Below are 1139606 nucleotides of genomic sequence, written 5' to 3' on the forward strand. Positions count from 1 at the left end.
TGAAAATATGAGATATCAAAATTTGGGGACTGTAGCTAAAGCAGTGATTAGAGGAAAATTTATAACTTCATAGGTTTATATTAGAAAAAAGGCTTAAACTCATTTATCCAAGTATCAAGTATCCACTTAAAGAAGTTAGAAAAGGTGGGGGCTCCTGGTTGGCTCAGTTGGTTAAGCATCTGCCTTTGGGTCAGGTCATGATCTCAGGGTTCTGGGATAGAGCCCCGAGTCAGGCTCCCTGCTCAAGGGGGAGCCTATTTCTCCCTCTCCCTCTGTCCTCTGCTATGCTTTCTCTCCCAAATAAATAAATAAAATCTTAAAAAAAAAAAAAAAAAAGAAGTTAGAAAAGGTGAGCAAGATAATCCAAATAAACAAAGAGAAAGAAATAAAAATCAGAGCAGAAATCCATGAAATTGAAAATAAACAAAGAATAGAAAAATTTACAAAACCAAAAATTGATTATTTGAAAATATTGATCAAATTGATAAACTCTAACAAGATTAATTAAAAGATAATTTTTTATATCAGAAATGAAAGTTATCAAAGGGTATATTATGAACAGTTTTATGTCAATAAATTTGACAACTTAGATGAAATTAACAGATTCCTTGAAAAAAATAATTTGTGAAAACTGATACAGGATGAAATAGAAAACATGAATAGTCCTATGTCTATGAAAGAAATTGAATTCACACTCAAAAACTTCCCGTATGGTTTCTCTCGGGAATTCTATTAAACATTTAAGAAATAACACTTATTTTATGCAAACTCTCAGAAAATAGAAGAAGAAAGCACACTTCCCAATGTATTTTAGGCAGCCAACATAATCCTGATAGAAAAACCTGTCAGAGAACTTACCAAAGAAATTATAGACCAAGATACCTTAAGATGCTTAACAAAATATTAGCAAATCAAATCCAACAATATATAAAAAAGATAATATATCATGACCAAGTGGGGTTTATTCCAGGATTGAAAGGTCAGTTTAACATTCAGAAATCAAACAATGGGGATACCGGGGTGGCTCAGTCAATTAAGCATCTGTCTTCAGCTTGGCTCATGATTTTGGGGTCCTGGGATAGAGCCCCAAATAGGGCTCCCGGCTCAGTGGAAAGTCTGCTTCCCCCTCTGCCTCTTTCCCTCCCCCTTGCATGCTCTCTCTCTCTCTCAAATGAATAGATAAAATCTTAAAAAAAAAAAAATCAAACAACGAAATCAATCATATTAACAGAATAAAGGATAAAAAGGCTAATGTATGATCATTTCATAGATATAAAAAAGGCATTCAACAAAAATCAATACCCATTCATAAATTTTTTTAAAAATGCTCAGTAGGGCGCCTGGGTGGCTCAGTTGGTTAAGCGACTGCCTTCGGCTCAGGTCATGATCCTGGAGTCCCAGGATCGAGTCCCGCATCGGGCTCCCTGCTCGGCAGGGAGTCTGCTTCTCCCTCTGACCTTCCTCCTTCTCATGCTCTCTGTCTCTCATTCTCTCTCTCTCTCAAATAAATAAATAAAATCTTTAAAAAAAAAAAAAAAAAAAAAAAAAAAAATAAAAATGCTCAGTAAACTAGAAATAGAAGATTACATTCTCAAACAGATGCAGAGATATAAAACCTCTTTTCTATAGAAAACCTACAGCCTACACCATACTTAATGATGAAATACTGAACACTTTCCCCATAAGGTCATGAAAAAAGTAAAGATGTCCACTCTTACCACTTCTATTAAACATTGTACTAGAGTTCTGTGGTGGTCATAAGAATATACTTTGTAGACCTTTCACTAAAGAAACTGTAATTGACTGAGGACCCCAGTCACTGAGCTCTAAAATCTATCACAGTCACAGGACTCTGACGGCTGACTTGGGATAAACTTAACGAAATATGTGCAAAGACCTCTACCCTGAAAACTATAAAACATTACTGAGAGAAATGTTAACTGTGGCTGTTGAGTCTACAGTCCCCTGTCTTTCTACCCTGAGTTCTGTGCCATGTAACAAAGAGAGAGGCTTAAAGAACCCCTACTTGATTGAATCTAAAAAAAATGACTCTCCCATTCCATTAACACATGGCTACCCTGATGCTTCCCATGAAACATCATTAAATATCCCCTATCCTGCCCTCCAAGGTCAGAAGCAGCTCAGGGGATTATGCCATCACTTTCTGCCCAAGATTGTATAGTATATAATATATATACTATATTACTATAGTATACATAATATACATATAATGTATATCCACATTAGTCACTAACAGCATCTTCGGGAATCCTGAAAATAGGGAAATATTTTATATTTAATTTCTTTTTTTTTTTTAAAGATTTTATTTATTTATTTGAGAGAGAGAGAATGAGAGACAGAGAGCATGAGAGGGAGGAGGGTCAGAGGGAGAAGCAGACTCCCCGCCGAGCAGGGAGCCCGATGCGGGACTCAATCCCGGGACTCCAGGATCATGACCTGAGCCAAAGGCAGTCGCTTAACCAACTGAGCCACCCAGGCACCCCTTATATTTAATTTCTAAAAGGTTCAATTTCATTAATAGAATACTAATTATCATTTCTATAAAATTTTTATAAATTATTATTTCCTTATATATTCTTAAGAAGTCACAAATTCTATAGCATAACTGAATGACCACTGGTTTTATGAGATTTTGATATCACCTACAAATCCTAGCACAGTGCCAGACATAAGCAGTGGCCAATGAGGCCTCATCAATTGGAACCAAGCCTTGTTTGCAACATTATAAAGCTAGGAAACAAAACAGATAAACCAACTCTAATAACCACAGCTAATATTTATTGAATGCTTATGTGACAGACATATGCTCAACACTTTGTGGATTATCTTAGTCTTCACAGTAAACTTGTAAATACTGTTGTTACTCATACTATACAGTTGAAAAAATTATTGCCTACTAAGTTTAAGTAATTTGTCCAAAGTCCTCTTGTTAATAATAGAAGATACTAGAGATAACACAGAAGCTCTTAACTTGGGGGCCGAGGGACTCTGGGATGTTGTCCACAATATTCCAAAGGTCTTGGAAAACTTTTAAGTATGTGTATTAATTTTTCCAAGGGAAAACATCTAGAGGTCCTCTTAGAGGTGTATAATCCTTAGAAGATTAAAAGCCATTGCCTGGTTAGTGATCAATGAATCATTGCCTGGCTAAGGCATCAACAGTGAACTGGGGCTTGTCTGGACTGGCTTATCTGGAAAGATTGCCATGTCTTGTTTTTCTCAATAAAAGGCCTTCTACTTGAAGTGCAGTTCTAGAAATAGCTAATTCCTTTTACAACCCAGGAAAATCAGAATTCTAGAATGATATTCTATGAACAATTTTCTCAGAGTTTCTAGGTTGGCATATATTAGATCAAAACCACCAGAGACCAGTTTGATATGAAATCATCACCCTATAATGAAGGCTTAAATAATTCTCTATTAAATTTTGCTAAACAAATTTATAGGAGGGTTTATAACATACTGGAAAAGCCCATTTTTCTATAAATCAAATTATATTTTAAATATTTTAAGTGGGATGGCATGATATAGTAACTGAAGACTATAGGATTAAAATTTAAAACTTGGGCTCAAATCCTAGCTTGGCCATTTAATAGCTGTGAAACTGAGGGCAAGTTACTTAATTCTCTAGGTCTCAGTTTTCTCATCTTCAAAATGGGGATAAGAACCCTTCTAGGGTGATTATAAAGAATTTAAAAAACTCATTTTGTAAAGGGCCTAATGCCATTCCTGATACAGAAGATGTCACCAAAATTGTTGTTTCCCTTAGCATTTAGGCAATTCTATTGTCAACTATTTTCTAAAGTGAAAAATCACCCCTGGTTTATCTTTTATATAAGTTCATGTTTTTCCAAATCAGGTGTAGAGGTGGTATAATCATAGAACAGGGATCAGAAATCTTTTTCCATAAAGGGGCAAATAATAAATATTTTAGACTTTGGGGTCAACTGGTCTCTGTTGAAACTACTCAACTCTGCCCTTACAGGGTGAAAGCAGCCATAGACAATCCATAAACAAATGAGCATGGCTGTGTTCCAATAAAACTTTATTGACAAAAAGAGGGATCATCAGGCTGGATTTTCCCACCGGCCCTAGTTAGTTTGCCAACCTCTGTTGTAGAAGATAAGACTGCACACGTTTGGGAATCATACTGCCTGGGTTCAAGTTCTGACTCTGCCATTTACTTGTGTGACCTTGAGCAAGTGACTTAGCATCCCTGTTTTTCCCTCATCCGTAAAATGAGGATGGATAATAACAGTACTTTTTCATAGGGTTGTTGTATTAAATGAGTTAATAAGCCTAAAACTGTTAAAACATTGCCTAGAACAGAGTAAGTGCTCAAACGATGGTATCGTTTCAGCTTAAAGCAGTTTACAACTCCTACATCAGTTAAGATTAAGTCTGAGTAACAAGAAACTCAGGATAACAAAGGCTTGAATGAGAGATTTTATTTGACCCTCTGCTCAGTTATATGGTAGGGTTACTAGGGCAGCCCACAAATGGCAGGAACACAGGCACCTTCCAGCTTGTTGCTCCACCAACCTCGACGACCTGTGGCTCCCATGACCCTCGACGATGTGTGGGACTTCCCTGCAGCGGGCTGGGAAATAGAGTCACTATTCCGGGTTTCCCTTGGGAATTCTGTTACTAAGGAGGAAAAACAGATATGGGAGGAAATCAGCAGCGTCTCACACAGCTTGGCTTTCCAAAACATGCTATGTGAAAATAAAAGCTGTTAATTGAGGAAAGTCTATTGACAGCAAGTGTGAAGAAGAGTGGCTGATAGAGAAGGGGAATTTGAAACAGGAAGAGCACGAAGGGAAAAGAGGGAGAGAGGCCACTCAAGAGGTTTCTTGGATCTTGTTCATTCATGGTCAGCTTGGGAGGTTGACAAGGAAGGTCAGGGCACAGGAATCATGCCCAATGGCCCTTCTTCTCTGTCACCATTTACAAAGGACTGCAGGCATATTCCCCTCCCGGTTCTCTCCTCTCAAGCTGAGCAGGACAGCGATAGATCAGCAGGAGTAGGTGTGGCCCCTTGGAGAATTAAGGCCTAGCACTGCTTCTCAGCTCAGTTTAGACTGTGCAATTGGGGCTTGTCTCTGGAACCACACCCTGCCTCCAGCCAATTGTGCCCTCTACCCCTGAGAACCTCGCCCTCCACCTCCTCTGTTCTCAGCAAGTGGGGGTGAGGAATGGGGAGGAAGCTGCCTTTCTGGACCTCTTGGGTCTAGCTCCTAACCCTTTGGATAATCATGGGTGGATCATTTTGGGAAACCATAGAATGAGAACAAATTTTATCTGAGTCACTTTCATGCATTTTAGGTCTGTGTTGTGGGGTTTTTTTAGTAAGGCTGTTTTTACTGTTTCCTTTTGTTTGTTTTGTCTATAAACAGACTGTGTTAAGAGGATTCTTAAATGGGCATCTATCAGACTCCTGCAGTTCTAGCTTACGCTGCTGAATTGCTTTGACGTCATCGATAATTCTTCACCTTCCCAAACTGCAGATGCAGGTTAAATGAATTCAGTGAGTCTAAATTACTGATGATAATCTTCTATTACTATTGTCTGTTGCATTCGGAAGCGATTTTTGTGGCCTTAATACATACAATGGAAATTACCTTTCCTAATAGCAAAGCCAAGAATGAATTTAGTCTGTTTTTGAATGTCAACCAGTCCCTTCTGGGACAATACAGTTGGTCTCCTGACTGAGAACTTGATGTAACCATACACCGTAGCACCCAGGCCTGGTCCCTGGTAGGTTTTTAATAACTATTTCTTGAATAAATACATGAGAATCATGATTTAAGCTAAGTGACGTTTTTGAAAATCCAGGCTCATCTTCCTCAACAAACACACCTTCAGCGCTTGGCAAGGTGACACCTTTCTTCCTGGCACCAACCACGGGGGTTACACCAGCAATGTGACAAGCACGGGTCAGTCCACTTCAAGAAACGCTTGGTACATCTAATAGGACAAGCTCCTGGCTTGCGTGGGCGTTAACAGTGGCTTTTCTCTGACCAGTTTTGTAGCTGGAAGTCAGCACCAAGTAACATCAATGAGTGGCTAACTACTAAAATTTCTGGTCAACATTAAGAGATACCTACTGGTATGATTATGAAGAAATCATTTAACATGTTGGGGAAAACTAACCCAGCAGAAATCAAATCCCATTGAAAACACCTGCACCCAGGGGCGCCTGGGTGCCTCAGTTGGTTAAGCGTCTGCCTTCGGCTCAGGTTAGGATCCCAGGGTCCTGGGATCGAGCCCCGCATCGGGCTCCCTGCTCTGCGGAGAGCCTGCTTCTCCTTCTCTCTCTGCTGCTCCCCCTGCTTGTGCTTTCTCTGTGTCTGTCTTTCTCTGTCAAATAAATAAATAAATAATATTAAAAAAGAAAGAAAAAGAAAACGCCTGTACCCTAAAATACTCAACTGCGGTTAACTGGGATTAAAAATAGTGAAATTCCCTCACAGTGTTATAAACCCTTAAATGTCCTTACATTTATTTATTGGTTATTTAAATTAGTGAGGGTATAGTATGTTTTCTTTGGCTTCAACCTTGCTGAAAGGATGCTCTGAATTTTTTAACTTTTAAACCGATAATGATTGTTCATATCTCCCCCCTTGCCACTAATGCTAGTGATTACACTAAAATCACTTTTTTTTTAAAGATTTTATTTATTTATTTATTTGATAGAGAGAATGAGATAGAGCATTAGAGAGGGGAGGGTCAGAGGGAGAAGCAGACTCCCTGCTGAGCAGGGAGCCCGATGCGGGACTCGATCCTGGGACTCCAGGATCATGACCTGAGCCGAAGGCAGTTGCTTAACCAACTGAGCCACACAGGCGCCCCTAAAATCACTTTTTTAAGATTTTTTTTTAAAGATGTTTTATTTATTTGAGAGAGACAGAGATAGCAAGAGAGAGCACGCAAGTGGGGAGGAGAGAGAAGCAGGCTCCCCGCCGAGCAGGGAGCCCGATGCCACGCGGGGCTCGATCCCAGGACCCTGGGATCATGACGTGAGCTGAAGGCAGACACTTAACCAACTTTATCAGCCTCAAAATATAAAGTTATATAAGGATCTTGGCTTTGGAGATATTAATGCAATGCAGAAAATATTCCCCGTCCCTCAAAGATTTTATTCATTCCCTTTGGTTGTGTCCTGCATGTACCCATCTCCCCACTCCAATCAGATTGCCAATTCTTTAGCAGGTAGGGACTTGGTCTTATTCATCTCTGCGCCCACCTCTGCCTTGGTGACCTCAGCACCTAGCACAGCTCATCTCAGTAGCAAACCTGCAATGAATGCTTATTAAATCAAACCAGGAGATGTGGCCATCAAGTAATAGTACTTATTTTCTTGTGTGGCCTGTAACCTGAGTCTGGATGTATTTACTAAAATGTTTTGAGGGGTAGCAGCCTCAGGGAAATTAGTTCCCAGTACCAAAGGGCCTGCTTTGAAGAACAGCCCTCATATGGAAGCCTAAGACCTTGGTATATTTGCTGGGGAGACAAAAAGGATTTCATTGGTCTTTTTAGGTCACATATCATTATGAAATTTTAGAATGTTGCAGGTATATCTTTATCAATTAGACCAACCTTTCTCATGAAAAAAAAAAAAAAAAAAAAAAAAACAAGGCTCAGACAAGGTACAGGCCTTACTCTAATCATTAGTTTAACATAAAGGCAGAACTAAACCCAGGTATCTAACTCCCTAAAGCTCTAGCTAGTATTTTTTCCTACTACTGTATCATATTGTCTTTAGAGACTGCTAAAAACAAATAAACATGTTTTTATCCTTCTTTTGACTAGAAAACTTCTTTAAGGAATGAGTAAGATAAGTCTTAATTCTAAGAGAAGGCCATCACACTTAAAGATTTGTAAAAAAAGAGAGCTTCTTTTTCTGACCCAGATAAACTTTGCAAACTCAAACATGAAACTTAAGTCATATCATCCAAAGAAGTTTTTCTCTTACTCTCCAGCACCTTACTAGCTAGATATTTTTAATGATTTACTTTTTAAAAGCACTTGGCCAATATGTATTTTATATTTAGGAGATGCTTCTTAAAAATACTAGATTTCCCCAGATACAAGGTGAGAGTCTTGCTCAGACTTACCTTGCAAAAAAAAAAAAAAAGAAAGAAAGAAAACATTTGGAAAAGTAGAAATTTTTAAAAATGGGGGGGTAGTAAAAGGGAACACATCGAGGTGAATTTTAAAATAAGTTGATTAACAGAGAGTAGAAACTGAACAATGAACTGTAATATGTGACCTTGTTTAGATCCCAAATCAAACTAAGTATAAAAATAAAAGAAAACTGCATTTTTGAGATCATTTAAATATGGACTGGGTTTCAAATGTTCTGAGAAATATATTGTTAATTCTGTTAGGCGTGATGACGGTACTATGATTACGTAAGAAAAGATCCTTATTTTGGGGGTATGTGCAGTGAAGCATTTAAGGGTGAAATGTTGGGGGGACAAAAGTTTTCCTTGTTTTTCCATCTGAGATTTAAAACACTTCAGCAAAGGGAAAAAAATAAATAAGGGATGTATGACAAAATGTTAATTTACAAAATTGAAATGATATTTTTATGAGAATTCATTATATTATTCTCTCTATACATAAAATTGTTATAAGTTCTCATGAGAATAACCTTGAAAAGCACATTAGGTGAAGGAATAATCTTCCTAATTTCGTCTTAAATACTACTTCTTTGTTGAAGTGATGGTTGTACAAGTGTAACAGTAAAATTATCTTTGATGAGGAAGTACTAAGCTAGCCAGACGCTGGACGAAATTGTACTTCTCACCTTCCTATAGCAAAAAAGTGTCAGAACCTCAAAAAAAACAACTCTATGAACAAAATCGGTATTTTCTTTCTTTAAAGAGAAAGTGTGACAAAAAGTTGGCTTTCTAGGGATCAGGGAAGTTAGAACCTGAAGTCATTCTCGGGAATGATTTACGTGAGATGACAAGGCAGGTAGCTCTGTCGGTCCTCCTTCTATTCCAGGAGTTTGGGCATTTTTTTTCTTTTCTTTTATTAATGTTCCTGCACTCTGCAACATTTCCTTTTTACATGAATATCCTGCAATGCTGTTTCTATTATAGATCTCACAACCGACATTTGCTCACCTTACAATTCAATTGTGTTTGGACTTTGCATAGTGAATGTAACTTTTTTCTGTTTAAATCATATCTCTGAGACTAGAGAAGAAGGATGGGAGTCAGGATAGGCGAGGTTATGCTGCAGAAACAAGATAACCTCAAAATCTCTTTGAGGATTCATGTCTCACAAAAGTAAAATCAGGGTGTGCGAAGCAGTGGGTGGGATGGGGGAGATAGATTGGGTAGGGCACCAGGCTGCCAGAGGCTTCCCCCCTTGTAGCTGCACCATCTGGGACTTGCCCCTGCGGGACAAGAGGGACTAGGGCATACTACAGGGGCTTCTCACCAGTCACCGCTGCTCTACATTTCTTTGACAAGAACTGATCCTGAAATCCCATCTAACTGCAAGGGAGCAGAGAAGTGAAGGAAAAGTAACCATGTTTTGGTGAGCACTCTTTCTACCTCATTACCATCACTTGCTTTGTAGATGCCTAGATCATTCACTCATCCATGTGCAAAACTACTGCTGGAGTACCCACTATGTGCAAGCACTATCCTGGGCAGTGACGACACGCAGAGACTTAATTCAATGGCTGCGTTTCATAGAGGAGCTCTGTCATCCTGAGGAGATAGTGAGTCCTGCCTTTGTACTGCTCACCAGAACGTAAAATATAAACTCAAAAACAGAGGTGAAAATGTGTTTGCTGATGTATAGATGACATATATCTAGAAGGTGTTCCATATTGGAAATACTTAAATTTTTAAAAATTAATATCGAGGGTGATCTTTGGACAAAAACGCAATGGGTTCCTGTCTTAGCGGTGTCACCTACCATGGAAACTAAGGCTCAGATGTCTCCCTTGTAAGATGAATTAAAGAATAATATCATGTACCTCAGTGGACGATTAAATGCGATGATGCGTGTAAAGCGCACACAGTATCCAGACAGCAGGTGCTCTGTAGTGTGAAACACATAATTTCTAATTAAAGTCAAATAATTTAAAATAACACAAAAATGGAATCCAACTGGTTAGGAAGTTCCTGCCTCCCTACCTCCCTGCCACCCTTCCTTCCTGAATGGTTTGGTTCGAGAGCCACTAAGTGAGGGAGCAAGCAAGGCCACCGTCCACGTCTGGGGGCCTGGGAAAGGGTGTCATAACCCAGGCAGGGTGCGGAAGGCGTCTGGGAGAGGGGCGCAGTAGGCTGGTTACTTACAGAGGACACCGAAGCAATAAGGAAACATATTAAGAACAATGGGAGCCAGTTTTCTCACTGTCAGAGAAGGAAGTTACAAATATAGGAGACAAATAAACTAGAATGAACTTTGCGGCATTAGATTTGGAATTGGAAGTCTTGGTATGAATTCATGGCTTATAGTGTACAGAGATAAAGAAATAAACGTAAATGATCCATACATGATGTGTGTGGTGTGTATGGAGACATAGATTGGTAGATAGGTGGATGGATGGATGATAGATAGATAGATAGATAGATAGATGATAGAGTGAGCCCTAAGTTTATCTGAAATCAGTGATATGCTATTAACCATATGCACTCTTAGAGTCTTGATCTTGGTTTCTAATTATTCTCTACTAAAAAATAATTAGGGATTTTTGTAGAAATGGGTGATCCTGGGACTGGGACAGGGAAAGTACAAGATGGGCTTAGAACATCTTGTGCCAGAATGTTGGGAGATCTCGGTGCATGATAGGGATATGTTCAAAGGACACTGAAGCCAGTTCAAGGGGCCCACACACTGGACAAATCCAGGGCAAAATAAATAATGTGGTATCAAAACAAATAATTATAGTAAGAGATGATAGCCCACTGAACAAAATAGCAATCTATGAGTCTATACTGACACAGTGAAATGGCATAATACCTAATGGGGAGAAAAGAAAGCTTTCCTTCCAGTGAAATGCCGACTCATAAATGTACAAGGAAGGCTGGAATTAGAAAATCACTCTTTGACAACATAGTCATTATTGGCGTAGCCAGCAAACATTAATAGATGCTAAAACTAGCTAGCGGGTGAAATTTGATAAGGAATAGAGTATTTACATGGTCTCAGAGTCTTATTGATCACAAAAGAAAAAGAACAACCTGACAGTGGAGACACCCGGAAGATAGCACTTAATCAAATGATCAAAGTTAATACCACCTATAACGAACCAAATTTATACCACTTGAGTGGGTACAGCGAGAAAAATTCACCATGACTGCCAAAAAGCATAACCTGAAGTAATTGGAGGAAACACCCAGCAGATCCAAACTGAGAGACATTCTAGAAAATAATCTGCTTGTAGTCTTTGAAAGTGCAGAGAGGGTGAAAGTCAAGAACAAACTGAGGAACTGATCGACAAAGACCAAAGACAGATGGGAAAGTAAGTAGCCATCTAACCTGGCCCATGATGCCCTCGGCCTGGCCTGTCCTTTCCCGGCCCCAGCTAAACATGGCACCTCATCCTAGCCTGGGTCTTTTCCAGAAGGGACAGTGTGGAGACCACTGGCGAGCCTTAAATGGGGTCTGAGGGCCAGACGGTGGTACTTTATCAGCATTGATTTCCTGATTTTGATGGCTGTGTTGGGGTTATTTAAGGGAATGTCCTTGTTCTTAGAATTTCACGATAAAGCATTCAGGATTGAAATAATATGACAACAGCAAGCTTCTCTTTCACGAGCTTGTGGGAAAAATTTCTTTGTACTATCTTTACAACCTTTCTCTAAATGTGAATAAATGTCAAATATACAAAAGCTAGGGATGATGGTGCGGATGGTTGCACAACAATGAGTGTACTGAATACCACTGCATAGTACGCTTAAAAATGGTAAATTTATGGGAGTACCTGGGTGGCTCAGTTGGTTAAGCGTGGGACTCTTGGTTTCGGCTCAGGTCATGATCTTGGGGTCGTGAGATCGAGCCCCATGTCAAGGTCCACACTCAGGGGAGAGTCTGCTTGAGATTCTCTCTCCCTCTCCCCCTGCCCCTCCCCCTGCTCATGTGTGCTCTCTCTCTAAAATCAATAAATCTAAAAAAATGGTAAATGTATGTGTTTTTACCACAATTTTTTTAAAAACTAGGAAGATGGTAAATACAAATTAGAGAAGGAAACGGTTGCCTAGCAGACACATTTGAAACTGGTTTGTCCTCTAAACCAAAATTGCGAATGTGTGTGTGGAACGATCTGTGCGCCCCATGCTTGCCTGTGTCCTCGAGAAGAGACTCACATGGACTTCTCTACACAAGGGGTCTTCCAGGCAGCAGCCCCCTGAGGGCTATTGGGCACCTGGTGCGGACATTTTTCTATTGTGGCTGTGACGGGGGAGGGGTCTTGCTGGAACCTAGAGGGTGAGGGTGGGAGATGCCAGGCCTCCTGCAGTGGGTGGGCAGGACCGGGAGATAAAGAACTGCCCTCCAGCCATTTGTAAGGTGAAAAAGCTTTTTACAAATATCTCTGCCTAGAATGCCACTTTCCGTCTATAAATGCAAAATATTTCTTCTTACACTTTTCACATTCACTGAATTTTCCGGGAACACAACTACCATGTAAGTGGAGAGAAGATTCCTGTGTTGTGTTTGAAAGTCTACCAAGAAGCTGCTCACTATTGGGGAAAAATGAGGTCACCCCTCACAGGGCTCCCTGCCTGTGGTATTCAAGGGGCTGGTAGACACACCTTGCTAGCTCTGCTTTTGCAATTTTCACACACAACTAGGCAACAGGGCTGTCTGGAGTCTCCTTGTAACTGCCTTCCAACCAGAAACTTATTAAATTGGCAGAGACGTGAATACAGAGATCGAGTTTAATTTCACTAAAAGGATTCTTTTAAAATACTTCCTATGATTGTTATCATATGTATATTGATTCTGTCGCTCAAGGATGAGACATGCATTGTGAAGTTGCATATTGGAATTCTTTTGTGCCCATTTTATTTTCTAGTCTTTTCCTGACGCTGGGCCAGGGGTCTGCCCCAGGCCCTTTCGCCCCTGTTCCACTGTTTCTCTTTCTACTCTATCCTCTCTGCCCCGTGGCCCATCGAAGCCCACAGCCTCCAAAGTTTCATTGACTGCAGAGTGACTTTAAGGAAAACAGTGTAGCAGATAGGCTTTTGGCAACCCACTGTCCCATGTCAAAAGTCAGGAAATTATTTGACAGTATGCTTATAAGTGAATTCTTACAAGGTCACCTGTGAGAAAATCATACTTCCTCATTTTCAGAAGTCTATAATTTGTTTTTGACACATATCATGACTTTAAAGAAGGTTTTTTTCCTCTTTCTTTCATCATATATAAATAATTTTGGCCTGTTATTTCTCCTAATGCTTACTCATAACTTTACTCTTTCTTTTTCTATACTTTTTCTACAAAGAGCCACCTGATCTTCTTACTTGTTGTGACTACAGATATTTATTATAAGAAAGTGCAAATAACCACTTCCTGTGCCTTCCAGTGTAGCTCTGCATCAGCATTTACATATTAGTTTCTCATAAGTTACTTTCCCTTATTCTTCCTTAATTTCATAATTAGAACCTTATGTTTGTTTTTAAGTTATGTGTGTAGGATAGCTACACCTGAGTATGACACAGATGAGCGGTGTCAACGCTGGAGATCTAAATCCTGTGTTTGCAACCTCCAAATGGGGTGGCAACTTAATTCCTATGTCTCGGCTTCCTCATCTGCACAGTGGAGATGCTAACGGATACCTTTCTGCAAGAGTCCTTGTGGCAAAGGACTAAGTACTAAGTGGACATCAGCAATCTCTGTCTATCTCTATGAGTCAACTGCAGAGAGAAACAAATAAGAAGTGGAGGTCCTAAGAACTTTCCACTTCCCTATTAAGACCCAATTACATTGTTTGCTCTTGGGTTCCATGAAGCTTTCCTGCATTCTTCTAAGATAGTTCCTTTTTTGCTTACACTAAGGTTAGTTTCAGCGAACATGAAACCACAGAAGCTTGACTAACAGAGATGAAAGAGGGCTGACTCTAAAGTGACTACTGCCAATGAAGCTAAGGACCTAAGAGGAGCTGACAAACACAGTGCCGGTATTTGGAGGTAATACCGGTAGATGGTAGATCTCAGGCCTTACTTCGTAGATCTTCTCCGAACCGTCCACTGGAATACCTGTGAAGGTATACAGAAATATGGGAACTTGTGACGTCACTGGATATTAGAGAGGGGAGAGCACATGGGCCAGAATGGGGGGGGGCGGGATTTCCACTGACTTCAGAATGGATGAGGTTGGATTGAAAATTACCCTTTTGGGGGCGCTGGGTGGCTCAGTTGGTTAAGCGACTGCCTTCGGCTCAGGTCATGATCCTGGAGTCCTGGGATCGAGTCCCACATCGGGCTCCCAGCTTGGTGGGAAGCCTGCTTCTCCCTTTCCCACTCCCCCTGCTTGTGTTCCCTCTCTCGCTGTCTCTCTCTCTGTCAAATAAATAAATAAAATCTTTAAAAAAAAAAAAGAAAATTACCCTTTTGAACCATCCCTCCCTGTCGATGTAATGGATGGCCAGTAAGACGGTAAGGAGGTCTGACTCACCTCTATTAAAAGTTTCTATTAATAGCTTGAGAACACTTCTCTGAGCAAGCCAACTTGTCATTCATGTGTGAAAGTAACAAAGATGATCTCAAATAGACAAGGGCTCAAAAAAATGCACCATTCTAATATCTTCCCGAAAGCACCATTTCCAAGAATAGGAATGCCATACAATAAGTATTAAAACCAATTGAACGTATACATAATTTGGGGGATATGGTTTCAAAATCGACAAAGCAAAAAACGATTCTTAAGAAAATATTTATATGAGCAAATATTTAACATATGTTAGGATATTACATGAAAACCAGGGAGAGGATATGGGGAAAGGAGATCTGTACATCTGTGCATCTGTTCTTAACTTTAGTAACTAGAGAAATTGATTTTAACCACGTGGCTCTTAAAGGTAACCCCAAACAAATTTAAATGGCGTGTCTACTTCCAAAAATTTTGGAGCTAAATGCAAATAAAATACAGCATAAGTCCCAGATGGCAGGAAACAGACAAAGAAATTAAGAAGCCTAACAAACAGAAAGCATACATCAAGAAGACTGAAACAGGACCAAGAGTATCAGTAAGATGATCAGTAGTTAAGGGCACATCTAAATGCTTTAGTGATAATAGAATGCTCAGTGAATCAGCAGGATAAAATACCATACACATACGGACGCAACTGTGTAAAGCATGTATAGAAGAATCTGGAAGGAAACTGGGAAAATGTTTAAATTCATTGTATCAGGGTATATGTGAATTTTTTAGTCTTAGTTTAGTTTAGTTTTGTTTTCACCTTTTCTGGTGTTTGTGATTCGTCAACAATGAGCATGTATTATTGTATTAGGCAAGGCTCATTATTGCGAGCAGCAGAAACTGACTCTGGCTATCTTCCCTCTGCAGGGCAAGCAGACAAGCTGGAGGCTCAGGGGAGAACTGATATTGCAACTTGCAGAATTCCCTCTGCTTCCAGGGGAACATCAGTCTTCCCCTGCCCCCCCTTAAGGCCTTCAACTGATTGGGTGAGGCCCACCCACATTGTGGAGGGTGATCTGCTTTACTCAATGACTACTGACTTCAATGTTAATCTCATCTAAAAATTCCTTCACAGCAACATCTAGACTAGCGTTCAACCAAATATCTGGGTACTGTGGCCTAGGCAAGTTGGAAATGGACAATTAACTATCACAGCATCCAATTGCTGAACCCGGGAGCTTGCTGGAATCCTGGCAGCCAGAATGTGGGGGGAGGGAGAAGCCCACCTTCACTCCTACACTGAGAAGTGGGGCTCTGTGCCTCACCAGTCCTCCCTAATGAGGGGTGCCCAGACATCAGAGGGGAAGCTAAAGCCTGCACAGCGTCAAAAATGACAAACATTTGGCGCAGTTATAAACAAAAAAATATCTTTTTCTCCTCACTAAGGGCTTTCAGGTCTAGCAGCAAGCTTTTAGTGAGATTCAAGGACCATGACTCACATTAGCAGGATTTTGTGACTTCACCCTCTAACCCAGCAGCTCCCGCACCCACAGTGATTCCCTCTTCCAGACTCTTCCATGTTGGGCAACCACATCACAAGCCCCTGGGCACCCACACCAGAAATCTGGACTTTATCTTCAATCCTTCCTCTGCCTCAGTGCCCACATTCCATCAGCCCCCAATCCTGTCATCTCAAATATCCCTCCTTTCTGTCCCTGTGGCCACCAGCCTGGCCCAGGTTTTCATCATGTCTCACCTGGACTAGAACCTGAATCTCCCAGTTGATCTTGCCTCCCATACTCCCTTCTCTGCCACCTCTAACCATCCTTCTAGGCCCTCAGAGCTGACTTCTGAGAAACGACACACACCCCACTGTTCTGAGCCTTGCCCGTCTGCCTGTGGATCCCATCCCTAGAGTGTGGGTCCCCTCCCCAGAGTGTGGGTCCCATCCCCGGAGTGTGGGTCCCATCCCCGGAGTGTGGGTCCCATCCCTAGAGTGTGGGTCCCATCCCCATAGTGTGGGTCCCATCCTCGGAGTGTGGGTCCCATCCCCAGAGTGTGGGTCCCATCCCCGGAGTGTGGGTCCCATGCTCAGAATATGGAGACAGGCAGCACCTGTTCCAATTTGCCAGATGTAGGGGACTCTTGACAGAATTTTCTGATGTTTTGAGACAGATAGAGGTGCTAGGCTGCATTGTGTCCCACCACAAATGAGAACAGAACACCTTGATGCCAATAAAAAGGTGGAAAGTACACAATTTTTTTAAATTTTACTTTTCCCACCTGAGGAGGTAAAATGAAGCTTAGAGTCACTCCACTTAGATGCACTTTCTGGATAAAATGTTCACTCAGTTAATAGCCCCTATTATATATAACCTATTATCTAAATATATATTTATGGAACCCTATCTTGTGTTCATTTACACACATACTCAGTCACTCAGCGAAGCTTCATTGAGTGTCTCCCGTCCGTCTGGTACCATGTCAGGCACTGAATGTTCCCAGATGTGTCAGAAAAGGCCCGTCTGTTACGGTTTAGCACATACATCAGTTCTTCCTGGCCATGGGCCTGGTAGCCGGGTAGGACTATTAAGTGCCTGCCACGGTAATAGGCACCCTTCCTGCTGGGAGCCTGTGAGTCAAAAATTGTTATTTGAACATTTTATTGGAACTCCACACACACACACAAAAATTAATAAAAATGTGTTTATCTCGCTCACCAGTCTATTAAGAAAGATAAATGGCCAAAACAATGCTGGTCTAGAAGTAAGCCTCTCTGTAACTACTCATCATTTTAAAAAGAACAAAAAATAAAAAGTGTCTCTTTCTCTTGGCTTCTTTTTCTGCTCAGTATGGTAAATCCATCACCTAAGGTTTTTTCTGTCTCCTTATTTCCATTCTGATTTCTGCATAAGCCAGAGGTTACTGAGTGACTTATCTTTAACAGATGGAACCGTTACTCAAACTCTCCAAAATATTTGATAATTGTGGAAAGGAGCACATTTGTGAGACATTACTCCATGCATATAATTTTGGCTATGCCACTTTGAGTGGGAAAAATAAAACATCCTAAAGTTTCTCTCGAAACACCCACCCATCTCATTTTTAAAAAACACAAAGCAAATCAAACACCCATCTGTGTCCTGCTCTCTACTAAATAATCTTAAAATCAAGTGGAAAATGGCAGCAGGTAGCAACCAAACCAATACTTTGTTTTGATATAGTTGGAAGTGGATGATTTAAATCAATTGCCAAACATTTATTTTCTTAGATTCTCATGGCAACAGAACGTGTAGATGATCTGAAAATTGGGACAACTACATTTTGGGATCCAACTTCCTTCATATGTCAATCCAACCAAAATACCCTTTGTGGCTTCTGCACTGGCAAAACCCAGGACTGTGTTTCCAAAAATATTAGTAATCACCCACAAGGAGAATATCTATGGGGGATTAAACAGCTTCCCAATCAGGTTTCAGTGGTCATTCCAACTACATCCCATGGTCCCCCGTTTGGCCCTCCACTCTGGTCATGCTGTCCTACTCCCCAGTCCTTTACTATAAGCCATGTGCATTCCTACCATTTCCTTTCTTGGCCTCATCCTGGGCCTGTCCACCCTAAAAGAAGGCTCTTTACTCTTCTCACCATCCAAATAATTCCTCTCCCTTTTTCAAAGATGAAAACAGGGGTCACCTCCTCCTTGAATCGTCCCTCGACCATGCAAGTTCACAGTCTTCCCTTCTTAAAGGACAAGGATTCTCCTTGAGTGAGGTGGGGGAAGGGAGACCCTTCACTATCTCATCATCTTTAAATCTGGGCTGTTGCAATAGTGTTCTAAAGGATCCTCCAGTCATGAATCACTTTCTTCTAAAATTCACTCTTAGATCTACCAGAGTGATCACTGTAAAACAAATTTGATCGTGTCCCTCTCCTCTTTAAAATCTTCAGCTGTAAATTCTAGAATGATGAAAGATCTAAAATTCCGGTTCCAGAAATATGGCATACTGAGTTAATGCAAACCTTACTGCCAACCTTATAACATTTTCACAATCACAGAGAAATATTAGGTAAAAGATAGCAGGAATTATTTTGAATGCATAAACGAGCTCAAAAGCTCCAGGTGTCAGAGTGAGTCACAAACTTACAACCTGATGTCTCAGATGTGGGGTGAGGGCAGGAATTAGATCTGGATGTGGGCCCCAAAGGCTAGGAATGGGATTTTAACACTCAAGCAAGGGCAGGAAATGTGTTCTTGGACCCACAGGAAGCAAGGAGCTGGAACCAAGATCCTTAAACAAACTGAAACCCTGAACGAGCTGTCCTTTCATTAAAAAGGGGCTAAAAAACTCTCCCTACTTTCCCAAGAAAGAAGCAATAAAGTGAACTCTGCCCAGGGTCCTGGAAAAACACCTCCTATGAAATATTGAGGTTCCAAACCTGCACCATGTAGGGGTGTGGAGTTGAAATTTACAGTACCCTCGTTATGGGGGAGTTTCCAAGCTAGATTTTAGCATGAAAATTAGTCTCAGGCTGGTGAAACTCCTAGTTGCCTAGAAGAAGAAAATATAAACTATTCTCCAGGGATATTTTCTTAGTTGAAAATACAAGTGACTTTCTCAGGGAAAAAAAAAAAATCCTAAAGAAATAAGCTCACAAACAAAAATTATAAACCACAAGAAAAAACTCACCAGAAATACATGAAACAGAAAGATTAGCAAGAACCTGAGATAATAGAAGAATTGGAAAGATATGATAAAATAAGGGTGTTTTAATGACTGAGCCACCCAGGCAGCCCAATAAAGAGCATTTGTGAAAAAACTCTGGCTAACATCATACTTATGGTGAAAGAATGAAAGCTTCCTATCTAGGATTGTGAGCAAGGCACGTATATCTACACTCATCATTTCTAGTCATCATTGTTCTGAAGGGCCTACACAGTATGATAATGTAAGAGAAAAAACAAAAGACATATAGATTAGAAAGGAATAAATAAAACTGCCTTTTTCTCATGGACATCATTGTCTAATATAGAAAATGTTGAGGAATCTTTTAAAATATTCTAGAACTAACATGTGAATTTAGCAAGGCTGTAAGATATAAAGCCAGTCAACAAAAATCATTTGTATTTCTATATGAATGAATAATTGAAAGATAAAATCTAAAACGCTTATTTGCAATAGCATCACAAAACGTTGGAATGAACTTAAAAGACAACGTGTAAGACCTAAGCACTGAACGTTATAAAACACTTCTTTTTTTTTTTTCCACTATAAAACACTTCTGAGAGAAATTAAAGAGAACCTGAATACATGGAAAGATTAATCATTCTTGTGTTGGCAGATTTAAGGTGGAGATGGCAATTCTATCTTATTGGATTGGTCCATGGATATGAACAATCACAATCACAATCCCAGAATTGTTTTTCGTAGAACTCAACTACAAATGATTCTCAAATTTATCTGAAAATGAGACCTTAGAATAAACAAGACAGTTTTTAAAAAGAAGAAAGTTAAAGGGCTTACATTACCTGATTTCAAAACTTTACATTCACTGACAATATACAAGACGATGTGCAGCACACAATAGAAAGCCCGGGAATTGCCCCACAATTCTTTGCTCAATTGATTTGCAACAAAGTTGCCAAGGCGATTGCCTGGAGGAGAGAAAGCCCCTTCTGCCAATGGGGCCTGAATCACTGGTTGTCCCGACAAGAAATTTGAACCTCAACCTTTGTCTCATTCCATACATAAAAGTTAGCTCAAAATGGATCATGGATCTACATATAAGAGCTAAAGTCAGAAAACAAATGAGAGAATCTTTGTGCTCTTGTGGTAGGCAAAGACTTTTTTTAGATGGGACACAAACTATAAAAGAAAAATATAAGTTGGACTTTGAAACTAAAGTGTTTTGGTCTCTGAAAAATAACATTAAAAATGAAAATGAAGGGCGCCTGGGTGGCTCAATTGGTTAAGTGTCCAATTCTTGATTTCGGCTCAAGTAATGATCTCAGAGTCCTGGTATCTAGCCCTGCATCAGGCTCAACGGGGAGTCTGCTTGAGGATTTCTCTCTCCCTCTTCCTTTGCCCCTCCCCCCACTCACACACATATTCTCTCTCTCAAATAATGAATAAATCTTAAAAAAAAAAGAAGAAAAAGAAAAAGGCGAAAAAAGTATGAAAAAGCAAAACACAGACTGGGAGAAAATATTTATAAAACATATATCTGATTAAAGAACTTGTTTCCAAAATAGATTAAGAATCTTGCCACTAAATGATGAGACAAATGACCAAATTTTAAAATGGACAAAAGATTTTAACAGACACTTCACACGAAAGAGTTATAGGATACTCAACATCACTAGTTATCAGGAACATGCAAGTTAGAATAATGAAATACAACTACCTCCCCTCTAGAATGATGAAAACAAAAAGGATTGACAACACTGTGTTGGTGAGGATGTGGAGCAACTGAAAGTCTCATGTATCTGTGTTGGGAATGGAAAATGATACAGTCATTATGGAAAAAGGTATGTCTGTTTCTTGTAAAATTAAGCATACACTAATCAGGGGCCCCTGGGTGGTGCAGTGAGTTGGGCGTCTGACTCTTGGTTTTGGCTCAAGTCATAATCTCGGGGTTGTGGGAATGAGCCCCGTGTTGGGCTCTGAGCTCAGTGAGGAGTCTGCTAGGGTTTCTCTCTCCTCCCTCTGCCCCACCCCACACTCGTGCACTCTCTCTATCTCTAAAATAAATAAATCTTTTTAAAAAAAATACACTGGTCACATGATTACTCAGTTCCATTTCTAGGTATCTATCCAAGAGAAATAAAAATGTATGTCTGGAAAAAAAAAAAAATAGGCTGCCATGTCCATCACAACACTACTCATTAGAGCCCCCAACTGGAAACAGCCCAAACATTTATCAACTAGAGAACAGATAAATAGTACCACGTCCGTGTAATGGAATACTACTTGGAAATAAAAAAGAATGACAGCTAACACGAATGAATTTCAAAAACTAGCATGCTAAGCTAGAAAAGCCAGCCACAAAAGACTATGACTATAGTATGGTTTCATTTATATGTCATTTTATAAATGGCAAAAATATGGTTACAAGGAGTGGGTTGCCTGGGACCGGGATTAGAGAGAGGAAATGTCACTGTAGCCAATCTGATACTGCTCCTTAATCCTTTACTTACTGTGTTACAATCATTTGCTTAGGGGTGCTTTCCCTCCACTGATTTATAAATTCTTCAACAGCACACAACCATGGCATTGTTCATCTTTTTTTTAAAGACTTTATTTATTTATTTATTTATTTATTTATTTATTTATTTATTTATTTATTTATTTATTTAAGAGAGAGCTCGAGCACAAGTTGGGGGGACAGGCAGAGGGAGAGGAAGAAGCAGACTCCCAGCTGAGCAGGGAGCTCCATGTGGGGCTGAATCCCAGGACCCTGAGATCATGACCTGAACTGAAGGCAGATGCTTAACCGACTGAGCCACCCAGGTGCCTCATGTTATTCATCTTTTTTTAATTCCTCAGCCCAACACACAGAAGGAATTCCATAAACGCTCACTGAATAGTGATTGATGTGAATCTGGCAATGCTCATTTAAAACTATAGCTTGATGCGGGGCACCTGGGTGGCTCAGTCAGTTAAGAGGCTGCGTTTGGCTCAGGTCATGATCCCAGGGTTGTGGGATCGAGCCCCCCGTCAGGGTCCCTGCTCAGCTGGGAGTCTGCTTCTTCCTCTGCCCCTCCACCCCCTCGTGCACTCTCTCTCTCTCTTTCTCTCTGAAATAAGTAAATAAAATCTTTAAAAAACAAAAACAAAAACTATAGCTTGATACCACACTTAAGGAACGGCCCTTTACCGGTTCTTATCTTTCCTTGCTCCTTATTTATGAAATAAAAGAATCCTTTTCTTAAAGTGTTAAAGACGCAACTAACCTGAATGATAGCAATTTGCATCTGCATAATCTCGAGAGGGTCCTCCTGCATTCCCCAGATCTGCAGACTTGGAGTCACTATGCAGTCTATGCTAGAGCTACAATTGGGGGGGCCTCCCCACTCTGCCATCCAGAAGTTTAGAGTACTATAGTCCTGTATAAATTATATTTATATAACTCAATTAATTATAATAAATAAATGTAATAAGTAAAAGGCGTAACTGGAGTAATTAGAGATTAACTGCTACTAACGCAGGGTCAGACAATGAGGGAGGTAGAGGAAAGCACACCAGGAGAAGACAGGGAAGGATGGTAGGCTACGTCCCAAAGTGGACGCTAAAAATGTGGGGTCAATCTGGACAACTGACGTTGGGACTCCCTGGGGCACCCATTTTTTAAAGTAAGAATTAGATTTCATACTTGGGAGGAGAGTATGGACGGTGACTCATTAATCAAGGTGTGCCTTATTAATTACTTTGTTCCCAGTTACTAGTACAAATTTGTGTTCGTGACCTAATGCTACATAACAAATTACCCCACTATTTAATAGCTAAAAACAGCCAACATTCGTCTAGGGCACAACTTAGCTGGGGGTCTCCAGCTGGGGGTCGCCTGAGATTGAGTTCAGGCTGTCAGCCAGGGCAGAAGTCATCTCCAAGCTCACTCACGTGACTGTTGGCAGACCTCAGAAGAGCTCAGGAAAATCCCAGCTTATCCATGTTTTTGCAGGCAGATCCCAGCTCCTTGCCATGAGGAATTCTCTAGTGGCTGCCCGGATATCCTCATGACATGGCAACTGGGATGAGAGAGAGAGAGAGAAAGAGCGAGTGCCAGAGCATCCGAGGTGGAAACCACAGTCTTTTTAGAACCACCTCAGTGGTGACATCCACGTCTTTGGCCCTATTCTATTCATTAAAAGCTCCAGTAAGTTCAGCCCATGCTCAAAGTGAGGGGATTATACAAGGAAATAAATACTAGGAGCAGGGGATCACTGGAGACTATCTAGAGGCTGCCTACCATAAAAGTCCAGTGGACTCGCCACGAAAATGTGTTCAGTGAATGAAAGAGACGGGAGCAGACTGCCTTCAGGCTTGATCTGACGTTCTTCCCTGAGTCTCCCCCCTGCTGGCCTACTCCATCGGATTTTGGCCTCACCAAGTCTCCACATTCCCTGGGTCAGTTCCTTAAAATAAATCTCTCTCTCTCTCTCTCTCTCTCTCTCTTTCTCTCCCTCTCTCTTTCTCTCTCCACACACACACCCTGTTGGTCCTGTTTCTCTGGAGAAACCTAACTAACATAGTAGGGGACAGGAGGCCTGGAACAGATTCTCCTGAGAGCCCTTAGAAGGAAGAAACCAACCCTGATGTCAGACTTCAAGCCTCCAGTACCCGAAGACAGTACACGTCTACCATGTAAGCCTCCCGGCCTGAGCTCACCAGACGCCGTCCTAACGCAGTAGGAGCTTCTTCCTCCCACAACAAAGGCCAGGATCTTTGAGTGGTATCGACTTTGTGATTCCTCACACTCCATTTTCTGTAGCATGAGAAAAAATTAGTCTCTTTTATGGAAATACTCATGATACTGTCAAGAAATATGATACCATGTGAACGGTAGAGAAGCTTATAACCAACCCTGTAAAAACAGTTTTCAGAAGTCAGCAGAATCTTCCGGAGATGACCAAGGAAGGCCCCCGGAGCTGTGGCAATGCATCCAAGGACCTGACTGGGCGGATGACTGCTGGAAAGGGCTGGGTCGTTTGTTTCTCTTTTACTCATCCCAGAGGCTGAAATTTTTTTTTTTCTCGTGTGTCACTTAACATTTTGCTGAACATAAAAGGAAAAAAAAAAAAATTAAAACTCTTTGTTTATGCTAACTTTTCTCAAGTTTCATGTGATTTTAAGGAGTTGGTAATGACAAAAAAAAAGCTAAAATAATGTTCAAGTGATCTGAACATTTTTTTTTAAAAGGTTTTATTTATTCATTTGAAAGCGAGAGAGTGAGCGAGAGAGAGCACAGCAGGGGGAGAGGCAGATGGAGAGAGAGAAGCAGACCCCCTGCTGAGCAGGGAGCCGGATGCAGGGCTCAATCCCAGGACCCTGGGATCATGACCTGAGCTGAAGGCAACGCTCAACTGACTGAGCCACCCAGGTGCCCCAGTCGAAACATTTTTTTAAGTAATCTCTACACCCAGCGTGGGGCTGGAACTCACGACCCTGAGATCAAGAGTCGAGGGCTCTACCAACTGAGCCAGCCGGGGGTCCTGATCTGAACATTTCAATCAACACGTTATTAAATTATACTTCTAGGTTTAGTATCTGAAATACAATCATTTTGTGTTCAAATTGCAAGTCGATTCTGTTGCTGTCTAAGGGACTTTAGAGCTGGAAAAGACCCTTACAAATACAAATTTTTTTATTTCAATTAAAAATTTATAATTCAAAAAATTGGTTCTCATAGCATTAAAGTACACAAAGCTCCGCATCTTTAATGAAAGAGCTTGTTCCTGCACCACAGGACATATGGAAAAGCTGTGTTTCTCTCTCCACATCTTTCCTGACCTGCTAGGAATTCCTGTGTTCCTGGTCACACTACACAGAGCTTGGTCTTCGGCCCTGCTACAATGCTTCCACAGGAAATCCCTCCAACATCTCAGATCTTTGCTCTGTCATCTCAAAATCTTCATTTTCAGGCCTAATTTCTCTGTAGAACCCCATTCCCCTTTCCAAACATCTCCTGAGTGTTTCCATCTTGATAACAGCTCTTAAGACGGAGTCAGGCTCAGCCCAGCCATCCAGGGGGATCTGGAGCCGAGAATTTGACCCCTCCTCCGGGTGAAGGAGACCTGGGATAGAACTGCAGGGGCTGCCCACCCCAGGAGGAAGCCCGCTAACGCTCCGAGGCTAAAGGGAAAGCCACAGACAATAGCAGGCCAAGCAAATATCTAGCATCAGAGTAGAAAGGTCTTGTAGAAGGGTTTGCATATGGCCTCTGATAATCATTAAAATTGCACTCACTGCCATCACTGACCCTCATTTGCCATCACTGACCCTCACCCCCTTGCCACCCCCACCTCTGAGACTCTCCCTAAGTGTTGTTGGGCCATGGCCCGTAAAATTTTTCTTTTCAAAGATCATGTTAGTCTCAGATGTGCAGAAACCCAGCTGCAGGGAAAGGGAGTCAGACACTGGGCTCCTCCCCAGCACCTCATTTTTATTCACGGCTTCACCCTTCTCTAGCAAAGTTAGTATGTGACGCGCCAAGGACTGTCTCTGGCACCCCGTGTGTGCTAAGAAAATGTTAGCAATTACTATTATTCAGCAGTAGAACCATGGCTACCTTAATTTTTCCCTTTCCACTGTAGGAGAGCAAAATTCACCACCCCAAAATGTGTCTCTGTGGCATGTGGATTATTTAGACTGATTGTTTTTAAGAAACAGAAAGCTCAGGAAGAATCTTCAACTTTCCTCCTAACTGCCTAATAGAATTTCGATAAACGAGCTGCTCCAGGAAGGATCTAGATAACTAGAGTATAACATGAGCTAGGTATGTAGGCAGGGAGGAAATTAGCAGTGTGCTTGTTAAAATTCCACTCTCTGTCCCACTGTTTATGAATGGCCCAACAAACATTTCCTTTTTTTCATTTTCCTATGAATTATCTTCCCTCTTTTGGAAGTCCCAGACCCTACCCCCTTCTCCTTACCTCGGGATGGCATGTAAGCCTCAATTGCCTGACTGCATGGTGGCCTTGAATTCTTATGGAGCCCCCATACATATGCAATGAAATGTGATTTTTCTCCTGTTAATCTGTCTCAGGTTGATTAAATTCTTAGACCAGCCAAAAGAATCTTGAGGGTAGAATAAAATTTTTCCTCCCAACACTGCATACATATGATTGGCCACTAAGTCCTGCATGCTCTTCCCAATAAAATGATATGATGTCTAGGGTTTACTAAATATAATAGGGGAGGCAAACAGCAGGTGCGTGTAGGATTGGATTGGCCATGGGTTGATGATATCTGGGTCTGGATAAGAGGTACATGGAAGTTCATTTTACCATTCTATCTACTTTTGAATGTTTGAAATTCTCCATAATAGAAATTTTAAAAAACAACAAAATTATCTCTCATGATGATTCTTTTCTTCCCATGCCATTGTTCAGACATTGAAGGAAGCAAGAAGATACTTGACGAGTAGCAATGCTGAGGAGCGTATTCCCTGGGAAATGTTGGCCTGTCACACCAGAGGGCCATAGTGGCATGTTTCCTCAGTGCATCTGCCTTGGGTGCTTTGTGGCCACCCACCTCTCAGGCTCAGAAAGTGATTTGTCACCACCTTAGTCGTGGCTCTACATCAGAGGGGCAGATCTCATGAACGAGGCTCAGGAGAGTGACAGCTACTTTGGAATGCCAATATACTCGCCTATAATGGAGTCTAACTGACGAAGGTGTGGGGTACTTGAGTCCTTTTGCTACCAGCTTCTCTCCCTCTAGGCAAGCTATACAGTGTTTTATGGGCTTGGAATCGGAGTCCGGAAAGTTAATCATGCTTTGCATATGTTTACTGGCATCGGGCCAAGGTAGTCTTCCCCACAAGGCCGAGACAAGGAAGGCACCAGAAGCCTGGATAGGTGCTTGTATACCTGCCACATTGAATTCTGGGCTCTCCCTTCCTTTGTTACCAAATCAAGTCAAACGCCCCCTACTGACAAGCGCTTCCTTTCTTCAAATAATGTTAATACCTTTAATCTAATTATTGTTGAATATTGCATGCCAAGGAACAATTTTATCTCTTTAAGGGGTCTTTGGATATTTCTGCTCTTATCAGCCTTGTCTTGACCTTTAAGAATCTAACAGGTATATCATTTCTCTTAGTCCCAAGTTCCTAGGTAAGAGAGTAGGACATTGCAGAATAGTGTGGCCATAACTACTATATGAATGAATACCTTTAACTACTAGGGTTTTCTCATCTGTCTCCTTCCCTATCAGGTCCACCTGCTCCAATGCTTCCTACATATCACTGCCAGATTCATTTTCCAGAAACATTACTTTCAGACACTTCCTAATGGTTTCTCATGGCCTCCCAAGTCATAATCTACCCTTTCCCTATCTTTCAGGCTCTATTTCCCACATGACAACCTCTGCCCCAGTAAACTTGGTCTAATTGACATCAAGAGAATACAGCCTGAACTCTTTCGTTGTTGTATTCTTGCTTACACCATTCTTTCTACATTAAAAAATTGAATATTCACCTGTTTTTCAAGATGTAGCTCAGATTCTACCTTCTTTTGAAGTTTTCTGATTATACCAACCATAGGTGACAACTATCTCTTGTGGAAAAACTTAATAATTGTCAAGGCAGGCATCATTGGGGTCCAGCTTGTACAGTTGCACAGGAACCCCATGCTTAAAAGGGCCCCACACTTGGTTTAATGCTCTGCTCTTGCTGTCTTGAAATTCTTTTTTTTTAATAAAGGAATGTCCAAAATATTTGTCAAAAATTCACACAGCCATTAAAAAGAAATTAATATTTTGTAAATTTACATTTCATGTAATTGATGTAAATTTGAGATTATTTCAACCATCTTACTCTTACCCCAAGCCTTGATCTAACTGGTTAAAGTTTCCTTAATCTCTTTACCTAAATAAGTATTTACCCTTGCTTTGAATTAAGTATATTATTATTCCATTGACCCCTCTATAAACTTGTTAGTTTTAATCATACACAAATCTTTGTGTAGTTATACGAATGACTAAATCATGAATACTTAATGGAGTCTAATAAACTATACCCTCAAATTCTAACACCTTCAAACACTTTTAATTCTATTGTTACCCTTACTGACTTTTGTATTACCCTTGTCATTCATTTTAATTCTACATATATTTTAATTTCCATGAGACATTTCTAGTATCACTTCATAAAACAGTATTCGTTTAGGGGCGCCTGGGTGGCTCAGTCGTTAAGCGTCTGCCTTCGGCTCAGGTCATGGTCCCAGGGTCCTGGGATCGAGCCCCGCATCGGGCTCCCTGCTCCACGGGAAGCCTGCTTCTCCCTCTCCCACTCCGCCTGCTTGTGTTCCCTCTCTAGCTCTCTCTCTCTCTGTCAAATAAATAAATAAAATCTTAAAAAAAAAAAAAAGTATTCGTTTATATTTATCTATGAATTATCTTTTTTGCTATTCTTCATTCCTTTCTGCATTTCCAGTTCAACCTGGGATTATTTTCCTTTGGACTGAAGAACTCACTCTAGTGTTTTTCCTAAATCAATGCTGTTAATAACAAAATATTTCAGCTTAAGTTTGTCTTAAGAAATTTTTATTTGGGGATGCCTGGGTGGCTCAGTAGGTTAAGCATCTGCCGTCAGCTCAGGTCATGATTCCAGAGTCCTGGGATCGAGTCCCGCATCGGGGGGTCCTTGCTCAGCAGGGAGCTTGCTTCTCCCTCTGCCTGCCGCTCCCCTGTTTGTGCTCTCTCTCTCTCTGGCAAATAAATAAATAAAAATCTTAAAAAAAAAAAAAAGAAAAGAAATCTTTATTTGGGGGCAGTATTGCCACTGGGCATAGAATTCTGTTTTACCAAGAGATTTCTTTACCACTTTAAAAATGGTGCTTCACTGATGTCTCATTTTGTTTATATTGAGATCTCAGCTATCAGCTTTTTTCTTGTGTATTTGGCTTCTGTATTCTCTAAAATCTTTCTCATTATCTTTGTTCTTTAGATGATAGTGTAGCTTGTTGTTTCCTGTGTACTTACTCTGCTTAGGGGATGTGGAGTAATTGAAAATGGAATCTGTGGATTGATGTCTTTCATCAGTTTGGAACGGGCTTCTGTATTTTCTCTTCTGATATCAATTCCTCTCTACGCTCTCTACTCCCCTTTTAATCGCATCCCACTTATCCTTTAACTCTGTCCTGAATTCTCCAACATTGTTCACCCAGTGTTTTTGTTGGGATCTTTGCCTTTTTTTTTTTTTTTCAGCTTTATTTTAAATTTTCTTCATTTGTTCCAGCTTTTTTAACTTATAATTGAGAAATTATTTGTATTTAGGGTGTACAAAATGATGATTTAATATATGTATACATTGTGAAATGATTACCACAATCAAGTTCACTAACATATCTATCCTCGCATAGTTATTTTTGTATGTGTGATGAGAACACTTAAGATCTACTCTCTTACCAAATTTCAAGTATACAACACAGTATGATTAACTATAGTCGCCATGCTGTACATGACATCACCAGAACTTACTCATCTTGTAACTAAAAATGTTTACCCTTTGACCAACATCTCCCCATTTTCCTCACCCTCCAGCCCCTAAAACCATCATTTATTTGCTGGTACTATGAACTTGACTTTTTTTTTTTTTTTAAAGATTCCATGTGTAAGTGAAATCATGTAGTATTTGTCACTTTGTATCTGGCTTATCTCACTTAGCATAATGTCCTCCAAGTTCATCTAGGTCATAAACATCAGGATGTCCTTTTTTATGGCTGAATAATATTCCATTGTGTCATATTTTCTTTATCCACTCATCTGTCAAAGGACTTTTAGGTTGTTTCTATAACTTAGCTATTTCAAATAATGCTGCAATGAACATGGGAGTGCAGATATCTGTTCAAGATAGTGATTTCATTTCCTCTAAATATATGCCCAAAGGTGGGATTGCTGGATCATATCGTGGTTCTATTTCTAATTTCTTGAGAAACCTCCATACTGGTTTCTATATGGCTGCACCAGTTTACATTCCTACCAATAGTGCCCAAGGGTTCCCTTTTCTTCAGACCCTCATCAATATTTGTTATGTCTTGTCTTTGATAATAGCCCTTCTAACAGGTGTGAAATGGTATCTTATTGTGATTTCTATTTGAATTTCCCTGATGATTAGCAATGTTGAATACCTTTTCATATACCCATTGGCTATTTGTATATTTTCTTTGGAAAAATGTCTATTCAGATCCTCTGCCCATTTTCTAATCAGGTTATTTTGGATTTTTGCTATTGAGTTATATGACTTCCTTATACATTTTAGATATTAACCCCTTAGATATGTGGTTTACAAATATTTCTCCCATTTCATAGGTTGCCTTTTCATTTTGTCGTTTACTTTGTTGTGCAGAGCTCTTTAGTTTGGTGTAGTCCCACTGACTTATTTTTGCTTTTTTGCTGTATTTTTGGTGTCAGATACAAAAAACCTTTGCCAGGACCAATGTCAAGGAGATTTTCCCCTACATTTTTTTCTAGAAGTTATTTATAGTTTCTGATCTTACATTTAATCTATTTCAAGTTGACCTTTGTGTATGGTGTGAGATAAGATTGATTTCATTCTTTTGAAATTCTTAATCATTTTTGAACAAGGGTTCACACATGTTCGTCTTGCTCTGGGACCCACAAATTATGTAGCTGGACCTGATAACTGCCCACTGAGGAAAGAAATTGGATCCCTGTTTTAAGTGACCGAGGCCTGCTCAGAACATAGGTATCTAATGTAACTGTGTTACAAAATTATTCACTTCCTTTTCATTTCAATCAACTCAATCTACTGAATATTTATCAGGCTGGCTTTAAGCAAGGAACCAAGAGCCCCTTAATCCTCCCAAAAAACAATTACATTTTCAAAAGAACATGCTAAATTCATCTCTAATTGTTACATTTTAGTGGGAGACATTTCAGGCAGAGGATGATTGTGAGGCATGCTAGCTCTGGCGTGAGCATATGGGGTTTGAAGTCAGGGTAGTATGGTTTGACAGACTCCCCAGAATTGTTCTGCTTTTCACAGCTTGTCCCTTCTTTTTACTTCAGAAACCACAGGTTCTCTAAAATACAGGTGTTTCTCCCAGTGGTTCTCATGGAAATAGTATGAGACTTTTGTTTCCAGGAAGAACACAGGATGTTGTTTAGTAAGAGTAAATAGCCACGACCACCTTGAGGCCTCTGAGTGTGGTACCAGGATGGATGTCTTATTTCCCTTATATTTCAAATTCTAGAGGAACACAAAATACTTTGTTTTCCACAACTTTGAGCTTATCTACCATAGTTCTTTGCACATTGTAGGCTCACAATAAGTATGTTGTGAATGAAATAAAAAGCAGCTAATAGACCAAACTAGTCCTAATAAGAGCCACTGTTTCTTGAATGCCTAGTGAGTGCCAGACCTCTGCATGTATCACTCCAGTCAATGAACAACTGTCACCTGAAAACCATACCTTTACTTTGCAAATATTAATATGGACAGGTATCAGGTAGATAGTGACTGTTTATAAGAATCATATGTGTTTCTGAACAGCTCTTTATTTAATACTTTTAAAATTTGAGCTTAGGGGCGCCTGGGTGGCTCAGATGGTTAAGCGTCTGCCTTCGGCTCAGGTCATGATCCCAGGGTTCTGGGATCGAGTCCCGCATCAGGCTCCCTGCTGGGCGGGGAGCCTGCTTCTCCCTCTGCCTCTGCCTCTCTCTCTCTCTCTGACTTTCATGAATAAATAAATAAAACATTTAAAAAAAAATTTTGAGCTTAAAATTTCTGTTTCTATAACATTAAACTTATCACCTATTTTGAAACTAATGTGGAGCTTGTGTTTATACGAACTATGAATTTCTATGTCCTTTTTCACTTAAAAGAATATTTTGCATTTTGACATTTTTTGACTTAATCAGAGGTTTAATTGACAGAAGAATTGCTGAGGCACCTGTGAAAATGAGGAGAAGCTCGAGATGCTAGACACCCCAGGGAAGAGATTAAGTATATCCTGGGGCTGAACAGAATAGCAGCGAGGATGAAGAAAAGAAAGAAACACCACGGCAGTGAGCAAATACGGGTCCTGGATGTGGATGATGGAAAAGCTGTAACTATTATGGAACAAAGTGTCCAGATATTCATTATAGATCTGAGAACTGTGATTAGAAATCAGCACCAGGGCGGCTCAGTCCGTTAAGCATCTGACTCTTGATTTTAGCTCAGGTCATGATCTCAGGGTTGTGAGATGGAGCCCCACATCGGGCTCCATGGTCAGCAGGGCGTCTGCTTGAGAGTCTCTCTCTCTCTCTCCCCCTCTGCCCCTCCCCCCCACTCATGTTCTCCCTCACTTGCTCTGCTCTCTATCTCTCAAATAAATAAATAATCTTAAAAAAAAAAAAAAAAGATCATTTAGGACAGCATACTGCTGGGTTCAAGGCAAATGCGGGGCCCCCTGCTCACCATTCAGCACTCAGCTGCCGGTGGCCTTTATGATCATCTGATCAAAGGCCTGGGAAGGAACAGGACTTTAGGGACAGAGGCTGTCATTTGCATTTACCAGCTCTAAATCGTGGGGGTAGCAGCAACTATCCTGCATTCGTGTTAGTGAGCACTGTCATTAGAAGTGCCTCCCATGAAGGAATAGTGTGTGTGTGCATGCAGGTGTGTAAGTGCGTGTGCGTGCCCTAGCGTGTTAGATGGGACTTTTAGCTTTAAATGTAACTCCGTAGTCTGTGACTTGAGCAATGACACCTGAGCTAGCAAAAGTGCTTTGCAGCCCAGCTATTCCTCCTCTTGCTATCACTCACTTCTTTGTGCCCAATCCCCTGTCTATAAATATGTTCTCAGGACTCACACCAGAGTCTGTCCATAGCAGGCCAGAGAATCAAAGCAATGTCCTAGGGTGAAGTTTTAGGGTAACACAGGGATACTGGAGCCTGAGACATTGTTTGGGAAGCCAGCTGGTTAGCCAATGTTACCATTACTGCCCCCATCTCAACCTCCTATGCCAGCCTTCCTTCTGGGAGTCAGGTGCACCCACACGGAGCCAACAGGAGAGCACAGAACCGAGAGGGAACAGTCCTTGTCGAAGCCTTACTCTGCCCGGCCGGGCCACCCCTGCCATCTGTGTGGTCTGAGTGACCTCCAGCCTCTTCCTGCCCTGACCCGCCGTCCCTACCTGCCCACTCAGATCTTAGCAGTGGGATTTTTTTTTTTTAAACATTTCACTGTGAAAAAATTAGTTTGGGGCTGGAGAGTTTGTGAGTTACAACAATGAAGTCGCTAATTTCTTTAGTTAAAACCACAGTGCTTTAGCTTCGTGAGTGTACAGTCACCCCAGCTAAACATCACTGAACAAACCCAGACCATCCATGGTGTTCTTCTCCTCTTGCCACCAGCTGTGTCCCTAGCACAAACTTCCTCGGGAACCCCTATCCCTCCACCTCCCTGGCATGACAAGAGTGCAAAACCTAAGCAGAGCAGCTCTGTTGGTTGGCCCACAGGTCCTTCTTCCTTTTGAAAGGGCAATCTCATAACCTCAATCTGTCTGCAAATGCCAAGCAAATTCCTTTGCTAATCAATTGTGCCCTCACCAATGTGAGCACCGGAAACTCTGGTTATCGAGGGAATGTGTGCCAGGCTCAGTGCTGGGGCTCGGGGTTCTGCGGGCAGCCCGTGTAGGGTGCCACCTCCAAGGCAGGCTGTCAAGGGAAGGAGGCGGACGGGAGGCAAGAAAGGAGCATGAATGGGTTTTTCAAATGGCAGCGGGAAACAAAAGCCGTCTACTTCGCGACTTCGCCCAGAGCCTTCCATGATTTTCCCGAGTGAAGTCAACTTTTTCGTCTGGGAGAAGCTGCTGCCCCACTGGGCACCTGGACCTCGGCAGGTAAGAGAAAACGAGGTCACATTTCTTCTGTTCTTCTAGTGTGGGTGGGGGCCTCCTCCAGGACAGGAGTCCTTGTCCTGTTTTTAACAGTGACTGTCCCTACCTTCACAAAACCCCATTCAATCCTCTCACCTAAAACATTTGTCATTTGAAAATGACATGTTTTGGAGACCTGTCATAAGAGAAGTGGGTTCCTGTCCCTGCTGTGGCTTAATTCACGGCCATGAGTGAGTCCCTCAACGACCCTGGTCTCGTTTCTGCACCTGCAAGTGAGTGGACTGGCATTTTAAAATCCCATGGACTTGGTACTTATATCCAAGACAAACAGATGCCGACCAATAATTGGAAAGTACGTAAGAGATGTGTACCTCAATGACAAGTCACACTAGAGAGATCTTGAACATAATTAAAATCTTTATCGCATTTTTAACATCTCCACTAAACACTGTTCAGCTTAGCAGCTTTATTTTCATACACACCGGCCAAAAGCAACGTTATAGCATAAAATTACTTCATAAAACTTGGTAGAGGAATAACACTTCTGAAGAGTACTCTTTTTTTAGAAAAACAGGATGTTATTGAGTAATAAAATTTGTGGAAGCTCGTATTGCGCAACGGTTCACATTAGTATGTGTAATGATAGACAGTGGTTTTCAGTGTGTTCCACAGAATCCCAAGAGTTGCTCGAAAGTAGACTCAAGCAAATGCTGTATTGCTTAATTTGTGATCCATAACTCCTGCCATTCATTTATTTACTTACTCATTTCACACAGTTCTTTTAGTGGGGGCTTCCCGTGAGCTAGGTGAGCAGGGGCAGGTGTGAGACAAGAGCAGAGAACCTCCTCCCCTTAACATACTTAGAGTCTGACGGGGGAGGCAGGCAAATGGTCACTCCAATGAATTACTAACTGAGATAAGCTCCCAAAGGCAAGGAAACCAGTACTATGAGAACTTACACTGACAGAATTTGACTTAGACTGGGGGCCAGGGAGATTTCCCTGAGAATTGTAACCACCGTGACAGTTCACGGGAGCTCTGAAAGATGACTGGGAAGTTAGCTGGGATGGGGGTATGGTGGGGAGGGTGGATGGTGGGTGGCTGGGGAGTATTTCAGACAAAGGAACAACATAAGCAACATAATTTTGGAGTCCCAGCACATAATGAAATTGTGAGGCCCCTTGTTCAAACCAATTAAGAATTTAAAGATGGTGGGCGCCTGGGTGGCTCAGTCGTTAAGCGTCTACCTTTGGCTCAGGTCATGGTCCCAGAGTCCTGGGATCGAGTCCCACATCGGGCTCCTTTCTCCACGGGAAGCCTGCTTCTCCCTCTCCCACTCCCCCTGCTTCTGTTCCTGCTCTCACTCTCTCTCTGTCAAATAAATAAATAAAATCTTTAAAAAAAAAAAAAAGAATTTAAAGATGGTGAGAACAGAGCATTAAAGCAAGGACAGGGTCCATCTGGGCACGGTCCCTTTTGCACAGGTCACATGGCCACCCAAGAAGCTGGTCCTGGTCCTTACCCTGGAAGGGAATGTGCCGCTCAGGAGTCAGGAGGAAGGGAGAGGCCCCGGGTGGCTGAAGCGCAGTCTGGGAGGGTGGTATGAAAGAGAGGCGGAGATCAGGCTCACGTGAGGATTACATCAGTGACTACACTTCCAGGATCTATAAACAATGCCTCAAAAATATACGTGGTGATTCACTTTTATTTAACTATTCATATTGATTTGCATTGGTTATTCTGCATTTGGTGTCTCCGTGGTTACTTCCAAAATGAATCCAAGGCTATAGAAATTGTTCAAGTAGGAAAAGACCAAGAAAAGCTGGTCTTCTGGCTTTCTTGGTGCCATGTACCCAAAATGGTCAGTTGCCCAGAACTTCTCAACTGAGCGTGTAGAACGCACAGGTCATAGGAGCGACCTTGACTTCCTAGCAAAACATACATTACTGAACGGCTGCAGGCACCTGAGTCCGGCTCTCAAATTTAAAAGAATATGGAAGCCTCAGAACCTATATTATTACTTGAGTTCAAATCCTGGCTTTTCCACAGACTAGTGTGTGCTTTTAGTCGTTTGTTAAAATGTAAACTCATTCTTAAGTTAAAGCAATACATCTTTATGCAAAATTTCTGACAATAGCATCTGGTGAATCTTTTTAGGAATTTCCTAGGCATAGATAATGTATTTTCATATTTTTTACACAAACGGATTGTACTATAATGTTCTATAATGTTCTTTTTACCTTTATTAATACCTCTTAAAATAGTAACACTTTCGTATGGACTCCCTTGTATTTCATTTTTGTGGCTATACCATATTTATTGAGATGATCTTGTTTTTTTTTTTAAACCGGGATTGATTGATTGATTGATTGATTTTATTTTATTTTATTTGTCAGAGAGAGAGAGCACAAGCAGGGGGAGCAGCAGGCAGAGGGAGAAGCAGGCTCCCTGCTGAGCAAGAAGCCCGAGGTGGGGCTCGATCCCAGGACCCCGGGATCATGACCTGAGCCGAAGGCAGATGCTTACCCAACTGAGCCACCCAGGCATTCCTAGACAGTCCTGTTAACAAATATATAGTTTGCTTTCTGTTTGGGTTCTCACAAAGCAATGGTTTACTGAGCGTCTTTCTCACTTACACAAGTCGGACAGCAGGATAAATTCCTAGAAGTAAAGCTGCTAGGTCAACAGTAACGGTCATTTCCAATGTTGATAAATATTACCAAATCGGCCAAGTTATTTAAGTGAGCCTTGATTTCTTCATGTCTGTAAATAGTGGACAATAATGGCTTTCTCAAAGGTTTCTTATAAGGACTAAATGAGAGTAAGGCATGTGAGAGCCTATTATAGGGCGAGTAGGCTGTCAACAAATGTTGGTCTCCAACTTCCCTTTTACTTAGGAAAGACTCTTAGTGAATTTTGTGAAGACTATTGCTTCGGCCGTGACCTCAGCAAACATTCACAGTGCTCTGTAGCGCCATATCCTTTTTAAACTCCATTGTTGAATGTAACTGATGAAATCTCTGGAGGTCAGATAGAATATTTTTTGAGAGGACACAAATTTCACATTACCCCTAAATACCTCTTTCCCAGACTAAGGTTGATCTGATTTGTAGCTGCCTCTTTTAACATATATTCCTAATTAATAAAAACAAAATGTACTAGACTAATATATCAATTAAGATCTATCTCCGGGTCAGGTCTTTTGTACTTGAGTGAAGATCTTGCCGCTCAATTTGAGTCATTCATCATTAATAAAACCCATATATCTACTCTGAAGAGAAACATTTTGACCAAAAAAAAGGAGATTTTTAGACCTCTCATTTCCTCTTCAGGAAGCCTGTTGTGTCTCCCTCAAACCTCCGGGGCCCTGAGGCGTTTTTAAATTTATCGAGAGTCCAGAAGGAGGTAATTTGGACATCTCAGAATGAAATCCCCACACGTTCCGGCCCAGAAGCTCCAGCTGGGATCACAGGCTGTGGTAACCTCCAGGCTGGAGACAGAACCTCCTTGGAGGGTGTCACAAGCATTCCGTGAGGCCGTGTGCGCGACTTGTGTCTTTCCACAGGGTCAGCTTTATTCGATCATGAAACAAGGTTAACATGATTGTAAAGCAGGTTCAGGATTCCAAACCCAATGACATTTCACTACGTGTTTAACAGGGCTTCATACACGTCACACAAGACAAGATATAATACAAAGTCCCACAACAAACAAGATACCTTAAAGGTAAGAAGTTAATGAACCAAAGCGAAGTCAGTCCCTGGGCACCATTGAGAGGACTCGGTCTGGTCCGGGTCAGGCCTCCATGCTCACTGCTTATTATGTTCAGGCCGTGGAGGAGCTCTTTCTGTTCAGAGAGCAAGCAGGCAGAGCCCTCAGGGGCAGCTGCCTTTCCAACGGGGTCCGGCGGGGGAGGTCAGCGTCTCGAGGGTCTGACAGTTCGCTGCACAGGTCCTCCCTTCTTAAAGGAGTTAAATCAGTCCTGGGCCTTTGCAGGCCTCTTCTGGTTCCAGTGATTATCAGCCCCTGGTTCTTCCAGGTTCTGTGGCCTCACTGATTATCAGTCCTTGGTGTGGCCAGTCTGTGCTGGTTGGGGTGATAGCTGGTCTCAGCTGCGGGGCCCTCGGCCTCCTTCCTGATTAGCTCACTACTTGACATGAGTGACTCCATCTTGCTCTCTCCAGCCCACCCCGTGATTACTCATGACTAAACCATAAAGGGTCATGCAGGAATGAAATATGTTTTTAACCACATCAGCAGTATGGTTTTACTCTGCTATGGATAAAGGCAAATCTAAGTCATGTAATGATGGTTCCAGTGAAAATCAAACAAAATCAGATCAATCTCAAATCATATGAAATGTCAATTGACAACATAAAATGAAAGTCACAACAAATCAAAATGAGTTAGATAGTTAAAATTGAGTCATATAAAGGTAAATCAATTTAGAGTACAGCAAAATCAACTAAGGATTAAATCAAATATAAATTAAGTCAGGTTATAAAGTCAAATCAGAATCAAAACTCAAATTTTAAGTCCTATTTAATAAGAATTAAGTCAGAAACCAAACTAAATCTGAATTCAGTTAAGGTAAGTTAACAAATCAACAAAATCAAATGAAAATCATGTTATCAAATAGGGTAGACAGAAGTCCAAAAATATGAATGAAATCTTCGACATAGGCTCACGGCGCATACAGAAAAGAACAGGGAGGGTATGATTAATCATAGTCTTTTTGTAATCTTCCCTTCTTAAGCCTGAGGGTGCATAACATTCTAATAGCTTTTTTAATAAGATAGCCAAAATAATAGCTAAAAGCAATAGAAGGATTTCCTTAATGGATTCTCAAATATGAGTAGAGAAGTAATTGCCTCCCATCTTTAAGTATTTTAAGGGGTTATAGTCAGACCAGGAGCCAGAACAATGACATGTTTAAAAGGTTTTGTTAGCAATTCTAGAAAGAACATACATTCTGTAAATTTTGTATATCTCTGCTCAGTGCGGCCAGGTTGGTGTTGGGGAGTGCCAAGGCCACACAAATGGCCTGTGCAGCATGTTCAAAGTGGGTTAGCTTGCTGGTCAAGGTTTTGTGGGCCACCCTGAATCCTTCTAAGTTTTTACCTAGAGTTTATCAATCTTGTCAGTTTTCACCCAAGGTATCTCTGTTACTCTGGTGTGATGGGATGTTGGAAAATCCTTACATGAATATTCTGAGATAAAGTTACCCATTTTGATAACATTATTAAATGTTACATTAAGAGCATACAATATTTTTTTTTTTAAGATTTTTTATTTATTTATTTGACAGAGAGAGACATAGCGAGAGCAGGAACACAAGCAGGGGGAGTGGGAGAGGGAGAAGCAGGCTTCCTGCTGAGCAGGGAGCCCGATGTGGGACTCGATCCCAGGACCCCAGGATCATGACCTGAGCCGAAGGCAGACGCTTAACGACTGAGCCACCCAGGCACCCGAGCATACAATATTTTAATGCATCCTTTGCCGATGGTGATGAAAGTACCATGCCTCCAAGTGCGATTAAAGAAGGTGACCTCTGAGGAGTTCTTAGCATAAGTTATGCAGTTGAAAAGTGTCCCCTGTGGAAGAATAAATTTTCCATGGCTATTGTTGCTAGAGGATGAAGATTAACATTGATTTCCAGTTCATGCCAGGTATAATACAGGTAATTACATCACTGAAATATCCTCTTTTTGGGTAGTAAATATCCATCACTCCGTATGGATGTGTGGGTTGTCAAAAGTGCTATTTACATGTACTTGGAGTACGGTTGGTGTATGTGTCATATGCTAATAGGCTTTTACCCCCAGTAGTCTTTGTTTTAAAGATTTTATTTATTTATTTGAGAGAGAGAGCACAAGTGTGAGGGGCAGAGGGAGAGGGAGAAGCAGGTTCCCCGCTGAGCAGGGAGCCCAATGTGTGGCTCAATCCTAGAACTCTGGGGCCATGACCTGAGCCGAAGGCAGATACTTAACCGACTGAGCCACCCAGGCACCCCAACTCCTTAATAGTCTTAACAATGAAAGATTACATTGTCCTGTATTGTCATAATCAGATGACCTGGATGTGTCTAACTGTAGGAGAGACTCTGTCCAGTCAGAAGAAGACGTCTTCCCTGTTACAGTAATGTTTCTGATGTCATTCCATGCTCTCTCCAGTAGGTTACTGATTCTGTAGCAACTATTTTTTAAATTGCTCTCTTAGGTAGAAATGTCTAATATTGAGTGAATATTGTTGGAGGACTTGGACTTTACGGGAAATGTTATAGTTAGGTTTCAGTCGGTAGGCATGGTAATCACACATAGCTGAGACAATGGAATCTAGTTCTCTGAATGCTGAGGAGTTTTTGGAACCTAAATCACCTATTGCATTAAATAGGGGGTGAACATGTGTTTTTTAAATGCAAATAGCTCCTGCTTAAGAGTCTGGATTTCTGCTTCTTTATCCCAGAGACAATTAAGTTAGAGATGATACCTAGTCCTACCAGGAACTGCAGGAGGTTCCTAAGCCTAATTTTATCAATAGGTGGTAAATTGGGCAATTCAATGGGGTGGTCGCTCCTATTTCTGTTGCATAAATTTTACATTCAGGTTGTATATAGAACAAATTGAATTGTTCCTTTTGTTATTTCAACTCTCTGTGACATAGGTTTACATACAATTCTCACAGGACTAAGTAATACAGGTTCAAACACATTTGGCTTGAGGATTTTTGGTGTTGGTTTGGTAATGCAATGTGTCCATTGTGGTTTCCAATGGAAAGTTCTCATACAATGTGTAGTAGTCCAACATCTCTCAATAATACATGGGCCTGGGCTGTTGGGTGATACACCATATTTGTCAAAGAAAGTCCTTTAACTATGTAAATTGGTATAGATGAATCAGTTCTGATTATATTCTCATAGATAGGGTGCTGTGCCCACCATGTGTGTTCTACTCACTGTGCATCTGATGGTTGGATCAATGAGAAGAAATACTGTTGCGTACCTGGATCAATCTGTGTTACTAAGTCTGCATTAAAATCAATTCCCAGTGTTTTCCACCATGCTGGTGATCTGCCTTGTATAATTGAGGTTTTCCTAACCAGAAGGTATAAAACTGTATTGAATCTAGTTGTTCTAATGGACATACCAGTAGGATCCCTTCCTTTGTTATGTTATATAGACTGACTGCAGAGTTTGATATTAAGGTAGCATGATATGTGCCACTTATTTTAAGCCATTTACAAAAAGATGTGTCGTAGGTAGGATTAGCGTTGGAGCATTTGAGTTGTTGAGTTGTTTCTTATACCATGTAGGTGTGAAAGGACCTAAAGTAGCTGGATTCATAGCTGCAAGGCTATTACAATTATCTAGAATATGATCACAAGTAAAGCTCATATTGCCCTGTTTACCTCTTAAGTGCTGAAACTCATTTAGATATGATTGTATAGGTGTTATAGACTGTTCTGGGAACCATTTTGTTTTAACTTCGGGGTACCCAGATGTCCAACAATTAGTCATATTAACTGGCAGTTTGCAAGTTGTGATGTTAGCCTGCAGTAGGGGACTATCTCTGGAAATATTCTACCATGTAATATTGCATCTAAATTTGGGTAAGCCTGGATGATGTCCAAAAGTGTTACCACTGGAGGAGATGTCACTTCCATGAGGACGTAGTGCCATGATGATATTTTCCGTGGGGATATCTTCAATGATGGAGGTGTTATGTGGCATCCATGTGTAACTTTACTTACGCCACCATTCCATTGCATACTATATCCTGTGTTAGGCGAAGTGTAACTTAAATTCAGCTGTACCATTAAGGGGGAGCTACCTGATCATGGTGTTGTTCAAGCTTTGTGATTCCATTCCGTTATGAATTAGTCTGCAAAAAGTGTCGACAGCTGAATTTGACTCATAAGTCCTGCTCCAGAGCAATTTACTAGTCCATCAGGGTAATGCCCACACCCTGTAAACCAATGTTTTAAAGTCTGAATTGTTCCAAATTGGTAGTTTAGGTTCCCTGAATATTCTGTGTAAAAATAACCCCTTGTGTGTGCCACTGTAAGGTTCGGTGGAAAGCACACGACAATTGGTTTTAAAAGCATTCGTCTTGTAGCATTGTCCCCACGTAGGTGTGTGGTAAATTACTTTTAAAGCCTCTCGGGCATGCCCATGCCCAATTATGGCATAATTGTTCCATATAATAATGTGGGTTTGGGGGCACATGTAAATCAGGTCTAGCTTGATGTGTGAAGTGGTGATCCGGTTGTGTAAGCAAGGTTGGTCCTATTTTTAATTTCCAATCTAATTCTGTGGATGCAAATGTTCCATTTCCTCTTGTATAAAATCCTCCAAGTGTTAGGTAGGTTGATGAAGCCTTGGCATACCAAGTGCTATGTGTATTATTACATTGTGAATCTTTGTGTCTCATGCAAAAATTGCCAAAAAAATGGAAAGTTTGGAAAATCTATTAAATAATACTCATACTAGGTAATGTTGTTTGTGGATATGATGCTGTAATCCTTCGAGTACCCAGTTGGCACCGGAACTTTGTCTAGGGGTGGGCTAAAGTGTGGAAAATGATGTAATGAGGGTTAGTAGTGGTGGTGTTAGGAGTACTATGAGGAGTAGTAGTAGTTTCCAGATACTCCTATTTGTCATATGCATCCTCTTGTTCCATACCCAGTTGGCACCAAAATTTATACCACATGTTGACAAAGGATTTGTATGAGTGTATAACAAGGTTCATGCATGTGCTGTCTGGATATCCCGCAGGGTATGCTCTATGTTGGGTACATACGTTTCTGCGGTGAGATTATGTAGGATGGTACTAATGTTTTTAAATTCAATGCATGGGGTTAATTCCATGTCTTCACTTAAAATTTTCTTGTTTGTAACATGAGTGGCATATTGGTGTGAGATATTACTAAAGTCTTCATGGAATGAGCATAATTCTGGTCTTTCCCACTTTATCATGTTGTGTCTGCAATCATCTAGTGTGTGATCTATTTTATGTATAGCTCCGTAAAGGTATGCAGTTTGTAAGCTAAGAGTAAAAATTTTGTTGGCAAAGCTTAATATCATTACTATAAGTGCAAAAGGGTCTTAAAGTTGCTTTTCGAGCTCTAGTGCAATTAAGCACGTATGTAATTAGCTCTGGAAAAAGGGAGATGTGAGTGTATAAAATATAGCCTGGCATGTGTTCAGGCAGTCCTGCTGTGGTTGGGGCATGATTTGAAAAATTGAGTTTTGGTGTGGGCTGGCTTTGTGGTGTCGTATTCAGGAGCTAAAATATTATTGGTATCTCTTGTGCTCATAGGGATAGTGGCCATATTTATGATTAAGATACATAAAACCAGCCACCAAATCTTGGCAATCATGTGGTACATGTGGGTATGTTTCCAGCCTAAAATAATGTCCCCTATTATCTCTCTGATTAATCAGCCCTTGTATATGTTGACAATAGTGTGTGAAAAGCCAATAAATATCAATTAAGTGACCTATGTCTGTGACCTCCACTAGTCCTTGTGAAGTTCCTAATGGTACTGCTAGTTCAGTCAAGAAGCAATCATTAAAATTCACATGCCTCATAGGAGTCAGCACATCTTGGCACTCAAACCAATCAGCACGTACCTGCTGTGGCTAAGTGTCGTCATCTAACGGGTCTTCCCAGAGGTCTGAGAGATCTTCCCAGGATGCTTCCAACGCGGGGTAATTTCTGGATTGTCTTCCCAAGTTATTTGTGCCGAGTCTAGATCACCGTCAGGAGATTCTGGGGAGTCTGGTATGGTAGAGTCTGGTATTTGGTGCATCTCTGTATTGTGGAGCGTTATTCTTGTAACACTTTGTTAATTAGGCAGACTGTGTAGTTAACTAGGTTTCTGCACAATAGTTGGGTCCTGTTACCACTGTGGCAATGTCTGTGGCGGTGACAGATGAAGTATCCAGTTAGTTCAGTAAGACCAAAAATCAGGACACTATTGGTAATTATTAAAAATATTTTCCCTAGCAGCCTCGTTGCCAGGAAACTAGATCAACACTGCATATTTGTATCCTAAATGATGCTGCAGTTGGTGTGCATGTGTATCTCTTGTCTTATAATGCCAAGGGCACAAGTGCTGTACCAGTGAGCAGGAACACATGGACTGGATGCAGTATACGGCAGTTTTCTAATCTATAATAAGAGGAATGTTGTATTTTACACGTGCCTGGCATGTTTATATAATATAATGTCCATATGAGCATGCTAGTTATTAGCCAAAGTATAATGTCATAGGCGTAGTATGATCCTAGTTCGTATGCAGTTTTCCTCCAATTATTCTTTTTTTCTTTTTTTTTTTTCCGAGAGAGCCTGAGTCGGGGGAGGGGCAGAGGGAGAGAGAGAATCTTAAGCAAGCTCGATACCCAGCGTGGAACCTGAGGAAGGGCTCCATCTCAGGACCCTGAGATCATGACCTGAGTCAAAATCAAGAGTTGGACCCTAAACTGACGGAGCCACCCAGGCGCCCCACTGCCTCCTCAAATTATTCTTAATGTATGCCCATGGGGGAAAAGTTCGGGATTTTCTTAAGTTGTAGCTACCCTTTGGCCCCTGAAGTCCAATAAGTGTTCCCATGTCTGTGAGCAGCAATATCCTGTAAGGAGACAGAATTGTCCCTCACTTTTGTTGCTACCTTATATGGAAGTTTGGGCGCGTCTACTGGTACCTCCCTCTTTCCTATATCTGGGGCAGAAGTGTTTAAGATCTTATGAGGATTATCTTTTTGTAATCTGTAAAGCAAGCCACATCCAGGGCCTTGTCTTTCTACCAATTGTCATTCTCTTTTTAATAATCCATTAAATCTTTCTATACATCCAGCAGCTGTAGGGTTATAGGCTTGATGATAATTTCATTCTAAGTTCCATAGATCACAGGGCTTTTTTTTTTTTTTAAAGATTTTATTTATTTATTTGAGAGAGAGAGCACATGAGAGTGGGGAGGGTCAGAGGGAGAAGCAGACTCCCTGCCGAGCAGGGAGCCCGATGCGGGACTCGATCCAGGGACTCCAGGATCATGACCTGAGCCGAAGGCAGTCGCTTAACCAACTGAGCCACCCAGGTGCCCGATCACAGGGCTTTTTAACGGAGGTGGCTGTAAAGTGAGTTCTCTGGTCACTTTCTACTGTTATTGGTGCTCCAAAGTGAGCTGCCCATGATTCCAGAGCTCTTATGATTGCATGGGCTGAGGACCTCAATGCAGCCACGGCTACCCTTAATGCTATGTATATGTATCCCCTGGCGGTGGCATGCTTCTGTTGATAACTGTGATTTTAGCAGTCCTATGAAATCTATTTGTATTATAAAATTAAATGTAGTGGGTTTGTATGTGTCTATTGGTGCAGTGTACCCATATCTGTCTATCATTTGTTTACACATGATGCATCCCTGCAATGTTTTTATTTCGTGCCCAGTAAACCTGGGACTTCTTTCCGTGAACCGTTTGAATAATGCATTTATACCTATGTGTCCTTTCTATGTACTGCCATAATTGAATGGTTTGATGAGGGGTTTTTGGCTAAAGAAGATACCCGATGTATCTCCGTACCCAGTAGTGCTATTGTGTTTGCTCCACTATCCCATACATGGAGTAAACAGTCTACATCAGATATGTCCTTGACAGAAATTCGTCCTGATCTTCTGAAGTTCAGCATGAGTATATTCACTAAGTGCCACTACTTCTTTGGGTTGTCCTTGCCTATGATTATGATCTATCACTCTTTTCCTTCCAATAATAGGTCCGCTTTGATAATCATCCCCCCATGGTGGAGTTATCATAGTCTTCTGGGTCCTCAGGATGGGGGTCCTGTGGTCCCAAGAGCGGTTTGTCCTTTAAATTATTCATCGATTTGGCCTTCCTTATTATTCTGTTAGCTAGCTCCTTGCCTTTTTTATTCGTCCTGGTCTAGCTGCAATGTGGTTTTCATCGGTAAGATGGGAACCTCTGCAGGGGAAGCTGGGGACACTAACAGTTTTATATTTTTAGGATCCTTCAGATCCATGATTACATCTCCTGGGGTCCTAGTTCTGAGCCTCCTTCTGACTTCTAGTTCTGTGGGGTACCACAGGTCTTCTAAGCAACGTATGATGTCTGACTTCTGGACCTTCCCACCCTCATTTTTAGGTGTTTGCCTAGTGCCCACATTTTTCTTCCTTTCTTATATTCTAGCAGCTGTTATAGTTTCTTGACTATATAGAATTCCATTTCCCACTTATACCTTTCCTATGATACGTATATAGGTTGTCACACAATTTTTGTTTATATCTTTCCTTTAGGTTATGGATTATTTTGGCCCCTAGTGACATGCATTTATGCAGTGTTCCTGAATGGTTTAATTTTTCGTAAGCTTTCCTGTACCTTTCTGAGGTGGTCTCCCTTGGTTTCAGCTTTAGCTAGTTCTACCTCGTGCCGGGCTTGCAAAGGGGTAAGCCAGACCACGGGCTTCTACTGCCAACTACTCCCTGCATAGAGCTGGTCTCCTTTTGGCCGGCCTGTGCCAACAGCTTAGGATCTCACCCCAAGCAAGACACGTGGAAAGTCTATAGTCACACAAATTTATCCCCCAACTTATTGTTTTTAATTCTTCTGTAGTCAATTCCAGCAAGACTCAAGGAGGGTTTTGTGTTTCCCCCCGCCCCAATTCTTCCAAATTTTCTGAAAGCAAGTAGTGAGTCAGTGACATAGAATCCTGCGGACTACGCCAGCTTTTGCGAGCACGCTATAAAGACCCGTACACGAGTTGTGTCTTTCCACAAGTTGTGTCTAAACACGGTTGTGTTTATTCGATCATAAAACCAGGTTAACATGATTGTAAAGCAGGTTCAGGATTCCAAACCCAATGACATTTCACTACGCGTTTAACGGGGCTTCATACACGTCACACAAGACAAGATATAATATAAAGTCTCACGGCAAACAAGATACCATAAAGGTAAGTTAACAAACCATAAGCAAAGTCAGTCCCTGGGCACCATTGAGAGGACAGGGTCGGGGTCAGGCCTCCATGCTCACTGCTTATTATGTTCAGGCGTGGAGGAGCTCTTTCTGTTCAGAGAGCAAGCAGGCAGAGCCCTCAGGGGCAGCTGCCTTTCCAGCGGGGTCGGCGGGGGAGGTCAGCGTCTGGAGGGTCTGACAGTTCGCTGCACAGGTCCTCCCTTCTTAAAGGAGTTAAATCAGTCCTGGGCCTTTGCAGGCCTCTTCTGGTTCCAGTGATTATCAGCCCCTGGTTCTTCCAGGTTCTGTGGCCTCACTGATTATCAGTCCTTGGTGTGGCCAGTCTGTGCTGGTTGGGGTGATAGCTGGTCTCAGGGGCGGGGCCCTCGGCCCCCTTCCTGATTAGCTCACTACTTGACATGAGTGACTCCATCTTGCTCTCTCCCCAGGGCCAGTGGGATCGGGAAGCCATTGCTCCCCTCCGGGCTGTTTATTTAGCCCCTATTTTACTCAGCCGAGAGCACAACCGGCCCAACAGCAATCCCCAGCCGAGCAGAGATCCCCGCGGGAGGCTCAGGCCCTGCCAGCGGGGCGCAGAGTTATTACCGAACCCGGTGTACCGGGCACAAGAAACTTCAGCCGCCGCCTACGGCGCGGGCTGCGGGAGACGGTCGGGCCGGTCCTTCAGGCGCGGGGGGGACCCGAGAGAATCCTCACACCCCCTGAAGTTTTCCCGCGGGCAGCCACGCGGGGCGCCGACCCCGGCCCGGCCGCCTCCCGGGACGCGGCCGGCGCTGGAACAAAGGGCGCCGGGCGGCGGCGGCGGCGGCGACGGCGGCGGCGGCGCGGGCCGGGGCGGCGGCTCGGGGCGGGGGCGGAAAGTGGGAGAGGAGGCCGGGCCGGCCGAGGGCACCGGGCGCGCTTCCGCCGGCCGCGCCGCGCACGCCGCGGTAAATGGGAGGCTCGGCCGGCAGGGGCGGGAGCCGCGCAGCCGGGGAGTTTCAGGAACTGCAGGAGCGGGCGGCGGCTGGAGTCGCCGAGCGCCCAGCGGCGGGGCCTGAGCGCCGAGACTCGGGGCCGCCGCCGCCGCCGCCGCCGCCGCGCCGGGGCCCAGCCGTAGCCGCCGCCGCCGCCCGCCCGCCCGCTCGCCTCGGGCCGACAGCCGCGGCGCCGGAGAGGAGCCGGCCGTCCCGGGCCGGGGGAGCCGCCCGCCATGGCCACCAAGGTGAGGGGCGTGCGGCGCAGGCCCGGTCGGCCGCTCGGGCCCGCGGCGGCGCCCGGAGGGTCGGGGCCGGGGCCGGGGGCGCGGGCGGCGGCGGCGGCGGCGCGGCCCAGCCGGAGCCCTCCGGGCCGGTCACGCGGGGCTCGGGGGCTCGGGGGCTCGGCTCGCGGCGCGGGAGGGTCTCGGGGCGGGACCCCGGACGCCAGCGGCGCCGTCTGCAAAGTTTGCGTCTGAGCCTGGGCTGCGGCCGGGCCGGAGCGGGGGAAAGTTCCCGCAGCCCCGGAGCTCGCTCGGGGGCAGCCGCCGGCCCCCGGCATACCCGGCTCCGGCCCCGAGTGGCGGCCACTGCCCGCCGCCGCCGCCGCCGCGGGGAGCGCCCCTCCCTCCGCCGGAGCGGGGGAGCCCGGCCGCGCCGGCCGGTTTTGGGGGCCCGAGCCCCGCCGGAGAGCACTGGGCATTTCCAGTGACGGCCCGCGAGCCAGGGCTCCCGCTTGAGGGAAAACGCATATTGAACGCCCCGCGCCTCCACTTCCTTCATTTTTTTCTTGTGTTTTTTGGTGTTGGTTTTTTTTTTTTTTTTACCTTTTGTTTTGCTACCTTTTCGGTTTGAATGGTATTTCCAGCGTGAATAAAATACAGAGGGAAATGACTGTGCTTTCAGTAACGAGTTTGCTTGAAAAAAAGGCCCAGGCCCGAATTACGTGGTGGAACTTTGACTGGAGCATGGTAATTGGCCCGGAGTGGTGGTTTGCTTATTTTAGGGTATTGTTCGTGGCATTAGCGGTCACCCTTTGCCACCTGAGCGTGCAGGAGCCACCCTCCCCCGCCGCCTTTCCTGGGGCGTTTTCTTTAGTTCGTCATGCAAAGTAGTAACTGGGAAAGTCGCAATCACTGAGGACTCCCGGTGGGAGACCCTTCCCAGAGCTGGTGATGTGCTTTGAGGAATGGCTTGACTTTTGCAAATAGTTTTTGTGATGGCACCTTAATACAGCATCGGCACCCTCTTCCATATTTATGTTTGAAATCTCTGAGCTTTTGGGTTGGCGAAAACCTTATTTTTTTGTTGGGTTTTTGTTTTTGGATCAAGGATCATTTAGGAAAGGATATACAGTTTGAAATCCCTTTGAAAGATCAGATTGTCTGATGTCATTTCAGACTGTTATAATTTGTGCTCTGAATCTGCTTAGGTGCAGTGTCTATTTTTTAAAAATGGAGATTTTCCTCCAGGGAACCTGTCGTCTGCTGTTACTGAAATAATTACCTGCTTGTTAATACATTAATGGCTATGCTCTTCCTTGGTTTTATTAGGTGTGGTAGAACTTGGTACCTTTTTAACATACATAATTTTGTGTTGATCTTTTTAAAAACAAAACTCAAGCCAAGGATTTCTAAGGAAATCTGATTTTGAGGTTTGTTGCCAAACATCCCAGAAATGGCCAATTACAGGTCCTATTTTGCACTCATCTTGCAACCTTAAAAGCTGTTTGTGGTAGACACGTGTTCAGTGGAGGTCAGTGTTGTGGTGTTTTGCCCTCTGATCTGCTGATGCATGTTACCTGAACCCTCTTTTCAATCAGGTTAGCAACTAGTGCAGGTATACATAATGAAAACTTTATTGGATAGCTAAAACTGAACTTAGTTTTTCTGTAAAGTTGAAAAGGGCAGTGATCCTTTTTGCATGTGTCCTCACTAAACCAAGCCTTAAAGCGCGTGTAAGCACTTCCTACCTTATTACCTACACCACTCTGGAGGCAAATTCCCGTGATTCCAAGTCTGTCTGTCTGTCTCCTTTTTAATCACTCTTCCACAAGGTATTCATCTCCATGTTCACATGATGACGAGCCACTTCCAATTTAAAAAAAGAAAGGAAGAGCAAAGAAGCACTTGTTAAAAGAGGACCCTAACTCCGTTTTCTGATCTACTTCCTGGTGATCCTTGTGTCAAACCAGTCTCATTTTTTTAATTATTACCAGGGAGGAAAGTTGTCCTTCTTTTCCAATCCCCTGCAACCACACCCCTGCCTTTGCTGACATCTGAGTAGTTTGGAGTTTTTCCTTTTCTCCCTTTAATGGGGTAGGTGGTGAGGACACACTCAGTAATAACTTCTAACTTTTTATGAAATTTCAGACTTCCATGGCATTCAGGCTCTTGCTGCAAGCCTCAAGAGATGAAAAATAAACAACAGTACTGGCTGGGTTAGGTGGTGTTGAGTTTTCCTTTGAATTTACCAGAGAATGGCCTCAGTTCTTTTCAGAACTAATTTTCTTATGTATTGCTCTGATGTATTTTTTCGAAAACGCAGTTATCTTTGAACTGTCGTGATTAAAAAAAAAAAATCTGCTATGTTCACAAGGGAAAGAAATTATCTTTTAGAAGAAAAACTTTAATTGGGCAATTCTTCCCTGCCAAAGAAAGTTCATCAGTACCTGCACATTTAAAGGGATTATCTTCTTTGTTTCTAATCGCTGCTCAGGAGGATGCTGAATTCAGTTGTAAGTAGGTACATTATTCTGACTCCAATCTTATCTCCCTTAACAAATACAGTGAAGGGCTAATATGCCTGTAAAGTCTTGGCTTCTACTAGAAACCTCAGAAGGTTGAATTTTATCACAATCCTATGGTGGATTTAGGAATAAATTAAGTTTTATTTATTAAGTCTTAGGAAAGAAATTTTTTTTTTTTTGCCCACATATATCAAAAGGAGCATGAAAATAGTTAATGGAAGTTTATCCATAGCTATATAATTTAGCTGTAATTTCCTTGTCAGAGTTAACCTTTGGTAACTAAGTTGGTTCCTTTTGTGCTTACATAGTCAGTTTTGGGAGTTATTTTAACAAGATTCTGGGAGTCCCAGATGCACTTTTTTTTTTCTTTTCTGTCTCCAGTGTCTAAAGTAAAATATTTGTGGTAGTGCTTGGTTAAATTGAGTGGGTGTGGAGTATTGAAAATACTGGTAGGAAATGAGTGAATTGCTCAGGACTGTTCCATGATATACATTAGTGAGAACAGTAGAAAGCATATTTTGTAGTCTATCCTAGCAAAAACCTCTTTATTTGAGTGAAAGAAATATCTTCCTATTCTTTCTATTCAAATCCAACGTTAAGCCTTAAGGATTAACGTTGGATTTGATCATTTTTTTAAAACAGTATAGAAAATGCTAACTATTCAATTTTGTGTAAAAGTAAGTTTTAATGTCTAATAAATAGAATATCTGGACAGTATTTGTATAGCCCCCCTCCCCCCAAATACTGATAGTAGAAAGGTCAACCACGTTCTTACTGAGAAAGGAATAGTTGAGAAAGCAGAAATTTTTTGCAGTTTTCTACTGCCCCCTGTTTTTGTATTGACCATCTGAAAATTATAATTTTACTTTGATTGCCCACCTAAACCTTTTCAACTTCGCCTATACTGTTCTGTTCTTTTCTGGAATGCTTTTCTCTCGCCTCTTCCCTCCAGATGCGCCCCCCCCCCTTTTTTTAAACACATTATGTTTCAGCTCAAAGCATCCCTTCCTCCGGAAAGCTTTTCCTGATCCCCGCCCACCTCTGTTACAGGGTCACATTGTATGTCCGGCTGCCATTTTATATGTTTTGGGGTGTAGTGGCTGTGTCCTATAGGATGCCCTCAGCCCCAGGAGGCTGGGACTGTGTGTGCCTGCTCACCTTTGAATCCTATGTGAGTGGCACAGGCGAGGCTCTTGATAAACTTACTACATGAATGAATGTTGAATTTTCTTGCCTGGGTTCCTTGCTGTCCAGTTTGAAAGTGCGAAAGATATTCCAGGGAGAGTAGTGACTGCTAACTGACATTCTTTGAATTGTGCACCTTTATTTAAAAGATTTTTGTTTATTTATTTGACAGAGAGAGAGAGAGAGAGCACAAGTAGGCAGAGCGGCAGGCATGGGGAGGGGGGGGGGGGAGGCTCCCCACTGAGCAGGGAGCCTGATATGGGGCTCAATCCCAGGACCTTGAGATCATGACCTAAGCCGAAGGCAGACGCTTAACTGACTGAGCCACCCAGGCACCCCTAATTGTGTGTTTTAGTAAACTTTTCCTTTTTAAGTATACATGCACAATGGAAAATACACATCTACAGTTTAGGTACTAGAAATCTTTTTTATATCTAGCAATTCAGTTTTACTAGTGAGAAGTTGGTTCTTATGTTTTCAGGTACTTGGAACAAACCTCATACTTCTGACACTTTAACCCATGGTTGTTAGAAGTGTGTTTGATTTCCAAAAGTATAGGGTGTTCCTGTTTATCTTTTTGTTAATGATTTCTAACTTAATTGCATTGTGAACAGGGAATCTGATAGTCATACTATACCTGAAAATTTGTTGAGGTTAACTTTGTACCTCTCCTATAGTCCACTTCATAAATGTGCCACCTGTTTGTAAAAAACAATATGTATATCCCCTAATCGATGTGTGTGTTCTGTGTATGACCATTAGATTGAATTTAGTAATTATGTTGTTCGCATCTGTATCATTACAAACTCTACTTGATCCATTGTATATAGCTGATCTTTTGTCTACTTGATGGAGATGTTAATTAAAATGGTGTTTTAAAAAAACTTCTCTAAAATTAGGGTGCTAGGGTGACTGGATGGCTCAGTCAATTAAGCGTCTGCCTTGGGCTCAGGTCATGATGGTCCTGGGATGGAGTCCTGCACCAGACTCCCTGCTCAGCGGGGAGCCTGCTTCTCCGTCTCCCTCTCCCACTGCGGGCCCCCCCACCCCCTTCATGCTCTCTCTCTCAAATAAATAAAATCTTTTAAAAAAAAATTTAAGTTTAGAATTAGTATCATCTTCAAGGTGAATTGAACTTTTTACCAGTATGAAGGGACGCTCTTTATCTAGTGTGTTTTTTCCTAAGGACAATTTTGTCTAAAGTTAATGTGGTTTCTCTAGCTTTCTTTTGGTAAATATTTGCCGGGTATATAAAAGCCTATAGCTGAATTTTACCTTTTTATCTAGTCTGGTGATCTTCGTGACTAGAGAGTTTTGTCTGCTTTTATTTGTGTTTACTGATGTGTTTGGATTTCTGGCTACCATCTTATGGACTGACTGGGGATTTTTTTCCCTCTTCCTCTTATTTTACCTGCTCCCTCCCCAACTGTTTGGAAGGTTTGTCCTATATGTCAAATTTTTTTTCCAGTGGTTACCATAAGCATGTATGTTACCATATCTAAATTAAAGTCCGAAGTTACTCACTATCATTACCCTCCTACTGAATTACAAAAAGGCCTTAAGATATTTAACTCCAATCATGTGCCGCAATATGGTCAGTTACTGCCCAGTATTGTAATTCTGTCTTTTCCACCAAAAATTAGATGTTCTTTTTATTTTTTATACAGCTAATGTTTATTTAGATTTAATCAAATTTTACCATATCTTTGCTTACTATTCCTGTTTACATTCCAGTCCTCCTTTCTGGGATGATTTTCCTTCTGCTTAAAATGAATTCTTTGGAATTTCCATTGGGGAAATTTGTTGTTGGTAAATATTTTGTTTGTGAAAATGTATTTTGCTTGAAAGGTAGGTTTCTAGGTTGACCGTGTTTTCTCTCAGCATATTTGTAGGTGGTGTTCCCCTGTCTTCTGTGGGCTCTCAGAGTTACTCCTAAGAAGTTAGTGGTCTGATGTTGTTCCTGTAAGATGGCCTGACTCCTCTCTGCCTGTTTTTAAGACCTTCTGGGTAGCCTTCCTACCGTGTAGTGTTACCTCAGTCCATCCATGTGTGGATGGTATTGGCATTGCGTGAACTTTATTGGGTATGTTGGGTCTGACGATGGGAATTTCAGTCGTTCTAAAATAGTGCAGTTAGTGGAACTTTCTGTGGCCATGGAAATGTTCTACATCTGTGCAGTCCCATATGGCAGCTGCCTGCCACGTGTGGCTAATGAGAATTTGAAATGTGGTTAGTTGAGGAACTGTGTTTCGATTTTTAACTTAAATAGCCACTCCTGGTTAATGGCTGCCATGGTGGGGAGTGCAGTTGTAGAGAATTCCCAGAAGTGATTATTTCGTGAACAGGCCTCTTCCCCATTCTCTCTCTCTGGAACTCGAATTAGCGTGACAGGGTCCAGAGGACCTCTAACTTCTTACTTTCAGCCCGCCATGTTCTTTCTCTTTGTGCTGCATTCTGGATCATTTCTTTGGCTCTTACCTTCGGTTCACTACTCTTTCTTTGGGCCTCATCTGCTCTTTTATCCATTACTTTTATTTCAATTATATTCTGTTTTTAGAAATTATATTTGGTTCTCTTTCAAATCTGCTTGGTCATTCTTTATAGTCCCACTCTTTGCTCATATGTTTAAGCTTCTGTTAAGCATATTAAACATTTATAGTTTGTGTCTGTTCTGGTATCTGAAGTCTAACTCAGCCATCTGTTTCTGCTCACTCTTACTCATGGTGCCTTGTTTTCTTGTGTGTTTTGTATGTTTGTGTGTGTGTGTTTTTCCTGTGAGTTGCTCATTTTCCTTGGAACTTCATCTGAGGGAATTTTGATAACTAGATTGAAGTTAGTCTTCCAGAGGGAATTTGTCTTTGCTTATGCCGGTCTCCTGGGGACACTACATTCTTGTGGCCACTTTAATTCCTGGCTCAGTGTTCTTCCATCCGTTCTGGTAGCAGAAATACTTCAGATGTCAGGGGAAATTTCCCTTATTTCTCTACTTGGGTCGATGATAAAACAAGTTTCCTTGCTGCCCACTTTGGAATGACAGATTTTCTCTTTTCCCCTTATACTGAAGTCCTTTTGGGCTGCCAGTGTCTAGCTTAACACAGGAATCTCTCTCTCCTACCTCCCCCAGGACTGCCTGTGGCATACAGACTCGAACTCAGGGTCTCTGGGGTCTCAAACTCAGGGTCTGCAGGAGACTCCTGGAGTGGAATCCTGTCTCAACACATATTTTTCTCCCAGGGTTTCTGCTCTCGATGCCTCTGTGACCTCTCTAGAGACTTTCCTTTTGTGCTGACTCAGCAATGTGTTTTAAAAGGTGTTTATGTGTGTGTCTTTTGCTTTTAGTATTCGGCACTTTAGTGTTTAGTCTGGTGGTGGGTGGTTCAGGGTATTGGCCTGCCATGTGTGCTGGAACAAAATCCACGTCAGAGCTTTTTTTTAAAGATTTATTTATTTTAGAGAGACAGAGAGCACATGCATGTGCATTAAGTGGGGGAAGTGGAGTGAGAGGGAGTCCTCAAGCAGGCTCCCAATTAGTGTGGAGCCCATCGTGGGGCTCGATCTCACGACCCTGAGATCATGACCTGAGCTGAAATCAAGAGTCAGGCGCTTAACAGACTGAGCCATCCAGGCGCCCTCCCAAGTCATAGCATTCTTTTTTTTTTTTTTTAAGATTTTATTTATTTATTTGATATGAGAGAGAGAGAGAGGACAAGCAGGGGGAGTGGCAGAGGGAGAGGGAGAAGCAGGTTCCCCGCTGAGCAGGGAGCCCGATGTGGGGCTTGATCCCAGGACCCTGGGATCATGATCTGAGCCGAAGGCAGACACTTAACCATCTGAACCACCCAGGCGCCCCAAGTCATAGCATTCTTTATAACAGACTGTAAAGTGAGGGAAGGGAATATGTGCACACATAGAGTCAGTCTCTTCTTTGGAGGGGAAAAAGGTAAAAAACAAAGTAGTTACACATTTTAGTGGAAACCAAACCTTAAGTCAAGTGATCAAAATAACAGACTGTGGTGGGCATATTTCACTTTCCAATTGGGGTTTCTTTTCTTCCCCACCCCTCTTGTTGACTATTAAAAGCACATGATGGATTTAGCCCTACTTATTCATTTTTAGATATTGTAAATACAGTGCTTGAGGATGTTACTCAGTATGACTCAATTCTTCTAAGCTATTTTTAGTCTCTGAAAATGGAGTCATACAGTATCATTACCTGCAGAGGCAGGAGGCAAAATCACCTGTTGGTGGTGGTTCTTGACGTCAAAGAGACTTCCAAACTTTAGGGGTAAGTTAAGGAAGGTGAAAAATGCACCATTTATCTGGGAGCTGTTACCCGTCATCATTCCCGACCTCCTTCCTTTGAACTCCGAATGAGCTCAGTGCCAGGCCCTCTGCTGCACTTGGGATGTCGGCATAAAAGGCCTCATCCTAGCCTCAGAGAGCACTTCCCAAAGTTGTAGCTCCTGGAGTGTTGGCTCTCTGCTGGGCACAGTGGGGGCTCCTGGTGCTGCTTCTCAAGCCCACAGGGCTTTCTAAGGAGCTGAGTCTTGAAACGTCTGGTTTTTTCTTAAATTCACGGAGTGAAGTTTTGCCCTTATTCTATCACATCAGTCACTTTGAAGATACGTCTATAACACATCTTGGCAGTCTGCAAGACCAGACTGTCTTGTAGGAACCAGGCTACCCAGTTGAGCAGATACTTCAGCTTCTCTGTGCCTGTCTTGTGCTGGAAGGATGATAAGATCTGGATCCTTGCCTAAGGGAGTTGACAGTCAAAAATTAAGGAGCTGTTTGAAATGTACCAGTTAAACGTCAGTTTAAATGTATTTTCTAACGCAAATTCACAGAAGAGGGCTTGAAAATGTAGATCTATGTGTTAATATGATTGGTCTGTCTCATGGTGGCTGCACCCAGGAGCTTCTGTTTCATCTTTTAGCCTGTTTTGAATTCTCAAGATTTTGAGTAATGAATATTTGTTGCTTTTGTAATGTGGAAGAAAACAAGTTCTTTCCCATGTTTCCTTATTGTCATTAACCGGGCCCTGAACGCAGGTTCCCAAACTTACCCACCTTCTGTTAATTTGCTTTGAATTTATACTAAGATGAAAAAAGTGTTTTTAATTAATGCTTTTAAATAGTAAGTGGCACTTCAATAGAAAAATGCTAATGCATGCAGGATTACAAATGGAAACTTAAAATTCTATTTTACTTCCCTAAGCACCGTGTTTTCTTCTTCCAAAGGAGAGAAAGTATGTTTTTTAATTTTTAAAAATAACTGAAAACCAGCACCGAACCTGAAGTTACTAAAAATTGGTGCTTTATAAATACTTTTGTAATTTTAACCTGCCTGACTGTGCCCTTTCCCTCAGGAGCTTGAGGGAAGCAGGGCTTCTAGCCCTCAATGGGCAGGACTGGGTTTTCATCACTTCCTTATGTTCCCTGCCTTCATAAGATTTTGGAGTCGAGAATTGAATTTAAGATTTTACAGCCTTTTTGTTGATGTGTCAGACTTTGTCTTGTGATTGCCCTGCCCAGTTAGTAAAGCACATTCAATGTCCTCAAACCACCTCCCCAACCTAGAAAACCCAGTAGCTTCTAGATTACTGAGATTTGTAGTTACCTTATATTGATTTATCTTAATCATTTAAAGCCAAAATGATACCAAAGAATATGGAGATTGTGTATAGAATTCTGATACTTAAACTACTTCTAGTATTGACTGCTCTATCTGTAATATTTTGAAAACCATTCCCCTTTCTGATAATTCAAAACATCTCATTCTGTTTCTATAGTTTGTGTTATGAAAGTAACAGATCTCTAAAATGCAAGTGGTAGTTTTCCTTAGACTCCCCTCTTTGACTCATTAGCAATCTCTGCTGTAAAGAAAGATTATGGCAGTGGTAATAAGCTTCCTTCTGAGGGAGAAATTGGACTCTTACTCAAGTGCGTGGATATTTTATGAGCTGTGATCGTGTTTCCGAGACTTGAGGCACTGATGGTAGAGCTGTGGTACCCCAGCTGCGCCGCAGCCCCCCATCCAGAGAGCTTGTTAAATCACAAATTGCTGGGCTCCAACCCCAGAGTTTCGGATTCAGGAGGTGGGGCTCAGAACGTGCATTTCTCCCAGTTCCCAGGTGATGCTGATGTTGCTGGTTTGGGACCACACTTTGAGAACCACTCTGTGGAAGATGAAAAAAGAATCAGAACCCAAGTTCTATTCTTGGTTCATCCTGAAAATCTGTGGGCTCTAGAATGGGGGCGGGGGGGGCACAGTAGCATGCCTGTGAGCAGTGAGTATGGTTTCTTGTGTTTCAGTGACTTTTCTAACTGGATTCATGTGATGCTGAAAATCAAAAGATTGGTATTCTCAAGGAAAGGCTGGTTTCTTGTCAACTTGTGGGTCATTTGTATTGTATGCAAATGGGTCTCTGATGATTATGGTGGCGAGGTGGCTGTGGCTAATTATTAACTCTTCCTGTTGCTTTTAAGATTTTATTTATTTATTTGACAGAGAGTGCGAGAGAGGGAACACAAGCAGAGGGAGTGGGAGAGGAAGAAGCAGGCTCCCCTCTGAGCAGGGAGCCTGATGTGGGGATCGATCCTAGGACCCTGGCATCATGACCCAAGCCGAAGGCAGACGCTTAATGACTGAGCCACCCAGGTGCCCCTCCTCTTGCTTTTAGTTAGACAGAAAACAGGCCATACAATTGTGTATATCATTAGAGTTTACAGTAATCAGCCTTCATTTATTTGCTTTGTGGAGTATGTGTATAATGATAACAATTTCTAATTCACTGGGGGGATTACTAGGTAAAGGAATCCTGTTTTTTAATTATTTTATAATTCATATAATCTGATATTTGCATAAATCTAAGTTTTTAAAAAATCTTATTTGTAGTGTGTGCCTATTTTGGTGAATTTGAATTGCATCAGATTCAGTTTTCCTATTTTCTATTGAGAAACTATCCAGGTTTCCCCCTGAGGCCCCCTTAAAAGCCTTAAAGAAGTAAAATTTTGTTAAAGTATTTATTAAAGCGAGAGAAAAGGTGAGTGTAATCCCTGAACTAGAAAAGTCTACCTTTGAATAATTGATTGGTTTGGACCCATGCATGAAGGCAAAGGTGTGCTTTGGAAGATAGCTTTGTGATTGAGAGCCTGTCTGTGATCCCGTAACTTGCCTGTAGTATCTCTGAGAATTAACACGTGTCTAAATAAGAATGGTGCAGACAGATACTTTAAAATCTTTGTTGGCATTTACGCCATTCAAAGTCTATTTGTTGGATCCATAAACAGTATATACTATTAGTTATGGAAGGAATACATTTAATTTTCACTGTCTAATGTTAACATTAGACTATTATTATACATAAATACCAAGGGATATGTATGGGAAATGTTAAGTATGCCACCAAAAGTCAAATGCATGGGTTTGTTTGTTTGTTTTTTCATTCATCGGCCTTTACCCAGAACTTAGAAATCCTGTAAGTGCAGAATGCATGTATATTTTTCTACTCTTGAAGATTTATAGTCTAATGGGGAAAACACTTCAGTGTCTTTAAATGTTACAGTTGCTGCTATAGAAGTACATGCCATGTACTGTTACGGCACAGTAGCTGGAGTCAGAAATGAGACCCTCCATTTTCCTGCATTCACTTTCATTGGAAACTTGAGTAGAAATGAATTTATGGCAATAAAGAGACTGCAGTTTGACAAGTTCACGTAAAAATAAAAGTGTTAAGTACTCAGACATACATTAGTCATAATGCAGAGGAGGATCGTTTGTCTACTTGAGGACATTAGCGAGCAGTGTCAGATAAATGAGGACACATACTCAGATCGAAGTCTCTTTTAAAGAGTTCTTTATTAGTGACTGCCCTTCCAGGACAGAAAGTACATTTCACAGAAGGCAGATGTTTCCAGTCTCCTGGTTGTGATCTAAAATTTTATCTGAGACTGATCACACTAAGCCACTTTTAGGAATCCGTAAACAACACGTGCCATGCAGAGAGTCAGGCATGGCTCTTTCTGAAACCCCATGGTCATGGACATAGTCTCGCAATGGTTAAAACAGATCTTTTGATTTCCAGCTTACCAATTTAATTAAAATGCTTGGAATGTTTTATATGCCTGGTTTGCAATACCTCCAGTTTATTCCAGATTAGGGATTCCCAGCTGGTAAGCTTTCAGGGGATGAAACATGGTCATAGACTGTGTGTCTTTTTCACATTTGCAGTACTGTTTTAAAAATATATGTCAGGGGCGCCTGGGTGGCTCAGTCGTTAAGCGTCTGCCTTCGGCTCAGGTCGTGATCCCAGGACCCTGGGATCGAGCCCCACATCGGGCTCCCTGCTCCACGGGGAAGCCTGCTTCTCCCTCTCCTACTCCCCCTGCTTGTGTTCCGTCTCTCTCTATGTCTCTCTCTGTCAAATAAATAAATAAAATCTTTAAAAAAAATAAAAATAAAAATAAAAATAAAAATATATGTCAGTTGTGTTATTAATAAAATATGAATACATTTACAAATGTGAATGACTTCAGGTGCTTTTTTGGCATTATGTACTTATCAATGAATTGTCCTTTTGTATAATTACTGTTGTTTGTGGGGTGATGTATGTGTGTATGAATTAATTTTGAGGGGCGCCAGGGTGGCTCAGTTGGTTAAGCGTCCGCCTTCAGCTCCGGTCATGATCCCAGCATCCTGGGATCGAGCCCCACGTGGGGCTCCCTGATTAGCGGAGAGTCTTCTTCTCCCTCTCCCCCTGCCCCTCCCCTCCACGTGCACATGTGCTCTTTTTCTCTCTCTCTCTGTCTCTCAAATAAATAAATAAATCTTTAGAAAATTAATTTTGAGGTTGTTGAGATCCCTCTATGATTCAAGGTAGTTATTGCATAAAAGCCCATTTCCCTTATTAGTATTTGCTTTACCTTAAGTTTTATATTTAGGAGAGAGATTTTACTGGGTTTTCTATTAGAGATTCAATGAACAAATATGATTTTATATAATCATGAAGTTTGTTTCAGTGCAATGGTGGTGGTAGAGCACAGAGATTGGGAGTGTGGGCTCCAATCCAGATCAAATCCAGCTGCGTTACTTAGGAAAGTTACCTAATGCTTCAGGTTCCTCATCTGTAAAATGCAAGTAATAATATGAACTCAAGTGTGAATGCCACAGTCCAGGTAGGGAAAACATAGAACTTTATTTTCCATTAATAATTTACAGCAAAGTATGTCCCCATCCTCCTGGGGAAGTAGAACTGTCATCTGTGAGTTCACAGACCTCCTCCTCTTGCCTAGGCTTAGGTATGATTTGAGGATGGGGATCCCTTTATGACGTCATGGCCCGGGGGGGACTCCACCCTGCCCTCCACCACCTCTCTGCGCAGCGTGGAGGTACTGCTTGTTCTTCTGGTCTGCGCCCTCAATGGGGTGGTTCTCTCCACATGCCCTTGCTGTGCCCGAAGGGGTGGGAACCATGCTGCTGTTGTCATGCTCTCGGGGACACAAATCTCTGCAAAGCTCAGACACTGTCTGTCCTAAAGCATTAATAGCTGTTCCCCTCCGGTCGATTTGCTGTTTCACTGGGGCTCTGCCCCGGGCTCACCATTGCCTCTAGACTCGGTTCTGTACTTCTCCGTCTCTACCCCAGGCTTTGGGAGTGGAGGTGGAGATGTGCAGTATTTCTCACAAGTGTGTTTTCTGTGTAGACCTAGCGTTCCCTCTTCTTAGGGCCTTTGGAACCCACAACCAGGAAGGCTGTTATGTTCTGCCATGTCCTGTCCCTCTCCCGAGGCAGTGGGCACTGATGATTTGGGTTTGGGGAGGTGGGAGTAAAGACAAGGAAAACAAAAACCCTAGGGATGAAAGAATGACATTTCAAAAATACTGTCTCTACCAAATCATCTCAAGAATTAAGTAAAAATTCATGCAAAGGGCTTACCAAGTGTCTGGCTTATAGCAAAGGAGAGTTGTTATGGTTCAGTGGTGTTATTTGTATTGTTATAACAGTAAACTGTAAACTAAGATCTGTTAGACCCCAAGATCAAGGGTCCACCTTAACTGTATTCAGGGAGCTGAAACAAATTTTTCTAATTTCATGTTACACTTGTGGAGGCGATCAGCCTTTCTGTCTGCTTCATATTTATCCAAAACTTCGGATAAGTTTCCGAATTGGGGTGTCTGACAATTTGAGTTTGAGTCTTTTGCCATGGCCTTGGTGTGCCTTGTTAATTCTGGTAAATTACCTTTCATACATCAAAACAAGATAGAAACGAGGCCAAACGTTAGAGGCGTGGAGGACAGAAGTGTGAATAAGTCCATAGAGTGCGCTGGCTTTGCTGGAAGAGCTGTGCTGTTGAGCAGACCCGCTCCCTGAGCTCAGATGGCACATGTCGCCGCATCCTCGCCGTGGTGGGTCACCGTGTCACCCTGTTCCTTCAGTACATTGTTGAATACCTGCAATGGGCCAGAAACTGTTGGAGCATTAGGAATACAACACTGAAGGAAAGAACTAAAAGGCCCTGCTCTCGTGAACCTTGCCTTCTGCTGGTGGAGGGGATGGCAGGGAACCAGCGCGGTAAGTCGGCAGCTACAGCTGGGAAGAAAAGTTGTCCGTGAGCGCGCGTGCACACCCAGCGCTAGCCGGGCGGCCAGAGGAGCCTCGCTGGGAAGGTGGTCCGCCAGGAAAGGCCTGAAGGAAGGTGCGAGCACTGTTCCCCACCCCAGCAGCATCTGGGGAAGAGCAGCGGGGCCCTGGCTGGGCCTGGGGTCCTGTGGGGGTGACGAGGCCTGTGACATTCATTCCGAGTGAGATGTGAAACCGCTGGCTTTTTTCTTTTTTCTTTTTTTTTTTTTTAAGGACTTGGGCTTGCCTTTATTGGCCAAAGCTAACCGTGGGGAGTTAATACTCTGTTCACTTTCGTATTATTGGACTTAAGTCTTATTTTATCTCTTCTTGAAACTTGATTGTATTTAATTAAAGTCGCACTAGGAAAATTCCGTGCAACGTTTAAGCCAGTCAATGAAAGAGCTATAAAAGGATTGATAGAGTATCCTTTTTTAAAAAAAATTGTATTTTAAGAGCACACGTCTCGTGATGAGCACCGAGTAATGTATGGAATTGTTGAATCACTGTATTGTAAATGAAACTAATATAACTGTACGTTAACTACAGCAGAATTAAAAATAGATAAATTATTTTATATACGAAGACTACCTCAGTCAGGTCAGTTGAAAATAGCTTTTAAACGAAATTTAAAAAATCTTGAGCACAGTGAATTTTAGATTCTATCTGGTAGAACTTCTCAGATGTCTCCTGGTTATACTGAGAGCAAATACATACACCTATCAGCCCACTTGCTTATTTGGAGTATAGGATAGTTGGTTTGGCAATCATCATCCTATCAGCTTAACTGGTGTTCACCCAGACAATAAGTAAAATATTTCCAGACTGAAAGATTTTAAACAGATACAAAAATATTTATAACCGGTTACAGCCAACGTCATTCGTCCTCTAACTGGAATCACCGCTTGCTAACGCAGTAACCTTTCTGAAGCTTCAGCAATTTTGAGAACAGTAGTGTGAGAAACCAACGAGAACACCGAGAATTGGGTCAGAATGTTCTCACAAGCTTAGAAGAAGTGGCACCATCCTGGCTTAGGCTTTTGAGATTCAATGAATCTTTATTCTTTTCCTGGTTCCATGAGCGATTTTTCTTCTGGGGGGGATAGGAAATATATTAGGGAAATTTCATATTGTGCTTTAAAACTTCATGTCTGTGATTTTTAAGATATGTCTAAGCAGTTTGGCATGATGCAGTATTTTTATTTTATAACTTTTCGATTTATAAAAATTTCAAACACAGACAAAAGAAGAATAGTACAGTGAACCCCCTCAGTATGTACCCATCACCAGCCTCAATAGCTATCAACTCCTGACGGTTTTCTTTCCTCAAACCTTCCTCACCTATTTTCCCCTTCTTTCATTATTTTGAAGCAGATTCCAGATGTATTATTTCATGATAAATATTCAGTATAGGGGCACCTGGGTGGCTCAGTCAGTTAAACGTCCAGCTCTTGATTTCTGCTCAGGTTATAATCTCAGGGTCGTGGGATTGAGCACCGCGTCAGGCTCCTCGCTCAGTGTGGAGTCCGCTTGTCCCTCTCCCTCTTCTCCCTCTGCTCATGTTCTCTCTCTTTCTAAAATAAAATCTTGGGGCGGCTGGGTGGCTCAGTCATTGGGTGTCTGCCTTCGGCTCAGGTCATGATCCCAGGGTCCTGGGATCGAGCCCTGCATCAGGCTCCCTGCTCCGTGGGAAGCCTGCTTCTCCCTTTCCCACTCCCCCTGCTTGTGTTCCCTCTCTTGCTGTCTTTCTCTCTGTCAAATAAATAAATAAATAAATCTTTAAAAATAAAATAAAATAAATAAAATCTTTAAAAAAAATATTGCAACATATACCTCCCCAAATAAGACTTTTTAAAAACATAACAATTATTCCTATCATACGTAAAAATTGAGAATAAATCCTTAATATCTTGAAATATGCAGTCTAATGGTAGGCAGGGTTGTAAACATACTCGTAAGTTAATAATTCACTGTATTTAAATGTCTTGATAATGCATTAAGATAAGGACTGCCATCTAGTTAACTAGATGCTTAGGTGAAGGTTAAAATGATTATCGATTGGCATTTGTATGAATCTGCCAGTGTTAATTTAAAGCAAATTTGGCCATAGGTAGTGTGTCTACAGCTCACATACCACAGGTTTTAGTATATATGTATTGCTTTCCTCTTGTCGACTCACTGCCCTTAACAGAATCCTCAGCAGACAAGGCCCTTCTAAAGCCTTTCTGTGCAGTTCAGGTGGTGCCAGCAATGGGCTGATGCTTAGGATTAGGGGAAAATGGGATTATATAGTCATTTATTACATCAGATGTGACCTCCAAGTGATACCTGTAGTTGGTTAAACTCCAATCAGACCTTGGCTTTCTATCACAGGATTGGTAAATGTATATTTATGTATTCTTAAAATAAGATGGTATTTTCATTCTTCACTTTCAGCATGTTTTGCACAGAGCACAGAGCGCATGGGCGAATCTGGGAAGGTAATCCTAGGGGGTACAGGCTGCATGACCCTCTCATTGTTGATTGCTTAGCTTGGACTGTGGTTCTCCTGGACCTGTGGGCTTTGAGGAGAATTGATGGGACATGCTGAATTCAGTGTTTGTTCCTTACTCTCGTACCTTGACCAGCTGCCTTGAGTAAATCCCTGTCTCAGTAGGGCCAGATCATGATTTAGACAATGATCAGAAGTGCTTTTGTGACATTTTCAATGAAAATGGGTTTTAGGCAATTACCTGAAAAGCAATAGAATGTAGTTTACTAAAGTAATGCAGTACCATTTTTTGTTCCTGTTTTACAAACAAGAATGGTATAGCTCTTTAAATTTAGAGATCTTACAAGTATGGGGAACTTGATAGTTACAGTTTCTGCGGTAGTCTTTCCTTCTACCCTAGAAGTAAGGGTGGACTTAATCCTATGGGGAAAAAAAATGTTCTCCTGGTGGTGATGGCACATAATCTTTCTCGGCATTTCAGTTTAGCCTATGTTCTTTGCTTACTAGAATTTGCAACTTTAAGCAACTAGGCTTACCTTAGAGGGTATAAAAAAAAAGTAAAGTCAGTCTCTGTCTTGAGGACCTCATGGTTTTAGTGTTGTAAAAAAACAAACAGCTGTACAGGACCATACTCAATATGAAAATGAAACATACAGACCACCTCACTGAAGTTCAGAACACCCTCTCCCCTGCTTCCTCTGCTTTGGGCCCTCCCGGCTAGCACCGCCCTCCCTGCCCACTGTGCCGCCTCTGTTTTACTAGTCTGTTCTCTTGATCACACCGTATCTCCCATTAGCCTTGGAGGACAATGGCTCTTCCTTTCTCCTTTTCATATTCTTTTGGAGTGATTAGTAGTAGATACTCAGATGATTTTCTGAGTAGGAGCCAGGAGCCCCTGGGGGTGCTAGAGAGGCCAGGCGTTGCATCTCACAGTCCTGGGTGGAGATCCTGGCTTCACCGCTTTCTTGCTCTTTGACCACAGGCCCATTAATCACTCTGGGCTAGGGTTCCTCATCTGTAATTATGCAGGCATGTTAAACTTCTGATGTGCAGGAAGGTCTCAAAGAGTATGAAGAATCGTCCTCCCCTTGCCCAAATACGAATTGTATCATCACTGGGAAACCCTGGCCTAGGCTAGATCACTCCCTAGGGTAGACATGGGGTACCTCACCTGACTCACAAGAGGGAGGGATGAAAACCTTAACAAAATGGGGAGGGGGGTGGTCCAGTAAAGAGGGAAGAAGAGGGCATGAATGTCGTTGATCCTGATGGTGTCTTACTGGGTGAGAAAGAGTAATGGGGGCCGGAGGGGGGGGTGGTATTATGGAATGGGAGATAGGCCAGATTTTTAGATTATGGAGGACCTTGAATGTCAGGGAATGAATTTGAACTTGATCTTAGGTGATGGGGTATGATAAGTTTTTGATATGTGACTGATGCGTGTTTTATCAAGGGAGCTTTGCCGCAGCCTGCGGAGATGGCTGTGTGAGAGGGAGGGTCGCGGCAGGAAGATCAGTCCGGGGCTCCGATATCACGGAGGGTGCAGGGCAGAGACCCGGGTTAGATGCCACTTCTTCCACTTACCGGTCATTTGACCTGAGGGCCAGGTACTTAGTGTGTGTAACTGGTGTGAGTTGCTGTTTTTCCTGCAAAGCTGAGTCAGCTGCTACCATAGGGCTCTTTTGAAAATGAAGTAAGGACATGTGTCGAGTGCCTCAGTCCCAGGGATGCTAGTCCAACTGCACTTTTCCTCATCCACTTGGTTTTCCCTCTTGGTCATGTTATTGATTTGCAGGAAGGACCAGCTGGAAGGGGAAGAAGAAGAAGCTGGCAGAAATCTGGTCAGAGGTATATTTCGTGTCTCGTAGAAGGTGCCTTGTTGGGACCTGGCCATGGAGCTTTCCTGTCTTCTCGATCTTCAGATGTTATGAGTCCCTTATTTCTAAACTTTTTCTGTCTCTTGCTTGCTTTGTAGCCTAAATTTCTTCATTTGATCATGTATGATTCATTCTTCTGTTTTTGGCATGAGAGACTTTAAGTTAGCTCTTTGCATTGTGCTTTATTTTGCTAGCGTTGGCAGTCTTATTTTACTACCTTAGACTTGTAATTCAGTAAAAACCAGCTCTAGTTTTGTGGTTTGCTGTTAGCTGTAGAAATCTAGAAGAGAAATTGTCCAAAAGAGGAACCACTGTTGAAAAGAAGTCATGATTGGGGCACCTGGGTGGCTCAGTTGGTTAAGAACTGCCTTCGGCTCAGGTCATGATCCCGTCGAGTCCCGTGTTGGGCTCCTGGCTCAGCAGGGAGTCTGCTTCTCCCTCTGACCCTCTCGCCTCTTATGCTCTCTCTCTCTCAAATAAATAAAATCTTTAAAAAAAAAAATAAGTCATGGTTTAGAGTACTGCTCTTCATCCAAGTAGCAGTTTAGAGCAGGCATTCCTCATGTAACCCAGTGTGTGTGTATGGATGTTGAAGGAAAGGCATCATTTTGAGTAGTTTAATTTTAAAGATCTGTGTATTTCACTTAAGTATAGTAGTGTTCTTGAAATACTTTAATATAAAGATTTTTTTTTTCCATTTAAGACAGGGGATACTCCATTCAGACCCTTCAGAGAAATGGACAGCCTGGGTCTGTAATAAAGTTGTGTTTTAAAGCATAGGTCAGTAATTGTATATGAGAATATATGCACTGCTACGTACAAATTAACTTCAGAGCACAGATCAGAAGTTAGTATTCCTCTCCTTCTTCACCGTCCCCTTCAACAGAATCCACACCAACCTCCTCATAATCATCCTGGTCAGCCATGTCCTCACGGGCCGCAGGAAACTCTCCTTCCTCGATGCCTTCGCCCACATACCAGTGAACAGAGGCACACATGGCGTATAACAAACTTGTGGTCCAGGTGAGCCCGGGCGTCAGCGATGACCATGCTCAGCACGCTCATAGCTCGCTGTACTTTTTTTTTTTTTTTTTTTTAAGTCAGAAAACCAATGTTTTATTCCTAGAGCTCTGCCATATTTCTAGCGGGTGCTGATGGTCACCTGCCACACACACACCAGGTTGTCTGTGTAGTTGGCAAACAGAGTCTGACCATCAGCAGACCAGGCCAGAGAGGTATACTGGGGTGGCTCTGCCTTGCTGCTGGTACTGATAACTTCTTGCTTTAGTTCATCTATAATGATCTTGCCTTCCAAGTCCCAGATCTTGATGCTGGGGCCCGTGGCAGCACGGAGCCAGTATCGGTTAGGACTGAAACACAGGGCATTGATGATGTCCCCACCATCAAGTGTATGAAGGTGCTTGCCTTTGTTGAGATCCCACAGCATGGCTTGGCCATCCTTCCCTCCAGAAGCACAGAGGGATCCATCTGGAGAGACAGTTACAGTGTTCAGGTAGCCTCTGTGGCCTATGTGATTGGTCTCCACAACAGGTACCCCAGTGGGAGGCTGGTAATTCTGCCAACTTTCAACCTGTTCAGGTTAGCGTAGGTTCGGCGTTCAGTATGGCCTCGTTGTCCACCATGAGGCACAAGCAGAGCGCTCCAGGATGGTGTGGGTCGTGAGGATGGAGTAGGGCTCACCTACAGCTATGTAAACCCGGGGGAGGGTAAATGGAGAACTCCAGCGTGGACTTCTCGCCATAATCGACAGAGAGACGTTCCATCAGCAGGGAGGTGAGACCAGACCCAGTTCCCCTCCAGAGCTGTGGAAAACCAAGAAGCCCCGAAAACCTGTGCACTGGTCGGCCAGTTTCCAAATCTGGCCCAAGACAAGGTCAGTGATCTCCTTGCTGATGGTGTGGTGCCCTCGGGCAGTTCCTGGCAGCATCTTCCTTGCCTGGGAGGAGCTGGTGGTGGGCACCAGTGCCACTTCATCGATGACCGTGGGTTCCAGGTCTACAAACACTGCCCCCGGCACATGCCTGCCAGCCCCCATCTCCCTGAAGACGGCGTTGAAGGCATCCGCTCCTCCCCCAGTGGTTTTGTCGCTTGGCGTCTGACCGTCGCGCTGGACGCCATGTTCCAGGGAACAATCTGGGCCCCAGACTGGCCAGCGTGGACGGAGATGCGCTCACGCGTGGTGGCTGCTTTGTGGCTGCCCAGCAGATGGCCGAGAGCGGCAGGGGAAGGGCTTGCTTCTTACGCGGTGACTCCTGGGTGGTCGATGTACAAGAACCTGCCGATGTAAAATATTTAACTTAAATTCTTGAAATAGGCCCGAAGGGAGTCGCAGGTCATCTAGTCTAAGCCTGTCATTTTTCATGTTTGGAAGCTGAGGCCTAGAAACTCAATATTCAGTGTCTTTTACTTTATGAAATAATCATGGTTATGATGAGGACCCAGCGTCATTGAGGAGAGACTTTTTTTTAATGAGTACACTTTCAGGGTAATCTTTTTGAAACCAGGAAGATACGTAATACTTACCAAAGAAGGACCGTGAAAAAGAAATTTTTTAAAAATTTCATCCATTTTGATGATTGAGCTTTCAGGACAGAGAGGGCAAGTGGGAACTGCCAGGAGGGCATTGCTGAGAAGGACAGAGGCCACGTACAAACTCTGCTGGGAGATTAATAATTTCTACCCTGGGCCCAGGAAGGAGCAGGAGAGCTGATGTGATGTATCCTACATCTTCTGTTCTGGTTTTAGTGGTGCTTGATTCCTGTAATCTGCTCTTCGTTTACTCATAGGTTATATATACAATATCCCCTTTTTCCTCCTGAATGCTAGTAGGTTTTTTGGGGTTTTTTTGTTTTTGTTTTGTTTTGTGTTTTTTTTTTTTGCATGGAAACGTCAGGGAAGTCATGCTAAAAGTAAGGTGTTGATTTTAAAAACTCTTTTGTAAATGTACCTTTGTATTATTTGACCTCTGGCTTATTTACACTTAGCAGGACTAGCACTTCACTGAGGCCTTTGCACTTGGCTGTTCCTTCCTGCCATACCTAGCCTTACGTCCTCCTCCATCCTTGTTCCTCACAAGCTAGCTCCCTCATTCTTCCGTTCTCAAAGTCACCTTCCCCAAACACCTTAAGGTAGCCCTCCACCAGCCCGTTACTCGATCACATCACCCAGTTTCTTTCCTTGTACTCACCACAGCTGGAATTGCCCTGTGTGTTGAGTGACTGTCTCTTCCTACTAACAGGCTCTGAGGGACGGTGGACGCGATGTATCTACCTGAACGGGGCCTGGCAGTGGTAACTGCCTATGACATGTGATGACCACATGAATGCATATCCACCATCTAGCTTCAGTCTGGTTGCCCGCCGTCAGCTTCAGCGATTCCACTGCATCCCAGGAGAATTGCCTCTGATGGCGTTAAGCTGGAAAAACGAGGATATTGGGAGAAAATTCTTTACCAAAACTGTGGTAGAGTTTTAGGAGAGTAATTAAATGATTGGGATAAGCATTGACATTGTGCAAGGTAATGTTTAGTTTATAAACTTGGGAGATTTATGATTACTTGTTAAAGTACTGGTTTTTGGTTCTTTTAGCTGAGACAGTAAACCTGGACTAATGAAGTTTTTCATCTCAAGAAAAGTGCACTTTCTGTAATTTCATAACGGAAATAGGGCGATTGGATTTATTTGGAAATGGCAGAGGATTCATGAGCTCGAACATCTAAACACCTGTTAGGAGGTAGCTACTGTGCTGTGGTGATGAATGGATTAATAATTCATCCATCTAACATCTATTTGAGTGCTGTCAGGTGCTGTGCTGAACAAGATAGAGAAGGAACTGACAGTGTAGTAGATAAGTTAACAAGCAAAAATAGTGTGGTGTAAATACAGTGATGGAGAGGTACCGCGTAGGCCCAGCGGCAGTCCGCAGGAGGGGCACATAACAGATCTCAGAGGTCTTAGGGTGCTTCCCATAAGTGGAGCCTAAGCTGGGACCTGAGAGATGAATGGGGCTTAGGTAGAGAAAGAGGGAAGGTCTGTACAGATTTGGAGTTCATCAGTGTATGGATGGCAGACCCTTTACGGGTGGCCTGTCTCCAGAGGGAGCCTGAGAGAGGACAGACAGCAGAAAGGGAGGAAGTAGTGGGCACGTGCTCGAAGCTAGAGGGAGGAAAAGGTTTCAGGAAGGAGGGGGTAAACAGCAGAGTCAAGTGCGGCCAGGAGGCCAGCAGAGAGGAGGGCGCAGGGGGTTAGCTGTGGGAAGGTTGCTGGTGTCCTCGGCCAGAGCCATGCCAGGGGCACCAGCTGACAAAGCTTGAAGAGTGAGGAGCAGGTGAAGCAGACGCTGTGCACACAGAACACGAACCGCTGTTCTTAAAATTGTAATTTCTTAGATTAAGAGAAACATGCACCCCAGTGTTTATAGCAGCAATGTCCACAATAGCCAAACTATGGAAAGAGCCAAGATGCCCATCAACAGATGAATGGATAAAGAAGATGTGGTCCATATATACAATGGAATATTATGCAGCCATCAAAAAATGAAACCTTGCCATTTGCAATGATGTGGATGGAACTAGAGGGTATTATGCTAAGCGAAATAAGTCAGTCAGAGAAAGAGAAGTATCATATGATCTCCCTGATATGAGGAATTTGAGAAACAAGACAGAGGATCATAGGGGAAGGGAGGGAAAAGTGAAACAAGACAAAACCAGAGAGGGAGACAAACCATAAGAGACTCTTAATCTCAGGAAACAAACAGGGTTGCTGGAGTGGAGGGGGTTGGGAGGGATGGGGTGGCTGGGTGATGGACTTTGGGGAGGGTACATGCTATGGTGAGCACTGTGAATTGTGTAAGACTGATGAATCACAGACCTGCACCCGTGAAACAAATAATACATTATATGTTAATTAAAAAAAAAGGAAACATTGGTCAAAGGAACACTTGGAGAGTGAGGATGATGGAAGGAGATGGGAGAGGTTGAAAATCCTGGAGTGGCTAGAAAGTGGAACTTGGGGAATGTTGTCCCAGTGGGCCTGGGGGTCAGGTGCAGATGATCACTGTAGTCCCCGAGAGAGTTTCTTTTTTCTTTTCTTTCCTCTTCTCTTCCTTTTCCTTTTCTCTTTTTTTTTTTTTTTTTAAGATTTTTATTTATTTATTTGACAGGGAGAGATACAGCAAGAGAAGGAACACAAGCAGGGGGAGTGAGAGAGGGAAAAGCAGGCTTCCCACCGAGCAGGGAGCCCGATGTGGGGCTTGATCCCAGGACCCCAAGCCAAAGGCAGACACTTAACGACTGAGCCACCTAGGCGCCCCAACTTTTTTTTTTTTTTAAGATTTTATTTTATTGGGGGCCTCAGTTGCTCAGTCAGTTAAGTGTCTGCCTTCCGCTGAGGTCCTGGGATTGAGTCCCGCCTCGGGCTTCCTGCTCAGTGGAAAGTCTGCTTCCCCCTGTCCCTCTGCTGCTCTCTCTCTGTCAAACAAATAAATCTTAAAAAAGAAAAAAGAAAAGATTTTATTTATTGGGGGGGCAGAGAGAGAGAGAGAATCCTAAGCAGGCTCCCCACTGAGCACAGAGCCCAACACAGGGCTTGATCCCAGGACCCTGAGATTAGGACCTGAGCCGAAATCAAGAGTCAGACTCTCAACCGACTGAGCCACCCAGGCGCCCCCCAACGGAGTTTTCTCCTGGCCTCTCCTAAATTCTTCCTTCCTTTCTTTGTCTTTTGTTTTTTGAAGTTGGAGCCCAGGTGGTACCGTAGTTCGTGTAAGTCCCACAAATGCCCTAAAGCAAACATTGACCCTGAAGCTTATCACATCTGCTTTACAGTGTTTGGTGACGGTACTGAAAGTATCTTACTCTGCTTTAAGGCTTCTGTTGACCTCTGAGAGCCTGTCTTTGTTTCTCTGACTTGTTTCTCTGGCCACTGGCCGCTGTGAATATTTGAGCACCAGCCATCAGCTACAGAAGGCTAATCCGTAGAAGGAAGAAAAGTGCAGTTAGGGGGCCATTCATTTTCTTCCACAATTGTACATCTTTATTTGTACAGTCTTCAAAATTGTGGTAAAATATACATAAAATTTACCATTTTAACCATTTTAAGTGTATGATTTAGTGGCCTCAGTACATTCACGATGTTGGATAACCATCACCAATTTCCAAGTGGGAACTCTGCATTGTAACTAGACAGTAACTCAGCATCTCCCCTCCCAGCCCGTGGTAGCCCGTTCTCTTCTCTGTCCCTACGAATTTGCCTCTTCAAGGTGCCTGGTGGAAGTAGAGTCCTGCGATATCTGTCCTTTGGTATCTGGTTTCCTTCACTTGGCATGGTATTTTCTAAATTCATCCATGCCTGCATCTATCATTCCTTTTTGTGGCTGAATAATACTTCAGGGTGGTTGGTTATATACTGTTGATGGACTCTCGAGTTGCTTCCACCTTTTGGCTATTGTGAATAATTGCTGTATCAATGTTTAAATAATTTAAAATTAATGTTTAGTTTTTAATGTTTATCAGTTACAATAACTGATTTAATGTTTAATGTTAACCTAGTCACAGATAATGGAATTAGTTGACATTTCTGGGTTAGTTTCCATTGATTTCCTCTCCTTATTGGGGTCTAGTTTCCTGCCTGGTAATTTTTGATTGGATGCCAGACTTAGTGAATTTTACCTTTGTGGGTGCTAGATAATTGTATATTTTTCAAAACTTTCTTGAGCTGTTTTCTGGAATGCAGTGAAGGTACTTGGAAACAGTTTGATCCTTTTGATGCTTTAAGTTTTGCAGGATGAGATGAGAAGAGCCTTTTGGGTGGTTTTCTCCCCACCACTGAGGGGATACCTGTCTGAGTAATTATCCAGTGTCCTGTATCACAATCCTTTTCCGCTATGGCCACTGGGAACCCTAGCTATTTCCAGCCCTGGGCGAACTTTGGAGATGGTTCTACCTGCTGCTTCTGTGGTTCTTCTTCCCTGGTTGGGCGGTTTTCTTGCCAACACGTGCTGCCCAGGACTCAGCTGGAGACACAGTCTCTGTGCAGTTGCTTCTGCTCCCTCTTTGCCACCCCCCCTCCCCCAGTCCTGTCTTCTGAGTCCTCGGTTCTGAGAGATGACAGGCTTTGCCTGGGCTTCCTTCCCGCCCCGTGGCCGCAGTCCCGGTGGCCGGCAGTACCCGTGGCAGATCTTGGGCTTACCTTGTCTCCCCTCCCAGGGAGCACTGTCCTGGGCCGCCTGTTGTCCACGGCCTGAAAACTGTTTCACGTGTGTTGTTCAGTGTCTGAGTTGTGGGAGGTGGGAGGGTAGATCCAGGACCTAATATTCCAGCTTCTGTGAAGCTGAAGTTTGTCCCCTATTTATTATGACATTCTGAAGTAGGTTTTGTCCAATTGGCCTTTTCCCAGGACCGATTATCTTAAGAGAAGAGGGGCCCTGGTGTCCCGCTTCCCTCCTCCCTGCTCACCTTTCCCGTGTCCCGCGTAGCCGTTCTGCAGTGACCCCTGGCTGCTGGCTGCCTTCACGCATACCCGCGTCCGGTCGGCCAGCCATGCGGGGATCCCGAGCCTTGGTGGCCTCAGGCACGGATCTGATGCAGTCTCCCAACCGGCTGGCTGGCAGAGGGGGTCCGTCCTATGGGCCAGCTGCAGCCACTTCCTTCTGCTCCCCTCGCCTGCACCCCGATGTGAGTGAGGGCCGCACAGCAGCATGGGCCTCTGCAGCTTCATCCTCTTACTCCTCGGTCTTCTGTTCCATTTACTTCAAGTGCAGTTCAGGCTGTAGACCGCGCGCGTACAGTCGGGGTCTTGCTTTGTTACCAAGTCGACAGTGTCTCGTCATCGAGGTGTTTGGACTATTTATATTTAATGTGATGATGGACTTGCTTTGGTTAAGGTGTACCATCTTGCTGTTTCTTCATTTGCTGCATCTGTCTTTTGTTTCAGTTTGTTCTTTTCCTTTTATTTATAGATTATTTAATAGTATTCCTTTTTATCATTGGCTTATTAGCTATTTATACATACATGTTTCTCTCTCTCTCTTTCTTTCTTCCTCCGATTGCTTTCAGGCTCGCAGTATGACACCCTGACTCCACACATACGGGAATTCAGTCACAGTGTACTCCCATATCTCCCTCCTGTCCTCTGTTTGGCTGGTACATTTTATTTCTCAATATTATAAACCCCCCAATACACTGTTGTTGGTCTTGGTTTAAGAGTCAGCCATCTTTGGGGCGCCTGGGTGGCTCGGTCGGTTAAGCATCCAACTCTTGGTTTCGGCCCAGGTCGTGATCTCGTGGGTCTTGGGATTAAGCTGCGGTGGAATCCGTGCTCAGTGGGGAGTCTGTGTGGGGATTCTCTCCTTCTGCCTCTGCCCGCCCCCTTACTCTGTCTCTCTAAAGTAAATAAATAAAAGTCATCTTTTAAAAGTTACTTATCTTTTAGGGAAAGTAAACAATGAGTTTTTTTTTTATATGACCCACATATTTACCATTTCTGATGGTCGGTGTGTAGTGGGGTGTGCGTGTGGGTGTGAGTGGGTCTGTGTGTGCACCTGCATTCAAGTTTCCATCTAGAAACCTTCAGTGAAAAGAGCTTCCCTTAACATCTTGCGGTGTCAATTTGTGGTGATAAATTCTCTCAGCTTTTGTCTGTCTGAAAATGGCTTTATTTCATCCATAATTTCTGAAGGATGTTTTTGCTGTATAGAATTCTAGGTTGATAGTCTTTGTTATTTTTCAGCACTTGAAAGATGGATGTTGACTTGTGTTGTTTCTGCTGGGAAGTCTTTGGTTGCTCTCTTTCCCTTTGTACATCATGTATCTCTTTTTTTCCTTTGATTGCTTTTAGGATTTTTCTCTTTATTGCTGATGTTCCATGATTTGTTTATAATGTCTCTTTGTGTGGTGTTGTGTGTGTGAGTGTGGGGGGGGGCGGATTTACTCAGATTCTTGAATCTGCAGGTTATCGTTGTCATCAAATTGGAAAGATTTTGCCATTACTCCTTCAGAAATTTCCATACTGCCTCCCTGCCCCTCTGGGGCACATGTGTATTAGACTGAGTGGGTCTGTCTCACAGGTCACGAAGGCTCTGCCCATGTTCAGAGCCTCTTTTCTTTCTGTTGCTGTTTCTTCAAGTTCACTGATCTTTTCTTCTGGCATTATCCGTTGAGCCCATCCAGTAAATTTTTTAATTTCAGAAATTGTATTTTACACCTGTAGTCGTTCCATTTGGATCTTTTTTATAACATCCATTTTTCTCATTATAATCATATGTTCCTTTAAGTCCTTGAACATATTTATAGTAGCTGTTCTAAAGTGTCTGCCAATTTTATTATGTCTGTCATTTCCTGGTGTGTTTCTAGGGACTGATATTTTTGTCCTGGGTCACATTTTTCTCTTTCTTGGCTTGTCTGTTAATTTTTTATTGGATAGTGGACATTGTGTTGGCATGTTGCTGAGTGTCTGGATTTTGTGTTCTCCCTTTAAAGGGTATTCAGGTGTGTTTGGTAGGCACTTACATTACTTGTGAATCAGTCCAGTTCTTTCAAGACTTACTCTAAGTTTTGTTGGGGTGGGGAGTCCAGAGTAATCTTACCTTAAGGTGCCTTTAGCCCTGCCCTAGCCCTGCTGGGGTCTCTACCATGAATGCTTTGGATGTGTTCAGTGAAGCTTCTCCACTCTGGTTCATCGTAGCTCCCAGCTCTGCCCTGACCTCTGAGTATTTTCTCAGCCCACAGCTCTCCTGTAGTTGTTGTTTGCTTGGTTTTAAAGAGTTTTACCCTATTGTGTGCAGCTTAGTATTCATCAGCAGGTTCACAGAGACCTCTGTGCAGGTTTCTGGAGCTTTTTCTCTGAGTAGCTGCTTTGAGAGTCTGTCCTCAGTTGCTGAGCCTCCTGGAGTTCTGGTCTCAGTGTCTCTTCACCTTGGCAGGGCCTGTGCTTTCTGCCTGGGGTTCTCCGCTTGGATTCTTAGTGTTTGGGTCAGACGGTGCCTCCAGGCAGAAAGCTGGAGGCTTCCTAGGGTTCACCTCATCTGCTTCCCTTCTCTCAGAGTTCACTGTCCTCTGCTCCCTGTTGCTCAATATCTGGAAACTGTTGTTTCATGTGTTTTGTCCAGTTTTCTAGCTGTATACAGTAAGAGGGAAAGTCTAGTACTGGTTGCTCCTGTGGCCTCCTATGATTTTGATTAATTTTGTTATTTTAACTACTGAAATTTGATGTATGACTTATTCATTTAATGTACTAGTCTTTCTCTTCTCTATTTTATTTGGTCTGTACTATAACCTCTTTCATTCCGCTTTTAATAGTTTAATCCTTCTAAGGCCCTCAGTGGATTCAGGTTATACCAGGGAAATGATACTGAAGTTCCAGGGCACACAATTATTTTTGGCACCTTGCATAGAGTCAGTATCTCGCAGTTTATCCGCGAGGTCTCCGGATAACAGTGAAGACTGCGTGTTAGCTCAGATCCCCTTTCCTGTGCCTTTCCCTGGTGTGCAAGTGAGCCCTCTGAGAGTCTTTGTGTTGTTTGAGAAATACTGATTTTAGGGGAAATTTCGGTTCACATGAGGAACTTAAGGCACTGAATATAATACAATATTTTGACAGATTCCTTTGTGATGACTGTTTCTCTTAACTTTCATGAGATAATGTGTTTTTTTTTCCCAAGTGGGATGGTTGGAGTACTTAGCACAAAGTAATCCGTGTAGTAAAGGGCCAAGTAGAATTTGGCCACCATGATCATTAGCACCGGATGAAAGGGGCTGATAGCTAAACAAGAATTTATTTTACAGGACAGTTTAATCTGAACTAAGTTTTCACTCTCATGGGGAAAATAAATATTTCAAGGGACTTTGTGCCATTTTGGAAACTATGCTGAGTTTATATTAAATATGATGAAATGTTGAGAGATTTTAACATGGTTCTTGCTTTTTGTTTGTGGCTTTAAAGTGCTAAAAATAAGCTGTTGTCATTCTGCATGTCTGAAGTCATAGTGTGTTTCAGGTGCCTTTTTAAAGTGATCACAGTATGTTTGGGATGAATTTATTTGTAATTCTCCCAAAATATCCCCTTGGGATTTTGGATGAAACTGCAGTAGATTTATAGACTGACATGTTTATGGTGTTATCCCTTTGTTCTCAGGAGCGTGATGTGATTTATTGATATGACTTTCTTCACTAAGGTTCTTCATGCCTGTGGTTATCTCTCGTGCTTTATAGTTTGGTTTTTGTGGCTATTAGGAATATCTTCCCAATTGTATTTTTTTAATCAAGTTATTATTTACAGAGAAACTGTTGACTTTTGCCAGTTTATCTTAGAATTGGTTTTATTAAATTTTCATTGTCCTGTTATTTTTGCAAATGATTGGGGTTGAGGGACTCCCTGCAGACCAACCTCAGCATTGCTGTACTATCCCTACCTGCATTCTGTATTGCATATACACGGGGGGAGGGGGTGTCTGGAGGGGGTAGTTGACCCTACTGGGAGGTGGGGCTCGTCCTTACAAGATCTGATGAAGTGACAGATTACAGAAATACCTTTAGTGGGAATAAGTAACCCAGTCCTCACTCAGCTCTTTGTCATGAACCCCAAGGCTAGTTCAGACCACTTGGTGGGCTGGAAAGAGGACACAGTTGTGCAACAACTTTTAGCCCAATACAGAATGTGTACATAATGTTCAAAAAACCCAAAGGTCACGATAACTGACATTTACAGGGCCCTCTGTGCCAGTCACTTTTCTAAGCACTTTGCATTTATGACTTCATTTATCATTTGTGTCACGAGGCACATGCGGTTATCCTTATCTTATTCTGGAGGAATTTGAGACAGACTTGAAGGAATTTGGCCAAGTTTAGAAAGCTGTTGAAATGGTAGTGTAGGGAGTTGACCCTGCGTGGTCTGGCTCCAGAGTCCACTCATCATCGCCATGTTACCAGTGATTACATTTCCTCTCCCTTTGTTGGGGGAATGAAAACCATTGTCAACACATAGTGCTGAGGCCCTGGGGGACCGGGTGGGGGGGTGGGGGGCAGACCCTGTTACTGGGAGTGTGTGAGTTTTCAACCAGTGGTCTTTGGGATTTGGGGAACTGTTTTCTTTTACACTTTTGTGTCCCCTTTTTTGCTACAAGTCACGTGTCCTTTAACAATCAGATGGGGGGTAAAGTTATCTTCCTAACCACAGCTAAGTAAGTTTTTATGCGCTTTGCCCTGGAGGTTGCAGAGTGGGTTAGTAACCTTGCTGCTGTGATAGAGAACAAGGTAGATGTGCCGATATGAACAGTCCTAAGATTAAATACAACATGGAGTGTAGAGGAACATAGGTACTGTGGTTTTAATTGGTTCTCACGCATGCGAACACGTGTGCCCAAATGCATGACTTTTTTTTTTTTAAGATTTTTATTTATTTATTTGACAGAGAGAGACACAGTGAGAGAGGGAACACAAGCAGGGGGAGTGGGAGAGGGAGAAGCAGGAGAGAGAGAAGCAGGCTTCCCACAGAGCAGGGAGCCCGACGCGGGGCTCAATCCCAGGACCCTGGGATCATGACCTGAGCCGAAGGCAGACGCTTGACGACTGAGCTACCCAGGCGCCCCCCAAATGCATGACTTTTTGAAGGCTACTTTCAAATCTGTTAGCACTTTGTGCCCTTTGCAGGAGGAGGAGAACATTTTTGAACTTTTTACTTTTTTAGACTTCATTGTATTGCTTTTGTTGTTGTTGTAAAATGTATTATGAATATTATTTTTGTGCAGTGAAAATAACAGTACTCAGAATGAGAGCTCCAGGAAGATGTAGCCTTTTGTACAGATTCTGTCTGCCTCCCAGTCCTAGTCCTCTTGTAAAGTTACGCTTTGGAGGAAGCATTGGGTATTTTCAACAGGATTCTGAGCTTCCTAGGTGGAGGTACAAAACAGTGCTTTCAATTTTTAATTTTGTTGACCAGGCAATAGGTTTATGTTAATTAAAAAACAAAACAAAACAAAAAAAACAAAAAAGCACCAAGATTGTGCAAAGGGGATGAGGCTGGAAATTCCTCTCCTATCTGTCCCCTCCCCCAGCCAGCTGGCTTCTCTCCTTGGGGGCTGTTACCAGTTTCTTTTCTATCCTTACAGAGATAGTCCATGCACATACAAGCAGAGGCATTTCCCCCCCTTTTCACACAAATGGTATACCTTGCTTTATTTTCACACATTCATTAGAGATGATTGCACCTCTGAAAAAGAAGCAAACCCCTAGTTCTTTTCTGCTGCGGAGCTTGGTGCTCCGTTTGGCTGTGCTGGGACACTTGCTATTGTAAACAGCGAGGCAGTGAATACCCTTTTGTGCATGTCACTTTGCAAACATGTGAGTATTTCTAGAGGATAAATTCCTAGAAGAGGAATTTCTGAGTAAGAGAGTATGTGTGTTTGTAATTTTGATAGACATTACCAGAACTGCCTCTCACTTCCATTCACACTATAGGACTAACCTATTTCCCCGAACCTACGCCTTCATCAACATGATGTTGTTAGGAGTTTCATTTTTGTTTCTCTGCCATGCTGATAGGTGAAAAATAGTATTTGTTTAGTTTTATAAGTGAGGTTTTACATTTTTTAGAGTCATCCTTTTTTTACTGATTTGTAGGTACCCTGTGTAGAGTAGGGGAACTACCCTTTAGTCTGTGATATGAATTGCAAATATTTTTTCCCTGTTTGTCATTTACTTTTTATCTTATTATATTGGCTTTTGCCAGGCAAGGCAGATATGTTTTATTGGGGCAAAGAGAAATTTCTCTCTCCCTACCTTTTAAGGATTTAAATTCTGTTTCACATTTGAAGTCCTCCTCTACTGCAAGATTATTTTTCAAATTCTCCTAAAATTTCCTTTAGTACTTTTTATAGTTCCCTTAAAAACCTCTTTTATTATGGAGAATGTCGAACATAGTAAAAAACAGAATAGTATAATGAAGCCTAAGCACTCATTACCAAGCTTCAGCGACTGTTGACTTACCTTGTTTGGTCCAAGACCCCATCCATTTCCTTGCTCTTACATAATTTCTGAAGAAATGTCAGATCTTTTATAACTTCATCTGTAAATATTTTAGTGTATATTTCTAAAGATGGGTAGTCCTTTAAAAGTATAACCACAGGGGCGCCTGGGTGGCGCAGTCGGTCAGGCGTCAGACTCGGTTTGGACTATGGTTGTGATCTCAGGGTTGTGAGAGAGAGCCCAGCGTCTGGCTCCTTGCGCAGCACAGAGTCAGCTCAAGTTTCTTTCTCCCTCTCCCTCTGCCTGTCCCCTCTGTGCTCATGCACCCCACGCTCCCTTCCCCCTCTCTCCAATAAATCTTTTAATTAATTTATTTATTTGACGAGAGAGACACAGTGAGAGAGGGAACACAAGCAGGGGAAGTGGGAGAGGGAGAAGCAGGCTTCCCACGGAGCAGGGAGCCCGCAGGGCTCAATCCCAGGACCCTGAGATCATGACCTGAGCCTAAGGCAGACGCTTAACGACTGAGCCACCCAGGTGCCCCTAAATAAATATTTTAAAAAATGATTTATTAAAAACTAAATAAAAATAAAAATATAACCACAATACCATTTTGATACCTAAAAATTGAATACTTTTAAATATCACATAGCTCTTAAGTATGCAGACGTTCAATTGTCATATCATAACCTTTTTTGCATTTTGTTGGACTCAGAATCTAAATAAAGTCTATGTATATTGCAATCGGGATCAATCTCCCAAATCTCTTAAGTTATGGGTTCCCCTATTCCACCCCCTCCCCCGACAGGCTTGTTTTTGTCTTTGAGATTTGTTAGAGAAAATGGATTCTGTAACTTCCTACATCTGTATTTTCTTACCGCATCCTCATTGCATAGTTGAATATATTCCTATATATTTCCTATAAATTGGTATGAGGATCTAGAATGGCAATAAGATGCAAATTCCTTTTTTAAGTATATTTCATAACTGGCATTGTATCCCATCAGAAGGCAAATAATTTCTGGCTGTCTTTTGGAGGCACTATGCTTAGATGCATTAAATTATTAGGGATTGAAAATGATGTTCTAGTTCTATTATTCCTTTTTCATTTATTTATTAGCTGTCCTCAAGGTTCATCCACATTTATGCATGTTGCAGAATTCCTTCTTTTTAAAAGCTGAATAATACTCCATCGTATATGTATGTATATCACATTTTCCTTACGCATTCATCTGTCAAAGGACATTTGGGTTGTTTCCATACTGTGGCTATTACGAATAATGCTGCAGGGAATACGGGAGTGCTGATATCTCTTTGAGATCCAGATTTCAATTCTTTTGGATGAAGACCCAGAAGTAGCATTATTGGCTCATATGGTAGTTCTAGTTTTAATATTGTGAGACATCTCCCCTCCCCGCCTCCCGAAAAAAGAGATCTCCATATTGATTTCCATAGTGGCTGTACGATTTTGCATTAGCTGGAATGTTTTATAGAGAGACACTTCTTCTCTGGTACTTGATTAAATAGTGCTACGGTTTATAAAGGAGAGGCAGGATAAATGCCTGTTTTTTTTCACCTGTATTTACCAGTTTTCAAAATTCCCTATATCCTATAATGGTGATCAGTTATTTTTATCATTTTGAACTCACAGATTTAAATATATTTGATGTGTTAGTCTACTGCAATTCTTGTATTGTTGCTTATATTGTCCCATATTTGGACAGCAAGCTCCTCTGCAGGTTGGAGCCTGTGTCCTTTTGATTCGGTCATAGCAGGTTTTGCTAGTGTCTTTCGTATCTGGTAGGAAAAGACGTTCCAGGCCCATCTTTGTATATTGTGTGTGGGTTTTTTCTTGTTTGTTTTTTTTCCTTTGAAACCTGAAATCAGCCATTTCTTTAAGTAAATCTAATTCCTTTTAATGAAAAATGCTATTTGAAGATTGTAATCTGGGCACTCGCTCTGTGATTCCTCCCTTCCTTCCTTTAGTGTAAATATTTGGACCATCTTGGAATTTATATTGGTATAAGGCATGAGGTAGGAATTCACTTTGGTCTTTTTCCAGAGATCTACCCATTATTATGAAACAGTATAATGTCGTCATAGTTCTTTGTTGTACTCTTGCATACTATTATTATACATGTCTTTGGGACTAGTTGTAGACTTTCTACTTTTTCTAGTCTCTGCTTGGTTTTTGGTGAAAAAAAATTTTTTTTTATATTCTTTTTGTTTTTATATGGCCAAATTTTAGGATCAGTTCTATTTCAGGGGAAAAAAATCTGTTCATATTTTTATTAAAATCGGTGAACAGTTGCTATCTGGATGATCTAAAAACATGGAAAGGTTCTTTGTATGAATTAAGTTTTTGTTGCATAAGAAAGTATCCCCAAACTCATAACTTAAAACAACAGAGACAAAATTTTTCTTTAGTTCTGTGGGTAAGCTGTGGGTGGTTCCAATGATTTGGAAAGCCCAGCTGAGGCTGGATGAGCTTTGAGTGGCCTCCCCGCAGTGCTGGACTCTCACCTGGTGCAGCTGGGCTGGCTCGGGTGGGATGGCCTCATCTGCAGAGGCCAACCCGGGCTGGTTCAGCGGTCACTGAGGCGAGCCTGGTGACAAGACAGGCAAGGCTCCATGTGCAAGTGCTTTTCATGCCTTTGCTTCTGTCACATTTGCTGTTATTCTGCTGGCCAAGGCAAGCACATGAACAAGATCAGAGTCAAGAGATGGAAAAATAGCCTTCGCTTCCTCATGCATTGGAGGAGTGGCAAAGTCATATATTGCAAAGATGGTATTCTTATGGGGAGAGGAGGATTTCTTGTGGCCCCTCTTGCAAATAATCTGCCATATTCCCCAGTTTTTCCAACTTTCAGGAACATTGTAAAGCTTTTTCCAGATCACTTTCTGCTTTCTGCTACTGTATATGGTGTCTCCCTCCTCCCATTTTAATTTAGAATTCTTGGGCAGGTGGTACATGTACACAATTAAAATGGAAATGATGTGAGGGGTGCCTGGGTGGCTCAGACGGTTAAGTGTCTGCCTGTGGCTCGGGTCATGATCCCAGGGTCCTGGGATCGAGTCCCGCATCGGGCTCCCTGCTCCGCGGAGAGCCTGCTTCTCCCTCTGCCTGCTGCTCCCGCCGCTTGTGCTCTCTCTCCCTCTCTCTCTCTCTGACAAATAAATAGATAAAATCTTAAAAAAAAAAAAAATGGAAATGACGTGAAAGGAAATCCACTGAGAAATGCACTCCTTCCCTCTCCCACCTCTATAGGTAACCAGTTTTAAAATAATTTGTTTCTCTCGTGCTTTTTGGTGGAAATACTGGCAAATATAAATATCCTTCTACCTAGGAAAAGCAGTAGTCTTCTGTATGCCCTGTTCCGCAGCTTGCTTTCTTCTCTCCGTGGTGCTCTCATTCCACACCAGTGCAGAGAGACTGTTCACATTCTTCCATTGCTGCCTAATACTCCCTTGTGGTGACAGACTGTGGTTCACTTGACCAGTTCCCTGTGACTAGACGCTAGGGGTTGTGTACCGCACCGTTTGCCATAAATACCTGGTACACAGAGATGCATCTAGAGAGTGGAGTCCCAAAATGAGATTTCTGAGTCAAAGGGTCAATTTATCTTTAAGACTATAGTGAGGTAGCATTTCTCCCTCCCCAGATTGGCAGAATATCCAAAAGTTGGGTAATTTATTCTGTCTGTGAAGCTACAGAGAACCATTACTCTGACATATATATATTTTGCTGGTAATAGTTTAAATGGTACAGTCCGTAATGGAAATCTGGCAGCATCTTGCAAATTAATTTGTCTTTCTTTATGTGTGAAATTGAGCATTTTCTTTTAAATATGTTTAAGTGCCATTTATATTTTTCTATAAACTGTTTCTCTGCCCATTTTTCTGGGTTGCTGGTCTTTTTCTTAAGTTCAAGAAGCTCTCTATATTAGGAAGAGTAACCCTTTGTGATATGAATTACATCTTTTTCCTTTATAAGTTGTGCGATATATGTTAATGATTTTTTTTTTAAGATTTTATTTATTTATTTGACAGAGAGAGACCTCAAGAGAGGGAACACAAGCAGGGGGAGTGGGAGAGGGAGAAGCAGGCTTCCCGCCAAGCAGGGAGCCCGATGCGGGGCTCGATCCCAGGACCCTGGGATCATGATCTGAGCTGAAGGCAGACGCCTAACGACTGAGCCACTCAGGGGTCCCTATGTTAATGATTTTTTATAATAACTTTGTTCCCAGCCATGTTACAGGGGTCAGCAAATTGTGGCCCATGAGCAAGATCTGGCCTGCAATGTGTTTTTTGTAAATAAAGTTTAATTGGAATGCAGCCACGCTCATTTGCATAACGTGTCTGGTAACTTTTGTCCTAGAGCAGCAGAAACAGACCGTATGGCTTGCGGAACTTAAAATGTTTAGTATTGTGCCCTTTGCAGAAAAAGGAAAACCGACCCCAATTTGAAGCAACTACATCAAAGTGTTTCGTATGATGCAGCCATTTTGATCTGGCCTTAAAAATAAAAAACCCAGTTAATTTCTTGTGTGTACGTGCAGTTATGAAGCCGTGGGCAGAACAGGCAGTCACATGTGGGCGTCAGAAGTGTCTCTTTTGGCACATTACTTGGTCAAAGTGACGTTATGTATGATATGGCCCGTTTGCCGCCACCTAATCAAATAACTATTAGAGCACTTTTGTCCAGTTGTTCTTATACACAGTACATAAAGAAGCTTTGATCTGGGTGAGTTTGGGTAGGAAGTCTCTTAAAATCATCTCTGTCTCTAGCAGTTCGGTTTGGTTCCGAGGATTTCCTTGGTCCCAGTCCTTTCCAGAGCTATTCTCCATGTATGGAGTACAGGGAGGGGCAGTAATGTGGACATGGATGGTGCAGTGTGATTTATTTATGATGGCTATTCAGAACTTTTCTCTTCCTCTTGTGATTGTATAATTGCCCTTTGTTACACTCAGATTTAAGATTAGTCTAAATATGTCTTGGAAATTTATATTCCTATACTCAGTGAATTGCTATTTACATTTCTATATGTCTTGGAAATTTCCAAAATTGCTCATCTAATTGATCACTAGTTAAAAAATTCCTCTAAGTGCATCATATTTCAAGAAAATAGCTACAAGCCCATTTTAGGAAAAAACATTTAAAGAACATACCAGTTTCACTGGTGGTTTATTCCCGAAATTTTTGCATAAGAAAAGTTTTTAGCCATTCTTTATGGCTGCTACAATTCTTTGTAGAAATTTCTTCTTTTGGGAGAAGATCTTTTACTAGAGCAACTATTAAAATAAAACTTAATGGAACTTTATCATCCTGACTGTATTCTTGAATAGGTCATAAACACGTTGCTTGTGAACATTTAAGGAAACGTTATTTTTTTTTTTAAGATTTATTTGACAGAGGGAGCATGTGTGTGCTGTCTCTCTTGCGGTCTCTCTCTGTCAAATAAATAAAATCTTAAAAAAAGATCATTAACATATATCGCACAACTTATAAAGGAAAAAGAAGGTTGAAGATCTGGTTAGAGTTCATTACAATGCAGTTGACAGGGAAATTTGGTTATTTTTGTGACATATGCTTCAGGATAATAACATACCAGCGCATCATATTTCTAGGAGTTTCATGTAATTTTTAGAACACTTAATTTTATTTTATTTTATTATTATTTTTTAAAGATTTTATTTATTTATTTGACAGAGAGAGAGTGAGAGCAGGAACACAAGCAGGGGGAGCGGGAGAGGGAGAAGCAGGCTTCCCGCTGAGCAGGGAGCCCGATGCGGGGCTCGATCCCAGGACCCTGGGATCATGACCTGAGCCGAAGGCAGACGCTTAACGATTGAGCCACCCAGGTGCCCTAGAACACTTAATTTTAATAACATATCAACGTAAGTATAATGCAGGAGGGTTGAATATCACTTATTTGACAATGCTTCCATGTAATTTAACATACCAAATAAGCCTAATTACTTTAATTTCTCAAAAAAAATCTTTGAAACATTCTATGGGCCCTCAGATTATGTGGTCAAAAGATTTTATTTTAGAAATTGATTTGGGGGAGTAGGTCAGAAATATCAAAAGGTTTGGGCATTTGATTAAATAGAATCAAGTCATTATGAAACAATTACCCGTTTAATCACAATGACAGTACAAGATTTCAAAGGCAAATACAGGTTACAGAGTTGTGAGCAAAATTTAGCTCTTTTCCTGTTAAGACTCAGTTTTCTTAAGTAATCAAAGAGCTGATAAACATAGGAAATTATTTTGGCAAATAATAATTGTTATGCAGATAATGTAAAAGGTAAAGAAAAACTTTTGTTTATAATTTCTTAGGGAGAGCAGACCAATAGTTCAAGAGAACTTTGTACTTTTAACAAACAAACAAAAAAAGGTTGCACCAGGGTACTTTTGATATTAAAACTCATTTACTTATTTAAATTTATCCTCATCTCAGCCAGTACTGACCACACATAAAGTTCTTTCTGAAGACTGTTTCTCCATAAAACTTCTACAAGTTTTTTTTTACATTCAGATTTTGCCCTAAATTTTCCCTCTTTGAATAACCAGTCCCACTTGAGGACAACGTTATTTTCTTTTTCTCCAGCAAATATGCATTTTCATTCCTCATATTTTTTCTTATGAAAAGCACATCCCACTTTCCTCACATACCAAGTTGTTTCCCTTGTTGTTTCCAGTGATCTTAATTATATTTGTTAGAATTCTTAATGCTTAGAAACCTTAATTTCTAGTGGAAACAGGGTAGTAAGCAATTGTGAACTGTCATGCCAGAATTCATTAGATTGGCAGATATATATTTTATATGAATGTGGTGTTTTTCCATAGTACAGTCTTTCAGTAAAGCATAAAGTATGATTATTAACAGACCCAAATTTATCCTTAGTTTCTGCATTGGTAAGACAGTAGATAAGCCATGTTCATTACTTAATGTTTCCTTATTTTATCTTATTGGAAATGATCTAGACAATCAATGAATTTAACTCATCATTTAACTTAGCAAGACTTTAAAATCTAGGTTACCAGAGATTTCGGAAGCTATTTAAAAGTTTACCTACAAACCTTTTTATTTTATTTATATCTATTTAATTTACTTGTTCTTAACAGTTATACCCATAAAATTTGATGAGGCATCAGACAAAGTCAGCTGTTATTCTAAGTTTCTTTTTCTTCTGGAAGATTTTGCAATAGAGATACCATGAACTTATTTGACTTTTAGTAAACAAGCAGAATAAACATTTTATATTTAATGCTGATAACTCTAAATACATGTCTGCAACCTTAAGTTAGTTTTAATACCAATATTGCCCCAGATCACTTGAACTTGAAAAACGTTTGGGTTAGTTTCTATCTTTCTGAGCTTTAGGATGGCCAGTCCTTACAAGTGCATGCCTTCAAATCAACTAGCTCTTTTATAAATTAATTTTAGCAATACCATCCAGAGGTAGAGAAAATATCTCACATTTACAATATACATGGACACACAAAAAAATGGACAAGATACAAACAAAATCTTAATTTTCTTTCTACTAATATTTGTGGAGAGGACATTACAGGCCCAGTTTTTAAATACTTCTTTTTTTCTTTAGTTTCAGGAGATTGTGTTTACATTTCAAAGATAAGATTTATAATTTTAAGGGACAGAGAAAGAATGTAAAAAAATTTTTTTCTAGACTTTCAAGGTAATTGCTATTAATTGCTATTTAAAATTTACTTTTTTTAAAGGTATAGAACAGTTGTGTTCCAATATCTTGATCTCTTATAATATGTACAAACATTTTGAGAGGAATAGGTGAGGCTTGGAGATTGGTAAAGTTGGTGAGCTTTAACTTGTTTCTAGAGTTATAGTTCTGGTTTTGTAGAGGTTTGTAAAAGACAGTTGTTCCTAATTCCCCAAAGACCTGGATTACAGCCTGAATATCAAGGGATTGGCCCTTATTTATTTTTTTTAAGATTTTATTTATTTATTTATTTATTTATTTATTTATTTATTTATTTATTTGAGAGAGAGAGAGAGCATGGGGGGGGAGGGTCAGAGGGAGAAGCAGACTCCCTGCTGAGCAGGGAGCCCGACGTGGGACTCGATCCCAGGACCCCGGGATCATGACCTGAGCTGAAGGCAGTCGCTTAACCAACTGAGCCACCCAGGCACCCGATTGGCCCATATTTTTAACTAAATTTGCTTCTCTATATCAGGAAGAATTTTAACTAAAATGGGAACCAAGAGATTTATGACTTTGTAAGGTATGTATAGAGCATTTTAACAAAAGCCTTTTTTTCTGGGTACAAAATTTACCCTTGGCTTTGATTACTCCCTGAACATTGGCCTTTTGCAGATCATTTGTATAAGGCCTAGGAGAAATTTTGGTCATCTATTTCCTCAGTGAAGGCAAAGTTGTGAAATATAGTCAAGTAATCTAATTGCTCCCTAAATTAGGTAGGGTCTTTTGAAAGTAGAAGTAAAAAGATTTTAGAATTTTAAAGATCTGCAGCTGTCCAGGGGATGTGAATTCTTTCACAGCGGGGTAGTCTGGGATACATCTGCAAAGGACACTGTACAGGAATGCCCAAGGCAGGCAGAACGTGATCCCAGGGCCCGGGAGCGTAGGAGCGAGGCCAGCCGTATTGCCAGTCTCAGGTGCTTTTTATTTTCTGGCTTTCAGCTCTTACATGAGCATCCTAGATACCTAGAGCCTAGGGATTAGGCCGGAATGATCTCTGTAATTCAGAGGGAAGTTAAAACAGGCAGGTGAGCCTGGATTTTAAGAAGGGGAATTTACTTTGGGTGTGGACATTTATTTTTAAGTCTTAGGGCTAATTTCTGTTCTTTTGTCTTGTCAGGGGAGTCTCTGAGGCTAGCCATTACACTAATAACACAACTGAGCTCGCTCTCTCTCTCTTTTTAATATAGCCAGTTTAAGGGGTCCATTGTCTGGCCATTGGTGAGTAGGATCTATTAGTAGCAACTCAAATCAATAAGCCTTTTAGTGGCTTAACCAAAGATGCAAGAGGCTTCCAGAGAAGGACATAGATGATGCAGACCCCATGATCCAAAAGTTTACTCCCGAAACTAGTATAAGAACGTTTAAAGGCACGGGCAGTAAGGATGGTGTCTCCCGCATCCCACGAGAATGTGAGATGCCTCCAGTCCCAGGCCTACTAATCTGTAACACCAGGCAGGTGCTTCTGGAATGGGACTCAAGCAGTGAAAGTTGAGATGACAGAAGTTCCTCTGGGCTGGGACCTCTCGTGACAGACACCCCTGAGAGCTGGCACAGCTGGACAGAGAGAGGCTCGGATCCCCAGTCTATTCGACTGGCCACCAAGGTGCACCCTCTGGATGGTGGAGACCAAAGAGAATATTCCCATTGGTCATAAAGCCAAGCTCTTGGGACATGGAACAAGATGAAAGGAAAAGTCCAAAAGCTTTATATAAAGTAAGCCTTGGATCTGCTGGAGCCACACTAATACCTGGGAGGGATGTGCTGTGGGGTTGAGGACTGTGTGTTGTCTTAGAGTATACACCTCATTGTACAGAAGTTTTCTTGAGGTTGGCAGGTGACCTAGTGTCAGTCTACCCTGTTGTGGGGCCAACTTCTCCTATCACGGGAGTCCTCTTGAGGTGGCCAGTGCCCTAGCAGCTTTTAAGTGCTCGACCCCTGCCCACCAGTTTTGTGGCTTTGGCTTCCAAGATGTCCCTTAGCAACAGATGACAAACAATAGAAGAGACACAAAGGAGAACAGAGACCATCTCTGGGAGGAAATGGATCAGTAACCAAATGTAACCAGAGTCACTAAGCCCAAGGAACTAGTTCCACAAACATTTTCTCCTGCTAATCTGAGTTTAGAAAGTAAGAAGAGGACTCTCACCGTCTTCTCCATTGACTCTGCAGGTAGAGATTCCGGGAGGCTGACATGGTAAGAAATCTCACCTTCTGTGGCTGCTGGTCAGATGTCCCAGGGTCTCCCAGCTGCACTTGAGTCCGGGGTGAGCAGGGGCTGGCAAGTTAAAGTATCCTGCCCAACCACGCCAACTGTCCAGGAGCATGAATTCCTGTCCCTTTCTAGGGACATTCCTGTCCTTCTAGCTGGACTAAGAATCAAATTGACATGAGACAGATTAACAGGAGAAAATGAAATTTAATAGCATACATACAGGGAATCCACACAGGCAAAATGAGGTATATGTAGCTGAGGTACAGGGGTGCAAGACCTGGCTACGGGGGTCCCAGACAGACTGGTTTTGGCCATTCGCCACTGACAAAATCCACAGGCAGAGAAAGGAGCCGTGGTAAAAACAAGAAAGGAATTGATTTCATTGAGACCACCCACCAGGAAAACAGCACCCTAGCATCTCAAAGACTGTCTCCAGAGTGCTGAAAGTACTTCCAGGTCTGTATAAGGAAAATGTGGGGCAAAGGTGGGTGGGTACGTGCAGGTGGGTACGTCAGATGTTGGGGTCAGGCATGTGGGGTCTTGCTGGCTCAAGGCAGACCTTATTGCTTAAGGGGGTAGTTTTGGTTCTCATCATGCTTTGTCCATGGGGACTTTTTTTTTTTTTTGCCTGAGTTAAAAGATAAGCTGGACAGAAGAACTTAATCAGAAAGTTTGAGGTCAGAATGCAGGTGGTTGAAGTCCTCCTTCAAATAGGAGGTTCTGAACTAAGATGGGGGCAGGGGTCTGGGGCTTCAGAGGAAAGGAGTGCATTTCCCAGGGCAGTGAGAAGAGCAGGTATCTGCTAATTAGATGGTTGCCCTGCCCTGCAGCTGGGTCATCAGATACAGTTTATCTCAGCAAATAACCCTTATTCTGGGGAAGACCCTCAACGTGGATTCTTCTATGTGGTTAAGGGAAAGGCAGATGTTTCTCTTGAGCTGCAGGGTCTCATTGCCTTCAGCTGAGAATAATCTTCCTACTAACGTGGTCCATCTTGGGGCTGGCCTGCCCTTGGCCCCAACACCTTCTTTGGAAATTTTAAGAGCAACATACCCAAAATGTGATAATCGATCCATGTCCTCTGGGAAAGAGTTTCTTAATGTGTGTGGCCATCTGGGACCTCAACCCGGCCCTAAATTCACAGTTTTAGTAACGACACAGGGGAAGCTGAGGAAAGCATGCGTAGCAGGCTTTCTGAGGACTCTAGGGCAGGAAAGGATAAACAGTAGTTGGGTAGAGTTGGATGATGGCTTCAGAATTCAGAAAACTTAGTAGGTTGGGGCAATGGCTAAATCTAACAAGATGAAATTTTACAGGGATAATTTAAGATTCTCTGTTGGATGCAAAGTAACAGCTGAACAAGCGCAGGCCAGGATTGAACTGAAATCACAGATTGTTATAAACCGAAAAGCATTTAAGTCTTAATCATTTAGAATAAGGACAAATACATCTGCATATATTAAAGGTATAATAATGCTCTTAGAGTCTATTAAAGGAAGTTCTTTTTCTTATGATCTTGATGGTTATGTAAAAATGAGATAGAGGAAAGCATTAACGGTATACGATTTCACAAGAAGTCAAATGAGCGTGCTGAAGTAAAACACGCTTGGCATTTGAGGGCCGCCTGGTGGCTCAGTCGGTTAAGCGTCTGCCTTCGGCTCAGGTCATGATCCTGGGGTCCTGGGATCGAGCCCGCATCGGGCTCCCTGCTCAGCCGGGGGTCTGCTCCTCCCTCTCCCTCTGACCCTCCCCCGCCAAAGCTTGCGCGCATGTGCTCTCTCTCAAATGAATAAATAAAAAATCTTAAAAAAACAAAAAGCAAGCTTGGCATGAACTAGTTATATAGAAATATCACTTACATGTAAAATTTCAGTTCTCAGGGGTCACATTAATAAAGGATCTGTCCATCTCTTAAAATTTTTTAGTTTTAGTTTTTGAGTGTCTCTGTTTTTAAAGTGAGAGAGCTACATTACTGAAGATTTACTGCTTTTCCCTAGATTTAATTATGATTTATATAAAACCAGAGAAGCAGGTGCTTAAGGATGGGGACTTGTCCTCTGCATTTTGACCCCCACATGAACTTTCTGCAGCCGGTTTTGTTTTTTTGTCATTTTGAACTTTTTAATTCTCTTGTTCATTTTAGGTTCTAGTGTTTTGTTTTGCAAAATAGGAAACGCAGTAATGTTACTACATCCAGTGTTTCTCTTTTATTTAAAATGTCGTCTTAATAAATTCTTTGGTTTGGGGTTATTGGTTTGTATCAACTTGGGCTCTCTTGGTTGTGTGACAGAATCTGAACTCCCATTAGCTTAGGCACGAAAGGAGACCCGATGGCTCTTGTGTCTGAGAGCAGGAGAGCAGCCTCAGGCTTGTCCCTCAAGTGATCCCCTCAGGACGTTCTTTCTCTTTGTCATTCCACTTTGTACCTCAGCTAGTTAGCCACTGGCAGCATTTTCAGAGAAAAAGACCCTTGCTCCCCAGCATCTGTATCGATTTCTAGGAAAGAGTTCTGATTATCCCTGTTTGGGTTATGTGCTTACCAATGGCTTGGAGTCAAGCAGGAAGTTTCCAGAAGGAAGGGATGTGGAGCAGACAACATAACAGATGTTTGCGACGTGGTCAAGAAGATTGAATACTTTGATACCCCTCTGTTCTCTCTCAAAAGGAAATGCGTGTTAAGGATGATGGGTTCCGCACATACCCGCGGCGTGGCACCACAGGTCTAGTCCAGTGCCTGGACCATCGAGAGCTTTGGATCTGTAATGTTTATTTTACTGTCGCTAGATGATGGAACTTATGTTCAAGATTGCGGTCTACTATCCCTTCACCTTCTTCTATAAGACTTTTTGGTATTGCTGTTGAAGAGATTGTTGTTGACGGTATGTTTTCAACATGCAGTATCCCATCCCCTGCTGTCCAGGAACTGTGTAGAGACTTAGCTCCTGAAAATACTTGAGTCATTTCTTAAACTGTAGCCAACGCTGGAGAAAGCAGCATCAAAAAATGGACCTTTTCTCAAAGGCCGTACAAAGCATAGGGGGACTGATGGGCATTTGGGGCGGAGGCCAGCATCTCTGTATGCTGTCAGTGGTGGAGCGAGGGAGAAGCCAGATCCAGATACCAGAAAAGCAGGTAAAGAGAGACAGCGCCCCGAGGGTTTCCGTTCTAGGGGCTCCCGGGCTACCTAAGCTTGGTAAGAGTGGTTGCTCAAATTTGTTTTCTGTTGACACGTTATGCTCATTTGGGGATGTGCTTTTTAACATTTTTTTGTTCTCTAAAATTGCTCTCAATTCTAATTTCTAAGAAGCGTCTCTAGGATTTTTTTTTCAGGCGGCTTAAATCCGTGTTTCCATAAACCTACAATGTTTATATATATTTTTCCATGGCTAAAGTTCAGTAATATTTAAATGTGGGAGTTTCGAGTTTTCGTTTTTGACTTGTTCCATCAAGTTGTACATTTGGTACACAAGAGGCTTTGGTATGCTGTAGTGGGGATTAGATTTAGCTGCATTAGAAAAAACTTGTTAACCGGGATCCCTAAGGAACAATAACCAAGTAGCAGGTGGTTCATCCGGCTCCTGGGTGCACACCAGGCCCTTCCCAGGAAGCTCGCAGTCCTGGGGGCCACGCCTGGCCCAGGGACCCTCTTCACCCTCTTCACCCTCCTCACGCATTCATCTGTATCTGCCCTCGATGCGTGAGGAATTGAGGTTGGGGTGACGTGGTTTTTAAAAAATACCCCACCACGTGACCAGCAGAATTCTGTCAACTCTTGCAGCAGTATGAGAAAGAGTCATCAGGCGTCCCGTGTCCTGACCCCAGGAAAACTGTCGTGCTCACAGAGTTCTGCTCCGGCCTGCTCCGGCCACCCCCTTCCCAGCCTCTCAGGACGGAAGGCCAGGAGCTGATGCCGTTCTGTGACTGACAGACCGGACCGTTTGTTTCTTTCTAACATTTTGTTATGAAAAAACCTCAAACATGTAGAAAACTTGAAATCATTTTCCATTGAACACTATCAGCCCATCTAAATTCTGTAAACAACATTTACTCTACCGGCTTTGTTGTATATTCATCCCTCAGTCTTATCATCCTTTTTTTTTTTTTTAACGTATATCAAAATAAATTAGTATTTGGAGGGTGGTTGTTTTTTGTTTTTTTGTTTTAACCTTTTACCAGTAGCTGTGAATCCTTAATCCTTGTTCTGAGATTTCAGGCATCATTAAGCAAGTGTGGGGAGACTGCACTAGCAAGCAGGAGGGCCTAGCGCAGTTCCAACCATATGGTGGGTGTTCAGTAAATATTTGTTAAATGAGTGCAGTTCCATTAGTCCTGTTTGACTAGCTCTGTACATATACTTGAACTTGCCACTTAGGACAGTTACTTTCCAAATAAATCGTCGGTTTCCTAGGTACATGAAGATGGACCTTCTTTTATGAGATAGTCCATGAAAGACAATTGTTTAGAATATGAAACGGATTAAAAATATCTATTAAGTACTATAAAATATATCTATATGATACCTACTTTTTACCACAGGGATCATCTTGGAATGTGCACATAGTGGTGTTCCCGGGAATCCACGTTTCTGGGTTGACGCACACCTCAAGGAGCCTCTTGAGGAAGAGGCTGAAGGAGCAGCCCCACCTCCCATCAACCAGAACAGCTTCCCTTTAGTCTGTTTTCCATGGAATTAAGATTTTATTGCAGGAAAAGTTGGAAAATCACAGCTATTAGGTCAGCTAACCAGTATACACCACCCCGTGGAGGCTCTGGTATAGTGGGTAGTATTCCAGGAGAAGAATGTAAGTATATCTTGCTCCCTGGATCTTAAATTCCGAGTTTAGTTGGCTAGGGGTACTGCATCATTAAAATTCATCCCAGTGGCTCTAGATAAAGAATAGTGAGCATTTTCACTGCCAGGGAATAATCTAAACATATGAATCTTACATGAGTGTACACATGTGTGCATCTGTATGTTCCTTTAGTCCCTGAGAGTGAGTGTGCCCAGAATGAACGATGTCTCTATTTTCACTTCTTACCTCTGTAAAGAAAGGGTGTTGGGGCACTTAGGTGGCGCAGTTGGTTGGGTGTCCGACTCTTGGTTTGGGCTCAGGTCATGATCTCCGGGTCTTGAGATCCAGCCCTGTGTCGGGCTCTGCACTCAGTTCAGATCTGCTTGTGATTTTCTCTCCCTCTGCCCCCGCCAAATAAATAAATCTTTTAAAAAAAGAAAGAAAGAAAGGGCATGCTTTTCTCTCCCCTCCCCCGCCGATGAAATAGGTGTGTTTTGAGAACATTTTGGGATCTGATCTCTGAATGCAGTATGGGCAGCTACCAGAAACCTTCCCTGTTTCCAAAACAGAGTAGGGGCCCTCACCGTTGGTGTCCTCTTTCCTCACAGTAGGGCTGATGAATCATTTTGGTAATATATCTTCCTTTATTTCAAAACAACCATAGCCATGGTCATGAGTGTTCATGCCAGCATGTTTACAAATTGTATGATAAAGATTGTTTGATTTTTTACTGTGAAGTTTACATTTGTAACTTCCTCTGTTTGTCTCTATTCCCAATAGGCTCGGGTTATGTATGATTTTGCTGCTGAGCCTGGCAATAATGAACTGACGGTTAATGAAGGAGAAATCATCACAATTACAAATCCGGTAAGAGGTTTTAAAATCTGATGGTCTCTTAAGGACAGTAATTATTTTTAAGATTTTATTTTGTTTAATAAGTTGATAATTCAAATCCACACACATTTTTACCCTGTTGTTTATGAAGTATTGATGGTGAAGTAAGACTCTATATTTTATAAACAGTGAATAAAAGTTAAGTCCCCTAAAGATAGCTGGATGGGGTTCCATCAGACAGAAATGGAAAGAGATGTCCCAGACAGATCCCAGCCAGATCACAGGTGTAGAGATTAGAAAACATTCAGTGTTTCTTGGAAGTCACAGCTGAGGCTGATTGACAGCCTGTGAGCCAAGTGTTTGGCTGAATACTACACATGTATTCTTGACATGTTTTCTCCATGAACTCTGTGAGCTAGGGACTTTTAATCTGTGTTTTACAAATGAGGGTAATGAGACGTAGAGGGTAAGCAAACTTGCCCAAGATCACTTTGTTTATAAGTGGCAGAGTAAGGGTGCAAAACCACATCTGCTTGGCCTCTGAGCCTCTGCTTTTTCTCTCTGCTGGGAACACAACACGTAAACAAGGGTCCCAGGGGTCCGGGGCACATATGTGCCAGTAGCAGACAGGCTAAGAAAACTGGCTCTTCAAGCCAAATCAGACAGGATCTGTGGGCCAGGATGTAGACTTTGGACTTCATTTGTAAGTAGTGGATTCATTTAAGGGTTTTCTTCTTGATGTTGTTGTTAGGCAGGTGATGTCGTGAGACTTGCATTTCCAGGAAATTAATCTAGCACAGGTGTATTGAGTGAACTGGCGTGGCGGGAGCCTGGGGATGCGACTTCAGGTCGTAGCAACAAGAATTGAAGAAAGCTGAACACAGGAGGCCTTGCAGAGTCAGACCCAGAGGACTTGGTGCCAGATTAGATACTGTTGGAGAGAAAAGAGGCAGGGATCCCCAAGAGTTTTGGCCTTTGACCTGAGAGAATGGTGGATTTATTAAGTACGTGAGTCAGAGAGAAAAGCTTCTTTGGGAAGATTAAATGAGTTTATTGTTAGATATGTGGCGCTTGAATAGTAAATAATTAACCCTTCCCTACAGCTTTGCCTCAGTTTAAAAATGGAAATGGCCGAGCTGGAGGTGAGAGCTGAGGATAGGACAGCTCTCCGGGACACCTTTGAGAGTAGCATGTGAAGAAGGTGGCCGGGACAGCTGGAGACGTCCTGGGAAGGGAAGGAGGAGATGCAGGTGTTCCTCCAGGTGGGGGGGACAGGGGCCTGGGACAGCTCAGAGACCGGGGAAGGAGAACGGGAATGACCAAGAGAGGATGGTGGCTTCTTAATACTGATAGTATTTTCAAAACCTGTCTTAATATGTTTTAGATACAAAAAATAATTACTGGGTAGGAAAAGTATATATAGTTTTAGATACTATACTAAGTGTATATAAGTAAATAGTTTATTTTTAATCATTAGAGAGATTAAAGATTCTTTATCTGATTTTTTTAAATGAAGAAATAGTCTTCATTTCCTGGTAAAATAGTATTTAAGTTGTTGTCATGCTCAAAAATGGACAAAGTAGTCGCTTAATGTGATTTTTATTTTTATTATTTTATTTAAAAAAACAGTTAAGCACCTGACTTAGTAATAAGAGTAATAAATCTAAATAAATAGTGATAAATAAATCTGTTTTTAATAAATAAAAATAAGCCATTTATTTATTTAAATAAATTTAATAAGCCATTTATTTAAATAAAATAAAATAGTAATAAATAATAGTAAATAAATAAATAATAAAAATAAAAGGAGAATGGGGAATGACCAAGAGAGGGGAGAGGCAGAGGGAGAGAACAGCCCCGACTCGGGGCTCGATCCCAGGACTTAGAGATCACAACCTGAGCCGAAGGCAGACGCCCAACCATCTGAGCCACCCAGGTGCCCCTTCAAATGATTTTTTAAAAATGTATTATTAGGGCACCTGGGTGGCTCAGTCGGTTAAGCACCCGACTCTTAGTTTAGACTGAGGTCTGATCACAGGGTCATGGGATCAAGCCCCACGTCGGGCTCCAAGCTGAGTCTGCTTAAGATTCTCTCTTCCTCTCCCTCTCCCTCTGCCCCTCCTCCCGCATGCATGCTCGCTCTCTAAATAAATAAATAATAAATAAAATCTTCAAAAAAAATGTGTTATCTAAATTCAGATAGGTATTAACTAATTGAGACATGATTTATGAACTTAAGACAACTCTTAAGGTGAAAAAGTAGGACTTTGTTGAGATAATAGATTGAAAAGTGGGAATTCTAGTATATTTTATAATTTAGTTTAGCATTGTTTATCCAGAAGACTGAAGGAACCATGGATCAGTTAGTTTTTCCTAGATAATAGGCAATCCCAAAGCTTAGTGGCTTAAACAACAACCATTTATTGTCTTGCTCAGGAACCTCCAGGTTGGCTGGATGGTTCCACTGACCTGAGCTCCCTCACACGTCTGCAGGCACCTGGTGGGCAGCTGGGGGCTCAGTGCTTTAACACGTGGTCCTTCAGGTGTCTGGCGATTCCCCTGCTGAGGGTTGGCTGGCTTGGGGTGGGGAGTCCAGGAGACTGAGCCTTTTCTCTGTCATCTAGCAACCGAAGTTACTCACACAGCTCTTTTGGAAAAAGTGTGCAAAGCCTCTTGAGGCTAGACTCTGAACTCACTCTATGTTATTTCCACCTCACCTCATTCTGTTGGCCACAGAGGTCACAAAGGACAACACAGATTCCAGAAATGAGGGTGTCATTCTACTTCTTGACAGTCGGGGCTGCATTTTTGTCATCTGCCCCCACCCAGTGAATAGAGAGGAATTACACATGGATGACACTTTAGCCTATTGAATGGGCTACTTTTCAGTCTTTGATCACTTGTTTGATTTTTCTTGTTTTTAGATGATATCATTTTCCAGAGTAAAGAGAAGCCTTAAGAATTTATAACTTTGAGGGCGCCTGGGTGGCTTAGTAGTCCGTTAAGCATCCGGCTCTTGGTTTTGGCTCAGGTCATGATCTCAGTGTTGTGTGCTTACCCTCACTCGCTTGCACTCCCTCTCTCTCATATAAACCTTTTAAAAACATTTATAACTTTGAACAGTGTTAGCTCTGTGGGAATAAAGAGCTTAACATTAATTATTTTTTCATATATAACAAAGCAAAATTTCTGTAGGAAATTCCAACTATAATGTCATATTTTTTTCTTTTCTCTCTTTTTTAAACTTTATTAGGATGTTGGTGGAGGATGGCTGGAAGGAAGAAACAGCAAAGGAGAACGGGGGCTTGTTCCCACAGACTATGTTGAAGTAAGAACTTATTGTCCTATAGTAATTAAACCTGGTCTTTGTCAGACATCTTTTTATGACTTATGGAAAGTAGCAACTTTATTTTTAATAAAAAAAAATTCCATTGTAAAAGTAATACCTGCTAATTATATAAAACATGAAAAATACATTGAAGTAGACCTAAGAAAAAATGTTACCTATAGACCCAAGCTCCAAAGAGTGACTCCAGATATTTAAATTAAGTTCCTTCTTGGGAGAGCAACTTCTAATTATTCTGGATGAATGTCCCTATTTTTCCTTTGTTTATATTGTGTAATCGCTGTTGCCTGTAGTACTGTTTATATTACGAGTTCATTCACAAAGTTTAAAAAGATTTTTTTTTAAGTAGCTCTCTTTGCTCTGTGCTGGTTTAGGACCTATCCCTCAGCCCGCACTCCCATTCCCATAAACAGAGGGTCTTGGATGAGCTCCTGGGAGCTACTAACCTGGTTTAAGCTCTGTGCCCATAGATGGCAAGGGTAGTGTTCCAGCCCCTGGAAGGAGCCTCCCACCTAGGACACACTCAGCTGACAAACCCCCCTCTGAGCCAACCTCCTGGCGCCCCCTGCTGGTTGTCTGTAGGTTACTCAAACGAGTTCTGGATACTTGGGTCAGCTTGCCTCTCCCCCCTCCGGTGACCAACTGAAACCAAGGTTGCCTGGTGCCCTGTGAGTAAAACGGAAGTGAGATCAAGAACAAGGGCCCTCTGGTTCCCTCAAGCAGAGAGGAATGGTGCCCTGGGGGGATGTTTACCTCGGTGCTGTCTCTCTCCCTGTTGTTCTTGATGGAGAGTTGGGGTGGGGAGTTTTGAACCCTCTGGAGAATCCGATGAATCTGTGGCTCTTCTTCTCAGAAATCTGTGCATGTGCATGCACCCCGGGCTCGCCTGTGCAGTTCCAGAGGGCTCACAGGCCCCTGGACTCAGCCCACCTGTCTTAATGTTTGTGTCATGCTTTACCTCTGTGCACTGTGCAGGCAGGATCCTAAAAATGGACAAGAAGGAGAACAATCTGAGGATTTAAGTTGGTGCTGGCATTGATTGCATTTTCTAGAACTCTGCATACTTCTAGAAAGGAATAGTTAATATAGATGTTCAAAGGCTACCCTACCTTTTAAGAATATAAACCTCTTTTCCATAATAGATGACAATTTTTGCTTGCCTTTAGAGACTCTGTGAACTACCCCTAATCTATGAAAAACCTGTGGTTCTTTCTAATATTCAGATTTTGCCCAATGATGGAAAAGACCCATTTTCTTGTGGAAATTCAGTGGCTGACCAGGCCTTCCTCGATTCCCTCTCAGCAAGTACAGCTCAGGCCAATTCGTCAGCTGCCAACAGTAACAACCAGGTGAGTCTTCCGTCATCTGGCTGGACTGAGAGAGCAACGCATCTCTGACGGCTCACGATGCATTCTAGCAGTTGCCGTTCCCTGAAAGCACAAAGTAGCTGTTAGATGTCTGTGTGGCATTTCTGTTGGGCATTAACAAAAACTTGCCTGTTAGACCGGCTGAAGACTGTTTTTAAAGTTGATTATAAGAGAGAATGCAGGGTGTCCATTGAGCGTTGCTTCTAGAAGTCTGGCATGATACAAACACAGACCCTTTAAGGTGCAAATATTCTCCCAAGTCGGGGAGGAAAGGCAGGGTCCCACACTGAGGCTATGAGTGTCAGAGCTCCAGCTGGAACAGGAAATGATTTCTCTGACCTTGGCGTGTTTCTTACACTCATCTTGCAGATGCAGTGCAGGTGAAAAGTGGCCGCAAATCCAGCGCTCAGCACTCACTACTGCTGTTGTATTGCCTCTAGGAAACTTAAAGCCGTGGGACGAGTTGAGAAAAATACACGGAAATTCGACATTAATTTTAATGAAAGTTTGACCAGTTTAGGTGACTCTGCCTAGTTCAGTTACCGTTAAATGATTACCTTGGGTGAGCGGCAACAAGAAAAGTCAGAAGATGGAGATCAAAATGTTACCGCTTCCTGCATCCTTAGAAACAAATGGGCTTTAGGGCGTGTTATTTCTTGATATTCTTTAACTACATAGAAGGTTTTCAATTATGTGAAGCGTCATAGTCCTATCACTTAGTAATTATTTGCTTACAGAATGTTTATATCTTAACCTTCCAAGATAATTTATCCAAGTGCTGTTACCATATGTTAACTGCAGATTCTGTACGTTTTGATTTATTTATTTTTTAAAGATTTTATTTATTTGAGAGAGAGAGAGTGAACAGGGGAGGAGCGGAAGGAGAGGGAGAAGCAGACTCCCCGCTGAGCAGGGAGTCCCGACTCGGGGGCCCAATCCCAGTATCCCCAAATCATGAACTGAGCTGAAGTCAGACGCCTAACCAGCTGAGCCACCCAGGTACCCCGATTTTATACATTTTTAAATAGCTTTTGGTGGACATCCTGAATTACAAATTAGTCTGGCCCAATTTTAAAATTCAGAGGCAAAGAGGTCACCGTAGTTGAGCATTTTCCTGCATTTTGTTACTCTAGAATACCTGAGAACATTGGTCAGTTAAAGATTACTCAGGATAAAACATGAAGAAACAGTAGTCAAGCCTCACTTGAAGTTTACCAGGGATTCTCAGCATGAGTGCTGTGGATACTGGGGCCTGAGCTCTGCGTTGTGCAGTGTAGCAACACCCCTGGCCTCTGCTCTCTGCGTGCCAGTAACATCTAGTTGCCCTCAGGTGTGACCATCAAAATTATCTGCAGATGGTGCCAGATGTCCCCTGGGGGCAAAGCCAACTCAGCTGAGTTTACCGAGTTAAACAAAAACATCCATGAAATGGGTTTGCATCGAGTAAAAGACAACATTTTAGTAAAAGGGAATGATGCTGAGATGATTTAGAATAAGCAAAGGAAACAAAAGATGAAAAAATATTCATCCTATTTTAATTCAGGGACCTACTTCAGCCGCTGTCTCAGGATGGACTAAAGCACTCTGACCGCAAATTCACCATCAGGCTCAAGTCTTACTCTGTTACGAAGTAGCTTCCTCGGTATCTAAATGTAGCAGTAGGAACTGAGTAGCATAAGTCGAAATAAAACCAACTTTTTGAAGGTGGATTTTACTAATCCATTCTAACATTAAATCTAACCAGATCCTTTGAAAGCAAAGAAAAAGTGAACTGAAACTAGAAGTAACAAAATATAGAAAGCATGACCATAATTAATTAACTGAGCATTTGGATTTAATTTAAATAAAAAAAAATTTTTTTTTTTTTGAGAGAGGGAGTAGGTAGGGAGGGACCGAGGGGGAGGGAGAGAGAGAATCCTGAGCAGGCTCCACGCCGAGCCTGGAGCCCGACGCGGGGCTCTGTCCCACAGCCCTGAGATCATGACATGAGCCAAAATCAAGAGTCAGACGCTCAACCAACTGAGCCACCCAGGCGCCCCCTTCTCAAGTAAAAACATCTGTGCTTTCAGTTATCTGGAATAGAAGAAGAATTTAAATAGACCAAAATGGTGGTGCGTTTATAAATACCATGAAAAATGTCATGAATAGGAAACCAGGCAGCCATTTTTAATTGGTAGCTTTTAAAACTTTTGCTGTCAGGTTTACTCATTCTTTCATTCTCTTGAATGTCAATAGGAAAAAACTATTTTTGTTCCAGGGTTATGCCCGTTGGGATTTTCACATTACTCTGGCAGTGTGTGCTCTCCCAGGGGACAGTTTTATTTGGAGGAGCCAGCCCTGCCCTCTCCCCGGTCAGGCAATGCAGGGCGCACCTCCCCTTTCCACCCTGCACACTGCTCCAGATCAGTCTGTGTTTGCTCTCCTCAGCGCCAGTTATTTTAAATCTGGCTTTCTTCCCACACAGGCAAGGTGCAAATAGCCAATAAACATAGGAAAATACTCATTTTTAGAGTCTGCTCTTAAAGGGTCAGAGAATTAAAATGTTTTAATACCGAGTGTGAGGAAAGGCATATTCAGACAGGCATGTTCTGATGCAAAGCTGGAGGAAGGATAAATTGATGAAGCATCTGGAAGGCAGTTTGATAACATGCATTACTATTTAAAATGCATGCCCTCTCTGATGCAGCAGTTTACTTGCAGAGCTGCCCTTGGAACACAGCCATGTGGGCAGAAGCTTCGCCACACATGGTTCCAGCAGCAGGAGGCTGGGACACATGCGTCGGGCAGGAGGGGCCTGGCCAGGCGGGACCCCAGGGCAGCCCCGCAGGGGGAAGCATGCTTCCCGTGGGAGCAGGAATGTAGATTTAGACACACTGACGTGGACGTGTGATTGTTTTCAAAGGCATATCAGTACGGTAATGGTACCTTTCCCAGGCTCAAATACACACACACCGCAGATGCAAATTGTGTAGAATATTTATCAAAGGATAACCCAGAAATGAATCGAATTCTCATTGTTTTCTTACTCAAATACAGATTTTTAAGTTGCATGAGGACCGCTATTGCAGTACCTTTAGAAAAGAAGAATCATTTTTTAGTGGTTCACCTCAGTTTCACTATCAGTTCTCTGTCTGGGATTTTACAGCTTCAAGGGCGATTCATTTGGGTGGCAGTGCCACCAGCCTCATGCAGAGACCTGTGGACAGTTGCCCTCATCTTGATTTGCACCCAGTTATCAGGGTTTAAATTATACCATTGCCCCGAGTCTGAAAAACTGTTCACAGTAGATCTTTACAAACCTCCTATATGGCTGCCTCTGTGGACTGCACATTACTTAAAGGTTCTATGAACGTAGATGTTTCATCTGAAGGTTTTAGAGATTTCTTTTTCTATCTTCGTTAAATACTGGCAAGAACCACCTACCTGGGATAAACTGCTTCTCTGTTTCTCGCGCCGCATCCCAGTTCCCTGGGAGTCTCTGGTTTCCTCCTTCCCGCTTCCTCACCCCCTGCCACCTGCTCTGGCTGCCCCACCCCCGGGGGCGGTTCGGGGGCGTGGGCCGCACCTGAGCCTGGCGGTCAGACCCGGTGTGACAGACCGGCTCCACTGTATGAGCTTCCGGAGTTGGAGGACAAGAGCCCTTAGAGGAAGTTACACACGGAGACATTTCCTAAATACTCTTCCTTCTCGTCTCCCTTCTCCCCTTCTCCGAGGGATGTTCTCGATGCCTTACCCTGGTTCATTCCAGCCTCTCTCCCTCTCCTCCAGCCACAGACATGTCTCTCCAATCTTGAGTTTTCTCTTCGGTTTACTCCATTTCCAGCTTCTTGTTGACCGTCTCTATCTGCCTCTCCGTTCTGTCCCTCAAGATGCATAATGAGCAGATCACTCAGCATTTCCCCACAAAACTGGTTTCTCTTTCTCACTTTCCCGTATCTTTCTCGGGAATGTTCTTACTGCCCTCTTTTCATTCCTCTGTGAGACCCTCGCCTGATGGGCATGGCCTGCGCCCTCAGATGTGAAAGGGCAGGAAAACCCTTGCTTCTCATCCCAGGACTCTCGCTTCTGTGCCTCCACTTCCTCATCTGGAAACTCCCATAGAATGGCAGGAACGCGCAAATGGAGAGACGGGCTCAAGTGTTCAGAGCAGTGCTTGGTACTCAGCAGGGACTTCGTGATTGTTCGTTTTAGTAGCTCGGATACCACTGCCTCTAAAATAAGATGGTAAGTATGTCAGTTCTTTGCTCGAGCAACTCTCGGGGCTCCCCCATTGCCTCCTGAAGCGCGAGACCAACTCTACATGTCAAGAGAGCCGTGTGTGGAGCAGGGGGTCACCGTCCTGTCAGTAATCATGCAGACCTGGGACAGCGCACAGTAGGGAAAGTGTGTGAGAAACTCAGCTGCACTTGAGGTGCGACTAGATACTTTTCCGGCCTCAGTTGTATTTCTCTGATTCCCTAGCATGGCCCCGTCCTTACTTTATTCTTCCTTGTGTATTAGGCTTCGGGCCAGACGGGCTCTTCTCCAGATACGCCCCGTGCCAGTCCCCCTTCTCTTTGTCTCTTTTGCGCTCTCCTCCAAGAATGATAGAATAACTCCTGTCTTTCAAGTCTGCCCAGCCCCCAAGGTTCAGCTCAAATACCGCACCCTTTATGAAGCCTTGTTTGGTCTTTCCTTCTCTCGATTCCCTTAGTGCTATTTGTGACTCTTATCACAAATTTATTTGTAAACTTGCAAGCTTGGTGAGAAGCAGAGATTTTGTCTTATTTTTTTTCTATTCCCATAACCTATAAGAGGCCTCGCACCATACTAGAATGTTCTGCACATGTTGGAATGATTTTTTTGTTGTTGTTCTTCCATAAATACAGCAAAAGGTATTTTATAGTGGAAAATGTTACGAGGTTTACTGATTTCAACCTGAATTCTGTCAAGGGAGGTTGTGTTGTTTCAACATTGGCTGTAGGACTAGGAGCCATCATAACACCTCATTCTACCATCTGCTGATTCAGAAATAGTTCATTCCCTTATAGGAAATCCACTGGGATTGTTAATTACTTTTTAACCATTTAGATATTAAACAAATGCTCAAAGTTAAGTGGGTATTTAGGGAAATAACATCTTTTTATTCAGAGCTTTTCAGTGTAATGGTATTATGAAGGATTTTTAATTGGTTAAGGGATAAAGAAGGCAATAGTAATTTTATGTTGGAACTACATTTGACTTTATCATTTCTCAAAAAAAAGTCCATTTTTAGGCCATCCTAAGGCCATTTTGTAATTCATTTAAAAATAAATCAGAAGAATGCTTCACACAGGTATTAGGTTTGCTTATTATTTCATTATCTCAAGTAAGATCTGTAATGCCATAGACTTCTCACCGTTGTTTATTGAGATTTCCTCTTTACAAAACCCTATTGGAAAGGTTCTCTCCGTCTCCCCACCCCCATATGAATCCCTTTTAATGGACTGCAGGGCTTTGTAAAGAAGGTTGTAGACATCTGTTTAAAGGATTTGCTGACATTTTCTCCAGAACTGCATCAGGCTAGCAATACTAACTTTCCATGCTTTTTTGATCACAGATCCTTGCTTTGTATAAGACAGCTTTATGCATCTAGGGAACCTTTCCAAAAGTACATGCCATGAAGTTCATTGTTGAGGGTGGTTTGTCATTGTTGTTTGTTTTCGTCTAACAGGAAACAAATGACAAAAGGGAAGGATTTGTTTTGTTTTTTACCTGAACACTGCTTTGATGAAGGGCCAGTGAGCATTGTTATAACACAGCCCATCATCAGAAGTGTCTGTAAGCCCATCTCTCGTGGACTTTTATTAGATCCATCTGGAAACTACTTGTAGCATCATCCTGTTTGGGACATGCAGTGACCTATTTTAAGACTTTGCGCTAACAAAATAAGTCAACTCTCTAAACTAATACAAATATTTCCTGCTTCTTAAGATAAGTTAATAAAATAAGTTTTCATTTTCTGTACTTAAAAAAATACATAACTGGAGTTGACATCTGTGTGCTTAGAATGTGAATTAACAAAGGGTTTGTTAAACCAGTTAAACTTTTTGGGTCATTTCCAATCAGTACAAACAGCTTTAATTGGTTCTTGTGATCTAGCCTCATTTTTTTAAAGAATGTAGAAGTTTTATATTCTGACCAGTGGTTTTGTGATGTTAGTAGAGGTTCATCTGAATTAAATTAATTACAAATAGATAATGTCCTTTGAGCAAAAGATCTATAAGGAACAAAACAGGAAATTTTACAAATTCTTCTACATTCTGAGTAGAAATGGCTGGGCTCTCTACATAAGAAAATTTTATACCCTCTGTAGGCTCTTCTGAGAAAAAGAGTTAAGTCTTTGTCAGAAACTGTTGGGCATCACAGTATTCGCTTTCTTTTTTTTTTTTTTTTTAAGATTTTATTTATTTATTTGAGAGAGAGAAAGAGAGAGAGCATGAGAGGGGGGAGGGTCAGAGGGAGAAGCAGACTCCCTGCTGAGCAGGGAGCCCGATGCGGGACTCGATCCCGGGACTCCAGGATCATGACCCGAGCCGAAGGCAGTCGCCCAACCAACTGAGCCACCCAGGCACCCACAGTATTCGCTTTCTGCCCCTACTTCCTAACACAGCTGGCATGTGGTCATCATATGTCTGATGGAGAGATGTCACATAAAGACTTTGGTGCCTCAGTCCTACAGATGAGTTGTCAAAACAAAAGAAAAAGAAAAACATAAATAGCCTCAGACTTCACAGAGCAAGCAGTTTTCTTTTCATTCCTGTTGCAAATACCTGGACAAAGTCTTGCCCTGGAAGGAAGGAATTTTGTAACTAGAAATTTCCATCTGTGCTTCCAAGCAGGGGACCATTCATGAGGGTGTAGTGGAATGAGAGGCCATGGCAGGTAAGCCAACTGACAACAGACAGAACGTGTGAGCGTGGGATGGAGGCACAGCAAGAACTCTGCTGTGCGGTGACAAGGGGAACCTTCGATTGCTTCCACGGCCTCTCCCCCAAGGTAACAGTGTAAAGGGTAGTGAGCCCGTGATTCGGGACTCCTCTTACCTGGCAGACTTATCAGGCCGAGTGGTCCGCATTTACCTGTATTGATTGGAGCGTCTCCTCTAAGGAACCAGGTGGGCAGCCAGGGCCATGACCACCCATCCGTTTTCTTTTGAGCCGTCGTATGTCCTTTGTACTCACATTTGCTGGTTTGGTAGAAAGCCAGATAGAAAGCAATCTTAATGAAATATATGTTACCTTTTTCATTAATTCTCAGACCTCAGTAACCCTCAACGTCCAGCCTAGTGTAGGAGGACGCACAGAGAAACAGTGGCATCATTACCGTTCTCTGCATCTTGTCCCGGTAGCTCCTGTGTGGCTATTCTTGTGATGTGTGCAGTGAAAGTTGTCCTTCTCAGACCATGTCTTGTGTGCTTACCGGGAGGCCAGTGAATGAGTCAGATCTCACCACTGTTATCCAAAGTAGGAGTGTGCTTCTTACTGGTCCGGGTTCCCTGAAGATGTCCTATAAGAAGCAAAATACAGCAAAATATAACAAAACCAGAACCTATCATTTTTGTGGACTAGTGTTTTTATTTTCTTTAAAAACAATTTTTAAGAAGAACCCTTTAGTATTATTGAAGCAGTACATATACACTGTAGAACATTAGAAAATTCAGGCTAGCCAACAGAAAAGCATCACATCCCCACCATGCACTACTGTTTACACCTTGGCATATTCCTTATTTTCCCTGATGAACATGGTTATCCACATGTATACCCATATGAGACACGTACAGTACATACTCTTTGTAACCTTTTAAAAGTTGACATTTTCAGTAAATTTTCATCTTATGTAATATCCAGACCAACTTTAATTTTCCCAGCAGACCCCAGAATGTCTTTTACAGCTTGTTTAAGAACTGGCGTTCAGTGTAGGGCCCAGGCGTTAGGTCTGGTTATGTCCACTGTGTCCTTCACATGTTTCCTTTCTTTCCAGCACAGCCCCTACTTTTTTATTCTTAGTTGGTTTTCCTGTACAATTCCCGTCTTTTGGATTTGTCAGATGGTTCCTTTGGTATTGTCCAAGTTGTTCCTCTATCCTCTGTACTTCTTATAAATTGGAAGCTGTACCTAAGGTCTCAAAGGATTCAAAGTGAACATTCTGGGCAAGAATATACCATAGGGATATTGTATATTCATGCTACAGCACATCAGAATCAGTCCACCGTTACTGATCAGAATGACCTTGGGTCAGGTTAATGGCAGTCTTCTGTTTCCACCGTCTGGTTATGTTTTCTCCTTGTGACCAGAAGGTAATCTGGTGTTAATTCAGTGCTATTAACCATTCACCTAATAGTTTGCCACCAGTTGATATCTTTGCCTGAATCAATAAAGCGATTTCTTCCACATTTACTGAGGTGGCTTTCTTCTGTAAAATAGCACTTTTCCTTTATCAGTTGGAGCTGGTTAGCTACCTTGGAAAACAGTTTCTACTGGAATTCGGTGTAGATGTCCAGTTCTTTCCCTTTCACTGCCAGATTGCCAGGTAAGAAGTTGCTTTAATAGCTTCTCAAGTAGTGACAAATGAGTTTTCCTATTTTTTTGGTATTGTTGTGGACCCAAGGGTTTACACTGATCCCGTGTGTTCCCACTGGTATGGGTTTTTCTTTTTTATGCTTAAAATTATCACCCACTGGAAGCCCATCAAAATGTTTCCTCTGTCTCATCAATATCTGGAAGCTTTCTTGCTCTTAAATATTCTTGCTAATTCTGTTGTCTGTGTCATTACTGGGTCAGCTTTGATTGATTGGTTTTTCCTTGTTATGGCTCATATTTTTTGCTACTTTTCATGCCTGGTGATTTTTTATTGGAAGCCAGACCTTGTGATTTTTACCTTGTTATATGTTGGGTATTTTTGTTTTCCCATAAATATTTTGGGGTCTTGTTCTGGCATGAAGTTAGGTTACTTAGAAACAGTGTAACCCTTTCACATTATTTTTAAGCTTTTTCAAGTGGGACCAGAGCAATGTTTCGTCTCAGGGTATTTTTGCTTCTCTGCTGAGGCAAAACCCTTTTTGGCAGTGTACCTGATGCCCTGTGCTCAGGAGGTTTTTTCTTCTGGCTGGTGGGGGTACTTAATCCTTTCATGTGGTACACTCACTAGTACTAGCCCAAGACCTGGGGTACCCCTGTGCGGCTCTGTAGAGGGCTGTCTGTGCAGCTCTCTGCCCTGGGCTCCCCCTTCTATCTCCTCAATTCACAGGAACCACTGGTCTTTTTGTGGGTTCCTCATCCTGATCCGTGGCCTGGAAAGTCTCTCTAGGCAGGATCAGGTCCTTTATTGCCTGGTGTCCAATGATTGGGAAACGGTTTCATGTATTTTGTCGGTTCTTTTTTTAAAATAGTTTTAGTTTTAAGTGGAAAACTGGATCATGTTGATAGCCTACTTTGTATATTAATTGATTTCCAAAGTCAAGTTTATCTACATCTAGAAAATGGCGATAATACCACCAACTTAACAAGAGAGTTGTACCTGAAAAGTGCATCCTCGTGACACCATGTGAGCGTTCTAGTAATGACTTCCCTACTGGAGAGCTGTGGAGCCGGGACTCAAAGCCTGGGAACGGGGCTCCACAGCTCTCCTCCTGACAGCAGTTCCAGTTTGGCCTTGAGTAGCTTCATGGGAGTGTATCCGTTACCTGTTGTCGCGAGGACGCTGCGTACCGAGCCAGGGAGAGCCTCCAGAGCACGCACCAGAGGCCTTTGCTTGTGCGGGCACGGCCTGACTGGCTCCTGCCCTCACCTGGGCCCGCTGGGTGTCACTGTGACACCGTGCCTCCTCCTCGTCAGCCAGGTGGCTTTGCTCGTCTTACGTGCCCGGTGGCTTTGAAAACACTGGTTCAACATCTTAACATTCTGAAAAGCTTGGCTTTGTGTTTCCTCTGGAGTTTCTTTCCTTGGCTGTGTGACTTGCATGATATTTGTTCCATTCCCTCTGTGCTGCTTAGGATTATTTTTGGCGCTTCAGTGACACCGTGATGTGACTGACAGCAGCGGTCTCCAGAATGCGCACTGACCATAACCCACTCCTCCGCAGTCGGGGCTTTGCTTTGCATGTAAAATGTTTGTGAACGGACAGCATGCTAGAATTTTCTGGTGCACTTAGCCCTGCCACGAATTTGCTGTCTCTAGTTAAAAGCTTTGGTATGCTCTTTTTTTCTTCACTTACTGAGCACCCTTTTTGTTTTAAGGTGGATATTTTGGCTCAGATTGGTTGTATTGAAAGTCTCAGCCAGTCACCACCTTCTTCATCTTCTCCTTCTCCTTCTCCTACCATAAATAAGGTAAAGCTCAAACTTGAATGCAAGAGGAAATTAACATTTAAAGCCCCTCAAAGTAGCCCTTTTCCACAAGTGAGGTGATTATTTCAGGTGAAGTATCTTCCAGAAGGCCTTCTTGGGGTGTGGAGACACGGGGTGGAATTGGTAGGAATTGGCAGGGCAGCTGGGATTTGCACCTGGGGGAGTATGTCACCGAGACTTGTTTGGGGATCTGTTCCATGGGCAGTGAGAGCTAATGAAGGGTTCTCAGTCACGTGGTTGACAGAGTCAGGAGCTGTTTGGTACCATAAAGGGCAGGCAAGGAAGAAGTTGAAGACCTTACAGAAGGAGAGAGGAAGCAAAGCCAGAAGAAAGGGAGAGAAGAGGCTGCTCTGGGTTTGAAGCCTTGGCTCGGGAGCAGAATGGGTTGTTTGGCCAAATGCCTGCGGTTGGGGGCACAAGGGTTATTGGGATTGAGGGCAAAGGGGTCAGAGGCCATAGGGTGATTAAACCAGGTCATCCTAGGAGGTTGTTACAGGAGGGGTTGGGCTTTGAAGGATCTGGCATCTAGCACCCAGAAAATGTTTGTGCCAAGCGCCCCAAGAAGGGATATTGGGGGTTGAAAACAGAGAGGTCAGAGGCCAATGCATGGCAAGGTGGGTTCAGAGAAAAAAGGAGACAGACTGTGTGAGCTGGCTCCTAGTTGTTGGTATTAGAGGAGGGGCCCTGGAAGTCAGTAAAGGCCATCTGAGAGCGAGAGAGAGTGGTCAGTGATCGAAGCTGGAGAGGTGTCCAGTGGGCCAAGCTGTGAAAGATTTATCAGCAAGAGTCACCTTGAAACAGGATAGAGGGAATGTCCCAGGAAAAACAACAGAGAAGGAAGCAAATAATTACTAGATTTGCCTACAAGGATTTCATAACCTTAGGAGGAGCTGAGATCATATAGGTAACCAAATATATAGCAATTACTATAAGCAATTTATAAACAAAGTAGTTTTATTTATTTTTAGCCTAATTAATTTTTTTTGTAAAGTCCATTCATATATTTTTAAATTTAAGTATGCTTAGCATAAAGTGTTATTTTAGTTTCAGGTACAATGATTCAGTAATTCTGTATATTTCTTACTGTTCATCTTGATAAGTATACTCTGAATCCCCTTCATGTAGCTCACCAGTCCCCCCACCTCCCCTCTGGCAACCACCAGTTTGTTCTTTGTATTTAAGAGTCTTTTTTTGTTTGTCTCTTTTTCCCCTTTGTTCATTGTTTGTTTGTTTGTTTTTCTTAAATTCTGTATATGTGTGAAATCGTATGGTATTTATCTTTCTCTGACTTATTTCACTTAGTATTATGCTGAGGTCCATCCATGTTGTTCAGATGGCAAAATCATTCTTTTTTATGGCTGAGTAATAGTCCCTTCTGTGTGTGTGTGTGTGTGTGTGTGTGTGTGTGTGTGGTCTTTATCCATTCATCTATGGATGGCCACGTGGGCTATTGTAAATAATGCCGCAGTAAACATAGGGGTGCATGTATCTTTTCAAATTAGTGTTTTCGCTTAAATGCAGTAGTTTTCAAAAGAACTTTTTTTTTTTTTTAAGGATACTTGCTCTGAATAGTTCACATCTGATTGTTTCCTCGATGTCGATGAAAATCTTTCTTTGCTAACATTATAGTCTTAATGTCACAGCAGTGTTGACCTTCAGTCTTCCTATCCTACTTTATAACCCTCTGTTCCTTTTCAGTTTCCTTCATGTAACTTGCACCAGCTTTTCTGAATCTGAGGCAGACTGCCTCGTTTTGAATTCTAAGCCTGAAATTCCCGGCCAGAATTTCAGCCTGGCTGCCTGACCAGAACCCATGCCCTTGACTGAGCTGCCCTCAGCCTATTATTTCACGGGGCCGGGGGGCTCAGTCAGGACTTGATGGAAACACTAGACAAATGAATGTCTGTACTAACTGTCCTCTTACTATCCAAAATTTCTGTACTTCTTGAAGTTCTCATTCTGAAAATAAAAACCTCATAGAGTTTGGAGGGCACAGAGTATATATTGCAGAGTATAACTCCCCTCCTCAAAGAAAACCAGGGAGGAAGGGCTTCTCTTAAGTCAAGTGTGCTTGTCAGGCCCTCAGCATGACTGCCTTCATTTCCAGTATCCGCTAGAATGCCTTGCAGGTATCACCGTGTAAGCTTATATTCGAGAAGTTCACAGGCATCTGGATGAAATGTCCTTCTGCTGTTAATATTTGACTTAAATGAAATAGGATTCCAGCTCAAGAACATACCAGTTTTACTTCTAATTCAAACAGAAGAAATCATCCCACAGAAAGCAATGATCCTTCAAAATCACTAGTAACTTCATTCTTTTTCTTGAAGGTGTAAGAGATGTTTGAATGGAATCATACTTCACATGTAAAAAATACACTCTGGTTCTGGTGTGTGACAGGCAGTTATCCCCACATCTGTCAAAAAAGGCCAACCTTGATAGTATTCTAGAGCATTAAGTATTTTAGACAGTTTGGGTAACTTTCTTGCAAATTCCCCCTTTCTTTGTTCCTTTTTTTTTTTTTTTTAACACAAGTATTTTTTTTTTTTTAATGTGAGAAAGAAGACTCAAAGGGGAAAATTTGCTATTCCATGTTCTTAGATAAACAGATTCAATATTGAAATTGTTTTTTTTTTTTAAAGACACTGTTTGGTTTCCCTGAATTTATCTGTAAGTTTAAGGTGATACAAGTAAAAATCAACACATTTTTCAAAATTTGACATTCTGATGCAAAAGTTTAGATTTACTTTTTTTTTTTAATTTTTAAATTTTTTAAAAAGATTTTATTTGACAGAGCATACGCAGGGGGAGAGGCAGGGAGAGGGAGAAGCAGGATCCCGCCCAGCAGAGAGCCCAACATGGGACTCGATCCCAGGACCCTCATGACCTGAGCCAAAGGCAGACATTTAACCAGCTGAGCCACCCAGGCGCCCCTAGATTGTTTTACTTTTAAAATATTAAGCTGATGCTAAAGTTGATGTGTAAAAATAAACCAATAAAAGATTTATGCTAAAGTATTAATACTGTTCTATCTAGTGGGCTAACAAGTCACTTGGTACTTATACAAATGGATTCCTAGGAAAAACAGTCCAGAAATAGGCCCAAGTCCAGCATACGAGTAAGGTGACATTTCAATTCAGTAGGGGAAAGATGGATTTTTCAGTAAATGGTATTAGGCCAACAGACTGACTATAAGAAAAATTAAGTCAGATTCCCTAATTATTTCCCCCACCAAAGTAAATTCCAGGCAAATCAAAGATTTAAAATTTTAAAATCAAGGAAATAAAACCCCCCAAAACTGTGGTTGCCTCAAGTGGACGGGGCAGGGTGAGAAGTGGGCTGCAGGTTCTCTCACTGTAATAGTCCTTGAAACCGGATGCCATGTATTGTTTTCTCCAAAGTTTTATTTACGCTATTAATAATTGAACTGTAAAATTACTTAAAGGAATAATGGGAAAAAATATTTTAAAAATTAATTTTGGAGCATGGCAGAACCCATTGGCAAGTCGGTGGGAGCGTAGGAATGGAACTGTCAAATGGAACTGTACAATCTCTTTGGAAAGCAGTTTGACAGAATCTGTCAGCTGAGAAAGCCCATTCTCCTTAGCCCACCAGTTTCTCTTCTGGGGATTGCACATGGTTGTATTGGACACGTGGGGAAGGATGTACAAGGAGGTGCACTGCAGCATTATTTTTGGTAGCAAAACACTGACAGCACGATACGTGAGCATCGGCATATACTGGTGAAGCTGTGGGAGTTAAATATGGTGGAACAAGCCACGGGGAAGAGCCACGTCACCCGTATGTGCTGATGGACCACAGAGAACGCGTCAGGCCACGAAGTGAAAAAAACAAACACAAGTGCAGAGCACAAAGGTTTAGAAACAAAAGGGACCTCTGGGCGTGGGATGTTCGATGAAGTATATGGAAGGAATTCATTGGTGGTAGTTGTCTGAAGAGAATGACTGGCAACCTGGTAGCATATCCTTTTATTCTGTTTGTGTTTTTTTGTGTTTTTTTTTTTACTGGGAAGGTATGACTTTTCCATATAAAAATTAAAACCTCGTCAAAAATATAGTGGATTTGCTTTAAAACAGTTAAAGCAAATAAAACAGATCCTTGTCAGCATGGATAATCCCAAAAACATGATTTAAGTGAAAACAAGACAGCTTGCAGAGAGACACATCCCATGTAATGTTGTGTCGGTCAGTTTTAAGAACCTAAAGCTGTTACTTAGGACCGTGTATGTATGCAGTGGAGGTATGGAAACATCCTCAGGAATGGATACAGTTCAGGGAAGTACTTGCTGGGGGGTGTGGAGAAGAAAGAGCAAGTACGACAGCGACAGCCACGTGTCATAGTCCCTTTGTTACTGGTTGTCAAGTTCCAAGGAAGCAGGGCAAAAGATTAACATAAAAAGAAAATGTATGAGGTTGATGCTGCTCTTTGTGCTTTCCTTATCTATTTATTTAAATGCAAAATTATTATTTAAATTTAAAATTGTTTTAAACTTATGTCCGTTTTTTGCAGCACCCCTAGTATATTCTGTTAAGTGATTCCTACTGAATTGAGTAGTGCTTTTGAGAAGTCACAAATGGTCTTTCTCCCTTTTTTTTTTTTTTTTTACCTCTGACAGCAGGTCAGCAGTGGCAATGACCCCTGGTCAGCCTGGAGTGCTTCCAAATCTGGAAACTGGGACAGCACGGATGGCTGGGGGGCCAAGCCAGAGGGGACCACGGCCCAGAGAAACACCTCCAATAACTGGGACACTGCCTTTGGTCACCCCCAGGCCTACCAAGGACCAGGTGAGGAGGGGGCTCTGCCAGTGCCCGGGCCCACCCTGAAAGTGACTGGGGAGGGCATTCGAGTTAAAAATAGAATTTAATCAGGGGCGCCTGGGTGGCTCCGTTGGTTAAGTGTCTGCCTTCGGCTCAGGTCGTGATCCTGGGGTCCTGGGATCGAGCCCCACATCGGGCTCCCTGCTCAGCAGTGCCTGCTTCTCCCTCTCGCTCTGTCTCTCCCCTCCGCTTGTTCTCTCTCAAATAATAAAGAAATAAAGTCTTTAAAAAAAAAAAAAAAGGTATTTTAAAAATAGAATTTAATCAAAGGAGCACTGTGAGGTGCTCTTGTCACTAGCAGCAAACCTAGATTTCTGGACCCAAATGTGGGTAGTCGTTAATTATAATCTCTAGTCCCAGCTCCACGATCCATATCGGAGTTGCTTGCAGGGGCCAGGCTCACAAGGCAGGAGAGCAGAGCGGCCCCGTGGCTGGGAAGAGGACACAGTCCTCCTGTCGCCAACGGATTGATAGCATTGCAGGAGACCCAGCTCACAGTCCTGGTCCTCCATGGTGCCGGGGACTGGCCAGCTCCATTTTTATATCCTCTTCCCACTCTAAAATCTTAGCAGCTGACACACATTTGTTTTAAAACCTTGGGCCCAAAAAGTGTGTATACAGATCAAGTATGATTTATCACCTGCTGGTTTATGACGTCTGACCTAATGGTTTTTCCTCTTCCTTAACTACCTGTTTTAATGGAAGTACAGAGGCAAAAGAGGAATTTGTAGACTGGGAAACAATTCAGGAATTAAGAAAAAGGGTATTTATGTCTGTTCTGAGATTAAATAAAAAGACAGAGATCCGCCCCTCATTTTTTTATGACCCGTGGATGAGCACATCCCGTGGAGAATCGAATGTGCTAGTGGCCGGGGACTTGTGCGCAGGAGACATGAAGGGCACAGGCTCCCGCTCGTAGCAGGAGTCACGGGCCAGTGGAAGGGCTGCGACCCCACAGCTGACCCCAGTTCTGTACCAGCTCGGCCCAGATCCTTCCAGTACCTTCTGTTCTTTTTCGTTTTCATTTTGGCCTTTGTCTCTCGGCTTCTCTTGGTGGCACCCTAGGGCCAAGATCCCAGGGCATTTTTCTGTCTAATGGTAAAAGGACACGTGAGGCCATCAGGGTGGGAGACAGAGGCCCAGACGGCGGGAGGAGGACGTGGGGGTGGGGGGAAGCCGGCAGCAGCGTCTGTACCCGACAGAGACCACTGTTCAAATGGGAGGCTGCGGGCGCTGTAACGCCCCCTTGTCTCATTTCTTCTCTTCCCCTCCTTCCTCCCCTCCCCTTGTCCTTCCCTCACCTGTATTATCCTTGGTGTTAAAGAATTCCTTTTCAAAGATCTATTATCTGCCTTCCATCCTTCCTGCCCAATATTCGTGACTGAAAGGGTATTTGATCTGCTTATTTCCAAGTGTATAAAGTGAGAGTTACCTGTGTGCCGGCTTGGCTTGTGTACCCTCCACGGAGCTGCTCCTAGTCTGCACTTCCCTGAAGTTCCTCACACTGACAGCCTCATTATTTCTAACTTGTCTTTTGCACTAAAAGGCAGAATCCAGGGTTGGAGCCCTTGCACGGACTAGAGCACCCTCACTCCGCATCTGCCTTACATTCCTGTGCTACAGCTTCTCTCGTTTTTTTTTTAATTGGCTAACGCAGTCAGTAGTCACTATCAGAAAATGAGGTTGTTCCATTTTTATTTTGTTTTTCTTCACCGGTGCTCTTCTGTGCCCACCCCTAGCCACCGGTGATGATGATGAGTGGGACGAAGACTGGGACGACCCCAAGTCCGCTGCTCCCTACTTCAAGGATTCAGAGTCAACAGAAGCAGGGGGTGCTCAGCGGGGCAACAGCCGAGCTGGCTCCTCATCCATGAAGCTGCCACTCAACAAGTAGGTTTAAAGGGCATCGGGGAACGTGAACTCCACGCAGAAACAGAGGGGAGATCCAAGGAGGCTTTCCTCTTTTCAGTGATCTGGGAAGTTTGGGGTGTCATTTGATCATTTCTATTTGGATCTTAGCTTTAGAAGCTTACTGGAAGAATTTTTTTTTTCTTTTTAAAGTGAAATATTTGTTCTGTTTAATGATCTGCCAAATACTGTTTTTACCTTTGTCAACTCCATGGCACATTGATGTCACAAGAAAGCTAAAAATAATAATATTAATAATAATAACTCCTTTAACTGTTTTCCTATTTGTTGATCACTTACTGTGGGCCAGGCATTGCGCAGAGTGGCTTCCATGAGCTGTCATGTGACCCTCATATCCCTTTGTAGTACATAGACTCTGTTTCACTATGGGAAGAACTGAAGCCCAGAGAGGTTAAGTAAGTGTCCAGGCTTGCACAGCTGGTAAGTTAGGATCCCAGGCATTCCTTCAGTCTCTCAACTACTATGCCTAGTATGTTGTAAGACTTTGTTTCATTTAGATTTCTCTGAGATGTAAAACGAGAAGAGTTTGGAACAGTATTTGTAGACTCAGTGCCTGACAGGGAAGCGTGTGGGAAGGGGTGAGTGTGGACAGAGCACCGTGGGATTCCCCGCAGGACAGACCTGCATGAGTCTGTAGTTCACACAGTTAGGTCAAAGGAGACACAATTTATGACTTCCCTAGGAATCCTCAAATTCTCTTCTTACAGCAGTGTGCTTAATAGAGTTTTTCTAAAACTACCACCACTGTTTCTCTGTGTTCCAAGTCCGTGATTCAGAGCAGGAAGGAATGTTAATCTGTGTCTGGAAACAGTTGTAAAGAGAATGTTTGCTGTGTACCTGGATGTCAAGGTCTGGGTCTAGATCCACACATGGAAGTTTGAGTCCTCCTGGTTCCGCTCTGCATGTTTACATAGCATCAAGTGATTGGATGAGCTGGCTTTTAGCTACAAGTTCTTCCTACTTGTCTATCCACTTCCTTCCATTATGTCTTTTCATGTTCAGTTGCATGCGTTATAAAATTAGTCATTCACATTGACTCTATCCTTTTCTTAGAGTGGAAGGTGAAGTTCTCAGTGTGGTCTGCAGTGATGTAAATTAGCATAAATTACAAGTGCATTGGAACCCATTTTACTGTAAAGTATCTCTCAGCCCCATTTTGACAACGAGGAAGCGCAGACTCCATCATGTGTGTGGCCTAGCGTTCCTGGCTACTGGTTAGGGAGGCTCTGCCTCATGCCCAGGCTCCTGACCCTGCTTTCCCTGCCTTCCTGTGCCCCACGCTCACCTGCTCTCCTCTGCTGTATGATCTTGGGAAGTGGGGTGACCCGTTTGAGCCTCAGTTTCCATATCTCTGAAGTGAAGGGGCTGGCTTTAATTTAAAATTCTCGAAAATTTCAGTTCAGGCTGAAACCAAATCAGAGGAATCCTAAATTGACCCAGAACCTCTGAGGCATCCCTCTCTCCCTCTCTCTCTGGTGCTGAGAGCTGTTTAAAATCCTGTGGCTCTTTTTTTATTATTACTATTTAACTAGACTAGTATATAAATGACTCACAACGGTCATTAAAATTTTTTAAAGTATTAACATTTTTCAGCAGTTAATCCATTTTATATGACAGCCGTGTTCCTGTCATGGAGCATAAAGCTTACACTAGAAGAGATTAGAAATTGAAGTATACTCAAGCATTATAAGAATCCATCTTGATAATACTGAAAGAATTAATAAATTGCACTGCTGTTCAATAAGTATTAAATGAATCGGCCCTAGAGGTTTGCTGTGATCCCTAAGAATACCGAAGGAAATGTGAAATGGGACCTCTGCACTCAGAGGCTTACAGTCTAGTTAGGGAATTGTCACTCTGTGTAATCCCCCAATTTTTTCCATCAATATTTTCTAGCAAAAGTACAGGTTATTTAATAAAACTGTTCCAGATTAGTCCATTATGCATTTCGTGTATTCCTATAACTCCTCTGGGTCTTGGAAATACAAATACTTTCTCTAAGGTATTTCTAGTCTGCTGTAATGTGTAAATGGATTATGGTGATTAAGCATGATAAATTATATAGCAGAAGTATGGTCAGAATGTTGAAGAAGCCCAGAGAGAGCTGTACCTGAGGCTGTAGGGAATACTTTCAAAGAGATGATGACATAATTAGAGATAAGTTTAATTTATGAATATATATACTAGGCTCTTTATATAACTCTCTCATTTAATTCCCTCATTCATTTAATTCCCTTATCTTAAAAGGCAGGTCATATTGGTCCCATTCCTCCCAAAAGGAGACTGGAGCTCTAAAGGTCACATAGCTATTAATTGTTGGAGTTGGAATTCAAACCCAAAGGTCAGCTCCTAGACCCCTCTTTGTTCTCTCGTGTATGAGCTGTGCTTAAAGACTGCCTAGGGGGGCACCTGGGTGGCTCAGTCGTTAAGCGTCTGCCTTCGGTTCGGGTCATGATCCCAGGGTCCTGGGATCAAGTCCCACATCAGGCTCCCTGCTCCACGGGAAGCCTGCTTCTCCCTCTCCCACTCCCCCTGCTTGTGTTCCCTCTCTCACTGCGTCTCTCTCTGTCAAATAAATAAATAAAATCTTTTAAATAAATAAAATAAATAAAGACTGCCTAGGGAAAAGAGGTAAGTCATGTGAGGATGAAGGAAAAGACAGGCCCCTGAGACCATCACATTAGCTTTTAATTTGGTATATGAATGAAATAGAAGTAGTGTAGCTGGTTTTTTGTAGGAATAATATTTCTTTTTCTATTGTAGGTATTTTGCTTTCTGAGGGTCTTTTTTTTTTTTCCTGTTTATTAAAAGAAATTCTAAAACCCAAATTAATCTTGTCCTCTTTAGAAGTAGTGCTTTGGATGGCTGTATGTTTATTCCAGCTTTTCTCTGATTTTAGAACGTTTGGGGTCTCTACTAAGGAGGAGACTGGTTTTCTTTTGTGTCTTGTAAACCAGTTCTGAAGACAAGTCTAAAAGAAGATGGCTTATGAACAAGTGCTTATGAACAGTGACGGTTTCTCTGGGATAATTGTGGCCTCCTGCAGGGACTATGTTGAAAGACAGCTTCAGTTTGGATACAAATGCTGGCGTGTGGCCACGGCCCCATGTGTTCAACTCCAGGGGCTGTGCTCGGTACTTTCTCCTCCCGTGCCCCGGGGGACAGTTTTCTAGGCTGCCCTTCACTCTCTGTGGTGGTAGAGTGTTTCCGATCCAGTTAAGCAAGTAGAGCACCCATAAATATCACACCTTCTGGAGTCAGACTGTTCTCTTACCAGATAAAGCTTAATTAAATGACTAATTGGCCATTGAACAATCTGATTACATTAGGTTTCATTTACCAGTTTTCCTAGTCCTGCTACATCTGAAAGGCAGAACAAGGTTAAAACTCTTGTATTAAGAATATGTGGACCAGAGTTGTAGAATTCTATAAGGAAAGACATAAGACTCACGCACGGGCATTTATCTTCATGACTAGATTTCCTGGATTTGCAAAACCTGGAATGGAACAGTATTTGTTGGCCAAGCAACTAGCAAAACCCAAAGAGAAAATTCCTATCATTGTAAGTTTGTTCACTTTTGTTTGCTTCCTTTGTTTCTAATTAAGCTCTTTTTATGATATCTTAAAGCTAAGAGGGTTATTAGTCTTCTGGAGGGTATTTTTAACACATTTAATGCTCCAAATAACTGACGGGATGTATTAGTATTGCAAGAGTAGTAAAGATAATTGGCATCAAGTGATGCCTGTTGTTATATTTAGATATTTTTTAATTTTTACCTCTATGACTATTAGTAATTGAACCAACCACGTCTATAGTATATATTCTTTTAATAATTTTTCTTCTCTAAAGTGTCTTGAAGACATGCGGTCTTCCTGCCAACTCTGTATATTTAGCTAATAAGCCCAATTCAAATATTTAGGTTTCTGCCCTGGCAAAGTGCATGCATATTATCCAAATAAGATGCCCTTTCCAGGGCGCCTGGGTGGCTCAGACGGTTAAGCGTCTGCCTTCGGCTCAGGTCATGATCCTGGGGTCCTGGGATCAAGCCCCACATCCGACTCCCTGCTCAGCGGGGAGCCTGCTTCTCCCTCTCCCTGCCACTCTGCCTACTTGTGCTCTCTCTCTCTCTGTCAAATAAATAAATAAAATCTTAAAAAAAAAAAAAAGATGCCCTTTCCACTGCGCTGGTAATAATTAGTCTTTCCTCCAATAAAGCAGCTGTCAGGTCATAGTAAGGACTAAGCAAATACAAGCTAGGAGTTAGTGACACCATTAAGAATCTCTCCCTCAGAATAACTTGATTATTACATAACATGACATATAGGCTCTCTGTTTTCACCCAAATGTTGATTGCTGATAGATTTTCTTTCTAAGCATTATCTAGTGCTATATTTCCAGATGAATTCTGGAAAAGAGAACTCTGGCTATCTTTTGACCCTATTGACTTAACCCTGTAACTGTAGGATGGGGACGGGGTTGGGGGAGAGTCTTGAGTGTAATTATCATAGGCCCAAACAAGGAGGAGGAAACATCTGGTCTTATTCTAATAATCTCTAGGTCCTGGGAAACTTGATAAAGTGCAAAAATGATACTGGATTTTTATTATTATTATTATTATTATTATTAGTTCCTACATCTTTGAAAAGCTTGAAATCCTAGAAACTCCAGAAAAAAGGGCTGTGGCCAAGAGCCCCTTCCTCCTTTTTCCCTCAAAGCAAATTTGGGGTAATTATCTTCTGAGTGGTTAGATTAAAGATTATTTTAACTTTTAAATTTTTTCTTCAGACTTTTTAGTAAATACTGAACATGTATTGTTGTTGTTTGCACTAAATTTAAAACTCCACAGGACTAAAAGCCCTCAAAGGGGACTTTATCACAAGCACGATAGTGTTGTAGCTAAAGTACCCCAGCGTCGGAGTTGTCCCATAAGTGTCACGTAGACCTGGGCCCCCTATACCCTGTAAGCAAGCCACCTGTGCAGGCTCCTTGCATGGAAAGGGAAGCTGAGGGATAATGCCTTCGAGTCTTCAGAAAACCAAGAGAAAGCAGATACGTGGTTCTTTGCTCTTAAGGCACAGTAACCCTGCCCACTAATAAAATGTGAGCCCCTGGATATTGGGCCCTAGTTGATCAGAGTGGCCTCTTTTGGTCCCACTCACTGAGGGCGGTTTCTAGAGATTCCTGCCCTATAGCTTTCAGGGTTTTCTGGATCTGGGCTCCTCCCTGAGGAGTCATAGTAGCTTATTGTCAAGATCTTCTCTTTAGTCCCTTATTAGTAAGATTGTTTGAGCCCTGGTCACCTCCCTGACCTCATAACCTCTGAACTTTCTTACCCCAGCCTACTTTTTCTTTCTTCCACCTTTAAAAAGAATTAGGACTGAGTATACAGAAAGTGAAAGTAAGCATTGAGAAAGTTTGAGGGCAGTTTGACATTGTCAAGACATCCAGGTGTGTAATTTCATATTTCACAAAACTACCAGTCTGTGATAGATTGGAAATCTTTTAAAACCAGCCCTTCGTCACAAATGACTAAGACAACTGGACTAGAGAGAGGAAATTGTGTTCCATCCTACACTCCCCTAGAGGAGAGGGAGACAGACATCTCTTCTCCATGGCCTGAGATGCCCACATGGAGAGCAGAAGGGTTTGTCCTAGCAAGTGTGTCTTTAAATATATAACCTTATCAGGAACAGAGAGCATTCATAGAACTTCACAAAGAGCAAGAATGACCCTCTACAGGACTTGTAGTCCTAAAAAGAATCATTTGATGATTTATCAAATATATTGACTATTTTTCCATATTACAAAATTAACTCTCCCTGAAACGTTGTGTAGGTTGGAGATTATGGCCCAATGTGGGTTTATCCTACCTCTACGTTTGACTGTGTGGTAGCAGATCCCAGGAAAGGCTCCAAAATGTACGGTCTGAAAAGCTACATTGAATATCAGTTAACACCTACTGTAAGTATCGACGTTATCAAAAACAGAATCATGCATGCATTCCTAGCTAAAATTTGCTTTTTTCTTCATTTTCCATAGTTGGCATTGGTAATGTTTTCTTCTCTTTCCCTTGTATTTTAGAACACTAATCGATCTGTAAACCACAGGTATAAGCACTTTGACTGGTTATATGAACGTCTCCTGGTTAAGTTTGGGTCAGCCATTCCAATTCCTTCTCTCCCAGATAAGCAAGTCACAGGTGAGTGCGTGTGACACTCAAATGACAAGTAATGAGACAGCAGAGCATCTGTCCTAAAGTATATCAGTAATGACATTTTCCATCTTCTGGAAGAACAAGATGTAGGAGTTTGGAAAATACTGTACGTGTATATACACTGTATATAATATGTACACCTAATGAGAATGTTTCATGAAATTTCCTATCAGAGTTCTTATACACGTATCTTAAGTTCTAGCGAAGGCATTGTGTCCTTCTTGTTACATGATTTCCTGTAAAAGTAATATGTGAATTCTTTAAATACGAAAAATGACACCTGAGAAAATAGAAATGATCCAAATAGCCTGAAATGGAAATAAAAATGTACGATCCAAATGATGTCGTGCAGTCCAGCCGTGTTGCTTTCATTAGAGGTATGGAAGCATCAGATATAGAAGCCACAGAGCATCCAGGTATTAATGTAAGAAGTTGTCAGGTTTTCCACTCAATTATTTTGGTGACTATTAATATTTAAATGTTTTTGTTTATCATTGATAATGACTCTGTCCTGTTTCTTATTTATTTAACATGTGCTATTTGCCCTGCTCCCCCTGCCTCAAATGATCCTCTGGTAGATAATTCACAGTGCTACCAAAGCCCCTTGTAAATATGCAGTCAGAGAGTATTTGTTTCTCTCTGCTTTGAGAACTGTCACTGATTTTTTTTTCTTTTTTTTAAAATCTCCAGCCTCGTATAGAACCTGGAGTATCAGTACTCAGAACTCAGTATGTTTGTCTTGGAATAAATATGTAAAGAAGCTGAGCTTTACTGAAGATTAGAAAGAGTTTAGTATGTGGCTAGAAAATTTGCAGCTAAATGAAACTAGTAAGTATAGAAAGGAGAGGATCAAAGATGAGAGTAAGGCCTAAAAGGTCAGCACTGGAGAGGCCTCGAAGGAAGAGCAACCTCGAAGGGCTGACCTGAGCCTGGTGGGAGGATGCGTGGAATCTGTGAAGGAAAGCTTCTTTCCTGGGGGTCAGGGAAGATGGAGAGGGCTGAGTCCTCATTCAGCAGGAGCTGAGGTGGGTAGTTGGAGAGGGACGGGGAGTCTGGCAGCCAGATGGCGGAACCGGCTCTACACACTTCCAGTGTTGTGGAGACAGGTGTCCCTGCCTGCTGGGTGTCCCCTGCACGCTGCTCGTGCACGTGCTCAAGTCAGAGCCGTTCGGCAGGCTCTGGTCCACACTGCTGAAACAGGGCTTTGAATCTGATTCCAGAGCTTCCTCTGTGAACGTACACGATGTAACTCAGCTAGTCCTGAGCTAGAACAAGTTACTTTAGGATAAGAAAGTCACTCTCCTTAAAACTTTACTTTGTGCTTTACTTTGCTGTATGTTTAGGTTTCTGTAAAAATTTTTTTTTTAAAGATTTTATTTATTTATTTGAGAGAGAGAATGAGATAGAGCATGAGAGGGGGGAGGGTCAGAGGGAGAAGCAGACCCCCCGCTGAGCAGGGAGCCCGATGCGGGACTCGATCCCGGGACTCCAGGATCATGACCTGAGCCGAAGGCAGTCACTTAACCAACTGAGCCACTCAGGCGCCCTCTGTAAAATTTTTTGAGATGGAAAGTTTTGTTTTTACAGAAGTTGTTTTGATTGTGACCTTTTTTTTTTTTTTCTGGAAAACTTTTCAAAAATTTCCAACTGTGCATAGCTGAGAGTGGGGCTGCATTGCCCAATGGCTGAGACAGCCTGGCTGTCACCTGGGGTGCTCCTGCACGTCCCTCGTGGAGCCAGGGTGGCTGAGTGGAGGCCGCGGCCAGGAGGCCAGGTTGGTGTAGACTGATTGCGGCTTCCTTCCACCCCGAGGGGTCACCGTGCTGATACTCACTGTCCCTCCTTATTGTTTGACATCACAGCTTTCCTTTTACAAATAAATTTAAATTGATTTCCATGAAAACTTCAGTTCTGCCTTTCTCCTCGTTTTCAAATTTCAGTCTGTTTCTTGAGTTTTATGTTCTCCTCTGTCAGCTTGGTTAGCACATTATGTGCTTCATGGTGTCCGAATAAACAGACTAATGAGCTACTTGAGGGTTGTAGGGATTTCTCCTATCTTTTAGGCTTTAATACATTGTTTATCCTAGACCAAGATAATTCAGTGCTATTTTAAAGCATTGTAGAGTCACAGTTCTCCCCCCATACGAAGGTTTGGTTTTTTTAAAGTGCAGGCCCGAAGCCAAGGGGGTGTCATAGAAAAGCAAGAAAGCAACAGCCGCTCAGTCTGAAGAAAGTTGAGCTTTGATTCACTGACTGGGATATGTGCCGAGGAAACCGAAAAGCACAGAAGCCACTTTTATTTCTCCCTTCTCTCGTTTGCCTCCTGCCTGTGGTCCCCACAAGATCATTATTATATAAACTCGCCTCTCACTTACATCCTGGAGAAAAGAGAAAGGAATGCCAAGTAGATGATGTCATGATATTTCTGTGGACTTGATAATCATTCCATGAGAAACTTACAGCTAACATTTTTTATTTGTTGATAGATTTTGGTTTTTTGAGAAATAATATTGAATGAATCTGGTTTTATTCCTGGGTGCAAACTGGTATACTCACATACTTGGTAAAAACCTAAGGTTTGTTGAAAATGGGGAATTAGAAATCCCCCTCCCCCGACCTTCTTTCTAGTTCTCTGGAATCTGGTAGGAAAATCCTAACGAGCACAAAATAACAATCTGAAGTCAGAGTTTGGAAATAAACCAGCAAAAAATTTTTCAGGAGGGATAAGAATCATTAATGAATTAATTAATTTCAGTCAATGAGTACATTATAAACTCTCCACTCTCTCCTAATGGAGAATTGAGTATAACCCAGGTTCATGTTGACTTACTGGGTCTTTTCTGCCCAGGAGGTGGGTCATCTTCTTTCCAAGGGGTGAGACTTTGTTTCTTCGTAGTTTAAGGTTCTGTAGCACTTAATCTCTACTCCTAGGAAGTGCAAAAACTGAATTGTTTTGAGCTACAGGAAGTGTCTAGACCCAGCATGCTGTTCAAGGGACACCTTTTAGGTAATGAGTTTTTGCTGTGTGGCTCTGTAGTGCTCTTCTTTTTAAAAGAAATTTGTGCTTATTTTACTTACAATTTCTAAAGGAAAGGCCAGGCTGCATTTTTTAAAATTTATTTGTGAACTTCTATACAGTGAACGCACTCCTTTTGGTGTAGTTTTAAGAGTTTTGACAACTATCACTTCAGTCTTACACCCACCCCGCTGTATTCAACCATCACTCCCCCAGATTCCCTTGAGCTGCCCCTTTATACTCAGCCCCTCCCCTAGTTCTAACCCATGACAGCCCTGATGGGTTCTTTGTCTCTACAGTTTTGCCTTTTCCAGAATATCATTATAAATGGAAGCATATAGACCGACCTCAAGAAGCAAGAAAAATCTCAAACAACCTAACCTTACACCTGAAGAGCTAGAAAAAGAAGAACAAACAAAGCCCAAAACCAGTAGAAAAAAGGAAATAATACAGAGCAGAGATAAATGAAATAGAAACTAAAAAAAGCAACAGAACAGATCGATGAAACCAGAAGCTGGTTGCAGAAAAAAAATGGAAGCGTACAGAGTGTGTCTTCTGATTGTGGCTTTGTTCACTTGGCATTGTGCATTTGAGATTCACGCATCTTGTGTGTATCAGTTTGTTTATCGGTTCACTCGTTGGCAGACATTTGGGTTTCCAGTTCGGGGCATTTATAAATAAAGCTGCTAGAAACATTTACATACAAGTTTTTGTATGAATGGAAGTTATCATTTCTCTTGGGCGAATACCTAAAGGTAGAATGACAGGGTCATTTGGCAAGTATAAGTGTCACGTTTAAGAAATTGCCTGTTTTCCAGAGTGGCTATTCCATCTTGGAATCCCCACCAGCAGTGGATGAGAGTTTTGGGGGCTCCACATCCTTACTTGCACTTTTCAATACTGTCAGTTTTTCTCTGTTCTAACAAATCTATTAGAGATGTAGTAGTACCTCATCATGGATTTAATTTGCCTTTCCCTTGTAACTAGTGGTATTGAACATCTTTTCATATGCTCATTTCCCTTCCATATATTTTCTTTGGTGAAGTGTCTGTTTAAATCTTTTGCCCATTTCTCATTAGGTTGTTTTCTCATTATAGAATTTTGGTATCTTTATATTCTGGAAACAAGTCTTCTGTCAAATAATGTGATTTGCAAATAATTTGTCCCAGGCATGGCTTGTCTTTCTCTCAACAGTGTCCTTTGCATAACAAAAGCTTTTAATTTTAATGAAGTTCAAAGTACCAATTGTTTCTTTTATGGATTATGCTTCAGATATGATGACAAAAACCTCTTTGCCCTAGCCCAAGTTCCCGGTAATATTTTCTCCAGAAAGTTTTGTAGTTTTAGGTGCATTTTGAGTTAGTGTTTGTGTAAGATGTGAGGTATGATAAGGCAGAGGTTTATGTTACGCATCTGGGTATCTAGTAGTTCTCACACTATCTGTTGAAAAGAGTATTCTTTCTCTGTTGAATTTCCTTTGCATTTTGTCAAAAATCAATTGAACATATTTGTGTGGTTTTATTTCTGGACTGTATTCTGTTGATTTATGTGTCCATCCTTATGCTAATACCACACTGTCTTAATTAGTAAATCTTTAAATCGGGTAGTATAAATCCTCCAACTTGGTTCTTTTTCAAAATAGTTCTGGACTATTTTTCATTTGCCTTTCCATATTCATTTGAGTTAGTTTGTGGATATCTATAAATAATCATGTTGGGACTTTGATTGGTATACATACAGTTTGTAATTGTTATATCTTCCTGATGTAGTGACTCTTTTGTAATTATGAAATGTGTCCTCTTGTCTCTAGTGAAATTTCCTGTGTTAAAATCTATTTTGTCTGATATTAATATAGTTACTCCAGTTCTCTTATGGTTACTGTGTGCAAGGCTTATCTTTTCCCATCTTTTACTTTCAGGCTGTTAGTGTCTTTGAATCTGTATCTCTTGTTGACAACATTGTTGGAGCTTGCTTTTTTATCAGGTCGGGAAACCTCTACATTTTGATTAGAGTTTTTGGACCATTCATATTTACTAATTATTGACCCAGTTAGGTTTACATTTGCCATTTTGATATTTTCTATGTGTCTTGTTTGTTCCATTCCTCCTTTACTGCCTTTCTTTTGTGTTAAATATTTTCTGATGTGCTGTTTTAATTCCTCTCATTTTTCCACTAAATTTTAAAAATTATTTTCTTAGTTGTTGCCTCAGTGGATACAATATGCATCTTTCTATAATGTTACAGTGCACTTCATATTAATACTCAATTACGGTAAAATTCATAGAAACTTTTCTCCAGTATAGCTCTGTTTCCCTCTCTCTTTTTATGCTCCTGTCATCATATATTTTATATCTATATCTGTTATAAATTGAACAATACAGTATGATAATTATTGCTTTCTACAATCTTGTCTTTAAAGGAAATTAAGAGAAGAAATTAGGAAAAAATGCATCTTTTATGTTAATCCATGTATTTCTGCTGCTGTTCATTTCTCTCTGTAAATTTGGGTAATTTCCTTTTAGCCGGAGGCAGTATTTTTTTAGCCTGAAGGACTTCCTCTAATATTTCTTTAATACAGGTCTGCTATTGGTTAATTCTCTCATCTTTGTTTATCTGGGAATGTCTTTGTTTTGCCTTTATTTCTGAAGGATAGGGGTACTGGTTGTAGAATTCATGGCTGACAGTTTTCCTTTCAGCATGATGAATTTGTCTTTCCATTGCTTCTGATCTCCATTGTGTCAGATTCACACACACCCACACACCCACCCACCCACCCAAAAATCGTGAGGCATTTTTCACTTGCTGCTGCCAAGATTTTGTTTCTGTCTTTCAGCAGTTTGATTCTGCTGTATCGTGGTGTGGTTATCTTCATATTTATCCTAGCCAGGTTTGTTTAAAGTTTTCCATCAAATTTGGGAAACTTTCCCCTGTTACTACTGCAGATAAATTTTCTTCTCTCTTCTCCTTTGGGGATTCCCATTACCGGTATCTTGGTGTGCTGTATGTTTTCTGAGGCCCTGTTCATTGTGCTTCCATTTTTTTTTCTCTCTATGCTTCAGATTAGATAACTTCTATTAATCTGCAGATTCCCAGATTCTTTCTTCTGCCATCTTGAATCTGCATTTGAGCCCCTATAGTGAATTCTTAATTTCAGTTATTGTATTTTCAACTCCAAACTTTTCATTTTAATTTTTTATAAGTTCTTTTTCTTGAGAATCTTTGTTTTGATTCCATGTCATGTTTCTCTTTACATTTTTAAACATGACTTCCTTTAGTTCTTTGAATGTATTTCTAGAAGCTGCTTTGTGTGCAAAATTCAGCATCCAGAAACATTAAGGGACAGTTCCTATTGACTCCTTTTTTGTTGATATGGGTCATACCTTGTTATATCTTTGCACTCTCTTAATTAATTTTTTGTTGAAAACTGAACAGTTTAAGAATATATTTTAGCAATTCTCGATTCTAATTTTTCCTCTCTGAAGGTTGTTGTTTCTCCTGTATTTGTTTGGTAAGTAACTTGCTTAGGCTCTGAAATCTCTCTCCCCTGAAGTTCAGTTATTTTTGTGTTTTTTTTAAGTTTGGCTTCCTGGGGTTCACCGTTGTGTCTGTGTAGATTTGTGGTAAGCCTGCCTCAAGCCACTAAGGCTTCTGTCCTCTGCTGATGGATGTCTGTGTGGGTAGGAGGCTGCATTCAAAGCTCAGATAATTTTCAAGTTGGCTGTCCTGGCTTTTACTTTTTTGTAAGCCTTTTTGTGTCTCCTTTACAAGTGTGTGCAGCCACAGAGTTGGCCAGGGGTATGTGGCTGGCTTGGATCCCATCTGGACTCCACTGTTTCTGCACACAGCCTCAGCCTGGAATATGCTTGGCCCAACCAGGCAATCTTGGCTAGTGGAGCCGTTGGCCCTTTCTGTTCCCCAGCCTCTGGATTGTCCCTGCCGCCACCACCGAGCACGGGCATGTCCCCCTGCTCCAGGTCAGGCCAGCCTCTTACCTCACTAGGGGACCTGCAGTGGCCGGTCTTCACAGCCTGTCCTATATGGGCAGACCTTCCATGTCCACCAAGGAGAGGGTGGGGAGGCCGAGGGGCAGTGGGGGAGACAGGAGCAGCCCCATGCCAGACATTTCCATGCTGCAGATTTCCACGCTTCTTGCATAAAGTTCAGCCGTTTTGCAAATATAAACACTTCTCAGATGGCTCTTTGCCTTTGGTTGATTTCCAAAACACTTATTTTTGGTGGCTTCTGTCCAGCTTTATAATTGTTTTGGGGGGATGGGAATAGCTGATTGCCTCACTCGACTGTACCTGGAACTTTCATCTCCAGAAGCCTTTTAACTAATAGTGGTTTTGTTTGGGAGGCTTATAAAAATGTCCAGTGTTCACTTGATGACTGGTATGTCAGGCTTGTTAAGCTGATTTTCTGCTCTTAAAACAGAAATATCACTCATTAAGCTATCTTTTAGAATGGTCATAAGCTCTGAGATGGTAGCTTTTACTACCGCATTAATGGAAAATGGCTTTTTCTATTTTTGGCTTAAGTAATTTAAAAAACCAAACGGAATAAAGAACTCAGTCATTCTGAGTTACTTTTCATAAATACTAAGTTTAAGTTTGTGTATCTGAGATTATATTGCATTAGGACACATTTTTATAAATATAGAAATTTTATGCCCTTTGTAAGAATTATTTATTAAATTCCATTTTCTTGCCCCCTTTCTTGCCCCATAAGGCTTCATATGGTCACACAGAATGGGCATAGTCTTAGTTTATCAAAATTTTTCATACCAAGATAAGATTTGCTTTTGAATTCGTTGAATACTTAGGGATCCTTGAAGAAAATCGCACTTTGTGGCTGTGCTTTTTCTTGTCACAATTAAAAAGCTTGTTAATTTGTTAAATCAGAATCTCATTCTTATAAAGTGTCTGTTGTATCTTTCCTGTGTCTCTCTGAGCATTTGCTGTGTTACAGCTGGTTTTTAGGTTAGTGAGAAATTACCATGGTCTTTACCTTTTACTAAATAATGTTCTACCAAGTACCCGTAGATACAAACGGCTTTTCCTTTGTGATGACGGTAACTCGCTTTACACTGCAGTCTGCATCACTCTTGCTGTGCCCCTTGCAGGTCGCTTCGAAGAAGAGTTTATCAAAATGCGCATGGAGAGGCTCCAGGCGTGGATGACCAGGATGTGTCGTCACCCAGTAATCTCAGAAAGTGAGCTTTTCCAGCAATTTCTAAATTTCCGAGATGAAAAGGTAGGACCTGTTATTATGATAGTCTTAGGTCATATTGAGAATTGTCACATTCACATCAATTTTATGTCTGAAAGTTAAAATTATGTCAGTTAGCTATTTCTCATTTCCTCCAAAGACAAAGAGGGGACAGAAACCTAGGTCTTCACCGTAGGAAATAAGTCACGCTATGTGGAAGAATGCTTGCCAGAATGGTTTTCCATAAATTGGGAATGGATTGGCCCAGAGTTGGTAGGAAGTGAATGATGTGATAGTGTGAGGAATTTTTTTCCCTAGATGCTTTTAAAAATACCCAAACTGGATCCAGGATATTATCCATATGAAGTGAGGGAAATAGAGTGAATGATTTCTTGAGATCCTTTTTTTTTTTTTTTCTTAAAGATTTTATTTATTTGGCAGAGAGAGACAAAGCGAGAGAAGGAACACAAGCAGGGGGAGTGGGAGAGAGAGAAGCAGGCTTCCCGCTGAGCAGGGAGCCTGATGCGGGGCTCGATCCCAGGACCCTGGGACCATGACCTGAGCCGAAGGCAGATGCTTAATAACTGAGCCACCCAGGTGGTGATTAACGTAACAACAACAACAAAAAATCCTCTTTTGACCTTGCGGTGTGGTAACATCATGAAAAGAAAAGTAGATTCAGAAGTGGACCATCCTTCTCAAAACTGAGTCATTTTTTCCAGAACTATAGTTGCATGTCCAGAGTAAATGCTGGTCTGTCTTTGTCCCCGTGGATAGTCATTCTGCCAATGGCCACGTGTTCTTTGTTGAGAATCAAGAAAACATTGGCTGTTTGACATCTCATTATTGTCTGCTTTGGAAATAGTTTTCTCTCTCTCTCAGTAAGCTTTTACTCTATAGTGTATCTTTTTATCCTGTAAAGATGGTTTCTCCATACTTCTCTCATAACAAATATTACATATCTTAGAAAACAGTGCAAAGAATAAAAGCGTAAGTTAGCTCAGATGCCAACAGCAGATACAAAATAAGTTAGAATCCTAGAAAAAAAGTCATGAGATTATTTTCATGTCTAATCAAATACTAGCATATTAAATACTTTGTTGGAACTTTCAGACAGATTTACTTGCTAAACTGCTTTGTAGTACTTTTCCCTTGTTAATGTGAACACATTTATAATAAGTATAAATAATCTGGCTCTGTGTATGCTTACAGACATAGGTGTACACGTAATGTAGTATAAAATATTTGGGCCTTATTCTCAGTTGCTGCTTATTTCTAGAATTGGCAGGCTCATTTGAGTGGGTTGCATGTAACCAGGCCAGGAGCTAGGAAACAGGGAGGTGCTTCAGCATTTTTTGTCTAGATCGTAGCTCTGGCCTTGCAAGGTGCCCTGGAAAACTGATTTCTCTGGTGAGATGTAATGTTCAGCCATAGTATGCCCTGTAACCATATAGTGGTGAAACTAGGTACTTTGAGTGAGTTACTTTGTAAACTACATGGAATCCCCTCCCAAGTTTGTTGCCTTTAACAAAAGTCCTGATTTTCCAAAGATTTGATTTAGAAAGCACTTCTAAAGATTGTGTCTTACACAGAATATTATTATTAAAAATACTAATACATCTAGACACTGGGGTTTGGGTGGATTTGATACAATAGGAAAAAGAAAGAACTTGGAGTCAGGGCTCTGCTTCTAGCTCCTACTGTGATCTTGGCCACGGCATTGAATCTCTGGGTCATAGTTTCCTCACCTGCTAAATGACTGTGTAAAACTAGATAATCACTAAAAACTGGGATTCTTTGGCCAGAAGTAGCTTGTGTAGATGGATGGACATAGTAAGTTTTCTGTTACTAGAAATAAGTGGTTAGTACGATAGCTGGATATAAGACATTACATATTTACATACCAGCAATAAATGAAAACAAAATGAAAGTCTAAAAAAAACTATCAGAATAGCATAAAAATATATCTAGGAATAGTATAAGAAAATGTACAGAAAAACTCTACATAAAAAACTATGAAACATGTTTGAGAGAAATAAAACCTGGCTAAGTGTTCCAATGCTGTTTCATGGATTCACAAGCAGAAGAGATGCTATACATGTGGAAAATCAAAGCACTAAGAATAGCCAAAGTACTCTTGAAAAAGAATGACGTGGGAGGGGGGCTTTATTGGATATTAAGACTCATTACAAAGCTAAAATAATTTTAAAAGCATGGTATTGGCATAAGGATAGACCATGGAACAGAATAGAGTTGGATGCTTGATTCATGGCAAAGATGGTGCCAAGAACAGTGGAGATAGGACAGTCTTTCCAGTCAATGGTGCCGGATCAACTGGATGGGGTCATTGAGGAAAAATGAGATTTGGTCACCACCTCACGACAGTCTACTGTTGATTTTGTTAGGGATGACACCGGAATCGTGGCCCTGTCTATTAAAGGTATTTATAGGTGAAATGATACTATGTCTGGGACTTCCAATAAAATCAGCAAGAAGAAAATAAAAGGTAGAATGGAAGAGAATAGAAAAACCAAGACTGGCAAAATGTTGATACATGTTGCAGCTGAGTCTGGGTGGGGGTTAGACTTTTCTCTGTACTTTTATACGTGGTTGAACGTTTCTGTTGTATAAAGTTTTTTTTTTTTTAAAAATCAGTTCCAGGTGGTTTGAAGGTCTAATGTGAAAGGCAGCATAATAAAGCTTCAAGAAGGTTACATAGGGGAATATCTTCATACCCCTAAGGTAGGGAAGGATTTCTGAAATATGACACGAAAATGACTAGTCACACAGGAAGAGGGTGATAAATTAGACTACATTAAAACTAAGAACTGCTGTGTATCAAAGAAAGCCTTTAAAAGTGAAAAGCAAGCTAAAGATCTGAACATACAATAACCAACAAAGGGCTGCATTTTGGAATATATGAAAACCCATACAAATCCATAAGAAAGATAACCCAGTAGAAAAGGAGATTTGGTGTAAGGTACCTCACGAAACAAAGTGTCTCAGTCATCAACAGATATGTAGCAAACTACTTAACCTCATTACCTCATTAGTCATCAAGCAAATGCAAATTAAAACTACAGTGAATGCCACTGTGCACCTGCCGGAATGGCTGACATTAGAAAGACTGACCAAACCAAGCTCTTGGTGGGCTGAGGAGCTTTCAGGCACTGCTGGTGGGTGTGAAATGGGTAAGACCAGTTTGGAAAACCACCTGGCATTACCTGCTACAGCTGAACGTTTTCCACCCAAGCACACACCTGGCAAAAGGGTGCACGCGTGCACCAGGAGTCGCGTACATAGCAGCTGTACTCGTCACCTGGCGGGGCCTGGAGGGATCCCAGTAGCAGGATGAATGAATAAACGGGGGGGAATGCACACAGTGGAACGTTGTGCCACGGTGGAATCCACGGACGGCAGCCTGACGGCACTGTGGCCATAGCTCCTGAGCACAGCCTGAGCCCAAGAAGCCAGACACAAGAGAGTACGCGGAGAGTGGCCTTTGTTCAGAAAAACTAGCAGACCCAGATGAGGGACATGTGCTTAGACGATGAGACTTGAAAGGAATGTGAGGAACTGGGCAACATTAAAGAGCGGATCCTGGTCACCTCGGTGCGGGAGGGAAGGGGAGGTGATTGGGAAGGGGCAGGAGGGGGCTTCTGGAGTGCTTGCTTTTTTCCCTCGGCCTTGGGGTAGTTCCCCATATATCAAGTTGTGAGAACTGGTTGCTGTGCACTGTTGTTGGGGCACTTTTCTGTGGATGGATGGATCTATATAGGTAGATCTTGCAAAAATACGTTTTGTTTTTTTTTCAGTAGCGCATATCACTGGCTCCTGTCTTGTGTTTTAGGAAAGCTTTCGTCTTTTTAAGAAAACCATTTAACCTAAACTTTGAGGCACTTGGTCGGGACTCCCAGGGGTGCTGAGCTCGCTGTGTTAACGTCGCCGTGCGCTGGGAGAGCAACGGGATGGAATTACCTCCCCCCAAAGGGACTCGGGCTCCCAGGGACCACTCTGCACGTCGGCACTGTCCGTGTACTGACATTACACTGGGACGTGCAGACACCCCACGGTGCAGAGGGTGATGGCGTGGGAGCTGCTGCCAAAAATCAGAGCTAGTCAGTCAGTGAGCCGATTGCACTAGGGAGTTTGAAAGACCAGTTTGACTCCGCTCTCCACTGTGACATTATAATGTTCTTATTTGCAGGAATGGAAAAGTGGAAAGAGGAAGGCTGAGAAAGATGAGCTGGTGGGAGTTATGATATTTTCCACCATGGAACCAGAGGCGCCTGACTTGGACTTACTAGAAATGTGAGAGCTCTTGTCACACCTGCCTTCTTCCCAGCCCGTGTCCCCCTCCCGTGCGTGCAGGCCGCAGCCACAGTGCAGGGTGCGACCGTGATCGCGTGGGGGCCACGGTCAGGTGACCAGGAAGACTTCGCTTGCACGGGAAAGCATGGTCTTTCTAGCCATAGCATCAAAGTCTGCTTCCTTTTTACCTTGAAGTCCGTGGTTTCTTAGCTGACATGGAAATTTCTAGTCGTATCTAATACAGCACGGTAAGACAAAGTAGCCCAGGGCCAGCGCACACCCACGTAACAGTCAACAAGGCAGAAGTCTCTGAACATCGCCTTGAAGGAAGCAAATCTCTAACCTGCTTTTTTGTGCTGTTTTTCAATTTGTTGTTTTTAATTATGTAATTTTTTGAAATGTAGGTTGGTTGAAAATCAAGTAGTTCCTTTTCTATGTAAAGGCTATCAAGAAATCTTGGGGGTTTTGTTTGTTTTTTTTTAAGAAGTTTTTTTTTATAAAATTATCACTTACGTGTTACCAAACGTAAGAAGAGAAGAAAAAAGAAAAACACAATCTTGCAACTACCCAGAGAGAAAAATCAATGTTAATGCGTTGGCCTAGGTCTGTAGTCTTCTGAAACGTCCTCTGCACATATGTATCTCAGGGAAAAATTGTTTAAAAAGGAAAGACCTCACACTGTGCATTCTGTCTTCTAATCTGTTTTTGTTTTTGTTTTTGTTTATTTAACATGATACTGGGATGAGTTTTTCAGGTTGGTACTTTTTACATCCTCTAAGAACTGAGATGTTCAGTATCACTTACCTGGTTGTGTCCAGGTTACCTTCGGTTCGCTAAAGTACTTGCTGGAATGCATGAAGACCCACTCAGTACCTCCACTGATAGAATTCCACTCAATCATATGTTCAAGAAATCATGATTTTATATACTTTAGAATAATTTTAGTTAAAAGTCACAGGGAATTGAGAGGGGAAGGGAAGGAGTTAAAATTTAAATGGCAGATTTTTAAGTCATTCTTTAAAAATCTGTTGTTTTTTTTAAAGATTTTATTTATGTGAGAGAGAGAGTGAACATGAGCGGCAGGGAGAGGGAGAGGGAGAAGCAGGCTCCCCGCTGAGCAGGGAGCCCGAAGGGGGGCTTGATCCCAGGACCCCAGAATCATGACCTGAGCTGAAGGCAGCTGCTTTACCGACTGAGCCACCCAGGCGCCCCTTCTCTAAAAATCCGAATCAAGCCTGGTTAAAGAGCAGTTGTTACAATGCAAGAAAACAAGTACCCGCGGTTACGTTCGGCGGGAGTCTTCCCCGACCGTGTTGATTTTTCTCCTCCTCCTCGTCACACTGACCATTTGGTAGAAGAGTCAAGGACATGCCTTCTTGTGTTTTGCCCCACAGAGAACAGAAGTGCGACGCCGTCGGTAAATTCACCAGAGCCATGGACGACGGCGTGAAGGAGCTGCTGACAGTAGGACAGGAGCACTGGAAACGGTGCACGGGACGTAAGTGCCGTTCTCACGCCAGCTCTGGGCCCTGGTCGTGGCGGTGCACGCTCGGTCTGTGGCCTTCACCGCACTGAGGAGCCGTGCGCTCAGACGCAGGTGCCTTAGTGAACTGAAGGAATGTCATACCCACAGCCCGGTGGCAACCTCACTTGTCAGCCCTACTCAGACAGCAGAGAATCGACTCCAGCAAAGCCAGTTCAAGAACTTGCATAAAACACCGTGTTCCCTTAAGTGTTTCTAGTTATTTGGGGTTTGTAATCTACGGACCATTAATCTTTTCTGCATGTGTAGAGAGTACTTGTTATTTTTAATCTCATGATTGTACTTTTTAGGCTTTATCCATTTGGTAAGTAAGATGTTGTATACAGAATCTTCCTCAACTTACGATGGGGTTGCATCCCGATAAGCCCATCCTAAGTGGAAAATAGCCTAAGTCGAAAATGCGTTCAATACACCTAACCTCCCAAACACCACAGCTTAGCCTGGCCAGCCTGCCCTTGGGCAAAATCATCTCACACAGGGCCTGTTTTATAGTAAAGTGTTGAACATCTTGTGCCGTACTGAAAGGGAAGATCAACAGAATGGCTGTCCGGGTGCAGAGTGGTTGTCAGTGTGCTGGTCGCTGACCCCCGTGGTCGCCGGCGGGTGAGGCTGCCGCTGCCCAGCATCACGGACAGGGTCCTCCCACAGATCATAAGCTCGGGACAGGAACCAAATTCAAAATTCCAAGTACGGTTCCTAGTGAATGCATATTGCTCTGGCACCATCATGAAGTCAGATTGTTAAGTCAGGGACCATCTGTATTTGCTACAGCCCTAATTTTTTTTTTTTAAGATTTTATTTATTTATTGGACAGAGATCACAAGCAGGGAGAGAGGCAGGCAGAGGGAGATGCAGCTGAGCAGGGAGCCCAATGCGGGGCTCGATCCTGGTACCTTGGGATCATGACCTGAGCCAAAGGCAGACACTTAACCGACTGAGCCACCCAGGTGCCCATTACAGCCCTAACTTTTAGGAAAGGCCAGGATAGTTGGCTGTGGAAAGCATGAGCTGGGTCAGACTAGGGGCAACGTGAGCCTGGGGGGCCCTGCCAGCCATGGCTTCTACCTGCTCTTTCCATGTCCTCGAGGACTTCTTATCCCCACCCCCACCCCAATCCCCCCTTCCCTTTGTGTCTAGACTGTCATTCTGCTGACCTATGTTGTCCTGTATTCCCTGGCCCCTCACGTCACGTAGTCCAGGCAAGGAAACTGTCACTGCCAGCCATGGGGGTCACACCAGCCAACTGCCCTCCCACCTCAGAGGTGGGCCTCGGAGGACAGGTCACCACTGCGGTTCTGTTCACATGGTCTTCGAGGGCCAGAGACGCTCAGGAGTTTTCTCCCCTGTCCACCCGTCCCGTCCTTATCACCAGCTCAGCCGCCTGAGTCCCAGAGAGAAAACTGAGCTCTAGTTACCCAGAAAGTGGTGCTGTGAGTCCCTGACTCAGTAACCTAACCTCATATGAAGGCTAGTAGGCTAGCCATAAGGCTGGTATCTAAGAATTTTCCGGCCTTCAACTCGTACACCCTACAAGAATACTGGTTGTATTCAGTTTTATTTTGTTTTTCTCTTAAAAGTGGCTTCTACTTTGAATAATAAAGCTAATACATACCCACTTTTAAACTGTGATACTCAGCATAGGAAGGAATTTAATTATCTGTTTTGTAAAGATTTATTAACAAATGATATTTTTCTTCTAAAGAAGGGAAAAAATAAAATTTGAAGTCAAAAAATAATTTTAATGAGTAAGAAACAATGTGGGGGCGCCTGGGTGGCTCAGTCAGTTGGGCGTCTGCCTTCGGCTCAGGTCATGATCCCAAGGTCCTGGGATCGAGCCCCGCATCGGGCTCCCTGCTCGGTGGGAAGCTTGCTTCTCCCTCTCCCACTCCCCCTACTTGTGTTCCCTCTCACTGTATCTCTCTCTGTCAAATAAATAAATAAAATCTTAAAAAAAAAGAAAAAAAGATAGAGCACAGTTAATAGCAATATTAAGATCCATTAAATCCAGACCTGAAACTAAGCCTTATCAGGAGTTGGCAGACTGTGGCCTGGAGGCCAGATCTGGCCTGCTGTCTGTTTTTATAAAGTGGAACACAGCCAGGCCCACTTCTGTACGGATTACCTGTGGCTGCTTTGCTGTTACAGTGGCAGAGTCAAGTACTTTCAATTTTAAAGAAACCTGTGGTCCCACAAAGCCTGAAATATTTACTGTCTGGCCCTTTGCGGAAAAAAAAGGTCCTGCTTCTCACTGAATGATCCTCTACCATTCACATAATACTCGACATCAACAAAACCACTCGCGGCGGCGGGCCATCCGTTCGTGCTCGAGAACAGTTGCTCCATTCTCATGGCACGGAAATACGATGCCATATCCTAAATATAGCACTAATTAGGCCTGAAATGGGAAAGTACACAAATGCAGCATTAGAAAACAAAACGCACCGCCCTCCTTTGGTCACAGGGAGTCAACTCATGAATAAAAAGGGGAGTGACGCTTCTGTTAGTGATTTCATTGTAAAATAATTAATTTTAATTGATAATTAAGAGCTTAATAATTAAGCTCTTATGAGACCATAATAATAGTAAAGCATTGAAATCTGTATGTTCTTTGAAAGCTAGAAGGGCCCGCAGAGATCATTTCGTTAATCATGTTATACAGTTGAGAAAGCTCAGATCCCTCCTCCCTGGTCCTGTTGAGTCCTTCTGCCATATTTTTCTCCACACCTTGTTGCCTTCAGTTTTGCAAATAATCATTGATGCGTACCTAACAGTGGGGAAAGCAAGGCGTTTGGAATCACAAGTGCCACATCCACCATTTATTAGCCATGCGACCCTGGGCAAGTCAGTTTACTTAGCTGAGCCTTATTTTCCTAACCCACGGAATGGAGATGGTGTGTCTGCACGCGGTAGAGGGGTTGTCCTGGTGATCACCTAGGACTCGGTGCAAGTGCTTGGTCAACTAGAAACCCTCTTCCAGATGAGCTCCCAGGCGCTTCAACTTAACGCTGTGAGTGAGGATGTGGGGCCAGGGTGGTAGTTCGGAATGAGAGCATCCGGCCACGAACTGAACAATCAGTTAATAAATTTCTTTGAAAAAAATCATGAATTTAAAAAAGCCAGTGATTTTATTAAAGAATATAGACTCTTTTGAGTCACTTCCAATTTCTTTTATGACAAAAGTAATCACTTTCAGGAAATAGTCCAATCCCATTCCTGTTTGCTCAGAGGACTAGTTAACAATGTCTTCTTCTTTCTCTTTCAGCGTTACCCAAGGAATATCAGAAGATAGGAAAGGCCTTGCAGAGTTTAGCGACAGTGTTTAGTTCCAGTGGTTATCAAGGTACGGCTGTATTTATTTATCCTTCGGGCCCTTAGTGTCTTGTGCGGACCAGCCACCCCCCAGGCTCTTGGAAGCACACAGAAACTCTGCAGCTAGGGACCTTTGTCACCGACACTTCAGCCGGCTAGGCTGCCCCACTCAGTACTTCTGTACCCTCACCTTAACTACTTTTGAGAAAAGTGGAGCGTGGTTGTGCTCTGTGTTTCTTGCTAGCTTCTTAGCCTTTCTTTGCGCTCAGAGACCGCTCTTGTGTTGCCCTGGAACAGGCAGCTATGATAAGTCACCCTCTGCCCTTGCTTTCATGTCTCTTCCAACCTCAGAAGTCAGGTCCTCCTGTTACAAAGGCCGGAATTTGTCAAGGCCGTTTGGAGGGAACATTTTGACTAAGTAACAAATTCTCGTTGCCTTAGGTCTCTGCGTGACCTAGAATTATTCTCAGCTGTGTATGGGGCGTCTTACGTACCATACTGTGCATCTTACCTGTGGTGTCTCGGATTCATTGTACTTTTACATTGACAGCACTTGTGAGAACAAGCTAGCTGTTCTCCTTTCTATTTTGGTTTACTTTTGCTTAGTTTGCTCAGTGGAGCAGGTAGCAAGTAAAAGTATTTGTCAGGTGAGTGGCACTTACTAAATTTACATGTGTCCAATCACTTACAGAAATGGCAGAATTGGTACTTTGGCCATGGTGTTTATTCTGATAGGGAAGACAGTCTGTGGAGGTCAGTGTCTGAGCATTTTTAGGAACAAGAAATGAGTCTCCCACCAGAATGGAAGATTTGGGGCTCCCACATAAGAATATTTCTTTTTGTCCTGGCTGAATTGTGTCTTATAATCCCAACTTTTAGATTGGATGGGAGCCCTGAGGATTAGTTCATCTGGCCCCCTCATGTTCGAGATGAGGAACGTAGACCTGGAACGATCAGCCTCCTGGCCAGGGTGCCACAGGGGGTTGACGGAGGAGCCAAGTGTAGGGCCACCCCCATTGCTTAGGTGCCGGCAGGACTCCAAGAGCACTCTCATCTTTGTGCTTCTCTAGTATCTTGACGGGTGGAGAGCTTGTGTTCTGAAGATGCTGGACCCCGATCAGTGTCCCATGTCAGAACTCACCTGAATCTCGCCTTCCTTAAGCCTCCCCCCAAGAGCTCTCTGTCCTCCAGCCCTGCCCCCGCTTCCCGCCATCACCCCTTAGTGCACAAAACCCCTGTGGGAGAACTGGCTCTGCATTTGGGGCTCCCCCAGGTTCTGGTCCCTCATACCAGCCCCCATGCATCTGGTAAAAGCAGAGCAGAGCCTCCCGTCCCAGCCAAGTCCCTCTGCTGTGGAAGGCGCCCTTTTCCTCCGCTCTCCCCCGGCCTCCAGACCCGACAGCTTGCCTAGGGTGCAAGGCTCAGCCCTTTCTGAATTGAGTTCCTTTGGGTTTCTTCATTCCCACAGTGCTTCCGTGACTTTACAGAGAAATATGATGGTTTAGTTTATTTGGTATTATTACATTGAGAGCAAGGGTCTTGGCAGTTGTCCCCATGCTAACTGGAAATGGAACCGCTCCAAGGTGAGATTGTAAGCCTAACAATGATCCTTCCAGTAGCATGGACCCAGACTTGACTTCCATTTCTTGAAGTCAGAAAACTTAAAAACCATTCAGAGCTAGAACACAGAATTTGTAAACAGCAATTCCCTTGTTCTCCGGGTCAATGCCAGGAGAGACAAACCACTCACCCTTCACTAAATGTGATATTAATAGAGGGCACAGATAATTGAACCAAAAGTCTTGAAAAGGGGGGAGGAGAAAACAGTTGGTAATCTGGGAAATGGGTCCTAAAGACGTCCTTTGTAGCTTTATACTGTACATAAGTCTTTCCATATATTTCTCGTTCTGTAAATTTCAGTAGAATCTGCGTACCTTCCAAATGATCAGCTTCTCTCCGGAGTTTTCTATCTGTATAACTTCAGCCCGGAGCAACCTGGCAAAAAGGCAGGATAGAGAGAGGGCTGTGGGGGGGGTTGTGGGGGAGGCCCCGGCAGGATGAGGACATCCTGGAGGGGAGGTGGAGTAGGAGAGGACCCTGAAGATGCTGTGCCTTCTCCACAGCGCCCACCCATGTGATCCCTCCCAGCCATGCCTCACTTGGCGTGGCTTCCTTACTGTTTTCCCTGCTCAGAGCTATCAGTCCGTGTGTTATCAAGTATTCACATTGCAGACGGCACTTTGTCAAGTATTAAAAGTACTCAGTGTAATGTGCTTTACGGGGAATATCATTCAACTTCCTAGAGATCTTGTTTTCAAAGAACTTCTCAAGTGCCCACAGACTAGCTTTTCACGTTTCAAGGCAAATGAGGGTCAGCAGAGTTGAGTGCTGTGTCTTATCACGTCTTCCTTTGCTCAGACGTGCTGGTGACGTGGGGCAGTGCTGCACTCTTTGATCTTGCAGTAATTCAGAGGATTCCGGTTCCTAAGAATATTTCGGATCATGTTAAATAAAACCTTCCATGCTCCCTCTCTGAGTACAGAAACTGATACTGGAACAACACAGAGACTATTCGCATGGCCTTTGTGCAGATCCATGAAGCACTTCTTATGGATTATCATGGAAAAATAATGGATAAAAATATTTAGATGGTTATCTGGAGCGGAGAAGAGGAACGGGTGTAGAAGCTAGACCTCCGGTTTTATCTAGTTTTACAGATTTTACTTTGGAACCATGGGGATGTTTTACATTTATATTTATTCTACATTTATTATTAGAAAACAAATTTAAAATGTAAAAGAAAAAAAAATCCCTAAAAAGCAAAATAAATCACTTGATACATCAGGATGAAGGCATAACCACGTAGAGAAGGATTACTTCACATCACCGTAAAACATTATATCAATGATTCTACATCCCTAGTAGCAGATTCCTTAAAGTCAAAAAGACTTCAAAAATCCTTTGTTTTCAGTAATTATATAGTTAGCAATAAAATATTGGTATTGTTATTCTAAAACTTCTAAAACTATTTTACATATTGTAGGGTAAAGCAAATACGTAATTATGTTACTGTTTTTAGGAACTAAGTTTTTTAAATGAAAGAGCTAAACAAAAATCAAAAGTTTTAAAATACATTATGAAAAATCCTGAAGTCCTAAATTTGAATTGGAAATCTCCATATGAGCTCATTATGGTTTTCCTCTTTTAAAAAAAATATATTTTTCCTTGCTGTGTTCATTGAAAAGGCCTAGAAATACCCAATCCAGTCACGAGAAGCACCTCTGGCGCCCCCCACAGGGAAATTTCTCAACACTGTTCCTCCCAGATGAACCAGAGCTCCTAGCAGAACCCAGATGCTGAATTGAAAAGCCTTCCACTGGCCAGTAAATACAAAGAGCATTAGTGAAAATAATACTTTCTCTGCAATGAAGCTTATCAAGTATGTGTAAATCCAGACTTGCAATGATACTTTTTTAAAAAGTTAATCTGTTACCTTTGGGGAATGGTTAGAGGATCAACTCATTCTGAAAATGGTAAAGAGAAAGAAGCATTTAATGTGCTTTTTCTCTTCCAATACCTCAAGGTAACCAAGTAGTCAATAAAGGAGAGTTCCTCTTTATAGAAGTGCTTCAGATCAAAGGAGTGATAGGAGTAGAAGAGCAACGCTTTGCAAACCGTTCCTAAAAGGAAAGATCTAGATGGTACAGGGAACAGAGGACTGTGTTATCACCACAGACACAGTCAGCAAAACCCAGGCTGCAGGTACCAAGGCAAATACCTGGTTTCTTCAACGGCCCAAAAAGAAATTTGCGAGAAAAAAGGGAGGGAGGAGAAAGAACCTAATGATTGAAGAAACACTTCAGCTCTCTGCCATGTGGGCTTTCTCTGAGTCCTGAAAGCAGCCAGCTCGATTCCAGATCCAGGGAGCTGCCCACTGACTAGATAATTCAACAGGAGCAATTCTCATTTCTCCAGTGTGATGTTGGTATTGTCCTTGCCTTTTAAAGAGTGCTTATCTCTGACATAGAATTTATGGGTGCATTGTAATGTGGCCAGCAAAAGGGGGAGGTAGGGGATGGATGGTGCAGGTGCAGAAAGACTGGCCATGAGCTATTCATTGGGAAGCCAGGTGATGGGTAGATGGGGACTCATTACACTGTCCTCTAGTTTTGAAAAGCGTAGTGTTTGCCATAATAAAATTTTTAAGTAAAATAAACGAAGAGAAAATACTCACAAGCCCTGATGTAGCTGTACTGATTTCCAGGCGAAACCGATCTCAATGCTGCAATAACGGAAGCAGGAAAGACTTACGAAGAAATTGCCGGTCTCGTAGCAGAACAGGTACCCCCATGGCCACCGGTCCCAGTCCTGGTGCAGATTGTACGCTGTTGGACCCACGTGTTTCTTTAACCAATTTTAAAACAAACTTTGCAAATAGATCTCCTCTTCTTTTCTGTCTTTGTTCACTGTGTATGGTAATAGTGTTTCTTCGGGTAAGCCAAAGTGATGGATACATTTATCACCGAGAAATCTAAATGAGTACCTTCCAGTGTCGGTGGCTCAGATCCATCCTCCGTCATCAGGGGGTTGGAATGTTAGGGCAAGAGCACCGTTCACGCCACCATTTGGACTCTTGCCCTGCCTGAGGCCTGCTTGACTCGGCTGGTAAATGGCAGGCTCTCAGGATTCAGCAGCCACTATGGAGAAGGCACCCACACGGGCCCAGGCAAGGGGCAGGTCTCTGTTCCAGCCACGTGGCTTTTATTGGGGCCTTCAGTGGTCTGATTCCAGTTCTTTTTACAGAAAACAGATAATAAATTCCCTTAAGGGGAGTAGGCATCAATGTTGTTTCAAATCCCTACATTAAAGAAAAGTTTCTCAGATGACTTCTTGAAATACGTGCACACATGCGCACACACCTTCATGTTGGTCACTGACTACCACTACTTATAGAAAAAGATTAATTTTTAGAACTGTGCATAACATAGCTATTAAAAATTATAATTCAGGGGTGCCTGGGTGGCTCAGTCGTTAAGTGGCTGCCTTCAGCTCAGGTCGTGATCCCAGGGTCCTGGGGTCGAGCCCCACATCGGGCTCCCTGCTCTGCGGGGGGCCTGCTTCTCCCTCTCCCAACTCCCCCTGCTTGCGTTCCCTCTCTCGCTGTGTCTCTCTCTGTCAAATAAATAAATAAAATCTTTAAAAAAAAAATTGTAATTCAGAAAAATTGAAAAATATTAAGTTGCCAGTTAAGAGGACTACCAGGTTTGTTTGTTTTTTTTTTTACATTGGGTGAGGACTACCAGATTTTTAATAATAATTTATATTCTCTGCTAAAACTTACACATTAAATGATTACATCTTATTTGCTTGTATATAAATAGTATTAACTAGTTTTTTCCCCTACAGTATCATATTTTGAGCCACCTCAAAATAACTAATTTTACCAACCAGCCTAAAAATGATCTAATGTTTTATCATTTTCTCTCCAATCTACGATTGAGAATGTAATAGTCTTGGGGGTTCTTTTCTTTCAGGAAAACTAGGCTGAATGTTTAGCCCTTGATATACAGTAACTCGTACCTGAGGCTTGGCTCATACAGTCCTCCAGTACGACCCTTTTCTGGATTTCTCTGCCAGTAATAACCAACCTGTGTCTCGTTGTAGCCAAAGAAAGATCTCCATTTCCTCATGGAATGTAATCATGAATATAAAGGTTTCCTTGGCTGCTTCCCTGATATTATCGGCGCCCACAAGGTAACTTGATCCCAGAAGTGCAGACAAGATGACATGGGTGAGCCAGGGCCATGACGCATGGCCACTGAGCGGGCCCAGTCGCTCAGTACGGCCCTGAGTTGGGGAGCTTTCTGAAACCGGCCGGAGCTGCTTGGGCTGTTTAAATAGTGAGGTCCCATAACACGTTTAGACTATGGGTAGTTTCTAGTTTCTTCGAGTCTATAAAAAGATTACTTTGAGGGAACAAAAATGTGAAAAAAATATTCCTTTATGCCTATACTTGGGTCAGGTATCAAACAACATAATCATGCTGTTTGAAATTCAAGACAAGATTAGGAATCCTGCTTGCCCTTACTCGTGGGACCCCTGTCAGCTGCTTGGGCAAGTCCTCAAAGACCCTTCCCCGTCGAGATGAAGTAAGATATTCTGTCCCCCTGGGCCTGACGAAGGGTTTCCTAATGAAAATTTAAATGGTCAACATCGATTTTATATTTTTGTACTAATAAGGAAACTATATAATTCCCACCATAACGGTACTTTTAAACTGAATTTTGAAATGTTTTGGGGTGTCCTCACATTTCAATTCTGGTTCCTTTTTCTCTGTTTCAAACTCTACATACTATTTCAGAATAGGGGCATTTTATCAACTGTCGTATTCTGGGATACTGTGATGCACCTGGATTTACTAGGAGAATCTCTACAGAGGCTGAGTCCGTGACCCTCACAGCCCTGGCATGTGGCCGTTTTAGCATTCAGCTTAATAATCCAGGTGTCAGGAAGGGAAACCTTGTGCAACTTCAGATAATTTAATGTCAGGATCAGAACATCGATGGACACTTAGGTGTTTCCACATCGTGGCTGTTGTGGGTAATGCTGCGGTGATCCTGGGAGTGCAGTGGTCTCTCTGAGATAGTGATTGCTGGGGGAGTAGGTCTTAAAAATTCTCATCACAAAGGAAGAAAACAAACCAACTTGTAACTGCGTGAGGTGATGGCTGCCAGCAACAGTTACAGTGGTCGTCGTTCTGCAGTATATACAGACATCAGATGATTATGTTGTGCACCTTAAACTCATGCAGTGCTGTATGTCAATTACATCTCCACAGAACTGAGGGGGAATAACAAAAATATAACAAAAATTAAAATCTCAGTTAAAAAAGCCAACTCAGAAGAGTTAGCTTGTCGTAGGGATCTATGTCAGCAGCAGAGTTTGGGGCATGGAGCCTGATGTATGCACGAGTGTAAAGTTTTTCTTTGCAGACTGCTCTGATGAGCACTGTGATGATACTGGAGGGGGCAACGTTTGGCAGCTGTATCCCTACTTCTGCCTGAGTATCGATTTGAAATTGCTGCAGCGCTCCTCCCGGAAACCAAAGTAAAGCTGCCGGTCAGCGCGCTCCAGCACCCGCGGCCAGCATGCCCCCGAACAGAGACAGAGAGCCGGGCGCAGGCACGAGGCTGTCCCTCATCAACCTTCTAAACCCCCGATGCCTGCGTCCGTCCCCTGCGCTCCTCTCGTCCCGGCACGGGCTCAGACATTACGGAAATAGAGTGCTGTTTGCTTTTCATCCTGTTGTAGCATAAAACTGTCCATTTTTAGCTTAGTTCTGTTTTTCAAGAATAGCAACCCTTTTGCTTCCAAGTGACTTGCAGGAAGTTATATTTAGGCGCTTTCCTACTTTCTTTGTGGGAACATTTTTTTGTTCAGTAGCTGGTCAGTTGTAGAAGATGTGGGCATTGTTATATGACAAACGAATGACTAATCCTCTGAGCGTTGTTTTGTTAACACTGTTGCATGTGTATTTCACAGGGAGCAATAGAGAAAGTGAAAGAAAGTGATAAACTGGTCGCAACTAGTAAAATCACCCCTCAGGACAAACAGAACATGGTGAAGCGAGTTGGCACCATGTCTTACGCATTGCAAGGTAAGACCGAGCAAGGTTCGTGCGCTGCCAGCGAAGATGGTCCCTCTCCCCAGCGGAGGTGCTGTTTTCCTGGCTGGAGAGAAACTAAGCAAATAAGAGCTGATTTCAGGTCCCCTCCCAAGCCTGTCATTTGCAGGATCCCAGTGTTAATGGAAATGAACCCCTTTCCCTGATCGAGCCATGAATGACAGCCTGATTAAACCCGTGCGTCTTTATTATTTCTCAGAGGCAGTGAAGATCCTTTTATAACCCTTAATATTAGCTCCGATCATGATGCTGTGTTAGGTCCCAAAGTTCAGCTTCCAGCAGTTTGTAACCTCTATCCCCGGGACTGTAGAATGTAAAGGGAGCTTGGACATATTTTTGGGCAGAATTTGAGTGTTAGTAGAAAGAAGATAGTAAATGGTTTTTATATATTTGAGTGCTTTCTACCACACAGGAGCAGTGAACGGATTTTTCCTGTTTCAGTGGACAGACGGAACAGGCATGGGCAAAGGAGAAAGGGGAATGATGTTCTAGTTTGAACAAAACCACACAAAATATGGGACAGGATTTCTCATTGGCTTTCAGGAATAAGATCGACTTACAGGCTGTTGGGGAATGAGTGTTGGTGATGGTGGGGGTCCTTGAGAGCCGGCCAGAAGAGCCTAGACTTGCTGTGGGCATTAAGAAGCCAGTAAAAGGTTTGATGGTGGGGGTCAGGGGGGTACACCACTCAGGGAGAGGGTGGGAGAGGTTGGGGGGCAGACGTCAGAAGGCCCACGCAGAAGACCACTGCCTCTGTGGTCTGAGAGTTCTGGGCCTGAAGAAGACGTGGTGCTCGGGGAAGAGAAGGAAGCATGTTTGCAGACTTTTCCAAGGAACAGCCCTCAGGACTAGGGAATGAGTGGGACAAAGGGACCAAGTTTTCCAGAACTAAGACAAGTAGGGGCAGAAATGGGAAAACCTGAGTGAAGATCTTTCTGAAGGGTTTGACATGGGGGATTTGGCTTTGAAGTTTTCCAAACAGATAAATGAGAAGCTTCATACAACTTGAGATAATAGAAAACTCAGAACAGTGCCCTTTTCATAGGAATATATGCCAGCAGCTGGCTTTCCAGGTGCTCAGAACGAGGGAAGAGGCAGGTGGCGATGTGATGGGGCCTCTCTTGAGTTGGTGATAGGGGGGTTAGGGGCGAGTCCCGAGAGACAAATTCAGTAAGGGAGTCCTCTGTGAATAGATATATTCAGCAGAGTTGAAGAACAGGTGTCCAGATCCTCTCACCTGGTAAGAGGTTGGGTTCTGGGAGCCCTGATGCTCAGCAGCGAAGCTCCATACAGAAGAGGGTCCCCCTGCGTCACACTCACCCGTACAGCCTTTCAAGGGCACCCAAAGAAACCCAACCCAAGAGGGAACAGACCAGGGCCCACCGGGTGCCTCGCTGGGTCCTGCATCACAGATGACGTCCGCAGAGAGTGACCACCACGTCGGCCTCCTGCTCCATCTGTTCTGGGAGAACAAAGTCCACATGTGGGGGATTGTGTTGGGTTCACAGTATCTCCTCTGCAAGTCAACAAAAGTCATCCCTCTGCTGGAGAGTATTGTTTGCGCTCAGATTATTTTCAGATGAGTTTTCTAGCTTCTTTATAAAGTGATTTGTCAGGAACTGGCCCTGCCCTGAAGCCAACCAGATGATACCGAGCAGAGCAAGCTGGCGCTGTCTGTGGAAGTTTGGGGGCTGATTGATATTTTGGTTTTGGTTGTAGCCGAGATGAATCACTTCCATAGTAACCGGATCTATGACTACAACAGCGTCATCCGCCTGTACCTGGAGCAACAGGTGCAATTCTACGAAACAGTAAGTCAGCCTCCCCAGGCCCTTTGCATGCAAGCACATGCGTGCGTGCGCACCCACTCACACACACACAGGAGGATTCCTGGTAACATAACTCTGACCGTGTAAAGTTAATCTGCTTGTGTTTTTTAATCCTATGTAATAAACCAGAAGAGGTTAATTATTGAGCAGGGGTTTTTTAAATCCCTTTTAATTATATCTGCCTTTTCCTTTTTGAATCATACTGGGTTAAAAAAGGTTTCTCTTATGCAAGAAGGGGTCTTGACGCTGGTTGTGAGGCCCCTAGAAGTCCTTACTGGGAGGTTCCCTACCCCTACAGCTTCTCTGTGCCCGGGACAGTGAAGGACAGGAGGCCCCTGGCCCTGCAAGCTCTCAGCTGGGGATGGAGCCTGGCACCGCGGGCAGGCTTCATGAATGAGCTTTCATTGTGCACCAAAGGAACTGCAGAAAGAAAACGAGAGAGAGAGAGAGAGAGAAACCTTAAATATTTAGGTTTGTGACATTTAGGAAACAGTCACAAAAACGTAAACTTTTGTAGTCTGCGTAGTAATTTGGTTGTTTACCAGAGTGTCCAGAAAACAGGGATCTAGCGTGTAAGTGGAAACTTCGACATCTGAAGGCAGGTTCCGTAACTGTATCATTGACCATGTGCTGGCCACCATGTTTTTACTCAGGGTTCCACTGTTGCCATGGTATTCTCGCGTGTGTGTTCAGAATGATGGTAGGCCAGCCCCACACTCCTATGTGTGCACGTGTCCTCTTTCAGCAAAACAGTGTGGAAAATGTCAGTCTCCAACAGCAAATTCTTGAAAGGGAGTTGTGATCAGTGTGCTTGCTGCATAGTGTGAATTGTGCGTTGGAAGCAGTTGATTTTGGCCTGAGTTTCCAGAAGGAATTCCCTGAAGCATTTTTATCGCTCACAGCGTGCGGTGCCTGGGCTCTCTGTGTAGTAACCGCTGGTGCTGTGCGGTTGCGTCTCATGCATTAGAATCGAGATTGCATTTATTCGACGTGAGAAGAGCGTTGAAGGGCAACTTCTGAAACTCCGATCATGTTGATTTGATAGATAATCTCAAGCCTAAGTGAGGTTTAATTATCAATGACATTGTGACTCAAAATAGAAAGCCGTGCATTTTAATCACTGTCCTCGTTAGAAGTAACAGTTCTATGAGAAAGTAACCCTTAAATACTAAAATTCCCATACTTGTTCATGCAGCAAACATGAATTGAGTACCTATTATATCCTAAGGACTTACTCCAGTTACTTGGCTCCAAGAATGGCTGTGACATCTGTGTCCTCAGGGCAGGCCTGGGCACATAGCCCCAGCTGCGGTCCCGCACTGGCTTTATCACGGAGGCGCGGACGGTCTACACACGGCGGACCCGCAGCGGGTGGGATCCGGGCGGTGTGCTCGGCCGCGGGGGCTCGGGAGTGCACGGGTGTCCGAGAACACAGGGGAGCCTTGGCAAGCACGACCCCCACCCCACCTGACTCCTGCTCTGGAAATGCTGCTGCTGAGACAGGCACCGGCCGTGCCAGAAAGAAAGGGGGCTTCCTGCAAGCTGGGGGCACCGCCTCTGGCAGCACCATCTGGGGTTTGGGGAGGGCCCCCCGGCTGGTTGGTGCTGGAGGAGACTAGAAGCTTAGCGCGGTTCAAGTCTGAAATGCTTGCAGTGTCTGACTCGTAAGAGATGGCAGGAGTAGGATGCCGTGGGTCCTAGTGGGACTGGTAGCTCAAGATTGTCTTGTTTCTTCACCAGATTGCAGAAAAGCTGAGGCAGGCCCTCGGCCGCTTCCCGGTTATGTAGAACACACCGGAACACGAAGAGAACTCCGAAGTGCTTCCTCCTGACTTTGGGCAATGCAATCTTATTTTTTTTCCCCCTTCATCAAAAACAAAAAGGAACGAAAGAACGGAAACCAAAAAGAAATAGAGTTGCAAAAAACTGCGTCTGTTTTATTAACCAACCTAAATGGATCAGTTACGTAGGGATAGTCGTCTTTGGTTCGTTTCCACCTCCATTATTTAAAACAATGGAAATTGTCTCTATTTTTGGAAAGTACTTAAAGTTATCAGAATTTTGAATGGAAAATTAGGGGTTTCCCCCACTGTTATTTTACATAAAATTGTAATTTTTACGTCGTCCATGATCTCCTGGGTCTTACCCAATGTCGGATAATTACTAATTGCTTTCTTAAAAATATGAAATATACCAGAATAAAAAATATATATGTTTGTATATTTTTATAACTCTTTCCAGTCCGGTGGGATTCCTATCTATTTAGGAAAATCTACATGCCTTTCAGTGACATATTTACGACTCCAGTGCTTCTGTTTCCAGGAGGGAGGAAGCAAAGAGGGGCTCCTGGGAATTCTGGCGCCGTCACGGTGGCTCGGGGCGGAGGGGTGCTCACGTGACGTGTGCCATGAGAGCACGCGGCTTGGCAAAAACTGAGGATCCCATTCACTGCCCCCGCTTCCCTCAGGAACGTTGCTGAGTGTCCCCTTCCACGAGGAGGGCTTCCTTCCCAAGCCTGGTTAAGGCATGGTTCTTGCCAGACGGAGTATGTTGAAAACATTGGGGGTATTTGTACAATGTTCCGACTCTGCTCCCAGGGATGGCGCCACTGCGCTGAGTCCTGTGCTCAGGAAGGAGTGCTCCCCCAGAGCTTCACCCCGAATTGGAGTCTTCAGCTGTTCAGTCAGAGGTAGTGAGACATGTTTGTGAGGGCCGTCATTTGCCGCTTGATTTGGATAGTAGACAAGCGGGCCGGGGGTGTTATCTGAAAACATGAAAAGCACAGCTTAGTAGACCTCTCCATCCCCCCAGATGGAGAAGTTTAGGGACTGATAAGGGTGACAACCTGGATAATGCCCAGTAATCCCGGGAGCTTCTGTGTGTAAGAAGTTCAGAGTGATGTTCTTCCTGACCACATCCGAAACTTCAGATGGGATTTTTGTGATCACTAGGACTCCAGTTAACGGCATAAAGCAAAACCTAATCTTCGCAGACTGTCAGCTTTAAATCTGAACACTCACAGACACAATCTTCCTCCTGCAGATGAGCGTGTCCGTCCTCCACAGTTGCCTTACGACATTATCCCCACTGCTTTCATTTTCCTGACCTAGTGATTATAGTATAGAAAATGGAAAGTTTGGGCCAGCACAAATAAAATGAAACCAAAAAATAAGTAGAAGAGGAAAGAAATCAGATGAACGTGAATATGAGAATTTCTTGTTCTTTAATATCACGGGTTTTGTTAATGTTTTATAAGTAATTTTCCCTACCTGATTTTTCTTTTATAAAATCTCATAGAGCAATGTTTATGATACAGCCATTTAATATATGTACAAATTGTAAAGAATATGTATAAATGTTTAAACAAATGTAAGAGCATGTAGAAGCCAACATATAAATAAATTGTTAAAAAACCTGTACAGTAAATTCTGAAAGCACTTTTTCAAAACACTTTTTAGTGTTTGTGTGATTTATTTTCTTTCTTCCTTTCTTCCTTTTCTTTCTTCCTTTCTTCCTTTCTTCCTTTCTTTCCTTCCTTTCTTTCTTCCTTCCTTTCTTTCTCTCTTCCTTCCTTCCTTCCTTCCTTCCTTCCTTCCTTCCTTCCTTCCTTCCTTCCTTCCTGCCTGCCTGCCTGCCTTCCTTCCTGCCTGCCTTCCTTCCTGCCTTCCTTCCTGCCTTCCTTCCTGCCTTCCTTCCTGCCTTCCTTCCTGCCTTCCTTCCTGCCTTCCTTCCTGCCTTCCTTCCTGCCTTCCTTCCTGCCTTCCTGCCTTCCTGCCTTCCTGCCTTCCTGCCTTCCTGCCTTCCTGCCTTCCTGCCTTCCTTCCTTCCTTCCTTCCTTCCTGCCTCCAGCTCCTGAAAATAGTCCAGGTGATGGATTTTTCCCCCAAGCCTAATTCTCCTGATAATGAATTAATAATTTAATTCCTTAAGTCAGAGTCACTGATCCTGGAAGCATGTCATAATCACCAGAGAGCTGTAAGAAGCAGATACTGGTGCTGATGGCAAGTATATTAGGGATCCACAGAGAAACAACCAGTGTGTATGCGTGTGCACGCACACCTTGTGTGATGTTTGCTCTTCTCCATATCCTGTAACTTAATTCTATGGTGTAAAAATCTCATGTTACAAGGTAAGAGAATAAGAGGGGAAAGAAGTCAGTTATTTGCTTTTACACACACGCACACAGGTATTTAAACAAAATGAGAAAACATGACAGTTAAAATCCTTTTATTGGGCCCTCAGCAGTGGCCGGGGCCGGGTCAGCCTTGGTGAGCGAAGTGCCTGCTGCTGAGCCCACGCATAAGCTCCATCTCTGCTGCCGTGGCACTTTGTTCATGAGCCCACTGGGACATGACAGGGGCGGCTGGGGAAAGAGGCTGACTGGTGTCCACAGAACAGGCCATCCTATCCACTTGATTATTAAAATCCTCTTCCGCGGAGGTCACCTTTGGTGGGCATTTTTGGGACACCGAGATCTTCACTTTTTTGAGGACAGGTCTGTCCACATTCCTCTCCCCCAAATTTCTTTCTCACCAGTTGTCCAGTCCTGTTCCTTTCAGGTATCTGACCATCCATCCGCCAAAGCATGGCCACAGCCCAAGAATGGATAGATATCCGCCCAGGAGGCCATTTCTCCTTCCGAGCAACATGAGCAGCCGGGCGCACTGGGCAGGATGTCCCTCGACCGTGTCCTTCAGGCATGTCCCGGGGAGGGGCTGTGGTGCTGCAGCCGTCTGCTTTCGGGTGGCATCTACATCCCGTGCAGAACCACCTGGAACCCAGGCCTGAGTCTTCTCTTCCTCTGTCAGCTGATCTTCGACAGCTCCCCAAGCAGCCATAGGTCAGGCTGGGAGAGAGAAGACGGTGTAGCAGGAGTGGGGACCGTGGGCGTTTGGGCCACTTGTCCCTATGGGGCCTGCTCGGGCCTGATCACGTATGTACCACTTCCGTTTGATGATGGAGTGCTGCCGTGCGTCCCCGACTTCATGGCCCGATGGGTCAGATGGCACCCAGTTCACGAGGGGCAGCTCAGGTCTCGCCGTAACTTGGGGGCCCATGGGTAAGCGTTTAGTCTCTCCTGAGGCCCAGTAGCGAACAAGAGCTGTTTCTCACAAGCGGAGTCGTTATCTGGGTGGGGATAGCAAGGCTTGGCTCCCAAATCCTAAGGGCTCACTTCATCGCTCAGCCCTGCCGAAGGCTCCAGACGGCATCCCTGTCTGCTTGGACATTCCAGGTGCCTTTGGCTGCACTGGATCTGACGGCCCCAGCGTGAGAGCAAAGCAGCCTGCATGGCAGCCTGGACCTGCTGAGAAGCCTTCTCTTGTTCTGGGCCCCACACCAAGTATCTGCACACTCTGTGGCCTCGTCAAGTTGATGATACCTCCCATGTGTTCTGATTTAATTGATCTGAGGAAGGGGCCAGGAAAATGAAGAAGGAACCTAAGGGAAAAAAATGGCAGGAGGTACTCAGAAAAATGGTAGCTGACTGCGAGCCGGGAAAAGTAACAGGAATTTGAAAGTGAAAAATTACCCGTTGCATGTTGATACTTGGAAAATTCTCCTTCAAGTGGCAACATTTTAATGACCTACTGTATATTTCGTTCCCTATGGGTTCAAACACATCATGTGGTTCTTAGAGGATATGTTGATTTCTTATTTTATTTGTACCAACCTTTATCACAGAAGAGCTCTAATTACAGAATAATTTATAATATTGACAAATCTCGACCCTGTAAAAATCAGTATTTGGAGAGGAGAGGTAGAGGCACGGTGGAAGAATGGGGTCAGTCTCCTTGCCGAGACGGTCCACACAGGCCTTCCCTGCAGCGGGCAAAGGGCCCCAGTCCTCCCCCCGGGAGCAGACGGAGCAGCGGGACCGACCAGGTGCCCTGTGACACACACAATTAGCAGAAGAAACACGCATCAAGCCCGGAGCAACGTAAGATATCCCCAAATAAAGAAATAGGCCCCTACGTGTGTGTCTTAATTTTTTCAACCTGTTTGATTTAAAATTCTTTTCTCCAAGAAAGTAGAATTTGAGTTCCTTTGGCAAGGGGGGCACTTTCCCACGGGTCTCTTGCACTCTGCCTGGCTTGGCCCGCTGTGCCAAGAAGGAAGAGCCTGGACTGCTTTAGACCCGGGCCATTTCTCAGGGCTGTTTCCAGCAAGCATCCTTGATGGATGACCTAACGTCTTCTTCCCGGAAGAAAAGCAGCCTTGCTTACTGCTTGCTGTGAAAGCTTCAGGCTCCTCTCCTGTAAGACAACCCACTCACTCCATGTGCACGCATCCCTCGGGGGTCTTCCGACCCCCACTGTCCCCCAGAGGCTTGCAGGTCAGGGAGAAGACAAAGCTCGTGCTGTTTGGGGCACCACGGGTAATAAAATCTGTGGTCTGCCTCACCGAAGCCTCCTGCCAGTGTCCGTGACACAGTAACATTTATTTGCTCATAAATAGAACAAAATCAAATCCCAGACCCAGCTGTTAACTTTTGTAAGATAACATTTCTAAAAAAGAATAAGAAAATGAATAAAACCACCAAAAATACAGACCGTGAAAGGATGAGGAATAATCTGTCACACTCCACCAGCAAACAGTATAAAGGAACAGGAGAACAAATCGAAGTTTAAGCAAAGCAGAAAGGAGATTTTTTTCCCCCCAGCTTTATTGAGCTATAACTGACATGTCATATTGTATGAATTTAAGTAGATGGTGTGATGGTTTGATACATGACTCTTACTTGCAAATGACCACAATAAGGTTTGTGAACATACCCATCCCCTCACGTAGTTATAATTTCGTGTGTGTGTGGCGAGAAGCTTTAAGATCTACTCTGTTAGCAACTTTCAAATATATTGTCAACAGTAGCCGCCGTGCTGTACGAGAATATCTGAATGCCGTTGGCAATTCACAGGACCATGGTGAGCCAGTTGGAAGGCCGTGAAACCTCTGGGGAGAAGACCGTTGGGCTTTTCAGTCAACAGTAAGTTCAGAGGTCTGCAGATGGAGGTACATGTCCACATCTTAGGCCAAAACAAAAAGTTCAATGAAGCAATCGGTCTGCAGGATTTGCAGAGCTCTGTGGGCGGAGAGAGAGAGAGACGGGTAAGGTGTGTAACTTGGGCTGGGCAAGACCAGCTGCTTGAAGATGTGAAGTAGTGTTGTGATAAAGGCTGAAGACTTCCCACCCAACCCATGGCTCATGGCTGGGAGCTGCCCTGCAGAGAGAGCGCCTGGAGCAGAGTCGGGGAAGCCCGGGAAGTGGGGTTGGTGGTGAGTCATTCATCCTGGAGAAAAGCCACTGACTTCCTGAAAGTAATGTTGGTTTACCGGCAAGCTGGAGTCATGCGCTTCTCCCCGGGGTATAAAGTGACGTCACAGCATGTGGTGAATGTGAACACAGCCCCCTCGGCTGTTCTGCAGTGGTTCTCAGCCAGAGGTAATGGAGCCTCCAGAACACATTTCCTGAGGCTGGTCTTGTCGTCTGGTGGGTAGAAGTCAGAGATGCTTTGAACATCCTCCAATGTAGAGAACAGCCCTCGAAATAAAAAATTATCCTCCCAAAATGTCCAGAGTACCCAAATTGAGAAACCCTAATTTAAAACAAACAGACAAGGGGCACCTGGGTGGCTCAGCCGCTTAAGCGTCTTGAGTCTTGGTTTCAGCTCAGGTCACGATCTCATGGGTCGTGGGATCAAGCTCTGAGCTGGGCTCTGCACTCAGCAGGGAATCTGCTTGAGGACTCTCTTCCCCGTCCCTCTCCCCAACTCGCATTCAAGCGCTCTCTCTCGCTCTCTCTCAAATAAAATAAATCTTTAAAAAAAAACATAAAGTGAACAGACAATTGTTCTTTGCCTGGGGACCAATAGATGGTTTCAGGTACATACCGAAGGTGCTCAGTAAATGCATGTGGACGAGAATCAAGGCTATTATCGGTAAAATCTAAAAGAGCCCAGGGTAGTTGGGGAATAGAGGCAACAGGGGCCGCACTAAGGCTAAAACCACAACACTTGAACCAGGGAACAGAGCAAAGCTAACAGTGAGTTTTGCTAGTGGTTCTTTGGGGGGATGTTCATGAGTGATCTTTATCATAAAATTATATTTTTCCGAGCTTTTTTAAATTGAGCTTGTATTGTAATTCAAAAAAGTGTTTAAGCTCTCGGAACAATTTCGTTTTGCATGTTAGTACCAACTCTGTTCCCTGCCTACTCGTTAGTACCCAGACAGACAGGGAGTCTGTCCAGCGCACGGACCTCAGTGCATGCTGTTCGCTTCAGCCCTGGCACGGATGATCAGCCCGCTAAGGTGTGAAGACCGTCCTTCCCCTGGAGAAACCCTTGTAGCATGAAGAGACTTGAATTGTGAGTTGGAGCCCAGGACTCTGGTCCCAAGTGTGACGCCAGCATCTGTCACCTTGAACAAGTCTTGCACGCTCTCTGCCCTGTCCCCTCCTGCACGAAGTGCCAAGACGAGAGCAGATTTGTCCCAAAGCCCTTCCCAGCACTGGGAATGTCCGTGAGTCACTTAGGGAAGAGCAGGGCGGGGGCCCCAGGCCCATGGCCTCCTGGCTTCAGCTGGGGGGCAGCGCCTCTCTGGGACAGCCACCCCAAGTGACCCCTCTGGGGACAGTGCCAGTGGGCTTCAGGGCAAGGCCGGGGTGTGTCCAGGAACCTTCTGCTTCCATCACCTGGTGGCCCCGCCAATTCAAAAGCCGCACGTGGCCGCCAGTTGCACCAGCTGCTCCAGGCACATCTCACCGGGCAGGAGACAAAGGGGAGCCTCCCAGCAGATGCGATCCCGGGTGAACGTCGAGACACCCCCTTTCTGCTCCAAACCTTCTTGACCTCAGAGCGGTCAGCAAGCACGAACTCACTCTGCCGCAGTCACGAGGTGGGGCATGGCTGCCCACGCTCTCTTCCAGAATAGTCACTGGCCTGTTGTCATGCACGGGGACGGCAAAGTCCAGGAGTGGCACCCCTCTGCTCCAGCCCCTTCCACGTCTGGAGAGCATTCCCGATTCCCTTTGCCTTGGCGAACCCTGGTCCTTCACAAATGATGGCGGAGCTCCAGAATCTTCCCACTTCCCAGAGTTGGTGTTGGCTAAGTTACAGGCAGGGAGACCGGTTCTCCCCAGAGGGAGGCCATTCCATCCTGGAGATGGAGGAAGACCGCTTCTCACTGCTTCTCACCCCCGGTTTGCCTGCTCCGGGTTACTTTTCTTAATTGATTCCGTTCTCTGATTGGCACCCGTCTATTTTTGGCAGTCAGACATTAATAATGGTTTTCTATTCTGTTCCTTAGCCATCAGAACATAAATAATTTTCCAGTGAAGATGGGAAAGAAAGGGTGGTTAATACTAGAAAAGTTAGGGGTGCAGGGCTACCTAGAATCACACGTAGATAGCAGCCCTGTGCTGGTGACCCCGCTTGCCGGTTCCCTCCCACGTGGGTAAGGAAACAGCCTCAGGCTAAGTTCAATTCCCTACTTCATTTAATACATGTTGGCTGGTAGGGTTATGGATTCACCTGGACCTCAGCCGGATCCTGCCGAGAGCAAGATGGGGTCACTCCTGCCAGGCGGGGTCCTCTGTCCAGCAATGACGCAGGCAGCAAAGGACTGCAGCTCCCAGATTGCACAGGGACCAGCACCAGCTGACGACGCCCCGGACTGACAAGCCGCAGAAGCAGGGGAGGTCTGCGGGCCCCAGACCGATTCAATCCCTTTAAAAGGGGACGGTTTTTGCAGCCGTCGGACTCTTCAGACCCTGGCCACTTTAAAAAGGCAGCTCTGCCCGATTGATCTCGAAACAGAACTGAGATCCTCTCTTCATGGCTTGAACATAATAAACAGTAAGTGCCGAGAGCTGACCTGGACTGGACCGGGGCCTCATCTCAACTAGGCGCCCACGGATTGCGAGTTTGGTTCGTTAACTCGTGTTACTTGTGTTAACTAGTAGTTCGTTAACTACATGTTTGGTTCGTTAACTCGTGTTACTTGGGTTAACTAGTAGTTCGTTAACTACGTGTTACTTCCTACCCTCTGTGTTACCTTTTTCTTTTTCTTTTCTTTATTTATTTGAGAGAGAGCGTGCACATGAATGAGGGAGCAGCAGGGGCCAGAGGGAGAAGCAGGCTCCCCTCCGAGCAGGGAGCTCAATCCCAGGACCCTGAGATCACCACCTGAGCCACAGGCAGACGCCCAACCGACTGAGCCACCCGGCGCCCCTGGGCTCAGTTTTAAACTCTAACGTTTTTTCTTGCTCTCTTCTGCAAACCTCCCCTCCTTCCTTCTTAGCCTTTTGTTTCAGGAACCTGGGACCCCCACCCCTCCCCGAAAAACATGCGAGGCTGGCAGCAAGTACATGACTCCTGGTGAAACCGGCTAGATCCTGTATTTCCATATAAAACCCCCCAGCCCCTTTGCGGGGTAGGGGTTGCAGTTCTGAGGGCCTTAACCTGTTGCGGCTCCTTTGCCGGGCAAAGCCATACAGTCAGTGTTCCTCTTTATTCCCAAACTCTTTGTGTTATAGTTCAGTTGCGAAGCCGGAGGTGGATTTTGGACACCTGCAGGAGGCGGTACATAGTTTACTACGTCGTGGCTCTCGCCTTCCTCTGGGCCCACTGGTGCACCACGCTTCCCCATCTCCATAAAATCAGGTGTCACCGTGTGCCTTGCTCCAGCCAAAGCGCAATGTGTGCACTTGCAGGGGGACGCACGGGATTGTGGGTGCGCATCTCTCTGGCTCTTCGCGGCCCAGGCTGACAAGGGGAGGAGGTGCTGAAGGGTTCAAGCAGCTTAGAACACTGAGCCAACACACAGAGGGGAGGTGGCCTGGGGCGCTGCTCCCCCTACCCTGCCCAGAATTTTCATGAGAAGAAATAACCCCTGCCACTCTGAGCCACTGAATTGGAGTTGTGTCTTAGGTTAACACAAGCTACACCGCATCCCCCCGACCCATGTAGCCGCTCATTACTGAGCCGGAGTGTGAATTCATCCGTAGCCCTAAACAGGTGTCTGGAAATACGCTGGCTTAATGAAGCAGATGTAGTTGAAAATGGGCCATTTGGAAAACTCTCAACCCACCTCAGAATGAAGAGCAGGAAGAAGCAAAACAAAACAAAAATTTATAAAAGCAAATAAACCACTTTTGTGAGATTGAGTTCTTTTGTTGATGTGTTGAAATCACTTCAGACAGATCGATCGATCCATTGTAATTCAGAAGGGTTTGTTCTTCCCACACCAACATCTAAACAGAATGGAAAATGAGTTCCCATAAACTGTAGGCATATACCTACAATGGCAGAAGTATTGGCCCCCTTCACCCTCCCTGGGGAATTAAGGTTTTTCTTGAGGAGCCCTCTGTTCTTTTTTTCTTTTTCTTTTTAAAGATTTATTTATTTATTTATTTGAGAGAGAGAATGAGATAGAGCATGAGAGGGGGGAGGGTCAGAGGGAGAAGCAGACTCCCTGCCGAGCAGGGAGCCCAATGCGGGACTCGATCCAGGGACTCCAGGATCATGACCTGAGCCGAAGGCAGTCCACTTAACCGGCTGAGCCACCCAGGCGCCTGAGGAGCCCTCTGTTCTTGATCCTCTTCTTTGGGATAATAGTAACTGCATCTTTCTAGCGCCTTGGATGTGTCTTTGTAGTTAAGATTTACTTCGCACCATCTTTGGAGGTACTTCTGTGAGCAGCTTTTTCTAATTTGCTTCTGAAATAGGAATTCTTGGCCTTGTGGTCCACGTAATACCAGGTGTGTGTATCAGTGAATTGTAGCCGGGGCGCAGGGGTGCGGGAGCGTCTGGCTCCGGGGGTCCCAGACAGACCAGGGCTGGCCACTCGCCACAGACAAAACCCAAAGGCAGAGGAACAAGTGGGTGGCGGCACAGGAAAGGGATTTATTCTAGCGAGGCCAACGCCGGGCAGACAGCGGACTAGCGTCTCAAAGACGGTCTCCAAAGTGCGCCAAGTACTTCCAGGTTTATATAAGGAGAGATGTGGGGCAAAGGCGGGGGGGCCGTGAAGGTCAAGTCCATCGTTGTCGCGGAGTCAATCACGGCCAGGGTCTTGCTGGCTCAGGGCAGGCCGTGGTGCTTGAAGGGTGGTTTCGGTTCCCATCAGGGGAGGCTTCCCCCACAGGGTCTCCCGTCTGAGCCGAGAGACCAGCCAGAAAGGAGAACCCAACGGGAAAGTTTGAGGTCAAAAGGGAGGCAGCCGAAATCCTCTTTCAGAACCACATCCGATTGTAGGGATATTATTCATGTGCGTATTTTGCATTTTTCGCAGTTGGGGAGCCACCGCTGATTTCTAACATTTCTGCGGAAAGGGATTTATACTTTTCATTATCTTTTGAAAGGTATGGGTGACTCAGTTAAGGATCCAGAGCTACTGCTTTCAAGACAGAGTCAATTTCCTCATCTAACCAGACTTGCTCACATTTCATCCGCCACATCCTGGTCTCGTTTTTCTTTTCCTTATAACACACGGACTGAAGGAATGTCATGAAGAGGGAGGGGTGGCTAATCTCAAGTGGACGGGGGGTAGTTCCCACGAGGTCCTCAAAGCTTCCAGCGGGTTCCCCCGGTCAGCAGTCCGAGCGAGACCCAGTATTTCAGTCCATGCGCCGAGCAAGACCCAGTATTTCAGTCCATGCGGTCACCGTGGAAAGCACCAGGGTCTCTGGACGCCCAGAGCCTCTGTGGTTAAGTGGTAACGGATGGCAGAGTGAAGAGCTGCTCTCCCCCTTCGGCCAAAGGAGGGGAGAAGGGGAAAGGAGCTGAGCCTGGAGGAGGAAGGAGAGAATCCTTCTGCTATGGAGGTGTGTTTCTTTTCAGAGCTGGCGGCCCTGTGTGCGGAGTGTGAGATTTTTGTAGGAAGGGTTTTGGAAAGAAGAGGGAAAGTTGTGGCAGACAGAAGGGAAAGAGAGGGCAGTAAAGAGAGTGAGAAAACCCCTGGCTCTCTCATCCCTATTATTGTTTAAATAAATCCGTGCAGGCCCGGGGAGTGTCCTGGGTGGAAGGCAGGAAGCAGGTGGAGCTTGGAAACCCTTCTCTGACTGCAGATACATTGCTGCCCGGGAGGCTACAGGGGAGCCGGATGGGGGGGTCACCAGTGATTGCTAACATAAATATGCTTAGGAGCACAAACTCTGGGGTATTTTTATAGGTCAAAAGCCATGTCTTGGGGCGCCTGGGAGGCACAGTCGGCTGAGCATCCGACTCTTGGTTTTGGCTCAGGTCATGCTCTCAGGGTCCTGGGATCGAGCCCTGCGTCGGGCTCCGCACTCAGCAGGGAGTCTGCTTGAGGGTTCTCTGTCTCTCCCTCTGCTCCTCCCACTAGTGTGCACGCTCGCACTAATAAATAAATAAATAAATCTTTAAAAAATATATATAAATCTTTAAAAAAAAAGAAAAAGAAAAAGCCTTGTCTTTATTGAGAAGCAAACAGAATACTTCCTTTAACAAGGGATCCTTTGGGAAACTCCAGAAATAAGGACCTAAGAGGGGATAGGAGCCAGCTGACCCTGGGTCACAGCTCCCTTTTACTTTCTGTCTTGCTCACGAAGCTGCGACAGATCCTTTCTTAGTTCTCATTGATTCATGTTCGGTTTTGTGGCTGAAACAGTCACGTAGGTTGATCTGAGAAAGGCTGTCGTACTTATTGAGTTGCGAGCTTTGTCTTCCATGCTCCCTGTAGAGACATGTCTGCAAGTACAGTGACAAGGTGACCTCCTGTTTCTAGAGCGATGCTGGAAAGACCCATGATCGGGGCCTTACTCAGCAAACTAGGCCTGCTCAATTCGTCAGCAGCGCAGTGGAAAAACAGGTTCTCTCCAAGAGAGAAAATATGAAATCAGAGGCAGTGTAGCCAACAGAAAAAAACACAGGGTGAGAAGTCCGGAGAGCTGGTGTCTAATAGCAAGCTATCAGGGCTTCAGTGTCTTGTAGCAAATCAGAAGTCATTCCTGTCCTTTCTACTTTGTGATTGCCTTGGGAGGAAAGAAATGACATATGGAAAAAATTAAAATAACATAACTGTTTCTAAGGCAGCACTAAGTCTTATACCAAAATAATAACAAGACTGATTATCAGATGCTCGCTGTTATAGACATGAGAGACACTGCTGGTCAGCCAACCCCAAACCCATTCATTCCCATTCCCTTTTCTCTCTTGTCCATCTCAACCAAAGAGATGGGAAAAGTCCCCATTGTAGCTAATGCCAGCCGTGTGACACAGTTCTGGCCAGAGATTTAAGTGGAAATTTGTTGGGGGCTTCTGGAGAAAGCCTTTTGCCTTTTTCTTATAAAAGAGACAGAGAGGCCTTGGATTCCTCTCTTCTTTCTACCTTGAATATCAGTGTGATGGCTGGAGCTGAAGCAGCCATTTCATGGTCATGAGGACAGCGGGCCAGTATGCTAATGATGCAGTAGGTTGGGTCTGAGGACCCAGAAGGGACCCAGCAGGACCAGCGAAGAGGGTCCTTGACTTTGTGCAGGATAGAAATCAAATGTGAGCTGAGAAAGTGAAAGCAGAGTTTATTGAATAGCATAAGTGACAGAAAATAGCAGATGGAGTGTCTGGGAGACTTGGAAGGGATAAGAAAACAAGTCTCTGCATCGTTTGGGGCTAGGGGCTTATATTGTAAAAGGAGTCTAGGATAAATGTTCCTTCAGGAATTCAGGATAGGGTCTGACCAAAGGTGACTGACTGAGTAATAGGTGTTATTTTATAAATCACGGAAGGTAGGGGGTGTTGATGCCAGTGTGGGCTGGGGTTTGTTCAAAGCTAATGTCCTGGAACATGTTTGGGATCGAGCTCTTCTTAGATATGATCAGGTTTTGGGAGCCTAGCACAAAAACTCAAAGAATGATTAATTCTCTTTCTTTCCCATTGGAGTGGGAACATAGCTTCTTTGGTTTTCAGTCAGAAATATAGGGGGCCCCTGGGTGGCTCAGTGAGTTCAACTTCTGCCTTTAGCTCAGGTCATGATCTCGGGGTCCTGGGATCGAGCCCCGCATCTGGCTCCCTCCTCCATGGGGAGCCTGCTTCTCCCTTTCCCTCTGCCACTCCTCTTGCTTGTACGCTCTCTCTCTCTCTCAAATAAATAAATAAAATCTTTAAAATATATATCTAGAACATGAATAAATAGGGCCTCAAGGGAAAACAGCAGAGATGGAGCCTTCCTAACATGGAGTCCTTTCAGCTTCCCTACCCCCCTAAGAATTATGGTACAGAAAGAAAGAGCCGAGAGCAGCTATCCTGCCTCTAGATAACCTACCTTGAGAGTCCTGGTTCATCTAAGACTTTTAGAGTTGAGTTTTCTGTTGCTTCCAGCCAAAGCCTTCCAAAGTACCCCTGACACACTGGCTACAATATATTATTACTGGAAGATAGAACTAATTTTATTCAAAAGGGAATGACCATGTAATGATCCGAAATTTCACTGTACTTTGAAAAACGAATTGTATGACAAAGCAAAATTTAAGAGCAAATGTTTTAAGAATTTCTATTTCAGGACGCCTGGGTGGCTCAGTCGGTTAAGTGACGTGACTTTTGGTTTCAGCTCAGGTCATGATCTCGGGGTCCTGGGACTGAGCCCCATGTCGGGTTCCCCACTCATCAGGGGGTCTGCTTATCTTCCTCTCTCCCTTTGCCCTTGCCCCTGCTCGCACTCTCTCTCTCTCAAATAAATAAATAAATCTAAAAAAAAAAGAATTTCTATTTCAATAATTTTTAAACGTACAGAAAAATAGCATAGTTGTAGATGCATATTTCATTTATATAATTTAAATTTTTTAATTTTTAATTTTATTTCATTTTATCTCCATTACAAATTAATATTTTGGAAGTTTTCAAACATGCAGAAAAATACACCCATCAAGGAAGTGTTTCCTTTCTCACACACCCACAGGAGGGGTCATTACCCAGCCTCCCACGTGCATTCCTCCAGAAATGGGGAACTTACTTGTACACAGGCAGCCTTTTTCCTTTTTGACCCCGAATTGCTCGAAAAATCTTCTGAACGTTGAACTAAAACTTACCCCCCGTAACTTTTTCCCCTGCTCCCTGGAGTGACGATGATACAGGCATTTTCTCTATCTATGGATCCTGGAACCCACTCAGAAAGGAGGTATTTCAGAGGAGGGTCAAGGATGGAACGGAAACAGGCCTGCCCATCCGCCGAGGTGGGAGCACATTCCAGAGGCCTGAGCCTCCTCCTGAGTGGGAATGTGGCCCTCCCCACTTCCTCCCCCTTCCCCCAGCCAGCTGTTTGCCTGGCTCTAGTGGGAGGCATAGGAGGGGTACAGGAGAAAGACCTTGGCTGTCAGAACCATGGAGCTGACAGTGACTGAGCAGCCAGAATCCAGTCCAGATCATCGTCCTGCCGCGGGGAGGTGCTCCCTGAGTATGGAATGGAACCGACAGACGCTAGCTGTTTGTGGCATCTGAAAGGCCCCACACCCCGACCTGGGACAGGTGTGCTTTGGGTGGGTGGTTTTTCCAGCTGTGATGCTGGATGCAGGCCCGACTGGCAGCTGGTATACCTGTGTGCGGAGCTTGGCCGTGGCCACAGAAGGGAAGAAAGCTCCCCGGGTCCCCAGAGCCCCCAGGTGCCCACGCAAGCAGTCTCTGTTTCAACCCATGGAAGCAGCCCGTGTTGTTGACCTTCTATAGGAGAAGGAAGGGAGGGAAGGAAGCCGCCCCGGACCTGGGGGCAGAGAGGGCAGGTGCCGCACAAACACGTGGGAGAGCGTCAGAATCACTGGGGCATCTGGATTTGCAGAGCTGTCCGTGCGGGAGCCGGCGGCCGGGCTCGCTCTGCTGGGGGAGGTTGAACTGTGTCTGGGCCGGCTCTGGGGCTCCGAGAGGCCACGCTGCTTGAGGTGAGCTATGAGAAAAAGCAAACAAGCCTGTACCCAGCTCCCTGGACCTCAGGGCTAAGTGCAGCCCTGTGTGTGCAGGTGAGTGTAGATAGATAGATACAGTGGCGTATATTCCTTCTTCGCAACGATAATAATGAGCCTCCAACCACCCTCCTCTGAAGGCTGCCTGACACCCAGCCCACTGCTTTGGAGCCAGGCCAGCGCTCCAGGGAGCTGAGCCACAGGCCAGGAGAGCCCGGGGGGTGGGGGCGGCGGCCCGGACGCACAGCTGTTTCTGCCCCGAAGCCGGCAGAGAGCGAGACAGGAGCTCACTTCATTTCCTCGCAGCCGGTAAATGTCAGCTCAAGCAGATGGCAGCCCAGTTTTCCTGGGCTGTGGGCTGCCTACGACAGTGAATACAGAACCACCCTCCTACTGCCCCGATCCCTGTAACCGCTCAATGTTTCTCCCGTGTTATCAGTACCTTGTGCATCGGTATTTCGATTCTGGACTCCGGGAATGAAAGACAAAGGCATGTATCATCTGAGCTGCCACAGCAGCCCCCGTGTCTCCTTAAGAGGCTCAGTTTCCCAGCCAGCTCCAAGCAGCTGTTCCTACGCCCTCATTCTCCACTCAGCAAGGACTCCTTGAACACCAGGTGCCGGGTGTCCAATAGTAACTGTACAGACACACCCTAGCTTTGCGGAGCCAGTGGGATAGTGGGGGACGCGCGGACTGATGGCTAGCACCTCCCTAGTGCCCGCTCCGGCCCAGCACTGTCCCAAACCTTCCGTGCATCTTCCTTCTCGTAAGTCCTTACAAAAGATGAGGCATCTGAGGCACCAGGAAGGGAAGTAAATTGCTCAAGATTGCCCAGCAGAGAGAAAGGGTAGATCCAGGCTTCATACCCAGGCCGTTGGGCTGCATTGTTCTTGCCTTGGACTCCTACGTGATTTTGTCTGTGAAGGCAGCCAAGTCAAGCCCAGATGCGTGAAGGATTCAGAGAGTGAACTGCTAGCAAGGGAAAGGGCAGGGAGACGTGGCGGGGAAATTGTGGGGTCAGAGCTCTGGGAAGGGTGAAGGCTCAAGAAAGAAAGCTGGCCTAGGAGGGAACTTTCTGAGCATCACTAAGGATAAAACCACAATGGACGGGAATGACAAACTTGGGAAGACAAACTCATTGGTCACCATTGGAGGATGTTAATGGACCAATTCGCGGTCATTATTTGAACGCTAGTAAATAAAGGAAAAGAATCCTATTCTGCCTGTTTTGTTTGTGTGCCCACTGGGTGACATAGAGTCGATGGGAATTTTCTGTTTCTAGAAGAATTTTGGCTACAAATGAAGAAGGAGTGAGAGAATAGAACGTAACTGTTGGCAAGGATTACAGCATGGAGGGCCAGGGGTCGCTACGTCACCAAGAGGAGTCACCAAGAGGAGCAACCAGACGGATGCTTCCTGATGGGAAGCACACACCACACCCATGAGACAGAATCTGCTCAAGCTTCTATATCTTCCACCTCTCCACCCCCCGGGCTACAGATAATACAGAGGGCAAAGCAACCTGCGGATGACGCCACAGGGACCACACTCAGCAGAGTCCCGTCATCCCCTTAATTATGCTCCATGCCAACCAGAGCCTCGCCAGAGAAGTGTGTCTGGAGTGTTCACCAGGCTTTCAGCAGTGGGGAACCTGGAAGCCAGCCCAAGAAAGCAATGAGTGTGACGAGAGTGATGGAGACCAGGAGGTATGGGGAGCAGTCACAGGAGCCTGGAGGGTTTCGCCGGGGAAGCTAAGGGGGTTCAGAGTCACTGCCTCCCCAAGTTTCCTGTGTGCTTTTAGTCCTCTGAAGTCGATAACTCGATCCTCAGGCACACAGAGGGTAAAGCAGGAAGAATCGAGATGTAAAGAAGAACCACTGGATCCCCACCCATCTTCTGCAAGTGCTTCCATCGGGGCGGCAGTGACCTGCACCTGGCTGGACCCCAAGGACCAGTCTTCGTCCTGCCGAACCCGTTGCAGCCTCTGCCATCTGCTCTTTGAGACGCTTCCTTCCCTTGGACTCCAGGACCCTATCACGGCCGGCTGTCCTCCCACCTCACGGGCGTCCCCCCACTCAGTGGCACAGGCCAGCTCCCAGCCTCTGGCGGACTCATCCAGGCCCCAGGCTTTAAATGCCATCGGGATGCCCATAGCCTCCATATTTACATCCCCGCCCAGCCCGCGCCCACGGACAACAGGCTTGCGTGACCTAGCGCCCACGCGACACCTCCGCCTGCACTTGCAATAGGCCATCCCAAAGTCACATGGCCCAGCCACCTCCCTCCGCTGCCCCCATCTGACGGCAGTGCCATCTTGCTCTGGCCAAAAGCGTGGGGTTGTCCAAACTCCTGTCTTTTCACGCATATTTTTATCTGCTCTAACACCAAAACCCATTGGCTCACCCTTCAAAAGCCTACGCAGGATAGGACCGTTTCTCTCCACCCTGCTCCCACCCTCCTCGGGGCACCACCAGCAGTGGCCTCCCTCTCTGCTCCCTGCTCTCCCTCCCTCTGCCCTGCACTCAGGTTTCAACATTCCAGACCCTGGGATGGTCTGATGAAAACCGTACCTGAGCATGTCACTGCTCTGCTCCCACCTCTCAGGGTCACCGGGGCCCACGTCCCCTCCCCCTCCCCCGTCCAGGCACTCCCTCCTCAGGGGTTTGCACTGGCTGTTCCTGGCACCAGAAACGCCCTTCCTGAGACACCCGCGGGGCTCATTCCCTGGATGACGTCAGTCCCTAACTCTGACGTCACTTCTCAACGAGGGCCCCACTGACCCCCGTTTAAAACTGCCCCCCCCAGCACACTCCTGTCCTCTGCAGCACTATCACCACCTAGCATGTTATGCATTTTGTTTGTCTGATGTCCCCTCTGTGACAGGGACTTTGCTTTGTGTGCTGTGGCGGTTTCCCCAGTGTCTAGAACAATCCTTGGCGCACAGTAGGTGCTCAGAAAATATTTGTTCACTAAATTCATCAGCCGGGGTAAGAATCACTGCAATGGACGACCACCGAGCTGCGAATCCCCCGCCCTCACAGGACGACAGGGTACTAAGGATTCATTTCTTCACTGGACTGGCTTCTCTGGCTCCCACGAGGAATCAGGCACCGTTCTCGGACCGGGGACATGCCTGGAACAAATCGGACGAAAGCATCCCTGCTCGGCGAGCTTATGACACAGTGGGAGGAGGGTGACAGACACAAGTAAGTAAATAAACAAACGGTTTCTTAGAGAGGGACGCGTGCTAAGGAGAAAATTTGAGCAGGGAAGAAGACTTATCTCATGAGAGTGTATTCGTTGGCTCGGCCACTCGAACAAAGTTCCACAGACGGTGCGCTTAAACAACAGAAGTTTATTTCTCAAGGTTCCTGAGGCCGAAAGTCGGAGATCAGTGTTGGCAAGTCTGCGTCTTCTCCCTGTGGCTTCGCTCGGTCTTCCCTCTGTGCGGGTCGTGTCCTAATCTCCTCTTTTTATAGGGACACAGATTGGATTAGGGCCCACCCATGTGACCTCATTTTAGCTGAATCGCCTCTTTAAAGGGCCCGTCTCCAAACACAGTCACATGCTGAATGTGAATTTGGAGTGACACAATTCAGCGCATGACGGCGGGTTAGGTGGGTGGGGGACATTTAGGTAGGGACGCTCAGAAAGGCCTCATGAAGAGGACAGTTTTTAACAGATCTGAGAGAGTGAGAGAACCAGCCACGGGGATGTGTAGGGGTGCAGCATTCTAAGGGCAAAGGCCTGAGCAGGGGCCCCTGGCGCATTTGAGGAAGAGCAGAGAGAGGTAGGTTATGTGTTGGCTGAACAAAACAGAAGCTGATGGCCCCGGAGGGCAGGGTCCTGGATCACAGTGGACATGGGCTTCTGGGAGTGTGACTGCTAATTGGGGGCCAGGCTCGTGATCTTGGGCCAGGAGGGGCAGGGGTGATGTGGTAGAGGGAGGCACTTATTCTCCGAGTGCTGGAATGCTGCTCCTGGCCCAAGGGAGCCCCCGGGCGCAAGGTTATACCCATCTTGAAGGCAAACACTGGTCGATGCATTCAGGACACCTCCAGGGGCCACCCCTCTCTGGAGGTCCTGAGGGGTCGGTGAGGTCTGCATGGCAGCTCAACTTCATTCTCCCTTCCCTTGGCATAGGGCCTGAGAGCCCTCCCCAGTACACCAGGTCCTGCTCGCAAACCCCACCAGCGCAGAGTCTGTGTCACAGGCAACCAAACCTGAGTTCATGGGAGGCTAACAGTGGTCAGACCCTGGATATATTTTTAAGACATTGCTGACAGAATTGAGACATTCTCCTCCTTTGGCAAAGAACCGAGAGAGGATCAGCTGAGGTTGTCCCTAGCTCTAGGATCCCATTATCTCCTCAAGCCCAGGGGACTTGGGACACACCTTTTAGAGACAACTATGCCACAGCAAATGTTCTGGGCTTTTCCCGCCCTTGGGAAAAGGGTTCCCATTCCCACCCCCTTCCTGGCTTTTTGGGGGTTCAGCCGGGGCCAGGCCTTTGGAAGGATGATGCTTCCTACCCTCCTTCTTGACCCTGCCTCCCACCGTCCTATCCCTCCCTCTGAAGAGCCTGGCCTTCCTTCTCATCTCTAGAGGAGATTCCTTCCTCACCTCCTCCCCTTCCAATCATGGGCCCTCCAGGAGCCTACAGCTCAGGAGCAGAATATGCCCAGACTTTCCCCACTCAGATGAGTTCCCTTGCCTCCCCAGGTTCCACTTGCCCGTTAGGCATCAGAGCTGAGCTTTTTCTTGAATGTCTCAAGCTCTGCTACTTTCTCCATCTGCTAACTGTGCCCGTGTCCGGCGGGGGGAGCGGGGGGCCCTTGGCCCATCAAGGCAGTGTGCACGTAAGGCTGCTGCTTCGTCAGCCACCCATGTGGACGGTTCACTCCAAACCAGAGGGCAGCGACCTGAAAACCCAGCAGGCTCCTGGCCCATTCAGCCACTTGTCAGAGATAAGGGGGCAACCACTACAGTTCACTGAGTCTAAGATGCACACCGTACCATTGCTGAAATCAGGTCATAGCCAACAATTCAGTTACATAGGTGAGCGGGCAGCACTGTTTCTCAGCGGCACCTGAAATCGTGCTTCGTCTTCCAGTTGATTGTGTCTTAGATTCTATAAACGGTAAAGCTCAAGTGCTGGTCTTCACCGTAGGAAAGTTTCTACAGTACGTACAGCATGCCACGATGCAGAGCTTCAAATTATGTGATGCTAGAGAAGGCACAAAAGAGGGGGAGAGTTAAAACTTTAAAGGACTAGGTCCTCCCTGAGATCTTATCCCTAATTTGTGAAACAGAGCTAAGAGAAAAGAATATCAAAACATGTCTCAAGCAACGCATGAGCAAATGAGAGCTGAACTGTACATCTGTGAATCTGAGTACATATAAACGCTATTTCCTGGGACCTCATCATTCTAGGAGGGCTTCCTGGAAGAAGTGAGCTTCAAGTTTAAAAGAGGGCCAGAGGCTACTTTGTATCATTTCATGGGTAAAGCTCCATTTCACAGAGGAAGAAACTGTGGACAGCTTATGAGCGTCATACTTGGGATATCCACACTTCATAACTAAATTTGTGATCAACAGGACAGAAGGCTGAGGAATGATTTGAATCTCTGCCAGTTGTTTATTTCCCAATTCATCACCTGGGAGGCTGTCCACAGAGGACTGAATATCTGGTCATTTCCTGTCATTCCTGAACGTCTGCAAGGGCACCACAGTGTCCTGCTTGGCACTGGGGACTCTGCTCCTTCTGGAACGTGCTTCGGAGACAAAGAGCCCGACCCACAGTCTTCAATGTGAGCAGGTTGTGGTGAGAGATGCCCTGGTGGTTTGGGAGCCTGGTGGAGGTCTCTGGGGCTGTGCATACACGCCCATGACAGGAGAAGGGAACAAAACCTCCAGACCCACCCAAGGAGCCATTCTGGGTAAGCCGTCTCCCTTCTCCCCTCCCCTGCAGATGAGTCCTGGCATCTGGCTAGAACCCAGTGCCGTGAGGGGCCCTGCCTCCCTTCACTTAGCTGCGAGGGCACCCGCGGAGGGGCAGCATAAGCCAATGAATGATGCACGGATTTGTGCTGAAGTCCACACGCCCTGAGTACAAGCTGGCTGATGGCAGTGTCTGCCCCGAAGTCAAGGATGATACCCCAGAGTGGGAGGAGGGGCTGCAGGGAGAGGGAGGAGACCCCTCGCTCTGCACCCACCAGCCCTTCACAGCTGCCCTGCTTGTTACCTCCCGAGCTTTCAAGCCCTGACCTCTGACTCAGCGCCCATCCGGCAAGCAGGTCAGGAAAGCTGGCTCAGAGAAGTCAAGGTCACATAAGGGGCCCGCCTGGAAGTCACAGTCTCCGTTTTCTCTGAGACAACACGCCTTTGATCCCCTCAAATTCTCCCTGGTGTGGAAGCGGAGCACAGTATCCTCACCTATAGAAAGCTGGTGAAGGCAACATTTATTGAACCCTTGCCACTCGCCAGGCACTCACTAAGCCCCTTCTGGGAGTTAACTGGAATCCTCAGCACAACCTTAAATCCGCTTCACCCGCAGGGCAACTGAGGCACAGAGCGTTGAAGTGACTGGCCCAGGGTCGTGCACCGCCCGGGCTGGGACCGGGGAGGGCAGGCCGCGGACCCCCGCCTCGCAGCGCCGCGGGCCCGGGCCGCGCCGCCCTTATAAGGCCGGGCGATCCTGCAGCGTTTCCAGGCTCAGTGGGGCACCCGCGGCCGCGTCCTCCTGCGCGCCCAGGAATGTGTGGAATCTTCCCCCTCGGCGGCCGCCCGCCGCAGGGAGGACTTCCCCTCCGGCCGGGGGCCCGGGATCAGCCCCCCGAGCACAGCCCCGGGGGCGCGGGGCGCCGACGCCAGGCCCGCCCGGCCGCAGCGGCCTCGCCGCCGGGGGGAGCGCGGCGCCTTCGCGCGCGGGACGCGGGGGCGGGGGGCGGGGGGCGGGGAGGCGGCCGCGCGCCCTCACCTGCCCCGGGGCGGCGCGGCGGGGGCGGGGGCGGGGGCGGGGGAAGGCGCGGAGGAGGCCGGGGAGGAGCCTGCGCGCGGCGCGGAGCCCCGGCCCAAAGCGAAACTCCTGGCGCTTGGCGGGCGCGCGGGGAGCGGAGACGGGCTGCGCGCCCTCGGGCCCGACGCGCCCCGGCGCCCATGGCGCTGAGCAAAGGGCTGCGGCTGCTCGGGCGGCTGGACGCCTCGGGGGAGTGGAGCGTCCTGCTGGAGGCGCGCGGCCGCGGGGACTGCCTGCTCTTCGAGGCCGGCACGGTGGCCACGCTCGGTGAGTGCGACCGCGCCGCGGACCCGGGGCTGGGAGCGCGCTCCCCCGGTCTCCCGCCCCGGGGGAGAGACGACGCCCGGCCGTGCCCAGACTTCGAGGAAGGGGCACCTCCCTTCCCCGAGGTGACCAGTCCCGGGCGGCGCCGAGACAGCCGGGGCGTGGGGGTCGCGCGCGGGGTGCGGGCGGCCGGTTTGAATGAGGGGACCCCGGGGACGCCAGAGTGCCCCGCAGGCCGGGCCCAGGGCGCGGCGGCCCGCGGCACCTCCTGGGGGTCTGCCCTCGCCGCGCCCGCCCGGTGGTTGCGCTCTTGGAGAGCCGGTGTGGCCTTCTGTGCCCCCGCGCCCCGCCGGGACACGTGACAGGTCCACCGCGATCCCAGGGGATTGACCTAGGAGCCGCCCCGACCCCGGGCCTGACGCTCGTTTTCTTTTGCACCTGTTGATGAAACCAGTGATTGCCCGTTGGTTTGTGTTGGCTAGCTTCTGTTCCCGAGGGGATAGGGGACACAAACACGGGAACACAGACCCCGGAGAAACCTCTGATGGAACCTGTATTGACCCCACGTAGATACTTGGCCGAGAAGCATCAGTTTTGCAAAGTGCAGAACTTGTAAGCAAACGTACCACCTGGTGACTCTACCTTTATGCTGGATGTATTTGTAGATGCCACGCCAGTGCATTTCACGTCCGTGCTTCAGGAAGTGTTGAGACTGGCCTTGTGCCAAGGACGTTAGTGGTGATCTCATTTAACTTTCACAGTTCTGCAAAGGAGCTACTGTTAACGCCATATATTATAGATGAATAAACTGGGGCCTGAAGAGGCTATGAAACTTGCCTGACCCAAGGGGACACACCTCTACCTGAGTCCTACCTGAATCCTAAAAGCTGCTGCTTTTAAAGATTTATTTGAGAGTTGGGGAGGGGCAGAGGGAGAGAGAGAGAATCTCAAGGCGACTCCTTGCTGATCTCACACCCTGAGATCATGACCTGAGCTGAAACCAAGAGCCAGGTGCTTAACCCATTGAGTGTGCAGCTGTTTTTTTTGTTTTGTTTCTTTTAAAGATTTTATTTATTTATTTGAGAGAGAGAATGAGATAGAGCATGAGAGGGGGGAGGGTCAGAGGGAGAAGCAGACTCCCTGCTGAGCAGGGAGCCCGATGCGGGACTCGATCCCGGGACTCGATCCCGGGACTCCAGGATCATGACCTGAGCCGAAGGCAGTCGCTTAACCAACTGAGCCACCCAGGCGCCCAGTGCGGCTGTTTTTATAATGTCATACAACACGTGGCGTCCTGGTATCACCAGCCAATCACCCTGTCCCTTGTTCTGTGGCTCACTTCATGGGGAAGGCCAAAGTGAGCAAAACCAAGTAGGACTGTTAGAACTTTAAACTTGAACGCTGGAGAGTAGGCTTCCAGCTGGTGTCCTGCTATACCATCTTACCTTGTTTGTTTGTCCTAAACAAAGCACAGAGGAAGGTCACTGTCCTTTAGGTTCTGGATGACCAGGGCACTCACTTCCACAACACTTTATAAACGTCTCTAGTCTTTTTGCCCCCCCCCCCCATATTTGTATGCATGGATTCTTCAGTTAGGATATGCCTCTTGGAAGAATCATCTCTTCTATTTCGGTTTCCCTAATCGTTTCATTAGCATATAGTTGTCGGGCTTGTTTTCAGTCGCTTGGTTACTGAAACAGTGTCTCCAGCATTGTTAGTACCATAGTGTGCCTGCAGTCGTTGATTAAATTATTATCAGATTATTCCAGTTTGTGCTCTGTCCCGAAAAATCCAAGTTTGGTCATTTGCTAAGGTCTTGAAAGAAAACCACAGAAATTTCCATTCCTTTTAGAGGTCTACTTCATACCACATTTATCAGAGCCAAGAGATTCATTTCACGGTACAAAAATACTCCTTCATCAAAGAGATTAAAACGTCCGTCACTTGGATTACGGCAACGTTAGGCAAGGTTCATGCACATTTAAGAGTTCCTTCACTTTTTAAAGTGAAGACTTTAAAATGATTAATGAAAATAATATAATGCGTATTTTCCATTTGGAAATTCAGTTTGGGCTGTGATGCATGTATATTACTTTGGTGACTACAGTCCACTGGATTCTAGTACAGAGGGTGTAATGGAAGGAATTGGCTTGTCTTCAACTCATGTGCAGCCCACATTTGTCACTTAACCGAGCATTCATTTTTAAGTAGAACTTAGGCCGAATACTTAATTTTTAAAGTCTGTTTTTCTTAAGTGAAACTATTTTTTAAAAGCAGCTGTAGCGCTTGGTGCTATTGCTGGTCCAGAGGAGGATTATCAAAGCCTTCTGTTACTAGAAAGTTGTTGTTTCGGGCTTTTCAAGTATCCGAAACGCGCCACAATTTGATAGAATGGTTCTGAATTTGAAATTCCCGTCTGTGTTTCAAAGGGCTGGCTTCTTTGCTTTCCTTTCCTTGACAAGGAGAAGCGTACTTTCATTTTTTTCCCCGGAAGGTTTCAATGCCTGCTTTTGCCTGGGACCAGACATCTGTGGAAGCCGGCATAGCCGCGGTTGGAATCCTGACCACTCACCCTTTCCAAGAGGTTCAAGCCTGGGGGCAGCTTCCTCTCGCTTAAGCTGTGGTTTCCTGTGCTGGGTCTCCCCCGGGAGGAACGGGGAGGAACCAGAGGCCAGGGAGACTTAAGTGGATGGTTTATTGCCATGTGGGTGGTGGTTTCTCCCCAGCCAGTGAGCGTTCCTCTGCTTGTCCGGAGGCAGATGCATGCCTCTGCTTTTAGGGAGAACAGCGGGAGAGCTCGTGTGCCCCACAGCAGGCTGCAAGCACAGCTCTTCAAAGGCCCAGATTACCCCACAAGGATCCACACTTGAAAGCCTCTCACCACCCGCAGGGGCTCACAAAAATTGCTTCTTGTTTCCAGGCAGTGCTCAGAGACAGTCAGGGCCTTGAGCTGGGCTGTGCATTTAGGAAAAGCTGATGATCCTTTGCTGGTCTGGCTGGGCCCAGTCCTGCTGTTCGTTCCGCAGTGACTCTGCACCCCGGTCTCCACACCTGGCCGTCGAGCCTGCCAGCAGGAAGGTTGCCGAGGGACTACTTCTAAATTCCTGCTTCTACAAGAATTAGGTTGAGAGTCTGTCTTCAGAGTAGATCCGTGGGAACAGGGATTCGGAAGCAGGAAAGCCAAACGTGTTGGCCTACGTTTTCTCGGTGCCTGATTGGAAGGTAGGAGGTTTCTCAAGTACAGGTGGAAAGCCATAGCATGGAACAGTTCCCCGTGGTCCGCCAGCCAGTTAGCACGCAGAGCTTCTCTTACTGGCACATCTGGACGAAAAGTCCTTGCTGCCTTTCCTTTTGTCTCTTTTAGACCTAGTGTGGACCAAGGGAAGGGAAGTGCGCCTGTTGTTTGTGGATTTCATTTTCAGAACACACACGGATACTCCAAAGTTCAGCCTTCTCCAAACAGCCCCCAGGAAGGGTGGCCTGCGAGCGCCTGTGTGTTTGCCCGGGTGTTTGTGAGCGAGTGCGACCCTGCCTCTTGCCCCCAGCCACGCTTGCTGTTGAACAGGGAGCTGCGGCCGCGGGGGTGGGGGTGGGAAGGAGGCCTGGGAGACTTAATTAACTTAATTAGTGAGTGTCCCTAAATGACGCTGAGCTTCTGGGGGGAAAGTTTCTGTGTAAACACCGGGCCTGGGCTTTCCCAGCTGCTGTGTTTATATGGAGGTCACAGTATCCTGCTTTGAATTGCTGAAATGGCCACAGAGCCAAGCAAGGCTTCTGCTAAACTGTTGCCTTGCTCACTCTTCCTGGCTTTACGGCCCAGAATTAGTCAGTGCCTTACAGTTTGACCTGCTTGAGGGCACTTGAGAGGATCTGTTGAGTGGCCAGGGGATCAGCTGTCCTGGGTGGAGACTGCAAGACAGGGAGGGCCGGGGGAGGGGGGGGCTCCAGGCTGCTGACTTGGGGACACTGGGGCAGCCCCCACGTGTGGGCCTCCACGGCTTGTGGCTGGGTCCTTCTTCCTACTTGGTGGTATGCTCAGCATGATAGTCACGGAAACGCAAACTGGGTTAGTATGTACTTCTACCTGTCGTTTGTGTACCTCGCCAGTAGGAGTCTGATGTCATATTTTGCCAGGCTCCTTTTTGGGGCTCTGTGGCTCAAAAACCTTTCCCATAACCCTTAAGTGTGAACATTTCAAATGTACAAAAGTAGAAGGAAAAACAAATCCCCTGTACCTGTCACTCAGCATTGGTATCTGTCAATATATTTCAATTCTGTGTTACCTGTTCCTGTGTTTTTTAAAGATTTTTTTATATTTTATTTGAGAGAGAAAGAGAGCAAATGAGAGAGAACATTTCCAGGCGGGCCGAGTGGTGTGGTCGCCAGCGGCCTCAGTCTGAAAATCGGATGCCTTTTGCGGGGGTGTCTGCAGCGGACCAAGCTGAAGGCCTGAAAGCCAAGCCCCCAGGGCTGCCCAAGCATCTCGTGGCCGCATTTGCAATGGATGGTGCTTCTGACGAGATGGGCGCAGTCAGGGCGGTGTGGCCATAGACAGGACGGCGCTTCTGTCTTCCACACACTGCTGGATGTTCTGCGGACACTGGTGGATTCGTCTGGGCGCTGGTAGATGAGGGGCTCTCAGTGGGCAGGCCGGGGTCCACCTTCAAGGCCAATGTAAAACAGCCCAGTTATGGGCACTTTCTAATTGTGTTCAAGGAATGCTGGAAGGAGGTTTGGGGTACTGTTATGTACCTGTAAGTCATTCTTGAGGATGATTTAATGAAAACCTGGAGAAATACACATGTCCTTCCGGCACCTGGTGGCTCAGTCGGTTAAGTGTCAGACTCTTGGTTTCAGCTCAGGTCATGATTTCTTGGTTTCAGCTCAGGTCATGATCTCATGGGTCCTAAGATCGAGCCCCTTCCGGCTCTGTGCTCAGTGGGGAGTCTGCTTGAGATTCTTTCCCTTTGCCCCTCCTCCCCCACACGCTCACGTGCACATGCGTGCACATGCTCGCTCTCAAATAAATAAATAAATCTTAAAAAAAAGAAATATGCATGTCCTTGATCCAGTATTAAATGGATAGAAATTTACTTCAGGATATATTCATATAGCATGAGCTCATTTTGCTTTGAGGATGTTCATTGAATTTTTAGCTAACTAAATAAACCTTGGTCCAACTTGATAATAATAGCTAACATTTATGGAAAAATAATGGCTAACATTTATGGAGCACTTACCATGTGCCAGGCACTGTCCTAAGTGGTTTACATGTATTGATTTATTTAACCCACACACCAAGGCAGGTATTAATTATGATTCCATTTTACACTTGGAGAAAGCAAGGCACAGAGAAGCATAAGCATTTACGTGAGGTTCTACCTCTAATTAGTGGTGGAGTCATGATTTGAACAAGGCCCAGAGACTCTAGAGAACAGTACGTTTAATAAAATCTCATCCCTAGAAAAAAGGAATGTTCAGGGGCGCCCGGGTGGCTCAGGCAGTTAAGCGTCTGCCTTTGGCTCAGGTCATGATTCCAGGGTCCTGGGATCGAGCCCCACATCTGGCTCCCTGCTCAGTCGGGAGCTCGCTTCTCTGTCTCTGCTTCTCCCCCTGCTCGTGCTCTCTCTCTCAAATAAATAAATAAAATCTTTAAAAAAAAAAAAGAAAGTTCAATGTGTGTATGAAAAAGACTAGGTGTGTCCTGTTGTCTCTGTGCTTATTTTGGGTTTCAAAACACGTGTGTCATCAGTCAGTGAAGATCAGGGGTCCTAGTGAGAGTTAAGTATGTCGAACATTCCTGTGGGGACTGGATTTTCATCGGATGCTTGTGTCCAGAGGAGCGTTCAGGCTTGGGAAAGCATTTGCCCACTTTCTGAGCAGTGTGTGTGACAACACGAAGGGGACATCTTCAAGAGCAACGTGTGGGCTTTGGTCCTGCGTTCCAGCAGAGCTGAGGCTTGCCCTGGGTAGTATCCTTCCAAGTGGATGTCCGCAGCACCTAGAACAGAGCCTGATTAGGACTCAAAGCTCTGAAGAAAGTGCTAGGTTTCTTAGCGTAGAGACAGCAATGAGCCACCAGGCTCCCCAAGGACATGCTTCTGAGTGTGAGGTGTGTCACACAGATAACATTTGGACTGGGGTCTGCCCGAAGATCTCAGTCGTGGGTGGGGAGAGATGCCTGAGTGAGTGCATGCATCTTCCTGTCCTAAGTTTGCTTGTTCTTGTTGGGGGTGGGGGCAGTGCTCAGCCAGCTGGGTGGACAGAACTGTGTTTTGCACCCAAGGTGGGCACTGCGCATCTGTCTGGGCCTGGTGCTTAGCAGAGGGCCTGTGCAGGAAAGCTGGATGCATCTGGCCGGGTCCTGGGGGAGTGGCAGTCCGCACTCAGGGCTTATGAAGCTGGAGGGTTGCCATTTGCTTGCAGTGCTTCCTGGTTCAGAAAATGACTGCAGCGGGAGGATTCACTTGGAGCATATTAGCTAAGGAGCGCAGGCAGGGCAGTTCCTCCTGGTGACCCAATTCTTGGGAGCAGTTCCAAAGGACGAATCTGAAAGTCTGAACTTAATTTTATGGCAGTGTTTTGAGAATCAGGGACTCTCCGGGAGAGCCTTCTGTAATATCGTGGAAGCTAGTAGTTAATTCTGTTCCTGCATCTCTGTGCATTCCTGCCCCACCTCCTCCCTTCTTGGAGACCGGGCCTGATGGATGCCCCCTCCCTGACCTCTCGGAGCCCCTGTCCAGCCTGACCACAAGCTGCTGTGCTCTGCACCCACTACCCAAGAACAGGCCTTATCTTCTGCCGCTTCTGCTCTTTGACAAGGTCTGCGGCGATGCTCAGGGCAAAGCAGGTGATCAAGAAATGAAGGGGGGGGGGGCACCCGGGTGGCTCAGTCGTTAAGCATCTGCCTTCGGCTCAGGTCATGATCTCAGGGTCCTGGGATCGAGCCCCTCATTGGGCTCCCTGCTCAGTGACAAGTCTGCTTCTCCCTCTGCCTCTGTGATGGCTTCGCCCTCTCTCAAATAAATAAATAAAATCTTAAAAAAAAAAAAAAAGAAATGAAATGAAGAGGAACCTTTGTCCTTTAGAGCATTGTGAGGTCTCACAAAGCGGAACTTAGGCCACCAGAGCATTCCTAGTTTTGAAATTGATGTGGGATTTGAGGAGGTGGGGGAGAGGGCAGGGTGGTCACAGTGATGCTCAGACCCAGCATAGAACTGGGATGGTCTGGACACGCATCAAGATCTAGGAAAATGGCCAGATTTAAGGAGGGTATGATGTACAGTTGCTTATCTCTGCTGACCAGCCGCCTTTTTGTATTCAACTTGTATTCACGATATTACTGATTGATGGTGGTAATCTCTACTCAGAAAAAGCAAATTACATCCCTTGCCTCAGGTCTCACCCTAGAATGTTCCAGTGAGACCTCCACTAAACCCTTCACCTGTTTCCTCTGCAGCCTGCTGGTAGGAGAGAGAAGACCTGAATTCCCACCCTGGCTCCTTATGCTAGTCCTTATCTGTCCTTATCTGAGGGAACTAACCTCTCCGGCCTCAGAGTCCACATCTGAAAACCAATGAATGACAAGCTGCATTGCCTTTCCTTCTCTGGAATTCCATGTGTCTTAAAAAAAAAAAAAAAAAAAAATTAAACACTAAGCATAAGCAAATAAGCAATACCCTTACTTTACACACCTAGTTAAAATAATAAGCTACCCAGAAATTTGAATCTTAGGAAAGTGATCTGGCAAGGTAAAATCTAAGATGGTTCAGATCTAAGTCTGAGCTGAGAATCTAATGCTATACATTTTTTTTATTAGAGACTTATGAATTAATTAAGGCATGAGATTCTCTCTCCTTGGTTCTGCCCCTTTCCTATAACTGGCAGAGAAAAATTTTAAAAGGCAATAACAATTTAGCTGCAATTAGGGACACAAAGTAAGGTGTTTATTAAAATATCATAAAATGTGCTAAAGTAGTAGCTCCTTTAGTTGGTTCTTATTAGCATCTATTAACATTCTGAAAATCCTACCTTTCGTCATAAACATAACTTTGCTTTTTAACAGCCTGCTCTGGAGTGGGGAGTTTGTGTGTCTGGGAATGTGTGGTCTTGTTTCAGCAGCTTTACTGACTCTGTTGTGTGAACCTAACATCGCCTCAAATCTTATCCGTGGCTGATAAATCCTGTATGTTGGAAAAAACTCCGTAAGCTGAGGAGACAGCTTTCTGCAGCTTCTGCTTCCCTCCAGGTGGAGCCAAGCCCGATCCTGCTGGCAGAAGGAGTGATAGAAGGCGGTCCGATGTGGCAGTCCAAGTGCTCTGACCCAACGGAACTGTGACACTCGCGTCATGGCCTGCTTCAATAATGGGCTTGTTTTTATGTAAATGGTGTAGATAAAAAAAGAATATTGGAAAACTTGGGCTAGAAATAACTTGCCACCAGCCCAGGCCTGAACCAAGCCCTTGCGATAAGGTCCATCATAGTGGTATCCGCTTCTCTTTTACCCAGACCACCAGGAGGGGTGAGGGGAGGGGCCGCGGGCCAGAGGGGAGGGGCCGCGGGCCAGAGGGGAGGGGCCTGTGCCTCGGGAGGGGAGGGGCCGCGGACCAGCCGGATAGAGAGGGCGGGTACTAAGCCCCGTTTCCTCCACCACTTTCCCTGCTTTCCAAGCTTACCTGTCCAGAGGGGGCACTTTTTTGTAATTCACAGAAAGGCACCCTGTGGGGTCTAGGCTGCCTTGGAGAAAGAGACCAGAAAGGCCTTCTTCTAACTTGTATGGCGGTGATAAAATTTTAATCCAACTCTGGAACTGGTGCTTGCAGCTTACGCGCGTCCCCCCCCCCCCCCCCGCAACATAGGGGTGCATTACAATAAGAGCACACACATGAAGGGAGGAATTGTAATGAAATGCCATGGCCTGCGGATGAATGTCTCCAGACCTGGGGGGCTTTCGTGTGTGTGTCTGACTTCGGCACTCTCCGCCTGACTTCGGCACTCTCCGCCTGACTTCGGCGCTCTCCGCGTTAGGGTTCTGGTTCAGTTCGCTGTTAGGAAATTTAGGTTGCTGAGAGCTTACTAGAATTTTGTCTTAAAAGAGAAAATAGACCCAGATCCAAGACCGGGGGAGTGATCCTGTAAGAAAAGTTGTGAGTTTAGAGGCTGAACTTTGTGACTTTAGTTTGCTCACCAGCTTTCTGCTGGGCCTTGTAGGAGGGGCCTCAGTTTTGTGGCCTCTGTGTGCTCGCCTCCTGCGCACCCTCAAGTCTTTTGGATGCAGAGGACAAGATTGTGCACTTGGAAGATTCAGGAGACAGATCCTGAAGTACCTGTCAGTGAAATGATATCGTATCTGGGATCTGTTTGGCAATACTTCGGGAGGCAGATGGATGGACACGTGCGCGCACACACGGGAGGGGAGGGAATAGGTAAAATGAGACTGGGAAAATGTTGGTAACTCGGAGTTGGGTGATAGGTATGTGGAGGTTCGTGAGACTTAGTGAATTAATAAGCTGGCTGCTTTTCAGGCTCAGCAGATAAAAATTGATGGCTTTCCAATATACTATCTTGAGTCAATTAGGAATTAGAGTCTCACATAGGAAAGCAAAGATTCCTCTCCCAATAACAACAATTTCCGAGAATAAACATAATAAAATATGCACGGCCTAAAAGAAGAAAGCTATAAAACTTTACTAAAGCACCAAATAATTGGAAAGGTATACTGTGTTCTTTGATAGGAACATTGACATTGTAAAGATGTTCTTCTCCAAGTAATCTATAAATGCAAGTATCTATGAGTAAAATCCAATTAAATTCTAATAGGAGTTTGAGAGAAAACATAAGGGGCTGACTAAAGTATATGTGGGACTCCCCGCACGCTTAAATGGCAGCCCCATATGGGTGGGGCAGAGGCTCAGGACAAAAATGTCTGAGTCATCCTGGTCCTACTGTTTTCCTCCACTCCACCCAATCCCCCAGCAAGTCCAGACCTCTCTACCTCCACAAGGATCTGGATGCCACCAGCTCTGCCTCCCCTCCCCCCTCTCACCCCCACTGCTGCATAAGTATGGTGCTCCTCCAACCAGGCCCTCCTGCACTTGGACTGGCGGCTGTCACCTAACTCATGTCCCCGCCACCACTCCCAGGGTTTCCCCAGCCCCCATGCAGGGACCTGCTCAAGCCTGCACCACCTGTGACCTCTGCCCTGGCTCCTTCTCCTCTCTCACCATTTCCTGAGCTCACTCCATTTGAGCAGTCCTGACTGGCTCCTGCCTCAGCAGCTTTGTACTTACTGCCTTCTGTCCCCAGTGCTCTCCCCCCAGACCTCGGCCTCGCTGTGTCCTCCTCATTCGGGGTATCTGGATGATTTGGGCGAAACTTTCCTGGCCACGCCAGCTGAACTGGCCCATGGCATCCACACTCCCCACACCCCCGTTGTCTCTGTTCCGTCACCTGCTTTCTTGTCTTCATAGCACTGATGACCAAAAGCACCTTCGTTGTTTGCTTGCCTGTGTACCGTGTAACGTTGTTGACCTCGGGAGTGCAGGCTCTGTGGGAGCAGGATGTTGCGGGTTGCATCCCCCAAAAAGATCTGTCTGAGTCCTAACCACCATAACTGAATGTGACTTTATATGGAAATCAGGTCTTTGCAGCCGTAATTAAGTTGTAAACTAAGGTGAAGTCATATGGGAGTAGGGTGGGTCCTTAATCCAGTAGGACTTAGTGTCCTTATAAAAAGAGAAGACACAGAAACAGACACGCACAGAGGGAAGATGGCTATACGAAGACAGAGGCTTGTGTGGCCACCAGCCAAGGACCCCCGGGGCCCCCAGAAGCTGGAAGAGCCAAGGAAGGATCCTTCTCTAGAGCCTTCAGAGGGAGCATGGCCCTGCTGACACCTGAGTCTGGAATTCTAGCCTCCAGAACTGTGAGAGCATAAATTGTGGTTATTTTAAGTGCCCCAGTTTGTGATACTTGGTCCCGGCAGCCCCAGGAAACTACGACAAGGGGCATTTCTGTCTTGTTCAGTACTGTCTTCTCAGCCCTGCCTGTTGTGAGGAGCAGCTCCAGAAACACTGCGGAATGATGAAGGAATGGCAAAAATAGCCAGGAGGATTTTGAAAAACATCAGTGAAGATGAACTTGATCTACCAGATAGTAAAGCATACTATAAAGCCGTAAGGATGGTATAATAGAGGGGCGCCTGGGATGTTCAGTCGGTTAAGCGTCTGCCTTCGGCTCAGGTTAAGATTCCAGGGTCTTGGGATTGGGATTGAGCCCCACATCGGGCTCCCTGCTCCACGGGGAGTCTGCTTCTCCTTCTCTCTCTGCCTGCCTCCCCCGCATTGTGTTCTGTCAAAAAAATAAATAAAATCTTAAAAAAAAAATCGTATAATAGACAAAAATCAGTAGATTAGAAGAGAGGGCTCAGAACAGACTTATGTAAGTGGATTAATTTAGTTTATTATAATGGTGATGATTTAATCAGGGAAAAGGTGGATATTCAGCAAATGGCGTTGGTACAATTGACCAATGCTGTGCCGGGTGGGGCTCTTCCTTTACTCAGCCAGAGGTTCAGACCGGGTTCCCCTTGGATTGTCTAGTCTGAAAGGAGGAGGGCAGAAACCTCAGCTTGCCCCCAGGACGGTGCTGGCTGTCCATGTCCAGGGGAGTGAGTGGTCTTTGCAGGAGTTTTTGCAGGTGACTGTTTGCACAGCCATCTGGCTGGTAACTAGCTTCTCCCCCCAGCTTAAAGCCTTGTGCCCTGTTAGAAATCATGTTTCTCTTTTTTTAAAAAAAGATTGTATTTATTTGAGGGGAGAGAGAGAGAGCGAGCACAAGAGCAGGGGGAGGGAGAAGCAGACTCCCTGCTGAGCAGGGAACCCAACACGGGGCTCCATCCCAGACCCTGGGATCATGACCTGAGCTGAAGGCAGACGCTTAACCGACTGAGCCCCCCAGGCACCCTGGAACCAGTATCTCTTATATAACCCCCAGAAGTACAGATTCCAGGCTTCACCCAAGCCCCAAGCCTGGTGTCCTCATCAGCAGGTATAATTCATGTCTGTCTCTTTCCTGTCCAGAGGCAATTGGCCAATTAAGGTCATTTTTACCATAAGCAATGTTATCTCGTAACATAGTTGATGGTTTACCTTTATGGGGTTCTTGGTTTTGTTAAGCCCATGGGGATGCTAATTAAGTTAGAGCCCTACATTATATCATATATTAAAGCAAATCACAGAGGCCTTTAAGGTGAACTATAAAGAGCCCCAACTTTTAAAATACTAGAAGAACATATAGGAGAAGCTTTCACAGTTTTATGGTGTAGAAAGCCTTTCTAGACAAAGCATAAAACTCAGAAGTCAGAAAGATAAAGACATCTGACAGATTTAAGAAATATTTCTTTATTAAAGTGTAACATAGTATAGAACAATGAACAAATCCTAAATGTACAGCTCCGTGAGTTTTCCCAAAGTGAACACACCCACATGACCAGTGTGGGATCTGGAAACAGAGCCTTGGTGGCACCTTGGACCCCCTGCTCAGCCTCCACTCAGTGTCAGACTGATAGATTGGACTACATAAATATGTAAAACTCCAGGATATCAAAAGACACCATAAAGGTAGTTTAAAAACGAGCAACAGCCTGGAAAGAAACTGCGTATAACCGTTTGCAACATATAAAAGGGTCAAAGACTGACAATCGTTGGATATAAAAGAGCGCCTATAGATCACAAAAAAGGACAAATAGTTCACCAGAAAAGATAGCAAAGGATATCTAAGTCGTTCTCAAGAGGAAAACTACAAACGACCCGAGCCACAGGGCCAGCACCTCCCACTCTGCTTCGGGCAGTAAGCTGTGCTGGTTCTGTTCTCCATTTTTCTTTCCATCTCCTTCCTGGGACTCAGGTGTGGAGGCCCCAGGACAGACAACAGACACTGCATTCCACCCAGTATGACCCCTCGCTCTTGCCCCCCCCCCCCCACCCCGTGCCGTCCCACCTGTCTCTCCCCTTAGGCCTTGACCCCTTTCCCAGGAGACATTTGGTTCTTTCATGCCCTGGCCCCCAGGGCAGCCCCACAGGCCTCCAGATAAGCCCAGATTGGACTTGTCCTGTAGGGGACACACCTGCTCAGGTCCAAGCCAGGCTCAGTGCTGGGAACCTCAGGGCAGGGCTCAGGTGCTTGAGGCATGAGCAACACTGTGGCAGGACCAGGAATGGTAGAGAGTAGGAGGGGGCCACCACTGCCGGAATGTGGGGCAGGTGGTAAGTATGGCATCCCATTCAAAAAGGCCAGAGTTGGGGAGGACAAAATAGGCCCCCAGGAAGGAGTGTGGAGCCGGCATCAGAAGCAGCAAAGTGTTCATTCTGTAAAGGAGCACTTCCCCAGAGAGAGGCTGCTGAACAAAAGGATTTCACAGGTAAATGACTGGGGGAGTCTGGACCTGGCACCCCGCCCCCCTCCTTGGAGATGTGCCGCTCAGGCTGTGTGGTAAATACGGCTGGTCAACTAGCCCAGGGATCCCAAGTATGTTTGACCTTCTGTTCACAGCACATCAACACACACATCACATCTTAGGGTACACCAGGGTCTCTTGGGGTGCATTTGGGGAATCGCCGCTGTGAGGTGATTCAGATTCTAAGGCCACGTTCTGACCCAGCCACAGACTTTTCTGTTTCCAAGGCTGGAGCTAATTCCAGGTACAGAAAGCCTCTGGCTGGTTGGTAAATCAGAGGAGGCAGTTCCCAAATCAATGATCTGAGAAGGTTTCTTCTGCCCTTTTGTAAAAATGCTGTGAATATCTTCCCCTGAGATTGTGTGGGGCCTCTGCGAGTAAGCAGGCCTGTTTAATTAATAGACACATATGGAGGAAGAGGCCAAACTAGTCACAAAAGATACCCCCAAATAGTACTTGTGAATAACAAGGCACACTCATGTGTCTGCTCAGAGTTGAACTTCCTTCATCTTCCTGGGCCTGTGTGCCCTGTGGGCCCGAGCTCACATCCAGCCGGGTTGCAGCTCTGCATCTTTGTGGTGCATCTAACACGAGTGAGTGGCACACGGGCGTTCTAATCACATCTTAATGCTAGTTTTCCCACTAAATAGCAGCAACGACAGTTTTTTAAAAATCAAAGAAGCCTGAGAAGTGAATTATAGCCTGTTTTCTGGATTCTGGATTAAAATATAGAGTAGGAATTGGCTTTTGGTAGATGGATGAAGTCTTACCTCAGCTTCCTGGAACTGTGTCCTGACCTCAACAAGTCCCTCACTCAGCAGGCTCTCTGAACCCCGCCTTCACCTGCGCGCACTCCCCCAAACGGAGCATTGCTGGGGGTGAGGCAGGCATCCCGCTGCTCACAGCCACCTGGGGCAGGGTTCCTCCTCCTCCCCGAGAAGGACCACTCCTCGGGACGCACACTTCTCCTTACTGAGATCTCCCTTCCTCCCGGCCATGCTCTCCGTTCATAGAGGAGCTGGGCTCCTGGCTCCCTGGGTTCTCTTCCACCACAACTCCTGTCCCCATCCTAGCTGAGCTCCTGGCCATCAGCATGACCCACCTGCTCCGCTGGCCTTGCTCTGCCCTCACGGTCTCATTGCCAAGCCCTGCTTTCCCCTCACTTCACCCCGCTAGACCTTCTCGTCACCAGTTATTACGCCACCCTGCAAGGTCAGCTTCGGGCACCCTTCACTACCTGCTCCCTCCCTCACGCCCGACCCAGACAGCTCTGCAGCCCTGCAACCTCCCGGCCACCGTCACTGCCCGCACACCCTGTCCCCCATCCTTCTCTGGCTTACAGTGCGCCCCCAGCCTGCACACACTCTCTGCTTGGTGCGTGCCAGGCAGCCCCCCAGCCCCAGATGAGGCCACGGCCCCTCCGCCCCACGTGTTGCCACGTGTGGCTGGAGGGAAACAGCACCACGCTGACTTCTGGCAACTTCACGAAGGGTTTTGGGGTTTTGGTGCTGGTCCATAGTCTCTAGGCTCGCAGCATTTTCCTCCTCTGGTTGCTCCTCCGCTCTCCAGGATGGCCCTTTCACACCTTCTCAAGCCTTCAACACCTTGACCCTCTCAGCTAATGTTTTGCTTCCTATTGCCCTGAGAAAAGAGAAGGAATTAAAAGGAGAACTTTCACGAGCCCCACCACCTGACCTGTTTGCCCTGTGCTGGCGCTCTCGCCACCTTCCCTCTGTTACAGCAATGACCCCCATGCTCCTCTGCATCCACCTTTTCCACCCATGTCCCCCCCACCCCCATCTTTAAAGACTGTGCTCCCACTCTTTCCCCCTTTCCTTCCTAGCTGGGTGATTCCCACCATGAAACCAACAGACAGTTGGATCTCCTGTTAAGAAACCTCCCGGCCCCAGCCCCTCACCTCCTTTCTCCATTCACGTGCATGACAGGCTGGTGCACGCGTGCTGTCTCCGCTCTCCTCCCATCCTCCCGTGACACGCTTCGGCCAGGCTTAGGCACTTGCCGCTCCTCTGAAGCCCTTTGTCAAGGTCCCCATGACTTCCACCTTGCTGGACCCCGCAGAGGTCTGTCCTCCCTCCAGCACCACCGAGCGGATCACACCTCCTTCCTGAAGCGATACTCCTTCTTCTGGGCGTGTTCCTGCCTCGCTGCCGTTCTCCTGGGGGCTCAGAGCAAGCCCTGGCACAGAGGTGCACATCTGGAATCCTTGTTGAGGGATGGAGTTGAAGCAGGACAGGGTGTGACTTTCCCTTTCCTTTCAGCACCCACTGGGCATCTCACGTAGCACAAGAAGATATATGTGGATCACGCTACATGGCTTCTAAGGGGGTGTGTGTGTGCGTGCACACGTGCACACACACGCATGCAAATAGGGCTTCTCTGCAAGGGGGAGGCTCTGAGGAGGGGTTGTAGCAGGGCTGGGAGGGGCTGTTCAGTTGGACGGATAACTGAGGAAGGAAGAAGAGAGAGGGATGTCCCGAGGAGCTGGTTTGGCTGGTCAGTTAGAGAGGAAAGTGGGAAAGGAGCTGTAAGTAGAACCTCCAGCGCCAGGCCAGGCCCGTGGACCTAATTTGTTAGTCATAAGAAGCAAACTGAAGGGCTTGCTGTATGAGGAAGTGACGCTTCGGGACTCGCTCCAGGAGGAGAGCCTGGAGGGGCGCGGGAGAGACTGGAGGCCCAGGAATGAGATCTGTGGTCAGGCCGGGAACACTGCCCCCAGGGAGCGGGTCTGCAGGATCCGCCCCCACGTGTACAGTGAACATGCACATATTTGTAGAGGAACAGGTACGGTTGCGTTTCACGCTGGCTCTCCTCCCGGTGTGGCGCCCTGCTGCCCCTGTCCCCCGGCTCCGTCAGAAGCATGCTCAGCGTGAGCCAAAAGACTCCGCGGTAGAGGCTCAGTGTCCAGCCCTGCACTGCAGCCCTCTTGTCCCAGGAGCCGGCCTCCTCCTCCTCCGGTCACAGCCACAGCGGACCTCGGTGCAGGGAGGGGAGTGGGGAGGGCCAGGGAGGGCCCACCCCACTGCACAGATGTTTTTTCAGCTGTGGCTGCAGGAGATGATACATTTCCCCTTTATTCTCTCTGGTCGGTTTGCACAAGCTCGCACAGCCTTGATGGGACGCAGCGCATTTGCTTAGGTACTGTGTTTCTGAGTGCCCGCCCCTGCCCCACTCCCCCCGCTCGCTCTTTTGTGTGGCCTGGACTTTTTTTGGTGAGAGAGAGAAGCAGTGGGGAGTATAGGAAAGTTTCTTCTTGGGGCTGCCTTGCGTCTGCCCAGTTGGCTTTCATCATGGCTCACAAGCTTCAGTTAGACTGATGTTTTGATTTGCATTTTGCTTAGCAACCCTCCCGTGCCTCCACCCGCCCTGCCTGGAGAAAAACCATTGTCTTTCGGAAGAGCGGCTTTAGCTCTAAACTGATAACTCTGGAAGGAACAGCCATAAACCAGTCTGACCTGAGCTCATGAAGGAGATGCTGACCTTGATCTGGCTGATGCTATCCTCTTGAGAACCTGAAATACAAGGAGATGGTTTAAAATCATGCACAAGAACACAGCCACAAATGGTACCTCAGTCTTGGGCGGTCTGCATTGTGAAATTGACCTACTTATTTTTGTGACATGTGGGCTGGGCTTCACTGGGATTTCCTTATGGTGTGTTACTGGGGAATATATTATGAAAGAAAGAAACGTGTGGTTGGTTTGATTATTGATCTGGACTGGCTGTGTGCGGACCAGGAGATGGCCTGCGTGGCCTGGGTTTTAAAAGAAGCAGAGCATGCTCTGGCTACAGGGCTGACTCCTACTCCTTACAACACCGGCCCCAGCCTCGGGACGGCGGGCCGAGTTTGCCTGGCTTTGGGGCACGCCACCCTCTCCCTGGCAGGCCTAAGTGGCGGCTGTTTCCCTTCCATTCCCTTGGCCCACTGGCCCGGGGGAAGGGGGGATGTGTGTCCCCTAGGCCCCTCTTTGCCACCTCCAGACATTCCTTCCCTCCTCCGTAAAAGCACTTGAATCTCAATGTATGGTGCCTAACAGAGATCTTCCACGGCTCATCCGAACTTCCAGACTGTTACGTTCCCACTGGGGGTTTAGGACGGGGGCCACAGCTTGCTGGCAGGGCAGTGTGGGGCGGTCTCCCGAACGTTCACCCAGCCCTCAGGAGACCCCAGGCCCATTCCACTCACCTGGTGTGCATGCCATGTCCTCGAACCAGGACAGGGTTCACCCACAGGATCCAGTGTTGGGTGGCTGAGCTTCCAGGGTCCCCTCAAAGGACAGGCTCGTACATTCCAAGAGTATCCCCACGGCCCCGTCATAGTTATTATAGGTCACCTGTGGTTCCTCGTAGCCCAGATGCCTTCTACCAGTCAGGACTATTTTTAATCATAAGCCAGGCTGTCTAGTAACATAGATAACTTATATCAGGTTACCAGGGAAACAGGACTGGAATGTTAACCTGAGGTCAGTTCTCTTGCAGGCTCTGTTAACCCTTTGCCCACACACATCGGGGACCCCATCACCCATTGCCCTGTGTTGGAATTACCTGGTGATTTTACCTCGTTTTCTGCCAGTGTCGCCGATGCTGAGGCTTGCCCTCATTCTTGGTACCTTCAGTCGTCATGGTGACCTTTCTGAAGCCCTTGCTGACCTCCCCCACAAGAAGTGTGTCCTCCACCCTGGCTCAGCCACTCTCTCCCGCGGCCATGCCCTGGTCCCCCCACTATCTGTGTCAAACACCCACTCTGCACCTACTAACCCCACCTTTTCAGCTCAGCCCTTAGTTCTCCAGTTCAGTGATCTATGACCCTGCTAGGATTGTGGTCCCTGACGCTTCCATGGTCCCGCGCTGGCCCCTGTGCCTCCCCTTCAGATCCACAGGTCATAGCCACCAGCTCCGCCTTGCGCCTTTCCCCGTGGGTCCTTCTCCCTCTCGTGCTTGGTCCTGCTCGATTGGTGATACCACCGGTGAGAGCCTCTCCTCCTCGCCTGAACCCTCCTCTGCATAGCTGGAAGTTTCCAGAGACCCACTACCATGCTGATAGGTGTCATTGCTACTTCATGATCCCTAAGTCCAGGTGGGTCCTTCGGTGACTGTCCCAACGGGCTATTCACAAGCTCTGCAGCTTCTCCTCCTCCTCCTCCTCACTCTGAGCTGATGGACTTGCTTCTCGCTACACTGAAGCCCTGAAGCATTTGGGAGGGAACGTCTGCACACTGGCCGCGGCGGCCCCCCCCCCCCCCACATCTGGCCGCTGTGTGCTCCTTTGTCTCCTATTAACCGTGATGGACTGTTTTTGAGGGTGGCCCCCACTTAGACATCGGATTCCACTGACCTTCTCCGGGGCCTCGCTCCAGCATCTCCCTCTCTCTACTACATCGGTTTTTACTGTCCCAGAGCATTTCCACCAGCACATGCGTGTGGGTGCAGATGCACACACATGTACACACACATGCACAGGCATATACATATGCATGTACAGACATACATATGTACACACTTGCACAGACATACGCATGCTCGTACACACATATACACACATGCATATACACACACACCTGCACACACATACAGACATACACACATGCACGTACACTCATGCACACACATACACAAACATTCATGCATGCATGCACATACACAGACATATACGCACATGCACACACACATACATACATGCACATACACAGACATATACATGCATGTGCACACATACCTATATACACACATGCACGCACATACACACACAGACATACACATACACGCACATGCACAGACACACGCACACACACATGCATGCATGCACATACACAGACATATACATGCACGTGCACACATACTTATATACACACATGTACGCACATATACATGCACGCGCAGATACACACACATGCACAGACACACGCGCACACACATATATGCACATGCACACACATATATACATGCACATACACATATACATGCACGCACAGACATACACAGACATACACACATGCACACACATATATATGCACATGCACACATACATACATGCACATGCGCAGACATACATGCACGTGCACACATACCTATACACACATGCGTGCACATATACACGCACGTGCAGACTTACATATACACGCACGTGCACACACATATGCACATGCACACACATACATACGTGCACATACACAGACATACATGCACGTGCACACATACCTATACACACACAGACATACACATATACACGCACATGCACAGACACATGCACACATGCACATGCACACATATACGCACATGCGCACACATATACCCCCCCACACATACACACAGACATGCACACGCACAGAATTCCTCAAGGAATTGTCTCTACCCACTGTCTCTGTTTCTCCCTCTCCATTCAGCTTCTTGCCCCTCAACTGCACGGACACTGCTCCTTTCTGGGCACCAGCGCCTAACTGGAAGGACAGATACTTTGTCCTCATCTTACGGAACGTAGAGCAGCATCTGAACTCGCTGACCCCTCCTGCTCCTTCAAACACTGTCTTCTCCCACCTCCAGGACACCACACGTTTCTGGTTTTCCTTACATCCTTTTGGACATTTCTTTTCATTCTCCCTGATTTTTGAATGCACTGTTTCCAACACTCACTGCCCAGGTGATCCCCTCCAATCTCCAGATTTTAAATACCTTGTGTTTGCCGGGGACCCCATTTGTATCTCTGGCTGGACTTCTGGCCGGCACAGCTCTGCCCTCGCCGTCTGCGCTGGGGCGCCCGTGGGCACAGCCGGCTCGTCCGTCTGCCCTGAGCTCCTGATGCTCCATCCCGGCCTGGCTCCAGCCTTCCCGTTGTCCAGGAGGAAGACTTGGCCTCATCCTTGGACCCTGTCTTTCTCTCATATCCCACATCAGGTCTGTCCACAAATCCTTTTGGTTTGACCTTCAAAATATATGCAGATAACTGGTGATATTAAGGAATTACGGTTAAGTTTTTTTAGATGTGATAATGGTATTGTAGTTACATTTTTATTTTATTTTAAATATTTTTTTAAAGATTTTTATATTTATTTATTTATTTAACAGAGCAAGACAGAGAGACACACAAGCAGGCTCCCCGCTGAGCAGGGAGCCTGACGTGGGACTCTATCCCAGGACTGACCTGAGCTGAAGGCAGGCGCTTAACGGACTGAGCCACCCAGGCGCCCTGTGGTTACATTTTTTAAAAGGAGCCTTTATCTTTCAGAGATTCTTTTTTTTTTTTTTAAAGATTTTATTTATTTGAGAGAGAGAGAATGAGAGACAGAGAGCATGAGAGGGAGGAGGGTCAGAGGGAGAAGCAGACTCCCTGCTGAGCAGGGAGCCCGATGCGGGACTCGATCCCGGGACTCCAGGATCATGACCTGAGCCGAAGGCAGTCGCTTAACCAACTGAGCCACCCACGCTCCCCACTTTCAGAGATTCTTTCTAAAGTGTTTATAGATGAAATGCTAAGAAGGTTGGGATTGACTCACAATAATCTAGGGCAATGATTTTCACCTGGAGGACTCATTAAAACAGATTTCTGTGCCTCAAGGCCAGAGTTTCTGACTCAGTAGGGCCGCAATGGACCCGATCATTTGTATTTCTATTGCTGGTTATGCCTATTGTCTGAGGCCTACATTATGAGACCCACTGAGGGAAGGTAGAGGAGAGTGGTGGGAGGGGTATGAGTGAACAGGGTTGGGCAAGAGCTGATAGCAGGGGAGTTGGTGGGGACGTGGTAGTGTGGGCCCATAGGGTTGTTCCAGTACTTTATTTTTCTTTAGAAGTGTCCAAAGTAAAAAAGCGTGTGTGTGTGTGTGTGTGTGTCCAGAATTTGACTATTTCTCACCACCTCACTGCTACCACCCTGGTCCAAGCTAGCATCATCTCTTGCCTGGATCATTGTAGGGGTCTCCTTGCTTTTCCGCTTGCCCCTCTAGGATCTGTTCTCAACATACCAGCCAGAGCGATCCTCAAAACCCTGCGATGACTCCATCTCACTCAGAGTGAAACCCCAGGTCTTTCTATGACCTACAAAGCTCTCCACAATCTGTCCTCCACTCTGTTTCCTCTGTCAGACATGGAGCTCCTTGCTGGTCCTCGGATATGTCAGGAATGCTTCTGCCTCAGGACCTTTACACATGATCTCCTGGACTTACAGTGCCACCCCCCAGTCACTCAGCCATCCCTGTCATTTCCTTCAAGCCTGCGTTCGAAAGTCACCCTTGCAGTGATGCATTCTTAGACGACAGTAGGTAAAGTTTCACACACACTCACACCGCACACCACACACTTTACACCCCCTTCCCCGCTCGCTTTTTCTCCCCAGGTCCTATCACTGTCTGTATTGTGCTTATTGAGCTTGTCTGTCCCCCTTGACAGGAAGCTTGCACGGTCGGTACCTGGCGCCGAGTGGGCCCTGCCACTCCGCCTTTGTGCATGCGCCTTGCCCATGCCACTCTTCCCGGCTCCCACCCCCTCCCTGGTTGGCCTCCACTGTCATCTCGCATCCGTTCATGACACACGTTCCTTCTTTGCCGCTGCCAAATGCCTGCCTTGGCCAGCTCTGCGGCAATAGGCTTTTGTCCGTTTGGGTCCAGGACAGTGCCAGCCATGGCAGGCTCTCAGCACGCCGTTCGCTGGGCGCATGGCTGCGTCCCAGGGGCGCGAGGTGGATGAGGAAGAGGGTGGGAAGCAAATGAGGGGACTTTCCTTAAAGGATGGAAATTCGTGGCCAATGGGGGCGGAAGCAAAGGCATTCTAACGTGGAAAAATCTACAGGAAATGCAACAAAAGTGTGAAAGACAGGAATAGGCTATTTTCGAAACATTAAGTAAGGGAGGACAGAAGTTGCAAATGGGCAGGCCAAATGCAGTCTGCAGAGGTGTGTGTTCAGCCCACACGATGCTTAAAATAAATTTGGATTGGTTGCCAACACTGAAAAATCAGGCGTGTCCTATTTCTCTCGAAAAACTGGAGAAGACTTGCTGACACTGGGCTGGCATGGGACTGGCCATCTGCCCCTGTCAGAGGGGGTATGTGTCCTCTGGTCACTCGTGGCCGCCCCCTGCAGCAGCTTCATTCATTCGTCACCTGCCTGGTGCTTGGAGACATTCGATCTGTGAACTCCCTTTTGTTTTTTTAAAGAATTTATTTATTTTTTTAAAGAGAGAGACACAGCGAGAGAGGGAACACAAGCAGGGGGAGTGGGAGAGGGAGAAGCAGGCTTCCAGCTGAGCAGGGAGCCCGATGAGGGGCTCGATCCCAGGACCCTGGGATCATGACCTGAGCTGAAGGCAGACGCCTAACGACTGAGCCACCCAGGCGCCCCTGTGAGCTCCCTTTTGAAGAGCAAAATGGATTTCTTCTTCCTTCAAACCTAACTGAGGAAATATAGTTGTTTGGGGCAAGCAGGGGTGTCGGGTGATTTGGGAACAGGCTGCCTGAGAGGCCAGGCCTCTGGGAGTGTGGGGTCGGGGGGTGGGGGGGGCTGCATTATGGGAGAGGAACGTCTCCTCTTATACAGTGAGGGTTAGAAGGAGCGTTAGAGAGGAAGGCATTGAAAAGAGAAAATAAGCTTATAGGACCGATAGCTTGCCGACAAGTCTAGGCTTTAAAAGGACTTACTCAGCACATGAAAAAGTGACCAAGTGTTATGGGTTCCCACGTGTCCCCAAAAAAAGGTATGTTGAAGTCCTAATTCGCAATACGTCAGAATTTGCAGATGTCGTTAGGCGAGATGAGATGAGGTGAGATCATGCTGGAGTCGGGTGGGCCCCAAATCCAATACTACTGGTGTCCTTTTAAGAAGAGGACAAGCCACAGAGACGAACACTCGGAAGATGGAGACGGAGATGGGAGGGATGTGGGGGGGGGGGGCACCGAGAACTGACAGCCCCCACCAGAAGCCAGGAGGAGGCAGGGAAGAATCGTCCCCTGAGCCTTCAGAGGGGGCAGGGCCCTGCTGACACCTGCTGCAGACTTCTGGCCCTCAGGCCCCGTGAGATGGTCCCGTGTTGTGGTTTGAGGCCAGTAAGGTAGCGACTTGCTGTGGCTGTGGGCTCCCACGTGGCAGGCAGAAAGGGGTTTCCACTGGGAAGGCAGTAGCTTATAAGATTCGAATGGGACCTGGTGGCCCTGGGGTGTTGTGCTCGTTTGTTTGCTGAACAAGAGGATGAAGAGCCTTTTGTTACTTGTATTGGCTTCGTGTTCCTGGTGACAGGCTGTGATGTGTGCACTTGTCACCTGTCACCCAGCCGGGCAAGCAGCCAGTTGCGTTTCCAGGGCTTCTCCTCGGGGGCACGTTCCCACCTCTGAAGTGTGGGTCTGACCACCTGACTCCGGCCAGCAGTCGGAGCTCGCAAATGCGAGCAAAACTCGCATTTGCAGAGGTAAATGACCGCACAAGGCCCTCCTTGTTGCTGGAATGGGGTGACCCTCAGGCTTAAGGATTCTGTGTGAGGGCTTTTGTAAAGCTCCAAGGGTTGAAATATATATTCTGGGCTCAGAATTGTTCTTGTGCTTTATCAGCACGTATCCTGAGAGGAGGGCCGGGGTCCTGGTTCTGCCTGCAGCACCTGCGTGCGGGAGACACCGAGCTGGCCATGCCCGTGGCCTGCGGGCGTAGGCTTTCACGGGGTGGACCTGTCCTAGGTCAGGGCGCAGGCCTGTTTCCAGGAGGACTCTGTAGGCACAGGACACCATGCCTGGCCCTCCGCAGTGGGCTTGCCATCACCTCTGGGCAGGGGATGTTCATCTTGGCCAGGAGCAGATGTGGGGAATGGAGAGGCTACCTCGCCCTCCCTCACCGGGAGCGGGAGGCCTGTGGCCTCCGAGAAATGGGTTATAGCCATCTGTGGGCCCCTAAGATGTCAGCATCCTAGTCCTTAGTCCCTGTGGCTGTTACTTTGCGTGGCAAAAGGGACTTTGCAGATTTGATTAAGTTAAGGGGCCTGAGATGGGGAGATTGTCCTGGGTTACCTGGGTGGGCCCAGTGTACTCACAAGGGCCCTTAAAAGAGGGAAGAGGGGGGCGCCTGGGTGGCTCAGTCAGTTAAGTGTCTGCCTTCTGCTCACGTCATGATCTCAGGGTCCTGGGATCCAGCCCCACATCGGGTTCCCTGCTCAGTGGGGAGTCTGCTTGCTTCTCTCTCTCTTCTTCTGCCCCTACCCCCGCTCATTCTTTCTCTCAAATAAATAAATACAATTAAAGAAAAAAAAAAAAACAGGGAGGAGGGAAGCAGGAGAGGGGGAGAGAATGAGAAGTAAAGGTGGGAGCAGAGACCAGAGTGAGGCCATTGCTGGCTATGAAGGGGGCGGGCAGGGGTCAGGAGCCCAGGAATGCAGCTGGGCTCGAGATGCTGGGAAATGCCAGGAAACAGGTTCTTTCCTAGAGCTTCCAGAGGAATGCAATCCTGCCGACACGGATTTTAACCCAGAAAAACCCATTTCGGAGACTTCTGACCTGCACAGTTGTCAGCTCACGGATGCGTGTTGTTTTGAGCCAGTGGTCTGGTCCTTTATTACCATAGCTGCAGCAGGGGGATGAGTGAATGACGCGCGACTGCCCCTTCTCTGAACTGGCGGAGGGAGTGGGTGGGACGGCCCCCCCCCAGTCCTTCTCATAGTTAGCTTTAGGTTACTATGCCCCCTTGCCCCCCCCAGCACCCTAATCAATCAGAACAATTCCTGTGAGGACCGGGGGGAAATGTGACTTAGTAAACTGGTTCTTAACCTCTTCAGGGTACCAACTCCTTTGCCATTCTGACAAAAACAGTGGCTCCCAGCTTCATAAAAAAATACAGCCAAAAATTTGCACACAGTTGTAGGTTGTACGGATCCCCCCAGACGCTCCCCCGGGAAGCTGCAGTGTCTGCTGGGCCTTCCTCTGTCGCCGCAGATTAAGAGCCCATCTGTCACAGTAAATCAGAGGCAGGGTGACTGCTCTCCTAGTGAATCTCCCTAATGCTGTCTGCCAGGCCCTCCTTTGAGGGTTCATCCGGGTTCCTATTTCGTTCTCTGCACATAGAAACATTCTTCAGAGGAAGGGTCCAAGGGCCTGCCACCGTCCGTGCCAGATGGTCTCTGGTGTCCTTGAAGGGCAAGGGCTCCCAGCTCCAAAGGGTCCTTCCCTCTGTCAGGTCAGCTTTCTTCTCTTGCTTTCTGCCAAGGCTGTGTCTCGTCCGGGGCCCTGGTGGTAACTGCTGAAGACCCTGGGGGCTCTGCTCCTGTAGCTTGCTGGCGGTGGCGGGGGATGCCTCGGGCCCAGGCCCGGGGTACCCGGGACACGGGGGCCTTCTGCACAGCCTCCCCTCTACGATAGTTAGCAGGTCCCTGCGGGCAGGTGGGCACTTGCAGGATGAGCCTCCGGTGAACAATATTTAGGAAGGAAGGTCCTCCCCACTGGGTAACGATGACTCACTCCTGCTTCTGAGCCTGCAGCCAGGGCTGGGCCTGAGGCACCTGCTCCAGGCTCGAACCTCAGCACCTCCTCTCCCTCACCCTCCCCAGCCCCCAGGGAGCTGTGGGCGCTTCCAGAGAGCAAGCTTTTTGTGGGAAGGTCTAAATCTCTGCAGCTCGGTGATTCGCTAGTCTTAAAGCCTCCACACACATTACTTGAGGCTGAGCTATTGTCTCTGCGTTTTCTTTTTTGAGTGGGTAGGGAGCCAGATGGGAAGGTGCAGTGAATGAACTCCAACAGGAGACCCAGGCTGATGTTGTCTGTGATGTGTTTCTCTCCCAGCTCCGGAAGAGAAGGAGGTCATTAAAGGCCAGTATGGAAAGCTCACGGACGCTTATGGCTGCTTGGGGGAGCTCAGGGTAAGATCTGGTAAGTACCCGTTCAGACAGATCAACTGTCAGAACGTCTGCTGCTAGACTTCTGGGGCCAGAGCCTCTCCTGCATTCGTTTGGAAAGACTGCCGGATTTAGGCATTTTATTTTAGCTGTTAGGATCTTCTAAAATGTCTCTTTATTTTGCTGAGCCCGCTCCTCTGTGCTGGGGAGGAGGTCAAGGTGAACGCAGCCTGATTCTCACCTGTCCGTGCTGGCGGCAGAAGGAAGCTCACCTTCCTTGTTTGCCCTCCAGGACCTGAGTTCTTCCAAAGTCGGGTGTGTGTGTGTGTGTGTGTGCACGCGTGTGCGGGGGGGTCCCCCCAGGGGGCTGTTTATCGTTTACAAGGGATCTGTACTGTAGAAGGGGTGGATGCGGGAGGTCAGAAGCCCCCGGACTCACAGGGGTGGCTTGGAGAATAGCCGGGACTGGGCGTGCATGTTGGCAAGGAGAGCCCCCAGGCACCTGCCATCGATCATCGGGGGGTGGGGGGGCATTTGAAAAATGGGCCATGTGGTCTGACTTTGAAAAGGCTGAGAACTCACAGGAACAAGCAGGCATCCTTGCTCCTATGAGACCTTCGGGGCTGAGCTGTCAGCTGGGCTGCTCTTGGGGGTCGCAGCCTTTCCAGTGGGGACCCTGTGTTGCCACCTCTGTGCCCCTGGACCTCCCTTCAGGGTCTGGCCACCCTTTCCTTCCTCCTCTTTCAGCCACCACATTTATGTTGGCTGGACCCAGTGTCTTCAGGGACGTTTAGGGCCCGGGCCAGAGCACAGGTGACATCCCTCCTTCTCAGTCCTGCTCCCCAGAATGAGAATGGCTGGGACTGGACCAGATTCGGGCGCACGGCTTTTCCCCGAGCCGAGCATGCTAGGGCCGCACGTGTCCCACAGCAGCTGTGTCCCCAGACCGAGGATTTTTTTAGCCGACAGAGTGGCACTGTTGTTTGTGACTACTTTTCTGGGTCTTTTCTTTCAGGGGATGGGGTCTCCTGAACTCTGATGCCACTGATTATTTTCTAACAGTGTGTGGGAAAAGCACTCAGTAGCCACATGACAACGTGCATGCATTCAATGTCTGTTTTGTGCCCGGGGCTAGATATGCAGTAACTTATTTAATCCTAAAAATAACCCAATATGATACTGTGTCTTTCCCACTGCTCCTAGTAACGGGAAGAGGCTCAGAGGGGTAAAGTTACTGCCTCCGGGAAGAAGAGTATCTAGGATTCAAACCCAGACTGAGCAGCCTCCGTGCACTTGCTTTTTCCCTGAAAATGTGCTGCCCACATGGTTTTCTGCGGGACTTTTCCCCACAGTGATTTTAACGAGGTTACAGAACTTTCCTGTGGCCCTTGCCTCCACGACGGTGATGTGAGGAAGCCAGCTAACCTTCCACAGTGCGTACTCTGTGCCAGGCACTGTTTTAACAGGGTAACTCGGTTCTCCCACCACGAGAGGTGGGTGCCTGTTCCTGTCCTGCTTTCCCCACACAGGCAGAGAAGCTCAGAAAACTTAAGTGCTGTATTTTGTCTGTTCTGTGACGTTTTTTTTACAGTGTAGTGTCTTGGCTCTTAGGATGTGTTACCGTTGTTGACATCTTACAGTTATAACCGGCAATGGTTTTCTGCTACATGAATCAGTGATCTGTTTTGCACCTGACTGAGATCTGGATTTAGCGCAGGGCCGCAGCTTGGCCAAGTTCAGGCAGTTCTCAAGGGGGTGACCTGGGGTTGTTGTCAACCACTGGGCTGTTCTGTCTTGAAAGGGGACAGAAAAGGTTGAGCTTCCAAGGACAGGAAGAGCAGTACCTTTCCATCATCCCAGAGGAAAGTGTCTTTTTCCTGGACTGTGATCTGAGATTGGCTACAGGGAGTTGCTCTTAACAGCTCCCCAGCCTGAATCCTAGCTACACTTCTGACTTTAACCCTGAGAAATATTGTCAGAGTGGGCCCAGGTGGCTGTGGGGCATCTGGCCCAAGGTCAGGGCAAGCTTCCATGGAATCACCCGGGGCAGGATGTGGAGAGGTGACCACCTGCTGGGGAGCTGTCCCCCTCCCCCCACCCCGGGGGCAAGGCCGGGCTCCCTTCCTGCAGCCAGTGCCACCCACCCACCCCTCCCCCAGGAGTGAGCTCGCACAGCCTCTGGGGGCTGCAAGCAAGCAGGCATGGCCCTGGCATGGAGGGCTGTCAGGTCCCCAGCCCCTATTTCTCCCTTCCTCTGAGTACCCCCAGCCCCGCCTGCCAGAGTCGCCCTCCGGGGGGGGCTGCCATAACTCTCTCTGACGGGGTGAGGATGACTTCTGGGTTTTGGAATGTCAGGATTCTTTGGTCTGTTTTCAACACATTCCTGAAAGAGTCCTAGGGTATATGAAGGATGGATGGAAGGGTTGGGCCTTATCATCCAGTTTTTTAAATCCCCTTTGGTTACATGAAGGAGTACGTGGCTTTAACTTGATTTTCTTTTCCTGCTGCAAGTTCCCGGCCCAGAGCTATCGTGTTTTCTCCTCAGCTGTTGAGGGTGTTTGGGCAGTGCAGAGTGAAAAACCAGTTGGGGATGGGCCTCCCTCTTGACTTTGTTAGGCTGAGGGTCTCTGTACAAAGAAAGAGACTTCCCCTCAGGCTTGTAACATGGGGCAAGTTGTTGAATTTCAATCTACCTAAGTGAAGATAGCTTTTTCATGTTAGAAATTAAGAAACGTGCCCAAAAATTGCATAAAAGCTTTATCTCATGTTCCTAGGTTTTCATAAACACCGTAAGTCCCTCCTTCCTCCCTGAAATGCCAGCAGGAAGGGGGTGGAGCCCCCACAATTAGCCGGGCAGTCGGGCTTCCGGATGCACACATGATACAAAGCATAGAAAGTGAGAGTATAGCAGTCGAAAGAATTTATCCCAACAATAACAGGGATTTAACTCCCTTTTAACCTAAGCTCTCACGGCCTTCCTATTTCATAGCCTCAAGGGTTGGATACAGTGAGGTCTGTAATGAATCGTGTCTGCTGGAGTTGTGTAGTGCACAGCCTGTGAAGCTGTACCGGACGGCCCTCCTTCTGGAGTTGTGTAGTGCACAGCCTGTGAAGCTGTACCGGACGGCCCTCCTTCTGGAGTTGTGTAGTGCACAGCCTGTGAAGCTGTACAGGACGGCCCTCCTTCTGGAGTTGTGTAGTGCACAGCCTTTGAAGCTGTACAGGACAGCCCTCCTAGATTCTAGTTCTAGCCTCACAACAGACTCACTTTCTGTATTTATTAATCTCTCTAGGGCTGTATTCCCACCTGCAAAACCAGGAGAACTGTCTCATCTCTATATTACATAATTCCTAAGAGATTTATAGGGGAGAAAAAACCCGGTCTGAACGTGGGTACCGAGGGGGAGGGGGCTGGCCTACAGAGGGGTCCCTCTGGGTGAAGGAGGTGTGGGGTAGGGGTCAGGGCACTGAGTCCTGGTGGGTGGTTAATCTGCAGAGGCTAGCGGAGGGCTCACTGCTGGGCAGTCACTACAAAATGAAAAGTCTCTGGAGAGAGAAATGTGATCGTCTTTAGTCTTGAGATTCGGGGTATGCAGTGTTCTCTAGAAAGTCTTGAAATGACGTGGCCTTCATCAGTCTTAGGGTCATTTACGACCTACCTCCAGTGCTGTGCTGGTAAATATTGGACATCCAGCTCTCTGGGGGCAACAAAGCCCTGATAGGAAGCATCTGCCGGTTTCCATGGTGTAGCTAACCCACCCCTGGCGGATTTCAGGCTACGGCTCGGAGTTGGGGACAGATGGGCACAGCTGGCTCCCATGAGCCTGTGTAAGCCGCCGCTTTCACGTTCTAGAAAGGGAAGGCGAAAGAGATCCTTGAAACTGCGCCATGTGGGTGCAGGGTATTTAGAACCCTGAGCTGGCTGGTATGGGGGGAGCCTTGGGGCGCCTCCACTCCAGGGGTGGGCTAGCCTAGAGCTCCTGAGTCCTGTGTCTACAGCTTTAAAGTATGAGTGTCCTGTAAGGCAGGATCGATAAGGGGGTCTATAGGCAGCCCAGCGTTGAGATTGGCACGAACCTGGCCAGGGGGCGAACTCTAAGGCTGAGCCAACAGAGAAGTGCCAACGCAGGGGAAGCAGGAGGCCCGGCAGCCAGAACACGCCCAGCATTGTCCCCGCACAAACGTTGTGTCTGCGCATGACTCAAGGTGCTCCTAGCGCCAGCCCTTTCCAGCCAGATGACAAGCGGCCACAGCGCGACAAGACACGGACCCCGTTGCTGCAGGGCTCAGGGGCTTGGGGGCAGCTGGGCCTCGGAGTTGGGTTTTGAAGGCAATCCTCTCGAGGGAGAGAATTTCTAAATCGACATTGAGGTCTCCGAGTTTGTGTGTGTGTGTGTGTGTGTGTGTGTGTGTGTGTGTAGAACCTAAAAACTTACCCCTGTAACCAATTTAAAGTGGACAGTTTCGTAGCATTAAGGACATTTACGTTGTTGTACAACCATCCCCACCGTCTGTCTCTAGAACTCTTTTTATCTTCCCAGACTGAAACCCCGGCCCCACTAAACAATACATATTGGGGTGGTCGCCTCCCATTTCCCCACCCTGCCTGCTCAGGCTGCGGGACTGGTCCGCACTCTGGATGTGTGTGTGTGTGATCCCTTCCTGCTCTGGTGTGTCTTTGGGCCTGTGACCTGTTGCTTGTCCTCCCTGTCACCTCCCCTAATGCGGCCAGCAACCTCTGACCCAGGCGTGCTCTTGCTTTGGCCAGAGCCCTGGAACCAGAGTTCCTCCGAGCTGGAAGGGACCCAGAGGCTGTCTGGAGCATTGTTCTCTGAGGCCCAGAAAGGATAGGAGACTGGCCAGAGGCCCCACAGCCGATAGAGACGTGCAGAGGCCAGAGTCTCAGCTGCTGAGGCCAAAGCAAGTTTGAGTTTTGTCTTTCCCGTGCTAGAAGATCCTTCCTGGTTTTAAGCCCCTGGACTCAGCCTTGACTAATGACTTCTGAGACCCCACCCCCCCCATTCCCCCCACCCCAGGCCTGGTATTCTTGTCTGGGAGGAAACTGATCCTGCCTTACTAAAAACAAAGCCTAGGTCTTGTGTGCAAGGTGAGCACCCGAAGGGACATCCTTCACACCTGGGGCAGGTGAGTCCCCTCAGCCCCACTATTAGCCCCTAGAGACACCTTCTGACAGGTAGGCCAGGGGGCAGTGACCTCCCACCCCCACCCCACAGTCTGGTGCTGGGCTTGAATCAGGACGCTTTCCTTAAAACCTGTAGTACATGGAGTGCATCCAAGGTTGCTAGACAAGATTGAGGAGGGGGAATCATGCCAGGACTGGAGTGACAGGAAGCCACGCGCCAGGCTGCGGAGGGCCGGGTCCTCCTCCCAGAGAGGCCGTGGCCTGACACAGTTCCTCTGAGGTCACAGAGACTGTCCACGGTACACGGACTTGGTCAGTTCTGAGGAGAACTGTTCCTAGGTCCTCACCTCCTTTGTTTGCCTAAGAATGTCCCTGTGATGAGGGGGCCGGTTTCTCATTCTCCTCCATCCCCTTCCACCTGACCTTCTTCTGCCTCCAGAATGGGTCACTCCTTGACCCCACTCATGGTGTGTGGCTCTGGGTGGCAGATACCTACAGATGCCAAACAGAGGGCCGGTTCCGCCTATTGTTGTTGGCTCTGGTGAGGCTGCATGTCACCTCAGTGCCTGGGTGACATTCAGTTTAACAAGTCAGGGGACAGCCAGCGGTTGGCTTTTGACAAAACTGGAGGAGAACGTCAGTGGGCCATCAGCTGACGGCATTAATAGTAATTTGATGGATAGATTTTGTGATTTTTTTTTTTTTAACAGGTAACTCAGAAGGACGTTGAAGAGTGATTGGGCAGCGTTTCTATAATGAAGCCCATCGATCTATGAATGTGAACAAGGTTTCTTAGTGTTCACATCTGTAAAAATGAAAAACAGAACTAGACTTGGTACAGGATCTAGTTTCATTCCGTTAATAAATAATATTTATCTGTGGATATAGGAACCAGAGGTCCCATCCACCTTCCCAATAAATCTTTATATTTTTTATGTTAAATCATGTTTAGCAAAGCATTGTGTTTATAGTGTTTGACCAATTTTGTACTAAAAATCATTGCAATGATAACTCAGGTCTTTTAAACACTTCGAGCGTTAGGATCAAACTGCTGCACAGTAGGATCAAGAGACACAGAAGCACAAAATATGTGACATTAGGATGAAATTCTGGGGGGACGTGGAATGGAAATACGAGGAAAATCCCATCTGTTCAAGAAGAACTTATTCATGCATTCCTTGATCAAACCAGAGTCTAGATTCTACTGGATCCTGGTAAAGAGGCCCACAACAGTTTTATTTTTACACATCAATATTTAGCATATGCTGGAAAATATATTATTCATAACCGTTTGAACTAATGATGAAAATGTGTGGTGTCAGATGAGCAAATGGTACGTTAGTCAGCCACACGCCTAGTGAGACAGTAAGCCGGTGGGACTGGAGACCGCCAGACCTGGGGGCCCGAGGGAGCCGGGGACGTGAGACCCACCACCTTTGCACTGTGGGTCCAACACAGACTAGCCGTGCACTTGGGCAGATGATTCAGCTCCCCCAGGGGACAGTCCCTCGCGTGTGAAATGGCAGCCTCGTCAGGCATGTGGGCCATCCTTCAGCGAGGATCCAGGTAGAGTGCCGGCTCTGGAAGCAGACTTGGTCTGAGTAACTTCCCAGGCGGTAGAGCCCGAAAGTGGGTTCAAATCCCAGCTCCCCCGCTGGGTCACCTTGGGCAGGCTTCTTAACCGCTCTGTGCCTCCATCTGCCTCTCTGTGAAATGGGGCTAAGAGTGGTACCTCCTCCCCGCCCATGGGCTTGTTGAGAGGAAGGTCACGGAATGGTGTCTGGTGCCCGGGAAACACCAGGACCTGAGAGTCCGTTGTCATCAAAGTGCTTGTTTCCAGTGCGCTCCTATGGTGGATTTTTAAAAATTTACCTGTGCCTTCCCCTGAGCCCCTCATCCCAGGACTCAGGAGCTCCAATTCTCATTTATTTTAAGAGCGTTTTCATGCCTGCTGCAGCTGCCCCTCCCGAGCCTCCCCCTGGCCACTGCCCTGCACAGGAAATGCCTGCTGTCTTCAGAGCCACCCGGGACTCTTGCCAGGGACTCGGTTCCCCCACGCAGGGGCTGTTGAGGAAGTGCTGCTCGAAATCCACTCCACAACTTGGGTGGAGAGACTTAGTTTTCCACGCTTCACCTTGACCCCACTCTCTACAGAATCCCCTCTGGGGCTCGCAGCCTAGCCCGCAGGGGCTGTCCCCTGGCCATGCCTCTGGTTGTTCTTGAACTCCGCTTTCCCTGCTCTGAGCACATCAACAGAGGCAGAGGGGATGCCTGGGCATTGGTTCGAGCACAGGCTATGGGAATGTTTGTGTTTGTGAAGCTATAATTCAGGGACATCAAGCCCACACAAACCCCACCTGTCTTCCAGAAATGACACTTATCCTGCTTAAGAAACTCAGCCCCCCGACAGCGATCACTGTCCACAGCATAACTGCCTTATTCTTTAAAGTAGTTGCTTTAAAGTAGTTTCCTGATAATCTGCCTGGGGAGGTGGGATATGAGCCAATATGGTCGCCTCGTTGGTTCCACACCCCCCCCTAACAGGATTGGTAGGATTAGTGACCTAGTTATTGGATGAAGCCATCTTTAAGAAAAACCCAGATGTGTCCTGGCCCCGAGCAGCACCCTTCTTCTTATCAAGTGTGAGGAGGGAGTGGGGGGGACACAATGAGCACTGGGACTTAAGGGTCTTTTATCAGAGTGTCTAAAATGTTGGCCACCATGACTCCAGATAATGACCTCTGACCATTGGGAATGGATCTTGCTGGGAGCAGGTCCTTTAAAGCTCAGCAGGGTGGGAAGAATATCCTCTGGACCAGAACCACGCCAGCCCCTGAAGGCCAGTTGGTCCCCCCAGTGATCTCTCGGGCCGTCTCCTGAAACAGAGCAGGGGCACTGTCCCTGCTGTCCCCAGAGCAGAGCCTTGCCATGCACCCCTGACTCCCACAGCATGTGCTTGTCAGTACCTGTGCAGTGGGGGGTGCGGAAGAGAAGGCAGCCACGGACGGTGTGGTGGGGTCCCCGGAGGGGTTGCCTCGTTCTGGCAACCAGGTGGGCAGTGGTAGGGGTAATCATTTCGTGGGGAGTGGGGGGCTCAGGTAGGAAGTATTCCTCCAACATCTGCCATGTGCAGTGCTGGGATGGAACAATGAAGCAAAGTCCTGCCCCTAAGAAACCCCCAGTCTACTGGGGGACCCAGATGGGAACGAGGTTGTTAGCTCTGCGTGTATGAGGGCTAACAGGGATGCCGTTGGCCTGTAGGAGGGGCACATAGCAATGTCTTGGGAGAGCAGGGCAGGCTCCCCGAGAGGAGTTCTCCTGGAAAGGAGGGACTGAGCTAGGGTGGCCCTGATGAACACTGGGAAGGCTCGTGGCTCTTCTAGAGGGTGGAGGCAGGGAAGGTGAGTGGGGAAGGCCTTGCTGGACAGATGGTGGTGGGGCGTCCTGGGCAGAGACAACATCTTGGGCAAAAGCCCAGGGGTGTGAGGGCATATGGCGTATTTGAGGAGCCACAGAGGACAGCCCTTGAGAGCTGCTGGACCATGGGTGTCCGTAGGTGGGGAGGGATGGGGGTGGTCGGCCTGGGAGGAGTTCCCCTTCCAGTCCTGGGGGAGGTGGGAGCTGTGGAAGGATTTAAGCAGAGAGGGAGGTCTTCCAGCAGGCCACTTCAAGAGGCTACTCCGGTGGCTGAGCTTGGAGGACTGACCCCACTGGGGGGCCCTGAGCCAGGTGGTGCCTGAGGCTTCGTGGAGAGGGCGGATTTGCAAGGCTTTGGGTGGCAGAGAGCGGAAGAGGCTGTAGGGCCAGGAAGGCTCCAGGCCAGTGACCCTCAGGCTGGTGGGCAGCAGGATGGCCTGGCTGCTTGTTACAGCTCAGGTGGCTGGCCCCTGGCCCCGCGGTCTGGATGGGACCAAGAATTCGCAGTTCCAGTGGGCTCCCAGGTGGTGATGCCGCTGCTGATCAGAGGCCACCCTCGGAGAACCAGGCACTGGGCTTCCGGCTCCGGTGACAGATCCCTGGGGCTGCAAGGGAGCAAACACAGCTGCGTGGTTGCAGTGGCATTGTGGGAGCTTGTCCCCTGCTCGGCTCTGGGCTGCACCGGCTCAGTGTGGTGCTAAGCCCCCTTGTCTGTTTCCCTTCCAGGTGGCGCTTCCCTGAGCTTCCTGGTTTTGGTGACAGGCTGCACATCCGTGGGCAGAATTCCAGAGGCTGAAATCTACAAAATCACCGCCACCGACTTTTACCCTCTACAGGAGGAGGCCAAGGAGGAGGACCGCCTCACAGCCTTGAGGAAGATCCTCAACTCGGGGGTCTTCTACTTCTCGTGGCCCAGTGATGGGTCCAGCTTCGACCTCACCGTCCGGGCGCAGAAGCAGGGCCATGACAGCTACGAGTGGGGGAGCTCCTTCTTTTGGTGAGGGCCCTGGGTCATCTCCTACCACCCTGCCGCCCCCCCATCCCCGTCCCCCTTGGGTCACATGGAGGGCGGGCTCTGATTGGCACCTGTGTCCTTGTTCTCTGCTTTACATCATCCTGGGGTACCTCTGAGAGCCCAGTTGCTCTCAACACAGTGAGAAGAAAGCTAACCCCCCATCCCCTCTCTGGGCTCAGAGAAGGTGTTCAGAGTGGTCTAATGTAGATTTAGAAAAGAAACTCTCCATAAGTAAAGAGCATAAGAGCCAACATCTACCGGGTCTTCCTAAGTGCTGGGCTGTGCTCAATGCTCCTGTGGTCCTCTCAGCGATCCTGGTTACCCTCTGGTGCACGCACATTTACTACTGCTTATATACGGTGCTCATGTTCTAATAAGTTCCCTGCTGGTAATAACTCAGAATCCTCATAGTAACCTATGAGGTAGGGTCTGTTTGTTATGCCCATTTTACAGATAAGGAGACTGAGGCTTGAACAAGTGAGGGAATTCGAACCCAGGCATTCTGGCTCCAGATCCTGTACTGTTAATCACCAAGCCAAACCAGCTCCTCCGACAATGGGGAAACTGAGTCAGCCTGCCAAGATGACGTGTAATCATGTGATAAGACATATCCTGAAGCCCAGACCAAGGTGCCTGGATTTCTGTATGTTGAGGGTTATTTGGGTGCTCCTTCATGGACACAGCTAGGTGTGGATGACTGTATAAATATGTAAATTATCCACAGCTCTTTCTGGACGCTGGGGGTCATGACCCTGGCAAATCCTGTTGGGGAGGGGTGGTGCAGTGACTTACATTGACGGGTGCCAGGCCTGGGTTGTCAACTGCTGTGGCCTTCAGATTTGCCAGGAGACGTGTAAGAAGTGAATCAAGCCGACATGATGAAAATCGTGCCATAGAAATTGCTCCAATTTGCCTCATATACTGAATGTTCTTAGAATTCCAGTGCTGGCCCTTTGGAACCGTTTTCCAGCCCTAAGACAGAGTTGGTGAGGCTTATTTAGATCCTTTATTTATGCCTGCCTCCCTCCCTCCATGTGCCCAAACCCAGAAACTCGTAGGTCTCCTTCACTGCAAAAATGTTTTTTTCCTTGGTGCTTCGGGCCCCCACCCCTGGCCCGACTTCTGTTTGGAGAAAGAGCCTTCACCATATCCTGCCATGCGCCTCGGCATTCCCTACCCCCAGGCCCTCTTGGACCCTCTGGTTTTGTTGAGTTCTTGGGGCAGTAATGTGCTCAAACTTGAAAATACCTGTGACTCTCCTGCTGATCTTGTTCAAATGCCGATTCTGACTCAGCCAGTTTGGGCGGGGGGTGGGGGGGGCGGACACTCAGCATTTCCAGCCAGGTGACCACGGTGCCTCCTGTCCTGGGGTTTGAGGACCCCTCTCTGAGAAACAGGTCCAGGGGATGGTGTTTCTGTGAATCACTAAGTCCATTGTGCAGGGACGAGCTGGTGCCCCTGAAGTCTGCTGAAGTTAGGGAGGCAAGGGCTGTGGATTCTGAGCGCTATCTGTGCTAAGGCCACGGAGCCACTTCCAACAGGGACCGGTGGGCAAGGAGAGGTCTCAGAGGCCATGACATTCTTTGGCAACATCTTAGGACGGTAGGGGATGCCTGGGGAACCGGGTGGCCTTTGTGACTGCTTTTGTCAGGCTTTCTTCTGCGAGCTGTGGGGCTGGAGACCTGGGGCCCCCAGAGAACAGCAGGAAGGGTGCAGATCACGAGGTGGAGGCTGAGGGGGGCTGGGGAAGGGGCAAGCCCCAGGTGGACGCCAGACTGTATCTTGAGCTGAGAGGAAGCGGCAGTCTGGAGGGTGCCAGGCCACTGGGTGTGGTGTTTGGGCGGCGCCCACGGAACTGACCACAACTGAGTCAGCCCCGACTGAGCAGTCACGGGCTTGGTTGCTAAAGCCACCATTCGGGGGTGCCGTGTTCCAGGTCTGGACCCACATCTGGAGTCAGATGGGGCCAATACGGAACGTGGGTGGTGAATGGGGGGCGGGGTGTAGGGCGGTGTGAGGTTGTTTTTCCGGGCTGCTGATGGACCCCACCGAGAAGTGCTTCCCAGTGGAATGCGAGCCTGGGAGGAAACTCACAGTAGTTTTCCTTTATAGATCTGGGTCCCTTCCTCTGAGGAGAAGAGCTGTCCTCATATAGCGCGCCAGATCAGTGTGGCTACAAACGGATTCAGAGTCGACTGTTTGGCAACAGGCTCCTTTGCCTGACCCCTGGTGACTGATGGCAGCCATAGCTGTGTGGCTGGGAGACTGGAATATTCCGGAGGCTTTGCCTTGATGCCATATGCAGATTTAATTTGTTACTAAAGCTGGTTCATCATCTGAATTTTGGAGAGTGATTCAGAAGAGGAAAACGCGTTTTTGTAAAGGAGTGCCCTGTGATCATCATTTTTCAGGCGGACAGGCACAGTGGCTAGGAAGGCTCAGAAGGGGGCCCCACGTGGCCGCTCCCTGAGGGGTGGGGTTCCTCAGCGTCAGTCGGGGAGGCTGGTCTGAGACCTTGGGAGCCTTGCTGCTTGGAGAAGCCACCTGAGACATCAGGGCTCACAGGGTACTTCTGAAGAAATGAGAGAAGGCTGCTATCTCTGAGGAAGGCTCTAGGGCAGGAACAGTGCTGCCTTTTTTAAACAAATAGGGCATTGTGATCTAGATTTGCTTAATACCCTGTGGGAGAGAGCCTTCTGGGAAGGTTCCTGCCTCCCTGGGAGTGTCCGAGAGGCCCCGGAAGGTGCTGTGCGGGTCCCCTGAGCACCCCGAATGGAGCTCGGCCTGCAGTGTCAGGGGTCCGGGCACCCCTCCGACGCCTCCTTCTCAGAGTGGCGGCTGGGGCCGAGTAAGGTCTGGTGGGTGTTGGGGAAGCAGAGCGAGCAAGGGGAGGTGGTGGCGAGCGCAGGTGCGGCTGGTACTTGTGGGGCCTTCAGTGAGAGAGGAGGTAGGCCTGGGGCTGGCGGGGCCAGTAAAGAGCGCAGGCTCCCAGCTCCTCGCTGCCGCTTACTGGCTCCCAGACCTTGGGCAAGTCCTTCACTTCCCTGTGCCTCGGTTTCTTTATCTGTAAGATGGGCTGAATGATAATACCTTTCACGTAGGACCTTTGGAGGATGAAGTGAGTTAATCCATCCCAAAGCACTTAAGAGTGGTGCTCGGTGCATTTGATAAATGTGCTTTTATCCCTATCCTTATCATCATGGACACCAGGGGTCCCCAGAGCCCCAGAACAATCCACCAGATATGGGGACGAAATACTGGAACTTTCACTGCTCTTATTTTAGTCTCATCCTTTTTATAAAAAATATTTTATTTATTTGAGAGAGAGTACAAGCAGGGGGGAAGGGAGGCAGAGGGAGAAGCAGACTCCCCACTGAGCAGGGAGCCCAGCGCAGGCTCAATCCCAGGACCCTGGGATCCGACCTGAGCCAAAGGCAGACACTTAACTGACTGAACCACCCAGGTGCCCCTTGTCTCATCTTTTTTTCTTTATTTTGGATTGCTTCCTAGTGCTCTCATGGGATATGTATGTCATTTAAATAAGCACGCATATATTTAATGATTATTTTTATCATTTATTATTTAATTACAAAACCTATGATTAAATTTTTTACTGATGGGATTTCTGATTTAAAAATGTGGAGGCGGGGGGTTTAAAGGGAGGCTCCTCCCATGTTTGCTGGAAGGTGGTGGTTGGCTCACACTCCCCGCCGGGCTTTTCATTCGCTGATACTGATGCCCGCAGTGGTTTTGGGAAGGTTGCCTCGGTTGATACTGCGCAGCCTCCACTGCCCTGCTGCTTGGAGCGCAGGGCTGGGGTGTGGGGGGCATCACAGAAGCATGTGAACCTCCCGGCCCCGGATCCCCAGCACCGAGGCCACTGCGGGTGCCTCCCCCGCCGTGCACCTGCCCCTCCCCACTCGCTTGGGCACAGTGGTACCTGGAGGATGCGCTGTGACCCGAGCCGCTGTGGGGCTCTGTTTTGCAGGAACCAGCTGCTGCACGTGCCCCTGAGGCAGCACCAGGTGAGCTGCTGCGACTGGCTGCTGAAGGTCATCTGCGGTGTGGTGTCCATCCGCACGGTGTACGCCTCGCACAAGCAGGCCAAGGCCTGCCTCATCTCCCGCATCAGCTGCGAGCGCGCCGGCGCTCGCTTCCACACCCGCGGCGTGAACGACGATGGCCACGTATCCAACTTCGTGGAGACTGAGCAGGTCAGTTCCAGGGCCGGTCGGTGGCGCCCGGTGGTTCGGAGGGGACCCGGCCGTGCACGTGCGTTTCCATTTGGGGCAGAAGAGGTCCAGGCATATTGGAGGTCGTTTCTGGTGATCGTGGCTTCTCCCTCTGATGAGAGAACAGAGTCATTGGGGCTCTGCCTGCAGATGTGGCTTCCAGTTGGCCTGGGCTGTCTTTCCTGATACACTTTTGCTGGGGTAATACTGCTTCCCCGAGGTACTTTCAGCTAAAAGGAAGCAGGAATTTTTGCTATGGTCATAAAGGGTGATAGTTATTTCAGAGGGCAGGCGATGGATGAACCAGCAGGGTTGGCAAATCTTAAGACAAAAAGTAGATCAGTAAAGCAAGGATGAGAGGAGAAACCATTTTTTATTCTAAATCAACCGGAGCGTGTCTTAGCACCTGGGAGTTGCGAAATCTGCGTGTTCAGCGGCACTTGCTTTCAGCTTCCATGAATATAACCATCTGCTTAATCTCTCATTGATTTTTTCCCCCCTGACTCATTCCCAGAGATGCTGTCTTACATTGGTTTTTTTTCTCTGTAGGTTGCAAATCTGTAGGCTAAGGCCACCTTGTAGACTGACAGGTGGAATAAATTGTAAGAAAGGCAAGCCCCGTGAAAGGCACAGGGGCCGCGCAGCTGTGGGTGGCATAAACAGCAAACAGCCTGTTTATTAGCCTTGATGTGGCTTTGCATCCCCTCCTTCTTGCAGCCGTGAGAGGTGTTTTCTACCAGCACGTGAGCCAGTTTAACTCAGCGCAGATCTGAGCACCTGCTTTCTGTGTGCGAGCTGCCCCCTGCTTGGGCTTAAGGTGAGGAGGTCCTCTTGGAGTCAGATGCTGAGGAGGACGACTTTGGAACGGGAGCTTTCCGATGAGCCGCATCTTGCCTATGACGGCTGTTCATTCTGTCTGCTCTCCTGGATATAAATAATATCTGGCTAAAAATGTCAGAGAAAATGTGGCCCCAAGATGGAGGACATTTTCTCTTTTCTTGCTCATGTCCGTGTGATGGAAAGTACTTCCTTTCGTTTGCATGGCCCCGCCTGCATTACCACATCCCACCCTGATGCTTATCCTTCTGTGATGAGCCTTTGAATCAGTGCATCCAACAGATCGTTATTGTTTATCGCCTGCCAGGGGCTGAGCGCTGTGCCAGGAACTGGGGGCCAGAGGTGCTAAGCGTATTTGTACAAATCAAAAATGCCCATGCCCCCTGAACCTGGTAACTGAAGCAGATGGAAGAGGTTTTCATCCGCGGCACTGGAGCGTGGCCCCTGCCTTGCTCTCCATCCAGCTTTTGGGTAGATAGTCCCTTATTTACTCTTCTTCTTTGGTGCTTCCCAGAGTTGTGAGTTTCAACCATATTTTTTAAAAATTGGGGTCTCCTCTATTGTATCCTTATCAAGTAAGTCATTGGAAAAGCACCTGCCCTCCCTATCACTGTTGTTCCTGAGAGATGGGCATTTTAACACTGCAAATCTGAACAAAGTGCCGCAGACAGGGCTTAAAACAACTATTATTTATTGTCTCACGTTCTGGAGGCCAAAGGTCCGAACTCTGGGTGTTGGCAGGACCATGCTCCCTCTGAAGCACCTAGAGGAGGATCCTTCCTGCCTCTTCCAGCTCTGGGGGCCCCCCTGTGGCAGCCCTCTCATTCATCTCTGCCTCACCTCCATGTGGTGCCCTCTCCCCTTTAACGAGGAGACCCACCCTGTCCAGTGTGTCCCATCTTAACCGCATCTCCAAATAAGGTCATATTCCGAGGTGCTGGGGATTAGGATTTCAACATATCTTTTTGGGGGACACAGTTGAACCCATAGAGACATAATTCAGTGTTAAGGGACAGTGCTTTAAATGCAGTACATTTAGCTTTTTGAAAAATCTTGATACTGTGCTTGCTTTTCTCCTTTTTCTACAGACTAGGGCTGGGGACTTTGCTCTGGTTATTTCATCTATGTGGGCCTGGTGACTGGCATTTGTCCCATGTGCCCAACTGCTCGGGCTCAGAGACAGGGACCTTGTTTCCTTGTGGCCGGCCCAGCAAGGCCTCAGAGACACCACCCGCCTGCCCTCTGGCTCCTGGAGCCTGCAGCCCCATGCTATTTAAATGGCCTCCACCTGCCTCCCTTCTCAGGATCGGGGAGGGATTTCCTGGTTCACGCAGCCTTTGCGGTCTTCCTAGTTCATGCTTTCTCTCCCTTTTCCTCTTCTGGACTCGGGATCAGACAGAGGTCTTGATGAAACCCTCAGCCCAACCTTGCTCTAGAAGCATCAGACAAGCGGACAGGCAGCCAGACACCCCCATCTGCTGTTCCCCCAGAGATGGGCGGTGAATGTGGCCCTCATCCAGGACCAGCATGGCTCCTTGGGCCCGTGGTGATTTTGTTTTTACCAGACGTGTAACGGGGCAAGGGGGTCATGGTGGCCTTGCCCCCAAAGCAGTTCTCTGTGGGGCTACTCCCAACAGACCACATGCTCTCCCAGGATGATTCATGCCTTCCGAGAGCCCTCAGACAGTGTGACCACCGTGGTGTGGAGCCGGGGGTGGGAGTGGCGGAGAAGGCCACCCCCAGGTGCAGGGAGTTAGTTCCAGAGCCGACTCCAGGTGTGTCCTCGTTGGCAACAGGGGGGCGGACTCTGAGCCCCCCAGCTGAGTGTGGTTGTGAGCCTGCCCAGGCAGGGAGGCAGCAGGAACAGGACAGGCACCTTCACCGTCCTGGGAGTGCCCCCCCCCGCCCCCCGTCGGTGCTCAGGGACACACACAGCACCACGTGGGGCCGCCGTGGGGGGGGCAGGAGTGAAGGCGTGCGCTTCCGAGGAAAGCATGCGGCCGAGGGACACCCTGACCGTGCCCTGGGAGCCAGCGCAGCCCGGACGGGGGGTCAGCCACTTCCCGAAGAGGTGGCGTCTGCCATAGGCGCGTCATCCCCTTTCCTGAAATGTTTTCAGAGGCAGGAGGAGCGGCCAGGGCTGAAGGAAAGAAGCTGCTCCCCGAGAGACGAGAATCTCGTGTTGCTCCCACTTGTCCAAGACAGCCCTCTTCTCTGTCTCTGTAGTCGTGGAATGGTTTTGTTGACAGCACTTGGTAGCAATAGAAGGGCTTAGGTTGATCTGAGTTGTTTGTTTTTAACAAAAACCTTTTCCTAAGTGGAGTATACATGTAAGCAGTGTCCCTGCCAAGCACATCTCTCCTTCCTCCCTCCGCCACCTGCTGGTGAGGGGGCTGCTGGGTACGAGCGCCCGGGGAGGATGCGCAGCCTGCGGGCATCTGTGCGCTCGGGGGAAGCTTGGGAGGGGGAGCCACCCAGTAACCGTCCGGGAAACCTGCTGAAACCCTGTTGAAGTTGGCCCATCGGGGGCTGCGGGGATGTGATGGGGGCCTAGAGGAGTCACCCCCGGGAGCCCGCATGGCCCGCTCCCTGGCGTTTGTGGAACCGAGACTGTCCGGCCTGGGAAAGGATGGTGCTATGGGGTAGCGTGCACCTGCCTGCAGTCTTGGTGGCTTTGCTCAGGGTGACGGCAGAGTGTGCATTGCTTCCTGAGGCCCTCGAATCAAAGTGATGCCGTGGGCAGAGTGGGGTTGGTTCGTTCTGGTAGCATGGTGTTGCCTGCTTTGTGACCTGACCTTGGAAGAAGGGCAGGCTTTGGAACGTGGGCTCCTCACCAGAGAGTGGCAGGCAGCATCTTGGAGGAAAGTGGGTGCTGGGCTGCAGCAGGAAGGGGTCTCAGCTGGGTCTGCTTGGCTCCTCTGGGCAGTTGCCCATGGATCTCAGGCCCCTGCTACAGAAGTGAGGTTCTTCAGACCCCAGCCTGTGGCCATGTGGGAGTGGGAGTCCTTCACTAAATGCTTGAAGGTGGCTGACGAATTGTTGTGCTGTGCTCCTTTGCAAATGGTGGGACTAGACAGAGAGCAGGTGGGTCCCCTGAGGCGGGGTCCTTCCTAAATTAAATGTTCAGGGAGCCAGAAGAGGGAGATGTTTTCAGCACCACCCACTCTGCCTTGCTTTAACATTTTTCCGAAGGGGAATGAACAAGCTTTCTCCTCCAAGGCAGGCCGTGTGTGTGTGCGCGTGTTTGTGCACATGCCTGTGTAGTGTGTAAGTGTGCATGTTCGGGGGGAGGGTTCGTGTGTGTGTGCACACAGGTGTGTGCTGTGTGAGTGCGTGTTCGTGGGGGGTGTTCTGTGTGTGTGTGTGGTGCACGCATGTGTGCAGGTATGGACCTCATCTCCGTCTTCCTGGGAAGAAGCCTGGAGTCCTTTCGGCTCTGCTGTGAGTCATACCTGGTAGGACTGCTCTGCAGCCGTGACTCACCATGCAGAAAAACAAACCCCAGAAAGTCCCTTTGGTCTACCAAAAGAAAAAAAAAGAAGAGGAAAAGTATTTGGCTATTGAAGATAAGGCCACTGATCAATCCGGGAAGGCGAGGATGTCTGCGTGTCTTCCCAGGAATGCAGCAGACTTGAAGAACACTGGTTTGCAAACACCTCACCTGGAAATGGAAGTTGAGCAAAAGCCTTTCAGATAAAAGAGTATCTGCTGGCTTGCGAGTCTCCCTGCATTATCTCTTTCTTTTTAGGGTCCTTGGGTTTCTGCTCCCACCACTCCGTGAAAGGGGCCACTAGGTTGCCAAGGCCAGGGTGTCCCAGGCCCAGCTTGGGCTCACCACCGCTCAGCCATGGTGGTCTCCCTCCCACCCCTTGTGTGTCCCTACAGTCCCTCTCCCCACAGCCTAAGCCCTGCCCCCCTAGAGCTCTGACCCCTGCCCACTCTGTCAGTCCTTTGCAGGGGCCTCATCCACACTCCTGGGCAGTGCTCTCCTGCTCTCAAGAGCAGTGAACCACTGCCCTGCACTGGGATCACCTTCCCTCATTACTCACTTACTCCTCCCTGTGACCAGGTAACAGTAACTTCACCAAGAGAGGGAAACTGAGGCCCAAAGTGGTTAAAGAACGTGCCCAGGGTCACCCTGCAGGGCACATGGGAGCTGGCAGGTAGAAGGTGCTGTCCCAGAGCCCATGAGCTGACCCGCTTCCCTGCTCCACCCTCCTCTCCCCTCCCCCCCCCAGGATCCCGATGCCCTCTGTGAAAACCACTTCTGGAAGGCGAGGCATCGAGTCTGCCAGAAGTATTAAAACCTCTGTTCTTTAGCTCAGGAAGGAAAGCACCACAAATCCACTGCTGGCTTTGTCTTATCACCTTGGCAACAAAGAAGGTGGTCCTGATGATGAATGGGACGCAGAACTGGAATATCTTCATGTGGGAGGGAGGAGTGGAGAAATCAGAGGCATCTTTTCTTCCTGTCCCAGGGGTGGGGTCTGGAGTGTCGGGCCTCCTGGGGGGTATTTTCTGAAGCCCGTTCTGCCTGTGCAAGTTCCGTCTCAAGAGGAGTGTGGTCTGATGCTAGAAGTAGTTCATTTAGCACGTGTTAAAGTGAAGGGTAATAGTTCCATAGCTTAAATGAGGTCCTGGCACTGTTAAGGGCTATCCTTATAGAGAAATGTTGGCTAAATTGGTTTCTTTCTCACTAATCTGGACCTGTAAGCTGTTCATCTCCCTGTAGTCAATGTGCCTACATTAGTTTAAGCGATCTGCTACTTTCTTCTGGTTTTGGTCGTTTGTTTTAAGATTTTATTTATGAGAGAGAGAGAGAATGAGCACGAGCTGGGTGGAGGGGCAGAGGCAGAGGGGGAAGCACACTACCCGCTGAGCAGGGAGCCCAGTGTGGGTCTTGATCCCAGGACCCAGGGATAATGACCCGAGCTGAAGGCTTAATGGACTGAGCCATCCAGGTGCTCCTGGTTTTGGCTTTTGGTTTTTATGTTGCTTTGTTTTGTTTTGTTTTTAGTAGAATAATAGGACATAGCAAATTTGCTGGTAGTGCATATCTGGAAACAGACAAGTTCTTAACCCAGTGCTTTTCCCTTTGGAAAAAGGAGTTCAACTCAACTCTGTAGCTGCCAGGCTCCCATAATTCCTGTTGTCCCAGGGAGCTGCGCGTCTGATGCTCAGGTCCTCTGCCGCTGCAGAATTACTAATGCATGTGTGATCTGAGCGTGATCTGGCCACACAGAAAGCTACCCTGTAAGGGAGCAGGCTGGTAAGAAATGGAAAGGATCAGCAGCATAGCCCAGGCTGGCCCTGCCAGGCCAGGGTAGAATTACTCAGATAAAGGGCAGTGCATCTGATAGTCGCCGCAGCCTCCCCTCGTGATGCTCAGGACCGCACTTCTCGTCCCTGTAACACTCCCTTGCATACAGTGTCGGCGGGGGCTGCAGGTAGATGAGCTGGTACACCCCGAAGCAACGGTGTGTGTGGTGGGGGAGGAGGTCTGTTCTTTAGCGAGTGAGTATCCTCTGCTTCTAGGCAGGCGCTCCCCACTGGAAGCCTGTGGAGGCTGTGCGATGTATGTTGACTTAGTGATGGGTTTAAGAACACAGTGGCATAGGGCCAGAAGCAACTGCAAGTTCAAGTCAAGTCTTGACCTGTGTTGTCAAGTGCAGTGTCAGTAACTCGTGTGATCCACCCGGGTCTTTTGGCCAAAGCTTGTTTGTTTCATCCATCCCTTTGCAATTGCTCTCTGCTACTTAGCTAGTTGACAAGCTGAAAATAGAGGGCTCTAAGGAAAGTCTTAGTTAAATTCCAGAGCACATTTGCTTTTGTTCCTACTGTGGGGAACGGGGAGGCATTGCTGGGCTTTCCAGGGAGCTGGGTCAGGCTGTGTTTAGTCCCGGGCAGCTGCGGCTCTCCCCAGGAGGCCCTGTGCCCACTCCAGACTCCTTGGAGGCTAGTCAGCCATCAGCATGCCCGTGAGCACACGGGGCTGGCCTTGGATCAGGGAACAGCGAGGCCAGGCTGGCCAGGGGAGCCGAGGGCACAGAAGTCCGCTGTCTGCCCTTCATTCGGGCTGGTGTCGGGTCTCAGGAGGCCGGATCCCATTACCCGGCCCCAGGACATTCAGTTGCATTGAGGAATACTTTCCCTTTATGTTTCCTTGTGGTGCAGACGATTTACATGGATGATGGAGTGTCGTCTTTTGTCCAGATCAGAGGCTCCGTTCCACTGTTTTGGGAGCAGCCCGGGCTTCAGGTAGGTAATGAAAAAAGTAAGTCACCTGCCTCTCTCTTCTGAACAACTGTGGTTTGTTTCTTTTAACCGTATTTCCTTCAGTTTCTAGGCTCGTTCCTCAGGTCCGTTGGATTGAGCTGAGCTGCCGAAGTCTGCACACCTGTGTGTGTGTGTGTGTGTGTGTGTATGCACATGTGGGTGTTTGCGCGCGCGCGCGTGGGTGTGTGGTGTTTATATACAGAAGTGTATACATCGTATGTAATTTTCTGACCCTGAGCTTGCTGTTAATGCGGGTGACGTGGGAAGGGAGGTCTTTGCTGATAAGCAAGCCACATAACGTAATTGAGTGGAATTACTTTGTTAGCCCCCAAGTTCAGTGTATGGAGAACACAGCCAAAGATGTTTTTTGAGAGCTGAGACCATCCTTTGAAAGGTTTTCAGGCCCTAGTGGCCGTGCAGCAGGTCCGATGGCCGGAGGGAGGTACCTGCTGTGGGGACACGTGAGAATGGCACGGAACTTTCCCGTGATTTCTAAAAATACACCTTGCAGTCTGAAACAGGGCTCTGGTCCGTGCCAGAGGTATTTGGCGTTCTGTCTCCTGGGAAGAGTTCAGGGCGTGGCACCACGTTCCAAGGACACGTTTGTCATCCGCGGAACTGTGCACTGCTTCGTTCGCGAGTTCCTTCTCCAGAGGGTCATGGGCCGAGTGGGTCTGAGGTTCCTCAGCGTCGACCCCAGATCTTGCCCTCTGGCCCAAGCGATCGCCTGTGTGCCCAGAAGACCTCCCTGCCCAGGCCTCTGTGGTTCCGGCTCCTCTTACCAAGGACGCTGTGTGTTGGTGGTTGGGTTGTCAGAATGCCTTAAGAGGCTCAGGGCCATCTGCCAGGTTCTTGGGGGCTGTTTGCCACCACTGGGTCTCTCCCCAGCCCTTGACTTGACCCCGTGGCAGCAGAAGGCATTTTGTCCATGTGGCTGTCGTGCCGTTGACAGCCTTGATAAGGAACCATGTCCGTTCTTGGAGGGAGGTGGAGGCGTGAGGGTCTCCTGTGGGATCTGACTTCTGGTGGAGGGAGAAGCCTTTTTAGCCTTCAGTCTTCCCATCAGAAAGGAACAGCTAAGATGTGTGAGGCTGGCTGGTGGCATTGCGTGGCGGCATAGACAGACACTCCTGAGGATGATTAGGACAGAGATGATTCTGGAGCTCATCCCAAAATAGTTTTTTTTAATGGCTGTATTGTGATCTAATTTATATACCATAAACGCCACCCATTTAAAGCATACAGTTCAGTGGTTTTTAGTGCTTTAGTGGTTTATAGTGTCATGGAGCCAATCACCGTGGTCTAATTTTAGAGGACTCATCACCGCTAAGAACCCTGTCCCTGCTGGCCGTCACCCCTTGCCATGCCCTCCCAGCTCTCGCTGAGGCCGAAGCAACAGTCAGTCTACTTTCTCTCTATAGATCCCCCCTTCAGGACATTCCAAAAAGGGTTTTTGAAACTTGATTTTCTTTCGATTTGGAGCTTCTGGAGCTCTGTATTTAGAAGAATAAAAAGCAAACATCAAGTGAGTAGGAGATAAAAAGGAAGCAGGAGACAGTGTTAGGTTGCACGTGGAGACTTTAAGAAATCCAGAAATTGGGGATGGTCGTGATAGTCTTGGAATTCGGGAAGGAGCCTGTGAAATTCATCCCCTTCGCCCCTGTGTCCAGTTCTGGGTCCTTCTGACCTCCGACGCCGACCCTGAGATCAGGATTTGGGATGGCCGATGTTATCAGCGGGCTCCTCCCTGCCTTACAGGCTGTCCATCTGCAGGGCGTTTCGGGGGATGCATCCGAGTGAGTCTGATTCCCCAGACTTTCAAGAAGCTTCTCCCTCTCTCCATTGTGTCTTGTCCGAGCTTTCCAGCTCTTGGCATCTTCCATCCCATTTCTAGGACTCTTCATGTTCTGGTCTCCCTCTTCCCAAAACAAAGCAAAACTGGTCTGTCATTCCCTTCTTTAATTTTGGTCCCCAGTTTGACCCACTTGACGCAGCCTGACCCTGACATGGAACAGCTGTCCCTCAACCCGACATGGGCAGCCTCAGTGGAGCTCAGGGGGCGGGGGGGCGGGGCGGGGGCTCGCTTTTGGCAGCTGTGGTGCCTTTTAGATTCATAACACTTGTGCTGCCCCAGAGCCTCCGTGGTTTCTTCAAAATAAGTTTCCAAAGGCTCTAGTGTTCATTAATCTTGCAAAGGATTTGCTAACCTTTGGGTCTGATACCCGTGTTTATCCTCAAACCATCCACCATCGAAGAGAGATTAGGTCATCTTCAGGGCGACCAGGTTCAGTGATGGTCTGCAGTCACCCTCCTCTCTGAATTATCAGTGGCAAGCCCAAGGATGGATTCTGGTTGTTTTTCTCCCCTCCTTCTTAGGTTAGATGAAAAATGCAAAGATTTTTGGGCAGACAACTTGCATTTTAAGTTGCAGGGTTGCACCCTCTGGGGGCTCTCCCTGGAGACCGATGCACTCTCCCAGGGATAGGGCACAGGGGTGGGGACGGGCAGAGGGGACTCAGGATGATGATTTGTCAGCACGTTTTCACCCCAGTGGTGCCTTCCTTACAAACTCCTGGATCCTGACACCATTTCGAGCCACCGTGTACCTTTCACAATTTCCTCTTTACCATGTAAACAGCTTTGCAGTTTATAAATAGCCACACTTAAAGCTAATTGCTGTCCTGGCATGGTTAGTGAGAGAGTATATTTTTTCTATACTCTTAGTCCGTTGAAGATTTTGCTCCCCTGTCACTTTAGAATCTTCCTCCCCTGTAACATGCATATACAGACGGGGCTTGCCAAGGTGAGTTAGGTCTCTGTTTGGAAGCTTCCTAGGACGTCAGCAGTTGGAGGAGGATGCAGATTAGTCCCCTCTGCTGTTCCCACCTTGCCCACACTCGCCTCCTCCCTGTCACGCCCTGTTCACTAGGCTCTTGGGTACATGGCACTGTATGTGCTCCTTTGTGTGGTTGTACTTTTTTTGGTCCCCAAAAGGATGTGGGATGCCTTGTAGTGCAACAGTTTCAAAAATAAGACGTTGGGGTGAGGGAAAGATCCTTCTAATGTAAACGAACCGAATCCGGGAGAGAGTCGCACACGCGCTGCGGGCCCCGGGTCTTGTGTGTTGGCCCGAGCGAGCTCCTGTGTTTCCCGGCAGCCGTCGCCCAGAGAACCACGATTGAGGCAGCTTCTGCTGTGATTCAGAGCATAAACTTTGCCGTGATAGGCCCTGGTTCCAGTTCAAGTTCTGGTTCCCTGGCTTAGGGACGCTATTCTTTCGACAAGTTTTTATCTCAGAGCAAGGTTCTTATCAAAAACAAAAAACCAAAAAACCTGAGAAGTTCCTATCTTTGCCCAGCCTTAGTTTACTCTTCTGTAAGTGGGGTTGACAATCGACCTCACGGGGTTATGGAGAGGTTGTGTCACGGCGGATAGTAGAATTCAGTGCAGTTTCCAGAACCCGGAGGGCACACAAGTGGTAGCTGTTAATATTTTTAACGTAAGTTATACCATCTAGGAGACAAGAACACAGGTTGCATTGGGAGAGCATGGCTCTTTGCACCCAGAGAGTGGAATGAGAGCCTCGCCCGTGAGGTGGGGACAGTGTCCACGTGTCTCTCTATCAAGATGAGGCCCAAGGACGAGGCTCCTGGTGTCCCATCGCCCCGCCCTCAGAGCAAGCCATTCGTTCATCCCAGAGACACTCACTGAGCATCTGTGGGTACGTGGGGGCACTTTACGTCATAGCCCTGGCCTTCGGGAGGAGGTCATGACAGGCTGGTGTGAGTAGAGCCCATGAAAGAGGAGGCCAAGATCCCTGAGGCAGCTGTGGAGAGGGTCAGCTCGGCCAGCTGAGGGGGTGAGTGTCTGAACCGACTCGGTAGGGATGGGGCCGCATCGCCCAGGCAAGGAAGGCAGCCTGCAGAGGCGACCACACGTGCGGGTGTGGCGGCCCAGTGGTCCTCAGCGTGTCCAGGGGGTTGCAAGGCTTGCTGCTCACGGCCCAAGGCGTGGGGGCCATGGCCAGACATCAGACCAGAAGGGCAGGCAGGGGCCGGATGGAGACACTAAGGAGTTTATGTTTTACTCCAGGAGCTGCTAAAGGGGGGGCACCCCGACTTGGCTGCACTGGGTATAGAAGAAGAAACTTTGGGTTGTGATTCGAGGAGAGGCAGACATGTCCAGTAACGGAACTTGTCACTAAACACCAGGCTTCTGAGCCCTGGACCATTGTTTTTCTACTCTCCCCTTACTGCCTTCCCCTGGGAAGGATTCTGAAAACAGCCGCAGCTTACCCAGGGGAGATTTCTCGTCCTGATGGACAGGCTGACCGTGCAGCAAGCAGCCCCTTCTCTTGGGCTTCAGCCCTCTGGGATCTCGAGGATGGTGGCTCAGAGGAACGTGGGCCTGCTTTCTGCCGGTGCCTGCCTTGTGAGTTCCGAAGACAGGAGCTGACTGGCCTCGGAGTGCCGGAGAGAGCAGTCTTCTCAGAACTCGGGCTGTGCAGGTTTTGGGAATGAAGTCTCGCATTCCCTCAGCCAAGTATTAATGCCTTTGGGGAAAGGAGCGCAGAATAAACACAACAGCAAAGTGGAAGTGATTGGTGGAGCCTCTCCTAAGGACTCCCAAGATTTCTTAGGATCAAAAGGGACTTGGGACTTTATTTATAGAATCATTTAGACGGACACACCTAATCCCAGTGATTTCTAAATCTGTTGCTGAGAAGCCCGTTGTCTAGAGTGGCTCTTTCCTCAGGTATGAAGAGGGACAGATGTGTGACCTATGGCAGGAAAACTTGGAAATAACGCTCGGTCCACACTCAACAGGGGCCCCCGATGGTGCGGACAAGCCTAATGACACCACATTTGTAATGCTCCATAACCAGCAAAGCCGAACAATACACTTCAAGAAACGTTCTATCTTAAAATAATTCCAGACCTACAGAAAAGTTGCAGGAACAGTAGGGAGAACTCCCATGCATCCTGTCCCCAGATTCACTTGATGTGAACCCCTTGCTGCCCACACACGTGTGATCCGCTATTTTCTGAATCCCTGGAGAGCGGGTTGCTTACATCACGTCTCCTTACTTAATACGTCAGGACGTTTTTCCTGAAGGTAGATGTGTTCTCTTGATCAGCACAGGATGGGTACACCGTCAGCAGGTATGACATGATGCTCTAAACTGACCTGCAGTCCACATTCAGGATTTATCAGTTGTCCCCATACTGTCCGTCATGGCACCTTTCCCCCTTTGGTCAGGGATTGGGACATGATCCTGCCCTGCGTGTCACTGTCACGTCCCTAGTCTCCTTTGATCTGGATCAGTTCCTCTGCCTTCTGTCTCTTGGACACTGACATTTTTGGAGAATGCAGGTCTTTTTCTTTAAATCGAAGGTGCCTCGTGGGGGTTTCCAGGCGTTTTATTATGATTGGGTTCATGGTGTGGATCTCTGACACCACCACATCCTTGTCAGAGTGTCCCATCCGTGTCCCACGGTGTCCATGTGCCCCCTCATGAGTGATGTGAATTTCCATCACTCAGGCACGGTGCTACTCAGTTTCTTTCCTATATATATAAGTTACTGTGTCTTCCTTTTCAACTAATAAGCATCTACGAGAGACTCAGACCATGCTAGTATCCTATTCCCATCAGACTCTCCCTGAACATTTATGATCAACAGGTGATTTTTGCTGAACCATTCTTTTCTTTTCTTTTTTTTTTTTTAAAGATTTATTTATTTGAGAGAGAGAGAATGAGAGAGAGCACATGAGACAGGGGAGGGTCAGAGGGAGAAACAGACTCCCTGCCGAGCAGGGAGCCTGACGCGGGACTCGATCCCGGGACTCCAGGATCATGACCTGAGCCGAAGGCAGTCGCTCAACCAACTGAGCCACCCAGGCGCCCTGAACCATTCTTTTCTATAATGGTTGTAAAATGGTGATTTTTCCACCACTGTATCCACATTTATCGATTGGTGTTCTACTATAAGGAAGAGCCCTCCCTTCCCCCCATCCACCTGCCCACCTCCCTGTCCGTTCATCTGTCCACTCATCCACCCAGTCAGCCAGCTCTCATCTGTAGAGATTTATGAATTCCTATTTCAGTCGTCAGATTATAATCCATTACTGTCCTTTGTAGTTCAGTGCTCACACTGTCCCAGATTTGTCCAGGGAGAGCTTTTTCAAGCTGGCCCCAATAACAATACATAATTTTAAGTTTGTTTTTTAAACTTTTGATGTTAAATAGGTAATTCTAAATCATAAGGCATCTTAGTTTACAGGTAGTTATAACTCAGATTTTAGGGTGGCCAAGGTCCCCAGACTTGCAGAGGAGGCTGAGAAGTGGTTTCTCTCTCCCTGGTTGGCTTAGGTTCACCTCTGCAGTGTGGAAAAGTTTGCAGATCTGACATGGGTCTCATCGGCTGACCCTGAAGTTTCTCTTCTGCCTTTGGAAGAATTCCAGCCAGCATGGGGTCCATGCGGCAGTTGGGATGGGCTGCAGCAGAGCCAGACTCGGGCTTCAGGACCTGAGTTCAAGGCCGGCCTTCCAGACCTGTGCATGGGCCACAGAAGGGGCCAGAGGCTGCCACGTGTAGCCTGGCTGGCAGCGAGGGGGATGGGGAAGACCATCACTTCCTGGGTTCACGGAGCAGGAAGAATCACTAGTGTTACTTCTCTTTGCTTTAGGTTGGCTCTCATCATCTGAGACTCAACAGAGGCCTAGAAGCCAACGCTCCTGCTTTCGACAGGTAGGATTGTTTGGCACCATCCTAAGCCTGTCATCCTTTTGAGAATCTCCCCCCCCCCCCCCGCCCCCACCAGACAGAAGCGCAGGGGACAGCAGGAGGGGAGAGCCCCAAACCCTGGACCTGCATCTGCCTTTTACTTTGGTTCTTTGGGCAAGAGGGGAGTGTACAAAACGGGATTTTTAGTGGCTCTCAGGTTTTCCTGAAAGTTCATTAATACTGAGGTAACCCTTGGCAATGATTTTATCTTACCAGTTCGTTCTTTAATGAAGCTTTATCCCTTCGTCCGAGTTAACAAGGGATAACCTAAATTATAGGATATTTGTGGCTGCTTGTTTTTCCTTTAAAAGCGATATATTCCCAGACTTAAAAAGTCATAGTATAGAAAGGTATAAAGTGAGAAATAAAAGTACTGTCAACTTCTAATTGCCACTACTAAAGATTTCACTATTCGTTTTTGATTTATCGTTCTAGAAAACCATTTGGCAGATACACAGTTCATTTTCTGAACCACAGACTAGACCATTACACGTTTCCTGTTATGGAATTTTCTTAAGAATAGCTATCGCTCAACTAAACAGTAACTTACATTTGACATAGTTAATGGCTTCTTAAAATATTTGCTTTTTTTTTTTTTTTTTTAGATTTTATCTATTTATTTGACATAGAGAGACACAGCGAGAGAGGGAACACGAGCAGGGGGAGTGGGAGAGGGAGAAGCAGGCTTCTGGCAGAGCAGGGAGCCCGATGCGGGGCTCGATCCCAGGACCCTGGGATCATGACCTGAGCCGAAGGCAGACGCCTAACGACTGAGCCACCCAGGCGCCCCAAAATATTTGCATTTTTAATCTAAATACTAATCTTAAAAATTAGTGAATGTCGTAAAAATTCCAAGAGTGATTTTTTTTTCAAGGGTATTAATCATTCTGCCTGAAGCTTGATTTGGATGTTAAATCTGTGCGCATCCTCTTGTTTACCGCAGACTGGCATATCAGGCCGACGGTGGCCGTGAATTAGCACATGGTGTATGTGTACATGAAGATGCTCTTGCCTGTTTTCAGAATGCTGTTAACATGTTCTGTGCATTTCTCAATGGCTGTTGGAGACACTGATCTGCATTAAATGTCCTTAGGAAGTTGAAAATGAGATTCCTCCCTAGCTGACCACAGTAGAAGGGAAGGGACATGCATGCTGGGCTTGTTTCAAAGCCTTGTGTTGATGAGCTTTTAAAATATATATATATATTAAGAATGTTTACACCGGGGCGCCTGGGTGGCTCAGTTGGTTAAGCGACTGCCTTTGGCCCAGGTCATGATCCTGGAGTCCCGGGATCGAGTCCCGCATCGGGCTCCCTGCTCGGCAGGGAGTCTGCTTCTCCCTCTGACCCTCCCCCCCTCCTGCTCTCTCTCTCATTCTCTCTCTCAAATAAAAAAAAAAAATGTTTACACCAACTTAAATATTTTTAAATCCTGTTAGTGCGTGGTGTGTGCCCCCGAGGATAGGCCCTCTCTTCTCGCAGAAGCCCTTTCGAGACCGTAAGCCCTTTGACGGGCCTGGACATGTGGCTCACAGCACGCTCACTTCCTAAAGCGATCTAGCCGGGATGCAGCTGAGAGGAGCTGCCCAGCCTCACGCTGGGTGCTGCCCCGATATGCTCATTTCAGTGCTGTGTAGGAGCTCGGGCACATGATTCTCCAGCAGACCCACTGCAGGGGGCACTGGGGGTCCCGAGGGGCAGGGCTGCAGACCCCTGGAGGAGTGCCCCATCTCTGGCACATCAGGGGGCTCTCAGGAGTTTCCCCCTTCTTTGATACGTTTGGTCCAGAGTAAGTCCCTTACCCTCACAACTGCCCCCACGAAACCCCTTTCCCTGGGTAGTTTGGGTACACACGGAACACCTGTGTCCAGTGCTGTACTGTTCCCGAGGTCGTTCAGTTACTGTGGCCTAGGTGTGGCCACAGTGGGCTTCCCTGCGTTTCACCCCCAAATCACGGGTGCTCGCTCAGTGACCAACAGCTGGGCAACTCAGACTTGCCACCAGAGCAGAGCCTGCCCTTTGGCTCCACGTGTCTGACCTCTGGCCGGGACACACCTTCCCCAGGCAGGCAGACCCAGAAGTGCCCAGAGGGGCTGAGCCATGCACACTCCATCTCTTCTCAGACCCTCACCCCGAGCACAGGCTTTGCAGAAGCCCCCGATTGCACCAGTCTGATTGAGCCCTACCTCTTCCCCGGGGCGGGGACTCCACAGGGAGGGCGGGGCTGCCAGGTGCATCCTTGAGCTCACCCTTACCGAGTCAGCAGAGGACCTGAATTCAAAATACCCGCTTCAGAATCCATATTCTACTATACAGTGCTACCCCTCAAAGTTGGTAAGAGAGTATCTTTTTCTTTATTGGGCTAAAATTGGTTCTTTTGTACTAATTAGCTTAAAAAAATGTCATCCTAGAAATTTGGGAAATACAAAAATCTATAAAGAAGAAAAAGATGTTAAGTCACATAAAATTCCACCACTTTTACTATTGTGATGTGCTATCTTCTAGTCTTTTTTCTATCTTTAGGCATGAAGATTACATGATAAAAATATGGTTTACATCTGCTCTTTGTATTGTCTTTTCCTTATATTTTTTTATATTACATTTAAGCATTCCTACCATTATTAAGACTGTAAAGTTAACTTTTCAAAAGCTAGTGATAAAGGATAAATATTAGTCTTTCCCTAATATTTCAACGTGTGTATTTTTTTTTTAAAGATTTCATTTATTTTTTTATTTGAGAGAGAGAGAGCATGGGCAGGGGGAGGAGCCGAGGTAGGGGGAAAGAATCTCAAGCAGACCCCACGCTGAGCATGGAGCCAGACTCAGGGCTCCATCTTATGACCCTGAGATTGTGACCTGAGCCAAAACCAAGAGTCAGATACTCAACCAACTGAGCCACCCAGGCACCCCACAACATACGTATTTTTAAAAGTCTCTGATCTATGAATATTTTCCTAAAGCCTGAAATTTTACTGTGCCTTCTTGGGTTACACATAATTACACATAATGAAATAGGCACTTAGATAACAGACACTGAGGTTAACAACCCTCCTACCAGCTTTTCTAGTTTAGAGAAGGAAGGTACCAAGTGAAATTAGAGATTAATTTCAGAAATGTACATGTCACACTTCTTGGGCTCTGTTAATAAAAAGCCAAGTTAGCTGTTCTAGATTTAATAGTGGTCCTTTACAGAAAGTCCAGCATATCCTTCATCTGATGTTACGCTTATGTAGAAGTCTGATAGGCTGTGAATTATTCTTGGCCTGAGCCTTGCGTGCAGACTGTTGACACGCTTATCCCTGACTGTGGGGTTGGTGGCTGGGAGAGACTGGTTTTCTCCCCCTGGCCACCACCCCAACCAATTTTGGGTCCTGGGGAACAGCTCCTCCCGGACCTCTGGTGCCAAGCAGGTCCCTCCTGCACCCTGTGCCCTCGAGGGTGGGGCCGCCAGTCTGTGTTGGCGTCATGGGGTCACAGGCTGCGCTGTTCCGTTGCAGGCATATGGTGCTTCTGAAGGAGCAGTATGGGAAGCAAGTGGTCGTAAACCTGCTAGGGAGCAGAGGCGGAGAGGAGGTGCTCAACAGAGCCTTCAAGGTAAAGGCCGTGCTGCTTCTCGGCCCCGGGAGGCGGTGGGGGAGGGACACGAGGGCCCCGTGCGGAGGCACGCTTCCATGCAGGACTGGGAACAGCGCTGCTCTTACCACACTTGGGGAGTTCTTTCCCACCGGCTCTGTCGTGTTAGGTGATTTGGGCTTCTGATATATGAAATTTAATTTTTATGAACTGATGGTTAGAGAGTTTGCTCAAACAAAGCATCTCCCACCTCCAGCTGCATTTCCTCTGGGGCTCCCCCTGGGGCGTGGAGGGCTGGGGAGAGCCAGGCCTTTCTCCCTGGTTCTCTTGGACACACACACGCACACGCACACACACGTGGGCTGCGCCCCGCATTCCCTGACTGCTCAGGGAGCCCGAGCTCCACTTCCTTCCTTGGTCTGGCTCTGCTGCTGGCCAGAGCCTCCTGGCACTCACCCGAACACCTGCAGGGCACTGGGCCTGGAGCAGTTGTTCAGAACTCCTGCTCAGTTTAAAGCAAGGAGTCTTAATTTCCTCCCGCTAACTTCAGCCTTCAAATCTTCCATCCCTGTCTGGGCTCTCCCTGAAAGCAGCTTCCTTTGCCCGGCTCCCCATGGGCTCCCTGAGGCCCCTCTGGGCAGCTTCAGGGGTGGGGGGTGTAGGGGGATGGGGGCCTGAGCAGGGAAGGAACCAATTGAAGGAATAGCTCCACCTACCTCGCCGAGGCCTCTTCCTGTTCCCAGAGCTCCCGAGTGTATTCGGTCTGCAAGGTGAAAAGCTCTAGAATGAGCTGTGGGCGACGTCCACGTTCCTTTCCCAGTGGCCCGTGTCCCCCACTTAACAGAGAAAAGTCCTCTGGCTGTTCCAAGATCCAGGAAGCCCCTTCTGGGGGGAGTGAAATCGGACCTCAGCTCATGGGAAGCAGCGTTTGCTGCCTCTCTGACTCCTGACCTCTGGCCAGTCGGAGCTGAGCCCAGTGGGTGCTCCTTCCACTCAGCTCAGAAAGGCCATGTGCTCAGAGCAGACTTTCTGGTGGCCAGTTTCATTTGGCCAGACCTGCTCGTCCTGTCTGGTTTGTTGCTGTTGGCAATAAGCTTGCTGAGTATCTCCCCTCCCAATCATCTTGGCAGCAATGCTGATGGCTTATTTTAAGGAAAAAGAAGGAAAGAAACAGAATCTCTTTTCCCTTTATGTCTTGAGTTATGGAGAGGGGATGTCCTCAGCACCCCATCCGTCAGCGGAGGTGCCCCCTGCTGACGGGCTCTTTGTCATGAGTGGGAGGCAGCAGTGATCCCGTGGCCCAGGTGGAGGAGGGCAGGCTGCTGGGCAGGGAGGAGGGAGGAGGTAGATGCCGCCTGGAGGAGACCTCCTGGTGTCACACCGAGCGGTGGCTCCCTCAGCCCTGAGGTCCGTGCGCCAGCCGCCGACCTGAGGTCCTCAGGCCACAACCCGGCAAGGGGCTCACTCCAAAATGTGACGTCGTGAAGGAGTACACTACTCAGTTCCGTGGACTTCTTTTTCCTAGCAAGACTCTCCAGATGGTCACAACCATGCGCTGACTGGCATTCTGGCTCACAGCGGATGGGCACTTTGAGTTGCAGGGACCAGAAGGCCCAAAGCCCTTCTAGTCTTTCAAGGTCATTAGAGACTCTGGACAAGTCTAACCTGAAGCTACGCAGGAGGGTGCAGGGTGGGACAGGCCTGAGGCCGGATGCCTTGAGGAGGCCGCCGGTTCATCTTCTACCACAGGGCTCTTGAGAGAGCTCAGGAGTTGCCCGGAAGGTTCCTCGTGTGGGACGGAGGCCTCTGTGAGGAACACCACGCTGCCTGAGGCCCACCTGCTGTGCGTTCCCGGCTCTGGCCTCGCCTGCCCTCCAGGTCCTGCGCCAGCCTGGGCCACGGGCCCCGAGCACGCGTTACCCCATCCCGCAGTCTCACTGGGCTGGACCCAGAGGACGCTGATGGGAGAATTGGGCACCAGCGAGCACACCCGCCTGAGGCTTACACTTGTCAGGATGGGGCTGGTTACCACAGCAACAGGGAGCTGGATTATGAGCTCCACAGCCTGCTGGGCTGCCCTGTCCCTGGCGGGCCGGTGGCACCTGGGTGCCGGCAGAACAGAGTGGTCCTTGCCTCCTCGGTGCCCTCCCAGGAGCCCCGCGGGAGGGTGATGTCGGTTCAGGGCTGTGAGCCAGGGAACCAGAGCTGCTCTGGCTGTCTTTCGCCCGGGCTGCACCTGCCCCACTGCAGGCAAGATGCTCTTTGCAGTATTGCCCTCCGAGTCTTTGTTCTTCCGTTTCAGGGTCAGCACGGACAGACAGCTCGGCCCCCCATATTCCTTCAGGCTAAAGCGTGTGCCCTAGCGAGCGCCCCGGTTAGCCTCCCCACCCCCAGCCGTGAGAGGTTTGCGGCCACTGTGTCCCTTCCGTTGCTCTCCTGCCATTCTCTCCCTTTCCACCGGCAGAAGCTGCTCTGGGCCTCCTGCCACGCCGGTGACACGCCTATGATCAACTTCGACTTCCATCAGTTTGCCAAAGGCGGGAAGCTAGAGAAACTGGAGAACCTGTTGAGGCCCCAGTTGAAGCTGCACTGGGATGACCTGGACGTGTTCGCCAAGGGCGAGAATGTAAGTCCACGGTGAGTCTCCGCCTGCGTCCTCCTCCTCCTCGTGCCGGGTGACCAGCCACGCTTGCAGTCTCCGGGACCACAGGCTCAGGGATGTGGGGGGTCCCGGGTTCCAGCGCCGCCTTCCCCTTCCCGCCTTCAGAACGTGCTTTTGCATGTTGTGAATAGATGGCAAAGCGTGGTTTTCTGGCAAAATAAAGAATAAATAACGGGACTAGGTGAAAGCGTGGAGCTGTGGCGACCGTAGAACTTACTGTCCGAACCGAGGAAAGCCCATGAGAGTGAAGACGGATAGCTGGCGTCAGCCCCGTTGCCCGAGGAGCCCGGGGTCTGGATTTTCCTGCCCAGAGCCGAGCAGAAAAAGGAAGCCCCCTTTCCTCAAATCACAATGCAGCCGATCCTCATTCTTCACAGATTCTGTATTTGCAGATGGGTCCATTGCGAACATTTATTTGTAACCCCCAAATCAATACTTCTGGCCCCTTCAGGGTCATTCACAGACATGCTCAGAACTGTGAAAAATTTGAGTCCCTGAGTACATCGTGTTCCCGGCTGAGGGGGAACCAGGTGACGCTCTGCCTCTTGGTTTCAGCTCTCCGACGGCAAAGTGGCCTTTCTGTGGTCTGCGTGGTGCCACGTGGTCACATTTTTGTGCATTTTATTGGTGATTTCACTGTTTAAAATGGCGCCCAATGTAGTGCTAAGAACTGGAAGATGTTTCCAAGCCCGAGGCGGTTGTGATGTGTCTGACGGGGAAGGTACGTGTGACAGAGAAGCTTGGTGCAGCTGTGTTAGGGGGCAGGTGGCTAGGAGGTCAGTGTTGGTCAATCAGTGATAATAGTAAAGTGCCTTTGAACAGGCACAGCCTTAAACAAGGTTACGTGTTGCGTAGTTGGTGAAAATGTGAGGGCAGAGGCCCACAGGAACCCAACCCTAGATCCCCCTGGGAGCCCTAGTTCAGCATTTGCAATCTGCTGATGGGTCAGTTTGCTAATTGTTTTTTTCTTTTTAAGATTATTTATTTGAGCAGGGGGAGGGGCAGAGGGAGGGACTCTCACGTAGAATCCCCACTGAGCGGGGAGCCCAGTGCCGGGCTCAGTCTCACTACCCTGCATGACCTGAGCCGAAATCCGAGAGTCGGACGCTTAACTGACTGAGCCACCCAGGCGCCCCTCAATTTGCTAATTGTTCCTGGGAAGTTTCTAGAACATGAGTACAGCAAATAATGAGAATTGGCGTATTTTATAACGACCCAGGTGTGCGTGCCACTCCATGCTGGGGTCCCTCAGGGTGTGCCCTGGGGGTTCTGGCGGGCTGCTAGAGTAGGCGAGGGTCAGCACCAGTTTTCTCGGAGGCCTGCCGTCAAACATAGGCTGTTGTGCTACGGCCATTGCTCCTTCAGCAACCTGTAACCTTTTGCATTTCTTGTTTTCCTAAGTTTTCAGAAAGGTACTTTGCGGATGAACTGCCTTGATTGCCTGGACCGAACCAACACAGTGCAGAGCTTCATCGCACTTGAGGTCTGTCCCTGCTGTGCGAGGCCCCTTGGGCCACCTGGGTCATGTCCCGTGCCTCCATCGGCAAGATGAGGGGGACATCACTGGGCTAACTTTCTAACGGTGGGAACGTGGGGCAGAGATGTGCCAGGCATCTTAGAGCCAGGTTTGCCTGGATGGCTGGCTTGCCCGTAGCCTGTGTGCCTTCGCCCCATTTGTAGGCACAGTTTGTGGAATGCATCCCAGACATGGTCACCCAAAGGTGCCAGGGGCCACCTGGAGAAACAGTGGCTCTCTGTGATGATTACTGTGAATGTTGGATTGGGCAAGGGATGTGTGAGGCTGGCTGAGATGAGGCTGGATTTGAAGTCTGGGAGGGAGACCTGAGTCTGTCTGGTGGCCTGCTGGCCCAGTGCCTGGTTGACCTCTCCTGGCTCATTGCTGGGGGGAAGGGGTGGGGTCACTGCTGTCTGCCAGGCTATCCCTGATTGTTCTCCATCCCTCTGGTGGTCAGGGCTGGGGCATGGAGGAGTAGGTCAGGAGTAAGGGGCCCAGAGGAGGGGTGGTGGCATGACGAAGACCAGGTTGGATGAAGTTGGGTGAGTTGTGTTAAGAAGCCCCATTCTTTGCTGCAAGGATTCCCCGTTCTCTGGAGGGGCACAGAGTGATCCACAGTCTGCCAAATCGGGAGCTCACTGGGATGATGCCTGGTGACATTCACCCGAAGCAGCTGTGGGTGGTAGGAGCTTCCAGGTGAGAAGACAATGACATCTGTCCCTTACTTCTCATCCAGGTCCTTCATCTGCAGCTCGAGAGCCTAGGGCTGAATTCAAAGCCCATCGCTGACCGCTTTGTGGAGTCCTTCAAAGCCATGTGGTCTCTGAATGGGCACAGCCTGAGTAAGATGTTCACGGGCAGCCGGGCCCTGGAAGGGAAGGCCAAGGTAGGGGCAGGCCACAGGGAGAGAGAGGGAGGGTCTGCATGGATCCCTCTCACGGCCTCTGGTCTGGCTCCTGGCAGGTGGGGAAGCTGAAGGACGGGGCCCGGTCCGTGTCTCGCACTATCCAGTCCAACTTCTTTGATGGGGTGAAGCAGGAGGCCATCAAGCTGCTGCTAGTTGGGGATGTCTACACCGAGGAGTCTGCAGACAAAGGAAGGATGCTCCTGGACAACACGGCCCTGCTGGGTAAGGGGGCTCCTGCTCTGCTTGCATGGAGATGTCTAGCTGCCCTGGCAGCCGGAGGGAGTGTGTGTGTTTTGGGGGCGGGGGTTGTGCTAACCAGTCCTTCCCTCTCCTCCTCATGTAATCCCAAAAGGCAGGGAGCAGACACTCTCCTGAGCTGTTCCGTGCTTTGCCCTTCTGGCCTCTGACTTCAGCTTGACCACGGGACTTAAGCAGCCTGGAGCTGCGGTTTGTATTCTTTTTTGAGATGGTCAGTCATGTACACTCACAAAAGGAGGCTCAGGAAAGAACAAAGTTTATTCTTCAGATGTAAGGATGTACAGGGGCGCCTGGGTGGCTCAGTCAGTTAAGTGTCTGTCTCTTGACTTTGGCTCAGGTCATGATTTCAGGGTCATGAGATCGAGCCCCGCATTGGGCATCAGGCTCTATCCTCAGTGTGGAGCCTGCTTAAGATTCTCTCTCTCCCTCTCCCCCTCCCACTCTCACTTGTGCTCTCTCTCTCTCTCAAAAAAAAAAAAAAAAAAGACATGCAGACAAAAAGTGAAAGGATGGAAAAAGATGTTTTATGCAAATGAAAACAAAAAGAAAGCTGGTGTAGCTATACTCCTAGCAGACAAAACAAGACTTTAAAACAAAGACTAAAAATAGACAAGGGGCATTACGTAATGATAAAGGGGTCCATTAAATAAGACGACATAACATGTATAAATATATATGCACCCAACATATGAGCACTAAGATATTTAAATATTAACAGGCCTAAAAGAAGAAATTTCAGCAATACAACAATAGTCGGGGATTTTAATATCCTACTTACATCAATGGATAAATCATCCAGACAGAAAATGAATAAGGAGACATTGGCCTTAAACAACACATTAGACCAGATGGATTTAACAGACATAAGCAGAACATTCCACCCCAAAGCCAACAGAATACACATTCTTCTTAAGTACACATGGAACATTCTTCAGTATGGGTCATATGTTAGGCCACAAAGCAAGTCTTAATAAATTCAAGAAGATTGAAATCATATCAAGCATCTTCTCTGACCACAATGGTATGAAACTAGTAATCAATTGTAAGAAAACTGGAAAAAAACACAAAAATGTAGAGATTAGACAATGTGCTACTGAACAAGCAATGATGGGTCATCAAAGAAGCAAGGGAGAAATAAAAAAAAAAAATACCTAGAGACAAAAACAGAAATACAGCACACCAAAATCCTTAGGACACAGAAAAGCACTTCTGTGAGGGAAGAGCATAGCAATCCAGGCCTACCTCAAGAAACAAGAGAAATCTCAAACAATCTAACTTTACAACCAAAGGAACTAGAAAAAGAAGAACAAATGAAGCCCAGAGTCAGTAGAAGGAAGGAAGTAATAAAGATCAGAGTGGAAAATAAATGAAATAAAGAATTAAAAACAGCAGGAAAGATCTATGAATTGGTTCTTTGAAAAGATAAAACAAAATTGATAAAACTTTAGCTAGACCAACCAAGAAAAAGGAGAGGTTGCTAATCAGAAATGAAAGAGAAGAGATTACAGCTGATACCACAGAAATACAAAGGATCACAGGAGACTACTACACATAATCCTATGCCAACAAATCAGACAGCCTAGAAGAGATGGATAAATACCATTCTTCCAAGATTGAATCATGAAGAAATACAAAATCTGGATAGACCGATTATTAGTAAGGAGATTGAATCAAAAATCAAAAATCTCCCGGGCGCCTGGGTGGCTCAGTTGGTTAAGCGACTGCCTTCGGCTCAGGTCATGATCCTGGAGTCCCGGGATCGAGTCCCGCATCGGGCTCCCTGCTCGGCAGGGAGTCTGCTTCTCCCTCTCCCACTCCCCATTTGTGTTCCCTCTCTCGCTGTGTCTTTCTCTGTCAAATAAATAAATAAAATCTTTAAAAAAAAAAAAAAATCAAAAACCTCCCAACCGGGGCACCTGGCTATTTCAGTTGGTAGAACACACAACTCTTGATCTTGGGGTTGTGAGTTCGAGCCCCTTGTTGGGCACAGAGATTTTAAAAAATAAAATGGAGTGGCTGAAAATTAAAACCAAAACCAAAAAACCCCCTCCCGATCCATGTAAGTCCCATGACCTGAAAGCATCACTGGTGAATTCTATCAAACATTCAAAGATTAAATATCTGTCCTTCACAACTCTTCCAAAGAAATTGAAAAGGAGGGAATACTTCCAAACTCATTTTATGAGGCCATCATTACCCTGATATCAAAACTAGACAAGGATGCCACGCACCCACACACCAAATTGCAGGCCGGTGTCACAGACGAACAGACATAAAAATCTACATTAAAATATTGGCAAACCAAATTCAACAACACATCAAAAGGATCGTTTACAATGATCAGGAGGGATTTATTCCAGTGATGCAAGGATGGTTCAACATCTGCAAATCAATCAACTGATACACCACATTAACAAAATGAAGGATAAAAATCCTGTTGATCAGGGCGCCTGGGTGGCTCAGTCAGTTAAGTGTCTGCCTTTGGCTCAGATCATGATCTCAGGGTCCTGGGGTCGAGCTCTGTGTCAGGTCCCCTGCTCAGCAGGGAGTCTGCTGCTTCCTCTCCCTCTGCCCCTCCCCGCATTCATGTGTGCTCTCTCTCTCTCATCTTTTTTAAAAAAATCCTGTTGATCATCTCAATAGATACAGGAAAAGCATTTGACAAAATTCAACATCCATTCCTGATAAAAACTCTCAACAAAGTGGGTAGAGGGAATTTACCTAAACATAATGAAGGTTATATATGACAAGCCCACAGCTAACATTACACTCAATGGTGAAAAGCTGAAAGCTTTTCATCTGAGATCAGGAACAAGACAAGGATGCCTAGTCTTGCCACTTTTTTTCAACATATATTAGAAGTCCAACCCACAGCAATTAGGCAAGAAAAAGAAAAGGCACCCAAATTAGAAAGAATAAAACTGTCGCTATTTGCAAATGATGTACTATATATAGAAAACCCAAAAGACCACCCAAAAACTGTTAGAACTACTAAATGAATTCAGTGAAGTAGCAGGATACAAAATCAACATACAGAAATCTGTCGTGTTTCTATACATTAATAACAAATTATCAGACTGAAAAATGAAGAAAACAATTCTATTTACAATTGCATCAAAAAGAATAACATACCTAGGAATAAATTTAGCCAAGGAGGTGGAAGCTCTGTACTCTGAAAACTGTAAGACACTGATGAACAAAACTGAAAAAGAGGCAGGTAAATGGAAAGATCTTCTGTGTTAATGGTTGGAAGAATTAATATTGTTAAAATATGCATACTACCCCAAATAATGTACAGATTCAGTGTAATCCCTATCAAAATTCCAGTGGCATTTCTCACAGAACTAGAACAAATAACGTTAAAATTTGTATGGAATCACAAAAGACCCCAAATAGCCAAGGCAATCTTTAGAAAAAAGAACAAAGCTGGAGGTATCCAGCTCCCTGATTGCAAACTAAACTATAAAGTTACAGTAAAACAATATAGTATTGGTGTAAAAACACACAGAACAATGGAACAAAATTGAGAGCCCAGATTTAAACCCATGCATATATGGACAGGAAATTTATGACAAAGGAGCCAAGAATATACAATAGAGAGAAGACCATCCCTTCGATAAATGGTGTTGGGAAAACTAGACAGCCACATGCGAAAAAATGAAGCTAGACCACTATCTTACACCATACACAAAAGTCAACTCAGCATGGATTAAAGACTTAAATATAAGACCTGAAATCATAAAATTCCTAGAAGAAAACACAGGTGGTAAGCTCCCCAACATTGCTCTAAGCAATGTTTTTTTGGATCTGACTTCAAAGGCAAGGGAAACAAAAGCACACATAAACAGATGGGGTTACATCAAACGGAAAAGTTTCTGCACGGCAAAAGAAATCACCAGAACAAAAAGGCCAGGGGCGCTTGGGTGGCTCAGTCAGTTAAGCGTCCGACTCTTGGTTTCAGCTCAGGTCAAGATCTCAGGGTTGTGAGATCAAGCCCCGCATCGGGCTCCATGCCCAGCATGGAGCCCGCTTAAGATTCTCTTAAGATTCTCTCTCTGCCTCACCCTCTTCACCACACTCAAAAAAAAAAAAAAAATGCAAGGCAGCCTACTGAATGGGAGAATATTTTTGCCAATCCTAATTGGATAAGGGGTTATATCCAAAATATGTAAAGAACTCCTACAACTCACCAGCAACAACAAAAAATTCAAGCAACCTGATTTTTAAAAAATGGGCAGAGGATCAGAATAGACTTACTTACAAAGAAGACATATGGATGGTCAACTGGCACATGAGAAGATGTTCAACATCATTAATTACTGGGAATGCAAATCAAAATGAAAATAAGATCTAACCTCACACTGGTCAGAAAGACAACAAGCATTGGAGAGGGTTGAGAAGATAAGGGAGTTGTCATGCACTGTTTGTGGGAATGTAAATTGGCACAGTCAGTATGGAAAGCAGTATGGAGATTCTTCAGAAAATTAAGAATAGAACTACCATATGATCCAGCCTTCCACTTCTGTGGATTTATCTGAAGAATATAAAAATATTGATTCAAAAAGATATACATACACTTATGTTTGTTGCAGCATTATTTACAATAACCAAGAAATGGAACAAGCCAAGTGCCCATCACTAGATGGATAAAGAGGATGTAATGTACACACACACACAGGAATACTACTTGGCCACAAAAAGGAATGAAATCCTGCCTTTTGCAATGACCTGGATGGACCTTGAAGGTATTATACTAAGTGAAATAAGTTAGGTGGAGAAAGACAGACACCACGTGCTTTCACTCATGTGGAATCTAAAACAAAACAAAAGCAAACTTATAGATACAAACAGATTGGTGGTTACCGGGGTGGGGGGGGATGGGCAAATGGGAGAAGGGGGTCAAATGTATGGTGATAGACGGTAACTAGACTTTTGGTGGTGATCATTTTGTAGGGCATACAGATGTGGAGTTGTAGTGTTTTACACCTGAGGCTTATATAATGTTATATACCAATTTTACCTCAGTTTAAAGAAATTTCTACTATACTTGCAGGTCCTAGACATGGAGGGCATGCCACACAGGGGTTTATTGGGGTTTCCGCAGGAAAGGCAGGACAGGGTAAACAGCTTAGGATTGGCTGGTTTGAGTAATTCCGGTAGGCTTTGGGTGATAGGCATGGACTTTAATTGAATGGTACCTGGTCCTGGCATGACTGAGGCAGAGGAAGATACAAAATATATATATATAGTAGCAGCTATCATTGTATTTCCTGGGGGCCCGTGCTTTCTGGCCTTGAGTGCAAGCCCACTCTTATACTTTCTTTATATTTCCAAGCCAAGAGGAGGGGGAACATCAAGAAGATGGTGCAGGAGACCCTGTATTATTCTACATGTCAATTTCTCGGAGTGCTAACTCTTACCGGAAACCCTTTCTCAGCCCCAGTGGCTTCTTGATCCCCATCACCAGATATCATTTGTCCCAGGGAGTCTCCCGTGAGAGTGGCCTCCTTTTGTTAGGGTCCCAGGACACTATAGAACTAGAAGAGGGAGAAGAAATGGTTGTCTCCGGGGATCAGGACACCTCCTGCTCTCAGGGACCAAGACTGTCATGCTTCTGTCAATAGCTAGAGGTTTCTTCTTGTTAGTTGAATACAGTTGACATAGGACATTATGTTACTTTCATGTGCACAACATAATTATTTGGTATTTGTATACATTGTGAAATGATCTAGTAAGTCTAGTTAATATCCATCCACACACATAGTTACAAAAAAGTTTTTTTTTATGAAGAGACCCTTTAAGATGACTCTCTTAGCAACTTTGAAATATACAACACAGTATTATAAACTACGGTGGCCCCCCAGGACTTACTGATTTTATAACTGTACTTTGGACTCCCTTCACCTTTCTCAACCTCAGCCCCCAGTCTGTTCTCTGTTATCTATGAGTTCATGGTTTTTAGGGTGGTTTTGGTTTTTTAGCTTCCACCTGTGAATGAGCTAGAGGTTTCTTTGAGGGAATTTTAATGGCATCTTACCACCTAGATCCTATAAATGCTATAGAGCTCTCAGTGGAGAAGAAGGGGAGAACCCAACATTTTTCCTTGTAAGAATGTGTAAGCTTTGTTTAAGAAATTTTTGAAAAATTAATTTGCCTGCGCTTAACATGGTTTCACAGCCCCTTTGCTGCTTCCATTCTTCCATGGGAGACTCTCACTTGGCTTCCAATAGCCAAGGTGGTTATTTGTGTCGACCTGGAAATAAGGGTCTGCGTCGCACAGCATCTTACTAAGTAGGTAGGTAGGCATGACTTCGATGTGAGGAAAGTCACTACTTTAAAAAATGGAATATATTTTAGGTATCTAGAAGATGGACTTGGTTCAGAGTAAGGATTTTTTAAAAGCTTGAGTCCAACGTAAAGCAAACGAAACCTCTCCTGAGGGATGGAGGGTGAAAAAGGCAGAGATGGGGTAAGACATTACAAGTTTTAGATATAGGCGTTCAAAGTGTGGTAGGTTGCAGTGTCCCCTTGCTTATGTCCCCACTGGATTGTGGAGGAAGTGCTGAGGCAGAGATTCCCTGTGGAGTCTGGTTGGTTAAAGCATATGGAGGAGGACATTTTGTGACAAAAATGCCCCAGGCAAGTGTACTGGTTATGGTGGCTTTAGCCTCTTTTCGTTTGTTTTTAAGATTTTTTTTTTTTTTTTTTATTCATTTGAGAGCGAGAGAGACAGAGCACAAGCAGGGGGAGAGGCAGAGGGAGAGGGAGACGCAGACTCCCCGCCCAACAGGGAGCCCGATGTAGGGCTCGATCCCAGGACCCTGGGATCATGACCTGGGTCATGGATCATGACCCAAAGGCATTCGCCCAACCTACTGAGCCACCCAGGTGTCCCTGGCTTTAGCCTCTTCCCACCTTCTCGAGGAGCACACCTGGCCCCAGTGTGTGGGATCCGCAGCCCCCTCTCCAACAGGGAGCCCCCTGCATGTTTTGGGAGGAGGCCCGTGCTTGGGCAGCGCAGACACACGCGCCCTCTCCTGCCTCCTCCCAGTGACGCCCAGGATCCTGAGAGCCATGGCAGAGCGCCAGTCGGAATTCACGCATTTCAAGCGGATCCGCATCGCCACGGGGACCTGGAACGTGAACGGAGGCAAGCAGTTCAGGAGCAACCTCCTTGGCACGGCCGAGCTGGCCGACTGGCTGCTCGACTCCCCCAAGCTCGCCGGCCTCGCAGGACCCCAGGGTGAGCGCCGCTGCCTTGACCACCACATGCAGATTCCGCGGAGCCCTGGGTTTCGCCTCTTGCGCAGCCCGTGACTCCTGCGATTTGGTATTTGGTGTTCTCACGCCTCAGCAGGTTTAGAAAGGGCTGTGGTGTGGGTGTCCAGAGCACATCTGGACAATTACTTGACATATGTGTGGCAGGGTCGTCGGAGTCGGGGGGTCTCTCTCTTCCCGGACGGAGGTTTCACAGTTTGCGGGTTTGCTCACCAGAGCCGTCTTTGTCGTTAGGAGGAGGATGTGGCCCCTCGAGCCACGTTACTGTAGGAAGCCGGGCTGCAGCCAGGCACACATTTCATGTTGCTACTGACCCGGAGCATCTGCCCCCGCCTTCTCCCTAAACGCCTCTGTCTGCACGGTCACGTTAAGTCATCACAAAAGAATTGCGTGCCTTTTAAGAACAAAATAATTCTTAAGTTTGGCACTTCACCTTTTGTCTTACATCATGCAAGGAAATGCAGAAAGGGCCTCACGGTGCAGGATTTGAAGCATAAATGATTTTCCGCAGGACACTGGGTCAGCGTTACCGTGGGGCCGGCTTTTCCCAGCTCCCTTGGATTCTGCAAGAGAGCCGGCCTCGGTTCTCTGCCGAGGGATGGGCAGGAGCCACACCCAGGGCCCGTCCCTCACTGTCACGGGCAGTCTGCACTCCCACCCCTGCTGCCGTGAGGCCCAGGCTGGCTTGAGTCCACAGGCCAGGGTTCCTGGGATTCTTGAGTTGGTGGTGACCGTTCACAGTGCCCCCCCTCCCCCCGGGGCAGGCCCTGTACATGCCAAGAACATGAGAGCAGCCCAGCTGAGGGAGCTTCCCTCCCCCTTCTCAGGAAAATGGCTCTTCATGTGCCTGCAGGGATGGGTGCGTGGTGACAGCAAGCTGGCTCTTTCTCTGCAGGGGATTTTATTGGGATGGCGGGCTCAGCAGTGCCCCCACTAGAAACTCACCAAGTTCGGGAGGGGGGAGGGGTTGTGGGGACTCTTGCCAGCAGAGCAGACAAATGGGTATTTTTTCCCTTAAACAAAGAAGAAAAACTTCAAGCCAGTTAAGCTTGCGGTTCCAGGTTGCCCTGTGAGGCCAACAGGAAAGGAAGTGGACGGCCTGGCCTCTCCCAGTGGAGTCAGGGAGGGCGGGGTCTCCCTTTCTGCAGCGCTGGGAACCACAGCCTGGCTCGGGCTCGGGGGCTGAGTGGCAGAAGGGGGGGCGGTGCCCTGGAGAGATGCGGCCAGTGGCTGCAGGGGTCATATTAACCCCTCTGCTTCCTTAAAGGGGACACAGGATGGATGAGCAACACCTCACCTTGCTGTGTTCCCCATAAAACACATTTCTATAGGAGACCTCTGCGGTCCCCAAGCTGGGCAGGGTTTTCCCTCCTCCAGTCACCAGGATGGCAGTCCCCTGGGACAGGACCACATCAGTCTGTCATTAACCGGGCAAGGCTGGGCCCACACTGTGCGAAGGATGGAGTTGGCAAGCGTGAGACGTGCCTTTGGGTCTGATGCATATGTTGGTGATGCTTATGATGTGCTGGGGAGGAAGAGGAACCCACAGGGCAGTGCCCTTACTACCTGCCAAGTGGGGCGGGTATGGATGCTTCACGACGTCCTTGTGAGATGGCGGTTACCGTCCCTTCCGCAGACAAAGGAACAGAGGTGTGGAGAGGTCACTAACGTGTCCCAGGAGGGAGACCGGGAAAGGCCATGGGCTCTGGGGGAGGTGAGGGAAGGGGGGGGATCAGCATGGAGCTTCACTGAGTCATCTGGACGAGTGCACCGAGCAGTGGTACACCTGGGCTCAAATGGGCACACGTGGCACCCCGTGCGTCCACGAATGCAGACTTTGTGCTGTCTGATTTCCCTCAACTCCCGCCTTTCCCCCTAGATGAGGACAGCCCAGCTGACATATTTGCCGTGGGGTTTGAAGAGATGGTGGAGCTGAGCGCAGGGAATATCGTCAATGCCAGGTGAGCATCCGGGCACAAGGGGTGCAGGATTGCACCCTGAAACTCACCCGAGGTTTTCCTGAGCCAGGCGCCTGGCTAGGAGTGGGACACTGGGTCCATCCTGCTTCTGCATCCACTGCCCTGTGACCCTCGGGGTGTAGGAACTCCTCTGATTGCACTCCTACCCTCCCCTCCCCCACACACAGATGTGCACCTCCAGTTCCTCTTTCTTTGCAAATTAAGGAAATCGCAGGAAGGGCGGGTTACTACTATATATTCTCGGCCATGTGTGGAGGCTGAGTCATGCTGTGAGCTGGCGTGTGCACACCTGGAGGGTCGGGGCGGAGGGCCGGCCTGGGAGCGTGCTGATTCACCTTTACCGGGGAAGGTGAGAAGCATAAGTTCGGGGAGAAGGTGCTTCTCCTCTCTGTACAGATACAAAGAAAACCACTGTATTAACGTTTTGTTTAGGGTCAACTGGACCTTTTCTTTCCTAGTTTAATTTCAAGGAACTTCCTGAACAAATAATAAAACCTGATCTCTGCAGCTCTTATGAGCAAGGTGCTGTGTTGGGTTTTAGGTGGCAGGGGTGGGGTGAGGTATGTGCGATGATGTGTATGACACAACCAGAAATACACGGGTAGTCCACTGCAGGCATGAAGGCATGGCACTAACATGGGAGTGGGGACAGTGACACTAGTTCTATAGAAAGAATAAGGGCGGGAGGAGTTTGTCGGTGGGAGAGCCCATGTCCAGCAGACTGTGAAGTGTCATTTGTTTCTCGTCTTTTCCAGTACCACCAACAGGAAGATGTGGGGTGAGCAGCTCCAGAAAGCCATCTCCCGCTCTCATAGGTACATTCTCTTGACTTCGGCACAGCTGGTGGGCGTCTGTCTGTATATCTTTGTACGTCCATACCATGTCCCGTTCATCAGGTAAGAACATTTAGTTTATGAACATCTGGGGGGCGTGGGGGCGTTCGTCTTGGTGTTTTGTTCAGACTTCCTCTTCCTCCTCCCCTCCTGCAACAGGAATCAGGACTTGCCATTATTCTAGATAAATGTAGCAAACCCCCAAGGACAAAGCAGGCTGAATAGAATATTGTCTGGCGATTAAAAAGCCACAGTGGGAACCTTGCGGGCCAGGAAGCTGAACTCTTTCAGAAGGAGTGATTGTTGTCCTCCCAAGCTCTGTTTTGTGCAAGGAAAGGGATTCCTTATTGAAGTTTTAGACAGGAAGCCTCTGACCAAGAGCTAAGTAACTCATCAGGAAATGCCAATTCTTTTGTCTCTTTTTAAAAGAGTTCTAAATAAGATGGGTGGGCAGAAAGTCTCTACTGCTGTCACCCCATCGTAATGCCCCTAAAGTGACCACTTTGTGTATGTCAGATAGGGAACACTCAGCAAACGGGTGTCCTCATAGGAAAGAGTGTGCGTGTGCGTGTGTCTGCATGCATGTGTGTTTTAAGGTTTGGGAAGAACTCACCTTTTCCTTCAATGACTCATAACTTCCCACTGCTACCTGGTCTCACTCATATCAATAGAATTTCCTCCCATGCCAGGCTGAAGTTGCTGCCCATGCCAGGCTGAACTTTTCCCCCTCCTGGTTGAACACCTCTGAATATTTAGAGGACCAGAGGCATGCTGGGGGCAGTGCTGGGAGAGTATGGCTATGCTCCGTGCTCATCATCCTCTTCTTTGACTTTGGGAAAATCTTTAAGTCCCTGTCCCCCCCGAGTGTGTGTTCGGGCAGTTGGGTGGTGTCCAAAGTGCGGGGGTGAGAGTCAGGAAAGGTAAGGTCAGGATAAAGGTCAGAGATGAACCATGACAGAGAGGGCGATGCTGGGGAGCTCCAGATTGCCCAGAGGCCGCCCAGGCTCCCCGGCCTCTCCTCCAGCCTTAGCTGGCTTAGCTCTTGTGCCTCTTGGCCAGTTATCCCCTCACCTTGTCTGCCCGCTGACAGTCCCAGGGAGCAGGTGTCTGCGTGGAAAACACCTGCGCAGCCCGGCACAGATAACGGGGCGGCTACCTGATGGCACCTCCTGCATGTTGCAGGAAAGTGAGGGGTGGGGCAGGGGACAGTGAAGTCCAAGCTGTGAGCTGTGTCACGGGCGACAAGGAGGACGAGGACTTGGGAGCGGAAAGCCGGGATGGAGGTGAAAGCTTCCCGGGTGCCTTTGTGAGCACAGGGCACTTGAGAGTTGGGGCCGTGGAGACGGTTCTCCGGGCCCGCCACAGGGAGAGGAGAGAGGGCAGGAGTGACGCCGGGGCAGTCACTGGGTGGCCTGGCTGCCCAAGAGGCGACTGAACAGCCCAGGTCTTGGCCGCCGCAAAGCTTGTTCGCGTTTTTCTGTCCTAGCCGCTAAGGAGCTGCCGCGTGTGCCCCTTCTGTGTTGCAGGGACGTGGCCATGGACACGGTGAAGACAGGCATGGGGGGAAAGGCGGGGAACAAAGGGGCCGTGGGCATCCGCTTTCAGTTCCACAGCACCAGCTTCTGCTTCGTGTGCAGCCACCTGACGGCCGGGCAGTCCCAGGTGAAGGAGAGGAACGAAGACTACAGGGAGATCACCCAGAAGCTGAGTTTCCCGATGGTGAGAGCACCGTGGCATGGGTGGACGGTGGCCTGGAATGTGACCGGGCGCGCGTTCTAGCTCCCTGCTCAGTGCGCCCTGTAGGTGGTTTTCTGAGCTGCTGATAGAGGCCAGGCATCAGGGGTGCGGCTACGGGAGGGTCCCTGCCCTCCGGGGGCTGAGCCCTGGGGGAGGGGAAGTGACTTGGGCTGGGACAGTAGAGCTCAGTCCAGGGGATGTCCCTGGAGTGTTCTGTGCCCTGTCTCTATTACACATTTCCCGAATGTCCTTATGCACCCTACATTTTCTTTGCATTTGTGTGCACGCTTTGTCCAAGTTGGTGAAGAACATCCGAATCCAAACAGTACGAGACTTAGTTTTCTTAAGATTCATGGTCTTCAGACCTACATTCTGTTGCAGCTCAGATAAGAAGGCCCATTTTTTTGAAATCTGTGTATTCATGTTGGAGGAGCCCTGGATCCTCCCACCTGGTCTCCCAGTTGCCGATAGCGTGCACCATGCTGCCCTCTAGTGACGTCAGGGGTTTCCACCCCAAAGCCCACGGATGGCCTTTCCAGACTCAGATTCAGATGTTCCCCTTCCTGTGCAGAGATGATGCCCGCACACCTTCAGCCTGGTGCAGACCCCCCGTCTCCCTGCAGTGAGGGGAGGCCAGCTCTTTCCGTCACACCTTCTGCCCATATCTGTGACACAGCTGGCTGGGTTGTGGAGCTCCTCCGTGTGAGCCCAGATAGATCCCATAAACCTGACATCCTGTGTACTGGGCTACACAAGTACTCAAGGCGAAAACTCTTTCATTTTCACCAATAAGTGCTGTAATCTCTGCTGTAGTTTCTATTTCTTGGATTAAAGAAGAAACAGACAGGGTTGGGAAATTTACAATGTGCAGTCTTCTGGGACTACAGAGGACATGGTGCATGTTTTCTTTGTGTGTCCATTTAGTTAAAAAAAAAAAAGTCCAGCCCTTCTCACTTAGAGTGCTATTTTGAAATAGTAAACTTTGGACACATTCAAAATATTCAAAGGGCTTATAATGGAGCTTTTTTTTTTTTCAACAACAGAAATATCGAGGATACCTATAAGTTAATACTCTATACCTGTGCTGCCCAGTAGACAAGCCACAAGCAGGTATTTAAATTTAAATTCATTAAAATTAAGTGAAATAAAAAGTTCCTTGGTTACACTGGCCATGTTTCTTGGCGGCCACGCGGCGGCTGCTTGTGGCTGGTGGCTCCTGTTTTGGACAGTGTGGGTGGAGAATGTTTCCATCACTGGAGAACGTTCTGTTGGGCAGCAGGGCTCTACACACTCATTGATTTGGTTGTGATCATGTTAATCTTCTGTCCAGATTACTGTCGTGGGTTGCAGGGAGTGGAAATGCCACATGAGGATAATAGAAACAGGCTTTGGAGTTAGGCAGATCTGAGTCCAAAGTTGCCTTTGTTACACATTAGTGGTGTAATAACTTTAGCAAGCTCTTTTGAACTTTTTATCTGAAGGATAAAAAGGAGATAATGAAGGAGAGCCGACAGTACGTGCTTCCCAGGGCTGCTGTGAGGGCAGGGTGCCCCCAGGACAGAGCCCAGCACAGGTAGATGGGGCGGGGGCTATGTTGTGGCCACTGTCATTGGCATGTGATTCATGGCTGGGAAGGAGGGGCGAGGATCCCGCGCTCTCCAGGGCTGCGCCGGGGGACCATGGGCTCAGGGTGGGCTAGACAGGGCAGGGGAGAAAAGAATGGGACGGAGGGTCACAGGATGGAAATGGATAAAATCCACGACATTTTACAAAGTTGCCCATTCCGAGCATTTTTATGTTCTTTTTTTTTTTTTTTTATTAGAGAGAGTGAGAGAGAGAGCACAAGAGGGGGGAGCGGGAGAGGGAGAAGCAGACTCCCCGCCGAGCAGGGAGCCCAATGCGGGACTGGATCCCGGGACCCCGGATCATGACCTGAGCCGAAGGCAGTCGCTTAACCAACTGAGCCACCCAGGCGCCCTATTTTTATGTTCTTAAGCCTGATACTCATAACACTGAATGTTTGGGCAACTCATCTTTGGATATAGATGTAATGAAAGCAGGAGCACAGCCCAATCTCAGAGCTGGGGCGGGCGCAGTGAAGATGGGCAGCCATGCTTCCCAGTTAGAGATGAGCTTTCTCCAAACCACTCAAAAACACTGTCATTTAAAATGAAGGAAGGGGCGCTTGGGTGGCTCAGTCGTTAAGCGTCTGCCTTCGGCTCAGGTCATGATCCCCGGGTCCTGGGATCGAGCCCCGCATCGGGCTCCCTCCTCAGCGGGAAGCCTGCTTCTCCCTCTCCCACTCCCCCTCCTTGTGTTCCCTCTCTCGCTGTGTCTCTCTCTGTCAAATAAATAAATAAAATCTTTAAAAAAAAAAATTAAATAAAATGAAGGAAGCCACGTAAAAGCTCCTCAGTAGGTGTATGTGATTAAGGAAAGATGAGATGGTCCATGGGAAGTCTTTTGTTATGTAATACTTTAAGAAAAAACACATCTGTATCATCTGCCTGGTGAGTTTCCCTCCCCCTCCCCCACCTCCTTTGCAAAGGGGCCGAAATGACTGTGATTTTCTTTAACAGGGAAGGAACATTTTTTCTCACGATTACGTGTTTTGGTGTGGCGATTTCAACTACCGCATCGATCTCACTTATGAGGAAGTCTTCTATTTTGTCAAACGCCAAGACTGGAAGAAACTTCTGGAATTTGATCAGCTGCAGCTACAGAAATCAAGTGGGAAAGTAAGTTGGGCTCTTAAGTCACCAGCACACTCCGCTGGAGTCAGAGCTGCTTGGAAGGGCCGCGTGTCCGCATCAAGCGCAGCCCTGTGGGAGGCTGCTGAATGCTGACCACCCCGCCTGTACTCACAGGCCAGCCGTGTAGGGCCTGCCGCACTTATATGTACTCAGCCACCGAGTGACACTCCAAGTACTCTGTTTTCGGGAGATCTCGGTTTCTCAATGGTGAGCACACACACATTAGAACAATATTTGATATACTTTATATATCAACTGCTGTGGATAATCCTCCAGACCATCCTACAAATTAGGTATTATACCCATTTTATAGACAAGAAAACAGAGGCCCAGGTCAAATGAGTCCAAGGTCACACAGTCAGTACACAGAGCCATGATGCAGTCCACAACTGTCAAACTACAGAGTTCATGTTTATCCCCTACATGACCCATGTGCAGTTTTTTTTTTTTTTTAAAGATTTATTGATTTATTTTAGAGAGACAGAGCATGAGTGGGAGGAGGGGCAGAGGGAGAGGGAGAAAATCTCAAGCAGACCTCCCACTGAGCGTGGAGCCTGAAACAGGGCTCCATCCCATGACCCCGAGATCATGACCTGAGCCAAAATCAAGAGTCAGATGCTCAACTGACTGAGCCACCCAGGCGCCCCCCCATATGCAGTTTTTTAGTGACTCCTTAAGCTATGATGTGATAGGAAAGATTCAAGTATGGGATCTGTCCTCAGTTCTTCAGGGGCACCCTGGCCAGCTTCCAGATGACCCAAAGTGTATCTTCTCCAACTAATACCGTCTGCTCATTTTGGTGCCTGTTAGCTTTGTAGCAGGTGGGGCTCAGATGACAGAAGCACAGCCCCGCTCCATTTACCTTTTGAAAATAATACAGCTGGTCCAGTGTGCAGAGCTGGGGGAGGTAAGGTCTTTCCTACAGCGAGATTCAGACATTCCTCGAGGTTTTCTGTTCACTCCCCGCTCAGCCCTGCCCCGGATTGCCAAAGGGTGTCCAGATGGAAAAGTAACCACACCATACCTCTCTAGAACAGGTTTTTCTTCCTTCCTCCTACCAGTATTGTCCACACCCTTCCACAGATGCACAGAGAGAAGTAGTGAGGTCTGTTCCAGGGTCTTCTCATGGCCCTGGGGCTGGATCCAGAGCTAAACAGAAACAGAATTTAGTTTCAGTTCTGTGCTTCTATTTACCCAACTCATTTAGTTAGCAGATATCAACGAAGGCCTTGTTAGGTACGGCCGGGCATTGCGCCAGGTCTGGCACTGAGCGGATGGGCACCTGGGATCCTCACCGCGAGGTGATACATTGGATACCCGAGGTGGGTGGGAGATCCTGGGGTGGTGTGTAAGTCAGTGGAATGAATAATCATCACTCTCTTGCTAACAAAATAGCACACACATGTTCAGTTTTATTTTTTAATTTTTTTTTTAAGATTTTATTTATTTATTCATAAGAGACAGAGAGGCAGAGGGAGGAGCAGGCTCCCCACTGAGCAGGGAGCCCGATGCAAGACTTGATCCCAGGACCCGGGGATCATGACCTGAGCCGAAGGCAGACGCTTAACCATCTGAGCCACCCAGGCACCCCACGTGTTCAGTTTTAAACATACTTACAACTATAATGTAGATTCTGTGTCTTTTTAGGAAGAGAGCACTCTGGAATGGGCTTTTCTGTTTTTTGTTTTTGCGTACGCTGTACAGAATCTAGGAGAGCTAAGGTGGTCTTGGTCTTTTCTCCCAATAGATTTTTAAAGACTTTCATGAAGGCGCCATTAATTTTGGACCTACCTACAAATATGACGTTGGCTCGGCCGCCTACGACACAAGTGACAAATGCCGCACCCCTGCCTGGACAGACAGGGTCCTGTGGTGGAGGAAGAGGCACTCTTTTGACAGGACAGGTGCGTGAGATGTGTGCGCGCTCAGAGCTGGTGGAGGGTGAACGATCAATAGCATAGAAGGCAAGTCAGTCACGTTTATTCAGCACAGCGCCCTTTGCTACATAAATAGCATCTCTCTTGATAACCCCAAACTACAGGAAAGCCATTCCAGTTGGTAGCCCCTAAGCTTTGGAAGTTGTGCTTTGGGGAGCCCCCCGGCTCTCCCTGCCCCCGCATCACGGCTGTGCCCCCCGCACACACACACACACACCACGCCGTCTGCCTTCTGAGTGGACAGCAAGGAGAGAAGCCGCGCTCTTCCTCTCCAGTGACTCACCCTCTCACACACATGCACTTTATCCCGCGCATTTCGTTCAATCAAGCGCTGACCTGCTTAAAGCTCCAATTACACATCGAACGTGAGCCAGACACAGGAAAGAAGAGTTTTTTCTCAATTCATTGCCAAGTACGTTTTGAATTGTTAAGTGATGGCCAACTCGCAAGGCAGTTGATTTAGAGCGCCTAGAGGTAAAACAGCTCTGCTTTTCTGGCAAGATGGATGCAGAGATTTCAAAGCAGGGGATCCCGTCGTTCAGATCAGTCTTTGGACATCTGTGCTCATCCCCGGGGCACCAAGAGGCAGGCATACCGTGATGTCCTTAGCCGCGGCTTCGCCTACATAGGGGGCTGCAGACTTCCTGTGTTCCAGTGGGCCCTGGGATGGGAACCCCAACAGCTACGTCTGCAGTCCCACTCAGCTTGTCCACTGGGGAGGAAGTAGGCAGCACTGGGTCCTCTACGTAGATTATCTACCCTAGACCCCCCAGGCCAGCTCAGCAGGGTTTCCGGCCCAGCAGGTTAGAGCAGACGAGTCTGGGACAGGTGTGTCTGTGCCGTAGATCCCTGGTGTAGGCTTCCTCAGTCGGCATTCCCTTGTGTTGATACTGTTTTCTGTTGTATGTGGGTCTCTCGATTGGAATCCCTGTGAGTAGCTGGAGAGCTCAACCTTCTGGACAACGATGTCGATGCTGAAACCACTGTCAGACATTCCTGGTCTCCTGGTGCCCTCAAGTATTACGGCCGAGCCGAACTACAAGCGTCTGATCACAGGTATGGCCCTCGCCGCCTCGGGCACCTTCTCCTGGGCTGCGGAAAGCGACATCTGTTTATCCCCGCAGAGGACGGACTTGCGGTCCCCCCCGGGATGCGTGTGTGCATGCGTGTGAAATACAGTAAAGAGCGAAGAGTAGTGTGACCAATAGCTTTGTCCCCACCACCAAGAATGAATCCGTGTTGGTATTGTAATTGCTCGTATCATAAATGACCTCATTTATGAAAATTGCAAAGATGCAGCCTGTAGTATTTTGCAGTTTAAATTCCCACAAATGATGTCATTGTGCACCTTGCTTTTTTGTCACTTAATGTCTTTGAGATACAATCACGTCGGCATTACAGACCTGGCTTATTGCCTTATAATTGCTGTCCAGTATTCCACTAAGTGTATCGATGGAATTTACCCATTTACCTACTGGTGACATTTTTTTCTAATATTTTATCATTACAAATGTGAAATGGTTTTTAAGTGTTGGATTCTGAGTTCTTTTTTTTTTTTTTTTTTTTTAAAGATTTTATTTATTTATTTGAGAGAGAAAATGAGAGACAGCATGAGAGGGAGGAGGGTCAGAGGGAGAAGCAGACTCCCCGCCGAGCAGGGAGCCCGATGCGGGACTCGATCCCGCGACTCCAGGATCATGACCTGAGCCGAAGGCAGTCGCTTAACCAACTGAGCCACCCAGGCGCCCGGATTCTGAGTTCTTAAATGCTCTGAGCTGTTGGTTTGGCCTGGCGTGTCTTGCATTATGGATGGAACACAGCAGCAGGGTCGGTCAGCTCGATGTGCGCTGGGACCAGCCGCAGAGGGAGATTGGTCTCATGGAACATCTTTAAAGAGACAGAGGATGGCATTTGAGGGTGTGAATAGGAAGGGTTTGATCTTCGCATGGCTGCTACAAAACTAGCCTGTCAGTTTCAACTTCTACAAGGAAGGAAATTAGGAGAGAGAGTTGGTGGTCAAGAGCCGGTCAGCCAGTAGGTCTAAATCTTTAGATATTCTAAATTCTTAGGAAACCTGTTGTGGCAAATCCACACCTAGAAATGAACCTCAGGAAATCTCCAGTTATAGGACTTTCTATAGCGAAGTATCAGTTTGCTAGTTCAGTGAGTGTCTTTTTTTTTAAGATTTTTTTTTTTTTTTAATTTATTTGAGAGAGAATGAGAGACAGAGAGCATGAGAGGGAGGAGGGTCAGAGGGAGAAGCAGACTCCCCGCCGAGCAGGGAGCCCGATGCGGGACTCGATCCCACGACTCCAGGATCATGACCTGAGCCGAAGGCAGTCGCTTAACCGACTGAGCCACCCAGGCGCTCTAGTTCAGTGAGTGTCTGTAGAAGCAATTCATTTAATCTCTATTCACTGAAGGGCCTTGTATACCAGGCCCTGTCCCTGGCACAGTGAACAAAAGAGACAAGACCGTACTCTCATGGAATTGTCTAATGAGGACAGACAGACAGTAAACAAATGTGAAAGGAAAAATAGTAGTGACAAGACTCAGACAAAGGGTTGGTGTTCTTTTATACCCAGTGTTCAAGGAAGGCTTTTCGGATATGATGACCGTGGAGCCCCAGACCTGAAAGAAGTGAGAGTATGAGCCATAGGGGTGACAGGGGGAGAGCATTCCAGGGCAAGGCAGTGAACCTTCAGGGATCCAGAGAATCAAGGTGGAGTGGAAAGAGTAGAGGAGGTCATAGGAGCTGGGCAAGCAGTGCAGGCCATGTGGAACCCCGCGGGCCACAAGAACGTTGGGTTTGACTCAGGCTGAGGAGTGGCATTATCTGACGAGGTGTTGACAGAATCAGCCCAAGGGAGTCCAGTGGGGCCAGGGAAGAAGCTAGTGCAGTAAGCAAGGGCAGTGCCAGCCTTGGACCAGATGGTCACGGGTCCCCATGGCGAGAAGCAGTTGGGTTCTTGATAGATTTTGAAAGTGGAGCCCACAGAATTGCCTGACAGATTGGATGGGGTTTTGGGGGGGAGCAGATTTGAGGAGGACCCCAGAGTTTGGCCTGAGCAGCCGGAAGGACGGAGTAGCCTTCGCTCTACTGGGATGCTGGGAGCTACAGATCTGGACATACTGGTTTGAGGTGTGTCTTAGACATTTGTGGATTTTTCCGATTACAGAAGCAGAGCCCCTCAGTTATTGACAGTTAGGGGAGACCTACGTCCACAAACAAACCCTCCGTAGTTCCACCCTCTGAGACAGGGTCTGCAGTGGTCTGTTAGGTGTCTTCTGCATTTTCCGTGTGCATTAGAAGACTTTACACCAAAATGTTAACTTGTGTGCGGTGTGTGCTTGTGTGCAGACGCCCTTTCACGTACAGGTATGCGTGTGAGGACATTAGGATTATATTTTGCAGACTTATCATTTTGCTTTACTACATTCATATTTTTTATTTATTTATGTATGTATGTATGTATGTATGTATTTTAAAGATTTTATTTATTTAGGAGAGAGAATGAGAGAGAGCACATGAGAGGGGGGAGGGTCAGAGGCAGAAGCAGGCTCCCCGCTGAGCAGGGAGCCGGATGCGGGACTCGATCCCGGGACTCCAGGATCATGACCTGAGCCGAAGGCAGTCGCCCAACCAACTGAGCCACCCAGGCGCCCCTACATTCATATTTTTAAATTAAACGTTTTATGTTGAGGTAATTCTAGATTGGCACGTGCGGTTGTAAGGAATAATACAGAGAGCTCGGGTACTCTTTCCCAGGCCCTGCAGTGGGGAGGTCCTGTCACTCTGTAGCACAGTGTCGCCACCAGGATAGCAGCCATGTCACTGTCAAGACACAGAACATCCCCTTCATCAGAGGGATGCCTCCCGGCGCCTTTTCACAGCCCTGCTCCCTAACCCCTGTCCACCACTGCTCTTCTCCTCCCTTTCCATAATTTCTTCATTCCAAGCATGTTACATAAATGGAATCAGAATGGGGCGGGGGGGACTGGCTTTTCCCCGCCAGCCTCATTGTCTGCAGATTCATGCAGGCGTCCCGCGTATCCATAGCCCATTCGCATCCCTGCTGGGGGCGCTGCCCGCGAGCACCTGCACCTGCCCCCGCCTTCCTCAGCGAGGAGGCTTCTCTTAAGCGTGTGCGGTTTCTCCCAGAAGGTTTTCTGCCACTCACTTAGTGCATATCCCTGCATCAGATTTTTCTCCATCTTCTTTTTTTTTTTCTAGATGCAAAAAAACCCCAAAAAATCTAACAATGGCGATATGAGTTTGTGGGAGGAGCATACTGATTATCACTCACATCTCTTCATTTTTGCAGTGTTCCCTGGTTTTAAAGGTCACCGCCATATCATCTACTATTTTGTCTTCTGTTTTGTTTCCACTTAATACTGTATTATAAAAGTCTTCAAGAAGATTACATAATCTTCATAATAGAGGATTTCCTAAATTTTTGTAAAGCGAGTAAACCCACCCTTCTAGCACAATGGCAATAAACGATTGCATTATTTCCTGCTGATCTGTTTTCCTGGGTATGTCAACTCGACTTCTCTGACATTATTCTTATTAATTGTGTAAAATATTATCATATGGCTGCACCATAACCTGTTTCCCTGTCATGGGACAGATAGACTGTTTCCCCTTCCCCCTTCCATCAACAGTGCTGTAATAATCATCCTGTGTATAAATCTTTGTGTGAATCTCTGGTCACTTTCTTAGAGTCCTAGAATTAAAATTAGTAGGTTAAAAGAGATGAACATTTTTGAGATTCTTAACAGCAATTGCCAAATAGCCCTCCAAAAAGCTTGAACCCCTAGCCAAGGGGGAATTCCCACTTCTCTCCATCCTTGGCAGTACTGACTAAAACCACATAGAAAAATCTCTGCTAATGGCTGGCACTGTTTTTTCTAAACCACTCTTAGGTGAGAATGCCAAGACAATGCTGAGATTGGGCAAAGATAGAATCTGAAAGCCTAGGACAGAACAGCCAGGTGCTGGCACTGGGCTGGGGCCACACCCGTGGGTCATCGATGTTCGCTCTTCACAGCGGAGCTCTGGGGGTTGGGATCTGCTCAGCCCCGTTACCCGTCACCTGTCTTCCCTCTGTGTCTAATGCAGACCCGTGCTGGCGATTGTGGAGGTGGAAGTTCAAGAAGTCGATGTGGGTGCTCGGGAGACGGTGTTTCGGGAAGTGTCCTCTTTCCAGGGCCCCCTGGATGCCACCGTCGTGGTCAACCTTCAGTCACCAACCTTAGAAGAGAAAAACGAGTTTCCTGAAGATGTGCGCACAGAACTCATGCAGACCCTGGGCAATTACGGGACCATCGTTCTTGTCAGGTAATTAGTGCCCCGGCTGGTGCGGGTCCCATGTGCGTGTTGGGTACATGGCCGGCCAGAATCCACGAGAGCTGCCGGATTGTTCTTGGCATTGACTTGGCCCATCTCATTCATTCCAGGATCAACCAAGGGCAGATGCTGGTGACTTTTGCAGACAGTCACTCGGCTCTCAGCGTCCTGGATGTGGATGGTATGAAGGTAAGTCGTGCTCGGTCACCCATGGAGCGGGGGGCTGCTTACTCCCCAGAGTCTTCTTGGGCACCACATGAGGGCAGGAACTAGCACCCTTCCTTCTGGTGTCTATTTCTGGTCCCCTCATTGAGGTCTCTAATGTCCAGCCCTGGCCACTTGCAGAATTTGGGGGGAAGAGCAAGTGTTAGAAAGTAGATCCCCCTGAGTCACTGGGTCTGTCTCAGCTCACACCTGCACATGGGAGGGCATTGCAGTCCTTCTCTTTAGACAGTGTATTTTGGACTATGCAGTGTACAAGGAGTTCCCATTTTGATAATATCCTGGTTTTACGTTCACATGGCATGAAAAGCTGGAGATGATAATTCAACTTTTATTTGGGTCAAACGTGAGCTCTGCTGATCTTGCCTGAGGTCTGGACCCTCAACTTTTCATGGCAAAACATGAAGATTGGCCTGCTGCTGATGCAGGAGTTTGAGCCAAATGCCCTTTGAAAGCATGGGGTTGGTTCTGAGGTCTGTACTCCTTCTCAGATGGCCACTGTGTCCTCAGGTGAAAGGCAGAGCCGTGAAGATCAGACCAAAGACCAAGGACTGGCTGAAGGGTTTGCAAGAGGAGATCATCCGAAAGCGGGATAGCATGGCCTCCATGTCTCCCACTGCCAATTCCTGTTTGCTGGAGGAAAACTTTGACTTCACAACTCTGGACTATGAGTCAGAGGGTGAGTAGCTTTGCAAGGACCTCTTGGTCATTGTGGCGAGGCCAGCAGGCAAGTTCCAGCAACCAGCATGAGATTTTCAAGACCCCTTCTCACACCTAAGGTGACGGGCGGTCCTTGGATCACAAGCACTATATTCTATGTGCTCGGTTTGGCACATCTAGGGGTGATGCATGAAGCAGTAAGACCTGGAGCTGTCTGAAATGACAGTGAGAACAGTGTTTTTGAGGCTGTCTGGGCTGTGGGCTCAGTCCGTGTCTCAGGCCTGAATGGAACTGGCGTCCTGTACCTGTTGACACGTGGGCGCCCCCAGGCTGCTGGAGGCTGGGCCGCAGGCATCCCGACGCCGAGCAGCAAGCCCGGATGGTGAAACAGACCCACTGCCCGAAGGCTGTGCCATTTACCCTCATTGTGCACTGTGACATTTCCTTCCCCCAGGGGATATTCTCGAAGATGATGAAGACTATTTGGTGGATGAACTAAGTCAGCCTGTGGTCTCAGATGGCGAGATGGGCGGGGACAGCCTCTCCGAAGCCCCCAGCTCCACAGCAGCGGTGCCTGTCAGCAAGTCACCTGCGCTCACTAAAAAGAAGCAGCACCCGACCTACAAAGGTAGCTTGGCCCTTCCTTTTCTAAAGAGCCTCTGGCATCCGATCTGCTTTCTCTCCGCACCAGGGCATTGCATGAGGCCACCAGTTAAGTGCTCCCAGCCCACGCTAGGGCTGAAACCACAAGTCCTAGCAAGTGGGTGGAAACCGGGCTCTGGGCCCGTATCCAGCTACCACCACACTGATTTTCTATGTGCTTTTTATTTATTTATTTTTACCACTGGTACCGTTACAGCTTACCAGATCCGTGGTAATCCCTGCTTCCTCAGTATGTTTAAATGGCCACAGCCCTGAATTGGTTTTACATTTGTAATTCTGTTTTTCTTCTCCACAATGTATATTTCAATCCCGTAAGAGACATACTTATTTTTTTATTGAAATATAATTGACATACAACGTTATATTGGTTTCAGGTGTACAACTTAGTGAACCTGTAATTCTATACATTACGCAGTGCTTGTGGTTACCATGTGTCACCATATAATGTTGAAACAGTATTATTGACTGTATTCCTATGCTATACTTTTCATCCCTGTGACTGATTTTAAACTGTAAGTTTGTATCTCTTAATCTCCTTCACCTATCTCCCCCTCCCTCCCTGGGGAGTCAACAACCAGTCCTCTGTATGTATGAGTCTGTTTCTGGGTTTGGGTTTTTTTTTTGGCTGTTGTTTGTTTTGTTTTTTAGGTTCCACATGTACGTGAAATCATACTTGTCTTTCTATGTCTAATGTATTTCACTTAGCACACCGTCTGGGTCCATCCAGTATCTATGTCCTCAGTGCTGGGGTCTGGTTACATTCCTGTAACATGTTATTACACAGTAATATGATACATTAGCATCATTCTATCATTGAGACTTAAGCAAAGAGGGACTCAAAGTCCCGCAGATTAAACTGCAAAGCCCTAGGTTATATGGTGTAATGGCCCTTTTGAATAAGTTTTAAAGCCCGCTGGCCTTTCATGGGCTGGAAATTAGGGTCATTTGTGCCCCAGCCCCAGACTCTCCCACAGCCACAAGTGGATTCCCAGTGCCGCTCGCTGTGCCTTCCCCATTGGAGGAAAGCTCTTGTCTGGTAGGTTCGGCAGCTTAGCATGTGTCAGGCCCCTTTGAGCTGCAGCTGAGAATACAGAACGGGGTGAAAGTGAATTGAGATGCTTCCCAGGGAAGGTAACTTGCCGGGAGAGGTGCAGACACCCCCAAGCCCCTTTGTGCCATGGTCCCAAAGGTGGTTAGTAGCCTGGCTGCATTGAGCCATCAGGAGCTCTTAAATGTACAGTTGCTGATCCCCATCATGGAGATGTGGGTTTGGCAGGGGTGGGCTGGGACCCTGAAAATCTGGTATTTCATGAAGCTCCCCAGGTGACTGAGATGCATGGCTGGGTTTGGGGACCATTGCCCAATCGAGGTGGTTCTGTGCACTGCACATCCAGAGGGCTCCTGCCCTGAGTGGAAGTGGCTGAAGGGGCATGCTCTTCAGATAGCAGGCAGTCCTTTTCTGCAGAAGTGGCCATCATTCAGGAAGCCTCTCGAGGGGAGGGCACATATGTGCACCAAGACCTCTTGGAGTGAAAAATTAGTAGAGGGGCATGGGGCTATGTGGGCAACCTTGCCACCTGGCAGGTGTCGAGAAGGCATGTCCTTGATGCTGTGGGGGTTCAGGCATTCCCATTAGAAGGAGAAGCCCTGCCTCTTCCCAGCTCCAACCTCAAAAATACATGGGTTTGAGCTGTTGGAAATGTGAGGGGTGGAGCGTCTGAGCCAAAAATCGGGCTATGCTGTAGTGTGGGAGAGAAGACCTGCAATTTCCCTGAACTTATGTGTAATAAGTGTATATGTAATAAAATCAAAGCAGTCACGTCCTCACGCCCCTCCGAGCCTTAGAAGGTATTTGCAGGACAAGTCAGGAGGTCGATCACCTGTGAAGTAGCTGGCAATGGGTGACGGTGGGCAGGGATGCCCCATACCAGGAGCTTGCCCCCAGATGGCAGGCTACCCTGTGGGCAGAGACAGAGAATATTCTCAGCTTCCAAAACCACAGTCCTGTGTTAGAGTGAGGAATTCAAACTGAGGGGCTCTGGTCTTCAAGTGTCTCCTCTACTCTGTGTGAGTCTCCTTCATTATTTTAGAAGGAGACACCCCTACCCTTGGAAAAATTTCCATGTCTCTCATGTCTGGACTGGAAGCCTTGTCCACAGTTCATCTCCTGTTCCAAGCAGGCAGTGGGTGCCCCACTCCCGCCCTCCCATGCCAGCAGAGAGGGGCCCCCTGCCCTGCGGGGGGCCCTTCTGCAGTTGGTTCTGCGCAGACCCGAGTCCGGGCCCTGCCTCACGCCTCACTCGCGTTCCACCATGTCCTCCAGATGATGCTGAGCTGGTGGCGCTAAAGCAGGAGCCGGAAGCAGTTGGAGATTTCCGGCACCGTTCTCCAAGCAGGTCTCTGTCGGTTCCCACTAGGCCTCGGCCACCTCACCCACCGCAGAGACCCCCCCCTCCAAGTAAGACTTTGTTGCTTTCGGCTTCCACCATGCCTGCTGGGAATAACCCCTATTTCCTGCTACTCAACACCTGCCTCTGAGTCGCTGCTGCCTCGCTGGGTCCCCAGCGCCTTCCCCTCCTCAGGCTCCTTTTTGTGTCGATACCAGAGATGGTTGTGTTTCTCACAGCAAACTACGTGATTCTTGTACACAGCTGTTCGCCTTCCCGTAGCCGTGGTTTGCATTAAGGGGCTTTCTGTTGGAGATGGTAGAGAATGGAAAATGGAGGGGGCCGCCAAGCAAAGACCTTCTAGCACCTTCCTCCCCAGCCCCGCAGAAGTGGCCTTCTGTCCGTGCCTGCTTCCCCCCTCCCTGTTTCCCAGGGCTCCAGGAAGCCCTGATACCCGGCCCTCCAGGCGTCCTGGCTTCTGCGGGCCCACACCTGCTGCCCCTGGCGTCCGGCCACCTGAGGATGGGCCCTTCCCGGCCCGGCCCCAAGGACGGCACTCCTCATCCTGTCTCCTCCAGAGCGGTCCTTGGCCCCTCAAGCTTCCCTTAAGGACCTGAAAAGACATTGGTGACGGGCTTTTGAGCACTTTCTGTTTTACCTCTACTGTTTACTTCTTTCCCCCCACCCCGAAAGTGTGACAGTCAGAGATTTTCCCTCAGGCTTTACTTTCCCATTGGGTTCATCTTGGCTTACGTCACATTAGTAATCGATGGCAAGCTGGAAGCACGTGACTTTTTAAGCATGTTCTTTCCTTTTCTGAGTTAACACTCAGAGATTAAAATACTAAATAAGTAAAAAGTAAAATTTATATCGTATTGTGAAAATTTACAAAAATAGATACGTATAAAAAAATAAAATTTTAAAATGCACTTGATAGTCTACAAGTAACAACTGTCAACCACAAGACTTCTAGCCTTTTTCTGATTATGTACATCTATACCTACATGTGGTTATTTATTTATTTTTTACAAAACTGGTATCCACTCTGCTTGGTCCTTTGTCTTTCATCTAATGTCTGTGTCTTTAAATGTTCTTTTTTTTTTTTTTTTTAAAGATTTATTTATTTATTTTTAGAGAGAGACCAAGCTCATGCCAGTGTCAGGGGAGGGGCAGAGGGAGAGAGGGTCCCAAGCAGACTCTGCACTAAGCACAGAGCCTGACGCGGGGCTCGATCTCACAACCCTGAGATCACGACCCGAGCCAAAAGCAAGAGTCGGACATTCACCGACTGCACCACCCAGGTGCCCCTGCATGTTCTAAAATATGATTTCCTAATGACTGTGTCATTTAATATCATTTATTCCCCTGCTTTGGGATTTTTTAGATTTTGCCCACAAGCCATTTTTAAAATGGGGTCCTAATAACAGTAGTGTATTTTAAACCACTCCAAAATACATTGACTTTTATATCAGATTTTTGACCCCCCCCAGGATGTTAGATTAAAATTTGCATTCAAATAATACTTATCTAGGGAATAGGCACAAACTGAGAATCAAAAGAGAAATTTAATACCGACCCTGTGGATGCCCACCTGCCCCACACAGGCTGAGACCCTAACCGTGTCCGTGGTTGGACTGGCTCTCGGCTGGCTGGGAATTGGCCTCAGAGCAGCTGGTGACTTCACTAAGATTGAGACTCTGCCCTCGTTGGTTTTCACAGCTGGTTTAGTGGTGAAAAAGTCGGCGTCGGACGTGTCCATCTCCTCCGGCACCCACGGGCAGTACTCGATTTTGCAGACGGCAAAACTTCTGCCGGGGGCACCCCAGCAGGCGGTGAGTTCTTCTGTGTTTGGTTCAAAGCAAAACGGGCCAGCATTTCAAACCCAAGGGATCTGCCCCATGGTCCATCTTCGGCCCCTAAGATCCTGTGGGATTGCCTCTTCTCAGTGAACACATATACCTACATCTCTTTACCCTCTGCCCGCCCACCAGCGCGCTCCCAAACCCAGAACTCAGGAGCAGATCTGTTACAGGGTTTCTGCATGGTTGTACAGAGTGTTAGAGAGAAAATCTTACTTGATGAAAAATCCCACGTGTCCCTGTGTGGTGGAACTGTTAGTTTCCAGACTCCTCTGCTTCTCTCCTTTCTGAGGCTTGCCGTTGACCTTGGTGTACAGAGCAGTGCTCGATAGAAGGCAAAATAGGAGAAATTCAGATCAGTTGTCTTGAGAGAAGAGGCTAAGAAGAAGGGGGGTAATAGGGCCTAAATAGTGCAGTAGGGGAACACTAGTAATAACCACAGTGAGGGAGGATTGTAGAGGCGGAAACTTCCAGAGGATGGCAGTGAGCTGCTCAGGAGGACAGGAGGTGACGGTCAGTGGCATGGAGGTGAGGGAGGTGAAGCCGGGGTGCTGGGTGGAGGCGAGCTGTCCCAGGAGGCTGGACAGATATCACGTGTGATAGCAGGAAGAGGGAATGACTGGGCCTCAGTAGTTGACAACAGTGAAGGCAGGTAATCAGTGGTAACCCAGAGGTTTGGGTTAAGAGGGAGAAAGGTGAAGAGGTAGAAAAAGTTACTTTTGAGAAAAGAGTGGAAGGTGTTTTAATAACTTTGCTGAGCTATGGGAGAAGTGGCTTCTGATGGTGCTTTCTGGCTTTTACCTGGTTAATTAAATAGATAGTGGTATATCCACAATGCAGAGACCTGTAGCCAGCCAGTTTGGGAGAGGAGGCTTGCAAAGACCTGTAACCAGCCAGTTTGGGAGAGGAGGCTTGCAAAGACCTTGTAACCAGCCAGTTTAGGAGAGGAGGCTTGCAAAGACCTTGTAACCAGCCAGTTTGGGAGAAGAGGCTTGCAAAGACCTGTAACCAGCCAGTTTGGGAGAGGAGGCTTGCAAAGACCTGTAACCAGCCAGTTTGGGAGAGGAGGCTTGCAAAGACCTGTAACCAGCCAGTTTGGGAGAGGAGGCTTGCAAAGACCTGTAACCAGCCAGTTTGGGAGAGGAGGCTTGCAAAGACCTGTAACCAGCCAGTTTGGGAGAGGAGGCTTGCAAAGACCTTGTAACCAGCCAGTTTGGGAGAGGAGGCTTGCAAAGACCTGTAACCAGCCAGTTTGGGAGAGGAGGCTTGCAAAGACCTGTAACCAGCCAGTTTGGGAGAGGAGGCTTGCAAAGACCTGTAACCAGCCAGTTTGGGAGAGGAGGCTTGCAAAGACCTGTAACCAGCCAGTTTGGGAGAGGAGGCTTGCAAAGACCTGTAACTACCCAGTTTGGGAGAGGAGGCTTGCAAAGACCTGTAATCACCCAGTTTGGGAGAGGAGGCTTGTCAGCTCTGAATTATTGCATTCCTCTTCTTGGTATGAGAGTACTTCCGGGAGGAGGCTTGAGGGATGCAGTCTACATTGGAGTTTGTGTTTAACTCCTGTCTGATGGAGCCCCGTGCCCCTCACCCCTGCAGATTGATCAGTAGGCAGTAAGCGGACCAGGCGAGCCTGTTTTCCTGCCTCTGTTAATATGCTTTTCTTCTTGTTTCTCTCCTGAAGCCCAAAGCCAGGATGGGGATAAGTAAACCCTACAATGTCAAGCAGATCAAAACTACCAATGCTCAGGAGGCAGAAGCAGCCATCCGGTGTCTCCTGGAAGCCAGAGGAGGTGAGTGTTCTCCTGGGGCTCTCCTTCTGGTCTTTTATGCATCTTCCTACTAGAAGTGGTCTGGAAGAGAAAGTAACTTTTTTTTTCTTCCCCCCTGGAGGGGGTATTAAATTGGAAGCACCCTTTAGCAACATTTTATAAAATTCCACTACAAATGTTATTATCCATTTAAAATTATATATTTAAAATTCACTAAGAATATAGAAATAACCCCAGGATTATTAAGAAGCACTTTAAGGGAGAGACTGAAATAAACAAAAATGGATTTTAGAAAAGGATAATGCTCCAGGCACTAACTCATTCTGCCAGCTCCATAACAAGAGGTAATTTGGGACCCATCCCTATTTCAGGCACAAAACCTTCTTTTTAAATCACCAGCAAGTATAGATTCTTTACTGTCAGGCGGGGACCTCTCCCCCACTCTACTGCCGGTTAATTTTTTGTTGCTGTTACTTCACCTAACTCATGTTAATCATATTAATCATAATCACATTCAAAATTGCTGATACTAATATTTTTGAGGGTTGTTGTTGTTGTTGTTTTGATTGTGTACAAATATCTCTTTTAGAAAGGAGAGCTCATGCCCTCTGAAAAGCCATAGCCAATCACAACTGTCTATTTGCTTTTAGGCAGGATATGTAACTTATTTGGAATTCCAAGTAACATTGAAGGAGGGCACAAATTAAGAGGTCGAGAAACACTGTTGTAGGATAACACTATCATGAGTGGTTTCTTTATTTATTAACAAAAAATAATACAATTGTATGGGTGTTAACCACCCACGTGACCACCAACTGATGAATGGATAAAAGGTAGTGTAACAACTATATAGCGGAATATAAAAAAAGAATGTATTCATATATATGCTTTATCATGGGTGAATCTTGACCATATTATGCTGAGTAAAAGCTAAACAAAAAAGGTTATATATTGTATGATTCCTTTTATTTATTTATTTGAGAGCATCCGTGGGGTGGGGAGAGGGAGACAGAGAGTCTTAGGCAGGCTCCATGCCCAGTGAGGAGCCCAGCGCGGAGCTTGACCTCACAACCCTGAGGTCATGACCTGAGCCAAAATCAAGAGTCGGATGCTCAACTGACTGAGCCACTCAGGCACCCTGTACGATTCCATTTATACGAAATGTCCAAAATAGGCAAATCTATACAGAGAGAAAGTTACTAGTAGTTTCCAGGGGTCGGGGGGAGGAGGGAATGGAGGGGCGACTGCTAATGGGGGACAGGGTTCCTTTTTGTGGTGATGAGGATGTTCTGGAATCAGATAGTGGTGACAGTTCGTACAACTCCGGGAGTATACTAAAAAACCCCTGAATTGTATCCTTAAAAAGGGTGACTTTCATGGCATGTGAATTATATCTCAATGAAGCTACTTTTTAAGTGTTCTATGAATGTAGAGGTTAGGAAAGGTTTGAGATCTGAAATCTCCCGGGGATCCCAGCCTAACATTTTCTTGGTCATGAGCCCTGCTGAGATTTTGAGACGTTTCGGATTGCCTCCCCAGAGAAATGCACACAGACATAAAGCTTTGCATATAATGTCTGGGCCTCAGTGATCCCCCATGAAGACCATCCCTGTTGAGACGGTGAACATGAGAAGCTGGGAGCTAAACCTAGCTGGTTGGTCCTGACAGCCCTTAGAGATTTTTTTGTTTTTAGAAAAAAGGAAATACGTTGCCTTAGCAAATTACTCTTAGGGTGTGAACTGCCTACAGATTAAGTCATGCAGCGAATCACCCTGTCCTGTCCACTTCAGTCGTCCGTACACCTGTGTGTTTCAGGTGCCCCAGGAGATGCCCTAACTGCCACATCCCTGAGGGACCCAGGGCCTTCCAAACCAGAGCCCACGGCAGGGGTGGCCCCGCTCCTGCCCCGACGGCCTGCGCCCAGAGTCCCCACCATCAAGAAGCCAACCTTGCGGAGGACAGGAAAGGTAAGAAGCTGTAGCAGAGCCTCTTACTGCCAAGGGGCTCCAGGGTCTGGACTCCCGTCCTTGGGGACGCTGCTTGACCACTGCTTCCCTCCTTCACACGCCCGCGTGTCCTTGGTTCTTGCTGAGCAGAAAAACCAGGAGTCTCTCGCGGCGATGGAACAGCTGGGAGGTATCAGGCCTCTGGAGTGTTCTAGTGGAGCCCCCAAACGAAGCCCTTATGGGATACTTTTTTCCTGTTTGTGTGTCTCCGTATCGTGTGCACGAGGTTGCACGGGTACAGATTTTTATTTGCCGGTCGGTGGATTTGCAGTGGGGTCGCGCTCTGTGCGGCCTCTGATACCGGGGCCTGGACACCTTCTCTTGCCACTTTTCTTGCAGATTGTGTTTTGCTCTCGCTCTCAAGCTTCTCAGCCTTGCTTGCTGCTTCAGAGACATGAGTTTGTCAGGACAGTGGCAGCCCAAAGACTGGCACCTCTAGAGACATCTGGATCTTCCGTTTGATCTCGGTGTTCTAGTAACGGGACCCTCGGTAATCCGTTGGCTGGCCGTTCCCGAGTGACTGCCGCTTTCCACCCGTGGCGCGTGTGCAGTGTGGCTTTGGCGCTTGCTCTGTGTTCTCCGCATTGGTCTGCCCCACATTCGCACCTCGCGTCTGTCCATCTGCCCTGCCCCCTTACAAAGCAGACCTCTTTCCTCCTCCTCTTCCCTGTGCCTGCTCCGTCTTTTCTTTTAAAAGCCAGGGCAGAAGTGGGTCGTTTTCCCAGGCCGCCACGCAGGAGTGACAATAAAAGGCTGGTGGAGAAGGATTGTTTCTGCGGTTTGTTTTCTAAAGAATCAGAGGAAATGCTGATGCTTTACGATACGAACAGCTCCTTCCATGCGAAAGCTCCCTTTTGTACCGTGCAGTTGTTTTGTGATGGTTTTGAGTCAGAACCGAGGAAGTGATGCTCCTGTGTGAAATGTGCCGTCTACTGTAGTTAAATTGATCAAAGATTTAAGGAGCAAGCCGATCCATTAGCCCTTCAGTTAGCTTACTGCCCTCACATAAGTTCCATCCGCCTTGCATGGTACATGCTGAATTGTCCAAGCGGTGGCCTCAGAGAAGATAGTTTCCAGAGGTTCGCTTTTAATAAAGGAAGAGCATGACCCCATTTCCTAAGGTAACAAGGGAAAAACTAGTTTCAGAATATTCACCGTGTGGCCCTGGTTTTCAAGTTTCCACTCCTATGTCGTTGGACCTGCTGGTACTTGACAGATGTGTGTTCCCCCTGCGCTCTCTTGTACCTGGTCACACTTCAGCATCCCAGACATTCTCAGATCTCGAATTTGCTAGAATGTCCGCTTAGCCCCATCTCTGCTCCCCCTGCTGACACCGTCTGGGTGCTGACCCCCGCGCCCCCAGTGCTGGCTTCTGACTGACTTACACTCTTGGTCCTGCCTTTCCTCAGCCTGAGTCACCGGAAGACCAGTTTGGGCAACAGACGGTCCATTTTACGGTCGGGCCCCCAGAGACAAGCCTTGAACCCCCCCCTCTAGCAGCCGTCCCTCCTGTTCCCAAACCGAGAACACTTCAGCCTGGGAAGGGTACCGAGAGGAAGCCGAGCGGGGGGCCGCCAGCCCCAGACGATGCCCCTCCCGTGGCCACCCCACCGTCCCCGCTGGAGGTTCCGCCGCCCGCGCCCCAGGCGCCCCCGAGGAGGAAGAAGTCGGCCCCCGCCGCCTTCCACCTGCAGGTGCTGCAGAGTTGTGACAGCCCGTTCCTCGCGGTCCTCCCCTGCAGCGGCCCCAGCGACCGTCCCCCCGCACACCCACCCGACGGGGACGCTCTCCTTCCACAAGCCGCTGGCCTCGGCGCTTCCTACGCGGCGAGCCCCGCAACCCCCGGCGCCGAGCCGCCCAAGTCCGAGGCGGCCTCCCTTCTTGGTGATTTTCAGGATCCCTTCTGGAGCCTTCTCCACCACCCGAGCCTGTTGAAGAATGCCTGGCTCTCCAAGAGCTCCGACCCGCTGGACTCGGGGACCAGGGGCCTGGAAAGAGCACACACAGCCCCGCTGCAAGGCTCTGCCTCGACTGCCCAGGAGCTGCCAACGGGGCGCAGGCCGAAGGACTTCGATCGCTGCGTGACCGGCAGTGACCAGGACAAGAGGACGGTGCTGCAGGTGTTTGACCCGCTGGCGAAAACATGAGTAGGAAGCGTGGACAGCGGCTCTCCTGCAGAAAGTGTGCCTTCTTCCCTCAGGCGTCCCTTCACAGGGAAAGCCCGGAGCCTTGGCCTCAGCCCCCCCACCCCCCCACCCTCACCCCTGCTAAGAGACCACTCTTTAAAGGCGCACTGAAAAAACATTTGGATTTCTGGCACTCGTGTGTACTTTACAGAAATTGTGTCTCTTATTCAATAAGATGATTATTCAGCCACCAAGATCGGTTTTAGTCCAGACTCGTGCATTGCAGTTTCCCCTCAGGGGTCTGAGAAACCTCTGGTTAGATTCGATGTGTGGATCTGAGGACAGGGAATCTAGCTGATAATGTCCAAGAAGTTCTTCCCTGCTTGGATTTTCCATGCTTGTTTGTTTTGTTTTGTTTTGTTTTTTTGTTTTCGATTTATGTGTGTCTGTGGTGTTTTTAAAATGTTGTTTGTACTTTACAGATTTGGGATAACTTTTTGGCGATCCACCTGGAGGTTGATGTATCAGCTGAAAGGTGGTTGGGACCATTAAGAGCTGTACCTGGCCTGCTGACCCCAGGTTAAAAAAAAAAAAAATCAGAGTTGAAAGTGGCCAACAGATCAACCAAATGACAAGACGACACATTCCCGTGAGCCCTTGTGTTTCTGTACACATACAGGAACCTTGATTGTGTGGGAGATGGTGTCATACGCTGTCTGGGCTCCGAGGCACATACTGTTAGCTTAGCCGGAGCTCAGGCTGGCTACAGACTCCTCCCCGTACCGTGTCTTAGCTACCGCATGTCGCATGACGTGCTACAGTCTGGAGCCCTGGCGTACTAGTTAAACCAGTTTCTATACGCTGGCTCTTCCCTACTAAAGGAAGCCTCGTCGCTTCTTTCCCCCCTTGTGTTCCATGAGGAGGAAAAGCACAAACCGTGCAGACTCATGCTGGCACATAATATTGGGTCTCGTCGTGACGCTAGGAACAACATTTCATTTAGCCTGGGCTGCCTGGCTGTGGTTTCGGGAAGGAAAGCACCACCTGTCCCTGTATATGAGACACCCCAGGGCAGCATTTGTGGGTTTGCTTATCTGTCTGTGTACTAGGTTTATGTTTTCGTCTGTACATTTATGACACCTTCTTGCCCTAGTCAGTCCTTTAGAAGGACATCACCAGACTGTTGTACATTTTAAGAATAATGTTGCAAGGCCTAGAATCCGTTTGGAGCAAATACCATATTTTTGCTAACAAGAAATTCACGGGTGAAAACTTAGTGTGCCACATACCATATTTAGGAGTTTTTAATGTCCTAGAATCATACAGCAGTGACTCTGAACTATCCCTAATGTGACTGGAGAATTGGTTAGGATGGCACTAAATGCTAATGGTTAGGATGGCAGTAATCGTCCTGCCTAGGGGGATACCACTCTCTTTTTGCCTCTGGTATTTCAGAATGACTTCTCATTGCCACTATCCAAGTACCCTGCAGATTATTTAAATCTGGCACTCAACACAAAAATGAAACTACAACATTTATCGCATTTCATTTGAAAACTGGTAAAAGAGAAAGGTCTTAGTGACCCACAGGGATAAACAGGTAATATATGTAGTTGACCAGTCTTAAAAAGAAGGTGTTTCTGGCCTTAGCTGATTAGGACGCTTTCTGTAGAGTGTAAGTACTTTATATCCTGTTTACCTCTCTAACAAACATGAGTAAACAACGTAATTCTTGAAAAGTTCAGGGGAGAAAGAACACAAGATGGGTAAATGGCTTGGAGAAGTTAAATAATTTGCCAGGATTCACATTGCTACTAAGAGTACAATTGGGAATGGGATCAAAGATTTCCTCATTCAGATGTTCTTTCCTCTGTCACCTCTTTTTCCCACCAAAAAGGAGGTGAATTTGAAAGCAGATTATGTATAATGTAACAGTTGCTTGCAAAGCTGGAGATAGGCCTAATTTTCAGGTTTCTTTGTTCTAGATGCAAATGGCCGATAAATGGGACAGAGAACAGAATTTTAATGAAGAAAGGTGCTCATCACACAGGTAGCTCTTAAGGATCTGACATTAAGTATTCACACAGAATTGTGTTGACCTCAGGAGACAGGTCACGAGAAAAATTCTAAGTAGTTTAACGTGAAGAATCGAACAAATACTTGATCAGGGGTGTTCAAATCCGTGAACAACGTAGACTGGATTTTGAGGTGATCATATATAAGGCTCACACACCAGTGTTCTCTTTAAAAAGACAATTGGAATTGCCTTACTTAGTTTTTAGGGCTTTAAGAGACGGTAGGTTTCCTAGGTTAGCAGAGTTGGTTAAATATTCTGGACGAGCAACTGCGGCCTAGGGATTTCTCTTTGTGGGTTTTTTATTTCTGGTTTTTCTGTGCCCGACACAGGCCTTGAAGTGTCTTTTATTACTGCCCTGTAAGACAGTACAGTTCACCGCGAAGACTTTGAGGCACAGAACTTTACAATTCAACACTGTCTCTGTGACCCCAATTATATTCCCTTTTCCAACCTAATCTTCTCTGACTTATTGCCTGTTTTTAAAATACGTTCCAGTAAATGACTGAAATTAGGTCATCTGCTCAAGCAATTCCTGTAAAAGTTCTAAGTTGTTGAATTTCAAGATAGAATAGAATTCTCTGGATATGTAGAAGTACAAGCAAAGTAATACATTAAAACATTCGCTTTATAACGAAATAATTTTATCAGCTGCAAAAATTATTTATTGGGTGACTAGTAATTAAAACCCTGTAATGTTTATTTGAAGTGATAATTTGTACTGCAGTTGTAAAAAATGCCTATTAAATATTTTGTCTTTTTTTTTTATTTGGTTTGTTTCTTTTTGGATATGGAAGAATGTTGGAATATCTTCTTTACGTTGCCTTCTATTCTGGGTGAAATGTGATTACTAGTTATTCCTCTGAGTTTGGGTTTTGTCTTTTTTATAAATGGTGTGAGGTAGGGGGGCCAACATCACCTTGCCGAGGGATAGTTACACTATACCATTCATTAAATAACAAACTTGCTCTTGCTTCCTTGAATTAGGTTCCTTAAGGGGTTATTCAATTTTATTGGCACTTTCAAATAACATTAGGATTTATATAGCCTTTCTATTTTATTTTTTTCTGTTGATTTTTAAAACATTTTTCATTAACTTCAACTTTAATTTACATCTTTTTTCTTTAATTTTGTTCTTAATGTAATCTAGTGCTACTTTTAATTAAGAAATTATCTTTACACTTTCTCACTTAACAGTAAAGATATTTAAAGTTAATATATTTTTCCCTGATTATAGCTTAACTGCACCCCACGCATTTTGGCATGAAATATTCTCCTTTTTGTGACTTTCTAGATTAATTTGCTTTTCTCTCTCATCCAAGGGAGACTAATTTTCCAATAGTTAAGGATTTGACATTTAAAAATTGTTTACTCCTATTTTTTTGGATTATGACCTAAGAATATGGCCTAGATAAACCTACTTTTTAAAAATTTATTAAGGTTTGATCTGTGGTCAAGTGCAGGATTGATTTTTGAAGTGTGTTCATCAATATAGAATAAAAAATTTTTTTTTAGTTGTAGGTTACAAAACCGTGTGTGTGAGAGAGAGAGAGATCAAGAGAGAGATTTGATGTATCCTCTATACCCCAAATGGAACAGGTCTTTTGTAAGGCAGATCTGGGGGGGGGTGCGGGTAGAGGGTGGGTGCATAGTTCTCCAGTGCAATGGCCTCCCACCTCCTCCCATTTTCTTACTAAGATTCCTTGGGTTTTGTTGAATTAATGCTTCTCAGTTTAAGTCTTGTCAATCTCTAGACGTGTTGAATGATTGCCTTTACTAATTTTGACTAGTTTAATAGATGCCTCTCTGAGGGAGAGATTTCCCTCTGCTCCTCATCCTGCCATTCAGGACCTTCTGCCCCCCCCCCCCCCCCCCCCCCGCCCCAGGCAGTCTGTTCTGTGCCACTGGATTACTTGTCAATCTCTGTGCTGATACAACGTTGTCTTTTTTTTTTTTTTTTAAGACTTTATTTATTTGACAGGGAACAGAAGCAGGGGGAGCTGGAGAGGGAGAAGCAGGCTCCCTGCTGAGCAGGGAGCCCGACGAGGCTCAATCCCAGGACTCTGAGAACATGACCTGAGCCAAAGGCAGACGCTTAACCACTGAGCCACCCAGGTGCCCCCCCCCCTTTTTTTTTGACTAATTTTTATTAAGTCTTAATTTTCTTTAACTTTGGTATCTGGTAAAACAAGCCCTCCTACCTCATTCTTTTTCTTAAAGAGAATCTTGTCTAGACTCTGAAATTGCATATAAATTTTAGAAGCAATTCATCAATTCCATTAAAAAAATAAAACCTATTGGAATTGTTTACTGGGAATGCATGGACTAGAATAGACATCTTTACAAGATTGACTCTTCAATCTAAGACCATAATATATTTCTTCATTTAAGGATTTCATCATTTCTCAAAGTTTTAAACATTATTTCTAAATATATGTGAAATCAGAGGGAATAGTTTGAACCCTCATACGTCCATCACCAAGATTTAATAGTAATTAACATTTTGCTATATTTGCTTTATATTTTTCCTTTAAAATATTTTAAAGGAAGGAATTCTGCTATCATGACATTTGACTTCTATACTAAATACTTCTAATATGTACCTCTAAATAACATTTTTATAACCTTTATACCATAACTATATCTAACAATTCTTACTTTAAAATTCATTTGCTATTTTTTGCTGGTATACTTAAATATGAGTTTTTTTGTGTATGGACTGTATCAGTCTTGTTAAACTCAAAATTCTAACAATATACTGTATTTCAGTGTACCTAATACACCATCCATATGCCGTATTATACCATACCATTATAAGATATGCCATATATATATATATATATATATATATATATATATATATATACTATAATTCTGAAGAAGGTGCTATGGCCTCAATGTTTGCATGCCACCCCTCCCCCAAATTCATATGTTGAAATCTTAACCCCAGAGATGATGATTAGGAGGCGAGGCCTTTGGGAGGTGCTTAGGTCATGAGGAAGGAGCCTTCACGAATGTGATTAGAGTTCTTATAAAAGAGACCTCACCGAGACCTCTTGCCCTCTCCACATGTGAGGACACAGCAAGACGGTGCCCGTTTATGAGCTAGGGAAAGGGCTTTCACCAGAACACACACGTTAGTGCCGTGATCGTGGACATCCAGACTCCAGAACTGTGAGAGAGAGATGTTTGTTGTTTAAAGCCACCCAGGCTGGTGTTTCGGTATGGCAGCCCAAACAGACTAAGACAGGCTCCCAACTTAATTATGACTCTTCATTTATTGTGAAATGCAGCCCAATTACAAAGATGTTAAAATAATTTTTAATGTGTCTTAAAATTTATAAAATATGGTCTCTGTAGATTGTCTTGGATTTCCTATGTAGACAAGCATATCCTCTGCAGACAAGTTTTGTTTCTTGCTTTCCCATCCCTTTACCTTTTACACCTTTGTCTTGCCCTACAGAGCTGGCTCGGACATTCAGTACAATGTTAAATAGAAGTGTTGGTAACAGACATTCTCCTCAAATGGAAAGTGTTAATATTTTTGCCGTTAAGTATGATGTCTATTGTTTTTTGTTCTCTAGACACCCTCTTAATTAGGCTAAGGAAATTCTTTTCGTGGATTGCTAAATTTATCCTTTTCATGAATAAATTTTATCATACATTTTTTACATGTATTGAAATGATTATGATTTTTCCCCTTTTTGTTCATTAACAGGGTGAATTACATTGATCAATTTTCCAGTGCTAAACAACCTTGCATTCTTGGTATAAATCCAACTTGGACAGATCGTATTGTCTTTTTTTTTTAAGATTTTGTTTATTTTAGAGAGAGAGAGACAGAGATAGCAATAGAGATAGAGCACAGGTTGGGAGGACAGGAAGAAAAGCAAGCTCCCTGCTGAGTGGGAGCCCAATGAGGGGCTCAGTCCCAGGACCCTGGGGTCATGACCTGAGTCGAAGGCAGATGCTTAAACAGCTGAGCCACGCAGGCGCCCCCAGATCATATTGTCTTTTAAACTATTACTGAATTTAGATTGTCAGTATTTTTGCTTAGGACTTTTGCAACAATATTCATAATTGAGATTCTCCTTTTTGTACTGTTTTGTGCTGTTCTTGGTATCAAAGTTACATACACTAACCTCAGACTCCCTCATGGGGAGTATGCTCTTTTCTATTAACTGGAAGAATTCAATACTGAAATTACTTTCTCCTTAAATTTTTGGTAGAGTTTACCAGTAAAGTCAATTTAGTCTATAGTTCCTTTGCAAGAAGCTTTTTTTAAATCACTGATTCTGTTTCTGTAATAGTCACAGGACTAGTTTCTACTTCACAGGCAAGTTCTCTACATCACAGATAAGTTGGGTAAGTTTATTTTTCTTGGAATTTTTTATTTCATCTAAAATTTTTAATAATATCGACCTAAAAGTATTCATTATACCCTCTTTTAATGTTTACATTATAGCAGTAACTCCTTTTCATTCTAATATTGGTAAATTATGCCTTTTTTACTTAACTGGTCTCACTAGAGGTTTGTCAATTTTATTAGCCTTTTCAAAGAATCAAGTTTTTTTGAGACTATTTTATGTTTGTTTTCTATTTAATTTGTGTTCTTTTTAAATTCCTTCTATTTTTTATTTTATTGTTTATTTTTCTAATTGCTTGAGATCAGTGCTTAGCTCATTCAACCATTTGGTCAAATTTGAAAAGAATGTGTATTCTCTATCTCTTAGGTACAGTGCTCTGGAAAACATGTAGTTCAAATCTTGTATTCTCCTCCTCATTTTTTGGTCTGTTTGTTCTATCAGCCATATGTTAAAATCTCCCATGGTGTCTATTCTTGTAGTTTTCTCCATTTTTGCATTATATAATTTTAGGTTATATACTCACATTATATACAATTAAAATTTATTATTTTCCTGGTGAATTTAATCTTTTGTAACTATGAAATGACCCTCGTTTTCTCTAATAATTCTTGTCCTAAAGTATGTTTTATCTGATGTAGCTACATCATCTTCCTTTTAGTATTTGCATGACATGTCTTTTTCTGTCTTTTAAATTTTGAATCTCTCTGTGCTCTCGTGCTTCAGATGGGTCTATTATAAATGGCATATAATTGAATGTTGTTTTCTTATCTAGCCTGACATATTTATCTTTTAACTGGGATATTTAGTTCATTTACATTTAATGTAATAATTGCTGTATTTGGGTTTAAATTTTACCATGTTGTCTATACTTTCTCTTTGCACTATCTGTTCTTTGTTTCTTTTCACCTCCTTCCATGCCTTCTTTTGGATTTTTTTTTTTTTAAGATTTATTTATTTATTTGAGAGAGCAAGAATGAGAGAGAGAGAGAGTACATGAGAGCGGGGAGGGTTAGAAGGAGAAGCAGGCTCCTCGCCGAGCAGGGAGCCCGATGCGGGACTTGATCCAGGGACTCCAGGATCATGACCTGAGCCGAAGGCAGTCGCCCAGCCAACTGAGCCACCCAGGCGCCCTTTCTTTTGGATTTTTAACATGCCTCTTTTTCTTCTAATTTTTATGTCCTTGTATCCCATTTTTGTTGATTACATTTTTATTGGTTATCTTAGAAATTACAACATGTGCCATTAAATTCTCCAAGTCTAATGTTAACCATTACTTGACCTTCCTCTTGAATAAGGCAGTGACCTTGGAACACTTCAACTCTGTATATACCATCCCAAATATAGTTGCTGTGTATTTTAATTTTATATATTTTAATACCCACTCAAGTCATTATTATTGTTTTGTACAATCAATTTTCATTTAGTTTATCCAAATAGGTGCCTTTTTTCTCGTTCTGCCTTTCTTCTTGAATCTCAGCACCTCTGGCTGAATCATTTATTTATCTTCTATCTGAAGTACATCCTTTAATATTTCCATTACTGAAAGTCAGTTGGTAGTAAACTGTTAATTTATATAAAATGTCCATTTCATCTTAATATTTTAAATGTCGGGCGCCTGGGTGGCTCAGTTGGTTAAGCGACTGCCTTCGGCTCAGGTCATGATCCTGGAGTCCCTGGATCGAGTCCCGCATCGGGCTCCCTGCTCGGCAGGGAGTCTGCTTCTCCCTCTGACCCTCCCCCCTCTCATGTGCTCTCTCTCATTCTCTCTCTCTCAAATAAATAAATAAAATCTTAAAAAAAATATTTTAAATGTCATCATTTTTACTGAATGTATAATTCTAGGGTGGGAGTGGTTTTCTTTGAGCACACTGACAATACCATTGCAATGTCTTCAAGCTTCCATTGACTGATGACTAAGCAGCAATCTTAAGTGTTGTTCCTTAAAACTTTTTTCCTCTTGTCTTGGCTTTTCTGTGGCTTCACTGTGCATGTATAAATGTGGATTTATTTTTATTTGCTTTACTTTGGAGTTGTTGAACTTCTAGAATCTGAGGGTGGGTTGGTGTCTTTCATTAGTTCTGGGAACTTTTCCACCATTTTCTCTTCAAATACTACCTCTGGGACATTCTTTTTCTCCTTTCTTTTTGGGACTCTCATGAAACATATGATGGAATTTATCTTTTTATTTGACTATATCCTTAGCCTCTCTTCTGTATTTTCCATCTTCTTGTCTCTGTTGAATTCTGAATAATTTTTCTGACCTCTCTTCCAATTCACTAATTTTCTTTAGTTGTATCAAATGTAATTTCAACTTTCTTTTTTAGAAGCTGCTTTTGGTACTTTCTAAAATCTAAGTCACTATGTAGTTTCCTGTTATTTGGAAACTTTCAACCTTGTATTCTTAAAATAGTAAGCATCGTTATTTTATCATCTATATCTGATAGTTCCAGTATCTCAAAACCTTTTGGAGGAGGGGATTTTTCTATTTGTTCCCATTTGTGGTATCTTATTTCCTTGTATGCCAATTATCTTTGTTTAGTGATTATGCCATTTGGAGAAGTATTTGTAGGAATAATTTAAGGGCTTCTGTGAATGTGTCTTCCTCCTTTCTCAGATGTCTGGGGACACTACCAGTATGGGATCCTCTGATTAAAATTGTTGGCTTGCAATTCCCTGGACTACTCGAGAGTCATGAACACAGGATGTTTACTTCCGGGTCACCCTTATTTCATATATATAGCCCTTTGCAGTCCCAGCTTAATGAATGTGTTGGGTTATCAGACTGCCTTGGCCAGTCTTTGACTTCTGTCCCCTTCACTTTGCAAATTTGCCAAAACCACAACTCAGTCTCTCAGTTGTTTGTTTTGGCTCTAGAAATCACCACAGAGTGGGCCCTTGCACAAAGATGCCCAGCTAAGCAGGGTAAGTGGGATCAAAAATATAACCCCACCCTATGTCACAAGCCATGTGCTGGAGGAAGAAGGGCTTTTAAAAATTATCTGGCCACAGGGAACACTTTTTGTAACTACCTGGGCAGAGGGGCTGCCAGATATGCCAGTGGCATCCTTGCCTCAAGCAAAAGTAGCTCCAACTGCTGGTTTCCTCTCTGGTTTCTTGCCTTTTCCTACATTTTTGTCAATAATTTTTTTGCTAGGGGCGCCTGGGTGGCTCAGTCGGTTAAGCGTCTGCCTTCGGCTCGTCATGATCCCAGGGTCCTGGAATCGAGCCTCACATCAGGCTCCCTGCTCGGCGGGAAGCCTGCTTCTCCCTTTCCCACTCCGCCTGCTTGTGTTCCCTCTCTCACTGTCTCTCTCTCTGTCAAATAAATAAATAAAATCTTTAAAAAATAATAATAATACTTTTTTGCTAGCACTTTGATCAGTTAAAAACCTTTCATCCAGACTTGGTTGTCCTCAATGGGAGGTGGTTCCAAAGTATCTAGCCTGCTACTGAAACAGAAGTTTATAGTTAATTTTTTTAACTTTGTAAATGTTTCTATTTGGGGGTAATCTTATTTACAGAGCAAAAATCTACAAGAACAGAATTACTATTCAAGAGTCATTTTTTTTTATTAGTTTCAGAGGTAGAATTTAGCGATTCATCAGTTGCATATAAACCCGGTGCTCATTACATCAAGTGCCCTCCTTAATGCCCATCACCCAGTTATCCCTCCCCCCTTCCGACCCAACTTCCCTCCAGTACCCCTCAGTTTGCTTCCTAGAGTTCAGTGTCTCTCATGGTTTGCCTTCCTCTCAATTTTCATCTTATTTTATTTTTCCTTCCCTTCCCCCATGTTCATCTGTTTTGTTTCTTATTTCCACATATGACTGAAATCATATGGTATTTGTCTTTCTCTGACTGACTTATTTTGCTCAGCATAGTACCCTGTAGTTGCATCCACGTCATTGCAAATGGCAAGGTTTCATTCTTTTTGATGGCTGAGTAGTATTCCATTGTATAAATATACCCCATCTTCTTTATCCATTCATCTGTCAATGGACACCTGGGCCTTTCCATACTTTGATTATTGTGGACATTGCTGCTATAACCACTGGGGAGCATGTGCCCCTTCAAATCACTATGCTGGTATCCTTTGGATAAATACCCACTAGTGCAATTGCTGGGTCATAGGGTAGCTCTATTTTCAACTTTTTGAGGAACCTCCATACTGTTTTTCAGAGTGGCTGCACCAGTTTGCATTCCCACCAACACTGCAAGAGGATTCCCCTTTCTCTGCATTCCTTGCCAATACCTGTTGTTTCCTGAGTTGTTAATTTTAGCCATTCTGACCAGTGTGAGGTGGTATCTCATTGTGGTTTTGATTTGTATTTCCTTGATGCCAAGTGATGTTGAGCATCTTTTCATGTGTCTGTTGGCCGTTTGTATGTTTTCTCTGAAGATATACCTGTTCGTGTCTTCTGCCCATTTCTTGACTGGATTTTTTGTTTTTGGGGTGTTGAGTTTGATAAGTTCTTTATAAATTTTGGATACTAGCCCTTTATCTGATAAGACATTTGCAAATACCTTCTCCCATTATGTCGGTTATCTTTTGGTTTTTGTTGACGTTTCCTTTGCTGTGCAAAAGCTTTTTATCTTGATGAAGTCCCAATATTTAAGATTCCCTTTTCACTGATATTTTAACTTATCTTTGTTCTTCTACGATATACTCTAGTTTATGTATGTTGCAATAACTTGACTAATAGTGGCTATGATTTGAATTTTGACTTCTATAGAGCTTCCTTTTTAGAATAGTGTATCAAAATAACATACTCATAAAAATTCAGCATTACAGAAAAATATAAAAAGCTAAAAATTCACCCAAAATCTACCCAGAAATAATTATCATTAACATTATTTATCATTCTAGAAATGTTTCTGTGTAATATACAGTAACATATCAGATGATTAATATTTAACATCACACTATATGTCATCGTATAATAGTAATAAACTTAATTTATCTGAAATTAACCTAAGAGGATCAAACTACAAGAATTGATTAATAATATTCCCTGAGTTCCTTAGGCTTGAGCACGTTGCTCCATTACCTCTGTAGCCATTTCAGGGGGCAATTTAGCTGAATACATTCTTCCTTTCCAACCTTACTGTTTTTTTAACACAGGGGGTTTTTGTTTTTGGATATTTGCTTGCATTTTAAAGTGCAGTATTTTCATCCTTTTCTTCTTAGTAAACCTGGATTTAACCAATAAGCAAATTTATCGGAAGGGGCAAATGGGTCCCTATTGCCTGAGTTTATACTGGCAATGTCAGTCTTTTGCCTTTATAGCTGAATGATGACTTTTTATCTATTCTAATTATTTTCCTTCTGTATCTATTGTGGTTGTGCATCCATTAAGCCATCACTCTGTTGAGAGGATTTTCATCTATGTCTTTATTCTTTAACATGGTCTCTACTTTATGCTGTAATTGTACTGATTTGGTTTTCATTTTATTTCCATGAGAAATACTGAAATCAGCTTGAAAGTCCTAGACTATTTGCTGTTGTGACTTTGTCAGTTTTTAAAATTAATGATGTGTGAAATGTTTTATGAAGCTATTGCAACAAACATGCATAGATTTTAAAATCAAAACTCGGTCTAACCTTTGCTCTCAATAGTTTTGAGACTTTGCACCAGTTTTACGATTTTTTTAATGCTCAGTTTCCTATCTCTAAAATATGCCTAATAAAGCTATTTTGTGTTTTGTATTTATATATATATGTATAAAATACATCCAAAAGTGATACACCCAAAAGTCTAGTTACCATCCATCACCCTACAATTTACCCCTTTCATCCACCCACCCCTCAACACACTTCTCTGGAAACTACCAACTGTTCTCTGTATCTGAGTTTGTTTTCAGTTTTTGTTTTTTTAGATTTCACATATGAGTGAAATCATAAGGTATTTGTCTTTCTTCTTCTGACTTATTTCACTTAGTATAATACCCACTGGGTCCATCCATGGTGTTGCAAATGGCAAGGTTTCATTCTTTTTTATGGCTGAGTAGTATTCTAGTGTGTGTATGTGTGTATATACACATCTGCTTTATCTAATCTTCTGTCAGTGGACACTGGTTGCTTCCATATGTTGGCTATTGTAAATAATGCTGCAAGAAACATAAAGGTACATACATCTTTTTGAACTAGTATTATCTCATTCTTCAGATAAATACCAAGTAGTGGATGAGCTGGACTATATGTTAGTTCAATTCTTAATTTTTTGAGGAATCTCCATACTATTTTCCATAGTGGTTGCACCAATTTACAATCCTACCAACAGTGTACAAGTGTTCCTTTTCTTCCACATCCTCTCCAACACCTGTTATATCTTATCTTTTTTTTAGGTTTATTTAAATAATCTCCCAACCCAACATGGGGCTTAAACTCACAACCCCAAGGTCAAGAGATGCATACTTTTCTGACTGAGCCAGCCAGGTGTCCCATCTTTTTGATAATAGCCATTCCTGCAGGTATGAGGTGATAATCTCATTGTGATTTTGACTTGCATTTCCCTAATAATTAGTCATGTTGAACATTTTTTCATATGCCTGTTGTCCATCTGTATGTCTTCTTTGGAAAAATGTCTATTCAGATCCTCTGCCCATTTTTCTGTTGGTTTGTTTTGTTCTTAAGATGTATCAGATCTTTATTTGTTTTGAATGTTAACCCCTATCAGATGTATGACTGCAGTTAACGTCTCCCACTCAGTAGGTTGCCTGTTCATTTTTATGATGATTTCCTTCACTGTGCAGAAGCCTTTTAGATTGATGTGGTCCCATTTGTTTATTTTTGCTTCTGTTTCCTTTGATTTTGGAGTCTGACCCACAAAAGCACTGCTAAGACCAGTGTCAAGGAGGTTACCATCTATGTTTTCTTCTAGGAAGTCTATGCTTTCAAGTCTTATATTCAAGTGTTTAATCCATTTTAGTTAATTTTTGTGTATGGCCTAAGGTAGTAGTCAAGTCTCATTCTTTTGTATGTGGCTGACCAGTTTTCCAAAACTTCTTTATTGAAGAGACTGTCCTTTCTCCATTGTATATTCTTGGCTCCTTTGTTGTAAATTAACTGTCCATATATGTGTGGGTCTATTTCTGGTCTCAATTCTGTTCCATTGATCTGTTTGTGCTCACACCATACTGTTTTGAATACTGTAGCTTTGTAATATAGTTTGAAAACAGGAAGTATAATACCTCCAGCTTTGTTCTTTCTCAAGATTGCTTTGGTTGGTCAGGATCTTTTGTGGTTCCTACAAATTTTATAATTTCTTTTTTCTAGTTCTGGGAAATATGCCATTGGAATTTTGATAGGGATTGGATTAAATCTACCTCATATTCTTATGTAAAGCAACACTTGGTACACAGGAACTCGGTAAGTGTTTACTGCATTACAGTTCTATTTTTATACTAAAATGAGAAGCCAGCTAGGAGGTTACTATATTCCAGGCCAAATGTGAAAATCTGAACAGGAGACTGTGGCAGTAGAAATGGAAAGGGATTCTGGTCCTTTTGAATAGACTAGACAGTCTATTCAAAGAGAAGTCAAAACAATTGAAAAGAGTACTGATTGAAGGAATGCAATAGATTATCTAAAATAGAAACCGAAGAAATGGACCTGAGCATAAACAGAATATGTAGTTCTTAAAGCTTTCAGTGAATGTTTAACATTCTTTTAATGAAAAAAAAATTAATTTCAGCTTTATTGGGGTATAATTGACATATAAAACTAAGATATTCAAAGTATACTTGTGATTTGATATAAATAAATATTGTGAAAGGATTTCCCCCATCTAATTAATTTAACACATTCATCACCTCACATATCATTTGTATGTGTGTATATGTGAGAACATTGAAGTTTTACTCTCTTAGCAAATTTGAATTATACATTATAGTGTTGTCAATTATAGTCACTATGTTTTACAGTAGATCCTAAGACCTTATTCATCTTATAGCTGAAAGTTTGTACCCTTTTACCAACCTCTCCCTACCTTTAGCCCCTGGCAAACCACTTTTCTCCTGTTTCAAGGAATTTGACTTTTTTTTTTTTTTAAGATTCCACATATAAGTGATACCATATGCTATATGTCTTTCACTGTCTGGCTTATTTCACTTAGCATAATGCCCTCAAGTTCCATCAATGTTGTCACAAATGGCAGGATTTCTTCTTTTCTCATGGCTGAATAATATTCCATTGTGTGTATATACCAAATCTTTATCCATTCGTCTGTAAGAGACACTTAGGTTGTGTCCTTAACTTGGCTATTGTGAGTAATGCTGTAATGAACATAGGAGTGCAGATATCTCAGGCGCCTGGGTGGCTCAGTTGGTTAAGCGACTGCCTTCAGCTCAGGTCATGATCCTGGAGTCCCGGGATCGAGTCCCGCATCGGGCTCATATTCTTATGAGCAGCAGGGAGTCTGCTTCTCCCTCTGACCCTCCTCCCTCTCATGCTCTCTGTCTCTCATTCTCTCTCTCTCAAATAAATAAATAAAATCTTAAAAAAAAAAAAAAAAGGAGTGCAGATATCTCTTTGATATCCTGTTTTCATTTCCTTTGGATATTTACAGAAAAAGGAGATTGCTGGATCATATGGTAGTTTTTAGTTTTTTTAGGAACCTCCATATTGTCTTATATAGTGACCACACCAGTTACATTCCCACCAACAGTGCACAAGTGTTCCCTTTCCTCCACATCCTTGCCAACACTTGTTCTCTCTCATCTCTTGATGATAACCATTCTAATAGGTTATCTAATGAAAGGATATCTCATTGTGGTTTTGATTTGAATTTGATTTGAACTGATGGTTAGTGATATTTGAGTACCTTTTCATGTACCTGTTAGCCATTTGTATGTCTTCCTTGGAAAAATACCCATTTTAAAATCAAATAGTTTGATATTTACCATTAAGTTGTATGTATTCTTTATATATTTTAGATATTAATCCCACATCAAATATATGATTTGCAAGTATTTCCTCCCATTCAGTAGCCTGCCTTTTTAGTTGATGGTTCCTTTGCTGTGCAGAAGATTTTTAGTTTAATAATGTTCCAATTTTTATTTTTTTGCTTCTGTTGCCTTTGTTTTTGGTGTCACATCCAAAAAAATCATTGCCAAGACCAATGTCAAGATGCTTATCAGTTACGTTTCCTTCTAGGAGTTTTATGGTTTGTCTTGCGTTCAAGTCTTTAATCTATTTTGAGTTAATTTTTATGTATGGTATAGATAGTAGTTCAGTTCCATTCTTTTGCATGTGGCTGTCCAGTTTTCCCAACACCATTCATTGAAGGACTATCCTTTCCCAACAATATATTCTTGGCTCCTTTTCCATAAATTGACCATATATGTACTGGTTTATTTTTGGGCTCCGTATTCTGTTCCATTGATTTATAGTCTTTATATACCAATATCATACTGTTTTGGTCACTGTAGCCTTGTAATATAGTTTGAAATCAGGAAGTGTGGTGCCTTTTCTTTCTCAAAATTGCTTTGGCTCTTTGGGGTCTTTTCTGGTTCCGCAAGAATTTTAGGATTGTTTCTTCTATTTCTGAGAATAAATGCCATTTGAATTTTGATAGGAACTGCATTGAATCTGTAGATTTCTCTGGGTAGTATGGACATTTTAACAATATTAAGTCTTCCAGCCCATAAGCATTTAATGTCTTTCCATTTATTTGTATCTATTTCTTTCATCAATGTCTTACAGTTTTTAGTGTACAGATCGTTCACCTCCTTGTTTAAATTTAGTCCTAGGTATTTTTTGATGCAATTGTAAATGGGATTGTTTTCTTAATTTCTAATAGTTTTAGTGTATAGAAACCTCATTGATTTTTGTATATTGATTTTGTGTCATGCAACTTTACTGAATTCATTTATTCTAAAAGTTTTTTTTTTTTTTTTGGTGGAGTCCTTAGAGTTTTCTAAATAAAATGTAGTCTGCCAATAGAAACAGTTTTACTTCTTCCTTTACAATTTGGATGACTGTTCTTTTTCTTGCCTAATCGCTCTGGTTAGGCCATCCAATACTATGCTGAATAAAAAGTGGCAAAAAAAAAGTCACGAGAGTGTGGGCACTCTTGCTCCTGATCTTAGAGGAAATGCTTTTAGCTTTTCACCTTTTTATGATGTTAGTTGTGGCTTGTCATATTAAGTTGAGGTACGTTCCCTCTATACCCACTTTTTTGAGAGTTTTTATCATGACTGTTGAATTTTGTCAAATGCTTTTTCTTCATTTTGTTAATGTGGTTTATCACATTGATTGATTTGCAGGCGTTGAACCATCTTGAATCCCTAGAATAAATCCCACTTGATCATGGTGTATTATCTTCCTAATGTACTGTTGAATTCAGTTGGCTATTATTTTGCTGAGCATTTTTATATCTATTTCATCAGGGATGTTGTGTCTTTGTCAGGTTTTATTTCAAGGTAATGCTGGCCTCATAAAATGAGTTTCAAAGTATTCCCTCCTCTTCTACTTTTTGGAAGAGATTGAGAAGGATTAGTATTAATTCTTCTTTAAATATTTGGTAGAATTCACCAGTGAAATGATCTGGTCTGGGACTTCTCTTTGTTGGATTTTTGACTACTGATTCAATCTCCTTAATAACTGGACTATGCAGATTTTCTATTTCTTCACAATTCAGTTTTGGTAGATTGTATGTCTAGGATTTTATCCATTTTTTCTGGGTTGTCCACTTTATTGGCAAATAATTGTTCCTATTAGTCTCTTATGATCCTCAGTATTTGTGTGTTGTTAGTTGTAAGTCTCTTCTTCTTCTTCTTTTTTAAGTTCCAAAAAGGCTTTATTACTTAGAGGGGAGGGATTCAGTCCTTCTTGGCTGCCATTTCTCTCATAGCTGCCAGGACGTTGCTCAGCTCCTCTCTCTTCCTCTTGGCATGGATGTATGTTCCCACCCTTTTCTTGATGAACTTGAGGCACGCTTATCCTTGGAGACCTTGAGCAGCTCCACAGGATGCCACTTGTATGTGGTGATGCCATGCACCTCTTGGATCATGGTCCACACAAACTTGATGTGCTTGGTGAGGCACCTGCAGTAGGAGCTGTGCCTCAGGTTGGTCACATTCACTTTGTGGACCTTGTTGAGGCCCATGGCCATAAGGTAGCATGGAGCCATGGCTGCTGCTCTTCAATAACTCCCCTGGAGGGACAGCTTCCTCTTTCATTTCTAATTTCATTTGCCCTCTCCCTTTTATCTTGGAATGAGTAGCTAAAGTTTTGTCTATTTTAACTTTTCAAAAAAACAGCTTAGTTTCATTGATCTTTTCTATTGTTTTTGTTTTGTTTTGTTTTTTTAAGTAGGCTCCATGGCTAGGATGGATCCCAGTGTGGGGCTTGAACTCATGACCCTGAGATCAAGACCCACGCTGATATCAAGAGTCAGAAACTTAACCAACTGAGTCACCCAGGTGCCCCTCTATTATCTTTTAAGAATCTATTTCCTTTATTTCCACTCTGATCTTTATTTCTTTCCTTCTACTAACTTTGGGCATAATTTGTTTTTCCTAGTTAAGATATAAAGTCAGGTTGTTTGAAATCTTTTTTCTTAATGTAGGCATTTGTTGCTATAAACTTCTCTCTTAGAACTGCTTTTGCTACATCCCTTAAGTTTTGGTATGTTGTATTTCCATTTTGATTTGTCTCAAGGTATTTTTTATTTCTTTTGATTTCTTCTTTGACCCATTGCTCATTCAGTTGCATGTTTAATCTCCACATATTTGCGAATTTTCCAGTTTTCTTCTTTTCACTGATTTCTAGTTTCACACCATTGTGGTCAGTAAAGATGCTTGACAGATTTCAGTCTTCTTAAATTTATTGACTTGTTTTGTGGCCTAATGTATGACTTCTCCTGGAGAATGTTCTGTGTGCACTTGAGAACACTGTGTATTCTGCTACTGTTGGATGGAAGGTTCTGTAGTTATCTATTAAGTCCATCTGGTCTAAAATGTCATTTAAGTCCAATTATTGAGTTCTGTCTGGATGATGTATACAGTGTTGAAAAATAGGGTATTGAAGTCCCTGCTATTATTATATTGCTGCATATTTTACTCTTCAGGTGGGTTAATATTTGTTTCATATATTTAGGTGCAATGTTGGGTGTGTAAATATTTATAAATTATTTTCTCTTGGTGGATTGACCCTTTTATCATTATATAATAACCTTCTCTGTCCCTTATTACAGTCTTTGGCTTTAAGTCTATTTTGTCTAATAGAAATACACCTACTCCTGCTTTCTAGTTTCCATTTGCATGGAATATCTCTTTCCATCTCTTCACTTGCAGTCTGTGTGTGTCCTTAAAGCTGAAGTATCTTATAGCTGCATATAGTTTGGTTTTTTTAAATCCACTCAGCGAGGGGCGCCTGGGTGGCTCAGTTGGTTAAGCGACTGCCTTCGGCTCAGGTCATGATCCTGGAGTCCCAGGATCGAGTCCCGCATCAGGCTCCCTGCTCGGCAGGGAGTCTGCTTCTCCCTCTGACCCTCCCCCGTCTCATGCTCTCTCTCTATCTCATTCTCTCTCTCAAATAAATAAATAAAATCTTAAAAAAAAAAAAAATACCCTTTAAAAAAAAAAATCCACTCAGTGACTCTGTCTTTGGATTAGAGAATTCAGTCCATTTAAAGCAATGGTTAATAAAATGGCAATAGTAAATCCATGTCTAATTGTCTTCCTTTCTCTTTCTCTTTTGTGTATTTACTGTAAGTTTTTGCATTGAGGTTATCATGAAACTTACATAAAACTTTTAAACTAACAACTTTCCAACTGCCCACTAAAGCTGTTCCCATTGTTTTCAGTGTCACAAATTACATATTTTTACCTTGTATATCCAGTAACAAATTGTAGTTATAGCTATTTTTAGTACTTTTGTCTTTTGACCTTCATACTAGATTTATAAGTGATTTACCCACCATTACATTAGCATGTTCTGAATTTATATATTTACCCTTACCAGTGAGATTTATACTTCCATATGTTTTCCTCTTACTAATTAGCATCCTTTCATTTCAGCTTGAAGGATTCCCCTGGACATTTCATATAAGACTGGTCTAGTGGTGATGAACTCCTTCAGCTTTTGCTTGTCTGGAAAACTCTCTTCTTCAGTCCTGAAGAACTTTGCCAGGTAGCGTATTCTTGATTGCCAATTTTTTTCTTTCAGCACTTTGACTATATCATCCCATTTTTCTGGCCTACAGAGTTTCTGCTGAAAAATCTGCCGATAGTATTATGGGTTTCTCTTGTACATAGCCATTTGTTTTTCTCTTGCTACTCTTAAGATTCTCTGATCTTTAACTTTTGGCAATTTAATTATGTGTCTTGGTGTGGATATGTTTGGATTCATCTTATTTGGTGTTCTCTGGGCTTCCTGGTTGGGGAAGAATTCAGCCATTATTTCTTTGACTAAGCTTTCTGCCTCTTTCTCTTTTCCTTCAAGGAGCCCTATAATGCAAATATTGATCGGCTTGATGGTATCCCATAATTCCTTTAAGCTATCTTCACTCTTTTTGGTCCTCTGATTGGATGAATTCCACTGTCATCTTTGAATCTGCTGATCCTTTCACACAATCTAGTCTGTCATTGAAACACTCTATTGAATTTTTCAGTTTATTATTTTCCAGGTTTATGATTTGTTTGGTATTTGCTTATATTTTCTGTATCTGTGTTGAAATTCTTACTTTGCTCATGCATTATTCTTCTGACTTTGGTGAAAATCTTTATTATTTTGAACTCTTTATCAGGTCACCTATCCATATAATTAAGGTTTATTTCTCAAGTTTTATCTTCTGTATTCTTTATTTTTTTTTAAAAAAAGATTTTATTTATTTGACAGAGAAAGACACAGCGAGAGAGGGAACACAAACGGGGAGGGAGAAGCAGACTCCCTGCCGAGCAGGGAGCCCGATGCGGGACTCGATCCCGGGACTCCAGGATCATGACCTGAGCCGAAGGCAGTCGCTTAACCAACTGAGCCACCCAGGTGCCCCTGTATTCCTCTGTTTAATCATTCTTCTCAACACTCTGTTGATTTCTGTGCATTATGTATAACAGCCACTTCTTCCAGTCTTGACAGAGTGGTCTTATTTAGATGAAACTTGTCATTGAGTCTGCTGAGTTCTTGGTTCTCTCTCAAACCTTTGTGACTATCCAAGCCGCCTTCTTTGTTCTTAGTGTCTGCCACCAGTTGAGGGTCTGCCAAAACCTGTCACTGTTCCAAATGGGAGGAGGATCTGTACCTAGAAGCAGGCGGATTGGAAGCTGGACTTTTAAAGTACGTAAACAGACTTCTTTCGGGGAAAGACTGGGAGATGGGTGTTTCTGCTTGCTGTCTCTGTGCTGAGCCCTGAATGGTTTGTTGGCTACAGTCCTGAGGGACCCAAAAACACAAGCTCTGCTGGCCACCAGAGCCAGGCAGTCGAGGGGTGCATTCCCTGGGTAGCAGCCACAAAAGCCAGGGCACAAGACATGCATAAAGTTCTTCCAGGGAGACACCAGTGATCTGGAATGTGCCAGAAGGAAAATGCAGATATGGCTCCCTTCTGCCTCCCCAGGCTCCATGGAGTATCACAGTCAGTCTCTAGATGTGTGCTAAATTAGAAGCCTCGGCCTCAGGTTGCAGCTTTTAAGATATGCAAATAGGCATCCATTAGCTAGTACTTATTGTTAGCTAACTTACTGTTGTTAGCTAATGGTTATATTCACTGTATCTACATAATAAAACAAGTGGTTAAGTCACTTGTTAGGTCCGTGCATAATTAAACAGTGTTGATAGGATTTAGGGATGACCTCAGTTTACCTTCAGATGCTGTACTCCAGTTTTAGCTTTGACTATCCAGTCTACAAAGGTCTACCATCTTCAAAATGTTAAAGACAGGACTCAGCAATTCCACTTAGTATATATCCAAGAGAATGGAAAACATGGCCACATAAAAGCTTGTACATAAATGTTTACAGCTGTATTATTCATAATAGCCAAAAAATGGAAAGAACCTAAATATCCATCAGCTGATGGATATCCATAAACAAATGTGGTATATCTCCACACAACTGAATAATATTTGACCATAAAAAGGAATGAAGTACTGATACATGCTACATCATAAATGAACCCTGAAAACAGGCTAAGAAAAAGCCAGACACAAAAGGCCACACATTGTATGATTCCATTTATATGAAATGTCCATAATAGTCCAAATCCATAGAGAGAGGAAGTAGATTAGTGTTTGCCAGGAGCTGAGGGGAAAGGTGGTGAGGAATGATTGCTAATGAGTATAGAGTTCATTTTAGGGATGATGAAATGTTCTGAAATTAGTGGGGAGGGCTGTACAACACTGTATATTTAAAAGGGTGAATTCTATGGTATGTGATTTCTATCTTAATGCTGTTACTTAAAAATAAGTCAACATGATTTCTTTTTTTTTTTAAGATTTTATTTTTAAGCAATCTCTACACCCAATGTGGGGCTAGAACTCATGACCCCGAGATCAAGAGTCACATGCTCTACCGACTGAGCCAGGCACTACATGATTTCCTATTTCTCAAATGCTCAAGGTCAATTGATGCAACTTTTAAATGAGCATGAAAGAAAGGTACACATTATTTAGCTAAAAAGAATCTTGATACTGTTAGTATATATAATGGCTTAGAATAGTTTTATATCATATTCTGATCAATAATGGATTAGATACTTTATCCTTATCTGGGAAAAAATACAAGTATAGGTAGCTACAGTCTGGAAAGAATTACTATAGGCTATAGTTCTTTTAAAAAAAGAAGTATTTGTTCTCAGCAATATGAAAAACTTATAAGGAACTGACCCATGGATGACAACAGGTCTGACAAAGTTAACATGAGACAAAGGTTTACACGGATATACATTTTTTTTTTTTTTAATTTACAGCACATGGAAACCCAGAACAAAGAGTTTTTATATTCTAGTTCAGTCTCCTATCTAGGTACTTTCTGAATGGTATTTTTGTGATGATTGTTCTCCCTTTAGAAACCATTGGTGTTCCTCCTAGCGTGAGCTGGAGACCATCATAGATGACAAAAGGCATTTTCTATCCCTAGCAGCTTGTTCCCTGCACCAGGGACAACACTGCAAAACATAAGCTGGCACACATGGAATTTCTTTTAAATCAAAATAATCCAGTCTAGCCCTTCATTCTTTGATTGCCACTCTGTTTGTGCTTTACAGTGCATGAACTGAGAACCATATTCTGTTGCCTGCAACATGCTCCAGACCACGTCGATGCCACAGTGACTATGTTCGCATGATTGCTCAGAGCTTAAAAAGAGAAACAGAACACCGAGTTTCTTGCAAAATGGAAGACGATAACTCAGTTTTCAAGGTCTTTGGCTAAAGTTTCACAGATGAATTGTAAGGTGCGCTGGTATAAAAAAGCATCCTTTTTCTTTGGCTTACAAATGTTCAAATGGTCAACATCCACAGGAATTAGATCTCCAATGCCTAAATCTGAAGAAAACAAAAATATCAATAAAATCTAAGTAAAAATCTAGACGTCCCCTGTCAATACTGAAAGAAGATGTATGGATAGTTCTAAATGGTGATTTGGTTGTGATAAGGGACTCTAAAAAGATACAGGAACTGGAAGTTTGACCACAGCTAAACTACATGTGACTAATCACATGAGAATGGATTCTCAGTAGGTCTAATTTTAAGCTTTTCATAAATTCTTTGTATGTAATCTGGCCTACTTCCTAATTTAATAGTGAACAGAACCTGAGCAGTATCATCATCAAAACTTTTATACACATGCATGTTACTACTACATTATTCCACACTTTTTAACCACCTCTTTTTCTAGAGTTTATATTATTATACTTCATAATGAGCTCCCCTGTCCTGATGACAAGAATGGGAATGTCTCACATAGGATCCATTCTTCACTCTGCCACGGGGAAGATGATTTAGTGCTTGAGAGATCTAGTTGAGTTTCTGATGTTTCAGCCTAACAAAGTGCACCTAGATGGAAGTGACAAGAGGTCCTGGTGAGGACTGCCAGGTGAGGACTGCCAGGTAAGGAATGTAGGTGGTGGTTATGAAGGGAAGACAAACCTCCTCATGACCCCCAAAGGGCAGACAGAATTATGACAAGGCTCTGTAGCGACAAACAGGTGGCCCACAGTATTACCTTTACTTTTGCTTCAAGCTTCCAAAGTCCTTTTTTTAAGTTCTACAACTACTAAATAGTAACTCCTCACTGTACAGCGTATTACTTTGTGGTAAAGCCACTTTAGGTTCTACTACAGAGTATTTAATACATAATGGAGTTAGGACAAAACTTGTTATACAGGCTGAAGAACCATCTGGCAGGCACTCCAGATTCCCACTGTCCCTGGGAGCTCTCAGTATGGCCGAGTGCCACTAAGACAGCACCTAATCCTGCCTCAGAGGTCATCAGGTTGGCCAGGTGAGAGAAAAGCATTTCAAGGAGGGAAATGTGTGGGTTATCTACTATTACTATTACTGAGTTAATACAGGAGTCAATAAAGAGAATTAAGATTTGGGCCCTACCTCAAAGAGCCTATATTACATTATAACACACCACAGTAAAAGGTATTGGTTATTTCCTTCAACTCCAGGATTATAAAAGAAATTGTTGCTTGAATATCCCCCATCTAAGATTCCAATGGAAAAAAATGTTTAAAAAAATCTTTCATTTGTTAAAGCTTTCACACCTTTAGCTGCACAGAGAAAGCTTTAACAAATCAATTATCAGTGTGTTAAATGCCCCTTTCGTTGTAGCTGATAGAAGGTCTTTGAATTCTTAATACAACAGAGCTCACGGAGGCAGCCAATTAACCTCTGCCAGCTAAATGAAGGGAAGGAGGAGTAATGCCAAGGTTGTATGTTGGCAGAGAAATTTTAATCTATAGCTGAAAAGAATAATAGAATCTAGATCTTCATATAAACTGTCTCCTAAAATTGAGAAGCTTGAATATAAAAATGGGTTGTTTATGATTAAATATAGGTACCACCAACCAGGCATCTAACAGCAAACAAATTTCAAAAGAAGGAGTACCTGCTGATTCCACGGGCACCACATGCAGTTTAATCATGCTACCAATGTAAGTTGGCAGTGTTTCTACAAAATTCAGCACCTGAAAATTTTTGTCTTTAGCAAACTCCAGAAAATCATCTTGTAGTGTTTTAAGTGCAGGAGAATCTGTAAAATTCCAGAAAACAAGACTGTGACAAATTCTGTTTACCCAATTTATAATAAAATGTACTAAAGAGAAAATCAGGGTTCTGGTTCAAGATAATAACTTGTTTATTTTCTCTCCTTCCTATGAAGTCATTAAGATGAGAGTAGAGCTAAAGCCACAGCAGAACTGATAGAGGCCGGCAGGCCGAGGGAGAGGCTTCACATGTTACTGGTTGACCATAAGCATGCGGGGCAATGTGGTATGTGGGACTGGGGTCCCTCAGTGTGCTGGCTGGAACCTTCACCCTAAAGCACAGCCTCCCATCGACAAGAACTGTCTATAATCACAGAGGGCCTGCCCCCCATCCTCAACTAGGAAAAGGCAACCAAGACATACCAGACCCTAGAGGATAGCTTACAACCTAAAAGAGACCCAGTGAGCAAACAAAACACCTGGGCACAGAAGACACAGAACTCAGTGAAGAAACTTAAGAAAAAACTCTAATTAGCATTGTTAGAATGATTTCAAAAGAATCAGAACAAGAAAGAGCTTCTGGAAAATAAAACTTGACTGCAAAAAATAAAGTTCAATAGAAGGTTTAGAATATAAAAAGTAACTCTCCATAAAGCAGAAGAAAGAGAAAATATGAACAAAAAGACAACTAGCATATTAAAGGCTCAGCCAGGGCCTCCAAATTGATTATTAATCAAAATAAGTATGTTATAATTAATATCCTGAAAATCTTAAGTCTGTTTATATTTTAACAGTTGATTTTCCAAACTCATGGAAAACAGTTCATTGGTAATTTGGAATAATCCTTAAAACATGACATAACTTAAAATTTTAAATATTTAAGATAGTATTAAAATTGTATTTGAGGATACCTTTGATACCTTAAGGAAAGGTATCAAAGAAAAATCAAGCCCAAACTAAAAATTTTCCATGATAGTCTAAACACAATTTGTATATAAATAATAAAATGGGATAATATAGCCAAGTTAGAAACCGTCTTCTTTTCTCCTTCTCCTGTATAACTGATATTAATACAATCCCAATTCCCCTTCATGACAGAACATAAATATTACCCTTGCTGAGTTCTTTGACTTCCAAAGAGGGAAAAAGAAGATAGCGAACGTTAACAGAGTATTCAGCCAGATGGGATCCATGATGAGGAACGCTATAAAAAATTATTCCTCTGGTATTGTTTATAACAGTACTCATTTCTGGCTTCTTAGAGGCTTCCAGCAGCATCTTTTTGACAAGAAGACCTAGCCATACAAAGAAAAACAATGCATAAGCTCTTTTTCTTCCCTCCATTATTCTAAAACAAAAGGAGGTGGGGAACAACACAAAAAGAGATGTTTTCTTTAAAGTTTAAATAATTCTCTAGAGTCCAACACACAGGGCCTTAAAATACTAGCACTTGGTAATACTGCTGACCTAGAATCCAGCGGACCCTTGAAGAGCATGGTTTCAATGGTATGGATGCACTTATACACATGATGGATTTCATACAGTACTATTAATGTATCTTACGATTTTCTTTACATTTTCTTTATTGTAAGAATACATACAGAATACATATACAAAACATATTAAGGTCAGTAAAGCTTCTGGTCGACAGTAGGCTATTAGTAGCTAAGTTTTTGGGGAGTCAAAAGTTATAGGCAGATTTCTGACTGCACAGGGAAGTCAGTGTCCCTAATCCCCATGCTGTTTCAGGGTCAACTGTATATAATACAAGCCTACAAACAGGTGAGATTCTAGAAATCTAGAAATCTCTTCTAGAATCTAGAAATCTCACCCTAGACAGATCTTTTATCATAGAATACACTATCTCCTAGAAGGAGTACTAGGCATTGCTATGTTGGGTGTCCATCAATGAAGTAAATATGCAGCACCATGTGTCCCTATCCTGTCCCCAGTGGCCCACTAATGACCACAACATTAGGGCAGTACTAATATTCAAAAAAGACAGAGCCCCATAAAGCTTATCCACCATGGAAAACAAAGTTTCTGTAGGAAAATGCACCTAGGAAGGCCCCATCTCTTCCATCTCCCCACCCTGGGCTTGAAGCTGATAATACAACACAGAGGTCACTTATATGGTTGGTAACCGTGGATCTCTGTGGACACAAAGGGCTACATCCACCTCTCTCTCAGCAAAGAGCCCCACCTCAGAGTTTGCAATCCCGAGCGTTTCATCAGATAAACTAGGCCAGAGGCTGTAGCAAGGCCCTCTCCAAGGCGGATGGTAACATCTCTTGTGAGAATGGGCTGGGGAGTGGGCCGAGAGGAGCAGATGTCACTTAGCAAGCACACACCAGGACCCAAAGAGCAGACATCTGCCATCACACCTCCCCCTCAGCAGGCTTGGGGCTGTGGGCTCTGCAATGCTCGGGGATGCAGGGAAGAAAGGAGAGCACAGGGACCAGCCAGGAATGTTGAGGGATATTCACCAGGCAGGCTTATATGAGCCACGGACTGCTTCTGATATTCACTGATTATCACTATATGAAAGCATTACGTTGCCAACCACATGTTCCTTTGACATGGTTTGTTACTAGTGGTCCCCTTGTAGAAAAACAATTAGGATGGAAGGAAAGTAGTCATTTAAAAACTCTTAGCTATAGCCAAAAACATTAATTTAGAGGGAAAAGGGGCCAGTATTAAGTGAAACAGGGAGCTGTGGTAACAGGTGAGCCCCACTAGCTGACAATAACCTCACAGTGCTGGCTTCACAAAAGTGAAACATACTTACCTCCCATGCTATGTGAAACCCAAATGACTGGCCTATCCCCAACACCAGCCGCTCTGAGCTTCCTTAGAAGTTCGTTGCTCCTGAATGCAATGGACTTTCTGAACAAAATGAAAACAGCAGGCATTATATGAGGCTATTGATTCTGCACCCCCCCCCCCACAATTTTACTATCCAAGTTTTTAAGGCAAGAACTTTCATTGGGCCAATACTACATACTATATTTTGGGGTCAGGAATACCCCTACTCTGTTTGATTTCTACAATTGCTCATTCCCCGTTTCTAACTTAGTCACAGTGGCATAACTGGGAATATCTAGGCCCAGAACAAGCCATTCACTTACTAAACAAGCAGGGTTTGAGCATCTATTATGCATCTGGCAATTTTTACAAGCTGGATCTCACACCGACTGCCCCGACCACTTAGGATGTGTGTTCTTGTCATGATGTGGCCTGAAAATAATGCTGCATTGTCTGCTGTGAGCTCACCTACATGGTAAGCTGCAATTCTACTTAGTTCTACTTGTACTTATGCTGCAAACATTAAGCTTTCATCATTTTGGTTTATTTAGAAATACCAGAAAGCTCTTAGAATCAGAAAATTCAAAGTAATTTTCAGGCTAAAAGGGAAAGTCAAAACGATCTACTCTGGTAGTTTCAAACTGTTTATCTATAAAATCCTTTCCTTGCAATAAAGGTTTGTCAGAGCTCCTCTTGGTGCAATGGGGAAGGACCCCAGAGCTCCTGCCCCCTGGCACCTACGCGGAGGCCGTTCAGAGACAATGCTCAGCTTAGTACCAGTGATTCCAACCAACGCTCTCAACTTGCAGACCAAGCTTCCCAGACAAGTTAGATGACCTGAGACCACATAGTGGGTCACAGGCAGAATCGGCTACCATCCAGGTCCCAGAGCCCAGAGGTCCAGTGCTCCTCTTCCTATATACACAATCAGCATGTATGACATGCAAGTGACAGAGGCAGCCTACATTGCTCAGCATCTCTTCCTTTGCTTCCTGTAGCCAATACACTTGCGAACACAGAAGCAAAAAGCCTCACGTTTACTTCTGGGAGTAAAGGAGATTCTGCTGTAGAATCCGTGGTCCTTACTAATAGAATAATTATAAATGAACCACTTCAGGAACCCAACACTGACACTAGATCCAAGCCTTACACTAGTTCACTGTTTATATATTACTAACTCCTTCTAGAAGGAAGAGAAAAAAGGTTTTTCATAAAAAAATTCTGTCTGTGGCATCAAAAGGTAAAGCTCCCCTCAATCCCTGAGGGTCGTGGACCCTGGCCCTTCCTCCCAGTCCACAGTGTCCCCTCTGTTACCTCTCCATAGGACACCTCGTTCTCCAGTCGCTAAGGCTGGTGTCATACTCCACAGATATAATTCGGAGAGCAGGACAGTCTCTTGCCAACCATGTCTACACAAAATGTAAGGTACAAAAGAACATACATGAATTTCCACTGCTCCCGTTGTTTGCTAGTGATTGACACCTGTAACTAAAGGCCACTGATACGGACAACTATAACACATTGCATTAGAAGAAAGTTAAAAGGTGACTAGAAAACCGGTTCTGGCATTTTATTTTTTTATGTCTCTGGTCACAAGGAGGCATCAATATTTTTAGCATAAAGCCAATGCGAGTTTCAAGAGAATATTCTCAGTTTTAATGTGTTATATAGCCAAAAGCAAGGAGTTTTTGGAGTCCAAATCAAATTGGCTTTTAGAAAGCATTTAATAGAAAGTTATGATCTCAGGACAGATGGCACCATCTGACGGCTGAAGATTCAAGCGGAGAACGCAGAGATGCTATAACCACAGCCACGGTTCCGTCTGTGGACCCAGGACCGATAGCCCTCTCCATATGTCAGTGTTGCCAGAGACAAAGTGCAAACCATTCTTTCTGCACGATAGCCTCCATGAAGGTGAAGAAGCTACGGTGGGACAAAGCCCTGGAAACTACAGGCATAGATAGCCCTCTTCGCCGAGCTTTGGGTACATTGCGTGCAGTGCGTTCATCCCAGAGTTAAGGCTCTTAGAAGAAATATCACCAAGGAAATCCAAAGTAGAATTATCTTATAATAGAAATACTTTGAATATCTCTTCAAAGTATTTCTATTTTTATAATTATTAAAATCACAGAACTAGCAGTGTATTATTTGTTGTATTTTTAATAGGAGTGAACGAATATTGGTTCTTGCCAGTTTTTTACTCAATGAACGATTCTTCCAGAGTTCTAGCCCACACCCTAACCAGAAATGACACAACAGAAGGCAGGGTGACGAGCCCAGCTGTTCATGAACATACTACAAGTGTCTCTAATGGACAGAAAAACTGCATGGTAGAAACATCCCAGGAAAAAGAGAAAAATAAGCAAATCAGAATGCGGGCTTCAATAGCCAGAGACACCACTGCGCGTCATGAAGAGGGTGGCCGACCAGAGGTAGCCCTTCCTTACCTTGGGCCAACACGTGGTATACCTGGCTTCATCCTCTAAAATCCTGTCAGTTAGAACCTGCTCGCTGTCCTGCTGGCGCCACGTTTTGAATGCTGCTCCCATAAGGCCATGAATAAAAAGGACATCTGCTTTAATGGGCTGACTGATGGGGGAGAGAGTTTTAAAAAGAAGCAGAATAAATGCATTACTGCTTTGGTAAGAGTCTACCTACTACTCTGTGGTTGGTGCTCAGCAAGTGTACATACAGGAAATAAAACGATGAAGGCAAGCTGTGTAAGCACAGGTAAGGCAGACATACATGGAGTGTGCTCGATGCTCTCTCTACAAGAATGGAGACACAGCTAGCCCTAGCCAGCTGGACCAACCAAAGTCAACTGTAATGAGTTTAATAACCAATGAAGTGACATGTCATAGACTGCCCTCCAAAGAATTTCATGAGAATATTCCACAAATCTATAAAGTATTTAAGAAATTAAATAAGAATATGCTAGTGTAGTTTCAAATTGAGCATGCATGAAAGATTTTTATAAACTTACCAAGGAAATAAATGTTTACCAGAAATGAGATTTTAGGGTCCCCTGGGTGGCTCAGTCAGTTAAGGATCTGACTTGATTTCGGCTCCGGTCATGATCTCAGGGTTGAGGGATTAAGCCCCGTGTAGGGCTCCATGCTCAGCAGGAAGTCTGCTTGAAATTCTCTGCCCCACCCCCACCCCACTCACTCACACTCTCAAATAAATAAATCTTAAAAAAAAAAAATGAAGTTTTAAAGTAATTCATAGTCTTTTTTTTTTTTTTAAAGATTTTATTTATTTATTTGAGAGAGAGAATGAGAGAGAGAGAGCACATGAGAGGGGGGAGGGTCAGAGGGAGAAGCAGACTCCCTGCTAAGCAGGGAGCCCGATGCGGGACTCGATCCCGGGACTCCAGGATCATGACCTGAGCCGAAGGCAGTCGCTTAACCAACTGAGCCACCCAGGCGCCCTAGTAATTCATAGTCTTTAGATGTGACTTTTTTTTTTTTTTTTTTTAATATGAGAGCAGGGGCAGAGGGAGAGGGAGAGAGAGAATCTTAAGCAGGCTCCATGCCCAGCACAGAACCCGACATAGGGCTCAATCTCATGACCCTGAGATCATGACCTGAGCCGAAATCAAGAGTTGGACACTTAACCAGCTGAGCCACCCAGATGTTCTTAGATGTAACATTTTTAGAAACTGTAGATAGCATATGATTTGTAAGCTATTTATAGTACACACACAATTATGCAACACGTATAAAATACATTTCCATATTATTTTGTTTATAAATTGGAATTAACCACAAAATCCATTTTTCAATTAAATGATTTTCCTATTTTCTGAGGTATTATTAAAGTACTGAGAAAAATCCAAGAAACATATAATTTTTTCACTGTGGTCCTTCTTATATTTATTATCTCAGCAATGATACAACTGGAAATGGTGACCAGAAATAATCTTAAGGAGCATGAGTCAAATTTATTACAACTTACTCCTTCCAGTGAACGATTTTATACCTTGCATAAACTTTGTCCAGTCCTTCTGAGTTCCAGAACCAGGCTAATACAATATGGCTGCCTGCACAGGATGTCCTATCTCCTCCCATCCAAACCAACCTCTACAATCCAAATCAGCTATTAACTCAAATCTGCAGGAAACAAGTAGTGAAACAAAGAACTATACATTACGAAGTTTAGGGGGGGCCACATTACAAGAGGTGCATGCGATCTTACTGAAGGTCAGCCCTCAGTATGAAATCACACTGGTTAGTTTAGCTAGTTCCGTACTTCCATGACAGCCCGCAATTCTTCTGAGGTTATTACAGACAAACGGTGTCAGTTAGTAAGGTTCTCGGGATTATTTATAAGGTATTTAACATCTGAACTATGCAGAAGTAAAGTGAACAGATCAGCCCCTTGGGCTTTATCTCCCCCCCCCCCCCCAGAGGAGACCAGGCGACCGTGTGACCCCTCACCTTGTGCGGTACTGGGGCTGAAGCACGTACACGCCATCCTGGTATTTTTCCTGCACAGTCTCTCGGTCTAGATTAGCCAGGGTTCTGGCGGCCTGTGAGGCCTCCATAATGTGGTGAGACTTCATCGCCTCTGCCAGTATGGAAACCCAACCTGGTGAAGAGAACAAACCCCTTCAATACCCACACTACTCCATCTGACCCTTGAGCGGTTTTTGACTGAAAATGGTGGGAGAAAGGCAGACTCCAGCATCCGTCTCACAAAAAGAAAGAATACTCCAACTGCATTCTGCACTAAGGTTCTCCACACCCCACAGCACATGAGGCCCCAAGCCAGGTACCCTGTATGGGGGTCTCAAAGAAGGTAGAAGGGGTTTAAGAGCCATTTCCTTTATTCAGAAAATCTAACAAAGGTTGCAATTACTAGAGATGTCATCAATAAGAATATGATATTCTGCTTTTAGCGAGAATTACTAAACTCAGTAAGTTTTCATACTAGTTATTTCATCCTGATTGTCAGACATACTAGCAGCCTTTAATACACACAAGAAGTGGTTTCTTAATAATGAGCTTGCTTAGAAGTAACAAGTATTGGCGAGGATGTGGGAAAAAAGGAACTGCTGGTGGGAATGTAAATTGGTGCAGCCACTGTTGAAAACAGTATGGAGGTTCCTCAAAAAATTAAAAATAGAATTACCATATGATCTAGTAATTCCTCTACTAGGAGAAAATGAAAGAAAGAAAACACTAATTCAAAAAGATATATGCACCCCTGTGTTTACTGCAGCATTATTTATAATGTGGAAGAGCAAGACAGGGAAACAACCTAATATCCATCCGCAGATGAATGGATAAGGATGTGGTACATATATGTAGTGGAATATTGCCCAACCTTAAAAAAGAATGGAATCTTGTCATTTGTAACAACATGGATGAATCTAGACAATATTAAAGTCTTAAAAAAAAAAAAAAAAAAAAGAAGGTGCCTGGGTGGCTCAGTTGGTTAAGCGTCTGCCTTTAGCTCAGGTCATGATCTCAGGGTCCTGGGATCAAGGCTGCTGCTGGCTCCCTGCTCAGTGGGGAGCCTGCTTCTCCCTCTGTCTGCCGCTCCCCCTGCTTGTGCTCTCTCTCTGCCAAATAAATAAATAAAATCTTAAAAAAAAAATAAAGATGGTTTTAACTTTTTTTGCTGTACCTATGTTCTCTGAAGTATTTACCATGAGAATCTATTCCCATTTTATTTATATAACTTAAAATAACACAACATGGGCCTTGAGGGCAGAGATGTGGGCTCAAAATTTCTGTCCCCTACTTACTTACTGTGGAACCTCAGTTAAGTTACTTGGCTCCCTGGGCTGAAAGAAGGTTCTAATAAGTTAATCCATATAAAAACTGCCCTTACCAAGTCCAGCAGGCACTCAGTACAAAGCAGCTATCCCATGTCCTCCTCCCTTGCTCTGTGGCCGAAGTGTTGGAACATCAGTATGATGACAATCCAAAAGAAGTCTCAGGCCCAATAATTCTTTAACAATATTCAAATTTGTAATATCAAAAAATGCCCCTTCCAAATGTGTTAAAGAAAGCTTTATAATAACAAATAAGAATGTTTTAAAATTCTACCTATAAAGATATACAGGTATATTACTGGTATACATACAAAAATATGCTTTATTTCTCTTTATTTATTTTTAAAGATTTTATTTATTTTTTGACAGAGAGAGAGACAGCAAGAGAGGGAACACAAGCAGGGGGAGTGGGAGTGGGAGAGGGAGAAGCAGGCTTCCCGCTGAGCAGGGAGCACGATGCGGGGCTCAATCCCAGGACCCTGGGATCATGACCCGAGCCAAAGGCAGACGCTTAACGAGTGAGCCACCCAGGGGCCCCTATGCTTTATTTTTAATGGAGTCCCAAGAAAGGAAACACAAGAGAAATCATGGCACAAGCCACTTCTATGGCTTTTTTTAGTTGACAAAGTATTTTCACAATGCTGAGATGCTTCACCTTTTACAAAACATCAAGTGCCCCTTGGAAAACGCGTCTTTAAGATTCAGTGTTTTTAAATTATGTAACATCTGAATACAAGATAATTATAAAAACAATTTAAAAATAGCTTTTAATAATCAAAGTCCCACTTTACCATTCCCATCATTTCCCAATTCCACTTATATCCTCAAAAGTAACTAGAGTTAAAAGTTTGGTGGTGACCCTTCCAAACCTTTTTAAAAATTCAGTCCTATACCTATAACTTCTACATATACACTATAGCTCTATTTGCTTTTTTTTTGCCTAAATGGAATCGTACTATTCCTGCTGTTCTGTGACTGAATCTAGTACTTCAGTATTATGTCTTGGAATGCTCTCCACATACATCAACTTTTCTTTTTAACTACAGCATTTAACATAATTTGAGTATACCATTGTTTATTTAACATTATTCCTACTGGCAGACATTTAGGTTGTTTCTATTTTTTCCATACTGCAAACACCAGTCCAATAAACATTTTTATACACAAATCTTTAGGAACACCCATGAGTATTGAGGTAGGAGAGAGTCCTAGTAGTATTATTACTAGGTCAAATGGTATATACATTCTTTTAATAAATACTACTAAGTGCCTATCAGAAAACTGAATCAATTTACATCCTCACCAACAATATATGAGAGGTGCAGTTTTAACACACCTTCAATCAGCAGTGGCTATTACCAGTATCTTTTTAACTTTTGTAAATCTGAATGGTAAAAAGTTACAGACCTGATACTATTAAGATTTATATATATACATATATATATACATATATATATATACACACACACACACACACACACACATACACACACACCTATATATATAGGTAAAGATACAGGATGCCTAAAGGAAAAAATACAAGGTAAAGCAGCAGAATTCAAACTGAAATATTCAGAAATAATGGGAGCTGAGCAAAAAGAAGCATAGATAACTTTGAAAAGTTTAGATATAAAATCAAAAGCAGAAGAGAGGGTGAAAAAGCAGGGGGGTGTTGTGTCGCGCTGCAAATTTAGGTGGTTCTTCATACTGTCCCCTAATCTGTGTCGATCAAAGAGTTCTGTTGAGAAGGAGCCGCTGACTACGCAGATGAGAAAAGACTGGCAATCCCTGAGACAGTGAAAGGAGCCAGGTATAGTTGGAGGGCTCATAAGAGATGTCCCTCTTCCTATCATCAAGAGCAGAAAAGGGGAAGACCGGTTTGGTTTTGGTAGCAGGAAACGGAGGGAAATTCCTTTCAGGGTCTCAGCTGTCTCACTGAAGTAGGAGACGTCACCTGCTGAGAGGGACGGAGTCTGGGGAAACTCTGAGGATGTGGAGGAGGTTCAAATCATCATTGCTAGGAATGTTCAGGCAGACTGCCTGGAGAAACAGGACTGCTGAACGAAATTGAAGGTGATGGCCAATCTGCTATGATTCTGTGCTCAGCCACAGAAGCCGCAGCCAGGAGGTTTTCTGTAGCGTTGTGGTCTTGACCAAGGGTGTGCTCAGAGGATGGAAGAGAAAGGGAGTTCTGGGGCACTGAAGAAAACGTCAATGAAATAATGGACCACGGAATATATATACACTGCGTCAGGAGGGGAGTGAGGATAAAGAAGACGATTGGACTGGGAGAAAATAAAGGGGTCAGCAGATAAAATTCCTGGAGAGAATAAAACCAGCCACTGTGGGAGCAGATGCAAAAACAAGCTTGAATGAGAGGAGGATGTGCTCGGAGAGGTGAATTATTGATTTTGCAGGTGAAGTGGTTTCAGGCCATGACTAAATCCAGGTGTGGCATGGGAGTGTAGTACTAGATAATCAGGAGCAGAGAAGGAAGTCGATGGAGATGAGAAGGTCAAGGAACTGAGAGACCAAGGTGTTCAGTGGGCTGGTCCAGTAGATACTGAAATCACCAAGAGGATGAAAGACTTGGGATAAGAGCCAGGGTTCAGTTCGGGGAAGAGTGTTTTGTGGGTTTTTTAAATAAAATACTGATTTGATCAAGGCTCTATCCCATTAAAGAAACTGAAGATAAGTCAACAGAAATTATCCAAAGTAAAACACAGAGAAAGAAAAATATTTGAAGAGAAATGAAGAGAGTCTCAACGACCTGTAAAACAGAATCAAGAGATCTAATATCCATGACTGAGGTCCCAAAAGGAGAAAAGAGCAAAAAGAAGACAAGAAAAAGTATTTTAAGATATACTGACTGGAAATTTTCCAAATTTGATCAAAAACATCAACCCATTGATCCAGTCAGCTCAGCAGACTGTGAGCAGCATAAATATAAAAAAGGAATCAAGCACTTCATAGTCAAACTGCTAAAAACCAAACATAAAAACCTTAAAAGAAGCCAGAGAAGACACGACAAGGTACATACAGGAGAACGAAAGTGGGAATAAGACACTTCTCATCAGATAGCGGAGGTTAGGAGAGAATGGAATGACAGTTTTAAAGTGCTGATAGAAAAAGTAACACACTGTCAACACAGAATTCTTTATCCATGGAAAATCTCCTTCCTGGGATAATCAAATAAAGGCAAAGGAAAGACTTTCAGAAAATGAAACGTGAGAGAATTTATCCAGCAGGCCCAGGTCTTTAGCCTGAAGGGAAATGATATCAGATGTAAATGTAGATAAACAGAACAGAAGGAAGAACACTGGATATTATAAATGTGCAAATAAGACTTTTTTTCTTATAGTCTTTCAGTATCGCTTGACTGAATAACAACAATGTATCACAAAGTCTATAACATATGTGGGAATAAAATACATTATGACAATACCAAGGCAAGGGGTGGAAAGTGAATTACGCTGTTGTAAGAATCTCACACTATATATAAAGTGGCATAATAATAATTCAAGATAGACTGTGATAAGTTAAGGATACCACCAATAAAAAAAAATACACAAATAATACTATATAAAAAGCCAAAAGAGGAGAAAGAACAGAATGTAAAAGATACTCAAGTAACCCCAAAAAGTCAGTAAAGGAGAAAAAAAGGAAACAATATTCATAATTACATTAGCGGTAAAGAGACAAAACACTCTGATTAAAAGGATCAAACTGGATTTTTAAAAAAAGATGCAACTATATGCTGTCTATAAAAGATGTACTTATTTTTAGAGTCACAGAAAAATGAAAGCAAAAGAAGGGGAAAAGATAAAAGATTGGTAATGCAAACAGCAAGCATAAGAAAAAGGGTGATCATTAGGGAAGTGAAAATCAAAACCACAATAAGCTATCACCTCACAGCAGTCAGAATGGCTAGAATTAAAAAGACAAGAAATAACAAGTGTTAGGATGTGGAGAAAAGGGAGCCCTTGCACACTGTTGGTGGGAATGTAAATTGGTGCAGCCACTGTTGAAAACAGTATGGAGGTTCCTCAAAAAATTAAAAATAGAAATACCATACAATCCTGGAACTCCACTACTAGGGATTTATCCAAAGAAAATGAAAAACTAATTCAAAAAGACCTAAGCACCCCTATGCTTATTGCAACACTATCTACAAGAGCCAAGATATGGAAACAACCTGGGTATGTCAGTGGGTAAATGGATAAGATGTGTATGTGTGTATGTGTGTAATAGACTATCAGTCAGCCATAAAAAAGAATGAGATCTTTCCATTTGTGATGACATGGATAGACCTAGACGGTATTAAGTGAAATAAGTCAAAGAAAAACACAAATACCATATGTTTCACTTATACATGGAATCTAAAAAACAAAACCAAAAACTCCCATAGAAACAGTCATACAGAGAACAAACTACTGGTTGCCAGACAGGAGGGGAGTGGGGCGGGGGCGGGGGGGGGGGGCTAAGTGAAACAGGTGAAGGGGATTAAGAGGTACAAATGTCTAGGTATAAAATAAGTCACAGGGATGAAAAGTACAGCATTGGGAATATGGTCAATAATGTTGTGTGGTGACAGATAACTACACTTACAGTAAGCATCATATAGTGTACAGGATTATCAAATCACTATGTTGTACACCTGAAACTAACATGACATGGTATGTCAATTACACTTCAATAATAAAAATGTTTTTAAAAGAAAAAGAAAGCTAGTGTGGCTATTTTAATACCAGATCAAGTAGACCTAAAGAAAAGGAGTGACCCCAGTGGGAGAGACATCCTTTTTTAATAAAAAATGAATAATCTACCAGGAAGAGAAACCTGAAAGAACTAAAGGAAAAAACAGACAAATTCACAATCATGGTTGAAAAATTTCACACATCTCTTGGTAATTCATAGAACTAGACAAAAACGCAATGAAGACCTAGAGAAGATTTGAGCAATACTGTCAGCCAATGTGGTTTAATTGTTATATATTGAACATTTCACCTAACAACTACAGAGCACTCATTCTTTTTAAGTGCACACAGAACATTCACCATGACAGACCATACAACAGGCCATCAAGTACATCTCAATAAATTCCCAAAGACTAAAATCTTATAGGGTATGTTCTCTGAACACATGATATATTAAATTAGAAATCAGAGACATATGATACCTAGAAAACAATATTTATAAACTACGCAGCACACTTTTAGGTAACCCATGAGACAAAGAAAAAATTCACAAGAAAATTAGAAAATATATCAAACTGAATAATGATAAAACTACAATATATCCAAAATGTGAGGGATGCATCTAAAGCAGGTTAGAAATTTACCACTTTAAATACAAAATTGTAGTGATTTGAAAACATGTCTTCAAATTCTTTGACACTATTCTCCATTAAGAGGTGATGAGTCTACACCCCTTCCAAATCTCTTCCCCTTGAATGTGAGCCAGGCTTAGTGACTAGCTTCTAATCAATAGATCATGGCAGAAATGACTTCCAATGCTTGATTATAAAAGGAAAAAAGCTTATACCTGGCCCTCTCTGGGGACGTTTGCCCTTTACACCTAGCCATCATGCTTAAAGGAAGCTCAAGCTGCATGCAGAGGCGCATGTAGAAAGGAGCCAATGTCCCCAGTCCCAGCTGAGAGCCAGTACCAGTTTGCAAGCCAGGTAAGCGAGCAATCTTCAAAGTGTATCCTTCACCCCACAGCTAAGATGCTCCAGTTAATGCTGCTTAGAGTGATGTAAGCCTTCACTATCAAATCTTGCCCAAGTTTCAGATTGATGAGGAAAATATATGACCACTATTTTAACCAATGAATTTTGTGTTTGATACACAGCAACAGGTAACTGAAACAAGAAAAGAGGTTAAAATCAGTGATTAAGTTTCTACTTTAAGAATCTAAAAAGTAGGAACAAATAAAACCCATAATAAGTAGTCCTTTATAGAAAAAGTTGGCTGATCCCTGAATGAGACTTCATTAAATTAAAAACTTCTACTGATCAAAACTCTCGTAAACAAAAATAAAAGCAGGGACACAAGAAAAAATGTGAATTCATAGTTTCTAATAATAAATAGCGCTAATAAAATGAGCACATATGTATGCATAGTTGTGTGTGTGTATCTGTATATATCACCTTGCGTTTTCCACTGAAAGAGCCAAGAAGCAGACACTCCAGGACCAATAAGGACACCAAGCACCCAGATCCTGGTCTCTACCAATCAATCTGCACTAAAATCTACCTGCATTTCTCCTCAGAGAGATGAGCCTGAAACATCTTGTTATTCCAGACAGTAAGGAATGCCTCCCAAAATAAGGTAGGCACATTGCAAGGACACATGGAGCCAGTCTATGGGGCTCCCACTAACCAAAACTGAGACAATCTGGCACCAAATGTGAAGTACAGTAATAAGTTATAAACCATTAAAAAACCAAGAATCTATGTACCCATACTGATGGGGGGGGGGGGGGGAGTCAAGAAGGAAAAAAGGAGGGAGACAGATGGAAGGAGAGAGAAGGGCAGGCTCTTGCTTACAAGAAAATGCCAAATGCTGAAAAGCACATGGGGAAGGCGTGCTGCAGTTAGAAAACCATTATTTTGCAACCATCATGCTAAAGACTAGATGAGGCAAGAATGTTCAGTAGATGAGCAGGATATCTGCATGGTCTTAAGTATCTCCCCACCATCAGTTTATTAGTTGCAAGGGGGGAAAATCACGAATTATACTCCGAGTACACCTCTTGGTTAACCAAATCATATCAAAGATGATGTAAACAATTAGATGGTCATCATGGCAAAAACTGCTCTCCTGTGACTATCCACACACCAATTATCTTCAATGTGGATTATCCACATGTCTCAAGCAATTCCGTGCCCCTACTAAAATGACATGCTCTAAGGACCCATAAGTAACCCTAAGCAAAGTCTTAAGTCTATTAAAAAATTAATGTATCATGAGGGGTGGAGGTGGGAGAAGAACAAAGGACCAAATCCAAAATACTCAGCATATAAAGGTGTTACCTGAGCGAACTATAGTAGAATGAAGATGTTCATTCAAAGCCATATTTCCAATGATACGCATTATATTTCTCTGTATTGTAGGACAATCCTTGTGAAGTTGGTACAGCCTCTGAAGTAGTTGCAAGCCTCCGTTTGCTTCAATTTTATCACAATGTGTAGATATCTAGCACAACAAATCAATGAAAGCTCACTTTATGTTGCACAGATTCACTAACCAGGTGACAAAGTATGCTGATGGCACAGCCAGGGGGCTCCTGCTCAAGGACAGAGACCTACCTACAACTCTCATGTCAGCTTACTTAAATAAATAAGCAAACCCCTATCTATGTGAGAGGTGATTCAAAATCACTGAAAAAATAAAGGCATATCTCCCCAGGACTTCTGAAGTTTTTATTCTTATTCTGTTTAGCTCTTGGTGGGATGTATAACCTGATGATGTCATTTTTATAGAATTGTTTCAATTTGTAGGGATACTTTGGCTGGCTTGAAACTACCTTAAAGAGCTTTTCTCTGCTTGAGAAAGCTGCCACCTGGTAACAGGGGAAAGAAAACTTCATACAAGTGGCAGGTTTTGCTTCTGCACACAAGAACTCCCAGAGAGAAGCACCACTTGTGGCCCTGCACACCACCCCACCCAAGTCCACAGCTATGGGGCTCTCCGAACAGTTTTTAAAGAGAAAGATCAAGTAGTGAAAATAAAAAATAAAAAGGGATGTGAATTTTTAATGGAGAAAAGAGATAAAAGAAAGCTGAGGGAAATATGTAATCCTACTGTAAGTCGTCACAAGGTGCCAAGGTCACTGGCACGGCCTTGGCCTCCTCCCATCACCAGTTGTACTCACTAACAGGACACCATGTCACATACATGCAACAATTTCCATTCTCCAAATTTTTATTGAATTTTATCACATTTTAAGTGCATTTAAAAGTAAGTCTTTTAGACATACCTCAGTGAGATACGTAATGACTTGAGAGGTTTCTGGAAAGGTATTCCACGCACTGTACTTTCCACTGAAGATGCATCTATTACTTCAGAAACTAGTCTGAAGTCGCAAAAACTCCAGCTCATATTCCCACGTGCCCTTTTGAACTACAATGCTAATACCTCTGTTTTGTACTCAATTCCTAACTCCACTGGTGGGAACTAGAGATGACCAAAGATGCTTCTGAGCCATGACTAATGGTTCCCAAAATTAAACTGGAGAGTTTAAGAGTTCTAGGATGGGGTTTCTCATGATGTGGGATGAACCACTTCCAGCAGCCTCACCAGGGATGCCTGTTAAAATGCAAATTTCTGGACATAACCCCACATCTACTAAATTAAAATTGCTAGAGGTAACCAGGAAATACGCACTTTTAAGCATGCTTCCCGAGTGATTTTTATGCATTCATATTTGAGCACCACAAAGTTTGTTGCTTTTTTCTTTTTAAAATCAAGAGTGCACCAGGGGGCACCTGGCTCAGTTGGGCATCCAACTCTTGATTTGAGTTCAGGTCATGGTCTCAGGGTCCTGAGATCAAGCCCCATGTCGGGCTCTGCTCTCGGCATGGAGTCTTGCTTGAGATTCTCTCTCCCTCTCCGTCTGCCCCTCCCCCTTCTCTCGCTCTCTTTAAAAATAAATAAATAAAATCTTTAAAATAAATATAAGTAAATAAAATCAAACTATGATCACGACAGAAAAGTTGTCATAAATGCCAAAAAATTTAAAAACCACTAATACATGCTCTGGTTAAAATTCAAGAGTATGGTCATCCAAATATTTACTTTTTTTCTATATGCTGCATCTCTAGCAGATGTTTTACTGAAAATTAACTACCTGGTAATATTATTTGTAAAAATGATCTGAGAAAGGCAGGAGATAGCATAGATCAAAGGTCAATGCTGTATTTAGACAATGGGTTGTTTTCTTTATGTATCATTAAGATTAAATACATTTTTAGAACTACTTGGCAAAAATGAAATACATGTATTGGAGCTAAATTATGATTATCAATTCTAATTAAATGGGGGGAAAAGCAGAAATTTTAAAACGAGCAAAAAGCTTTTTTCTTTTACAAAAAATGAGGATTACTTCCCTTGATTGAGCCAACATGTACAATTTTTTCACTGTGATCATAAAAACTAAACCACATTTTTAAAATATAAGTTACCTCAGAATGTTTTACCAAAGCTTCTAAACAGAACATTTCCACTGTAGCTGAAGGAACTTCTCCAAAACTTTCAGCATAAGGAAGTCCATTTCCTCCAAAACACCATAAGCCACCCTGAAAGATAATTAAGATGTTTACTAAAAAGAGTGACTCATATTTTTTGACAAAAAAAAAAAAAAAAAAAAATCCCTGAGCTATACACGACATATTTTGGAAGCTGAAAGGGAACTAGTTATGCAAATTGTTGCTTACTAGAACAGAAAACATAAGGACTCATTTCTAGAAGAGGCAATCTTTATGTCTTTCTTACTTCTTTCCTCTGTGTCCTCTTCTCTCAAAGTATGAAGACTAACACACAATTCTTTAACAAGAAAAGCCCAGGCTGACCATAATGTTCTACTGTCAGATGATGTTAGAGTAGAGTCTACCTGAAGTCTATTAATCAAAATAATAATAGAGAGAAAAGGCATTACTGGAAAAATTTAAAATGAAGATAACCGGGGTGCCTGGGTGGTTCAGTCGTTAAGCATCTGCCTTCGGCTCAGGTCATGATCCCAGGGTCCTGGGATCGAGCCCCGCATCGGGCTCCCTGCTCGGCGGGAAGCCTGCTTCTTCCTCTCCCACTCCCCCTGCTTGTGTTCCCTCTCTCGCTGTGTCTCTGTCAAATAAATAAACAAAATCTTTTAAAAAAAATTAAAAAAAATAAATAAAATGAAGATAACCGATAAGAATGATGAGAGCTTTTAATTCTTCATAAACTGAAATTCAAGTTCATATGGAAGAATAAGCAGAAGAGCTAGGAAAACCATGAGACAGGAGTGTATACTAGCCCTCGTAGATAGTGAAATAGAAGAATAAACAGGGAACATGTGGTGATGAGCACCAGGTGTAATGCACAACTAATGAATCGTTGAACACTACATTAAAACTAATGATGTATTCTATGTTGGCCACCTTGAACATAATAAAAAAATTAAAGAAAAAAACTGGGAAAAGAAAATTTCAGCTCTTACCATAGATGAAACGCTAATGTCACTAGTATACAATTCCCTTCAAATCAGTGACAAAAACAGTGACAATGCTACAGAAAAATGAGCAACAGTCATCAACAGGAAGTTCCTAGGAAGGGGAATCTACGACACGATGCCCAACGCTGCTCTTACGAGAAGCATGCACGGTGACACTGCATGACAAAGAACAGTTTATTGGGGGGGGGGAAGCAGGCATTCCTATCACCCTGCTGCTTCTGTGGAGGACAACTCAGGACAGCTGTGTCTAAACTGCAAGCACCTGTGCCCTAGAGCGACCCACGAGGGCAAAGTGACGCAAGAATAGATTCCTTCACGGCAGCAATGTTTGTAAGCGCGCAAGACTGAACTACCTACCGCCACCAACAGGAGGCTGGTTAAATCATGATGGGTCTACTGTACAATGGAATGCTATATGAACATGAAAATTTCTGAGTCTCCTCATATATTGATATATACCAATCTCCAAGATAAACCCTCAAGTAAGAAAAAGGGGCAGAAGAGTGTATCATAAGCTACAATCTGTGTAAGAGTATGTATAACTACATGAGGGCGTGTGTCTGCTGGGGTGGGGGAGATGGAAGGGATGGAAGGAAGACTCATCACTAGTCCTCCTCTGAAGCGCTTTGTATTGGAACAAGGGGCCATAACTGTGCCTACAGGCCACCTGCTGGTAAAAGAGCTCAACTACAAGGTAATGTTTTTCAAAAATGTGTATAGAAAGCCCAGTGTGAAATATATTCCATAAATTTCCACATTTTGAGCTAATGTATAGGGCCCATGGTTCAGGAAACCTAGTAAACAAAATGTTTGGCTATTCTATAATTCTTACTCATGCCCTCCTCTCTGATGTAACATTCTGTTTTTCCAAGTTTAAACATGCTTGAATCTCAACCATTGATGCTCTTGAAATCGAGGGCTGGGGAGGGACTAACTCATTAAGAGTCACTCTCTCCTCTAGCAGACATGAGGGCAAACAGTGAACTGAGGGGTGGGGACCTTTTCTTAAAGATCTACCACCACAACCTGCCTCCCCCAAATCCCTCTCCCTATCTCACACCCTCAAATCATCTGACCTCTTTCTAAGCTAAATGCTTCAAGGAAAGAAAAAGGAGAAAAAATGACCCAGGATTCTGCATTTTTCTTGATCATTTGCTAAGTGGGATATAAGAATACAGTTCCAATTCCAACCTCATCAGCAAAGCTTTGAAGTTATTTATGAACTGGCAGATTGTATGGTAGTAAAAACCACAAGCAAAAAGGAATGAATAAAAGGTGCAAACTCATGGTGTGGTCATATGGATTATATTCTTTTTTTTTAAAGATTTCATTTATTTATTTGAGAGTGAGTGAGCAAGCACAAGCAGGGGAAGCAGAGGCAGAGGGAGATGGAGAAGCAGGCTCCCCAATGAGCAAGGAGCCCAATGCAGGGCTTGATCCCAGGACTTGGGGATCATGACCTGAGCCAAAGGCAGATGCTTAACCAACTGAGCCACCCAGGCACCCCTGTATTCTAACTCTTAACATGAAAATAAATACACATAGGTTACTGCTGCTTTATCACTGGATTAAGATAGAGCAAGATTACATAAATTTGTAAAAATTTAAGGAATGCCACACATTGGGGCGCCTGGGTGGCTCAGTCATTAAGCATCTGCCTTCAGCTCAGGTCATGATCCTGGAGTCTTGGGATCGAGCCCCGCATCAGGCTTCCTGCTCCGCGGGAAGCCTGCTTCTCCCTCTCCCACTCCCCTTGCTTGTGTTCCATCTCTCGCTCTTGCTGTCAAATAAAGAAAATCTTTAAAAAAAAAAAAAAGAAAGAAATGCCACACATCAAATTCCATAATTGCAACTAAAAAACAATTTCTTAAGGATCAAAGAAATGCAGAGGAAAAGAAAGAGTGACAATGTTAAAAACAGTAATAAGGGTAAGGTATAAAAATTAGAAGGCAATAATAATAAAGCATAAGAGGAAAGGTCAACTAATAAAGTTACTAAAGAATTTATATCCATATTATTAATCACATGTGTAACAAAGCATTTTATGTATAATTTTCTCATGACGATACTCAATTTGAGACACAACATTACTGTGGATTAACACGGTATTTTTCAAATGCATCTCAACAAGTTTATAACAACCAAATGACTTAATGTATAATATTTTCTTACCATATAACCTACACTCCAATTAAACAATATCTCCATTTTTGTCTGTCATACAAAAATACTTTGATTCATAATAGACATATGCGAGTTGTTACTTAAGTATGTATAAGTTTGTGCACAGCTGGCTCTTTTAACAATGTCATGATTCATTCATTATTCCATAAATATTTATTGAGAATATATTGTGTGGGAGGCTGTATTTGGTACTGGGGAGAATATTATAGACTACTGGAAGGGAGTAAGAGAATTAAGTAAACAAATAAATATAAAGCATAATTATACAATGGGCTAAATGCTATAAAGGGCAATATATGCAATAAACATTTGAGATAAAGAGGAAGGTCTCTCCGAGGAGGTGACAAGCTGAGAGCTGAAGGACGAAGAGGCAGCCATATGACAAGCTGGTAGCAGAGAATCCCAGGTGGAGGGAACACGAGCAGATAAATACTTCGCAAGTTCAAGGAATGGAGAGCAAAGGCCAGTGTGGCTGAAGCATAGTGAGTGTGAGGGACAGTGAGCATGAGGGAGGGGACAGTCAGAAAGGCAGTGAAGAAACAGATTCAGGTAAGCTGAAGCCAAGGGCTGCTAAGAGATGTGACATCTGAAAATGATTATCCATTCTCCTAGAAACTTAGAAAAAAGCTGTGTTTGCTTTCTCTGTTACTTAAAATTGATGAGATTTACCCACAACCAAAGTTGGGAGAAGGGGAGGTACAGGGAGTTTGCAGATGACAATGATGGGTTCACTCCAACAAAAAATCCTCAATGTGCACAGCTGTACATCATGGGGAACCACAGGACCGAGGAAGCCTGTCCAACTATGTGAAAGCAAGCTTGTTTTGTGTATTTGTGTAGGTTTCCAAATCCTCTGTCATGAAAGAAATATCCAGTCCTTAAACCAAGTCTGTTGGTGTCTCTCAATCATAACACATTGCTACACTTATGCAGATTGATGTCAGAAGTGTTTTGATGCAAGGACTTCAGACCCTAATACCTAAGCTGATTTCAGAGGGACTAGGATATTACAGGGGCAAATGATAATACAAAACTGCAGGATTTTTAGCTGGACTATCCTTAAGCCAAGACCACAAAAGCTTTGTGATGGGAAATCATTTCAATGCACCACATCCACTGTTCTCTTGACTCTAGGCAGCTTGTTGTATTAGATGAAGAAGCAAACACAATCTAAAACGTTCAAACTTCTGCATCTCTGGTTGTTGCTTCCTTAGGCTCTAGGTCACAGACACCTGAAGTCTTCTAAGAAAGGTTGAAACTGGGGATAAGCTGACTGACTGGAAGTGTCCAGATGGTAAAAAAACAAAACAAGACTGAAAGCTGGATCCTGACACCAAAGAAGGAACAATCTTGATGGTAACATCTGGGATGGTGGAAGGCCAAGGACCACCCCTCCCTGTCCCCCAGACTCCGAGCAGATTGTAGTCAGCAAACTCCCAGGGCAGATAACGGATGGCTGCCAAGGTCGTAGCTGTGGAGGAGGGCACAGCAAACCTGGGAAGTGCTTTTGCTCCCTCTGACCCAGTTCTCCCAATGAGCAGAAGGAACAAAAGGAGGGAAGGCAGATCACTGCCGGGGTGGGTGGGGAGCAGGGGGGACAGAGTGTCTTGATACTGCATCTAATTGTGGGTCCCTTTGTTTTAACGTGCGTAAAAGCTAATCTCTGGTGTTTCTGCGTAACAATTTACAACCTCAGAACTCTGCAATTTGTGCAAACCAACTGTGCTTAGAAATGGTGTTCATTCTAAAATAGGAACTGCTGAGCCAGGGTCATCCTTAAGCGCCTGGGGTAGATAGAATTCAGGGTAGGGAGGGCATATGCTTGGGTGGGAAAACGTTATGTCTTTATTCCTGACATCTCACAGAAATTCTGCATTGCATTCAATTATAAACACAGACAATAAACCATAGTAACTGTGGTAATCTGTGTGACTCTGTCAGCAATAGAGAACACAAATAATTTCCTATCACATCTCATTTGCTGCAGCTTTCTGAAAATAAGACTAGGATCTTCATTCCTTTGAATGCCAACTGCACATCCTCATACTGGTAACCCAGAATTGACATTGCCATCTAGTGTCCACCTACCAGCAGTTACTTGAGACCCATACATGGACAGACTAGTCCTCAGTTTAATATTCTTATTCAGCCCAGCAACAACAGCATTCACAGTGATATCTTGAAGAAGCAAAATTTACACATTGAATTGAACCACACAAAATTGTAATTTTCCCCAACTCTTTCACTGGAAGGGTCTAAAAGTAACCCCAGTAGCAACGAGCAAGCTTACACCCAAAAGGTGGTTTCTAACAACCACTGGTTGTTCCTTCCTTAGAAGGAACCAGGGCTTCTTGAAGATTCAGCTGACTCCAGAGCTGGAGCAGAGAAAGTTTAAGATGGAGCCTGGAATGTTTTCTAATGCCAGAAAATAAGAAGTACTCAAAAAATAATGGAGACAATTCCAAAATGCATGGGAGGTAACCTGAAGGGGTTTCCACACCAATTCTGAGACACTTTGAGCATCAATATGAGTAATAGTAGTACTGGGTTATAATCCAGTGAATAAAATAATCCATGAGCCCCTGGATCCATGGATCAGGAAGGAAAGCTTTTCCTTACAGTAGACAGAAGTAAAGAGGGATGGTTAGAGTTGGGCAGGGGGGAGATCACTATCTTGCAACCATCCAAGAATAACCATTATTGGGCACGATTCATTGAGAGGATACTGAAACCAACGGCTGAAAGTTTGAAGAGGAACAGGATAGACTAATAGTCTCAAACATCCCCTCTTCCCTCAGATCCTATATTCATTATAAACAAAATATATATTAACATTAAAGCAGAGAAACCTGGCAAGTTAACATCAGCAACAAGGGGACCAACTGGCATCATGTGCTTCTGGATGTGGCACAGTGAGAAGGACACAGATCACCTCTGCTGTGTTCCTGCGATAAATGCATAAGCCGACTCTAATCCTGAGGACACGTGAGACACACTAAATTGAGAACATTCTGCAAACCACTACTTTGTATTCTTCAGAAATGTCAATGACATGAAGACTAAGAATGGCTGAAGCATTTTTCCAGATAAAAGGAGACATGACCATCAAATGCAATGTTTCATCCTAGACATGGATCAGATTTAAAACAAAAAAACAAACAATAAGCTACCATAAAAGAATTACTGGGATACTCGGCAAAATTCAAACATCGAGTCTATATTAGATCACAGTATTCTATCAATGTTAATTTTCTGAGTTTGATATCTGTACTGTGGTCATTATCTCAGAAGGTCCATGTTGTCAGGAAATACAACACACTTAAGTCTTTAGAGGTGATAGGACATTATTTCTACATCTAACTCTCAAATGGTTCAGGGAGGAAAATAGCAAATGTGTGTGAACAGACATATAAAATATATCTACAGAGAGATGGGGAGTAAATTGGGGGTCAGAAAACAAATGGGACAAAACAGTAATAATTGGTGAATCTTAGTGAAATGTATTATTTCTGCAATTTTTGAAGTTTGAAATTATTTCAAAACAGTTAAAATATTTTAAAAATAAATTTCAACTTTCCTGTTCTAAATGTATCCGAGGAGTGATTATTGCTAATTAAATGTATTGTTATTTAATGCATCAATAAGAAGTACTGTATTATACCACAAAAATTATTTTTGATAACACTATTTCAATATAATTGGTTTCCTTTGTAATCCTATGTATTGTGTTTTATGCATCTAGAAATAACTTCACAGACTTCACTAAACCACCGGGGGGCGGGGGGGTCCATGGCATAAAAAGGTTAAGAAGCTCTGCTCTAAAACCAAACAGCTGTGTAGGTTATCTGCTAAGGCTAAGTAACCTCCTGAGGAGGTAGTTTTGTACAGAAGCAGCATTTTGCCCCTTGAAAGGTGCTTGGAGACTGTCACAAGGCAGTTTTGGCAGATCTGTAAAAACTAGATGGACACCCCTCCTATCTCTTCACTCACAACTTCTTAGTAAGTAAAAAATCTGAGAAGCCTAACTAAATGGGGGGCGGGGGGAGGGTGACGGGGTGGCAGGGTGGGAGAGGAGATGAGAACAACTAAAATGGAGTTGCTTACTGGTCTGATGAGATGGGGCCTCAGAACTGAAACTAAATTAAATATTTTTTTAATGTTTAATTAAAGATGTGCTTTTTGTTTTTTGTTTTTTTTAAAGGAATTAACCTCTTTGATTAGGTTTATTCCTAGGCATCTTATTGTTTTGGGTGTAATTATAAATGGGATTGACTAATTTCTTTCTGCTGCTTCATTACTGGTGTATAGAAATACACCAGATTTCTGTATGTTGATTTTGTTTCCTGTGACTTTACTGAATTCATGTATCAGTTCTAACAATTTTTTGGTGGAGTCCTTTGGGTTTTCTATATGGAGTAGCATGCTGTTTGCAAACAGTGAAAGCTTGACTTCTTCCTTGCCAGATAAACCTAATCAAAGAGGTGAAAGACATAAAAGAACATAAACCCCTCAATCAGAATGGCTTTCCCGTGTAAAGATAGTCTTACTCCAAAGGTGTGAAGGACCCTGAAGAGCACTTTGAGAACTCTGACAAGATGGCACATACAGCTGGGCATGCTGACCTGTGCTCGGTCTCCTTGTTTGCACACCATCTGCCACTACACAAACTTTACATCCTGTGACTGCCTACTGGCACCTTGTTATCAATTTCGTCACCACTCCAAGGGGAGCCACTCTGATAAATAATGCCAGTCAATGCCTTGATCACAAAAAGGGCTCAGACTTAGCATGTAATGGGAAGCTATCTGGAAGGCTTAATGCAGGAGAATGAGTGGATCTAATTCACGTCTTTTTTTTTTTTAATCACTCTGGCTGCTGTGAAGGCATACAACTGGAGAGACAAGTAAGGAGCTTGCTGTGGTGTCTGAGATGATGGAGATGTGATAAGGAAGCTTTCTGGATCCAGCAAGATGCTGAACGTGGCTTCTAGTGAATCCCTCCCACTACAAACATTTAGAAATGTCTACTATTCATTCTTCAAGATGTAACTTCAGAGTCACCTCCATGGAGCCTTACATGACTTCTTAAGCAGAGTGAAGGGCTCTCAGAGTAGCCCGTATCTCTCTTATACATTCTGTGATTTTGTTTATTTACCTGTCTCCCCACCATCCCTAACAGTGCCTGGCACACGACCAGGAGCCAACATGTTTATTCTGTTCCTGAATGGATGACTATTCTAAGTTTCTAAGTGCTGGCCCCTGGCACAGTATCCTAGAAAGGGTGGACAGGCACTCCAAAATATTTACTGAGGGCGCCTGGGTGGCTCAGATGGTTAAGCGTCTGCCTTCGGCTCAGGTCATGATCCCAGGGTCCTGGGATCGAGTCCCGCATCGGGCTCTCTGCTCCTTGGGAGCCTGCTTCTCCCTCTGCCTCTCTCTCTCTCTGTCTCTCATGAATAAATAAATAAAAATCTTTTAAAAAAAAATTTAAAAAAAAATTTACTGAATGAATAAATGAGATAACCTTCTGAGCAGCTAGACTTTGACTGCTTTCACTCAGAGCCAAAGATGTAAAATACTGGATACACTCATCTAGCTCCGTTTGAGGTAAAGAAGCCAGCAACTGTCTGAGCTCTTCTTCAATGGAAGAATCCTGTAATAAAAGGAAAGGAAATTTTTCATAATTAAGCTCAACAACTGAATACAACAAAAGTACCCAAAGAATCAAAGCCAAAACAAAAGAGCAGAGATAAATTAGTGCTTTTAGTCTTGAAAACTGTTGCCCACCTAAGGACATAGAGAATCAATTATGAGTTCTGTACTTCTATGTCTGCTACCTCAGTCTGAAAGCCCTATTGCAAAGTTTAGCTCTTGACTCAAAATGGATTATTACACTCTAACTAAACCTTGCTTCTATAAATCCAGAACTCATTACTGATTTTCTCTAATAACTTACATCTAGCATATTCATTTTTCTATTTTTCAATAACTGATTGCAAGTTTTCAGATTTTCGTTTTCTAGGAAAGCCTTGGAAAGGTGCTGAAGAAGCACACTCTAATACCTATTAGTGGTTAGTAATTAATATCTACGTGGAGTAATACATTAATATCTATATGTAGTGTTTAGTAAAAACCTATGCAGAGTGATATGTTAATATCTACACGTAGTGGTTCTCCAGGAGCTTTTTTGCACCCCAGGAAACACTCAGCAGTATCTGGAGATAGTTGTGGTTGTTACAACTGAGGGGACTGCTACTGGCATCCAGTGAGTAGACCAGGGATGCTGCTAGACATCCTACAATGTACGGAACAACCTTCCACAACAAAGAATTATTTGGCCCAAAATGTCAGAAGTGTTGAGAAAAACAGATCTACAGCAATATTAGAACTAGGGCCTAATTCATCGATGTTGATTGGCTATGAAGTTACCTTCTGGTGTATAAAGACTCACAATGCCCAAAAGGGGAAAATAACACAAGAGAAACATCTCCTGATAAATCAAGAAATCTTTGTATAGGAACTACAATTTCAGGTTTACATCTTGTTTACCTGCTTGTGAAAAGTAGCCAACAGACTACTTTTCGAATGGTTACTTTGCACCCAAAGTGAAGATGATATATTAATCTATTTTTCACTCACTGGACTATTTTATTTACTTACTTCTTTTAAAGATGGCAAAGGAGGTGGTGGAAGAAAAAAGCGAAGATCACTCTCTTTGCTTCGTGCCAAACCAATAAGAGTTCTCAGATCACAGGCTTGAGCAATTATCCTATACTGGTAATCTATTGTAAAAGTATGTTATTAGCACCCAAATTAGCTTATAGTTGTTTCAAGAATTAAATGAACATTTAATTTTTAAATTATAAATTTGTGATTCAAAATTTCCCACGTCTCTTTTCATAATCACAACTGCATTTACACTACTGGTAAGCCAGATATCCAACATTTCCACGCCTGATCTCATAATTCTCAACATATATGTAAGCATATCGCAGTCTAAGTAACCTTTTGAAGAACTGAACTTCAAATGTGAAAATTGATAGGTCAGAACCAATTTAACTTCTTCTCCTTTTCTTTGTAATAATTCTAGCGTTTAAAAACTGTTTTGATCACTACTTTAAAAAACCTGAGGTTGCACTGAGATCTACTGTCGCTGGTATGGTGTGGTGCTTTGCATCTCTTGATGTCCATGAATAATGTGAGGTTTCAGATGGTGGTACTTTGTTTGAGCCTTCATGATTTAACCAGTCCAGCCTTTATGTATTGCTCTGAATGACTGTGTCCCCCTCTACTCATATGTTGAAACAGAATTCCCAATGTCATGGTATTTGGAGGTGGGAACTTCTGGAAGCCCCCATGACTGGGATTACTGTCCTTATAAAAGAGACCCAGAGAGATCCCTTGCCCCCTCTGCCACGTGAGGACACATAGTAAAAAGTCGGTCATGTATGAACCAGGAAGCAGGTCCTCACCAGACATCAAGGTGGTGATGGCACTATGATCTTGGATTTCCCAGCCTACAGAACCGTAAGAAATAAATTTCTAGGGACGCCTGGGTGGCTCAGTTGGTTAAGCGTCTGCCTTCGGCTCAGGTCATAATCCCAGGGTCCTGGGATTGAGTCCCACATGGGGCTCCTTGCTCGGCGGGGAGCCTGCTTTCCCTCTGCCTGCCTCTGTCTCTCTCTGACAAATAACTAAAGTCTTAAAAAAAGAAAAAAGAAATTTATTTTGTTTATAAGCCACCCAGTCTACAGTTTTGTGTTATAGCAGCCCAAATAGACTAAGCTATGTATCGAAAACAAAATTACAACCACTGAAGCAGGCATTATTTTTAATAATGGCAGTTCATGACCTGGGTGAGTTCTTTATGATCAAGTGGGGAACTTTCCCAAAATCTACGTGCCTGGGCTCCAACTCTGATTTTTCTGATGTAGTAAATCTGAAATGGAGTCCTGGAAGGTAGATTTTTTTTTTTTAAGATTTTATTTATTTTGAGAGACAGAGAGAGAGAGAGTGTGTGTGCACAAGTGGGGGGGGGGCAGAGGGAGAAGCAGACTCCCCACTGAGCAGGGAGCCCTATGCAGGGACTCGATCCCAGGACCCTGAGATCATGACCTGAGTTGAAGGCAGACGCTTAACTAACTGAGCCACCCAGGCGCCCCTGGAATGTAGGTTTTTTTTTTTTTTAAGATTTTATTTTTTTGACAGAGACACAGCAAGAGAGGGAACACAAGCGGGGGAGTGGGAGAGGGAGAGAGAGAAGCAGGCTTCCCGCTGAGCAGGGAGCCCGATGTGGGGCTCGATCCCAGGACACTGGGATTATGACCTGAGCCGAAGGCAGACACTTAACGACTGAGCCACCCAGGTGCCCCTGGAAGGTAGTTTGGGTTTTTTTTGTTTTTTTTAAAGATTTTATTTATTTGACAGAGAGAGACACAGCGAGAGAGGGAACACAAGCGGGGGGAGCGGGAGAGGGAGAAGCAGGCTTCCCGCGGGGCTTGATCCCAGGACCCTGGGATCATGACCTGGGCCGAAGGCAGACGCTTAACGACTGAGCCACCCAGGCGCCCCTGGAAGGTAGATTTTTAAAAAGATTTTTATTCTAAGTCTTCACCCACAGTGAACAAGCTTATAAGTTATATATAGCCACCAATCAATCAACTTGTATGGAGGCAAAGATCTTATTCTGATACTTTTCTCTAAAACTATTCTTTTTTGTTTACCCCATTTTATAAGATGACTACTGATAAAGTATATTTTAGTCCCTGTACTATAATCAGAGCAGATCTGAACTCTTGCTCATGTACTTTTACTGTAGAACTTGCAATTTTTAAATACAATTAAATATTTTAAATTTTCCTTTAAAAATAATAAACACACAAATCAGGTACACTTGACTCATTATTAGCATTAGAGCCAAGTAAATTGTCAAAGTGAAAACAAGTACTGTATGGTGCAGCAAGCAATGAAAATATATTTCGTGGGGCGCCTGGGTGGCTCAGTCGGTTAAGCGTCTGCCTTCGGCTCAGGTCATGATCTCAGAGTCCTGGGATCAAGTCCCACATCGCGCTCCCTGCTCTGCGGAGAGCCTATTTCTACCTCTCCCCCTGCTCTTCTCTCTCTCTCTGTCAAATGAATAAATAAAATCTTTAAAAAAAGAAATAAAGTAAAATAAATAAAATATATTTCGTTAAATAGGAACCAAAAGAAAATGCAAATATAATATTAGGCTATCACTATCAGCACCAAGAGTTTCTCTCATCAAGTAAAACTTCGTTCTGGTAGAAAGTTACACAAATACATCTTCCTCAGTTTTGAGCCTGTTCTTATCAAACACATCTGGATACCAGGCCAGCAGTTTTCTACTTTCTCTATCACTGGAGTTTCTTTTTTAAAATTTTAATATTCAGATTCCCTGAATTATTTTCCTTCCCTGACATATCAGCGATCAGGAGCAAGCCGGCAGAGTGGCAGGTGCTCGGAGGGCCGTGTTACCGTGCCAGTGATGGGTCTCTGACATTTCCTGCACGGCCTGCAGTCGCACCGCTCTGTCCCCCGACTGGCTCTTCCTCAGGAGCAGCCATGTGGCACACTCGTGATCCTCGACATCAACTGTACTGAAGGTGTCTTTGTGAAAAGGAAAAAGAACAAGACAACAGAAACAGTGCGAACAGTTAAAACATGTTACCCTTCCATTTATTTAAGACGGTAATTATTTTTTTTGAAAGATTTTATTTGTCAGAGAGAGAGAGCACAAGCAGGGGGAGTGGCAGGCAGAGGGAGAAATAGGCTTCCCGCTGAGCAGGGAGCCCGAAGTGGGGCTCAATCCCAGGATCCTGGGATCATGACCTGAGCCAAAGGCAGACGCTTCACCGACCGAGCCACCCAGGTGCCCCAAGATGGAAATTTATAAGTACTTGAAATCTACAATAAGAGACTGAAATCCATTTCCGGGTATTGATAATGACTGGTAGGTTTGTTCTTAGTTCTGTCATATTATTTTGTTAGTATTTATTATGTATGTTATCATGTGCTTTTGTTTTATATACTACGTTGCTTTCACAACCTGGTCTCTTATTTGTTGTTGCTCTTTTTCCCTAAAAAACTTTTCACGATGAAAAATATCAAACATATGGAAGAATTAAAAGAATACCTTAACATCCACATGTGTACAGCTATATTTAATAACTTTTATTTTTCCATATTTACTTAATCTATATGGATGTGTATTTTTTTTCTAGACCATGTGAAAGGAAGTTGCAGATGTAACATCTGACCCTTTCTTAGTCAACCTCCATCTCCTAAGAATAAGCCTGCATTCTCCTATATACTCACAATGCCACTGTAACACCCAAGAACACTAACAAAAATCTTCCATAAACCATCTAAAATCCAGTCTAACTCCATATTCAAATTTCTCCAAGTGTTCAAAAAATACCTTCAGAGCCGTTCGTTAAAACCAGGATTTGATTCTCTTTAGTATCTTTTAATTCTTAAAAATTTTCTCACCTCTTTTTCATGATGGTAACTTTTTAAAGAGATCAAGTAAGCTCTTTCATAGCTAGCTCTATATTGTAGATTTGTTTGATTGTAAAATCTACATTATTGATGCAATATTCTCATTATGAGAAAGCATGGGAGTGATTTTCTAACAAATTTAAAATTTTAAAACACTCATCAAGAGAAAACGGTATATTTAATCTCAATATTTATTATTATATTATCTAACAGCAATACATCCACAAAGTGGAAGGAAGAAGACTGACCAAGGCATCAAAATTAAAAGCACCCTTAAAATTAAATATAGCTCGGGGCGCCTGGGTGGCTCAGTTGGTTAAGCGACTGCCTTCGGCTCAGGTCATGATCCTGGAGTCCCGGGATCGAGTCCCGCATCGGGCTCCCTGCTCGGCAGGGAGTCTGCTTCTCCCTCTGACCCTCTTCCCTCTCATGCTCTCTGTCTCTCATTCTCTCTCTCGCAAATAAATAAATAAAATCTTTAAAAAAAAAAAAAAAAATTTAAATATAGCCCAAGAGAATAATGTCACTTAATTTTCCATAGCTATAATTAATGTCAGTATAAGAAATGGGAAAAAAAAGATCTCAAGTTGATCATCAAATGACTTTCAGATCATTGATAAAGACTCCAAGTTAAATATTTGATACTTACCAGCAAATGGGCCCCACAGTATCTTGGCTGATGTTGCCAATACTTTTCTTACTGCTTTGTGAAGCTCTTTTCTTGCCTGGTAGGTGATTCCTAAGATGATTACAAACTTAGATAAAACCAAGTATATATTCTTAATGCTACACTCCACTACTTTAAAGAAAAATGTATAAACTAAATTTTTTCAAAAAATATAAAACAGCATTTTTTCTTTTAGTGTCACTATCAAAACAACTAAAACCATTATGTGAACACAGAGCTCTAGATCCCAAAATAAGATTGCTCTCCAAGTCAGGAAAAAAGTAAAAAACTAAACAAAAACAAAAACACTAACTAAAGCTAACAAAATCCTCATATGCAACATAGGATTAGCTACATTCAGGAAAATGTTCCAGAACAACAGCCCTTCTCAAACTGAAATTTGGAGATGCCTTACTATGGAGATGAAGCTTTGCTATATGGATAAATTGTAAACTATAAAAATCATCTGTATAATTGAAACTGTAATGCCAACAGGACAGATGGTGATTTATACAGCAGTAGAAAGGGAAGAGTAGAATCTGCCTCACTCAGAGAACATAACGTTGTAGCAGACAAGGTTAGTCTGGCCGACAGTGTAGGAACAGGCAGCTGAAAGTCAAGGCAGTGCCTCACCAGGCTACCCAAGCCCTGATGAAAAGATACGCCTCTCCTCTAAAAGTTCACGTTCATCAAGCAACTGTCTGGTTACTAATTAGGTTTCCCTGTGACCTAAATACAGAGAAGAGGAATGTTCTGACTCGTAAAGACAGGTTTTCTAGCCTCTGTGAGAGATTTTTTTCCCTCTTTAGTAAGTTAGTATTCAGATTTATGAATCCATGTCATGATTTTAGTTTGCATGAATAAATCCCTTGAAGCAGGAATATATCTAAGCTAAGTGACAAAATCATGTTTTTATACTTGCTAAACTGAGGGCCAGCCTCTGAACTGACCTCCACTAAGGTATGGAATTCCAAGTTTAGACTAAAATAGCCAGCTAGTCTTCACTTCACTTAGTTACAGGAGAGTTGCAAACCTGAATTAAATATGGAAGTCCAAAATTTGGTCTTCAATTACTTCTTTAGGAACTTGGTTCTCACAGGATTTGCTGACTCTTAGAATGAGCTGAACCTACCTTGTTAATATTGTGTTTTAAATACTCATTTTAAAATTTAATAACTAGCTTCCATTTTTCACAGAAATGGGATTACTTTACCATAAACTTACCATAATTTTCTCTTTTATCTAAAGAAACCGTGTTCACATATATATATGACTTCATTTTTTCTCTTTCTACTACTTGAGTATCTAATGTCAAAGATTTCTTCAGGGCCAGAACTTCATATGTAAGAAATAAAGAACCGCTGAAAAAGAAACAAAAAATTCATCATGAATAAGTGATCTAAAGGTAACACAAGAGCCACTTTTTTTTTTTTACATGACAGAATAACAGAATTATGGAGCTCATCAGATTCCTGAGTATCACATAAACTGAATGGCTCAACCTGAACAACAGCTGAGCTCTTGAGCCTACAGACTGAGAATAATATTTCCTACAAGTGGTGAAAAAAGGTTAAGGGCAGAATTTCCCAAAAAAAGGATGGCAAAAATAAGTGCTTAGTAAACACTGAACGAAATAAAATGTTTTCTGAACGAAAAGTTTCATATACACTAGTGATTTGCACCCCATAACAAACAGAAATTTCCTCAACATATACCCTGTTGATTGAGCCACACTTTTATATTAAGCTTTTTGTTGTGGAATTGTCCTCCTTCTTATTAAAAAACATAATATATACACAGTAATGTGGATATAACATACACTATATTTATATACATATGTATAAATGCATGTACACACATTTTTGTTTAATGAACAGTAATAATTACAATATCCAAGCAAAAAACAGAACATTAACAGTACCCCCAGAAGCCCAGAGTGTGTCCCTTCCTGATCTTGACCCACTCTCTCATCTCTATAGCTAATTATTATTTTGACTTTTATTACAATAATGTCCTTGTTTCTCTTTATAGTTTGCCATCTATACATGCATCCTTAAACAACAGAGCTTAGTTTTGTCTATGGACTTCATCAGGATGGAATCACACTGTATGTATTCTTTTGCTCAGCTTCTTGTTTGTGACATTTGTTCACAGTGCTGCATGTATCAGTAGTTCATATTTTGTATTTTCATATGGTATGTGACTCAGCGATTGGATGGATATACCACAACTTACCCATTCTACCACAGATGGGTATTCAGGGAATTTCTAGTTTGATTCTATTACAAACAATCCTGTTACACACCCTATACATCTACACTGTACACATGTGTATATGTTCCTCTAGGATACTCATCTAAGAAGGAGAATTACAGACTTTCTGACAGTATACATACTATTCAACTTTATTAGATACTGACAAACTGTTTTTCTAAAAAGTTTAGCCAATTTGTACTCCCATCACCAGCATATTTCTAAGAGCTATGCATAAAGTCAATTTTTAGGTGTGAAATACAATGTTCTTTGTTATGTACCCAAAATGAAGGGGTTTTTTCCTGAACAGACTGACCTACACACTCCCTAAATCCAGACACAAAGGCTGCACTATCTAGATTCAGGGCTTAGTAAAATCAGTTATATAAGCATTCTCCTGACCTTTGATTTACATCCCAAAGTTAAAGCAGGTAAGACAGAAGGGCCAGACACTGGCCAGCACCAGAGAAACAGAATCCTCTCCTCTCTTAGAGTACTATCTGAGCACCCAGAAAGAGCAAATGCATTCAATATTTTTATTGTGCTTTGCATGAAAGACAAAATTCTTTACTAGAAATTATGTGATTAATTTTCACTATACTCCTGAACATAACTGTGAAATAGACAAAGTACATGACTATATATTTTGCCTGGAATGATCCAAAGGGAAAAGTCATCTAACTATGTTTTGTCTTACATTAATGTCATGGAGAAATGTTGGTATTTGAATAAAATGCCAAATCCATCTCCTTTATCATTTCAGCATCTAAGAATTATATATGTATGTGTGTATAAATAAATGATCTCATATGTATAATAGTAAAAAAGAGTTTTAACAAATACAGAATAGTATTAAACATATATTAACATATATAACCCCCCTTCCAAAAAAAAGGGAAGAAAGTCACTCCATTCATTAAGCATGCGCCTCTGAAGAGCATGAGATGGAAGATGTCAATCTGGTTTTCTCAGTCAGCCTCCATTTCCTTTCACGAGCGCTGTATGGTGATTTAAGGGGTTTTCAAAAATAATTTTGGCTACAGTCAATTTTTACCTTTCTGACCACTTTAGAATCACAAGATGTGATTTTAATATGTGAAGCTAATTAGTGAGCGCCTGCTCTGTATGGGTCAAGGGCTTTTCTCAGAGCAACAGTGCCTGGTGGGTAGAATCCCCATTGTACCCTTGGACCTAAGATAAGACACTTCTCAGATAGTAAAGTAACTGGATCGAGACAACACTGAAGTGGTAAAACCAGTGATTAATCCACCTAATTCCAAAATCTATACCTAATTGCCACCCCATTCTACTGTAAATCACCTCCACTGGGATTTCAAATAGCAGTATAAAGAAGCCAATTAATATTTCATAGTTGACACTTACCCTAAAATAAGTGATCCAGTAAACTTTATTATATTTCCTTCAAAAAGAAAGGAAAAAAGTCAATGTAATGAGTTTCATTTTTTAAAATGTGACAGGAAATAGGCAACAGTGTCTCTACCTATATTATATAATTGGATAAGAAGTTACTGATATTTTTCCATGATTATGATCAATTACTTTCCAAAAGGCTTCCTATCCCCAGATGTAGACAAATGAAACAATAAGCACTGGGTATAAAAATATACTCTGTATTTCATACTCATTCTCACTTCCTACTATTCTCCCTTTCTTGTATCTCTTATTCTGTCATCCCCAGCAAACCAGTAGAGACCCCAGTGTTACTGCACCTGGGACGCTGCCAGGCCTGCGGTGCTTCCACTGAATGAGACAGCCATGAAGCTAACTTGCCTTCTGACTCCTTCTAGTTCACAACCAGTTAAATAAGGGACAGGGGAGAATTTTCTCTATCACTACTAGGATGATACGGGGGGGCGAGGAGGGGATCATATTTGTGAAGCAGGGACACAAAACGACTTTTCCCAAAGTAATTATGTTATAGTTGGTGGTTAAGTGCCATATGAATATAGCCCCATTAAAAATACTGGTTACAGGGGCACCTGGGTGGCTCAGTCCATTGAGCGTCTGCCTTCAGCTCAGGTCATGATCCCAGGATCCTGGGATAGAGCCCTGCATCGGGCTCCCTGCTCCGCGGGAAGCCTGTTTCTCCCTCTCCCACTCCCCCTGCTTGTGTTCCCTCTCTCGCTGTCTCTCTCTCTCTGTCAAATAAATAAATAAAATCTTTAAGAAAAAAAATACTGGTTACATTCTACCAGTTTACTTATAAATTTGTTTGGAACTAAAAAAGAAAACCTTTTTAATATAAAAAAAATCTCCTAGTGGAAGACACATCTAGCTGCCTATTTGATCCACATAAGCCCCTTAATCCTTACTAACACAACCTAATTACTATCTAAAAATATTCAAATTCCTTACTCTTACAGCTAGGGCTAGCCATGCAACACAGTTGTAGCCCATCAGCTATAGATGGAAGTCTGTAAGTAGAGATCCCTCCCCAAATAAAAAGACACAGCTTCATAAGATGACTTTTGGCCTTTCTGCCTTCTTGACGTCTAGAGATTCAGCAACCATGTTGTGACCATGAGGACAATAAAGTTAATGGAGCAGGAAGACAGGAGGATTGCTAATCTGTGGTTCCTGCTCTAAATTGTCTCTCTTGACTCCCTGTTATATAAGAAAAACGAAAACTTTACTAATTTAAGCCATATGCAGTGAACATGCACTGAACACAACCTTTATAGATACATTACCCATAATCGTCAGGTATTGCTACCTGCCTGCAAAACTTACATAACCTTTAATTCACTGGATGTGTAGAGGTTGCAGGTTGCTGTCAGAGTTTCAACTTAGGCTACTGAGAACACATTTATCCTCCCTACGGAGGGATAAGGAACTCAACTTGACTGACTTCTCTAGACATCAGGCAAGGGAGATGGACATTCCTCCCAAACTCCAAGACCTTAGTAGTGGTTCCAGAACTGGGAAGGGGACAGTTCCAGGAGGTCAGCAGGGATGAGATCAGAAGTTGTGACAGAGCTTCCTGACTGTGGGACTCCTCTAGGATTTTTTATTTTTTATTCTAAGATGGCTTCCTTCCCACCCACCCCCACTCCCCCGACCCCCGCCCAACCCTGTGGGCCCCGAGAGCAGCTTGTTTCCTTCTCTACTGCTACCAACTTGCTATGTTTCCTTTTCACTGGCTTTTCTCCTATCCTAAAGTAAATTCACTACTCTCCTATCCTAAAGTAAATTCACTACTCTTTGGTCTTTAAGAATGATGAGAGAGGAAAAGCTCCCTTCTCTGTCTCAACCCCTTTTTATATTTAAAATACAGAATCATAGAATTTTCTACATGAAAAGGAGCTATCCTAAAAAAAAGATCTATTCTTAAAGAACAAACAGAAGCTCCATGAAAACAGGGACTTTGTCTTAATCCATATTGTATCCTCAGGGCCTAGAATAGTACCTGGCACAATGAATGAAACATGATCTAGGCCTATCTTCTCTTTTACAAATAAAGATTAGTAATGAATAAGGTAAACAAAGATTTACAAATAAAGATAGTAGACCAGCACTAGATCCTAACCTCCCATAGGGCAAGCACAACATCTTTGCCCACTGCTGAATTCCCAGAACCTAATACATGTGCCTGGCACCTTATTTTGCACAAACTTAATAATGAACGAGAATGTAGTGATATTTGAGTTTGAAAGGATGAGCCTGAATCTGAGGGGAAACGGGAGGGGAAAAGCTTCCCAAGAAAAAGGAGTATTGATGGCTCTGGCCTTCAAATTTGGGGTGCACCAATGGTATAGAAAAGACAGAAACAAATCTGAGATTTATCATGGATTAAGTAAGTTTTTGTGGACCACCTGGAAAACTCAGCCACAATTCTATCAATGTTTCCTTTAGAAATACTGTTTAAACTGTACTCACTGATATCTCTCCAGTATGTGGTAGTTTTGGGTGGAGGAGTTAAGGTTCCTAGTCTTCTCCAGCAGATGACACAATAAGCAGCCAGGGACATTCTGTGTATTTAGAACAATTAAAACAAATTTAACTTGACAGCTAATTAAAAACATTTAACTATAAGAATGCCACAATCACAGTGGATTGCCTATAGAGTTAGATTTTTTCAAGACCAGGAAAAAAACTTCTCCATTAAAAAAGAAATCCCATCCTTAAAAAAGACATACTAGAGGGGCGCCTGGGTGGCTCAGTCGTTAAGCGTCTGCCTTAGGCTCAGGTCATGGTCCCAGGGTCCTGGGATCAAGCCCCACATCGGGCTTCCTGCTCAGTGGGAAGCCTGCTTCTCCCTCTCCTACTCCCCCTGCTTCTCCCTCTCCCACTCCCCCTGCTTGTGTTCCCTCTCTCGCTGTGTCTCTCTGTCAAATAAAATCTTTAAAAAAAAAAAGACATACTAGAATAGTATTTTGTTAGTACTTTATTCTTCTTCAAACTGAGTCCAACTGTGAACAATGATTATAAGGAAGCAGGAAAACACCAATTATTAATCAGAATGTCAATATATAAATTTTAAATTTTTTCAGTATCTTTTAAAATATATATATGTATACAAATAGGTGTTTATATTTACCTTTGATGACTGAAGGCCCTACAGAAATGAAAAGCGCTCAAAATGGAAGACATACTTAGAACCCATGGAAGTATTTAGCTCTCCTCTAGCTCCTTCAGGATGGTACCCAACATGGTTTAAAATCTTTGTTAACTGTTGGCATCCTTTCGGAGAAGGAGAACTGTCGTTCAACTACTTCATCGACTAAGTAAAGATGACTGAAATATGATGCAATCATTTCTAGAACAACTCAGTATTCTAGAATCATATCAGATTGTCTTTGGATAAGACTTTTTTCTTTCGTTTTTGCTATAAAGGAAAAGAAGAAAAGCGCATTGAGGAATTCATGTGAGAAAAGGTCTTTTGGTTCAACATATAAAAAGTTCTAGCAGCTTTATAGGGATAACGAGGAAATTACTTGGTGTAAATATCTAAAAAATGTCTCTTAGAGATAATACAAAATAGGGGCACCTGGGTGGCTCAGTCAGTTAAATATCGACTCTTGATCTCAGCTCAGGTCTTGATCTCAGGGTTGGGAGTTCATGCCCAGCACTGGGCTCCACATTGGGTGTGGCGCCTACTTTAAAAAAAAAAAAGAGAGAGAGAGAAATAACACAAAATAAAAAGCTTTTGCATTTTTTCTTGTAATTCCAGCACATCAATTGATAGCTAAGCAAACTGGTTTAGGCAAGAGGTAAACTTGTAAAGGTCACTATTTTAAAGGTCATTGTTTCTTATTTTCTCATTTGTTTAATGGGTTGCTACTACTACTCCATGAGACATAAGGATACTGTAAAAAATGATATAAAGACTTCAGTGAAGTAGATGCTCATGAAACTCGGGCAGAATGCAATGTAAACTACTTAGAGTTTGTGTACAGATTTGCATTTTAATTACTACATGACAATTTAAGTAAAACAAAAATACAGAGCAAAAATACCTATTGCTTCTTTCAACCCTGACACTATGAAAGCAATCAACTGTAAAACATCATACAAATACTCTTTGCTATTACTTCTCTGGCCTAAAAAGCTTCACATTGTTAACTTAAACATCCTCCCCCCGCATCCCCGCCCTGCCCCCCAACCAGCCCAGGCAGGCTTCCCTTCTACTAAATCCTGGAATAAATCTAAGTCTACTGGAAATATGTCCTCATCTTATTTCCTTCTGGGTTTCCTCAGATGACATCACTGGCCCTTGCAGCTCTCTCCAGAATAAAACGCTCCATTTCTAACTCTCTAGCAATTCGCTCAGAGTCTTGATGGTGTCTCTGCTCTCCAGCCCCAACTAACCTTCCATCCCTTACTTGTCTGGGAGTGAGCAGCCAGTCTCTTGGCTGTCCTTCCCTCCCACACATCACTCTCTGCCTCCTTCCTCAACAGTACTAGATCCCTTTTTTTTTTTTTTTTTAAGATTTATTTATTTGAGAGAGAGAGAGAGACACTCAAGCAGACTCTGCACTGAGCACAGAGCCTGATGTGGGCCTAATCCCATAACCCTGAGATCAGACCTGAGCAGAAACCAAGAGTCAGATGCTTCAACAGACTACACCACCTAGGCACCCCTAGACCCCTCCTCTTTCTAGTAACCCGCAACCCTAACCTGAAATATGTTTTCTTTGTTCCTACACATTGAGAGCCAAAATGGGGTGCAGGGGAGGGGGTGGGGGAGGGGGTGGGGGAGAGTCGGGGAGTGGTTCAGGGAGAATAAAAGACAAATTGGGAGTGGGTTCTCAGAATCATTTCTGCTGTTCTTAATCAGTTCTCTCCTCATCCCCACAATGACTGTTCTAAATGACCCACATACCCTTCTAAGCCTCCTTCCTACCTCTACCCTCTCAAATGATCTTGTCTCTTATTTGACTGAGAAAGTTAAAACTGTAAACTCCCTCAACTTCTGCCCCCTTACCTACAAGCAAGGATGTATCCAGGTATTGAGGGGCTTAACTTTTATTCAAGGGGGGGGCTTTTAAAAAAAAAAACAAACACAAAATCACAAATACCAAATTAGGTACTAAAATAAAAGTTATTTAGGATGAGAAAAGATAACACAATAAATGACTGGAGTCAGAAATTTTGATACCTTTCTTCTGAGATTTTGTTAGCATGTCAGAAATACTTGTATAGAAATGTTTCTGGGGGCGCCTGGGTGGCTCAGTCGGTTAAGCGGCTGCCTTCAGCTCAGGTCATGATCCCAGGGTCCTGGGATCAAACCCCGCATTGGGCTCCCTGCTCAGCAGAGAGCCTGCTTCTCCCTTTCCCTCTGACTGCCGCTCTGCCTACTTGTGCTCTCTGTCAAATAAATAAATAAATAATATCTTAAAAAAAAAAAATGTTTCTGGATTACAATCTGGCATTCCCTCTCCCCCCAGGACATTACAACTCCTAGTAACTCATAGCACTCGAAGGGGCCCATGCAAGTAAGGCATCCAAAAGCATAAGGTTCATAACTCCCTGATAAATCCATCTTGGCCTATAAATGTCTATTCATCTATATTCATCTACACTGCCTTTTCCAGATTCAAAATGGAACTTCTTCTGCATTGTTCTTCCCAGTTTCTGAGGAAAAGATCTTATTCCCTTTCCAAGGGGAAATCTTATTCTAGGTCTCATCTCTTTCACTTCCACAGGGACCTTGATTTATTAATTAGCTGCTTTTCTCTTCTTGATCCTCACTCCCTTTCTTTCAGCTTTCTATTCCTCCTCCCTAAATACTGGATTTCCAATGTTCTCCCAACAAAACACAAAAACAAACAAAAAACAAATGACTAGGGGGGAAAAACCGTCCCTCGATCCAAGTGCCTCTTGTCGCACCTTCCTTCCTAAGATTTGTTCTCCAGGGTCCTTCTCTAGCACTGACACAGCACTCCTGAAGGTCATCAGTGAGTGACATCTTTGTTCCTAAATCCACTTTTCAGGCATCATTTTGCTTTTTCTGAAACATTTCATTTCTCTCTCCTGCTCTAGCTACTATGACTCCCGGTCTTCTGGTTTTACTCTCACACTGCTGGCTGCTCCATCCCATTACTCATTCAACAAACATTTATTGAGCACCTCACCTATCATCTGTTGGGAATGTAAACCTGAGATATGAATAAGACAGCAGAGCCCCTGCCCTCACTGGGCTGCCAGGTGGCTCTGCTGTCTCCACCTGGCCCTTAAATATTAGTGTTCCAGGGGCTTCCATCTATGCTCCTCTTTTTCTCTCATGCTATATTCTCTGGTTGAGTAATTTCAGTTTTGTTTCTTAAATTTCAGTTTTTTCCTCACAAAGCTCTACAATAAGCTTGTGATTCCCAAATTTCTATAACTAACCCAGGGCTGTCTGCTAAGCTGCAGGTGCCTACATATTCAACTGCCTAATGCACACTTCCACTTTAAGTACCACAAACACCTAAAACCCAGAATGTCTAAAATCAAATAATCATATTCGTAAAACCAAATATCCTAAGACCATTTATTACCAGACCATAGTTTCCTCACTGATTAGAAGAGTCCTCCATACACCAAGATCTAATATACCTAGGGTTCATTTCTGGACAATTTTGCTCCACTTATCTATTTGTCGAAACTTACATCAATGAAGTAACATCTTTCTTAATTCCTATATCTTTAAAATAAGTCTTGATAGCTTCTAGAGTGAGCCCTCCCATTCCCATTCTTTTTAGGACTGTCTTGGCTATTGGATTTTGACTGGCACTGAATTGAATTTACATATTAATTTGGGGAGAACTCATATTACATAGAGTCCCCCCATTCATGAAAAGTTACATCTTCAAGTTTTTTAGACCTTTTGTAATTTTCTCACAAGGGTCACACACATTTTTCCTTTCTGTTTCTTCCTTTCATGGAAAATACACATGCAAATGTATAAAATGTAGAGAGAGAAATCAAGTGGATCTTATCAGCATCAAAAATCACCAACACGTGGCCAATCTTGTTTCATATATACCTGCTCTATACAATTGAACTTCGGCATGATAGACATTTCCTATATCTGCACTACCAGTGAGAAAATATGGAATGTGACTAAGGAACTAAAATTTTTATCTTATTTAATTTTAATTATTTTTAATTTAAATAGCCACATGTGGCTATTGTACTGAACAGTGTAAGCTATACCAAAAACCACATTCATTTTCCACCACCACCATACCCCATTATTTTGAAGCAAATCTACAATGTCTTATCATTTAATCTGCAAATACTTTAGTGTGTTTCCTTAAAAAAAAATTAACCACGATATGTCAAAACAAATTCCTTACTATCATCAAATATCAAGAGTGTTTCAATTATTTAATAAACTTTTGTTTTGTTTAGTATTATTGGTTTGCTACAATTAGGATCTAAACAAGGTCCACACATTGTATCTGTTTGCTAACATGCTTTTTTGTCACTTATTTTTACAATTACTGTTTTATTTAGATATTTCTCTTTTTGAATTTGTCTTGATAATATGTATTTTTCAAGAAAATAGGCAATTAAGTTTTCAAAATCATTAGCATAAAATTGTTCATGCTATTCTAGATCTTTTTCATGCCTAAAATTGTCTACCTTTTTGTTGTTGTTTTTGGCATTGCTTATTTGTACCTTTTGGGGGGGGGCAGTCTTGTAGAAGTTTAGTAATTGAAAAATTTATTAATTTTTTAATTATCTATTGGTTTTGCCAATCATCTCTATTTTATTTCCTATTTCTGTTCTTCAGTATGTCCTTCTTTCTTTCTTTGGGTTCATTCTGTCCTTTTCCTAACTTCTTCAATAGTGCTTAACTAATATATTAGGAGCATTTCTTGACCTTTCATAAATGAATTTAAAACTATAAACTCCCCTCGGGGCACCTAGGTGGCTCAGTTGGTTAAGCGTCTGCCTTTGGCTCAGGTCATGATCCCGGGGTCCTGGGATCGAGTCCTGTGTCTGGCTCCCTCCTCAGCAGGGAGCCTGCTTCTCCCTCTCCCTCTGCTGCCCCCCTGCTTGTATTCACTTGCTCTGTCAAATAAACAGGTAAAATCTTAAAAAAAAAAAAAAAAAAAAGAAGATTATAAATTCCCCCTCTAAATTTTGCTTTATCTAAATTTCACAAGCCCTGATATTTCCACTATGATTTCCTCCAATCCATGGGTTGTTTAGGGTTGTTTTTAGTTTCCAAACATGAAATTTCTAAAGATTATCTTTTTATTGCACTATATAGCACAGATTCTTTGGAATTGTGGAGACTTGTTCTGCTAACTGGTAATAATCAATAGTTATAAATGTATTACACAAATTTATTCTTAGTTAAAAGCAGAATTTAGTTATATCCATTATATCAAGTTTGATAAGCATATTGTTAAAAGTTTCTACAGCCTTACTAATTCTTGTCTCTATGATCTACCAGTACCCGAGAGAGGTTTTTAATAATCTTCATAATGGCTTGTGTATTGTCAACTTCCCCTATCCATTATTTCTTTAAATTATTTATTCATTCAACAAATACTTCTCTAAGTCCCTATGAACTGGGAAGTGTTCCAGGCACTGGAGGTATAGAAATAAACATGAAAACTATGTCCTTGCCTTCATATATCTTACCCTCTAATGCAGAACTCCCCAGTTGGTGAGCCAAATGAATACTATCATTTATCATGATGTGAAAAGGTGTCATTATGTACATGCAAATTCATGATTAGAACCTTACTACCCTACTCCTTCTATCATCCTATATGTGCCCTCTTTATTAACATTTATTGCCTTAACTTCTATTTCATATGATATTAGTATGTCCTTACCAGTTTTTCTTTAACAAGATTTAACTATCATATCTTTCCCCATCATGCTTATAATCTTTTGGTATTATTCATATTTAATTTCAAAATTGTTTTTTAATAGAAGAATTTAATCCATTTACATTTATTGTATGTTGGACAGATCCAAGTTTTATTATCCTTTAACTGATTTAAAGTTATACTATTTATTTCTATTCATTTAGAAAAGAATTGCATTTTAAACATGCTAGATAAAGTATAACTTTAAGCAATATTGTTATCCTCCCAAATGAGTCATTTTTAAAAGCAGTCAAATATTTACCAACATTTTTGCCAATTTCTTTCCTTACCATTGCTTCTTACATCTACAACCTCCTTCTGGGTTCAAATCGTTCTTGATGAAGTTATATCTTTTGGTAGTTCTTTCATGAAGGCCTACATGTAGTTAGCACTCTCACTCTCAGCATGTCTGAGTATGCTGCATTTCACCCTCTTTCTTAGAACACAGTTAGCTGGGTTTAGAATTCTAGATTAACAGATGGTTTCTTCCAGCACATCAATGATACTTCCACTGATATTTCATCTGATATTTCTTGTTGCTCATGAGAAATCCATTGCAAGTCTTTCTTTCTTTATAGGCAAAAATAATAAAGAGGTTAAGAATGTTCTTTGTAGAACCATGCTGCCTAGTGTCAAACCCAGCTCCACTAACAACCTGTACTGATTGTACCTTTTATAATGCTTTGACATTTTGGGGTCTTCAGGACCCAGGTTTAGCTAATTCCTAGAAATTGTAAACAACTTGCTTGTGAGCACATCTTCCATATGCAAACCAACTAATCCATAGTCCGCACTCCCAAACACCTCCTTTATCTAACCATTACACACCAAGCCAATATTCCTTTTGCCCTAAATCAATCCAGGACCAAGTTATCAGATAATTAGGGACCACCCCTATAGCCCAGAGCCTACCAAAATTATTCAAACTAGCCAATCCTAAAATTGTTCAACTTGCCTATCCTGTCTCATCCATTCCTTCCAACAAATTCCATAACAAAGGCTCTGGCCAGTGGTTTCCCCTCAATTTTACTTCCTGACCAACCCTAATACTTCTCCATGTGGCCATGCATGGCATGGCATAGCCCCTCCTCTTGGGAACTACAAATAATAATACCTCTTAATGTAGTTGTCTTTCTGTCATCTTAAAAATACATGATTAAAACAAAATCCTGGGTATATTTTAAAATACAACTAGACATATGCTTATGAGCCAGTTAATTAACCTGTGTGTCACTTTCCTACAGGACTACTCTTCCATACCAGTTTTGGAAACCACTGATTTGTTTTCCTGACCTTAGTTTTACCTTTGCAAGAATGTCATATAAATGAAAACATATAGCATGTAGCCTATGAGTCTGATTTCCTTCACTTAGCAAAATGCAATTGAGAATTATGTTGTTATATCAGTAATTCATTCCTTTTATTGGCTAGTACTATTCCATTATACGGGTATTACTAGTTTGCTTATACATTCCCCAGCTGAGGGATATTTGGATTGTTTCAGCTATAAACATTGCATACAGGTTTTGTTTTGTTTTGTATGAACATAAATTTTCATTTCACTTGGGTAATAACCTAGATGTGAGTCAAAAGGTAAATGTATTTGAACTTTATAAGAAACTGCCAAATTTTGCCAAACTGGATGTACCATTTTATATTCCCACCAGTAAATTATTAAAATTCCAGTTGTTCTGCAACTTAATTCATACTTGGTATGGTCAGTTGCTTTTAGTTTACCAACTCTAACAGGTGTGAAGTAATAGCTCATTATAGATTTAACCTGCATCCTCTCAATGGTCAGTGATATTGAGCATCTTTTCATGTGTTTATCTGCCCTATTTTCTTTTCTTTTTGTTTTTTAGTTTTTATTTAAATTGAATTTAGTTAACATATAGTGTATTATTAGTTTCAGGAATAGAATTTAGTGATCCATCAGTTGCACATTACACCCAATGCTCATTACATTAAGTGCCCTCCTTAATGCCCATCACCCAATTACCCCATCCCCTTGCCCAACTCCTCTCCAGCAACCCTCAGTTTGTTTTCTAAAGTCTCTTATGATTTGCCTCCCTGTTTTTATCTTTTTATTTTTCCTTCCCTTCCCCTATGTTTCCTCTGTTTCGTTTCTTAAATTCTACTTATTAGTGATATCATATGGTATTTGTCTTTCTCTGACTTATTTCGCTTAGCATAATACTCTCTAGTTCCATCCACCTCATTGCAAATGGCACGATTTCATCCTTTTTTTGATGAGTAAATACTCCATTATATATATGTGCCACATCTTCTTTATTCATTCATCTGTCAATGGACATCTGGGCTCCTTCCATATTTTGTTTCTGCCATCTCTATTCTTTCGTACAGAGTCTGTTAAAATCTTTTGTCCATTTTAACAAGGTTGTTTGTTTGTTTTTAAGATTTTATTTATTTATTTGACAGAGAGAGACACAGCGAGAGAGGGAACACAAGCAGGGGGAGTGGGAGAGGGAGAAGCAGGCTCCCCGCCAAGCAGGGAGCCTGATGTGGGGCTCGATCCCAGGACCCTGGGACCATGACCTGAGCCGAAGGCAGACGCTTAACGGCTGAGCCACCCAGGCGCCCCGGTTGTTTTCTTATTGACTTTTAGGAATACTTATATATTCTGGATAAAAGATCTTCGTTAGATATACAATTTGCAAATATTTTCTTCCAAACTATGGCTTGTCTTTTCATTCTCTTAACTTGTGTTTTTAGAAAGCAAAAGTTCTCTGGGGCGCCTGAGTGGCTCAGACGGTTAAGCATCTCTCTTCAGCTCAGGTCATGATCTCCAGGTCCTGGGACTGAGCCCTACATTGGGCTCCCAGCTCAGCGGGGAGTCAGCTTCTCCCTCTCCCTCTGCCTCTCCCCCTACTTGTGTTCTGTCTCTCTCTCTCTCTCTCTCAAATGAATAAATTCATAAAGAAAGCAGAAGTTCTCAACTTCGATGAAATCAAATTAATCAATTTTTTACTTTATGGATCATGGTTTTGCTGTTGCATAAAAGAAATCTTTGCCTAACCCAAGGTCACCAAGATATTTTCCTATACCTTTCTCTACAAGATTTATAGTTTTAGGTTTTTACATTTAGATTTATGATCCATTCTAAGTGAATTTTTGTATAGTGTGAAAGTATTGATCAGGGTTCTTTTTTTTTTTTGCATACAAATATGCAATTGTTTCAGAATCATTTGAAAAGACTACCATTTCCTCATTTAATTGCCTTTGCATCTTTGCCAAAAAATAATTGATCATGTGTATATGTGTCTACTACTACATATTTCACTAATCTATATGTTGACCCAATCTTTTCCAATGCCACACTGTCCTGATTATTGTAGATTTATAGTAATCCTAAAATTAAGTAATGTCTCTGAATTTGGCTGTTCTTTTACAAAAATTTTTTGCTACCCTAGTTTGCCATTCCATATAAATTTTAGAATCAGCTTATTTCTACAAAAAAAAAAAAAATCTGAGTTTGTGATTAATACTGAGTCTTCCAATCCATGAACATGGATCACCTCTCCATTTGTTCTGTCATCTTTTATTTTTTTCACTTATGTTTGGTCATTTCCAGCATACAAACATTGCCAGGTATTTTAAAAATTTTATACCTATTTCCTGGGTTTTGGTACAACTGTAAATAATACTTCCAGGATTTTTTCTTTTTTAATTTCAATTCCCAGTTGTTCTTTGCCAGTATATGAAAATGATAGATTCTGTGTATTTCCTTATATCCTGTGACCTGTTAAACTAAACTCATTAATTCTGGGACTTTTATTTTTTTTTGGGGGGGTGACTATTTAGGATTTCTACATACCCAATTATGTTGCCTGTGAATAGAACAGTTCAATTTCTTCCTCTCCAATCTATATGCCTTCTATTTCTTAATCTTGCTTTATTTCATGGGGTAGGACCTCCAGTAAAATGCTGAATAGGAGTAGTGAGAGCAGATATCCTTATATTGTTCCTGATCTTAGAAGGAAAGCACCCAGTCTTTCATCATATTAAGGATGATGTTAGCTGTAGACTTTTTTGTAGATGTCCTTTACCTGTTTGAGGACATTCCCTTCTATTCCCAAATTGCTGAATTTCGACAAAAGCATTTTGTGCATCTATTAAGGTGAATATGTGATTGTTAATACATCACATTAATATTTCCAGAATAAATTGAAGTAATGATACCTTAGATATTTTTAATTTGATTTGCTAGTATTTTGTTAGGGATTTTTGTGTCTTTGTACATGAGAGATATTAATCTTTAGGGTTTTTTTGTGAAATCTTTCATTTTCCCATCAAAGTAATGCTGGTCTTATAAGTTAGTAAGTATTCCATCTTTTTCTATATTCTGGAAAAGGTTATGTAGAACTGGTATTCTTTGCTTCTTAAAAGGTTTTAAGTAATATTCCTGTATTATCTTTTTAAGGTCTTAGGATCTAAAGTGAGGCCTTCTCTTTCATTCCTGATTTTGGCAATTTATGTCTTCTCTTTTTTTTTCTTAGCCTGTCTGGCTAGAGGTTTATCAATTTCATTCATTTTTTTTTATTTTATTTTGTTTTATTATGTTAGTCACCATACATCATTAGTTTTTTGATGTAGTGGAAGTAGCTTTTAGCTTCACTGAATTACCTTGTTGTTTTTCGATTATCAATCTCATTGATTTGTGCTCCTACCTTTATTAGTCTCTGCCCTCTGCTTGCTTTGATCTCAAATACCTCTTCCTTCTCGAGCTTCTTAAAATTGAAGCTTAAATCACTAATCTAAGGTTTCTTCTTTTCTGTCAGTATTTAACACTAAAAATTTCTCAAGTACTGCTTTGGCTGCATCCTTCAAATTTGGATATAATGTTGTTTTTCTTTCATTCAATTAAAAATATTTTCCGGGGTGCGTGGGTGGCTCAGTCAGTTGAGCAACTGACTTTGGCTCAGGTCACATTCTCAGGGTTCTGGGATCAAGCCCCCGTGTCGAGAAACCCTGCTCAGAGGGGAGCCTGCCTTTCCTTATCCCTCTTCCTCTGCCCCTCCCACCACTCATGCTCTATCAAATAAATAAAATCTTTAAAAAATATATTTTCTAGTTATATTGTGACTTCCTTTCTGACTCATGGAATATTTAGAAGTGTGTTAATTTCCAAATATTTGGTAATTTCCAGATATGTCTGTTGATTTTTAGTTTAATTCCATTGTGGTTGGCGAACAGGCTTTGTGTATTTTCAATTCTATTAAAACTTGGTTTGTTTTGTGACACAGAATACAGTCTGTCTTGGTGAATGTTCCACATGCACTTGAAAAGAATGTATATTCTGTTGTTGGGCAGAGGGCTCTACAAAAGTCTATTAGGTCAAATTGGTTAATAGTGTTTTTCAGGTCTTCTCCTTACTGATTTTATGTCAGCTTATTCTGTTGATTACTAAAACAGGAGTATTGAAGGCAGGGGCTAGTCAGATCATCAAAGTCCTTTTTAGCTAAGTTAAGGAGTCTGAAGTTTACCTTGAGTTATGGGAAGCTGTTGGGAAATTAACCTTAAGAAATGCAGTAACAGAGGTGCCTGGGTGGCTCAATTAGTTGTCTGCCCTCGGTTCAGGTCATGATCCCAGGGTCCTGGGATTGAGCCCCACATCCAGCTCCCTGCTCAGCAGAGTGCCTGCTTATCCCTCTCCCTCTTCCCCCCTTGCTCCGCCCCCCCCACCATGCTCTCTCTTGCTCTCTCCCCCAAATAAATAAAATCTTTGAAAAAAAAAAAGAAATGGAATAACATGGTATAAATTTTTTTTTTTAACTTGACAAGATTGAAAATAGGTTGGAGGAAAGCCAAAGCAGCAGTGGGGGAAAACTACTGGGGAGGCTTTTAATGATAATCAAGAAGAAACATGGGGGCGCCTGGGTGGCTCAGATGGTTAGGCGTCTGCCTTCGGCTCGGGTCATGATCCCAGGGTCCTGGGATCGAGTCCCATATCAGGCTCCTGACTCAGTGGGGAGCCTGTTTCTCCCTCTGACCCTCTCCCCTCTCATGCTGTTTCCCTCTTGCTGGCTCTCTAAAAAATAAATAAAATCTTTAAAAAAAAGAAGAAGAAACATGTACTTGATTTAAAGCAGTGGCTCTGAGAATGATGAAGAAACAGATTTAGGAACTATTAAGAGAATAGAATCTAGTAACCACTTGAAAAAGCTGGAGAATAATGAATAACAGGGAGGAGATGGTTATGGTTCTCACTTTCTGGTTTGGAATACTGGGGTATAAAGGGGCATATATGGGTAACATTTATCAAAATAGGGAAATACAGGAATATAAATTGATTTGAGAAGAAGGATGAATTCCCAATTTCAACATGCTGAGATTAAGGTTCCTATAAAATATTCATGTAAGATGTCCATTAAATTATGTGGGTTTAGCAGAGAGGTCTAAGCTATATAGACTTATGAGCCATTAGCACATACTATTAATTGAAACCATTTGTTGGGGTGAATTTATTGAAGAATAGTATATAAAAAAGTGCTTCTCACAATATCATTTTACGATTATCAGATTATTAAAATGCAGATTCCTAGGAACTATTTTAGAAGTCCTTGTTTCCTTGCTAGTTGTCTGGGTGCCACCCTCTGACCTTTTCAGGTAGCCTTCTACAGCTCAGAACCAGCAACAGTTTATCCTTTTCACATTGCCTTACCTCTGACTCTTCTGCTTTCCTATTCCACTTTTAAGGACCCATGTGATTATATTAGGTCCTCGCAGATAATCTAAAATAATCTCCCTAGCTTAAGTTCTAGAACTTAGTTCCATCCGCACAGTCCTTTTTTGCCATAACAACATAACATATTCACAGGTTCCAGGGATTTGGGCATGGACACCTACGGGAGGCCAGTATTCTGCCTACTATAAGCTACTATGAGCATTCTGATTTAAGACTTTTTGGAGACCCATGTTTTCATTTTTCATTTACCTTGGGTAAGTACCTAGGAGTGGAATTGCTGGGTCATAAGGCAGGTATATGTTTAACTTTATAAGACACTGCCAGATATTTTTCCAACATGATTGTACCATTTTACACTGCAACCAATAATGAAAGAGTATGAGAGGGTGCCTGGGTGGCTCAGTTGGTTAAGCGACTGCCTTCGGCTCAGGTCATGATCCTGGAGTCCCTGGATCGAGTCCCGCATCAGGCTCCCTGCTCGGCAGGGAGTCTGCTTCTCCCTCTGACCCTCCCCCCTCTCATGTGCTCTCTCTCAAATAAATAAATAAAATCTTTAAAAAAAAAAAAAAAAAAAAGAAAGAAAGAGTATGAGAGTTCCAGTTGTTCCACATCCTCACCAATATATGATGCTGTCAGCCTTTTTGGTTTTAACCATTTTAGTGGGTACATGGCAGTATCTCCTTGTGTTTTTAATTTGCAGTTCCCTGAAAACTAATGATGTTGAGCACTTTTTCATATTCATGTTAGCCATTTACATTTATTTTAATGTGAAGTATCTGTTCTTTTACTCATTTTTAATTTGGATTGTTGGTGTTTTAAATGAGTTATCAGCTCTTTATTCATTCTGGAAACAAATTCTTTATCAGATATATGTACATATATACTGCAAATATCTCCTCTTCTGTGACTTGTTCTATTCCCTTTCTTAAATGTACCTTTTGATAAACAGAAGTTTTACTTTCATAATGTCTCTTTCATCAAAATTTTTTTCTTTTATTGTTATCGCATTCTATGTCCTGTCTCAGATATTGCTGCCTACCTCAAAGTCACAGAAATTCTCCTATAAGTTTGTTTTACCTTTTACTTTTAGATCTTTGATCCATCTCAAATTAATTTTTGTGTATTGGGTGAAATGGTTCATTTTTCCCCCATATGGATATCCAATAGTTCCAGCATTATTTGTTGAAAACATTTTACTTTCAGGCACCTGGGTGGCTCAGATGGTTAAGCGTCTGCCTTCAGCTCAGGTCATGATCCCAGGGTCCTGGGATCGAGTCCCGCATCGGGCTCTCTGCTCCTTGGGAGCCTGCTTCTCCCTCTGTTTCTCTCTGTCTCTCATGAATAAATAAATAAAATCTTTAAAAAAAAAAAAAAAAGGAAACATTTTACTTTCCTCACTAAATTGTGCTTTGTTTGAAAATCAATTGTCTATGTAAGTATGGGCATACCTCTGGACTCTATTCCATTTCATTGATCTATTTGATACCATACTGTCTTGATTACTAGAGTTCTATAATAAATCTTTAAGCTAGGTAGTACAAGTTCTCTGGTTTTGTTCTTCCTTTTCAAGATTGACTACTCTAGGTCTTTGGCACATTCATATAATTTTAAAGTCAGCTTGTCAATTTCTATTTTTAAAAAGTCTTTCGGATTATGAATGTGATTGCATTAAATATGAAATACTAACTTTAAGTAGAGAACAGAGGAGAAATTCTGAGGACACAGAAAGTAAAAAGGGAGAGATTATGAGTACCAAATGAAACAAATACTCAAAAATTCCATTAAATTTAACAACAGGGAAGTCACCAGAGCTTCACAATGGTAGCTTCATTGCCCTGGTTGGAGAAGAAACCAAAGTGAAACTAAACATCCAATTTCCTCTTCATTCCTATTAATAAAACACCTGAATTGTAGCTGGGCATACAGATAACCGAATAAAGACAACATTACCTATCTCTCCTCTACTTAAGTGTGACCACTGATTAGAAACCGGCTAATGGGCTCTAAGCAGATGTGTCACATGCCAACTTCTTAGAAGTGTCCTTAAAAGAGTATGTGCCTTTCTTCACCTTTTCCTTTTCCCCCTTGCTATGAGCAGGTGGCAGATGGAATTAAAGCACCCATCTCAACCACGAGGTAGCATGCAAAGGAAGGCAGAACAGCAAGAAAGAGGAGCCCAAGTCCCTGATGATCATGGAGCTGCTGCCCCACCAGCTATGGCCTGCCTACCTATGGAATCAGATGCAGAGTTAAGGTTTTATTAGCATCTTTCTTTGTAATGCAGCCAAGCCTGATTCTAATACATCACAGTTTTAACTATCTATATGCCAGTGATCCCAAAGTTGTACCTTCAGTCACAATCTTTCCAGACTCATCTATCCAACAGCTACTGGAACATTTCCACTTGGATGTCCAAGAGATCTTTCAAACTTAACTGTCCAAAACAGAATTCTTTATTTTTTTCTCCCTAAAGTCTTCCTCCATTCATCCTCCCATGGCAACCAAATGGCAAATGGTTTTTGGTGATAAATGATAACTGACCTATCTTGTAGCTCAAGCAAAACACCTAAATGTTGCCTCTGATTCCTTGTTTTCCCCTCACCCCCTGTCCAAACCATGCAAAATTCCTGCTCAATGCCATCTAAATACATCCCAAATCCATCTACCTTTCTTCATCTTTACCGTTACACATCTAGTTGAAATCATCATCATCTCTCACCTGGAATAATGCAATAGCATCCTCAATGTGCTTTTTGTAACTTAAGAAATCCTTCCCAGAGAGATGAAGTTCTGGAGATAGACAGTAGTGACAGCTGCACAAGAACATAAATGCCACCAAACTATACACCTAAAAGCGGCTAAAATGGTAAATTTTATGTTAGGTGAAAAAAACCTTTCCTGGAAACAATATAGCCTCCTATATATTTTTCTAAATATTATGTAGATGTCCTTCACACTGAAGTCTTCAATCCATCTGGAAATCACTGTTGTGAATGGACAGTAACAGGAATCTAATTTAGTCTTTATTCTATATGGATACCACGTATTTCAATATCATTTAGTGAACAGGGTACACTTTCCCCTGTTTTAAAAGACCACTTAGTGGTATGCTAAACTCCCATATTTATGTGGGTGTGTTTCTAACTTTCCATTCTATTCCATCTGACCACTTTTCTATCCCTGAACCAACACTAGCAATTAACACTTAACAAGTAGTCTTAATTATCATGGCTTCATATTGTTTTGATACCTGGGAAGAAGGGACTTCCATTTGATTTTTTTTTTCCCCAAAATTGACTTAGTGATTCCTAGTACTTTGGATTTCCATATATATTTTAGGTTCAGCATGTCAAGTTCCATAAAAAATCATGTATAATTTTAATTAGAATTGCACTGAATTGTAGAATTGGGGAAAACTGACACCTTTATGATACTGAGTCTTGCCACCCGTGAATACAGTGTTTCTCTCCATTTACTTGGCTCTTCTGTTATGTGTTTCAAAGAACATTATAATCTTCTCCCTAGAGGACTATACAGCTTCAGTTTGATCTATTTCTAGATACCTTTAGCTTTGAATACTGGTATGAATAGTACCTTTTTAAAAATTAAAATTCCTAGTTAGCTATTGCTAACTATAAGCAATATAGTTAAATCTTATAGTTAAATCTAAATTTTTAAGCTAAAAATAACTAGAAGTTATTTTTTAATTCAGAAATCTTCCTGAAGGCCATTTTTTCCCCATTTATTGAGTGCTACTTCCCTTTCCCAGATTTGTGATCTCTTCCCTTACCTTATAAATGCATGTATATGCATGTCTACACATATACACACACATTTTTCTTTTGTTTTGTTTCTGGGATGTTTATTCTGTTCCATTCTCCTACTACTACCACACTGTCTTAAATGCTGTAGTTTTATATTTTGATAGCATTACTCTTCTGTCTCAAACTTTTCTTAGCTATTTATGTTCATTTATTTTTCCAAATAAATACTGCAATTATTTTGCAGGTTCTTCCCCAGAGCCCAATCACTCTTAATTACATCACCATCTACCTTCTTGTTAACTGATTTTGCTATCTTTCTCCCCCCACTGTAATTGGCTGCCTGCTCATCATTGTATTCCCAGTGTCTAAAACAGCGTCTGGCACATACCAGGTGCACAAAAATGTTTGCTGAATAAATGGATGGAGATTTTAAACCTGGATGATTCAGAGAAACACAGAAAGAAAAGCAGGTTTTGAAGTAATGGTGAAAGATAAAAACTAGCTCAGTTTTGAGAGGAGGTGCTTAGATTACTCACAGGTGATTAATGTGTAGGCCTCAGGCCAGCACCTGGGGCACAAGAGTGGAGGTTCAATGAGATGGTCAAGAAGGAGAATGCAGGCAAGAGGGTTGGGGGCGGGGAGGAAAGAAAAGATACTTGGAAATAACAAGTGCTGAGGAAGATGTGGAAAAAAAGAAACCCTTGTCCGCTCTTGGTGGGAATACAAGCTGGTGCAGCCACTGTGGAAAACAGTATAGAAAAATTACAGAATTACCATATGATCTAGTAATTCCATTACTGGGTATTTACCCAAAGTAAATGAAAACATTAATTCAAAAAGATATAAACACCCTTATGTTTATTGCAGCATTATTTACCATAGCCAGGATATGGAAGCAGCCCATGTGTCCATCCATAGATGAATGGAGAAAGCAAGTCTATGCAATGGACTATCAGCCTTAAAATAGAATGGAAACTTGCCATTTGCAACAACATGGATGGATATAGAGATTATAATGTTAAGTGAAATAAGTCAAAGACAAATACCATAAGATTTCACTCATAGGTGGAATTTAAGAAACAAAAAAGAGACCAAAAAAAAACCCGACTCTTAAATATAGAGAACTGGGGGTTGCCAAAGAGGAGGTGGATAGGCAGATGTGTGAAACAGGTGAAGGGAATTAAGAGTACACTTACAGTGATGAGCACTGACTAATGCACAGAATTGAATATATAGCACACCTGAAACTAATGTTACATTCTGTTTATACTTGAAAAAATTTTAAAAATTAAAAAAAAGTGTAAAAAAAAATTTTAATCAAAAAGAGACACGTTTTAAGAACCATGCCTAGGGCGAGCGCAGAACCAGCAATACGGAAACGAAAAAGAGGAAAAATTTTGAGGGCTAAGAAGAGGGAAATGAATTTAAGAGCTGGGTTTATTAATGACATAAACACATGAAGTAGTAATGCGCAGCATTCGCTTAATTGGGAAGTACAATTTCACCTAAGGAACCTAAGCAAGAGCCTCATACCTCCACCGGTAAAAGTAATTAAAGAGCGAGCTCTACTAGACTACACACCAAAATTTGGGGAAAGGATTAATTTTAGAACCCTCTGGGGTCTTACAATGACGGTTCGGGGTTTAAAAACCTATCAGCATTCCATCTATGCACCCTCTCGGGTCACAGCTAGAAGCTGTGGTCTGGCAGGTTCCGATTTCAATGAAGCTGTTTCTTACTCCTTCTCATCATCTTTCCGTGACTACCCAGTGAGGGCTGACGGTACCGGCAGGTGCTTTAGGGGCCTCAGGGAGGAACCAGAGCAGGGCAGCGACCGGGAAAGAATAGTCGGGCGGCCCAGGCTCGGAGAGGCCCTCTCTCCCGGCTGCAGGTCGACGGGTCAGCCGGTGTGTCAGGGGCCGCGCCCCCGCGCCGCCTCTCCCCGCTGGGCCGACTTCGCCGAAGCCCTCGCCCGACCCCCACGAGCCCGGGCTCCCCTTCCTACCTGCCGCACGCGGACTCGGCCAGCCCTCAGCCGCTCACCGCCGACCCAGACAGCAGGGAGCCCACCTCTCCCGGCGGTTCCCGGCCGAAGCCCTCCAGCTGGCTACCGGCGGCACGTGATACCACCCCCGTCGCGCCCCGCCCCCTCAACCCTGCTCGCGCTCCGCCTCCCGCCGGCGTGCCCCACCCACAAGAGCGTCGCTGACCGATGACGTAGCCGGCGCAGGCGCCCTTGGCAAGGCCGAAGTGCTGCTGGTTTTGAGCGTGGAGGTACGTGGTGTTGGCTCTCCCAGCGAGAGGGGAAAGTGGGGTGCGTGGAAAACCGAGGGCTCCCGAGGAAAGAGGGGAGGGGGAGAAAAGTCCTAGAAGCCTGTCCTCCGAGTGCTGGGGTACGGGGCGGTGTCCGGCACCTCTCGGGGCCCTTCCTCAAGAGGCTTGGAGGCGTCCCGCAGTAATTGAACCGTGGATTTCATTACGGGTAATGGCTCGCGTCCAGGTGAAGTTTAAGGATTAAGTTGGCGTCCGCTGCGTGGGATATTTTCCTCCTCGGGCAGATCATTGGGGAACCTGATTTATGTGGTAAAAGAACATGAGATCTGGAGACCTGGCTTCTCTCTCTCCCTCCCCCCACCCCTTCCTCTCTCTCTCTCTCCCTCCCCCCCCCGCCCCCCCGGAGCTATGGCTTAGTCTCTTCGCTCCATCTCATCTGTGAAACGAGATAGTCGTCCTCACCATCCCTTTCACAGCTACCATTCTGTGATTTCTGCCTCCCGGAATCTTACCCTTTATCATTATCCTGGGTGGGACTAGAAATCTTGTGACTCGTGTTCTAAACTTGGTTTGGGTACGCGGGCGTAGAGTTAGGTTGCTTGCTTTGATTAGGATTGACTTGGATAGCATCTGCAAGTAAGATTTCTGCATTAATATTCCAATAGACTCATCTTAATTTTTTAAAAATCAGAATATCTATGTTAATGTTAGTCCTATGTTTTTCATAGACTTAAATGTTTAATGTGACATTTAATATTTTGCCTCATTTCAAGAGGCAAATCTCCAAAGTATATTGAGAAAGTTGATGTTTTTTTATTTTACCTTTTTTATTAGCATTTTAAAGGTCATCTGCACCTTCTGACTGGGAAAAGATGGTCAACGTCTTGAAAGGAGTGCTAATAGAATGGTTAGTAGTTTTGATACTTAATGAAATTTAAATCTCCATATTTAATCTTGATATATATGTACCTCCTCTAGAATCCATGTTTTCGTTTTGTTCTAAGATCTAAAGGAATCAGGGGCGCCTGGGTGGCTCAGTCGTTAAAGGTCAGCCTTCAGCTCAGGTCATGATTCCAGCGTCCTGGGATCGAGCCCCACATCAGGCTCCCTGCTCGGTGGGAAGCCTGCTTCTCCCTCTCCCACTCCCCCTGCTTGTGTTCCCTCTCTCACTGTGTCACTGTCAAATAAATAAATAAAATCTTTAAAAAAAAAAAAAAAAGATCTAAAGGAATCAAGTCTTTCAGCTTTCTCAACTTCATTTTTTTATATAACAAGTGAGACAGATTCTATTGCTGCGTTTCTTCCTGGTGCCAGATTTCAATGTCTCAGTCCAGTTGATGTAATTGGCATATTTCCAGCATGTTTTGGTCTGGGGCAGTGTATTTTTTAGATCAACACTCTTTAGAGGAACAGTGCTCATATTGTCCTCCAACCATCAGGGATTGACTAGAATTTTAAGGTCTGCCTATGTCTTCACCATCACAAACTGTGGTCTTGAAAAAGTAAGAAAATCAAGAGCCAGTTGAAGGTTGTCTAAACTAGGCACACATTTCATAGGAGAAGCTAGAAACCTTAATGGTAGCAATGAATTCCTCAAAGGAAGCTATTAAGGGCTTTGTTATCACATAGTCTGAAAAACTAAACTATTGGACCAGTTCTTGCTCAGTCTCCACTTGTTTGTGATGGGAAGGCTGGGGGAGGAGCAAAACCAAACTGTAGGATACTCTGGCATTTAGGACAGCGTTGTCCTATAGAAATATAATGTGAGCCATATATGTAGTCTTAAATCTTCTATTAACCACATTAAGAGTAATTTGAAGCAGGTGAAATTAATGTTTTATTTGACCCAGTGTGTCCAAAATATTTCGACATGTTCTAAATCTTCAAAGTTCTTACTGAGATTTCAAAATTTTGCTGAGTCTTTTTTCATACGACAGCTTCAAAATCCAGTGTGGAGTTTACTTTCACAGCCCATCTCACAGGCTGGCCACATTTCAAGTGCTCCGTACTGAGCAGTGCAGATTTAATGTTTGGATAGACACAACAAAGACAAGAAGAAGAGCCAGTGATGTAGGAGGGAAGCTAAGAGGGAATGTTTCATAAAGGTGAGTGGGCCATGTCCAGTGGTGATGAGAGATGGAATAAGATGAAGACACACTAGAAGTCAGCGATTTCTTTTTTTTCTCTTTTTTTGTTTGTTTTTTTTAATGAGAACTATTTTAGTAGAGAGGTGGAATAGATTTCAGATTGGCGTACTGCCCTAAGTACGGCCCTCTTGCGTCGGGGTTCCCCACTTAGCGGGAAGTCTGCTTAAGAGTCTCTGATTCTCCCTCTCTCTGCCTCTCCCCCCACCCCAGAGTGCGCTGGCGTGCATGCACGCACTCTTTCTCAAATCTTTAAAAAAAAATGTAGGTAATTGAATGTGCTAATAAAACAAAGTGTTGAGGGTAGAGCTAGAGAGTGTAATGCTAAGCGAAACAAGTCGGTCAGAGAAAGATAAATACCATGTGATTTCACTCATGTGGAATTTAAACCAAATAAGCAGAGGGGAAAAAAGCAAGACAAATCAAGAAACAGACTCTTAATTATAGAGAACAAACTGATGATGATGGGGAGTAAGGAGTGCACTTGTGGTGATGAGCACCAGGCGTTGAATGGAAATCTTGAAATGTCGAATCACTAACTTAAGCATTGATTGTGACATTTTTATAATCAAATAATGTAGCAATTAAAGTATTTGAAAACATTTTTAAGTGATATGGGACAATGACATTGTGTAATACAATGGTAAATAAAAAGGTCTGAATGCCTTCATGAAATGACACTGAGCATTTACCAGATACTATCCTAAGCACATGGTACTACTCAGTTTTCACAACCACCCTATGAAATATAGGTTTTTTTTTTTTTAAGATTTTATTTATTTGAGAGAGATACAGATAGTGAAAGAGAGGAGGAGAAGCAGGCTCCCCACTGAGCAGAGAGCCTGACATGGGGCTCAATCCCAGTATCCTGGGATCAGGACCCGAGCCAAAGGCAGACACTCAACCAACTGAACCATGCAGGTGCCCCCCAGATATAGGTATTCTTATCCCCATTTTTAAGATTTTTTGTTTATTTATTTGACAGCACAGCAGGGGGAGCAGCAGGCAGAGGGAGAGGGAGAAGCAGGCTCCCTGATAAGCAAGGAGCCCGACACAGGGCTCGATCCCAGGACCCTAGAATCATGACCTGAGCCAAAGGCAGACGCTGCACCGACTGAGCCACCCAGGCGCCCCCTTACTGTGTTAAGTTTTTAAAAAGAATGTGTGCATGCATATTCTTAGAATATCATATACACAGGCTAGTAATAACAAAAATATTTTTGGAACAGCAAATCCTTTAATAGGGGTAGAAATGGGTAATTTAGACCTTTCTACCTATATCCTCCCACACACCCAGAAACTCTTGGCATTTTAATTGCTCTTCATTTGAGTATCTACTATGAGCAAAGTGTTTTTAGATGTATTCTCTAAATATAAGTACCACTGTCTCCATCTTACTACCTAGGACCCTAAGACATGGAGAGGCTCAGTGATTTCATATATCATACATATTTTGGTTGACTTAGCTGGGCTTGGGGTTAGTCTTCTTTAGCATCATGTCTTTCTAAGAATAAACCTATTGTATGTCATATTGGGAACTTGGGACTGTTATTCTGGTTAGCTCAGTGACCCCTGTGTTGGCCCTTTCTTTCTCTTAAGACCCTATTCATTGCAAATATTTATTGAGCACCTACAATATGCTGAACCCTAATAAAGGTAACTATATCTCAAGCTGGACAATACGCTTATTCCAAAAACACTTTGGAAAATGCTTTTAAGAAGGAAATAAGCAAACAAAGCCATTTCATGTTCAGTAACAGTTTTCTAAAACATTCTGTTCTCAGGACATACAGAATTTGGAGAAATACTTTTAAGATTTTTAAGTAATTATACCTGTTAGCTAATTATTATCAGGAAGGATAGTTTACCATTGCTGAGCCAAGATTATCATTCTTTTTTTTTTTTACTTTTTTTTATTTTACTATGTTAATCATCATACATTACATCATTAGTTTTTGATGTAGTGTTCCATGATTCATTGTTTGAGTATAACACCCAGTGCTCCATTCAGTACGTGCCGTCTTTAATACCCATCACCGAGTTAACCCATCCCCCCGCTCCCTCCGCCAAGACTATCATTCTGATGGGATGGACAGTGCTGACAATTTTGTGCAGGTGACCAGTGAAGTCTCTGATCTGCTTTACATCTAACTGTGTCATCCTGGTAGAGCCTTTGTGGTGTGATACTTTTTAGAATCATGTTTTATAGAGGTTAAACTCACTCAGGTTATGTAGGAGGGAGTTTGATTGATACCTGCCTTCACATCTCCAGGTCAAAGACCTTTTTTTCTTGCTCACTAGCCCTGATCCCAGGACTTTAACCAAGTATGTCTATGGGCACTTGGTTTTGTTTTTCTCTCTTACCAGCAGGTTCTCCCATAGAATCTCTTCATGAGGAAGTAGAATAAATAGCCCTGTATGCAGGCAAGATACTCAAGTTCCCTTAATGTTTCATAATAAAAGTCCCTTAAACTTTGTCCTTTTGAATCATTATAAATTATATTTCAGGTACATGCTTGAGAATTCAGTCTCAAATTGCTTGCTGTTTTCCTTTCAAAAAGTTGAATTGAAGCGGTTAATAAGGGAAGTAGTTATTTCAGTGTCTCACCAGTCACTTTGTAGGTATCTCATTTGTCAGTTAGCAGTGTTTCCCCAGGTATGGGGAATGGTGCTGGTTCAAGATGGTTTGTAGTAGAACACAAAAAAAATTGTTTTTATATGACCAGTTTGATTTATTTGAGGATAAAAACACAGTGGGATGACTGGTGATTCATACCTGGCAAAGTTAAGCTTAAAAGTTGATTTAAAGGCAATTTAAAGAAAAATAAGAAGTAATATGTAGCTGAGGTGTTACAAGAGATGGCTAAATGAGCAAGGATAGTATGCAAAAGGCAAAATTTGAGAACACCAACGTGCTAATTCAAAGCGCATTTGCAAGTCCCCCTGTCACTTAGGTCTCAATCCTTCTCTTACTGTTCCTGTCACCAGCACCTGACACACTGGATCGCTTCCTCTTCTTGAATGTCCTTTGTTCACTTACCTTCCAGGACTCAGGGTTTTCTTCCTACCTCAGTGGTCACTGCTTTATAATCTACTTGGCTCATTTGTCCTTTTCTTCCTAACCTTTTGATATTAGGGAGACTGGGTCTTGGTCCTTGGTCCCTTCTCTGTAGCTGTGTTAATTCCCTTGTCAGAGCTTGATGACTGACTTTTTCTCTTCAGTCCGGACTTCGCCGCTGAAATACGGAATTGTCTATCCACTTTCCTACTCAGTTTTTTGACTTGGGTGCCAGTAGGCATCTCACAGGTAACATGCCTAAAACCCCACTCTTGATTTTCCCAGCAAACCTGTTCTTCCTCCTTCCTCCTCATCTCAGTAAAAGGCAACTCCACTTTTTCATTTGCTCTGACTGAATATGTTGAGAGTCTCCTTAATTCTTCTCCTTCAAAGCTGGAATCTAGTTTCAGCAAGTTAGGCAGGCTTTACATTCAACATATGTCTATAGAATCCAGACACTTCTCCCCTCACTGTTACCATGTGGGTCCAAACCATTATCATCTCTTGCCTGGGTTACTACAGTCACCTTCTCATCAGTCTCCCTATTTCTACCCTTGCCCTCACTACCCTCCAGTCTTTTCTCAACGCTGCAGGCAGTATGATCCTTGCGTTTAAAATTGAAGTCAGTCTGTAAGTTAAATCATGTCACTCAATAAAAGCCAAACTGCTAAAATCACCTCCAAGGCCCTTTGTGATCTGGCCCAGCTATAACTTTCTGACCTCATCTTCCACTTCTGTCCCCTTTAGTCACCCCTCTCCAGCCTCATGGCCTTACTCTTCACCCTGCCTAGGACGCCCTTGCCTGAGTCACTACATGCCTTGCTTACTGCCTCTTGTTCGTTCAGATGTCACTGCTCAGTAAGGCCTTTCCTGCCTCCCCTGTTTAAACTTACAAGGTCCTATCACTTTCATCACTGCCATTTCTCATCCTACTTCCCTACATTTTGTGTGTGTGTGTGTGTGTGTATCGTAATGCTACCAGTAGAATATAAGCTCCATAATGGAGGATTCTGAATTGTTTTGTTTACTGCTGAAGACCCAGGACTAGAGTAGTACCTAGCACATGACAGGTGCTCAATAAATATTTATTGAATGAGTGAATAAAGCTTAAAGTAGCAAATTTACTTCTGAACCAGTCAATTCTGCAGATTAGAATGCTCATTCTAATTCTGCAACCATAGAATATGACTGAATTTTGCCAAACCTAGGTTATTGTTCCAAACAAGTGTAAGATGACAGGCATACTAGAAACTAAATTTAAAATTTATGTCAGTTCTGATGTGGACAGACTTGTTTGTTTATTCACATTTTATGGTGTAGTAAATTGTTAATAAAATCACTGTAATGGTAAGTTACTGAAAATAATTAAAATCATCTCTAGGAAGACTTGACTTTATTAATAGTTAATATACCATGAACCATACTCATATGGTGATTGAAATAAGTCCTTTACCTTTGTTAGCTTCACTTACACCTAGTTTGTACTTGAAAAAAGTAAAACTTGTTTTTAATTTTTTCAGGAAATTACACTGACCTCATTTTTGCTAAACACATTATTGTACATTATATTAGGTCTAAAGAGTGTCCTTTGTTGTGATTCAGGGTTTTTATGACATGTTTCTGTAAATCCTAGAAATCGTTTGTTTTGTTTTTATTTTTAGATTTATGTATTTATTTGAGAGACAGGTGTGGGAGAGCTGGTGGGGAGGGGTGGGAAGAGGGAGAGAGAATCCTCAAGCAGACTCCCTGCTGAGCTCGGAGCCCAACATGGGGCTTGCTCCCAGGACCCTGAGGATTATGACCTGAGCTGAAATAAAGAGTTGGACACTTAGCCAGCTGACTCACCCAGGCACCCCATGTAAATCCTAGAAATTGTATCCCTCTTTTCCTTGTGACTTTATTCATTCCAAACTAAAAATCACAAATAAATAGAATTAAATTTGTGTCTCTTCTTTGAGCTCAGTATTCTCAAGAAGATTTTGGTAGGATTTCCTTTAAAGATTCTGAGTGATAGTTCAAACTTATAAAGTTCAGAATTTTAAGGAGGAAAAAAAAAAACTTGGGAACCTACTGCAAGCCAAACACTATCCTTGGCATTATTTCCCTCTAATTTTTATAACAGTTCTGTTATGTAGGCTCATTTTGTGGTGTTGAAGATTAAGTATATATTAAGGTCACACAAGTAAGTGATAAAACTGAGATTGAATCCAGATCTGACTTTTACTGTTCACCCTGCTTTATCACAGTGACTGTTTAACTGATTTTGTAAATTAATTTTTCACAGGCAAGATAGTGAAATCTATTGGCGTCTTAAATGTAATGGTCATGGGCAAGTAAGGAAATTAATTTTTTAAATCAGTTAAGGGAGCTGTGATTCTAGGCCCTATTAACTACAAAGCTCTGAACATTACTTTTTCACTTGTCAGTGACAAATTACTCTTTTAAAATCTTATCATTGGCCTCTTTCTCTAAAACTTGATGGAACAGTTCTAATACTTGAGACAGAGGGAGTGAGGGATTGAGTAACAGTTTAGAACTTTTAAAGTTACCCTAAAAATTCTGCATGCCCAATTCTCATTGCTCAGGTGTAATTTGACAGCTCAGTGAGTCGTTATCATGTGTTTCTCTCTGCAGTGACCCTGCCATGAAGCAGTTCCTGCTGTACTTGGATGAATCAAATGCCTTAGGGAAGAAGTTCATCATTCAAGACATTGATGACACTCATGTCTTCGTTATTGCAGAGTTGGTTAACGTCCTCCAGGAGCGAGTAGGTGAATTAATGGACCAAAATGCTTTTTCTCTTACCCAGAAGTGAAGATACTCAATATTGATCACTTGGGAATTACAAGTAACAAATGTGAGAGACGGTCACCATTCAGTGTCCTGTGTGACTGATGAGACTTAGTGGCTTAGGCACATATCATGGGAAACCTGTGATGTTGTTTGTTCAGAAAAAAGTCCCTGAACTGATTTTCTTGTTTTTTTCCCCAGTACATGTACCCTAGAATTTAAAAAAAAGAAAGAAAAAAACTTCAATGGTTGTCTGTAATTTGGCTTTTATTATCCTACATTAAAATATAAATGTAAATGGTTTTTGAATACCAATTTAATACATTAAGAATATAATGGAATATGCCTTTATCAGTTTAACCTAGGTGTTTGTTTTGCTTGTTCCTGTTAATGTGGGATTTTGTAGTGTGGGTGTGGTTTGTTCTGATCTAATTAGAAACTTCACAGATTGATTACTTAGATAAATATGCCAAGGTGGGACCTTTGGTAATATTTATGTTTTTGCAAATAATATCTGCATAGTGGCCAGCTGTACTGGTGAAGAAGATGGGGAAGAGAACCATGTTACATTAATGTAAACTACACTTTGCATTTCCCTAAAAATACAGTGTTTTAAAAGTACAGAGTATTTGGGGCGCCTGGGTGGTTTAGTTGGTTAAGCGTCCGACTCTTGATCTCAGCTCAGGTCTTGATCTCAGGGTCATGAGTTCAGGCCCCACGTGTAGAAGATTAGAAATAACCAATGGGCATGTTGCGTTGCAAGCTTTATCTTTTCCTTGTCCAAACGTTTTTGGTCACATTTTCCTTTCTCATCAGGACAAGTGTTCTTTTGTTTAAAAAAAAGAAAAAAGATCTGTTTTATTTGTGCCTTATTCCATATGAGAATCCGTTTAAACTCTTTTTAAAAAGAAATAAGGACTGTAGAAAGAGTACAGCATAAGGAATATAGTCAATAATATTGTAATAACATTGTATGGTGACAGATGGTAAGTAGACATACCGTGGTGAGCATTTTGTAATGTATACAATTGTCAATTCACTATGTTTTACACCTAAAACTAACAGAATATTGTGTATCAACTACAATTTTAAAGAAAGGGAAGGAGGAGCAGCTAGAAACAAAGTGCGTCTTGTGGGAAGCGGGATGATTGGGTTAAGATATGTTGCATATGGTTTTATGATTGTTTGGAGGCAGAAATAACACTGACAGGAGCTTTGCTTCCCTTCCTGAAAATAGCGTTAACTAGGATGTGTTCACGTGATGAGAATTTTCTAAGAGAGAAGAGGACTTTTGCAATGCCATAACCCAGTTTTCTTCCCTCGTATGGTGTGCTTATTCAAAGCACCTGTGTACCATTTTCACTCACTTACGCAAACTGGACACTTCTACTGTTTGGTACAGTAGGTCCTCCATTATCGGTGGTTTCACTTTTCCACCAGCAACCAAGGTCCAGAAGCAGATGATTCTCCTTCTCACTATCGTCAGAAGGTTGATAGTAACCTAATGCTGTCACGATGCTTATGTCATTCACTTCACTTCATCTCATCATATGGGCATTTTGTCATCTCACATGAGGATCCCACAAGAGCAAAGACGGTGAGTATAGTACAGTGAGAGAGAGAGAGAGAGAGAGACCATATTCACATAACCTTAATTACAGTTTATTGTTATTCTATTAATTATTGTTCTTAATCTCTTACTGTGCCTAATTTATAAATTAAACTTTGTCATAGGTATATACATATAGGAAAAAACATAGTATACATGGGGCTCAGTACTTTCTGTGGTTTCAGGCATCCACTGGGGGTCTTGTAATATAATTACCCATCTATCATGATTCCCACCAAAACAATCAATCCACAGAAGTTTGATTCTCATATAACAGTGCAAACCATTTTGTGGCATTATTGGTACATTTGGTACTAAAATTTGTTGAGTAGAAAATATATTTCTTGAGAATTTCCTGCTGTACTGAAATGGTACTGAATCTTGTATTTCGGGCATATCTAAGTCAATTTCAAATAAACCTCAGGTATTTGTCAGCTAATACCTTTTATATTAACATGAAACCTTAAGAAAATTTTTCTTAAAATCCCAGGTTAAAAGGTATGGAAAAACTATATTGGACAGTGAATGCAAGGAGTCTTATGTGAAGGAAAATCTTTTTATTTTTTTCCCAAAGATTTTACTTACTTATTTGATAAAGAGGGAGCAGAAGCGGGGGAGGGAGAGGGAGAAGCAGACTCCACTGAGCAGGGAGCCCAACATGGGCTCAATCCCAGGACCCCAAGATCATGACCTGAGCCAAATTAATCGACTGAGCCACTTAACCGACTTAACTGAGCCACCCAGGCACCCCAGCTCTCGTTCTTTAAAAAAGTCATATTGGAGCAAATGTTAAGTATTTCTCTCTGGACACTGCATTAAGAAAGATAGGACATTGTGACACTAGGAAGCCCACTTGCAGCTATTTAGTTGATTTGTTCAACTACGAGAGAATAGGACATAACCAACTGACATTTTACCTAGACTTTCCTTTTTGGAATCTGATTGACATTATTTGATTTGGTACACTTTAGATGTTGAGAATAAGAGATGTAGGCTGCTTGGTAGTGGAGAAATTGACTACTGTCTTTTAAAAATGAAGTCCTGAATATTATGAAAAGGTAGTATTAACTAAATTGTCTTAACTTGCAAAAAAGAATCATTTTAATTGACGGAAGTTAGGTGATCAGTCACAGATATCTGTGTACTAAAATTGTGATACTTAGAGTTATACTAATTTCTAACTTCTTGATAGGTTTTTTTTTTCCTTACATACTGTATCAGGTCAAAATTCTTAATTCCTTGAACACTGATTTCCTTGTGAAATTTAATGTGATCACTTTAAAATTCCAAGCATCCTAAGTATGCATCACAGTTAATGTAAAAATGTATATTGAGGAATCAGTTTTGGTGAACAGTAATTGAACTCTACTGATAATGGGCAACAAAGACTACTCCCCTTTATTGCTGATAGACACCACAGGTGGTAATCAAAATTAATGATTATATTGCTTAACATCAGCTGTAACAGGTGATTTGACATAACTTTATTATTTTCTGAAAAGATGGTAAATAGTGTGTACTTACTCTAGTTTGTAGTTACTCAATAAACCTCATTTACCTCTCAAGAAACTAAATAAAAGCTCTGATATGATTCCTTCTGATTTAACTAGAATACTGGGATCATTCTCTTAACATTCTCCTATCTTAACACATAGGAAGAGGATATATTTTAAAAGTGAAAAAATTATGCCGTTTGCAAATATAGTCAATAAACATTCTCACGTGTATGTAACTACTTCATTTGCAGCAAAGATAACACTGAAAGATCTATTGGTGAGGTTACTGAATAAGCTTTTTAAGTACTTTATTCTCACTATAGGAAAGTGATTAAGGGACAACCTGCATCCAAATGTCTGCTCCCTGCTTGCTGGCCCTGGGATCTTGGACAGGTCATTGAATTTCTCTCTGAAAATAGGAATACCTGTTCTCAGAAACAGTTTGGTGATTGTAAGTTAACGTGTCAGGCACATGATTCTGAACTTTAGTTACTTTGAATCTAGAAGAGCACCGCGGAAGATGGGTTGGGATTTCAGCACACACCCACACACACACCCAAGGACACTTTAAAAAATTTCTGCATAATCAATGCAGTGAGAATGAGCAGATGGGGGAGGAGGGGAATTCTTAGAAAATGAGCATTGGATACATAGCATACTGTGGCCCACTACCTTCACTAATCTTGAAGCTGCTCTTGGGCAACTTGAATCTTGTTGGGAAATACCCAAACAGTTCATTTTTCCGAGACTGTCCCCAGGGCCCAAGGGTGCAAGAACACCCGGCTCCAGGGTCCCAAACTAGATCTGACTCCTGGCTGCTGACAAAATCCAAAGGCAGAGAGACAGTGGTAAAATAAGAAAGGAATTTATTTCAGCGAGGCCAACACTGGGAAGATGGACTAACATTTCAAGGAGTGTTGCTGAAGTGCTGAAAATACTTGTGGGTTCATATAAGGAGAACGTGGGGCAAAGGTCGGTGGGTCCGTGCAGGTTGGACAATACAGGTCAGGTCACTCACTGTCTTGGGGTCAGGCATGTGGGGGCTTGCTGGCATCCACACAGACATAAACAGATTGAATCACGTAACATCTGTACCATGCAAGGTTAACATTCATATTAATTCTGATTATTTAAGAGAAATAAAACAATTACAGAATTGAGGTCCTGTTTGTATTCTTCCTCAGTCACAGTCTTCTTTTTTTGCTTTCCCAATACAAATGTGACCCTGACGTTGATGAATCATCATCCATGGCTTTTGCTTGTATTAGTATGTATCCATCAGAAATACATACTCTTGTGTGTTTTAAACATAAATGATACATAAGAGATAGAATCATGTAAACCACCATTCTATAATTCTTTTCCCACTATTTTTGAGATCTGTCATGTTACATATTTGGATTCAGTTCATTCATTGTAACTTACTGTCCAATCATGTGAATACATACGATTTACACATCTGCTCCTTTATTGATAAACTTTTAAGGGATCTCTGAATGTTACTACAGCGAGCATTTTTCTGTATCTCTTCCCCTGTGCAAGTGTTGTGCATTGTTTCTCAGAAATGGAGTTATTAGGTCAAGAGTCAGACACACTTTGACCTTCAAGAAATCTTGCCAGATTATGCTCCAAAATAGTTGAGTCAATTAAAACTATACCAGCGAAATGTGAAAGTTCTGTTTCTCCACATCCTTGCCAGCACTTCTGCTAATCTAATGGATTTAAAAACTGTGTTTTTATCTTTTTATATTTATTTTCGAAAGCTGTTTCAGTCTTGTGTATGTGTAATGGGTCATTACACATCTCATGTTTAATGGAAAATATATGGTATTTCAGCTTCATTATTATTTTTACAGGTTGGCCTTTACCCTACCCTTTATTCTAACACTAAACCAGTGGGCAAATACCATTTGTAACAACTGAATTGTAAATGAGCTGTTATACAAAGACAGTTTATGTTCATAAGTCGGAGACTTCCTGCAATAAGCTAGTTTTCCCTCTTCATCTAAATTTTGCTAAAAACAGCAAACCATATCTTAAACGTAGCTTAAGATATTTAGCTGCTCCAGTTGATCAATAAGATGCGATAGATAGAAATTTTCAGGTTGAATTTTTCAAGCACACTTTTTCATTGAAGTATAACATACAAAAATGCACAAATCAGAAATGTACAGATCTCTGAATTTTCACCAACTGAACACACCTCTCTAACAGCACCCAGATCAAGGAAAAGAAAATTAAACCACCATCCAAGAAACCCTCCCATACAAAACACCTGCTGTCACAACCGACCCAAGGGTAAACCCTGTCCTGACTTTGAATAGCACAGATTTGTCTCGCTTCTTTTTTAACTTTATATCAGTGCAGTCAAGCAGCATGTACTCTTGCGCTTGGCATCTGTCACTCAGCATTGTATTTGCGCGATTCCTCTGTGCTCTTGCATGATGTAATAGTGTTTCAGTCTCATTGCTGTATGAAAAGTATTGTTTCTCAACAACACTAGAGATTTTTTGGTTAATAAGTCCTAAAAATAACTATACATGTATTAAACTTCATTTTGAACTTGACAAACACACATCCAAAAAACTTGTCACTCACGCTAACATTTTTTTCTTCCAATGTCAGAATGTATATAACTTTGAGAGAAGAAATGGAAGTACAAAGTGTAACTGGAAAATATGTTGGCATTAGTTACATTGATATTCTATGTTATTATAATAGCTTTTTCAATTCATTCAGCCCTTCATTCAAAAAATAAGTGCCTGCCAGGCACTTATCCTGGGGCTCAGGATAAGGGCACCGGTGGCTCAGTCGGTTAAGCATCTGCCTTTGGCTCAGGTCATGATCCCGGGGTCCTGGGATCGAGCCCCGCAATAGGCTCCAGCCCCACATTGGGTTCCTTGCTCAGCGGGGCGTCTATTTCTCCCTCTCCTTCTGTCCCTCCCCCTGCTCTTGCTCTCTCAAATAAGTAAATAAAATCTCTTTTAAAAAAAACAAGCTCAGGATATATAGAATAAGACAGATTTAGTCCTCATTTGGCAACATGGAGAGCAGAATTCAGTTACTCACCTGCATGTGCCTGTACAAAAGTACAAACATTCAAAACTCTTCCAAACTTCTGAGAAAAATTGATGCTCTGAGACAGATGTGGATGTGCTATGTTTATCCTGTGACATCCATGTGTTCTCTAGCACCTTGCTGTGTACTTCCCAGGAGTGCACATAGCCTAACTTCAGAGGCATAGGGTCCAGTTATGTAGATAAAAATAAAATGAAGGCCATCCTGTTGCTCTATCTCCCTGGGAGATATCATTGGGAACATACACTACTTTATTCTAATCCTTTCCTGAGCGGGCAACCCTCTGACCTGACGTTTGGTCACCAGAAGACAGTGGTCAATGCATATGATTGTCGTGGTGGTTAGTGGTTGTCCTCTTCAACTTTATCCTAGAACCAGAGACGACCTGCTTGATCATTGTGGTTACGTAATGAAAAAGCATAATCTTAAGGTTTGAAGATTTCTGTGTCTGTAAATAAATTTATAAATATCTGATTTCTGGAGAAAATATATAGTACAGCTTCAAGTCCTTTTCTTTTTTTTAAGGACTTTATTTATATTTGAGATAGAGAACTGGGGGAGGGCTCGAGGGGGAGGCAAAGAGACAAGCAGACTGCACTTGAGGGCGGAATCCCATGCGGGCTCGATCTCACAACCCTGATTTTTGTTTTCTTAAAACCCAGATGAGGTCCAATAAGTTTACTCTTTGGTGGCTCTATCCCACCATCTTATTTACTCACATGACATTTATATTTGGGAAGAAAAAAGGCAATTTGACACATTAGCTCCTCAAGCTTTTTTTTAATACTAGTTCTAACAGCTGATCTTGAGATCTACACATGGCCAGGTGGCAAAGGGCTTCCAAATTCCAAATGCACAGGAAGCCAGTTGAGGTTATTTTAAAAATAATTACGCCTCAGGGACAGGAAGTGCCTGGTCTTTTCCTCTCTTATAGTCTCCAGGCAAGCAACCCTTCAGAACCCTCGGCACTCCCAAAGCCCCCAGACTCCATGACCCCAACCTGATTGACAGAATGCTGTCTCTCCCTCTTCCCCTGCACCGTCTCTCCCTCTGAAGCTAGAGCCTCAGATTAACCACATCAGTGGCCTCTTCTTCCCCAGAAAGCGAAATTTTGGAAGCTGCTAGGCTAGTGTTCCAGGATGCCCTGACGAGTCCCCAAACCGCTCTGGAAGGAGCCTCTCTGGGTCAAGGGAGAGGACTAGAAAACTGACTTGAGGAGCCACAGGAAGAGCAGATTAGGGTGTCAACGAGGGTCTTCCCAGCCCTCATCATGTGCCTGCTGATCACCCTAGTGCCTTTCCTGCTTGTGACCTGAAACTCTCCCTTCTGCCGCCACCCCAATCTGGGGAGAAACGTAGGGATTAAAGACGTGCGATACGGGGGGGGGGGGGGGGGGTGGTACTGCGAGGAAGCTTTATAATGTCACCCAGTCCACAGAGAAGCAAATAACACCTTTACCAAAACAAAGCCAGGCTCATTTCTGACAAGAAATAGGGCCAAAGTTGTTAGTAAAAGAAATACAAAAGGAATTCCGAGATGCCTCTCTACAGATGCTGCCCTGTCCCGTGCCTTTGGGCGACTTGGCCAGAGGTGGCAGGTGCCTGGCTTTGCTCCTTGTCAGTGCCTTTGGATGAAGAAAAGGGCACCCTTTCTAACCTGGGACTTAACAGCTGTAAGTAGGGACCTGGAAACCGTCAGTGCAGAAGAGAAATGCCAACATGTGACAGGACAGCTAGGTGGCTGACTGCCTACCGCTCACTCAATTTCCCTTCAGCCATGCCAAACAAGTGAACCGCTCCATTTGCCAATCCTACACAAATTCTATGACAGAATTTACCATTATTGCCTCTGGAGTCATTAGATGTCCACTTCGTATATTTAGATATTAATTCCCCCCTTTTAAAGGCAATGTATCATGGGGCGCCTGGGTGGCTCAGTTGGTTGAGCATCCGACTTCGGCTCAGGTCATGATCTCAGGGTCCTGGGATCAAGCCCCAGGTTGGGCTCCAGGCTAAGCGGAGAGTCTGCTTGTCCCTTTCTCTCTCCTTCTGCCTCTCCCCCTCCCCCTGCTCATGCTCACTTTCTCTCTCTCAGATAAAATCTTTTTAAAAAATTTATTTAAAAAAGTAATATGTCGTATAACATGAAAATAAGAAAAAATATTTGCCACAACCTCACCACCCTAATCCAGCCAAAATTAGCACTTTAATGTATTTCCTGCAAATATTCTCCAGTGTGCTCTACAGCCCTGTGGACATCTGCTGGCCCAGTGAAACATCCCCGGCCGTGCATTTAGGGAAGATGGGCCACCTTCTAGAAACTAGTGTCCCAACTGGCCTTCAAACACCCTGCACCTTGAAGTGGGCTCCGCCCAACTCATTCCCACACTTTCTCCATGTGGGTGTCTTCTCATTGCCCCTGCTCTTTTAATTTAGTGATATTGGGACACCCTCTCCCCTGACCCCACCTCCTGTTTGCCAACCCGCGTCTCCCCCAAGTCCATCTGCAGGCCACTGGAGAGAGTTCCCTCTTGGCTCAGTCCCAAACACATCTCACCATAAACTCTACTTTCACCAAATGGTATAGTCCAGAACAATTCCCTCTCTGCCTTCAACAGGAGGGTGGAATTTGGGTCTTTGTCCATTATGCATATGTCACCTTATTTGATTGCTGTCGGGCTTCACCCTGTGCTGTAATCTCAACTTCATCTCAGCTTCTCAAATTCATTTCAACTTCAAGGCCCAGAAGACCAACAGTGTCCACTGCAAATGCCTGAACTCCCCTGTTTTTACCCATTCTGCCTTCGTTGCAGCCACTGATCCTCCCCCACCCTTTATTTTTAAAGATTTTATTTTTAAGTAATCTCTGTACCAAACATGGGGCTCAAACTTAGAATCCCAAGGTCAAGAGTCCCATGCTCTACCAACTGAGCCAGTCAGCGTCCCACTGATCCCCCTTTTTAAGATTGCATTGTGACTTTTTAAACTAAGAGATTGTACCTTCTGGCTTCTGACTTTTGGTTCCCCTTAAAGGGTATTGGTTTACACTCAAGTTGCTAGCTCTGCCTGACCCAGACAATTCTAGGAGCAGACCTAATCTTAGCTAGGTCCTGGAGCAACCCTTGGGGGACCATTGTAACTGGAGTATGCATGCAAATGTGTACCCAATGGTGTTATAAGCAATTCTCCATGCCCAGTATTTCCTTTAAAAATCATAGGTTTTAATGACCGCTGGGTACCTTCATATATCATAATTTATTTAGCCATTTCTCTATTGCTGGAATTTAGGTGGTTTCCAGTATTTTGAGTGTCTAAATAATACAGTGATGAATAAATTGTACAAAAATTTAAGATTATTTCCTTAAGAAAGATTCTGAGATGTAGAGTCACTGGGTTTAAATATTAATATTTTTATATAGGTCTTGATAGAGGTTTCTAAAATGGCTTTCCAAAACCCCCTGACAGCGCCACCAGCAGCCTCTGAGCATCCTAGTTTCACAGTACACTGACCAGAATGTCTTCATTTCATCATATAACAAACAGGCACTGTTAGGGACTGATTAGGACTTGGGGAGATAAAAACAAAATCCTTGCAGCCACAGAGCTCAGACTCCAGTGCAGCAAAGAGATCGCAACATGATAAATACCATAAACTTATAACATGCTGCATGAGAGATGGGAACATCTAATTCTTTTTTTAAAAAAAAAAATCCATTTATTTGAGAGAGAGGGATTGCGAGAGTTCAAGAGCAAGTGGGGGGAGGGGCAGAAGGAGAGGAAGAGAATCCTCAAGCAGACGGCCCGCTAAGCACAGAGCCCGGCGCGGGTCTCCATCCCAGACCCCTGAGCTCATGACCTGAGCCGAAATCAAGAGTCAGATGCTTCACTGAGTGCCCCAGAACATCGAATTCTCCCTGATACTTCACAGAGGAGTGGCACTCTTGCTGAAACTTAAAAGATGAGTAGTTCACCAGGCAACAGGACAGGAGAGGGGTTTCAAGCATAAAGAACCACATGGGCAAAACAATGAGGTGCACAAAAGTGTGTCATGTTCAAACAACTGGAGGACCCGCAGGGTGTGTTTAGGAGAGTGGCAGGGGGGGAGATCCCACAGGACCCTTTGTTTGTATGATAGGATGTCTAAATTCCATCCTGTAGGCAATGGAAGCCACATATTTTTAAGTGAAATAATTTCATGATTTGCCTTCATTTATGCTGATACAGATTTGTTTCTCGCACCTAAAAGGCCCAATATGGCCATATGCAGGAGTATGCAAAATGAACTGGAGCAGTGTGGACTGGCGGCACGAGATCTGGTTAAGAAGTTCTCTCAACATACCAAGTGAAAAATCAAGGGTTCTCAACTACCAAGGTTGCAATGATGCAAAGGTACCTAAGAGGTGAAGTTGACAGGAGTTGCTAAGTAATTGCATTCGGGGGGCGCCTGGGTGGCTCAATCGGTTAAGCATCTGACTTTTGATTTCAGCTCAGGTCATGATCTCAGGGTTCTGCAGTCCAGCCCTGAGTTGGGCTTGCTGAGCGTGGGGCCTGCTTAAGATTCTCTCTTTCTGGATGCCTGGGTGGCTCAGCTGGTTAAGCGTCTGCCTTCGGCTCAGGTCATGATCCCAGGGTCCTGGGATCGAGCCCCGCATCGGGCTCCCTGCTCAGCGGGAAGCCTGCTTCTCCCTCTGCCTCTCTCTCTCTCTCTCTGTCTCTTATGAATAAATAAATAAAATCTTTAAAAAAAGAAGATTCTCTCCTTCCCTCTCCCTCTGCCTTCCCCACCCCCACTCGTGTGCACTCATGCACACACTCTCTCTGTAAAAAAAAGTAAAAAAGGTAATTGCATTTGGGAGGAAAAAGACGATTGATTAAGCCATTCACCAAGACAAGCAAGGGAAGAATTAGGGAAGAAGATGTGTTTGATTTTGGAATGTATAAGCTGAATCCATGCAGATGAAGAAATCCAGTAACACACGGGTATATGGTTCAGGAGAAAAAAAAATAGGATAGTCTATATGAATTTGGAAGTTAGCATAAGAGAGGTAGATATAGTTTTGACTATTTCCTCTTGTGGTTTATCTAGGTATGACCTTTGCCTATTTAATTTTGGGAATCTTAATAGTTTTCTTAGAAGTTTGGGTGAGCTTATTTTATATTATTGTCTGTCATATTTGCCAAAAATTAGATGTCCCTTTGAGCCTGTACTTTCTATTTTAATCCTTTCATGTAGAGGAAAAATAAAGGTTTAATGAATTAATGTTGTCTATGCAGACAAAAAGCTATGTGAGCTGCAAATATGGAGAAAGAGATAGGAAATAGCTACTAACGTATTTTAGCCAAAAAAAAAAAAAGGCACGAGAGATGAGGATTTATAGTACACATCTTACACTCAGCCACAAAGGAGAACAGAGCAAAGTAGAAGGACACCAGCACAGGGCGTAGAATCATAGCTGTTGTCACCAAGTTGGATCATGTGTTCTCGATCGAGAGGTAGCATATGATGAAGATAGGAGTTTGGGGAGTAGCCAGTCTCACACAATAACACAGTAACCTACAGCTTGCTCCCTTGAGCCCACTCCGTCTTTCATGGTATCTATCCTTTGCCTCACTTCTATTTCCCTCCTCCAGGTGTGTCTCCCTTTGTTCCTCCAGTGAGCTCTAATGATGTGGAAGCTTTGGACAATGAAGACATAGGACCAAAGACTGCTTGCTTTTTATTTTATTTTATTTTATTTTATTTCATTTTATTTTAAGATTTTATCTATCTATTTATTTAAGAGAGGGAGAGAGAGAGAGCATGAGCAGGGAGAAGAGCAGAAGGAGAGGGAGAGGGAGGAGGGGAAAGAATCTCAAGGAGACTTCACGTTCAGTGTAGATCCTGATGCTTGGCTCGGTCTCATGACCCTGAGATCATGACCTGAGCTGAAACCAAGAGTTGGACACTTAACCAGCTGAGCCACCCAGGTATCCCAAGACCGCTTGCATTTTATCCTTTTATTATTTTTTTAAAGATTTCATTTATTTATTTGAGAGAGAGAGAAAGCACAAGGTTGGGGGGGGCAGAGGGAGAAGGAGAAGCAGACTCTCCGCTGAGCAGGGAGCCTGATGTGGGACTCGATCCCAGGACCCCAGGATCATGACCCGAACCGAAGGCAGATGCTCAACCAACTGAGCCACCCAGATGCCCGCTTGCATTTTAATAAAAGGTTTCTCTCTGGGCAAAATTTGGATCTGACTATAGTACATTTAATGTTTATCAATATATTTTATTTATTTATTACTTTATTTATTTATATTCATATTTATACTTATAAATACAAAACTAAAATGCAACAATATGTTTATCATATACTTTTCAGATCAAACAAAAATTCAAGATTAAAAATAATTGTAAACTTCTAGGCCCATTTAGTAAAAGTTGCAAGACAACATCACTCTTGCCCTAACAATGAGAAATAAACTAGGTATAGTACCAAATCATTTGTTTCATAAACTCATCAGCAAGCTGAGGTCACAAAGAAGCCCAACTGAACTAAATTCCAGAAAGTGATGAGCCCTTTCCAAACAGAAGAGGTCTACAATTGCTGTCTTTCTTGCCATTGTGGCAAGAAGAGGAGGAATCTGCCATGATGGAGGTATGGAGAAATGAGCCGAACTTTTAACAAACCTTTAATGGCTCTGTGTGGAACAGCATGGATTGAACTCCAGTCACCGGACAGTCTGCATCTACCTGGTACCTCTTCCACTGGTTTTCACCAACGTGCACAAGGGGAGTATGGGCCAGAGACCTAAGAAAAATCCCACTGCAACTGTCTGGGCCTTTACCTAGTGGTGTGCTTGTCCAAAGGCTGGGGACAGAGCAGGAGAGCAGAAAGAAATCCCTCTAGTAGATTTCTGGCCTTACCAAGTACACTAGAGTAGCCTTCTGAAAATTGAGGCTAGGGCAGCAGGGTGAAAAGAGACCTCCCAGGCACAGAATGCCCGGAACAGGACTTGAGAAAGGAGAGAACCATCTAGCAGTACCCCAAAGCTGGAAGCCAGGCTAGTAATTAACCATAAAGCACACAGATCTACAGTTCATGGAGCTGGTGACTGGGTTGCAAAACAGAGATCCCTGGGGTCTCACTGGTGCTCAGATTCCAAACCTTATCAAGAGGAAAGTCTGAATTCCAATCTCAAAACATTAAGATAGGAGAAAATCTAGAGCTGTCACAGAGCCCAGACCTCACTTATCTATAGATTATTTTCAGTCTCCCCCTCCTTCATTAGTGGCATGACAGGAGAAGCAGCATGCTCTTTTCTGAGACTAAATGTCTTTTCCATGTCTACTGTTCTTTTGCTCATACTGTCAGTCATACAATAAAAATTATGACACATACAAAAAGCCAAAGGTGATTCATGGTCAAAAGAAGAAATGATGAATAGAAATTGACAGAGAGATGCCTGACTATTAGACTTAGCAGGTACAGAACTTAAACATACTATGATAAATATGGTAAAAGATGACATCGAAAAGGTGGACAATAAGCATGAACAAATTGGGATATTCAAGTAAGAGATAGAAACTATAAAAAAGAACCAAATGGAAATGCTAAAAATAATTTTTAAAAATATATCAGAAATTAAAATTCAATGGCCTTAACAGAAAACTATATACAACAGAAGGAAGGATCAATGAACCTGAAAATAGGTTAATGGAATACATTTAGGCTGAAATATTAAGAGAAGAAGAATTTTAAAAGAAAAAAAGGAGGGGTATGTAGGTGGCTCAGTCATTAAGTGTCTGCCTTCTGCTCAGGTCATGATCCCAGGGTCCTGGGATTGAGCCCCGCATCAGGCTCCCCGCTGAGGCTCCCTCTCACACTCCCCCTGCTTGTGTTCCCTCTCTCACTGTCTCTTTCTGTCAAACAAATAAACAAAACCTTAAAGAAAAAAGAAAGAACCTCCAAGATCTGTGAAACACAACCATATAGGAGAAGAGGGAGAGGATTGGGCAGAAGAAATATTTGAAGAGAGAATGGCTGAGTTTTTCAAAAATTGATGAAGGATATCAATCCACAGATCTAAAAGTTCTTGGAACTCCAAGCAGGAGAGATGCCATAAAAAGCCATACGTATGCACACTATAGTCAAAATGCTAAAACCAAAGACAAAGAAAAATCTTTAAAAGCAGTCAGAGGAACAAAATACTCATTACATACATCATCAGAAACAATGGAGGCCAGAAGACAACAGAAATACATCTTTAAAGTGTGGAAAGTAAAAGAACAGTTAAATTGGAATTCTAGAATTATCTTTCAAAATTGAAGTCAAGGGGCACCTGGGTGCTCAGTCAGTTAAGTGTCTGACTCTTGATCTCAGCTCAGGTCATGATCTCAGGGTTGTGAGATTGAGCCCCACATCAGACTGTGCTGGGTGAGGAGCCTGCTTAAGATTCTCTCCCTCTCCATCTGCCCCTCCCCTCTGCCCTCTCTTAAAAAAAAAAAAAAAACTGAAGTCAAAATAAAGACATTTTCAGACAGACAAAAGCAGAGAGAATTGTCATCAGCAGACCTGTATTTTAAGAAATCCTAAGATATGTTCTTTAGGCTAAAGGGAAATGATGCTTGAAGAAAGCCCAAATCTGCTGGAAAGAATGAAGAACACAGAGAGAGTCAATACATAGACAAATATAAAAGACCTTAAAATTTTCTTTCTTTTCTTTTTTCCCTTCCCATCCTCTTTTTCCCTTCCCTTCTGGCACAGAAACTTTGGCATTGGAGGCAGTGAGGCAATGAGGGAGAGGGAGTGCTGCACGGGGCCTACAGTGCAGAAGGCCCCAGAGTTCCAGAGGAAGTGTCATGGTGGAGGGCTAGGGTGTCACACAGAGACAGTAATTGATGCCCTGGTGGCTGAGGACAAGGGGAAATGGGGGAAGGATGTCATGCAGAGGCTTTGGTGGAAGAGTAAACTGAGCAGTGGAGGGAGGATGCAGAGGTAGTTAGGGGGAGTCATTGGAGAGAGTGGTTGGGAGACTGGTTACATTGAGCACAAAAGTCAATTGGTTGAGCAAAGAAATAAATATATTGAGGATATTAGGAGCCAGGTTTCTCACCATCTGAGAAGAGATTTACAAACACAGAAAGGCGGAAGGCTAGAAAGAAGATAGGAATGTTGAACTGGAATTAGAAATGATATAAAGTCAGGGCACCTGGTGGCTTAGTCAGTTAAGCATCAGACTCTTGGTTTCGGCTCAGGCTCTGATCTCAGGGTCGTGAGATCGAACCCCGAGTCAGGCTTTATGCTCAGCAGGAATTCTGCTTGAGATTCTCTCTCCCTCTCCTGCTCCTTGCTCCCCTACCCCTGTGCACGAGCTCTTTCTCTCTGTCAAGTAAATGAATAAAAAAAGAAACTATATAAATTCATGAATATATATATATACACAAACCTACATACATATATTTATTTTATTTATAAATTTTATAATATAAATTTTATATCCAGATAGTTCTAGAAATAGCTGTAGATGTGTTTACAAAATTTCCTATCTCTGTCTCCAGGAAGAGCCTAGAAAGCAATGATAACCTCATAGCAAAAGCACCCGATGTTGGTTTCAAATGCTATCCTGTACTAAAAAGAAGCAGAGTTCTTTGGAGAAATGGCCGATTCAAGTCAGAGCATAGAAAGTATAAGATGTGTAAGGATATAGAAGATTTGGATAGCACTCTTAACCTATTTGATATTTACAGAGTACTTCACCTGACAAATGCAGAATACAAGTATACCTCAGAGATATGGCAGGTTGAGCTCCAGACCACCACAATAAAGTAAATATTGCAATAAAGTCAGTCAAATGAACTTTTTGGTTTTCACAAAGCATACAAAAGTTACATTTACCCTATACTGTAATCTATTAAGAGTGCAATAACATGTCTAAAAAAACAATGTCATTAATTTAAAAGTACTTTATTGCTAAAGCATGTTAACCGTCATCTGAGCTTTTGTGAGTCACAATTTTTTTGTTGGTGGAGGGTCTTTCCTCCACGTTGATGGCTGCTGACTGATCAGGGTGGTGGCTGCTGAAGGGTGGGGTGGCTGTGGCAATTTCTTAAAATAAGACAACAATGAAGTTTGCCATATCAGGTGACTCTTCCTTTCACAGATGATTTCTCTGTAGCATGTGATGCTGGCATTTTACCCACAGTAGAACTTCTTTTAAAATTGGAGTTAATCCTCTCAAACCCTGCCATTCCTTTATTAACTAAGTTTATGTCATACTCTAAATCCTTTGTTGTAATTTCAACAATCTTCAGAGCATCTTCACCAGGTAGATTCCATCTCAAGAGACCACTTCCTTTGCTCACCCATCAGAAGCAACTCCTCATCCACCCAAGTTTCATCATGAGATCACAGCAATTCAATCTCCACTTCTAATTCTAGTTCTCTTGCTATTTTCACCACATCTGCAGTGAAGTTGTGAATGCTTCCAAGTCATCCATGAGGATTAGAATCAACTTCTTCCAAACTCTTGTTAATGTTGATATTTTGAACCTCTTTCCATTAATCACCAATGTTCTGAGTAGCATCTAGAATGGTGAATCCTTTCTAAAAGGTTTTCAATTTTTTTGCCCAGATTCATCAGAAGAATTACTATCTGTGGCAACTATAGCTTTATGAAATGTATTTCTTCAATAATAAGACTTGAAAGTCAAAATGACTCCTTGATCCATGGGCTACAGAGTGGATGTTGTGTCAGCAGGCATGAAAACAACATTCATCTCAGTGTTCATCAGAGCTCTTGGGTGACCAGGTGCATTGTCAATGAACAACAGTTTTGTTTTTTTTTTCATGGTGTTCAGACATTTTATTATGGTTTAGGTACTTGTGGACAACAGTATTTTGAAAGGAATCTTTTTTTTTTTTTTTTCTGAGTAGGATGTCCCAACAGTGGGCTTAAAATATGTAGCAAACCATCTTGTGAACAGATGTGCTGTCATCCAGGCTTTGTTGTTCCATTTATAGAGCATGCAAAGTAGATTTAGCATAACTCTTAAGGGCCCTAGAATTTTTGGAAGAGTAGGTGAGCATTGGCTTCAACTTAAAGTCACCAGCTGCATTAGCCCCTAGCAAGAGAGTCAGCCTGTTCTTTGAAGCTTTGAAGCCAGGCATTGACTTCTCCTCTCTAGCCATGACAGTCCTGGATGGCCTCTTCTTCCAAAAGAGGCCAATGATTCATCTACATTGAAAATCAGCTGTTCAGTGTAACCACCTTCATGAACTCTCTTAGCTAGATCTTCTGGAGAACTTGCTGCTTCACCCTACGCTTGTATGTCATGGAGATGTCTTCTTTAAACCTCACGAACCCCACCTCTGCTAGCTTCAGACTTTTCCTCTGCAGCTTCCTCACCCCTCTCAGCCTTCCTTCACAGAAGCAAAGAGAGTTAGGGCCTTGCTCTGGATCAGCCTTTGGCTCAAGGGAATGTTGTGGCTGGTTTGATCTTCTACCCAGACCACTAAACCTTTCTCCATATTACCAACAAGGTTGTTTCACTTTCTTCTTATCCGTGTGTTCACTGGAGTAGGGCTTATTTCCTTCAAGAAGTTTTCCTTTGCATTCACTACTTGGCTAAGTGTTCATCACAAGAGGCCTAACTTTTGGCATATCTCTGCTTTCAATATGCCTTCATCACTAGCTTTTTTTTTTTTTAAGATTTATTTATTTATTTATTTGAGAGGGAGATTGAGAGCCAGAGAGAAAGCACGAGCAGAGGAGAGGGGCAGAGGCAGAAGCAGACTCCCCACTCAGCAGGGAGCCCGATGCGGGGCTCGATCCCAGGATGATCATGACCTGAGCTGAAGGCAGACGCTTAACCAACCAAGCCACTGAGGCACCCCGATCGCTAGCTTTTGATTTAAAGTGAGTGAAACTCTTCCTGTCACTTGAACACTTAAAGGCTATTGTACAGTCAATAACTGATCTAATTTCAATATTATTGTGTCCCAGGAAATAGGGAGGCCTGAGAAGAGAAAGAGAGATGGGGGAATGGCCTGTCAATGGAGTGGTCAGAACACACACAACACTTATCAATTCAGTTTGCCATCTTGTATAGGCATTATTTATAGCACCCCAAAACAATCGCAATAGCAACATCAGAGATCACTGATCACAGATTACCATAAATTTGAAATATTGCAAGAATTACCAAAATGTGACACAGAGATACGGTGTGAGCAAATGCTCTTAGCAGGGTTGCCATAAACTTTCAGTTTGTAAAAAAAAATGCAACATCTGCAAAGTACAATAAATAAATAAAGCAAAATGCAATAAAATGAAATGTGCGCATACACATTCTTTTCAAGTGCATATGCCAGTCACCAAAATAGAGCATACAGTCTCATAAAACAAGTCTTGATAAGTTTCAAAAGATAGAAAAAAAACCCCATAAATTAGAAATATCAGGAATGAAAGAGCAAATATCATTATAGATCTTACTGACATTAAAAGCTTAATAAAGAAAATTACAAAGAACTTTATGCCAATCAATTTGAAAACTTAGAGGTCATGCACAAATTCCTTGAAAAAACACAATTTATCAAAACTGACACAAGATAGGAAAGCTGAGCACCTTATACTATTAAAGAAATTGACTGTTTAATCAAATATCTTCCCATAAATAAAACACTAGGCCCAGTTGAAATTACATCACACATTTAAAGAAGAAATAATACCTTTCTTAAACTCTCTGAGAAAATAATAGAATACCTCCCAACTCATTTTTTTTTTAATTTTATTTATTTATTTGACAGAGAGAGACAGAGAGGGAACACAAGCAGGGGGAGTGGGAGAGGGAGAAGCAGGCTTCCCGCCGAGCAGGGAGCCCAATGTGGGACTCGATCCCAGGACCCTGGGATCATGACCTGAGCCGAAGGCAGACGCTTAACCGACCAAGCCACCCAGGCGCCCCCCCCTCCCAACTCATTTTATGAAGTCAACATAACCTGACACCAAATCTGAGCTAATATTATAAGAAAGATTATCAAGTAAGATCTCTCATGAGAATAGATACAAATATACTTACAAAATATTATTCAGTGGAATCTAGAGATATATAATAAGGAGAGATAGATACAGATACAGATATAGATATATAGATATAAAATCTGAACTATATAATAAGGATAATACATCATGACCAATTGACCAAGGTCAGTTCAATATCCAAAAATCAATCAATGTAACTCATAACTCACTACATGAACAGAATAGAGGAGAAAAACCATATGATAACCAAATATATGCTGGAAAAGTGTTTCACAAAATTTAACACTCATTCATGATAAAAATTCTCCACAAATTAGGAAAACATGGGACCTTCCTCAATCTGATAATTGCATCTATTGGAATAACCACAATTAATATACAATGGCAAAAGACTGTGTTTCTGCCTAAAAATTGGAAACAAGGCAAGAATATCTGCTTTTGGGCACCTGGGTGGCTCAGTCGGTTAAGCGTCTGCCTTCAGCTCAGGTCATGACCCCAGGGTCCTGGGATTGAGTCCGGCATCAGGCTCCCTGTTCAGCGAGTCTGCTTCTCCCTCTCTCTGCCCCTTCCCCCCACTCTCTCCCTGTCAAATAAATAAATAAAATCTTTTAAAAAATAGTATCTGCTTTTACTATTTCTATTCAACATTATGCTGGAAGTCCTAGCCCATGCTCTAAGTCAAGAAAAAGAAATGACACCTATGCAGATTGCAAAGGAGGAAGTAAAACCATGTTTGTCACAGACAAACATGATTGTGTATGTTTGAAACCTTATGAAATCTTTAAAAAAAAAAAAATGACAACTGGGGCGCCTGGGTGGCTCAGTTGGTTAAGCGGCTGCCTTCGGCTCAGGTCATGATCCTGGAGTCCCGGGATCGAGTCCTGCATCGGGCTCCCTGCTCGGCGGGGAGTCTGCTTCTCCCTCTGACCCTCCTCCCTCTCATGCTCTCTGTCTCTCATTCTCTCTGTCTCAAATAAATAAATAAAATCTTTTAAAAAAATGACAACTGATCATTGAATTTAGCAAAGTCATAGGATACTATATCAATAAAAAATCAATTACATATAGAAATTAACAATATATATTATATAGAAGCAATAAAAATTGAAAAATGAAATTTTAGAGATGCCATTTACAATAGCATTAACAATATCAAATACCTAGAAAATAGATCTATACATGTATCTCTTTTCCTCACCCATGAAATCAAGATGATAGCAATCCCTCTCTCAATATAGTGGTTGTGAGGGTTAAATGAATAAACACTTAGAATCCTGCCAGGCAGGTCTTAAATTCTTTGTAGATGGTAACCAAAACCTCAGTGTACTCAGCTGTAAGGTAAATGGAAGTTGTGACATGGATTTTTAAAAATCACAGTGAGAAGTCTTTCCCGCACCACAAAGAAGGAATATGTGATTTATTGACTATGCAACACGGTGTTAAATCTGTGAAAAATGTGAATCTTGACCCGGAGTCTGATATGATGGTACTGAGTAAGTTATTCCAGTAGGGGGAGCTCTGACCAAGCATCTTAAAAGCACAGACACATGCTCTGTCTCCGCTCTGGGGATCCAGCCCTTCCATGCCCTAGAATTTGTCCTTCCTTTGCTCCTTGTGTCATGTGAGTGAAATAAAATGCTGGTACAAAATATATTTTTTTCTCCTTAAGAGCAGTATACTGTAATAAATGAACTTGATTTGGATTTCAGACTTAATTTCTACCAGAGAAATAATGCATTTACCTTGTTTTGGGAAAAAAGTATAGCTTCCTACTTTATAAACATGCACATTTGGGGGTTACAAACGGTATCTTTGCTATTTTTTCCCTCTTTGGAGACCACTGTATAGAAGGTTTTACAAAGGCTTTCCTGGCATGAGACCTCAAATTTACCCTTTTGCTTCCATACTCCCTTTACTAATTTTTTTTTTTAAGATTTTATTTATTTGACAGAGAGAGACACAGCAGGGGGAGTGGGAGAAGAAGCAGGCTTCCTGCTGAGCAGAGAGCCCGATACGGGCCTCCATCCCAGGACCCTGAGATCATGACCTGAGCTGAAAGCAGATGCTTAACCTAATGAGCCACCCAGGTGCCCCTCCCTTTACTATTTAAAAAAGAAAAGAAGAAAGCCGCCCCCCAACCCCCAGACTCTGGAGAGCCATGTCTTCATCAGCAAGAGCCATTCTTTGTTGTTGTGTTTTAATTTTATTAAATTCAAAACATTTTCCCTATTTTCTTTTTTTTAAAGATTTTTATTTATTTATTTAACAGAGAGAGAGAGCACAAGTAGGCAGAGCGGCAGACAGAGGGAGAGGGAGAAGCAGGCTCTCTGCCGAGCAGGGAGCCCGATGCGGGGCTTGATCCCAGGACCCTGGGATCATGACCTGAGCTGAAGGCAGCCGCTTAACCGACTGAGCCATCCAGGTGCCCCCATTTTCCCTATTTTCCTTTGACTTGTTCTTTACCTGTGTAGTCTTTGGAAGTGCAGAGTTTTTGTTTTTATTGATGTATATTTGACAATTAAGAATTATATATATTTAAGATGTACAATTTGATGACTATATATATAGTAATCACCACATTTGAGCTAATTCACATATCCATCTCTTCAAATAGTTACCACTTTAGTAGGAGCCATTTTATTATTTATTTATTTTTAAAAGTTTATTATTTTGTTTTAGTAATCTCTACACCCAATGTGACGCTCCAACTTAATGACCCTAAGATCAAGAGTCACATGCTTTTCCAACGAAGCCAGCCAGGTGCCCCAGTAGGAGCCATTTTATTTTATTTATTTATTTAAAGATTTATTTATTTGACAGCAAGAGATACAGCGAGACAGGGAATACAAGCAGGGAGAGTGGGAGAGGGAGAAGCAGGCTTCCCACAGAGCAGGGAGCCCGATGCGGGGCTTGATCCCAGGACCCTGGGACCATGACCTGAGGCAAAGGCAGACGCTTAACGACTGAGCCACCTAGGCGCCCCTGTAGGAGCCATTTAAATAAATTTAATCATTGCAGGGAAAAGATAGAATACTCCAAACTAAAATTAATATTTTCCAAACCAACCTCAATCTCCTAATATGTGGACTACATATACAGCTTTGCTCCTAAAGCTCACTGCATGGTGCTAGCATTATGAGTTTTATATTTTTGTCATTCATCTCGTAGTTGCCCTTGAAGAGCTTGATTTAAAATCAAATCAATGAAAGGGGACATGTCTCACTAATTTCAGGTTACTAGGCAACTAGTCTACTCCATGGCATCTCTTCTGTTGCTCAGGAGATTGGGGAAAGTTAACAGAAAACATGTACCATTTAAGACAAATACATACATATATGTTTATTTACATATCACAAATGTGTATTTGTATATTTTAACTTTTTTTTTCTTGAGAGAGAGAACACATGAGTAGGGAGGGGCAGAGAGAGAAGGAGAGAGAGAATCTCAAGTAGGCTCCATGTTCAGCACAGAGCCCGACAGCAGGGCTCCATCACATCACCCTGAGATCATGACCTGAGCCGAAATGAAGACTCAGACGCTTAACCAACTGAGCCACCCAGGTGCCCCATATTTGTATATTTTAAAAAGAATTATTTCTAGGAAAACTATTTAACCTGCAGACTTTGTGTTGTCTTATTTTTCCAAGGCAACTCCCTACTCCATCTTTTAGTCTTATTAAGACAAATAAAACTAATATTTAGGATTCTACTTTAGAGAAATGAATGAATGTCAACTGTATATTTTCTTTCTCATTCCCTGAAATTTTTCATATAGGATCTAAGTTTTTCTTAAAACTAACATCAAAAACAAATATTTTTCTCACTGTTTTACCAACTGATATTCATTATTATCACTGTATGTGTTTAGAGTTGCAAGGTCAGAATTCCAGAAGCTGATAATTTCTTGTAGGGTACCTTGCCTATAATTATATGTACTTAATTTAGAATGATCACTTTGGTATGTAATCTGAAAACCATTTAGAGATACGGATTTCTTATGTCATCTATTTTTACTTCTTAAAATAATAATTTAAAAACCTAAAAATGTACTCATTATTAAAATAACTAAATATAGAATCCTTAATTGGTATTCTAATCACTTTATTTAATAGATCAGAGAATATCAAGACAAAATTAGTCCAATTATCTTTCCAAGCTAAACTATCTCTTTCATAGGTCCTTCTCTCACCAAGTAATTGCCAGAAATAAATACTAGTTAACATATGAACATTTCCCACAAATGTTTGGGACAAATTCAGTATTATTTTATTCTAAACTATTGTAGCTTTCACATGAATACCTAATTTATTTATCTATTATCCATCTATTGATTTATTTATTCATTCATTCAATTAGTCATCACAGATTAACCACTACCTGCCACTGTTCTAGGTACTAAAGATGGAGATACAATAGTAAACATGAGATTGTTCTTTTTTCTCCTAAGGTCAAAAACTTTTCTGATGCCTACTTAGAGCTTCAACGCTTTAAAATAGCTTAGAATCTATGTTAACATGAGCTGTATTTTTCAGAGGCTTAACAAAATGAAACTTGTTTTAGCAGTCTCATGTAGGCATTTCTTGTTGGCAGTCAGCTCTCCATTAGGACTGATTCAGAAATCCAGGCCCTGTACATCTGGTGGCTCTGTTTCCTGGGGCCTCAAGCTCTTTGCATCTAGCTGGCAGAGGATGGCAAAGCACACTCATTTAAGTGCCTTGACCAGAAGCAACATGCATGACTTCTTCTCATATTCTGCTGGCAAGCATTGGTCATATGGCCTCACCTAGGATGGAGCAAGGAGGGGAGGAGGTTAGGAAATATTGTCCCTAGCTGAAGTCCCTAGAGACTTCCTAGTTAAAACTCTATCTGATGGAAGGACTTTGGGCAGATGATTACCCATCTCTGCCTCACAAGAGCTAAAACTCTTGCATTATTTTGCAGCTGTAAGATTATTACAGTGTAGGTCAGTCATTGCTGGGACTGATCTCTTCTGTAGTCTGACTCTTTTTTAAAAATATTTTATTTATGTATTTGAGAGAGAGAGAGTGAGCGGGAGAGAGAGAGAGAGAGAGAGAGCACAAGCTGGGGGAGGGGCAAAGGGAGAGGGAGAAGCAGACTCCCCGCTGAGCAGGGGCTCGCTCATAGAACTCTGGGATCATGACCTGAGCTGAAGGCAGATGCTTAACCACCTGAGTTGCCCAGGTACCCCTGTAGTCCGATTCTTAAATAGTACTTAAATATTTAAGTCTTTCAGAGATGGTCTTCCTCTACCTGTTTTTTTTTTTTTTTTAATATAACAAGTGACTAAGTTTCTAATAAGTAATTCTCTTTGGAGCAATGCTTAATTAGGTATAATTTGATATTTGTCACCATTGTTCCTATTGGTAAACATCACTTTCATCAGATTATGATTCTCAGAATTTGCAGTTAAAAGATCTAAGTTTTTTACTGAGTTAAACTAAAAATGGCTAGCATTAACATAACAACACAAAATTAACATGCATACAAAATTGGAATTACAGAGGCATATGGGTGGCTCTGTCAGTTAAGCGTTGACTCTTGATTTTGGCTCAGGATCATGAGATCGAGCCCCACGTTGGGCTCTGTGCTCAGCGTGGAGTCTGCTTGAGATTCTCTCCCACTGCCTCTGCCCCTCCCCCCACTCGTGCACACTCTCTCTCTCTCTCAATAAAATAAAATGAATAAAATCTTTTAAAAAATAGGAATTCCAGGGCGCCTTGGTGGCTCAGTCGTTAAGCGTCTGCCTTCGGCTCAGGTCATGTTCCCAGGGTCCTGGGATCGAGTCCCGCATCAGGCTCACCGCTGTGCAGGAAGCCTGCTTCTCCCTCTCCCACTCCCCCTGCTTGTGTTCCCTCTCTCGCTGTGTCTGTCAAATAAATAAATAAAATCTTAAAAAAAAAAAGAATTCCGAAGTATTAAGCACTTAAGAAGTATTAAGTCTTAATCAAAAGATTTACTTTCCTAAATGTGCATCGATTCTAGTATATTTTCATTATGTTTTGCCTGGTTTTTGGCATCTGTGTTTTTAGAGAACTGATGATTTCTGTTAACTTCATTTACTTGTGTCATGAATCTTGTTTATGGAAACAGAAACCAAACGAGTGTAAAAAGTCATCGAGGTCCTCAGAGCTAAATGTAAATTACAACGGTTGGGAAGATTTTTCAGATCGTAAAAGGAAACTCGACCTAAAACTGCTTAAGCAAAAAGAGGATTTATCATCTCTGAGAATAAGAAGCTTCAAGGTAGTGAAGGTGTGTAGGGTTCACACCGGGGTTGGGTCTTCAGAGGGTCCAATAACCCTCATGAGCTGGTTCTCTGGGCCCCACCCTCCGGCTGCCTGCCCTGGTCCCTCTCATGGTCACAAGATGGCAGCAACAAGCCCCAGGCACCGCAATCTGGCCGGGAGAAGCTGCTCCCAGACTTCCTCAGGACTTCTTGGCTTTACACTCTTAAAAATTTAGGGCGCCTGGGTGGGTCGGTTGGTTAAGCCACTGCCTTTGGCTCAGGGCATGATCCTGGAGTCCTGAGATTGAGCCCCACGTCGGGCTCCCCCCGCGCTGCGGGGAGCCTGCTTCTCCCTCTCCCTCCGCCTGCCACTCCCCCTGCTTGTGCTCTCCCTCTCTCTGTCAAATAAATAAATAAAATCTTAAAAAAAAAATTAAGGACCTCAGAGAGATTGCCTTTTTTTTTTTTAATGTGGGTTATGTCTACTGATGTTTACCAATTTTATAAATTAAAATTGAGAAAATTTAAACATATTTATTTATTTATAATACAAATAAACCTTTATGTGCCAACATAAATCACACATTTTTATGGAAAAAAAAAAAAAACACCCACTGTTTTCCAAAACAAATGTAGTGAGAAGAAAGGCATTGTTTTACATTTGTTACAAGGCTCTGTAATGTCTGGCTTAATAGAGAACAAGTGGGTTCTCGTATCTGCTTCTGCACTCGGTTGGCTATGATATCACACAACATGTAACCTCTGGGAAAGACCAGTGCACATTAATGAAACAGTGTGGGTGTACATGCAAATGACATCTTGGTATTATTATGAAAACAGACCCCACAGATCCCCTGAGAAGGGGGGTCCTTATGTTTCTTTTTAAGAGCTAAGAAGCTGTTTCCAAAAGGCTTCCCCCTAGCTGACTACGCCTTGTGCTTAATTAACCAGCACAGGATCGCTTGCCTATTTCTAAGGAAAGAGAATCGAATTGGCAGGGTCGACTTATGCCAAGGATTTTTTCACGTGCATCAGAATCATGTGCAATAGAATCTGTTAAAACAGATTGCTAAGCTCCCAACTCTAGGGTTTCTGATTCAAGAAGTTTGGGGTGGAACCTGAGAATGTGCATTTCTAACAATTCCCTTGTGGTGGCGCAGCTGCTTGTCACGGTCCAGCACCCACTGTGAGACCCACTGACACAGACCAGTCAGGGATTTGGGGGGTGGCCAGGCTTCCTGGAACATGCTGGGTTGCGGAGGGCATGGATAGCTTAATAAATTGGGGTTCAGTAACACGCAAGAGGGGAGATGGCTGTTGGTACAAACAACGGTGTTTGCTGTACTTATATTCTCAGAGAATTCATGGTCGATTCGTCCAAAACAGAGAAATACCTGAACACCGGTCCTGTTAGTGACTTTTTACTGGTTACCAAGTATATCTTCAATTCATGGTCAAGGGAAGAAAAAGGAAGGCAAGGGAGAAGGGACGGAAAAAGGAAGGATTGGGTGGAGATAAAAAGGTAATTTTGAAATGCCCCATCTCTCTCTTCTTCTAGCGCCTTCCTAGCTTGAGAAGTGTCAATTAGATGAATCGGATGTGGAGAAAGTAAATGTAGCTGGGCGAGTTTACCCCTTTGAACACTCATTTTCCTACCTACATTTTAAGAGGTCTACTGAGGTCTAAAACTGCGTGCGGCCAAGCTCCAGATCCCCTTGCAGGTAACCTCGTTCTTCACTTTCACAGGGCTTAGCAAAATGAAATATTCCTTATAGGAGGTTGGCACAAATATTCCAAACCATAAAGAAGCCACAGGATAGGAAAGGGCCCTTTATATTTCTATCAGTGGATTTCATCGAAAGAGCTAAGAGAACTTCGGAGCTGGAAAGGACAGTACACCCCCCCCCGCCCCCGCACTGTAGAGTCTGAGGAATGGAGGCCAGAGATGGAGGGATGCGCCCAAGCTCCTCCAGTCACCAAGTGGTGCTACGAACCACACCCCAGACCCTGGGAGCACATCTGTTCTTCAGAAGTTCTGACTGGATCTTCCATGTGGTGGTTAAAGCAAACAAACCAAAACCAAAACCAAGATCTAAGGAACAGGTTATCTGTAACAGAACAAGACCCACATGTTTCAGGAGTTTGAAATGGGAGTGAAGTCAGTTCCCCGCATTCGGCTTTCGCTACAAGCCTTATTCCCCAACCGTCCTCCGTCCCCAAACATCACAGCCCACCGCTGCCATCTCCGTGGCTCTCATTCCCAGCAGCTTCCCAGAAGGCCACCAGCCTCCTGAGGTTTGGGTCAAAACTGGTGCACAGCCCCAGGACGCCCATGCCAGCTTCCCCCGGCCAGCCCCGGGTGCAGGCCGTGGGCGCTCTCTGCTCTGCTCTCCCTTTGCCTTCCTGTCAGAGGCCTCTCGGTGTGGGGCCCGCCGGTCAGGCCTTACCGTTGAGCCTTATGGAGGAAGGTTATAGGTCACTTGTACGAGCCACTCCCCCTTCCCAGAGACCAATTCTGCATATCCAGAGTTGAGGCACTTTTAGGACATTGCCAGAAAAATGAAACAAACCGGGTGCTGGGTGGCTCAGTGCGTTGAGCGTCTGCCTTCGGCTCAGGTCATGATCCCAGGGTCCTGGGATCGAGCCCCGCATCGGGCTCCCTGCTCCGCAGGAAGCCTGCTTCTCCCTCTCCCACTCCCCCTGCTTGTGTTCCCTCTCTCACTGTGTCTCTCTCTGTCAAATAAATAAATAAAATCTTAAAAAAAAAAAGAAAGAAACAAACCGAAACAAAAACGTTCGCCCAGGTCAATGGTGCCTACCTGCCTTTACAGTTGCTTAGGCGAGGCCGCTTCCCTGCCCTTTGGAAGACCATTGACTACTCCACTTAAAGAGAAGTTTGTACTCTACTCAGGGTCTGGTCAGAGCTCAGGGCTGCATAAAGGACCACCTCCATGATGACATGATTGGAAGGAAGGAGAATGAGTCTTCAATTATGGGCCAAGCATGGCAGCCTGCTCACCTCCTCGCACTCCTGGGGTGGGGAAGGAGGTGATTATGAAGGCTCACTCTCTTTTTTAAAGAGTTTTTTCTCTGTTTCCCATCTTTTTCTTTTGCAGGGTGAGTAGAGTAATACTTTCGGTCCTAGACATTGGCCCGGGGGTTACCTTCGCTCGGGAGGCATGCGGCAGGATTGGGAAGAGGACACAGGTAGCGGAGGAGAGGCTCTCCGCGTGAAGACTGCTGGTGCAGTCACTTCTGTGTGTCCAGTGAGGCTCACCAGATGAACAGAGAGGCACGGGTCCACTCAAGGCCACTTTACAAGGCTCCCACTCCCCTGATGGACCACCCTAGTACAAGGCCCTTCCTTATCTGAACCAAATCCCCCTCCTGTAAACCACAAACACTGGCTCTTGATTTGGAATGTGTTTGGTCCAAAGTAAGGAGCTTAATAAATAATTAAAAAGGAATTTAAAAACATACAAAGTTCACCAGTATCATCTTCCGTTTTTTTTTTTTTTTTCAGGTTAAACATTCTTATTTTCTTCAACAGCTATTTATAAAACTGTAATAGAACTTCTAGAGTCCTCCCCATACTTGTCACCCTTCACAGATTAGCTGCAGCTTATCAATGTCCTTCTTAAACATGACTGTGGTAGTAGGCAGACCTGAAGGAGACAGTCTGGATGTGGTCAGCGATCCTAACTAGAGTACAGGGGACCATGGGCATTTCCTTCCTTATTCTGAATGCTGTATTTCCATAATGAAGCCTAAGCTGGCTCTAGTATTTTTGGTTCTCAGGACATATTAAAAGACAAAAGGCTTGATCTTATTCTCCAAAAGCTCTAGCTCCTTCGCTGTGGACACTTTCTGGCTCTCTATATCCAGGATCCAGTTTCCCGACACCCATGCTGAATGTCTTGGTGGTTGAAGGGCTTGAGCTAGCAGAAACTTTGGGCTCAGAATTATGTTGTGGTCTGGAGGGAGGGAAGATGTGACCAGAGATTCTGGGTGATAGGGAGGCAGGAAAGATGTCTCTAAGGAGAAGAGTTTTGGATTGTCAGTATCTAAATGTCTTTCAGTAATGTGATGGGCAGGGGGTATGCAGAGAAGGTGAGGAGAGAAGGGCAGAGACCAACCCAGGGACCCAGTTGTGACTTTTGATTCCTTCTACCTTTGGGCTCAGCCTTAGAGTAGTCCACTGGTGCTCAGACACTATGCTAGCCCCACGCTCCTTCACAGGTGCACAGCCAAATGTTGAGTGTAAGATATTTATATCACAACCAGGTTGTCATAATGTTATCAAGATGCTTGTCAGATCCAGTTTGAGCTCAGAGCTTATAGTGTGACCCAAGGCAGATGTAAGAATTGCATAACTTTTAAAGGAAGGTCACATATTTCTCAGAACTTTTGGGAGCTTGAGCAGAGAAGTAAGAAGTTTTTCTCAAACTTGAACCTAGAGGTAAAGGACAGCCAGTTAATAGGGTCAAATCATGAATGCCATATGAGACACTTTCTTTTAATAATTGTCATTTAACAATTATTGCAGATTGGTTTATTTCTTCAAATGTGTTGCCAAATCTTCTAATATTTAAACACAACAAATACAAACACAAGAAAACACACAAAATGGGCCAAGAAACACAACAAAATGGGAATTATTGACCCAGTAGGATCTCAAAGGCCATGGAAGGGTTCTTATCGCCAATCTCCTTCCAAATGACTCCCAGTTGCCTCAGATTTCTAAACAAGAAGCAATCATTTTCATTTCATAATTTAAAACTTTTTTTTAATAAGTTCAAACTGCAGGGGTGCCTGGGTGGCTCAGTCGGTTAAGTGTCTGCCTTCAACTCAGGTCATGATCCCAGGGTCCTGGAATCGAGCCCTGCATGGAGTCCCTGCATCAGTCTCCCTGCTCAGTGGGGAGCCTGCTTCTCCCTCTCTCTCTGCCACTCCCCCTGCTTGCATGGGTGCGTGTGCTCTCTCTTTCTCTCTCTCTCTCAAATAGATAAATAAAATCTTTTTAAAAAAAGCTGAAAATGCAGATTCACAACAGATTAAATAGATTGCTGTAAATGCACCTTCAAATTTAAAATGTTGTAAGGAAACTATTTTCATCCTGACAGGGCAGAGAGAGAGAGAATAGACCCCTAATTGCATGGTGGGGGGGGGGCGGGTAAGGTGGGGGATGGAGGGCTCCCATGAAGAGTAACAGGGAACAAAGACAATAGTAAAAATAAGGCCAACAAGGTACAGTGTTCGTCCTGTGGTAAGCATTTAATAAACCTGAGCTATTTTTGATTGGGTACCTATTATGCAGGAAGCGCTACGCTCAGTACTTTACATAAATTATTTCATTTAATTCCTTCAACAGCCCTGTGAGGTAGATATTGTTGTTTGAAGGTATGGTTAAGGAAACAGCGTCGGGCATGTTGTTCTTGTTGTCACTTGTTCATAAGGGGTAGAAGCAAGACTTCAATGAAGACGCTTGCTCCCAAGACCATTCATGTAGCCACGGACGCTGTGGGAAGCCACAGAGGCAGAAAATAGACTTGAGGGCCTTCACAATTTTGCAGAGTTGGCTGTATGCACGCCCAACAGTGTTTGGATAAAAGAGTTTATACACGTGGGCCCAGGGAAAACTACGGTATTGGGAGAGTGGTTTTAAGGTTAATGCTTTTTCATTTTGCAGAAGAAAGTATTGTTGCATCCTGACGGTACTTGTTACATCATTTTTATACTGTTTTATAGATGGCATTTGTTAGGTCAAGGAAGTTCTTCAACTGCATATTTTCATCTTTTTTTATTTTTTTATTTTATTTTATTTTTTTTTTTAAAGATTTTATTTATTTATTTGAGAGAGAGAGAGAATGAGAGACAGAGAGCATGAGAGGGAGGAGGGTCAGAGGGAGAAGCAGACTCCCCGCCGAGCAGGGAGCCCGATGCGGGACTCGATCCCGGGACTCCAGGATCATGACCTGAGCCGAAGGCAGTCGCTTAACCAACTGAGCCACCCAGGCGCCCCATATTTTCATCTTTAATCCCTTCTGCTGCTAACTTTTACACGTCTAATGGTAAAGATCAGCTTTTTCATGATTTGTGCCAAGCCCTGCTTGCTGATCCCAGTTAGTGTGTGTGTGTGAAAAAGAGAGACTTTAAAAAATACGTTATGTATATATTTTAAAGTACTTCTATTTAGAGGTTGTATATTATGTGGGAAGGACTACTGGATAATTCCTTTAGTTTCCCCACAATGTTAGGTGTAATATTGAGTCATCAGTTGAAGCATAATAGTCATTATCTTGAATTGAGTGAAGGCTATATTTTATGTTTAAGGTACTCTAAGAGCTAAATGTAACTTTCTTTCTTTTTTTTTTTTTTTTAAAGATTTTATTTATTTATTTCAGAGAGAGAGCACAAGCAGGGGGAGCAACAGGCTCCCCACTGAGCAGGGAGCCAGATGCTGGGCTCCATCCCAGGACACTGAGATCATGACCTGAGCCAAAGGCAGATAACGAATGAGCCAGCCAGGCGTCTCTACATCTTTATTTCTTAAAGCTTTCAAAATTAATTTTAGGGATGCTTATAAAATATCAAATAATGCTGATATAAATACTTCTATTAAATGTTTTATATTATGCGCATACATGCAGGAGGCAAATACTGTCATTTAAAAAGTTACCTTTTATAAAATTAAAAGAAGTCTAAGTAGCACTTTCCAACATTTGCGAAATCATAGGCATGGAATTTCAGGATTAAAGGACGCCTTGTCCAACCCCGCCCCCCCTTTTTTCCGGACAATCAGAAATTCACAGAAGTGGGAATTCTTAAATCTGAAGCTGATTTAAAAATTTGGCAAATAGGCAAAATAGAAAAAAGTGCAGAACCCATGCAAAGAGTGGCTGCTATACTTAACTACATAGGGCATTTATGCTTTCAGCAAGAAAGGATGATCTTTTTTTAAATTAATTTTTTAAAGTAGGCTCCAAACCCAACCCAGCCTGAAGCCCAACACGGGGCTTGAACTATGGACGCTGAGATCAAGACCTGAGCTGAGATCAAGTGTTGCAGGCTTCACTGACTGAGCCACCCAGGCGCCCCTGATCTTGTCTATTTTTTTTAAGTGCACATATCCCACAATCAGCGATGGTATTTCTTTGTACAGGACGGAAAATGAAGGACGGATGCACAGTTTCCCTTCCTAGCGGGACATCAATTTAATAGCGGAGAAAAACTGTGAGTTCTTTTTCTTTGATGTTAAAACGACGCTCTCTGGTCTTTTCTCTATAAGACCAACTGAAAAAGAGATTCTGAGGTCTGAGATCACCATCAGAGGCACTTGAATGACTGTCTTCGTGGGAAGCTACACTGGTTCACAGCACAAGCAAATCTGTGCTTTCTAGTGGCTTATCAACTTAAGACAAAATGTGATGTCCACTTCCGGCTCAAATGAAGTTGCGCCAGCGCACACATCATTGCATTTCCCGGTGGCAAGGATTTCTCAAGTTGGGGTGGGTTCAGACTGGGCTACTTCAATCCTTCTCGTTGTTGTAACAGGCTGTGAAGTGGCCCCGCAAGGCGAGGACTGCGAGACGGCGTGTGCACGCGCGAGTGCTGGTGTGTGCCCGTGTGAGTGCGCGCGCTTGTGAGGGTCGGTGTGTGCTCGTGTGCGTGTGTGCACGCGTGAGTGTGTGCTCGAGTGAGCGTGAGGCGCCGGCGGGTCTGTGGAGTTGCGGGTTTCGTGAATGGCAGCAGGTGGCCAGCCGGGCGGCGGCTCGGGCGGGGACAGAGCGCCAGGTGAGGGGGGCGGGGTGCACGGGGGGGGCCCAGCCCGACCGGGGGCGGACGTCAACCGCCGGGGCGCGGGTCCCCCGCGCGCCACGGCGCGAGGCCGGCCGGGGAGGTGCCTGCCAGCCGCGCCGGGTCACGTGGCGCGGTCACGTGGCGCGGAGCCGGGCCCAGCGGCGGCGGCGGCGGCCGAGGGAGGCGGAGACTCGGCCGAGACGCGGCGGGGGGGGTTGGCAGGCGGCGGCGGCGGCGGCGGCGGCGGCGGCGGCGGCGGCGGCGGCGGCGGCGGCGGCGGCGGCGGCGGCGGCGGCGGCGGCGGCGGCGGCGGCGGCGGCGGCGGCGGCGGCGGCGGCGGCGGCGGCGGCGGCGGCGGCGGCGGCGCGGGGTTGCTGGAGGCGGAGGCGGAGAGGCGCGGAGGAGCGCGGGGCCGCCGCCACGGGCGCTAGGAGGTGAGGCGGGCGCGGGCCCGCTGTCACGGGCGTCCGGGGCCGGGCGCTGCCGCCTTCCCGGGCGGGGAGGCGGCGGGCCCCAGCGCCGCCGGGAGCGCCCTCCCGAGCCCGGCCGGGCGCCCGTCCCTCGAGGTGGGCGCCCGGCCCCCGGCTCCGGCCAGGCCCCTGGGCGCGCGCGGGCGCGGGGCGCGTCGGGCGGCGCCGGGCCGGGAGGGCGGCAGCGCCCCGGCTCGGCGGGAGGGCCGGTCCCCGGGCGGGGGGGCGGCGGGCGGGCCGCTTGGGTGGGCTCTGCCGAGGGCGCGGTGGGAGAGGGTGGCGGACACCGGGCTCCGGGCGGCGCTGGCTGCTGTTTCGCTGTTTGAGCCTTTTGTCTCAGCGTACAGGAAAATGGGGCGAAATAGAGCTTGGTGTGCGTGTGTGTGTGTAAATCGGGAGGCGTTTGGCTTGGAGCCATTTTTTTTTTTTCTTAAATTGTGGAGAGAGAAAATCCCTTAAAACGGTTTCCCCAGGGAGACGGGGCTGTGCTCCTCCTCTTCCTCCCCAACGTCTGGATGGAGTGGATTTCCCTCCCTGTCTCTGTCCACCTTCTCGTCCTCCAGTCTGTCTCCCTCCCTCCTTCCCCTTCCTTCCCGCCCCACCTCGGTGAAACCCCCGAGCGAGCGGGGTGTCTGCAAAGCGGCCCGGTCACCTGTCGTCGCAGCTGCAGGAAAATGCTGGCGCTTCTGCTGTCTGGTCTGTGCTTTTTCCTCCGGCAAATCACGGAGATTCCGCTCAGAATACCAACCCTTCCTCTTTTCCCTGCGCTTAAAAACAAAGTGCATGATGCCGGTTCTGAAGTTTGACCCGCTTGGGCAATTAGCAGGGAGAGGTGTCTACTTTTTCCTGTCACACCACTTCAGGGTTGGAAAGGTGAGGGCCATTTAGCTTTGTGGAAGGAAATGAGGGTGACACAGTCCTACCGGGGATGGATGTGACTTACCTGCTAAATTGCTGTGGTGATCAGAAAGTCTCCTAACATTTCTCTTCTTGGGGACTGTCAGCTTCCCTTGCAGGGAGCTGTTTCCCGGATTTCTGTGTTTGGGGGCTCTCCTGTTTGTATTTTGCAGTTCAGCTGTGCCTTAAGGACGCCCAGTAGGCAGATTTTTGAAAAAGCACAGGGAAAAATCATTTCTAAAGTTTTGAAGAATGTAAAAATTTATCTTTGCGGGGGTCCCTTTCTTTCTGTCTCTGTGTCTTGGGTTTCCCTTTCTTGTTAGCTGGAGTTTAGTTCTTGCCCTCAAGGCCACTGGGTCCGGTGCTGTGGTCCTGGAGAGTGCGCATCCACAGGCCCGGCAGCATCAGATAGCTGGGGTTTGAGGTTGTGATGGATGTGTAGTGACAGGGCACCTTGCACATAGCCACACTGCAATCCAGAGAGTGGCCGCCCAGCCTCCTGGCTGCCTGGTGGGGCGTTTTGGAAGCTGATCTCAACACTGTGCAATGATAGCCACATTCAGACTGGGAGGACCTGAGGCGTCCCCCTTGTGTCTTGATAGTTTACTGTTGTGGAAATGAATATGTGAATACGTTGTGAAAAGCCAAATCTAGTGTTTAGTTCCTCAATTTAAAGAATAATACTTAATTTATAGGAAAGAGTTGAAGATGTGAATTTTCTTTAAGAATTTTAAGTGCTTTAGTAAGGGCCGTGAAAGCAGGATCTTCATGTGATAGGAGAGGTGGTTGACCTCTAGAGTTAGAAGTATGTAGACCTGAGTTAGAGGGAGTCATATGGGGAAAATTTTTAACACAGTGGAGCTTCCAGGCAGGGGACAAGAGTAGAAAGCCAGCATTGCTTCCTGTGCCTGAGAAATAATAATAATGTGTTTTCTACCGTATACTTTAAAATTGACTTCATTTCGAAAGGATGGGTGTATCATATTGAACTTTCTGTTTTCATATGGAGCTGTAAGTGTGGCAGTTTGGTTATTCACGCATTTTTTTTTCCACCAAAACTCTGAATTGAAAAAAAAACAAAACTCTTTGACCTATAAAAAGATCCATGGTACATGAAACTTGTTTCAGCCCTTAATGCCCGAGATCCCAAGTAATGGAAGACTGGTAAAGACAGCAGCCTTCCTTCCGGTGCAGTGTCCGCCTTCTCACTAGCTAGTGTACCGACAGAACGTGAAGCCCAGGTGTACTTTTTGGTTTTACTGCAGATTCACTGAGTACTGGAAATCAGGAATGTTTATTGAGTGCCTACCATGTGCATGGCGAAGCTAGGACGTTATTCTTCATCTGTTCCGCTGCATTTACAGTATCAATTGCAGTGTCCCTCCTGTTCTTTTCTGTGTGTGGAGAATGACTGGAGATAGATTGAGTGGGCCAGCAATGCATGTGATTCATAAAAATTCATTAAAAATTGAGTAAAACTTCTGTTACGAAATACTTTGATTTCATTATTGCATTGGTTCCTATTTGGGTCTGTGAAGTGTTTTCAGTATTACCTTACTGAAATTGTTCACTTGCCCTTAGACTGCTGAGACAGCAGGGAATATGTAATTAAAATGTAAAATTTCTTTTACTTTGGCTGGGAGAATGTAAGTTCATTTACTAAATCTTAACATACCAAACATACTATTTTTTTCTGTGGCAAAATACACATATAAAATTTATCATCTTGGGACGCCTGGGTGGCTCAGTCGGTTGAGCATCTGCCTTCAGCTCAGGTCATGGTCCCAGGGTCCTGGGATCGAGCCCTGCGTCGGGCTCCCTGCTCAGCAGGGAGCCTGCTTCTCCCTCTGCCTTCGTTCTCCCTGCTTATGTTTTCTCTCTCTCTCTGACAAATAAATAAAATCTTAAAAAAAAAAAATTATCATCTTAACAGTTTGGTGGCATTTGTACATTCCCAATGCTGTGCAGCCATCACCACCATCCACGGCCAGAACTTTTCATCTTCCTGAAACTTTGTACCTATTAAACAGTAACTTTTCATTCCCTCCTCTCTTGGCCCCTGGCAATCAACCTTCCACTTTCTCTCTCCATGAGTTTGACTACTTTGGGCCTCTTGGATAAATGCAGTCATGCAGTATTCGGCCTTTTGTGACTGGCTTACTTCACTTAGCATGTCTTCAGGGTTCATCCATGTTGTAGCATGTGTCAGGATTTCCATCCCTTTTAAGGCTGATAAATAAATGTTCCATTAGTATATGTATGTACCACATATGTATGTGTATATCACATTTTGTTTAGAAACATTCTTAATCTTATACTGAGTGTTAACAATCATGGTAACCTCATGATGATCAGGAACTCTCACTGGGGATTGTAGATACCTGTGTTAAAATAGGAATATTAGTTATTTAGTGCATAGTACCTTTAAAATATATAGGATTCATAGGGACTAAAGCTAGTATGTATGTTATGTCCTTGCTGGGTTCTGTCATTTCCCTTGCATGTGGATTGTGACATAGGGTACACCTTTTTGAAATTTGCGTGTGATGCAGATGATGTTTTTACATCCTAGCTAATGTTATAATGGTGGTATGGTGGTATATTTTGCTGTATGGAAGAATATATAGGGTTCACCCTGAGGAATAGATTGTATAGGAAGGGTGGGGAAAATGTCTATTTCCCTTTATTTACCACTTTCCAAAATCAAGTGTTATTTCCCTAGCATCCTCCAGTGGTGACAGATGAGCGTTTCTCTCTCTCTTTTTTTGGAGTTATCTTTATGAACACCTCTATTATAGCATTTATGATGCATTTCAGAACATTTCAGTTAGTTTCCTTTTGATGCTCAAATTGCCCTGTCTTTGTGATTAAGGCTTAGTCAGGTTGGCTGCAAATCCTTATGACATGCCTCTAATAATGCATAGTAGCTTCTTTGCTTTTTGCTATGATGAGATATTCCAGGCTCATCTTGTACCCTTCCTATTCCAGATTTGGAATCAGAACAGACCATTTTCAAAGGAAAAAAAAAAAGGAAAAATAAATGACCAATAAACATATTAAATATGCAATTTCACTAGTAATTAAAAAAAATGAAATTAAAAGCAATGATAAGATGCCATTTGTTATGAACAGAATGTGTCCTCCCCAAATTCATGTGTTGAAGCCCTAACCTGCAGTGTAATGGTATTTGGAGATGCTGCCTTTGAGAAGTAATTAGGGTTAGGTGAGGTCATAAGGGTGGAACTCTCATGATAGGATTAGTGCCCTTTTTTTTTTTTTTTTAAAGATTTTATTTATTTATTTGACAGAGACAGAGATAGCGAGAGAGGGAACACAAGCAGCAGGAGTGGGAGAGGGAGAGCAGGCTTCCTGCCGAGGAGGGAACCCGATGTAGGACTCGATCCCAGGACCCTGGAATCATGACCTGAGCCGAAGGCAGATGCTTAACGACTGAGCCACCCAGGCGCCCCTTTTTTTAAAGATTTATTTATTCATTTGAGAGAGCGAGAATGAGAGAGAGTACATGAGAGGGGGGAGGGTCAGAGGGAGAAGCAGGCTCCTCGCTGAGCAGGGAGCCCGATGTGGGACTCGATCCCGGGACTCCAGGATCATGACCTGAGCCGAAGGCAGTTGCTTAACCAACTGAGCCACCCAGGCACCCGGATTAGTGCCCTTGTAAGAAGAGACACCAGAGAGCTTGGTGCCCCCTGTCTCAGTCATGCCCAAAGAAGAGGTCATGTGAGCACATGGTGAGGTGGCAGCCACCTCCAAACCAAAAGAGAGGCCTCAAGAATGAAACCTACCTTGCTGGCATTTAAATCTTGGACTTCCAGCTCTCAGAACTGTGTGAAATAAATTTCTGTTGTTTAAGCCAATCAGTCTATGGTATTTTGTTATGACAGCCTGAGCCAACTAAGACACCATTTTTAATATATTAGCAATATATTTTTTAAAATTTTGTTTATTTGAGAGAGAGAGAGAGAGAGTGTGAGTGGGGGGAAGGGCAGAGGCAGAGGGAGAAGCAGGCCACCTGCTGAGCAGGGAGCACGACGCGGGAATCCATCCCAGGACCCAGGGATCATGGCCTGAGCCGAAGGCAGATGCTTAACCAACTGAACCACCCAGGTGCCCCCGTGTTGGCAATATTATTCATACTCAATTTACACCTTACTAGGTGTGATATGATTTGGTAAAGCATAATATATGTAAAGTATTATATTATTAAGATTCTTTTGTAACTTCTCTTGGTAGTCTTAATATTTGGGCATCTCTCAGTTTGGAAGGGGAGTAAGGCAGATAGTAATTTCCAGTGCTGGTGAAGTTGAAGGGAAATGTGTACTCTTTGTTCTAGCAGAGATGTAAATTGATGCACTCATTCTAAATAGCTGGTATTATGTATCAAAATGGAAAACTTGCATAGCTTTTAATCCAGCAAGTTCATATTTAGGAATTTATCCTAAAGAACTATGTAATGCAAATATATATGTGTATAATAAAGAACTACTGAATATATGCAATTATATAGTAAATAACTGAGTAAGGAATTGATTAAATAGATTATGGTACTTTGGTTCCATGAAGCCATTGAAAATAATGATATGGATCTATACTATTTCTAGTCTGGAAGATGCCTATGATATATTACTGATTTAAAAAGGCAGGTTACAGAACTGTAAACGTAGCACTTGCATAAAATATAGGCATAGAAAATGCTGAACAACTAGGCTTTGGATGCCAAGAACCAGGCCTGTGAGGACCTAGGCTTTGGGAACCACCTAACGAATGGTCTGTTTCGTCGCCATCTCTCAAAGGCTGCACCAATTGGTTTCATTCTTGTGTAATAAGATTCAGTTTTCCTGGAGAGAGGGGCTATAATTGGCCTAGTTTGGGTAATTTGCTCTGTGTGTGTGTGTGTGTGTGTATGTGTATGATTTTTCTCAATTGTTTCACAAAGACCTTATGGAATGCAGGAGGAGTTATAAGGAGAGTTGGGGTGCTTTTAGCTAAAGAAAGGAGAAGACATTCTAGGAAAACAGGAGATAAATGCCACTACATATTTATTTAAAATTAAATACAGTCTTTGCTGAAAAATGTTGAATTAATTACCACATCTCCATAAATTAGTGGAAACTCTGATAAGCTTGGTCTTTCTTTTCCTTTTACCATCCCATTTTGGCATGATAGGAGCTCTACCAGTGGGTCAGTTCTATTTGGTTTCTTGCTTTTATAGAAAACAATGGGTTGAAATTAAAATTTTGGGCTATTTATGAATTTTAAAATTTATGCTGTTTTTCCCTTTAAATTTGATTAATTCAGGACCAAATATATTTCTCTGATGTCAGTTGAGTAGGAATAGACGTCTTGCACTTGTGGGCTGTCAATGATACCCACCCTTGAAAGAGAATTTTAAGAATAGAAATGAAAAGTAGTATTTATGGGCATCCTCCGATAGTAATGGTGTAGTAGGTTGTAGAGAGTATCGAATTATTCTCTAGGTGTGCAGAGGTGCTGTGCAGATAATATGGACTTATTTGAACAGTTTTCTCACTGTTGTTTTTGTTTTTTTTTTTAAAGATTTTATTTATTTATTTGGCAGAGAGAGACACAGCGAGAGAGGGAACACAAGCAGGGTGAGTGGGAGAGGGAGAAGCAGGCTTACTGCTGAGCAGGGAGCCCGATGCAGGGCTCGATCCCAGGACCCTGGGATAACGACCTGAGCCGAAGGCAGACGCTTAACTGAGCCATCCAGGCGCCCCTCACTGTTGGTTATTTTTAATCAAAAACACAATTAGAGTCAATATGGGTGTGAAAGAGCTCTGAGAAAGATAGCACACACTACAATTTAAGATACTAATTTCTTACTTTTGAAAAATGAAAGACTTAATTTAGACCTTAATGGATGTGAAAGGGTTTGGAAATGCATAGTATAAGGTGTTCTGTTACAGTTATTTGTGCTCTCTTTTTGGTAGTCTTGACATGTAGGTATCTCTTCCCAGCTTGGAATGGGCAGAGTGAGAGCCACAGGTTTAAAGTTTTTGTTGTTTTGGTTTTTTCATGTCTAGTTAAGGCTAAGTAGTTGACCTTTTTTTTTTTTTTTTGGTTTTATTTATCTGAGAGAGAGAAGGAGCAAGGGGAGGGGCAAAGGGAGAGAGAAGCAGACTCACTGCTGAGCAGGGAGCCCGATGTGGGGCTGGATCCTGGGACTTTGGGATTATGACCTAAGCTGAAGGCAGTTGCTTAACCAACTGAGCGACCCAGGTGTCCCAGAAGTTGGCCTTTTTAACCTTTTTTTTTTTTTTAAAGATTTTAAGTAATCTCTACACCCAGTGTGGGGCTCAAACTCACAACTCCGAGATCAAGAGTCCCATGCTCTACGGACTGAGCCAACCAGGTGCCCCGAAGTTGGCCTTTTTATTGAATAATTTTTATGACAAAAGTCTCCACCTTTACTTTTAAGTCTCATTTAATAAGCTGTTGATCCAGCTAATTACTGGTTGGAACATTGGGTTTTAAAGGCTCTTTTATATCTACTTTTAAAAACTTTTTCTCAATGTTTTCAAATTCCACTTAAATGTTATAGACAGATGTCACTGAGCTCTTTCATCCTGCCGAATGTCTCCTTTACCAGTTTCTTGCAAATGACAAAGGGACGATTAGTTTAAACTTCTGAGGCAGTTACTCCTGATTTGTGTGAGTGTAATTTTCAGTCCCTAGCAGGGGAAATCAGGAGTCTTGTGTAGAAAACCCTTTCGGTACCACCTTTGTTGTTCCCTACATTGTTTTCCTTCATACTCGGCTATTAAGAGTGTATGTACCTCCCCGGGGAAACACATGACGTTGTTACTTAGCATAGAAGTGTCTGAGGTCCTCTGTGAGCAGCAGGCTGAGCTGTTAGTCCTGGGACCGGTCTCGTATTCCTGAAAAGTTGATCAGTGGTGATGTTACCGTATGCTGAGAATATGCAGGATTATCTTTGTGCATAATCTGCTTTTTAAGCTTCAGACAACCCGCTTAGCCATAAAACCAGATGGACAGATTCAGCTCCAGCGGTTAGAATATCGAAACATGCATCATAAGAAGTTGGGCTTATGCTGTGAATGAAAACCCTGGTCAGGGCGCCTGGGTGGCTCAGTCGTTAAGCGTCTGCCTTCGGCTCAGGTCATGATCCCAGGGTCCTGGGATCGAGCCCCGCATTGGGCTCCCTGCTCTGCAGGAAGCCTGCTTCTCCCTCTCCCACTCCCCCTGCTTGTGTTCCTGCTCTCGCTATGTCTCTCTCTGTCAAATAAATAAATAAAATCTTTAAAAAAAAAAAAAAGAAAACCCTGGTCAACCAAAGCTGACATTTTAGGCAACCAGACTTACTGTTGTGAATTGTTAAATAATCAGAAAATTTAACTGTGTATCAACATTTGTCAAATTAGAGAGGGCTGCCTTCAGAAAATGATACCCATGTTTAATTCAGAGGAATAGGTTGAAGGAGGTTGAATCATGGGCATAGCCAGGTAGATGAATGTTGTTTGAGCTCCAGTCACTGAATTTTTCCAGCCCTTACAAATAGTTTGAATCTTTTTCATTTTTCTTGTCATCTTTTCCTGTGAAATGAGAAACCCGTCCTGAGTTCCCTCTGTAGGAAGTTAACTTTTCTGGACTAATTTTCTGATATCTGAATTAAAAATTCTGTAATAATTTGAAATGCTTGGATAAAAACACAGTTCTTAGCAAAGCTACCTCACAGTTTGCTTATCTTATTCATCAGTAATAATTTTAAATACTGTGACAGAGGTGAGAAGGCAAGTGGCGTACGCATATTGTTTTGTCTCCTTACCCAGCTCTGATTCTGAGGGGCTTGGGAATGAATTAAATAGTATAGGATTGGGGTGCTGCCCAGAATCTATCTGGTAGAGCTTACTAGAGCATCAGGTCCCAGCCTTTTTGGATTTATGGCACCCTGTTTGTGTGTGATTCTGCATCTCCCTCCACCTCACCGTTGTAACGGCTGCGGCAGCCAGGATGGTGGTTATCAGGGGAGAGCCCAGTGCTGATACATGCAGGCCGCAAAGCTCACCACAGTTCAGTTTTCTCTAATTATGTCAGCCTTTAATTTTAACTAATCACTGCCAGTAACAAGCCTCACAATTTCACCACTCTATGAAATAGATTTAAGTTTTTCATCAGTTAAAATTAATGTTTTTGAAAAATTTTGTGGTACAATATGGTGAGTAGTATTTGTATCTTATGTGTATTTATGTGCAAGAAATGTGCTGGAGAAACATTAAGTACCATTGTAGGTCCTCCCTAGGCTAAAAATGCTTCCTAGGCTAAAAGTGCAGAGGCATATATAGAAGCAATAGTGTTTAGAAGGTGCTTTGAAATCGGCTTTCTATGAGTTAATAAGTTTACTCTGAATAAATAGAGAAGTCTCAAGATTGATCGTATGGTTCAGAAATGGTGTGAGTATCTTTTTTAATTCTGAGAGCCCGGGGATGTCACACTGTCTTCCCTTTCTTAGCTTTCTTTGTGTTGCATGTAATGCGGTCTCCTCGGCTGACTAATGGTCATAGCAATGCAATCTCTTTGGCTGTCCTTCACCCATGTTCAGATGGTGAAGTTGCCTTTTGCATGACACAGAAAGGTGGCATGTGCTTGATTGGGGGAGCTCAGTTTGTTTCTCTGGGACTACTGTACTTCTTTTGAGATGTCCCTACGTAGCATTTATATTAAGTCAGAGTGAGAATATTAAGAATATAAGACAGCCAAAACTTTTTGTGGGAGATAGGGTAAACGCTGTCATGTGAAAGATGCTCATATTCTGTGGAGGTCAATTTAAAGCCAGTTACTTCAACTTTTAAATTTTATTCTGTTATTATCAAACCTTTCACTGGATTGTTAATGACTAGCAAAATTGGTTTGAGTTGAACCTCGTTTGATGCTAATGAGTGGTAAAGTGGACCCAAGGTGAAATGTCTGGAGAAGGAGGCATGCTGGGAAGACTGGACTTAAACACAAATTAGATCATGAATGAGCTTCCAGAAGTTAGGATTTGGTTTAACCCCTTTCTCTTCATTTTGTGTCTACCTGGTCTTAAGTATTGTTACCACATACTATGATTTTGAGAAGTGAACTCTCTCATAGTTTGGGAAACTCCATGCAAGTAGGGTAATAGAGATCTGCCTGGGGGTATTGGGTGAAGATAGTCAATCAATTGGGATGCAGACTTTTAACCACTGAATTTTTAGTCCACTGTTTTTAATCACGGTCACTCACTTTTCTGTGTGAAAAATATTTTGTTTCTTGGCCTGTGTATTTTATATGTGGAACTTCAGTGTTGCATGAGATTTATAACTTTCTGCTTACTTAATTTTTAATATGATATTATGGCTAATATTCTTAATATATTCCCTGTGACTTAATATAAATGATATGTATATTGGGACATCTCGAAAGAAGTACAGTAGTCCTCCCTTATCCACGGTTTTGCCTTTGGTGGTTTCAGTTACCCACTGTCAACTGCAGTCTGGAAATAGATGATCCTCCTTCTGAGGTAGCACCAGAAGGTCCCTGGTAGCCTGAAGCTCTACCGCAATGCCTGCGTCACTCACGTTACCACGTGGGCATTGTATCATCTCACATCGTCACGACAGGTAGGGTGAGAATAGTACAAGGTATTTCCAGAGAGAGGAAGAGAGACCACATTCACATAACTTTTGTTAGAGTATATTGTCATAATTGTTCTATTTTACTCTTATTGCTTATTTCTTACTGGGCTCAATTTATAAATTAAACTTTATCACAGGTAAGTACATACAGGAAAAAACATAACATAAATAGGGTTCAGAACTATTTGCGGTTTCAGGCATCCACTGGGGGTGTTGGAGTTTATCCCTGAGAATATATATATATCTCTATATATTCTCTCTTTGAATTCTCAGTCCCCTTCTAAATTTAAAAACAGGAAAAACAACCAGTAAATTACTAAGATAGGTTGGTTTGAATATAAACTTCTGAGTTAGATTTAAATGGATATTTTTTAAAGAGAGAAATGGGGGGGGGGGTGTAGAAGGGCAGAGGGAGAGGAGGAGAGAATCCTAAGCAGGCTCCATGCCCAGCATGGAGCCCAATGCGGGCTCAGTCCCACAACCCTGAGCTCATGATCTGAGCTGGAATCAAGAGTCAGATATTCAACCGACTGAGCCACCCAGGTGCCCCTAGATGTAACTGTATTTTATTTAAAGAGATGCTTTTTCTTTGTGAATCTCTAGAAATTCAAGTAGATGGGGCTCTTAAGTGGGAGAGGGCTGCTCACCTGTGGCAAAGGCTTTTCTGCTTCCTTTTTTCTGTCCACCTGATTGGTTGGTGTAGAAGTTTTGAGTCTGGTTTGCCATGTAGGTTCTTTGTACACCTTTGTTTTTGCTCAGGGTTCCCACTTCTGGTTGTGGTTTGACCTGTTTTCACTACTGTGGGCACTATGTAGCTAAGCTAGACATAATGCAGAACATAAAGAGGAAAAGAGTTTTGGATTCTAGAAGGAGACTTTGGTTAGGACTGGTCAAATGAATTAAACAGAAGGTAGCTGCCTCTGGGGAATGCTGCATTGAAGCTCTGCTTTCTCTAGCAGAACTCCCAAGCCAGGGGGAATTAGAGCCAGTGGGTAGAATGGGAAGAAATATGTGGTTCATGGAGGCTCTGGATTTGAGTTTGGATATGTCATAGATTTGAAATGTGTGTGAAGGCAGGTGTAGCAGAGAGAGCACCTAGGCATGTAGTCTTTTTTTTTTTTCTTTAAGAAATTTACTGGGATGCCTTGGTGGCTCAGTCAGTCGGTTGAGCTTCCCACTCTTGATCTTAGCTCAGGTAATGATCTCCATGTAGGATTGAGCCCAGGGCTCCACGCTCAGCGGGGAGTCTGCTTGAGTTCCCCCCGCTCCTCCCCTCCTCGCACAGCAGGCTCTCTCTAAAATACATAAATCTTTTTATTTTTTAAAAGATTTTATTTATTTATTTATTTGACAGAGAGAAAAAATGAGTGAGTGTGCGCACGCGTACAAGCGGGGGGGAGCAGCAGGCCCAGGGAGAGGGAGAAGCAGACTCCCTGCTGAACAAGGAGCCCGATGCGTGGCTCAGTCTTAGAACTCTGGGATCATGACCTGAGCCAAAGGCAGACGCTTAACCTACTGAGCCACCCAGGAGCCCCTAAATAAATCTTTTTTATTTTTTAAAAATTTTTAAAAGATTTTATTTATTTGACAGAGAGAGAGAGGGAAAGCACAAGTAGGCAGAGAGGCAAGCAGAGGGAGAGGGAGAAGCAGACTCCCCGCTTAGCAGGGAGCCCGATGTGGGGCTCCATCCCAGGATCCTGGGACCATGACCTGAGCCGAAGGCAGACGCTTAACAGACTGAGCCACCCAGGTGCCCCTAAATAAAACTTTTTAAAAAAGTTTACTATGTTATGGATACTAACCCCTTTTCTTTTGTGTATATTTTCCCAGTTTGTTGGTTGCCTTTCAACTCTTAATCTGTTCATGACATATTGTGATGTATAAAAGTGTAAGTTTTCTACGTAGTCAAGTCTTCCAATCTTTTTTCCACGTTTTGACTTTGATGGTTTGCTTAGAAAGTTTTCCATGTATTATTTTTTCTCTCTCTCTTTTTTAAGCAGACAAGTATTTAAAACTTTTTAAAATAAGGTTTTTATTTTGGAATAATTTTGGATTTACAGAAAAGGTACAAAGATAGTACAAAGAGTTCCTATATGCCTTTCCCCCAGCTTCCTCTAATGTTAATATCCTGTGTAACTACAGAACATTTGTCAAAACTAAGATACTTGTGCATCATTATTAATTAACCTTTAACTTCTTTTAGATTTCATCAGTTTTTTCACCAATGCCCTTCTCCTAGGGCAGTATGTTGTATTAAAATGGGGTGGGTTTTAAAGAGGCAGGCCCTGAATGGCAACATGCTCCAGAGAGTAGCTGTGCTTACAGCACGTTTGTGTCGAATGTTTACAGTCCTTTCCCACATACATGGGATTTAGATGGAGAGTGTCCTTGATTCCTGGTCTCACGAGACACATCTGCCCCGAGGGAGCACACGTCCTGCCTGTGATGCTGTTGCGCGTGTGCGGGGCCACACGGAACTTGGGCCTAGAGACGCCTCTCACATCGTCCACACTGACTCTGCTGCTCCTGTTCCTTTCCTGGTAACTCCTTAAGGTGTCTTCGCTCCCACGCTGTTAGCTCATTCTTCTTTTGCCTGGACCAGAGTGGAAAATCATGGTATGTTGTTGATTTTTAACTCTAGGAGAGAAAGGCACCCTTACTGTGAGGAAGTTTTTTATGTTCTAGACATCAAGGTAAACCCAGAATAACCCTACTTTGGCCCTTCAGAATCTTGGTGCTAGAAATGACTGGTCTTCTGACTTTACTGCCTAGATGAAGTGTGTTGGACCTGATGGGAAAGATGTGGTTGACACGGATCAGATAAATGCATGTCTTGCTCCTTAGAAAGGTTTACAAATCTCTGTGGCTTCTTTGCCCCTCTCTACCCTGGCCTCAAGTGGAGACCGATGAACAGAGGAGGGGGAGAGGGCAGGCCGGGGATTCGGTGGAGCAGAAGCCTTGTTGGGCAGCTTCAAGCCCACACTGCCTGATAAAAGCAGCACTAACGGGGGGCCTTAGATGCCGTTGCACGTACTGTCTATAGGCTTCACAGCTCAAGTATGTTAATGTGAGTTGGGCTGAGTTGTTTTTTTTTTTTAAGATTTTATTTATTTATTTGATAGATAGCGAGAGCAGGAACACAAGCAGGTGAAGTGGGAGAGGGAGAAGCAGGCTTCCCACCAAGCAGGGAGCCCGATGCGGGGCTCGATCCCGGGACCCTGGGATCACGACCCGAGCCGAAGGCAGACGCCTAACGACTGAGCCACCCAGGCGCCCCTGGGCTGAGCTTTCTCATGGGTAATGAGTAGCTTTTACTTGGGCATTCAAATCAGTCTCCCTTCTCCTAGCTAAAAACACTTAAATTTTCTTAACCTTTTCTGACTTGGAAGACACCCCTACTTTTCCATCTAGAAAACACTGAAAACATGATGGCTGTGCATGTTTTAGGAGAAGAGATCAGTGAAGGAGCAGAGAAGAGGACATTCATTGGCTTTGGTTTTCTATAGACCTGGAAGACAACTTCTTTTTTTTTTTTTAAGATTTTATTTATTTATTTGACAGAGGGAGACACAGTGAGAGAGGGAACACAAGCAGGGGGAGTGGGAGAGGGAGAAGCAGGCTTCCCGCTGAGCAGGGAGCCCGATGTGGGGCTTGATCCCAGGACCCCGGGATTATGACCTGAGCCGAAGGCAGACGCTTAACGACTGAGCCACCCAGGTGCCCCTGAAAGACAACTTCTGTAGTGTTGCTGTACTCCATCCCAACTGTTAGAATCAGTTAATGATATTGGAAAGCCTCCAATCAAGCCACAGGTAACCAATAGGAATATAATTTTTTTTTTAAGATTTTATTTATTTATTTGAGAGAGAGAATGAGAGAGAGAGAGAGAGAGAGAGCACATGAGAGGGGGGAGGGTCAGAGGGAGAAGCAGACTCCCTGCTGAGCAGGGAGCCTGATGTGGGACTCGATCCTGGGACTCCAGGATCACGACCTGAGCCGAAGGCAGTCGCTCAACCAACTGAGCCACCCAGGCGCCCAGGAATATAATTTTTAAAGCAGAATGTCCTTTAGTAGATTGTACCTACTTCTGTTTGGCCAGATAGGAGTCAGCCTTTATTTTTTCTGGAGTTTTTCTCAGTGGTTTGTGACTTTCCATTGCAAGTAATAATTGCTTACATATGCATAACACGTAGTTTACAAAGCATTTGTCAACGTATGCCATTTTATTTGGTCTTCACGACAACCTTGTACATTATGTCAAGCACATATTTCTTATTTTATGAGGAAACCGAGGCCGAGGGATTTGCCTGTAGTCATATAATTGTTAAGCAGAAGTCTTGGGGCTTGAACCAGCACCAGCTGATTAAAAGTCCTGTGTCCCTTCCTCTATCCCCTTGCTCGCCCTGTGGCCTCCCCTCCAAGCTGGTCCTGCCAGGTTTATAGATGCACCGCAGGAGAGGCTGGTGGAGGTTTTCTGTTGGCAGTCTTGCGTAATGGTGACCAGAGCATATAGCCCAGATTGATAATTAGTAGACCTGTTGAGTGCACGTCTACCATCTTTTCTTCCCTTCTTCCTTCGTAATGGGATTGGGTTTTGTTTAGACCTTCTCTCTGTCTGCATGTGACTGCAGAGAAAGTGATCCAACCTCAGCACAGGGATAAATTCTGATGTGTTTCAGCCCCTCGTGCTGGCCCCATTCGCTGTAGGTGATTGCTGGAGGGGTGAACCAGAGACCTGCCTGGTCCTAGCCAATGAGATGTGAGGGAGGTCTGCCAGGAGTTTCTGGAAAACTTCTCAACCTTGAAATGACAACGCTAGATAGCCCTTTCCCTCTGAAAACTGTCTGGATGTGGTGCCTACAACTGTTAACATTCATTTTGCTACAATCTGAACATGAAGCCGTGTGCAGGAGAGGACAGAGCCAAGAAAACAGCACAGAGAACTCCTCGGAGCCTACCAGCGTCCCGCTTCTGGCTTGTTATGCAAAATAAGTTTCCTTGTTGATCAAGGCCATTTGAATTGGGATTATTGGTTACTTGTACCTAAAGACATGCTAATTTATGTAGTAGCTACCAGATGATGGATTGCTTGCTTGCTTGATTCATTCATTCATACCATGAAGGAGACGTACAGGATATAAAGGTAGAACTTGATCTAGTCAGAGGGTCAGAAGTGGCTTCCCTGAGGAAATGGCAGAGGCCTTGGTGAGGGAGATTCCTTTTCATGCTGGGCCTTGTATGCCATGTTTAAGGATTTTGGTTTTTATTGCAAAAGCAGAACCATTGAAAGATTTAAATACATTGAAGGGTATGGCATGAGGGCAGTGAGCTATAGTTAAGCTAAGCTGCTCCTGCTAAGGAAAATCTTGGCTTAACATTCCAAAGAGTTAAGTTTGATTTGAGCAGGCAAGGAGTAGTCAGTGGTTAAGGCCCTGGTGATTAGCAGGTGCATCCAGAAAGCACAGAAGAGCATCTCTGCTTGGAATCACATGAAGTAAATAATCCAGATTCTTTCCTTCCTCCTTGCCAGTACACACACACACACACACACACACACACACACACACAGAGGCAGCTTTCATATGTTTTAATTTAAGCATAATTTATGAATGAATGGCATTCTCTTAGGGTTTGAATCATTTAACTTAAAAAAAAATGCAGCCAAGAAATCTGTGTTGGGGTTACAAAAAGAGTATAGATGGTTTCATTATAAATAAAATTTTAAGGATGCATTAATGTATCTGAAATTGAACTTTTAGCATCTCCAAAGGTTTTTCTCCAGGTTCGATACACTAAGATCTGCTCGGATTCTCATACATATGGATATATTAGCAAAACTGGATTCCATCCCAGTGTAAGCAGGCGGGGGACCTGCCTGAACCATAGAGTGGAAGTGCAACGAGAGCGGCAGTGTTCCTGTAATTATATCAGGATGTGATGTAGTCCCTCCCTATGTTTATTAATTAGTGGAGTTGTAATGAGACTTCCCCCCCATGCTTTTAAGGATGCTGATCAGTGGGCATCCGGGCAGGATTTTAGTTGTGTTTGGGAGCCTTCTGTGTACAAGTGGGAGGGATCCGTGTTTCAGGTAGTGGCAGGTGAGCCTCCCGCCAAGTTGGCATAATGGGAACAGGACTCTTCTGGGTTGCCATCTGTCTGTGGCTGATAGGAAACCAGCAGTGACTTCTGAGGAGTTTATGTTGAAATACCTAGGAATTAGTAATGTTAAGACCCTGCTGATCAGGTATTAGGAGGTGGGGGGAAATAAGGCTGTATGTAGTGATTTTTCATTATTATTATATTTCAGGAGATGTCTGCTTGGGTTCAACAGTCTCCATCCCCACCCTCTGAAAAACCATAGCTCTTTTCTGCCCACCCAGACTGACCATTCAAATCAGTCTCAGTTCTGTACTGAGTTTCCCATGGCAAGGCAACACATTACTCACACGACTCACATGTAATACTGTGCACGGTGTTTGCCACTGAGGGGGTTCAGTTTGTCTCTGTAACTCTTTAAATGTGTCGTGTTTTGTTGTTTAAATTCTAGTGAGATATAGTTAACAAAATTTATAATTTTATTTATTTATTTATTTAAAAGATTTTATTTATTCATAAGAAACAGAGAGAGAGAGGCAGAGGGAGAAGCAGGCTCCCAAGGAGCAGGGAGCCCGATGCGGGACTCGATCCCAGGACCCTGGGATCATGACCTGAGCCGAAGGCAGATGCTTAACCATCTGAGCCACCCAGGCACCCCAAAATTTATAATTTTAATCATTTATAAAGTGTACAGTTCAGTGGCTAATTAAGTACATTTGTGCTGTTGTGCGACCATCATGATGTTTTTAGCAAGTACTCTGATATACTTAAAAAACGGTGAATTCTTCTTTTCCATGTATCAAATATATATAAAAAATAATTAGCATGCTCTGCCTAATGTGATGTCCCTTTGGATTTTAGGCTGGAATATACTTCCTTTCCATATGGGAGCTGGCTAGGTGGAATGGAGGTACTGTGCCCCCATTTCTCTGGGTTTGGTTTGCTGCTCTTGCCCTGGAAGGCTCAGTGGCTCTCAGTCCAGGTACAGTGGTTTTCAGTAGTGCCCTAAAGGCGGCTCTGTGTCTCCTGATTGATACTTTAAAGCGAGGGTGTGGCATAGAGAAGAACTCACTTCTTTAACCTAGCATTACTTGCTGTGTTAACTACAGGAGCTGAACTGTGGTGGCCTGGTGAGGATGTGTGAGGTCGGAGTTGACCCTGTTTTTAACCCCTGCCAGAGAAGCAGGGTCTGTGGTGGCACCTGCCGCCTCCTGGCTACGGACCCTGCTGGGTTCAGTCTACCACCTGTAGGTTTCTATCTTGCCTTTTTCAAAACAGTCAACAGAAAGAACTGTAGAGCCCTCTATTAGTTAGAGGTTTCTTGGTTACAAGTCAAAGAGACCTAAGTGAACTTATGAGAAAAAAGAGAACTTAGTGGAAGTGTTCTGAGCTGTGTACTGCAATCTTGGAGGGATGCAGCGGGGTCTCAGATCAGGACCCAGAGACCGGGACGCTCCACGAATGGTCCTGTTGGCTCTTTCCTTCTCTCTCTCCCCCTCTCTTAGCTTCCCTCCCTGCTTTTGAGTTATTCTCTTCTGTCACAGACCAGCATCCTCTATTCCTCAGTCCCTGTGGCAGACATGGCCACCAACACTCAGGTTTTCCGTATTATGAACCAAGTGTCTAGAGAGAGACTGTTTTCTTGGTGTTCCAGAATTTCCTGGGAAGAACTGAGAGTGGTCCTGGAAAATGGCGACACCCGTGGTAAGCTGTGGGAGGGCACAGGGCAGTTGAGGTCATTGACGTTTAGCAGAAAGGACTTCCCTGCTATAGTTTACAAAAAGTGTTACCAATTGTGAAAGGACCCAGGCAAAATGAAACAATAAAGCTAAAAACTAAATCAAACCAAGACACTACCATCAAAAAGATGCTACCATTACCAACAAAAAAAATCCTGTAAGTTGAGGAGATGAACCTGCTAAATAAATTCTGGAATTACTTTTTCTAAAATTAAATGTCTTTTTTAGTAGCATGCATTATAGCTTATTTTCATATCCGCATTGTTTGAACTCAGAGAGATCGAAGTTTAATCAAGCAGGATAGCTTGATGTGGGAGACATATTCTTGAAAACTTGAGTATAAATAAAATATTTTAAATTATATTTTAAATGCACAGGGAGAGCTTGCTATCAGAAGTCCTGTAATTCTTTTTTTCCCTAAAATCGGCTAGTTTAAATTTGAATCTTTCTGCATCACATTCACTTAAATCAAGATGTAAGAGGGTAATGTATGGAAGGGTTGAATCACTATATTGTACAGCTGAAACTAATATAACACTGTATATTAACTACGCTGGAATTAAAATAAATTTAAAAAAAAGATGTATCAGTGGATTGTCCATCCTTGCAGTCATTATCTTGTTGGGGTCTTTGGGTCATTGGCAGGTCACGCACTCCACTGATTTCTGAGATTATGAAAAAGAGCTGTTCCGGGCGCCTGGGTGGCTCAGTTCGGTTGAGTGTCTGCCTTCGGCTTAGATCGTGATCTCTGGGTCCTGGGATCGAGCCCCCGCATCGGGCTCCCTGCTCCACGGGGAGCCTGCTTCTCACTCTCCCTCTGCTGCTCCCCTTGCTTGTGCTCTGTCACTTGCGTGTGCACTCTCTTGCAAATAAATAAATAAAATCCTTTAAAAAAAAAAAGAGCTGTTCCTATTTTTATTGTTTGGTTACACACATAGATCCCCTATGTGAATTTGAGAACCCTCTGTGAATTGGAATTAAATTGGGATTCAAACTCTGTGTGAGTTGTGAACCTATATGCAGTAATCCAAGGAGATTTGACAGTAGCACTTAGTGATTGCAAGGTGAAGAAGAGTGGCCTGATCATTTTGGAAATTAGTGCCATTTGAGAATTTGGGAATTTATAAATGTGTTGGTTTGTCATCTTCCCAAATGTGCATGATCTATTTCTTTTTTTTTTAAAGATTTTAGTTATTTATTTGACAGAGAAAGAGACAGCGAGAGCAGGAACACAAGCAGGGGGAGTGGGAGAGGGAGAAGCAGGCTTCCCGCTGAGCAGGGAGCCCGATGTGGGACTCGATCCCAGGACTCTGGGATCATGACCTGAGCCGAAGGCAGACGCTTAACGACTGAGCCACCCAGGCGCCCTGTGCATGATCTACTTTGCACATCAGTTGTAAAAGTGGTTTTTTACCCATTTGAGTTTTAGTATATTTCAAATTAAAACTCATTTTTCCCTCCTCAGAACATGTGGGTTGTGTGAAGTATGCCGTATTACTGGAGTTGAGGGGAAGGGCATGATGAGCACCTGAATAAACATGGCTACAGTGGAAGACACCCTCTGGACAGCTGCTCGAACATGCCCCTTACTCTGCTAAATTTCCTGCCTTCAGAAGGGTAGGGCACATTTATTACTGCTTTAAAGGATTTGAAAGCGAAGTGGTATTCTCAAATAGTGCTGGTAGAGCCCTGCTATTGAATGAAAATTGGGAGTGTTGCATGTAGGTCGTAGGAAGCCCTTTATCCCACCTGACCTTTCTCTTCTTCTGTGGGCTTCTTTCCACAAACCATGGGGGATGACCCTGAAATGTCAGATCTTAAATAGAAAGCCTTGAGCCGTACTTCTCTCATCACGAATGCAGAGCCGGGGAGTTCTGAGGACTGGGGAGACTCGGTGTCTTCAAAATGACAAGTTAGAAGTAATAATGTAAAAGAAAAGCATATAGGAAAGGACTAATTTCGTGTGGTACCTTATGGCAGCACAGAGAAAGATCAAGTTAATGTGAATTTGACAAGGCATCACCTTTTAGTTTACAACGTATGTTATACTTTTCACAGCATTTTTATGAATGTCACTTTTGGTTCTTATTTGTTGATAAAGTGTGGAGCAAATAGTCTGCACATTCACAGATGGGAAACTGAGTTTGGAGAAGCTGCACTCCACTTGAGGCCTCCCAGCCCCTAGCCAGTGGAGCTGACCAGATCCTCTCTTCTGCTTCCTGGTTTGGTTCTTTCCCAGCTCACTTCCTTGCCTGTCCAGCTTAAGAGAAATTTTATTTGATGAAAACTTTATTTATTTATTTAGACCCTGCGCTTCTCCCACAAAAGAGGTGAGGTAGTTTAAAGTAATGACTAAGAAGCAAGTTGATAGAAGTTGTGTTGATAGAAAATTTTGGCTCAAGTAAGGCAAATACTGGCTTTTTTCTTAAACTTGAAAATGAGGGTAAGAGGGAAACTGTTAATATGATGAAAATTAAATCCTCTCTATGCACCCAGCGCTACCTACCAGTCCTTAGGCCATTGCCTAGCCCCCAAATATTAAGCATTATATAAAATCTTTTTGTTTTGTCCTGAATTTAGAATTGGATGAATGGAGAAAGGAGTAAACAGATGAGGGAACTCTGGTTGCAGACACTGTGGCTTTGCTGTCTTGGTATTATATCTAGTGTGCTAGTTTTTGATGTTTTTATAAGTTTAAGCATAAAAAGCAAAATATTATAGTATGTTTATAAACGGGGGAAAGTCGTCCAGTCTCCACCATTATTACAACTCTTCACCAGAGCTTTTTTTTTTAATCCTTTTCTCATATACATTTTTTCATAGTTTTAATTAAGACTGCAGATACCTTTGGGGCGCCTGGCTGGCGCATTCAGTTGAGCGACCGACTCTTGGTTTCAGCTCAGGTTATGATCTAGGGTTGTGAGATCAAGCCCCGTGTCGGGCTCCGTGCTCAGCTGTGGGCGGGGCTGGGGGGGGGCGGTCTGCTTGAGATTCTCTCTCCCTCTCCATCTGTCCTTCCTGCTTATGCGCATGCATGCACTCTCTCTCAAATAAATAAATCTAAAAAAAAAAAAAGACTAGAAACACCTTTGTTTGCTTTTGAAAATTTAACATGGCATAAATATTTTTCATGTTTCTATATGTTCTTTATAATTATACTGTTATTGTGTAAAATATATATAAAATGAAATTTATCATTTTAATTGTTTTAACGTGTACAATTCAGTGGTGTCAAGGACGTTCACATTGTTTTGCGACCACCATCACCACCATCCATCTCCCAGAACTTTCTTTGTCTTCCGGAGCTGAAGCTCTGGACCCGTTAAACAATAACTCCCTACCCCCTCCCTCTGCAGCCCCTGGTAGCTCCCCTTCTACTTTCCGTCTCTATGAGTTTGACTACTCTAGGTACCTCTTATAAATGAAATTGCACACTGTAGGTCTTTTGTGACTGGCTTCTTTCACTTAGCATGTCTTCAAGGTTCATCCAGGTTGGAGCATGTGTCAGAGTTTCCTTCCTTTTTAAAGCTAGTATTTCATTGCATGTATATACCACACTTTGTTTATTCATTCATTTGTTGATGGACACCTGGGTGATTATACTTCTTTGAAGACAGTAGTATTCCATCAAGCATATACATTATAATATACTTTAGTGTTTGGGTTGCTTCTAATTTGGGACTATTTTAAAATAAAGATGTGATAAATATCGTCCTACTTTTTGATCCTCCTGGGTTGTTTCTTTTGAATGGATTATACTAACACTCATGCTCAGTGTTGTTTGCTCTTTACTCAGTTTGAGTTTAGGCTAAACTTTTAGATGAAGAGAATTTAGGTGTATGCTTAATAGAATGCATTACTCTGCATTTTACATAAATAGGCCTTAGTTTGGTGAGGAAGGACCATCTAAAGACTTCTTACCTCACTTAGGGTGTTAACCTCAGTGAGAGCAGAATGCAGTGGTTTACAGATGTCCGACATGACTGATGTTTCCCCTAGTTGAACTGATTTCAAGACAGTATTCACAAAGGGTCTGTGGGCTGATGAGAAGATCGTACTGATTTTCAAGAATGATACATGCACAATGCTGAGACTATAATTGTTACAAGACCTGGTGGTCATGGTGGGGAAAAATTGGTATCTCTTCCTGTTTTCATTGTTATCAATCACTGGCATGTCTGTGAACACAGAGCTACAAGGAGAGATGGGAGTCCTGCCCTCAAAAATCTTGCATTCAGGTTGGCATGCCAACATGTCAAACAGAAAACCAAAGCCACTCAGTGAGAAGAGAATCCAGCCTGGTTTCACACAGAGGAAAGGGCAGCAGCCTTCATTGCTTTTTGGACCATTGTTAGATTGAGGGGAGCGTAGGCCCTGAGAGGCCAGAAGAGAGTTCTTCGAGTTCCTGCTCGAGCTGCTGCTGTGGTAGGCCTCAGTGCACAGTTCGCGGCCATCTACTGGCAAGTCTTCCAGATCACTGGGGAATCTCGCTCCTCTGCCAGTCAGCCCGTTGCTGTGGCGGTCCAGCGTTACCCCAGTGGCTCTTCGGCCCGTGGAGGCCGTGCAGGCGAGCCTGCCAGGTCAAGCTCCCATTTCCCTCACGGGCCCAGAGTGCCCAGCCGTTGCCTGAGTCTCTTTAGTGGAGAGTGGGGTGTTTGCCTTTGCTTGGCTGAGTTAAGGGCTCTTTGGTACTTTTCTATCAGTCTGGTCCCATCTGCTCCGTGTCTTTTAGAAATTCCTCAGTGGCCCATCAGTGTACCTGTCTCTGTTTTCTGCAGATTGTTTTTTTTGTGTAACTTACTCTTGTGTATTATTTTTTCCCATTGTACTGTATCCTCTTAATGGTACCAGTTTCATTCAGTTCTGTTGGGTTTTCCGGATGAAAAAGTATTTACAAATAAGGATGATTTTGGTTCTTCCCATTTTTTTGTGGGTTCTTCCTTTTTTCCTGTTATAATGCACTTCCTGGAGTATCTAGAGTGATGCTGAGTAGCACTGTTGGTGAACATCTTTGGCTTAATCCTCCCTTAGCCAGACTTCCTTTAGCACTGTTGGCTTTACTTACTTTCTGCCTATTGCCAAATTGCCTTCTGAAAAGATGGGCTGGAAGTGGAGTGTGTGCATTATCCACATCCTCCCCAGTGTTGAGTGAACCGAGTATTGGGAAGGCTCTTCCTAATCTGTGGTTCTTACATTTTAACATCAAATTTGGGTTTGGTCATTTGTTATTTTCTCTAGAAATTCTGGAGTCCATGAGAATGGTCAGAGTTGGCCTAGTTTCATACATTGTTTGGTTCTCATCAAATAATTATACACAACTTTCCCTCCCTATTCCAAAGCAACACGGGTGTAGAATGGAAATTACTGTTAATCCTAGCATCACAGTTTGGTGGAAAAAGTATGGGCTTGGAGTCAGACATCAAATCTTAGCTCTGTCACTAACAGCTTGGGGAATTTTGATAAGCTTAGCTTAAACTCTTTGAGCCTTGGTTTAATCATTTGTAAAGTGGAGATTTTAGTGTCTCACAGGGAGGCCTTGAAAGTGGAGAAGGATGTAAAGTGGGTCCTTAGTAGCACAGAAGTCTTCAGTTCTCGCCCCATGCCTGCTTTCTCCCCAGTGGTCCGTCAACACAGTAAGGCCATTCTGCAGGAATTGTCAAAGATTCGGTAGACTTTAATTTTAATTAGAGGTAAGTTTACCTTCCCTCCCCGCCCCTGCCCCCATAATTCTTTGTCTTTTAATTTTTAAGTTGAGTCAGGGTGAATGATGATTGTTCTTACATATTCTTTTAATAGTTTATTCCAGATTTTAAAGGTTGTTTAATGGGTCAGAATTTCATTCCTTCTTAAGGCTGAATAATATCCCTGTGTGAGTGCGCGGACACATTTTGCTTGTCTGTTCATCTGTTGATAGACAGTTGGGTTGTCATTATTGGATATTGTCAATATAGTTTTTGTCAATAAATTCTTCTTGTTTTTGCCCAAGTTTGAACTCCGTTTTTTGCTTTGCTGTTGCAAAGTCTTCGTAAGATCCTTCACTGGCTTTATGTTGTCAAGGACCGGTCATTCGATCAAGATTCTCTTAGCTCTGCCTGAGAGCACTTTGTTGGCCATTGGTTAGAGAATTTCTCTGGTAGTATTGAAGTTTATCTGTTTCCACTATCTTCTCCCACTCTGCGGGGATCTCCGAAGTGCTAGTCCCCAGCCCCGTGCCTGGGCCTGTGGGGCGTACTCGGTGGACATTTTTGGCATGAGTGTCTCTTGGCTGCTTTCCTCATTTCACACTTCACTTTGGACTCCTGCAGCTAAAATTAACATACATCATCTACTGATTTGATGCTTACCTTTTTTTTTTTTTAAGTCTTCCTAAGCTTTCAAAATTTCTTCCTGAAATTCTGGATCCTTCACTGAGGAAGTGTCTCATGAATTAGAGCTAATTTACCGCAGCCTTGATGGTGCTTACGTGTGGCAGCTTTTGGGGCTGCCTTCACTTTTGTCTCAGAGTTAATATACCAACTTCTTGTAAACACAAACTGTAATTGGTTTATTTAAAGATTTTATTTATTTATGAGAGAGAGAGAGAGAGAGGGGCAGAGCACAAGCAGGGGGAGCGGCAGGCAGAGGGAGAAAGAGAAGCAGACTCCCGGCTGAGCAGGGAGCCCGATATGGGGCTCGATCCCAGGACCCCTGAGATCATGACCTGAGCTGAAGTAGCTGCTTAACTGACTGAGCCACCCTGGGCGCCCCAGTAATTGGTTTATTTAATATAAGGAGTTTTTTGGTAGTTTCTGCTCTGTCCTATTTTGTTTTGTTATCAATTGTTGCTTATCATGTGGTAATCAGGAAAACATTTGAATCTTAGGTGGGTAGCTATTTTGGTGCAATTTCCTCAGGGTTGTGTCACGAGTCATTTAAGAGGAGGAAGGGCATTGAAATGTCTCACATATGCTTTGTCTCTTGTGGTTCAGAGTTTATGGGTTTTTGTTGTTGTTGTTTGTTTGCCCTTTCGAGATGTTGAAAGGGTTGCTTTGATTCAGGTATAACTGTCCTCCCAAAGTAAAATAAAATGTTCTGAAAAGTTGGGTTTTAAAGTTAGAAAGCACTGAGAATGAATCTGCTGGGGAAACTTTTCGGAAGGTTACATGTGAAAATCTGTAGCATTTTGCTTGAGGCGAGTTAAAGGGTGTGTGGGGGGCAGATGATGTAGGGCCTTGGGAGCATTTATGGGGCACAGATGCAGTGGAACCTTTAAAAGTATTTGCAGGTAAAATTTTAGAATCTTTAATTTCTAAATTAGAAATTTGGGAGTGGAATTTAGGAGTTCAGGGGGGCAAGTGCCAAGGGATTTGTTCACTAGTCGCTGATCGGATGCTGTCACTAAGTCAGATTTGTGTGCTGCCCTCAGGGACGTTATATCGTCCAGTAGAGAGCAAAGCCTTATCCCCTAGATTTTAATTAAGGTGCTGAGTTTCCTACAACAGGATGGTAGATGTGTTTCAGGCATCTAGAAAAAGATCTTTTGAGTCGGGATCACCCGCATTTTCACCATCCTATACTTTCTATTATTTTCCCTCATTGCCCCCGGAAAAGTGATCTTATTAATAGCTAAGATCTTTGGTTTAGTATAAGATCATGGCAGTAACAGCTCCTGTTTGTTCAGTACATAATTATATGCTTTGTGAGAGCCCAGCAAAGGAGAGGACGGAGATGGAGGAGAGGATCTGGTGGTGAGCCCTGTGGAGCCCCAGCATCCCAGGTCAGGCGGAGGTGGAAGAGCCAGCAGAGGAGATTAAGAAAGAACAGTCAAGAGGAAGGAGGAAGGACAACGGAGAGTCCCTGCTGAGATCGTTGAAGGACTAATGTATTTAAAACCTTCCTCTGTTCTGTGGGATAGGTACTCACAATCCCCATTTCACAGATGGAGAAACTGAGACTTTGAGCTCTACTCGGGCAGCGAGTTGTAAGTGATGGAGCCAGGATTTGAAATCAGGCATTTAGAAACCAGAGTCTCCCTTCTTAACCATGGCTGCTTCCCAGCTTTACAGGTGTTACCACACTCAGTTATAATTTCAACCAGAAACAAAGAAATGTGACAGTTTCGTTTGTGTAACTTCACTTGAGGCAGGTGCATAGTTCTCGGCACATTTTACACTTGATCTTAGCCAGAAGGCTGAGGAGCGATCAGTACATGTTTTAAATACTGAAAAATAGCTATGGACTTTGATTAGTGGTTTTTAGACACATAGGGAGCCCATGACCTGTGTTGGGAATCTGGTCCAACCTTGGCATTTTACCTGTGGAGGAATGGATGCCCTTTTTTGTTGAGGGACTTACCCAAGACCTCACTGGAGCTTGGACTTTAGTCTCATGACTCGGAGGTCAGAATTTCCCCCACTGCACATTGCCCTTGAAAATGCATGTTCTTTCACGGTATTGTAAATGAAAGTTAGGTAGAGTTGAAGTGCATATGTAAGATGCTAAAAATGTTCCCGCCAAGATCACTGATGACTCCATGTGGCTACTTCCAGTGTGTTCATCCAACTTGACCTTTCAGGAGTTAGGACTATTAGGACCCCACTCCGTGTTGGCTTTCCTCCTCCTCAGCACTGTTCTTTGTCAGTGTCCTCTGCTGCCTCCTCCACCTTGGCCTGACCTGGATGTTGGGGTTCTATAAAGTTCACCACTAGACCATCTCTCCTCCACCTTAATCTTGTCCCTCACCGAGGTCATCATTTTCTGTAGTAAACTCATCTTTGTGTGGATGACTCTTAAGTTAATATCTCTAGTCCAGACTTTTCCTCTGAGGTTCAAACTCATATGTCCAGCTTACTTGACCTTGACATTTGGATGGCTTATGGACACTGCAGATTTAACACACCAAATGCAACCTCTTCCATAGACCCTTTGGACCTTTTCATAGCAGCCTGCTCCCCATTCTGTTCTTCACCTCAATTATTGCCACCACCAACTGGGAATCATTCATGATGATAGCAATAAGGGCTGACATTTATTGAGAGTATTATGTGCCAGGCATTTCCTTAAAGGCATTACATGAATTAACCAGTTAGTCTATTTAGTCCTAATAACAGCACCATGAGTTAGATGATGGTAATAGAAAGAATAGATTATACAGCTCCTGGTAGGTACCAGGCACTGTTGCAAGTATGTTATAAATACCACCTCATTGAATTCTCACAGCAAATCCATGAGGTAGATTCTATCACTCTCCCTGATTGATGTCAGAAACTGAAGCACAGAGAGACTTTCCACAGCACTCAGGGTCCCTTGGCCAGTAAGTGGTGGAGCTGGGAATACAGTCTCGGCAGAGACTGAGCGTGCGTGCCACGCCAACCCTGCGTTTTAGTGTGATTATCCCCTTTGCATTGGATATAGTGACCTTTGCACATGGCCACTCCTCCATTTCCTCTCCTGCATCTGGCTCATCAGAACATGGCTCCAGGTTGCTCTCTTCTCCCTCTGACAAGTGAGCAGCTTCGTGCAGGCCCCTTCGCCTCGCCCCTGGATCACTGCAACCTCTTGCCTATCCCTTCCACTTTCACTCCGGCCCTGTCCCGTAGTGCCCTTCCCGACGTGAAAGCTAGACTGTTTCAGTCCACTGCTTAGCACTGTGGCTTCTGAAGTAGAGTTGAGTTCTCTTCTGCGGCCGCCGAGGCCCCTCCTAAACTTTATCCCATCCCTTGGTTTTCTGCTCTGTGGCCCCCCAGTCCTCTTTCATACCCTCAGGTATGCCAGCCTTCCCTGCCTCTCTGCCTTGCCATACCCTGGCTGCATTGCTTCTTTGGTCTGCGTTGCTGTTCCTTCTCAGAGGACCTTCCCTCACCACCCCTTGGAGGGCTCTACTTTCTCCTTCGCGCAGCCCTCACCACCAAGGGCAAGAACTTTATGTGTTTGTCTTTTCCCTTTTGCTTTTAGTTCCCCCATTACAATGTAAGTTCCCAGATGGCTAGAGCTCAGTAAATATTTGTTGAAAGAAGTAACTATAGGTTAAATTTTAGGCTGCGGTAGAAACCTAATTTTTCCCTAACTCTTTCAGAAAATGTGTTCTAAGTTCCAAAAGGGCTGAATCTTCTGTAGACTGGAACACAACCCATCGCTACGCTGTAGATGCTTGTCCACGCCTGCCGCTTCTGGGGCCCCCCCGCCTGCAAGAGTGCCAGGACATTTACACCTGCATTTTCTGTTTCTTCACTCTTAGTCCTACCTGTCTGCTTCATGCACCACGGAACTTGACCCTTGGGAGACGACTGCTGGCGGGCATGATGGTGCTGGCACTTTTGTGGGCGGTGGAGGGAAGCCAGGCAGGGGCGCTTGCACCCATGGTGAGGGGTGGAGCCGCCGAGTGTTTGGCCTTGTCCCTACCAGGGACCGGCCATTGCATATGGTGACCTTAAGGCCCCAGTACGACTGTCATCAGCTCTGTTTCTCCTGGCGTTGATTACAGACCAAGTACTAAGTCGAGACATTTGCATGGCCACAGACACAACTTTCGTTAGCGCTCTCTTGATGCCCACCCTGTTCCTCTGCAGCTCTGTGTCGCTGTCCCCAGGGTTCTTCTGGAACCACCTTAGCTATGCAAGTACTTCAGTGGCAAGTTTTACTTTCCTCAGTACTCATTCTCTCAGGATGGGGCCCAAGAAAATGTGCCTTATGCACATCCCTGGAGTAAGCAAAAAGATGGAATTTAGGCTAATTTTAGTAAACAGGCAATAACTATTAGCAGATTAATTAAGATCTTGTTCGTAGTTCTGTTGTGGACAGTAAATCATCAGCTTATTTAAGACCCTGTGACTTCCAAAGAACTGTCATTCTGTGTCTGTGAAAGTTACTGACTGCAGATGGGCCCCTGCTATGTATGAGATGCCGGAGTGTGCCATTCACACATACTTCTCAGATTGGGGCACAGTATCTCTTACTGAGCAGGAATAATGACTGTAATGAACTAGGGAGACCTTTCTTCTAAAGCAAGAAAAACAGTATGTTCTTGGTTGACAATGGGAGGGTAAACATGACCCTAGTTAATGACTGTTTCAACTGTTCCCTGGTCCGAAGCTCATGATTTAGACAGGTAACGGCAAGCCAGCACACAGATGGTCCTTGGGCATGGCAGCACTCATGCCCTAGGATACCCTTCCCAAGCATTTGCTCTTCTTAAACGTGGAATAACTGGGAAGCAGTGGGGGTAAAGCAGCACTTTCTCCTCTGCAAACGTACAGAGGTGTTTGTGTTATGCCAGTAGGCAAGGCCTAAGTTACTAGAATCTTCATATGTTTGTTTGCCTGGCTTTCCCTGTTCCCAAACGTCCCTTTAACAACCCCTCAGTCAGGGAGGTCAGGGAGATGAGATTCTTTGTAGATAGTAAAGGGCATTATTGGAGAAAGTACTGTTGGTGTTAGAGCCCCGGTACATGATGAGTTAAAATGACTTTTATGGACTAACCTGCATAGCAGTGATAGTACTTAAGACATTACTTCTTTAGAATTACCTAGAGTTCTGAACAATCCATTGACAAACAGACTTTAACCACCTAGTGTGTGGGTTAATTGGGGAAGTTTGTGCTAGGTCCCCCAGAAGCAAGGCTAGGCCTTGGCTGCCGGGGCAAGAACAACAGCTAGCCTCCACCTGTCCTCTGTGGGAGAGCTCAGTGTGGGTCGCGTGGGATCTCAGTTTCTAGTGTCACACTAGGCCTGGTCATTCTGAGTTTCCGGTGGCCTGCAGAGTGCTTTTGGCTTTTATGTGGAAGCTGTCACTCTGCACCGTGAGTATCCGACTTTATGCCAGGACACCTTATGATGATTCTCAGGCTGTGATGCAGAAAACCATGAAACCACTCCCTCCTTCCTGCAACAGTCTCAGGTGTGGGGGCACCAGGAACAGTCTTTTTTTCATTTCTTTTTCTGGAAGCAGTAATCTTTGCGGTCTTTCTGGGCCATCTCAAGCTTGAGTTCTGCTTTCTTCACTCAGAGACCATCCTGTCACCTCTGTCACCTGATTCCTGCATCTCTCCCCACTTCCTTTGATACTGGAGCCCTACTTTGTGTTGGGCCTTTTTGGCAAGGGGTGGAGGCAGGTGTGGGCTCCCTTCCTTTAGGGCTAAATTTACCATCCCTGGCGTGGAGTGACAGAGCTTTTAAGGGATCTTAAATCTGTTGATTGTCAGTCAAGTGGGCTGCACTATATTTACTTGAGATGCAGTGTTGGGGGATTGGTAGGGTCTATTTTCACAGCTCCTTTGAGACTCTTAGAGGTGTCCCGTCTTGGCATATAATACAGTGAGCTGCATTGACAGTACTATACCTTTGTGAAGAAACAACCAAGTTCAGCACCTCACCCTTTCCTTTAGCTGTTTTGATATATTTCAGAGTGTTTAGGGGGGAAGTGAAGAATAAAATAGATTTTTTGGCCTCTTACTTTGAATGTAAATGATCCAGCACTTTCTAAAAATGTTTTTATTATTAGAACTAAAAGATGGTATTTTTGCTTGTGTTGATTTGAAGTGCTTAATTTTAAAGACCTATGCTTCGATCTTTCCTAGGAAAAAGTGAGATGTTACTTTGATAATACTTTCTGCCTGGCTTAATTTGAGAAAATTTTTATATCATGGGTTTAGAAGAAAAGTTGCTGTGCCAGTGAGAGTTTTTTCTTCTTGATCATTTTATGTGTTTTATTACTGTATTTTGTTTGTAATAGATGTCAGTGAGTATTTATTTGATCCTGATTTTTTTTTTTCCTTTTAAACATCTAATTGAACAAATACTGCTGGAGGCCCCACTCTCTGCGGGGCACTGTGTTAGGAGATTCAGACATAAATTACCGTTTCTGTATTAGGGAGTTGTGTGGGTGAGGTCATCCTTCCTTTACACAGGACTCTGGGGTGGTCTGGGGGGGTGGTGTTCAGAGGGCTGGACATGGTTTTTGATAATGTTAGAACAGTTAATAATTGTTAAGAATTTAAATCTTGGATATGTTTTCTACCATCTAGTTGAAACTTTTAGAAGATGCCATTAAATTTACATATAAACTGCTTTAAGATTTTTCCATGATTTAGCTTAGGTCTGATAGAAAGATGTGTTCTTTTCCCTTCTCTGTTATATTGCGATCTTAATGTCATAGAAAGATAATAATATAGAGTTTGGTAGTAAGATGTGTAGAAAATACTTCCTACCCTAAGTGTACGATACCCTCCCTATGTGAATGACGAGTCTTCAACACGTGGCTTATTTAAATTGTGTAAAAAGTTAGTTTCAAATGACTTCATCAGTGTTTAACCTCAGGTAATTATAACAAAGGAGAAAAGAAAATGGAGAGTCTCCCTCTCCCAGCCCAGTCAGTTGACCCTAGTGTAACTGGGGCAGCATCCTTGGCCTGTCTCCCCCCCCTGCCCTTAGAAGGTGTGGGCCTCCCTGTGTTCTCACTGAGACACACAGCAGACCTGGTCATTCCCTTACAGGAAATTGTCAGGCAGAGCAGACAGCTGTGAACGCTTGGTGCCTGGCTTGGGATTCAGCATGGGAACCTCTCCACCTAGAAAGTCATTCCCTAGACCATACGGCTATTACTTCAGAATGGTGTTGTTAGGTGATGCCTCTTTATGACCAAGCTAAATGTGTGGCATTGACTACATGGACGGGCAGGAGATGCGTCATGGTAGATGTAAGAGTTTGACTTTCTCAGTAACTGAGGAGTCAAAATTGACAATTCAGTAAGTAGGAGAATGGCATATTTTTCTTACATATTCTTTTTTCATTTCCGTATTTATTTATCAACTTGAATGTTTGTTGTTGAAAGGTAGGCCTTAGTGTGAATTTTAATTAGAACTGGAGTATGACATTAGTCTTGTGGTGGCAAGACTAATATGAATACATTTAAAGAAAGGAAACCTGAGACATTATAAAACGTGACTGATTGAATGAATATGCTTTTTATGCCACTGTATATTGGAGGGAGGGTATAGCTTTTTTTGGTAAGATTTATTTACTTATTTGAGAGAGAGAGTGCGCGAGCGTGTGAGCACACACAGACAGTGGGGGGAGAGGGAGAGAGAGAATCCCAAGCAGACTCCCCACCGGGCACGGCGCCCGATGCGGGGCTTGATCTCACCACCTGAGCTGAAACCAAGAGGCGGACGCTCAACTGACTGAGCCACCCTGGTGCCCTGCGTTTTTATTTTTGGTACTTTAACACTGGTCATTTATTACCTTGTCCTTCCTTCTTATTTAAAGTCATCTTTTCTTTGTTTTCTTCACCAGGAGTACTATTTTCTTGGCATTTTGGAATAAGTGGCTGCTTGACTGTAGATTTTATTTTTATTATAAAGACTGAGTTCTTATAGAAATTCTTCAGTGAAATTAAAAACCACTTCACACCAAAGGAGAAAACCATGGTTAGAAGAACCCCCTGCACAATTTGATTTCACACTTAAATGGTGGCCCTCAGTCCCTCTGTAGCTATGAAAACTATTGGCCCACTCCCTGGGGACAGAGCTGAAAGCCCCGCTGTCCTTAGGGGGTGGCTAGAGTCAGGTGATTAATTGAAGATATGATTTTGTATTTGAGGCCCTGAGCCATCTTCAGGTTTGTAGGAGACAATCTTACATTCTAATGGTATTTGAAAGGTGCATTCTTATCGTGCAGTACCCATTTTAACTGTTCAGATTGGGAGGAACACTGTCATTTGTCATCTAAATGAGAAAGTCAAGGCTGTGTTTTATTCATAGTTTCTTCACTGCTTAGCACAGAGGCTGGGATGTAGGGCAGTCAAGTGTTTGTTCAGTGAATGGATAGTTGGACAGATGTATGGGTAGTTGGGTTTAGTTGGTTTTTATTTAAAAATATTTTATTTAAAAAGAAACAGCAATAGATATCTTTTGTTAAATCTGAGGAAAAAATGGCCACTTGGAATCCCTCTAGCTCCCAATTCTTTGGGTAAGTGACTGGGAGGCAAGTGGATCATCACATGGGACCAGGTTGAGTTGCTTCAGCTTGGGAATGTTCTGGGAAGGATATTCAAAAAGGCAGAAGGAGAAAGAAACAATCTCTTTTGTTTGCATGCATTTTACTAGTATCTGAGAGAGTTAATTTAGATTTTGGGCTCCTAGATTGAAGTCCCTGCCTTAATTTCCTTATTTATAGAACCAGCTTAAATACTGAGGTCTTTTTTCCCTTCCTGGTTTTTATTCTTTCATCAGTCCAAAGAGATGACAGGGACAGGTGGCAACATTTCATAGCTAAACAGAGGGAGGCAGGGAGATGGAGTACACACCTTAGAGCCATTAATCTTGTTCATTTACTAGTTTGATTGAGAGTCTTCCTTTTTAGGAACAATGGGAAGGGCATGTTCTCTGTCTATGCGATCTGTAGCACATTTCGGACCAGATTATCGTAGCCCTCAAACAGTTGCCTTTCTGGAATTACCCATTAATGTTAAACCTTTATTCGTGCTTGCTATTGGAAATAATTATAAATCCTGTTCTGCATTTGTGTGAAGTCGTCTTTGTAGACATTATCCTTTCCATCATCCGGTGGCTCTTCTGTAGTACTTTAATGTTGGCTTTTTTTTTCAGCTTTCAGTACTAAGGAAAAGTTGTCTTTCCTGGGTAACTAGACAGTTTCTTCATTTCTGATAATAAGATTTATGTCAGCCATCATGAGTCTCCTTTTGCTTTGATGGCAGGCATACTGAAGGCCAGGTTTTTTGTGCATAGTGTTAACATTTTTACTGTCTCTGTTTTCTTAACTGTTTCTCCTTTTAAAATTCTGTTTTATAAGATGATAAATAATCTTATTTATTTTGTATGCTCTGGACAGAGTAATGTTTTTAATAGATTTGTTAAAACAAAGTACATATTCATTCGTCATTAAGTACTTGTTTTGCAGTTAATGCTTGTTGGTACTACAAGTTTCTTTTCCTGCTAATTCTGTTCAGTTTTTCTTTTTTTTTTCAATTTTTTTAAATTTTTTAATTTTTTTTTTAAATTTTATTTATTTTTTAGAGAGCGAGTGAGAGAGAAACAGCATGAGAGGGGAGAGGGTCAGAGGGAGAAGCAGGCTCCCCGCTGAGCCGGGAGCCCGATGTGGGACTCGATCCCAGGACCCTGGGATCATGACCTGAGCTGAAGGCAGACGCTTAACCATCTGAGCCACCCAGGCGCCCTTCTTTTCTTTTCTTTCTTTTTTTTTTATGGAGTCCAATACGGGGCTTGAACTCACAACCCTGAGATCAAGATCTGAGCCGAGATCAAGAGTTGAATACTCAACCGACTGAGCCACCCAGATGCCCCAATTTTTCTTTCTTATTTCTTCCTGGCCTTGCTGAGTATCTCCAAGTTTATGTGTTCACATACTATTTTATTTAAGATCTTAAGATTGTGGTGTAAGAACTTGAAGGAAATGGAGCTGATCTCTTTCTTCCAAAAGCTAAGCTTTTCATAAATGATTATGAATCCCTTCTGAGAACCTGGGTGATATAAATCATTGCCTGAACCCAAGACTCCTGTTCATTATCTCCAGCTATGATTGAAATGTGGTTTAAGGGAAGATTTGGATCATTATCCTTTTTTCTGCTACTCAGTGTCTACTCTTTTTTCTGGGGAAAAGTGTTACTGTACCAATCAGATAGAAGCACAATGGAGATCTAAATTCCTGGTGTATTTTCTCGTGTTTTATTTGTACACTTACTCAACAGTACTACAAATTTACTGAATTTTCCCTTCAACTTTTCTTTCTTGTTAGTATTATTGTAGCCACACCTGTGGGAAGCAGGCAGCTAGAACCTGCAGGGACACAGACACCTTTCACGATGAACCCCATTTCATATCAACCATTTCTTGGTTTTGAATTAACTATTTCATATAATGTTATATTACATGAAAATCTATGGAGATAATGCATCTGTAAGTGCTAAGATGTCGTGGTGTGACTGTGGGTCCTTATTCAGCTTCCTTGAACCTTATTTTGCCAACCGGTAACTATTTCCCACATGCGGTTATTGTTACAATTAAAGGAAATAATAATAAAAAATCTTGAAGCATTATGCATATGATAATTGAATCAGAGTAATAAGCTTTTCGAAGCCTTTGGTGATGGTCCACTTATTCCCCAATGTGAATAACCAAATCCTGTGTAAAACAGCTCCTTGATGTAGATCGTGACACGATTTGGCCTGTGCTCTGAATCTTCCAGTAGCATAGCACAACTGATAACTTGTTTCCAATAATGGAACATCTACTTCATCTCATTTCTGTACATCATTTCCACTGCCATTATCTCCTACTTTTCTCTTGTTCTCGGCCACACCTCCTACCTGAATTTGATCTAACTTTGGATCTGTGTGCTTCCCGTGAATTTTTGTGTGTGTGTGTGTGTGTGTAAGTTCTATGTACAGAGATAGTACTATATTCCTGAACCATCCTCTTTAATTGGTGGATGGTCCAGTTGTGTTCTTTGCCGTCCAGTCATCCTTCAGAACTTCTTTCCTGAGTTCAGGTTGTCTCCTTATCTTTAGGAAGTCGGCTGCCTTTTGTCTTCTGCCCCTGCAGCTCTTTCCATGCCACAGCCAATCCTAGCCTCGATCTCCTGTTGGCTCCTTTTTTTTTTTTTTTAAACATTTTATTTATTTATATGACAGAGAGAGAAAGAGAGAGTGAGAGAAGGAACACAAGCAGGGGGAGTGGGAGAGGGAGAAGCAGGCTTCCCACAGAGCAGGGAGCCTGATGTGGGGCTCAGTCCCAGGACCCGGGGATCACGACCCGAGCCGAAGGCAGACGCTTAACAACTGAGCCACCCAGGCGCCCCTCTCCTGTTGGCTTCTTGTGTCTTCCTCACCCATGCTGGGCATCTCCTACTTTGACTGCTGACCTGGTTTCAGCTCTTGCTCACCTTGGGGATGATTTCTAAACCTACACCTGAAGGTAAAAGGTGGTAGAATAATGGCCTCCCCTCCTGGAAATGAGGCTGACTGGGTATTCTGGAAAGCCTTCCTGCTGTCAACACTTCCAGTAGAAATACTGGGGAAGATAAACACCCTTTTATAATCTTTACTACAAGAAAGTGAGAAACTCACAAGTGGGGAAAAAGAGAATGAGGAGTGAGCATTCCTGAGAGAAAGAGGAAGAGTGGGAGGGGACCGGAGGGGAGCTCTGCTGCTACCAGGCACCTGGAGTTCATGGATATGGAGTTTCATTAGAACCTCTCTGAAGGGTGAGGCTGGGCTGATGGTGGGGAGGGAATATCCATTAGCAAAGGGAGAAGGCTTCTTGAAAAAAAAAAAAAAAGGTATTTTTGGGAATCTATTGGGTTTAGGATTTGAATTTATGTTACCTACCTATGTTACCTCTGTGGTCTAGAAAACCCCAGGCTGAGAAACTCATCTCAGTACTTCTGGGTTGGAAGCACCCAAGGGCTTGGCAGAAGTAAACACAAATGCCCTCTGGAAGGACGATGCCCTCAACCCACTGATGAAGAGCTCTGGAGTATGAGCAAATAAAACATTACTAAATGTGTAAGGAAATGAGCCACCATGAATGAGGGTCACCTTAAAGTCGATTGTAGTCTGCCATTTGTTTCAGCCATTCATCCATTCATTCCTCAAGTTTTTATGCATCATTCATTATATACTAGGTACTGTTCTCAGCAAAATATTTCCCATGGGGAACGGGAATCAGGTCTTGACCAGAGGATTTGGTACATTTGGCTCAGGGCCCTGCCCACGTGAGGGCTCTGAGTCCTGCCAGAAAACTCTGGTGCTTGGCTGGTCCCAGTTTGAAAACTGTTGATTTATGTTAGTTCCTTTATTTTACAAATGAAAAGACTGAGACCACAGTGGTCCAGTAATCTGCCCAAGATAGGAACCTCAGTTTCCTTGTCTGTAGAATGGGGATAGTTTCTACTCCAAAGGAAGCTATGACAGTGAAGTTTAACTAGCACATCATCTACCACAAAAAGGCCTATTCTTCCTTCTCCATCCCTCAGATAGTCACAAATAGTACAGAGACTCAGTCCTCCTGATTTTCAGCCCAAATGCTTTTCTTTTGCTGGTTTGACTCTATAAGATCTTTGATTGTCCAAGCCCATACAGAGTCCCACATTTTCACTATGAATTGTTCTATGGTCATTTCATGTTTATTAGTTTTGCTTCCATGGCTAGATTGTGAACTGTTTAAAAAGTCCAAGGACCAGATTTTGTGTTTTTATATTAACTTTATATTATCTAGTCTTTGGTTGGTTACTTGGGTAGGTGTTTGATAGTATTCATTTATTGTGGCTTGATTAAGCATGTAATGCCATTGTTATGAGGAAATAAAAATACTCTGTCCAGAAAAGTCATTATGGTTCTTATGTGAGAGTTTTGGCAAAGTAAAAAACTACTTTTGCCGGCCACTTATGAAGTGGACGTCTGTATTCTGCTCTCTCCGTCCCTGCTTGCTGAGGTGATTCCCACGTGGTTTTCTGCTGCAGTTTTCATTACAGGGCAGGACTGCTCATTCATTCGGCGCCAGGCATGTTCATCAGTGCTGCTCATCAGGCTGGGGCTCTCTCTGTGTGCTGAAAATTCCTAATACCCCCCAACCGCTTCTGTAGCCCCAAGCACATGTTTGCAACTGCACATGTGTCCTTTTGTCTGGGCATAGGGTCATCAGTTAGCTCTGGCCCCTTGCCTCCCTGCCCTCCGCCCCGCCCTCTGCCCCCTTGCAAGGCCCTGAAGAACAGTCGGGCCTGCTTTCTGTGTCTGCACTGTCCATCTGTTGGCCGAGGGTCAGGCACTCCTGCTTACCATTGGAACCAGGGAGGAATCACTTGGAAGTGGTCCCTCCCATAGAACCCATCTGAGGCTGGGCCGGAGCCAGGACTCTGTTCTCTGTGCAGTAGCTGGCTGCATTTCAGCCATCCATTTGAGCCCTTTCTATATGAAAAACATGAAAGTGCCAAGGGATTATTTTTGTAAGCAAAAAAGATGGCAGCAGATGTGAAAACAGATTTACTCATCATGATGTAAATTGGTGCTTTGTTTTCATTTTTGTTTAACAATAAATAGGTATTCATGAAAATATTTGGCTGTAAAAATTAAGAAAAATAACAAATTGCGATTATCTATTCTAATCCAATTCAGTTTCTTTGGAAAGAACTTCAAGTTGTAAGTTAAAAAATTACTGAAATTTTTGTTAGTATTGCAATAAGCTGAATAAGTTTTGAGAATCCAAAAGACATATTAATATTCAAATTTACTATAATCATTTGTACCTGTTTGGTACAGACAATTTCCAGGACTCTGGAATGTGGGAGGGGAACCTAATGTATAGTTGTTTCGCCACATCCTTTATTTTTCTCTGGTGGTTATTTTTATGTTTCTTCTTTTTTACGAAGGAAGTTGTTAATATTTTGTGTTTCCTCTGTAGCTGTGACCGGGAGGGTGATTTCTTCACTACACCTACACTTGTTTGTCCTTGCTAGTGTGCTGGGCCGTAACTGGTTCGACTGCCCTGCGCGGACACGCTTCTGTGACCCAGATCCTGGGCCGCCGGCCTTCCTGGTCGGCGTCCGTGCACTGATGCTGCCCGCACACTGCCGAAGCGTCGCTGGCAGGGGCTTGGGGGTGCTCGTGGCTACACTGAGGTTTCTGTTATGATGGTGTCTGTTAGGGGCGCCTGGTGGCACAGTCAGTTGAGCATCCGACTCTTGACTTTGGCTCAGGTCGTGATCTCAGGGTCCTGACATGGAGCTTCGAGCTGGGCTCCGTCTTGCTCTCAAAATAAATAAATAAATAAAGTATTTATTAGTATTTCAAGACCAATTTTATTTATTATATAATTATATTTGACATATTTCCTGTCATCTAAGACTATCTAGTGTTTTAGATGACTGGGACTGGAACAGCCTCTTAAGGGCCCCCAGATTTTCAGCTTTTTTAATGGAAACATTTCCAAAATAAGCAGTTCCCTTTTTAATCAGAAGATAGTGAATATAATAGAACCTGTGATGGATCATTTAGGACCTTCAGTTTATTACTTTGTGAGGATACAGACTGTTACCCTTGCAAGGGTTTCCTGCATTTAGTTGTCATTCGCTTAGCAAATACTGAGTTCTTGTGTAGGTCTAGAGATTCAGTGAGAAGACATACTTCCCTCTTTCAGAAGATTCACAACATAATAGGAAAGATAGACCAGGACAAGAGTCTTAGGAAGGCAGTCTGGGAGTATATACGTTTGGGATCCAGACAGATCTGGATTCAAATTACAGGGTGAATGAAGTGTATTAAACTCTGTGTAGCATTTGTGTGACCAGAGTTGTGTGTGCATGAGTCTGTTTATCTCTGCCCATGGCAGTAGGAAAGATTTCCTGTAGTTTACTGGCCTATTAAAAAAATATAATTTATAACATCATTGAGAAAACGTTTTTATCGCTATATAGGATCATTTGTTCCTAGAGGAAAACATTTTTAACACCACATACAAAAAAAAGCACTTTTATTCAATTGAATATACATTTGTTGAATACTTAATGTATACACTGTAAAAGACATCTTGACCAACAGGCATCGGAAAGTCCTTACCTTAAGTAACGCCCAGGCTGGTGGGGAATATAGGGGCTCAGATACCTACGGTATGGTGGAGACTGAATGAACAACTTAAAAAAGGTAGAAAAGTGTACTGGGAAGATTAAAGAGGAGAAGTCCATGCCCAGTAGGAAGAGGCCAGCAAGGGTATATGAAGTGGGGATTTTTGAAGATGCATCTGGAAAGATGGCTAAACTTGGGGGGATTTGGAATGAGCTTTGTAATCAGCAGGATAAGTTTGGGGCTTGGTGTACAAGCAGAACATACACTTTGAAAGGAGCATAATTTTTAGAGGTAAGGGTGGAAGATAGGCTGAAAAGATAGGTATGAGTCTCTTCTGTGAAGATCCCTAAATGACAGGCTGGGGAGGGGGTCCTTAGGCAGAAAGGAGGTCAAGTGCTGTGATGAATGCTATTCCTGTGATGAACACAGTTTGGTCACAGTTTTCTTAATATGCCATTTGGTTTACTAATGCTCAGTTTAGGTCATACTCCTGAGTGATACTGCCTTTCCATTCTTGCCCTCTCCATATCTGATTTGGTGTCAAGGTATATAGTAGCCTCCTAGAATTAGTTGTGGGTGTTACAACTTCTTTTCTCTGGAGGGGTTTCTGTAATACTGCTGTGGTCTGTTCTTTGAATGTTGGTGAACTTACCTGTAGAATATCTGGACCTAGTGTTTTCTTTGTGGGCTGATTTTAAACTACTGAGTCATCTTCTGTAATGGTTATGGAGCAGTTTAGACTTTATCTTTCTTCTTGAGTTAGTTTTGTCGAATTATGTTGTCTAGGAATTTGTTTCATGTGTTATCAAATTTTTTTAGTGTTAACTTGTTCATGATATTCTTTGATCTCTTTAATCTTCACTGTATCTACAGTTATACCCCTTTTCTGTTTACAGCATTGTTTGGGCTTCTCTTTTATCTTGTCAGAGGTTTGTGTCTCTGATTACTTTTTTTGAAGAATCAACATTTGGCTTGGGTTAGCCTCTCTAATGTTACTTTTTCTATTTTATGAGTTTCTGTTTTTATCATCTCTTTCATTTACTGTCTTTTGGTTTATGCTGTAGTTTTTAATTGGACATTTAGCTCCTCCTTAATTTACAACATTTCTTTTTTTTCTATTACAAGCATTTAAGGAAATAAATTTCCCACAAAGTATGCTTTTTCTGTAGCAGACATGTTTTGGTGTATATTAATTAATATTCAGTATTTTAAACTTTGCAATATGATTTTTTCTTTTGTTTCATGTTATTTAGAAATGTGTTTCTTTTTCTTTTAATATTTTTTTAAAAAAGATTTTACTTATTTATTTGACAGAGAGAGAGAGAGAGCACAAGCAGTGGGAGCAGCAGACAGAGGGAGAAGCAGACTCCCCGCTGAGCAGGGAGCCTGACGCTGGGCTTGATCCCAGGACTCTGGGATGCTTAACTGACTGAGCCACCCAGGCGTCCCTAGAAATGTGTTTCTTAAGTTTAAGAATTTCCAACAATAAAAACAGATGTTTTTATAATTTATATTTTTGTAATCGCTTTTAACTTAATAGGTTTTTTTGGCACTTAATAGTTTTAAGTCATATAATAAGTCTCTGTGACACTCTTTGAAATATGTTGAGACTGACTTTATGTGGTAACTTTTTGTTAATGTTCTGTGTGCTTGAAAAGAATGTGCATCCTCTGAATTGGATACAAGGTTCTATATATATTTTCATTTTGACCAAGTTTATTTATTTATTTTTAAAGATTATATTTATTTATTTGTCAGAGAGAGAGAGCAAGAGCAGGGGGAGTGGCAGGCAGAGGGAGAAGCAGGCTCCCTGCTGAGCAAAGAGCCCGCTGCGGGACTCCATCCCAGGACCCTGGAATCATGACCTGAGCTGAAGGCAGACGTTTAACCGACTAAGCTACCCAGGCGTCCCTGTTTGTTTGTTTAAAGATTTTATTTATTTATTTTATTTTAGAGAGAGTGCGTGCGTGAGCAGGGGGAGGGTCAGAGAAAGAGGAAGAGAGAGGCGGACCCCCACTGAGTGCAGAGCTTGATGGATGTGGGGCTTGATCTCACAACCCTGAGATCATGACCTGAGCCAAAACCAAAGTCTGACACCCAACCGACTGAGCCATCCAGGTGCCCCTTGACCAAGTTTTTTAATTGTGATGTTCACATCTTCTAAATGTTTCCTTTTTTTTTTTTCAGATTGTAATCGAGGGAGCAGATGAAAATGTGGATTTTTTTCGATAAATACAGTACAGTACTGTAAATGTATTTTCCTTTTTTTTTTTTTTTTTAAGATTTTATTTATTTATTTGACAGAGAGAGACAGAGAGAGAGGGAACACAAGCAGGGGGAGTAGGAGAGGGAGAAGCAGGCTTCCCTTCTGAGCAAGGAGCCCGATGCGGGACTTGATCCTAGGACCCTGAGATCATGACCTGAGCTGAAGGCAGATGCTTAACAACTGAGCCACCCAGGCGCCCCCCCTTATGATTTTCTTAATAACATTTTCTTTACTCTAGCTTACTTTATTATAAGAATACAGTATATAATATATATAACACACAAAATATGTGTTAATTGACTGTTTATATTATCAGTAAATCTTCCAGTTAATGGTAGGCTATTAGTAATTAAGTTTTTGGGGAGTCAAAAGTTATATGTGGATTTTCGACTGCATTGGGGGGGTTTACTGTAATTTTTTCTTTGTGTAATCTGGTACTTTAACTATCAAGAATAGATTTTTAAATCATTGATGTGTTGTGATTACTGATATATTTGCATATTCTGCCTTTTCTTTTTCCTCTTATCAGGGGACTGATTTGCGGTATAATGTCTTGCCTTGATCTCGTCCCACCTTTGTTTCTGGTCTTTTAGTGATTGCCCTTTAAATTTCACCATCTTACCTAAACTAATCAAGTGAGAAGTTAATCTGCATTTTAACCACTCTCCTGAACAGTAAAAGGGTCTTGGAATACTTTAGCTTTGGTCATCCTTCTTCTGATACAAGTTACCTTTTTTTTTTTTTTTTTTTTTTTCCTGCATTTTCTCTTTCCTCCCCCAAATAGATGGACACAGCTTGGTGTTGAAACACATGGGTTGGACCCTGGCAGCCTGGTTTGAATCCCAGCTCTGCCCCTAGTGGATGAGTAATGCTGGGCAAAGTGTTTCCCTTTCCTGTACCTCCATTTCCTCATCTGTAAGTGTAGCCAGTAAAAGGACTTTGTCATAAGGCTAAGGCTTTTAAATGAGAAATGCAATGCCTAAAAGCATTTAGAACTATACCAGTGTTTGCTGTTATTGCTGTTCTTTTTTGAAAAGACATAGTTTATTTTCCCTGTATGTTTAACTGTGTTTTTTTCATTGTTTCTTCTTCTGTCTTAGACCTTCCTTCTGAGTCATTTTCCTCTTAACCTGATCAGTATCCTTTAGAAGTTGTTTTGTGAGGTCAGTTGGTTTTAAAATTTAGTTTTTGTTCTTTTTAAAATGCCATATTATTCAACATTAATTCTTAAAAGACAGTTTTTCTGGGTATATAATTCTGTGTTGTATGTCTGGAATCTAATTCTGCATTTTCTCCCAGTACTTTAAAGATACTAGTTCATTGATTTCTGATGCCATGGTTGCTGTGAGATGTCTGCTATCAGTCTGATTGTTTTTCCTTTGGAAGTACCGGTCTTGTTTGGGCTGCTTTTTAACTCCCTTCTCTGTTTTAGTAAAATGTGCCCAGGTGTGGATTTCTTTTTTATTTATCCTGCTTGTTATATATTATGGTTCTTATATCTATGGATCTTTCATCAATTCTGGCAAAATCTGTCATTATGTCTTCAGACATTCTCCATTTTCTCTTTTCTTTTTGGAATTCCAATTAAATTGGTCCTCCTCCAATCTATCCTTCATTTCTCTTAATTTCTCCTTTATATCTCCATGTCTCTCTGTGCTACAAAAGATTTCACAGAGTTCTTGAGCTATTAGATCCAGTTCATTAATTCCCTTTTTTGGCTGATGTTGTGCTCATATATTGCATTCAGTTTTAATGATTAGGTTTTCCTTTTCTGAAAGTTTTATTTGGTTCTCTCTGGTCATTTTAGAGATCATGTCTTATTGCTTCCTTTTTCATTCCTTTAAACATTTCAAGTACTTTATTTCTTCCTTCCCAGTCTGTATACTGTTTATTTCCTCAGCTTATTACATTAGCTAGGACTTCCTGTACAATGTTGAGAGAGGACATCCTTGTGTTGTTCTCCACCTTATTGGGAAGGCTTTGAGTTTCTCACCATTCAGTGGCTGAATGTTTTTTGTAGATATTCTTTATCAACGTGAGGAAGTTGACCTCTTTTCCTGGTTTACTGAGAGTTTTTATCATGAATGGATGTTGGATTTTGTCAAATGCTTTTTTTTTTTTTTGCACTTATTGATTGACATGATCATGTGATTTTTCTTTAGCCTGTTGATGTGATTGATTACATTAATTGGTTTTTGAATGCTGAACCAGCTTTGTGTGCTTGGAATAAATCCCCCATAGTTGTGGTGTTTAATTCTCTTTATACATTATTTGATTCAGTTTGCTAATATTTTGTTGAGCATTTTTGTATCTGTGTTCCTGAGAGATATTGGTCTGTAGTTTTCTTTTTTGGTAATGTTTTTGTCTGGTTTTGGTATTAGGGTAATTCTGGCTTCATAGAATGAGTTAGGAAGTATTCTCTTTGCTTCTGTCTTCTGATGAAAGAGATTATAGAGAACTGGTATAATTTCTTCTTTAAATGTTTGGTAGAATTCACCAGTGAACCCACCTGGACCTCATACTTTTTGTTTTGCGTTCTTAATTATTGATTCCATTTCTTTAATAGATATAGGACTTGTCAGATTGTCTGTTTCTTCTTGTGTAAGTTTTCACAGATTATGTCTTTCAAGGAATTGGTGTATTTCATCTAGATTATCAAATTAGTGGGCATGGAATTGTTCATAGTATTCCTTGATTATCCTTTTGATGTCCATGGGATCTGTAGTGATGTCCCCTCTTTTACTTCTAATATTAGTAATTTGTATCATCTCCTTTTTTTTATTAGCCTGGCTAGAGGCACTCAATTTTTTTTTTTAAGATTTTATTTATTTATTTGAAAGAGAGAATGCGCATGTGTGCAAGAGAGAGCAGGAGACGGGAAGGGGCAAAAGGACAGGGAGAAGCAGACTCCCCACTGAGCAGGAAGCCTGCCACAGGGCTCAAACCTGGGACCCTGAGATCATGACCTGAGCTGAAGGCAGATGCTTAACTGACTGAGCCACCCAGGCGCCCCTAGAGGCATTCCATTTTATCAATCTTTTCAAAAAACCAGTTTCTGATTTTGTTGATTTTTCTCCATTGATTTACTATTTTCAGTTTCATTGATTTCTGCTCTAATTCATATTAGTTCTTTTCTTGTGTTTACTCTGGATTTAATTTCCTCTTCTTTTTCTAGGTTCCTAAGGTAGAAGCTTAGATGGTTAATTTTAGATCTTATTTTGCTAATATATGCATTCAGTGCTATAAATTTCCCTTTAAGCACTATTTTCACTGCATTTCACAAATTTTAAGTTGTGTTTTCTTTTTCATTTAGTTCAAAATGTTTTCAAATTTCTCTTGAGATTTCTTCAGTGATCCATGTGTCACTAGAAATATATTGTTTAATCTCCAAGTATTGGGATTTTCCAGCTCTCTTTCTGTTATTGACTTTTAATTTAATTGTAGACTGAGAGTAGAAATTATATGATTTTTATTCTTTGAAATTTATTGTGGTGTGTTTTATGGCCCAGAATGTGGTTATCTCGGTGAGTGTTCCATGTAAACTTGAGAAGAATGTGTATTCTGGTGTTGTTGGATGAAATAGTCTATGGATGTTCATTATATCTAGTTGATTGATGGTAATGTTGAGTTCCAACTTGCTGATTTTCTGCCTGCTGGATGTGTCCATTTCTGATAGAGAGTTGTTGAAGTGTGCAGTATAATAGTGGATTCATCTCTTTTTCCTTGCAGTGTTACCATTTTGCCTCAGTAATCTGATGCTCTGTTGTTAGGTACATACACATTAAAGATTCTTATGTCTTTTGGGGGAATTGACTCTTTATCATTACATCATGCCCTTATTTAATGTCCTGACGCTTTTCCTTGTTTTGAAGTCCACTCTGTCTGAAATTAATATAGGTACTCCCACTTTCTTTTTATTAGTGTTGTAATGGTATGTCTTTATCCATTCACTTTTAATCTATATGTGTCTAATAGATTTAAAATAGGTTTCTTGTTGATAATATATGGTTGGGTCTTGTTGTTTGCACCACTCTGACAATCTGTGTCTTTTAATTGGTCCATTTAGACCATTGACGTTCACAGTGATTATTGATACAATTGGATTAATACCCACATATTTCTTACTGTTTTCTATTTGTTGCCCTTGTCCTTTGATCCTATTTTTTTTTTTTTGTCTTCCACTCTTTTACTGTCTTTCATGGTTTTAATTGAACATTTTATATGATTCCCTTTTAGCATATCAGTTATGCTTATTTTTACTTTTTTTAAATGGTTGTCTTAGAGTTTGCTTGTATGTTTATGACTTACCTAAGTCCCCTTTCAAATAACATTATACTACTTAATGGGTAGTTTTAATACCTTATAATAACAAAATAATCCTAATTCCTCCCTCCTGTCCCTTGTGTCCCTGCTGTCATTCATTTCACTTACAAATAAGCATGTGTACATTTTCACACACATGTAATTGAATACATTTTTGGTATTATTATTATGAACAAACTTATCTGTAGAGAATAAGAAAAAATTTTTAAAGATTTTACTTATTTATCTGAGAGAGAGAGAGAGCACAAGCAGGGGGAGAGGGAGAAGCAGGCTTCCCACTGAGCAGGGAGCCTGATGTGGGGCTCGATCCCAGGACCCTGGGATATGACCTGAGCCGAAGGCAGATGCTTAACCAACTGAGCCACCCGGGCACCCCAAGAATAAGAAAAATTAGTTTTTATTTTACCTTCACTTCTTGCTTCTTTGATTCTCTTTTGTTATGTAGGTCTGAGTTTCTGACCTATTATCATTTTCCTTCTCTCTAAAGAACTTCTTTTAATGTTTCTTGTAAGGCATGACTACTGGTGACAGATTTTCTCAATTTTGTTTGCCTGAGAAAGTCTTTGTCTTTCACTTTTGGGGGGTAAGTTCACAGGGTACATAATTCTAGGCTTGTGGATCTTTCTCAAGACTTTAAATATTTCGTGTCTCACTCTCTTCTTGCCTGTGTGGTTTCTGAGGAGAAGTTGGGTATAGTTTTTGTCTGTCTTTCTCTATAGGTGAAGTGATTTTTTCCCTCTGGTTTCCTTCAGGATTTTTTCCCTTTATATTTGATTTTATGTAGTTTGAAAGTGATGCCTAGCTGTATGGCTTTGGGGGCATTTTCCCTGCTTGGTGTTCTCTGAGCTTCCTGAATCCGTGCTTTGGTGTCTGACATTAATTTGACATATAATTGTCAATTATATGTCATTATTGTTTCAGGTGTTCCTTCTGTTCCCTTCTCTCAGTCTTCTCCTTCTAGTGTTCCTGTTATGTGTGTGTCACACCTCTTGTAGCTGTCCCAGTGTTCTTGGATATGGTGGTTTTTTTGTTTTTGTTTGTTTTTTTTTTTTTTTCAGTCTTTTTTCTGTTTGCTTTTGAGTTTTGGTGGTTTCTAATGAGATATCCTCAAGTAAGAAGATTCTTTCCTCTGCTGTGTGGAGTCTACTAATAAGCCCATCAAAGGCATTCTTCATTTCTGTTACAGTGTTTGTTTTCTCAGTGTTTTTGATTGTAGCATTTCCTTTTTCTTCTTTTTTTAGAATTTCCATGTCTCTGCTTATATTGCTTATCTGTTCTTATATGCTGTCTACTTTATCCATTAGAGCCCTTAGCATATTAATCATTGTTGTTTTAACTTTCTGGTCTGATCATTCCAGCATCTCTGCCATTTCTGAGTCTGGTTATGATGCTTGCTCTGCCTCTTCAAATTTGTTTTCTGTCATTTAATATGTCTTGTAATTTTTTCTTGATAGTGGGACAGAATGTACTGGTTAAAAGGAACTGTTGTAAATAGGTGGTAAGGTGTGGGGGGGAGGAGAAGTCTTCTGTAGTCGTATGGTTACATCTCAGTCTGTGTGTGGGTGTGTGTGAACATGTTTCTTTTTTTAATTGTAAAAAATGCATAACATAAAATATACCCTGTTAACCATGTCTAGGGTGTATAGTTCAGTAGTGTTAAGTATATTCACATTGTTGAGCAAGCAGTTTCCAGAATTGTTTCATCTCGTAAAACTGAAACTCTGTACCCATTAGACAACAACCTCCCTTCCCCCCCGCCCGCTTGCTCCTGGCAGTCACCGTCCTACTTTCTGTTTCTGTGAATTTGACTACTCTAGGTACCTTATATACATGGAATAATGCACCTGTCTTTTTGTGAGTAGCTTAATTTACTTAGCATAATGTCCTCAAGGTTCATCTACACTGTAGCATGTGTCAGAATTTCCTTCCTTTTTAAGGTCAAATAATATGCCTTTATATGTATATACCACATTTTATTTATCCATTCATCTGATGGACCACTGGGGTTTCTTCCACCCCCTGGCTATTGTACATAATGTTTCTGTGAACATGGGGGTGCAACTATCTCTTCAAGGTACTGCTTTCAGTTCTTTTGGGAGTATATCTAGATGTGGAATTGCTGGATCTTATGGTACTTTTCTGAGGAGCCTCCATACTGTTTTCCATAGCAGTTCTACCATTTTGCAGTCCTACCAACCGTACAATTTCTTCACATCCTTGCCAACACTTTTTTTGTATACTAACCATCCTAAATAGTGTGAAGTGATACCTCATTGTAGATATATGTGTGAACAGATGTCATACATTCTTTTGAGTGTCTTCAAAATGTTGTTTTCTCTTCGGCTGTGGTCTTTGTACATGCTATCCCGTTTGCATGGAATGTCTCCTCTTTCCTCCTCCACCCCTTCTTCCAGTATTTAACATCTACTCTTCCTTCAGATTGAAGCTTTCAGAACACCATAACTGTCTTCCTTGTGGCATTTGTCATAGCCATAATTACATGATTAATGCCTAATCTTCACCACTGGACTGTAGGCTCCTTGAAGGTAGGACCATATCTGTATTTGCTTAACGATTGTCTTTTCAGGGCCCAGCTTAATGCCTGACACATAACAACAACAATAACATTAATAATGACCTGTAGTGTGCAGCATTTACTGTGTGCCAGATACTATTTTTAAAAATATGTAAAGTGTCTGGGGTGCCTGGGTGGCTCAGTTGTTTGAGCATCTGACTGTTGATTTTGGCTCAGGTAATGATCTCAGGGTCTTGGGATCGAGCCATGTGTCAGGCTCTGCACTCAGCAGGGAGTCTGCTTGAGGATTTCTCTCTCTCCCTCCCCCCACTACCCCTCCCCCTGCTCACATGCCCCCTCTCTCTCTCAAATAAATAAATCTTTTTTAAAAATTTATTCATTTGAGAGAGAGTGAGCGAGAGGGAGAGAGAGCAAGAGAGCACGTGCAAGGAGTCGGGGAGAGAAGCAGACTCCCCGCTGAGTGGGGAGCCTCACGTGGGGCTCCATCCCAGGACTCTGGGATCATGACCTGGGCCGAAGGCAGACGCTTAACCGACTGAGCCACCCAGGCCAACGTGGGGCTTGAACTCATGACCCCTGAGATCAGGAGTCACATGCTCTACTGCCTGAAGCCAGCCAGGCGCTGCCACAGTTCTGTGCGTTTTGACGAATGTAAACAGTTTGTAACCACCAGAGTATCAAAATATGGAACCGTTCCATCACTCCCCAAAATTTCTCTGTGCTTCTTTCTCCTCTTTCCTTCTGAGTTTCTTTTTTTCCTCCCAGTGTTACTGAGATATAATTGACATATAATATTATATAAGTTTAAGGTGTATAACACAATGATTATATATTGCAAATGATTACCACAGTGGGGTCAGTTAATATCTGCTCACCTCACATAATTACCATTTCTTTTTCATGGTGAAAACATTTAAGATTTACTTTCAACAACTATCAAGTATCTAACACATTGCTGTTAACTATACTTACCATGCTGTGTATTACATCCCCAGAACTTTGGGTCTCAATCTTTTAGTGGGCCTTTGCCTTGGACGGGCTTCACATATTTTTCTCAGTTTCCCCCATCCCTCTTAGATGGGACGGGATGGCTAGAATGGGATAGAATGGGCTGGAGTTGGGTATTTCTCTCCCCTCACCCAGGTCAGTTAGGTTCTGATAAAATCCTGATTGGTTATACCTTGGTTAAATAGTTTTTCCTGAAGGCAAACCTTTTTAAGAGGAACAGAATGCTCTGGTGTATTTCAAAATGATTCTTTTCCCTTTCCCCGCTGGAAGCACAGGCGATTTTCCTCTAATATTTACCGTGGGGATCTAGTGAGCTCCTGGAGGTAAAACTCACAAGAGTCTAGGGGCTCCAGTGGCTGGGTCCCCTGATGTTTTTCTCTCTCAAACTTGGCCACACTGAACCGCCAGCAGTCCATCAATTACAGTTCAGGTTTCCCTACCCTGGGGCCGGTTTCCATAGAGGTTTTAGCTCACTGGTTTCTGCTCTGATAAGTGTAATTCTCCGTTGTTTTTTTTTTTTTTTTTTTAAAGATTTTTTATTTATTTATTTGAGAGAGAGAATGAGATAGAGAGAGAGAGCATGAGAGGGGTGAGGGTCAGAGGGAGAAGCAGACTCCCTGCTGAGCAGGGAGCCCGATGTGGGACTCGATCCCGGGACTCCAGGATCATGACCTGAGCCGAAGGCAGTCGTTTAACCAACTGAGCCACCCAGGCGCCCAAGTGTAATTCTTCGTATTAGCCTTTTGGACTTTCCAGTTTTAGGTGCAGTGGGTGACTCACTTTTCTTACAGATCTCAGAAGAGTTGATTTTTCTGTTTGTTGAGCTTTTTACTTATTAGGACAGAGTGATGATTTCTAGGCTTCTTTTATGGAAGCTTGGAACCCAGAAATCCAAACCTAAATTCTAAACTTAAATTACTTTAAATTCTGTTTATGTTCATTTCACTTTCTGAAGTTGGATCCAAGGGATCTAAATTTGTTGTTTCTACAGACAACTTGTGATGACTTCTTTTTTTTTAAGATTTTATTTATTTGACAGAGAGAGACACAGTGAGAGAGGGAACACAGGCAGGGGGAGAGGGAGAGGGAGAAGCAGGCTTCCCGCGGAGCGGGGAGCCTGATGCGGGGCTCAATCCCAGGACCCTGGGATCATGACCTGAGCTGAAGGCAGACACTTAACTACTGAGTCACCCAGGCACCCCCCCCTTTTTTTTTAAATGACTTCTTTTCTTTGTATATTTGTATGATTGGTAACTGATTTTTGGTTGAACCTCATCTTTGGGAATCGTTAGGTCCTAAATTGGGAATGTTTTCATGCAGACAAGATTTGCATTTGCTCCAACCCACAACCATGGAGTGCTAGAAGTCTGAGATAGTGTTAGCCTCCTTTGTGGGCCCTGCAGAATGTGTGTGATTCAGGCTCTCCACCTTGAGGTTGGACCAAAGTTTGGATATCTGATAGGGTGACCAACTGTCTGGTTTGCCCAGGACAGAGGGATTTCCTGGGATATGGGACTTCCAGGGTAAAACTGGGACAGTTTTGGGGAAACTGGGATGATGAGGCATCCTAATTCTGATTCCAGTGTTTATATCTGCATTTGTCCAGACAATTCTGGACATATATGTGTCTTATATGTGCATTTGCCAGATAACCCTGGCTTTCTCATATGTTTGTGCCTTCCTTGGAGATTTCTGATACTTTCCTGCAAGTCCAACAAAAAACTATGTCTGTTGTAATTTACCCAAGATCGAGTGATATAGTAGTGGGCAAGCCCTTCAGAGCATCCTGGAAGTATAACCTGTAATTTTACTTTTTATCTAAGTTATTGAGAACGTGTTTCCATGTTACTCCATAGTCTTCTACAGTATAATTACTAGTGGTTGCATAGGATTCCATTTTATGTCTGTACCAACTCTTACTGAATCAGTATATGAAAATGCTGTGGTGGAAATCTTTACAGCTAAATCATTGCATGGTTCAACATTATCTCCTTGTGATAAATTTCCAGAAGTAGAACTGCTGAATCAAAAGGTTTGCAACATTTTAAGCCTTTTTTTTTTTTTTTTAAGATTTTATTTATTTATTTGACAGTGGGAGAGTTAGCAAGAGCTGGAACACAAGCAGGGGAATGGGAGAGGGAGAAGTAGGCTTCCCGCTGAGCAGGGAGGCCGATGTGGGGCTCGATCCCAGGACCCCGGGATCAAGACCTGAGCCGAAGACAGACGCTTAAGGACTGAGCCACCCAGGCGCCCCCATTTTAAGTCTTTTGAATTATATTACCACATTGTTTTCCCATTTCTCTACACCTATATGACACTGGGAATTATCATATATTTCAGTCTTTATCACTTTGAAAAATAATAAAATGGTCTCCCTTTTTTAAGTAAGGTACATGACCTTTGATACTAGTGAGCCCTATATATGGCACCGCAGTATTTCGACAACCAGGTTTCAGGTACACATTCACTCTTAGAAATGTCTTGCCCCGGGCGCCTGGGTGGCTCAGTTGGTTAAGTGACTGCCTTCGGCTCAGGTCATGATCCTGGAGTCCCTGGATCGAGTCCCGCATCGGGCTCCCTGCTCGGCGGGGAGTCTGCTTCTCCCTCTGACCCTCCCCCCTCTCATGTGCTCTCTCAAATAAATAAATAAAATCTTTAAAAATAATAATAATAATAATAAAAAAGAAGTGTCTTGCCCCCACTCTCATTGAAACTGCTAATCAAAAGGTTTGTCTTACAACCTCCATATCCTCCTCTATGTATAGATAGATAGATGTTCATGTTCTTAGAACTGGCTGTTGAAATCAGGTATAGAAAATAAATAGGGAGTAGCTTTCACTGAAAATGTACCTCTTTGCTGTTCTCTGAGCACAGCAGGGGACCCCTAGCTTCCTTCCTTGAACTCTTCACTCATAGGTACTTTGGTGCCTGTCAGCCTTAGGCTTTCAGCCATAGGCTTCCAGGAGACCCAGATGCTGAGCAGCTGGTGTTGACCCAGGGTCTGTACAGAGAACCTCATCAGTCAGCATTTATTTCCCTTTTGCTTAGAAGACTGAGCTCTGAGGCGTGCTTAGTACCTTATTGAACATTTACTTAAATGCAGTGCTGGTGGGTATTGCAGGTCGGATAAAGATTGGAGTGTAGGAGTTTGTTTTTTAGTAGATATGATGAATGAAACAGAAAGATAGCTCTACCACAGGCAGAAAAGTCCCTTGCCATGTGAGTCTGCACAGTGCTTTCGTGTACTACATCTAAAGGAGCTGGTGCTGTTTGGAACAAGACAGAAGTCTTCTGAGGAATGCATCTCTAAAATTGACGGTGCAAGTCAATGGGAAAATGATTGGACATGAATACACTTGTGGTAAGCATGCATCTTTTGAATAATCCTGGGCATAACCATGCGCACACATCTTCATTATCTCACTAGCATGTTTTGAGAATTCAGGGCTGGAAAATGATAACACAATAAATATATTAGATCATGATTGAACTCCATTACCTTTGCAGTGGTGTTGTGATGTTTTCACGGTTATAGTTGTTCATGTGTAGGTAGCCACCGGACGGTCACTACTGAGAGTATTCCTGCCTTAAAAGGCAGTCTTGGAAGGCAAATTTGAATTAGCCTCCAGGCAGCTATTGAAGCTAATTAGGAACCAGTTAGAACTGCTTTGGGCTGGGTGGATGTTTGTGGGCCCTGGAAAATTCCCCAGGGAACAGAGTGACTGTGTTAGAGGCAGGTCATTGTAGTTACTTTAGTTAAGAAATGGAGGGATCAGGGTCTGCCGCCCACTGTGGAAAGGGGGCAGCCAGGGGAGACCCGGGCACGGGCAGAGCCACCTGGGCATAGAGCGGAATCCCAGACGGTAGATGAGGGACAGCAAAAAGGAGAAATTGGGATGGGTTTATTTCTGTCATCCTGTAGGAATACTCATTTTCCTTTCCTTTTCTTCACTCCGTCTCCAGACAGCTCTGTAATCAAAAACTTAAACTTTAGGATGTCTGAAACATTTTTATCCCAAAGTTTCTACTGTATTTTTTCTCTCTGCTTTGTATTCATCTAGCATCTGTATATTTTTTCTTGATATTGACTTTTTGCTTCTCATCTCAGTCTTCTGCCTAACCATTCTCTTAAATTTTTGTCCTTTAGGGCGCCTGGGTGGCTCAGATGGTTGAGCGTCTGCCTTCGGCTCAGGTCATGATCTCAGGGTCCTGGGATCGAGTCCCGCATCGGGCTCCCTGCTCCTTGGGAGCCTGCTTCTCCCTGTGCCTTTCTCTCTCGCTCTGTCTCTCATGAATTAAAAAAAAAAAAAAAAATTTTTGTCCTTTAGAAAGAAATAGAACTTTATTCTAAAATTTTATCTCCATTCGTTCCTTATTTTATATGCATTTTCTTTGTGGATGCCTTCTTAGTTTGAGAACTTAGTGTCTTTGGTACTTTATTGGGAATTGTAGGTTGGGAGAGTGCTTGCTAAGGTTGGATATAATAATTTTTAAAATTCTTTCTTACTGGTTGATTTAAGTTTTCTAAAAATCTCAAAGGATTGGTGCCTAATCTAGTTCATAGCCTATTAAACCTGTTCATTGTGAGATACATCATACATGTTGAATATGTTCAACATACAGATAGTAAAAAATAATTAAGAGCACACTATAACCACCACCCCAGTCAGAACATGGGGTATTGCCAGCACCCTAGCAACACCCCTGTGTGTGTGCCTCTTCCCATTCACAGTCTGCACCCCAAGGTCACCACTGTGCTGCTTTGTGTTATCTTCTCGCCTTTAAAATTTTAGTTACACTATCTGTGTGTGCAGTCTTTTTTTTTTTTTTTTTAAGATTTTATTTATTTATTTATGTGAGAGAGAGCACATGAGAGGGGGGAGGGTCAGAGGGAGGAGCAGACTCCCCGCCGAGCAGGGAGCCCGATGCGGAACTCGATCCCAGGACTCCAGGATCATGACCTGAGCCGAAGGCAGTCGCTTAACCAACTGAGCCACCCAGGCGCCCCATGTGTGCAGTCTTAACTGATAAAATTAGTTTGGCCTGTTTTGAACTTTATGGATTCATATTGTACGTATTTTTTCGTGGGATCCCTTTACTCAACATTATGTTTGTGAAATTCACCCATGTTGTTCTATATTGTGTTCATTTACATTGCTTTATGGAATTCTGTTGTTTGAATCTGATGCACTCTGTCCATTCAGGTTGGTACCGTTGTTTTGGCTCAGGTACACGATACTGCTACTCTAGCAGGGAGTACCGGGGAGCAAAGGGTGTAGTGCACACGTTCAGGAGTGGGATCCCTGTTGGCCGAGTACTCACATCTTCAGTAGTCCTAGCTAATACCCCAGAGTGGTTGCTTTCTTTTTAAATTTTTATTTTATTTTTTATTTTTTTAAAGATTTTGTTTGTTTATTTGACAGAGACAGTGAGAGAGGGAGCACAAGCAGGGGGAGTGGGAGAGGGAGAAGCAGGCTTCCCGCTTGAGCAGGGAGCCCGATGTGGGGCTCGATCGCACCCTGGGACCGTGACCTGAGCCGAAGGCAGACACTTAATGACTGAGCCACCCAGGCGCCCTGAGTGGTTGCTTTCTTACAACTTTCAGTGGATATATTTCTATCAAAATCGTGGAAATGGAAAATATCTTTCCTAATTTATTTTATCTCTGATCTCTAATGTTAATTCAAATGATTAAAAAATAAACCAAAGGTGTATTTTTCTCCCCACCCCCCCACTAGTGAATTTTATCTATGTTGGTGGAAAGTAGGAATCAGATAGAACAAAATAAACTATAGTGAAATAACTCTAGTTAGAAAATAAAAGTATCTAATTACAGACAAGGGAGGCAGAGAATGCAGCACAGGGGCTTTTGCATAATACTCAGTTAAGATTTGTTGGTTGATTAATCTGGGAGTGCCTAATTCCTGCAAGGTTTCCTCTTCTGAACAGTGTACCATTCTGTTCCTAAATTGTACTTTTCCGAATTCTGGGGCTCCTAATTTGCCATTAAGAACTGGATAGTATGGAAAGTTAGAGTGGGAAGCATCTCGTAAGTTTACTGACTCTTACGCCACTGTCGGGTTATTAATTCAGTCAGACACATGTATTATTTAAGATTGTAATCTCCAAAAAGCAGGGATGGATTTTTCAGTGGTTTATAGGAAGAGTCTGAAAATAAGCTCTAATTACCAAAAACAGGTCTGGGCCTGTATTACAGTATTTAGGGTAAAAAATATCATAATGCCAAATTTAGGAGTATTTACTTTCAATCCATTACTGACTTTTCTGAGAAAGTCTTTAGAAAGTCTTTAGAAGTCTTAGAAAGAATAATTTCTTTTCTTAATTTTATTTTATTTTATTTTTTTAAAAAGATTTTATTTATTCATTTGAGACACAGAGATAGAGCATGAACAGGGAGAGAGGCAGAGGGAGAGGGAGAAGCAGACTCCCCGCTGAGCCAGGAGCCCGATGTGGGGCTTGATCCCAGGACCCTGGGATCATGACCTGAGCCGAAGGCAGACGCTTAACCATCTGAGCCACCCAGGTGCCCCTCTTAATTTGATTTTAAAATTAAGGTGAAATATATGTAACAAAACTTACCATTTTAATGACTTTAGACAACTCAGTGGCCTTAAGTACATTCACATTATTTTGCAGTTATTGCCACTGCCCATTTCTAAAAATGTTTTCATCATCCCCACAGAAATGCTGTACCCATGAAATAACAGCTCCCCAGTCCCCTCACCCCCAACCCCTGGCAGCTACCATTCTATTTTCAGTCTCTATGAATTTGACTCTTCTAAGTACTTCATAAAAGTGTACTTACAAGATTTGTCGTTATGTGACTGACTGCCTTGTTATTTCATTGAGCAGAATGTCTTCATGGTTCATCCGTGTTGTAGTGTGTGTCCAACAGAAAGTTCTTTCTTCTTCCTCTTCTTCCTCCTTCTCTTTCTCCTCCTCTTCCTCTTTCTTCTTCTCTTCCTTCTCTTCCTCCTCCTCTTCCTCCTCTTCTTTTTTAAGAGAGAGCATGTGTGCATGTAAGGGGCAGGGAGGGGCAGAGGGAGAGGGAGAGAATCTTGTGAGGGGCTCAGTCTCAAGACCCTGAGATCATGACCTGAGCTGAAATCAAGAGTTGGACGCTTAACTGACTGATCCACCCAGGCGCCCCAGTAAGTTCTTTCTTCTGAAGGCTGAATCATATTCCACTGTATGTGTAGACCGCATTTTGTTTATCTGTTCATCTGTCTGTTGACACTGGGGTGGCTTCCACCTTTGGGCTATTGTGAATAATGCTGCTATGAACATAGGTGTAAAATACTGTTGGAATCCCTGCTTTCAGTTGAATAGTTGCTTTTTAATCTTTCTATATCAGACACCTTTTACTTAGGAGTGTTGAATTAATAGTGAACTGCTCTCAGAAGCTGATCAGTTATATCTTCATTTTCTCATCCTCTGAAGGAAGGGAAGTATGCAGCATCATTGATTTCTGTCCGTGGTATTGCTACAATAGGTGCCAGCCTTTCAGTGACCAGGACACCACAGTTGTGGTATTTTGTTGTTGATTTTTGTATCCATTACTCATTTGAGTCATCATAAAGTAGTATGTCATTTTTTCTTAAAATACCTGCCTTATTTGGTTAGCCTATATAGTGCTTTATAATTTTAAAAGTTGGGTTAAAAACCATAGCCACGTATCTAAAATGAAACACTTTTGTTTATGCTTTTACTACAGATATTTATCCTACGTACTTTAGTATAATAGTTATTGAAGGCCTACATTTTGGAGAATTAGCATATACCAGTGGTTTTCAAACTTTTTGGTCTCAGGGACCCTTCATAGTCTTAAAAATTGCTGAAGACCCCCACAAGAGCTTTTGTTTATGTGCCTGTTAGCTATTGATATTTACCATACTAGAAATTAAAACAGAAATTTTTAAAAATTACTAATTCTTGGGGCGCCTGGGTGGCTCAGATGGTTAAGTGTCTGCCTTCGGCTCAGGTCATGGTCTCAGGGTCTTGGGATCAAGCCCCACGTCAGGCTCCCTGCTCAGTGGGAGGCCTGCTTCTCTCTCTCCCACTCCCCCTGCTTGTGTTCCCTCTCTCGCTGTCTCTCTGTCAAATAAATAAAATCTTTAAAAAAAAAAATTACTAATTCCTTTAAAAATAATAAACCTAAATGTTTTAAATATGTTTTGTATGAAAAAAATCATATTTTCTTACTAAAAACATTTACCAAGAAGAGTGGCATTATTTTAACATTTTGGCAAAATATCTTTTAATGTCCGACTTAGTAAAAGATAGCTGGCTTCTTATATCTGCTTCTGCATTCATTCAATCTATTGCAGTATGCTGTTTTTGTTAAAATATATGAAGAAAATCTGACCACACAGATATGTAGTTGGAAAAGGAAGAAATATTTTAATAATCCTTTCAGATAAGCATGGATTTTTTTTGATAGTATACTAAAACTTAACAAGTGGCAGTTTCTTAAAGGTTAGTAGCATTAGGGAATTTTAAATGTTATTGGTGAATTTTTTGTACTTGGTTAGATCAAAATCCTTTTGTCTTTCTTGCACCTTGATGGCTCTTTTACTCAAGCCTAACTTGTATCCTCATGCATTGATCATTTGGGAAATATTGGTTCACTAAGTTATGTGAATCTTCCAAATACTGATACACTATGAAATATGAAATGCAATATAAAAAATTCACATTTGTTAATGTTACCTCCAGTTGCATGCAGGATATCTTTAAATCTTGCAGAGCTGTCAAGCTCCTAATGATAGACACTGGTTTTCCCAAAGTTCTGATTTTAACTTGAGTGCTCAACTTTTGTTATAGGCAGCATATCCTGTCAGTTGTTTTCCTTAAAGTGACATGCTCCCTTTGTCCATGTTTGAGAAGGTGCCTGCCAAAGACCCAGGCCATCATTTGTCATTCATTTTTTCCAGGTATTCCGTGCAACAAGCATCAGTTCAGCTTGCAATTTACATGACAGCACAGGTGCTTTTCCCAGTGTCACCCTTGTGCTTCAGGAGTCAGTAGGGATGCTTTCTGGGTACTGGATAGTTTGAAACACAGAATATTAACCAACCGTGTGCTAATGGTTGAGACTTAATAAAATTAACAATTTGTACCTCATAAAGAATATTCTTTAAAAAAAAAAAGATTTATTTATTTATTTTATTTTATTTCTTTTTTAAAGATTTATTTATTTATTTTAGAGAGAGAGAAAGCACAAGCGGGAGGGGCAGAGGGAGGAGGAGAGAGAATCTCAAGGCGACTCCACACTGAGAGCGGAGGGAGTCCTATGTAGGGCTCCGTCTCAGGACCCCGAGATCTCAACCTGAGCCGAAACCAAGAGTCGGATGCTTCACCTACTGCACCACCCAGTGCCCCCATATTTATTATTTAAGGAGAGAAAGATGGGCGAGGGGCAGAGGGAGAAGGAGAGAGAGAATATCAAGCAGACTCCCCGTTGAGCACAGAGCCCCACTTGGGGCTTGATCTCATGACCCTGAGATCATGACCTGAGCCAAAATCAAGATTCGGACGCTTAACCGACGAGCCACCCAGGCGCCTGTGCATCGAGAATATTGTTACGTGAAGCCGGCATTTTTACAAAACCCCGGGAGTGCTGGTACATTTTGGCGCCAGTGCCTTCACTGGTACTAACGAGCTGAGTCTGACCCACTGTTGCTTTTGCACCCTTGATAGATCTGTCGGTACAGTGCAGAAGGCAAACACTGTGTCTTAGTATTATTACGAAGATAATTTTGACTTCATGGATCCCCATCAGGAGGATTTCAGGGGAATTGACCGCTTACACTGCCATATATAATGTGGATGCTTTCATAATCATGGATTCTGCTGTTAAATAGTTTAAAACCTGTGTGTATATAGCTGGGTCTTGAGAAGTTGTGTCTGCTTTTTCCACCTGTGGCTGCCCCACGTCAGAACAGGGACTGAGGCCATATTACAGAGTGGTATTAGCATTTTAGGAGGAGGAACATGGTGTTAATTTGAATTTTATAGCATTTGTTTTTACTTTTTTCCCTCAGGTACAAGTGCTTTCTTGAGAGAAGTCCTGAGAGAATTTAGTGATTTCGATTTATAGACTCATACAAAATACATGTACTAGGACTCATCTGAATTAGAGTATCCCAAGGAAATGACGTGTAGCTGCCGCCTTGCTCCTGCCTGCCTCCTATAAACTTTTACTTGAATACCTAGTTTACACTGAACTCTACGCCAGGACTGAGAGAGAGAGGTTCCCAGCCTCTAGGAGCATAGAGAAGAGTGTTCGAATGCGGCGTGGTGAGTGCTGTCGTGGAAGGTAGCGCAAGGTGCTGTGTGGGAGGCTTCACAGGGCAGGTGCTGTTGTAGGTGGGTTTTAAAGGAAGTGCGTAGGCGCTTGGCAAGGAGTGGAGACATGAAGGAGAGGAAGGACACAGGACTTTGGGGGGCAGGGAATGGCCAGATGCCACAGTGTAACACAGGCAGGGCTGGACCCAGAGCCTGTGGCCGGAGAAGAGGAGAAGGGTCTTGCTGGGGTTTGAGCCCATAGACTGGAGGTTTGCAAAGTCCGGTGCCCAGACTAGCAGCGTTAACATCTCTGTGGAACTGGTTATAAATGCAGACTTTAAGTGGCAGGTGTTTTGGGTGGAGCTCGTCTGTTTAACTAGCCCTCTAGGGGACTGCCTGGGCCAGGGGAGAACAGTGTAGGTTCTTCAAATAGCCTTGAAATTTAGAAAGGTCACCCTGAGGGCCCTCTGGAAGGTGGGATGGTGTGGGGACGTTAGGGACCGCATTGTCCAGTGTTTTTATGGTTGTGATGCAGGCCTGGACTGATGGCAGTAGGAAGGAAGAGAGGGTGGATTTGCTGGAGATGGATTCTCTAGGACTTTATCACTAGTAGACAGCTTAAAAGCCATGAAAACAGCTGTTCTTTGCTCTGACCTGCCTGCAATCAGAGATGGAGGCATTTTTAAAGGCCCTTGCGTCTTGTGTCTTCAGGCAGCAGCTTTTACCCATAGTGAAAAAACCAATCAGATAACTTGCCTGAGCCTCTTGAGTCTCCTTTTTGAGGCTGCCTGCTCAACTAGGATGATGGCCCCTGGAGGGCTAGAGTTGCACCAGCAGCACGCAGAGTCTTAGAAAGGACGGCAGGGTATATGCCCAGCTACTGGCAGATGGCATTCACCCTCCTTATGTTGTCTGTTGTCTCTGAGCTGGCTAAGTATACCCTTTTACTGTTTGAATTTGAGCAATCAGTAGCTCTATTTGGTGTGTCTGTGTGTGTGTCTATGTGTGTAAAGAGGGCGTCTCCCAGTTTCAGTTACAGCAGTTATTCAGTTAGAACCTCTCTTCATCAGTGTGTTAAAGTTCTTTTTTTTTATATATCCTATCTTGTTTTACAGATTTGTGAGACTCCAGGGCCTTCAAGCTGTGATTAATCAGATGGTTCCTGAAATGACTGGGAAGACAGACGCTTTGGTGCCCATCGAAGAGCGTATGTCTGTGTATATCTAAGACCTTCTTTGTACACATACACATTAACACCAGAAGACAGGCTCATTCTTGTGCACACTTGAAGAGTTTTACAACTGATGAAAATTAATTTAAGAATCAGATGGAGCAACTTGACACTACTGGGCTCCGAAGCCCGGGGAGAAAAATATGTTACTAATGGTCAGTTTTCCACATGGTCTTCACGGGTAAAGAAAGTTTGCAAAAAGAAGAAAAAAAAACTTGCACAGTTCAAGCCTCAAAAATACCTCTGCATTTTAAAGAAGGAACTAAGTGAGAAGGTGGCCGGGGGAGAAGCGTGGTGTCAAGCAGCGCGGGCGGCATCATGCAGCGGGTTTTGCACTTTATTTTCCAGTGTTTTTGGTGATTTGGACAGACTTCAAAACTCTGGACTGAGAAGTAACTCTGGCTGTGTGTCTGACTACAGGAAAGCAAGGTCAGGTATGATGGGACAAGTTTGAACGATGACCTGGTTCCTTTGCCTTTTTCAGTTAACTGTATTCTCGAAGTTTTAATTTATTATTTCCCTTTTCCTTTCCCATATCTGTAGGATAATATTTTAAAGTAGCAACTGAAACCAATATTTACAAAATAAGTATCAAGGAACATCCAAGCAAAGCTTCTTTTCCTTGGACTTTACACGTGGCATTTGGAAGCACCTCTGAATGTGAGCAGGAGAGTGCCCATCAGCACAACATGCTGACTCTTTAGGGAAACAGTGCGGAAGGTCCCGACACTTGTCTGTGTTTTCATTTTAAGGGCTTCTCTTCCCTGTTGAGTCCATATAGGAGGAAGAGTACTTGATAGACTTAATTCTGAGATTAGTCTTTTCCTTCAAGATGGAAAAATAGGTGATCTTTAGGAGCAGAAAGGGGAGAAGCCAGTAGGGGAGGGAGGAAGGAGACGGGGCAAAAGAGAATCCTGTAGTGAGGCTCGGTTTTGTCAACGAGAGGATTTAGGATTCACCCAAGGTGAACACTTGTGCCACTTCAAGAGCTTTAGAACCTTCTGGCTCTGTGAGTGAAGGGGTTTTCTCTCTCCGCCTCTATGGCACCGAGGAACGCACTGGTCTGTGGAGGGCCAGTCAGATGGAGCCCAGCTCTCCGCCAGGACACAGCAACCTGCCTGCTGGGAAGCCAGGCCGGGCCCTGAGGTGGGAAGTTTCTGGTTCGGAACAGTGGGGAGAGTCTTTTTTCCTTGCTGAGCTTGGACTGCTCTCTGCACAAACTCTGGTCTGTTTTGCACGGTTTGTGTGCCTTTTTTTCCCTTTATGCAATCTTTTTCAGCTTCAGCAGCAGAAATTTGTCTAGTTGAGAAAACATGCCAGAGGGTGGCTTCAGAATGATGATTCAGAAGATGATCCCATGTGTTCTGTCTCTGCATCTGAACTTTTGAAGAGAAAATTCCAGCTCGAGGGATTCTTTAAAGCCTTAAGTTACTTGAAATCTATGTATTTGCAACCCTTTGTCTCTGGAATCGTATTACACTAAACTGGAATCTCAGGCTGAATGAGGATAACCAAGTTGAGTAAAAAGAAGAAAGCCCCGTTTCTTGATCAGCACGTGTTAATGACGCTCTTCCTCTAAGGACTTGAAAATAAAAATGAACGCATGTTGTTTTTAAGCATTACCTTTTCCTAGCAAACTGCCATCATCTTTTCTAGAGGAATTTTTTCACTATGCATTTGGTGGATCTTTATAAAATACTGACCTTGTAATTAGATCTAGGTCAGTCTTCATTAAAAGGGGTCGGGTAAAACAACGCAAGCCAACCACAAAAATCACATCAGTCAATTGATCCATGAAAAGAATTGGTTTAAGTTTTTCAGCATTCAGCATTACTTTTTAAATAAAACAGTTCACTGAAAAAAAGTATGTATGCAGCGGTGGAACATGGGCCTGTCCTTTGCAGTGACTCCAACATCCTCTGCCTGTCCTGGAAGGGGCGCGTTCCCAAGAGTGAGAAGGAGAAGCCGGTGTGCCGGAGGCGCTACTATGAGGAGGGCTGGCTGGCCACGGGCAACGGCCGGGGCGTTGTCGGGGTGACCTTCACCTCGAGCCACTGCCGCCGGGACAGAAACACGCCACAGAGAATAAACTTCAACCTGCGGGGCCACAATAGTGAGGTGAGCTGGGGTTTGTTGCACTTTTTGTCTGCTTACTTGGGGAGGTATTCTCGAGCCCCCTCCCTGTGGATTCCACACTTGCTTTGCTTCATTTTCTCCACTTGCTGCCAAGTGACACTTTCAAAACTGAATTCTGTCTCCCATGTCCCAGTGGGAATGTGTTAAGGTGGACACGGTGCCCAGTGGCCTGTGTCCCTCCCTGAGGGTGTCCGTTCTCTTGCGCGCCCTCACTCTCCTTTCCCGGCAGTGGGCTACGCACCGGCAGGGACACTGGGGTGGCTATCTGCCCAGGCTGGGAGGTTCGATTGGATGATCCGAAGCAACATGTCGTGCTCTCAGCCTTTTTGGTCACCCTGTCTGTGTAACAAAGAGTTACTGCCCCTGTGTGAGACTGGCACTGTAAACAATGAAGGTGGTGTTGCCTTCTTCACCTTTCATGGTTAACATCCGCCTTGCTCTGGGTGACGGTTTAATACCTACTGTGTATTTCTTGTACTTGGAGGTGCAAGAACAAAGGAATTCATTGGACAGAGGTGACAGTAATTAACTGGATAAGAGCCATTGTGTTTCATATCTGTTGGGTGTATTATATTGATATTATGCTCTCTCTACATTTTTAACATATTTAAGGATCTATGCACTAATTCTAGTGAAAAAATGTGGCTAATTTTAGATTAAAGCCAATGAAAAGTCATTGCAAATCTTTTTTCTCTTTCTTATGAATTCTTCACAAAAAGGTGAGTTGGTAGGTTTGTGATCACCCATTGTAGTGTTGGATGGAAGAGAGGACTGTGTTTTATTTCCCATTTCTGTTCCTTTTTTTCCATATGTTTGTTATAAGAAGTTCTAGCTCTACCATTTAACTAGCTGGTGTGGTCCTGTCCGAGTCATTCAAGTCATTAGTTTATTCATTGAATTGAAATGAGTTTACTCATTACAATTGAAATAATAATTCCTTTCTTTCAGAGTTGTTGTAAGAATCTATGAGAATATAGTTTTGCAAGGGCTTTGAAAATGGTGGATACTATGTATGTGGATGGTGATATTGTATGCCTCGTCCACCCTAATTACTTAATTGTATTCTTACTGTCCAGCCCTTGTCATGCTACTTAATACCCTTAAATTTCATTATTAGTCTGACTCATGAGGCCAGAGACAGTGTTTTTTGATTTTTGTTTCACAGTTAAGATATGAAAACACATATGCAGTCAGTAGATATTTATTGCATCTCTGTCATGTGCTGTGTGTACTTGCCACCACGGGCCAAGATGAATTACGGATTATGCCTAATGGGAGTCTACAGTCTAGCAGTAAAGGTGAGGTGTGTACCTGGGTATCTCTTTCTCCATGTGTGTTTCAGTTAAGTATGGAAAGGAAGATTTGGGTCATTGAAAGAATTAAGGCTGAAGTTTACTACAGATTTTGTTGTGAAGGTGACTTTTGAGCAGGGTCTTGAGAAATAGATAGAATTTAGGTGGGTTTTTTTGTTTGTTTGTTTTTAAATGACTGATGCAAGAAGATTAAGCTACATTCTGGCCTCAGAGAAGCAGTTTCTCTCTTCTGTGTGACATGAAGGTGCTGGGTTTCCTTTGGCTCCAGCCTGAGCACATGTCTGTATTCACCTTATCACATCAGGTGTGTCCCCAGGAAGATGCATTTGGGGTCTGGCTGGACAAGGACAAGGACCTGTATGTATATTTTGCCATCCCTGGGACAAATCCACCATAGTTGGTAGGAAGTTGACATACTTTGCTCTTCCCACTAAACTATGAAATGTTTACTGTGTATAGGTATACTCTGGTTTGTAAGGGGGATTTTATTCATATTGGGGCATTCTGTACTCCAGTTATTCCATGGCAGAAGGTTTAAGCAAGGTGCTGCTTTAATATATCTGATTTACACAATGCTCAGATGTAGCTGTTTCTGGGCTTAACATATGAGCATACGGTTGTAGTCAAATTTGAAAAATTACACGCTCATGTTCATGACCTGAGTTAAAGATAATTTGTTAGTGACTCACTTTATGTGGCTCTTCTGGTAAAGCAACCATCTCTGTTTATTTGTGTGAGCATATTAGTATGCTAGGTGACCATGTCTGTCTTGTTTCCTTCCCAGGTAAGCCTTTTAAGTGTTCACCATGTAGACACACCGAATTTAGAGAGCATGAACCAGAGGCCACTGTTGTTTGCCTGCAGTCTATGGGGGAAAGCCCTCTTTAGGATCACCCTGCAGGTGCAATGGGGGCAGAAGCTGCCAGGGCTGCCTTGTGGAATTTGGGGCTTTGTTGATGTGCACAAGAGATTTGAAAGTTTAATTACATACAGATAATTAAAGATATGAATTGCAAAACCACAGTCCCTCAGCTTTTCTTATACTTTTTCAGATAAACTTGTACTATAATAACAATTAACAAACAATGGGCACTTACCTAATTTTATATGCTGGAAGGGAATTTAAAACAATAAAACGTACCTTCTAGGTTGATCCATTTTTATCTTCCAGCGTTAGTATTTTAAAGATTTTTCTGAGTAGGAAAAATGGGATAAGAGGATCTTCATAATGAAACTGGGAAGATGGAGCAATATATGAATGAAGTAAATGTGGTATTTAAAAAATACAGTTTTAAATTTCCCAAATGTAGCCATAGTTAACTTAATTTTTCTGGTGAGGGATGTATCTTTTATTTTTAATTTTAATTTTATTTTTTTAAAAGATTTTATTTATTTCTTTGACAGACAGAAGGGGGGAGAGAGAGAGAGAGTGCGCACAAGCAGGGGGCATGGCGGAGGGAGAAGCAGGCTCCTCACTGAGCAGGAAGCCTGATGCAGGGCTCCATCCCAGAACCCTGGGATCATGCCCTGAGCTGAAGGCAGACATTAACCGAATGAGCTACCCAGGCAGCCCTGTATCTTCTTTTTTAGAGTGGACTTGAAAACCTGGGTGGTGGGTGTGCTGGGGTGCAGAGTGCTGCAGTGATGCAGAGGATGAAGCCTTGGGCCAAGAGTGGCTGGTAATGCTTTCTGGGGATGGAGGTGGGGCATGAGCTGGATCTCAGAGCCCCTTTGGTTCTTTACACACTTGAGAGTCCACCGTCGTTTGGCCACTGCTGGGCTTTGGCTTCACAGCAGCCAAGGAGCAGTTCCTGCCCAGGTGACCTGTGTGTCAGAGTCCGGATGTGGTTTGCATGGAAATAAAGCTGGTGACAGTAACTGCTGATGACAGTTGCCATGTGTCACGTGGCCACAATTTTCTATGTGTTTTATGTCTGTTATTTTGTTTAGCTCTTGTAACAGTTCTCTACAGCTCTGTTTTATTCTTCTACCCAGCTGAAGAATTTGAGGTTCAGAGATGTGCTGGAAGTTGTCCAAGGTATAGAGCTAGATGATGATGGCAGACCTGGGATAAAATTCATGTCTGATTGTTTTTCCTTCTGTAAGACACTGCTTCAACAAAGGTGAACCATAGTGATCAGAGAAACAGAGTTATGAGTGACTGTGTTTTGGATGGTGAAGGGTTTGGTGTGAAGTATTGGAGCTGTGTGGACTGGGAAGACTGGACCCTGAGTAGTCATGATGAAAAAGCAACAGTGCTGAATGTTTGTGGGATGAAAGAGGCGCCGCTTTTGGTTTGGGTTGCATTCTAAGACCATTAGAAGACTGTTGTATTCAAAAAGAAGTGTTGAAAAAAAATCAAAGGGCAGTATAAAAATGATCATTCACTTCAGTGCATTGATCCACCAATGTGGAAACCTGAACTGACAGCATTGACTTAATTTATTATGGAATTTATTTGATTATTTTAATATTTATTATGTTTTTATAACATGTATTTATATATTTATAGTAGTTTATTATGGAAATAATAGTCTTCAAGAAGTAGTGTCTAAACATGTCACCGTGATACACTGATAGTGTGTGGATGGCCCTAGTAGGACTCTTGGGATAAGAGCGTAACCAGGTATTATAGATGGAAGATGTATGTGAGAAACCGCTCTTTTAAAGGTGTCTTAGGAATTTTGAACAGGGAACTGTTCTAGCAAAGAGGCAGAAATAGGACTGTTTCTGTATATTAAGATTAGAATTTTGTTTCACCTAAACTGTCTTATCTGTTTTTATAGCAGAGCTCAGTAGTGTAATTTCTTCTTTATCACAGGAATACTCACACGTGGGTAAATGCTAATAATGAAAAATAGCCATGTTCTCACTTCTGTCTCCTTCCCCTGCCTCCTGTCCAGGCTATCACCAAAGGCTTATATTATTACATGTTTGATTAATCAGTTTTGGGATTTTGTCTATTGGCTTCTTTCCTATCTTGGCAGGTGGAGATTTAGCTCTCTCTTCCTTGATCACTCAGCCCAACCTTGGCCTGCAAGCTAATCATCCCAGTATTGCTCTATCATAATTGGTTAACTCATTATTCAGTATTTACATTATTTAAACTGTGTCAGTATTGAGTCCAGGCGAGTCAAGTAGGATACTGTGATTATATTTCCTTTACTGTTCAGCATTTTTTTCCTTTGTGATAAAAATAGTCTCATTTTGCAGGATGCCTGGGTGGCTCAGTTGGTTAAGCGGCTGCCTTTGGCTCAGGTCATGATCCCAGGGTCCTGGGATCAAGTCCTGCATCAGGTTCCCTGCTCGGCGAGCAGCCTGCTTCTCCCTCTCCCACTTCCCCTGCTTGTGCTCACTCGCTCTCTCTGACAAAGAAATAAATAAAATCTAAAAAAAAAAAAAGCCTTACTTTTCCTCGTGGTTTGGTTTCTTTATCTGTTGTGAATCTTCCAGCATCTTCAGTATGTTTCTACGTGTTCAAACCAGTAAGATGATTTATTGGTTCTTTTCGTTTTTGTTTTTTTCCTGGAGACCTCTGTCTGGGCGTCCTTTGTCTTCCTGCTGCTCTTTGGATTGGTGGCTCTATGGACCTGCTGCCCAGCTGACTTCCTGAACTTCCCTTTTGTCATCACCTTGAGAATTTCCTTTGCCTCTTACTTCTGCTGTATCTCTTGTTTCTTTGACCTTGTATCTTTCTCTTGGTTTAACTCGTTCTTTTGTTGGAGCATAATCACCAGTATCTTCCTAAGAAAGAATTTGTAAGTCATGAATTTCAAGACCTGTATGTCTAAAAATGTCTTAATTCTTCCTTCACTATTGATTGATAGTTTGTCTAGGTATAGATTTCTAGGCTGGTTCCTTCCAAAATTTGAAAGCATTTTTCCATAGTCTTCAGACTTGGAGAGTTATTATTGAGAAACATAGTAGTTCAGGCCCTGAAGCTAGACTCTGAATCCTAGCTTTAAGTATATTATTTAACTTCTCTGTACTGTTAATCTTCTCAATTGTGAAATGGTTTACAAATAGTACTTTTCTCATGTAGGTTTGTTGGAAGGATTAAGTGAATATAACTGTATGTAAAGCATTTAGAACAGTGCCTGGTACATCATGAGGGCTTTATAAATTGGCTGTTACTATTATTGTTATTATAAATCTTCTATATGTAATCTGTTAAAAAAATCTGGAAGTTTTGGCAACTGCTCTTTATCATAGATATTCTGGAATTTCACAATGATGTTTAAAAGTAATATACCATAAAGCTGTTTGGCACCTCTGTGTATGTGTACATGGGAGGGTGTTTCAGCTGGTAGATTTTACTGTGGAATAATCTGGGGGAGAACCGACTGTTTTGCTGCTAACTGCCAAATGTCAGCATCCAAGCATATTTCTCTGGGGTTGTTCAATTTCTCTAGATAAGGCCCTTCCAGTCACATGCCTGTGAATTTACTTCTGCTGCCAGCATTCGAGAGCTAAGGGTGTGTGTGTGTGTGTGTGTGTGTACACGTACACGTACACGTACGTACACATGTGCTGAGGAAGAGGTAGCGATAGGAGGAGGAGAAGGAGCTAGTGTTCATTTAATGCTTCCTGTGTGTTAGACGCCATTCTAAGAGCTTTTTTTTTTTTAATCTTGACATCAACTCTCCGATTTTGAACCTGTTATTATCATATTTTATAGCTGAGGAAACTGAGGTACAGAGGGGTTAAACAGCTTGCCCAAGGTGACATATCTCTCCTAATGGACAGAGTTGAGACTGAACCAGGAGCCCCATGGATTCCATCCTCTTAACCTCTTGGAAAATCACCTGAGGTTCAGTCCCCGTCACCATCTTCACTGTGCCAGGTCCCCAAGGCTGTTGTCTGTGGATTCGTGGTGACAGGAGAATGAGCCGTCACCGTCTGATGCTGTGAGGGAGAAGCCTGCCTGCTTCCCTCAGGAGTGCTCCAAGGGAAGGAGCATCCTCTGCTGGCCAGTGCCACGCCGACTTATGTGTGGCTTTTCTCCCAGTACCCAGGCTCATGCCTGAACCTTTCTAGGCTTTCTGCTCCGGACATCTCTCTGCAGGCACTCAGCTTGGCCTTGCTCTATTCTGGGAATCCATTTGCCACTCCTTAACCATTTTCTATCTTCATATGCTTTGATTTGGGCATCATTGAAGACGGCCTTTGTGTTTGTTTTCATGCTTCTTGTTGTGAGGTGATTCCTTCCTTCCTTCCTTCCTTCCTCCCTCCCTCCCTCCCTCCCTCCCTTCCTTAGATTTAGAGAAAGTGTGTGTGCACACGCACAACAGAGAGTGAGTGAGAGAGAGAAAGAGAAAGAAAGTGCATGAGTGGAGAGAGAGAAAGAGAAAGAAAGTGCATGAGGGGGGGCAGAGGGGAAGCAGACTCCCCACTGAGCTGGCCTGATCTCCCGATTCGGAGATCATGACCTGAGCCAAAACCAAGAGCTGGTCGCTTAACCTACTGAGTCACCCAGGCGCCCCTGTGAAGTGATTTTTCTAAGAGAAGGATTAGGATCATTTTTAGTTCGACATCTTAAATCAGAAATCTCCTGTTAAGATATTTTTTGAAGGTTCTTAAAAGCATTAACTACAGATTTTTTTTCCTAAACAAAAAACAGAATATAATAGAATTATATTTTATTAAGAAAATAGAATTTGTTGAAATGATGGCATTGTTTATTTTTTTCCCTTAGCAATTTGTTTAAAAATTTTTTTCTTCTAATAGAAATAAATAACCATATCTGCAAGTAACTTAGACACATGGAAAATACAGTCTTTTGGGTGTATTTCTGCTGGAGAGAATGAGAGAGGGATGTGGATACAAGGCAATAATTTTTTTGGTAATAGCCTCCTATGGAAGCAGCTTCAAGCTATATCATGTCAAAATGAGAGTGAATGAGATTAATACTGAAGTTCTGGGCAAATAAATATTTCCCCCACTATAGAATCTGTGTTCGTGATTTATTAATAGGTGAACTCATGGATTCTTGGACCAGACTGCCTCTGTGCTGTGGTTGTATTCTCTGTAAGGGTACAGCGACACCTGCCTCCTAAATTGCTGGTGACTGAAGTTGGAATCCACGGACAATATACGTGAAAGAGCTCCTAAGCCTTTGTTCTTAGTTAATTATGATTAGACTCGCTGTCGTCCTTGGGCATTGTACCCATCTGCACTTCCTTCCAAGGCTAAAACAGTGGAGCCATGGCCTCTCTGCTGAGGAGTGGCCTCAGGTTTGCAAAATGTGGGAATGGAATGTGAGGTGGGGGGCAGGTGAGGGGCTAGGCACAGGTTGGAGGTGTTCTTGCTAGGAGGGAAGCTGGGCTCGTGCCAGTAGTTTTATTATAGGTTTGGGATTCTGGAACATTGGTCACCTCGTGTGTATTGCTTCCTTATCCGTAAGGTATTCTGGACTTTGTTTTAAGCAGAGCTCACTCACCTGCCTACTTCCATCTGAGTTCCCAGAACTTGGGTCAGGGCCTCAGGTGTCCGGGAGCTGCCTAGTGGTCCCTCGGCAGGGAGAGCGCAGGCATCGTGCACAAGTGGATGCGTAGTGCACCGGGCAGTGTGTATCATACTCTTAACAGGAGGTTTTTGGCCAAAGTTGGGTAAAGTCATCTCTCTGGGATGTGGTCTGAGCTGGGCCTGGGAGGGTGCGGGAAGGGAGAGAGAACATGAGAATCTGGGCCGTGCCGAAGTTTGGTATTTCTGATTGGGTCCACCCACATGCTTGACTCTGAACTTCCAAAACAAATACGCCTGTGTGTTTTGCCCGAGATTATACTGCTGGGTGTTTTTGTTGTACCTTCTGGCAACCTCCATTTGGTTTCTCTTCCTCATTGTTGCTGTTTTATGGAATCTTTACTGGCGTTTGTTGTTTTTTCCACTTGGCCTACTTAGATTTGGTCTACTAAATACAGAGGAAATTGTCTCTGTCCCAGGGGCCTTTCTTTGTCCTGGAGTAACCCTCCTGGTGAAGCTCACCTCCAACCTCTTCCTGCTGCATGTGACCCCATAACAGTGCTCAAGACAAAAACCAATTCCGCCTGTCTGAGGTCTGTTCTCTTTCTTTGCTTCTTAGGTTTTAGAGTTTAAGGATGAGGTTGCTAATCAGAGCCTTAAAATAAAAAAAACAAATAACCTTGGAAATAACATTGTTGTCAGTAAGGTCTATTTTGTAAACTCCTCGGTAGCAGAAATAAATGTTTAATGGCTTTGTTGATAAGATGCTATAAGTTAATGTTTAAGACTTCAGAAGTTAATTTTATTCATTTTACTCAGAGTTTGAAAATGAAAATGTAAAAATCCAGCTATTGTCTCTCCATTTACTTGATATTTTCATGATTTTAGATTTTATTTTTTCCCTCTTCAGGAAATTTGCTATACATGGCATTTGTGACTAATTAGGGAATTACCTAAACAACACAGCCAAAGAGCTCTTTCCTATCTTCTAAGCCTTAAAATTTTCTTGTCTTAATTATGCCTTTAAAAAGCCTAATTATCTACCTTATTTCCAAGATTGAAATTATTTAAAGGTAGTCAGGATCTGGAATGTAAATTGACATTTTCCCCTAGTAATGACATACTTGTTTAAGAGATCAATACCTCTTTATCTATTTTTAAAAAATATTTATTTATTTGAGAGAGAGAACACGTGTGTGTGCGCATGAGCAGGGGGGAGGTCCAGGGGGAGAGGGAGAAGCAGACTCCCAGCTAAGCAGGGAGCCCAATGGGGCTTGACTGTAGGACCCTGGGATCATGGCCGGAGCCGAAGGCAGATGCTTAGCTGACTGGAGCCATTCAGGTGCCTGAGATCAATACCTCTTTAAAAAAAAGAAAATTACTGTATTTTAGATCAACAGGGTGTAATAGAAATATGATATGAGCCACGTATATAATTTTAATTTTTTTAAAATATTTATTTGACACAGAGAGAGAGTGAGAGACAGGTGGGCAGAGGGAGAAGGAGAAGCAGGCTCCCCACTGAGTAGAGAGCCTGATGCGGGGCTCGATCCCAGGACCCTGGGATAATGACCCGAGCCGAAGGCAGACGCTTAACCGACTGAGCCACCCACGTGCCCCAATTTTAAAGTTTTTAGTAGCTACATTAAAAGTAAAAAAGAATAGATGAAATTAATATTAATAATGTTTTATATAACTCAATATATCTAAAATATTATTTCAACATGTAATCAGTATAAAAACTATTAATGAGATAACTTACTTTCTTTTTATTCATGTTAAATCTTTGAAATCTGGTATATGTCAGTTCGAATTAGCCACATCTCAGGTGCTCATTGCCACATGTGGCTAGTGGCCACCGGACCATGTAGTTTTGGACAACACTGTTTTGAGTGTTGTGGCAGAGCTGCATGCTTGCCCCGGAGTTTTTAATGTATGTCTTAGCGCCTTGGATAAAAGACATTTTAAAACCTTTTTATTGGGAAATCATTTCAAACTTACACCAAAGTTGCAAGAAAGTTAAAAGAACACCCAGTCTTTACTCAGAATCGCCTATTGTTAACCTGTACTCATTTCTCTTATGAGCTCCCTCTCTCCCTTGAGCCCTCCTTCCCTCCCTCCCATTCTCTGTGTGTGTGTCCCTCCCAAACCATTTGAGAATATATATCTTGATCTTTCAGTGTATATTTACTAAGAATAAGGACATTCTCTCACATAACCATAGTAGTACAGTTACCAACTTTAGGAAATTTAACATTAATTCAGTACTTTAATGTACTATCCATATTCCACTTTAGTCAATTTTTTTCTCTAGTAAGATCCAGTTTAGGATCACATATTGCATTTAGTTATTACATATCTGTAAGCCCCTTTAATCTAGAACAGTGCTTCAGGGTTTTGTTTTTGTTTTTTGTCTTTTATGACATTGACATTTTAGAAGAACACTCCTCTCCCTCTTTAATAGAATGTTCTGCATTTGGAGTCTGTCTGATTTTTATTATTATTAAATTCAGGTTAATCATCCCCAGCTGAATCCTCCATAAGTGATATTGGATGTTGTGTCTTTCTTAGGGTATCATATGTGGAGGCACACAGTATCTGTCTGCGCCTCATTGCTGATGTTAATTTTGATCCGATGTTCTTGCTGTGTAGTTACTGTGTTTTCCCCTTGCATTTACAAGCAGTCAGTGGGAGGATCCTTTAAAACAATGCACACATATCCTGTTCCTTACCAGAATTTCCTACATGGATTGATCATCCATTGATTCTTGCTTGAACCAATCTTTACTGTGATGGTTGCACAATGGTGATTTTCAACTCCAGTCCTCCTTGCATATATGGATATTGTGGGTAAGCAAGAGCTGCTTGTTCTCCCCCATTCATCCATCCATCCACCCACGTCTGTTACCAGTGTGAACTCATGGATTTTTCTTGACCTCAATTTTCTGAACTTGGTTTTTTTCTTCAATGCTTATTAAACTTACTTACACCCAGTTTTGCTCAAATTGTTCCACATTTGGTCAGTGGAAACTCCTTCAGGCTGATGTGTTCTTTTGATACACTCCAACCATTGGGGTACCTCTTTACTTTGGGATATAACAAGATGTCCCAGCCTCATCTTGTGCTTAACCTGCTCCAGGTCTGGAAACAGTCATTTCTCTGAGGAGAAGTTCTACTTTTATGGAGGTATGGAGGGATATGGTATTAGGAAACCAAGATCTGGCCTCTAGATGTCATCATTACTACTGGGCTTTCGTTGCCACTGGGCCCTTTCAGTGGATATGTACCTACAAATATACATACTGTGGAGGTCTGGGTCAGTCAGGAGACAGAGACCACACGATAGGTTAAACAGGGAAAGTTTAACATAAAAATTATTAACTGATAAAAGAGTTACAGTAAATACAACGAAACTATATGGGACCCTAGGACTGAGGGTGAGAACCCAAGGAAAGACAAGCTTGGAAGGGGTTCAGATCTCAGATAGCAGATAGCAGAGAAGTTTGTTGGCTTAGCAAGACTGGAGCTGGTCTGAAGGCAAGCAGTAAACAGCCCTTTGGAGAGCAGTCAGGGGAGCGGGTGATCACCAGCTGGTAGTGTGTTATGCAGGGGGAGTCTGGGGGCAGAAGGCTCTCAGAGTGAATGGGCCACACGGGGGCTTGGAGGAAGGGGCCTTACAGAAAGGATGACCGCACAGTGTGGGCCTTCCAGGCCACGGACAGCTGGGAGAACAGGTGGCAGGGGCTCTGGTTTCTGTGGCAGAAATGTCACTAGCCGAAGGCCAAGAGGTCACAAGAGGGACTGTGTGCTGAGCCAGTAGCTGTGGCCGTTTCTCCTGGATTTCCTCACACCCACCCAGCATCCTCCCACCCTCACGACCCTTGGGAATTCTCTTCCTCGGGATGGCCCTCCAGTGCCCTCTACTGAAAAAGCTTAACATTATGCTCACAATTAAAGGAGAAACGCTTAACGGAATTCCGGTGTTTTACCAGAGCAGACATTGAAGGGTGCATTTGGACCTGAGAGGTGATAAACTGACACACACATACATACACATGCATATATGTACATATATACACACACGTGTGTAGCACATATGTATATTAGGAAGTCATGAGTTTACACCAGTATTTCCAATTCCAAACTACTCCCATCGGGCTTCCTTCATTTCATATTTGTATTTTTTCCTTCCATAATTTGCTCAGTCTCATAATACATCTGAAATAGTTTCAGAATTTCTTCACCCATACTAATACAAAAACACACCTACTTAAAAAGATGTTATGGACTGAGTGTGTCTCCCCAGAATTCATATACTGAAGCCCGAACTGCCAGTGGGATCGTATTTGGAGATGGAGCCTTAGGGAGGTGATTAGGGTTAGATGAGGCCATGGAGTGAGGCTCCTGTGATGAAATTAGCTCCCTTGTAAGATGAGACACCAGAGAGCTCGCTCTCCCTTTAGTGTGCAAAGAAGAGGTCAAGTCAGCAGGCAGTGAGACGTTGTCCATCTGTAAGCCCACAGGAGATGCCTCATTATGAAATCTACTTGGCTGGGCAAAACTCGGACTTTCAGCCTCTAGAATAGTGAGAGATAAAGTTTTGGTTGTTTAAGCCATTCAGTCCATGGTATTATGTTATGGCTGCTGAGCTAAGAGAGAAGAGCTCACAGTCGGCTGCCAGGGCTTCCCTGCATGCCACATCCCCCCACACGAGGGACAGCTAGACAACTACTGATGTGCTTAGATGGCTGGGATTAATTCCCCTCTACTTTCCTACTTTTTCTTCAGTTTAGTTAAGTAATTCATCTGAAACACAGTTGGGCTTATTTGTTTCAGTGTTGTTTTCATTTTTGGGTTTTCCCTCTTTCCGATCTTGTTTTGCAGATGTAGAACATTAGCTTGCATTGAAAACTAAGAAACACATAAAGAGGTGTTCTCGGAGAACTGACATTCCTTCCCTTATCTCTTCCACACTCTCCACCCACCTTAGAAATAACTTGGTTACCTTATGGTATTTGTTTGCCGTCTATAAAAATAAGTGTCTGTATGTATTTATAATGTCTTCTTTCCTCTTTTTTCTTTGACAAAAGAGCATAATATATATATGTGTGTGTGTGTTTTGCCTGTTTTATTGAGATATAATTTGACATATAACATTGTATTAGTTTTAGGTGTGTGTATACACACACATGCACACGCACACACATATATATGCTTTTTTACGCTTTGCTTTTCCACTTAACATCTGAAGGTGACTTCACGTCCGCTTGTGCAGATCGTCCACAGCCTCTCACAGCCCCCGGTGTTCTGCTGTGTGTATGTGCCAGAGTTGATTCAGCAGACTCCCAAGTTCGAATATTGAGGGAATTTCCTGTAGTTCGTAATTATAAATAATGCTGCAGTGAATCACTTGTGCATATGTATTTTCATATTATTGGAGATGTATCTTCAGGGTAAGTTCTTAGATGTAGGATTGCTGGGTTGAAATGTGAAAACATATGTAGTTTTGTTATATATTGCCAAACTCCCTTCCATAATGGTAGAACTATTTTGCATTCCTACCAGCAATGTATGAAAATACCTTTTCTCCCACAGCTTCACCAACAGAGTGTATTATCAAGCTTTTAAACTTTTGCCAATCTGCTAGATAAGAAATGGCACCTCAGTATAGTTCTAATTTGAATATCTTTTATTATAAGTGCAGTTGAACATGTTTTCAAATACTTAAGGGCCATTTTTGTATCTTATGAGCTGTGTAGTCACATCTTCCATCTACTTTTCTACAGGATTTTTAATCATTTTGCCTTCTTCAGATTTTAAAAGTTCTTTGTTAGGGACATAAGTTTTTTATTTGTGATATGTGTGTTTTCTCTCTTTTATTTATTTTTTGACTTTGCTTTTTTTTTTTTTCTCCATGCAAAAGTTCTAAAAACTTTTTATCTTGTTCAATTTATCAGTCTTTTATTGTATCGGGATTTCGAGTCATAATTAGAAAGCCCCTTTCTATACCTCAGTTATAGGTGAATTTACTCATATTTTCTTTAGGTTCAGGAAAAGACTCATAACAGATTATTGCTAGTAAGAAAATCAACGTATACTTTGTACTTGTTACGGAATCTCTCATGCCTGGCTTTCTTATAATAGGACCAATGGTAATTAAGCACTCTTAGATCTGCCTGGCAGTTTGGTTTTAAGCTCCTGCAAATGGATAAACTAAAGGACCGAGAGATCACCATTCAGGTAAAGTTCGAATTTCAGTCAGTCACAGTATTGAGAATATAATTTATTTTATTTTATTTTTTTTAAGATTTTATTTATTTATTTGAGAGAGAGAGCGCTCACAAGCAGGGGAGAGGGAGAAACAGACCTCCTGCTGAGCAGGGAGCCCGATGAGGGGCTCGGATCCCAGGACCCTGGGATCATGACCTGAGCCGAAGGCAGTCGCTTAACCAACTGAGTCACCCAGGTGCCCTCTCCCCGATTTCATGGGGCATTTTGCTCAGTCTCATCAACATCTTAGAGCTCTCTCTGTGTGACCTCAGGGCCGAGGTTATCTGGAGAGAGGTTTTACAGGCCATGATATTTCTCATCTTGTTCTCCATGACCCTCACTGAGGGGAGTGAGACTTGGGATGCTGATTACCTCTGTTTGTGGGATAGGCGGGGTACTAAGCAATGGACTAACTCACATCCTTTCTCTGTAGAGACTTACGTGAAAGGCCCCCTCTGCTAATGAGCTCACAGTAGTCCAGAGGCTGGGAGGGAGCAGGTTCCCTTTTCTTACTGCGTAATTGAAAATAATGTTGCGGTGAATCATTTTCATACGGTGAAAAATGACGACGGTGCCAGGGAGCAGGCACTGGACACTGAGCCATCATCGTCTCTTTGAAACTCCCCATGTGATGATGGACCCGAAGAAGCAGGAAGGAGCCTGGGGTTTTGGTCCAGTGCTGATAGTCTCTGCATCTGTGACCGTGGGCCAGCTACTTTCTGACCTTTAATTTTCTTTGTCCTTAAAAATCAGGTGGTCTTTAAGACCTTTTCCAGCTCCAAGGTTCCAGATTCTTCTAGTTTCTTTTATTTCCTACTTTTAACATATTTAATTGTTCCATTCCCCAAACTGCTAAGCACTTGAGTCTTTGCCACCCCCCCTTCTTTTTTTTGAAACTAAATATTCACCCTCTTCTGAAGATTCTTGGTCTTAAGAGCAGTGTTCAGATAAGTTGATTAGTACTTGACATTTTGTCATTTGTTGGTGTGTAAACTCCATGGGAGCTGGGAGTTGCCTTTGGCACCTTAAAATAAATGGTAAATAGTGTATTTCTTCTTAGTGTGGCTTAGTTCTAGAAGGGAAAATCAGTTCTAGGGGCGTAGTGAACATTGAGGTAGGCCTTAATGATTCAGGTTTATTACCATATAGACCAGTAACTTGACTTTGTTTCATGGCCCTAAAATATACCCATCCATAACTATGGCCAGAGGTCATGAAAATGCATTGTTGGGTGCAGAAAGAATTAGGTGAAAGTGTACCTTGATCCTTACAGACCCATCCAAGCAACTTGAAAAACAACTCAAAATATGCTAATGAATTCATATAGAAACCCTCAACCTCCCTCCCCACCAACCCAGCTTATGTTCTGCTGTTTCATTTGTATAATGGGATTTCCGTCATGTCTGAAGAATGGATAATTTAATTATTAAAAGAGAATCCATTCTGGGCGCCTGGGTGGCTCAGTTGGTTAGGTGACTGCCTTCGGCTCAGGTCATGATCCCGGAGTCCTGGGATCGAGTCCCACATCAGGCTTCCGGCTCAGCGGGGAGCCTGCTTCTCCCTCTGACCCTATCCCCCCTCATGCTGTTTCTCTCTCTCTCTCTCTCAAATAAATAAATAAATAAATAAATAAATAAATAAATAAAAAAGAGAGAATCCATTCTCAGCTGGTATGACATTTATTAGGAACATTTGGCCCTGTTGTTGAGCAGCTATCTTATTTTTCTTATGTGGAAAAAAGAGCCAGTTAAATTTTCAAAGATGTGACCCAGAGCCAGATGTTCTCTTGAAGTATCCCACATCCCTTTTTTAATGATCAAAAGTACAAAATAACTCATGTTGCCATGCCACATAACAGCCAATGATTGTCATAGATTTAGCTTAATATAGAAGGAAGGGCCAAGACTTTCATATAGTATGAAATCTATTTAAGTTCTGTGGATTTATAATAACTGCTATAAATGGAAAGCTTCTTTTCTAGAATAGATTTATACCTGGAAAGTCAACTTCTCGTATTTTTTTTCTTAGTGACGATGAATTGTGGCAATTGTTTTACTGTTGGCATTTAAAAAAATAAAAATACCTAAAATATTTTGACTAAGTTTTCATTCAACTCATTTGGAAAACACTAAGCCTCTTCTGTGTGCTAGCTATACCATGCTAAGGACTGTGGTTATAGGGATGAATAAGATGAACACAGATTTTAATTAATTATGATGTATTTCATTGTATTGGTTGCAAGTACAGAAAACTTACTAATATTGATTTAAGCAGTTAGTAAAAGAAATGTATTTGGCTTATGGAATTAGGAACGCTCAAGGGATATCAGGTTTGAGTCCTGGCTCGGCCCCTTGGGACCTGGTATCTCTCCATCTCTCTGCTTCTGTCAGTGTTGGCTTCGTAGGCAGGCTCATTCCTCAGGCTAATAGTCTCCCAGTTCTTACTCCAGTGAAAAAGAGAGACTGCTCTTCCCCAGTAAAAGTGCTGGGCTTGACTCTTATTATGTGGAGCTGGTCATAGACCAAAACCTGAACCAGACATTGTGGGCAAAGGGAGACAAGGCTCTGACTGGCAAGGCCTGAGCCAGGCGTGGATGGAGTTCATCCCTTTTCTAGCAAGTAGACTGAAAACAGGGCATGGTGGTCCTAAGGGAAAATCTAGGCTCTACCCTAGGAGCAGAGAATGAATGGAGTCAACAGTAGCCGCTTATCTGCCTCCCAGCCTCTGTGGTGGTGGCGGTGGTGGCCACGGCGGTGGTGGCCACAGCGGCGCTGTCGTGATGGAGAAGATGGTGCAGCGCCTGGCAGGAGATTTCACTACAAACCTTACTCTAAAGTGTGATGAATGACAACAATAAAAAATGAACACTTAAGATTACATGCTTAAAGGAAACGTCATTTGGAGAAGGCCCATGGCAATTAACCTTGTTTTGGACATTTTGGGGCAGCAAGCCTGTTGACTCAGTGCCCGTGAGCTCTCTGTGGCCCAGGTCGGTGTCGCAAGAGAGCTGCTGACCTGTAGCTACCCCAAGGCGGTGATGACGAGCTCCCGGTCCCCTGGGGGTGTTGAGCGTTTTACATCTCCGTATAATAGGAGCTGGTATAATATTGTGACGCTGAGTCAGCCACCTTCTGTTGCACTTTCTGTGGAGGACAGAGGCCAGTGGGCTGCAAGGTGAGGTTTGCTTAGGGACTCGAATCACTGCCCTGAGGCAGAGCCAGGACCATGGAGGGACCAGACATGGAAGAGGGGACTTTGGAGGTGGAGGGGTGATCACAGAACGTTTCCAACATGGCTTTTGAGATAGGCCTTGACTATGACAGAGTTTTCTCCTGACTGTGGGAGCATTGCCTGTCTGCAATCTCCCCTTCTGGGAGTCCCTGAGGACTCCTCTTATGTGAGTGTAATCACTCCTGATTGGTGAGCCTTCTCCATGCTCACCTGTGGGGACCGTCCTCAGAGGCATCACAGAGCTCAGGGAACATTCATCCAGAGGCCAAGTGAGCTTAATTGAGGTCTCTCTACTCCTGGGTGATGAATGACGCTCGCTGTGAGGACAGAAGCAGGAGTGTAGTCTGACCTGGGCCTTGAGGACAACTGCTTGTCCTTTGGTGGTGACCCCCAACACGCTGTTGAAATTGCAGTAGCCACTAGTAGACATATTCAGAGATCTGTCATTTTATTTGGTGGAGTAGACTGTAACCTTGGTAGTTTGGTGACTAGTGAAAATGTGTTTTTCTGGGAAAGTTTATCGGAATTGTTTTATATTAACCACTAGATTCAGCAAACCTCAAATAGTAGTGTAGACATTCAGTTTATGGCCATTGGTAACTGGTACAAATCATGTTTACTGATTAGGTCCCCATTAATTTAGTTTTATTTTCTTAAGTTTGTCCCTGAGTCAGTAAGTGAGTTTCCTTCCCCACTGCCTTCTACCGTGCGTGCATCCCTCCTGTGTGTGTGCATGTCTTGGTGGGGGTGGGGGGCGGTTAGCGAGGGCAGGATAAGGCACACACAAGCGCACACACACACACATACAAATCTGGTGGGAATGGCTTTGCTGGTATTATCCCTGTTGGAGGAAGGAGGTGGTTCCACAGAGGAGCCTGGACTCATTCCCAGAACCGTTCACCACAAGCACATCGGCCCTGGGCTTTCTGTGACTGTCCCACCTCTGACCTTCCCATGGGGAGTTCCCTTCGCTCTTACATCACCAGGAAAAATGGTTCAGTTTTCAGGACTCCATTTAGTCCTGCCTTTTCCTAAAGCGCCCAACCTCCCACTTCAGCACTCAGCGATGCTGTAGCCACTCATGGCTCGTTGTTCGTACCATTTGCCGCACAGAGAGAACACTTTGCCTTCTGTGGTGTTTGGGGATGTGCATATCATCTGGTTTATGCTATTTGAGTTAGAGCCTTTGAAGGACTGCTGAGCTGCTAGAAATGGCACAGATGAAGTAGGACTGAAGAATTAATGAATGTTAAGGCTATCCCTGTTTTGGAAGTTTGCTTAGGAAACTACCGCACTTTTTTTTTTTTTTAATTAAAGATTTTATTTATTTATTTGACAGAGAGAGAGAGAACAAGTAGGCAGAGAGGCAGGCAGAGGGAGAGGGAGAAGCAGGCCTCCCGCCAAGCAGGGAGCCCGATGCGGGGCTCGATCCCAGGACCCTGGGACCATGACCCGAGCCGAAGGCAGCGGCTTAACCGACTGAGCCACCCAGGTGCCCCCCGCACTTTAATTTACATAATATTACTTATCAACATGAGGCATATCTTAACTTTGTTATTCATTTGCATACACTTTAGACCTGAATCCTGAAAACTGGTGTTTTGTTTATATAGCCTGGGTTGTTTGTGGAGGGAAAGTATCTCCATATGGCTGATTCATTCAGGGAGGTAATTGCATAGCTAACCTGGTATTTTAAGCATGTTGGGTGCCTAGAATAACGAAAGAACTAATTACATAATATGTGTTTTGGGTTTTACATTTGATACTTTCAAGTGAAAGTGTAAGACCATGTGCACATTGCCCATATTACTGATCTTATGAAAGGACAGATGACAGACACCATGGTATAAAGGACATAGAATTTGGAGTTAGACGGACCTTGCGGCAGCTCTGGGTTTCATTACTTAGTGATTGTATCATCTTCAACATGGTGTCTTAGCTATGAAGCGAGGATTACAAAATCATATAGGGCTATCACGAGGATTAAATGGGATAATATATATTTATTTCCTACAGAAGATGTCTGGTATAGTGTTTGACCCTGAGAAGATGCTCAGTAAATAACTCCTAGGCTTTCTGTAGTACAATGAGATTAAAAATGAACAGTATGCTTGGGGTCCAAACCTTTAAATTCGGGGATACTGCTTCACAGTTATCATCCCATAAAATCAGCAGCAGAGTGGTTTGCTGTGTGTATGTGTGGAACCGGGGAAGTGCTGGGCCCGCCACCTCCAGAGCTGCCCCACCAGGACACACTGCAGCAGCAGAAGCAGAGGGAGATGGGGTTTCGAGGTGGGGGCGTGTTCGGGTTGGCCAAACTCACAGTTAGTTGACCCCAGGAGGGGTAGGAGTTGTGTACAAATTGTGCTCCATAGGTGTGCTTAACTTGGAGCTGCTTGTGAGCGAGTCTGGGCTTTGCCTGTGCTTTGTCTACAAAGTGTTGCTCCAGTTCCTATCAAAGGGCTAAGTGAGAACAGAGCTCATGCTGGTTCAAACTGAGTCCAAAACAATGTTGTGATTTAGCTTCTCCAAACTTTGGCTGGTTGAATCGTTGTTGGTATGCTTTCATTTTTTTGTGTTTCTCACCAAACAAAACACAAGTTAATGCTGGGAGGGGGCCATGATGAAAAGACTAAAGGCTCTTCACTGGCTTTTTGTTTTATTTTGTTTTAATTTGTCAGGACAAATAGTTTCACTTAAAATGAAAATACTAATAAAATGAAATACATGGAGAAAATACTAATAAAATGAGGTATATGAACTATTCCTATCACTCTGTCTAGCTTATCAGATATAAAAAGGATCTGTGTGGGCTTTTTTTAGTGCTACAAGGTCCAATATTTTGGGTTTTAAAGACTCACTTAAGCAAAGTATTTACTTTAATGATTTAAGACTGGTCTAGACTTACAGCTTTGGCTGGAGCAAAACCCCTTCAGGCATTCCTTTCCTTTCTTTGTAAAATATAAATAAGCTTACATTTCTACCTTTTCTTTATGACAGGAATAATTATGATTCCATAATTCTTTGATCTTTGCTACCAACTAATTTGGCATTGGACTTTAAGTTTAGTATGTGCATATTTTTTTTTTTCAAAACTTGGATGTAGAATACGATCACATCTGTAGCAGACATGCAAGATAAAGTTCTGTTATAAAATCCCATAATAGAAATGTCAGGTAGGTTTTTTTTTTCCTAGCAAATAATTTTTTGCTGCACTTTTTCCCTAAAATAAACCATTACAGTAAAATATGGTCATATAGCTTTCAATAAATTGGAAATCCTTACTGTCCTGCACTGCAAGGATAATTGATATGAATAATGTGATCCTAAGGCATTACAGTATTCCAAAGTGCCGTCTTAATCATTATAGCAGGATTATTTTGAGTGTAGTTTTTTAGTTCATTAGATGTTATTGCATGATAATTAATTGAAAAGTAGAGATCTCTGTATTTCATATACATGAGAACTTTTTTTGATTGATTGATTGATTTGCGAGAGAGAGTGGTGGGGGGGTGGGGGCAGAGAGAGAATCTCAGGCAGACTCCCTGCTAAGTGCAAAGCCCAATTCAGGGCTCGATCCCATGACCCTGAGATCATGACCTGAGCCGAAACTGAGTCCGACACTTAATTGACTGAGCCACCCAGGCACCCCAAGAACTTTCTTATTTAAAAAGTATTATATGATCCATAAACATATATGTGTATATATACTTATATATATATGCACATATATACATATATATAATTATAAATACAGAAATATAAAATACATGCATACATTTTAGTCTAATCACTTCTTCCCATTCTATGGCTAACCCTGATCTGAGCCACCATGATCTTTGATTTGGATTACTGCCCTAGTCGTCTAACTGGTCATCTGCTTCTCTGGACTTTGCTTTAGTCCACACAGTGGCCAGAGTATCATTTCCAAGCATTAGAAGATCCCTTACCCCTCTGACTCAAGTAGCTCCTGACCTGCCCTTTCCTCTGACTTCCTCCTTTCCCCCCTGAAGTGCAGTCTGTGCACTGACCTCCTTCTATGCCCTGAGGGCCAGGGCCGGAGTTCCACAGCCCCTCTGCTCAGTTGGTGCCTATTCTCACTTAGATGCCCCGTTATTTAAGGTCCTCTGAGGGGCATTCCCTGACCAAGCCACAAGTTATCCCTTCTCCAGCTTTCTTGCCTATCACAAGTAGATTTTGTTCCTTGAAATTACATTTGGATTCCATTACCTCTATGATTAAAAATCTAGAAGGGTTTTCTAAATTGATATCAAATGCAAACTCTCCTAGCTGGATTTCTTTCTTGATTTACTGTGTCATGTGAACATTTATGTTTTATACAGTATACTTAGAGTCCCTTCCCTTGCTGAGATGCTTCTAACAGTTGGGTCACTTAATAATGTCATAAATAACCTAAATAATGTCATAAATCCCAAATGCTGACTACATGCATGATTTTTTTTTTTTTTAAAGATTTTATTTATTTATTTGACAGAGAGAGACAGTGAGAGAGGGAACACAAGCAGGCAGAGTAGGAGAGGGAGAAGCAGGCTCCCCGCTGAGCAGAGAGCCCGATGCGGGGCTCGATCCCAGGACCCTGGGATCATGACCTGAGCCGAAGGCAGACGCTTTAACGACTGAGCCACCCAGGCGCCCCTACATGCATGATTTTATGTTATGGTGTTCATGTTTGTGTATCCTTTTACAGAGCTTGGGTGGGTGTGCACGTGTCCTTTGGTACTTTGTACTTGTATTTTCATGTACATCAAATGGTCCTGAGTTGTGTGGTACTGAGCCACACATGCTCATACATACTTGGGCTCCTCGGTGAAAAACCAGAATAAGGTGAAGATTGGATGCTTGGTTAAGCTGGTTCTCTCAGTCATGGCCTACTGCTCTCTCTTGCTCAGCCTGTGGACCAAGGTGAGTGGTTCTTGTGGTGATGTTTGCATTTTGCTTCTCTAGCTCTGTGTCAGGTCTGTTCTTGAGTTCTTGAGGCAGAGCCTGAGCAAGCCTTAATTTCACTTCCTGAGTGGAGGAGGCTCAGCCACCTGCTTATACAAGTTAGCAACAGTGAAAGTAGGCCTTGCTATTAACTTAAAATGGTATTGTTTCATTTACACTTTATGGTTACACTGGTTGTGTTGTTAAGAGATGAAGAAACCCTGGTGGCATTTCCTGGGAAGAAGTCTTGGGAGGTAGTGCTCCCTTTTATAACTGTGAGCCAGTGTGGTATTTATGGACTCACAGACTAGCTACCTTGTGCAAATCAGGATTGTCTGCATCGATAAAGCTTAATTTGTCATTTGTAATGATTGAGTAATATCTTTTCCTAGAGCTTACCATTCTTTACTTAAACATTCCACTCACTGAAGGCATTTAAAAAGTATTTTCAGGTTTTCCTTAGAGTAAATGGTTTTACTGTCTTTATATAAATTCCCTTGGGATTATTTTTTTGAGCTCCATTCTCAAAAGTGGGATTTAATAGGATTACCAGTTTGAGTCATTTAAATGTTTGTCGTGTATTTCCAGAAGGATTTGCGAAATGATGAACACCAGATATTTTGAAGACTTCTGGAGTCTAGAAGTTCTAACTCATATGGAGTCTTAATTTTTTTGCGGCTAATTAAGGGGTTTAAAGTAGTATATTATGGTTTTAGTTTTTATTTCTTCATTTATTAATTAGGTTGAAATTTTAAAATAGTATTTTGTCATCTGTATAGACTGATATTGATTGTTTAACTTTGGGGATATAGCAGATTTTTATGTTATATTTAAAATTGTTTTCTCCACCCATTAAAATATTGAGTACTTAAAAAAAAATCAACAACCTATTGTACCTTTAATCACACCCTCTGTATCTCTAACAATCACATTTAGCTTTATTTTACAGTTAAAATAAATACATAAACCTCTCTTTTAAATTCTTATTATGATTTAAACAACATTTCCCTTCAGAATATTCTTTGGTATTTATGCCTACTTATTTTTTCTGATAAATTTTATTATCATTTGTTTATTCCTAATAGCCAGGGCTGCAGAGAGCAGGTTCTAGCTCTGAAAAACATTTGGGCCCCAAATAAGGGTGAGCCAGCCAGAAATCCTCACACAGAATTGATGTTGATCTGTGGCGTGTGGTCCATCTGCCTCCCAGACTGCCTGGCTCCAGTAACGCGTCTGCTTCTCCCACCCCCACCTCCTGCGGCTTTGCCAACGGTTCCCACCAAGAGTTTGATAATGCTTCAAACCTGCATATTAACTGGGCACATGTCTCCGTTGCTATATTTAGTATTCCAGATAGAATCCTCATGTATCTCTCCATTTGTCTTTCTTTATCTGTCATTAGGGCTTTATAATTTTCTTTAAATAGATTGCTTATATCCTACTTTAATTTAATTCTCCCAAATTACTCTTACTGCAAATGTGATTGCTTTACAATTTCATTTCCAGATCCTATAGATCTGTATAAGTTCTTAAAATTTTGAAGTAGAACAATAAACATATTCAGGATGTATATATATTTTACTACTCTTTGTAACTTGAAAGTAGTGTGCTTAGTAAAATGTACAATGTGTTCTCTTTTCTTTTTTTTTTTTTTTTTAAGATTTTATTTATTTATTTGAGAGAGAGAGAATGAGAGACAGAGAACATGAGAGGGAGGAGGGTCAGAGGGAGAAGCAGACTCCCTGCCGAGCAGGGAGCCCGATGCAGGACTCGATCCTGGGACTCCAGGATCATGACCTGAGCCGAAGGCAGTCGCTTAACCAACTGAGCCACCCAGGCGCCCAGTGTGTTCTTTTTTCTACTCTACCTGAAAATACCTTTCCACCTTCCAGCTGTAAGCTTACAGCTTCTCTAATTAGTTCAGACATCTCTTTATGGAGTGCTCTTGGTGGAGAGGCATATAAGGATGAGTGTTAAGACATGTTCAAATACGGTGGTACTTGTATTTTCTGTTTTTATTTTAGATCCCTGAGAATAGATCATTCTCTTTTTTTTTTTTTTTTTAAGATTTGTTTCTTTAGAGCGCAAGCAAGCAGGGGAGGGGCAGAGGGAGCGAGAGAAACCTCAAGCAGACTCCCCGTTGAGCATGGAGCCCGTCGCGGGGCTTGAGCTTATGATTCTGAGATCAGGACCTGAGCTGAAAGCAACAGTTGGTGGAACAACCGACTGAGCCACCCAGGCGCCCCAAGAATAGATCATTCTTAAAGTCCCTATAAGCACTAAAATTTAGTTTTTCCTGGAGATTGAAACAATGTGAATTCTTCAACAACAAAACTCTTCTAAATAATAAAGCCTTTGACTTTGAGAGTCTCTGAAGTGGTTTTATGTGGGGACTTGTTAAGAATGTCAGAGAACAGTATCCTCTCTGAATTAGCCACAGTAGTTGCTGTTGAAACTGGCTCCAGAATCTTCAGGGAGTCTTCCCATTGACCCAGGAGATGGTGCATCCTTGCCCTGAAGGCCCTTTGGGGTTCTTCACCACTGCTGTTTTTCGGAGCTCCCCTGGAATTTTGGAGTTATTTTTTAATTGCTGTACCTTAGGGATTTTACTAGAGGATTATTGTCTTTTATTTTCCCCAGTATTTCCACTTCTTCTTGGAGAAAAGTATTTAATCATCGTTAGTTGAGTGAACTAGTAAGGATAGAAGCAAAAGGTGAAGCAAAAGCGTGAGTAATTTTTCTGTGTTTTAACTTTTAGTTTGTCTCTAAGGTGTCTGGAGAGTGTCCAACTACATGATGTCATTACTAAGCAAGTGAAGTGCACATTCTAGTGTACTAATAGGCCAGCCTTTTCCATTCTGTGTTAGCACATTTGCAGATTGGTATCACCATGAACAAGTACAAAACTCCGTCTTCTTGGACAGACTTGGAATGTGTGTAATAGGCAGACTTAGCAGAGTGTCAGTTTTCTCTTGTTTCATCATTTAAAAAAAAAACCACCAAAATATTTGTTGGGGCGACTTGGTGACAAATGTGAATAAAGAATGCTTGTTGTCAGGTATAAGTAAAATTGCCATACAGTGAGATAGTAGTTGGCTAAAGGTGTGTGTACAAGGTATTTTTGGAAGCAGTGAGGAGAATGTGACAGAATTCTTCAGGGGATGGTTCAGAGTGGCTGGGTTATAGGTGGTTTTGAAGGGTAAGTAGAAGTTTGTGAGGAGACTCGTTTGTTCAAGAGTGAGCATACTGTAGAGTAAGTGGGGCCATGTGTACCAAGGAAGGTATAATGTTATCCCACTGATGGGATAATATTATCCCACGAAAGCAGCTGAAGGCATTTCTGTAAAACGCATTTACGGAAGCTCTGCCTGTGTGTGGTAGGTTCTGAATTGAAAGAGAAGAGGGGCCTGGGAGCCAGGGCTTTAGGCTTCTGCTGGAATCCAGGCACAGGTTTGCTCAGGCCATAGCATTGGGAATAAAGAGGGAGCATTTGAAAGATACAGAGGAGGTCAAATTATGGGGCTGCTGACAGGTTTGATGGGGATGGCAAGCAAGGAGGAACTCAGAATTCGGACTCCCAAATTTATGAACGGATGTGACTAAGATCAATAATGTAGACTTCCTTTTGGAACTTGTTGCATTTGAGGATCAGGTAGGATGTCTATTAAAAGTTCAGGCAAATTTATACACACAACGACATGGATGAATCTCGAGAACATTATACTGAGTGAAGAAGACAGGCACAAATGACTCCATACAAAGTGCATGATTCCATTTATATATTTATTTTTTTAAGATTTTCTTTATTTGAGGACACAGTGAGAGAGGGAACACAAGCAGGGGGAGTGGGAGAGGGAGAAGCAGGCTTCCTGCCGAGCGGGGAGCCCGACGTGGGGCTCGATCCCAGGACCCCGGGATCACGACCTGAGCGGAAGGCAGCCGCTTAACGACTGAGCCACCCAGGCGCCCCGCATGATTCCATTTAAATGAAACTCTAGAAGAGACAAATCTAATTTCTCGTGTCCAGAAGCAGATCAGTGGTTGTCTGGAGGGATTGAGTGGTTTGGGGTGCATTAGGATATTTGGGGCGATGGAATCTTGATTGTGGTCAAAATTCATTGAGAGGTACACTTTAATATGTGCATTTTATTGTATGTAAGTTATACCTCAGTAGAATTGATTTTTAAAAATTCGAGTTCAAGAGGGAGGTCTGAGCCACAGATAAGTAAACATTGGGGTAAGGTTAGGGTTTAGGTTACGGTTGAAATTCTAAGGGTGGACGAGATTGTCTGCGTCAAGTAGGAGGAGGAAAAGAGGGCCAGAGAAAGAGATCTGGGGACACCAACCTTGAAGGACAGGGGAAGGAAGAGGAGCCTTTGGAGAGAAGCTACTGGTTAGGGGTGGAGATGAGCCAGAGGACAGTGACATGAATCCCAGAAAGAGAATTCCGTGGAGGGAGGGGTCTGAAGTTCTACTTGCTGCAAAGGTGTCAAGGTGGGACTGTAAGAGTTAGCAGTTCGGAGGTCCTTGTTTTTCAGTGACAATCACAGTTGTATGGGGGTGTTGAAGTGAGAAGGTTGACAGGGTGCAGGAGACAAACGCAGGCAGGACGTTCTTGCTGGGAACTTTGGCTACGAATGGGCCTGGGGAAGTGGCAGGAGGTTGGGGGAGTCAGGGTCTAATTCTTAACAACTTCAAGGTCCTTTTAACCTTTTTTTTTGGTAGGTTGAGGGGCTCTTGTGGCAAAGGCCAGGTTTTAGGTAGAGGCAGTTGGTGGGCAAGTCCTCTGAGGAGACTGGTGGGTCAGACTTCGGCACAAGGAGAAAACCCGTTTCCCATTTCTCTAAAAGCAGAGGGATAGAGGTGTCAGGTTGGATGCACAAGTAGAACGTCCATGGAAGGCAGGGGACAAGGCAGACCAGCTGGCTTACAGAGCATGGTGAAGCCTTGAGATAGCTCCCCGGAAGCAGGAAAGGGACCTGGCCAAGGCTGGACGAAGGACAGCTGGGCGGAGGTAAGCCTTGAGACCAGAAGGCACGGGGCAGTGCTGACTGCAGGCTGTGGTCTCTCCAGTATGCCCAGTGTTTCAGAAAGGCAGGTTTCTACTAATGTACAGAATGTTAGATCATCAGATTAACAATTTCTTTAGTCTGGTTACTAAGAGGCATTACTTTACATGCTGCAAGATACAGTATCTTAGCCCCGGTTCCCAGGGAGTGCAGTGTCATCTAGGAGGGTGGGCATTGTGGGCCCTTTGCCCCGCCCATCTGTGACCCACGCACACTGGAGGTAAGATGGGTAGGAATTGTATTTGTGATTGACTCTGTGACTCCCCGAATAAAGATTTGTTTGGCTAGAATTTAGAGCCTTTTGCTTGAAGAGGATATGCTTCTTTTTTTTTTTTTTACTCCCAGCTTTATTGAGATGTAATTGACAAATAAGTTGTGTAAGTTTAGGTTATAGAATGTAATGATTTCATATATGTGTATGTTGCAAAATGATTAGTACCCACAATAAGGTTAGTGAACATATCCATCACTTTACAGAGTTACAGGGTTTCTTTGGTGGTGAGAACCTTTAAGATCTACTCTCTTAGCAACTTTCAACTATCCAATACAGTATTAACTATGCCACCATGCTGCATGTTACATCCCCAGAACTTAACTCTTCTGATGACTGGAAGCTTGTACCTCCTGACCCCCTTCACCCATCTTCCCCTGAGATTTCTATAATGAAAATACATGGAAGGATTAGCAGTTGGTGTCCCCGGTGGAGCTGGGTGCAGGGCTTCTGTCAGGCTTACATCTGAGCCCTTAGGCCAGAGTCAGTTGTTTGTGGTCTGTCTTTTAACAGGCATTTGGAATGTAAATCTTAGCTTCTGGTCTAAGGACCACCCTGAGAACATTGTCTTTCCCAGGAATCCGTACTGGCATGGAAAGCACATCTGAGATCCTACATTAATTATGACCACGGTATGCTCAAAGGACCCCAGATACCAGCAATTCTAACAGATTAGTGGAGAAAGATGTGGTCTTTGCTGTTGTTTTTACTGGCCAGAAGAGCTACACCTTTTGCTGTGATCCTGTGCCCAGAAAAGGAAATGTCTCCTGGAACCTAAAATGTTTCTCTGGTTTGAGGCCTGGCCCTGCCCTGCAGTGAGCGCTGCATAACCCCGTTTTACCAGGAATTCCCCATGTCTGACGTTTTCCAGTTGCTGGGCTGTTGGGCTAAGCCAGGCAGAAAGCTTTCACATTCATCTTTGCTGCTTACTGGACTCTCTGACCTCCTGATTTGTTTCTTTGTAAAACTTAGGACCTCTGTTACATGCATGGGTTTCTGAAGACCCTTTGGGGTTGAAGTCCCAGTTACACCACTTAGTTAAGTAATGAGGTGAACTTGATTGTATTGCTTACTCTTCTGCACCTAGTGTTCACTTCTGGAAAGTAGATTATGATTATGTCTGTCCTGCCTACAACATTGGAATGCCCTAGGCATTAAATAAGAGGGCCTAACCAAAACACTTCAAAAATTTTAAAGCACCACACAAATGTTAGTTGTTTTTATTATTGTTACAAGTCCAGAGAAGACCTGATTTTCAGTCTTTTTAACCCTTCCCATGCCACCCAAAAATGTATTTTTCAACATCTTTGTAAAACTATATTGGGGGTGGGGGGGGCAGTGATAGGACCCAAGAAACTTTGATAAGTTTTTTTAAACTAGACTTTGTTAAATTAAGATAATGATACAGGTGTATAAACTCTACTTAGAGGCAAAAGTTATTCTATGTGTGTTTTAAGTGTGCTTTTTATTTATGGTGCTCAGAATGCTCTACCCTTGCTCTGCTAAGGTATTTTATTTATTTAAACAAACCTGTCAGTCCTCGGTAGTATGTGGTGTTTTATGAGAGTGGGAGGGGGAGAGGGCGAGGGAGAACTTTATGTACTTGAATTGGTCCCCATGGGAAAAACTGACTCACGTGGATTTGTGCCTTGCTTAAGGCAGTTAGCGCCTGATTTGTGGAGAACTTCAAGGTGAAGCATTTCTCAGTATCATTATGGGTAACAAGAGATAACAAGTGAATTTATTGGTTCTTGCAGTAAAAGAAGTGTCTTCTATAGGCTAGTCATATCTCCTTAGCATGGGATATAAAAAGACTTAATGAGAAATGGTTCTGTACTCACAGGGCTCTTACTTGAGGGTGGGTGGCACATTTGTAGGCCAGTAATCTACAAATCATGAAAAATTTCAGAGTACTGAAAGACTGAAAGCACTGTGATACCTTAGATGTCATCTGACGATGTCAGAGAACCCTCCAGAAGCAGCACATTTGAATTGGGTCTTGATAGGTGATAGGTGAGAGTCCCCTAACTGAAGAATGGAAACCAAGTCATGCCAACCCAGGCACTGATGGGGGGATGTGAAGACAAGCAGCTGGTGTTGCGTGGGGCCTGGGGAGGGCTGGGGTTGGAGACAGGCTGGGCCAGGTCCTGAAGCAGGTGCTAATCCAAGCTGTGGGATCTTTATGCAGTAGGCAGGGGTCATTCATTATATGCACACTTCTCTTCAGTACAGATTCTCTGATATTGCATAAGGAATAAAATGTGATCTGTTTTGTTGTAAGGTAGCTTTTCATAGGAAGATAGGTAATTATTGCTTTATTCCTTCCTAGGTATATCAAAGGCAGATAATATCTCTAACCTGTAAACTAAATTTCTTTTTTTTTTTGAACTAAATGTCTTAAACACCCAGATTTTATCCTCTCTTCTCAGTTAAATGGACCTTGCCATAAAAGATTTACATTTTTGTCTAATTATGTGATCAGCTGCTCTGTGGGCTTGGGCCCCACAGATTAGCTTTTGGTGTGTTGTTTGGCTTTTGCCCTTTGCTCGTTCATTTCATCTGGCCTCGGGGACTTGGTGGTTGTTAGGCACTGTTGGATCAAGGGTCAAAGCTAACATTTTGATTTTGTTAAAGGAATTGAAGTCTTTGTGCGTTTGCCCTGCCCTCCCCCTTCCGCTCTGAACATGTGAGGCTCACAGAGCCATGCGTGACAGGAATGACAGATGGCGCGCTGATGTGAGGTGCCTGTGGGCTGAGGATGCCGAGTGTTGCTTCTGCACAGCTCTGCTCCTGTTGTCCCACTCTGTGTTCTCGGTGTCCTTCTGTCCATCTAGGAGTGTTTCCTGGGGTCCAGTGGAAACAGAGACCTCCAAGAGATGACAGACCCTCAATTCACCTTCTCCTGGGCTTGCAGTCTCTCCTGAGAGTACTGGTGTCTGCCCAAGAGGATGTATTATTAGGTATCATGTACCTTAGGAGACATTTCCAGGTTGATAGCTGTCTTTCTGAGTGATGTAGAAGATTAAATTAAAACGAATATTGTTGGCATGCAACGGCAGCAGCTGGGATGTTGCATTTATGAAGAATTGGGTTGTGTTACAGAATGAGTGGGCAGCAATAACTAGAAAATTGGGTAGAAGGAGAAGAAAGAAATCATTAATATTTATTTGGCAGGTTTTGTTGTTCATATGCTTACTAAATGCTGGGGAATATGGAAGAATATAAGAATAGTATCTCACAGGCTCTGAGCAGGTAAAGTAGGCTTTAGCAAGTGAAACCCTCCTAGATAAAGAAGTCTGGCAAGAAGTTCAGCCATGTTGTCATTTCCCCCACCAGGAATCAGCCTGTTACCGCATTTATGTTGCTGTTGGCAGAATTACACGTAATTATTGATGTGGTTGGACTTAGGTCTGCCATTTTGCTGTTTTCTATTTGTCTTACCCCCTTTTTTGGTTCCTTTAAACCTCCTGCCTTCTTTTGTTTTAACCAGAACTTTCTTTCATATATCTTTTTAATCTTTCTGTTGGTTTTCAGTTCTATTTCTTTGCTATATTTTTTTAGTGTTTATTCTCAGGATTATAGCATTCATCTTGGACTTTATCACAATATACTTTAACATTGAATCACTTCTGGTCAAATACAGGAGCCCTACAACAGTACAGTTCGATTTACCTCCTCTCCCCCGCCGTGTCGCTGTGGCCATCAGATTGTGCCTTTTACACTGAGATTAGGACTGTTGGAGGGCTGTTTTTGTTTTGTTTTTTGAACTGTTGGAGGGTTTTTTTTTTTTTAAGATTTTTTATTTACTTATTTGACAGAGAGACACAGCGAGAGAGGGAACACAAGCAGGGGGAGTGTGAGAGGGAGAAACAGGCTTCCCGTGGAGCAGGGAACCCGATGCGGGGCTTGATCCCAGGACCCTTGATCATGACCTGAGCCGAAGGCAGCCGTTTAACAACTGAGCCACCCAGGCGCTCCAAGGTCTGTTGGAGGTTTTTAAGCAGAGCATCAAGAGTAGCTTGGCATTGCTATTGACAGTACATCTGCTGATTATTTGAATAGAGTCATAGTTAATTGTAGTTTTCATAAAATTAAAAAAAAATTATAAGTAGAATGTTTTTCACTGTTTGAAAGTAGCGATGTGTTGCCCCTTAGCATTGAAGGAGATGAGCCTTTGGTCCTTAAAAAGAGAACCTCAAAAGCCCGTTTAGTCAGTGTTCCAGATTGTCAGGCTTTTCAGTAGTTTTTCCTTAATTGGTGGATTAGTATTATATTTCATTTAATCAAAAGTGAATCCCTAGCATATAGCTTGCATCTCAAATCAGTTAGCATTTTAAATGTTTTCCTCTTTTAGAGATGCAAGCTTGGTATTATTATTATTATTATTTTTAGCATTAATACATGTACATTCTTCTCATAAAGACCTGAATGCTGTAGAAATGTATGGAATAAAATGTGAGTTTTCCTCCCAGAAGGGAGCATATTAGGGAACTCTCTTGGCACATGAGGAAATCTGCTCTCTGTTATCACTTTCATGTGTATTGCATCTTTTTCTTTTTAATAAAGAGTATGTACTCCTCCAAATTCTACCAACTTCCTCCTGATTTTTGAAGTTTAACTTACAGATGAGTCTCTGCCTGTTCCATGTAGTTTTCCTTATGGCTTAGAACATTTTACAATCATCAACATAAAAATTTTAGGGAACTTACTCATTTTGCCTCAAGAATATTCAAGCTCTGCCGCTTTGAAAATTTCTCTGGTAGTTGAAAAACTGGTTTAGATTACTTTTATTGGATTCTACACAGAAGGTCCCATAGCATCATTGAAATAGCTCTGTTGCATAACTGTCCTGTGTCTAAAAATAACAGTTGAGTAGCATCAGCTCTTGCCCAGGGATATGAACCCACACTCTTGGTAATTTATACTGACTCTGACCACAGACTGGCTTCCAGTATGTCCTGCCAAGTGATCCTTTATAGAAAACACCAAGCTTGTTCCAGTGAAGTCTGATACTGTTGGGAGTTGCTGACAGTACAACAGACAGACTGCGTTTGGTGTCTGTCCAGATCCGAGCTGCCAGCATTGAGGGATTTTCATAACTGTATTTATACTTCTCTCAAGTCTTTGGTGCCTGGGGTTGTAGATTATCTCGGTCTGTGCTACACCCATACACAGAAAGTGTTGTGCAGTAAATCTGACTCAAAGAAACTCAGATACAAGGTCATGGTCTCTGCATTAGGGTTAGGGTGTGTTTCCCAGCTACATGCTGCTTGAAATTAATACTCCTTTTATTGCCTGTTTTATCACATGAAAAACTGTAGACCCTCCTCTTGCTGGCTAAAGGTACAAGGTTACAGATAATTTACAGAGCCTAAAGATAGGCAGATGATTGCTCTGGGATCCAGATGTGGAGATTCTGAGATGACTTTTTTAGGAAGCATGTTAATATGTTGCAGATTGTGCAAAGGAACCAAATATTTGTATATGAGGCGCTGTTACATCTTGGAAGGCACCTAAAATTTTTTTATTCCCTTGAGTGCTAGCTAGATTTTTATCTGTTGTTATTTCAAGCTCTATTTCCATTTGAGTTAAAGATATGACAGTCACAGGGCGCCTGGGTGGCTCAGTCGGTTGAGCGACTGCCTTCAGCTCAGGTCATGATCCTGGAGTCCCAGGATCGAGTCCCGCATCGGGCTCCCTGCTCGGCAGGGAGTCTGCTTCTCCCTCTGACCCTCCTCCCTCTCGTGCTCTCTGTCTCTCATTCTCTCTCACAAAAAAAAAAAAAAAAAAAAAGATATGACAGTCACATATGTTTTTGTTTTTATTAAGTCAGTACCCAGTTGGTGTTTGCAAAATCTTACTTTAATGAATGTATATTAAAATAGTGAAATAGAGCGCCTGGGTGGCTCAGTTGGTTAAGCGACTGCCTTCGGCTCAGGTCATGATCCCGGAGTCCTGGGATCGGGTCCCACATCGGGCTCCCGGCTCGGCAGGGAGCCTGCTTCTCCCTCTGACCCTATCCCCTCTCATGCTGTTTCTCTCTCTCTCTCTCTCTCTCTCATAAATAAATAAATAAAATCTTAAAAAAAATAAAATAGTGAAATAATGTCACATTAAAAGAAAATTGCAGATTTGTTTAGAGATGCACAGTTTCTCTTCATTTAGGTGCAAATCAGAGACAATGAGGAATTACTTATAACTTCACCTTTTAAAATAGGTGAAAAAAATCATGAATTTGTGTTAAATATGGAGGAAATGGAACATACTGCTCAATTGATGAAGGCAATGCACAGTAAGTGAAATGACTAGTAAATAACTTCTCTAGGCATTCTTCCTCATTATAATCACACGGCAGGGAAGCTTTTAAATTTAGAAAGGAGAGATAAGAATCTGAATGTTGTGAAAAATAGTAGGAGCTGTCAACTTGTGGTTTTATATCTCACTGGAAGTTAGAAATAACAATGTAAAATTGAAAAATTAAGAGGCACAAAGTTTAGAGGAAAGAATACTGAACTGAAATCAACATACCAGGATTCTAATCTGTCTCAATCATTTATTTCTTATGAAACCTGAAAGAAGTCTTTTCATTCTCCTTTGTAGCGTCTTGCGTCCCCTTCCTTCTCTTTGGGTTTTTAAAATTACTGCTTTTGAACTCTGCATCCCTTTAGTCCTTCTTCTGGTAACTGTCTGTGGAAGATAAACCCAGTCTTTATGTTTCAGGAAATGTCTTTATTCATCCTCAGTCTCCTCGGGTGTGGAACGCTAGGTTCACAGAGCTTTTCCCTCAGAACTTTGAGTATATGATTTCATTGCCTTCTGGTATTCCTCGGTGCTGTTGAGAAGTCTGCCGCCAGCTTCATTATCATCCCCTTTTAACTCGTTTTTTCACTTTCTCTCGATTTTTCGTCAACATTTTCTCTTTCTCCTTGCTGTTTTCCAGACTCACGACAGCCCACCTAGGAGGAGATTTATTTTTGTCTGGTCCGCTTAGCACTCACTGTGAGCTTTCAACATCAAGATTCACGTCTTCAGTTCTGGAAATGCTTAGCATTCGTTCTGATACTGTTTTCCACCATTCCTTCTAGTTTTGTTTCCAGAAATGCTATTGGGTATTTATTCTCAGTCTACCTGTTAGATCCTTCCCTTGTCGGTGAGTGTTTTAGCTCTTTTTTATAATCTGAGAAAGATTTAGTTTACTACTTTTCTCTTTGCCCCTGGTGTGGAGTTCCTCCTATCTGTTGAGTTTTTAATCAGTGACCACATTTCTCATTTCCAGGATTTCTAGTGGACTTTTGTTTTCAAATTTACCTCTTGATTCACTATTAGACTGACTTTGTGTCAAAAAAAAATGGGGGGTGGGTGGCTCTTTTTCTTTAGTATCTCTGAGGGTTTTTACACATTGCTATTACAGTCCTTTTCAGTTGGCCACATTTTCATTTTGTCAGGAGTGACTCCATCTGATTGTTGAGCATGTGTCAGTCTTTCTTGAAGTTAGTTTTCCCCCGTGTTGGGCTTTTTTTATTAGAAGCCTGTTGGAGGTGGGAATCTTTGTCTCTCCCTCTGCCCTCACCTCTCTCTGTGTTGTGGTTCTGCTGTTTTCTGCACCTCACCCCAGGCGCCTCGCTCAGCACCAGGTCTTAATGGGAGGGCCAGGCTCCTGTCCTTCTTGATGTTGAGGGGAAGGCAGGTCTAGTTTCTCAGGCAGGTTTTGGTTACAGGCTCTCTGCTTCCTGAGGCCGTTCCAGGGGTTGGCTTTAGCTCAGCCATAGTCCCCAGCAGAGGTCCCAGGAGCCTTTTCCGTTTCTCTCCACAGGCAGAGGGTGCTTCATCCAGCCCATGTGGTTCATTCATGCAGCGCGTCTTGCTCTGAACCATTGGCCCCCACCTCCACCCTCCCCAGCCGCAGGCACGAATGTGCCGTTGGCTGCGGGTTCCGCTCCAGGCCTCTGCCCTGTTTCTGCACAGTCCAGCCCTGGCTTCAGGCCCTGTTGCCAGCAGTTCTGTTCCACGTGTCTTGCTGCTCTTGTTTGTAAACATGGCCGACTTCCTTCCTCCGTTCCTCCCCCACTTCCTCTCCTAAACATATTTTATTTATTATTGCTGTCATTTGGAGTAGCGAGTAGGATTTAAAACCTGAATTCACAAGGCATCCTGCCTGGAAATGCTACATCCTAGTTTCTTCCTCTTTACTAAGTAATCTTGAAGATCCCTCCCAGCTCCAGAACTTCCAACCTCCCCATAGGTTCTAGGCGACAAGAGGTTCTAGGCGACAAGTTTACCTGTGGAGTCACATGTTTGGCACAGCATGGGCAACCCAGTCACTCGCCAGTCCCTACAGATCTGGGCAAAACGAGCTTGTGAATTAGTGATCTCAGAAGAGGTCTAAAGTGGGGCGGCCTCTGCAGAAGCTCTTCCAGTTACTTTTTGCCTTCCCATTTATTATTTTTTTCACACTGGACTTTGTTTTCTGTAGGAAAAAAAAAAACCCCAAACCTCTCTAAGCCATAAGAGTAATGTCTTGGTTCTGACTGGCCCAGAGATCACATAGCTGTGGGAATGGAGCTGGCCCCCTATCTTCTGTCTCTCCCCACATATATCTCCTTGCCTCTGGCATGACTTCAGAGGCCTGGGTGCTTCCAGAAACAGCTTAAGAACTGGGACTTGTTTTCATTTTCTACTAGGAAGTAATAGATTTTCTAGCAATCTGACTATTCCAGCATGGCCCAAAGGGGACTCGAGAAGGAACAGAAGAGGGGTCATTGTTAGAAGGAGAGGTAGAATTTATTTTTCTACAAGCCTCTGAGGTCTCTTCATGGATGATCACTAAAACTGTTTATGTTTTACAAATCATGTTCAGTGTTGAACTGCCAAAATTGCAGTTAACATTTTTTGAAAAATAACAAGAAGTAGCCGTGGGGTATCTGCTTAAAACTGGAGGTGCAGCCTTTGTTTTAAAAAAATAGACCTACAAAAAGGCTGAACATACACTGAAGCACTCCCTACACTTTAATAAAAATGATATTTAACCATTCCTAGGTAAATTTTAAAATTAGACTAAAGAATTTAAACTTTTACAAATAGCATATTAAATTTGGTGGGCAGAAATTCTAAGGAAATATGAATTTGATTCCAGTCTGATGATTCTCAGTGATTCTCTTGTTGTTAACCTTCTCAGTAGAAAAAGTTGCAGATGAACTACAGTTTTAGGGAATCAGCTGCTACTACAGAAGAGGGAATGAAGGCCTGGCATTAGGAAGTAGGTGATAATGGAGGAGGAGGATGGGCTCCTTAGTGAACCCACGGGGTGAAGGTGGTGCTGTTGGGACCAAATGTCTGGGCCTGCATTCTGTCACCCCTGAACTCTCTGGGATACACAGGTGCTACCAGATCTTTAGAACATCAGGCCCTCGGGGTGCCTGGGTGGCTCAGTTGGTTAAGCGACGGCCTTCGACTCAGGTCATGATCCTGGAGTCCCAGGATCGAGTCCCGCATCGGGCTCCCTGTTCAGCAGGAAGTCTGCTTCTCCCTCTGACCCTCCCCCCTCTCATGCTCTCTCTATCTCATTCTCTCTCTCAAATAAATAAATAAAATCTTTAAAAAAAAAAAAGAACATCAGGCCCTCAAAAGTGGGCCCGAAAAAGTGATGTATTGAATCTCACAGAATTTGAGCTGTCCACAAATTTGCTTTTGATGGTTCTGTTGCCTCTATATTGGTTTGTCTTTAAAAGAAAATACTGTTTATAAAATGATTAGAATTTTTGCATGAAGAATTATGATTGTTAATGCTGAAGTGATTTATAACAGAATTGAGTTGTTTTCTTCAATTTAACTGCTTGATTCAGTGTAATGTTCTTAGCCCTTTTGAACAGCATCTGATAACGTCTTTTGTCTTATGTTTAAAGCATATCAGGAACCCATCCCTCATAGCATTTGTGAATTGGGCTAATTGACCCAGTTGGTTAAAACACTCTGTTGGAGAGAGGGGGAGTATTGCTGCAGCCTCTGGGTTGGCCAATTAATTGCTTTCAGTTTTCTGAACACAGAGCCTTGGTTCCAGAAGAGGAAGGGATCCTCGTATTGTCACTGCAGAAACAACTTCCGGATGCATGACTTGGTCATGGTGTGTGTGGCAGTACTTTTGTCATTAAATACACACATACACACACACACACACACACACACACTCTTTTTCAAAACATAAAAATTATATAGTTGCCCCTGGTGTGAGACAGGCAAAGAGTTCAATTTTAAATAAGTTTTTATCTTTGCAGGATTTGTACAGTGTTCAGGAGACTTTTCTTCATCACTGGAGTACAAAGAATCCTTATCATGGGGTTCTAGGTCTCTCTGTGACTGTAACCTTGCAGGAAAATGTGCTATGATGTAGTTTTATCTCTCTGGAAGGTACTTGTTAGAGTTATTTTATAGTGCCAAAGAGCCATGGAGAAAATAGGGTGCCACGTTTCATGAAGTGTCTCCCTTTATATCTTATTTGAATCAGTTAAAAAAATATAAATCAATTTTCATTGAAAGGCCATGATTTTAGCCTTAAGATAGCCTGTATTTTTTTTTTTTAAAGAATTTTTTTTTTTTTTAAGATTGTATTTATTTATTTGAGAGAGAGAGACACAGCGAGAGAGGGAACACAAGCAGGGGGAGTGGGAGAGGGAGAAGCAGGCTTCCCACAGAGCAGGGAGCCTGATGTGGGGCTCGATCCCAGGACCCTGGGATCATGACCTGAGCCGAAGGCAGACTCTGCTTAACGACTGAGCCACCCAGGCGCCCCGTGGATAGCCTGTATTTTTGTGCAGCTTGTTTTGTTATGGCTTTGTGGTGACCGTCATTTTACAAGGGAGGAAAACTGAGTGTGAAGAGACTGTGAGTTAGCCTTGGCCATGTGGGGAGGCCAGAGCAAGAATGGGACTCCGAGACTTAGGGTGTCCGTCTGGGGTAACTTCATTGTATCTCACATCAGGACGTCTTCACTTGAGACTTTTAAAGGTGGGAGCTGATGGAATTTCTAGTATGTTTTTAAAAGCAAGGTGTGCAGAGCAGATGATGCTGTCATCTGGTGTTGGTAAACCATATATGTATGCTTCTATCTGCATAGACTGCCTCCGGAAGGATACACAAGCAAATGGTAACCGTTGGTTGCCTCTGGTTGTGGTAAATTATGCAGTGGTAACAAGATGTTGGTGTAGTCAGATAGGTGCTCTAACTTTAGGCAATTTATTTAAAGTCTCTAAGTCTTATTTTTTTTTCTCTTTTAGAAAATGAGGAATGTGGGTAGACATGGGATGTGTTTGATATCCAGTCTGCATCCACCCCTCATGCCAGGCATACCCTTTCCTGCCAGAGCTCCTCCTCAGCTTCCAGGGTGGCCACGGGTGGTCTGATGACCTTGGCCTGGGCTTTGGAGTTCCCTCGCCAACAGCGATTGGCTCAGGAATGGGGTCTTCTGACTTCTGGTAGCGCATCTAAGAACAAAATTCTTTTTCTTTCCCACTGGACTTGAATGAGAAGAGCGTGTAAGATTTGGAGCTGGAGAAAAAGCCAACATGGAGGAGAGCACGGAACCTGTGACATCTGAAGCTCATTCTGCTCCTGGCCCATGGCTAGACTCCTCACATGAGCCAAGAAACACACTTTTTGGCTTTAGTTAGTCTCTTGTTGTGTATGTCAGAAGACAAAATCCCAATATATATAGGGTAATAACATTTAAATTTCAGGGTTACTGGATGATTAAATGGCATTTATCGGAAAAGTGCAGTGCCTGGCACATAGAAAGCAGTCAGTGGTCATTTTTAGAATATTTAGACGTCCATCTCACATTTTGCCAAGATGTCTGTCTCACATTTTACTAACTTGCTCTCAGGTAAAGTAGAGGCTACAAGAAAGATTATAACAAAGTATTTATTTAGTTCCTTAGCCTGGCACAAATATACTTCTATTCAAGGCCAAATACTTTAAGATAAAATAAAAGTCCCTTTGATATATTACAGCCAGGAAGCGCTAGCTCTCCTTAGTTTCCAGAATTGATTTGAATCCCCTATTGTTTTCTAATTTCAAAAAAAGAAAAAAACAAACCACAATTCCATTCTATCTGCTAATTAAAAAAAAAAAAGAAAGCTGTGTTGGGTGACTTAAAATAAAAAAAAACAAAACAAAAACCAAAACCAGGAACTCTGGTTTATAATCATAAAATAGGCAGGGACTGATCATGCATTCAGAAGACACCAGTACGTGAGGATTTTGACTCACTCCCTCCTTCTCCAGCTCCACTGAGGCAGAATTAGAACAGGCAGCTATAGAGATGGAACTTTTTTTTTTAAGCTATTAACATTGAACCCCAGAACCCATTGGATTACATAATAGCAGAAATACCATTGTTGGTTTTCTGACATGCAGTACTCTCCTAAAAGTGCAGTGTGGCATACTTTTTAAAGATTCAATTGAATTAAACATCAATTTGTATTTTGAAAATTTGAGTTGTGTGAGATAATTGGGAAGGCCCTGGAGTGCTTCAGTAATGGTTGAGCATCGTTGTTCTTAATGATAGAAATGAACTCTCAAACACAAGCATTTTATACACTCTAGCTAACCTGATTTTTAAGATAAAAATGTTTCTAATGTGTATAGAACTCATGGCCCCCATCTGCAATAATCTTGACATTTTTTTCCCCTTAGGACTTTATATGATTATCTCATCCCAGGCACCATATTTCCAAAGTGTCTTTTTTATTACCAACAAGTATAATATGCAGTGTATGGTTTCGTTTTTGTTTTTGCTGCTTTGTTACTTTCACATTCTGAAAAAGGAGCACATACTGTAGCAAATTAGAAAACATTAGGCACAAATATCAAAGAACTGGGAAATCAAGCTGATATTTAGATTATTTTCATGCAGTAATAATGGAAACTGGGTTGCATTCGGCATCAGCATGCATTACCGATAACGAACAAGGTCTCACCAGCTTGATGCTGCTTAGACAGAAAGAACCTGAAGATGAAAACAGGTAATGAACAGAGTACAGAGCTTACCTGTAAATAAATGCAAAGTCAGTTCTTACAGAGAAAATGTAGTCTTATATGGAAAATGTAGTCTAATAATGGTGGTACGAGGAATTGCTACAATCATAGTTTATACTTAACGTAGCTCTGACATAGCTCTCCCTGCCCTCCCGGCACTGTGCTAAGCACTCTCCCGGTACTAACCTACCGAGTCCTCTCAGCAAACTTCGGATGCAGGTGCTGTGCCCACCCCATCTTGCTGGGAGCCCAGGCGACTTGCTCCGGGGCACCCAGTTTGAAAGTCTGGAGGGAGGGGGGGAGGGGGCTAGTGCTCTTCATTTATTCACCTGTCCTGCCTCCCAGGTGGAGCTTTCCTCAGTGAGCCGCTGGGTGAGCTGCTGGGTGGGCCTCTGGGTGAGAAAGCCGAGGCGAGCTGCTGCCACAGAGACTGCGTCAGTTGCAGGAGCGCAGCATGCACTTGATCGAGTGCAGCGCGTACCTTTCTCTCCATCGTCCCTGATGGCTTTGCACTTGGACCATGCCCAGATGCCATACCAGGCTTGACAGTGTAGGAAACTCTTGAAAACAATTTGTTCAGTTCCTCTTACAGTTTCAGAGTTGATCTCTACATGGTTAATACTGTCTGAATGACATGAATGCTTTTCAAGGAAAGGACATTTGGATGAAACAGTTTACAGCAACCCCAGGTATCTGAATGGTTAACTCCTCTAAGAAGCTCCCTTTACGCTCGTCAGTCCATGTGGGTTTTTCCTTAGGATTTATTCGTCATAGCGATTTACCCACTGCCTTGTAATATGGTATGTTTTTAGTTATTTTTCATGTTGATACGTTCAGCAGATGTTTATTGAGCCCCTACTGTGTTCTCGTCATTGGAGATAGGGATTTAGGACCAAAGCGGCCCTTGAAGACCAGGCAGTTTCCATACAGGCAGAGAGACCAGGAGATCTCAGTGAGAACAAGCGTAGTTCAGAGGCGAGCATGAGAAAGGCTTCTTTTTCCTTTATCTTGTAAGGTACGTCAGCCTAGGAGGCTGAACCTGTGTGGACGCATCCTGCTCTTTTGGAACCTTGACTGCACACACTGTCTCTGCAGTTCGTGGTTTCGGTGGTGCCGTGAGGACGCGGTCAGTAACCGGGCAGCGCCGGGGCCTGCTTGGCTGCAGGTGCTCCTGGGAGCAGCAAGCAGATGTCGCCGGCTGTGAGGTGGTGGGGCACACGTACTGCAGATGCGAGTGGGTTGGTGGGTTACATTGACTTTCCAAAACTGGAAAGAAACTGTGGAAGAGTTTTGAAATTCAAAGAAAATAACTTACTTTACTAGTTTTCTAGGATTGGCCCCCCAGTTTGAGCTCCACCAAGTGGGAGAGGACCAGGGAGCAGGTCAGGAAGTCTGCTGCTGGCAGCAGAGTCTCTCCCTTATGCTCCTCATGTCATCTCAGGTGCCCCCTGTGTTACTTCAGATATCTTAGAAGTGGCCAGACAGGCTTGTCTGTAAGCACATTACTCTTCCCACTGCTAAGTGAACACAGGAAATACTATACTGTACCAGCGAGCATAAAATAGGAGTTTCTGGTTTCAGCTTTTCAGCAGTGAATTTGTTCATGAGTGTTGCCTCCTAGGAGTCAATATAAAACAGGTCTGAAATGTAACATTCTCCTATAGTGCTTATTAAGGATATTTCTTGGTGTGTTTATGTAGTTGTCAGGTTATTATTATTATTTTAAAGATTTTATTTATTTGACAGAGACACAGCGAGAGAGAGAGAGAGCACGGGGGGAGGGAGGCAGAGGGAGAAGCCGGCTCTCCACTGAGCAGGGAGCCCGATGTGGGGCTCGATCCCAGGACCCTGGGATCATGACCTGAGCTGAAGGCAGATGCTTAACCGACTGAGCCACCCAGGCTCCCCTGTCAGGTTATTATTTTTATCTTTAAAATTGCGGCCTTGCTATGCTTGCCTAAACTAAGTAAAAGTTAAAGAAGTCAGGTTCTCACTCATAATTTAAACAATTAGATGGGAGGTTTTTTTAAAAGTTAGGATTTTCTTTTTCATTACTTGTTGACAATTCAGTATGTGTTATGTGTCCTTCCTCCACTCGTCAAACATTTGCTGAATACCTACTGTGTGTCAGCATTTGGTGCTGGGAATAGAAAGCTGAATAAAATATGGTCCTTCCCTCAGTAATGAAGTGGTTTGGTGAGGAGATAGGCCCACACAAGTCCAGTATAATGGGACAGGCAAAAGAGAAGGATGTGAAGGTGCTAAGGAACACGGAGACAAGAGAGAGCCATGCTCGCTAAGGATGGGAGGGGTTAACCAGAGCAAAATTTACAGAGAAGTTAGATTTGGTCTGAGTTTTGAAGAGGACAGAGACAGACCATTACTAAGTGGTGAAGAGAAGGCTAGCTTTATGGTGAAGGAGGTTTTAAGAGACACTGACCATAGCAAAAAGCACAGGATGTTCAATTTCATTCACAAGTACTTACTACCTTGCATTCCTTACCTGGCAAAGACTAAACCAATATATAAAATGCAAGAATATGTTGAGATCTCCATGAACCAGAACTCAGTCTAAGACTCCAGAATAATGGGGACAAAGAATAATGTGACTGAATATAAATTTTAAACTGTTATGGGAAGAGATGAGTGAGATTGTTGTGATTTAGTGGAAGTGAGGCGGCTGGGCTCTGCCCCAGAGGCCACCTCTCCTTGTGCTGGCGGGGGCCACAGTTCCAGATGAGGGAAGAGCAGAGGCACGAGGGCCACAGAGAGCATGCGGTGTCTAGGGAAAGGTGAGGACAGCATGGGACGGGCAGCCCCCTCCCCAGGTCCCTCTCTCTTGCTGGCTTTCCACTGTTTTGAGTTATCTGTTGCTGTCTTAGAAGTCACCCCAGAACTCAGTGGCTTAAAACAGTGGTACTGTTTGCAATCTCTCATGGTTTCTGTGAATTCAGGCCTCAGGAGCAATTTTATTTGGCAGTTCTGGCTTAGGGTCTAACATGAGGCCACAGTCAGATGGTGAGGGACTGGTGTTGGGGCCATCTGGAAGGCTTTTCATTTTCATGTCTGGTGTCTGAGCTGGAAGAGCCCTCCTTGGGCCTCTCTGTCTCGCTGTGGTCTGTCTACATGGTCTCCTTAGCATAGCTGGACTCTTCACTTGGAGCCTCAGGCCTCCGGAGGCATACATCTGTGTCCTAGAAGAATACAGGTGGAAGCTTTATTACCTTTTCTGACTTAGTCTTGAAAGTCACACAGAATCACCCGCATCTCCTCTGCTGTTGTCAGAAGCCTACCCACATTCAAGAGGAAGGAACTTAGATCTCACCTCTCAGTAGTGGAGTTTCAGTGTCATTGTGTAAAAGCATGTGGAACAAGATAGATTAGTTGGCCCTCTTTGGGAAATACAGCCTGTCACAACCACAGAGTCTGGAAGAGCTAACAGCTTGCTTTCTCAGCTCTCTTATGGGATGTCAGTGAGACATAAGGAGGAGTTGGCTGGCAGCCCTGGGAAAACTTTGTTTTCCACATAACAGGAGTAGTCGTGGCTGTTACTACCTGATGCTTACCCTACTGAAAATGGCTGTTATGCCAGGAGCTGTGGCAGCCATCTTGTGGCCATGAGGAAAAGGCCAAGGAATCAGAGTGGCTGGCTCTGGCAGTCTCATAGTCGGTTCAGGCTGTTGTAACAAAGGACCATCGTCTGGATGGCTTTTAAACAACAGAAATTTATTTTGCATAGTTCTGAAGGCTGGGTGTCTGAGCTCAGGGTGCCAGCACGGTCAGGTTCTGCTCACGGCCCTCATCCAGGCCACAGACTGCTGACTTCTCATTGTTACCTCACATGGTGGAAAGGAAAAACTCTTACTTGTCTGACATACTGTCTCTCAGGTTTCTGTCGCTTATACCTGAATACTTTCTAATTGAGATAGTACATGATATTACATAATATGAGATAGGTGAGTTGGTAAGATTTTTTAAATTATTACTACATGAAATTTTAATGGGCAGTGGGAAGCCATTTGAGCTTCTTGTGTAGAGTGTGAAATCAGTCTGGTAATGAAGTATTTCTCACAAGTTTGCTACATGCCCAGCACTATGTTATTATGCATAAGGGGGATAAAAAAGCCCCAAATAACATGACTGTTGCTAAGTAACTTATAATTTACTTGAAAAGAGAGAAGCAAATGGGTAATAATAACAGACATGTATTATGTGCAGCTCTTTATGTGCCAGGTATTATGGTACGGATGTGACATGAATTATCGAATTTAAAGTCAGAAATATGTGAGGAAGGTATCCCCATTTTTTTAATAGATGAGGAAACAGATGCTTAGAAAAGTTAAGTAACTTGCCAAAGTTTAATTATAAGGTGTTCTGTTGTTTTCAATGTAAGAAGAATTTGCCCTAGAAGTACAGAGTTTTCTAACCCTCACTTGACAGTCCTTTAGCTCACACCTCAAGCCTCTGCCTTTGTGCTAGCCACCACCCCGGGTGTTGAAGATGTGGAACCAGCATGATGGGAGCTTGGCTTCTGAGGAGCCAATCAAGCAGGGGGGCCGAATTCTCCAGAATCATACGTGGAATGGTACAACATTTATCGAGGGCCTTCTGTGAACTAGGACATTTTAATATATTCTCTTGGCAATGCATCGAGGTAAATTTTAATAATGATAATTTACTGTGGTATAACACACCATTCCTAAACTCAGTACTTAAAACACCAGCTGTTCACTTAGCTCAAGATTGTATGGGTGAGCAGTTGGGCTGGGCCGAGCAAGGTGGTTCTTCTGGTCTTGTCTAGACCCAGTCATGTATCTGTGGTCAGCTACCAGGGAGCAAGGCAGCTCTACTCTGTGGCCTGGCAGGCTGTCGGTTGGTATGACAGGGGCAGCCAGGCCACATGTCCTTCATCCCGCAGCCTGCTCTGGGCTTGTTCTCATGGCATTGTGCAGGATTCTGAGAGAGGCAGAAGTGTTCAGGATCTCTTGTGGCTAAGGCTTGGGACTGGCACATCCTATTTTGTGCAGTGTTCTGTTGGCCAAAGTCACAGGGCAAGCCCCGATTCAAGGGATAGGTAAATAGGCTTTCCCTCCTGATGGGAGTGACTATGCAGGGTCACACTGCAAAGGGGAGGAGATGAATTGCGACCATTTTGCAGTCTCCCCTCAAGTAGTATAGCAGAAATATGTGCCAAGTGCATTGGGACTTAAAGGAGTGTCTCCAGGGTTTCTATCTGGGGAGTATGGTGATACCATGCACAAAACTTGAGTGACTGGGGTGGTAGGGCAGTTTTAGGCGGAAGGTAAGTTCAGTTTGGAAATGTCGAGTTAGAGGTAACTAGGTTATTCAAGTAGAAGTGAACTTGTATTTAATTGGAAATTTGGACCTAGAGAAGTCAGGGTTCAAGAGAGAGTGATAAGTGGAACCATGAGAGTAATCTCAGTCTTTGAGGGAGGAGAATGGAAAGCCTCACTGCTCTTGGCAAGGAAACTGGCCTCAGGAGGACCAGGCTGGGACAGGGAGACCAGGTGAGGGCTCTGGAGTTACCTACGAGACAGACCAGGCTGCTGGCATATGTGATGACGGTGGGAGTGGTTGGATTTGGGACATATTTTGAAGGTAGAGGGGCTCCTGGGTGGCTTAGTTGGTTGGGTATTAGACTCTTGGTTTTGGCTCAGGTCATGATCTTAGGGCTTCACGCTCAGTGCAGGGTCTGCTTTGGATTCTCTCTCCTTCTCCCTCCAGCTCTCTCTCTCTCTTTCTCAAATAAGAAAAATATATATCGGTAGAGATGACAGGATTTACCACCTGAGATGTGAGAGAGGAGGAGAGGACTCAGAGCTTTCTGGGCTGATCAGCTAGAGGTTGTTTACTGAGGCAGGGAAGAGCAAGTGCCATGTTTGGGGCGTTGACAAAGGAGCCTGGAGTTCAGGGAGGACATTGAGATGAGATAAAAATTGGGGATCATCTGTATATAGCTGAGATTTAAAACCACTTAAGCAAAAGCCACTAGATTGGATGAGATCACCTAGAGGTGCTGTCAGGACGAGATCAGGGGCTGGATTAGGGTGGTGACAATAGGAATAGAAAGTGGAAAATGCAAGAATTATTTAAAAGGAAAATGAACGGTAGTTGGTGATAGATACGATTTAAGACCTTAAGGAAAGGAGGTTTTACAAGCATCTCCTAGATGTCAAGAGGAGTGTGAAGATAAAAACAGAGAAGCTTCTTGGTTTCATTTACTTTAAGATCTTGTCAGCAGACAGTTTATTACTATAATCTTTGTTATAGGTTGTACCTGTGATCAGTTGAGGTGGGAGGGTCTCTTGGGGCCCTCCGCGGGGGTTCATCAAGCTCTCTGCATAGCCCCTCGCCAGCGCCTGAGGCACACTGTCCCCTTTGCTCTGGCAGTACCACAGAGTTAGAAAACAATTATGCTGAACAAATGTTTCTCAGCCCTGAAATGGCCTTTCTATGTTTAGCAGCCAGGCCTTAAATAGCTCACTTGGTTCTGTCTCACCACTTTCAAGCAAAACAGAATTCTAGAAGAAATGCTCTCGACCCAGGTTTTAGTCAGTGTTGCTCTGAAGGGAAGGGCAATTTGGTAAAGTTGTTTGTATGAGAAGTTGGACTAAGTAAGACTTGGGGGCTACACAGATGATTTTTTATTTGATAAGAACCCAGGCTCCAGACAAAAAGACAGAGGTGACAACGTGCTTGCCCTGAGGCCCTTGTCTGGTGAGGAAGTCAGACACATCATGGGCGACAGCCTGTTGGGTAGGCCAAGTGGAGGGCTGCTCAGAGCCCCGCAGTGGCCCTGGGGGTCAGGGTCGGAGAGCGCTTCCTGCAGGTGCACACTGGCCCTCACTCTTGGGGATGTGGGGCATGACTGCAGGCAGGAAGGGAGGCACTTCATGGTTTTACTTGACAGGGAGTTTTCTCTTTCAAAGTAGTATTTCTTTGATTTCTGACTTCCTCTGGGCCTCCAGAAAGCAAATGCAGTGCCGTCATTTTATCTGAGAGTCTGTTCTTGAATTTTGATGTTTGGGATTTTAGAAGGTTATGATGCACATACCATAGAGTGTGGAAGACTTCTTACAGGGCGGAGCATCACCTTGTAATCAAACATAACATTTCAGCACTGCTCACTAAATGGTATGAATAAAGGCTTCCTAGAGCCTTGGGCCAGTTCAGGACAGATTTTGTAGCCAAATAAGTCAGCTCAGGTTTTGTCATCAAATGAGTTAGTGAAAAGCCATAGATTTTCAGAGATTTTTAGAGCTCAGAATTGTGGGTAATTGATGGTGGACTCATATTCCAAATGTAGGACTCTGCTTTTTATTTTCTTCTCCTTTTATGGCCTTGATGTTCATGAGTGTTGTGGGGCCCGTTTTAGAATGTGGGGATGAAAGGACTGAATCTGTGGCTTCCAGTGCAGGATGAACTCTGCATTCTGAGCTGTAGGAGCTAATTGCTGCCAGGAAGACTCAGGTGTATTTATTCTTAAGTAAGAGTAATAGTATAGTTTCATTTATCTTTCTTTTTTTTTTTTTTAAGATTTTATTTATTTATTTGAGACAGAGAGAATGAGAGACAGAGCATGAGAGGGAAGAGGGTCAGAGGGAGAAGCAGACTCCCGGCCGAGCAGGGAGCCCGATGCGGGACTCGATCCTGGGACTCCAGGATCATGACCTGAGCCAAAGGCAGTCGCTTAACCAACTGAGCCACCCAGGCGCCCTTCATTTATCTTTCTAAAAGCTCAAATTATGAATACTTAAATTCTCTCTGTGAAACTTCAGGTAGAATGAATTGCAAGCCCCAGTTATTTGTTTGCCTGTAGGTGTCCCTTACAGGAACAGGGACACAGGAAGCTCTCTTCAGGTAGGTAACATGCTGGCATCTCGCGTAGTAGACACGTGTGCCTGCACATGTCGGTAGGAAAGGCAGGAATAGGAGGAGGAGGTAGGTAGGGACGTGGCTGTAAACCTGATGCTTAGACAAGGTCTCCCATGTTCATCAGAAGCTTCCAGAGGTGGCGTTGTGCTCTCATGTATTAAATTCTCGTGGGCTTTAAGAAACAGGTTTCTAGGAAGTCATCTGCCTGGGTGACTGGCTTGGGTTTGGGGAAAATTTACATATGCCTACATCTGCTTGATTAGTTTTGGGCTCTGCCCAAGGTCTCTTGTACCTGCTAATCCTTGAGAAGTGGAAGGCAGGAAATTGGTTTCAGTGCGCTGTGAAGTTCTGAGGACTTTCCCTTGTAGTTGAATGGGAAGACAAACCTTCCAACACTGTAGTTCTCCCCCTATAAGAGGATAATGGAATCCCTCCTGTCTTCTTCATTTGCCAAATTCCTCTGGGCAGCCTAGTGGACAAGAAAGAGCTTTGGAGACCAGCAGACTAGGGTTTGAATCCTTGGTCTGCCATTCCTTACTAGTTTCTTCTTGGTAAAACTACCTTAAATCTCTGAGCTAGGTTCTCATCTCTGAAGTGATGATTAATAGATAAATTCTACGTCACGGGTCTGCAGCAGAGATGAAATGAGATACTTTGAATAATGTGGTGCAGGACATGCTACTCAGTAAGCCTGGAATAATGACAGTTCCCTTTCATCACTGCCTATCTCTTTGTATGCCAGGAGACTTGTGGATAGCAAAGTCTGGCATTTATCTGGGAAGTTGAGATGTTATTACAGCAAGGGTTGACATATTAATTAGAGCAATGTCCTTTTCATGTAAGCGAGTCAAATACCATAATAAATACCATTAATCTTGGGAAATTGAAAAGGAAACCCCAAGAGGCAAAGAGAGCAGTGCTGAAAAAGGAGTGAGAACTTGGGGTGAAGGATCAAGGTCACAGCCAATTTAGCTACCAGTGGGTCATAAGCATTTGCTGGAGCCGTTTGGCAGATTTTGTTGAATCTGGGACTAAATGCAACCCATCCTGCCGTGGACCATTCTGCTCAGCACCTGCCTCAAAGTCCTATCGTCATTAAGGTGTAGAAGCTAGATTCAAACCCAGTCTTGTAACCTCAGATCTGGGGTACTTCCTTCCACCTTGCTCTCTCTTAGGATACCACCATCTACCCAGTGTATATTTGATAGGTGTCAGTGATGATGAAACTTTACTTTGTGAATTCTTTGACATCTGTGTCCTGTCTCCCCTGCCTGTAACATGGGGATATTTATATCTACTTTTATAGTACTTCTGTGAGGATTACAATGGAATGGTTCAAGTAAAAGTGGCACACACAACAATTTTACAGATATTTTAGGTCTTACTATCAAGATGTGGATTTACATTGTTTGGGTTAGAGTAGTGCCTGTTTTTAAGGTCATGCATAACTAACTTGGAGATGAAGCTTTTATAAAGGTGAATAGAAATGTGCCATGAGGATTATAGGAGGGACAGATAACTAACCCACACCTGGGATGGGGCTGACAGGTGAGACCACAGCGACTGGGAACTATGCTTTGAGCTGGACTTGAAAGGTCCAAGGGATGCAGGTGGGCAGAGGCAGGCCTCTCTGAGTGTGCGGGTGCAGCGGGAGTAGAAACCTAGGGATGGTTCCTCAGAGCACACAGCACAGAGATATGACACTGGTGTGGTGTGCTCACTGCAGACCGTAACACGGAATCGTGATTTTCAGGATTAAATGATGACTTTCAGCAGGGCTGATTGGATGGGCACACTTGGTGAACCCTCTGTTACAGAGTTCCAAAGTGGGTGACTCTGACTCTTCTAGGAGTTGAATGTGGCTTGGAAAAAGCTTTGGAAGAAAACGAGAATAAAAGAAGAGCTGGATTTGGCAGGGAGTAAGTGGGTGAGGATCCATGCTGCAGAATGAGATACTATCACAAGACTGTGGATAGACGAGGTGGGTCCAGCAGGGGTTGCCTGGACTGTAACAGAAGCAGTAATATTCTGTTTCTTTAAAACGTATCATCTCAAAGATGCTGAAAACAAGTGTTTTCTAGCATCTAAAGCCAATTCTTTTTTTTTTTTTTTTTTTTAAGATTTTATTTTTTTATTTGAGAGAGAAAGAGGGAGAATGCGAACAGGGGGTAGGGGCAGAGGGAGAGGGAGAAGCAGACTCCCTACTGAGGACGTGGACCTAGACATCATGACCTGAGCTGAAAGCAGGCCCTTAACCGACTGAGCCACCCAGGTGCCCCTAAAACCAATTATTATATTCCCTGAGCACAGTACACATTATGACGAGGTAATTTAATTTTGAAATTCAACTTTTAGTATAAGAACTGTATGCTTGTTTAACATTAACTTTCCTGTCTTCTTTTTTTTTTTTTAGAGAGTAGGGGGAGCGGGTGGGGGAGGGGGCAGAGGAAAAGCAAGGGAGAGAGAATCTTAAGCAGGCTCCATGCTCAGCGCGGAGCCCAATGTGGGGCTTGATCTCCCAACCCTGAGATCATGACCTGATCTGAAATCAAGAGTCGGACGCTTAACCGACTGAGCACCCAGGAGCCCACCACCCCCTTTCTTTTTTTAAAAACTTCCCTGTCTCCTTATTAGTTGCAGTGGTTGGTCCTTTCTTCAGTCCAAGCATTTTAATTTGCTTGACAGGTCATTAGACAGCTGTCTGAATTGGGTTGAGGCAACATTATCACCCTAACTAGGATGAGCAGTTGACTGTGCATCTGTCTGAGGTGTCAGACCTGAACATGTCCTTGTTGGTTGTGGCTGATGGATTCTGGCAGCAAGACATTCTGGAGTTTGTGCGCTGAGGGGCTTGTTGGTTCAGAGCACAGTCAAGGGCTCACCCCATAAATGTTTGGAGTGTTTAATGTGAAGAGACTGCAAAAAAACTATCTGCTTGGTAAACTTCCCAGAGGTAGCTTTAGAAATTCTGAAATTAATTCCAGATTGTATCTCCCAATACCCAGCCCCAAAGTCAGGCTTTTATTTGGGTTAAGAGTTGGTTGACTAAAGTAAACAGAGATTCTTTGATCTGGAAAGAGGTTGCTCTCACCTGCCTCAGTGGGTTGCTGGTGTGAATGTAGGTTCTGAGTTTAGCACTCTGTAATTACCAAGAAAAAACAGAAACAGTGCCTGATCCCCTCCTGGCCTCCAGCCCCCACCCCCTAGTTATCATCTTGGTAAAGATGCCAAGGGCTTCTGGTGACAGTTCTTTACAGGCAGAACATTCTAAGACTCTTGTTACTGACTTTCTGTTGCATCTGGCTGCCATTATGTATCACCTCTCTGCAGTCAGGGCTTCCAGCTCGGTGCGCCCTTTCGTTAGGTTAGCTGGTGCTATAGCTGACGGGATGGTTTTGGTCAAAACAAGGAACACATTGTGGCAGAAGGTGCATGGCCTCTGGAGTCAGCAGACTGGCTTCAAATCCTGCCTCTCCGTTTAGTAATAATGTGTCACCTTGAGCAAGCTACTCTTGGATTCTCAGGCTTCTCTGTGAAATGGTGATGCCAGCTGCCTCATTACTCTGAGGATTAAACTAATACGTATATATGGAAAAAGACATATATACACACATATATTTATATATACATAATATGTCGATACACATTAATTATGTATTGTATATATCATTTAGTATAGTGCTTGGTTACATAAATTTCCGTATTTAAGGTTAATTTTTATTCTCCCTTCTTCACTACATAGTCTTACCATCAGATATGGCTTGGCTTATGTCAGTCAGGAGTAGTTCACAATAAGTTGTATAATATCTTGATTATAAGATTGCAGTTGTCTAGCTGAAATATTCACCCCAAATCTTCTTTTATTTAAGCCTAGCCACAACTGTCAGATCACTATCCCTATTAATAGTTTCATTATAAATTACCAATTAGGTAAGCTTGGTTTCTGAATTAGAATAATAAATTTGGAGGGCACCTGGGTGGCTCAGATGGTTAAGCGTCTGCCTTCAGCTCAGGTCATGATCCCGGGGTCCTGGGATTGAGCCCCGCATCGGACTCCCTGCTCAGCGGGGAGCCTGCTTCTCCCTCTGCCTCTCTCTCTCTCTCTCTCTGTCTCTTATGAATAAATAAATAAAATCTTAAAAAAAAAAAAGAATAATAAATTTGGAATTTCAGAGCTCAAACCTTAATAAAGCAGTGGCTTCTCCAAATTTAACCAAATAAAACATTTTTAATTAGAAATAATTTGGAGGACATCCAGTCTTTTATGGTGACAAAATGGTATTTGCTAGTAGAGTTCTAGTAGATATGTACTCTAGTTCTGTTCCATTTGTATAAAATGTTTATAGGTATTAATAGAAACAATGTAGTAAAATTTCTTTTTACTACTTTAGTATATATTAAAAATTCATTTTTCAAATAAAATAATGCATTTATATAAGTAACTTATTTCATGTATAAGAGGGAACCCTTAACTCCTTGACTGTAGTTTTATATAGTTACAAAGTTCAGATGGGACATTCCTTGTTCAGAAATGAGGCAGTATATACTATAATGGTTAAATACCAGACATAAGCCAGACTGCCTGGGTTGGACGTCTCACTTAGCCATTTATTAGCTGAACTACCTTGGGCAAATTCCTAAACCTCTCTGTTTTCTATATTCTTGTGCAAAATCAGGACAGTAATAGTTTCTGTCTCGTAGGGCTGTTGAGAGGACTAAGTGAGCTAATACCTGGAAAGCGCTTAGAATTATATCTAGCACACAGTGTTAGCTGTTTCTAAAATCTTGAAAATTGAGGAAGAATTCGGTTATTTTCTGTTTATTTCTTTCATCTCAAAATGATTACAGAAATAGATTTTTGGGAAAAAGTCAAATGGAAAAATGTTGTAAAAGCCGAGGATAAAATCAGGCCGAAACTGCAGTGCAGTTGGGGGAGTGGGTTGGGTTGAGAGTGTAGGGGCTAAAGCGGAGAGGAAATCATGTTACTGCATATTCAACGTGGAGCTCTTTTTATAGTTCTGTCAATTAAAGCTTTTGTGCAAGTTCATTGTACTACACCGAAGTACAACCCAAAATTTGAAGACCCTGTCTCGTCTAGATTATCAGAATTGCTATATGCTTTATATATGCATTTATATAATGCATATAATTTATATAGATGACCACCTGTCTGTCACACATACATCTTAAAGCTTCACGAAGTACTTACCATATAGATATCCTTACCTGAAGGGATTGAGACTGGCAGGTAGTTGATTAATCCAAAAAAGAAGGGGGGGGGAGAGAAAAGTTGCTTAAAATAGGGAATCACTAAAAACTGATGCATAAGCACCTTAAAGATTTTACTTAAAGCTTAATTTCTGAGTAACATATTAACCACTGAATAGTTTCCCCGTATGTTCACTACGTGGCTTCTGTGGTGTTTTCTCATTGCCCAGGGGGGGTGCTGCTTGCGTGAAACACAGCACTGCCAGTATTTTACTCAGGAGAGGCTCTGATGGGATTGCAGCTTGTCTTTCTTACACACAAATGCACACGCACACACCCTTTTTTTTTTCCGCAAAAGTTTTACTGAGATATAATTCACATACCATAAAACTCACCTATTTGAGGGCGCCTGGGTGGCTCAGATGGTTAAGCGTCTGCCTTCGGCTCAGGTCATGATCCCAGGGTCCTGGGATCGAGTCCCGCATCGGGCTCCCTGCTCCTTGGGAGCCTGCTTCTCTCTCTCTCTCTCTGTCTCTCATGAATAAATAAATAAAAATCTAAAAAAAAAAAAAGATTTAAAAACTCACCTATTTGACATTTTCGTGTACAATTTCATAGTTACAACCATTTGTTGTGAGTAGGACTCTAAAACCACCGGTGGAAAGGAAAGCTAACGGTGTGCACACTCACTCTAGATTATTTTCTCTGGGTTTTGACAGTTGTATCACCCTCACTTAATTCAACTGAAATCTTTTTTAGTGACTTGCCTTTATTTAGTCTTTGCAAATTTAACTTAGTTTTCATAGTTAAATTCATATTCATGTATGTGCTTGTAAACATCTCAAACTCACTCCCCCAACGAATGAATTCTGTAGTTAATCAGTTTGGCTGTCTTCTCCAGTATATACTCACATGGTTACTTGGAGAGAATTACTGCTTTAGGAGATTCAAGTATCTAAAATGGTTAAATAATGATATCTTTTCTGTTTTCCTAACAAATTGCCAAATTCCATCTAACTCATACAGTACAGGACTTGGTAATTTCTGTGCTTAACTAGCAAATAATTAGCCTTGAAATTTTGTTTATGTAGAAGAGTGGTAATAAAATTGGTCTTATCCATCATATGAAGTGCTTAGAGAAAAATAGTGTCCTCTTTTCTAATGAATCAAAGTCCTCATCATAGGTATGGTTTTCTGCACAAGTATAGATAGTTTTGTTTAACAAAACAGTCACCCCCCAAAAATAAAATTTTATCTTAAAAAAAATAGGTTTCTGAAGTCATCAAAGTAAATCAACTCTAAATTATGGTCAGTGTTATCATTGAAATCTTACTATGAACTCTATAGCACAGACTTGACTGAGTTCTGTGGTGACAGCCGAGGTGACAGTTCCCACCCCAGGCAGTCACCATGGTGGACACCAGGACTTCCTGTGGAGAACACAGGCCTGTGTCACTCTGTCCAGCGTTTAGTATTTCTGATCCCTTAGCTGAGCTTTCAAAAAGGAATGTCCCAGCTCAAGATGATGGGGCTTGCTGATTCATAGTTTCAAAGAGATCTATGAAGCCAAAGTAAGCAATTCCATTATTTTGCCAGCACTGTTGACCTCTTCCAAAAGCTGACGTTATGCAGCAAAGTGTTTATGCATTGTTTGAACGAGGTTGGCCCCTAGGGTAAATTGGGCCTGTCAGTCTTTATACTTCATCAAATACATTTGTAAGTGGAAGTGTCTTCAGAGACCATCTATAGGATGGGATTTATATGACAGTTTCCTAGATAAGGAGAAGTCATTAGTATACCCAGCAGATGGAAATCAGATCATGGCAGGAAAAAGGAGCTAATAGAGCACACTAAGTTCACAGCCTGTGTACCAAGTAATTGGAAAGTCAGATGATTGAGAGGAGAAAAGCACACCATTTATGGTTTTGTGGAAACTGGAAACTCAAGACTGTAGAATTTCACTCAACTAAGTACATTTATTTTATTTTGCATGGGTACCATGTTTAATATAGGAATAAAACAAATATTTGTAATAATAAATGGCATGGACACTTTATAAGGATTTCTTTCTTATGTAGTATTTGTGTGTATATTGATGTTTGGGAGGCAGGTAGGGGATGAGAGTATTGCTTATTTATTTCCTTCTGTAAAATTTAATATTTTATTTATTTGAGAGAGAGAGAGAACACAGAGGGAGAGGGAGAAGCTGAGAGAGCTGAGCAACAGAGCCCAATGTGGGACTTGATCCCAGGACCCTGAGATCATGATCCAATCTTTCTGTAAAATTTAAAATAAAAACTGTAAAGAAGTATTTTATTATGAAGTGGAGTACTATGGCTATATCTTGAAAAACTGAGTAACAAGTACGGCCCTTGTATACAGCAAGGTCATTAAACGTCATTCTCTGTTTCTTTTCAATAATTGTGTCTATAAAGAGCAGCATGCCCCGACACAAGGATTAAGGAGTGTGACGTAAGCCAAATAATCAGTAGCAGTTCTGAATCAGCTGTAACTTACGAGGGCTCTCTTAGGAAATTTAAACATAACAAAGGCAATTTGGGGGAATACTTTTCAACGTATTTTTCTCTTTGCAACACTATGTTTTTTCCTTAAGATAATACTTAAAATAGACTAGAAAGCTGATGGCAGGGGCTTCCAGACGTATTTCCATACGTGGTGTGAAGGACCTGGAATTCCTGGATCAGGGAGACTGAGACAGAGGTGGGACCGGGCAGCTTTGACGCACTCGGCCTGCTCGCTTTCTAGTGCATGCTGCTGGGTGAGGGTAGCAGTTTTCTTCGAGTCTTTGCCAGCGCTGCATGTGCTGTCTTATAATGACCCTTTGTCGTATTGTTGCTTCTGAATAGGCACTTGGTGTTACCTGCCCTGCTTTCCCTGGTGGTGTAGGAAGCTCCACCGGAGCAGGCTTTTTCTGATTGGCTCAGTCTGTATTCCTAGAGCCGAGAATGGTGCCTGCGATGTGGCAGGCACTCAGTAGTACCTGTTGAGTGAAAGAACAGTACCTGCCTAAGCGTAACTTACACACAGTGGGAATTTGAATCACATTACAGGAAGCCCGGAGGCAGGTGGCTCCTGACATTTTTCAGAAACCCGAGGCAACATTTCTGCAATTCTTTTGGCCTTTTCCTCATGGTCACCAGCTGGCTGCTGCAGCTCGCTCCACCTCTTGAGGGGTAAAGGCAGGAGAAAGCAGGATGGGGTGGCTTCGGCAGATTTCTGCTCACATCTCATTGGCCAGTCCTGACTGCAGGGTGGGGGAGGGAGCATGTTGGGTATTTCTTTGCTCACTAGGAAAATTAGCATTCCCCCTAATTTATTTTTTTTAGCATTTTCTCTTCATTCTTTGTTGGATTTGGCAGACACATTTTTTCTAGTTTATTTTAATTTTTAAATTTACTAATTTAGCAATTTCAGTTAGCATTAGTTATATCTATTTTGGTTGCGAGTTACATAAATCTGACTTTAACTTAACCAAAATTAGAAGATTATCACCTCTCGTGACTGAAATGCCCTGGGTTTACATACTTAGGTGGTGCCTTCAGCTCTGCTTTCTCCATGTGTTGACTATATTCTCTTCCACGGTTTCTTCCACAGTACGTGTGTTTTTTTCTTTTTTTTAAGATTTTATTTATTTATTTGACAGAGAGAGACACAGCGACAGAGGGAGCACAAGCAGGGGGAGTGGGGAGGGAGAAGCAGCTTCCTGCGGAACAGGGAGCCCAATGCGGGGCTCGATCCCAGGACCCTGGGATCATGACCTGAGCTGAAGGCAGACGCTTAACGACTGAGCCACCCAGGCGCCCCTGTTTTCTACATTCCAGTCCCTTTTTTAGTTATTCTTGCTGCCTTTTTGTTTTTTTATTTTAATTCCATCTAGCCAACGTACAGTGTTGTTTTAGTTTCAGGTGTAAAATATAGTAATTCAACACTTCCATACAACACCCTGTGCTCATCACAGCAAGTGCCTTCCTTAATCCCCATCACCCATCTAGCCCATCCCCCCACCCACCTCCTCCATTAACCCTCTGTTTGTTCTTGTTTTGTCTCTCTCTCTCTTATTCCCCCCCTTTACTTGTTTGTTTCTTAAATTCCATATATGAGTGAAATCATATGGTATTTGTCTTTCTCTGACTTATTTCACTTAGCATTATACTCTAGTGCCATCCACATCATTGCAAATGGCAAGATTTCATTCTTTTTTTTATGGCTGGATAGTGTTCCTCTGTGTGTGTGTGTGTGTGTGTGTGTATGTGTGTATCCCATTTTCTTTATTCATTCATCAGTCGATGGACACTTGGGCTGCTTCCATATCTTGGCTACTGTAGATAATACTGCTATAAACATAGGGTGCATGTATCCCTTTGAATTAGTGTTTTTGTATTCTTTGAGTAAATACCTAGTAGTACAATTGCTGGATTATAAAGTAGTTTTATTTTTAACTTTTTGAAGAACCTCCATACTATTTTCCAGTGGCAGCACCAGTTTGCAGTCCCACCAACAGTGCACAAGGGTTCCTTTTTCTCCACATCCTCACCAACACTTGTTGTTTCTTGTGTTGTTGATTGGAGCCATTCTGACAGGTGTGAGGTGATATCTCATTGTAGTTTTGATTTGCATTTCTCTGATGATGAGTGATGTTGAGCATCTTTTCATGTGTCTGTTAGCTGTCTGTATGTCTTCTTTGGAGAAATGTCTGTTCATGTCTTCTGCCCATGGGTTTAATTGGGTTATTTGTTTTTTGGGTGTTAAGTTTTAGAAGTTCTTTATATATTTTGGATACTAGCCCTTTATCAGATACGTGATTTACAAATATCTTCTCCCATTCTGTAGGTTGCCTTTTAGTTTTGTTGATTGTTTCCTTTGCTGTTGCAGAAGCTTTTTATCTTGATGAAGTCCCAGTAGTTTATTTTTGCTTTTGTTTCCCTTGCCTCAGCAGACATATCTGGCCAATGTCAGAGAAATTACTGCGTGTGTTCTCCTCTAGGATTTTAATGGTTTCATGTTTCACATTTAGGTCTTTAATTCATTTTGAATTTATTTTTGTGTGTGGTGTAAGAAAGTGGTCCAGCTTCATTCTCTTGCATGTAGCTCTCCAGGTTCCCCAGCACCATTTGTTGAAGAGACACAGTAGGTGTTTTTTGATAGCCCCAGGCTTCTATGACCCCGACAGCTCACAGAGCCAGGCAGAAGGGAGACACCCTGTCCCCCAGGGCTGCCGTGTCAGATTCGCCCAGGTGCAGTCGCCGTGAGCATCTGTGTGGAAGGCCTGGTTGGCCAGCCCGAGGGAGGGCCTTCTGTGTGCCAGCTGGCCTGGAGTCACAGTGACGTGGGGTGTGGGCACACGCACGTGGGTGGGTGAGGAGTCGCTCCCTCCCTTGTGGAGACCAGGAGAGCTAGACACAGAGAAGCAGGGGTGTCCACTGTGGATCTGAACAGGAGCATGCATATGTCTCCTGTTTTTCTTTGATTTTCCGCTGTTGCCTCGAAGCTTGGAAATTGTCCAGGTGTTTAAAGATGTCATACCTGTACAGCTCTGTTTTACCCTGGATATGCTGGTTTGATATGCCCAGTCCTCCTGGAGTTGACCTGAAACGTGATGTGGGTGAGGTATACAGATTGCCGACTTCGCGTCAGGCTCTGGCCCGTGGCAGCTACGAGACCTCGGGCACATTGTGAGATCTTCCTGTGCCTCCGTATTCTCATTGCTAAAAGGAAGGGTAGTAGTGGTTCTTACTAGGAGAGTAATCCTCCAGCGTGGACGAGAACGTGCATGTGATACTGTAGCCGAGAGCCCGACCCGAGTGCTGGCCCAGTGTGCTCAGCCGCTGCCATTCGAGCTACCCCTGCTGGCGTCCCCTCTCCCTCTAGCCCGTGCTGTCACATCTGTCATGGCAAGAGTGGGGCCCTGCCTCTCTCTTTCCTTTTGTCTTGTGCTCAGGCTGACTTCATCACTTGCGTGTTCTTGGCAAGAATCATCCTTGCTTTTCGGCAGTTCAGTCAGATGATTAAGAAACAGTTACAAAAAGCTTAATTCTGTGTGCCCCTTTTGCGACAGAAGTGCATTTTTACGAATCAAGTACTGTGGGGATCAGCTTTTGCTTGCTTTACGTCAGGTGCAGTACTTTAGAAACGTGGCATTGAAGAGGTAACACAGCTGACCCTTGAACAACATGGGTTTGAACCGTGTGGGTCACTTACATGCAAACTCTTTTTTTTGTAAATACCACACAGTACTCTAAATGTATTTCCTCTTATGATTTTCTTAATGTTTTCTTTATTGTAAGAATACAATATATAATACATATACAAAATATATGTTAATCAAATATGTTTTCAGTGAGTGTTCTGGCCAACAGTGGGCTGTTAGTAGTTAAGTTTTGGGGGACTCAAAAGTTACACATGGATTTTTGACTGCGCAGGAGGACAGTATCCCTAACCGCCATGTTGTTCAAGGGTCAACTGAATATGGGAAAGGAATTAATTATTATGAAATAGATCCTTTGAAAATACTCAAAAGGGATCAAATTTAATATAGCTTTTCTAATTTTTCTGTAATCGTATGTATGAAATTATATGAATGTTGTATTTATTTTGTAAAAAGTGCATACCAAGAAGAATATGAAAACCTTTTGTAATCCCACCTCCTAGAGATAAGCATTGTTTACTGCTTTTGTATACAAACATACACATGCGTTATGATATAATTTAAGGTATTTCACTTACATAGTCACAAGTAGGAGCAATTTCTGTTAAAAAAAAGAAAAAACTTAATTGTTTTAACTTCCCTACAAGAAATATATGCACATTTTTCTTAAGCACAGGCATTCAGAGTCCTGGAGAAATTGGTCGAGCCTGCTTTCTGTCTGTAATCTGATGGGAGTACAGTTGGAGGTGGTGTGGCTTCAGGCTGCTTTATTTTTATATCACGTTGATTCGGGGTTGAAGAAAGTGGATCGTGATGGGATTGAATAGCTGATGTAATTATGAAAAGCGAGAATGTGTTTGCTCAGCAGGAGACATATTTTCAACAATAAGATGAATTTTAGGTGGAAACTGACAGCCACATGGGGAGCAACCAGAGGGCATCCACAGGAAGTACGGTACTGGAGGAACCCCTGGAGCAGGGGTGCTGTTCACTGGACAGACTTTATGGACACTGCCTTGAGTGTGGGCATGTGTGTCTCAGAGTCACCCTGAGAGGCCCGGGTCAGCCCAGGCCTGAGTCCGAAGTGCCTTCTGGAATCTGGGCAAGAGGGGTAACTACTGTGCTGGTGTATAACACCTCAGTCCTCCAACCAGGGACACGGCAGGATTGCCCTTGTCCTTTCCCTTCGCGTTAGGTGTTTTCAGTTAGCTCGCCGTGTCCAGTGAAATCTGTGCAGAACCTTGAGAAGCTCTGCCTGATTGCCCACGCCCCTCTCCCTGCCCTGCAGTTGGTGATGACACAGGTCCTCGAGGCTCTGCCGGCCCGTGTCCCTGAGTGAAGACAGTGGAACAGCCCCTGGCTCACCCACAAGGGTATGAAGCATGATCAGGAAATCACCCTGAGCCATTTCAAGCCTGTGGGTTGTGCAGCATTATTTGTTATTGCAGTAAATACTGATGGCCCCTATTTTTTCATTTTTCATGAAAATGTGAAAGTCCATATTCTGAAAGTCCAGAAGATACAGATGTTATGCAAGGCAGTGGGGGCAGATCCAGTACCAGATACTATCAGGATTTGTTCTGGGCCCTACTCCCTCAGGCTCCAGCCGTCCAGTGGATTGTAGGGAAGAAAAATACCTTTCCTCTACCTACCATCTTAAGTTCCCAGCTGGATCTCTTAAGGACAGATTAATAAGAGAAAAGCATACAGATTTTATTTAAGTGTTACATGACACGAGAGTCTTCATAAGGGAACTAAGCCCTGAAGAAGTGGTTAAACCTGTGTGTTTTGAGGCTAGGTTTGATGAAGAGTGGAAAGTCATGGGCCATGGGCTCAGTGTAGTTAACTGGGGGAAGCTTAGCAAGGCCTTTGTGTTCAGATTCCTCTCCCATTCTTCCATCTTCAGAGATAAGGATGCTCCTTTCCTCTGGGCACGGGGAGAGCACCTCTCATGACCTCCTTCAGGGGAGAAGGTCGGAAGGGCCTCTAAGCATCCGCCATTTCTCAGATGCCTTCAATTTAAAATATTCAGTGTGCTAACATGTGGCATATTTGGTAGCAGCATGACCTGAACCCTGTCAGGGTGATGACTTTAGGGGCTCCTAGTGCCCCCAACACAATAGCCGAAGTCCTTCTACCTTCTTCAGCCGATACTAGGGCTGATACTTCTAGAGCTTGCAGTCTTTCGTCAGTCTGTGCAAAGTCAACAGCTTACCTAGCTACCACGTGTGGGAAGGGTTTCACCATTTTTCCAGCCTAAGCTTATAGCAGGCAGGCTGCTGGTGTGCAAGCTCACCCTCCGTCCCCCAAGTACCCATTGTGACCACTGGGGCAGCGTGCCCGGCTTCACCTAGCTCCATGTGGGTGACTGGCGTAGTACCTGTCCGCTGAGGATTTTGAGGGTTATCCCCAAAATACACTTTGCTGTAATTGCTGCTTCTCCCTTCTGTAAAAAAGAGTGCCTCTCACTGAGGGGTGACCGTAGCAGACAGCAACTTGCATGGTTAGTCAACTGATGCCACCCTCTCCTCCCACCCAGAGCAAAACAAAATAGTTCTCATTTATGAAACAACCTGAATAGACTCAACAAAACAGTTTTCCATTAGGACACTTGTAATACTGAGTTTTCTTATTTTTAAATGCCTTAACAAAATTACAAAGCAAAGGCAACCTCTCCATGAACTGACATTTCTTTTGTTTTGGTAACAGTACGTTGTTGATGTTGCTACTCCCTCATGGGCAAGCCAGAGTATTGGTCTGCGGCTCCTTCCAGTTGTCAGTCAGGCGGACTAGTAGGAAACACCCTAGATGTGGGTGTGAGGTACATGTGTAGGTGTGTGTAGGTCGGTGTGTGAGCATAGGTGTGTACCCCTGCTACCGGTTGAAATAGGTATTTTCCTCTGCCTCAGTTTGTAGTTGTCCAGAATGGTCCCTAACTTTGTGAGAATCTACACGGTTGGCAGTTTGTCCCAGGACTTGAAGTAACAAGAGAAAGGGCAAGAGACAAGAAGCGCTGATACTTGGCAAGGAATGACCTCGTGGGTTTAAATGTGCCCCCTTAGCAGCTTTCATCGGGGTCCTTTTTATTGATGCTGAGTAGATAGTACGGCGACCCACAGAAGGATTCGCTCCCTTCACTCCTCAGCGGAACTGTTCTAGCGTTTCCTGTGACATTACAGCCATCGACCTGGACTTTGAGTTCTCCTGTGGTACACCGCCTCCAGACTTAAATGCACACATAGGAAATACCTGTGGACACGCAGATTCTCATTCACTGGGTCTGGGTTCAGCTGATATTCTGCCTTTTACAAGCTCTCAGGTGATGCCCACAGTGCTGGAAAAGGACCACGCTTAGTCACCTAGGGTCAGCGACGTGTACTGCGCGTAGTCACGTGGCGGTGAACGCTGGCCTCAAAGCACACTGCCCGCTCCGGGGAGGTCCGGCGCTCTGTGGGTATTCCCTTAAATAGGAGAAAATAAACACAACATTTATTCAGATCTTTCTGTGTGCCAGGTACTTTAAAAATTTTTTTTCCTTGAATTGTGCAAGACTGTTGAATCTCAGATCTGTACCTCTGAAACAAATAATGCAATATATGTTAAGAAAAAAAAAGAAGAAGAAGAAGAAGGTAGCAGGAGGGGAAGAATGAAGCGGGGGAAATCGGAGGGGTAGACGAACCATGAGAGACGATGGACTCTGAAAAACAAACAGGGTTCTAGAGGGGAGGGGGGTGGGAGGATGGGTTAGCCTGGTGGTGGGTATTGAGGAGGGCACGTTCTGCATGGAGCACTGGGTGTTATGCACAAACAATGAATCATGGAACACTACATCTAAAACTAATGATGTAATGTATGGGGATTAACATAAGAATAAAAAAAAATAAATTAACACATGTAGGAAAAGGAAGCTAGGGCCTGGCACAGACAAAATATTTTTTTGAAAAATGTTAACTTTAAGAATATCTCAGAAACCTCCAATGGCTTGTCTCTTCTATGTCTGGTGCCACTGTATCCGATGACATTATCCCAAGAGTCCCTGAAAAGGCCCATATTTCAACAGCCTCTCCTCTGTTCAGTCCATACTTTGTGATGCTGTCAGAATTAGCTTCCTAAATAAACCTCATCGTGACGCTTTAAAAAAAAAAAAAAAAAAATTTTTTCCTGGGTCTCCTGGGTGGCTCAGTCGGTTAAGGGTCTGCCTTCGGCTCAGGTCATGATCCAGGGGTCCTGGGATTGAGCCCGCGAAGGGCTCCCTGCTCTGCGGGGAGCCTGCTTCTCCCTCTGCCTGCCGCTCCCCCTGCTTGTGCGCGCGCTCTCTCTCTGTCAAATAAATAAATAAAATATTTTTTAAAAACGAAAATAAGAATTTATTCCTCATAACCTCTCTATCTGTGGATGGGACTTACTCAAAGTCACAGTTTAGTATATTCTTACAAATTTGTCTGACTTCAGCACTTGAGCCTGAAACCCTTACAGTATACTCAGAGCTCTTTAACATTTATGTGAATTTTGATAAAAGGATAATCCAAAAGAATTTTATCTTCTCTCTGTCTCTGGTTTGCCAGTCAGCCTTGTCACTGGGGGTAATTCTAACCAGGCTTTTCAGATTCTAGGACTGGAGCAAGGACGGCCCTGGCATTGTATAGCTCTTGCTTAACAGTCTGGCAGCCTCAGATGTATAATATAGATCATGTTTAACAGATAAAGTGTTTACTAATCAGCATTTAACTGTGTTAATTTATTGAGAATTATCATTTTGATAAAGTTTATTAAAGAATTTTATTTATAAACCTTTCTAAGGTTACTAAAGTGAATTAATGTAAAGATTTTTTTGTTGAGGTATAATTGACATATTAGTTTCATATGTACAACATCATGATTCAGTTTTTGTATATATACTGTGAAATGATCACCACAATAAGTCTAGTTAACAACCATCACCAGGCATAGTTCCAAAAAAACCTTTTGTGTGTTTGACAAGGACTTTCTTTTTTTTTTTAAAGATTTTATTTGTTTATTTGACAGAGAGAGACACAGTGAGAGAGGGAACACAAGCAGGGGGAGTGGGAGAGGGAGAAGCAGGCTTCCCGTGGAGCAGGGAGCCTGATGCGGGGCTCGATCCCAGGACCCTGGGATCATGACCTGAGCCGAAGGCAGACGCTCAATGACTGAGCTACCCAGGTGCCCCTGGCAAGGACTTTTAGTATCAACTCTCTTACCAACTTTCAAATATGCAACACAGTATTATTACCTACAGTCACCATGCTGTACATTACATCCTCATGATTTATTTGGTAGCTGGAAGCTTGTGTTCCTTTTGAGCCCCTTCACCTATTTCTCCCACCCGGCATTCCTCATCTTCAGTCACCACTGATCTGTTCTCTGTATCTACAGAGCTTGTGTGTTACTGTTGTTGTTTTAATTCCACATGCAAGTGAGGGCATATGATATTTGTCTCTCTCTGACTTATTTCACTTAGCATAATACTCTCAAGGTCCATCCCTGTTGTCCAAAAAGGCAAGATTTTATTCTTGGGGGCTGGGGGGCTGAATAGTATTCCACTGTATATGTATACCAAATCTTCTTTATCCATTCATCCATCGATGGACACTTAGCCTATTTCCATTATCTTGGCTATTATAAATAATGCTGCAATAAACATAGAAGTGCATTTTTCTTTCTGAATTAGTGTTTTCTTTTCCTGCAGATAACTACTCAGAAGTGCAACTGCTGAATCATATGATAATTCTATTTTTAATTTTTTGAGGATCTTCCCTACTGTTTCCTATCGTGTCTTCACTCGTTTACATTCCCACCAACAGCGCCCAAGGGTTCCCTTTTCTCCACATCCTTGTCAGTACTTGTCATTTCTTGTCTTTTTGAGTCTAGCCATTCTAACACGTGTGAGGTGACATCTCAGTATGATTCTGATTTGCATTTCTCTCATGATGAGTGATGTGGAGCACCTTTTCATGTGTCTGTTGCCCATCTGTATCTCTTCTTTGGAAAAATGTCTATTCAGATCCTCTGCCTATTTTTTAATCAGATGTATGTTTTTTTGCTGTTGAGTTGTAGGGGTTTATATATTTTGGATATTAACCCCTTATCATCTCCTTTGCTGTGCAAAAGCTTTTTAGTTTGATGCAGTCCCACTTGTTTTTACTTTTGCCCTGGCTTTTTGAGTCAGATCCAGAAAATCTCCACCAAGACTGATGTGAAAAAGCTTACTGCCTATGTTTTGTTCTAGGAGTTTTATGGTTTCAGGTCTTAAATTCAAGTCTTTAATCCATTTTGAGTTAATTTTTGTGTGTGGTGTAGGGTGGGCTTTGGAGTCTGACTGACCAGGGTCCTCCCTGGCTCTGTCCCCACTTGCTGAGAGATTTGGGGCAAATTCATGAATACTTCTAACCGCTGTTTACTCACTTTTACAATAGGGATAGTTCTAATGACCCCACAGCAGTTTTGTGTGGGGATTAAATGAGATGCTGTGCAAAGCGCCTAGTCCTGGTAAGTCCAGAATGAATGCTGTTTATTATTCTCTGTAGCAGTTTTACTCTTTGCAGCAGTCCTGTCAGGTGCTGGTTCTCCTGTTTTACAGATGAGGCAACTGAGGCTCAGGGAGGTTACGTAACTCACCCATAGCCACACACAGCTGGCGAGTCGCGTGTCCCTTTTTTGATTGTCAGTACTCATGATAGAATACAGTTGACTCCTGTTTTTGGTTTAGACGTGGCTGAATTCTTTGACCATCCAAGCTGCCTTTGATAATTCCCTTCAAAAGGAATTTATGTTCACATCTGTCAACAGACTACAGATATGTCTGGAATATTGGAAAAAAGTGAAGCTTTAATAAATATTAACACATAACTAAATGCAAATATAGAGTTGCTAAGACGGAATTTAAGTTAAAAAAGAATTCAAAGTATATTTCAGGTAATTCATATTATTGACCAGGAACCAATGTTAAGTTACACTACTCAAGCACATAACAAAGGAAATTTAACACTAAGACGTATTTTAAGGGGGGAATCCTAAGTGTTAAATATGTTAGGGAACGTGTAAAAATGTTTTGTTTGCAGCTCTTAACAAGCCCATTCCAGTTTTCACTCTAAAAGGGAGTGCTGGGCAGAAGGGAAGTCTCTTGCTTGTTTAAGGAATTCTAGACAATTCGGGTTTCAGCAGGGAGTACTGAAGTTCTCTTGGCTCCGGGTGTTTGGAGACGGCTAAAAATGCCTTCCATGAAAAGGCATGTGACTAAGGAAGCCTCGCCACCTTTTCTCTGTGCGCTGCTCCTGGAGCTCTCTGCACATATTCCTAGCATCGTGTGCAGCGCTCACTGTTGAGTAATTACTTACCTGCTTTTGAGCCCAGTGCCATACTTAGCTATCTCTCTGGTTCCAGCATGGTGTCTGGCATAGGGTGAATGCTCTGTAAATGTAAGAAGTCACTCAGGTTCTTCTAGTACCTCTTATACATTTTGTTTTTTAAGATTTATGTATTTATTTGAGAGAGAAAGAACACGAGTGGGGGGAAGGGGGGATGGGCAGAGGGAGGGAGAGAACCCTCAAGCAGACTCCCTGCTGAGTGTGGAGCCTGACACAGGGCTGGGTCCCAGGACCCTGAGATCATGACCTGAGCCGAAATCAAGAGTCGGTCGATTCACTGACTGAGCCATCCAGGCACCCCTCTCTTACACAGTTTAATTGGGTATAGCCAGTATCACTTGCATATTAATTCTGTGGTATCACCAACCCAGTACTTGTAAAGAATTGCATTGGAAATGACTTACATCATCCTGGTAATAGTTTTGGCAATGCAGAATTTCGTTCCTAGCCTTTCGAAGTAAGAAAGACTCATACTTGAATTTGATACGAAGCGTAGCTGGGTTTTTTCCCTCATAGTTCGTATTTATTTTGTGTATTTCTGTATATTGTATAACTTAAAAAGAATGATGACATTTCAGTTCTTCACACAGAACCATGATGGAACAATACGGTGTTCTCGGCTGTGTGTAGAAGGCCTCAGTAAGGCCTCTGGATTGAGAAAAGCTACAGGTAGTTGCAGGTTGACCAGTTTTTCCTGGAAATGAACAAGTATTGCATAAAGCATAGTGAGTGTGTGTGCCTGCACTATTTTATCTGTTGACCTTGTCCTGGGTTGTAAGTGTAAAGTGTCCCGAGAGATAAAAGGCAAATGTCAGACAGTGGTGAGTGACAAGAGATGGAGCTGTGTGGGGCCTCTTTCATTGGGAAGCGCCCCTGTGGAGTGAAACCCTGGCCTAGGGTGTGGGCGCGGCCTTCCCAGCATCCCGCAGAGGGACAGCTCTCAGTGACTGAATGGCTCATCCTCATCCTCCGTCTGTAGCTTGCCTGAGCCAGGCCTTCCCAGGTATGTCATTTCAAGTGCTTGTTTTCTAACTTATACTGTATGTTGGAAATGCCCGAGGAGGTGGGGATTACACCTCCACGCTCTGTTTTTTTATTTGTCATATCTTTTGAGATGTACACAACTTCTTTATAATTCTGAGTAACCGTCTGGTTTTTGTAAATGTGCCTCAGTCTCAATCTGCATCTCATTGTGGTTGAAATTAATCACTCAAAAGCAATGTGGTATTCTGGACTGATGTTTAGGAGCCAGAATCTTAGTGTGGCACTAAGATTCTGCAGAAATCAGGGAAAGGTCTTAGATAAAACTTCTGTGTATTTTGTCTTCTATGCAAAATACTCTCTGACTTACGACAAAGTTATGAAGGTTCCCATGGATATTATGAGGACAAGTTAAATAAAATTCTTTTGAGCTACTTTGAGCTTCAGAAGCACAAACATCATCAAAAACTTAGTTCTGAGTTGACCTCCTGTAGATGATTCATGTCTTCCATATGGCATTATCTTCTTAATAACCATGCCTTTAAAAAACTGAAAAAAAAAAAAAAACTGATATGCTGTTTTTAAGGCATCAAGGAGAATCCAACAATAATACTGGAAATGCTGAAGTCTTCCCCCACCCCCACCTCTTTAACTGGGAGGTGAAAGAAATTTCAGTTAATTTTGATGACCACGACTTCCTGTGCAGAACTACCCCATCGTCATTCCTATTTTCTCACAGGCATCCATGCTTTATTATCCTCAATTTTTGTGCTACAAGTAATTTTGTAACAGTAACCATGGTCGACACTCTCTGCCCACGGAGTAAAAGAAAAAAACCGATCCGTGACTCCGTCGTGCACTCACTGTCTTTTCCACTTCAGTTGCTTTTAAACTGCTGAGCACTGCCCATGGGGGAGGGACTGCTCCGGCCCCGGTCGCACCCATGGTCACAGCACAGCGTGGTGCCCGTGGGAACTCGGCTGAAGTGGAGGGGGGTAGCTGCGACGTGGGGCACGGAGCACCTGGGTGAGAAAAGCTTCCTGTAGGAGGTCAGGTCAGCTCTAGCTGGCACATGGAAGTTGGTCCTCTGTGTATGCTGTCGCCTCTGCGCCCCCGACGGCGGTCAGTACCAGCTGGCTCGGGCCTTCATGCTGCTGCCAGCTGAGAAAGCTGGGGAGCTCTCCCTCGGGGTCCCTCGTCTGACTGGAGGCTGTGCCAGTTCCAGGAGCCCTGAGGAACTCTCGGTTGAGACGGCCCTTTAGGAAAGCTGCCAAGGACTCTGTTGAAGGTCACTCAGTGGTATCACTGAGGGAGGGCTCCTGTCAGTTTCCTCCAGGATGTCCTAGTTGGTTAACAAGAACTTTTATTAAGGGAGCTACTTCTCCCTAGCACCAGGGTCCTGTGATGTGGGGAGCAGTGGGGGGAGAGTGGTCTCTCTGCCCATGAGTTTGTGGGTTGGCTTAAATACAAAATACAGGAATGTGAAATCATTTGAGAACTTATTAATGTGTGCAAAGAGGTTGACAGGGAATGCAGTCACTGGGAGGGGATGCAAGGAACTTAGCACTTAGAGGAGGATGAATGCACATTTATTTGGATTAAGGTGTCGTGTATGTCCGTTCAGTGGGGAGCAGAAAATATGAATCTGGAAGAATGTGCCAAATACTTAAGATAGTTGTTTTGGAAGTACCAAATTTCAAGGCATTTGCTATTTTCTTTCTTTTTTTTTTTTTTTTTGTAACGTCTGAATTTTTCTTAGTGTATATTGACTACTTTCATAGTTAGGGAAAAAAAGATGAAAGGGGAAAGTTATAATAAATATTTGACAAAAATTTTAAGGTATTTTAACTTAAAGCGTAAATATTGAGCCAGATGGGGAGCAGTCAGAAATTTAGAACAAAGTGTGTTAGTGATTCTCATGTTCGGCTGTGCATTAGTCATGGTTCTCCAGAGTCAGCCCGTAGGACACATCCTTCCTGCCCTCCACTGTGGAGCACAGCCCACTCTCCCCTGCTAGTCAGAATCAGTCCCCCAGCCGGCGCGGGAGCTTCCCTCTGTCCCTGTTGATTCCTGGGCACAAGGAGCCCAAACTGGCCGGGTGGCAGTCTTAACCTTCCGGTTTAATGGGATCCTTGTTGTGTTTCCTGGTGGAAGTATTCCTCTCTTTGGAACCAGCAGAACGTGAGGTCGTGGAGATAGGAAGCGATATTCTGCTGATGTGACCCATCAGGGGTAATGGTGTGTGGTGCCACTATCATTTCTACCCCTCGATTCCTGGGCCTGTGAGTCCTGGCTGTGGGGGAGAGACGGCACCATGCCTTAGACACTGATTCAGAGCATATTCAACCTCTTAAGGAACCTTGTCCCAGCCCTGCAAGGTAGGGCCACCTAGCTGGCACTGTAACTGAGTCTTCAAAAGGCCATTTCACTATCTGTCAGACTGGCTGCTTCAGGGTGGTGGGGAACATGGTAAGATCAGTAAATTCCATAATTACGGGCCCACTGCCATACTCTTTTTACCGTGAAGTGAGTTTCTTGATCAGAAGCAGTGCAAAGTGGAATACGGTGGTGGTGGATAAGGCCTTCTACAAATCCGTGGATGGTAGTTTTTGCTCAAGCATCGTATGCAGGGAAGACAAATCCATATCCAGAATGTCTGTTTCAATAAAACCAAAATGCTTCCTCTTCCAAGATGGCAGCAGGCAGGTAGCTGGCAGATCTCCCTACGGTAATGGCACAGTACTGGGGCTCTGCGTTAGTCTCTGCTGCTGGGTCAGCCTTGGTGAGCAAAGTGCCCGCTGCTGAGCCCACGCATAAGCTCCATCCCTGCTGCCGTGGCACTTTGTTCGTGAGCCCACTGGGACATGACAGGGGCGACTGGGGAAAGAGGCTGACTGGTGTCCACAGAACGGGCCATCCTATCCACTTGATTATTAAAATCCTCTTCCGCGGAGGTCACCTTTGGTGGGCATTTTTGGGACACCGAGATCTTCACTTTTTTGAGGACAGGTCTGTCCACATTCCTCTCCCCCAAATTTCTTTCTCACCAGTTGTCCAGTCCTGTTCCTTTCAGGTATCTGACCATCCATCCGCCAAAGCATGGCCACAGCCCAAGAATGGATAGATATCCGCCCAGGAGGCCATTTCTCCTTCCGAGCAACATGAGCAGCCGGGCGCACTGCTCGACGTTCTGCCCACGGGGAGGATGTCCCTCGACCGTGTCCTTCAGGCATGTCCCGGGGAGGGGCTGTGGTGCTGCAGCCGTCTGCTTTCGGGTGGCATCTACATCCCGTGCAGAACCACCTGGAACCCAGGCCTGAGTCTTCTCTTCCTCTGTCAGCTGATCTTCGACAGCTCCCCAAGCAGCCATAGGTCAGGCTGGGAGAGAGAAGACGGTGTAGCAGGAGTGGGGACCGTGGGCGTTTGGGCCACTTGTCCCTATGGGGCCTGCTCGGGCCTGATCACGTATGTACCACTTCCGTTTGATGATGGAGTGCTGCCGTGCGTCCCCGACTTCATGGCCCGATGGGTCAGATGGCACCCAGTTCACGAGGGGCAGCTCAGGTCTCGCCGTAACTTGGGGGCCCATGGGTAAGCGTTTAGTCTCTCCTGAGGCCCAGTAGCAAACAAGAGCTGTTTCTCACAAGCGGAGTCGTTATCTGGGTGGGGATAGCAAGGCTTGGCTCCCAAATCCTAATGGCTTGCTTCATCGCTCAGCCCTGCCGAAGGCTCCAGACGGCATCCCTGTCTGCTCGGACATTCCAGGTGCCTTTGGCTGCACTGGATCTGACGGCCCCAGCGTGAGAGCAAAGCAGCCTGCATGGCAGCCTGGACCTGCTGGGAAGCCTTCTCTTGTTCTGGGCCCCACTCAAAATTAGCAGGTTTTTGGGTCACTAGGTAAATAGTCCAGAGTATCACACCCAAATGAAGAATATGTTGCTTCTAAAATCCAAAGGGGCCCCATCAATTTGACACATAAAATTAACCATCCCAGTCAATGTGATACGATGCTTAGAAACTCAATTTATATGTAACTCCTGAACTAATTATTTAACAAGTAACATACCAACTTTGAATTGAAATATTACTCCAGTATTCACTGAGCTCTCCCCTCCTCCATTACCTCTTCACCCACCTCCTGTCAGGTGTATGCCATGATCTGTGTGCTAGATTTTTTTCTTAGATGGTGAATATTTAAGAGTTGCAGGATATTGCACTTAGAAACAGGTATGTTATATTTGTTTAGTACTTGACCAAATAGAACCTAATGTATCGAAATATTAAATCTAGAAGATTCCTTAGAAGTTATCTAGGCCATCTTGATATTTCAAACAAAATGAAGAAGCAGAGTGTTAAAGCACAGACAAGCACTCAGAGTTTCTGTCGTCAGCTGAGACCAGGTTCTCTCTTCTGGCTTTGCTGTGCTCACTTGGACTTGAGCGGCATGCTTGGGGCTGCGTTGATAGTTCAGCTGTCAGAGATGAGCCCAGGTTCTATCTTCAGCTGCTAGCCAAGCAAATTTGGCTACGGATCAAAGGCGGCAGCAGTGTGTTTGGGGCAGTGCCATTTCCTGACCAAATGCTAGATGCGCTCGGCTAAAAGGGAGGGATTTTAAAAATCAGGATGTTGAAAATCCTGCTGTCTTAACTGCTCTGAGAATTGAACATCTTGAAAATTAATGTAGTAGATTAAATGTAAATGATGACTACAGTATACACCTGGTTGACAAGATTATTATAATATTTAAAATATAAATTTTTAATCAAAGTAGCCAAGTTAATTGAATTTAACTTTAATAATTGAGTTTCCCTTGGGGTGCCTGGGTGGCTCAGTCGGTTAAGCATCTGCCTTCGGCTCAGGTCTGATATCGGGGTCCTGGGATTGAGCCCCGAGTTGGGCTCCTTGTTCAGCTAGGAGCCTGCTTCTCCCTCTCCCTCTGTTCCCCTCCCCTCTGGCCCATGTGCACACACTCTCTCTCTCCCTCTCTTAAGTAAAGAAATAAAATATTTTTAAGAAATCATTGAATTTCTCTTTAGCAAATTTAGTGGAGGTTGGGCATGTTTAAGAGGTTTTTTTTTTTTTTGAGGCCATACCATTACTGATGTCAAGAGCACAGTTAATGTTGATTTGTGGTCTTAGAGTTGGGTGGTGACACGCAAGTCCTCCAGTTCTTAATCCACCAAACCCCGCCAGGTAGGATGACCTGCCTCCAGGCATCCTTGGCAGTGCTGTCAGGCCTCTGCTTCAACCCTATCCAGTGTGTCCTGGTTCCTGGTTCCTTTTTTTTAAAATTCACATAAAGTTTAAGCAGTCAAGTTAATGAAAATATCAAAATTTTTGAGTTAGTGTATGGCAGCAGAAATTTAATTTTTGTTGCAAATCATACAGTATTTGGTGTTTCCATCACTGACAAGCTATGCTGCAGATGGAGCAATGGCGTTGAATCTCGATTCCTCAGGGTCACGTTCCATAAACTTCTTACAAACTTCTATGGCATCCTCTAATAATGGGCATCACTAGTTTCCCCATGGTTAATTGGAAACGGTTTCCATCCATCTACTTCATAGAGATGCCCATCTACATGAACTAATGCAATAAAATGAAGATCTACTTTTTCATCTACACTTGGTGCCTCAGTCTGACCTTCATGGGCACTGGTCTCATGAGTGACTCGAATAGCGTCATAGTTCTCTAGGTATCTGGCTTGTTCTTCAGGACTCATTGACACAAACTCCTTGAGGAATTTTTCAGGGTTGATCCAGATTCAAAGTGCATCTTGTCTTTATTGTTGGCAATAGCATGGATCAGTCCAATTGTTCCACAGGCGTTGCTGATTGTAGGAGACAGCCCCTCCCATTAAGGGATAGCACTCCTTGTGAGGAAGTTCTCTTTCATAGTAAACATTGCTTTAATTTGTGCTGACATCTCCTAGTTCTGCCCTGAGGTTTTTTTCTGGTTTTCTCAGAACATTTTTTTTTTTTTAAAGATTTTATTTATTTATTCATGAGAGACAGAGAGAGAGGCAGAGGGAGAAGCAGGCTCCCAAGGAGCAGGGAGCCCGATGCAGGACTCGATCCCAGAACCCTGGGATCATGACCTGAGCCAAAGGCAGACACTTAACCATCTGAGCCACCCAGGCGCCCTCTCAGAACATTTTTATAGCTCATTTTGGATGATCAAAAGTTCTAGACCAGAAATTTCAGCTTTCTAATTTAAACAATTTGAGCATTCCTCACAGTCATTTTCCCAGGATGAATAGGTGTTCCCAAGTAACAGGATTGTCAAATGATTCTGCCTTCCTTTATTTTTAGAAAAGGGAGACAACACTGGGCCAGGAATGGAAATACCTGGTTCCTGGCCCGTGCTTTGCTCCTTGCTGATTGGGTACTTTAGGCCAGTTCATCTCTCCGAACCTCAGTTTCCTTTTTTGGCAAAGTGAGGATAATGCCTGCTCCAGGTCCCATTCCATGGGGTCCTTTTGAGAATCAGATCCTTTTGTATTCAATCAATTTCCTCCAAGTATAGGATGTTCACTTCCTTGTTTTAGAATGGAACATTTTGAATTATAATATGATTTAGCAGGAACTTAGATAACACAAGGTATGTTGAAAAGAACAGATGATGCTTTCTGGCATGTCTTGAAACTCAGTGAATATGGTGGGTTGACAATTTAGTTCATGCTTTTCTGTATTTATTATAGAGACTGAGAAGAATTTTAAAGAAATTCAAGAATAAATAAAATGTATGAGTTATACTGTGGAAACTAACAGATTTGTTGGCTTAAATTAACATTGCATATGTCTAGTCCAGGTCTGTGTAAAGATCTTGATTTGAGTTGGGCTCCCTGCTACAAATTAGAACCAAATCTAAATGCAATGAGTGGGGAGTATCATTTGCTAATAGACAATAATGACTTTAAGATATTAATGACTTGCTAATTTTTATGGGATTAATGCTTTTTATTCAGAATACTAATTTAATATCACAGACAACACTACACCTATTAGAATTTATTTTAGCACGCTCTTTTCCTTTTCAATTTTTTTCAAACACTATCTCACCAACTGAAAGTGTGTTACTTATTGAGGAATTAATTCCAAGGTATGCAATGGGATTGTTTCACAGTTGTTTTTTGGGAAGTAATAAATATGAGTAAAAGGAAATAGTGATACAGTGTTTGTTTTGTTTTGTTTTGTTTTAATTTTATTTATTTGAGAGAGAGTGAAAGAGCATGAGTGGGGGGAGGGGCAGAGGCAGAAGGAGAAGCAGACTCCCCGCCGAGCAGGGAGCCCGACGTGGGGCTCGATCCCAGGACCCCGGGATCATGACCTGAGCCGAAGGCAGACGCCTAACCGACTGAGCCACCCAGGCGCCCCTAGTGATACAGTGTTTTAATTGAAATTGGTGCATGTGACACTAGTTTTGAGCTTTGTATGGGTGTGTAAATTACTGTTTTACAAGTAATGCTTAGTTCTTTTTTTTTTAGATTTTATTTATTTGTCAGAGAAAGAGAGCACAAGCAGGGGAAGAGGCAGAGGGAGAGGGAGAAGCAGGTTCCCTGCTGAGCAGGGAGCCCGATTGTGGGGGGGACAATTGGGGGGGGACAGGACTCAATCCCAGGTTCCTGGGGTCATGACCTGGGCCTAAGGCAGACGCTTAACCTTTAACCAACTGAGCCACCCAGGCATCCCATGTAACACTTAGTTCCATATGATAACCAGCTTTTCTTAAAACTCATGTCTTTTTTGGATAAAACTCTTACATCCTCCTTTAATATTATTTGAACTTTAAAAGGAAATGACTAAAAATCTATTAAAGTATATGTATTATGTTTCAGTAACACATTTTTAAAAAGCAAATCAAAGCAATTATACTTGATATGCTTTTTCACATGCCCCCCATTTGCCTCCCCTGCCCCTAAATCTTATGATTCTGGTATATTCTCCATTCCCTTGAGATGCACTGCCTAGCATGTTATTATAGGATTGAACGGATACATAATAAAATACAGCCTTAAGCCTCAAAAAGAATGCTCTTAGTACTCTTTGTATAATATGTATCACAACTATCTGATATCTGTATAAAGTATACATATTTTAAAAAGAATAACAGCCTTAAGTAGCTTTCTGTTACCAACAGGAGAAAGTCCAAGACCATAGCTTTTCTACTGGAAGACACTACTGGACCTGACTTAATACTTAGGAAATTTACACCCGAGGGGGGTGGAGGGGCAGGCGCCTGGGTGGCTAAGTTGGTTGAGCGTCTGATTCTTGATTTTGGCTCAGGTCATGATCTCAATCCTGGGATCGAGCCCCATGCGGGCTCTGCGCAGTCTGCTTGTCCCTCCCCGCCCCCTTTCTCCCCATTTGTGAGTGCTCTTTCTCTCAAATAAATAAATAAAATCTTTAAAAAAAAATTACACCAGGAAAACAGGTATTATATTTCCTTTGTTTATATCAGAAGAATACAAGGATTAACTAAGAAAAGCTGGGATTTGAATACACAAGTGCTAAGTGTTCTCAGAAGTTAATGTTAGGCATTCTAGTAGTTGTAGAGTTGTCTCACTGTGCTTTTAAGTTAGCATTTCCTAGTGATTAATGATGTTGAGTATCTTTTCATATGCCATTTGTATATTTTCTTCAGTTCAACTCTTGTACCTTTTTTTTTTTTTTTAATTTAAGTAGGCTCTTTGCCCAGCATGGAGCCCAATGTGGGGCTTGAACTCACAACCCTGAGGTTAAGACCTGAGCTTAAGAGTCAGATGCTTAACCTACTGAGCCACCCAGGCGCCTCAACTTTTGTACCTTTTAGAAAAGATTGGGTTGTTCTTATTTTTGAATTGTAAGAGTCAGATCCAAACAATATCCATTACGTGCATTAGATTAATATGCTTTTAAAAAATCATTTAATCTATAAATTCCTCATCTCTTTATTGTTTTCCTTGGATTAGGAAAACCCAGAACATGAGAAATTTTATAGGATAAATGGATTTTTCTAATGACAGCCCCCCAGGAGGTTGTTTGATACGTTTTTTGTGTGTTCTGTATTTTTCGTAAACTAGTTGTGTAGGTCTAGAAACTTCCAAGTTTGATTTTTTTTTTTTTTTGGTACTAATTTATGGGGAATGTCATGCACACCATCAGGAGGTATATAATATATGATTATCTGCCTTTTTGTGATGTTAAAATTGATCAGTTTGTTAAGGGTCGTCATTTGGATCATACTATAGTCCTATCAGCCTTCCACCTAATGATTTTAGCAACATTGACAGTCATTGCCTAGAGCCATTGTTTCATTAGTACTTGCAAAATGGTGATATCTTACTTTTGTCATTTCTTCTTTGTTTATTAACTAGCATACTTACGCCAAGAAAAATTTTGCCTTGTCAACTATTCATTTGTTATGGGGCACTGTTTGCAAGTAATGGCAGGCTAAATGTAGATTTGTTTTTTTTCCCCTTTGCTTACCAGTTTTCAGAGTAATACATTTTATACCATTCTTCAAAGGTTAACAGAATTGTTTTGTTTTGTTTTGTTTTTTGAGATCATCATGAACACATGATGTGTTTTAGCATACATGAATTTTAGCATACTTGTTTCAATGCCTTGTACTAATTCTTTTTGATGCTCAAATTGTCCCATCCTTGGTCAGTGGAAACCCCTTCACGTTGGTTCTAGAGGACTTTTGTCTTTTTTTTTTTTTTTTTTTTTTTTTGCGGGGGGAGAGAGAGAGAGAGAATCCTAAGTAGGCTACACACCCAGAACGGAGCCCGATGCAGGGCTCGATCCCACATCCCTGAGATCATAACCTGAACCAAAAGGAAGAATTGGACACTTAACCGACTGAGCCACCCAGATGCCCCAAGTTCTCGAGGCCTTTTGATATTTGCCTTGCCTTCTGGAATAACTAGATGTAACATGTTGTTGTTGGTTGGTTTGTTTTTTTTTTTTTTTAATCAAAAGCTATTTACCCATTCTAGCAAGAGTGAGCACACCTAGATCTTGGTTTCTTGGGCCTAGCACTCAGATCTTGGTTTCTCATACCATTTTCTAATAAAAGGAACCACACTCCATGGAGAAATGTGTAATTCAGGAACTGGAACAGGAAATATACATGATGAATCTGGAGCATCATGTAGTGTCAGAAAGTAAGGTGATGCTCAAAAAACAAAAAATAAATGCATACAATGATGGGGATATGTCAAAGGGACATGGGAGCCAACTGAAAGAGCTCCCAGTGGCCAAAGCTGGAAAAATTTGAGCAACGAAATAAATGAATAGTATCGGATTATACCCCAAACTATAAAGTAAATATCCGTGTGTCCATGCTGATAAAATAACTAAACAAATGGAGAAAAATAGGCAAATCTCCCAGGCAGAGGAGTTATAAATAATTTATGTAGATACCTCTCCCTCAAGGAGGTGGAGCATAATTCACTACTCCTTAAGTGTAGGCTGTCTGTGGTCACTCCCTTCCAAAGAGTACAGTGTGGAAAGGGGGAAGAAAGAGTAACTTGACAGTGAAGAGACCTGACAAATGCTGCTTCCAGCAGGTGAATAAAGTTAATATCAACATTGATAAGTCATATTGAGAGTATATACCCAATGATGTGATGTGATGGGAAGGGCACTTCACCTCCATGGTCATCCTTCCTAAACCCTTACCTTCAGCCTAGAATGGGAAAACATCAGACAAATCTCAGTTGAGGGGTATTTAACAAAATACCTCATGAGCCCTCCTTAAAAACTGTCAAGGTCATAAAAAACAAGGAAAGTCAGAAAAACTGTCATAGTCAAGAGGAGCCTAAGGAGACATGGCAATGAAATGCAGTATTCTGGATGGGATCCAGGAATAGGTGAAGGACACTAGACTAAAACTAATGAAAGTTGAATATATTCAAGTATAAACTTCAGTCTGTAATAATATATCCATGTTGGTCGATGAATAGTGACAAACACACTATACTAATGCGGCATGTTAATAATTGGGGACTAGATGTGGGACATACGCTTTTTCTAATGACTTTCTTTGTACTATCTTTGTGATTATTCTGTAAATCTAAAACTCTTCTAAAATTTAAGGTTTATTTAGAAATCTAAAAAGTTGTTTACCCTTTGGCAGTAACTTTAAGAGCTCATATTTATACAGTGCATCAGTGTCTTCAGATGCATTTACAATTCCTTTCTTTGAGTTTCTTCTCTAGTTTCTAGTTAGGCAAGGGAGTTCTTTTTTTATGAGCATTAAACTCATATCTAAAAAACATGTAGGACCTAGTACCACTGTTAAAACAGAACTGGGGTGGTAAAGATCAAGCTTTAAGAGTGATCTCTTTTGCACTGGCTGTTTTTCTTCAGTTTATTATTTCACCACCACAGAGGGGACATGAGCACTGTGTGAAGCCTTGCCTGAGCCTGGGGATCAGCACCGTGTCTCTGCTCAGACACCTCTCCCCCACCCCCGCACTCCCATCCCAGCTGATGACCCTGGGGGGCAGGGAGGGGAGTCTCCTTTGCTGTGTATGACTCATGCAGCAGATGGGGTCCTTCATGTGAGAGGAGAGCACTGAGGAGGAGCAGCCTTACAGGAAAGTCAGTCCAGAGAACTGCTGGGGATGTGCTAAGTGTGTGTTGTCTGTTAGGCATCCAAGTGGAGATCTTGGCTAGGATGTGGAGTAAGGGATTGAAGGGAAGAATTTGGAGGTCATCCATGTTTAGATTTCAAGATGAGACTAGATCACTAGGAAATCAGGTAGGATGAAGAGAGAAGTGTTGTGACTGAGTCCTGGCGCTCCCCAGCAGAGGATGGAGGAGGACGAGCTAGCAGAGAAGGCTGAGAAGAGTGCTGGAAACCACAGGTAGTGGGCGCTCTGAGTGCTGGCTGCTATGGCTCACACTGCCCTCCCCCCCCATTCCCAGCCAGCAGCCAGCAGCCAGGGACTGACACCCAGGGGAGCACAGAGGTTGCCCCTTGCCTCAAAGCGGGACCACCTGGGGTGCACCCTCGAGCTCTCCTGGGATCAGGGTGAGTCAGCTGGTCCCTAACCAACACCCCTTCCTGCGAGCACTGAGGAGAAACCACAGTAAACCATTAAGTGCACAAGAATCCCTTTCTCAGGCTCAAACTAAAGATGCCAAGTAGAGAGGTTTATTGAGGAATGAGGAAAGCACCCTAGTAAGTGGCAGCTAGCTATTATTCCTCCTTTTCCCACAACAAAACCTCCCCTTTCCAGACAGCATGGAACTCCCTCACAGTGGATGCTCTCCCCACAGCGGGAGTACTCTTCCTGTCCCCTGCTCCATCAGGAAAGGGTACTGAGTCTGGGCTGTGTCAGACAGAGGAGGCTGCCTCCTCCCCCGAGGCTCAGGGAAGTGATGAGAGCACAGGGGCTGGAGAAGACCAGTGGAGGGCCCAGGCAGCACACAGGAGGGAGCTCTTAGTTCTGCCTACCAGACGTGGAGACATTGGCACGGAGGCGGTGACACTTGATTGCACATTGAAGGATATCCTGCACCAATTTCGAGGCTTACCTCGGGGCCCGTGGGGGAGAGGCCCCAACCTTAGCTCTAGCGGGCTCAGCTGTTTGGGTTTTACAGCCTCTTTTCAGAGCCACCTAAAGCCTCAGCTGCCTTTCTACAGCCTCACAGTGGCCTCCCATCTCGGGGGTTCTACAGGCAGGCAGCAAGTTGCCAAAAAGGAATGAAGAGGAGGACACAGGAATTATGTGAATCTACCCTAAGTTGATCACATCTTTTGGCCAGCCGGAATCCGCCACCTTCCTAATCTGTCCCATTCTTCTGGGGCTGCAGTCTGTGCTTCTCAAGGGCACAGCCGTGCCTTCTCTCTCTGCAGCCCTCACAAGGCCTTGTGTGGGGTGTGTTGTAGGTGCCTCGTAATGACTCCTGGATCCCCAAGACTCGGATTTCTTCTTCGAGGAAATCATGAAGGCAGGTATAGTCGGTGGAGGCATGGCGTGGAACGGTCATTCTTTACCCTAAGCCCAGTGGAGGAGACCAGGGAGAAGGAAAAAACCTTGGTATGTCTGATCAGAGCATGAAACTAAGACCTTCCAAGCCAGAGAGACTCTAAATCTGTGGAGATAAATAAAAACCAGAAACAAGATAAATCATTTTACACCTGTCAGATTGGAAAAAATTTAAGAGTCTGGCATCGCATATAGTTAGGATATAGGGCCAAGGTGAAGTGCTGATAGGGTGTAAAGCGTTCTGGTCTCTAACCTGGTGAGGTCTGTAAGGGCAGAGCTGCACATGCCTTTAGTGCAGTTACCCCAAATGGCACTCGTGCACGGGGGGTTTGCAGCAGAACGTCCGTAAGCAGCACTGTTAGTAAAAGCAGGAAGGAAGAGGAAGGCAGCCTAAATGTTTATCAGCAGGAGAACGGATAAATAAATTGTGGTAGATTCACACAGTGAACATCAATGAGTTAGAGCTGTCCATGGGGATGAACTTTACAACATGACACTGAGTTAAAGAACACATAGTTTTTTAAAGCTTAAAAATATGCAGAAATGTTCGTTTTAAAGCTGGATTATGGGCACATGGAAGGTTATTATCCCAGTTGCATTTCTTTGGTGTATGTTAAAATTTTTCTGTAATATTTAACATTTAAAAAGAAAATATTTAAATGAGGATACATTCATATAATATGTAAATATAAAAATGCATGTGAATTGAAAACATGAACTACCCACGAAAGCATTTTTTTTTTTCTTAGAGGAGGAACCCTGAGGTATAGGAAGAACACACAGGGTCTTTCAAATAGTCCTGCTGGTATTTTCCTAAGCTGAATGGGCAGAGTACTTTAAGGAGGTGAATTTTTTTAAAAATCTTTTATATATGTCATAAATATTGCCCAGTTTTTAAAAAGTCTTAAAAAAAAGTTTGGGGAGATTTGTATCTTCTCTCAGCTCTACCTTTTTAATCTATAAAATAGGAAGGTTATAGTAATGGTAATACCTCCTTTTAAGATACTTACAAAGACAAAATAAGCTAATGTATGTGAAAAGGATGCAATTGATTATCATTATTACTGCTAAGAGAAATTTTTCAAATTTCCTGTCAAGGGAGTATGAAAAGCTGAAATATGTTCATTGTGGGAAAATCAGAAGATGTAGAAAAGTTCTGATAAAAATTGTAATCCACTAATGCTAACATTTTAGTTTATTTTTTCTTAATATGATTTTTGTTTCCTTCTGTCAGAACAGAACTTGTTGATAAGTTATTTTTCAGAAGTGTATGCATCTCAGGGGTATGATAGCAAGAGTACGTGCTTATTAATAAGAAACAAAAAGTGAGGTAACTTCTTCGAGCGTTATGTCACGTCCTCCTTGAGGGCGGGGCATCTCTTCCATCTGTGTGTGTCCCTGTGAGCAGCACCCATGTGGTGCTGAGTGATAGGTGGCTACGGGCCAGTCTGGTTGACCTTGGGAATGGAGACAAGTGCCCGGAATAGGCAAGGAGACTGTGGCTCTGGCCTGGACCCTGACCCACCTGGAACCTGCTGTGTGACCTCAGGCAGGCCTCTTCACCCCATTAACCTCCCTTTCCTCCTTGTGAGACTGAATGGCTGTGTTAGCTCTAAATCGGCTAAAGCCAGTAACTACTGTCGAACCAAGTACACTTTTGTGAGAGTAAGTGAGAAGTGATGCTGGAGAAAACATGCTAGTTCCTTATGGTAAGGTGCTTTGAAACCTCAGTCAGGAGTGTTTGTGACTGAACGTCCTTTCCACTAAAATTTCTCTTCAGGAGATGGCAGCTGAGATTGGATGGAACAGAAAGGAAATTAGAACTGTCAAGAGTATTCTTGCCACTGGATTTTGAGGTGTGTACAAATCAGTGGCTGAAAATGGTCAGGAGATGAAGGGGCTGCATGTTGGGTTTTCTACAGACTGTTCATAGCATTTTATATATTGCTTTCATGGGAGACTCTTACTGACACTGAGTGGATCAGGCTGGGAATGGTAATTCTGCATTTCTGTCAGGAGACCTGGTAGAGTTCTTTGTTCGTAATGCAGCCCTGCCTGATGATATAGACTCTATCCAATAAGAAGATATGTTATTTCCCAACAAGAAGGTTTGGAAAACATCAGGAAGAAATGTGTAGCTGTGAGTTTCCTGCGCAGTGTCCTAGAGAAGCTGGGTCCGAGAAAGTCATCCGCCAGCGCATTCCCAGTCAGAACCATTCAGAGGCCCTGTGGTCCCTGGATTCTAGGCTCTGACCTCATTCCTTTATTGTCTCTGGCCATTTCCTTCTTGGAGTTCTTCATCAACAACTTGGAACTGGATGAATGCATGAATGCATGAATGGATTTGTGGACATTTAAGTGAGAGAAATAAGATTATAGGAATAAAAGCTCAAGTTTTGGTTTTTTTTTTTCAAATATGGTCAGTGTTTCAGTGGGCTTAACAAGAAAAATTTCTCCCACTCAGTAAGAAAAAAGACAACTGAATTAAAAAGGGGCAAAGATCTGAATAGACATTTCTCCAGAAAAGATATATAAATGCCCAATAAGCACTTGAAAAGATGCTCAACATCATTAGCCATCAGAAAAATGCAAATCACAACCACTTCACATCCACTAGGATGGCTATACTAAAAAAGATATGATAGCAAGTATTGGAAAGAATGTGAAGAAATTGGAACCTTCACCACCCAGTGGTGCTGGGAATATAAGTTGGTGCAGCCACTTTGGAAAACAGTTCCTCTAGAAGGTAAACATAGAATTATCATTTGACCCAGCAACTCCACTCCCAGGCATATACCCAAGAAAAGGAAAGCATGTGTCCATACAAAGACTTGTACAGAAATGTTCATAGAAATATTATTCATAATATCCAAACAATGGAAACAACCCCGATGTTTATCAGCTGAGTGGATGGACACAGTGTGATGTATCCACACAATGGGATATTATTTGGCCATGTAAAGGAAGTAAGTCCTGTTATATGCTTACAACATGGATAAACCTTGAAAACATTATACTGAGTGAAAGAAGCCAGACATAGAAGACCACATATTGTATGATTCCATTTGTATGAAATGTCCAGAATAGGCAAATCAGTAAAGACAGAAGGAAAATTAGTGATTGCCTAGGGCTGGAGGGGGAAGCATTGGGGGGTTGATGAAGATGTTCTAAAATTTATTGTGTTGGTTGCACAACTCTGCAGATATAGTAAAACCATTAAATTGTACATTTTAAGTAAGTGAATTGTATGTGAATTTTGTCACAAGCTGGTACCAAAAAAAAAAAAAATCTCATTTGAACTAATCTTGATTTTTAAAAAAAGATTGTATTTATTTGAGAGAGAGAGAGCAGGAGTTGGGGGGGGGAGAAGGAGAAGCAGACTCCCTGCTGAGCAGGGAGCCCCACACGGAGCTCGATCCCAGGACCCTGGGATTATGACCTGAGCCGAAGGCAAATGCTTGACTGACTGAGTCACCCAGGCGCCCCCTCATTTGAACTAATCTTAACATCTTATTGTTGAGAGAGAATATTATAAAATTGTACAGAAATGTGGCCAGTCATCAATCAGGAATAGTTCCGTTTAGAAAGATTTGTGGAATGCCAACTGTGTGCCTGGCACAGTGCTGGGCTCCAGGAACGTGGAAGCAAAGAAGTTCTCGGGCGATGAGGAACCGAGATGTTTGAGGGAGTAATGCAGGTTGTGAACAGTGTGGAAGGTACTGTGGAAGTGGCAAGAGGGAGCAGTGGGAATGTCAGGGAAGGCGTTACCACCAGTGTCAACGGGCAGAGGGGTATGTATTTTCGGGCAAAGGTGCCAGGAAGTATGTGGTGGTGGTGGTGATTTTTTAGGTACAGACTTGGGTGGGGAATGCAAGCAGCAGGAGGTGGGCCTGGGAAGAGGGACTGACTTTCCAACTCTTTATCTTCTCTCAAAGAAGACGAAACTATACATGTAAATGCTGTGCTGAACTAGTCTCTCTATTCTGGAATATTTAGCTCACACTTGAATAACATGGCGTTCTCACTGATTGGGTGTTTGCTGTGTGCCTGGAACGGTGCTAAGTTCCTTTCTCAACATACTCCTCACGCACATTAGAAAGATGTGTTGCTGTTGCCCCATGGGCAGAAGAGGACCCCAAGTCAGTCAGCGAGTTGCTCTGGTGAATGGCAAGGCCAGGACTCAGGTCCAGAGCCTGCACGTGCCCCCAGAGCACTTCCCGGCCCTTTGTGCTGGCAGGCGTCAGTCTGGAAAACCACTATGCCTGTTGAGTTTTTTCCCAGCTTCCATTTCAAGATGCTTTTGGTTCTTTGTTAGAATGATTAAATGTATCTAAAATTCATATCATTTCTGGGGCGCCTGGGTGGCTCAGTTGGTTAAGCCCAGGGTCCTGGGATCAAGCCCCGCGTCAGGCTCCCTGCTCAGCGGGGAGTGTGCTTCTCCTCTCCCTCTGCCTGCCTCTCTGCCTACTTGTACTATCTCTCTGTCAAATAAATAAATAAAATCTTTAAAAATAAATAAATAAAAATAAATAAAATTCATATCATTTCTAAAACTCATTTTGTTTTATTAAATGTATCTAAACTTAAGCTGGCACAGTTGAACTTATTTCTGTTTCACTTAACCAAAATTATAGAATAAGAAAAACTGAATGGTGATAATCACGGGGATTTATTACTTGAGCTATTTGTATTCAGCATTCATTCAAATTACATTCTTTTTAGGTTGAGGGAAATATTTCCAAGCATTGGTGATACTGGTCATTCACTGGGGTGGTTTCCTGTACATTTCTATAAAATAGAATTATATTTGTGTCTCCCAACACCATTTAAAAGATTTCTGCCTGAAAAGGTGAACATCTTTGAGATGGGTTAACTGACACTTGTTTGTTCTCCCTAAAAATAGATGGGGTGTAGGAAATGAGGTGACTTACTTAGAGCATTAGATTTCATCCCAAATAGACTTTCAGCAGACCTGCCCTATATTTTTAATGTAGATTTCTATACCTTTAATAGTCCTCAATAAATATTTATTCATAACAATAACTATAAAATGATAGAATGTTCGTCTAACATTGGAGAGAGCAACAGGTTGGCATTTTTTTTGAATAATCAAAGACCTGCGTCAATACTTAGCTTATCTTCTGACTTTTCAGTAGAACATGCCCTTCAGCTAGTGCCCTCAACGCCCGAGTTCTTTTGTGCCGAGAGTAAACTGGAGCCCCGTTTCCTTTAAGAAGAGAAGGGGAGCTCTGCCTTAGAATGCCTGGGCAGAGGTTGAACACCTCGCCACGTACTGCGGGCGGCTGGGCCCCTGGTTGGTAGTTTCTCAGCACTCTGGGATGTCCTGACGTTGCCAGCTTGACTGGAAGGACTTGGAGAACAGGAAATAAGCTGCTGGGAGATAAGGCAGGCAGCTATGAATTGTAGACGAGAGAGGAAATGAGAATTCTAATCCAGGGAAACAACATTAGCAGTTTGACTTTATTTTTAAACCAAGAATCACTGGAAAAATTTCTTTCTCTAATTTAGGGGAGCTACCCACCTATTCAGCCACACTGGTTAGAACTCACAGCAGAGGTGTGCAGATGGGGACTGCGTTCGCATCCACTGCTGCCTCTGCACTGATCAGGAACTACAAAAAGATGAAACTGAGTCTGTGAACCTTTTGTTTATTCAACAACTACTACTGTGTTGTCGTAAGATGCAGAAATCTTTAAAGTGAAAAATAACTAAAATATTTTTTGCCTTTGCTCTTTTTTGTCTGTGTCATGCTGTGACTCCATGGCTGTTTTCATGAAGAAGAGGGGTTTTATGATTGATGTTAACCTCATATTCAACCATACCTGGCAATGGATGTTCAAGGCAGAAAGGCAAAAGTATAGAAAATGTGACCAGCTTTTATTTTCTAAAATACGACACCTTGTCATCAAATGTTATCTATAGGGAAGGCCATAGCAGATGAATGGGCTCTGTGTTAACTTAAGGAAATAATTTAAAAACTGATCAGTTGTGTAATATCATGCATTATTTGTCCTATTCCCTCCTATGGTGGCCATTCTGAAGTACACTAGTGATTGTGGGCTTAAACAATAACTGTGTGTCTTTAAGGACCAAATTGGAGCTGCGTGCACGTTTGTGGATTGCAGTGCTCGGGCCAAGTCATTGTGGATCTGAAAGAAGTTTATGAAGCTGGCCTTGATCGACTGTTTGGAAATTCTAAACTTTATGACACATTCAGTGTCATCTAAAGACGTTTGTTGTTGATGATGTTACTGGTTGTTTTTTAATTAGATCAGTGATTTAAATAGATAATTTTATTTTTATTTATTTAATAGAGATTTTAAAAAACTGGACTTAAAAAAATGAATCTGTGTTTGTCCCCCCCCACCAATCCACCTGTGTTGAGAGGCCCCCTCCTGTATATGTTCACAACTCTGTAACTGCATTTAGAGCACTATATTACGTCTGTTCAGTGAACTGAACTCCACGAGTGCAAAGATGTCTTAATCTCTATCCTCAGCACCTACAGTTCATAGTAGGGAGGCACGTAGTGTTGGCTGTTGTTAAAATGCCTTTGGGCATTGAAAATAGCCTTCTGGACGTAGTTTTCAATAACCTTTTATAGTTCAAAGATATAATTGAATAAGGATCATAACTTCTTTTTTTTTTTTTTTAAAGATTTTATTTATTTGACAGAGACAACAGCGAGAGAGGGAACACAAGCAGGGGGAGTGGGAGAGGGAGGAGCAGGCTTCCCGCTGAGCAGGGAGCCCGATGCGGGGCTCGATCCCAGGACCCTGGGATCATGACCTGAGCCGAAGGCAGACGCGTAACGACTGAGCTACCCAGGAGCCCCAAGGATCATAACTTCTAATTATGTATTACTCTTTGGCACAACACACTCAGAATTACTGTGTGTCAGTATTCAAAGATGAGCCTGCCTCTGTCCCTTTCCTCGGGTGCACAGCTCAGTGGGGAGGTGTGCACATAAACCAGGGGTTAGGGAGGATGGGGTACGTGCTGCAATTGCAGAGCTGTGACCAGAGTGAGGCAGCAGGTCCAGCAGAGAGAGAAAGTGGGATGGGGCTGCTGAGGGCGTGGTTGGCAGCCGCATCCATGAAGGCTGACTTTGGCAGGGGAGCCATCAACTAGGTGAGATTTGCCTGGTGATTGCCAGGTCTCAAAGGATTGCAGCCTCACAGCTGTTTTTTGATTCTTTGCAGTGTTGTAAAAAAAGAGCTACAATACCCTTACATTTCAAGGGGGTAATAATTTCCTCTTAGATTTTATTACGCAAGTGTGGCAGACCAAGGCTGGGGGCCTGTCCAGCTCTCTGGTACCTGAAAACCAACGGAAAGACTTTGAGAAGCGACAGGACTTTTGTGTTAGTCTGTGGTTTGGATGCAGGGGGGCATGAGGAGGGGTCTGGCCATTGCAGAGGTCCTTGACAGTTTGTCCTTGGCCTTACTTGCTTGCTGTTTTAGAATGTGGAGACCAGGGACGCCTGGGTGGCTCAGTCGGTTAAGCGTCCGCCTTCGGCTCAGGTCGTGATCCCAGGGTCCTGGGATCGAGTCCCGCATCGGGCTCCCTGCTCCGCGGGGAGCCTGCTTCTCCCTCTGCCTCTCTCTCTCTCTCTATCTCTCATGAATAAATAAATAAAATCTTTAAAAAAAAAAAAAAAAGAATGTGGAGACCATTTACTCTGGTGCTGCGTGTTCATCAGGGTTATGAAGTGAAGTCCTGGGGGAGGACAGGGGATTCAGATCTTTCTTATGAACAGCAGCTATGCTCTGGCTGGGTAATGACAATGCTCGTTTGACTGACACACATTATTAGTATATGTCTGTGCATCCATGGATGTTCTGACTACCGGATGGACTTTTGACTTCCCGAGTGTGGGGTCTGGTGTTCTCCATCTGGGCCTTGGTCATGTAGTGTCACACAGTGTGAACTTAGTAAGTATGAACCAGATGTCTGACTGAATGAATGAATTCCTCACTATCACCAGCATAGGCCAGTCAGGTGACACTGGGGGAACATTTCCCACAGTGAAGGCAGGGTACCGTTTTGTGGTTCATGAGTTCCCAGGACCACTTCATAGCCCTGTGTACTTACTGGTTTTATTGGACTCTGTGAGCCCTGCCCTCGGGCTCCTTGGGCATTTACCTAATCCCACAGAACACCTACCAGAGGGGCCACCTTTTGGATGAGGGAGTGATAGTTGAGAAAGATGAGAGTGATTTGTCCAGGATCAGAATTTTTCAAAGTAAAAAATTAAGTTGTTATACTCACAAATTTTGAAGCTTATAATTTCTTCATATTTCCTCTGTAATAAGTACTACATGGCTGAGGCATAGCAACTGTATTTTTTTCCAAGTTTTCTAGATGCTGAACTGTTCTTGCACTTGTGGGAATGGGCATTTTTGTGCCACAGCTTATTGTTTGCTCAGGTGTCTGCCATTTATCAGGAAGCCTTGTCATGGGGGTCTAGTTCCCTGTGATTCTGCCACCTGTGGGTTGTGCCCTGTGCTCTCTGCTAATCCCCACACCTGCCCTCAGCCATTCATTCCCCTTGACAATGCCTTCTCTTTAGTTCTGAAGTCTCATCTCTTCAGAGACATTCTTCTGGCCTGCTGCTTCATTACCTGTGGTAAATATCTTCTTGGTTATTTTCTAGGTTGTGCTGGTGAGGTGGAATGAGCCATACCAGAAGCTGGCCACGTGTGACGCAGATGGAGGGATATTTGTGTGGATTCAGTACGAAGGGAGGTGGTCTGTGGAATTGGTCAACGACCGAGGGGCTCAGGTGAGTGGGCAGGAGTGTCTTCCAGTGAGACATTGCTGGAGAGAGAATGCAGAGCGTGTATTCCAGGACAAATGGAAGCTCCTTCCAGAAATAGGTGGAGTAGAAATAAATAAAACTAGAATCCTGCTTCTCATTCCTCTTGAGTATATCACTTGATAAAAAGAGAAAGATCATACTTCTCTATTCAACTATTCTGCTGTTGTGAGAACTCTCCAAGTTTTAAGCTTTAATTAAACCTGTGAAATCATTTTTTACCATTCATTGTTGTGATTACATGTTAAATTTGGATCTCTGAAGTCCTTAGGGCATATCACTTCTTTGCTCCCTTTGAAAGATACTTTCCCTGTGTTGTAATCTTCATAGTTCTCTGGCAGGGAGCTCCACACGAACTGTTCTCACAACCTCCTCATCAAGCTGAGTTTTTAACACTCTCTTCTTTCAGGTTTCAATTAGCGTGGCCACCTGTTGTCATCCTTCAGCTCTTCCTTTCTGATACAAATTTGTCTCTGCTCTGAGGAAAACAGGCGCTCCAGGGACTCCCTGCTGAGTGATGCTATTTTTAAACCTGCTCCAGAGATTCTTCTGGTTTCTGGTACAGATCTGGCTCTTCCCTCTTCCCCCTGTGATGATGGGCCGTGTGGAGCTCCACGTCTCCTCTCGTGTACTTAGGAACACAGGTCCCATCCCCTCTGGCTTCAGAACCAAGTCCTCGGGGGACCTTTCTCCATGAGGGCTGTCTTAGATTGCTTTACCACTCCAGGGATGGTTTCCTTGTGACTGCCTTTCTATACATTTCTCAGGAAGTGGATTCTCACCCTCTTTTCTCCCATCTGTTGCTTAAATAAGCTACAAGCTCCCCAAGTCTAAAAATATGACCAGTGAAGTGACACAAAATTGCAAGGAACAAAGATATCATTAGCAGTTACTATTATACTAAGGGTCTTTGTAAGTTGTCATCACAGAAGACAAATCTACCTCTAGGTAAAATAGAACATTCTCTTTTGTGTGAGTTCATGTATTTGGTAGAGTAAATGTGATAATTTTGACTGACTCTGAAAAGGCCTCATCAGTTGCCTGTATACCTCCATGGAGTGAAAAAAGGAAGAGGTAGAACCTACCTGTGACTACTAACCAGCCTTCTGGATACAGAGCCACAGATGAGGAAATCCCCATGACCATGAGACGTTCATGCTACCCGGAGGGTAGACATTGTGGTCAAGAACATGAGCTCTGGAGTCAGACCACACAGACCAAGAGTCTCACTCCATGATTTCTTAGTAGTAGGAGATACTTATTTTCTGTGCCTCAGTCTTCTCATCTGTTGCATAGGGACTCTAATGCTACCTGCCTCAGAGGATCACTAGGAGGATTAAATAAGATTGAACGTAGAAAGTACTTCGGACACTGTACCTGATAGTTGTCACCTCATACTGCTCTAGTGCCTATAGTATCTGAGGCACTGCGACCTCGTACCCCTAACCACAGCCATAATGTCGGGGCGTCTGGGTGGCTCAGCTGGTTGAGCGTCCGACTCTTGGTTTCGGCTTGGGCTGTGGTCTTGGGGCTGGGAGGCTGGGCCACACATTGGGCTCTGTGATCATTGGGGAGTCTGCTTGCGATTCTCTCCCTCTGTTGCTCCCCCAACTCGCACGCGCATGTTCTCTCTCTCTTTCTCTCTCTCTCTCTAAAATAAATAAAATCTTGGGGCACCTGGGTGGCTCAGTTGGTTAAGCGACTGCCTTCGGCTCAGGTCATGATCCTGGAGTCCCGGGATCAAGTCCCGCATCGGGCTCCCTGCTCGGCAGGGAGTCTGCTTCTCTCTCTGACCCTCCTCCTTCTCATGCTCTCTGTCTCTCATTCTCTCTCTCTCAAATAAATAAATAAAATCTTTAAAAAATAAAATAAAATAAAATAAATAAAATCTTAAAAAAAAATAGTAGTCATAATGTCATCACCAAGACTGTCTTCAGGCCTTGAGGCAGCAACACTTTGTGGCTTTCTGTGAAGTGGAGAGACTTCTCTGAATTTGTCTGTAAGGGAAACTAAAAGGCTCTCATTCTCCCATCCACCAGAGCATGAACTCATTTCCTTAGGTCCAGCGATCGAGTCAGACATGTCTTCAGACTTTGGACAACTAAAGGTCTCTAAAGCATTGCTCTGAGAAAGACCACAAAGAGGAGCTAGGACAGACTCTGACTAGGTGCTCGTCGTTTTCATGTGTTGTCTCTCAGTCTCCACAGGAACCCTACTGGGCAGATGCCATTCTCAGTTAATGGAAGGAACAAACCCTGATCAGGGAGGTTGAGTAAGTTGCCCAGGGAACTTCATGGGTGGTGAAGCAGAATTTGAGGCCAGGTTTGAGTCCAGAACACTCTGTCACACTGTCTTCTTCCCAGACGAGACACTTTTTTCTCTTTTAGCAGAAGTGCGTGTATTCATAGTATAGCCAAAAGAGCTCAGACTTCACTACCGTTAGAGAGTCCAGCCCCACCAGCCAAGCGTTGCTGCCACCACACTGTTTTCTCCTGACGGTAGCCTGTCTGAGGACGGAACCTTCTGTCATCCCCACATAGCAGCTGTGTAGTTTCCACTACCACCATATCCCTCAGCTTTTCTTTTCATTGAGAATTTGGCACAAAAAAGCATTTTAGAAACAAGAAAGGGAGGATGAATTCAGACCTGGAGGTGAATAAACTCATATGGACCATAGAACACCTGGAAGCACCTGGAATCTCACAAATGCCTATCCCTGCCATGTTCAAAAAGTAATCACTGTACCTGTGATCTGATCTAGACTTTTTTATAATTTTGTTGTATGGAACTCTGATTCTGCAAACCTTGAAACCCATTGAGCAGTTGTCAACAGTGAACACTTCTTTCTCGGGAAGATTTGGTTGCTTTGAATTGTGTTGGCATCAGAACTTACCTGAGTAGAGAAACATCATGCCCTTGGGATGATGACTCACTGGTTGAAGAAGTACTGGCCGTCTGTGCCCCTGAAACAGTGCCTGGTAGGAGGAAGGACAGTTTTGTGGCTTGGATGAGGAGGATCCTTAAAATCTGCTCAGAGAAAAATAAGACTTTTTAGAGGAAGTGCCAGGTGATGCGTGTTACACAGCATGACTTGCAGTGTTATAAAGGAATCAAACGTTTGGCCAAAGCTAAGTGATGCTTTAACTTTTTTTTTTTCAGGAAATGATTATGAATCCTTTATTTCGAAAGCGAGTCTGGAACAGTGCGTGCGTTATTGTGTAGGATTAGTCACCAAGGGTGGCTGTGCCCCGCGCACGCATTGGCTGTTGTGGTGAAAGCTGCCTCGGGCCGAGCTCTGACCAGGCTGATGCTCAGACGCAGTTAATCCGTGTCTGACACCGTGCTCGGTGAGGCAAGAGCACACAGCCTCTGCCACTGAAAGCCAACCACAAGGAGGGGGGCTTCCTGCTTATTTTCTTTACAGCACTGAGTATCAGTTCCCTTGTTCTTGTTTTTGCAGTTGTGGTATATTCTTAACACTCTACGCTGACCTAATTTAATAAACCCAGTGAGTTCACATCCTTTGTTATCATTTTCTCTGACTGCATGACTGGTGGTGTCTTGGGGAAGCTTCTTTTCACTGGCCATACCCTTCCACCCTCTAGTAGGATGTTTTTCTTTTTAGTACAGATCTCTTCCAAGATGAATGAGTTAGAATGCATGTAAATAAGTAGCATTACTTTTGCAAAATGAAAAGACTTTAAATTTTATTGCAGAATTAATGTTATCTCTAAAAAATGTTTTTAAGTTTCTTAAGAAAAACTAAGTAGTGTAATTAGTTGAAACATAGAGTCAGTGAAACCAGGGTTTTGAGTTTACCCCACTAAGCAAACAACTTTTTTCAGTAACCTTAGACCAGCTGTTGAAGAGCTATTTCACGAATCATGCTATTGTCACGGTGGAGACATGTTAACCACTGAATACAAACCTGTAACCCCTGCTGGGAAAACACCAAATGTTATGTCCTCTTGGTGTTTGTCCATTTATTTTATTTTTATCTGAAATGTGATATGTCCAGTAATGTCACCGATTTTAAAGAAAGTTAAACATTTCCAAGTAAAAGCAACCTAAAACAGTCTTATGAATGAAAAGGTAGGTATAACTATAGAGATTACCAGGTAATCAAAGGTAATTAAAAGGTAATTCAGTGGGGGAAACAGTAGTCTTTTTTTTTTTTTATTGAGCTGTAATTGACACATAACATTATATTAGTTTCAGGTATACAGCATAACGATTTGATATTTGTACATACAGTTGACCCTTGAACAACTACAGTTTGAACTGCATAGGTCCAGTTACACGTGGGTTTTTCTCAACACAGTACAGAGAGAAGGGCGGGGGGTCGAGCTAAGATGGTGGCATAATAGGAGGACCCTAGGCTTGCCTCGTCCCTCGAACACAGCTAAATAATTATCAATCAAATCATTCTGAATACCCAAGAAATCAACCTGAGAACTGACAGAACAAACTGTGCAACTAGAGGGAGAAAAGAGGCCACATCAAGGAAGGTAGGAAGTGTGGAGACATGGTTTGGAGGAGAAACAGATTGCTGGTGCTGCAGAAGGGAGGGAGCCCTGGTCTCAGAGAAAGGTGGGAGAGAGAAGAGTGCATGGGATTGTACAAGGAGAACACATCCCCAAAGCCATTGGCTGGGAAAATGAGAGAGGCTGATTTTCATGATTTTTTGCAACCAGTGGGGCTCAAAGACGAGTTTTAGAGGTGGTGGCATGGCTGGGATAGAGCCTTGAGGGTGCTGCCTTACTCCTGCAGAGAAGGCAGGCAGGGAACCCGAGGCAGATGGCAGGATCTGAGGCTCACCTAAGACGCACAGGGAGAAACTGTCCCCCCTTCTTAGAGCGCCTCTGTGAGAGGTAGCATTGCCTCTCTGGGGACAAAAGAGCCGGTGGGTGCCATTTCCCTCCCCTGCCCCTCAGCATAGGCTCAGAGACACTTGCTGAGGGCGGCCAACCTGGACACTAGCTCTTTAGCCTGCTTTGCTCCAAATCCCATGCCCCCATGCTCTGGTGTGACTGCCTTTCTGGGTCAAACCTGCATCATCCCAGCACAGTGAGACCCTCCACCACAAGACCAGTGCAGGTCCCCATCACACCAGGTCCCTAAAGTTCGGAGTTTTGAAAGTCAGCCAGCTTAGCTGGGATAGAGCCCAAAGTGCACTGCACTGCTCCAGGCAGGCAGGTAACCTAGAGACAGTGTGAAAACAGCAATATGAAAAACACATGGACGCATGAAGGAAAATTATTTGCTCTTCTGGGAGGGCTTCCCTGAGAGCAGCGAGCATGTGCTCCCCTCGCCCAGGACAAAGGAGCTGGCTGGCTCCATTCCCCTCCCCCACCCCCTGCATAAACCAGCCTCAGTAAATAGCACAGTGCCAACACTGGCTGACTACCCTGCTAATGCCAAGCCCTGCCTCCCACCCCCCTCCCCGCCCCACACTCTGCTGGTACTGCTTTTCTCCACCAAGTGTGCCTAACGATGAGCACAGTGGGTCCCTTCCCCAGAAGACCAGCAGAAACCCCCACACACACCATGTCTACCAACCATAGCGTTCTGCAAGCCTTCTTTTCTAGTGGAAGTGGCATCTGGTCTCATTTAACAAGCAGACCAGAGTACACACACTTAAAACTCACCACACTTTGGCCAAGGTCCGAACACTGTCCATTGCAGACAAGGAGAGCCTCTGTAGATGACTGACCTGAGGGATAGAGCAGCCAGAACACAGCAGCAGTGCGCATACAGCACACACCAGAGACCCTTCCTGAAGCACCAGGCCCTGGACATTGTATGACCTCTTCTTCATAAAGCCATTACTCTCAGGAGCAGGAAACATAACAGGATTTTCTAGCACAGAGAAGACAGAGACCTAGACAAAATGCCAGGACAGAGGAATTCATCCCAAAGAAAGAACAAGAAAATGTCACGGCCAGAGAGCTAATCAAAACAGATTTAAGTAATATGCCTTATGCAGAATTTAAAGGAACAGTCATAAGGATACTCACTGGGCTTGAGAAAAGCACGGAAGAACTCAGGGAGACCTTTACCACAGAGATAAAAGAGCTAAAAAACAGGCAGAAATGAAAAATGCAATGTCTGAGATTCTAAACCGACTGGATGTCATGACCACAAGGATGGAAGAAGTAGAGGAATAGAAGATAGAATTACAGAAAATAAGCTGAACAATAACAAAAAATTACGGATCACAAGAGTAGACTTGGGGAACTCAGTGATTCCATCTAACCTAGTAACATTCATGTCATAGGAGTCCCAGAAGAAGAAGAGAGAGAAAAGGGGGCAGAAGGTTTATTTGAGGAAATCATAGCTGAAAACTTCCCTAATCTGGGGAAGGAAACAGACATCCAAATCCAGGAGGCATAGAGAACTCCCATCAAAATCAACAAAAGCAGGCCAACATGAAGACATATTGTAGTTAAATTTGCAAAATATAGTGATAAAAAAATCCTAAAAGCAGCAAGACAAAAGCAGTCCCTGACTGACAAGGATAGACCCAAAGATTAGCAGCAGATCTCTCCACAGAAACTTTGCAAGCCAGAAGAGAGTGGCATGATATATTCAACATGCTAAGTGGGAAAAATCTCAATCCAACAAGACTATCATTCAGAATAGAAGGACAGATAAAGAGTTTCCAAGACAAACAAAAACTAAAGTGGTTTTTGACCACTAAACCAGCCCTGCAAGAAATATGAAAGGGGACTCTTTGAGTGGGAAAGAAAGACCAAGAGTGACAAAGACTAGAAAGGACCAGAGAAAATGTTCAGAAACAACAACAAAACAAGTAATAAAATAGCACTAAATACATATCTACTGATAATTATACTGAATGTAAATGGACTAAATGCTCCAATGAAAAGACATAGGGTGTCACAGTGCATAAAAAAATCTGCCTACAAGAGATTCATTTTAGACCTAAAGATACTTGCAGGTTGAAAGGGGATGGGGAAATATTTATCATGCAAATAGGTGTCATAAGAAAGCCAGAGTAGCAATACTTATATCAGACAAACTAGATTTTAAAACAAAGACTATAACAAGAGATGAAGAAGGGCACTATATCACAATAAAGGGGACTATCCCGACAAGAAGATCTAACCATTATAAATACTTATGCCCCCAACTTGGAAGCATCCAAATATATAAAGTGATAACAAACATAAAGGAACTCATTGATAATAATAATAGTGGGGGACTTTAACAACCCACTTACATCAATGGACAGATTGTCTAAGCAGAAAAACAAGGAAGCAGTAGCTTGGAATGACACACTGGGCGAGATGGGCTCAACAGATATATTCAGAACAGTCATCCCAAAGCAGCAGAATATACATTCTTTTCAAATGCACATGGGACATCCTCCAGAGTAGATCACATACTAGGTCACAAATCAGGCCTCAGCAGGTACAAAAGGATTGAGATCATACCATGCATGTTTTCTGACCACAACGCTATGAAACTTGAAGTCAGCCACAAGAAAAAATTTGTAAAGACCACAAATACGTGGAGGTTGAACAACATGCTACTAAAGAATAAATGAGTCAACCAGGAAACTAAAGAAGAAATTTGAAAACTACGTAGAAAACAAATGAAAATGAAAATATGGTGGTTCAAAACCTTTGGGCTGCAGCAAAAGCAGTCCTAAGAGGGAACTAAATATAGGCCTACTTCAAGAAGCAAGAAAAATCTGAAATAAACAACCTAACCTTACACCTAAAGGAGCTAGAAAAAGAACAACAAATGAAGCCTAAAGCCATCAGAAGGGAAATAATGAAGATTAGAGCAGAAATAAATAACATCAAAAAACAAAAAAACAAAAAAACAGTGGAATTAAGCAATGAAACCAGGAGCTTGTTCTTTGAAAAAAGTAATAAATTGATAAACCACTAGCCAGACTTATCAAAAAGAAAAGAGAAAGGACCCAAATAAATAAAATCACAAATGAGAGAAGACAAATAAAAACTAATACCACAGAAATCCAATTATAAGAGAATATTATGAAAAATTATATACCAACAAATTGGACAATCTGGAAGAAATGGATAAATTTCTAGAAACATATAAACTACTAAAACTGAAACAGGAAGAAATAGAAAACTTGAACAGACTGATAACCAACAAAGAAATTGAATCAGTAATCAAAAATCTCCCAACAAACAAAAGTCCAGGGCAAATGGCTTCACAGGGGAATTCAACTAAACATTTAAAGAAGAGTTAATACCCATTCTTCTCAAACTATTCCAGAAAACAGAAATGGAAGGAAAACTTCCAAACTCATTCTATGAGGCCAGCATTACCCTGATTCCAAAATCAAAGACTCCACTAAAAAAGTGAGCTACAGGCCAATATCCCTAATGAACACAGATGCAAAAATTCTCAACAAAATACTAGCAAATTGAATCAAACAGTACATTAAAAGAATCATTTCATCAAAATCAAGTAGGATTTATTCCTGGGCTGCAAGGGTGGTTCAGTACTTGCAAATCAATCAATGTGTGATACACCACATTAATGAAAAAAAAAAGGGTAAGAACCATGTAATCCTCTCAATAAATGTAGAAAAAGCACTTGACAAAGTACAACATCCACTCATAATAAAAAAACCCTCAACAAAGTAGGGATTGAGGGAACATACCTCAACCTCATAAAGGCCATGTACGAAAAACCCACAGCTCATATCTTCCTCAATGGGGATAAACTGAGAGCATTTCCTCTGTAGTCACAGACAAGACAGGGATGTCCACTCTCACCAGTGTTAATTCGCATAGTACTAGAAGGCCTGGCCACAGGAATCAGACAGCAGAAAGAAAGAAAAGGCATCCAGATTGGCAAGAAAGAAGTCAAGCTTTCACTATTTGCAAACAACATGCTACTCTATATAGAAAACCCAAAGGATGGGGCGCCTGGGTGGCTCAGTCGTTAAGCATCTGCCTTCGGCTCAGGTCATGATCCCAGGGTCCTGGGATGGAGCCCCGCATCCGGCTCCCTGCTCTGCGGGAAGCCTGCTTCTCCCTCTCCCATTCCCCCGCTTGTATTCCCTCTCTCGCTGTGTCTCTCTCTGTCAAATAAATAAAGTCTTAAAAAAAAAAAAGAAAACCCAAAGGACTCCACCAAAAAATTGCTAGAACTGATATATGAATTCAGTAAAGTTGTAGGATACAAAATCAACATACAGAAATCTGGTGCATTTCTATACACCAGTAATGAAGCAGCAGAAAGAGAAGTTAAGGAATCGATCCCATTTGCAATTGCACCAAAAACCATAACATACCTAGGAATAAAGTTAACCAAAGAGGTAAAAGATCTGTACTCTGAAAACCATAAAACACTGATGAAAGAAAGTGAAGATGACACAAAGAAATGGATAACATTCCATGCTCATGGATCAGAAGAACAAATATTGTTAAAATGTCTGCACTACCCAAAGCAATCTACACATTTAATGCAATCCCTATCAAAATACCACCAGCTTTTTCCACAGAGCTGAACAAACAGTCCTAAAATTTGTATGGAACCACAAAAGACCCTGAACAGCCAAAACAATCTTGAAAAAGCAAAGCGAAGCTGGAGGCATCACTTCAAGTTACATTACATAGCTGTGTAGTGATCAAGACAGTAAGAGTACTGGCACAAAAGCATACACACAGATCAGTGGAACAGAATAAAAATCCCAGAAATGAACCCACAACTATATGGCTAACTAATCTTTGACGAAGCAGGAAAGAATATCCAGTGGAAAAAAGACAGTCTCTTCAACAAATGGTGGTGGGAAAACTGGACAGCTACATGCAAAAGAATGAAACTAAAGTACTTTCTTATACCATACACAAAAATAAATTCAAAATGGATGAAGTGGATGTGAGACAGGAAACCATCAAAATCTTAGAGGAGAACATAGGCAGTAACCTCCTTGAATCGGCCATAGAAACTTCTTAATAGATACATCTGCTGAGGCAAGGGAAACAAAAGCAAAAAAACGTGTTGGGACTTAATCAAAAACTCCTGCGCAGCAAAGGAAACAATCAACAAAACTACAAGGCATCCTTCACATTGGGAGAAGATAATTTGCCAATGATGTATCTGACAAAGGGTTAGTATCCAGAATCTATAAAGAACTTAAAAAATTCAACACTCAAAAACAAATAATCTAGTTTAAAAATGGGCAGAAGATACGCATAGACATTTTTCCAAAGAAGACATATGGATATAGTTAATAGACATATGAAAAGATGCTCAACATCACTCATCATCAGGGAAATACAAATCAAAACTACAGTGAGATATCACCTCACGCCTGTCAGAATGGCTGTAGTTAACACCGGAAACAACAGATGTTGATGAGGATGCAGAAAAGGGGGAACCCTTTTGCAAAGCTAGCGGGAATGCAAACTGGTACAGACACCCTGGAAAACAGTGTGGAGGTTCTTCAGAAAGTTAAAAATAGAACTGCCCTACAATCTAGCAATTGTACTACCAGGTATTTACCCAAACGATACAAAAATACTGATTTGAAGGGGCACATGCACCCCGATGTGTATAGCAACATTATCAACAACAGCCAAATAATGGAAAGAGCCGAAATGTCCATCGACTGATGAATGGATAAAGATGATGTGGTATATATTACACACACACAATGGAATACTACTTAGCCATAAAAAAGAATGAAATCTTGCCATTTGCAACGATATAGATGGAGCTAGAGAGTATTATGCTATGCAAAATAAGTCAGAGAAAGTCAAATACCATATGATTTCACTCATGTGGAATTTAAGAAACAAACAGATGAAATAGGGGAAAATTAAAAAAAAAAAGAGAGAAGCAAGCCAGAAAACAGACTCTTAACTATAGAGAACAAACTGAAGGTTGCTAGAGGCAAGGTGGGCAGGGGATGGGGTAAATGGCTGATGGGGATTAAGGAGGGCACTTGTGATGAGCACTGGGTGTTGTATCTAAGTGATGAATCACTGAATTCTACACCTGCAACTAATATTACATTATGTTAACTAACTAGAATTTAAATAAAAACTTAAAGAAATACAGTATAGTACTGTAAATGTATTTTCCTTATGATCTGGTTAATAACCATTTTCTTTTCTCTAACGGGATTGTAAGAATACAGTGTATAATAGCTATAACATACAAAATATGTATTAATTGACTGTCTTTTTTGCTATTCATAAGGCTTCTGGTCAACAGTAGGCTATTAATAGTTAAGTTTTCGGGGAATCAAAAGTTACATGTGGATTTTCAGCTGCCTAGGGGTCAGCATTCCTAGGCCCTGAGTTGTTCAAAGGTCAACCATATTGTGAAAGGATCACCATAATAACTCTAGGTAACATCCAGGGAATAATCTTTGACAAATGGTGCTGAAACAACTGAATGTCTATATTTTAAAACAAAAACAAAAAAACCCTTGCGGCACCTGGGTGGCTCAGTCAGCTAAGCGCCTGCCTTCAGCTCAGGTCATGATCTCAGGGTCTTAGGATCGAGACCCATGTCGGGGGCCTCCCCAGTCAGTGGGGAGTCTCCTTCTCCCTCTTCCTCTCCCTCTGCCCCTAATCCTACTCGTGCTCACTCTCTCTCTCTCAAATAAATAAAATCTTAAAAAAAAACAAACCCTTGATTGTGACGTTACACTCTGTACAAAAATTAACTCTAAATAAATCGCAGATGTGCAGGTAAAAACTAAACTTCTCTGGAAACCTTGGGTTTGCAACCTTTAGGTAAACATTAGGTAAACATTAGGTAATTAGGTAAACATTCAGTGGATTGGACACAAAAAGCATGAAGCCTGAAAGAAAAAAATTGATACTGGACTTCATCAAAACTTAAGACTTTCACTTTTTGAAAGGTACCACTAAGAAAATGAAAAGGCAAGCCACAGAGTAAGAGAAATTATTTGCAGCACTCATATCTGACAAAGGATTGTATCTGGAATTTTTATCACACAATAAGGTTGAAAACTCATATATTCATATATATGCAGACATAATATATACATCTGTATGAATATTCATACACATAACACATATATATGAATGAATGAATAGATACATATAGCAAGGGATTTGAACAGACGTTTCCCAAGAGATGATGTGCAAATAATCAATAAGCATGTGAAATGATGCTCAAAATGGCTACATTGGAGAAATGCACAGTGTTCTATCACTATGTACCTACTCGAATAGCTAAAATAAAAGAGACTGACAACACCAAGTGCGGGTGAGGAGTGGACGTGCTGGTACTCTCATACACTGCTGCTGGGAGTATAAAATGGCATAACCACTTTGGAAAATAGTTTGGTCATTTCTTATGCAGTTAGGCATGCACTTACCATACAATCCAGCAGTTAATTCCACTCTTAGGTATTTATTTACTCAAGAGAAATGAAACCGTGTGTCTTCAAAAAGTCTTGCACGTGAATGTTTATAGCAATTTTATAATAGACAAATACTGGAAATAACCTAAATGCCTGGCAGTTTGGGTGGATAAATAAATTGTGGTCTATTTATACAATGGAATAGTACTCATCTGTGAAAAGGAATGAACTGTTAATGCACACAAGAATTTAGAATACTCTCAAACCATTTTACTGAGTAAGAGCAGCCATACACAAAAGTGAACATATTATACAGTTCCATTCATGTAAAATTCAAGAATAAGCAGCTAGTGAGAGAAATTAGATGACTGGTTGCCCTGGACCAAGGGTAAGGGTAGGGGATTGACTTCTGAGGGGGAACTTTATTTTATTGTATATAAATTATACCTCAATAAAGTTGATTTTTAAAAAGATAATAAATGCTATCAGCAACTACTTGCCAACAGTTTGGAAAACTTAAACTGGAAATTTTTTTTAAAATAACTTAATAGAACTGACTCAAGAAGAAGTAAAAAGCTTAAAAGTTTGACTAATACTAAAACTATTAAGTAAATTGAAGTAATGATTAAAAATCTTCCTACAAAAAAATTCAAAGCCAGGTAGTTTTATAGGCATGTTATACCAGGCTTTCAAACAACAGGTCATCCCAGTTTATACAAATTCTTCCAGGCCGTGAGACAAGAGGAAGTACTCTCCAGCTCATTCTGAGAGGTCAGCATAACCTTGATAAATCCAGACAAAGACATTACAAAAAAGGAAATCATAAGTTTATTTCACTCATGAATACAGCTGTAGAAGTTCTAAACTCATTACTAAACCAACTTCAACTGTGTCTATAAAAGACAATACTTCACCTCCAAGTTTGGCTGCTTCTGGGCATGCAAGGGTAATATAATTTGAGGAAATCCATAGAAGTAATTCACTACAGTAATAGATTAAAAGATTTTAAAAATGTGGTTACTTGAATGAATTCAATAAATGCATTTGATAAGTGTATGTGATTTTTCCAGTTAAATTTTTTTTTTCATTTTGATTAAGGGAATATTGTTAGCAAGATTGAGAAAGTTATATAATAAGAAACTGAGAACTTTACTATTTTGATAAATGACCCAGAGACACTAATGGAGAATCTGTTACTGTAGGTGGGAGGTCATAGAACCATGGCACTGGATCATTCTTGGTGAGGCCATTCACCAGATGTGTGTGATCAAGGATGTTACCTATCCCCTTTGTGTCTGTTTTCTCCATAAGATGGGCATGATAACACCTCCCACGAACAAGGCTTAAAGAATTAACATATGTGAAGCACTTAGCACTGCACTGACACTTGCTTTTCAAATTATATCTTTTATATTATATATTAGTGTTACAATACATATATTCTATATATTTTCTTTAAGGTCACCTGACTCTTAGCCAAAGGCTAAGTTAATGACTGTAGCCTTTGATAAAAGTGCTTTCCCTTTCAGATTACAAATTGACACCTTTTTGTCTATGTGTGTCTCAAAGGTGAGTGATTTCACGTGGAGCCATGATGGGACTCAAGCACTTATTTCATATCGAGATGGGTTTGTCCTGGTTGGTTCTGTCAGCGGACAAAGACACTGGTCATCTGAGATCAACTTGGAAAGTCAAATCACATGTGGCATATGGACTCCTGATGACCAACAGGTAAAGCCTCTTAAATATGGGTGTGTAATGTTAAAACCGTGTGAGGTGAGGAGGAAGTGAATTGCATACAGTCACACACGGAAGGGGTAGGGATGGGGGAAGCTGGCTCAGAAGCGCCTTGCATCACAAAAGTGAAGAACAATGAATATGTCCAGGTGAAAATTAAAAACTAAGTGAACCATAGATTGGAGAAATAATATTTCCCATCAATATGGTAAACATTGGGTTAACATTTTAATTATAGAAAATATTCTTACAAATACACTTTTAAATCTATATAAATAGTTGGTAAATGGATAATGGACATAATGATTCACCAAGGAAGTTCAACTAGTCAGTATTCATATGGTTGAAAAGTGTGCATTTTTAGGAGAAAAATGCAAAATAACATAGTGAGGATATAGTTTCACTTATTAGCAAAAAATAATAAAATGATACAGGTGATACACTGGTTAATGATAAGAGTTCAGTCAAAGGATTCTTCTTCATTGCTGGTAATAATGTGTACTAGACCTTTGGGGAAGCAATTTGGGCGGAATATGTCAAAAGTCTTAAAAAATTGTTGTCCACTTTGACCTGGTAATATACTTCAGGAATTTATATAAAAGAAACAAAAGGGGAGAAAATAAAAGTTATCGTCATTAAAGCATTATTTATGATAGTAAAAATTCAGCAACAGCCTACTTGTCTAAAAATAGAATGATTAAGGGGCGCCTGGGTGGCTCAGTTGGTTAAGCGACTGCCTTCGGCTCAGGTCATGATCCTGGAGTCCCGGGATCGAGTCCTGCATCGGGCTCCCTGCTCGGCAGGGAGTCTGCTTCTCCCTCTGACCCTCCCCCTTCTCATGCTCTCTCTCTCTATCTCATTCTCTCTCTCAAATAAATAAATAAAATCTTTATTAAAAAAATAAAAATAGAATGATTAAGTGAACTATGGTATTACCACTGAGAGGATTATATAATAAGTAGTTCAGACAATTGTGGGTTCTGGTTATGAAGACAATCTGAAAGAGCTCTTATGATATAATGTTGAGGGAAAGAAAATCAGGATATGAAATGGTGTAGGTGGTATGATTACCATGTCATAAAACAACCAAAGGAAACCCATCCACATGCTAGAAAGACCTGGAAGGAGACAAAATGCCACAGGTAGGTTGTTTTACAGTGAAGAGCTTTTGGGTCATTCTCTAAAACCCAATTTTAAAATTTTCTTTAATGTATCTGTTTTACTTTCATGATAAAATAATATATAACCTAATAAAGTTATATACTGATAATTCATTTTTTAAATAAAAAGATTGGCCAGGTAAAACCTTTGTAAATATGAAGCTTATGTTTTCCAAGCACAACAAAATCCAGAAAATGCCAGGACATTTCGTAGCAGAGATTTTAGTTTAATATTGGTAAAAGCAAGCAGTATAATAAGGAATCATAACTTTCATTTTTGAATCTTTTTTCTTTTCATTCTTTTTTTTTTTTTTTTTTACTGAATTGCCTTCCACTAATCATTAAACATTCCATGTTTCCATTTTTTTTTTCCAAGTAAAAGTGGTCAATATTCTTTCTCTTTCTTCTCAAAATTACTATTATGAGAGCTACAAAGCAGCAGTTGCAACTCCAAGTTTCTTCCATGGCTCTGAGGCTCCTAAGTATCCAGTAGCATATGCGTGTAACTCTAAGAAGCACTTGCATTTACTGTGACGTGTGTTTGCAGGTGTTTACTGCCCCTAGAGTCTGCTCTGAGAAGTCGGTGCAGCCCATTCAATGGCCTTGCCCAGACACCTCTCCCTGCACATTTCCTCCTCTGTGATGGGGGTGTGTGAATTATTTCCTGCCTGTTTCCCCGGGGCTTTTGTAATGATCAGATGAGTGAACAGATGTGAAAGCACTTACAAATGTGGAAGTGGAAGTCTTGGCTTCACATTCTTCCCTTGCCTCGAGGGATGGAACTTGGGAGGCTCATGTCCCAATCCCCTGATGAGCTCTGCCTGCCTGTGTCCCCAGCAGACAGCATACTTGGCGTGTGACAGGCACAGGACCCAGACACGCCAGGGGCACAGTGGGCAAGACTTGGCACCTGCCTTTGAGGTGCTGGGGCCCTCAAACATCCTGTGCTGCGTCCCGGCAAAGTGGCTGGGATAGCAGACAGCATGGTGTCGTGGGCATGACGGAGAGCAGGTGGGCTGCAGCTTTAAAGCCAGGAGGAGGCACTTGGACTTGGCTCTGTAGACCCGTCTGCAGGATCAGAGTGGCTTCGGCTGGTGGTTGGTCTCCTGGCCCACAACCTCTGTCTGAAAAACTGCTTTTACTGGATCCGTATTTGGAGCTAACAGGTAGGATGTCATTGAAGGAAAGCGCTGCACTCACTGCCTTTTCGAAAGGTTGCAGACCCCCGAAGCAATGAGGATCCTTACGGGATACTCCCGTCAGTCGTATTTGAACCGAGACATGGAAAAATAACATTCCTTCCTCCTTGTCTGTCACTCTTTTATATCTCTTGCTTGGTTTGAAAATTATTAATGAGAAAAGAGTATGAAGACAATTTGAAATGTAATGCCCTGAGCTCTTACCATTGGGAGCTGATGTTTAAAGCTGCGCCTCCTCCATCTCAGGCTGTCTCTTCCCTTGTCCCCGAGAACCTCCTGCACTTAACATAGAGTAAAATGTTGTCCACGATGAAGCCACCTCCTCCCCTCTTGAGATACTGCTGATCATAAGGGATTTTAGGTTGTTTCTTAACTTTTTTAAATATAAGCAGTACTATTTTACAAATGAGTTTGAGAGTCTAGGTATTTTCCTACTTGTCATATATTTTCTTCAGTTTAGAGTGGTGATCTCTATACCCTTTTGAGGATTGTAGACTACTTTAAATATCAGATGGAAATTGGGAACCCTTTTCCTGGAAAAATGTGCACACGTACATACGTGATTATATCTATCACTTTGCATAGAATGTTGGGAGCTCATAGGATTCCATGTTCCTCCCCCTTCAGATTCCTGATCTAGACAGTCTAGAGGCCACATTTGGGATCATCTTCCCCAACTTTCTGATGCATATATTCAAACATTACAGAAAAGTTGAAAGAATATACCTGCCTTAAATTCAGTAACTAATGTTTTCCTGTATTTGTGCACTCTCTCCTCCTCTCGCCCTTCCTGCCTCCCTTTCTCCCTCTCTTTCTCTTCATACACGCACACATTTTTGCGGTACTGTTTTTGAAAACAAGTTGTAGACGTTGTGCACATCACTATGAAATATTTGAACATGCTTGTCGTAAGAAGAAGATCATTCTTCCTACATTATCACCCCCAAGAAATTAGCAGTGATATTTTCTGGTATCCAGGCTACTTCATAGCTCCCTAATGGTTACAAAAGTGTGTGTTGTAAGCTTTTCTTTCTTTTTTTTGTTATTTGGAACTGGGGATCCAAGTTACGTACAGCAATTATTTGTTACATCTTCAGTCTAGAAAAATTTCCTTTTTTTTTTTTTTTTAAATGACATTGCCTTTCTCACAAGTTTAGTGTGGTTACTTTGTAGAATATTCTACAGTCTAGGCTTGTACGATTGTTTACCCATAGTATCATTTAACTTCTGCTAGCCTCTGTATTTTCTATCATTTGGAAGTTAGGTTGAGATTAGGTTTAGATTAAACAGGTTGGGTAAGGATAGTTAATAGGTGATACCCTATCATTCACACTGAGCCACATTAAAAGGCATATAATGTCTTGTTATCCCACTAGGAGGAGAGCTGAGTCTGATGGAACTCTTGTAAAAACAAAACTATTTTTCAAAACTATTGTTCTTAATTTCATCTATACTTATAGTGAATTTTTTCAAGCGATATGTTTCATGTCAGGCTAAAATTTGTCTTCCATTAAATTGCAAAAAGGGAAGGTGATTCTACCTGGAGTTTATATAGTAGATAAAGACTGTCTTAGTCTCCTTGGGCTGCCATACAGAATTCTACAGGCTGGAGGGCTTAAACATCAGGCATTTATCTCTCACAGTTCTGGAGGATGGAAGCTCAAGATCAGGCCTTGGCAGGCTTGGTTGCTCTTGAAGCCTCTCTCCTTCTTTTTTTTAAAGATTTTATTTATTGGGCGCCTGGGTGGCTCAGTTGGTTAAGCGACTGCCTTCGGCTCAGGTCATGATCCTGGAGTCCCGGGATCGAGTCCCGCGTCGGGCTCCCTGCTCGGCAGGGAGTCTGCTTCTCCCTCTGACCCTCCCCGCTCTCATGTGCTCTCTGTCTCTCTCATTCTCTCTCTCTCAAATAAATAAATAAAATCTTTAAAAAAAAAAAGATTTTATTTATTTATTTGACAGAGAGAGACACAGCGAGAGAGGGAACACAGCAGGGGGAGTGGGAGAAGGAGAAGCAGGCTTCCCGTGGAGCAGGGAGCCCAATGCGGGGCTCGATCCCAGGACCCTGGGATCATGACCTGAGCCGAAGGCAGTCGCTTAATGAGCCACCCAGGCGCCCTGAAGCCTCTCTCCTTGACTGGCAGTTGGCTGCCATCTTCCTGTGTCCTCACATGGCCTTTCCTCTGGGTGCTCATCCCTGGTATCTCTTTCTCTTCATAAAAGGACACCAATTCTGTTGGTTTAGGGCCCTATCCTTATGACCTCATTTAACCTTCATTATCTCTTTATAGGCTCTATCTCCAAATCCTGCGACATTAGGGGTTAGGGCTACTGCATATGAATTTCGAGTGGGATACAAATGTTCAGTCCATAGCCTCATAAAAAATATGACTCTTCAACAAATATTTTGAAGAACAGAAAATTCACAGAAAAGACACTTATATAAATTTAGCTTGATAAACTTGAGATGTATTTATAAATAGAACAGTCTTTGTAGGGCTTGGAAGAAAAAGCAAATGATATAAATAGAAAATGTCAGAGAAATAAATATAAATATGACTGGGGAAAAAATTTCTGTGGGTCCTAAGTTGATCAAGAGTAATGCAGCAGTGAAGCTTTTGCCATTTCGAGGAAGTACCCAGCATCACAGCATAGTGTGTAGGAGGAGAATGCTTAGTCCCCTCTACGTTCTCCAGGGGCGTGGGAGAACACCATGCCTCTTGACATAGGAAAGTGCTTTGAGACCTATACATTTACACACATCCATCTAACCATTCTCTGAGTCTTAGGTGAACATCGGTTCACTTTGAGAGCCTTTGAACCAGAGAAGGTTGTTGAGAACCTGAGGTGCATTTCCATCAGGAGAGTTAGAGATGCCAGCACATGATCCTTGTGTGTAGACATGAGCATGACTCTCCTGGAAGAACAGCGAATAGCTTTGGTGGATCTGTGTCCATGGAAGATGGGACAGAAGGAAAAAACCCCAGACTCACATGTAGGAATTCAGGTTAGATGAGGAAGAAGGAGCCCACCTAAACCAGTACGGGAAGAAAACTCTAGCTCCAGCCCTTCTTGGGAGAACGCTTTGCAAGAAGAAAGCTCCCAGGAACACCCTTCTGCCATGGGTACAAGGAGGTCTGCCAAGAACTGCTTCTCCAGCAGGTGGTTTGTCTTTTTCTCTTCCCAGGTACCCCTTATCTACCACAGCTCCTGGAGTGTGGCGCATGCATAGTTTGGGTGCCTGAACCATTTGGATTTATTTTATTTATTTATTTATTTTTTTAAAGATTTTATATTTGGATTTATTTTAAGGGGATCTCGAGGCATCGAAGCTGTGTACACTTCAGGGAGGTCAGCAATACCCGTTGTCACTCATAGCGCAGCCCCCAGATCAGATGCTGTGTGGTTCATCCAGTGCTCACTTTGGCAGCACATACACTAAAACTGGAATGATACAGAGAAGCTTAGCTGGGCCTCTGCGCAAGGATGACACACAAATGCCATATGGTTCATCCAGGCCTCGCAGCTTCCTCCCTCTCCCTGACTCAGGGATCCTTTTCAGGGATCTCAGTCCTCGCCTGTTGGCCTTTCCTTCTAGTTGCTTCTGCTTTCTCCTCGGGCAGACCTGTCTCTTTTCCCGAGGCCTCCAGGGCTGTGGGGCTTTTTCCTCACGTGAAGCCTGTTCTCCAAGAAGCCTGGGGCTTCACATTGCCCCACCCAGCCCCCCACCCCCACTCTGACTGAGGCGTCTGTGACCCCAGGCTGCATATCCAGGCTCATGCTTTCTGGACAGTGCTCTCCCCCAAAGCCAGTCCCTCTTCCAGCCTTGTCTTGCCTCTTCCCTGTACTGTCCTTCATACCCTGCTCCTGGAAGCCTTCCCAGCTGCCGCCTTAGCCCACACATCCACCTCGGGCTCCCGTGCTCGTTCCTCGTTCTCACCTGGTCCACTTGTCTAGGGCTCCGGTGTTGGGCATTTCCCCTTTTTTCTCTCCTTGGGGTGATTTCTCCCACTGTCAGAGCCTGTCAGCTCCCACCTGAGCGTGCAGGCTCCCCAGGCTGCGAGCTGCGTGAGCCATCGGCCCCTCTTGTCCCTCACGCTGAGCACCCGCTCTCTGGACCCTGCTCAAATCCAGCTGGGTCCCAGCTTAGCTTGTCAGTCTTCCTCCCTGCCCCCTCCTCTGTTACTGATCACTTGCACCCAACCTGGGAATTCCACTGGACTTGCCCTCTTCCTTGTCTTCACCCTCCACTTAGTCACCAACGCCTGGTGATTCCGCTTCTTAAATCTTTTTGTGTCAGCGATTGTTTATTTATATTTAAATGCTAAAGATGGTGACATTCAGACCAGCTTAAAGGCAAGTGTTTCAACTCACACACACCTTGCATTCTATAACAGGGCTGCTGGACTTGGCGACTTGTAAGTTCTTCCCATCTTCATCTTTGCTCCCTGGCTGGTTCCTTCTTTTTGTCAGTGGCCACTTCTGCCACCCTGGGCTGCCCTTTCCTGGTTCCTGAACAGTGAGGGAATGAGTGATTTTTCCAGCCTTTGAAGTTATTTAAAGATCTCCCTTTGCCTGCAGCCGTGGCTTGCAAACTGTGTTCTTCACAGAATTCTGTGGAGCTGCCTTCCTAGGGCAGGGGATGGAGTGAGCTTCAGGGAGGAGGGGGCCTGGAGCACCCAGACCAGATCCCCGGGCAACTCCACTTCTGTTTTAGATACGAAATGGGGATTATGTCTTACATTTTGTTTTTGAGGGAAAATCTATAAGATAAACATATGAGTCTGGTCTCTCTAACTTTCTATTTATTTTTACTGTTTATTAAATTTAAAAGCAGTAGTTTTTAAAAGTCAAATAGTACTACTAGGCTTATAATGAAAAATATAAAAAACAAACAAAATACCGGCACCTTTTCATTCCCTGTGCTATCCCTCCCACTCCCTGATCCCCGCTCCCCGAGGCAGCCACTTGTAACTCTTTGTGTTTCTCTCCATATTTCTGAAAGATGGGCATGTTCTGTCAGATCTTGATGTTTTGGACTCAGGTGTTCTCTACTAACTTACTGCCTGGAAAATGAGAAGCTGGCTTTCTTGGAATGCCCCTTTCCATACCCAGCCTCCCAGCGTGCTCCCGTCTCCACGGTTAGTCATTCTGTGCTCAAAGTGCGATTCACAGACGACGGGCACACAAAACCAGGGTTGCATTGTCTGCCTTGTGCACTGTTGGCTTTGCCCACAGTTAGTAATGTTGCCTTACTTATTGCTTAGTTGTCTGTATACCAATCACAGATTAATTCCTACACCCCCCCCCCCCAAATATTAGGAATCTCCTCCGAATGTGTTCCTCCACTTGGGACTTGGTTTTCTGGTGCTGTCCCTCCTGGGGCCCTCAGCTCCCTGCCCCAGCAACACACTTGGCTCCCTGTGCCGTGGTTCCCTTCTCTCCCCTTGTGTGGGTGCCCCTATTTCTGCGATCACCTTTATTTCATGGTCTGGTGGAACCCTCATCATGGTGGAACATGTCTTCCAGGTGTTGGAAATTTCAAGACAGTTGTATGTTTAGCTGGGACACCATGACCCCTTTGCAACCCGTCCTTTCAGGTCTTTGGTATTTTCTTTTCCCTTTCTGGAAATCTTATTACTTAGATGTTGCCCCTCTAGATTGATGATCTGATTTTAATATCTTTTCTCTCCCAGTTGCTTTGCTTTGCTTGCTTATCCCATTTTCTGGGCAATATCCTGAGCTATATCCTCCCAAGTTTTCTTTGACTTTTAAAAAATTAACGCTATTTTTAATTTTTAAGAGTTCTTTTCTGTTTTCTGATTGTTCTTTTTTTAAAAAAACAACGTCATATTCATGGAGGATGAAACAACATGAAGATACTGATTGGAGGTTTTGAAGTATCTTGCTGTATTCTTCATTGTCTTTCTCCTTCACATTCTTTGTGGCTTTGTTTTGGCTTCTTTCATATTAGATGGTTTTCTCAAATGTCTGGTTGTCACTGGTCATCTGCTCGTATTTAAGAGGTGGAGACTAAAAAATGATCTGGACACTAGGCAGTGGTGGTCCTCTTAAATGATGGGCTCCGCTGTGGGGCGACCACTGGACTTGTCCTTCCACATGTCCCTCACCTGGTGACTGAGGTGGGCTCGTTTCCGGCACCGAGTTGCCGAGCTTTCCCTATAGGCCCCTGAGCTGTGTCTGTGTCCTGCCCCCGCCCCAGGCTTCTGTTCAGTCCCTCCAGAGGGTCAGACAGATGCACGCCTCCTATCTGTGTGCACGGGAGAGGATGTGTAGAGGTTTGCCCGTTCTCTTTCAGGGCTTCCACCCAATCCTCCTGTCTTCTCCCAGCCCCATGTCCATTTTCGGGAAGGTCTTTGGCTTCTGTGGCATAAACCAACTTACTCCTGGTCTTCCTTGCTGTAGGTCTGGGCTTCAGTTTGCTCAGGTCTCTTTGGTCATTTAGCATGCATCCATCTGCTGTCCAGTTTCTAGATGTTGGCTTCTCTGTCTGCTGACCTCCTCTCTCCAGTTCTCTGTTAGAGTTTCACGCACATTACTGTTAACTGAGGGTTTGGGAAGGTGTCCAGGCCATCATATGACTCCCCATAACTTTCTAGCCTCCTCTCTGGCCCCCACTACCCTCCACACTAGCTACAGTGGACTGGTTTGATTTCCTAAATTCATATTGCTCTCCTGCCTTTGCACATGCTGTTCCTCTTGCCCTTGTCCCTTGTCTGTCCAGGGAAGTTCCACCTGTCCTTGAAAACTCAACCCAAACATCACCGTCCGCTGCCTTGCTCCCCTCCCCACCCAGGCAGAGTAACCGTTGGTCTGGCTCACTGGCTCTAGTGTTCCAGGAGCTCCTCCTGTGTACCAAGAGCACATTTTGTAACATTTTCCACATTATGTTGTAACTGGTGGTTGCGTGTTTTCTTCCTTACCATATGTGAGGGCAGGCATCACGCCTCATTCTTCCCTGTAGCCGGGACTCCTCAGGGCAGGAGTAGAGGCATGCAGTGAGTGAGGGAAGAATGCTTTCCCTGGAAGTGCCAGCTTCCCTCCTCTCTGTGCCTAGGGATGATTAAGTCCATGGCCTCGCCTAAAGAACTGCCATATTCCCTGCCCATCCCCAAGTACCCCCCCACACACACACACGAGAGGAATCTCACACACACACACACACACACACACACACGCACGCACACAAGAGGAATTCCTGGTTTACCCCACATCCCTGCCCTGGGAGGACCCAGCGTTAGTTTTTCATTCATTCTGTTTTATACAGAAAATACTATTTTATGCAGAAAAGTCTAAATTGGGGGATTTTTCACATCTGCCAGTATTGGCGTGGAGATTTCATTGGTTATGACTGATTAGATTCAGGTATTTTTTGTTTTGTTTTTCATTTTTCAGGCTATATGGTTATCACTCCTTTAGAAAGCAGTTTGAATGGGGATCCTAATGTCTGAATTCTTTCTACTCAAATCCAAAAGCAGTTTCTGAATGTGAATCATTGTCAGTTTAATCCTAACCCATGGTATAGAAAATCCAGCTCAGTGAGAATTATTAGATATTAGGATACCCTGCCAAGAAAATACACGTGATCTCCTTGGATGAAAGCCTTTGCAAGATGACATGTTCCTGTTTCCTGGCATGGTGCCCCCGCCATGTTGCCTGAGGACAGCAGGATAGAATTGATAACATCTTCACAGACCACCTGCCCTAAGACTTGTTTTCACCTTTTCTTCCTGCGTCATATCTGTCCTCTCTTTACCTCTCTCCGTGTCTTCTTTGCTCTGTAGAAATGACCATTTTTATTTATCCTGAGCCAACAGACTTTTTTTGTGTTACAATTCTGAAATTCTCCTCTTTATCCAGTGTGCCTATGACACATATTCATGATGAACATCCTGGATTTACATTTAGGAAGTTTATAGCCACAAGAAGGAAACGTTAAGCCTCATTTCCTTTAATGAGGACACAAGTCAGTATTTTTTAAAAAATCATAAAGGCAAATGCTTGTTGTTTATCAATTTTGGAAGTATTTATAGTTACTTCATAGAGTTATCCAGGTGATGAAAGATACAAACCATGATTAAATTATATAGCAGAGATTGTGTGTGAGGATCATGAACTTAAAAAAATATATCAAGAGCACAATCCCATACAATAAAGGAAAGAGAACCAGAGCTTTAAAAATACATTTTCTTCTCCAAAGTATGTACAGACGGTCCCCATCTTATGATGGTTTGACTTATGATACTTTAACATAATAATGGTGCAAAGGCGGTATGCATTTAGTAGGAACCATTATTCAAATTTTGAATTTCGAATTTTAATCTTCTCCCGGGCTAGCATGGCACTCTCTCGATGCTGGGCAGGAGCTACAGCTCCCAGTCCACTGTGGAATCATGAGGGTAAGCAACCAATACCCTGATGGCCCTTCTGCACCCATACAACCATTCTGGCTTTCCCTTTCAGTATAATATTGAATAAATTACATGAGAGATTCAACACTTTATTGTAAAATAAGCTTTGTGTTAGATGATTTTGCTCAACTGTAGGGTAAACATTCTGAGCACGTTTAAGGTAGAACATCATAGGCTAAGCTGTGATGTCAGTAGGTTAGGTGTATTATATGCATTTTCAGCTTAGGGTATTTTCAACTTACGGTGAGTTTATTGGGAGGTAACCCTATCATAAGTCAAGGAAGATCAGTAAGGCACAGTCTATAAGGGAAAATGATGATTTCAACAGATACATACTGTACCTGACCTTCAATTAATTACAATAAGTAGCCAGCGGTTTCTCCTTTGGAATGTTCTGTTAGGAAAAAGATATTTGTCACATAGTTGGAGTATTTTAATTATTTGCGCAGGTGTTCATAGTCCTAATGAAATACAGGTATACTTATATATAGTAGATTTTAACTGAGGTTAACTGAGGTGAACTGAGTGTAGGTGAACTGAGTTTTTGGAATTGTGATTATATTTTAATATCCACATAAAGAAATCTTCCCTATTTAAGAATATTCAGGGGGTGGCTGGGTGGCTCCGTGGGTTAAGCGTCTGCCTTCGGCTCAGGTCGTAATCTCAAGTTCCTGGGATCGAGCCCTGCATCTCCCTCTCCCTCTGCTGCTCCCCCTGCTTGTGCTGTCTCGCTCACCCTCTCTCTTTCTCAAATAAATAAATAAAATCTTAAAAAAAAAAAATTTTAAAAGAATATTCAGTAGAAATTGCCCTTGCTTAGAAGGTGGTGGTTTGGTGTGAAATGAGAATTCTTCACCTAATACATTTTTTGGCTAAATGTCCAGACTTAGTTTTCCAGGACGAGAGGTAATATTTGTTTATAAACACTAAAACTCTTTTTAAAAGGAGGTCTTGGGGCACCTGGGTGGCACAGTTGGTTAAGCATCTGACTCTTGGTTTCAGCTCTGGTCATGATCTCGGGATCGTGATATCAAGCCCCATGTCAGGCTCCACACTTGGCAGGGAGTCTGCTGGAGATAATTTCTCTCTGCGCCTCCCCCAGCTCGGGCTCTCTCTCTCTCAAGTAAATAAATAAATCTTAAAAAAAAAAAAAAAAAAAGGAGGTCTTAGGTAATTAAATAGACCTAATACTTTCTTAGGCACTTTAAACCATGATTTCAAATTAAGTAGAAGTCTGGGTCAGTACATCTTAAACAGCCCCAAGATAAGAGTTTCCGATTTTCAGGTTTGGCACCTGCAGATGTGAGTGGGGCTACATCTTCTCCTCTAGCCTCTGTTCTAGTTTATTATTGTTTTATTGTTTTCGTATTCTTTGACCTAGGAAGAGGGAAGGTGTATTCTTTTTGCTTTTGGATTCAAAGTGTAGGTCCCAAGCCTCTTCTCTGATCTGATAGGTGGCATTCACTGATGTGATTGGTGACCCTGAGTCCCACAGTATTTGTCCACCACCTTTAAATCCTGCTGGTGCTGGGATGGGGACAGCAAGGAGAAACATCACTGAAAGTACCTGTCGTACTCTGCGGCATTTATGAAAGGAATGCTGTTTTTATGTACATACCTTGCAAAAAATAGGACATTTATTTCCCATTTGGAGTGGAGCAGAGTCAGGACTTGAGTGGTTAATGGAGCAAGGTCATTAAAAGAGGGATTTCAGTGCAAGCTTTTTAATTCATTTCGTTCAAAGAATTTAAAAACTAAAAATTTTACATTGTTTCTATACAGTATCTTTTCAGAGATACTACTTGCTGAAAAAGAGACTGTCATAGATACTAATATACACTTAAGGCTTTAACACATTAATCAGTTACAAACAGTAATTATTCAGTTACTTTTTAAGTATAAGGTTATGATTGAAGTACCAACATAGAACTCAAGGAGATTTGCTAACTCTCCAGAAGTATTCTAAGTGATAAATAATTCTGGAGGGTTTTCTAATTAGGTAATTTTTATTTATTTTTTTTTTTTAAAGATTTTATTTACTTCAGAGAGAGAATGAGAGAGAGCATGAGAGGGAAGAGGGTCAGAGGGAGAAGCAGACTCCCCGCTGAGCAGGGAGCCCGATGCGGGACTCCATCCAGGGACTCCAGGATCATGACCTGAGCCGAAGGCAGTCGCTTAACTAACTGAGCCACCCAGGTGCCCTAATTAGGTAATTTTTAAACTGTGATTATTAAACCAGTAGTATATAAAAAATAAATAGAATAAAGAACTCACTCATTTTGCCACATTTGCCTTTTTATCCCTTTATTCTTTTTTTTTTAATTTGCTATACTTAAAGTAAATCCCCAGTAGCATGGCTTACTTCATTGTAAACCTCCTCAGAACGTGGCATTTCCTTCCGTAACCTCAGGGCTGTGCTCACACCGCCTGTTTACTTTGAAGAAGGCTCTTTGTCAGATTGAAGTAAATAACTTGTCTAGTACTTGGATTAGCCCATGGCTGTAAAGGAGGACATCTGTTGCATCAGAGGAGACCGGGTATTCATTCTGAAGTTTCTCTTTGTCTTGCACTATCACCTAGGAAACGGCTTATAAAAGAAACTTTAAAAAGTCATGTAAATCTTTGTTTCTCGGCTAAAAAAAGTGATGTTGCCACCACAGTTTTATAAATGAAAAGTAAATGGCTGGTATTTGACTAACACGTAATGACTACGTCATAGATGAGGGCAACTCTTTGACAGAATAAAAGTCAAACTTACCAAAACCAAATTAAAAAGAATCACAGTATATTATTTGCAAGGAGTTTTTTATTCACCCTAAGAAAATACTTCCCTTTGCTGGCCCATTAAGTGCTGATGTTTGGAGTGACTCTGCCGACTGCCCCTCGTCCTCCACCTGGTCCTTTAAGGTAGTAATTATAAGTGCTCTATCAGTTTTAGCTTCACTGGACAGACTTGAAAGCCATTGTGCTCAACACAGCAAGAAAGAAACGTGGAGATCTCTCTCACATAAGCTCCTTTACTTAAATTATTTATCATTTTTAATACCCACCAACTCAATAGAATGACACCTCAATGATCCATTCCTCTGCTGAAGACCCTCAATCATGAGTGAAGTGTAAGTAGGTTAAAGGACCTATGGAGTAGAGCTCCTATCTAGCAGTTTGTGGGAATAACTTTGAAATTAGATTTAGTTGGAAACCATTGGAAAGAGTGATTTTCTTCCTTGCCTCCCCATTAGATTTTTTTCATGACTTTTCAGTAGAGTGTGTACTGCAAAAGGGAAGCCCATTTTATTTTAAGCCCTAAACGGAACATATATAGGAATGGTTTTTGCCAAAATAAGCAGGGAGGATGTGAATAACAAAGAAAATAATGGAAACATACTTAGGAAGAGAAGTCAGGAGATGGCCTCCCACCCTTCACAGCTATCTTTCTGCAACTATTGACACTGTTTAGGTTTTTTAGATGTTTCTTTTTGTGATTCTGGAAGTTCTGTTGAGCTTTTCATAGGAGAAAATAGATTTCTTTAGCAAAAGCAGGTGCAGCTACTATGTTTATACTTTTTTGGTCAATGCTATTTTGGTTGACTGACAATGGTAATTAAGATGTTTAAAAATTAAATTGCTCTTTGTTATCTCTGGACTCAGATCATTGATGAATCACTATATAGAACACTCAGTATAGATAAATTATAAAATACATTAAATTAAGAAAATCTTTCTTGAAATTTATATTGAACAGTTTAAGAATGAAAGATGGAGGGACACCTGGGTGGCTCAGTCAGTTAAGCTTCACTGGACAGACTTGAAAGCCATTGTGCTCAACACAGCAAGAAAGAAACGTGGAGATCTCTCTCACATAAGCTCCTTTACTTAAATTATTTAGCCTTCAGCTCAGGTCATGATCCGGAGGTCCTGGGATCGAGTCCCGAATCAGGCTCCTTGCTCAGCGGGGAGCCTGCTTCTCCCTCTGCCTGCCACTCCCCCTGCTTGTGCACTCTCTCTCTGACAAATAAATAAAATCTTTAAAAAAAAAAGAATGAAAGATGGGAAGCAATTATTCATACAAATGGATTATTAAGTATGTCTTCTAAAAGAGTATGTTGGGCAGGAGCAGCATCAGTAAGGTGGCTGAGTAGCAAGTCTTGGACCCTCCTTCCCCCAACAAACACACCAAATCAACAATACACAGACCAATTCCCTTTGTGAGGAATCCAGAAACTAGTTGATTGAAAGGCTCCTGTACCCCAGGTGAATGTGAAACCAGCCACATCAAAGCTGGTAGGAAAATTCAAGATACCCTCTTTCCATAATGACTACCCCTGGCAAAGTGCAATGTGATCGAGAGAAAACCCCCAGCCCCAGCTTCTCCCCAGGAAGAAAAGGAAAAACTGAATCATATGTCTAACATTCTGATTTTTTCTGGGTGTGGCTGAAGGACTGGCTTCTGTCTCACTTATCTCAAAGGGCTAGCAGGATGGCTGGGAGCCACTGAGAACTAAGATAGTGGTTTGAATTAGTGTGGCAGTACTCAACAATAGTCCCTCCCCCTGGCCCAATGCAGAGTGAGCAAGAGAAGAAAATAACGACAAAAGGACTACAAGACTGGCATAAAACAATTAACAAGATGGCAATAGTAAGTTCTTTCCTATCAATAATTACTTTAAATTAAACAGATTAAACTCCCCAGTAAAAAGACATGGAGTAGTTGGGTGGATTAACAAAACACAAGGTCTAACCATATGTTGCCTACAGGATACTCTTTAGGTTTAAGGTCAGATGTATGCTAAAAGTAAAAGGATGGAAAAAGATAACTCCGTGCAAATGTTAGCCAAAAGAGAGCAGGGGTGACTGTATTTATATCAGACAAAATAGACTCTAGGTCAGAAACTGTGACAAGAGACAAAGAAAGACATTATATAATGGAAAAAAGGTCAGTTCACCTGGAAGATAGAGCAATTATATATGCATGTAACATCAGAAGACCTAAATATATGAAACACTAAATACATAAAGCAAACACTGATAGAACCGAAAGGAAAAATGAACAGCAATATATATAGTAATGGTAGGAGACTTCACTATTCCACTTTCAAAACTGGCCAGACAGAAAATCCGTAAAGAAGCAGTGGACTTTAACAACACTATGAATCAAGTGGGCCTAACAGATGTATATAGAACATTTCACCCAACAGAAGCAGAGTATACTTTCTTCTGAAGCACATAAGAAACATTCTCCAGGATAGTTCATGTGTTGGGTCACAAAACGAGTCTTAACAAATTTAAGAAAATTGAAATTACATGAAGTATCCTTTCCAGTCACAGTGGAATAAAACGAAATGAATAGTAGAAGTAATACTGGAAAATTCACAAATACGTGGAAATTTAAGAATACACCCTTGATTAACCAAATGGGCCAGTGAAGAAATCAAAAGGGAAATTAGAAAATACCTTGAAACTAATGAAAATGAAAACACAACATGCTGAAACTTACGGGATGTAGCAAAAGTTGTACAAAGAGGGAAATTTATAGTAATAAATATTGACAGTGAAAAGAGAAAGATCTCAAACAATCTCACTTTACACCTCAAGGAACTAGAAAAAGAACAAACTTAGCCCAAGTTAGCAGAAGGAAGGAAATACTAAGATTTAGAGCAAAAATAAAATGAAATGGAAAATAGAAAAACAATAGAAAAAAAAATGAAACTAAGAGTTGATTTTTTTAAAAGATCAACAAAATTGACAAAACTTTAAGTAAAAAAAGATGACTCAAGTAAAATCAGGAATGAAAAAGGGGCCTGGCTGGCTCAGTCAGTAGAATATACGACTCTTGATCTCTGGGTTTTAAGTTCAAGCCCCACAATGGGTGTAGAGATTGCTTAAAAATAAAATCTAAAAAAAAAAAAAAAAGAAACGCAAGAGGGGATATTGCAACTAATGTCACAGAAATAAAAAGGATCATTAGAGATTACTATGAACAATTCCATGCCAACAAATTGGATAACATAGAGGACATGTATAAATTCCTAGAAACATACAACTTACCAAGACTGAATCATGAAGAAATAGAAAATCTGAGCAGACCTGTAACTAGCAACAAGATTGAAAGAGTAATCAAAAACCTCACAAGAAAGAAAATGCCAGGACCAGATGGCTTAATTGGTGAATTCTGCCAAACATTTAAAGAATTAACACCATTCTTTCGCTCTCTCTTCCAAAAACTTGAAGAGCAGGGAACACTTCCAAACTTATTTTAAGTGGCTAGCATTACCCTGATACCAAAGCTTGACAGAGACACTGTAAGAAAAGAAAATTACAGACCAATATCCCTTATGAATGTAGATGCAAAAATCTTCAACAAAATACTCGTAAACTGAATTAAGCAGCAAGTTAAAAGGATTATATACATTAATCAAGTGGGATTTATTCCTGGTAGACAAGGATGTTCAACATACGAAAATCAACTAATGTGATACACCATATTAACAGAATATAGGATAAGAATCACATGATCCCCCCAAAGATGCAGAAAAAACATTTGACAAAATTCAGCACCCTTGCATTAAAAAAAAAAAAAAAAATCTAAACAAACTCGGAATAGAAGGAAATTACTTCAACCTAATAAAGGCCATATATCAAGGTCCCACAGCTAATATCATGCTGTAACAGTGAAAAACTGAAAGTTTTAGCTCTGGGATCAGGAACAAGACAAGGATGACCATTCTCTCCATCTCTATTCAACATAGTACTGGGAATTTTACAGCAATTAGGCAAGAAAAGAAAAAAAGACGTTCAAATAAGAAAGGAAAAAGTAAAACTATCTGTTTACAAATGATATGATCTTAGAGGTAGAAAACCCTGAAGAGTACACACACACACACACACACACACACACAAAACCTGTTAGAATAAACAAATTCAGTATGGGCGCCTGGGTGGCTTGGTTGTTAAGCGTCTGCCTTCGGCTCCGGTCATGATCCCAGGGTCCTGGGATGGAGCCCCACATCAGGCTCCCTGCTCAGTGGGAAGCCTGTTTCTCCCTCTCCCACTCCCCCTGTTTGTGTTCCCTCTCTCGCTGTCTCTCTCTCTCTGACAAAATAAATAAATAAAATCTTTAGAAAAAAAGAATAACCAAATTCAGTAAAGTCGCAAGATACAAAATCAATATACAAAAATCAGTTGCATTTTTATATACTAGCATTGAACTGTCTGAAAAGTAGAAAACAATCCCTGTGTGCAATAGCATTATAAATGAATAAATTTAACCAAGGAGGTGAAAGACTTGTACACTGAAAACTAAACAGTAATGAAAGAAATTAAAGAAGACACAAATAAATGGGAAATATTCAGTCCATGTTCAGGACTGAAGACTTAATATTGTTAAAATGTCCATACTACCTGAAGCGATCTACAGATTCAGTGCATATCAGAATCCCAGTGGCATTTCTTACAGAGATGGAAAAAACAATCCTAAAATTCAAAAGGAATCACAAAGAACCTAGAATAGCCAAAACAGTTTTGAGAAGAACAAAGCTGGAGGAATCCCACTTCCCGATTTCAGAATACATGACTGAGCTACATCAATAAAACAGTGTGGTACTGGCATAAATGCAAGCATAGAGACCAGTGGAGCAGAATAGAGAGCCCAGAAATGAACCAATGCATATACGGTCAACTGTCTTCCAACAAGGCTGCCAAGAATATACAATAAGGAAATGATAGTCTCGTCAACATATGGCTCTGGGATGACTATATTCATATGCAAAAGAATGAAATTGGACCCTTGTCTTACAGCGTATACAACACTCTACTCAGAATGGATTAAAGACTTGAAACTGTAAAACTCCTAGAAGAAGCATTGGGAAACTTCATGTTGTTGGTGTTGGCAACGATTTTTTGGTTATGACACCAAAAACATAGACAACAAAAGCAAAATTATTCAAGTGGGATTACATCAAACTAAAAAGTTTCTGCACAGCATAGAAAACAATTAACAGAACAAAAAGGCAACCTGTAGAATAGGAGAAAATATTTGCAAACTGTGTATGTGATAAGCTGTTAATATCCAAACTATATAAGGAGCTCCTTCAATTAAGAAGCAAAATAAATAAATAAATAAATAAAAATAGCCAGATTAAGAATGGAAAAGGACTTGAATAGAAATTTCTCCAAACAAGTAGATGAAAGATGCTTAACATCTCTAATCATCAGGGAGATGCAAATCAAAACCACAGTCAGATATCATTTCACACCTGTTAAGAGTGCTATTGTCAAAAAAAGAAAAGACAAAAGAACAAACAAATGTTGTCTAGGATGTAGAGAAATCAGAACTCTTTATACTGTTGGTGGATTGTAAAATGTTGTAGCTGTGAAAAACAGTATGGAGGTTCCTCAAAAAATGAAAAATTGAACTACCCATGTGATGCAATAATCCCAAAATTCTTTTGGGTATTTTTCCAAAAGAGTTGAAAGCAGGTCTTGGAGAGATATTTGCACAACCATGTTCATTGCAGCATTATTCACAGTAGCCAAGATGGGGAAACAACCTAAATATCCATCAGTGAACGAAAGGATAAAGAAAATGTGAGATATATATATATATATATATGTATATCACACCACATATACATACATACACACAATGGAATATTATTCCTCCTTAAGAAGGAAGGTTGAATAATACTTGGATAAGCCTTGAGAACATTATGTTAAGTGAATATTCCAGTCACTGAAGGCCAAATACTGCATGATCTCACTTAAATGAGGTATCTAAAATAGTCAAACTCCTAGAAGCAGAGAGTAGAATGATGGTTGCCTAGGGCTGGGGGAGGGGAAAACAAGAAGTTGCTGTTCAATGGGGATAAAGTTTTAGTTACGCAAGATGATTAAGTTGTAGAGATTTGCTAGATAACATTGAGCCTGTACTTAACAATACTGTATGGTACACTTAAAAACTTAACAGTATAGATCTGTTAAGTTTTCTTACCACCATAATATATTGAGGGTCTAAATTTATTTTGAAGTCAGTTTCTTGTTCATTTAGTATTATATTTTCTTCATAAGCCTTTATTAATACCATGGCATGATGGTGGCTGTGGTTTGATGCAGAGCCCCTGTATGAGCGCCAGTGTTTGTTCGGATGGCTGAACTACAAAATTAAGTTTCCCAGGGTTCCCTGTAGCATTCCTGAACCACAGATGCATTGTTGCTCTTGTCAGCCCTCCCCTTGACATTGAATATATCCTTGTGTCATGTTGAGGAGACGTGACGTGTGCTGCTACCAGTGGCATTCTCTTGATTAAATTCTAGGCAGGCCCCACTGAGCCCTCTTCTTGACTAGGCCTCAACCTTGGCCTATAAAACTGGATTCTTGGGGCGCCTGGGTGGCTCAGTCAGTTAAGCCTCTGCCTTCGGCTCAGGTCATGATCCCGGGGTCCTGGGATCGAGCCCCGCATCGGGCTCCCTGCTCGGCTGGGAGTCTGCTTCTCCCTCTCCCCCTGCCTGCCGCTCCCCCTGCTTGTGCTCTCTCTATCTCTGTCAAATAAATAAATAAATAAAATGTTAAAAAAATAAATAAAACTGGATTCTCATCATAAATGATTTCATACGCACGCGCGCGCGCGCACACACACACACACAGCCTAAGAGGCTTGAACACTAGCACAGTTTCTGTCAACGCAAGCTGTGTTGCTAAAGATGACGACTCCAGCCCCCTTAATTTCTTGCGTGGGAAAACTCGAGGCTGCCAAAAGAATCTCCTCTTTGTTCCAGACAGCACCTGACAGTAGTGCCCCTGTAACCCGTCTCTGTGGGTGTGTAGGACCCTAACTTCAACAAGCACCAGTTAGCAAGCCCAGATGGCCCAATCACAGGGACAAAGCCCGCCTTCCATTTCTTATATTTCTCCTTCTGACTCTGCTCAGCAGCACCCCCTGCCGGCCCCCATCATTCCTTTAAAATGCCCAGGCACCTCCGTACAGATGGAAGTTGAGTTCGGTTCATGCTGGACTCTGTTCCTTATGGCTGTGGTTCCTACTGGTTAAAATCTGTTCTTAGCTCCTTAGTTTCTGCTTTTATCTTTGACACCAGTCACAGGTGCTGATAGGTCGGCTCCCATCACTGTGTACTCTGTGTACAAAAGCTGCTGGTGAGCCAGAGACTTTACTCTCCTCAGAGTCATTTCGGAAGTCATTTCATCTTAGCCCTTTTGTTGAAGAAGTTTGTTAGTAGCCACAGGAAGAAATTACTATTTTCAAATACTGAGAAATATATTTAGATATATTTTTAAAACTTGGAGCATTTTAAAACAGGAAAGGATCTGAGAGCCCATTTAATAAAACTTTTTTAGCTGACAGAGGAGACCAACACTCAGGGAGGTAAATGATGGATTCAAAGTTACATAAGTAGTTAGGAATTAAAATAGAACCAGATACCTGGCCAGCTGACTCCCAGTACCGAGTCCTTTGCAAACAAAAAGATGTTTCCCCCAGCAGAGTCAGACTGTCCATCCAATCAGGCTAAGCAGATTCCAGTGTCACTTAGCATCTCCTTCCCAAATTAAAGGTACATATTTACCCCCAAGGACCATGTGTGGTGAGTGCCTGTGCTGGGCATTTTCACCCTACTCCAAAGATCTGATACAGAGCTGTATTCCTAGAACATTTTTCTCTACCTCATTCAGTGCATACTTAAATATATATGTTTATGTATTTATATATGTATATATATATATATAGTGCATACTTAAATATATATATTTTTATATATATTTTAAGATTTCTGTTTACTTGAGAGAGAGCACAAGTGGGACGAGGGGCAGAGGGAGAAAAAGGCTCTTCGCTGAGCAGGGAGCCCAATGTGGGGCTCAACCCTGGGACTCTGGGATCATGACCCAAGCCAAAGCCAGACGCCTAACTGACAGAGCCACCCAGGCACCCCTTAAATATATATTTTAATAGTATATTCACGTGGTTTAAAATTGTAAATGTTCAAAAGGGTATATGATGAAAATCCCCTTTCCTCCACTATCCCCGGGCCACCCAGTTCTGTTCCCCAGAGGTAATGGCATCTCCAGTTACTATGTATTCTTCTAGAGATATCATAGTTAAATGTGTGTTTTAATTAGTCTTAGACCATTTCCCTCCACTCCCAGAAACCATGTGTGGGCATCTTAGAAGGGCGAATAAATTTAAAAATGGAGTCTGAAAGATATGGGGAAGAATGTTCTAGCAACAGCAGTTGTTTAACATTAAAATTGATGCCTGAGGCAGAGTATTTCCTTCTCTGAAACTCTTTGAACAGGATAGTATGTCATCTTTATGAGGCAGTTTTTAAGTGGTTATTCTGCAGTGAAGCAATGAAATGACCAAAATTACATGTTTAGCCCAAAGATACAAATTTTTTATTGTATTTTTGGTGAGATTTCTTTCCCATATTTATCAGAATAAGTCCTAAAAAGTCCGTTTTAGAAATGATTGTTGGGGTGCCTGGGTGGCTCAGTCAGTTGAGCACCCAACTCTTGATTTCAGCTCAGGTTGTGGTATCAGGGTTGTGAGATCGAGCCCGGCATCCGGCTCTGCACTGGGCATGGACCCTACTTGCCCCTCCCTCCCCCAACTCTCTCCCTCTTCCCCCTTTAAAAAAAAAAAGAGAAAGAAATGATTGTTAGAGTCAACTGTGAAATTACATTTCATCCTTTTTATTTAAACCAGGAAATATTCTGTTAATCAGTTGAGGAATTCTGTCATTTACAACAGTCTGGTTTCAGTGACTCTATTTCTTTAGTTTCAAAATACTCAAATCTGGCCTTGAAGCATTTGAAAGCTAGTGCTCTGAAACTCCAACAGGGAGGTCTTTCAAAAATAAAGTTTTACTTCAGTAGCATCTCTGAACAGAAGATTCCTTCTAAAGGGCAAAGGGACATCATGGTTTGTCGCTTCATTCCTCTCTCCACTGTGGCACATTTAGACATTTGCCACCAGTGGGGCTGAGATTACTAGTAGGAGCGTGTAATCACTTTGTTATCCGCTCCCCTAGCTTATTCACAAAAGCAAAATACATGGACAAAAAGGTCAACTCCTTCTGGAACTAGTTCCAATGGCTGCTAGTTAAATTCTACGACAAAAGAGGTGAGCATTTATAGTTAGGAATTAAAATAAAACCAGATACCTGGCCAGCTGACTCCCAGTACCGAGTCCTTTGCAAACAAAAAGATGTTTCCCCCAACATGTATTTTTATAGTTGAAATTTCCTAATGTGGTCTTTATTCAAAAATGTAGATGAATACCGGTCTCCAAAAATAAAAGTACTGATGAGATATTATCACCAGTTCCAAAAGTAAATCTTCTGAATGATTTTACATCTTGTTCTTACCACCTTTGGCTCGTGGCTTGGTTCATTTTAAATTACTGGTAATAATTGTGTTATATTTTTAAGTAATTACATCTAAAAATAGTTTAGAATGGAGTACACTGATATTAAACACTGCCTGCAATGAGGGACAACCATTGAATGGGTATGGCCTGAGGGCCAGCAGGTTTCTACCAGCCTGTTTGGTTCTTGGTGTAGACATGACAGAGGGAGTATTGTCCCGGCCCCTACATGAAGCCTGCAATCCAACAGAGAAAACAGCAGGAAAAATATGAGACAGAAATTTACTTCATCCATTACTGAAAGTAGTTTGGAGGCCAGTTTTATGGGAGGATTTGAGCATTGTTTTATAATTTAAAGAAGAAAGGAAAGAAGTTTTTGCTTCATTTGTAGGAAGACTTTGGGCACAAATTCATTTACCAATAGTCCCTGAGGATCTGCCTGTGACAGGCAGCATGTGAGAATTTGGGGTGCAGACCTGCCCTTGAGAAGCTCACGGTTTAATGGGAAAGTCAGGAGTGCGAAAACAGAGCAAAGTTGAGAGTACTGAGGGGCCATGTCTAAAGTGAGATTAATTCCGTGTGGTGGGTCCCCAAAGCCTTCACATGTGATGTCTGAGCCCCTGTTCTATATCAGACATTGTACTAGACATTGGAGATAAAACACAAGTCACAGTCTTTGCTTTGTTGTAAGAGGACCTGGCTGTGTGTGTGTGTGTGTGTGTGTGTGTGTAGATTGGGGAAAGAATGAAGTCATGTATTTCATCTGGGACATGTTGGTTCTGAAGGGCCTTTGGCAATTCAGGCGTAGGTGGCAGGTAGGAAATACCAGATGTGGGAGCCTGGAGCGTAGGGAAGAGGCCTGAGCAGGGACTCAGCCCTGAATAGGGCCTTGGGGCCATGGACACAACTGTAATCTCCTAGAGAGGGAAGACAGCCTAGGGCCAAGCTGGGAAGGAGCCAGCACCAGCTTATCTAGAGCTCCAGAATGAGGGAGTAGAAGCAGAGACTGATGCATGTGCCTATTTGTGTATTCATGATTATTAGACTTTTCTGTCTTGTTCTTTTAACGTCCTTTGCTCACATAAGCTTTGTCTCATTGGAAGAGATTAGGCATGAAAAGAACTAGAAATAGAGGAGATTTTTTAAAATCTGATTTCGTGTTGTATCGGTGTTCTTCAGTTATCTGTGAAGTACCTGTCCCCAAACAAAGTAACTTCTTCCATCATTGCTTGACAACTAGACTGTTAGTGCTGCTTTTCCCCCTCTCTCTGATCTTAATAATGCATTAACTTCCCAGGAGAGCAGTAGTTGGGATTGATTCATGGTGGAGAATTTGGGGGCTGGCTTTAGTGTAATGTTGAACACTGATGCCTCACTAAATCAGCCATCCTTTACCCAGAAATTTGATGTCTGTTCTATTGTCTGGTATCTGTTCTTCTCTAAAATGGAAAAATGTGAGCATTACTCAAAAGATTCTTCCATGCAGAGGCATTTCCTCCCTCCCTTCACAAATACTTACTGCCGTGTGTCATCTACTATGGCAGGCCCTGGGGAGACAGTAGTGAGCAGAGCACACATAGGCCATGTCCTGAAAAGCTTATAGCCTAGCACAGCAGTCAGACAGAAATCATATAATGGCACAGTAAAGTGTGAGAACAGTGATGATTGTACCAGTGGAAGACGATAGGGTGATGTGACCTTGTAACGGGGGGCTTGGGAACTTGTTTGGGATTGATACAGATGATTAATTGTGAGTACTTGTGAAGCATAACTGTTGGCCGTGGCCTGCTAATGAGCTGTCTTTGTTACAGCAGTCATAAATGATAAAATAACCCCCCCACCCAGCACCAAGGTACATGGCCTCTCTTCAGAACAGACTGGAGCAGTGAAGGAGAATGTGGAAAGGGGGACAAAAACAGTCTGCTTCTTGGGGACATCACCCATGACATTGGCCTTACAGTGAGGCTCCCACATGTCTTTTTCTTTTGAAATATATAAATTAGGGGCGCCAAGGGGGGCTCAGTCGGTGAAGCGTCTGTCTTTGGCTCAGGTCATGATCTCAGGGTCCTGGGATCGAGTCCCGAGTCAGGCCTCCTGCTCAGTGGGGAGTCTGCTTCTCCCTGCCCCCACCCCTTTCTCAAATAAATAAATAAAATCTTTTAAAAAAAGAAATATATAAATTGTACATTTCAGTTAAAATGATGAGAACTCCTGTTCCATCTTTATCACCACTGAAAACTGCCTGGCAAGCTCATTCAGTGCCTCCTTGTCCAGGGCTTCAGCAGGCCTGACCCAACTCTGGTGCCCCCGTCCCTCTGTGTCTGTGCCTCATGAAGTCTTCGAAGACATGCCTGCCGGTACTTACTTTCTCCATCGGCAGCCAAAGATTCAGCGTCTTCTAAAAGGTTTCATTGTGTTCCTAGTAGTTTGTGTGTTTCTTCTTTAAGCTGAGTGCAGTAATAGATTCCTCACTGCCCCTAGAGAAAACCAATTTAGCCTTTTTCTTTTTTTTTTTTTTTAGTTTTCAGTCATTAAAATGTAGACATGTTTAAAGGAATATTTGATGGACAGTCAATTCTAAAACAGCTCTGTAAATTCTGTGAGCTTTTTACTACTTAAATGAAATATATCTTCCCTTGCAGTCGATCTATCTTAATCATCAGGATTCATGTCCTAAAATGCCTTTCGATGGTCACCGACTTTACTTCATTTAACAATAACTACTAAGTGCCCTATGTACCCAAAGCTGTTAGGTACCAGGGGGACAGCTGTGGACAGTCTTTGCCCCCAGAGCTTAATGTCAAAATCTTAACAGCAAAAAGAGGCAAGGACCTAACAAGCCCTAAATAACTTTCCCTTTGTGTAAATCCTAGTCTTTGCAGTAAGATAGCCTGGTGGCCTGACCACTTAATGGCCTTGTCAGCTGCCCTAACTTCTCAAGTTGTTTCTGCATCTGTAGAATGGAATTTGCATGCTTCTCACAGTCATTGCTGATGGATGCACAGATCTCAGTAAACACAAAAGATGTAAAGTTTTAAATGCCAACAGATGCAGAAACTACAGAGCCCACCACACAAAGCAGAAGAGAACATGGTATATTCCCCCACAGAGGTCCCACTTTCCATTGGCCCCAAGGTTCCCCTTGGTGTCATCCATGGATGAGCCAGCTAGAAGACACAGCTCCTGTCCGGGGCTTCTAGCAGCCGTGAGATGCTCCTCTGCTGCCCTGGCTGGCGGGGTGCGGGGGGATTGACCCTTCCTCTGCCCTGCCTGTGCTTTAACTCTGACCATGTATTTACCTGCACCCCCAGCACGTTCCTGAGTGTGTGCTCCAGGGCCAGGTGAAGTGAGGGGGGCAGCCCTCCACACACCCAGGTGTCAGCCCATCTGAGCTCTGTATCTACAGTGCTGGTACTTAACTCCCAGGATTATTTTGACAATACATGAGGTAAAGCTCTTAGTACGGTGCTTAGCACGAAGTAAGCACTCAATGAATGTGTTAATACTATTAGTACATTATAACATTAATTATTAACGAATACATTAATACCAATATTATTCTTAGATAAAGAGAACATGAGACAAACTATTTCAGGAGCATCTTCTTTCCAAGTGTGGTTAGATAACCTGCTTATATAACCAAATATATTTTCTCTTTTGTCAAACATACAGCTGAAGTTTTCCTTCTAAATTTGAGAAATTCTTAACCTTTGCTGCTGCTTTTTTTTTCCAAGAAAAAGAAGTGTCATCTTCTTAACCCTTGTTTTCCAACCAAAAAACCCAAACATGCAAACAAAAACAACCCACAAAAAGTGAGGCAGTGATTTTGCTGGTATTATTTGTAAATATCCATACAGCATAACAAATGTGTTTATTTTGCCATTAGTCACATTTCAGTATTAGAGGACTAAAATTCTTGCAATAATAGCCAGCTAAGTTTCTGGTACATAATGCTTTGGTATCCCCTCAGCTACTTAACTGCTCTGTTTTTTTAGTCCGAAATACATTTTGTCCTTCTAAACAAATTGCGGTGACAAGGTTTGCCAGAAACCTCAGCCCCTTCTCCTCGTCTGTCAAGGGTCCTGGTCCTTGCTTGCAGGTGCTGTTTGGCACGGCTGATGGGCAGGTGATCGTCATGGACTGCCACGGCAGGATGCTGGCCCACGTCCTCCTGCACGAGTCCGACGGCATCCTCAGCATGTCCTGGAACTACCCTGCCTTCCTGGTGGAGGACAGCAGTGAGAGCGACACCGACTCGGACGACTACTCTCCACCCCAAGGTAGCCAGCAGGAAGAGAGGGGTGACGTACACACAGCACGCTGACTTACTGGGAAGGGCTCTGGAGATGCACAAGGCAGGATGGCAGACCATCTGGGGCTTGACTCGGCTGTCTTCCTTCTGCCTTCCCTTTTCTCAGGATCACTGCTCAGGTTGATGAAGCTCCATTGGCTTCGGTTTCGCTAGACATGAAATGACCCTTTCCGTGTCCCTAGGGTGTTGTGGGGCTTGGATGCTTAGCAAGAATAAAGAGAGCTGGAGATGAGGAATACTGTGCTATTACTATAACTTAATCTGTGGTGTTCCAAATCCCTAATGTCATTAAAGCCCGTAGCTTTAGTTGTGTGAGAAAAGGATTAGTTCTGCCGGTAATGCAGGCCAGTAGCTGGGCTGCCATCCGTGCCCTGTCTTTATTTTGGGTGAAAACTTCCTGTTCCCAGCTCAGAAGAACCGGTCTTCCCCACCCATAAGCCTCACAGTGGTGTTAGATTAGATCCATTGGCATCCAGTTTTTTAACATTTGAAAAGGCAGGGAAAGGCTCTTGGTGGGGGTAATTTCAGACTCCAGCCGCCTTTGCCTTTGCATGTCTTTTATCCCTCAGATGTTTAAGAGACCCCCCCACCCACCCACAACCACCACAGACACACATCCACACAAAAGCAGAAGCCTTTAATGGCCACGGCGGCCATCACCGACAACAGCATTCAGCACTGGCCTGCTCGGGGCTTTGGCTCTTCCCTAGTACTCCATCCCTCTTTTTGTTAAAGGGAAATATATTATGAAATATTGGCAGATAAGACGTGGCCAGACTGCTACAGGACATCCACCCTCAGCCTGGACAGCTGCGTCCACGCTGTTCACCAAGCACCCTTAATGGGCTGGACGGTTTCTCCCCTTTCCTGGGACTATGGGCATGTTCATCCTGTGAAGGGCTGGTCTAGAGAATATTCTTTAATTTTGTCCCCCAACAGCATCTGCCTCCATTGGTACTTGGAGTGCTCTCATTTTGTCTTCTCCTGTCCCAGACGTGATATAATACATGATGCTTCCCAGAGACAGACACATACTCATTCAGTCATTTGTTTAAGGAGAAGATGATGTTTGCACAGGGAAGAAACTTTAGATGGGCGGTGGTGTTTCAGGATGGGTGGGGCTTGGGGAGATGGCAGAGAGAGTACTTCCATTTGAGACCCTTTCCTAGTAGGACCCTAGCCCTGAGTGAAGTATTGACCATTTCTCCAGCCTCATAGGAATAAAGTCAGTGTCTTACAATATTGGATACTTTTCAGCATACTTTTAAAACAGAACTTGACTAGATTGAATGCAGGCTTACTCAGCCCCATGTATTATGGGAAGAAACAAGATCCAGAGACCAGGTTTATAAAGCAGGTTCAGAATAAGTCCAAGAACAGAATTTAGTCCCTGGCTGCTACTCTAACATGAGCCATGGGGCAGTTTGGAGCATGACTGGGATTTGCCTTTCACATAGAAAAGGGTTTTTCTTGGTGGCCCAGGGAAGTTGAGCATCTTAAAGTGAAGCAAAGGAAAGTAACATCTGAGGATCCTCCACAGGCTCACAACCCGAGTTGGGGGTGAGCGTGTGGATGTCAGGCCGGCCCAGCCTGGATGGCTGCCAGGGATGAACTCAGCATGGGTGTGAGGCCTCCAGGGTTCTTCTGAAAGGACCCTGATTTATCCTGGCCTTTGGGAGGGACTGACTTTTACTTTTGAAACAACATGTGGAAGAGTCCAGAACATGACCCATCACATCACAGCTTTTCCTTAGCATCCATGAGTACTCCTTGAACTTAGAAAGCAGAATTTTCTTTATACTGGCTATGCACTGCAGATGTAGCAGAATTCTTTATGAGCCACATCCAGCCTTGGCCTTTCTCCAGATTTGGGGTCTGTTATGGTAAAAACTTGACAAAGAGCTCAGTGTGGCAGCTGTGGCTCCTCGTTTCTTACAATGTTCAATGAAGGAGCATTAGCTTTGAAAAGCGACTTTTCTCTGTGCATTGGGCCAGGATTCAGAAATCGTTTCCATCCCTCTTTCCACCATCCTTACACATTATATGATGTTAAAATAATTGATGTTTACACATCGTTAGAAACATGACACATTAACACACAAGTTAATAATCTTTTCACACATATTCTCACCACCATACAACGGAGCCCAAGGGACCCCACTTGGTGCCTCCAGGGTTAGCTGTCCCCGTCTTTCTTTGATTCCAGAGTTCTCTGGTAAGCATCTCTCTGGTAACCAACCTTGTGTAGGTTCTGAGTGGTATAGAACCCGGCCGTAATTGGTAACATCCCAGCCAGGAGTCTGATCTACAGTGTCAGGCAGTTTTTCAGGCCGTCTGCAAGACTGCAGCAGTGCGCCCTGGATTGGGGTCATGTGTGCATTGCCTCCTTTTCACTCAGCACTTTTGTCCCAGCAGACGGTCCAGCAGCGTATCCCATCCCGGTGCAGAACATCAAGCCACTACTCACCGTCAGCTTCACCTCGGGGGACATCAGCTTAATGAACAACTACGATGACTTGTCTCCTACTGTCATCCGCTCAGGGCTGAAAGGTACAGAAGGCTGCACGGGACCCCAGGCCCACACATCAGCCCTGTGTGTGTTTGCCTTCCAGTGGGTGTCCTACGCCCAGTCCTTATCCGTTCCCATCCCTCTGCAGTGACCTCTTCCAGGCTTAATGGAGTCTGTTAATGAAGGCCATTTCCTTTCGCTCCTCTGCTTATCTGACAAGTCGATACCCAGGCTTATCCTGAGGAGGGACTCCTGAAGGTCTTCGTCTTTCTGTTCTTTTCCTGCTATGACAAGAGTGATCTTTCTCAGGTGTGTGGTGTTTGCCTCTGGCTGACATTATGTCTGGACAGTATCGGACCTCAGCACCTGCTGTTCCTGAGGCAGCAGACCGTTCACGGCACAGCTTCACAGAGGCCCCCGTTATCTTGAGGCTTATTAAGGAACTGAAGGTTGCGTGGTAAAGTTACCTCAGCAGCAGACTGTGGAGGTTCCACAGTTGCCAGACTGAGGCACTGATGTAAACATCAGCCACCAAGTGCTGACACTTTTCCTGACAGATGTTATGAAATCTGTTATCTCACAAGAAAATCGCTGTCCGTGGGCATTTGGTGTGTTCCCAATTTTGCAGTTTGAGAATATTCATGTTGTGACCATGATAAGTTCTTTGGAAAAACGGTTCTGTCTCTTCAGGATTAAATGGTGCAATGTAGAAATTTCTGGACTGCCCCTGGTCTCAAGTTAAAGGGACCTACTCTAATCTGAATGGGAGATCAAGGGCAAATCAGAACCTGCAGTTCAACTTGCTGCTTTCATTCGGAACTGGCCCTCAGACCAGAGAGTCCTGTCATGTGCTTCTTGTCTGAATTATTCAGGAATCACAGGGATAGGGAGACTCAAGTCCATATACTTAACTGTTGATTGCCTGGGATGCATCATACCTGCCTGCACACCCCCAAGCACTTAATAATTCTATTTTAAAACTATAGAATTTTTTTTAAAGATGTTATTTATTTGAGAGAGAGAGAGAATGAGCTGGGGGGGAGGGGCAGAGGGAGAGGCAGACCCTCCACTGAGCAGGGAGCCAGATGTGGGGCTCAGTCCCAGGACCCTGGGATCATGACCTGCGCTAAAGGCAGATGCTTAACTGACTGAGCCACCCACGCACCCCAAAACTATAGAATATTTTTAGAAGTTCTGCTCCCTTTTTTGGGTGTCCCATTTTGCTGTTGTAAGGAATTATTTAGCCTATAAGCTCCTGAGGGACATGAACTATGTAGAAGTCCCTCTTTATACCACAAATGGGCTCCTTTAGAAGCTAAGTATTTTGTGTGTGTGATGATGATAAACTTAAATTCCTTGGGCTTTTCTGTGTTCTTTTCTGAAAGTTCTGACCTTTGTGGAGCTAAAACGCAGGGATGGTCATCATAAATTCTCACATATATTTAGTAATCCAAGCTCTTCTTTTCTTCTTCAGAAATTCTATTTTCAGGGGCGCCTGGGTGGCTCAGTCAGTTAAGTGTCTGCCTTCGGCTCAGGGAATGATCTCGGGGTCCTGGGATCCAGCCCCACATTGGGCTCCTTGCTCAGCAGGGAGTCTGCTTCACCCTCTCCCTCTGCCCCTCCCCCCCACTTATGCTCTCTCTCAAATAAATAAATAAAATCATTTTAAAAAAAAAACTATTTTTAAACTTTTAACCAAGTTGATTAATTTCATCAGAACTTGCCTCTAGTCTGGAGTCCTGAACTTTGTTCCTTACTGAGTATCTGATCAGGACTGAAAATAGCATACTTACCACTCAGTTCCACTGTGTTCTTTATATAGCAAATTTTTCTAATTCTTTGCCATCTTGCTTACCTGTGGAAACTGTTTTTTTCTTTCTTGGACATATTAGTTTGTTTTCTGTCTTTCAAACTAAATTGTATTGGAGTAGTACTTCTAACACATCCCCACCAGGTGTGTGCTGGAAGGTTAGGAACACATGTAAGGTGACTTATGAAGGTAACCCAGGGTGGCCCTCCCAAATGTGCAAGTTTTTGACTTGAGTTTTATCCTAAAAATATGGTCACATTTAGCATTCTTTTCATTGCCTGACTAGAAATCTAAATCTGATATGGAAGTGTTTTCAACCTTACATGTTCATGGGCGGACATGCTTTTGCACAGACTCTTCTCAATTGTAAGAAGTTAGATGAAATTTAAGTGAGTCAGTGTCATCTGTTAGGTGCTGGATATAGGCAGTTTCTCTCTTCTGTCTTGGCTTCAGAATATTATGAGGACTTGGTCTTGTAGTATCAACACCAGTTGTTTTTTTTTTTTTAATTCATTTGCTTTTTTTGTTCACTACTTTATGGGGTATGTTAATAAATAGTGGGAAGAGGTAGCCAGAATGCTGCCAAGATGGCATGTGGCAACTTTCTCCATCCACAGGAATCTATCCTACTGTAGACAGGTCAGTTGCTTATCACATAAGGTGGACTGAAAGGGTCTCATCTTTGTTACTGTTTCAAAAGAAATATCAGAGAACTTTTCCAGTGAATTAACATGACTCATGATATTTTCTAATTTATCACCATCACTGTAATTTGTGTCATTGCAAAAGAACATAGAATGCCAAAGAGCTCATAGTCCCCATGACCAGCCTCTTCTCCAAACTATCAAACTTCATTTTCATTGCAGATTCATAGGGTGGTGGGTAATTTTGCTTTGCAGATGTTTGCTGAGGAAATTCTGCCTTGAGGAAAAGTATGCAGGGTATCCCAACTTTGGGGACTTATGTTTATCACATGGTGAACGATAAATTAGTTTACCTTATTTGGGGTTTTTACCCTTTGTTGTTACGATACTCTTCCTTGACAATGTAGGGGAGGAAAGACTTTTTCCTTTAGAAATCTTAGGTTCTCTGACTGGGGCCCTATAAGTTAGACTGACAAAAGACAGATTGATGAGAGAAAAAGTATTTAACGTGTGCATTGCATTTACCTGTGGAAGTAATTCAAAGGGGTAGAACTTGGGCTCATATAGCATGTTAACAAAAGAATAATATGTTTTTGGAGAAGTGACAAGACAAAGGGAAAGGACTTGAAGTTTCTAGGGCAGCAGATTGTGGGAAGGTAAACATATGGGCGTCTAATGGAAGATAGGGCTCCTTCCTGAAGTTTGTCATGTAGATTCTCCTGGTGCTGTCTGTGGGCTGATAAGGGTCTAGAGATGTCTCCAGTGATTAACTTCTGTCCTTCCTGATGAGAGAGTGTGGTGGGGGAGTGCGGCCTTCCCAAATTTACATCCTGCTTTTTGGCAAATAGGGAGGAGGGGGAGAGGTTTTTTTTTTGTATCTGTTGCTTCTCAATTGCCTTTAGCTCAAACTAGTTTTTATGCCAGTGTGGCGTATTTCAAAGTGGCATATTCTGCTACCCTTCAAGGAAAAACAGTTCAGTGATGAGCTCAGAAATTCTCTGATCTAACCAGTTCCTCTCTTGTAGTAAAGCAAGCTCTCAAAGGCACTGCTCATTTCACCTCACATTTGTCTTAAAAATCAAAGAATTTAAACCTCTAGGCTTTGTTTCTTTGTTTTACAGAATTTCCTCTTTTTGTCACTTCATAGAACACACTGAGAAAGTCAAGAGGTGGTTCTGATTTTGAGGTAGAGTGGTTTTGGTCAATGGTCCTGTCTACTCCTGTAGTTCAGGCTGGTAGAGGTTGTACCCATCATCCTCACTGAGTACATGCTGATGTTCGGTCCTTAGTATGTTCACCAGAAGCACTGTTATTAAAGAAAAAAATGTACGTGTCATTTTACCATCACACAGTTTCCTACTTTGTGCACGTACTCACTTTCTCCCTCTCAACACACAATCCATGTACACAAATGCAAGTACACATGTATCTAAGGATTAGTAAAAAGGCAAATCATCAACATGGACATCCAAGGGACAGAGGCCCCTGTGAATCTCAGACTTCTAGCCAGCAGCTTGAGTACTTGTGGTGTTTGGTAAGAGCACTGTTCTTTCTCCACTAATACTTGGCTGCCTCTTTTCGATCCAGCGCTAATACCACATGAGTGGCTCTTGTTAACACAAAAGCACTGAATTTTCTCATTGCTTAATACATGTAAAATTTTGACCCTCCAGGCTTTTACCAAAAAAGATCCATAAGATTGTCTGGATAAAGTAGAATAGTGGTACTATGTTAATTTTTTCTCTGTGTATGATGTTTAAGAGACCAAAACTCCACAAACACCTCAAAATCATCAAGGAAGGGGTGCCTGGCTGGTTCAGCCGGTAAAGCATGAGACTCTTAATCTCGGGGTTGTGAGTTTGAGCCCCATGTTGAGTGTAGAGATTACCTTAAAAAAAAATCACCAAGAAAAATTGGTACTTCAGGAGGATGGGCTTCTTTTGTGTCTCGGAACTCCCTACATCCCTAGAGACAGACTCTGTGCTAAGAACTTCAGGAAAAGTGAAAAAAGGATTACTAAGTAAAGCGTTAGTTCATTCTTTCTGGCTTATATTTTATTTTTAAAGATTTATTTATTTATTTGACAGAGAAAGAGAGCACAAGAAGGGGGGGTGGCAGGCAGAGGGAGAAGCAGACTCCCTGCTGAGCAGGGAGCCTGACGCTGGGCTCGATCCCAGGATCATGACCCAAACCAAAGGCAGATGCTTTAACCGACTGAGCCACCCAGGCGCCCCATCTTTCCCTGCCTTATGTTTTAAAAAAAATTTTTAAAGGTTTAAAAATTATAAAATTATTACTAAAAGATTGGGCAAAAGTATTGGGGATTATTTTCTAGTCTAACATAAGATGGGCATAGCTTACAAGAACTTTCTAGGACAGGAAAGGTTCTGTCCTGACCACGTCTAGGTTTCTGTATCCTTGCTTCCTTATCCTAGTGTAGAGTTTTTTTCACTTCGGAGTTATCTGTAACTGCCTTCACTCAGCCCTCTGCTCCCTCCGTCTCTGGCTCCTGTTGGTGGCTCACTTGATGCTCAAGCTCTCTCTTCCCAGGTCCAGAGAGCCGTCTTGTGCCAAGGACCACTGTTGGGTCTTCTGAGGAAGTCAGGGAGCACTGGTGACCTCAGAACGCACTGGTTTTTTTTTTTTAAGATTTTATTTATTTATTTGACAGGGAGAGACACAGCGAGAGAGGGAACACAAGCAGGGGGAGTGGGAGAGGGAGAAGCAGGCTTCCCGCCGAGCAGGGAGCCTGATGTGGGGCTTGATCCCAGGACCCTGGGATCCTGACCTGAGCCGAAGGCAGATGCTTAATGACTGGGCCACCCAGGTGCCCCGGAACACGCTGTTCTTTACGTCAGAATCAGCACTGCCCATGACGAAGGGAAAGCGGCGGTGGTCGTGTGTGACCTGCTGAGGCCCAGGTGCTGCTGGCTTCTAGACCTGGCTCTGACATGCATCCTGTCGTGACCAAGGACCTTCAGGCTCCAGCCAGCCTTGCTCAGAGAGGCCTCTGAGTTGTGGATTTCAACAATCTCTGGATGAGCCAGATAGGGCTCTCGGTCTTAATGGGAAAGAGCTATGCTGTAGATCTTACTAGTATGAGTAGCTTGTTTGACCAGCCAGAATAAGTAAATTGCTCACGTTGGGATTAGACAAACCATTTCATAGCCATTTCTTACAGGTATGGAATGGTTTGTAGGTGGGCGTCACATCTCTAGGGTGAAAATTTCTGAAAACACTCCCATCCACCAGAAGTGTTTATCTTCTTTTCTAAGCCCCCACAACTCCCAACGTGGAATAAAAGTCAGGGGCCTCATATGCAGATATGTCCTTTATCTGAACTTTATCTGCCCAAGAGTGCACAGAAATCAAATGAATGTAAACCTCGACTTTGCTCTTGACCTACTTTTTGCATCTGTAAACTCCTGGAGTTGTCGCTGGGCATGGGGGCACAAGCAGTAGATGGACAGTCCTAAGTCTGGTCATCTTACCTGTGCTCTCAGAGTCTTGCTGATTTCGGAGTTAGATATTTAACAGGCCGGCTTCAGCATATGTGCTTTTACCTGGTAGGGTTGTGTTTCAGGGGATCTGCAGTCCCCATCCAGGTAATAGACTCCTGTTTAAATAGAGTCTGTATCGTCGTCAGAGAAATGGGTAGCTGTTGTCTTCGTGAGAAAAAGGGGAAGAGCCACCTTATATTTGCTCAGCAGCTGTTTTCTAAACAGTGTAAGTTCAGGGAGGATCATGTCGTCGTGCTGACCGTCTTCTTTGTGATTTCAGAGGTGGTGGCCCAGTGGTGCACCCAGGGAGACCTCCTGGCTGTCGCTGGTATGGAACGGCAGACCCAGCTTGGTGACCTCCCCAACGGCCCTCTTCTGAAGAGTGCCATGGTCAAGTTCTACAATGTCCGCGGGGAGCACATCTTTACTCTGGACACGCTTGTACAAGTAAGGATGTGTGTCAGACCTTCACTGTGTTAGTATGCTCCCCAAGCTCTGTGAAATACCGAGACTTGGGTATGCTTACTGTAATTATCTTCAACAGATTTTAATCTCTCATTGACCTTAATTAAATTATGGAGTATAAACCAGAAAAAATAAGAGAGGAACAAGTTTTTGCCTTTAACCAGAATACTTTATTACATTCCCCACTCAAAAGAGTGGACAGTGAGTAAGCAGAGTGAGCTGGTGTTTATCATCAGTCCCAGGTAGAAGTTAGAAACTTACAGAAGTGTGTGCTGAATCTTCATTTATTTGCTCTGATTTTATGTTTTTTTATGCCAACAATGTACTTTTACATCTGAACCAAATTATTAAACAGTAGGTAAAAAAGTTTAAAGATATTTAGGAAAGATGCACAGGTAGCCCTTTCCTGTTTGTTTTTATTTCCCAGAGATCTTTAGACCAGTTCACTTCTGGTCTGGATCAGCTGTCATGGAGGACGAAATTCTCAGATGGGTGTAGTGGAGATGGGTCTGCCAGTGAGTTGAGGATTGACAGGGGTGATAACACATTAGAGATTTACATCCTAACGTTACTCAGCTCTAAGAGGCAGGTATACCAGATTTGGGGAAATTTGTAATTAGATATAAACATTCATTATTTAAATATATCTTTTTTTTATTTGTGAAAAAATACACATGACATAAAATTTACCATTTTAAATCATTTTTAAGTGTACATTTCAATAGCATGAACTATATTACATTATTGTTTAATCAATCTCCAGAATTTTTTCATCTTACAAAACTGAAACTGCAGCCCTGCAAAATAGTAGGTACTCAGTAAATATTTGCTTGGTATGATTGATGGGTGGACAAGTTGTCAACATATACTTTCTGTAATTCTTTCTGTTGACAGTTTGAACCTGTAGGCTCTGTGCCTTCCAGTCAGATATCATGCTGACTTTCTGTCCCTAGCCTCACTGAAAGGCAAGTAGGAGAGGATGGGAATTTGCAGCCCTTTCTGAGTTAGTAAGGCTTTTACATTTATTAGAATATTTGTGAGTTGCAGTGCTGTACCACACTGCAGGTAAATTCAGCATTGTCCACTATTCTGTCTGACTCAGGGCGCCCCTCCTGCTGGCATTCTGTTCCTTCTACAAGGAATGTCCTTCCCCGCCATGTCAGCGTGGGGAAGTCCATCCTCCTTAATGCCAGCACAGTCACATCCTTTTGTAAATCTGCCAATGATTGCAACCCCTCTTCTCTGTGAAGCATCCCCTTGGGATGTTTGATACTTCTGATAATTATTATACTTTTCTGTCTACTTGTCTTATCTTCTTGAAGTCAAAGATCACATTTTCTTCATTTCCCTGATCGTCATTGTGCCTAGAATATGGTAGAGGCTCAGTGACCTCAACCACTGCAGACGTTTTCATCAACTATAATGTGAAACTAACATAGGTCTTGAATTTTAACTGTTTGGGGCTCAGGGACAAGAAGAGAGCTTAGCTGATCTTCCTTTTGGGAAAAATATCCATCTAGCATCTCAGCATTTTAATAAATTATTCTTTTTTTCATTTGAGGATGTTTCAACCATTGAAAAAATTGCCTCATTAATATAAAGTTAAATTATGATGCTATTAAAAATCAAGTACAACATTAATTGTAGGTGGCACCATCCTAACTTTCTTCTGTAATGATTCTAAAATCACAGGTTATCTGGGGCGCCTGGGTGGCTCAGTTGGTTAAGCGACTGCCTTCGGCTCAGGTCATGATCCTGGAGTCCCCGGATCGAGTCCCACATCGGGCTCCCTGCTCGGCGGGGGGTCTGCTTCCCCCTCTGCCCTCTTCCCTCTCGTGCTCTCTGTCTCTCATTCTCTCTCTCTCAAATAAATAAATAAAATCTTTAAAAAAAAAAATCACAGGTTATCTGTGCTATGCTATTCAAGTTGTCCAAAGGAAGGGACATTTTTATAGCAGGAAGGAAGTTAGGAAATTTATTGGGCTGTTTATAGAAAGAACTAAAGGCAATTTAGATTGGATAATTTATTTCCAAGTTAATTGGATTGTAGGTTGTGTACAAAGCCGTTGCTGGGCACAAACTTGTGGCAGCCTCAGCTTTAAAATTGATTGTCCTGATTTACTCATAACAGCAATGCTAATGGCTGAAGCTCTTATAAGGAAATATACTGCAATTTGTTTTCCTTTACTTTCTACCTGTTGTAATTGAAAATTCTGTAATTTGGGCGCCTGGGTGGCTCAGATGGTTAAGCGTCTGCCTTCAGCTCAGGTCATGATCTCAGGGTCCTGGGATCGAGTTCCGCATCGGGCTCCCTGCTCCTTGGGAGCCTGCTTCTCCCTCTGCCTTTCTCTCTCGCTCTGTCTTTCATGAATTAAAAAAAGAAAGAAAATTCTGTAATTTACCTCATTAGCTGTTTCTGTGACCAGCTATATGTAATTGCATATCTGTTAATCTGACAGCGGATTTTTATTTTTTATTTTTTATTTTTTTTATTTTTATTTTTTTTAAAGATTTTATTTATTTGAGAGAGAGAATGAGAGAGAGAGAGCGGCAGAGGGAGAAGCAGACTCCCTGCTGAGCAGGGAGCCCGATGCGGGACTCGATCCCGGGACTCCAGGATCATGACCTGAGCCGAAGGCAGTCGCTTAACCAACTGAGCCACCCAGGCGCCCCTGACAGCGGATTTTTAGAGTTAGCATTACCTGGAAGTTCACAGACTTAAGTAATTTGGGTCTGGGGTTTTGATTGGTTGGTTGGTTGGTTTTGTTTTAGCTTTATGAATGTTTTTTGCATGAAAGTCATGTTGGAGTGGTCAACTTATGTAAGTTTCAGTTGTTAATATAAGATATCTGGATAAAAAATTAAGAGAGAAGGGAGAGGAAGAGGTGGTGTGGAAACAAGAAATGAAATGAGAGATTGCATTTATGGTCATTGACTCTGTACTCCAGAAGTGTCCATTAGCAAAGGTATATATTGCCCCCCTTTGTTGAGGACTCACTGTACCTATTCTTACGAAGCTGCCACAAGAGTGCTTTCTCCCCCGTTTGCTATAAATAGATGAGGTACTTCCTGAGGTTGTCTGCTTTCAGAATACAAGAATGGTATGTTCTTTTAAAACCGAGATGTGGGTGCCTGGATGCTGAGCTAGCTTTTACTACTGCACCTTAGTGGCCAAATCATTATGGCTTAACATTCAAAACTGTCCATGGCTCCAGCCAATATAGTTTGATGGTGACCACTCACCCAACTTGGTCTATTTAAAAGTGAACTGTTGTAGAAGGCTTTTTCTTTGTACACACTTGTACAAACATTAGACATTCCCTTTGTACACACTTGTACAAACATTAGACATCCTCTTCAAATATTAGACGTTTGAAGTGTATTTCCTCTAAGACAGAAATCATCCTACCTTCTTAGGGGAGCTGCAGAAGGGAGGGGCGGAGCTGCAGTGACTGTGGGAGGCCAGGAGGGCCCTCTGACACCTACAGGATCGGACGCGTCAGTGGTCCACATCCCTAGTCCTCAGCCCTGGGCCCTCATCGGCCAGAAACTGTGGGTTCAGACAGCCTCGTGGTCCCTCTCTTGGGACAGCTGGCTTTGACTCTTTTGTTGTCTGTTGTCTTTGATCTTGCTTGAGCAGCTTATCTTTAATATGGAAAGAACATCTTGTTTTTTATTCCTCTTAAATTTTTAGAGGACTCCATGCAACTCACTGCAGATATAAAAATAGCAATACGGTGAGGAAGCTGTCAGTGTTTTAAAATTTAAATAAACTCCAGCTGAGTCAGGCCGCTGCCAAAACTGCCTCGTTGGAGCAGCCCTCTCTGCTCCTCTCTGTCTGAAGTGACCCCCTCACTCTTTCTCAAGCCCCTTTTCCTGCCCTTCTTCACAACCTGACATGAGCAGGTAGTCCTCCTCGGAGGGACTAAGACACGCATCTCTCTCCTGTCCCACCTCAGAGTGTCCGCTCCATAAGGGCAGGGAGTTTATTTATTTATTTATTTATTTTTAAAGATTTTTTATTTATTTATTCACAAGAGACAGAGACAGAGACAGAGAGAAGCAGAGGGAGAAGCAGGCTCCCAAGGAGCAGGGAGCCCGATGCGGGACTCGATCCCAGGACCCTGAGATCATGACCTGAGCCGAAGGCAGACGCTTAACCATCTGAGCCACCCAGGCGCCCCAGGGAATTTATTTTATTCAGTATCAGGCCCCAACACCTAGAACGCGTCTTACCCATTGTATACAATTAACAGTTACCTGAATAACTGACTGGATGAGTGTGTGGTGTGTATTGTATAGCAGCAGGAGGTAAGGTTGGGAGGAATGTAGCTTGTCTTCATGTGCCAGAGGGGCTGAAACCAGCCATTTATTAATACAATCCATGAGCTGTAGCCGAGGAAGTCCGAGGAGCAGACTACCCTGCCACCCTCACGTGGCTCAGCATCAGACAACGAGACAGGGAGATCCTTGAGAGGACAACCTGACTGTGTTAGCCGCTCACCAAACCTCCATACGAGCAGCCTCTCTCTGCAGCTGAGCAATACCTCTCCTTGTTCCATCAAACTCACCAAAGCACTCGATTTCTACCACACTAATGCTCCCTGAAATGTAGCTCATTTTCTTGTCCTTTTGCCTTGGATTTAGACATGCAAAGTATGTGAACTTCCCTACACAAATTAAGATTTGAATGTTACCAACTTCACAGTTCTAGCCATTGGTTCTAAAAATAGTCATTTTGTGTGATTTGAGAGAGAGATTAAGTCCACAGATTTACAGCTGAGTTTTTCCCTAGCAGATAGCAGCTGTTCAAACAAAAGCATTCATCTGTGGGAGTTGTGTTAGTGTGCACCCTTATCTTGTTCCAGGTTTACTGGAATTAACCATTCGGTATGTTTCTCTTCTGTCGCGAGTCCTGGCTGGTGGGCAGTTCTTAGGACGGCGCTCTGTGGGTGAGGGCTGTGGGCAGGCAGGCCGTGGATTCGTTCTATGCTGGCACTGCGGATCCTAGGGGACGGAGGGCAGAAAGCACTGATTGGGAGGCAGCTGAATCGAGACACCCCACACCCCATGTCTGCGGGCATGTGCGCATACCTCCACTTTGAGTCTTGTTCTTTCCAAAACAATAGGACATTTGTAGGGAGGGCTTTGTGGGCTGAACTACCCATAAACAGCACAGGAAATTTGGCACCAAAAGGAAATGAGACTTTAGAAAAGTAAGATGACATATAAAAACAGTATAAAAGTATTTAGAGAGGTATAAAAGGATTTCCTGTGTGGTTTCTTATTTGTTGATTTCCAGCTCTGTTGAGTTGACATGAAGGTTCTGTAAATTTCAAGTATTCAAGTGTGGATTTGATACACTTGTGTATTGCGGTAGGATTGCATCATGAGATTCACTAACACCTCCCTCACAACACATAATTATCATTTCTTTTTTGTGGGAAAAACATTTAAGATACAGTGTCTCTTAGCAACTTTCAAATACATAGTATAGTCTTTGTACAGGCTTACAGGACTTAGAGGTATCCTGAGGTCATGGCCCCACTGCCGCCCTCCTCCACTCAATGGGAATTACAATAATCAATTTCCCCACATCAGAGAGACCTTAAAACCTTCAGGCAAGAAGATCAGCTCTCACTATCTGTAAATTCTTTATTTTTCTGTTATAGCCTTAAAATTTAGTGTAGAAAGGTACCAGTATTTATTTTGCTACTTTATCATCCTACGTGGAGTATATGCTGAAAAAATAACTTATATGAGCATGTTTTCCCCTCTTTACTGAAACAGACAATCACTGATGTGGACAAGTAAGTGCATGCTCACCCCAAACGCTGTGCTATAAATCCCTGTTGGTATTCTTGGTACTTCCCGGTAACCTTGCTCCGGATAACAGTTCCCCCTTTGAGACTCCGCAGGTATCACGTCCTCAGGCCGCTTACCTCCCGCCCTTTGCTCTGGGTTCTGGTTTTCACTCTTTCCCGCCCTATGAGTCCTCCTTGCGGAGAAGTCTGTCTTAGTGGATATCATGCGCAGAACGGGAGCACGGTCCTTCCTCACCTTCCAGACAGGCTGTCTCTTGCTGTCTTGTGCACATAACAGCACTTCTTGGCTAATTTATCCCCACTTTCGGGCCCACGTGACCTGCAGATTCTTTTCTGCCGTAGCGAATCATTCTGGTCATTGTCCATTTGCTAATGACACAGCCTGTTTCTTCTCCTGTTTGCCTCTTCTGCAGACATGTTGTCCGGTTTGTTTCGGAGTCAAATTGCCTTGACCGAATGGATTACGGGGACAATTTGGGTCTCTTACTTCGCGACTGACAGTTCAGTTTGTTTGTGGGGCATTTGGCATTCTTTAGGCCGGTGTGGTATATGGACAGGAGAGGAGGGAGCACCCGGGTAAGGAGCACAGCTGTGGGGCTGAAGGAAGTGGGCGAGAACCGTGGCTCTCCTGGGTACTCGCTGTAGCTTAGCCTCTCCAAGCGCCGGGCTCCTGGGCTTCTGGCAAGGTAGATGAAAGTAATGATACCTCCATGGCAGAACTGAAAGGACTAAATGGGCTGCTGTATGTGCTTGTGAGGCTGTGAGAGAGAGAATTTTCGTCCACCTTGAAAGTCTGTGTTAAGTGGTTTAAGTTCTTTTATACAAAGATATGAGATACATATTTATCATATGATAATTTTATGTAAGATCCTCCCAAAACATGTTTTAACTGCTACTATGAAAAGCAGAAGGCAGAAGGACAGAGGGGACAGGAGGACAAATGTATAACCTGCACTTCCGGGATTGATGATAGCAAAGGAATTTTTTGTGTATTTTGTGTGTGTTATCTGCTTTGTCTCCGGTAGTGATTACGGCTTACTCTGTGAGGTCTGCCCCACTTGTGGGATCCTCTTGTAAGGAGGCTCATCTGGAAGTATCTGGAGGCCTGCACACTTGAGTTCCAGGCTCCGTGGTCCTCCTCCAGGGGGTCGCGGCTGGGGTCCCAACCTGCACTGCCTGGACTCACAGAGATGGAAAGAGAAGATGGAGTATCTCCAGCCTTGCATTTTGTTTTGAAGTTGAAACCAGGATTAGCTGACCCTGGAGGCTATTTTAAGCAAGTGTCTTCATCTGTTCCTTTTATCTTGATGTTTGTCACTGAAGTGCTGTGAAAATTCTGCTCCTGTCACTCCTATAACAGATCTGACACCCCACTTCTGATCTTTCCAGCCCCCCAAGACCTTACTAAATTAGAGCCCCATCCAGCTGAACAGGAATGAACCGATTCTCCCGCAGCTTCCCCGTCACAGCCCTCCGCCTCCACCTCCTTTCTTGGTGGATCTTACTTAGTTGGCACCCTGGAGCCTTGGAGTTTTTTCAATATAACTAGTTTCTGACTTGCATATTTGGAATTAGCATGCCTTTAAAGCAGTGGTGGTGGTCCCAGCCCCCTGGAGCAGCCACCACAGGAACTGTGTGTCCCCCCACCACTGTCCTCTCCCCGGGGAGCTTTCTGTTTTCTTCTTCTGGCCCGTAGCCAAGGGGAACCGTGATTCAGGGACTGTGGGTTATAGCCTATGATAGGTCTCGGAAGTACCTCTGGCATCTTCCCTCTCCTTTAATCCTCACAGTTCCCATTTTACTCCTGAGAACATGCAAGACATCCCGGGGTTGTAGATGAGTCCCCAGGTCACACAGCATGTGACCCGGACCAGCATCGATTTCACTCTGAAATGCTCCTTGTCAGGACCGAAGGGAAGGGCCATCTGGTCTGCCTCCTCACCACCTCCCCAAGCCACAGGAACAACCACTGGTTTCTTGGGGATCCAGATAACCAGAGTTCAGTAAGAATGTGGGTTACTGTACCCCAGGCTAAGCGCATCTTCTGGCAGAGACATCATTATACAGAGCTAAGTTAGGTTTTACGGTACCAAATCAAATGAGATAATACACATAAAAGAACTTCACAAAACCATTCCAGTGCTTTGTGTTCTGGCCTGGGGACCTGACTATTTTCCAATGAAAATAGTGAACTTCTGTGATGTAGTATTTCATTGTCTATTATACTTTTCAAAACCAATATTCTCGGCAACTATTAGGTCACTTTATTTTGCTTGACACACCCATGCATGACCTCCTGTGCTTTACCGCAAGAGCAGAACCTGAGTGTCGCCTCCCTCACTTCCTGGCAGCGCCCCATAGTCTCCATCTGCTGGGGACACCGGGACTCGCGGCTGCTGATGGCTTCAGGACCGGCCCTGTATGTGGTGCGTGTGGAGCACCGCGTGTGCAGCCTGCAGCTGCTGTGCCGGCAGGCCGTCGCCAGCGCCCTGCGGGAGGACAAGGACGTCAGCAAGCTGGCCCTGCCCCCCCGCCTCTGCTCCTACCTCTCCACCGCCTTCATCCCCACCATCAAGGTAGAGCCTCTCCACCCTCCCCTGCTCTTCCTCAGCCCCTGCCGGCTCCCCACTTCCAGAGGGCTGGCCAGGAGTGGGGCCGAGTCCTAGCAGGCGGGCCAGAGTCGTGTGTGCTCCTCGGCGAGAGTACCCGGGTGACACTGCTTCCGAGTGCGGTCTGTCCCTGGCACCACTGTTCTGCCAGAGACTCGCCTTGTGCGAGGGGCGTAAGCGTCCTCGCGGCAAAGGCGGTCTTGGAGGTTGAGTGCCATGCCATCCTGATGCTCATTCTGCCTTGCTCAATCCTGACTTCCTGGCAGATGCTTCAGAAAAGTGGGAAACCTGTTCCAAGGAGTTTGAGTAGCTTGCTCCATCGCCAGTTACGGGAATGGTCAGGTTGAACCCTGTCCTGAGGATGGAGCCACTGTGCTGAGGAGGGGTGACCCCCACCTCGCACTCGCTATTGCTCGTCAGGTTTTTGGTGGTGTGTGGAACAGATCTGCCAGGGGCTGTTCAGGTGCGGGTTTTCCTCTAACCTCGGGGCCTCCGCACCTTACATTCTTGTCTGTGTTCTCTGTTCTGTATTCTCTCTCTGCTTCTAAGTGTCAGATTGACTTGTTCAGGTGATTTTTTTCTTAAAACCTCAGTTTTAGAATCTGTTGTGATGTATTTTCAAGTTGCTTTACAATCTTGGTTGTGTACCAGGGATTCTCAACCTTGGCTGCACATTAAAATCACATGGGGAGTTTTTAGAAAATACACATGCCCATCCCCCGCTCCCAGAGATTCCAATTTCATTGTTTGAGGTGGGATTCTAGCTTCGCTATTTTTTTTAAAGGTCCCAGGAGATTCTTCTGCGCACCCACAGTTGAGAATCGCTGTCCCACACCACATCGTTAACCCTCCCCGAGCTACCAGCCAGTGCTCTGTTGGAGTAATCAGTGACGTCCATACTCGTTTCTTTCCATGTCCTGCCTCTAGCCCCCAATTCCAGATCCCAACAACATGCGAGACTTTGTCAGCTACCCCTCAGCCGGCAACGAGCGTCTGCACTGCACCATGAAGCGCACAGAGGACGACCCGGAGGTGGGAGGTCCGTGTTACACCCTCTACCTGGAGTACCTGGGTGGGCTCGTGCCCATCCTCAAGGGGCGGCGCATCAGCAAGCTGCGGCCAGAGTTCGTCATCATGGACCCCCGGACGGATAGCAAATCAGGTGGGCCTCCACGCCAGAGAGACTAAGACCTCATTCTTAGGTGTGGTTGAGGAATAGTTTTCCTGACACCATGCAAAGACAGTGCCTACTTATGAAACGTGAGCCTGTGTTTTGGCTGGCATGGAACATCCTGGAAGCTGCCCTGTTTCCAAAATTGTATCGAAGTTAATGATTCCCTAAATGTACTTTCTGATGGGTTTTTAACAGCACTCCGTAAGGCTTCGTGTGACTGGGGCCGTGGATAGAGGAAACATCAGCTCTCTGTCAGGGGGAAGCTGGCCCCGGCTTCCTGGGAACAGTAGATTCCTCTTTTAGTTACTCATCAGGTATTATCAAGGGCCTTAATGTACTGTTGAGACCAGCTGATACTAACAGGGAGGTACCTCTCTGCCCTCCCAGAGCGAGTGATAGAATTAAAATTCTCAGACCTTCGGCCTACTCCTCAGCCTCCTGCTAGAATCTTACTTCTGCTCCTCACTAATCCACTGTGAGCTGCTTTTTAGCTGATTACCGAGGAAAATTCCTTGCTCATCCATGAAGATTTTGGCATGATGACTCACTCTACCCTTCTAAGAACTCTGTCCTGTACTGATCTTCGGTACTCACTTGGCGTGCCCTGGGTGCTCGCTGCATGCTCGTTTCTGCCATCCTAGAGTGGGAGCCTCCAGAGTAAAGGGACTTGGCTGTTTCTCTTTGCACCGTGGATGCTTGTCCAGTGTCCTAAGCTAGTGACTGCTGAGGCCTGCGTGCCCCCCCAGCAGTATCGGCCAGCTCCCATGTGCTACTGCCCACCCCCCCCACCCCCCGTGAAATCCTGCTCGTCACCGGCCTCCTGTGCTGGCCACCTGTCAGTCGGGCTGCTGGAGTCCTGCGGGGCCCGTGGTGGTTGTTGGGCCCGGCTCCGTCTGAGGCCTGGACGGAGGGAACGACCTCCTCTCTTCACCCCAGGGCCTGGCACACGCCTGACCTCGAAAAGGATTTGTGTCACGGGAGCCTACCGCTCTCCACTCCCCCGCTCCTGCTGTCTTTCCGGCCTGGCGTGCTCGCTCACTCGGCTCACTCCGTGCCGCTCCCCCACCTCTGTCTGGTCTGCGTTGTTGGTTCGGTGACCATGGCGGCATTCTGCTGTCAGGGTCACCGTGTAAAACTGAAGGCAGTAAAACTGTGCTTTAACATGTTGGATATTAGTCCATTTGTTTGTCTTTTGAGTCATGCAATGAGCTAGTACCAAAAGCAGGGACAGTGAGCAGAACTGCAGGCTGGTAGGGAGGTGGGTAGAACGGAGGGAGAGAGAAGATTGAGAAGGAAGGCAGGCAAAGCAAGGAGAACAGGAGGGCGCAGTGGGCACTGACCTCGAAGGGGAGGGAGAAGAGCCGCTGCTGATCAGTGCTGCCCAAGGGCACGTGGGGCATGGCAGTCTTCTCATGGACGGAGGTCATTGTGTCTGAGGCTCCCCACCATGTGTACAAGTTCATAAAACCTCTCCTCAGATTGCATGTTGAAGGGAACGGACGTGAAGAGCTTGCTTTTGTCCCAAGTGCGTAAATTCCGCACTAAAAACAGGACAGAAGACGCAGGTGGGGCTGCCGAGGGGCACTGAGGCCTCGACCTCCCAAACCCCGTGCTGGCTGGGGGCTTCTGCTCCTGCTTACTGTTCGCATCCAGCTCACAGCAAACGCGGGTGGACTCGACTGCTAGCAGTCCTCTGGGGAATAAGATGTCTTATTTTTGTAATTAAAAGAATCAGAACATTATAAAGCAAAGCAGATGCACAGTATGTATTCAGTGCTCCCTTTGTCCACGATCGTTGGGTCTCTCGTGGCCGTGGGGCAATGTCCGGGTGTCTCTGCTTCCAGGGGGTTCAGAAACCTCTTTTGGGTGACAAGACAACACTCGAAAAGTTCAGTAAGAATGTCAAGATTTTAATACCTCAAGATAGACGCAGAAGCTGTGTTACAAGGCAGAACATGAGTAATTGCCAAGCGGGTGGTATACAGACGCGGTTCAGAGCAGGAGCGCTGACTTCTGACTTCGGGGAGCCGGGAACTTCTCGTGAGCTGATTAACTCTTCGAAGCCTGCACATCCGTGCTTCTCAGAATGTGGTCCCGGGGCCACCTCCCTGCAGATCCCCTGGGGTATTTATCTAAATACAGGCTGCCAGGCCTGCCCTTTAGCCTCATTCGTGGGTCTGGGGCGAGGCCTCCACGTGTGCACCTGCCGCTGCCCGGCTGGCAGTTGGGCTTCGAAGCCTGTGACCCACTGTCGTAAGTGTTCTCCATGCAGCTGAACAGACATACGCCTCAGGATGTGTATGTTTATAATTGAGAGCATACATGAGAGCATATTTTTTAAAGCAAAAATCCACCAATTTTTAAAAGGCATCTTTAGTCAGAACTTACTGTGGGTGGAGTTGTGTGTGTCCCCCTAGAAATTCCTACGCTGAAGCCCTTACCTCCTGTGTTACTGTATTTGGAGATAGGGCTTTTAGGGAGTGATTTGGGTGAAATGAGGCTGTCAGGGTAGAGTCTTAACCCAGTCGGATTAGTGGCCGTGCAAGAAAAGAGGGAGGGCTCTGTCTCTCCACATGTACACACACATGCTAAGGCAAGACCCAGCGAGCACACAGCAAGAGGGTGGCCGACTGCAGGCCGGGAAGAGCGTCCTCACCAGAACATGATCACACCTGCACCCTGATTCCAGACTTCAGCCTCCAGAATGGAGACAGAAATTTCTGTTGTCCAAAAGCCGCCCAATCTGTGGCGTAGTGTTAGAGCATGAGTCAAGGACAACAACAAATGGCATGACATACAGCAACTGTGAAAAATCCTGGATGAGCAGGCAGATCAGGAGCTGAGTGGACAGCACGTTACTGCATTTCCTCAGGCCGGTGAGCTGGCTTCGTGTTCACGAGCACACAGAAACTTCCTGTGCAAATTACATGCTTGCGTGACTCATGGCCAAGCGTCTTTGGACTAAGTGACTCCTCAAGTAATGTAAAGCACTGCTCAGGGCATGTGAAGTAAGCGTTTTTATTTGATCAAACGCAGGTGCACACCACCCCGGCTTGCTGTCCTCATGGGTCGTGCCTTCTGATGGGGAAGTCGTTTAAGAAGAGGGTGACGTGGGTCTCAGACAGCCTGCTTCCAGGGAGTGTGGCGAGCTGTTTCTGCCTCCAGGGCCCTCAGACAGGTCCCTGTTCACAGATGTCCCTTCCATATGTTCAGAAACACTAGAGATGAGTTTATCTTAGCAAATTCATCCTTTCAAATGTAAATCGCCCTTTTGAATGATGAAGTCCCCTCAAATTCCATAAATGATTTCATTGCCGTTGGACAATTGGGCTTTTTTATAACCTGGTGAGATTCTTGGAGCCTTGAGGGAATGAGGCTTTTATCAGCAAAACAAAGTGATTCTGCAGATGGGCTACCTACAGTGAGGGCAGAGCAGGGTTCGGGGAGTGAAGGGATGTGGGGGGTGGGAGGAAGGCAGTAAAGGAGAAGGGATTTCAAGGAAGGTGTCAGACATGACCTTCATCCGCTGTGCAGTTTCGTGATGGCCCAACCTCTGTGTGCACCGTCTTCTGCCGTAGGACCTCTGACCTTCTGCCCAGTGACCAATGGTGAAGCTCGAGCGGCTTCTGTACAAACACCCCCAGCAGAGCCCAGGGCTGCCACGGACAGGCCTCCTGCACAGGCCTGCCTTCCAGCCACCTCTCAGAGCAGGCCAGCGTAAACGTCTGGGAGTCCCTGCAGTGGACCTGACCTTGTCAGGTTTCTAGTCCAGAGCAGGCCTGGAACCAGCAGGGGCCTTGGCAGGCCCCAGGTCAGAAACAGGATCTTGTGGGGGGTCCGTGAGTCAGCAAGCCCCTTGCTCAGCCTGGGTCCCCCAGTTGCCTGCAAACCTGTATGAACCCAGATGGATGGTTGTGCTGGGAGGTTCCCGCTTTTTGCGCAGTAAACACTGCCTGTCTCTCTCTCCTGGTCTCCCTCAGTGCCGTCCAAGAGCAGACTATTTTGTACATTCCAGAGACACTGAAATTCTATGCCCACTCCGATAATAGAAGTTATTGCCTCCTTTTGCTTAGAAAATTGTTACAGCATAAAAACGTAAAAGGGAAACCATGCTCTGGTCCTTTCTCTTTCAACCTCTGAACTTAAAATGCTGGCCTATAGAGTCAGTCTGTCCTGTAGTTTCCAGGGCTAATGATCCTCATTAGGGTCTTACTGATAGCACTTTCCAGAGTCTGCTGGTTGTGTCTCACCAGATGAAATCTACGGAAACAGCTTGATTTCCTCCATGCTGGACAGCTGCAACTGCTCGGACTCCAGTGACGTGGAACTGAGTGACGACTGGGCTGCCAAGAAATCCCCCAAAATCTCCCGTGCTAGCAAGTCACCCAAACTCCCAAGGTAAGCTCACTCCCCAGGGCTGGTCGTCCTTGTTTGTGTCTGCAGCAGAACCTCACTGAAGCCGACACCAGAAGAGCCCCGCAAGAGGACTTCCCTGCCTTTCATCAGGAAGGTCTGCCAGCAATAATTAGAGCTTTCCTTTCTTCTCCCCTTTGGGTAGACAAATCCACCCATGGGAAGTTTGCTAAGTCCTCAGAACTCAGGGTTAGTACTGACAATGGGCAGCATGGGGTGGCAGAAGCTCCCTGGCCCACTTGGTGGTTCTTGCAGTCCAGAAAAGTAAGGAGAAGGGTTTACGATGAGTGTAACATAATGCATTGAACAGAATGCCCAGTTTAAATACCTTCTAACGCTGTAATTGGAAATAAATCATAAACTAAAAAAATCTCACATGCCAAAGGTTTGTCCTAAAGAGTGGCAAAAAGCTAAGAGTAGATAGAAGGGCCTTTGTGTCCTAGGTGAGAGTCCCCACTGATCCTGGCTCCACTCCCAAAGGCCGTATGACCTCGGGGTATAACCTTGAATGAACCCGTGACCCAGATGCCAGTGTCCTTATCTGTAGAAGGTAAAGGGTGGGCCAGATCTTGACTAAGCTGTCTTTAGCTCTAAAATTCTGTGATGCTGTGCAAAATTAAGATATAATTTATGTACAGATACATATCTGCCCAGATCTCAAAGACATAATTTCCTGCACAGTTGATAAAGCAGAATATTTACCACCCAGTTGAAGGTAACATTTCCATCCTCCTGAAAAGTTCCTCGTGTCCCTTCTCCAGAGGAATCACTGTTCTGACTTCCGTCACCGCAGAGGAGTTTGACTTGTTCTTGAATTTCATATGAATGGCATCAAACAGTATATACTCCTTTTTTATTTGACTTTTTTTTTGCTCAACATAATGACTGAGATTCATTCGTGTGGGGTGTATCAGTGGTTTTTCTTTTTTGCTCTGTGGTTTCCATTGGAATGGATATACTACAATGTGTTTATTCCTTTTACCAATTGATTGATCTTTGGTAGTTTCCCGTTCGGGGCTATTACAAATCAAACCATTGTAGACATTCTTATACAAGACTTTTTATGGACACCTGCACTCATTAATCTCGGGTATACACTTAGGAGGGGAGTTGCTGGGTCCTGGCGCACGTTTATCGGAAACTGCCAATAAACGTATTCCACCCAGTATTCCAGGGTGCCCGTGCTGTTCTGAGGTCCCTCCAGCGGCGTGTGAGGCTTCTGTTCTCGCCCACGGTTGCAGTGTCATTGTTAGAAGATACTCTTTATCCATTCTGGTGGGCATGTCGTGGCATCAGCGTGTCTAGTGATTGTTGCTGCTAACCAGTTTTTCATATGCTTAGTGGCCATTTGGAGCTCTTCTTTTGTGAAGTGTCTGTTAAGTCTTTTGCCCGTTTTTTATTGAGTTGTTTTTCTTTCATCAAGTTTTAAGAGTCTTTATGTATTCTAGCTATGAGTCTTTGGCAGAGATCTGGAGTGCCACGTATGTGGTGGCCTAACGCAATATGAATTTCTTCTTTTATGATTAGTGCTTTTTGTGTCCTGTTTAGGAAATCTTTGTCTACCCTTAGGTCATAAAGACATTCTTTTGTTCTTTCCAGAAACTTTGTAGTTTTAGCTTTCATACTTGAATCTCAGATTCATTTTTGTGCATGGTGTGAGTTTTTCCCATGTAGATAACCAGTTGCTCAAGCAATTTGATTGATTGATTTTTTTCATCTTTATTCTAAGCTTGTTAAAATCTCAAATAAAATTATGAACTTTCCTACACTTCTACAGTGTTTCAGCTTTTCCCATTAATTAAGGGAGAACATTTAACACATAAGCAACCAAATCTTGCACCTGTAAATGTCCTTTTAAAGTTCCTGGATGTGGCAGTCTCTGCAGCTGGTCCTCATTCCTTCTGTCTTTCCCTGTGTTGGATCCTCTTGTGTGCCACAGCCGGACTAATTGTCCTCGTACAGAGTTTTCACCAGCTCGGGCCCCCTGTCCACCCAAACTTTGGGAGCCCTCGCTATCGTATCAAGCTTTCAATCAGTATCTGTGAGGCTCAGGGCTTTCCTCTTCATGGACTGCCATTGACCTTACCAGCACTCTCTGGGGGGTAGACCGGCATTAACACATGTGTCCTTGTGTTACAAACAGAACTGAAGACCAGAGATCGAATGTAGGATCAGAAGGCAGCAGGAAAACTGTAGACCCACAGATTTGATTTAAATATGATCGCTGGTGAAAGGCTAGATAAATCTGTTGAAATCCTAACATTGTAGTAGGAATTGTAAAATCACTGTGGCCTTAAGGTGAAAAATGGCTCTTCCCACCTGCTAGTTTCCCACATGCAGAAGGCGTGTGGATGTTTCTAAACTTAACTATTAGTCCATAGAAAGTGAACCACATTTAATTCTCTGAGGTTCCTTACAAATGAATCACTTTGTCTAATCTCACCATATTTTTTTAAGATTTTATTTATTTAATTGAGAGGGGGAGTGGGAGAGGGAGAAGCAGGCTCCCCGCGGAGCAGGGAGCCTGATGTGAAACTCAATCCCAGGACCCAGGGATCATGACCTGAGCTGAAGGCAGACGCTTAACGACTGAGCCACCCAGATGCCCCTGATCTTACCATATTTTTAAATATATATTACTCGATATGCAATTCTGTTCTTCTTTTTTCATATTCACAAGGCAAGAGCAGACGGGAGAGGCTTGGGTAAAGAGGCCTGGCCCCTGGGAACGTGGCACCCCTGGTGGCCACCAGAGCGCGAAGGCGAGGGCCACGGCAGTGGGAGCCTCTCCCACATGTGGGGTCTGACCCTCCTGGCCTTGTCTCCACAGGATCAACATTGAGGCCCGGAAGTCTCCCAAGCTGTCCCGGGCTGCTCAGGAGATGTCCAGGTCTCCCCGGTTGCCGATGCGCAAGCCCTCCATTGGCTCGCCCAGTCTGACGCGAAGAGAGTTTCCCTTTGAAGACATCACTCAGGTAGCACCTGGGGTCCAGGGCTGGCCCATGTTTCTGATGCTCCCCTGTGCGTCTTCCCTCCTCAGTGTGTGCCTGACGGGGACTGAGTCCTGGGCACATCACCCCTGCACTTGCCACCCCAGTCTCCGTGCCTGTCCCTGCCGTTCCAGACACGGGGCATGGAGAACCAGAGCCCTGTTTGCCTTCCTCACCACCCCTGCCCTCAGGGAGGCCCCAGGACCTCCATATCCCCCAGGACCTCCATCCCACCTCAGACACCCCCCTGTTGCCACATGAGTCTTTTCACAGCTTGAGACCTGTCTACACTTCTCCCCTCTGCTCCCTCAAGCCACATGTGGACTTTTGGTGTCCACAGGAGCCAGGCCCTGGTGGCAGCCCCACAATCTGGCGCTGCCTGTCTCTCTCTCCTGGTCCCCCTCAGTGCCGTCCAAGTGCCACAGACTCACTGTTGACTGGCCTCCTTCTGTGTTTGTGCCTTTGTTGCGTCTGGGTCACCAGGGTCGCCTGCCCCGACCCCCGCCTTTTTGCTTCCAGATAGAACTCATCACGAAGGATTCCTTCCCCGGCTCAGCCACAGCAATCCCAAAGCATCTTGTTTGTAACTCCCTTATCACATTCCTCAGTGACTTCCTTGTCTGCAAATAATTGTAAGCCTGTATCCTCCATGGGGTTATAAGCTCTTTGAGGAAGCCGCATTTTATTCATCTTTATTATTGCTGTTCACACACATATACACACGTGGCTTAAGCATACTGATCATTTTTTAAAAATTTTTTTAGTTGAATGAGGAAACAGATAATTGGGTCGTTTGGGGACATCCTGGCATCAGTGCAGCTGGTGTTTCCAGGAGGAATATCGAGGATAAAAATGGATTCAGAGCTAGGTATACCCTCTCTAGGTCAGTGACTATAGGGAAAGGAGAGGGAAAGAAAAGCGTGCGCAGAGCACCTCTGTGGCCTTTTTAACCTACGCACGTGTGGACACACTGGGACACATCTGCCCCTTACCCCCCGCCTGCAAATCTCAGCTCGGTGAGCCACCGTTCAGAAACACGTGCCTGACATGTTCTCGTTAGCTTCTGGTCTTAAAAAGGGTAGAATGATAGAGAGAATGAGTATTTCCAGCAGTGCCCACCTGTGACCTTTTTAAGCAAAAATGTTAACATTCTTAGTTCCTAAGTGATCAATAGAAAATACGAAAATAGATGGTGATTTTTTTTTTCCCTTTTTTTTTTCCCCACAGCACAACTATCTTGCTCAGGTCACGTCTAATATCTGGGGAACCAAGTTTAAGATTGTGGGCTTGGCTGCTTTCCTGCCAACCAACCTCGGTGCAGGTAAAAACCATGTCCTCTTCTCTGCCCGTTCTCTGAGACTAGAAAGACAATTCTGAGTCTGCCCGAAACTGAAACTAAAAAGACAATTCAAATGAGCTCTTACGGCACCAGAAGATTAGCATGTACTTTATTTACCTCTAAACTTTGATTCTATCCACTGTGATTTTACAAAAATTAGAATTATTACTCAAATTGGTTTTTTGCCGGCAGTGCCTTCATTTTTTTTGTATAAGTCCTGATTTATGAAAAGACAGAACCAGCTACAATCTTCTAACAGAGATTTGACAGGTTTCTGGTTATTGTGATTTCTGGCCTTTCACTGTGGGCAGGTTTTGGTACCAGTATATTTAGGTTCTTGAGTCAGAAGAAAATTGAGGTTCAGAAAGGGTTAAAGACTGCAAGAAGCTGACTGTTAGTACAGTTCCATGTGGTAAATCCTTATGGATTTCACCTAGAAGTCCCAGATAAATACCCTCTCCGTGCGAAGTTTGAGACACTGAAGAAAACAAAACCAAGGGAGTAAAAGCTGGGCTAGTACCCGGCATTTGCATTTTTTCGGTACTCCTGCTCGAGTGAGTAGTAGTAATGTCTCATGTTTACTTGGGGACAGTGAAGGAATGAAATGACAGAAGGTCCTTTTCAAAGCAGCTTCATGCCAGTAGGCACATCCCTGGGTGGGCTGCGGACACGTGCTCTCCCCTCAGCCTTGCTGGATTGCCTCATCATTTGGCACACACACCTCTCTGGAAGGCTGGGCTTGCCTGTGGGTGGTGGTCCCATCTTGAACATCTCTGCGTAACCTACTAAAAATGGTTCTTGAAAAATTCTGAATCTGCCTATTGGAGTTGTTTAAGACACGGTTAGATCCTTTCAATTAAATTAGTTTTGCAAAGCAGATGTTAAAAAGACGTATGCCATGTATCCATCTTAAGAGACTTATTAAATTGTGCTGCATTCGGATTTTTCATTTTGAGGTTTCTCAGCTCAAAGAAAAAGAGGAATACAAGTAAAATATAAAACTGACTTAGAAAATAAGAATAGGCTGTTCCTGCACTTAATGCAAAGAAATCTCTTATAATATTTTCAGCAACCTGGAGAGGCTCTGATGACCACGAAAGCGTGTTCTTCAGTAATGCAGCCGTGTGTGGCTGATGCGCATGGGGATTCTAGTAGCTACAGTATGGGTATCATGTTACCCCATATGCATGAGCTGAGAACTGAGCCATCTGCCCACAGTACACACTGAAAAGAGGAATGGAGTCTTAATGCATCTTTTCCTTCTGGATGTTGAATAGATCCACACCTAAGTCAACAAGGACCTTGAGATGGGAGAACCTGTAGGTGCCCTCAAGTACATGGTGCTCCAGTGTGAGGAATTCAAGTGCCCAGGAGAAAAGCTTTCTGTAGGACTGTAGTGAAATCATTGTCCTAATCATGGGCTGTTTTTTAAAAAGAGCATTTTAGCTATTACTATTCATTTGTCAAGCTAAGAGAATTTTCCACTTGATCCTATCTCTTGGATTCTAGATGTGTAAGTTACATGTGGCACCCTATTAATCTTTGGCACTCTAATGGATTTTAAAAGTGAGTATTGTTGGATGTATTTTACATTGGATAATTTGTTTCCTTCAGTTAGAATTATCTGACCCATGAAATTTTATTTTTGATTTTTTGCTTTCTCAATTTAAAAAATATGGAATAAATTCCAAATTCAAAAGATTTGAGGCGGTATACAGTAAAACTCTCTCTCATCTTCACCTCTGGCCACCTAGTTTTTCCCCCCCCGGCGGCAACTGATGTTATTTTTTTAATCCCTCCTGAGATTTTAAATTTTATTTCTTTTATCAGTCTGAACAACAAAGAATAGCACTTTAATGCATTAATTTTTAAGCTGTAGAGAACTGTCCCGAATTTTTAAGCCAAAGTTCATATTCTCTTTTGTGGGCAAGAGAGACGAACACACAAATAAGGCCTGTGTCTTATTGGAAAAGTCGCCTTAGCCCACACCAGCCCAAGCGCCAGCCTTACAGAGGCATTTCATCAGAGCAGGCCTCCTGGGCCACGGGAGTTCGAGCTGGTCAGCCACCGGGCGCTAGCGGGGACAGCTGTGGAGACACAGCTGGGCCTAACAAAAAATGAGAATAACAGTAATAATTTGAGAACTTCTACTTACCTCAGGAAAGAGCATTAAACAAAAGAAAGTTGATCCTGATTTTAACCTATCGTGAAACCTAAATTCAGATTCATTGTTCTTAACCAATTTTGTTTCCTCCAAATATTTGAGTCGTCATCCAGGCATTGTCTTAAATGTCCCTGTTGATCAAATATAAAACCTTAGCATGTAAAGAAATGATGTGGAAGTTCCCTAAATCTCTGTCCTGATCATGAAGTTGAAAGTCAGGAAGACAAGAATCCAGTCCTGAGTAAGGGCAGTGTTCTCTTCCAACCTGACCCATGTCACCCCTGTGTCCTGGGTTGCCTGAGATCCCCCTGAGCTTGGCACTCTGCTTATCACAACTGTTTTTACTAAATTAAAATTCTGATCGCAAATGAGGCTTTTAAAAAATATATTTATCCTATCCCAGTTCATTCCAGAAAAGCATTTACGTCTAGGACAGGTTTTTGACGTTTGAAATGTGTGGTTCTGTAGACAGACCACTTGGCAAAGTGATTACGCTAGATGGAGAAGTTGCCGTTAGGGAAGCATGGCTGGGGTGGCCAGTGGTGTGCGGGAGGGAGACAAAGGCCCTCTGTCCCACTCTCCCCTGCCTTCTGATGGCAGGGACACCGCAGCCCCATTTCTCTTCCCGTGACCTTGCTGGTGCCTTGGCTGTCCTCGTGCACGTCTCTGTTTACAGTGCTTTCCTCCTCCCCTCCAGTAATCTATAAAACCAGCCTCCTGCATCTCCAGCCGCGGCAGATGACCATCTATCTCCCAGAGGTTCGGAAGATTTCCATGGACTATGTTAATTTACCTGTCTTCAACCCAAATGTTTTCAGTGAAGACGAGGATGATTTACCAGGTGTGTTCTTAGGAGGTCATGACGGGGGCAGAGCAGTAACTAATGGAGGATCACAATATGTCAGTCCGTGCCCACCGCCTTGGTTTGGAAAAGCTATAACTTCCTCAGCTGGTGGGTGTGGTGGCACATCACAGGAGAAAGGTCCTACTGTCACTGGTTTGGGGAGGAGGGGAGCTACCAGAGCAAGGACGATGAAGGTGACCATGGCACCTCAGGTCCACAGGGCATTCTACCATCTTATTTTATCTTCACAGTAGTCCTTAGTCATGTGCCCAGCTAGAGAAGTTAACAAGACTGTTGAGAACTCCACAAAATCAGAACTGACACTGGCTCTCGTTGGCTGTAGGCTAGCCCTCATCCTTTCAGCCCTGCTTAGAGAGCAGCATCACCCCCATGGTCCTGTGGCGCCCACAGAGCCCAGTGTCTCAAACCCACCCCGTCTCCAGGACAGAAAGCCTTCACATTCACACATCTCTTTCCCAGTGTGCAACGCACATCTCAGTGTACAGAAGCCTGGTCTGAGTTAAAGGTGAATTCCGACACAAGCTTTTAAAATCCCAGTTTCCAAATTTTCAAATATCTGTAGCATCTTAAATTAAGTGTTTTCTAGGGGGAGGAGATCCTATTTTGATTAACAGAGTAGAATGATTTTTAAGTAGTCTGCCAGTTATTTCCATGTAACTGTTCTCAAAAATATCTACCTGTAATTTTATAAATATGAAGACTCCTCTACTTAGAACCAAGCAGGGTTCTGAATGTCTCTGGTTTCTGAGCCAGAGGAGTCCAAATGGGCCACTGACTTCTGTATCTGGTGGTTCTAGAACAGAGGGGGCTATGGTCCGCACCGTGGGACAGGGACGGACACGCAGGCCAGCTCAGGCTCTGAACTTGGGGGGGGTTGTTTACCTTCTCTTAGCCCAGTTACTTACCTTCTTCACAGGTTTTTACCTGCAAAATCATTTGCACAGTACTTTCTGACAGTAGCCGTTTTTGGTTTTCCGATGGTCATAGCAGGTGGTGTAGACTGTCGAGTCCTAATGGGCAAGGTTTTGCAACCACGTAAACCCGCAGTTTGGCAAAGCCTCACACGCTTGAGCTTTAGAAAGCACATCCCCTGCAATTTCAGAATCGTGGATCTAGAAGTATCTTTTAACACTTTCCGAATAACGCCCACCCTGTGCTCCTGGAATGTGACTAATAGAGCTCCCCCCTAAGGCTCAGCCCTTGCTGCAGCTATTCCTGTCTGGGCTTCCCAGTCCGAGGGGGGAGCATTTTGTCTCAGGGCTTTCACTTAATGCTGGTGACAGAGAGGCTCTTCTCTTTAGCAGGGAAGACACCTGCCCTCAGTACTTAATGCAGATGACTGAACATCTGGAGGAGGGATCGGAACAAGAATAATAAGAAACTTGAGATGGGACCCAGATTCACGCAGCCACGAGATAGTTACGTCTCACTAGAGGGCCCCAGGGAAGAGGGAGTCTGACTGGAACCAAGGGTGGGCTTAACTTTTTTTTTTTTTTAATATTTATTTATTTGAGAGAGAGAGCATGAGTAGGGAGCGGCTGAGGGAGAGGGAGAAGCAGGCTCTCTGCTGAGCAGGGAGACTGATGCGGGGCTCGATCCCAGGACCCTGGGATCATGACCTGAGCCGACAGCAGATGCTTAATCAACTGAGCCCCCCAGGGGCCCCGGGCTTAACTTTTGATGAACTAGCTAGCTGCCTTCATTCTGTAGTTCTAGTAAAAGGTCAGACAGCCTTTACAATTAGCTAGTTAAATCCTGTGTCCTGCTCATATACTAGTTGCCACATAGCACTTACAGGCCCAAATAAGCAAACTTGCCAGTGCTCGATGGTACTTTAGACAGGCAGTATAACACATGGTTCTGAGCACCTGCCTGTGGTGTGGAGATCATTGCTCACATTCATGCTTCATTAAATTCCCTCTTTGTACAATAGGATATAGTTTTACAGAGGTACAGTACTGTACCTTACATACTGTTTGAAATGCTGAAAAGCAGATAAATGTTAGGAAGTGATCCTTCCCTAATAATGCTTATTTGCTGGAAGATTCTTTTCATTGGTATCTCCACTACATTTTACATGGTTCTATTTACAGTCTTAATTTACGTACAAGTTTCAATACACATCTGCTACATAACACTTCCCATATTAACCAATCCATAATTGTGGATAAACCTACTCAGGACCCTAGGCATTATGAGTGCTCAGTGGAGTGTCATGCTATATACCATAGTTCTCTTCTTGCATAAAAGAGTGGGCCGTTTTATGAATTCATGGTAAAAAAGCATCTTTAAACAGTTAAGTATTAAAAAATAAAAATAAATAAAAATTAAAAAAAAACAACAACATTAAGTTATGAGCCATGGTACCATTTAGGTACCAAATTCGGAAGGTTCGAAAGTATATTCATTGAAAAGCTTTGCCTGTGTCCTTCCAGAAACCTTAGAGGGACTGTGTATAACTTGTGTGAAAGGTCTAGCTTCCCCAAGCAAACTCATCTCCATCTACAGCAATTGCATTTTGTAGCAAAAGGACTAGATGAATTGATTAGTCGCTGTATCACTTATTCTGACCCAGTTTCACGGCCTTGTTCTGGAAGCAGTTCATTTTCCTCTTTTCCTTCCAGTGACGGGAGCTTCTGGTGTGCCCGAGAACAACCCGCCGTGCACAGTGAACATCCCTATCGCACCCATCCACAGCTCGGCCCAGGCTATGTCCCCCACTCAGAGCATAGGCTTGGTGCAGTCCCTGCTGGCCAACCAGAATGTGCAGCTGGACGTCCTGACCAATCAGACCACGGCAGTGGGGACATCGGAGCAGGGAAGCGACAGTGCCACCCAGTACCCCGTCTCCAACCGCTACTCCAACCCCGGACAGGTGATCTTCGGAGGTGTGGAGATGGGCCGCATCATCCCGAACCCTGCTCAGCTGTCCCTGCCGCCGCCCGCGCAGGGGGCGATCCAGCTGTCGGTGGTGGACCACGGAGACCGGGACCATGACCACCTGCAGAAGTCGGCCAAGGCCCTGCGGCCGGTGCCGCAGCTGGCTGCCGAAGGGGACGCAGTGGTGTTCAGTGCCCCACAGGAGGTCCAGGTGGCGAAGATGAACCCCCCACCCCCCTACCCGGGAACCATCCCTGCTGCCCCCACCACGGCAGCGCCGCCGCCCCCGCTGCCGCCCCCGCAGCCCCCGGTGGACACGTGCCTGAAGAAGGGCGATTTCTCGCTGTACTCCACAGCGGCACATTACCAGACGCCCCTGGGCTACGAGAGGATCACCACCTTTGACAGCAGCGGCAACGTGGAGGAGGTGTGCCGGCCTCGGACGCGGATGCTCTGCTCCCAGAACACCTACACCCTCCCCGGTCCGGGCAGTTCGGCCACGCTGAGGCTCACCGCCACCGAGAAGAAGGTCCCCCAGCCCTGCACCAGTGCGACCCTGAACCGCCTGACGGTCCCACGCTACTCCATCCCGACAGGAGACCCACCCCCGTACCCCGAAATCGCCGGCCCGCTTGTGCCCGCACGGGGCGCGGCCCAGAGGCCCGACAGTCTCATCCACGCCACGCTGCGCAGGAACAACCGCGAGGTGGCGCTCAAGGCGGCGCAGCTGGCCGAGCCCCCGCGGGCCCCGCCGCAGCACCCGCCCAAGCCCAAGGGCGCGGCGCAGTTCCCGGCGCAGTTCCCGGCGCGGTCGCCGCCAGCCGTGTACACCTGCAGCCAGTGCAGCGGCGGGGGCACGGGGGGGCGGCCCGAGCCGGGCGCCGGGGGGGCGCACGCCGCCAGCTCCTCCCCCCTGACCTCGCAGTCGTCCTACAGCCTCCTGAGCCCGCCCGACGGCGCCCGCGAGCGCGCCGACTACGTGAACTCGGCCTTCACCGAGGACGAGGCGCTGGCCCAGCACTGTCAGCTGGAGAAGCCCCTGAGGCACCCCGCGCTGCCCGAAGCTGCTGTGGCCATCAAACGGCCACCCCCTTACCAGTGGGACCCCGTGCTGGGGGAGGACATCTGGGTTCCTCAGGAAAGGACAGCACAGACTGCAGTGCCCACCCCCCTGAAACTGCCCCCTCTTACAGTAGGTCAGAGCCAGCACCTGGACGTGTCCCGAGTGTCCTTCGTCTCCCCGAAGTCTCCGGCCAGTCCTACTGCCACTTTCCAAACAGGCTATGGGATGGGGATGCCGTATCCAGGAAGCTATAACACACCCCCTTTGCCGGGAGTGCAGACTCCCTGCTCCCCAAAAGATGCCCTGTCCCCTGCACCATTTGCACCGCAGGAGTCAGCAGTGGTTCTGCAGCCTGCCTACCCACCCAGCCTCTCGTACTGCACCCTGCCCCCCATGTATCCGGGAAGCAGCACCTGCTCGAGTTTACAGCTGCCGCCCATCGCCTTGCACCCCTGGGGTTCCTACAGCCCTTGCCCGCCCATGCAAAGCCCCCAGGGCACTCTCCCCCCCAAGGCTCACCTGGTGGTAGAGAAGCCCCTCGTGTCCCCACCACCCACCGACCTCCAAAGCCACTTGGGTACAGAGGTGATGGTAGAGACCACAGACAACTTCCAAGAAGTCCTCTCCCTGACGGAGAGCCCAGTCCCCCAGCGGACAGAGAAGTTCGGCAAGAAGAACCGGAAGCGCCTGGACAGCCGAGCAGAGGAAGGAAATGTTCAGGCCATCACGGAGGGCAAAGTGAAGAAGGAGGCACGGACTTTGAGTGACTTTAATTCCCTGATCTCCAGCCCCCGCCTGGGGAGAGAGAAGAAGAAAGTGAAGAGTCAGAAAGACCAACTGAAGTCAAAGAAATTGAACAAGACGAATGAGTTCCAGGACAGCTCGGAGAGCGAGCCCGAGCTGTTCATCAGCGGGGACGAGCTGATGAACCAGAGCCAGGGCAGCAAGAAGGGCTGGAAGAGCAAGCGGAGCCTGAGGACGGCCAGTGAGCTGGAAGAGTTCAAGTGCCGGAAAGCCAGCGAGAAGGAGGATGGGCGGCTGGGCAGCCAGGGCTTCGTGTATGTCATGGCCAACAAGCAGCCTCTGTGGAACGAAGCCACCCAGGTGTACCAGCTGGACTTCGGGGGGCGGGTGACCCAGGAATCGGCCAAGAACTTCCAGATTGAGCTGGAGGGGCGGCAGGTAAGCAAGCTTGTCCCGGGGCATGGCCAGAATTGCTGCGTTCTGGTCTTGACTGGTCCGGGGGTCGGAGGGGGGGTGGGGGTGGGGGAGGTAAAAACCTGGTGAAGGCTATCCGTGCTTTGGCCTGCCAGGAGCCAAATGAGAAATACGGAGAACAACTGCTGTCTCTTAAGTGGGGCCGGTCGTGGTTGTACTTTATGGTGTGCCCATTGCTCGCTTTTATTTACTTATCATCAGAGCAACACAGGTACTGATTTTTCAAAGTCAGATGATTCTGCGAGATCCAGGAGGAGAACTAGCAGGCCCCTCCCTGCCCAGCCCCCGGCCCGCTCCCAAACCCAGCTCTGGTTCTTCTGGTATTTGACACTGTATTTGTAAAGAGCGTGTTCCCACTTCTGTTTATTGATTTTTCAGTTTTTCACATCATGCATTGACTTCTTCCTGAGGAATAGGACAGTTAATTTTTTTCACCCCCACTGCCATACATACACACATGTGAACTTCCCCCTTTTCCTACTTTACGTAGTCATTGGTTATCTCATTATGCCAATATATATGATTTATAGCTGAGCCACAGGTTATGGCTTAATTATATTTCCTTTTTTATTGTCTAGTCTTTCTTTCCCTGGACATAATAATTAGCCAGTGTTTGTTTGCTTATTTCTGTGTATTTATGACTAAGTCATTCCCTGATTCTCTGGCGTGATGTAAATCCTCTCTCCGTACATTACACGTTGGGTGATTTGTCAGTTCTTCCTGCTACAGCCTGAAAGGGTAGCTCCAGTCCCGCTGCGTAGCTGTCGTTCTGGGAACACACCTCTTCACCTCGCATATTTAAACCTCATTTTCATTAATTCACTCAACAAACATTTACTGAGCACCTGCTGTATACCTGGCGATCCTCTGAGCCAGGAGTTGGCAAACGGTGGCCCACAGACCGTCCGACCTGCTGCCTCTTTCTATAAATAACGTTTTATTGGAACACAGCCATGCGCATCCACTTAAATATTGGCTAAGGCTGCTTTTGTCCTACAACGGGTTTAGAGTTGTGGCAAAGACCTTGTGAGCTACAAAGCCTAAAACATTTATCATCAGCCCTTCACAGAGTTTGCCAGCCTTGCTCCAAGCGCTGAAACTAGAGCCTTGAGGAAAATAGAGAAAGTCCCTGTCCCTGTCTTCCATTTTTGGTAGAAAGACCATAAACAAATAAATATATATACATCATGTTATGTGGTAATATAATGTGGTCACAGTAAGTACTGAAACGACAAAGGAAGGCAAGCTCGAGAGAATGAGCACCAGGGGAGGGAGGTGGACTGCGTTTTATCCCTCTCTGAGCAGTGACATTTGACCATGACAAATGATATGTCTCTTAACCCTTTATTAGCCTATAGATTCTTCCTTATACTTTTTCGTTCTCCTTTCTGTTTCCTTGGTGAAGAAACCACTTTATTTGACCTGTGGAGCTTTCCACGCTCTGAATTTTTGCTCATTATCTTCCCATTGCTCTTTTTTTTTTTTAAAGATTTTATTTATTTATTTGAGAGAGAGAGAAACAGCATGACAGGGGAGAGGGTCAGAGGGAGAAGCAGGCTCCCCGATGAGCAGGGAGCCCGATGTGGGACTCGATCCCTGGACTCTGGGATCATGACCTGAGCCTAAGGCAGTCGCTTAACCAACTGAGCCACCCAGGAGCTCCCCCCACTGCATGTTTAACATGTTCCCTCCCCCTCTTTATTTCTGACAAACTCATAGTGAGATCAAGAAACTTGATCAGGGTGCCCCGCTGCCGCCGAACCACCTGCCTGCCCGCCCGCCCCCGGCCCATTCAGCGCGTCAGTAGGCAAGAGTTTGGTGGTGGGTGCAAAGCCTGTGGCCGTTCCGCGGCCTCCTTCTCCTCCCCTTACCCCTCACCCCCATCCCATACCCCGTTCTCCATCCCAGCTCCGTCACCCTGCCGCCCCCCCCACATTCAGGGCAAGAATGCCCTGCCCAGAACAACCTAGCAGCTCCTAGATGGCTTTGGTCATGATCCAGCGGTCGCCTACTCCCAGCACCACCTCCAGCCCCTGCGCTTCGAGCTCTCATTTGGAAGACAGTGAATCAGCAGCGTTACTTTGCTGCAAATGTGAAGAATCAGATACCTTTAGTGGTTCCAATGCTCACTTGCAGAGAGATCATTTCATTGGACAACATACACAAATATAAAAAGGAAAAAGGTGAAAATTTGTTGCTAAGGAGATGTGAGTTTTATTAATGACCAGTTAGCCAGCAGCAGACAGCTGTCCCACCAGAGTTGAGGGTTATTTGAATTGTTTCTGCATCACCTCTGCTGCATAGTAGAGCAATTACTGATTAGGGCACCTGGTCAGAGAACGGGATAAAAGTGTTGCCGGTAGCAAAAAACATAGTTTCACCGTGAATGGTATTCCTATTTTGCCCTTTGGAGGGAGTCTGATCTAAACAAATAAATTTTGTTTGTTTGTTAAAAAAAAAAAAAAAAAAAACCCTTGATCAGAGTCACCTTGGTCGGCAAACCTGTCTCCTGGGCTGGGCTGTCCCCTTGCCTCAGGAGCCACACAGACATGGTTGTGTTTCCCACCTTGTATTCTTTTCATGTCTTCGCTTCTCTGCCCTCTCCACCCCCACCCCAGGTGATGCAGTTTGGAAGGATTGATGGCAACGCGTACATTCTGGACTTCCAGTACCCCTTCTCAGCTGTGCAGGCCTTCGCCGTTGCCCTGGCCAACGTGACTCAGCGCCTGAAGTGAAAAGACTGGTATGGGGCGGAAAGAGAGGCAAAGGAACCTTTTCAGAGAGGTCTCCTCAGCGCTGCTCAAGGAGCCGCCCGGGGCCCCAGGTGCCCGGGGACCAGAAGACAAGAGCAAAACTGGAAGACTCTGTCAGGCCCAGGAGAGGGGACTGACCTTTAATTGTTGTCATTTGTTTGGGCTTTTATAATCCTTTATTGTTTCTCTTTCTTCTTTCTTTAAACAAAAAGAGAATGCAGAAGAGTGGTATTTGGAAGCAAAGGGTGCGAGGCACCTGGTGTTCCTTTAGGAAACACAGTTGCTGTGGTAATGTCCTCCTGTGTTTGCTTCTGTCAGCTGCCAAGACAAGGGGCCCTCAGAAGGAAGGTAGGCTGCCTTCCCACCTGCTGTTCTTTTAGACTAGGGAGTGTGCATTATCTCCATTCTCCACACATCTAGCTTTATTACTCCTTATCATAACCACTAGCGTGAAAACAAAAAACTCTTTAAAAAGACAACCAAAAGTCCTGAAGGTACAGGTTCTTGTAGGGGGACATTGAATTCACACACGTCCTGTTACTTCCCCAGAGTGACGGATTGATGGAGGGTGTCCCGGCAGGTGCGCGGGGTTTGACTCGTGGAAGCGGGCTGTGTGCAGGGCTGTTCTTACCAGCTAGAAATACAGTTTGCTCGTGCTGACACGGGAGGAAGGCACGCCTGCACATGGACGCGTGGGGGATGTACGTGGTGGGACTTGAGTAGTACAGGGGCTCTGCTCCTCTCTGGAGGCTGTCCGCGTTGAAGACCCCACCAGTTTTAGATCGTGTCAGAATTCCATCGGTTCAGTGAGGCTTGCCTTCGGGAGAGGGGGAGAGACGAAATGGAGCGGTCCTGGTGTGTGGTGGGTAGCGACCTGGTCACCCAGCGCCTTGGGCAGTCACTAGGTACTGGCCTGCTGAAAAGCAACCTTTGCCCCCTCCCCCTTCTGTGGCAGAAGTCATTCTCCTTCCCAATAGATAAGTGTACCACACTTTCTAAAAATGCTGAGGACACTGATCTGAAAGCACGCCTTTCTTCTTCTCAGCCGCATTAAAATTCAGTTGACTAGAGATGTTTCCTAATAGTTTAGAAATGTAACAAAATTGTAAGCATTTGCCAGGGTATTAAAAGATAGAGCTATAGTCATCTCTTTGAAAAAAGTCCCACAGTTGTATCTAGGAGAAAAAAAAGTTCCTTATTAACTGTACAGACTGTTGGATAAACCACTGGGAACACATTAGTAAAATTATAGTACTTAAGACAGCTGGTTAATTACCAAAAAGAAAAAAACCCGGAAATCCCCTGAGATTATTTTTCCCCTCCATCTCCTCCTTAGGGGACACTTTGGGCAGGGTCAGCCCTGATAGCAAAACCCAGTTCACTGTTGGCAGTTACTCAAACCTGTGATGTTTTTGGGCGGGAGCACAGGAACTGTGTACTGGCAGAGATGCCTCAATCTGGATTTTGTTTGGAGCAGACAAATGAAAGACACTAGAAAAGTCTTTTGAAAGTATGTGTTTTCACATTCCTTGTTTTGGTTTAAAAACTAGAAAAGAAACTGGCCCATTCCTTCCCCACAGCAAGACGACATCACTCACCATTCTCTCCAAACCCTGAAGAAACACAGATGAAGACATCTCCCACCTAACATCCAAGTTTTCCATCTTATATTTTAAAATACTGAACCTGATTCTTTGTGGGTAAATTCTTTGAGAAAGAATTTAGCAATGTATTCAGAATTATATAATTCTTTTGTAGGAGTTTCTGTAGCTTGGTAAGATGTTTCAGTGCTTATTATTAGTTGTGCAATAATGGTTATGGCCTATTTCTAAAATAATTTAAATGCAGTTCCCCTGTTTTGTTGTCCAAGAGATTATTTATCTTGCTTTAATAGTGTTCTTAGGAATTATTTTGTTACTATGTACTGGTGAGCTATGCCCATTTTATTTATTTAGAAAAATAGTGTGTTTGTAATGAGTTATTTGGTAGTAGCATACTTTGCTGCGAGAAATAAAGAGGATATGATAGAAGGTTTTTTTGCTGGACAATTTGTAACTTTTCTAATTGGGAAAAAATTCCCATTAGTCCTTTAAAGGTAATTTTTTTTTTTTTTTACATTCTTTGGTATTGATTATATACAAAGAAGTCGATTTCTTTGAGCTGACATATCCTAAAATAATATTGCCCCCTCTTTTGAACATTTTATTTTTAATTAAAAATAAAAGGTGCTACGAAATGAAAAGAGGAATGAGAGCAGCAAAGGAAGGCCTTATTGTCAGTAAGTAGTGTCCACCTTCCAGATTCTCAGATTGGTTCTTAAGATACAAAGACCATGAAAAAATACATTTTAGAACTTTTCTTACTAAGAGCAAATATAGGGAGAAATCCTTGGAATAAAAACTGCAGATATATTTGTGAAGAGAAAGTGAGTATTTGTAGCAAATAACTGAACTTTCTCAATTCTGGGCTCACTCCCCAAAAGGCAGGCCTTTTCCACACGTGAAGGCAGAGGCCTGGTCCAGGGAGGTTTGCAGACCTGAGGGACAGCAGGTGCCCAGCTCCGTACTCTGGCCCAAAGGAGGAAACGAGCTCATGCAGCTCATACTTCCAGGTCTGCAGCGCTCGTGACGTGGTGTCTTTGAAGTTGACGGTGATGGTTCCACTTATTTTAAAAATTGTTTTCGTTCAGTCTCCATTTATTAAATACTGCTAAAGTCAGTACTTTAAACAGCAGAATTCTACATGCTTCATGTTTATTAATAGCAACTTGTGAATATTAAGATACCTCATGGAACCTCTGCATTTAAAACCATCAGCCCAGTCAACTCCATAAAGAATCCATGCCTTGTCGAGGGAAGCAGTGTATTAACAAACATAAAAACCAATTTTAAATTTGTTTCAACTCTAACCTCATCAAACCAAAGGCACAGATTTGTGTACAGTATATCCACTGAATGTATATCCTAAAAAAAATTGGTGCCAAGGAAGCAGGAAAATGCCGAGGCTCTGATGGCCACATAAGTCAGGGTTTTGCCGGTTAGTCTTTTCCCCCCGTGTCCATCGCTCCCCAGTTGAGTGTCCAGTGAGGCCATGCAAAAACATGTATGTTCATCTTGTAATCCTCTCAATCCTGGGGGCAAGCCTGCTCTGCCACGAAGTTGGAGGGTGACCTTGGGCTTCCATTTGTGCATCTGTAAAATGAAAGGGACAACCTGGCCTGGACAAAATTCTCAACTCCTGTCCAGCTCTAACAGCCTGAGGCTCAAAATGTGACCGGGTCCTCATTCCACTGTACAAACTTGGAAGGTATGTTTCAAAATCATTGCCTTTTTATAGAGAAGTATTTCTTTTCCGGCATTAATGATCTATCTCGTGAATGTAAGCCCATGCATTTAAAATAACCTTTAGCAGGTTCACCTCTAGAAACAAATGCTTTTGGAATGGTGTCTGTTCTCCTAAAATCACACAAAAGCACCAGTTTCAGCGGGAGCCTCCCCATGCGTGTGCTCTGCTCGGTGGACGCCCTGGAGAACAGCCCTAAAATAAGTCACCATATGCCCCCACAAACCATAGAGTGGTTTGAAAAAAGAACCAAGGAGTCTATGCCCAGGCTGGTTGGAATTCTTGAGTGTGTTCTGCAGTGTTCACTATCTGCAAGTTGAAAAGATTTTTTGAAAGGAACCCGTCGTGTCCCTGTGTGGGCCATCCATCCCTTGGCCAAGTCCATAGTTGTGAACAAAGTGAGTTGAGACAAAATGTGTCAAAACTGTTCTTTGAGTTCCTGGGATTTTGTCATGGCACACAACTCAGATCTCGCCACCATCTGTATTCCCTTAGCTCCGGCTGATGGAAACTCTGAAGGGTTGTGGCTTATTTTGTTTTCATTTATTTGGCTTTGTGCAATTTCCTTGTAACTTGTACCAATATTTTCTGTTTACAAGTTCTTTTAAAAGGGAGGGGTAGGGTTCTAAGATCTCATTGTTTGTTGTAGATAAATTTTTTTTCGTGTTGTAGAAAAGCATGGGTTATGCGTTTGACTGAAAAAGGCACTGTATTATTTACCAAAGGGGTATTGTTTTTGCATTTGTTTATAAATGCGTTATTTTGGTACTGTAAATTTGGACGTAATTTCTGAGTTTATTACTGCTGGCATTTTCTTTTTCTTTTCTTTCTTTTTTTTTTTAAACTGTAAGTGCACGATGCAGGTGCACAGGTCCCAGACCAAACCAGACCACCAGCATGTTCTTATCCAAACCTTGGGAATAGCACACTGCTGTGTGCGCCTCAGTCCCACCCGTGTTGCTTTGTTTTTCAGTTCCAGCATCCTGCTTTGTTTTACTTTCCAAGCAAGATGTATTGAGATTCCCACTTGCATTCTAACAAGCTCACCCTTATTTGCCTCTCTTCTCATGTATTTTGTGTATTAGATTGTGTGGGAGGTATTCTAGAAGGCATTAATGGTTTGCATTCAAAATGACGTGGTTTGTCCAAATTATTTTCTGTCTTTATTATTGAGATGGATTAATCTCCTTATTTTTTTCTTGATGATTTGAAGTTGTAAAAGTTGTCCAGCTATTGCTTAATAAAATTTTGCAGATCAAAAAAAAAAAATTACTTGTGTGCCGAATTGAGGTGTGGGTCTTGAGTCCTCTGAGAAAGCATTACCGCTCTCCATTGGCATGACCCACCATCCTCCCAGTTGTCCCTTCGAGCCCTGGGTTACTGCCAGTGCTGTCTGGACACCTTGGGATTCTTACCCTCATTACTGTTTTTGAGAGGTCAGGGTTGTGCTGTCTTTTTGATGAGTTTGTTTTGTTTTTCTTGTTTTCTAAAGAGGACCAGTTCAGGATCCATCTGGCCTAGCACCTACGAGATCAAAGATGCTAGATACACTGACACCTTCTTTGTTACTTCGTAGGAAACAATAAAACCAGGTTTTGAGCAACTCCGCTCTCAGTGCTAATATAACTGTGAATTGTTGTTCTTCCTGATGAGTCTTCGTGCACGTCCTTGCTCTGATCTAGAGTTCCCTCTGACCTCTCTCTGAGGGAGGCAGGGACTCGGAGGCCATAGGATGCTCATTTGTAAACACTTTAGTTCACGTGCACATTTACACAGCTACCCTTTTGGTTTTCTCAGAGATGAGAGTAGATGCGATCGCTCAGACTTCAGAAGACAACCCAAACCATTGTCACCTCTCATGCATTAAGTTTTAAAACAATCACAGGACTACAGACTTGCGATTTAAATAGTAGTAGTCCTACAACACTAAATGACCTGAACTATGTCTAAGAATCAAAACATATTTCGTTGTATTATGAAAGGTTGTGAACTTCAAGTTAATATTCATTCTGTCTCCATTACTTAAACCAGGTAGCAAGGAGACCTGGCCAAAAACAAACTCCTTCTTTCCCTCCCCTCACAAAAGCAAGGGACCCAGACCGTGACATCCATGCTGTAGCTGGGTCTGTGCTAAGGACCCACGTGTAGGATTGCCTTCTCCAGCAGCCCCAGGTCCGCTTTGGGGCCATTCGGTGTGAGTCAGTGTTTCCAGAGTGATTTATTTCTAAAGCTCTGGTAAGAAAATGTAGTAAGTCCCTTCAACTTATTTTGAAAAGGAGTCATTCTATGTTTATCCTTGCATTCAGTGTTCTTTTCCTGGCATCGTTAACAGAATAGGGGATTGGCTCAGTTCTCCTCCCCTAGCCCCAAAAATTCGTTGCGGAGAACTGACTGCTTCATGGAGGTTGCATCCCACTGCTCCAAGAATGCACAGCTAAATCTCTAAATTCCACTGTAAAGTAGATGTCTTTTGCCTTCCTTTCAGAAGAAAACGGAAGCGTTAAAAGGCTGAAATGACTTCTGGATTCCATAGAAAAAACCAATTATGAAATAGAATCCACGATTTCTGGGTCACTTTAATGAACAGACCTAGTTTATGCCCAGCTTCCACCCTGGTGTTTTGTGATAATTTGCCTGTAATGAGTTATGAGCTATTGCAGTTTTCTGCAAAAACAGGCAGCGTAGGTGGGCTGCCCTCACCCATCAGGCGGTGAGCTCATCCTCCCACCAGCTGAGAGTGGATGCTCATTTTTGAGCCGTCAGTAAGTGGCACATGCAGCTCTAGGCCTCTGTCACTTACGGGGGTGGGGCGGGTAGGGGGGCATCACAAAGGGGCAGGTCTATGTGGATTTGTTCTTCTGCCTGTCTTAGAAACATTCTGCTCAGTGCACTGTTTCGTATCCGAAACCGCCATCCACATGAAGGACAGGGTTGTTTCTTAAAGTTCTGTTAGACTGATAGCTTTGAATAATAGAGGGTGCCGCAGTGTAGAAGCAGGACTCCAGCAGGAAACTGGATGTCAGGTGTAAAAATACTTCTGCCTCATCGCTTCTGTTTCCTCTTTCTGGATCTCCTGCTTTCAGGTCCCCTCGCTCTGCAAGGAGTGGGTTCTCTGTGCTTTAGGGGATGTCCGAGCCACCCCCCTCGACTCATGGGAGCCTTCAGTGCAGCTTCAAGACTTGTTCCTCGTTTAATGAATTTATTAAACCTTAGCCACCTCTCAGGATGCTGTCCAAATACTTTTCAAAGCACTTTTTAGCATATGAAATACATTCTTTTTCCCAAAGTGATTGGAATCAGCCATTCAGATATCCCATTTGCCATTTAGCTTCTGCGCTATTCTGGACCCTTTCTCAGTGCAGTGGTTCTGCAGCATTTTCAGTGCATGCAAGCCTGCAGCCCCTCATCCCCAGACAAGATGGGGGGAGCTTGGACGATAAAAGCTGGCCCCATAGCAAGACCTCAAACTACTACTGAGGTTGCCTTCTCAGTCGTGCTGGCCACTTCCACCACGAGGATGTGGAGAGAACCCCGCCCTTTCTCTTTCCACTTTTCTCCAAAATAGAGGATGGCCAGTGCTGACTCCATTCCCCATCGTGTGCAGGGAACCAAGGGTCACCGTGTCTCCTTTAGGTTTGGCCTCCAATTCATTCAAATGGTCTGTGATTTCTCCTTTCTCACAAATTAACTCAGCGTTTTCTGCCTCCCCAGGTGTCATCTTGAGGGTCTTCTCTGAACCACCTATCAAAATCTAACACTTCACCCAGTAGGGGGTACAGTCCCTGTCATTAAAAGGAGAAATCCTTCATCTCTGTTCTTTTCATGTCTAGTATCATGGAACCAAGACTCTACCAGTATTATATTTTCTTTCCCCAGCTAAAAGGCAAGCAGCCCAGACATCACGGTACTTGAGATACAAACATGCGATGGACTCCTGTAAGGAGAAGGATTGTCTTTGAGAACTCATTTCTTTCTGTGCTTGAGCCCTACGGTGTCCTCTGAGTCCTGTTTCCCTCGAGTACCTGCGTGGACTGCAATAGGCCCTGAAGTCCTAGGATTGTGATTTCTTACCAGTATGAGGTTTAACTTCTTTAAACCTTGAGAGAAAACATTCCTCTGACAGGAAGAGACTGTCTCCATTCATTCCACTGGAATGACCAGTGCCAACCAAGTCCACATCCAGCAGCATGGAAGTCTTTCTAGCACCACTTGGTTCGTTTGCTGACCCTGGATCCCAAGCCAGTTGGGAAGGGAATTTGCTCTAAAAGCTGCATAGTGTTCCATTTACGAGCTCTCGGGATCTCTGTCCCCTCTTGGGCCATGTGGGGTTAGCCTTCCTTCTGTCCCATCAGCGACACGCCAGTGGGTCTCACCGCTGCTTCCAGGGCTTCCCACCCATGGGATGAACTCAGAAACTCTTTTCCAACCCACACTTCCAGCAGGTGCTGAACTCCTGGAAGACTGAGGGAGAGTGGGTCCGACAGTCTTTTGAGGGGATCAGCCAAATTTCTCCACAAACCATTCCCAGACGGCAATGTCCCCAGGAAACCATTGGACCAGACCCCAGTCCAGTGACCCACTCAGCTCCTGGGCTGTGGCTCACTGGGTGGATTTTGCCTGCCAGTGGCCAGAAGCAGTGAAGGTGAAACTCTGCAGCCAGCCGGCCTCCCTTGAGGGCTGAGACAGTGGCCCAGGATGCTGGCTCCGCTAACCCAGCGATCTCGGCTCCTAGTGTCGTATTTTTCATGGTGTGGATCTCTTGAGATTGTGCTTGAAAAATGTGAGTCATCATTCTGAGATAAAGAACTAGTAAGCTTAGATTCAAAAACAGAACTTCGAAACACCAGCGAGATTGATACAGATGAGTGCATCTGTACCAAGAGACTTTTATATGGAATCTGGTGCTTTTTTATGTTCTTAGTACACTGTATAGATAACAGCTGAAAATAACTTAATTAGCTAAAGTCTTCTAGCTACATGGCACAAAGCAAGAATCCATGGCTATGCGTGTAATAACCCAAAATAAAACAAAGGTAAAAATGACACCAGCAACCCGACTCCATTATAAATAACAGCAAGTTCTGCAAGCCACAGTGCTAACGTATGCCCTCGTGTTGTCGTAATTCCCTCCTCTCCAACCCTTTGTGGGCAGGTTTGGTCCCAGTGAAGAGGTGGGGAAATCCCAGGTAGAAATCCTAAGCGACTTTGCTCAAAGCCAGGCGGGGTTGAAAGAGAGCCAGGAGCAAATCTCAGAGCAGCCAAACCCCAGTTCCTCCTGGAAGCCTCCTGTGAGCTTTATAAATGACAGAACACGTACTGAGTCCTGGTGAGTGGAAGCCAGTGCCCGGCGTGGAAATCTGCCCTTCCAGGAAAACAGATGCCATACCCCCACCCAGGGCAGGGCTGCACGCTGTCCCTGACGGCTGCCTTCAGCTCCCTTCATCCTTTGCAGTCAGTCTTCCAGGAGGGATATGATCCTCCAAACACATGTTCATCTTGTCCAGACCCCTGACCTGCATATCAGTTCATCCAAGAGGAAGTAAAAAGAAACTCAGTCAAAATTGAAAGAAGAGAGGCCAACTCTTCAGTTGAGCTGACTTTTCATCAGGGAACCTGAGGAGCCAGCAAGAAAGATCTGCCTGGACTTTGGGGGAAGTGACATAGGGGACAGGAAGGTCACCGACAGAAGGGTTGAAAAGGGATCTGGTCAAAGAGAAGAACTAGAAAGAACAGTATTCTCAGAATTTTCCACACCAGCCACCCTCCTGAGGGAAGGAGAGAGTTGATCTCTGACCCTCCCCCAGGAGCAGAGCAGACAACTGCAGGGGAGAAGGGCCCGACGCAAACCGTCCTGCACAGGGGTCTCCTGGAGGCCGCTCTGTGCTCTAAGGTGCTCCAGACTTCCTCCTCCTCCTCCACTTCCTCCTCCCCACAGAGTAGTAAAGTGCTCTGCCAGGGGCCTGGTCTCCCAAATGCTTCAGCCCCCCTCAGCCCTGGTACCCGGTGCACTCCTGGCCATCTCCACTGGGAGGCGCTCCGTGCTGTTCAGCTGTGACCTGGTTACCAGTAAGGGATTAGGGGCAAACCAGCAGGATTTAGGCATTTTTCTTGGAAACAGTTTTTATTTTATTAAAAACTCCTAAAGGATTTATCTCCTTAACAAACAGTGCTGTGCACACAGTCTGTCTATGTGTGTGTGCCTTTGGAGGAGAGAGTTCTGAGACCGGGCTTGAATGGAAAGCCCTTGGGAATGGCTGGGTCACGGGTCTCATTTTCGTCAAGTAGTGATAATACTCCACGAACCGTGTGAAAAGAATTTTAGGTCAGTGAGAATAGCTGGGAGGGTGGGTGAGTCGCTGGCCCGGGGAGCATGGAGAGGCAGGATAGGGTACTATGAAAGCCAGGAGATCAGGGTGCAGGTCCTGAGTCCGTCACCAAGAGTGTGCAACTTTGGCAGGCCACTCAGCTCTGGGCTTCATTTTGCTTAACTAAAAAATGAGATTGGACTAAATATTTCCCAATATTTAGGATATTCCGTATTTCCGCAGTAATTGTGCACATTGGTTAAGTAAAACAGGCTTCCTTTACTTCCATAGGCTAATGTGCTATGCATAGTGACCACCAAGGGGAAGAAATTCCGTGCAGTGTTTCCCAAATTTTCTGCCCTTGGAATCCTATGTTAAGGGAACATCTTTTAGGATCAATGGCACAAGGGGGAAATAGGCTTTGTGAAATTGGACTGATGCTCTCCAGATTCTTCCCAACTTCAGAATTCTGTGCGTCTCTGAATTTTATGGAAAACTTAAAGCAGGTTTCTTTCCTCCCTATTCCGCTAGAATAAAAGATCTACTTTGCTTCTGCTGAAGTAGGTAAGGGAGACCAGACCCTCGCTTGAGTCTGAAGTATGTTTGCTGAATTGCAAAGGTGTAGAGTTGTGTTTTGTTTTTACAGCGTACTTCCTCCCAAAGCCAAGCTGATTGAAACGCAAATGAACTCTTGTCCACCACAACCAACCAAAATGCAAACATTTACCTTGTTCAATTTGCAATTCTAACTTATGTAAATACAGTCTTCTTAAAACAACAGACTGGGGATGCCAGACTCATTCTGACCTAGCTTATCTTCTGTTCCTAATTAATACTTTGAGGTTCTGCCTCCCATTTAATTGGTGGTCCTAGAAATCTTTCACTCAGTTTAGAGAAGAGAACCTCTTTCGACCAACCAGGCATTTATCTGGGGTGAAGACAGTGGATTGCACTGGGCACCATGCTGAGGTCTGTGCCCTCCGGCAGTTAGGAGTTCATATACAGCAATGTCATAAATAAAACTCCCAACTGGCTGGGTAGGTGATATACAAAAGTAACTGTCTCTCCTGAGGTCTTGCCAAAAAAAAAAGGGAGGGGGGAGGCTTCTTGTCACTTCAGTTGCCAAAAATAGAGATCCAAGGGCTGAGAATATTCATCTGACCTAAAAGTCAGATAGCAAATAATGTCCCCGGGGAGCCCCTAAAAGCTGGCAGCCACCTAGGGGACTGCCTGCATGGAAGGGGGGCCCAGGCTCACTGTGTTTTCCTGGGAGGCTCCGAAGCCCCCGGTGAGGGCCCCAAAAAGTGCCCCCGGAGAGATGCCACAGTGTGTCTCCCTCGGTACCAGGGAGACAGCCCAGGGGTCAGGGTTGCCTCAAGATGATCTGGAGGTTCTTTTTTCACTTTTGTGGAAATAAAGACCAACCATACAAGGACAAGCAAAGGCTATTGATTCAGCACTTGCTGTCACAAGGGAGTCGGCCACCATCACTTGCACTTTGGCAGAGACCCCAAGGCAGGCTTCTTAGGGAAGGAAGGACTGGCTTCCGGTGTGCACTGTGGGAGGCTGTGGGCACGGGGGAGCTGTGGGCTGTGGGCGCTGGAGGCAGCTCACTCGGAGCAGGGCATCCGTGTGATGGCTTACGGGTGCGTATTTGGCTTTTCCTGGCTGCTCCTAAACTGGAAGTAGGGACAAACATTAGAGGTGCTGTTAGTTGTTAATCAAGTCCTGACCATTTGGGGCCAATTATTACAGAGGTTATTGTTTGACTTCCTGAATCATCGCTGGGGATAGCAGTCTGACTTCAAGCAAGCTGGCTTCCTGGGGTGATTCCCGGAGATTGTAAGTTTTTATATATGGTCTGGCCATATATATATTTATATATTTATGTATGTTTATATATTCAGTCTCTCGTTTTAAATAGGCAAGTTTCTAATTATCTTGAATTTTATTGTCATAAGAATGAAACCCCTAATGAACAATGAATTAATCGACATTAGTAAGAACGGCTTACAGTTGCATAATTCTACTTTTAAACACACAGAGAGTAACAAATGCTGCCCAGAAATCGTGCATCTTGCCCCAGTTTCTAATTTGAGTTTGCAAAAATGGAAAAAGCACCGTGAACTACGTGCACTTTCAGAAACAATAGTAAAGGGAAAACACATGAGGAGCCACCAGAGAGAATGTAAGAAAGATAATGAGGAAATACTCTGTAGATCATACTCTAGCGACATTAACACTTTATCACAAACCCCATTTTAATTTTACTGCCTGAGTTCACCCCCAAGGAACACAAAAACTGCCTGCAGAGCGCATGGTGTGTTCTTGAAAGCTTCAAAAATTTCTGTGGCAGAGTTGGAACAATGATTCTCTTCACTGACAGAGCTTAGTCCAGGGAAATCATGACCGGGCTGTGCTGTCACCAGGCTGCTTGCTTTTGAAATATTTAAATAAGAATTTCCCCACCTCTATATAGTAATACCGTCTTGAGGAGGAAAATGGATTCTGAATCCCACTGGAGGAGGGAGGGATAGAGGCAAGGCAACTTTGAGCGAGTGTGGCAGCCCATTACTGTTAAAGGCGCCCTGTTTCCAGAAATTCATAGGGCATCTAATTCTCTACAGATCCGGTCACCATACCTGCAAGCATCTCAGGAGAAGCCGTGGTGAGTGTAAAATGTAAATGGCAGCTTTATCAGAACTCTGACTTCTCTGTGCTCCCATTTAAGTAATTCAGCCTGCCCGTGTCCTAGCTGCTGGGTAAACATAATTATCTCTACCTCTGCCTAAGCAGCGATCTTGTTGTTTGGCTATTGTCTCCTTCACCCTACCCTCTTTATGAGAACAATACTTCCAGCTAAGGGTTGAATGCAGTGGTATCCTGGTAAAATGTTTAGCAACCAGCTCTCCAGAACAAAACCCGGAATGCATGAATATACATACGTAAGCATATAAGTTAATAAATTATAAACCCTAATGGTGTGAAGGATGTGTAGCACACAATTGCAAATAATAAAATAAGCAATACTCTTTATTATGATTCCATGGAGCCAGTTGATTCTCACGGAATGCTTTTGTTGATTTTTTCAACCACTTGTATCCATACGCAATCTAAGGTCGCCATTGGTGAGCACGTGTAGTTCTGACGTAAATGTTGGTTGATGGTTTCATTATATTTATGAGCAAGACAGAAGTGAAACAACAAAGATGTATGTCCAGTGAAATGTCAGAACTTTACTTACACATTAATGACATGAGCAATTTCTTTTTTTTTTTTTTAAGATTTTATTTATTTATTTGAGAGAGAGAGCATGAGAGGGGGGAGGGTCGGGAGGGTCAGAGGGAGAAGCAGACCCCCTGCTGAGCAGGGAGCCCGATGCGGGACTCGATCCCGGGACTCCAGGATCATGACCTGAGCCGAAGGCAGTCGCTTAACCAACTGAGCCACCCAGGCGCCTGACATGAGCAATTTCTTCACTAAATTGAATAATAGTTTTCAAATATTTGAAGAAAATTTCCTCAATTCTTTATGCTATTCGCAATGTGATGGCAAGGGACACAACACACTTTTCTATTTAAACTGAATTATTAACACTGTCTCCATCACTTAAGTCTAGAGCCTGAAACAGTAAACAAAACTAAATCAACCCTTGATTTATGGCTTCTACTGATTTCCACAGTGTAGATATTCCCACCAGAGCCAATCTGAAGCAACCAACACAGTGTCACTGAATGAGGAGTTGGAAAGGGATGCATAGTAAGTAGCAATTTAATGTTTAATAATGACTTTAACAATCTGCTCTCAAGACTCCTGCAAATGTAACCACGTAGCTGACTCCCACTCATCCTGGTTGTGTGGTTGCGTGTGTTGTGTTGTGTTTCAGAATGCAGAACTAGCCCAGGTGCAGACTGGATGGCAACTCGGGGATTGTTCAACCCGGGCAGGCGAGGTACTCAGCCGGTGGGCTCAGGACGTAGATGTTTCTCTTGTCCTTCCATTAATTCGGCAATATTTAAGGGCTGCCTACTACATACCAACCACCATGGCGCTTGATGAGCCCGGTCATCCAGTGGTGAATGAAGAGGACGCAGCCCTGCCCCACCGAGTGTATGGTCCCAGCCAGCTCTCTGTCCACCAGACTCTGCGGAATCCCCTTCTCTCCCGCTGGAGCCCGACGCAGGGCTCACAGCCGTGCCAGCAAGAAGCCAGCCTCGACAGCTCCCTCACCTTCCTTTTCCATAGCAGTGCACCCCCACGTCCCGCCCATTTCTCCCCCTCCTCTCCAGACCTGCTGCTGCCGCCCCGAATACAAGCCCCCATCGCCTCTCACCCAGCCTTCTTCAGGAACCTCCTAACAGGTCTTCCTGCTCCCCGTTACCCAGGCCACCTCCACCCACCAACCGGGGTGCTTTTCTTTTTTTAAAAGATTTTATCACTTTTAAGTAATCTCCACACCCCGCGTGGGGCTCGAACCCACAACCCTGAGATCAAGAGTCCCACGTTCTACTGACTGAGCCAGCCAGGTGCTCCTAGGGTGGTTTTTCTTCATTTAAAACAGAACAACTTGTTTTTGTATCATTCTGCAGCTTTAATGGCAGTCAAGCTTGGTGGTGAGAGACATCACCTCCAGCCTACATGGCTGCACTGCTCACCAGCTGGGTGACTTGGCCAAGATGATGTGGCAGCTCTGCATGTGTTCCCCCAGCTGCAGAATGAGGACAGTATGGTGCCCGTTGTATAGGGTGGTTTTGAGGAGGATGAGTTAGCATCTGTGAAATGCTGAGAACAGTGCATCATTACCCTTCTCATCATTAGCATTAGGATAAAGACCAAACCCCTTACCTGCTCCGCCTGCTCTTCCAACTTCACCTGTCAACATTTGCCCTGCTGTTCTGTGCTCCAGAACTCTGTCCTTCTCTGCAAGGTCCTCGCCACACTGGCCCTTGTCCAAGCTCCTCTCACTGCCTGTCCTGGTTGAGCTTTAACTCAACTCATCCTTCAGAGCTCCTTCAAGACCATGCCTGCAGAAAAGCCTTCTCTCGCCCCAGTCTGTATCAAGTCTTGTGTTACATTCCTTCGGACCACGTCTCCCCTTGTACTCAGGCATTCATGAGGATGAATATATAACAGTTCGTGGACTGCAGGAGAGTGCCCAGTGCCTCGTACAGTGCTTAAAACATGAGAGGTTTCAATATATATATACTAAATAGGGCTTATCTAAGACCCATCTGAGAGACCACTTGTCATAGCAATGTCTCATTCAGCAAAATTCCAGTACGGATTAGAACGTATAGCTGTGTGCCTGGATTTGACTAAAGGTAGTATTTGGCATCAACTCTTGCACCCTGTTACCCCTTTCCCCAAAACTACCAAGGGCCCTGCTTAGTTTCTGCCAGGTGCGCAGCATAGCAGGGAGAAGAACAAGGATAATATGAAGACTTGGGGGCCTTGCCAAAGTATTTTACCCTACAGGGTTGCCAGCTCTTGAGCAGGCTTGACTTCTCAAGGCCATGCTAACGATTCCAGTGACTACGAGGTTCACAGACACTTGCTGAGCACCCACTGGATACAGGACATAATAGCAGATGCCTCATGCACCTCGACTCTGTTCTACCAGAAAAGAGTGAACTGGGTCAGCTTCCCAAAGGAGAACCAGAAAACCACGGAGGTTGAACTCACCAAGACTGAGCAATTCTTCGCGTACAGGCACCTAACACAATGGCCTCAGCATATTTTGCTTTTATGTGCCTTATCTAGAGAAACATACATAAATAACGTATTGGAGTGAAATGTTTTATCTGGGATTTGCTTTAAAATACCCCGACAACAAAATGGTGAGGGAACAGATGAAGCAAGAATGGCAGAGTGCTGATGACCGAAGCTGAGCGAGGGGTGGTGGGTACTTGGGCAAGAGTGAGGGAAAATGGGTGAAAGTTTCTGTAATGAAGGTTTTTACATAGCTTCAAAATATATAAAGCAAAAACTGATAGAACTCTAGGAATTCATTGACAAATCCACCATTGTAATGGGATCTTCCAGCATACTTCTTTCAGTTACAGATTCACCAAACAACCAAAAGCTAAATTCCGTGTTTTATTCCAAAATAAAACTTGCACTCAACAACTAGAGAATACAAAACCTTTTGAAACACACATAAAACATTTATAAAACTTGATCATACTTTAGACCATAAGACAAGTATCAACACAGTTCAAACAATTTCTACCATGTAGACTATGTTCTTAGAACACAACCCAGGGCCCCTGGGTGGCTCAGCTGGCTGAGCATCCAACCCTTGATTGCAGCTCAGGTCTTGGTCTCAGGGTTCTGAATTCAGGCCCTGCACTGGGCTCAATGCTGGGCACAGAGCCTACTTAAAAAAAAAAAAGAACCCAATGCAATTAAAGTATAAATCAATAAATAGACAAAACTGTCTAAATGTTGGAAATTTTGAAGTCATTCAAAACGTCAAAGAACAAGTGAATGATAATGAACCAGAACTTGTGAAATGCCATGAAAAAAGTGGAGATAAGTTTATAGCCTTAAATGCTTACTTTTATATAAGAACAAAAGCTGAAAATTAGTGAGCAAATACACATCTTCAGACATTGTGGGGGGGAAGCAGCAGAAAACTGTTTTTAAAAAAGGATAAGGAAGCAAAGATAATAGAATTTAATGAACATAAAAACCAAAAATACATTTAAGAGGGCCCATGATGTCAAAAGTTAGTTCTTAGAAAAGATGGACGAATTTGACAAATACCTGGCATGGTATATGAAGAAAAAAGAGAAAGCACAAATAGACAATATTAGGAATGGAAATGGGACATGACTTTGGATAAAGATTTTAAACAGTTAAGAGAGTGAGCATGCTATGAACAATTGCATGCCATTAGATTTGAAAACTTAGAAATGTAATCATTAGTAGAAAAGCTTCCTGCAAAGAAAATATCAAGCCAAATAGTTCTACTGAGAAGTGCCATCAACTTTCAAGTAACTTATCCCTCCTCTCTCATACAAACATTTCTAGAAATATTTTTTCTTTGGGGGAGGGGGAGGGGCAGAGGGAGAGGGAGAATCTCGAGCAGACTCCCTGCTGAGTGTGGAACCCGACGTGGGGCTTGATCTCACAACCCCAAGATCATGACCTGAGCCGAAATCAAGAATCAGACACTTAACCCACTGAGCCACCTAGGCGCCCCTAGAAATATTTTTTTAAGAGGAAACACTCTCCCCCATCCCTATCAAACTAGCACTCAAATAAGACAAGGACAAAATCAAAAAGGAAAATCTAGGCCATCTGACTTAAGCCTGGCTCATTTAATTTCATCTCCCCTTCATCTCACCTTCTCCTTCCCTCTAGGAATCAGTATTTCAACAGACAAATTGCATATAACCAGCATTTAATCACTGAAGTGTGAATTTCCTTTTTTGGGTTCACTCAAAACTGGGCAGATCAGCCTAATGCTTAAGATTGCTCTTTGGGCCCCATTTATTTCACCTACTTAAACAAATTGTTGTTGGTTTAGAATTCTTCACACTTAGTTTCAAGCAATAGGAGAAACAAGGTAAATTAGCCTTAGTTTTTCTACAGCTAGAAACAAGTTACCAATTTGGTTGTCAATTATCCTCATCTTCAGGCCCGCCCGCGGCTGTCAGGATGGGCCGGAGTCTCTGCCAGGAGCCTGAGCTGCTTGGAGGAGCCAGGCTCCCCTCGCATCCGGTGCCTCTTAATTAAATGAAAAGGGCATCACTGCTTGAAAAGCCCAGTACCAATTCCCAGAACAGTGCCCTGCAATTAGGAAGGGCCAGGCCCATAAGCCTCAATAAATATTTGTGGAATAAATGTAATACAGGCAGATTTATTTCTTATGTATTCTCTCCTCTGGGAGAAATTGATTCAGAGGTAAAGTTTATATTTTTGTAAAATAATTAGATAATACACATGTCTGGGGAGAAAAAAAGTGCTTAGCTACATTCTATAATGAGATACTTGGATAAATTCATAACTTAATAAAAGCCAAAGAGAGAAGGGGAAGGGAAATTCAAAGCTGTTATGTGCTAAGATTTCTTCTTGTGTGCTAGCAATCTTCTAGGAATGCATTTCCTATCACAGCAGAAACAAAAACTGCAGGATAATAAGCATTCTCTTACTCAGAACGCTACTGTCAAATAATGTCAAGTTAACTGTACATTGATGAGTCTAAATTAAATGGTGGTCAGTGTTCAGTAGCATGGGTAGAACTTTATGGATAAGATAATAAAGCGTCAAGGAGGCACTAAGTCCCAAGTACAGATGCTGTGGTTGGCATTTCCATACCACGGCTCCTAGTGATGAACATCGAGATATCTATATATCTGTATCTATAACATCGAGATGAAGTGGGTATGAACAAGCAGCTAAAAGAAAATGTATTTCTGGAATTAAATTTTGGTGCGTCCATGTCAGCAGAGATAGAACACAAATTAATCAGTGAGCTAAGATATGCACGACTGGGAGAAAGGAAAGAATATTTTCTCCTGAATCTTCATTCCTGTGATGAAAGAACTGTGAACGAGTGTGCAATATAATGTGGGCGTAGAGTTAATCACCAGAAATGAACCAGTTCTGCTAGGTTGATGTGAACCAAAGTCCTTTTTGAGGGTCAAATGGTTGACTATTGGCAATTCTGTCTGGGTCAACATCATACATCCCCCGGCCTGAGCGTGAGCCACCTGGCATTATGAGGCTTGTCCGAAAGTGGCATTTCGCTGTCCCCACAGCCAGCAGGGCAGTGAGCTGTGGGTGGGGAGGCACCAGCAGAAAAGAGCGGAAGAAGCAGACCACACTTAGCACGGTGTGCCCTGGTGACCGCCAAGACCTGGTTAGTAATGGCTACAAAGGCCAAGCACGCTGGTACAAAAGCCAAGATGTAGAAAGTAATGAGAAGGGAAAGAAGGGGAAAGATCTAGGGAAGAAAAAAGGATTTCTTCGTTTTTTAATGAAGGGGAGAGAAGTGCAGACCCAAGGCATCCTGCCAGCAGGGGAGGGATGGCTGCAGGCCCACCCACTGCAGTGGTGAGAAGTCTTAGCTCTGACAAGAGCAAGAGACCCCCTCCCAACAGCTCTGGGGGCTGGAGCAGCTGCTGACACAGCCCGTGAGGGTCTTGATACCACGTTAATTGCCCAGCTGCTCGTAGGTCTGTGGGAACATTTGATGAATAGACCAACTAAGCCTGTCCCTTCAGTGGCCTCTGGAACGGGATGGGTTTCGCTAACGCCCCACAGGAACAAGTGGGGGCTAAAATGAGGCAGAGGACGGATCTCTAGTTGGTGATGCCTTGACTCCACTCTGCCTCCAGGAAGGCAAAGGGCAGAAGCAGAGGATCATTGTCAGTTCTAAGAGAGAAAATGGACCTCCCTCCAAACGTACATCTCTTAATACAGTGTCCATTCAATCATAATTATGTGTCATAAGGAAAAATAGTCAAGTTGTCTCTAGATGGAGTCAACGTAAGCTGTATATTATCACTGCCTCACCATGATGAGATAATGGGACGAGAGCATCAGGCCCCACTGCCTGCACTTGATCTCAGTAAGAGGACCAGAAGCACAATTCCATCTCTAGGGTGCAGCCCCTGAGTGCTGCTCACTTGGGGTGCCCAAAGCCAAAGTCACCGTCATCCCAACGATTGGCACTGCACTACCAGTCACCCAAGCCAGATAAATGAATCACCCCAGAGATCTCCTCCTCTCCTACCCAGATTCCAGTCTAGCAAATTCCGCCTCCTAAATGTCCTAATAACGACGATCGTCTGCATTCCATGCCACTGCCCCCGTGCCCTGGTTCTGGTCAACATCACTTCTTACCTGGGCAACTGTAACAGTCTCCTACCTCACCTCCTTACCTCTGTTCTGCTCTCCTGCTCCCCAGGAACCTTCTTTCTAAAACTCATGTAATCCAGTCACTCTTAAACCCAAAGTCCTTAAATGGCTCCCACTACATTCAGGACAAAGCTCAAACTCCTTAGCATAACCGAGAAGTCCCCTCTAGTCTGTCCCCTGCCTCCATGACCAGACTCATCTCTTGCCACTCTGAAGCCAGCCCTGTAGTTCGCCCATGCCGAATTATTACTGGTTCCTAAACACATCACTCTCAGATGTGCTCTGGTGTACGTACTGTTCCCCCTGCTTGGAATTTTTCCTCCCCCTTTCCACTCAGTGAGCCCTTCATTCCTCATTTTTAAACACAGGCATTACCTCCTCTGTGAAGGCCTTCTCAATTCAGGTACCCTGGACTTACCTCCGCTGTAGACTTAATTACATTGCTTGGATCTGTTTATACGTGTGTCCCCCACTAGACTATGAATCCCTCCTGGGCAGGAACTAAATCTTACTCAATTTTGAATTTCTAGTATCTCTTATTGTCTGGGACAAATGGGTGTATAATGGTCAGTAAGATTAAAATGAAAGTAAAGGGGCGCCTGGGTGGCTCAGTTGGTTAAGCAACTGCCTTCGGCTCAGGTCATGATCCTGGAGTCCCGGAATCGAGTCCCGCATCGGGCTCCCTGCTCAGCGGGGGTCTGCTTCTCCCTCTGACTCTCCCCTCTCTCATGTGCTCTCTCTCTCTCTTTCATTCTCGCTCTCAAATAAATAAATAAAATCTTTAAAAAAATAAAATAAATAAAATAAAATGAAAGTAAAGTGCCAGTTCTGCCCCTGTACTCAACTGAAAGGTCAAGATCGATCTGTTGTCCAATGTTACTGGTGCTACCACCTGTGGATTCTGAGGAGTGGCCTGGGCCTTCCACGTGAGAGATGGCGTCAGAGGGTTGGTGGTGGCTGATGAGAAATGATCAGCAAACCTCGAAGCCAGGGCTCTTCATGTGTGTTGTGTGACTCCTCTCTGAGCCCCGAATCTCACTTGACAAAAGTGGCAAAATCAGAGCGTGTGATCCTGTGGGCGGACATCTCAGCTGATGGCACCCATGAATCCGTGTCTGAGTCTCGGCTCTGTAAGGACAAACTGGCTCGATGGCACTTATAGTAAACTTTGGTGGAAGGATATTGTACCGCTCTAGATATTTCGAAGTGGTTACTTACAAATGACCCGTCAAAACATAGCTAGACCAATGCTATTTCTGTCCTCTCTGTATGCTTTCCCTCAGCACCACACACTTACCTCAAAAAGCTGCCCTTTCCTACAACAAGGTAACCACGGGGCTGCCCTGAGAGCTGACTGGGTGGTGGCGATTCCTGTGTCACCTCCTTGCCCACCCATGTCTCTCAGCGATTCCAGCTACAAACCAGAGAACTAGTCCTTCTATAAGATGTGATTAGGTCAAATTTCCCCTACGTGGTTAGTTCACCACAGAGCACCACTGTTCATTTCATTATAAGACATGGAGTCATTTTTATGTGGCTCGTGGCTGAAACTGTGTTAAAATTAAATAGGAAGAAAGCTTTGAGAAAACATGGGGCTTTGTGTGAGATTTCCAGAAGTGTCTGGTGATGACGATGGTCTTACGGGACTAGATGTGCCTCGAGACCTGTTTAGAAAAAGATGGGCAAATGACCCTCATCAGGAGACAGGAGGACAGGGTCTCATTCCCACTCTGCTACCGACTGTGCTAGCTTGTATTGGCTGCTTAATCACGTTGGATCTCGACTTCCTTATCCTTCACAGTGTTGGTTTAGTATTGTATTCAAGGGCTCATAAGCCTTGTCTTTCAGTGCTCTAGCACAAACCTTGAAAGGTGACCACAGCTCTCCCCATGGCTCCCAGTGCTGCCCTGGGCCAGCTAGCACGCTTCCCTCTCAGCTGAGGCTACTCTTGGGGCTGGCTTTGATTCTCTTATATCAACGCTCTACCATCAAGCAGCAAACTTCATGGATTCATTGATGCCGGAGCAAAATTCCGTGAGTGCCGTATGCTGGCTATTCTTCTTTGCTTCGCTCCCCAGATCCATGTTCCCTGGAATCCATGAGCCCATCTCTGCTGTCTACTTCTGTGTCCCAGAAGGCTGACATCTATGGACTGCATCACCTGGGCTCCCTTGCTCTCTGGCTGCCTGTCAGATTTGGGCTGTAGGAGGCACTGGCATGAGCCTGGAAGGCTGGAGGACAGGAATACTACTATTTTTGTATGTAATATATATGTATGAATATTACTATCTATCACAACAGTAACAAGACTCTAGAAGTTTTAGCCTCATTTATCCTTAAGTATAGGGAGTATCTTCGATGGGTTGTGTGATGCTACATGAAATCAGGGAAACAGAGCTGTTTTTTAATAGAACTACAATACCTCAGTCTCCAAACACGATTGGTCTTTAATGGAGTGCCTCAGTAGATGCTGTGCCATATATTGAGTAAAACTGAGTTTTCTGAATTCAGACATGTCTGGGATCAAATGACATTCCTGTTACTTGCTATGGAATTATGAGCATATATTCAACCCCTCTATGCATCAATTATTTCAAAATGCTAATAATAGTACTAGCCCCCTGTGATGGTTAATTTTATGTGTCACATTGACTGGCCATGGGGCGCCCAAATTATACATTATTTCTGGATGAGATTAGCATTTGAATCGGTGGGCTTATTAAAGTACATTGCCCTCCCCAGTGTCGGTAGGCGTCATCCAATCTGTTGAGAGCCTGAATAGAACAGAAGTCAGAGAAGGGAGAATTTTCCCCATTTTTTCTGCCTCACTATTTGAGCTGGGACATCTTATCTTCTCTGGCCCTCAGACTTGGACTAATGCCATTGGCTTTCTTGGTTCTTAGGTCTTTGGACTCAGACTGGAACCACACCATTGGCCTTCCTGGATCTCCAGCTTACAGAAGGCAAATAGTGGGACTTCTCAGCCTCCATAATCACGTGAGCCAATTTCTCATTATCTGTCTATCTATCTATCTATCTATCTATCTATCTATCTATCTATCTATCTATCAGTTCCATTTGGTTCTGTTTCTCTGGAGAACCTGACTAAAATACCATCTCTTAAAACTGTTGAGATTACTGTGTATGACAATGTCATCAAGTGCTTATCACAGTGTCTAGCACATAGTACATGCTCAATAAAATGGGTCTATTATTATAGCTGTTGGCAATAAAACTACCACTAGTAGTGTATCCAGGGAATATCTCAGGTAAGAGCCAGAAAAGTAAGAAACATTGCATGGTTTCTTTGAAGAGCGGAGAAAAGAATTGCATGTTCTTGATTTAGCAATTAATTAATCATCCCACCATAGTCATTGCCCTCCCCACCTCATCTTCTAGTTAGATTTTCTTATGGCTTTACTTTTTTTTGTCCCTCTCAAAGGATGAAAATTATCTGGGGTATTTTTGATTTACTTATGCTTTGCAAAGTGCCTTATTGTCTCAGAAGGAACAATGAATGCCCTTTAACACCTAATCAATAAATAAGCCAGTAACCATAGGAAAGTCTGTACAGAATGTAAATGTGTATAACTCTGAGGTCTCTTACAATTTCGTATTTCAAACAGGAAGGGATGCAAAGGATTAATTTTAAGTGGCATTTCTTCTTTTTTGCTACCAACACATTTTACAGATGTATCAAAGCCATGAAGATTTACAAACTGTATATTCAGTTAATTTTTATTTAGAGGGACAATGTAGTTCACTTAGACAATGTATAAAAGTTGCCAGCCCCAAATATTATTCAAAACCTCATTAACATGATCTTGATTTTTAATTGAACAGTGGTGCGGACAGTAATAGAATAATAGTAGGGGACTCTAACATCCCACTTGTATCAATAAATAGATCATCCAGATAGAAAATCAATAAGAAAACAGTGGCTTTGAATGACACATTAGACGAAATGGACTTAACAGATGTACATAGAAAGTCTATTCAAAACCAGCAGAATACACATTCTTTTCCAGTGTACATGGAACATTCTCCACAATAGATCACACCTTAGGCCAGTCTCAATAAATTTAAGAAGATTGAATCAGTCATGTCAAGCATCTTTCCTGACCACAATGGTATAAAACTAGAAATCAATTATGAAAAAAAAACTGGAAAAAACACAAACACGTGGAGGCTAAACACCATGCTACTAAACAACAAATGAGTCAATGAAGAAATGGAAGAAGAAATAAAAAATACCTGAAGACTAATGAAAATGGAAACTCAATGGTTCAAAATCTTTGGAACGCAGCAAAAGCAATTTTAAGAGGGAAGTTTATAGTGATACAAGCTTATATCAGGAATAAACAAAAACCAAACTTAATAGAAGGAAGGAAATAATAAAGATTAGAGCAGAAATAAATGGAATGGAGACTTTAAAAAAAGATAGAAAAGATCAATGAAACCAAGAGTTGGTTCTTTAAAAAGATAAACAAAATTGGTAAACCTTTAGCCAGACTTATCAAGAAAAAAAGGAGAAGGCATTCAAATCAGAAATGAAAGAGAATTAACAACTGACACCATAGAAATATGAAGGATTATAAGAGACTACTATGAAAAGTTATATGCCAACAAATTGGACAATCTAGTAGGAATGGATAGATTCCTGGACACATATGACCTTCTAAGACTGAATCAGGAAGAAATAGAAAATCTAAACAGACTGATTACTATTAACAAAATTGAATCGGTAACCAACCCTGAACAAACAAAAATCCAGGACCTAATGGCTTCACAGGTGAATTCCACCAAACATTTAAAACTTAAAAAAAAAAAAAATTATTTATTTGAGAGAGAGCACGAGCATGAGGGTGAGGTGGGGAGGAGGGGCAGAGGGAGAGGAAGAGAGAGAATCTCAAGCAGACTCCCTGCTGAGCATGGAGCCCAGCGCAGGGCTCGATCCCAAGACCCAGAGATCATGACCTGAGCTGAAATGAAAAGTCGGTGCTCTCAACTCACCCAGGTGCCCCTCTACCAAACATTTAAAGAAGAGTTAATATCTATTATTCTCAAACAAGTCCAAAAATAACAAAAGAAGGACAACTTCCAAATTCATTCTATGAGGCCAGCATTACCCTGATACTAAAATCAGACAAAGACACAACAACAACAACAAAAGAAAATTATAGGTCAATATCCCTGATGAACATAACATTAGCAAACCTAATTCAATGGTAAATATCAAGTGGGATTTATTCCAGGGATTCAAGGATGGTTCAATATTTGCAAATAAATCAGTGTGATACACCACAGTAACAAAATAAATGATAAAAAGCTTATGATCATCTCAATATATGTAGGAAAAGGCATTTGACAAAATTTAACACATGTTTATGATAAAAACTGTCAACAAAGTGGGTTTAGAGAGAATATACCTCAACATAATAAAGGCATATATGACAAATACATAGCTAACATCATACTCAAGAAGAACTGAAGACATTTTTTAAGATTTTATTTATTTGAGGGACACCTGGGTGGCTCAGTCAGTTAAGCATCTGCCTTTAGCCCAGGTCATGATCTCAGGGTCCTGGATCAAGTCCTGTGTCAGGCTCCCTGCTCAGCGGAGAGTCTGCTTCTCCCTCTCCCTCTGCCCCTGCACCCCACTTGTGCTCATTCTCCCTCTCTCTCTCTCAAATAAATAAATAAAATCTATTAAAAAAAAAAGATTTTATTTGAGAAAGAGTGTGCACACAAGAGAAAGAACACGTGCAGGTATGCGCGTGCGAGAGAGCTAGTGAATGAGCAGGAGGAGGGGCAGAGAGAGAGGGAGAAGCAGGATCCCAGCTGAGCAAGGGAGCCCTACTCGGGACTCGATCCCAGGACCCTGGGTTCATGACCTGAGCTGAAGACAGTTGCTTAACTGACTGAGCCACCCAGGCACCACTGAAAGCTTTTTTTTCTAAGATCAGAAACAAGACAAGGATATCTATTCTTACTACTTTCATTGAACATAATACTGGAAGGCCTAACCACAACAATCAGACAAGAAAAAAATATAGGCATCCAAATTGGTAAGGTAGAAGTAAAACTGTCACTACTTGCAAATGACATGATACTGTATATAGAAAACCCTGAAGATTCCACCAAAAAACTATTAGAACTAATAAAGGAGTTCAGTAAAGTTGCAGATACAAAATTATTATACAGAAATCTACTGAATTTTTATAGACTAATAATGAAGCAACAGAAAGAGAAATTAAGAAAACAATCCCACTTACAATTACACCAAAATAGTAAAATACCTGGGAATAAATTTGATCAAGCAGGTGGAAGACCTATACTCTGAACACTGTAAGACATTGATAAAAGAAATGGAAGACAGCACAAACAAATGGAAAGATATTCTGTGCTCATGGATCCAAAGAATTAATATTGTTAATATGTCCATACTCCCCAAAGCAATCTACAGATTCAGTGCAATCCCTATCAAAATACCAATAGTACTCTTCACAGAACTAGAACAAGCAATCCTAAAATTTGTATGGAGCCACAAAAGACCTCTAATAGCCAAAGCTATCTTGAGAAAGACGAACAAACCTGGAGGTATCACACTCCCAGATTTCAAGATATACTACAAAACTGTAGTAATAAAAACAGTATAGTACTGGCAGAAAAATAGACACAATGACCGATGGAACAGAATAAAGAGCCCAGAAGTAAACCCACACTTACATCCTCAATCAATCTATGATACAGGAGGCAAGAATATGCAAAGAGGAAAAGAGTCTCTTCAATAAATGGTGCTGGGACACTGGAGAGCTACATGCAAAAGAATGAAGTTGGACCACTTTCTTACACCACACACAAAAATAAACTCAAATGGATTAAAGACCTAAATAGTCATCTGACTTTCTTTATGCCTGCAAGCTAATTTTCTTTCTTTTTTTTTTTTTTTAAGATTTTATTTATTTATTTGTCAGAGAGAGCATAAGTGGGGGAACCGCAGGCAGAGGGAGAAGCAGGCTTCCCGCTGAGCAAGGAGCGCAATATGGGGCTAGATCCCAGGACCCTGGGATCATGACCTGAGCTAAAGGCAGATGCTTAACCGACTGAGCCACCCAGGTGTCCCTGCAAGCTAATTTTCATTGCTGTTTGCATGACTCCTTTTAGTCTCTCTTATTCCTGGCTGTATGTCCGTTTCTAGGTAAAGTTCAAGGAGTGTTATGTTATTCAGTCAATCAGCAGTATTTATTGAACACCTGCATTGTGGCCAACACTATTTTCAAGGATAAAGAAGCAAGTATTGGTAGAGCAAGTGGTTACCTGCTTTGTGTGACTTGAAAGACATTAACAGGAAGGTCTCTGCTAGAGAAAAGTGCCTCCTTTCAAACACATATTAAACCAATAACTGTTGCCCTAAGTTCCACCATTAGACATTCATTATTTTGATTTAGTAAGCATCCTCTTTTAAACGTCAATTCCCATCTTGGAGCTGGTTGATAGGTATGTAAGGTTTATTAACTCGTCTCTCTATATTTTTGAAACTTTATGTAATGTTAACGTTTATATTCTTTTTGACCCAGTAACTTCATTTCTGATTATAAGGATAAAACCTGAAATTAGAAGATGTGTGCATAAAGATGCTCACTGCAGCATTGTTTATAAAAGCAAAAGAACCAAAGGAACAAAATGGCCAAGAATAGGGGAATGGTTAAGTACACCCCTGAGCTAGAACACTATGCAACATTTAAAATGATATTTAAGAAGAGTTTGTATAATGATGTGTCACTATATTCTTAAGTGAATAAGCAGTATTCCCAATAGTTTATATATTGTTCCAATTTTGCGAAATGTTAAAGATTGAGGGGAAAACAGAGTTATAGGGAACAACAGAAAGCCAGGCGTGTGGCATTTGGAAAGTAGTATGTATACTGTAGCTGTGCGAGATTGTAAGGAAAGATGCACAAGGACTGGGAACAGAATGAGTGAGGCCGTTTCCACACACACTGCCTTGGCTTGAAGGTGAGTTTTTGCTCTGTCTTATTCTTAAGAAGTTGAAGAAGTAGAGGGGCAAGGGAGAGTTGGCCAGCCAACATCTGCATAAATTATAAGGAGACTGGGTAGGAGTGGGATTAATGGATTAGTTGAATGGAAATGACCTATGTCCTAGCTGTAGAGAAGATCCTTTCTGCGATCACATTAGCAGTGAGGTGCTGGGTATCAGTGTTGGCAAAGGCAGTTTCTCTAATAAACCAGTTAGTATGGTTTGAGTTTGTGCCTCACCAATTATTCTATAAGGTATGGAAATAGCCCAACCAATCACTAAAGGAATTTGGGAAGTAATTTAATGTATTACATATATTATAAGAAAAGTATTTCAAAATGTTAACAGTGGGGGTGCTTGGGTGGCTCAGTCGGTTAAACCTGGGCCTTCAGCTCAGGTCATGATCCCAGCATGCTGGGATTGAGCCCCCGTCAGGCTCCCCTCTCAGCAGGGAGTCTGCTTCTTCCTCTCCCCTGCCCCTCCCTCCCTATCCCACCCCTGGTTGTTCTTTCTCTCTCTCAAATAAATAAAATCTGTTTAAAAAAATGTTAACAGTGATTATTTCCCAGTGATGGATATCACTCTCCTGCCTAAGCTTCTCTGTGCTCTATATGTTTTTAAAATGAGAAAGTATGGGGGTACCTGGGTGGCTCAGTTGGTTAAGCATCCAACTCTTGGTTTGGGCTCAGATGGTGATCTCAGGGTCCTGAGATCGAGCCGTTGGGCTCCGCACTCAGCATGGAGTCTGCTTGGGATTCTCTCCCTCTCCCTCTGCCCGTCCTGTTCGTGTACTCTCTCACTCTCTTTCTCTCTCTCTCCCTCTCTTAAATAAATAAATAAATCTTAAAAAAATAAAATAAAATGAGAAAGCATTGATATCCTCAGTCTTGGGAGAAGAAATATGTAAATGCCCCTGGGGGAGTTAACCATTAATGAGCACTTACTATAGATCAGGCATTGCATTAAGTGCTCTACATAATCCTTCCCACAAATTCGTGGGGCAGCCAGTATCATCATCCTTGTTTTATACGTGAAAGGATGTTTTAAATCCTTGTTTACACCCAAATACATGTACAAGAATGTTCATATTCATAATAACCAAAAACTGGCAGCAGTAGAACCGATAAATTGTCCTATATCCAAGCAATGGCCTGCTGTAGAGCAAGAGAATAAAAACGAAACCAAAATTTAGAGATATTAAGTATTCAACACAAGTTCACATTGCTAAAAAAGTGTCACTTGTCTTTCTGATTTGAACCTGTGTTCTTTGCCACAACTGAACGAATGTGCTTTTTTTCCTCTCAGTTATGTAAGAGCATCACAAGATAATGGTCCTTCTGATGAGTGAAAAAGTAAAAGGGGGGTAACTTGAGGGTATTCAACAAACACTTATTAAGTGCCTATCTGAGGTGAGCACCAGAATAATATTGTTAATAAGGCATGGCCAAAATGAAGGTGGGGAATTGAACACACATTACTTCCGCTGAAACCTCGTGAAAACCCTAGAAATGCTGGTAAAACAACAATAAAGGGATTTTTTTAAAAATTGTAAACCCACAAAGACAAGGAGAATGGAAGAGGAGATAATAGCAACAAAATTTTGCAAATCATAGGAAAAAAGGAACAGATATCAAAACCCAGGTCCTTCGACAGCAGCAAGGAAAGCCCAATCCACACCACAGATGCTCAAATGTTTCAGGAACCAGCAGCACAAGCATCTTCTTTGAGAGAAAAGATGGAGCAAAACCCAGGAGAATGGACTCCCACAGACCATAAATAAAAGACAGATGAAATTCAGATTAGCAAGGACATGGAGCAACTGGAACTCTCAGACATTGCTGGTAGGAATGTAAAATGGTGCAACCATTTTGGAAAACAATCTACTAAAGCCAACTCTGCCTAATCTATCACCCAGTGATTCCATTACTAAGTATAAACCCAAGTAAAATAAGTGCATATACTCATCCCAAATACATGTACAAGAATGTTCATATTCATAGTAACCAAAAACCGGCAGCAGTAGAACCGATAAATTGTCCTATATCCAAGCAATGGCCTGCTGTAGAGCAAGAGAATAAAAACAAAAACAAGACAAAAAGTTACTGCTATAGGAAACAACATAAGAAATTTCACAGACATAATATTCAGCAAACAAAGCCAAACACAGAAAAATACAAACTGTATCATTCTATTCATATAATACTAAAAAAACAGGTAGAATATATTTATAGGGATAGAAGCCAGGATAGTGGTTACCACTGGGATTGAGGTGGCTATAAAGGAAGACAGAGCTTTCTGGGGTGTCCTACATCTTCACGTTGGTGGTGGTTACATGAATGAATACATACTTGAAATTTGGATGATCTATACACTTAAAATTGCACATTTTATGTATGTTGTTCCTCATTTAAAAAAAAAAAAAGAAGGATTGATCAAAAGTCCAAGAAGCAGTTAAATCTCCCAATCTTTTTCCACTAAGCAATTTTCACTCTCTAACAGTCAGGAAACTAGACGTTGATTCCCTAGGGCTATAAAATAGAGGGTGTCTGGACTGGCACACACTGGCCACAATCATGGGCAGGGGAACTGTGCTGAAATGGGAATAAAAGACAATCTTCAAAGATAGCCCCAAACAATTCCCCTCCTCTCTTTTGGGCATGACGCCACTGCTATCAAGGGGCTGAGTCATGGTAACTCCATTGAATCTGGGCTGGCCCTCTATACTGCTTTGACCTATAGGATGCAGAGACCGTGATGTCAATGGGACTTTCAGGCACTTCTAAGATATGCTCCATCAGTAAAGAGAAAGACATGGGACCCAAACAGATAAGGTGAGAAGATCTCCAGGATGATGGTGGAGTGATTGCTTAGATAACAGCTGTACACCAGGCCTAGGGCAACCAGTCCAGAGCTGGTCAGAAGGCCAAGAAGAGATTTCACAAAGATGAAATGGATAGAACACACCATTGTGCCTGAATATCTTAAGAGGGGAGTTAGGCAATTTGTGTGTGTGGGGGGAGGGACCTGAGGTTGAATTAATGATCAGTACATAGACAACTAAGGAATAAAAAAAGACCTTGATAATTCTAGAGGACATAAAATGTACAGAAAAGGAAAAGTAATTATAGTACAATATATGTGTATTATATGTATGTAATTATAGCATATTTATATATACTAATATATATGTATGTAAATATATTTATATATTTATTTATATAATATATTTATATATAGTATATTTTTATATAATATGTATTATATAAAAGTAATTATAGTATAATATATATGTATGCAGGTGTGGACATGGGATATTTTATCCAGCATTTCTAGCTCTTTGTGGTGAAAGAGAGCACAAAATAGATTAGTATCGCACAATTTTGGAGCAGGAAAACTTGCATTGTCCTCTAGGAGCTATTGTGGTTCAAAGGGAAAAAAGGCTCAGGCTGGAGAAGTTAGGAAGTCTTCCCAGAGGGGTTTTTGGTTTTTTTTTTAAAGCATTCTAGTGTATCTTTGAGGCTGATTAATGTTTTCCCCAGTGATAAGCTCTCTGTAGACAATCATAAAATATTTGAAGTGTGGCAGATGCTGGTCTCACAGTCTCTATCTCATTTCAGGAAACAAATCAGCATGTGTGCTTTCTGAAGCTCCTCTTCTTAGCATGCCTCTCTGCACTGTATTTTGGGTAGAGTCAGTTCTGAGCTCCATTCTTTGTCCTTTGGAGATTGTTAAATACAAACACTCATGTTAATGAATTAAGGGTAAAACTGAACTGTGCAGGGTGCAGGATGATCACAATTTATGGAGTTATTTGCAAGACTTGACAAGAGAGCTTAGCTAGCAGATAAAAAATTTGTTCCAAAATGTAAGGAGGAGGAGGAGGAAATAAAACATGGGGATAGGGGCACCTGGCTGGCTCAGTAGAGACTGCTTAAAAATAAAAATGTAAAAAAAAAGGGGGGGGGGATAAAAAAGAGCAAGGAAGACTGGGTTAAATTAGAGTATAGCATGGGAATTCTGAGAATATGTAAAAGTGATTGATCATTAGACTCACCTGGGGAGCTTTGAAAAATAGATTCCTGGGACCTGTATTCTATAATTTATATTCAATAGTGTAAGTGGGGCCCCCCAAATGTATGTTTGTAAAATGTTTCCCCTAATGCATACAAGATCAACAGTGCATGGAAACCTTGCACTCAGGTGGAAACACTCTGATCTCATGAGGAACAATTGTTTCTTCACTTATTATTGTAAAAACTCGCCAGAGATGACACCATCACCATCTTTAGATAGATAGTCCCATGGAAGACGTGTTGATTTGTGAGTTTTAATTTTATACTCAAATGTTGAGCTTGTAGAGGATGAGAAACTCCCTTGCCTTTCCCCCTTCCCCCCTCCTCCCATGGTTATAGAACGTGTGGGAAGAGTCATCTCATTGGGACACATTCCTTTATCGTTAAAAAATATTTCTTATGACATAACCATAATGGGCTTGGTTTTAAATGTTTTTGCATTAGGCCAAGTAGAACCCAGGGCCGGGGGTGGGGGGGTGGGGGAGAGAGAAGCAGTCTGGGGCTGTCCATGGTGCTGAACGTGGGAGCTGGCTCCAGTTTTTGACCTGTTCAGTCCTCCTCCAAGCCCCATTTTCCTTTTTTTCCTCTCATCTCCGGTTGCTTCCTTTTCCCAATACGAGCTGTAGCGAGGGTGGCCCTTCATATTTTTGTCTGGGCGGCAGATGACCTTGTGTTGGATTTCCACGCCCCGGCTCCTTCTCCCTGGGCGGGGGCCGATGAGCGCGGCACCCTCCGCGGCTTAGGCCCCCACGGTCTCGCGGCGGCGCCCTGAGCGCGCCCCGCCCCACCTTCCTCCGCGCCCCCTCCCCACTTCCCCCGCCGCCTGCTCCTCCTCCTTCTCGGTCCCGCCCCGTGCGCTGGCAGCCCCGGCCGCCGGAGCTGGGAAGAGAGCGGCGAAGGAAGCAATACAAAGGGCGGAGCGGCGGGAGGAGGGGACGCCGGGCTCGGCGCCGGGAACGCGGGCGCGGCGCGGGCATGGACACCGAGTACCCTGCCTTCGAGCCCCCGCTCTGCAGCGAGCTCAAGCACCTATGCAAGCGGCTCCAGGAGGCGTACCGCGAGCTGAAGGAGGACCTCACGCCTTTCAAAGATGACCGCTACTACAGGTAGGGGCGGGCGGGCGCCGGCGGGCCGGGCTGCGGGGAGGGGGCGCAGACCCGGGGCTTCGGGCCGCCCCCGCCGTCCAACCCCGGGACTCGGGTGCGCTGCCGGCCTGGCGGGGGTCCCGCCCTTGGTCGCCCCTAACCCCCGGCTAGTGTCGAGCCCGGGGAGGGGCGGAGAGGGCGCTGGTCTGCGGGTTCTGGCCGCGGCCGGTCGGGAAGCTGGGCTGAAGAGCTGTTTTCCATTCCCTTGAAACCTGAGCCGAGATTCTGAAATCCGGAGAAGGGGATCCACAGGCATTTGTCCCTGCTTTGCTCCTCCCTCCCTTCCTCCCTTCCTGTCATCCCCTCCTACCCCCCACCCGCGTGCCTACCGCCCCCACGGTCTTGCTCAGGCCTTGCTGAGTACTGGTTTGGGGAGAGGATTACTCCCCCTCCAGCGTCAGGCAGGGAGGGCCCTGGCCTCTCTTTTGAGGTACTCGGGCCCCTGAGCTTTGGTGAAAATCTCTGAGGCTGGGGTGCTCCTGAGCGTTGGTGGCAGATGGCTTCTGGGCTGAGTCGCACCTGGGTGAAGATGTTGGGGGAGGTCACGGTTCCGCACGCACCCCGACGAGTTGTTGGTTTGGGCTTGTCTGTGTTCATCTCTGTCACCCTCTCCGTGTAGCCAAGGTGAGAGCTGTGGGGGTTGCAGATTCTCGCAGCAGGGCACCCGCCCCTTCCTGTATTTCGCTGTTCTGATGGGAAACCCGCTCCTTTGCTCATGGCTGGGCTTAGCTGATGTGTTGTAGTATGGTGCAAGGACCCAATCTGGAGTCTGGAGTCTGGGGCCGAGGTTGATCTTTTTCCTCACTAGCTCTGTGACCCTGAGAAAGTTATCTGCTAACTCGCTTTGCAAGCCTCCTCATCTGTGAAATGGGGAGCTTGAACCAGAAGGTTTGTGGAAGGTGAAAATTCTAGTGATGATGTACTATTCACTGTGTGCTTAAGGATGGGCAGTTGATTGCACAGCTATCTCTGAAGTGGGGATACTCGTTTTTATACAGCGTATCCTAATAGTCATATATGTGCTCAGAAAACTGTATGTCACACTTATCATGAGATCTTTTCAAAAGGCCAGTGGCTTCCCAGGGGCTGACCAATATATTGGTCACAAAATTTGTCACAAAAAATGGAAAAGCTCATTTAAAAATATATGTAATCCCAAGATCCTATTGTGTGGCTCTGGATGGGACTCACAATCTGCCTCATGCAGCCCCCCAGGACACCTGACAGTATGGTAAAAACAAACCACAGATAGTTTTAAATCTTTTTTTAAATTTTTATTTGATAGTTTTAAATCTTATGTTTAATGTATATTCCAGTCTCCTTTCCCCCTAACCTCTCCCCACTCTATTTTTTTTTTCTCTGTATTTTATTTTCTTGGGAACATTTCTTTGGCAAAGGATCTAGTGAATAGCTAAATGGTCTTACTTCAGGTAGCAGAGAAGAGAACAAAGCCACACCACTGGTTAATCCACAACTGGATCATCCTTTATTCATTCACCCATTTATCCAACCAATAGTCATTGAAGATCTCCTATGTTCCTCCTGCCATTCTAGGGGCTGGAGATACAGGGTCCCTGATGTTGTGGAGCTTATAGGCAATAAACAAGTGATTACATGTCACAGTGAGCACTTGGAAGATAATAAACCAGGTGCCATGATAAAGAGTGATAGGGGTGCTACTTCAGAGAAACTGGTCAGAGAAGGCGCTTGGAGAAGGTGACATTTGACTAAGAATGAAGAATGACTTGCTCACTAGCCAACGAGCTGGGGGGGGAAGTTCCAGAAGAGGAAGTATAATCACAAAGTCCCCGAGGCCATAAAAACATGGTACAGTAGTCTTCCTTTGCTGCAGGGATTGTGTTCTAAGGCCCCCAGGGGATGCCTGAAACCACAGATAATACTGAATCCTAGATATATTATGGTTTTTCCTATACATACCTATGATAAAATTTAATTTGTAAATTAGGCACAGTAAGAGATTGACAACAACGAATAATAAAATAGAACAAGTATAATAATATAATCAAGGTTTTGTGAATGTGGTCTCTCTCAAAATATCTTACTGTACTGTACTCACCCTTCTTTTTTTTTTTAAAGATTTATTTATTTATTTGAGAGAGCGAGAGAACGTGTGCATGCATGCATGAACGCACAAGTAGGGGGAGGGGCAGAGGGAGAGAATCTTCAAGCAGACTCCCTGCTGACCATGGCGCTTGACTTGCTGACCACTTATCAGAAGGAGGATTATCTTGCTTCTGGCCTGCAGGTAACTGAAGCGGCCATGGAAGGCAAAACCACGGGTAAGGGGGCGGGGGGGGAACTACTGCATGTTCAAGGAATAAAAAGAAGATCAGCATGGTCAGAGAAATAGGCAGGGCCAGGTCATATAGAGCCTTGAATGCTAGACCAAGAAGTATGAATTTCATTAGAATTCCAATGTGAAGGCATTGAAGGGTTTTAAGTGTGGGGGAGTGACATGAGCAGTTTGGCTGCTGGTCCTGCAGCAAGCATCTGAATCTAGAGTCCAGGGGCAACTCCACTAGTTGATCTGGATCTTGAAGACCATGAATTTACCGTGGTTGGAAGGGGAAAGTGATGAGTTCTGTCTGCCCCACGGACATGAGGACAAGCCAGCTGCAGAATGCTTTACAATATTGTGTGTTGGCAGAGCAGTTAGGCTGGGTCACAAAGACTGGTTTATAGTGAGGAGATATTTTAGGTCACTGAACTGCCTTCCATTGCTCCATTGAATTTTTATATCAATGGGTTGTCCCTTTACAAAACTAGGCAAAAGATTCTTGGGTTTCCAAGTTGGGAAGCTGATAGTTACAGCTCCTGCATCTGCCTAGCTGGAAGATGCATTTGCTACTCTAATTTTTGCTCCTGCTTTTCTCACTGTCTTCGTGTCCTCATTAGTGATTTATGATTAAAAAGCACCAGTCCTTTTTCCCCTGGAGGACCAGGGCCTTGCCCCGTGTGGCTGACAGTTTCCTCGGAACAGGATGCAGTGAGGAGACAGCTGCTAATCCCCTCTTGCATAAGATGGTTGGTCCCTCCGTTATGGCTGTTGGCATACTGGCTACATAATTTGGCATCATTGACAAATGGCAGCTATGTGATCAAAGGACTCGCAGTCACGTGCACAAACTGAGAGATGACAGTGGTACCGCCTGCTAGGAAGGGGGTGCTGGCATGATGTAGGGGGCAGAGCAGTAGGCTGGGTCTGAACTCTACCCTTTGCTAACTCCCAGGCCTTCGGGTAACCGTTATATTTCACTGGTGATCAGTTTCCCCATCAGAAAAATGAAGCAAGGATGTGGTAGGCTCAAGTGCTTTTGAAAATAACATGGAGGATGCTTTCCAATACAGACAACAGAAAAAGCAAAGCAGCTGGGAGGTAATGGATTGAGTTGTTTGTTGATTCAGCAGCTTAATGATGTCATCAAGTCCTTTCATTTTAACTTGATGACAATTGGCCTCAATTGGCTACTAGTAATCATTTTGGCTATTGCTTCTCATTCACATCCATGGGGAGAATGGGCTGGCTTCCTCTAAATGAGAAGAGATAACTTGAAGCCTGCAGCAAAACTCCTTGAATCTCATCTATACCCCCACCAAAATGGTAACAGTGAAGAAGACAGACATGTGTTGACAAGGACATGGAACTTTCATACACTACAGATGGGAGGGAAAATCGGTCCAGTCCCATGTGGGACTGTGGAAGGCCGTTTGGCTGTATCTCCTAAAGTTGAATGTATATATTCCCTTCAGCCCAGCAATCCTTCTTAGGTATTTACCCTACAGAAGTGCATATATGTGTCCTCAATAGACAAGGACTAAAATGTTCATAGCAGCACAATTTGCTGTACTCCTGAACCAGAAACCAACCAAATACTCATCAACAGCAGAATGGATAAATTTGGCTTATTCCATCATGGAATATTATACAGCAATGAAAGTAAGCAACTTACAACTCTATGCAATAAAAATGAGTCCCTCACACACATAATGTGAGTAAAAAAGGCCAGACATGGAGTATATACTGTTTGATTCTACTTATATAAAAAGAAGTATAAAACAGGCAAAATGACCCTGTAGTGTTGGAAGTCAGGACAGTGGTTACCCTTGAGGGAATAGTGAATGGAAGAGGGCAGAAAAGGGCTTTCAGGCTGCGGGTGATATTTTGCTTCTTGATCTGGGTGCTGGTTACACAGGCATATGCAGTTTGTGAACATCTGTCAAGCTATACACATGATACATGCACTTTTCTGTATGTGTATAATGCTTCAGTAGAAAGCTTAAAAGAAAACCAACTCCTGTGTCTCACTGACAACATCAGGGCACTTGCTCTTTCTTGAGCTCTGGGGTTGGAAACAGACTGAGGCAAATCAGAGCACCCCAGGAGCTGAGGGTGGGGTCAATTTCCTCTAAGGCCTATGTCCTCAAGGGAGGAGAGGTAGAGAGCAGAGCCCAGTTGCAGTTCTGTTAGGAAGAAGATGTGGGGAATGGATGCCAAGGAGGCAGTCAGTCATGTCCATGAAATAAATAGTCAGGAGCTAAAGAAAAGTGAAGGACAATAGATACAGTCCTTTAGAGCTCAGCTCTTGGAGAATTTGTGGTTGGCCATTTTGCCGACCCATACTTTGTTTCTCATGTTATTACTTTACCTCTGTAAAATATAGGAACAACCAAGATGGACTTGAGTTTTCTTGGCCAGTGAAGGGACGCCAGTGGTGTCCTCACCCAAGAGGTTACTTTTTTGGAGGTAACATTTTATTATCTTGGTGAATTCCTCAGGGCCCAGGGGCTAGTCCTCAGTCTTGCTGGCCTATTTTAGTCAGCCACATTGAGAGAGAAGGACCTGTTCTCAGGGAAGGCTTCTCATTTTTTATTTCATTTTATTTATTATGTTATGTTAGTCACCATATAGTACATCATTAGTTTTTGATGTAGTGTTCCATGATTCATTGTTGGCGTATAACACCCAGTGCTCCATGCAATACATGTCCTCCTTAACCCTAACCCCCCTCCCCTCTAAAACCCTCGGTTTGTTTCTTGGAGTCCATAGTCTCTCATGGTTCGTCTCCCCCTCCGATTTCCCCTGCTTCATTTTTCCCTTCTTTCTCCTAATGTCCTCCATGCTATTCCTTATGTTCCACAAATAAGTGAAACCATGTGATAATTGTTTTTATCTGCTTGACTTATTTCACTTAGCATAATCTCCTCCAGTCCCATCCATGTTGATGTAAAAGTTGGGTATTCATCCCTTCTGATGGCTGAGTAATAGTCTGTTGTATATATGGACTACAACTTCTTTATCCTTTCATCTGTTGAAGGGCATCTTGGCTCTTTCCACAGTTTGGCTATTGTGGACATTGGGATGTATATGGTCAGGGAAGTCTTCTCATTAACTAAGCTCTGGATGAATATACAGAATCAGAATGCCAGTTTATGTAATTGGCTGATGCAGACCCACGAGAACACAGATAATGTTGGGCATGGCATCACAGCCAGGGGAATTAGCTAGATTAGGGATTCTCAATGCTAGCTGCACATCATAATCACTTGGGGGAGCTTTTAAAAAGACAGATGCCCAGGCCGTACCCTCGAGAACTCTGATTTAATTGGCCTGGGCTGGATCTCAGCCAGGATGGAGAACCCAAGAACGGTGAGTGGAATGTTTAAGAGCATCCATCTCAATGGGACGGGCTTGCCATCAGGACAGGAATCCCATGGTGTTTTATCGTTTGGTGTTTCCAGGTGGTACAATTCCGTGCTTCAGGGCCATCCCGAAGGCCTTGACCTGGCCGCGGGTACATGTATGGCGCTCGCGGTTCCAACGCAGACACGCTCTACTCTTGTCAGCACTCTTCCTGGTGGTTCACCGAAGCTGAATTATTTTTACCTGTGCCTTCATGTAAGCAGAGCTTTGGCCCATGCAGCAGAGTTGTTTTGTTCTTTTTTTCTTTAAAGCTAGCTACATCTTGCTCTGAATGGAGAGGAAAAGATAAAGATCTTCTTTGGGGAGCAGAGCAGGTAGAAGGTGCCGACTGTTCCCCGGGCCCGTCATCATTCAGCTGCAGCAATGACTCAGCTCTTGCAGTAGAAAAGCCTCATCTGCCGGATGAGAAAAGGCCTCCGAGCTGGGCCAGGACATCTGAAGCTTGACAGAGGAGAGCCGGGACTCTGGATTTGTCTTAGAGGGCGGCGCTGACACAGGACCACAAACCGAGCGGCTTACACAGCAGACGTTTTGTGTCTCCCAGTTCTGGAGGCCAGAATTCTGAGATCAAGGTGTTGGCAGGGTGGTTCCGCCCAAGGCTGTGAGGGCAGGGCCTGTTCTGGCCTCCCTGACAGCTTGGGGTGGGGGGTGGGGGTGCGGCTCAGCTCTTCCTTGGCTCCTACGTGGCCGCTCGTTCATTTTCTCTCTGTCTTCCCTCGCTGTGCATCTGTCTCTGCATCCAAATTTCCCCTTGTCGTAAGGACACCAGTTGTAGTGGATCAGGGTCCACCCTTGACCTCATCTTAACTTGATCATCTGCAAAGACCCTGTTTCCAAACAAGCCACAGTCACAGGCACTGGGGGTCAGGACTTCAACATCTTTGGGGGACACAATTACCCTCATAACAGGCTCTCCTTGAGCGGGACTGCCCGTGTGTTGCTACAGGGCTGTGGATTTAGATTCCCCTCCGAATATTTTCTAAACTAGCAGCTGACTGTTTGGTGAGCAAGAGTCAGGAGGCCAGAGTCTTGGCTCTGTTGCTGCCATCTTGGAAATCAGGTCTGCACATCTCATAGTATGATCACAGATCCCTCCTGGCTCTAAAACCAAGACCACAGAGAGAGAGGGGGGCTGTGTCTGAGGGGGGCCCAGGGATGGCCTCCCCAGCAGAGGTGACTCCAGTCTTCTCAATGCTGCCCAAGCTGCCTGAGCTTTATGAAGTTCAGGTTGGGAAAGGTGTGTGTGTGGTGTGCGTGTGTGGAGGGGTATCTACATGGTGTGTGTGTGTGGTGTAAGGCTGTGTGTGGTGTGTGCATTGGGGTGAAGGAGGACATGGAGTGTGGGCAAAGGACACAGGCCCCTGCCCAGCCCTCTGTGGTGGGAAACCAGTTTGCGAGGGGCTGTTGGGCCAGAGGTAGCGTGACCAAACTGTCCTGGCTTTAGCACCGGAAGTCCAGTGTCCTGGGAACCCCCTCAGTCTCAGGAGTATCGAGATGGTTGGTGACCCCAGATGTGTGACTCCAGCTGAAGCTGGCTGAGGAGGCCGAGTCTGGGGTGTCACCGTCAGGGTCCTGGGCAGAGGTGACAGAAGACACGCCCTTGAACTTCTCCACTCTGGAATGGTGGTTTTCCCTCCTTTGTCCCGCTTTCTCCCCTGTTCTCTTGGCCTCAGGCCCTGTCCGTCCTCCGCATTGAATAAAGACGGCCTTGTTGCCACAGGGCGGTGGTTCTCAGAGGAGAGCCCATCAGGGCAAGAGAACCTCAAGGCTCTTCTAAAAATAACCACTATGTAAAAATAAATAAATAAATAACCACTATGTTGTGGCACTTCCTTCCCTATCCTGAAATGAAATTCCTGGGTAATATCTTACATGCTTCCATAACTTAAAAAACAAAAACACTGGGGTGCCTGGGTGGCTCAGTTGGTTACATGTCTGCCTTCGGCTCAGGTCATTATCCCGGGGTCAATCATCCCTGGGATCGAGCCCCCACACTGGGCTCCCCGCTCAGCTGGTGGGGGAACAGTCTGCTTCTCCCTCCCCCTCTGCCCCTTCCCCTCCCCTCGTGCTCACGCTCTCTCTTGCTCTATCTGAAATAAATACATAAAACCTTTAAAAAACGAAAAACAAAACAAATATACCTACCCTAAATGTAATCAGAATAGGCAATGAAAGAAATGCACCAAGAGTATGCATTTCACCCTCAAAATGCTCTGACAAGTCACTTAAAGGAAATGCGCCAGGAGGCCGGATTTTCAGAAGTCACTGCTTTAGGCCCCTCTGTAGGCCTTCCCGGGGTGGGTGGGTGCCTGCGCTGCTCCCCATGGACCCCTGCCCTGGGGTTGCCCAGCCCAGACTGCAGGGCATTGCTGAGCCTGGTTTCGGACTTTTCTATGCCAGGGCTCCTGCCGCATCCCCTTCCCCCCCATCCCGTAAGTACTTGAGTTTTGCACCATTTAGTCCACGTCCAGGAAATCAGAATAGAGACCTTTGTTCTGTATGTTCAAGGCCAAAGCAGAGGGTTTCTGGAGCCCAGCGGCCCCCGGACCTGCGGCTGGACGGCCCCTTCGTGTGCCTGGAACTGGCCAACTCGCGTTTACTGTAACTTGGCAATTTGTGGCAAATGGTGGCTCTAATTTGAGCCACTTAGTTTGTTGTGTGGGAAACGGCTTGCTCGGGGCGGGGGCGGGGGGGCAGGGGGGGCAGGGCTGGTATTCTGCTGGAAACAGAGTCTGAAGTTAGAGACAGGCCCCGCGGTGAGCCCGGTCCCGGTGGGTGCTGCACACAGAAGGGGGGACGTGGGCAGGGGCGCTCTGTGCTGCCCCCTTTGTCTCCTAGGGAATGAGGGAAGCAAACCGAACGTGGAAAAAAATACCGTAACCTGGGCACCGCTGTGCGCTTTCAATTCCTTTTAACACCCCCACGTGGCTGGGAAGGGGCCCTCCAGGTGTTGTGGTTCGAGAAGGCAGGGCCTCCTAACAAAGTCCTGTTGATTTCCCATCAGCAAGCCTGGGAGGACTCGAAGACGGGGTTATGTTTCTCTGTGAAGATGATTCCCAGTTTCCCCGGGTTAGTTGTCTGGCATTTCCGACCTGCAAGCCCATGCTCTTAGATGAAGAAAGCCCTCAATTTTGATTCAGGCCAACAGAGATTACTTTAAAAGTCAACTGGAAAGGGCAAGCACACCTACTGCTCAGTGGTGCATGATCGAGAAGATCCAGACCTGGCATTCTTCTTATCCTCAGCGTCCTGCAGGGCGAAATGGAAAATCAAACACCGTTCCTCCAGGTTGCCATAAGAATGATGGCTTTGCTGTAGTTCTCGTGGTCGAGGGCAACGTCAGGGACACCTACAGGCATTCACTGTTGCTTTACGGAGATATGGAACAACAGTGTTTAAGACTATTGATTGTGGGGCGCCTGGGTGACTCAGTCGGTTAAGCAACTGACTCTTGGTTTCGGCTCTGGTCATGATCCCAGGGTTGTGGGATTGAGCCCCGCATCAGGCTCTGTGCTCAGTGCAGAGTTTACTTGTCTCTTTCCCTTTTCCCCTCCCCATCCCCAATGCTCTGTCTCTGAAATAAATAAATAAACAAATAAATAAAATCTTTTTAAAAAAGACTATTGATTGCAAGTATTCATTTCAGCCAAAAAGAAGGAATTTATTACAAAGATACAGAGATAATTTACAGAATCAAAGGGCGAAAATGCCCCTGGATTTCAGGAAGGAAATGGAACTGATTCAGCATGGGTTTCTAATCTCTCGCCAGGGCCCCAAACCATTGGTTACCGAGCCTGCTGCACATGGGGATGCTTTGGAGAGCTTTAACAATGACTGAAGCCCAAACCCTACTTCGGATTCTGATTTCATTGGTTTAGGGTTCAGCGTGGGTATTGGGCCTTTTTAAAGCTCTCCAAGTGACTTTGACTCAACAAATTTTGAGACCCATTGTCCTAAACTAATTTGTTCCTCTGCCCTTTGTCCTAGCTCCCTGGAAGCCCCCGGTCTTTGATCAATACCAATACTCTCTTCTCTGTGCTTATGCTGCTCGATTGCTGGAGGAAATCACCACCAGGCAGGCATTAGTAGAAGTCATCATTAACATGAGCTCAAAGACGTCAGCTGGGGCCTCCACGAAGCCCCGGAATCCTGTTAGATTTTCCCAGGACGCCGCTCACTTCCTCAGTCTTTGCAACAACAATTTCGAACCTTCTCCGCCTCTTTGTACTAGATCAAATTGACAAATCCCCAGAACCACTGGGCCCTGCCCACATCCTCCCATCCTACTCCACCATGGCCTGTGCCTTGCTTCCTCAACTCAGTCATCCTGATAAAGGGTTACATAGTTCCCGGCCTCTCCCACCTCCACCCCACCACCGACAGACAGGGGAGGCTTGTTCACCCCACATCAGCTGGACTGGTACCCACAGGCCCGGGATCCCCAGTGGCTGCTTGCAGGGCCCTGGAGTATAAGCTAGGTGTGTAGGTCAGACTCCGGCCCACAGGACACAGATGGCAGGATAGAACTAACAGATCATTTCCAGGCACCATCGTTTCGGGCAGTCTCTCTGGAGCTATCCTGCAAGACGGAGCGATTAGATGTGTTGATAGTGAAGTTGGGGACAGCTTGCACTCCCCCCAGTGTACTCTCCTGAGCCCCTCTCCATGCTCTCTCCAAGCTTCCTTGGGGTCATACCTGCTTCCCATAAAGTTCACATGGAAACTCTTGCCTCAGATTCTGTTTTCGAGGGAAGCAAGCTAAGATATTCTTGAACATGAAGACAGTTTTGCCCTGTAACTCATAGAAGAAATTAAGGCCAGAAGTAGCGTGACCAACTGTCCTGGTTTGCCTGGGCCTGCAGGACCCCTGGGATCGGGGCTTTTCTGGACTAGAACTAGAAAATCTCAGGAAAACCAGGACCAGCAAGGAGAGGAGACCTCGCAGAAGGAGGGGCACACTCAGCTTCCCGCCTCCAAACGACACACTCGCTGGCCTAGCAACTCCTACCCTTTTCTCCCCAGAGCAGGTGTCCCCACAGCCTCTAAACTGTGAGAAAACACACCAGGATGTTGCCAGTCATCTGTCCTTCCTTCAGGACACGTCTTGGGGGTCTTTCTGCACCAGGCTTGGTGCCGGGCCCTGGAAAGATGAGGACAAATAAAGGCGGCACAGCGAAGTCACAGGGGATGGTAGTGGAACGGTACTTGTTTCGTGAAAGGGAGGTCTAACTAGGCACGGTGACCTCCAAAGGCTGAAGAAAAAGGCTAAGTCCAGCTTGAGGAGAAGTGGTTTTTTTAAGGGGACTTCCGGACAGAAGCATACCTTGGGCATCATAAGACAGTAGACGGTTGCAACCCCACCTCCTTTAAGACCTGCTGCTTTTGTAGCCCCAAGGCTGGGAGTACACGTGGGGGACCAGCCAGGAGGACAGAGCTTGACAACAGGTGTGTGTCATGGCCATATCTCCAGGGCAGATCAAGGGCGTTTTGCCTCAGGGTGTATTTAAGGGTGTGGTTAAACAAAAGGAAAGAATTGGAGGGGGTGCTGTGCTCAAGGTCTCAGGTCACAGACCTGTCATCCTGGCGGATTTGTTCAAGATGGCATTAGTCTGGTTCATGCAGTACCACTCAAATGCTCAGGATAAAATGGAATACATGTTTCAGTCAAATAAATTGAGACTGATACTTAAAAAATCCCAAATGACCAAAGGCAGAGAAGGTGAACGGTATTGGTATGCTGGACACTGATTCCCGGTGAGTGGAAGCCGTGCGGCCCGTGAGCAAGGGCTGTGCCCTGCGAGTGTGTGTGGGGCCTAGGGATGGGCTCAGGCAAGGTGTTCCTGCTTCTACTCACTGCGCTTTATTATTGCAAGTACCAGAAATGTGACTTCTGTCTTGCCCTCACTCTCGTTCTTGTCACTCACTCACTTGGATGAAGCAAAGCTGCCACACGAGAAGCTGCCCTGTGGAAAACCCCAAGTGGCAAGGAACTGAGTGACCACCAGCCAATAGTCCAGGAGGCACTAGATCGTGCCAACCACCACCAGCATGAGCGTGGAGGCAGACCCTTCCCCCGGCTAGTCTTGAGGATAACTTCAGTCCCAGATGACACGGTGCCTACAGCCTGAATGAGAGCCTGAGCCAAAGGACCCCGCCCCTAATTGCACCTGGATTCCTGACCCCCTGTTCTGAACAAAAGATTCACAACAGCTGTGTCCCAGTTTTGAAAAGGAAAGAAAACTTTATTGTTATTATAGAAACCTAATAGAAACAGAAGAGGAAAGGAATCTACACATAGATGAAGGTAATAGTAGGCAATAAATGAGAATAAGTTACATCAAATTGGGTACTTACAATCTCCAGCCTCCCCAGCCAGGGAAACCCCGTGGAGACAAGCCAGGCTGGAGTCCAAATGGAGAGGCCTGGGTGGAGCGTCCTCCCCTCAGGTGAGACTTCCCACGGACCATCCCCATAAGGGCCATATTTATAGGGCCAATAACAGGGTTTGAAATGAAATATTTGTTTGCCTGAATGCAGTCTGGAGTGAGCGGCATTTCCATGTTACCATGTTTCTATATTTTCAAGGAGACTGGGCTGTGTGTTTCTGCCTCCCCTCTTGGATTCCGGATTCCGTTCTGGGGGACCAGCCCAGCCTGGAGCAGGAGGGGATGTGAGACAAGATTTGTAGCTCTTGATGTCCAGAACAGAAGGGTCAGTTCTGATCTGGAGGCCAGGTAGTATATTCCAAACAACCAGGCTCCCAAGGTCACTCACACAGCACGAGTCTCACAAACAACAGTCCTTAGCCTGCCTGTGTGCACGCGGCTCCAGGCGGTCGGTTATGCGGGACAAGTCACAAATACATCTATCCATATAGAACACCCACAGAAACCACGAGATAATACATGTCGTTTCAGGACACAAAGTTCTGAGGTAATTTGTTATGTAGCAACAGATAACTAATACAGCTAATATGTGTTGGGGTAGTTTCCGCAGCAGTAAATAATGGGAACAAGCACAAGGATGAGAAAGCAAGAACGACAATTTTATATTGTGAATAACCCACCAAGCTGAATGTCTGTGTTCTGGCATTACGAAACTTGGTAAGAAGGTAAAGCTTTGGAACCAATCAGAGGTAGACCATTGCTTCTACCGATCAGTTCTCAGGAGTCAAGAAGACAGTGAAGAGTAAGCTCCCACATTTGGTACAACAAGTGGGCCAGAAGGCATAAGGCCTCCTGCAAATGACAGGAGGAGGTTGTGGGGACGGCGGCCTGGTGAGACAGCTGAGCCCTGATGGAAACACCTTTGTTCTGCTCTGCTTACTGCAGAGGGGATGAGTCAGCTGGAAATGGGTGTCCAGGAGCTGCTGAAACCCAGGCCAAGGCATGTCGCTAACATCCACTGTCATCAACTATCATCAGGCTCAAGGGAGAATTGAGACTGAGGTTTTCCTGCTTTGGAACAAAGAATAGGCGATCAGAGTTGTTGGTACTGAATTCCTTAGTCTCTGCACTGAATATGTAGGGCAGTTTTCCTTTTTAAGAAACCTTCCGTTTTGGGGTGTTAGGGACTGACAGCTCTCATTCCTATTTTGAAGGCCTAACCCTCCCACTGTGGCTGAATTTGGAGTAAGGAAGGAATTAGGTTTAAGGAGGTCATAAGGGTGGGGCCCTGATCTGACGGGATTGGGGTCCTTATTAGAAGAGACGCCAGAGAGCTCCTGCTCTCTCTTCTCTCACACATGCACCAAGGACAGGCCATGTGAGAACACAGCCAGAAGGTGGCTCTCTGCAAGCCAGGAAGAGAGTCCTCACCAGAAACAGAATCAACCAGAACCTTGATCTTGGACTTGTAGCCTCTAGAACTGTGAGAAAAAACTTACCGTGGAAGCCATTCAGTCTATGGTATTTTGTTACAATAGCCTGAGCTAACTAACACAATAGTTAGAGAGAGTTGCAGTAAGCTCTTCGTTTCCTTCCTGTTTAACTCCGGGCTCAACTAGAGCATGAGTACTTGATGTTAGCCATTATTGATTCTTACTAATAAGATGTTAGGAGATCACTATAGTCTATCTACAAAATTCTAGACAAATGTTCACTGTTACATTAGGAAGGGAATTTGAGTCCCCTGGAATAGACAACTGATTTCCTAGGGTATCAAGAGCATTTGCAGATAAACCCCTTGAGATGTTGCCATCAGCCTTGAAAAACAGCAGGGAGTCAGCAAACTGCAGACCGGTGGCCTTGACTTTGTTTCAGTTCTAGAGAAAATGATTTCAAGGGTTGGCTTGCTGGCCCTAAGAAAATGAAATGAGGGGCACTTGGGTGGCTCAGTCGTTAAGCGTCTGCCTTCGGCTCAGGTCATGATCTCAGGGTCCTGAGATCGAGCCCCGCATCCGGCTCTCTGCTCAGCGGGGAGCCTGCTTCTCCCTCTCCCTCTGTCGCTCCCCCTGCTTCTGCTCTCTCTCTCAAATAAATAAATAAAATCTTAAAAAAAAAAAAGAAAATGAATGTTAGGTATGAGTAGGTGTCTTTCTAAGAATATGTGGTATCAGACTAATCTAATTTCTGACATTTTGATCCTTTTCAAAACAAGGCTAGGTTTCAGATACATATACACTCACTTACCCATGGGTCCAATCTCCCAATTAAATGGGATTACTGGGGGATGCTGTGAAACATTGTATATATGGATTTTAGAAGGCTTTTAAAATAAGAACAAAGTTGATACATGTGGGCTGAGTGCCTCTGAGGTTAGAGAGACTATATATATCTAATGGTCTGTTTGGTCCTGGCCTTTGCTGGTCACTCTGACCCTGTCACATTCTTCAACGCTTGGGACATCAACATTGGAAGAGCATGAGCTTGGGGTGAGGTCGTCCTAGGTTCTCACCAGTAGTCCCTGAGAAAGTCACTTAACCTCTTTAAGGCCTTAGTTTCCTATCTGTAAAATGAGGATAATGACCTTGGATAACTCATCAAGTTGCTGAGAGAATTCATTGGCTCGGGCCTTAGGCTTTGCTGGTGATCAGTAATTGCTGGTTCTTCTCATTGGACAGCATGACCCTGAGCAGAGATCCTAGGAGGCATCAGGAGAATGGAATCATCAGTTGAATGGGCAGAAGCTGCCAGAATACCAACTCATTCTCAGGCTGATACAGACCTCATCTGAAATGTGCTCCATTCTGAGCTTAGTGAGGAAACTTGCTGAACAGAAGCATGTTCAGAGGAGGGGGCCTGGAGGTGACCTGGAGGAAATCTCCTGTGAGGGATGGTTGACATGTTAGACAAGCTTTCTTGGAGACCCAGGATAGGTTGGGCACCTTTCCCCTTATCATATACTCTATCACTGTGCTCTTCTATCCCTTTTCCATCACAGTTGTACTGTGTCGTTATTCGGTTATTTGTTTGCTGGCTGTGTCCTTCACCAAAAGATAAGTCCCAGGAGGACAGGGATTGTCCCACGTATTTGTGTTGTGTTTCTACAGCTGAAGGAAGTGCGTGGCACACACTGAATACTCAGTTAATGCTGGAAGAACACATAAATGAGAAAATGAGGGATCAAGTGATGCTGGACAGCAGGTCAAAGGAGGACCAATGTGGAGAATTTACCAGGAGGGAGTTTGGGTCTCAAAGAGGTCAACTCTTTTTAAAACCTGGAGCCATATGAAAACAGCAAGAGATCGGTGGGGATGTCTCAGAAGAGGCCAGGCAGCTGGCCCAGTCTCTGGAGTAGGCATTTTTCCATCAGATAAGACTGCCTCAGATTGGAGGTAAAAACTGGCTGCCTCTGGGCAAATGCAGCCAGCAAATGTGTTTTGTTTAGTCTTCCCGGAGTTCAAAATATTTTTTAACTAATTTCCAATACTTCAGAATTGGAAGGTGTGACATGCAAAGTTGTATCGGAAGTCAGAGTCTTTCCAAGGGCCGAGCGCAGCTCCTTTAGACGATGCCCACTCTGGTGCACAGTGCCCACCTGGCTGGTGCCCCATCACCTGCCTGTCCTGCAGTTACTGGTGTTTATGCTCCCTGGCCTTGTTGCCGGGAAGACCCCTTTTTCTCCAAGTGTCTACGAAAAGAATCAGAGGAATAATCTTTTGGTATCATTTCTTTAAGAGTTGTGGTTTAGGATTCAGGGTGGTAATGGAATTTGTCATTCTTACTTGGTATTCAGTCTGTTGCTTTGCCTGGTGTCCGCCCCCCCCCCCATTCCCTCCAACTTCTCAAGCCTGTCCCACTTCGAGATCAGCCCAAACATTGAGCATTCTCTCCCCTCTCCCACCCAACCCCACCGCAGGTGAGTTAGGTGCCCTTCCTCAGTGTCACTGTAGCAATCTGTGCTTGTCACCCTTAGTTTTGGTAACTGACTTTGCCTGTAAGTTTGCTGAGGGTGGGAACTGAATGCTATTCGTGTTGGTATCTTCCTGCCAGTACCAATGAGCTTGTTGGCAGCTTAGCGCATGAACAAGAAAACATTAGGAAGAAAGCTTGAGTCTTTTATTTTCCTCATTTAGATTGACTTTAAACCCATGGCAATAAGTGGACAGGGGACATTTTGACAAATGCTCCAAAGGGAATCTTGGAAATATCCAAAACTGTGGTTCTCCTCTGTTCTCGATCACAGAAATTTAGGACTGTATGCCAGGATCTTAGATCAAGAAAGTGCTTTTGGTCAGCTGATCTCATCACACTGTAGAAAGAACTGCAACAGGATTGGCCCCTGAAACTTGCTCCTACTCAACACCTTAGCAGGACCCGGATTGCACCATCAGTTATGTTTTCAGCTCTGTGGGATGTGGGGTGTGGGAACCACACCTGCATGCTTCCTGAGGGACGCTGTTTGCACTGGGGATGGAAAATCTGCCTGCTATGGTAGCTCTAATTTAGAAAAAGCTTGCAGAAACTACCAGAAAGAGGCTGGAAAAGCTATCCTGGCATCATTTAGGGGTGTCAGAGGTTTGCTCTGGCATTTAAGCTCTTTGGGTCACAAACCTCTTTGAGAATTTGGAAAGTTATAGATCTTCTCGCCAGAAAAATGCAGACACCCATAGGGTCTTTCACGCATCTGTAGGGCATTCATGGACTCCTATGGTCCATTCTTATGCCCTGATTAAGACGCCCTAGAAGCCAGAGGGTGGATGTTTTAATGTTCTGTCTCCTCAGCAAGGGACAAGGAGTAAGAGTCAAGTCATACATTCATTCATTCGATTTGTGAACCCTAGACTGAGCCCACCCACCGCTCGGGCCCGCCTCTGTGCTCTTGGGGCGCAGGGGAGGTGGACGCGCCGCGGGATCCCCTCCTCTGGGGCCAGTGAGCGGGGTCTGTGCAGGGCAGTGCGGCCCCTCTCGGGCCCCTGCCCCGCCCCCGCCGCCCCCCCGCGCACCCCGGCCCCCCGCGCCCCCGCCGCCCCGGGCCGCGCCCCCGCCGCGCCCCCACCTACCCGGGCCGCGCCGCTCCCCGCCCCTCCCGCCGCCGCGCGCTCGCTTCCGCGCACGTGACGCCGGCGGCGCGTCGCGCTCTGACGAGCTCCGCGGAGCCACAGGCCCCCGGGCGGCTGTCGCCCCCGCTGCGGCTGCCGCGGCGGTTGTGTGGCGCCGGGCGGGCTCGGGGCGCGGGCCGGGCTGCGATGGAACCGTGAGTGCCGGGCGGGCGAGGCGGGCCGCGGTTCTCCCCCGGCTCCCGGGCCCAGCCCCCGGGAACCCCGCCGCCGGGCCCGCCGCCCACGTGGAGCTCGGGACCCCGGGGAGGGAGCGCGGGCCGGGGGCCCCGCGGGGTGGCTCGCGCGAGCAGTGGAGGCAGGGTCGGGTTCCGGGAGCGGTCCGGCCAGAGTGCACCGCAGGAGGGCCCTTCGAGGCCAGCTCTGGCCCTGCTCGCTCCGGAGAACCGGTGACACCGCCCCCTCCCCGTCCTAAATGAGTGTCCGTCCGGGAGGGACAGCTCACCGCCCTTCCTGGGGCAGCCCTGGGCCCAGGCTCTCAGCTGGAAGGGCGTTGGCCCCCTGCCCCGGGCAGGGATCCTGTTCATCACCTCGCTGTTTAGGGCACCCAGAGCACCCCGCTCAGCTCTTTGTGATCCAGCCCAGCCGAGGGTAAAGAGAGGTGCTTTCCAGTGGCTGTTTGATGATGTTGGCACGTTGGGAACCTGCCACAGCCCTTTCAGATCTCCGGGACACCGAGTTTTATGAGTTTTAATTTGCTGACGTTGGGCCTTATTTCCTCTGTGAAGTTCAGGGGTTTTAAGTGGAAAAACCCGTCCAGGGCCACATAGACGCCATCCCTGAAGCTTGCCTTTGACGCAGCGGAGTCACCCGGGTGCCTCCCAGGGGACAGCTGGGAAAAGAAAGAGAGAAAATAAAAAATAAAAAAAAGAAGTTGCGCTTGAGTTGCAAAAAGTCAGAAGTCACAGAGAAGGAACGCCAGAGGCTCTTCGCCGCATGTCCGCGGCGGGAGGTTGGGAGGGCAGGTTCCCACAGTCGAGGGCAACCTTCAGACAGGACTGTGTGAGTCTCTGTATGTTTGGGGTTGTAGGGCTGGAAGGGTTTGCGGTGGAGCGCTGCCGATTTCTCTGACTGTGGCCATAGAGAAGATGGGAGGGTGTTGCCAGAACGCAGACACGCGTACTGGAGGGAAAGCTTTTCCCTCCTGCTGCCTCAGAAGTTTCTGACTTTGGCTGTCCATTTAAGTAGAGGAAGCCAGGGTAGTGTAAAATGTGGATGTTGTCAAGGTCTTTCTCTTAATTGAACCGCAGGCAGAGGGGGGTGGGCGGGACCGCCTCTGCACCACTCTGGGGCACCATTCATTCGTGGCGTCTGTCAATAGCACGCTTGGAATGCGCCTGAAGATGCCTTCTGGCATTGCGCCAAGTTGTGACCCCGTAGCAGAGTGACCACGAGCATGTTTTAGGTTCTCTCACAGAGTGAATCTCCTTGGGTCCCCACAGCACAGCAGCCCTGGGTGGTGCGTGGTGGTGGTATCCCTTTTACTTGGACAAGAGAGGCGGAGAGCTGGAGGTGGTGCGGGTCTCCTGGGGAAGTCGGGTGCCGTCTATTACATGCGGGGAGCTAGAGCAGGTGGGGGCCGCTGGCTGAAGGAGGACCTGTAGAGGCACGTGTGAATGAAGGATTTCAGGGGAGTATTCAAGTGTGTCCTGCGGTGGAGGGGTAGGGGACAGTGGGCAGCATGATGCTCTCCTAGTCGCCATGCCCGACTCTGGTGAGCAAGGGGCCCGGCTGGTGGGATGTTGGGATCTGGAGGTCAGCCGGCCACCACTGTCTGGCATTCAAGATGACGTGACAGACGTGGAAGTCAGAAAAAGGCTTTGGCACACATAAAAATCTTACGAGGAAACAAGCCTGAAGATCTGAAGCGTGTCCTGGATCCAGGCTCCTGGTAGGGTCAAAGTGCTCTTGTTGCCAGATGCCACAGAGAGCCCCGCGGTGAGAAACCTGGGAAGGGACAGGAGCAGGAGAAGCCACAGAAAGAATGCAGTGGGGGAGGGGTGGGGAAGAGCGGAAGAGAAAAGAGCAGCCCGGAGGAGCTCGGCTTAGCGGGTGGGGGCTAAGTTCGGGGTCAGTGGCACTGCCACCTCCCTGCCTGACCTCCCTGACCTCCCTGCTCACATGCGGCTCAGCCTACTCTTTTTCAAAGGGCAGGAGAGATTGCTATCCAAAGCAGTCAGGATGAAGAGTTCCTGGTTCTTAGAGCTGTAAGCTGAAGTTTCCTGCAAACCCCGCTCCTTTTCTGATAATGTCAGGCGAGGGCCAGGTGCTGGGGGTTCAGGAGGAGAGGACAGTGTAGCGCAGAGCAGAGCGGGTCTCGGACACTTGCTACCCTGATGTCCTGTTGGAGCTGCAGCGCTGCACATCGTTGAGATTTCTCAGGTTCCTTTGTTGCTTTGCTCTCGCATTTCCCTGCAGACTGGAATGAGGTTGGTGTTTTGTGTGTGTGTTGCTTGATATTTGCAACCAGTTTTGAAAGAGTATATTTTACGTGTGTCTCTTTCATTCTGGGTGCATTTAAGTGTCGAAGTGAATTAAGTAGACTCCTCTTCTGCCTGCAGTGAAGGGTGGCACAGACAAATCAGCACAAACCTTGTGGTTTCTGTGTCCCAGGCCTTCCGAGTGTCCCATTGCTTGCGGGGACACCAGGCCTGGGTCAATATCCTATTCTTGTAACGACAGAGTTTTTTTAGGATTGTGTCTCTTAGGAATCTTTTTTTTTTCTTTGCCCTGAACCAAAATGATCTCTGGAGCTAATAAACAGTAAGTATTTACTCTGTACCAGATACTGCTGTGAGCACCTTTATGTGGGCGATTTCATGGGATCCTCACAGCTGATCTCCCCGTGAAGAAGTTTCTCTTAGCATTCCCGTTATGACAGATGACAACACCGAGGCTCAGGGAAGTCACGTGAGTTTCTCAAGGTCACCGTACATCGCAGAACTGAGCCTGAAGCCCGAGTGGTTGGCTCCAGAGCCCATGTCGTGGCATGAGCACGCCCACCTCACAACAGCAGCAATGACCAAGCACTTACAGGGGCTTTGGTGTAATAGCTCGTTCAATCACCACAGCAACCCTGGGCGGTGGGCCACCTCGGTGGTGGGAATTGCAGAGCTCAGGGAGTGGCGGTCGTGAGAAGGACAGTGGCGCACCCCAGGCCATCCTGCTGCAGCCCCGCAGTCTGTCCTCAGGTTCTTCACCACCAGATGCACTGCCTGGAGCTGGGCCAGGGTGCTGCCCTTGGCTGGCACCTTGCCTGTGCCGACCAGTGTGTGGCCTGCTTCCTTGTTGTCTTTGCCTCGGGAAGGGTGTTCGGTGGCCTGACTACCACGCTCCTGGGTGTGAGTCACTGGGCTTCCAGCCTGGCAAGGATACACATGAATTCCCTGTTCCTTGAGGAGTGTAGAGGGGCATATTGTTCACTAAAATACATATTGAGGTTTTGGGGCCTTGGATGTTTGCATAATGGCTTTTTTGAATAGGTAATGATAAGTGATTTGTAATATAGTCAAGTTTCAAATTTGAATATATTCAGATATAGTCAGTATATTTCACTGATTGAAATTTCAGAGTTCTTATTCTGTTCTTCCCGCTAGTTTCTTCTTCTCAAAGCCCATTCAGTGGTAGGTTTAAAAAGGAAAGATTTTGGTGAGGGGGCCAAAGAGTGAGAGTGAGAGAGTGGTGGGCCTTCTTTCTGCCTCTGTTCTTGGGGGTTCAGATCCCACCTCCACCTCCTGCCAGCTGGGACCTCAGCAGCAAAGGCTGCCCCTGGCCTCTATTTTCCCGTATGTAAAAGGGCTGATAATACCTGCCTTGCAGGACAGCCCCTCGCCTGGTCCCGAGTAGGTGCTTAGGGAATGACAACTGCCCTTTTCTTCAGTTGGTTGAGCTCTGAGCTGGAGGAGGGGAGATACTACATAGTGGATCCTCAGATATTGGTAGGATTAAAACAGATTTTTTTTAAAGAGAAAGTGGGGGGGGTGGAAACGCACAACTATTATTACTGTAACAAATCTGAGCTCTTCCTGTATGCTTGCTACACTGTCCTGGGCTCGTCATGCTTTCATTTATGCCCCCCAGCGGCCCTGGGGGCATTCCGCTTGTTTCTGATTTACAGTGTCTACTGGGGCCCGGAGAGTCACCTCGCTTGCCCGTAGTTGCCTGCCTCGTGAGTAGGGGGAGCCAGGATCTGAAGCCAGGCTGACAGGCACCAGGCCAGCGCTTTGGACCACGGGAGAAGAGATTATTTTTATACGGATTATGAAAGAAAAACAAAGTCTTTCCTTAAAACATGCGAATGCACTGAGAGATTACAAGTCCCTTCCCACTGCCCCGATGCTAATTTTTTAGTTCTAGAGGGGGAGATCTGGGAGTGAGTTGAACGAGTAGCAAAATCTGTGATAACAGAAATATTTATAATAAGAGGTCTTGCCTACCTACTGTATCGTGACTTGATGAGGCCAGATAAAATAGGTATTCACAGAAGCACTTGGGCCTGCTGGCTGCTGTTCCCCCCTGCCTTCCGGCGGGGGCTGGCTGTCACTAAGGGTTGTAAGAGGCCCAGGTTCCGTCCCATCTCACCCGCATCGCTGAAGGCGCCCAGAGGTGTTTTCTCACATTCTCTGCTCAACCAAGTCTGTCCATTTCAGGGTCATTGTGCTCCAGGCCCATGAAGGGGCTCACTGAGAGTGTGCCTCCCCCACGGCTTGTCTCTAGTGCTGTTTTATTAACTCTTATGGGGCCTGCGTGGGAGGGGAGGTGTCTGGTGGGAAAATAATGTTGGCTCTAGCAGTGCTGGAGGCTCGGTGGCCCTAATGGGGACACTGGCCTTCCAGCTGGCCGAGCAGGGGCCTGACTGAGGCTGTGCGCCGAGGGGAAGGCACTTGCTTGGAGCTGCTCTGGCCAGTTCCCAGACCCAGAGGGCAAAGGTCAGGGCCATAAAAAAACACGAAAAGACAACAGTGGGAGAAAAAGTTCAAGGTTGTGATTCAGTGGTCTGTACTTTGTCCTAGCAAGGAAAATAGTAGAATATGAAGAAACGAAAGTAAAACCAGGGAAGCATGCATAGAAATGGAAGGAATCAATAGTTATTGGACTAAGGATCTAGAGTTAATGGCCTGCCATTAGTAAGGCTCAGTGCTGGACACCGAGAGGCCAGAGGGGAGCTCCAGGTCACTGGAGGCGTGGAAGTCTGTGAACGGTTGTCACCCACGTTGAAATCCGGAAACGGACATGTGCCTCTGCCCTGCATTTGAGGAGACATCTTCCTTCTCAGAGTGGTTGGGGGCAGCCTCAGGGGAGGCAGGACCTCGGCTGGGCAGGGAAAGATGGGTGCCTGGGGGCCGGAGGGCAGGGAAGGCCTCAGTGACCAATCATCGGTGGAACGAGGAAGGCCAGCGTCTTAGTGACAAGGATGCTTGGTGGCTGTTGCACATTCTGACAGGACAGTTGCAGGTGCCTTGAACTGGGAGGTTTCTATAGCTGTGTGACTTAGTGTCTTGAGTTTCATTTTTAATTGTGGTTTTTCTTTTTTCGGTATGCGTATTGAAGGGGAAGCTTTTGGTTTTAAAAGAATACCCATGAAAAGGGGCTTAAACAACAGGTGTGTCGAGGAGTTGAAGTAGGCTTGTCCAGGGTTAATTCAGTGGCTCCATGTCCCTGGTGGCCTGAATGGTTTCCATCTTTGGTTCTCAGTCCTGGCCTGTTGCAGTGTCCACCCTCTTACGTGTGATGTGGCCATAGCCAGTTGGCACTTACCTGCACGGTTATGCCCTGAAGACAGAAGAGGCTTTTCTCACCCATCCCTTCATTAGGCAGGGAAACCTTTCCTCGAAGTGCCTGGCTGGTCTCCCTCAGGTTCTGCGTTCTGGTGGGGACGGGGGCTGGGACAGTGAGGCTGGTCTCCCTGGCAGGAGAGCAGGGGAGGAGGGGCAGACAGCCGGGGCGCCTCTGCCCTGCCCCAAAGAAAATCCCTTCATCTCCCATGGTTCCTGTTCCTTCTTTAGAACGAAGTGGGGATTATGGTGGGAGAGTTGTGTTCAAAGAAACACCCATAAATTTGTTGTGCCAGCAACAGTTGGGGGTGAAGTGTTTGGCTATCACTCAAGGTGACAGGGAAGCCGCTGGAGAGTTCTGGACTGAGAGCGAACACACCTGGCTTTCAGAGCAGCTGGGTGGAGAGCTTCTGCCAAGGCCAGAAGCAGGGGGAGCAGGGGAGGCCCGCTGCAGTCCAGTGAAACATGGCAGGGCCTGACTGGAGAGCTGAGAAAGGCCGAGACTCCATATATTTTGAAGGCTTTGTGGATGCATTCGATGTGGGGAGTGAGGAGAAGACAGAGGTCAAAGAGGACTGCCGAGTTGGAGTCACCACTTCCTGGGACGGGGAACACTGCAGGATGGAGTCAGCGGAAGATCTGGAGTCTGGTTCCGGAGTCTGGACTTGGATACCCAAGTTGGGGTGTCAAGTGGGTGTTTCCTGCCAGACTGGGGCTCAGCTGGGCTGAGCCTAGAACGTGGAATTGTTCGCACCTGCATCGTCTCTGAAGCCTGAAACAGGAGGAGGTCAGCGGGGAGTGAGAGGGCAAAGGGCAGTGCCGTGCAGATGTGTCCCGGACAATGCTGATGTCTGGCTGAGCGAGCTCTACAGGGTGGTTCTCCTGCTCTTTTGTTGTGGGGCTTGATGGCTGCCCAGGCTTCATGGGACTTGGAAGCCGTTCCTCGGGAAATGGTTATGAATATGCACAAGACGGGCAGGCGTGGCTTGTAGTGATTTGGATTATGGCTGCAGTTTGGGGGACTGGCTTTCCAATAGAGGTGTTTTTAGTTTCTCTAGGAAATGTGTCTGTGGTATTTTAAATCACCCGCAAAATTGAGGTTAATTAGAAGGGACCTAAAGAGTCCAAGCCTACGCTAAGGGATGGTCTGTTCCACTGCATTTGGAAAGTCTTCCAAGGGCCCTGAGACTTCAAGGAGGCTTCATTTTCCAGTCTGCGTATTGAATGCCTGCATGTGAGAAGAGACGCGGGCCTGGAGAGGCAGACTGGCGTATGGTCCACTCAAGAAGAGAGAAAGGAGGGACAGCCGTCCTGAGCTGGTGGGGTTTTGCTCCAGGCCTTCCTGCTCTCATTTTCCAGGGAGGAGATCCTACCAGCTGCTGTGCTTGACTTGGCCACGGTGTTTGGGGAAATGCTCCCTCGTAGCTTGTTGCCAGTTTGAGGGAAGTACATAAACACTTGTGAGATAATGAAGGAAAGTTGAGTAGGTGTTTTTGCATGTCTGGCATCCACACAGGTAGATGGCTACTTTGTCTTCAGGCGCTCAGCCATGTGGCTGTAATAGGTTAAAGACGTGAGAGACAGCGAAGGGAGGGAAGGCTTCCTGGAGGAGGTGGGGCGTGCAGGTGAGCCCTGCTGAGTTCGATTTCAATTCTTTGGTGGTGAGAAGAGAGAGCATTTCCCATCAGGAGAGCAGCGTATGCAAGGGCTGGTCCAGAGTCTGGCTTGACCATGTTGGGAAACAGAATTTAAGCCCCGGATGTGGATGCTTGGGTTTGAATGCTGCCTCAGCCTGAGCTCGCTCATCTGGGAAATGTGCATGGTGGTAGTACCTACCTCGGAAGGCAGCCGTGATGACCAGGGGAGGTGGTAATGCACGTGGGGTACATGCAGCACGGTAGGAATCCCAGGCAGGGATTTGGGGGGACCTTGGGAGCCATGAGGAGAAGTGGAACCTTGACGGAGTGGCCGTGGGGAGCCAGAGGCTCCCTGTGTGGGGCAGCGTCTGGGAGGCCGGCTCTGCGCTGGCGGTGGCCGGGCCCGGGCTGTGAGGCCTGCACTGGGAAGGAAAAGTTAGGAAGCAAGACACGCCTCCTCCTGGCTGGCTGCAGGTGCAGGGCGAATGAGAGGCGAGCATCCTCAGAGGGGACCCCGAGGCTTCAGGATGTGGGGCTGGAGAAAGGGTAGAGGCAGGAAATGGGCAGTGGAAGCAGCTTTTTCATTTGTTATTTTGTGCTTTAATGGGTTGAGTTTTAAACTTATTGACCATAAAAGTGGTGTGGAGTCCTAAGTGAAAATGTCCTGGGAGACACTATCTCAGAACAGGATCAGGGGCAGGCAAGGGCTTGGGGACGGTTCCTGGAGGCGGGAAGGGGCATGAAGGAGGAAGCAGGGGTCACCTGGGGTCAGAGAGTACACAGTGCGGGTCCCAGAAGGGGATGGGAGACAGTAGAGGTTGACATGCAGGATGGGTTAAGGCTGCTCGATCAGACGCCTCTTGGTCATGGGCTCCATGCCTTTTCTGCATCATAGTCTTGCCTCTGAGCGTTTACACAACATTCCTTCTGTTGGTGGCCTGATCATAGGGCGTAAAGGCTGTCTCCTCACAGAGACTTGGCTGGGCCGCTGGTTAGTTTAGTTTGATTGTTAGAAACACATTGGTGTTTCGGGTGGGAGGAGAGGTGGGAGGTAGGCAGAGAAATGACTGGGTGCCTGGTTTGGGCTGGAAGTGGCTGTGGGGCAGCTGGGGCCGGGAGATGTGAGCGAGACCAGCTGGGGCTGCCTCGACTCTCCGCTGCCGCTGTCTTCATGTTGGCGTCTCACGGTTGCGGCTTTGACTGAACAACAGTGGAGAGCTGTGATTTGTCTCAAATAGGAAGATGTTCCTGAGGTTTTGGAAGTCTCTCGAGTTTTGGTGAACTGCTTCAGAGTTTTAAGATGTGAAGTTGAGAGTGGAAGGAGCCCTGGGGAGGAGGCACCGTCGCGCAGAACTGAGCTATCTTGGTGCTGGCCCTGGCCCACAGCACCCTGTGGCTGGAGGCGGTCTCTGGGCCCCAGATCCCCCAGCTGAGGATGCCTGGAAAGGTTTACTGCTGGTCAGGAAGCTGAAGACTGAAGTGTGGCTCCTTCCCCAGCCGGTCCCCAGCAAGCTGAGGTCATGGACGTGGTTGTGCCCAGTGGCATTTTCTCGGGCAGGGGACTGCTTTTGCTTTCTCTGTGTCTTTTTTCCATTGAATTGGATGAGGCCTGATTTCCGAACCAGGAGAATCTGTAATAAATTGGATATAAGTGGCAGTTTTAAGGAAGGGAAGCACTAGATCTGTATTGAGCCCCAGAGTGGGGAATAGGCACAGCGCCCCCAGGCGGGCGGGTGCTGCAGGAACTCGACCTTATGCTCTCGGGGCCTGGCTGGTCTCTTTCCTCCCGTTCCCTCTCTTCTGCTAAGTAACTGCTTTCCTAACAAGTTACTGGTAATGTATTTTAATGATAGAGTGTTTTAAAAATCAGAATTTAAATATAATTATTCTTACTCTGTTTTTCTCTGCTTCCAAGTAACCTCTTCTGGGCTCTTGCCTGTGCTGGGAGCCCTCCGTGCCCCTCAGAGCCCCCGCATGGGCTGGGGTGGGTAGGTCGCCCTGAGAGCAGCAGACTCCGGTGCCATAAATGACTCCGGGTAATTTTTAAAATAACTTTAGATTTATAAGGAGAGCGGCAGAGAGTACAGAGTGTCTGTACACCCCTCACCCAGCTTCCCCTCATGTTGGCATCTCAGCACTGTGGCACGTTTATCAAAACTAAGAGAGCAGCATTGGTGCAGTCCTGTGAACTACAGACTTCAGTTGTCTTTCCCAGCATCTAATCCATTTAGCGTTGTGTAGGGGCTTTTCAAAGTGAGAATGCCCCGTGCTTTCCCTTCTGCAGACTGTGCAGAGGAACTGCATTCTTAGCCTCGACACCTGTGGACAGCAGAGCGGTGACAAAGAAGACCTTGTTCTGATGTCGGCCCCACCTCCCCAGGGCTTTTCCCAGAAATGCAGTCGTGGAGGTGGGTCCCCTCAGCTCTTCCTGCTGCCCCAGCCTCCCTCCTGGGGACCAGCAGTTACCGCCAAGGGGCAGAGCTGTGACACCTTGGGCAAGTGTTCTGCAGTCTTGGACCTCAGTGTCCCTGTGTGTAAGTCGAAGGGGTTGGACTTCCTCCCTGAGGTCCTTTCTGGCTCTACTATTTTAAGGCTTTCAGGCCTCTTAAAATCTTTAGGGTCCAGGGGTGCCTGGGTGGCTCAGTCAGTTAAGCATCTGACTCTTGACTTTGGCTCAGGTCATGATCTCAGGGTTGTGAGATCGAGCTCCGTGTCAGGCTCCACTCTCAGCTAGGAGTCTGTTTGAGATTCTCTCCCTCCGCCCCGTCTCCCCACTGTCCCCCACCCCCGCACTTTCTCTCTCTCTCTCAAACAAATAAATCTTTAAAAAAAAAAAAAAAAACACACACCAAAAAAACCCTTTACGGTCCCAAATTGGAGTTGGGGTCAGCCTACTTAATTCATTGGCTCTCATTTCTCATGCATAGTAGGGTCGTTTGTGGGTTGGCCTTTGGACCTGCGTCCCCAAGAAAAAGGCAGAGGCACTCATTCCTTTATTTCTTCACTGGTGTCGTCATTCCGTGAAACGTGGTGACACTGACCTCCGAGTTCACTCGCCCAAAGGCCTGGCGGGTCCTCTTGGAGAGAGCCGGCTTGGTAATCGGCAAAGCCACGTCTCAGTGAAGGTGGCTTATGGGCCCCAACCTTTGCCCCAAGATACCACCCAGGTGATTTCCTGCTCAGGAACTGGAATCTTGAGCGATGTGGAGGAGAGGTTGCGTGTGTGCACTCAGCACCATAAAAGCAAATAACCTTTCCCTCCGTTTCAGTTCTAAGTCTGCTTTTCCATGGCCTGGGGTGTGTGTCCTGTTCCTGAGGCATGAGAAGTGCCTCCTTCTGTCTCAGCTCCCAAGACCAGGGAATGCTAGGGGAATAAAAATAATGTAAAAAGCGAAGCAAAACAGCTTCCCCCCTCCCACTCTCGTCTCTTTGGATTTATGGGTTTCCACTTTAGGTTATAGGGCAGGGGTCCGCCATTTGGGGGCCAAACCTGGCCCGCCACCTCTTTGTGGTAGAGTTAAATCGGAACCCAGCCACGCACACGCGAGCACATGACGTCTGGGCGCATGTAGAGGCGGCCGTGTGGACTGGAGACAGAGACTGTGTGGCTGGCCAAGCCTCAGACATTCATCGTCTGGTCCTTCATGGATTTTTCTTTTGTTTACTGACACCTGAGGTAGGGAGTTCTGGAAGAGAACTGATCCCTCCGCCACTGCCGTTTTCTTCTGAGCAGAGGAGAAAGTAGGCATGATAGGCAGGGACCCTCCTGCCGGGGTTGGGGGGGCTGTTGGGATGGGTCCGCGCAGTTGCTCTCCACACTGGTGTAAGTCACAGGCGAGTGCGGGCAGCTTGCTCAGTTGCATCAGAACCAGACCCCACAGCGAAAGTCAGGCTGAGCTTCACCAGGAGGGCTGATGCAGGCGAGAGCCCGGGCCGGGGGAGAAACCAAGTTGTGGGCCACCTGGAGGGCCAGCTGGTGGCACCCACAGTTCCCAGTCTGGGCTTGATTGTGCCAGCGCACAGCTCAGGCCGTGTGTTGGCATGAGTGGGTTGGGGTCCTCTGTGCCCTCGGGCTCTGCTGTGGCCGCTGAAGGTGGGCGCGTGTGGAGGGCGTTCAGCCACCGCGTGTGTGGCGTGAAACATGCTCTCAGTGGGCACCGAAGCCACAGCGCGCTCCTGTGCCATGAGGAGTGGGGTCTGGCTGGCCAGTCGCCCACCCTGCAGTGGTCCCTGAGGTGACTTAGGCACTGTTGTCAGGCAGGTCACCTGGGTTTAGAGTAGGTCCGCTTCTGAGGGGGGGAGGGGGCGGCCTGATGCAGCCTGGGGGTGTTGCTGGTTCGGGGAGGGGCCTCCTGTGGACTCAGCACCCCCCACCTAACCCCCCGCCCCCGGCTTCTCTGCAGGCTGGCGCCCATGCGGCTCTACACGCTCTCCAAGCGCCACTTTGTTCTCGTGTTTGTCGTCTTCTTCGTCTGTTTTGGCCTGACTGTCTTCGTTGGGATCAGAGGTAAGGTGCAGTTCTTGGTCATTTTATCATTTACAGTCACCCTGGTGCATGCTTTTCAGCCTGGCCAAGCTATACCCACTTTCTGTCACCTGCTAAGGGCCCCTTGGCGGAGGGTGAAGTGCCACTTCATTCTGAACCCACTGGGCAAGGGGTAACCCGGGTCTCTCCCCTCGTAGCAGCCAGGGCTTGAGTTCAGCTTGGCAGCACCTGGTGGCCTTGACTGCGTACCTTTTATTGGACTGTCAAACATTTCTGTCAAGGCTCCTGTGCTCAGGACCCAGCCTGGGCGCTGGGGAGTTCAGAACATGCTGATAGATGGGGGCCACAGGCCAGGTGTGTACATTCTTGCAGGGGCCTGAGACAGCTATGAGCACGGGGCTGGGGTGACCAAGGGGAGCCGGGAGCGCGACTGTAGTGACACCCTGAACTCTTGGCAGGAGGGAGCCTGCAGATTGGCTTTGGCCCTGTGTTAGGGCCTCAGTGCCCCAGGGTTCCATAGCATTCAGTGTGAGGGAAGAGCCACACCGTAATGATCTTCGCTTCAGAAATGCCTTTGAAATCACCCAGTCCAACCCCATTTCACACAGTTGGAAAACAGAATGAGAGAAGTCGGCCCGTTTTCATAAGGTTCCCAGCAACCCGGTCTCTTCGGCCCTATCCAGGGGATAGGAGACCAGGACCTGCCTAGGTTGTTTCTTCTTTCCCTCTTAAATGTCGTGTCTGGTGAGCACGATTTCTGGGAGGTGTTTGTTTAATTACATTTCATATTAAAGCGTGAACGGCATTAGGCTCAGCCTGTCCCAGAGGCAGTTGCGCCCCCAAACGCTAGTTCCTGAACCTCAATGTGACTGGGGCTGGTGACTGGCCCGAGGAAGCTGGGGGTGAGGGTGGTTGCTTAGGTGGCTGTTTGCCCGCCGATGATGAACATCATGGTGACAGTAGCAGCTGTTAGCCAGTCTCCTTTTTTCCTTCCCGTGAGGTCACCAAGGAATAAGTCACATTAATCCCGGCACAGTACAAAGCAGTCATCTTACTCAATTTTCATAGCTGTCCTTTGAAGATTGTTAGGAGAGGCACTGATAGGCTTATGATTGGAGTCTCACGGGACCTCAGCCAATTCTTGTTTTCCTGAGCTACTGTCTGTTGCAATATCCGTGATTATATTCAGCCTTTTCCACTCTTGCAAAAATGAAGTGATGCACCCAGGCTGAGATCAGAGAAATGATGTCAGGATTCCCACATCCCTTTCCTTCTTCCCAGTGGGTACTGGTATTAGGGTTCTCCAGAGAAACAGACCAATAGGATATATGTAGATACCAAAAGAAGATTTTTTGTGCCTTCCGGGCCTGCTCGGGCCTGATCAGACAGGAACCACTTCCATTTGACAGTAGAGTGCTGCCGTGCGTGCCCAACTCACGATGGGCAGCTCAGGTCTCATGGTAACTTGGGGGCCCATGGGTAAGTGTTTAGTCTCTACTCAGGCCCAATAGCAAGCCAAGAGCTGTGTCTTGCAAGGAGAGTATATGTGGAGGAGGGCAAGGCTTTGCTCCAAAGTCCCAAGGGCCTGCACTAAGGTTCATCCATAGGGCCCTACCAGAAGCTCCAAATGGCATCCCTATCTTCTCCTGACATTTCAGACACCTTTATATCTGCCGGCTCATATGGCCCCAGCAGTAGGCAGCCTGCACGGCAGCCTGGACCTGCTGGGAAGCCTTCTCTTGTTCTGGGCCCCACTCAAAACTTGTACCTTTTTGGGTCACTAGGTAAATAGGCCAAAGTATCACACCCAAGCAAGGAACATGTTGCCTCTAAAATGCAAAGAGGCGAGGCCCACTAGGCATTGTACCTCTGTTTTGGTTGTAGGGGGAGCCAAATCCAACAGTTTGTCTTTTGCCTTAGAAGGGATAGCTCTCCATGGCGCACACCACGGGACCCCCAGAAATTTCACTGAGGTAGAAGGCCCCTGAATTTTAACCAGATTTATTTCCCATCCTCTGACATGCAAGTGTCTTACCAATGAGTTTAGGGTAGTTGCTCCTTACTCACTAGGTCTAGGCAGCATAATGTCATCAATGCGATGGACCAGCACGATAGCTTGTGGAAGGGAAAGATGACCAAGATCTGTGCAAACTCTGATGTGTGCTGGGGAGTGACATACCTTTGGGGTAGGGCAGTGAAGTGAAGGTGTATTGCTGGCCTGGCTTCTGGTGGGCCTTATTCCCAGGGATGAAGAAGACTGCTTCATCCTGTATTTGCTGGTACAGCAGCTGCATCTCAGGTACCAGAGGATGTGTGAATTTGCTCAAGCTGGTACAGCAGCTGCAGCCAGGATCACCCCCTGGTTAAGCTGATGGCGGTCCACTGTCCTCTCCAAGAGCCACCTACCCTCTGCCCAGGCCAGATAGGCGAGTTGAATGGGGGTGTGGTGGGAATCTTTCACGTCCTCGATGGGAACACTAATGTCTGCGGTCTAGGAATGTGACACTGGTTTTGATTGTATTTTTGTAGGTAGAGGCTGTTCTGGTTACTTCTATTTGGCCTTTCCCGCCATAATAGCCCTCACTCCACAAGTCAGGGAACCAGTCTGGGGATTCTGCCAGTTGCTGAGTATCTCTGTTGCAATTATGCATTCTGGAACTGGGGACTTAGCCATAGGGGTGGGTTCAGGACCGCCTGGGCCCATTGTGACATGTGCCTGAGCTAAAACCCCATTGATTACCTGACCCCCATAAGTCCCTACTCTGGTGTTTGGGGTTTCATGAAATTGGAGTCATTTCAGGGCCAGTCACCAGGGGACCCCAACATGTATTTCCTTTTCCCCAATGTGCAGTTATCTTGGTAAAAAGGCTGTAGGTTCCTTTGGGAGAATGGTTAGCAGTCTATATTTTTGGCAGTGTACTGGGGTGCTTTCTTTTTTTTTTTTTTTTTAATTTTTTTCCCCCCCAGATTTTATTTATTTGTGAGAGAGAGAATGAGAGACAGAGAGCATGAGAGGGAGGAGGGTCAGAGGGAGAAGCAGACTCCCTGCTGAGCAGGGAGCCTGATGTGGGACTTGATCCCGGGACTCCAGGATCATGACCTGAGCCGAAGGCAGTCGCTTAACCAACTGAGCCACCCAGGCGCCCCTGGGGTGCTTTCTTGAGGGAACCCAGTCTTCTTTCCTTCATTCAAGGGGTTTGGGTCTGTAAAGTGGCCCAAATCTGGAAACTATTGATGGACTGTGACTCTCTGTTTTTATGATTCAGGTTAGACTCTTGTTCACTTGACTTAGACTTTTCTGCTTACACAGATTAAGTCAAACTTTAGCAGGCTTCCTGTGGATTTCACTTCTAGGAACGCCATAATCAACTAGCCAGTCCTATAGGTCTGTGTGAATCAGACTCTTCTGAGTGCTGCTTTGACTGTCCTGTCCATTACAGGAGTCATACCCACCTTGCTTTGGATAGGTGAGCACCGCTGCTTGGCCCCCCCACTCCTGGGGTCCAGTTACTCCCATTGTGCTGGGTTTCCCCAGTTCACTGACCATGGTTCCTACTGTAAGATCTGGTCCACAGAGCAGGGCAGTCATAGAGCTCGTTAAGGATGCTGGGGCCTCCCTCACAAATTTATTCCTCATAGCAGTGGTGAAAGCTCTGTGTCCTGGAATCTCCCAGCAGGTCTTCAATGACAAATCGACCCCAATGTTCCAGCCTCCCTAAGCCTCCGAATCCCTTCCTTTCCATTAAACCAAGGCAGGTGTGGCATTTTTGATTTGCTCACTGGGGACCATCTTTTGGTCCACATTTTAACCAACCATCCAAACTGTTAGAGCCCTTCCTAACTCCTTGAGCTCCAGCATGCAAAGCAGAATCTCTCCTTAGTGGGCCTGCATCCATAAATTCAGACCAATCCAACTTTATGTTCCTTCCACCATTTTCCCACACCCTTCGTATTCATTCCCACATATGTTACCCGGATTTCTCTCTATATAAACCAGAAAACTCCCGTAGTTCTTTTGGAGTGTAGTGCATCTCCTCATGGGTCATACCTTGTACCTCATCTTTAGGAGCCTGCTGGAACTTGAGTCTAGTTATCGTTCTAGAATCAGAGAGGCGAGGTTGCTGAGCAGAATCGGCATTGTCTTGCATGGCCGTCAGGGGAGTCTGTCTCCTTCTACTGGGAATGGGGAGAACTCTTCCAGTGGCAAAGAAGATGCATAGGAATTTAACAGCTCCGTGCCCCCATCTTCATTAGGATCTTCCTGCACGTCCCCAGGCCAGGATCGCTTGAGCAGTGAGGCAGCCTGTGAGGCTGGTGTTCAACTTGTGTTGTAATTCAGCCAGTTGCAGGATGAGATTCTGGGCTTGACTTGCAGCTCGCAGCGCTGTGGCTACAGGAGGTCAGACTCTCCATCAGGGCACACAGAAGCCATCAGATCACTTACACAGCACTGGAGCTGGGAATTCAAACCCCGGAGCTCACCTTGTCCGGGGACATTAGGAACAACCAGTCAACCTCATTCTGTTTGTTTTCCAAAAATATTCTAAAATATCACAAATAGAGTCACTTAGCTCCTTCTTAGAAGTGGTTGAATCTAGGAGTATCCAGTGGAGATGGTTTGCATATTTTCATGAACCAGTGCTGCCTTATAGAGTCACTACCATCTTTACACCTGATCAGGTTAGGGAACCAGTTCCAGAAACCCCAGAACCAATAGGAAAAAACTCTTCTTCCAGGCACCTGGGTGTGGCTCAATCGGTGAAGCGTCTGCCTTCGGCTCAGGTCATGATCTCTGGGGTCTTGGGATCGAGTCCCACAGAGGGCTCCTTGCTCAGTGGGGAGCCTGCTTCTCTCTGTCTCTTTCTCTCTCCCCTTCTGCCCCTCCCCACTGCTCATTCTCTCTCCCTCTCTCTCTCAAATAAATAAAATCTTAAAAAAAAGAAAAAACTCTTCCTCTATAACCACTCTCAGTACCAAATTCTATATTAGGGTTCTCCAAAGAAACTGAACCAATAGGAGGCATATATATGGGGGGGGGGGAGAGTGGGAGAGAGGGGCAGGGGTGGAGGGGGAGAGAGAGATTTATTATAAGGAACTGGCTCATAGGATTATGGAGGCGGAGAAACTCCAAGATCTGTAATCAACAAGCTAGAGGCACAGGAGAGCCAGATAAGGTCCAGTCTGTGTCTGGAAACAGCTGAATATTGATGGGCCAGCTTGAAGACCGAGAGCAAGCCCAGGCAGAGAGCAGATTCTCCCTTACTCAGCCTTTTGCTCTATTCAGGCCTTCAACCATTTGGATGAGACCACCCCGCCCCGCCACATTGGCAGGGAAGTCTACTGTCCTCCATACACTGATTCAAATGTGAATCTCATCCAGAAACACCCTCACAGACACAGTCAGAATCACCTTTAGCCGGATATCTGGGTACACACGGCCCAGTCAAGTTGACAAAAATCACCGTCCTCAGTCCTCTGGTAATAACATTATTAGGATTTCAGAATTAGGAGAGCCTTAGAGACCACTGACTCAGTTGCCCTCATTTTGCAAATGTGAAAGCAGACTCAGAAAGCCAAGTTAGCTAAGACTGGAGTGTAGACTTTTCTGACTCCCAGTTCTTAATTCTGAGAAAGCAGACTGCCTTATTTCCTGGAACAGGGGTTTGCTCAGATTGTGAATCTTTTAGGATAAACCTCACTGGGGTTGCAAGCCTCCTTCCCCCACAGGGACAGCCTCCTCAGCATTCATGAACACATTCCAGACACATGTCACTGCATTTGTTATGAACTTGTTACATAGTCCTGTGCGTACTTGTGTGTCTCCTCCTCTAAATGGAGGATACTTGGTCACTGAGGCAGCCCAGAAAACTAGCATCACAGCTGAGAGTGATTTTAGATGAATTAAATTAAAATCTGCTTCACGCTGCTTTCCTTTGAGGCCAAAGCTCTGAAAAATTACCTTGTAAGATTCCGTGAAGCTTATATATCTGCTCTTTCAGGAATATACATTGAGTGTACATTCATATATTTTATGCTTTTTTATATCCTGAGCTTAATAAATATTTTTGGAAGACTGGATTAATTGGATGAACAGATAAATGTGTCTTAATTTTTTAGCAGAAATCTTTATACTTCACAAAATACATAGACGATGTCTTTCCTGGATCCGAGCACTACAGAGCGAGCACTCATTGAAAGCAAAGGAGAGGTTTTGGCGTAGATGGATCCTGGGGGAATCATATGTGGTGTGTGGTGGTCATATCGTGTCCCCTGCATTGGGAAGTCATCACGGGCAGCAGTGTGGATGTTGTGTGTCTGTGTGTTTATACGTCCCCTAAGGACAGAGCAGGACAATAAGACCACCTCTACATAATGTGTGTCTTTCTTGGCATTTGAAAAACAATCAATAAATTAATTAGCGATATAGAAATAACCTGCTTTTCTCATTCTCTATTACACTTTTAGGGCCCAAAGTAATCCAGACGTCTGCAGCTAATTTTTCACTAAATAACAGTAAAAAGGTAAGACTGGGTGGAGGGGGCAGCTGTCGGGGTCACTCCGAGGGTCCTTGGGGCGCACCTCCCTTGCCGTGCAGCTTGCTTCTTAGGCAGCACGCACGTCTCACACCACTGTCAGCTGCTGGCCTCTGGGCTCTGGTTTGCTAGAAGGACCTTCTCTGCTGTGGCAATAGCTCAGTGCTGGAGAGGACGGTGCTGTCAGCCTGGGAGCAGCAGTTGCTTTCCAAATGCCGGTCGACTCACCCCGATCCCTCACGCCCGCAAGTCTTCCTAGACTCTGAGGTCTGACAATGCTCCCGTGGGCATCTGGCTGTTTCTTACTATATTTACACAAGTTAACACAGGTCTCTTTCTTTTCTTTTTTAAATGTGGTTGATTCTTCATCTTTAGAGAAAAACAAAGGTCTTTCCAATTGGAGAATTTCAGTAATCTTTAATAAATGCTAATTGTGAGAGCCCAAACAACTAAACCCCTTTCTTTTTCTGCATACCAGACATATCTTTACCTGTAAACTGAATGCAGTTGTCCCACGTTCTCATGGCACCATAACGTTTAAATCTGATTGACCCCAAACACCTCCCTGCCTGCCTTCTCTTAGCTCTCTGGTAGGTTTTAACCCTTACAGTTTTCAAAAAAGCAAAAGGAGGAAAATGTCCAAAAACTTACCTTTTAATTCCTCTTACTCTTGCTAGTTGGGAAAGGCCCTCTGGTTAGCCCACTGACATTTGAGTTTCTTGATTTTCTTTCTCTCTTGCCCTGAGGACCTGATTCAAAGAGGTGCTACCATCGGGATTTCCCGAACATAGTGTGGTCTTTTAAAATTTCTCTCAGGGGTGCCTGGGTGGCTCAGTCGGTTAAGTGTCTGACTTTGGCTCAGGTCGTGATTCCAGGGTCCTGGGATCGAGCCCCTCATCGGGCTCCCTGCTCAGCGGGGAGCCTGCTTTTCCCTCTCCCTCTGCCTGCCACTCCCCCCTCCTTGTGTTCTCTCTCTCTCTTTGTGTCAAATAAATAAATAAAATCTTAAAAAAAAATAAAATAAAATTTCTCTCAGGATGTAAGTCCTTTTTTTTGACACTAAAAATAGCAGCCGTCCCACCAAACTGACTTGCTCCCAAAAGATCAGACTCACTTCTGAAAGATGATAGACCGTCCTCTGGTAGGTTTCAGTGCCTCCTGGCTTCGGGCAAGCCTTCAGTCACAGAGCATTTCTGTCAGTTCTAAAACACAGATACTACATATTTATGTTCAAAGACTTCATTCAAATAATGCATTTCTTTGGCACCGTCGGTGGGCTCCTTAAGCAATGTTCTCTGTCTCCCACGGCTGCTAGGAGCCAGTATTAACGGTTTTCAGCACCCACCACAGAAGCATCATTGGCGATGGGGTCCCGCCTAATTTTTCTCTCCAGGGGCAGTAAGACTTTCCTGAAGCTGTAAACAATAGACCTCAAACAGTGACTGGTACGGCATATTGGAACTGAGGAAATGATTCTTGTGAATATCAAGCTCTATTCTTGGTGTCCTTTATTATCTTATGGTACATCTTATCCTATGTACTGTTAATTTTTTGTTTTTCTCCAGGATGGTTTTTTCTTGCTATTTAAGTAGGTATATGGTCCCAAGGCTGCAGATGCTGGACATTGCCTGCTTACAGGTTTTCATGAGACAGAGGGGGTTGCAATAGGAAGCTAGTCTTGTCTTTTTCTGGAAGGCAAAATTTTACTTATATTGTCTAAAGGAAAACCACACATTTCTGTTTCGAGCTTACACAAACCTTTTTTTTTTTTACTAAATGTAAATTTTGTACGTCAAGATGAGGTATTTGGTAGACTTAATGAAAAGGTCATACGGATTACTTAATTCTTTTTTCTTTTTGCCTTAGCTGAAGCCAATTCAAATCCTTTCAAATCCATTGTCTACATATAATCAGCAACTGTGGCTGACGTGCGTTGTAGAGTTGGATCAGTCAAAAGGTATGAAGCCTGACATTTCGGAACGGTGTTTCTTTGTACAAAGCACCCTATTTTAAAGATCGAGAGAGCTTTAAAATCTTTGAACAAGTGCTCAAAGATGGATCACAGGGATGTTCATTAGTCTTTATAACAGCAACAGATTGGAAGCCCCTTCCATGTCTGCCAGCGTCTTCCAGAGAAAGTTATGATGCAGTGCTCAGCGAGCGCCGGTCAGCTTAGCTCAGCGGCTCCACAGGGTAGCCACGGCTGCGGCGCCTTTTCCCTGGGGTTCTGGGAGAGCCTTCAGTTCTGATGCCCTGAGGTGAAGGTTCTGTCCCCCAGGGACACTTGGCAGTTGTCACCCCGGGGCGGAGGAGTGCTCCTGGTACCTAGAGGGTGCTGAGCATCCTGCAGTGCACGGGACAGTCCCACAGCAGAGGGTGATCTGGCCTCAAAATATCGGTGCTGCTGAGGCTGAGAACCCTGCCCCGGCGCGTCCGGTCCCTAACGCTGCAGCTCTGCGAGTCTGGAGCGGCACTAGTTACGCGTCGTCCGGGGAGAACCGAGAAAATGGTCACCCACATTGTTTTTCATGTTCTGTGATGCAGATGAGGCGCTTTGGCTGTGAAAGAATTTGAAAAGATAACCCCAGAACCACAGTAAATTAAGTGGAAAAAAAAATGTATACTACCAAAAAATTAACCCCCTTTTGTAACATTAAAAAAAAAAAAAACAAATAAATTTGGTGTCACTGTGTATTTGTATGCCTAGAAAATGGTCTGGAAGGATGGACATAACATGTTAATTATGGTTATCTCTAGATGGTGGGATTGTAAGTGTTTAATGACATCTTTGTATTTTTTTGTTCTCTGATTTTTTTTAACAGTGGGCATAAAAACAGAAAAATAATAAAATATGTAATCAGAAAAATAAGAAATCTAATTTTGTTTTAGTATAAAGTTAAGTTAGAAATTTATGTGGGAAATTAAAAAACAAAATTTCATTAGCCTTGAAATGCTTGCCCTTTTATGAACCCAAACTGGGGGACCTGTAATGTAGGTTTTTACATAGGCCCCTGGGTAACGGGTTGGACGTAGAACCTGATGGAAAGGCTTTGCTTTGCAGACAAGTGTGAGGTTTTTCACATGTGCTGAGGCTGAGCTGGTTGCAGGACCCTTCTGGGGACTCACCGTGGCCAGTGTGATGTGCCTGAGGAGGCCTCTGACACTGCATCTCTTTCTTTTGTAGAAACATCTATTCAGACAAGCTTCCTCATGACTGTTAAGGTTGACGGTGTAGCTCAAGATGGAACCACCATGTTCGTTCATAACAAGGTTCACAATCGGACGAGGACCCTCACCTGTGCGGGGGTGAGTGCGTTCGAATGTCAGCGATTATTCATCTTGCTGCCCTGTTACATGCCTGCTTTCCTGAGTAAAAGAATCGAACCATAGCCGTGATGGTGCAGAACACTCACCTAACTCTCTACACTGATACCTTATAAATTCTTACAAACGTACACACATTCACACACACACACACACACACAGAGGATGCCTGTTTTCACTGTGTACTGCCTGGGGTGTCTACAGATGGCTGTTCACGGGCTTCTTGTCGCCTGTGAAGGTCTGCGCTGCTTCCTGGTCATTCCGAATTGTCTGGTTTCCAGCCCTGCTCCACCTGCGGGCCTGAGGCCCCAGCCTTGTAGGGAGAGCGGCCTACTTGTTAGAGCGTCTGCTTCAGGGTGCGGTGTGTGGTTATGCGATGGGAAACCTGGTGGCCCAAAGTGAGAAAGGAACCCTCACTCTTGTTTTTTTGGCACCATATTCTGTCAGAATCCCGAGAGTCAGAACTGGGATCGCTCTGTATATAGCAGGGAGGCCCCCTGGGATGAAGCCGGTCGTGGGGGGTATGGAGAACACAGGGAACATCAGAAAGGAGAATGCGTGGATTGGGGGGTTAGGAAAGTGGTTCCCCTGACAGGCCTCATGCCAGGCTTCCCGTACATTCAGGTCTCCCTCAGTCCCCAGCGCAGGCCCACGGAGCCCTGTTCCCAGAGCCCCGTTGTACACAAGAAGAAACTGAGGCTCAGAGAGATCAGAGCACTTGCCCGAGGGACACACACAGTGAGCAGGGCTTGGGATCTCAGCCCATGCTTTCGTGTTCTAGAGCTCGTGCCCTTAGCAGCCACATACCGCCTGCTTCAGGACAGGGAAGCAGCAGGCCTGTGTGTCCTGGCAGGAAAGGATTCAGGTGGGAGGGTTCCTGTTTCATGCTGGCCCCCGTCTGTGGTCCGTTCCCTGCTGGCATCTGCCTGAGGATCCCAAGGTGGCCACTCCCTGACCCGAGCAGCGGCTCCGCCCACGGGGTCCACTTTGTGGGCAGGTGTTGCTCAGAAAGCCGCACAAGTGACCAGACTCTCGCTCTGCTCCATTGTCACCCGTGGGAGGAGGCCTGGGCCAGCCTCTCAAATGTGTTGTCCTCAAAGTGGGGTAACGCCCTCCCTGACCGTCCTTGTAAAGTGGCGAGGATCAAGTCAGATACCAGATGGGAGAGTGGGCAGTGCCCAGTGGGGGGCCGAGCACCCCCCATGTCTGTGTACAGTAGATGCTGGGCCAGTTCTGCTGCGTAAACGGCAGGGAGGACAGATGCCGGATCTGGAAGGCCCGCACGGGCGGGCTTCGCCTCCACCCCCAAGCCAACTGGGGTCCCGTCCCGCTCCCACTCCAGCTCCAGCTCCAGCTTTGCTCCTTCTCGCACCGGGCAGGTGATGATGAACAGGCGGTTGGTGACTTTATTTTACGGCTAATGTGACTGATCTTTCTGGTTTGCAAGGACCAAGGAGTTTCCCAGGATGGGGGACTTTCTGTTTTAAACGGGGTAAGTCTCGGGCCAGCGAGGACGACTTGGTCACCTTGTCTGAGGCCTGTACTTGGAACAGCGCCAGGCTGCCCGCAGGGCTGCTTGTCTACTTCCTGGCAGTGCCCCCCACACTGTGCCCCTCGAGAGTGGCCCTCGGTGCCTCGCCGTGGTGTCTCCCCTCTCCCACAGTTTCTACTGTTCTCTCTCTGTGCAGGCCCCTCCCCAGCCCTCCCAGGAACACTGCCCTGACTTAAAAAAAAAAGATGGGCTTTTTGTGTTCTGGAGCTATTGACCACCCTTTATACTATCTTTGTCTTGCCGCAAAGAGAAAACACTGTCCACCTCAGGTAGCAAGTGGTCCATGACGGGCGGGTAAGAATGCTGTGCTTTCCCCAAGGATTTGCAGAGGCACATTGTGATCGGTGCGCAAACCATGGCTTGAATGGAGAACCTCCAAACCATCAGGTGGTCTCACTGTAGTTTTTATAAACTTGAAGATACCTGCAGGCTCATATATAACTGCTTTGTTCATTCAAGCATCCTCTGAAAGTCCAGACTCGTAAGAAGCGGTCATCTGTGCAGCACAGATCCATTCGCTGAGTACTAAGTACTGCTCAGTACTTAGCTGCCCCTGTCCCCACGTGCCTCCTGTGACCTGACTGTTGGGAACAAATTTGGTTTTGCGGAGACCAGGGATGACACACACACTCACCCCTTCTGACTTCTTCCCTGGCCCTTAGGTCAGCACCCCCTGCCTGCCGATTGTTAAGGCTTCCCATGAACACCCAGATCTGTTTTCCTACATGACCTCAGACATTCACAGCTTGGGGAGCCTTTGATCCACAGTGGGGGTGACTGCCCTGTTCATAGCCACGGCTCACACGGGCGCCACCCAGAGACTGTCAGACCGCAAGAGGACTTCTGAGGGGTGCACTAGGCAGTGAGGCTGCGCCCAGGTCACTGGCTGCCCAGCCACTGAGTACACATCCGCATCCACCGCCCCAGCCTCACTGAAGTAGGGGGGACCTGGTTCCTAACTGTATAGGAGATGGGGGCTCTGGGCAGGCAGTGAGCACACACACCCGTGTAATCACGCTAGCCATTGTTCCTGTAGCCTTTGCCTTGGGTGCGGGCCTGACCTCCCCACAGAGAGCACAGGGACTCCGTGTAGGGAAGGACAGGTGTTGGGGTGAGGGGGCAGGCACTCTGTATATCACGCAGCGGCTGTGGAAGTGAGCAGGGAGGAGAGTGAGGCTCGGGGGTCTGATTTGTTGTGTCTTAACCTACGCTCCCCCTGCCCCCTTGTATTTTTGTGAATGTCAGGTTTGTGTTGCGTTAACTTTTTTATGCAGGTGACATTATTTTGAATCGTCCAAAGTAGAAAGATTCTAATGATTGCAAATCATCTATTATTTGTTTCCAAAAATATCCATTTGGTTCTTTCTAAGAATTGTTTTTGGCTGGCATCTGAATTTTTCTGGGCTCTGGCAAGTTCCTTGGAGATGGTTCGTTCGGCTCATCTGTTGTTGGCGTGTGTTACTTCATGGGTCAGTTGGTGGGGGAGCCAGTCTTGCTTGCTTTAAAGACACAGCTCTTCCTTGCATCTTTGCAGAGGTGTGCAGAAATTATTGTGGCCCACCTGGGCTACTTGAACTACACGCAGTATACGGTGATTGTGGGATTTGAATACCTGAAGCTGCCCATCAAGGAAATGAACTTCACGGTAAGTAAGCCAGCAGACCTCAGTGTCTCCATGGCTCATTTGTTTAGCACCCATTCTTCTGTCAAATGACTGAAATAAATCTCAGCATAGAAATCTTGTTATTTTGGACAGTGGAAGACATGTACAGTTTCTAAAAACTATAGGGCACCATAATTTCTCAAGTATATGGAAGCGGGTATAGCTAAATGAAACAGCATGAAATTGGAAACCCCCTGTGGTGTTCTGAGATTGGGAACAGAGAGAATAGAGAGCAGCCTTCCCATGGGAAGGTCAGCAGGAGTTACCGGGTGAACCCTCCTGGTAGAAGAAGAGCAAGGCGGGACCCCGTTCGCCATGGCTGGGAGCCGCCCTCGGGCCCCACCTCTGGCAGGGCGTGGGCTCTGTCTGCCCCCCCGGGGCCTGCCCAGTGCAGCTCACACGGTGAGACTTTGCTGTCCTGTGTGCCACTGAAATCATCCTCTTTGTTCCTTCCACTCGCTTGTGCACCAGTGTAACCAACGGAGTGACCAGGAGTACGGGTTTGAGCTGGTTTAGATCCTGGCGCCATCATCTGCAGTTGAACATTGTTGGCCTGTGTCCTTATCTGTAAACTAGCTGCCTCATAAAGCCCTGTCGAGCGAGGGAAGGTGGTAACGGGCTCCTTTTGAAACGTGGCGCTTTACTGAGCTAGAACTCCCATCCCTTAGGAGAAGCCTGATAGCAGTCGATCCCCATTCCTCCCTCCCCCGACCCCCAGGGGGCTGAGAAGCCACTCACCTTCTTTCTGTCTCTGTGGATTTGCCTGTTCTGGGCATTTCATGTGAATAGATTGATCGCATATGTGGTCTTTTGGGACGGACGTCTTTCCTTACTTAGGGTGGTATTTTCGAAGTTCGCCTGTGGTTTTGAGGGTATCAGCACCGCGTGCTTTGCTGAATGTTGCACTGTGTGGGTAGATTCCATTTGGTGTATCTGCTCATCGGTTGACGGGCGTTTGGGCTCTTTCCGTTTGGGGCTTTCATGAATACTGCTGCTGTGAACATTCACGTGCAGGTCTTACTTGGACCGATGGGTGCCGTCTCCTGAGAGGTTTTGTTGTGTAGGCCCTCTCCTGCGTGCTGGACATGCACTGCCTCACCCGGCCCACCTCTGCGGTGGCGCCTGTGCTCCCCATTTTCCTGGGGGGCCTGTGGAGGTCGGCTGGGCGTGGGATCATGCACGATGCCTACTCAGTGGAGGCACTCAGCAAATGGCACCTGTTGTTAACATTCGTATTACTTTTTTTTCATGTTGTCTCCAAACTACCCAAAATGAGTTTTGCTCTTTATCTACATGATAGCTCTCCAGATATTTAAAAATGTTGCCTCAGCCCCTCGGAGATTCTTCCTTTCCTTCACACGGCCCTGGGGGTGGCTTCTGGACCTGGCAGGCTCCAGGTCTCCTTCCTGGGGCTGTCCCAGTCAGCCTGGCCGGGGCGGAGGGGGGGCGCAGCTTGTGAAGTAGAAGGAGCAGGTAGCCCTCGAGGTGTGGCTGGAGCCTGACAGCTGGCTCCTCTGGCAGCCTCATCGCCTGTCGGTTCGTGTTCTGCCAACTGCTAAACACCCCTCGGACTTTTTCCTCCGTAACTGCGGTTCAGTCTGTTCTCATTCCGACCCATAGTGAGTCTTTCTCATTCTCTGCCTCTGTGGTTGCTCTGTAACAGTTCTCCGAACCCCGCTCAGGCATTGCACTGTGCCCTTGAGTTTCTTTTCAGTGGTTTTGGCTTCTGGGTCCAGCCTCTCCTCACCCTTTGGGTTCGAATCTGGATTCTGTTCTTTGTGGTATGAAAGATTTCCTAGAGCTTTTTCCTCAGAACATCTGGCCAGCGTCCTGCCTGTGTCCTCGAGTTCATGATGCAGAGGTTGAACCCTGATAGGGTCTGAGACAGATGCCCTAAGCTCAGGCACACTGATTCCACGCTGTGCTAACCATCTGTGCTTTAGACTTTGCTATTTTAGAATTACCCCGAATCAAGAACGCAGAGAGCAAAGAGCACCGTGTTTCTCAGACAGAGGACCTCTCCTTTCCATCTTTGTCGGGGTTTCATCCCCTGAAAGCCTTTATCAGCATTCTCCACAGCGTTCCCCGCAGGCTCAGTCCACCCCAACCCTATTACATGGGTCCCTAATACATGGGTTCGTTTTTGATTGGGGTTCTCCCCTCCATTTTTTCTGTTTTATTTCCCCTTGGACTTACTCCTATATAATTTGGTACATATGTCAGATAAACTTGGTACATGTCATTCTACTGTTGCTCAAGAAGGCAGGTGATGTGGTCTCACTAGAGGGCTCAGCAAGGAAATTGCCGTCAGAACGGCTCATCTGGAATGATGCTGTTAGGCAGAGCTGCATTCTGGGTAGTGCTCTTCAGCATCCAGAATGCTGATACATGAGACCCCTGCAATCTGTGGGGATATTACCTAAGATTTTCCTCCATTTTTGTTCATTTCTGTATTCCCAGTACCCAACAGTGCGCCTGGCAACAGTTAGGCTTATAATAAATATATATGGGTTGAATTGAAGAATAACACCATAGCATTTCACAGATTAAGAAATTCAAATGGCCAACAGACTTGTGAAATGTTGTTTATCCTTGCTATAAACCAAAGAATCAGAGACTTCAAAAAGGAATGCTTTTTTTTTTTTTTTTTTAACCTGGCAAATGGTAAAACACCTACAAGAAAAATCACACCTAGGATTAGTGAAATGCAAGTTCACAAGTTCTTTCATACAGGTTAATGAGGGGTATAAATGAGTTTCAGTGTTGGGGGCAGTTTGGCGGTGTATCAAAGCCTTCTTTTTGACGTAGTAATTCTACTTCTGTGCATTTATTCTAATGAAACAATTAGAAAAGTACAGGAAGATTTATATTTTTCATAGCAGAAAGTTAGGAGCAATCTGTATTTCAGTAGAGTTCTGGTTAAATAAATTAGTTTTTCTGTAGCTGTTAAAATAATGAACTGGTCACAGAATAGATAGCATAATCTGCTATTGATTTTAAAAAAGGAAAAAAGTTAATGAATTGAAAGTGCTGATGGACACTTTCTATTATAGAAAACTCTGGAAGGCTATCTCTGGGTGGTAGGCTTAATGGTTTATTTTTTTCTTCTGTTTCTTTATAATGAGCTTTTTATTACCTTTATAATCAGAAGAGAAAATTATTTTTTTTTTAAAAGGCTCCTAAGACAACTGATATTTGAGAGGGGAAGCCAACATACCCTCTGGCAGTTCACTCTGAGGAGCTTAGTTATGGAAGAGCTACCTCAGAAAATCACGGTTTAGTGTTGTGTCCAAAACTTGTACAGAGATGCGTTAAGAAACCAGAGAACCTTACGCAAAGTGTGTCTGTATCTTTTATAAAATTGCTGTTGAAAAGTATCCATTATGTTGTGAACTCTGATCTAAACCTCCAGACAGAATTCCTTTTGACCGTTTGTTATGAACTCCTTTTACGAGACATAGACTGAAAGCTCTACGGCTCACCACATTTCCCTTTCGGCATGAGCTGCTAGAAATTTCAGGAGTAAGTTTTATGCCAAACCGTGGTAGTTACTAATACCCTGGTATAGGTTTAATTATTTGCCCTCTTTCTTTACAATTTTACCTTTTAAAAAGCTTTTAAAAGTTGTTCCCATTTGGGGCGCCTGGGTGGTTCAGTCGTTAAGCGTCTGCCTTCGGCTCAGGTCATGGTCCCAGGGTCCTGGGATCGAGCCCCGCATCGTGCTCCCTGCTCAGCCAGGAGCCTGCTTCTCCCTCTTCCACTCCCCCTGCTTGTGTTTCCTCTCTAGCTGTCTCTCTCTCTGTGTCAAATAAATAAATCTTAAAAAAAAAAAAAAAAAAAAAAAAAGTTGTTCCCATCTAATCCGTCTTTTTATCACAAGCTGACTTTGTTTCCGTTTTGGAAGTAAAGAAAATAGAACCAGTAAAATACATACAAAAAGTATGTCAGTGATACCGTTGTCCACGCAGCGGAACGGCTGAGGTGAAGGAGTCAGGAAGACGCCGAAGCCGGCCAGGGTGCGGGGCAGCCCGAGCCCTTGTACTCTGCCAGCGGCGGCGGAAACGCTACGCGGAGATGCATACGCATCGGCCCTGCTGGTTCCTCCTGGCTCCGCCCCGCGCCCATCAGCACAGGATGGCTCCCAGTGGCACGGTCTCGCCTGCTCTGGGGTGTCGTGTGGCAGGAAGGAGGAGCGGTGGCAGCTTTCACAGGCATGGTGTTGAAGGCGATAAGCCAAATACAAAATAGCACATGGTGTGCGATTCTGTTTATGTAAGTGGTAGGAACGGGCAAAATGAACCTGCGCCATTAAATCAGGATTAGTGTTCCTTGGGTAATTAGTGACTCGAAGGGGGCATCTGGCCGGGGGGCTTCTGGGGCGCGGTGATGGTGTTCCTCAGTCAGAACACCGTTCACACTGGTGTGTTCCATTTGTGATGGTTCATTGAGTCGCACACATGCAGCTTTTTGTAGGTATGGTACCTTCCAGTAAAAACTTAACAGGATATGTGGTGCACTTGAAAACTCAGAGCTCATCACGTGGCTGCCTGTTTAACCACATCCATTTCTTCAGACAGTCCTTGCTGCTTTGATGGAATTTGACGTGGGAGGGTTTCTATTGTTGTTTGGCGTTTCCTTGGAGATCTTTGGCATCTGGGGACTTGAGTGTGCTGGTCGCTGTGGCTTTCACCTGCCCCTGGGCGTCCCCATCGGTTTCACTAGCCAGTTCTTCCTCGTTGATGGAAATCGAGTTCAGGATGAAAATTACCCTGGTTGCTTCTCCAACCTACCAGGAGAGAGAATCATCACAAGGGCAGCCCCCAAATGTTCGGACGCTCTGTTTTCGGCAGAATACGTCTGCCCTTCTGCAGATACCTAGATGGTTGATGGTCGTTTTCTTGTGTCGCCTGCTGTGTGGGCTTTATCTTCTGTCTGGCATTGTTGTTGATGCCGTGTACCCTTACGTTGAGAAGCTTCATGTCTTTCCTTTTGTTCTCACGCGCATACTCTGAGAACATCTGGTTCACTGATTTCTACTTTATGTACATACCTATTTGAAGTGGAGCAGCACTCCTTCTATCTCTGCCTCCTCTCTCAGCTCTTGTTCTCCGTGCATCTTGCCCACATCCCACTGCCGTGTTCAAGTCAAGACCACCCTCCGGTCTTGCAGGTACATAGGAGAATACTGCTTATCTCCTGTGTCCTTAGAAAAGGGCTGAGCTGGGCATTTTCCCCTCTAATTAAGTGCCCTTTAGGTCGATTCTGGAGTGACACTGCCATCAGCTGTTCACATTTCATTTCCTCTTTTTTCTTCCTAAGCCACAACTTTTCCCTGGGGGATGAGATTAAAACAATAGCTCATGCTCTTGAGTCCTTCAGGTTTCTGTCTGGTAGACACCCTCCGGTTTCCATGTGAATTGAGAGGACTGGCAGCCGGCAGCACTTCGAGAAGCACTGACCAGATTCTTGGGTCATACTTGCCCTGTTGTTCTCATAGGACAAATTATAAAAGCATATGTTAGGCTTTTTCCCTCCAAATATTTCTATATAATAGCTTTTATATCGGTTTTCAAGTGTTGGAAACCCAGGCTGTGAATCTGAGCCTGGAACCAGTTCCAGGGGGTTGCTTAGTGCTGCCCTAGGTTGCTGGGAGTACCACCCACCTGATCAGTGAGTACCCCGATGTGCTCAACAAATGTTGAACGGTGAATGGAGAACTGGACCAAAACTCTGTAGATTGTGATTAGGGAGAAATGGCCTAGGGCCTAAAATGGATGCTTGTTGCAAAGTCAGCGTGCAGTATGGCAGGGTGAGCCCCAGTCTCTGGAAGAACAGAGGTGGCTTTGTGAAGGCCGGAGGGCCTCGCTGCACATGCCAGCGAATGGATTGATGACTCTTAAGATTTCGAAGTAAATGTCTAAAGCCTGAATGTTTCCTGGGAGTTTACTCCATTTCCTTTTACTTATTTTACTTTTTAGTTTCAAACGTACACATTCGCGCTTAAAAGTAAACGCAAAAGCAAACTCCCCTAATTCCATGCGGTGAGGTCCGCGCAGTGGCTGCCGTCCCAATCGATCCTGGTGCCGGCACAGACACTGGCCGGCTGTTTGACGGTCCCCGCGGGCCCTTCTCCTAGTCCTGGCGTCACTGCATCCATCGTCTGCAGCCGAGGGGCCAGGGCCCTGTTCTCGGAACTTCCCATTCTTCTTGGGCTCCCTCAAGGGAGAAGAAAGACTTTCCAAGCCATTGGCACAAGCGAATACCAGACTGGGTTGGGAGGCTGGCCCGGTCCCAGGAGAACACAGAGGTGATTCCTCTCAGCTGCTGCTGGCGCAGGCAGCCTCCCGCAGAGAAACGCCAGGTGGACATGGTTTCCCTGGATCGGGAAGGACAGGGGGAAGGCACAGCAGGAGCTAAGGGACTGTTTGGAGGGTCCGCTGTGCACCAGCCGCCAGCCCAGGGCTCCGGCCACCGCGGTGAGGGCCAGAATCGAGCGCTTTGTTCCACGCCACCCTCCTCCTCCTCTTTCTGTGAACTCTTAGATTAGACCTGAAGGCATGTTTTACGTTTAGCTACCTTTATTGGATAAAGCATTGTTTTCTAGGGTTAATTTTTAAAGTGAGCGAGGTGTTTTATACTGTTCCGACAGAGTCCCCCCTCCTTTAGGGGTTCCTTAGTTATTTTCCTTCTCAGTCTCTTGAGGGTCAGATACTTTCATCACTGTAACTTTAAACGTATTTTGTGAATTTTTTTCCTGATGCTAACACTTTTTCTTTCTTGACTGTGCCTTACAATGTTTTTTCAAACTAAGATACGTATTACTTTTTTCTATTTGACTATCATGTTGATGTTGATACCCCACATCAGTGCTCATAACTGCTACTGTGATGATTTTGTAAATGATACTATTTAACATTTAAACACCATAGCAATGATCATAATAGTTGCATTATGTTTCAGATTTATAATAGCGGCTGCTATTTATTGAACTTGTGCTGTTTGTCAGGCACTGTGCTAAACTTTTTGTAAGCATCATCTTAGTTAAATGTTCTGATAATTCTATAAAGTAGATAATAGTATCCCCATTTTATGGAAGAGAAATCTGAGGGTTAGTGAGATTAAGCTAGTTTCCCAGCTAGAAAATGGAAAGGCTGAGATTTGAACCTGAGTCTCTGACTTCAAAACTCGTATGCCCTCAATCACTATGATTTCTCCTTTCTCATTAACATTTGATTGTTAATTGTTGTTTTTCGTTTGATGGCTCTATTGAAGTATAATTGACATACAATGAAGTGCACATATTTAAAATATAAAATTTGATCCATTCTGACATGTACACACCTGGGAAACACTCACCATAATCAAGACAATATGCATACCCCTCAGTCCCTAAAAGTTCCCTCATGCCCCTTCCTCCTGTTACCTTCTCATCCCCCCGGCCACCACTGATCTGCTTTCATTACAGATTCATTTGTATTTATGTAAAATTTTATATAAACATGGGGTGCCTGGGTGGCGCAGTTGGTGAAGTGTCCAACTCTTGATTTCGACTCAGGTTGTGATCTCAGGGTCATGAGGTCGAGCCCAGCATCGGGCTCCATGCTCAGTGGGGAGTCTGCTTGAGATTCTCTCTCCCTCTTTCCCCCTGCCCTCCCACCCCCTGCTTGTACTCTCTCTCTCTAAAATAAAGAAATAAGTAAATCTTTTAAAAATATTTATATAAACATCATCTTACAATATGTTTGAATTCTTTCACTCAGTATAATTATTTTGAGATTAACTGATGCTGTTGGGTGCATCATTTGTTCATTCCTTTTGTTCTGGTGTGCCGATACAGCATAGATTATTTATCCATTCACCTGTTGAGGGACATTGAGATGGTCTCCAGTTTAGGGCTGTTTGTTGTACAGCTGCTGTGAACACCTGTATATAAATCTTTGTGTGGACATGTGCTTTCATGTCTCTTGGGTAAATACCCAGGATTGGAGTGGCTGGGTCATGCGGCAGGGGTGTGTTTGGCTGTTTGAGAAACTGACAAACTGTTTCCAAAGCGGTTGTATTGCTTTACGTTCCCTCAGCAGCGTATGAGAGAGCTCCAGTTGCCTCACATCCTCGTCAGCACCGGTATGGTTGTGTTTTCAATTTTGGCCATTCTAGTCGGTGTGTAGTGGTGGTGTTTCTTGTGTGGTGACTTTCATCTGCAGTACTTTGAAAATGTCCTCTGGCTGGCATTTTTCTGGCAAGAAATCTGCTGTCCTTCCTTATCTTTGTCCCCTGAATAGATGCTTCTCCCCTCCCACCCCCTCTACCCTGACTTGTTAGGCTTTTCTCTTTTACTTATTTAAACAATTTGATTCTGGTGTTCCTTGATGTACTTTACTTCCTTTCTCTTACTTAGGGTTCATTGAGTTCTTCAATTTGTGAGTTCACAGTCTTCATTAAATTTGGAAAAATTTCCGTCATTATGTCTTCAAATATTTTTTTTAATCCTCTTGCCCTGCCCCCCCCCTCCGCCCCTACACATCTCTTAGGCCACTTGAAGTTGTCTCAGCTTACGCTCTGTTCAGTTTTGTGCTGGTTCATTTAAAATCATGTCTGTTGGCACGTCTCCATGTTCTCTCATCTCTGTCACATCTCTTCCACTGTTGTTGCTCCTCCAGATTCTGACCTCACGTGTTCAGACTTTCCTCTAGCTTCTTGCTGCCCTTATCTGCTAATTCCGTGTCATCTGGGATTCCTGGAGCAGTTTTGATTGATTCTTTTTTTTTCCTCGTTACAGTTCAGATTTTCTTGTTTTTTTCGTTAGGTATTTTTCTTTTTTCTTATCTTTCTTTTTTGAGTATAGTTGACACACACAGCATTACATGTCCAGTATTTTTTATTTAATGCCAGGCATTATTGATGTTAGATTTTGTATTCTTATAGATGTCTTTGAGCTTTGTTCTGGGATGTTGTGAAGTTACTTGGAAATGGCTTAACTTTTTTAGGCCTTGCTTTTAAACTTCTCTAGGTGGGACCAAACCAGCATGAAGTCTAAAGCTACTTCCTTCTCACCACTGGGGTATGCTACCCAGTGACCCTTTGTGCATCATGCCCTGATCAGTGTTCAGGTGGAGACGCGAGGGGGACCACCTTTGGCAGGTGTCCAGAGCTCTGTCTTCCAGCTCTCCTCTCAGTACTCTGTACTTTGAATCACAGCCAGTGGATTGTCTCCCTGGACTTCTAGCAGTGTGTCCATGATTCTCTGCTTGGGCTCCCTCCCCACCATGGCTCAGGGCAGCTAGAGGGTGCACCTCTCTCTTACCAGCCAGAGATGACTGTCCTTCATTGCCTCCTGTGCAGTGTCTTAAACTGTGTGTATGTGTCGTGTGTGTATGTGTGTGTGTACCTGTGTGTGTGGGTGGGTGTGGGTATTTTAAATGTTTCAGGTAAGTTAGGTAAATCTCATGTCTATAACTCTATTCTGAAGTAGATTTTTCAAAATTGCTCAAATGATTTTAAATGCATTAAAACAGTGGGGCTCACTGGCCCAGTGCAGTGCAGTGTTCTGGGGTCTGGTGAGAAATCTGGCTTGTGACCGAGATTGGAAGGGCTGCCTTCTGCCTGCCATTGGTATGTGGTGCATGCATCCTCCACTCCGTTAGGTGTATACTTGATAGGAGTGAATCTACTCAGCATGAGAGCTGACACCTGTCATTCCATTGTACTTTTTGGTGTCGGATTCATATTTATGTGTTTTCACTTAATCTTTTTTTTAGAATATCCTACCTACTCACATTTTTGCATCTTTTAAAAATCTCTTTCTTTTAATGGAAAACATGGCTTTTTCTAATAAAGGGATTGACAGTATTGATTTTTCTTTTTTAGAGATAGAGAGTGCGTGTGAGGGTAGGGGCGGGCAGAGGGAGAGGGAGAGAGGGAATCTTAAGCAGGCTCCACAGTCAGCGCAGAGCCCGATGCGGGGCTCGATCTCGCAACCCTGAGATCATGACCTGAGCCAAAACCAACAGTCAGATACTTAACTGACTGGGCCACTCAGGCACCCCAACAGGATTGATTTTTTGATATGAAATTTATAAGCCAAATGCTCTTCTTGTGATTACAGAATAATTTGTCAGATTTATCATTAATATGACCATTTAAAACAATTTCCAACTCTTATAATTAAGATTTTCAAAGTCTGTGTTCTTTAATATAAAAATAAAATGTACTAAGTGTTAAAATTTTTTAGAACATGTAAGAAGGCATAGAAGAGAGAACATTTAAAATTATAGTATTGTATCTAGAGATAACTATTATTACTAATCTGGTGTACTTCCTTTTAGATGGATTTTTTTTTTCAAATTATTTTCCTGCTTTACATTTTAGTGGAAGACTTATGACCCTGCATTTTCCCAATTGGAAATTTGGTTCCGATTCGTCTTTGTGGTGCTTACCTTCATTGTCACTGTAAGTCCCATTTGCCTGACAGACCACGTCAGAATCCTAACAAGGGCAGAGTTAATTTATGAATTATGATTATCACAGTGTGAACTGTGGAGGCGAACCGTAAGAGCCTCTTAACTATAGAGAACAAACAGGGTTACTGGAGGGAAGGCGGGAGGGCGGATGGCTGAATGGGGGATGGGGATTAAGGAGGGCATGTACTGGGATGAGCACTGGGTGTTGTATGTAAGGGACAAATCACTAACTTCTACTCTCGAAACCAATATTACACTATATGTTAACTAGCCTGAATTTAAATTTAAAAAAAAATGTGAACCACACAGGAGATTTATCTGAACTCAGATGCTCCATCCAACGGGCCGACCTGATATTACCAAATGCTCCAGATGTCAGCTAGGTGCTACCGTGCAAAAAGAGAGCTTGGCATCAGTTTGTAAGGACCTCTGTGTGGTGTCAGGGTGGTGACAGACCCCTTTCAAGTAAATGCTCATCAGGGTGCAATGACAGTGCCATTTCACCCGCCTTGTTTGAACGACCTTCTTTTTACGCAGGCAGATAACGGCACATGCTTGGGTTTTTACGTTTGGAAAATTGTACCAGACCTTTTGGTCTCTGGGCTTTTTCAGGAGGAAGGCCGCAGATGAGTGGGTTTGGCAGTACAAGCTTTTGGCTCCTTTGGGCCCTGAGTTCAGTGTCTGCAAGCACCCTGTGACTTTGGGGCAAATACTTACCCTTGAAGCAGACGCGATCCCCACAGAGGCCCAGTCGGTGAAGATGGGAATTTAAAACTGGAGGAAGGACATCAATCCATACACACATACATACTGGAGGAAGAGAGGGCGTGTGTTGGTACTCCGTGCCATCTGAAGGGTGGTGGCCCACCCCTCAGCTGCTTGCCCCTTGCTGACACGGAGGGTGTGCCATTCAGGAGATTATCCCCTCTTTGCAGTGGGGGAATTGCCACCCAAGCAAGGATCACTTCACAGTCCAACGGTACACAGAAGGACATAGGCTTGTGGGGACAGACGTGTGAGGAAGGTGCCAGTTGGTGGTGACATGGGACCTGAGTGTGGATGGGGGGAGAGGACACAGCCGCTGGTGGACGGTGGAACCTGCAGAGAGCTGGGGATTGCGGTCCCAGCCATGCCCAGGGCTTCCCCTAACGAACCTACTAAAGCTGAGTGGAGAGCGGCAGTTGGTGTTTGGTCAGCAGAAACCCTTGCTGTCTCTTGAAGCGTCTCTGTTATCTGAGGGTCTGCTGCCACACTCTGGGGCCCAAAGGGCGGGCACCCATGGCATGATGTTCTTAAACAAGAGAAATGAGCCTGAGCCTCACAGGCTGGGAGAAATGGCCCATCCGCCCAGGAAGTCCAAATTCCCTTGGAAATCATTGGCTTATGTTAGATTACAGAAAAAAAAACAAAACAAAAAACTCCAGGTCTTTTTATACAAATTGTGTAATGTTTTAAAGTACTTTAAAGAAACTCCCATGGCTCAACACAGCTTCTTCAGGGAGGTGTTTGAAAATAAACACGTCCTCTGACCATGGTTACCGGCCTCATTTCCTTTTGTTCAGGGAGCCCTGGTGCCCTCCTTACAAGCTGGTGCCATCTGCAGATGTCGCCTGGCTGGGAGCGTGTGGCCCATCCCCAGGGAGGTCCTCTGTGTGGGTGTGTGGGGCCGACCTGATAGAAGTAGCCTGTCCCGGGGGAGCTGGGAGGGGTGGGGGCAGGGGGTTATGGCCGGTGTATTCCCTGCCCCCTCCTGCCCCTGGGAGAACAGCTTGTGACCCTCTTACCCGCAGCTCCTTGCCGGTGATTCACATCTTATCTCAGGGCAGCAAGGGGTTAACTCAGATTTGGCTGACCATCAGTCTGGGAAGACTGACCATCAGTCTGGGAAGACTTAACAACGTGCTGCTGAGCAAGGCGGAAGCAAACACAGTAACTTGCGTTGCTGATTCGGTTTGCAGTGCCTGTTTGCACATTCCCTCCGGAAGTTTTCCATGCGAGACTGGGGGATGGAGCAGAAGTGGATGTCCATTCTTTTGCCTCTGCTGCTGCTTTACAATGGTAGGTGCCCATTTTTGTTTTGGAGCTTTCCCCCTTTAAAGCATAAAGCTGCAGAGTCTCCAGAAGAGCCCGGGCGCTGGAGGAACAGGTGGCCGCCCCAGAGCGCGGGAAACGTGCTGCACCAGGCCGGGCAGATGCCTGGCAGCTCTCACAGACAAGTGACTGCTCGGGTAGTTAGAACCGGGAAGGGCCGCAGACACGGCCGTCTGTTCTCGTCCCCTGCTTCAGAAGGCGTTTGCTTGCAGAGCCGCCGCGGGACTCGCAGGCCTGCGGGAGCCGCGGGTGGTGCGAGCAGACGGCGCTCTGTAGTGATCGCTGCAGCGATCTGTTCACTGGCTTTTCGGTGTTTTGAAAGACAAAACAGCCTTTAGTTCACTACCTCCCTTTGGCTCTGACTGAGGAGAAGGTGATGGTGAGTCCTGCCCTCACCGAGAGGACGGATGCCCTGTGCTGGGTGGGGAGAGCCTGCGTCCATCAGGCCCTTCTGTCTGTTGCCTTCCAGATCCGTTCTTCCCGCTCTCCTTTCTGGTCAACAGCTGGGTTCCGGGCATGCTGGACGATCTCTTTCAGTCCGTGTTCCTATGTGCCTTGCTGCTCTTCTGGCTCTGTGTGTATCACGGGGTACGCGTCCAGGTGAGCATCCACCCAGCCCCGCCAGAGGGGGTCCGAGACCCCATCCTTCTGGCCCACACTCTGGTGACAGTCCTTACGATCAACGTCTCCTTGAGAATCTGTCTTCAGCCTCCGTCAGCAGAAGAGTGCATGCTATGTAGAAATGATCGCAGTGTCTGTGATCTAGTGTGGTCTACTAGGGGTTAATGGTTTGCTAGAATTACTTATTTCTTACTTTTTCTTTGATTTTTAGGGAGAAAGGAAGTGTTTGACTTTCTACTTGCCTAAATTCTTCATTGTTGGACTATTGTGGTTGGCTTCTGTCACACTGGGAATATGGCAGACGTGAGTAATTTTGTTATGTGTGAAACCTCAGGCATGGAAAGCATTTGACAAAGGTGGACAGATCCAAAGTCTCACTGTATTTTGTGAACCCATCCAGAAAGGAATCTGTCACCAGGGTTTCAAGACTTGATAGTGTGACTTGAACTGAGGATTCATTTCAGCCTGACTGGCATGTAGGTAACACAGTTCTAGTCTCAGCTGGAAAGATTTCTCCTTCAAGGTGGCAAAGACGTTGTCGTCTGTAGGAACGGTACTCAGGGGGCCTGGCTCGCTCCTCCCCACCAGAAGCTTTAGTTTCTCCTTGGGCTTGCACCCGTGAACTCCCCATCCCTGCATCCCCATCCCTGCACTGGCTCCCAAGCCTTATGGTGACATAGTGGTTTTGTCCTTCTGTAAAATGGGACCAACGCACAAGCCTAATGTGGTCACAGCCCGATGCACCTGAGTGGGATTTTCTGCAGAAAGGAGTTCCGTTCCAGGGTTATGGTTTTGGCCCTTGGCACGTCTGACTCCATGGCCCAGTAATGACAGAATTCAGCCCGCCTCGTCTCCCTGCCCTGTCCCTGCCTCCTCAGCTATCCAGCTTCACTTTAAAACGAGTTGCGTGGAAGTCGGCATGGACTTTTGTAGCTTTCTTTGTGTACTCGTCTCTCCCCAGTGCCCATCCATGCCATTGGAAAGGTGCCTGAAAACAGTTCTTGACGTTGCAGGAGAGAGAGGGACTTTTTGTAATGAAAAATACTGTGACTTCACAGTGTAGACAACTGCAGGCAAACAGTTCAGTAGCACCAGATGCATTTACAATGTGAAATTTAGGATTACTTTTTAAAAATCTTACTGTTGGTTAATTTGCTTATGTTAATAAGATTTATTTATTTATTTATCATCTCTACACCTGATGTGGGGCTTGAACTCACAACCCCGAGATGAAGTGTCATCTTCATCTGACTGAGCCAGCCAGGCACTGCCCTCTGTTAAAAAGTTTTTGTAAAAAGCCAAATGAAGGGCACCTGGGTGGCTCAGCCGTTAAGCGTCTGCCTTTGGCTCAGGTCATGACCCCAGGGTCCTGGGATCGAGTCCCGCATCGGGCTCCCTGCTCCACGGGAAGCCTGCTTCTCCTCCCACTCCCCCTGCTTGTGTTCCTGCTCTTGCTATCTCTCTCTCTGGCAAATAAGTAAATAAAATCTTTAAAAAAATAAAATAAAATAAATAAAAGCCAAATGAAAGTATACAATGAAAAGTAAGCTAGTTATTGATCTATGATTTTTTATAATATTGTATTTTCAGAGTTAATGAATTACACGATCCAATGTACCAGTACCGAGTTGACACAGGAAATTTTCAGGTAAGGATTATTAATGATGCCTGAGGGTTTTCTTTAAATGCAGTTTTTTAAAAATACTCAATTTGGTAACTTAAAATGTGCTGCTGACATGAGCTTGCTAACTGGCTATTTAGGGCAGCCTATAGAAGGTTCACGGGTGTAAAATTTGGAAAAATGTGTGAGTAGTATGAGAAATAAGCTTTTAAAAACAAAGTTGTCGGGGCGCCTGGGTGGCTCAGTCAGTTAAGAGTGTGCCTTCAGCTCAGGTCATGATCCTGGGGTCCTGGGATAGAACCCCTGCCAGGCTCCCTACTCAGCGGGGAGTTACTTCTCTCTCTCCCTCTGCAGATCCCTCTGCTTGTGCTCTCTCTCTCTCTTTCTAAAATAAAAAAGATTTATTTGAGAGAGTGAGTGAGAGAGAGAATGAGCAGGGGGAAGGGCAGAGGGAGAGGGAAAAGCAGACTTCCTGCTGAGTAGGGAGTCTGATGTGGGCCTCCAACACGGGATTCCGGGATCGTGACCTGAGCTGAAGGTAGACGCTCAACTGAGCCACCCAGACACCCCAATAAATAAAATCTTAAAAAAAAAAAGTTTGAAAGAATATTCGGTAGAAATCGCCCTTGCTTAGAAGGCGGCTATTTGGGGTGAAATGAGCTTTCTTCACCTAATATGTCTTTTTGCTAAATGTCCAGACTTAGTTTTCCAGGACTAGAGGTAATATTTGTTTATAAACACTAAAATTCTTTTTAAAAGAAGGTCGTCTTGGGGCACCTGAGTGGCGCAGTTGGTTAAGCATCCAACTCTTGGTTTCAGCTCGGGTCGTGATCCCGGGGTCCTGGGATTGAGCCCCGCATCTGTAAGGCTCCCTGCTCAGTGGGGAGTCTGTCTCCTGTCTCTCCCTCTAACCCTACCTGAACCCCCCCCCCCCCGCCCCGCCCCACGCCCCGGTCTCAGTGGCTCTCTCTCAAATGAATAAATAAAAAATCCTTTAAAAAAAAGTTGTCACTCCCATTCCTTGGTTTATGGTTGAGGCACAGAAGGTGTGTCAGATTTTAGGAACATTGTAGAGCAATTAAGAAAACATTTTTGTTCATTTAACTCCCTAAAGTCGAGAAAGGTTTCCAAGCGAATGAATGGAGCGGCCAGGCCAGCTTGTGTGGGCCTGCAGGCCTGGCAGCCACAGGGCCCAGCACCCTGGGTAATGCTCTGCTCTCACCAATTGAGAATACTTTGTACTTTCAAACAAGGGGTCCAGTGTCTTTATTTTACACAGAGGTCCGCAAATGGCAGTCAACCCCAAGTGTGGCTTTCCCTCGAGTCTCCAGGTTTATCGTTATCCCTTGGCATCTCAGGGCAGCCCCTCCTGGGCGCAGCTGGCTGCTGAGCCCAGGTGTGGATGTGCGAGGTGCCGGGGGCCAGAGGGAGCCCTGCAAGGTGTCTAGGAGGCATGCTCCCAGCAGGGCAGTCCCAGAGGTACAGAGTTGAATCCTGAGCTTGGGTGATATCCAGCATTTCTCTGGAGGCTTTGCAGAGCTTCCCGTGAAGTGGTAAAATCTGTGGTTCTTTATGGGAATGGCCTCTGAGAAAGAGGGAGGTTTAGTGAATGATGATATCTTGAAAGATGTGTAACCTGTGTTGAGACGACGCATGTCCTAGCAAGTAGTACGAGCACCTGATTCTTAACCAGAGTTCAGCAGGGGAGTGCCGGTAGCCTTTCCATCCCATTATTTAGAAGTTTGAGGAGTTTTGAAGGTTGCTTGGTGTATGCCTTATGAACATTGTGCCATGATCTTTGTCCTCAAAGCATATAGGACCTTGTGAAGGAGAGAAGGCTTAGTAAGTACAGACCAGTGTGTGGTGTCCTGCCAGCCATGTCCTTACGGACAGTGGGCCCAAGTTACTAGGGGGAGGAGGTGTCTTTATTTGGGTTTTGTTCTTTGTTAGACTCATAATGCTTTAGTAAGGTTGTTGGGGGGAGGGGTTGCGCCTGGAGCCGGAAAGCAGGGGCGCATTCCAGGCCAGGGAAGGGAGGCGCTGTTGCAGTGTTGTGTGGGGCGCGGGCCTCGGAGGAAGCCATGCAGGAGACCTGAGTCAGGGCAGGCCCAGTGAGGGCTGTGCCTGAGAGGGGCGCTGGACACCCCTGGAAGGCTTGAGGCCATGTGTGTGAGGGGCTGGGCCTCAGAGCAGCCTTTTCTCCTTGAGGGCGTGACACCAAAGGAAGGGACAGGGAAGAGCTGCTTTGACACATTCTCAGGGAAGACTGTGCAGACCCCAGTGATAGATCATATACAAAGGGCTGTTGGTTGAGTGTAACTCCCCAGATTTACATAAAATAATATAGGTTCATGTTAATCTGTTGTTAGAGCTTTTGTCTGGTCCAGTCCCCTCATTTTTCATGTGAGGAAACGGAGGGGCAGTCAAGGGTCTTGTCTGAGGTCACAGGGGGCTAGTACCTGGGCCAGCGTACCAGCTTCCTGGACAGCCTGCTGGTCAAACCTGTGCTCCTGGGGGCCTGCCTCCAACCCTCCCGAGTCTTCTGTTTTCCCTCTGCGAAAGGGGTAATACTGCAGTCTCTCCTAAAGAGTTGTTGCGCAGGTTGAATTGACCAGGAACGCGAAGCACTTGGCCAGCACTTGGAAGGACTTGAGCAAGGCTAGCCATCGCCGTGGTTGTGGTCACCTCTCCCCTTCTCAGTCAGTGGCCAATGTCTGTTACTAGGGGAAACACTGGAAACCAGAGACCTGCAGAAAACTGAAAAAAGCTGAAGACCCGCCACTGGTGTATTGAGCACCTGCCACGTCCAGGCCCTGTGCTAGGAGCTTTCCGTGCGTCATGGAAGGAGCTTAGATTCTGGCTCATCTGACTAGCAAGGGCTGAGGCTGTCCCCTGGTGAGCCACCTGTGCTCACAGACAGGATGAGAGGCCGAGTCTAGCCAAGGAAGTCGCAGCGGTGGGAACACGTTCTTGTTCTGTGTTATGGAGTGTGACCTTCAGGATTCTAGGCTCCTATTAAAAATGTTTGGCTCTACAGAAATAAAATCTTAAAAAACAAAACAAAACGGGGCGCCTGGGTGGCTCAGTCGTTAAGCGTCTGCCTTTGGCTCAGGTCGTGATCCCAGGGTCCTGGGATCGAGCCCCACATCGGGCTCCCTGCTTGGCGGGAAGCCTGCTTCTCCCTCTCCCACTCGCCCTGCTTGTGTTCCTGCTCTCGCTGTGTCTCTCTCTGTCAAATAAATAAATAAAATCTTAAAAAAAAAAAAGTATATATATACAATGGAATATTATGCAGCCATCAAAAGGAATGAGATCTTGCCATTTGCAACGACGTGGATGGAACTGGAGGGTATTATGTTGAGTGAAATAAGTCAAACAGAGAAAGATATGTATCATATGATCTCACTGATATGAGGAATTCTTAATCGCAGGAAACAAACTGAGTGTTGGAGTGGGGGGTGGGGTGGAAGGGATGGGGTGACTGGGTGATGGACACTGGGGAGGGTGTGTGCTCTGGTAAGCGCTGTGAACTGTGCAAGACTGTTGAATCTCAGATCTGTGCCTCTGAAACAAATAATGCAATATATGTTAAGAAAAAAAAAAAAAGAAGAAGAAGAAGAAGAAGGTAGCGGGAGGGGAAGAATGAAGCGGGGGAAATCGGAGGGGTAGACGAACCATGAGAGACGATAGACTCTGAAAAACAAACTGAGGGTTCTAGAGGGGAGGGGGGTGGGAGGATGGGTTAGCCTGGTGGTGGGTATTGAGGAGGGCACATTCTGCATGGAGCACTGGGTGTTGTGCACAAACAATGAATCATGGAACACTTCATCTAAAACTAATGATGTAATGTATGGGGATTAACATAAGAATAAAAAAAAAATGTTTGGCTTCCCTGCTTGTGGTGGTGGTGGAGGGAGGAGCAGTGCTGAGCCCCTGTTCTTACGCAGTTGCCCATCTCGTGTCGTTCTAGGGAATGAAGATTTTCTTCATGGTGGTGGCAGCTGTGTATATTTTATACCTTCTGTTCTTGATGGTGCGGGCCTGTTCTGAGCTACGTCACATGCCTTATGTTGGTAAGTGCCGCATCGCAAACTGCGCAAGGCAAGGTGGGCCAGGAGTTGACCTCACACAGTGGGAGGAGTGGCTGGGGTCCACCCAGCAAGAGGCCTGACCTGGATGGGGACCTGTCCCACTCCCTCATGCTGGGGGGGAGACCAGTGCCTTCAGTCCCTGGGGAGCCACAACAGGGCAGAATGAGTAACTCTGGGCCTCAGACCAGGGCTGGAGGCAGGCCTGTGGGGTGGAAGCCCCCTGGGGCCCTGGGTGCCAGTGTGGCTATTGGAGCTGCCTGAATCCTTCCAGAATCGTACCTTGCAGAGGAGGTGGCTGGGGCCGTTTTCCTAGTCCTGAGTCAGGGCAACTCGCCTGATCTCCTAGGATCCTTTCCCTCAATCTGTCACAATCAAATAATAATGGCCATGGTGTCTCTGGGGATCCTCCCTGACTCTGGGGAGGTGGGACAGCATTTCTTCTGGGCTTCAGGTGCACACAGGCTTAAGGTCCAGAGGGAGGAGGGGTTTTGTTCAGAAGGCTTTGCTTATTTTTTGTCTTTATTTTTAAGCTCCCTGAGATGAGAATGGAATTTACTTCCCAAGTGGTTTAATGGGGTATTTCTTTCTTTTTCAGATCTCAGGTTAAAATTTTTGACTGCATTGACTTTTGTAGTGCTTGTCATTAGGTAAGAAGACTTTATTTCTTCCAAGAAGCAAAACAGCGAATTTGTATTTTCCTGTCATGCGTGTCTTTTCTCCCCTTTTAGCAGAGTTAATTTGGGGGCATTTCTAGCCAGATCTGTTCAGTCGGTCAGAGGGCCTCCTGCGCCGGGCAGGCACTGAGGGTGCACGGCGGCCGGGAGAGCTCCTGTTGTGTTGTAAACGCCCCGGGGAGTGGCCGGGGCTGAGCCGCGTGGCCCGAGCCCCTGCTTGCTCTGCCGGCGCCATGTTGGAGCAGCCACAGCCCAGCGCGGGGGAAAGGACTAGAATGCCGTGCGTGCGTTCTTGGCACCTGGCATCCTTGTGGTGCTCCAAGGAGAGGACGGTGCATTTGAATTCGGTACCGTGGGTGTCCTTGACCTGCAGCGCGGTGGCCCCGGGGGGAGGGGACGCTTCGGTGGGAGTCTGCGGAGGCTGAGGCCCGGGGACGAGGCTGTTGCTGTGAGTGCACGCCAGGTCATCGTCGGGCTGTTTGTGGTTTGTCTCCTTCTGCTAAAATCCAAGTCCAGAGGGAAACAAATCTGGTCACTTGCCTTTCTTCCTTGGCGGTCTAGATGGCAAATAAGTGGCTGCCAGCCCTTTTCCTAGGCGGGAACCGCACGCAGACTCTGAGAGGCGGGCTCTGCAGGGCAGCTCTGGGTCCCCCGGCTGCCTGAGCTGCGGCCTCCCGTGCGCACCCGCGTCCCTTCCCGCGGGTCGTGCTCATCGCTCACCACACCACACGAACTCGGCGGGGGCTTCGTGGGCTCGCGCCTCGCTCAGCACCCGCGTTCACCTGGAAGCCAGTGCCCGCGTCGCGAAGGCAGCCCTTCCTCAGCGCCTGGTGCACAGGCGCTCTCTGCTTGTCACACGTGCTCCCTCATGCGCCCTCGCGCGCTTTTACGCGCGCACACACTCACACACACACTCACACACACTTTCACTCACTCCCTCACACAGACTCTCACATCCCCGCCTCACACACTCACCCCCTCACTCTCACACCCCTCACTCTCTCACATATCCTCTCACACACACTCCCTCTCACACCCCCGCACACACACACCCTTTCTCTCTCTCACACCCTTCACGGCCCCTCACACGTCCTCACTCTCATGCAGTCTGAGTCCGCAGGTTGGCAGTGGGACACCTAGGGTGACCTCCGTAGAGTCTGACTCAGCAGTCATTCTGCCTTTATGGTCTTTCTTCATATAAGCTTCAAGGGGACTCAACTGTTTGTCCAACAAGTGTGTATGGAGTGTCTGCTCCGCTCAGCAGGCCAACAAGTTCCTCCCTCTCACGGGGCTTGCGTTCCAATGGAGGAAGACGGTGATAAACAAGTAGATCAATAGCATACGTCCTATAATGAAAACCGAGATGTGTGACGACGGCAGAAGAGGTTCTGCTTTAGACAGGGACCGGAGGGGACGTCTCTCTGAGGAGGGGACACTGGCCTGGGGCCTGAGGGACGAGCCCTGGAGACACATGGGGACAGCAGTGTCCCGGGAGGTGAGGACGTGAAGGGAGGGTGGCCCCCGGAGAGGTGAGGTCGGGCCCTGCACGCCGCCAGGAGGAGTCCCAGTTTATTTTCGGGGATGGGAAGGAACCCTTGGGAGGGGTCAGAGCCGGGAGGTGAAGGGCTCCGATTTGCGCTTTTGTTAGCAATCATCGGTCTTGGTCCTTGTGGACAGTGGACCACAGGGAGGGGAGAGGTGCGCGGGGTGCCGATCTGGAGGCTGTGGAGTTGCTCAGGGGAGAGCCGCGTCGGCTGCGGAGCTCCCTGTCCTCAGAACCTTCTGTCCTCATGTGTATCCGCAGGCGGGTGTCTGAACAGAGGTGCCATGCTTCCTCACTGTGAGGATCGCTGGGCCTGAGGAGGGAAATGTGACTTCCTCAGGGCCTTGTCGTTTGTGGTAGGAGTTGGTCGTGGAAATGAGATCTAAGGCAGTGCGAGAAGGGAAGGACGTGCCGATGGGGTGCTTCCGGGCCCCTGATGCGGGGCTGCGACATGGTCTGTGGCATGCTTAGCTGCTTCTGCCCCAGCAGCGGCCCTCCTGACTCCGAGACCAAGCACCTGAGGCCGGGGTGCTGTGTGCGTGTGCGCATGTGCTCTCGCAGGCCCGGGGGTGCGCACGGGTCCGTGCGGAAATTGTAGTGAACGGACCACGTGCGCGGGGTGAACGGAATGAGTTCTGTGAAGCTGGTGCCATTTCCTCATCTCTGTTTACTTACTGTCCCGCCCCCTTTTTTTCAGCATCGTCATCCTTTATTTAAGGTTTGGAGCACAAGTATTACAAGACAATTTTGTTGCTGAGCTGTCAACTCACTACCAGAATTATATCCTTTCAGTGGGAAGCCTTCAGGCTTCAGGGCCACGCTCTGCACGGGGTGGTTAGCGTGTCCGGGCTGCAGACGTGAAGAAGAGGCAGGTCACCGCACTGTGGTGCCTTGCGTGCCGCGGGCCCCCCGACGGCCCACCCCCGTGGGCGGCGGCTCAGGCTCTGCAGGGCGAAGCGGTCCCGAGGGAGTCACACTCCCCAGCTGCTCTCCCCCCCACCCTGCTCTCGGGTCCCTGGGGATTCTTCGGGAACCCAAGCCCCATTCAGAACCTCGCATCAGTCCGAGGTGCCTGTTCCCCCCACGGAGCACTGAGGGGGAGGCTGAGCCCGATTTGAGAGTCCTCTCTCCCCATCACCCAGATGTATCCAGCTGCGGTGTCCACAGGTTGTGGTGATTAGGGCAGTTTAAGCCTGTGTCCCCAGAAAAGGCTCATAAGGTAGCAGGATGTCCTTCGGTTCCTGGTGAGACCCGTGGGACAGGCTCCTTGTCCACTAAACTCCTCTTCAGATGCTTGGCCGCTGACGGAGCTTGCCACTCCTCCTTTCAGTGATGGCGTCCATCAGGGGGCGCTTTAGAGTTGATCCCTTATATCTTAGCTTCTTTCCTTGGGGCTTCTTACATCCTTAGAAGTAATGCAGGATTTTTCAAATTTTAGTGGCTGGATTTCACACTAACCTTTTATCAACTTCTCAAAGGGGTCTGTAATGCAGAAAAGATGAAGAACGACTGGTTTGAGAGACTGTTCCAGTTCTTGATTGCATTCTTTATTTACCCATATGTGTGCACAGCCCTCCTGCCCTTTGTGAGTAACTTGATCACATCAGGTCCTGCCACCTCCAGAGGTTTCCATGGATAGAAAAGAGCACGGTGCACCTGTTATTTACAGGTGACCTTGAAAGGTTACTGTAACCTTTGGCTGTGGGCTTGCCCTCTGGGGTCCTGCTGTTTGGGCCTTGGAACCCCGAGGTCCTCGCTGGTGGTGAGCAGTGGAAAGGACTGCTGTGGTTAGAAGGAGCAGCCAGACTGAAAGCAAAGACCCCAGCTGAAATGTCCAAACACGTAGTGTTCCGGGGCTGCTGATTTCCCTTGACCAGTATCACCAGCTGAATTCTTATCTTTCTATGGCTTGTTGAACTTTTACCTCTACACTTTGGCCTTTGTGTATTCTCCATCGAAGAACGCCCTGTATGGTAAGCCACCTTGGGGCTGGGTTGCTGGCCAGATGGCTTCACAGCAGTTCAGGACCCACCTCCCGGGTTCCCTGTTAGTGCTGGGCCCCCAACCCTAGCACAGAGGGATGAGGTAAGCTGCAGGGTGAGCCCTGAGTCGTAGTTAGAACACAGCATGTGCTGTGTCATTTCAGCACAAGACGGGAACAGTGGTTCTGGTAGTGGGTCCCGGCACAAGCATGTCCCTGAGCCGTGTGAAGCCAGGTCTGTTGCACGCTCGTGCCATGGCCATCCAGAGAAAGCCAGAATGTAAGAAGAGCCAGACTGTCACACAGGCTGAAAAGGACGGGAACTTCCTGACTTCCTGGCACTTGGGCAGGGGTGTAGCATTTCAGGCCCACCGCCTGACTTCCGTGTTGTGTGAGTTCTCCAAGCACCTTCGTGAAGAGGTCCCACTCGAGCCTCACAGCAGCTCTGTGATGAAGATGCAGTTAGTCCCTCCTGAGATGAAGAAACGAGGCTGGGTGGCTTGCTTCCTCCCCGGGGTGGGAGGGAGCAGGGCGGGCGCCTCTGGTCTCCCGGGTGTTTTCCGCCCCCGCTACCCACGTGGACTTGGGAGAACATAGCCGGGTCACAGCTGCCGTTGGAGGGTTCCCCCTGGAGCCTCTCTGCTCCGGGTGCTTCCACCGCGCGGTCTGCCCAGCAGCCTGCCAAGTAGTGATGCTGCCCCTGGCTCGAACGCGAGAAACAGGCTCGGGAGCGAGATTCATTCAGGTCACACAGATAATAAATGGTGGAAGCGGGGATCTGAATCCCGCTCTTTCGGACTCCTGTCCTTTCCCGGTAGCATCTTGCCTCCCCGGGCTAATCACATAATGCTTTTGTTGGCCTCCAGAGTCCCAGCTGAAAGACAACCCTGCATTCTCCATGCTGAATGACTCTGACGATGATGTGATCTATGGGTAAGTCCCTGCCTCTCTGAAGCCTTCTATGGTGAGCATTGCGCCTGGTTTTGTGCATTTACTGAACAGGCTGTTAATCATTCTAAAATGATTTGCAAGGCATTATGACATTTCTTTCACCTGGGGGTGTCCCATGATCCCATGGGGTTCTGTTTTCACGTTGTTCTGACTAGATTGAGCGGTGTTCCTTTTTTTGAACACTTGGCATGGGTGGTGCCCACAGGAGGAGCAGTTCTCCCTGGCAACGGGCCCTGGTGCTCGGTGGGGGGTGAGGAGTGGGCAGGAGCAGCAGGCGGTAGAAACGGGGAGCGCGGAGCCGTGAAATGCCTTCTTGCTGAAATGGCATGTCAGTGTGGAAGAGAAGAACAGAAGATGAGCTGTCAAAAGCCGAATGGCATCAAGGGTCTCTTTTGTGACAGGAGTGACTATGAAGAAATGCCCCTGCAGAACGGCCAGGCCATCCGGGCACAGTACAAGGAGGGCTCCGAGAGCGACTGAGCCCCCGGCCGCCGGCGGGCCGGGCCGACGCTTTCCCGCAGCGCCGCTTCCTGGCCTTCCCCGCTCCTGCTGGTGTTCAGGCTTGTCTCATAAGCCCAGATTTCCTGGTCCTTATTTGTTTACGTATTTTTTAAAGGAAAACCAAAACCAAGAAGAAATTTAAACATTGGGCCAAATTTAGTGTTAGAGTGGCTGCATTTGGGAAGAGTGGCGCTGATAAGTGTAAACAGCCAAATCCCTTTTCCGGATTTCGGATGAGAGAGTTCATTTTTAGTGGTGAGGAGGTAATTACTCCTCTTTTTAGTAGAGTTATTATTATTATTTTTTTTTAATAATCTGCTCTTTCTGAGTCCATGGAAAGCCCTTATGAATGAGATCGTCAGCATGGTGGCGTTCTCCTCTTTCTTCCTTTCTTCCCTGCCCTGTACCAGTTTCAGCCCTTTAAACTCAAAGGGAAGCCTATTGTTGTGTCTGTCTCCCAAGGACATTCCTTCCCCCTTGAGTGCTCTGGGTAACCAAGCATCCCAGGTGACTAGTAACTCCTGTCTGTTGTGTGAAATGCCTAAGTAATAGCTTATTAGGGAAATGGTGGGCGAGCAGGTTCTAGCCCTTCACTGCCACAGGGCAGAACTCGTGTCGTGAGGGTCTGAGGAGGACTGGCTGAGATTCATAAGGAAAGGGTAAGATAACCGACAAGCGCCAGCTCGGGGAGAGGTCCTGCTGCCATGGTTTTCCAAGAGCTGTGTACACACGAGTGTGCGTGTGAGCGGACGTCGCTGTGGTTGGGATGGGAAAGAGGGTATCCGCTACAGTTCCTACAAGCTGTCATTTCTACAGCTCCTTTAGAGATAACACCCCGTGGAACTTTATTATTTTTTTATAAAAGCTAAACAAAGGATATATTAGAGATTCTTTATTGTGAAAAAGTTTTTCAGTTTCACATTTGAAGCCTAGATGATAGAAAGTGAAACATTTTCGATGATTTGTGGAAGCACATCTTTGGGTAGAAGGTCACTTGCTGGGAAGCAGGCCCCGCCCTCCAGTGGCCAGGGAAGAGGAGGCCCTGCTCTGGAAGACGAAAGTTGTCTCGAGCTGCTGAATCTGTGGCATCATAGAAGGCCCTGGAGAGTTGCCAGTTCCTTTATGTCAAAGACTAAGTGTACAAGTCTGGTATCTCCTGTCCTTTTCCTCTGACAATGACGTCTTTCTTGAACCGTTAACGTACCGTCACAGCTAACATCCTAACGGATGGCGTCTGGGCAGATGCAGTGTGTAGGATAGGATTGTTCCGCTCTGCAAGCAGTACCTGCGTTTTCTTCATCTATGCATTAACTCTCAAATCGCTAAAAATTGTATTCCACTTGAGGTAAGGCTGGGCCCTTATAGAGGTTCATGAGAGACTTCTCATGACTTAACATCTGTTTAAACTTTAGTGATAACGTACCTTTAATATGGATTCCATTTGTTTTTAAAACCTTGTAATTATGAAAGTTTGAATTAAAACAACTGTATTATTGCAAGGGTAATTCAAGTTTACGTGGTTTTTACATTTTCCATGGTGTGATTACTTTTTTTGATTCTGTGTACTCCAAGGTATTGGAAAAATTTTTCTGTTAACCAAATTTTTCAACTTCTACTAACTATAATTTTATGTAAATGACGAAAACTTGTGCTGATTAATGTATTCTAATATGTGATACAATTTACAAGTTTTAATCATTATTAAATGTCCATAATTTGGAATGCTGTTATTTATCAGTAAATGTAAACTATTTGAAGCATTTAGCCATACACATTAGAACTTATTTTTAAAACTTGTCTTTGTCCTATAGTGTAATTATATTATAAACTGATGATGGATATCTTCATACTTGATTCTTCATGGCATCAAGTCACTGAAATGAAAATATGTGAGTCTTTATTTACTTTTTATAATTAAGTTGGAAACAAAAAAATTATAAAAGGAAGTATGTAAGGGGAAAATGGTTCTTTGTTAAATCGTGCGTTTTCAGTCTTGTCTCTGGTATATCATAATATCAACGTATTATGTACTCCATGTAAAAATTTGCTTGAAGTATATAGCATTTAGCATGTAGTGTATATGCTGTATTAGGTTAACACACTCCAAGTCTGCCAGAAACTTTAGACAGGAGCAAGAAAATTGTTTTTTTCTTGGAGAGTATCAATTTTGCAAACTTCAGTTGTAAATTCAAAGGGCTGACTTTAGTTCTTCCATGGTAATGGCTTGAATAACATCATCTTTGGGATAATTTTTTACACTGGTCCAGTCTAGGGGAACCTGGAAGATGACCGTACGTATTTCAGCTTCCCTAGGGAGAGCATCATTATCCGTGTGGGTAATAGGTCTGCTTGATTTATTATTAAATCATTACAGCAGTGAAGTGATGCAGTTTTCTCTCTCTTAAGCCCCATTTGAAAGGCTAGAGAAGGGGATATATAAAATATATTCAAGGTTTGTAAGATTGTTCCTGTACATAATTACAGATTGCAATAAAAGTTTAGATACATTATGTAAACCCAGCCCACTAAAGGGGCAGGTTACAAGACAACTCTCACCAGCCTCAAGCATTCCATGAACTATTTACTGAAGCTACAGTTGTGTTAAGTCGGTCGCAGTATGGTCAGTGACTTATTTCCTGGAATCCTCCTCACAGGGAAAACCATGGAAGCTCATAGATGGGATGGTGAAAAGGGACATCTAGTTAACATACGAGTTAAGTCACTAAAGAATATTTATGTATTTTGAGGATTTTAGAAACCAGTTGCCTTAGAGGTTAGACTTTTGGGAAAAAAAGCTACAAATCTTTTCCCCAGGCCCAAGGGAAGTCGCTTTAGTCTGTGACATCTTGTTATCCTGTTCATGTTGACTTGACATGTTTTCGATATACTGGTAACTATAATACCACACAGTGAAACAGAACTTTCTGCTACTGAAAACTGCCTTTTTACAAAAAGACTGTATTTGTAAAATAAAAACTTTAAAGTTCAAAAGGAAAGATAGAACTATGTAGTAGATCTTGGAACTTGTGTCCATGAGCACAGTAACCCCTGATCACAGAACGATCATTGTAATCAATCGAAAGTGAATAAATGTTTATTTATGGCAAACTTAACACTTTGGAAAGGGCTTCATTCTGAAACTTCCTTTCTGGTACATGTTAATAAATTTTACATACTCGATTCTTACGTGATTTATTTGCTCCTGCGTGTGGAGTTCGTTTGGCCATTCAGGCATGAGTGCTTTAGGGCCAAAAGTAGAGCTTTCTTGATTTCAGCAAGTGGACACAGAAGCGTGTCTTTATTCCTGTGTGAACGTGGCCCATGGATGAGCGCTGAAGGTGAGGTCACAGACTGGGGCTTGGGGCTCACCTCCCCTCCTTTAAATCAATCAGATAACCTCCCAACGTGGTTGCTGATTTATAAATAAGGGCCTAATTGTGGACACAAAAGGATTATGAAAGCGATGGTGGAAGCCCTGCAGTACGAACACATTTTTGGAGGGCTGCTGCCGACAAGCGGGGACACTGGGGCAGGAGCCGCCGCGCCGCGGGCCGGGCAGCGTGCGCGGCCGAGAGCTCTGGCTGCAGCAGGGACCAGCTGGCTAGCTCCCGGAAGCCGCAGGGTCCTGGGCCCGACAGTCAAAGCAGCACATCCTGCAGTGGTGAGAACCAGCGCCAAATTCTAACTTTTCCTTTCTGTTTTTGCAGTTTTATAGATTCTAAAGTCACTAGTGAAATCTGAAGAACTCGTTTGTGGTATTGTTTAGACTATGAAGAAAAACACAAACTTTAAAGTGGAATAATTTATTATTCTAACCAAAGTACAAAGTATGGAAAATTAGTGTATCTGAGTCATCCAGAGAGTAGAGAAAGTTTCAAACTAGCAGATTTCAGTTTTTAGCACCTTTGAAAAGAAACAGAGTTAAGATGGGTGGCAGCACAGGCCTGAGCACCCAGGATGACCGTCCTCAGACTTGGCTGTGCCGTTCACAGAACGGGGCAGTCACCTGGCTGTCGTCGACGTCGTGGGTGCCACGAGAAACACTTGAAGAGAAGGAGAAGGGTGTTCGCTGGACCCCCGCCGGCCGCTGGGAGAGGAGGAGTGCGCAGACGCAGGAGGTTCAGATGGACAGCCCGAAGGCGCTGACGATGCAGTACATGGTCTTGTTCTCCCACCGCACGGTGCAGCTCCCTGTGGGGAGAAGGCATGGCCCTCAACTCGGGGACGCGGGGGCTCGCCATCCTGACTTCTCAGACTTCTTTACGGCACACGAATAAAGAAGGCCGCTCAGACCCTGCTCTATAAAATGTGTCAACGGGTGACTCTGATATGCATGCATTCAAAGACCTGAAACAGCCAAGCATGTTTCAGAAAACTCTGCCTGGAAAAATCTAGATCTCAGCAAGGTCGAGGAGGTGCCGCAGAGGCTTCAGCGCAAGGCCCATGACAAGCGTTCAGGGAACACAGGGAAAACCATACCGTCAGTAGAGCTGTCCCAGAAGCAGGAACTGGCCGTGTGTAAGCCCGCTCCGTTCTTCTGCATAATCACACAGGTCACTTCAATGAAAACAGGCGTTTATTAGAGAAACCCACCCGGCAACACACCTTCCTGTCAGCCGACTTTCAGCATTCCGGGGCAGATCCCGGGGAAAGGGTTCATGGGAACAGTTGCCGGGGTAGACTGGCCCCGTGACAGTGACACGCCACAGCCTTCCCTTGTCCTCCCCCCATGCCTGCTCTAAATGCGTCGGGTGTGAAGTGCTGGGAAGCCCAGTGATGGGCACCCTGCAACTGCTGCAGCCGCCCAACAGGCCGGCTGGCTGGTAACGCACACAACCCGGCGAGCTGCCCCTACTGGGCACGCGCTTCGAGGTCGGACGCCAGAGCAAGTACTCCTCTCGGCAGTATTTCAAGAACCACCCACAGTATATACGAGAAGCAAAGGTGCATTACCGATGTATTTAAATGGCTTTCCCAGCTTGGTGAGTTGGCTTAAAGTTTGTTCTACGACATTTGTGGTCCACTGATTCACTTTGCTGTGCTGATAGGCATTGCCGCCGATTGCGCTCTCTATAGCCTGGAACGCGGGGCAGAGGTCACGGTTAGCAGGACCCACGAGCAGCGCCTTCCAGCCAGTACCGGGGCTCCTCGCCCGCAGCCTGCGGAACTATACGCTGCATAAAGCGTGAGCAAAAGCCACGAGCACTCCCTTGCAGGTACACCTTTGTTGAACAGTGTCCTCGTTCGTTAAGTAAGTTTTATATTCATTTTCTAAAATCCACACTTACATAGGATCTGTCAAATTTTAAAAACATGTTGACTGAATGTACTGTTGACTGTTGCAGTTGGTACCTGGAGATGATAATTTTTGTTCCTACTGAGGCTAGAAAATACTTCCTTTGCCCATTCCTTAAAGGTATAGCAGACAGAAAAATCTTTACTAGGTTGTACAACCGACAACATACAAACCTATGCAAATAATCGTGTGTTCAAAAATATTTCCTTTACTCAGCATTTTCTGGGAATATGTTAACACGTAAGTGCACTTTTCAAATAGAAAACGAGCCCTATATATTACAAAAATTATTTTTTGTACTATTTTATTTTAAGGTTATGATGAATTTTTCTATTTGAAATAGTCTCTTTCTGTGCTGCATCCCGGTGAGGGTTCATGCTGTGTAGCTCAGAGGTTACTCAGGAATACGTACGGCTGCTTGCCCCTGCTCTTGCTCAAGTTTGTGGTTAGGCTATTACCATTCTGTGGTTTTCGGAGCCTCTTTATGTTGATGCCAGTGTGCCTGCCTCTAAGCAGCTTTCTTCTCTACCCCTTTTCTAGCTGGAAACCAGAAACGTGAATTCCGATGACAGTTATGACCTAAAATAATTTGGTGAGGGCTCAGTTCTGTCCTCAGACATGCAGAGAACAGTCCTGGGATCTGAGTTGTGCACACTGGAGATGGATTAGGGTCTACTGTCTGGGACAAAAGCCCAGTGACCTTGCTTTTGAGGAACAGAGTGCTACCTATAATCGCACCCTGATTTCTACCTATTTATCCTGGGACTCTGAGCAGTCACATTAAATACACCTCGTTTAGCTTCTGGCCTTCCCTCTGCACCCCCGTCCCCCCATTGTCATTGTCATAGCTCCTTCTCATCCTCTGACCTGTTCTGCTCCCTTCCCAACTCAGAGCATAAAATGAGGTGGGGACATAGGCATTCCTGGTTTAAAAGGACCCAGTTATTACTAGATCTGGATATTGGTGAAAGAAGTGGGGGGCATCAGTCAAGCTAAACCTCTAACTTTGGCAACTCTCTACACATACACTTTGGAATGCACTGTTTTTCAGGGAGGGAGGAAAACTCCCCTCCAATTCTGGACTCACCCAAATTTATTACTACCTGATCCTTACAAGAGCGCAAGGGAAGAATTAACCTATTGCCAGGGGCAAAAAAGCTGCTGAGGCTGGTGACCACGTGAGAGTACCACAGCAGTACTATTTCATGCTTTCATGGAGACTGGGAGAGTCTACTTTCAACTGTACTTGTTGCCTGGCAACTTGAGTCAAAGATGACGCTGAAAACAAGTGAGATCACAGGGGACCTGTCCCCACTTCTCACAGTTCGACTGTGGTACCACCACCTTCCTGCCCCCTCAACACACCGTGTTCCATAAGAAACACCCTGTGTAAAAACAAAAGCAAACTGTTACAGATCCTGCACAACAACTAGAAAATCATCTGTGATGGTGAATAATGTATATGGTAGAACAAAATCATTTTGCTTTTTGGTGTTGGTCACAAAAATAGGTTGTGGTTCTTGATCACTCTGGCATTAGATAATAATTTGCATTAGAGTCAATTCCAAATTACACACATAATCTCAGCTGGTACTTTAAACTTAGATCACCTAATGGCTTTCCTCTGGCCGCTGGCTTCACAGTCTGTGCTCAATTTACACAGGAAGAGAAGGGACTAAAGAAAATCTTTCTGGCCTCATTCCTGCCCCAGGTTCCCCCAGCACTCTGCACTATTCCAGCGCCATCTGCCTCATTTCAGTCCCTCAAACACACCATACACAGTCCCACCACAGGGCCTTTGCATACACCCACTTCCGGAATATTTGCGCCCTCTTTTTGCTGAGTTAACGCTATTCCTACTCATTCTCCAGATTCTAGCTGTGAACTCACCAGGTGCGTCAAATCCCTCATAGCACCATGTACTGTGGCAGTTACCACACAGGGAATCCACATTTACATTTTCCAGTGTGATGATTTCTTAAGTGCCTGCCTGGTCCTGCCCCATACTGTAAACCCCTTGATGGTCAGTCCCTAATGCCCCCTTGATATGTATTTTTCCAATGAATGAAGAATACCCTATTTTGTCTTCAAGGGAGGTACCATGGTCAATAATGGCAAAATAGGTAGTTTAGGAATATAAGAAAAATAAATAGGTAAGCCCCAACTGGATCATCAGGTCTTAAGTAACTGGAAGTTACTCAATTTTTTTTATATTCACTCTTTATTCAACACCAGAAATATTTACTTGTGTACCATGACCGTGAGTCTTTTATGTTAAAAGGTTATAGAATCAAGCCTTAGTAATATTCAATAATAATGCTAGTATATAACATTTCCTGTCTGGTTTAAAATATATAATTTACATAATATGGGAGTAATTCTTATCTACATATTCACTGAAGAAAACTGTTATTTGAAATGCCAAAACACACAGGTTCATTTGAAACAATTCCAAGACAGTATTTAAAACACATTATTTTGACTCATAAAGCCATTAATCAACATTTTAAAAATAAGCATTCTTCCTCTTACCTCTTTTACAATGTTGCTCACTTCATCAACAACAAAAGCAGTCTGTAAGCAAGAAAACTAGTTAAGTTTGATGGCTTTAAAAGATCGGTTTCCACTGCATTGATTAATGCAAATTTAGGTAATGAACATAATTCAGAAATGACGACTTAGAAATAACCAAACTAAACTTTTCCTTTTACCAAGGAAAACACTACAGAGACTCAGAAATGCCGAGTGGCTCTGAGGATCACAGAGCCGGTGAGAGGCAGTCAGAGGAGTCTAGAATATGTATATAATTTAGAGGGTTTTGGTTTGTTTTAATCATGCCATGGTCCAAAAGGCTGACTTCACTTTAGATTCAATCTCTCTATCCATTTCAACTGGCTACTAGGATCATTAACAAACACAGAAGTTTAATGAGTTACTTGACTTTTGTTTAAATTAGCTGACACTTTTCCCGATGTAAACTGATTAGGAGGTTTGAAACTTAAGACGTTTCTGTTTTTGTTTTTATCCACCATTAGTGATAAAATATACAATGATTATACTATTTCCCGAGAATTGTTTCCTCCTTAATGCTGTCCTACTTCAGGACTACAAAACCGGCTGCTTAGCACAACTATTCTCCACCAGTGCCTCAGGAGGAGCTGGAAGGTGGGCTGCCACCAGTAATCTAATGGCGGGAGTTTAAAGATGGTTTTCTTTTTATATAGGGTACATCTGAATGGGTACAAGGTTCTGTCTGAGTCCTGCGAACAGTACTTAGCTCTGGACATTCCAGCCCCTCAGTCATTGTGAATCCTGGTGGAATAAAGTCGAGTGCCCTGCTTTTGGCAGTGAGCTTTCCTCCCTGCTAGAGGCTGACTACTGTGGCCCTGTCCAAGCAATGCCCTTCTTTCCAGGAGGATCAAGAGCAGACTGCCTGAAGCCCTCTCACTTGCTGTACTTAGAAGAAGGTATACTTGGAGACAAAACCAACTCACCACATCAATGAAAATTTGCAGTATCTCAGAGATTAAATGATTTCTTGAGGTTTAAAGGATCCTTCCAAGGGACTTCCGTGATCCTCAACCATACGGAAAAGTCCCTGTGTAACAAGCCATATGGCCCCACCCACTGAAATCAGTGGACTTTTAGTGGAAAAGTAGAGCAGTTGTACAGAATCCCCTGGGCACTTTCAGCTTCTACAGGAAATATGAACAATGAGTTGAGAGTAGTCTTACAAAGGTCCAAGTATTTACATGAAGTTAAGAGGCTATGCAGAAAAGGCTTAGTTCAGAAGAGAGTGGAGTGGATTAGTAAATACCTAAGGCACGCCTACCAGAAAGAAGTCAAGGTCTCACCCTCCTAAGGGCCTAGGGCTTTATCTCCAGTAAGCAGATGCTCTGTTCAGCCCCTTCAATTCACAGATCTGCAAGTGAGATCTGGAATAATGAAGTCCCTTAGCCACCTCACTGCTGGGAGCCAGAATTAAAATACCAGTATTAATTCTCTTACAGTGTCATTTCCTTTTTTAAAAAGGTTTTATGGGGGGCGCCTGGGTGGCTCAGTCGTTAAACGTCTGCCTTTGGCTCAGGTCATGATCCCAGGGTCCTGGGATCGAGCCCCGTGTCGGGTTTTCTGCTCAGCGGGAAGCCTGCTTCTCCCTCTCCCACTCCCCCTGCTTGTGTTCCCTCTCTCGCTGTGTATCTCTCTGTCAAATAAATAAAATCTTAAAAAAAATTTTTAATTAAAAAAATAAAAAGTTTTATGGATATTCCTATAATACAAGCCATTTTCCTGTATTAGTTTACAGGGAAAAGTTTTTCCTTTGCTAGGTGCTCCTGAACCATGTCTTCTCAAAAGTATCCACTTGGTTGTTTCCGGCATTCAAACACTGATGATGGCACTGCCATTGTGTAGTACTTAGGAAATCAGATCAAAACTGAAACTCTAGCATCAGTCCTTAAGCCTTAGATTTTTTTCTTTCCCTTCCAAACATTCCTGCTCAAACTAAGTTTCAAAAATGATAAAACATCAAACCTCACCAAATTCATCATAGTTTTCATTTTTGACAGGCTGCATAATATGTAGGACTCTATTTCAATTTCAACAAGAATTATTACTTAGCAAGAAGAAAGTGGACAACTATTTTTCTGTAATAGCAGCATCCATCAGCTATCGTCCCTGAATGCATGTTAAATTGAAGGAAAGCCACCGTTAGAATAAATGTCTTCTGCTTGGCAAATAACTGTATGCTCTACCCTGCTTCTTCACTGAGGCAATGAGAGATTATTCCTCCCCCCCCACCAAAAAATAGGAGTTCCCACACTGACATATCAAACTCAAACTGAAAATGAAACCTAAGTGGTGGTGGCCGTGGCGGAGGTAAGCCCCCCACTGAAGACCAGGTGTGGACCTGCAGACAAAGGGAGCCTCTCCGGCTGTGCACTTCTGCATTTTGCAGACAGCCCGAGACCTGAAAGATGTGACTGCATGTGCGCGTGCCTGTCACTCCGGAGTCGTGGGTTACATCAGTCAGCAGGCGCACACCGGCCTTCAGTCTTCCCCACCCGTGGGCGCGGAGCACCTAGTCCAGGGTGGTGGTCTGCACCGCCGAATAAAGGGAGCGAGTGATAGCACCCTCCCGGAGGTCCCGCCTGCGTGGAGCAGGGTCCAGCGGGGCAGCAGGCGGCGGGAGGGGAGGCGGATCGGGGGCGTGGCGGGTGAGCGCGGAGCCAGACTCCGGGCGCCGCTGGGCCAGGGGCATGGGGCGGGCAGGGGCGCGGCGGGGCTGGGGCGCCGGGGACGGGAGAGACCCTGCCCCCGGGAAGCAGTCCCCGGGCTGCGGAGCCCCTCCCGGAAGAACGACGGGGCGACGCCGCGGCGCTGGGAGCCCCGCCCCGCCCCGAGCCCCGCCCCCCGGGCGCGGCGCCGACGCCCCGAGCAGGCCGGGCCGGGGGTCACGCGAAGGGCGGGACAGGGCGCCGGTACCGTCAGTTTGCCCGGGGGACTGCCGCCGCCCACGTCCGGACGCGGCCCGGGAGCCCACACACGCCCTTGGCTGCCGCCGCCCACCCGCGCCAGGCGTTCTCGGCCTCCACCCTTCCCGTCGCCGACCCGGCCGTTACCTCCTCACCAGCCTGGTAGTCTTCCATCTTCCTTCCTGCGCGTCGCCGCCGCCTCCGGCTCCCTGAGTAGCGCGCACTGCGCAGGCGCACCCAGGCTCCGCCCCTCGTGCTCGCGCCTCGCCCCGCCCCCGCCCCGGACCCGCCCCGGACCCGCCCCGCTCTAGGGCCCCTCCCACGCCCGGCTAGCCGGGCTGGGGACTTGGGATTCGCCCCTCCTCCGGTCCTCCCCGCGGTGGTTTCCCTGGGAACCCGCTCAGTATCCCGGCAGCTCACCGGACCGCAGCAACTAAAACAAAACAAATGTACAGAAGCCGTTCTCCTGTCCGGCCCTTCCCTCCAGCTTGTACTGTGTGGATTAATTTGAACCTTCAAATGGGTTCAGACATCTAGTAACAAATTGTAAAGGGATTTCTGAATATGACGAGCAGCGTGAGAAATTGCTCTCAGTCTTCCTGGAGATCCAGGATTAGGAAACTTCAGCTCTGAAGGAAACCTTCCTTTGGGGAGGTAAATTTTCTCTATAAATGAGTTTTTTCTTTTTCTCTTTAATGACCATTCAAAAAAAACATTCTGGGTGGAAAATTTGTAAAATGCTGCACACTTCCTGGCTGCTTTAACCAAACTGAGCTAAACAGACACTTGGATACAGGGGTCATTCTGAAAATTAGTAATTGTACAGCACTTTCCAAGAAGGGCTGGACTATGGGCATATGTTTGCATGTCCTCTGAGGCTAAGATCTTTGACTTTGGGTCTGCTTTTTCTGGTTTTACTATGTCCTTGAAATCAAACTGTCACTTCTTACCTCTCCAAAGCCCAGTTGCTAAAATCTACTTCCCATCCCCCCAGGAAGAGCTGACCACAAGCCCTTGAGATGTGGTAGAATTAAGCTACAGAGCTCACTTTTCAATCCATCAGAGAAACCCTTGTTGTTTCTCTCCTATGAATCTAAGTTCCGTGCAGGCAGAAGCCATTTTATTCGCTGCTGTGTCCCCTACCCCTTCAGTTGTGCCTGGCACAAGTGGGTGTATAATTAAAATTGATTGAATGAATGAATGATTTCCCCACAGGAAATCTGTCGGTTCTGCCTCATGCCCAACTGCAGAGAGCTGGCCAGTGGAGAAAGACGCCATTGCCTGCCTCCTTGTGGGAAGCAGAGGGCAGGTGAGCAGGGGGCCCAGTGGTGAGAGAAGCGACAATTCTGAACTGTATTTTCCTTTTCCGTTTTGTTCCCGTCCTAGATCTGGCTTCAACTCACCTGTTTAGTGGTTCAGCCTTGTGCCTCACATGTGATTCTAATTCTGACATTTCTTTGTCTTGGCTTCCTGACATTCCCAGCTTCACCTGAGATCCCATTTTAGGTGTCCTTCTGCCTGCCTGGTTCTGGGCCCCCAGCGGCACCACGCTCCTGAGCCGAAAGGGTCTTTTCACCATCTTCCAGTTTTCTCTGGCTCTTCTGCGGTGGACCTGGAAGCCCACTAGGTAAGTGTCTTAGAATTATATGCAAAGCCAGAGTGAACAGGTTCTGAGTGCCAATCTGCATTTGAATGTTGTGAGGTTTGGGACATCTTTTAGAAATTGTTTTCCGGGGTGCCTGGGTGGCTCCGTCATTAAGCGTCTGCCTTCAGCTCAGGTCATGATCCCAGGGTCCTCCCTGCTCCGCGGGAAGCCTGCTTCTCCCTCTCCCACTCCCCCTGCTTGTGTTCCCTCTCTCGCTGTGTCTCTCTCTGTCAAATAAATAAATAAAATCTTAAAAAAAAAAAAAAGAAAGAAAAGACATTGCTCCACAGCCTTTTAGAAACTTCCTAATTCAAATGAGTTACGAATGGCTGCTGGGTTGGTACATTAGTAATGCATAGACTTTGTGTTGTAACTGAAACTCACCAGCATGTGCATAAATCAACAGAAAACATGTAAATGTGAATTTTTAAAAAAATTTTACATGACTTTAGCTTCTGTGCATTGGGTACTGCTCTCCAACTTTATCAAAGACCATTCATTAAATGATCTTGGCATATGGCCTATTGAGTCTGCCCCCAGAAATGGATAAATTGGTCTGTTTATCTTCCGAACTGTTTGTCCACTTGTTCAACACACGTACATGGAACACTCACTGTGTGTAAGCCTCTGAGCTGGAGCTGAGGCTACAAAGTTTACTGAGATATGATCTCTATGGCAAATTTTTAGAAACAACTTTCTGTAAACAGGATGGCTGGAATTCTCTAGGCTGAGTGATGTAGTGCTTGGAAAAATTCAGTGATATGGTAGGATATTCTGCCTAATGGATGTACACTCTGGGGGGCTAAGGAATTTAAAATCACTAGGGCAGTTGGCAGTCCACTAGCTGCCATTTCCAGCATGCTCAATCCGCCAGGAATAAATGTCCATCACAAATACTGAAGTACAAACACACCGACTCATAGCTGCTCATAAATCTGGTATTCAGACATATTTTAGAATAACATTTAGTTTCTGTGCAGTAAGTCAGTGGAGTGAATCTCTGGTTTGTTTTTCAAGGTGGGGGTTGGCCGTAGGTTGTCAGATGTGGTGTGCTTTCTTCCTTCAAGTAAAATCTCTTAAATACAAACTCTTTAAATTTTTTTTTTTTTTTTAAGATTTTATTTACTTGTGAGAGAGAGAATGAGAGAGAGCATGAGAGGGAGGAGGGTCAGAGGGAGAAGCAGACTCCCTGCAGAGCAGGGAGCCCGATGCGGGACTCGATCCTGGGACTCCAGGATCATGACCTGAGCCGAAGGCAGTCGCTTAACCAACTGAGCCACCCAGGCGCCCCTTAAATACAAACTCTTTAAAATAGGCATTGGCAGTGCCTTTATTTAGCAAGTGTGGGCCTACTAGTCACAGCCGTGTCTCCTGAGAAAAGAGTATTACCAGGCACAATTGGGTCTCGCAGTGTTGTCTGTGATCTTCAGCCCCTCACCATCCAAATCCAATCTTGTGGACGTTCGAGTTTTCCTGCCTTTCCCTGTGCCCATGAGTTTGTTACTTAGATATACCATGGAGTCACACTAAGTCAATAATAATCGTAATCATAATCATAATTCGATGGCAAAGGTGGCAATGCCCAACACTCAGACCTGAGGAATTTAGCGCTGTAATGGAAAAGAAAATAAACCTGTGGCTGACACATACCTAAAGTGAGAGTCCTCTGCTATGAAATTACATGGGAACCAGATTAGCTAAGAAATGCCAGTACTTAGATCTGCTGTCAGCTGGGAAGTGCTACCAGATAGGACTGCAACCCCTCCGTACCACCTGGAAATGGCAGTCGCTCCAAGCCCCTTGGGTCCCTCTTCCTCCTGACCCTGGCTACCTCCGCCCCACCCCTGAGACCCCAAGTGCCCAAGATCTAACAACTAAAGGATAACTTACGGCACAGTAGGGGCCTCCAGCTGGCCTTTCTTCTTGACTGGTTGATTTTTTTTTTTAAGATTTTATTTATTTATTTGAGAGAGAGAGAGAGCATGAGTGTGGGGAGGGACAGAGGTAGAGGGAGAAGCAGGACCCTGGGACCATGACCTGAGCTGAAGGCAGACACTTAGCCAACTGAGCCACCTAGGCGCCCCGATTTTTATGCTCTAGTAGGTATTAAATAGTTGCTCAGTTCTGTGTATATGAAAAAGTATGCTAGATCAGTCAGCATAGGCTGGGTTAGCTGCAGAAACAAATGGCCCTCGACTCTTGGGGGTTGATAACAACAAAGTTGTATTTGTCACTCATACAACATGCCCATTAAGCATCTGCTATGGCTCTGTCCCATGTCTTCTCCATGCCAGAATCAGTGAGGGAGGAGGAAGGGACAGGGAATGGTGGCCCGTGTGCTGGCCAGGAGGCACTGCTCATAAGAGGCAGGGGTCACCTCTGCTCACATTTTGTCATCCAGAGCAAGTCTCTTGACCAGCTTGAGTTTACAGGTAGGGCCACTTAAGGAAGAAAAGGGCTGCAGCCTGCCACACAGTGTGTTCAGAAGGTTTCTCTTGGTGATTTATCACGTTCACTCTCTTTGCCTGACTCCTGGCCGCTCACCAACTCCGGCGCTCTCTCCTTCCACTGCTACTCTGGTCTAACCCCCAGGTTGGCCCTGTGTCACCTTGCTTTAGTTTCAGATGGGATCTAATTGATACCTGCTCAATTTCAACACCCATCTCTTTTTCTTTTAAAGACTTTATTTTTAAGTCATCTCTATACCCAATGTGGGGCTCGAACTCACAACCCCAAGATCAAGAGTTGCCTGCTCCACCAACTGAGCCAGCCAGCGCCCCTCAACACCCATCTTGGCAACCCTTCCCTGCTGTCCACAGTAGCCCGAGGCCTTAGGCCAGTGGTCTCCAAACTTCTTTAATTTTGCCGCTCTAGCAGGAACAATTTTTGAGCATGTATCCCAAAGTTACATTTATTTCCATTGTGAGATGTTAAACTATGAATCCATTTATTATGTATTAATCAAGTTTAAGTTCTAGCTTTTTAAAAAATAAATGTAAATGGAAGTTCTAATATTTTCTTACTATATCCTGCTGTTGCAGTCTAAAGTGTGTCCCTCCTCAAATTCATATTTTGAAGTCCTAACCCCCAGTACCTCAGAATGTGACATTCTGAATCTGCAAATAAAGCGTATTTGAAGATGGGGTCTTTAAATAGACAGTTAAGTTAAAATGAGGTCATATGGGTGGGCCCTAATCCAGTAGAACTGCATCCTTATAAGAGGAAGAGATTAGGACCCAGACAGGCACAGAGAGATCTTGTGAAGAATACACAGAGACAATCATCTCCACAGGCCAAGGACAGAGCCTTCCAGGGGGGAAAAAAAAATCCTGCCAACACCTTGATCTTGAATTTCTAGACTCCAGAATTATGAGGAAATGAATTTCTGTGGTTTAAGCCACACGGTGTATGGTATTTGTTCCAGCAGCTCTAGCTAAGTAATACACCTACTTTGGAAATAATTATTATAGGGTACCCTCATTCTAGAAACATTTTCTTCGAAATATTCTTAAATGGATTCTCTTAGTATCTTAAGCTACAAATAATACTATGACTACTAAATAGTTTTTATGTATCAGAGATCTTCTTGGGCCAGGAGTCCCCAACCATGGTCACTCCAGCAGTGCCTGATGTACATAATAAATGTCTGTAAATGAATGGAATGAACTCAAAAACGAGGAGGGAAGCTTGTGACCCTCACCGGGAAATGGCTCTGAAAGGCCACATGGTTTGCTCAAGGTCAGTCTGCTCTGTCTCACCCCAAAGCTTGCCTTTTAAATTCACTCTTGCCTCTCGTCACAGCCCACTACCGCCCTCCTGACCACCCCTGCTCCTCACCTGGTAGAATGCACCATCTCAGGTCAACGTTCCCAGGCCACAGAGGAATGAGATTTCAGAATTGAAGAGCCAGAGGAATGAGCAAAGTGAACCTCATTTACAGTTGAGGAAAGCCAGGCCCAATAGTGTTCAGAGAGATCTGGTGACTCCCAACGTCACACAGTGCATCTTATCTTTGGTCGTCATCTGACTTGCCTGAATCATTCTCTCCATTAGAATTCACACTAGCTCACCCTCACAAGTGAATCTGAGACCCTCAAAAAAGCCCCGTAAGAAAATGGAAAAACAAGTCCACAGAGTGGAAGAAGATCTATGTAATATAAATATCTGACAGAGGACTCCAATCCTACATGTATAAAGAACTTCTATAAGTCAATAACAGATAAGCCAGTAGTAAAATAGGCAAAAGACTTGAACAGGCCCTGCACCACATGACCAATAAACATATAAAATAATGCTCAAATTGCTCAGCTGCCCTAAATATCAGGGGAATGAAAATCAAACCATAACGGGATACCAACACACCGACCAGAATGGATAAAATAAAGGCAAATAATATCAAGTGTTGAGGGGATGTCGAGCAACTGGAACTTGTTTCTGGTAGCGTAAATAGGTGCATCCACTTCGGGAGACTGCTGGGCAGCAACCACCCCTATTGCGCATATGCTAACAATTCCATTTCAAGGCCCAGAGGAGCAGAAACACAGGCAAGTATTCACCCAGACACCATGTAAGAATGTTCATAAGAGCACCATTCATACGAGCCCACATGATGGATGCATAGCGCAAATGCCCATCAATAAATAGTACAATAGAGAAACTTTGTATAAATCCATACACTATAATGCCACAACAGGAATGAACAAACTATAACTATGTGTGAAACCGCTTAAAAACCTAAAGCTGAACAAACATCAAAATGGCGGCGCTAACGCTTCAGCAAAACTCAACTTTAAAGTAACTTTTCCTCTCCTCCGCAAACCTGCCCTCCTCCCTTCGTAGTCTTTTATTCCAGGAACCCAGTACCAGCCTAAAACATGACAAAGGAGGCTGACAGCAAGTACACAACTCCTGTCACAATCAGCTAGCTCCTGTATTTCCCTACAAACCCCCCCAGCCCCTTCCTCCAGGCGGGCTGGCAGTTTCTTTTTTTCTTTTTTTAAAGATTTTATTTATTCATGAGACACAGAGAGACAGAGAGAGAGATTGAGATTGGGAGAAGCAGGCTCCCCACAGAGCAGGGAGCCCGATGCGGGACTCGATCCCAGAACCCTGGGATCATGACCTGAGCCGAAGGCAGATGCCCAACCGACTGAGCCACCCAGGCGCCCCGGGCTGGCAGTTTCTTGAAGGAGATAACCTGCTGCATCCTCCTTTGCCCGGCAAAGTAATAAAGCTATTGTTCCTCTTTATTCCCAACTCTGTCTTGGTGTTATATTTTGGCTCTGAAGCACAGAGGTCGGTTTTCTGACAGCTCGTGCGATAGTGTGGTTGGATCTCATAAGCATGCTGACCTAAAAGCCAGATACAAAAGAGTTAATATTATATATGTTCATTTACACAAAGCGCCAAAACGGGACAATGAATCAATGGTGTCAGAGGTCAGGATAACAGTTACCTTTGGGGGGGAGGTAGTATCTGGAAGGGCAGATGAAGGGGTTTCCGGGGTGCTGTTATAGTTCTGTTTCTTGATAGGGGTGTGTTCACTTTGGGAAAACTTAACAAGCTTGTGCTTACAATTGTATCCTATTCTATATGTATGCTATACTTCAGCAAAATGTACCCCGTTCCCCCCCCAAAAAAGTTGATGCCGGGCTTGTTATTCTCCAGTTCACAGCTGTTCTTTGAAATGTAGTTAGTCATTCACACTTGAGGTCAATGTGAAACCCCTTGCAAAGGTGAACACATTTGAGTATTTGAAGCCTGTAGTCTCTCTTGAGGTTTCCTTGGTAGGAGTGAAACGGTTTAGGGTTTCAGGAGCGTCAGCTTCGTCTGTCCTCCAGCTAAAGATGTAAACTGTTGGCCTGCAAGAGCCCCGGGGTGTGGCTTCGGGTGGCTTCGCCCCTGGGGTCTGGGTGATGTGGGGACCGCCGCAGACGCCCTGGGGCGGGCCCTGAGAGTGCGCTGCTTCAGCTCTGGCCTGACAGGAAGGAAAGAGAAATGCGTCAGTTGTTCCAAGGTGAAGAAAAATTGACTTCCTTCTCTCCAGGACAGGCGCCCCTGTCTCTTCTCTTGAAGCAGATGCAAAGGTAGGAGAGTATCCGAGTCCAGCCTTTCAGGTAGGTTGTTCCGAGGGCGAGGCGGGTAGAGATTACAGTGATTGTAACTTTTCCTAAATCAATGACCTGGAGAAGGTGGGAGACAAAAACAGGGATAAATTAGACAGAGGATGACTTCTAATTTATTGAATAGCATGCATTTAAAATGTAATCTAAATGGAATGGAGGAAGTCATTGAGACTTAGTTAAAAATCAAATCAAATCAAAACCACTATCTAAAAGTTATATGGTGTGAATTTTTTTTAAGGTGATGTTTGTCTTGATTGTATTTATATTGGGTTTATTGCATTTGTTTGCTTGCTTCTGTGGCTTGTAAATTTGTGACGGTTTATTACTGTTTTGCTCTGAATCTACTTCATAGATTCAGATTGTTTTGATCACCCATAATTTCTAGTTTGGACATGGGACATAAATATACTTTTAAATTAAAGGGAAAAAAAGTAAGTTAGTTGGGATCTAATTTAAATTTCTTTCGGTTAAGCTTCCTTAACCTGCAAATGCATTTCTTGGCAAGAGGAGAGATTAGACGGGAAAATGTGCACTGGATATTAAGGATCTACTACGAAGTTAGAATCCGTGTAAGAAAAAGATTATTCAGCCAAGATAATGGGAGATTCTAACTTCTTAGCTTTTCTGCCTGAATAAAGCATAAGGCTTTGAAGTTAAACAGCCCTGAATTGGAGTATGATTTCTCCAAGCCTCGCCCTCCTCATCTGTAAAATGGGCGTACTTATTTCACAATGTTGTAATGAAGACTGAGGTAATGTACGCAGAGCCCTTGTCAGACTGGCCCAGAGTAAGTGCTAAATAAATAGTTGCTTTTGGTCCAACAAAAAGGATAACAATTGCTATGAGTAGGATCTCTAACAATGTAATAATCTTAATTCTCATTTCTTTACGCTTCCATAAAAAGAGGTCAAGTTTAAGCCATAGAAATCATGGCTTAAATCACGATGTCAGTGTTTAACTTGGATTCTGAAACTGCACTTTTGGGGGGTTTTTGGTAGCAAGATGAAGCTCATTCCCCTTGCTCTTATGTTGGGTAGGCTTCAGGTCTTCTAGATTTCTAGATTTCCACATACACGCATCTTCATATATTAAGGACTTGACATTTATACAGCTCGTGGAGACTTTTTTAAGAGAACAAATACGACGTCAGGTACAGTGCCTTGGACATGCCGTGCAAGCAGGGTGGGGCCGGAGCTTGAGCTTTACCAGCTTCCCGGAAAATCCACCTCTGATTAAATGACAAGAGAGACAAAGAATTGAGAGACACCCATCTCGCCTCACCTTGGCAGAAACGAACCCAGCACAGCTGGGGTTGGGACGACAGAGACCAGCGCTGTTCTGTATTCATCTCCTATCTTAGCCACGTGCCCTGGTGTTCCTTGTGGCTGTGACAGGCTTCCACAAAGAACACACATGAGCAAAAAGGGATGACCTTGTCATGTGTGGCGTCAGGGGCGGTGTCGTGACACCCCCATCCCCTCGCCTATGTCCCAGGCAGGGTAGCGTGGCTGTGTCCTCAAGCTGCAGCCTCTCAAGGAAACCGCTGTGGTCAGAGCAGAGCAGGCTTGTGGCCCCCGAGGTGACCTGTGCCGTGGCCCATTGCAGGGCTGTGGCTTTCAGGCTTTGAGAACATTCGGCAGTTTCCCTTGAGTGTCCCAGCAGCATGGACAGTCCTGGTCACATGCACACACGCCCCCGCAATTTACCACATTGCCACTGTCCCAGTCCCCTGCATCATGGTCAGGTGCAGAAGCTTTCTCGCCTGTGAGCTGATGACCGGCTGGTAGGAGACAGCAGGTGATGGGGTGGAAGGACAGGGGACCGCTGCCTGCAAACAGAGAACGCCTCCTTTCCTGGCCTCCTTGCTCTTCTCCCTCAGGGCCATGGTCCTCGTGCTGCCCCCTTGGCAGGTCTGAAAGCCAGTCAAGCTTTGCTGTGAGGCCGAAGAAGGAGACCAAACATTTTGCAAGCGTTCATTCCAGCCATTGCCCTAGGTCTCTACCTGGATGACGTATTGAATTCCCAAGTCAACCCTGTGAAGCAGGGACAGCTTTCTCTAGGGCACGAGGAGGCAGAGAAGGAAAGTAAGGCTCGCAGGGATTAAGCAACTAGCTCAAGAGCACATGGCTAAGCCTGGGAATTGGGTTCAATCCCAGACTGTCCGGTACCCCAACCGATGCAGAGGTGGGACAGCTTGGTGTAGAGGGCTTCTCTAAGCGGCTGTGGGAGATTTTTCCTTCAAAATGGTGCTGTGGTATTGGGTTTCTTTTTTAATTGTTAAATATAATTAGGCTGGTAGGTGGAGTGCTGTAAGCAAAGGTAGTTAGCACTGCAAAATTACAAACGTGCAATGGAAAAAGGAGGTCGGGGCTCCCTGTAGGTAAGAACAGAGCCCGACTTCTTTCCTTGGGGCAAAATAAATGCAATTTAAGAATCTGCCAGGTGAATGGGACAGTGACTGCATAAAGAGCATCTCCGAAAAATGGCTCTGGGACACTTCATCCCTCCAGCTAGGAGGCTGTGACTTTCTGCATGAGATCATTAAAACAACACTTGGGAGCATGCTTCTCAAATTCCAAAATAACTCAGATTTTCCTGTGCTTTTCAGTTTCCCAAACGCTGAAGCTTTCAGAACTGGGTGCTTGCTTGCTCACCTGACTATCATGACTTCCTACTCTGCTTGAATTCACGCTTCCTGCTTTGCAAGCAAACCCACATGTCACAACATTCACTGCATTTCTCAACACACGCCAACCATTAAGGACCTACTTTCTGGGTGGTGAGGGATCACTAAATCCCGGTGTCACCACTAGAATGGACTCTTGAATACAAGCCAGAATGAAGTCAGGGTCCCAATAGAGAAGTATACAAAGGAGAACGAACAGTGTTATAATGAAGAAGGAGTGACTAATTTTGATTGTAAGTAAGGACAAAGCCTGAATTAGGTAGCAATTAATCTGGACCTTGAGGGGCGCCTGGGTGGCTCAGTCGTTAAGCATCTGCCTTCGGCTCAGGTCATGATCCCGGGGTCCTGGGATCGAGCCCCGCATCGGGCTCCCTGCTCAGCGGGGAGTCAGCTTCTCCCTCTCCCACTCCCCCTGCTTGTGTTCCCTCTCTCACTGTCTCTCTCTGTCAAATAAATAAAATCTTTAAAAAAAAAAAATCTGGACCTTGAAAGATTAATATTGATAATGATACTATTACTACCACTACTGCCAATTAGAGCTAATATTTTTCAACTGCTTACTATACACTTGCCATAGTGATCTGAGAACTGGATATGTATCAACACGGTTAATCCTCACAACGACTCTGTGAAGTAGGTGCAGTAGTTCTCTGGATAGGCAAGGAAATTGAATCCCAACCAATTTATGTAACTCGCCCAGCAGTTAGTGAGGGGCAGAGCTGAGCTACTCCCCCACACAGCCAGGCTCCACACCTGCTTTCCTGACTGTTCCCTCAGGGCCTAGGAGTAGATTAGATTTTGGTGGGCAGAGGGAAGAGCAGGAGCAGATGCATGATGTGCTTGGGGAATAGTCTTGAATGAGTTCACGACGGGAGCATCGGAGCACTCACAGGGAAGTGGGGATGCAGAAGTAGGAAGACACCAGATCGGGGGGTCAGGAAGACTACGTTTGTGTTTCGGAGCTTGTTTATGGGCAGTCGACAAGCTGGGCTCCCATGCTAGTGGAAGAATGCCACATTTCCACCCCATATTGGTACATACACCGTCCCCACCTAGAGAGACCCCTTTTCCATTCCTCAGACCAGCTTCTCCTCCTCCCCCAGGCTCAGCGGGCCTCACCTTTGCCATGAAGGCTACCCTGTCCCCCCTGTTGCCTTCTCCCTCTTCCTCGCCATCCACTCAGTTCCTGTCACTACTGCTCCCGTGGGTGACAGCCATCAGCGTGCAAGCCAGTGGGCACAATCCCCTCTGCCCCCCAGCAGCTCTCCCTGTGACCCACTTCGTGAGGCTTACAAATGTGAACCTCTCACCTGACTCTGTCATCCTAGACAATAATATGTAACACAACGCGAGGAACACACAACCGATTTTCATAGATTTCATGTCATTCTTTTACTACCTCCATGTTCTACTTCAAAACATCACATCAATCAAAACATCCATGCAAGAAGTGTATTTGTTTTACCCGTGTTTCAGAGAATATGACAAATATTCCAACATGGTTTCTACTACAGGTGACTAGGAATGGAATTTGTAAAGGTGTACGTACCCCGAGAATACCAGGAAGTGGTTGAAATTCTGATTTTCTTGGTGTTCACCATGGACCTGTGCTGCCCACTGACTCCATCTGCCACCCTAGAAACCTCTATTGGCTAGGAAGTTCACTAAAAAACAACAACAAAACTTTAAAAAATTAAAAATAAGTAAATTGTTGCCAGGGGTCTGGGGGCACTTTGTCTTGGATAAGTAGATGATGAGCTAAGAACAGTTTCAGTGAAGCGTTTTTGAGTGATTTGCAAGATGGATCACACAGTAGACTGTCCAAGTTGGCAGTTGATACAAAACTTCTAAGAATTCAAATGCCTGCCTCACTGGGATGAAGTGCAGAAAGAGCCCCAGAACTTCGATTGAAGAGGATTGAAAAAAATGCAGCTAAAATAATTCAAAGATTTTGCATTGCAAGAACTCTGAGCTCTCAACTACAACCTGGAGATCAGGTCCAAAATTGCATATGCAAATTCATAAACTGAAGCTCCCAAACACAAAACACCAAACAACCAATGAGAACCAACCATTCTCTCTTTCCCAAACCCCATTCTCCTACAAACCCAATAATGTGTTGAAACATGAACAAGAGAATTATATAACTTAATTTGTAAGCGACCTTAGAAATGATTGGGTCTTCTAATTCAGTGGTTCTTAAAACTATGAAACTTTTTTTTTTTAGGTAGGCTCCATGCCCAGCGTGGAGCCCAATGTGGGGCTTAACTCACAGCCCTGAGATCAAGAGTCAGACGCTTAACCAACTGAGCCACCTAGGCTCCCCTTAAAACTATGAAACTCCATGCTCACTCACTATAGGAAATATATTGTAGTTCACCTTTTACTATCCAGAACCAGAATTCATGTATACTGTAACCTACCTACACACTACTTCTACTACAATGCAATTATCATGATAAAAAGGAGAAATAAGAGGACTGTATATATATTTATAATTACCATATAATGTGAACTTGGACATGTAAACTACATTAGAAGACCCAGTGAAGTTGTCAGATGTTTATGTAAATAGTCATGTTGAATATGACATTTACAAATGCAGATTGTTAACCAGCAAAGGGCAGGAGTCTTTCAGATACTACAAGCAATGTTGCCTTTGGTAATGCAACTTTCTGCAATGATAAACAATTCTTGTTAAAGTTCTAAGTGAGTGCTCGCTTCGGCAGCACATATACTAAAGTTCTAAGTGAAACAAAGTTCAGTTTTCCTTCAATCTACACAATAGTTGCATCCTGGAAAACTCAGAGTATATTAAAATCCTGCAAAATACACTTTGTGTTCATATAAGAGTTACATTTTATCAGATAATTAAAATTTTTTTCTAATTGAATTATCTGGTAAGGTAGTCAACATTTGCATGGGGATGCAAGACAATTTTGTGTCACTGTGACAACCAGAAGTGCCCCACAAATTTCTAAAGATGTAAGTGTGGTACTGCCCCCGTGAAAATCCTGGGTGAGTCCCAATGAGATGAAGCAATCGTGGCTCAAATGTGGTAAATGGAATATCTAAGCCACCAAGCCAGGTGGGACACTAGGAGGTCCCTGGACACCAAAGAGAAAACGTCTTCCTCAGTTTCTGTGAAATCTTGCTGTGAAAGATCCTGTGGTGATGCCCGATGAACAGAACCAATTTATGACCCTGGCGTGATGCTCCCTGCAGTACCAATAGCATCATTTAAAAAAGTCACCCCTTGTTTAGAGAGGATCTAGAGGCAGATCCTTCAAGTTAAAGGAAAAAGTACATTTCCATCTAATGATAGAAGGCTTTACTGGTAGTAAATATTAACCAAGTGCTTGAATGGCTGAAGGTTTACAGAAGCTAGGATCAAATATCTGAAAGTCAAGAATAAAAAACACAGGGGGATGGATACCAAACACTGATCCTCTGGTTTTCTAAGCTTTATGCCAACATCACCTTGGAATATCAGGAAGCACCATGTTTTGATCTCTATTTGAAATGCTTTCAGTGAATTATGATTTGGTTCTAGCTTCTTAGCTTTAAGATCAATATAATAATGATCCCTCAAGCATAATTTTGCTTCTTCTGCTGAACCATGGCTCAAATAATTGATTGTTTTCTCAGTCTATGCCCTTTATACCTATGAGAAGGAGGTCCTTCTCATCTTCCTTCAGTTTATCAGAATGATATACATCACCTTGATTTTTGTTTTGTTTTGTTTTGTTTCATTTTGTTTGGTTTTGCCTTGGCTACTAGGAAGGTCAGAAATACATCTAATACTCAAGCACGGTGACTGTCTCACTGCAGATTTCTGGTAGAATGATCTCACCTTTCCACTCTGACTGCTGATGTCTCTCTGACTTTAATTGTCCTCTCTGTGCTTTTATTGTAAGCAACATCATAGTCTTCTTACACATGGGATAGAGTGTAAATCACCAGTCAATCAAGTCATGTGCTCTAAGCATTGAACAGTGTGTGGCACTTGGAAGGTGCTCAGTAAATATTTACTGAATGGATGGATGGATGGATCTGAGAAACAACCCAAATTTTACTTTTCCGTAAGTAGGAGTGAATGGCCACTGCGGGGAGGATGAGCTCCCTCTCATCCATGAAAAGGACCCTTCCCACTGGAGGCCCATAGCCATGAATTTGATAGAGTATGAGGAGTGTTTTTACATGATAACTGAATCCTGTATTTCTGTAAAACCCAACCACTTGGATGAGTAAACATCTGCGTGTGCCAGAATTCCCCCAATGAGTCCCCTTGTTAATGTCATTTCCACCCCTGTAGCACATGATCAGAGCCAGAGGGTGGAGCACAGAAACCCCGTGAAAAGAAAGCTCGGTGCACACAAATCAAGTGTTTTGAGCCAAATGCAAAAATCTTCATTGAAAATACTTGAGAATCGGGGCAACTGTATAGTTCTTGGCCCAGTGGTAAATAAGAAGGAGGAAGAGCCAAGGGGCAAGTTTAGAAGAAATAGGCTCATAAAGTTGGCGACATATCGGCCAATTTGCACCTTACCACTTGTTACTTGATGATACGTTATTGCATATTGCTTTCCTGTTTTCCAGAGACTCAGAGCCTCGGGGAACTGAGATCTGCAAGTTCCATCTGTTCATCCAGAAACTGGGGACCAAGGAGGATTGAGGCTTTGCACTGGTCATAACAGTGATTACCAGCCAGCCTGGGCTAGAGCCCAGAGTCCTTGCTGCTTGGTCATTTTTCCATCTTCTGGATAGGAAGCCTTTTGAAGACAGGCACTGGTGAGTACTTCCCTGAAGACGAGAGGCCAAGAGTGCCCCTTTCAGAGCTCTGCGACTTCCTACTCTTCATGCAACCTGTGCATTTGGGCGAGCTGTGCATTTTAACTTTGTCCCACAATAGAGCAACTGACAAATCTAGAATCCCTTAAGCCATGAGTCCTTAGCCTATAGGGCCATGAACTTGGTTTGGAAAAAGATTACTTCTTTATTTATCTACCTCTAACTAAAAATTAACATTTCTTTCCATTATGAATACAGGCATCAAACCAGAGTAGAACTAGCAGGACTGGTAACTGTCACTAATAGAAATCACACATATTTTCATACCACGATGTATGTTGTAGATAGCTCAAAATATTACTTATAATCATCATTACTTTGATATTATAGTAGTTGTTAGGTCACTGCTAGATCTCATTATTTCATGCATCAGTGAACATAGATATTATTATAGTAAAACATTTCAGTATAAATGATTTCCTTTGTAATTCAATGTATTTTATTTTATGCATTAAATACACAGGCTTCACCAGACTACCAAAGATTAAGCAGAGATTCTTAACCCTTTCTTTTCTTACAGAAGATGATCCCTTAGGGCTCTATTAACCCCTTATTCAATGATTTGTTATGATCATAAATTAATATAATGTGGATTTCTATTGAAGCCCAACAAAAGTTTAGCTTCTAAAGCATTGAAAGGAAGTCTTATTACTAAGGAATTCATGTAGATTTGATTAAAAAATGGCATTACAGAAAGTATATTGCTTTGATCTACACTTTCTGCTTTTCAATGATATGCATCTAGCCAGTGTGTTTTATCAGTTCAACACCATCTTCTTGGTTGGGGTGGGGGAGGAACAAATTGAAGGTCATGTGAGCCCAGTGTCTCCAATGGGGAAAAAAAAAGCAGGGGGAACGTATGCAGAACCTTTCAACCAGCATTAGACAGAAACAAGACCCCATGCATGTGACATCCTTGAAAACCATTAAAAACCATAAATAATTGATAGATAGAGGTTGTGGGATATTCCTACTTTTTTTGAGTTTTGAAGTTAATTGTAAAAATAAGAGCTAAGTGTTGGGCACATTGAGTCTTCTAATGTATTTTCCATTAGGATGATAACCGTTAAACATGGACCTTTTTGCTTCTCTGATCACTGGAGATACGAATAATTCAAGAATAATTCAAGTTCAGAAGTGTGGCTTTTAGAAACACGAGAAGGCCAATTTTAATAAAATTTAAAGTCTTACATTATCACGATGGCAGAAGGTGCAAAGGTCTGTGTGGAACATTTTGTGTGTCCAGAAGTGATGCCGCAGACATGCACAAGCCAGGAAAATGAGGTCATTTTGTTGTTCCTTTCTACAGGCTTTCAACTGGCTGGGCTTTTAATGACCATAACTGCTGACCTGAAGGCATTGGAGGGGAAGGTTAGCATCTGAATGTCCTCGATACGCTTCTGCTGCCGTTTCTAAGTTCCCGCCGACTGGGGCTCACTTCTGCTTTGCAGAAATTATCTGCTTGGAGCCGTGTCTGATTTATAACAATCTCTGGCAAAACCTCAGAAAACAGATATGCTTTGGGGTTAGACGGACATCAGAGGCAGCAGTAAGGCTCCGTGGAAAGGCTCCCCAGGTTGGCATGAGGCTCGGGGAGCCACGAGTCCAGCTGAGGGGCAGTCTCTTGGAACTTTCTTCTCCTGAGGAGTGTGACACAGTTAAAAAGGACAAAAAAAAAAGAGTCACAAGCCAAACCGTTGCCACTATATAGGAGAAGGAGCACTTTCAAGCACTTGGGGCTGCTCCTGGGCGCTCTGAGCTCACCCACAGCACAGGGGTACTCGGCCATGGAGTGACACTCGGCTCAGGTCTCTGCACGAGAGAAGGAATGGCCCGGGACATCAATCTGAATTCCCTCCAGGAGTTGGAACGCGAGGTCATCCTCCAGGTTCTGTACCGAGACCAGGCGGTTCAAAACATTGAGGAGGAAAGGATCCGGTAGGCTGTCCTCCACATGCGTGCAAGTCCCTGGGTTTTCCTGCTTGCAGCCTGCTGCCACCTGCTTGCTGGCCACGGGGGGTTCGGGCGTCCCCTCTGCAAGTGGCCCCGTGAGGGGTAGAGGCCAGGTAGCCCTGCCCTCTAACTGAGCTTCTCACTGTAAGGGCAAAGGGAGGCTGCTTTTGTCATTGACTTAGAATAGTGCCTTTTTGTGCTAGGTGTATTGTGTGCTGCTTGTCCCTTTGCTACTTCGTGGGACTAATTCAAAGGAAGGTTTGCAGGCTTCTACGATACCCCTCAAGGGAAAGACCTCCAGCGAAGGTTTGCCTAAATTGTTGGTGGGGGTCTCCGAAGGCACATAGAAAAGCCGAGAAAGCAGCATAGAAACAGCAGGTCTGCTGCAGTCCATTCCTGTCTTTTTCTTAGTGTGCTTTTGCTTCCAAGTTGGCTTTGAGGGGAGGGGGAGTATAAAATATGAACCTGCTCAGCCTGTTCCCTGACTGATCTGTCAATAGGAAGTTCCTTTCCTTGTCTGTCTGGAAGCTGCACGCACTGTTTGGTATGAGTTAACCCTTAATAAAGCAGGGCTATTATCAAAACTGCCAATTGGTAGCGGTCCAGATCCACCCTTACAAACGGCGATGCCTTGTTTCTCAATGTCTGTAAAGGACACAAAGACTGGAAAATAAGTACGTGGAATAGGCTTTTGATTTTGTTTTGTTTTTAACGGCGGAACTCTTTCAGAGTCTGCCAAGAAAAATACACATATAAATAAATAAAATTCGGGGCAACCCAATGCTTGAGGAATGAGAGAAATTTGCGGGGTAACTGGAAGATACAGTGTCTTTTTTCTGTCCTTCCCTGTTATCCCAAAACTCCCTAAATGTACTTGTACTTTCTTCCACTACAAAATAAAAAACACTGAACAAAATGGAATTGTCTCTGATGATTAGAGGCCTTTTGGTGATTTAGAAACATTTTGAATATCAGCAAAGTAACTCGGATGCTGTGGTCAGGAAGTTTTGTTCCGGAGGGTACAGACTGTAGAGCCAATCCTGCAATTTCTGCAAACTGAATGAACTACACTTGTTTTTTGGGATTGGCTTCTCTCTTCTAAAAGTAGCTAGCCGAGACATTTCATACAAGAGTGTTCTGGTTAATAACACCTCTTTGGGGTCCAGTGTAAGGTCCCTTAGCACACTTGGGCTATTATCTCGGGGAAATAGGGACTGGAAGTGAACTGACCACCCATTAAAAAACAAAAAACAAAACAAAACAGTAGCTGGGATGCCTGGGTGGCTCAGTTGTTAAGCGTCTGCCTTCGGCTCAGGTCATGATCCCAGGATCCTGGGATTGAGCCCAGCACCAGGCTCCCTGCTCAGCCAGGGAGACTGCTTCTCCCTCTCCCACTCCCCGCTGCTTGTGTTCCTGCTCTCACTATCTCTCTTTCTGTCATATAAGTAAAGTCTTTTTAAAAAAAACAGTAGCAAAAGCATAACATCAGTTAAATAATTTTATTGGATAACTTAATGACAATAGCAGGCATGTATATCTTTATAGATCTTTCCATGCCTTCTATATTAAAATTGATGCCATTTTCTCTGTGTGCGTGTGTGTGTTTTGTTTTGTTCTCTCTCTGTCCTTGCTAACCATGACGATGTCCTTTGGGCATGGAGGGATGAGCCTAGAACCAAACTAGAGACTAACTCCTCTGTGCCGGCCACTTTTTAGGCTTTGCCATTGAATCCTCCCAGCATCTGTGGGAGGTGAGCTCTTTCTCATCTCCGTTTCACTGTGGAGAAAATCTCTGAGCCTCTTTCTGGAGAGATTGAGTGAGATGCCTAGTTCACACGGCCATGTTGTTACCCGGGTGTGTTGGATGCCAAAGCCCCTTGTTTCTTCTCCTGCCGGGGGTGGTACTGTTGGGGCCCTCGCCATGTAGGGGTACGTCTGGCGTCTGTCCTTTCTTTCAGTCATAACTTACCATTTGACTCTTTGGGCCGCAGGAAACTGAAGACTCACTTGCAGCATCTCCGGTGGAAAGGAGCAAAGAGCGTGAGCCCGGAGTACAAAGAGAAGTCGTGTGCACGCTGTCAGCGTGAGCTGGGGCTTCTGCTGAACCGGGGGGCCGTGTGCAAGGGCTGCAGCCACCGCGTGTGCTCGGAGTGCCGAGTGTTCCTGAGGAAGACCGATGCCTGGAAGTGCACCGTGTGCTTTGAGGACAGGTGAGATGGCTGGGGCCTTCACGCCCCCGCAGACTCGGCCCCAGACGAGCTGCTGACAAAGCACTGTCGCTGCCAAGTTCAACTGGTGCATGTTTACAGAGGGCTTCATATGAGGCTACCTTTCTAGACTCGGAAGTTACAGTAATTCAAAAATCAATTTTATTATATAAAAAGGTTCTTTTTTCCCTTTAATTTACAAGTGTTTGTTTATAATGGCTAAGGATGGGTTAACCCAGGAGTTAAGATGCATTTGGATTTCATAACTAGGTGCCTGTTTTAGAGCTTAATTTATCTCTTTCAGAGAAAGTCAAGTGAATTTTAACACATGGAATATTAGAGTGATCCTGTGTAGTGTTGTGTATTTGTTTTTAAAGATTTTATTGGCTTACTTATTTAGTTAGAGAGCATGACCGGGCAGTGGGAGAGGCAGAGAGAGAATCTCAAGCAGACTCTCTGCTGAGTGTGAAGCCCCATGTGGGGCTCAATCCCAGGACTGCAATCATGACCTGAGTTGAAATCAGGAGTCAGATGCTTAACTGACTGAGCCACTCAGGCACCCTGCGTTATTTATTTTTTACAAAATATTTTGTTGAGGTATAATTGACCTGTGACATTATATTGATTTCAGATGTATGTCATAATGACTTGATATTTGTATACATTGCAAGGTGATCGCCACAGTAGATCTTGTTACCATCCTCTTTATCTGTACTTCAATTTTGAATGATAACCTTGCCGGGTAGGGTATTCTTGGTTGGAAGCTTTATTCCTTTCAGCACTTTGGATTGGATTTATCATCCCACAACCCCTTCTGGCTGCAAATTTCTGATGAAAAATCTGCCAGTTGTCTTCTGGGGGTTCCTTGCACGTCCCAAGTTGTTTTTCTCTTGTTGCTTTTAAGAGTCTCTTTTTATCTTTAACTTTTGACATTTAATTAGGATGTGCTTGATGTGATCTCTTTGGGTTCATCTTATTTGGAATTCTCTGGGCTTCCTGGACCTGGATGTCTGTTTCTCTCCCCACGTTGGGGAACTTTCAGCCATTATTTCTTCAAATAATTTTCTGCTCCTTTCTCTCTCTCTTCTCCTTTTGGCCCGTGTAATGTGAATTGTTATTCCATTTGATGTTGTCCCATAGGTCTGTTAGGCTGTCTTCATTTTTCTTTTTTACTTCTTTTTTCCTTTTTTGGCTGCTCTGTTTGGGTGAGTTCCACTGCCCTGCCTTCCAGATTGCTGATCTGTTCTTCTGCTTCATCTGGTCTGCCAGGGAACCCTCCAGTGTGTGCTTCAGCTCTGTGACTAATGTTTGGCACTTGCTGATGTTTTCCATCTCTTTGTTGAAGTTCTCACTGTGTTTATCTGGTCTTCCCCTGAGTCTGGTCAGCATCTTTATGACCATGGCTTTGAATTCTTTATGAGGCAGATTACTTATCTCTGTGAAATTAAGGTATTTTTTTTTTAAGATTTTATTTATTTATTTGAGAGAGAGAGAATGAGAGACAGAGAGCATGAGAGGGAGGAGGGTCAGAGGGAGAAGCAGACTCCCCGCCGAGCAGGGAGCCCGATGCGGGACTCGATCCCGGGACTCCAGGATCTTGACCTGAGCCGAAGGCAGTCGCTTAACCAACTGAGCCACCCAGGCACCCGAAATTAAGGTATTTTTCTGAGCTTTTTACCTTGTTGTTTTATTTGGAACATACTTCTCTATGTTTTCGTTTTGCTTGACTCTCTGTGTTCATTTCTTTTTTTTTTTTTTTTAAGATTTTATTTATTTATTTGTCAGAGAGAGAGAGCATAAGCAGGGGAAGTGGCATGCAGAGGGAGAAGCAGGCTCCCTGCTGAGCAAGGAGCCCAGTGCAGGACTTGATCCGAGGATCCTGGGATCATGACCTGAACCAAAGGCAGACACTTAACCGACTGAGCCACCCAGGCATCCCACTCTGTGTTCATTTCTATATGTTTCTAAACAGCAGCCTCTCCCCATCTTAAAGGAGTGGCCTTGTGTGGGTGATGAACCTTGTCACTTAACCTTGCCCTAGGTCTTGGTTATCTTTCCAACTTTTGTGATTGCCCAAGCAACCTCATTTATTCTTGATAGGGTTCCATTGGTGTGTCAAGACCTGTTGATGTTCCAAAGGGAAGGATCTGTTAGAACCTAGTTTCAGGCTGATTGGAAGCCAGACCCATAGGCAGCAGCTTTTAAAGTATGCAAATAGATACAGTCCTGTGGGACCATAATCATAACCTCTGCTGGCCTCCAGGCCAGGAGATCCAAAGGTGTCCTTTGGATGGAGGTTGCAAAACTCAGGGTTCTAGCCAATATATAAGCTCCTTCCTAGGAGGTACCACAGAGCTGAAGCAAGGCCAGGACTGCAAGGGTGGTGCCTCCCAGCCTGTGTTCCCTGAGAACACCTTCATAACCCCTGGTTGTGTGGCAAACAGGAAGTCTGCCCCTCAGGCTAAAGCTCCAGGACAAGTAAACAGGCCTTTTTCGCAGGGAGACTGGGGATGTGCTTCAGTCTACCGTCTGTGCAGGGCGCTGGGGGTTGTAGGCTGCCAGGAACTGTCTTAGCAATTGTTATAGCCCCATGGAGCCCAGGAACACAAGCGCCCCCTGGCCACGAGGGCCAGGGGATCAATGGGTGCCCTCTGTGTGGGCTGCATGCACCTGCTGGCTTTGCGACGCAGCTGGAGAGCGCAGGGGGTGGAGCGCACCCACCGGCTTTAGAAAAGCCCTGGGAGACTGCCTGGGCTGTGCGTGCCCTCTGGCCTCGGTGGGGCTGCAGGAGGGCACCGTGTCTGTTCTTGCCCCTCAGCAGCAAGGCTGTGGGAGAACGCTGTGACCACTTGCAGCCTCCAGCCCCAGTCTGGCAGCAGGAGCGTGGAGCAGCTCACATGCCCGCTGGCTTCGGCCAGGCAATGGGAGAACACCGGGATCATTCACCCCACGGCAGTGGGAGAGTGCCCTGTCTCTGGGCGCTGCCTGCGCTAGCAGGGAGAGAGAGAGCAAAAATTGTGCTCATCTCTGGAGAGCGTCCCACCTGTCCCGCGCCCCTCTGGCAGATGCTCGAAGATTAGCAAATGAAGCTCCTTCACATACAGTCTAGATGCTTTTCAAACTTGCTTTTGTCCTGGGTCTCTATGTGAGAGAGACCACATCCCTCTTGGACTTAAGGAAGCCCCACTGTTTTTTCTAAGTGAGACCTTTTGGGGGCGCATCTCTCTGGTGCAGGTCCCAAGGGTTGGGGTGCCTGGTAGGGGGCACAATCCCCTCACTCCTCTGGGAGAAACTGCCCTTGTGAGATCCCTCCCTGCTGTGAGTCTCTGTGCTGGGCGGGGCGGGGGGCGGCTTTTGCGAGACCGTGTCTCTGCATCTCCTACCCACCTCGGTGTGGTCTTTCCATCCTTTGTTGTGGAGGGGCAGTTCGGCCGGTTTTCAGCTCTTCTTCAAAGGGAGTTGTTCCATATGAAGCTACAGATCTGGTGTCTGTGGGAGGAGGTTTGTTCAGGGTCTTCCTACACCACCACCTTCCCGCGCAGCTTTCCATAAGGCTGTTGGGAAGGAGGTAGGCTGACTTATATGGGATACTCAAATAAAGAAATGAGTATTCTTTCTATTAGTGCCAGACTGAATCTTCACATATTTCAATCTTTTGGCGTCGTGAGGTGTTGTTTTTTTTTTAAATTTTAACACAGAATTGGTATTTGGAACGACCCATTTTGAAAATGATAAACAGCCTGTTTGGCTCAGGCTCCCACTTTTCAAAGCAAGAATGGGCTGGTCATCGATTACTTGAAAACACAAGAGAGGGTGTTTCTGTTTGTTGGGGATGGTGCACACAAGGACATCGTAGAACCTAGAGGAAGGGAGGAACATTCGTCTGGTGTGAATCTAGGAGAATAATCAAGAGACTTGGGGATTTGAAAACAGCTCCTAAGTGTTGCTGTAAATGTGTGGGTGCCCTGGACAAAGATCCCGAGAGGCACCCACACTGTGTGGGGCGGCGGCTGGGTTTTCTCTCCCCCTTTGTCAGGAGGGTTGTGTTTAGTGGGCCCCTGACATTAATGTCCTCAAATTTCCTGTCCCTTTGCAAGGCTTAATTTCAGTCCCTCATCCAGAAAGAAGTGAAGTTGTTCAACCAGATTTCTTTGCTCCCGAACAGTGCACCTTGTATTTGGACAGCCGCTCGCCAAGTCACGCTGACTCAGTCAGAGCTAACTCTGCACATTTCACGCATTTCATGTCTCTTTGGTTTGTTGAGGCCAATGTCCTTCAGGCTTTGCTTTTTTCTTTTTCTTTCTTTCTTTCTTTTTTTCTTTTTTTTGATTTTTAAAAATTTATATATATATATATATATATATATATATTTTTTTTTTTTTTTTTTTTTTTTTTTTTTTTGCTGGTACAGCTACTCCAAAAAACAGTATGGAGATTCCTCAAGACGTTAAAAATAGAGCTTTTTTTTTTTTTTAGTGCTCTGGGCTCAAGGCCTTCAGGCTTTTCTTATCTTGAGAGGGAAGGACAGGGAGTTGCTGGGAGCTGCCTGGGCCCTTGAAAGAGGAGGTAACAATTCCCAGTAACATCTAGAAAGGTCTTAAGATTTTCTTCCCTCCTTTCAATCATCCGTATGTATTTGAAGTCTAAAGGTAAACAGTGCCTGGTAAGGGGTTAAATACATTGGCGTTTTTTTGTCTTCAAAAAGTTCACTGTAAACTAAAAACACAATGAGAGGCGGAATGAGGCTGAGGCTGGGAAGGCGGCCTGTGTTGAAATCTGCACCCAAGAGGGCCTCATGCCCTGGGCATTGTAACTCTACCCTCTAAGTACACAAAGTGTGATTTCTAAAACCCTAGCTTCCTTATTGTGAAATAAGGATGCTTTTCAAAATACCGAAGATAATTGCATTACGAGGATTGCCTCAGGAAATCATATGGGGGACAGAACGAAATGAAATAATTTATAACAACACGTACTCCACCCCCCTCCTTTCTTGGCAGTTCTCTGTTCTCTCTCTGGTTTTGTACACCCTGGATCCCCATCCTAGAGAGAAGGCTGGTAAAACTTTAGAATATTTGACAGTCATAACTGATGGGGGACAGGGGTCCTGGATGGGAGGTGGATCCCAGAAGCTTTCCTCTTCCTGCAGCTTTGTCAGCTTGAGACTTGGTCCTTGGGAAGAAGTGGATCCATTGTGGGACAAGGAGGAGGGAAGGAGGTTTGTTAAATCAGGAAAGGGGAAGCTGTAGGATGGTGATTTTATTTTATTTTATTTTATTTAAGATTTTATTTATTTACTTGTTAGAGAGAGCATGGGCGAGAGAGAGTGAGCGAGAGTACAAGCAGGGGGAGCTGCAGGCAGAGGGAGAAGCAGGCTCCCCACTGAGCAAGGAGCCCGACACAGGACTCGATCCCAGGATGGTGATTTTAAAAAAGCAAAACCAACTAACTGGTTGAGGCAATCAGAGCAAAAGTCCCGCGGGACATGCTGGGCTCTGGGTTGTGTCGAGGTTGCAGGAGGCCTCTGAGGTTTCTGCTTCAAGGCAAGTCTCCTCTTAGAGCTGCTAAGGGGACACCTGGGTGGCCCAGTCAGTTAAGCGTCTGTCTTTGGCTCAGGTCATGATCCCAGAGTCCTGGGATCGAGTCCCACGTTGGGCTCCCTGATCAACAGGGAATCTACTTCTCCCTCTCCTCCCTACTTGTGCTCTCACTCTCTCTGTCAAATAAACAAATAAAATCTTAAGGAAAAAAAAGAGCTGCTAAGGGTCCCAGGGAGCTCAGAGGAGGGAGGGGTGAGCTGGCTCGAGGTGACTTTCAGAACATCTGTGTTTGGAGTATTTCTGGATGAGGGTCAGGACCAGAGAGGGAGACGGGCATCCTCAGGGAAAGAAGATAGCATGGGGATGAACGTTTAGCATTTCTTTATACTGCATGTTTCTTTCTTTCTTTCTTTTTCTCTTCCTTTCTTTTTATTATGTTCAGTTAGCCAACATATATTACAACATATAGTACATGTAGTACAATGTATAGTACATTAGTTTTTGATGCAGTGTTCAATGATTCATTAGTTGCATATAACACTCAGTGCTCATCACCACATGTGCCTTCCTTAATACCCATCGGCCGGTTACCCCATCCCCCCACCCCCTCCCTTCTGTAACCCTCAGTTTGTTTCCCGGAGTCCAGAGTCTCTTAGGGTTTGTCTCCCTCTCTGATTTCTTCCCGTTCAGTTTTCCTTCCCTTCTCCTATGGTCCTCTGCACTGTTCCTTGTGTTCCACACATGAGTGAAACCATGTGATAATTGTCTTTCTCTGCTTGACTTATTTCACTTAGAATAATCCCTTCTAGTTCCATCCATGTCAATGTGAATGATGGGTGTTCATCCTTTCTGATGGCTGAGTAATAGCCCATTGTATATATGAACCACATCTTCTTTATCCATTCATCTGTTGAAGGGCATCTCGGCTCTTTCCACAGTTTGACCATTGCTGCTATGAACATTGGGGTGCATGTGCCCCTTCTTTTCACTACATCTGTATCTTTGGGGTAAATACCTAGTAGTGCAGTTGCTGGGTCATAGGGTAGCTCTATTTTTAACATCTTGAGGAAACTCCATACTGTTTTCCAGAGTGGCTGTACCAGCCTGCATTCCCACCAACAATGTAAGAGGGTTCCCCTTTCTCCACATCCTCACCAACACTTGTTTCCTGTCTTGTTAATTTTTGCCATTCTAACTGGTGTGAGGTGGTATCTCATTGTGGTTTTGATTTGGATTTCCCTGATGGCTAGTGATGTGGAACATTTTTTCATGTCTGTAAGCCATTTGTATGTCTTCTTTGGAGAAGTTTCTGTTCATGTCCTCTGCCCATTTCTTGACTGGGTTATTTGTTTTTTGGGTGTTGAGTTTGAGAAGTTCTTTATAGATCTTAGATACCAGCCCTTCATCTGAAATGTCATTTGCAAATGACATTCTCCCATTCCGTGGGTTGCTTCTTAGTTTTCTTGACTGTTTCCTTTGCTGTGCAGAAGTTTTTTATCTTGCGTGTTTCATTTAAACCTTAAAACAGTCTTACAGGGCAATGACGACTATTATCCCAATTTTATAGGTGAGGAAACAAGAGGCTAAGAGACAGAAGGTAGTTAGCCCAAGGCCAGGGAGTCAGTTAGATTAGAGCCCTGGTCTCCTGAATCCCTCCCCTTCTAGATCTCTGCCTTCTCTTGCCTGCAGGGAGAGAAGCCACTCAGAAGACCTTGGATCTTGGGCTGCAGGAAATGGGGTGTGGGCACAGAAGCTTAGCCAAAAGAAAGCCATACCACAGTGCGCCAGTGTTGCGGAGGGTGGAGTCAGGGGCCGGGGAAGGTGAAAGGCAATGATCCGCAGGAACGTCTTCTCAGTGAACTGGGCATGAAGTGATAAGGCTGGAGGTGAAATGAAATTGAGAGCAAAAGAGAGGCAGCAGAAAGACCTCGGGAAACAAAGACACGTCGAAAAGGACTTGGAAGAACAAAGTTGGTTGAAAGTTGCTTCTAGTTGTGGGGGGCCTATGTTTTCAGTAGGAGCCATCAAAAGAGTGTGATTTGGGAGAAAGAAAGAAGAGAAAGAGGTGTAAATGCGTCCTTGCTTCTTTGCTTAATGTCCCCTTCCCCCCTCCATGTACTGACAATTTCCACAATGAAATGGTGCAAGGTAACAACCATGTTGAAATGTCAGAGAGACTAAGCTTTATATTTGCTTGTTTGCTTTAGCTTTGGTTTTAAAAAATAAGATTGAACTTGATGACTTAGGTTCACATTGATTTTTTTTTCCCTTCAAAATTATTTACTTTGCAGTAGTATCCAATTTCATGTGTCTAGAGAAAACCTGCTCATCCTCCCTGAAGTAGACGGCTGAGGAATTACAGGTGCTCAAGACGTTTGCCCTTCAAACTGCGATCTTTTTCTCTTGCTTTGTAACTGGCTGTGAGCATAAGCAATCGTTCATTCTTCAGTCTCAGATACTTGTTGGGTTGTTCTCTCTCTGTTTCATTAGGAATGTTTGCTATTTATAAATAATTAGAACAGAGATTTTAGAGTTAGGGTTTCAAATGGTGGGAGGCAGTCCTGTTGATTTGAGGATACTTTCTTGGGCTGCTCACCTGTCTCTGATGTACTATGCTTGAAGCTAATGGAGAGAAACTTAAGAGTGCCTAGTTGCAAATTGATATACAGACCTTGGCATTTATTATCACATTCTTAGTTCTCTGGTTGAGATTTGAATTATTGCTACAGAGCAGTAAGGGTTAAAATAAGATTTTGGAATTTATTAAATGGGATTTTTTTGTTGTTGCTCAAATACATTTTAGATTAGGATTTAGATGTAAAGATATCATTACAGAATGATGTACTAGATCTTTTGCATTGTGTCAAATAATTTTTATTGAAAATCAAATGACATTTCAAGACAAGTTTTATAGCAGTTGTGTTTCCTGCTTAGAGCAAAACTTCCCAGAGTTTGGAAAAATATAATCTTTGAAATTTCAGACTGATAGTCCCAACATTGTCCTAATCCCATGTTTTGATAAAATACTGAATCCCCACTTCATATCCACCAAGGCAAATAGCTAATGTATGAGAATGGAATAATTTGCAGTCATTATTGTAAATACTTCTGCTCTTCAAGTGAATAAAAGGTCTACCTCCACTAAATATTGAAAAGAAATTGAATGCTGGATATGGTATAGGGGAGCTGGCAAGGAAGGATTTTAGCTTGGTGCCAGGGTTAAAGTGACATGTGTGTGCTGCCTAGCTTCTATTTCAAAACCTGATTTTTTTCTAATCTGATTTTTAACTTTGCTGATAGAAACTCTGTTCATGTCAAAAAAGTACACACAAGTTGAATATATTGAGTAAAATATTTCACATAGTTTACATCTGCACATTCTCAAGAGATTAGCCGCTAAGACCTATTTCACAAGGGAAAAGCCTTGTGTTCTTTAAGATAAAATTTTTTTCTTCTTATTTCTGACTTGGAGATGGCATCTGTTTTTGTCCTCACAGTATAGCTTGGCTGTTTCCCAAGGTATATGTACATTGCTTTCTGAAGGAATATGATAGATGCTAATTGTATGTAGGATCATGACATTCTTTTTAATCCCTTGGCCAAATGGGAATAATGACCATATAATATTCTTTGAAGCCTTGTGCTACTAAAACGTATAGTAAAGAGTGCCTGGGTGGCTCAGTTGTTTAAGCGACTGCCTTCGGCTCAAGTCATGATCCTGGAGTCCCGGGATCGAGTCCCGCATCGGGCTCCCTGATCAGCAGGGGGTCTGCTTCTCCCTCTGCCCTCTTCCCTCTTGTGCTCTCTGTCTCTCATTCTCTCTCTCTCAAATAAATAAATAAAATCTTAAAAAAAAAAAAACCATATAGTAAAAAAGTAGAAATGTCCAGGACACTTTTGGGAAAAGTTTATTTTTGAAAAGTTTATTTTGTACTTATTAAAGGGAATGCTTTCAGAGTAATTTGAATATCATTCCTTTTGTTGAAGCTGAAATTTCTTCTGTGATCAGTACTTGATTAGTCACCCAGGCCTTGCTTTTAAAACCTCTCTTTGAGATTAGTAAGCCTTCTGTATCGTTAACTCTCTTGTTCATACTTGACGTTGTCACCGCACTCAGCTCTGCTGAAACTTCTCGCCCTCTGGGGAAGGTCAGCACGAGGAGGCTGCTTTCCTGGGCTGGTGCTCTGCACAGTACTTGGTTAACACTCTGAGCTAGTGTTAAGGGTACTGGCAGATGTAGGGATCCTGGACAGGTTTGCAGTTCCTTTGAAGTCATGTTTTCATAGGAGTTTTCACAATAGCATACCCATGTCCATAGAGCAGACCAAAGCGCATTCCAATGCCAAAGAGAAGTTGTGTGTGGATTTAGTGGTTTTAGATGACTCAACTCCTGTACTGTTCCATTAAAACAGATGGTTAAGAATAGACATGTTTGGGGAGGGATGGGGTGACTGGGTGATGGACACTGGGGAGGGTGTGTGCTCTGGTAAGCGCTGTGAATTGTGCAAGACTGTTGAATCTCAGATCTGTACCTCTGAAACAAATAATGCAATATATGTTAAGAAAAAAAAAGAAGAAGAAGAAGGTAGCAGGAGGGGAAGAATGAAGCGGGGGAAATCAGAGGGGTAGACGAACCATGAGACAATGGACTCTGAAAAACAAACAGGGTTCTAGAGGGGAGGGGGGTGGGAGGATGGGTTAGCCTGGTGGTGGGTATTGAGGAGGGCACATTCTGCATGGAGCACTGGGTGTTATGCACAAACAATGAATCATGGAACACTTCATCTAAAACTAATGATGTAATGTATGGGGATTAACATAAGAATAAAAAAATAAAATAATTAAAAAAAAAAAAAGAATAGACATGTTTGTTGAAAGAAAGTTGCCCATGGATTTCTAGCTAATGTTAAAGCTGACTTCAGTATGTTATACTCCTCTGAAATCCCTTCTGTCTTTGGGATGCTTTGGCGATGAGGGGATTAGATTTTGTGATATCTTTGTTAGCTTCAAACTTATACTTAATGATTTTTTAAAGAAATTAACAAAGGTCTTCTTTAAAAGGAAAGAAATACGTCTGCCTAATTCTGCTATGCACTTTGCTACCCATACGAACAGTACTTTTATAACCACAGAAATGAAGTCATCAGATAAGAAATCAGTTATTCCTTCCCCTTTTAAAATTGTAAAAACTTGCTAACAAGGCAGTGAAATTGTTACCTTGAACAGAATCCTCAAAGCCTAGCATAGATTTTGCCACCTCTGAAATGGTTACTTTGTGTTTAAGGCTCCATAATCTAGAGGTGGTAAATTTATGTTGCCTAGTGCTTGGGAAAGGAGGTAGGATGGACATAACATCCTATGGAACATATAATCTTACATGTTAAATGCATCTGGGTTAAGTTTCAGATTGATTTAGGAAACCTGAGTATTTAAAATTTGAATCTTCTTATAAATGCTGATAGATCCTGGGGCACCTGCTGGCTCAGCCAATAGAGCACGTGACTCTCAATCTCAGGGTCATAAGTTCAAGCCCACATTGGGCCTGGAGCCTATTTAAAATTAAAAAATAAATAAATTTAAGAATGCTGACAGATCCTAAGAGCTAGTATATTGTAAAACCTTCTGCCACCTGAAATAACAAAATGAAAATATTAAGGTTTTCTTTTTATTTTTAAAGATTTATTTATTTACTTTAGAGAGAGAGAGCTAGCATGAGCAGGAGGGGCAGAGGGAGAGGGAGAGAGAATCTCAAGCAGACTCTGGTGAGCACGGAACCCAACTTGAGGCTGAATCCCAGGACCTTGAGATCATGACCTGAACTGAAACCAAGAGTTGGATGCTTAACTGGCTGTGCCACCCAGACACCCCTTAATGTTGGTTTTGACAACAACCTTGTAGCTTTCAAATATTCAAATAATAAGCCAGTGTTCATAGCAGCATTGTTCACAATAGTCACAAGGTGGCGACAACCCAGTGTCCATCAACAGATGAATGGATACACAAAATGTGATATATACATGCCATGGAATATTATTGAGCTACAACAAAAGAATGAAATTTAATACATGCTAAGACATGGATGAACTTTACAAATATTATGTTAAATAAGCCAGAAGGAAAAATGTATGATTCTACTTACATGAGGTACCCAGGGTAGAGACAGAAATTTTTTTTTTTTAAGATTTTTAATTTATTCATTTGACAGAGAGACAGCGAGAGAGAGGGAACACAAGCAGGGGGAGTGCGAGAGGGAGAAGCAGGCTTCCCGCTGAGCAGGGAGCCCAATGAGGGGCTCCATCCCAAGACCCTTAGATCATGACCTGAGCTGAAGACAGACACTTAATGACTGAGCCACCCAGGCGCCCCTAGAGACAGAAATGTTTTATAAATGTTATTTATTTCATCATTTTGAAATATTTATATTGTGATAAGTTATTACTTTTATGTCCTATAATATCTCCCTCAATAATTATTTTTGTCACCTGCATAGTTTTATGATTATATTTACAATTATTAAACCAACTCTAAGTTTTAACACATTCAAGCGCTCATTGCCAATCTTTTGAGACCATAATTTCCCAATTTGCAAGTTCTTTATTTTGATTCATTTTTCAATCATCTGAAGGGCCTCTTGAGGGATTTTTTGCCCCAGAAGAGCATGTCGGTGGCATAAGATCTGAGTCATTGCAAATTTAAGGTTGTCCTCCATAGCCTTCCCTCATGAGTAATGACTTCACTGGGTTTTAAAATCTTAGGTCCCAACCTTTTCATCTCAAAGTTCAGGAAATGTGTTCTCATTGTCTTTGGAATTTAATATGACAGAGACATCTGAAGCTATTTTTATTTTTATTTCTTTAGTGATCATCTGGTTTTTATATGTTACAAGCATTGTTTATTTTTTTCCCCCTGTATCCTTGTAATTAAAAACAGTTTCTTGTCCATGTCTGGGTGTGAGCTCCTCTATGTTGGTTTTATGGAATAAAGTTACTTTGAGCTTCTTATCCCTTGGATTTGCTTGTTTAAAAAACACATATTTTTAGGGACACCTGGGTGGTGCAGTTGGTTAAGCATCCGGCTTCTTTAATGGCTCAGGTCATGATCTCAGGGTCATGGGATCTGGCCCCATGTGGGGCTCTGCGCTCAGCATGGAGTCTGCTTGTGACTTTCTCTCTCTCTCTCTTTGCCCCTCTCCCCTGTGTACCCTCTCTCTCAAATAATAAATAAATCTTAAAAAAATTTAAAGAATGTTAATTGTGGTAAAATACATATAACATAAAATTTACTATCTTAGCTCTTTTTCTACCTACAGTTTAGGGGCAGTAAGTCTGTCCACATCTTCGTGCAACCATCACCACCATCCATCTCTGGAACTTTTCCATCTCACAGAACTGAAACTTGATACCCATTAAACAACAACTCCCTATTTCTTCCTTCCACTAGAAACCAGCACTCTATGTTCTGTTTCTCTGAATTTGTGGATTCTAGGTGCTCATATAAGTAGAATCATACAGTGCTTATCTTTTTACAACTAGCTCATTTCACTTAGCAGAATGTCCTCAAGCTTCCTCTGTGTTGTAGTTTATTGCAAGTTTCCTTCCTTTTTCAGGCTGTATATTCCAAGATGCATATTCCATCGTGTGTATATGTCACATTTTGTTTGTCTATTCGTTTGCTGATGGACACTTGAGTTAATTCTACCCTTTGGCTATTATGAATGAATGGTGCTGCTGTGAACATAGGTGTGCAAACATCTCTAAGAGAAGAGACCCTACTTTCAGATCTTTTGGAGATAGACCCAGAAGTGGAATTGTTGGCTCATATGGTACTTATATGTTTAATTTTTTTCATACTGTTTCCCATAGTAGCTGCACCATTTAATAATCCCACCAAGAGTACACAAGGGTCCCATTTCTTCACATCTTCATCAACACTTGTCCTTTTCAGGTTGTTTTGTTTTGTTTTGTTTTTGGTAGTAGCCACCCTAATGGGTGTGAGGTGAAGGTTTGCTTGGTTTTTGACTCAGTAACATTTTCTTCAGTTAGGTATGATTCCTATGATCATCTTTTATGCCACTTGCCCTTGCTTCTTAGGGAATAACTTTTATTTATTTTTTAAAAAGATTTTATTTATTTGACAGAGAGAGAGACAGTGAAGAGGGAACACAAGCAGGGGGAGTGGGAGAGGGAGAAGCAGACTCCCCACTGAGCAGGGAGCTTGATCCCAGGACCCTAGGATCATGACCTGAGCCGAAGGCAGACGCTTAACGACTGAGCCACCCAGGCGCCCTGGGAATAACTTTTAATATGTAGGTTGACTTTGTTCTCTGTCTTCCAAAATCTGATGTCTTCATTTTTTCTGTTCATGTTCTGGAAAAGCCCGTCTACTGGGTGAGCTCACTGATTCAGCTTTCCTGCATCTCCGTTCTGCTCCTGCGAGTTGGCAGACAGTCTGTTCTGCTTTTCTCTAGTTTCCTAGATTTGTCTTTGTTCTAGTCTGATGTCTCTTCATGTCAGCCTGGTTTCTCCTGTCTTTCTGTCTCCTTCTCCTAGAGGCAGGTCTTAGGTGCTTTTGAGGACGGAGTGCTTTCTGAAAGGTTCCCTGGTTCCCCCAGTGCTGTGCGTCCTGAGAAGCCTCCGGCATTTTGTCAGAGGCTCTCCATTATCTCTTCAGGTTGAAGAATTGCCAACAAGCATGGGCTCCTTGTTTCTCACCCTTCCTGTGGTCCCTTTGGCGGCGGGCGGCCCTTCCCAGATCTCTGGGGAAGATAGGGCAATGCGTAGCATCTCATCCGATTTTTTGTCAAGGCCTCAAGCACAGCTCTGTCCGGCTACAGTGGAATTTTTCTCACTTTTGTCAACTAGTTATCTGGTGTAACAAACCAAGAATCACAAATGCGTGGCCAACAGGCTGCCAACAGCCCCTGGGCCTTGTGTGTTGGACCTGCATGAAGTATAATATGTATCATTTTAATGCCTTGCAATGGGCCACGGCTTCTCCTGCTCGTCACAGTCCCCACCCCTCCTTATTGTCTGCCCCCAGCTTGTTTCCCTTGTTTACAGTCTCTGGTGCCTGAGTCCGTGCCCCCCCCCCCAATGTGCTTAGAGGGGCCAACACACATTAGATCTCAGTGTGCACCCCAGCAGGATCCCAGCTTCTCCCTACAGTTCTCAAGATGCTCCCCACAGAACTGGGGCTTTTTATTCATTCACCAACCCACATGGATTCACTGGCCCCTGGGATGCACCCCAGTCACGCTTGGGGCTGTGAATACAGCCCTGAGTATGACACAGGGGCACCTGTCTTCTCTCTGAGGTCAGCTGAGGGAGAGTTACTAATGTTTTGCAAGGAGGGGAGGCAGCAGCTCGATACAATCATTTCTTTATCTTCATCTTGATTCTCTGAGTCCTCCCCTAGTTACCTAGGATTTAATCACTATGATCAGTATTTTTTTCCTGTGAAAATGTTGAAAGCGGATCAACTGAGCTGGCAGGAAAAAAACCTCACTGCTTTACTTTGTAACTAAAAACCATCTTAGATGTGAGATTATTTGAAGTAAAAATAAAATAAAATTCCACTGTATGCTTGCCTAAGACTACTTCAGCTGGGAACTACCCAACAGGTGGATAAGCTAGCACAGAGAAGTTTGGGGGCGGGGGGGTCTCAGTTTTATAATATTCGGCTTCTTCATTTGGACTTTTTGCAGCTTGTTGGTCTGATGAGCCACCAGGGGCCTCCTGAGGCTTTCTGGCCATCAGGACATTGGTTGGAGAGCAGATCTGCCCTGGGGAAAGGTGTCTCTAGGCGTTCCCAGAATCCTGACTCTGCAGACCGATTTTCACCTCTTGTCCCTTGCATGGTGGAAAATACATTAAGCAACTCTGGGGTGCCTGGGTGGCTCAGTCATTAAGCGTCTGCCTTCGGCTCAGGTCATGATCCCAGCATCCTGGGATCGAACCCTGCATTGGGCTCCCTGCTCCACGGGAAGCCTGCTTCTCCCTCTCCCACTCCCCCTGCTTGTGTTCCCTCTCTCGCTGTCTCTCTCTCTGTCAAATAAATATATATATATATAAAATACATTAAGCAACTCTAGGGACATCATGCTTTTAGAAGAGCCTAAGGTGTGGATGGGACAGTTAACTATCCACAGATGCAGGTAATTTAGATGCAAAGTAAAGCTGCATTCCAACAGGCCTGTTTGGCTCCCTGCTTGCTCTGATAGTAACAGGTCAAACGATCTTTCTGTTCCGGGTCATCCATTCATTGTATCATTCAACATTTGTATGCTGGGATTTGCAAAGTGCTTTTCAACAGTCATTTCTTGTTTGCTGATGAAAGGGCAGCATGAGCAGAGCTCAAGGCTATGGAGAATGGACGGCGGGACCTCCAGTAGTTAGAGCTGGCTCTGCACCATGTGCTGGGCATTTATGCCAATGATCCTCACGCAGAGTCAATGGCAAGGTCAGATACCAAATTCAGCTCTCCCAATTCCGGAGCTTCTGCTGTCTCCACAAACCCTAGGCTTTTGCTTTTTGAGATGTATTTGTCAATTGATTGAAAAAAATTTTTTTTAACTTTTTTTTTTTTTTTTTTGGTATTCATTTGAGAGAGAGAGCAAGCATGAGTGGGAAGGGGAGAGGGAGAGAGAGAAGCAGACTCTCTGCTGAGTAGGAAGCCCAATTCAGGACTCAGTCCCAGGACCGTGAGGTCATGACCTGAGCCAAATGAAAGCAGACGCTTAATGGGCTGAGCCACCCAGGCGCCCCTGATTGAACAAGTTTTAAAGAAGCAAGTCTCAATTCTGAGGGATGTAAAAGCGTTAGCCTATTACTGAGCTCAGAAAATGTTTCAAGAAGCTTTCATAGCCAGGTTCTGATTAATCATCTGGGAAGAAATAATAAACACTTCCTCTGGTTGCTGTGAGTCAGGCTACCCTGGGTTGGCCCTAACGAGGACAGAGACGTGCAGGTGCTGCTACTGTAAGGTCTGCTCCCCGCCATCTTAGATGATAAGAGCAACAAAGGGTTCCCCTTTTTGTACCTGGGGATTGGTGTGGACAGGGAGCCTTTAGGAAGGATATCAGGGAATCATTGCTTGGGAACGGCTGATTCTGCAAGGACTGGGAGATCCAGCTCAAATCTGTTCTCAAAGGAAACAGCCTCAAATGCAAAAAACGTGCTGTTTGGCACACGGTTTAGGACTGTGCTGTTTTTATCCTTCTATTCTTTAATCACAGACGAGCCTGAGAGACCTGAAGTCTGTGTCCAGATCTGTCCTGCCAAATAAGCTCCTGCTTGAACTTCACAAGTAGTCAGTTGGGATATGCAGTTAGAGGACCTAGCACCAGGAGACAGATATTTTAATTCACTGCATAGATTCTGAAGCCAGGGCTGGAGGAGGACAGTGATTTACCCAGGTGTCTCCACCTTCCCCCTCCCTCCGCTGAGCTTTCCTTTCGTGATGGTGTTTCCGTGTGCCCGCTTCGCCGCGGCAGGCTGTGTCTGGCTAGCCTCGGCTGACCATAGGGGGTCGTGGTTTGACGCACCGCTGAGTTCTCAGCTCTGACCTCCTTCCAGTCCGAGCCCTGCACCATCCCCGCACCTTCTGGTACATGGATGCTGTTGGTCCCAAGGGTAACAGGCTGCAGAGCAGGACAGGGTAGATTGGCTGAAAGGGTCACCACCACCAGGAAGAAAAGTCCAGGAAGGGGAGTTCATTTATTAGATGGAGGCCTCCTGTTTCCACATTTGATTTTGTTCCTCAGCTCTCTTCATCTGATGGTTAGACCTCGTCCTGCAGATGGAAGAGTTGCCCACGAGCATAGATGGCAAGTGGGGTCCTTCAAAAGAGCATGAATTCACCACCTGCCCCAGTCATCTCTCCAAACTTCGCCTGGTTTTTGATCCCATGCTTGCCTTCACGCACCAGAGGGGGAACTTCCAAGGAGCTGAGTTCTCAGTGTTTCGTGTCAGTTTAGTAGATCAGATGTTCGATTTTATGGTGCAAACTTTTCCCTGTCTCTCTGTAGACATATCACAGCTGAACATTTTATATATTTTGGCTCTGAAGGGTAGTGACTGATTATCAAAATTCTGTTATCACAATTTATAGAAGTCCTGTGTATTTTTCCCTTGTTCTAGTCACTAAGCATTGGGAATCATAATTTACTTACTCATCAGAGAACATAACAGTTTCTTACTAGATAAAGGGGAAGAAGCTGGTTGGTGTCTTCTAACAATTACTAGAACTCTGTAGAGAAAGAGGGTATTTTAAAAACATATAGTTGGACATATAGTTGTGAATTGACTTAACATTTATAGCAGTTGTAAGCATTAGTTAAGAAAAATCCATTTGAGTTCATATATAGCCTGAAAGAACCTAATGGAGAACTTATTTTGGTACTTTATAGACGAGATTTCATAAGTTGAAGTTGTAATTTTTCTTAAACTTTCATAATCCAGGAATTGGCAAGTTTTGTGGCGCATTATTTTAAGGGTGTGAAAAACTTGTAGCATCTGTGTGTTTACATTTTTACATCCTAAAATGATGTTAACAATTCTACATTTCCAAGGTTTTTTGACATTGAGGGTGGCTTCTCCAGAAATTTGGGAACTGTCAAGAGCACAAGGCATTTGGGGACTTTGGTTTCAAGCAGTGCACATACAGAGAGACCTGTTCCTCCTGGGACCGAGACTGGAGGAGATGCAGGGATGCCGAGGAACCCTAGCACCTGCTAGCTGAGCAGCTGGCCAAGAAGAGGGCATTTCTCAGGTGGTCCACTTGGACCCAGGTCCCGGGTCTTCATGAAGCACATGGATCCCACATTCCAGACTTCAGGTCCTTCTAGGAAACTTTTCGGCTACTCTGTTAGCTCTTAGGAAACGTGGTTAACACAAACTAACCTTGGGACGCCTGGGTGGCTCAGTCGTTAAGCATCTGCCTTTGGCTCAGGTCATGATCCCAGGGTTCTGGGATCGAGTCCCGCATCGGGCTCCCTGCTCTGTGGGAAGCCTGCTTCTCCTTCTCCCACTCCCCCTGCTTGTGTTCCCTCTTTCACTGTGTCTCTGTCAAATAAATAAATAAAATCTTTAAAAAAAAAACCCCAAACAAATACAAACTAACCTTAACCTAGGATTTTTTGTTGACTATCTTTCATGCCATTGTTTACTGCCGTAAAAATAATAACTGATCATTTTGATGGTAATTTTGTTTCTCCTTGTATATTTATTCAGAAAACATGAAGTACTTAATATGTGTTGGTCACACACATATGTTAGTATGTATACATTGCATGCACATGTTACATATAGGATAAAATAGACCCAAGCAGAGACTCCCAGCTTTGCTGCTGACTGGTCAGATCATTTAACCTCTACAGGAGATCTGTAACGTAGGGTTTGGGGCCAGAAATTTGAACTTGGAGGACCCTTGCAAGACGAATCTTATGTGATAGTATCTACCTACCTCTCATGAGCCAAATACAGCACCATCCACATCTCTGTCTGAGGCTTCCTTTCTGCTTGTTTTTCAGAAATGTGAAAATAAAAACTGGAGAATGGTTCTTTGAGGAACGAGCCAAGAAATTTCCAACTGAAGGTAAATGCTCTTAAGTTTTTTTCTAAGGTAAAATGATATACTCCCAGTTTTAAAATATTTGGTGTTAAGACTTTTGACTATAAAAAACTTTACAGGCTGGGGGCACCTGGGTGGCTCAGTGGGTTAAGCGTCCGACTCTTGATTTCAGCTCAGGTCTTGATATCAGGGTCGTGAGTTCGAGCCCCATGTTGGGCTCCATGCTGGGCATGGAGCCTACTTAACGCGAACAAACAAACAAACAAACAAACACTTTACAGGTCATGGAAGGCAAGCCTTGCCCTTCTGAGCTCCTGTTCTGTTTGGTTGTGCTTTCTGCGCTTACCCTTTGGCCCATGCTGCTCAGCATCTTTCATTGCAGTGTTCCCCTCAGTACCCCAGCTCTCCCTGGAGTCTCCCCAACTTCTTGCTTGTGGGAATGAGCTCTCCCTCCTCTGAGACTCCAGCAGCTCTGGTTTGTCCATCCCTTCCATAATTGGGGAAAGTGCCTTATGCTGTATTATTTGTATACTTCTCTTTCTCTCCATATGCAGCAACTGTGCTTTTCAAATCTTGTTAGCCCCTTACATCACTGAGCACAAAACCTTGTTCATGATACTTGAACAAAGTGATGGAATAGCTGAAGGCCCTGGGTAGTGGATGGTATTAGAATTTGGCAGAGGTTGATGATTAGGAAGTGAGCGCATGTCGTGAGTCTCTGAGTGCAAGTGTGCATACGGTCTGGGCAACTGGAATATCTTATAAAGTATTTGTGAAGCTGATGTAATGGTGTAATTGGTAGCTGGGGCCAGAAGCCATGGGGAGAACTAATTCTCTGGTAACAGCAATGCCACGTCAGGATGTGAGCTGCACAGACAAGAGAACGCTTATCAGACAAAGGCACACACGTGTCATCAAAATCAAGTGGAGCCCGCATGCTTGGTGACTCGCGTTCATCCACATGGTAACACACATCCTCTGTGATGTGGGTCAGTGGGGACTGCACACAAGGAGCCTAGTCTGACCTAGAGGGACCAGGGTGGCTTGAAACCCTTCTTTCTTCTGGAAAAAGTGACCGTTTGAGATAAAGAAAGAAGCTATTTAGCCACAACCCAAAATGTGTTGGCAAGAAAGGAAGCCATGTGTTGGAGCGCTGACACTCAAGCTTTTAAAAAAGGCACCGTTAGCTGCGGTTGAAAATCAGTTGGCATTACATTCTCTCCTGGGTTATATTCCAGACTCTTCTTACTCAAGCAAAGATTATGTTTCTGCAGAGTTTCTTACAGATCTGGAAGGAAGTACAATGCTAAGGGGTATGCTCGAGCAAAGGGTGAGCAAGTGCGTGTGGTCTCACCCAGGACAGTGCTTCTCCACACTTTTCCTTACAGCCCACTCTCCTGTCCCAAGCAGCCTTGCTAACACTTTTTCCTAAATACTACCCGTCCATGAAAATTTACCACCCCAGGTATATTTATGTTTCTGGACTGAGACCTTTTGGAGCGTACTAAAATTTGTCTCATCCACTAACCACCCTTTTTGCCTCCCTGGGGCTGTCATCCCCATTTAGGGCATAATCTAGACAAGCATGGCAGCATGCGGTCTAAGTTGTATTGCTTTATTTTGTGTCTTCAAAATACTTTTTTGTTGGGGCACCTGGCTGGCTTGGTTAGTAGACATGTGGCTCTTGATCTTGGGGTTGTGAGTTCAAGCCCCACGGTGGGGAGCAGATTGCACTTAAAATTTAAAAAAAAAACAAAAACTTTTTGTTACGGGGCTGGGGTCCTCTTCAGGTGGTAGATTGTCATTTTTTCACTCAGTTCCTACTTCATAAACGGTAAGACTGGGGAGTGAAATTTCTGTAATTTCTCAAAACAAGTCCATGAAGACCTCTCCTGGAAACTTTTTAATACACTGTTGAAAGTTTTAGTACTATTATTTCAATGAGGGAAATGAGCGTGCAGGCCAGAACACAGGTGTGTGGCATGCACGTGTGCGTGCTCCTTACCTTCTCATCATCTTTCCGGCACCCTTCTGGTGGGTAAAAGTGAGCAGAAGCAGTTAGGCTGGCCACCTGACATAAGAAAAGGTGTAGGATGGGACGCCTGGGTGGCTCAGTCGGTTAAACGTCTGCCTTCGGCTCAGGTCATGATCCCAGGGTCCTGGGATCGAGCCCCACGTCGGGCTCCCTGCTCCACGGGGAGCCTGCTTCTCCCTCTGCCTCTGCCTCTCTCTCTCTCTATCTCTCATGAATAAATAAATAAAAAATCTTAAAAAAAAAAAAAAGGTGTAGGATAGGAATGAACCTGAAGTCCTGGGTTTCTCTTTTTGGTCCAGCGACTTTCCACCAGAATGAAAAGATCAAGGAAAAAAGAAAGTAGACAATGAAAGTCAGCCTGAGAAGAAATCATCCTTTTCTCTTACTGTCTCTCCCAAGGTATAAAAGAAACAAACAACAACAAAGAAAAAACAAATTCCTTCCTCCTCTGCACTTGCTCCCCCACATGCCGAGGTGTCCCATTTTCTTATTGTCCAATTTTAGGCGAGTTGGGCTCAAAAGGCGGGGAGAGCCCAGGGAAAAGTGCCGAGCTGGGGGAACACGCGTGTGAGCTCGGCTGGGTGGGCGGAGGTTGGCAGGCGAGGCCCAGGAAGGGCCGTCGGGGTGATGGTTCGCCCGGCAGGTGGGAGCCCCCTCGCTTACACCTGTGCCCCCACCAGCCCAGCTGGCGCTGGTACAGTAATTGAGTGGACTCTGGTCCACCTGCTGTATCCGCTGGGGGCCAGTTAGGAAAACAGAAACCACGTGGGGATTTGAGCGAAGAGGATGTAATTCAGGGAACTGGTCAAACGGTATTATTGGAGGAAGAGAGGCAAGAAGGGAGGCCTGTGGGAAGCCCTGAGGTGCTACCTGCAGGAAGCTGACCCCTCGTTCCGCAGCTGGGCGGCTGTGCTCGGGAACCTCGCGCCTTCCGATCTTTCTGGCGCCCCTTGGTGGGCCTGGTGGGGAGCCCGCCGCAAGCCCTGCTCGCCTCTGTGCTGCAGACTGAGATTCTGCACGTTACCTAGTGTTTGTTGTCACGCTGGGAATGCGCCTCTTGCCAGCCTTCCACATCCTCATCGGAAGCTGGACAAACGAGATGGTGGTACGAGACACCGAAGAGTACCAGATGGCTCAAGTCTGTGCCTCTTTCTATTGCTGGATAACAAATGCCTCCAAATGTTAATCAATATTATTTTATATGGTTTCTGTCTTCAGCTGAGGGGGCTGGAGGACCTGCTTTCTGGGGGCTCATGCACATACCCGGTGTGCTCGTGGTGCTGATGGCCATAGGCCTGGGTTCCTCCACACCCCGCCTCTGGCAGGGCCGCCTGAATGTGCTCACCACGTGGTGGCTGGCTTCCCCCAGGGCCCTGGCGTGAGAGACAAGGCAGAGCCCTACCTTTTTTATATTAAAAAAATTTTATTATTATGGTTAAAATATACACAACATAAAATTTACCGTTTTAACCATTTTTAACCGTACAGTTCAATGGTATGAAGGGCATTCACATTGTTGTATAACCATCACCACCATCCATCCTTAGGACTTCATCCTCCCGCAGTCTCCCCTGCCCTCACCTCCCCAGAACTCCTAGGAACTTCCATCCTACTTTCTGTCAATCTCTTCTATGCCCCTGCTTCACAAAGCACACCCTGTCATTTCTGCTCGATCCCGTGGTGACACAGGTCTGCTCTATTCAGGGTGAGAGGGACGGTACAGGGTGGATCAGGAGGCAAGGGGCCCTGGAGCCCGTCAGAAGCTGGCTACCGTAGGCTGTATTCCTTACCCTAATCCACGCACCTGAGACTCATACCTGACTCCCTCTGGCATGCAAAGGTCAGCAAATCCTGACCTTTCTGCCTCCCCAGTATCTCGAACCTTTCCCCTGCTCTTCATTCCCACTTGTAATGCAGGAGCTCCTAGCTGGTCCCCACGAGTCCACCTGCTTCCCCATACTCCATCCTCCATTTGGTGAAGAGGGAACTTTGTTTTCTCTTTTAAAAAAAGTTGTTCATTTTCTGATTATAGAAGTAATGCATACTTTTTGTAGAATATTTGGGAAATTCAGAACAGTGTACAGAAGGCAATAAAAATCCCTCCACTCAACAAACTATGTTAATTGCACACACACACACTCTTCCAGTCTTCTTTCTAGGTGATGCTGTGCATGTGTGTGTGCACATACAGACTTACATTTCTTTTTATAAAGATTTTATTTTTAAGTAGTCTCTACACCCAAAACATGGGACTCAAACTTCCAACGCTAAGATCAAGAGTTGCGTGCTCCTCTGACTGAGCCAGCCAGGCGCCCCCAGACTTAGAGACTTTTTGAACAGATTTATGATCAGACTATATATAGATTTTAATCTTTTAAAATTCAATACAGCTCAAACAATTTCTTATGCTATTAAGAGTTGTTCCAACATATATTGACCCTGCATAAAATACATCAGATGGATGCACTATCTTTTATTCAACCTGTTCCCTCTTGTCAGGAAGTATATTATTGTATTCAAAATGTCATACCACAGATAACTCTGTGATAAACATCCTGTATGGGTATCTTGGCATCTCTGGTTATTTCCTTTGGAGAGATTCTAAGAAGAAGGACTGGTCAAATGTGTGAACACTTGAAAGGCTTTGATGTGTTTTGCCAAATCACCCTCAGGAAGTGTGTGCTCATTTACACCACCCTGGGCAGGGTACGTGAGCTGTCCTACCACACTCTGGCCACCACGAACTCCTATCCCTTGAAACAGGATTTCAAATTACATTTGTTCTGAATGTAAAAGCGATATATATTCATTTAAAAAATTGAGAAGTGAAGAAAAGCATAACAAATAATGTTTAAAAGACAATGACTTCACCCTGAAAACTTTTGTTAACATTTTGGTGTACATCATACATCATATCTGTTCTTTGGTGAATCAATACATCTATGTTTGTGAGGGTATATGCATGTATGTGTGTGTATATACAAATATACGCATATACACACATATCTACACACACATTTTTAAAAGTATTGAAATTAAACCATTAAGAAATTGATGTTTTTAGGTAAAAATTATTGAATGAAGGCAAGTTTATATGTGCCAAGCTAATAGACTTACATAATTGGGGTCAAATTGTATATACAGTTTTATACTATTTCTTCACATAGTAATTTACAAAGAACATTTTTTCCATATTCTTATCCATCGTCAACTACATACTTTCTGATGACTGCATCTCATTCCAACATTGGAATGTGACCTCATTTACCGATCCAAATCACCATTGTGGTACAGTGAGGGAACTTCCAGTTTGCTGTTACATTTTTGGGAGTTTATAATATTATTAAAATAATAAATACAAGTGCAATGGACATCTTTGTAGATAAATCTTTGGCACGTCTCTGAATATTTCTAGAAAGAGAAGGATAAGATGAGAGGTTAGGAACATTGCCCCTGGGAAGGGTGTACCCTCCTTACCAGTAGGAATTATCCTTAGGTGGCGCCTGGGTGGCTCAGTTGTTAAGCGTCTGCCTTCGGCTCAGGTCATGATCTCAGGGTCCTGGAATCGAGCCCCGCATCGGGCTCCCTGCTCCATGGGAAGCCTGCTTCTCCTCCCACTCCCCCTGCTTGTGTTCCCTCTCTCGCTGTGTCTCTCTCTGTCAAATGACTAAATAAAATCTTTAGAAAAAAAAAAAAGGAATTGTTCTTAAAAAACAATCCAGACTCTATCAGTTTGATAAAACCACACTGGTAGTCTGAAATGGTTTCCTGTCGTTTTCATTTGAATTCATCTAATTCCTAGCGGGGTTGAATATTTCCCACCTGTTTGAACTTCTGTTTGAACTTCTGCAGAAGTTAAGGCTCTTTGTTCTTTTCTGTCCTGTTAGCTGCACCTACGTCATTATGTTTTTTGACAGAAGAAGTTTTTTCTTGGGTATATACAGTCAACCCTAGCTTTTCCTGTAGAATTCTTTGAGGGTTGGAGCTCTGAGTAAATGAGTGAATGAGTGAATGAATGAAGTCAGTAAGGATGGAGCTGTTTGGAGATGCAAGGTGATGTTCTCTGTAGAGAGTTCTTTTCCTTTTTAGCATCCAGAAACCTAGAGCCAAATTTAATGTTCAGTTTAAGGAATTCCAAGAATCATTATGCTCTCTGTCACCCCATTTCCTTTTTATATGCCTATTTTAATGGTTCTATTGGATGTGTGCCATTTAAGGTAAATTCTCCCCAAATTTCCTTGAAAGTAGACAAAGTGTAAGTAATAATCCAATGAAGTATAATAGGTATTAATTGTAGCAGTTTGTTGGGCTACTTTTCCAACCCTTAAAAAGATTTAAAAATAAGAAAAGATGAGCTCCAATTTTTTATTTTGCACGTATATGATACAAAAAATATTTTAAGTATTTTGCTTTTCTTATATTTTTTTTCTGATGATAGACTGGCTTTTGTTCCCCTCTAAGATTTTATAATTTGCTATTTAGTTTTGTTGTCTTAAAATAATTCCTTGTATGCCGTAGTTGTGGTTCATCTGGGGTGCATCAGAATGATCAAAACATACAGACCTTCATAGGGTCGGCAGTGTCCTGTAAGCAGCTAGCTACCCAGCCATCTGGTATAATCACCTCCTGCCCCTCCACCCTCGGGCAGTTGGCTATCTCGGCACCTAGGGTTTTTACTGTGGCTTCTGGGAACCCTGCTCCAGGATCAGCTGCAAGCTGTTTCCAATTCAAAGTTCCCTATTCCGTGGGACCGTGACTCAAGAGTGTGTATTTAACAAGTCCCCAAATAATTTTTTATGCATTTTAAGTTTGAAAGCCACTGGTAAAGTAGCAAATATAATAAACAATTATGATGACACTTTTCTAGATCACTAATAACTTAAAGAACTAAAACTGAAAACCAAGCTTATTTTTTGGCATCTGCTAAGCTTATAAAGATAGTGCCCTCTTCTGGCTCCTTGCTGTGAATGCATCTTTTACTTTTTTTTTTTTTTTTTTTTGCTTTTGTTTTTTGTTTTTTTTACAACCATGACATTTTTTTTTTAAGATTTTATTTATTTATTTGACAACCATGACATTTTATTGCTTGATATTTGAGTTTAAGAGCAGAAAGATGACAATACTAATACTCTTAATACTAATATTTTTTCAAGTTTCAGAATGGTTAAATGTTACATATAAAACAATCTGTTGTGACTTTCACTCCATGGTTAGTAATTGGGAAATAAAATAATTTAGGAAGACTGTACCTTAATATAGCTTTTTATTTTTTTTAAGATTTTATTTATTTATTTAACAGAGAGAGACACAGCAAGAGAGGGAACACAAGCAGGAGGAGTGGGAGAGGGAGAAGCAGGCTCCCCGGCTGAGCAGAGAGCCTGATGTGGGGCTCGATCCCAGGACCCCAGGATCATGACCTGAGCCGAAGGCAGACGCTTAACGACCGAGCCACCCAGGCGCCCCTATTAATATAGCTTCTGATAATGGTCTCAATGATCCATGATATAGCTATCCAGGACCATATTATGTCTCATAATCATGAAGGAAAAGAAGTTTTATCACCCCCTCCCAGGAGTGTGATTTCATTCATGTGACTTTTTGGAGCTCTCTTCTTCTACACGGGCAGCTTGGATATGGCCCATCTGATTGCAGGGCTTTGAGAAGAGCTGGCAGGACTGGCTGTCTGGGGGTTGGAGGACTCAGGCTCACGGATTGCAAGAAGGAGGTATGAGTAAAAAGGGGTGACCCTATCACAAAGCCCTGCCTTGATTGCCTCTCTGCTTGTTGGCTCAGTAAAGACCTCCCACCCGTGCAATTCAGCAGGTGGATTTTGCAAGGATGATTGAGGAAAGCTTTCTGGAGGTTACAGACCAACTGCCTAGTTGATGTACTTATGTTCATGAGAGGGCGTCTTTATGAAATCATGTTTATTTCCCAGATACATAATTTTGTATATGGCTTTGTCTTATTTAAAAGAAAATGTGGCATCTTATCTCTTGAATATTTCCTTCTCACTGCTCTCCTTCAGAGGAAAGACAAATTGAACACAAACCCACAGGAGGGGGTGTGAGCCCTAGAGGTGATTTTCCCAGCTGATTGGATTGCTCGCCGTGTCCCAGACAGATTTTCAGACCCGTCCATTTAAATCAGAACAGAGACTGTCAGGTCAGATTTTATGACTCCCATGTGAAGTAAGCCCTTGACCTTCAAACTTTGATTCTCACCCAGTGTTTCTAGGTAATAGTCTTCTGAAGGCAGGTTCTTGAGTATAGCCATCTTTGATTTCATGATGCCTTTGGCTTTGTTCACAGTAGCAACTCAAAAATTGAATTGTTTAGATTGTCCAAGGTGCTTTGAATACATCAACTCAACCCAGATCTTTTTTACCCCGTATTCTATCTCAGATGTCCCCCCAGGCCGCTTGACTATCCCTGCTGCTTTCTGAGTGCCGGTGTTCCTACCTGGACCATTTCTGCGTCTCTCTTCCTCTACCACTGTCCTCTGCACCCTCTCCACTGCCCTCCAGGATGAGACCACCCTCGGCAGTTTACATTTTTGGTCCTGAGTTGTCATGACTACCTCCCTATTTTGATCCATTGCTTTTAACATGGAGGGGAAACCGTGATTACATGGGCTAGTTATTAGGCTAGTCAGTGTTTTATTTTACTTAATACTCCCTGCTCCGTTGGGGGTTGGCAAACTACAGCACGCAGCCCAAATGTGGCCCACCAGCTGTTTGTATAAAGTTTTATTGGAACACAGCCATGCTAGCTCCTTTCTGTCTATGGCCAACTTTGCAGTACAATGGTCGAGCGGTTGCAACAGAGATCGTATGTCTGGCAAAGCCTACACTTTTTTAACTTGACCCTTTGCAGAAAGTTTGCTGGTCCCAGCTCTGTGTGATAGGCAGGTAATGTGATGGCATTTTGGTAAGCATCATTATTTCCCTGCTTATGAACAGAATGGGAAACCAAGGTAAAATCATTGAACTGAATAGAATTTCTGAGTTAAGAATCCATGTGTTCATATGTTGAGACCAAATTATTGGTTAGGGTAGTTTCTGGGGAGTATCTTGACCATTGGACGTTAAGCTATCTCCTTGTGTGAATACATTTTTTGAAAAGACTAGACCCCTACATATTTTTTTTTTTAAAGATTTTATTTATTTATTTGACAGAGAGAGACACAGAGCAGGATCACAAGCAGGGGGAGAGGGAGAGGGAGAGGGAAAAACAGGCTTCCCGTGGAGCAGGGAGCCCGATGCGGGGCTCGATCCCAGGACCCTGGGATCATGACCTGAGCCGAAGGCAGACGCTTAACGACTGAGCCACCCAGGTGCCCCTAGACCCCTACATATTTAATTGAGAAATCATTTTGTATTTAAGAACTCCATGCTCATCATTTTATTGCAGTAGAATAGACATACCATAAAAGTCACCATTTTAACCATTTGTGAGTGTAGAGTTCAGCCGCACCAAGCACGTTCACAGTGTTGTGCAATCATTACCACCAACCGTCTCCAGGACTTTTTCATCTCACAAAGCCGAATCTCTCTTTGCCATTAAACGCTAACTGTCCGGTCCTCCCTCCCAGCCAGCCCCGGTGACTGCCATTCTGCTTTCTGGCTCTATGAGGTGGACCATGCTAGGTACCCCGTGTAAGTGGAAACATAGTCCATTTGTCCTTTCATGTCTTTCTTATTTCACTTATGATGTCTTCAGGGTCCATCCATGTGGTAGCATGTGTCAGAATTTTCTTCCTTTTTAAGACCAAATGAAATTCCATTGTGTGTATCTACTGCATTGTGTTTATCCTTTCATCCCCCGGGGGTGGGGGTACTTGGGTGGTTTCCACATTTTGGCTGTCGTGACCAGTGTGGCCATGAACATGGGCGTGCAAATACCTGTTTAAGTTCCTGCTGTCAGTTCTTTTGTGTTTATACCCAGATGTGGCATTGCTGGGTCACGTGGTAGTTCTGTATTTCATGTCTTGAGTGACCACCATACTGTTTTCTGCAGTGGCCGCCCATTTTATGTTCCACAAGCAACGTGCAGGGTTCCAGCTTCTCCGTATCCATGTGGATACTTGTTATTTTCTGTTTTTTTGTTTTTTTTTTAAATAATAGCCATTCTAATGGGCATGAAGTAGTATTTCACTGTGTTTTTTTTTTCTTTTAACTCATTCCCTCAGTATTAATTAGGCATCTACCAGCCTGACACTTATTCTATTCTGTGTATGGATTTTGTTTTGATGATTTGATACACACAAGTATTGCAAAACATTTACCACATAAGGTTTATTAACACATCTTTCACCTCACACAATTATCATTTTGCCATTGTTATGGCAAGAACATTAACAGTCTGCTCTCATAACAACTTATAAGTCACAATATGGTATGGCAACTGTGATCACCATGTGACTATATATATTAGATTCCCAGAATTTATTCATCTTATAACTGAAAGTTTGTACCCTTTGACCAATAGCTCCCCATTTCCCCTGCCCCCAACCCCTGGTAACTACCATTCTACTCTCTGTTCTGAGTTTGGTGTTTTTAGATTCCACATATAAGTGACATCATATAGTGTTTGTCTTTTTCTGTCTGACTTATTCACTTAACATAATGCCTTCAAGGTCCATCCATGTTGTTGCAAGTGGCAGGATTTCTTCCTTTTTATGGCTGAATAATATTCCCTTTTAAAAATATATTTATTTTTAATTTTAGAGAGAGAGCATGAGAGAGAGTGAGAGCACGAGCAGCGGGGAGGGGTAAAAGGAGAAGCAGACTCCCTGCTGAGCAGGGAGCCCGATGTGGGACTCGATCCCAGGACCCTGGGATCATGACCTGAGCCGAAGGCAGAAGCTTAACCAACTGAGCCACCCAGGTGCCCCAATATTCCTTTCTAATAGATACCACATTTTCTTTAACCATTCGTCAGTTGAAGGACACCTAGGTTGTTTCCATGTCTTGGCTAATGTGAGCAATGTTGCCGTGAACATGGGAGTGCAGCTATGTCTTTGAGATAGTTATTTCATCTCCTTCGGATATATACCCAGTGTGGGATTGCCAGATCATAGGTAGTTCCATTTTTAATTTTTTTGGAGGAATCTCCACACTGTTTTCCATAATGGCTGTATCATTGGGGTTTCCATTTGCATTTCCTTAATGGTTAGTGATGCTGAACATCTTTCATATGCTTATTGGCCATTTGGATATTTTCTTGTCTATTGAAGTCCCGTGCCCATTTGAAAAATTGGGTTATTTTGTTTGTTTCTGGATAAAGAAGAAGAAAGCCAGAAGACTCACACTTCCCGATTTCCAAACTTACTACAAAGCTACAGTAATCCAAATGCGGTGGCATGGGCTTGGGAACAGGCAGAGAGACCAATGGAATGGCCTAGAGAACCCAGAAGAAACTCTTGCACATGTGGTCAGATGACTTCGAACAAGGGTGCCAATATCATTCAAGGGGGAAGGATCAGTCTTTTTAATAAATGGTGCCAGAAAGACTGGATATTCACAAATGAGAGAAATTAACTCAAAATGGACAACAGACCCAAAACTATAGAGCTCTTAGAAGAAAAACACAGAGGGAAAGATGACATTGGCTTTGACGATGATTTTTCAGATGTGATGCCAAAGGCAGAGCACCAGAAGGAAAATGGGCAAATGAGGCTACATCAAAATGAAAAGCTTGTGCATCAAAGGACACTGTCAACAGAGTAAAAAGGCGACCCATGGAAGGGGGGAAAATATTTGCAAATCACATATCTGATAAGGGATTAATATCCAAAATCTTTAGGAAAGAGAACTCCTAAACCCTACATTCAATTTTTAGCGAAAATCAAAGGACGCAGGAAGGCAGTCTACATTCTGTTGTCCCCAGGTCCTCAACAAGCCTGGCTGGTGGTTTTGTCAGCCCTAGGCGTATCTTTGTGGAAGAGTTACTGCCCAGCTCCTGGTGACTATTATTAACGTGGAAGCCATCCAGAATTTCTGCTGATAGAATATAGGGAGCTTAATTAAGGAGAAAAAATTATCTTTCTCTCTTGCAACTAAGCAGAAGAGTAATGTCTCATAGCAGAAGGACACTGGCTGAGAGAGATTTTTCTGCCAACAGGATTATAAATCGACTACTATTAATTTTTGTTCTTCTGGAAGGCATTAGTTGCTGATTCACAGTTGTGCACTTTATCTTCTTTCATCCTGGGGCAGTGCCTTAGCCCTACTGCTTTAAGCTCAGAGCTTCTCTAAGGACTAAAATATATTTTAAAATGGCTCTGGATTCTACTCCAAAACCATTTATGACAGGATATGATGATTATATGCTGAGGGATTTCTAGGTCAAATTTTTTGAGACATTTTCCATTTTATGTATGTGAGCCAAAAAAAATTGGTTTAAAACTTTATTGTGCTAGGGATTTTTTTCTTTCCTATTAAAGAAAAAAGTCCTAAAACACACCGTAATTGTCCAGTACCCCCTGCAAATCCTGGTTTGATTGATTGATTGATTGAGTGATTTGTTTGTTTATTTTCACCTCCTGGTTTTATTCATCTTTTCTAGAATTTCGAGGATACTCAAGCGCCAGTGTGGACCAGCTATTAGGACTGTCACATACAGTTGAGCAGGTTGAGCACTGTACTAGGGAGCCACCGCTCAGGGGGCACAGTTCACATCGTAGACATCTGAGACTTGTGTGTTTATTATGATGATTTTTCTGGAAGAATCAGCAAACTGTGTTGTTCTAACAAAATCCATATATTACAACCAACTCCTAGGGGTAGACAAAATTATCTTGAGGAAGGGGCACGTTTGCGTCGTTCACAGGGAGGTTCTATGTGGGGTCGCCCCACCTGTCTTTTGCTTTGGGTCACACCTGGAATTCTAGAGTGTGGTTTCCTACCTGGGATGCTGCTTCCCCTCCAGGGGCACCAGCAGACGGGTGGTCACGGGTCAGGCCACCCTCCTGTTCGATGGCCTTTTAGCTCCCCAACTGGATCCCACATGGCTGTACGGTTGTGTAGGACTTCTCTAACAAGGGGTTTCTGTGGGGCCTTACGGTCTAGCAGGGGAGGTTAATGGTGATGTCTTGGAAGAAGAATAACACACAGATCCCAGAGTTCAGGACGTGAGGCTGCTTGGCCACCGGACAAGATGATTTGCTGTTGGCTGCGTTGCACTGAGGCTGCTCTGGGCCCGCGTCACCTGAGTGGGAAGAGTCTGGGTAGCAGGGCCTGTCCTCCAGGGCACTGGCAGGTTGCAGTGAGTGTGCAGTGAGCTCGCTCGCCGGGCGTGACAATGGAGCCTGGCTAAGATGAGCATCCGTTCTGTAGGAGTTTTTGTGAGCGCCTGAAATGAGGTACCTCATCCCTATTCTTTTTCGATGGAGAAGTAGTCCATAGATAGATAATGACTTGTCACAGACATGTGTGTGCCAGATGCAGGACGGGTGTTGGATCTAGAAACCGCAGCTGTGCTCCGTGGTGTGCACGGATCTGTACAGGACCGGGAGCTCCTGGGTGTGAGCAGAACTTGTGTCTTCCTTATCTCTGTGAAGTGCTCCCGTGCTTTCGACACGGTGGATGTGAACGAATGGGTGAGTCACATGTAAGTCAGGTCATGAAAAAATAGTGACCTCCTTTTTTTTTAAAAGATTTATTTATTTATTTATTTATTTTTATTTTTTATTTTTTTTAAAGATTTTATTTATTTATTCATGAGAGACAGAGAGAGAGAGAGGCAGAGGGAGAAGCAGGCTCCCAAGGAGCTCGGGAGCCCGATGTGGGACTCGGTCCCAGGACCCTGGGATCATGACCTGAGCCGAAAGCAGATGCTTAACCATCTGAGCCACCCAGGTGCCCTTATTTATTTATTTTAGAGAGCGCCAACAAGCGTGAGAAGTGGGGAGGGGCAGAGGGAGAGAGAATCTCAAGCAGACTCCCCGCTGAGCACACAGCCTTACGTGGGGCTCGATCTCACGACCCTGAGATCACGACCTGTGCCGAAATCAGAGTCGGACGCTTAACCAACTGGTGCCCCGATGACCTTCTTTTCACACATCTTTGGTCGTACGGTTCAAATGAGGAGGTAATGCTTTGTGTTAAAATAGTTCTGGTTGCTGTTGTTGCATTTATAACCCCCACCCCCGCACGACATACTCTGATGGTGCTGGCGACACCAATAGGCGTAAGAGGAGACCTGTGTCCTCGGGGTGCTCTCCGCCTGGTCGGGGAGACCAACACAGATGCACACAATGACAGCGAAGCCAGAGGGCTGGTAGAGAAGTGTGCACGGCAGTGCGTGAGGACAGCTCGGGTCCCGGAGGATAAACCACTGGCAGCCACGGGCACATGAGCAAGGAGCATGGAAGAGGAGAGTCTAGTGGGCACCGGGCATCTTCACCAGCACCTCCGAATGGGACGGGGGTACATACTCTGAGTGGCGGAAGGAGACCCCGGAGAGGCATGCAGGGCCTGAAGCATAGAGGACCTTGTCGGCCCTTCCATGGGGCTGCTGGAACCAGCCCTGGAAAGTACTGGCGGCTCCGACCAGCGGAAGTGTGTTCCTGTCTCACTGTTCTGGGGGCTGCGAGTCCAAAATCCAGGCTCGGGGGACCACGCTGCCCCTGCCAGCGCCAGCGGAGGGTCTTTCCCGCCTCTCGTAGCTTCGGTTGCTTCTCTGCCATCCTTGGCAACCGTTGGCTTGTGGACACATCACTCCAGTCTCTGCTTATGTTGTCACATGGCCGTGTTCACTTCCTCTTCCCTGTGTGCGTGTCTACCTCTGTGTCCAGATTTTCCCTTTTTATAAGGACACCAGTCATATTGTGTTGGCGCCCATCCCAACGACCCCCCCAGCTTGCTCCACCAAGACACTCCAAATAAGGTCACAGTCACAGGTGCTAAAGCTTAGGACTTCAGGGCACCCAGGTGGCTCAGTCGGTTAAGCGTCTGACTCTTGATTTTGGCTCAGATCATGATCTCAGGGTTGTGGGATTGAGCCCCGTGTCGAACTCCGTGCTCGGCGGGGAGTCTGCTTGAGATTCTCTCCCTCTGTCCCTCCCCAGTTCTCATGCCTGTTCGCGCTCTCTCTAAAATAAATAAATCTTAAAAAAAAAAAAAAGATTAGGACTTCAACATGTCTTTTCAGGGGATACAACTCAATGCATAGCAGCCTTGGATGCTGGTCAAGGAAGTTCATTCACAGAACAACTTGTCGTATCCACGTAGACAGGGAGCTGCAAGCCAAGGACGGCTTCTCCTTCTCCTGTGCTCTGGGTGGGGGGCGCTGCAGGGGGGAGGGAGCAGGCTAGGAGAGAAAGGGGAGCCCGAGAGGGGCAGGGACGGTGCTCACACCCAGGGCTGGATGCCCCAATCCCGGTGCACGGGCTTGGTCCCTTGATTTATGTGGCCTGAGATACCCAGGACAAATAGAAAGCATGTCTAAAATGAAGAATCTCAGCATTTTCTGGGCATTGGCCATTGGTTTATAAGTGGTTGTTTCTCCCCTTGCTTTTTTTTTTAATTTTTAAAAAAAATTATTTATTTATTTATTTGAGAGAGAGAGAGAGAGAGAGAAACAGCATGAGAGGGAATAGGATCAGAGGGAGAAGCAGGCTCCCCGCTGAGCCGGGAGCCCGATGTGGGACTCGATCCCAGGACTCCAGGATCATGACCTGAGCCGAAGGCAGTCGCTTAACCAACTGAGCCACCCAGGCGCCCTCCCCTTGCTTTTTATTATGAACATTTTCCCTCGTGAGGAAAGTAGAGAGAATGGGAGACCCCCGCGTACCAGTCACCGCTCCCCCCTACCTTGTGTGTGTCCGGCTTTGTAGGCAAGTCATGGTGCGAAAGGCAGGTTTGTCATTTGTATGTATTTTGTCATTACAAAATGTCCCCGAGCCTCAGTTTTCGTTGATAAAATTGAGATGACACCTGGAGACAACCCAAGAAGCAAAGGCACATGGAGCCCTGCGCCTAGCGCAGTGCAGTCTGCTGCTGACCAACGGTGGCCGCACCTTCTCGAACGTGCTCTGGAAGCCTGGACTCTGCCGACCCACAGCTGCTCCTCCGCCCAGCCTCTGGCCCAATGAGGCAGCCAGAGCGGCACAGCGGGGCCCCTGCTTCAGACACCCCGCCTCTCAGGACGCCTGGGAGGGCATCCTTTTCTCCGTGTTTCCTCCCCGTGGTTACATGCATGGTTATTTTATTTATTTATTTTTTGGAGAGAGAGAGTGTGAGATGGAGCAGGGGGAGGAGAGGCGGAGGGAGAGAATCTCAGGCCGACTCTGTGCCGAGCGTGGAGCCCAATGTGGGGCTCAGTCCCACGACCCTGAGATGGTGACCTGAGCCGAGATCAAGTCCGAGCCCAGGGCTGAGCCACCCAGGCGCCCCTGTGCCGTGCATTGTTATGTTCACGAAAAGTCAGTAGGGCTTTTGAAGGAAGCCTCTGATAAGAAACAAGTGAGGGAATAGAGGAGGAAGCAACATGGAAATAAACAGGGCAGCGCTTCCCAAACTTCAGCGAACGGACCTCGATTCTGTGCAGCGGGGCTGGGCCCAGGACTCGGCATTGTTGACAAGCTCCCAGCTGGGACTGCGGTGCTGCCCACACTTGGAATAGCAACGATATGGGGGTGCAGTAGGACCCGAGGGCCAAACCTGCCCGTTTTTCTATGTCCTGTGAGTTAAGAATGAGTTTTACATTTTGGAATTGTCAAAATAGTTGCAACCTGTAAAAAAGCCATGAAATTCAAATTTCAATGTCCACCAAGTTTTATTGGGGCACAGACATGCCCACTCTTTATTTTTTTATTTAATTTAATTTAAAATTTTTTTAAAGATTTTATTTATTCATAAGAGACAGAGAGAGAGAGAGAGGCAGAGGGAGAAGCAGGCTCCCCACTGAGCAGGGAACCTGATGTGCGACTTGATCCCAGGACCCTGGGATCATGACCTGAGCCGAAGGCAGACGCTCAACCATCTGAGCCACCCAGGCGCCCTATTTTTTTTTTAATTTTATTTTAAAATTTTATTTAAATTCAGTTAACTAACATACAGTGTGTTACTAGTTTCAGAGGTGGAGTTGGGTGATTCATCAGTGGCACGTAACCCCCAGTGCGCATTCCGTCACGTGCCCTCCCCAGTGCCCATCACCCAGGTATCCCATCCCCCCGCCTCCCCTCCAGCGACCCTAATGCTGTGCATGGCTGCTGTCACAGCGGCAGAGGACAGAGACTGTGTAGAGCCCAGAACACTTGTCTCTGCGGAGGGGGTTTGCGGAGCCCACAGCGCGGCCGGCCAGGCCCGATGCGGCCAGCAGGGGGCAGCAGAGAGCCGTTTGTGGCCAGGCCTTCGCGGGGACCTCAGGAGGGGTATTGGGAAATGGGGTGTCGGGGGACTAAGCTGAAACTGAAGATGGAGGTAGGGGCCTGAGGTAGAAATGCCCAGGCAGTGGGAGCTAGGAGGTGAGGTGGGGGTAAGTGGGAGTAAGTAGACAATGTCTATGCAGGCAGGGAAGCCGGGCTGGAGAGGGGGCGCCAGGGGCGCATGTGGAGGCCCCGGGACGCTGCATGGGGCTTGGACTTTGGGCAATGGCAGTAAGGGGTCACTGAAGAGCTTTCGGCAGTAGAACGATAGCATCGATGAGGGGGTGCGCTGTGCCTGGTGGCTGTGCCTTGGGGACACTGTCACCACAATCCAGGGACAAGATGCTGAGCATCTGAGCAGACAGGTGGGCGGGAAGGGAGCCACAAGCCGACGCCCAGGAGGGCTCCGACCTCGCTGTCCCCTGTTGGGGTCCGCCTTTTCACCCAGGACACCCTGGATACACAGTGTCTCTAGTTTTTCTTTTTCTTTGCCTTGCTTTTTTCTGCTTTCATGACAACCGACCGTGAAGCAGTTCGGGGTCGTTCTCTTTTTCTTCTGGCCTCGCGGTTTTCTTTCCAGTGGCTCCTCGGGTGTGGGTTCTGCAGGTGCCCCTCTCGGCCTGTGGGGCTGCCCTTCTGATCCGCCTTAGAGAAGCCTTAGTGGGGGCGGGGGAGGGCTCACGGACGCCTTCCAGAATCTGGTGAACACCATCATCCACCCCCGCCCCCAAATGCACACAGACAGGGAGACTCAGAGCTTGACATGTGAGTTCGGGGCTCACACACTCCCTGAGGCCGGCTCCAGTTAGGAAGCCCTCCCCTGGGGGTCAGCTTCCTCCTAGCTTTAGGGTTCGGGCCTTGATATCAGAGCCGCTTACCTCCCTCCTCCCCCCCCCCCCCCGCTCCCCCCCGCCTGCCAAAGTCCTCCCTGCCCTGCTTCTCCTCTGATGGAGGTGATGTGAATATGTATGTCGGTCTTTCTTGGGGGTGGATGAAAACCTTCACACACACCCCACGGGCGCTAGACAGCATGGCAGGCTTGGTGGCTCCCAGCCCTGTGTCGGGCAGGGTGGAGGAGGGCTGGGCAGACTAACCTCTTCCTATGCACTGGGCCAGGAAACATTGTGTTCACAGAACTATGGAGAGTTCTATTTTTGGGGTCTTAATACATCATAAAATCCCCTTGCCTGGAAACAAAAAGAGTACTATATCAGAAGCGGTCTTATTTAGGAAATTATTAGCTTCTACAACTAGAAATAAGTAGATTACATTTTTTAACAGATTAATTTAATCCCCATAACAAGGAATGCTTAAAGGAATATAGTCATGCTATTATTAAATGTTTCCAAAGGACAAATGGAAGCTTGGAAGCTTGGACTGCTTTTCAGATTTTCCAGATTTAGAAAATCTAACCCTACGTCAACTCTTAATAAAAGCAGTCGTTCCCAGCAATTATGTGTATGTATGTGTTTATGTCTGCATTTTTAACAACTTTTGTGGTTGTAGTTTATAGAGCATAAACGTCATCTGTTTTTTAACATATTATATAATTTGTTTTTAGCAAATTTACGGAGTTGTGTGACCATCACCACAGTCGAACTTTAGAGCATTTCTATCACCCCAAGATGGTCTTTTACTTTTTAATTGCAAGAAGTGGTATTAGAAAAATAATAATTTTAATTGATTGCTTCCTGTGTTTGCATCACCAAGGTTGTCTTCTTACTAATGAATGACCTTTGCTGTTATCTCTTCCAGGCAAACACGGGACAGCCGGAGCAAAGCTCTTGCAATCTTATCAGGAGCTGAGGTGAGTGCTGTACGAGGGCAGACCGTCCTGGCCCTCCCCTGGCCTGGGGAAAAAAGGACGCTGAAAGAACTTCTAGATCTCCTGACTTTCAGACGTGGCTGCTCTGGAATGTGACTTTTTTTTTTTTTTAAATGATAAAGTGCCTGGAAAAGATTGAAACAGAGATCTTTCCAGATTCTTATGAAGGGCCTTCTTGGGAGCTAGCAGAGCAGTTTCTCACTAAAGGTTTTATTTCCTAAATTCTCCTGAAATGTGGTACGAAAATGAGATATTATTTTTGAGGGCATTTTAAATGAAATTCTGAACCAGGCATTTGCTTTTATGAATCATTCGTATCTCCAACATCATGCCTGGTAACTGACTCCTCAGACATCCGTGGAATAAAATTGGCAGCAGTGAGGCATGGTCTGCGAGATGCTAACTTCTTTTTTTTTTAAGATTTTATTTATTTATTTGAGAGAGAGAGAGAAAGCACAAGCAGGGGAGAGGGAGAAGCAGGCTGCCTGCAGAGCAAGGAGCCGGAGGTGCTCGCTCCCAGGACCCCAGGATCATGACCCGAACTGAAGGCAGACGCTTAACTGACTGAGCCACCCAGGCACCCGGAGAGCTAACTTCTTTTTTTTTTTTTTTAAAGATTTTATTTATTTATTTGAGAGAGTGAGAATGAGAGAGAGAGAGAGAGAGAGCACATGAGGGGGAGAAGGGTCAGAGGGAGAAGCAGACTCCCCGCCGAGCAGGGAGCCCGATGCGGGACTCGATCCCGGGACTCCAGGATCATGACCTGAGCTGAAGGCAGTCCCTTAACTGACTGAGCCACCCAGGCGCCCAAGATCTAACTTCTTGATGCAAAATCCTAAACACCTAGCACTCTTGGAGCGAGCAACAATTCACGCACCTGATTGCACCAAATAAATTAAAGTATTACTGAAAGCTCCCCCCGGCTTTTTTTTTGGCCCATTATGAGATTTTCCAGTCTTGGGACTTCATTTTTTTTTTTTCTCCCCCATCAACTTCTTCTTCTTCTTCTTTTTTAAGATTTTATTTATTTATTTGAGAGAGAGAGAGTGAGTGAGCAGGCATGAGCAGGGGGGAGAGGCAGAGGGACTCAATCACAACACCCTGGGATCAGGACCTGAGCTGAAGGCAGATGCTTAACGACTGAGCCACCCCGGTGCCCCTCCCCCATCAACTTCTGATGCCTCTCATGCTTGATGTTGGCATGGCGTCTTGGGCACTTCTGTTGGGATTTCTGCTGAGAGAACGCACACGGCCACGGGGGACACACACCTGGTCTGGGCTCTGGAGCGGCCGCGCTACTTTAGACGACATGCGCCGCACACAAGGCTTGGGCACGGGGCAGCTCGGCGCTCATTTGCCGCATCCCGAGACCAGGAAATTGCACCCTGCCTAGAGGAGCAGATCCATGCAGGGCCGCTGGATCCTCTTCTAAAACATGAGGAAGTAAAAGCAAAAAGCAAAAAGCAAAAAAAAAAAAAAAAGAGAACGTGAACGAGAGGATGATGGCGAGTCCCATGCATTTGTAAGACTAATAGTTGGATCATTCATAACCCGTTTTTTATTCCTGTATTTTTCCTTGGCAGCAAAATTTCTGTGGTTCCTCCTACCCCACCTCCTCTGAGCGAAAGCCAATGCAGTAGCAGCTCGAACAGGGTAATGTGTCTGTTCTGTGTGCCTCCCTGGGGAAGGCGCAGTGGGAGAGAGGCAGAGGAAGAACGGGGTCTCAGAGGTTGGGCCAAGGTCGTCGGAGCAAAGGGATCCGCCTGTAGCAGAAGCAGGCCATGGAGGGCGGCAGAGAATGGAGGCCAGAAGTGCTGGGCCTGCCCAGTGTCTGTGCTCCCACTATGCTTTGGGGGCCATGGGATCATCTGCATTAACAATGACTCACCTTCTGTTTGCACCCCACATCCTCACCTGCACCCCACGTCCTCACCTGCACTCTCTGTCCCCACCTGCACCCCACATCCCCACCTGCACCCCACATCCCTGCCTGTGCCCCACATCCACCCCCTACCACTTTACTCTTGTCATTTTGTTGGCTGTCTTCCTTATGTGTGCCCTGTGCTCTTGAGTGTGGGGGTCTGAATAGGCTGCAGTGTGTTGGGGGTCTCTGGGGATGTGAAGAGAAATAAATACAGGTTGATTCACAGGTGTGTGATTCATAGGTGTGGGAGTGCCTGGTGTGTGTGTGTGTGTGTGTGTACCTTTTGAGTATTTATAGATGCTAACATAAAATAGGCCAGGACCATTTCTGTCCACAGAAATTAGTGGTGTCATCTTAGAGAAGTTACCTGGATTCCCACTTGGGAGATGGAAATAGTTATACTCCTCTGGCTTGCTTCCCAAGGCTGGTGTGAGAAACTAATGAAATAATGTCTGTGCTGGTACTTAGAAACTGTAAAGTGCCATGAAAACACATGGTCTTGATTATTTTCATTATTATTATTCTGTGAATTAAAGAGAGTATATCTGTACATAGAAAGGCATGTTCATGTTCATATGCTAGTGAGAGAGAGAGAGAGTATATTTATTCTTCTTGCAGTTTCAAACTGAGTCCCTGGAATGACCTTCAAAATTCTGCTCCACTTTCTCCTTGAGATTCTAAATCCTCTGAAGTTGTCCCAGCAGGGATGTGCTCAAGACATATTTCCTGGATCGATGGATGGAGGGAGGGATGGATGGATGGATAGAAGGATGTAGGGAGGGAGGGATAGGAGGGAGGGATGGAGGGAAGCAGGGAAGGAGGGAGGGATGGATGGAGGAAGAGGTGGATGGGGGGACTGATGGAGGGAGGGAGGGAGGGATGGATGGAGGGATAGAGGGAGAGAAGAGTGGGTAGAGAGGGGAGGGTGGGATGAATAGAGGGATGAATAGTTAGATGGAGGGATGGATGGTTGGAAGGGTAGAGGGAGGGACAGATAGATGGATGGACAGATGGATGGATGATAGATGATGGATGGATGGAGGGGTGTATGGATGGAGGGATGGATGGATGGAGGGGTATATGAATGGAGGGATGGATGGATGGAGGATAGATGGATGGACAGAGGAGTGGATGGATGGATGGAGGGGTGGATGAGGCAGGGTGTGTGGATGGAGGGATGGGTGGACGGAGGGGTGGATGGATGGAGGGATGGATGGATGGATGGATGACGGGTAGATGGACGGATAGATGGAGGGGTGTATGGATGGAGGGATGGGTGGATGGAGGGGTGTATGGATGGAGGGATGGGTGTATGGAGGCGTGTATGGATGGAGGAATGGATGGAGGGAGGGACGGACAGATGGATGGACAGATGGATGACAGATAGATGGATGGATGGAGGGAGGGGTGTATGGAGGGGTATATGGATGGAGGGATGGATGGATGGACGGAGGGGTGGATGGATGGATGGAGGGGTGGATAGATAGATGGGAAGATTGACAGAGGAGTGGATGGATGGAGGGGTGGATGGATGGAGGGGTGGATGGATGGATGGAGGGGTGGATGTAGGGGTGTATGGAGGGATGGATGGATGGAGGGATGGATGGATGGATGATGGATGGATGGATGGAGGGGTGGATAGATGGAGGAATCGATGGGTAGATGGGAAGATGGACAGAAGGGTGGATGGAGGGATGTATGGATGGAGGGATGGATGGACGGAGGGGTGGATGGATGGATAGATGGATGGATGGAGGAGTGGATGGAAGGAGGGATGGGGATGGGGATGGGGAGGGATGGAGGGATGGGACTTGAAGGGAAAAGTGACCTCCTTTCTGTCATTTTTGCTTCCTCTTTCTTCTCTCTCCTGCTTAGAGGGGTAGAACTAACTCCTTGGCTCCAAGCTGGTGCTCTGAGCCTGGTACCACCATGGGCCACTGTGTCCTGTGCCCTTTGCCATGTTGGCATCTGCTCTGTGTGGGGTTGGGGTGGGTCATACAAGAGCTGGCTAAGGAAGCAGGAGTCTACCCGAGCATGGCCTGAGCCAGAGAAATGTCGGTCATTATTCCTAGGATGTAGTTGTTACCATGTTACCCCACTGCTGATGCCCCTTGCTGAAATGGGGTGTCAAACCTCAGAGGAAAGAAGGTGAGTAAGAGGGTCCCCTCTCCAGACATGCACACACACACACCTGCATGCACACACACACCCGCACGCATGCACTCTGCTCACACCTGCCAGTGTTTGGGGGGCAGCAGCCTGCAGGCTTCTGGGGCAGACACGAGTCTCCAAATATAACTCTCATTCTCTCTCCTCTGTCTGTTTTAATTACAGGAGCTTGGTCAGTTTAAAGGATTTAATAAATCCGTGGAAAATTTGTTTCTGTCTGTTACCACCCACATGAAAAGTAAGTGGATGCCTCTCCATGTGTTCTCCCCACCACCAGCCAGGCCAGCCAAGCCCACCGGCAAGGGGACCTCTGTCTCCAGCTCCTGGGGACAGCCACAGCCCCGGCCCTTCACCCCTCCACCTGCAGAGCAGGCCTCTGGTCTCCTGGGGGCAGAGGAGACCCCCTTTGGCCCCCTGGACTGGCTCAGTTTACCCCCACTGCTGCCCAAACCTGGCAGAGCTCAGCACGTGGTGGGAAGGAGCCGGCTCGGACCAGTGTGGGCAGGTGCTGCAGCCTCTTCCATGGCCCCACAAAGACGGGGGGTGGGACGGCTCCAGTGAATGAGATCTGGGAGCGAGCTCTCCCACCAGGCATGGCCCACTGTCTGTCGTTTGCACGGAACTGCTTGTCCGTTCTTCTTTCCGTCTTGGTCAGTTTATCTTCTTCAATGGGCAGTAATCATGTGATTTGCAGATGCAAGGGACCCAGAACTACCACTGCTTAGAGTCTTGCCTCTTTCAATGTTCTTTCTGCTCATATATTCTTCCCTGTTGATCTTAAACCGCAAACCCGAGAACAGCTCCTGTTCAGGCCTGCAAAGGTGCCCAGAGAGATGGTCCCAGGGTGGGGGGCAGGGGGTCTCAGGCACCCACTCCCTTTCACGGTGCTTCTGTTTGGCTTCTCCCCACGCTGGTGCATAGGGATGGGCTCAGTGTTGTCCCTTGGCCTTGAGACAGTCTTATTACTTGATTTTAATTAGTTCTCCATATTCCCCACGAGCCCTTCTGAGCTGCCTCGTGACAACTCAAATCAAAGCACCACTTTTCAGACAAGCAGAAAGGTGACTGTCTCATGAGACAGTCTGTCCCCCTCTGCTTCAGAAAGATGAAGCAGCCGAATTTCGTGCCGCCTGCTTGCTAACAGAGCTCGGAGGTTTAAAGTCACCCCGTTAGTCTGCCTGGCTTTCAGACGACATCTGCCCTCTGTGTGCACCAGCCTTGGACGCGGGTTTCCAGCTGTAACAGCTGCTTGAACTCTGAGCCCCTGGCTCTGTTCCTGCGGCCGCTCTAATTGCCGAGACTTCTCAGCGTCTCTTTCTAGAAGCATAGCCTCTACCCAAATCCACGCGGCTTCTGTGCATCCCCTCCCACCGCCGTATTCTGGAGTCCTGCCTCAGCATTCACTCTGACCTGGTAATCCCTCAGCCAGACACCCAGAGAGGCAGGACACACGTTTTATCTTGTCCCAGGTCACACACCCTCCGACGCATGCTGGGACCCACACACGGGTACGCTTGGATGGCTTACGTACCCATAGCCCCGCCTGGGACAGGCTCACCCGTTTGAGACTCGCCAGTTTAATACCTTGAGCGTAATGATGATGCCATCCATATAAATCAGCAGACCCAGGTGGAGAGCCGGGGCTAATCCCTGGGGGGTGGGGTGGGGGTTCCAAAGAGCAGAGTAGCATCGTGTCTCTGCCATGGGACATGGATTGAACCCCTTAACCTGCGCCCCCTCCCTGTTTGTTAGGCTCTAGTACTTCATGGGATGCCAAACCCTCAGCCCAGAGGCAGGGATGAAAAAACCCAGCTTTCTGGGCCCATGGGAGGGATGGTCTGCCCACCGGCTCTCCCAGGTGCTCCAGGGGCTTCGGGAAGGGGCACAGACTACAGACCCTTCATCCGGTCTCTGCCTCAGGGCGTGCAGCAAGGTGGGGCTGACTCCCTTTTCTTCAGGTCCTCAGCTGGTGGGCACATGTCCCTCTTGATCCTTTGTGCGGCCTGTTTCCTACAGAAGTGGTACAGAGGACAGCCTCTTTCTGGTGTCACCTGGGGTCTCTGGGGGGACGGCTGGAGGGGGCCTTGGCCCGAAGAGTTTGGGAAGCTACCCCAGGGCTACAACCCCTGGCAGCTGAGGTTGCCCGGGGAAGCCAATCTGGCTGGAAGAAATGAGCAATTCCAGCCCTTTTTATTTTTTTATTTTTGTAAAGATTTTATTTATTTATTTGAGAGAGAATGAGATAGAGAGCATGAGAGGGGGGGAGGGTCAGAGGGAGAAGCAGACTCCCTGCTGTGCAGGGAGCCTGATGCGGGACTCGATCCCGGGACTCCAGGATCATGACCTGAGCCGAAGGCAGTCGCTTAACCAACTGAGCCACCCACGCGCCCAATTCCAGCCCTTTTTATCATGGCTGCATTTCTAGGAGATTCCAGCACCCTGGCCCTGCTTCGAAGGGGAGGAGGAATAAGAACGTTGATTTTCGCTTCAGGGCCCTTCTGTGCTTCTTGCTGTTAGTTTTCCTTTTCACCCGATAATGCCGATTCCGAGCCTAGTCGTTAGAAGCTGAATAGCTTGGGAGGCACCCCCACCCGCCTTGTCTGTGCACTTAAATGGACCAGATGAAGGCACAGGCTTTGGGGTGAGTGCCAGACAGATGGCAGGGGGAGGCCACCGTCCCCCAAGGTGGGGGCTTCTCCTGCTGGGGCTCTCACACCCTTCGTAGCGGGGCTGGGGTTTGGCGTATGAGGAGTTCATGTTCACCGTCAGCTTCGAGGGTCAGGTGTGTGCCGGGACACTGCTAGCTTCTGGTGCGGAAAGATGCCCCGCGGTTTCCGGAGGGCAGACCTGAGGGCAGTGTGGGCTGTACTGCTCTCACACAGGAGAGGGCCCACACACCCTGGTGGGAAGGAAAATGCCCCGAGGTTCTGGGGGGCAGATGAGGTTCTCCTCTAGAGAGAAGAGACGCTCCGCGGAAGTACGCCCTGGCAGCACATGCAGGAGGTACCCAAGAAATAGCATCTAGAGGAGCGGATCAGGAGACAGGATGCTGTGGAGCCGGGCTGTCCAGTATGCTAACAGCAGGTGGCTCCTGAAATATGGCCTGCCCGAAAAAAGGGTAAAATACACCAGATTCCGGAAACTTAGTGTTAAAAAAAAAGAGTTAAACATTTCATTAATTGTACAGCACGGGGAAAACAGTAATATCGAAACAATCTTACATGGGGAAGGATGGTAACTAGACTTAGTGGGGTGATCACTTCATAATGTGCACCAGAAACTAGGGTGTATTCTGTGTCCATTACGCAATTAAAAATTTCATTAATTTTCATATTGATTATATATTTTAACACTATTTTGGGTATATTGTGTTACATGAAACACAGTGTTAAAATCAGTCTTACTTGTTTCTTTTTTAAATGAGGCTACTAGAAAATTTGAAATGGCATACGTGAGCAACATTATTATCTATTGGAGAGCGCTGCTCGAAAGATAGTTTCAAGGTCATCTTTGAGAGAGACAAGGACCCCGGGGAAAAGGGAAGACGTTTTGGGGGGACAAAATCATCTTTGAGGTGGTTAGCTCGCTTCTGGGTATGGATTTCTTCCTTCTCACTTTATTCACCTTTATTCTCGGCCACTATTACACTGCAAAAACAAGTTGTATTTCCAGGATTTGCTTATTAAAATAATTATAGGGGTACCCTGAATGTGCTTCCACCTCTTTTCAGAGGGTCCCAAGAGATGATATTTAGTTATAAGTCTTTGTAAGGAACCCCTAAAAAGCCGGCTGGTTTGTGAGGTTGCCTTTTTTGTGCTTGGACAACCGGCTGCTCGTGGTATGTGGCCCAGGATGCAGGGTAACCTGTCCGGAAGACCTCCTTCTCGCTCCCGCCCTGACGGTGGCTCTCTGCCCCCAGAAGCACGTGGCCACGCGGTCACCTTTTGGGAACCCGGCTCTTCTGTCCCGTGCACGGCGCGGTGTGGCCCGTGTCCAGCACGCCGTGTCTGGGGATGCTCCCCCCGGCCCCGGAGCTGGGTGTTGGATGTGCCATCCTCCCCACGCAGCAAGCCTCACCTCGGGAGACCTTGGGGGCTCCTCGGGGTGTGGTTGCAGGGGCTCCCAGAGGAGGGCCCCACGAGTCTGTCAAAGCTGTGCGCTCCCACCTGTCATCCCTTGTATTTGTTTTCTAGAGCTTTCCAAGTCCCAGAACGACATGACCTCTGACAAGCAGCTCCGGGCCACGGGTCCCAGGCAGCATGCTGGCCAGACGGAGAGGAGGAGCCAGTCGGACACTGCTATCAACATCACCACCAGGGTAGTCCCCAAGGCGCCCGGGCCGCCCCGAGAGCCGCTGCCAACCCATTTCCTCTGTAGATTTCGTCTCTTATTTTATTTTATTTTATTTATTATTTTTTTTAAAGATTTTATTTATTTGCGAGAGAGAGAATGAGAGACAGAGAGCATGAGAGGGAGGAGGGTCAGAGGGAGAAGCAGACTCCCCGCCGAGCAGGGAGCCCGATGCGGGACTCGATCCCGGGACTCCAGGATCATGACCTGAGCCGAAGGCAGTCGCTTAACCGACTGAGCCACCCAGGCGCCCTCGTCTCTTATTTTATAGCACCACATTAAGCATTCTGAAAAAAACGTAATTTTAAACCCCTCTATTGGGAAGGCCTGGCCAAATGACGGTCAAATTTCAGGGTCGATTTGGAAAATAGTTGAGGGCAGGGAAAAGCTTCGGCCTAATCCCGAGCCCCTGGGACTTCTGGGTGTCTGCCGGAACTCCCTCTGGGCTTCAAGGCCACCCCAAAGGCAAGGGGACCACCTGCGGGGCGAGATGGGCCAGGTGATTCCCTCAGGGAGGGTCAAGAGGCCTTTCTACTTGGCAACAACCTCCAGTTAAAATCTGTCCTGGTCTCTGATAGAAACCACTAAAAACATAAATGCTGCATGACCCCCGGCAATCACGAGGGAGGCGCTCTCCGGGTATCTAAGCTGCAAGAGAGAGTGCACCTAATAAAGGCTTTTAAGGAAATAGTCTGGCTTTCCACCAGGATTAACCAAGTCTGAAGCAGATGCGCTGGGACAGGGGAGAAAGCGACTTTAGAATCAGAACACCTGCATTCTGGTCCAGCTGAGGTGACCTGGCTAGGGCAGGTCCCACCACCTGGCTGTTGACAGGGTCAATAGGACCACTCTGGTTGGCTGGACAGGGTAGGTCCCCCTTCCTGCAGCTGCGGGCTCCACTCAGGATGTCCCCAGATAGACTCCCCAGGCAAGCGGAGGGGGTTAACCCCCACTCTCCTGCGGGAACTTCCACACACAATCTCAAGGTTTCAGATTCTGCCTCCATCCATGACCCTTTACCTTGGGCATGTCACATGAACTCCCTGAGCACTGATGTGCTCTTGGCGAAATGAAGCGGATAATTCTCGTTCTGCCCGAGGCGCAGGCCGCTTGTAAAGATCTCCCGAGATAATACAGTATCTAAATCGCTACCTAAGCCATCTAAATATACTATCTAAATTGCCAGTCTTTCTTACTATGTGCCAGACTCCACTCAAGGCTTTCTCTGGATCATCTCATTTTATCCTCACACTATCCCATGAACCATGGATTGCATTTGGCCCTGTTTTGCATTTAGGGAAACTGAGGCTTAGAGTGACGAAGTCACATGGCTGGGGTTACATAACCAGAAAGTGGTGGGCGGTCTTGCTTTGGAGGCTGAACTCTGGAGCAGCTGTTCTCAAGTTTAATGTGTGTGTGAGTCACTTGGGAATGTTGTCGATATGCAGAGGCTGATCAGGAGATTTGGGGCAGGTGTGAGATGCAGCGTCTCCGATGAGTTTCTGAGGAGCTGTTGGGTGAGCAGATGATGCTGCTGCCACCCCTAGGACTCCCTAGATTGAGGAGAAGGCATCTAGAGATGTATTCGGAAGGTCTTTGAAACGCCGAAGTGCGAACAAGTGTTCGTTCCCGTGGGCACCCTGGGGTCTGCACAAACACCATCCCAGCCACTGTCCCTGGGTCAGCAGATGGAGCATAAGTTAGTGCGCATTCAGGAGACCCTGTGTTAATTCTTACAAAAGTACTGAGATAGATAATGTTACTCCCATGATAAAGATCTAGAGCCTGAGCTTTAGCCATAGGGTAACCGTCCTGTCAGATAGATAGATAGATAGATATAGATGGATAGATAACTAATTAAATGTGGGGCCAGGAGTAGGGTCCAGGTTTGTATGGTTCTAAATTCTATACTCATAACCTCCTCATTCTATGCCCCATGTAAGGAGGACAAATGAGGGCTGCAATAATTGGGATGAAGCCCCTCTGATGCTAACCCTCACTAAGGTTACCAGGCACCATTGTTGGCCTGCTGGGTAATTGCAAGGTTGTCTAATGGGACCAGGGAGCTTGAGGGTAGAAGCGAGGAAGACCAGGGACGGCCATGGCCAAAGAGCACCCATCCTGCAGACACTCCTCCATGCACGTCCAGTTTGCTGCCATGCTCTTGGCAGGACGTGCTTTCTACCTTTTGCAGGCATTCTCTCTCCCCACCTTACTTGAGGATATGGCTGTTTTAAGGAGCAATTTAGCCACATGTTTATAAAGTCCTCAGCAATCATGGCCTGCTCTATAAATGCTAAATAATTACGGGGTTGAAATATAAAGAGTACATCTTTAAATAGGACGTTTGTCAGACTGCAATTACACTGCCCTAGCTGGCGAGCTCATAAAAGTCACACTCACATTTTCATTGGAGCACTCGGGAGCATTTTGCCCACATCAAGCACACGACGTGGTGCCCTTTGGGAGTAGGGGACATCAGTGCCCACTTTGCAGGTGGCTAGGCTGAGGCACAGAAAGAGCAGATAACTTAAGACCACATGGTGACGCTGGGCTGGTAACTGAGAAAGCAGCTCAGGCTCGCTTCTCTGACCATTAGGTGTGAGCGGCATGTTCTGAAAATGTCCTGTAGAGACCCTCCCTTCAGCATCTGGGCCAGGACTCTTGAAAGGCGACTTCTCTTCCCCGTCCTTTGCGAGCTCCTGTGCATCCCCGTGGGATTTTATTGCGCATCTTATTAACGTGTGGCGGATCTACAGTGGCCGAAAGACACGCACCTGTTAACCAGGAAGGAAACACAAGAAGGGTTTGGGAGGGGCTGTCTCTGAGGAGAGGGAACAAGGACGCAGGCGGGGAAGAAACCTTTCTTTCATTCTATGCCCCTTTATGTGAAGTTTTCCCACGTAGGTCTGAAATCTGAAGAAACCACTGGGCCCTGGGCGCAGCGCTCCTGCATACCTTCTCTCCCCGCACCTGCTGGCCCCACTCAAAGGCTGAGCAGCCAGAGGAGAAGAGGGGAGGCGGCAGCGTGGGGTTCAACTGTGCAGACACTTGGTCCTCAGACTTGAGGGCTGTGGATTCCGCCCCCCGCCCTCCCCCACCCTGGGATGGTCCTAGGAGAGGCAGCCTCCCTCTCAGCTGGGATTTGATGTTGCTCAGAGCATGGCCTGTTGGCCAAGCCCAGCCCCGGGGTTTTCTGATACTTCAGCTGCAATCTCAGCGTGGCAGGGACCACTCCCTTTCTCTTATTTAAGATCAGCAAAAAAAAAAAAAAAAAAATCCCAAAGGCACAGATCGTGTGGTTCCAGGGAGTCCATAATTTGATCAAATCAAGCCTAATGTTTATTGATCTTTCAGCATAGAATATTAAACTTATTAACTCCGTGCAGAGTAGACCTCATTCGGGGCCATCATTTTTCTCTGTAATCTGGCCCGAACCAGATAGTTATTGAAATACATTAAAAATCACAGGGGAAAAAAAAATGCCTGTCTCCACAAGGTCGATAAGCTGCTCTTTGAATCTTGATGCCCTTTAATGGCACGGACCTGACAAAGTCATCCAGGCCCTTCTGAATTTACTGGGGAAGAGTTGAACATGACATTTCAGGTTGATTCCTTAGTCAGAATAGGCATGTTCTTCAGAATAGTGTCGACTTTTCTAATAATTATTTCAAAATATGTATATTTGCACTTAAGCTTCATTAAAGGTTTTCCAGAATCCTAACATATTTAGAAGCACAGTCATCACTGCCTATGAATTCGACCTGCCATGTGATCACTACTATAAGGATAGTTCTCTTTGTTCCTTTTCAGAACTTTCTGTCATCAGTATTTTTTTTTATGATGTAAAAACTATGTTGCCTTAGGGAAAATGGAATTAAGTGATTATTGAACACCTCAGTGTCACAAAGCTTTATATTAATATTTAGCTCATTTTATTCTTTCTATGCTGGACTGATGGCTGCCTTGTTGCTGTTTCACATGGCATCTTCCACATTCTCCAAGGCCATCCCCTGACGCGCTCAGAGGGTAGAGGCCTTGCGGTAGGAGAACCCTCTGACTAATTCTTCCTACTTCCTCCCACTTGGAGTTTCTCTGGAAAACTTTCCTCCTGCCTCAGAAATGGACGTTCTTTCCCAGGCACGGGGTCCATCCTCCTCTCTCCCCTCTGGGACCTTGCTCCTTCAGCTCCATGCTTTTCCTGTCTCCATTTCTGCTCAACCTGCAAGTATGCCCCGATCTTCCCCATCTTAAAAAAAGGAAGCAGCATCTTTGGAAAGATTCTCTTCAAGCTGCTCTTCCATTTCTTTGTCACAGCCTAAATCCATGAAAACATCCTCCGCTCTTGCTGTCACTGCACTTGGCCTGCTTTGCCCTCTCTCCTGTTCACTCCTAGCTTCCGTGCAGTCCATTCCCCATGCCAGTGTGACACTGTTACCCGGGGCGCCCCCAGGCACCCCTGATTGAAGAGCATGGTGGCCAGTTTGAACATCATCCTCGTCAGTGACTTTGTCGCCTTTGGCACAGTTGACCAGAATTCCATTCTTTTCTTTAATTACAAAAATGATTGTATTGCTTTTATATATAATAATACCCATGCCTATGCACTAATGAGAATTTAGAAAACAGACGAGGAGGAGGAGGAGGAGGAAGGGAAGAAGAAAAAGCAGGCACAGCGTTGAGCCAGGACAGTCACTTGGAGTACGCATGGACACCCGCTTTATGAAAATGGCATCATGGGGCGCCTGGTGGCTCAGTCGGTTAAGCAACTGACTCTTGGTTTTGGCTCAGGTCATGCCCTCAGGGTCGTGAGATTGAGCCCCGCATCAGGCTCCGCACTCAGCACGGAGTCGGCCTGGGATCTCTCCCTCTGCCCCTCCTCCTACTCACTCTCTCTCAAATAAATAAATAAATCTTTTTTAAAAAGGCATCATGCCACACATCCGCTTTTGTAATTTGCTTTCTTAAGAACCTCTGACATTATATTTTAATTCCTTCCATGTCAATACATATATATCATCATTTTTTACAACTACTTTTTAGGGCTTATAATTCATGCTGCCAAACTGCCCTCCTCTGGGGTTGACTCAGTTTACCAGACCACTAGAAGTGGAGTAGCCCGCTTTTCAGCACTTTTGCTGGCACTAAATGTTACACTTTCTATTTTAATATTTGCTAATTTGACAGGCAATTTTTTAAAAATCTGCATTTCTTTAATTTTAGGTGAGTCTTTTCTCATTCTCTTTTCTCCTCTTTGAACATCCTTCATCCCTGAAATCCTTCCCTTGGATCTGCAACTCTTCCAGCCTACTGTCTCCTCCCCTGGACCGGCTCTTTGGTGTCCCCAAGCTACCTGTTCTCTGGACAACCTGACACATCAGGAATCTGTCTGGCCTCTTGAGTCTCTGCGGTTGCATGGTCGCTAGCAGGTGCAGGAACATGCTCCATACTTGACCCTCATGATGGGACCTCCACTCGTGATGCCCCACCTTTGAGTCTCTTCCCAGCCAGGCTTCAACCTCCCACTCAGGTCATACTTCCCCCAGAGATCATCCCAACACCCTCTTCTGCATCAGCTCTCCCTCCCCTCTTTTCCATTGACTTGGCTTGTGACTCCATTTCAGTGGTGTATCTATTCCTGACCAGCTAGGCGAACCCCTGGAGGGCGGACAGTGCATCTTCTCCTTCCCCTTCTCCTCTGTCCCCCCCTTTCCGCCCCAGTACTTAGAGCAGTGGGTCAAAGATAGTGTTGCTTAACAAATGTCGGACGGACCTGAGCTGGCGCTCTGGGGATCGAGAGCATAAACCATAAGAATAATCTGGAGCTAATCACTTCTTTCACTTGCTCGCTAATATTCTCAGTCTTTCACTCCTGAAAATTACAACTACACTGCAAATGTTATATTTCTGAGTCCCACTTCCAACCCGGCACCAAAATCTAAAGTCTAGATTCACAAACTTCGTGTGAGTTCAGCCAGGAAGAGGTTTCCTACCTTGTGCGTTGTGTTTGGGAGTTTCTAACCTCTGCCACGTGTGGCTCCTGAGCATTTGAAATGTGTCTAGTGCAACAGAGGAGCCAAAATTATTGACTTTATCTGCTTGTAATGAATGGGAATTTAAATTTAAATAGCCACATGTAGCTAGTACCTACCACATTGGAAAGCACAGCTGGGTACATTCTAGAAGAGGTACTGACTATTAAAGTATTTTGATAAAATTAAGAGACATTTTGATTTTCCCCTTTTTTATAAGCACATTAGAGCTCAAACTGATAGGCTAAATATTGGATTTCATGTGATTTAATGTAGGGATCCTTATTAAGGTCAAAATGTGGACTTAACTTCTTTAAGACTTATTAATCCATAAGTGATCCACCCACCACTGCTCATGAATATCCCAGTGCTTGCTGGTGCCTGCCGGGGCCCCGCGGGTGTGTGTGTATGCATTTATCCAAGCAGAAATGTGCTCTCTTACTCAGCACCCAGAAGTTTGCGAATGAGTGTCATCGGGTCATAGATGCAGGCTCTGCTTGTTGTAGTTACCACATTTGAACAAGATCACACTGGGACGCAGACCCCATTATTAATTCTGTGTTTCCTTTTCCAGAAGGCAAGCGTGCCGGATATTCTGAAACCTCTCGATCAAGGGAGTCCCAGACGCCTTACTAGCCCTGTTTTGAAGCAAGAGGATCTCTCATCCAGGCCAATTCCCAGCACTTTATTCTCAGGAGGCTTGAGACACGTGAGTCTCATCTAATTCCCTGGACCCATGATGCTTGCCTGTCAGCATGATGTCAGGTTGGGTTGGTAAGCGAGGGTAGGAGGGAAGTGTCGTCCTGTGGGATGAACTGGCACAGGACAACACAACTTGGAGGTAGTTGGGAGCGGGGGAAACCTGGCTATACTTTGATGGTTTTTCTTTTATACACACAGATTTAATAATAAATAATGGTATTTTGGGATGAGAAGTTTTTACTTTCAAAGACATCTAATTTATCAGGTATTTCTCTTACAATTATTCCTGGGTTGTGTCTACCCACAAGTCATGAAGACATCCTCCTGTTTTCTTCTAGAAGCTTTATGAAAGTTTTTTTTAATATTTTATTTATTTGACAGAGACATAGCCAGAGAGGGAACACAAGCAGGGGGAGTGGGAGAGGGAGAAGCAGGCCTCCCGCAGAGCAGGGAGCCCGATGCGGGGCTCGATCCCAGGACCCTGGGATCATGACCTGAGCCGAAGGCAGACGCTTAATGATTGAGCCACCCAGGTGCCCCATGAAAGTTTCATTTTTATGTGTAGGTCTGTGCTCCAGCTCCTTGATGTCGTGAATGGTGGTGTAGGTTGAGGCTCCTTGTCCCACATGGATACTCAGTTATTCTAGCACCAATTATTTAAAAAAGACTCTCATTTCCCCCATTGACTTTGGTATTTGTTGAAAATCAAGTAACCATGTAAGCATGGGTCTTTTTCTGGGTTCTCTGTTCTGCTCTGACCTCTCCGTGTGGGCTGTGGCCCATCCTGATTACTGTAGGGAGCCGTGAAGTCAGGTAGCGTGGGTCCTCCAGCTGTGCTCTTCTTTTTCAAAATATTTTAAAGATCATCTCTGTTAAGAGGCAGACCTTTTAGTCATTCATTTGTTTAGTTGAAAACATCGAAGGAATGCTGGCTTTATGCCTGAGATTGTGGTATGTGATGTGACAGAGCCTCGGAGGATGGGTCACCTCACTGTCATAGCTCTTGAACTTACTAAATAATCTTAGACAATCACAAAGACTCTCCAAACGTCAGAGTCCTCATCAAGGAAATGGGCATCAAGTTTGTTCTTTTTATTTCACTGGGTTGTGTTGAGAATCCAAATGCACTCATTCCGTGGTGTGTTAGAGTGGTTAAGAACTCAGCTTCTAGAAACCACCTTCTTGGTTCGCATTCCAGCTCCCCTAGTGTGACCCAGAGCGCACCCTTCAACCTCTCTGTGCATTGGGGCGGTTGGGTTTTTACGGAAAATGGCATTCACTTTAGAAAATGATAAACTTCCCCCCGTCCCCCAACTACATGAATATCTGGTGAAACGTTAAAAAGTCGAGGCAGAAGCGGGCCAGACTGCACGCTGAAGGACGGCTAACATCCCTGCCTCGTCTACTAACTGCGGGCGGCCCCCACCCCGCCCGTCACCGCGTGCGCCTGCCTCTCTCTGCGCCTACTCTGCACCCTCACTCCTCACAATGTGGGGCCCAGCAGTGCGGGCATCACCTGGGACCTTCCAGAAATCAGGGTCTCTGGCCCCGCCCCAGACCTACTGGGTCAGCCTCTGCAGTCTAACAAGAGCCACCTTGCCCGGGAAGCCTACCCCTGCCCTGCCCTGCCCTGCCCGCCGTCATCCTTCCCTTCTCTCTGTTACTCATGGTCTCCTCACCTTCTACCGTGTCCTTGCTTTCCCTGCTGGGTATTGTCAACTGTCATTCCGGTGCCCGAGCTGCACCTGCCACGGAAGGAGCACTCAGCAAAAACTTGCGGGACCGTGGCACGGCTCCTTACCCGACCGACTGTGGATGGAAAGCCTACTGTGCAAACTCCTGAGCCAGGTGCTTCCCCATCAGTCGTTTGCACAACGATCGTGCCAGGTGGATACTATTACCCCATTTCTGAAATGGGGAAAACTGGTTCCCAGAGGTCGAAGTGAACAGTAACCTTGGAGCTCTGACTCAACACCCGGGAGCTGTGTGAGTCAGGGCTCTTTGTGCTGGCCCCCGGATTTGGTGAGCTCTCCAAGGGAGGGGGTCCCCTGGCCGCACCCCCGGTTCAGCTGCACTTGCCTGGGGCGGACCCACACCTAGGAAACCTTTCCCACTGGTGGGAAATGCTGCAGCGGTGAGGAGAAGCGGGTGAGTGTGTGTCTCGCACCCAGGCTCGGTTTCTTAGGGCAAGTCCTTCGAAGCCACCCCGCAAATTCAACACGGTTCCCTTCTCCCTGTCTTCTGTCTGGTGTGCTCTGATCTGTGCCCTTCAAGTTACCCTCGTGAGGTTGAGTTATTCCGTGATTACGCCTCACCTGTTCCCTTTAGACTGAAGCAGTGTTTGCCTGAGGAAACTAAACTCCCACAAAGCAAATACGGATTATTGCTTCGAGCCCAAAGATGTTGCCCATTCTCCTGACAGACATTGACATTCTTTAAGAAGCAGGAAGTCAGAGCCAGAAAAAGCTTTACTAAATCTCTGCTTAGTACAAGAGGAGAAATACAAAGGGGCATTAAGTAGGGGAAACAACCTCCCAGGTTGTTAAATCAGTGCCAAATGAAAGCAAGTGCTATTTTGGGGGTCATCTTAGCCAAATTTAGAAGTGATACAGGTCAGTGTGGGCAAGGGTGTGGAGCTGCAGACATTCTTAGAAACTGCTTGGTACGTTTATTCAGAGGAATATTTGTAGCTATGAAAAATAATGTTGAAGAATATTAATATAGAAAATACACATTGGTAAATGAGCCTATAAGGTTGCAAAATAGTCTTATAGTAGCACATATTTATAAAAACAAAATGGTTCTCCTACAGACATTGCAAACAAGTGAAAGGATTATACCAAAATTTGACCCTGGAACGATGGGGTGATGCTTTTCTCTTAAAATTTTTCTGGGAGCTCATCTGTATTTCCTGTATTTTTTCCATAAACGTGTAATGTTTTGGGAGGAAAAAAATAGTTTGCTTTACCAAAAAAAAAAAAAGAAAAAAGAAAAATCCAATCAGAAGGAGTGGGAACTTGGTGGTGTGAAGAAATACATTAATTTTTTAGACTTCCTACGGGAGAAAAATTCCTACCAGAGTTCCTGTCTGGTTTTTAATTTTGTTTATACTTCTGTTTAAAAAAAATCTAAAAAGGAATGCATTTATATCAGTGTTTTCATGCAGTTTACATTTTTCCTGCCAGAAGGTGTTGTGATTGGCAGGAGTGACCACGTGAAGTTCACGTTGGAACTCAGATATAGAGGTTGGCAGAAGTTTGAGAGGGAGCAGATTTTTAATCAAAGAATTAAAAAGTCCAACTCCCCAGGTGTTTTCTTTAAAGATAAATTTGAGACGTGGGATGTCATCCTGGCATTTCGGTCACTTCTAAATAGGGACTGGCTCAAAACTGTTCACTTGGTCCATCATACAGAGGTGTGTGTGGAAATTCTTCATTTTTCCATTAATATTTCTGAACTTATCTGGCTCTACTGATTTTTTAAAAGAGTTGTATTTAGCTTTCTACACATATTAATGTGTTTTTGTTAAAAAACAGAATAAAAAAGGATGACTATATTATGTCCATTCATCTAATGGAATACTGTTTGGGAGTGACAATGAATGAGCCCAAACCACACCTGACCACATGGATGAATTTAAAAAACAGAATATGTGCACAGTAGGAATGCTAATTATATAAATTCCAAAATCAGGTGAAACTAACCAGTATGTTGTTTGGGGGATATATACATATGTATTAAAACCATAAAGAAAAACAAGGATGATTAACAGGAAACTTCGAAACAGCATTTACTCAGGGACAAGAATGAGAAGAGATTGGACGGGGCGGGGTGGGGGCAGGGCACTGCTGAGGTCCTGCTTATGTTATTTTTCGACATCTGAGTGGTGAGGCGCATGGATGTTCATTCTATAGTTACTATTTAACTAGAGGTATCCATTATATGTACTTTTAAAATGTTTCACAGTGGAAAAAAAAAAAGGAGAAAAACAAAGGAAATGATTTGCTTAGCTTACGAAGGACGACCACATTGTGTGGCATTTTCCAAATGGTAATGAATGTCCTATACTCAGTATGCATGGGGACGGTTCTAAGTCTCTACGTGCATTAACTAACTGAGCCTCATCCCAATCTTATGAAATAGATCCCCATTTTACAGATGAGGAAACTGAGTCTACAGTGGGTAAGAATATTGCTCAAGATCACCCAGCCACTAAGTGTTGGGACCCGGGGCCGAATGGAAGCCTGTCTGGCTCCATGGCCACCATCTTGACCACTCAGCAGTAATGATCTCAGTGTGCTCTTGGTGATCAGGATTTTTTATTTATTTTTTTAAAGAATACAGTTGATGGTTGAACAACGTGAAGGTCAGGGACACTGACCTCCTGTGCCGTCGAAAATTCGTGTATAACTTCCAACTCCCCTAAAACTTAACTCATAGTCTACTGTTGACCAGAAGCTTTACTGATAACATTTATAGTCAGTTGACATACATTTTGAATGTTATATGTATAATGTACTGTATTCTTCCAGTAAAGTAAGCTAGAAAAAAGAAAATGTTAAGAAAACCACAAGGAAGAGAAAACATGTCTGCAGTACTGTACTGTGCTTACTGGAAAATTCTGCACAGTCAAACCCACGTTGCTCAAGGGTCAGCCGCAGCTGTGGTTTCCGCTGACCCCTTGCTTCCTGCCTTTGTGAAAGGAAAGGGCATCGAGGCTTGCTTGCGGTTACCGTAGCTAACGCGTGCCCTTCGGAGAAATCACCGAATGCTCCCTGCCTGCCTTAGCTAGTTCTCCTTTGCTTGTGCTCAGATTTCCTTTTCTTTCAAACCCCAGCAGCACCATGGCTCAAATGAAAGTCCGGCAGAGTTCTTAGTGGCTCTCCTCGGCCAGCACTTCTGGGTTGCCTCCATGGGCTGCTCAAAGTTGCAACTTGCTCCAAGATCCTGTTCTGGCTACAAAGAAAATAGAACCAGAAAACCTTCCCAAGGCAACAGTGGTAGAGACATAAATTATCTCGGGAATGTGTAGGCTGTACCCAGCCTACTCTCCTTTCCCTCCTGAACAGAAGCAGCCAGTCACCCGAGCAATACCTGGGTGCCCACCCTCTCCTGCCCCTACCGTTTCCTCCATGAACGATAGCACATCTTTTTTTTCTCTGCCTTTATGGTTTTTCGTTTTTGTCTTGATTTTCAGCAATTTTATTATGTGCCTACATGTGGCTTTATTTAAAAATAGTTTGCCTCTGGAATCCGCAGTTAATGACTTAAGGAAGTTCTAGAAGATTAGGACGACCACCCGAGTGAGCCTTCTCACTTCAGTTCTGTGACTCCTTCAGGCACAAGACCGTGTACCCCTTCATGCCATAATATTTACATAGAGCACTTCTAAATCAAAGTACTTCAAGTGCTTTCTCTATTCCCTTTGTAAATATTTACTGAGGATCTACCATGAGCCAGGCACTGAGCTGGGTGCTGGAGATACAAGTGAGGGCAGGAACGTGCAGGGCCCTGTGCTCTTGGAACTTCCAGGGGCACGGAGAGGTGGGTGTGACCCTCCTTCCGAGAGAATGTTCTTTTGCTTCCAGCAGACAGCTAGAGTGAAGGTAAACAGCCCTGACCCATCTGGTGTTGAGCTCGTTCAAAGCTGGGTGTCAGGCTTTGTGAGGACCGCCCCATTTCCTGTGGACTCTTGCTCCTGGGAAAGAAGCTGGGTGGGGGTGGGGGTGTCCCCACTGAAAGTCTGGAGGTCACCAAGCGCCTCCTCTGTGGTGGGCTTCTCCAGGAAGAAGAACTTTGGAAAGCATTTTTGTTTTTTTTTTTAAAGATTTTATTTATTTATTTGAGAGAGAGAGAATGAGAGAGAGCACATGAGAGGGGGGAGGATCAGAGGGAGAAGCAGACTCCCCGCCGAGCAGGGAGCCCGATGTGGGACTCGATCCCGGGACTCCAGGATCATGACCTGAGCCGAAGGCAGTCGCTCAACCAACTGAGCCACCCAGGTGCCCCTGGAAAGCATTTTTAAGTTTCTCAGTTGCTCAGTGAGAGCTTCCAAATCAGCAAAGCCCTTGAAGGGCAAAGAACCATCTCTCCCACTTCGCTGCAAAGTGTCTCTCCCACTTCGCTGCATTTCCACTTTCTCTGTGAACTTGGCGGCTCAAGCTCTTTGTGCCTTCAGGGCCCCGACACCAGTTTTTGTCTCCCAGCCCTTGGCTTCTGAGCCCCGTGGCTGCTGCGTTTAGCTTGACTCTCCTGTCTTCCAGCTCTGCCGGCTCGCAGGGTTGTGGACAAATGCCTCAGAGGGAGACACAGAGCATCAGCTTGTGCCCCTGGGCTTCTCTAGTAGCTTGGACCCTTGGTCCTGGCTGTCCTGGGAGCCCTACGACGCCTTGAAACTGTTTGGGACTTAATTCCGTTTTCTGTTTGTTCTTGGCAGAGAAGTTGCTACACTGCAACTTAACCTGATGTGGCCCAAAGTGAGGTCCCGGGACGAATGCCATATTAATCACTGGAACTTCTGAGCCCCTGCATTAACGCCCTCCTTCTGCTCTGCCAAGCATCCCTACCGTTCCCTCTTCACTCTTGGGGACCTCCCTGATTCCTGCTGTCTTACCACTCCTTGCCTTTGTGAGTGTGAAACGTAAAGACTGTTCTCCACTCGAACCATTGTGTGGTGTTGGCAGATCCCATTTTTCAGAGCCAGTGACTGGGTGCGGTGAAGTTGGTTGGTTCTTGGCCTTAGTTAACTCAGCCCTTGGCTTCCGGCCCCATAGAGGTTAATTCTGATGAGTTGTAGGTTTGGTTTGGTTTGGTTTGGTTTTGCTCTCTCTGCAGTGAGAGAGAAAGCCCCAGACTTTCTTCTTAGTTTCTTCCCAGGATGTTTTACAGCATGGAGGATCTCGCTGGGAATTAGAAGTGGAAATCCTTCAGGCTTCCCTATTTCTAGAGAGTCAGCACTGAGATTTCTGCCGGGAGATGGGGCAAATATTTAAGCAAGTGTAATAGTGCAACAGTAGTTGGTTTGTCTCTTTAGGCCTGGGCATTCCGTGCCACTTAGCCACATCACCTAAGCTCACAGTGCCTTAACTTATGGTGGCAGTTCTGTTTTTCATTGAAATACCCATAAAAATTTAGAATTTATTGTTGTCTTTGGGCTACATCCTTTACACATTTTATTCCATTTACTTTTTTTTTTTAAGATTTTATTTATTTATTTGACAGAGAAAGAGAGAGCGAGAGCAGAAACACAGGCAGGGGGAGTGGGAGAGGGAGAAGCAGGCTTCCCGCTGAGCAGGGAGCCCAATGTGGGACTCGATCTCAGGACCCTGTGACCATGACCTGAGCCGAAGGCAGATGCTTAACGACTGAGCCACCCAGGCGCCCGATTCCATTTACTTCTTACCGCGACCCCGGGAGACGAGTATTCATTTGTCCGTTCAGACTTTGACACAGCTAATTAGTAGCAACAGGATACGTCGGAACCCAGCTGTATCTGACTCCCAGTCCCGGTACTTAGCACCCCCGCTCTGCTGCTTTCCACAGGGCTGTTCCTGTCACGGGTATTATCTGCCCTCCTGAGACTTACCTTTGCAGAATTTCGCGGGAGATAATCCACTTCATCCCAACTGATTTGTGTTAAAGAATGAGATTGTGTAACCTTTATTGCTAGGCAAACACCGTATCTGGGCAAGACCGGGCTTTCTGAGGATTTCCCATCTCCTTAGGACAGACTATGTGGCCACTTATTTCGGCAACGTACAAACTGGAGTAGTATTAACTTACTATGAGTCAGGATGCATGTTTTGTGCGAAGTCTGATTAATTTGATATCTCGAAACCAGAACTGCAACAAATAGATTAACTGTGAAGTAATTTATTATGTCTGTCCTTCTTGATTTCAGGCCAGTCTAATTAGCATTAACAGCACTTGCACGGAGATGGGCAATTTTGGCAATGCTAATGTCACTGGAGAAATAGAATTTGCCCTTCGCTATTGTTTCAAAACCTGTTCTTTAGAAATATGCATCAAGGCCTGTAAGAATCTTGCCTATGGAGAGGAAAAGAAGAAAAAGTGCAATCCGTAAGTTTCTTTTTCTAAGTTTTGACATTAGGTGGTAGGCGTATTGGGTCTGAATTTTATATGGGGAAGTAAAAGTCCTCAAATAACCAAGACAATTGTTTAAAAGAACAGAACTATAAAGAAAACCTATTGAGAATGATTTTAAAGCTGTAGTAATTCAAACAATGATAGATAAGTAGGTCAGTCAGTGGAATCAGAAGTCCAGATGCAGAACTTGGCCTACTTGGAAACTTCTAGGATTATGAACAGAGATGAGCAACTTTTTATTGCATGCATTAGACACATAGGGTTCCCCTTTTGTGAACTTCCCATTCATATCTTTTGGCATTTTTCTACTGGGTTGCTTGCCATTTTTTAATTTATTTAGAGGAATGATTGGTTTGGTTTGGTTTGGTTTTGCTCTCTCTGCAGTAAGAGAGAAAGCCCCAGACTTTCTTCTTGGTTTCTTCCCAGGATGTTTTTGGATACAACTCTTCATTGATTGTATGTATTATATATATCTTCTAGTTGTTGCTTGTTTTCTAACATTGTTCATGATGGCTTTTCTTGAAAAGAATTTGATGTCAAATTTGTCAGTCTTCTCCTTTAAAATGTCTGTATTTTGAGTCTGTAGAAAAATTCTACCTGAAGGTTCTAAATATATCCTTCTCTATTTTCATCTATTAGAGTTTTTTCATACTTCAATCCCTTCACCTTAGAACTAGAATTGATTTTCTATGGCCTTTCTTTTTTCTTACATGGAAAACTTTGAGCATACTGTTTTAATTACCAGTCAGGGAAAGGGGATGGATTGTTGGTCCAGCCAAACTCTGCTCTGCTCTGCAACCTTCAGGAGCTCCTCAGGGCAGGACACATGAAGTGCCTTGCTGTGGAGTATTTAGGGTCTCCATAACAGTGTCCCTCTTGTCCTTCTGGTTTCTTAACTTCTGTTATTCCCCCAACTTATACCTTTTGCTCCAGGAGAATTGGAATAGTCGTTTCAAAGCTGTCCCCTGATTTTTTCCAAAGAGAGGCTTTCCTCATGTTTATGTTGTGACTACTTTCCCTACACCACTCCCACAAGTAGCAACCATAATCCTGTCCATTCTTCAGACTACTGTCCAGTCCCATCAGACAGGATGGGACATTATTCTGCCCATGACTGTTCATGCATGCTGAGCCTCTCTTGTAATTCTCAAAAGGACTATAGTGAGGTGGTTGAGGGTATGGACATTGCACCCTGGTCCACCATTTATGTGGTTTGACCTTGGACAAGTCACTCAACCTCTCCATACCTCACTGTAACACAGGGAAAATAATAGCACCTCCTTCAAAGGATTGTTGTAGTGTTTCCTGGAATTTGCCCATGTTAAGCCTTCAGAACATTGTCTAGAACATAATAAACATTCAACAAATAGGAAGCAAGTGAGGCACAAAGTGCACAGAGAAGTAGACCTAAAACTCCACAGAGGGACCCCCTTGAGGCTTTGGCCAAATACTCAGGGCTCATACAGACAAGATTTCATGAGGTCTGTCACAGCGCGGTTACTGGGGGTGGTGAGCCCCTGGGCGTGGCGCAGTGATGGGGAAAATGGGAGCTCTGACCAGCCGGAGCGGAGACTGCTGAACACCTGGGGCACTCACTGGGACGCAGCTGTAGGATTTTTCCAGCCTCAGAGGAGGGGCTACTCCAACTCTCCCTACCTCAGCAAAATCAAGCCTTAATAGGGTCGAACTGAGTTGCCCGTCAGTGAAATGCCTACTAGAATATTAGTCAGTACTTTTTAAAGGAGAAACAGCCCAGAGAGGATTCTGGGAAGGTGGCAGGGTGGGAAGCCGTAGGTCTCCCCTTGTAAGACAGTGATTGCACTGGTAGAAGCTCTCTCATGAAACGGCTTTGGAACTGCAGTCTCTTGAAGGCTTGCAACTTCCCACGGAAGACTTGGATGGTACATTGGGGTTCATGTCAGTCAATTTCCGCTCTTAGCCTAATAGCTGCTCTCCCTCCCCCCACGCCCAGCCACATGGCAGGCAGCCGGGCTGGTGTTCCCAGAGCAGCTTACGCACCGCTTGCAGGAGTCAGCGTGGGCAAATAAAGGGAGTCTGTCCTCCAAATATCAGGGTTGTGTGCTCTGACTGCAGACTGCCGCTTCTGATCACAGAGGTGCAGACCCAGAAGCAGGCAACCATTGTGGCAATTTCCTCCAGTTGTTGAGGTCCCCTTCCCATCCGGGCGTCCTCAGGAGGATTACCAGCAGATTTCTCATCAGATCCTTTAGAGGCCAGGAGGCAGTCAGTAGACCTATTCAAAGTGCTAAAGGGGGGAAAAAAAAAACAGAACAACCCACCTGTCAACCAAGAATCCTATATCCAGCAAAGCTGTTCTTCAAACACGAGGGATAAACTAAAACATTCTCAGATAAACAAAAGCTGAGGGACTTTGTCCTGCAGGAACTAAATACTCGAGGGAGCCCCCTGCGGGGTGAAATGGAAGGACACCAGACGGTATCTCAAGGTCATGCGAAGAAATAGACCTCAGGAAAAGCAAATACACAGGCAATGATAAAAGCTAGTATTATTTAACAATGGTGTGTACTTCCACCTTATATATTTTAAAAAATTATTTGTCTCTTATTACTGCTGTTTGTTTGTAACTTTGGTTTATAACTGCACACTTTGTTTTTGACCTAACTTAAGAGACCAATGCATTTCAAAGAAGGATTAGTTTGTGATTTTGGTTACACAGTGTAGAAAGGTGTCATTTTGTGACCTCAGCAATGCAAAGAGGTGAGGTTGGCACTAGGAAGGAGCAGAGTTTTTGTTTGCTATTGACGTTAAGATGGTAAAAATTCAAAGTAGAGTGTTATAACTCTAGGAGATGAGATGTAATCCCCTTGGTAAGCGCAAAGAAAACAGCTATGGAACATAATACAAAAAGAAATGAGAATGGACTTTAAACATTTTACTACAAAATTCAGCTAAATACAAACGAATGGGGGGTGCGTGGGTGGCTCAGTTGGTTAAACAGCTAAATTTTGGGTCAGGTCATGATCTCAGGGTTGTGAGATCAAGCCCGGCCTCCAAGCACAGCGGGGAGTCTGCTTGAGATTCTCTCCCTCTGCCAGCCCCACTCACGTGTGCGCATGCCTTCTCTCTCTCTCTCAAATAAGTAAATCTTTAAAAAAGTAAATACAAAAGAATGACTACAGTACCACAGTAAATGGGAGACACTAAAGCTAGAAGGTTTACAGAAACAAATAGCAAATGACAGAAGTAAGTCCCTCCTTATCAGTAATTACTTTCAATGTAAATGATCTAGACCCTCCCATCAAGAGGCAGAAATTGTCAGAATGGATAAAAACACAGGGTCCAGCCATTACTGGAATCAGTAGTCCTTGGCATCACCGAAGCGGCCAGAGGAGCCAGGAAAGGGCAGTGTGAGGACCTCACCAGAGGGGTCAGTCTAGAACAGGATTTCAGGGGACGGGCAGAATGCAGGTGGAGAGGCCCCACAAGGGGAAAGTAAAGGGTGAGGCATATACTTCCTATTTTCACTTTTTTTTTTTTTTTTGGCGGGTTGGAGGAAGTGACAGGTGGAGGGAGGACAAGCTGACACAGGACCTCCACATCCAGGCAGGTTCTCTAACCTGCCACCGTGGAGCCCCAAAAGCCCAGCCTCTGCATCCGTGGTCATCACCACATAGGCAGGTAGTAAGTGATGTAGATGCTAGGGGTAGGGCAGGAGGAGAGCAAGGGAGCCTTACACCCCCAGGAACATTCCAGAGGATTATGGCCAAAGACTGTGTGAGCCAGAAGGTGTGTAGCCAGCACTGTCCTTGTTCCCCACCAAGCTCTTTCTGTCAACCCCCAATCCAGGGGGAAGCAGGGTAAAGAAAATGCTGAGGTCTGATTCTCCTCCTTCTGAACCCTTTGTCCCCCTGCCCCCTACCACCTTGCTGAGCTCTCACCTTGTCCTGTCTCTGTCTGGCCACTAGGTACGTAAAGACCTATCTACTGCCTGACAGATCCTCCCAGGGAAAACGCAAGACTGGAGTCCAAAAGAACACGGTGGATCCAACATTTCAGGAGACCTTGAAGGTACTTGTTGGACAAGTATTCATGTGCTAAGTCTCCCCGTCCCAGGCTGGGCACCCGGGGCCAGAGTTCAGCAGAGTGTTCTTCTAAACTCTTGAGTCAGTTAAATATAAGTACAGACACTTATACGTTTCTGTAGGGCTCTGTCAATCAGTGGCAAGGTGGTAGAAAATAAATTTCAGCCTTTGTACAGGAAAAGTGCAGAGTCTGCTGGACTCGAGAATGGCTCTTGATTAATGATTTCTGAGAAAATGGTGAAAAAGAACCTGGTTGCCTCTCAGTCTCCAAAACTGGTTTGTCCTGTTGAATTTTTATGGCTCCCAGAGAGGTACTTTCAAGCAGGCTCCTCTGTGAACTACTGAGTTACTATCTTCACGAAAGTGTTCCTTTATTGTAATAATCTGGCAGCCCTAGGCTGCTTCTTCTATGAGCAAAAAAAAAATAGTCATCTTATGAAAAACATTTTATAGAGGAATTGTTTGGGTTTTCACTTTCTTTGGTGCTAAGAAACAGGATTTGTGATGTGGGGCAGAGAGATAGGGAGCGACTACGGGGATTTAGGGTGGACGGTTGGAGACGATGTGTGGGAGAGGCCGAGAGCTAGGTGTGGGAGGCTTTGCACTGGACGAACCATCCAGATGCGCAGGGATGAACCCAGTCAAGGCTGGGCAGCCCAGGGACCCCACATGTCAAGCTTGCACAAGGAGAGGGCTTGGTTTGCCTTCCTTGGCAAGTAGGGGCATTTCTGAACTCCAGCCAATGACCGTCTGGCCAGTTGGCAGGAGCTCCATTTGTTAAATAATAAAAACCATTGTTTCCTGTGTCCCTGCTGTGGCCAAGTGACCTGAGCTATTAGAATCCTCGTTTACCAACGGGGAAACTAAGGCTTAGAGAGTATTCAGAATTACAGCTCTAACTCACGATGGACTGGCATTCCTCCACAAGATTTATGGTCATGGGACTCCCCCAGAGGATTTTCTAAAAAACAGACTATGATTCAGCAGGTGTGGGTGGTATCCAAGGGATCCCCGTCTGAGACGCCCTCTGGTAGCAAGTCAGTAGACACGGGTCTTGGCGTAGTTTTGCTCCGTATCTGCTGAAAGAGTTTTGAAAAGCTCCGTGCCCCCTCAGACAGTTTAAGTTCATATCCAAAATCACTCATCGTAAGTTTAATTAAGGTGTTTTGTACTAAACAGGTAAACAAATAGTTCACATTTTATGAAATGAGGCGAAGATGAGGACTGAGTATATTTTAAATATTATATAGTTTGATTTTTTAAAGTTTTAACTACCTGATTTAACGTGCAGGCAGAATCTCAAAGAAATCGCCCCCAATTTTTATCCATTGGTTTTTACCCAATGTATTGTGGATATTTCGGTTGTCCCGGAAAACTTCCCAGGTACATTGAAGAGAAGCCACGTCCCTCATCTCGTCTAAAGTCTAGAAAGTGATCCTCCAGGTTTTCTAGGCAGGCGCTCCACGGGAAGACCACCGTAGGGGGCCTGGGAGGGTGCCACGCCACACCGGATCTGGGGTCTGTGTCTGAGGCTGGGTGCTCAGGAGAGGCGGGGCAGCCACCCAGCCTGCTGGGACCGCCTTAGGGGTGGACCAGGGCGCCGGGGAAAAGGTCTCTTTCCAAAAAGGGATTGGGTCAACCGGAAGGAGTCGTGGTTGTTGGCGGGGGGCCACCGTGTGCGAGGACCCCTGAGAGGCAGGCCCCCTGCACGGGGTGGATGGGGAGGATGCCGCCGCCCGAGGGGGTGACCGTGGGCGACAGGCAGCTGCCCGCCTAGGACAGTCCATGCTCAGGGGAACAGGGGCAACGCCGGGAGCTGGCAGCCTTGGCAACTGACTGGCCGTGTGGCCGTGAAGGGGACAACGAGACAGACTGGGTGACTCTGAGGGCAGAGTCAGACACAGACCGTGGGCGCCCAGCTGGCTCGGACGGTGGAGCGGGCGACGCTTGATCTCAGGGTTGTAAGTTCGAGCCCCACGTTGGGTGTAGAGATCACTTAAAAAAAATAAAATATTTAAAAAGAAAAAGAGATTAAAAAAAAGAAATGGACCATGGACTTGAGGGAAGCCGACTGAAAATCAGCCCAGGGCGTAGAGGGATGTGGCTTCTGACCACAATGGGCACGGATAATCCCAGAGGGAAGAAAAGGAGGGGCAAGTGGGGCAGGCAGCCTGGCCCCGAGGGGGTGTTCGCGGCCTGGGGGGGGGGCAGGGCAGACGCGGCTGCGGGCGTCCCTGTTGGGGAGACCGAGGGAGACAAGTTACGACTGCTGCACATACCCGTGTCGCTCCCCTCTTGGCCACCAGTGGATGGGCACGAACGGTGTGCAGATGGGTCTCAGGCAAACCAAGGCGGCCACTCTAAGTGGGGGTGAGGCCTGGCCGTGCGACAGGCGGTCCCGGGAGGAGCCAGGACGCCAACCCCAGCAGGGAGCTGCCGAGTGGGCGTTTCCCCTGTAAACGGGTCGGGTGATCGCTAACACTGACCTCAGGGGACGCTCCTGGAAGCTAAGGAGCAATGTAACCAAAGGCCTGGCGCAGAACAAGGGCTCAGTAAAGTGTAACCTTTTTTTTTCATTATTGAGAAAATCCAACGAATAGGCTTGGAACAGGCTCACAGAGGCTGAATGGAGTCAGCGGCTCTTGGGAAGCCTGGCTGTGTCCTGGCCTTCAGGAAGGGGCCGGGGCCCTCTCACCCAGGGCCTTTGGCCTCTAGTCCCCGTGGGGGCAGGGGCCCACCGTCGGCTGGAACGGGGGTGGGGGGCAGACTTTCTTGTCCTCTGGCTGTGCTGAAGCTCCTGTGGGGGCCAGTGAAGAAACAGCTCTGTGTGACCCTGAGCACCAGACAGGCCTGGCATCGTCCGTCTAGGCAAAAGCCCATGCTAAAAACTCAGGTTTATGTTAAAAAAAAAAAAAAAATTCCTAGCTTTCAGTATCTTTGAACAACCCTGGCCAGGCAAGTTCAGTTCCTGAGCTGAGACAGATCTTGGCTTCAGTTGGATGGGGCCTTCCCTCCTTGCCTGGGGCGCAGATCTGGATTGTGGGAGGGGGACTCTGTAGCTGCCCAGCCTTTCCCCCCAGGCTGAGTGCTGGCTACATGGCTGGTGGAGGAGGTGGTTCTGTGTTTGAGAAAGCAGAGACCACCCCCCACCCTCGCTCCAAGCTGCCCAGCCCACCCTGACCACACCAAGATGCTCCAGCCTGCAGGAGGAAGGCCCCTGTGGCCCAGGTCCCCGGAAGCTGTGGGTCTCCGGAAGCTTGGGTCCCTGGAAGCTGTGGGCTTGGGGAGATGTGGGCCAGGAACCCAGACCAACTGCCTCTGCTCTGTCTTTGCAGTACCAGGTGGAGCCCGGCCAGCTGGGGACCCGGTGGCTGCAGGTCTCTGTGTGGCACCTGGGCATGCTCACCCGGAGGGTGTTTCTTGGAGAGGTGACCATCCCTCTGGCCACATGGGACTTCGAAGACCGCACAACACAGTGTTTCTGCTGGTATCCACTGAGGGCCAAGGTGAGGTCTGGTTTGGGACTGGACTACCCTACCCCCACCACGAAAACAAAACTCCCTTTTCAAAGGGGTTCTGGAAGAGAAAACCTACCCGGGAAGCCTCGGACCCAAGACACCACCACGTGCTTGCCTGCTGGGGCTCTTCAATAGGAACTTCCCGGGGAGGAAAGGCTCCACGTCAGGCTCTCCTGGGTGGGGTAGGGAGCTTTCCCTGCTCGGGTTTGCTCAACTACCTGAGAGCCCCTTCCTCAGTGTAGCCTGAACATCAGCCTGGGTCAGGTCTAGGGGTTTGGGCCTCCTGTGATGGCCTTGTGGGCCCACATGCTCCCCTCCCCAAATTCAGGGTCACTTGGTTTCAGCCCGGGAGCCCTGGGCTCGCTGCTCCTGCGGCCGGAGGTGACCACATGCGCCCAGCAGCCTGCCCCCAGTCGTGCGGGCCCGGCTGTGGCTTCTGCACTCCTGCCCCAGGCGCTCCCAGAGCAGAAACGGCCGAGAGCGGTGGCCCGATGTGGTCAGGAGGGCCGGGGCTGCCCCGACCTGCAGGGACTCAGGGCAGGGCGCGGGGGCGGCCCGGAGAGGAGGCCCGCTCGCAGGCTGTGCCACTAAGAGGAGAGCCTGGGGAAGAAAGTCTGCATTTCTTGGAGCAACTGCTTTGCACTCTCTGTGCCAAGATCCAAGCACAGAGGGGAGAGGGGACCAGGGACGGCTGAGATAATAGGGGCGGAGGAAGCGTGGGCTCCTTCATCTCCTAAGAAATGACCACGCTGTGCCAGTCCCAGCAGCCAGAGTCTGGCCCCGAGGCTGAGGCTTTCCCAGGCCTGGGCCAGGTTCTGTGCGCTCTCACCTCCCCGGGCCTCTCTGAAGCCAGGGGGGCTGACTGGCCGGCTCTCGGATTTCCGACTACTGTCGGGTCAAGCCAAGGGTCTCCCGCCTGGGGGCCGCCCTGTCCCACCTCTCCTGCCCCTTTTCCTCTACACTGCTCAGCATGGCCCCGGCATCCGCATCCCGCACCCGTGCTCACCCTTCTCAGAGCCCGTCCTCAGGCATCCACTTGGGATGTCTACTTGGAATGCTTTCTTCTAGCCACGGTCTGCCCAAGACTTAGCCGGAATCCCACCTCCTCCATGAAGGCTTTCCTGATTTTCATTTTTCATGATTTTCCCTGCCAGTGTGCTTTCCCCCAGGATCCGCCCATCTGTTCCCTCTAGAGCCTCGCTCGGGACAAGACTAGTGGCCACCAAGGCTGCTGGCGAGAGGAAGAGGCGTAGAGGGTGCCAGGCTAAAGGATGTCCTTCCTAACACCAGCTGATAGTGACCCCCCTGGCTGGATTGGGCGTACCCTGCTTCCAGGCCTGCCCCCTCGGCCCTGACAGCAGCCGCCCGAGGGGTTAGTGCAGGTTTCCAGAAGTGGAGGGTGGAGGCAGCTTTATCTCGTCTGGCACCCGAGGGCCAGCCTCCTTCTGGGGAGGCAGCCAGGAGCCCATGAAGAGACACTGCGGAGTAGACGGGCCGGCCCCGCCTCTCCTAGGAGTCCTCGCCGAGTCCACTGACCTAGAGGGGCTCAGCTTTATCCCCTTTCTTCACACTCTGGCTGTGTGTAGGTTTTCTGAGGACTATCCTGTGGGAACGTGCCAGGGCCTTTGAGCCCTCTCACCTCCTCAAGGCATGGGGTGGGAATGGAGAGTCACCACAGATGGAAGAGTGACCAGCCCTGCCATGGGCCTGTCCACTCCACCCCAGGGCACTCCCCAGCCTGCAGAGGCTTTGCAGGGGTGAGTGGGGGGGGGGGGAGCTGGAGGTGGGGCACTTATGGACAGAGCTGGGGCAATCAGAGGAGCCCAGAAGGTTCTGGGGGCTGAGAAATCCTGCCTCTTGAGTTCTGTCTCTTGCCCCCAGGCAGAGAAACTTGAAGACAGCATTCTTCCCAGTAATGGAGAACTTGCAGTCCGGGCCAAACTGGTCTTCCCTGCAGGGCCCAGAAAGCTCCAGGAGGCCCAAGAAGGTAGGTGGCCTCCAGCCCCATGACTGTTCATCGGTCACTGTTTCCAAAGCCTGGAGCAGCAGGTGGGTTGAGGACTTCCCTTCTGCCACCCACTAATCCTGCAATGCTCCAGTAACTTTCCAAGATCTGTGAAGCTCAGCGTGGAACATGGATTCTTGGAACCTGTGGTTTGGAAGGGAAATGAGGAAGCAGAGCAGGCCAGGCCTCTGATGCCCACTGCACAGGGATGGCTCTTAGGACACCAGCTCTGGGGCTTTCCTCCCAGGGGGCTGGCGCGGACCGTCTCCCTGGTGTGAACCGTCCCACTGCCGCCCCTCTGGGAGAGGGAATGCTCCTATGCCCACCTGCGTTACAGTTGGGAGTGTGGCTCCTTGGGAACCAAGAGTGCATCTCGAGGTGCTGGGGCCTGCAGGGCCCAGTGAATGCACCCCTGCTCCCAAGTTCTGTGAGCTGTTGCCCAGCAAGAGAAGGCATCAAGGACAGGCTCTCGAGGACCTTATGGGAGGTCTAACTAAGTGAAATAAAGTGGAGCGTACAGAGAGAGGAGGGTGAAGAAAGAACACATAATTCTGTCATGTAGTTAGCGGTCTCTTATTTGCCTGAAGAGGGAAAAGTCTGCTTCCAGAGCTCACAGGGCCACCGGCATCTGCAGTCATTGCCAGCGCCCTAGAACCCAAGTCTTAGGGCCCTTACTTTCCCCAAAACCACTGCCCGCACTTGACTGCAACCTCTGCATCCTTCCTCTCCTTGGATCCCTTTCTTATCTTTGTAGCGTCCCAGGATTTTAGTGAGCCCTTCCTTCTGTCACCGTGCTGGCTTGCAGTGGGACGGCACATTTGCAGGGCCAGCTGAGCCTTCCCACCTGGATACGCTCCTCTTCCCGTCTGCTGTCTTGGGCTCTCCAGGCCGTCACACACCCTCCCGCTGAGCTTTCAGATTTGGGGTGGTGGCATTGATGCTCTGTGAAGTAGGGCTCACAGCAAATGCCGGCTTTTCTTCCAGGGACAGATTGGCCATCCCCGAACGGTCAGCTTTGTTTGGTCGTGCTGGGAGCCAAGAATTTGCCCGTGCGGTCAGATGGTACCCTAAACTCATTTGTTAAGGGGTAAGTATTTAATCAATTGTTTACTGATAATCTGTACATGCATGTGGCATGGTCTTAGAAACTCCAGCAAACACCAGGAAGTGTAAGCCATTCTGAACTTGTATTTTAGCTTTCCCGTGAAAATCCAACGTAATGTGTTCAAGACTGATTTCCAAGAATTCATGGGATTTGGACCTGTTGAGGCTAGATGTGGAACACTGTATTTTAACCTGAAACCCGTATTTTATTGGTTCTTGTTACATCAGCATTTTCTGACTCAAACAGCTTGGAAAAAGCAGTGTGGTTGGTACTATTCCCTTGCCTTCCCATCTCTTGGATTAACAGTCAGGTGGGCTCTGCTTTTGTCATTCTTAGTCACTACCAGTGTGTCGGTGTGTCCAAAAGCAAAGCAAACACCATTAATTATTATACAGAATTGCTGCATCCCTGGGTCAGGGACATAATGGGAAACACTGGCTTACCATGCCAAGATCTGTGTTCCTGTCCTCAAGCTGCCATTATCGTAGGACCTTGGGCAAGTTACGTGGCCCTTCTGAACTTGTCTCCTGAGAACTGGGTTAAAATGAGAGAGTATGTGTGCAGAGTCCTGGTCCCTGGGTAGCAAGTGTAAAAGCCATGCTTTGCCTGGTGGTCGGCCTCCCAAGGAGGGGGATTAAGGCAAGGGCCATGTGGCCTGGAATCCCAAAGGACCCTTCGCATCTGGTGCAGAATTCAGCCCTAACTCTGGAACATCCTAGCGAGAGGTCACGTGGCCAATCTTGCGATTCACGTTCTTGCTCCCGGCTTGGCATTTTTCTTTGGGGGCGGATCTAGCCCTTGGTCTCACGATGGCCGGCGCCGCCAGGGGCGGAGGCTGGGCCGGCAGTCCAGAGCCAGTGTCTCTCCCTCCTGCAGCTGTCTCACTCTGCCAGACCAACACAAACTGAAACTGAAGTCCCCAGTTGCGAAGAAGCAAGCTTGTCCCCAGTGGAAGCACTCCTTCGTGTTCAATGGCGTGAGCCCTTCCCAGCTGAGACAGTCAAGCCTGGCATTAACCGTCTGGGACCAGGCCATCTTTGGTGTGAACGACCGCTTGCTGGGGGAAGCCTGGCTCGGTTCTAGTAAGTCTGAGAGATTTATTGGGCCTAAGTAGTATGCTTTATCCTTAGCGAAGATCTTACACGGTGACCACTAAAAAGCCCATTATGCTTCCACATTGGCAGGTGATGTAACTAGCTTGGAAATGGCCTCACTGTTAAATGGAGATTGCGACATCTAGTTCTTACTCTGCAAGGGAGCGGTAATACAGCCAAGTATTTCAACAATTTATATCAGATTTAGATCTGCTAAAGGAACAAAAATTACAGGCCTCAAAATGGGCTGGGTACAGTATTTGCTTTGTTTCCGGCATCAGTCATAAAAGGATTAACTTCTTCAAGGAAAATACCTTAATCCAAACAGAGGGAGTGGGACAAAAGGGCAGTGCTTCTCAGCATTGCTCAACTGGGGTGCTGGTGGCGTAGTGTGGGGGACAGCCCTTCGTGGGGAGGGCTGCACACCCTGGCCCCTCCAGTGGTGCCCCTCACTGTGCCAACCAAAAGTACGGGCACACACCTCTAGGACCTCTGAACCAGATTCACTGTTCCACGAAAAGGAACATTGTCCCGAGACGCCTGTGGGTGGCTCAGTCGGTTGAGCGTCAACTCTTGATTTCAGCGCAGATCCTGATCTCAGGGTCCTGGTATCCAGCCCTGGGTCCGCTTGTCTCCCTCTGCCCCTCCCCCAGCTTGTGCTCTCCTTCTAAAATAAACGGGTAGATCTTTAAACATAGAAGGAATATTGTCCACGGACACACCCTCCCCTTCCTATAAGGGCGTCCTGTCTGCCTGCAAATCTGGCCCCCGGTCTGAGGCCACCCCACCAAAGCACACCCATCGTAATGTGTTAAGACTGTCGAGTCCCCTTCTTGAAGACACCCCCCCCCCGCAAACATGTCTTCTCCTCTCAAACTATGGGGAAGAAGGCAGCTTTGGGCTCTTGAGGCTGCACAGTATTTAGGAATGAATGCCTGAGTGTGTCCAGCTCTGAGTATGGTGTTGGGGTGGAGGTGGTCTTGCTCTTCCTCAGCAGTGGTTGGCATTTTCATGTGGTCTGGAGGTTAAAAACACTTTTTAAAAAAGTTGGTCCTCATTTTAAAAAGCTGAGAAGAGGGCTGTTAAGGGGTTATGCGTATCACCTATTACTAATTAGTCACTTCACTCCCATCACAGAGGAAGCCGGAGCTGGTGGTGAGGACTCAGGCTCACCGTCAGAGCGTCAGTGGCAGAAAGTTCTTTCTAGCCCCAATCTGTGGACAGACCTGACACTCATCCTGCACTGAAGCCAGGGTTCCAGTCTGTGGTGAGAGTTTAGTGCTGCAGGCCTGACGGTTAGCTGAGGCCGTGGGCAGGGACACTCGCCGTGGGCAGCGCTGTCCCGGAGCCTGCACGTTCTTCCACATCCCTGTGTACAGCACTTGTTGCTATTGTATCAATAGGTCTGTTTGGTTTTCTGTGCTCTGAGACACGTGGAAAACGGCCAGATTTCAATAAACGTTTCAATAAACGCCCTGCCTTGTTATATGCATTTGAAGGACAACTAGAGCCCGGTTCTGCTTTCCGGAGGGGCACCCCGTGCCCCCGACGCACGCCCGTACACAGCCATGGCCGCCTCTCATCTTGCACAGCTTTTATTTCTCAGGTCTGGGGCGCAGGGCTCACCTGCACACGGCTCCCACCCGAGCAGGACGACGAGCCGGTGGAGTGTGAGAGCTGACATTTCGACAGATTTTCAAGGACGCGGGAGAGAACTGGCGAGGTCAGAGCAGGTTCTTCTTGTGGAAACAGACAATACCAGGTGGGAAGAGTCCCTCTATAGCGGGAGTCTGGATGAGCCAAACAGCATGTGTCTTTTTCAAGGAAGCTCGGAGAGAAAACTGAAATGCGCAGTTACAGGCACAAGACAGGCACAAGGGCACTCAAAGTAAAAAAAAAAAAAAGTCATTTTTACAGATGTGATTACAGCGGTTAAGCCACCTCCTTACTGCCCTCACGTCAGATCAAGTGCCATGGTAACAGGGTTTTTAATACGTAATTCTTTTATTCTGTAAAAGGTAACAAAATATACAGAATGAAACTTTCCCTTTTTTAAACTAATGTTACAAACCCATATTGTCACTTATATATAAATACTCTTCTCTACAGCTGATCATTAATTAGGTGTGAGTCCAACAATGTGGCCCTCTGTTAAGCAAAAAAAAGAAAACCCCCCAAAACCAACAGAAGTTTATCCAAGGCCGGAGTGTCCTCCCTGCACTATTGATCCTGAACTGAAGGAGCAGAGAAGAAAAATCACTGTGTGCATGTGTGTGTGAGTGCTTTAGACTGTCTTCAAAAGAATTTTCACCTCTCAAAACATAAATACACAAAGATGGATCCTTCATGGAAATCAAAATCTGAGCTAATTTCAAATGCAGAAGAAAGTATGGCACGGACTAGAAGCCACGATGTGGTTTTACTGACGCTGACCCTCGTGTCTCACGTACCAGCATCAAGTTTGTTACTCAGACTTACAGGCATCGTTCCTAATTCAGTCAGTCCTGCTGCAAGCACAAACAGGAAGCGATTCAATAACAGCAATAAAAAAAATCAGGCCTGTTTGGCACTATGATACAATTGGGAAAAATAAACTAGGGAAGCTTCCAGTGACCCCAGCCCCAGAATAGTCCCACTGCAATAACTACTCTCTTTTTAAAGGAACTGGAATATGACGGGGGGTGGGGGGGAGGTGGGGGTCCTAGATTCAAAGAACTACAAACACCAGCTTCAGAGATGGACCGCGACCCCCGCCCGCCCCGGGCCCCAGTCCTGGCCAGGCCTCACATGGCCTCGAACTCGTCGATCCGCTGCTTGGTGTTGCCCTGCCGGATCTGCCGCAGCGTCTTGTACTTGTCCCGGCCTTGCCGCATGTTCTCGTTGTGGATGATGTCGTTGTGGGTCCTTTTGTTCTCATCTCTGGCCTGGGACAGCTCACTGGTCAGGGTCTGCAAGGGGAAGCAGCTCGTGTCAGGTGTGGCCCGGGAGCAGCGGGGAGCTGGGTGGGACGGCTCCCCCCGACCCCTGCCCGGGCCGCCCCCACCCCGGCGCCCTCACCATCAGCTGCCGCTGCACCCGCTCGTTCTTCTCGGCCTCGGTGATGCGCTTCTCCTCATTGCGGTCATCCAGGATGCCCTCGCTGGAGAGCTCGGCGCTATAACCCGTGTACTCCGTGCCCTCGTCCTGCAGGTTGTCCTGCACGTGGTAGCTCACCGGCTCATACACGGGGGGCGGTGGGGGCGGGGGGGCTGTCATCACTAGGTGCAGCTCCTCCTTGGTCTTCACCAGGTCATCTTGGGCTTCTTTAGCCTTTGAAAGCAATCCGTACACAGAACCCAGTGTTTAGACCATTTTCGGGGGAAGCCCCTTTTCAATGACGAGAAGGCTTCGGCACCTTCTCTCACCAGTCCCCTGCCTTCTCCCGGGCGGGCTGGACGCGTGCGCCCTCGGCGGGGGGGGGGCGTGGCTGAGGAGAAAGCATCCCCACGCAGGATCTGCCCCACTTCTTCCGAGTCCGGGGCTCTGGATCCTGTGATCAGTTCTCAGCTGTGCTCTCGGCACAAAGAGGGAAGGTCATGTCAGGGACGTTTTAAAGAACCATAACTTTTTTTTTCTGTCTCTAATTCTAGTGTATGTTCACTGTAGGTGTTTTTGAAGAAAAAAAAAAAAGGAAATTATTAAACAAAAATCCTCCAGCCACGAGAAAATGCCACTATCCCGTTTTAGAGTACAGCCTTATTCTCTTTCCTTGTGTGGCCACTATTTATCAGGCTCCTTGCTGCCTGGCACAGTGCTCAAGCACTTTCCTACCTGCTGTGACCCCTGAGCCTTCCAGCAACTTCTCTTGGGTACACATCCCCAGTCATGCCCACCTCACCGCCATTCCAACCCCGGAGATGAGCTTAGTTTGAACTTGTTCTGCAACCAGCTTTTCTCAATGAACACTTTCTCCAAAAACCTAAGGACGGAACGAAGTCTTTTGCACACAGCCTGTGTTCAGGGGGCGGGGCTTAAGAGGGGTGAGGAGAGGCCCCAGGTGTCCCCAGAAGGGGCCAGTGCAGATGGGGAAGCATGGGCAAGGACAGGTGGGAGGGGTGGGGGGCTGCCACAGCTTGGCAGAGCTCTACACTGAACATATCCAAACTCCCCTGGGGACCGTGCTTTCCCGGTGGGCGTGGGGGCTCAGCTGGAGAGAAAGGCTCTCTGGACACTGCACTGGAACATGGGTCTCCCTATTACAGCTACAGTTTATTCAACCTCTCCGCAGGGTGGTCCTGAGAGCAACCTTATAGGGTAGCTATTACTCCTCATCTCTAACAAGGAAACGGGGGCTCAGAGAGATCAGGACACTTGCCCCATACACAGTGGATGAGAGCAGAGTTGGAAGCCTTGTCCCTGGTCTCGACACCTCCAATTCCAGATCTTTCCATGGTGCCATGCTGCATACACCAGTGGTCAGGAGAGGTAGGAGGTCTTGTTTGAGGTGCTGTGGCCTGTCGCTGGGAGCACCCACGTGACCAGATTTAAAGCTAGCTCCTGATGGGGGCTGCCTGATGGGGCTCAACAGCTTGGGGTGGCCAGAACAAGTGGGTGCAAATGAACAAGAGGCTCCTTGTTCCCTGCTAATCCAACAGTGGATTCCCCAGTGCACAGAGCAGCCCATTCCTATGGGGATTTCAGCCTAAGCAGCACAGCTGGGATTGGCAGAACATTGCACAACATCCCGAGCCTTCCTATGCGACCCCCCAGCCTGGCCCCAGGCTGTCTTCCCCGCCCGAGCGCCTGCACCTGCAGACTCACCCTGTGCTGCCACTCCTCGACCTCGTCCTCCTTGCGCCGCCGGGCCTCCTCCAAGAGGGCGATCTTGGCTGTGTACTCGGCTAGCTCTGCGGCCTGGTGAAGGGCACGAAGCGGAAATGATTTCTGGGGTCTTTGGGGAGAGCCCTTTTGCAAATGGACAGCCACATATTTTGGTGCTGGGCCTCGTCCCCACCTCCTCCCCAGTCAGCAGTGCCCATGGCTGCCCACCCATGGTGTCCTCAAGACCATGCCTCCATGTCTGGCCCCCCGGACTGCTGCACCAGGGCCGCCTGAGGCCCCACCACCAGCACAGCCCCTCCCACCAGGCTTTTTTCTCCCTCGAGCAGATCATCTTACAGTCCCCGACACCATTATAAGGCAGGTGTCACTTTTTGGCCCCCCGGGGCAGCCTCTCGGTAATTCAGCACCGTGCGACTCCGGGAGCCCTACCAGCTGCTCCTGGCTCTTCATCTGATCTGCGGCCTGCTTCTGCAGCTCCTCCTTGGCCCGCACAGCGGCCATGCGGTCTGCCTCCAGGCGCTCAGCTGCCTCCTGGGCACGCTGCCTCTCCTCCTCCAGCTGCAGGGCTCTCTGAATCTGGTCTGAGAGTTCTGGAGAGAGCACAGGGCCCTGAATTCCCAGCCTGGATGCCTGGCATGGGGTCCAGGGTGGGACTCACAGCACAAGCTACAAAGCACTGCATGGGGGGCCTCTGCTTCTACGGACACAGAGGAAAGCCCACTGCGGTGCGTTCCCTGTTGTGCACATAGACAACATCCTTGCGGCAGTTAGAAACTGCTAGGGAGGGTTTCCCCCTCCCCTGGCCAGGGCTGGAGTAGGTTGGCAGACATGCAGAAACCATACCACTCGCCCAGTTTTTAGTTTATAAGACAGGAGGCATCGTAGCATGGTTTGGGCACTCACTGGCTGTGCGACGTCAGGCAGATTAATTTCCCTGCTAAACCTTAACATCGTCATCAGGAATATGGGGATGACTCAGTACTAACCTCAAAGGAGTGAGGGAAAATTTAAAAATGTGCATAAAGCATTTAGCACAGAACCAGCACAGCATCAAAAGTATCAAGATAATCAAAAGATTATCTTCTAATCCAAACACCCATGGTCAGCTCTCAGCCTCGAGTCTCTCCTGTGGGTGCTGTGTTAAGCTGAGACGTTCCTGGCTGTGGGTGTGCTGACGGTCCATCTACTCCTCGCTGCGGAATGCACCCCTGCATGCATAAGCACTGGGCACAAACCCACCTTTCTCTGCCTTCTTGGTTTTCTGCTCGTAGTCCTGCAGCCTGAGCATCAGCTCCTCCTTCTCCCGCATCATCTGCTCCTTCTCTCTCTCCACGGTCTCTCTCCTCTTCTTCTCGGTCTCTAGCTGCTGCCTGTTACAGGGCGAGGGGCGGTGCAGGAAGGTTTAGGTGCTGGCAGACACCTGCCATGTCAACACGCATCACCAGTGCCCAGTGCAGGCCCCACCTCCAGATGGTATGGACTCAGGAGGCAGCTCCCTGAACGGGTCCTTGGGCCCCACGCAGTAACTTCTGAAGGTCCTCGCCCCCTGAGGCTCCACCCGTGTTCGCTAGGTTATGTTCCCTTGGCGCCTCTGATGGAGAACAGCGCAGGCAGGGCCATCTAGTCTGGGAGAACACCGCCCCGTCCTGCTGGCCTCCACCCCACTCACCGCTCCAGCTGCTTCTGGTGCTTCTCCTCCCGGGCCTGGGCCTTCATCTGCTGCACCTCAATGGTGTCGGGCTTCCTGCGGCGCATATACAGCTCATGATTCCCCATGCAGAGCTGCAGGATCCGCTTGTTAATGCGCAGGCGGGGGGCATAGAACACGAAGTCCTACAGAACAGAACAGGGTGGACTCTAAGCAGGAGGAACACTTTCCTTTGGCTTTCTTCTTCCAAACCCGAATTCACAAAGTTCTAGATGACCTTTTCTAAAAGGACAAATGTAGCAGAGTACGGGGCCAGAAAGGGACTTCAAGGAAAAGCCACTGACTCCAAATGACGGGACAGAAAGTTCCTGGTGCCATGGGATTTGGATTCTCTGGGACAAACAGAGCAACTGTGTGTCTTTGTGGGTATGCGTGTGCACACACCCTGAAACCTCTCCGGCTGGACGGTAAAGCTTCTCTGAGGCAAGAGGTCTTACAGCCTTGGGAAACCCGGGACCGAGGCCCAGCGCTGCCTGGTCTTCAGGCTGACACCCTCTGGCCCCACCAGCCAGAGAACCACCATCCCCCAGTCCTGCCTGAGGTGCAGCGACTTCTAATTGAGCTTCTGGTCTCCTCTGCCTCAACCCTGGCCTCCCACACGGCCACCAGTGCATCCATCGGGTCGCTAGCGAACACCTGACGCCAGCCTGGTTAGCTCCAGGCCCAGGTACTGACGCCGTGGCTGGGCACGTGTGCGGAGTCCGGCCCCGCAGCCCCCGCCTCCCCCTTGTGCATCTGAACTGCACTTGCGTGCCCGCCAACTTAGTTGCTCAAAGCAGCCCTGCTACTTGGGATGTCCTGTCCAACCCCACAGACCCGAGGAGATGGCACGGAGGCTCCTGTCTGGAGTGCTCCTGCTTCCGGCTTAACCAGCACACCTCCTGTGCCCCCTGTGCTCCACGGGGGAGCCAGCATGTCCGCTGATGCACCTGGTTTGGTCTCTACCTTCCCCTGGACGGGCACCTCCCCCGACAGCAGGGCTGTGTTCATTCATCTCTCTATCCCCGGGACCCAACAAATGGCCTGGATTTACTGGGTGCTGGAGTTTACAGAGCACTGCCACGTCTAAGCCTGTGACCTTGAGCGAGTCACTTCCTTGGAATCTGAACACCTTCAGCTGCATGGTGGGGAGGACAGTAATCTAACAGGACTGCTGCGAGGATTAACTCAGACACTGTCAGCGGGACAGGAGGCTCACTCACAGACTGCTGGCTGCCTGACAAAACTGCTAGGGAAGAGCCTCCTAGGGAAGAGCCTTCTTGAACAGAACAGACCAAGGCATCCGAGAACCTTAGGACTGTGGCTGTATAAGTCTGCGACGTGGGACAGGGACGGCACACGGCCTTGCGTCCTAGTTCTTGCTACTGCTGCGATTAATGCAGGGGATGGGAGAGGAGAGAGGGTTTAGAAACTCTTGTTAAAAGTTATTTTAAAATGCCAGTCTGCGGGGTGCCTGGGTGGCTCAGTGGGTTAAGTGTCTGCCTTCGGCTCAGGTCATGATCCCGGAGTCCTGGGATTGAGCCCCGCATCGGGCTCCCTGCTCGGCGGGGAGCCTGCTTCTCCCTCTCCCACTCCCCCTGCTTGTGTTCCCGCTTTCGCTGTGTCTGTCAAATGAATAAATAAAATCTTTAAAAAATCAATCAATCAATAAAAATAAAATGCCAGTCTGCTTCCTCTTTTTTCCCTTTCTCTTCTCAGCTTGGGGCCCCTGGCATCCAGATTCTGACCTCTGGAACAGGGGCAGGGTGGCTGAAACAAAGAAACAGTGTGACGTGTTCCACAGCGACGTCTGAAACCAGAAAGGACACGCCAGGGAGCTAACCAACACACCCCAGAAGGCCCTACGTAGCTTCTCAGTTTTCTCATCAGTTCCAGAAATGCTGGATAGACAGTACTGTCAAAGCCGCGAGCCCACGGAGTTCCTAGGTGGAGCTTTCGCACACTCGTTATTAAGTCATCGCGTTTGCCAGGGAGCGTCTGCAGAGCGGGGAGAAGCACCGCCTCTATTACGTAAGAGAAAACAATCTTTTGTTATGGCCACACAGACGTGCTACCCACGTTAGGTGTTGGCTGTGGCTCCTAAGCATTGCAAAGGAACTCTGATTAGCACCAACTCCTCCTTAGAACAAGGTCAGTTTAAAAACCATCAAGGGCAGACGCTGCAAGTACATCACCGCAGCCGGTGGGCCCAAGACAAGGCCTGCACATGGCTGGGGACAGCGAAAGCAGCAGGCAGAGGCCATTTCCTGGGCTGCCTAGTCTCAGGCTTCAGGGTAAAAACAAAAACTGAAACCAGTATTTACTTAAGGATTTCTAAGTCCGAGTACCCAGCCCAAGCCTCCTAATGCAAAACCACAACACCGAGGAGATGTGGGGCAGGCTGTCTAAACTCTGGCAGAGACAGATCTTAAAAACTGAAACTCGAGGCAAGAGGAAAGCTCATGGAAATGAATCCAAGTCCCTAAGAATACGAGAGAAAAGGAGATGGAAAAGTAGCCATAAAGTTGTCGAACAACAAGCTTAGGAGCCTCTAGGACACTCTCCCACCAGGCCCCACCCTGGGGCTCCCCTGGGCTGAGGGCAGGGCTGCTCCCAGGGATATGGCAGTTCTTATAAGCTGTTAAACAGGTAGCTGCCCAAGAGCCTTCTCCAGCTTCCATGAGGCCGCAGGAACAAAAGGCTCTTTTCTGAAGGAGACAAAGCTGTTTTAACCCCACACAGGACTACCGGGCAGGCTTAGAGGATTCAGTGTTTCAGGCCCCATCCCCGCAGTATCCAAGCTGGCAGGAGGAGAAACTGGCTTTTCTACGGGAAATGCCTGGTCATCGGGAGCATGCCAGGACAATGGCTCATTTGTGAGCTTGCCATGGAAACTGCCCAGCGTCGGGGTGCCCTCCACAAAAGTCAGCCCGAGAAAAGGAATCCCAAGCCTCACCTATGAGCCAACTCGGACCTTTGGGGTTTCCCTGTCCATCTTGCGGAGATAGTTTAAACTTGGAAATGTGACTTTCTGCCGCCCCAAGTACAAAGCCTGAACCCGGGAAATGCCATAGAGGAAGGAAGGAACAGAGCGAGCCTGGCGAGGTGCACAGGGCCATGGGGACTCATTCCCTCAAACCAGCTCCACGTGTGGAACCCCCACCTCCACGACAGGAGTCTGACAACGACTTCTGCTCACTTGGTCAGGCCTTCCTGACCCAACCATCTGAACGTTTTCAATAAAGGAGAAAATACTTTCGCGACCCACCCCACACTGCCCCCCGCCTCTCATCGCCTCATCCTGGTGGGTGATTAAATACAGCTGCACTGTGGAAGTCACAGCCAGAAAGCACATCACTTGTGTTCATGCATCTCTTCCACCAGCATGCAGACTTTATAAGGGTGGGAAGCCCACTCTGTTCCTGCTGCACACACAGTCCTAGAATACAGCTCGACTCGTAGTACACAACCAACACATGCTTCTCTCAGCTTGTGTTTTCTTTAATCAATGGCTCCACATAAAACTAGTAAAAGTATGCTCAACTAATTCAACCAGAAGCACTACAACTGTTTTTGCTTGGAATTTTAAGATTAGGAAAAATTCTGCAGCTTTTCAAAAGCTAAACTTATGCCAACACACACACACAACTTAATCCTTAAATAGTCCAGTCTGCTTGCTTCTGTTGGTCACATGTCTAAAAAAGTTCTGAAAAATGAGCACCACCCTGTGAGCAGACAGCAGCCTAGCCAAGACCCTTAGGATCTTCTTGCTATCCTGGCTGCCCCGATCTCACGGCCCACGTTAACGTGGGTACACTGTGACCCCCGGGCTGTGGTGCTGAATGTTAATGTGGCCTGTTTCCATGGAGCTGCAGAGTCTGTATTAAATGCTGCTTTAATTGTCAACAACTGTGCAACTACCCATGGAGTAGAAGTCAAGAGTTTACAAACAGCAGGAGACGTTTTCAGTAAAGGAGAAAATACTTTCACGAACAGCGTCAAGCGTTCTGGTTTTCACTTACGCCGGACTAACTGGCCTGTGGGGAGGAGCATTTGGACAGTAATGCCACTTGCTGTTCCACGTGGGGTGCCCCTCGCCCCATGGGGCCCCAGCCCCGGAAGGCTCCAGACGGCCCCGGCCTGAACTGCAGCCCACGCTGGCCTCTCTAAGCCCCACACCGTAACCAAAACACCAAGTCCTTTCCAATCTATAAGTCTGGTAAAAATCATAGCAGCCTCTAAGAAGGAAGAGATTATTCTTCAAATGGCACTTTTCTTTAAGAATCAGATTTCTGATTAGAAAACAAAGTCCTCACCCATTCAATCACACTACAGTATGTATGTATGTCAAATTTTCTGAGCAATCAGCTAAAAATTTAAATGTCAGCAGAATCAATAAAACTGAAATGAATTTCTGTTAACACACCAGTCTTTGCAGTTACTAGTTCACAGCCCAGATTCTTCAAACTCCAGGAATGGAAATCCCTTTTCTAGCCAAGCCCTCCCAGGAAGACTGCCCCACCAGCCTCCTCATTGTGAGGAGCCACTTCCCACATCAGCCCCAAAGAGAAGGCACCTGCAGAAAGAGCACTGGAGAGGCCAGGAGGGGGTCAGAGGAAAGCAGAGTTGAACATTCTTGGAAGAGAAGGTGAGGCACAGAGGGACCGTAGGGCCCGGCAATGCTCCAGATGCAGGCCTGACTTTTCCTAACATGGGTAAGCTGCAGAGACAGCTCTGAAAGCCAATGCTGGCCCTTGAGGCTTGTAAGCAATCATGTCTGTGCCCCAGCTGGCTTCCAGGGAGGTGCGGGGGTGAGCCCCCTTACCCCAGGTACACCTTCTGGAGGTAGGTTGGTTTTCCACAGGAACATGAACATTTCACAGCCCAGAAATGCAACATTTCGTAAGATGCTTATCATTTGGCAAAGGTCAATGACTCAGAACTGCCTTTTCCTTCATAAGGAATGAAGACCACTTGAAAGCTCAGGGGACACAGTCATCTAGCTGTTGAGGGACACCTGGGCCCCCGTGTACCTCTACTTCAAGGGGTCCTTGAACTTCAATGTAACCTGCTGGCAATTCGTTTACCCCACTCCCTCCATACCCCTCCCCCCAAGTGCTTGTCATATAGAGAAATCTGGTTATCCTGAAAACACATTTGGCTATAAGAATGAAAAACTGTAACCCCTCGCCTGAAATCCATAGAAACTTACAGGCGCCTTCTTGTCGATGGGCTTAATGACGAACTTTTTGTCATTGAAAGAGATGTTCCTGATTTCACTCCATGGAAAGCCAATCTTTGGGGTCAACCTGAGGTTAAAAAAAAAAAAAAAAAAAGGAGGGGGATAGTTAGGTGTGTGCTTGGATTTTTTTACTTCAATTTGAAAAAATACAAAGCTAGCCCAGGAAGCATAGTATTTAATATAGGTCATTACCAGAGGTCCTACCTGTGCTGGGTAAGGTCAGGTCCAAGCTCTCGGAAACCTCCACAAGCTCATTTATACTAAGTCTTCCCAACCTTGGGCATCCCCTGTGCCCGGTCCACCCCAGCTGGCAATCTCAAAGTCAACTCCAATCCCCAACCCAGCACACCCCTTCACCCTGTGAGAGCTCACACAGCCATCTTCTGTAGCCTAACTGGGTCCTTGTCCCCAGAACCCCACGTCTAGTCATTAGTCTGACTCATTTCCCTTGTAGTCAATCCACTCCTCTTCCAAACTGCCAACACCCTCCCCAGGTTCCACAGCATGGAATCCAGGGGCCTTGACTTAGCATCCAAGAGCCTTCTAATCTAGCCTCAGTTTCCTGACACCCAGGCTCTCACAGGCCCGCCTTGCCTGAGGAGCTCCCTCCTCCTCCCTCCCCTTTAGGAACCTGCACCCTTCAGAACAGCTCAGCCTCCTTCAACAACCTTGCCCCTTCTCGACCTGTAGTCTCTTGTGCCACGTGAACATTTTTTCAATTCTTCCATTCTTATTTGCTCTTTGAGGACCACGCAGGTAAGCTTTCTGATGGCAAAGATCACGTCTTGGGTTTTCCAGGCATGCTCTAGTCAGAGCGGCTGCTCACCAATGGAAACAGAAAAGCCCCTGGTGTGGCTCCAGTCCACTGCTGAAAGTGGGGGTAATAAAGTCCCCTACTCTTTTCTACTGTGGTCTACTTCCCCCTCACATCTGTTAGGATCTGCTTACTGTATTTAGGTGCTCTGATGTTGGGTGTGCATAGATTTACAACTGTTCGATGTCCTTGAGGAGCTGAGGGCTTGATATGGATTCTGCTCTTCTGGGTCTCATTTAGTGCTGTGTGGCGTGTTCACCTGGCTGGCCAGACACCCTCCCGTGTCATCCTCCAACTTCTAAGACAGCACTAGGACTACTCACCCCAAGGAAAGCCCCAGTACTGCTCACTACTGGCTGAAACTCTGGCTCTTTGGCATCCCTAGGGAAAGTCACCGTATGATTTCAAGACCACATTGCTCTACTTAACCTCACGACTCCCACCCTATTTTTTCAACACATTTTACCATGGACACCATTCTAGAAGTAATGACAGACCCTCAAGCCACCAAAGATACTGCCATCAAAACCCAACCTTTCCCACAGTCCATAAAAAACTTTCAATTTAGAAAATAAGCAGGAGAACCCATTGCCCTACCAACATATTTAATAAAAAACTGATGGGCAGTGTAGGTCTTGCTATGACAACCTAAGCCAGATCAAGTTGGTGGGTGGGGTGACTTCTGAAGGCCGAGAGAGGACACCCAAGCCCCACAGATGGCTCTTCAGGGACACAGTGGTTCTGCACCCCTGGAGGAACTATGTCAGGGCACTGGCCACACTGTGGTTTTAAAGTGTCAATCCTTTTTGGCATCTGCCTTTTATAGCTGTCCTACAGGGTCACCAATGCCTGCTGGGACACATCTGGCCAACAGGCTTCACAGCCAAACATGCAAGGGGTTTGCTTTGCTATTGATCAGAGAGGTCATTGTGTCTGCAGGCCTTTGAGCACTGGAAGGGAACTCAGGATAGCACCTAGTCCCACTACTGACCGTAACCCGTGTCCTTATCTGGGGCGGCCAGAAGAGCACCAATAGGTAGGCGTCTGTTTGCTGCTTCCGAGCACCTCCCTCCACGGCACAAGAGCCCTTCGCGCTCGTTTCTCAGCTGGGCGGCTACCACCGCAGCCAGATTTCCAACTCTCAAAGCGCCCAGGAGGCAGGGATTGGGCTCCTAGCTTTATACGAGGTCCTCAAAACACTGCTGATCCTAAAAGCCCTCCACCTTCAGGTAAGACAGGCATCTTTCTTTCAGGATTGGGTGTCCTATCACCACGGCCTCCAGCCCTTTGCTCTGCGGAGTGCCTGTAAAGTTTGTCTTTTTTTTTAAGATTTTTATTTATTTATTGAGAGAGAGACAGAGAGAGAGAGAGAGAGCATGAGAGGGAGGAGGGTCAGAGAGAGAAGCAGACCCCCTGCTGAGCAGGGAGCCCTATGCGGGACTCGATCCTGGGACTCCAGGATCATGCCCTGAGCCGAAGGCAGTCGCTTAAGCAACTGAGCCACCCAGGCGCCCCAAAGTTTGTCTTTTTAAGACTCTGGAAGCTCATATAACAATTTACAGCCATTCAGAAGCATGACTGCAGGTCAGAGACCACACAAGTTTTTTAAAAAGTGGGATTCTCCAATAAAAGGGACCAGAGCTCTTTAGAGAAATAGTGGATTCCTGGGCTGGAGCAGCGAAGTACAAGATGATCCTGAAACATCTTGAGGTGCCACTAAATAAAGAAGTACTCAAACAATAACGGGATCAGAGCAGAAGGGCACAGGAGCCAACTGAAAGGGATCCTAAAGGCAAATCTCAACAATCTGAACAATAAAATAATAATAGTAACAGATTTATAGCCCAGACGGTAAAATATCGGTGAGTCCATATTAATAACTGAATAAATGGAGAAATTGGCTGTGTTCAGTAGACATGTTAAAAAAAAAAAAAAGTTTCTCAAAAGCCGACTCCTGAATGGATGCTAGAATAGATGAAATATGGTAAGAACCAGGATATTTCCATAGCTTCAAAATGTCTCCTTGAAATACACTTAGGACTATGAAGGGAAGGTAGGAACTCCACAGAGCAGTCTGGCAGAGAGTGCCTTGACCAGTAACCAGAGTTAGCACCACCGGGAGGGAGATTTCTGACATCACATGCTGCCTCACGAGAGGCCCCAGAAGCACCAAGGCAGACTCCTGTGGGATTCTGGCCCAAAGAGCATAACTCAAATCTAACTATGAGAAAACATGACACAGATCCAAGGCTAAGGGACTTCTTCTAAAGAGTTAATGGCCGTTATGCTCTTCCAAAGGGTCAAGGTCATGACAGACTGGGGAGAAGGTGACTAAGTCCAGGTATGAGTCTGGGCAGGATCCAGGGGCAGAGAAAGGTCATTAGCGACAACTGGTTAAAATGGAAATTGGGTCTGTATATTGTTTACAGTATCATGTCAGCGTTAACTTTCCGACAGATACCTGGACTATGGCTCTGTCAGATGTTACAACATGGGGAAGCTGTGTAAAGGACAGATGGGAATTCTTTGTACTCACTACTTTTCGAACATTTTTAAAGTCTGAAATGATTTCAAAGTGAAAAAATACATGGCTACAAAATTTAAGTTCAAAGTATGCAGCTGGGGGTGATGATAATGTTCTTCGATGTCTTTACCGGAGTCTGGATTTTACAGGCACACGTCGGTCTAAACTCATTAAGCTTAGACTTAAAGAGCACTTAAGAATCGTGCATTTCACCTCAAAAGACAAACAAGACATATTGAGCTCTAGTAAATAATATGCGTTTTGGGGACAGTATACAGACGTCTGCAACTTACTTTGCAACAGGTCTGAAAGAGAGAGGACTAGAGGGTACAGTGACACGCAGCTGGGGAGACGAAAAAGCGAAACGCCAAGGAAAGAATCTTTGAAATTTTTCATTAAAGTTTAGAAAAGGTCTGGGGTGGGATGGGTTGGAGCTACTGCGGGCCACACAGATGGCTCTGCCTACATTCTCAAAATGGAAGCAAAGACACTCATCGCTATCAGCGGGGGCCCGTGCAGGGTGGACCCCCACCACTCTGCAGGGCAGGCACGTGAAGGAACTTTCCCACGCGCCCCTCGTGCGTGCCTGCTGCCAGCCACGCTTAACCAGGCACCATGCTTCTCCCCCGCCCCCGCGCACATCCAAACACACGGAGGCCAAACTCTTGTCTGCCAGTCTGAGGTGAACTTTTAAACTTCTTACTCTCGGTGGACTAACTGGAGTCCCTGCAACAGTCTCTGTAAGAAACTAGGAGGTTTTTTTTTTTTTTTTAAATTCTGTTCCACGTTCAAGTTAGGGTCCCAAAGGCCTGAAAGGAGAGAAGGCACTGACAACTGTGATCTTGGCGTATCTGATAAAAGAAAACTCAGACAAACCAAAGAACGGTCTTTTGCTCTCCTCTCTTACATAGATCAGTAACCCACTAATGCAAGAGCACAGAGCTGTAACGCACACCCAGGGGAGGGGGCAAAATCAGCATTCTGCCCATTAGCGTAATTTTAATTTTATAAACTGGAAATATAAATGACTGGCTTATTGGGACACCTGGGTGGCTCAGTTAAGCGTCTGCCTTTGGCTCAGGTCATGGTCTGGGATTGAGTCTGGCATCGGGTTCCTTGCTCAGTGGGAAGACTGCTTCTCCCTCTGCCTGCCGCTCCCCCTCCTTGTATGTGCTGTGACGAATAAATAAAATCTTTAAAAAAAAAAAATGACTGGCTTATTTTAAGATATTATGATATACATAATACTAGACACTATATTACAGTTCACTATGTTGTACGTTAGAGTATGTACACGCTACATACAAGTACTGTGCTATACGGCATCCCATAATAACCACCATGACGACTGGCTTATTACATATACAGTAAAGCTAGTAAGACAGAAATACAAATCAGAGTAGGTGATTTACAACTCTGAGAAATTTAAGGGAAAAAGAGACTGGCCCTTGTTTCGGCCCCGGCTTGTCTGCAGTCTTCTCCAGCATCCTCTCCCTTAAAGGGCCCACCGAGTTACCTGCTGGAGCCCGAGTCTACCGCCCAGACGCCTGCCTCTGGGAAGACCAGGAAGACTGCGGGACTCAGGAGTGTGGGAGGGGTGAGCCCTAGGAGGGAAGAAGTGCTCTCACAGGACTGAAGAACTTGGGGGCAAGGGCACGTTCCTCTCACTGTTTTGTCTTTGTTGGTTTTGGTCTGATGATGCCAGGTAGGATCACATAACACAGCTAATCTCAATGTTCTCTGTTTCCAAGCTGACACTTTTCAGGGAAGGGGTCTGCCTATTTCCTCCCCCTCCAAGTTCCTTCCTCATCTACAGGTTTACAGAAAAAGACAAATGCTTTCAGTCCCACATGCTCCCACTCAGTGGTTATGTATACAGTGAAAAGGGACCTCAAGAGACATTTCCCAACCAGGATACGTTTAATTCTAAAATACGGTAATAAAGGTATATTTGTTTATTTGCAGGTGCACTAAGTCTCTTATCGCCCCACTCACACACTCAATAGATCCGCTCTCTCACTTGAACACTCCATGAGCGCCCAATTGTCCACTGTTAGCTGTATGACTGAGGGTAGTGATTCCACACTTATCACAGCTCAGAGTCATCCCAGCATTCCTCAGACTTGAGTCAGCCTCCTGCTTATCTGCTTCAAAGGCCTACTGACTGAATGTCTGGTTAAGTCTTTCTTCCTAACTGAAAAGAAGGTTGCCTTCAGGGGCAGGGAGGAAGTGAGGACTGCCCTATGCCCCAGTGTCTTCTTGGGGGAGAAGACCCCTTTGAGAGAACTACCAGTTTCACTGGTAAATTGGGGGAGTGGGAAGAGAGCAGGAAGAGACTGAATGAACTGCAGTACTCAAATTTTCACTTGGAAAAAATTAACATTTACGTGGGCTGGAGGTAGTTACAAGCTGACATCAGCAAGTTCCTGCCTATAGCTGTTTCCTGCAGCTGGAAAAACCTGTTTAGACAGCCCTGGCCACAGCTACGTGACAGAATCGGGTCATTCAAAAAATGAGTTCAGAGACAGAGGCAGTCTCCCACATCTATTCCCATGAGGGCACTGCCTTGACCAGTCGCCGTCCTCCAACTGTGCGGCTTCCGGAAGGACCAGGGACTGGTTTCCTGAGCCCCCCAGACTGCTCATGTTTCTGTACGACACTGGGTCCAGCACACCTGGGGGAGGCAGCAAACCGAGAATCCTCGATAACTCACTACCAGGTTCTCGGAGGAGTTCCTGTGATTGGGGTCTTTCCTGACTGGAACCAGGCTTTCCAGCAAAGATGGTTCTCCTCCATCCAATTCTGGCCCCAAGTGGAGGGTCTAGGAAGGCCTGAGACAGGCCCCTGTCCCACCCAAATGAAAGGTATCTGTACCCCGGTTCTGGCAAGAAGACACATGGCTGAGATTGAAGGCAGAGTCTTCATGTGATGTCGTCTGTTCCAAGTAGGGGCACACCCCCCATGAAGGCCAGAGAGATGGTTTTTGGGGAGCACTAACAGCAGAGAGGAGGGGCAACAGGAGGAAATGTGGGAGAGCCATCACTCAAAGGCACAGGGAACCACCATGGAAAACTTGCCCTCACTGAATGAAAAGGATCTTTTCCCTGTGTATCTAGCTGGCGGGCACAAACAGGCACATTCGCAGTGTTTGTGAGCACAGGGACGGGCAAAAGCAGCCAGCAGGGCCTGGCTTGCTCTCTACTGCTCTTTCAGAACTTACTCCACACACACACAGAGCTAACACGTGGCCATCAGACACCTCTCACAGGTTCAGAGGATTTAGCTAAACTGTACATAAGCCACTGTTTACAGAACCTTAAGATCTCTGATAGCACTGGAACTACTCTTGCTTGGATTACCACAAACTAAGCCACCAGCAGGGCAAGGGCTGCCTGGGTGGGATCTGTGGGTGTGCTGGTGCCTGGGCGGCCGGCGGCAGGGCCTCCGTCGGAGAGCAGGGGAGGTCTTCCTGCAGCTCTGGTCTGTGGGGTTGTGGGTCAGCGCATGGAACTGAGCTGGTGGACAAGCTATGGTGACAGAAGACGAACAGCGCACACCTCAAGCCAACCTCTGACAAAATGTGGCCACATCACAGCTGAAAAGCCCTTGAAGATGCACACATTGGTCCGGTAAGCCACCAGAGAAACACTTCAAAAGAAACCACATGCATGGTTGCCAATGCCTCCCTTGTTTCCAACCCCAATCCCCCACCAACTGAAATTATAAAGTTCAACTCACTTATCGTCTTTCTCATAAATATTCAGTCCGAGGGCATCCACTCCAAGCCAAAGGTCTGTTCCTTTCTTATTTTTTATCTCAAAATAGTTGATTCCATACATTTCCAGGTCCTGAGCAATCTTCAGATACTCCAACATGGCACTGTCCCTAGCAGGGAGAACAAACAAGGACATGGTCATTCGTGCGTGCGGTATCCGGAACCGTAAAACCGCAGCTCTGGCAGGATGGGCTGGCAGCTGTGGGTTTGGTGCTGTCCCTCTGTTGGCCATTCACGCCTGGGCCCTGAGCTGTTGGACGCTGACCACTGATGTACTCTAGACCTTCTGAAAGAACTGAACAGACTCATGCTGGGTTCTTTCTCTGGACACAGGAGGTTTTCCTTTTAGACTGCCCTGGTAGGCAGTCTCTCTCTCACCCACATGCTGCTGCAGGGACTCCCACTGTCCATGTCACTAGCAGCCACCACTTAGGCCTTGAGCTCTTTCCCTCCACAAAAGACGCTCAGGACAGATGAGAGCTGAAGGACGCAACGTCTGTGAGGCCCAAACTATAAATAAACTTCTAAGGTTGGGGGAATGCACAGAATTGCTGCTAATGCCCCAGGTGAGGATTCTAGGGCAACAGAGAATCTGCCCATTTCTTACCTCTAATAGCCACATGTCACATCATGTTCCTCCTTCATGCCTTCTTTGTGCTTCTTTCATAGGAAGTGTTTCTCACTTGGGATCAATTTTTTCCTATTGTGAACAATGCTCCTGCCCTCTTGACTAAAACAAGTGTTTTAGACCCAAGACCTTCTCTCCTCTAAAACAAGGGAGAAGGCTTTAGGGCCTGAGGCTGAATCTAAACTGCTTCTTACCCCCAGACATGAACACCTGGCTTTATTTAAGAGAAACCTCCTGAGCAACTAACTGTTACCTTTCACTGCTCTGCCCGCTCGGGCTGAAGCCCAGGGCAGCGGCTCCGGGAGCTAACCACCCTGAGGACCCTATGTGGGGTTAATGCCAAGGCAACCCGCTGGAGAGGCAGGAGCCAATCCACACTCACTTGAGCATCCCGCGGTGCTCGGCGTGCCACACCTGGATCCGGTCCTCCCACTGGTCCCTGGTGAGCTTGTGCTGGTCCATGACTCTGAATTGCAAAACAGGCGGCACAAGAAGGTCACCACAAAGGGCCGTGAGAGGCAAGCAGAGGGCCCCCACCCACCTGCAAACCTTGAGTTTTCTTTCAAATAAAACCACCCACAAAGAGTGTTTCTACTTCCTAATATGCAGCATTTTGGACAATTAACAACTTAAAAGACTTAGAACTTAGAATGAGACATATCCAGTCTTGCTGGAAAAATTTTAAAATGGTGTTTTATATTGTAAGGTGACTCTTCTTCCAAAAGGGGTAATTTATATGACCATTAGTGAATAAAAACAGATTTAACAGGGCCCAATGTCTATGCACCAGGGGAAGCCAGGAAGTGTGATTATGTATACAGTAACACAGCTGCTCTTCCTGGGGAGAGCGGCCCCCCTTCCTGCTGCGGTTCTTCGTCACGGACCGTAGAGGCGGCTCAGTGCCCGAGGGGAAGGCTCTGGTAGGTCAGTGCCTCTGGAGGCCACAGCATGTGCTGGTTAAGCACACAGAGCAGGAAGTGCTCGAGTCCCGGCCTCAAGGATCACGCACCCTCGTGCTTGCTGAGTGCTTCTGCTCACACACACCACTTACGCCCTTCAGGGATGCAAGCACTGCTCTCCCCCAGGCCTGGCCGTCCCCTGCTCACCTTTGGGGGATCAGCCGCTCAGAGCTGAGGTACCCTGACTTGTGCGTTTCTTTGTTATAGTCTCCAAACTTGGCCTGCACCGCATAGGAGCCCAGGAGCACCGCTGTCTCAGGAGGGCAGTAAATTTCATCGCTGAGAATTCCCTCCTTCACTTGGAGGAAGAAAAGCTTTTGCGTGATGTCCTGGATGAGCTCCTCAGACACATCTTCGGGGTAGAACTTGGCCCGGAACTTGAACTGAAGAGGGTTCTCCTTTCTGACCTCCTGTGCCGACACCTGCACCACAAACCCAAATGCTGCCTGCAAGCCTGGACGCCAAGACCTGCCTCCCCGAACCAGTTCCTCACCACTGGCTCAAAGGGCTCCTGCAGGCCAGTGTTCAGAAGGTACATTTACTCGAAAGTCACCTTTTTTTTTTTTTTTTAAAGATTTTTATTTATTTATTTGAGAGAGAGAAAGAGAGAGAGAGAGAACATGAGAGCGGGGAGGGTCAGAGGGAGAAGCAGACTCCCCGCCGAGCAGGGAGCCCGATGCGGGACTTGATTCCGGGACTCCAGGATCATGACCTGAGCCGAAGGCAGTCGCCCAACCAACTGAGCCACCCAGGCGCCCGAAAGTCACCTTTTAGACTAAGATGAGAAAAGGCCCGCTGAAGTCCAGCAGCAGCCCGCTGGTGACCCGCCAAGCCACGAGCGCCGGCCGCTACCTACTGGGGAGGTGCTCCCAATTCCAGAGAACTCAGATCTAGAAGCAGCCTGCTTAGGGACCTGTGAACCTGGCATCTGCCCCCGTGGCCAGTCAAGCTGGGGGCCCCTGGAACTTCCATTTAAAACTACTCATGTCCCCTCCCTTCCCTAATGGCCCCCACACTTACTATAGTAATATGGGAAGAAGGCACAGGTTTGGGAGAAGGGACATTTTCAAATTGTGTGGAGAAAACACATTTAAACTTATTGCTTTTCTTTACAGTTGTTAATGGAATTATTCAGTCTTTGGAGCCTGAAGATAACCTAACACAGGTTCAAACAAAGCAATAACCGGTTCTTACAAAACAGTGGATTCATGGTTTATAAGATTAACAATCTCATTGGGGAAAAAGAAATTAAGGTCAACTAAAAGCTAAGCAATTAACCATCATATGCCCCAATGAGTGAGCAGGAAGGAGAAATGCCAGGATCTAACTTCCAACCAGTATCCCCCATTTACTGGAAACCTGCAACTTTTTTTGTCTGTAAAAACTTTTACACAAATAACAAGAACAAAAAACAATCCAGTTTCAAAGTTAACAGAGCAGACCAACAATCAAACAACAGCCTGTAAATAGTTAACTCTGACTTACCTTTTTATCAAGTTTCAACCAGGTAGGAAATCCTTTATTATCCACATACTGGAGGCCAAAGTACCACACTTCCCGAAGGCCGATGGTCTTAACCACCTGTGTGAGAGAGACAGCGGGGCAGGGACTGAAGCAGCCAGGAGAGCGAGGTGCTGGCCGCCCCATCACACCGAGCATGCCTCTCCTACACCATCCCAACAGGAATCCCAACTTATTACTAACAGAGGCTATTCCCCCAAAGCCGTGAACAATTTATTTTTAACATACACGAGCAGATTCAGGATTAACTTTAAATCTCAGAAAATCTTAAGATCTTATACATTTGCACCCCTACTCCTCCGTTCTCCACTAGCTTTCCCGAGTGAAGACAACCAGCTGAGTTAGAGTAAGCACTCATCAGGCACCCCCAGGTGACACCAGGGCAAGTGTGCATCCCAGGCGTGAATGTCTCCTTTCACGTGTGCCCACGTGAAAAAGGGGTTGAAAGTCACCAAGTGAAGCAAAGCAACACTTGGGTCTCCTCTGGTTTCCTGTCCCTGCTTCCCAGTCAGGTGGCCCAGGCCTCTGCTTAACTAGGAAGAGAGAAACAGCAGTCCCTGGAAAGGTGGGCAATGGATGGCGGCAAGCTTCCAGGGAAACTGGGGAGTTATGCTTCACACATGCCAAGGGGTGACTAGCATTCTCCCAACCTCCAGAAATTTGAAATTCTGATATAGGAAGGCAGAATTCAACCCAAGGTCATAGCAAGAATTTTGTTATTTTAAAATTCTCCTCAGAGGGGCGCCTGGGTGGCTCAGTCGTTAAGCGTCTGCCTTCGGCTCTGGTCATGATCCCAGGTCCTGGGATCGAGCCCCGCACTGGGCTCCCTGCTCAGCGGGAAGCCTGCTTCTCCCTCTCCCACTCCCCCTGCTTGTGCTCCTTCTCTCGCTGTGTCTCTGTCAAATAAATAAAATCTTTAAAAAAAAAAAAAATTCTCCTCCGAGGCACCTGGGTGACTCAGTTGGTTGGGCATCCTTGATTTCAGCTCAGGTTGGGCTCTCAGGCCACGTCAGGCTCTGCACTTAGCAGGGAGCCTGAGATTCTCTCTCTCCCTCTGTCTCTCCCCCTGCTTGTGTGGGCGTGTGCACACACGCTCTCTCAACTAAATGAATAAATCTTTAAAATAAATAATAAAATTCTCCACGACAGAATCCCACTGGTTATTCTTCTGTCTTAGAAACAGAAAAGCGGGCGCCTGGGTGGCTCAGTTGGTTAAGCGACTGCCTTCGGCTCAGGTCATGATCCTGGAGTCCCTGGATCGAGTCCCACATCAGGCTCCCTGCTCAGCAGGGAGTCTGCTTCTCCCTCTGACCCTCCCCCCCTCATGTGCTCTCTCTCATTCTCTCTCTCAAATAAATAAAATCTTTAAAAAAAACCAAAACAAAACAGAAAAGCAACCTGCTGGGGACACTTAGTTGTGATGATGTCTAACGAGTCCCAGTGCTTTGCTGCATAGTTTAAATCCCATGACATACAACGCTAAGCCTTTATAAGAAGGTTACCGTTCTTCAAATATATGGCTTCTATCACATTTAAAGGGGAAGAGGTCTGAACACATGAGAAATGACCAATCAGGTATCTGGAGCACTTGCTTAAAATAAAATCTGAAATTCCAAATAAACTCCTGCTCTGAGCCTGTTTTCTCATCCACTAGGGGACCAGATGCTTGTGGAGCTCTCCAAGAGCCTGTTCACCCTACACCAAAGATGGGCCCGTTCATTGGCTCCCTCACTCCCCCAACGAGTGGGAGGCAGGCTCCATCATGGGATGATGTGGAAGAACTTGGACTGTTCTGTGCTAACTCCCAAGTCTCTTGTGAACCCTGCCTAGGTCTTGTTAGGGTAGCTGATATGAAGACCAGGTTTTCTGTACCCTATCCTGCTAATTTCTCCCTGTAAACCTCCATCTCAACATTTGGATATAAAACCTGCCTTGCCTTCCTCTTGGGTTGTTTCAAAATTGTATGGGAAAGCCCCACATTCATAAGCAATCTAGTCCTGTACTCCATCCACCGAACTTAGCCTTAGTCTGGGTCCTAACCAGTTTGAAATGATTTCCTGTCTGCTTGTCTCCCCTCCCCATCCCAGTCAGACCCTCGCTGACTTCCAGGGCCACAGCACAGGTGCCTCTTTACCTCTGCTAGGATGTGGCCAGCCCCCTTGACGAAACAGATCACAGACCCTGGAACCACGCCATGGACATAACCCCGGGCTCTCACTCACTCAGTGAAAAGCCTGTCCCTGGGCGCCCCGACCTGCCAAATGTCTCCGTGGCATCTTCCATCACATAGGAAGGTAACTGTCTGCAGCCTGTTTCAAAGCCTTACTGCTATTCCTGTGTCTTCCTCGAAACGGCACAAGTGAATTAACCTGCTTTCATTCAGTCCATCTGAAAATCAACGCCTAAGTCCTCCTTATGGGAAAATCCAATATTCCTGGAAAAACGCACCTCACCATTCCCTCCAACGTCCTTAGTTTACCCTAAAGCTGATATACATCATGAAAGCACAATGGGAACAGGTGTGGGGTCTATTCCTTTATCTCTGCCTCAGCGGTGTTTTAAATGGCAGTTTTGGAAAGGAAAATGCAGGGACAGGTCTACTTGGCTCAATCTGAAGTGACAGCTGGAACATATGCTTTGATGATGGAAACAATGGGCACACTGAGTCACACCCTTCTCGCCACCTCAGGAATTTTGGCAGCGGGAAGGCACTGCTCGGGCCCTCCGTCAGATCCCTGGACTAGTATCTAGGCGCAGATAAAGCAAGAGCCCTGGGGTGGAGTTGGGCCAGTTTTTGCAGAAGTAACTCATGGGTTGGGAGAGAAGGGTTCCGACTAACTCACCTCTAAAGTCTCTTTCAACCCATTCCATTTAAGGACCATATTCTAGGAACTAGTAGTTTGGCCCATGAACAACCTTCCCAGACCTAGAAGGTCATCAGGTGAGCAACAGAGAAAAGGACACAGACTCTGAAGACATTAGGAAAACATGCCCAGCCTGGTTGGGGTATGGGGAAGGAGGCCCAGAAAGCACCCAGGGCATCCACTGAGGAACTGTCCTGACCACCCACACACAGGAAAGTGGGATGTTCTCTGCGTCATGTGCTATCTTGGAAGGATGTGGAAGGATCAACAAATGGATCTTCAAAAAGACAAGTTTAAGTAGGGTTGGACACTGTGGAGCAAACCCCTGCCCCAGCCCCGGCAAGCTACAGAACCTTGAGCAATTCTCTTCTCTCTCTGGGCCTTGATGTCCTCACTTATGACATACAGACAGCCGTTTCCCAGGTCTGCTCTAGCCTTAGCCTTCTCAGATTATGTGGTACTTTTCAGGACAGGTACACCGAACTGTAAAGAAATTAAAAGTGAACTCTGACAGAGAGCTTTGTGATCCAGGTCTCATGGCTGAAGGTGGAGTTCAGGATCTTTCTGTCTCCCACTACTTCCCTTTCCATTAACTGATCGGTGGTGGAATTTCATTACCTGTCTTGGGAGGTTGGCGGAGATTCAGGCAGGAAACATGACTTGGGAACAAAGAGGTCAAAGTGGGATGTGACCCTGCTTGTTGTTTAGCACATGGAACCAGGGGGCTTGACTTTCTGGGGTGGGGAATAATAACAGGTGCTTGAATAGGATCGTTGATGGGACTAATGAGCTTTGGAATAATTTAGATACAGAGCTTATCAAATCTTGGCATGTTGACTGGATTTATGTGGTTAGCACTTTTTAAATAACCCCTATCTACTGATTGAGTTCAGGGTCCACTTTTTGTACACCTATTAATCCACAGCTCCATGCTATGGTAAGCAGATAATCTAATATTAGAAAAATACCTGGCTTAAAACCAATCTGAACACCAAACTAGATGTAATTACTCAGCATTTAGGAACATGTAGAGTTCTATCAATATGGCACCCTGGATCAAGAAGTGGAGATAATCCTGTGCAGTATGCAGCTCTGTGCCTAGCACAAGAGTGTGCAGTTAAAAATGTCTGTAGAACTGAACCATCCGAGGGGAGTATTTGAAGGAACAGGGCAGGCCTCTCCCAATCTCTCCATTCCCTCCCCGCTTCCAAAGGACCCCAAGGAGCAGACAAGGATCTTCTAAGAGGTAGTGGCCGTTCTATCTTGCGGAAGTACCACAGACTCTTCTGATGGCTTCTTCACACAATTTCTGAGAAGCAACACGTGAATGGAACAAGGCAGACGGAGGCAAGGGCAGCTAAATGGCTGAGACATCAAAACTCTATCATCTACCTAACCTAGAGTTTCCAACTCTGCTCTAAAAATTGCTTGAGGACAGCCCAGCTCTCATTTACAGACAAGAACTCTGGGGTGACCGAGGGTCTCCTACCCATCCCTGTTCTAACCACTGACCCACATGGCACTCAGCTGGCTCCATTTAACTTACTTCCGGATTATCTTTCCCGAGAAACCTTTAGATTTTTGCCCCAAGTCCAGCCTCACCCAGAGCAGTAGATGCCTTTATCCTTAGAGGGTGAGGCAGAGCCAGGGATGAGCTCGCCACAGCAGCACAAGGAGAGCTGAGGAGGTGTCCCCGCCTATCGCAGGAGGCCCGGGGGGGACACACCGCACCAGTGCTGGCTCCTGGGGCTGCTGGACACAGCTGGCCCAGCACACGGGGGAGGGGAGGTGGAGAATTAACCTACTAGGTGCTCACTGTGGGGGTAAGAGAAGGAGGGATCATCAAGCACGGCAGGGAATCACCAACACCTTTTACATTTGCTGGAATTCTATCTCCCACATTTCCCATCAGCACCCACCCCCATTTCTGGGTTTGGTGCTAGGGTACAGAACATCACCTTTCCGATCAGTGGGACCTCTCAGGGAGGCAGGCTACAGCTCAAGGGACTTGTAAACTCAGTCTGCTCCTGCTGCCCTCTTGGATCCTTGGCCCCAGAGCAGAATTTACTCAGCTCAGAGAGGCAGATTTTGTTCTAAAACTTGGAACTGTTCCATGGAAGAATTATCACAGCTTTCCTGGTGGCTCATGATTATCAAAACTCTGCATTCACCTTCAGGTCTCAGGAAGAAATATTCAGGAATGTAGTTGTGCTCTACTGCCCAGCTCAAGGAAGAGCATCTGCTGACACCTGAGTGAGTTCACAGATGCTGCAGTTGGACATGGAACCTATGGCCTGCCCGGTTCCAGCTGGGCCCTCAAGCAGTGTCTGGCCCTCGCCGCACTGTGACCTGCTGACCAGATGGCAGGAGATGGCTGCAGTGACCATGAAGACCCCTGGGGGTGAGGGATGGGAGCCAGAGCTTTTGGATGTAGCACTATGCTGATAAAGACTTCAGAGCATTCCCTAAATTTCCTCTCACAGGGCTGTGAACACTCTACTCCTGCAGAGTTTTTACAACAGTGTGAACCCCTGGAAGGAGGGGAAAATGTTCTCCTCTACAAAGAGAAGTAAGGAGCAAACCAATACATTCAGCAAAATTATTCAGATTTGCAAAAAAATTTTTCCTAAATGGGAGTTCTCTCTCTAAGCTCACAGAGACCAACCTGATCAAAAAGCTGTTTTCCTGTTGTATTTGGCTGGATGGCGAACTCCAGCTCCGCATCCATGGTGGTAACTCGGACATTGATCTAAAAAGAGAACAAAATGCATTATACTTAACTGAGTGTTCCTTTCTCCTAATAATCTGAGCCTTCTGCAAAAACTCTAAGCTACTTAGCAACACGGCAAGAGTAAATTCCATCCATTCTCATGCTGTCACAACACACACATGCACACACACACGGAAGCCAACGGTAGACAGCTGCTGAGTCTCAGCATTGCAGTTTGGACTCAAATGTATGCCCTCTTTGCTTTAATAAAGCACATTCACACTTCAGTCTAGGCTGTTTTTCTACAGAATACTTTGATAACCATTAACATATTTTTCCATGTACCAGCTTGTATTGACCTTCACGACAGCCAAGGAAGGCACCAGTGGGGTGGTGAGCCTCAAGAATTCAGACCAAGACAGTAAGTGAAAGGAGAGAAGGAACAACATACCAGCATGTTTAGAAACACTGGAAACTAGTGAAAAGAGAAATGGTCAGATGACTAAAGACCCATCAAAGAGCATATCCTATAGTAATTTAAAATGCCAATTATGAAGAAGGTAGAAACATGGAAAACGGCTTCAGGAATGAAAGACATGAAAAGCAAAATGGTATACATGCCCTCAGTGCAAACCTGTGAGACCCTCTAGGCAGAGGACGGAAGTATAATGTGGGAATGGACGCATCATGGGATGGTCAGCTCATAAGGAACTGAAGTGGGGGTGAAGAGGGGCCTTAAAAAGGTCTCTAATTCCCATCAAGTTTGTTTAAAAAATTCACTGCAAGGTAGTTTTCAAATTTATCACTTGAGAAAACTCAAATTTACTAGCCATATGAAAGACAGACCCATCTACTTTACATCACTGTCCCAAAGGAAAACACCACAACCACACAGCAACAGTAATGCTTAAGATTAAGAAATGTTTGCTTTTGACCATTTTTAAAGTGAAATATGTAAGAAGCTGGATAGACATGTACCCTAAATTCTCCCTGCCTCGGATGTACATACCACGGGAACACAGTAATAGAACTAATAAGGCTTAGCTGACAGAGGTTCAAGTGTCCGGCCAGCGCAAGGCACACATTCGGCGCCCACACTAGTTCGTTCTTTAGGAACAAAATCCATCTTCATGGATTTTTTCTTCTAACCTCCAAGACTGGTAACTAAGAGATACTTTGACACAAATCTACTGTCTTTTAAAGGTTCTCTGGCTGACAGTAAAGAGAAGTGAGGTGTAATTTTCCACAATTTCAAGAAAGTCTCCCCTCCGATCTCAAGTTTACAAAAGATAAAGCATATTTTAAATTCTTCAATTGTATTAAAATATAAAAACCTAAGTTTCTTTTTTTTTTCATGCTGGCAATAATTTGTTTTTTTTAAAAAAAATCACAAAATGGCTGTTATGAAACATAAAAGATAAACAGCTTTCTCAATTATGGTTCCAAATGCACATATCAGAAATGAAAAATCAGCTCCAAAGTCAAATATTCCAGGAGACAAATGCAGCTCCATTACACACTCATAAGCCCACAGCGACACATCACACCCAAAACTAAGGTTGGGGGTGGGGGGGGCCTTACAAATACAGGGCCTTTAATACGCTTTGCTGAATAACTGATTGCAAACTGATTAACAGGAATATAGAAAAAACCATTCTAAGGTTTGAATCAGTTTCACATTTGACTCAAAGCTAACACAACTCTTTGAAAAAGCAAGTAAGAGGATGGATGTAACAAGCCAGTAGTCTGTAAAAAGTAAACTAAGTATGATGAAAAGGTCTGCGTAACCTCTATAAACTACATCTGCCACCGCGAGACCTAATCTGCTATCCACTGCTCCAACGTGGCCATCCTGCCCAGTTCTAGCGGGTCTGGTCTTCCCAGAGAATTCTTTCTGGGAGCTCCAACACCCACAGGCTATCATGAAGCCTGGTATGTTACCTCAAACAAAGATGGCAAGCCTAACGATCAGGTTGAGTTTTTCTGGCACTGCAATAACAAAACTGGGACAAACAACAGGAAACAAATAGGTTTTTCTCCATTGTTTGGTCCCTTGGCCCTGTCAAAAGGAGTAATTCCCAGATCTGATTTGGGGACACATCAGAATTTTTTTTCAAAAATGCCCCTAAAATTAAAGTCAAGTTAATTTTATCAATATATAGCTCTACAATCTGCTGAGATGAAAGAACTCATGAACTTAAACAACCCGTGAGAGACGGTAGGCTGGCGGCCTGCAGCTGAGCTGCTCTGAGTCACAGCTGTGCACGGTCCTGGGCTGGTCACCACCCTTACTAGGTTTCCCACAGGGGGCACGACTGGCACTCTGGGTGCAGGTGTTCCTTCCGCAAGACTATCTCAAGTGCATCCCTGAGCCCACCTACTAAACACAGCTGTCCCCAGTCACCGGGGGAATCTACAAGTGCCCCCTACCATTTCCACCTGCTCTGAGAAGGGAGGTTGCTACCCAGACTAAGGACCACAGCAGGGCACTGCCTTCATCAGCAGCAGGTTAAAGAGTTCCACGTTTATAAAGCCTGTTAAGATTATTTTCAATTTTATGGATCTTTAATGAAATACAGCATAAACTTGTATCAAAGTTTAAAATTAAGCATTTACGTAGATGACAGGACCATTTATATACATATTTTGGTCCACTTATCCAGGGGCTTTAAAAGAAATCAGATTTGGGGTGCCTGGGTGGCTCAGTTGGTTAAACCACTGCCTTCGGCTCAGGTCATGATTCCAGAGTCCTGGGATCAAGCCCCGCATCGGGCTCCCTGCTCATGCGGGAAGCCTGCTTTTCCCTCTGCCTGCCACTCCCCCTGCTTGTGCTCTCTCTCTCTTGCTATCTCTCTCTCTGTGTCAAATAAATAAATAAAATCTTTAAAAAATATATTAAAAAAATAAATCAGATTTTAGCAATTAAGGAAACCTATCTAAATCCCAACTCTTTTCTGAGACAGAGAGAGGGCGTGTGCAAGAGCTCAGGTGAGCAAACAGGGTGGGGAGGGGCAGAGGGAGAGGGAAAGGATCTTAAGCAGGCTCCATGCCCAGAGCAAAGACCTGAGCTGAAATGAAGAGTCGGACACTTAACCAACTAAGCTGCTCAGGCGCCCCCCCGCCCCTTTAATTATCTTTGTCTTGAGTTTTCATGGAAAGCAACTGTTTTGATGGAAGCTGACACTCGTATCTGCAACAGGGCCACAGAAATAAAGTGGGCTTGTACGGTCCAGCACGATAAATGTGAGGATGGTCCTACCAAGAAACCAGAGGTCCACAGGCTTAAAACCTACCCCCCCACACCCCAACCGGGTGCAAAGGCTGGGAGAAAGAATGCATGTTTTGCAATTTTTATTGCCTTGGTAATTACCCCCAGATCACACTTCTCATCAAAGGCAACTATTTGCTGAAGGCAACAGGATCCCATAGTAACATGTGCTACAGGTGTGTATACAGAATATGCAGTTAGTTACTGAAAATCGAACCCCAAAGGCAGTGTTTCTCTTAGGCCTGACAAAACGCTGAAAACCTTTTAAACATTCTGCTTTGTTTGGGGAGGATGATGGTGATTAAAGTTTAGTTTTGCTCATGTATGTCCACCACACCCACACACCCCACTGCGGCTGACAGTGCAGATGGTACTTTAATTCAGGTCTCCTCCACATGCTACCCCAACTGAAGCTAAAAGACAAAGCCACACTGAAAGTCCTGAAATGTTAGAACATAGAAGGAACCAGACCTAACTGTACCCCACTATGTGTAATGGGAATTCATAAATAAGTTAGATAATGGAGTTAACAACAGGTTTTTAAACTCCACAGATTAAAAATAATGAGGTCGTCCTCCTGCTATATACTATGTCAGAATTTTAGAATACGAGAACTTGTTAGACCCAAGTCACAACACGTTAATGAAGATGCCTGAACCCATGCAGGGAAATGAGGTTCTAATGAGTATAATGCCTATTTTCCAAATTGGCCATATTTAGCAGAAAAATCTTTCTTCTTTTGTCCCAGTGAACTAGCTTAGTAGAGGAGTTGTGTTTTCATTTCAGTAAGACAGAATATCAGTATATGCTGCTGGTTTGTATCTTCAGCAAGAGAGGGAACACAAGCAGGGGGAGAGGGAGAAGCAGGCTTCCCGCTGAGTAGGGAGCCCGATGTGGGGCTCGATCCCAGGACCCCGGGATCATGACCCAAGCCGAAGGCAGACGCCTAACGACTGAGCCACCCAGGTGCCCGAGAGAAAGGTTTTAAAAACAAACATCGGAATGAACTTAAGTTTTATTTCTAAAACAAGAACAAAAGTTGCCAGTAAAAATTCTTACATCTAAGCAAAATGCCATGCATGTTTTTTTTTCCCACAACCATGACTACTGAACAGTATACTGAACGGGTACATGCACCACACCTCTAGAGAATGCATAGGTTATTTGATACGGGAATTTAATACATAAACCTATCTTTGCCTTAGTTAATGAAGTTAATGAAAACCTAACTCTAATGCTGTCTCTGTCCTCCCTCTGCTTAATAATCTACTCTTTAAAAAATTCTCTTTGCTGTTCTTATGGGTTAGCTCAGCTCAAGACTGTAACACTACAAGCCAATGAACCATAATAGCTTCATTTCACTGTTCCCAGCCTGCCCCAGTTAGTGGGCACTGGCATACCTTTGGGGCTCACTCACTCTACAAGGACCAAATACCTACTGGGTGCCCCAGGCACCAGGGGGGCCCTGCGACAAAGGGAGTCACAACAAACAGAGATGGGCATCGAATAGCTTCTATTCATCATAGTTGTTTCCAAATGGGCCCCAGAGCAGCCTTTCAAATACCCGAGTTTCTGGGCCTTAGCCCAAGAATCTAAAGCCATGCAAGTGAGGACCAGCTGAATTGAGGGATCACTGAACCAGAGGCAAGAGAACACAGCCAGGGCTGGGTTTGAGAGCTCATGCTACAGCCTGAGGACTTCCCCCCCCACTGGGCCTCACCCCCCTCAACTGCAAACCAAAGGTTTGGACTAGAAGTCCCGAGGCCCTTCTGCCACTGAAATGCTAGGTCTAGAGTCCAACAGCACAAGGCGAGGTGTGGGGTTGCAATTAAAGCTGGAGCCATGAGAACAGGCAGGTCGATGACTCCTCTTAGGGAAGGTGTGGATGGACCGCGAAGACTCATGAGAAAAACAGCTTAACTGTGGTACTATTAGAAGCTGGCCAGGAGATGTCTTCATGGGCAAAAGACAAGCTCACGCCTGTCTTCGCATTTCCAGGAGGGAAAACGCAATTCTGGCTGAACACAGAGTAGTACAGGTTTTACTGCTCCAATGCAACAGACATCTCTCTTTCCAATAAGAGAAGGTAAAGGTGTTAAACCACAATCTGTTTTTTAAGTAAACTCAGTAACAATTTATACTTTTAAAACAAAAATAAATCCTCTGTTCCCTTTGCTTACTCCCCCAAACAACTGAGCAATCATGAGCACAGGCCTGACGGCAGGTAGGCGGCCATGACCCACCTCCCTAGGCATCCCAGCCAGCCCCTGCCCAGTGGTCCGTTATCTTGCAGAAAGCCACTTCCCCTCATTTGTAGAATGAAGTACTGTAACTGGAAACGTTTTATCTCTAAGGGATCTCCCAAATGTAACATTCTAGGACTTAAAAATTATCTGAATGGCTTCTGACACCATCCAAGTCAGTGGCTGTGTTCTCTGGAACATCATCTGACCTTCACAGGGAGAGGGACAAAGAGGTGATAAAAAGGGGTATTTTGAGGTCACACAAGTTAAGGTTGGTTCTGTTTCCTTTTTCTTTAACAGAAAGACTTTTGAGTGTTTTTGCTCTGTTAATGTCTTTGTTACAAAATCCCAGGATGCCGTCCTAGTCAGGATTCCCTGGGACCATTCTAGCCATAGAAGTTTCTTCCACGGGGTATCCCAAAGGACCAGTAGAGAAAACATGGTTTCTGAAATCTTCACAGTTTTGTTTTTTTTTTTTAAGATTTTATTTATTTGACAGAGAGACAGAGAGAGGGAACACAAGCAGAGGGAGAAGCAGGCTTCCTGCTGAGCAGGGAGCCCGTTGCGGGGCTCGATCCCAGGACCCTGGGATCATGACCTGAGCCGAAGGCAGATGCTTAACGACTGAGCCACCCAGATGCCCCTTCCCAGTTTAATTTTATCAAAATAGTATCTAAAATGCCTTCTAAGAGTCTCAGAGATATGAAAAAGAGCTGACAATGAAATACTGTGTTTTACTTCTAACCCATGTGTGACTACTGAGTTTTGGGCTGCCAAATTACCTCCCAGTTCTTTCCTTTGTTTTGGTAAATAAATCTAGTCATGTAATTTTTCCTTTGGGAAGTGCCCATTTCCTTCTGAGATACTTTAAAGAAACTTGGTTTAAGATTACCTCTCTAATCACAAGTTTTACAGAATTAACTCATACCGTACTAAAGACCAAGACAAGAAGGAAACATTCAAAAGACCAATTCCTCCACAAACTTTATAGGAAAGGCAAGTGGGTATGTCTCCTCAGACAAGGCAATCAGCGCTCTCTCTCTCTTTTTTTTTTGTAGCCAGAACGCTGCAGCGGGTAAGAAAGTTGACAGTGATTTCCCTAGTACTTAAGAAGTAGGAAAGCCATTTAAGATAGAAAGGGAAATACAAATGATTGCCTTTGAATGTCTGAATTTCAGGCAGTGGATTCATTGATAACAGATTAGTCCCAATACTATCAACACCTGCATTTACTCAAAAATTAGTCTGAGTAGAACCATCCAAGCACCACCAAGATTACATTGAGAGCTTGATCTTTCATAATCACTTAAAAATGTCAAGGCTGTTTTCCAACATTCCAGCTCTCTTCCAAAGGTGCCACTTCAGCAACTTCCAACAGCTTTCAAATATTTGGATAAGACCTTTCAAATACTTAGAAATGCTCTGATAGGAAGTAGAGTAAACGTTCTCCCACAAATGGGGGAAGTAGGGGAGTGGGACAAGGAAAAATTCGCACAACAGATAATGTTATAACAGTTTTCTGAGATGCTATTTTGGTTTACATAACTGAATAATTATAGAGACTACTGTATTTTGATTTTCATGTTGAGTCATTATGTGCTCTTTTTTAATAACAGCTTTGGTGAACTATAACTTACACATAATTCACCGATTTAAAACGTGCAATTCAGTGGTTTTCAGCACAGTTATGCAACCAGCACCACTATCTAATTTTAGAATATTTCATTCCCCTAAAAGAAACCTGGTGCCCATTAGCAGTCACTCCTCCCAATACTCCTCTCCTCCCCAGCCCCGAGGACCACTAATCTACTTTTTGTCTCCATAGATTTCCCTGTTCTCAACACTTCTTATAAACATGTGGCCTTTGACTGCCTTCTATCACTTAGCATGTTTTCAAGATTCATCCATGTTATAGCCTGTACAGTGCTTTGTTCCTTTTTTATTGCCAAATGATAGTCCACTGTATGGATATTATCACTTTTATCCATCCATTCATCAGCTGATGGACATGTGGGTTGAGTATCTTAGTAACTAGGTCCATGTTGCTTTAGTGATTATAGAATGTGAAACACCTGGAAAACAATGTCATTGAACTAGACTATCAATCTGATATTCAAATTGATAATAAAAATTCTTTAGGAGGAAACAAAGATGAAAGAAAAATGATTTAAAAGATTTTATTTTTGGGGCACCTGGGTGGCTCAGTTGGTTAAGCGACTGCCTTCGGCTCAGGTCATGATCCTGGAGTCCCGGGATCGAGTCCCGCATCAGGCTCCCTGCTCGGCAGGGAGTCTGCTTCTCCCTCTGACCCTCCCCCCTCTCATGTGCTCTCTCTCATTCTCTCTCTCTCAAATAAATAAATAAAATCTTTATTAAAAAAAATTTTTTTTTAATAAAGATTTTATTTTTAAGTAATCGCTACACCCAATGTGAGGCTTGAACCCACAACTAAGATCAAGAGTCCCATGCTCCACTGACTGAGCAAGCCAGGCAACTCAAAAATGGATTTTTTTTTTTTTTAAGATTTTATTTATTTAACACAGAGAGAGACACAGCGAGAGAGGGAACACAAGCAGGGGGAGCGGGAGAAGGAGAAGCAGGCTTCCCGCTGAGCAGGGAGCCAGATGCGGGACTAGATCCCAGGACGCCAGGATCACGACTTGAGCTAAAGGCAGACGCTTAACAACTGAGCCACCCAGGCGTCCCTCAAAAATAAATTCAATTTAAGTTTACTGTTTTTAGTTGTAAATGAAAATATTCTGCTTTCAGGAAGAAGGTCCCAGTTGCCAAACAAACTAATGTGAACACAGGAGAAAACAGACTCCTAGTTCCCACGCTTATACTCTCCCAAAGCCAGCAGTATTTCCAGCCATCATGAATTCTAGTTCACTCCTTCACTTCACAAATGAGGGAAGAGCACCGAGAGCTGTCCCACCAAGGAACAGAGGTGAGAACCCAGGCTCTTGTTCAGGGTTCTCCCAAGTAAATCATATTCTTTCCCTAATTTTTAAGCAGGGGATGAGTCTTCTGTTCCACATTTAACTTCGATGGTGCTGAGCATGTTATAGCTAGTCAGCACTCAATTCAAGTACACACACACACACATACACCATATATATAACATATACGTATATATATTTGTTAAAATGAATACTACCTTTATATTTTGGACTTGCTTAGATTAATATAAACGCCTCCAGAGCCCTGTCCATTGCTGCACAAAGAAACGTGGCAATATCAGACATGTTTTATGAAGTCTGGTGTCCCTTAGTAATGGTTTAGGAAAACAAGCCAGCCGCACCTTATAAACTATTCCCCCTGGGCCCTCAGTGCTCCTCTGAGGCAGTGGTTCTCAAACCTGAACATGCAAAAGAATCACCTAAAGAGCTTGTTGACAGTTTTCTGGGCCCCAGGCCCAGAGAGTCTGACTCAGTAAGTTAGGATGGAACCCATAGGTCTACAGCTCTACCAAGCTCACAGGTGAGGCCACCCCGGGATAGCCACCGCTCTTCATCAGGGAAAGAGATTACTTTCCTGAACATTCAAAAAGCCACAACACCTTTTGGCAAAATTAATGCATTTACTGTTACTGTTTATAATCCATTATGTGAAAATATCTTTACTAGATTTTTCACTAGGACTAGAGTACAGTTACAGACTTAGGCTTGCATATCCCATATGCTCCATATCCCAACAGATGGACCCCTGGTTTGGTAGTCTCTCTGGATCCTGATCTTATCTTCAAGATAAAAATCAAGTCATTATAAACAAGACTCCAACTTAATAAGTCATAACATCAGCTATGACATGCAGTGGTCATTTTTCACAATGACTGGCTAACAAATAACCAACTTCTGTAAAGACATTACCATGAACTTAGCAAACCTTAATCAGCTTAGTGCAGAAATGCGGACACGTATATTCAGCCAAGGACAGCACAGCTCGAAAACCACAAAGGCAAGTGGATTTTATTTTTTAGTTCTCCCTCCTATCACCAGCTCTTTTTAGGGGGTCAAAGTAAAGGCTACTATTGAAAATAAACTTTGTTAAAAAAAAAGAAAAGAAAAGAAACTTTGTTTCTACCTATGATGTAAAATGTTTGTCCTAAATGGGCATTGCTGCTCCCAGTAACAATGTTTTATATAAACAACAAAATTATACAGAAGTAGTTGCCATTGAAAATCCATTGACCGTATTTTACATTGTTATAGTTTCTAATAAGCATATAATTTAGAGGATCCCAACTTTTATTCAAGAAAGACAGTCCAGAAACCACCCTGTTGTTGTACACCATCCTTTAAGAATGGAGGCCCAAAGGAAAACCAACATGTTGCTATAGGGAGGTATTTACCAACACAACAAAAGACTGCTGTACAGAGAGAAGACAAGTAAAATACAAATGAGGTCCTTAAAATACGATTTTGCATACACTGGAGTCAGGGCCACAGGGACCGGATACTGCATTGGCATGAGCACCAATACCCCGGGTCCCCAGTCAGAGCAGGGGAGGCAGGGGTCCCTACTTGAACGTTCCCCACCTGCGGGAGCCACGTGTCACCACATGCCCAGAGCAGGCTGGGCTCACAGTTTAAAATTCCAGAGATGTATGTTTAAGTGCTAGCTCTTAACACCAGACTTCTTGAGTTTACTGACCTTTAGAGAAGGTGGAAGTAACAGTATGAATACATCTCACTACTAAGATACTGGCAAGTTTGTAAATCAAAGGAGACTGACAATACTGCTATTCTCTTCTTTCAAGCTCCTCTATCTAACAGGTAAACTATACCCAATCACATCATTTTATATGCTGTTCTTCAAGAATAAAGAAACTGAGAGTGGCGGTGAACAAACTGGCTTGATTGTCAGGCACAGGAAAATTTTCAGAGGCCAAAGAAAACTGGTCACCTAGCTTTGCAAATGTAAAAGTGTGGAATTAATTAGAACAAAAATGGTCAGGTAGTTCAGTAAAAATTCTGTGTATCACCATTTTGTCTGTAGCACCACAAACCATTGAAGACAGATGGGTAGAAGAGATATAAAGCTCATGCTGTGATAAAGTTTTCAAACAGTTATACAAAACTAGGACAACGTACTAGCCTTTTATTGCCTAGTAATAGGAATAATAAAATCATCAAATGTTAGGGCTGATAAGAGTCCACTTGTGACAACTCTGATAACCACTATATAGCACTTCTACAGAGGTCAAAGTGCTGACCCACAGTTCTCAGTAACTCCTATAACCTTCCTAGGGGTCATGGATGGGTGCTCCCACTATTCCTGGGAGTAAGTACTGAAAGTCACAGAGGACTGGGTGATCTTGGGGGTGGCTGTTCTCTGGTCTCCTGGTGCCCATCACGCAGCTCCAGATACTCTGTTCCTGGTGGTGATGGTCACTTCCCCAGGAGGACAATTCAAACTTGGCTACATGTGGGCTGATGCTAACAGTTAATGGAACAATGAGAATGTCCTATAGGGAGTATCTATCAAGAAACCAAATGAACCTGCCACAATCTAGTGCCTCAGGCTGGGTCATTATCCTTCTGGATTAAAGCAATCCAGTGCCCCCTCTCCTATTCCTCCTAGATGGGGGTATAAAAAAAAGCAGTCACTGGTCAGCATTTGCCCAGGTGAAAAGTAAGGTCATAACCAGAGAGTTCAATGACAAATGAGCCAGTTCAACTCCATTATAAACCAAGTCGAGCTTCTCAGTTCAGCTTAAGCACAGTCCTTAGTTTTAGGAAACCTGAGTTTAAATTTTAACATGGAAATATGAGGGTGGGTATGCCAGGCCACTGCCTCCTACTCCAAGAGCGCTGTGACAACATCGGGTGGGCACCTACCTCATGTTAACAATGAATTCAGTATCACTTTAAGGAATTTTGAAGGTAACTTAATTATAAAAGTCAGCACTACATACCCCTCACCTCCTTTCTTAAATTCTCAATGTGCAGCAGACAATACAGGGCAGGGCATTGGGGCGCCTGGGTGGCTCAGAAGTTAAGCTTCTGCCTTTGGCTCAAGTCAGGCTCCCTGCTCAGTGGGGAGTCTGCTTCTCCCTCTCCCTCTGCCCCTCACCCCTGCTCATGTGCTCCAGGGCATGTGGGCGCACTCGCAGCCCTCCTGGTCTCTCAAATAAATAAAATCTTTAAAAAATAAAATAGGGCAGGGCATTAACATGGAAGCTGGGTCTTGGGATTTCCAAAGAACTTTCATGTTTCAGGTATCTACATGTTACACTTTATATCATTTTTTAAAGATTTTATTTGACAGAGAGACAGACACAGCAAGAGGGAACACAAGCAGGGGGAGAGGGAGAAGCGGGGAGCCCAATGCGGGGCTCCATCCCAGCACCCTGGGATCATGACCTGAGCTGAAGGCAGATGCTTAACGACTGAGCCACCCAGGTGCCTCTATTTTGTATCATTTTTGTTATATAAATGTACATGTTGTTGACAACTAAAGTAGTGACAAGGTCCAACTATTTTGTAGGCTGATTCTAATTGGGTACTGCTTGGTGAGGGGAAAAGTTATCCTGGTCTAACCACTTTTTTTTTTTTTTTAAAGATTTTTTAATTTATTTAACAGAGAGAGAAAGAGCGCACAGGCAGGGGGAGCGGGAAGGAGCAGCAGGCTTCCTGGGGAGCAGGCTGGGACCACGCCCAGAGCTGGAGCCAGAGGAGGCAGGCGCCTAACCGACTGAGCCACCCAGGCGCCCCTAACCACTTTCTTTTTTATTTTTTTTTAAAGATTTTATTTATTGAGGGCGCTCCTTGGGAGCCTGCTTCTCCCTCTGCCTCTCTCTCTCTCTGTCTCTCATGAATAAATAAATAAAATCTTTATTTTAAAAAAATTTTATTTATTTGACAGAGAGCGAGAGAGGGAACACAAGCAGGGGGAGCGGGAGAGGGATAAGCAGGCTTCCTGCTGAGCAGGGAGCCCAATGTGGGGCTCGCTCCCAGGACCCCGGGACCATGACCTGAGCCGAAGGCAGACGCTTAACAACTGAGCCACCCAGGTGCCCCTTAACCACTTTCTTTTAAAGACCGAGGAAACAGGCCCAGAAAGGTGTATGCAACTGCAACTTCTAATAATCAGCTACTAAAAATATTTGTTTCTATTTATATGGCTCTTAAATGTTATTCTTAAAGTTGTGTCTTTCAATGTAAGTCAGTGGTTTTAAATTCTGAATTGAAGTTTGTTCCAAATTCCAGGGTGAAAATTATGTAGAAGTATGGATATATAAGGAAGAGCCCAGATCAACTAATATCCATCACATAATTTCAGGAGCATGTAACGAAACCCCAAGTCTTTCTAAATGGCTCCTTCCACCTCTGAAAGTTAAGCCACTTCCTGCTCCCAGACCCACTTCCTGTCAGGCAGGACTGCGGACAAAAAGCGGACAAACCAGTCCTGTTTGTAGTCATTACAACCAGAGAAAATCAAAACCCCAGAGCTAGAAAGGAACTTTTTCTGAGCAGCCCCATTAAAAAGAAGGTCAGTTCCCTCTACTTGAAAACTGGGCTGGGAACATTTCGTGCTGAGCCCTCGCCACTATTCAACGGGCTCAGGCACGCCTTCTGGAAAGAGGGAACTGAGGCAGGAAGAAACAGCTTTGCAGACCTCTGACAGATGGAAGGGCCATCACTCTCACCCAGTTCCATCTATCTGTGCTGAGAGGCATACTGGGGGGCATCCTATCAGCTGAGGGTATTTAAATCATATTCCTCATACCTACTAGCTGTGCATTTTATAAAGAACCTTTTTTGTAAGTAGGAACCAACTTTACACTAGGAATGACATACACTCCATGTGTAGATTTAATATGGGCACGAACTGGCTACCAAGCTTTGACACCTGACCTAGGAGAGGGGAAGAAACGATCAAAGAATGTCACACTCCACAAAAGAAACCATTTCTTTCCAGAAACATAGATGTGGTCTACACCCTTTTCTCCCCAACTCCAAGGTCACTTTCTCTTTAGCTAATAGTCTTGTGAAGTCTTGATTCTGTAACATGTGATTTCAGTTTTGCTAGATGTGTCATACATACTTCACCAATTTAGTTCACTGAAAAGGGAGGTTAATTATACCCACAAACTTAGGATCCCATAAAAGACAAAAGGGACAGGGCCAAGATGGCTATCACCTGCTGCAACGATTTTTAATTCTAGGCTCATAAAATACAGGAAATTAAAGGCCTATAGATTAGACTTCACTACCCACCTGGAATGTACGGTTTTCTTTGTAAAGTTAGAAGTCTCTGAAGGGTTTTTCCTTTCTAAGCTGGTGGGGGGGAAAGCCTATCAAAGAATGGAAATGTCCAAGCACTAAGACAAATCGTACCTTAAATCTTGTGCCATTTCTTTGATAAATCTTTGTCCCTGGCTAAGATCACACGTGCAGTAGGGGTACCTGAGCCAGCGCAACTCGACCTCGGGGTTCTGTGTTCGAGCTCCACGTTGGGTGTAGAGATTTAAAAATAAAAAATCTTAAGGAAAAAAACATCACATGTGTAGTAATATTTTGTGTTACTTAACATTTCTCCTGTAATGATGGCTTTTGCCATCTTGGAAAATAGAGAGCAAGGCCCCAACCGCTTAAAAAAAAAAAAATCCAGACTAAATCAGTAAGCTTACAAAATTCACTTACAGAAGCAAACGTCAATAAAAGTTACTTTAAACCACCCAGGTTTCTGAAATTATACTAAGTTAAAAAAACAAACTCTCCTCAATTTATACTTGATTGAGATCCAGGATGTCAGGTCCAGGACGGATTGCAACTAGGCACATAATTAGTGGGAATGAGGGCGGGGGTGGGGAGGGGAGAGACGACTTGGCAGCCCCCCCACCCCCCAGCTCAGGTCTGCAGTGCTTGCGTTCCCCCCGCCACGGAAGGCAAGCCAGCCTCCAAAGGGCTGCACAAAAAACCCTGCCCCGGAATGCCCCACATTTTGTTATGCTCACTTCCAATTTTCAGCTCCACAAAAGCTGCCCGTGAGGCGATGACCTATTTCCAGTCAGAGCACAGGGGCACGCACAACCCCCCCGCAAGATCCTGGGAATACAGAGTAACAGAACTAGCTGGGACAAACAGTCCTGTGTGGTTTCCAATCAACTGCAATTGTGACTAGAGGTCCCCTTGAATAAAATATGTATGTGGGAGGCGCGACAGTCCAATCTGGGGTTAAACCAGGCACTCACCTGATCACACCACCAAAGCTCTCCCACGAAACCAAGTGTACTCAGGGATCCTGGATCGTGGAGAGCGGTCAGCAGCAATCGGGAGGGTTCTCAGGCTCCCGCAGGGACTCCACACCCCAGGGCAGACCTTCCCTTCCCACTTGCCCTCCCACCACACTCAAGTGTTTGGCCATTGGAAAAATGACAGCATCTTTCCCTTTCACCCCTATAATGTGCTTTTAAAAAACAAACTTTACTTCGTAAAATTTGGAACATTCACAAAAGTAGAGAGGACACCGCCCACCCCTCCTGTACTTTCACCCAGTCGGACACCATTAACTTCCTAACATTTATATATATGTGTGTGTGTAGCTGGCGTATTTTAGGCTGCCATAGGATCACTTCAACTGCAAAAACTTCAGTATGTAGCCCTAAAGAACTGAGTACCTACGTGTGTGTTATACACCCACCGTATCACTATCATTTTAATATTTTAAAATTCAGTCAATATTCAATCATCCCCCATTGTCTCAAAAAAATCTTTTTACAGTTTTTACAATTGTTCAAATTGTGTCATGCCCTCTGCAGCCTTGTCATCACACTGTATTTCCAAACTGCCCTGTTTGGCCAGTTTCTTAACAAACATCAAGTTTTCCCCACCCTATCTCCCCATCTAAGTCCCACTTGAGAGTCTCACCGAAATAGCAATGTATTTATGTAAGCAGGTACTTGGAACAACAAGAAGCAATATCCGTAACTATTTAACCAAGGCAATGAAACACCTCAACAAAAATACTATAATATACATAATGCACTTTCATAAATAAGAAGTGGTTCCAATATAGTATTTATGTTCTAAGCTTTTACCAAGTGATTTGTGGTTCAATTTTCTCTTTAAAAACGTAATGAATATGGCCAGATCTTTTTTTTTTTTTTTTTAAGATTTTATTTATTTATTTGACAGAGACACAGCGAGAAAGGGAACACAAGCAGGGGGAGAGGGAGAAGCAGGCTTCCCGCCGAGCAGGGAGCCCGACGCAGGCCTCCATCCCAGGACCCTGCGATCATGACCCGAGCCGAAGCTTAACGACTGAGCCACCCAGGCGCCCAGCCAGATCTCCTTCTAAGATGTATTTTACAAGAAATCTATACATGTAGTAATGGTGCAATAGCCAAAATATTATTCAAAAAAATTAATTTCCTTGAGCCTCAATGCCTGAGAAATGATAGAAGAATCTACATGGGTATGGCAAACGATGACTTGCTTATCATCAAACCTATTTGAAAACAAGTTCTTAGAGAAATATCTTGGCTCACTGTCCAGTACAAGAGTGATTTACCAAACAACAACAAAACAGACAAAAGCAAACCACTCTCTGCCCAGTGGTTTTAACTCTTCACCCAACAAAGAGTGAGAGAATAAAAAGTACCTCTACTTCTTGGCAAAGCCTGGATGAAAACGAACAGCAGTGCTATTACTCCCGGACTTTATGTTAGGGATCTGTTCACCAGTGTACTCCTAGGAGCTAAGAACCTGGCACACAGTAGGTACTCTATTTGTTAATGAACAAATGAGTGTTAGAGAGGGATGGGGGTCATGTTCCATGCGGTAGCAAAAGGACAAAAAGCAAGGTAAATTCTACTGCATTATTAGGCTATGTCAGAAAAAAGAATGCCCATCATGAGACAAAAGCTTTTAATCAGATTAGAATTTAGTAGTGACAAGTAGAGTCCCTCTTCATGTACTCTGTCCTCTGTGGTGACAGAGAAGAGTCAGTGCTAGGCACAGGGCCAGGAGCTTCCGGTGCTGGGCTGTCCTGCCTGGCCTCAGCAGAACCTCTGTGGTAGATCCCCTGGACAGTGTTTCACAGCTGAGGGGGCAGGCACAGGGAGGTTGAGAAGCTCGCCCCAGAATACCCTTTAAGAGGCAGGCATGTTTACGTACCAATAAAGCAAGAACTGAAAGTTTGTTCTTGAAGCTGGTAATGGTGTTTTTCTTTTTTTTTTTTAACCACGGTGCATCTCGCTCTGTGGCCAGGAAAGAACAAAATGAAACAAAAAAACCTCACAAAAACAAACCTAAGTATCTAACATTGTTATAGGTAGAACTAAGTTCTACGAAGTAAAATAAAGCAGGGTAAAGGGTGGACAGTGAACGGGGTTCTATTTTAGATGGAGTGGTCTAAATTAGGGATTAAATTATAAAACCATCTACAGTCAGAAATTCATATACAGACTATAGGTCAAAAATTAATTTCAAATTGTCAGTGATAAAAAACTCATCTATATAACCTCCTTTCAACTCAAATATCTGATACAAATTGCTTTCTTTTACCATGCGCCAGAAATCTGTCATCATACAATGGCTTAGCAAGCGAGACACAAGATACTACCACTTTCTCTACAGAACAAAGACCTGCCCGAGCACCAGCCTTGCTTAAAATACTGCCGCAACACCAGCCGTGCGCCTGCTCTAGGTCATGGCAGCTTTCCCGGTACCTGTTCAGGCTCACGGCCTGTGCTGCACCTAATGTTAGCTAACAGATTATTTGCTCTTTGATTAGAAATTTTTAAAAATTGGAACAGTTGATGTGGATCTGGCTTGGAAATATTATTAGCTTAGTCATAAAATATATATAAGGATAACCTATTTAACAATAATTATTTTAGGGGCGCCTGGGTGGCTCAGTCGGTTAAGCAGCTGCCTTTGGCTCAGGTCACGATTCCAGGGTCCTGGGATCGAGCCCCACATCCAGCTCCCTGCTCAGAGGAGAGCCTGCTTCTCCCTCTGCCTGCCGCTCTGCTTACTTGTGCTCTCCCTCTCTCTCTCTGTCAAATAAATAAAATCTTTAAAAAAACAAAACAAAAAAAACAGTAATTATTTTATACTAAAGCAGGGGTTGGCAAAAATTTTCTGTGAAGGGCCAGATAAATATTTTAGGCTTTGGGGGCCATTTTGGTGTCTGTTGCATATTATTGTTCGTTTTAAACAACCCCTTAAAAATGTAGAAACCATTCCTAGCTGGCAGCGCCTACAAAAACCGGTCACAGCCAGATTTGGCCATGGCCTATACCATCGCAAAGTAAAAACAATTACTTCCAATAATATCTGATGACAATTTTTTGATATAGACAGTCTAAAACTGACTTTCAGGCAAAAATAGAAAAAACAGGAGGTGCAAAGTGTCTTCAAAGTTAACAGAAAGGTATGCAAAATCTGCTACACTTACTATTACATTTTGATCCTCAGGTGGTATCTATTCCTTCCTGCTATCTATTAATAAAAGTTGGGTCAAGGTCAGGAAATTTTCATTTTGCTTTTAAGGTTTTATCAAATGCATTACATTAAAAAGATTATTATGTTAATGCAGCCTTCCATGTTCTTTGAACCAGATTACCATTTATCTGTTAGGTACTAAGAGTCTAGAGAATCAACTCTGACTCACAATCCAAGGAAAATAGAACCGACCACTGAATGCTGTTGCCTTAAATACCCTTCTGCTCTTGTGCACTGGTGAGCTCCTATGCACCCCTCAACACCTACTGAAGCATCTCACTGGCTGCGACGTCTTCCCTAGCTCCCCAGAGCACACTTAAGTCTTCTTCCCTGTGTACCTCTATTAGCATACTTACTATACTGCATTGTAATTCTTTGCTTACATATCTGACTCTGGTATTAGACGGAGAATCCCTTGATGGCAGCAATCTACCTTATTTTTATAGTTCCAGCACCTGGAATGTAATGGCATAAAACAGGGCTCCAACTAATAAGGAAAGAACCCCTATGACCTCCCAGGGAATTCTGACAACTAGACTACACAGAGGATGAGAAAGAGAGAGAGGTAACAGTGGTGTGCCCTTTCACTAAATAACCCGAACATTTCACATTGCTGCTTTTCTTAGAAAGGCCTAGTGACAAACTTTGCCTGGTTAATAGCAACTTGGAAACTAAAACCCTTAGTTTTAGCTACATGTCACACCGAAATGTTTGTAAAGCAAGTTTCCAGGAAAAAGATGTACACAAGACATACACAAAGCAGATAGCATCTGGAGATAAATTATTTGGATTTCATAGACACACAAATAATGAAAGTCTGTTTATTTTATGTAGAATTCTTTTCACTTAAAAACTTTACTCCCGGGCGCCTGGGTGGCTCAGTTGGTTAAGCGACTGCCTTCAGCTCAGGTCATGATCCTGGAGTCCCGGGATCGAGTCCCGCATCGGGCTCCCTGCTCAGCAGGGAGTCTGCTTCTCCCTCTGACCCTCCCCCCTCTCATGTGCTCTCTCTCATTCTCTCTCAAATAAATAAATAAAATCTTTAAAAAAAAAAAAAACAACTTTACTCCCATTTTACAAATGACAAAATTGAGATTCTTAGAAGCTAGATGACTTGCCAAAGTACAGGTTAAATACTAAATTATGAAACTATTCTTTACACGGCTTTGCATTTTTATTTGGGAAAATTATATACATTAACTATATATTAAGCATTTTTAGTCAAAAGTTCTCAACCACATTATAGCAGATTTTTTCCCCTAAACAAAACAAAACAAAACAACACAACTAAGGGGGCACCTGGATGGCTCAGTCAGAAGAGCGCATGACTCCTGATCTCAGGGTCCTGAGTTCGAGCCCCAGGAGTAGAGGTTACTAAATAAACTACTTATCGAAGTCCGGAATAAGAGCTTTATTCTTGGGGCACCGGGGTGGCTCAGCTGGTTAAGTGTCTGCCTTCAGCTCAGGTCATGGTCCCCCCACCCCGGCTCAGTGGGGGGTCTGCTTCTCCCTCTCCCTTTCCTCCTGCTCATGCTTTTCTCTCTCAACCAAATAAAATCTTTAAAAAAAAAATTCTTTATGTCACAGGCATGAATGGTAAATCTCTTCAGTAGTGGCAACCACACGTTTAGTACTTAAATTAAAAACTGGAGGTGGGGCACCTGGGTGGCTCTTGGTTCTGGCTCAAATTGTAATCTCAGGGTTGTGAGACAGCCCCCGTTTGGGCTCCACTCTGGGCATGGAGCCTACTTTAAAAAAACAAAACGAAAAAAAACAACAACAAAAAGCAAAACAAAAAAACTAACTGGCGTAGCTGGGGGCTCCCAAGTGTAGTTACCACTGAAATCAAATAAAATATAAAGGAATAACTCAAAATGCATTCACTGATTTTGAAAGCAGACTGATTTTTACTGCTTCAGATTAGAGGTGAAATGTCTGAATACTCTAAGAAAGCAGGCATATATTCAGTCATCCTAAGAATCTTCAAACTGTCAAAGATACCCGGAAGTTTAAGTAAAAAAAGAAAAATAATTACAATTCAGTAAGAATAGTAATATTGTTTTCCTTTCCCAAATTGTAAGTATTCATAAATTAAAATTTTTGTTACAAATCACATTACTACTTAGGACAGTAACTAACAAGAGAGGCCAGTGTGGAAGGCCAGGAGAGAAACAGAGGAACCAGGAATGGGATCTCTTTCTTCCCTGCTATTTAATGGAAAATGGCCGCCTCTTCTTCCCCTTTAAAAACAAAGAGCCAAAATTTGAGAGAGCCCACTGGTCACTGCCAAATTAAGCTCTGCAACTGGACTCCTGCAGAGAGAAGTTCAAATCAGAGAGATTCAATTAGACATCTTAGCTCCTTGTCTTCCTGGAGTTTGATACCCATCCAGCTATCTTCTTTATCCCCACCTCAGCCACATTCCAAATGCCAATGATAGCATTTAAGCTGGAACTTTAAGAAGGCGACTGTATATCCACTCCCAAGCCTGCAGGAACATTCGCCTGAATGGATGCTCTGGAATCAACACTGGGTTTTGCTGCCCCCTAAACACACCATGGGCTCTGGTCTCTGCTCACACACAACCACCAGTATCAACCCCATCAGGAGGGCCTCACTGCATTGTTGGGGTTCTGAGGGAAAGAATATATAAATTGCTCCTTTCTTTTTTATTTTTTAAAGATTTTATTTATTTATTTGACAGAAAGACACAACGAGAGAGGAAACACAAGCAGGGGGAGTGGGACAGGGAGAAGCAGGCTTCCTGCTGAGCAGGGAGCCTGATGCGGGGCTCGATCCCAGGACCCTGAGATCATGACCTGAGCTGAAAGCAGATGCTTAACGACTGAGCCACGCAGGCGCCCCAAACTGCTCCTTTCTTATGAAATCAGCAGTTCCCAAAGTCTGGGGGCACTTAAGAACCAACTGGGGAGCTTACTGAAAGCACAGGTGCCCAGTCTTACCTGGCCCTGGAGATGGGGATTCAGGAGTACTGTCTCCAGATAATTACGTATGCCAATGTTTGAGAACACAGTACTAAATTAATCCTAACTTTTAACTTTTAACACACTCAGAAGAAACGTAAGAAGCTGTTGGATTACTTTTCGTTTATGTGGATTTAAAAAATACTGTAGTTTAAGAAGAATACTGGTATTTATATATATTTTAGGAGGTAGCAGTTATAAATAATGAAAGAAGGCAAGGACCCCTTTCATCCATGACAGTCACAAACTTGTCAGTACAAACCAAACTCTCAACCCTCCCTCCCACACCTGGTCCTTTTCCAGGTTCCTTATCTCAGTGAATGGCACTACCATCCATCCAGTTATGCAAGCGAGGAGCCAGAAGTCAGCCTTACATTGCCCTCTGCCCCCACACACCCAATCCATCACCAAGTCCTATCAAAGAGCTCCCCAAAACATCTACTTCTCTCCATTTGCATCACACTGCCTTGGTCCATGCTATTACCACCTATCACCTAGGCTATTCCAATAGTCTAGGCCTGCGCCTCCTCCCTCCTACTGATTCTCATGTTGCAGCTGCAGTGACCATTCAAAAGCCAAATCTGATCAGGTCACTTCCTTCCAATCAAAACCCTTCAGTGCTTCCCCCTGAGCTAAGTCCTGAAAATGCCCTCTTAGGGCCTACTTGGCTCTGCACAGCTGGCCTCTGATTTTTCTCTCTAGCCATACTCATCCTTATCAGGAACCCTGAACTCATCCTACCCTCTTCCACCACAGGACCTTTGCACAAGTTATTCCCTGTGGCTGGTATGCTCCTTGCCTCCCTCCTTCACCTAGGGAAGGTCTCTTCATTCCTTGCGTTGCTCTGAGCAGTCATCGCTTCCTGGGGGTGCCTTTCTGTCCTTCCTGATTAACACTCCCCCCAGCAACCACCACCCCACACATACCATTATATACACTCAAGTTATTCTAGGATTACTGTCTGTCCCCCTCACCAGACTGTAAATCCATGATGACAGGGAGTATTTCTGTGTCTGCTCATCTTGGTAGCCTCAACATCTAGCAGAGTAACACACAGATGCCCACTGAACTAATGGATGAATGTACAAATAGACTCATTGTGCCTTACATAGAGAATGTGATGATGACAAATGACTAATCCTAGCCAGCACTTCTCACCACCACATGGGAAAATCTTAGCTATCTAATTCACCATCTGCCCATGGTAAAGGAGGAGGGATACACAGAAAACACATCCCATGAGTCCTCCTCAATTGATTGGGGGGGGGGGGTTGGAAAATGTATCAGTATATTCAGTAAATCCTGTGCCTGTTAAAATATTTAATGGACATTGTCTCATGTAACATTATGAATTAGGTACTGCCAACAGCCCCATTTTATTGACAAGAAACCTGTAACAAGAAGCTAAGAAACAAGGACTTATTCCACACTGATATATACCCAAGAGAAAAAAAATTAGTGGAAAAGGCTATATATTCCCAGAGAGGCAAGGTATTCTCAGAAATTGTCTTAAAATTTTGGCACAGGGCAGAATTTTGAACATGCTTTCACAGTTTTCCAATTGAAGGGAAAATCTGCTTTTATATTAGCAACTTCCACATCAAAACTTTAGAAATGAACAGCTGCGGCATCTGCCAGTGCCCCGTAAGGCAGTTCAGCACTAAACTCAGAAAAGATTTGAGAGAGCTTGGCCTTGCATCATTCCTAAGCTTGACTGCTGTGGTTTTCCTTTCTACCACCCTATGCCTCCTTCCTATCGCAATGAAGCAAGCAAGTGTGGTGGTTAAGGAGGAAGGGGGACCACAGGTCACCCTTGGCTGAACCAGAGGCACAAGGACTGCTTCCTGAGCCAGCTCCGTGGACAAACCTCCACACCTTTCTCCCGATGAGAAGGACCCACAAGACCAAACAATCAGCTGAACAGAGGGTGTGGTGTCTTCTGGACCTCAAACCATCCTCCTTGGGAGTCTACAAGTCACACATGAGTAGAGCCCCAAAGCAGTTGTGGAAAAAGCAAAACCAGACACACCCTTGGAGTGCCCAGGCTGCTCAAATCCTACCCACAGCCCTCAAGCAAGACTCAGCTGAAGGGTAACTTCTCAATAGTCCACCCATTTCCCCATCAGATGGTTTTCCTTCTAATTGTGTTCACTTGACCTAAGCCTTTTTTCCTCTTTGGTGGCACTCAGTGTTCCAGCTTCTATTTCAAGCATTTGCACATGTCCTGGCTTGGGTTCCAGACTGTAAGCCCCCCAAAGACAATCTTGGTCTCACCCATCTGTGCCTTGCACACACAGCTTGCAGGACAGATGCTTGCTGAATGAACGAACACTCACTCTAACAAGTGGTGATTTGAGAAGCAGTATTAAGAGAAAAAGCAGCAAATATTTCATTCATACTGTTTCATAAATAAAGTTGTCTACTGACAGAGTTTAGATATCAAAGATACTTTTTTTTTAAATTTTATTTATTTATTCATGAGAGAGAGAGAGAGGCAGAGGGAGAAGCAGGCTCCCAAGGAGCAGGGAGCCTGATGCGGGACTTGATCCCAGGACCCTGAGATCATGACCTGAGCCAAAGGCAGACGCTTAACCATCTGAGCCACCCAGGTGCCCTCAATCAAGAATACTTTGCCTGCTGAATTCAAGGGATCAGGTAGAAGCCCAAAACACCAACTATTCAAATGTATGTATCTTTATACATACCATTAGAATATACCTGCCATACGAAATTAAGAGGGAGCCTTAAAAAGTGAGGAAATTCTAACACATCCTGTAACATGGATGAACCTTGAGGACATTATACTAAGTGAAATGAGTCAGTCTCAAAAGGACACAAACTGTGTGATTCACTTATATGAGGGACCTAGAATAGTCAAAGTTGTAGCGACGGGAAGTATAAGGGTGGATCCCAGGGGCTGGGGGGTTAGTGTTTAATGGGTAGAGAGTTTCAGTTTCAAAAGATGAAAAAGTTGTAGAGATGGGTGGTGGTGGTGGTGAATGTACTTAATGCCACTGAACTGCACTCTTCAAAATGGTTATGATAGTAAATTATGTTATGTATATTTTACTACAACAAAAATAAATTACAGTTCATTTTGATAAATGAGAAAGAAAAGCAATGATGGAAACTGGTTTACTGCCTTTTTTCAGGGTGGTATCTTAAAAGCTGAACTCTGCTTCCTTTCCTTTAGTGAAAGAAAGAAAACCATACCTACAGTAATGTCCTGACTGCCGCTCTGCAAAAGGCTGCATAGAGCTGTGTGTCCTGAGTGAGTGGCTGCCATTTACACCAGGTTTATTATCACAGGCATTGTAAATGCCTGGGTGCCATGTGCAAGTTTCAAATGAAAAGAAGAATTTTGTGTAGGAAAAAAATTTTCTCATCATGAATGATCTTAATTTTGTAATTTAGGCAAAAACTCTATTGGCTTCTGAATCTGACAGCATATTAACAGAGAAATATATTTAACCTAACAGTAAAGACTTGATTAATCAAGAACTCCTTTTAGAGAATCTACGATTTACTGGTAGCAAATCAGCGTCGACTGCACAACCAACTTGCTTGAAAAACTAGAATTCCGTGTGTCTTTTACTGCAATTTTTAATGAATCCAGGTATCTCCTCCATCAGGATTCAGAACAATTAAAAAATGTGAAATCCTCTCCCCAACATCGAGTCACAGTTCACCTGTGTCAAAGCAGGTCAATATATACAACCTTCCAAGAAATGCTGGTCACAAAGAACCTGCCTTGTTCCCACCACTTAAATGAAAGCGTATCCCCCCAGGCCTGGCCAGCAATCGAACCCTGAGAGCAACGTAATCAGATGTCAGGGACAGAGGCCCTTGAGTCAGCCGGTGTTTTTGATGTGGACCAGGAGCGCACGACCAGAGAGCAGGGCAGCCTGCCTTCATCTGCAGTTCAAGTCCACAACTCAGCCTCGGTCAGAGACAGGAATCCTGCTGCCACCAGCAAATTCCCGGGTTCACAGAGCACAGCTTCACAGGCCTGGCGTAAAACGGGCTGGAAAGGAGCTGCCCGCCAGAAAGCCGGAGCCTCCTAAGCTCGAGGCCCTTCAAAGCATCAGAGGAAAATTTGGGGCGCATTCGGTTCCGACCCATGGAAGGACTCGGAGTTGACGGGCGTCGTCGGAAGCCACCTGACTCCCCGGTCATTTAGACAACTTGTCTTATTAAGAAACTTCAAGTTGCAGGAGAAGACACTTTCCAAGCAGACAGAACTTTTCTTTTACAAAGGACCACAAACTACTGGGGCGGGGACGGGGACGGGGACGCTCACAAACAAAAAGACCGTAGATCGAAAGGCAGCTCAGTCGTCGTTTTCTTCAGGACTTCACAAAAGGACCAACCAATGACCAAGCAGGGGGCCGACTCCCTCCCTCCTGCCCTCTCGCCGCCGACAGAAGAACCCCGTCCCACCCAGAAGCGCCCCAACACGTCGCCCAGGTACCGCCGCTGGAAAAAAGCGCGGCCCCGACACCGGGCTACTTACTGGTTTCGGCATTTTCGGTTCCTGACGGGTTTTCCTCAGTCCCCTGGAAACACGACTCTGCCGCAGCAGCTGAGACCGCTCTCCGGACCTGGGGCAGAGGAAAGCCCTTCAGCGCGCACAGCAGCCCGCCGCCGCCCGCCGCCCGCCGCCGCCGCGCCCGGCACTCGGCGCCCGCCCCGCGCGCCGCTGCTTAAGAACCGGCCGGGCGGGCGCCGGCTGCGCCACCGCCCAACCTGCAATTACGGCGGGCCGGGCGGGCCCTGCGGGGGCGGGGGCCGGGCCGCGCGGGGCGGGGGCGGAGGGGGAGGGGACCGGCGGGCTGGGCGCGGAAGCGGGCGGGGCGGTACGCCGAGGTGCTCCGCGGACTTCCAGGAAGCCAGCCGGGAGCCCGGCAGACCCCAAGTTTCACTCTGCGAAGCAACCGTTTGCCCAGGGCTGAAACCGCAACCGTCAAGCCTTTGAGAAACGCTTTTAAAAAATGGGCCCCGCCCCGGAGGGGCCAGAGGGCCACGGGCCGAGCGAGGCGGGAGGGGCGCGGGCAGGACGCGCGCCCACGCAGCCCGGGCTCCGCGGGCACTGCGGGAGGGGCACCCCAGGGGGCAGAGTCGAAAGAGGAAGGTCTGGAGCAGTAGGGGCGGCCACACCGGTAGGTTCGGCGTCACCTGCCGCTGATTTGGGCCAAAAGAGCGAACCAAGCGCCAAGGGCCGGACGGGGACCCCCACCAGCCCGGGACCCGGGGACCCCCAATCTGGCCGACGGCGGGGCGAGCCCGGCTCTTCCCGGGGACCACCGGCTCGGAGCTCGCGCGCAGACCTCCTCCCCCAGCCCCCCGCCGGGCCGGCCCAGCCACACCTGTCGTCGAATCCCCGCCGCTGTCCCCCCTCGGGGCGCGAACCCCTCGACCCGGGCCCTCCGCCCCCCGACCCCGGCCGAGCGCCCGGCTCACCCGCGGCGCCTGCAAAGGACCGCTGCGCTCCCGGCTGTCGGTGAGTCCGTGCAGTGCGCCCGCGGCCCGCGCTCCCGAGAGTCCTCGGCTGGGCGGGGTCCCGGGGCCGCGCCCCTGACCTCCCCGCCCGTCGGACCTGCGAGGTGCTCCCGGCGCGCAAGATGGCTGCGACTGCTGCCCGCGTCCTGGGGCGCCCCCCGCCCGCGTCCTGGGGCGCCCCCCCCTCACGCCACGCCCACCCCGTGGGGCGCCCCCCGCCCGCCCCACTCTACCCTACCCCACCCGGCCGGGCGTCCGCCGAGGGCCGCGGAGATCCGCGTGGGCGCGCCTCCCGCCGCCTCTCCTGGTTGCAAAGACCTTTCCCTCTTCGCCGCCTGTCCCCTTGCCCTTCCGGAGAACTTTGCCGAATTTGGTTCAACTGCTGATAGCAGATGTAAGGTGTGAGATCGTTTGCTCCACAGTGGACCGAGGGAAATAAAAAAAGTGTAAATAAACCTGGAGGAGCCGGAGGCCCCAGTGCCCCGGTGCTGGGCCGTTTGAAGGTGGGGCTGCCCCGGTGGTCAGGTCCTTGCGTAGTCGTTGCGCCCCGACGAGGCCCGGTTCCCAGAACCCCGGGCCGCCGCGTCTCGGCGCACGTGGTCAGAGCCCCTGCCTTCGGATTCGGCTGAGGGGACACAAGCATAGAAGACGCTCCACGGTGGAACGCTCTGCTTAAAGGACACATTGGGGTCTCGTTTGAGTAACTATGGTAAAATCTCCACAAAGACTGAGATTCTGGGAATTATTTTAAATAATTCTTGCAAATGGTTCGCAAGAGGACTTTTTTTAAAAACACATGTACTTCGGTGGCCAATAGGATTTGTTGCACAGTGATTAAGACCGCTAACTCTAGGGCAGTGGTTCTCAAAGCGTGCTTCCCAGGCTAGCTGCCGTGGACCTCACCTGTGAACTTGCAGAAATGGAAATTCACAGGTACCGCCCTCGGAATCAAACTCTGGCCAGGGCCCAGCAGTCTGTGTCTTCCTGCGCTCCAGGTGATGCGGGCTAAAGCTTGAGACCAGAGCCTCCTCTGAATTCCTTTCCTGGGCTCACCACTAACTCCCTACTAGAGAGAGTTATTTAACTAGTTTGTGCTTTCACATCTGTAAAATGGCATAATTATGGCACCTATTTCACGGGGTCATTATGAGGATTAGAGGTAATATATGTAAGATGCCTCGAACAGTGCTTAAATCTATCCTGGTACAGAGAGTAACCAGTGACTTTCGGCAAAGCACCAAATAAGACAGTTTCCCAGTGTCTAGCAGCACCACCTATATGGGCTTGTAGGGATTAAAGGATTTAATGCAATAATGCAGGCAAAATGCTTAGCATAGCGTGGGCCTCCTAGTAATGCCTCAGCTGCCCAAGAACAGACCACTCATGGGGTAGGCACCTGGCACCCCTTGTCAGTAGGCACCTGGACCCTCTCTCAGCTGCAGGTCCACGGCATTGCAGAGGTCCAGGTGAGGCCCGAGGCCTTTGTCCTGTATTCTGACAAGTGTGTTCCTTCTGAGACTTTCTTTTATATTAAAATGGAGATGTGAGGGTAACTGCAGTAGGAAGACACTATGAAAAGATATTAAATAACCTATAATGATAATGGTTCGGATTGGATATGTCACTCCAAGCGCACTATCTCTACCTCCTTACCACCGCCTAAAGCCTCATTAGCCATTTTTGGTCCCCAACTCTTCTGATAGGGTAGGTCTCTAATTTTTTTTAATCATACATGGTTTATAGCACATTGTCTTTTAAACTAGATGTTTAAAATAGCAGTGGCCCGAGACCTTCTGGAGCATTTCTGAACTTTACCCTTCAGGGGAATGCTTAAACTGGCCTACAGCAGTGTGATCAAAATGAAAAGATTGCATTCTCACAACATGTGAATCTACAGTTATCTCAAAAAGCTTAATGAAAAGAAAAGATCACAAGTTTCAGGAGCAAATAGAGCTAAGTCTGAATTCTGGGTGCGATACTGACATGCCGATCCTTTTGGGCAAGTCTCTTAAAGTGATTGAGCTCCCACCTCTTCATCTGTAGAGCGGACATAATATATATTTCGTGGTGTTCTTGTGTCACTGAGTCATATAATGGAGCATTTAATTTTGACTTTTCTCCTGTAAGCTAAAATAGTATAGAGACACAGTTTGCATACACATTCCTCATGCGTCTTACTCTAAGTATTATACTTACATGCTGCACTGCAGGGTTTTCTTCCCCTATGAAAACATTCGTGCTGTATCTTATGAGTGTTTTAACGGCGTTTACCGGGGTAATTTGTTTTCACCTAACCTTGGGACCTAAACCCTTCCCTTGCCCCTGCCCCGTCCTCCAACAACACAGAAGACTGAATTCCAAGGCATCTATAAGAACTGCTTAGTACAGTGGTACTGAAGCTTTAGTGTGCATTGGAATCACTCAAGGAGCCCCCTCTAGGAATCACAGGCCAGTAAGGCTCAGGTGAACCCTGGGATCTATGGCTTTAACAAGTCCCCAGGTGAGTGATATATTTGAAAAATTGAGAACAGCTGACTTAGGGTGGGTCAGGATCCTGACAAATGTTACTTACCTTGCCTCGAGGCTTCACGCTCCTTTTGTGAAGTGATCCCCCTGTATTTGTAAGTCATGGTTTTGTTCCTGTTTGATAATCAATGTCATGGAAGGAAGGAAGAAAAGGTGGAGCTGGGAGTCTTGGATACCATTCCCTGCTCTCATTTAACCTAGCTGTCACCTTGAACGCCCTCCTCATTTCAGGATTTCCATTTTTCAGCTAGAGGAGGGAAACCATATGTCTCCCCGAGAACCTGGTGAAAGGCTCTTGGTAAATTGGTTGGAGTTCTTCAGCCAAGGTTGTACTAAAGTGAGTTAGGGAGGCTCTTCTGGTGGCTTTAGACCCAGCAGCAAGGACAAGAACATCCAGGTCCCCTGAGGGCAGCCTTCCTGTGAGATCACCCTGAGCCAGTCTCCACACTAGTGCCAGGTTATCTCAACCAATAAAAAAAGTTCACAAATAGTATGAAGGTCTCTAGCTTCTTTTGCTGCAACAGAGCCGTCAATCAGCAGTAGGGAAATACATAGGGTACCCTTGGCCAAACAAGGATTGGGGTTATTTTTCAGGACTCAGTAACCTTGTGTGAAAATTCAGGACAGTGGGCAAAAGAGCAAAGTATGACTAAGAACTCAGACGGCCAGACAGGTGGCTACTCCCTTGTGTCTAGAAATAATGTTTAAGGGTCTTCGCAGGATAGTAAGCTGGGAGTCTCTTGGTACTGTGTTGATGGTACAGCGTATATAATTTGGATCTGCGAAGAATTCTGGCCACTCAGTGTTGTATTTTAAAGTTTCCTTGGCTAATTTAAAAATTTGCATAAATAACCTTACAGAGTTTTTATGTAGAGTATTAACGACCACGCAACTCTTTGACTAATAAACTCCCTAATGGCATTGCTTCTTTTATCATTTTTCTTATCTCTGACCATTTTATGTTTTTTTTTTTTTTTAAATTCCAGCTGAAAAGTGGTACAGTGTGGTAGTGGACAGGACCTCAAATATCATATATTCCGTTACCCGCATTTCACAGAGGAAATAGCCCCACAGAAATTAAATTAATTGTCCGCACTCCTGCACCCAAACTTCTCTTGTCAGGGTGCCAGTGACTTTCATCTTGCTAAATCCAGGGGCCAAACTTCTCTGCCTCATCTTATCCTTCTCCTAAGCAGCCTTCCGCACATGGAACACTCCTGGGAGTATTCTGTTCTTAAGGTTTGTTTTTTCCTCTGTCCCCTCTCCAGTACCCTCTCCCCAACCTCCTACCTCAGGCTTAGCCCTTACCTGTGCACAGTCACTTCCTAGGTCCTGTCATCTGATCCCAAGGCTTACATAACATTTCCAGCCCTGACCTCTCCCCCGAGCAACAACTTTATACTTGGTATCTCCAGTACTCTTGATCTTTCGAAAACTGCTCTTCTCCCAACATTCCCCTTCTCAGCAAACAGCGCCATCAGCCAAGCCCTGTTGCTTGGTCCCAAACCTAGAAGCCAGCATGAATTCTTCTCTATCCCTTGACCCCCCCTTCATCCCTCATCCCTCTTGCATCCAGTCCAGCAGACCTACCAGCCCCTTTCCAGAATGTATCAAGTCATGTCACATCCTACCAGTGGGGTTTAACATAACATTCACACCCCTTTCTTGGCCCTGCCAGATCCTCTCCCGCTTGCTTCTCCACCTGCATCTGCTGTCAGTCTCCCTGGGGCTGTGGTCCCTCTTCTCCAGCTGCCCAGCGTCTCAGGTCTGTGAATGCACCAACCCCATTCCTGCCTGAGGGACCTCACACGTGATGCTCCCTCTGCCTAGAATGCCCCTCCCCCATCTCTGACCTCTCCAAATACTGCCTTCCACGGGAGCACTGCCCAAATTTCTCACATGAAGTGCCACCTCCCAAGTCACTCCCTGCTCCTTCACCTGATTTGCTGTGTTCAGAGCACTTCACACTCTGCCCTTGTCTTGCTTGTCTGTGTCTTGTATTTTCTGTCTCTCCTACAAGAATCTGTTCATCGCTATGCCCTCAGCAGCGAGGACAGTGCCTGGCGCCTAGTAGATGTTCAATGTGTCTTTGTTGAATAAACAAATGAATGAACACTGCTAGTTAGTACTGAAGCCGGTGTAGTCAGGTTAGTTTTCTTTCCAGTGTAACTTCCTCCCTAGCCCTGGATCGCTAACCGTGGAAACACGTTACCTGCCCAGGTCCCAGCCACCCAAAACACCATCAAAAACCAGATGATGGTGGTGGTGGGAAATGTTTAACAAAATTCATCTATTTAGAATCTTTCTGTGTTTCCCTTAATTCCCAGTTTCAGTGGGGGTTCTAATAAGTTTGCTTTGCTCTTTTCCCAGGATATGGCAGATTAGAAGGGAGGGTGCAAGGTATAAGCAGATACTCTGATAGCAAAGTGCTCGACAGCAAAGAGGCAGAAATATTACACAGAACAGACAAGAACACAAGTATAGCTGACTGGGGTAACGTAGCCCAGAGACAGATGGCTCTACATTCCTCAGGAGCCCCGAGGTCACAGTGTTCATAATGATAGTTTTCTCAGGAAGGGGCTTACGCCTGCTCTGTATTATCAGAAAGCATGTCGTTTTATAATTTGTAAAAATTATAAAATATTGTAATTGTCAGAAAATAGTTCAATATACAACTATGTACCTACTATCCAGATTTAACAAATGGTAATATCTTATCGCATTATCTTCAGATCTTTTTTAAAAAGAAAGCAGTAAAGCCCACCTAGCCCTCCCCTGGAGAGGCCCTTGTTCGAAGGGCTCCTTTGTGTCTCCTCTGTGCATGGTTTAATGTTTTATAGGAAAAAAACATCCACGTATGTGAAAACTGACTAGCTCCCAAATAAATGAGTTATTGGTAATCAGGTGTTTGGTTGCAGAATATATAAACCATAAACCTTTTTATATCATCATGACATTCTTTCTCTTTCTTTCTTTTTGGGTTTTCAAAAGCTAACTTAATAAAGTGGTTAATGAGCTAGAAATGCCCAGCATGGCAGAGATGGTTTTAGCCTCTGCTTGGAATGCCATCTATGAAGACCGTGAGCTCCTTGAAGGTAAGGCCAGGGTATGCTGTCTTAGCATCTCAAGTACCTGGAACGGAACCTTGCATATAATAGGAGCTCGGTTAATATTTATTGGGCTGAATCAAACCCAGAGCCCTGTGTGTTTGTAGTGACTACATTATTTCATCGAGCATTGAAATGTCTGGATCCTAGAGATTTGACATGTCCCCTGAAGATTTGGCACTTAAAATTTAAAAATAAATAAATAAATAAAAGCTGTTTGCTAACAGGGCAAATTTTTGTAGCAGGTGATGAATGTTACCTGACCTGGCTGGATCTTACTGAATATCTAAAGGACTGACTCCAGAATGAACTCATCTTTATAACATCTTGAGCAATGCTTTGGGATGAAACATGGACCACATACGTCATCCGGCAAATATTTATTGAGCCCCTGCTTCTTGTCATGCAGTGGATTGCAGTGGGGAGCAAGACGGATGAAACCCCTAAAGTTCACACTTAATAAAACTTGGCCTTTGGCTGTTTGGGGTTTACCAGACTTCCCATGAATTTCCATGAAATCGGCATTGTCCCTTGGCCAATCTGCAATTCCAAGCCACCTCCTGGGACTAGGTCCTCAACTGACCCCCAACAATTTGATTCAGGAATGCGGGGACGGCTGGGTGTTAGAGTCCAAAGACAACTGTAAGATCTGGAGCTGGTCCCGGCTCTGCCATGATCCGGGATTGTCAGTACACCACTTCAGATGTGCTACAGACAAAAGTACTGGCAGGGCAGGCAGCTCGTTACAAGGGGAGCAGCCAGACTGAAGGAACGGTGGTCGCTGGCGAGGCAGGACGGGCTGGAGGACCAGCCACGACCCCTCAGTTTCGGCCTGTGGCTTCTGCCATGCTGGAATGTGGGCCTCTCCTGCCACACGTCTCACTTTCAAGACGAGCTTGAAATCCTGATTGCAACCCGACTTTTCCTAATTCTTAAATGTTGGCAGTTAGTTAAAAAAATTTTTCCGAAACCCTCTGCAAGCCAAACAAAACATGTCCGTAGGCTGGGGTGGATACGTCCACTGCTGTGTGCTCTGTAGACTGACTTTATCAGCCGTGGTACATATGGGTTCAACCCGGTGCCAGGGAATATGCCACTCAGCTCCAGAGTGCTGTCCCTCAGACATGCTCCTGCCATGCAGGCCGCGTGGCCGGCAGGGGCTGCTCTCCACGTGTCTGGATGTGGCAGAAAACAGGCTGTCCCCAGGCCTTGCCACCCAATCTTTCCATTCGGCACAAAGGTAAAGACAGTGCTTGTGGTCATGCTTTCTGTTTGGGGGAGTGTCTGTCCCAGCTGATAACTCAAGTTCTTAGATTTAAGGGATGTTCAGGGAAGGGGTCCCCTCGTTTGTATGCACATGCTCCCTGGCAGGCCCTGCCTGTGTCGACCGGTGTGGGGTCGACCGAGCTGTCTGTCCAGCCCCTGTCCTGCCCTTTCTTCCTCTACACACCCACTGAACGAGAAAGAGGAGCTTCTGGCTTTCTGCACGTCTCCTTGCCAGAACAGCGTGTTTTGCGTCTAGACTGGCCATGTCCCACAGCCTTGTCGTCAGCTAGCTCCTCTGATTGTTCATTGCTGTCGCCACAAAACCTGCTCCGAGAGGCCACAGAAGCAACCTAGCACACTGTGTGGGTCTTGGGTACAGAGCTGCTGCCATTCCAAGCAGCCTTGTTCTTCTTCTTTTTTTTTTAAAGTTTATTTTATTATATTATGTTAATTACCATACATTAATTACATCATTAGTTTTTGAGGTAGTGTTCCATGATTCCTTGTTTGCGTATAACACCCAGTGCTCCATGCAGAACGTGCTCTCTTTAATACCCATCACCGGGTTAACCCATCCCCTGACCCCCTCCCCTCTAGAACCCTCAGTTTGTTTCTCAGAGTCCATAGTTTCTCATGGTTTGTCTCCCCCTCCGATTTCCCCCCTTCATTCTTCCCCTCCTGCTATCGTCTTTTTTTTTTTTTAACATATAATGTATTATTTGTTTCAGAGGTACAGATCTGTGATTCAACAGTCTTGCACAATTCGCAGTGCTCACCATAGCACATACCCTCCCCCATGTCTATCACCCAGTCACCCCATCCCTCCCACCCCCCACCACTCCAGCAACCCTGTTTGTTTCCTGAGATTAAGAATTCTTCATATCAGTGAGGTCATATGATACATGTCTTTCTCTGATTGACTTATTTCGCTCAGCATAACACCCTCCAGTTCCATCCACGTCGTTGCAAATGGCAAGGTTTCGTTTTTCTAAAGAGGTCTGGCCACCCTAGAACAGATTTCTCCTCCTGGACCCACCTATCGCCAAGCTGGGACGTTAGGCATGCATCTCCTGAGACTTGCATTTATTTTGAAATTGTTTTTACAGAAGAAAGCAAAGCAGCCCACCCACAATCAAAAAGCTATGTTAAGTCTTAGAGCAGAGTTTATGGGGTTGTCATTCCGCCTTTCATAGCCTTTAGGGCGGGTAGTATCTAGCAGATAAGGATCAAACAGATCGCAATGCTGACATACTGGTTATTGTGACTCTCCCAAAGCTCAGAATTCTGGTGTTATCTGTCCTCTTCCCTATATCCCAAGGCCTGGCCATAGCCTTCTAGATCTTGCAACTGAGAAAATCCCATAACTGAGGAAGACCTCGCTTCCACGCGGAAGATAGACTATTTCCTTCCTTCCCTCTGAGGGGGCTCCACAAGGGTAACCCTTCTGGCCTCCCCTGTTCCCTCAATGGAGAAGGCTGATGCGCGCTGGCATGGTGCACTTGGAAGGAGAGCTTGGTCACGTGCAGACTGTCCCTTTGTCTCTCTCTCTTGGGACCCAGCCCACCTGCGAAGAGGACTGCTCTGCCCCTCCAGGCCAGACTGGTGGTAGGAATGGTGGTCATTCCCAACTGGGAGAGCCATGTGGTGCAGGGCCCCCCCTCGCAGGCGGCACGCTCATCTAATTCTGTGCTTCCGATATAGGATGTCCACCTGCCCTCAGATCTAGGCCACATTCCCAATAGTGGCTCTATCACAATAAAGCTCTCAGGTGTTTCTCCACTGTTTCAAAAGCAGGGTGGGAAAGAGGAGCATTATGTATTAGACACCTTCAAACTGTAATGGGAACCTCTAGTCTCTCCACCAGGCTGCTCCACGCAAGCAGAAAGCCATGGTCATCCCTCAAGCACCATTTCAGGGCCTTGAACTTCCTGCCTGGACTCTCCCAATGCCTCCTGAGACAAGGAAACCTCTTTTCATTAAAGATTTCAAGACACTCAGCCAGTGAGGCTCCTTATCTGTTTCTGAGCCCTGCAATATCAGAGAGAGTCTGGCCTCTTCCATCCAGCACACCTCCGATACTCCTCTCCCACATCTCCCACTGCCCTCGAGACACCTGTTCCCTCCTGGCTTCTCTCTCTTCTCCATTGGGAATACCCATCTTCAGCCACTATATCTTTCCCCTGTTTTAAAACACTACTCAGGAATCAAATTTCCCCTAAATAACGATTTGTACTTCATTCTTTCTAAGTACTGTGCCAACTCTCAAAGCATTTAAGACTAGACTTACTTGGTCCAAATATTTATGTTTATGGTTAGTTACATCAAAAAGTATTTTTCATTAGTCTAAGTGTTTTAATTTAAGGCAGGAACTTGGTTATGGCTCCTTGAAGTCATTTGTCCTTGTTTCCTGGTGACCAGTTCAGTGTCTGATACCGGGCAGAACTCAATCAACATTTTTATTCTATCAGTGTGATTGAATGGACCGAGGTGTTTTCCTTTCAACTCCGCGATAGCACTAAAAGTTTTCAGCAAAAGGTAGCAATTAAGAGGTAGCAATGGGTGACTCACGGAACATTTATCCGCGGAGACCTTTCACAGAATATTCCACCTATTGGAATTGAATCCAGCTCTTTATGTTATAATTACCCCTTTTTATTCCTATTTTCTGTTTCCTTATCATCCTAATATGCTTAATGCATATCTTTGTTTATACGTATTTTCTGCAAAATGTATATTGTTTTGTGTACACATACTTTTAACTTATATAAATGATATAAGATTGGGGCACCTGGCTGGCTCAGTCTGTAGAGCATGCAACTCTTGATCTCGGGGTTGTAAGTTTGAGGCCCATGTTGGGTGTAGAGATGACTTAAAAATAAAATCTTTAAAAAAATTATATAAGGGGTGCCTGGGTGGCTTAGTCGGTTAAGCGTCTACCTTTAGCTCAGGTCATCATCCTGGGGTCCTGGGATTGAGTCCCTCTAGCAGGGAGCCTGCTTCTCCCTCTGCCCCTCCCCCTGCTCATTCTCTTTCTCTTTCTCTCTTTCTCAAATACATAAATAAAATCTTTTAAAAAATGATATAAATTGGGGCGCCTGGGTGGCTCAGATGGTTAAGCGTCTGCCTTCGGCTCAGGTCATGATCCCGGGGTCCTGGGACTGAGCCCCACTTCGGGCTCCCTGCTCCTTGGGAGCCTGCTTCTCCCTCTGCCCCTCCCCCTGCTCATTCTCTTTCTCTTTCTCTCTTTCTCAAATACATAAATAAAATCTTTTTAAAAATGATATAAATTGTGTATCTCCTTCTGATGTATTTTCTTTATTATTATTATCCACCTGTGCTGCCATATGGGTTTCCTCACACTTACATCATCCTTCCAGTGAGTCTCCACCACGCATCACCTGCCCTCTCTCCCAGGCTGGACATTCAAGTTATGCCCACAGATGCCACAAATATTGCACACAGATTTCTACGGACCTGAGCATTTCACTGGTATGTATAATCACCAGTGAAGTTGTTGGAGCCTAGGAAGGCGGTCATATCACTTATTATTTGAATAAGGACAATTCAGAGAATGAAAGGGGGCACTATTAATAATTACTCCAGGACAAGGGGCATAAACCAAGACTGCGCCAGGCAAACCGAGATGAGTGGTCACTCTAGTCAAAAGTCTAAGTGTACTCTCTCTCAAATAAATAAATAAAATCTTAAAAAAATAAAAATAAATAAAAATAAAAAAGGGGCGCCTGGGTGGCTCAGTTGGTTAGGCGACTGCCTTCGGCTCAGGTCATGATCCTGGAGTCCCGGGATGGAGTCCCGCATCGGGCTACCTGCTTGGCAGGGAGTCTGCTTCTCCCTCTGACCCGCTTCCCTCTCATGCTCTCTGTCTCTCATTCTCTCTCAAATAAATAAATAAAATCTTAAAAAAATAAAAATAAAAAAAAGTCTAAGTGTATAGCGGCGCCCGGGTGGCACAGTCGGTTAAGCGTCCTGTTTTTGGTTTTGGCTCAGATGGTGATCTCAGGGTCGTGAGCCTGAGTCCTGCATGGGGGCTCTGAGCTCAGCGTGGTCCATCCTTTCCCCATGGATAGGTGGCATTATCTCTATCACGCATGAAGTTCCCGCGTGCACCTGGGTCTGACTGCCAGGTGGTCTGTGTGTTCAGGCATCTTACTGCCTGTGGCTCTGAGGTCAGCATAACTGAATACCCGACAGGGCAGATTTCTCTTCAGTACTCCTCTTTGCTCAGTGTGAATCTTTATGAGGTCCCATTATAAACAAATGGATCTCATAAAGATCTCTGCCGGGATATGTCCAGAACAGGCTTAGCTGCTCCATTTGGATTTTTTATTTTTTTAAGATTTATTTATTTATTTGAGAAAGAGAAGGAGAGAGCGTGCATGAGTGGGGAGAGGGAGAATCTTAAGCCGACTCCACACTGAGCATGGAGCCTGCCACGGGGCTGGATCTCACGACCCTGAGATCACGACTTGAACCAAAATCAAGAGTCAGATGCTTAACTGACTGAGCCACCCGGGGACCCCGGATAACTTTTTTAAATTTTGTTTTATTTTTTAAGTTATCTCTACACCCAAAGTGGGGCTCGAACTCATAACCCTGAGACCAAGAGTCGCACTTTCTACCGACTGAGCCAGAGAGGTGCCCCTCCACTTGGATATTTTATCCTAACTTTTATCTCTTACGATCATGCTCAGTGTTTGATCATTAAATATGAAGGGTTCTTTACAAATTTAAAATGTTTCTTGTAGAATTCAGAGGGGTATTTCATTTCTACCCAATTAAAATTGTTGCGAACCTTTGTAGTACACCCCTCTGAAAAAGCGAGAGCGACACACTGTGTCATCTGAGAAGGGTCCCTTTGCTGCTAAGAGACACAGGCGTGTGGCTAGGATGGTGCTTGGCTTGCCTGTTGTGTGGAGAACTGGGAGAGCATTCTGGCCTCCTCCATGCCCAGGTACTCTGGGAGGGAGCGGTGCAAGAAACTCTGCTTCTGCTCCAAGGATCTGCCAGGCAGGCCACAGGTCAGATTACCCCTGAAGACGCTCAGTGCCCACTTGGCAGTCAGATTGGTTGTAAATATCTGCATCACCCACAGCCCCTTTTCTCCTTCCCATCCACACCCTCCGGACTTATCCTGGACAATTCCACTCATATCTGCCCTTTCTTTTTCTAGCCTGAATCCCACTGCTATTTTCCCCAGCCTGGTTTCCAGCCCTTTTCTCCCCCAGCTAGAGTCACTCGGTCCACACTAGCCCTCTGCCAGCCCCCAGGGTCTGTGTGGACTACAGTCTGGGCGTAGGCTACGACATGCATCAAGGCAGTCTGGCTGGCTTTGGGCTTCTACTTTTCATTTCCATGTCACACCCAGATCTGGTCATTCGTATCATTGGTCTGTATTTTCTCAGCCATCTTAGTAAGTGCCAGTCCTCTGCAAGGCACTAGACCAGCCCTTGTTTTATTTTCTGAGTCTGCATGCTTGCCAGGTAACCCTCTTCTCCAGGTATCCCAGACCCTTGAGAACCTGGGTGATGCCTCATTCTTTGATTCTTCCTATGAGTAATTAAAGTCTCAGGTGAGGATCTATTACCCACTGACCCATTTCCCCACATGCAGACCACCACAGACTTTAAAGGGCCCCACATTTACTCTTCCCAGTGGCTCTGAGAGGTGGGTGTTCACAGGTCAGTGCCATGGGGGAGGAAGCTGAGGCTTGGAGGTGAGGTCACTTTCCCAGGGCAGATGGCCAGGACTGAGGCCAGACTATTGAGCAGCGAAGCCCTCACTCTCCCCTCGGCATCTCAGAGCCCACGGCCCCCCATCCCCTGTCCTGCTGTCATCTGTATCTAAAATGGGGCAAGGCCACTTTGAGATGCTCAGTACCTCTGTCCTGGACAACCCCAATAATCTTCATATTGTGGCTTTTTCATCTGTTCATTTAGCCCACAAACACTCATTAAGCGCCCCGTTCCTGCCAGACAGCTTCCACATGGTCTATTTTTCAGTTCAACATCGACACAGCAGCCGGAACTATGGCTTGGATCATGTCACACTCCTGCTCACAAACTCTCAGGGCTCTAGCTCAAGGCACGGCCTGCTGGAGTAGCTGGAAGAACTGGGACCTGGACCCAGGCCATCTGTGGGGTCAGAGAGGCTGGCCCAGCTGGGCAGAGGGCACAACCAGGCAGCTCAGTGGGAGTGACCATGGGTGGAAGGTCCTGGAAGGAGTCACCAGACACAGGGAAGGTTCAAGGCCCAGATGCCAGAGGAAGGACTCGGTTCCCAGGGAGGGACCTGCAAATGAATGGAGGTCCCTGCCCAGAAGACCTGACTACTACACTGAACAGCACGAGGAGACTGGGGAGCAGGGTGGTGTCATTATGAAAGCGAGCAGAGAAGGGGGTGGACTGTGTCCTGTCTAGCAGAGAAAATCTGCTTTGGGGCAAGATGGCCCTGGGCCCTGGGCCCCGAGGCCACCTTGGACTTCTCACTGAAGAGGGGGTGCCAGACAAGACTGGGGGCAGACAGCCTGACAATCTCTCCCCACCCCCTGGCTGCACTGACACAGGGCCTTCTCCCCTCCAAGGCTGGCTAGAGGCCCCTCCTCTGTGCCCGGGCTTGTGCCTTTCCAAGGCCCGGGTATGCTCCTCAGCCCCCCTGCCCCACCTCTTCACTTCCTGAAGCCGACTTACCCTTTAAGACGAAGCGCAAAGGCAGCATGCTTTTTTTTTTTTTTCCCTTTCCAGGTCTTCCCAGTCTGTTTTTCCATATAACAGAATAATTCTTATAATACTTGCTGTAGACCTCTATTAAAACACTCTTCGTTTTACCTGGTTTATTAGCTTCCTGGGGCTCCCATAACAAAGTGTCACATGCTTGGTGGCTTAAAACAACAGAAACTGCGGCGCCTGTGCGGCTCAGTTGGTTAAGAGTCTGCCTCTGGCTCAGGTCATGATCCCAGGGCCCTGGGATTGAGCCCCGCATCGGGCTCCCTGCTCAGCGGGGAGTCTGCTTCTCCCTCTACCTCTGCCCCTCCCTCCTGCTCATTCTCTCTCTCTCTCTCTCTCTCTCTCTCTCGTGCACTGTCTCTCTCAAATAAATAAATAAATAATCTTAAAAAAATAAAAAATAAAATGACAGAAATTTATTGTCTCACAGTTCTGGAGGCCAGATGGCTGAAATCAAGGTGTCAGCAGGGCCCTCTTCCCTCAGAAACCCTCTGGGGAGGATCCTTCTTTACCTCTTCTGGCTTCTGGTAGCCCCAGGCACTCTTTGGCTTATGGCCACATCATCCAGTCTCTGCTTGGTCATCACATGGCCGCCACCTCTCTGTGTCTCTTTTCTTCTTATAAGAACACCAGTCGTGTTGGATTAAGGGTTCAGCCTATTTCAATCTGATCTCATCTTTCCTTAACTGATTACATCTGTAATGACCCCAGTTCCAAATAAGCTCATATTCTGAGGTACTGGGGATTAGGACGACAACATATCTTTTGGGGGGCACAATTCAACCCATCACACCTGGTAGGAGAGTTAACTGTATACAGGCCACCATCCTTCACAATATCCCCAGCTCCTTGCCTACAGCTGGGTGTTTCTGGAGTGAACCAGACTGGATTTGTCACTCACCCTTTTATAAAACCTCAGCAAGTTCCTTAAGCCATGTGTCTTTTCCAGTCTGTAAAATAACCACACCACCTAGAGCTATTGTGATATTTATTAGAGTCAGTTCATGTGCCTAGTGTTGCCCAGGAAACTGTAATTATTAGTCGTAGTATTGTGTGTTGAACAGAGTAGGTACTCAATAAATAAATGTTAGTCACTTCCTCTAATAAATATTTACTAAATTGGCAGGACTGCAGAATACCTGAACTGATGAGCTGTTCCCAAGAGAGGCCAACAAGCCCTGGAGACTCTATCCCATCCCCTGGCATCGTGGGAATTGCTGAGGTGAGGAATGGTGGCAGCCCATCCATGCTTGGATGGCAGGAGATTCTGGCTCCCATCCCCATAGCACGAAATCCTGGCTGGCTCTGTGGGAATGTGAAGGTGAAGCAAGCAGGGACTCCGCCGTCTGCTCTTTGTTCTCTAGACTGGGGTGTGGGGTGGGGGGAGTGTGCGCGCATGCGCGCGGGGGTACATGTCTGCGTGGGTACACGTGTGTGCTCTGGAGGACGGTAGTCTGGAAGACAGGGGCCAGAAGATCCAGGCATCTTTCTGAGAGAATATAGTCAGGCTGGAATGAAAGACAGCAACCAGAGCTTGACCCCCAGTTCTTGGGTCCTTCCTGATTTCTATGAAGAACCAGATTCTTCTCCTGAACGAGGGTGGGTCGTGGGCACCGCACAGGAGATGGAATCAGAGACTTGGGTCTGAAATAGAACTCTACCTTGGAGTAGCTGGGGTGACCTCGATGACTGCAGTTTTCTCTTGTATCAAGTAGAACTGATAAAATCTGCCCTATCGAATAAGAACATGATTCAAATACCAGCTGTTAATATTTATGTCCCATTGTTGCCAACCCTTGAAGACACATCTCCAGGGCACATCAAAATTTACAGAGTACTGCCACTGCTTTGCTTTGTTTTGATCTTCATTTTTACAACAAGAAGTGAAAAATCTAGTAATTACTATTAGAAAGAAGAAAATACGTCTAAGGCCAGTGTCCACCTGCCACAGGATGAAACTTGGCATCCCTTATCCTCTCTATATTTCATTAACACCCAAAATCGTATGCTTCTGTTTCAAGGGATTTCCTTTCCTTAAGAAAAAACACTGACCTGGTTGGCATATGGCCTCCTTAGATTCTAAACAAGACAAATACTTCCACTGTAGAAATGAATCACCAACTCCCTGAAATTTATCGAAAAATTGCTTCAAGGAGATATACCAAAGTGGGATGCACATTTTTAAGAAAGAAGATAATGATGGAATTTCATGCAGGAACCACACATTTAAGAGTCAGACATCATTGCACCAGGCAATCATGCGTGCTGCACAACCCCGAGACACACTGCAAATGTAGGAAGTTTTATGATGGAATTTACATCCCTTAGCCTAGCCAGTGAGGGCAAGGGTAAGGTGTGCATAGATAACCAGAACACCACACAGATCTAGGAATCTCCTGTGAGAGTTACAAAGTGTGGTGAGGTCAAAGAATAAAGAGCTCACATTCTTTGGAGCAATAAGAAGGGTACCTGATGTCTTTCTCATCTGAGAGCGATCAGGGCCAGATAAGGAGAAGGGAGAAAACTGTAGGAAGCAGGTGAGCCAGGGGTAGAAAAGCAAGCTCTAAAAAGTATGGCCTGGATCCCAATTTGTATGTTGATTGCCACATTCAGTTTCCATTCTTGTTCTGGATTTTTTTTTTTTAAAGATTTTATTTATTTATTTGAGAGAGACAATGAGATAGAGAGAGCATGAGAGGGGATAGGGTCAGAGGGAGAAGCAGACTCCCCGCCGAGCAGGGAGCCCGATGCGGGACTCGATCCCGGGACTCGATCCCGGGACTCCAGGATCATGACCTGAGCCGAAGGCAGTCGCTTAACCAACTGAGCCACCCAGGCGCCCTTGTTCTGGATTTTTTTACCGAATTTGCATTTACTCAAATAAGGCAACTCTCCAATACACAGCACGTGATTGTCTTGTGTCATGAACTCTGCAGTTTTAACAGAATGTTGTAAAAGTGCTGGATTCTAAGTTGAGAAGCCTAGAAAATTATTAGCGAAAGCTGCCCAATAATGCATATGACGAATGCAGAGGCTATTGGAGAGCATTTAATTTGCGGTAAAAAGTACCTGAAAGTTCAACTGTGCTTGGATGGTATCCAGGAAACAGATACTGATGTTGGCATGTGCCCATATACACCACAGTGATACAGAGAACATGGCAACTCCTTTCAGAAAACCATAAGATATTTTCAGCATCAAGCCTCTATGTTTGTTATTTATAACTCTGAGGTCTGCGATAAATTAAAAAATAGCTCAAATTGTTTAAATCCCTAATTGTTTGACTAACATAACTGCTTTAGACTTTGAGAAAGTTGGGTTTCCCATTTGAGTTCCACAAGGTGCTTTAAAGAAGGACAGTCCAGCAGGGATCTTTTGAAGAAGTGATGTCTTAAAGCTTCTCTGCAGAAAATCTCCAGGGTTCCAGGACCTCTGCTTTCCAAAACAGGACATGACACTGCAGAAGACATCAGGCATGGTCCCACCAAATGCTCACCATGAATGGATCTTGGAGGATGTTCTATTTTGATGGGTTCTGAGTGGTGCAATCACTGAGAGAAATGCACTGAGGAGAAAACAATTTATTTGAGACTCTTAGCTGTTAGGTCTTTCTAAGACATGAAGATTGGGATTTATATCTGCTAAGTTCAGAGACTAGGTGTGGGTGACCTAAAGTTCTGGAAAAATCCAAGAGACTGAAAGCACCTTGAAAAAGATTCAAGCTTAAAGGAAAATAGTATAATTATTAAAAAAAAAATAAGCCATGGGGCGCCTGGGGGCTCAGTTGGTTAAACGTCCAAATTTTGATCTCAACTCAGGTCTTGATCTCAGGAGTTTGAGCCCCACGTTGGGCTCCATGCTGGGTACGCAGCTTCCTTTAAAAAAAAGCCGTAAGAAAGAACAAAAACAAACCCCAAGCTTCTGAAGTACCAGGACTTTGCCAAATAGAAATATATATATATACTTTCCTCTTAAAATGAATGACTATTAAGGAGGGCATGTGATGTGATGAGCACTGGGTGTTATATGCAATTGATGAATTACTGAACTCTACATCTGAAACTAATGATGTACTATGTGTTGGCTAATTGGATTTAAATAAAAAAATAAAATGACTTGTACAGCCACACAAAGGCAAATGAAAATAAGAAAATATAAAGTTCTCTGATTAAGGTAAATACACAAATAGAGAATCCCATAACATTGTAACGGCAGTGCATAAGTCACTTTTAATTCTGGTGTAGGATTTAAAGGCTAAAAGCCTGAACTATAAACTATACAACCATGTTAATGGATTCAAAATATAAAAAGATGTTATTTGTGACCTCAAGAGCAAAATTGGTGGACATTTCCTGATTTTATTTCCTCAACATCCTTCCCTCCTTCTTCCAGTAACAGAAGGAGTGCTTGCCTTAGAGGTCTGTTCACTGCCCGTCCTTGATCCATGTGGTTTGGTGACCTGCTTCAAATCCCTGCTCTAAGTCTGGGCATGTGTCTCAGAATGGCCAATGAGGAAAGGGAATCCCCCGTCCACAGCAATTGCTTTCAGCAGGGGTCTTCAATTCCTCCAGTGGGACTGAATTCTGGGTTTGGTTTTGTTTTAACTCTTGAGAGATTCAGAGATGGACTTCCAGCTATTCAGATATCTGCTTGGCTCAGCTGAAAATGAAGAAAAAAATGGAAGAAAGCATAACCAAGAGAAGAAAGAGAGGCTGGGGACCAGATGATATTATTCGAACTCCTAGGTCCAGGTTGGCCAACCTCCCTGAAGTTTTCAGTTAGGCAAAGTAGGAGATTCCCCTTTCTTTCCTACACCTGTTTGGGCTGGGTTTTCTGTCACTCACAACTAAGAAGTCAGAGTAGTATGGCTTTAAAATTCAGCTAATTGCAGATCATTGCGACTGATCTTCACTTGGATATGAATTTGGATTATCATACAGCCACTGAAACATCAGGACATAAAGAGCATTTCTGCAACCCTCTTTTTAAACTCTAAACTGTGATATGTCAGTAATAGGTCCCTTAGATCAGCTCTCATCAGACCTGACCCCTTCCTCTGCTTTAATTTCTTCATATCACCTAATGCTACCAGACATTAGAATAGTTACTTGTTTACATATTTATGGTCCATTTCACTTGCTAGAAGGTAAACTCCATGAAGGCAGGCACTTTGCCTGCTGTGTTCTCCACTGTTTCCCCAGGGCCTAGAACAGTGCCTGGCACCAGAGGGTAGTCAGTAAATATTAGTTGAATGAATGAGTGAGTGAGTGAGTGAGTGAGTGAGTGACTGGCTTTCATATCACTCTCTCTGTATAATTGGCTAAGGACTCATTGCTGGGGTCCCAGGAAACAGTGACCCAGAGAGCAAAAGAGGCTACTGTCCACCAGCAGGCTATCGCAGAGCCACCCCTCCTCTCGGGAAGGGACATCTCCAGTTAACTAATTATGTAATAGGAAACTCTACTTTCTATAAATTATGAATGCAGATACCATATAATAGCTTTACTTGCTAATATTCTCAGAACTTAATTTGGACCTGACAGGTTAAAAAATGTATCAGTGAAAAACATTTGGACTAACCTGAACCATTTTACCCAATGGGGCCAGAAGAGAAGCAGTTAGTAATAAATTATGTTTACAGCTAAAAGAAAGCTTGCCTTGTATGGATTAACAGTTTCGATTTCGATCCCAATTTCCTTGTTGTTTAGATAGCTGCGTCAGGGCACTGGGGTGGCTCAGTCGGTTAAGCGTTTGCCTTCGGCTCAGGTCACAATCCCAGGGTCCTGGGATCGAGTCCTGCATCAGGCTCCCTGCCCAGTGGGGAGTCTGCTTCTCCCTCTACCCCTCCGCCCTGCTCGTGATCTCTCTCTCTCAAATAAATAAATAAAATCTTTTAAAAAATTTTTTCTTAAAAAAAAACTTCTTTAAAAAAATAGATAGCTGAGTCATATATACTCTAAACCAGTTGAAAGATTGAATCTGTTTTTTAGGAGTCTTACTTCACCATTCACTCTGAGTTCTTAAATATTTAGATAGGGAATTGGTTTATTTGTATTTTTAAGAGAGCCAGGAATCAAGGAGGATACACTGAAAAGTCAGGTGGTTTAGGGAATAGGAGTTCCTCTCCTTAGGGAACTCAGTGCCAAAAGACCAACTACAAAGTAAAAACATAATTACACCCTGGGGGAAAGGCACTGGTGAGGGTAGGAGTGGGGGAGTGTGTGTGGGGAATACAAAGAAATGACAAGAGAGGAAGGGGCATTCTCAGGGAAGCTGACGAAGTAAGAAAACAACGTTAGCTTACTTTTTCTAAAAGGTGAGGAAGAATGAATGTCAAACTATTTGTTCTGCTTATAGGAAAACTGTAGTTAAGTCTTGTTTTATTCAGCATGTTTTCTTCTCCAATCGTGATTCTTGTTAAAATGTAGAGAGTTAGGGGTGCCTGGGTGGCTCAATCGGTTAAGCATCGGACTCTTGATTTCGGCTCAGGTCATGATTTCAGGGTCCTGAGACAGAGACCCGCCTTGGGCTCCGCACTCAGTGGGGAGTCAGCTTGAGATTCTCTCCCTCTGCCCCTCCCCTCTCTGCCCCACCGCTCCACCCACCCCTGCACACATGCTCTCTCTCAAAATAAATAAACCTTTTATAAATAAATAAAAAAAATGTGGAGAGTTGGGGTGATTGTGTTAAGTCTTACATTTTCCATTTGCCTCGTGAGGTTGATAGCATTTCGAACACTCCTCTGGTGTGCTTATCTTGCTGTGCTGTAATATATGTTTACATCCACATGCCTACAGTAGATCACCCAACTCCTCTAGGGTAGGGGGGGTGGGGAGGGAGGTGGGCTGCTGAGCTCCTCATAATGCTTTTGACACCATCACAAGGCAATGAACATTTGGTAGATCAGTGTTCTGGAACAGATGCACCTTTGCCTTACAGTCCCTCAAACTCATTCCGTATTCAATTAATTTAAATTTATTCAGAAGGCCTGGAAAATTCTTAAGTCTGGCAATGAAATCGATTAACTTGTCACCAGTCAACTGGTATCTGACTGTTTTAAAAAGAGGAGATTAGAATTAATTAAAAATTCTATAACACGTATGAGAGATTTTGTAGTGAATAGACTAGTAAGTAGATATTCAGAAAATGTATTCAAAGTGTAATAGGAGGAAATTGATTTTCAAAGATAAGGAGCTTCTTAACAAGAAACAACTTTGCAAAAAGTTTATTTCTACAATAATGCTCAAATTTGTACTGACTTTGTTCGTATTCACTAATACTTGACTATTTTTCAAATACTATAGCTTGCTTCCCAAATTGGAAATTCTAGGGGAGAGAGTGAGTCCCCCGACTCTGTACTGTTCCTGCTGGATAATCTCAGGCAGGTTACTTCACCTGTCTTATGCTCAAGTGAAACTGGGTTTTGAGAATAGGAGTGTTGACCCATTTGGTTTGCGTGCCAGGAAATTAAAAATTCTATAACACGTATGAGAGATTTTGTAGTGAATAGACTAGTAAGTCTATAAGGAAATTCTAACCCACTCACTCATTTATTCATTGATTCATTCAATTTTTATCGAGCCCCAAGCACTGAGGATATTATAGTGAATGGATATAGATAGGCCTTCATAGAGCTTAGAATTGCACAAATAAATAAAAAAATCCCAACTACGATAAGGAGGTAGATATACATGGTGCTAGTGAGGACCATGGGAGATTTGCTCTAAGTTGGGTGTTCAAGGAAAGCTCTCTAGGAGAAATGTTGAATAAACAAGATTTGTAGTGAGGTAGATTGACCGGGTCAAGAGAGGAGTGAAGGGGGATTCAGGCAGAAGGAGCAGCAAGCCCAAGTTGTTGTGGAGGAGTAAGGTCAGCATGGCTGAACCAGGAGACCATGCCAGGGCATGGGCGTATGCCATTCTAGGGAGTTAGCTTATGATTAGAAAATGTGAAATCACTGAAATGCTTTAAGCCAGAGAGGAGTGGGGTGGTTGGAGCTGTAGCAAGACCTGATTTGCCTTCCCAAAGACTCTGATCCTGTGTGGAGGAAGGACTGGTGGGTGGCTAGATTGGAGGCTGTGTAGGGCAGCAAGCAAGATACTGAGGGTGATCTAATATCCCCTCCACCCCACAGAGAATGATACCTCCTTAGCAAAAGTCAGTGTTTTGACACCAAATTAAAACAAAAACTGAAAACCTATTTCCTGACCAACAAGGAAATGGAACACCAGCCACATCGAACCCAAATGATTTAAGTTTTTTTTTTTTTTTTTTTTTTTTTTAGCAAACTCTATCCCCAACATGGGGCTCAAACTCACAACCCCTCACGACCCTGAGATCAAGAGTCGAATGCTCTCCAGACTGAGCCAGCCGGGTGCCTCAACCCAAATGATTTTTAAATGTAATTGTTCACCCTGCAGAGCCTACAAACTTCTTAAGGGTAGGAGATGTACATTATTCATCATTGTATCTTAGGGCCTGGCACCCCATAGAAACTAGTGAGGTAGCTGTCAGGCAAATGAAGGAAGGATGGTACGTTGGGCTGCTGGGGCCACCATCACAAAGTGCTTGCTTAAACAGCATTTATTTCCCCACAATTCTGGAGGCTAGAAGTCCTAGCTCGAGGTGTCAGTGGGATCGGTTTCTTCAGAGGGCTGAAGGAAAGACCTGTTCTTGACTTCCCTCAGGCCTGTAAATGTGTCTTTATACCGTCCTCATGTATGTGTCTTTGGGTCCAAATTTCCCCCTTTTGCAATACAGTTGTACTGGATTAGAGCCCACCCGAAACACCTCATTTTAACCTTGATTACCGCTATAAGGACCGTATCTCCAAATAAGCTCACATTTGGGGAACCGTAATTCAACTGGTAACACGTGGAGCTGTGGGTTTGGGTAGCTGGTTGGTGTCAGAGGACTCCATTTATCAAGGCAGGTTTTGCTCGTTCCATTTCATAGTGCTGGCTCCTTCATGGGCCAGGCTCTGTAAAGCAGACTTGAGAGTGGGTAGAGCGGAGCAGAAAGATTTCCTTTTCCTGGTCGCTTCCAAGCTTACGTCATTTCCCTGAAAAAGCCCCACCAAAGCAGATGGGTTTTCCCAACTGTTATTGGTTAAATTGTGCCCCTGCCACTTCGGATTCATATATTAAAGTCCTAACCTCCAGGACCTCAGGATGTGACTGTATTTGGAGAGAGGGTCTTTAAAGAGGTAATTAAGTTACAATGAGGTCATCGGGGTGGGCTCTAACCCAGTATGACCGATATGACTGGTGTCCTTACAAGTAGAAGAGATTTGGACACAAACACCCACAGAAGGAAGACCACGAGAGGACACAGGGAGAAGGCGGCCATCTGCAAGCCAAGGAGAGAGGCCTCAGAAGAAACCAGCTGGCACTGTGATTTTGGGCTTCCATCCTCCAGAATGGTGAGAAAATAAATTTCTGTTATTTAAACCACCTAGTGTGTGGTATTTTATCATGGCAGCCCTAGCAGCTGGCGCGCAAACCAAATGGGTCAACACTCCTATTCTCAAAACCCAGTTTCACTTGAGAATAAGACAGGTGAAGTAACCTGCCTGAGATTATCCAGCAGGAACAGTACAGAGTCAGGGGGCTCCAATACTGTGCCCTTACCCTCTGAGCCCCTCTGCGCCGGCCTGAGGATCATTCTGGAAGGTGGAGCTTCCCTGCACCCTAGAGTTACAGGCACAGCTGACACATCTGGGTGTTTAGCTTATGAAGCGAGTGAATTACCCCTTACAACTACTTTCCCTCATCAATAAGAAAACAAACAACCTGATTAAAAAATCGGCCAAAACCTTTATAGACATCTCACCAAAGAAGATATAAACATGCGAAAGATATTCCACATCATATGTCATCAGGAAAATGCAGATGAAAATAACAATGAGAACCACTACACACCTATTAGAATGGCCAAAACCCAAAACATTAACAACAGCAAATTATGGTGAAGATATGTAGCCATGGGAACGCTAGGTCGTTGCTGGTGGGCATGCAACATGGTACAACCACTTTGTAAGACAGCTTGGCGGTTTCTTACAAAACTAAACATACTCTTACCATATGGTTCAGCATTCCTACTCCTTGGTATTTACCCAGATGAGTTGAAAACTTATGTCTACACAAAGCCTGATACTTGAACATTGATAGCGGCTTTATTCAGAATTGCCAAAATTTGGAAGCAACCAAGATGTCCTTCAGTAGGTAAATGGATATAATATGGTACAATCAGACAATGGAATATTATTCAGCACTAGAAAGAAATAGGCCATCAAACCATGAAAAGATGTGGAAAAAATGTTAAAGCATATCCCTAAGCGAAAGCAGATCATCTGAAAAGACTGCATACTGTGTGATTCCAACTCTATGACGTTCTGGAAAAGGCAAAACTATGGAGCCAGTAAAAGGATTAGTGGTTCCCTGGGGTTGGAGGGAGGGAGGGATGAGTAAGTAGAGCACAGAGGATTTTTAGGGTAGTGAAACTTCTCTGTATGATTCTGTAATGGTGGATACATGTCATTATACATTTGGCCAAACCCATAAAATGTACACTACCAAGAGTGAACCCTAATATCAGCTATGGACTTTGGATGATGATGATGATGATGATGTGTCCACGTAGGTTCATCCATTGCAGCAAGTGTCCTATTCCGGTGGGGGTTGTTGCTAGTGGGGGAGGCTGTGCGTGTGTGCGGGCAAAGAGTATATGGGAAATCTCTGTACGTTCACCTTATTTCCGTGAGCCTAAAACTGCTCTAAAGACTGCTGTCTTAAAAGAGAAAAAGTACTTCTCCAGTCTCTTGGGTCAGCTCGGGACCCTTAATTCTTGCAGAAATCATCAGCCTTCCATTAACAGTATTCAGACTATACCAACAGTATTAAGACTATACCAACATTTCAGAGCCTCTATTGAATATATTGCCTTTACTGTTATCACAAGTCATTGGGCTCCTATTATCACTGAACTTAAGCCCAGAAAAGAAGATTGGAAGAAAATGACAAGTCATTAAATCACACACTGGGGGAATATATCCTTAATGACCAAGGCTGCATGCATTCATATTGATGCCCCAGTGGTGTTGCTGTTTATATACACTAGAGAACATTTACAAACCATCAGGTGGTGCTGAAACAGAGTAAGGAATGCAGACCTCTCCCTTCTATTCAGGTCTTTAGCTGGTATTAGAAGCTTAAGACCTTTGACGCTGATGAGAAAAAATACATGTTAAATGTCTTTCAGAAAGGATCATAAGTGGGATGGGGTGACATGTTGAAGAATACTGAACTTTTCTTGAATGTAAAACTGCCTACATCGCTAGAGATGAGTTACTCCTGTTTTTGCATCTAATTGCCAAACTGCTGGAACTTGCATTTTCCCATAATCAGTGCCCCTGTTGATAGCGGAAACTTCTATTGAGAAACAAGTCCTCATGCTCTGAGATGAGGTAGCTCTGGTGAACCCATCGTCCCTACCCAGAAGGGTCTGAGGCGTCTGAGATGTTGTGGGGGAAAGAAGGCACGTGGGATTTCTCCATACCTGGAAGGGTTAAGGCCTGAGTCAATCTACAGCAAATGGCACACCCAGTTTGAGGTCCATGAAGGTGAAGTAATTTATCTGTGAGTCATATCACTGAATACACTCTGTTCTATAGAATGTTGATTAGCAACTCGCTCCCAAACATCGTGTCCAGTGGTTCTGTTATACACGATATTTGAAAGGAAGAGAGTTGCTCATTTGACTTAGCATTTGGCAATGAAATGAAGGGGCATTGCAATGGACGTGGGTTTTCACCAATAGATTTAGGGGCTGAAGAGAAGTGTTGTGTTGCGTGACTCCATTTTCACACTAAGCATGAAAGCCAGAGAAGGAGGACCACCTCGGGGCCCCTGGCTAAAGGGCAAAAGAACAACACTCCTGAGAAACTGTCAGTGTAGAGAACAAAACAAAACAGAAAAGGAAAGAAAAGGAACCTGGCTGAATGGCCCTCTTGTTTTATTGTATTATGGCTTTTGCAAAGGCTCTGACTTAATGATTAAATTCTTAGCAATTTTCAAAACTTCCACACTGATTCATGCTTTTAAACCAGAGGCTTAAAACCCAGTTCTCCCAACCCCAGATCCTATCAAAAGAGCCCCATACTGGTTACTCGGGAGGAATGAGCAGGCAAGAGGGTGAGGCTCCGTGTGTCCTGGCTGGAAGAAAGGTGTGAGTTGTTGTTGTTTTGTTGCTAGGCAACAGGTTCTCTGTGACAAAAATTCCTTTTCTCTGAAGAACCTGAGAGCTCTTTTTTGTTTCGGGAAAGCAGTGCCTCTTCTTGGTACAAGAAGTACACGTGGAGTTTACGCTAATTTGTCATACAATAGTAAATAGCATTTATGAAAGGGAATCTATCTAATCTATTTTTGAATTCTTTGATTTACTTTCCATTGCCACCTGAGAAATCATTTGCTTAAGGGAGACATGGTTTGTCCCTTTTCTCAGCTGAGGACCCTGGTTTGGTTTGTCTGGCTGTGGTTCTGTGACTGCCATTCTGTCCAAGCCTCTAAACTACCCCAGCTGAGTAGTGAATGTGCCTTGGAGCTTCTCAACAGAGAATGTGTTTACATTTGGAAACGTTATTGGATTAGATGTGATAATTTCAAACAATTAGCTAATCCTGCTGTGAACATGTTATGGAATCTCCTATACTTCTTCTTCTTTTATTGATTCTATCCTAACATAGTACATATATGTTGTGTACTGGTAACAGTCTTCCCAAGATTAGGGCCCTAGATCTCTTGCATCCTTATAGCCTTCAGAGCATCTAACATAGAACCTGGCATGTAGCAGATGCTTAATAAATGCTTGTTGAACAGAAGAATGAATGGACGCACAAAGATTAATATAGTGCGGTGTTTTCCAATTACATGGATTTTAAAGAGATTGAAGGCAGGCTCTGAAAATGAAGTGAGGATTGGCTTTACAGGTATTATAAAAAGATACAAAAATGGAAATACACTTAATTTAGAGACCTGTTCTCCCTCCATATGTAAAAATCATATGTTTAATGTAGAAATAGCAATCAGAAACTCCTGGGTATAGACTCAGAATGCTGATATTCTTTTAATCTTAGGAGACTATCAGGTTACTTCGAAAAGTGGAAAGTACGTAGGCTTGAGACCCAGCCCACAGATTTAATGTTTTTTTCCTAAGATAATGTATTCTAGAGCAGAGTTAGGGCTTTGCTACCACACCACAACGTCATCTGAAAATGCTTCCCTCTGAGAGGAAGCGGTGTGTCCTGGTCGTTCTTTTCTTTTTGATCGTGTAGAAAAATCTTTGGATGAACTTTGTCTCTGGGATTGAGAAGATTAAAATGGTTCCCCTACCCCATCCCTGCTGCCCTCTGGGACATTGATTTTTGTTCCCAAAGAATAATGGTTAATATTCATCAAGTGCTTACAGTGTGCCGGCCACTGCTCTAAGCTCTTTATGTGAATTAATCCCCTAATCCTCCCAACAATCCCGTGAAGTGGATGATGATATTGTCCTTTTTCTAGAGGAAGGAACTGAGGCACAGAGAGGTTAAGTAGCTTGCCTGAGGACTCTGCATCCAGCATGTGGCAGAACTCAGCTTGGAACCAGACAGGTTCTCCAGACTCCACTCTCCAGACCCTTCTATGGCACCATGTCTGAAGTGGAGAAGGGGAAAAGCAAGTCCTAACACTCGAACTGTCACCACGCCAGGTGTAGACTCCCCAGCCAACTGCTGCCTCCCACACTGCACTCTCTTGCCTTGTTTGGACAGGTCTGGGGCTGATGGCCCACTCGCACCAAGGCTCGAGGGTCTTGCCAATGTGAGTGAATGCAGGTGCGGCTCAGCCCCAGAGCTCCCTTGTCCTTGCCCTAGGCCTAGGCCTATCTATGCTGCAGCTGAGCCCAGCCTCCCTGGGCTTGCCTCTAGGGGTCCCCCCCTCCAGACCTGCACTCTGAAAACCTGGGACTGGCCTTCGTGGGGAGCCAGGCGAGGCCCTCTGACTCCAAATGTATCTTCCAAGAGGAGGTTCATTTCCCACAAGGGCAAGCCTGGGGCTGCACCCAAGGAGAGGCATTGACTCTCGTGACAGAGAGAACGTTCTGGTGCCTTGGCCCTGCCAAAGGCTGTCAGAACATGGGCTGCCCTCTCCTCCAAGGGGTTGGGGGTGTGGGGGCGCACACACACACACACACACACACCAGTGCTTTTATGTAACAGGTTTACCTTCTACATCACTCCTTCATCAGCAAACACTTCAAAAGGTACAGCCCTACCTGCATTCCAAAGACCACACAAATCACTTCCCTCCCTGCTGAAAGGCCCTCACTCCCAGAGTGAATCATAGCAACTGCTGAAGAGCGGCCGCTGGTGGGCCCCACCCCGCCGCCCACAGGAAGCGAGAAAGAGTAAATATATAGCTTTTCTCTAAGGGCCGGGACATGTTAAATAGGTGATTTTTAAAAAGCGAGAGTTGTTTTAAGAGGTAGTGACAGCTCTGGAGAAGAACAATGAGTCAGGGGCGGCGGCTGTAGCCAGGCAGAGACCACAGGATTCTTGTAAACTCTTTTATACCCAGGGCTCTGAAATTCCAGAGCCCCCAGGAGGTGGCTCCTTCTTTCACTCAGCGCTGCTAGGCCACCAAGAATGCGCCCAGGATTGGGGCACTTGGGACACCTGAGATGTGGGGTCAGAGCCCTAGGGGAGAATTTCTTTTAGCATTAAAAAAATCAAAGTGTCGATTCTTCCATGAAGTTCTTGGCAGGGCCCTAGAAGCCCCTCCGAAAAGAAGTGCTGTTTTTTGTGTGTTTTTTTTTAAAGATTTTATTTATTTATTCATGAGAGACAGAGAGAGAGAGAGGCAGAGGGAGAAGCAGGCTCCCAAGGAGCAGGGAGCCCGATGCGGGACTCGATCCCAGGACCCTGGGATCATGACCTGAGCCGAAGGCAGACGCCCAACCATCTGAGCCACCCAGGCGCCCAAGAAGTGCTCTTTTTGCGCCTCTAGGACCCCAACAGAGGTCAGGGGGAGGTGGTGTCTGAGAGACCACTGGAGTCCTTGGGATAATACTGATGTCAGGTTGCCATTCAGCAGGGTTTAGGAGGTAATCACTCTGGGGGCAAGGAGCCCACGTTACCAGTTCTATTCCCAGTATGTGGTTCAGACCGTCTGCAGTGATTGGGGCAAACCAACATTCCAGTTCTAATTTCTCCAGAATGACAAAGGGGTCACCAACAAATAGCTCCAGAACCACCCAGGAGCATTGATAAGTGAGGAAGACCTAAATTGCAAAGAGCCTGGGAGCATGGAGTCAGCTGGGGCCTTGTTTCAATGTGGATCTGGGTTAAGATCTGAGATTCTGCATTTCTCTTGGTTGGGGTGCAGGCTGCTGGCCCACGGATCACACTTCAAGCACTGGGGTGCTAGAGAACACGCAGGAGGGGTGGTCAGTGGAGATCAACCCTGGGAGAGTCTGGGGGCGGCTTCCTGGGGCATGGGGGTTGGAGACAGGTCTTGGTGGTGGGACTGGATGGGGAGAAGAGTAAAGATACCCAGATCCACCTTGTAAGGCAGTGGATGACCTGATGGATTCCATGGTGAATGGCAACTGCCCCTTGTACTAGGACCATGCTCAGCTGGGAAGTTGAAGGGCTGAAGCAGTTAGGAGCTTGGACACTGGACTCTGCCAATCAGTAGCTGGGAGACTAGACAGGTCTGAGAAAAGGGGATGGTAGTACTTAGGCTTAGGATGGGTGTGAAGATTAAATAAGATGATATGTGAAGTACTTAGTTCAGGGCCGGGTGCAGCATAAACAGTCCATAAATAGAATACTTGTTGCTATTATTATTATTATTATTATCAACAGCTGAAGTAAAGGAGTGGAGTGTCTATTTACCTGTGAGCCTTGGGCCAACATATCCCACAACAGATGGCTCCCAGTTGAGGCAGGCACTCCTTTCTCCCCATTGTGTCCCCAGGTGTGGGTTGGCTAGTGATGCTAGAATGGATGGGAGGAGTGGACTGGAGGCAGAAAGGCCTCATGCCCAGGGCCTGGGAAGGACAGAGGCTGTCCCTGCTCCTGGGCGTAAACAGGGGAAAGGATTCAGGGTACTCAAGACTAATGGACTGGTGGAAAAAAAGTTACTCAAAAGCTTGTCATGACTTTGTAATGTCGCCATAGGGCAGATTCTGTTTTAGCCACAGATACCAGGCATGTTCTAACCCGAGGTGCACCCCGATTCAGGATGGAGATCCACTAGCTTCAGGTTTCCTGACACTGGGCATCTCCAGGGCCCACGACACCACCGGCCCTGGCCCTCCGCAGTAAGCCAAGAGCTGTGCTGGAGGCAGCCCTGAAGGCTCTTTCGGCCGAGGGTGGAGTTCACCTTTCCCAAATATTTCCCTTGGAGAGTTAATCCAAGAGATAAACGGAAGGTTTCGGCCATGCCACGCCCCAGCCAGGCCAGGCCTCTGGGAGAGCCGCTGGGAGCGTCCATGAAAGTGGGCAGAGTCTTCGCAGCAATGATTTATTTTCCAACGTCTCTGGCAGTTTTTAATCCTCATTTTTCTTCTCCTCCCCTTCTCTTTAACAGGGCAGGGCAAACAATTTTAAGGCCAATTGGCCAGGCTTTGTGTTTTCCTCAGATGGATTTGCATGTGACCCCGTGAAGTTTTTGCATGGCTATTGGTGCCTCTCGGTACTCTTAGCTCTTCATCTGCTCTTGCAAGGACTGAGCCAACGTGCAAAGATGTCTCCCGGTTTTAGAGGTAAAGAGACACAAGGCCGCCCGCCCTCCCTGAGCCCTGTGTCCCCTCTCCTGCCTGGCACCAGGGCGGGCTCTCCTTGCCCTGTCTTCCTGAGGGGCCCCGCCCGCACCCGCAGCCCGGGAGGCTCCCACAGTGGCCTCTGGCTGACCAAAGTTTACCAGCTGGGAGCCCCTCCCACCCCTGGACTTCCTCTTGCCAGGTCTCGGTCCAAGATGACAGTTTAATTACCTCACATTTCACTGGAGGGAGGAAGTCTCCCAGAAGCCCCCCACCCCTCCTTGGGTCATCTATGCATTTTTAGCAGCTGCTTTGATTGGTTCAGGAAATTATTTAGGAAATAACCTGGGAGAGCATCCACAGTCAGTAAATAGATGCTTGTTGATATTTTTATTATTATCACTAGCTGAGGCTTGTTGAAACAATGGAGTGCCGACACAGTGTAAGGGTGTTGGGTCTACCAAGAGTTGCAGAATGTGGCCCCTGCCTCTGGCTGTTTCCAGGCCACTGAAGAAGATGACTGACAAACTGAAGGCCATGAAGGTAGAAGCGAGAACACAGTGCTCAGTGCCTTACACGCATATGAGGGACTGGCTGAGTCTACCTCTGAGAGGTGAGAAAGCCTCACACAGGAGGTGACATTTCAGTTGTGCTCTGGTCTGAGGAGGTGACATTTGGGCTGTGCTGTGGTCTGAACGTGCCCGCCCCCCAATTCATACGCGAAAATCTCAAACCCCCAAGATAATAGTACTAGGAGGTGGGGCCTGTGAGCTGTGATTAATTAGGTCGTGAGGGCAGAGCCTGATGGAGAGGACTAGTGCCCTTATAAAAGAGGCCCCAGAGAGCTCCATCACCCCTGCTACCACGTGAGGACTGGCTAGAGTGGGGAGGGAACAGGGCTGAGGTGAGGGGAGGCGGGAGCGGACCTAAATGGGAGAGTGACCTTTTGAGGACCATGGCGGTTCCACTGCTGGACCCTGCGACTTGACTGGAGGTGGGTGGTGCTGTGGAGGATCCAGTGGAGAGGAGGCTTAGGGCTTCCCCATCGGGAAGGTCTGCAGGACCTAGTAAAGTACCTACACATGCCCTGACACTTAGTGAATTTTATGTAGGTGGTACTCCCTCCAAGGTACCAGTGAGGAAAAGATGGCAGGCAGTAAGTGGCTGCTAGGCTTGGCAACCTTGTACCATTTTCCCTAGTGCGGAGACAAATTACACCATGGAGTCCGCTGTTGTTCTCTAGGCTTCATCACATGATCTCCGAATGTGAAGCCTGACCCCAAATAAATGGGTTTGCCTGGCTGACATAACCACTGGAACTCTGGACATTCTACAGAGCACATTCTTTAAAAGTGGGTACAGTCATTCTGTCGATACCAAGGGGGTGCCTAAAGGAATAGCCAATATAAAGCCTCGGATTTAACTTGACAGAAATGCTTCAATGGGAAGAATGAGTGGTTTGTGTTCACTGTGCTGTGGATTCTGAATGTAATAGACACTTGATCTCAAAAGTAAATTTTTGCTGCCAGGCCCAACTATGCAGAATCCTTTTTTTTCAGGGGGTGGGCAGAGATCGGGTAAGTAGGGGTGACTGGATAGACACTGTATCCCACCTAGTGCCCAGTGGGGGCCTACTCTAGGTTTAACGAATGAATGGTAGCATTTGCAGTAAAAACTTACTACCTGCTTGAAGTCCTTGGGTTTTTGTATATTTTAAATAATTTCAAAAATACAAAAATGTTGCAAGAATAATTCAAAGAACTTTTTAGTTCTTGAACAAGTTTAGAGCAAGTTGCAGGCCTGATTTCCCCTTACTCCTAGAAATTGTAGTATGTATTGCCTGCAAACAAGAACGGTGTTCTATATACCCGCAACCTAATGGTCAAGACCAGGAGATCAGCCCTGGAACATTACAACTTCCACCGACACCATTCAGGCTTCACCAACTGAATAACGTTCTTTATAGCCAAATGGTCCAAGCCAGGAGTAGATGCTTCTTTTAGCTGGCAAGTTTCTTTAATCTCCTTCAATCTGGAATGGTTGCTCAGTCTTTCCTTATCTCCCAAAACACTGACATTTGAAGATTGCAGGTTAACTAATTTGTAAAATGTTCCTCAATTTGGGTGTGTCTAATGTTTTCTCAGATTCAGGTTAAGCTTTTTTGATAGGAATTTTACTCATGTGATTCATATTCTCACTGCATCCTATCAGGTGGGCACATGATTTTATTTGCTCCATTATCAAAGATATTAATTATTTTCTGACAGCTCCTGCCTCGGGTTATTTGTACAAAGAGCACAGGAGGACAACTGTCCAGGAAGCCACCAGTCCTTCTTTCTTCACACGGGCACATGGAAGCCTCTACTAGAGGGTCTTTGTGGGGGGTCGGCGCCTTTAGGGGGTCTGAGCTACAGCCAGAGCTGGAGCTGTAAGCCTTGGTCCTGGCCTTGGCCTCTCTCCAACAGAGTCTGAGACACTTGGTGCTGTGGGCACCAGCATGCTTCCTGAGCTTGGGGTGGACAGTGTAGGCAAGTTAACTGAACTTGGCGTCTGATGCCTTCTGGGATTTGGGGCTTGATCTCCTTGGGCTTTAAAAGGAGATAGCCTTTGGCATGATAGCCTTAGCATGCACACTCATGGCCTTGGCATTATTGGTCTGCATTTTCCTCAGGCCCTTCTTGTGCTTCTTGGCAAAGAATTTGGGGTCTACCTCACTAACAGATTCATTGCCTTTATAGTCTCTTAATGCCATTTCTGTGCTATTTTGGGGACTGTGTGTGGTGTGGTTCTTGGAATTGGCATGTCTGCACTGTAGCTCACCAAATGAGGTTTTGATGACTTGATTCCAGTATCTGTTAGGTATTTCCACCATGAACTTATTTATTTTCTCTTTGTTTTTAATAAGAACTTATTTGAGACTATGCAAATATCTCATTCTTCACCAAACTTTCATTCACTTGGTTGAGCAACCATTGAAATTTCTTGATTAAATTATTACTATGGTGGTTACCAAAATTCTACCAGAATTCTGTCATTCCATCTACATTTATTTGTTGGCATGCTACTATATTTTTGAGCTGTCTCTTCTTTCTATCATCTAGCTAGCTAGCTAGCTATCATCATCTATCTATCATCTATCTATCTCAGTATGGAATCATGGTTTTCTATCTTATTCAATGGTTTATAATTCTCTTACTACCATTATGTATTTTGATACCTGAGTTGTCCCAGATTCAGTTAGTAGGGCCCTACTCAAGTTAGCTTCTGTGTTTTTTTTACTTATGTCCATCCTATTCCAAGTGCTTCTTTACTTTCTAGGCCAACAAAATGTTCCAGGTTCATCTTATACTTTCCCTGACTCAACCCTGGAATCAGGGAATCCTGGTTGCTTTTAGTGGTGAATGGGCTTTGGAAACCAAGATTTAGGAGCTCGGGATGCTCATTGCAATTGGGCTGTCAGTGCTTTAGGCTTTCTCCATAGTCAGAAGTAGAAAATATCTGTATAATCTCTCTCACACACACACACACACACACGCACACTGTATATTGAAAACCACCAGTACATATTAATACTTCCAGTTCAAATGTAACACTACGTGGTTCATTCTAGCTTTTCCCCTTTCCACATCTGTAACTCCTCTTTTCAACAGTGAGAAACTTGACTCCCATTATCCTCAGTATATTTGCTTATTTGCTCAATCTCTTTGTATGAAGCCAGTCTCCTGACTCTGCCAGGCCATTGCCCTGCTCAACGCATCTTTGTGTGGGCTACTGATCCCAAGGGTTTTGACACTGAGTTATTAAGGAAAGAAGGCTTTGCTTTGTTTTTAGAATGGGATGGATTGTATATACTTTGTATTTGAGGATAAACAACATCAACAACAGGGATCAGCTTAAGAAGATGACTTCAGAAATTCTGATTTTATGTCTTTCACTTTTTATAGACAAACTCTGTGACAAACTTTATCTATAGGGATGAAGTAGGACTTCCTAAAATCCCCAAGCCCTCGGTTAACTGAGATGATCATGTCTTGCTAGTTTAGCTATGCATTTAAACACAAATTTGTTTTATCTTATTCAGTATTTTTAGGTGTTTTATGGTGAAAGTATTTTCAAATTAGATTGTCCAACTTACTACCAGAAACTTCAGTCCTGAACAGCTAGCTTGAAATTACTGTGAATAATTACTCTTTAAGGTACCCTTCTACTGGCAAGGGAGTTGTCATGTGGCCAGGTCTAGAATGAATGTCACTGGCTCCCCACTTGGAAACTTCCAGTTCTTGGAGAATGCCGAGGAAAACTCCAGACAACAGCCAGACATCAGGCTTTTTCAAAGTCTGCCCATCTTGACAACCTATTTCTAGTGGTGTGAACCAGCTCCTTCTTAAAAGCTTTTTCATGTACCTGGTAATGCTGATCTATCATCTATCTATCTATCTATCTATCTATCTATCTATCTATCTATCTATCATCTATCTATCTATCTATCTATCTATCTCTATCTATCTATCTATCTTCCTTTAGTCAAGAGTCCCATGGCAATCACCACAATGTCCCAGCCATTGATCTTTGTCATCTGAAGTGAGATTTGGAGAAGGGGCTTTGTGACCAAGGACTATGTGAATATATGTAATGATTGTTGGCTTTAGCCAGAGAAGGGTTCATCTTGCATTCTAGGCACTTTTAGGATTCCTGCTATCAAATGCTATTGTCATGAACCATCCTGCCTAGGTCCACTCAGTGTGGTATAATTCCTTAGTTTCACCATCAACAGAATAATCAAGATTCCCCAATGCAAGTCACAGCAAATGGCCAGGAATATTTCTATATTTCATTCTGTTGGACTCTGAGTTACATAGTCTTTGGACACAGCCATTCTTGTAGAATCAGTAACCAGCATCTTCCTAGCCCACGTGTGCCTCTCAACTGATCTCAGGCGGTCATTCCGCGATGTGCATTTCTTGTGCTCTACGAATCCTTTTGGTAGGAACACTTGGCCTTCATCTTACCAATAGTGTTTCCATTAGAATGCGTCCCTTCAGTGACTGTGGCATTTTGTAGTGCAGCCTTGCTGGCTAAGGCCTTGAATGAGCCATTTTAAACTCCCAAGTATGTGCCAGCAGAAAGCATCACCATGGATTTCACAGTAGAGTGAGCAATGTCAGTAAGAAAGCCTCAAACTTGTAGTTTTTAAACAAAAGGCCAAGTCAAAATATATTATAATACTGCATGTATGAAATGTGGTCATTATCCCCCAGGCTACTGGAACCACTTTTTTACCGTTAGAGAACAGTGACTGATATCTGGCAAAACAATTTCCCTAAAAACCCCCAAAAGTTCACCGGAAGTTGTAACCCTGGGTAAAGCAGAGACAGTAAAACACCTTACCATAGTGAATATTAGGGGGAAGAGAACCATACACCAGATCTGAGTCCTCCATTTTTCTTTCTTTAGTACAGCATGGAAAGCCAGCCAGCAGAATCTAGGAGCTGGCTTTTCTGACTTCTTAACTTCCTTTAGGCTCCACACTACCTGCAAAATGGTGGTCAGACGCTTTCGTGTGGCTCTCAGGCTGTTGTGTTCTGACTTCCTTCATTTTTTAACACCCCCACATCCTGAGCCCTTGTGCTTGGTGTTGCCTATAATCCCCATCTCTCTGCCCTTGCACACATACTTAAAGTCCTCCATTGCAGTAATTAGTTCTCAGCTGCATTATTTGTTTACTCATCTCTCATCCCCTCTAGGCTGCAAGCCAGTCGTAACGGGTACTATGACCTATTCAGATTTATTTGTGTGCTTGGGATATATACAGAGGTTAAGAATTATTTGTTGAATGCATAAATGAGTGAATGAATGAATGCATGCCTGCTTCAAAGGTACCACTTGAAATGTAGATTCTCATGGGCTCAGGTTCCAGGCTGGAGGTTGTGTTCATTCGCTTAACAATGGTACAGAGCACTTTCATTACCTGCTACTCTTTGGTTCCTTGGTTTTGTCAATAGATGTTGTTGTATTGGGGCAACGGTAAAGACTTAGGGGATAGATGGGTTTTTCAAACGCAGCCTTTTATTGGAGCAAAAAATAATCTGAGTGAATCACACGTTGAATCACTCTTGCTGGCAATGAAAGGAATTAAAAGAATGAATCAAAACCATTATACTGAAGTATGTTAGCATCCAGCATCTATTACATTACACACTCAGTTCACATTACTATTTTTGTAGCTAATAACATCAGTTTTTTGCCATAACTGATTTTGTATATTACATGCTATGTATTAATTTCTCATATCATATTACATATGATTGTATGTCAATTTCTCATCCCTAAAATACAAGTTCTATTAAAGACTGCTATGTCTTAAGGTATAGGTTAATGTAGTCTAACAAAGTGGGTTTGTCTAATTTCTTTTCTATTGAATTGCTTGCTCATTTGACCGAATCAAATAATCCAAACAGATACTCGATGTCAAGTACATGCTGCTCAAGTCACACACTTTTGAGTTAGATAAAAATAGCTCCACTTAAACTCAAATCATTTAGTTAAACTTAATGCTTTGTGAGTTTCTGGAAACTCAGTTCACTTAAAACGTACAGGCTGTGTAATGCTTTGCAAAGTGTGCATTTTTGAAGTAATACCCACTGCTACTTTACTGGGCAGCACGCACATGCACCCACACACTCAGTACATTTTATAACTTTATACGTGAGAAGAGGATGTAAAAGTCTCCCTGTGCCTGGCAGTGATGAAAACAATTGATTATGCAAGATCAGTGAACAAAATGAATGACTGTAAAAGGGCATGACATCCTCTAAATTACGTATTTTTTAATAAGCCTTCAATTTTTGTTAATGCCTTAGTTTTTTGTGTTTGTTTTCTTTTCTTTTTGGTCTTGGTAAACAAAATCATTTTCATTAAGAATTGTAGTCAGAGTGGGAGCTTGGGACCAGTTAGAAAGAACAGGTCATTATTACCATAAAAGTATGCATAATGCCTGTTTTTCGTGAACCAGGCTATTTTGCTGAACTGTTTCAGAAAGCTCTACGAAAGAATAACTGATGTCTCTACTTAATGGATTTTCAGTAACTGTTAAATAAATGGCAAACACAATTAAAGCTGAAGCTGATACTTGTTTTTTGTTTTTGAGAGAGAGAGTGTGTGAACGTGTGCACATGGGGGCAGGGGCAGAAGGAGAGAGAGAATCCCAAGCGGACTCCCTGCTGAGCGTGGAGCCCAATGCAGGGCTTAATCTCACAACCTCAAGATCATGACCTGAACCGAAATCAAGAATCTGATGCTTAACCGACTGAGCCACCCAGGCGTCCCTGAAGCTGATATTTGCAAATGATGTTATGAAGTTTCAATAAGGATGTTTAACGTTACGGATGGCAAAACTGGTCTTAATATAAATTACTACCTGACTGTAAAATTCAGTATGGTAAATGTAGCTCTCTAAGAGGAAAAATAAAAGCATACTCATCGGAGCTATGTACTTTCCTTCTTAAACATTCAGGGGAAGGGGCAAGAAAGAGAACTAATATTTTTGAATACCTATATACACCACAAAAGGATCTCGGGGTTGTGAGATTGAGCCCCAGATCGGACTCTGACCTTAGCGCAGAGTCTGCTTGAGAGTCTCCCTCTCCCTCTGACCCTCCTGCTTGTGCAGTCTTTCTCTCTCTCAAATAAATAAATAAATCTTTTTAAAAACAGTTTATATACACCACAAAGGAATCCAGGAACTTCACATATCTCACTTAATCCTTGCAGCAAAGTGGTTTACAGATAAGGAAAATGCGGTTCAGGGGCGCCTGGGTGGCTCAGTCTGTTAAGCGTCTGCCTTTGGCTCACGTCATGATCTCAGGGTCCTGGGATCAAGTCCCACGCCGAGCTCCCTGCTCAGCGGGGAACCTGTTTCTCCCTCTCCCTCTGCCTGCTGCTCTCCCTGCTTGTGCTTTCTCTCTCTCTGTCAAATAAATAAATAAAATCTTAAAAAAAAAAGGGGGGGGGAAATGTGGTTCAGAGAAATTTGGAAACTCACACAGCATTAGGCATAGAAGGAGAGGGGTAGGGTGGGGATCACCCCCCAGGCCTGCGTAGCTCACAGGCTGTCCCCACTGCAAGTGTCTGCTGCCCTTGGAACTTCAATCAGGTAGTTCTGGTAGCTGTTTAGGGTAAATTGTAGAAAAATATTTGAAAGTCATTCTAACCAGTTTGCTTCTTGGTTCCTAACCAACCAAGTGGATCTAAGTGAGCCACTTTGTGAACAGTCCAGTCTCCATATTGATGAGCACAGTAGAATATAGAATCTTTCCAAAAAACTTTGTACTGCAGGTTTAATATGACCTAAGTGGAGATTTTTAAGACCCCTGGCACCATTATTTTCCCTTAGTATTAATCCTTTTCTGAAGCCAGCATCAGGACAAACATCTCACTGAGGATTTAGAACACTTACTGATCTCAATTCAATTTTGTGTCAGCCTAAGACTGAATTTCCAATTAGATAAGGTGAAAAGAACTACAGAACTTAGTAATTAAGGGCACAAACACGGGAGTCAGACAGCCTTTTGTAAAAATCCTGGGACTGCCATCATACTAACGTGTGACTTCAATCGTTATTCTATTGCTCTGGGCCTTAGTTTCCTTTTCTGTAAAATGGGTACAATAATGGCATCGAAGTCATAGGTGGGGATTTTGTGAGGATTAAAGGAAACATCTCTTAAGCATTTGCAATGCCTGGCAGATTGAGATTAATGAATGACAATTTTTAGTGATGTTGTTCATGTTCAGTTGTCACTAAGTTATGTTCTTTCTACACCCAACTGCAGATGATAAGGCTGTGAGCTAAGGAAATCACAGAGGTCTTTATGGGCTTTGCAACCAGAGGCGACAACGCGTGATTCTAAGGAGGATCAGAACTCATTAACAGAACCCCTTTCAAGCTCAGTTACCATCCAGCAGGGAGTAATGGCTTCAAATAGTCCTTTTTGCTTATGTAGTGTTACAAGGATTTTCGGTGAACCACACTTGGCATTTATTCAGTAGCTTTCACCAAAGAAGCTCAAAACCAGTCACCAAAAAGAAACTGAAAAACCTCGAGACTCAGAAAAGTAATGCTGCCTGATGGATGGACAGCCAGAAAGCAGGGAAGGCCAGACATGGCTCTGATCACGATATGGAACGTGAATACAGGGGAAATGAGCTCCTTCTGAGATTTTTTTTTTTTAAAGATTATTTATTTATTTATTTATTTGAGAGAGAGAATGAGATAGAGAGCATGAGAGGAGGGAGGTTCAGAGAGAGAAGCAGACTCCCCGCCGAGCAGGGAGCCCGATGCGGGACTCGATCCCGGGACTTCAGGATCATGACCTGAGCCGAAGGCAGTCGCTTAACCAACTGAGCCACCCAGGCACCCCCTTCTGAGATTTCTAAGAAGTGTTTTGTTCCTCTGGCTTCAGAGACGGGCAGATGACAGCACTAAGGAAAGACAGGACGTGAGGCCCAGAGACTGCGGGAGGAAGCACAGAGAAGGTCTCCGAGGGCTGGTTTCGCAAAGGGAGAGGTGAGGGTGGCAAAGACAGGTCTGCAGATGGAGCTGACACGCACTTCTAGACAAGAAATGACACTGGAGAGTTCGGGCTGGCATCTGGTAAGGTTCGTGCTGTTTCCACCATGTGGTTTGTTAGGAAGTGTAATGCCATCTGGCAACTCCCTCCCAGAAGCATGAATTAGTTCGGTTCTTAGCAGCCCTTTCGGCAACACGGGCTCCTTCACTAAAATATAACTCGACCGACAGATTGTGGGACGGGCACGGGGGTCTCGAAGCACCCCTAGAGACTCTCAGAGCCTCGCGACCGCGGAGGACCGTCACACACCCTCCACCGCCCCCAGTGCCGGCGGAAGCGCCCCTCCCCCGGCTCTGAGCTCTGCCCCGCGGCGCGCGAGCGTGTCGTCACCCGCAACTGGCCAATCAGGGCGCGTGACCAAAATAGCGCCGTATAAAGGCGTGCAGGCCAGAGCGGCGGTCTCAGCGCCGCGCGCTGGGGCGGGGTTGCGCGCGCAGGTGAGCGGGGCTGGGCCGGCGCGCACCTGCTTCCGCTGGACGTGGGCCCGGCGTGCAGTCCGCGGCGGCCCCGGCGCTCGCCGAACCGGCAGTGTCTGTGTACCGCCGACGCCACTGGGCTCTAGTTCAACAGAAGTCGTCACCACTCTCCCAGCTGGTTTCCAAATCGGAAAGAAGCGCCGACCGCAACCTGCGGCTTGCGTAATCAAAGGGCATGCTTAAGGAGCAGACCACAGGCGAGCTTCCCGTGGGGACTCCTTGTCCCGCCCGGGAACGCGTGAATTTAGCCGGCGCTAAGCCCCGCGGGAAGTCTAAGATGAGTGGACGCGGCTCTGCCCCCCGGAGCAGGCTCACGACTGTGGGCGGCAGACGGAGGGTCCCCGCCCAAGGCAGGCCCATGGTAGTAAGATAGACGTCCTTCGTGGAGGAAGAGATCAGTTCAGGTGGGAGGCATTTCTCGAGGTCCCCTTTCAGGAGGAAGTGACTTTTGAGCAATTAGATGGGGAAAAAGTTTTGACGTCGCACAAACGTGGGTTCAAGCCTCTGCCCGGGTCACCCACCCGCTCGGTGAACACTGAACACATTAGCAGACCTAAAAGCCTTCCCTTCTTTAAGGTGCAGGTGGTAGTAGATGTGTGGTAACGTTTTGGAGGCGCCCCTCCAGGTGATCATGTTCATTTCTCCCTTTTTCCCCTTCCTCTCTTCTTTCCTTAATCTCTTCCTTCATTCTCTTCATTTTCTTTCTTTTCTCCTTCATCCCTTCATCTTTTTTACCTTTTTGCTAATTGAAGCATAACCTACACATAATAACCCGCACAGATCTTATGAGGACAGGTAGGTGAACTTTCATGTATGTATATACATGTAATCAGTTCCCAGATCAAGATGTAGGACATTTCAATCACCCCAGGTTTCCACCTGCTCCTACCCAGTCAATGCTTATCACCCCAGAGGTAACCACTATTCTGAAATCTATTAATATATTTTAATTTGACTGTTCTTAAACTTTATATAAATGCAATCAAGCGGTGTGCTTTTTCCTGTCTGGTTTCTTTCACCCAACGTAATGTCTGTAAGATTTACCCATGGTATTTCATATATCAGTGGTTTGTTTATTGTTGGGTAGTATTCTTTTGTACGAATACACTACAATAATTTATCCAATTTTTTTTTTTTTTTTAAAGATTCCATCTATTTATTTGACAGGGGGAGTCGCAGGCAGAGGGAGAGGGAGAAGCAGGCTCCCCACAGAGCAGGGGGAGCCCAATGTGGGACTTGATCCCAGGACTCTGGGATCATGACCTGAGCCAAATGCAGTCGCTTAACCAACTGAGCCACCCAGGCGCCCTAATTTATCCAATTCTACCATTGATAGGCAATTTGGTTGTTTTCAGTTTTTGTCTATTATGAATGAAGCTGCTGTGGACATTCTTACAGTCTTTTGGTGAATAAATGCGCTCAATTTTATTGGGTGTATAATGGAATTTCTGTCATAGGTTAGGGGAATGTTTAGTTTTAATCGATACTGCCTAACACTTTCCCAAAAAGGTTGAATCAATTTATGAAAATTAGTTAATATCCTTGCCAACATTGACATTAACAGTCTTAAAATTCTTGGTGAGTAGGTAGGAGTATTTTCTTGTGGTTTTCATTTGTATTTCCCTAATGAATAATGATCTTGAGCCTCTGTAATGCCTTATTAGCCATTTGGGTAACATTTTTTTTGTGAAATGGTTGTTTGAGTCTTTTTTTTTTTATTGGGCTTGTCTGTCTTTTCCCTAGGATTTCTAGGAATGCTTTATATTTTCCAGATATGAGTCTTTTGTTAAGCATTATGTATCATGAATATATTCTCCCAGTCTGTGCCTTGCCTATTCAGTTCCTTATGGTATTTTTATTTTATTTTGTTTTTAAAATGAACATGCAATAACACTGAGTTTTTAAAAATTTACAGTTCTATGAGATTTGACACATGTATAAATAGTGTAACCACCACCATAATCAGGATCCAGAATAGTTCCATCACCCCAGAAAACTCCCTCTGCTATCATATCCTACCCCACCTGTTACCCCTGGGAATCACGAATCTGTTCTTTGTTATGGTTTTGCCATTTCCAGAATGGCATATAAATGGAATCATATAGTGGGTAGCCTTTTGACTCTGGCTTCTTTCGTTCAGGATAATGCCTGTGAGATTCATACATGCTGTTGCATGGATTAATAGCCCATTCCTTTTTATCACTCATTCCATTGTGTGGATATACGACTGTTTATTTACTTGTTGAAGGAATTTTGGGTTGTTTTCACTATCTGACAATTATATCTAGCACTGCTATAAACATTTGTGTACAGTTTGTTTGTGTGTGTGTGTGTGTGTGTGTGTGTAAATATCAGTTTAAATACCCAGGAGAGGGTTGCTGTGTCATTTGGGAAGTATATATTTAACTTTATACAAATCTGTCACACTGTTTCCCAGAGAGAACCATTTTGTTTTCCCATCAGCAGTGGGAGTTCCAGTTGCTCTGTATCTTCATCAGCACTTGGTATTGTCACGTTTTATTTTAGTGGTTATAATATGTGATGGTGGTATCTCATCATGGTTTTAATGTGCAATTTTATAAAGGCTAATGATATTAAGCATCATTTTATGGGATTATTTGCGATGCATTTATTCTCATTGATGAAAGGTCTAGTCAAGCCTTTTTCCCATTTAAAAAAAAACAACAAAAAACAGATTGGGGGCACCTGGGTGGCTCAGTCAGTTAAGCAGCCAACTCTTTTTTTTTTTTTTTTAAGATTTTATTTATTTATTTGAGAGAGAGAGAATGAGAGAGAACACATGAGAGGGGGGAGGGTCAGAGGGAGAAGCAGACTCCCTGCCGAGCAGGGAGCCCGATGTGGGACTCGATCCAGAGACTCCAGGATCATGACCTGAGCTGAAGGCAGTCGCTTAACCAACTGAGCCGCCCAGGCGCCCAGCAGCCAACTCTTGATTTCAGCTTGGGTCGTGGTCTCAGGGTTGTGGGACTGGACCCCGCGTCGGGCTCCACGCTCAGCTGAGAGTCTACTTGAGACTCTCTCCCTCTCCTGCTTCCCACCTCAAATAAATAAATAAACAAAATCTAAAAAAACAAAACAAATACCAGGTTGTTTTCTTACTGTTGAATTTTGAGAGTTCTTTATGTATTCCTGATACAAGTCCTTTGAAAGCCTTCCTTCCACGGAATTGATATTGCATCTTTGTGAAGAATCATTGGCCATATTGTGTGTCTATTACCATTGTTCTTACATGTCTACTTTTTCCTTGTATACATAAAAAATTCCCTGTCTGATAAGCCCACACTCTGTGGCATCTCTGAGTCAGGTTCTGATGCTTGCTTTGTCTTTTCAAACTGTAATTGTTCTTGTCTTTTACCATGCCTGGCAATTTTTTTGTTGAACGCCAGACATAATGTGTCAGGTAAGAGGAACTGGGGTGATCAGGCTTTTAGGGTAAAGTTTCCTATTCATCTGCCAGGAGTTGCCTGTGCTTAATGTTTGCTCTAGCCGTAGGTACCAGAGACTTCCTCTGGTTTCCTCATTTTTTTTTTTATGCTTCCCTGCTGTCTTTGGGTTTCCCTAAGAACTTCCTCAATAGAGTGTGTTTTGCAGCTCGCTCTCTCCATTGCAGTGTCTGCAACTATATTCCGGAGCCTTGTTGATATGGTGGTAAGGTGTGAGGGGAGGGAGGTATTCTGTAATCATAAAATTAAATCTGTGTTTAGAGGCCTGAGTCCTTGGGCTGTGACCTTCAGAAGCAGTTCTTAGCCTTTTCTTTCCCTCTCCTTACCTGAGAGAAGAAGGCTTGAGGGTGTTAGAACTAATTGCCATTCCTTCAAATCAGGTAAGACTCCCTTAGAGGGCAGGCCTTTGCTGGGGAGACCTCTTTGGGTGTTTTTTCAAGATGGTGAATTTTCCTCTTCCCCCGCCTGAAAGCATGTGGGGCTTCCAGAGCTAAAGCCCGGGAAAATGTGGGGTCCCTCTAAGACTGGGTTCCCAGGAGAGCTGAAACCAGAAGTTCTGTTGATTAATTTTTAAGTTTGGAGATTTGCCAGTTATCTTTCTCTTACTGATTTCTGATTTCCTTTGTGGCCATAGGACATATTTTGTATTATTTCAATTCTCTTAACTTTACCAAGGCTTGTTTTATGACCCTGGATATGGTTTATTTTGGTGAATGTTCCTCAGGAAGAATGTATTCAGTGAACTATTCTACAAGTATCAATGACATTATTTGGTTGATGGTGTTTTTCATTTTTGTGTCCTTGCTGATTTTCTGTCTACTTGCTCCTCCTATAATTTTGGATTTGTCCATTTCCCCTTTGTTTTATCAATTTCTGCTGCAGGTATTTTGAAGGTCTGTTGTCCAGTGCATGTACATTTAGAATGGCTGTGCTTTCTTGGCAACCCTTTTATCATTTGCAAGGACAGCAAAGGGTATGAGGTTTTACCCCACTTGCAAGCTTAATGAGCTCGCCTGCCACAGTTTCATGGATGCTGGCAGAAGACACAGAAGGGGGCGCCTGGGGGGGCTCAGTCGGTTAAGCGTCTGCCCTCGGCCCAGGTCATAATCCCAGGGTCCTGGGATCGAGCCCCATCTGGGGCTCCCTGCTCAGTGGGGAGACTGCTTCTCCCTCTCCCTCTGCTGCTCCCCCCTGCTTGTGTGCTCATTCTCTCTCTCTCTGTCAAATAAATCAATGAAATATTTTTTTAAAAAAAGACACAGGATGTTATTCGCCACAAGAGCAGTAGCCACACTGTCAGCCTTTGCACCACTTCCTTGAGCCCCATTGCTCAGCGGCTGATGCAAACAGGGCCGGATGGCACCTGTGCATACGGTGGGCCACAGCACAGCAGATGATCCCTGGGGGACCCAAACCTCTGATTACAGGCAGGAAATCTTCCTGACCTTGGCCGTTATTATACTGGACTGAAAGCAGACCAGCCACTGCCTTACTCGAGAGGGGAGCGGTTTCTGTTTCCAGTGCTGTTGACTGCACAAACCTCCTCAAAAAGATACTCCAGATCCAAGACAGTCGCTGCCTAGGCTCACAAGATGTTCAGAGATGCAAGGGCCTTTAGAGAACTGTCTTTCAGCAATAGTGTCCCTCTTTATCCCCGGTAATTTTTCTGGCTCCGAAGTCTGCTTTGTTGGGTATTAACCTAGACACTCTAGCTTTCTCTTGGTTAGTGTTTGCATGGCACATTGGTTTCCATCTTTTTATTTTTAACTTCTATCTTTATATTTAAGATGAGTCTGTGTGGGGTGCTTGGGTGGCTCAGTTGTTAAGTGTCTGACTTCAGCTCAGGTCATGACCCCATGATCCTGGGATTGAGCCCCGCATCTCCCATCTCATCTCAGGCTCCCTGCTCAGCGGGGAGCCTGCTTCTGTCTCTCTCTCTCTGCCTGCCGCTCCCCCTGCTTGTGCTCTCTCTCTCTGTCTCTGACAAATAAATAAAATCTAAAAAAAAAAAAATGACTCTGTGTGCGTGTGTACGTTTTGTTTTGTAGACGGCATATAGTTTGGTCTTGTTTTCTCATCTAGTCTCAAAATCTCTTATCTCTTAATTTGCATGTTTAGATCGGGAAGGGGGGGTGCAAACTGCCCGTGGGTCAGATCAGGTTAGTGACTTGTTTTTGTAACTAAAGTTTTATTGAAATGTAGCCATGCTCATTCATTTGTATCTTTGGCGGCTTTTCCCTTACAGGAGCCGAATTGAGTAGTTGCAACAGAGACCATATGACTGAGAAATCCCAAAATATTTACTATCTGGTACTTTATAGAAAAAATTTGCAGACCCTGGTTTAGATTATTTACATTTAAGGAAGTTCTTTTTTTTTTTTTTTTTTTTTTATTTATTTGAGAGAGAGAGAAAGCACATGAGAGGGGGGAGGGTCAGAGGGAGAAGCAGACTCCCTGCTGAGCAGGGAGCCCGATATGAAACTCTATCCAGGGACTCCAGGATCATGACCTGAGCTGAAGGCAGTCACTTAACCAACTGAGCCACCCAGGCGCCCCATTTAAGGAAGTTCTTGACATGTCTGAATTTAGGTTATTTAAAAATTTTTTTTATTTCTTTTTTTTGGATTCTTCCCTGTTTTTCATTCTTTATTTCCTGTGTCCTGCCTTATTTTGGATTATCTGAATATTTTTTAATGTTCCATTTTAATTTTCTTTCTTCTTCCTTTTTTTTGAAGATTTCTTTATTTATGAGAGAGAAAGAGAGAGCAGGGATAGGAGCAGAGGAAAAGAATCCCAAGCAGACTTCCTGCAGAGCGCAGAGCGGCCATGGGGGGCATGGGGCTCAATCCCACGACCCCGACCGAGATCACAACCTGCGCTGAAATCCAGAGTCAGACATTCAGCTGACTGAGCCACCCAGGCGCCCCCTCCATTTTAATTTTCTATTGAATTTTTCATTGTATTTCTTTGTACATGTTTGTAATGGTTGTTCTAGGGATTATAGTGGACAGACTTAACATTTCACAATCTAATTAGAACTAGTATTTTATCACTTCAGTTGAATGTGGGTACATTACCACCATATAGATCTCTTCCTCCTTCATGTTGGAATATCTATTTCTTTGGGTCTTCTGATTCTTACTTCATGATGTCTGTTTGTGTGGCTGCTTCCCTAAGTCCTCTCTCTGCTGGGGAGGAGCCTACAGCCCAACTCCTTCATCACCCATTCTCCCTTATCTGTCCTGCACAGATCCATCTCCCTAAAGTACATTTTCAGCTTATCGCGGGGCTGCTCAGAGTATTTATTTGACTCCTTATCACTTACAACATAAAATCCAAATTAATCAGCTGCTCTTCTATCTCCTCCTACCATCCTGTCCATCCTATCAAGAAATGCATCTTGAACTTCTCTTTAGCCTCTGGGGAGAAGGAGCTCCACCTAAATTCTCTGCTCCAAGCCAGATGGGTTTCATCATAGTCCTGCCTCCAAGTACTTGCAAACTATCTTCTTGCCTGTCGCAACCACATGCAACTTTCCAGGATTCAGTAAGCCCACTTCCTGCAGAGAAGCCCCTTGGGCATCCCACGTCACCTCAGACTTTCTTTTCAGTAGTGCATGATCACCAAACCGAGTATAGAACGGAGTCGAATCAACATTGACATGATTTTAAATTGTGGCAACAACCACGGGCTACCCAGTCAGGAACAGGGAAGTAAGAGCAGTCAGTGGGAAATAGAGTTGGGTCAGGGTGACAGTGGCTGAGTAGGTGGGAGAGGCTTCCTGTCCCATCATGGAAACACCTGTGCAACAGCTGACTTTTTTGCAGAAACCTACAACCAGAGGATCTCTCCTTCGATTCGGAGCCTCCCGAGGGCTCTCATCTCTAAGTACTTTTAAATTCAGTAGGAAAGAGTCTATAGAGCCTTTCCTGGGAACAGGTGTTGAAAGGGAGGAAGAGCATGGGACGTGAGGGCCTGGTGGCTTGGTGGCCTGAGGTAACCACTCCCCCTTTGCAGCTCTGTGCCCAGGGTCCACCGTGTGTGTCATGCTGGAGAGAATCCAGCACATTCTGTTCATATGTGTGCCAGAGCTCATTTTTTGTTCTTGGCTACATCTTCAGTAATTTGTTATCAGGAAAAAGACTCCCAGCAAAATCATGTTTCTTGCACAATCCCAAAGGTGATAAATCGCCCAAGATGAACATAGACCAGAGTGGGCTGACCTGATACCAGCGAAGACCAGGGCAGAGTGATATACGATCAAAATGGAACAGGACCTGTTGGGAACTGATGTGTGTTGTGTACTTCCTACTGCGGAACATTGTTCAAGTGCCATAAGCACAAACAAAACACCCTCTTTTTAAAATTTTTTTATTTTTATTTTTTTAAAGATTTTATTTATTTGAGAGAGAGAGACAGAGAGAGAGCATGAGAGGGGGGAGGGTCGGGAGGGTCAGAGGGAGAAGCAGACTCCCTGCCGAGCAGGGAGCCCGATGCGGGACTCGATCCAGGGACTCCAGGATCATGACCTGAGCCGAAGGCAGTCGCTTAACCAACTGAGCCACCCAGGTGCCCACCCTCTTTTTTTTAAAACACCCTCTTTTTCTTATTGCAGAAATAACACACATTTGTTGTAAAAAAGTTAGAGAATACAGTCAAGCAAAAAATAAAATCATCCATAACTCTATTATATTTTAGTGCACATCTTTGAAGTCTTTTATGCTCCCGCCTGCCATCCATCCATCCTTCCTTCCTTCTTTCCTTCCTTCCCTCCCTTTTCCTTCCTTCGAAATGGGAGATATTTGACCACTGTCCCTGCTTAGTAATTCCTTGAACTAGATCCTTTCAGTGTCTCTGCTCCCCACTTCTCACCTCCATCCCTTTCCTCTCCTAGGGCACATCCTCCTCTCCACCTTTTTCTTGCCCTAGGATGATTTCAGATAGGGTCATCCGCATAGGTAGGGGCGGAGACCAAGGCAAATCTCAGTGTGAAGATGGACATATCCAATGGCTTTCTCACCGGACTCCACGGGCAGGGCAGCTGGTACGGCGCTTGGGTCAGCTCAGGGAGGAACGTGGACTGAAAGAAGCTGCTGCCTCATAGACTAGCTCTTTGTCATACCTCTCTCCAGACAACCAGCATGTGACTGACCATCTGCTCCAATATGAGGGTAATGGTGCTTGGGGGCAGGGAACCGGACACACCGGCAGAAAGATTTGCTTTTTCTTTGGGTTTTAACACACAGACAATAAGGGGCATGAGGAACACTCATCTTAAGTGCATAGCTCAATAAAGTTTTACATTTGTGGGTATTTATATTACTGCATTTGAGCTTAAGCTCAACTTTGGCACCCAGAAGTTTACTATGCTCCTCCCAGTCAATATCCATTTTCCCTGAACCCTCTCCACCTCAAACACATAAAGGCAAACACGATTTTGGCTTCTTTTAACAGGTGGTGTTTTAGATCTCGCTTCTTTTGCTCAAAATAATGTCTGTGAGATGCTTATTGTTTGCTAATATTTTGAAAATATTGTTTCATCAGCTTATTTTACCAAAACTGGAATCATCTTGCGCATGCTGTTTGTCGCTGGTCTTTCCATTTAATATATTGGCAGCAGTTGCCCTTGTCTTAGCATTCTTGTACTACGGATTTTTCAAAGTTGGGATAATGTTCTCTATTATGTATGTGCTGTAATTTATTGGACTGGCCCTCAATTGTTCAACATGAGATAATTTCCTTTTTAAAAAATTACAGACAATACTTCATTGAATATTCTTGCAAGGAAATCTTTGTGCACATAATTATTTCTTTAGGATAAACTATAAGAAGTAGAATCACTAGGTCAAAGGTTGTATACATTTTTAAAGCTTTGTTATCCAGAAAGGTTGTCCTGATTTTCTCTTAGCAGCAGTGAATGAGAGTGTCTCTGTTTCCTCAAATCTTTACCATCACCGGACATCATATTTTGAATATCTGCCAACGTGGAAGGTGAAATGTATCTTTTTGAAAAAATAACTTAAAAAATTAAACATGTATCATTTTAATTTGCATTTATTCAATTACAAATATAGCCAGACCCGTTTATATTTATTAATCACTTCTTCTGTCTTGAGACTCTTGATGTCTGTGTCAGGCAGGGTTCAGTTGTAGATAACAGAAACCACTCTTTCTATTTTAAGGAGAAAGATCTATGACAAAGGGAATTAGCTTCTTACCAAAATCACTGGGAGAGCTGGAGGAGCAGGGCTTCCAGGAACGACTCCGAGGACACTACCCCAACCTGCTGCCTCAGGAGAGCTGCTGCTTTTACCCTAATCAGCTTCACTCTACATACTGGGCAACCGCCCAGGACTGTTGGCCCTTGAGCCATGCGAGGTCCGCTAGAGCTTCACCAGCAAAAATAGGGCCCTGTACCCAGCTCCCAAGACACATCTGTTGTTAACTAGACAGGAACCTCTGCTGATTCCACCATCAGAACAGACAACAACAACAAAGTGAAAACAACACAAATACAAAATACCAAGAAACGCTAGGTTAAATGCAACAAACGTCCTTTTCAGAGTATTTAGGTCAGCGGAAGGCCAAGGAAACTCCCAGGAGTCACAAATGGAAAGGGAACTGGAAACTGGAGTTGTAAGTGAATGCTGGGGGTACTTGGTCTGGTAAGCTAGATGCGTGGATGGTCCTGCGGGCCTGGCAGACAATGCCTTGGGGGGCCCATGCACATTAGAGAGATGAAATGGAGGGTTCTAGACCCTCACGGGGCTATGGTCTCTGGGAAAGAATGGACTGAATAAAAAAAAAATCTGATTTTTAACAAAGAGAAATTACAAGGGCATTTGTCTTTGCCCATGCTCTGAGTGGGGAAGAGAAGTCGTTTTCAGGAATTTGTGATGATAAATTGCCACCTGTGTGGGTTCTGGGTTTGAGGTTTGAAGCTACACTGCGTGGTTTGAGAAGTTAATTTTATGAGCCTGAGTTGGTAACAGTTCTGGACATCTGACAAAAGCCATGCAGATCTTTCTGGGGAGACATAGTCTCAATCTAGGCCTTATGGGATTGCTACAGATAAATCCCAGCTGAATATAAGCTCCCACTCCAAAATTAAAAAAACATACAAAGAAACAAGCCACCATAAATTAAGAATTAACAAAAACTCCTAAGAACTTATGATACTGGATTTATCAAATGCAGAATATAAAACAAGAATGCCCAAATGTTTGGTTAAATTTAAAAATACAAGAAAGGAACACGAGTACTATATAATATAATCATATAATATACATACCCCAAAGTACACAAATTATAGGTGGACAGCTTAATGAAATTTCACAATCTGAACACATCTGTGTAACCAGCACCCATAACAAGAAACAGAACATAACTGGCACCCCAAATCCCCCATCCCTCATATTTCCTCCCAGTCATTACCCATATCTCTTCTAAGGGTAACTACTATCCTAATTTCTTTTTTTTTTTTTAATTTCATTTATTTTTGAGAGAGAGAGAATGAGAGGGGTGAGGGTCAGAGGGAGAAGCAAACTCCCAGCTACGCAGGGAGCCTGATGCGGGACTCGATCCCGGGACTCCAGGATCATGACCTGAGACGAAGGCAGTCGCTTAACCAACTAAGCCACCCAGGCACCCCTATCCTAATTTTTAATAGCACTTTTAGATTGATTTGGAAAAGCACTAAATAGAATGTCTAAGAGTTTAAAAGTATACTCAATGAAATTAAAAAAACAAACCACCAAATGGGTTAAATAGATTTGACATATCTAAAGAAAGAATTAGATAGGGAATTAATTGAATTAGAGCTGAATAATTTTCCAGAACACAGCACAGAGAAACAAAATGATGGAGAAAAGGCAGGAGTGAAGAGAAAGAGACATGGAGGATAAACCACGGGATCTAGCATGCTTCTCATCAAACTTTCATAAGAACAGTGGAGAGAACAGGTGAAAGATGATTTTCCACAAGAGAATGTCTGAGGATTTTTCAATAATTGCTGAAAGCTATGAATCCTTAGATTCGGGAATAATACTGAGTCCTAAGCAGAATAAATAAAACAAACACCTTGTTTCAGGAGAGTGGTACTGAGATCACTGAGGAAAAACAGAACTACATGCAGCCACAGGAAAGACAGATGCCTTAAAAAGGAACAACAGTGAGACCAACGCCAGGTTCTTCAAAGGCGTGGAAGTGGAGACAGGAGGGGGACGGTACCTTCAAAATGCTTAGACACAGTTAACTGGTAATAGAGAATTATATGTCTCGCTAATCTATCCTTCAAGAGTGTGGGTGCAAAAAAGATGTTTGCAGACCCTCCCCCTGCAAAATACCCCACAAACAAAATGGACAAATACAAAAATCGCAAACAAACAATGACAGCAAAAAATCTTGAGCATTTACTGCGGACAGACCCTCACGGAGAGAACTTCTGAAGCGTGCAATTTACAAGAAGGAAAAGAATTCCAGGAGGAAGTTCTGAAATGCAAGAAGGAACACTGAGCAAACAAAACTGGTAAGCATATATGAAGGGCTTCATAACCTCCACCTGAAAACAATAATAGGCTCTGATTTGGTAGTTAAAAGACAAGGTCGAATTAATATCCTGGGTCACAAAAACGTGTGAGATGGGAGAGGAAAATCAGAGTTCAAAATATTGAAAGTCCTCATATTTTTAGGAAGAATAGCAAAAATGCTTATGAATTTTATGCTTTGTTAAATATGAATGGTAAAAATCAGGGGTGTCTGGGTGGTTCAGTCGGTTAAGCGACTGCCTTTGGCTCAGGGTCCTGGGATCGAGTTCTGCGGCGGGCTCCTTGCTCAGTGGGGAACCTGCTTCTCCCTCTGCCTGCCGCTCCCCCTGCTTGTGTGCAATCTCTCTCTCTCTGACAAAAAAATAAACAAAAATCTTTAAAAATCAAAGGCTGAGTACTAAAAGAATAGAATTTAAGCAGTGTTTCTCAAAGCGTGCTCCCTGGGTCAGCATTATCAGCAGCTCCTGGAAATTTTTTAAGAAGTGCAAATCATTGGGCTCTGTCCCAGAAATTGGTCTGGAGACCAGCAATCTGTAGTTTAACAAGCTCTCCAGGTGATTCTGATGTAACTAACATTTGAGGACCATGGAATTAAGTATGTACGTTTAAATCCAATCGGGGAAAACAACTAAGTCAAACTTCTTAATCCAAAATATGGTAGAGAAGGTGAAAAAAGTAAGAGCATAAAATGAGCGGGGAAAAGAAAGAGCAAAATGAAAATAATCCCAAATATATCAATACTAGTACTACCAATAAAAAATATAGATAGACCAAACTTGCCTCTTCAGGCAGATTTTTAGGTTGATTTTTGACAAATCTATCCTATGCTATTTATAAGAGACAACAAAAAGTTGAAAATAAAAAAAGTAAAAAAAAGATACTAGGTAAATAGGGAGACACAATTTCATAAAGTCCACTCTCTCCAAATCAATCTATAAATTCAATTCCAAATTCAATCCTAATAAACATCTAAACCAGGGTTTTCTTGAATCTTGCAAGCTGATTTTACATTTCTGTAGAAAAACAAAGAGCCAGGATAACTAGGTTTGAAGAAGCACAAGGCTTAGGACGGTTCTACTAGGTTTAAGTGTTTCAAAGTGGCATTGATAAAGACACAAATAGATGAATGGTTTACAGTGGAAAGTACATGGAAATTTGACAAACCTCAGAGGGCATGGAAGATCAGTGGGGAGAGAATGGTGTCCAGACAATTGGTTAATCAGATGGGAAAAAATAAGAGTGAATCTTAAGGGGCTCTTGGCCGGCTCAGTCGGTAGAGCTTGTGACTCTTGATCTCGGGGGTTGTGAGTTTGAGCCCCATGTTGGGTGTAGAAATTGCTTAAAAATAAAATCTTAGGGGTGCCTGGGTGGCTCAGTCAGTTAAGCATCTGACTCTTGATTTCAGCTCAGGTCATGATCTCAGGGTCCTGAGATGGAGCCCCGAGTCAGGCTCTGCACTCAGCTCAGAGCCTGCTCAAGGTTCTCTCTCCCTCTCCCCACCCCTGCTCCTCCCCTGCTCTCTAAAATAAATAAATAAAATCTTAAAAAATATGTAAAGTTTACAGATATTAAAAAAAAAGATTGAATCTTCACATTATAAACAAAAATAAATTCCAGGGTGGATTAAAGATCTAAATAGAAAAGGCAAAAATTTCCACCTTTAAGAAAAAATGTTTAGGATCCCAGGTTAAGGAAAGACTTCTTACAAATCACACAAAAAAGCATAAATAACAAGACTGATAACTTACTGATATTAAATTTTAAAACTTCATCAACAGACAAAATTAAGGAGTAAAAAGATAAGTCATTGGCTCTGAGAAGGTTTGTGTGATGTATTTTATCCACGGACACTAGCAGCAGAAGGTTAATATACAAGATACAGGAAGAACCAATGTTAATCAGGAAGACTAACAAACCAATGGAAAAGACAGGCAATTTGCTCAAGACAGAAACAAGAGGGAAAATTAATAGAAAAAGTTCCTAGTAATCAGGCAAAGGAACATTAAAACCACAAAGAAATATTTTATGCCCTTCAGACTGATGAAAATTCAAACTCTGATGATAGCAACTACTGGTGTAGATAAGGAGCAAATTGTCCAGAGATATTTGGAAATATCTAACAAACTGAAAAATACAGATATGATAAGATCCAGTAATTCTTCTTTTAGGTGGGTATCCTAGACAAGCCCTTGCACATGACAAGGAGACATGTATAGGAATATCTCAAGTATCATTCTTTTATACTGGAAAATTGGAAACAAATGAAATTTCTATCATCAGGAGAATGGATAAGTAAATTGTTGCCTATTCCTATCATGGGAATACTAAATAGCAATGAAAATGAATGAGCTAAAGTCATGCTGGTCAACATGGATAAATCTCACAGTACTGAATGGAAAATGTGGACTGTGGAAGTATATCTACTGCATACCAGTATCAGTCTTAGACGGGCGCAAGTGGGGCCCCTGTCCCAGGTCCCTCTGTCTAGGAGTCCCTGCACTTTGGATTCCCTTCCTTGAAATTGTTTACCTCCCCAACCAGTGCCTGGGACCAACTGGAGGGGGTGGCTGCTCTCTGCACAGGGGTTCAGCGCTTGGACAGAGACCTGCGTGGACCTCCCTCTTCACAAACCCCTGCCCAGCGCACTGAGGTGATGGGAAATCCCGAGGAGCTCTGGACTGTGCCTTTCGGTGCCAAGCCAGGTTCCAGGAAGGACTATCCGCAGATCGCTCTAGCTGGTTGGTGCAGTTTTTCTCTTTCGCAGCATAGAGCAGGACTGGGCGGCCAGCATGGTGCAGACACACCATTTTGGGCCGCTCAGATCGATGATGTAGACAGGGACCCTGCCAAATTCAATTCAAGATAGGAGTTGCTTCTTGAAGGGAGAGAGAATTAGGTGAAAGAGTTACACTGGGAACCAGTTTTGAAATGTTTTATTCCTTAAGCTATGTGGTGGTGGATAGAAGGGATTGATTGCATTACTTTTTATGCCTTTATGCATGTTTGAAATTTCATTCACCAAAAAAAGGGGGGGGGGGAGAAGGCACTTAAGCCCCTCTCCGCCTCTGTAGAGCCGGGGGTGGGGGGTGGGGGTGGTGCGGGGCAGTGGGCTACGGGGCTGGCGGGGGCGGGACACACCGGAGCCTTTCTGTTCTGCGCAAAGATGCACCCAGTTCCGCGTCCGTGCACCCGGGCTGTAGGGGTGCGGGCCGTGCTGGGTGGCTCTGCCTTGCCCTGTCAGCCCCTTCCCCAGCAAATACCTGCTAAACACGTAAATCTTGCAAATGGAAAGAAAATTCCACGGTGAGGTTCAAAGTCAAAGCCATCCAAAATTCTGAGCGTTGGCCAAGACCGGTGAAAAATAGTTCTTCGTTGAAACTTTACCACATTAAATTCAGTCGTTGGAACTTCTGCGTTGCTATGAATCTTAAATATTTAAATATAGGAGTTTTCATCTGGTGGTTCTTTCCAGTCTCCCAGGACAGGGAAGGAATCTCTGGAGATAAAGGAGCCACGCTGGGAACCGGCCCGTGTGGCACACATTTTCTCCTTGGTGTGGTTTCAGTTCCAAGCCAGACCAGTTCTGCAGCATGCTTTTGTACCTTCCCAGGGCCCGATCTGAATCAGCTTGCCAAGGCTTTCAAACCCTTTGGATTCGTTCGTTGCTTAAAAGCCTCTTTCTTTGGAAGGCCTTTGAGTGAATCATAAAATTAACATCTAAAAAGACTCCGCAGCCGCTGCACCCGGGAAGGCTGAGGGCTTCTGACCAACCACACCATACGTGACCTTCCTAAGGGCCTCTGACTCGGGAGGGAGCTTTGCAGGTGGAAGGCACGGCGGCTGCGCAGAGGTGGCGGTGCCCAGGCAGGGGGGGCAGCGGTACCCCTGGCCTGAGCCCCAAACTCCCGCCCTCCCCCGCCCCCACTGTTCTCACGCGCGGCCGATTAGCGGGCACCCCGCCCCCCTTCACGTCCATCCTTTCTCTGGCTCAGTTCTAAGCAGACCTCAACAAATGTTTAAACAAAGAATGAGGGAAGCCTATTTTAGTAACTTTCACTTCTCTACATGTTTTGTTGCTTCAGTTAGGCGTGACATTATTTTTGAATTTACATTTTCGATTCTACTTTATACTTGCTCTATAACATGTTAGACTGTAGACATTTTCTTTTTGATGAAAAAGAGGAGATTGATTTGGGGATTCACATTCAAAGTGTTTGATTAATCAGGGCTTGGTTTAGCATTCAAGAACGTTGTCCTGACGCTTTCTACTTCTTTGTTTCTGCCCTAGATTTTTCTTTACCTCTTGTCTCCTGTATCTTTCCAGCTCTGTGGACTTCTTTGAGGGCAAGAGGGCTCTGGGGATTGAAGACAGAAAAGCTCATCTTCAGTCGTATATTATTAACAAGACTTCTGATGATTGAGTTCCTTGCATATTTAGGTCCTCAGGAAAAATCTGAGCATATCTCTACCCTTAGAAACTCAGGTAACCCTCACTCTAGTCTGGCTCCTCTGACTCTTTTTCAAGTAGGCCTGCCCTTGGGTCTGCCAGCCTTAAGTTAGCTTACCCAGAACCCCCTGCCTCCCAGGGATGCGTGATGTCCTACATGTCTGACCAAATTCCTCACCGCCAGCCCCCAGGCAATGGATTACCCACTCACCTGGCCTGCCTTCAGCAAGGATCCTGTTGCCTTGTTTCAACCAAATCCCCTTCACTTCTGATGTTTCCGTTTACTCAACTTAGACTCCCACCAGCTCCTTGGCTACAAATCCCCACTTTTGTTGTATCTACTGCAAAAGCTCATTGCAGGGGTCCCTGCATCTATTGAGACGGTCCTGGAGAAAGTCTGCCTAACCATTTTAACAAGTATCAGAATGAATTTTTTCTTTAACATGTGGACAAATTAGTTGTTGTGTGCCAAGTGTGATGGCAAGTTTGTGGTTGCTGGCATTAAGCTTCTCCTGTGCTCTGCCACCACAGGAGTTCTGTCTGTATGTAAATGACAGGATAAGCTATTGAAACATTATGTTTGTCTTCTCTTTTTGGGAAATCTGAAAGAATTCCTTTTCCTATTCCCAAATAGGAATATGTAATTGTTCCTTTTCCTGTTCTCAGAAAGGCAGCCAAACATTTATGTCCTACGGCCTAGATCCAGAAGTGTAAAATTCAGTTCTCACAAGTAGGCAATGTAAGTTTGTGAAGTAGCCCCAGCACAGCAATAGGGAGTGGTGGGGATTGTGGCAAAGCAGAGAATGCTCGTCCCATAGAAAGCCATTCATCAGCTCCAGCCAGTCATGGCAGGTGGGAGTGTGCACCTGGCATTTCCAGAGCACCTGATCTTTAAATAGAATATAGGGAGCTGGATTTCTACATGAAAATTCTAGACTTTTTTAGGTGTTGGCAGGTAACACAGGAAATAAACACAATGGGGACAAAGCAACTCAAAATTTTGCCTTTGGGTGTCAGGTTTGTAAGATCTCATTAGCCCCCTCTAGTTAAGGGAGGGCAGTTAGGAGGCTGAAATTGCTCTCACACCTCTTCCACCACAAGTATAGAGGAAGGAGGCTGCTTCTTGGATAGGAAGAGGGAAGTGGCGAGGGTGGGGGCAGGGCTTGAGTTTAGGGCCATGGGAGTCTCCAGAACTGTGCCCTGCATACGCACAATGTCTGGGATGGGTCCCCAGAGTTGTGTGCCCTCAGAGAGTAGCCAGTCCCACCTGGAACCCTTGGCTGGGATCCTCACGCTGATGCTTAGTGGGGAAGGAGGGTGTGCCACGGGCCTTCATGAGGCCCATGTGGCCCTTCCTCTAGTGCTCTGGACTGCTCAGGCCCGGGGGGTCCTGCACACGCCAAGGGGTGCCGAGAGAGGAGAATCCCCAAAGCACAGCTCAGGCGGGATTTTCTGCCATGCTGATGGCTCAAGGCCAAGACATTTGATTTAGAAAACAGAGATGCAAATAGATACTGGTGTGTTTGAATGGCAGTGTGTGGGACCCAGCTGGGAAGCCCGAGAGAGTTCTGAAGACGCGGATGCCTGAGAGTCTGGGCTTCACTCGGCAGAGATTTTCTCCTCTTTTTAAAGGACTTGTTGTTGTTAGAAATTCTAGGGCTTGGAGTTTCCTATCACCTCCTCCGTGTGTGCAGAATTTAGGAACGCATGCAGGTACCTCCTTTCTCTGCACAAACACGCTGCTGGCTTCCTTGTCCTCCACTCTCTGCGCCCCTATGTTTTTATTGCTCTGTCATTTATTTTATTGTATTATTATTTTAAAAGATTTTATTTATTTGTCAGAGAGAGAGCACAAGCAGGGGGAGCGGCAGGCAGAGAAGCAGGCTCCCCACTGAGCAGGGAGCCCAATGCAGGGACTTGATCCCCCCAACCTGTCCTGAGCCCTGTCCTGAGCCGAAGGCAGATGCTTAACCAACTAAGCCACCCAGGCGTCCCTCTGACATTTATTTTAATAACTTCCTCTTCCTGGACTGAGTCTCTTTTTCTGAATTTCAGATGTTTAAAATGGAATTTGGTTGGGGCGCCTGGGTGGCTCGGTCGGTTAGGTGTCTGCCTTCGGCTCAGGTCATGATCTCAGGGTCCTGGGATCGAGCCCCGCAGCAGGGAGCCCGCTTCTCCCTCTCCCTCTGCTGTTCCCCCTGCTTGTGTGCTCTCTCTCTCTCTGTCATATAAATAAATAAAATCTTAAAAAAAAATAAATGGAATTTGGTGAGGGTTTCCTACCACCGGTTTCCTTATTTGAATTTAGAAGTGCGGCAGCCGAGGCTGTTCGGTGACGAGGCTTCTATTCTTCACCTCCTCTGCGTGCTCAGAGCCCTTCACACCAGCCCTGTGCTGTCACCGGTGTCCATGGTGAATGGGAAACACATGATTCTCAACAAAAGGCTGTTTACGAGGCCCAGAACACCATGTCCCGTCTGTGAAACAAAATGCACGTTTCCTTGGGGGAAGGGGGGCAAGAGCTCTCCTTTCCAAAGCCCCAGTGGGTGCTGATTCCTGCTGTTTGAATTTAGGGCCCTGGAAAGTTCCTTCGAAGGGAAATCGAGGGTGTTGCCTCTTCGTGGTTGGATGTGTTCTCCTCCAATGGAGCAATTAAATAGGGGCCAAGAATGGCCGACTTCTCTTGAGTTCTGAGTTCCAGAGTTTACCTTCGTGTCCTGAGGGCTGTGACTGCCTGTGTTTTAGGAACTGAAGATGCATTTTCAGAACCGCAGTTTAGGATGTAATACCGTCTTAAACCGTGCCTCTGGCCCTTCCGTGTGGCCTTTCTTTTTCTTTTTTTAAAGATTTTATTTATTTATTTGAGAGAGAGAATGAGAGAGAGCACATGAGAGGGGGGAGGTCAGAGAGAGAGGCAGACTCCCTGCCGAGCAGGGAGCCCGATGCGGGACTCGATCCAGGGGCTCCAGGATCATGACCTGAACCGAAGGCAGTCGCCCAACCAACTGAGCCACCCAGGCGCCCCCGTGTGGCCTTTCTTACTTGGTCGCCCCCTCGCGCAGCCTGGACTTCTCAGCTCAATCTGCAACGTACTTGACATAAAACATCGTCAGTGAGTCTAATGGAAAATTCCACCCGAGAAGGAAACCTCGTCGCTAATACGGAACGGCCGGCTCTTAACGAAAGCCGGCCCGAGCCCTGTGAGCGCCTTTCTTCGATGGTGCTTGGAACAGGTGCAGGTGAGCGCCTTGTGCTCCGAGGAGCTGTGTTTCCAGGCGTGTTCGCTCGCCCTTGGGGAGCAGCCTGGCCTCTCCCTCAATGTCTATGGTGAGTGTCACCCAAGTGAAGCACTTCTTTCTCCTTCGTGTTCTTTTTTGTGGGGTGATACCTCCTAGCAGTCGGAGCGTCAGGCTGGCGGCTGAATACGGAGGTGATGGGCTAATGTGCCAGTTCCCTCACGTGGACCACAGGCGTGACCCCGAGGCCTACAGGCTGGGACGCGGGAGTCCCATCTCTCCGAGATGCCACCGGGGGCTCTGGCCGTGCGAGTGGAGGGAGGTGGGACGTGACAGAATCCAACATTCTTCTTTCACCTGATAACTGCATACAATTTCAGCAAACTCAAGGGATCCAGAGAAACACGAATGCAGCTCGGCATTTGGTATTTGCAGGATGCTCCAGGCTCTTTTCTAAGTGCTTGTTGCCAATTGACTGCTTTCATTCTACACAAAGCCTGAGCGGAAGGTGATGTCATTAACCCGCACGGCCGTGGGGGACAGAGGCACCCAGAGGCCCATAAGCACAGGGCTCCCTCCTAAGGGGCAAACCTGGGTCTGGCGCCCAGGCGACTGGTCCAACCACTCTACTGCTGGTTTTTGTAGAGCCTGTTTGCAGTCATTAATTCACTTAAGTCACACTAAAGCCTTGTGTTTTCAAAACCTGCAGCCACTCTGCACCACGAAAATACTGGGTTGGTCAGAAAAATGGTTCTCACCACAGACGTAGAGTGACTTTCTCATTCCGACGTTATCATGTACTCAATAAACATACGATGGGTATTTATCATGTGCCAGGCACTGTTTTAGACACTTGAAATATGGTGTATTCACTTAAAAATTTTTTAAATTTATTTTTTAAAGATTTTATTTATTTATTTATCAGAGAGAGAGAAAGAGCGCAAGTGCACAAACAGGGGTAGAGGGAGAGGGAGAAGCAGACTCCCCGCGGAGCAGGGAGCCTGACGTGGGGCTCGATCCCAGGACCCCGGGATCATGACCTGAGCCGAAGGCAGCTGTGTAACCGACTGAGTCACCTAGGCACTCTGAAATATGGTGTATTCATAATAAATATATGGACAAAACATAGAAGCTACTCAAAACAAAGAACCTGGAGGTCCTGGAGGGTAATTTACCTGAGCGCTGAAAGATGGAGATACAGGGAATCCCTCAGGGTAGCAGAGAACAGGTCTTTGTGTGAGAAACCACGAGCTTTACAGGGTCTTCCCCAGGCCAGGCCCCTGAGTAATTGCCATGGGTCAGTTGCACTCAGTCCCTCTCCTTCATTTTTCATTGGATTCTAGCAGTTCTCCTTTCCTGCCTCCCAAAGGACCATGCTATCTTCCCAAGTCATAGCACCTCCTGATGAGACACTGTCCATCCATCCATCCATCCATCCACCCATCCATCCATTCAGTGAATTTTTTAAAAGTATTATTTATTCAAGTAACCTCTACACCAACGTGGGGCGCAGACTCATGACCTTGACCTCAGGATCAAGAGTCACATGCTCTTCTGATGGAGCTGGCCAGGCACCCCGTCCAGTGAATTTCTTCAGTCATTCGGTAGCCTTTTCCTGGGCTCCTCCCAGGTGCCAGGTGCTACAGCGGGCTCCAGGGATGCACAGGTGAACAAGGCAGCCCACGGCCCTGAGTTGAGCAGGCAGCGGGACGTTCAAGCGGCCACACTGTGCATGTATGAAACAGTGAAGAAAGTGGGATGATACATTCTGTTTGTGGATTTAAAGGTAGAAATGGAACAAATGTTGAAAAACACCTTTAAAAAGAATGTCTTTGAAGAATTGTTTCCAGCGTCTGCAGGTCTCTTCTGGACACGTCACAGAAGGTTAGCGCAGGAGGGGCATTTGGGAGGTCCTCTAGCCCACCCCCGGGGGGTTGTTGTTTTACAGGAACTTGAAGAGAGTCTCAGACTGAGAACCTCTCCTTAGATGTTACAGATACACAGTCTGCGCACACAGGGAGAGGGCTGTCATGCTTCAAATGAGGGTTTAAAGTGGGTAGGCTATGCCATCATCCCTGACCCCCGGTTCTGTGTCCCCACCCCAGTCACTTCCATGTAGGCACAATGGTAGGCGCTCTGAAATAAATACTTAGGTAGCCTTAGAATTCTTTTTCAGTTAAATTCTTGGTCTACAGAAAGAAACAGGGCCGGAAGATGATTAGGCGTTCATTTCAGTTCATTTGAGGCCTTTCCCCCTGCCTCCCTCCCCTTCCCCCAGGGCAGAGCACGGCCAGGAGGTCTGGGTTGTGCGAGTGCAGGTTACTTAGCCGCTGTGTCATTGCCCAGGGAGAGGAGAACTTCTGGGACTGGCCCACTACACTTCTGGTAAGGAGATCCATCTTAGGTAGAGGGGTTACAACAAATGGAGACACTGCCCTCTTCCAGTTGAGCTTTTTCTTTAGGAAACGTGTGCGTAGCTGATTGTGCCATCGAGGGTAAGGATCAGCGCTAGAAATAGCTTTAGAGCTCTTAGGATTACTCTTTTATTGTGGTAGACCGCTAAACAGTTGCATCAAATTACCCATTTGAATTAGGAACTGATCCCGGGTCCATTCCATGGGGCCCAGGGGTTATTCTATGATAGGTCAGGCGAAATCAAGTACGGGCATTTTCCTGCGAACTTTGCCAGCCAGCCATTTCTTGATAAGAATCACTTAAAGCAAGACCTCACATTTTTTGTCACACACACACTTTTTTCCCCCCTCAGGATATAAAGATGTTTTTGAAGACATAAAAGCTCAACTTCAGGGCACCTGGGTGGCTCAGTCGTTGGGCGTCTGCCTTTGGCTGGGGTCATGATCCCCGGGGTCCTGGGATCGAGCCCCTCGTTGGGCTCCCTGCTCAGCGGGAAGCCGGCTTCCCCCTCTCCCACTCCCCCTACTTGTGTTTCCTCTCTCACTGTCAAAAAAAAAAAAAAAAGAAAAAAAGAAAAAAAAAAGCTCAACTTCACAGAAGACCAGAGAAATTTGCACCTGAGCTTAGGTATCAGTGACAAATTCAAAGATGGCTCCTCTCTTCCCAGAGAACGCTCTCCTTCATGTGGGAACCTCCCTACAGGCTGCTTGGTCCTATTCTGCTCAAGTGGGGACAGATAGGCATGTCTCCCACTCCATGTCCTAGATGTTGGCATTCCTCCAACACCTAAGAGGAAGTAAGTTATTCCCATCTTGAGTGACTCATTTGACAGAAATCAGAAGCTCCCATCTCAAGTAAGGGTTGGACTATGAGGTCATAGTCCAACAGCTGGTGAACAGATACGTGAATTGAGAGCTAGCCATGCTCACAGCAGTGCTCACTGACAGAAAAATCAACTCCTGAACATACAACAACAGGGATGAACCCTGATGTAAGTACGATGAGGAAGAGAAGCCAAACAAAAAAAAGTATATACTGGGTGGCTCAATGTCTATAAAATTTTAGACAATGCAAACACATCTATAGAGACAGAAAGTAGATCAATGGTTGCCTGAGGATGGGGGACAGGTATGGATTACAAGGGTGGGAGAAACCTTTTGAGGGTGAAGGATGTGTTCATTATCTTGATTGTGGTGATGATTCCATGGTCATATACCTATGTTCAAACTCATCAAATTGTACACCTTAATTATGTGCTGTTTATTGTATGTCAGTTATACTTCAATAAAGATGTATAAGCAAAAAAAAAAAATCTAAACTTAGTGTAACCTGCAGTAATTTTTGATGACCTAGGAAATGATTACAAAAATCTGTTGTAAATGCTTGCTAGCTCTCATGAAAGAGTTACGGAAATTCAAGATGAGTTACACAATTTTCTTAGGTAAAGAGACAGTATTCCTAATCTGCTAATGTTTACTGATGTGGCAAATTGTTCTCTGAGATACAATTCCTGAAGGCTATTTTTGAAAACCAAAACAAAAAAAGTTTAATTTGATCCTTTGTGGTTAAAGGAGATATTTTAGCATTGAGTATGTCAGTAATTGCTTTTTTAAAAATATTTTTTATTTAAGGTTTTTTTTTTTAGAGAGAGAGAGAGAGAGTACAAACAGGAGGAGCAGCAGGCAGAGGGAGAGGGAGAAGGAGGCTCCCAGCTCAGCAGGGAGCCCGAGGTAGGGCTCGATCTCAGGACCCCGAGATCACCACCCGAGCTGAAGGCAGATGTTCAACTGATCGAGCCACCCAGGTGCCCCAGTAATTGCTTTTTTAAAAGAAAGTTTAGAGAGAGCACTTTATTTATTTATTAAAGATTTTATTTATTTAACAGAGAGAGACACACAGAGAGAGGGAACACAAGCAGGGGGAGTGGGAGAGGGAGAGGCAGGCTTCCCGCCGAGCAGGGAGCCTGATGCGGGGCTCGATCCCAGGACCCTGGGACCATGACCCGAGCCGAAGGCAGACGCTTAACGACTGAGCCACCCAGGCGCCCCGAGAGAGCACTGTAAAAACACATGTTTGGAACTGTTTCTGTCATTATGTGATTTTGTTATTGAAAACGATGTGTGTCACTTTTTAAAATTTTCATATTTTCCCATTTCGGAAGTTGAAAACAGAAATTTCTAACCTGCTTAAAATGTTCCTAATGAAATTTTCAGGCTTTCAAATCATTTGCTAAAATTATAAAAGTGGAACACCCTCTGATTAGTTTGCAAGAACAACTGATGGGTATCAGAGAGGATTGACATACTAGTAGAATTTCAACAAAAAAACCTTTGTGTAATTAGTGAATGGGATTGATACATGAGTATTGTAAATTGAACATAGTTAATGACATCTTCCATTTGGTTCTATTCATCTTTTTTTTTTTTTAAGATTTTATTTATTTATTTGAGAGAGAGAATGAGATAGAGAGCATGAGGGGGGGAGGGTCAGAGAGAGAGGCAGACTCCCTGCTGAGCAGGGAGCCTGACGTGGGACTCGATCCCGGGACTCCAGGATCATGACCTGAGCCGAAGGCAGTCGCTTAACCAACTGAGCCACCCAGGCGCCCGTCTATTCATCTTTTTGAGATACTTTCTGAGCTAAAGGCACCCATCAAATGCAAGTAATGAAATAAAATGAACTTAAAACCACACCTTTGAATTGCTGTACCATAAAGTATTAAACCAATATTTTAAAAAAGTTATGAAACATTTTAAATCACATTGCTCTTTCTAAAATGTTATTAGTATTACATATACTATTAATATTCTTAAAGGGGGTAAAACATTTTTTTGGTACCATTAACAAATAAACAAAAACATTATTTTAGAAAACCCCTAAGAGGGATATGAGAGAAAAAATGTGGTGACCTCTACTCTAGGTATGTTTCTGAAGTTGCTCTCATTCTCCAGGTACTTTCCCCTATCCCCTGGGGGCTACCCTCCTCCCACAGCTAGTGACTAGGATTCATGGGAATTGGCTTAGCTGACAGCTTGAACCCAGTTTTGTTCTATAGTTAAGGGCTTTCTAATAGACAAATTCAATGTGCTGTCTTGGTTCTATTGGAGCAGTCTCGGGTTTAAAGACTCTCCAAAGCAATCAGTAGTCATATGCTGATATTGTGTTAAAACATGTGGTTACGGGGAGTGCCTGGGTGGCTCAGTCGGTTAAGCCGCTGCCTTCGGCTCAGGTCATGATCCCGGGGTCCTGGGATTGAGCCCCGCATCGGACTCCCTGCTCCGCGGGAAGCCTGCTTCTCCCTCTCCCTCTGCCTGCCTCTCTGCCTACTTGTTCTCTCTCTCCCTCTGTCAAATAAATGAATAAAATCTTTAAAAACAACAACAACAACAACAACAAAAAGCATGTGGTTACGGTATAGTTTAAACAAATGACCTTCCAAAAAGAGTAACAGTCATGATGATGGTAAATTATTAATCAAGTCAATGTGGGCTGGGAAACACAGTTCCCAGAAGCTGCTGACCAAGCAAATCTTATTATAAAGGACAGTCCCTAGCTGTCCTTGTACCATAAAAGAAGCTGTCAAAACCCTCTTCATGGGCTTATTCAAGGAATCCAGAGTGTTTGAGGGAATTACTTTGCACTAAATAAGAACAAGAAGCCTACAATTTATGAAAGTGAGAAGCCAGAGTAGAGACACTGTGATGTGCTTTAGACAGCTCCTCAACCTTGGCTGTATCTTCAGGTCATCTGAGGGGCTTGTAAAAAGTCCTCTGGGGCACTAGGATTAAAAAAGAAAAATCAGGGGCGCCTAGCTGGCTCAGTTGGTAGAGCAGGCAACTTTTGATCTTGGAGTGGTGAGCCCCATGTTGGTCATAGAGAGTATTTTTAAAAAAAGAAAAAAAGAAAAATCATGAGGGTATTCCAGTGTGCAGCCATGATTGAGAACCACTGTTTCCGAACCATAATCCTCATACCTGTTCAACTTCTACTTCTGGCCATTGTAGAGAAACTCACAGTAGGCTTGTCCTTCTGCTGAAAACAACTATAAATAATGAACAGAATATATGAGTCAACTGTTTTGAGGCATTGAACAACAGATTGTGCAGGACTGTAATCTTGAGATAAGGGAAACACACAACATGAATTTCACGGTGACCCTGGTTTTCTTTTTTCTTTTTTTTTTTTAAGATTTTATTTATTTATTTGACAGAGAGAGACACAGCGAGAGAGGGAACACAAGCAGGGGGAGTGGGAGAGGGAGAAGCAGGCTTCCCGCGGAGCAGGACCCTGGGATCATGACCTGAGCTGAAGGCAGTCGCTTAACCGACTGAGCCACCCAGGCGCCCGACCCTGGTTTTCTGCCTGCACCTATACAGAGAGGTAGAACTCAAGCTGAGCAGCAACCTTACTGAGACAAGGAGGCAGAGAGTGGCATTCTGGGCTGCGGAGGCAGCTAAGGTTTACATAGCAGGGTACTAGAGAAGAGGGAGTGATGCAAGATCCTGGGGACAGAAGTTTGTGTGGGGATTTGTTGTGTGAATCCTTAACCAAGATTTAGGCTCTGCCTGTTCAAGGCAAGACTCCATAAGGCTTAAAGAGAGATTGCCTGTTGTGAAGCCAAGAGCAGAACAGTAATACTTGGAGCTGAACATTATAGATGTTGGAGTTCTGGCCTGGCCTGAATAGAGGGAACTCATTGGACCCTTGACCATTCAAGGGAGACCTAGAAAGTCTAGGGAGTAAGAACTATGTCATAGAGTAAGAGTGATAGTTCAGGACTAAGTTCAAATCCAAATTAGATTCCTTTTTTTTTTTTTTAAAGATTTTATTTATTTATTTGAGAGAGAGAATGAGATAGAGAGAGCATGAGAGGGGGGAGGTCAGAGGGAGAAGCAGACTCCCCGCCAAGCAGGGAGCCCGATGCAGGACTCGATCCAGGGACTCCAGGATCATGACCTGAGCCGAAGGCAGTCGTTTAACCAACTGAGCCACCCAGGTGCCCAATTAGATTCCTTTCTAACAGACAATAATACTAGCCTATCCTGATAAAAAGATAAGTAGTAATTTATATTCCTGCCAGAATAAAACTCAAACATCTTCTAAAAGAAGATGACATAATTCAAACTCCCTGCAACATATGATTTACAATGTCTACCATACAATAAAAAATTAATAGACATACAAAGAAGGGAAAAATGTGACCCATGATTGAGAAAAAAACAGTCAACAAAAACACTCCAAATTGATGTAGATGTTGACATTGGATGTTAATATTAGATGCTGCAGATAGGAACTTTGAGCAGCTAACACAAAATTAGCTGGACTTAAAAGAAAAGACCATCCTGAGTGAACATAAATGGAAACTGCAGAAAAATGGGACTATACTGAAGAACCAAATGGAAATCCTAAAACTAAAACATTCAATACATAAAATGAAAATTTCACTACTTAACAGAAAACTGCAGAAGAGTTAGTGAATCTGAAAAAAGGTCAATAGAAATGATCAAATCTAAAGAATAAATAGAAAAAATATTTAAGAAAAATAAGCAGAGCTTTAGTGACATGTAGGGCAATTTCAAGCAGTCTAAAATACAAGTAGTCAGAATGCCAGTGGAAAAGGAAAGAGAAAATGGCAGAAAAATTATACAAAGATATAATGGCCTCAGCCCTCTACATTTGATGATAAACATGTAGTTCCTATTAGGATAATAGTAATATTGGATCATGAAAATGAGGCTATGAATAATTTTCCGATTCTATAGATCCAGGTAGCTCAGGGAACCCCAAACAGGATTTAAATAAAAAGAGAACCACACCTAGACCTATCAGAATCAAACTGTTGGAAACTAGAGGTAAAGAGGAAACTTTAAAAGCAGTGACAGGAAAAAGATATATGGCATATAGGGAAATAACAATGTAGATGATGGTCAACTTCTCTTGTGAAACAGTAGAGGTAAAAAAAAATGGACTGACATGAAGGAAAAAGACCCCTGTTATCCCAGAATTCCATATCCAGTAAAAACACTCTTCAGAAATGAAAGTGGGAAAGAAAAAGGCATTTTCAGATGGATGAAAGATGAAAGATGTCACCAGCAGCCCTACACTATGAGAAACGCTAAAGGATGTTCTTTAGGTTAAAGGGAAAGACATCAGACGGAAACTCAGATCTACAGGGAGGAAGGGAAAGCTCTGGAAATAGTAAACATATAAGTCAACATAAAACACTTTTTTCTTCTCCCCTTGATCACTGAAAAGCAACTGACGACTTAAAAAGCCGTGTCCAGCAGTGTTATTTATTTTATTTTTTTTAGATTTTTAAAAAATTTATTTAACAGAGATAGAGAGAGAGCACAAGTAGGCAGAGTGGCAGACAGAGGGAGAGGGAGAAGCAGACTCTCTGCCGGGCAGGGAGCCCGATGCGGGGCTCGATCCCAGGACCCTGGGATCATGACCTGAGCCGAAGGCAGCTGCTTAACCGGCTGAGCCACCCAGGTGCCCCGTCCAGCAGTGTTATTTATGGGTAGTAAATAGTTTAGGCTTGCAGGCCGTATGGTCTCTGACACAACTACTCCACTCTCTGCCACTGTAGTGAGAAGCAGCCACAGACAATACATAATCTTTATTCATAGAAATGAGTGCTGATTCATGGGCCATAGTCTGCTGACCTCTAGTTAAAGCAAAAATTATAACACTGCATTGCGGGGTGTATATATGTAGATATAAAATATATATGACAATAATAGCACCAAAAATGAGGAAGGGAATGGAATTTTATTTGCAGGTTCTTAGACTTTATGTGAAGTGACAATATTTAACTCTAAGCTGACTATGGTATAGTATAGTATATATATTGTAATCTCAGAATAATGACTAAATAAATAAAGAGGTATAGCTAAAGGGACAAGAAAGGAATTAAAAGGGAATACTAAAAAAGATTTTATTATCTCAAAAGAAGGCTTGAAGGGAGGAACCCAAACAAACCAAACCACATCAACAAACCAAAAAAACCAGATGGCACAACTAGAAAAGAAATAGGAAGTGGTAGACTTAAATCCAATTATAGCAACAAATACATAGACACACCCAATTGTACAATAATTACCTTAAATATAAGTGGATAAAAACTTCTATTAAAATCTGCAGATTGTCAGATTGGAAAAAAGGCAAAAGACTCAATTATATGCTGTATATAAGACGTACTTTAAATACAAAGAGGCAGGTCAAAAGTCAAAGTTGTACTATATAATCAGTAAGTGTAAGAAAATGGATGTGATGACATTAGTATCACACAAAGAAGACTTCAAGGTGAGGAATATTACCAAAGAAAAAGTTGGAAATTTTGGGGCGCCTGGGTGGCTCAGTTGGTTGGGCGACTGCCTTTGGCTCAGGTCATGATCCTGGAGTCCCGGGATCGAGTCCCTCATCGGGCTCCCTGCTCGGCAGGAAGCCTGCTTCTCCCTCTGACCCTCTCCCTTCTCATGCTGTTTTTCTCTCTCTCTCAAATAAATAAATAAAATCTTAAAAAAAAAAAAAGAAAAAGTTGGAAATTTTATAATGATGAAGGATCAGTTAAGCAGAGGGATTTAAATTAGGATTAAAAATCCTAAATGTGTATATACCTGATGAAAAAGTTTCAAAACACATGAAGCAAAAACTGACAAAAGAGAAATAGAAAAATCTGCAGTTATAATTGGAGATTTCTAAGACCCCTCTCTCAGTAATTGATAGAACTGGTAGACGATCAGTATGTTATAGAAGATTTGACCAACACTATCACCCACCTTGATCTGATACTTGCAGAGCACATCACCCACTTGCAGAGAAGGAACAGAGTCATGCAAGTCCAGTTTTCCTGACGAGAACAACCACTCACGTGATTGCTAAAGTCCCTGGGCTCCCCTCCAGGCCCACTAAGTCAGAATCACCTGGGGACCTGTGTGGTTAACAAGCAACCAAATAATTCTTGCTATGAGGAAGTTTGGAAAGTGCTGGAATTTCTCTTTACTGAAGAGTGGACCACCTGTGCTTGTCCTAGAAAATGAGAGGTAGTATTTTCTCAATGTGACAAATTTTAGATTATCCTTTTAAGAGAAATGGCATTTACTTTATTTTTCTAATGTTTCAGAATTGGATGTCACTGAATTAGGCAGAAGGATGGATGTAGCACAAACTTTATTAAGTAGATGGGGATACATAACGTGATAATCATTTAGCTACAGTTTATGAAAATCAAATGTACTAAAATTAATATATTTTGGATAGCGTGTTCTAGTTTTTGCTCCTTATCCAGTCAATACAGTCAAACATTTTAATAGTGTGTAAACTCTTCCTTTTGCTAGAAGTGGAGAGAGGCACACACATAGCGTGATTTTGTGACCAGCTGAACAACATAACAGGGGCTATATCTTCCTGCTGTTATTTATGTGAAACTGTAGGAGTCAGGCTATCGTTACTAAAAAACAATTCCTTTAAAAATGGAACAGGAGCGCCTGGGTGGCTCGTTGGTTAATTGTCTGACTCTTGATTTCTGCTCAGGTCATGATCTCAGGGTCATGAGATGGAGCCCCACATTGGGCTGATCCTTACTGAGCACAGAGTCTGCTTAAGATTCTCTCTCTCCCTCCCTCTCTGTCCCTTCCCACCCCCACCCCTCACACTCTCTCTCTAAAAAAAAATAAAATAAATAAATAAAATAAAATATATAATCAGATTGTGTTAGTACGCAAACAAAGTATGACCAGCGTAGGAGATTACATTTGAGCTAGGTTTGGGTTACTCCTTCAACTCTCCAAAGGGGGTTAGAAAATCCTTTCTGTTTGAGAAGATAGTGGCCGGAGGTAGAGAGATGATCATTAAGTGACTTTTTAAACAATTATTACAACCATCCAAGATGTCACTCACCCCCAGTAATTTCTGCATTCACTGCATTTCATGTTTTTAAGCTTTGGAGTAATCTACTTGTAATTGCTGAGCTTGTTTGGGTTTCCAGTATCAGAAACCAACTCTGTCATTACTTTGAGTGAAAGGGAATTCATTGGAAGGTGGCCAGGGGATTTCAGGGAATCTGAACAACTGTACTTTGAAAAGGGTGGGGCCAGGGGAGGCTCTGGAGACCTGGACAAGTAGAGGCCTCTCTTAGTACACTGCCTTTCATGTGACAGATACTAGCAGAGGCCAGGCTCTGCTTCTTTTTGTCTCTTCAAAATTCCAGCTTGCTACGTGACAGTGGGTGATGTGCCTACCTTGGATCACTTGTCTTCTTATGGACCAGTCAGCAAAGCGGGGATGGAGGAAGGGGCACAGGATCCCATAGTGACAAAATCCTCCAACATGTTGGAGATGCCTACTCTCTGCCCCCTGCACATGCTCCCACGTAAGCTCGTATGACAGGAAGAGGGGCTCGTTGAAGGAAACTCTCAACTCCTGCAGATTGTTCTCATTCTTTTCTGCCTTGACACCTGGTAGGAATTGTGTCCTCAGGGCAATCTTCTTTATCAAGGAGTTGGTAATGCTACATGCCATTGAAATAAGTTGATCATTCCTATTCTCAAAATCTTGCAATAACTCTGCATTTCACCCAGAGGAAAGCCAATGGAATCCTGCAAACAACCCTGCAGGCTGAACATGAGTAAGCCCTGTTACAGCTTCAACCTCCTCTCTTCCTAGTCTTCCGGCTCACTGACATTTCGGTCTCACTGCCTTGCTATTTCTGGAATGCCAGATTCTTTACTTGATAGAGGTCGCTTCAGATTTTGAAATTTCTTCTTGAATTTGGTAAGGTGTATCTTTCAAGGAATTTGTTCATCCTGTCTAATTTCTTAGATTCATTGACATAAACTTTTCATAACATTTCCCTATTATACTTTTAAGTTGTTCATTAATATCCTTCTTTGATTATCTGTTTAGTGATGCCCCCCTTTTTATTCCTGTTGTGTCTTGTTTTATTCTTGACCAATCTAGCTAAAGATCTATCAGTTTTGGGACACCTGGGTGGCTCAGTCGTTTAAGTGTCTGCCGTCGGCTCAGGTCATGATCCTGGGGTCCTGGGATCAAGTCCCACATCGGGCTCCCTGCTCAGCGGGGAGCCTGCTGCTCCCTCCTTCTACCCCTACCCCCCACCCCACTTTTGCTCTCTCTCTCTCTCAAATAAATAAATAAAAATCTTTAAAAAATAATCTATGAACTTTTTTTTCAAAGAACCAACTTTTGATTTCACTGACTCTTCCCTTTTTTCTCCTCTGTTGTTTTTTGTTTTCTTTTTCATTAATTACAGCCCTGATCTTTATTATTTCCTTTCTGTTGCTTTGAGTTGAATTTGCTCCTCTTTTTCTATTTTCTTAAGGTTGAAGCTCAGATCATTGATTTTAGGCCTTTATTTTTCTATTATAAGCCTTGAAAGCTATAAATGTTTCCATAACCTTTTGGTAGAGTGTTCAGATTTTGATATGTTGTAGTTTCATTTTAATTCAGCTCAAGATATTTTCTAAGCTCCGCCGTGATTTATTTTTTGATCCGTGAATTATTTTAAAATGTTATTTAATTTGTACTCTTTGCTTATACACTTTTAAATTTTTATGTCGGCAGATTCCAAGTCTGCAGCGAAGTTGCAAGAATAACACAGAGAATAAAAGCTTCACCTAATTTTGCTTTTAACATTTTACCACCTTTTTTTTTTTTAAAAGATTTTATTTATTTATTTGAGAGAGAGAGCATATGAGACAGGGGAGGGTCAGAGGGAGAAGCAGACTCCCTGCTGAGCAGGGAGCCCGATGCGGGACTCGATCCCGGGACTCCAGGATCATGACCTGAGCCGAAGGCAGTCACTTAACCAACTGAGCCACCCAGGCGCCCCATCATTTTACCACTTTTCTCTCTCTCTCCCTCACCATATTGTTGTTTGTATTGTTTGTGTTACACCCATAGTATTTGGATATTTGAGAATATTTTGCTGGCATCATACCCTCCCCCCCCATTACTTCAGCATATGTGTCTTATGATCAAAGCCATTCTTTTACCTAACAACAACACAAGGATCAAGATTTAGATTTTATCTAAAATGCAATCTATATTTGAATTTCACCAATTTTCCCATTATGTCCTTTGTTGCAGTCTTTTCTATTTTTTTCCTTATCCTGGACCTACCCGGAGTCACCTCTTGCATTTAGCTGTCCTGTGCCTTTAATTTTTTTTTTAAATGAAACCTTCCCTCGGCCTTGCTTTGTTTTTGTAACATCGACGGTTTTGACAAGGCCAGGTTCTTGTTCCATCGAAGGTCTCTCTATCTGGGTTTGATTGTTTGATTGGCGCCAGGTTCTGCTCATTTGGCAGAAATGCTGCCTGACTGACGGCCGTCGTGTCCTTCCCAGGGCATCAGCAGGGAGGCCCATTTTTAGTGATGTCTGTTTTGATCACGTGGTTAAGGAATTTGCCCGAATTTACCTATGCCCTGGTTATTTTTGAACGAGTGCCAGATGTCACGTATAAAGTTTTTAGTGATAAGTGGAGACTCTACATGACGTTATCTTCCCTCTAGAGAAGATTCGCTCTTGCTGTGGGTCTAGGAAGGACCCTGACTTTGTCAGAGATTGAGGGGACTCATGGCTGGGCTCCAGTCTTTTTAGAGCTTGTCTATTTTTGGTTTATCCTTCTTCTAAGGATCTGGCTGTTGGGGTTCCCCACCAAAAACCCAGAGTGCTTAAAGGGGCCCTTCCCCTGGGGGGAGACTCAGAAGTGCAAGTGATATTCCTTAAGCCCCTGAAGTGGTCAAAAGCTCTGCTTGGCTTCTTCACCTGTCAGTCTCTGCCTTTGCTTTCTGAATTGACTCTTGCCTCGAGGGTAGAAGCAGCCCCAGATGTTGGGCTTACTTCTCTTGGCTTCCCACTGCTTTCATATCTTAGCTTTGAAGACACTCAGCGCCTGGGGAGTGCTCTGATACCTTCGAACCTGTTTTTGTTATATTCTGTCTGGGTTTCCTAATCGCTCTTAGTAGGAGGGTTGCAAAAACATCTCAGTTTTGCCAGAGGTGGAAACTTGACCACCATTTTTAAAATAATTATTGACCTCGCCTCAATTGCTTCGGCTGCTTGGGAAATTCACCGTATATAACAAGGGCAGTGAGGAAAGGGACAGTGCGTACAAAACAATGAAAACTGGTATTTACATGAAAACCGAGCTTCCGAAACTTAAAATTCAAGCGAAATCTTTTTCAGGGGTAGCAAGCTTATCTTACTGGACTGCTGCCACCGAGCTGATGAATGTATTGACATCAGTGGTTTTGTCTGCATGCTGGAGTTAGATTTCACAAGTGTGGACCATTATACTTTTCTCAAAAGCAGAAAAGCCACAATGATTTTGTTATCAGATGAGAGTATTTTCTTCTTCTGCAGTTTTAGCAGCATTAAATTAATTGTAAGTCGGGAGACATGAAAAATAGTTTTGTGTGTTCCTTTAGAAGGTCTCTACAGTGTAAAATGCATACATGTTTAATTCGTATGGGTAGTAAAGCTGTTGGATTTTCCAGGAAAATCCTTGTTTAAAATAGTTGCTTGTAATTGGTCACACAATGGGGAAAGTGATCATGGAATGTATGTAGTTTGCCTTCATATGTGATAGCGGATTATGGGCGATACCGTTTTGCACTAACAATTGAGAATGACCGAATGAGATTTCCAATTAAGCACTCAGAGTCCTCCCACACTGCCCTTACGGCATCCCCGAAGAATGTGTGTTGCCACTAATCACAGGGGAAGGACAGAAGGCGGGGAGTGTTCAACCTCAAGCCCTAAGAATGGACTGAAAGCCTCATTTGTATTTTTGCAAGTTACTTTGGTTTCAGTGAAGAATGTTAGACCAGGAACTTTCTTTACCAAAATCTACTGACTACTTTTATTCAGTACCAGCAACAGTAAGAACTCAAAAATATTTTTTAAGTGGTGCATTTCCAAAATTGCTAGAAAAGTATAGATTAGACCGTCTTGTAGGTAAGTCAGTAACATTGATTCTGTTATTTTTAATTTGGTAGGGACTCAAGTATTTATCAGAGCATGATTGCATAATTTCAGAATCTTTGGTCCCAAGGGTTTAGATGGCAGCAGAAAGCTCAGTTATCTGCGTTCCCCACATTTTGGGGCCCTGGAACCCTGCGGCTCACATCGGGGTCCTCTGTCCGTGTTCTCTGAGACGAAGCAGGTGACTTATACCGGTTCTTTGGTTACCCTCGCACTGTCGATGCAACTGCATTCGACTGAATGAATTGTGTGAGGCTCTTTCCCAGAATCTCAGAGGCTCTGCAAAGGGGGGTTAGGGTTGAGTGGCTTCCAGCGAGCGGCAGCCTAATTGCTCAGCTTCCACATCCTGCGGGGCTGAGCGGATGCAGCCTCGTTGGTCTGAAAGAGGCCATGCGCTGGCTGACCCAAGGGTCCTGGGGGTGACTGGTGGGGTCTGCAGTTAGTATCAGAAGTTTGGCAGGTGGGGTATCCTGTCTCTTAACACCGAATCCTCGGTCAGTGAATTAACCGAGGCTGAAGGAATATGGGTGAAACTAACACCCCCTCACCCCGGGCTCTGGGGAGGATCAGGTTTGGGGGTAATGCAGTCAACATCCATGATAGTTCTAAACACTGTGAAGAACGCGTTCCCAGACCTGCTTAGATGCTAAACAGCACCGAGCTTCAACGAACCAATTTCTCCTTCTTAAGTGCAGTTGTTAATGCTAGTTTTAGATATTTAAACAGTGTAATTTGGATTTTACAAAAAAGTCTTTCCACTTTTTGCTTCCTTTGAGATTACTGTGAAATCAAAACTCTCTACCATTGTTAATTCAGTTCTCAACGGCGGGTATGGTGGTGTGGATGGCGTTTGGACACACCCCGGTTCGTTCTGCAGGAAAACAAACTGAAGTTTGAGGGGCCACTCTCCACTGCCCTGGTGTGAGCTCTGCTGAGGCGCGGACCCTGTCTGTCTTGTTCCTCCTTGTGTCTTGAAGTCCCAGGAGCCCGATAAATGTTTGAAGAGGGCTAAAGGGATGAATTTACGGAGAGAAGGAATTTATTAGTGGTCTCTGACAAATTCCAAACAGATTATAGGAGCATAAATGGTTTTTATCAAGACTTCTATTCTTCCCGTTGTTCTCCCAGACAGCAATTGAAAATATTTAGTTTTGCTTAATTTGGAAGCTCTTAAAGTGTAAGGAGGGATTCTAGTTTTAAAAGTGCTATCTTCCGGGTGCTTGGGGGGCTCAGTCGGCTAAGCATCTTTGGCTCAGATCGGGATCCGCGGGTCCTGGGATCGAGCCCCTTGAGCCCCTGGAGCCCCTCTCAGGCTCCCTGCTCAGTGGGGAGTCTGCTTCTCCCTCTGCCCCTCCCCCTGCTTATGCTCTCTCTCTTTCTCAAATAAATAAAAAAAATATATTAAAAAAGATAAAAGTGCTATATTCTGCATTGAGTATGCCTTGGTACTTATGAAATAGTTTTAAAACAACATGATATGAGGTTATCAGTCAATAAGGTAAATGTCAGGATTGCTCAGGCCATACTATACGCAATATGAGGCTTTTCTCCCCTGTCAGATTCATTACAACTAATAGTGCGTTAGCAAGTTAGAAGCTCAGAAACTACCTCTTGTCAAAATTACATTTTCAACCAAAGCAAGTATGAGACATAAAAGGCATTGTAGGAATAATATATAAATGTATGTGTATGTATATATGTATGTATATCTATATGTATTTATCACTCTCAAAACCGATTAAAACAGATAACTCTTATTTAAACTTGAAGCTTTAATACTTCATTGATTTTTTAACACTAGTTTACCATTGTAATATTGGCCAAAGCCAATAAATCCATGACTGCAAATAAATCCATGACTGTGTTCTTAAAATCTAGATATGTCCTAAATTTCTGAATAAAAATGGATAGCTATCTTTATATAATTTTAGAAAATTGTTTTTACCATTACCAAAGTAAGTAAGGTACAAATTGGTTATAGTCCTTTTAATTATAAAGAAGACACATTTTTGGCATTTCCCCCCAATGGGCACAAATTCTCATTCATGCTTCTGAGCACTTTCTGTAGCAGACAGCTGGAGAAGGCTGATGGGGTTAGCTGTAACCCTATTCTCCCCGGGATTGTATATAGGGCCCATACCCTCCGTACTTGGGTGTTGAGAGATTGGCAAGGATTGCTAAAGTCTACCGGCAGTTCCTAATTTGCTGGGTCCAATTCCAGTGTAGGAATTTTAATTTCTGTAACATTGGGAAGTATATTCTAGGTCAAAAGAGAATAAAGAAACCACCATTTATGAAAGATCCCAGAGAAGAAACAACGCTCAGAGGTTTTCAGCTTTCCAACTACATGTCTGCACATTCCACTACCTTGAGGAGCATTTATTTTTATTTATTTTTAAACTACATGAGCCATACATGGTGCTTTATTTTTAAATTTTTAAAAAACATTTTATTTATTTATTTGAGAGAGAGAGCGAGCAGGAGCAGGGGAAGGGGCAGAGGGAGAAGCACACTTCCCACTGAGCAGAGAGCCTGATGCTGGGCTCGATCCCAGGATCCCGGGATCATGACCTGAGCCGAAGGCAGACGCTTGACAACTGAGCCACCCAGGCGCCCCTTGAGGAGCTTTTAAAAATATGATCCCCAGGCCACACCCCACCCCAGACTAGTTGAGTCACAGTACATGTTCACTGAAACAAGTGCTGTTTAAAAAAGTATTTTTAGGCGTATCTCGTCATGACCATACTGTGGTGGAAAGCGACCATCTTTACAGGTCCCCGGGGGTTAGAGTGTAGACGTGTTTGGGAGTCACCGACCCCTCGGCAGCCCTCTTTCCTGTGGGGGGGGTGTGGTAGTCAGATTCTCATAGATGACTGTGCCCCCGAATGAGGAAATGTAGCACTGTGTTAACTAAACCATAGAAAGAACTGCTGACAACTCTTTTCAGAAACCAGCTAGTCAGGTTTTGATATTCATTTCAGAGAATCTGATATTCTTTGAATATTCTGTTATCACCGAATATTATTTTTTGGTCCAAAAATGTGAAAAATTGAGGTATGGTTTTCTTAGATGAAGTTAACGTCTATCTAGAGTCTATATGAAATTTGATTTTTGTAAGTTTACTTTTAAAGTAAGATGACGGGCTCCCTGCTCGGCAGGGAGTCTGCTTCTCCCTCTCCCGCTCCCCCCTCTTGTGCTCTCTCTTTCTCTCACTCTCTCTCTCAAATAATAAAAAAAAAATCTTGGGGCGCCTGGGTGGCTCAGTTGGTTAAGCGACTGCCTTCGGCTCAGGTCATGATCCTGCAGTCCCGGGATTGAGTCCCGCATCGGGCTCCCTGCTCGGCGGGGAGTCTGCTTCTCCCTCTGGCCCTCCCCCCTCTCATGTGCTCTCTCTCTCATTCTCTCTCTCTCAAATAAATAAATAAAGTCTTAAAAAAAAAAAGTAAGATGAAAGGCTGGCTGCCTAAAGGAATCTTTTTTTTTTTTTTTTTAAGATTTTATTTATTCATTTGACAGGGAGAGAGAGAGCGAGAGCACAAGCAGGGGGAGCTGCAGGCAGAGGGAGAGGGAGAAGCAGGTTCCCCTCTGAACAGGGAGCCCGACGTGGGGCTCGATCCCACGACCCTGAGATTACGACCTGGTCTGAAGCCAAGAGTCAGACGGGTAACCGCTTAACAGACTGCCACGCCGAGGGGCCAAAGCAGCAGTGCTTACTCAGCATTGTTCTCACATTAAAAATGAACATTCACCAGACACACACTATGTGCCACAATGGTCTCGGATGACCCATCAGGCTGAGCTAGTCTACTAAATAATATTGCCTCATTTGTAGACCTCGTGGAAATAAACCCCTGCTTTTTTTTTTTTTTTTTTTTTTTGAGACAGAGAGAATGAGAGACAGAGAGCATGAGAGGGAGGAGGGTCAGAGGGAGAAGCAGACTCCCTGCCGAGCAGGGAGCCCGATGCGGGACTCGATCCCGGGACTCCAGGATCATGACCTGAGCCGACGGCAGTCGCTTAACCAACTGAGCCACCCAGGTGCCCAAACCCCTGCTTTTTATGACTTCAGTGTCTGAAGTTAAACAAGTTCAAGAGTAGCAGGCTAATGCTAGGCTGGAGCCATAACCTTGCTTGATGACCTGTCAGCGCACAGATGCCGAATTCTCGTGGTGCTGGCCCGGTGCTGGCCTGCCCCGTATCTCCTCTGAACTCAGGGACGCCTTTAAGGTGATTCTCTTGGTTCAGCTGTCAAGGGGCTTAAGCTTTATGGGAAAGCCTTTTAGTTTTACTAGTTTACTAGTTTTATATTTCTATTTATATATGTAAAAACTCCATTCTCATTTTCTGATAGATTTTTAAAAAACAAGATAACTAGATACAGCCCTTTGAAGCTAAATAGTGAGAAGTCTCAACTAAATTGATTCACTTCAGCATTGTGCAAAATGCTCTGGATTCCTGTCATTTTGGGAAGCTTTTAAACCTCTAAGGACTTTTCCTAAAAGGAATCAGGATAAAAGATGCGAAGTTGAAACCTTGTATTTTCTATCGATTATAGTTTTTCACTCACAATTCAGGGACCTTGTTGGCTGCCGAGACACTACAATTTACCACGGCAAGATGGCACCTGGGTGGTATGTGTGTTTAGAAACTCAATGTTCTATACACATGTATGTTTGCATTTCCTTTGTGTTATGTTCAGAGAAAGATAAACAGTTGTGAAATGAAACAAAAGAAACTAGACAGGGTGGTATTGTCTGCAGAGCATTTAACGAATACATATCCCCCCTCCATCCTGTAACCAGATTATGGAGCAAGCTAGCCTGGACAGGAGGCAGGTAGAACACAAGTTTATGCTCCCCCACTGGCTTCTTAAGCCCACTCTGTGGACCTGTTTCTCCTTGTTTCTTGCATGAAATCTTGGGCAGATACTATGGCTTTTCTGGTCACTCTTTATTTATTTATATTATATTATAAAGATTTTTATTTATTTACTGAGAGAGAGAGAGAATGATAGAGAGCATGAGAGGGAGGAGGGTCAGAGGGAGAAGCAGACTCCCTGCTGAGCAGGGAGCCCGATGCGGGACTTGATCCTGGGACTGCAGGATCATGACCTGATCCGAAGTTTGTCGCTTAACCAACTGAGCCACCCAGGCACCCCTCTTTTTTTTTTAATTTAAAAGATTTATTTATTTTAGACAGAGAGAGAGAGAGGCTCGGTTGGTTAAGCATCTGCCTTCAGCTCAGGTCATGATCTCAGGGTCCTGGGATCGAGTCCCAAGTTGGGCTCTGTGCTCAATGGGGAGCCTGCTTCTCCCTCTTCCTGCTCTGCCCCACTCCGCCCCTGCTCGTGCTCCCTCTTGCTATCTCTCTCATAAATAAATAAAATCTTGAAAAAAACCAAAGTTATACATGATTTTTGATTGGGGGGTTGGCCCCCCTAATCCCCACATTGTTCAAGGGTCAACTGTACTGGGTGCTTGCCACTGCGGCCATCTGGTATACCATGGCTCAGCCATGGCTGGCACTTCGGCTTGTGAGATGCTCCAGGGCACCAGGCTGTGGGTCAGTGGGGCTGGTGGGAACATGGGAAGTGGTAGATCCTGCCCTAGAATGTCCCAAGGGCTCTGAATGCTCTTGTTACAGGGGCTTGTGGTGTATAAATCCATTCTTTATTGTTTGGTGATACTTCTTTCAAGTTTTCGATAAACCCTTCAGTAGCATTAACTCCAACTCTGAGGAATACAGGAAGCCTCTTTCCTGCCTCAGCCCTGCACAGCACACCAGTTAAGTCCCAAACAGGCCCTCACAGGAGACTTGAGTCCCTAACAGCCTCAGAGGGCGAAGCCCAGCAGCCTCTCTTGGGCCCATACATAGACGGCTTTCTGCCCAGAGAAGCAGCCCCAGCCTACTGTGTTCTTCTCAGCCTTCGGATCTGGGCATAACCTCTGAGAACAGAGTCCTATTGCCTGACTCTATCACAGAGAGCACAGAAACTAAACCAAGTGGCATTTTATAAGTTTGCCTATAAAGCTCTGAATAACTTAGTTTTATCCAACAAGGTAACTAAGAGAAATAAAGCACTGGTTAACTGAATTGATAAACTTACTTTTTTTTTTTTTTAAAGACTGTATTCATTTATTTGAGAGAGAGAGTGTGAGAGAGAGAAAGCACGAGAAAGGGAGGGTCAGAGGGAGAAGCAGACTCTCCGCTGAGCAGGGAGCACGATGCGGGATTTGATCCTGGGACTCCAGGATCATGACCTGAGCTGAAGGCAGTCACTTAACCGACTGAGCCACCCAGGCACCCTATAAACTTACTTTTGAAAGGAATTTTTTTTAGGCGATATTAGTAACAGCATCTGAAATAATGTATCTCATTGATTCATCTTATAAAAACACAGGACTGAATATTAGAGACTCAGGAAAAACCAAAGCCATTGGGAGAGGCATGAAAAACAGGTTGACACAAAAAACATTCCTAGTTGTAGGATAAAAGTGAACAAGGTGGTGGTCATTCGGGCAACCAGTGTTCATTAAAAATGTGACCTATGAGTTGAAGTGAATTTTAAGCACAGGTCCCTGCAAATTAAGGGTCAGTGGAAAACAGTGAAGCAAGGGAGTCTGATGTAGTAGCTAGGTTCACCTTTAAGCCAGTGCTGGCTTCTTCTGGCCACTCCAGCCTCCATTTATTCACGCAGTGGACGTTTGCTGATGCCTCTTGCGTGCATACTGGGAATGCAAATGCAAAATCCTCACAGACCAAGACTAGTGGTAGAAACAGGCTCGTAACGGTCCTAACACCACATGACAGGGGCTAACAGTGAGGTGAGACCAACTGCTGGCAATGGACTTCTGGCCCTGGAGCCAAGCAGGCCATCGTCATCCTGCCAGGATGACAAGAAATGCCATCCGGGGATGCGTGGGAGCAATGCTGTCGACCATGGTCTCATGGCATCCTGCGCCCGTGGCTGGGGAGAATGGCCAACTTAGGGTATGTCTGCCTGCTGGCCAGCATGTTGTGTTGCATATGGATCAACACCAGGGGTGAGGTAGAGAAAGGATGGCTGTTTATGATATCCCAGTGAACACCTTTGGGCAGCTGCTCCCAGTTAGCCAGCTCTGACCCTGTGAAGTCTTTCCTTGACTGGATCTGGATCTGATGGCCACTGGTCTGTTCTGCAATGCCTCTTGAGAGTGATGTCAAGGCTGGACTCTTAGTCCTTGTGGTTGAAATGGTGGTGAAATACTGATGGGATGAGGTGTCCTTTGAATTTAGGGAGGTGAACTGAGAGGTAAGGGTCAACTGGTCCAGGACTCATCCTTGAAGACTGGCCTTCCAGAGATGGAGCTGGCCTCCTGTGGAACAGGACCACTGGAGTCTGGACCCTGCTCCACAGAAACTGGCTACAGCTGGATGCGTGAGGCAGGACAGTCAGGCCTGATAGAATGCTGAGGGGCAGATCGGGGCGTGGGTCCCAGACTCCGATCGTGCCAGGGGAGGACCTGGCACTTAAACTATTAGCAGCTGCTCATATGCACGAAGTAATGCAGGGCTGAGCTTCTTCTCTTAGAGGCGAATGCCAGCCCAGTCCCTGTGAGCCCTCCCGCGGTGGTACGGGATGGGGAAGCTCTGCAGGTTGCTACTCTTGTCTCTAGGTCTTCCTCCCCCAAGTGTTCTTCAGGTGTGCTCTGTGTGCTGCCAGAATGCTGGAGCCCCAAGGAAGGGACGCTCATACTGAGTATTTAAGGATGAGAAGTTTGCTAAGTAGGCAAATGGCATGTGTGTGTGTGTGGGGGGGGTGGGGTGGATGGTGGAAGAGATGACTGTGGACAAGAGAAATAACAGGTGCAAAAGTAGGGAAGTAAAGCAGAGCAACTGAAACTCAGGAAACTGTTAGTCATTCAGTTTGGTAAGAACAGAGGATGCATGTGAGATAGTCATGGGCAATGAGGCTGGAAAGACAGGAAGGGACCATATCAAAGAGAGCCTTTATTTTCTAGCAAGGACTTTGGGCTTTTTACTGTGCACATAATGGTAAGACAATGAAGGATTTTCAGGGGGAAAGTGACACAATCGGATAGGAGTTTTGATGGATCGCTGCAGCAGAAGTGAGGGATGTGAGACGAAGCAGGCAGTCACAAGGCTCCAGAGGAAGACGATAAGAGAGGGGACCCTGTTGGGTTGAACGACTGCTCATGGGATTATGTCAAAGAGGCTCTGAAGCCACAAAATGGAAGAGCCATAAGACAGAAGGAGACTGCATACTTTATTTTTCGGAAGGGAGCTGCTTAGGAGAGTCACTTTCCCAGGAACATCTGAACTGGGTTTTGCATAGGAGTAATATATAGTTTTATTGTGTTTAAGCCATTGAGATTTTTGGATTTATTTTGTAAGTATTTTTTTGGCTTTTAGCCTGTACTGATGTATAAAAGTAAGGAAGTCACTGGTAGTACCATTAACCCAATATAGTGAAGTCAGAAAGGCACTGATTCGAAAGACGATGATGAATTTGGTTTAACTCTGTGTTGAATTTGAGACCAGTGGGATAGCAAAATGGAACCTGCTGAGAAACCATTCTCCACGAGTCTCTTGAGTTTCTGCAGATCTTGAGAACAAGGCACTGACTGCCCTTTGTTTTAGACTATCTTTTCAGGGATGTTTGTACAGCAAACAACCTGAAGAAACTTGAACAACTTTTGAAGAAAAAGATAGCGTCTCCCTCTGGAGTGAAGAAAGGGAAAGACTTGCATCCTCCAAGCTCAGAGCTCCTCTCCTATAAGGCAATCCGTTGCATGTGCAAGTCTCACCTGGCCTTCTTCATCTGCTGGGTGGGGAACTTTAATGTCCATGGAAGTCAGGGAGATAAGCGCTCTGGATCTGAAACTTGAGAGCTCACTGGAGACTTCCGTATGACCAATTTCAGGGGGTGATGAAGACAAAATCCAGATTTCTATGGATTGAGGAGCCAGCAGGAGATGGGAGTGGGAGGGCGCATGCATCCAGAAGAGGATGTGAAGGAAAGGGGACGGGGTTATAAGGAATGAGGCGTCTAGGGTTTGGAAAAGGGCTTCTAATATGATACACGCATGCACGCATGTGCGCACATATCCCAACACGTACACGTGCACATATATATGTGGCCATACCTTACCTTGTGTCCTGGGTTTTCTAGTCTGGCTCCACTTTACTTTTCTAAACCAATTTTACACCTGTTTCCAGCATGAAATGTTAGTGTAAGTTTAATAAGGTTACTCACTCCATACTCCCTCCCCAAAACGATTTGCTTATTCCTACTTGAATGCCAGTAGAAACCCTAACCACTGTTCAAGGCCTATTAAAAACCCCTTTCTTCACGGAGGTCTTCCCTGCTTCTCTCCAGTCTCTCTCCCGTTAACACTGCGGGCTCTTCTCTGTATCTCTTTCCTGGCTTTTCATAAGGCATTTCCAGGTGTGTCTCAAATCTTCTAGACCAGATAGGTTGGTTCTTCCAGAGGCAGGAGGGTATAAGCAGTTGAGAGCTCGGGCTTGAGGATCAGACAGAATTGGAATCAGGTACCGGCTCTGCTATGCATGTCACCCATGTTCTCACACACCACAGTTGCCTCTCACGTAAAAAGGGGATTCTTATCTTACAGGACTACTGCGACAAATGAGATTGGTGCATGGAAAAGCCTTGATATGGTGCCTGGCTCATAGTAGGTATGTACTGTTGTCCACATAGATGCTCATTTGCTGCGTAAATAAACATTTAACTTTTGATTATCAAGAACAAAATTATTTTTATGATTTTTGCTTTAAACAACTCCATGACTTTTAAGAATTTAAAAGGAGGGGCGCCTGGGTGGCTCAGTCGGTTGAGTGTCTGCCTTCGGCTCAGGTCATGATCCCAGGGTCCTGGGATCGAGTCCCGAATCAGGCTCTCTGCTCAGTGGGGAGCCTGCTTCTCCCTCTCCCTCTGCTGCTCCCCCTGCTTGTGCTCTCTTTCTCTCCTGCTCTCTCTCTCTCTCTCAAATAAATAAATAAAATCTTAAAAAAAAAAAAAGAATTAAAAAGGGGAAAAGTGGAGAGAAGAAAACCATCTTTTGCGTGTCTGCAGATATTTACTCTTTCTCATCCTTTTTATTATTTTCGAGGATCCAACTTTCTCTCTGGTATTATTTCCTTTCAGCCTGAAATGTTAGCATTTCTGGTAATGTAGGTTTCTTGGTGATGAATTCTTAGTCTTCTTTCATCTGAAACTGTCTTTGTTTCATTTTCATTTTGGAAGGATGTAGAATTCCAGGTCGATTGCTATTTTCACACTTTAAAAATGTTGGTCCATACTCTTCTGGCCTGGATAGTTTCTCAGCAGATTTCATTTGTTAATTAGATCGCTGCTCCCCAGGATGTAATGTGGTTTTTTTCTCTTACCGCTTTCAAGACTTGCTATTTTTCTTTGGCCTTCAACAGCTGGACTATTGATGTGTCCTAGTGAAAGATTTTTCCTGTTTATGCTGCTTGGTGTTCATTTACCATCTTATATTTTTCTTTCTTTTCCTCTGTTCTTCACACTGAACAATTTTTATTGATCTTTCTTCAAGGATGCTTACTTTTTTCTCTGTCATCTCCCTTTGTCTATTAAGTCGATCCAATAATTTTTAAATCTCAGATATTATTATTTTTCATTTCTAGAATTTCATCTGGTTCTTTCTTTAATCATTTTTATTTCTCTCCTGAGATTTATTTTATACTCACTGAAAGCATGTTTTACTGACTTAATCGAGGAGAGTTCTTTTTTTAAAAGATATTTATTTACTTATTTGACACACAGAGAGAGATAGAGAGAGCACAAGCAGGGGGGAGCAGGAGAGGGAGAAGCAGGCTTCCTTTTGAGCAGGGAGCCGGATGTGGGGCTTGATTAGGTCATGACCTAAGCCGGAGGCAGACACTTAACTGACTGAGCCACCCAGGCGTCCCTGTTGAGGAGAGTTCTAATAGCTGTTTAGAATCATTGTCCACTACTCCCAATATCTGGAACATTCTGGCATTAGACTCTGTTGATTTTCTTCTCTTTTGAGAATGTGTTCCATTTTCTTGGTTCTTCATATGATTGGGTAGTTTTTGATTATAGACTGGACATAATAGATGTTAAATTGTGGAAATTCTGGATTCTGTTATTTTTCTCTCATGATCATTGTTTCTTTTGTTTCACCAATGATCTGCTTGAATTGCAAAGTCTATTTTTTTGGGTGACAGCTCCAGCCTCAGTTCGGATATTTTGTCTAGATATGCTGCTGAGTTTGATTCACGCGTGCGCGATTCAGGGGTCACTCAGACATGTTGGTGGGGACTTTGTGAAACCCTCTCTTGCTTTTTCCCCTCCGAGATTCCTCCATTCTCTTCAGTGGCCGTGATTCTGTAGTTTCAGGCTTTTCTGGCCAAAGAGACTGCTGTTTTTAATTAGCGGCCCCTCTAAGACCATGTACTCTTCGTGGACTACACTGAGCTCTGAAATAGAAGCCACGAACACAGGGGACCTCCCTGGTACAGCTCCCCTCCCTCCTCTCCTCTTCATTGAGGGATTTGCTTTTTGTATCATGTCCAGGATGTATACTTGTTTTCTGGGGGCAGTCCTGCAGTCAGGTCTTATTCTGTCATTATTGGAAGCGGAAGTTCCTATTTGTTGTTTAGCATAAAAGATGATTTATCACAAGAAGGCAAAAATATAACTTATCTGAATTCCACTGGCCTTGATGGGAAGGTAAAAAGCTAGTCCAATCTTTCTGGAAAGCAGTTAACATCATATGTATTTAGAACCTAAAATTCCTTAATGACGAATAGTAGGACATTGTTAAGTCAATGTTTTCGCTTTAAGTACTGTTTATAAACAATATCAAATAAGATGGGAAAATGCAAAACAAATTAAATCTACCAGTTTATTTATCCATTCACCTACTGAAGGACATCTTGTTTGCTTCCAATTTGGCAATCATTAATAAAGCTGCTATACACATCCATGTTCAGGTTTTTGTGTGAACCTAAGTTTTAAACTCCTTTGGGTAAATATCAAGGAGTGCAACTGCTGGATCATATGTTAAGAGTATGCTTAGTTTTGTAAGAAACCACCAAACTGTTTTCCAAAGTGGCTGCCCCATTTTGCATGCCCACCAGCAATGAAAGAGAGTTCCTGTTGCTCCATATCATGTCAGCTTTGGTATTGTCAGTGTTCTGGATTTTGGCCATTCTAGTAGGTGTGCCGTGGTATCTCATTGGTGTTTTAATTAGCATTTCTCTGATGACATATGATGTGGAACATCTTTCCATATGCTTATTTGCCGTCTGTATATCTTCTTTGAGAATGTATCTGTTCAGGTCTTTGGCCTACTTTAAAAATCAGGTTGTTTGTTTTTCTTACTGAGTTTTAAAAGTTCTTTGTATATTTTGGATAACAGTCTTTTATCAGATACGTCTTTTGCAAAGATTTCCTCCCAGCCTGTGGCTTTCTTTTTTTTTTAAATTTTCTTGACAGTGCCTTTTGCAGAGTAGAAATAATTAATTTTAATGAAGTCCAGCTTATCAATTCTTTCATGGATTATGCCTTTGGTGTTGTATTAAAAAGTCATCGCCAGGGTGCCTGGAGGGCTCAGTCAGTTAAGCATCTGCCTTCTGTTCAGGTTATGATTTCAGGGTCTTGGGATTGCAGGCTCCCTTCTTTGTGGGGAGTCTGCTTCTCCCTCTGCCCCTCTCCCCACTCGTTCTCTCAATCTCTCTCTCTCAAATAAATAAAATCTTAAAAAAAAAGTCATCACCAAACACAAGGTCAACTAGATTTTCTCATGTTATAAGAAAGTTTTATAGTTTTACATCTTACATTTAGGTCTTGATCATTTTAAGTTGAAGAGTGTAACGTCTATGTCTAGATTCAGTTTTTTCATGTGGATGTCCAGTTGTTTCAGCACCGTTTGCTAAAAAGTCTATTCTTTTCTCCATTATATTGCACTTGGTCTTTGTCAGGATCAGTTGACTATACTTATGTGGGGTTTATTTCTGGGTTCTTTATTCTGCTCCACTGATCTATTATCTATTCTGTTGTCAATACCACATTATTTTAATTACAATAGCTTTATAGCAAGTCTTGAGGTTGGGCAGTGCCAACTTTGTTCTCATCTTTTAATATTGTGTTGGCCCTATGGGTCTTTTCCCTTTCCATATAAACTTTAGAATCAGTTTGTTGATATCCACAAAATAATTTGCTGGGATTTTGATTGGGATTGCATTAAATCTGTAGATCAAGTTGGGAAGAACGGACATCTTAACAATATTGAGTCTTCCTATCCATCAACATGAAATGTGTCTCCATTTATTTAGTTCTTCTTTGATTTTATTCATCAGATTTTGTGGTTTCCCTCATATAGATCTTGTACATATGTTGTTATATTTTTACCTAAGTATTTCATTTTGGGGTCTAATGTAAATGGTATTATGTTTTTAATTTCAAATTCTGCTTGTTAATTGACTTTTATAGAAAAATAATTGACTTTTATATATTAACCTTGTACCCTTTAACCTTGCTATAATCAGTTATTAAATTTAGGACATATTTGGGGACTCAGATTTTTTTTTCTTTTTAAAAATTTAATTTTTTTTTAAATTTAATTTTTTAATAAGTTTTAAATTTTAATTCCAGTATAGTTAACATACATTGTTATATTAGTTTCAGGTGTACAATACAATGATTCAACAATTCTGTACATTACTCAGTGCTCATCAGGGTAAGTGTGCTCTTTAATCCCATCACCTATTTTGCCCATCCCCCACCCACTTCCCCTCTGGTAACCATTAGTTTGTTCTCTAGAGTTAAGAGTCTATTTCTTGGTTTGTCTTTCTCTCTTTTTTTCCATTTGTTCATCTGCTTTGTTCTTAAACTCCATATATGTGTGAAATCACGGTATTTCCCTTTCTCTGACTGATTATTTCACTTAGCATTATACTGTCTAGTTCCATCCACGTTGCTGCAAATGGCAAAATCTCATTCTTTTTAATGGCTAAATTATATATAATTTAAGTTCTTTTCCTGTTGCTTCATTAGCAGTATATAGAAATGCAAAGGATTTCTGTACATTGATTTTGTATCCTGTGACCTTACTGAATTCGCTTATCAGTTCTAGTAGTTTTTTGGTGGAATCTTTAGAATTTTCTATATATAGTATGTCATCTGCAAATAGTGAAAGTTTTATTCCTTACCAATGTGGATGCCTTTTATTCCTTTTTCTTGTGTGATTGCCATGCCTAGGACTTCTATGTCGAATAAAAGTGGTGAGAATGGACATCTTTGTCTTATTCCTGATCTTAAGGGGAAAATGTTCAGTTTTTTACCATTGAGTATGATGTTAGCTGTGGGGTTTTCATATATGGCTTTTATTATGTTGAGGTATGTTCCCTCTAAACCTATTTTGTCAAGGGTTTTTATCATGAGTGGATGTACTTTGTCAAATGCTTTTTTTGCATCTATTGAAGCGATCATATGGTTTTTATCCTTTTGATTTGCAAATATTGAACCATCCTTGCATCCTGGGCATAAATCCCACTTAATCATGGTGGATGAGTTTTTTAAATGTATTGTTGGATCCAGTTTGCTAATGTTTTGTTGAGGATTTTTGCATCTGTGTTTATTAGAGATATTGACCTATAGTTCTTTTTTTGTAGTGTCTTTTTTTTTTTTTTTTTTTTTTTTTAAGCAGGCTCCATGCCCAGCATGGAGCCCAATGGGGAGCTTGAACTCATGGCCCTGAGATCAAGACCTGGGCTGAGATGAAGAGTTGAACACTTTATGACTGAACAGGCACCCCTGTAGTGTCTTTATATGGTTTTGGCATCAGGGTAATGCAGGCCTCATAGAATGAACTTGGAAAACTTCCTTCCTCTTTTATTTGTTGGAATGGTTTGAGAAGAATAGGTCTTAAGTCTTCTTTAAATGTTTGGTACAGTTCACCTGTGAAGTCATCTGGCCTTGGACTTTTGTTTGTTGGTAGTTTTTTTGATTACTGTTTCAATTTCATTGCTGGTAAGTGGTCTGTTCAAATTTTCTATTTCTTCCTGATTCAATTTTGGAAGGTTATATGTTTCTAGAAATTTACCCATTTCTTCTAAGTTGTCCAATTTGTTGGCATATAATTTTTCATAATATTCTCTTATTATATTTTGTATTTCTGTGGCATTGGTTGTTATTTCTCCTCTGATTTTGTTTGAGTCATCTCTCTTTCTCTCTGTCAACAAATTTGGCTAAAGTTTTATCAATTTTGTTGCTTTTTCAAATAATCAGCTTCTGGTTTCATTGGTATCTTCTATTGTTTTTTTAGTTTCCATTTTGTTTATTTCTGCTCTAATCTTTATTATTTCCTTCCTGGTTTTGGGGTTTTGTTTGTTCTTTTTCTAGCTCCTTTAGTTGTAAAGTTAGGTTGTTTATTTGAGATTTTTCTTGCTTTTTGAGGTAGGCCTGTATTGGTATAACATTTCCTCTTAGAACAGCTTTTGCTGCTTCCCAAAGTTTTTGGACTGTTGTGTTTTCACTTTCATTTGTCTCCATGTATTTTTTGATTTCTTTGTTGATTTCTTGGTTGACCCATTCATTGTTTAGTAGCATATTATTTAACCTTCATGTATTTGTGTTCTTTCCAGACTTTTTTTTTTGTGATTGGCTTCTAACTTCATAATGCTGTGGTAAGAAAAGATGCATGTAATGACTTTGATATTCAACCCAGAGATCATGACTCAGTTGCTCAACTGGCTGAGCCCCCAGGTGCCTCGTATTACTGGTTTTTTGATTTACAGTTACCAATCAGTTTGTATATCACATCTTCTGGGTATAGCAGTTTATATTAAGTTGATAGTCACTTACATTTGAACCTATTCTTTACTCCTTTCCTCCCCATGTTTTAGGTATATGGTGTTATACTTTATATCCTTTTGTGAGTTCCTTGACTGATTTTTACAGATATAAGGTTATTTTTATTGATTTTGTGCTTCCTACTTGCCTTACTCTTGTTTATGGTCTTTCCTTTCCACTCAAAGAGTCCCCTTTAACATTTCTTGTAGGGTTCGCTTAGTGGTCATTCTTGGGAATGTTTGGGAAATTATTTCTCCTTCTATTCTGAATGATAGTCTTGCTAGATAGAGTATATATTCTTGCCGCAGGTTTCTTTTCTTTTCTTTTTTTTCCCTTTCAGCAGTTTGAATATATCATGCCACTTCTTTCTGGCCTGGAAAGTTTCTGCTGAAAAGTCAGCTGATAGCCTTATGTGGTTTCCCTTGTAGGTAACCGCTTTCTTTTCTTGCAGCTTTTAGAATTCTCTATCACTACTTTTTGCCATTTTAATTATTATGTGTCATGGTGTGGACCTCCTTGGGTTGATTTTTTGGGGGGATTTGTGTGCCTCCTGGATCTAGATTTCTGTTTCCCTCCCATATTTGGGAATTTTTCAGTTATTATTTTTTTCAAATAAATTTTCTGCCCCCTTTTCTTTCTGTTCTCCTTCTGGGATCCCTGTAATGTGAATGTTATTATGCTTGATGATGTCACTAAATTCCTTAAATCTGTTCTCATTTTGCATAATTTTTTTTTCTTTCACCTGCTCAGCTTGCTTACTTTCCATTACTCTGCCTTCCATGTCACTGATTGGTTTTGCTTCATCTACTCTACTATTTATTCTATCTAGTGTATTTTTTTTTTTAGTTCATGTCTATTATTAACCCATATACAATTACTTGTCTTCTGGTTTGTTGAAGCAATAAGTCAGACATTTGCCACAATAATGTCTGTCGAGTGGCTAGCCACGAAAACTCCAGCACCACACTCATCTAGTATATTTTTATATTTCATTTATTATGTTCTTCATCTCTGATTGGTTCTTTTTTATTTTATTGTTAAGGGTCTCACTGATGTCCTCCACTCTTTTTTTTAAGTACAGTGCGTATCTTTATGATCATTTAAGATCTTTAAATATTCTTTAACAGGCATATTACTTGTCTCCATTTTGCTTAGGTCTTTTCCTGTGATTTTACCCTCTTCTTTCATTTGGGGCATAATCCTCTGTCTCCTCTTTTTGTCTGTCTCTCTGTGTCTGTGTCTGTTTCTGTTTCTTTTTTTTTTTTTTTTAAGATTTTATTTATTTATTTGACAGAGAGAGACACAGAGAGAGAGGGAACACAAGCAGGGGGAGCGGGAGAGGGAGAAACAGGCTTCCTGCTGAGTAGGGAACCTGATGAGAGGCTCGATCCCAGGACCCTGGGATCATGATCTGAGGCGAAGGCAGATGCTTAATGAGTGAGCCACCCAGGCACCCCCCTCTGTGTCTGTTTCTGTGTGTTAGTTAAGACAGCTATGTTCAGGGCAGTGTTCAGTTCCTGTGGTGTTAATTGGCCAGTCTGGGCTGCCTTGGGCTTGAGGTGAGCCAGACTGGGCATTTGCCAAAGATGCAGTAGCACCAAACTGCAGGGCACTTTCCTTCTGTTGTCCCCTGAGAAGATTTCATTGGTGGGCAGGGCCTGTAGTCAGACCAGATATCTGCCTCCAGACCACTGCTAGGGGTTCTATCTGACTGGTGGGTATGGTTATCTTTCCTTCCTCCCAGGGCAGGAGTCACTTGGAGTGGTGCTGGCCACTGTGGGGGCTGCTTGTGCATGGCCAGTCCTGTGGTACTGCCCTCTATGGACTCTGGCCAAGAGTGCATACGAGAGGGTAGATCTGAGGAACCCCAGTTGGGAAGGTGTGTCAGGGCCCTGGTGCTAGCAAGCTTTGTTTGCCACCATTCCTCTGTGGGCAGGGCTGTGCAGCACAGGGACTGAGGTGGGCCATCTGGAGGGGTGGATTGGTGGAAGCACTGGGCAGGGAGGATGGGCAGCAGTGTTAACCAGCTAGGTAGCAATTTCTGCAAGGGGCTGTGTGTTTACACTGGGGGGGAGGGGAAGGAAATGGTGCCTGCTGGCTCCTTTGTTCCTGGATGAGTACCCCAGAGTTTTCTGTCCCTCCGAGATGCACTGTGACAGTAAATACTCTCCTTCCTGTATGGATTTTCAAACCGCTTCCTCTATGCTGTATCTCCACGGGCTCTTTGTAGTGCCATCTATTTAAAGGCAGGGACTCAGTCTCCTCTGCCCACTGGCTCTTCCAGAGCCGAGCCTGCTGATTTTTAAAAAATTCCAGGTTTTAAGTCCCACTGGTTATAAGAACTCATGAAATTCAGTCCCTCTGGTTTTCAAAGCCAAATGTTATAGAGATTCATCTTCCCCAAGTGGGCTTCCCAGCGTGGGGGTCTCTTCTCTCCCCTTTCCATGCCCATGGCATCCTTCCCTCCTGTGGATAGTCCTATAAGTCCATTTAGTTTCTGACCACTTCTCTGCCTTTCCAACAATCTTCAATGTGTCATCTTCTCTACATTTATTTGTGGAGTTTATTCTGCCAGTCTTCAGGTCATTTTTTGGGTTATTTATACTTATGTGAGTGTTATCTAGTTGTATGCATGGGATGAGGTGAGCCTAGGGGCCTCCTACTGCACCATTTTCCCCAGAAGTCCGGACTCAGATTTTCTACATAGACAATCATGTCACCTGTGAACAAAGACAGTTTTATTTCTTCATCCCCAATCTGTATACCTTTCATTTCCTTTTCTTGTCTTATTGCATTAGTTAGGACTCCCAGTATGATGTTGAAAAGGAATGGCTATAGGGGACATCATTGCTTTGTGCCTGATCTTAGTGAGAAAGGTTCTAGTTTCTCACTTCGATGTTAGCTTGTGGATTTTTATTCCTCAAGTTGAAGGTTTCTCCTCTGTTCCTAGTTTACTGAGAGTTGTGTTTGTTTGTTTGTTTGTTTTAAATCATGAATGGGCATATTGAATTTTGTCAAAATCTTTTCCTGCATCTATTGATACAATCATGTGATTTTTCTTTTTTAGCCTGTTGATGTGATGGATTATATTAGTTGATATTCAAGTGTTAAGCTAGCTTTGTATACCTGAGTTAAATCTAAGTCATGGTAAATAATTTTTTTTATACATTGTTGGACTCAGTTTGCTAATATTTTGTTGTGGATTTTTGCAACTAGGTTTATAAGAGATACTGGTCTGTAGTTTTCTTATAAGGTCTGGGTGGTTTTGGTGTTAGAGTAATGTTGGTCTCATAGAATGAGTTAGGAAGTATTACCCTTCCTCTGTCATTGGAAGAAATTGTAGAGAACGGTATAATTTCTTTGTTACATGTTTGGTAGAATTCACCAGTGAACCTATGTGGGCCTAGTGCTCTGTTTTGGAAAGTTAATCATTATTGATTCAATTTATTTAATAGATATAGGCCTATACAGACTATTTCCTCCTTCATTTTTTTTTTTTTAAGATTTTATTTATTTATTTGTCAGAGAGAGAGCCCAAGCAGGGAGCAGCAGGCAGAGCAGGCAGAGGGAGAAGCAGGCTTCCCGCTGAGCAGGGAGCCTGTTGTGGGGCTCCATCCCAGGACCCTGGGATCATGACCTGAGCCAAAGGCAGATGCTTAACTGACTGAGCCACCCAGGTGTCCCATATTTCCTCCTTCATTTTTAAGAACAGTTTTGTTGGACTTCTTGAATGGCAGCATTTTCTTTTTTTAGTAACTTGAATATACTCATTGTCTGCCCTCCATGGTGTCTGATGAGAAATGAGCTGTTAATCTTACTGAGTACTTGTATATAAGTTATTTTTGTCTTAACTGATCTCAAGATTCTCTCTGCTTCTGTCTCCTGATAGTTTGACTATGATGTAATTGTGGATCTCTTGAGTTTATCCCACATGGAATTGAGTCTCTTGGATGTAAATATTAACATTTTTCATCAAGTTGAGGATGTTCTCAGCCATGGTTTCTTTGAATGTTCTTTCTGCACTTTTCTCTTTCCTCTCCTGGGATTCCCATTATGTGTCTTTAGTATACTCATGGTGTCCCACATGTCTCTGAGGCTCTGTTCATTTCTCTTCATTTTTCTTTCTGTTCCTCAGAGTGGATTCTTCCATTTGACTTAACTTCAATTTCATTGACTCTTCTGCCAGCTCAAATCTGTTATTGACCCTGTAGTGAATTTTTCATTTCAGTTATTGAGCTTTTCAATACCAGAATTTCTATTTGGCTCTTTTTTATGATTTCTAACTTCTTGATATTCACTCTTTGGTGAGACATCATTCTCAAACTTTAATTCTTTAGACAGGGTTTCCTTTAGTTTTTTGAACACATTTATACTAGTTGATTAATGTCTTTGTCCAGTAAGTTTAAAATTTGGACTTTCTCAAGAATAGTTTCTATCAAGTGCTTTTTTTCTTTGCATGGGCCATACTTTCCTATTTTTTTGTATGTTGGTTTTTTGTTTTTGTTTTTTTTTTTTGATTGACGTTTGGACAACTTAAAGAATGAAAATATGGTAACTGGATATCAGATTCTTGTTCTACCCCTCCAACCTGGATTTTTTTGTTGCTGTTTGTTGTTGCTGTTTATCTGTTTAATGGTTTTCCTGAATAAATTCTGTGAAATCTGGATTTTTTGCTGTGTGCTACCTCTGAAGTCTCTGCTCAGTTAGCTTACTTGGTCAGCTAATGATTAGACAGAGATTTCCTTAAATGCCCTGAACCGGTAAGTCTTTCACCCTTTGCTGAGGGACTTCTATGTAGGTTGAGACATGCCTTTAATATTTTGGCAGCTTACAACCCTGACTTAGCTTTTAACTCCTGCTTGTGAAGATCCTGAAGGTCAGCCAGAGATGAGAAATTAGGGCCTTCTCAGGTCTTTCCTGGGCATACACACAGCCCTACAAAGCACCCTACATATGTATTGTCAGTAATACACTGAAGCTTTTCAAATCTTTCTATGGTCATCCCATTTCCCAGGTTTCCATTTCAAGTTTGCTGTTTGCTCCAACAGATATTTCCGCCTCAGGCAGCTGCGATGTTAAATAATTACTGATTTTTTTTTTTTTTTTTTTTTTAACACAAATGCCCTGGTATTAGGACTTTCCTTACTGAGCAAGCTCTGAGTCGGGTCAAATAAAGATAAGCCCTGTTAATGGACTTTTCTAGGGAGCTGCCAGACAGGTCAAACATTGACAATTTTCTGGGTATGTGGCTTTTTGGGGAGCTCTAAGCCCATTTTGCTTCTCTTTAATGGCTGATAGGCTACTGGTTTTCTCAGTTACTGTGGTTCTGAATCTGTTGGTTTTCGTGGTTATCATGGAACTGGGAAGAAGGAGATGGGAATAGGGCAAGGGAATAGGGCAAATGCCACAAGGCTTACTGTTTTTACTGAGATTCAGTCATTTTTCTTGAATAAATGTTGTTCATTGTTGTAAATTCTTGGTTAATTTCCAGAGTTCTTAAATGTTGATTTTTGACAATTTTTGCCTGTGTTCTCCTTGCCCTTATGGGGGAGATTTCCAGAGGTCCTTACTCCACTATTCCAGAAGTGTTTCCTCCATAAACAGTAATCTCTGTACTGTGCTGTAATGTAATGATGTATTCAGGGCATGCTGAGGAACATTCAACTTTGGCTCCAGACTGCTGTGCTTTTTGAGTTATTGCTTTTTTCCCTGCCTTTTTCTTTTTCTTTTTTTCTTTTTTTTAAAGATTTTATTTAATTATCTGAGACAGAGAGAAGGAGAGAGACAGAGAGCACATGAGAGGGGGGAGGGTCAGAGGGAGAAGCAGGCTCCCTGCCGAGCAGGGAGCCCGATGCGGGACTCGATCCCGGGACTCCAGGATCATGACCTGAGCCGAAGGCAGTCGCTTAACCAACTGAGCCACCCAGGCGCCCTTCCCTGCCTTTTTCTTATAAATGTTAGCCTATGGGTCTTCCCACAGCAGTTCCTCTTTCCTTGTTAATATGCTACTTCCAATATGTTGTGGAGTTAATAATCAAATAGCCGAATTAGTTAGCAATATTTAAAAAGAGCTTTGGATGGTCCACTGCAATGTGTGTGGACTTTGTGACATAGTGACTGCTTACAAATCATTTTGCCCTTTTCACTCCTATGTTTTAAAAATGAGGTTTCTAGATATCTGAATTTGGAAGTGAGTTGGTGATGTCCAAATCATGGGAGAGAGCAGTCCCACAGTACTCCCTGCTGAGTCAGATTACATCTCTAGTAGAATAGCTAATTCTGGTGTTTAAGATGATGTTGAACAAATAGAGGAGTTTCGAGGTAACAGTAGCCAGGATGGAGGGTGAGGAAGCTCTGAAACTGCCATATGAGGAATAATTGGGAAGAGTGGTGATATTTCACTCCGAGAAAGAAAAACTTGGAAAAAAGGAAAAGCTTATTGGAGTGTAGGATAGGGCTGAGATGGCAATAAAATTATTCTGTTTCCCTGCATCATACTCATGCCAAATGGCATGGTTATGACAAAAAAGCATAGGCTATAATGAGACAGATTCCGACCCAGTAGAAGATAAATTTCTAAAAATGAGAACTATCCAACAATGTAATTGAGTAAGCATTTATTTACCACAGCCTGGGCCTGGGCAGACAAAATTAAATGAGATAGAATCACTATTCTAGAGCTGCTCATCAAGTGAAAGCCCCCTCCTTAGTGATTAAACCAGGACTAAATGATCGTCTGTCAAACATAGTGTATTGGATAGAAGACTGGGGTATATGACAGCTAAGGTCCAGTCTAAAACTACAGGTTGGAGTCCACTGGCATCCCTGCAGAGCTGGCAGATGAGCTTAGGGCAAGATAAAATATTCAGTGTGAATCTAGAGTCTCCAAGGAATACAATGTATTTTTGAACTCTTTGTCTCCCAAGTCTCTCTTTGTAGTTACCATGTGCGAAGCTGGAGGCAAGTTAACTTTACCTTAGAATTTTACTGACACCTAGTGGCAAATATGGATATTAATAAAATCTAAAATGTTAGAAGACAATACATAAGTAGCACAAATAAAAATGCTTAATATTTAAAAAATTATAAATGTATATAGTGATAAAAATGTATTCATGCTTTGAACTATCTTCTCAAAAAATATTTAAAATTGTTTAAATGTTATCTTCAAGATATTTTTATCCTGGAGTTTCAAGCTCTTTAGTATCTTTGTAGGTTTTATTTATAGGCAAACTTACAGTGTCATTACTGTCTCTTCTAACTCATATATTTCATTTATACTATTTTCATGAACTATCAGTGTACTAAATTTTGGTTACAAATTAATTAAAGTTCGTATCACTAAACCACAAAGGTAAATATCCTCCTATTCAAAGGGAGAATTACAGGCACCAATCCAATACCATTAACAGTATTTTTCACTGTAGTGACACCTGATTTTTAACATTCTTGACAAGCCAGGAGAAGGTTAGTTCTGGTTAAATCTAGGAACTACTGCTAAGAAACAACAGGTGCTAATTGGTCTGTGGGGAAATTAAACCCCTGTTTGGGCCTCTCCAGAATGCCTTTATGCTAAATAAGTTGAGATACATGGCTACGGCTACTGAGCTATAGAATATATATAAAAATTTTCTGTAATTCACCTATAAACAAAATAGAAAAGCATAATGTGCCAAGTTTTTCATAGTAAGTGAAACATAAGAATATTAAGATTACAGATAAAAAAAATATAGCTGTTGTTGATAACGTTTAACAACATGATAAGAAAATGAAAGTCTTCTAGGATAGAAGAAGGTCTCATTAACATTTTCATGGTTATGGTACCATAACATTTTGATATGATATGAAAATGCCACTTGCCCCTTCCCCATTAAAACTTTCAAAGGAATTATAACCTCCAAATACTTTTTCCTTCTGCAGGTCTTCCACCCTCCCACATTTCAAAAATAAAACATGACTGATAAGCCAGTTCTTTTTCCTTTTTTTTTTTTTAATATTTATTTATTTATCTATCAGAGAGAGAGAGAGAAGGAACACAAGCAGGGGGAGTGGGAGAGGGAGAAGCAGACTCCCTGCTGAGCAGGGAGCCCGATGCGGGACTCGATCCCAGGACCCTGAGATCATGACCTGAGCCGAAGGCAGACGCTTAACCGACTGAGCCACCCAGGCGTCCCAAGCCAGTTTTTTTTCCTAATTACAAAAGCAAACCACCTTATGCGTGGAGAAAGCAAGCCCAGACGGCTTGGCTCTGGTGTCTGAGCTTCCAGGCACCACCCTGAGCTGCTCTGAGTGACTCTCAAGGCTGTGCCAAGCAAAACAGAAGTCAGAGTGGTTTGCACGCGATGATGCCTACACTGGAGAAAATTACTTTGATTTCCCTGACCTACTTTAGTGATACGGGAATTTATCACTATCAGGGCTGGCAGTCTCTATAAATTCATTACATAACATGCATTTTATTACTATTTAGCTTCTATTAGCTTAGTGTTACAAACAATGGAAAGGAACAGAACTCATAAAAACAGTATTAGCAAATGTAGGTCAAGCCAATTTAAAGTTTCCATTCAATATTTTTTCTCCAGATAATATATAATCTGTTTCTCTAAGTTTTCTCACACACAGTGACCTAACCTCTACTTTTTTTTTTTTTAAGATTTATTAACTTATTTTTGAGAGAGTGAAAGAGAGAGAAAGAGCATGAGTGGGAGGGGCAGAGGGAGAGAGAGAATCTGAAGCAGACTCCCCCGCTGAGTGGGGAGCCGGACCTGGGGCTCCATCTTAAGACCCTGAGATCGTGACCTCAGCCGAAACCAAGACTCAGATGTTTAACTGACTGTGCCACCCAGGCATCCCCAGACCTAACCTCTTAATCATTCCTGTTTCTCTCTAGCATTGAATAGGATGGCAGTTAAGCTTAACCAATTTCAGTGTGGGGTCTACAGATTTTCATATATTTAATAAATTGAATTAATTCACGGAATTATAGAGCACAGGTCTGGATGTTGAGCAGAACATCTGTTAAGTGTTTAATGGATTAGGCTATTGTAGAAGAGGATTAGAATTGTAGAAGATAATCAACATCTAATCCATTTTGAAAGCATTTTAAAATTGTAGGTATTTTAAAATCAGTAACAATAATGATTCACCGTGACCCCAATTAAAAAAAAATGTCTTGCTCTTCTTGCCATAATTAAAATCTTGTATATTTTAGGATGCTCATAAAGACTTAACAACATGGAATAACCTAGCAATGGTAATAGGTGTGATTCCAATTTTTAAAATGCTACTAATGCAATAATTTATTGAAAGTTATTCTTGGTACTTCACAAGGGCTCAAGGCTATTTACAAGAAAGTACAGTGGATTAGAAGGAAGAAGATTTGGGTCCCAGCTTTCATCCCATTACCTTACTAGGCTTGTGACTTAAGGCAAATCACTTAGAATCCCTGAGCCGCTGTTTCCTCATTCATACCCTACCTCGTTCAGCTCCACCACTAGGTTGGCGTGCACCCTGCTGGCCTCCCGCATGGCGCCCAGCACACCTCACGCACGCAGTTAATGTTTGCTGGCTGACCTAACCAACAAGATTGGTTGAAAATGAAAATAAAAATATTGTCATGCATATCTCAGAAGGGTTGCTACGAGGTTAAAATGATGAAGTGGTATAATATACAGGAAAATGGTTTGAGAACCATATAATGCTATATAGACACACGGTGTGTTTCTTTTCAAAAATGGAGGAAGAAGTTCTTTCTCCATTTTTAAAATGTGGATACATTTTTGGTACCTAACTTAAAAAGAAATTAAGATAAATGTGTTAATAACTGCAAGTTATTTCAAATCACTACAGCTTACAAATCTATAACTATTCTGAGAAAAATAGGCTATATCTACCTACAGCTTCAGAGGACTTCAATGATTGCTTAAGATTAATATGACTTTAGAGATAAAAGATCTGTGATTTTCAATAGCACAGGTAAACTTTTCAGATAAGTTCAGGTTAAAAAGTCACATGTGGGGGCGCCTGGGTGGCTCAGTCTGTGCTCTCTCTGTCAAATAAATAAATAAAATCTTAAAAAAAAAGTCACATGTGAATTCCCTATAACACGGTCATAATATAGAATAGCTTACCATATTTTAAAAAGAGATTTATATGGACTAATGTTTAAGGTCTAAGATTATACCGTTAGGTGAAAAATGCAAACTAAATATTTATATTTATATAAAGAAAAATGAACCCACATATTTTCTGATGTTCAAATATATATGTATATGAATATCTTGAAAAAGGCCTAGAAGGTACATACCTAATTATAGCAATGATAACAGTGATTATCATTGAGGAGGGGAATGGAATTGCCTAAGGGCAAGTAGGGACTTTTGCCTTATTGGTATTGTTTGAAATGTTTTAATAGCAGGAATGTGAAAAACAGACAAGAGCATATTACCAATTCATAGAATCTCTCTTTTTTTTTTAAAGATTTTATTTATTTGACAGAGAGACACAGAGAGAGAGGGAACACAAACAGGGGGAGGGGGAGAGGGAGAAGCAGGCTTCCCACTGAGCAGGGAGCCTGATGTGGGGCTTGATCCCAGGACCCTGGGATCATGACCTGAGCTGAAGGCAGACGCCTAATGACTGAGCCACCCAGGCGCCCCAATTCATAGACTCTCTTGAGCCTTATGTGAATATTGAAGATGGAAGGGGTAATGATCTATTTAGTATTACACAACTAAGGGTGTATGTGTTGGTCCTTGCAAGGAGGGAGCACTAAAGCTTTTGGTGACACGACATTTAGGTGTTCTTTCATGGACTAGGTGAAAAAGTTTTCCTATAGAGCAGACAGTCTCAATGGCTGACAGCACCAATATCTTACATTAAATAGGATACTAAAAAAGAAAAAAACCCCACAAAATTAGAAAAATTAAGGGAAAATATATTTGTTAGTTATATTCATGGTAATGGAAAGCTGGTAATTAGACATGATTCTCATTAGAGTTACAACATAGCTTCTAGATATTCTACCATTAAATAAATGAATTAAATTTCATTTTGAATTAGTTTTATTATTTCAACATATTTGGTTTGCCCAATCCATGAGACAAAAAGACATGTTGAGTAAATACAACATAATTTCTATAACCTGAGGGGACCTGCGCATCGTTACCTGATTGCTCGCAATGCTGACTGGCCGCTGAGTGGTGTCATGGCTCGAAGACTCCCCTCGGTTGCAATAGTTCTCTCCCTGAGGTTTTCCTTATTGTTTGTTCATCCTCTCCTTCTTCCATAAGCTTCCTTTCTCGGGATGACATGTTCTCCGTATACCTTCCATCGCCTGGTGTTCTTTGCAGGGAGTCTCTGTCCGAAAGGGGCCTCTGTGGCTGTGATGTACTTTGCTCATGGAATTCATCATCCATCAGTGGTTCTCCCATCGCTCCAGGGCCACCGAGCCCATCCTCAGGCTTCACATATGGGGGCTGGTCCTCCTTATGCTCGTACATAGACAGTCTCTTCTCGACCACCTCACGGATCAACACTGAAACATTATATGTGCAAAAATCACTGTGATTGTTCATATTTGAGTAGTTATAATGCTGACTTACAGATGAGCATAAAGCAGGCCTCAGCCCTTCCCTGTGTTACTTTTATACAAAGTCAGCACATTTAACTTCTGTGCCACTTAATGCATTGAATATGAATTATAGTCAATGCCTGTTTTAACAGAATATCATTTATAAAGTAATGACAGAAGATATTAATTCTGATCAAATTACACAAGAACCAAAAATATTATTGAGGGTAAAAATTTGTGCCTTTGTTAATTGAGATAATGAAACTTTAAAAACTAAAACTATAAATTTTTTTTTTTAAATCTTGTGTGAGATCTTTTTTTTTTAAAAGATTTTATTTATTTATTTGATAGAGAGAGACAGCGAGAGAGAGAACACAAGCAGGGGGAATGGGAGAGGGAGAAGCAGGCTTCCCGCCGAGCAGGGAGCCCAATGTGGGGCTTGATCCCAGAACCTTGGGATCATGACCTGAGCCGAAGGCAGACGCTTAACGACTGAGCCACCCAGGCGCCCCTAAAACTATAAAATTTAACATCTTTCTCCTATTTATTCTTTCTGCTGAAAAATTTCAGAAATGACTTTTTTTTCCAAACATTTTATTTAAAAAAAGAGATTTTTTTTTTTAAGTAGTCTCTATATCCAATGTGGGGCTCGAACTTACAACCCCAAGATCAAGAGTCGTATGCTCTACCAACTGAGCTGGCCAGGTGCCCCAGAAATGATTTTTTTTTTTTTTTTTTTTGAGGGAGAGAGAGAGTGCAAGCACACTCGTGAGTGCGAGGGTAGGGGGTGGAGCGAGAGGGAGAGAGAATCTTAAGCAGGCTGCATGCCTAGCACAGAGCCTGATGCGGGCTCGATCTCATGACCCTGAGATCATGACCTGAGCTGATATTAAGAGTCAGATGCTTAACTGACTGAGCCATCCAGGAGCTTCCAGAAATGACTTTTAAATAAAAGAGCTTACTGTCAAGCACTGTCCTTCCCACCAGACTGTATTCCATGGTTTTGTCAACTTCATTCATTAGCCATGGAAGGAATCCTATCTCAATATCTGTAATAAAAAAAAGTTAATTTTGTTATAGTGAAATTCAATCATTATAATGATTTTTATGAATCATTATAGATAGGAAGAATCTGTGCTTTCTCCCTAATTGTTGAAGATTCATCAATACCGTTTTCTTAATACAAAATGTCAAATAGATTTATACAGAGTGACTTTTGCCACATTCTCTATGCATGTTCTGGTCCATCTCCTTTCTATTGTGGTTAAAATAGTATTTTCAAAACTATGAGGTTTTCCTTGGCATCCAGGCCTTTGGACCTGAGTGCACAGGTGCAATCTGACGTGGATGAAGGAGATAGGGGAGGGGAGTGGGGAGGAAGATGTGGGTCTGCGAGCAGAACTCTAACCCAAACGTGATACAAATCTGGGATTGAGCCATGCTGACAGAAAGAATGCCCCCATCTGAAGCCTGGGGCCTAGGAGAAGCTGACCAAGAATCAGGGGACAAGGGCCAGAGAGTGTCTGAGAAGAAGGCCACCTAGAAATGGGTCAGAAACTAGGTGCTTCCATTAGTGATAAATTTGTTCAAACTGAAATCGAAATCTACTCTACTGTGTGAGCCTTTAAAAAATACGGTCCATTACAATATGTACTTTAATGTTTCAAAATAGCTTTTTAGGGGATCTGGCATCTGTTACTTTTCAATGAGGTGATGAGAGAGTGCAATAGGATATTATACTCACTACCAGAAATAATATTTTTAATCTGAGGCATAAATCTCATTTTCAAGCTTCTAAATGATCCGTAACTGACTTTTTCAGCAATTCATGAGAGAAAAAAAGGTTGCTAGCCTCTTTGACTAACAGCAGAGGTCTAGCTAGACCCCAGGGGGTGGCAGGGCAGCGTGGAAGGAGCACTGGATCTGGGGTCAGAGTCCGAGGCCTAACGGCTCCCCCTGGCTGTTTGGGAGAAGGCATTTCACTTCTCTGAGCTTCAGTTTCTACTTCTGAAAAATGGGAATTAATCTGCCCTATCTACCCCCCCCCCCAGGGTTACTGGGAGGGTCAAATGCTATCATGTATGGAAAATACTACAGAAATGGTAAAGTACAATATAAATGTAAACTAGGAGTTGTGTGTAACCTGACCTCTCTCTATGAATGTGTCCTGAATTGAATATGTATTCAGTGAAAATTAACATTACTAAACTCTGCCCCACAATACTATTAGCCATTTGAAAAAGGTTATGTATACAAAAGCTATGTGGATTTAAGTGCTTTTGGAGCTGAGGAAGGAGGGTGAGGAATGGCAACTCCTACCCTTCATTTGGCGGGGCTAGCTGAGGGGTGGGTCTTGGCGGGTGCTCACCGAGAGCTGACAGGTGTGAGTTCTCTAAAGGTAGAGACCAGGTCTCCTTGTTTTTATCTCCCACACCTAATACAGTGCCTGGGATGGTGGAAACACCTAATTAAATGAATACACGACTTTCATTGTTGCCCCCAAAGGGTTTTTGAGCGGAACAGGAAGTCAGCTGAGAAAAAGTAGAAAAACTACTTATGCACACATTTTATACATATTATGTTCCATACATATGACATTTAGCTCCTAAATAACCCTTATTTCAGCCGTGAGGAATTGAAGGTCATATAGCTGATTGATGATGAAACTGGGACCCAAACTCAAGTTTTTGACATCAAGTCCGTGTTTCTTCCTACTATCCAATGTTGCTTCTTAGTAAAGACAAACTGACATCCTAAACTCACGATCTTTATAGTATACCTCTCATTAATAATAGTACTTAATTAAAACAACTATAATTGACTTTAAAAATGTGTTTTAAAGAGAGATTCCAGTTCAACATAAGCATGGGCATGGGATTCCTTGGAAGCATTAGGAGGATGCTTCTTGTAACACCTCCACGAACGAACCTCTTTCAATGGGATCATAGAAGTAGCCACCGTCCCTGAGACTGCCAAACACGGACGGGAGGAGGTCCGCCAGGTAGCGCTGCGCGAACGCCCGAGCGGCCACTTTCTGCGAGGTCTCATTGTGCTTGTAGACCACCTCCCACTGCTGTTGCTTACGCCGCTCCTGCGCACAGAAAACACCACAGTGCACGGTTACCTAGCCGCGATGTCCTCCCCAAATGCCGGACCTAGTGAGTGGAAGAATCTGGACACGTATATGTATCAAAAAATGGACAGCAAGGAATCTATTCATGGTTCACAGTTTTCATCAAGATTTTAGTGAATTTCAACAGCTACTGGGTGGGTATTGTTTTAAAAAAAGAGATGGAGCTTAAGGTAAGATTCATCTCCTGATCCATTTTTATGTAAAATCATTTGAAGATGTACTTGTTTGACTATATGGATAATATCAAAGAATAATAATAGTTATATGTATTTGTAATTAGTATTATCAGAAATTATTATCAATATGAAAATTATAGTTGCTCAGACATCTTCAGTTAACTGTCAGTGAGTTGTCTCATTTGTAAGCTTGTTTGGATTCATTGAGCTCTGAAAATTATAAACCTCTCTTTTGTTGTTGTTGCTTCTTGTAGACCACAGGATATCTATAAAGCTAATGAACCGTCTCCTCTACTCCCATGTGGAAGTGGGAGCATTAATATAGTTACTTATGAAGTCTATTTTCAGAGTTTAAGCAGATATAAATCTAGATGTTTGTACTCATTATTTTCATAGTATATTTCCTAATTGTAAATAAACAAGTAAGTTTCCTTTGATAAAGATTTCCCTGATTATTTCAACAAAGCTAATATTGCCTCTATTCATTTCACATTTGTAAAAAAATAGTATTGCATTTGCATAATCTCTACCATAAGCCCTATGCCCTTTACACAATTACTTATTCATTTTGGAGAAAAATTGAAAGTCCATTTGATTAGGTATTGAGTAGAACATCCCAACAACTAAGCTATTCTGTTCAGTAAACTAGACTCTTTGGGAAATTATTTGAACTCTTTTAGGTATTCAGGCACTCATATATAATTTATCCATTCAGTGTCCGACATAGGGCAACAATTTTTGCCAGAACCAGACAGACTCTTAAAGATTACTGAGCCTAGAGTTTCCTAACTGAATGTTATTGGCATATTTTAAAAACTAGATTCTAAAAGTTTTCTTACTAAAAGTTCTAAAAAGCTGTAATGTAAAATATTCTATAAAGAAGTTCTAGAGAATCCCTGGGGTATAGGGAAGGGCCTGGCCACTGAGAAAAAGATCCAGAATTCCATCCAGATCCTCTGCTCCTTCACGCCACCTATCCCTAATATACTCCACTTTTTGGCCACTGGTGTATGGCAAACCAATATATTTCCTTCGCTAGGAATCTTGTTATTTAAGAGTGCCTTTTAGTTGGGATATGTGTAATTTATTACATTTAGAAACTTTTGGAAACTCTGTTTAGGTACATTTACGTAAGCTGGTGTTTAAAGAATGTGATTCTGTGCATGAAAGACCTGTGATCTACAGAAGAGGAGATAACTGAGCAACAAACTCTTTTCTAACATATTTGCAAAGATCTTTAGCTCTATAACATACCACATGTGATTCAGAACATAATCTGTTAAATAGCCAAAGACTGTCTAAGAAAAAAAACTAGAATGCTATACTTTTTCTTCTCTGTGCCGCCTCTCTTGCTCTTCAAGTCGCTGAACTTCAGCTAGTTCAACATTGCGTAACTCTTCATATGCATGCTGACTGGCCCACAGGTTAGCCAACTCTTCTTCTTCCATTACTTCCAGAAGCGACTGCTCAATGGTCTTCCCCACCAGAACTTCTAACATTGGTTTTACTTCAAGATCAAAGTCAAAGAGCTTAAACACACAAGACAAAGCAAATTTAAAATTTTAATCATGAACCAAATGCTCAAAGAAAAAATATCCAGAAAAGCAGTCATGACAGGGTTCTATTTATTGAGGATCTTCTTTACTTATGGTTTCCAAAACTCACAACGGCCCTGCAGGGCACACAGAATATCAGTCAAGAATTATAAAAAGATGTATGTAGTCATCAAAATGAACCCTGTTACTCAACAATTTTAAGATCAAACTCTGAAACCCAAAGGAAATATCCTTATATTTCTTAATTTTTGCCCTATTAGATTTTCACTAGTTTTCACCAACAGTTTGAAGAACTGAGGAACTAAGAAACAAGAATAATGGGCATTTTGGTGATTCCTCTCTAGGATTTAGAGGCAAATATACCCTTCTATATAGTTTGTGAAGACTTAATTTATTTCCCCATTTCAAGTTCCTTCAATTAAGTCTTAAATCTCACATAAGTCATTATGCACGTAAGCACTGTCTTCTCTTCAATTTCATAGACTGGCCTATTTATGCATTCTACATTGACATGAAAATGTAATTATTTTAGGATTTTTTCTCTAACATAGATTATCTTCATGAAAACTATATAATTTAAAAGCAACTAATAGTGGAACCTCTTATACCCGAGATACTATTTTTCTTTATTTGGTACAAATTTACCTTGTATCCATATATTAAGTATGCAAACACACAAGAATCAAGGTGCAGATATTCTATAAATATTTCTAATGATTTTTATATCTGATCAGTGAAGAGGGGAAATTAGAACACTCTATTTCAGGATAAAACTATTATAGGTACATTTGGAAAGAAATCCAGTAAGTGGAATCTTTCTGATTATGAAGTGGTTTGTAAGCTTTTAACTAAACCTAACTTCACCTATTTATAAAGAAGATAGAAGGAAGTCCAAATAATGTACTATACCTCTCCTTCTAGTATTTGGGTGGCCACATCTTTGCCAGTTTTGGCAGGAATAAAGAGTGGTGTTGGTGGTCTGTCCAAAAATGCATCTGTTTGGCATTCCATATCAACTTCTGTTATGCGGTCAGCAATTTCTTCAAGGTATATTTCTAAGAGAATACCATATACATTGAGTTTGAAATTCTTGTCTATTTCAAGCATATATGTGTATTGAAACTTTAGCTTCTACAAAACAGAATTAAATGGATTAGAAAAGAAGCGCTCAAGTGTGGGATTAAATTCACATACTGTACTAAGCAGTTTTATGTATTTGGAAGACCACAGAGTCAGTCAGGCTAGGACATTTCTGGAATGTTGAGAAAGCACTGAGTTTTGTACTTGAAAATGAAAATAAAGAAGAACATGAAGCCTAGATGTATGTAAGATGCAAAGTATGATCGGGAATGGAAAGTTAGTAATCCATCTGTATAACTGAGTCCTAAGATAGTAAATGTATAAAGATTTCAAAATTCCTGAATATTTAAAAAATTAGGCACCATGTCACTATGTTACTTGATGTTCCCTTTAGGCTATAGACTATAAACAGATACATGAAAACAAATTTCACTTTAGGAATAATATATGTGAGGCAAGGGCAGTGTGGTATCATGCAAAGAACATGAGAACTGGAGTCAGATGTTGAACATAGGACCTAGTCAAGTTATATCTTCTTAGAGCCTTAGTTTCTTTATCTGTAAAAGGGATCATAATTATTCGTCACAAGGAGTCTTTAATAATAAAGGAGATACACAGGTAGAAGACTGGAATAGTCTCTGAGATATAGGAAAACTTAAAATTCTGATGGTATAAAGAACACTAAAATTTAGCTCACGTAGAATTACACTACATTGGCTAATTACAGACATATACGCATTCTAGACTTGGCCTCAAGGTAGGAGGGAAATGCGTGGAATGGTTCACTTCCTTTTGTACTAACTACCCAGCAATAACTGATAAAGCCACTCACCATCTTGGCAAGATGCAAGGTGAATCCTGAATAGTTATATCAATCTAAGGAAAACACCAAGTGTTGCCTGATTATCAAGATTCTGACAACAACACAGCTCGGCCGTAGAGGTCCAGGTAAGCCTCCCCTAGCTGAGAACAGCCAGACAAGTAGGAAAGCCTGGCACTGGCCGAGCAAGCCTGTGTGGCCTTGGGGAATGTGTGCAGTGAAAGGAGAATAAAAGGAGAGAAGAGAGAGGCTGTGGGGAGAGAGATGGAGGACTCAGATCTGGATGAGTTCAGGCCTCTCAAGAGAAATAAAATGCCAAAATAGAACTACATTGCTCTCTTCTCCTGTAGGTCCAGCAGTGATTCATGTTGGGGTATAAAAGAAAAAGTGAGAAATAATCCCAGTTTGAGAAAAAAGTATGTGAAAAGGGCTGAGAATTAATGTGGTCATAAAATTCTTTTTTAACCCCATCTCATACCTACAGCTGTACCCAATATAATAATAAAATATAGTCTATGTATTTGTCTAATGAATGCACTCCTCTGACCATGTAACTGGGGCAGTACTGAATAGCATAACAGATACATAAGTAATATAAAAGCCAAATAAAAAATGAACTTAGAAAACTGAGCAAACCCAGGAGCCACAATGCCCGTGGCATGGTCACGTACCTGTTTGCACATCCACATGCTTTCTGCCTTCCACGGGTTCGGGGGTTCGTGGTCTGAGCTGTTCTTGGGCTCGTTTTCTGGCAAGAGCCCTCCTCTTAGCCTGCTGCTGTCTCTGAACCTCTATAGGATCAGGCTGCCCAGGCTGAGTGACAGAAAAGGCTTCTAAAATTTAGAAGATATTTCTCAAAGCATACAGAACTGCCATTCCAGAAGTGATTCCTGGATAGCATAAGAGCATCTGTCATATAATTCTTCCTGATTATCAGTGACTTCATGATTAAAGTTCTGTTTGAACTTTGTCAGGTAATTATAAAGTTATCTGATGAAGCACATAAGTAACTTCAAAGTATGACTGATGACTAGAATAAACAGTTGCAGAATCCTATCTAATAAATTGTTTTTCCTCATTCAAGCATTTTTACCATGAATTCCTTGAATTCCTAGTAACCAAGTATACTATAGAATTACTCGGTTACAATACATTTTAATGTGTAGTTAAGGAACTGAAAAGCACTAGGATTTAAAAAAAATCTGAATTTCTTTTAGACAAAATTCCTGAAAAAATATATTAGCTCACAAAGAAAATATTCTCAGTCCAAACAAAGCCTGTCCCAGTGCACAAAACAACAGCTGATTAAGGGTTAAAATATATAATTATTTACAGTAGTTCTGCAATATTTGGAGGTCCTTGATTTCATATCTGTATCTCATTCTATGGTCATTTCCTGTAGCTAACCCGTCTTATCTCAAGGTAAATATGAAAAGAGAGGGGAAATATGAAAGTACTTTGCAAGAAAAACATTTTAATATTTAAAATTAGAATTGTAAAAGCATTTTAATTGAAATAACAATGTGGTAACATTAAAATTTATTAAAATTATCCCATAATCCCATTTTCCTAATACAATGGCCATTGTCATTTAAATGCATAGTTTTTCTGAAGTTGTGATGATATCATAGATTTATTTATTTTTTTGAGAGAGAGCGAGCGAGCACATGAGTGGGGTGGGGAGGGGGAGCAGGAGAGGGAGAGAGAGAATCTCAAGTAGACTCCTTGCTGAGTGTGGAATCCTCACTGGATTCTATTTGCTAATATTTTGTTGAGGATTTTTGTATTGACATTCATGATAGCTATTGGTCTATAGTTTTGTTTTTAGTGTCTTTGATTACCTGAAGTGTTCCTTCCTCTTTTATTTTCTGGAAGAGATTGTGTAAAGTTGTATAAAATCAATGAGAATTTTTTTAAATGTTTGGTAGAATTTTCCAGTGAAACTATCTGGACCTGAATATTTCTTTTTTGAAAGTTTTTAAATTAGAAATTCAATTTCTTTAATTGTTATTAGACACTTCAGAATATCTATTTCATGTTAGGTGAATTTTGGTAGTTTATAGTTTGAAGAATTAGCTCATTTCATTTAGTTTGTTGAATTTATATGTATAGATTTGTTTGTAATATTCTATTATGATCCTTTTACTCTTTTAATAGATGCAGAATCTCTAGTTATATCCCTGATATTTGCTTATTTGTTTCTTCTCTTTTACTTCCTTTTTTTTTTTTTTTAAGATTTTATTTATTTGAGAGAGAGTGTGCGAACAAGTGGTGGTGGTGGGGGGGGCACGCGGGGTGGGGACAGAGGGAGAAGCAGACTCCAAGCTGAGCAGGGAGCCAGATGTGGGGCTTGATCCTAGGACCCCAGGATCATAGCCTGAGCCAAAGATAGACGCTTAACCGACTAAGCCACCCAGGCATTCCTCTTTTTCTTTCTTTGTTAGTTTTGCTAGAGGTTTATCAATTTTATTGATCTTTTCAAAGATAAGAAATGGCATTTAATCTTTTCATGGTTGCAGGATCTATGGTTATACCCTCTGAAAGTCATTCTGGCATTTGCTATTTGTCTCTTCTTTCTCTTTTTTTCTTTGATAGTCTTGCTAGAGGTTTATCAATTTTATTGATCTTATTCAGAGAACCAGCTTTTGGGTCCATTGATTTTCTCTATTGTTTTTGCATACTTTTAAAAAAAGATTTATTTATTTGAGAGAGAGCATGTGCATGCAAGTGCACATGCATGGGGGGGAGAGGGGCAGAGGGAGAGAATCTTCGAGCAGAACCCCACTAAGTGCAGAGCCTGAAGTGGGGCTCAATCTCAGGACCCATGAGATCATGACCTGAGCCAAAACTAAGAGTCCCATGCTTAACTGACTGAACCACCCAGATGCTCCTTTTTTTTTTTTTTTTTGAGAGAGAGAGAGAGTGTGCAAGTGGGGTAGGAGGGTAGAGAGAGAGAATCTTAAGTAAGGCTCCACACCCAGCACAGAGCCTGACTTGGGGCTCCATCTCAACACCCTGAGATCATGACCTGAGCTGAAATCATGAGTCCCATGCTTAGCCAACTGAGCCACCCAGGGGCTCCTACTGCTTTGTTTTCAATGTAAGTGATTTCTGCTTTTATCATTATTATTTTCTTCCTTCTGCTTGCTTTGGGTTTATTTTTCTCATCTTTTCCCCATTTATTGAGGTAGGAGCTTAGATTATTGATTTGAAGTCTTTCCTTTTTAGCTTTTTTCCATCTCCGCACTATTCTGGCATGAAACACAAATTTTGATTTGTTGTATCTTCATTTAGGCCTGAGTAGTCTTTCAAAATTCCCTTTAATACTTCCTCTATGGATTATTTGGAAGCGTGCTGCTTAATTTTCAAGTGTTTGAAGATTTTCCTGTTATCATCTATTATTGATTTCTAGTTTGAAATTTTGAAAGAGACATTATTCCATCATGGTATGATTTCAAATATCTTAAATATAGAGATTTGCTTTGTAACCTAGGATATGTTCTATCTTGGTCAATATTCTACAGGTGCCTCAAAACCATATGTATTCGGGGGCACCTGCGTGGTGCAGTCAGTTAAACATCTGACCCTTGGTTTTGGCTCAGGTCATGATCTCAGGATCATGAGATCAAGCCCATCATTGGACTCTGCGCTCAGTGTGGAGTCTGCTTGAGGTTGTCTCTCCCTCTGCACCCCCCTGCCCCCACTCATGCTCCCTCTCTGAAATAAATAAATAATCTTTTAAAAAAAGCATATGTATTCTGTTGTTGTCAGGTGAAGTGTTGTATAAATGTAAATTACAACCTATTGGTTGGTGGTGTTGTGTAGTTCTTCTACATTCTTGCTGATTTTCTGAGAGAAGGATGTTGAAGTCCCGAACTAAAATTGTGGATTTGTCTATTTCTCCTTTCAATTTTAGCTTCATGTATTTTGAAGCTTTGTTGTTTGGTGCATATACACTTAAGACTGCTAGATCTTCTTGGTATATTGGGACCTTTTTACCATTATGTAATGTCCTTCTTTGTCCCTGGTAATATTGTTTTTCTTAGGTCTACTTTAGCTGTTATTTAGATAGCCACAACTACTTCTTAAAAATTAATGTTTAATTTGTATATCTTTTCCTTTCCTTTTACTTTTGACTTACCTACATCACTATGAATGAAATGAGTTTCTTGTAGACAGAATACAGTTGGGTCATGTTTTTTTTTTTTTTTTTTTTTTTAATCTACTCTGCCTATCTGTTTCTTAATTGGCTTATTTAGACATTTATATTTAAAGAAGCCATTGCCATATTAGGGCTGCCTGCCATTTTACTTTTTGCTTTCTATTTGTTCTGTTTTTAATTTTTCTGTTTTCTTTTTCTTTCCTTCCTGTGAATTAGTTGAAACACTTTTTAGAATTCTTTTTTTATTTATCTGTAATCCTTTTGACTATATCTCTTTCCATAGTTTTTTAAAAAAATAGTTGTTCGAGGTTTTACAATATACTATGTACCTGATCACAGTCAACATTTAATATCAACATTTTACCACTTTAAGTGGAAGGCAGAAACTTTACTCCCACTTAGATACCCTTATTTTCCTTACTTTTAAAATATAATAAAAATCTAATCATCTTAAATATTTTACCTACATATATTAAGCACTACATCAGATGATGTTATAATTTTGCTTCACAATCAAACACAATTTTTAAAACCCAGAAGACAGTTTATTGTATTTACCCCTATTTTCACCTATTCCATTGTTCTATCTTCCTATTCTTTAAGGGTAAGTCTGCTGGTGACAAATCCTCTAGGTTTCCTTCATCTGAGAACAACTTGATTTCCTCTTTATTCCTGAAGAATATTTTCACTGGATTAGAATTAGGGCTTGATAGTCCTTCTCTTTCAGGACTTGAAAAATACTATGCCACTTTTTCTGGCCTCCATTGTTTCAAATGAGGAACCCACAGTTATTCAAATAATTGTTCCCCTTCTGGTAATGTGTCATGTGTCTATAGCTGCTATCAAGATATTTTGATTTTAGTTTTGAAATTTGATTTTGATGTGTCTTGGTGTGAATTTCTTTAGGTTTTTCCTGCTTGGGGTTCAACTGACTTTTCAGATCTGTAGGTTTTTGTCTTTTGCCAAATTTGTGGAATTTTCAAACACGGTTCTTCAAATATTTTTTCAGTCCCTTGGCTTTTTTCCTCTCTGAGACTCAGATAACATGATGTTAGACATTTTGTTATTGTTCCTCAGCTGTGAGGCTTTGCTTTTTATTTTTTTTTTTTGTGGTCTGTTTTCTATCTGTTGTTCCAACTGGGTAATTTCCATTGATTTGGCTTTGAATTCATTGATTGTTCCCTATGTCATTTCTGATGAGTCTGCCCTGTGACTTTTTAGATATTTTCCATTTTTTTTTTTAAGATTTTTATTTATTTATTTGAGAGAGAGTGAGCAAGAGAGAGAAGGAGCAGGGGGAGGGGCAGAGGGAGAGGGAGAAGCAGACTCCCCACTGAGCAGAGAGCCTGATGTGGGACTTGATCCCATGACTCTGGGATCATGACATGAGCTGAAGGCAGATGCTTAGCCGACTGAGCCACCCAGGTGCCCCCATTTGGCTCATTTGTATATCTTCTATTTCTTCGCTAATATTTTGTTTTTTCATTTGTTTTAAGAACGTTCATAATTATTCACTTTTGATTGAAGCGTTTTTTTTTTTATGATTACTGCTTTAAAATCCTTGTCAGGTAATTCCTACATCTGAGTCATCTTGCTGTTGTCATCTCTTGATGGATTTTTCCCATTCAAGCTGTGACTGCTCTGGTTTGTGGTATGATGAGTGATTTTTTTTTTTTTTTTTTTTGTATCCTGGAAATTTTGGGTATTAGGATGTGAGATTCTGGATCTTAATCTTTTTTAGCAGGAAGTCATCCCTTTTTGTTTTAGCATGCAGGCATGGGTGGAGATGGAAGTTCAGCATCCTGCTAGGCCCCATGTGAAAGCAGAGGACCAACTTTTATCACCTTATTGGTGCCTAGTGGGGGTAGTATTTCAGATCCTTGCTGTGATCCACTGACATCAGTGTTGGAGTATAGAGGAGTGGAGCTCTAACACTGCCTCATCTCACCTGTTTCTCTTTGTTGTTGCCAGATAGGATTGAAAATTCAGCTCCCTCCTAGCTCTGTTGCCATCACCCCAGGAAAAGTAGGGTACCAACTTGTACCATCTCTTACCATCTCACTGCCCCTGGGTTAGAGTGGAAGGTCAGTTTCCTGCTCTACCCTTGTTGATACCACCTCAGTGAGTGAATCAGAGCACCGATTAGTACTGCATTGTTGCTGCCATGTGGGGATGGAAGTCCAGTTCCCCAGCTCCGTCTTGCTGACTCCACTGGGAGGGGCGGGACAGTTTTTCCATTGGAGTTTGGCTGGAGGAGGGGTAGTAAAAAGGTTTCTGTTCTGCTAAGTTACCCTTTTGCAGTCTTTTGGATAAAGGGAGCAGGCTTGTGCCTGTTGGTTATTCTGGGTTGCAAGCTTCTCCAGTGCTCTGAATGGGATATATGAAGACTTAGGGAACTCATCACTGTGTCACTCAAATCCTGAGGTCCCTAGCCAGTCCACTTCCTTCTTTCCACTTCCAGAGTCTTCCTGTGTTTGCTTGTGCTATTGGCAAATTCCTGCTTGTCTGGAACTGGAAGTCTCAGTATAGAGTTTTTAGGTAAGTTGTTGAATAATTGACTAAAGAACTAAAAAAAAAGGTATATCAAATCATCACAATATTAATTTAAAAAAACTAAAAAAAAAAAGGTGATTCTCCTTTTTAGTTGAGTTCTAGGGGTGCCAATGTTTATTGCTACTGCCACAAGATGTTGAATCACGTATCTATATTGCATGTTTGAGCTGTTGTTTTCAAATGTTGGTCCCTGAACTGGCTGTACCAGACTGCCTAGAGAAGCTTATTAATGATGCACATTCCTGCGTCCAACCCTTGAAGGTTCTAATGCAGTAGATCCAGGGTATGGCTGAAACATACAATATTTTTAGTGAGTTTTCTCGATGGCTTTGATTTATGTGCTTCAGGATGTCTGATATTCCATATATCACCATGTATATGTCATACAGTGTTTACAGATTAACTTAACTATATTTCATTTCAGTGCCAAGAAATCATCACTCTTAATATCATGCCACATCCTAATCATCTCTGTATCCTAGGTACTCAGCACAGGACCTAAAACTCAATAAATATTTGTTGAGCGAATTAAAGAAAATAATTTTTGATTAAATAATGAAGATAGTATTATAGTATGAAATAATTTAAACAAACCTAAAGATGTTATACCAGTGCTACTCAAAGTGTTGTGTGTGAACTGTTTAAGCTGGTCTGTAAAAATTTAATTATAGAAATTGAGAGTAAAAGTTTATAAGCTTTTAGAGCAGTTTTACAAAGTTCTGTTAATCTAATAAAATATTGGGGGTTTTGTATTTTTAACATTGTTTTTAATTGTGGTAAAGTACACATAAAACTTACCATCTTAGCCATTTTTAAGTGTAGAATCCAGTGGCATTAAGTACATTCACATTGTTGTACAACCATTACCACCATCCATCTTCAGACTCTTCTTTTTGTAAAACTGAACCTCTGTACCCATTAAACACTAATTCCCTATTCCCCCACTCTCTTAGTCCCTGGCACCCACCATCAGCCTTGTATTTAGCATGTCTTTTTTTTTTTTAATTTAATTTTTCTAGTAATCTATCAGTATTTTATAACTGTTTTAGTCTGAAGCAAATTAGAAATTAAAACAAACAAACTGGTCCTTCAGCACAAGTAGTTTGAAAAGCTCTGTGTTAGAATATTCAAATTATGCTTACCAGTGGTCCTGTCTGTAGAGCATAAGTATTGCCTCGGATCACCCTTCTGTCATACATTATGTTTCCATAATGCATAGGTTCTTCAGCTCTGTAAAATAGCAAATTCTAAATAACTATTGTAATAGTGTTGGTCTATGCAGTTAACTCATTTTTAATTGGATTTAAACTAAGATACAAATGTTATGAAAATAGATTTTTGTTTTGGCACAATTTTAGTCTGGGAAATGACTAGCATTTATGGAATGCTTATTATATGCCAGGCCCTTCACATATTTTATTTATTGTTCACAATAAGCTTCAAGTTGGAAACTATATTTCCATCTGACAGAAGAGGAAGGAGATTCAGAAAGGAATGTGCCCTAGGTTACCTAGCTAGTAAGTGGCAGAGCTGGATTTAGGGCTGTAAATCTGTTAGACTACTTGACAAATATGAAAATGGACAGTTGGAAAGGGGCCTGCCTTAAAGTACTAACAGTAGTTGGATTCAAGGATTGAAAGGATTCACAGAATCAGGCTTAAGAAATAAAATAAGTCCAATTTCTCATTGTTTCTTTAAACTCAAAGATATGTTTAAAATTTTTAAAAAATTTTAATTTTGAGGATCAGAATATCAGTAGTGAAAACCATACAGTTGATGTTTTCATTCAAAGTTCTTTAAATGATATCATATGTATGGCTATGAAACCAAATATTGACCTACACCAATAATAGTACTCTACCAGAAATGATCTTGAGAGGGGCAGTAAGTTGCTTTTTTTTATCATACATTAAAACCACTATTGGATAACCTGACTTCATGTTACTTAAAAACCAGGCATGTAACCCTGCTCATCTTATGTGATCTCGGGGCAGTGTTTAGCTCAGCTGGCTACTCCTTCACTGAAGCACTCTCTTTTCTAGCCGCTGTGATACCACCATAGTCTTAGGATTGTTTTTCTAGGACTTCTTTGACTTCTCTTTCTCATCCTGTGTTTGCTGGCTCCTCCAGTCCTGGAGGATTTCCTCTGGGCTAGGTCTTCTCTTGCCCTTCCCTGAACTCATCCATTCTCAAGGCTTTACTCATAATCCATATACCTAAAACTCCCAATTTTATTTTACCTTTAGCTCAGAACTCTCCTCTGAGCTCCAGGAATGTATATCCAATTGATATGCCCAGTGACATCTCACTGAGATGTCTCAAAAGCAACCTCAAAATTGAACTAATTTTCACTCTCCCACTCCAACTTGTTACTTCTTTAGTGTTCCCTATTTCATTAAATGGTACCACTAACCACCCAACTGGCTTAATCTAGAAGTCTGGGAGTCATCCATGATTCGTCTCTCTTCCTCACTGCTTGTATCCAGCAAGTCTTACTGATTCTACTCCCCAAATCGTTTTCATCTCTCTCCATCGCTCATTGCCACCACTATCTTTTACCTGGACTGCAGCAAGAGTTTCTTAACTGTCTAGAACAACATTTTTCTCTGAATCTGTCCTATACATTGTACCCAGTGATCTTTTAAAATAGAAAAAATCTAAAGGATGCTTTCTTGATTAAAACCCCCTAGTGCTAATGAACATAATAATGAGGAAAAATTTTGGTTTTGATTTCACACTATCAAAAGCCAAAAAGAAGGAAAAATCCGTAATGCCTATTGCTGGTGAGGATGTAGGGGAAAAGGATATGTTTAAACATTACTAAAGAAAAGGCATATTGTTCCATCTGTTCATGTTAAAAATATACATGACCTAACAATCCCATCCCAGGAATCTGTTTCATAGAAATAAAAAGGCCAGCAAATAAAGTTGTTTATTGAAACCTTCCTCTTTGTGGTAAAAACTTGAAGCAAACTGAATACCTATCAAAATTGGAAAATTTTAAGAATGTGTAGTACATCCATACCCCAGGGGATATCATGCTATTAAAAATAATTGGAAGGATTTTTGCAAAGAATTAAGTGAGAAAAGGAAGATGTTGAGAACTGTGTATAATGTTAACATTGCTATGAGGTAGACAAACCCGTGTGTACTTGTATGTATATATTTATATATTCATACAAAAACATGTGAGTGTGGAGAAAAGTCCAGAAACATTCATGTAAGGGCATTAACAAGGTTTACCTTGGGGACAGGAGGGAAAGAGCAAGTTTACAAGGGAAGGGGGTTGGGCACTAAGAATGTACCCAAGCATGAACCACAGGAGTCTATTTATATAAATTAAGTATGTATGTATAGGTATATGTAAAGAAATTAGAAAAAAAAGAATTAGAGGTTATAAAAAAGGGGGGGAAGCTAATTGCAGATTAATATGTGTAGTATGATTCAATTTTGGAAATAAACCTCATATAAATGTACATATGCTCAAGTACGGAGGTGTAAAGGAGTAATATAAGAACAAGCATATATTACTTTTATAAATTGAAAATCACCACTGAGTATAATTTTAAACTGAAAAATCAAAAACACACACTTCTTCCAATAGCTTTAATCAACAGATTGCTTCAATATAAGCAAGGTCCTGCAACTTGCTTATCAACTAGCTATAAGAAAAAATCATTCCTAATGAACCACCATTGATTCTTATTTCATTTGTTGGTGTAATTTAATAGTAATGATTTGTGAGCAACTACTTAAAGCCACCAGAAAGTATTTTTGAAAGTGTTTTTAAATGGAATCCTTTTATAATATAAATAGTCCCTCTATAAATTTAAATTTTCCGGGGTGCCTGGGTGGCTCAGTCAGTTAAGCATCTGCCTTCGGCTCAGGTCATGGTCCCAGGGTCCTGGGATCGAGCCCTGCGTCTGGGCTCCCTGCTCAGTGGGGAGCCTGCTTCTCCCTTTCCTCCCTGCTGGTGCTCTCTCTTTATCTCTGTCGCTATCTCTGTCTCTCTCTCCCTCTCTCTCAAATACATGAAATCTTAAAAAAAAAAAATTTAAAATTTCCATTTTGGTTTCTTTAAAGTGACAGGCATTTCTTATTTAAGAAGGTCTTTATTTGCCATAATAAGGTAATCATGAATTTAGACTTAGCGTTTGAAATACGCATCAAGAGTTACTTGGCTGATGTGTTCCATCAGTTACTTCAACAATTCGTGTAAGTGCTTCCCATAGGTCAGGAACAATCCCAGGTGGACAAAAGACACAAAGGTTCCAGCTTCCATGGAGCCCGCATGCTTGGGAAGTTTGGCCGGTTCCAAAATTTGAGGCTTATAGAAAGAACTGTATGCTTTAGAAAGGCCCGTAAACATTATTATGGATAATAATGAAGTGGATATTTGAATATTTGCAAATAAATACTCAGCAATGTAAAAATACAATTTGGGGTCCAGCATGGAAAGATAACCTGATTCCTGACCAAAGACTGGTGTGGGAAGAGCTTTACTTGGCTGTTATTCTGGACATGCTGTCGCCTCTGACACCGTAGTACCTGCTTCTCCATTTGCATAATGGAGTTATTAAACCAGCTTCACAGTACTGTGGACTCAGGAGAAAGTGAGGTGCATATCGTTGGCCAACAGTAGTTAGCTGACTCGAGAGTTGTGAAACCAGCGGGTTTCCTGTACATGTTAATCGATCACGCCCGCCGCTCATTATCACGAAACGTTCCCTACGGGAGGCCGGGCCGACCGTGCCCCTTCTTGCTTCATTCCTCCACGCCACGGGAGACTTCTTCAGGGAAGAAATTTTATTTAGGCAGGGTGTGGAGGGGAGAAAGCCGCACAGGCAGGTTTGCCAGGGCGAAGGGGCCCGCGGCCCCGCGGCTCCGGGACTGGGGCAGGTGGAGATCACACAGGGGCTGGTTGCTCACTCACGGCTGCATTATGCTGTCCCGGTAACGGCGGCGCTGGCAGGGCAGGGCCCGGGGCCGGCTGGTGTAGGTGTAGGTGCCCATGGCTGGGGGGCTGCGGTCTGTGAGCCTGGAAGCCACGCCTGGGGCCCGGTCGCTTCGCTTCGGGTGGAGACTGGCTTTCCGGCAGGTGGGCGCTAAGTGGTAGTGGGAGCCGCAGACGTGTGCGTAGTGCCAAGGGCAGGGATTCCGCGACGCAAGGAGAGGCGGCAAGAAGGAAGGCGGGCGGGACGGGAGGTTGCCAGGGCAAGAGGTGGGGGCTACACTCGGCTTGTTCCGGGGAACACTGAGCCTGCCGAAGGCGCCCACTCCGGTTGCCCAGCAACCCGGAGTTCCGCCTGGGGGCGGGACGTCCTGGCAGTTCCGGCCGGCGGTTTTCGCGGGCAGGCCCGCCCTCCGGCGCACTTCCGGCCCTCGACTCCGCCCCTTGGCGCCTCCCCGGCAGGTGAGCCGACGGGTTAAGAGTGCTCTCCTGCCTGAGTCGGGCTTGGGGGCTTCGGGGAACTGGGCAGGCACCGCGGCGGTCCTCGTTCCCACTTTGGAGTCTGGCTTTGCCGGGCTGGTGTCGGCGCCATTCTTCCAGGCCCACGTGCTCCCGTTCCTTAAGGGGCGCCCTCGGCTGTTTCTGCTCCCGCCACTGCCGCCGCGCCGCTGCTCGGGGCTGCTCACCTGTGATCGCACGCACGTGGCCCCCGGCTCCCAGCTCTGTTACGTGCTAGGGCGCGGCGAGGGCTTACTGATGTCTCCCAGCACCCACACCTCTCCACTTTGGCCTGCGGGCTGCCGCCGCGCTGCGCAGCAGTGTCTCCCTTTCCCGCCTTCCTTTTCCTCTTACCGCTCCGTCGCCAGCACCTCAGCGGATCCTCGGGCGCGCGAGCAACAGGGGCGCCCCGCAGACGTCTAATTTTGGCAAAGGGGTGGGTGCTTTGTTGAGTCTGTTAGGCCTCCTGTATCTTAATCTCTCAGGCCCCGGACTCTGGAGAACGAAGCGTCCTGGCGTGGGTCTGTGCTTAGAAGAGCAGATGCTTTGGTTTTAGTATTAGCAATGCTGATATTCTAGTCTGTGTCAGTGAAGTGTATGTACCCCTGAATGATCAGTTATTTACACTTGCATTCACTCCTTCAGCTCAGCTAAGTGCTGTCTGGATTTGAATCCAGGTTCCGCAGTGTACCGAGCCCACAGCCTCTGGCAGGCTTTTGTGCTTCATTTTCCTGATCGGTAAAATTGGGGGTAGTAGAATTTTATCTGTTAGGGTTTGTCGTGAGGGTTAAAAGCGTTAGTAAGTAAAAAATGCTTAGAACTGTGTCTGGTAAATGATGAGCCATTATATTAAGATCTAGATTCCTCCTGCACTTTGAAGATTAAGATCTAAAGCCAGTGTGTAGGTATGGTATAAATAATCCTAACATGTCAGGAGAAAGTGACATTTTAATAGTGTTTGATGGGTGATAGTGTTTTGACTGGTGAGAGTCTTGGGGATGTACATTCAGAATGGCTTGATCAAAGGCTGAAAAGCCCAAGGCCCTTGGAGAACTCTAAGTGAGTAAAATATATATGTTAGATAATTATAAGAGCTAAAACGCAGGCTAGGAGGTGTCAGAGAGGGAGGGGGACCTAGAGGTTTTAGATTGGTCAAGAAAGGCTTCACTGAGAAGGTGACATTTGAGTAAAGATGTGAAGGAGGTGAAGCAACAGAACTTGAGACTAACATTCCAGGCAGGTACAAACCAGGTGTGTTCAAGGTAAGACTAAGGAGGCTAGGGTGGGTGGAGCAGAGGAGAGCATTAGGAGATGAAGTCAGAGGTAATGAAGTCAGTGTAAATACGAACTTTTACTCTGAGGTTAAAAACCCCAGTGGATTTTAAGTAGAAGCTTGACTTTATTTATTTATTTAAATTTGAGAGAGAGAGAGCCTGCACGAGCAGGGGGAAGGCCAGAGGGAGAGGGAGAAGCAGACTCCCCGCTGAGCCTGGAGCCTGAAGACATGGGGTTCCATCCCAGGACCCTGAGATCATGACCTGAGCTGAAGGCAGACACATAACCCAATGAGCCACCCAGGTGCCCTGACATATTTTAATTTTTTAAAAAAGCATTTCTATTCTAGTTACTGGGTTGAGAATAGACTGAAGCGGGGCAAAGCAGAAGCAGAGAGACCAAATCGAACCAGTAAGCCTGGCTGAGAAAGTGGTTTGGATCAGGGACCAGGCAATGGAGGGGTGAGATGCAGTCAGAGAGATCCTGAATCTATTTTGAAGGTAGATACACATGGATTAGAAATGGAACACTAGAGAAGGAAAGGAGTTAAAGATCACTTTAAAGTTTTTGATTAGATGTTAAACATTGTGTAGAGGCTCTGGCTGATGTTCTCTTTCTGGAGGATTTAATTTTATTCTGGCTGGCAATTAGAGTAGATGACCTTTAATCGAGGATTCAGGCTTTGGGAGGGCTGATTGCTTTCTGGTTTGCCCTGATCTCAGGGCATAAGCCTTTAGGAATCTCAGCAGAAAGCCTGGGATGTTCAACGGGTACCCATCTCTGGGGACCTTGCACTCCAATTTTTGTATTCCCAAGTCTGTGAGGTTATTGAAAGGTTTGCTTACCTTTTTAGCCACTTTGCAGTGTTTTGGTTTCTTGATTTCTAGTGTCCTTGCAGCTTAGAGTTCAGCAAATGCCATAAGGATAAAAGCCAAACAAATTGTCAGTCTTATTTCTCTGTGATCCCCCTTTGTCTGGGGTCTTGTCCCTTCAAGTTCTGTCTGTAGTTCTCAACTATAATTTTTATTTGCCCGGATCTGAAAGACTCCTGACACCTCTGACCACTGCTTTCTGCTTGCCCCTAAATGCCCTGCTCCGAAACTCAGCAAATGCCCCAGGAGAAAAGCAATGGAGAAGTTCTGTATCCCTATGAATTTTCTTTCTCCCTGGGATCCCAGTCCCTCATGTCCTCACTGGTTTGGTTCTCAAGTGCCTTGAGTCTGTGTGGTTTTTATTTTTGTTTTTAGTTTTAGTTTCGGCCTTTACAGTTATTCCTGTAAGAGTGTTGTCTGATTCAAGCTACTGCTCAGTCCTAGCTAGAAGCTATACCAAGAATGGAGTTCCCACTTACTGATAGAGGGAACAGTGGAGAGGAACAGGTTTTGGAGCAGGAGCATTTTTTGGAGGGAGTTCAGTTTTAGGTACACTGAGCTCGAAAGGCATGTTAGTCTTCCAAGTGGAGGTGTTGAGTGGACAGTTTGACATGGGAGTCTGGGGCCTCAGGGGATTGGTCCAGAATAGAGATCCGGATTTTTGGGTTAATGGCATAAAGGTGCTATTTAAAGCCATGAGATTTGGTGAAAATGCTAAGGAGCGTAGAGAGAAGACAGATGAGCCCTTGAGCATAGTTAGAGGCTGCAGAGATGAAGAATAACCAACAAAGGATCCTGGCAAAGAATGGCCAGGGAGACGGAAGAAATTGCGGAAAGTCTGGTCACTGGGAATCACGTGATGAAAGTGTTTCTCGAGGGGAAGGGAGTAAGGATGGCTAATGCAATTCATGGGTCAAGCAAGCTGTGCACACTGGATCCAACAATGAGATCTACATTGGCTCTAACATAGAGATGGTTGGCGGTGGAACAAGGGTGCCTGTAGTGGAGTTAGGGAGGACAAAGTTCAGTTAGAGATTTAGAAGAGAGTGGAGGAGGGAGGTTTGCTGCAAAGGAAAAGAAAGAAACACGCTGGTAGCTAGAGGGAAGCTCAGCCAAGAGGAAGTTTTATATTTTTAATGGGAGAGTTGACCGTACTTGGGGATGCTCTAGGAGTGAGTAGAGAGGGCGGAACGGACATTGTAGGGGAGAGAACCAAGAATTGATGAGATGATGTAAGCAAGAAGGGATAGGTTCTCGTGAACAATTGGAGGGGCTGGCCTTCCCTGGAAGCATGTACAGTTCATCCATAGTAATACAAAAGGTAGATGTGACTGCCGATGCAGGTAGGTAGATAATAGTTTTCAAATTCCTTACTGATTAACGGGGGTGTTTCTGATACAGCAGAAGCACTTTCCATACATGATTTCATGTAGTTCTTGCAATGACCCTGTGAGGTAGGTTCTTAGATCATTTCTACTTATAAGGCAACAGAAGCTTAAAGAAGTTCAAGTCACTTTACCAAAGTCATACAGCAAGTAAGTGACAAAACAGATATAAACCCTTATCGGCCTGAGTCTAGAACCTATGCACTGAAGTATCAGCTTATGCTAATTAACTTCCCATCCCTAAACCTCTCTTGCTATGCTTCTCTTTTTCTCCCTCTTTTTCTCTCATTCTCCATATCCCCAATAATCACCAAGTCCTGCCCATTTTACCTCCTAAATATTTCTTGATTCTGAGACCTCTTTGCATCCCTACCTACTATTCTTACCAGCTTTTGACCTGATCCAGATAGCCTGAGTTGGCTCTTCTGTGCAACCACAGAATGGTCTAACTGAAATGCTACTCTGATCATGCTAGGTGCCTCCTCAAACATTTCTGTAACCTCTGTGCCCTGTGAATCCAAGTTCCTTACATGTGCTGTAAGCTCTTCACTACCTGGTACTGCCTATTTTTCCAGTCTCTGATCTTGCTAGTTTCTACTTGTACTTTTTCCCCCCAGAGTAGCTGAACCTGCACAATAGTCCCACTGTGCAGACTGTTGTATTTTCTGTCTCTATGATTAATGCTTTCCCTTTATCCCTTTTCCTTTTTAAAAAGATTTATTTATTTATTTATTTTAGATGAGAAAGAGGGAGAGTGAGCATAGGAGAACAGGGAGGAATGGCAAAGGGAGAGAGAACCTAAAGCAGACTCCATGCTGAGCATGGAGCTCAATGGCGGGGCTCGATCCCATGACCTTGAGATCATGACCTGAGCCAAAAACAAGAGCCAGGTGCTTTAACAGACTGCGCCACCCAGGCACCCATCCCTTTATCCCTTCTGGCCGATTTTCTGCTCATCCTTTAAGCCACAGCTCCTGTTGTTTTCTCCAGGGACACATTTCTGAAAACTTTAACTGAGGCTCACACAGTCCTTGATCATATTTCCATCTTTTATTTGCCGCGTGGCATTTACAATAACTTGGCTAACATGTTTGCCTCCTCAACTAGGCCACGAGGTTCTTGAGCATGGGAATTGGCCTTACCTCATGGCTCAGTGTCGGGCTCTAATAGTTTATTGAATGAATGAATGAACGAATGAATGACTGAATGAATAGCACAGGTTTATCCAAGAAAAGAAGGGGGCGCTTCTTTTCCTTTTAGAGTATGAAAATGAGTGAATGGCTATAGTTTCTGAAATATTTCTTTTTTTTTTTTTTTAAAGGTTTTATTATTTTTTAGGTAATCTCTAAACCCAGTGTGGGGCTCAAACTCACAACCCTGAGATCAAGAGGCACGGTCTTCTGACTGAACCATCCAGATACCCCTGAAATATTTCTAAGCATAGGTAAGAGAAAGTAAGAGAATTTACACAGCACTTCTTTTTCTTTTTTAAAAAATTTTTTACTGTTATGTTAATCACTATACATTACATCATTAGTTTTTGATGTAGTGTTCCATGATTCATTGTTTGTGTATAACACCCAGTGCTCCATGCAGAACGTGCCCTCTTTAATACCCATCACCAGGCTAACCATCCTCCCACCCCCCTCCCCTCCAGAACCCTCAGTTTGTTTTTCAGAGTCCATTGTCTCTCATGGTTTGTCTCCCCCTCTGACTTCCCCCTTCATTCTTCCCCTCCTGCTATCATCTTCTTTTTTTTTTTTTTAACATATATTGCATTATTTGTTTCAGAGGTACAGATCTGAGATTCAACAGTCTTGCACAATTCACAGCGCTTACCAGAGCACATACCCTCCCCAGTGTCTATCACCCAGCCACCCCATCCCTCCCACCCCAACCCCCACTCCAACAACCCTCAGTTTGTTTCCTGAGATTAAGAATTCCTCATATCAGTGAGGCCATATGATACATGTCTTTCTCTGTTTGCCTTATTTCACTCAGCATAATACCCTCCAGTTCCATCCACGTTGCAAATGGCAAGATCTCATTCCTTTTGATGGCTGCATAATATTCCATTGTACATATATATATATATATATATATATATATATATATATATATATACCACATCTTTATCCATTCATCTGTTGATGGACATCTTGGCTCTTTCCACAGTTTGGCTATTGTGGACATTGCTGCTGTAAACATCAGGGTGCATGTACCCCTTCGGATCCCTACATTTGTATCATTGGTATAAATACCCAGTAGTGCAATTGCTGGATTTTATGGTAGCTCTATTTTGAACTTTTTGAGGAACTTCCATACTGTTTTCCAGAGTGGCTGCACCAGCTTGCATTCCCACCAACAGTACACAGCACTTCTTATTCAACAAACATCAAGCACCTTCCTTACTCCAGGCACTTTAGTAAGAACTAGGAATAGAGGGGGCTCTCATTCTAGTGAAGCGAGACACATAAGAGGCAAATGAATTGAAAAAGAAACGATTTCATGGAATGATAAAAGCTGTCATGAAAACACAACAGTGTGTTAGGATAGGGAGTGTCTTAGGGGCTGCTTTAGATTGACTGCAGCAAAAGGCTGAGAAGGTACTAGTTAACATGAGACCTGTCTGCCATAGGAAGGAGCCGACTATGGCAAGTTGAGGGGGAGAGCAGTGCAGGCAGAGGGGAGCAGCTGGTGCACTGTTCCAAGGCAGAAGCAAAGTTGTCATGTTTAAGTAACAGAAGGAAGGCCGGCGTGTCTAGGACATGGAGAGCAAGGGGGAGAGAGGCTGGAAATGAGTTTTTAGAGGTAGCTAGGAGTCCAGTCAGGTCGGGCCTTGTAGAATGGGGAGGATTGGATTATGGGGAGCCATTCAAGGGTTTTAAGGTGGGATGATGATACATTCCGAGTTCTCTCTCTTTTTTTTTTTTTTTTTTAAAGATTTTATTTATTTATTTGAGAGAGAGAGAACACCTGAGAGGGGATAGGGTCAGAGGACAAAGCAGACTCCCTGCCGAGCAGGAAGTCCGATGTGGGACTCGATCCCGGGACTCCAGGATCATGACCTGAGCCGAAGGCAGTCGCTTAACCAACTGAGCCACCCAGGCGCCCCCGAGTTCTCTTTTACAAAGATCACCGATTGCCATGTGAAGAATGGATTGTAAAAGGTGAAGAATAAAACTAGTCGGGAAGGTGCTAAGGCTAAGAGAGGAGATGTGGCTTGAGTTAGGGGATCATAGGGAAAATGGACAGAAGGGGCACCTTGGGGACATTTTGGAGAATGAGTCCAGGTAACTTACTGATTGATTAGATAGAGGGGGAGTAATAGAGGAAGAAAAGATGACCTCTAAGTTTTTGACTTGAGTAAAATAAACATAATAATCATGTCATTTACTGAGATGTAGTCGATGGGGTGGAAGAAGCAGGAAATCAAGAGCCCCACTGGGGCATCTTAATTTTGAGAGGCTATTGAACATCAAACGGATGTGTCATGTTGGTAGGTTGGAGATGTGAGACTGGAGTTCAGTGGAAAGGTTGGGGCCAGGGATCTAAGTTTGGTACTTGTGAGCCCTGGGAAGTCTTGAACGGCTTTAGAGGTAGGAGAGAAACATCATAGCGTTGCTGAAACCCAGGGTTTCAAGAGCAGCGGGCTGAACCTGGTCAAATAGTACGAGGGCTTAAGTAAGATAGAACCGAGAAGTAATCATTGGGTCTGCCCACATGGATGGCGTCTGGAACTTGAGAGTAACAGTAATTTTGGGACGTGGGGACTGAAGCCCAAGTAGAGCGAATTGGAGAGAGATCTAGTTATGAGGAGAACCTATACATTTAGATTATTCTTTCCAGAATTTTTGCTGTTGTCTTAACGACTTAATAAGGCCTTTGGACAAGTCTGTAAAGTGAGCGTGGGTGATAGCACATGAATCCATACGTTTTTGCCACAAGGTGTCACTATTCTTTATTAGCTTTTAGTAAGTAAAATCGTAGCCGTGCAAGTAGACCTGGTGTTAAGGAGATGCTGTTTGACAAAACCACATTACGAAATAGACCAAGTAGAAAGTAGATCTTTACATTGTGGGAAGGTTTCCTTTCTAGAGCCAGTCTCTGTAGCATATTCGACCCATGTGCTTAGGTGTGGAGTGATGCACTGAGCAGCAGGCTAGGAATGAGCACATCGGCGGTTGGGGGGGGTGTAAACACCCCCCCTCCCCCCAGAAGACTCCAGCTCAATTCCAGTTTTGCACCTGCTAGCTGTGTGACCTTGGGCAAAATGTAAATGATTCTTTGTCTTATCAATAAAGACATTTTTTTGGTTGTTATTTTTAAGTAATGCTATCTCTAGGGTCGAGGCTGCTTTACTATCTCACCCAAAGATTTTTACGTATCCAAAGAGAATGTGCATAGCAGTGTTTAGACAGTTGTGGAGAGCTGTGTAAATATAAGATTAAAAATTATAAAAATTGTTTATGCCCAACTTTATAGCAAAATAGGTGTTACATAAAGTGGTTGTGTTAGTGAAGTTTCGGTTGCAGATTGTAGAAACCCAGTTGGGACTTGCCTGCCAAGAAGGGAGTGTTTTGAAGTTTATAAGGGTAGTTCATGTGACTTCCAGAATGGTGGCTCTGGGGTGGGAGCAGTGCAGGTGGGGCGCTTTGAATGTGTACCCCCCTACTCTACTCTTTTGCTTCCATCTGGTGTCTTTCTTCTCTTTGGCTCCAACTTGCTTCCTCTACCTGATAGGGAACATTTTAATACTCTGAAGGTTGTAGGATATGCACATGACAACATCCTATAGGTTGAGAAGAAGGCAGAGCTGGAGAAGTAGATGCCATAGAATTACCTTGATTCTGGTGAAGAGAATATGAATTTCAAATTTATGAAAGCCAATGTCATTTAATACTAACCTTCAGATTTAAAAAACTAAAACCCAAGTGTTCTGAAATAGTCTAATATCCTAGGGTCTGCGTGTCTTTAATTTTTAAAATTAGATCCTATTACATCATTATCTTTTTTCAATAAATTGACATTATAAAGGGATAGATGCACCTAAATTAAAGAAATGAAAGATTTAAAAAAAATGAAAATTTACCTAACATAAAAAGACAGTTATATATATATATATTTTTTTTTAAAGATTTTATTTATTTATTTGATGGAGAGAGACACAGTGAGAGAGGGAACACAAGCAGGGGGAGTGAGAGAGGGAGAAGCAGGCTTCCCGTGGAGCAGGGAGCCCATTGTGGGGCTTGATCCCAGGACCCTGGGACCATGACCTGAGCTGAAGGCAGACGCTTAACGACTGAGCCACCCAGGCGCCCCAACAGTTATATATATTTTTTAAAGATTTTATTTATTTATTTGACAGAGACATAGCGAGAGAGGGAACACAAGCAGGGGGAGTGGAGAGGGAGAAGCAGGCTCCCCACAGAGCAGGGAACCCGATGCAGGGCTCGATCCCAGGACCCTGGGAACATGACCTGAACTGAAGGCAGTTGCTTAACTGACTGAGCTACCCAGGCGTCCCAGACAGTTATAATTTTTCAAAAGAAATCTTCACTTACAAAATTTCACAATGTAATTTTTTTTTTTTTAAAGATTTTATGTATTCATTTGAGACACAAAATACAGAGAGAGAGAGAGCATGAGCAGGGGGAGAGGGAGAAGCAGACTCCCTGCTGAGCCAGGAGCCCGATGTGGGGCTGGATCCCAGGACCCTGGGATTGTGACCTGAGCCGAAGGCAGACGCTTAACCATCTGAGCCACCCAGGCGCCCCCACAATGTAATTCTTCTAAAAGGAAATGTGCTCTGAAATATATGTTAATATAAGAAACTGTTTTTACAAAACTCTTCAGGAACATATACACCAGTATTATGAGGCAGACTTGCTAGATATGATACATATATTTAACTTCTTCTCAACCCAAACAAATATGGTAATTGCTTTTAACAAAAGAATCACAACTAGAACCGTTACTAAATGCTTTTTCTACATATGCATTAGTGAATCACAAGCCATTTTAGTTATCTGTGAGATCTTACCGGAAAATAAATTCTCGTGACCCGAATTCCCTCAGCAGGAAGCAGAAGCCAGTTTTCATACATGTTCTTGTATTGAATGAATGGAATCTCTCAACCCTGAGATTCTGTGAAAATCCAGGAGATGGAGCCACTGGTAGATGAGTCCCCTGCCTGCCAAAAGGGAGCCATCTCGAAAGCGGGGACCATTCTCTTTCCTGGGAGGCTGGTGTCTCCCTCCTGGCTGTACAGCTTACCTGATGTCTGAGAATACTCATAACATTGGTGCAGTTGTGCTTTCGTGTATGTGTGCCTCAGCTGTCTGCATATCCCACAGTATTTAGGTCTCTGCGGTAAGAATCTCTAATATAATATATGGACATAACGAAGGCTCGAAAGTGTGTTCCAGGATGCTTCTTGAAATGTAATGTCCATGTCCCTGAGATTTGTTTAAAAAGACAGAGTCAGGGACTCCTGGTTTAAAATGGCATTGACCAAAAGGAGAAGGCCTTCCGACTTTGAACTACCTCCCCAGGGCGGCAGGGATATGGTGTGTCCCATTTCTGTCTAGCAGTGAATGTGGATGAGGGGAGGGGGGACAGGAGTTGTGCAAAGCAGGCTGGGTTGTAGCTTGAGAAGGATGTTCCAGACACACCCAGGTAGGCAGAGTGAGGCCAGGGGCAATGATGATGCTGTGTCTGCTAGTAAACACCAAGTGTGGATTTATTTCCCTTCTTCGAAGGTGAGGGTGAGGAGGAAGAGGAGAAACATGAACTTTGCCAGGTGAACTGAGGGGGGTTGTGTTCTGGGGAAAAGAGTACCACGTGAGAAGCCCTTGAGGTGAGAGAATGCCTAGAATTTGGGGGAGTTGAGAGCTCAACATGTCTGAATCAGTGCAAGAAATATGGGGGGTGCCTGGGTGGCTCAGTTGGTTGAGTGACTGCCTTCGGCTCGGGTCATGATCCTGGAGTCCTGGGATCGAGTCCCGCATCGGGCTCCCTGCTCGGCAGGGAGTCTGCTTCTCCCTCTCATGCTCTCTGTCTCTCATTCTCTCTCTCAAATAAATAAATAAAAATCTTTAAAAAAAAAAATATATATGGGATTAAAGGAAAATTAAAGACACCATAACAGAGTTCAATTCTACACACTCAAGGATGTTGTCAAATATCAAATCAGTCATTTAAAGGACATATTGAGGAAGGTTCTCAGAATCTAGAGGAAAAGATTAAAAATAGTGACCCAGCCTGGGAGGTGATAATTAGGGGATAATAATTCAACCTATGATTGCTAATCCTATGGGAAAATAGAAGTCACAACTAAAGACTTAATTTAACACGAGTTTCCTAAATACACAGATCAAGAGGGTTCACTGCATTCCAAGAAAAAGAATGGCAACATTTTTTTTTTTTTAAAGATTTTATTTATTTATTTGACAGAGAGATAGCGAGAGCAGGAACACAAGCAGGGGGAGTGGGAGAGGGAGAAGCAGGCTTCCCGCCGAGCAGGGAGCCCGATGTGGGACTCGATCCCAGGACCCTGGGATCATGACCTGAGCCGAAGGCAGACGCTTAACGACTGAGCCACCCAGGCGCCCAAGAATGGCAACATTTTTATATTACAAGGACAAAGGAAAGAGATATTATGAGCATTTAGGCAAAAAGAAGCAAGTTAGCTATGCAAGAAATAAAAATCCCACTGGCCTTAGGCTTTTCTGCAGTATCCAAGATGAGAAGACAATTAAATGACATCTAATAGTTTCCAGGGGAAAGTGCTGGGAACACCTTATATCAAGCTAAGTCCGTTGTCTTTCAAGGCAATAACGCTTGCTTTCAGATTTGCACGGCATCATGGGCCATCCTGTCCCTTCGTTAACAATGCTTGAAGACTTCTACTACCTAAAAGAGTGGTCAAACTCAGTAATGAACAACTCAGTAATGAGGAAATAATGAGCCACAGGATTTATAAGAATAGCCTTACTCACTTTGGACCAAAATGCAGCTATTCGATCGGCCTGCGCGTGCTCTGGTTGGTTGTGTGTTCAGAGGGTGAGTCTTGGTCTGCAGAGCCTCCCTGATCTGTTCCTCCTGAGGTTCCTCCCATTTCCCAGGAAATGTCTTTCTTGCACCTCATGTTTTACCTTCTGTTTCAGAACTATTATTTGATGACCACTTAAACTGACTTGGTTCTAGTATGTGTTAATATTGGCTTAACTGTTTACCTGGTTGAGATACTAACACTCCCCCTTTCTCAAAACGAGGGCTGAATCCTCTGGCCATGTGGCATGTTGATCGTTTTCGTTTCCAAGAGCCCACATGTTTTCTGCATCTGTTAAGACTCTGATGTTTGCCTGACTTGTACTTTTAAATGGGTGAGTCTAGTAAATCATGTGTTAGCAGCCACTGAGTTAGAAGGCTTTACTTTGTCTCTTCTTCCACCTGGGACTTGGGAATGTCCCCGTGTTCCCTATGGTTGGAATCGTTATATTCATTTTATACGATGCTAATGTTTAGAAATGTAGCTTATCTGCTTTCCTATTTCTTAAAGAAAATCTCAGAATCAGATAAACAATTTGTCATTTCCTTTTGATCTAAGAAGTCAGTGACTCACTTCAGGGAGATATAGTTTTAAAGGTACATTAAAAAAAACTAAGAACCATAACATTTCTAGGTACTATTTCTGTGTAACTAGTTCCCCCATAAATGAGTGGCTTAAACAATAACTGTTTTCTTGTGCTCCCAGGTTCTGTGGGTTGGGAATTGGGACAGGATGCAGTAGGAGTGCTTTGTCTTTACTCAGTAGGTCTGGGACCTCAGGTGGTAAGACTCAAACTGGGAATGACTTGACAGTTGGGGCTGGAAGCATCTGGAAGCTCCATCACTCCCCGTCTGGTGGTCTAGTGCCTGGGCTCGCATGACTTGAATACTAGCACCCTTGAGCAGAGCTGTTGTCGCCTTGCCCAGACTCAAGGAAAGGGGACTTGGATCCCACTTGAAGTGTCAAAATAATTTGTGGCCGTACTTTTAAAAACTACCCAATAATCAATTGCCAGCACAGGTTTTCTTTCACTGATAGGTTTTGGGATAGTGTGATGGGTTGAATTGTCTCCCCTTCAAATTCGTGTGTCGGCTCCCTAACCCTTGGCCGATGTGACCTTATTTGGAAACAAGATCTTTGCTGATGTAATTAGTTAAATCAGAATGAGGTCATCCTGAAGTAGGATGAGACCCTAATAAAATATGACTGATGTCCTTTTAAGAAAGACATAGACCTGCACACAGGGAGAGCACCGTGCAGACAAAAACAGACTGCCAGCGACCCCCCAGAAGCCGGGAGAGAGGAGTGGAATTGATTCCCCCAACAGCCCTCAGAGGGAAGCAGCCTTCCTAACAGCTTGATGGTGGATTTCTAGCCTTCACAGCAACAAGAACATACATTTCTGTTGTTTTAAGCCATGTGATTTTGTGATAGCAGCCCCAGAAGACTAATACAGATGGTTTTCAGTGTCTTTTCAAGATTTTCCCTATTTTTGACAAGGAACATATGTTGCTTTAAAAATGAGGAAAAATAGGTTTATTTAATGTAATAATTTCAATTGCTATGTTCTATAAAACATGAAAATATACCAAAATCTTATTAAGGTTGTGTCTAGGTGATGGGGCTATAGGTAACTTTTTTTTTAATTCCTCCTTCATCTCTATACTTAAATGTTTTCTATTCTGTGGGAAAAAAGGCTGTAGGAAGCAGCCTTTGAACATAGAGTCAGGGCTTCTGGGATTTTGCCCTGGGTTCTGCTCTGCTCCTTCGTGACTCTGAGCCCGTTTCCCAGTCTGAACGTGGGGGTAGTGCTCCTCAGTGTCGCTGTGAGAAATAAATGAACGTGTAGATGCGAAACCACCTAACCTGGTGCCGGATGTCTGTGCTGACAAGACAGCACTCTGTCTCCACTCTTCACGACTGTGATTATGGAGATGAGTTCTTGAAGAGCTCATGCATGTGTTTTTCACTGATTGGTAGTGGCATTCTGAGGGCCGAAAACGCTAGGGAGCCCAGAGGTGGCTTTTACTGGGAAGTAAAGGCAGCTTGAGCTAAGTAAGGGCCTGTCACTTCCCCAGGTCCCTCCTAAGGCTTTGGAAAGGGTCAAGGTCAAAAATGGATTCACATGATGATATGGTTTATAAAATTTGCAAAATATATTTTAACTATAATCAGTTACGACTCCTGTCTCTTTCCACTCGGACCTCTGTGTCCCCCTCACCCACCCCCTTTGGAGTGGCCATGGGGATTTTGGGATTGGGCTCAGGGACAGTTGACTTATGGATACTTTTAATTTGGGTTCTGTGAGATTTATGTATGTGGTTGGCAGTCAGTTCCCTGAATAGGTAAGCTATTGACAACTGTCCTGGGGTACGAAGGGCTTCCAGAGATACTCCCACTGGCTACGGTGCCTACTCACTCAGCTTTCTGTACAAGAACACATACATGAATGCTTTTTACAGAGCCTCATACAGAAAGTATGTGGGTAGTGGAGGAGAAACAAGATTTGAAATATATGGAGCCAGTAGGTAGTCTGTGGGAAAACTTCCCAGACTTTACAGCTTCTATATGAAACTTGAGGGGTGCCTGGGTGGCTCAGTCATTAGGCATCTGCCTTAGGCTCGGGTTGTGATCCCAGGGTCCTGGGATCGAGCCCCACTTCAGGCTCCCTGCTCAGCAGGAAGCCTGCTTCTCCCCACTCCCCCTCCTTGTGTTCCCTCTCTCACTGTCTCTCTCTCTCTGTCAAATAAATAAATAAAATCTCAAAAACAAAAAGAAACTTGATAGGGATTTCTCCAAATTTGACAATCTTAAAACTTTATATTAATAATGAGTTGAGAAGCTGAAATTTATTTTAAGCTATTAATGTTGAAGAGAATCCCAAGTTTTAATCAAGCTAAAAAAACCCACAAAAACTCTCCAGGGTTAACTTTTATTCTCTCTACAGAAAATCATACAAAATATTTACAGGAAGAAGTGATTAAAAAGGGTACATAGCCAAAAATTGTAGAAAAAGAAGCATTACTGAAATGTGTCAGGAGGTTGTTAATAAAAATATTACATAATTTTGAGGGGGTGGATTTTGCTTGTTGTTAGATAAACCACAGCTTCATTAAATTTATAATTTATCTAATGTCACTCCCATTAAATTTATGATTTATGATTTTGTTCCTCATTCTATGTAAATATTTGCGTTCATTCTTAAATTTGTATTTGTGAGTTTGCATTCTTTTTCTTACAGGGGGTCTCCAAAATTGTATGAGTGGCAGGCCCCCTCAAAACCCGGGTCTGACTTGAGAGAGCCTGTTTCCAGATCAGTTCTTACTCCTCTGCAGAGTTGTTCTTTGAACCTGATGCTAACATTTAGGATTGCCCCTTCTCTGTTTTTCCATTTGCTACAGAAGAATCGAAGCGTTTATCGATCATTTCCTTTTCATCTAAAAGGTTTCAGTGGCTCTCTCTAGCAAGGGTTTCAGGATGCATGCTGTTTACCTCATCAGAGCAAAATGGTGACTCAGAGTGTGAGAAATGGCTCTCTGCTTCCTAGGAAGTTTTCAATATAAAAACATGCTGTGCTTTTGAATGAAAAGTAAAATTAAAAGCCAACAAATGGAAATTTCTTGTAAGAGGATATAAAAAACCCCCTAACTCTTCCTATTCGTAAAAATAAGAGTTGTTTTTGTCAAAGGGTCTGAGACCTGAATGACACTTTTTGAAGTGCCTTTGGCAGATTGTGAAAAGGCCCATGAGTCTCTGGTGCTTCCTTGGGGAAGCCCCTCCATTGCCCTCCTTCTGCACCCACTGTGCTAAAGACCAAGGAAAACTGGTCTTGAGTAATAACAATTACCTTTGCATATATGTGGTTTTAACTCAAAGCTGGGAGCTTCTTTGCTTTTATCTCTTGTCAAAGATAAACTTTACCCATTTTGATGGGAACTACTCTGTGGCTTTAAAAATATTTCAAGTCTGTGAAACATAATAGATGTATTATAGGAAGGACGGAAAGCCAGTATCCAGCCTAGAATATTTGTCCCTCAGGTCCCATGCTGGGATGGAGAAAAGGAATGTGTCTTCAGAAAATGGTCGATCCATGTTCAAGTGCTGCCTTTTTCTCTCATTACTGATGTGGCCTTGGGAAAGTTACTTCATTTTCTCATCTGTAAAAACATGAATATTAGTATTCACCTCACAAGGTTGTTGTGAGAATTAGATGAGATATCCCCCCATCCCCATTTAGTTATAGTACCTGGTACAAAGAAGGAGCGCAGTAAATGTTTGAAGTAAAAGAAGGATAATGCCTTCAATATCTTCCTCCCCCACCCCCCGCCAAGGGGTTTGGGAATCTAGAATATAGTAGGAAAGAAGGATCAAAGCGAAAGGGTTGAGTCACAGAGCCTTTGAAGTTGAAGAATATCGAATGAAGTGGCAGAAAGATGAGTGGTTGTAGTTTGGGGAAATTCTACTTCAGAGGAAGTTTTGTGTAAAGCTGAGATGTAAGCAGGTGAATTATGTGTAGGGAACCACTGTCCTATTTTCCTGGTTGAATTAAAGAGTACATGTTGATGTATCTGTTCTTTCATGAGCTACATTTAACATTGGTAACAGCATGTAACATGTAACAAACATTTAGCATACGTGAGGATGATTTTTAGGACTGGGGAATACAAAGAGAAATGTGATCCATGTTTGCCCTCAAACAAGTTAGACTCTACTAGGGGAGAGAGAGCCATGAAAAAATAAGGACATTAAATTGTGGGGTACAGAAGAGGAAGGGTCAGTTTTACATTGGAGAGGAGGTGGGCTCCATGAAGGGCTTGGTGGAAGAGATAAGGTGTCTTCACGGCAGGGTAGGCAGGGGAGTGTGGACTGTGCAGATAGTCCAGGTAGAGGAATTGGAATGAACAAAGGCACAGGTGTGGCTTTGCATGCTTTGCATGTATGTGGGAGCTGCACGCAGGACCAGGGCAGGTGGTGCAGGGGGCACCCAGAGCAGTGGGCTGGGAAAATAAGCAGAGTCAGATGATGGAGAGTCTAGCCTGCCATGCTTCCGTGGCAAGGCTCTGAGGGGCCCCATCCAGGAGTAATGACAGTGACTATGGAAGGGACGCCATGAGCAAATAGACATCCTCTAGCGAGTCAGGCAAGAGGGTGGGATTTGAAGGTTTTGGTAAACACAGTGAGGTGGGATTTGGAAGATGAGGCTTCCAATCATCGCATGCTGTATAAATTGGATGGGGAAGACAGTTGAGGCAAGGATATTAAGGAAGAAGACATTTTTTTAAGTCTAGGAATTTGATATGAGCTGGGGCCAGTAGATTGGAGTTTAAATTTTGCCTTTCAGTTTTCTAACTCTTTAATCCCTGGCAATGGCTGGAAATGTAGAACAATTACTATCTCTGCTATTGGAATGAATAGTCAGACACCAGTGTTCACAAATTAGACTTGAAATCCCACTCTACTTGTTTAAAAGCTTATGTAACAAGAGGAATCTTACACATGCAAATGAACACCTGTGAAAATTCTTAGGCAAGAAGTGCTAGATTTAGCAACTCCAGTTTAGCAATTTGAGAAGGGATGAATTTTACAGATTGTTTTGCTGCTTGGATCTGCCATAATGTTTGTTGGATAGACAATTCCTGTCTTTAAAGGAGTTATTGAACTTTCTTTATAAATTAAATATCCTGAAAGGAATGAATTCAAATAGCATGCATCTCAGTGTACTCTGAGGCCTGTGGATGTTTGTTGTCTTTTTAAGCGTTAGATTTAGACATCAAAGTCTTGCCATATACAATTTTTCTTAGGAACTAAGTATATACAACTCAAGTGTCATACCACCTACGAATTTGCTAGAAACCAAGCCACACTTTTTCTCATTTCCAACCACAGCGAAAACCTTATCACTTTTTTGCTACAGATTCATGGATAAAAATAATTAAGGTCATGAATGAAATGACCAGATGGCCTCCCCATCACCCTAAAGTGAGCATCTCCCCACACCCGTGTTTCTGGTTCCTTAAAACTTCAATATATTTTTCTTAACATTTGTTTGAGCCATATTTACATCTTTGGAAACTGGTCAATTTCTACATATGTCTAAATGCCTCTTTTTACTTGACAGTACATTTAACGTGCCAAAAGAATTCTCCAAGTTCTGATCACATTTTATCCTTTTAATAAGTCTAGTGGGGACCAGGGACACCAGTCCATGTTATGTTGAGAGCTTTTCACTAGGTAATGCATATTCAGTGTTGAAGAAGAAATGTACCCAGTGTCACAGGGGAGCAGGCTCCTACCAGACCGACCGTTTCAGAAACTGCAACTATAAACTCTAGACAAACTACAAACAACAACTACCCAAGGGCTCTGGGGAGTGAACAAAAGCAGAAGGGGGAGTTGAAACTTGGGGGAGGAGAGTTTCCTGGTATTCAGCTTTGGCCAGAGAACAGGTCATGGTTACAAAGATTGTGCGGGTGGCTAAAATTCCAATAGAAAGCTTGTCATGTTTCTGGCCTGACAAATCAGAGGTTGGAGCACAACCAGGAGAGAGTGAGGGATCACCCAGAGAAGGAGTGACCTAGAATCTGTATTTGAAATCTGTCCAAGTCTCTAGCTGACCCACACACTACACATGCACAAGGCAGACTCAAAGCTCCTTGCAGCTAAGGTTTAGAGTAGTGAACTGAGATTTAATTGCTACCTACCACAGGTGAGGCAAACTTTGCAGTTTGAGAATCTAACCAAGTCAATTGCCTGTTGAAAAGAAATTTCAGTGATGGAATCAATCCATCAATACCACAGAAGTCAGTTTTGATGATATAACATTCACAATGTCCAGGATACAATCCCAAACTATTCAAAATATGAAGAAGCAGGAAAATGTGACCTATTTTCAAGAGAGAAGACAAGAATTTTAAAGCAGCTATTATAATTATGTTCAGTGGGGTAAAAAAGAATGCTCCTAATAAATGAGAAGACAGGAAATCTCATAAGAGAAATTGGAAATGTATAAACATTTTAGAACTGAAAAATATAACATATTAAATAAAAAAATATGTAAAGACAGGGGCTCCTGGGTGGCTCAGTCGGTTAAGCATCCAACTCTTGATCTCAGCTCAGGTCTTGATCTCAGGGTCATGAGTTCAAACCCCTCACTGGGTCTTGAAAAACAAAAAACACACATAAAGACACAAAAAAGTTGAAAATAAAATGGATGGAAAAAGACATATGCAAAAAAAAATTAAGAAGATTGAAGTGTACAATACAAACAGAGTATTACCAGAAACAAATAGAAACATTACATAATGAAAGAAAACCCCTATTAGGATGGTATAACAATCATAAATGTGTATGCATCTAAAACAGACTCTAAATAAAAGAAACAAAAATTGATGAAATGGTATCATGATCACAGTGGGAAACTTAAACATCTCTTAAAGAGCAACTGATATAATAACTAGACAAAATGTCAATAAAGACATAGGTGATCTGTAGATCAATTATCTTGACCTAACTGATTTTTAAAATTAATTATTTTTATTTAGACATTATTTTTATTTTATTTTTTATTTTTTTAAAGATTTTATTTTATTTGACAGAGAGAAACAGCAAGAGAGGGAACACAAGCAGGGGGAGTGGGAGAGGGAGAAGCAGTCTTCCCGCCGAGCAGGGAGCCCGATGTGGGGCTCAATCCCAGGACCCTGGGATCATGACCTGAGCCGAAGGCAGACACTTAACAACTGAGCCACCCAAGTGCCCCTAGACATTATTTTTTAGAGCAGTTTAAGGTTCACAGCAAAATAGAGGGGGCCAGAGATTTGCACATATCCTCTGCCCCCCAACACACAGCCTCCCCATTATCAGTATCCCCAATCAGAATGGTACATTTGTTACAGTTGATCAACCTACATTGACACATCACCCAAAGTCTATAGTTTACATTATGGTTCACTCTTGCTGTTGTACATTCTATGAATTTGGACAAATGTATAATGACATGTATCCATCATTAAGTATCAAACAGAGTATTTTCACTGCCCTAGAAATTCTCTGTGCTTTGTGTATTCATTTTACCCCAGTTCCAACCCCCAACCCTTGGCAATCACTGATCCCTTCACTCTCTCCATAGTTTTACGTTTTCCAGAAGGTCATATAGTTGGGAGTCATACAGTATGTAGTCTTTTCAGATTGGCTTCTTTCACTTAGCAATATACATGTAAAGTTCCTCCATGCCATTTCAGTTTTTCATAGTTCATTTTTTTTTTTAGTCCTAATAATATTCCACAGTTTATTTATTCACTCAAGGGCATCTTGGTATTTCCAAGTTTTAGCTTCAAGATTCTCTCCCTCTGGGCGCCTGGGTGGCTCAGTTGGTTAAGCGACTGCCTTCAGCTCAGGTCATGATCCTGGAGTCCCGGGATCGAGTCCCGCATCGGGCTCCCTGCTCGGCAGGGAGTCTGCTTCTCCCTCTGACCCTCCTCCCTCTCATGCTCTCTGTCTCTCATTCTCTCTGTCTCAAATAAATAAATAAAGTCTTTAAAAAAAAAAAAAAGATTCTCTCCCTCTGCCCCTCCCTCCTCAAAATAAATAAGTAAATCTTAAAAAAAAAAAAAAAAAAAAAAGAGGCCCAGGAAAGAAGAGCAAAGCAAATCAAACAAACTGGAAGGAAAAAAAGAAGATCAGAGAAGAAATAAATTAAATGGAACAGATTAACTGGTAGAGGAAATTAACAGAACTGGAAGCTTGTTTGTTGAGAAGTTCAGCCTAACTGATAAACCCTGACTTAGATTGATGAAAAAAGGGATATATAGAGAGAACACAAGTTACCAATATCATGATTGAAAGAAGTGTTATCACTACAAATCCTACATATATTAAAAGGATAATAAAAACAAATTGATTATGAGCAACTTGATTCCAGCGAACAATAATTTTGATGAATTGAATATTTTGAAAAATACAACTTACCAAATTGACCCAAGATGGAACAGAAAATTTGAATAGCTCTATAGCCATTAAACCACAGTAACTCTGTAACTATCAAAAACCTTCCTATAAAGAAAACTTCAGTCCTGATGATGTTACTTTTTTTTTTTTTTTAAGAAGATAGAAGACAAGTGAACACTTTGCAACTCTCTTTTGTCTTTCTCCAAGGTGGGCTGCTGGGTCTTGGGGGAATGGTGACAGGAGTAATGTGAAGCTGTCTTTCATACCTACTTCAGTGTATCTTTTCTTATTCCTGTGCTCCATCCAGGTGCTGTAATCCCTTACCTGGAGTCCTTAGCCTTTGTAAAGGTATTTTTGTGCATGGAGTGTTTTTCTAAGTAGTATTTCTGTGAGGGTATGAGTGCTGAAAACTCCTATTCCACCATCTTGCTGATGTCACTCCTCTCTCAAAGTTGTCTTAACCTTAGAAAATCGATGTTTTGCCATATTAATAGAATGAAGGAGAAAACCATATGATAATTTTAATACATAGAGGAAAAAATATGACAAAACTCAACATCCATTCACATGAAAAATTCTCACCAAGCAAAGTATATAAGGTACTTATTCAACTTATAAAGAGCATCTATGAAAAACCTCCAGCTAACATCGTATGTTCATGTTGAAATATTAAATTATTTTCTACTGGAATCAAGAACAAGGCAATGTGCTCAATTTTGTCACTTTTACTCAACATTGAATTGGAGGTCCTAGCCATTGCAATAGAGGAAGAAAAAGAAATATAATGATAAAGATTGGAAAGGAGGAAGCAAAATTGTACTCATTTTCAGTGTGAAATAATATGAAAAAATATATATTGGTCTCTGTCCCCAGTTCTTGGCACAGAGCTTCTAAAATCTGTGCAATTTCCTAAGTGGTATTAGAACTAGGAACATCTTTTGTTCTAATATTTGGTCTTTGAACCTGGTTCCTGACACAGGGCTCTTGAAACCCTTGTAATTTCCTGAGGGATAGGAATATTTTTTGTTCTAATGAGTTGACTCTGGCTGGGCTCCTTGATAAGGACTGATCACAGGAAGGACCAAGCTATGATTAGAAGCTTGAAATTTTCAGCCATAGGGGCACCTGGGTGGCTCAGTCATTAAGCGTCTGCCTTCAGTTCAGGTCATGATCCCAGGGCTCTGGGATCGAGCCCCACATCAGGCTCCCTCCTCCACGGGAAGCCTGCTTCTCCCTCTCTCACCCCCCCTGCTTGTGTTCCCTCTCTCGCTGTGTCTCTCTCTATCAAATAAATAAAATCTTTAAAAAAAATCTTTTTTCAGCCATACCCAACCCCATCCCCATTCTCTTGTGAAGGGAGGAGGACTAGAAATAGAGTTAATGATTGATCAAACCTATGTGAGGAAACCTCCATAAAAATTCCCAAAGTATGGGATTCAGAGAGCTTCCAGGTTGGTGAACACATCTATATACGGGGATGGTAACCCAGCCCAACAGTTTCTGTACTTGGCATCCTCACCTTATGTGCCTTTTCATCTTTCTGTTCATCTGTATCCCTTATCATATCCTTCAATAAACCTGTTAACATAAGTAAGTGTTTTCCTGAGTTGTGTGAGCCACTCCAGCAAATCAGTAGAATCCAAAGGGGGAAGAGGTCATGGAAACCATGATTTGTAGCTAAGTCAGGCAGAATTGTGGGCAATCTGGGGACATACTAGTATTTGCAGTTGGTATCTTGAAATAGGGGGCAGTTTTGTGGGACTGAGCCCTTAACCTGCAGGATCTGATGCTATCTCCGGGTAGACAGTGTCAGAATTGAGTTAAAATGTTGGAAACCCTGCTGCTATCACAGAGAATTGCTTGTTTTGGGGAAAGCCCTCATCTGGTGTTGAAAGTATTGTGAGGGTGGTAGTGGTGTAAGACTAAAAGAGACACACAGGAGGAGAACTGGATTTTTCTTAAATAGCAACTAACATGATTGTTTACATAGAAAACCCTGAAGATCTACAAAACAACTAGAAGTAATAAGTGAATATGCAAAGTCATAGTGTATAAAGCTAAAATTTATAAACTCAATTCTATTATTATCTTCTAACAGGAAAAAAAATTGTGAAATGTAATGGAAAAACAGTTCTGTTTATAATAGGTCCCCAAATCAGATTATTTAGAAATAAATGTAAACAGATATACACTGAAAACCACAGGGCATGGCTGAGAGATATTTTAAGACTTAAATGAGTGGAAAGATATATTATCTTCATGGATTGGAAGACTCAATTTTAAGATGTAAATTTTTCCTAAATTGATCTATATATTTAATTTAATCCCGATAAAAATCCCTAGAAGTTTACAAACTGATTTTAAAATTTATATGGATGCAAAGGACTTTGAATTGCCCAAAGAATTTTTAAAAAGAAGAACAAAGTTGCAGGACTTACTATAAAGTTCCAGTATTCAAGACTGTACTATAAACAAAAGGATAGGTATATTGATAAATCAACAAAACATCAGAGTCCAAAAATATCTCTACACATGTCTAATCAATTGATATTTTTATTTTATTTTATTTTTTTAAAGATTTTATTTATTTGACAGAGAGAGACACAGCGAGAGAGGGAACACAAGCAGGGGGAGTGGGAGAGGGAGAAGCAGGCTCCCTGCAGAGTAGGGAGCCCGATGTGGGACTCGATCCCAGGACCCTGGGATCATGACCTGAGCTGAAGGCAGTCGCTTAACCAACTGAGCCACCCAGGCGCCCTCAATTGATATTTTTAAAGATTTTATTTATTTGTCAGGGAGGGAGGGAGAGAGAGAGAACAAGCAGGGGGAGTGGTAGAAGGAGAAGCAGGCTCCCTGCTGAGCAAGGAGCCTGATGTGGGACTTGATCCCAGGACTCTGAGATCATGACCTGAGCCAAAGGCAGCCGCTTAACCGACTGAGCCACCCAGCACCTCTAATCAATTGATTTTTAAATAAAGGCACAAGGCAATTCAATGGGGAAAGGAATGTCTTTATTTGAAAGTTAATAAGAGTATAGATCTTAAAATGTCTCATAACAAAAAAATTTTGTGACTATGGTGATGGATGTTGATAGAATTGTGGAGATCATTTCACAATACATACAAATAATGAATTGTTATGTTATATACCTGAAACTAATATACTGTTACATGCCAATAAAAACATGGTCTTTCAATATGGGGAAAAATGCATTGACTCTTACCTTATATCACACACAGTAATTAACTTGTAATGGGTCATAAACCGAAATGTAAAATCTCAAGCTATAAAACTTCTATCAGAAAACAGGAAAAAGGGGCGCCTGGGTGGCTCAGTCGTTAAGCGTCTGCCTTCAGCCCAGGTCATGATCCCAGGGTCCTGGGATCGAGCCCCGCATTGGGCTCCCTGCTCCGCGGGAAGCCTGCTTCTCCCTCTCCCGCTCCCCCCGCTTGTGTTCCCTCTCTCTCTGTCAAATAAATAAAATCTTAAAAAAAAAAAAAAAAAAAAAGAAAACAGGAAAAAAAATTTTGTGACACTGGGTGAGGAAAAGATTTGTTAAACAGAAGATGAAAACACAAAGGAAAGACATATTAGAATGCACTTCATTAAAATAAAAAACATTTACTTCCCCAAAGACATAGGTAAGAAAACAAAACCAAAAGACAGGCCATTGATTGGGAGAAAATATTTGCAAAATGTGTCTGTCAAAGGGTTTATATCTGTAGAATACGTAAAGTACTCTTAGAACTCAATTCTTAAAAAAAAAAAAAAGAACTCAATTCTTTTTTTTTTTTTAAGATTTATTTATTTATTTATTTGACAGAGAGAGACAGCGAGAGGGGGACACAAGGAGGGGGAGTGGGAGAGGGAGAAACAGGCTTCCCGCGGAAAAGGGAGCCCCATGCAGCGCTCGATCCCAGCACCCTGCTTAACGACTTAGCCACCAAGGCGCCCCTCAGAACTCAATTTTTAAAAGAAAGACAACCCATTTTTTAAAAAAATGGGCATAGGATTGGATATTTCACAAATGACTAGTAGACACATGAAAAGATGCTCAACATCACCAGCCAATGGAAGATGCAAATTAAAACACAGTGAGATAATACTACATACCCACTAGGATGAATTAAACCAAAAAAATCTGACAATACCAAGTATTATCAACAATGTGTTCTTTATTTTGACAGTGATGTTTTCATGAGTTTATATACAAGGCAAAATTAAAGTGTACATTTTTAATGGATATATCTTATTGCATGTAAATTGTATCTTAATGAAATTGACTTAAAGATACACCTTTGGAAGAATAACAATTTATTATCCCAATGGGCCAAGATATAAAGATGCTTGGGTACTTACTAAAGTAGTAAGTGTAGCTGGGATCAGACTTTAGTTCTCAACCCAGATTGTTTTCCCTTCCAATTAGATCATGGGGCTGAGCATAGAATGCAGAATTGAAGGAAGGAAGAAGAAAGAAGGGGAACAAGTGTCCTAAGAATGGATCTGCTGTAATCCAGACCCTTAGTCTTGTCCCAACCAGGGATGTCAACACATTTCCCCACGGGACTGAAGACATGCCTTGCTGTTAACTTGAACATTTTTCATCTTTTAAAATAGCTTCCTTACTTTTCTTTCTCTTCCCTAATCATGACAGAATCACTTTGAATGATACAGACATATATGGAAACAAAGTCCGGGTGACTTATACTATGTACCGTTAAGGGATGTGAATAAAGAACTCTGGACACATCTCCACCTGCCACTTGATGAGTGAGTGCTCCTTGGAACCTATTTCATGGATTCCAAAGTACGTAATTAAAAGAACATAAAGAATTAGATGGATTGAAAGTACGTAAAGAATTAGAATCAGAAAATGCAGAGAATGTGTTGAGTTAATGCTTTTTAGAACTAATATGTAAATTTGCCAAATTTCTTTCCAGCTTATTATTTTTAATATTTTAATATCCTATATATTTTACATGTGTTTTCTCTATGCTTCTCTTGGGCTTAATAATAGGTTCATTGAAATTTGATATTTTTTCTCTAAGAGGACATTTTATCATCTTGAAATTACTGAGGTACTAAACTGTTGTCACATTATATTTGATGTTAGTGTGCAGATTCCACTGTAAGAAAAAAAATGAAAGATAATCCAAGGGAGGAGCACTTACTTAAATATGCATTCACCGGCCTTTGTTATTAAACTGAAGTGAAATCAGGTCATCTTTCATGATTTCCAATACGGAACTGTGTCCATGAAGGGCTTGAACTGGATAGGTTACATTTCTGAAAAGCTCCTGTGTTCAAATAGCAAAAAATCACTTTGAGAAATTGAAAAATGTCCTCTGTGAATCTGAATTTTTATAGCATACTTTATTTGAATTTATGTGAAACAAATAATGTAACAAATGAGTTCATGGGAAATAATCTAAATTTGACGTTCCAGAGAAAACTAGCATTTATTGAACACCAGCTGTGCTTTGGGTACTGTAAAGCACTTTATGCATATGATCTTATTTAGCCCTGTCAGCCTACAGAGTAGGTAGTACCATTATCTCCATTTTGCAGATGGGAAAATGCAGGCACAAAGAGATGATGTAGTTTCAAGATTTTAACCCTGGCCTCCTGTCTGTGGAGCCTGCACCCTCTCACCCCTGGCCAAACACACAGGAGTAGGTCTTCGCTCTTCCCTGCACCTGCCCTGTTCCTCCCCACCTGCATTCATCCTGTTCGTCCTCCTGGAGAGCCCAGCCTGCCCTCTCCACTGGTCACGTCCTGTCTATTCTTCACTGTCTGGGCACTTAGACCTTCTGTATTCCCACGGCAGCTACTCTGCCTGATTTCCTATTGTCCAAACGTAATTGCTCCCTAATGTTTGGGTACTAACCTCAGAACCAGCTGTCCTGCCTCACATTGCCCTTCCTCCAAGCCATCCTATGTAATCCCCTTAAATACATATTCTTAAAAAGCTTTGGGTGGCTCCCACTGTTGTCCTTGGAATCCTAGTTTGGAGAACACTCAAGGCCTTCCAAAATCTTTGACACACTTCCCAGTTCTAGTCAGATGTGGAAACACCAACCCCAGACAGGTATTTCTCAGGTCATTTCAATGTGCTTGGCGTATAATAAACATTTAATGTTAGTTTTCATTATTTTGTATTTAATATTTGAAGATAATATTCATAGTTACATAGTTCAAACACTAAAAGTATAGAAATGGATCATTGAAATGTCTTCTACTTATTCTTGGCCCCATCATCCCACTTCCCATTCCCCATCCTGCACACATTAAACTATTAAAATTAATTTCTTTTTTTTTAAGATAAATGACAATATACATTGACCTACATGTTGCCTTTTTCTACTTAATATATCTTGGACATCTTTTTGTATCAATAGCTGAAGAGCTTGCTCATTTCTTTTTTTACAGCTGCATAGAAATTTTTATAGCTGCATGGACATATCATAATTAACCATAATTTAATTATTCCCTGATAATATACATTTATGTCATTTCCAGGTTATAAACAAAGCAAATATCCTCATTTACAGTGTATGCATGAAAACTTATTTGTAAAGTACATTCCTAGAGGGAGAAGTAGGAAAATGATTTATGCATTTGTAATTTTATTTATTTATTTATTTATTTATTATTTATTATGCATTTGTAACTTTATTTTATTATTATTTTTTAAAGATTTTATTTATTTATTTGACAGAGAGACACAGCGAGATAGGGAACACAAGCAGGGGGAGTGGGAGAGGGAGAAGCAGACTTCCCGCCCAGCAGGGAGCCCGATGCGGGGCTCGATCCCAGGACCTGGAATCATGACCCGAGCCGAAGGCAGACGCTTAACGACTGAGCCACCCAGGTGCCCCGCATTTGTAATTTTAATAGATACTGCCAAACTGTCCTACTTAGGGGACATATCGATTTCTACTTCCAACAGAAACAAATGAATCAACAGTTTCCCCACAGCCTTGCCAACACACTGTGATATTAAACTTTTCATTTTTGCCTATAGATGGGAGAAATGGTGTTTTAGTGTAGTTTTAGTTTGCCTTTAAAAAAACGAGTGAGTGTGAGCATTTTTCAAATGTGTAAAGGCCATTTGTTTTTCTTTTTCTGTTTTGACTGTTCATACCCTTTGCACATTTTAAAATTGTTCTGCACTTTCCCTTATCAATTTACAGGTAGTGTATATGTTATGGAAATTAGCCCTTTTCCTGTTATACGAGATGCAAACATTTCCCCAAGGTTGTCATTTGTCTCTTGTTTATGGTGTTTTATTTCCTGCAGGTGTTTTTGATTTTGACATTAACTTGTCATTTTCTTTCATGCCATCAGGACTTTAAGTCATGTTATAAATGCCTTTCCCACTGAGATGATATGAATTTTCCCTTATTTCTCCTAGAAGTCTGGTTCTTTGACTTCCCACATTTAAATCTTTGAGCCGTCTAGAATTTATCCTGGCACGTATTATGAGATAATGTTCCCCCTTTTTCCCAGATGGCCACCAATTTATGCCAACATCATTTATTAAATTATCCTTCTCTTCCCCACTGCTTTGAAATGCCATCTTTACGTGCTGAAGTCCTGTATGCACCTGCCTCTATCCTTGGGCTTTCTATTCTCTCTGGTTGGTTTGCTGATTGTTCATGTGCCAGGACCCATCTGTGCACATACTAAGCATAGCTGAAAATCAAGCAGGGCTGGCTTTCCCTTGCAGATCCTTCTTTCCAGAGATCTCTTTCCTATCAGCATTTACTGATTCTTTAAATGTGGTTTTCAGTAATTAATAACAGCAACAAAAAATGACAAACAACAAAAATCCTTCCTGTTGGATATTTTTTCGTGATCATATTAAGTTTATAAGTTAACTTAGGAAAACTTGATGATTTTGAATCTTACTCTCTAAAAATATAGTCAGTTCTATTTTTGTTCCATTCTACTCCTTTGTCCTGCAAGAACAGTTAAAGATTTTTGTCAAATTGGTTTTGTTATGTTTCTTCCTAGGTATTTTATCCATTTGTTGCCAATGTGCATGGAGCCTTTTCTTTCACTATATTTTCCATTAGTACGTATGGAGACTTTTGGTTTCTGTATATTAATTTCACAGCTTGCTAGCTTAATGTATTTTCTTATTTCTAGGGGTTTTTGTTTTTAATTGATTCTCTTGATTTTCCAAATAATCATATAATCTACAAATAGGAAAGCCTTGCCTCCTCGTTTACAATATTTATTCCTCCGGTTTCTTTTTCATCTGGTTGCTTTATTTTTAAAGATTTATTTATTTTTGAGAGAGAGAGAGCTAGCACAGGGGTGAGGGGCAGAGGGAGAAGAAGAGAGAATTTTCATTCAGACTCCGTGCTGAGCCCAGGGCTTGACCTGGGGCTCAATCTCAACACCTTGAGATCACGTCCTAAGCCGAAGCCAAGAGTCGGCTGCCCCCACCAACTGTGCCACCCAGGCGCCCCATAGCTTTAGATAGTACCTCCAGAACAGTGATAGTTAATGGAAATAGTACCAAACTGACCTTTTTCTGGCTTCAACAGGAGTTCCTAGTGTTTCCTCAATAAGCCCATGCAGCCTTTTGGTCTAAGACTGACATCTTAAAAAAAAAAAAATCATGTTCATCAGTTTCTCTTTCATTAAGAATCTTTTAAAAATTCAGTACTGGAGATTAAATTGTGATAGGTGATTTTTCAGTATCTATGGAACTGGTTATATTTTCCCTGTAACTTACCAAAATGATGAATCATGTTAATAAATTTCACATCGAATTAGACTTGCATTCCCATACTAACTCCAATTAGTCTTCATACATTCCATCTACTATATTTTATTCAGGATTTTTGCATCAATATTCATAAGGTTGATCTATAATTTTCTTTGTTTCTTATATAAATTCATCTTTTTAGATTTTCCCTCTCTTCTGGAGTTAGATTGGTAAATTATGTTTTTCTTTTTTTTTTTTAAGATTTATTTATTTTAGAGAGAGAGAGCATGAGTGGGAGGGGCAGAGTGAGAGGGAGAGAGAATCTCGTACAGACTCTGCACTAAACATGGAGCCCCATGCAGAGCTGGATCTCACAACCCTGAAATCATGACCTGAGCCAAAATCAAGAGTCAGCCCTTAACCGACTGTGCTACCCAGGAACCCTGGTAAATTATGTTTTTCTAGACATAGATAATCTCATTCACATTTTCAAATGCAATGGCATGGAGCTCAGCAAAGGAGTCCTTTGGTCCTTTTAATTTTCAGTTTCTGTTGTTATTTCCCATCATCATTTCTCCTGTTGTGTACTTTTGATTTCTCTTTCCCTTGCCTAGATTAGGCAGAAGTGTGTTTTCAGGGAGCCAGCTTTGATTTTACTTATTAGTTCTACTCTTTTTTTTGTTTTTGAAATTACTGATTTCAACTTTAGTTTCTATTTTTATTATTCCTTTTCTACCTTCATGAACAGTATGCTGAATACATTTACTTTTATTTTTGTTTATTAATATAATTGTATAAAGACATGAATTTTCATCTAAACACAGCTTTGGCTTATCTCCAGTTCTGAAAGGTGGTATTCACATGCATTTTTCACATTAGCTATTGTTATTATTTATTGTAGAAGTCACTGGAGATTAAGGAAAGAAGTAAGGTTGGGTCCCAGGATGGAGCTAGGTTAGGTGGGCCTTGAGTGGTAGGTGGTAGGTGGCAGGCTTTAGACTTGATGAAAATGGTATTAAGAAGCCATTGGAGGGACACCTGGGTGGCTTAGTTGGTTAGGCATCTGACTCTTGGTTTCCGCTCAGGTCATGATCTCATGGGTTGTGGGATCAAGCCCCAAGTTGGCCTCCAAGATCAATGGGGATTCTGCTTGAGATTCTCTTCCTCTGCCCCTCCCCCCACTCACACATGCTCTCTCTCTCTCTCTAAAATAAATAAATAAATCTTTTTATAAAAGCCATTGGAGGTCTCTGGTTAGGAAAGTAACAAGATGTAAGTGTTGTTTTGAAAATATGTGCATCCACATATTAGTTATCTTGTGTAGTACTTCATCTTTTCCAAAACCATTTTGGATAGGAAATGCCTTTTTTGACAATAATGGAAAAAAGAAGTCGTCTACTTCCTTCTGAACAGTGATGTGCTCTGATCACGTAAATGAACGCCTTCCTGGAACCTCTCATGATTATTTATTTATTTATTTTAAAAAAGATTTTATTTATTTGAGAGCAAGAGAGTGCATGAGCGGGAGGCAGGGGCAGAGGGAGAAGCAGACTCTCTGCTGAGCACGGAGCTCAATTTGGGGGCTCGATTCTAGGACCCCGAGATCATGGCTTGATCTCAAGTCAGATGCTTAATTGACTGAGCCACCTAGGCACCCCTTATGATTATTTTAAATGTCGTACACTTGGCTGAAATCTTTTGTTACTGACTCTGGAGTTTCACATAGGAAGCATCTTTAAATTTGAAGTATATCCTAAAATTAATTGGACCACAAGCAATTATTCATTTCTACTATAGCACTTGATGTTATTTCTCATTTGGAATGTAGCTTTGCCTTCAACACTGTCTTATTTCTCTACTAGATTGTGAATTCCTTACATAAGTACAGTATGTTTTAAGTTCTAGGAGGTTAATTTGTATTTGTTAGTAATTTATTTTACTTAAAACTACTCATATAATTATAGAATTCTCACAATGTGCATATGCATGATTGAAATACTCCAAAATTATTATCTGCCTTGTCTGTATATTATCCCTAATCATATTCAACATTTCCGGTTGTCTCATTATCCTAAATAATCTGTGCTTTATCCTGCTTTCTATTATTAGAGCAACTAAATTAGTATGTGTTGTACCATATCCATGATCTCTTTTATTTGATTTTTGTGTCAAGGGCTAATAATTCCCACTCCTACTGATTTTGTTGGGGAAGGCAATATGACCATGAGAAACTATTTTCTAGACTCCTCCATGGGTAAGAGTAGCCATGGAAATAATTTCTGGCTGCTGGGATGTAGATAGAAGTTACTGAGCAGAACGTTCCTGCCTGGAATTTGGAGGTCAAGGCTGGAGGAGGAGGTTCTTGCATACAGAAATGATGGAAGGCCACAAAGTGTGAATAAGATGAGCCACCTAATTTGCAGAGGGCAGCACAAAATGAAAGTGAGGGGCCCTTGTTCAACAGTTACTAATAATGAAAAAATGCCAGCAGCAGAGCATTAACCCTAGTGCTGGGCCCTTCTCGGCATGGGGCCCAATGAGACAGCACAGGTCCCATGCCCATGAAGCTGGCCCTGGTGTGAAGGAGCCTGGGGCCCTGGGATGTCCTGGAGCTGCCATGTCAGCCTGGACTGCTGTCTGCTCTTCCTCTAATGGAGAGCACAACCCCCTTCTTCTTTAAGGGGGTTATCTCAGTTTTCTGTTATGTGCCTTCCACAACTAATGTGTTGTGATTACCCTCATTTTACAGATGAAGAAACTGAGGCTCAGACAAGTTTAGTACCTGGTTCTGGTAGGCCATTTGGGGTGTGGACTCGGGCCCTGCGAATTGGGTCATGTACTCTTGGGTCAACACGGTGTCTTTCCTTTCCTACAGAGATGGTATCATTGTACATTTCCTTTTTCCAGCAAGACTTCGCACTCTGCAGGTTTGCTTGTCTCCCAGGGGCCCCTCTTTGTAGTCTATTAATAGGAGGAGGGCAGCACTTCATCCCACTGATTTTTCCTCCTTCACATTTAATTTGTACTCTGGAGTAGACAAGATGCAGAATCTCAGTCCGGATTTAAAATATGGCCCCCAAAAAGTGATTCACTTCCATCTCTAGCAAAATGTTTATAGCTTATTCCTCTCCCTTTGCAGATAAAGAGTTAAGATCTTACATAATTCAATTAAAAAAGAAACTCAAAATATGTGAAATCCCATCTGATGTGGGTTTCTGTCTGCTTGACCCTTCAAGAGGAAAGCATGTACTGGCGGTCCTTCCAGTGAGATCCCAATCAGGAAAATGCAGCTAGAACTTATTCCTTTAATGGTGCATCAGGGTAAATAAGTGTTTACTGCCCTTGGACATTCTCATCTATGATCATGGGAAGCACTGTGGCCGCTATGAATTCTTTGATTAGCACACAAGCTTTGGCTGCCACTTCACCTGCTTGGGGACCCCATGTGACACAGGTGTTGTATTTGCTAGACTCTGAGATGATTGCAGTTTGGCTGAGCTCTAACATAAGCACCCAACCTTGGTTAACATCCACAAGTCAACATTCTGGACCACATCATGGGTGGTGTTGGGGTGGGGGTGGACACAGCATGTCTTCACAGGTAATTACAGTGCATCATGCGGGAGGCTGGCAATGGCATGTGGCAACCCACTTCTCTCCCTCTTTATAGGAGGAGAGAAAATTCTTTATCTTCCCTAAGAGGAAGAAATTCTAGTCTGTTCAGTCAGATTCCAGGGCAGTGAATGCTGGGTATTTCCCAGTAGGCACAATAACTGTACATGCTTCCCCTCTTTCATTTGGTAAGAGGGCCAGGGTCCCTATTAAACTAGGCCCAGGAAGGTAATGCATGGATGCTGGGGAGGCCCAGTGGCTCAGAGGCTAGAGATCAGACCTGGATTTAGGTTGAAGCCCCTACTTAGCCCTTGACTTCCAAACTGATGTTACCATACACCTTGCAATGGGGTGTCAGGCATACTTGTGATTGTCCCATTTGTGATTGTGTGGCCCTCAGGAGGTCCATGGAGGACAGGACTCTGGTGTTCCTGGGTCCTTCACTAGAGCATAATTTTTTTTTAAAATTTAAATTCAATTAGCCAACATATAGTACATTTTTAGTTTTAGATGTAGTGTTCAATGATTCATCAGTTGCGTATAACACCCAGTGCTCATCACATCACGTGCCCTCCTTAGAGCATCATTTTAATATCCAAATCTTACCATAAGCTTGGGCCCTCTGGTTATGGTGAAGTATTAAAAATTGTTGGTATAATGAAGGTCTCATGAAGTACTAGTCTGTGAAACTTAGTGTAAGGATTGAATTGTGTCCTTTCCCACCCTCCATTCATTTGTTGAAGTCCTAACTCATAGTATGTCAGAATGTGACTATAAAGAGGTAAAATGGATCACTAGAACCCTAATCCAGTATGACTGGTGGTGTCCCTCAAGAAAGGGAACTTTGGGGATAGATATACATAGAGGGAAGACAATGTAGATACCCAGAGTGATGGCTGTGTTTGAGCAAGGAGAGAATCCTGGAACAGATCCTTCCCTTGCAGCCCTCATAAGGAACCAACCTGCTGATACCTTGATTTCAGTTCTAGCCTGTTCTAACCATACATTTCTATACTTTAAGTTACTTGTTTGTGATATTTTGTTATGGTAGCCCTAGCCAACTGATGGGCTTGGCCAGCAGGCTGGGCAACCCTAAAAACCATGGATAGATGTGGGAAGACCACTCTGCAATATTTGAAGTTGTCACCACACCTATTCCTCCGCTGTTCAAAGACAGGAGCATTAATGACATTTGCTTGACTGCAAGAAGCTCATAAATGTTTGCCAGCAACCATACTACTTACCTGGAATAGGTAGATGACTTCAGTCTCACATCTGCTTTTTTAAAATAAGGAAATTTAGGACAGGTTTTTTGTGATCTGCAGTTTGGTCACACAGAGGTCAGGTCAGTGTGGTAAAGTGGAATAGATTGGAGGCTTCCAAGTCTTATTTATTGATGAGAATTCTGATTCTCAATAGGAAGTTGCTATACTTGTTTTAGTCCTGAAATACTTAAAACAGTGCTTGGCACACGGTAGATGGTAAAAATTATAACTATTACGATTCGTGTCCAACTCTGGAAAAGGATTGCTTTTTTGAAGTTAGCAGTCAGAGGGGAGTGTCTGCCCCTTGAAATCTGTACACTTTTGGTGTGCTTAATAAAATATTTCTAATGACCTTTTGAGGTCTGAGCATGTTGCCTTGAGCAATCTGGGTTACATTTTTAACTTTTTACCACATTATAAATAAATCTCCTTTGAAAAGAATAACAGACCTTCACCATCTGGTGGTTGGCCGATGCAAAAATATTTCTTGAACAAATCAAAAACACACAGTGTTTTATGAAAGAGGTTGATAAAATAAGGAAAATAGAAATCTAGTATCTCCAAGGTACTAGATAAATATCTTAACCATTGAGCATTAAAGTTCCAATATATGACAGAGATTTTACCATTATGTTTGTGAATAAGCAACCTGAGCATCATAAAAATATGGTTTGTAAAGGTACTGAAGAGTTTAATTCACTAAACAGGAAATATTATATCACCCTGTATTTGCATACTAAATTTTTTTACCATCTTTTTTTTTTTTTTAAGATTTTATTTATTTATTTATTTATTTATTTATTTATTTATTTGAGAGAGAGAGTGAGAGAGCGAGAGAAACAGCATGAGAGGAGATAGGGTCAGAGGGAGAAGCAGACTCCCCACCGAGCCGGGAGCCCGATGTGGGACTCGATCCCAGGACTCTGGGATCATGACCTGAGCCGAAGGCAGTCGCTTAACCAACTGAGCCACCCAGGCGCCCTACCATCTTTTTTTTTTTTTTAAGATTTCATTTATTTATTTGAGAGACACAGAGAGAGAGCACGAGAGGTGGGGGGAGGGGCAGAGGAAGAGGGAGAAGCAGACTCCCCGCTGAGCAGGGAGCCTGATGCGGGGCTCCATCTCTGGACCCTGGGATCATGACCTGAGCTGAAGGCAGATGCTTACCTGACTGAGCCACCCAGGCACCCCCTGCATTCTAAATTTTCTGGCTTCTGAGTTACTATTGAAAAAATGGCTTCAAGTAGGTACTTTTTGTGGATTTGCAAACCACTGGAGAACTGGATTTGTCCTTTCTTTCTAAAGACAAGATCCCAGACTGCCTATTAATCTAGAGTAATGAATATATATTCAATAAATGTTGTTGAATGAACCAACGTGTGAGTGCTTTTCTTGGGTTTCTATAGAATCAAGAGAGAGAAGGCAACATATTAGTAAAGAATAAACATTTTTACTTTGAAACAAAGAAGGCAATTTATTGTAGTGAGATTACATTAAAATTCTATATATGATCCCCAGTGCATATAAAGTAATTTCCTGCACACTGTTGGAGAAGACATTACTGAGTCACAAAGAAACTCAAAGTGTTATAAATCAGTTAATATTGATGTATTGCATTTTTATTCATCTATCCAAATTGAAAATGAGATGATTTAAAGGACACATTTAAGTATTTTTCATAAATTTTAACGATGGCTTTTGCATTTCCTGGAGTTTGTAATGCCTTTGATAACTCAAAACACAGAAGTCTATTCCTTGCAGTCTGTTCCTTTTTCTTACCATGGTGAGTAGTTATCACAAAGCTGCTTAGGGAGTAAACTTCTAATAGATTTAAATGTTTTCCCCTAAATGGAGTTTGTGGAAAATATGAAAAATGGCATGATATTGGAGGTAACAAAAAAATAGAAGAAAAATTGTTTTTGAACACTAACCAATAGAAAAGTGCCCCAGGAGGCAGAGAACAGCAGTGCCGTTGACCACAAGTTCACAGACAAATATACACATACCCATGTAGACATCTTTGCACTTAACACCTTATCTTCAGTACATCTTATACACTTGCTACATGTTGCACAAGTTCAGGCACACAGACACCACCTGAGTGCGCTTGCATAGCTAGCCCCACTGAGGAGGGCTCTACACAGCTTCTCTAAAGGAGCTTATTCTTGACTTTTTTGAAAACAGAGTCTAAAGCAGTTCTTCGTACAGTCATGTATTTACAGAGATACCACAAGCCATGTCATGGTGTCTGGTCTGCCTTCCTAAATGTAGGATTCTTTAGCATACTGGAATTGGTCAGCCTCAAAGACCGGCTGACTACATCGCCGCACTAAGTGGTCCAGCTTAGTCTTCTGATTTGACTCAGATATAGTTCTTAGCCGGTACAGCTCTGGTCTCCCTGTGACAGTCACTTGTCCTATCGTTTCAACAGAAGCATGGACAGTCCTGCTCTGTTTCCAACTCTCAGTCCTGGGAGATAGTCTGTGCCTATCAAGTGGCTCTTGACTGCATATATCTTTTGAATTCCCTCCATGGTGAAAAGGTAGGAGAGGTGGTAGTTGAGTGTCCCGGCGGAGCATTCTAGCCCTCATGCTGCCAACTGTTTGGCCCCCGTGGGCCGAGAGGTCCAATGCCTGGCACCGAATGGCCTCTTCATAAGATGGCGGACTCCCAGGGCTTCTCTGATCCACTTGCTGGACCACATCCTCGACTGAGAGGGCATAGGATCTGGAGCTAAAGTCTAGAGCTGTTTGGCCCTGGATTTCAGACAAGTTCTCTTGGATGATTCGCCCAGCAAGCTGGCTTTCTTTTTTAAAGCCTTTCTTTACTTGGTCTCTTGTAAAGCCTTTGGATTTCACAGACACAGAGCTGGGGGTTTTGGTCAACACTCTTTTGTGAGAGGCAAAAGAGAATGACATGGAATGTTTTTTAATCTCTCTGTTGGGTTTACTTTTCTCTGCCTTTGTGAAAGACTGATGTCTGGTGAAGAAATTTCTTTTGGGACTGGAAGGAGAAGCCACGGGGGAGCTGTCAGAGGAAGCATCCAGAGAGCCACTGGAGGAGGCTTTGGGCGCCAGTCCCCACAGTAACCCCAAACCCTGAGTCGAGTTCCTCACCTTCAGGTCCTGTGGCCTCTGAGTTTTGCCTTCAACTGCAGGAAACACCTCCTCTGGAAATGGGTCTTCAGCTTCCTCACCTTCCAAACAAGCCCCTGCCTGGGCCATGGTGAAGTCATCCTCACTTCGTGTTAGTTTTTGGTGAGTTTTCTGGCTCTCAAGGCTCTCCTGTGAGGATGACATGCTGGGCTCTGAGTAGCTCCTGTCTGGTTCCCTGAGGGAGTTTTTCAGCCTGGCTACAGTGCTGACAATGGGCTCTGGGCTCAACTCCCAAGCGAGCTGCAGGCCTCTGGGCTCCCAGCTGGCAGCTGTCTCCAAGGGCACCTGGGGCCGCCTGTTTGGGGATCTGATGGCACCGCTGGATTCCATGTCAGGATCATTGCTGTCATAGGCTGAGTCATTCTGCAGCGTTGACATGTCTGGAGGAAGTTAAGGGACAGTTGAGTTTCTGGGTCAGTTTCTTGGAGAAATAAACTTTAGTACCATTCACCCTACTTGTATCAAGTATGGCACTAGGTAATCTGGTGAAGCTACTGGGGCCTTGATACGAGAGAAATCTGTCACATTAAAATTTTGTTTCTTTCCTAGTTTGAGGTGCAGAAGAGAAGTAGGAAAAGGAAATACAAGTGAGAGAATGAGAATGAGAAAAGAGACAAAACAACATTTCATTGAACATTTGTTGATCTTAAATTTAAAAATTAATCCTTTGGATGGCTCTTTGATTGGATCCATTCCATTTTAATGGACCCATATCCTATTATGTGGAAACAACCCTCCAGCTAAAGGTAATTTAATAAAATTAGCAATTCTTTATGATTCAGAAAGAAGCTGAAGGAGAGTCAGCTGAATGAGAAGGCTGCAGGAAAATTTGAGAGCAAGTTTCCATGTTAATGGCACCCTATGAATTTGATTTGGTGACTTGTGCAGGTGACTTGCGCTTCAAATGCCAGAGATACTTTACGTTACTGGCATGGACTGGCAGACTGGAATGGACGTCCCCCCACAATCATAATCAATCAAGAACACATTCAGTACCTGAACTGTCAGTGTGTTCCAGGGAGTCATCAGAAGCAGTACTGGAATGTGCCGGGATGTTCTCCCCAAATATTTCCAAGCAGTTATCGATCAGGAATTCCACCAATGTTTTAACCTGTGAGGAAAAAGAAGCAAGTTGTCAGCCTAAAGACGTCTTTCATTCTTTTAAGGGAAGAGGGGAAGGAATGGGGATATAATGAGGGCCCACTGTTAGGGAGGTGCCAAAATGAGCATATGAGATCTTTATGTTTTTGAAAAGAACATATAGAAAATTGGTAAAAGTCATATATATTGAAGTTATTTTTGGGACATGCATTTTTTGAGAATTATAAAAAAAACCCTCTGACTAAAATTTTCACTTAAGTAAGGAGTTTCCCAAACTGATAGTTGGACTGACAGAGTGCAATGCACAAATGAAAAAAAACCCAACCAAACAAAGGGGCTTTTCTATCCTAGGAGACAATGAGACTTAGTCTTAACAAAGGACACCTTTGAAATCCTACGAGACAGGATTGTTCCATTTCATTAAATGAATAAATCTAAGAGAGCAGAACTATGACAAAAGCATTTTGCATCTCATATTTCACTGTGAGCTTGAGTCAGCCAGAGAGACTCAGAGGCATTTTATCACTTGGCTTTTTCAAACAAACGGTGAGATCATACATTGGGAGTTTCTCAGACAGAGACTGGAACAAACCTTGTTGTTCAAGTCTTTCTGGGCTTCGAAAGACAGGTGTTGGTCATTCTCTTGGGTCAGCATGTTGGGTCCGACGCAGATAGCTAGATTGCTGGCATCCATCTTATTGATCTCGGAGTTCTTGCTGATAAGGTAGAGCACGGAGATCAGGTGCTTGAGCAGCAGGAGGTTGGGCCGGGGGAGCTTATCTGCAACCCTGGAATGAGGTTCAGGAAAGCTGGTTTTAGAGGACTAATGTTCTATCTCAGTTTTAGTGTAGCAAGTTGAAAATTTCTGCTTAACCCAGACTTCCTTCAAAATGAGGAAGGTGCATTTTCATCAGTAAGATTGTGAAATGTTCATTCAGACACTTCCAGTGGCAACTGATGTGGAATGAAACTGGTTAACCATGAGATCTTAAAGACCTAAGACACTGGTTCTTTATAATTAGGACACCGATAACACAGCCCTTTATTATTTGTATAGATCTTACATTGGGAAGCCTTAACTTCTGCAACAAACTCCATAGTCGAATACATTTTGAAAACTGCTTTGTAGAACAATCGTGTAGCCAGGCAGAATGTCTTTTTTTTTTTAATTTTTTAAAGATTTTATTTATTTATTTATTTGAGAGCGAGAATGAGAGAGAGAGAGAGCATGAGAGGGGGAGGGTCAGAGGGAGAAGCAGACTCCCCACCGAGCAGGGAGCCCGATGCGGGACTTGATCCCGGGACTCCAGGATCATGACCTGAGCCGAAGGCAGTCGCTTAACCAACTGAGCCACCCAGGCACCCTAGAATGTCTTTCTAACACTGCAAGACTGGTATTTTGGGAGCACGATCATTTGCCTTTCTTGATCTGTGACCATCACACAAAGATGACCCATTTTTATGCCATTCTGAGAAATCTTTATGGAGAAGAAATCAGTTTCTAAGGGCATGTTCATAAATGTGGTCAGGTCAGCACTTAAACGGGAACATTGGTACAAAGGATAATAAATGAGATGTGTAAAGCCTCACTTTTTCAAAATCTGCAGTGGTGACTCTAATGTAGGGAACGTTTTCACTTCTCGTTAAGTTACTATTATGGAAGAGCTTAGTGCCTTTAAGGAGAAACTTGCGGTTATCTTAGGATTTTCAATTTGGGACAGATACTCTAATGCCTTTAATTCAGTAACTATTCCACTAGAAATATTTAGCTGCGTGGGACAATCATAACAAAGAGACAGACTTTCATAACATTTGGCAAAAGTGCTGATATTTTGAAATTAGGGGTTTGAGATTGTCTAGTTGCTAACAGGTTACAGTTTCATTTACAAATGTAATCGTTTTTGTTGTCTTTGGAATTTGTTTATATAGAGTTTTCATTTTGGTTAATTAGAAGAATATGAACTATGCTGTGGAATTTTATGATCAAAACAATCCTTTCCCGATTGTTCTCCTGTGCTTTAAGGGATGTTTTATGGGGGAATTTTTGCCTTGCCTGACACAAACCTTTTAGGTTAAGGATAACCCCACGTTCCTATACTTGGCCACCTAGCCTGTTTTGAGGCTTCCATCTATGGTTTTGTCTCATACCTTCTTGAACTACTTATGTTTTAGACTCTTCCATCTCTTGAGGTTTGTGAATATTGAAGTTCACTTTCTACTCTTTGAAAAAGCGCTTCCTTTCCTTTGGTTAAAACTACTTTAAAAGGAATGTCCAGGGTACCTCGTGATTTTTATTCTGGGAGTAGATAAATAATTCCACTCTGATTCCCTAAACACATCAATGTTCCTGAAACACTCAGAGAACTGTGTGAAGAATCAGAAGATGGAGACCATGTGGGCCTGGCCTCTGGCAATGACTCTGGCCACTTACTGTTTCAGGGCCTCAATTCTGTCCTCTTCATTCTGCCTCTCCAGCGCGTCCATCCACTCCTCAAACAGGTCACATGAAAGTAGCTTCTGTGGGATACTTCTGAGGAAGTCCTGCAGGGTGAAAGGGGGATGGTTGGGCCTGGTTGGGTTACATCATGCGCTGGCGTCTTCATCTTCCCCTTGTCTGGTCCAGCTCAGGGACCCTCTGATCATCCTACCACAGGCTGTGCCCCCTTCCTTCCTGCATTTGAACACTCTAGGGAAATCTCTCGTAGCAACTTCCTGACAATGGACAGAGTGAGGCCATCCTCTGAGGGGCTCCCAGCTTCAGGAGCATGGACTTGGCCTTTTCTCATAAGAATTTGGGGAGAACGTACTGTATCATTTTCTGTTGGAATCTGAGATCGTAGACACAGAGATGTTTATATAAGAAAATAAAAGGCTTCACTAAAAAACTTAAACTCCAAGATCAGTTTACTTTGATTTGTAGGGCGAAGGGCCTGTTTCTTATTCCCAGAGACGTAACGTGTCTGAGCCCATTGGCAGATTTTTGGCAGCAATGCTGTGACCTCACCTTAAAGACCACAGCCAGAAGGTGCACAGGGAGACTTTTCAGATCTACCATGCCTCCCGAGTTGAGCTCCTCCTTGATCTCTTTGCGGGCTTTCTCATTGGCTGCTTTCCTGAAGATCCCTTCCGTGGATGGTCCTTTAAGGCACAGAATAGTGAGAATATCCTGTAGGAAAGAGATGTAGGAATAGGAAAAGGTTACCCTTACTTTGAATACATGAACCCATGTGAGGCTACTACTACATGAAAAGTCGATGTTTAGGTATTAAAACAGTACATATGAACAGTAGCAAACTTCACCTGTCATAGATAATCCTCTCCATAAAAGATAGGTCTCTGTGATACCAACATGGTCTTTACAAGAGACCATGACTGCCAGGTTTTCACAGCCCTATTGCTATCAACCTCCTCCCTCCACTCTGCTATTTTTCTAAGAGGAGGTAAGTTGTGAATGCTCTAATTTTGTACATTCTAGAATCATTTCCGGTCTCTCTTCTTTCAAGTCATTCTATATAAACACTGGATTTCTGATCATATACTTTATACCCCATCTCTATCCATTGACTTCTCAGAAGCTACACATCTTTTAGCATTCTTAACTCTACGAAGTCAGGAGGATGGACGGTTGGATTTCTAGAATGTAAGCAGTTAGATAGTCTCCTGACTGCACTCATATGTGGAAACACCATTTCCAAAAGTGGAAAAACCTACAGATTGGCCCCAGCAAGGATTTTTCACATCTGACAAAAACCTGAAGTAGGTTTGAGAGTACATGCACCTACCTGAATGGGTCTGGGGAGTGTGTCATCCTCACCACAGATGATTGACAAGGGCTGATCAAATAGTGATGTTTTTAATTCAGGTTCTGAAGCCCCAGAAAAATCTGACACAGCAGAATGTCTTCTCATGAGAAAGGGCCAGGACAGCACCTTCTTTCTTTTCTTAATTTCTATAGCCAGGAAAACAAGGCCAAGAGAAAATTAGATTCATAATTGTTGAATTATTAAATAATTATTAAAGATCCATATAAGACCATGGATATTGTCAGCCACATAATGTCATCTATGGTATGCCACGGGGGTGGGGGTGGGGAACAATTTTGAAAAACTGAGAAAGCAAAGGGCATGAATTTTAATCTAGAAAAATGAACCCGAAAAGCAAACACATCGTTACCAGAGCAACCAGCCCCTAAATATCAACACCCAGGTTCCTCAAAGTCTCCACCTTTCCTGTTTTTACTCTTCACGGCTGTTTGCTACAGAAAATCAGCAAAACTAGCCGAGCAGATCACAAACAACCATCTTCATATATTGACCTTAATAACTATAGTGGGTTTTTCTGATGCGAAATAGATTATTTTAATTTTCTCCTTTGAGTGGCAGAGGAAACAAAACTTAAAAGGAGAGGAAGTGACTTGCTCAAGATCTTTTTTTAAACTGAAGTTTAGTTGACATAGAATGTTACATTAGTTTCAGTCACGATGGGAGACAATATGGAGTTTCCTCAAAAAACTAAAACAGAAATACCATATGATCCAGTCATTAAACTAGGTTTTACCCAAAGAAAAAGAAAACATTGATTCAACAAGATTATGCACACCACTATGTTTATTGCAGCATTATTTACAATAGCCAAGAAATGGAAGCAACCAAAATGTCCATTGATAGATGACTCAATAAAGAAGACGTGGTCTATAAATACAGCGGAATATTACTGAGCCATAAAAAAGATTGGAATCTTGCTCAAGATCATTTTGACTGCCCTTAGCGGGGCGGGCCAGTACACCTCCGCAGCCACACTAGCATCAACCAGCCACTAGAGGGGGCTACAGCAGTCTGCAGTTCCCCTCAGGATTCCCCCAGCGCCCCCCGCCCAGGGTGGGGGTTGCTTGAGGACAAGGGCTGGCACAAATTGCCTCAGAAAGGCGTGAACCTAGACTAGGCAGTTGGGAATTATCACAAAAACGTTAGTGAGATGTTCTGTCTTTGCAAAATCCTGAAGACGTGTGTGCAATGGATATCGCATCTCACGCATTTCTTTCTTTCTATTCTCCTTCATTTTCCTTCTCTTGTTTCCCCCTACATATGAAAGCTCTGTTTTCTAATGCACTGCACTAGGTTTCCACACTGGCAAGTGGAAGAGGATGGCTGGAGAAGTGGCTTGTCCCTTACAGTTGAGGAGAACTGGGTCGCGGTTATGTAATACAAAACACATCATGAAAACATTGAAGAGTGAATGGTGGGTTCCTGGGAATTGGAGATCAGCACCAATTGCTTCATGGGTTCTTACATTCATTCCTTCATTAGAGAAGGAAGAAAGGGGAAAAGGAATCATCTGTTTTTCATATGTATGCCTGCTTTAGTTGTCAAAACAGAAGTGGCTAGGAGATCTGACCCCACTAAAATTACTCCTCGGAGAGCTGGGGCCTTGGCTGTAGGAAGATCTTTCCTGTCAGAGTGCTCTGATGCTCTGGTGAGCTGGAGTCTGCTGGCCATTTAAGTGTTAATGTTCTGCGGTCTTTAGAAGAACACTTAAAAAAAGAAATTCCTAGTAGGGTAAAGTACTGTGGTTTTGCAAACCAAGAACATTTGTTGTTAGCACTTACATAAAAGACCAGTATGTTTTCAAAACTCACCAATTAGCTGGCTAATATTATCTTCACTCTCACATGATGCCAACAGAGGATGTTCCTTGATATCGTCCTAAAAATATATTTATTTTTGTTAAAAATGACTGAAGAGATCTACCCAGTCTTTCCCCACAAAATACGTGGACAACATTTTATTCATATTAAAAATTAGTAAAGTCCAATGATCTTTTTCTAGCTTCTAGAATCAGTAATAAAGTCTTGATTGTCATCATATAAGGTCCCAATTAATGTATTTAATTAGCTACATTTAGGATGTTAGTTTTCTACTCTGATAATTATACAATCCAAACAACACTCCATAAAAACAGAAAGTTTTCCATGTTCTCACAGTGCAGATGAAAAGTTTTAAAAATTGCTCTCTTACCTCTGACTGACATTCGATCAATGTCTCCATATTATTGGCATTTAGTGTTTTTGACTGAAAGAGAAAAAATTAAATTAGGTAAAGATCGTTTGGCTATTACCTCTGGCAAATATGAATCAAGAAATATAAGAGGGGTACTTACAGCATTGCAGCTGCTTATCAACTTCATTAGATTTTGGGCTGACTGTCCAGGGATGAATTTTGCTCCCGTGTGGACTTAGCTCTGCCTGTGAGAAATCATATGGGAGAGAGTGAGGAGGGAGACACATGATAAGTTGGCCAATTTCGGTGCCAAAACACAAAATCTGAAACTATTAGATAGAAAAGTTTTCATTTGAAGTCTGTGATATGTTTCCAGATGTCTCCGGCTATTAAGGATGCACCTGAACACACTTATTTCTAAATTTTTTAAACCTGATATCTTTACCATGCCAAACTTTGTTATTCATTTATTCCATTCCCACCAAGAGATAATCTAACAATCATATGATAACTAACGTTTTTCTGGGGGGAGGAGCTCACGTTGTCAGGTACTGTATTATGTGCTCTGCATGGATTAGCTCCTTTAACCCCCAGAGGAAAAAACTTATTCCAAGAATGCTACTTGCAGTAAACATAAAACAAAGTTAACGTTGACAGAATTCTTATACCGAAAGAGTGCAGGCTTCACACTGAAGGAAAGCTTTCAGTGCTCAGCGTCTTTAACATTATTTGCTGCATGTTTTGGGGTACAGCTGTTTTCTGTTGGAGGTGCTCTCAAAGACCAGTGATTTGCCAGCTAGCTAATTTTCCAGTTATGTTAATTTATGGTACTCACCCTCGGAGGGCCTCCAGCCAGAGTTCTCTTATCTCCGGGGGAACAGTGCAGAATGGGAGAAACAGCATAACACTCTGCTCCTACTAATCCACCGATAGAGAGAGGAAGACTGAACTGCTCTAACTTCACGTGTTCTGCATTATAAACGAGAGGGGGCGGGCAGGTGGAAATTCAGAATATTACTGAGACCGGAAAGAACATCATGGGTTGTCACCCAGACATAGCTAGACAGACACTGTGGGGAGCTCTCACTTCCTCATTCCTTTTAGGGCAGCTCTGGTTCTTTTTCTTCTTCTAACACTTCAAAGTAAAAAAAAAAAAAATCTATAAACTAGTAAGGGTGGAAAAGATGACATATGGCCCATAGGTGAAGGCTCTGATTAATGTCACAGGTGGGATGTGTGAATAAGAAATTGTGTTATTCTGTGATAAACATAATTTTATTTTGTAAAGTGGTGATTTCAGGTGCCCTTATTTTGTATCCTGTTTGGGCGCTCTCTCCCCTCCCACCCACCATCCACTCCGTTCATCAGTCACCATACATTGCCTGGCAACCCTCTGGGTGCAGGATGCTCTTCCTCTAAGGAGTCCCAGACACACTGCCTTGTTTGAGAAATGGTCACCATCAGTTTCCTTTGGAATTAGGAAGAGTCCTCTAAAGTCAGCTGCCAAGATATAACCCCCTTCTCCTTTCTCTAACTCCTAGTTAAAATTGTTAATACTTAATTTGTAGTTTGACCATCTCTAGTCCTGACATGGAAGGAAAACCAAAAATTCCTTTAAAAAAAAAGATTTTATTTATTTGAGAGAGAGTGAGAGAGAGAGAGCACAAGCAGGGGGAGGAGGTGCAGAGGGGCAGAGGGAGAGGGAGAAGCAGACTCCCTGCTGAGCAGGGAGCCCGACGTGGGGCTCGATCCCAAAGTCCTGGGATCTGACCTGAGCTGAAGGCAGACACTTAACCCACTGAGACTCCCGGGCACCCACCAAAATTCCTTTGATCAGACCAATTTCAAGTAGAAAGGAGATGGTGAATTTCATCTGTGGATCTTTCCTTCTGGATAAGAGAAAATCTCTGGTCTTTTCTGTGGCTAAAAGGCTATATATAAGATGACTCGAGTACCTGAGAAGCAGAATGTGGCATCCATTGTGACATCTTCACACAGTGGAGTGTTATATAGCACTGAGACTGTGTGGTCTATAACTACATCCAACAGTGTGGCTGGGTCTCACCATACAACGTTGAGCTAAAGAAGCCAGACACAAAAGAGTATACCTTGCATGCAAAGCAAAGTCATCCATGCTGTTAGGAGCCAATCTGTGCCATTATACCAGTATCCTTGGGGTGGGTAGTGACCACCAGAGGCCAGAGAGGGCTTCGTGATGCTCCATCTCTTGATCTGGGCGCTGATCATCTCAAGTTCACATTTCTGCATATGTGTTATTCTTCGACAAAAAATTAAAACTACCTTGTCTTAATTCATCATCAGAAGGCTTTAATTCCAAGACTTTCTCAGCTTGATAGCTCTCTTGTCTCTATACCAAAAGGAATACTGATTAGGTGTTCTTCAGGAACCTGGAGCACAGAGCAGTTCAAATTTGCCCCCTAACTCAGTGTTTCGGTGGGCGGCGTTCAGGTCTCCAGCTGGAGGCTCCCTCTCTGAAAACTGCCACACAGCCGGAGTTTCTAGCTGTGTCCCCGCAGAGTCTGTGCACGTTACTGCCTTTCGTCCTCTCTCCTGCCTTTACGAACCTTCAGAATGACTCACTGACTTTTTTTTTATTACCAAAAAGGTCATATATGCTGTTCCTAGCCTAGAGACAAGCAGGTAGTAGGTACTCGGGAAATAATTTCTGAACAAATACATTTACATATAAAATAGTCCTTCTTTACACTAATATGTATTTCATGAACTTTTTTTCATTTGGCATACTTTTTGGGGTTTTCTAAGAAATTTCATGTTGGCATTGCTTTAACTAATGCATCAGTCCTCAATCTAAATATTTCAAATGAAGACCATATTTTTTTCTTCTTTCTATTATGCACTATACCCCACAATACACATTCTATAGTGGTTTAAAAACTGTTTTTGTTTTTGTTTGGCCATGCAATTCTATGTTCAAAGGAAGATGAACCCAGAATCCTGATGCATAAAATGTGAAAGAACAATTTTTAAGGGGCGTCTGGGTGGCTCAGTTGGTTAAGCATCCGATTCTTGATTTTGGTTCAGGTCATGATCTGAGGGTCGTGGGAATAAACCCCACTTGGGCTCTGCACCCGTGGGGAGTCTGCTGGAGTCCCTCTAATGACACAAATGCCATCAAAATATGGCAACGGAGAAAAATGAGGAAGTTTGTTGGACAGAAGAAAAGTGCTAATTCCCTTTGGATATGTAATCCCAAAGCTTTTTGAATTTAAAAAAAAAAATCCTTATTTAACTTTTAACCATCACCAATGGGCCCTGGAAAACATTTTTTTTAAACTAATCTATACCCAACATGGGGCTCAAACTCATGACCCCAAGATCAAGAGTCGCACGCTCCACCAACTGAGCCAGCCAGGCGCCCCCCTAGAACTTTGTGAATTTTTAAGTGAGATTTAGTTTTTGCTGGGGTATTATTTTTTTTATTATGTAGAGAATCATGTTTATAAATTTATTATGAAATATACTAAGAATTAGACCTAACTAAACATGTATATTTCAGTAACAACTCTTGAAAGAGGAATAACGGTTTATATGTCTGTTAATGCTATTGTGGTGACTTTGGACATTTATAAAGAAGAAGTGATTAAAATGCAAATGCTATAAATTACATTGGGTATAAAATTTCCTGTAACCTAGTTTAATGTTCTTCTTCCTCTCTCCTCCTCCCCTTCTTCTTCCTCTTCTTATTCTGGGATTGAATTATGGGACTAGATGTGGACATTTGTTGACATTGAATTTCAGGGCTGAATAGGGTTTAAGTGAGCAACTAATTTAATGTCCTGTCCCTCTTTTGATGTTTTTACCCCTGCGGCACCCCACCAAATTGTCTCTTTATGGTTGTTCTCGAAGTTTTCCCGTGCTAAGGGAATAAGCTCTTCTCTATTCTGGCAGAAGGCTTCTGCATATGTCAGAGGGGAGGCCACCTTCCAAAAACTCTCCTGTCTTAAATCCCATCCCATTCTGAGAGAGAGTTTTCAGCTTCCTTTGCTCAGCCCCTGCCACCCCCACCTACCGCCTCAAGCATACAAGCCTCTCTTTTTGAAATGAAATGACCCCCAAGCCTTCATTGTCCCAGTAGGAAATGTTCTTTTTAAACATCGCCTTGGTTTTGGGCATCCATCCTTAGCTCTGCATTCTGGGGTGTGAGACCTACTTATTTAACACCTATTATGTGCTGTATACTCTGCAGTATTTTCAAGTATCTTATCTTACGTAATGACTGAAACAATGCTCTGAGTATGTCATTCTCTGAGGCTTACAGATGAAATAGCTGGGGCTCCACAGGTCAGTTAGCTCCCCCAAGGTCATGCCGCTGGGTTTGAACCTGCTCTTTCCAGTTTCTCTCAAGGATAATCCTTGAAGGGATTCATTTATAAATGGAAATAAGATGTCTAGACCTATTCTCTCCATTTATGCCAGATGAGTCCTGGTGAATCCTTCTAGGGAACTCTTTTTACCTAGCACGAAGAGTCAGATTTGGGCCTTGTCCTGAAACTTCAACTCTCCTTCCATTAGTTTCTTTCTTTCTTTCTTTTTTAAAAAAAAAAAATATATATATATTTTAAAAGATTTTATTTATTTATTTGAGGGAGAGAATGAGATAGAGAGAGCATGAGAGGGGGGAGGGTCAGAGGGAGAAGCAGACTTCCCGCTGAGCAGGGAGCCCGATGCGGGACTCGATCCCGGGACTCCAGGATCATGACCTGAGCCAAAGGCAGTTGCTTAACCAACTGAGCCACCCAGGCGCCCATATATATATATATATTTTTATTCATTAGAGAGAGAGAGAGAGCATGATCGGGGGGAGGAGCAGAGGCAGAGGGAGAAGCAGACTCCATGCTGAGCTGGGAGCCCAGTGCGGGACTCCATCCCAGGATCCTGGGATCATGACCTGAGCCGAAGGCAGACGCTTAACCAACTGAGCCACCCAGGCACCCCTCCTTCTATTAGTTTCTTTAATAATCATAAAAAGAATGCAATTCACATCATCTTAAAAAATATATAGCACTGAAGGTTCAGTGACATGCAGAAACTCTTATATCGACAGATTAGAATTTTCCACTTGTCTATAATTCTTCCATCAACCTACCATGCCCCACTTCAGTGAAGAAGGAGGTACTGAGCTATCTGGGATGGAAGTTAGTCATAAACAAGGCAATAGAAATGTGTGTCAGGGCCCCCAGTGTTTTCTAAGGCAGGAATATCTTTTTCTTATAGGCTAGATCGTTGATAGGGGACCCCAAAGCGAGGTGTTCTTGGTGCCTCTCGGAGATGTTGACAGTCACCATCTAATTAACAGATGTGTTTGTGACTGATGGAAAGTCACCATGAGCAGTTGGTCCAGGTGGCGGGTGGAGGAGATGTTCTCCTATCGTTAGTGCCGGCCTGTCCCGCACATGGTTCCCGCGGTGGAGATAGAGTGGGAGGGGCAGTTCCTGCCGTGCTGAGTCCAAAAATCTCAGAGTAAGTTTGATGGCAGTTTTCCCAGCCATAGGAGAAACATTTGTAAATACAGTGTGAAATGTGGGGGCAGGCATATATATATATATATATATATACACAAAAAGTTGGAAAGATTTAGCTTCACTCTCTCCATAGTCTTGCCCCGTACAGTTTCCTTAGAAAAGCAAGCTCTTACCCTGTGTGACAAGAGTTTTCAGAACAGGGAAAGGGACTTAAGTGGCTTTTGCTAGCAAGCAGAAATCGACAAGACTGCTTCTTACCCAGGACTTTTATTAGCTCCTGATCGCAACCGATTTTTCTCCAAGAACTGGCTTTGTTTTTACTGTGGTGACTGTCTAGACATAAACCCTGCATCGGGGACTGTGATTCCTGTGCTGAGTGAGCTCAGTTACCACTTCAGTCCTGACCGCTGTGTGTGCGGTGTTACCCACCTTACCTGTCAGACGCCAACTCCAGAACCAGTCTCTTCATTCCCAGCTCGCTTTCCCCTCTAACCCCTTGACCGTCCAGTGGCCTGGAGCCCCACATTCCTTAATTACAGCGATAACAACTATCTCCTGCAAAGAGGATGGTTTTCCCGAAGAGGTCACAGTTTCCTAGAGGACTTCTACATCAGCCACTGCCTGGCTGCCTAATGATTAATACATTGATCTTCCAGAAAGTTCTCCAAGTTACCAAAAAAAAATTTTTTTAAAGCTATCCAGCCTTTTCGCTGATCATGCCTCCTCCTCTCTCCCCGACTTGTGTTTTGGTCATTCCCTAAAAGTGCACTCTTGCTTCTCCAGGCCTGTGAGGAAGCCGTTCCCCGCCTGGAATGCTGTTCACCACACATTTGTCTTTCAGAGTAGCCACCTTTTCCTCCTGCTGAACCCTTTTCAAGTCCCCTCTTCTCTGAGAGCACCGCACAGACTCTTCCAGAAGGAATTAGGCTCCCTTTCCCAGTTCTCCAACAGCAGCTCACTGGGTGGCTACAGAAAGCAGGGGCCGATTTTTCGCTCTTGTCCTTACGAGCGCCTTCACAGTACTCTGCTCGGAGCTGGTATTTATTCCTTCCTATACTTTGATTCTTTGCCACATGGAAATTGTGTTGTTAAATGAAGCACTTGATCTCACTGTGTGTACTGGTATCGCAGTGTTACTTAGCCTCTCTGACTCCTTGCCTCCTGGAGAAAGACCTTCTCTTTGTCGGGATGGAACAGTGACCGTGCACATGAGCTGTGATTAAAGTGAAGAGGACGTGTCCCTGCAGGCCTTGTCCTGGGGACCAGCAGGCTTACGTGATGCCAGTACTTTGGACTTAGGCCCCTGGGCCTCTGGGATGGCGACTTCTGTAGATGAGCTTGGAGGGCAGTCATGACTGACTGTCTCTCGGTCCCTCCACAGACCAAAGCTTCCCCTTCTCGGAGGAGGAACTCCCCGGATGGGCCCATCCTGGATCCTCTAGCTCCCTCTGCCCCGGGTGCCTTGGACGGAGGGCAGGTGGGGACTCGGTCCGGCCTAGAGTAAATCTAGTCCATGTCCTTAAAGGTTATTTCTTTTCCTGGAAAAGAGCTGTCCTCCAGTCAAATTTTAACTCATGCTGTTGCATGAGGGTTATCTGGATGTCTCTGAGGTTTGCTGGGACCAGAGTGTCCCTGAAATATTACAGAATGTCTTTGTGTCTTGCAGAATTACTTGCTGTACCTGCAAATGCCTGCATTTCTGTGGAGGATGCACATGTTTTAAATTTGCCTCTGAGATCTTTATGATAATAATTCATCTCTGCATTGGAAGACAAATACAGCCTCAGCGTAAAATCATGTTCGAAGAACACTCTGTGTTTTCAGAAAGCTGGCTCGAAAAATAAGAAAGGCTAGAACAAAATGTTCTTTTTAAACTGCCTTCCTCACTTATTGAGATCAAGATGAAGAATTAGAAATAAAATATTCTGAGATTAGGAGATTGTAATCTGAATTGCTGGTGATACAAAATACCATAGTGTCACGGGTAATGGTAATGCTCCAACTTGCTTGCATGTATCACTTGAAGAACTGATGAGTCCTTCCCTTCTGATGATATTTTGGCTCGAAAAATTACACAAAGAAAACGCAGTGTCAAAAAGGGTATGTCAGGGGGCGCCTGGGTGGCTCAGTCGTTAAGCGTCTGCCTTCGGCTCAGGTCATGATCCCAGGGTCCTGGGATCGAGTCCCGCATCGGGCTCCCTGCTTGGCGGGAAGCCTGCTTCTCCCGCTCCCACTCCCCCTGCTTGTGTTCCCTCTCTCGCTGTGTCTCTCTGTCAAATAAATAAATAAAATCTTTAAAAAAAAAAAAAAGGGTATGTCAGCAACCCTGAACATCACTAAACTAAGATATAACCCAACCGATTTGCTTTTGAAGAGAAACTTACGAAAAATGAGGTTTCTTTTTTAGCAGCCCACAAAATTCATGCGCAGCCTTTGTCAAAAATCTGGACAAGAAAAGTAGAAATGATGGGAAATGTTTAGTTAGCCTCATCCTCTCAAAATGTTTTTTAAAGAGATATTTAGTTTACTTTCTTTATTTTTAAATTTAGCTCTTTTTCCATTTGTCATATGAAAAAAAAATTACCCAGAGCTTTTACCTCCCTGTTTAAATTTTAAAAACAGAAGACTATTTGTCATTTTGAATGCGTGTGGTCCCTTTCTCTGATACTGTGCCTTATTTGGCGTTTCCCGAGAAAATGTCCCAGTAATGGCCTCTGAAGGCAGCTCTGGCTCAGGGGCTGGGGTTCAGGGCGGGGTGGCCGGAGACAGATGGGGTGTGTGGCCAGCATCCATGCAGCTCCCACCTGGGGAGATGGGGGAAGGGGTCTCCATCGAAACCACAACCTGGCCTGAATGCAATTGTGCAGACTGGTTCCGACTTCTAGTCTGGGACCGGTCCCAGGGTGTTGAAGAAAACATCGTGTGATCCAGGTGAGAAGACTTTGCACGGAGGGGGCAAGGTTAAGCCTGATGATTCTGGTGATCCTGATACAGCTTCCCTAGAGAAAGGAGGGGAGTGAAAATGAACAGAGTGAAGCCACATTTACGCTAGGCCACGGAAAGATGTCTTGTCATCTGTGTACCCAGTTGATAATCACAACTGCTCGGCCCTCTTCTTCGGGGGCTGGAGAGAAAGGACCAGGCCCCTGTGGTGCTCTATTTTCAAACATTCTTGCATCTTTCCTCAATGTTATCCACGTGGACTGCAAAACTGAGCCCGCTGATGCCCTTTCTCTGAGATGTAGCCTTCGTGAGATCTTCAGGAAATCTTCAAGGACGATCCTTTTTCAGATGTGCAGTACGGTGGCGCGCAACCTTGAACACCCTTTAGCATCCCCTGGGGACTCAGGGAAACACAGACTGTGAGCCTCACCCCTGGAGCGTCGCATTCAGCAGGTCTGGGAGAGGCCTGAAGGGTGTTTTCCTAACGAGGTCCTGGCGATGCTGCGGCAGCCTCGGGACAGAATAAACAGTGAGCACATTGGCCTCCTGCTTGCCGGGAGCACCGGACTGCCTGACTGCGTGGCATTTTTATAATCACTGGGTTATTCCACAATTCTAGTACTCTGCTGGCTTTCACTCCTATGTCTTGGCCCTGAAATTAGCCCGCAGGCCCTTCCAATGGAGAAATTCACACTGACACGGAGGCAGGCCCCTGGGGCCCACCCAGCAGGAAGGGCACGAATGTTCATTTTTAAGAATAAGTAAAATGGCGGGTTCCCCAGCAGAAGTTAGACTTCTGCTTTTATCAGATATTTCGACACATTTCTCCTCCGATTGCTCTGCTCAATGCTGGTTTGTTTGTGTTTTTTAAAGATATTTTTTTAAGTAATCTCTACGCCCAACATGGGGCTCAAACTCACAATACCAAGACCAAGAGTCACACGCTCCGGGGACTGAGCCAGCCAGGTACCCCTCAATGCTGTTTTCTGTCAGAAAAAAGTTGGGGACCGTTCCAAAGGAATGGTGCAAACTTTCATATTCAGGATCATTCCAAGCACCTTTACTAGGTAGACAAAGACAGCGAAGGCATCTACAGCTGGACTCAGAGTCCAAGATCTAACTATACAGAAGCTTTGCTAGCTTTATTTTTTTTCAAATAAATGTGGTATTCCCCTGTTGGTGACTCACTTCCAGTGGCCCTGGGTTAAGGAAACCAAATGGACCACAAGACACTCTAGCTTGTTCTGAAACTTAGAGTCGGCTGTTTGCCCACAGGGTGTCTTATTCCTCAATAAGAGAGCTCAGTTCTCCACAAAATATACTCTTCTGCAAATCCCTAAACACTTGAAAGCAAGCTTCCTTTATCACCATCTACCAGAACATGCCTTGTGTGTGTGTGTGTGTGTGTGTGTGTGTGTGTGTGTGACATTATCCTTCTACTTACACATCACAAATGACCAGGTAAATAGAATCAATAAGCATTGGCTGAATCTTTCTTGCCAACTGAGACGGGGCAGTTTCGAGTTTAAACGCCAGTCCTTGGCACACTTGGCTACACATTAGAATCCCCTAGGGAGCTTTTAAAAATCCCCAATCCCCAGGCCACACTCTACACCAGTGAAATTGTAATTTCGGGAGACGGGGCCCAGACAGACATCAGTATTTTTAAAAACTCTCCAGAGAATTCCAACATGTAGCCAAATGTGAGAAGCAGTGATGTCAGCAACAGCTTTCTGGGTGAACCCATCTGTTGATTCTCTAACTGGATCCTTTCCTGCAGCTGTGGGCATTGGGCCATCTCGGACGCAGCAGGTTCATTCCTGACCAGGAAGGAAGACTGGGCCTCAGTTTCCCTCCACAGAAGAGCACCAGCTCAGGACAGCCGTTTCCCTGACTCACCCCTTTATGCTCACCAAGTGAGAAAGTGAGGTGACTTTGAATCTGCTGCGATCTTGTGGTTGATGCAGTGTGGCTATAAATTCTCTGCAGCTGCTCCCATGAAGAGATGGAGTCTACTTCCCCACTCCATGAAACTGGGCTGGTTTCATGACTTGCTTTGACCAGTAGATTGTAGCAAAAGAGATGTCACGTGAGTTCTGGAGCCTGGGCCTCCACCTTGCCCTCCTGAATGTGGCCCTGAGAAGCCTGCATGGGAAACTAGCGTATCCTCCTTGAGGAGGAGAGGACAGGCTCCCCCGGCCTCAGCCAACACCACCCCCAGACCTCAGTGACTCTCCAGCAGAACGTTGTCATTGGAGCGAGCCCTGTGAAGCCAGCAGAGGAGTGCGGCCCAGCCATCCACAGGATCAGGGGACATTGGAAATTGCCGTGGTTTTGAGAGACAGAGTTTTGGGGTGGTGGTTACTCAGGAATAGAAGCCTGAAACAAATAGTGACTTCGTACGTCCTTCTCATGACTTTGTATCTGTGCCACGAGGACAGCTGTGCGTTGCCCTGCAAGTACTGATTTTAAAATGCACTGATTTAGGGGCATCTGGGTGGCTCAGTCGTTAAGCGTCTGCCTTCGCCTCAGGTCACGGTCCCAGGGTCCTGGGATCGAGCCCCGCATCAGGCTCCCTGCTCCGCGGGAAGCCTGCTTCTCCCTCTCCCACTCCCCCTGCTTGTGTTCCCTCTCTCGCTGTGTCTCTCTCTGTCAAATAAATAAAAATAAAATCTTTAAAAAAATAAAATTGACTGTAGAGATGTAAAATAAACATCGATCAGTGGTAGATGTTAAAAAAAAAAACAACAGTACCTAGGGATACAAATTATATATAAGGGAATTTCCAGGATGCAAAGTTGAAGGGTAGAGTATCTACAACTTTGAGTAGGACATTTACAAATTCCAGAAAAGCATGACTTTCTCTGAGGATGGGAGGTGTGGAGCTGAGATACTTTTGTAAATTTAGTCCTGATATTATTTGTATTCACTCAGTATATATATATATATATATATATATAGTATATAAAATATGTATATATTGTCCCTGCAATGGGCAAGGTACTTTCTTTATTGGATGTTGAGGAGGTTCAAAAAAGGATGCTGTTATCAAACTCAGGAAGTGTGTATCATGTTCCTCTCCCATCATTTCAGTTTTCCAAGTTATTAGCTGCTGACAATGTGCATATCTCAGTTCTAACAGTTGGAATTCAAATCTAGCTCTTCTGGAAACTGTCTCTGGTTCTTCAGTGCTAAGGAGGGGAGCTAACTTTTCTGTCAGGGCTCCATGGATTGACGAATGGATCAGGAAAGATGGGACTTTTCACTCACCATCCTTGGCAAGGGGCTTCTCCTGGGCAACATAATCATGTGACTCAGCAATTTAGAATTAACTCAGTGAGAAGGTTTTGCCTTGCAACTAACCACTCAAATTTTTATCACCTCCTCGCATTGTGTGCATGTGCACACACACACACACACACTTTATGTTGCTGGGGATACCACAGCAAAATCCCACAGACTGGGGGGCTTAAACAACACAAAGGTATTTTTCACAGCTCTGGAGGCTGAAAGTTCATGATCAAGGTGTCTGCAGGGTTGGTTTGTCCTGAGGACTCTCCCCTGGGCTTGCAGACAGCTGCCTTCTCCCTGTGTCCTCACATGGCCTTTCCTCTGTTGTGAGCATCCCTGGTGTCTCTTTGTGTGACCTAATCTCTTCTTATTAGGACATCAGTCATTTTGAATTAGAGTCCATCCTAATGGTTGCATTTTAACTTAATCACCTTATAAAAGGCCTCTCAAAATATGGTTACATTCTTTTTTTTAAAGATTTTATTTATTTATTTGAAAGTGAGAGAAAGGGAGAGCACGAGCAGGGTGAGGGGCAGAGGGAGAAGCAGACTCCCCACTGAGCAGGGAGCCCGATGTGGGGCTCGATCCCAGGACTCCAGGATCATGACCTGAGCCGAAGGCAGTCGCCCAACCAACTGAGCCGCCCAGGCGCCCAACATTCTTTTTTTTAAAGATTTTATTTATTTATTTGAAAGTGAGAGAAAGGGAGAGCATGAGCAGGGTGAGGGGCAGAGGGAGAAGCAGACTCCCCACTGAGCAGGGAGCCCGATGCGGGACTCGATCCCGGGACTCCAGGATCATGACCTGAGCCGAAGGCAGTCGCCCAACCAACTGAGCTGCCCAGGTGCCCAACATTCTTTTTTTTAAAGATTTTATTTATTTATTTGAAAGTGAGAGAGAGGGAGAGCACGAGCAGGGTGAGGGGCAGAGGGAGAAGCAGACTCCCCACTGAGCAGGGAGCCCGATGTGGGGCTCGATCCCAGGATCCTGGGATCATGACCTGAGCCGAAGGCAGATGTTTAACCGACAGAGCCATCCAGGTGTCCCAAAATATGGTTACATTCTATGGCACTGTGAGTTAGGGTTTCATCAGACGAATTTGGTGGGGGACAGTTTGGCCCACAACTATAGGTATATAGAGTATAGAGATATATATTACATCTCTCTCTCTCTTTCATTGGGACAGAAAGTGTGCCTGTATTTGCTTCTTTGTCAAGGGGTTAGCATCAGCTCTCCGCCTTAGGTTGAAACCTACAGATAAAGACAGAGGGAAGAGGACAGCAGGTGCTGTGAAGCAGCAGACGGTCAAGACTGAATCACTGGAGGCAGACGCCGGGAAAGCTGTAGGAAGCCTGGCGGGCTTGGGGTGGGCAGCAAAGCGCTCTATGCAAGGAGGCGGGCTGCCCTGTGCCAGTCCACACACCGTGAGGCGGGCATCCTTTCAGGCACTCCTGAGCACAGGCACGGGGACAAAACCCCCACCCTCTTGAGTAAGATTGCTCAAGTTCCTATTCAGAAATAATTGTCAAGGAGGAAATTACTTTTTTTTTTTGGTGGTTCTTTTCTTCTCATTTTTAAACTCTCCTTAAGATGATAGGCAGATGGGACTTCCTTAAATGAAAGTCACTTAGTTCCCATTTTCTCTAATTGGAGGCACTTCAAATAAGCCCAGTGGTCAGATGGACACACATACACAAGACGTTTCTTAACTGAAGGGGAATTCTGAGGTAACTAGGAAATCTGAGAGCAGGGTCGAGGGCGTTTGCCCAAGCCCCACAACGTGTATTAATTTACAAACACAACAGACTGTGTTATAGAATCCATTCCATACTCAAGTCTGAGGAACCTCTTTCCAAATGAGTCTAAGAGACCTTCACTCAACTTCCATGAAGCCAGCCAGAGAGAGGAGAGACTTCCCACAGCCTTCCCCAAGAAGGGCTGGAGCCATCCTGGTGGGAGGTGCTGCCCTCCTGCTGGCCATGGAGGGAGACAAGACATGGTTTCAGAAAGGAAATATGAACAGCCCACCCAGGAACAAACAGTGAGACAGTGTTACATTGCAATCTCAAAATTGGAATTGTCAACAAAATGGCCCAAGGAAAACATCAAATCCTGCAGACGCTGAGTCCCACAGACAGAGCTCAACAGGAGGATATTGGGTAGATGCTGGCCGTGTCCCACAGGAGTCCCAGACAGGGCATCTTATCTCCGTGGATTTTACTTTTGTAGTTAGTTTGCCTTCCTGCACACTTTGTTTGTTTGTTCTGTTTTAGGCATGATCGGGTTGAAAATGTTAAAAGAGGCAGACTCTGAGAGCTTGCACAATATTTCAGCAATGAGCCCAGCACATACAGATGATCAACTTTACTCAGAGCTCATTGAATGAGTAAAATATGTACATATTTTCTGTACTGTTTTTCTCAACAGAGAAACTACTTTCCCCCAGAAGAGGAGCCGTCTGTGGGACATACATCACACCAGAGCCCTGGGTCTCTCTCGCGGCAGCGAAGGCACCGTGTGGGGTGGATGTGACCGTCAAAGGACTGAGGGTCTCCTCATGTCTTCCCAGGGAGCCTCCTGGGGTTCCTCAACTGCTCTTCAGTGCTTTGTGGCTAAACAGAAGAGTGACGGTCTTTTCTTGATTCACAGAGAAATCTGAGACATAGAACTTGCTTAGTTTTAAGCCCCCACCCTCCATATTTATTATGAATGTGTCACTGACATTTATCTCTGTTGAAATCTACTCTGTGATGCTATTTGATTTGGTACAAAATCACACAGCTACTTTACAGTCAATGCATTAACGTTTCATGGTGATCAAGACCCTTTCTTATGACTTTCAGGCACCCGGACGCTCAAACAAGTCTGATAACCAGGCCCTGAGGGTGTCTCGTGCAGTGGTTTGCTTCTCTGTCTCTCTATGGGGGCAGGGGCTGTGCGTTATTAAAATCAATATTCTCTCCACCCTGGCTGGCTGGTAGGGGGCAGCCAGTCAAGGCTTGTTGAATCCGTGAATACCCATCTGTGAGCGTGAAGCAGGTGTGGTTGGACTTTGCAGCTAATGGCAATGGGGTGTTGTCAAATGGCAGCAACTTCACTAGTTGGGCCCGTCCAGGGGTCAGTCCAGAGTCAGGAGGGACGAGGAAGCAGAGTCATGTTCCTCTGGGGACTTCACCGGAGGGAGAAGACATTTCCGACACGGTACTGAGTCTGGTTTTCTCTGTGGTGCATCTTGGCGATCACCTTCTCGGCATGACCAGAGGAGAAAAGTCTATCCCAGCTTCCCCTCCTTGAGGAACCGTTTGGAAAACTTTTATAAGAGTCCAGACGAAGACCTGATGATAGCAGAAGGTGGCCACAGAGCCAGGAAAATAGCCGATCCCCTAGAGTCTCTCTTTTGTTCTTTGATGCCCACAAGCATAAAAAGAAATACCTGTCCGAAGCTGGATGGGTGGGTGGGGGGCATTCCTTGCTCTTAAGTGTTAGTGAGGAACCAGTCTCTGCTAGAGCAACAGGAGATGATCTGATACTGGGGATCCTTGACCAGTTGTGTGGGGGGTATGAAGGTTTTCCACTTAAAGTTCCTTCATGTCTTTCTTAGAGACATATGGTTTACACAGTAATAACTATTTTTCTCTCAACAGGAAGAACTATCCCCAGTAAGAATTGATTTTCCCTTCTGAAATCTCCAGACCTCTGCATCCTTTTTCGAGTTTGGAGATCGGGGTGGTAGTGTCCTAAGAGAGTAGTGCTCAGTACTGCCCGGGGAGCTTCTAATGATCCCGGAGCCCAGAAAGGCTGGAGCCATCCCGGTGGGAGGTGCTGCCCTCCTGCTGGCCATGGCGGGAGACAAGACATGGTTTCAGAAAGGAAATAGGAACAGCCTACTCCAGTCTGGCTGGACCCAGACTAATTTTTCTGGAGTCTTTGGACTCAGGCATCAGTATTTTTTTTTAAGTATTTTATTTAAAAATATTTTATTCTTAAGTAATCTCTACACCCAATGTGTGGTTCAAACCCACAACCCCGAGATCAAGAGCTGTACACTCCACCAACTGAGCCAGCCAGGCGCCGCGGGCATCAGTATTTTTTAAAGCCTTTTGAGGAGTTCTGATATGGGGCTGATACTGAGAACCACTGCTTAGAATCTACTCCAGTCCTCAAATGCAAAGTTTTTGTTAAAAAGAAAAATAAGGCCAAAGATATCTTTTAATTGGAAAAAGTATCTTTTTTTTCATATTCTTGTATCTCAAAAGCTACCAAAGGGATTTTTCCCAGCCCTGAACTTTCCATTAATAAAAAACAAAACAAATTTATACTGAAAACAATGATGAGAAAATTCAGCCAAAAGTAGAATTTTCCAGAAAGTTATGGGTGAGTGAAAAAAAAAAAAAAAGCAAAGACTATCATTGAAAAAATGCTTTTACAGGAATTTCCTTTTAAATCTACTTGCAATCAATGTCTCATTTCAAAGATGGATAAACAGCATTTGCCAGAAAGTCCCACCTCTGGCTATTGCTAAGAAGCTCAGTGTCGAGTGATGGAAATGCCCACGGCAGAGTTCACTCAGTCTGACTCAATGTGGGTTTTAAAGAAGTTAACAAATTTTTAACAGTAAGAGCACAAGTGGGTAACAAAATGACTGGCAGCTATATGACTAGTTGAAAAGAATTAACTTTAACAGCTTGGAGTGATGGCTCATCTTGCAAACACAACTTTCTAAAGATTGTATCAACCCTCTTTTTTTTTTTTAAAGATTTTATTTATTTATTCATGAGAGACAGAGCAAGAGAGGCAGAGGGAGAAGCAGGCTCCCAAGGAGCAGAGAGCCCAATGCGGGACTCGATCCCAGGACCCTGGGATCATGACCTGAGCCGAAGGCAGACGCTCAACCATCTGAGCCACCCAGGCACCCTGTATCAACCCTCTTCTTTTGGGGGTAAAAGAAATGTGTGTCTCCAGTTGCTTAGATAGCACTGCTTTCCGCGTGGCTCTGAGCACTCAGAAGGAGGAGAGAAGGGGGCATACACTACGAGTTTCTGACCCTGCCCCAATACATCAAGTGCTTGTCCATCTTTTGCTTTACGTTAATCTAGCGCAAGTTGACCTCACTGATTTCTAAGGCGACAGCTTCCCACCGGCTCTAGGAGAAAGCAGAAATCCCTCAGACTGACATGCAAGTAATGGGGTCCCACCGTGCCTTCCCATCACTGCACCAGTGGGCCAGTGCTCCGGAAACCTTTCTAGTGAAGAGACTCAGTGGCAAATGAGAGCCCAAGATGGTCTCCCAAACTCTTCTGGGTTTTGCTTTTCTACCGTGGCCAGCCTCATCCTATAGGCTGAGCACTCTGTGAAGCATTGTACAGACTTTATCAAGTAAGCTCCTTACCGCAAACCCGAGAGGTAGGAATTATTGCCCCCCACCTTTTCCTTAAAATCTCAAGTAATTGTTGTAGTCTCCTCCTTCAGAGACCAGGGTGTGTTTTCTTGATAAAAATAATACCTTTTCAGGGCGCCTGGGTGGCTCAGTCGGTTAAGCATCTGCCTTCGGCTCAAGTCATGATTCTAGAGTCCTGGGATCCAGCCCCTTGTCGGGCTTCCTCCTCAGTGGGGAGTCTGCTTCTCCCTCTCCCTCTGCCTCTCCTCCTTGCTCTGCTCTCTCTCTCTCTCCCCCAAATAAATAAAATAAAATAAAATAAAATAAAATAATACCTTTTCATTCTTCAAGCACCTAGTGAAGTTGAGGTGCAGGGAGGTGCTTATTTCTTGAGTCACACTGGGTTCTTGGGATACTTTCGACTGGGCACATTTGTAAGGGAATTGGAGCAAAACAACTCAGGACGTGGGCAAGCTGGAATTGCTCTGAGGGAATGGAGGAGAGGGGCATTCCTTGGTCCATGTCTCTGCCACATGGCTGAACTCAGTGCTGGGTCATGACAGGGACGGTGCTCACGACGGAGACGACTTAAGGAATCACAAGGAAGGGACAGCCAGATGCACACTCTTCGTTCAGCCCTCCCGTGACATGGCTGGTGTCCTCTGTGTGTGAATGGCGCTCTTGCGCCTCTGGACCTTCGCTCCTCTCACCCCTCTGCTGGGATGTCCCTTTCCCACCTCTCCAAAGGCCCAATCCTCCGTCTTCCTGCAAGGCCAGCTCAGATGCTACCTACTCCCCAACCCCAAATCCTCCCTTGTTTCTCCCAACCTGAGGCAAACTGCTGATCATGGGTTGAATTGTCCCCCAGAAAGTTATGTCTAAGTTCTAACTCCCAGCACCTGTGAAAGCGTCCCTGTCAGGAAATGGTCTTTGCAAATGTAGTGAAGGGAAGAGTTTTGAGATGAGCTCATCTGGATGAGGGTAGATGCTCAATCCAGTGAAGGGGTTCCTTATAAGAGACAGAAGACACACGGAGACACAGAGAGGAGGCTGTGTGAAGATGAGGCAGAGGTTGAACTGATGTGTCCCCAAAGTCAGGCCCGCCTAGGATTGCCAGCAGCACCGGAAGTTAGGAGAGGACCCGGAACAGGTTCTCCCTCAGAGCCTCCAGAGGGAGTCGACCCTGCTGACACTTCAGGGCTGCCCTTCTGGCCTCCAGAATGGTGACAGGATAAATATCTGCTGTTCCAAGCCTCCAAGTTTGTGGTGATTTGTTACCGCGGCCTCAGGAAACTAATATACCACCTCTCTTGGGGTCTCTCCTATCATCCCATCTGATCTTCTCCTGAGACCCATCAATTTTGACCCCATGTTTTATCTTCTCCCGTACACATTGCCTGCTCCTACCAGATCCAGCGGGATTACCCTTTGGGTCTCCTGTAATGCTTTCTGCAGGGTTGGTGCTCTGATAATATTTGCAGGGTGCTGTGGGGGGCTGGGGGGTTCGGGGAACAGACCAGTTCATGCTCCTACAGTGACTGGAGCAGCTCAGGGGAAGGCTTGGACTCAGGCTGCTCTGACCCTCCAACTGGGGGCTAGCCCAATTCTGGCCCCGCCCTGAGGCCTCTCTGTCATTTCAGGACTTTGGGGTGACCCCGCCCCACCACAATCTCGCTAGTACACCCCAGGCTGCACTGGGTGAGGGGCTCCTGCCTCTGTGTTTCCCATTAAAATTATTATTATTATTTTATTATTCCCATCATTAAAGTACACGCCTGGCCCACTATTCAAATGATCTCTTCAAGGCCTGTGTTCACCAGACTTGCAGCCCGTCAAGGTCAGAGGTCATGCCTTATTGACCTTTGAATTTCCTCAGCCCAGTACTGATGACATATTGATGTGCAGTGAATATCATTTAAAGCTCTTTTTTTTTTTTTTAAGATTTTATTTATTTATTTGAGACAGAGAGAATGAGAGCACATGAGAGGGGGGAGGGTCAGAGGGAGAAGCAGGCTCCCTGCCGAGCAGGGAGCCCGACGCGGGACTCGATCTAGGGACTCCAGGATCATGACCTGAGCCGAAGGCAGTCGCTTAACCAACTGAGCCACCCAGGCGCCCTCATTTAAAGCTCTTAAGGATCTGGTCTCCAGCTAGCTTTTCAGGATCACTTTGTCTTATCTGTTCATTCTGACTGATCCCCCCTTCCCCCCACCTTGGACTGCAATCCAGTGAAACCAATCTCTTGGCTAAGCATTGAGTTGTTCCCCCCTCTGTGGCCTCAGATTCATATGTTGGAGCACTGACCCCCAGTACCTCAGATTGTGGCCCTTTTTGGAGATAATACATTTACAGGGGGAATCAAGTTAAAGTGAGGTCATTAGGTTGGGCCCTAACCCAATATGACTGGTGTTCTTATAAAAAGGGGAAATTTGGGCACAGAGATACACATAGAAGGAAGGCAATGTGAAGACAAAAGGGGAAGGCAGCCACCCACAAACCAAGGAGAGAGTTCTAGAACAGGTCCGCTGCCTTCCGAAGGAACCAACTCTGCTGACACCTTGCTCTTGGACTTGGAACCTCCAGAGATGTCAGACATCATTGTCTCTGTTGTTTGAGCCACGAAGCCTGTGGTCCTTTGCTATGGCAGCCCGAGCAAACTAGGGCACCCTTGTTCTCAGGTCCCTCAGCCTCTCCCTCGCACCTTTGCCTTTGCATGTGCTGTTCCCTTTGCCTGGAATGTCCCTCCGTTACTGGGCAGAAAGCTCAGCTTCTGTTCTGTGTGCAGGCTCTGTGCTAGGAGGCTTACAGGCATTACCTCATTGAATTCTCAGGGCAACACGGTATTTGGAAGTTCCTTTTTATAAAAAGAAGCGCCGCATATGCTGGTTGGCTGGTACTGACAGGAGAGCTGGAATTCATCCCAGTGAACCAAGAGAGCAGTTCCATGATTTCATGGTATCTCAGTGACCGCGCTGAAGGGACCAGTCACAGGGCATCGCCATCCTTGGGCACCATACCCTGGGCCCAGCATGACACCGGGGCATGTCGTGGTCACCTGATATTGGATGTGGTGGGACTTCCAACATAGTAAGATGAAATCATTTGTTGTGTGTGTGACTTAGAGGAAGCCATTCTGGAAAAAGAAAATGTGTGATGCCCCGTTTGAAAGACTCTTACCTCACTCATGTGAGACTAGGGCATCTGTGTCAGAAGGGAAGTGGGTGATGTGTTGTTCGTCAAGTGCTCAGAGTGGTGTTGGGCACTTAGCAAGCACTACGGAACTCCTGGCTGTTACTACTGTTATTCTGCCGCATCTCTGCTAGGGGCGTGCGGCACAAATGTTAACTTTGGTTCCTCCCTTGTGTATGCGAGCTGGTCCTACGAAGTTTATGGGATCACAGTTATCCACCACAAGGATGAAATAGCAACTGTTCATCTAGGATATTGCAGCAAGTCAAGGGAGGTGACGCAATACCAGCCCTTTCTTGCCAAGCCCCAAATCTGGGGCTCCGACCTCTCAAGACCTACTTCCCATGGAACGATGCTCAGTGAACAGCTCAGTTCCTATGTGTGACTCCAAGCTTTTCAGGTATAAACCGAGCCCTCTTCTTGGCCCCTTCTTTCGCACGTGTGCATCTCTGCTCTACACCACAAAACTCTTCTCCACGCTTTGCCAGTGAGTGGTTTGCCAGAACAATTTGAAGCAAGTAGGGAGGTTGTTGGAAGGTTTCCAGTCACCCCTAAGAGACCAAGATCAGAAACTGTGAGCACGGTTCTAATCTGACCCATCATCTTGGCAGTGAAGCCCAACTTTACTGACCTGGCTTTTCCCTCCACGAAAAAAAAATTAGCTGGCATTTGAATCATGCATCTGCTAAGTGCTCGGAATTTTACTTAAGCTGCTTTCTTTCTCAATCCTCAAGACTCTGTGTGGCAGCAGCTCCTTTATTTCTTCTCACAATTCTGTACAGCACATATAGTTACTTCCTTAACAGTGGAGTAAATTGAAGCTCAGAAATGTGGGAATTTGCCCCTGGAAAATAAACAAGTACATACTAGAATTTCGATGCAGGTCTTCTTGGTTTCATATTCTAGACCATTTCTAAGTCCCCACAGAGCTTCTCAGCCTGGGAGAACCAGAGTCAGTGTGGGCTATCTAGACAGGGAAGGATAAGGCTGATGAGATGTATGGAGACCCCTCTACCAGGTCTCTCCAGAGGGCTGGAATTCCTTAGTCAGAGTCTCTGTTTCCAGCCCTTTGTTTACAGAGGGTGACCATCCAGCTTTAAGTTCCTGATGTGGAGGGGAACACAGGAGCACTGCCCATGTGGGTCTCTCACTCACATGGCTCCTGGCAGCCAACTGAGAGGACAGTGAGTATGGGCGTCGAGGGGAGATGAAGAAGGCTTCATGGAAATCACCAGAAAGGAGCAGGAAGATTCAGTTAGATTCAACATGTATTTTTTGAAGGTTATTATGTGCCAGTTTCTGGGCCAATAGTGAATTGCAGCTTGGAGCTACCTGTTTCTGTCGGGGATACAGATGGAAGGAGACGCAACACCGTGTGTGGGTTGTGAGGGTCACTGGCACAAAGGGTGATGTTGAGGACAAAATGGACCTATATTTATGTTGCCTTCTGTTCCACATTGAAGGGAGAATGCTGTCCTTTCTGAGATTTTATATAGCTGACATGGAATAATGATAATAATGCTTATGTGCATATATGCATATAACAGTGCAGACCCTTCCTCGTTGGTTCTCAGGAAGACGTTGTTATAGCAGTCTTGAGTTACTTAAAGGGCCAGGGCCTTCCTGAGGATCTTAGTGTTGTACACCTGCATTTGAACTTGATGGCACTCACAGAAACTCAGGGACACAAGGAAGGGTTGGAGGCCAGCGTGAAGAAGAGAGCATTTCCTCCACCGATAACGAGGTCACCGGCTTCGTTCTCATAATGAGGTCACCAGCTTCATTCTCTTTCTGCTCTTCCTCTTTGTCCCAGGAGACTACACTCAAGACAGAGAGATTCAGCATCTGTTCAAATCTGTAGCTCCTGGAAAACCTGGATAAAAGACAATGAGAGTTTGGTTTGTGTTTTCCATTCGACTCTGAAGTACAGTGGAAATGCTCCAAGTTGAGCCAGCCACCTCGTGAGACCCCTGAGCAGCCCCAATTTAGAAGCTTAGTCCTCTTGTCTTCTTTTACATCCATAGCTGTCACTTGATTAACCATCTCTTCAGACAGTGTTGGGAAAGAAAGGATAAGCACTAGCAAACATGTTTGGATCTGTGGGTGTGAGGCACGTGAGGAAGGAGCCATCAGTGGGTTTGGTCTTACGTGACACCCAATGGCACAAATGACTTGAAATTTCCACCAGATCCCCAGTTCCAAGTGGAGAATGGACTTGTATTTTAGATTTGGCATAGCACCAGGGCTATGGACTCCTTAATAGAGCTGAGTGGGGACTGTCCCCACTCACCCTTGTCTTATGCAATGACGTACTCGGATTCCCAGCTTTGTTGTGGATGTAAATAAAAAGCATAATATGATAGATCAAAAGAAAAGTATAAGGCCAGGCAGATAGTAGGCACTTAATAATGAAAAGAAAAACTTATGGAAGAATCAGAACTTGCCAGGCACTTTGAAGGATGACAAAAAGACTCATGAGTACACAGAACTATCGAAACATTCCTTCCCGACAAGGACAAACTTGAAAGCTGCCCCTTCAATCTTAGTGGCCGCCACCATGTTCCATAACATAATCATTGTGAAGCGGGAAAGAAACAAATTCTGAACGTGCAGAAAATAGTCATCCTAGAAGTGAGATATTTCTTGGCTTATGGACTCTTCTCAAGCTCTTTTTCTGTGAAGATCCTAACTTGGATGCAACAGAACTGTGGGAACGGGACCACAGTGGCTTTGGTTGGGAGTTACCTGTTTCTGTGGCTCGGTGCCAAGGGTGGGGATGGTCCTCCCTGCCCCGATTTAGGAGAGGAGGATCGCTCTATCTAGATGAGCAGATCTGAGCCAAGTAAGGAGAATGGAATAAATAGTGAGTGCAAAACTAGGGACCCATAAATATCATTTAGCCTCGGCATGTTTTCAAAATATTTCAACCATCCCAGAAACACGTGGCAGCTCTAATACATAACAGCAAACTTTGATGATGCCAGGGCATTGGGAGGACTGCTGGTTGGTGGGGAGGGAGAGGCTGAGGGCAAAAGAGAGCGTTAGGGGCAGTTCATTGTAGCAATTCTTTCATGCTTCTGAAGATTAACAAAAGGGATTCTGCTGGCTATCTGCAAAAAGTCCAGTTACTCTTCAGGGCAGGCTGACCTGCCATCTGAAATATATGGATTTGCAACAACATTTTTCTGCTTGAAATAATAAATAAGAATTAAGGTTGCAGTTGGTTTTCTCCTCTTACATTGCCACCAGGGCACCTCAGGTTATTTTCACTGCAGAGATCCAGGGCAAATGGCCAGTGGTATCCCCCATTTAGGCTCCAGGGAAGAAGTTGCCCGACATTTTCCTATAATTCTTATCATTTGGAAATTTATTCTCTTTAAAGATGGCACCCATGCCGTGTGATCACATACTGTTTCTTTGGAAGTAAACAGACATCTGAGTCTTCCTCCAAAACTCATTTTTTTGAGCGCTGGAGTATATGAAAGACCCAGACTTTGCTAGAACTTGGTCTTCAGTGCCTACTCCCCTTCCCCCGACCCAGCACATTTTTGTTTTCAAGGGAGCTGTGTTTTGTCACATGTGGTCTGTCAAGAGCAATCAGAGACGCTGGGTGTTTTTTGAACTCAAACTCTTGAGACAACGCCGTCCTTCCACAACGTGAACATTTAAAGACAATGCTCTTGATTTTCAACAGTTGCCCTCCCTTCTCCTATACCCTCCTGCCCTCACCCCCATACCAGCCTCTGTGTTTTATGATCTTCAGGACAGGTTTTTATCCACCACCTTCTTAAGCGAGCAGCAGCCTCGGGGCACTTTGTGTTTATTTGCATTATTTTGGTTTGTCTCTAGATTGCTGTGCAAACTACAAGGCAAATAACACGGTTCTGCCTTTTTTCCAAACTTGGTCAATGGCAAGACAAAAGGCCACTTTGCTGCAGCACGATGGCATGCCTTTTGTTCATGTGAAGGAGAAAGAAAATCAAGAAATGGTCAATGCTTTCTCTCGTAGGAGAGGAGTTCGGGTGTTTATCCCCCCAAATAAGCTCTTGGCTTCTTTTGGGGGGACTCTGTTTTTATATTTGTTAAGATAGAAGATGACACCATGAGCCGTGAAATAGGATTATAAAGTAGTGATGTGCCAGAAACAACAAAGTAGACTGTCTCCTTGTTCTCTAGCTACATGGCACATGTGGTCATTAAAACATGGATTCCAGTGGGAGGAACATGATGCCCTAGGGCAGGGGAAGGCACAGAATCGGGCCTTTCCTAGGAATAGGGTTCCATGTGATGTGTGAAGTGGCAAAGCTGTCCGAAGAGTCTGACATATTGCTTCACTCAGAGGGGTTATGAAACAGAGTTGACTCAATATCATGTGTTGTCTTCAAGTGATAACGCAGCTCAAGGCACCAGGAGGGATGCTTTCACATGCTCATGGAAAGTACTGCATTGCTTTTCTGGGGAGACATTCTTTTGTGCAAAGGGGATATCCTTTCTCTGGCAACTGGATGGCCGTGGTGTCTGGGGATGGGTTAAGAAATTCAAGAGGCTAAGCCTGGTAGTCCTTTAGGTTAGGGAGATATAATTAAAAAGCTGGATTGTCTGCAAGCTTGCCCTAGGTGGGGCTGATTAAACAACTGTGGGATGCCTATGCAGCTGAGGAGAAAAAAATAGGTAAAAGTGAATTGGATTCACTTTCCCCAGTTGATGGATGTGATCTTGCTAGTTCATTGGGTTTCATCAAACAGTGATGAAAAAATAAAATTCTGCCTTAGACAGTATTTCATGTGTCAGGAATCCCACAATTATACCTGATAATACACTTCTAGAATTTTTGCTTCCTGCTGCCTCCAATTTAAGCTCTTCTAGGAGGTTTTATTTTATAAGGGAGGAATGCTTCCCCAGGGGACCCAACAGTGGTTCCTTTGAATTGACAGTTGAGACTACCATCTGATCAATTGGGGCTCCTCACACCACTGAACCAAAAGGAAAAGAAGGGGATTACATGTGAAATGATAGAAACCATGTATCTTGGTCTCTGTCCCCAGTTCCTGGCACACAGCTCCTAAAATGCTTATAATTTCCTAAGTGATAAGAGCATTTAGGAGCATCTTTTGTTCTAACATTTGGTCTTTGATCCTGGTTCCTGGCACAGAGCTCCTAAATCCCTTGGGATTTCTTGGGTGATTGGAGTGTCTTTTATCCCAATAAAGTGACTTTTGATGGGCTCCTGAATGGCCTCAAGATGGAGGCTGGTCACCAGAAAGACCAAGCCACAACTAGAAACATGTAACTTTCAGTCTGACCTCTCATCCTGTGGAAAGAGGAGAGGGGCTAGAGACTGAGTTAATGATTGATCATGCTTATGTGATGGAGCCTCCATAAAAATTTCAAAAGCATGGGGTTTGGAGAGTTTACAGGTTGGTGAACGCATCCACATGCTGGGAGGTGGTGCACCCCAATGCCATGGAGATAGAAGCTCCTGTGCTCTGTACCCTTCTGGACTTTGCCCTCTGTACCTCTCTATCTGGTTGTTCACTTGTATTCTTTATCATACCCTTTATTATATAATAAACCAGTAAATGGTTCTATGAGCTGTTCTAGCAAATGATTGAACCTGAGGAGATGGGTAGTTGGAACCCTGGTTTATAGCATGGGTGACAATCTGGTCTTGCAGTTGGCATCTGAAGTGAGGGCAGTCTTGTGGGATTGAGCCCTTAACATGTGGGGTCTGCCCTAACTCCAATTAGTATCCAAATTAAATGGAATTGTAGGATACCCACGGGTGTCACAGAGACTCTCTGAATGTGTGGGAAAAGTCCACACACCTGATGTCAGAAGTGTTGTGTGGTAGCAGTGTGAGTCAAGGAGAAACATTGAGTTTTCCCCACAGGCTATGGTGGGTCATCCAACCACCAAAAGGAAATTTGGTTGTTTGAGCACTATGGGGGCAGGGAGGACTATGTCTGGAACCCAGAGGATCTTCTGGGCTGTCCCTTAGTACTTCCATGCCCAGTGGAAAACTATAGCAGCCAAAAAAGGGGAGGGCCACTGAGGATTCTGACTCATTTGGAATGAAGGATTGAGTCACTGTGTCAGAGAATTTCAAAAAGCTGAAGCCTTGGTTGAGAGCAAAGGAAGCACAGAATGGATCGTGGAGGAAAGGAGTTGCACATATTAACCAGTTAGAGAGGAAGACTGTAGAAACCAGGCATATTTCTTCACATGCTCTTTGTGTGTGTACAAGGGTGTGCGTATATATTCATATGTCTACTCTTTCCTCCCTCTCTTTATGCCTGTGAACACATCTCGTTGGAGGCTGACTTACAATTCTGTTTCTGGGTAGCACAACATTTGGCTGGAAATGTGACTGAATTTGAGGAATAATTATCCATCTCTTGCCTGCATCTTCAAGCTTTGCTTCTTTTTTCCCCTCCCTTCCTGCCTTGTGTCAAATTCATCAACTTTTCTTTTACCTCCTCATTTCCCCTTCTGTGTTTGGAAAGCATACGTTCTATTTTTATTATTATTGAGGTCATCCATTGATTTTTAACATGCGTACTTGACCTGATGTTTTCCAGAGGTGATTTATGTTTCTGTCTTCTCCTTGAACAAGAATGGTTTAGCTTCTTTCTGAACTCTTCTATCTTTTATGATGTTGGCGGCTATTATATGAGCTCCCCACCCTGATTTTAAGCAACACAAAATTAGCTGTGATCAGTGTCTGTACCAGTCAGTAATGACTCAGATCCCACAGGGCATTTTACTGAGTTATTTGGCCACCATTGTTTTGGGCGTCTTCATCTTTCCTTTTGGATTCAATTTCCTTCTTGCTGAAATACACCTCTTAGTAATTTTTTCAGCAAGCCTCTTTGGCACTCAACTAACGCTCTTCATCTCTGTATGTCTACAATTGTCTTCATTTAGCTTTTAAATTTTAACTTTGAATGATAATTTAGCTAGAATTTAGATTTAATGACAATTGTTTCCCCCAAGTATCTAAAAGATATTATTTGTGGTCTCCGGCATCTACTTTGGCTTCTTAGAAATCCACTGGTAGTTTAATTATTATTCCTTGGTAGCTCATCTGTTTTGTTTTCCTTCGGATAACTTTAAGACTTTCTTTTTTACCTTGGATATCCTGCAGCTTTATTACCAAGCGCCCATAGACTTTTATTTCTACTGGTCTACTTTCAGTCTACTTACACAATTCGAAGACCTGTTTTTCTCCTTTTGTAAGAAATTCAGCTGTTATGTCTTGAATATCACCTCTCCATCTTTCTCTTTTATCTTCTTGTTCTAGAACTCTGATTAGACATAGATGGGCCCTTTGATTCTACCCTGTGTCTTTTATACCTCACACTTTATCTTTCTGAACTACATTTTAGGTGATTTCCTTAGTGCTATCTTCTAATTCTCTTCTCTTCAACTGTATATAGCTTACTATTAAACCCACCTACTGAGTCTTAATTTCCATGCTTTTTGTTTAATTTGTATACTTTCTGTTTGAGTTTTTGGGGAGAGATTATTCTATCTTTTTCCCCCTGCACTATTTTGTTACAGTAAATGTTTTATCCCTAAATGTTTTAAATATATTTAGAATCTCTTTGGGTTGTTTTATTGTCTCTGGTTTTGATGTGCAAATGTTCCCATTTCATGTGCTTGCTAACTGCCCCTTTTGGTAATTTGCTTCCTAATGTGATTTGGACTCTGAACTCATTTTTAGAAAGGGTTGTTTTCCATGGGATGCTATTGCTTATGGGGATATCCTATGGAGAAATTCGGCATTTCGCTGAAGCCTCTAGTAAAGCATCTATAGGCATCTTTAACCAGATGCCTCGTCTGGCTTCTCATTAACCAGAACGGAGTCACATGTTGTATGGCTATTCCTGAGCCAGTCAATTGGAAGGAGGAGAGAATTACTCTTGGACCAATCAAGTTCACCCCAATCCAGCTGAGAGTTGTTCAGCTTCGTCTTAGGAACACAAACTACTGAGGAGGCATGGATACCTGAGCAAAATCAGGGTTCTATTAGAAAGCAGAAATAGAATATGTACACTCAAACTGTAACTCTCCCAGATATTTCAAATTTGCAGAGTCACTTAAGAGTTAATTCAGTAGACAAGTCTTCAGTGGTGGTGGAAGGAGAAGGGAGAGAAAGAATAATTAAAAACAAACCAAATATTTTGTAGGACATATTTTGGTGGAGTGTCATTTACTGTCTTCTCCAGAAATGTCTCATGTTTTTGTGAAAGGGCAACTTTGGTTTTCGTTGCTGGGTATGGAGCAGCACTATACATCCCACCGTGTGCCTTTCTTTTGTCTTTTTTCCCCTTCTATTTACAGGGAAAAAGTATAAAAGCAACAAAGAAAATGTAAATAAAATGATCTCTAAATTTCAGATCCGACAAAACAAAAATTTAGTATTAACAATAATTGGAATTAATCTGTGAGTACACTGTGATCCTTTGAAGGGTTCAAAGTCATTTGAAGAAAGGAAGAGCCATAGTCACATTTTGATACAGAGCTCTGCTTGGCCCTCGGTCACACACATGGTAGTTAAGTATCATAACAGGGAACAGAGTGTCTGGCTCCTGGTTCTAGCACCCTGACGAGCCACCCAATTTTGGCACTAGCTCTTCTGTGACTTGGAGCCAAAGTCAGGATAGCAGTAACAGAAGCAACCGAGGTGGGGCCAAAAGGTGAAGTTTTGCTAAGACTGGTCCATTTTCCTCTGTTCAGTGGATGTTTGATGAGTGCCTACTGTGTGTCAGGAATTATGCTAGGTGTTGATATGTTAAGGAATAAACAAAGTCTCTGCCTTCATTGGAGCTGACTAGAGGTAAAAACATTATGTCAGACTTCATATATTTTTAAGTCTATGGATATTTGAAGTCTTCATTACTCAGAGATATGTGCCACCTTATTAAAAAGTAAAAGCAATACTAATCATAGTGGTATGGACTAAAACACCCCAAATTCAACATTGTAGATATCCAGACTCTCCATTTCCCTGTGCAACTTCTTCCTGCCATTCTACACATTCATTTATTTAACGGATGTTAGATAAGGTGGCAGAGAAGACCTCTCTGCAAAGGTAACAAGCTGGGACTTGAGACTAAGTGGAAGAATGATGGTATTGGTGGGAGTAGGGGTGGGGTTGGCTGAGGCAAGAAGATTGTTCCAGAGAAAGGAAGCAGCATATGCAATGAACCTGAGGTAGGAAAGAATGTATTCCCTTCTTTTTTCTTTCTTTTTTAACTAGAGTAGCTCTTTTTATTTTATTTATTTATTTTAAAAGATTTATTTATTTATTTCAGAAGAGAGACAGAGAGCATGAACAGGAGGGCAGAGGGAGAGGGAGAGAGAATCCCAAACAGACTCCATGCTGAGCACAGAACCTGACGTGGGGCTTGATCACACGACACTGAGATTACAACCTGAGCTGAAACCAAGAGTCGGACACTTAACCAACTGTGCCACCCAGGTGCCCCTTTTTATTTATTTATTTATTTTTGATTTCTTATTTTACTTCAAATTTTTGTTTAAATTCTAGTTAGTTAACGTACAGTGCAATATTGGTTTCAGGAGTAGAATTCAGTGGTTCATCAGTTACATAAAACACCCAGTGCTCATCCTCCTTAATGCCCATCCCTCACCTAGCCCATCCTTCACTTCTTCCCTCCATCAACCATCAATTTGTTCTCTGTTGTTGAGTCTCTTATGGTTTGTTTCCCTCTCTCCTTCCGCACCCCCATATGTTCATCTGTTTTGTTTCTTAAATTCCAAATGAGTGAAATCATATGGTATTTGTCTTTCTCTGACTTATTTCACTTAGCATAATCCCCTCTAGCTCCATCAGCGTCCTTGCAAATGGCAAGATTTCTTTTTTTTTTTTTTTTGATGGCTGAGGAATATTCCATTGTATATATATACCACATCTTCTTTATCAATTCATCAGTTGATGGACATTTGAGCTCTTTCCATAGTTTGGCTATTGTTGATACATATTCCCTTCTTGTATGAAAGCCACTGGGGGGCCCAGCCCCCATGCCCCTCAGCCTCCTCTAGTGTTCCCATCTTCCTCTTGGGAAGGTGGGATTTCTCCTAGCCTTCCTCTTGCCTGTGCCCTATCTTTTTTTTATTACTTCTCCTCTCATCCTTTCTTGTGTCCCCTCACCTCACATCTTTCCTATCTTCTTATCGTTTCATCCTTGAACTTTAAGTCTGCCTGGAATCTGGTTGTTTTCTGGCCATAATGTAATTGTTTACACTGAAATCTATTGAGTCTGTGAACTTGCTTGGAATGGTTGCTGGGTTTTCCTGTAAACCCACATTTAGACACCGTACTATAAACTTGTAACAATCTCATAGATAAACCCTGTGAAGGAATCAGCATTTGTTCATCATGTTGGAGTTTGCCTGGTGCCTTTACAGACTTTACCTCATTTAATCCCAGCCCTAACTTGTCAAGGAGGTGTCCTCATGAGGATATCAAGGTTGCAAGGAATTCGCTGAAATCTAAAAGCTAATAAATGGTGGAGGTGGGTCTGAAACCCAGGCCTTCTGACTCCAAATTACCTCTTTGCCTTTTCCATAGACAATACCATCACCCTGAATAAAGATTGCAGATTTAATTTTACTAACTACAAGGCACCTTACACAAGGCTTACGTTGAATAGGATTCAGGGTCTCAGACTCTTTAATTTAGATCAACTACCCTGTAAGATGGCATGAGCAGAATGAATGAACTCATTTTTATCTCCCTCCTCCCCATGAAACTAGGGTCGTATCTATTTGTTCAAGTGGTTTTTTGTTCAATTGATTTTCTGAATTTTCTAAATCAGGAGTTGACAAACTTTTTCTGTAAAGGGCCAGATAGTAAATGTTTTTGGCTTTGTGCAACTGCTCAACCCCACCATTGTAGTGTGAAAGCAGCCATAGACAGTGGGTGAGTAAAAATGAATGGGGCTGTGTTTCAGTAAAACTTTATTTATAAAAATAAGCAGCTGACTGAATTTGTCACCCATGCAACCCTTGTTTAAGATAAATGATCTAGATATTTATTTATCATAGTACTTAGGATTTTCTTCAACTATGAGTAACAGAGACCCCCCCCCCCCCCAAATAACAGTGGCCTAAACAAGAGGGATGTTTATTTCTCTCTCATAGAATGCCCAGGGATGGGCAGTCCCAGGTTGGTATGGCAGCTCTGCTCTGGAAAGTCCTCATAGATCCAGGGTCTTGCAGCTCACCATTCACCATCCCTCATTCTTAGATCTAAGATGACAATATCCAGTTCCAGGTCGTAGGATGGGATAAAGAGGTAAGAGAAGGACACATGCAGACTGACTCTTCAGGGAAGTTCCCAGAAGCTATAGCATGACACGCCCTCTCTCATCCTATTGACCGGAGTTAATGGGCACTGGTTTCACTGCAAGACAGTATGGGAAATATGATTTTTATTCTAGGTGGCCTTGTGCCTGACTTTGAATCTATTATGTGAAAGTAAGTGGAATTGGATATTGGGAGAATCTGTCTCTGCCACATAACTCTTACTTTGTTCGGTAGCTGAATTTCATTTGTGTTATTGCCAGTATAATATTAAATAGTGGGCACCCTTTTCTTGTTTGTCCTTAATAGGAATGCTGCTAATGTTTCACTTTTAACTCTGATTATAGCAGATTTCTGGTAGAGATCCTTTATCAATTTAAAGAAATTTTCTTTTATTTTTGGCTTGTTGATTATTTTTTCAGGATTGTGTAAGCCTTATGATCTTCTGATGAGACAGGCCTGGCTATCCCCCTCTGTGTGATTCATAAGAATGACTTTAAGACCATCTGAATGGAAAAGTATAGGATTCCCCATGTAGATGAGCCAGGCTTTCTCAATTCTCCTGGGATGGCTAGCCAGCTGCCAGTGCTCAGTCTCTGATTCCTCCCTGGGGCAAACCAAAGATGCCTTTATATGGAATCTGCTCTGTCAGACTTGTTTGTGGCTTGTGTATAATGATGGTTTTCTATCCTTCTGTGTGCTATGAACTGTAAAATAGTTTAGTGAGCATTTGCATTGGGCATCCCTCTCCCTGTTTGTATAGGCTTGTCTCAGCAGATGTTGGGACAATTTATTGCTTTCTATAAGGATAAAGCCTAATCCCATATTCCTTGCTGAAATCAGAGTCCCCAGCCTCTATGTTTAAAAAAAACTCCCCAACCCCCAATAGACAGTCCACTAGAAATGCCTGTTGGAACAGCTTCTTCCTCTCTGACTTAGTCAACCTTCTGTGCATCTGTATTTGGCCTGGACCTATTTCACCTGCCTTCTCCTCACTACTTTGAAGAGATCTTGATTTTTTTTTTTTTTCTGATGGTACCTACTTGCCCCTTCCTAAAGAAACCACTGCTCCGGTCTGTTTTCATGCCAGGTCCTTCCTGTGGGAGAGAGTCCTATGTCTGGCATGCCTAACCAGCTCTGTGGCGTACACTCTTCACATCCAGGTGGAATATCCCCTGTGTTCCTAGGCTGCCACAGGGCACATATCGCCATCCATTCAAGCCAGATGAGCCACACCCTATGTGTGTTCACCACATCTCTTCTCCCTTAACCTGGTGACGAGCCATGCTTGCGATTGAGCATGTTCCATGAGCCTGTGTCCTGTAGCTGAGTCACACCTGACTCAGGTGTGTAGGTCCCATGAGCAAGAAATACCCTTTCCTCATCCTTAGCCACAGGTCCATATTTGAGTTGTTTCCTGCAGCATAACTTAGCCCATCCTGACTTATACAGAGAGTTAAACAGATTCTTTTTTTAAATGATTTTTTTTCTCTTCAAATATTTGCTTTTTTATTCTTTTTTTTTTTTTTTTAAGATTTTATTTATTTATTTGACAGAGAGAGACACAGCGAGAGAGGGAACACAAGCAGGGGGAGTGGGAGAGGGAGAAGCAGGCTTCCCGCCGAGCAGGGAGCCCGATGCGGGGCTCGATCCCAGGACCCTGAGATCATGACCTGAGCCGAAGGCAGACGCTTAACGACTGAGCCACCCAGGCGCCCCAGTTAAACAGATTATGGCAAGACTTCTCAGGCCTTCTAAGACACTGCTGTGCTGTGTGAATCTCCCAGATGGAGATGAGGCATACTTCTTTCCCGGCCCTAATGCCCAACACGCTCTTAACGGAAGCATCTATTGAGGCTTGGACTCTTGTTCCAAAGAAGACAAGTGGATACATGGCTGTTCATGTTTCTCCAATTAGGTCGAAAGCCCCTCAGTGTGCACCCAGGGACTAGCACCTGTCTGGCACAAGGTTACGTTCAACAGAAGCTTATTGGTAAAAAACATGAATCCATCCCTGTCACCTCCATGCCCACCCACGTGAACAATTTATTTATTTATTTGTGTTGGGAATTGAGTTAAGTACTTTATGTCTCTGGCTTGAGTCAAATGAGCCCATGGAGGGACCGCTGACCTGGACAGGTGCTCCTTCGGGGGCAGCGCTTAGGAGGCAGAGAGCTGTGTGAGAAGCCAATTTCCAAAAGAGCTGAGGAAGGTCAATGAGTAGGATTCTAATGCTAGAAACTGGATGGGAATCACTGTGGGACAGAGATGCAGTTTTCAGGCCTGTGCTGAACGGTCTACAGCTCTTAGAACCCTTTCTGAAGCTCTTCCCAAGGGGACAATGGCCATCGCTTCTTAATGGATGTGGTTGTTACGGGGAGGGGTGCTGCCATTTTTTCTTAAAAAAAAAAAAAATGGGACAGGCTTTTCGCAAAAGCAGTTGCAAGAGAAATCCCTGTGTTCGGGAGAGAAAGGAGCAGTGTTGGTGGGAGACGTGCCAGCCTCCAGTTAAGGCCGGAGCCAAGCTCTGGCAGGGTCGGAGGCTGCCGGGGCCTATGACTTCCGCCGCCTCTGAGCCTTGAGGGCCCCAGCACCTGAGTAAGAGCAGTGGCCCACTCTGCGGCGAGTGGGAGGACAGGAAACATCAAACCCCAGAGTGGGCTCCTTAGCTGCTGGAGTGGTGGCCTTTGTCCTTACACTTGAGGGGGCTCAGGAGGCCCTGGGGGAGGAAGGAAGGCTGGGTGTTAATGTGAAGGTCCTGTCATGGTTTCCGTGGTAAACTGTGGGTTTTCCGGGCCCTCAGGTTTCAGGGCCCACCCCACGGTGGCCGCCCACCCTCCAGCCCTGCTGACCCAGCCAGGTCTCTCTGCCCCAAGCCCCACCTCACCGAGGAAGTGGGCATTTGGCCCTTCTCACTGAAAAGGGAAAGCACTTTGCAAGTTCAATGGTGATTTGTGAGGCATGAAGGAAAAATAAATAAATAAAACGAGAGCTTCATGGATCCAGGCATTTTTTTCCCCCCAAGCTGGTATTTATTGGGTACTTTTATTGTGCCTGGCACCGTGATAAATACTTTCCAGTCATCACGCCTGCAAGCCTTCCCACCCGCGCCATGCAGCACTTCTGCTGTGGTTCCCATTCTGCACAGGACGAGACTGGTGTCCCCTGAGGCAGAGGTGGGACTCGATTCGGGTCCAGCTGAGCCCTGGGCTTCTGTTCTTCGCCGCACCGCTGCCCTGGATGGCCATTCTGAAATGTTCTGGCTGAAGTAGTGACGTCACGGGAACAAAGTACACTTACCGGCTCAGCATCTCTCTACTTGCCCAAGGGAGGTTTGTCAAGCACCGCTCGGTGGGAGTCCAAGGTGAATGAGGTTTACCCCCTTCAGGAGATGCCTTGATCTTGGGCAGTGATAGGGGGGTGAGGGGATTTGTGGTGGAGGAGTCAGCAGGGGTGAAGGCCCAGAAAGGGGAGAGCACAGGGTGTTTCAGAAGCTGTGAGTGTTCCCGTGCTTGTGTTGGGGGTGGGGTGTAGGGCAGGAGATGTGTGTCAGACCAGAGAGGAAAGTGTTCTTGATGTTGTACAAGGTTGGCGGGCCTCACGCAGAAGGCTTATGATAATGGAGCTGGTGTTTGACATTGAGAATTGGAAGTGATGGGAGAGGTGAGGTGGGCTGCTTGATGGAATCAGAGTCTTAGAGCAAAATATTCCACTTTTATGGCACTGGGTCTGGAAGGGAGAGCAGGACAACTGTCCGGAGGAGAGAGGAGGAGGGCCTGGCATAAGGCATGAGGCAGGGGTTAGGTGCACAGCCTCAGGCGCTGAATGGATTTGGGAGAAGGAAAGGACAGAAGATGTTTTGGCTTCTATCTGGGCCACACTGTTCAGCCCCTCACTAGAGAGGACCCTCTGTCTTGACCTTATATGTACACACCCCCTGAGTGGGCTCTCAGGGCAGGATTATCTCAGTGGAGGGTGGTGGGTTTTAGGCTTCCATATTTCATTTGCTCACCTCTGTTATTTGTCCCACTGGCATCCATTTGCAAGTAGACCTCCCCCCAGTGAAAACTCCTGAAGGAGGTCAGAAGTCACTGGAGACACAATGGGATTCAACTGGTAAAGGTGGCATCACCCTCCCCATTGGTCTTCCCTCGCTTTGCTCTGGGTCTCCCTGCATTACAGAGAACAGCATTCTGGTGCTCAGAGTTTGCAGAAAATGGAAACACACTTGACATTTAGTAAAACTGAACAGAGGCCTGCAGGGAAGAACTATTAACCCTGGACCGTTTAAGGATAAAGTCTCTTGTAAGACATCTGAATCACTAAGACATAAATGATGCTTTCAGAGAACACGTGGTTATACAGGCAGGAGGAGGAGGGGAAGGCAAATTCAGATGACCCCTTTAGTTGGCGTCCTTGGTAAAATTGGGTTATAGCCTCCTGGCACAAATTGTTTATTTTATGATTTTTCCTTAAGTTTTGTTTTGCAGTTTTCACTAGCTATATCAAAAAAGTCTAGCCCAAATTAACTATTGACACCTGGGCCCAGACCCATAAGACCCCATGTAGGGTCCAAACCATAGGCTCGGTGTGGGGCAAACCGGGTTCAAATCCCAAACCCACCACTTACTTGAGTTGTGATTCTCAGTAAGGAAGTAACCCAAACATTGGTTTCTCCATCTACAAACTGAGAATAAAAATACCAGTGATGGGGTACTATGAGGATCAAATTACAGACATAATATAAAAATGTTAGCACAGTGCTTGGCACATAACACAGAATAAAATGTTAGCTCATACTGTATCACTTGACCCACAGGAACCAAACTCACATACAGTGGCATCAGGGCCCACTGGTAGGCACAGAAAAGGTTTCGTGGCCCAGCAGAGGTGCTTTACTCGACTCCTCTCTGGAGACAGAAGTGAGCAGCCAGTGTTCGTTGTGTTAACAAAACAGAGACAGGACCAAGCCCCATGCAGCATGGGACTGACACCCAGTGGGGTCCATTTCAGGTCGGGCTTTAACAGTACATGACAAGAGACACGGAAACTTCAAGAAATTTAAGAATAACCCACAACCCTCCCCCACGTCCCACTCCATCTTACCTCTGGGCCTGTCGCACCTTGGGCACGGCAGGAGGTGGTCCCTTTGTTGATGCTGGGCTAGTCGCTGCCCACATCCAAGTGGGAAAGTGCCTGGCAGGGGATGATGGGTCATGGGCTTCTCCTCTGTAGAAAGGGGCACACATTCAGCTTGTGGGAAAGGAAAGGTCCCTTCTTTCCCTCTGTCCTTGCTCTGAGTTAGTGTAATAGTGTTCACTGAAGGGAAGAGATAATCTCAAGGGTCTTCTATTTTTTTTTTAATCTAACCCTCATTCCTGTCAGTGCTCCCTAAGAGTCATCACAGGGAGTGGAGAGGAAGAGGAAGGGGAAGAGGGGCTGCCCTCCCTCCGTGTTGCCTGGCCCCCAGCCCCTCTCCTGGTCCATGTTTTGTGACTGGGACATCCACCCTCTAATCAACTTTCCCTCATCCTTACATTTAGAGTTCCTGTGAAAAATAGACCTAGAACAAGAGAATCCATGACTAGAAAGAAAGAAAGAAACTAAGAAAAAGAAAGAAAGAAAGAAAGAAAGAAAGAAAGAAAGAAAGAAAGAAAGAAAGAAAGAAAAGAAAGAAAGAAAGAAAAAGAAAGAAAGTGGTGGGTTTGGGATTCTTTAAAATACAAGAAAGGAAGAAAGGAAGGAAAGAAAGTAAGGAAGGAAAGGAAGGAGGGAAGGAAGGGAGGAAGGAAGGAAGGAAGGAAGAAAGAAAGAAAGAAAGAAAGAAAGAAAGAAAGAAAGAAAGAAAGAAAGAAAGAAAGAAAGAAAGAAAAGAAAGAAAAGAAAGAAAGAAAAAGAGAGAAAAAGAGAGAAAAAAGACCTTACAGGAATTTTGAATTACTTACACTGCCCCCATACTATTTTAAAAATTTACTCACTTTTGGTTTTTAAATGAAGCACCAAGAGCTTGACACACTAACATTAGATCTTTACTCACACCTACAAGGGAACTCGATGACTTCAGTTCGTGGGTGTGCGCACAGAGCTCAGAAGCAACAGGAGAAGGACTGAGACTACCTACCTGTGTGTCTATCTCCAAAGCTCACATTCACTTCAAAACTCTGCTGGCCCACCACAAAACCTGATAGCCTCAACTAAGGGAGACAGTCCAGTAATCCCTTGGTCAGCACTCATCTCCCAAGAAAAGAAGATAAAGCAGATTGCCTTGGTTAATGAGCCTGTTGTCTCTGGAGCCGGGCTGGAAAACGACGGTGCTCCAGCAGGTCCTCGGTTCTCCACTGCAAAGTGGCAGAAAAGAAAATATCCCGCTTTTATGGCACTGGTTCTATGCTTTGCAAAAAGGACTCTGACGTTCAAATTAACATTAAAAAACAAAATTTTTAAAAAGGATTGGCGTCTTGGTAAAGTGGATTGCATTTGCATTTATTATAACCAAGATGATTTAGCAAGATTTTGTTTGTGTGAGAATGGTAACACTGGGATCCACTGATAGCAAATGTAGGCATCTATCTCCGCATCTGGCAGCACAGGCTGTGATGATGTGAACATTACTAGGTCACTTGCAGAAATGTGACCTTAGTGCCTAGATAGAGAATTGCATACTCAGTTTGCCGAATCACTTCCTAGTGCGGCCACTTGTCAGCCCTGCTGATGTTTCTAAGTGTGTTTTAAAATCACCTCAAGTGTCTCTCAGTTCCTCTCCTACCTCTGCTTTGTTCCTGCAGTAACTAGATATGTTTATTTTATACAGCTGACCCTAGGACAACGCAGGGGTTAGGGGCACCCACCCCTGGAAGCCAAAAATCCACATAAAACTTCGGACTCCCCCAAAACGTAACTACTAATAGCCTGCTGTTGACCGGAAGCTCTACTGATAACATGAACAGTTGACTAACACACACTGTGTATGTTACATGTGTCATATACTGTATTCTTGCAAAAGTAAGCTAGAGACAAGAAAATATTATTAAGAAAATCATAAGAAAGAGAAAATACATTTACAGTACCGTACTGTGAAAAATCCTTGTAGAAGTGGACCCATGCAGCCAAAACCAGCATTATTCAAGGGTCAACTGTATATTTTCTTTTCAGAGGAGGGTGACTTTTAAAATACAAACAAGAAAAAAAGCGATCATCCATAATACTGCTATCCAAAGACATCCATTCTAATTTCTAGGGGTTTATATTTTGTTTTGGTAGATGGTGGATGGTGGAGCCTGTCTTCCTTCTTTGCTTTTCTTCACGAACTTGTGTTGGCTGTTTTTGCACATTTAAGAATTTAAGAAGCAGTTATGTTTTCTAAAAAAAATCCCCTGGGGATTTTGATCAGCACAACAATAATACAGTGATTTGGGGGAGAAAGAGAGCTTCATGATTGAGTCTCCCCATCCATGAATATGGCAGAGCTCACCAGTACTGAAGTCTTCTTTTATTTCATATTTAATCAAAACGTTCTCTATAAAGGTCTTGAACATTTTCCTTAGATTTATTTGTATATTCTTTTTTTTTTTTTAAAGATTTTATTTATTTATTTGAGAGAGAGAGAGACAGCGAGAGAGGGAACACAAGCAGGGGGGAGAGGGAGAAGCAGGCTTCCCGTGGAGCAGGGAGCCCTATGTGGGGCTCGATCCCAGGACCCTGAGATCATGACCTGAGCCGAAGGCAGACGCTTAACGACTGAGCCACCCAGGCGCCCCTATTTGTATATTCTAATGATTTTGTTTGCCATCCAAACTAGCTATTCTTTTATTTCTATTTTTACATTCTAAAACTTTTATTTCCAACTTTTAATTTTCTTTTTGCTTTTTTCTACTCGTCAGGGTCCATTTTGATTTTGCTTTCCTAAATTTCTGAGTTAAATGATTGATGCAATTGCATGTAAGATGTGAAATACACACCATAGGCTAGTTTTAAAGTTTCATATCCAATAGTCAAACAAGAGATCCCATTTTCAGACAGTACCTCTATTTTAATAAGATGGCCAGAAGTTTTACCACAGTTATATTTCAAGATTTTGGAAAACCAAGGTAAAATTTGTGTGTACAATTATCTGCACCTAAGAGAAATGAGTTTCACAGGGAACCAGGGTGGACAGATCAATTGCACAATGTACATCAGTCATAAGAATTCCTTTTGCTTCTATGAAAGTACCAGTGTTGAATCACCTACATATTAAGCAATTACAACTTGGTCTATTCTGGGGTTAAAACAAGATCGTCATTTCTCCTTCAATGGTATTTTCTTTGAATTACTGTTTCATAATCTGTTAGCCTATTATGATTTGATTTGGTCAACAATAAGAAACTGATTGATAGGGGTGCCTGGGTGGCTCAGTTGGTTAAGTGGTTAAGCCTCTGCCTTCGGCTCAGGTCATGATCTCAGGGTCCTGGGATCAGGGTCCTGGGATCAAGGCCCCCCCCCCCCCCGCCCCCGGGCTCCCTACTCAGTGGGAAGTCTGCTTCTCCCTCTACCCCCCACCCATGCTTGCTCTTGCACTCTCTCTCTCTCTCTCTCTCAAATAAATAAATAAATAAATAAAATCTTTTAAAAAGAAACTAATTGATAGAAGAAGACTGATTGTACTTCACTGAAATTTTAAGAAATATTGCCTGGGCGCCTGGGTGGCTCAGTTGGTTAAGCGACTGCCTTCGGCTCAGGTCATGATCCTGCAGTCCCGGGATCGAGTCCCGCATTGGGCTCCCTGCTCAGCAGGGAGTCTGCTTCTCCCTCTGACCTTCCTCCTTCTCATGCTCTCTGTCTCTCATTCTCTCTCTCTCAAATAAATAAATAAAATCTTTAAAAAAAAAAAAAGAAATATTGCCTAAACTGGAACTATTTTGTGTAATAGAAAATCAAAATATTAAAATTTTAAGACATAAAAACCTCTCCTCACCAGTCTGAACTATACTTACCTTATTTAATGTAGTTATTAAAATTAAAAAATGAGTTATATTGATTTTATTACATTTTTATCTGTTGCACACAAAATTGGTTGCAATATATAGAAAATAGTTTTTGAAGCACTTGAAATCTATTCCTGTCCTAGACATGCAAATGGAGTAGATTTTTAGGTTCTAATAAAATTCTCAAAACTAAACAATTGTAAAGGGAAAAACCTTTGGAATTCCGTGAACTACAAATATATAGACATATTCAAATCCTAACAGAAAAACTTCCCATGAGCCATTTCTCAAACAGTGGAGAAATAACTACAGTTATATTTTTAAACTATATATTTATTTATTTAAGGTTGTACTTTTGTTTTACTCATTGCAGACGACTTGAAACAACAGAAAAAATATGAAAAGAATAAACTTTTGGATAATTGGTGGAATTTTGAAAAGATTTTAAGACTAACTTCTCTATTTGGGGGTGTAAATTTACCAATTTATAGCCAAGAGCAGGAGCACTCTATAAGCCTGTGGATAAAGAATCTGGCGGAGACGTGAGATGAAAATGGGCAGGGTTCCTCTTAGGCTGATCCTGGCCTGCTCCTTCCCCTGGCCTTTTCTTACTCTCTGTCTGACCTTTCATGTGTCTTTCCTGGCCCACAGGAGCATTTGCCTTGTTCCTGTTGAGCTACCCTGCATAAGAACTTAGGGTCTGGAGCTGGTCTCTTGGGTTTAAATGTCAGCATCTCTGCTTAACATTAGAGGGACTCTGGGCAAGTCTTCTAATCCCTCCTGGTGTCCTCACCTTTAAGATGAATATAATGATAGCACCTGTGCTGGGTCTAGTTCTTGGTCCTGATCTTTATGCCCCTGTAATAATATTACACGTCCACATCTCTGACATGGTCTCCTGGTGGGCAAAGTGTACATCCTTGACTCTCGACCAAGTCCAGTGGCTTGGCCACTGGACTTCTTAGACAAGAGAATGTTAGTGTACGTGAGACCCAAAAGAGACATGCTCGTGAGTCTGGGTGTGCCATCTCGCACTTCCGCCATCATCATTAGAAGCACATGCCCTGAGTGTCCTGCAGGTCCCCAAAGAATACAAGACATTGGGGAACACCTGAACTTACCCTGTTGTAGGTGCCCAGCTGAGCCCAGCTGGATCAGCCAAATGCTAGATGACCTGCAGATGCGTGAACAAGTAAATGCTTGTTTTTGTAAGCTACTGTGTTTTGAGATTATCTGTTCCATGTTATTTTTATGACATTAGTGACATTAGCAGACTAATAGTAGCTGATATATAAGGTGTTGTAAAGGTACTAGGCTAGGTAAATGGCTTCAGAGTTTACAGCAACCACTCAGTGAGTGTTGGGATTTTGGTCTGTTTGCAACCCTCTGTGTCATGCCCTGGCTCCCTAGCTGCCTTTTCCCAGGGGGCTGATTTTCCAGCGTGGCACTCTTGTGAAAGGCTCCCAACTGCCCCTAGAGTGGTCATGCGGTCATGACCTCTAGCCAATTTCTCAGATAGAGCCCCATAGTCAGAGTGCTGATACCTATAAGGTAGGATCCTCCACGGATACAATCATTTCATAGTTTCTGATAGCTCAAATGAGAACATGACTCAGATAGAAAATACTTAGAAAGATTTTATAAAAAATTGTCATTTCTACCATCTACCTCACCATTGTTCACCTGAGCAATCAAGACACTAGCCTGCTCCTATGGATGGAGATGCCTTTTTCAATGAAGCCAATGACCCCATTATTTAAGACCAGATAAGTAAAATGAAACTTAATGTCAGCGTTCCATTTCTTAACAGTGCCAAAAATGAGCCAGAGTTTATTTTTCAACAAAGGCAAATAATGCATCTAAGGAATTGTTCACTTGACAAAAGAGAAATACTACAAGGGGGTACTGCAGCTCCGTGACCTGAGCAAGTATGCAAGGTGGAGCACAGGAACCACATGACTCCACGGAGCTGTTGTATGTGATGAAATATGTTAAGATTTGTAAAGCAATAAACATAGTGCCTGGGCCATAGCAAGGAACAAGGAAGCAACAGACATTATTCAAATTTGGCGTAGGCTAAGTGGAGACAGGTGCATTGGAGGTCATCCCTTTCTGAATAGCCAGCAGGGAAGGTGAAAGCAGGGACAGCCAGCCATGGAAGCTGGGGACAGGCAGTAACTAGAGCTTTTTTTTAGATACATTTTATCAAGTGAAAAGCATTTCATGCATAATTATGAATAAATAGGACTCTTGGGATGTCTGTTTCTATTTTATCTACTTGGATCACATTGAAGATGGTTTTTTGCCAGTTTGTCAAATTAGTTTGTTTCGACAACACAAAAGTCTATCAGTTCTGTAGCTTTGTGATAGTCCTAATTTTTTCCAGATTGCTAATTCATGAAGTGAGTTTGCATTAAAGCTGTACTTAAGCTTTAGTGTAATCTCTGATTACATCAATTAGTGATTGAGAAGAATTAAAATTTAGTGAACTAATTGCCTTTGTGATCTATAAAATCTTATTTCAGTTTGGTATGTTATTGCATATATTTATGCTAATCTTGGCTAATATTTTACATAACTCTTTAATAACTTTTAATAGAAAAAGTATTTTGAATGAAAAGGATGCTGATATATTATTACAGTGAATCACTAATTAGATGATCCCCCTCTGGTTACCAATAACCTCTCCATTGCCTCATCCAATTCCCAAGTCTCGGTGCTCCTACCACTTGACTTATGTATGGGATGTCCATATAATTCATCATCAGACTGGGCTGTGTTTCAGGGTGAAAGGGGGCCCTCTTAGCAACAATACCAGGATAAAACCAGAGTGAGCTGGGATGGACCTGGGCAAGCCAGGATAAATGGTCTTCCTGCCTAATGGCAACATTTGACAGGGTAGACCACTCTCTCTTCCCTGATGCACCTTTCCACTCAGTTTTAAAACATCACACTCTCGTGGTGGTCTTCCTACTTGACAAATCTTTCATTCGTGATCTCTTCTGATGGTTCTTCATCTTCTCTGCAACACTTTAACGTTGAAACCTCCTGGGACTCCATCTTTGGTCCCCTTATCTTTTTTTTCACACTCACTCTTCTGGTGAGCTATTCTGGTCTCACGGTTTTAAATATAATCTGTGCAGATTATATTGAAAGCCATGCAGATGTGATGGTTTAAAAAATATGTCCAGGAATCCTTTGGTATATCTGTCCTTAAGAGGTGGAGGTGTCCTTAATTTCACCTGCCTTGAGTGTGAACTGGACTTGTTGGTTGGCTTCTACTGACTAGATTATGGCAGAAGTAATTGAAGGTCCTTTCCAAGGTTAGGTTATAAAAAGACTTTAGCTTCCATTTTGAGTAATTCCTTGCTGTCTCTTGAATCACTCTTCTTGAGGTAAGCCAGATGCCATGCTGTGAGAGGCCCATGTAGTGAGGATCCAAGGCTACCAACAGCCATGTGGGTATATGGAAGTGGATCTTCTGAGGTCTGCCAACAGCTATGCAAGTGAACTTGGAAGCTGATCTTTCCCCAAACTAGCCTTCAGATAAGACTGCAGCCCCACAACACCTTGTTGCAGTCCCTAAGCCAGAACTACCCAACTAAGTGGCTCCCAGACTTGTGACCCACAGACACCTTGGAGTAATAACTGATTGTTGTTGTAAGCTGCTACACTTTGAGTAATTTGTTACCTAGCAACAGATAATGCAGTCAACTCCCATATCCATCTGTCTCCCCACTTTTTCTTCCAGATGTCTAACAAGCATCTCAAACTCAACAGATCCAAAACTGGACTGCTGGTCTCACATGTCCAGAACCTACTCCATCCCAGTCTTTCCCATTGCAGTGGAAGCCCACTCCATCCTTCTGGGTACCTGGACCAAGAAATTTTAGTCCTTTTTAAAATTCTCTCTTTCTCAAAACAGTGAGTGGGGGGACTCTTAAGAGAGACTCTTAATGATAGAGAACAAACTGAGGGGTGTTGGAGGAAGTTGGGTGGGAGATGGGCTAGATGGGGAGTGGGTATTAAGGATGGCATTTGTTGTGATGAGCACTGGGTGTTGTACATAAGTGATGAATCACTGAATTCTACTCCTAAAACTGATATTGCACTGTATGTTAACTAAAATTTAAATAAAAATTTAAAAAAAATTCTTTCTCTAACACTCCACCTCAAATTTGGCAGATTGGCCTAATCTCCAAGGTTTGTTCAGAATCCAGGCACCTACATTGACTGCTCCTTCTCTGGGCTGAGCTGCCATTGTCCTTGCCTGGATTACTGCAGTGATCTGCCAACAGGTCTCCTTCTTTCTGCCTTTGGCATCTCCCCTGACCTAGGCTATTTGCAGTAAAGCAGCCAGTGTGCTTCCTTTAAAACATAAGTGAGATCAGGGGCGCCTGGGTGGCTCGGTCAGTTGGGCATCTGACCCTTGGTTTCAGCTCGGGTCATGATCTCAGGGTGGTGGGATCCAGCCCTGCATCAGGCTCCATGCCCAGTGGGGAGTCTGCTTGAGATTCTCTCTCTCCCTCTCCCTCTGCCCCTCTCCCCCCCAACCCCATGTGTGCACACTCTCTCTCTCTTTCTCTCAAATAATGAATAAATCTTTAAAAATCCCCCAAACCCAAAAACACATAAGTGAGATCCTTTTACTGCTCTGCTACAATCTTTTCAAAGGCTTCCCATCTCCCTTGGCCAAAAGAGATGAACCAGAGTCCTCCTAAGGTCCCACAAGGCCCTGCTTGACCTGGCACCGGTTACCTGCTGACTTCATCTTAGCCTCCCCCTCCTCGCTCCCTCCCCTCCTGCCCCATTGGACGCCTTGCTGCTCCTTTACCATGCCAGACACACTCCAGCCTTCAGGGCTCTGCTCTTGCTGTTTTCTCTGCCAGGAATGCTCTTTCTCCTGATGTCTTCGCGAACTCTTTCATTTCCTTCACATGTTTGCTCAAAAATGCCTTTTGCAATGAGGCCTATACTGTCCATTCCATTCACTATTGCAACTGACCCTCCTCTTCCTATGATTTGCCAATTCCTTTTACCTAATTCTATGTTTCCCCCCATTGCACTTTCCAACACACTAGATCATTTATTAGTTTCTTATCTATTTTCTATTGCCCCTTGCTTGACCATAAACCCCATAAGAGCAGGATTCTTTGTCTATTTTATCCCAAGTTCCTAGAATAGTGCCTGACATATAGAGATGCTCAACAAAAATTTGTTGAATAAATGAATGAATGGTTATATACCTAGCACCATCATCTGGGGGGAGAAACATTGAGGCCAAGAACCCAAGAAGACATATTAATTTTCATGGATCTTACCCACCATACCAAATGGCAAATATCAGTTCGTACACTTCCATTCGTCTGCTTATTTGGTGAACTTGGGCCTTGGTGGTTTCCTTCAGAGCGGCAAAGTAATGAAGCACATAGGCTCTGAAACCTGACTGTCTAGGTCCTGGGTCCAGCTCCACCCCTCGCTGGCTTGGTGACCTTGGGAAGTTGCATAACTCTTTTGCCTATCTAGAAAACAGAAAATTAACCTTTTATGTTGAAGCCTCCAACGGCTCACTCTTTGGTCTCCCTTACTATTTTCCTCATACCCACTCTTTTGGTGATCTTATCTGGTCTCATTTCGTTTTAAATATAATCTGTATGTCAATGAGATGGTTTTAAAAATATGTTCGTGATTCCCTTGGTGTATCTTCCCCCAAAATGTGAAGCTTAATTTTCCTCCTTTCCAGTATGGCTGGACTTGTTGACTTGTTTTGAAGAATAGATGATGGCACAAGTGATGGGATGTCATTTCCTAACTGAAGGGAATTTTTCTGAGAACTAAATGAGTTACTACAGGGGAAGGGCTTCGAACAGTGCCTGGCACAAAATAAGCACACACTGTTGTGTTAGCAATATTCAGCAGGTTTGGGGCACCTGGATGGCTCAGTCGGTCAAGCACCTGCCTTCGGCTTAGGTCATGATCCCCAGGTCCTGGGATCGAGCCCCGCATTGGGCTCCTCACTCAGCGGGAAGCTTGCTTCTCCCTCTCCCTCTGCTGCTCCCCCTGCTTGTGCTCTCTCTCTTTGTCAAATAAAGAAATAAAATCTTTAAAAAAAATATTCAGTAGATTTACTCTTGGGGTGGCCCTTAAATTTCTCTTTCCAAATGTGTTGTTCTGGATAAGTTTTGATGAGTAAGTTTTTGCAAGGTGTGGGAAATAAATAGGTATCTGTTATTTTAGTCAATAGGAACAAGCAATCTAAATTTTTCCCAGTCCTGTTGTTCGATAGTATAGCCTTTATAAGATGAGAGCCAGGATGGGTGAATAAGGGCACATAGTGAAATCTACACTGAAGTCCCATTTTCAGCCTAAAACAATTACATTTATTTAAGTTGACAGAAAACATTTATATAGCTCTTATTTTTTTAAATAAGAAAAATGCATTTATATAGCTCTTACTTTTTTTAAAAAAATAATGCTGTAGATGTATCTGTTTTATTCTAAAATATGATTTTGGGAAAAGAAGATCTTTTGTGAAGCAAAGGGAATGTTGTTAAATATTGATAAATATGTCAAGCAAAGGTGTTAAGCTTTAAAATTCCTTAAATATGTTAATACATTAATGTTCATGTTAAAATATATGAAATCAATAAGAGAGGGCGTCTGGGCCAGTCTCATGGACACATGACCTGTGCAATCACCCGGGTCCCCACGCTCAGAAGACACTTATACTTGGTTTCATGTTCTGCTCTTTGAACAAGGCACCCCATATTTTCATTTCACCCTGGGTTCTGCAAATTAATAAGCCAGTCTTGGGGGGTGGAAGGTATTAACTGTGAACTGCTATTGCCTCAAGGGTAAAAGGAGATTTCAAAACCATCTGGTCATGTTATGAAATACACTTAACTTCTTTGTGTCTCATACTATCTATAGTGAAATGCAACTGAAAGCATTTTTTCCTTTGGCTGTGGAGGCAAAGGGCGTGTTCTTGTCAATAAATTTCTGCGGCTATCATAGATCTTCACTCATTGATGCTAATAACACATAACTATGGCTGTGGCCCATAGTTCTATAATGCTTTAAAAATCAGATATCAAATCCTATAAAAATTGAATAAATCTTCTTCAAAATAGCTCCTCATTATACATATTTGAATATGGTACCAAGGACATCCTAAAAGCATATAGAACATTCTACTCTAAACTAAATTAGATAAATTGGATACATTTCCCAAACACACAGGAGTTTCACTCTCCGAATTAAAAAACAAACCAACCAACAACAAAAACTAAAATAAACTAAAGAGTTAGTCATCATTCCTTCCCTTTTGTCCATCAGGGCGGGTGAAATATAAACTTTCCTGCTACGTTATAAGCTCCTCGAGAGCTTGGGCTCTCTTCTCTGTCTTACACCGCCAGAGTGCCCCAAAATGCTTGGGCAAAGTAGACCCTCCGCCCACGCCACTACTGATTAGCTAATAAATTATTAACAATGGACTTTTAGGCTAGTGGAGGAGATTGAGATCTCTTCTCTTTTGGGCTGAGGGTGAGAACCTCAGAACCCTTCCTAGAAAGCTCTTCAGAAAGGACTCCTCTTCCTAGCGAACACAGAACATACGCACCAGCCCTGTTCTAACCTCCTACATGTCATTCTTTTCATCCACATCCCAAGCCGTCCTGTGGGGTAAGTCCCATTTTTATTCCCATTTGATGGACAAGAAAACCAAGGCACATAGCACTTTGGTCATGGTTAGTAAATGGCAGAGCTGAGATTCGGTTCCAGAGCGTGTGCTCTGTGCATGGAGCCACATCCCCAAGCAAGGGTTAGAGCTAGCCACAGGGAGGGTGGCCTCTGACGTGGCCAGAGCAGCGGGGACAGAGGAAAAGAGGCATGAGGAGCAAGACCCATTGGAGATGAAGGTAGTTCATAGGGCCAGGCCATGGAGCCACGGAGAGTGCGCGCACATCTAATAAATCTTCTCCAAAAGTGCTGTCACCCTGACTCTCCTTTGCGGAGTGTTAGAGAAGGATTCCTGTATTCAAGTCCTTTTAAAGCATCGGTGGGAAGGCTCAATCCCAGGGCTAAGGCTTGGCTCTGCTGCCGCCCCACAGCCAAGGGGAGGCCACTTGGCGGGCCCCAGCGAGGTCTCCGGGCAGCGGGCATCACGTGCCTCCAACTGGCCCAGAGCGCCCCCTGGGTGCGCGGCGGGGTGCTCGCAGCTGGCCGTCCTTTGCAACAGATGCAGGCTCGCAGAGCTGAACGGACCCAGCACCCTGCATTCCTTCCGCACCCGCCCGACTGCCCGACGGCGAGCCAGCCCGAGCCTGGGGTCCGGGGCCGCGTGGCACCGAGAGTGCGAGGGGGCGGGGTTCAGCGCAGCGGCCCGGCGGCCACGGGCGGGGAGGGCCCGCTTCCCTTTCTCTCGGGATCCGCTGCGCTGGGAGTGAGAGGGGGTCAGGATTTCCCCGCTGCTGTTTGTGACTCCGGGGGATTTCTCAGGCCTCCGAAAACAACACAGCCCTGGCCGGGAGGGATACGGGGCGGAGGATGCCAGATGTTTTGAATTCTTTGAAATCTCTAAGCATCTAGAAAAAATAATCATGGTGGGTAGGTGTGAGCAGCTCTTTAAAATGTGGCACATTTCCCCCCCAGAGCTTAAAATAGAATTTTTCAAGGGAAATCAAAGTATAAAAAATTCGCAAATGCTCTTGCTATAAAACAGAGGCACAATGCTACAGCTTTCTCCTCTCCCCCCACCCCCGCCCCCAGTGTGGCTACGCTCATCATCATCCGTGCAAAATTGGTCCTTTCCTCCGTTGATGCAGCAGCCACCCATGTCTTTCCCACGGCTCTGGGACATGCTTTGTGTGAAGACCCTGCTGCTGACCCTGGACATCGGAGCTCTCCCTCAGGGGGCCCCACCATTTCCCCAACGAATCCCACAAGCCTAATGTGCGTATCCCCCTTCCACCCCATGGCTTTTCTCTGCCAGTGTGGTTTCTGGAAGGCTGTCAGACATTTCCCTGTGCCTGTCTGTTTCTAAAAAACACACAGAAGCCTCTGTGATGTGCACAGGCCACGGGGGAGTGTGGCTCACGTCAGATCCCTCCAGGACCAGAGGGGAGGGGGCTTGGCGGAGTGGTGCACTTGGAGAATAGGATGCAAGTTTAAGGTCAGCTTCTGCCACTTGGGGAACTTGGGCAAGCACTCATCCTCTGTAGAGCTTCACCTCCCCTCATCTGTGAAATGGCTGTGATGATTAAGCGAGTCGATGTGTGTGATGTTCTGGGCAGGTGCTCAGTCCTGAAAGTGCGCTGCAAGGGTGGGTGCCTCCCCCCCGACCCCCACCCCGACACCGGAGCTCTGTGATCTGCTCTAGTCTAGTGCTGTCTGGATTGTGTCATGGAAATAAAGGACTCGACAGCTGGCAGGCAGACTCACTTCCAGAGGGCAAACCCTGACCAGCCCCCAGGGTGACCTTCCATACAGTCATTGCCCTAAGATTCTAATTGCAGCCTGGATTTGTTTGTGGTGGTGGTGGGCGGGGGTCACACTCCCTGGTTCCCCGTGTGTTCTTAGGGCCACCGTATCTCTCACTCAGGCTCAGAACATTCTTTTGCGCCCAATGCCTGCTGGTGGCCTGCCAGGTGACTTCCTGCCACTGCTCCTTCTTTGAGCTGCGGCCTTGGAAACTGCCTGAGGCCAGGGGCCCTCCTCCCTGAGGGGAGGGTGCTTTTCATTTCCTTTAAGCTTCCTGATCTTCTGGAAGAGGAGAGGAATCCCCCAAACCAAGGGGAGAGGAATGCCAGGCAGGGAGAGATGAGGGGCCTGGTGCTGCCCACTGGGTTGGCCCTGCGGTCATCTTTCCCACTCTGCTGCCTCCACAGGAGGATATTCTTTTTTTTTTTTTTTTTAATTTTATTATGTTATGTTAGTCACCAAACAATACATCATTAGTTTTTGATGTGGTGATCCACGATCCATTGTTTGCGTATAACACCCAGTGCTCCATGCAATACGTGCCCTCCTTAATACCCATCACCGGGCTAACCCATCCCCCCACCCTCCTCCCCTCTAGAACCCTGTTTGTTTCTTAGAGTCCATAGTCTCTCGTGGTTCATCTCTCCCTCCGATTTCCCCCCCTTCATTTTTCCCTTCCTTCTGATGTCCTCCATGCTATTCCTTATGTTCCACAAATAAGTGAAACCATACGATAATTGACTTTCTCTGCTTGACTTATTTCACTTAGCATAACTCCTCCAGTCCCATCCATGTTGATGTAAAAGTTGGGTATTCATCCTTTCTGATGGCTGAGTAATAGTCCGTTGTATATATGGACCACATCTTCTTTATCCATTCATCTGTTGAAGGGCATCTCGGCTCTTTCCACAGTTTGGCTATTGCGGACATTGCTGTTATGAACATTGGGGTGCATGGGGGCCCTTCTTTTCACTACATCTGTGTCTTTGGGGTAAATACCCAGGAGTGCAATTGCTGGGTCATAAGGGTAGCTCTATTTTTAATTTTTTGAGGCACCTCCACACTGTTTTCCAAAGTGGCTATACCAACTTGCATTCCCACCAACAGTGTAAGAGGGTTCCCCTTTCTCCACAACCTGTCCAACATTTGTTGTTTCTTTCCCTGTCCATTTTTGCCATTCTAACTGATGTAAGGTGGTATCTCAATGTGGTTTTGATTTGAATTTCCCTGATGGCTAATGATGATGAACATTTTTTCATGTGTCTGTTAGCCATTTGTATGTCTTCTTTGGAGAAGTGTCTGTTCATATCCACAGAATGGGAGAAGATATTTGAAAATGACACTACAGATAAAGGGCTGGTATCCAAGATCTATAAAGAACTTCTCAACTCAACACCCAAAAAACAAAGAATCAGGGCACAGGACGATATTCTTAACATGCCACCAGCCTCTTAGGCCCCCTCCCCTCTTCCCTTCCCAGAGGAGATGCAGGAGTTACCTAGTGGGGGGGGGGGGGTGACGCTTGTTTCCATGTTGAGTTTGGGTGGAGCTAACATATCACAATTGTAAGAGGGGAGTGGAGGAGGGAGAGGATGCAAAGTGAGGAGTGGGACTGAGGCCTCTGTGTCTTTCTCCTTCCCTCTCTGCCCAGAGCAGTTCAAGGCAGCCACCCGGGGAAGGAAGGGTGTTTGCTCTGCAGGCTCAGCTTTCTCTGGGGGTGAGTTAACAACCTGGGTCCCTGGGACTAAGGCACTGTTTGGGCCCCATCAATGAGCTTAACTAGTAACTGCTTGGACAGTTGTAAAGATCTGCTGGGTGGGCACTCCTGTTTCAGAGAACCATGATGAATTAGATTGGATGAGTATCCTGAACACCTATACATCTTATATACATCTACACGCGCACGTGAGTGTTCCGAGGAGTGGGAGGGAAATCAAGAGGAGACGTAGCAAGTATGCAGTGATCCTGCCGGCAGGAAAGTTAATATTGCACTTCTGTTGACATAGCCTCCCCTAATCTAATGCAAATATTGAAAATGTATAATTGCATACTTTCCCAGGGAGAAAAAATTATTATCGTGGTCGTTAATGTTAACTCAATTAATGAGTTTCTAAATTTCTGAGTTCAGATTTGTTGCTGAGAACACACTATACACCTGTAAGCAACCTGAAAGGTCAAGTTCATGTAGGATTTCTTTTTAAATGATGGATTTCCTATGCGCCTCCTGTGTCGTTTTCTCCCCACTAGGTACGTGATGTTGCCTGAGGGACGCAGCCTCTTGACCTCCATTGCCAGGTGAAGGGCGGCTCTGTGCAGGGCTGCGAGGTGGCACAGACCTGGAAGGTGTTGACTTTGAACCAAGAGGAAGACAGTGATGGTCTTTTGACTCATCTCCACTCTGCAATGCCCAGCTAGTCCCTGGAGAGGAGGAGGTGCCTCTTGTGGGTCTCAGGGCTCAGGGTCAGCACGTGGGGGTGATGGAGGATGGGCTCACCCTGCTGGTTGGGGACCCCAGGCTTTTCCGGGGAGGAGGATAGGAATCAGTGTGAGGGAAGCCTGACAGATCGATTGGCAGGGAGTATGTGAGGACCCTCCTCTCAAAACAAGTCACCCCTAGTTTAGCTTCACGCGGGGGGAGAGGGGGTAATTAGCAGAGAAAACAGCAAAGAGGCGAATGACAGATTGTTCTTCTAAAACCTGAACTTTATAATGTGGATTTACACCCAAGCACAGTAAAGCAGGTTGAGCCATTGTTTGGCCCTGCTTTAGTGAACAGCCAGTCCCCGCTCGTAATGTACATGTTAAGGATTTCCGCGAGAGTTTAAGCCTCGGACAATGATTCCCAAACTTTTTCATGCCATCGCACCCCAACACATGGTAACTTTACGTCCCACCAGCAGGTGAGCAGGGGCAGGGGACCCTGGCGCACCCAGAGGCGTGTGGCCTCCCCCAGAGCAGAGGGGAGTGGTGTGGTGGCATACCTTGTTTGTGGCAAATGGTGGGAAGCTCTGACTTACTCATTTACTTAGGAAAAGTCTTCGCTAAAGGTTGAGGTCGGGTTTGGTCTGCTGCAAAATCGAAACAAATGACTCTAATTGAATGGTTTCCTTCCAGATAGCGATTTAGCAGCCGTGCAGAGCAAGGCTCATCTGGGAGGCTCAGGTAGTCGTAATTCGTGACTTGACTCCAACATATTCTCCTTGCGGTGCTTAGTTCCGTTGCTCCTTCACAGTATGTTCACGTCCTGGTCATTTGCCCTGTTTCTGACAGAGACGGATGACCTCAGTAGGCATGTGTGCAAGAGTATGTGTGTATATACACGTGTGCGTGTGTGTTTGTGCAAGGAGGGAAGAAAAGGCAGGTGACCCTTCTCGGCAGCTCTGAGATTACGCCATAGAGATGGCCACCTGCTTAGCCGTTTTGTCTGGTTATTTCGATTCCTGCTTGCCTCCACCGTCTTCCATTCTAAAGACAGACAGCAGTACTAACTCTGGAAAGTGAATATTTTATTCACGGAACCTTCTGTTTAATTCAAACGTGATGTTTGAATAAAGCTGTGCTGAGGCTTAAGAACCCCATTTCTGGGGCGCCTGGGTGGCTCAGTTGGTTAAGCGACTGCCTTCGGCTCAGGTCATGATCCTGGAGTCCCGGGATTGAGTCCCACATCGGGATCCCTGCTCGGCAGGGGGTCTGCTTCTCTCTCTGCCCTCTTCCCTCTCGTGCTCTCTGTCTCTCATTCTCTCTCTCTCTCAAATAAATAAATAAAATCTTTAAAAAAAAAGAATTTTATATATAAAAAAAGAATAAAGAACCCCATTTCTGTTATTTAAAGCAAATACAAAAAATGTCACTTTTTCAGTATTTTCTGGGAATCCGTGATGTGGCATGAGCCTTGGATTTGAGCTCCCCGATGAAAAGATGCCACTTGTTAGACTCGCTCTGTTCTCTGACCTTCCCACCCACCACACACCTCCCACCGCCTCTGCCCGCTTTCAAGATGAGCTGGTGTGCAGAATTGATACGCCCCCAGTGAAGCCTAGGGTTGTGAAGCAGGGGGTTTTTGACCTTTGCTGATGGCTAACAAGCTAATTAGGGAGGGGGTCAGGATAGAGGAACTGGGTGGGCCTCAAACCCTAGGAGCTAGGAACTAGAATCTCACCTGCTGATTATTTGAGGGATATATTTGCAGGATAGTAACTCGCTAGTAAGGAGCACAACTTTGTCTGTCTCTTTACACCCATCAGAGCCTGCCTCTCTGCCTAACCCAGAAGTTGCGCTTTCAAATGCCTGGGAGGCCAGGCAGGGAAAATGAAGGGGTGAGGAAGTGAGCCCAGTGTTACTGCCAATTATTTAAAGAGCCAGTACTCCAAAATTCTGTCAGCTGTTTCTAAGCATGTATTTAAGTATTATTTAAATTTATTTATTTAAGCATAATGCTCTGACCTCTGGCCCACTTCCTTCTAGGCACCTGCAGATTTAGAGCACAGGAAAACATCCAGATGATACAGAGCCTCTGGCAATTTGGGCAAAATATTTGAATATATATATTTTTTTAAGATTTTATTTATTTATTTGAGAGAGAGAATGAGACAGAGAGAGAGAGAGCATGAGAGGGGTGAGGGTCAGAGGGAGAAGCAGACTCCCTGCCGAGCAGGGAGCCCGATGCGGGACTCGATCCCGGGACTCCAGGATCATGACCTGAGCCGAAGGCAGTCGCTTAACCAACTGAGCCACCCAGGCGCCCCTTGAATATTTTTAATATGATGTTGTAAACCATATTGAGAGTAACAGATCTAAATCTGTCAGATAATTGGTTGAGCTTTAAAAAAAAAAAAAAAAACAATGGACACACAGATAACATGACCAGTAAAAAGAAGTAGGTAAAGTTTCTTTCTTTAGAAGTCGGCTCAGCCAGTGGTCTTCCACATTTAATCTCTATGGAGACACTCTTTTCTTTCTCCTTCTCCTTTCATTGCTATTCCCCGCTAACTGCTCCAACCCCCCCCTTTTTTGCATTTCTTTGAGATCCCAGAAAAACAGGCCTCCCCTGGGGCTTTAGTTTCCCCACACCCCTCCCTATCTGAGTGATGTCATGAAAAAAAAGCACCTCAAGCTAACCATATTTCACAACACAGAGGCCTCCGCACTCGCAGCCTAGGGGAAATTTTTAAAACCCACTGAAATAGGAAACGAGTGATGTAGCAAATAACTGGTGAAGGGAAATAACCTTGCCCTTTATCTTTCCACGGGTGGTGAATTTCCAGCGGAGAGCCGGTTGGTGGCTTCCCACAGTGAAAGTGCCGGCCGCGTTCTGCTCCCCCAGCACCTGACACAGGTAAGGAGCTGGGGTACCCCCAGAGTCCTGAGTCGGCTCCTGGCCTGAACACGCTTGACCAGGGGGAAGGGAAGAGTGTGGTCAACGGCCTCACACGTGCGATTGACTGGAAGGGAGCCAGGAAATACTTAACTCTAATTCACTTCCTCAGTGGGAACTCCTTCCATCTGTCTGTGGGTTTGGCAGAAAGGGAGGGAGGACAGTGAAGTATGGGAGGGGGGTCTTTGAGTTACTGGTGGCTTTGCAAAAGGGAACAAAAGGGAAGAAGTGTTGTTGAACTGACTTGAGAAGTAGCAAGCCCGAGGTCTCCTAGGGGCTGGGGTCTGGAGGCAGCGGAGAAGCAGATCCTCTGGACACCATGGCCTGGGGTCATCTGCATTTGGAGTCACTCTGAGGGGAGTCATGGGGCACACAGCTCTCTCTCCAGGCACAGGTTTTATGTGAGTTCCTCCTGAAGTCCTTCAGGCAGCCTCATTGCCCAACGGTAGGCTTCCACTGTGGCTCTTCTCTGCGCATCCCCTTTTTCCTGCTATGTATTTTCAAGTTTGATGCAAACTTGGCACAAATTACCATTTCCTTCAATGAGGCTGACATTTCTTGAGTGCCTGCCATGGGCCAGGTTCATCTCTTTACTCATTCTTTCTAATCCTCATTATGCTCCTGTACCATTAAGCCCATTTTACAGGTGATGAAACTGAGGCTCAGGGATGTTATTTAATCTGCAGGTCACATAGCTAGCAAGAGCTGAGAGCTAGCAAGAGCTTGACAGAGCCGAGAGCTGGGGTCAGGACTTTTCCTTCTCCAAATGTCTGAATTCTGCCTGCTAAGTATTTCTCATTTACCCTTTTCCTTGTCACCTTGCTGAAGTTCAGGCTCTTGTGGCCTGTTGCCTGCATTATGTCAACAGTGTCTGACAGTTTCTTTGCCCAAGATCTCAACACCCTCAGTTCTCTGTGCCCCTCCATCCTCTGCATAACTATCTGGGGGATGTTTAAAAATGCATGCCCTTAAACCACTCTCAGGCTTAAAATCCTGTAGTATTCCGTGGCCTTTGAGATTCTCAGGGCTCTGTGCGACTGGCCCTGGCCTGTCTCCTGCTGTTTGCTGGGACACCCCCTCCACGACCAGGGACTGCTTGCAGTGTGGACTGTTGGTCTCTCTGCAAACCTCTGTCATCTCATTGCCTGCTTGTCAGTCTGTATTTGCTATTGCATCACAGATTTCGTTTCTACACCCCCAGCAGTGTGCCTGTGGAAAATGCTCGAGGGACAGCAAATGAACGAAGCATTTGAAGATGTGTTGAACCACATTTGAACTTCTATGTGCCTTGCTTAATTTGCTTTTGACTGAGGTCCTCTGGATTTATCTTGTCTGTTACTGGCTTATCCCCCATAACCAGTTTGAAGCCATGGGGCAGAGTCGTGGAATGATGGGGAAAAGCAGCAGCTGGTGGAACCCCAGGGGGGCCAGAAACACCCCGGACCCTGCTCTTGAGCAGACAGAGTAGGGTGAAGAGGAAAACATGCCAGCCAGTGCTCTGGAAGTATCTGATCCAACCTGGAATTAGACTGAGGATCCTTCTCCTTCCTTGCCCTTTCTATAATTAGGTAATAAATAAATAAAAGTATTTTTGATACCTTATAACAAATGACAGACACTATTCTCTCTCTATAGGGTGTCTCGCTGTTTTTTTAAGTTGAAATTTTGTTTTGGGGTTATAGGAAAAGGCCAGTTGTTTTTCCTGTAATGTTATCATTAGTGCTCCAGTAATTTCTACAATAGTAATGTATGGCCTTTCAGAAGGTTTAGAGTTCAGAGTACTTTCACCCACATTAACTCCCTTGGTTTTACTTCTCGTCTACCTCATGAATTGGGCGGCCCTACTTACACATGGGCACCCGAGGCCCGGAGGTGGGGAACAGAAGGGGTGAATGACCTGAGTAGAGGCTCCAGACTCTAAGTCTTACATGTGAACCTGGGCTTTGTCGGTTGGTTGTTTATTTTGTTGATCTTTTCATAGATCATCATCTAGAGCGCCTCCCACTTGCATGAAGGCTGTGGATGGAATGTTCTGTTGGTAGACTCTGTTAGCTGAAGGGCTGACTGTGGGCTCAGGGGAAGCACCCAGCCAGAGCAGAGCTGGAGAGCTGCCCACAGGCCCACCGTGTGTGAGCAGCAGGAAGCAGGACTGGGCCGCCCCCGCCCCTGGCTGAGCTCCTTGGTCCTGGGCGTGCCGCCCTGGGCTGGGCTGGCTCCGGCTGGGCAGTTTCACCACACCAACGCTTCTCTTGGTGTGTTGGGTCAGAGAGACTTGGGTGATTCCAGAGAGGCGGAGGCGGGGAGGTTGGGCCAGGTGGACGTGTGCCTGGCGCGGCAGGCCTGGGTGGGTTCCGCTGGCTTGGAAGCACTTCGGCCTCCAGGAGCTTTTCTCAAACAGGAGCTCCAGGATGGCTGCATGGGGGAAGGAGGCATAGTTTTTTTTTTTTTTTTAAATCAGATTCTCAAAGGGCTCCATGTCCCCGCCCCTCCAAATGTTTAAGATCCACTCTTCTATAGGAATTTCATGAATATACAAATAACATCTTACCTCCAAAGTGGAGGTGTTCTATATTATCCCCAGTTCGTGGCGCTAAGGAATCGTGTTCATGACGTCAGGCAGGGTGCCCCGCTGCCCCTCAGAGGCGCCGCGGTGTTCGGCGCGCTGCCCACTGGGAGGTGCTCTTCTCTGCTTGCCGTGGCCCCCGCCCGGCCGGGCAAACTCCCACTTACTTGTCTGTTGAAACCTGGTGCAGATTTCGTCTCCACACTCAAGCCTTCTTAGACTTCCTGGGGCCACTTGGGCACCTTGCTCCAAGCCTCTCAGCACCTTGCTCTGGCTCTAACACCCATGTCGCTGTCCTGTGGTCACTTGTCTACCCCCACTGTGTTGGGAGCCCTTGGAGAGCAGGGCCATGGTCCATCCATCTTTGCCTCTCGGAGCTTAGCTCTGTATCAGGTACACAGAAGGTGCTTGGTCAACCTGTTTGATTGATAGCTGGAAGCCAGGCTATTGAGAGCTGACATGAAACCAATTCTGTGCTAAATCAGGTCAGGCTCTCAATACGTGGTTAGCCTGAGTCACACAGGATTCCTTAAATATCATATGCAAATTGTCATTGCATTTTGATGGTGTGGTCACCATGACAAACAGAGCAGAAAATGCGGCTACTTATTGAGCACCCACTGTATGCAAAGCACTCTACTGAATCCTCTCCTAAGAGAATGTGTAAGTTCTGCTTAATATGGTCAAGCTCATACAAAATTTAAGGTCTTGAGCCTTGGTCCCATGACCAGACCCGCCAGCATAGGTCTGATGTGTTTTGTGCTTCCATGCTTTTTTTGCAGATACACTGTATATCCTAAAAATAAACATCTGGTAACAAAGAACGGTTGGCGAGGTAACCCTGTTTCTTTATATGTCTTTGGAAGGAGAACAATCTGGTCATATGAGTCACATAATTTGTCAATTACAGATAGTAACACTTGCAAATGCTGCGTGCTCCTATGCAGGCAAAGGTATGAAATCCATCTATATTACTAGAAGTCAGACACACCTTAATTTCACTTACCTTCTTGAATATCGCTAACCACGCAACAGTCTTACTCAAGACCCACCATCATTTCACTCTTCTATAAACAGGGTTTCCATTCATAATTTTTCTCATCCTTCCCTACTGTGAAGATAGCTTATCTATGGATCATTAGTGTCCATAGATGCTTTGAAGCCTTTATTTGAAGTTTTAACCACTAAAGTGGATTATAAAAATCATGCTATGTGGATATTTGGTTCCCAGCCCATAAATTTACACCATCGCCAACCACACCTCTCGAAGGGCTTCTCCTGACACTCCATTCTCCCTGTGATGTCCAGGTGTCTTTTCCCGAGTGGCCTGCCCAGGTAACAAATACTGTGTGGGGGTCCTGTGGTTCCCGCCAGGCATGCTGGCCCTTCTGTAGGGCCAAGTATATTAGTTAGGTTTTCAGTCAAGTTTCCCTTATGTTTGGAGAGCTGGGGAAAGAGGTCTTCATCTGCCCATTGAAGAGAATAAGCTCCCATCACTTTCCCAGAGAATTTTCCACCACCTTTAAACTCCCACTATTTGTGCCCAGACACCTGTGACTGAGGCTCACTGATTACAATTAAGGCCCCAGCTCAACGATGCTCAAGCAAGCCTCCTGAATGTAGTACGATGCTCTGGCCTGCTCCTGGCCCTTGTCCCCTCTTCTCCTTGGCTCCCGATCACACCATACGCAGCTCAGTGGCCAGCACAGTCTGCTGAGTACCAGCCCCACTTCTGGGTGGTGGTGCCTCGAGGGACCCTGGGGCCATGTCTGCAGCGGTCCCCCAGGCTTTTCTTACTGCACCATTTCTCCTCCATCCTCTAACAAAAGTCCTGACATCAAACCTGTGACTCAAAGGCACCCATCAGGATAACAGCTGTATCATGTTCATTCTCAAATGTATTCTCAAATGGTGAGGGAAAATCCCATCTGCCACCGATTGCCGTGGCTTCCTTTGCAATGTGTGCAGCGGATGTGTCAAAGCAGAAACGACTTATCTACCACCGCTGGGCTTTCACATTCAGGAAGCAGGAGGGGGAGCTCTGTAGGGAGCCTGTGGGCTCCGCAAGCCACAGCCAGGCCTTCTGCAAGAGTTGGGGACACTCCTGCAAGTATGCCTGGGAGGACATGAGTTCTCTGGGTCCCCAGCAGCCTGGAATGCGGGCTTTGTGCCCGAGCGTGGGGTCTGGGGGTAGGAGAGAGACCACGCTGTAATCCCGGAGACAGCTTTGCCAGATGCCGTCCGTGGCTGGAGTGGCCTCTGTTTGATCATTCTCCCAGGATGCTTGGCCATGCTGTTGTAGGTTCCTGTAACCCCACTTCATGCCAAGAGTTTTAGGTAGGACCCGAGACCGGCATCGCCCAAATCTGAGCTGGGATCCCAGTTCTTGTGATCAGTGTGGCAAGTTACCCAACCTCCCAGAGTCTCACTGGGATAATAATTGTACCCACTCCCTCAGGTGGATTTGAGGGCAAATGATGCAATGTGGTGATGACAGCAACATCTGACCTCTGGGAAATGCCAATAACTGGTAGCTCTGCCCAAGTTCTGCCCAAGTTCCTCCTGGGGTGAGTGAGAGCCTTCGGGAGACGGATATTGATGCTCATCCATTTGGGGCCAATTCAGTAAAGAAAAGATATAATTTAAACAACACTTTAGATTGACTACTTTTTGCCTGTGAACTGGGTTTTTTTACCTGCTCTTCGGTTCTTTCTGGAGTATACCCACATGATGCCAAAAACCCCTGGATAATCCAGGGAGCAACCTGACGCTTTGTCCCAGGGATGCAGTGTAGCAGGGATGAAGCTGAGGTGTACTCTGGATGGTGCCTCTTTGTGGCACAATCATGATGGAAGGTGGCCCAGAGAGAGAGAGACACTGCAGAGCAGAGGTGCAGTGGGAAGAGAAGCAGGCGGTGCCTCTGCTTAGAGAGCTCACTGTCCCCACGGGGTCCCTGGCAGCAGTCCGCAGGTTTTCACCCAGCTGCTGGTGGTCACGCCTTCCCTAAACTCCTGTGCCGTCTGGCCGCCGATGCTGAGCAGCCTCGTGGAGCCACAGACTCGTGAGCTGTGGGAACAAAGCAGAGTGGGCTCATTTTGGTCCTCGGCAGGGAATAGCATTATTCTCACGAAATACAAGCTCCCTTTGGAGTAGGGTAGGCATCAAGGAAGCATGCACCTCCATGCATGGACCGCTGGGCAGAACTAGCCAAGTGCCTGGTCAGCCGGCAGAGCAGAGACAGTGGTGCTCCCCTCACCGCCACCCCTGCTCCCAGTGCAGGGGTGAATCCCTGAATCCCTGACTAGGGCCCATTCAATGATGCTACAATTCATGTGCCTCTGGATATGAAGCTTGGGAACTACTTCTTTTTATTTATTTATTTATTTATTTATTTATTTTTTAAAGATTTTATTTATTTATTCATGAGAGACAAAGAGAGAGAGGCAGAGGGAGAAGCAGGCTCCCAAGGAGCAGGGAGCCCAATGTGGGACTCGATCCCAGGACCCTGAGATCATGACCTGAGCCGAAGGCAGACGCTTAACCATCTGAGCCACCCAGGCGCCCGGGAACTACTTCTATTTGAAAACTATCCGTTCTCCTTCCAGTCACCCCAAAGGCCCACAAAAGAATCTGGTCAGCTTTTCCATGGGGGACAGTGGGACAACGTAGAGGGAGTGAGGCTTTAGGCAAGGCTTCTCCACCATCTGCAGGCCGATAGCTGTCCAAGGTGACAGCGAGGCCCTTCTCAGCCTGAAGTCAACGTGCTTGGAGCTTGCATGGGCATTTCCTTTCTCGTAGTACAGAATGAGTTTTGATAGGAAATCCACTGATGTTTTGTAACATGCTATATCCTATTCTCTCATTCAATAGTTCAACAGATATTTCTATAACTATGTCCCCTGGTACTGAATACAAGGAGTGATGATTACAGAGATGAGCAAGTAGATACCGTCCTGCCTTGTAAGGCTTATATTCTACTGAGCCGCACAGATAAAAACAACTGACTGCACTGTGATCTCATCACAACTAAGATAGGTGTTACAAGGGAGAAGCGAGAGGCTGGGAAGCATGAGGTGCAGGGGCCTGCCCCTGTCTGGGTGGTTAGGGAGGACATGACACTTGAGCTGAACTCTGAAGAAGGAGTAGAAGTGAAGGTGAGTAGAAAAGCAGGGGCAGAGGAGGGAACAGCATATGCAAAGGCCCTGGGGTGGGAGCTAGGGTACAGGACAGAGGAGCTAAGAGAAGGCCAATTTGGCTGGAGCACAAGGAAGGTGGAGGCAACATAATATGAAATGAGAAGGTCTAGTGAAGAATCAAGGTCCCATTAGTTGTCTGGTTAAGAGCCGCGGGAAACAGTGGAAGGGGTAAATAGAACAGTTGACATGAGCAGATTGAACTCAGTTAGGCAGCAGGGTAGAGGATATGTTGGGAAGCCCAAGAGGGGGTGCCCTAAGACCATTATGAGCTTGTTCAGGGGAGACAGCTGTTAAGGTTCCAAAGGGGAGGCCAAGTGCTCTGTCATCTGGTAGGCAAGGTCATTAATGTGAAGTCTGTTCCTCAACAAAACCTATAAAACCAAGCTAAATCCTTGTCATCGCTGGAAGCACGTCAATTCAGAGTAAACGCACCACTAGTGAGGTCCTAACCCTCAGACCAATAGTCAATGGCCAGGGTGGCTGGTTAGGCAGTATGTCCCACTATCCCAGTTGAAAGGGGCAGGGCCTGGATGTTCTGCAGATCCCAGTGGTTGAACTGCAGTTGGCGTTCCAGGACTGTGGGCAGCTAGGTGCAGGAGCAGAGAGACTGAGCATCTTCCCAGCACACAGGGATCCGTCTTCTAAGTGAGGCTACTCCTATATTCGTCATCTGGTTCTGAAAAGGGCCAGTTCTTGTAGCTGTGACATTAGATCTCGCTGCAAGGAGAAATCCCTAAATATCAGACTCTCTGACAGTCCCATGCAAAAACTCATTTCAAAGTCAAACAGAAATGAAGTCCATTGTTCACAGTCTTGTTGACCCTGCAGGTTACAAAGGACAATGGGACCTCAGGTGAACTTACAGGGGAAACGAGGAGTCAGGATATATACGAACACAGGAGGTGGGTGGCCAGGCTCGGCTGCAAATGGCTGTCGACACAAAATGAACACACCGTTTAGAATCTGTAGAAGTAAGAAAAAAGTTTTGTTCGAGCCCAAGTTAGGACAGCTGCCCAGGAACATGCACTTCCCAGGGAAGAAAGTGCTCTGGAGAATGAACAGTTTTTATAAGGTTAGAGACTTTCACATCTTGTAAAAGCTCAAGAGATTATAGATTAGCATATGGGCAGGAATCAGGCGTTTTATGGTAAAGGAATGCAGGGAGTGGGAGCCTTGATCTCTATGTCAAGGGCAGGATGGTTTTCCTTAAGACAACTCACTCACAGCGCAGGCGTGGCAGGCCGAACGTCAGGCTCTGGGTTTGAACAGAGTTTATACACAGTCATGTTGACTTAGAAAGAAGTCCAAACTGGCTTCCCTGGCCTATCAGGCCTTCAGAGAGGTTTTCTCTCATCACAGCTGCTGGTGGTGAATGGGGCTGCTGGTGCAGGTCCCCAGCAGGGATGTGCTGGGGGCTGGGCCAGCTCTCCCGCAAGCACCACGGGCCGTGTACATGAAGAACCCGTGTGACTGAACCAGGAACAAAGGACAAAGGAAGTGGCCTCTAACCAGATTGGTTTTTAGGAGTGAGGAAGGAACCTCATCTTCCTGAGGTTCCCGTCTGTGTCCCGGTGACACCTTGACATCGCCTTGCTTAACAGAGTCTTTGCTTTCCATGTTTCTCGACCCCCGATAAAAGACAGATAGCAGAGTAAGGTGCTCTTACTTATTTATACCTCCAGGCTAACGACTTGATTTATTCCCTTCCTGAAATCAGGTTTCTGTATGAGGGGAAAAAGGGTGGGTCTGTTGATGCCAAAAAAGTGCTGGAGAAGGTCTGGCTTCCCCTCCTGGTGTCGGGCAGCTCTGGGGTTCCTCCTTTTCCTGCTGCCCTTTCCAAAAGCACTAGGGAGTAGCTGAGGGCAGGGCGGCTCCAGGGGGAAGCTGTGGGCTGGAGAAACAGCCCCCACGCCGGCCCAACACACGGACACACGGACACACGGACACACTCCCACCTTGCAGCTGTGCCAGTCGGCGCCCTCTGTGGTGGGCCAGCCCTCTGAGTCATTGGCCAGATAGAGATCACGTCCTTTTCTTCACTCTCGCAGCTCCCCTGAAGCATGGGCTGAGCTTCTGGGCTGTGGACAGTTGAATCATGCTGGCTTGGTTTCCAGCAGACTGTGTTTGTGGAAGAGCAGGTTGGTGCCGTGCACCAGCCCCGGGCCGGCTGGGCCCCGGGTGCCCCCCGTCGAGGTGGCCTCCTGCCAGGCAGAAGGGTTACGGGCAGTCCCATCATTCACCTCATCTCTTCATCCGACAACTTCTTGCACTTAAAAAATAGCTGGTCCAGTGCTGGGGGTAGGTTCTGGGGGTAGAAAACAGAATAAGAGGGCATAGTCCCTGCCTTGGGACATATTATCTGATGGGGCATGCAGCTAAGACACATTCAAGTCAGGTCAACAGCTTAGCAGGTGTTAGATATATAGATTCACTCAAATGCTATTTCTGAGACAATAATGCTTAAACTTTTAAAGAGAAGTAGTCGGAATATGTTGAGTGCAAAGAAAGGAAGAGTCACCCTTTACCCCACCCCACCCTGAAATCTCCCAGCTGGTTTCTGATGTGTTCATTGCCTTTCAGAAGAAAACAAAGTATTTCATTTCATAAGGGACAAGGCTGAGGAAACGGACTTAAACTAATATCAGATTCCTGATGGGAGCAAGGGAAAGCAGGAGAACACACAGGGCATGCCCATTTTCCAGCTAAGGAGACTGAAACTCCATGCAGAGCTTCAGCTATTTGGCCAGGCTCCCCTGCAAATTGCCCAAGGGTGGGGGGGCACCTCTGTTTTCCCAGACGCAGAGTGAGTGGCCAACAATCCCATGGAATACGAAATAAGTCAAGTCAACCACAGTGGAAAAATGTAACACACACTGTCAAGAGAGTGGAAGGGACCCGAGGCCCAGACAACGCACACCTCCTACATGAGACATGGTTATAAGAGCTTGTGCTTGTCATATTTTGATTATAGCATTGGAGAAAATGGCTCATCATGTCACACCCATGGGCAAGGTCACATTTCGAGCGGGAATTTTTGTGTCTATGGGGGAGATTAAGGAGCCATCCATTCATTCTTGCACACCTACAAAACTCCTGGCCCTTCTCTGGTCATTCCATGGTTGGTATCTACTGAGCTCCATGTAGGACCCTGTACTGATTCCTTCATGGGGGACAGACAAGGCATGTCCCTGTCCCCTGGAAGCCACATAATAAGTAAGTACCTGACAGGCAACATTGGAGACAGTGTCTGAGTGTGGAACGGCCAGGGAGAGATGCTCAACAGAGGAGTTTGTGGGACTAGACAGATCAGGGAAGGCTTCCTGGAAGAGGTAGATTATGAGCTCGACCTAGAAATACCAGGAGGATTGGGGCCGGTGATCCCCAGCGTGCCCAGATCCAGGGAATAGATTAACGACCTGGCTGGAGGAGGAAAGGAGGAACAAACTGAAAGGAAGGTGATTTCATGCGGACCATACCCCATGTTCAGGAGGTGGCCACACCAGCGAGGCTAGGTGGATGCATGTCAGCTAATCCTGGACGAAATCATGGAATTGAAATCAACATATGCGGCACCAGCTACAAACCCAGCCTCCTTCCTCCCATGTCCCTGGGCCTGCCCTTCTGCTCTCCCATCTACACTTTGGCACGTTTGCCTTTTCCAAACAGGTGGTGGGTGGGGAAGGAGACACAGTGGAACTTCCCAAATGCCCTCCTGGGTAAGTTCTTGCAGAGGGCTTTGCGGTGACCTTTAAAACCTGAGGTTTTCCTGACGTTGAGAAACACACCTCTGCTCCCAGCCCCAAACTGAATTCTCCTCCTGGGCTCCATCTGGAAGGGAAGTCTTCTCAGCCCTGGAGGTTGGGTGCCTCCTACTGGTGAGAGTCGGTGATGACAGCATCTCAGCGGTCATTTTCCAGACTTCTCCAAGGCCAGAGCCAGGTGCGTAACTGCTGATATTTCATGAGTGCTTCCTGTGTGCCGGGCACTTTCTTAGGGGCTTATACGGACTAACTCATTTTCTCCTCTTAGTAGCCCTATGAGTTGGTACTGCTATTGTCCCATGTTAGTAGTGAGGAGACTGAAGCCCAGCGGAGTTAAGAATGTGAGCAAGTTTACATAGCCGGCTTTCAGCCGAGTGGGGGCGGCTGCTGACAGGGAGCTGACTCTCAGCGATAGGATGCAAGACCTACAGGAGTTCTTAGTGATAACAATGTGTATCATGGTGATGCTGGTTATTTAAGGAGTTAATGTTGAAACTCAATTGTGTGTTGTTTTTTTTAAAGATTCTACTTATTTATTTGGGAGAGAGAGAGAGTGAGAGAGACAGCATGAGAGGGGGCGGGGAGTGGGAGAGGAAGAAGCAGGCTCCCCGCTGAGCAGGGAGCCCGATGCGGGATTCGATTCCGGGATTCCAGGATCATGACCTGAGCCAAAGGCAGTCGCTTAACCAACTGAGCCACCCAGGCGCCCTGAAGCTCAATTGTCTTGAGGGTGCAAATTATTCAACTCAACAAACTTTAAATCCCTACTGTATGGAAGTCCCTGGTGGGATACTACAATATGAAAGACAGTGTTATAATAACAAAGTTACAGTACCTCACAGTTACATGTCAGCAGTAAGACATGTATTCAGATAATCATAACACAGAGAATGTTTTAGAAGAATACTATGAATGCCCTGGGAACGCAGGGAGGAAATGGAGTGAGGACTGGTGGAGGCAGCAATGCAGATCCGATAGAACTTTCTGGAAGAGTGGCCTTTGAGCTGGCTTGACAATGGAGTGGATGGTGCAGATGGGGTGAGGGAAAGACATGTTTGGTGGAGGGAGTAGCATTAGCAAAGGCAGTGAGGCCAGAAAGCAGAGGGTGTTTGCGAGGCCAGTGGATGAGTGAGACTGTTTGGAGCTGAAATGGGAGAAATTTTGATGATTGGGAAGTGGTGGACCAGATCACTAAGGATTAAGGATTTCAAGTTACATTGTAAACACTGAAAGTTTTGGATCAGGAGAGTGATGAAAGCAATAAATGTGTTTGCTGGTGCAAACAAAATTGTGAGCAGGATCAGCTTTAGGGAAAGGCAGAATGTACCTTTGGGGGAAGGCAGGCAGGTAACATTTGCAAAGACCCTCAAAAGTTATCATAGGTAGAGCACACGTCCTCACCTGCCCCTGACCAGCCCTGAACAGCACACCTGTCTCCAAATCGCCCCACCAACCTGACACTGGAGCTGGCTTTCAACCGTGAGCACTCGGCAGGACAAAGGTTTGAGTATGAAGTAGACCCCCATTAAACCGCATATAGTCGCTTGGGAGGGCAGGGAAGACAGGAGCCACGAACACATTAATAAGGAGAGTCATAATGTCTGCTAATATTTATCAACACATACTCTTTGTGGAGGCACGGTTCTTGGTGTGTTATATAGTCTCATTTCGTCTTTACCATAATGCTTTGCAGTAGGTACGAGTATCATCCCATTTACCAAGGAGAAAATCGAGCTCAGAGAATCAACACAACTAGGAAGCTGTAGAGCTGAAATGCAGTCCTGAGCATCTGTCTCCTGCTTCCTGTGGGTTTAACTACCACGTAGGTTTATCAGAATACTTAGCTGTAACTATAAACTAGTAATGGAAGCAGGGCCATGAGGTAAGTGACACAGGCGGGCATATTTGAAAGGACATGGCCAGAAAGTCCAGACCGGGATGACTCTTGGGAGGGAGGTTCAGGGCCGGAGAGCAGCAGGGAGCCCTGGGCCGTCTGATCACAGGCAGTGTGTGTGTAGCATGTGGACATATAAACTAACACCAAGGTCATGAACCTCCTGGACCTTGAGCTCCAGGGGGCAGACCAACATCAGTGTTGGTCATTGCTGAGTCCTTGGTGCCTTGCTCCGATCAACAGGTCTTGGATTGAAATGTTATTCAGTCTAGTTCAATTGGAAATTTTATTTATTTTTTCTGAAAAATGTATGTGGCAGGGACACATTGTTTTTCCCTTCTAAAGGTCTCATTGCATTAGGTCAGCTGATGGATGCACAGATCTGTAAGTAAACATATTAGAGGTCAAGTTAGCTAGCGTTCGGGTCATAGGAACAGGACAATAGCCTCATCCACACATTAGTGAGTGGCTTTAAGGGGGCATTTCCACCAGGAAAAGTGTTTTCTTGGGCAAGATAGTGTGTTCATCCAGATGCATTCAAAGCACAGTCACCTAAATAGTGTAATATAAGGGGCTTTAGGAAGGGCCCTGGGGAAAAATATCACCCACTCTGGCTTACAACTAGGTTTGAAATCCTCACTTTAAAGATTTCTTTCTTCTCCTAGCCACCTCAGAAGCTATCTCATTAAGGCACCATCCCAGCTAGAGCCTCTCATGAGATCATTTTTTAAAAATATTGAACAGCTTTTTTATTATTGTTTTTTTGATCTAGTATTGATGTAAGGTAATAGGCCCACAAAAACAGTCTGAACTCCCAACAGCTACATGATAGGGATAAAGGCATGTTTTTCTTTTTAAGTCATAAGCTACTTAAATTTATGCCCAATAGTTTTTTTTTACTTGTAACATTTATTTATTTTAATAATTTTTAAAAATTATGTTACATGACATCATTTTTAGCAGGGCCCCTGGCTGGGAAGGAAAAGGATTCGCTGGGGCTGGTGGTGGCAGGGGTGGTGTTCCCAGCGTATCCCCGTAAATGGCCACCCTCCCTGACAAGGGGTGTGGTGATGAGTGCTCAAGAGCCTCACACAGGGTATAGACACTTTCACAGACTCAAACAGTTAGTCTACACAACTAAGAGGAAAATGGTTTTCATCGAAGAAAGTTCACATACAAAACAAAAAAACGACTGGAAGTTCCGAGAAGTCACTTGGTTTGCTTGAGGTCACACAGCTGTAAGTAGTGGGACAACTGTAGGCAGTCATCTAGATTCTGTAACTTACTGGATTCTTCCAAATTTCCTATTTTAAATACTACATTCCATTTCCACATGCAATTCCACTCCTAACTCAACAGTAGCTTCTCTTATCTGTGAGGGATACGTTCCGAGACCCCTGGTGGATGCCTGAAACTGTGAAGAGTCCAGAGCCCTATGTATGCTCTGTTTTTTCTGTATGTACATACCTGTGACAATGTTTGATTTATAAATCAGGCACAGTAAGAGGTGAACAACAAAAATGAATAATAAAATAGAACTATTATGGGCGCCTGGGTGGCTCAGTTGGTTAGGCGACTGCCTTCGGCTCAGGTCATGATCCTGGAGTCCCTGGATCGAGTCCCGCATCGGGCTCCCTGCTCAGCGGGGAGTCTGCTTCTCCCTCTGACCCTCCTCCCTCTCATGCTCTCTGTCTCTCATTCTCTCTCTCTCAAATAAATAAATAAAATCTTAAAAAAAAAACTCTTAAAAAAATAGAACTATTATAACAATATACTGTAATGAAGATGCTGTGAGTGTGGTCTTTCCCTCGAAGTATCTTACCGTACTGTGTACTCTTCTTCTTGGGATGATCATGCCCACATGACGAGATGTATGAGGGGAATGACACAGGCACTCTGATGAAGTATTAAGCTACTGCTGACCTTCTCACGGTAGGTCACAAGTAGCTGACCTTCTCACGGTAGGTCACAAGGAGGGTCATCTGCTTCCGGAGCGTGGCTGACTGTGGGTAACTGATACCACCAATAAAGGGGGCATACTGCGTACCCAAGAGAGTTTTGTACCCATAGGCACAAAAACTTGCCTATGAGTGTCCACAGCAGCATTATTCACAATAGACAAAAAAATGGAATGATCCTAATGTCCATCAACTGATGGACGTATACACAAAGTGTGGTCTCTCTACACAATGAAATATTATTCAGCCATAAAAGGAATGGAGTATTGATATATCCTAAACATGGATGAATCTTGAAAATCTTCTGCTAAATGAAAGAAGGCACTCACAGAAGACCATGTACTGTATGATTCCATTTACACGAAATGTTCAGAAGAGGCAAATCTATGGAGGCAGAAAGCAGATTAGTGGTTGCCGGGGGTGGGGGGTGGGAGAAATGGAGAATTATTAATGGATATGAGGATTTTTTTGGAGTGATGAAAATGTTCTGGAATTGGGTAGTAGTGATGGTTGTACAATTTCTTGGTATGTGAATTATCTCATTAAAAAAATGTATGTTTAAAAACTATGTCCCTTTCATGACACTGAATTCTTCATTCTCTTTGGCACATTGTCTGCATTCCTACCCATCAGAGAAGCACTTGAGTTGAGAAGCGCCTCTTTAGAAAGCCATTGGTCCATTGCACCTTAGATTCCATTTGATAAGATTCTGTATGCCCCCCCCCCCCCCCATAATGTGGGTCAACACTGACGGAATGGCTGCTGGGAAAAGGAGTCAAAGTGCTAGAAAAATAGCTTTGAGGTGGTAGGCGTAGCTTTTGCTAACCTGGCAATTTTGAGGCAGCGCCGGGTCTGGGGGCCAGGGTCTGGGCTTCTAGGTGGAATGAGTGGTGATGGGGTGGGGGGAGGCTTGGTCAGGTGGTCCAGGGACTCATTATGGAGGGCATCGCCAAGCTGTTTTGAGCTACGTTCGTTTATCCTTTACCAAGGCACAAAGTAGTTCACACGAGACAATTCTTATTTACCATGAAAAGAGGACCAGGATAGCATAGTATAGCCTATGCCTTGAGAGGTTAGTATCCAGCTCTGCCAAGGACTAGCCGTGACCTTGGGCAAATTACTTAACCTCTGTGCTTCAGTTTTTTATCTGTAAAATGACAGCAAATGGTACTTTCCCCATGGACTTGTTATGGAATCGGAGTGTTTAGAACAGCGCCCCGCACTGAGTGGGGGTTGTATGCGCACATGAGATTTTATAAAGACTCTGAGCAGGAGGTTTGTATTTTTGAAAAACTTACTGGTGAAAAGAATTACATTCTCTGTTTTCCTTTAGATTGCTCTCATTTCACATTTTCTAGCATTTGCTCTAGGCAAGAGACTCAGCAAATTTGTTACAAGTAACAAAAGGAATGTTGTACTTTAAATTATATCCTGGCTCTGTGCCCCACTGGAAATAAAGTTTCCAAAGGAGCAACGTTTTTTTGTAATTTTAAATGCATTTAAAGGAAATCGCTTATGCGGGTGTTATGCGGGTGGAGGGTCCAGAGACCGGTGATTTCCCGGGACAAGGCTGCAATTCTCCCACGTAGCCCGATTCTGTGAAGTCGCAATTTTGGCAGGAGAACCAGGCTAACCCCTGGATTTAAGCTTCTCTCCCCTGTCTCTTGGGCTTCCCAAGGGAATTCCCGAAGGACTAATCTCTTAAATCAGGGTTGCTGAGACAGGTGGGGTCAGCCTGGGGTGGGGGAGGGACACCAAGTCCCTGTATCCATCTCAGTTTGCTGTGCATCCCCGCTGTGCTGCGAACCCCCACCCCAGCCCCTCTTCTCTGCGGAAGTCCATCCGGGGAGCGGGAGCCCTGGGTGGTGTTCAGAGACATTCTGAGGTGGCACTTGTCCTGATTGTCACCTTAGCCATGTCTCCTTCACCTTGTGCAAAATGCTTGTCCCTCTGCCCAGTCCCTGGCTTTTCACCTAGTTCACTCACCATTTCCCATAAACCACACTGATAATAAATCAGCAAAAATGTGGTCCTGGACCACCAGGCAACGATGTTGCTTTTTGCGACTTAAGAGCCTGGGCTGCAGATTCAATAGACCAGGGCTGCATCTGGGCTCCTTCACTTACTAACCATGACGTTAGAATGTAAATTACAAGGGCACTATGAAGGTTAAATGAGATAGTGTGGGTGCAGTGATTAGCCCAGGGCCAGGCACACAGTAAGTGCTCTGAGAATCTGAGACATTACTGTTTTTATTCTCATTATTCCTGGACTGTTCTCCTGGAAATAATGGCAAAAGTCCAGGCTGTCAAGACAGGGTGACCACAGGACACTGGATGGGACACCTGGGGGAGCTTTGCAGTGGTCCATGGGGTACAAGACAGACACAGCAGATCACAAGAGGTCATCGGCTCCACTGTGACCCTTCTCGCTGGGGTCATGGGACAGGAGCCTAGCGCTCTGCTCCACATGCCTCCTCTGGGGCCAGGCCAGTGCTCACAGGGCCCCTGAGAGCCCACATGTTCTCTGTCGTGGGTTCATCCTTCAGAGCAAAACTTCTGGTCACATCCATAATTTCAGTTCAGTTTCCCTGAAGGGAGTTAGATCCACTTCTCCGGAGTTCCCCTTGGAGGAGACAGACCACACAGAGGGGTCTAGAACAATCCCATCCCTAATCTTTCAGGCTCCCCAAGCTCTGATCCCAATCCCCATTATCAATGAACAAAGCATCCCTGAGATACCCTTGGAAATACCTCCTCCTCAGGAGTCTCTTCCTGCTACCTGATCTCAACATAAGCTTTATTTTTCCTTCATTGGTATTAAGAAGAAAAGAACTCACCACGGAATAATTCTGCATTTCGTCCTGAGCAGAGACTGGAGGGTATTTCCAGGGCCTGCAACCCCCTCCCCATTCTGTATTGTTTTCCTGGTTTCTCCCTGTTCTCCTCCTTGAGCGGTGAGGGGGCCCAGCCACGCGGCCTCCTGAGGCTCAAGGTAATCACGGAGTGTCAGGCATTTTCCTCAGTGGTTTCCAGTGTCTTTCCCTGTGACGCCCATGGCATTTGTTTGTGATTATAAACATCATGGGCTACGAATACTGGAAAGAAACCACTAAGGGGAAGGGCCCGACATAAGAGTCTGTAATTACAGAGAAACAACAAGAAGGACCAAGGGTCTCTCCCCTGATACCTAACGATGGAAGAGGGTGCCTGGGTGGGGCGGGCTCAGGAAGCCACTGTTGAGGGTCAGTGAGCTCCTTTCTTTCAAACTAAACAGGCCTTTGTGTATCCTGTATCTTTTCTTCCAAAATCTGACACTGCCACAAATTTAAGGTCATTACTCTTAACATAGAAACTGTTTAAAGAAACAAAGAAGGAAAAGCAAAAACTGAGATCACTTCTGCTTCCACCTGAAATACTGGGAACCCAGTGTCTAGAAGCCTGTAGTACGAGAGGCCCGTCTGCGCTGAACGCTGTGGATACTATAGACCATACGCCACCCTTGCTTTTATAAGATGATTTCTAAATGTGCAGTTAGTTTTTAGTTACTAAGCAATTTATCTACCTTTATTCCCAAAAGGCGTGAGTATGTTGGTGGCTCATCTCTCTCGCCCGCTCTGTCTAACCTGCGAGCAAGCCTCGTTCATTTGGACCTACAAAACATCTCACAAAGCTCCCCCTGCCCCCATGGCTCCAATCTCTGCCCCGTCTTTCCTACTCGGCGTGTTGCAGTAACATCAAGACCAGCAGGTGTTCTTGTCTCTGCTCTCTACTCCTTCCAACGCACACTCTCAGTTGTTGCGCCACTGTCATTGAGAAACCCAAATCCCATCCTGTCACTTTCCTGCAGGAGAGTGGTTTGTCATCACCCGGGAGCCAGGGTCCTTCAAGCCAGCAGCAGGCTGTTCCTGGGCACACCCTCCTCCCATGCCCCACATCTGCGGCAGCTGGGTCCCCTGCCTGTAAGACCTGGCCAGTGTCATCTCTTCTAGAAGTTTCCCTCTTTCCTAGGTGGGAAGGCTCCTTCTCCATGCTCCCCTTACACCTGCCATCCCTCCATGCTGGTGCTGCCGATCGCACTGTGCTGGGATGGATTCTGTGCTGGGCTCCTCCGCCAGCTGCGGGCTCCTTCATTCTGTCAGCCAGGGGTCCCACATGCAGCATATATTTGATCCGTGCATGCCACAGGAACAAGTGTCCGGCTGGATAGAGCAGTTGCTAAATATAATTGCAAAGAAAAAAACAACCCATATAGTTTCTGTTTCCAAGAACCTAAGACGGCTGAGATAGAAGGATACCAATGTGTCTACTTCACTGTGATGCTTTTGCTCTCCCTGCTGGCTATACAAACCCATTGCCTCCTTAACTCTTGCAGAGCAGCTGGGTTCTCTAACAACTTCTGCCCTGAATCTGGGCCAAGATCAAACACCCCTTGGCCCCCTTAAATCTGGCCGAGGTGGTCTAAATTTAAACCTGTCATTCCTTTTCTTTCCCTTCTGCTCCAAGATACATCTGTTCACATAAAACACTGCAGGTGAGATTGCTTTAAGAAAGAGTTCAGCTCCTTAAGTGAATTGAAGTTTCTTTTCATTTAAGGAGGGTTAAGTTCATGTAACGCCAACAAGTATTGTGGACTTCAATTGAACATTATTTGTAAATGAATTAACAAATTACAATTCATTTAACATCAACAAGCTGGGCTTGTTGCTCTGTGGGCAGAACTGTGATTATTCTTGATGTTGAACAAATTCAGAGACTTATCTTCCCGGAAATATGAAGACTTGTTATTTCTCTTCCGCGTTGATGTTTCTCTCTTTAAAAAAAAAAAAAGGATTTGTTTATTTATTTGAGAGAGAGAGCAGAGCGAGAAAGAGAGAGAGCGAGTGCGAGTGGGGAGGAGGGGCAGAGAGGGAGGGAGAAGAAGACTCCCCACTGAGCAGGGAGCCCGATGCGATGTGGGGCTCAATCTCAGGGACCCCAGATCATGACCTGAGCCAAAGGCAGTTGCTTAACCAACTGAGCCACCCAGGCGCCCCAAGTTAAAATTATGTTATAGAAAGTGACATCAGCAAGATGGCCAGATAAGATGACCCTTATCAACAACAGCCATTTGCCATTCATCCACAGACAGAAGTGGGATGTGGGACTCAACACCATACACCAGGGGACCTGGAGGAGTCTTGCCCATGATGCATTGGGTACTGGGCATACAGACCTTGGTCCTGGCTGTGGACCCTGCGGTGGCCTGTGACCTGCTTCAGCCCTTCTGGGCTATGGTCCAGGAGTCCCTGGAGAACCCTGAATTAGACAATTACTTACAAGCAAGAGAGCCTTTGTGGAAGTCTAAGAGTCCAGCCGAGAAGTTCCAGCACACTATTAGAGCAAAAATATCCATTGGACTCATTTGAGAGGGTAAGAGGAACAGTTTGACAAGTTTGATTTGTGTCACCCCTCTCCCAAGGTGGCACACTCAGATCCAAGAAAGCCCTTCTTGGCCCATGATTTTTCCTGTGGGGGAAGTGAGAGGTGAGTGAGTACCTCCTTCTCTGGTTGTGCAGGATGCTGCCAAAGAGGCTGTTTTCTCTCTCACCCCATCCAGAGTATTGAAACATAAGCTGCATGATTGGGCAGTGGGAAGAATCTGGAATAGCAGCCAGGGCTTAGAATGGATCATATCAAAGGGACATGGATCCCACTAACTGTGTCATGGACCCCATCAGGAAGCCTGCCCATGAGCCACTGGAGATGTCTCTCTGGCACACACCCCCAACTGTCCCACAGGCAGCCCTCAACTCTGTGCACCCCACTCTGTGGCCAACAACCTGTGTGCATTCCTGGTGGCAATGAGAGTGAGCTTTGGCAGAGAGCTAGTGAGTATGAGCAGAAGTTGACCCAAATCTGAGGATTGGGGGAAAGCATAAACTTGAGTTTAGTACCACTTTTGGGAAAGCAAAGGTAGGCTCTCAGCACTTGAGTTGGTGCACTGAAGGATTGAGAGAAGGCATACAAGCTTAAAAATTCTGCCACAGAAGGGAACAGGTGCATCTGTAGAAGGCCTAGTAGGGCTGATGGAAAAGAAAATATTTCTCTCTCGAAGTCAGTCAGTAAGACTGGAGGAGGTTGCTTTTACTTCAGATGTGAAGACATTAACATGAGACTTAAAGGAACATGAAAAAGCAAGGAAACATGGCACCAGTAAGGGATCACAATCATCTTCCTGTAACCCACCCCAAAGACATGGAGACCTACAATTTACCAGATGAAGAATTCCAAATACCTGTTTAAAGGAAGAGCAATGACCTACAAGAAAACACAGAAAGACAATTCAACAAAGTCAGGCAATCATTACAAAAACAAAATGAGAAGATTGACAAAGACATAAAAATCATAAAAAGAACCAAACAGAAATTCTGGAGCCGCAGAATATAATGAAGGAAATGAAAATGCAAAGAGAGCATCCACAGCAGAATGGATCACGCTGAAGAAAGAATCTGTGAAGTAGAAGATAGGCCATAGAAGTTACACAGTCAGAGAACAAAGAAAAAGAATGAAAAAGGATGAAGAAGCCTACATGACTATGGGATATCATCAAGGGAAGCAATCTGCAAATTATTGGAGATCCAGAAGGAGAAAAGGGTGGGGACAGGAACCTTATTTAAGAAATAATAGCTGAGAAGTTCCCAAATCTGGTGAGAGATTTGGCCATCCAGGTTCATGAAGCTCATAAATCTGTAAATACAACTCAAAAAAATCTTCTCCAAGGCACTTTATAAAACTCAAAAATCAGAGACAAGAGAGAATCTTAAAAGCAGCAAGAGGAAAGAGGCTTATTACTCACAAGGGCACCTCACAAGGCTATCAGTGAGTTTCTCAGCAGAAACCTTACAGGTAAGATAGTGGGGTGATATATTCAAAATGCTGAAAGAAAAAAATGTTGCCCTCCCAGAAGATTTTGTTTGGCAAAGTTGTGCTTTAGAAATGAAAGAGAGATAAAGAGTTTCCCAGACAAACAGAAGTTGAGGGAGCTCGTTGCCACTAGACCTGCCTTATAAGAAATATTGAAAGGAGTTCATCAAACCAAAATGAAAGGATGCGAATTAGTAACATGAAAATATCCAACACACAGGCACAGGTAAGTATATGGTCAAATTCAGAATCCTCTAATACTATAATATGGTTATATGTTACCACTTAACTCTAGTATAAAGATTAAAGGACAAAAGTACAATAGCTATAATAATTTATCGATGAATACACAATATAAAAAGAAGCAAATTGTGACATCAAAAAGGGGTGGTTTTTGTATGCAAGCAAAATTAAGTTGTTATCAGCACAAAATAGATTAATATATCTATAAGATATTTTATGTAAGTTTCATGGTAACCACAAAGCAAAAACCTACCATGGATACACAGAAGACAAAGATAATGCAATCAAAGCATACCAGTATGGAAAAGCATCAATTTGCAAAGGAAGACAATAAGAAAGGAAGAAAGAAAAAACAAAACAGCCAGAAAACAATGACTAAGATGGCATTGGTAGGTCCTTACCTATTAATAATTACTCTAAATATAATTGGACTAAACTCTCCAATCAAAAACAGAGAGTGGCAGGATGGGTAAAACAAGACCCAATATATGCAACCTGCGAAAGACTCACTTCAGCAATTTATTTTATTTTTAGTATTTTATCTATTTATTTGAGAGAGAGGGGAGAGGGGCAGAGGAAGAGGGATAAGCAGACTCCTCACTGAGCGCAGAGCCTGATGCGGGGCTTGATTCCACAACCCCAAGATTATGACCTGAGCAAAAATCAAGAGTCGGACACTAAACCGACTGAGCCACCCAGGAGCCCCTCTCACTTCAGCTTTAATAACAAATAGGCTCGAAGTCAAGGGATGGAAAAAGATATTTCACACAAGTGAAAATCAAAGGAGAGCAGGGATGGCTATTCATCTATTAGACAAAATAGACTTTAACTCAAAAGTTGGGACAAGTGACAAAGAAGGTCTATATATAATGATAAGGGGTCAATTCATCAAGAATATGTTAACAATCATAAATATATATATATATATATGCATCCAACATCAAAACACCTAAATATATTAAGCAAATACTAACAGATCTGAAGGGAGAAATAGACAACAAAGTGACAAAAGTAGGGGATTTCAGTACTCCACTTTCTTTTTTTTTAATTTTTAATTTTATTTTATTATGTTATGTTAGTCACCATACAACACATCATTGTTTTTGATGTAGTGATCCACGATTCATTGTTTTTGTATAACACCCAGTGCTTCATGCAGTACATGCCCTCCTTAATACCCATCAATGGGCTAACCCATCCCCCCACCCCCTTCCCCTCTAAAACCCTTAGATTGTTTCTCGGAGTCCATAGTCTCTCATGGTTCATCTCTCCCTCCGATTTCCCCCCCTTCATTTTTCCCTTCCTTTTCCTAATGTCCTCCATGCTATTCTTTATGTTCCACAAATAAGTGAAACCGTATGATAATTGACTTTCTCTGCTTGACTTATTTCATTTAGCATAATCTCCCCCAGTCCCATCTATGTTGATGTAAAAGTTGGGTATTCATCCTTTCTGATGGCTGAGTAATATTCCATTGTTTATATGGACCACATCTTCTTTATCCATTCATCTGTTGAAGGGCATCTCAGATCTTTCCTCAGTTTGGCTATTGTGGACATTGCTGTTATGAACATTGGGGTGCATGTGGCCCTTCTTTTCACTACATCTGTGTCTTTGGGGTAAATACCTAGGAACTACAGAACACTCATGAAAGAAATAGAAGAAGACACAAAAAGATGGAAAAACATTCCATGATCATGGATCAGAAGAATAAACATTGTTAAAATGTCTATGCTACCCAGAGCAATCTATACCTTCAATGCCATCTTGATCAAAATTCCAATGACTTTTTTCAAAGTGCTAGAACAATCCTAAAATTTGTATGGAATCAGAAAAGACCCCGAATCACCAAGGAACTGTTGAAAAAGAAAAACAAAGCTGGGGGCATCACGTTGCCTGATTTCAAGCTGTATTACAAAGCAGTAATCACCAAGACAGCATGGTACTGGCACAAAAACAGACATAGAGACCAATGGAACAGAACAGAGAGCCCAGATATGGACCCTCAACTCTATGGTCAAATAATCTTCAACAAAGCAGGAAAAAATATGCAATGGAAAAAAGACAATCTCTTCAATAAATGGTGCTGGGAAAATTGGACAGCCACATGCAGAAGAATGAAACTGGACCATTTCCTTACACCACACATAAAAATAGACTCAAAATGGATGAAAGACCTAAATATGAGATAGGAATCCATCAAAATCCTAGAGGAGAACATAGGCAGTAACCTCTTTGACATCGGCCACAGCAACTTCTTTCAAGACATAACTCCAAAGGCAAGGGAAACAAAAGCAAAAATGAACTTTTGGGACTTCATCAAGATAAAAAGTTTCTGCACAGCAAAGGAAACAGTCAACAGTATTCCACTTTCAACACTGGGTAGATCGTCCAGACAGAAAATAAAGAAGGAAATGCTGGGCTTGAACTATACTTTAGATCAAATGGCCCTAACAGACATATACAGAACATTCCATCCAACAGCAGAATGCACATTCTTCTCAAGTATACACAGAATATTCTCGGGATAGTTCATATATTAGCTTATAAGTCTTAGCAAATTTACGAAAACTGAAATCACACCAAGTCGCTTTTCCAACTACAGCAATACAAAACTAGAAATCAATAAGAGGAGAAATACTGGAAAATCCACAAATATGTGGATATTAAATGACAGGCTCCTGAACAACAATGGGTCAAAAAAGAAATCAAATGGGAAATTTAAAAAATACCAAAACAAACACAAATGGAAACACAACGTACCAAAGTTTATGGGATGCAGCAAAAGCAGTTCTAAGAGAAATTTTAGTGATAAATGCCTACATTAAGAAAAAGGAGAGGGCGCCTGGGTGGCTCAGTTGGTTAAGAGACTGCCTTCGGCTCAGGTCATGATCCTGGAGTTCCGGGATCGAGTCCCACGTCAGGTTCCCTGCTCAGCGGGGAGTCTGCTTCTCCCTTGACCCTCCCCCCTCTCATGCTCTCTCTCTCTCATTCTCTCTCAAATAAATAAATAAAATCTGTAAAAAGTAAAAGTAAAAGAAAAAAAGAAAAAGGAGAGATTCAAATAAACAACCAGACTTCACACTTCAAGGAACTAAAGAAAGAACCAATGAAGCCCAAAGTTAGAAGAAGGAGGGAAATAATAAAGATAGATAAAAAAAAAAATCAATGAAAGAGAGGCCAGAAAAACAATAGAGAAGATCAATGAAGCTAAGAGTTATATTTTTTGAAAAGATAAACAAAGTGACAAACTTTTACCTAGACCTACCGAGAACAAATAGAGCAAGGACTCAAATAAATAAATACAATTATAAACCAAAGAAGGGGTCTTACATGATACTACAGAATTACAAACAATTTAAGAGATTACTATGAACAATTCTATGCCAATAAATTGGACAACCTAGAAGAAATGGAAAAAAATTCCTGGAAACATAGAACCCACCAGGGCTGAGCTCAGGATGTAGCCAGAGAGAGGCCAAAGGGCCAGGCTCCAAAACAGCAGACAGAGAGGAGACCCTCTTGCCCTTCCTAGGGACAGTGTTGTCCCCAGCACTTTTCTGGAAGAACTGGCTGGCAGAACGGGAAACATAAGATATGGGCAGGCCGTGGGAGCCAACAAGACAGTGCTTCTCAACATGAGGTCCCTGGATCCACAGCATCATGTGGAGACTTTCTAGACGTGCACATTCTGGTACCACCCAGACCCACTGATCCAGACTCTCCAGATGATTGTGGTGACAGATGTCTGAGAGCCACCCAACCGAGCCCCCACCTTGTCACGGGAGTCCTGACTGCCGGCCCCATCGGGCCCTCCACAGCAGCGGGGAGCCTGGCCTCCCTTCCCAATGGTGGCCCATCAAGAAATGAAAAGCCGGTGATCCATTATGGATTGTTCCTCTCGCCGTTGGATTGCCTGTAATTGGATGCAGGAAGTTCCTTTGGAAAAGCTTCTCAGATCGGATGTCCCTCTAGAATCGGAAGCCAACCTAAGTGTGTTGATAGCCAGGTAAAAAAGAGCAACTGCCGGCTCGGGTGCATCCGATTTACCTTCTTCTTTTCCGTTAGTTCTCCCCTGAGTTACCTCTGCGAAAGAAAGGTCAAGAGTCGCACTCTGTCCCCAGCTCTGAGGATATTCTTTGCTTCTGAGATGGGAGTTTTGCTTTTGCCTAATAATGCTAAGGTCAGTCATGGAGATTCAGACACCCTTTAAAAATAAATTAGTTTTTAAGTCTCCCTAAAAAAACAATAGTCATTCTTTAAATATCTGTTGGTAAAAAAACACAATACACTTTTAACACAAAAGATAAATTTTTTATTATGTGCCCAAAGATCATAAATCAGGAATGATATCATTCAAATGCATTGAGCTGTTTGTGTTAAACACAACACAACAAAAACTTGTATAGATTAAAATAACCCTTATACTTGGTATTTTCTTAACTATGGCAGCATCTACATTCATTCAAGATGCACATGAAGGGGATCATTTAGTCTGGATAATGAGTCTGGAATTCCCTGCCATAAACTGTGCATTGCTGGAAGCCAAGGTCCACGGGTCGGCTTGCTGCTTTACCCAGTCTTTTCCAATTATCAGGTAAATCACCTCCTCCGTGACATCTCACTCTCCCAAGGGAAAGCACTGTTTACTGGGAAAAGGGGTTATCATGGTTGCCATCTGTTAGGGGCTGAATCATGCCCCCCGCCTTCACACATTGAAGCCCTAATCCCAGTAACTCAGGATGTGAGTGTATTTGGAGATAGAGTCTTTCAAGAGGTGATTAAGTTAAAATGAAGTCACTGGAGTGGGCCCTAATCCAATCTGACTGTGTCCTTATAAGAAGAGGTCAGGACCCAAACACATAGAGAGAAGACCGTGTGCAGACAAGGGAGAAGGCGGCTGTCTACAAGCCAGGGAGAGAGGCCTCGGAAGAAACCAAGTCTGTTGACACCTTGATCTTGGACTTTCCAGCCTCTGGAATCACGAGAACATAAATGTCTGTGGTTTAAGCCGCCCAGCCTGGGGTACTTTGTCATGGCAGCCCAAGCAGACTAACCCACATCCAATCTGATCCATCCCTCGGGCCGTCTTCCTCCAGGAGAACCAGGGCTGTGGGCTTCTTGGTTTCCCTTTGTGCTTGCTTATCCCCAGGTCTGATTTATGAGCCCTATCTTTCTTGGTATTTATAGCAGCTACTCCATGGCATCCTTTGCTGTTTGGATGAACATGACCTGCCCCTTCCCCTACATGGTGAATAAAGATGCAGCAGGTTGGACCAGCAGCTCCTGGCACCCACTTCCCCTCAATCCCTGCTCAGGCCTTCCTCAGGCACCATATGTTGTTAGTTATGACTTATTTTGTGTGTGGTCCTTCGGTCTCCTGGTTGTCTTTGAATGTTTCTTATCTGAGCCCACAGGGTGGTATCTTCAGCTCTATGGTCTCCCAGCTCTCTTTAATCCTGTGGTATGACATAAGGACATCCAGCACCATGAAAATGGAGCGCTGAGAGTCTCTACCTGCAGTTTGTCGTATATGTACGCACACCAGCACACACGTGCAAAGCCTTCTGGTTGAGTTATGATTTGTGGACATACCTGCCCCCATTCCATGACACACTGAGTTTTTCTCAGATGGAGACCGAGCTGTATTTCTCCCTGTAGCTCCAGACCTAACAGGACGCCTGGAATTTATAGGTGCAAAATAATTTCTTTTTTTTGAAAGGATGGATGGGTGTATACTCATGAGGGAATGGAAGTTTATAGAAGGGAAACTATAATTTCTGAGAATTTAAACATTACCAAACTTTCCTACCCAAAGGGCAGGATTTATCTCTTTACACAAAACTTCATAAGTAAACTAGATCATTTAAAGTCATTCTTTTTTTAAAAAAAGATTTTATTTATTTATTTATTTCAGAGAGAGAGAGAGAGAGCATGAGCAGGGGCATGAGCAGAGGGGGAGGAAGAGGGAGGGGGAAAGTCTCTCAAGCAGACTCCCGACTGAGTGTAGAGACCAATGCTGGACTTGATCCCGTGACCCTGAGATCATGACCAGAAGCCAAGAGTCGGACACATAACCGACTGGGCCACCCAGGCACCCCATACAGTCTTGGAGCAGGTTTACTCTATACGCTTTGATTTTGAATGCAACATTGGTTTTGATTCTTCACCGGAGTCTCCTTTCACAGGGCCCAAACTATGGTAAAGATCAGATTCATATCCAGTATCCAGGATCAAACCCTGGGGTCACACAGAAGAACAAGATAGTTTGTGACTCCTTTCATGCTGAATGGGGATGAGGTTTCTTCTGTGGCTGGAGGAGAGGAGAGGAAGTTTGGGACCAGGAGCCTGAGTGGAGGTGGTGCGGGCAGCAGGAGGAAGGCTCTGGAGTGTTCTAGACAGATGTTGCAGGCTGAAGCTGGGGGTCACGAGGAGCTGCTTCTCAAGACCTGGGGCCCTGGTGATGTTGTTTTGGGGGCACAGATGACACAATCCCCCAAAGACTTAGGGGGAGTCCACTCCCTTCCCTTCCAGGGGGCAAAGGGCACATGATGTGGGAGCACGAGGTGGCTGGTGGCCACGGTGAAGATGCTGTCCTGCATTTACTGGATGGGCCGAACAGGAGGGAGTTCATCCATGGTCCACGTGGGTCCAGCCACTGCAGGGCGAGGCTGCGAGCCTGGGCAGAGGCATGATCAGGTCCTGATGCCCCCAGCCCTGGTTCTCACTTTTTTTTTTTCAATTCCAGAAACATCTACCACATTGTGAGTACATGGCTGGTATTCAGGAACTGTTTGTTAGCTGAGTGAATGGCTTAGAAAACAGGATGAGTTTCCACTGAGAGAGCCCGGAGGGGAAGTACGCAGTACATTTCCTTCCAGCCCCGCACAGCTGCCCATGGGACGGATACCTCTCTGCTATTTGCAGACGATGCGACCTTATGTCCTTCTACGTAGAGTCCACACGCTTGGTGAGGATCCTAACTGGTTGATTTCGGAGACAGGATCTCTAAGAACTGTCAACTCAGCTTAGGTTAGAAGTCCATTTAGAATTCTGTGCCTGACCTCACGTGATGTGATGAGCACTGGGTATTATATGCAACTGATAAATTATTGAACACTACATCTGAAACTAGTGATGAACTATATGTTGGCTAATTGAATGAAAAACAAAAAAATTCTGTGCCCAACCTGAATCCTGGGAACATGTCTTTTTCTTACACATAGGGGGCACTCTAAGTTTGTTTAATAAATCTAAGTAAATGAGAAAATAATAAAAAGAAAAACCCTCCGATTTGAGTAAAAGAATGGATGTGTATTATTTGCACACCTGTCACGTGCATAGCTGGGTTGAACTATTTTATGTGTAGGACCCACGGGAAGGGAACAACGGCGCCCTATTGCCACCAAGCCACCTGGCAGGTGGAGGAGGCGCTCCATGGTCCCATCTTCCTGGATGGATCTCTATTTCCCTCTGGTGGCCGACCTGTGCACTGCACTCGGTATCTCTCAGGCTCAGGTGAGGTTAGATTTGAACAGAATGGGCTGTAAAACCTTGAAGGGCCCGCAGGGGTTTTTGATTCTGGCATTTCTCCAGCGGAAGTGTCGCGAAAGATTCTGAAGAGCCTCGGAATTCTCTACAAGACCAGAACTTTGTTTGAATTTCGGGGATAATCTAAAATATAAGCATATTCTGGGTTCTGTGGATGACTACTTTCTAATCACCCACTGTCCTGCAGTCCTGTTTCCTCCTTTGCGTTTGTGTTTGTGTTTGTGGTCAGGCTGGTGCAGAGTGTTACCACTTCACCTGCCAGGGGAGGCGCAGGGAGGCTTGGGCTCCCTATCCTCACGCAGGAGCTGCAGGTGGAGGACTGCCCGCAGGACTCCACAGTGTAAGCCAGCCCCACGCTGAGTCTGCGCACCCGGAGGTGAGGGGCAGGGGACTCTCAGAAACGTGACTTTCTCACACTGGTTTTGCCAACCAAGTTCTACGACTTGTTATTGCTTACTAAAAGAAATGTTTTTGGAATGTGCTTTGGTGATACTTAAGAGCCAGCTACAAGCCTAAATGGTATTGACACCTTATTTTATACTTGTGTATATTTGTGTTATTACAGCAAAAAGGAAGTAATCCGATGATGGAGGTCAAATTGGCCCTTACCAAGCGGTCCAAATGCTGTGCATTTTGAGATGATACAACCGAGGCCCAGGTGAGTGAGGGCGCTTCCGCGCATGGGGAGGGGGGGCGGGGGTGGTTGGTGGTGGAACCAGAAATGCTCACAAGAGATCAGGCTTTCAGATGCTCGCCCCGTGTTCTCCCCACTGTGCCGCCAGAGTCATCTGGATTTAAACACATCTATTTTGATAGGGATATACGCTGTGGTCTGTTCCTCTTTGTCAGGGGAGATCTGATCTATAATCATTTAAAAATAATACACATTGGGCTACGTTACTCCTTTCCATGGCGATTCAAGTCCGAATGTATTTTGCACTATTCATAGCAGTTTGCCTAGCACCATAAAACACGTAACATGCGATTCTTGTCCAAGCACCGTTTATAATTAAATCTGGAGGAAAGACATAGATACATTCTTTAAATAATTGATGATAGTGCAGCAGAGTAAAGCGGGAAGTGAGTAGTACGCAGTCACCTTCTGTCCCACCTGCAGTGTGTCTCTTAACATTGCTTGGCACCTTTGCACCCAGCAGTAACCTTTCCGTAAAGTCTCCCAGGAAGTGGAGAATGAAACCCAGTCCTCTTGGTGCCTCGGGTGCATCTGTCCACGCCCTGGGGCCTCCACTCCTGTCTTCCAGAAGTGGCCCGGGAGCATTCCTCAGGTCTGCCCACGGGCCGGCCTCCAGGAGGAGCTCGGCCTCTGATGAACACATTGCTTGTGCGGTCATGGTGTGTGCGGAGCTCCTTGGGAAGAGTCGGGGTCCCTGCAGTTGGAGGGCCCCTGCCATGAGCAGGGCTCTGCCACCACACTGTGCCCAGCTAGGAAGGCAGCGAGCTCCTCCTGGGGCCAGCCAGTGACCCTTGTCACCAGTGGGGCTGCACGTGCCCAAAGCACCTGCTGCCACAACAGTGTGTGTGTGTGTGTGTGTGTGTGCGTGCGAGCACACGCCTGCAGGTGTGCCCGCACACGTGGGGATGTTCGTTCATGGGAGCTGTGGCCGGCTTCCAGGCAGAGCTTGGGTTTTTCAGGCCTTGAGTGATGCTTCCTCTGGGGACCTGCAGCATCATGACGGGGCTGTTCCTGACTCACTGGGGACCCTCCAAGATGATGCGACTCCAATCAGAATCCCCAAACACCGGCAGGTGGTGTTTCCTAATTTTGGGCTAATCAGCTACAAATCCAGTGAGTGTCTTTTGAAAGCGTGGCCTTATATCTCTGGGGCCTACAGATACAGGTCCTGTATCTATAACATAAGGGAGTGTGTCCACAAGAGGACAGAGTTAGTGAAGACTAGGACAAT

The 1139606-nt window shown here is 44.5% G+C and overlaps 11 protein-coding genes, 7 long non-coding RNA genes, 1 other non-coding gene and 1 pseudogene across 53 annotated transcripts; 9 read left to right on the forward strand and 11 right to left on the reverse strand.

Annotated features, from left to right (window-relative positions):
• Positions 1 to 38946: 38946 nt before the first annotated feature.
• On the reverse strand, positions 38947 to 56425 carry LOC135365636 (uncharacterized). Of its 2 annotated transcripts, none has more exons than XR_010413823.1 (3): positions 56291 to 56425; positions 43830 to 44116; positions 38947 to 39792 (listed from the first exon to the last, which is right to left on the reverse strand). It is a non-coding gene; the product is annotated as an uncharacterized LOC135365636 (long non-coding RNA). The 2 variants fall into 2 exon arrangements; XR_010413824.1 differs by lacking the exon at positions 56291 to 56425 and adding an exon at positions 50116 to 50235.
• On the forward strand, positions 48063 to 153800 carry SNX9 (sorting nexin 9). 3 transcript variants are annotated; one of them, XM_054505617.2, is made up of 19 exons: positions 48063 to 48391; positions 96578 to 96664; positions 99885 to 99959; positions 101201 to 101326; positions 111600 to 111692; positions 116347 to 116515; positions 118288 to 118438; positions 121955 to 122039; positions 124314 to 124439; positions 124560 to 124677; positions 132831 to 132961; positions 137124 to 137227; positions 138622 to 138725; positions 142033 to 142110; positions 146344 to 146420; positions 147744 to 147833; positions 149622 to 149736; positions 151483 to 151574; positions 153333 to 153800. In XM_054505617.2, the coding sequence occupies exons 1-19, from the start codon at positions 48380 to 48382 to the stop codon at positions 153378 to 153380; spliced, it is 1881 nt and encodes a 626-aa protein (XP_054361592.1). In that variant the 5' UTR covers positions 48063 to 48379; the 3' UTR covers positions 153381 to 153800. The 3 variants fall into 3 exon arrangements, with proteins under 3 accessions (XP_054361592.1, XP_045721764.1, XP_054361594.1); XM_045865808.3 differs by lacking the exon at positions 111600 to 111692 and having other exon boundaries at positions 48066 to 48391; positions 116350 to 116515; XM_054505619.2 differs by lacking the exon at positions 111600 to 111692 and having other exon boundaries at positions 48067 to 48391.
• Positions 56699 to 62454, reverse strand: LOC135365634 (uncharacterized). Its single transcript, XR_010413821.1, has 3 exons — positions 62318 to 62454; positions 58016 to 58255; positions 56699 to 56833 (listed from the first exon to the last, which is right to left on the reverse strand). It is a non-coding gene; the product is annotated as an uncharacterized LOC135365634 (long non-coding RNA).
• LOC135365637 (uncharacterized) lies at positions 69224 to 74674 on the reverse strand. Its single transcript, XR_010413825.1, has 3 exons — positions 74540 to 74674; positions 70274 to 70502; positions 69224 to 69361 (listed from the first exon to the last, which is right to left on the reverse strand). It is a non-coding gene; the product is annotated as an uncharacterized LOC135365637 (long non-coding RNA).
• Positions 153801 to 158540: 4740 nt separating the features above from the next.
• On the reverse strand, positions 158541 to 162809 carry LOC135365635 (uncharacterized). The gene is made up of 3 exons (XR_010413822.1): positions 162675 to 162809; positions 158922 to 159075; positions 158541 to 158670 (listed from the first exon to the last, which is right to left on the reverse strand). It is a non-coding gene; the product is annotated as an uncharacterized LOC135365635 (long non-coding RNA).
• Positions 162810 to 164549: 1740 nt separating this feature from the next.
• Positions 164550 to 175360, reverse strand: LOC135365638 (uncharacterized). The gene is made up of 3 exons (XR_010413826.1): positions 174931 to 175360; positions 166869 to 173722; positions 164550 to 165579 (listed from the first exon to the last, which is right to left on the reverse strand). It is a non-coding gene; the product is annotated as an uncharacterized LOC135365638 (long non-coding RNA).
• Positions 175361 to 175541: 181 nt separating this feature from the next.
• SYNJ2 (synaptojanin 2) lies at positions 175542 to 275065 on the forward strand. 8 transcript variants are annotated; one of them, XM_064598289.1, is made up of 28 exons: positions 175657 to 175780; positions 192593 to 192816; positions 201993 to 202079; positions 211332 to 211602; positions 215609 to 215834; positions 222864 to 222947; positions 229653 to 229714; positions 233246 to 233342; positions 235786 to 235958; positions 237385 to 237466; positions 238236 to 238385; positions 238463 to 238628; positions 245716 to 245907; positions 247822 to 247903; positions 248677 to 248817; positions 250281 to 250473; positions 253071 to 253229; positions 254992 to 255148; positions 256120 to 256237; positions 260304 to 260522; positions 260642 to 260720; positions 261264 to 261432; positions 261868 to 262041; positions 264400 to 264534; positions 266183 to 266295; positions 268004 to 268112; positions 269907 to 270058; positions 271507 to 275065. In XM_064598289.1, the coding sequence occupies exons 2-28, from the start codon at positions 192792 to 192794 to the stop codon at positions 272242 to 272244; spliced, it is 4353 nt and encodes a 1450-aa protein (XP_064454359.1). In that variant the 5' UTR covers positions 175657 to 175780; positions 192593 to 192791; the 3' UTR covers positions 272245 to 275065. The 8 variants fall into 8 exon arrangements, with proteins under 8 accessions (XP_045721769.1, XP_064454362.1, XP_045721767.1 ...); XM_045865813.3 differs by lacking the exons at positions 192593 to 192816; positions 271507 to 275065 and adding an exon at positions 270437 to 270858 and having other exon boundaries at positions 175542 to 175780; XM_045865809.3 differs by lacking the exon at positions 192593 to 192816 and having other exon boundaries at positions 175543 to 175780.
• A 1097-nt stretch (positions 275066 to 276162) lies between these two features.
• LOC123837306 (uncharacterized) lies at positions 276163 to 294805 on the forward strand. Of its 4 annotated transcripts, none has more exons than XR_010413828.1 (5): positions 280327 to 286033; positions 291688 to 291799; positions 292508 to 292654; positions 292846 to 292945; positions 294101 to 294805. It is a non-coding gene; the product is annotated as an uncharacterized LOC123837306 (long non-coding RNA). The 4 variants fall into 4 exon arrangements; XR_010413827.1 differs by having other exon boundaries at positions 280327 to 285135; positions 285941 to 286033; positions 292508 to 292945; XR_010413829.1 differs by lacking the exon at positions 280327 to 286033 and adding an exon at positions 276163 to 276412 and having other exon boundaries at positions 292508 to 292945.
• On the reverse strand, positions 288801 to 289900 carry LOC135365639 (large ribosomal subunit protein eL36-like; annotated as a pseudogene).
• A 13-nt stretch (positions 294806 to 294818) lies between the features above and the next one.
• SERAC1 (serine active site containing 1) lies at positions 294819 to 561310 on the reverse strand. Of its 11 annotated transcripts, XM_064598295.1 has the most exons (20): positions 354050 to 354159; positions 341865 to 342144; positions 336249 to 336357; positions 335799 to 336086; positions 335138 to 335229; positions 332624 to 332660; positions 330212 to 330348; positions 328970 to 329059; positions 327298 to 327429; positions 324463 to 324584; positions 323327 to 323455; positions 314592 to 314705; positions 312441 to 312603; positions 304062 to 304212; positions 302070 to 302211; positions 300937 to 301031; positions 299606 to 299703; positions 297930 to 298112; positions 296721 to 296864; positions 294819 to 295150 (listed from the first exon to the last, which is right to left on the reverse strand). In XM_064598295.1, exons 4-20 carry the CDS (start codon positions 335849 to 335851, stop codon positions 295014 to 295016), a joined length of 2019 nt encoding a protein of 672 aa, XP_064454365.1. In that variant the 5' UTR covers positions 335852 to 336086; positions 336249 to 336357; positions 341865 to 342144; positions 354050 to 354159; the 3' UTR covers positions 294819 to 295013. The 11 variants fall into 11 exon arrangements, with proteins under 11 accessions (XP_064454365.1, XP_064454364.1, XP_045721771.1 ...); XM_064598294.1 differs by lacking the exon at positions 341865 to 342144 and having other exon boundaries at positions 336249 to 336354; positions 354050 to 354183; XM_045865815.3 differs by lacking the exon at positions 341865 to 342144 and having other exon boundaries at positions 354050 to 354179.
• GTF2H5 (general transcription factor IIH subunit 5) lies at positions 354194 to 362556 on the forward strand. 2 transcript variants are annotated; one of them, XM_045865819.3, is made up of 3 exons: positions 354194 to 354318; positions 355153 to 355225; positions 362155 to 362556. In XM_045865819.3, the coding sequence occupies exons 2-3, from the start codon at positions 355191 to 355193 to the stop codon at positions 362333 to 362335; spliced, it is 216 nt and encodes a 71-aa protein (XP_045721775.1). In that variant the 5' UTR covers positions 354194 to 354318; positions 355153 to 355190; the 3' UTR covers positions 362336 to 362556. The 2 variants fall into 2 exon arrangements, with proteins under 2 accessions (XP_045721775.1, XP_064454373.1); XM_064598303.1 differs by lacking the exon at positions 354194 to 354318 and adding an exon at positions 354338 to 354358.
• Positions 395885 to 633651, forward strand: TULP4 (TUB like protein 4). Of its 7 annotated transcripts, none has more exons than XM_064598283.1 (16): positions 395885 to 395995; positions 457546 to 457637; positions 458010 to 459779; positions 549682 to 549810; positions 563762 to 563923; positions 591167 to 591368; positions 593813 to 593950; positions 600144 to 600310; positions 608472 to 608729; positions 609690 to 609924; positions 614190 to 614334; positions 617180 to 617324; positions 618567 to 618660; positions 621540 to 621683; positions 624332 to 626832; positions 629487 to 633651. In XM_064598283.1, exons 3-16 carry the CDS (start codon positions 459528 to 459530, stop codon positions 629601 to 629603), a joined length of 4689 nt encoding a protein of 1562 aa, XP_064454353.1. In that variant the 5' UTR covers positions 395885 to 395995; positions 457546 to 457637; positions 458010 to 459527; the 3' UTR covers positions 629604 to 633651. The 7 variants fall into 7 exon arrangements, with proteins under 7 accessions (XP_064454353.1, XP_064454352.1, XP_064454358.1 ...); XM_064598282.1 differs by adding an exon at positions 456187 to 456442 and having other exon boundaries at positions 395888 to 395995; positions 457546 to 459779; XM_064598285.1 differs by lacking the exon at positions 395885 to 395995 and adding exons at positions 448763 to 449483; positions 456187 to 456442 and having other exon boundaries at positions 457546 to 459779; positions 608505 to 608729.
• LOC123838052 (U6 spliceosomal RNA) lies at positions 569700 to 569806 on the forward strand. The gene has a single exon (XR_006789391.1). It is a non-coding gene; the product is annotated as a U6 spliceosomal RNA (small nuclear RNA).
• A 28500-nt stretch (positions 633652 to 662151) lies between the features above and the next one.
• TMEM181 (transmembrane protein 181) lies at positions 662152 to 732299 on the forward strand. Of its 4 annotated transcripts, XM_064598304.1 has the most exons (18): positions 679619 to 679753; positions 689312 to 689435; positions 691431 to 691534; positions 697979 to 698034; positions 699913 to 700003; positions 701231 to 701352; positions 704457 to 704567; positions 714954 to 715034; positions 717004 to 717103; positions 717606 to 717736; positions 717969 to 718060; positions 719348 to 719405; positions 723349 to 723451; positions 724065 to 724116; positions 726384 to 726466; positions 727570 to 727659; positions 728534 to 728600; positions 729020 to 732299. In XM_064598304.1, exons 2-18 carry the CDS (start codon positions 689422 to 689424, stop codon positions 729096 to 729098), a joined length of 1434 nt encoding a protein of 477 aa, XP_064454374.1. In that variant the 5' UTR covers positions 679619 to 679753; positions 689312 to 689421; the 3' UTR covers positions 729099 to 732299. The 4 variants fall into 4 exon arrangements, with proteins under 4 accessions (XP_045721779.1, XP_045721781.1, XP_064454374.1 ...); XM_045865823.2 differs by lacking the exons at positions 679619 to 679753; positions 689312 to 689435 and adding an exon at positions 662152 to 662355; XM_045865825.3 differs by lacking the exon at positions 689312 to 689435 and having other exon boundaries at positions 679614 to 679753.
• Positions 732300 to 732906: 607 nt separating this feature from the next.
• DYNLT1 (dynein light chain Tctex-type 1) lies at positions 732907 to 740162 on the reverse strand. Of its 2 annotated transcripts, XM_045865826.2 has the most exons (5): positions 740037 to 740153; positions 736948 to 736989; positions 734073 to 734196; positions 733599 to 733676; positions 732907 to 733310 (listed from the first exon to the last, which is right to left on the reverse strand). In XM_045865826.2, exons 1-5 carry the CDS (start codon positions 740061 to 740063, stop codon positions 733240 to 733242), a joined length of 342 nt encoding a protein of 113 aa, XP_045721782.1. In that variant the 5' UTR covers positions 740064 to 740153; the 3' UTR covers positions 732907 to 733239. The 2 variants fall into 2 exon arrangements, with proteins under 2 accessions (XP_045721782.1, XP_045721783.1); XM_045865827.2 differs by lacking the exon at positions 732907 to 733310 and having other exon boundaries at positions 733601 to 733656; positions 740037 to 740162.
• Positions 740163 to 740286: 124 nt separating this feature from the next.
• Positions 740287 to 834936, forward strand: SYTL3 (synaptotagmin like 3). Its single transcript, XM_045865830.3, has 19 exons — positions 740287 to 740543; positions 741105 to 741198; positions 741373 to 741516; positions 754945 to 755136; positions 756506 to 757134; positions 759141 to 759359; positions 778425 to 778489; positions 797628 to 797679; positions 799281 to 799350; positions 801956 to 802028; positions 805984 to 806108; positions 812747 to 812881; positions 820775 to 820953; positions 824928 to 825030; positions 828380 to 828550; positions 830444 to 830549; positions 831552 to 831654; positions 832549 to 832754; positions 833904 to 834936. Exons 5-19 carry the CDS (start codon positions 757025 to 757027, stop codon positions 834011 to 834013), a joined length of 1827 nt encoding a protein of 608 aa, XP_045721786.1. The 5' UTR covers positions 740287 to 740543; positions 741105 to 741198; positions 741373 to 741516; positions 754945 to 755136; positions 756506 to 757024; the 3' UTR covers positions 834014 to 834936.
• Positions 834346 to 886872, reverse strand: EZR (ezrin). The gene is made up of 14 exons (XM_045865828.3): positions 886722 to 886872; positions 885775 to 885862; positions 860267 to 860350; positions 854702 to 854797; positions 853364 to 853638; positions 852640 to 852723; positions 851593 to 851739; positions 844487 to 844583; positions 839257 to 839420; positions 838827 to 838957; positions 838017 to 838177; positions 837567 to 837659; positions 835824 to 836075; positions 834346 to 835714 (listed from the first exon to the last, which is right to left on the reverse strand). Exons 2-14 carry the CDS (start codon positions 885784 to 885786, stop codon positions 835550 to 835552), a joined length of 1761 nt encoding a protein of 586 aa, XP_045721784.1. The 5' UTR covers positions 885787 to 885862; positions 886722 to 886872; the 3' UTR covers positions 834346 to 835549.
• A 101675-nt stretch (positions 886873 to 988547) lies between these two features.
• RSPH3 (radial spoke head 3) lies at positions 988548 to 1018423 on the reverse strand. The gene is made up of 9 exons (XM_064596972.1): positions 1018361 to 1018423; positions 1008270 to 1009009; positions 1004479 to 1004566; positions 997293 to 997434; positions 995631 to 995776; positions 994491 to 994694; positions 992785 to 992947; positions 990819 to 990905; positions 988548 to 989820 (listed from the first exon to the last, which is right to left on the reverse strand). The coding sequence occupies exons 1-9, from the start codon at positions 1018421 to 1018423 to the stop codon at positions 989489 to 989491; spliced, it is 1965 nt and encodes a 654-aa protein (XP_064453042.1). The 3' UTR covers positions 988548 to 989488.
• A 14685-nt stretch (positions 1018424 to 1033108) lies between these two features.
• On the forward strand, positions 1033109 to 1060492 carry LOC129045543 (uncharacterized). Its single transcript, XR_010413830.1, has 3 exons — positions 1033109 to 1034120; positions 1036032 to 1046810; positions 1060332 to 1060492. It is a non-coding gene; the product is annotated as an uncharacterized LOC129045543 (long non-coding RNA).
• Positions 1045171 to 1054125, reverse strand: TAGAP (T cell activation RhoGTPase activating protein). Its single transcript, XM_045865831.3, has 10 exons — positions 1053997 to 1054125; positions 1053322 to 1053406; positions 1053180 to 1053233; positions 1052801 to 1052867; positions 1050948 to 1051114; positions 1050170 to 1050331; positions 1049597 to 1049706; positions 1047758 to 1047953; positions 1047061 to 1047175; positions 1045171 to 1046444 (listed from the first exon to the last, which is right to left on the reverse strand). Exons 2-10 carry the CDS (start codon positions 1053346 to 1053348, stop codon positions 1045171 to 1045173), a joined length of 2172 nt encoding a protein of 723 aa, XP_045721787.1. The 5' UTR covers positions 1053349 to 1053406; positions 1053997 to 1054125.
• Positions 1060493 to 1139606: the final 79114 nt, after the last annotated feature.

The sequence above is a fragment of the Mirounga angustirostris genome, unplaced genomic scaffold (genome assembly GCF_029215605.1).
Source record: "Mirounga angustirostris isolate CCGP_5_RB_7025 unplaced genomic scaffold, mMirAng1.0.hap1 SCAF_8, whole genome shotgun sequence".
In the NCBI taxonomy this organism is placed as follows: Eukaryota; Metazoa; Chordata; class Mammalia; order Carnivora; family Phocidae; genus Mirounga; species Mirounga angustirostris.

Coding starts and splice junctions, on each gene's coding strand:
- SYTL3 (XM_045865830.3), top strand. CDS start 757,025: ATGGCCCGGGACATCAATCTGAATTCCCTCCAGGAGTTGGAACGCGAG. Junction 757,135..759,140: donor ATTGAGGAGGAAAGGATCCG/GTAGGCTGTCCT, acceptor TTTGGGCCGCAG/GAAACTGAAGACTCACTTGC. Junction 797,680..799,280: donor CAATCTTATCAGGAGCTGAG/GTGAGTGCTGTA, acceptor TTTCCTTGGCAG/CAAAATTTCTGTGGTTCCTC.
- SYNJ2 (XM_045865809.3), top strand. CDS start 175,654: ATGGCGCTGAGCAAAGGGCTGCGGCTGCTCGGGCGGCTGGACGCCTCG. Junction 211,603..215,608: donor TGGGGGAGCTCCTTCTTTTG/GTGAGGGCCCTG, acceptor TCTGTTTTGCAG/GAACCAGCTGCTGCACGTGC. Junction 247,904..248,676: donor GGGAATATCGTCAATGCCAG/GTGAGCATCCGG, acceptor CGTCTTTTCCAG/TACCACCAACAGGAAGATGT.
- SERAC1 (XM_064598294.1), bottom strand. CDS start 335,851: ATGTCTTCCATTTTGAGCGCTTTTCATTTCTGTAGGGCCTTCAGTCAT. Junction 329,060..330,211: donor AGATAAAAGAGAAAATTATG/GTAAGTTTATGG, acceptor TAATCATCTTAG/GAATCACCTACCAGGCAAGA. Junction 327,430..328,969: donor ACTGTGGGGCCCATTTGCTG/GTAAGTATCAAA, acceptor CTTTTCACAAAG/ACACCTTCAGTACAGTTGAT.
- RSPH3 (XM_064596972.1), bottom strand. CDS start 1,018,423: ATGTATGAAAACTGGCTTCTGCTTCCTGCTGAGGGAATTCGGGTCACG. Junction 1,009,010..1,018,360: donor TCACGAGAATTTATTTTCCG/GTAAGATCTCAC, acceptor AGCACGTAACAG/AGCTGGGAGCCGGGGGCCAC. Junction 997,435..1,004,478: donor CTCTACAGACAGGACCACTG/GTAAGCATAATT, acceptor TCTGTCACTCAG/CCTGGGCAGCCTGATCCTAT.
- DYNLT1 (XM_045865826.2), bottom strand. CDS start 740,063: ATGGAAGACTACCAGGCTGGTGAGGAG. Junction 736,990..740,036: donor ACTACCAGGCTGGTGAGGAG/GTAACGGCCGGG, acceptor TCTTGCTTACAG/ACTGCTTTTGTTGTTGATGA. Junction 733,311..733,598: donor CTGGGACAGCTCTACTGACG/GTATGGTTTTCC, acceptor TTCTCCCCACAG/GGAGCTGCACCGTGCGGTGG.
- TULP4 (XM_064598283.1), top strand. CDS start 459,528: ATGTATGCAGCGGTGGAACATGGGCCTGTCCTTTGCAGTGACTCCAAC. Junction 459,780..549,681: donor TGCGGGGCCACAATAGTGAG/GTGAGCTGGGGT, acceptor GTTATTTTCTAG/GTTGTGCTGGTGAGGTGGAA. Junction 549,811..563,761: donor TCAACGACCGAGGGGCTCAG/GTGAGTGGGCAG, acceptor TGTGTCTCAAAG/GTGAGTGATTTCACGTGGAG.
- TAGAP (XM_045865831.3), bottom strand. CDS start 1,053,348: ATGAAGTTGATAAGCAGCTGCAATGCT. Junction 1,053,234..1,053,321: donor TGATAAGCAGCTGCAATGCT/GTAAGTACCCCT, acceptor TTTCTCTTTCAG/TCAAAAACACTAAATGCCAA. Junction 1,047,954..1,049,596: donor AGAATTGAGGCCCTGAAACA/GTAAGTGGCCAG, acceptor ACCTCATTCCAG/GGTTGCAGATAAGCTCCCCC.
- SNX9 (XM_054505617.2), top strand. Junction 99,960..101,200: donor TTCCCACAGACTATGTTGAA/GTAAGAACTTAT, acceptor TCTAATATTCAG/ATTTTGCCCAATGATGGAAA. Junction 118,439..121,954: donor ATGAAGCTGCCACTCAACAA/GTAGGTTTAAAG, acceptor CTTCATGACTAG/ATTTCCTGGATTTGCAAAAC.
- TMEM181 (XM_045865823.2), top strand. CDS start 662,225: ATGGACACCGAGTACCCTGCCTTCGAGCCCCCGCTCTGCAGCGAGCTC. Junction 719,406..723,348: donor TTGACACAGGAAATTTTCAG/GTAAGGATTATT, acceptor GTGTCGTTCTAG/GGAATGAAGATTTTCTTCAT. Junction 726,467..727,569: donor GTCAACTCACTACCAGAATT/ATATCCTTTCAG, acceptor GACCAGTATCAC/CAGCTGAATTCTTATCTTTC.
- EZR (XM_045865828.3), bottom strand. Junction 852,724..853,363: donor GAGCGGCTGATCCCCCAAAG/GTGAGCAGGGGA, acceptor TTTGCAATTCAG/AGTCATGGACCAGCACAAGC. Junction 838,178..838,826: donor AACCAAGAAGGCAGAGAAAG/GTGGGTTTGTGC, acceptor TGCTCTCTCCAG/AACTCTCAGACCAGATTCAG.
- GTF2H5 (XM_045865819.3), top strand. CDS start 355,191: ATGGTCAACGTCTTGAAAGGAGTGCTAATAGAATG. Junction 355,226..362,154: donor AAAGGAGTGCTAATAGAATG/GTTAGTAGTTTT, acceptor TTCTCTCTGCAG/TGACCCTGCCATGAAGCAGT.